Genomic DNA, 1153433 nt, shown 5'->3' on the forward strand with positions numbered 1-1153433 from the left:
GCACTGCAAGTGAGGACTAGGATTGTGGAGACTCTCCTTGTGTCTATTATTCCATCTCTGACCAAGGAGTTTACTGCCACACCCGTTGGTAACCCTTTAGGGTTTTGCTGTTGCCCTTAGCAACAGCATTTCGGGTTCTCTACGTATTAAATCACTACATCTTGCTTCTTTCCATCTGAGCATTCCTAATATTAGGGAGACACCCAGTTTCTTAGCCTTTGGGCTTCTCTGTTCACTTTGTGTTTATTTTGTTACCCTATCACCTTCTGTGTATGTAATGTCATATTCCCCAGTCTGTCTGTGAGTTCATTTGTTTTGCATCCCTCACCGTTCAGACACCAGTACATTCCTGCTGGCACTGGTGTGCATAACATATTCAGCAGCCTAATACTCCTGTTGAAATTTTGTGGGAATATGGAGCATACCCCTCAAAATACTTTGCAACAGGTGGTCGGTCAGGTGCAGGTCCTGACTCGACAATTTAATGATTTGTCCATTAAAATGCACACCTCGCAGGCCGCTGGCGGAGCTCCCGTAATGTCATATTCCCCAGTCTGTCTGTGAGTTCATTTGTTTTGCATCCCTCACCGTTCAGACACCAGTACATTCCTGCTAGCACTGTTGTGCATAACAGTTTTGGCTCTTGATGTGTCACTGCGTCGTGTGGCGGTCTCGTGTAGTTGGAAGACAAAAAAAAGGGAAAACAACCAATGTGTAGAACCGTGGATGCTACAACCTTATGTAAATGAAGTACTTAGGATGGTGAATAAGTGTCTCACTTACACCTTGGGATAGTGCTGGTATGTGTGTGGCAATTTGTTAATTAGCAATAACACAAACACACCCTTCACCGTACTAAATCAATGCGTACCCCTGACTCACACAGTGATCAATAGGGTGACTCCTATCAAGGTATCTTTTGGTGACTGTTCACGTTTAGATATCGTACCACAACTCACAGCTCGATATGTAGAGGAAACTCCCATCAAGGTATCTTTACTGAATTCGTACTTTGTCGACACAGTGGGGCAGAAAACTCTTGAACTCCAAAAATTATCTGACTAATTTTTATTCCTCAAAAAGTATAACAATCCATAAAAGACACGTATGAAAAAAGCAATAAAAGCAAGTTCCACAGAAAATCATTCGAGTAAAAGAAAAAATGTAACAAAAAAATACAATTAAAAGTCCATAGATTAAAAAAGGCTACTCACACAGCGGTCTGTCGACGTGTTTCGGTCCTAGGACCTTTGTCAAGACATGACCTGCTGTGTGGGGAGCCAGGTATTTATGATGCCAGTAGCCAATGTTGTGCTGACAGGAAATTCATCCACAGGAAGTGATGTCATCCTGTGATCAAGCACTTAGAAATTCTCAAAAAACAACATAATCCTTAACAATCTTCAATCATAATTAAAATGATAAAACTTCATATATAATAACCCATATGTTACAGCCATTCTCTATCTTTAAAAGTGACTTGGTTGTCTCAGTATTCCCATTCACTTCCGGTCCCGCAAGGTATTGTGGGAAATGTAGTGTTTTCAATCTTGTGGGACTTGAGTGCAACGAATACAAACACCTCAACACTCTATAATATTACGTCCAGGATGGGCACATCATTATCCTAGGATGATTGTCTCTCCTTAGTGTGAAATCATCCAGATATAAACATACAAACATCACCGCCGCGATCCGTCGCAAAGTATTCTGGGAGATGTAGTCCAAATCATCTCCCGTCGGGCGATCTGCGCATGCGTCTTCCGGCTTTATCTGGCTTCCTGTTCGGCGGCATCAGGTCCGGAATTTAACCCCGCTGGTGTATGGAAGATGTAGTGCCCGAGACCAGAACGGCTGTCATGATGATGAGTATTGTGAGACCCGTTCTGTACAAATTGCGGAGGTGTAAAATCGAGTTGATAGAGAACACTCTCAATGGAGACCATATCCAGGTTTTTTCATCATATGAATATTCATATATGATGCAAAAGAAATAAACAAAACCATATTAGAAACAATATTAAAAGTCCGGAATCTCAATTCCATACACATAGTGCAAAGTATCATAAAAGTGTGTTCTAGAAACAATGTACTCCACACTCAAAATTTTACAGAAACTACTTAAGTTCAAAGTCAGCGTTAAGGCCTTTTGGTGACAGGGTTTTGCATTGATAAATTAATCCCATATCTGCCTTTGCTAGCCTTGCTGCTATATCTCTATTTCTTAAATTGGGTTTAATATGCTTAATACCATAAAAACCTGTGGTTTCTGACGGGGAGCAATTATGATATTCCTTAAAATGTGAAGATAAGGAATGTGTCCATAATCCTTTTTTGACATTTCTTATATGTTCTCCGATACGAATTTTTAAAGGACGTAAAGTGCGTCCGATGTAAAATAGACCGCAACTACAGCTGATGGCATATATCACATTTTTGGTCTCACATGTGATAAAGTCTGTGATCTTGATAATCTGGTTGTTAATACAGATTTCATTAATTTTATTTTTCCCTTCACTGTTTCTACACCCCATACAGTTTAGACACCTATAAAAACCCTTGGACAAAACTTTAGGATATGCTGGAGTCACTACTGATGCACTGGACACTAATTTGGATTTTATACTAGGTGCTTTCTTGTAAATATGTCTCGGTCTATCTGGGATCAGTGAACCGATTACTGGATCTCTTTTAAGTATGTTCCAGTGTTTCCTAAAGATATTTTCCACCTGCCTATGGTGTATACCGTATTCCATAATAAATGCCCATTCATAACCACTTTCTTGTTTGGAAGGTACATTTATTTGTAATAATTCCTGACGGGATATTGCATCAGTGTTAGTTTTAGCTCTTTCTACAGATTGCTTAGTGTATCCACTAGCTATAAATCTATCCGTCAGTCCGCTGGCTTGGGTCCTGAACGTAGTATTGTCTGTACAGTTCCTCTTTAACCGTTTAAATTGCCCACCTGTGATAGACTGTAACCAATTGCGGTGGTGACAGCTATCCGCTGGGATATAACACTGTGAATCAGTAGGTTTGGTGAAGGTCCTAGTGTTGATCTTCCCTGCTTCTATGTATACCGTGATATCTAAAAAGTTCACCGAATTCTTATTAGAATCAAAGATCAATCTAATGTTTCTGTCGTTATTGTTAAGGTTAATGCAGAAATCATTTAGAGTCTCACTGTCTCCTCTCCAAATAAAAAATATATCGTCTATATACCGTGCATAGGACACCAGGTTCGCGCCATAGGGATTGTTGGACCAGGTATTTTCCAACTCCCATGCCCCCATGAAAAGGTTGGCGTAGCTTGGCGCGAACCTGGTGCCCATAGCAGTACCGGTTTTTGTATATAGAAATGATCCTTGAAGAGAAAGAAATTGTTGTCCAAGATAAAATGAATTCCCTCCAGAATCAATGTTTGGAGATTCTGATTTAAATCTGAAAGTCCTAGGAAATGTTTAACCGCTCCTATACCTTTCGTATGGTTAATTATGGTATAAAGAGAACTGACATCTGCAGTAACCAAAATGCAGTTATCTTCCCAATGAACTTGTTCCAAAAGTCTAAGAAAATCCTTTGTATCTTTCAAGTGGGATTTATTAAGCAAGACCAACGGTTGTAAATAAAAGTCAATAAATTTGGACAGATTGGCAGTAATTGAGTTAACCCCCGAAATGATAGGTCTCCCTGGGGGATTGTTAGCATCTTTATGTATTTTAGGTAATGTATATATAACTGGCGTGGTGGGGGTCTCGTTCACAATAAATTTGGCTTCTTTGATGTTTAAAGTGCCATTTTTTTCATAAGGGTCGATCCATGTTTCAAGTTTGGAAATAGTTATTTCCGTAGGATCGTTCCTGAGTTTCTTGTAGGTCGTCTCATCATTCAGTTGTTTCATAATTTCCAATTCATAGTTGGTCACATCCATGAGAACGACACCTCCGCCTTTATCTGCTGGCTTAATTATAAGTGATTTGTCCTGTCTAAGATCCTGTAGTGCCTTTCGTTCCTTAAAGGTAAGGTTTAACTTCTTTTTATGGGTTTTGTCTATCTGTTCTAGATCTCCCATAACAAGAGATCCAAAGGTCTCAATAAAGGGACCCTGTATGTGCTTAGGGAAGAATATTGATTTTGGTCTGAAAGATGTTGAAAACCACTTCAGACGCCTGGGTGCGGGAAGTTGTCTCTCATGGGTACGCGATCTCCTTCAAGAGACGTCCCCCTCACCAGTTCTGCTCGACGGTTATCCCTTCGGATCCGCTGAAAGCACAGACTTTACACTTGGTTATACAATCTCTCTTAGATACTGGAGTGATTGTGGGAATACCTCTGTCTCAAAGAAGCAGGGGCTACTATTCGACCCTGTTTCTAGTCCCAAAACCAAATGGGTCCTCCTGGCCTGTACTCAACCTCAAATCTTTGAACAAATTTGTGAGGGTATCCAAATTCCGTATGGAAACTCTGCGTTCTACTGTACTGGCCATGGAACCTAGGACTATTTGGTATCCCTGGACATATCTCAAGGTCATGGCAGTCATGACGGCTCTTCTCCGCCATCAGGGTGTCAGGATCCTGCCGTATCTGTACGACTTTATGATCCTGGCGAACTCCCCAGAGGTTCTCCTCAGTCATCTGGAACTGACGGTCCAATTCCTACAAGCCCACGGGTGGCTCCTCAACTGGAAGAAGTCATCGCTGGTCCCTGCTCAGAGCAGGGTTTACCTGGGGGCATTGTTGGACACACACAGCCAACAATTGTTCTTGTCTCCAGAGAAGGTCCTGAAACTTCAGGACAGGATCAGATATTTCTTCTCTCACCAGAGAGTGTCAGTACACTCGGCAATGCAAGTACTAGGCCTCATGGTGTCAGCATTCGACATGGTAGAGAACGCTCTATTTCATTCTCGCCCTTTGCAGAGGTTAATCCTTTCCAAGTGGGACAGCCTGCCTCACTGGATCAGGTCTCAAATGATCTCCTTGTCTCCGGAGGTTCGTCTGTCACTGAGCTGGTGGCTACAGGACAAACAGTTGAGCAGGGTTCGTCCCTTCTGGATCTCCAACTAGGTCCTAATGACAACGTACACCAGTCTGCGAGGTTGGGGTGCGGTGTTGGAGCAACACTCTCTCCAGTGTCGGTGGACCAGGGAGGATCTCTTCTCCCGATAAACATTCTGGAATTACGGTAGGTGTTCAATGCATTGACACTGGCCATGCCTCTGGTACAGAACAGGCCTGTTCAAGTACAATCAGACAACGCCACCACGGTGGCGTACATAAATCATCAAGGCGGCACTCGAAGTTGCATGGCAATGATGGAAGTGTCAAAAATCCTCCAATGGGCGGAACACTGTCTGCCAGCTATATCGGCAGTGTTCATTCCGGGAGTCCTCAACTGGGAAGCGGGCTTCCTCAGTCGTCAGGATGTGCACGGCGGACAGTGGAGCCTTCATTCAGAAGTCTTTCAACTCCCAGTGGACAAGTGAGGCCTACCAGATGAAGACCTGATGGCATCTCAACACAATCACAAAGTTACGGTCTTCGGATCAAGGACAAGGGATCCTCAAGCAGCGTTTGTCGATGCACTGGCAATTCCATGGAACTTTGGGCTGCCATACGTGTTCCCTCCAGTGTCACTTCTGCCCAGGGTAATACGGAAGTTCAGGCAAGAAGGAGGAATACTACTTCAAATCGCTCCAGCGTGGCCCAGACGGCATTGGTTCTCAGACCTGCAGGGTCTCTCGATAGAGCGTCCTCTTCTATTTCCTCAACGCCCAGACCTGGCTAGACTGGCTTTGACGGCGTGGCTCTTGAAGCTTCACTCTTGAGAGCAAAAGGATTCTCTGAGGCGGTCATTCAAACTATGTTGAAAGCCTGTAAACCAGCTTCAGCTCGGATTTATTACAAGGTTTGGAATTCTTTCTTCACATGGTGTGCTGCTAATAATTATGATGCATATACTGTACTTTCAAAACTTCCAGACTTTTGGCTTTTCTACAACAAGGCCTAGACTTGGGCCTTCGTCTGGCCTCCCTCAAGGTTCATATATCTGCCTTGTCAGTGTGGTTTCAGAGAAAGATTGCATTTCTTCCTGATGTTCACACTTTCACTCAGGGTGTTCTAAGGATTCAGCCTCCCTATCTTCCTTCTGTGGCTCCATGGGATCTGCCCTGCAAGAGTCTCCATTGGAACCTCTTAAGTCTGTGGACCTTAAATGCCTTACGCTTAAGGTCGTGTTTCTGTTGGCTATTGCCTCTGCTGGAACAGTGTCGGACTTAGGTGCTTTGTCCTGTCATCCACCCTTTCTGATTTTTCACCGTGACCGGGCAGTTCTTCGAACTCGCCCTGGTTTTTTACGTAAGGTGGTATAATCTTTTCACCTTAACCAGGAGATTGTGGTTCCAGCCTTCATCTCTTCTGGTTTGTCCTCCAAAGAAAGATCTTTGGACGTGGTATTTATGTGAAAAGGACTGCCTCTATCAGGAGGTCAGATTCCTTTTTGTACTTTTTGGTTTTTGAATAAGCAAACCTTGACCAGATGGATTAGAATGGTGATTGCACAAGCTTATGCACAGGCTGGGCTCCCAGCTCCTGCTGCTATCAAGGCCCATTCTACTCGGTCGGTTGGACCTTCTTGGGCATCCGCAGTACAATTGTGCAAGGCGGCTACGTGGTCCTCAGTGAACACGTTCATCAGGTTCTATGCCTTTGATACTTCTGCCTCCTGGGATGTTTCCTTTGGACGCCGAGTTCTTGTGCCCGCTACAGTGCGTCCCCTCCCATGAGGAACTGCTTTAGGACATCCCCAATGTTATTCCCTGTGGAATACCAGTGTACCCCACTGCAGAAAAGAAGATTTATGGTAGACTTACAATTGTTAAATCTCTTTCTGCGAGGTACACTGGATTCCATAGGGGGCTCACCCTGACGCACTTAGCTTCTTTGGGTTTGTATGGCATTAGCCGCTAGTCCCTTCTGCTGTTGTGAAAATGTGGTTCTATGTGACTAACTTCTACCGTCTTTCTTACCTGCTACTGCATCGGACTGGTTAACAAAACTGAGCTTCAGTGCCTGGAGGCGGGGCTATAGAGGAGGCGGTGCAGTGCATCCTGGGAACAGTCAAAGCTTTAGCCTGTTGGTGCCTCAGATCAAGACCCAACTCTACACCCGGATGTTATTCCCTGTGGAATCCAGTGTACCTCGCAGAAAGAGATTTAACGATGGTAAGTCTACTATAAATCTCCTTATTTTGCCACAGAACCATAAATTATGGGAAAGAGAAGCAGTTAGACAACCGCACTTAACACAAACTCCTGTGGCTGTGGCTACAAAGTGTTTCTGTTGAAGAGGAGACATATACGTGCGATTCAAAATCCGAAGATGTACTTCATGCAATCTGGCCGATTTAAGGTATGGAAGTATTTTATCCAGACCATCTACTATAGAGGAGAAGTCAGAGAATTCTGACTGTAGTTCCACACTCCAAGCATGGGCCGATTTAAGCCATGTATGTTGAGATGCGTCAATCAAGTGAAAATACAGATTACGAATCCTGAACTTATATTATTTACAGATATTTAGTACAGATGTCAAGGGATCAGGGGGAGTAGTTATTCCAGAAGTAATATTTAGGGAATTGCTATAATGTTGCATTTGTAGATACATAAAAAAACTGAGTACGAGGGAGGTCATACTTCTTCCGTAAATCATAAAATGAAAGAATATGGAGGCCGCCTTGGTCAAATACATCTCTAATAGCCACGATACACCTTATCTTCCAGGTATTAAAGGACTGAGTCATGATAGATGGCTGACAGGATGGGTTACCCCAAAGGGGGATATATAAGGATGAAAAAATAAGATTTTACTCACCGGTAAATCTATTTCTCGTAGTCCGTAGTGGATGCTGGGACTCCGTAAGGACCATGGGGATTAGCGGCTCCGCAGGAGACTGGGCACAACTAAAGAAAGCTTTAGGACTACCTGGTGTGCACTGGCTCCTCCCACTAAGACCCTCCTCCAGACCTCAGTTAGGATACTGTGCCCGGAAGAGCTGACACAATAAGGAAGGATTTTGAATCCCGGGTAAGACTCATACCAGCCACACCAATCACACCGTATAACTCGTGATACTATACCCAGTTAACAGTATGAAATATAACTGAGCCTCTCAACAGATGGCTCAACAATAACCCTTTAGTTAGGCAATAACTATAAACAAGTATTGCAGACAATCCGCACTTGGGATGGGCGCCCAGCATCCACTACGGACTACGAGAAATAGATTTACCGGTGAGTAAAATCTTATTTTCTCTGACGTCCTAAGTGGATGCTGGGACTCCGTAAGGACCATGGGGATTATACCAAAGCTCCCAAACGGGCGGGAGAGTGCGGATGACTCTGCAGCACCGAATGAGCAAACTCTAGGTCCTCCTCAGCCAGGGTATCAAACTTGTAGACTCTTACAAAAATGTTTTAACCTGACCAAGTAACAGCTCGGCAAAGTTGTAAAGCCGAGACCCCTCGGGCAGCCGCCCAAGAAGAGCCCACTTTCCTCGTGGAATGGGCTTTTACAGATTTAGGGTGCGGCAGTCCAGCCGCAGAATGTGCAAGTTGAATCGTGCTACAGATCCAGCGAGCAATCGTCTGCTTAGAAGCAGGAGCACCCAGCTTGTTGGGTGCATACAGGAGAAATAGCGAGTCAGTTTTCCTGACTCCAGCTGTCCTGGAAACATATATTTTTCAGGGCCCTGACTACATCCAGTAACTTGGAATCCTCCAAGTCCCAAGTAGCCGCAGGCACCACAATAGGTTGGTTCACATGAAAAACTGCTACCACCTTAGGAAGGAATTGGGAACGAGTCCTCAATTCCGCCTTATCCATATAAAATACAGATAAGGGCTTTTGTATGACAAAGCCGCCAATTCTGATACACACCTGGCCGACGCCAAGGCCCACAGAATGACCACTTTCCACGTGAGGTATTATAGCTCCACGGATTTAAATGGCTCAACCCAATGCGACTTCAGGAAATCCCACACCACGCTGAGATCCCACGGTGCCACTGGAGGCACAAACGGGGGCTGACTATGCAGCACTCCCTTAACAAAAGTCTGAACTTCAGGCAGTGAAGCCAGTTCAATTTTGGAAGAAAATCGATAGAGCCGAAATCTGGACCTTAATGGAACCCAATTTTAGGCCCATAGTCACCTCTGACTGTAGGAAGTGCAGAAATCGACCTAGCTGAAATTTCTCCTTTGGGGCCTTCCTGGCCTCACAGTACGCAACATATTTCCGCCATATGCGGTGATAATGGTTTGCGTTCACTTCTTTCCTAGCTTTAAATAGCGTAGGGATAACTTCCTCCGGAATTCCCTTTTCCTTCAGGATCCGGCGTTCAACCGCCATGCCGTCAACGCAGCCGCGGTACGTCTTGGAACAGACAGGCCCCCTGCTGCAGCAGGTCCTGTCTGAGCGGCAGTGGCCATGGGTCCTCTGAGATCCTTTCTTGGAGTTCTGGTTACCAAGCTCTTCTTGGCCAACCCGGAACAATGAGTATAGTTCTTACTCCTCTCCTTCTTATTATTCTCATTACCCTGGGTAAGAGAGGCAGAGAAGGGAACACATACACCGACTGGTACACCCACGGTGTTACCAGAGCGTCCACAGCTATCGCCTGAGGGTCCTTGACCTGGCGCAATATCTTTGTAACTTTTAGTTGAGGCGGGACGCCATCATGTCCACCTGTGGCCTTTCCCAACGGTGTACAATCATTTGGAAGACTTCTGGATGAAGTCCCCACTCTCCCGGGTGGAGGTCGTGTCTTCTGAGAAAGTCTGCTTCTCAGTTGTCCACTCCGGGAATGAACACTGCTGACAGTGCTAACACATGATTTTCCGCCCATCGGAGAATCCTTGTGGCTTCTGCCATCGCCATCCTGCTTCTTGTGCCGCCCTGTCGGTTTACATGAGCGACCGCCGTGATGTTGTCTGACTGGATCAGCACCGGCCGGTGTTGAAGCAGGGGTCTAGCCTGACTTAGGGCATTGTAAATGGCCCTCAGTTCCAGAATATTTATGTGTAGGGAAGTCTCCTGACTTTTCCATAGCCTTGGAAGTTCCTTCCCTGTGTGACTGCCCCCCAGCCTCGAAGGCTGGCATCCGTGGTCACCAGGACCCAGTCCTGTATGCCGAATCTGCGGCCCCCTAGAAGATGAGCACTCTGTAGCCACCACAACAGCGACACCCTGACCCTTGGAGACAGGGTTATCCGCCGATGCATCTGAAGATGCAACCCGGACCACTTGTCCAACAGATCCCACTGGAAAATCCTTGCATGGGACCTGGCGAATGGAATTTCTTCGTAAGAAGCTACCATCTTTCCCAGGGCTCGCGTGCATTGATGCACCGACACCTGTATACGTATTAGGAGGTCTCTGTCTAGAGACAACAACTCCTTGGACTTCTCCTCCGGGAGAAACCCTTTTTATCCTGTTCTGTGTCCAGAACCATACCCAGGAACAGTAGACGCGTCGTAGGAACCAGCTGCGACTTTGGAATATTCAGAATCCAGCCGTGCTGTTGTAGCACTTCCTGAGATAGTGCTACTCCGACGAACAACTGCTCCCTGGACCTCGCCTTTATAAGGAGATCGTCCAAGTACGGGATTATTATTTCGGCCATTACCTTGGTAAATACCTCGGTGCCAGGGACAGACCAACGGCAACGTCTGGAATTGGTAATGACAATCCTGTACCACAATATTGAGGTACTCCTGGTGAAGAGGGTAAATAGGGACATGCAGGTAATCATCCTTGATGTCCAGTGATACCATGAAATTCTCCAGGCTTGCAATAATCGCCCTGAGCGATTCCATTTTGAACTTGAACCTTCGTATATAAGTGTTCAAGGCTTTCAATTTTAGAATGGGTCTCACCGAACCATCTGGTTTCGGTACCACAACATTTTGGAATAGTAACCCCGGCCTTTTTGAAGGAGGGGTACCTTGATTTCACCTGCTGGAAGTACAGCTTGTGAATTGCCGCCAGTACTACCTTTCTCCGAGGGCAGCAGGCAAGGCTGATGTGAGGTAACGGCGAGGGGGAGTCGCCTCGAACTCCAGCCTGTATCCCTGTGATACTATTTGCAGAACCTAGGGATCCACCTGTGGGCAAGCCCAATGGTCCCTGAAGTTCCCGAGATGCGCCCCTACCGCACCTGTCTCCACCTGTGGAGCCCCAGCGCCATGCGGTGGACATAGAGGAAGCGGGGGAAGATTTTTGATCCTGGGAACTGGCTGCTGGTGCAGCTTTTTCCTTCTTCCCTTGTCTCTGTGCAGAAAGGAAGCGCCTTTGACCCGCTTGCTTTTCTGAAGCCGAAAGGACTGTACCTGAAAATACGGTGCTTTCTTAGGCTGTGAGGAAACCTGAGGTAAAAAATTTTCTTCCCAGCTGTTGCTGTGGATACGAGGTCCCAGAGACCATCCCCAAACAATTCCTCACCCTTATAAGGCAGAATCTCCATGTGCCTTTTACAGGCAGCATCACCTGTCCACTGCCGGGTTTCTAATACCCTCCTGGCAGAATGGACATTGCATTAATTCTGGATGCCAGCCGGCAAATATCCCTCTGTGCATCCTTTATATATAAGACGACGTCTTTAATATGCTCTATGTTAGCAAAATATTATCCCTGTCTTAGAGTATTAATATTATCTGACAGGGTATCAGACCACGCTGCAGCAGCACTATTTATGCTGAGGCAATTGCAGGTCTCAGTATATAACCTGAGTGTGTATATACAGACTTCAGGATCGCCTCCTGCTTTTTATCAGCAGGTTCCTTCAAGGTGGCCGTATCCTAAGACGGCAGTGCCACCTTTTTTGACAAACGTGTGAGCGCCTTATCCACCCTAAGGGATATCTCCCAACGCGACCTATCCTCTGGCGGGAAAGGGTACGCCATCAGTAACTTTTTAGAAATTACCAGTTTCTTATCGGGGGAACCCACGCTTCTTTACACACTTCATTCATTCATCTGATGTGGGAACAAAACACTGGCTGCTTTTTCTCCCCAAAAATAAAACCCCTTTTATGTGGTACTTGGGTTCATGTCAGAAAATGCGTAACACATTTTTCATTGCCGAGATCATGTAACGGATGTTCCTAGTGGATTGTGTATATGTCTCAACCTCATCGACACTGGAGTCAGACTCCGTGTCGACATCTGTGTCTGCCATCTGAGGTAACGGGCGTTTTTTGAGCCCCTGATGGCCTTTGAGACGCCTGGGCAGGCGCGGGCTGAGAAGCCGGCTGTCCCACAGCTGCTACGTCATCCAGCCTTTTATGTAAGGAGTTGACACTGTCGGTTAATACCTTCCACCTATCCATCCACTCTGGTGTCGGCCCCACAGGGGGCTACATCCCATTTATCGGCCTCTGCTCCGCCTCCACGTAACCTTCCTCATCCAACATGTCGACACAGCCGTACCGACACACCGCACACACACAGGGAATGCCCTGACTGAGGACAGGACCCCACAAAGTCCTTTGGGGAGACAGAGAGAGAGTATGCCAGCACACACCAGAGCGCTATATAATGCAGGGATTAACACTATAACTGAGTGATTTTTCCCCCAATAGCTGCTTGTGTACATATGTTGCGCCTAAATTTAGTGCCCCCCCTCTCTTTTTAACCCTTTGAGCCTGAAAACTACAGGGGAGAGCCTGGGGAGCTGTCTTCTAGCTGCACTGTGAAGAAAAAATGGCGCCAGTGTGCTGAGGGAGAAGCCCCGCCCCTTTTTCGGCTGACTTTCTCCCGCTTTTTCTGGAATACTGGCAGGGGTAATTTTACATCTATATAGCCTCTAGGACTATATATGATGTAGATTTGCCAGCCAAGGTGTCATATATTGCCCTCAGGGCGCCCCCCCCAGCGCCCTGCACCCATCAGTGACCGGAGTGTGAGGTGTACATGAGGAGCAATGGCGCACAGCTGCAGTGCTGTGCGCTACCTTGGTGAAGACCGAAGTCTTCTGCCGCCGATTTTCCGGACTCTTCATGCTTCTGGCTCTGTAAGGGGGACGGCGGCGCGGCTCCGGGAACGAACACCAAGGTCGGGTCCTGCGGTCGATCCCTCTGGAGCTAATGGTGTCCAGTAGCCTAAGAAGCCCAAACTACCACCTGTTAGGTAGGTTCGCTTCTTCTCCCCTTAGTCCCTCGCTGCAGTGAGTCTGTTGCCAGCAAATCTCACTGTAAAATAAAAAACCTAAATATACTTTCTTTCTAGGAGCTCAGGAGAGCCCCTAGTGTGCATCCAGCTCAGCCGGGCACAAGAATCTAACTGAGGTCTGGAGGAGGGTCTTAGTGGGAGGAGCCAGTGCACACCAGGTAGTCCTAAAGCTTTCTTTAGTTGTGCCCAGTCTCCTGCGGAGCCGCTAATCCCCATGGTCCTTACGGAGTCCCAGCATCCACTTAGGACGTCAGAGAAATGATTTTTCTGTAAGCTTTTATTTATAGCAGAGGCTCCCAGACGCGGTCCTCAAGGCACCCCAACAGTCCAGGATTTAGGTATATCCATGGCTCAGCACAGATAGCTAAATCAAATTGACTGAGGTGCTAATTAAGTGACCTGTGTCCAAGCATGGATACATTTAAAACCTGGACCGTTGGGGTGCCTTGAGGACCGCGTTTGGGAACCTCTGATTTATAGTGATCCACGCCTTATAAGTATCCCAAAAAAGGACATTCATCCTGACAATTAAAGGTAATGAAGATTACGGGGAATGGAGCAGGGCAGCTGGTGCATAAGGGTAAAAAAGGGCTTCTTCTAATGTCCGGTTTGTGTAATGTTCTGAACAGGGCCGGTGCTAGAGTGTTCGGGTCCCCCCTGCAAACTATAAATTTGAACCCTCCCATACTTTACAAAGGGACAGCGCACACCTTTGGACCGCTCCAAAAAGGGGTGTGGTCTAACAAGGAAGAGGCATGGCAACACAATATTATCCCCATTTCAAATTACGCCACACAGTAGCACAATCTTATTCGCATTACACCGCACGTAGTAGTGCTGCTTAAAAATATAATGCCCTCAGTAGTAGTGACACTTATACATAATGCTCCCTAGTAGTGGCGCCACTTATACACATAAGGCGGTATTCAATTGTTTGAAAAGTCAGTTTGGTGTCTGTTTTTTCCTATCTAATAGACAGGAAAAAACAAACACCCAACAGACTTTTCAAACATTTAAATATCCCCCATAATGCACACAATAGTGGCTCCGCTTATAAACATAATACACCCAATAGTGTCGCCGCTTATAAGTAATGCCCCCAGTAGTGGCGCTGCTTATACACATAACGCCTCCTGTAGCAGTGCCGCTTATACATGCAACGCCCTCTGTAGCAGTGACGCTTATACTCACAACGCCCACTGTAGCAGTGACGCTTATATACACAACGCCACCTGTAGCAGTGTCGCTTACACACACAACGCCACCTGTAGCAGTGACACTTACACACACAACGCACCATGTAGCCGTGGCGTTACAACATAATGCACCAAGTAGTGGCGCCGCTTATAAGTGTTGCCCCCAGTAGTGGCGCCGCTTATACACATAATGCCTCCTGTAGCAGTGACGCTTATACACACAACGCCCTCTGTAGCAGTGACACTTACACACACGCCACCAGTAGCAGTGGCACTTACACACACAACGCCACCTGTAGCAGTGACACTTACATACATGCCACCTGTAACAGTGACGCTTACACACACAATGCCACCTGTAGCAGTGGCGCTTACACACACATCGCCACCTGTAGCAGTGACACTTACACACACGCCACCTGTAGCAGTGCTGCTTACACACACAACGCCACCTGTAGCAGTGACGTTTACACACACAACGCCACCTGTAGCAGTGACGCTTACACACACAACGCCCCCTGTAGTAGTGACACTTACACACATAATGCCCCCTGTAGCAGTGACGCATAAACATATTACGCCCCCTGTAGCAGTGACGCTTACACATATAACACCCCCATAGCAGTTACGCTTACACATATAATGTCACCTGAAGCAGTGACGGTAAATATATATCACCCTCGTAGCAGTGACGCTTACACATATAACGTCACCGTGGCAGTGACACATAAACATAAAATGCCACCTGTAGCAGTGACGCTAAACATATAACGCCACCTGTAGCAGGGACGCTTTATGCCCACAGTCAAACATACACATATATACACAGACACACATGGGGGGAATTCAAATGTTTGAAAAGTCGGTTGGGTGTCAGTTTTTTCCTGTCTATTAGATAGGAAAAAACAGACTTCCAACTGACTTTTCAAACATTTGAATCTCTCCCATACAGTACATACATACACAGATACACACTTTCACTCACCAACTCTCTTTCCTTCCACACTTACCTAAGGAAGTCTGGCTGCTGGAGCAGCTCATCCTCCTGTGTAGCAGGCTGCAGCATGGCCCCATGTAGCTCCGCCCCTCAGTCCGTGTAGCTCTGCCCCTTTTTTAGGTCCATTTGTTCTACACCATCATAGACTTAACAGGGGAGGGGGTGAAGAGACTTCATGCTGCCGGCGCTGCTGCCTGTCCTACAGTGTGACAGGCGCAGCAGCCAGCAGCAGCAGGGACATCCGCTCAGGGATGCAGAGCAGGGAGAGCGCCTCTCCAGCCCTGCACTGCATTCCTTTGCTGAGCGGGTAGCGCTGGGCCTGGTTCTGAACCTAATAACCAATCTGCTATGAATCTTAACAGGGCCAATTTTGCTAAATCTTTTGTGCTGGGCACCCTAAGTCCCCCTTTATTTTTTGCCAACTAGGTACAAGCTCTACACACAGAGCCGGATTAATAAGCTGCAACTCCAGGCTCTCCACCAAAATAGGCCCACAGTATTTACTATGCTGCTGATGTTAACAGCAAACCATTTTGCGGTCGGACGCCTAAGGTCCCCCCCGCTCACACAGCAGACGCTTCCCCCTGTTACCGCCCATGGGTTGAAAAACCGGGCATAATAAATGTGGTAATAGCGGCGCAGCAGGAGCCTGCACAAGATCTCCCTGCACTTCACTTTCACTTCCTGATCCATGACCTCCCCCGTGATTTCACAGCGCACCGCACATACCGCAGTGTGACTGGAACAAGCACAGCCCTGTACTACAGCTGCCTGCAGTATCCAAGCTCAGCTCCTTGTGAAGGAAGGCTTGGTAATCGTGACTGAGCTGCGGTTTGTGGCTGCAGCTGCTGATTGGGCAAGGGATGACCATGTCCAGCAGTGCTGTTTAGAAAGGCATTCACTGCCACAATGAAAATTTTAAGATTTTAGCAATTATATTTGGTGACTTGTATATATCGCTATGTATGTATATACTAGACCGGTCGCCTCAGTCTCTACCTGACCCTGCTTGGCTCCACCCCCCCTCTACTATTTACCCCAGGGTTATGGCTAAAAGTTGGGGAAAGGAGGTATGGTGTCACTAGGGGGAGGAGCAAGGGCCGAACATGGTTCCTGAAATGTACCGTTGCGGGCGCACTCCATTCACCACCAGGTTATTAAAGGGAGCAGTTGATGGCGTGGATAATGAGAGTACTATCCCGCCGGCCTAGCTACTCCCCCTGACATCAGAGATCCTTTAGCCCAGGGGTTCTCAACCTCGGCCCTCAAGTACCCTCAACAGTTCATGGCCCTCATTCCGAGTTGATCGGTCGCAAGGCGAATTTAGCAGAGTTACACACGCTAAGCCGCCGCCTACTGGGAGTGAATCTTAGCTTCTTAAAATTGCGACCGATGTATTCGCAATATTGCGATTACTAACTACTTAGCAGTTTCAGAGTAGCTCCAGACTTACTCTGCCTGTGCGATCATTTCAGTGCTTGTCGTTCCTGGTTGACGTCACAAACACACCCAGCGTTCGCCCAGGCACTCCCCCCGTTTCTCCGGCCACTCCTGCGTTTTTTCCGGAAACGGTAGCGTTTTCAGCCACACGCCCCTGAAACGCCGTGTTTCCGCCCAGTAACACCCATTTCCTGTCAATCACATTACGTTCGCCGGAGCGAAGAAAAAGCCGTGAGTAAAAATACTTTCTTCATAGTAAAGTTACTTGGCGCAGTCGCAGTGCGAACATTGCGCATGCGTACTAAGCGGATTTTCACTGCGATGCGATGAAAAATACCGAGCGAACAACTCGGAATGAGGGCCCATGTTTTCTAGGTCTCCTCACAGGATTGCAAGTGAAATACTTTGCTCCACCTGTGGGTGTCAGTGAGTAATGTGTACACCTGTTCAACTGCTAGGTTGCATGGAAAATATGAATTGTTGGGGGTACTTGAGGACTGAGGTTGAGAACCACTGCTTTAGCCCACTTTGGTTTTAGCATTTATCTTTACCCCAGCCCTTGCGTGGCTCAAATCCCCCTCCTTCCTCCAATTCTGTCTCCATCCCAACCCATCCCAGGTCAATCCTGCACATTCATTCCAACTTCTTCCCTCCCCTTCCCCTATCATGGTTCAGTCACAAACCCATCCCCCTTCGACACTCCCATGCTAACCCTGGCGGCCAGTCAACCCCTCCTCAGCTGTCCTCACATGTAGATAAATACATAAATGTGTGTGTGTGTGTGTGTGTGTGTGTGTGTGTGTGTGTGTGTGTGTGTGTGTGTGTGTGTGTGTGTGGTAAATATACTAACCCTCCTCTTCTACCCTCCTAACCCCCCCTATCTGTAGCCTAACCGTAGGCTCCCCCCCGCCTAACCCTTCCTGTAGTGCCTAAACCTTACTTACTCAGACATGCGGGGGTGATGCCCAGCACAGGGCTAGTCCGCCCTGCATGTCAGACCCTACCCTCCCTGGGTGCGAAAGCATTGCATGTTGGTGATGCTTTTGCACCCGCCGAGTAGCTTCCTACCTGCGCAGCCTAGCTGCACTGGCAGGTGGCTACCCGCCACGTCCCGGGTCGCAGCAGCTGCATGTGACATCACACAGCCACCGTTGCCCGCCCCTGCAACGGTCCGGACACGCTTGCATTGTCCAGACCGCGCCCCACCAACGGCATTCTAACACTGTTGGCACGCCCCCTCCCGCCCTGAGACCGCCTCTGCCTGTCAATCAGGCAGAGGCGATCACAACCCTGAGATGCTTTTGCATCTCATTGGGCTTCACAGGGTGCACATGCGTACTCCCCAAAGGGCTTCAGATTGCGATCGCTACTGCAGCAATCCAGTCTGAATGTGGCCCTGTGTTTATTTTGTATGTGTATATTATTTTAATTGTATTTATTTATTTATATTTTGTTTTTTTAATTGTTACTCTACCATTTTCTATTTTCATCATTTTCTGGTCCTTCTGTAGTTCACATTCGGCAATTTTGTGTATTGTTATGTGTTTTATCAGCAGCCGTGCTGTTTTTTCTATTACTGCTGTGCCATGTGCTGTGGGATATGGGCCCTCATTCCGAGTTGTTCACTCGCTAGCTGCTTTTAGCAGCCGTGCTAATCCGCTGCCCTCTGGGAGTGTATCTTAGCTTAGCAGAAGTGCGAACGAAAGGATCGCAGAGCGGCAACAAAATAATTTTGTGCAGCTTCAGAGTAGCTCCAGACATACTCCTAACTTGCGATCACTGCAGACTATTTAGTTCCTGTTTTAACGTCACGAACACACCCTGCGTTTGGCCAGCCACGCCTCCGTTTCCCCAGCCACGCCTGCGTTTTTCCGCACACTCCCTGAAAACGGTCAGTTGACACCCAGAAACGCCCACTTCCTGTCAATCACTCTGCGGTCAGCAGTGCGACTGAAAGGGTTCGCTAGACTTTGTGTGAAACGACATAGTTCGTTGTAAAATTACGACGCGCGCGCGCATTGCGCCGCATATGCATGCGCAGAAGTGCCGATTTTTTTGCCTGATCGCTGTGCTGCGAACGAAAGCAGCTAGCGATCAACTCGGAATGACCACCATTGTACTATTAATTGCCGTATTACTTGTCCTATTGGTGATACTCGCTGTGCTGTTATTGCATATGTCCTTTTGTTTTATAACCTTTATGCTGTCCTGTATGTTGTCAGTCTTCTCCAATAGATTCCCTATTGATACCACATACTGACATCCTCTGTGCTGACGGATGTTTACATTATCTTCCTTTGTAGGACTGCACACCACTATGTTGCTATTTTCTTTCTATATGTTGTTATTTTGTTTCTGTAGGTAGTTACTTTGTTTCAAGATCTTTGTTTCTAGTATTGCCATACATACCCCCGCTGATGTTTCACCACTATTGCAGACAGAGGACGCCGGGATTTATAGAGATTACTCTGTTGTCTGTGCGCCTCCAAAAAAGGGCCAAGTGGTTCTTATCTGCCGTCAAATTCTATGTTTCTATGTTACCCCGCTCACTGTATATGCCACAGAGAGCCACACTGCTGTAGTCAGCACGGATGTTGTAATGGTTAGCATTACTGCCTCACAGCTCTGAGGTCATGGGTTTGATTCCCACCATGGTCTTAACTGTGTGGAGTTTGTATATTCTCCCCGTGGTTGTGTGGGTTTCCCCTGGGAACTCCAGTTTCCTCCCACAATCTAAAAATATACTGGTAGGTTAATTGGCTCCCAACAAAATGTAACCCTAGCATGAATGTGTGTTTGCACATGTGGTAGGGAATTTAGATTGTAAGCTCCACTGGGGCAGGGACTGATGTGAATGGTCAAATATCCTCTTTGTAAAGCGCTGCGGTATATGTGTGCACTATATAAATAACTGATAAATAAATAAATAATAGTTGCTGCCACACAAATAGCTTCAGCGAAGGGGGTGGGCGTAATATCGGTGTGAGCTAGCAGATTATGCCCACCTGGTAAGGACTTTGTACTTTCAAGTTCAGGGTTAGCCGCGCCGAGAGTGCTTGTTTGGTGCAGATGTAGCCACATTAACAAGGGGTTTGTCCATTCATAGACTCTCACATTGCTCATAGACTCTCACATTGCACTGTTCATGTAAGTGAAGAGTGGGGATAATGCAGATTTTTGGAGGCAGGCACTAGTCACACCATATCTATAGGCCACACCCCCTGTGCACACCACACTTCCACAACACTGGTTACACCCCTCACATCACTAGTCACACCCTTGCTGTGCTGGTCACTCCCCCTGTGGCAGCACACAAAAGGCCCTTCATAAATTTCAGCTCCAGTCCCATGAGGACCTTAATCTGGCACTGGTTACACATCCTAGGCTTAGAGCCCCTCCAAATAAATTTAGAAAAGATTTGTGTGCAGAGCAGCATGCTAGTATTTTTGATAGTAGTAGGCCGCGTTTGTAGCAGATAAGCCAATTTAGGGAATATTATATTCTTTATGACTGCTTCTCATCCTAATAATGAGAAATTGAGATCTTTCCAGCCTATCATTTGAGATTTAATTTTGTTAATAGGTAAAAAGTTAATATTATATAACTCGGACAGGATAGCCAGAATATTAATACCTAAGTATTTAATTTGATGCGTCTTGATCACAAACCAAGAAGCTAAGCGTGCCTGAGAGGAGGATGAAGCATCAATCGGAAGCAATTCTGATTTATCGGTATTGATACGATATCCCGCAAAAGAACTAAACCCTTTAATAATCTGTAAAATCGCTGTAATTGTCGTCAGTGGTTTTGAAATAAACAGCAGCATATCATCTGTGAACAATGATAATTTGTTCTCACATGTACCAACTGTAATACCGTGAAAATCCTGGCACTGGCATAGGGCTATGGCGAGCGGTTCAAGGGCGTCAGCAAACAAAAGCGGGGACAAGGGGCATTGTGATACCCACGTTGGGGTACCCCGGCTGCATGCCATTGCAGCCCCAATAATTATCTGTGCTGCCTGGGAGACTTACTTGGCTGGGCACTACAGGGTTAATTCCCTCCCCTGGTTGCCTGGCGATGGCAACGGAACTGGCTGAACTGTGGGGCACTAGGATCCAGGGCTGGGCAGTCGGCCTGAGGAGAGCGGGAAAGGCTGGAGCCACAGGATTGGGGGAGAGCCGCGCGCGTGAGAAGAGGAGGGGGGACTCACGGTGAGCGGAGGAAGTTGGGTCGTGTGGCTGAGTGCGGGAGAGTGAGATGCCAGGCAGCGTGTGAGGAGAGCCGCCGGGACAGTGCCACGCTGCAGAGAGGAGATCCACCAGTCACAGCCGCCACAGACAGTCAGAACCCGACCGCGGCCACCAGTCTGCCTGCAGCTGAAGGGGATGGGGTGCCAGAGAGGGAGGAGAGCGCTGAGGCTGTACCCAGGGCTGCTGATTTTGACAGGATGGGAGAAAGAGAACATCCCCAGGATAGAGCTGCAGTGTCCGGGAGCACGGCTGAAGAAGCCCAGTCAAAGACCTCAATTTAATGGTTCCTTGCAACTGTTCCATGTGGCGACCTTGTATATAGTACGAACTGCATCCAGCTACAAGGGATAAAGTTGTAGAAATCATTGTCCTCACTCTGCTTGCCGGAGCTGGTTTATGACTTGCCTTTCCGTGGATATAAATACCCCGAACGCCATTGTTCTTTGTTGCAGTGTTATATGTAGGAATTACCCTTCTTGCACACCTCCCTGCAAATACTTACCTGGTGTCCGTTGACACTATCTCAGGAAATCACCATTGCCAGGCAGGCTTATTTAAATTAGAGACACTGATATTACATGGAAACCACTGTGTAGAAGGGTGGTCTTCTGTATGCCGAATGTCGGGATCCCGGCGCACAGTATACCGGCGCCGGAATCCCGACACCCGGCATACCGACAACTATTCTCCCTCGTGGGGGTCCACGACCCCCCTGGAGGGAGAATAAAATACTGTGCCCGCAGCGTGGCGAGCGCAGCGAGCCCAGCGAGCCCGCAAGGGGCTCCTTTGCGCTCGCCACGCTGTTGGTATGCCGGTGGTCGGGCTCACGGCGCCGGCATACCGTACGACACCCGTGTAAAAACTGCATGTTATTTGCCACACAGCACCACCCTGTGGACAGTCTAGACGATTGTGTAAATTTACTACAGGAACATTTCTTGCCTTACATTCCTCAAAGTCGGTAATTGTACCGTAGTGTTTGATGTTGTATGTGATTAATTTGCTGAACCATCTCTGTGCCTTTTAAGTTCGCAAATTGTGATTGATGTTTGCCGCTATCATATACCTTAGGGGTGAGATTGGTTATGTTGATATATAGTGTATGTGTTACCTTCTAACCACAATTGACCGTACAGCGGTGACTAATCGCCTCCTTCCCAAATAAAAGGGTTGTCACCAGCAATTTGTACTATTCTTTATCTGCGGGTCCTCTTTGGGGTGTCCATTCTTCTGCCACAGGCTACTACGGAAGAAGTCGTGAGAGGTCTGAAAGCAGGACGCGTCGTCTGGAGAAAGCAGGTACGCCTCCACTCCCACACAGGGGTACTATTACAACTTGGCGTCTGCGAACAGGATTACAGACACCCTTGTGAACGGCGAGATGTCACAGCCGCAAGACGCACCAGACACGGGAGACCAACCGCAGTCCGCGGATTCTACCCCGAGCCGCAGAAGAGCACCAGAACCACCCAACCCAGCACCTCCAGCAGTAATGCCGACGGCACCGATCACCATGCCCTACTACTTCGGGGCCCCCTGGCTTCCCACATATTCAGGCGACAACCGCTTTCGGGGGACCAGCTCTATCAGGGAATTCAAGGAAAAGTTACACTCCATGTTCCGGTTATACACGCTGTGCGAAGAACGGGCACAGATTGTCATCGGCCAGTTAAAGGGGTCCACGCTACGGGAGGCACAATCATGGTCGGACGCAGACCGAAAGACCGCTGAAGGGATCCTGAAGAAACTGGACAGCATTTATAACTCCCAGTCCATCGCAGAATTGAAGGGGCGACTATACACCCGAAAACAACAACCACGAGAATCCTTGTGAGATTTTGCCCTGGGATTACAAGAGGCGATGCGGGAGATCCAAGATAGAGCTCCGAGAGAAGTAGAACACGTGGACAAAACATTGACAGACCTGTTAATTGAAGGCGCCAAGAGCGAAGCAACAAGGGCTCAACTGAGAATGTTGAGAAAACCGAAACCCAATTACACCTTCCCTGAATTTAAAGAAACCTCCATGGACATACTGGGGTTGAATCAGAACACAGGCGCAGAATAAGGGGTGACCTTGGAACTGACCGAAGATGAAGAGTGCTACGAGGAGCAACTGTGTTTGATGCCCGAACTCGGCCAGCCTAAATGAGTCGTCACTCAACAGGTCCAAGCCAGCCAAGATCCAATAGGGGCTCTCACCAGTACGGTGGCAGAGATGATGAAAGAAATCCGAGATATACGCCTGGAACAGGCCGAGAACAAACGCGGAGGATGGCGCCGCGACTCAGGTGGGAGAAACAGACGACAATGGGATATCCCATGAGGCTCAGGATGACGCCCCACCGATCAGTTTGATGCTCAGGAGAAGCCCATCTGTTGATGTTGCAAGCTGAGTGAACATGTGCGCGAGTGTGAAGACGAGCCTTTAAACGACGTCACCCCGAGGTGAGGCACTGACCCTCGGGAAGAACCTCGCAAATAGGTCCATCCGCACCGGAATGGTGGCCACAATACGTCGACAAGTGTCCCCATTTGAAGATAAGGGTCAATGGAGTGGAAATGGCAGCTCTGTTGGATACCGGGTCCCAAGTAATGACTATTCAGTTCGCTGAGTTCCAAAAACACTGGGAAGAAAGAGAGATTGTGACGCCACCCACCACCTGGCTAAACCCACTGGCAAGCAACGGCCAACCGATTCCGTTCCGTGGCTACTGGGAGTTCGACTTATCTATTGGCGAGGCACGGCTAGAACACCAAGTTTGTTTGATCCCCACTTCCTGCAATGAACACCTACCCCGTAATTTTGGGGATGAAGGTGCTGAAACATTGTCCTGACGAGCTGGTAGAGACCCTCAGAATAGAGATGAGATACACCCCCCCCCCCCCCGAGAGAACGGAAGACAATGCAGCAGACGGTGCATTTGCTTGAAGGACACAAGCGGTTCACTAACCGTAAAGGAGAGGTGGGAAAAGCCAGGATCACAGACCGCCAACCCATTATACTTCGACCCAATGCTGAACATGTGATATGGTGTAAGGCCAGGATCGGCCCAGGCAGGCGTGATTACGAAGCAGTCATTGAAGCCTGTGATCCCGATGGGCAGCAGCCATTCGCAGTGGCCAGGACATTGGCGAGAGTGGAACGTGGAAGAGTTCCAGTCCGGGGTACTCAATCTACATAGTAACCCAATCCGGCTGTTCCGAAATTGCCCAGTGGCCAGCGTGGCGTTGGTCAACTTCAAAGATGTGTTGGGGGAAACCGTGTCCGGGACTCGACAAGGGACTGTGGCTGGCCAATCCTGCCTAATCACCATGGACACCCCTTAGTGGAACAAGATCCAAATCGGAGACATGGATACACCAGAAAATCAATGAGAAGGGGTTTTCCAAGTCGTTTGCCGGAATGCCGCGGCCTTCAGCCGACACCCAGCCAACTTTGGCAGAGCAGAGGGGGTGCAACACGACATTCCCACTGGAATAAACCCGCCCATTATGGTAAGGCACAGGCCGCTCCCACCAGCCATGTACCAACCAGTACGAACCATGATCAGCGAGATGCAAGAGGCTGGCGTGATCAAGGAGAGTCACAGCCCGTGGGCTGCCCCACTGGTCAGTCAAGAAGAAGGACAGCAGCCTTCGTTTCTGCATTGATTACAGGAGGTTGAATGCAGTCACCCACAAGGACGCATACCCATTGCCACGAATTGAGGAGTCCCTGACTGACCTGAAGTCCGCTGTTTATTTCTCAACCTGGGATTTGACCAGCGGGTACTGGCAGATCCTGATGGCCCCAGAAGAAAGTGGCTTTTACCACCCCTATGGGCCTCTTTGAATTTGATAGAATGCCCCTGCCACCTTTCAGAGGGTCATGGAACACTGCTTGAGCCATCGCAACTTCGAGATGGTCCTCCTGTATCTCGACGACGACATCATCTTCTCTAAAGACGTACGAAGACCATCTGAAACACTTGGAAGTGTTCGGACAACTGACTCGATGCGGCCTGAAGTTAAAGCCATCCAAATGCCACCTCCTGAAGCCGAAAGTGCAATACCTTGGGTACATCGTGAGCGCTGAAGGGGTGAAGCCAGACCCAGAGAAGATTTGCGTGGTGCGCGACTGGCAAGGACCAAAGACCATCAGACGTACGCAGCTTCCTGGGGTTTGTCGGATACTACCGACGCTTCATCGAGAACTTCGCTAAAGTGGCCTCATTACTGCATGAACTCCTGCGTGGCAAGTCGGGCCAAGAGCGACGAAGTACAGCAGTGGTCACATGGACTAAAAACCATCAAGCATCTTTTGAACAGCTCAAGCGGTCACTTGTAGAGGCACCACTCCTGGCCTACCCTGACTATGAGAAGCCCTTCCAGGTCTATACTCGGGAGCTGTGCTATCGCAAGTACAGGATGGCTGGGAGAGGGTGATCACCTACGCCAGTTGGGGCCTCAGGAAAACAGAACCCAATAACAGAAACTACAGAAGGTTCAAGCTGGAACTGCTCGCCCTGATCTGGGCAGTGACAGAGAAGTTCAAAAATTACTTGGCCCCCACCCCATTCGGAATCATCACGGACAACAACCCCTTGGCCCACCTATCCACGGCAAAGCTGGGAGCAATGGAGCAGAGATGGTTGTTCCGCCTGCCCAACTTCCGCTACACAGTAACCTATCGCAGATGGAAGTCTAATGGTAACGCGGATGCCCTGTCCCGCCTACCCACTGCGGATGTCGAGGAAGAGGAACGAGATTGGACTGAAGATGTTGAGACCCCGGTCTTCAAGGCTCCTAAGGTACGAAGACGCATTGTCACCACCGACCCTGTTGCTGTCACCACAGATCCCTCGCCTGGCCCCAGTCTACCAGATATGGGGGAAGTTGATTGGAAACGGATACAAGGAGAGAGTTCGGTGATCAGGAACCTCAAGGAGCTTCTCCGCAGGGATGATCGGCTCACCAAAATACAAAGAGCCAACGCAGATTAAGAATTGGTCAGACTATTGAGGCACCATGATCGGCTGAGCCTTCAACAAGGACTTGTCATCCGCACGAGTCTGGACCCCCGGGACCCACCATGCCATCCATCAGATCGTAGTACTAAAAGAACAAGCTTAATTCTTACTTACCGCTTACCACAACCAGTCCGGCCATTTCGGGACACAGAAGACTGAAGTGACTCTGAGGAGGCGATACTTCGGGATCGGAATGCGGGCCGATGGTGCCGCGACTGCGTCAGTTGCAACCTGAAGCGCCCAGCCAAAACCACCAGAAAGATCCCCTTCACCCGATTCCAAGCAAACGCCCGGTCAAATTGGTGGTATTAGACCACGTAAAGCTTGAACCAACTTCCACTGGTGTCCAATACGCCTTAACGATCATGGACCACTACAGCAGATTCCTGGTGGTGTTCCCAGCAAGAGACCTAACAGCAAAAATGACAGCCGAGCTATCTATGAGGCATTTTGTCCGGCCTTACGGATATTCTGATCCTGACGGATCAGGGCCCGGCTTTTGAATCTCAATTGTTCCATGAACTATGCCACATGTACGGGTGCCACACGTTGAGGACCACTGTCTATCACCCGCAGGGGAACGGACTCTGTGAGAGAGCAAATCAGATGGTGATAAGGATGCTACAAAGCCTCTCTGCGGAAGTGAGGAGTCAATGGCCTAAATTCCTATCTGAAGTGACGTACCTGTACAATAACACAGAACATTGTTCAACAGGATTCACGCCCTTCTACCTGATGTTCGGAAGACAAGGCAAACTCCCCAAAGACCTGGAGCTCACCCCAGAGGCTGAACAACCCAGCACTCTGCAAACTGGCTGGGTACAAGAACACCAGCACCGCATCAAGACCGCCAGACAAGTTGTAAAGAAACGGCTGGGAGTCGTACACGCTTGCCAAGAGAGAAACTATAATACTAACGCACGGCCGGCGCCTCTACAAGTAGGCGACAGAGTGTGGAGGAAGAAAAACCGCCGAACCAGTAAACTTGACACCATGTGGGAGGCTGTGCCATACACCATCGCAAGCGTCCCAACTGACGACCTATATACATACCAGATCGAGGGAGAAGATGGTCGACTCAGCACTGTACTCCGTGACCAACTAAAGTTGTGCACTTCCGAAGAACCTGTACAGCAGAAGGAGGAGAGTGCTGTAGCGGAGGGATGGGGGCCCCAGGGCTTGATGACCCCATTAAGTTATTGATGTTTATGGGAAGCGCCATTCCCTACCCCATTACCCGGAGCACGGCTCCAGAGTCGTCGGATGACGAACTCACTGGCGACAGACAGTATTTTTCTTCAGAGGTCTCTGCTTATGAAAACAAATCTAATGTAATCGGTGTCAGTAGGTCAGAACGCAGCACTAAAGGCATTGCACTAAAGGCTGCCCTTGCGCTACCGAGAGTAGAACATATAATGTTGAATGTAGATATGTTCCTGCCTAAGTTGCTTACCGATTAAGTGTTAAAAGTTGTCATCAAAAGACTGTTACTCAGGACTGTTGAGTCACTTTAAAAGAAAATGCATGAGGACACGCATCCTTCCACCAGGGGAACATGTGATACCCACGTTGGGGTACCCCGGCTGCATGCCATTGCAGCCCCAATAATTATCTGCGCTGCCTGGGAGACTTACTTGGCTGGGCACTGCAGGGTTAATTCCCTCCCCTGGTTGCCTGGCGACGGCCACGGAACTGGCTGAACTGTGGGGCACTAGGACCCATGGCTGGGCAGTCGGCCTGAGGAGAGCAGGAAAGGCTGGAGCCACAGGATTGGGGGAGAGCCACGCGTGTGAGAAGAGGAGGTGAGTCTCACGGTGAGCGGAGGAAGTCGGGTCGTGTGGCTGAGCGCGGGAGAGTGAGATGCCGGGCAGCGTGTGAGGAGAGCCGCGCGCTGCAGCGGCTGGAAGAGAGAAGCACCGCCGGGTCAGTGCCACGCTGCAGAGAGGAGAGCCACCAGTCACAGCCGCCACAGACAGTTAGAACCCGACCGCGACCACCAGTCTGCCTGCCGCTGAAGGGGTGAGGGTGCCAGAGAGGGAGGAGAGCGCTGAGGCTGTACCCAGGGCTGCTGATTTTAACAGGAGGGGAGAAATAGAGAGCATCCCCAGGACAGAGCTGCAGTGTCCGGGAGCACGGCTGAAGAAGACAGGAGCCTCATTTGCACTGCAGGTATACTCACATGTCCCCACTATCCCAGCTGGCCGATATATAGGAGAGGCTGCTGCTGCAGCCACAAGTGTAGACATAGCAGGGCCATTATATATATACGTATATCAGAGGACTATCGCTAACTGCCCCACTACAGGAGGAAGGGGGACGCCCCTGATTCTAAATAGCCCGGTCAAAGACCCCAATTTAATGGTGCCTTGCAACTGTTCCACGTGGCGACCTTGTATACAGTACGAACTGCATCCAGCTCCAAGGGATAAAGTTGCAGAAATCACTGTCCTCACTCTGCTAGCCGGAGCTGGTTTATGACTTGCCTTTCCGTGGATACAAATACCCCGAACGCTATTGTTCTTTGTTGCAGTGTTATATGTAGGAATTACCCTTCTTGCACACCTCCCTGCAAATACTTACCTGGTGTCCGTTGACACTATCTCAGGAAATCACCATTGCCAGGCAGGCTTATTTAAATTAGAGACACTGATATTACATGGAAACCACTGTGTAGAAACTGCATGTTATTATTTGCCGCACAGCGCCACCCTGTGGACAGTCTAGACGATTGTGTAAATTTACTACAGGAACATTTCTTGCCTTACATTCCTCAAAATCGGTAATTGTACCGTAGTGCTTGATGTTGTATGTGATTAATTTGCTGAACCATCTCTGTGCCTTTTAAGTTCGCAAATTGTGATTGATGTTTGCCGCTATCAGATACCTTAGGAGTAAGATTGGTTATGTTGGTATATAGTGTATGTGTTACCTTCTAACCACAATTGACCGTACAGCGGTGACTAATCGCCTCCTTCCCAAATAAAAGGGTTGTCACCAGCAATTTGTACTAATCTTTATCTGCGGGTAAAACTTTAATTAAAGCAGAGTTGAAGTGTGGTGGTATGTGATTCCCTTCCAGTATAGAAGTAAATAAATTTGTCAAAGGTTCCAACGAGTGTGGTTTGAGAAGTTTATAAAATTCCCCACTAAAACCGTTGGGAATCGGCGCTTTCATGGATTTAAGATTTTTAATAACCAGATCAACTTCTGTGGGGGTAAACCTACGTATTAAGGTGGTCATTCCGAGTTGTTCTCTCGCTATCAGTTTTTAGCAGCCGTGCAAACGCTATGCCGCCTCCCACTGGTAGTGTATATTAGCTTAGCAGAAGTGCAAACGAAAGGAACACAGAGCGGCTCCCAAAAAAATTTGTGCAGTTTCAGAGATATACGTCTGAGGAAGCCGCCGAGTATCCGGAAACGGAGAGGCGGAGAAACGCGTCACGTGATTGGGCGTAGCAGTCCGGCAGTCTGGGAGTGCGAGTGCTCGTCTGCCGCTGTGATAGAGCTGGGACCAGCGGATGCACGGACACTGCAGAGTAGAGAAGCGAAAAGGCGGGTTGAGTGCTCTCTGGATGAGAGATACCCTGGGTCCAAAATACCCTTAAGAAAAATCTCCACTCAGCAAGACACCCCCGGTAAGAGAGATACGGGAGGGAGGAGAACTTTCTAACACTCAGCAAAGAGTGAACAGTGCTGGGATACAGTTATAAGGAATAACAGTCCCCGCTTTGAAAAGCCCCCGTTAATTGCTAAATACGGGTGTAGGAGGACATTGAATATTGTTCCTAAAGGACACGTGCACTGTCTGGACCCAGTAATTAAGACTGCCATTTGGCTATTTGAATATAAATCAGGAGTGGATGACTAACCACATAAGTAAATAGGACTGCATGCCTGTGATTTTTGAGCAACACTAATTGATTAACAATTGATTTGCAATTTTAACGATCCATTTGTTATTACTGTGTTAAATTCTTATGAATTTCATATTTTATGTCAATATATGGCCATATATGTTGTTTGTGGAATTAAAGTGATTTGTTTAATTGATTTATGACTGGACAGCGCTTCCTATTGAAACCTTGGTTTTAATATTTTAGTTTAGTTTCAGAGTAGCTCCAGACCTACTCAGCGCTTGCGATCACTTCAGACTATTCAGTTCCTGTTTTGACGTCACAAACACGCCCTGCGTTCTCCCAGCAACGCCTGCGTTTTTCCTGGCACGCCTGTGTTTTTTCGAACACTCCCTGAAAACGGTCAGTTGACACCCAGAAACTACCACTTCATGTCAATCACTCTACGACCAGCAGTGCGACAGAAAAGCTTCGCTAGTCCTTGTGTAAAACTACATCCTTCATTGTAATAGTACGATGCGCGTGCGCATTGCGCCACATACGCATGCGCAGAAGTGCCGATTTTTTTTGCCTGATAGCTACGCAGCGACCGAAATCTGCTAGCGAACAACTCGGAATGACCCCCTAAGTTCTAAGCTCGGACGTGAGAAAGTTGAGGCAAAGACAAATTTTCACAGAAAGACTGTTTTTGAGTCTCTGATATAGGGTCTTGCAAATAAAGCTTCTGGTAATACTGAAAGAAAATCTCTGCTATTTTATCCCCTTTAAAATGAGTATTTAGATCCTCAACCCTAAGTTCTGCTATGTCAGAGTGAGTTCTTAACAGATTGGATAGCAGTCTACTGGATTTATTACCATGGCGAAAGAATAAAAATCTACCGGAATTGAGATATCTATCATCCATCTGAGTAAAGACTTGGTCAAGGCAAGTCTTTGAATGTTTGGAAGGCTATTGTTAGGGCTTCTTGGGCAGATCTGTATATGGAGTCTTGATCAGATCTATATTTTTTCATGAAAGATATTATGTTACCTCTTAGGGCCTAATTCAGACCTGATCGCTCATTAGGGTTTTTTGGCACTGCTGCGAACAGATAGTCGCCGCCCATAGGGGAGTGTATTTTCACTTTGCAAGTGTGTGAATGCATGTGTAGCAGAGCTGTACAAATAGATCTTGTGCAGTCTCTGAGTAGCCCAGGACTTACTCAGCCACTGCGAACACTTCAGCCATGCCTGCATTTTTAAAACCACTCCCAGAAAACAGTCAGTTGACACCCACAAATGGCTTCTTCCTGTCAATCTCCTTGCGATCGCCCGTGCAAATGGATTCTTCGCACAAACCCATCGCTGAGCGGCGATCCGCTTTGTACCTGCGCGACGTGCCTGCGCATTGCGGTACATACGCATGCACAGTTCTGACCTGATCGCAGTGCTGCAAAAAAATACTAGCGAGCGATCAGGTTTGAGTTACCCCCTTAATACTTTCGCAGTCTGCCAGTAAAGACTAGGGTTATCTGCAAGTTGTTTATTATTCAAATCAAACTCAACCCAGGTGGCCTCCAACATACTGTAGACTTGAATTTCTGAGTGGAAGACAACTTAGCCAGAAAACGCCACTGTGAGCAGTTTCCCACAAGAAACTTCCCTTAGATATCCACCCACACAGAGGCTTGAAGTTCTATTTGAAGTTTTAAATGTGTTCTATTCACCCGCAACAGAACAAAATATTGACTCATGATCGGCAAAATTATACAAAAGCATTCCTATTAGCCAAAACATGACACATGCACTTAATTATCCACAAACACCTTCATTCCAGGGCTAATTTGCATATCCTAAATTTTGTCAAATCAATGCGTGCTTTTAAAAACCATGATTTATGCAGCCGGAGTACCCATATGCTTCTCTCCCATATTATTTCCATCAACATTGAGGTTTCAGACAATTCCACATGAATTAAAATCAAATAGTACTATTGCTGGTGGTTCTATTGAAAATAGTGATTTTTAGTTCCATTAAAGTTCTATTTTCAAATCGACTGTTAATAAATGAGCTTTTCCTATTGATGTCTATGGAGAAGTACACGTGTCCACTTACATCTAGCCTCCCTGCATGTTAAACAACCCTTCTAGTAACGCCATGTTGTGGTGTTACTCAGTAGTGCCAAGCGTCTTTACAAGCAACTTTTTCCATAAAAATCGTCTTATTCACAAAATGATCCACAATAGAGATGAGCGGGTTCGGTTTCTTTGAATCCGAACCCGCACGAACTTCACTTTTTTTTTCACGGGTCCGAGCGACTCGGATCTTCCCGCCTTGCTCGGTTAACCCGAGCGCGCCCGAACGTCATCATGACGCTGTCGGATTCTCGCGAGACTCGGATTCTATATAAGGAGCCGCGCGTCGCCGCCATTTTCACACGTGCATTGAGATTGATAGGGAGAGGACGTGGCTGGCGTCCTCTCCATTTAGATTAGATTTAGAAGAGAGAGAGAGAGAGAGATTGCTGTGATACTGTAGATTAGAAGAGAGTGCAGACAGAGTTTAGTGACTGACGACCACAGTGACCAGTGACCACCAGAGACAGTGCAGTTGTTTGTTTTATTTAATATATCCGTTCTCTGCCTGAAAAAAACGATACACAGTCACACAGTGACTCAGTCTGTGTGCACTGCTCAGCCCAGTGTGCTGCACATCAATGTATTGTATATAAAGCTTATAATTGTGGGGGAGACTGGGGAGCACTGCAGGTTGTTATAGCAGGAGCCAGGAGTACATGATAAATAATATTATATTAAAATTAAACAGTGCACACTTTTGCTGCAGGAGTGCCACTGCCAGTGTGACTAGTGGTGACCAGTGCCTGACCACCAGTATATTAGTAGTATTGTATACTATCTCTTTATCAACCAGTCTATATTAGCAGCAGACACAGTACAGTGCGGTAGTTCACGGCTGTGGCTACCTCTGTGTCGGCACTCGGCAGGCAGTCCGTCCATCCATAATTGTATTATAATATATACCACCTAACCGTGGTTTTTTTTTTCATTCTTTATACCGTCGTCATACTAGTTGTTACGAGTATACTACTATCTCTTTATCAACCAGTGTACAGTGCGGTAGTTCACGGCTGTGGCTACCTCTGTGTCGGCACTCGGCAGGCAGTCCGTCCAACCATAATTGTATTATAATATATACCACCTAACCGTGGTTTTTTTTTCATTCTTTATACCGTCGTCATACTAGTTGTTACGAGTATACTACTATCTCTTTATCAACCAGTGTACAGTGCGGTAGTTCACGGCTGTGGCTACCTCTGTGTCGGCACTCGGCAGGCAGTCCGTCCATCCATAATTGTATTATAATATATACCACCTAACCGTGGTTTTTTTTTCATTCTTTATACCGTCGTCATACTAGTTGTTACGAGTATACTACTATCTCTTTATCAACCAGTGTACAGTGCGGTAGTTCACGGCTGTGGCTACCTCTGTGTCGGCACTCGGCAGGCAGTCCATCCAACCATAATTGTATTATAATATATACCACCTAACCGTGGTTTTTTTTTCATTCTTTATACCGTCGTCATACTAGTTGTTACGAGTATACTACTATCTCTTTATCAACCAGTGTACAGTGCGGTAGTTCACGGCTGTGGCTACCTCTGTGTCGGCACTCGGCAGGCAGTCCGTCCAACCATAATTGTATTATATACCACCTAACCGTGGTTTTTTTTTCATTCTTTATACCGTCGTCATACTAGTTGTTACGAGTATACTACTATCTCTTTATCAACCAGTGTACAGTGCGGTAGTTCACGGCTGTGGCTACCTCTGTGTCGGCACTCGGCAGGCAGTCCGTCCATCCATAATTGTATTATAATATATACCACCTAACCGTGGTTTTTTTTTCATTCTTTATACCGTCGTCATACTAGTTGTTACGAGTATACTACTATCTCTTTATCAACCAGTGTACAGTGCGGTAGTTCACGGCTGTGGCTACCTCTGTGTCGGCACTCGGCAGGCAGTCCGTCCAACCATAATTGTATTATAATATATACCACCTAACCGTGGTTTTTTTTTCATTCTTTATACCGTCGTCATACTAGTTGTTACGAGTATACTACTATCTCTTTATCAACCAGTGTACAGTGCGGTAGTTCACGGCTGTGGCTACCTCTGTGTCGGCACTCGGCAGGCAGTCCGTCCAACCATAATTGTATTATATACCACCTAACCGTGGTTTTTTTTTCATTCTTTATACCGTCGTCATACTAGTTGTTACGAGTATACTACTATCTCTTTATCAACCAGTGTACAGTGCGGTAGTTCACGGCTGTGGCTACCTCTGTGTCGGCACTCGGCAGGCAGTCCGTCCAACCATAATTGTATTATATACCACCTAACCGTGGTTTTTTTTTCATTCTTTATACCGTCGTCATACTAGTTGTTACGAGTATACTACTATCTCTTTATCAACCAGTGTACAGTGCGGTAGTTCACGGCTGTGGCTACCTCTGTGTCGGCACTCGGCAGGCAGTCCGTCCATCCATAATTGTATTATAATATATACCACCTAACCGTGGTTTTTTTTTCATTCTTTATACCGTCGTCATACTAGTTGTTACGAGTATACTACTATCTCTTTATCAACCAGTGTACAGTGCGGTAGTTCACGGCTGTGGCTACCTCTGTGTCGGCACTCGGCAGGCAGTCCGTCCATCCATAATTGTATTATAATATATACCACCTAACCGTGGTTTTTTTTTCATTCTTTATACCGTCGTCATACTAGTTGTTACGAGTATACTACTATCTCTTTATCAACCAGTGTACAGTGCGGTAGTTCACGGCTGTGGCTACCTCTGTGTCGGCACTCGGCAGGCAGTCCGTCCAACCATAATTGTATTATAATATATACCACCTAACCGTGGTTTTTTTTTCATTCTTTATACCGTCGTCATACTAGTTGTTACGAGTATACTACTATCTCTTTATCAACCAGTGTACAGTGCGGTAGTTCACGGCTGTGGCTACCTCTGTGTCGGCACTCGGCAGGCAGTCCGTCCAACCATAATTGTATTATATACCACCTAACCGTGGTTTTTTTTCCATTCTTTATACCGTCGTCATACTAGTTGTTACGAGTATACTACTATCTCTTTATCAACCAGTGTACAGTGCGGTAGTTCACGGCTGTGGCTACCTCTGTGTCGGCACTCGGCAGGCAGTCCGTCCAACCATAATTGTATTATATACCACCTAACCGTGGTTTTTTTTTCATTCTTTATACCGTCGTCATACTAGTTGTTACGAGTATACTACTATCTCTTTATCAACCAGTGTACAGTGCGGTAGTTCACGGCTGTGGCTACCTCTGTGTCGGCACTCGGCAGGCAGTCCGTCCATCCATAATTGTATTATAATATATACCACCTAACCGTGGTTTTTTTTTCATTCTTTATACCGTCGTCATACTAGTTGTTACGAGTATACTACTATCTCTTTATCAACCAGTGTACAGTGCGGTAGTTCACGGCTGTGGCTACCTCTGTGTCGGCACTCGGCAGGCAGTCCGTCCAACCATAATTGTATTATAATATATACCACCTAACCGTGGTTTTTTTTTCATTCTTTATACCGTCGTCATACTAGTTGTTACGAGTATACTACTATCTCTTTATCAACCAGTGTACAGTGCGGTAGTTCACGGCTGTGGCTACCTCTGTGTCGGCACTCGGCAGGCAGTCCGTCCAACCATAATTGTATTATAATATATACCACCTAACCGTGGTTTTTTTTTCATTCTTTATACCGTCGTCATACTAGTTGTTACGAGTATACTACTATCTCTTTATCAACCAGTGTACAGTGCGGTAGTTCACGGCTGTGGCTACCTCTGTGTCGGCACTCGGCAGGCAGTCCGTCCATCCATAATTGTATTATATACCACCTAACCGTGGTTTTTTTATACCACCTAACCGTGGCAGTCCGTCCATAATTGTATACTAGTATCCAATCCATCCATCTCCATTGTTTACCTGAGGTGCCTTTTAGTTCTGCCTATAAAATATGGAGAACAAAAAAGTTGAGGTTCCAAAATTAGGGAAAGATCAAGATCCACTTCCACCTCGTGCTGAAGCTGCTGCCACTAGTCATGGCCGAGACGATGAAATGCCAGCAACGTCGTCTGCCAAGGCCGATGCCCAATGTCATAGTACAGAGCATGTCAAATCCAAAACACCAAATATCAGAAAAAAAAGGACTCCAAAACCTAAAATAAAATTGTCGGAGGAGAAGCGTAAACTTGCCAATATGCCATTTACCACACGGAGTGGCAAGGAACGGCTGAGGCCCTGGCCTATGTTCATGGCTAGTGGTTCAGCTTCACATGAGGATGGAAGCACTCAGCCTCTCGCTAGAAAACTGAAAAGACTCAAGCTGGCAAAAGCACCGCAAAGAACTGTGCGTTCTTTGAAATCCCAAATCCACAAGGAGAGTCCAATTGTGTCGGTTGCGATGCCTGACCTTCCCAACACTGGACGTGAAGAGCATGCGCCTTCCACCATTTGCACGCCCCCTGCAAGTGCTGGAAGGAGCACCCGCAGTCCAGTTCCTGATAGTCAGATTGAAGATGTCAGTGTTGAAGTACACCAGGATGAGGAGGATATGGGTGTTGCTGGCGCTGGGGAGGAAATTGACCAGGAGGATTCTGATGGTGAGGTGGTTTGTTTAAGTCAGGCACCCGGGGAGACACTTGTTGTCCGTGGGAGGAATATGGCCGTTGACATGCCAGGTGAAAATACCAAAAAAATCAGCTCTTCGGTGTGGAGGTATTTCACCAGAAATGCGGACAACAGGTGTCAAGCCGTGTGTTCCCTTTGTCAAGCTGTAATAAGTAGGGGTAAGGACGTTAACCACCTCGGAACATCCTCCCTTATACGTCACCTGCAGCGCATTCATAATAAGTCAGTGACAAGTTCAAAAACTTTGGGTGACAGCGGAAGCAGTCCACTGACCAGTAAATCCCTTCCTCTTGTAACCAAGCTCACGCAAACCACCCCACCAACTCCCTCAGTGTCAATTTCCTCCTTCCCCAGGAATGCCAATAGTCCTGCAGGCCATGTCACTGGCAAGTCTGACGAGTCCTCTCCTGCCTGGGATTCCTCCGATGCATCCTTGCGTGTAACGCCTACTGCTGCTGGCGCTGCTGTTGTTGCCGCTGGGAGTCGATGGTCATCCCAGAGGGGAAGTCGTAAGCCCACTTGTACTACTTCCAGTAAGCAATTGACTGTTCAACAGTCCTTTGCGAGGAAGATGAAATATCACAGCAGTCATCCTACTGCAAAGCGGATAACTGAGTCCTTGACAACTATGTTGGTGTTAGACGTGCGTCCGGTATCCGCCGTTAGTTCACAGGGAACTAGACAATTTATTGAGGCAGTGTGCCCCCGTTACCAAATACCATCTAGGTTCCACTTCTCTAGGCAGGCGATACCGAGAATGTACACGGACGTCAGAAAAAGACTCACCAGTCTCCTAAAAAATGCAGTTGTACCCAATGTCCACTTAACCACGGACATGTGGACAAGTGGAGCAGGGCAGGGTCAGGACTATATGACTGTGACAGCCCACTGGGTAGATGTATGGACTCCCGCCGCAAGAACAGCAGCGGCGGCACCAGTAGCAGCATCTCGCAAACGCCAACTCTTTCCTAGGCAGGCTACGCTTTGTATCACCGCTTTCCAGAATACGCACACAGCTGAAAACCTCTTACGGCAACTGAGGAAGATCATCGCGGAATGGCTTACCCCAATTGGACTCTCCTGTGGATTTGTGGCATCGGACAACGCCAGCAATATTGTGTGTGCATTAAATATGGGCAAATTCCAGCACGTCCCATGTTTTGCACATACCTTGAATTTGGTGGTGCAGAATTTTTTTAAAAACGACAGGGGCGTGCAAGAGATGCTGTCGGTGGCCAGAAAAATTGCGGGACACTTTCGGCGTACAGGCACCACGTACAGAAGACTGGAGCACCACCAAAAACTACTGAACCTGCCCTGCCATCATCTGAAGCAAGAAGTGGTAACGAGGTGGAATTCAACCCTCTATATGCTTCAGAGGTTGGAGGAGCAGCAAAAGGCCATTCAAGCCTATACAATTGAGCACGATATAGGAGATGGAATGCACCTGTCTCAAGTGCAGTGGAGAATGATTTCAACGTTGTGCAAGGTTCTGATGCCCTTTGTACTTGCCACACGTGAAGTCAGTTCAGACACTGCCAGCCTGAGTCAGGTCATTCCCCTCATCAGGCTTTTGCAGAAGAAGCTGGAGGCATTGAAGAAGGAGCTAAAAGGGAGCGATTCCGCTAGGCATGTGGGACTTGTGGATGCAGCCCTTAATTCGCTTAACAAGGATTCACGGGTGGTCAATCTGTTGAAATCAGAGCACTACATTTTGGCCACCGTGCTCGATCCTAGATTTAAAGCCTACCTTGGATCTCTCTTTCCGGCAGACACAGGTCTGCTGGGGTTGAAAGACCTGCTGGTGACAAAATTGTCAAGTCAAGCGGAACGCGACCTGTCAACATCTCCTCCTTCACATTCTCCCGCAACTGGGGGTGCGAGGAAAAGGCTCAGAATTCCGAGCCCACCCGCTGGCGGTGATGCAGGGCAGTCTGGAGCGACTGCTGATGCTGACATCTGGTCCGGACTGAAGGACCTGCCAACGATTACGGACATGTCGTCTACTGTCACTGCATATGATTCTCTCAACATTGATAGAATGGTGGAGGATTATATGAGTGACCGCATCCAAGTAGGCACGTCACACAGTCCGTACTTATACTGGCAGGAAAAAGAGGCAATTTGGAGGCCCTTGCACAAACTGGCTTTATTCTACCTAAGTTGCCCTCCCACAAGTGTGTACTCCGAAAGAGTGTTTAGTGCCGCCGCTCACCTTGTCAGCAATCGGCGTACGAGGTTACATCCAGAAAATGTGGAGAAGATGATGTTCATTAAAATGAATTATAATCAATTCCTCCGCGGAGACATTGACCAGCAGCAATTGCCTCCACAAAGTACACAGGGAGCTGAGATGGTGGATTCCAGTGGGGACGAATTGATAATCTGTGAGGAGGGGGATGTACACGGTGATATATCGGAGGGTGAAGATGAGGTGGACATCTTGCCTCTGTAGAGCCAGTTTGTGCAAGGAGAGATTAATTGCTTCTTTTTTGGGGGGGGTCCAAACCAACCCGTCATATCAGTCACAGTCGTGTGGCAGACCCTGTCACTGAAATGATGGGTTGGTTAAAGTGTGCATGTCCTGTTTTGTTTATACAACATAAGGGTGGGTGGGAGGGCCCAAGGATAATTCCATCTTGCACCTCTTTTTTCTTTTCTTTTTCTTTGCATCATGTGCTGATTGGGGAGGGTTTTTTGGAAGGGACATCCTGCGTGACACTGCAGTGCCACTCCTAGATGGGCCCGGTGTTTGTGTCGGCCACTAGGGTCGCTAATCTTACTCACACAGCTACCTCATTGCGCCTCTTTTTTTCTTTGCGTCATGTGCTGTTTGGGGAGGGTTTTTTGGAAGGGACATCCTGCGTGACACTGCAGTGCCACTCCTAGATGTGCCCGGTGTTTGTGTCGGCCACTAGGGTCGCTAATCTTACTCACACAGCTACCTCATTGCGCCTCTTTTTTTCTTTGCGTCATGTGCTGTTTGGGGAGGGTTTTTTGGAAGGGACATCCTGCGTGACACTGCAGTGCCACTCCTAGATGGGCCCGGTGTTTGTGTCGGCCACTAGGGTCGCTAATCTTACTCACACAGTCAGCTACCTCATTGCGCCTCTTTTTTTCTTTGCGTCATGTGCTGTTTGGGGAGGGTTTTTTGGAAGGGCCATCCTGCGTGACACTGCAGTGCCACTCCTAGATGGGCCCGGTGTTTGTGTCGGCCACTAGGGTCGCTAATCTTACTCACACAGCTACCTCATTGCGCCTCTTTTTTTCTTTGCGTCATGTGCTGTTTGGGGAGGGTTTTTTGGAAGGGCCATCCTGCGTGACACTGCAGTGCCACTCCTAGATGGGCCCGGTGTTTGTGTCGGCCACTAGGGTCGCTAATCTTACTCACACAGCTACCTCATTGCGCCTCTTTTTTTCTTTGCGTCATGTGCTGTTTGGGGAGGGTTTTTTGGAAGGGACATCCTGCGTGACACTGCAGTGCCACTCCTAGATGGGCCCGGTGTTTGTGTCGGCCACTAGGGTCGCTTATCTTACTCACACAGCGACCTCGGTGCAAATTTTAGGACTAAAAATAATATTGTGAGGTGTGAGGTATTCAGAATAGACTGAAAATGAGTGTAAATTATGGTTTTTGAGGTTAATAATACTTTGGGATCAAAATGACCCCCAAATTCTATGATTTAAGCTGTTTTTTAGTGTTTTTGGAAAAAAACACCCGAATCCAAAACACACCCGAATCCGACAAAAATAATTCGGTGAGGTTTTGCCAAAACGCGTTCGAACCCAAAACACGGCCGCGGAACCGAACCCAAAACCAAAACACAAAACCCGAAAAATTTCAGGCGCTCATCTCTAATCCACAAGCACCTTATGCTGATTAAAATGATATGTGGCATGCCTATATTCCGTCTGCGACTGTACCTGTATCTGCATATGAAATGCTACGCAACAGTGTATTCCTAGAAAACATTGGGGGTAATTTCAAGTTGATCGCAGCAGGAAATCTTTTAGCAGTTGGGCAAAACCATGTGCACTGCAGGGGAGGCAGATATAATATTTGCAGAGAGAGTTAGATTTGGGTGGGTTATATTGTTTCTGTGCAGGGTGAGTACTGGCTGCTTTATTTTTACACTGCAAATTAGATTGCAGATTGAACACACCACACCCAAATCTAACTCTCTCTGCACATGTTATATCTGCCTCCCCTGCAGTGCACATGGTTTTGCCCAATTGCTAACAGAATTCCTGCTGCGATCAACTTGGAATTACCCCCCTTGTAACATAGCATTTCGGATGTAGTTACAGCTGCAGACGCACACAGAATATACAGTAGGCATGCCACATATCATTTTAATCAGCAGAGTCTGTTTGTGCATTCTATTGGCACAACAATGCGAATAAGACTTTTTCCCACGCTAACAGAGTTGCACAGGACCTGTCAGCTCACTCATGCCAGGCATCTCTTGCTATATGGCATATTGAGGCAAGATGTATGAGGACACATCTGTACCGATTTGAAGTTCTATTTGTGTGTGAAGTCGAATTTCTGGTGATTTTGAGGGGAGTTGGTTTTGTCTTTACCAAATACCTGATTGTCAAATGCACCACCAAAGCACCTCAAAATTAAATAAAACACAACCTTTAGTAGATATACCCCTCACTCTCCTAGTATTCCCTCTGCCTTGCTCTGACTGGACCAGCAGGGAGAGGCACAATCAGCTAGCCTTCCGATTAGTGCCTGATAGTAATCACAGATGCATATTACATTGACATGCAAGCAATTTAATGGTTTAAATGGGTTATTACACATGGGGATAGGGGGTGAGGAAGTAGAGGACTGAAGCTTCACTTATGCTGACTACTACAGGTCCTACTTCTATTCAGTGATGATCAGATGTCACAAACTTAAAAAGAATTGCCCCAGCAACCCATCCATTTGGTATGAACAACACACAAACATGCTATTCAGCATTCAATGTTGTATGGCCGTAATAGCAAAGACTGGACCAACACTTTTGAATCTTTCACACGGCGTATGATGGAAGCATTACACCAAAGATTTGATCATATAATTTATTAATGGGTGTGTGGGATTGTTTTTGAGCCATTAAACATTTTGTGCTTTTAGTACATTGTCAGTCTTCCAAAGCATCACAAGCTACACAGCTTGAGGACAGAGAGACATAAAACGTGTTCTTACAGCATGTGTCTATATTCAGGTAAATGGAATGAAAGCAGATTGATTTCACAGCTTTACTGTTTTATTCACATTTCATATATAGCCACCGTGCTTTCGACAGTACAGTCTTTTCATTACAATTCACCATACTCTACAAGCCAGCAGTCCAGTCCCTATATAAAGTCCATGTACAGTCATCCTTCTGGTTATCCTTGCTCAGTCCTCCGTCTCATGTTGTCACGGAGACTTCATAGTGATGAGACCAGAAATTTTACATTAGTGATTTCTAACTGGTACAACCTGAGATCTTTATATTTTACCATATTAGTGTAACAAACAGTTCCGTTGCTGATAATTTATACAATTGAAAAGATTATTCCTATGACCATAAAGCTAATTCCACTCATATATTTTTCCAAACCAGGTTTGGCTTTTTAAAAAATAGAATACAGTATGATAATGGGAGCTCCTCAGTGACATGGTGAAATATTATACAGTATGGTCTCACTTACCTGCAGTACTATGACAAGCTCCCAAAGTGAATAAATGTAACACAGCTATAAATAAAAAGCTTTGCATGAAGGCAGCAGATTCAGGCACTAAGAAATGATCACAGCAAGATCTTCTCTAGATACCACTGTGTCTAACCAGCAGACCCCTCAGCTACAGTATGGGAGAGGCCCTGAACCCAGCCGTTTCCACTACAATGTCACATTTCCTAAGCTAACAAGTGAAACTTTGCAAAGAAATACTAGAAAACTGGGTTATTTTGTCCTGCATGAGACATCTACTGTAATCCCTCACACAAGTCCTCATTGTACAGAAAGTAAATGGTTTCATCAGACATGAAGCTATATATTGGTCTGAACACATTAGAATAGGTATTTTGGAGAGATGAGGTGAAATGACATGATTTATAAACCAGGTTAAGGAAGCTCAATGTGTACACAGAAGTAAAAGTTTACAGACCTCCCTTGTAAGAGAGACAACATCTACTAGAGACACTTCTGTCTGACTGGGAGAGCTACATGGCGTATCCTCACCCTTCATAGAACTCTGGTACATACAGGACCTCTATTAATGTCCTAAGAAGGTAAAATCTGATCAAAATGGATAAAAATATAAAAACAAGGTGAGCACAATAATTGTGCTCACCTCGTGTAAGGTATAGTGGGCGGAATGTACTAACCATCTCCTGTACATTCCGCCAAACATTGCATGGATACTAATCGCATATGTACTAACATATGTGATTAGCAGGAACATGTGGTGAGGTAAATGGCTGAGGAGGCACTAACTATTGTAGTTCCAGAGCCAGATTTGCACACAATATATGAGCCACAGAGTTCATGTGGGTGTTATGCAAAGATGCAGCAATACATACAGCTGGAAATTTGGTTGCTTTTGATCAGAGAGGTGCAGACAAGACAGACAGGGAAGGCACTGCCTCACCTGTCAAAGTCCTTTTGCTACAGAGTTTAAACTATAAAAATGATTAGAATAATACAAAGAAGATAAAGTATATTTTTCATATACTTTATATAGTTAAAACTCTGGCATATACGTTAGTATCGCAGGAAAGGCTCTGCCTCACCTGACCACACGTCACTGTTGATTAGTATCGCAAAGGAATTCTTGTCAGATAAAAGCTGCCCTTGCAACGCAGGGCATATTGGCCTTCTCTCCCAGAATGGCCGGGAGGCTCCTGAAAATCGGGTGACCCTCCCAGCCCCCCGGAAGAGCAGTCAAGTCTCCCGATTTTTATGGTCTACCTTGCCTGGTCGCCCACTTAGTGAGTAAAGTGGGCGGTCCGGGCAGTCGATGACGCAATTGTTGTTAGATTGCGTCATCATAGCCACGTCCCCTGCAGTATAATGCTGGTAATATTAGCATTACAGAGCGGGGGCGTGGCTTAAATGACGCTACGTGGCAACCAAGCCCCCATTCCATCTCTGCCCCACCCCGCCCCAACTGCTCCACATTGCCCTGCCCAGCCCCCCTGCTGAGCCAACCTAGTGGCTCTCTCCCGGAGAAAGCAGCCAGAAAGTCAGTATGATGCAGGGACTTTTGGGTTTCTCCCCCGGAGTCCATCTGCACGTGCACAGACGGACGCGGCGGCAGGCGCAGAAGGGCTCAGTGGCTGCTGGGAGGGATTCGATTGGATCCCTCTCAGGAAGGGTGCGGAAAGTAGCCCATAGGCTTCTATAGGGTAACAACAGCAAAAGCTGGCATTACTTTCTGCACCAAAGCCCTGGTGTCCAGGACTTAGTACATATGGAAGTCGGAAAATGGGGTTTTGGTTGCTTTTTCCCTTTAGTACATCCCGCGTGCACAGAGGGACTCCCGCAACTGAATCCTGGAATCCATGCATCGCAAAGGGCGGTACTTACCAGAAGATAATAATTGCATATGTTAGTACATACAGTATGCGATTAGTATCAATGCAATGTTTGACGGAATGTACCAAGATGGTTAGTACATCTTGCCCACTATATGGTAGAACTGGCACTCCAATTCCAACTGCATACTGTACAATGGCCCCGATGCCCTCCAAACTAGTAACACGTATAGTCAGGAGTAGAGGTGGCACTCAGCGAACTTCCAAGTAATGAATAACAGACTGCAACATGATCTAACGTTTCAGATGTTTAATCTCCTACAAAGCATTAAACATCCAAAACATTAGGACATAACTACAGCGGTTGTAGTTTATGAGTGCCGCCTCTACCTGTTATTACACCTTGTATAAGGTATATATACACTTTGGACAATCCTTTACCATTGTCTGCCAAAGTGGTGGTTACTATTGTTTCAGTCTGTACATAAACTTATCATACTTCACTTTAGGAAACTTTCTTTCTTGAATGTTGTTAGGTCTTTGTGATAACTTCCTCACAAACCCATGATAAGGTTCATCCACAAGACCTCCAAATAACCTGTAAATCAGTGTCAGTCAGTCCTCAGGACCCCTAGCAGTTCATCTAGGGGTCACGTTTGTGAAACACTGATCTACAGCAGTGACCACCTCATTGTATTGGCAGCCACTGATGGACATTGGTGAATGTAATTAGTTGCACGATAGCTTCAGCACTGCCCTATTTTTATACGGTGTATCACTATACTTTGTTTTTGGTATTTACATCAGGTTGTAACCCCATAGAACTGTAATATAAATCACATCAGAGACTGTAACTTTGTGGATCTCTATGCGCCAGATTTCTGCATCAATTCCAATTAACTCTCCACAGTAGCTCAGCTGAAGACTCCCTGTCCTGGCTGCAACCTCTGATACTATACACCACTGTACCTTTGGTGTGACACACGCACCACACATAAACCTGTAATGTAACACTTCTCTGCTGCTTGCTAAGTCTGCTCTGATTGTTAGGTGCCTGGGTGACCTGTAATGTGGCATGCAGGTCTGTGCTAAGACACCAGAGCACTTCTATCAGTGCTGTGTGGCAGGTACTGGAGGTACGAAGGTGCGGTCATACCTGTGGAGAGGTCCCTTCATGTTATAGAGATATATATGAAAATACAGGAGCAATAATATTAGGAAGGCTATCGCTAGTAACAGTTCTAAAACTACTTCCGTTTGTACACAATATGGGGTACATTATAGTCCCATGATTCTCAAACAGATAAAATAATTTAAAAAATTATAATATAATCAATCATTAATGCAGTTAAAGTCACTACCTAACCTTTATTATTGTTTGTATAAAAAACACATTATATTACTCTAGGTTACATAAAAAGGTTTTTTGTTTTTTTTAATTCTAATAATGCAATAGTTTAATAGGTGTTACTGAAAAGTCATTAAATCTTGTTGGGGCATTACAGAATGAGTTTTCTACAACAATTGTTAGAAGAACTTTCCCCCTCGTTAGACAGGAAACGTTCTCTTTGCCTTTTTATAATTAGACATAACTGATGCAGGGAGAGATCCTGGCAGTGACCGAGTGTAGAACTGCTACTATAGTAACGTCTGTGTAACTCTCAAGAAAATATACATTTTAGATGCAGTTCAAATCCATTTTACTATATTTCATCAAGTCTACATAAGAAGATTATGTTGCTCATTCACACACGGATATGTGGTAGACATTAATCCATGTGTATATGTGAAATAGCAACGATTTTTAATGCAGTAGCTACATAGAACGATCCCAAGGGCAAGTGTAGGGTGTTTACAGTATGGATTGCAAATGTAATAAATAGAATAGAATGGAAAGAACCACAGGGACAATATGCAAAAATTTCAAGGGTACCAGTTCTTTCATTTTTGTCAAACACGTCACATCATATCCTGCTCTTATACTGTATATTCTACACTAAGGCCCTCATTCCAAGTTGTTCGCTCGCAAGCTGCTTTTAGCAGCATTGCACACGCTAAGCCGCCGCCTACTGGGAGTGAATCTTAGCATAGTAAAATTGCTAACGAAAGATTAGCAGAATTGCGAATAGACACTTCTTAGCAGTTTCTGAGTAGCTCCACACTTACTCGGCAACTGCGATCAGTTCAGATCGTTCCTGGTTTGACGTCACAAACACACCCAGCGTTCGCCCAGACACTCCTCCGTTTCTCCAGCCACTCCCGCGTTTTTCCCAGAAACGGTAGCGTTTTTTCACACACACCCATAAAACGGCCAGTTTCCGCCCAGAAACACCCACTTCCTGTCAATCACATTACGATCAGCAGAACGAAGAAAAAACCTTGTAATGCCGTGAGTAAAATACCTAACTGCATAGCAAATTTACTTGGCGCAGTCGCACTGCGGACATTGCGCATGCGCGACTAATCGCTCCGTTGCGAGAAAAAAATAACGAGCGAACAACTCGGAATGACCCCCTAAATACGGTTTGAATTGAAGGGCTCTGCATCACCATCTACTGGTCATGAGTGGCACTGCAGTTTGTAAAGTGAGACAAAAACAAAAAAACTTAATATGGGTACACACAGGAGCAACGGGCATTCATTCCGACATCAGAATGGGAAACTGCGGGGTAGCAGGGTTGCACTGTGGCCATATATGGGAAGGGGGGAGGTGGACAGGACAAGGGGACAAGTTATTGGAGCGGGCCCTGGTAGGCAGGCATGTCTTTAGACAATGTTTGATTGTTCTGTTTTAATTCAGCTAGAAGTCACATTATGTCCAGTCACAGCGTAGTGCCCGATTAACAGTGGAGCAGATGAGACTACAGTCCCAGCTCTCCATTTAAAAATAGGCCCATCATCATGACAGCATAATGATGACAAGCCACCCAGCGGCCACATTGTTGGCCAATAATCATACGTTTTTATTTTACTCACAAATTGGTGCACTTATACATCCGTAGGGGTATATTGGGGCTGATAGTGTAGGGGCTGCACACACCCTCATGACACTGGCCACACCCACACAGCACTGTTCATAGCTCCTCACAATACCTTCCAACTGTCCTGATTTTCACGGGACAGTCCCATTTTTTGGGGACTGTCCCGCTGTTCCACCCGCATGCCATGTCTCAAAGCCCTACCCCTTTTCCATAAGCCACACCTCCTTTTCAGGTGCGTGCGTGCAGAAGTCTCTCTTAACATATTTAAAATGTTGGGAGGTATGCAATATTCTCTTGATCATTTTAACCCCAGGCCCATCTGGCACTTAATCCGGCCCAGCTTCCATACTGTATAATGGGGGTCATTCTGACCTGATCGCTCACTGCCGTTCTTTGCAGCGCAGCGATCAGGTCAGAACTGTGCATGCGCCGGCGCATGGCTGACAGCCGACGGCTGTCGTTGCCTAGCGATCGCCTCTGCCTGATTGACAGGCAGGGGCGGTCGCTGGGCGGGAGGGGGTGGCGCGTTCCGGCCAATGCAGACGTGCCCGGACCGTGTGGGGGGCAGGCCGCAGTGACTGCGTATCGTCACACGCAGCCGCAGCGACCGGGGCAATGTGTCTGATGTTCAGCAGGCAAAACAGCAGAAGGGACGGTGTCAGACTTGAAAAACAACAAAATCAAATACAGAAACAAATAGCAGCAATGCCTTAAAACCATGCAATGTGGCAAATAATTCCTTTCACTTGCAATCATTAATGGCCCATGTTTACAAAACAGTGCTGGACTGAGTTTTGCTCTCTTCCTGCCCCACACTATGGAGAGGACTGCCTTGAAAATGTGGGCCCAGATCTTTGGAAATGTGTCAATAAAAGTGCTCTGGTCAAGTACAAAAAAATTAAAGTGGCATTATTACACAGTGATCTCTTGTTATTTAATATTTAAAACCTAGCAACTACTGTATCTTGTACACGTATTTTGAAGAACTGTAGAAATGGGCATTGCCATATTAATTTGTGATTACGTTGCTGTCCAAAATTAAAAGCATACCACATTGAGAATATGCATATACTGTACATAAATAAATAATGTACCTATGGACTCTCTTTCCTCAGTTTACCTCAAAATCCAAGATTTTTAATCCTAACCTTCTTGGGGAAAACGCTAATGAAACACACACACACACACACACACACACACACACACACATACATATATAGTCTTTACGCTAGGCTGTTTTAGAAGGCCTGGCCTTTTACCGGTGCCCTGCTAAAACAGCCTGCCGTTGCCATGCCATGCCGCCCTGTGAATAGTTACCATGCGTATGTCCACAGCATCTATTCACATTAAAGGGAAAGCATGGAGGAAACTCGGTACCTCCGTAATTGCTGGGCACGCCACTATTACTGACATCAACGGCCTGGTAAGCTCCCATTTGTGATGCTGACGGGGGCCACACCGCCCATAATATTGACACTGGCGGGGCTGGACCCCCCCTCCCCGGCCATCCATGCCCCCTTTTCGTGCGTATGCTGCCCCAGCACCCCTGCCCACATACTAGTGGGAACACTATATATATATATATATATATATATATATACACACACACTATACACACACACACACACAATATATATATATATATATATATACATACACAAATAAATATATATATATATACACACACACACACACACATACATACACACAGAGATATTTATGTTATACTTACATGCATGTAGCAAATGTTTAATGAAACATCACTAAAATAAATAATCTTATTTCCCACCCTTATTAGATTCTAGAAAACTTTCTATGTATTAGAGCAAAACCTTTAACTTTAGAAAATATGTTTCTGACCCATGTTTCCCCCTGAATTTCCACAGACGTGTATATTTTGGCATGTGTTTTGGCTTTTTTGTCGTTGTTTCCTGTAGGAAATAGGCCTTTGCCGTCTGTTCCTGAGCGCTGCAGTACCGTAGCCTGGTCTCTACTGCACCCTGCGTGCCCAGCTCGAGGGTGGTGAGATCTGGAAGCTTTTTTTTTTATTGCCCCAGAATGTCAGAAAATATCAGGGCATTTGGACCAGTCTTGTTTCTCTTTGCATTCCCAGTATCCACCTTTGTAAATACAGATGAGCTCGCCAGTATGTGGATCAACCTTTCTCTCAAACCACAACGGCTGATACCCTTCATAGTCATTACCTGCAATAAAAGTGTGAAAGTGAGTAGAGGCTACGACAGGTAGTGATACAGGTAACAACAAATTCTCTGCAACCATTGCATACCTCCAACATTCTCAGGGAGAATACTGGAAATAGTTGAAATAGTTAAACCACACATTTGATCAGCAGGTCCTGCATGCCCCAATTGTATGTATTTTGCACTAGTTAATATTGTTGGACAGCACAGTGACCTAGTGGTTTGCATTAATTTACTACCTTACAGCATGAGTTCAATTCCGGACCAAGGCCCTATGTGTGTGGAGTTTGTATGTCCTCCCGTATTTGCATGGATTTCCTCTGGGTTCTCTGGCTTCCTCCCACACTTCAAAAACACTCGTAGGTTACATCACTTTGGACGAAAAACACCAGGGAGTCCAAGTTGTAAGGAATATAGGCTGTGAGCTCCGCTGGGGCAAGGACTGATGTGAATGTAAAGCACTGCATAACAAGTGTGCCCTTATAACGTACATCTTGTAATTAATTTGTAGTTTTAGCATCTTCAGTTGGTGGGGTGTTTATTTGTCCTACAGTGCAGTGACCTAATGTGTCTTCATGGAAGCAATAGCGAGTGCACTGTCCTCCTAGACTGAGAAGAACCAGTCACACATTTCACAGGAGACTTATTGAAAGAGTACTCAGGTGAAGATGCTGAAACCTAAATTGACTGCCTAGATATTTTCATTTTAAGCTAGAAAAATGACAGTTAAACTTGGATTGGTAGCTATGGGTTACAGCATAGGTTTTGCACAGCTACCACATGGGTTGTCAGGGTAAACGTTTGGTCAGCAGTGTGAAGGTGACTGCCTCCAATGTCTCTGCTTGGAAAGAATATTTTTGTTTGAATGAATAGATAGGAATGTCAGCATAGTTTACATATTATATTCAATTTACCTTCTTCCAAAGCCTCCACAGCTTGTGCCTCCCTCTTCCTCCGGACAGCCCTCTGTTTCTCCTCCAGCCGCTGCTTCTCCACATTGGCCTCATCCCACTTGCCATTCTCCATTAATCGCTGATCAGGCCGAAGCCGGCTGTCCGTGGGGGCAGTGCTGTCATCAGGTTCATTAAGTGTAAGGGCAAGTTCCGAGAAAAAATACATATTCTCTGCATTCTCACTGTAAGACATCAAATTGTTGGTATTGGGGGTTACTACACTGCTGGCTATCTAGCAGTAATATGGTATGGAGTGAAACATACTGAACATACAACTGGATAATAGGGAGTATTAGCAAGCTGTAGTACTGCCAGTGGCGTGCGGTGAGGTCAGTGGCTAGTGAGGCACTACCATAATGTCCGCCGAATCCTGGCGATGACCCCTACCGCTGCCGAGCCAATGCCCGCTACTGCCTCTGAGCCGCTGCCACCGCCAATGGCTTACAAACTCGGCCACCATCAACTGACCCAGCCCTCCACCACTAATTTGCATCACAGTCCGATGCCGCCAATGCCCGCTGCCTGCTGATCATAAAAAAATAAAAATTAGTGTTTGGGACTGGGAAGGGAGTGGGAGGAGGACATGAATGCAATTTTGTTGTCCAGGGCTTCCAGTAACTTGATGTAAAAAAAAAAAAAATGTGTGAGGTCCCCCCTCCTAAGTATAACCAGCCTCGGGCTCTTTGAGCCAGTCCTGGTTGTTTAAATACTGGGGGAAAAATTGGACAGGGGTTCCCCGTATTTAGACAACCAGCACCGGGCTCTTAGTCCGGTCCTGGTTCCAAAAATATGGGGGACAAAAGATGTAGGGGTCCCCTGTATTTTTAAAACCAGCGCCGGGCTCCACTAGCCAGGGACATAATGCCACAGCCGGGGGACACATTTATGTAGGTCCCTGCGGCCGTGCCATTACCCCCCAACTAGTCACTCCTAGCCGGGGTTCCCTGGAGGAGTGGGGACCCCTTAAATCAAGGGGTCCCCCCCCTCCAGACACCCAAGGGCCAGGGGTGAAGCCCGAGGCTGTCCCCAGCACCCCTGGGCGAAGGGTGCCGGGCTGATAGCCATGTGTGTAAAAAAAAGAATATTGTTTTTTGTTGTGGAACTACAAGGGCCAGCAAGCCTCCCCCGCTTGCTGGTACTTGGAGAACCTCAAGTACCAGCATGCGGGGAAATAATAGGTCCGCTGGTACCTGTAGTTCTACAACAACAAAAAATACCCAAATAAAAACACAACACACACACCGTGAAAGTAAAATTTTATTATAACACACGTACACACTCACACATACTTACCTAAATCCCACGCCGGTCACGTCCACTTGTCCAGTAGAATCCGATAGGGGGACCTGTAAAAATGAGAGAGATTACTTACCTACATCCCACGCCGGTCACGTCCACTTGTCCAGTAGAATCCAATACCTGGAAAATAAGTAAGTTACACATAAATGCTTCAATCCACAGGAGGGGGGGGGGGAGGGGGGGGGGAGAGAGAGAGGGGGGGAGGGAGAGAGAGAGAGAGAGAGGGAGAGGAGAGAGAGAGAGAGAGAGAGAGAGAGAGAGAGAGACCAACAAAAAACAAAAACCTGCCTGCTGTTGTATGCGGACGGAGCAGCGGCAGCCAGAGAGAGCCGCACAGAGTACAAGTGGCTGTCAGCGGGAGGGGAGGACGGAGCCGCCGGACTCTGGCAGGTGAGACGTCTGGTGCTTGTGTGCGGGAGGAGGGGACGGAGCCGGCGGAGCATGACAGGGGAGAGCAGCAGTCACTGCAGACCCACCGCTGCTGCTGCTCCCGTCCCAACTTCTGCCTCCCGCCGCGTCTTGGTGATTGGACAGCGGATCCAGTGCTGGATCCGCAGTCCAATCACAGCTGCCTCGCTGACATGGGGGTGGTGTCCCTGTCAGCGAGGCACTTTTTTCAGTGCCGCTTTGCCACTGTTTTTCAATGGGCTTTTACAGCCCAGTGCTAGGCTCCGCCCCCCGCTCTCTCCCCGTTCCTATTCTGTATGGGAGGCACTGCTAACAGTGCCTCCCAAAGTAATTTTACAAAAAAAAAATATATGGCATTACATAAGGAAGATAGTTATGACATAGAATATGTGTCATAAGTATCTTCTATGTATTCTTTTACTAATTAATCACAGGGGAGGCACTGCCTCCCCTGCCTCCCCTGACTGCACGTCCCTGAGTACTGGGGCATAGGCCAGGTGCTTTGGTGGCAGACTGACCCTTGTTTCACTGCTTTCCTATATTTGTTCTTGCATACTACAAACGACCGGCAGTAATGATTAGGAGTGCAAATGTGTTTCAGGCAGGGTTGGGGAAAAAAACCCCAGAAAAATAAATTTACGCTTTTTTCCATCATAAAATCTGTGGACAAATAGAAGTGATAGTGAATCCTGTACCTCACAACATAACTGAGCCTAAGGAAGACCTACTGTATAAACACAATTTACTTGATTTTATATATTTTTCCTGGATTTCTCAATAAGAAACTTTTGTCCTAGAGGTGTCGTGAAAAAAATTATGATATTCTAGCCGGTAGCCATGACTGACAAAAGTTTGGGAAGCACTGTTCTACACAATAGTGCTTACAAAGGCACCTAGCCCTCAGTTTCAGCATCCAGTCGCTTATTTCATTGTCATGTCCATTGATGCAGAGGGTGGTCTTCGGTTTGCTGGCTGTCGGGATCCCGGCGCACAGTATACCGGCGCCGGAATCCAGACAGCCGGCATACCAACACTTTTTCTCCCTCTTGGGGGTCCACGACCCCCCTGGAGGGAGAATAAATAGCCGCCACGGTGCCCGCATCGTGGCGAGCACAGCGAGCTCGCAAGGGGCTCATTTGCGCTCTCCACGCTGTCGGTATGCCGGCGGTCGGGCTCCCGGCGCCGGTATGCTGGTTGCCGGGAGCCCGGCCGCCGGCATACGATACTACACCCAATGCAGATATGCTTATATGTACTTGCCCTATATTGTCTTGTAGTGGAAGTAACTGTTCTTGTTTTGTTAATTTGTTTATGTACTTTGTTAGGCGCTGCGGAACCCTTGTGGTGCCAAATAAATAAAGGCTGATAATAATAATAATAATAATAATAATAATAATAATAACAATAATAATAATAATAACAATAATAATAACAACAACAACATATACAAAGTACACTCAGAGACAGATGAAATTAAAAAAGAACAGCAAGTTAATGTCAAGCATCAGGCCTAGTTATTACTTATTATAATTAAATAAATCAGAATAATACAAAATCGAAAAGCACTTTACAGAGAAACAAACACACATACACGAGGCGTTAAGCATCCGATGCGGTTACATGCCGATGCCGGAATCCCGACCACTAACAATGCCGACAGCCGTAATCCCGGCTAACAGGGGCTATTCCCACTCGTGGATGTCCATGACACCCAAAGAGTGAGAATAGAACCTGTGGCGAGCGCAGCGAGCCCGCAAGGGGCTTCATTGCGCTCACCCCCTGCAGGCATTCTGGCGGCCAGGATCCCGGACGCCGGCATACCATACTCAACGCTTTTCCAGATCCAAAATAACCTCTGCTGTGTTTTACATGTGGCTTCATTACCACCTGTTTTTATAACACTTGCCACCACTGTTTATTGTTGATGCAAAAACATACCCTCCAGCTGTACCTTTTTAACAGGTACAGTACCTTTTTTTATGGTCTGTACCGATTTTTGGCTCTTCAAACTTCCATTGAAAGTATAGGAAAAGGGGTGTGACCACGTCCCCTTTACCCGTGGCCACGCCCCATTTTCTAATTTGTACCGATTTTTATGTGTAAAATGTTGGAGGGTATGCAAAAATCATTCTCTGTCAGCAAAGGTTTTTGATATCTCTCTGCATGCAGGTCGCTCAAGTCATCTGCAGAATTAGAATACTGATTTAGTCCGATGTAGGGAAAGTTAATAATGTAAATGCTTCTATAGCACACTAAATTCTAAGAATATCAATTCTATACATGGAGAAAGACAAAGGCAACTACATTTCATAAACAAGTTAGATGTTTAACTTTTGTTTCACATAGGTACATTTGACACCAAACTTTCTGTACTGGCAGATTCAGGGGACATATAGGAACAGGAAAGAAACTCTGGTTGTTGGGGCAGTACTGTGGATCAGGACACTTGTGACCCTGCTGAAAGGTGCACCAGCAGCATTGAAAGGGTGTTTTTAGGGAATGGGGTTCCTGCACATCCAAAACAATGGCTACACCCTGGGAGAGGTGCAACACCTCAAGGTGACCATACCCCTACATGTGCACCAGGACATAGGCTCCTGATTATACAACCAAAAGTTGGGAGGTACAGTATGTTGCTCTGTGTTGTGGGGACTCTGGGGCAGATGTATTAACCTGGAGAAGTCATAAGGAAGTGATAAACCAGTGATATGTGCAAGGTGATAAAGGCACCAGCCAATCAGCTCCAATATGTAAATTAACAGTTAGGATCTGATTGGCTGTTGCCTTTATCACCTTGCACATATCACTGGTTTATCACTTTCTTATGCCTTCTCCAGGTTAATACATCTGCCCCTCTGTTCCTTTGGTCATCTCTAAGTTGTAGTGTTCACTTCAATAAATAACACCTTTAAAATGCTCTAATTACACAGTGGCAACAAAACAGTTTTGTTGGAATAAACGTTTTTTATTTTGGACAGGACACTGTATATTGTATTGTGGGTATAGAAGGTGGGCAAAGAAGGTGGCCAACACTGGGCTAAGGGCCGATGGTTTGCATACACTCTGATGGTGGGTGGACTATGCGTGCACAGGACCCGTTGTGCGTATGTGAGAAACAGGTCCTGTGTGATCGCACTCAGTGCCTGCTAAGCCACAGCCTAATTGACAGGTGTTTCGGGGTGAGCAGAGCTGGCCAGTATTCCTGAAAACAGGAGCTTCTGCTTACTCGGATGACCAATGGTTACAATGGTAATTTTATATCTTTGGACGCAGCAGTCAGATCGCAGATCATGGCAGGAGGCGTATTTTCCCTTACAGATGCGTCCAGCTACATTAATATTTTTACATATCACTACTGCATCCATGTCTGAATCAGGCCGTAAGTCTGTAGCAGATGCCTCAGGACAGACTAAAGAGATCATTATTGTACTGTATTGTGCTCACAGTGTGTGTGGTTTTTATTTTATTTTCTTACAACTGTTAATGTGTGATTTATTTAATATTTCATAAAATTCCTATAGATCTGTTGGTGATTTGTGGTTAATAAGCTTAAGCATTCTTTATTTAGATATTTGAGTGAAAATATTTTCCCATACTGTATCTCTGTTACTTGAGGCAGATAATGGACTGAAAGGTAGCCTGCCCAACTCTTGGTTAACACCGTATACACTCTCTGCTAATTGGTGTGGGCAAATAGACTGTTGGCGTTCTGATCTTCACATAATTGGTGCTTCCAAGACTTTTGTAATAAATTACGCTGTTTTTTATTTGTGATTAAGAACAAGCTGTAGTTATCTTTTATTTGACATTACAGAGCATTTTGTGTTGAGTGATAAGAATTTCCAAATAAATCCACTCTGATTCCATGATGTAAGAAAATGAAATATAACAATCATAATAAATTTCCAAGGAGAATGGCCATTGAGACAGCGGCGGGGTCTGGGCACTGAAGGGGGCGTGGCCACCCCTGGGAGGCATGACCAAGCCCCTCCGGAAAAAGAAAACTATGGAAATACTGTATGTGTCACGAGAAGCAATGCCATGCACTGCATAATGGGGCATTTATCCCCCTCGGTGACCCTGCTAAGAAGTGAATACAGTGCATCCAGAGAGTATTCACAGAGCTTAACTTTTTCCACATTTTGTTATGTTACAGCCTTAGTACAAAATGAAATAAATTCATATTTTTCCTCCTACACACAATACCCCATAATGACAACATGAAACTTTTTTGGGAGATTTTTGCAAATTTATTAAAAATAAAAAACTAAGAAATCACATGCATATAATGTATTCACAGCCTTTGCTCAATACTTTGTTGATGCACCTTTGGCAGCAATTACAGCCTCAAGTCTTTTTGAATATGATGCCACAAGCTTGGCATACCTATCTTTGGGCAGTTTCGCCCATTCCTCTTTGCAGCACCTCTCAAGCTCCATCAGGTTGGATGGAAAGCGTCGGCGCACAGCCATTTTCAGATCTCTCCAGAGATGTTCAATCGGATTCTAGCCTGGGCTCTGGCTGGGCCACTTAAGGACATTCACAGAGTTGTCCTGAAGCCAATCCTTTGATATCGTGGCTTCATGCTTGGGGACGTTGTCCTGCTGAAAGATGAACCATCACCCCAGTCTGAGGTCAAGAGCGCTCTGGAGCAGGTTTTCATCCAGGATGTCTCTGTGCATTGCTGCATTCATCTTTCCCTCTATCCTGACTAGTCTCCCAGTTCCTGCCACTGAAAAACATCCCCACAGCATGATGCTGCCACCACCATGCTTCACTGTAGGGATGGTATTGGCCTGGTGATGAGCGGTTCCTGGTTTCCGCCAAACATGACGGCTGGCATTCACGCCAAAGTTCAATCTTCTTCTCATCAGACCAGAGAATTTGGTTTCTCATGGTCTGAAAGTCCTTCAGGTGCATTTTGGCAAACTCCAGGCAGGCTGCCATGTGCTTTTTACAAAGGAGTGGCTTCCGTCTGGTCACTCTACCATACAGGCCTGATTGGTGGATTTCTGCAGAGATGGTTGTCCTTCTGGAATGCTGTAGCTCTGACAGAGTGACCATCGGGTTCTTGGTCAGCTCCCTCACTAGGACCCTTCTCCCTCGATCGCTCAGTTTAGACGGCCGGCAAGCTCTAGGAAGAGTTCTGGTGGTTCCAAACTTCTTCCATTTACGGATGATGGAGGCCATTGTGCTCATTGGGACCTTTAAAGCAGCAGATATTTTTCTGTAGCCTCCCCAGATTTGTGCCTCAAGACAATCCTGTCTCGGAGGTCTACAGACAGTTCCCTTGACTTCATGCTTGGTTTGTGCTCAGACATGCACTGTCAAGTGTGGGACTTTATATAGACAGGTGTGTGCCTTTCTAAATCATGTCCAGTCAACCGAATTTACCACAGGTGGAATACAATTAAGCTGTAGGAACATCTGAAGGATGATCAGTGGAAACAGGATGCACCTGAGCTCAATTTTGAGCTTCATGGCAAAGGCTGTGAATGTACATGTGATTTCTTAGTTTTTTATTTTTAATAAATTTCCAAAAATCTTAAAGAAACTTTTTCACGTTATCATTATGGGGTATTATGTGTAGAATTTTGAGGGACAAAATGAATTTATTAAATTTTGGAATAAGGCTGTAACATAACAAAATGTGGAAAAAGTGAAGCAATGTAATTACTTTCCGGATGCACTGTACATGTTATATCATACTTTCTACCAAACTTTTCTTACAGAACCCTGAAACTCAAACAAATTTAATTCTAAAATTATTCAGAGTTGGATCTAATTTGGCAGGGTTCCCCTCCTCCATATTAAATTTCAGTATGCGTGCTAACCTATTTAATTGTAACTCCCGAGGGGTCCCAGCCAGTAGTTGGGGGCGGCATGTAGACATGACTTACATACAGTAAGGGCGTGTTCATACAAATTGTGTCCCACGTAGAGAGCCAAACAGACACACTTTTGGGTACTTTACCGCTGTTAGGTTACTAACTAATGATGGTGACTGGTGGACACATCTGATTGGCTGAATGGGTATATAAATACCTCCCAATTGTGTTAAATTCTCATACTACTACTGCTGCAGTTTATTCGCAGGATTACAGTGCAATTAGTGATTAGTCTGGAGTACTAAAATACATTGCCCAGTCAACCTGTAAAGGGGAAAGCTACAGATATGTTTCTTATTGGGTGTTTAAAAGAAAAAAAATTGTAAGTGCGTTTTGTTCAGTCTTCATTTAACATGCTCCCTGCAACTTTATTACTTATGTACTGTAATGTGTATGCATTGTGTACTGTTACCATCACTGATCAGTATATGATCCTGCTGATTTAGATGAGTTGTGTTTATGTAGAAATACAGATGTGTCCTCATACACCTAGGGGGTCATTCAGACCTGATCGTTCGCTAGCGTTTTTTGCAACGCTGCGATTAGGTCAGAACTGCGCATGCATATGCACCGCAATGCGCAGGCATGACGCACGGGTACAAAGCGGATCGTTGCTGTGCGATGGGTTTTACGAAGAATCCATTCGCACAGCCGAACGCAAGGAGACTGACAGGAAGAAGGCATTTGTGGGTGGCAACTGACCGTTTTCAGGTAGTGGTTGGAAAAACGCAGGTGTGTTCAAGCGTTTGCAGGGCGGGTGTCTGACGTCAATTACGGGCCTGGACAAGCTGAAGTAATCGCAGTGGCTGAGTAAGTTCTGTGCAACTCAGAAACTGCACAAAGTTTTTCCGTACCGCACGGGATGCGATCGCACACTTGCACAGCTAAAATATACTCCCCGGTGGGCGGCGACTATGCGAACGCTGGACTGCAAAAACCAGCTAGCGAGCGATCAGGCATGAATGACCCCCTCATGCCTCATGAGACGCCTGGCTTGAGCGAGCAGCACTGAGTTATGTAACAGATCGACTTTTTCTTTAAATTTGCGTAAATCCATCTGTACCAGAGACGCAAGGCTACGACATTAAACGCACATTAATTCGTTTTAAATATGTCAAAGTCATATTCAGACTCAGTCACACACAGATGTACAAGTGTTGCACATCAAATAAATCAATTACATTTTGTGAAGCGGTTTTGTGTCACTGCATCTAAAGTTGGCCATACATTAGAACAACTCGCAAAAGAGCGATGGTGCTAATGATTTCCCTCGAACTCCCTGGCAGCTCTGGACTCACAATATAGTGCATACACACAATAGATCTTTAAGATCTTGCAAAAGATCTGAGGAGTGGCTACATCCAGGAGCATCCTGTCGTTGACGATAGCTTCAGATGTTGGCAGCAGCAGGGAAGACATGAAGATACTGTACGGCAAATGACCAGCGGGACTGCACATCGGATCATTATCGTTTGTGAAAGGTAACCGATCTGCCCTCAGAGTCACATGGGACCTGGCTTGCCAAGAAGGGCTGTTTGGTGCAGCATCGGCAACGGTGTATGAGGACACATATGTAGGTCTGATTTTGGACTCAATTCTTACACCAAGGACAAGAGCTCATGACTGCTATTTTCATAGTGGATGGACGAGAACGGTCCGGTCACATAGAAGGCCATCCGCATTGAGTCTCATGCATGCCGTAACTGTGGCCAACATGTTCATCTGTGAATCGTCCCTTCTGTCTGTATCATGTACTGGGTCTCTGTTACCTGTTACTTCAGAAATTGCTATGGGCACGCGGGGAAACGTTGTTTAACAACAGATGGAGTTCTAATCACCAACACACGGCTACTTGCTGCTGATACTTACGGCAGAGGATATTTCTTCCACAGCAGCTTAGGAGGAAGGGTCTGGTATACGGTCTTCTGCTTCCCTTCTGCGCTGCCATTGCCTTGACTGCTCTGCACAATTTTTGCACACTCCATCTTTTCATCCCATGTTCCTGACAGGACATAATGTGCTTTTCTGTTTGGATCTGTCACAACACCAGTGACCTGTAACAGATTTCCAGGACAGCTGTGATAAAAGTAATTCTGTACCTTCCCAGTCACTGCACCCCACAAACAGTTATTTGTTTCTACGTATAGAAAATCCAAAGTGGCCACTGTATTTTTTTTTTTAGATATGATGTATTATCACTTACCTGTCTCTGACACAGACAAGAAAACCTGCACTCATGCTTGAGTAGGATACTGTATATTCAGGGGCACGGTTGGAACATACTACGTTACTGAATGGGGGAATGTAGGACTGGGGAGAGTTTTAAGTAGATTGGAAAAATGAAAACTAATTTGGGAGAAGCATCATGGGCCTAATTCAGAGTTGTACGCTATGGCAATGTTTACTCTGTATTAGGCCCCATGATACTAATGTATAGTACTTTTAAAAAGGACCACTAAACCTATAGTACAAGTTCACCTATATACAGTAAACATTTATATATTGTGGCAGAGTGAGTGATTTACCACGTGTTAGAGAGTAGTCAGTATGCATCCGCAATGAGGTTTTGCAAGTAGGCCAAACAGAGCGCCTCTTTAATCCCTGTTATCTAGTGGAGGTGATTGGAGTCATACTCATACCCCTTTCCTACCAAAAACCAGGGTCCGACCTGGGTGACTGAACTCGATTTCAAGCCATGACACAGCGGATTCTTGACATTTTACTGTACTTACATCTAGATCAATTTCCACTTATAAATCAATTACAGCTCTATCTAATAGTGTGAACAGAATATTATCCTGTAAGACCGTGCCAAAGATGAATAAATTATGTTTTCCCTCTAACATGTAGAAAAGAAAGATTAATAAGGTTTCAGATTCGTCACTGTCTCCTATACAATTCAATAGGTGAATATCTCAGTAATCTCTTTTTAAAACCGAGGCACTTTACAGTAAAGGAATATATTATTGATCACTGCTTTCCACAGAGCATGACCCATTTTCTTGTGTGAACAGAAATAAATGACATTTATTTTTGTGAATATCAGTAAGAAATGTACACTTACTGCTTAAGATTACAAAGAACACAATGATAAGAGACACGTGAATAATAAGTTACTATTTCTCTAAACATACATTCAGTGGAATATAAATCAAATGACACTATCATAAGATGAAAGAATAAAACTTTTTTAGTGCCAACCCATCCTCTGGCCACTAAAGGTAGCTGGCGTGTCAAACATGCAGGTCTCATGCTAAGGAGACTGCTGGGAAATATATGTACCGGCTTTTATCCAGGAGGCAGCAGTCAGCGTGGAGCAATTTTGTCGCTGCCTGCTGGTTGGTCACTGCACAGCAAGTAATCACTCTGCATGGTGTATTTATTTTCCACCACATCTAAATTCAAAGAAAGCACTATTGTCTTCTAAAATCTGGAAATAGAAAAATGAGGCTTCATAATAACTGGTGTAGGTGAACTGGAGCGGCTTATCTTGAGAAATGACAGGCAATAAATCATTATCACCATAACCTGAGGGACAAACGCAACAAGCCCCTTGCGGGCTCGGTGGTGACCACAGGTTCTACTCCCACTCTATGGGTGTCGTGGACAGCCATGAGTGGGAATAGTCCCTGCCGACTGTCAGGATTGTCAGGGGGCGGGATGTAGGGGGAGGTGTTGTGACCACTGGTCACATAACTAAACCCCCCTATTAGTCCCCTTGACTGCAAAATAATTATTTGTAAAACATTGTGTAAATGGATCTGTGTGCGTAATATCTCCAAGCTCCGCCAAAATGCTATGAAAAATCTTTTTTTTCCTATAATTTATGAACGTGTGTCTTCTTTCAGCAGACATAAACATATTAGACGACTGCCTACTCAATAGTCAGAGCTGGAGAAGAACTTTTTTTGGGGGGGGAAAATTAAATCTAAAAAAAAAAAACAATTCCCCACTCCAAACTGTAATAAGAAAGCATTTCAGACTTTAAATGACCCAAATTTCCATTCCTCTACTGTCATGTGGTCATTTTTATGGGATTTAATACAAAGCTAACAATACAACAAAGCTAACACTCATCAAATCAGTGCAAATAAATCACTATAGGTTCTTTCATTTATAGTAACTTTCATTCACTTCACAGCATACACACAGTCTCACTACCTTTCTTGCAATGTCCCTGGAGAAGTAGCTGTATGGGGTGAATTTCATTTGGCATTTGTCCTTGGTTTTATAATTCGTAATCTCTATATCTCCAGACTACAGAGAGAGAGAGAAAAAAAAAAACAGAAGGAGGCAATAATATAAAAGGTATGCTTAAAATGAGAACATTCTTAAAACGATTGGGGTTAACCAACCAACCAACCAGCGACTGCTATGAAAAAAATCAAAACACCGGATCTTAATAATGAAGTACTAGCCTATATAAAGCGGGGAGAGTCATCATGTCTCTCTCATTCCTCTGGTTTTTCATATAAGAGAATTCATTGTGGCATCTACATAGACATTATTTAAAAAAACAGCTGTACATTTCATGCGCAAGAAATAAAAATTATTTTCAGATTGGGCAAGGTTCCAAAAACATGTGATTTTTGGTACGGCTCCAGTTTTTGTTGTTACTCTATATGGAAAGGTAGGAAAATATTATATATGGGTCCGACTTGACAATTATATTGTTACATATTCCACCAACATTATAGCTTGATTTTTTTTTATTATATAGCCAATGCAAATTGTTTAAAATGTTTAATTATTTTTAGAATTTGACGGAAAAATCTCAGTAACGAAAATAAGAATTTACTTACCGATAATTCTATTTCTCGTAGTCCGTAGTGGATGCTGGGGACTCCGTCAGGACCATGGGGAATAGCGGCTCCGCAGGAGACAGGGCACAAAAGTAAAAGCTTTAGGATCAGGTGGTGTGCACTGGCTCCTCCCCCTATGACCCTCCTCCAAGCCTCAGTTAGGATACTATGCCCGGACGAGCGTACACAATAAGGAAGGATTTTGAATCCCGGGTAAGACTCATACCAGCCACACCAATCACACTGTACAACCTGTGATCTGAACCCAGTTAACAGCATGATAACAGCGGAGCCTCTGAAAAGATGGCTCACAACAATAATAACCTGATTTTTGTAACAATAACTATGTACAAGTATTGCAGACAATCCGCACTTGGGATGGGCGCCCAGCATCCACTACGGACTACGAGAAATAGAATTATCGGTAAGTAAATTCTTATTTTCTCTGACGTCCTAAGTGGATGCTGGGGACTCCGTCAGGACCATGGGGATTATACCAAAGCTCCCAAACGGGCGGGAGAGTGCGGATGACTCTGCAGCACCGAGTGAGAGAACTCCAGGTCCTCCTCAGCCAGGGTGTGCCCCTGACCAAGTAGCAGCTCGGCAAAGTTGTAAAGCCGAGACCCCTCGGGCAGCCGCCCAAGATGAGCCCACCTTCCTTGTGGAATGGGCATTTACATATTTTGGCTGTGGCAGGCCTGCCACAGAATGTGCAAGCTGAATTGTACTACACATCCAACTAGCAATCGTCTGCTTAGAAGCAAGAGCACCCAGTTTGTTGGGTGCATACAGGATAACAGCAAGTCAGTTTTCCTGACTCCAGCCGTCCTGGAAACCTATATTTTCAGGGCCCTGACAACATCTAGCAACTTGGAGTCCTCCAAGTCCCTAGTAGCCACAGGTACCACAAAAAGCTGGTTCAGGTGAAACGCTGACACCACCTTAGGGAGAAACTGGGGACGAGTCCGCAGCTCTGCCCTGTCCGAATGGACAATCAGATATGGGCTTTTGTGAGACAAAGCCGCCAATTCTGACACTCGCCTGGCCGAGGCCAGGGCCAACATCATGGTCACTTTCCATGTGAGATATTTCAAATCCACAGATTTGAGCGGTTTAAACCAATGTGATTTGAGGAATCCCAGAACTACGTTGAGATCCCACAGTGCCACTGGAGGCACAAAAGGGGGTTGTATATGCAGTACTCCCTTGACAAACTTCTGGACTTCAGGAACTGAAGCCAATTCTTTCTGGAAGAAAATCGACAGGGCCGAAATTTGAACCTTAATGGACCCCAATTTGAGGCCCATAGACACTCCTGTTTGCAGGAAATGCAGGAATCGACCGAGTTGAAATTTCTTCGTGGGGCCTTCCTGGCCTCACACCACGCAACATATTTTCGCCACATGTGGTGATAATGTTGTGCGGTCACCTCCTTCCTGGCTTTGACCAGGGTAGGAATGACCTCTTCCGGAATGCCTTTTTCCCTTAGGATCCGGCGTTCAACCGCCATGCCGTCAAACGCAGCCGCGGTAAGTCTTGGAACAGACATGGTACTTGCTGAAGCAAGTCCCTTCTTAGCGGCAGAGGCCATGAGTCCTCTGTGAGCATCTCTTGAAGTTCCGGGTACCAAGTCCTTCTTGGCCAATCCGGAGCCACGAGTATAGTTCTTACTCCTCTATGTCTTATAATTCTCAGTACCTTAGGTATGAGAAGCAGAGGAGGGAACACATACACCGACTGGAACACCCACGGTGTTACCAGAACGTCCACAGCTATTGCCTGAGGGTCTCTTGACCTGGCGCAATACCTGTCCAGTTTTTTGTTCAGGCGGGACGCCATCATGTCCACCTTTGGTCTTTCCCAACGGTTCACAATCATGTGGAAGACTTCCCGATGAAGTCCCCACTCTCCCGGGTGGAGGTCGTGCTGAGGAAGTCTGTTTCCCAGTTGTCCACTCCCGGAATGAACACTGCTGACAGTGCTATCACATGATTTTCCGCCCAGCGAAGAATCCTTACAGTTTCTGCCATTGCCCTCCTGCTTCTTGTGCCGCCCTGTCTGTTTACGTGGGCGACTGCCGTGATGTTGTCCCACTGGATCAATACCGGCTGACCTTGAAGCAGAGGTCTTGCTAAGCTTAGAGCATTGTAAATTGCTCTTAGCTCCAGTATATTTATGTGGAGAGAAGTCTCCAGACTTGATCACACTCCCTGGAAATTTTTTCCTTGTGTGACTGCTCCCCAGCCTTTCAGGCTGGCATCCGTGGTCACCAGGACCCAGTCCTGAATGCCGAATCTGTGGCCCTTTAGTAGATGAGCACTCTGCAGCCACCACAGAAGAGACACCCTTGTCCTTGGAGACAGGGTTATCCGCTGATGCATCTGAAGATGCGATCCGGACCATTTTTCCAGCAGATCCCACTGAAAAGTTCTTGCGTGAAATCTGCCGAATGGAATCGCTTCGTAAGAAGCCACCATTTTTCCCAGGACCCTTGTGCAATGATGCACTGACACTTTTCCTGGTTTTAGGAGGTTCCTGACTAGCTCGGATAACTCCCTGGCTTTCTCCTCCGGGAGAAACACCTTTTTCTGGACTGTGTCCAGAATCATCCCTAGGAACAGCAGACGTGTCGTCGGAGACAGCTGCGATTTTGGAATATTTAGAATCCACCCGTGCTGTCGTAGAACTACTTGAGATAGTGCTACTCCGACCTCCAACTGTTCTCTGGACCTTGCCCTTATCAGGAGATCGTCCAAGTAAGGGATAATTAAGACGCCTTTTCTTTGAAGAAGAATCATCATTTCGGCCATTACCTTGGTAAAGACCCGGGGTGCCGTGGACAATCCAAACGGCAGCGTCTGAAACTGATAGTGACAGTTTTGTACCACGAACCTGAGGTACCCTTGGTGAGAAGGGCAAATTGGGACATGGAGGTAAGCATCCTTGATGTCCAGGGACACCATATAGTCCCCTTCTTCCTGGTTCGCTATCACTGCTCTGAGTGACTCCATCTTGATTTGAACCTTTGTATGTAAGTGTTCAAATATTTCAGATTTAGAATAGGTCTCACCGAGCCGTCTGGCTTCAGTACCACAATATAGTGTGGAATAATACCCCTTTCCTTGTTGTAGGAGGGGTACTTTGATTATCACCTGCTGGGAATACAGCTTGTGAATTGTTTCCAATACTGCCTCCCTGTCGGAGGGAGACGTTGGTAAAGCAGACTTCAGGAACCTGCGAGGGGGAGACGTCTCGAATTTCCAATCTGTACCCCTGGGATACTAGTTGTAGGATCCAGGGGTCCACTTGCGAGTGAGCCCACTGCGCGCTGAAACTCTTGAGACGACCCCCCACCGCACCTGAGTCCGCTTGTACGGCCCCAGCGTCATGCTGAGGACTTGGCAAAAGCGGTGGAGGGCTTCTGTTCCTGGGAATGGGCTGCCTGCTGCAGTCTTCTTCCCTTTCCTCTATCCCTGGGCAGATATGACTGGCCTTTTGCCTGCTTGCCCTTATGGGGACGAAAGGACTGAGGCTGAAAAGACGGTGTCTTTTTCTGCTGAGATGTGACTTGGGGTAAAAAAGGTGGATTTTCCAGCTGTTGCCGTGGCCACCAGGTCCGATGGACCGACCCCAAATAACTCCTCCCCTTTATACGGCAATACTTCCATGTGCCGTTTGGAATCTGCATCACCTGACCACTGTCGTGTCCATAAACATCTTCTGGCAGATATGGACATCGCACTTACTCTTGATGCCAGAGTGCTCTATAGTCAATAAAATACTGTCCCTGTCAAGGGTATCAATATTTTCAGTCAGGGAATCCGACCAAGCCACCCCAGCGCTGCACATCCAGGCTGAGGCGATCGCTGGTCGCAGTATAACACCAGTATGTGTGTATATACTTTTTAGGATATTTTCCAGCCTCCTATCAGCTGGCTCCTTGAGGGCGGCCGTATCTGGAGACGGTAACGCCACTTGTTTTGATAAGCGTGTGAGCGCCTTATCCACCCTAAGGGGTGTTTCCCAACGCGCCCTAACTTCTGGCGGGAAAGGGTATAACGCCAATAATTTTCTATCGGGGGAAACCCACGCATCATCACACACTTCATTTAATTTATCTGATTCAGGAAAAACTACAGGTAGTTTTTTCACACCCCACATAATACCCTCTTTTGTGGTACTTGTAGTATCAGAAATATGTAACACCTCCTTCATTGCCCTTAACATGTAACGTGTGGCCCAAATGGAAAATACGTTTGTTTCTTCACCGTCGACACTGGAGTCAGTGTCCGTGTCTGTGTCTGTGTCGACCGACTGAGGTAAATGGGCGTTTTAAAGCCCCTGACGGTGTTTGAGACGCCTGGACAGGTACTAATTGGTTTGCCGGCCGTCTCATGTCGTCAACCGACCTTGCAGCGTGTTGACATTATCACGTAATTCCCTAAATAAGCCATCCATTCCGGTGTCGACTCCCTAGAGAGTGACATCACCATTACAGGCAATTGCTCCGCCTCCTCACCAACATCGTCCTCATACATGTCGACACACACGTACCGACACACAGCACACACACAGGGAATGCTCTGATAGAGGACAGGACCCCACTAGCCCTTTGGGGAGACAGAGGGAGAGTTTGCCAGCACACACCAAAACGCTATATTATACAGGGACAACCTTATATAAGTGTTTTCCCTTATAGCATCTTAATATATAATAATATCGCCAAATAAGTGTCCCCCCTCTCTGTTTTAACCCTGTTTCTGTAGTGCAGTGCAGGGGAGAGCCTGGGAGCCTTCTTAGCAGCGGAGCTGTGTAGGAAAATGGCGCTGTGTGCTGAGGAGAATAGGCCCCGCCCCCTTTTCGGCGGGCTTCTTCTCCCATTTTTCTGACAACCTGGCAGGGGTTAAATACATCCATATAGCCCCAGGGGCTATATGTGATGTATTTTTAGCCAGCATAGGTACTTTCATTGCTGCCCAGGGCGCCCCCCCAAGCGCCCTGCACCCTCAGTGACCGTTGGTGTGAAGTGTGCTGAGAGCAATGGCGCACAGCTGCAGTGCTGTGCGCTACCTCATGAAGACTGAGAAGTCTTCAGCCGCCGATTTCTGGACCTCTTCTCTCTTCAGCATCTGCAAGGGGGTCGGCGGCGCGGCTCCGGTGACCCATCCAGGCTGTACCTGTGATCGTCCCTCTGGAGCTAGTGTCCAGTAGCCTAAGAAGCCAATCCATCCTGCACGCAGGTGAGTTCACTTCTTCTCCCCTAAGTCCCTCGTTGCAGTGAGCCTGTTGCCAGCAGGACTCACTGAAAATAAAAAACCTAACAAAACTTTTACTCTAAGCAGCTCTTTAGGAGAGCCACCTAGATTGCACCCTTCTCGGCCGGGCACAAAAACCTAACTGAGGCTTGGAGGAGGGTCATAGGGGGAGGAGCCAGTGCACACCACCTGATCCTAAAGCTTTTACTTTTGTGCCCTGTCTCCTGCGGAGCCGCTATTCCCCATGGTCCTGACGGAGTCCCCAGCATCCACTTAGGACGTCAGAGAAAAATAAAATCCAAGCTTTCGTGGTAGTAAAGCATGAAAGGAAAGGCAATATTGTAATAACCTCACATTATACATCACAACGCAGGAGGTGCCATGCAGGACCATCAAGGCCAAACTTGGGGCTAGGGGCTGAAACTACCAGCAGAAGGCATCCGTAAAATATTATTAGAATGTGTTACAAGTCTTCATATTATGATGAGTACTAGTCTGGAGCTCACCTGCTCAGGGTTATGGGACTGACCTGGTCTATCCAGAGCTTGCCAACAATGATGTTATGCACGGTGGAGGTGACTTTCTTCCACACATAATGGTTGCCGGTGGCAGGAAACTCCAGGTGGATGTCCCCTAGGAGATACATGGTTTGAGCTGAGTAGGGTGCAGCATTCAGCAATACTCCTTTCTACTTATTTAGACATTAATCTGGCATCGATTTGCCATGACAATCTTGTTTATCTTGTTATTAAAACACAGTAATGAGATACTGAAAAATAGGTCAGACGAAGATGTATCTGTCTGCAGAGGGACATGAATACATTAGGGTAGTGCACTCATAAACAGCAGCATACATTCAATGTAGAATGATAAACATTAGGTAATGCACATTGGGGAACAGGAACAATAGGGTTTATTCAGGATGGATCGCATAAGGGAATCCTGCACAGGTCCCATTCTGTGCATGTGCAGAACGGGTCCTGCGATCACCTCTCTTTGTTCTCCGGGAGTGGCGAGGTGGTTGATGGTTGCGATGTTTGATCCCAGACTGTGATGCGGTTGCAGCGCTGCGATCGCAAATGCAGCAAGGAGATGTGTATGCTCTATGCACCTCCTACTGCATTTGCATTGCTATGGATTGCATATGCAAAGCTGCTGGGAGCAGCTTTGCAATTGCAATCCATGCTGAATGAGGGCCAATACACTGTACGACTTAAGGCCCATACACACAGTGAGATTCGGGATATGCCTGATTCTCACTATGCGACAGGGGCTAGGTCGGCATCGCAAGCACATAATGACTGTGCTTGCGATACTATGTGCGATTTTGGTGTCAATTTTGACTATCTCTTCTATAGAGATAGTCAAAATTGACTTGCCTGCACAGTCTATCTAGCCTAGCAATGCCGACCGCGTGGGACCGAGCGTTGGTATCGAATCGGGATCGCAAGGTGACTTTAACCTTGCGATCTGCACTAACTTTTCTTACGATTTTGACTATATAGTCAAAATCCTAAGAAAATATCTCACCGTGTGTATACACCATTAGGATGCCTTTACCCATTTTGACCTGACTGAGCAGAGTAACCAGTAAGATCAGTGAGAACATGTACATACACATACCTCCCAACATGACCCTCTCCAGGAGGGACAAAATACTCTGCTTCTGGACTTTTCTTAATGTATGATTGCTGGCATCTGTGTTGAACAGGTTAATGATGAGATAGGTGTTTCAGCACAAGTGACTGAAATCATAACTTAAGAGAAAATTCCAGGAGCAGAGCATTGTGTCCCTCCTGGAGAGGGTCATGTTGGGAGGTATGCATACATGTGAAAGTCCACTTAGATGCAGTATCAGACAACCAAATCTCAGTGCTTTACATGATAACTGTACTTTTGGAGCGAAGGATGACCAACATATCTACAGATGGCTCCCCATCATAACCAATCAAGTCTACCTAATACCATCAGATTGTGACTGCATACAGTGATCATTTTAAATCCCATATAGGAAGAAATGCAAACAAAATTGAACGTTAAGATCTTACAGAGATGTATTCATGTATGGATATCTTCTCTGTAGAAGATATTTAGACTATCATGCATAAAAGAACATCACAACATCATAGTGTACAGCAGGTCAATGTCTATTAAAAATGTTCTCTCAACACAATACAAATTGAGGCTTAAATTACATTAGAGAGGCAGACTGAAAACTGAGAAGTGCACCATACTCTTTAGATCACAAGATCACAATATCCACCTTACCTAATGGCATAATAGAGAGATATTTGCCCCTGAATTTACTAGCAATTGTGATTTCCTGCCACAGATTCCACCCGTTCCTGGAGTAGACATGATGGGCAGCAGCTGGCGGGTGATGACTGACCTGACAGAGAAATAAAGGGAATTACACCATATCGAACACAAATGATCCTAAGACTAAAATAAAAGACAAATCTCTGTTCAAAGTTTCATAGAGCACACGTCACTAATCAGTTTGTGTTTGTTTTGAATTATTATTTAAGATGGATTGAAAAGGACACACTTCACATCTAATGACACACTTGTAACAGGGTTAATTGGCATTGAAATATTTGCCAGACATAACACAAACTATTGTGAGCATGATAATTTCATAAAACTCAAAATGTTAGATGCAGCAGTAGCGCCAGCCAGCTTTAGCTGTACGGTTTTTGGATTATTTTTTTCTGGCTGTGGGTAATACAGTATTAATAATTAGATGGTCTATCGCAGTATTTCTTAATCTCAGTCCTCAGGGACTCCTAACTAAACTGTGTACATTTTCCAGATCTCCTAGTCGGAGCAAAGGTGCATTCATAACTGGCTGGCAATGTCCCACCAATTTCAGCCTGACGTATTTTAAAAGATTTATTAGGTGGTTCGAATGGTTTCCATTGTAAAGCAGAGGAGTTCAGGGTAACTGGAAACCCCCAATGTGTTTGTCTATGCAACAGTATGAATACACTTTCTATGATAAGCTGTTGATGGGTATATGTACTGTGTATGGAAGAAGTGTCTCTGGATCACTAATTTTCACAATTACTGTATCTTTTAAGGAAATTTACAGCATTGTGCAAAAATAGGAAAGCACTGAGAAATACAATACCCAGCTCTCTTTGTTCATTAGAACAATATTTATAGCTCCCACAGTGCTTACATTCTATTTTGATTTTCCCCAAACGCTGGGGAATAAGTGATTTGTCTGCAAGATATTATAGTTGTTTATAACTAATTCTTCTGAAAAAGCAGTTCATGGAACCTACTGAGAAATATTGATGTCCACACTGATTTATATAAACCACTTAGAGGTGTTGATAACATGAGAATGCACAATATTGGAACAGACATCAATACGCTCTAGGAGTTCTGAATGCAAGACCTCAATTTTTTTAATTGATATTTGAGGCAAACTGATCCAATAATCCTGGCAAAGGATAGGAAATATGTAGCAGATTCTAACATGCCTTCCTGGCTTTTGTGGGTTTACAACCACTGCAGAACAACAGTGCATGCTGGGCCTTACAGTTTAACAACAGCTAGAGGGTGACAGATTTCATGTATCTGGTCTACAGCACTAAATAACATCCTTGCTAAGAGGTGAAACATTTCTCACTTTTGTGTAACTCCCTAGAAGCTTAAACACTTCTTTATAACACTGCACAGCTTGGATACACAAGGTTAAGCTGTCATTGCAGAGACATAAGGGATGCAGGTCCTATGTGTTAGTAGATTGTGGACATAAGGGATACAGGTCCTGTGTATTAGTAGATTGTAGAAATAAGGGATGCAGGTCCTGTGTGTTAGTAGATTGTGGACATATGGGATGCAGGTCCTGTGTATTAGTAGATTGTGGACATAAGGGATGCAGGTGCCGTGTGTTAGTAGATTGTGGACATAAGGGATGCAGGTCCTGTGTGTTAGTAGATTATGGACATAAGGGATGCAGGTGCTGTGTGTTAGTAGATTGTGGACATAAGGGATGCAGGTCCTGTGTGTTGTAGATTGTGGACATAAGGGATGCAGGTCCTGTGTGTTGTAGATTGTGGACATAAGGGATGCAGGTGCTGTGTGTTAGTATCTTGTGGACATAAGGGATACAGGTCCTGTGTGTTAGTAGATTGTAGAAATAAGAGATGCGGGTCCTGTGTGTTAGTAGATTGTGGACATAAGGGATGCAGGTCCTGTGTGTTAGTAGATTGTGGACATAAGGGATGCAGGTCCTGTGTGTTAGTAGATTGTGGACATATGGGATGCAGGTCCTGTGTATTAGTAGATTGTGGACATAAGGGATGCAGGTGCTGTGTGTTAGTAGATTGTGGACATAAGGGATGCAGGTCCTGTGTGTTGTAGATTGTGGACATAAGGGATGCAGGTGCTGTGTGTTAGTAGATTGTGGACATAAGGGATGCAGGTCCTGTGTGTTAGTAGAATGTGGACATAAGGGATGCAGGTCCTGTGTGTTAGTAGATTGTGGACATAAGGGATGCAGGTCCTGTGTGTTAGTAGATTGTGGACATAAGGGATGCAGGTGCTGTGTGTTAGTATCTTGTGGACATAAGGGATGCAGGTGCTGTGTGTTAGTAGATTGTGGACATAAGGGATGCAGGTCCTGTGTGTTAGTAGATTGTGGACATATGGGATGCAGGTCCTGTGTATTAGTAGATTGTGGACATAAGGGATGCAGGTGCTGTGTGTTAGTAGATTGTGGACATAAGGGATGCAGGTCCTGTGTGTTGTAGATTGTGGACATAAGGGATGCAGGTGCTGTGTGTTAGTAGATTGTGGACATAAGGGATACAGGTCCTGTGTGTTAGTAGATTGTGGACATAAGGGATGCAGGTGCTGTGTGTTAGTATCTTTTGGTCATAAGGGATGCAGGTCATGTGTGTTAGTATCTTGTGGACATAAGGGATGCAGGTCCTGTGTGTTAGTATCTTGTGGACATAAGGGATGCAGGTCCTGTGTGTTAGTAGATTGTGGACATAAGGGATGCAGGTGCTGTGTGTTAGTATCTTTTGGTCATAAGGGATGCAGGTCATGTGTGTTAGTATCTTGTGGACATAAGGGATGCAGGTCCTGTGTGTTAGTATCTTGTGGACATAAGGGATGCAGGTCCTGTGTGTTAGTAGATTGTGGACATAAGGGATGCAGGTCCTGTGTGTTAGTAGATTGTGGACATATGGGATGCAGGTCCTGTGTATTAGTAGATTGTGGACATAAGGGATGCAGGTGCTGTGTGTTAGTAGATTGTGGACATAAGGGATGCAGGTCCTGTGTGTTAGTAGATTGTGGACATAAGGGATGCAGGTCCTGTGTGTTAGTAGATTGTGGACATAAGGGATGCAGGTCCTGTGTGTTAGTAGATTGTGGACATAAGGGATGCAGGTGCTGTGTGTTAGTAGATTGTGGACATAAGGGATGCAGGTGCTGTGTGTTAGTAGATTGTGGACATAAGGGATGCAGGTCCTGTGTGTTGTAGATTGTGGACATAAGGGATGCAGGTGCTGTGTGTTAGTAGATTGTGGACATAAGGGATGCAGGTCCTGTGTGTTAGTAGATTGTGGACATAAGGGATGCAGGTCCTGTGTGTTAGTAGATTGTGGACATAAGGGATGCAGGTCCTGTGTGTTAGTAGATTGTGGACATAAGGGATGCAGGTGCTGTGTGTTAGTATCTTGTGGACATAAGGGATGCAGGTGCTGTGTGTTAGTAGATTGTGGACATAAGGGATGCAGGTCCTGTGTGTTAGTAGATTGTGGACATATGGGATGCAGGTCCTGTGTATTAGTAGATTGTGGACATAAGGGATGCAGGTGCTGTGTGTTAGTAGATTGTGGACATAAGGGATGCAGGTCCTGTGTGTTGTAGATTGTGGACATAAGGGATACAGGTCCTGTGTGTTAGTAGATTGTGGACATAAGGGATGCAGGTGCTGTGTGTTAGTATCTTTTGGTCATAAGGGATGCAGGTCATGTGTGTTAGTATCTTGTGGACATAAGGGATGCAGGTCCTGTGTGTTAGTATCTTGTGGACATAAGGGATGCAGGTCCTGTGTGTTAGTATCTTGTGGACATAAGGGATGCAGGTGCTGTGTGTTAGTATCTTGTGGACATAAGGGATGCAGGTCATGTGTGTTAGTATCTTGTGAACATAAGGGATGCAGGTGCCGTGTGTTAGTAGATTGTGGACATAAGGGATGCAGGTGCTGTGTGTTAGTAGATTGTGGACATAAGGGATGCAGGTCCTGTGTGTTGTAGATTGTGGACATAAGGGATGCAGGTCCTGTGTGTTAGTAGATTGTGGACATGTGGGATGCAGGTACTGTGTGTTAGTATCTTGTGGACATAAGGGATGCAGGTCCTGTGTGTTAGTATCTTGTGGACATAAGGGATGCAGGTCCTGTGTGTTAGTATCTTGTGAACATAAGGGATGCAGGTGCTGTGTGTTAGTAGATTGTGGACATAAGGGATGCAGGTGCTGTGTGTTAGTAGATTGTGGACATAAGGGATGCAGGTCCTGTGTGTTAGTAGATTGTAGAAATAAGGGATGCAGGTCCTGTGTGTTAGTAGATTGTGGACATAAGGGATGCAGGTCATGTGTGTTAGTAGATTGTGGACATAAGGGATGCAGGTCCTTGTGTTAGTAGATTGTGGACATATGGGATGTGCAGGTCCTGTGTATTAGTATCTTGTGGACATAAGGGATGCAGGTCCTGTGTGTTAGTATCTTGTGAACATAAGGGATGCAGGTGCTGTGTGTTAGTAGATTGTGGACATAAGGGATGCAGGTCCTGTGTGTTAGTAGATTGTGGACATATGGGATGCAGGTCCTGTGTATTAGTAGATTGTGGACATAAGGGATGCAGGTGCTGTGTGTTAGTAGATTGTGGACATAAGGGATGCAGGTGCTGTGTGTTAGTATCTTTTGGTCATAAGGGATGCAGGTCATGTGTGTTAGTATCTTGTGGACATAAGGGATGCAGGTCCTGTGTGTTAGTATCTTGTGGACATAAGGGATGCAGGTCCTGTGTGTTAGTATCTTGTGGACATAAGGGATGCAGGTGCTGTGTGTTAGTATCTTGTGGACATAAGGGATGCAGGTCATGTGTGTTAGTATCTTGTGGACATAAGGGATGCAGGTGCCGTGTGTTAGTAGATTGTGGACATAAGGGATGCAGGTGCTGTGTGTTAGTAGATTGTGGACATAAGGGATGCAGGTCCTGTGTGTTGTAGATTGTGGACATAAGGGATGCAGGTCCTGTGTGTTAGTAGATTGTGGACATATGGGACGCAGGTGCTGTGTGTTAGTAGATTGTGGACATATGGGACGCAGGTGCTGTGTGTTAGTATCTTGTGGACAAAAGGGATGCAGGTCCTGTGTGTTAGTATCTTGTGGTCATAAGGGATGCAGGTCCTGTGTGTTAGTATCTTGTGGACATAAGGGATGCAGGTGCTGTGTGTTAGTAGATTGTGGACATAAGGGATGCAGGTCCTGTGTGTTAGTAGATTGTGGACATAAGGGATGCAGGTCCTGTGTGTTAGTAGATTGTGGACATAAGGGATGCAGGTGCTGTGTGTTAGTATCTTGTGGACATAAGGGATGCAGGTCCTGTGTGTTACTAGATTGTGGACATAAGGGATGCAGGTCCTGTGTGTTAGTAGATTGTGGACATAAGGGATGCAGGTCACGTGTGTTAGTATCTTGTGGACATAAGGGATGCAGGTCCTGTGTGTTAGTATCTTGTGGACATAAGGGATGCAGGTCCTGTGTATTAGTAGATTGTGGACATAAGGGATGCAGGTGCTGTGTGTTAGTAGATTGTGTACATAAGGGATGCAGGTCCTGTGTGTTAGTAGATTGTGGACATAAGGGATGCAGGTGCTGTGTGTTAGTATCTTGTGGACATAAGGGATGCAGGTGCTGTGTGTTAGTAGATTGTGGACATAAGGGATGCAGGTGCTGTGTGTTAGTAGATTGTGTACATAAGGGATGCAGGTCCTGTGTGTTAGTAGATTGTGGACATAAGGGATGCAGGTGCTGTGTGTTAGTATCTTGTGGACATAAGGGATGCAGGTGCTGTGTGTTAGTAGATTGTGGACATAAGGGATGCAGGTCCTGTGTGTTAGTAGATTGTAGAAATAAGGGATGCAGGTCCTGTGCGTTAGTAGATTGTGGACATAAGGGATGCAGGTCATGTGTGTTAGTAGATTGTGGACATAAGGGATGCAGGTCCTGTGTGTTAGTAGATTGTGGACATATGGGATGCAGGTCCTGTGTATTAGTAGATTGTGGACATAAGGGATGCAGGTGCTGTGTGTTAGTAGATTGTGGACATAAGGGATGCAGGTCCTGTGTGTTAGTAGATTGTGGACATAAGGGATGCAGGTGCTGTGTGTTATTATCTTTTGGTCATAAGGGATGCAGGTCATGTGTGTTAGTATCTTGTGGACATAAGGGATGCAGGTCCTGTGTGTTAGTATCTTGTGGACATAAGGGATGCAGGTCCTGTGTGTTAGTATCTTGTGGACATAAGGGATGCAGGTGCTGTGTGTTAGTATCTTGTGGACATAAGGGATGCAGGTCCTGTGTGTTGTAGATTGTGGACATAAGGGATGCAGGTCCTGTGTGTTAGTAGATTGTGGACATATGGGATGCAGGTGCTGTGTGTTAGTATCTTGTGGACAAAAGGGATGCAGGTCCTGTGTGTTAGTATCTTGTGGACATAAGGGATGCAGGTCCTGTGTGTTAGTATCTTGTGGACATAAGGGATGCAGGTGCTGTGTGTTAGTAGATTGTGGACATAAGGGATGCAGGTCCTGTGTGTTAGTAGATTGTGGACATAAGGGATGCAGGTCCTGTGTGTTAGTAGATTGTGGACATAAGGGATGCAGGTGCTGTGTGTTAGTATCTTGTGGACATAAGGGATGCAGGTCCTGTGTGTTAGTAGATTGTGGACATAAGGGATGCAGGTCCTGTGTGTTAGTAGATTGTGGACATAAGGGATGCAGGTCATGTGTGTTAGTATCTTGTGGACATAAGGGATGCAGGTCCTGTGTGTTAGTATCTTGTGGACATAAGGGATGCAGGTCCTGTGTATTAGTAGATTGTGGACATAAGGGATGCAGGTGCTGTGTGTTAGTAGATTGTGTACATTAAGGGATGCAGGTCCTGTGTGTTAGTAGATTGTGGACATAAGGGATGCAGGTGCTGTGTGTTAGTAGATTGTGGACATAAGGGATGCAGGTCCTGTGTGTTAGTAGATTATGGACATAAGGGATGCAGGTGCTGTGTGTTAGTATCTTGTGGACATAAGGGATGTAGGTGCTGTGTGTTAGTATCTTGTGGACATAAGGGATGCAGGTGCTGTGTGTTAGTAGATTGTGGACATAAGGGATGCAGGTCCTGTGTGTTAGTAGATTGTGGACATAAGGGATGACGGTGCTGTGTGTTAGTAGATTGTGGACATAAGGGATGCAGGTGCTGTGTGTTATTAGCCTGTGGAATTAAAGTGGTTTAAAACGTACAGATTTTCAGTAGTCTTACTTGGAAAAATGACAGTGTCTTGGCTTTAAAGATTCCCAAATCGTTCAATATTGATTTAGATATGTGTAAGAAGTCCTGTCTGCAAGCTTAATGAAAGCTTAAGGTAATTAGACCTATCTGCAGCTCATCTTAGCTGAGGATGGATAAGTAACATACCGTGCGTAAGCGCTTATCAGCTTGTATTGATTGGGATGTTGTAGATAAACCAGCATAAAGTAAAATGTGACACAGACACTGTATACAATGTAAGCACTGTAAGCTGCAGAAAACATTTTCCAGACATAAATGAACAGTGAGATATTTTGCTATACAATATAAAGTGTAAAATATATAAAGAACTCAAATCAGCAGTAAAAATGGCAAATTAAATGCAAATTACAAATCTGTTACATTCCTTTACATTACATAAATTGTCACTTGTTGTAAGTACTATGCACGATAAGCTTTTGGAAGATGGCAGACTCCCGTGTGGGTCTTCTACACCTGCAAATGCATAAGCTTCCCGTAATGTATACGACCTCCTATACTGTGGTCGTGTAAATGTTTTAATGAGCTTTGATGTAAATGGTCAATGTAAACGCTTTGGTATTCAAATGATATATCACACCCGATCTCCTTTCTAAAGTGATCCCCATTATCGCGCCTATAATAATCAGGTTTAGCTGTGTAAAGGGTTAGGACGCCTTGCTACCCCGGCGGTAGGGAGCTGAAATGATGATACCACACCCGTCAGCAGAAACAGAACGGGTGTTGAAGGGGGCTGAAATAATTGAATACTGATCTTTATTTTATATACATGTGATTGCTACCTATCTGTTTATGATTGTGTTATGTTTTTATTCAAATTTCCAAGTCTTAATGATATAAAAGGCTCTAGGTGAAAATGGAACCAAAGATATAGGTGAAATATATATATTTTGTAGAAAAGTTGCCCATAGTAACCAACCAGCTTCAAGCTATCGTTTATCTAGCATAGTATACCGATTGGTTGCACCTATCGAGCTGATTTGAGTTAGATAGACAGAAGAGTGAAAGCAAAGCAACCTCCAAGTACAACATATTTGTGAGAACTTCTGCAACAGTGTTGGTAAGTACTTCCCGAACAATATTTGATTTCCATTGTACACTATGTAGACAAAAGTGATTGGACACTTTTGCCTACATAGTGTAGAAAAAAAGACCAATTTGGCGGTTATATCTGCAAAAGGTGGCACAGCCACAATCAGAAGTTCCGGGGTTTTTTGTAATTAAACCCCATTGGGTGCATTTGTCATCTCCAGTCTGATTTTACAGCATGTATGTGAATACAGTTGGTCAGCTTGTGTGCATTGTTAGTTTGTATCATTAAGCAGACAGCTCCACCATGTATCTTATCAAGACCTTACAAAGAAATAAGGATCAAATAGGGTTTAAGGTAACAGTATGATTTAAAAAGGGGCAAGTAGTTCTAATCTGCCTTCAAATTCTATGTTTTTATGACCTCCTTACTCTTCTGTCTGTGTTACAACATATCACAACCCCACATTGGCATGTGTGATATGGAAGGGCCTAAGCATGGGTTTGCATGTTCCATATAACCTAATAGCAGCTCTGGTTCTCCTCACCTGCTCACAAATTGATCGGAATCCTAAATCCTCTAGTCGGTCCAGTTCATACGTTTCTCCTAATAAAGGATTGAATGGTTTTGCAGTCCGATAAACTGTGGTGGAATAGGAAGACACAGAGAAAGCGGCGACAAAGCACATCTGTTCTATTGGATTCTCGCATTTTGCTGCCTTGTCCAGCAACTCATGGTACTCCAAGTCTTCAGTGAGTCTCTGTAGCATGGAGAGTGGCTCATTGAAATTAACCTATAATGCAAATAAACAAACATAAGGTTGTGCAAAATAAGAGAAGACAGATGTTTATAAAATAAAACCAGATAGTTTGAGTTTTTTCTACTCTAAGAAAGAAAACAAAAAGGCAGACCATTACCTGTAACAAAAAAGTGGTTCCCTGTATTGTATTTCATTATGCGCCTATTCATCCAGTACATTAATGCATTCTCACGCTCTGTAGCTATGTTTGTGAACATTACGGGTCCAGCTGGAAATTTGCATTGTGGAAGGAGGAAAAATATTCAAAGTGCAGACTTAATAGGACCATGTTAGGACCACCAGAGGCGGAACTACCGCCAGTGCAACCAGTGCGTTGCACTGGGGCCCGCCTCTGTCCAGGGGCCCATAGCATGTAATGAGTCAAACTGACTCATTACATGCCGCTGTGCGCTGCGGGCAACCGCTGCCCGCAGCGCACAGCCGCCCAGAGAGGAGAGTAGAGGAGCAGCGGTACGGGGGAAGGAGGAGGAGGAAGGTGGAGGAGGGAGCCGCAGCAGCGCTTTGTTACTGGTTGCTGCTGCTGCCCCTCTGCTTCACTATAGGCTGTCTTCTGAAAACAGACTATAGTGAAGCAGAGGGGCAGCAGCAGCAGCGCCTCCACCAATAACACAGCGCTGCTGCGGCTCCCTCCTCCACCTCCCTCCTCCTCCTTCTCTCCTGCCCGGGAATCGTGAGTGACCAGAAGCTGCACCGAGGAGCCTAAGCCAGCGGAGAGGGTAAGTATAATTCATTCTTTCTTTCTTTCTTTCTTTCTTTCTTTCTTTCTTTCTTTCTTTCTTTCTTCTGTCTGCCGCAATGTGTAAAAAGGGGGAATCTGCCTGCCGCAATGTGTAAAAATGGGGAATCTGCCTGCCGCAATGTGTAAAAAGGGGGAATCTGCCTGCCGTAATGTGTAAAAAGGGGGAATCTGCCTGCCGTAATGTGTAAAAAGGGCACGCTGTCTGCCGTTATGTGTAAAAAGTGTACGCTGTCTGCCGCTATGTTTACCAAGGGCACGCTATCTGCCGTTATGTGTAAAAAGTGTACGCTGTCTGCCGCTATGTGTAACAAGGGCACGCTGTCTGCCGCTATGTGTAACATGGGCACGCTGTCTGCCGTTATGTGTAAAAAGGGAACGCTGTCTGCCGTTATGTGTAAAAAGGGAACGCTGTCTGCCGTTATGTGTAAAAAGTGCACGCTGTCTGCCGTACTGTGTAAAAAGGGGGACGTAGTCTGCCGTAATGTGTAAAAAGGGGACGCTGTCTGCCGTAATGTGTAAAAAGAGGAATCTGTTCGCCGTAAGGTGTAAAAGGGTCTCTACCTGGTGTAGTGGTTCTACTGTGCGGCGTAATTTGAATAATGGAGACTACTGTGCACCGTTTTATGAATTGGTATTATTTTGTGGCCACACCCCTTCCCCACGAAGCCACGCCACTATGTATTATTGCGCGCGCCTACGGCGCACACTGCCCCTGTTTTGCATGCAGGGGTGGGGCTCCGATGCCGTTTCTTGCACACAGTGCTAAAATGTCTAGTTACGGCACTGTTGCTAGGTATCCATTTCTCTGGCCCTGAGCAGGTCCCCCTCACCAGATCCTCTCCAGGGGTGAGGGGGTGGACTTGGGGGGGGGGGGGGGGGGCCAAAGCATTTTGTCGCACCTGGGCCCACCGCTCGCTAGTTCCGCCACTGAGGACCACCAATATCATTATAGAACACGGATCAGAAATAATTTTGATCTATTTTCTACATTTAATGTAGACTCATGCATTTTGACAACATTTCTGTTTTCCAGAAAGTGATAGAAAATATGCAAGTAAACAAATGCATTTTATTAGTTTTTTAAAATGCAAAAAAAAAAACAACAACCACAAGTGGGTATGAGACGTTAGTGACAGAACATCGGTACTAGGGATGGCTGATGTTCTTTTTTTTCCGCAAATTGATTTTTATTGAAAAATTAGAACAAAATACAGAGATCATAAGAAGCATGCTGTAGTTATTAAATAAATCTACAAGGCATGTACAATATAAAACAATTATAGAGTCGGTTCACTATAAATGACATGCACTATCTTGTAAAACACATCAAACATTACAAACCAAGGAATTTGAGTAATGTTGTTAATCAGATTCTGTATAGAATATCCAAAGAAAAAGGAAAACATAGGGAGTGAGATAAAGATAAAAGAGAAGAGAGATAACTGGGAGAAAGAAAAAAGAAAAAGAGGAGACAGAGAGAGAGAGAGAGATTCACTCCTCCCAAACCCCAGGGCCAGAGTGGGTCCCCAGGGAACACCCCAAAAATTGAGAAAATTCAGTAGTTCCTAGTGAGAAGACTTATAATGGTCGGATTCTTTATATGTCAACCAAGGGTTCCATGTAGCTATACAAAAAATTGTTTCTCATTTCTAATGTTGAAATAAGGTCCTCCATTGTCATATAATGTTCTAAGCGGGAGGTCCACTCCTTCATACTGGGGATCACATCTGACTTCCAATGTACAGGGATAACCGGGATGGCTGATGTTCTAGCTCTGTAACCAGGAGAACTGGGCAATATTAGAGCTAATTGTTTTTTGTAACTTTCCTCCAGAGCCAAAGTGTAGCTGGCATATGAAAGCTGGTATCCGGGCTACAGATTTACACTAAAAAGGTCTACAGTCAATAGGTTGACCACTAATGGTTGACATGCATTAGGTCAACAAGGTCAACAGGTCTAATAATCCACACCCATGGGAGCTGGACTGGAGCTGAATTGTGAATGGAGAAAGTTTTGTAGAGCTCAAAGCTGCGTTCTCCTTATACTATTTTACGTTTTCTTTAAATTACATATACAATTAATTTATGAATTGCTTTAAAGTTTGTGAATAATAGCTGGAGCAGTATTGCTGGGATATTCTAGAGCAGTGATCTCCAACCCGTAGCTCGCCGTAGTATTTTCAGTAGCTCACAGAGCGCACGGGCTTGGGCAGTCACTGGCACTCCTCCTCCCTTCATTTTTAATATTGTGCTGGCCGTCAGCCAATCAGAGCTCGTGGACCGGCAGTGGCGGCACCTGATTGGCTGCCAGACCGCGAGTTTTGATTGGCTCACTTACCGGCACCATATTTTAAATGCCCGCCGCCGCCGGAGACTGTCACCCTCACCAAAGCCGCTCTCCGGACATCACAGGAGAGGCGCACCCTGCACTCTCCTCCCCTTCCGTCCCTCATACAGGAAGAGCAGCACCGGTGGCAGTAGAAGCCAGCAAGGATTAGCACTGTGTGGGGCACTGTATCGGACACAGCGGGGGTGGGGGGGGTGGTATCTGGCGCTGCGGGGGGCATTTTAAATGGTTTTAAATGGCACTGCGGGGGAATTGTATCTGGCACTGGTGGGAGCATTATTTGTGTATCTGGTACTGCTGGGAGGCATTATTTGTATATCTGGCACTTGTAGTTGTGAGGACACACCCACTTTTGTGAGTCCACACTGACTTTCGCAGGAACGCACAGGCATTGGGGAGAGGGGGTAGCTCCTTCAGAGGTTTTATTTTCCAAAAGTAGCTCACACCCCAATAAAGGTTGGAGACCACTGTTCTAGAGCTATAGATGGGAAAACTTTGGTAGAGGAGGATTTACCACAAGGCAAGCAAAGCGGCTGCTTAGGGCCCTGTTGGACTCAGGGGGCCCTGCTGGTCCCAGGGGGGCTGCCGACAAGGCTGTATAAAGGGCATTTCTGACGAACCATCAGCTTCACTGAAATTGTCAGAGAGCTGGTCTGGCTGTATACTCCCAGCAGGCTGTCAGTGATTAGACAGCTGTTGGGTGCCGGCTCCAGCGCATGCCTGCGTCTCCAGTCCTGCAGTACTCTGCGTGTGACCAGTCATGCTCAGGGCGGGATGTACTATGGTGTGGCGGAGTATTCAGCCACACTTCGCCTACATACTAATTGCATCTGTACTAACATATGCGATTAGTATAGCAAAGGACAGCTCTCACCGATAAGAGCTGTCTTTTGCGATGCCAGCTGCTGCTGGAGGAAGGAAGCCGCTTACCCGCACTGTAACTCCAGGGGAAGGAGGGACAGACGCCGGCTCCACCCCCACTGCTGTCAGCACACGATCCACCAATCAGTGCAGCCTGGGGTCAGGAGAGGAGGTCCCTGTACAGCGCTGTTGCGGCATGAAGACTGGCTGGCTGCCCTTCTGGCGGGGCCGGAGGAGGAGGGCGGCTAGGCAGGATATCTCACTGGGGGTGCCAGGAGTTGGACGGAAGCCTACCTGTGGTCCAGGGACGTGCGGTGAGCTAAATAGCTCAGGAGGCACTGGCTGGTACCGGAGTCAGATTTACATGCAATATATGACCCAAAGCGTACATCTGGGCATTATACACAGGTGCAGCAGTATAAACTCCTGGAAATTTGGTGAGTTTTGATCAGAGATGTGCGGAAAAGTTAGACAGGTGAGGCACTGCCTCACCTGTCATTTACTTTTTACTCCAGAGTTTTGGATATAAAAATTATTAGAATAATGCAAACAAGATATTTCAAACATATTCTTTGTATTTTTCATATATTTTATACAATCAAAACTCTGGCACAAACGTTAGTATGACAGGAAAGGCTCTGCCTCACCTGCCTCACCCCACTGCACGTCACTGCTGTGGACAGAGTTACGGACGGAGGCCTACTCCACCCAGAAGTACACAGGGGGGCGAGGAGGGGATCCGGTTGGATCCCTCAGGATTAGGCTTCTATAGGGTAATGCTGGCGTTACCCTCCGCACCGAAAACCTGGCGGCCGGGTAGTAGTACATATGAAAATGCAATAAAAACCCCGAAAACGGGGTTTTACTGCATTTTCCCTTTAGTACATCCCGCCCTCAGAGAGAAGAGCCGGGATGTGCACAGAAAAAAACATGAGGTGTTCCAGTGTACTTTATTTTATATAACATTCACCTACTTCTTCAAATTCCAATCAGGTGGGAGTGGGGAATGGTGGGTGGACAGCGTTATTTTAAGTACAGTGTCTAACATCCGCCTGCTACAATCATGGCTGGGGAGGAGGCACACACCAAGGCAGACGCAATGGACTGGTAGGTCCCACGGGGCTCGCTGACAGATCATGGAGTCCGGAGGGCATTTCTGATTTCTGCTGAAAATGTCAGAGTGCTGGGCTGGCTGAATACTTCTGGCAGGCTGTCAGTGACTAGATACTGTAGCTGCCAGTTGTAATTTTAAGGGCAGCACGAACAGTGTAATGGTTAGCATTACTGCCTCACAGCACTCAGGTCATGGGTTCAATTCCCACCATGGGGGTCATTCTGAGTTGTTCGCTCGCTAGCAGATTTTAGCAGCCGTGCAAATGCTATGCCGCCACCCACTGGGAGTGTATTTTGGCTTAGCAGAAGTGCGAACGAATGGATCGCAGAGCGGCTACTAAAAAAAAATTTGTGCAGTTTCTGAGTAGCACCAGACCTACTCGGCGCTTGCGATCACTTCAGACTATTCAGTTCCTGTTTTGACGTCACAAACACGCCCTGCGTTCGCCCACCCACGCCCGCGTTTTTCCTGACACGCCTGCATTTTTTCGAACACTCCCTGAAAACGGTCAGTTGACACCTAGAAACGCCCACTTCATGTCAATCACTCTGCGGCCAGCAGGGCGACTGAAAAGCTTCACTAGTCCTTGTGTAAAACTACATTGTTCGTTGTAATAGTACGACGCGTGTGCGCATTGCGCCGCATACGCATGTGCAGAAGTGCCTGATCGCTGAGCAGCGACCGAAATCTGCTAGCGAACAACTCGGTATGACCCCCCATGGCCCTAACTGTGTAAAGTTTGTATATTCTCCCGTACTTGCGTGGGTTCCTTCCGGGTACTCCGGTTTCCTCCCACAATCCAAAAATATACAGATACTGTAGGTTAATTGGCTCCCAACAAACCTAACCCTAGCGTGAATGTGTACATGTGGTAGGGAATATAGATTGTAAGCTCCACTGGGGAAGGGACTGATGTGAATAGCCAAATATTCTCTGTAAAGTTCTGCAGAATATGTGTGCGCCATATAAATAACTGGTAATAAATAATAATCAATACAACAACCATCCGGGGACCTGTCTGCTACAATTGGTGGGTGGAGAGGGGCACACTGTGGATTGTTTGAGGAAGAGGTGCCCCAAATCGGTGTCTTGCTTAGGGCCGCATGAGGTCTAAATCCGCCTCTGTATACTAACACAATGCATTAGTGAAGCAGGTAGTCAAATAGCAAAGTCAGAATTGGTACAGAACACTAACAACCACAATGCAAATTACTGTAAGTCATGCCGCTTTTTAAAATGATCGGAGACGAAAGGTGTCCAAACACCGTAGACATCCTGTGCACACGTAGGCTCATTCCTCAGATACCAAGGCACCATGGGGGTCATTCCGAGTTGATCGCTAGCTGCCATTGTTCGCAGCGCAGCGATCAGGCTAAAAAACGGCTTTTCTGCGCATGCACCGCAATGTGCACGCGCGTTGTACGGGTACAAAGCCCATTCTTGTTTTGCACAGGTTCTAGCGAAGTTTTCAGTCGCACTGACGGCCACAAGAAGATTGACAGGAAGGGGGCATTTCTGGGTGTCAACTGACCGGTTTCAGGGAGTGTGTGCAAAAATGCAGGCGTGTCTGAAAAAACGCAGGCGTGGCTGGGCGGGTGTATGACGTCAAATCCGGACATGAATAGGCTGAAGTGATCGCAAGCGCTGAGTAGGTTCAGAGCTACTCTGAAACTGCACAAACTGTTTTTGCAGAGCTCGGCTGCACATGCGTTCGCACTTCTGCTAAGCTAAAATACACTCCCCAGTGGGCGGCGGCATAGCGTTTGCACGGCTGCTAAAACTAGCCAACGAGCGATCAACTCGGAATGACCCCCCATGTCCAGTGTTCTCCCCAGTTTCAATTTCACAGACGCTCCTCCAGGCATTCATTGTTTACATGCACCTGGCACTATCTTGCTCCAGGGGACTGATGACCAAAACCAGAGACACACTGCACTTACATTACTGTAGACAGGAACAGTAACAAAAAAAGTTCCTCTGCCTTTAGGAAGCAGAGCGTGATTTGGATGATGGCAGTATTGTAGATAGGGTAGATGGAGAGTGCAGACATGCACAGAGTCTTGGCATGTATTGCTGGACACAATTTTATCTGAGTCCAGCCAGTGGGTGTGGATTAAAAGATTGACAATAAATATGTTGTCAGTTAATAGGTCAACACCATATGGTCGCTATGCATTGGGTTGACAAGGTCAAAAGGTCAACATGGAAAAGGTAGACAGTACAAAAGGTCAACAGGTTCAAAAAGTCAACACAAAAATACTGTCACAATTTTTTTGGGGTGGTTGTTATTTTGTAGGTTTACCCATATGTGACCCCAATTAGTGAAAAGGTGTTCCCTTGCGGGCTCGCTTCGTCTGCCACACTTGGCTTACCACGCTTTGGGCAAGGTGGCTCGTTCTGGTACTGCTGCGCTCGCCACAGGCTACTATTCACAATCATAGGCACTAGAGGGAGGGGTAGCCTTGGCCTCCATCCCGACGAGTCTTATCCCTAGCCACCACCCCAGGCGGGTTAGGGTAGTGGACAAGGGAGAAGTAAAATAATTACCCCATTCCCTGTCGGCATTTTAATTATCGGGATACCGGTGTTAGTCATGTGACTGCCAGCATCCTGACCGCTGGTATAATGTATTACACCCCAGACATCAGAATATTTTTACAGGGGTTAAGATATTTACAGAGGCACGACAGCATCCAGTTACCACTGATATACATACTATTCTAAAGGGATGCAGACAATATATCGGCTGTCAGGATCCCGCATTCAGCAGACCGACGTCGGAATCCCGACAGCTGGTGAAATACCGACACCCGGAATCCAGACATACGTCAAAACAACTCTGACCTGTCGAGGTATGGACTCCAGAAGACAGGTGGTATCTAGCAGCAAGATGTTAGCAACAGATCCTTTAAGTCCTGTAGGTTGGGAGGTTGGGCCACCATGGCTCAGGCTTTTATTTCTAGCATATACCACAGATGCTCAATTGAATTGAGCATTTGGAGGCCAAATCAACACGTTGAACTCTTTGTCATGTTCTTTAAACAATTCCTGAACAACTGCAGTGTACCAGGGTGTATTTTCCTGCAGATAGAGACCACTGCTATGAAAAAAATACCGTTGCCATTAAGGGGTGTACTTGGTCTGTTTAGGTAAGTGGTACCTGTTGAAGTAACATCCACATGCCAGGACCAAAGGATTCCCAGCAGAATATTGCCCAGAGCATCACACTGCTTCCACTGGCTTTCCTTCTTGACATAGTGCATGCTGGTGCCATCTATTCTCCATGTAAATTACATACACCTGGCTGTCCACATAATGCAAAACAAAACATGATTCATCAGACTAGACCACCTTCTTCCATTGCTCCATGGTCTCGCGCTGATGCTCATGGGCCATTTTAGACCCCTTCGGTGGTGGACAGTGGTCAGTATGGACACTCTCTGAATGGTCTGTGGCTATGCATCAAGCTGCGATGCACTGTGTGTACTGACACCTCTCTGTCATAGCCAGAATTAACTTTTTCAGCAATCAGTGCTACAGTAGCTCTTCTGTGGGCTACGGCCAGGCGAGCTAGCCTTCACTCCCTATGTGCAGCAATGAGCCATGGGCTTGCATGACCCTGTCCCATGTTTACTGGTTGTCCTTCCTTTGATCACTTTTGCTAGGTACTGACTACAGCATACTGGAAACACCCCATAAGAGCTGCCATTTTGGAGTTCCTCTGACCCATTTGTCTAGCCATCACAATTTGGCCCATGTCAAAGTCACTCAGACCGTTATGCTTGCCCATTTTTCCTTCTTCCAACATATAAACTTTAAGAGCTGAGTGTTTACTTGCTGCCTAATATATCCCACCATTTGACATGTGCCATTTTAACAAGATAATCAATGTTATTCACCTCACCTATCAGTGGTTTTAATGTTATGGCTGGTAGGTGTAGTGACCATCTGGACCATTTATAGCCAAAATAGCGTTTTTCCATCATCCGGTTAAGTGATTTTATTATGGGAGAATACATTTGTGTTCTTCCTGCATAATTCCAGATATTGCCATCTTAACCTGTGTCAAGACCCCCACCCACACCAACCAAGCATCCTTTACACTGTGGAATTTCAAATGTTTAACACCGTAAAGCTCCACTGTTCCACAGCGTCAATCAAGTCTCACTTGCTCAGCGTAACCTGGATCTTACTCTCACTGCTTCTAATACCACAACTCTCTCATTAATACTATATTGATCTCAATTGCATTTCTATTGATTTATTTCTGAGCCTACATTTCACTTTCAAACTTTTTCTTGTAAATATTTAACAAGAGCAGAATCCTAGATTGTTCTCATCTCAGCATACTGTCATATACTATCATTACAGAGATAGATTACTGCCATGACCAGTTCCATAGCTTTCTGCCAATAATCTCCAAATCCTGGACACAACCATCCAGATGTGCATCTCAATCAATGAACAGTCTTTGATTTTTCTGTCTTCCAAGTCATCTTGCCATTCTGCGCTCTGACACATAGGTATCCTCAAGGGATGAGAGATGCAGTGAGGACTTTTCATTCCCTGTGATTTGGCAGGCACCGACTGTCCTATCTGCAATCTGGTCACATACACTGATGACGCTCAGAAATCCCATCACGCTCATACCTGGTATCAGCTGTGCAATAAACGTATCCATTCAAGCATGTTAGAACTTATGTAGCTATAGGTAAATAATGAGAAAAGCTTATGATGCAGAGATTGAGCAACAGAAACACATTTCCACTGGACCCAAAAATAGCAGCTGAAGCACGCCTGTCGCTTGGCAGTAACAAATGTGTGGTTAGGGTAATAAAAAAAAAAAAAGAAGTGATACAGTACATACAAGTCTTCTCATAATAAAACATTGATGACAGAGTTTTTGTCTCCAGATAAATCTCCTAAAATAGACTAGCAAACGTTTCTTGCACATTTTGTCTGTTTCCATCTTATGTGACAGTAACTTGACAGTCATTCACAAGAAGGCTTTTCTCTAAAAAGGTCACATTGGCCAGACTGGCTAGACTTCTCCTACACACAGGACACTGCTGAAAGGATCAGGGATGCACAGACTTCCTGTATTGCTAATACCGTGACATCACAAGGACAGTGTCACGCTGCAATGAATATTAATAGTTCTGCCTGAATGATATTAAACTCCTGTACACCAGCTGCGTAAAGATACACCATCGAACATGTGAGCAGCCCTATGACTGCTCAGACTATCCGTCAGAACTAAACCATAATTGCCACTGCAACTGTCCTTTAGATGCTGGCCACGACATGCCTTTCACATGCCTGCATCTGGGTAGCCACCCCCTGTATCATATACCTCAGGCCCACACAGAGGCTCCCCCCATCCTCACATGGTCAATCTGACCCTCCAATTGGCGAGAACTGGTGCCCAGCACCACCTGTTCCCGGACAGGGGCTGCCAAGACTCTATGGGGGTAATTCCAAGTTGATCGCAGCAGGAAATTTTTTAGCAGTTGGGCAAAACCATGTGCACTGCAGGGGAGGCAGATATAACATGTGCAGAGAGAGTTAGATTTGGGTGTGGTGAGTTCAATCTGCAATCTAAATTGCAGTGTAAAAATAAAGCAGCCAGTATTTACCCTGCACAGAAACAAAATAACTCACCCAAATCTAACTCTCTCTGCAAATGTTATATCTGCCCCCCCTCAAGTGCACATGGTTTTGCCCAACTGCTAAAAAATTTCCTGCTGCGATCAACTTGGAATTACCCCCTATGTTTTCTGTTCTGTTAGCAGTGTGCACAGAGCATGGGATCGGTCTCTAGGTCGACAGTAACTATTGGTCAACAGCAACAAGGTCCACAGGGTCTCTAGGTCGATATGTTATAGGTCGACGTGTTTTTCTCAATTTTTTATTTTTTTTAACTTTTTCATACTTAACGATCTACGCAGACTACGATTGGGAATAGTAACCTGTGCCAAGCGCAGCGATAGCGGAGCGAGGCACCTTGCCCGAAGCATGGCAAGCTAAGCGAGCCATGCGGTGCACTACTTGGGGTTCCCGGTCACTGTACGGAGAAAACAACACCAAAAAACCATCAAAACTCATATCGACCTTTTGACATGTCGACATAGACCATGTCGACCTAGATACCCTGTCGACCTAGTTACTGTCGACCAATAGTGGACGACCTAGACACTGTCGACCTTCCATACTATACCCACAGAGCATACAGCCTAGAGCGGCTCACGAGTCTCCTCATCCAAGTCATGTTACACATCACGTCTGTGACGCTGATGAGGGGACTCGGGAGCCATTCTGGGCTGTATATACTGTACACATAGAGAGCACAGAGGAAAGCCAGAAGGATTGATAAAGAGCTGACCACAGAGGTGAGTAATGTGTGGCATATTGGGGGGGCACTGTATAGCATACAGGGGGCACATTGGAGGGGAATTGTGTGACATGCATTGGGGGCACCACAGTTCCGCTAACAATGCCCTAATGTGGACCAGTCTGCACCCTCCCTGGCTGGTAACAGAGCATAAAGTTTATTAGAGAGGGCCCCCACAAGCCTTAACTACATATGATCTCAGGCCTATTGTGTGCTCGCATCTATTAACCTTGAGAGTGCATCCTACAACACCTGAAAGTAGGGCAGTTGGGAGGTGATGTAGTCGGGATCCAAGCAGTAAGAAAGCTTACCCTCCCCGCTTGGTGCCTAACCCTAACCTCCCCTACTAAGTGCCTAAACCTAACCTTCCCTCCCCGGTACCTAACCCTAACCTTCTTGTCCCAGCACCCTAACCCCCCTTGTAATGCCTAAACCTAAGCTCAACCCGCGGCAGGACGCGAGCGCATCCCGCTGGAACTACATTGGAATTCTGGCTGGCTGTATTTTGACGCCGGGATCCCGATCCCCGCCGGTATTTTAACACCCGGTTTATGCCATTGGTCGGGATTCCGGTGTCAGTATTTCGACTGGCAGGATCCTGTTCGGCTGCATTTTAACTGCATCCCGCGGGGAAGGAGGGTTGGGGTTAAGTTGCATGTAGGGAGTGTTAGGGGGAGGGTTAGAATGAGTACCTCCCTCCTGCACCCCTGCCGGGATTCCAAGCAGTCGGGATGCCGGTGTTGGTATTCTGACCGCTGCCATCCTAGTTGCTGGAATCCTATACCCAACTCGTTGGGAGGTGTGCTTTAAATCTGTATGTCAATTATTATTATTAATTTTATATATTAAGCACTGTATTGGGTGCGGATTATTAGATCTACACTAAAAGGGTATACATCCTAATGCATGTCTACCATTAGTGGTAGACCTATTGACTGTAGACCTTTTTAGTGTAGATCCATAGTCCGGGTAGCCATTGTATTACCTCATTTATCTTGTAATAAATAGTGGAAAACTGCTCTAATCAAGCTGGTAACAATCCCCAGGTGCTGCGGGAGGGGGTTACTCTAGACAAGAAATACAAAAGGGATTTTTCCCACGCACTCTGCTGGCTGTTAGTAAGAAGAACTATATACTATGTAATAATAGGAAATTTAGAGCTCTTCGTTACATATGTTTTGCAAAAGATATGATAAGCCTCCAGGCCACTTCACGGCTGCTCTATTGCTGGAGGTCCCTAACTAAGCATAGGTCCAAGGCTTGGACCCCACAAAGTTTGCCCAGGCCCGACCACCCCAGGGCAGCACACCATTGAAATACTAAAGTGTTAATGTGTTAAGAAAGAAGCAGAAGCTATGGGTTAGAAAGTGCTACAAAAATAAGGGTGTTAATAAAATACTCAAAAGAGTAATATTAGTGAAAAAATAGGAGTGTTACATAAGTGCTAAATAAATAATATGGCATGCTACCCCAAGGTGGCCCAGCCCCACCAGACCTGGGGGGTACCACTCCCCAAACCCATACACAGCATAATAATAATAATAATAACATCCACTATGGGTCATTTATCTTGTGCTAGACAGTTTTAGCCTAGTATAAATATAAATTATTATAGAATTGTAATGTTGTTACTATTTGGCCAGTGATAATTCTGGCTGACTTTAATGATGACTTAAAGATTTTTTGTTTTGAGAAAAGGCAGGGCGTGACCAAGGATTTGTGTATTGTAGAATTGATAGGAGGTGTGTGATAAGCAGCAATAGAAAAACAGCCCTATAGCCAGATGGTAATAGAGAACAGATATTCTCCTTGATGTTTAAATACAAGCACACACATTCACACAGGCAGAGTACGTTTCTAATACAGTCAGTAACAGACAGAAGACACTGATAATGTTTCCTCCTTGCAAGACGCTGGGCTTAAAATAGGACTTAAAAATGAGTGCACTGAGCTCATCAACTTTCCCACCTACACTGCAGAAATCTCACTTTTATTTCTATATGAAAGGTTTCATTTGCGCAGCTTGTGCATTGGTCCCAATGCAATAAATCCTCCAAATTAAAAAGGAACCATGCTGTGCAGTTGTCATACTCACCTCCAAAAGAACCTCTGCGAGTGACCTTGTCTGCCTTATTAGAGATATTCCCCAAGGCGTGTTATGAAGTTTTACTTAACATCTAGCATGTGTGTGAGTTATTCATCAGCTGCAAACAGGAAAAGAAGGAATAATTTAAACCTTTACAGGGCTACAAGATCTCAGCGCTGTGCATGGTTTTTAATTTTCCTGGCAACTGTATGAAATGTGCATTTGTTCTGATTAGTGCTTAGTTCTAGAGAAGCAAGCAGGAAGGACAAGGATATCCTCACTTTGGGGTATATTCAATTAGCAGCGATAACGGACTTTTTGCGTGAAAAGTCCGGTTTTCGCGCGAAAAACCGGACTTTTTCCGAGAAACGCAATTACAGTCTATTCAATTTCCCTGGAAAATTTATCGGTGATCATTTTTTCACTAATTTCACTTCACCTACTCTGAAGCAGGTGAAAAGTTGGGAAAAGTCACTATTTTAAGGTAAAAATGTTTGGATATGGGTGGTCATTCCGAGTTGTTCGCTCGGTAATTTTCTTCGCATCGCAGCGATTTTCCGTTAATTGCGCATGCGCAATGTTCGCACTGCGACTGCGCCAAGTAAATTTGCTATGAAGTTTGGTATTTTACTCACGGAATTACAAAGTTTTTTCTTCGTTCTGGAGATCGGAGTGTGATTGACAGGAAGTGGGTGTTTCTGGGCGGAAACTGGCCGTTTTATGGGAGTGTGTGAAAAAACGCTACCGTTTCTGGGAAAAACGCGGGAGTGGATGGAGAAACGGAGGAGTGTCTGGGCGAACGCTGGGTGTGTTTGTGACGTCAAACCAGGAACGACAAGCACTGAACTGATCGCACTGGAAGAGTAAGTCTCGAGCTACTCAGAAACTGCACAGAGAAGTCTTTTCGCAATATTGCAAATCTTTCGTTCGCAATTTTGCTAAGCTAAGATTCACTCCCAGTAGGCGGCGGCTTAGCGTGTGCAATGCTGCTAAAAGCAGCTTGCGAGTGAACAACTCGGAATGAGAGCCATGGTGCAGAACTCCCCCTTAATGACTAATTAGGCACGTTGAGGTTTTAAATTATTTTTAATTGGCCAATAATGACGTGTCATTTTTGGGGTGAAAAAGTACAAAGTGATGGAAATTGGGGTTCAAGGTATGGGACAGGTATATTTGGGGTGCTTTATGAGTGGGACAGGTGTTTTTAGGCTTGCAGATGGGAGTAATCGGTCTGTTTCCACTTTTTTTTTAAAGTACCCTAAAATGACCCAAATATATACTTATACCCATTTTCATGTACCCCAAATGTAATGAGAGCATTTATTTTGCTAAAAAAAACTTGCTTTCTATCATTTTTAAAAAAAAATGCATATAACAGCCATTTCACACAATTGAAGTTCCCAAAAACGCTCTAATGTGATCTCTAACACACTTCTCTTCTGTTTTCCTATGTTAGTTTAGCATTTTTTGGGGTACAGGCTGATTTCCCCATTTTCACCTGCACTTTTCACTGCAAGAATTTTCACGTGAAACCCGTTTGGAATTAAATAGGTCGAAAAACGGAGCATTTTCGCGGCAATTTTCGCCCGATTGGCGCAAAAAATTGCCGCGAATTTGCGGATAGATGAATACCCTAGTTTGTGTCGCTGTGGTACATTTCTGTAAAAGGCTATTTCTTTTTTGTACAATTATTGATTTGATTTTATTATATTGTTTTGTATTGATAAGCCATCTGTTCCCTAACAGTACTGTAGTCATACTCGCCTACACCCCTGACTGTCTGGGAGACTACAGACTACAGTACAGTCCTCTGAGACTCCTGGCAGAGTGCGACACCCTGCTCTAATCATGAAGACACAGTGCATGCCTTTCCTATTTGTCATTTGGCAATTATGATTGTAGTACTACACTCATACTGTACTCATTCACTGTTATTAGCAAAGACTTAGCGTGCTTGCATTATAGTAAGTGACGTGCAGTCAGTATTATCTTCTTGCTTGGTAGATGTACCCAATGTACATCTTGTGCAATGTATATTCTTGTAGAACACGCATTCTACTTTATTATTGCTGTGCTAGATGTCGTACAAATATGTGTACGACAGTATATTATAAACAAGTAACAATTATTTACTTTATCAGTTTTGCATTTATTCAATTCATATTATACAAATGGAACATGTTGGTCAGAAACACTGTACAGATGTGTCCAGCGTCACCTTGCACCTGATCGCCTGCCGTGCACATACGCATCATGGCAGTGATTATGGGCCTAAGTCAGATCTGATCGCTGCTGTGCGTTTTCGCACAGCAGCCGATCAGGTCTGAAATGCGCATGCGCCGGTGATCAGGTCTGAATTAGGACCTATGTGCAGACTGCCGCGATTAATCACAGTGGGCGTATGTTCCATGCTTCCCTATGGAAGCGGATATTTATGCACGTGCCCGCAGACAATCGTGGGCACACTATTCGCAGCAAACAAGTCGCATTGACTGCTCCTTGTTTGTAAGATGATGCTGTGAACATCTGTATTTGGCATTGCAGGGGGCGGGGGGCGGGCAATGCTCCGTTTCCAGGGAAGAGACAGAGCATTGCAGGGGCAGAGGCGGCCGAACAGGGGCGTGTCAGGGGCGTGATCACGGCGACTGCGTGACATCACATGAGGCTGCCGCGATCAGGAAGATGGCGGTGAGTCTCCTACAGCCGCAGCCAAGCTGCGTCGGCTGGAGGCTTCCACAGTTTCTGCTAACAAGCAGAAATTGTGAACGCTTCGCAATTTCTCCTTGTTGAAGTGGGGGAGGCTCCGGTCAGCATACTGGGTGGCCTTGCCCAGCGATGGGCCGCCCCCAGCATGCATCCCAAAGGATAGCAAATTCTGCTAATTAGCAGAATTTTCTGTCCTTACTGAATTAGTCCCATAATGTTATAAAATGTACTTGATAAGTGGTTGCTTAAAAGCTGATTGGTTGCCATGGCACACTTCTCCACTTTTATCACTGCATCATACTTCTGCCACTTGATATTGTATCACAGAAAGGCTAAGGGGATTCTACCAGAAAACTACCACCTCATTACAGCATTTCAAGGTTGGCACCCACTGACACATATTTAAATGAAAGTTCTTCTGTGCATGTTTCAGAAGAAGAAAAACAAGAGCAGAGATGGGCTCAGATAACAGAAGTCATGGCAATGTGGCAAAGACAGCCAAAATAGAGGCTCAGCAACATACCATATTGGGATGTAGTAAAGTTATCGACATTCAAGAAGGATGTCAACAATGAGAAAGAGGACTGTGTTACAGTATGTTGAACCTGGCACCTCCATGGTACAAATGTAATGTAAAGCCTTGTAACTGTGATGGCTTTAGAACTTTAAACATGATACTTTACCATCATGTTTAAAGTTCTAGAGCGAACATGGTTTGGCATAACACTGGCCCTGATTAAGATCCCAGTGCTGCCGCTCTAAATGTTGCAAAGCACCGTTGTTCAGTACTTAACACATGTGCAGGACGCGTCATTGGGGGCAGAACGGCTGCAGACATCAAGTGATCAACAGTCTGCAGCCATTTGAGGGCGGGGAGGGGGTCGGGAGTGGCGAGGCCAAGAACTCTGTCTTTCGATGGTGATCAGATGCTGTGTCCTAGTATGCAGTACTGGACCACAAATGCATGCAGTAGGCGTCTAATTGTACCAGACACCTCCTGCTGCATTACCATATCAGTGCATTACTCCAACCTTATCTGAATCAGGCCCACTGTCCCCTTTCTCCATGTTAACATTGTGAATGTCAATGCCATATTAGATTAAAATTTCTTGAGGGGAGAAATTCCTGAATAGGGCAGATGAAAATAAATAGCTAAAGGGCCAAAAGCCATATAAACAGCCAGAGCACAAAACACAAGTGAATATAAGGGTGTCAACAGTTGCCAGAAAGCAAAAACACACACAATGAACACTACCAAAGGATAGTTCCCTCTAATGACAACACAAGACAGACTGGTATAGGACTTAAGTGTTCTCTTAAATAGCTGGATTACATTTTTTACTACAGGTGAATAAGAAGGCCTTCAAAATGTCAAGGCCACTTTGTAAAACACTTGTAACGGGTTGGGTACAGCTGTCATAATCCAGACACAATTTGGAAAGTACTATAACACTTATACCCCTTTTACACCACCAGCTAGTAACATGGTTATTGCACATGAACGTGCATAACCCATGTTGCTGGCTGGTGTAAAAAGGTCGAGTTGGAATAGTCCGGGTCGAGTGACCCGATATTCCAACTCGGGAAGGTTGCGGGGTTGAACACGTGTTTAACCCGGCAAACTGTGCAGTGTAAACGGTAGCCGGGTCGATGTGACCCGGCTTCCCGTTTACACTCTATGTGCGGGCGGCGCTTGGAGATCATGTGATCTCGAAGTGCCGCCCCCGTCGCGTCACCGGCAACGTCACCAACCCGGCAATATGCCTGGTTGGTGACTCCGGTCTAAATGGAGGCTGATGCGGGTCGCAGCCGGGTAGTTCCCGTGTCAGGGTTCCCTGCTGCGACCCACTTTCTTGGTGTAAAGGCGGTATTACTCTTACCCTCTCCCTAACCCTAACCCTACCCTCCCCAAAGCCTAACCCTAACCTCCCCCTCCCCACAGCCTAACCCAAAAGTGCATACACACTTGCCGAGAATATGAGCGACGTCGCTCATTTTCTTGGCAATTGCGTATGCCGCCAGCGAATGATCGATGCACTCCCCACGGGTCGGCAATGGTCGTCGCTGTCGGCAGTGCATGCATGCTCGATCTGGATTGTCGTCCAGGAGCTGCATGCACGGCCGGCCGCTGCGTCATGTCACTGAGCGATATGAACGGTCATATCGCTCAGTGTGTACGGGCGGCCGCCAACCGCGCAGCCTAACCCTAACCTCACCCTCCCCACAGCCTAACCCTAATATTTACTGGCGGAAACTGTTGGGATTCCTACAGTCGGGATGCCGATATCAGTATTGTGACCATCTGCATCCTGACTACATCCCCATACAACATGTTTACAAACGTGGTCAATTGTCTTGTGTTTCTGCATATAAGACTGAAACCAGATTTTCTTTCTTAGTTTACCTCTCCATACACTTGAATGGGATTCTAAAACCGAAGAAGTTCATGAATGGCAATGAGGTTTTTGGTTTTGTTTTTATTACACAACATCAGAAGCAAGCGTAGAAACTGAAGATTGCTTTATTTTCAACATTTCACAAGGGGGAAAAAAATGTCAGGACTGGGTCACCCATCTGTGACAAGTCATGGCAACATTTGCTCCTCTTGGCACTGTCTCACCTAGACACCAGGGACCAAATTTACTTTGCAGCTATTTTCAAAGCGGCCGTCTCTTCAACAATTTTGGATGTTAAATTGAAAGCAGCAACCAGGCATGTTTTGTACTGAATATAATTGCTACGTGCAATACAGCATCCAAGATCGAAAGTACCTCAATAGCTACGTAGATTAAAGAGACAGCATACATAGTGTATTACTGATAGTCTTGTTTTGGGATAAGATCCAGAGACTTCTCAGTTTCATGATGGTAGCCTTTTTTCCCCCCAAACCGGGGCTGCTACGCCATTCTTATTCTACCCAATATCCACAGAATTATTCTCCCAAATATTGGCCACAGCTAAATCAGCTATCACGTCCCTTTGGAGACAGCCAGATCTACCCACGCCTATCTGTGGGTCAAAACCAGAATTGAATTTGGCATATCGCATGCAAGCGAAACAGTTACATACTGTATAAACTCCATGTTAGAATAATATTATATCAAACAGTATGGGCACCTTGTTTTTTTAGTGAGGGTAGAACTTGTCCCTCTCAATTTTAGATCTTTCCTTTGAAAGGCCACATTCTGTTATTTACTGCCAACACTGCTGCTCTGGTACTCAGGTTTTAACTTGCCCTGGTTTCCCCCTCCATCCGTCTCACCAATATTCTATGTTCCATTTGACCACCCCCTAATCTACCCTCAACATATTCTCTTCCCAGCTTCTTTTCCTCCCTCTATACTTTGCATTTATATTTTATCTGTCACTACATATAAATAACATGCTCAACTGTAATGGGCCCTACACACTGGCAGATCCGCCACCGAGCTGCCCAACGGCGGATATGGCTGACGGGCGACCCGGCAGCGGGGGAGGGCTCCATAGCAGTGCAGGCAAATATGGACAAGATCGTCCACATTGGCCTGCATGCACAAGCGACAGGGCACCAGCGATGAACGAGCGCGGGGCCGCACATCGTTCATCGCTGGTGCCTCCACACTGAAAGTTATGAACGGTATCTCGTTCATTAATGAGCGAGATCGTTCATATCTTTCAGAATTAGTGCCCAGTGTGTTGGGCCCATAATTTGTGTCAGTTTTAACAAAAAAAGTAAAAAAATATTTATGTCTGGCATCTTTACAAACAACAAAAAACATTTCTTTGCAGAGGGCGGCTTTGACAACTCACGTACAGGCATAGGAATCTTGGATAGCTCTTTGCCAATGCAATTTTTCATTATACTCCAGAGATTAAGGCTGTAGTTTGGTTTGTCTGGAATTCGAGTCCTTCTCCTTTTTTTAGGCAAGAGATCTTTGCGTTTAGACCCACAGTACCCGCCTTCTTGTGAGCTATGGAATACCTGGGGGGAGATGCATTGGACAGAAGTTATCACACATTCCAGAAAACAGGCCAATGTAAATATATAGAAACTACAAATTTTGAGACCCTATTTCGCACTAACAAAATGAAACAGCTACACCTTCGGGAGTTACCCCCTGTTAGATGAGGTACAATCGTATAAACAAAGATCAAAAAGAAATTCCCAAGGGAGCTATAAATGATTTTGGTACATTTCGTACTTAAGTACACATTAGTCAGTCACCATTATACAAACAATTTCCATTAAAAAAACTATTTTTTTTTTTTTTTTGGGGGCGTGGCCACGGCAGCAACGGAGTAGGGAGCGGATCTCGGGAGCTCCCCGAACAAACAGATCCTAACACCCATCCTGACCCTCCTGGTGAGCCTGCCCGGGCTGCATACCTCCCCTGTGCTGCTGTGCGCTGCGGGACACCGTTTACTGCGGCCTCCGGGACTCGAGGGACGGCGCCGGCTGACTTCCGGCCCTGCGGCCTGGGCCTCCTCTGGATCCCCGGCCTCGATTTCGGCGCCCTCGGCCGCGGAACGACCGGAGCTCGAGCGACGGGGTGACGTCGCCCACGGACACCCTAGGAGGACTGGGGGGTTGAGGCTGCCTCTCCTCTCCCTCATGGTCTGCGGCCCGGAGCCCTAACACCCGGAGAAGAGGGGAGAAATAACAGGTACTTCTGTGGAAGGGGAAGAGACATGCGGCCATCTTGAGAGAAGGGAAATTGATCTCCATGCTTGGAAGGGCTGCTTTCATCTGTGCTGCCCAGTGATTTATTTAGCTCACAGGATCCTATACTGTATACTGATCTCTCCTAATACTACCCTCCTAATAACTATGCTAATACCTATCTGAGATTGGAGACAAAATCAGCTATCTACATTGCACGGCCCTTCCAGTATAATATACAGGAACTGCATATAGTTCAGATCTGCCTACACTGCTGTGCTGCATCAATTACCCACAGTGTATTACGCACCATCATCCTACTTTAATACTCTGACATATTGACTGGACGCGGTCGATTCCCGCCACTGATCATACGCGGCCTGGCTACGTCCGTCATCTAGCCAAAATCCTACATTATAACCTTACTCTGGGAAGAGTGTGACTGCTCCCGCTCAGCATGGTGGGGGGCGGCCGGAGTGCGGCCGCGGCCAAACTTGAAAAATTTACCAGACAACCCAACCCTAGGGCTGCACCGGCTCCTTCTCATGAAGCCTCTCCAACGCACTCGACCTCCCCGCCTGAGACAGCGGTTGATTCCCCGGAAGCAGTGGGGGCGCCGTCTATTCAACAGGTGCTGGAGGCTATAGCCGGCAGTGAACAACGTCTCTCCGATAAGATGGAAAAGGTGCAGTGCGATCTCTCCCTGCTCCGCCAAGATGTACAGCGTATCCGAGAGCGAGTGGGTGAGGCGGAGACAAGGGTCTCCAACCTGGAAGATCTATGTGGCCCCCTTAAGCAGTCTGTATCTGGGGTGACCCAGCAGGTCTCCTCACTTCAAACCAAGCTCCTAGACATGGAGGGACGGCTGCGTAGGAACAACGTTAGATTCGTAGGCCTGCCTGAAAAAGAAGAGGGTTCACAGCCGGAGGAATTCCTCGAATCCTGGCTCAAAGAACTGTATGGCGCTGAGTCCTTTACGGCCCATTTTACGGTGGAGCGTGCACATAGGATACCATCTCGGCCTTTACCCCCAGGTGCCCCTCCTCGCACCTTCATCGCTAAATTCCTGCACTATAAAGACCGTGACTCGGTTCTCCGCTTAGGTCGCACGAAGGGCCCGCTGGTCCGCAATGGAGTCAGGGTTTCGGCCTTCCCGGACTTTGCCGCAGACGTCCAGAAGGACCGTGCCCAGTTTATGCCCATTAAAAGACGGCTGCGAGACCTCAACATTTCATACTCTATGCTGTTTCCCTCAAGGCTCCGAGTCGTGGCGGATGGGGAGACCAAGTTTTTCAACTCCCCTAGAGAGGCGGCCCAATGGCTGGACAGATATGCACCGGGAGCTCGGCAACTGGCTCCGGAGTGATCTCCTATGAAGACAGTCCGGTGCCTGGTCTACCGGAGGCTTGATCACGGTTCGGGGAGCCCCCTCTCTTTGCTCTTTGCATTGGTGGCTCAAGACTTGTACGGCCAAGCGGAGTTGGTTAGAGAGGTTGGAGGTTCAGTTTAGAATCTAGCCTTCCTAGCGCTTGGTAGTTAGCTGATTGTTCGGGATATAAGTATGCCGAAGTTTGGGGTGGTATACGGGGAGGGAATGGTTAATTGGGAAGCTGATAGTTGCGCTTCCTTTTGCTGTTTTTGGGGTTTTATTTTTTTCTTTAGTTTGTTATTTTTCTTATTCAAGTATTTACTGAGGCAAGGATGTTTCATATTCAGATGCTATGGCTTACAACGCAGGGCTCATATATGTCATGTTTTATGGGTATTGATAATGCTTATACTCAAAATGTATTTTGGGAGAGGTCCATCCGGGAGGTGTATAGAGCTTGTAGGGGGTCATGATTGATCTGAAAATTCTAGCATGGAATGTTCGAGGTCTGAATAATAATATCAAACGTTCTTTGATACTAAATATGATTAAGAAATATGACCCGGATATTGCATGCCTCAGTGAGACCCACTTGGAGGGACATAGGTTACTGTCCTTACGGCGGGCCTGGGTGGGCTGGGCATATCATGCCTCCCACTCCTCCTTTTCTAGGGGTGTCTCTGTTCTGATTAAGAAGACAGTGCAATTCGAGTTGATATCGATTAAAACTGACCCGTATGGAAGATATGTATTTATAGAGTGTAAGCTGAACTCCCAGCCCTATTACATCTTAGCAGTGTATGTCCCCCCTCCTTTCTCATATAATGTACTGCAACAAGCTGCGTCCTTCATAGCCCCCTCCCCTAATACCCCAGTGATTTGCGTGGGAGATTTTAATAACGTCCTGGATCTGTCTATGGACCGATGGCATTCCCCACAGGCTGCGATGGTGGGAGGTGGTCCTACCAAGTTTGCGGATTTTCTCAATAGTTTGCAATGGGTAGATGTGTGGCGACTTCGTCACCCTGCGGTTCGTCAGTTCTCCTGCTTCTCCAGCACTCATGGCTCCTTCTCCAGAATTGACCTGATGCTGGTGTCCCCCACCCTCGTCCCTAGGATAATTGACGTCCACTACGAGGCTCGAGGGGTCTCTGACCACTCCCCTCTGATGATGACTATCGCTGTGGACAGTCAGAGGGGGCACTCCTATTGGAAACTGCACCCCTCTTGGCTGACCCAGCTCGGGAACTGCGATGACTTGGAGACTCAATGGGAGGGGTACTTTGGCGACAATGTAGGGTCTGCCCCGGGTACAGTAGTTTGGGACTCGTTTAAGGCGTTCTTGAGAGGCTCATATATTGGACGAATAGCGGCTCATAAAATGGCCTCTAGGGAAAGAGAACAGGCCCTTGAAAAAGATGCTAGAGACCTAGAGTCCCAATATTTGTCTGACAGCGCCCCCGAGACAAAGACACGATGGCTGGTGGCTCAGTCAGTTTGGTTGGCCCACCTGTCTGATAGAAACTCTCGCTCCCTTCTTTTCAAAGCTACAAATGTATATATGCAGGCTGATAGGACGGGGGGCCTCCTGGCCCGCCTTGTACATTACGATCGGCCTGGGACCACGATCACTCAAATGTCCGGAGCGGATGGCTCCTTTGTTGACACCACTCCGGACATTGCGCTGTTATTCCGATCATACTTTTCTGAGGTTTATAATTCACAGTTGCAGCGCTCTACTTCTGATCTTTCGTGCTACATGGGGGGCGTTCCGCTGCCTGCGCTCTCCTCCGAGGCCTGCGAGATGCTGGAGGCACCTTTGGCGCTTGAGGAGGTGACTGCGGCCATCGGTATGTCCCCTAATGGCAAGGCTCCGGGATGTGACGGAATTCCCTCCGAGGTGTACAAGAATCATATTGATTTTTTTGGCCCCAGGCTACATGCCCTGTACTTAGATATATTTGCCAGTAACGATCTCCCCCCCTCCATGTCAGAGGCAGTTATAATAGTGATCCCAAAACCCGGTAAAGACCCTAAATCTCTAGACTCCTATAGACCGATTTCCCTGATTCCCACCGATGCCAAGATCCTGGCAAAGATATTGGCAATACGGCTCAACACAGTGATATCCTCCCTCATTCACCCGGACCAGACTGGCTTCATGCCAGGAAAGTCCACGTCTATCAATTTACGTAGATTACATACCATTTTACAGCTCCCACACGAATCCCCTTCTGACTCGGCTGTGGTCTCGCTGGACGCGGCCAAGGCCTTTGACAGTATTGAGTGGGCTTATTTGTGGGAGGTCTTGGCTCGTATGGGATTTGGACCCAACTATATAAAATGGATTAAACTATTGTATCAACATCCGAGTGCCAGGATCTTGGTGAATGGCTATGTATCCCCATCTTTTCAATTGACCCGAGGTACTAGACAGGGTTGCCCTCTGTCCCCTACGCTGTTTGCCTTGGCCATTGAGCCCCTGGCATGCTTGATTAGATCGCACCCAGATATTGTGGGAATATGTACAGGATCGCGTGAGGATAGGATAGCTCTCTATGCCGATGACATGTTGTTGTTTTTGCAGGATTACGCCAAGTCAATGCCCATCCTGCTGCGTGTGATAGAAAGCTTTGGAGATTATTCGGGCCTTAGAATTAACTGGCCTAAATCTTACATTATGCCAGTCATAGGCCCCCCTCCTGCTGTTTCCAGAATCCCCCTACCATTGAGATGGACGGTACAGTTTAAGTACCTTGGAATCCAAATAACTAACGACCCTTCTGATTTTGTCCCCCTGAATCTGGAACCGACCATGCAGTGGGTCATGGGCAAATCCAAGACTTGGTGTAAGCTTCCACTAACGGTCTCTGGCAGGGTTAATCTCATTAAAATGATTATACTGCCCAAACTCCTATATATCATTCTCCAATCCCCGGTATATATCTATCCAATATTTTTTAGAAAATTGAACAGCGTTCTGTCCTCACTGATCTGGGCTAATAAAAGACCTAGGATACAGCTAAATACCCTTACCAGACAGAGATCTGACGGCGGCCTGGCTCTACCTAACTTTCAGGTATATTACTTCGCTGCTCAGCTGACTCATATCACTATATGGGCACAGAACTCTGAGACTGACTCTTTGCATTGTGAGTTTATCCGCTGTTATTTTCCCCACCTCTCTCCTATGCAGGTGTTACTGAGTGGGAGCATAGCTAGGTTTCTTCCCCCTATCATTTTTCAGGCCCTAAAGATTTGGCGGGCCCTGAGAGACCTCTTGAGATATGACGACCTAGACCCGGATACCCCCTTGTGGTACTCTGACTGGCTCCCTGAACTGCATGCACTTGAGGGGCAGGAGGTGTGGGCCCCTAGATCGGTGATCTCTGTCTCTCAACTATATCTAGATAATACACTAAAATCCTTTCAACAACTGAGGGATGAGTTTGACCTGCCCAACTCCTACTTCTTCAGATACCTCCAGCTTCGTCATGCCCTCCAGACCCAATTTACTGAATCACCCCCGCGAATCCTCCCATTCCCCATCAAGACATTTGTGACCACTTTGGGTCAGGCTAAGATGGTCTCACTTGCGTATGGATATCTTCTTACCAAGCTCCATAAGGACCCTTTGACACGTCTCCGTGGAAAATGGGAGGAGGATTTGGGTCCAATAGATGAGGAGGACTGGGTCCTCGCTTTAGAATACCCTGCTAAGGTTACCAAATCCCTTAGATATCAGCAGATTCAATTCTTCATTTTACACAGAACATATATGACTCCAGCTAGGCTGGCTACATTCGGGACGGGTAGATCTAATCTCTGTCCTAAGTGTGGGGGGGCGGTGGGAACATACTGGCATCTAGTATGGGACTGCCCGAGGTTGAGGGTGTTCTGGTCGGGGGTCGGGTCAATTCTGGAGAGTACGGGAGTGCCTGGCGAACTGCTTACCCCACAATTCTGTATATTGGGAATGGGGTGCCTTGCTCCTGAGTCTGTTTCAATGGGTCTCTATGCTCTAAATGTATGTGCCTTGGCTAAGGTTTGCATTGCAAGACTGTGGATGGCCCCCAAAGGACCATTAATATCTGCACTTAGGGCCTTAATTAATGACACCATAACTAAGGAAAGATATGTCTACATGAAGCAAAACGCAACAGCTAAGTTTGAAAAAGTCTGGTCTCCATGGCTAGATTCTCCCCACTCTCATCCTGTTCCCCAGATACAGTAGACACTGAAGTGCAAGCATGTCAATAAATTACTATGCCTGAAAGCGTACTGAGATGTGACGGTTGGGCCCTGCGAGCCCAAATACTTACACACGTGTATGACTAGTGGAGCTCTGAATCAGATTACTCCTTTTTAAATTGCCTTCCTTGCCCTTCTCTTTGGTTGTTTGTTAGTTTTTTATAAGTTTAGAATACGGGTTTAAATATAAAAAATAATGAGGACTAATATAGTTGGGTGCGGATTTTGTAGACCATGAGACTCTGAACATTAGGAAATCCTTGTATACATCTTTATTGAAAATATTCTGATATCTCATTGATGTAAAATATGAGTAAAACATGGCTCTGACTCATGTGAATGTATGTAATGTTTGAGATATGATTATGTCCTGCAATGTCTGTACCTTTAATCTCCAGACTACTTAATAAAAATTACTTTATTAAAAAAAAAAAAAAACTATTTTTTATTCAGAAAAATACAGTGAAATCCAACTGTTAGAAGTCGTCTATGACGAAGAAATATTCTTAATTCGTACAGTGGGTTATATTGACATTATTACATTTGAGTCATAAATACTTTTGACATATTTATGACGCGTTTTGTCCTCAGGACTTCATCAGGGGTTTTACAATCAAAATCTTGCATTAAATATATTCATCATAGCAATTCTTCAATAGGCAGATAGAATATTAAGATGGCATCAGATAATGATTCACCGTATGGAAAATCAATAGGATTTCATTGGACAATACCCATATATTTAAAAAAAACAATGTAGACAGCTGTCGTTGTGCTCCTCTGTGATCTAAACTCTTCTTATGGCTGCCATAAGAAGTGTTTAGATCACAGAGGAGCACAACGACACAACTAATGTGTAGTTAAGTCCGAAATGTCACACATACAATAACGCCCAAACGACCAATCGGAAACAAAATTTGGATTGCACATCCAGTGTGTAGAATTTAATAAACTACAATAATTGTCCGGTCACTTTTCACCGTATCTGCTACAGGTGCTCCTCGTGTAACGCCAAGAACCATGGATTAATATTTACTTACATTAAGACGTCTCGATTTTACAGCTCTATATAATGACCACATTTTTAACACTCATATTTACATTTACAACCGTGAAAATCGGAAACTCCTGTGCGAAAAACAGGTAGAACAGCTAGTCAGGCTTATAAACTGACAACCAATCACACATTTGCTTTCACTAGTCTAACTGATACTTGATGGATCAGAGTTAATTCTTAAATAAATGCGAGAGGAGATAGGTGCACATTGCACACAGGAAGTTGTGTTCCTTCCATGTCGTGGTCACTTTTTGTCCACTGGCTGGAGGGGGAAACAGAGCGGACACATTCACACCTAGTTATTATTGATTCCTATGTAGAAGAGCACAATCTGTACACCAACATGAGGTGTATGGTAATTATTTCGGGGCCCAATCCAAATTTCCTCACTGTGCATCATAAATTAATACATAAATAGTTTTTTGGCGTACCATTAACTAACATCTTTTTACTCGTGGAGAGGTGGAACGGAGGTGGACAAGAAACTGTAGCCTGATTACAGGAAAGGCATGTTCACATAATTACCACCCAATTACAGCATGGAGGCATCAGCACATACACCTCCTGTAGGCGGTGGCAGGCTGGTACAGTGATAAGCAGTGATGATGCCTATAAGTAACACTTACTAACCATGTGATTGGTTGTTGGCAGATTGACCGCTAGCACTTCATTATCAGTGCTGCAACACAACTATTATATCAAGCTGTGGCAGTCTATCTGCATTACTTTACTGACACTTCCAGAAGATTCCCATTTGTTTTTAGGAAGAAATCAACAGATGTATTTACTGTATTTGAATTTAGTGTGCAATTTGCATTTATTTATTGAAAATGTAACCTTAAAGTTTTCTTTACGTATTCTCTGCTGTGTTATGACACATAATCATGTTATTATAATGTATATAAATATACAAATAAGGGAATGTAACTCTTGCATTAGCACTAGCAAGACTATACTGAGGAGAAATTATAGAACCCCTAATAAACCTAATACAAAGGCTACATTTTTGGGCTGGACCATGTTCAGATGTGTCTGGCTGAGCAGGTGCATGGAAATAGGCTTTGTGTTACCTGTGTCTTTTCCTACGTATAATCGGTGCCTAAATGTGTCACCTAGAAATGGATTGCTTCTTTGTTAATCCCTATGTATACATGGACTATATACATTCACACCACTTTGTAAATGTATTACATCAAATATGCATGCACCTTGGGAATATTGTTATTGAACTTGCTACAAGGTTTCCATTGAACAGCAAAAACAAAAATAAACAATAAACGGGTTGTTTTTGTGAAATTGCTGATTAACCCACTCACATTGTCTTCTAGATGCCAGTCTTCTGGATGACTTCCGCTAGCACTGCTGAGATTACTGCCAGAACGCCTGCCAAAACAAAGGAGAAAATGCGTCACTGAAACAAAAATATTAAAAAACGTAGAATTCCGGCTTAGTCAACCTGGGACTGAACATGGAGGCATGCTGGGAATAACAGCTTAATATCTGCCAAGCCACATGCTGCATAATACTTGGCTACACAGGCCATCAAGCTTACTAATCCTTGCTGAATTTAGTTTCTGCATTGCAACTTAATTCAATTGTTAGATGCTGCTGAAAACACAGAGACCCCTAACAAGTTCTGCATAAAGTACACCAGTCGCCCCCCCGCACGCTCAGTACAGATCGCGCTGTGCTGAGCGGCGGGGGAGATGTGTGCTGAGCGGTTCGCTCAGCACACGTCTCCTGCATCGGCCCGTATATATGGGCCTTAAGCACCATGGGGTGCTGTGAGTTGGAGGTCCAGTACCAAATCAAATTATGGTCAAAGTGCGAGGCAAAAACCAGTGCTTGTGGCTGCCAATCATAACACGTGGACAATCAAAAGCACAGCTGTACACCACCACATAACGGACCCTAGGAATGACAAGTAGGCACAATTTACATTTTCCACCCAAAAAATAACAATAGAAAAACTTTTATGAAAGGGGTGCTGTGAAAAAAATACTGGTACTCTAAGGTGCTGTGATTCAAAAAGGTTTGGGAACAACTGGGTTATGGAACTGTGTAAATCTGGAATTCTGTACATATGAATGCATGAAGTAAATGCTAAAGTATGTATGTATGTATGTATGTATGTATGTATGTATGTATGTAGAGTATGTATGTAGCAACATTATTAGGGCAGAAGAGGGACTAAGTAGTTCTCCTAAGAGAATACAAATACAGGTTATGGACACATGTACATTAGGAATTCTGTATACAAATGCATGAAATAAATGTATTGTATTGGCTTCTCCATCCACACCAGGGATGAGCACTCTAACAAATATGTAGCACTGAAGAGTGCCCAGTTAGGGGAGTGTGCTAAGTCAGTGGATGAAAGCCAGCACGCCCAGCGAACAGTTGTCTAAAAATTCTCTGGCAAGGTATTTGTACTATAAAGAAATATATGCCAGTGCACTAATGTAGCACTAAGGAACACCAGGTCTGAGTGACAGAATGATGGCAGACCCTGTGCTGTGTGTACACAATGTGATCAGACATCTGCGCATGATCTCCTGCTGAAATAACAGGGATAACCATGTTTAAGTCAGAGCAGCAAGGTAAAATAAGCCACAAAGTAGGAACACATCTGCCTACAGATTACAATTGTTCATATGTGTGTCATACTAGGTTTGTGTTCTGTCAAATGCAATTTCCGGGATGGGATCCGGTCTGAAGATCGACACTGTCTAGGTCGACAATGTTTAGGTCGACCACTATAGGTCGACAGTCACTAGGTCGACAGGGATGGAAGGTCAACAGGGTTTCTAGGTCGACATGTGCTAGGTCGACAGGTCAAAAGGTCGACATGAGTTTGTTTTTTTAAAAATTCCTTTTTTTTGAACTTTTTCATACTTAACAATCCACGTGGACTACGATTGGAACGGTAATCTGTGCCGAGCGACACGGTGCACTATTTGGGGTTCCCGGTCACTCTACGAAGAAAACGACACCAAAAACACACACCTCATGTCGACCTAACACATGTCGACATAGAAACCTGTCGACTTCCATCCCTGTCGACCTAGTGACTGTCAACCTATAGTGGTTGACCTAAACATTGTCGACCTAGATACTGTCGATTTGATGATCCACACCCTCCAGAACACATTAATGTTACCTGTGCTGTTTTGGGTCAGTTGTTACTGTGATAAAGGCTGGTGCGTCCTCCATGGCATCAAAGTACTCTGTGTCCTCATCTTCATCACTGGCTTCCCCCTTTACAGCTTGTACATTCCCTGAAACAGCAGACACATATCATCAACGACACTATAGGTGCCAATACTGTATCTATCAATATGTCCTAACTCATACTCCTGGCTATCTAGGTACTTAGTATACTTTAGCCCCTGATCAGATAAAAATCTATAGTACTTGCTAATTGCCCTATGTTGTTGCTTAATACAGTTGTTTCCGATTGATAGAACTGAATGTTTATGTAAAACATACTGCGGAACCAACATTCATGAGAATAAAACAATTGGTTCACTTGTGAGACCCCATACAGAATATCATACAGTGCTTTAGAAATGGGTGGTAGTCATGTGACCGCCGGTCGGCTGACCGACAGTCACATGACCTCCTCCGTGAGCCCGACGGCTCACTATCCCGATGGTCGGCATGCCGACCAACAGGGACTATTTCCACTCGTGGGTGTCCACGACACCCATAGAGTGGGAATAGAACCCGTGGCGACCGCAGGTCACCACCGAGCCCGCAGCGTGGCGAGCGCAGCGAGCCCGCAAGGGGCTTGCTGCACTCGCCCCTCCCCGCCGGGATCCCGGCGTCGGTATGCTGCCGGGATCCCGGCGTCGGTAAGGTGACCGGCGGTCAGGAGACCGCCGGTCACCCGTACTACACCCTTAGAAATGGGTTACCTATTTTGGGGTCTATTCAATTATTGTCTGAATTTCCGACAAGTCGGAAAAACTGCACTTTCAAACTTTTTAGGTTGAAGCTGGATTCGACCTATTCAAATCCAGTGCCGTTTTTCCAACTTGTCGGAAAACACGTGGATTAGCCGCAGATCCACGTTTTCTGTCGAATTTGCAGGCGTTTCTGACAGGTTTTTGGCCCGTTTTCGACAATGCGAATTCGACTTTAAAAAAGTTGGATCGGCATTGTCGAAAACGGGCAGAAACCTGTCGGAAATGCCCGAAAATTGAACATTGAAGTGTCGGAGAGGATCCAACACTAACTGAATATACCCCATTGTACACAATTATATATTTACATATAATAATTTATCCTCCTTTTCCTTTACAATTAAAGTTGCTTTGAATATAATTTTCAAAATTTTTTCGTCAATCCCATTCACAAAAGAGTGCAGAAAGTTATCAATATACAATTACAAGACAATTTGTTATTTATTTGGTTCAGCTGGTACAAGTTACACTATGTGAGAGTTTGTTGCATTTTTAGAATTTGTGAATATAAATGAATACAGGACAATTCTGGACAGTCATTCTAGTTCCACAGCTAAAACTGCTGACCACACAATGGCTAATAATGCTGTAATGGAATATCCATATGTGTATGTGTGCACTCACTCAAAATAAGTGTCAGAACTGAGAATAATCTAATTGACATTATCAATGTCAATTATCAGGCATGCCTACAGCTGATCACAATTAACAGGTCCTAATGTGATTGGCCCACTCAGCCTAAGCTCCAGTGTTTTTAGCCACCAATGTGTGTGTTAAACTGGAAACACAGCCTTTCCATTGGGTTGAGTGGCAGACCCAATCACAATCATTAAGCAATGTACTTGAAAGAAGAGACACCTTCTGAAAAGAAAAGAACATAATGTTGTTGTTGTTTTATGTTTTATTATGAAAAAGCTCTTTCAAGGCTTTTTCTTGAAGTCTAAAATGTGTCCCAGGGAAAATACCCTTTTTTGACCATGACTAAAACGTGAAACAATAGTCTGTATGTATTGTAGTGTGTTGGGCTGAAAAATATAAATGCTCAACAATATGCTTTCATAGAATTTTTGACTGAGCATAGTAAGGTGGTCGGAAATTCAGACAATAACTGAATAGACCCCAAAATAGATAACCTAAAACAAAATAGACACTAAAATATACCACGAAGCATACTTTCAGTGCACTTGCTGATACGAAGCAAAAATGGCATTAACTCAGTAAATACAAATATCCTCCACAAATCTTACTATTATCTTTAAGAATCAAAAACGACAATTTTCAGATTCTTATGCAAAATATTTGCTCCGCACTTATCAATCAAATGTGCTCCAGACGCCATTGCACTGAAAACACAATGTTACCCAATATAGGGCCTAATTCAGACCTGATCACAGCAGCAAAATCTGTCTTTATGGGCAAAACCATGGGGGTCATTCTGACCCGATCGCAAGCTGCGCTTCTTTTCAGCCGCGCGATCGGGTTGGAACTGCGCATGCAGTTCGGCGGCCGCATTGCGCAGGCGCGTCGTTGCCTTACGAAGAAAGCGACCGCAAGAAGATTGACAGGAGGAAGGCGTTCTGGGGCGTCAACTCACCATGTTCTGGGCGTGGAGATCCGAACGCAGGCGTGTCCAGGCATTTGGAGGGCGGATGTCTGACGTCAATTCCAGGACCTTCAACGCTGGATTCATCGCACAGGGTAAGTAACTCCTACCCTGGTCTTGTTTTACACAAGACTTTTTTTGCATAGCTGGGCTGCACAAGCGATCGCAGCCCTGCTATGCTAAAATACACTCCCCCATAAGCAGCGTCTAGTTGATCGCACGCAGAGCCGGCCATAGGCATAGGCAAACTAGGCAATTGCCTAGGGCATTTGATATGCCTAGGGGCATCAGCAGCTTCTGCTGATTAAAATGATATGCGGCATGCCTATATTCTGTTTGTAGCATTTCATATGCAGATACAGCCACAGTCTCACACAGTATATAGGCATGCTGCATATCATTTTAATCAGCAGAAGCTGCATGTGCATCCTAGCCACATAGCAATGGATGCATTTTCATTAAAAAAAGGTGCCCGACGTAAGCATTGAGGCAAAATCTATGAGGACACATCTGTATCCAAGCAGAAGCAGAGGTCACAGTGTTAGTGGCAGTGTGAGTGCTGTGTGCATGTGAGAGGGTTGGTTGTGCAGTATTGTTCAGAATATGTGTAAGGTGCATTATGTGTGTCATGTAAAAATACATTAATAATGTGCAACATATGTGTAAGGGGCACTATGTGTGTCATTATGGGTATAAGGGCATTAATAATGTGCGGCATATGTGTAACAGGGTACTACTGTATGTGTGTCATTACGTGTAAAGGGGCACTAATAATGTGCAGCAAATGTGTAGGTGGCATTATGTGTGTCATTATGTGTATAAGGGCATTAATAATGTGCGGCATATGTGTAAGGGACATTATGTGTAAAAGGGCATTAATAAAGGTTGCCATAATGTGTAAGGCGCATTATGTTTATAAGGACATTAATAAGGTGTCTCATATGTGTAAGGGGCATTACTGTGTGGAATTATGTGTATAAAGGCATTACTAATGGGTGGCATTATGTGTATAAGGTGCTCTACTATGTGGCGTTGCGTATAGAAAGGGCACTACTGTGTCGTCTAATGTGAATAAAGAGCAATAAGGTGTGGTATAATGTGAATAAGGAGCAATTCAGTGTGATGTAATGTGAATAAGGGGCTCTACTGTGAGGAGTAACGTTTATAAGGTAAAGTGATACTACTGTGGGATGTAACATGAATTAGGGACACTATCGCATGATCAAATGTGAATAAAGTTGCAGTACTGTGTGGCGTAATTGGAATTGGGGTTACTATTGTGTGGCCATGCCCCTTGCCAGCAAAAACACACCCCTTTTTGGGCTGTGCGCCAAATGTGCAAGCTGTTCCTATTTAAAGTATAGGGGGTACAAACACCAAAATAAGGACTGCTATGGGTGAGGGGTGATGGTGCTGGGAAAGAGGTGCAAGGTCAGAGGCGGAACCAGCGGTGGTGCTAAGGGGCACCAGCCAAAATCTTGCCTAGGGCATCATATTGGTTAGGGCCGGCTCTGATCGCACGGGCTGCAAAAAGTTGCAGCGTGCGATCAACTCGGAATGACCCCCAATGTGCACTGCTGGGGGGGGCAGATATAACATTTGCAGAGAGAGTTAGATTTGGGTGGGTTATTTTGTTTCTGTGCAGGGTAAATACTGGCTGCTTTATTTTTACACTGCAGTTTAGATTTCAGTTTGAACACGCCCCACCCACATCTAACTCTCTCTGCACATGTTATATCTGCCCCACCTGCAGTGCACATGGTTTTGCCCATTAGAGAAAATGTTGCTGCTGTGATCAGGTCTGAATTAGTCCCATAGTCAGGTTGTTACACCTAGAAAATGTACAGGAATCTATCTCTAGGTTACTACGTACGTACGGGATCCAGTCAGCATACCAGAGTTTGCGATGCCAGCAGTCAGAATCCCGACACTGGTCAGAAGACCGATGATGGGATCCTGACACTGGTCAGAAGACAGATGCCAGGATCCTGACATGGATCACGATGGCGATGCCGGAATCCGGACTTCTGGCATCCCTATCGTAAGTTTGCCAGTGAGGGTTGGGCTGTTGGGGGTGGGGGTGGGGGGTTAGGTTTAGGCTACAGGGGTAGGAGTTAGGTTTAGTCTTAGGGGGGGTTAAGGTTAGAGTTAGGCTGAGGTGAAGGAGGGTTAGGGTTAAGCACTAAGTGAGGGGGGAGGGCGATTCGGGTTAGGCTGTGGGGAAGGAGGAGTAGGGTCAGGCTGCAGGGAGAGAGAGTTGGGGGGCTGGGGGGTGGACAGGGAGGGTTAGACTACTTACCTACCAGGTGTCTGGATTAAGCGGTTTGGGATCCTAATACCATCCCTGTATGTACTATAAAAGACTCCCCTCCATGTAATACCAAGCACACAATTACTGCTCAGAATCTTTTATACTCCAGTCACTGATACAGGACTTGACTACACATGGACCCATGTTTTTTTTTTTAATATAGCTAATCCTATGCATTACAAAAAATAATATATTGTTGCATACAGTATGTCAAAGTCGAAAAATATTGCAGTACACACATCACGTACAAAATACACACAGATGGCCTCCCTGCGTGCACTTGTTCTGTCGTGCGTGCGCATATCCGCAACTTGCGTATGGTCGCTCCTGCGGTCCCGCATATTAGGGCGTGGTATGAGTATTTACGGTAGAGTTTGTGAACGCACGGAAGGCTATCAAAACACATTACATATTTAATCCAAATAGTGCACATTTTACACATAGCCTCCCTGCACCACAGCAGCAAGTTACAACAGTTTAAATGGTTTCAGAACAAAGGGATTCACCTTTACAGAATAGGAGGGGACAGAACAAGGTTATAAGGTGTTGTTTGGTATCCAGCTGAAGGGTATTTTAAGGGTAACATTCCGGTGTTGGTTTGAGAAAATCCCATGTTCCTGAGGATAGTTATGTGCAGGAGCAGAATATAGATATAAACTGTATTTACTGTACATTATGTATGCGGCGGGAATCCAGAGGAGACCACCAACAAGAGCAGTTGGGAAAGACATCGCCTACCTATTCAAACCGACCTATGACCTCTCCTGTACTGTAATTGTGCATTCCTGTGTCCAATGGACAAAGAGATTACAGTATCTATTGTATTGCTTTTTGCGTATGTACCATTGAATGTAGCCATTTACTCTGTTATATTGTATTGTATTATTTGTATTGTAACCCCCTTTCAGCAATAATCCACTGTGGTGTCGGAACCCAGCGGTAAAATCACAATTAGTGTCGTGTCTTCATTGCCCTGATAAGGTTTAAAGTGTATTATCATTGCATTGCATTGCTGTAAAAGGTTTAAAGTGTATCTCTGGGTGTGTACGCGCTGTGAGTACTTTGTACCGTCAGCGCGGCGTTTGTACGCTAAGTCCGTACACAGAACGGGACTTTGTACGCTAATAGCGTACGAAGTACGTAGAGTGTGTATTAAGTACAGCGGCTGCAGTGGCTCCATGGTAAAGTGTATTTAAGGTGTGTTTTAAGGTATAGCTTTCATTCCTAAGGATAAATCAGCATTATCAATTGGGGGCTCCTCCGGTTTTCCACATTCTTACTACCTAACAGGTCACAGCAGACTTTATCTATCAGCAAAGGGTGGACAGGACAGTATCCTACGTAACCCTTTTGTGGTCGTTGGAGACACTGAAAACCCTACTTATATGCTGATTAGATGGCGTCTGCTCTGTATGGTTTGTAGAGGTGCTGGTAGAACCCGTAGTACAACAGGAAAAAAGCTATTTAAAATCTGTGAAAAAAATTTTGGCGCCAAAAGCGTACACAAAAGGGCACCCATACTTTGCATACTCTCTCACATTGTTGCCATAACATTCAGATTGCTAGATTAATTTAGACTTGTGTGAAACTGGAGATATTTGTTGCTATATAGTTAAAACTAAAATTAATGTTTAAGGAAGTAAGTGTAAAGCACAAACACAGTCTGGCCTAGTTGTAAAGGTTTATACAGAAAGAAACTGTGTTGTGTTAAGTGAGCGAATATAGTTAGCATTGCTCACATTTATAGAAGTTGTGTGATCTGTTTTATTGCGTACGCACATTGGTATACGTGGTACGGAACGTGAGGACAGCGTACAAAAACGTGCACGTAGCGCAAGGCCGCACACGTGGCATAAAGGTACGCACGGTTGCGTAATTACGCAAGCTTGTGTAGGGTTGTGCGCGCATAATAAAACCACACGATAGCTTCGCTTAGTTAAAAGGCGGGACAGTAGCCACGCTACAATAGCACCAAACTACCCGGTTTCTAAAGAAATTTAATATAAAAACAAAATTTAGTATAAATAATTTTTTTTTAAATTGCCTCTGGGGGTAAATCTGCCAACTTGAATGAATCCAAATTTTCTGTACAGAAAAATAAAGTGTATTTGAGTGAGCGAATGCAGGAGTGAGTGGATACTGAACCCAAGAACTGAAGTGGTCTAGGTGGTCTAAGCTAGGTGGTCTAGGTGGACACACTGGGTTAGTAGAGGCCCGGTGGCGTAGGGTTCGCAACCCTGCGTTATTAACTAGGTGGTCTTAGTGGACTGAGTGGTATCCCATACAACTCTTAGTGGTCTAAAGTGGTCTAGGCCAGGTGGTCTACAGCAATCGTAGGGCATATAGATAACTAGTATCTATAGGCTGTGCTATTGCATCACATGTCCGTTTGTTCTGCACAGCGCAACGTGATATTATTGTGTCATATGCGCTGTGGAAGAGCATACGCAGACGTGATTGTATAGACAAAGGGGTTTTTCTTTGATAACTTCGGGAAATCTCCCTGGTGGGCTTCACTGGAAAGGGTGAAGGATAGTTATCTAATTTCTCTGTTTTTCACCCTACAAACAATTCCAGTTGAAAGAAACCGAAAAAGGAATTTTTCGCTGCCTCTCTCAGGAAAATATTTCAAACAGAACTTTCACCGAAAGAAATTACGGTGTCAGGTCTGATAGGAGCCCTAAGTTGGGTACATTGCGATCCGCTACCAACAGTGTATCGTTGTACTGGCCAGCGTGGGCGAGAGTGAGTTGAAGGCGCTCGGGTATACTTCCACCGTCTACTTATATTGAGTATTTTGGTGTTTGTGGGAATTTTTTTAAAGTTATTAGAAAAGACCCACAAATATGGGAGCCAGTTGCTCAAGTAAGAGACGTTTAGACAGGGTTCAGGCAGAATTGTGGCCAAAAGGCTCAGCAAGGTTTATCATGTGTGAAAAATATGGTTCACACACAGAAGTTTTATGCAATGAGTGGGTATGTATGACTAACAATGATAGGGTACCATTCCCTAGGGTGGGCAGCTTTGAACCAGAGGTATTACAGAACTTAAGGTTAAGGATATGTCTGATAAAATCCAAGAAACAAAGGATTAAACATACAAACTGTTTAAATTTATGGCAACAGGAGGGGGATATGCAAAGGGTATTAGCTCGCGTAGCAGGTTCCAAACCTAGCAGGAAAGCATTGGCGACCGCACCACCACCACCATATATTGTGGGGGAGAAAGTGGCTACAGACAATGGTACATTGGTACAGGATAGGAGAGTAATTGATAAATGTACTAATGCTAACCCTTGCCAGTTGTATCCCATTTTAAATTTTCCCCAGGACTGCGAGCAGGAAGATGAGCCCAGCACGATATCGGCACTCTCTCTAGCAGCCACCATACAAGACACTCAAGTGGGCACGGCCCAACCAACAAGAGCAGTAGTCAGGCCCCCTAGTGGAGGGATAAGTGAGGTCGTGTCCACAGGTAAGTACGGTACCATACATTATGCAGAGACAATAGCACCTCACATTGTAGAGTCAAATCAAAATGATGTAATTGAATTAAATCCTGTCAGGGTGATCGCAGTCCCCAATGGGAAGACTGACGCTCAGGGAGTAACTCCCGTCAGGAACATTGCCATGCATTGTCCCTGGTCCCGGACAGAATTAAGGTCAATTATGTCAGAATTTCCCGATCTCAGAAAAGATCTAGTCGCATGCCAGAGGTTCATTAAAGAGTTAGGTAACGCCACCGAACCCACAAACAAAGATTGGCGAACAGTGCTACGGATATGTTTACCCTCCAATATTGACCCCGCAAAATTTATAACTGATTGCAACTTAGACGCAGAAGTACCTCTCACTGATGAGTACACTCAGGAGAATGTACGACAAATCAATCTGCAATTAGCAATATATTTCCCTACTGTTGTCAAATGGAATAAAATCTTTTCCATAAGACAAAAGGAAGGTGAAACGGCATCCGAATATTTCCATCGAGCACTGCAGGAAATGGCTAGATACACTGGGATCGAGGACATTAGAGACAATGTACATCATAGGGAGGTAGCTGTTTCAGTATTAATGGACGGGTTGAAGGAGGCACTCAGAACAAGGGTACAGACCTCTCTACCAAACTGGAGAGGTATCTCGGTGGCTGCATTGAGAGAGTCCGCTATCGAGCATGATAGGAACATCATTAAACACAGGGAGTCACCGGGGGAAAAACTGATGACGGTAAGTATACAGGCCCTTACGGCAAAACCCCATCAGCCGAAAACCCGGACCCCTGTTGTTTGGGATAGACCTAGAACATGTTCCATTTGTAGGAAGGAAGGGCATTTTGCCAAAGACTGTAAGAGTAGTAGAGCATATAGCCAAGATAGACCCCTAGACAGAGAATACGAACCACACTACTACTCACATAACTGGGATCAGGGACCACATAGGAGAAGTTACGAGCCACATGCAGGGGAAACAAGGAGGTACCCACCAAGGAGAGATGGGCAGACCTCTGGAAATTCTCAGCTACCTCCCCCACATATCGTAGCTGCCAATGCGCTGTGGGAGGGTCTCACCACACAATAGGGGTTGGGCCACACCTGTAGTCTGCAGCCAGTGAAGTTGATTGCTAGCCTTGGTAGTGAACCTGAGGTCACTGTTGATGTAGCTGGTGTACCATTACCTTTTCTTGTAGATACAGGGGCGGATAGGTCAGTGCTAAATTCGACTGTAGGTATAAAAACCACGGGTAAAACAATTTCGGCAATGGGAGTAAGAGGAACGGTGCAACACTACCCTTTGAGTAGACCGGCAGAGATTACGATAGGGCCCCTGCAGACCAAACACTCTTTTCTGCTGGCTGCATCGGCTCCGACTAATCTGCTCAGCAGAGATTTATTGTGTAAAATGCGGTGTGTCATATATTGTACTCCTGAGGGTGTCTTCTTGGATATACCCGAGAATCACGTTTAAGAAGTGCAAGATATATTAGACACCCCTCAAAGGCTAATGTCGCACTCTGCTGTTATAGACAAGTGTCCATCAAAGGTAGAGGAAATTATCTCACGAATACCGGGTTCCCTTTGGACCAAAGATGGACAAGACACTGGATTGATGGCGAATGTAGCTCCAGTAGTAGTCAAGTAAAAGATGGTAGGATAGCTCCAAAAATCCCTCAGTATCCTCTGAAGCCAGAGGTAGAATTAGGAGTGTACCCCGTCATAGAGCGTCTGCTACAACAGGGCATCCTAGTCAGGACGTCCAGCACTGCCAATAGTCCCATCTTCCCTGTGAAAAAGAGTGGGGGGAGGGGTTACAGGCTAGTGCAGGATCTAAGGGGGATAAACAAGATAGTTGAGAGCCAATTCCCCGTAGTGCCCAATCCAGCTGTCATCCTCATGCAAATTCCCCCTACTGCGAAATTTTTCACTGTTATTGACCTCTGTTCTGCTTTCTTTTCTGTCCCTCTGCACCCTGACAGACAATATCTTTTTGTTTTTACATACAGGGGAGTACAGTACACCTGGACTCACTTCCCCAAGGCTTCATTGACAGCCCGAGTATTTTCTCCCAGACCTTGCATGACTGTTTACAATCCTTTCAACCTGAGAGTGGATCAGTGCTAATACAGTATGTCGATGACTTATTGTTTTGTTCTGACTCACTCGAATCGTCCTTTAAAGACACAAAACAGCTTCTGTTTCATCTTTCCCAAACGGGACACAAGGTTTCAAAGGATAAGTTGCAGTTCTGCCAGACCAGGGTAAAATATTTGGGACATTGCTTGACTCAAGGACTTAGACACCTCACCGCTGATAGAATACAGGCGATTCGCGACATGACTCTGCCTCAAACGCAGCAACAGATCCGCACTTTCCTTGGAATGTGTGGGAACTGCCGAAACTGGATTCCAGGGTTCTCTATACTGGCTTTACCTTTGCAAGAAATGGTCTCTTCAAACAAACCAGAACGGGTCTCGCACACAAATGAGTCCGAACTGGCATTTGAGAGACTCAAACAGTGCCTATCACAGGCACCTGCATTAGGTATGCCAGATTATGAGAAGCCCTTCGAATTATACGGTACAGAAAGTGCAGGGTGCGCAGCAGGAGTTTTAACACAGAGACATGGTGATGCCAGCAGACCGGTAGCATACTACAGTGCACAGTTGGACACTGTAGCAAGGTCTCTCCCCACTTGCTTGCGAAGTGTTGCAGCGATAGCTTTGCTGGTAAATAAAAGCGAGGACGTAGTGTTAGGACATGACCTGACCATCCATACACCTCATGCAGTATCAGCCTTACTGAACTCCGCCCAAACCAGACATGTCTCATCTGCTCGGTTTACAAAGTGGGAATTATCACTGATGGCCCCTGTAAACATCACCATTAAGAGATGCAGCTCACTAAATCCAGCAACTTACTTGCCAAGTGTGCCTGGACAGGCACAAAGGGTGGAGGATGAGAATGATGGTGAAGGAGGATTTAGTGCAGACACTGATACGCATGATTGTATGGAATACCTGAATCAGACTTTCACAGCGAGACCTGACATCAGTGACAACCCACTGGAAGGGGTAGACTTTACCTTCTACACTGACGGTAGTTGCCACAGACAAATGGACTCGGGAGACCTGTGCACTGGATATGCAGTTGTAGATGACAGAGGTATCATAGAAGCTGAACCCCTGGGCCCACCGCACTCAGCACAAGTTGCTGAGTTGGTCGCCCTAACCAGAGCGTGTGAATTGGCCAAGGGTAAGTCAGCTAATATATACACAGACTCTAGGTATGCCTTTGGAGTGGTGCATGATTTCGGGGCCCTATGGCGCCTCAGAAATTTCATGACGGCAGCTGGCACACCCGTAGCGCATGCGTCCCACATAAAAAGACTTCTAACAGCGATACAAGAACCAGACAGAGTGGCTGTTATCAAGTGCAAAGCACATACTTACAACCAAGACCCAATTTCACTTGGTAACAGCCGGGCAGACGAAGCTGCTAAATCAGCAGCCAGCACCCCCATACAAACGAACATCACATCACTGATGACATTTAACACGATCAACACACAACAATGAATTGAAATGCAAGATTTGTGTTCTCTACAGGAAAAGGCAGTCTGGAGGTCAAAGGGATATGGCCAGGAATCCTCGGGACTGTGGACAGGTGGACAAGGTAAGCCAGTAGCCCCCAGAGCATATCTTCCAAGCTTAGCTGAGGCGGCACACGGTCTGACTCATCTGGGTAAAGAGGGTATGTGTAAGCTGGTGAGAGCCTACTGGTGTGCGCCAGGATTCTCTTCTCATGCAGGTAAGAGAGCAATGACATGTTTTACTTGCTTGAGGAAGAATATTGGAAAGTCAATACCAACAGAGCCATCCAATATCCCTCCGACAGACGGCCCTTTTCAGGTAATACAAATAGATTTCATACAGTTACCACCCTGTAGGAATTTAAAATATGTGTTAGTTTGTATTGACGTATTTTCAAATTGGGTAGAAGCGTTCCCTGCAGCCACAAATACTGCTACGTTCACTGCAAAGAAAATTGTGCAGGAATTTGTGTGTAGATATGGTATCCCTAGAATAATTGAAAGTGATAGGGGTACCCATTTTACAGGTGAAGTCTTTCAGGTCATGTGCAAACTGATGGGAATTAATAGCAAGCTGCATACTCCGTACCGTCCACAGGCGAGTGCAAAGGTGGAGAGAGTGAATAGCACTATTAAGAACAAGCTGAGCAAATTAATGGCTGAAACTGGATTGTCGTGGCCAGAAGCTTTGCCACTAGTGTTGTACAGCATCAGAACCACTCCCAGGTCTCCCCTTAACCTATCACCCTTTGAAATTCTTTTCGGTCGACAACCTCATGTAATGATAGACCCCCAGGATGATTTGAAATGTAATAATGAAGTGACTGTGAAATATTTGGTTGGGATGAGCAATCAAACTGTGAAATCAACAAAGAAATTTAAAGCTGGTGATTCCTGACCTGCCGAACAGTAATTGTCATGACATTGAACCTGGGGATTATGTGATGATTCGAAATTTCTTACGCTCAGGTTGCCTCATAGACAGGTGGGAAGGACCGTATCAAGCCTTATTAACCAGCACAACAGCATTGAAGGTCGCCAAAAGAGAGACTTGGGTCCACTCGTCCCACTGCAAGAAGGTCGCTGACCCGGAGAGAACTCATGACAAAGAGCAGAGTGTAGAGAATCTCGTATCACTGGAGTGTCTGTTCCGGGAAAGTTGAAAGGCAGGACTGTTGAAGGGCATCTGAGCAGAGAGAGTAACAAGAGATAGAACGGTTGTCGTACCACTTTCTTTTTTCACCTCCCCCTGCATTTCTCCTTCTTATTTTCCTCCTTTCCCCTAACGAAATGGATCGATCACAAGAGACTGCGTTTCGGGTTCTATTAGTAACTCTGGTTTTGATAAGGACAGTTTGTTTTCGTGAGGGTCCCAGAGAGGTCGAGCGGGGATCTGGAATGGGTTCTGATGGCAAGTATGAATTTGTAGGATCTCAGGATCAGCACATCACTTTAGTAAAGGCTGGCATCAGTAAGCGCTCTGGTAGTCAAGGAGCTCGGAGGCACTGTGAGGGGTTATTGTCTGATGAATATTGCATTTGTAGGAATTGTGAGAATATAGTTGAGGATGGGTGCATCCAGAGATGTCAGTCCAACCTTAATATCGACATGGACCGTCATCCGTTGAGTGATTACCACTCACTAGTGGGTAAGGTCTTAAACCAGACAGAATGCTGGGTGTGCTCACAGGTACCTCAAGGTCAGAGCAAAGTCAGGATTAGTACAGTACCCTTTAGCAATAGATGAGGTACTCGAATTACAGGGTGGGAGACCGGTGGACAAGAAATTCAATATTTCTAGGCCCCCTAGTTTGAAGCTCCACCAGTATCATGTAGACAGATCCTTATTATGTTTTAATATTTCCAATTACCGAAAACCGGGAAATTCGGAAGTGACGTGGAATAACCAGACAATGACCTTTTCACACAGAGCTGATAGAATACCCATAGACTTTGAACTTGTACGCCAAATAGCCAACAGTGGGAGGTATTTTCGGTATAGGTATACTCGTGGAAGCAAGACCATGTGGGTTGGAAAAGTATCGCCAGGGTATTGTACTCATATCATTCAGCCTGATACTTGTACTGAGCAGATGGGAGAACTAGGGATAGGTTTCTTTACTTGGAAAGTTTGTAATATGGTGATGTCATATTTTGTCCCCTATGTTCTCCCAGATGATGCCTATTTCATATGTGGGAGGAAGGCGTACAAGTGGCTTGCCCCGAGCTCAGAGGGATTGTGTTATATTGGGATAGTACTACCAGAGGTCATGACCATAACCCATGATAAGATAAAAGACGTTCACCGCAGTGCTCAGGCTCCTTATACGCATACTCACTATGAACACATTATCAAGAGACACCTTATAGATAGAACAGAGCACGCAGCCTCTGATTTGATCCACGAATCCACCGGGATTCAATTCCTTCTCGCATTAGACATCACCCGTACTGCCAGAGGAATTATAAATTATAGGTATATCCATGCGCTAGCGAACTTGATAGATAATATAACTGAGATGTATGACGACACCTTCAGGTAAACGGGAAGGGAGTTACAAGCTTACAAGAAGGAACTGATTCAGCACAGGATGGTCCTAAATTATATCACAGCCGTGACAGGTGGGTACTGTGTTACTCTGGCAACTCAATATGGGGTGAAGTGCTGTACGTATATTACGAACAGTACTGACGACCCAACGGAGATTATCGATCAAAAGATGGACGATATCTTGCAGTTGAAGTGGGAGTTCAGGAGGAAACACAACCTTACCTTGGCGACTGTGAGTAATGAACTGACCGGCTGGGTCTCATGGTTGAACCCACAAAATTGGTTCTCAGGTTTAGGAGAGTGGGCTCAAAATGTTATTATGAGTGTAGGGAAGTTTCTCCTTTGTATTCTGGGAGTCGTCATAATTGTTGGTTTAATATTTAGGTGTGTTCGAATTCTGACGCGGCGCCAGGGCCGGCGCTACCACTAGGCAGCTTTAGGCAGCTGCCTATGGGCGGCGACCACTGGAGGGCGGCACCGCACAGTGAATCAAAGAGAGAACGCTTCAGCTCAGCCAAACTCCTCCGTAAGCAGTTACCCACTCGGCCGCTCCGCTCTTTTTACCAGCTCCGACGCTCCCCCCCCCAACGATCGGCTCCTGCAACTTGTCATCGCTCCCCCCTCTCCATGAGATCCCGCATCTGATCACCATTCCTGCTGCCTCCCGTCACGTGCTCCCCCCCACGGCTATTCATCTCCCCCCCCCCCCGCTGCCTTCCACCCCCCCCCCCGCCTCCTGCATTTTGTCATCTGCTCCCCCCCACGGCTATTCGGCTCCCCTCGCGCCCCCCTCCCTCCTGCATCTGGTTACTTGCTGTTCCTCTTCCCCCCGCAATTTGTTGCCTACCCCCACTCCTGCATCTTATTATTAAATCCCCCCCCCCCCGCAATTTGGATCCCACATGTTGCCTCCCCTCCTGCATCTTATTACTAGATCAGACCCCCCCCCCCCCCCCCCGCAGTTCGGATCCCGCATGTTGCCTCCCCCGCTGCATCTTACTACTAGATCCCCCCCCCGCAATTCGGCTCCAGCATTTAGCCTCCCCTGCATCTTGCTACTAGATCCCCCCCCCCCGCGCGCAATTCGGCTTCCGCATGTTACCTCCCCCCCCCCTGCATCGTGTTACTAGATTCCCCCCCCCCTCCTCCTGCCTATAAGCCAGCTCCAGGGCACATTGACGGGGCCGGCTGAGCTTACCGTGCACTTGCAGGTGGCTTGCTGACCCCTCCCCAGGGACAAGCGGCCGGCCGCCACTCTGCCAAAGCTCCTCAGGCTCCATTCCCAATAATCTGAGGTTGGCAGCAGAAGTCAGTAATTCCGCACTTCACAGGTGCTGCCACAGACAGTGAAGTGAACATTCCAGGAGCCAGAGCATTGGACACAGGAGGCCGGGGACATTGGAACTGTCGCTGCTGCTGCTACTACTACTTCAGGTCGGTCACTCTCACTGTCTCTATTTGCCTGATGTACAGTACACTCACAGCAAGTCTCTTGTACAGCCCCATTCCGTACATTATGCTGCACATTTGACTGATCCCTATGCCCCTGACTGCTCCCTATTCCCCTGCTCCTTATGCTCCTAATATACCCTCTGACTGCTCCCTATGCCCCTGACTGCTCCCTATGCTCCTAATATACCCCCTGACTGCTCCCTATTCTCCTGCTCCCTATGCTCCTAATATACCCCCTGACTGCTCCCTATTCTCCTGCTCCCTATGCTCCTAATATACCCCCTGACTGCTCCCTATGCCCCTGACTGCTTCCTATGCTCCTAATATACCCCGATTGCTCCCTATGCCCCTGCCCCCTATGCTCCTAATATACCTCTGACTGCTCCCTATGCCCCTAACTGCCCCCTATTCCCCTGCTCCCTATGCTCCTAATATACCCCTGACAGCTCCCTATGCCCCTAACTGCTCCCTACATCCCTGACTGCCCCCTAATCCCCTGCTCCCTATGCTCCTAATATACCCCTGACAGCTCCTTATGCCCCTAACTGCTCCCTACGTCCCTGACTGCCCCCTAATCCCCTGCTCCCTATGCTCCTAATATACCCCTGACAGCTCCCTATGCTCCTAATATACCCCTGACAGCTTCCTATGCTCCTAATATACCCCTGACAGCTTCCTATGCTCCTAATATACCCCTGACTGCCTCCTAGGCCGCTGATACACCCCTGACTGCTCCATATGCCCCCGATACACCCGACTGCTTCCTAGGCTCCCAATACACCCCTGACTGCTCCCTATGCTCCTAATATACCCCCTGACTGCTCCCTATTCTCCTGCTCCCTATGCTCCTAATATACCCCCTGACTGCTCCCTATGCTCCTAATATACCCCCTGACTGCTCCCTATTCTCCTGCTCCCTATGCTCCTAATATACCCCCTGACTGCTCCCTATTCTCCTGCTCCCTATGCTCCTAATATACCCCCTGACTGCTCCCTATGCTCCTAATATACCCCCTGACTGCTCCCTATTCTCCTGCTCCCTATGCTCCTAATATACCCCCTGACTGCTCCCTATGCCCCTGACTGCTTCCTATGCTCCTAATATACCCCGATTGCTCCTTATACCCTGCCCCCTATGCTCCTAATATACCTCTGACTGCTCCCTATGCCCCTAACTGCCCCCTATTCCCCTGCTCCCTATGCTCCTAATATACCCCTGACAGCTCCCTATGCCCCTAACTGCTCCCTACGTCCCTGACTGCCCCCTAATCCCCTGCTCCCTATGCTCCTAATATACCCCTGACAGCTTCCTATGCTCCTAATATACCCCTGACAGCTTCCTATGCTCCTAATATACCCCTGACTGCCTCCTAGGCCGCTGATACACCCCTGACTGCTCCCTATGCCCCCGATACACCCGACTGCTTCCTAGGCTCCCAATACACCCCTGACTGCTCCCTATGCTCCTAATATACCCCCTGACTGCTCCCTATTCTCCTGCTCCCTATGCTCCTAATATACCCCCTGACTGCTCCCTATGCTCCTAATATACCCCCTGACTGCTCCCTATTCTCCTGCTCCCTATGCTCCTAATATACCCCGATTGCTCCTTATACCCTGCCCCCTATGCTCCTAATATACCTCTGACTGCTCCCTATGCCCCTAACTGCCCCCTATTCCCCTGCTCCCTATGCTCCTAATATACCCCTGACAGCTCCATATGCCCCTAACTGCTCCCTACGTCCCTGACTGCCCCCTAATCCCCTGCTCCCTATGCTCCTAATATACCCCTGACAGCTTCCTATGCTCCTAATATACCCCTGACAGCTTCCTATGCTCCTAATATACCCCTGACTGCCTCCTAGGCCGCTGATACACCCCTGACTGCTCCCTATGCCCCCGATACACCCGACTGCTTCCTAGGCTCCCAATACACCCCTGATTGCTCCCTATGCCCCTGACTGCTCCCCATTAGCGGATTTACTGTTAGGTAACCCAAGCGGCTGCTTAAGACCCAGCTGGTCCAAGTGGGGTCCTCTGACAGTATTGAATCATGATGCATTGGAGGGAGTTCTAATTTCTGGTGGACCGCAAGCTCCACCAAAATTTTCCGTGCACTGGGCTGGCTGAGTCCCGGCAAGCAGTCAGTACTCCGTGTGCTGTGCGAATAACGTCACACTCACAGTGAGAGGAGCCAGGACATGCCCAGAGGAGAGTGAAGAGGGTGAGTGAGTCTGAGGAACATGATTCTGGCACAATGAGGCAGCGATCCAGTGCAGCAGAGATCTCTCTATGCTGGCATCAGTCATCTTACCCTGACTCTACCCCTGTTAGGAGCTGATGGAGCTCGAGGAGGAGCACGGGGGCGGCACCTTCACCCAGGCAGGAAAGGGCTTTCCTAACCGTCGGCTGATCTGTCCCCCTCACAGCCAGCTCTGACCAGCGGCGGCAACAGGGAGTCCAAGGCCGGAAAAACCACTGCCCCATGCACAAGTGGGTCTTCAAGGGCGACATCCCTTATCTGTAGCCACAGCATCAGTCTGAACAGAAAGGCAACCACGGTCAGTGCTACATTAAAGTGTGGTTGTGTATATACAGTATCTCTCTCTCCTCTCTCTATCTCTTATCTCTATCTATATATAATATTTGTATTGATTTATTTGTGAGGGCACCCAGTGTACAACTCTTTTTAGTGGCTGTGCCGGAGCCCTGCCTGTATGTATGTATGTATATATATATATATATACACATACACACACCTCCCTAATCATTACACCTTGTAAAAGATGCCGTGTCCGCACATTATCACCTGAGGGGCTTGGTATTTTGCTGAGTAGGGGTGGGGGGAGGTTGCTGTCGATTTGCCTAGGGTGCTGAGAAACCTTGCACCGGCCCTGCGCGGCGCAAGCACGGTACAAAGTTGATGAGTCTAAGGAGCGAGGGCGCTGTTATAGCAGCAGATTTAATTTATGACCCATCCATAGAGACGATGTTATGATAAGGATTGCAAATGAATTTCATGGCCTGTTTCTTTCACCCGTTTTTCTTTTGTCTCCCCCTCTGCCCAGATACATCCATCCGGAAAAGACATCTGCCCTACCCAAAATGTTTATATGAATGTATTTTAGATATGTGTCTTATCTTCACCTCTGCAACCTCCAGTTAATAGCACACATAGTCAACAGGTGATATCCACATATACTAGCACTCACATATGTTTCCCCCTCCATGTATCATCAACTAAATGTGCACCCCATTTGTTTTAACAAGAAGCCGAAAAGAGCTCGTAGTGTTTGTTGGCCCATTTACAGACCCTTGATACGGGATGAGAAGGATTTAATGTATACTTCGCAATACGTCGAAGCTTATTTAGAACATATATGGCACGATGATACATGTCCCTCAGACATGGATTCATACATACATGCTTTTTACTATCCCTCTAGGTCATACATTTCCTACCTACCACTCTCCCCCGACCATCCAAACTTCTGTAGATATTGTGTAGATATTTTTCTGTTTAGTGATTAGATAGTGGCAGTTATTTGTGACTGCCAAAGGGTGGACTGTCAAAGTCGAAAAATATTGCAGTACACACATCACGTACAAAATACACACAGATGGCCTCCCTGCGTGCACTTGTTCTGTCGTGCGTGCGCATATCCGCAACTTGCGTATGGTCGCTCCCGCGGTCCCGCTTATTAGCGCGTGGTATGAGTATTTACGGTAGAGTTTGTGAATGCACGGAAGGCTATCAAAACACATTACATATTTAATCCAAATAGTGCACATTTTACACATAGCCTCCCTGCACCACAGCAGCAAGTTACAACAGTTTAAATGGTTTCAGAACAAAGGGATTCACCTTTACAGAATAGGAGGGGACAGAACAAGGTTATAAGGTGGTGTTTGTTATCCAGCTGTAGGGTATTTTAAGGGTAACATTCCGGTGTTGGTTTGAGAAAGATCGCATGTTCCTGCGGATAGTTATGTGCAGGAGCAGAATATAGATATAAACTGTATTTACTGTACATTATGTATGCGGCGGGAATCCAGAGGAGACCACCCACAAGAGCAGTTGGGAAAGACATCGCCTACCTATTCAAACCGACCTATGACCTCTCCTGTACTGTAAATGTGCATTCCTGTGTCCAATGGACAAAGAGATTACAGTATCTATTGTATTGCTTTTTGGAAGAATTGTATAAAGAGAGCTGCTGCAGGCCTGGTCAGACACAAGACTCACAAAGTTATCTATCAGATGACCGAGGACCGGCCGGGTTGCGCAAGCTTGTCCACTCACGTATGTACCATTGAATGTAGCCATTTACTCTGTTATATTGTATTGTATTATTTGTGTTGTAACCCCCTTTCAGCAATAATCCACTGTGGTGTCGGAACCCAGCGGTAAAATCACAATTGGTGTTGTGTCTTCATTGCCCTGCTAAGGTTTAAAGTGTATTATCATTGCATTGCTGTAAAAGGTTTAAAGTGTATCTCTGGGTGTGTACGCGCTGTGAGTACTTTGTACCGTCAGCGCGGCGTTTGTACGCTAAGTCCGTACACAGAACGGGACTTTGTACGCTAATAGCGTACAAAGTACGTAGAGTGTGTATTAAGTACAGCGGCCGCAGCGGCTCCATGGTAAAGTGTATTTAAGGTGTGTTTTAAGGTATAGCTTTCATTCCTAAGGATAAATCAGCATTATCACAGTACATGTATGGTGCTTGAATTGTAATAAAGCATATCATAAATAAATAAATAAGTAAATATAATAATAATAATAATAATAAATTAATTAAAATAGTAATAATATTGTGCAAACTACATGTGAAACATAAGGGTCCTCTGACGGGTATGGCACTCACTATAGATCACATGAACTGTATGGTCTCTTAAGGTTGCATTTCAATGGGGGGTATGCAATTAGCTCTGTTATTATCATCTAGGCGAAAAAACAGGGCCATTTTTACGCCTAGGTGAAAAATGCGTCAGGAGTGGAAAACACGTGGATCGGCGAATCCTTGTGTTTTCCGTCGAAACACGTGGCATTTTCGACAATTTTAAGGCATTTTTCGCCAATGCCTTTAACTTAAAAAAAAAAAAAAAAGGTGAAAAGACATTGGCGAAAATGCCTTCAAAACTGACGAAAACTGTCAATTACTGGCATATCAATGCCACAAATGTTACAGATTTATTCCTAACAAACGTATAAACAAATGCACAAAATAAAACAAACTATCAGGCGCAACTCTTAAATACACAATGTCAATTATTATATTATAAAAATACAGTGTAGTAGCAGCTCCTAAATATGAGGTCAATCCAAAAGAACCCACAGAGATATTAGCACACAAAAATGAGAAATAGTTATCTGGCAAATAACCTGCATTTATTGTGACATCAGTTACATTATTAGCGCTTCTTGCTGGGAAACTTATCATGGGTAGATGCAAATGTAGAAGGTATACAAGTTATTTGCAAGATAACTTAGTCTAATTTTTTGTATTCAAATGTATAACAGCTGCAGGATGTGCCAACAGCTGAAAGTGACTGTGGTAGTGAACAATCCATGTAGAACAGTGGTGGGCCAAAGGGAGCATGGTAGCTGCCCGCATATCAGCGACTTTGTACCTGCACCCCCTACTCAGATGAAAGCACCTGCTCCGTGTCACAAAGCAGAGAAAGAGACTGATGCAGGGACGTCCCTGAGCAGTGGAGGAAAGAGAGTAGTACTGTACAGGGCTGCCATCAGAAATTGCGGGGACCGGGACTGACAAAATAGGCAGGGCCCACCCACCACCCACCACTGTGGAGGAGTCAGCTGTAGAATTGCACAAGTTAACACGTGTGTGTGTGTGTGTGTGTGTGTGTATGTGTATTATATACACACACATACATGCATACATACATACATACATGTGTGTGCCGCTGACGGGAGGGCCCGGGATGCTGATGCCGCTGCCTGCCCGCCTCCATCCCCGCTGTCCTGCTGCTTTCCTCCGTCCTCCTGCAGCTGTATTGAAAATGTCCCTCCCAAAATGGCCACCGCCACAGAGGAGACAGTTATTCAAGATGCTAGAGGGCTCCTCATCTTCTAGTATCATACCTCCCAACAGTCCAGTTTTTCACAGTCTGCCCCGCTGTCCCACCTGCAGGTCGCAGTGTCCCGATGTGGGGGGGGGGGGGGGGGGAGGGGCAATTGGGAGACACCAATCAGCTGCTACCTATAATTTTACAGAATGCACTTGACAAATGTTACTTCAAAGCTAATTGGTGCCATGGGCAACTTCTCCATTGGCTCACTTCTTCACTCTTTTCACTGATTCGTAGTTTCCTTCTTTTATGAGAGTGAGAGGAAGAAGTATAATGGTATCTACCCTATCACCCTTAATCATACTTACCTACTTTGCTGCCCCCCTCCACCTGGTCGGCGTATAGGAACGAACACATCATTGTGGATCCACCCCCTGCTATACGATGCAGAGAAAACAGGCATTGTATAGCAGGGGGTAGGGCTATGATGATGAATTTCAGCGCGAAACGCATCATTGGGTCTCATCGACCGCCCACTTGTGCTCTGTTGTGGGCGGCTGAGGGGGAGGCAGCGATCAGCTGGTGGGGGATGCGGGAGGCTTGCCCACCTTTCCGGGAGGCCAGGATCACCACCCAATTTTTGGGACACACCTGGCCATTCTGGGTATTTAGGAAAGTATGTCCCTAACATAGATAGAATCTAGAGCAGTGGTCTCCAACCTTAATTGGGGTGTGAGCTTCTTGAGAAAAATTAAACCTTCTGAGGAGCTACTACAGTTTTTTGGGGAAAAAAAGCCATACTTGAATGGTTGCTGGTGTGCTCTCAGTGTTAAGACTGGACTCATGGGCAAAAAAGTTTCTGGCGCCCCTCCCTTTGCTATATTAAAAAAGAGGGTGTGGCCTCACTGCAAGGGGTGTGGCATTGCAGGAAGAGACTACCTTTTATCCCAGTTTTGCAACCTGCACGCCTAGACATTGGCCACCACAGGAAAAAAAAAAAATCTGATTCATGCCCTTTACATTATTTGTCATTTTTCCTCCTTATAGTAATGCCCCTTACACATTATTCCACACACCGCAATGCCGTGACACATTATACCAAACACTGCAATGCCCCTGACACATTATGCCACACACTGCAATGCCCGTGACACATTATGCCACACATTGCAAGGCCCGTGATACATTATGCCACATACCGCAATGCCCGTGATACATTATGCCACACACCGCATTGCCCGTAATAGATTATGCCACACACCGTAATGCCCTTGACACATTATATCACACACCGAATTGCCCATGATACAGTATGCCACGCACCATAATGCCCATTACACATATTATCACACACTGCAATGCCCATGATACATTATGCCACACACCGTAATGCCCATTACACATTATATCACACACCGCAATGCCCATGATACAGTATGCCACACACCGTAACGCCCATTACATATTTTATCTCACACCGCAATGCTGGTTATACACACACCGTAATGCCACACACCATAATGCCCATTACACATTATATCACACACCGCAATGCAAGTTATACATTATGCCACACAATGTAATGCCCATTACACATTATGCTCCACAGTAAGGCTTCCAATTAATTTTAAATTACCTGCTCATTGCCAGGGGTCTCATGCTCATTGCCAGGTGTTTTATGCTCATTGCCAGGGGTGTCATGCTCTGAGTTCCATGCTTGTTGCCAGGGGTGTCATGCTCTGGGTTCCATGCTTGTTGCCAGAGGTGTCATGCTCATAGCCAGGGATCTTGTTGGCAGTGGTGTAATGTTCGTTGCCAGGGGTGTAACTCTCTGCTTGTCATGCTTGTTGTTAAGGGTCTTGTTGCCAGGGGTGTAAAGCTCGTTTCAGGGGTGTGATCAGGGCTGGTCCACCGCATACGTGGGGTACGCAGCTGCATAGAGCGAGCGCCAGATGATGAGGGCGCTGCCGCAGTGTTACCCCGCTGCCACGCTGGAGGAGGTAGCCTAGCTGCGGCTCTCCCTCCTGTCAGTGCAGCTGATTGACAAGAGAGTGTGTGTGTGTCCCCTGCCTGCCAGCATTCTATGTTCCCTCTGTGCCCCAGCCCCCTCGCCCCGTTGCCGCGTGTAATGGAAGTGCCAGCGCAGAGCGCTCCCAGCACTTCCGGGTAACTATAGCGCTGGCCTGACACTGACACGTGCTAGAGGTCAAGTATGATCTCTAGCGTCTGTCTCCTCCGTGATGGAGGAGCGCTACGGACCGGCCGGGAGGGGGAGTTAATTGCAGACTCCCCCCGAAGTTTGCCAGCGGCAGCAGCCAGCACGGGTCGAGCGACCCGGATGCGGCTGCGAGCTCTAGATCTAGAGCAAAGGTAGGTAGTGGCTATGGGTGCAGGGTAAGCAGTGTGGGCCCCCCTTGACTCAGGGACCTGTGGGCACTGCCCACTCTGCACCCATTATAAATTTGCCTCTAAGTGTGTATCTGAGGGTATCTCAGAAATTTTTAGACAAATGAGGTACAGATGACATGTAGGGAAATTTTGGAGCAAGTGAGAGGCATGTGTGGCATATGTGGCAATGTGGGAATAAATGAGGGGCATGTGGGTGTATTTTAGGATGAATGATGTGGTGCCATTGTCATTTTGGGGGTGTTTTTTTAATTACTGAAGTTAAGGGTACATTTATAATATGCTAGCACAATATAATTTTGTGGCACATATCTGTGGCAATATATAGTTCCCATTAAATTACAAAGTTGAGCCTGCTTTAATTGTATATCTAAAGCTGGGCATACACCACACAATTATCTGGTTATACAAATTATCTGGAAATAGACAAATCTTCTTGTGCAGACAAACTGGTTAAATAACGGATTTAACCAATTGTATTAACAACAATTTTTGTCCATTTTCAGTGTTTGGGAGCAAATTGTCGATTGTCATTTGCTCTCATCCATTACCAGATCTTCATTCCAACCGGCCAGAGCTGGCAGATAATCTGCCAGATAATTGTATACTGTATGCCCAGCTTTACAAGAAAACTCTTTGATAACACAAGAAATAGACTAACATGTTATTCCATAAAGTACTTTGAGAAACTAACTTATCTTGACCTGTGTTTTCTAAATCACCACATATTTATGTTCCATATGTTTTATTTATTGATTGGAAACCAAATTAGTAGCAAATGACATACAACCAGACTCAAGTTCTACAAATGACCGGATAACTGTTATACTAAACATTCACCCAGCTCATCTACAGAGACTCTAAGCCCTCCACATGGTACATCTGTCTGACAGATTGAATATCTGCAAAAAGCAGATGCCACAGACATGACATCATGATTATTCCAGTCCTGTCACAATATATGTCTCTGTAGGATTGCTCCTAAAGCACTGCACAATTTCATATGCGCCAAAACATTTCATGATTAAACTCTACATTAGTTTCCAATTGCCTGTGGAAAAAAAGAACTTGGCTACGGGCAATTTATGTCAGTTATGTTGCTACAGCTTCAATTTCAGCCAATTTTGAACAAAACATTTTATTGTTGCTGAAAATATCCTCATTTCCTTCCTCATTACAAAATCATGAATTGTTAGTACCATCTTGATATATCGGCACATTCAGTAAATTGTTTTTTTTTTCTTAATAAATGTCTTTGTAAACAGCCATAACGCATGCAAATGGAAGGATTATTTCAATTCCGTGTAGATTTAAAGCTTTTATTGAGGTTTTAGAATAAAACGGTCTCCAAGTCGTAATCACAATTCAATTGAAAGCATTAGATTATAATAGATAAACTGGTTTACAAATCATAAGATTCTGTATTTCAATCGACAAACACAGAAACTCACCCATTATCAGTTGACAAACTCATAAAATCAGTGTCACTGTTAAAACTATCATCTGTGCCAGCAGATAATCCAGTAAGAATGAAAAATCACGTCAGATGAAAAATGCAGACCCACAAAAGTCAGTGTCATCTACCCAGCAAACAGCAACTTTGCAAAGTGGTTTAGGATGCAGGAGACGTGAGGTACAATTTTAGTCCTGGTTTCGGAGTTTAAAAATACTATCAGCAGCTATTCCTGCCCATCGTGTACATGCAGAAATAGTTAGGCATTTTGGACCTGCGTGACTGCTACCATATGAACCTCAATGAATACAGCATAAGGGGTGGCACGGGAATTAATGGTTTTCCATAATAAAGATAGTGTGTACAACTACGTTAACATTCATGAACACATTTCACATTAAATTTTAAAGAATATATTGTTCTCCTGTCAGCTGAGCAGTAATATATATTCAATATTTGCCTTTCACAAAGTGGTTTATATCATAGTTATTACAAATATTTATTGAGCTATATAATATGAGGAACCAGCTACATGACAGTCCAAGGGCAGACTGTCTATTGGCCAACCACTTCCCACCAGTGTTTCTGCATCTTTGCAGCATTTTCTCAAGGTCCCATCAAATTAGACTCCCCAGCAATGTTCCTGCTGGTCATACGGTGACTAGGAGAGAGGATCAATGACTAAAGATAAATAAATTCAAGCAGTGATAGAAAAGATGACCCAGATCTCTTAAATGACCATCACTTTAATCAGAAACACTGCTTAATGTTGGCATTCCTAACCTCGCTCCTCAAGGCACACTAACAGTACAGGTTTTAGTGATATCCATGCATGAGCACAGGTTACTTAACCACTTTGCTGATGATCCCCCCCCCCCAAATAAATAAATAAAAAGCTCCAAAATTATCAGGGTTTTTAGTGTGAATTAGCTGATGAACATGAATTTAACCCTATCCAAAATGATTTTACTAATATATATATATATATATATATATACAGTTGTGCTCATAAGTTTACATACCCTAGCAGAATTTGTGATTTTCTGGCCATTTGTCATAGAATATGAATGATAACTCACAAACTTTTCTTTCACTCATGGTTAGTGGTTGGGTGAAGCCATTTATTGTCAAACAACTGTGTTTACTCTTTTTTTTTTTTTTTAACAATGGTTTTTATTTTATTTGTTTTATAATCACAAACATATAAGACCAGATACAAGAGTACATGTGTAATCCAACCCACGCAGGAGTTGACTGAAAGGCTTATCAAGCAAATACATGTCGTTATATTGACAGTACAACAAATTGTTAAATATTCTAATCATGCACTTCAAAATCCGGTTGTATACAGATATAGACCAACAGTTAGAGAAAGAGATAGATATGTTAGAGACGAAAGAAAGACAACACAGTGAGACACACAGGGGTTAACAAGAGGACGGGACAAGTTCCCCTAATGGGAACATATCAAGTACAGCAAATTAAATAGCTCACTACAATATAAGTAGCATGACTAATTTAAGACAAATATCAGGTATTTTCTGATAGTGGAGAGTGTAAATGTATCATGTCTATGGGGCAAGTATCGACCAAGGGCAACCCCTTCCGCTCTCGGAATTCTTTCCACTTCAACCAAGAGCTCTGCACCGAGGCTGGTGAGGTTGAGTAATCAACTCCCGCCGTTTCAAATAGGAAGTGTTTGTGCGTGCTGGTGACTATGGATTGAATAGTGGGTAGATTCGCCGTTTTCCAGTGCTGTCCGATTGCAGCCTTGGTGGATATGAGAATATGTCCAGCGATGTACCTATCGCAATGTAAGAGATCAGGTGATGTATAATGAAATAGAGCAAACATAGGGTTCATAGGGATCTCCACTCCCAACACCTCCCTGATGAGAGCGAACACCCCGGTCCACAGCGGTCCTAAAGCGGGGCATTCCCAAAAAACGTGTAAGATATTGCCTACGTGGCCGCAGTTCCTCCAACACATTCTGGAGACCGAGGGCCAAATGGTATGGAGCCGCTGTGGAGTAAGGTACGCCCTTTGGCACAGTTTAAAGTACATCTCGGAATGCTGAAGGCATCTCGATATTCTAAAGCACTTTGACGAAATATAATCCCACTCCTCCCTCCGCAGTTCTACAGAGAGATCCCTTTCCCACTTCAGCTGCTGGGAGCTCTTACCCTGTTTAGAGAGAAGAACTATATATTTATACCATTTTGAAATTCCCCCACAATGACCCGGTGAGGACAGTCTGAGGCGAAGGGCAGCCGGAAGGGGGACGGGAGCTTCCCTGTCCCTCCTGCAGGACCGCAGCCAATGTCGGATCTGGAGGTATTTAAAGAAATCTTGCTTCCGTATACCAGACTGGCCCACTAACCGTGAGAAGGGCACCAGAACTCCCTCTGAGTATAAGTCCCCTAAATGCACAACCCCAGCATCAATCCACGCCTCCAACCCAAGATTGGGTATGAGACTTGAAATAGTCCTAGTCTGTAGATCAATTGAGGGCAATCGAACTTCCGGGTCTAATGCAACCATCGCATGCCAGAGTTTCAAAGTGCATCTAACCGACTCCCCCGGGCCTAGTTGTTTTGGGACACAGTGAGGGGGCACCAGAAATAAATCTCTTAAATCTGTCGAGCCTAAAAAGGACCGTTCTATAAGAACCCAGGGCTTGGGGCTATGCATGTCAAACCAGTCTCTAGCCTGACTAAGAAGGCAAGCGGAGTGATAGGCCTCCAAATTCGGGTAGGCCACTCCCCCAAGCGTCTTAGGTAACATCAGGGTCTGTCTAGCTATTCGGGGCCTGGACCCTTTCCAAATATACTGGGAGAATATCGCATTGGCCCTTGTCAGGAGAGGCTTGGGGAAGCTACGAGGAATAGCTCGGAACAGATATAGGAGTTTGGGGAGTAGTATCATTTTGGTCGCGGAAATTCGGCCTAACCAAGATATTTCGTGTAGGGACCATTCTTTTGTTAATTTTTGGAAGGCGGTGTAGAGGGGTAGGTAATTGCATTCATATAAGTCTCTGTCTAGGGAGAGGTGAATTCCTAGGTATTTGATGGATCTGACCTGCCAGGAATATCGGTATTGGTCTTTAAGACGGGTCACCGTTCGTGGCGGTATGTGTAGCGGAAGCGCTTCTGTTTTGGTTGTATTCAGCTTATAATATGAAATTCTGGAATACCTCTCTATAGTAGTGTGGAGTGCAATTAGTGCGGATTCAGGACTAGTTAAGCAGAGCAGGATGTCGTCAGCAAATAGGCTGATCTTATGTGTCAGCCCTCCTATTTCCGGGCCTGTAATGTTTGGGTCCGACCTAATAGTCTCAGCCAGCGGCTCAATAGCTAAAGCAAATATGAGGGGTGACATTGGGCAGCCCTGTCTAGTTCCATTAGTGATTTTAAAATTTCCTGACAAGCAGCCATTTACAAACACCCTTGCAGAGGGGGCAGAGTACAGAGCAAAAATGGAATCCAAGAACCTCCCATCCAACCCAAATTTATTCAAGACAGCTCTCAAGTATCCCCAGTGGAGTCTATCAAATGCCTTTTCGGCGTCCAGTGAAATTATAAGAAGGGGCTTTTTATGTACATCGCAGTGTTCTAGTATATTGAACACTCTTCGGGTGTTATCCGGGGCCTGCCTTCCCGGTACAAATCCCACCTGGTCCGCAGCAATGAGGGAAGGGAGCAGAGGGGAAAGGCGATTAGCGATCAACTTTGCAAAGAGCTTAATGTCCGTGTTCAACAGGGCTATTGGACGATAGTTTTGTACTGCTGTGGGGGGCTTGCCAGGTTTTGGAATAGCCACTATCTGTGCCTCAAGCATCTCTCTGGGAAGCTCCCCCACATCCGATGCCTCACTGAAAACGGACAGCAATATGGGAGTCAGTTCTTTCTTATAAGATTTATAAAAGTTGGAGGGGAAGCCGTCAGGGCCTGGGGCCTTGTCTCTCGGGAGAGCAGAGATGGCCGCATCTAACTCCTCTGACGTCCACGGGGAGCCAAGGGACAAGCAGGCCTCGGGTTCTAATGCCGGCAAAGAGATCTCTCTCAGAAATAACTGGATATCAATTTCTCTGGGTTGGGGGGTATTCGGGTCGGACCTTAAATTGTAAAGTTGGGAGTAGTACTCTGCAAAGGTGTTTGCAATATCGTAGGGATCAGATACCCTAGATCCCGTAGCGGAACAAACATAATGTATCCTGGTCTTAGCTCGCTTGCTCTGCAGCTTCCGAGCTAATAAGCGCCCCGCTTTATTACCGAGTACATAGAACCTCTGGTTCAATCGAGCAATATTTCGCTGCACCTCTCTAAGTGAGGAAATGTTTACTTTTTCCCGGGCGACTAATAATAGCTTATAGGTGGATTTATTTAAAGGGTTTGCTTTATGCAATACCTCCAATATAGCAGCCTCCTTGTCAGCAAGCAGGCGTTCCGCCTGTTGAGAACGTTTAAGTCTGGCAGCTGTCTGTATGACTGAGCCTCGTATCGCCGCTTTAAGAGAGCACCAGTTATTAAAAATCGAGGTATCCTCCGACTTGTTGGTATCGAGATATAGTTGTAGGGACCTGCGAATAGTGTGGAGTGCGTCAGGATTATTAAGAAAGAGTCTACCCAACCTCCAGGGCCCCGGGGGGGTTCCCCCCTTCCCCAACTCCCAGTCAATCCCTATCGGGGAATGATCGGACCAAGTCATAGGTAGTATTTTAATTTCCCGGATAGACAATAGGGTCTCTTTATTCGTCAGGGCGAGGTCTATTCTGGAATATGTGCCGTGAACATGCGAGTAGAAAGAGTAGTCTCGCTCAGTAGGGTGCTTAGTTCTCCATGCATCATACAAATCGAATTCCCCCAACACCTGGCGTAAGCTAGGTCTCCCGTCCTTGGGAGTTCTACCCCCCCTCATGGAGCTCCTAATAGGGTTAGATCTATCTAATGTAGGGTCTACCACTAGATTGAAGTCCCCCAGGATCATAATTGCCCCCTTCGAGTGTTTTTGAATCAAGGTGCAGAGCTTCCTACAGAAACTAAGCTGTCCTGAATTCGGAGCATAGCATGAGACTAAAGTGACCGTAGCGTTCTCTAATTGTCCTATTAGTATAAGATATCTGCCCTCCGGGTCCGTTATTTGGGATTCTAATGTAAAGGAACAATGTAGGGAGAATAGAATCGCTACTCCAGCCTTTTTTGTGGGGCCGTTGGCCATATAGCAAGTGGGGAACCGATTATCGCGAAAAATAGGGGGTCCGCTTTCCTAAAGTGAGTTTCCTGAATCGCAACCACGTTCGCTTTCATTTTATAGAAGGAGGCAAGTGCAATTTTGCGTTTCTGTGGGGAATTTAATCCCTTAACATTTAGAGAAGTTAACCTGACCATAGCTGATTAAGAGAGAAGCATGTCGCCTGCTGAATCCAATAGCTAGGAACATATCCCTGAAGGAGACAAGACACATAAGGGAGACACACAGGGGAAGACGAGGGGGAAAAGAAAAATAGAGAAAAGGAAACAGGTCCCATAAAGAGATGGGGCCACAGTAAGGCGCCAAAATATCCAGCGCCTCACCCTATATAATAAGGAGGTTGGTGGCCAACCCCCCCGCAACCTAACATCTGCAAATAATAAATCTCGGTATCTGACTACCCACATGGCCTGCTACACCTATAATCACGTAGTGCAAGGCCGCAGCAGCATACAATACTATAGTAATATAATAGTAAGATCTAATGCAATTGAGTTAACGATCTCGCCTATTGTGTAAAGAGGCATGAAAACTAGAGCAGAAAAATATAAAAATAGACAAATGAACTATTAACCTTATACTACTCGTACGTAGTCCAATACTAACTTGAGATAGTTAACCACTAAGGATAATCACTCATACTTGTAGTGCCCTACTTAGATCTCAAATGAGATAGAGCGAACTCTGCTGTTGAGTCAATAGTCTGAAGCTCTATTCCAGTGAAAGGTCCTTATAACAGATAAGTGCGAGCAAAATACCTCTACTTCTCAACCATCGACCAGTCCTGCTGAAGTCGATGTTCTGGTGAACTGGGCTTGCGCTCTTCCCCCAGATTCCACTTACGTAGAAGTTTCATACCTTCGTCTACTGACGCAACCGCTATGGTTGATCCATCTCTGGTGATCAATAGCCGCGTGGGGAAGCCCCATCTATAGAGAATGCCTGCCTTCCGAAGGGCAGTAGTCACCGGATGTAGAGAACGTCTTTTACTTAGAGTATACTGCGATAGGTCTCCAAATAGTTGAAGGTTACCCAAGGCATCCGCTGTGTCTGAAGAGGGTCTAGCCGCTTTAAGCAAAGCTTCCTTTATATGGTAAAAATGAACCCGCATCAGGACGTCTCTGGTCGAGCCCTCTGGGGCACCTCGGGCCTTCGGAATCCGGTGAATTCGATCTAATAAGAGATCTGAGGAGCTAGTAGAGGGCAGCAGTTTCTTGAAAATTTCCAAGGTATAATCGTGGAGGCTGCTGTTGGAGATCGAGTCGGGGACCCCTCTGAGTTTTAGGTTGTTTCTGCGCGAGCGATCTTCCAAATCCGCTATTTTATCACGCAGGAAGTTCACTTCGCCCTCCAATGTGTCATGGGAATCTATTAGTGAGTTATGGGAGCCGACTACTTCACTCATCTTCGTCTCCAGCTGGCCTGTCCTCTCACCCAGGTCATCTATGGAGCTCTGGCAGGTTTTCATCATCGCCCTGAACTCTGATGTAACTTCATCCTTAAACTGATGCAGCAAGAATTTCATACTTCCTACTGTCAGCGCTTCACTGTCCTCGAGGCGAATCGGTGAGGGTGCAGCCCCTGCCGGGGGATCAGAGGTCGAAGGATGGGACCGCATGGGCTGGGGAGAGAGGCCCACTGCCGGGGACTCAGCCTCTGAGGGTTTGTTACGGAAAGGAGAAGGTTTAAAAAAAGCGACTTGATTAACCTGTTTGGAGGCTTTATTCTTCTTTGGAGGCATGGCTTTGAATTCACAGAGAAATGCTTAAAATCAGTATGCTACGGGTATCTCTCACTTCAATCCAGCAGGATGACTTCGCTGTGTAGGTATGTATCAGGTAAAACGGTTGCAGGGGGGTATTAGGAGGACATCTTAAACGAAATTATCACATCTCAGCACAGCCCGGGCAGATCTCTCGCCCAGCAGCAAACCGCAATCAGCAATTTTTGCCTCCGTGTGGAGGTTAATAGCAGTGGGGGATCCACCTCTCCGTCTCAGGCTGATCTTTAGGCAGTGCACTGTGGAGCTTCTTCTGGATGCCCAGCTTCAACTGGCCCACTGCTGTGTGCTTACTTCTATGCTTTTCTGCCCAAGACAGGACAAGAAACAGAGATCCCAGGGCCCCCCACCCCTCCTCAGGGTAAGAGCGGGTTTCAGCGATCCAAGGAGGCAACCCAGCTCAGGCAGTCCAAATATCCTCCAGAGCAGGAGTATTCCCCAGGGCACGTCCACCAGTGTAGTGCTGCAGTGGATGCGTCCCCCCTCTGCGTACCATTCAGGGCCACCAGCCACCAGTGTTTAGTGTGGACTCAGGGAGGGGGATCTGGCCGAGGGCACCTCTCACCTCTCTCACCGTGCGTGCCGTCAGGTCACCCGCTCCGTGCTTCTGGCCGAGGGTCCCGGGTTTCAAGATGGCCGCCGCGTCCGGAGCTCCGAGCCGCCTGCGCACCGGTCCTCCGTCTCGTCAGTTCCTCCTTCTCCGCAGCGCCTCTGTCGTCAGCTGTTCGGGGATGGGGTCCGGTCGCAAGGGATCCCGCCTGAGGTAGTCAGCAGCCGCCGTAGAGGTCAGTGTTCTGAACTGCAGCCGGCGTGGTTCTTCAAATCGAGGCCCCGGCTTCCAAGCAGTGACTAGGCCGCAATCCGCGGGAGCCAGTATACCGGCTCCCCGACTCCGCAGCTCTAGATCACTTCAGCGGGGGGGTCTCACTGTCTCAGGGGTTTGCACTAGGGAGGGTTATCTGAGCAATGTGGGACAAAATACAGGTTTAATTCCTGTTATTATGCAGGAGCTCCCTGGCTATGCTTCCACTCTGCTCCAGCTCCAGGCCACGCCCCGTGTTTACTCTTTTTAAATCATAATGACAACAGAAATTTACATACCCCAGTTCTTAATACCGTGTATTGCCCCCTTTAACATCAATGACAGCTTGAAGTCTTTTGTGGTAGTTGTGGATGAGGCTCTTTATTTTCTCAGATGGTAAAGCTGCCCATTCTTCTTGGCAAAAAGCCTCCAGTTTCTGTAAATTCTTGGGCTGTCTTGCATGGACTGCACGTTTGAGATCTCCCCAGAGTGGCTCAATGATATTGAGGTCAGGAGACTGTGATGGCCACTCCAGAACCTTCACTTTATTCTGCTGTAGCCAATGACAGGTCGACTTGGCCTTGTGTTTTGGATCATTGTCATGTTGGAATGTCCAAGTACGTCCCATGCGCAGCTTCCGGGCTGATGAGTACAAATTTTCCTCCAGTATTTTCTGATAACATGCTGCATTCATCTTGCCATCAATTTTGACCAAGTTTCCAGTGCCTCTGTAGCTCACACATCCCCAAAACATCAGCGATCCACCTCCGTGTTCCACAGTAGGAATGGTGTACCTTTCATCATAGGCCTTGTTGACTCCTCTCCAAATGTAACGTTTATGGTTGTGGCCAAAAAGTTAAATTTTGGTCTCATCACTCCAAATGACTTTGTTCCAGTTTTGAGGTTTGTCTCTGTGCTGTGCTGTGAGTATTGTAAGCGGGATGCTTCGTGGCATTTGCGTAGTATTGGCTTTCTTCTGGCGACTCGACCATGCAGCCCATTTTTCTTCAAATGCCTCCTTATTGTGCATCTTGAAACAACCACACCACTTTTTTTCAGAGAGTCCTGTATTTCAGCTGAAGTTATTTGTGGATTTTTCTTTGCATCCCGAACAATTTTCCTGGCAGTTGTGGCTGAAATTTTTGTTTGTCTACCTGACCGTGATTTGGTTTCCACAGAATCCCTCATTTCCCACTTCTTAATTAGAGTTTGAACACTGCTGATTGGCATTCTCAATTGCTTGGATATCTTTTTATATCCCTTTCCTGTTTTATACAGTTCAATTACCTTTTCCCGTAGATCCTTTGACAATTCTTTTGCTTTCCCCATGACTCAGAATCCAGACACGTCAGTGCAGCACTGGATGAAAGATGCAAGGGTCTTTCAGGAGTCCAGAAACTCACTGACCTTTTATACACACACACTGATTACAAGCAAACAGATCACAGGTGAGGATGGTTACCTTTAGTAGCCATTCAAACCCGTTTGTGTCAACTTGTGTGCATGTTTTCAGGCCAAAATCTCCAGGGTATGTAAACTTTTGATCAGGGTAATTTGGGTAGTTTCTGTTGTCATTATGACTTAAAAAGAGTAAACACAGTTGTTTGACAATAAATGACTTCACCCAACCACTAACCATGAGTGAAAGAAAAGTTTGTGAGTTATCATTCATATTCTCTGACAAATGGCCAGAAAATCACAAAATTTGGTAGGGTTTGTAAACTTATGAGCAAAACTGTATATGTATGTATATATATATATATATATATACATACACACACACACACACACACACACACACACACACACACACACACACAGTATATATATATATATATATATATATATAAAATATCTTTCCCAAACATCGATCGGGAACATCGCGCCCATTGGAACATTGCAGCTTTCATTTTGAAAGCTGGGACAGACTCCAGGTACACGGGGAGGCTTGGGAGGGGGGGGGGGGGGAGTGGTTAATTAGTGCTCAGTCATTTTGATTTAACCATCCGTGCTGAAGCCTGGATATCACTAAAACCTGTGCTTTGAGGACAGAGGGTGGTAATGCCTGGCTTATGTAATGTCAGCTACTGTACTTATATTTCCACTAATATGTCTGTATACAGAAAATATATGGGGGGTTTTTAATAACAATTTTTATTGTTATTTTTCAACTAAAGTATATAATAATATACAGTGGATCACATAGTACAAGAGAAGGGATCGCAATTCTTAACAGACAAAACATAGTAAAGTACACTGTCAGGATGTGTTCCAACTATATTGCAAGCATTCGTAAAATCATTGTAGGTATAAGATAATAATAATAATAATAATAATAATAATAATTTTATTTATATAGCGCTCTTTCTCCAATAGGACTCAAGGCGCTTAACAGATACATAGCATAATATAGTACAGAAAATAATGAAGTACATTTTCATAAAATACAGAAGCATGAAGATACTAAAAGGGACATTATGGAAATGCTTGAGTAAACAGGAAAGTCTTGAGTCTACTTTTGAAGGATTCTATAGTTGGGGCCTCTCGCACTGTGCCGGGTCGTGATTTCCATAGAGTCGGAGCCGCATGACTAAAAGCTCGACCCCCAGATGAATTACGGTAGATTCTAGGTACTGCTAAAAGTCCTTCCTCTACAGATCGCAGTAATCGAGTGGGGCAGTATGGGGTCAGAAGCTGCTTCAGGTACCTTGGGCCCTGGTCATGTAATGCTTTGAAACTCAGTAAGCCAATCTTGAAGATGATTCGCCATCTTACAGGCAGCCAGTGAAGGGAGTAGAGGATGGGTGTTATGTGGCTAGAACGGGGCTGGTTGGTTAACAGCCTGGCAGCTGTGTTTTGCACCAGCTATAAGCGGTGCAATTCTTTTGCTGGGAGACCAAGGTAGAGGGCATTACAGTAGTCTAATCGAGATGATACTGTCACAACTGAGGGCCTGAGCTGACGGGAGGCAGCCTCAGTTGTAGGGGCTGAGATGTACCGGAACCTGGGAGGTTGTATCAGACCCCTGGACATGTAAGTAACATGAATAATAACTGCCCGAAGGCGTGACCACGACAACTTGGATAAAAGTCAATGATGTTTATTATGACAACTCCGCAACACAGCAGCAGTAAAAGAAAACGTAAAAGTCAGCAAAGAATAAATACAGTTCCTGGGTACTACAGGATGGCAGGAGCCACAGGGCACTGGTAGTGTGAGATAGTTCTTATAATCTTCTAGATGGAAAGTCCTTACCAGGCCCGACTGTAGCAATGGAGATAACCCAGGATTGTGCCAGCTGGTGTTCCAGGAAAAGCTGGGTTGCTGAAGATAAAACGGCTGCTGTGGATACTGGCTGGAACCAGACTGTTGTTAGCACGGAGTGGATACTGGCTGGAACCAGTTAAATAATAAATGAACTTGGGAGCGATGAAATATGAACTGAAATGTAGAACTTGAGAGCGGAGAAATAATAATACCGGTGGAGAGTGGTAAAGTGTAGAAAGGACACCGGCCCTTTAAGAGAAGCTGTACTCTGCTGGAAGCTGATCTGGAAGCAGGTAATGTTGTAGCTGGAAACAGATGAATCCACAATGGATTGGAGAGTCAGGCTACACCGCAGGTGGAATGCTGGTGCGGGTCTCTATGGTGGAAGTCTTGAGACAGGAGCTGGAACCTGGAAGACAATCACAGGAGAGAGACAAACAGGAACTAGGTTTGACAACCAAAGCACTGACGCCTTCCTTGCTCAGGCACAGTGTATTTATACCTGCAGCAAGGAAGGGATTGGCTAGGCAATTATGCAGATTATCAATACTGAGAACAGATTGGTGGAAATGATCAGCTGACAGAATCCAAGATGGCTGCGCCCATGCAGACACTTGGAGGGAAGTTTGGTTTGTAATCCATGTGGTAATGAAAACAGTAATGGCGGCGCCGGCCACCGGAGACAGGAGGCGCCAGGCTGACAGATGCACATCCAACCACGCGGACACAGCGGAGGCCGCGGCTGACGTAATCGCCACTCAGACACTCTGCATGCAGAAGTTCAGGGACGGCGGCGGAGGCCGCGGGAGACACCATGCCAGGTGTAATATGGCGTTTACTGTGACAGCGTCCCAGAGTGACAGGAGAGGATACAGGAATGTACACATCAGGATAACAGATGGGATCCGGTCCTGGAGTGCTGAGCCAGCCTTAGGAGGCATCTGATGGGTAAGAAATGGCGTCCAGATACCCGGATCGTGACAGCACCCCCCCCTTTAGGAGTGGCCCCAGGACACTTCTTTGGCTTTTGAGGAAACTTGGAATGGAATCTCCGGACCAAGGCAGGAGCATGGACATCAGAAGCATTGGTCCATGAACGTTCCTCAGGACCATAACCCTTCCAGTCAATAAGATATTGTAGTTGACCGTAACGGTGACGTGAGTCCAGGATCTTGGCCACTTCATACTCAACGCCTCGTTGAGTTTGGACTTTCGGAGTTGGAGGAAGTGAGGAATGAAACCGATTCAAGATCAGCGGTTTCAACAGGGAAACATGGAATGTCCTGGGTATTTTTAAGAAGGGAGGCAACTGGAGTCTGTAAGCAACAGGATTGATGACTTGTTCAATCTTGAAAGGACCGATATAGCGAGGTGCAAACTTCATACTGGGAACTCTTAACCTCAAATTCTTCGTGGATAACCATACCCGATCACCCACCTTGAGAGCAGGAACTGCTCGACGCTTCTTATCCGCAAACTTCTTGTACCTGAACGATGCCTTGAGCAGAGCTGATCGTACGCTCTTCCAGATATTGGCAAACTGATGCAAGGTGATATCCACTGCGGGAACAGAAGTTGCTGGAAGCGGTTGGAACTCAGGGACTTTAGGGTGGAATCCAAAGTTAGTGAAGAATGGTGTTGAAGCAGATGAAGAATGATACTGGTTGTTGTGACAGAACTCGGCCCAGGGAAGTAATTGAACCCAGTCATCTTGAGAGGAGGACACATAGATGCGGAGGAAGGCCTCCAAGTCCTGATTCACCCTCTCGGATTGACCACTGGTCTGAGGATGGTAAGCCGTGGAAAACTTTAGCTTGACTTTGAGGACTTGACATAAACTTCGCCAGAATTTGGCTGTGAATTGAACTCCTCGATCTGAGATAATTTCTTCAGGAAGACCGTGGAGTCGGAAGATCTCTTGTATGAATACTTGAGCCAACTTGTAAGCTGACGGAAGACCGGTGAGAGGAATGAAGTGTGCCATCTTGGTGAACCGGTCAACTACCACCCAGATGGTATTGAACTTGTTGCACATGGGTAAATCTGTAATAAAATCCATCGACAAATGGGTCCAAGGTCGACGGGGAACAGATAGTGGAACCAGTTGCCCCGCAGGCGACTGGCGGGATACCTTATGTTGAGCACACTTTGGGCAAGATGCAATAAACTCCAAGACGTCCTTTTTCAGAGTTGGACACCAATAGGACCTAGAGATAAACTCCAGGGTTTTTTGGATACCTGTATGTCCGGCAAAACGGGAAGCATGGGCCCAATGCATGAGCTTCTTCCTTAGCATCGGTTTCACAAAACTTTTCCCTGATGGGGGCGTAGAGTCCATCCCTACCGTGGAGAATGCCAACGGATTTATAATAGGATGCTTGTCTGAAGACTCTGACTCATTTTCTTGCTCCCATGAGCGGGAAAGGGCATCGGCCTTGCGATTCTGAGAGCCCGGACAGAACTGGAGTTTAAAGTCGAACCTGGAAAAGAAAAGTGCCCATCTGGCCTGACGAGGGTTGAGACATTGTGCGCCTTTCAGATATAAAAGGTTCTTGTGGTCTGTAAGTATGGTGATTGAATGAGAAGCTCCCTCCAACAGATACCTCCACTCTTCTAGAGCGAGCTTGATGGCTAGCAACTCCTGGTCGCCAATGGCATAGTTGCGCTCAGCTGGGGAGAACTTCCGGGAGAAGAAACTGCAAGGGTGTAAATGGCCATCTTTAGCCCTCTGAGATAACACCGCTCCTACTCCAACGGAGGAGGCATCCACCTCTAAGATGAAAGGAGAGTCGATGTCAGGCTGTTTCAGAACAGGCGCAGAGATGAACCTTTGTTTTAAAAGATGAAATGCTTGCATGGCTTCTTCAGACCACTTGGACGGGTTAACACCCTTCTTAGTGAAAGCAGTAATAGGCGCCACAATGGTGGAAAAGTCTCGTATAAACTTTCGGTAATAGTTGGCGAACCCTAAGAACCTCTGGACCCCTTTGAGGGTTAAGGGTACCGGCCAATTTTGGATTGCTTGTAGTTTCTCAGGATCCATCTCTAGTCCGGAACCGGACACAATGTACCCTAGAAACGGAATGGACTTGACTTCAAAGACGCATTTTTCTAATTTGCAATAGAGATGATTGACACGGAGACGGGACAGAACCTCTTTAACCCAAAAACGATGTTCCTCTAAATCGTTGGCAAAAATGAGGATATCGTCTAGATAGACCACGACATGACGGTATAGAATGTCCCTGAAGATCTCATTGACAAAATGCTGGAAGACAGCTGGAGCATTGCTCAATCCGAAGGGCATGACGAGGTACTCATAATGTCCGTCACGGGTGTTAAAGGCGGTCTTCCACTCGTCACCCTCACGGATCCGGATGAGATTGTATGCACCTCTCAAGTCCAGCTTTGTAAAGATGGTAGCTCCGCTAACTCTGTCAAAGAGCTCAGTAATCAGGGGTAAAGGATAACGGTTCTTGATGGTAATGTCGTTCAAACCTCTGTAGTCGATGCACGGCCGCAGACCACCATCTTTCTTTTTTACAAAAAAGAAGCCTGCGCCGGCTGGAGAAGAAGAAGGTCGAATGAACCCCTTTGCTAGGTTCTCTTTAATATATTCCTCCATAGAATGCGTCTCAGGCAGAGACAACGGATAAGTTCGGCCTCGAGGTGGAACCTTCCCTGGAACGAGATCAATCGGGCAGTCCCATTCTCTATGAGGAGGAAGGATATCAGCAGAAGCTTTACTGAACACATCCGTGAAATCTTGATATGGAGGAGGTGGAACATCAGACGACCTGGGGGAGGAAGAACAGACAGGCAATACTTTAAACAAACATGTCTCAGCACAGGAGGAACCCCATGCCAGGATTTGCGTAGTCGTCCAATCAATTGTAGGATTGTGAAGACGGAGCCATGGAAGGCCCAGGACCACAGGATGTGTGGCTCTTGGAATCACTAAAAAAGAAATAAGTTCGGAATGAAGAACTCCCACTCTCAGACGAACTGGTAGAGTCCTTAAAGAAATAACTGCATCAAAAATTTTGCTGCCATCCACGGCAGTTAAAGAAATGGACGAAGGAAGTCTCTCGGTGGGTAGGGACCACCGTTTAACATAGGCTTCGGTAATAAAGTTCCCAGCTGCTCCGGAATCAAGGAGGGCAATGACGTTCCGATAACGTTGAGCAACTTGAAGCGAGACTGGGAGATTACAATCTTGACGAGATGGAGAGGAGATCATTACTCCTAGCCGGCCCTCTCCTTGGCGAGCTAGGATTTGGAGTTTCCCGGACGTTTGGGACAGGCATTAATGGTGTGAGACGGAGCTGCACAATAGAGACAGAGAGATTTGGAGAGACGTCTTCGGCGCTCAGCAGGAGTTAAACGGGAACGGCCAAGTTGCATGGGCTCATCTTTAGATGGTGACAGTTGACGAGGAGGAGGAGCAGAAGATTTTGGAGCAGATGATCTTCCACGCTCAGTTGCTCTCTCTCTGAAACGTAAATCAACTTTCGTGCAGAGTGAGATTAGCTCATCTAACTTAGAAGGTAAGTCTCTGGTAGCTAACTCATCTTTAATACGCTCAGATAAGCCATGCCAGAATGCAGCATACAGGGCCTCGTCGTTCCATGCCAGTTCGGATGCCAGGATCTGTAACTGTATCAGATATTGTCCTACAGTACGTGACCCCTGGCGTAAACGGAGAATCTCGGATGAAGCTGAGGTTACCCGGCCTGGCTCGTCGAAGATGCGCCTGAATGTTGACACGAAGGCAGTGTAGGAAGATAGCAGGGTGTCGGACCTCTCCCATAACGGTGATGCCCAATCAAGGGCTGAGCCACTGAGAAGAGAAATAATGTAGGCAATTTTTGTACGGTCACTGGGAAAATTGCCAGGTTGTAGCTCAAACTGAATCTCACACTGGTTGAGAAATCCCCTGCAGAATCTTGGAGATCCGTCAAATTTTGCTGGCGTTGGAAGATGAAGACGTGGAGCAGAAATGGGTAAGGTGGGTGGGGTTATAGCTGGAGTCACTGTGGTTGACGCACCAGACGCGCCTGATCCACGGAGAGTTGTCTGAATCCCATCCAGCCGAGTAGAGAGATCCTGGAGACAGCGGATGATGGGGCCCTGTGCAGCCTCCTGATGTTCTAGTCGGGCTGCCAGTTCTTGCATCGGCCTGGCCGCTTGATCCTGGTCTCCGGCTGGATTCATTAGGTCAGTGCTTACTGTCACAACTGAGGGCCTGAGCTGACGGGAGGCAGCCTCAGTTGTAGGGGCTGAGATGTACCGGAACCTGGGAGGTTGTATCAGACCCCTGGACATGTAAGTAACATGAATAATAACTGCCCGAAGGCGTGACCACGACAACTTGGATAAAAGTCAATGATGTTTATTATGACAACTCCGCAACACAGCAGCAGTAAAAGAAAACGTAAAAGTCAGCAAAGAATAAATACAGTTCCTGGGTACTACAGGATGGCAGGAGCCACAGGGCACTGGTAGTGTGAGATAGTTCTTATAATCTTCTAGATGGAAAGTCCTTACCAGGCCCGACTGTAGCAATGGAGATAACCCAGGATTGTGCCAGCTGGTGTTCCAGGAAAAGCTGGGTTGCTGAAGATAAAACGGCTGCTGTGGATACTGGCTGGAACCAGACTGTTGTTAGCACGGAGTGGATACTGGCTGGAACCAGTTAAATAATAAATGAACTTGGGAGCGATGAAATATGAACTGAAATGTAGAACTTGAGAGCGGAGAAATAATAATACCGGTGGAGAGTGGTAAAGTGTAGAAAGGACACCGGCCCTTTAAGAGAAGCTGTACTCTGCTGGAAGCTGATCTGGAAGCAGGTAATGTTGTAGCTGGAAACAGATGAATCCACAATGGATTGGAGAGTCAGGCTACACCGCAGGTGGAATGCTGGTGCGGGTCTCTATGGTGGAAGTCTTGAGACAGGAGCTGGAACCTGGAAGACAATCACAGGAGAGAGACAAACAGGAACTAGGTTTGACAACCAAAGCACTGACGCCTTCCTTGCTCAGGCACAGTGTATTTATACCTGCAGCAAGGAAGGGATTGGCTAGGCAATTATGCAGATTATCAATACTGAGAACAGATTGGTGGAAATGATCAGCTGACAGAATCCAAGATGGCTGCGCCCATGCAGACACTTGGAGGGAAGTTTGGTTTGTAATCCATGTGGTAATGAAAACAGTAATGGCGGCGCCGGCCACCGGAGACAGGAGGCGCCAGGCTGACAGATGCACATCCAACCACGCGGACACAGCGGAGGCCGCGGCTGACGTAATCGCCACTCAGACACTCTGCATGCAGAAGTTCAGGGACGGCGGCGGAGGCCGCGGGAGACACCATGCCAGGTGTAATATGGCGTTTACTGTGACAGCGTCCCAGAGTGACAGGAGAGGATACAGGAATGTACACATCAGGATAACAGATGGGATCCGGTCCTGGAGTGCTGAGCCAGCCTTAGGAGGCATCTGATGGGTAAGAAATGGCGTCCAGATACCCGGATCGTGACAGATACAAATGCATGTATGACTTTTGGCAGATCATCTGAGGGAATTAAGTGCTTGATTCTGGCTATGTTCCTCAGGTGAAAGAATGAGGATTTGATTGTGGCTGATATCTGATGTTTAAGTGTCAAGCCACCATCCAGGACAACACCAAGATTCCGCACACGATCACTGGTCTGTAATTCTGAATCCCCGAGTGTAAGTCCAGTTGGATGGCTATGCTGCAGTCTTGTCCTTTGATGTTGCGGTCGTATCATAAGGACCTCTGTTTTATCCGGGTTCAGTCGCAGCCAACTGGCACTCATCCACTCCTGTAGCTCAGCTAGACAGCCATTTAAGGTTGCTATTGGGTTATCAGTGCCCGGAGCAAAGGACAAGTACAGTTGTGTATCATCTGCATAGCAGTGGTAGACCAGGCCATGGCGCCTGATTATTTCGCCCAGTGGGAGCATGTAAACTGCAAAAAGCATGGGGGATAGTATAGAACCTTGTGGGACACCACATGGCAATGGCACTGGGGGTGATGAGTATAATCCAGACGATACTCTCTGTGACCTGCACCTCTGGCAGCAATTACAGCCTCAAGTCTTTTTGAATATGATGCCACAAGCTTGGCGCACCTATGTTTGGGCAGTTTCACCCATTTCTCTTTGCAGCACCTCTCAAGCTCCATCAGGTTGGATGGAAAGCATCGGTGCACAGCCATTTTCAGATCTCTCCAGAGATGTTCAATCAGAATACACATTTGATCTAATAAAAGATGCCGCGTTCAGTTGTGGAAAATCCATCTCTAGAATATATTATATCCTGTTTCAAAACAAGACAATAGTCCAGTACAGTTACAATCTGAAATGTAATCCCAATTTATATACTCAATAAACATAACACAACAGTAATATAACAAAAAACGAATCCAAGGGAAAAAGGGAGACCGCAAAGACAAAGACAGACAACAAAATCAAAAAGAATGAACTATGTCCATGTGCGACTGCTAGCTATAGCGGGTACATCACACAGATACCTGTGAGGCCAAGATAATAAACTGCCATTTATTCTCTCAAGAATGGGGCAGAACCACTACACCAAACCATCCTCCCATATCACAGGTCATTTCCCAGTTGCCTATACAAATACCAGTTTATAAGTTCGAACATTTTGTATATACGTGATTGAACATCCTGGGGTAAAGTAGATATATACACTTCCCATTTCTTAGCAAATTTCCCAATCCCTCTTTCTATATCAGGTAAAGTGGCTCTACGCTCATAATACAACACCCGTGACACCATATTTTTAACTGCTGCTAATGAGGAGGCGGATTTCTTTATCCAATATGTAAGTATTTTTTTTTGTGCCACTGATACTATTGGAGTAATATTAATCTCTAGACCAGGCATTCCCAACCACGGTCCTCAAGGCACACCAGCAGTGCAGGTTTTAGTGATATCCAGGCTGCAGCACAGATGGTTAAATCAAAATAAATGAGCTACTAATTAAGTCACCTGTTGTTATGCACACCAGTGCCTGCAGGAATGTACTGGTGTCTGAACTGTTATGCACACCAGTGCCTGCAGGAATGTACTGGTGTTTGAACTGTTATGCACACCAGTACCTGCAGGAATGTACTGGTGTCTGAACGGATAGGGATACAAAACAAATGAACTCACAGACAGACTGGGGAATATGACATTACGTACACAGAAGGTGATAGGGTAACAAAACAAACACAAAGTGAACAGAGAAGCCCGGAGGCCAAGAAACTGGGTGTCTCCCCAGTATTAGTAATGCTCAGATGGAAAAAGCAAGATGTTGTGTTTTAATATGTAGAGAACCCGAAATGCTGTTGCTAAGGGCAACAGCAAAACCCTAAAGGGTTACCAATGGGTGTGGCAGTAAACTCCTTGGTCAGAGATGGAATAATAGACACAAGGAGAGTCTCCACAGTCCTTGTCCTCACTTGCAGTGCACAGGTTCAGCTTACTGCCACTAAACTGACCCCTGAACACCTTGCACAGTGACACAGGATTTAGGCAGGCAATTCTGAGAATACAGCCGCAAACTTGCTAAGTTCACAGAGCAGCAAAAGAACCCCAGCAAGTTAAACGACTGACTCCAGTCTTACTGCTAGGTCTGGATTGGCAGAGTGTAATACCAAATCCCCAGGCCTATTTGCAGTAAGCAACAACAAATACAAAGCTACACAGTAATGGCTAACTTTTAGGAACTGACTAACCAACAAAGATTCAGCAGCATCTGCTTAACCTGAGAAGAGGCCTTATATAGCAGGTGCTGTCCACGCCCTACTCAGACCTCACAGACTGTGAGCACAAAAACCAGCACCGGATCCCCTGGCGTGCACAGAGCCTGTAACCACTGCACAGCAAAAGACCCGAACCGGAGTATCAGCTGCACTCAGGTTACTCTGCTAGCACTTGTCTCCCGGTTGCCTTGACGACGTGGCAGCACAGGGCAGGAGACCCTAACAGTACCCCCCCTCTTACGAGGGGTCAAAGAACCCCTACCACCGGGTTTATCGGGGAACTGCGAGAAGAAAGAGCGTATCAGTCTGGGGGCATGAAGATCACAACTGCGCACCCACGACCGCTCCTCCGGGCCATACCCCTTCCAGTGCACCAAAAATGACAGCCGACCCCGAACCATCTTGGAGTCAAGAATCCTTTCAACAACAAACTCCCTCTGGCCACGTATCAGAAGAGGGGAAGGTCTTCCACTGGAAGAAGGATTACTAATCGCCCGTTTTAAAAGGGAACAATGAAATGTTTTATTGATACCCAAAGAACGGGGCAGATCTAACTGAAATGCCACCGGATTGATAACCCTGGTGATCTTATAAGGACCGATGAACCGGGGGCCTAACTTATGAGATGGCTGTCTCAACTTCAAATTCTTTGTAGACAACCAGACGAAGTCTCCTAATTTGAAGCTGCAGGGTCTTTTCCGCTTATCAAAAACCCTTTTGGTCACTAATGACACAGACACAAGGGCTTTCTTCACTTTCCTCCAAATACCTCTAAGGACCGAAACCACAGAGGAACCACCAGGCGTGGAGTCCAGGGGGTCAAAAGAATTGGCCTTAGGATGATGCCCATACACACAAAGGAAGGGAGAGATCCCTGTAGCAGAGTGAGCCGCGTTGTTATAGGCAAACTCCGCCATGGACAGATGAGCAACCCAGTCAGTCTGACACTTGGAGACATAACACCTGAGGAACTGCTCCAAGGACTGGTTCACCCTTTCAGTCTGCCCATTAGACTGCGGATGGTAGCCTGACGACAAGCTGACAGAAATCTGGAGATCGGAACAAAATGCCCTCCAGAATTTGGCCACAAACTGGGATCCGCGGTCAGAGACCACATCAAGTGGCAACCCGTGGAGACGCACAACATGCAGCATAAATAATTCAGACAGGCGTCTGGCCGATGGCAGCCCAACCAGTGGAACGAAGTGCGCCATCTTCGAAAACCTGTCAACGACAACCCAGATGGCTGTCATCCCCGAGGATTTGGGCAAGTCCACCACAAAATCCATTGAAATGTGGGTCCATGGCTTAGATGGGATAGAGAGTGGATGTAATGGGCCAACAGGAACCCCTCTAGGAGTCTTATTTCGGGCACAGATGTCACATGCCCGAACCCACTGATCCACATCCTTAGCCACCGAGGGCCACCACACCGCCCTAGATAGCAACTCCCGAGTTCTGGCAATACCCGGGTGACCTGCCGACTTCTTGGCATGGAATTCCAGGAACACTCGCTGTCTTAACCTAGGAGGCACAAACAAAAGACCTACCGGAAGGTCTGGAGGAGCCTGCTCCTGTGCTCTAAGGACTAATGATAAGAGGTCCTGGGTAATGCCCACTTTAATACATGATGGGGACACAATGGGCAACGGCTCCTCGGTGGTCTCCTGGATTGGAGCAAAACTCCGCGAGAGCGCATCAGCCTTGATGTTTTTTGACCCAGGGCGATATGTTATCAAAAAATTAAAGCGAGCAAAAAACAAAGCCCATCGTGCCTGCCTGGCATTGAGACGCTTCGCTGACTCTAAATATGCCAGATTCTTATGGTCGGTGAGAATTGAGACCACAAACTTAGCCCCCTCAAGCCAGTGTCTCCACTCCTCGAGTGCATCCTTAATAGCCAACAATTCCCGGTTACCCACGTCATAATTCATCTCGGCAGGCGAAAATTTACGGGAAAAGTAAGCACAGGGATGAAGGCGATTATCAGACACTCCCATCTGAGAGAGCACTGCCCCAATACCCATCTCAGAGGCATCCACCTCCACCACAAAAGGACGCTCTGGATCTGGGTGTCGCAGCACCTTGGCCGATACAAATGCCCTTTTGAGACGGGCAAAAGCCGCTTTAGCCTCACAAGACCAGTGAGCAACATCCGCCCCTTTCTTAGTGAGTGCCACCAAGGGCGCCACTATAGACGAAAATCCAGCGATAAATCGTCTATAAAAATTTGCAAAGCCCAGGAAACGCTGAAGCGCCTTCAAACTAGCGGGCTACACCCAATCCAGGACTGCCTGTACCTTGGAACCCTCCATTTGGAAACCTTCTGGGGAGATAATATATCCTAGAAATGCGATTTGCTGAACTTCAAATTCGCACTTCTCCAGCTTCGCCCCAAGCTGGTGGTCTCTGAGTTTCTGGAGGACTAAGCGTACATGCTTCCGATGTTCCTCCAGGGAATGGGAGAAGATTAGGATGTCATCTAAGTATACAACTAAGAATCTATCCAAATATTCCCTGAGTACATCATTCATGAAATCCTGGAAGACTGCCGGGGCATTACAGAGCCCAAAAGGCATCACCAAATATTCATAATGCCCTGAGTGGGTATTAAAGGCAGTCTTCCATTCATCCCCCTCTCTTATTCGGATTAGATTGTACGCACCGCGTAGGTCAATCTTAGAAAAAATGGTGGCAGTACGAAGCTGGTCAAACAAGACCGAAATGAGAGGCAGTGGGTATGAGTTTTTAATCGTGATACGGTTCAATTCCCTGAAGTCGATGCAGGGTCGCAACGAACCGTCCTTTTTACCCACGAAGAAGAACCCCGACCCAACTGGAGACTGTGAAGGTCTGATAAATCCCTTAGCCAAGTTCTCCTGAATGTACTCTGCCATAGCCTGAGTCTCAGGACGTGACAGGGAGTACAACCTGCTCTTGGGAAGCTTAGCATTTGGCAACAAAACAATGGCACAGTCATATGGGCGATGGGGAGGTAGTACCTCTGCAACTTTTTTGGAGAACACGTCCGCAAAATCTGCATAACACCCTGGCAATCCTGGCAAACTGAGCTGCGAGAGCCTGACTGGAAGGCTCAAGCAATTCCTGAAACAATCAGTACCCCAACTAAGAATCTCCCCAGAGACCCAGTCAAATTGAGGATTGTGGGCCCTTAACCAGGGTAACCCCAACACCAATGGGGCAAAAGTACAGACAGTCACATAAAAGGACAATTTTTCAGAGTGTGTGGCTCCAATAAACAAAGAAATCTGGCTAGTGCAAGAGGTAATTTTACCTTGGGATAATGGTTCCCCGTTTAACCCACAAATCTCAATTTCCGATGCCAAGGGTACTAAGGGAACAGAGTGTTTCAGGGCGAATTGGCGGTCCATAAAAACCCAGTCGGCCCCACTGTCCACAAAGGCCTCAGTCTTGACAGTTTGACCGAGGATCTTCAAGGTCACCGGAATGATAAAAGTCTTCTTGGGAAATTCTGACTTCTGGCCTGACAGGATATTTCCCATCACCCTCAGGCCCTGAAGTTTTCCGGCTTTTCTGGGCATGATACTACCACATGACCTTTATTCCCACAGTACAAACACAACCCCTGCTGTCTCCTCCGCGTCTTCTCACGCGAGGAGAGGCGGGTAGCCCCAATCTGCATAGGCTCCTCGGAAAATTCCTCAGAGTCTGAGGTTCCCTTGGGAAAGAAGGAAACCTCGGTCTCCCTTTCAAGCCTACGCTCTCTCAGCCGTCTATCCACCCGGATGGATAACTGCATGAGCTGATCCAAGCTATCAGGCAAGGGATATTGAACCAGTTGGTCTTTTATCTGGTTAGAAAGACCTCTTCGGTACTGGTGTCTCAGGGCTGGGTCATTCCACTGGGTATCATGGGCCAACCTCCGAAACTCCGTACAGTAAACCTCAACTGGCCTTCGCCCTTGCTTAAGGATCGAAATCTGAGCCTCGGCTGAGGCCGTCTTGTCAGGATCATCATACAGCATGCCCAGTGCCATAAAAAAAGCATCAACACTTTTAAGCGACGGACAGTCAGGCTGCAACCCATATGCCCAGACCTGTGGGTCTCCTTGTAGCAAGGAAATCACTATGCCCACCCGCTGAATCTCCGACCCAGAAGACTGAGGCCTAAGCCGGAAGTATAGCTTGCAGCTCTCCTTGAAACAAAAGAACTGCGAGCGATCTCCAGAAAAACGATCCGGGAGATTTACTTTCGGTTCCTTAACCCCTGAAGGTGCTGCTGCTGCGGGAGCTCCGCCAGCGGCCTGGGAGGTGTGCATTTTAATGGACAAATCATTAAATTGTCGAGTCAGGACCTGCACCTGATCAACCACCTGTTGCAACGTATTTTGAGGGGTATGCTCCATATTCCCACAAAATTTCAACAGGAGTATTAGGCTGCTGAATATGTTATGCACACCAGTGCCTGCAGGAATGTACTGGTGTCTGAACTGTTATGCACACCAATGCCTGCAGGAATGTACTGGTGTTTGAACTGTTATGCACACCAGTACCTGCAGGAATGTACTGGTGTCTGAACGGATAGGGATACAAAACAAATGAACTCACAGACAGACTGGGGAATATGACATTACGTACACAGAAGGTGATAGGGTAACAAAACAAACACAAAGTGAACAGAGAAGCCCGGAGGCCAAGAAACTGGATGTCTCCCCAGTATTAGTAATGCTCAGATGGAAAAAGCAAGATGTTGTGTTTTAATATGTAGAGAACCCGAAATGCTGTTGCTAAGGGCAACAGCAAAACCCTAAAGGGTTACCAACGGGTGTGGCAGTAAACTCCTTGGTCAGAGATGGAATAATAGACACAAGGAGAGTCTCCACAGTCCTTGTCCTCACTTGCAGTGCACAGGTTCAGCTTACTGCCACTAAACTGACCCCTGAACACCTTGCACAGTGACACAGGATTTAGGCAGGCAATTCTGAGAATACAGCCGCAAACTTGCTAAGTTCACAGAGCAGCAAAAGAACCCCAGCAAGTTAAACGACTGACTCCAGTCTTACTGCTAGGTCTGGATTGGCAGAGTGTAATACCAAATCCCCAGGCCTATTTGCAGTAAGCAACAACAAATACAAAGCTACACAGTAATGGCTAACTTTTAGGAACTGACTAACCAACAAAGATTCAGCAGCATCTGCTTAACCTGAGAAGAGGCCTTATATAGCAGGTGCTGTCCACGCCCTACTCAGACCTCACAGACTGTGAGCACAAAAACCAGCACCGGATCCCCTGCCGTGCACAGAGCCTGTAACCACTGCACAGCAAAAGACCCGAACCGGAGTATCAGCTGCACTCAGGTTACTCTGCTAGCACTTGTCTCCCGGTTGCCTTGACGACGTGGCAGCACAGGGCAGGAGACCCTAACACCTGTGCTGAAGCTTGGATATCACAAAAACCTGTACTGTTAGTGCGCCTTGAGGACTGTGGTTGGGAATGCCTGCTCTAGACCTTCAAGGGTCCATTCCTTAAAAACTAGCAACAGACACCCCAATGGATTTTTAGTGAGCTGTAAATTAAATACTTTATTTATATACGCTATTACCTTGTGCCAAAACCTCTATATTTTATTGCAAGTCCACAAATTAAGGAACAGCATTGCCTCACTCGCCCCACACTTCACACAACATCCCGTCTTCTCTTCTATCATATATTTTCTTTGGTTTGGCGCAGTATAGGCCCTCTGCAAAATCTTTATATAAACTTCTTGCAAGGCTGCTAAGTGTAAGGCGCGGAGCGAGCGAGAAACAGAGCCCAACAATAACTCACTGGTGTCCAGCGTAGTGATATCAATTTTCCATTTCACAATTGAGGCTGTCCATAATTTATCACTGTCTGACACCCTAAAGGTGTTTTTAAAATATTTAATCTTATATGTACTGTCCTTGGTCAAAACCATTAAGGTATTAAGAGGGTCATCGGGTAGATCCGTAGGTAAGGGAAGGGGTTTGGACTGTATGAAATGGCGGGCTTGCAGATACATAAAGAAATTCCTATTCAGTATATGGTATTTAAGTTGTAAGTCGGAAAAGATAACATGGATTTACCCCCCCCGGGTCAAACACATCTCTAATTGCTAAGATCCCCTTTTCCTGCCAGACGAGGAAAACTGGATTGTCAATGCTCGGCGTGAATCAAATGAAAATGGACATACACTCTCAAAATTGCGCAGTTAAAAGGAAAAAGCTACCTTGGTACACCTTCAAAATTGGGGAAAAAACACCAATTCCCTTTAATAAAAATTTTAAATAATACAAAGGGTACCACTGGCGCTGAAACCTTAAGGATATCTCCAATTTTTCAAGGTGTAATGATCAGCAAATTGTCCACAATGGAACAAGAAATGTATTACAATATTTAAAACAACACAACAAATTAACACATTAAAATATCACAATAAAACATCATGGGGGTGTGCAAACTGCCCAAATAAGGTGACTGGTGCCATAAACAAGATCTCTCACCATAGTCCCAAAGTGCGGTGGGCTAGCTTAGCAATAAGCAAGTGTGGTCCAAGGCTGAATTAACCCGGCACCACCGCACTGAGCTTTTTTCAGCAGACAACAGACAGTGTACCCCGGTCCTCTTTGTATAGCTCCTTCGTCCAAGCAACGCGTTTCGGTCATTCAAGTGACCTTTTTCGGCGTGAAACAGGGGTTGCCCCAAAGAGTATCATGGCGAGAAACACAATGATTCCTGCCTAATTTCTTACGAGAGTACTTCCACGCTAAGTAAGGTGGCCTAAATAAAATGTTCGACATTGTCCCAGACGGAAGGGTCCTTTATGGGGAGTGAAGAAGGGCTGCCGGTGAATATGGGTAAAAAAGAAAGTTAACTCCAGTGAATAGTTTATAAAAACTGACCTACCCCATAGCCAATCTGTAATGTAGCGAAACGTCGCTGCTCTACTGAATTGAGTGATGTCCGTAATACGCAGATCGCCCTCCTCCTTGGGCAATTGTAGTTTAGCGTAAGTTATGCAAGATTTTTTACCAGCACAGAGAAATCTAGTGAATAGTTTGTTGACAGATTGAGTATCTTTTCTAGTGAGAGTTAACGGAAGCATCAGCAAAAAAAATAGGACAATTTAGGGAACACAACGCTTTTCAACACCGCTGCTCGTCCCAGCAATGACAAACGGAGAGTTTTCCAGTCTAGCAATAGTTTCTTCATAGATGCCAGGACAGGGTCAAAATTAGCAGAATACAAAGCACCCAAGGAAGAGGTCAGTTTAACACCTAAATATTTAAGGTGATTTTTGGCAATGGGAAAAAGGGACAAGATTGGGTCAGAATGAAAGTAAGAGATATCACCTGCCACGGGAAGAAACTCTGATTTATTGATATTAATCTTATACCCTGTAAAACGGCCAAAGTCAGTTATTATGGCCAGAACAGCCGGAACAGAGACAGCAGGCTTAGAAATAAAGAGAAGCACATTATCGGCATATAATGCCAATTTGACAGTCTCATTCCGGATAGATATACCAGAAAAAAGAGGTGAATTTCTCAGTGCAATAGCTAATGGCTCTAAAGCCAGGGCAAAAAGGAGGGGGGAGAGGGGGTAACCTTCCTGGGTGCCTCTCTGTATCAGAAACAGGGGAGAGAGCATGCCATTACCCAAGACTTGCGTTAAGGGGTCGGTATAGAGTCTGGAGAGGAGGGCCACGAAGGCCTCCGGAGCCCCATAACGTTGCAACGTCTCAAATAGATGGTCCCACGTGACCATATCGAAGGCCTTTTCTGCGTCCAACGATAGTAGGAAGCCAACGTCCGAGGCCCCAGAAAACCCCAGACCCTGCAACACTGCCAGTACCTTTCTGATGTTGCATACTGACTGTCTACCCACACAAAACCTGTTTGGTCATTGTGGAAAATATATATGTTAATACAAAGTAATTTTCCCAGAAGCACTTGAGATGAATGTATTCATCATGAATATAATGTATTTTCTAAATTAAATTGTATTTTACATAGTACAAGAATCATTTAGACTACAGCAAATTATATGAATGTCCCGTGAATGTACCTGGCCCACACAGCATAGGGAGAACCAGTAAACTCAGAAGATTAAAAACATGACTAAATCCAGACAGTAAAATAGTTCATATACAAAAATATGAAAGGAAAGTTTATTAAAGTGATTGATAGACACCGAAAGGAATAATTTTCTACACGACATAGAGAAAATAATATGCATTTTTGTTTTAAGGGATATACTTTTTGCACTGCAAATAGAAATACTCACTGTACGCAGAAACAATTTTCCAAAATATTAAATATTAAATAGCCCTATATATATTATTTATAGCCAAAAGTATACCACAACCATAACCACTTATTACCATATACAGTTTAGTTCAATGCCACCATATCATAGTTGCCACATCACAGCCCCCCGCCCAGACCACTAATCATCTGCAAGAAGGCAGTCATCTGCTACAGTTCAGGTGCCAATTCCACAGATAACTAAAGTTAGCATCCAAACCAAGAATGCAGTTTCCATAGTGAATTCCAACTTTAACCAATAACCAATAATTCTTAATACTTTAACCAATAGCATCACTAAGGGTTCCCTTCCTAGTTAGTTGGTTGTAACAACACTAGAAGCACCACTTAGAATAAAAAAAAAACACCAATCTGCAGTCTGGACAAAACATTTATGTTACTTACAGTGCATCCGGAAAGTATTCACATTGCTTCACTTTTTCCACATTTTGTTATGATACAGCCTTATTCCAAAATGGAATAAATTAATTTTTCCCTCAAAATTCTACACACAATACTCCATATTAACAACGTGAAAAAAACATTTTTTTTTGAGATTTTTGCAAATTTATTAAAAATAAAAAACTAAGAAATCACATGTACATAAGCATTCACAGCCTTTGCTCAATACTTTCTTGATGCACCTCTGGCAGCAATTACAGCCTCAAGTCTTTTTGAATATGATGCCACAAGCTTGGCGCACCTATGTTTGGGCAGTTTCACTCATTTCTCTTTGCAGCACCTCTCCCGTCAGGTTGGATGGAAAGCGTCGGTGCACAGCCATTTTCAGATCTCTCCAGAGATGTTCAATCAGATTCAAGTCTGGGCTCTGGCTGGGCTACTCAAAGACATACACAGAGTTGTCCATGTGTGCTTAGGGTCGATGTCCTGCTGAAAGATGAACCGTTGCCCCAGTATGAGGTCAACAGCGCTCTGGAGCAGGTTTCCATCCAGGATGTCTCTGTACATTGCTGCATTCGTCTTTCCCTCTATCCTGACTAGTCTCTCAGTTCCTGCTGCTGAAAAACATCCCGACAGCATGATGCTGCCACCACCATGTTTCACTGTAGGGATAGTACTGGCCTGGTGATGAGCGGTGCCTGGTTTCCTCCAAACATGACACCTGGCATTTACACCAAAGAGTTCAATCTTTGTCTCATCAAACTAGAGCACAGGTTCTCAAACTCGGTCCTCAGGACCCCACACAGTGCATGTTTTGCAGGTCTCCTCACAGAATCACAAGTTAAATAATTAGTTCCACCTATGGACCTTTTAAAATGTGTCAGTGAGTAATTAATACACCTGTGCACTTGCTGGGTTACTTGCAAAACATGCACTGTGTGGGGTCCTGAGGACCGAGTTTGAGAACCACTGGACTAGAGAATTTAGTTTCTCATGGTCTGAGAGTCCCTCAGGTGCATTTTGGCAAACTCCAGGTGGGCTGCCATGTGCTTTTTACTAAATAGTGGCTTCTGTCTGGCCACTCTACCATACAGGCCTGATTGGTGGATTGCTGCAGAGATGGTTGTCCTTCTGGAAGGTTCTCCTCTCTCCACAGTGGAATGCTGTAGCTCTGACAGAGTGACCATCAGGTTCTTGGTCATCTCCCTGACTAGAGTCCTTCTCCCCCGATCGCTCAGTTTAAACGTCCGGACAGCTCTATGAAGAGTTCTGGTGGTTCCAAACTTCTTCCATTTACGGATGATGGAGGCCATTGTGCTCATTGGGACCTTGAAAGCAGCAGATATTTTTCTGTACCCTTCCCCAGATTTGTGCCTCGAGACAATCCTGTCTCGGAGTTCTACAGACAATTCCTTTGACTTAATGCTTAGTTTGTGCTCAGACATGCACTGTCAAGTGTGGGACCTTATATAGACAGGTGTGTGCCTTTCCAAATCATGTCCAATCAACTGAATTTGCCACAGGTGGACTCCAATTAATCTGTAGGAAAATCTCAAGGATGTTCAGTGGAAACAGGATGCACCTGAGCTCAATTTTTAACTTCATGGCAAAGGCTGTGAATACTTATGTACGTGTGATTTCTTAGTTTTTTATTTTTAATACATTTGCAAAAATCTAAAAAAACTTTTTTTTCACATTGTCATTATGGGGTATTGTGTGTAGAATTTTGAGGGGAAAATTAATTTATTCCATTTAAGAATAAGGCTGTAACATAACAAAATGTGGAAAAAGTGAAGCGCTTTGAATACTTTCTGGATGAATTTTAAACCAATCCAGTCAATTTCTGATTTTACAATGTTACCAGTGCAAGAAAGAGGAGCACCACCCTTTGGAGTATATATCAGCTTTTGCTATACACTAGATATGGAGGAATGATGGACCACAACCATATTTATCAGGTGAAGGTTCCTTCAAGTCACTGCCAAAGGACTGTAATGAGATCCAGATTGGAAATGTCACGTAGTGTCCTATAAAATCTGCTGCTTATATTAAGTCATGAACATGTAACTTTTCAGTCATTAGTAGTAGCATAATGATAGGAACAGAAGCCCAGAATCATTTTAGAATGTGCCAATATATTCTGCGATTGCATTGTTGGTTGAAACTGACAAATTTAGGGGTAGTAGAGAGGGGAAAGCTGTGATAACTAGAGCGATGGGCCAAAGATGTAACTCATTGTCAGGATGCAATAGTGAGAGAGAAGCTCCAACTCGACAGAGCATTGTGTATTTCTGACATCAGTATATTTAGGACTCCTATTCAAGCATTGTTTTCCTGCAATATCTGTGGGTGTACCAGGGACTGTAACTTGCTGCTTCAGAGCCTATGCACCTATAGGCAGACTAAGAGGGGGCCCCTCTGTCAGGGGGCCCCCCGGATAGAGCACACTGAAATCACTAGTTCTGCCTCTTGTGCAGCACAGAACCAGGCTGCCAGAATGTGAGCCGGACAGTGGCCCTCATTCCGAGTTGTTCGCTCGTTAGTGGTTTTCGCAACGGAGCGATTTGTTGCAAACTGCGCATGCGCAATGTTCGCAGTGCGTCTGCGCCAAGTAAATTTGCCAAAAAGTTAGGTATTTTACTCACGGCTTAACGAAGAAATTTCTTTGTTCTGGTGATCGGAGTGTGATTGACAGGAAGTGGGTTTTTCTGGGCGGAAACTGGCCGTTTTATGGGTGTGTGCGAAAAAACGCTGACGTTTCTGGGAAAAACGCGGGAGTCGCTGGAGAAACGGGGGAGTGTCTGGGCGAACGCTGGGTGTGTTTGTGACGTCAAACCAGGAACGAAACTGACTGAACTGATCGCAGTGGCAGAGTAAGTCCCGAGCTACTCAGAAACTGCAAAGACATTTCTATTCACAATTATGCGAATCTTTCGTTCGCAATTCTGCAAAGCTAAGATTCACTCCCAGTAGGCGGCGGCTTAGCGTGTGCAAAGCTGCTAAAAGCAGCTAGCGTGCGAACAACTCGGAATGAGGGCCAGTATGCATTAAAGGCAGGGACACAGCATATCAGGTTTCATGAGATACCAATGGAGCTTCCTGACCAGAGAAAGGGGGGAGAGAGCTGAAAGTGACCCAGGGATTCCTGCTTCTCCTCCTCCCCGCCTGGCAGTCACTTGTTATCTAATGAAAGCAACACACACATAGAGAGTCCTCCTGAGTCCTGTCCCAGTGTGTAAATAGTTCAGAGGATGCTGCTATTGCATTTTTGCAAGATAAATTATAGATTTTATTTTTCTATGTGTATTTTATAGTTGTTTAAGTTGTATTTGTTCCACTACAGGAACACTTTATGAAATTGTTGTCTCTCATTTAGGTGGAGTAAAGTACACAGGTATTACTATACTATTAGTTTAATTCTAATATACACCATTGGTTTACATTTATTATACACCATCATATATTAAGAGGGAAGTCCAGGTAGGGAGCATTTTGTCCCTACTGGATTGTGTCATGTTGGGAGGTATGCACAATCTAATATACCCCCCTTCCCTTGGGTCCCCTGTCCTAAGTGCCCCAGGCCCCCCAAAGGCTTAATCCGACCCTGCATGCACCTGCTACATAGACACCAACTATAGCTGAAGACAGGTAAGAGTTATATACGTTGTACCTAATAGACTGAAACACTGTCAAGTTCCCATGGTACACACATTTCACACACTGCCTACATTCATTATATCTAAATACCAGAAACAAAAAGGACAAAATAGTGTGCTAGGAGCCAGAAATACAACAAATGCTGGGCTTACTGTGCAGCACCACCTAGCAGCAGCACAGTTAAACAAGGTGCACAATAGAATACAACAGGCACATGAGAACCACAAATAACATACATACTGCAGAGAAGTAGTGCTTGGGCAAGATGGTTCACTATTCTGATAAATTGTTGCATGGTAAACCTTACTACCTACCTCAAGTCAACCAATTGTTGTGTAGTCTCTGACTTCGGCTCATGTTTGCTGAATGCAATGTCCTTTGTCTTAAGGGTCCACTACTGATCCTCACCATAGCCAGATTAAGGGGGGGTCTCAGGGCATACTGTACCCCGGACCCCCCTTTGTTATGGGGCCCCCCAGCCAGAGCACACCGACATCGCTAGCTTTCCCTCTCATGCAGTAGAAGAACCAGACAGCCAGAATGCAAGCAGGGCAGTATGCATTTCAGGCAGAGTATCAGGTTTTATGATCTACCAATTGAGTTTTCCGACCAGAGGAGAGCTAGGAAGTGACACAGGGATCACAGCTTCTACTCCTCCCTGGCTGGGTGTCTGAGTCCTGTGTAATCTGTTTTATTTTTCTTTAAATTGTGTTTATTGAAAAGAAGAAATGTAGCACACATATAATAATACAATATAGAACATTAAAGGCGGACAGTCGAGTCAACTGTCCGTACATTACAGTGATATGTTTAATTGTAGAGTACTATGAAACAGAATTAGAAATTCCCTAATGGTCATGAAGTATAGTATAACAATAAATAACAACTACATAAAAGTATGGCAATAAGTAAAGATGGAATGGTAGATATCTAACGGCAAGAGTCCTATTTAAAGAAATTCAGAATGGTGGTGACCCATCCGTAAGAGTTGCTACATTATACCAAGTCATTAATCTAACAACTTTACGGATACTTTCTTTGGTATCAACAGGCAACGTGAGTAAAAAAGGAAGCCAGATCGCAAAAAAACATAGCAGCATGGGATTCAACATCTAAAGAACATTCGGTCCAATCCATTTGGAATAGAAATAATAACCGGGGCAGCATAAGAGAAATAGAGATATGGTCTTTTTGTATCCACTGAGATAATATTGTTTTCTTCGCTGCAGCTGTAATGCGAGCCAGAAGCAGTCGTGTACCCTTGGTTAGTGCAGGAGTTTGGGGTTCTATATAGTTCCAAAAGGCCCATGCCATTGTTAATGTAAATGGAATACCCAAGTTAATCTTAATGTATATCTGTATTAGATCTCAGAATGATTGTATGACTGGGCAGGACCATAAACAATGTATAATATCAGCATCAGGGGACCCACATTTGAAACATAGAGAGTCGTCTGCAGCCCGCGTAAGGAACCGCAGCCGAGGAGTATAATAAGCTTTTTGTAGAATTTTCAAATGCATCTCCGCATATGAGGAAGATACCAACTGTTTATTAAGCAAATTAGACCACTTAATAATGGTGTGTTTATCCACTCCCGTGAAGACCTCTTTCCATTTAGCTATGCCCATGGTGAGTTTAGTATAGTCAATCTTTCGTCTGATATAAGTATATATTAAAGATGTGGAGTGAGGGGAGTCTAGACGTCGTCGTACTATTCCATACAATGGAAAAGTGAGCTCAATGGGCTGTAGGTGAGCCATAACGGATGTTGCAAAACTATGCATTTGAAAATATACAAAAAAAGGAAAGTTTAATGTCGGGTATCTATCTTGTAATTGGGACAATGACAATACCGTTGGACAGTCATCATTTAAGAATTGAAATAATGAACGGAGTCCCTGGAGGTACCAACTGTGTATGACCTCACCTGCCTCCCCTCCCTACAAAGCCGGATTCCCTAATAAAGGCTGGAACAAGGAATGTGCCAGAGTGAGTTTAGAACGTTTTCTAATTTGATGCCATGCCTTTTACGGAGCATACAGTAATGGAATTGACTTTATATCCTGTAGTATGGAGTTATTCGGAAAATGTAATATCCTTAGTAAATCATGACTAGGAGACAAAGCCTGTTCCAGTGCCTTGTTAACAAAATTGTCCCCATTACCTATCCAATCTAAGGCACATCTATAATTAGCCGCCAAGGAGTAGTCTTCCAAGCAGGGGAGATTGACTCTCCCAAGTGAGGTTGGTTGTTTTAATTGAAATAATGCGATACGATGACGTTTATTCGCCCATATAAATTTGGTGATGGCTTTATTTATGGTATGTATATCTTTTTTTGATATCAAGAATGGGAGCATCTGTATTGGGTAAAGCAAACGCGGGAAAGATACCATTTTATACAAATGGCACCTACCCAAATATGAGATCGGCAGGTGTTGCCACCTCGTAAAGTCCTCGATCATCCTATTAATGTAGTAAGAAAAGTTTAAAGAATATAATTCCGAGGGATTAGATGACACATGTATACCGAGATATTTTATACAATCATGCGCCCATTTAAATGGGAACGTATCATCCCATCCCCCCTCGCATCGCCGCCCAATGCCAGTGCCTCCGTCTTGTCAAAATTAATCAAAAATCCTGATATCAAGTTGAAATTTTGTAATGTGGTCAATAGTGAGGGAAAGGACGTTATAGGGTCGCTGAAATATAGTAAAAGATCATCCGCAAAGGCGGATACCTTTATGACATGAGTGCCCACTTCGATACCCTTCCAGGACACATCACTTATGAACGTGCGTATGAGCGGGTCTAAAGCCAAATTAAATAACAAGGGGGAGAGGGGGCAGCCCTGTCTCGTCCCCCTATGTAACTGAAATGATTTTGTGTTTAATCCATTAATCGTGATAAACGCCTGCGGTGTGGCATATAACGTTTTAAAGACATTAATAAACTCCGTACCAAAGTGTTGGGCATGTAGGACTCGCAGTATATGAGTCCAGTAGACGCGGTCAAATGCCTTATCGGCATCACAACTGACTATAAGGGCTTTTCAACACTCTGATTGATTCGAGCTATGTATCGCAGCCAACAAAGTACGGATATTATGTACAGAAGTTCTGTTCCGAACAAACCCATTTTGAGCAGGATGTAGAATTCGCTGCAGAATGGGCTGAAGTCGAAACGCTAATAATTTGGTAAATAACTTTAAGTCCTGGTTCAGCAGGGATATCGGCCTATAGGATTGAACATATTTAGGATCTTTTCCCGGTTTCGGAAAGACCACTATTCTAGCGTCATCAAAACCAGTCGGAGCTGGATTTCCTCGCAACAATGAATTAAAAAGAGCCAGTATGTATGGAATCAAGTGGGGAGCAAGCATTCGGTAGTACTCTGCCCCAAACCCGTCCGGTCCAGGGGATTTCCCTTTTTTCAACAATTTGATTAGAGATAATAATTCCGATTCTTGGGCCGGTGCCGTTAGAGATTCCCTCTCTTCCTCCGTTAGTACTGGTAGTCCTGCTGTTTCCAGAAATCTCAGACCATCCATTGGATGATCAGGAGGAGACTGATACAAAGTTTGATAATAGCGTAAGAATTCCTCAGAGATAGCAGGAGTATCCATAACAGTAGAGGTAGGATCAATATACAATTGAGTGATATGTGAAGGAGCAGAGTATGACCGAACTAAATTTGCCAATAACCGGCCCGATTTATTGCCAGTTCTAAAAAACTTGTTCCTACAAATATCATGAGAGAAACTCGCTCGCTCGGTACATAGGGCATCATATTGCTGTTTAGCTGCAAGGTAGGCCTGGCGATTTTCAAGTGAGTAGTGTGAAATAAGTAAATTATAAGTTTTAGTTAAGGTTTGACTAAGATCATTTAAGTGATTGTTAAGTGCCTTGCGTCTCCTGGAGAAATACTCCATAATCTGACCCCGTATTACCGGTTTCCAGGAGGACCAAAATAGATTTATGTCTTCAACATGTTCAATATTATCAGTCTTATAATTTAAAAATGCCTGTTCAAGATGCAGGCGAAAGTCTGAAGAGTTCTCCATATAGGCTGGAAACCTCCAGTTATAAGAGTGTGGTATAGGAGTGTCCAACTTTATAGTGAACCACACCGGAGCATGGTCAGAAAAGAGAATTGGATCTATCTGGGAGTGGACCACCTGCTGCAGAAGAGTATCCGTGATTAACCAATAGTCTAATCTGGACGAGGAGTGATGGGGGTGCGAATAAAACGTATACTCATGAGAATCAGGATGTTGGCACCTCCAGGGATCGCATAATCTCATTGAGTTGGTCAATAAAGAAAGCGATGGGGGGGCGACCGAACCATTGGCGTTTTGCGGAGGTGGTTCTGTCTAATCCTGTCAACTGAACACAGTTAAAGTCCCCACCCAAAATGACTGCGCCCTCTGCCCAGTCTTGTAACTTTGCATAAATATCTGTGAAAAAGTGGGCATTAGTACCCGTGGGAGCATAAATGTTAGCTATGGTGTAAGGCAAACCATGTACAGTCAATTTCAAAAACAAATACCTTCCCTCTGAGTCTATTAAGCAGTCACTAATATTGTAAACCAGAAATTTGCTAAAAATAATCATGACCCCTCTTTGTTTAGATGTGTAAGATGCCGTTTTAAAGTCTCCTATCCATGAATCCCTTACCACATTAGGGTCAGAAATTTTCCAGTGTGTTTCTTGTAAGAAAACTATATCTGGCCGTAAACGTTTTAGGTGGTTCAGAATTTTCTTTCTCTTTATAGGAGAATTTAGGCCCTCCACATTCCAAGTTACTAATTTAAGAGCTGTTTTTATCTTTTTAGGGGGATTAACAATTGCTGTCATTTAACCAATGCCAAACCTAGGCCAAATCATAAAATTACCAACTCTCTTTAGGGAACCCTTACCTGTCCCAGCGAGCGGGCAAGGGGATAGTGAAAATCTGACCAGCAGGGGGGAATATAAACATATCACATTTAGTAGGGATATATCATGTGTGTTAACCTCAATTAGAATTTCAACAATTATCATAAACCATTTTAACATTATATGAACCCAGGAGGATTTCCGACTGGGTCGCATCCCAACATAACATTGCAGGACACAATCATACCAAGGTAACAATAGGGATTTAGATCCAGAAGGCCATCTAATACTAGAGCATTTTAAAAGCTGAGTAAAGATGAGAAGAAAAAGAAGAAATGAGATCAGTGAGATATAGGCAAAGAATAAGAATAAGAGGTCAAGTGAGCCAAAGAAGAAAAAAGTAAGACTAAACGGAAGATTTTCTACATGAAGGTTGGTCCTGATAAGAGTCCAACAAATGCTACGAAACATTACATCATATCTAGGCACTAAACAACCTGAAATATATCGAGTACGTTTCGAATCAAATATGGTCATCTGTAACCTGAATGTTCAAGAAATAGAAGATGACATCACAATGCAATTCTGTAGTGTCAATCCGCATCGTCCATCCTGGACGAGCGGGAAGGAGCTAAAGAGTCCACAAAGTTTTTTGCAGCTTGCGGAGTGTCAAAGAAGTAGGTTTTTCCTGAGTATGTGACCCTCAGCTTAGCAGGATATAGTAATGCAAATCGAAGCTCCATCTCAAACAAGCGTTTGCATATTGGGGAAAATTCTCGTCGCTTTGCAGCCACCATGTATGAAAAGTCTTGAAAAAGTAGGATCTTGGATTCCTGGTATTTGAGAGTGTAACGTTTTCTATAGGCTTCAAGCGGACGGACCTTATCAGCGTAATTTAAAAACTTCATGATAACCAGTCTGGGCCTATCGTTAGTAGATTGTCGATCAGGACCAACACGGTGAACACGTTCAATCAGCATTGATTCAGAGTCTGATACACATTCCAATTCTCTCGGCAGCCATTGAGATAGCAGATTCATCAGTTTGTAAGATTTCACCATTTCTGGGAGTCCTATAAGGCGCACATTACTTCTTCTGTTTCTGTTCTCTAAATCTTCAAGTTTCTCTTGCATGGACGTCACTATTTTATCTTGTTCAGAGAGCGCCGCTTTGGCTGTTGTTAAATCATCTTCAAGGTCTGATATTCTTTGCTCCGCCTCCGACAAACGTTGGTCATGATAATTCAACTGGGTAAGAGCGGAATCCAATGAATCTTTCAATGGGGCCAATTTTTGATCCAAGAGTGAAGCCAAGATGTCGGTGATCTCATGCATTGTAAAGGATTTGGCAGGATCCTTCGTCGTAGTAAGTGATGAGCATCGCAATGGGCTATTATTAGGACCAGATGCTGGTGACTGAGGGCTATCTGCAGGAATGTTGTCCCGACCCCGGCCTTTATTCACTTGTGAACCGCGGGGATTTCTGTGAGTTTTAGCCATGTACTTATCCATTATGAGGAGCTTATGGTGTAAAAGGAGCAGTAGGATATGACGAGGTATAAAAGATGTATATAAACTTGTATGAAAATAAATGAGCTGCAATATAATTGCACACCAGCTGGGGGAGCTCCAACTCTATAAATTAAGGATGGTCAGCTGCTTTTATAGCCTCACAGAGAGACCAACCTGTGATATCGTTAAAAGGAGCCTCAGGACAACCGCTGTTGATAGGTCAAGTGGGCAATAAAGACAATTACCCAGTGGCAATGGCCGCTTATATGTAGAGATCAATATTCCAGAGAGACGAATAATGAGAAAAATAAAAATAAAATAAAAAGAATATACACAAAAATATATATAGCTGAAGGGCATATAGTATGGGAAGACAGAACACCTTTCTGCCCTCTCCTGCTTATCCCAACCACAAATCTTTAAAGGTAGCAGAAATCCAGAACATATAACAGAGCTTCCCTGGTCAGTCCAGCAAGTGAGCCGCTGGTGACAGGTGGAATTGCAGGCTTTTTCAGGCTTTTTCCCTCACTCAAGATGGCCGCCGGGAGATTCACAGCGCGAGGAAGCGACCAGAGGGATCCAGTGTGTGAGCTCCGTGTGTGGGGGGTGAATACCGGTGAATACCGGTTGTATGCAGGGGGAGGCCAGAACCCGAATTGCCAGGTAACACACTCCGAGAAGCAGGAGAGGCAGCGCTTCAGTCGCGGGCATGAGCGGAGCGGGAGGCTCCGCTCCGTTGCCTTGGAGACCCGCGGCCGGCGCACTAGAGGTCCTGGCTGTGGGGAGAGAAGAGGGCCGCAACCCGCAAGGACGCACTGAGCGTCCCCCGGCTCCGCAACCCGCTTCCTCCAGTCCCCCGTGGGCAGCAGAGGGGCAATAGAGGGCGTGGGAGAACCTGGTGGGCTATATGGTATGGTGAATGTCACTTTTAAGGACGCCGTGCAGGAGCAGCTCCAAGGCACGTCCTTCTCCCTAGCCCGCCAAGCTGTAATCTGTTTTCTAATGAGGGTCTAGAGAGAAAGAGACACAATCACATACAGAGTCCTCCTGAGTCCTGCACCAGTGTGTAAGTAGTATAGAGGCTGCTGCTGCTATTCTTGCATGTGACAAGATAAATTATAAAAAAAAATTCTGTGTGTATTCAATGGTTGTTATAAGGTAGTTGTCATTCAATTAGGTGGAGCTATAAACAGTAATCAGGCATTATTAAACTATTGGTTTAAATCTAATATACCCCATTGGGTTAAATTTAATATATACAATACATACATCCTAACATGGCTCAGTCCTGGAGGGATTACATGCTGTTTTGAGATGTGACTGCAGTCACCTGTGTTGAAACACCTTTCTTATCTATTAAATAGTTCAACACAGGTGACACCTAATATATATTAAGAGGGAAGGCCAGATAGAGAGCATTTTGTCCCTCCTGGAATGGGTCATGTTGGGGTGTATGCACAATCTAAAATACATTTCCCTGCCTTCCACCGGGGGCTCCCTTGTCTTAAGTGCCCCGGGCACCCCCAAGGCTTAATCCGGCCCTACTCCTCACAACTACTGATAACTCACGGAAACACACACATTCATCAGAACTGAAGAAATTTAAGACCAGTTGTGATCTGGATAGAATATAATTTTCATTCATAGCAAACTTCCTGTCAGCATACATAGAGGGACATTGCAGCCAGCCTCTTATGGCTTAAAGAAAGTGAATAATAATTAGCATTTTGCTGCACAACTACTAATTTGCGAATATTTTAATGGGAGATTTAAGATGGACACACAGAATGATCCTGTCACGAGGCCCTAGAGCCAAGAAAAAGGGTAGGTTTCCATTTTTGCCACCATGAAGGAGCATACAGAAGGGAGGGGTCAGTAGGGAACTGCTGAAGAAAGATTTCTTGTAACAGATGTAGTATGTGTATTATGGTCAGCATAAGGCAGCTGAAAAATAACAATGATCTTACCACTATCGTAACATCCAAAATTTAAACTAATCAGTGACCCACAGCAGGTGGAAGACGATTGTTCCAAGACAGCCAGCAGATTTACTGACACAGATTACTGCCCTAGAAATGTAGCCTGCTTACTGACAAAAGGTTTTGAATACAGAAAGTAAAATAAAACATCTCGCACAGTATCCACATTGTCACTACGTACTGTGGAGGTCATTCCGAGTCGTTCGCTCTGAAAATTTCTTCGCATCGCATCGCAGCGTTTTTCCGCTTAGTGCGCATGCGCAATGTCCGCACTGCGACTGCGCCAAGTAAATTTGCTATGAAGTTAGGAATTTTACTCACAGCTTTTTCTTCGCTCAGGCGATCGTAGTGTGATTGACAGGAAATGGGTGTTACTGGGCGGAAACAGGCCGTTTTATGGACGTGTGGGAAAAAACGCTACCGTTTCCGGAAAAAACGCGGGAGTGGCTGGAGAAACGGGGGAGTGTCTGGGCGAACGCTGGGTGTGTTTGTGACGTCAAACAAGGAACGACAAGCACTGAACTGATCGCAGATGCCGAGTAAGTCTGAAGCTACTCTGAAACTGCTAAGAAGTTTGTAATCGCAAAATTGCGAATACGTCGTTCGCAATTTTAAGATGCTAAGATTCACTCCCAGTAGGCGGCGGCTTAGCGTGAGCAACTCTGCTAAAATCGCCTTGCGAGCGAACAACTCAGAATGACCTCCTGTATACAGATAAATCCATTGGAAGTGCTGAAGGATAAAATGTAGCAAAATTACTACAGATCACTCTTGACCAATCCTACTCGTCCCTGATGTGCTCGCCTCTCCTAGGTGCCACAGTCTGAAAAGCCTTGTTACACTGCCTCTTGGACTCACCTAACAATGCTTTTCTTTTTTCTTCCAGGATCAAGCAGAGTGCCAAATGGCTCCTTTAGGCGTTCTAGTTATGTTAACTGCAGCTTTAAGCAGTCAGGGTTATTCTTTCCCCATTCTCATAATGGTACATGAAACACGTACTGTATGCAAATTACATATGATGTCTCTGAGGTGTAATGTATGTCAGAAAGACCTAAATGTCCAAACATTAGCTGTGTGACACATACATTACCAAGCTTACACAATATGATCATTGCCTGTATACCAGCACCTACAACCTTTCATTGTAAAACACACTAGGGAGTATACAGTATTTACTAAAATGACTCCTTTAGACGTTCTAGTAATGTTAGTAGCTTATACTGACTTACTGTAAATATGATTCAAGAGGACTCATTATTATTTTGATTGCAACTTCATTTGGGACCTTTGAGACTAAACATATTTATGTAAGCTTTGAATGATGCTGTAACAACTGGCTACATTATAATGTTTGCTGGTTACCATGTAGGAGATAACTGATGGCTGGCATCTATATTTTTGAGGACGATTACACCTATATAGGGATGATTGTGTAAATACCATTATACTTCCTCTTGCTTTCATGAAAAGAGGAAACACAGACTGTCCGAACAACTTCATTAATGCATAGTGAGAGCAAAGCCTGCTGCAACCCCTGAATGCTGAACAATGATCTGTTGTCATCTTTACCAAGGCAAGCTTACAAACATGCACCAGAGAATCTGGGCACTAGGGTCACTAGGTGACCCTCGTGCCGTCATAGAGTCTAGAGTCGTGGCCATATATTATGCAATATCTAACAGTGTATGGTGGCTACTATATATATCTGATGTGTGTCAGGCTGTCATATAAAAGGTCTGTTGGTCTGACAGACATTTTACCTGACACTGTATGCCCAGCATTAGTCAGCATAAAGCTGATTAGACAAAATATCTAAGTGTAATTATATTAGAGCTCAAGTGATTGCCATCACAGCTCCACAACACTAGGAGAAACCTGCGAGGCTGAAATCCTCATTCAAACCAACTGGTGCCATGGAGTTCAAGTAATAGCTCCTGGCTGCTTCCAAATCGGGGTCACAGCTGCTCCCTCTATGTGAGGGTGGTATGTGTTATATAGCTACACAGCAAATGTCACATACTGTAAATGAAGTCCCAATTGGACAAATGTCTGCACAGCAGGTGCGTAGTGAGGAGAATGATACACATTCAGTATAGTGCAAACATATATTCATACCTCCCAATATGACCCTCTCCGGGAGGGCCACAATGCTCTGCAATCATACATTAAGAGGGAAGTCCAGGAGCAGAGCATTCTGTCCCTCCTGGAGTGGGTCATGTTGGGAGGTATGATATATTTAATGTGCATGGTATGGTAGAAACAAATACTGTGTATAATAGAGCAAACAATTCATTATACATAGCCTGATGTCCAACATATACAATATATGCCTATGCCAAACTCTATAACCCCTCAACTGCCACCAGATAGCCTCATGCCACCATATATACACATATACCATTACAGAGCACTATTAAGCAACATTATAAAGTGTGCTACTTACAGATGTGTCCACTTACTGCTTTGCTATGTTGCTCAACTTGGCACAACATGCAAAACACGGCTAAGCTGTTTTTTACGAGTAGCGAGTGGATGGATTTTAAAATGTTTGTTTGCCATAATAGAATATGTATAAAGTAACATTAAAGAAGCAAATGAAGAAAAATCACAAGGCATGGCTAAATCTCTGAGTCTATGGCATGCAAACCGTGCCATACCTGTACATGTGCGGGATATAGCAAAGATGTATGTGGACATAGACTCATATGGACCTTATGACTGGAGTTTAGAATAGCCACACCATCGCCTTATTTCACTGTTAAACAATTGGCATTGTGCTCCTGTAATTCCCCCTAGGAAAAGAGCTGTGTCACACGGAGGTTATAGCTAGTAAGCCATAAGCCATGCACCCACTGACATTGCAGAACCGTGCTTAAAGCTAATAAATACACAACTGAATACATGCCAAAAACACGTGCCTATGAAGTGCATCTGTAACCTGCAAACGGAGCTCACTGTAGACTGCGCCAATTTGTTTATTTGCTGTAATTGCACTGAATAGAAGATCTTTGCTCTGTAAACCTGTGTGTAAATGGAGCACTGCCACATTGGCAATAACAGAATTATTGGTTGCATGTAAAGTACTAACTTTAAAAACACTAGTAAAACGTATGCAATGAATGCTAAATAGAGGATACAGGTATTTTCCTGCTTTATGGAGACGTGGCTTGACGACCATATTGCGGACAGCCCGATGTCTCTGCCGGGCTTCAGTCTCTTCAGGGCCGATCGCTCCAAGGTTCTCTCAGGAAAAACGAAGAGTGGTGGCATCTGCTTCTACATCAACGACGGATGGTGCACCAATGTCACGATCATAGGCAAATCATGTAGCCCTCACCTGGAGATGCTGAGTATCAACTGCAACCCCTTCTATTCCCCCCGGGAATTTGCTTCAATTGTCCTTGTGGGAGTGTACACCCCCCCCCCTCGCCTGCGCGAACGAAGCCCTGCACCACCTGGCCGTATGCATATCCGACATAGAACAAAAACACCCAGACTATCTGCTTATAGTACTGGGTGACTTCAACAGAACTAACCTGAGAAAGGAGCTACCTAAGTACAAACAACAAGTCACGTGTCCCACTAGAGAAGGGCGCACCCTTGATCACTGCTACACTACCCTCAAGTCTGCCTTCTGGTCTATCCCGCGTGCTGCACTTGGCCTATCTGACCACTGCCTCGTCCACCTACTCCCTACCTATACACAGAAGCTGAGAGCGGTTAAGCCTGTCATCAAGACTGTTAAGAAATGGACCAATGAGGCCAAGATGAAGCTCCAGGCCTGCTTTGACTGCACGGAATGGGGGGTCTTCGAAGCATCGGCAACCGACATGAACGACCTAACAGACACTGTCACATCCTACATCAGCTACTGCGAGGACATGTGTGTACCTACCAAGACTTACCGCATTTACAACAATAACAAGCCCTGGTTCAACGCCCAGCTCAGGCAACTTCGTCGGGCCAAAAAGGAGGCCTATAGCAGCGGTGACAGAGCACTATACAACCGTACTAGGAACTCTCTGACTAAAGGAATCAGGCTAGCAAAAAAGCGGTTCTCGGACAAGCTAACAAACGATCTCTCTACAAATGACCCTGTATCTGTATGGAAAGGAATGCAATCCATAACCAACTATAGGAAAACATCGAAGTCCACCACCATGCACCAAGACCTAGCAGACGAACTGAACCACTTTTATTGCAGGTTCGCAAAAGAAGTCCCCTGCAACCCAAACAATCACCTCTACGATGCCCCGAACACCGAAGGCCAACTCCAGGCACTGCAAGTCACCCAAGAAGAGGTGGAGGCATTGTTCAAAAGGGCCAAACCCAGGAAAGCTCCTGGTCCTGACGGAGTGTCACCATCTGCCCTAAGAGCATGTGCGGGTCAGCTCGCCCCCATATTCACCAAGATCTTCAACAAATCGCTGGAGCTACAGAAAGTCCCTTCCTGCATCAAAAGGTCTACTATCGTCCCGGTCCCCAAGAAACCCTCTATCACGAACCTGAACGACTACAGGCCGATAGCACTGATGTCTGTGGTCATGAAAACGTTTGAGCGTCTGGTTTTGAATCACCTGAAAACTGTGACAGGCCCCCAACTTGACCCCCTGCAGTTCGCCTATCGATCAAATCGGTGTGTCAAGGATGCAGTCAACCTGGGCCTGCACTACATTCTACAGCACCTAGACATTCCCGGTACCTATGCGAGGGTCCTGTTTGTAGATTTCAGCTCGGCCTTCAATACAATCGTCCCCAGCATCCTCCACCCCAAATTACTTCGCATAGGGGTCCCAGAAGCTACCTGTTCCTGGATAGTAGACTTCCTGACAGATAGGACACAGGTGGTGAATGCGGGGGAATTCACCTCTCAAGCACGGTCCATTAGTACAGGGTCCCCTCAGGGCTGTGTCCTTTCACCCCTGCTCTTCTCCCTGTACACAAATGACTGTACCTCAGAGGCAAAATCAGTAAAGATCATCAAATTCGCCGATGACACCACCGTCATCGGCCTCATCAAGGACGGGGACGAATCGGCCTATAGACGGGAAGTAGGCCAGTTGGCCCAGTGGTGCATCCACAACAACCTTGAGCTCAACCCCCTCAAAACTGTCGAGATGATAGTGGACTTCAGGAAGAAGTCATCTAGTGCACCTCCGCTAATGATTGCTGACAGTGTGGTATCGCTAGTGGACTCCTTCAAGTTTCTAGGGACCACAATCTCCCGGGACCTTAAATGGGGGTCCAACGCTGATGCCACTGTTGGGAAAGCGCAGCAGAGGTTGTTCTTCCTCAGGCAACTAAGGAAGTTCAACATCCCACAGAAGCTTCTGCTCCTCTTCTACTCCGCAATTGTGGAGTCGGTACTGTGCTCCTCGATACTCGTATGGTACAGCTCCGCCAGCGCGAGGGACAGATGCAGGCTCCAAAAGGTGGTCAGAACCGCAGAGAAGATCATCGGGGCCAACCTTCCCTCAGTCCAGGACCTGTACCTTTCCAGACCTAAAAAGCGGGCAATGAAGATAGTAAAAGACCAGCTACACCCCGACCACAGCATGTTCAACTTGCTTCCTTCAGGCAGGCGTTACTGGGCCGTCCCCGCCAGGTCCACCAGAAGCCTCAAAAGTTTCTTTCCCCAAGCAGTCCGCCTGCTGAACTCCTGAACATTGACTGACTAGACGTACATGTAACTAACTTGTGTCCCTACCGTATACCTATATGTGTGACTTTACTCCCCCCACCTGCTTATCTGTTACCTATTTGGCTGTTGTATAGCAAACCGAAGACAAATTCCTAAAATACGCAAGTATACCTGGCCAATAAAGCTGATTCTGATCTGATTCTGAAAACACCACACAGATAAACAATATATTGGAAATGAAAAAGCGACTTCCCATGACAACTTAGAGGACCACCTACCTTTTGCAGTGTTGGTAACTCCTGTAGTGTTAGAGGACAGGCCAGGTGTTCCTCGGCAGGCTCGTTCCAAACTGTTGTGTTGTTTTGCTAGTTGCTCAATGGTCTCTTCCAAGCGGACTCTTTGCTCACGCTCATACTGCAAAGCACGGTGCCATTTCCGACTGTGAGTTTCTGCTAAGTCCAAGAAGTCGCGACATGCCTAAATAAATAGAGAAATGAAGAGGTAATCTATTTGTTAGGAAAAGGACGCCAATTGGTAGATCCTTTTCTAAATGTATATGTTCTAAACGTTAATCTATTTTAATATAATACATTAAATAATGCATTTGTTACTGTTACATATTAGGTTATTGGAAGTCACCAACAAGTTCAGTGACCATTTATGGTGCAGGCAAAAATTACTTGTGTCTGATATTTGCATTATGTAATATAAGGAAGAATAACACTTAAGTGCTGGCATCAAGAATCATGGTTCATACAGATTATTACAGGAGATTACACATGTAGGAACATCATGTCTATTACAATATAAGTGAACTTGAAAAGAAAAAAACACTTAAACCAATACTACAATAAGTAATTATTATAATTTATTTATAAGTCGCCACAAGTGGTCAGCAGCGCTGTACATTTGGTAACAGTAGGGCAGTACAGGGTGCACATAACATTACAGTAAGCAAAACACAAACACAGCACAGGCAACAATTAGCACCACAACTCTCAGTACACAAAACAGCTGTGAGGCAAGCTGAGCGAGGAAGTAATCGGAGAAGGGTGCAGGGGTGGAACAGGTGCAATGACCCATTAGGACTAAGGATCCCACTGATGCCAGATGAATGGCCCAGTGCAGAGAGCAGGGTGGGCTCCACTGCCTGAGGGACCTGCCGCTTACCTTAGGGAGGCAGGGCTGACCAGACTTATTGAGGAGTCCTGCTACCTAATTAACAGACAGCTGTACAGTTTTTCTGGTTCACTGCTGTCTGTGAATCACAGGCAGCCACAATTGGTGCAACTGGCACTGTCTGAGTCTGCCTGACTGAGTGCCAAACTAAGAGGCAGGGGTCTCTGTCACAGAGCAGAGGCTGCTGTATTCCTGCCCCCACCAAGGTACATGCCCCCTGTTCTCTGCACCAAACAGGACATTGTGCTTGTACCCCTGTGACCCTTTACCCTGTCACCTACTTCTTCCCCCTGCCTTCTGCTGTCTCCCTCTGCCTTACACTGTCACCCTCTGTCTCTCCCTGTCACCTACTGCTGTGTGGCATATTGTAAACTTGGATGGGGTGGAGGCGGGTGGCCCAAATTATATTTTTGCACTTGGGCAAGGGAGGAACATGTCTCCAATAGTGACAGCACAACTAGCAGAAGTAGAGCCGCTGGAAGAGACCAACAGCTATGAGCGAGGAGAAATCCAGGCTAAATGGCCACTGTATAGTTGAAGGCTGTCAATGAAGTACTAGAGGAGAGGGTTGTGAGAACAGGAGGGAGGAGGACTCTGCTCCTAGAAGCTTACTATCTAGGGTGACAAATACATGAGAATAAAAGGGCCTTTTGTACAGTGCGAGGTGGGTGACATTGTAACACATTGAGTGGTTTTCAACCGAAATCCTCAAGTACCACCAACAGGTCATGTTTTCTGAATTTATGTCATCATGTACAGCTTAGCTGATTACATTTTCTGGGTCAGTTATTATTCTACCTGTTTCCACAGAAATCCTTAAAACATGACCTGATTGGGATACTTGAGGATTGGCGTTAAAAGTCATTGTTGCAAGGTAGTTTCTACTTTATATTTAATTACAAATCATTTTGAAACAGTTTCCATAAGATGATTGAGAGGTTTCTAAAACCTGCAATATCACATACAGAATTTTTTTTACGGACATGTTTTCTTTTTTTAGTAGTCTCTCCTGTAACTCAGTCTACCCTTTGCAGAGTCTCTCAGTGGGGGCATACTTCTATAGCTGCCATTCTAAGGCGCAGACTCTCAGCTGGACCACATCTGCATTTTAGCACCAAATCTCGCTCACAAGGAGAGGGTTACCTGATGTCTTAGTCAGAGCCCTCCATCCATATACATGATGGCAGGCAAATAAGAGCTGGGGGATTGTGTGGTGAACAAGCATGATTACATGACGAAAGTCAAGAAAGCCTCTCTGGTCACTAGATCATGTGTCATGAAACTGGTTACACGGTACTCACAGGGCACTAAGCAAACTGTAATGGTGCATACTCATGATGTGGGCGTTCCCGATAGATCAGAACAACACATCGTTTATATAGTTCAGTGTATATGAACGAATAACAATGACAATGCATGCACCCGTGGGTCGCTAGTGAAAGCCTAAGATCTTTTGTACATGCAAGAAGATCTGGGGCTGTCGTTAACTATGCCATGCTGCCAAATGCCACATGGGCCTGGGCCTGGTTCCGCCCCCCCTCCCCCCGCCGTCGTTCATCGCTGCCGGGATCGGCAAAAGTGTAACCACCGGTCATGATGTGTTGTTCAGTGACATATCGTGCCGTGTGTAGGCCATACTTGCCTACTTTTTGGCAGCTCTCTCCAGGAGAGAGTTGCCAGGGCGGCTCAGTGGAGGGGCAGGGCTGGACAATGACGAATGGAGGGGGCGGGGAGGAGGCGGAGGGGGCGTGGCAGAGGAGGGGCAGAGGCGGAACAAGGGCAGGGTTACAGCATCACAACATTTAAATCACGCCCCCGCTCTGTAATGCCGCTATAACCGGCATTTTACAGCAGGGGGCGTGACTATGATGACGTGATTCAACAAGAATGGCATCATCTACTGTCCGGACCGCCCACTTTACTCTCAAAGTGGGCAGCCGGGCAGGGGGGAACTGAAAAACCGGGAGACTTGTCTGCTCTTCCGTGGGGCCGGGAGGGTCACCCGATTTTCGGGAGCCTCCCGGCCATTCCGGGAGAGTAGGCAAGTATGGTGTAGGCACCTTACGTCATTAAAAAAGTAAAAAGAAAAGCACCCACATTTCATCCTACCTGTAATTGCTTTCAGGGCTATTGTTGCCCTAAGCACAGTCTCTTAAGGGGGGTACTCACGGGAGAGATGTGTGCTGAACGATCTTAACACAGACCGCTCAGCACACATCTCTCACCCCGCTCAGCACAGCGCGATGTGCTGAGCGAGGGGGAAAGCCGACGGGGGGCCGCTCACTTCACACAACGGTGAAGTGAGCGACCCGCTAGATTGAGCCTGCATGCAGCTCAATCTAGCATCGGCGATAGCGATGCGCGGGGCCGCGCATCGCTATCGCTGGAGGGCATACACACGGCAGATCCGTGCTTAAAATCTAAGCAATCTAGCAAGATTGCTTAGATTTTAAGCACGGATCTCTCCGTGTGTACCCCCCTTTACAGTTGGCAACACACGGAATGATTTTTGTGCTAAAGGATTATTGACAAAGTATTGCTACTCTTTCACACACAGCCCCAACATTGTCATACAACATCGCTATTTACAGTCAGTGAAAATTGCAAATGCAGAACATGTTCCGAGGATGAATCTGAAATTGGATGATGTCAGCTTACATTGGACAAAGTGATTACAGACACAATGGCCTTTCTAACCCACAGCACAGATGAATCTGGATACAAAAAGATTAGAAGGTCTCCACGGAAAACATCTCTACTAACCATACCCTGATTTCCAGCTGAAATAGACCTGAAAGAGGAATATATATCTACATAACAAAAGGATATCACTAGGAGCTGGTAAAAAGTGCATTAGGAGCAGTAAATAGAAAATCTCTAAGGATCCCCAGATTCTTCTTCAGAACTAATGGATGTGACACAGTAGCAGCAATGCAACACAAGGTTACAAGGCTTCCACAGCAAATAACATTATTGATTTTGAGTTTGTTAAAATTTAAATTACCATGTTACTATGTTGGATAAAATATGGCAGCTGGAAAAACAAAAATTCCATTGTAAATTATATAAAGTGCTCATGCTGTATCCCAGAGGGCTTGTTAGGTCACCTTCATTCAGCCGATACACATTTCTAACAAAATTGTTTGCTAATATGTGCAAAGAGCTATATCATTGTGTTTTCCTACTACAGGTATGTGCAAAGAGCTATATCATTGTGTTTTCCTACTACAGGTATGTGCAAAGAGCTATATCATTGTGTTTTCCTACTACAGGTATGTGCAAAGAGCTATATCATTGTATTTTCCTACTACAGGTATGTGCAAAGAGCTATATAATTGAGCTATATCATTGTGTTTTCCTACTACAGGTATGTGCAAAGAGCTATATCATTGAGCTATATCATTGCGTTTTCCTACTACAGGTATGTGCAAAGAGCTATATCATTGAGCTATATCATTGTGTTTTCCTACTACAGGTATGTGCAAAGAGCTATATCATTGAGCTATATCATTGTGTTTTCCTACTACAGGTATGTGCAAAGAGCTATATCATAGTGTTTTCCTACTATGTGCAAAGAGCTATATCATAAGGGGGGTAATGATGGGAGAGATGTGTGCCGAGCGATCTTAACACAGGCCGCTCAGCACACATCTCTCCCCCTGCTCAGCACAGCGTGATGTGCTGAGCGAGGGGACGGATGGACGGGGGGCCGCTCACTTCACACAACGGTGAAGTGAGCGACCTGCTAGATTGAGCCTGCATGCAGGCTCAATCTAGCACCGGCGATAGCGATGCGCGGCTATCGCTGCGGAGCATACACACGGCCGATCCATGCTTAAAATCTATGCAATCTTATCAGATTGCTTAGATTTTAAACACGGATCTCTCAGTGTGTACCCCCCTATAGTGTTTTCCTACTGTGTGCAAAGAGCTATATCATAGTGTTTTCCTACTATGTGCAAAGAATTATATCATAGTGTCAAATGTTTGTTCAGTAAAAGGACTTGGATGCAATGAAGTCTAATACCAATTATAATTCTATATCAACAGTAACGGGGATGTAGTTACAATGCCGCCGCCAAAGGGATCCCAGCGGCAGAAGTACAAACGCCAAAATCCCAACAGGCGGCATAATGCCGGCATCAAAATCCAGACGGCGATCAGGATCCCAGCAACAATATACAGACACCTGGAATCCCGATCGCTCTTTTAGCGGGGCGCGCTCGCATCCTGCCGCGGGGGGTGGGAGGTTAGGTATAGGCATTAGAAGGGGGGGTTAGGGTTAGGATGCAGGGACGAGAAGGGGATGGTTAGGTACCGGGGATGGGGGGGTTAGGGTTAGGCACTCACAAGGGGAGGTTAGGGTTAGGTATACTGTGCGCCGGGATCCCGACATTCGGCATACAGAAGACCACCCGTAAATAAGATATTCTGCGTCATCCAAAGAAGAAAACAAACTCATTTACTGTCAACAGATAACTTGGCTTTTATAGAAAGACAACATTGTTGGTTTCTCTTGAACTGTCAGGTATATTAGCAAATATTGATTAACACATTATTTAAACCACAACTCCTCCCCTTTTTTTATTTCTTGTAAATTTGGCTTAGATTTAATAGTATGTCCCATGAGCTGCTAAATCACCAAATTCTCACAAACAATCCCCCCCCCCCAATTTATTTTTTGTATCAAAATAATTTTTATTGATGTGAAGTAGAAGTTTTTCAATATGAACAAAGCAAATATACTATAAGCAAAACATGTTCAATTACGCAGACATTATTTTTAAGGAGTTTAAACAGAACATAAAGGGGAAGAAGAAAAAAAAGGAAAAACTATCAACTCTAAGAAAGTGATAATAAATACACAATCAACAGTAAGAAGAGTGGCATTGGCATTAGGAGCGATCCCCTCCAAACCACAGGTAGGCAAAGATACAAGCGCTCCATACACGACCTTGGGCAGCAGTGAGAGGCTAGGCTACAGCAAGTGAGCTCTGACAGCCAAGAGGGAGTTAAGGAGGGGTGGTCTTCACTTTGCCAGCGGTTGGGCTCCAGGCGACCAGCATACCGGCGCCGGAATCCCGACCGCCGGCATACTAACACTTCTTCTCCCTCTTGGGGGTCCACGACCCCCCTGGAGGGAGAATAGATAGCGTGGCTCATTTGCGCTCGCCCCGCTGTCGGTATGCCGGCGGTCGAGATTCCGGCACCGGTATGCTGGTCGCCGGGAGCCCGACTGCCGGCATACCATACTACACCCGTTTAGGAGTATAGCAGGCTTGTGTTGCGTTTGAGTGCATGTGGGCGCATTTTGTCGCAAGTGTGGCCTGAAGACCTTTGGGAATATTTTAGAACAAGTGATGGGCATTTCGGAGCATTTTGGGAAGGGTGAGTTGGTTGTGCTGAGGTTGTTTTGCAGCTATTTTTGTCTGTGGCCCTTTTGATGGTTTGGAGCCATACATGGGTTGGGTACGAAATCCCAGCAGTCTGTATCCAGATGGTCAGGATGCCGCAGCCTGACCCTAAACTCCCCCACCCCCTCCCCATAGTGCAACCCCCCCCCCCCCCCCCCCCCACCCATACTTCCTAGCAGGATCTGGTAGGATTCTGAACACCAGGACCCTGACCGCATCCCCATATATACATCCCTTGAAGGACATGAGGTTTCCAACCACACTGGCATAGAGGTTAATAAAAGTCAAGCCTTCTTCTGATGACACAATACTACACACAATGGTCCTGATTCTGAATCACACCAATTTTGGTACTGCACATGAGTGAAAATCCATAAAATCTCTTATGGTTTATGTGTTACACGGGATCCGGTCTCTAGGTCGACAGTAACTAGGTAGACCACTATTGGTCGACAGTAACTAGGTCGACAAGGTCTCTAGGTCGACATGTTCTAGGTCGACAGGTCAAAAGGTCGACATGAGTCTTCACGGTTTTTTTCTTTTTTTTAACCTTTTCATACTTAACGATCCACGTGGACTACGATCGGAACGGTAATCTGCATGGCGAGCGAAGCGAGCCATGCGAGAGGACACGGTGCACTAATTGGGGTTCCCGGTCACTCTACGAAGGAAAGGACACCCAAAAAAACATAAAAACCGCATGTTGACCTTTTGACCTGTCGACATAGACCATGTCGACCTAAAGACCCTGTCGACCTAGTTACTGTCTATTAGATAGGAAAAACCAGACACGACTTTTCAAACTATTGAATATCCCTCTTAATGTCTATCTAAGCAATGAAAGTGCAGTCATAGATCATGAAGATGGAGCAGAATACAGGGGGTAATTCAGAACTGATTGCTGCTGTGCGTTTTCGCACAGCAGGCGTTCAGATCTGAACTGTGTATGCACCACACTGCACCGGCGTGTTGCATGGCTGCAACAGGCATCTGCGCCCTGCGACGGGATGGTGCAAAGAATCCATTTGCACGGGTGTTCGCAAGGTGATTGACAGGAAGAGGCAGTTTGTGGGTGGCAACTGACCATTTTCAGGGAGTATCCGGTAACACGCAGGCGGGCTCAAGCGTTTTCAGGGAGGGTGTCTGACGTCAGCACTGGTTAAGTAAGTCCTGGTTTTTGTGCAGCTCTGCAAAACAAGCGATCGCACACTTGCACAGCGATTATACACTCCCCCTGTAGGTGGCGACTATCTGATCATATCTGAATTAGGCCCACAGACAGCAGAATCCCAACGGTAAGTACTGGGATTGAGGTTAAGGGATGTGTGTGTGCGTGGGGGGGGGGGGGGGGGGGTTAGGGTCAGGCTGTGTACACATTAGGAGATCGGACTGACATATCATGCATATCAGGTAGTGTGTACCCACTACAGCGTGCTCCCGCCTGCGGACATGTCGTCGTCCCATCTGCTGTGCTGCACGGCAGATTTCATCACCCAGTGGCTGACATCACGCTGCTGAATGGGACTGTACGTTGTATAATTTAAAGGAACTCTTGAAACCAGGGACGTGTGTGAGGTAAATGGCTGGGGAGGCACTGGCTAGTACCATAGCCAGATTTACACACACATATGAACCTCTGGGCATTATACACAGGTGCAGCAGTATATACTGCTGGAAATTTAGTGAGTTTTGATCAGTGTGGAAAAGATAGGCAGGAGAGGCACTGCCTCACCTACCATAGACTTGTTACTCCAGAGTTTTGACTATAAAAATGATTAGAATAATACAACAAAGATATTTATAATATATTCATTGTCTTTTTCATATACTTTATATAGTCAAAACTCTAACGTATATGTTAGTATGGCAGGAAATACTCTGCCTCCCCTGACCACACATCACTGCTTGAAATTATACGTACATTTTTTATGACTACTAAGTGCAGTACCTGCTCTTTGCCTGTAGAAGCGACGTATTCCATCAGTGCTAACAAGAACTGACTTTACAATTAAAAGCAAGAGAAGGTAAGCCCATAATTACATCCCAATTGTGATATCTAAGAAATCTGAGCACTAGAGAAGAAAGCAGTATTGCAGTATCATGTATTCTTGTGTAGTATTATAAATAGCTTTGCCCATGGATAGTAACATGTTAAAGCTATCATTTGGTTTGCGTGGCAGAAAGAAATCAGATTCTATATTTAAAATACAGAAATAGAACAGTTTCCTCCCAGCAAAACAGACACTAATAAGTGATGCAATTTGTAAACATGAGCTCCATGTGGGATTCTGATTTTCTTGCCTGAAAACATTCATATCTCAATGAACAAATGAAAAATGACAAAACCTTAGTACTGTGTAAAGATGTTCTGTCTCTGGTGCATTATAATGAGAGGAAACATTGAGGTTGGTTCTACAAAGAATAGTGTATCAATTTAAGAATCTAAATTAGTTTTCACCTGAGCAGAGCCGGCCCTAGCTATAGGCAGACTAGGTAATTGCCTAGGGCATCTGCCTTCACGTAGAGGCCGGCTCAGATACCATTGGTAGTCAGTGGGGCACCTGATGTTCGGCGGCGCCGGCAGGCTCTGCTCTGGCATATATGAGCAGAGCCGCCTACGGTAGTGCTGGAGCGGGTGAAGACTATAGCTACAGCTACAGACGGATGTGGCGCCGTTGCAAGGGCAGTCTGGGCATTCCAGCGGTGGCTTCCCCTCACAAATATGGCCGCCGCTCCGGGAGGAGAGGTGCTGTGCATGCCCTGCAGCTCCTCCTCCAATGGTCCTTTGGAGTCAGTCACTCAGACTCCAGACACTGCACCACCACTGCTACCCCCAACCGCAAAGCAGCAGCAGCAACTTTAAAAGTGTAGGGCCGGACCAGGCCAGCACTAAATGTATTTAAAACAGTAAGGAATTTTAATTCATATATTCAACATTTTGCCAGCCTGTATATGTGTGTGTGTGTGTGTGTGTGTGTGTGTGTGTGTGTGTGTGTGTGTGTGTGTATGTATATAAATAAATAAATAAGTATATATATATATATATATATATATATTGCAAGGTTGCGCCGGCACTCCTATAATCCCCAAGGTGTATTGCTGAGGTGCCTTCCCGGTGACATAGGAGTCACTAGACAGAGTAGCAAAGAAGCGTGGCGGCACTCATCAGGCTTAGTTCAATCCTTTAATGTAGTCGTAGAGCCGACATGTACCCCGTCCTCAGGGCCAGACAGAAGTGAAACAAATACAAAAAACCACATTTAAATACCCTAACCAAACTAAACACTAAGTATCTAAGTGTACTCACCTGCTCCACGCCGTGCGCGCCCGCTCGTGTCCGGCGTCAGTATCAGTGTCGTGGCTTGATGACGTCCGTGGCGTGGTTAGCTGTCCCTCCGTCCCCATGGTAACAGCCCAGCCCAGGCTGTCTCCCATAGGGTCTGCTGGCCGCCTCTCACTGCCCGGCGTCCAATGCCGTTTCTCCTTCTCTGACCCCGCCGATGACGTGACTGCACTCGGTGTAGCTGGGGTATCACTATGGCAACCGTACTCCCAGTGTTAGAACGGGTGCCAGAAATCTACAGTGCATAATAAACGAAAAACATACATAAACATAATGTCATAAAACTATGATACAACTTGTGCATAACAGACATATAAAAGCTGAAATGATAATCATCCCTACCTCGGACACTACACTATAAGAGGGCTACTCAAAATATAATCTATGCTAATGCGGTTGAGAATACATTATATAATATTCCATGGCTACTACTACCATGGATATCCAATCAATAATGACATAAAAGCTAAAGGAAGCATTGCAGCCCCAAGTTCTCATTTAATCCCCCTGGTGACAATGTACCCAAGGTGTAGATCCATCTAGTTTCCCTCTGGAGCAATGTCCTTGCCCTATTACCTCCTCTCAGGGACAACGGTACATGATCTATCAGTATTGCTCTAATGCTTGCTATCCCATGCTTGGCCATTATACAATGGCGCGCGAAGGGTTGATCACTTGTGCCCTTCTCGTGGGCCTTTTTAATAGCACTTCTATGTAGCGCCATCCTCTCCCGAAACTGCCTAATGGTCTTGCCTACATAGGCAAGGCCACAAGGGCAGGTGAGGAGATAAATTACATGGGTAGTAGTGCAGGTTAACCTATGTGCAATCTTCATCTTCTTGCCTGAATGAGGGTGATTAAAGGTAGCACCAGTAATTAGAGTATTACCGGTTGCACAACCCAAACATTTGTAACAGCCTAATTTAGGCCTCAAGAAGTGTGCCTGAGTGTTCCTTGTGAATCTAGTGACATCCAATTTAACTACATGATCTCCTATATTGCGGCCTCTCGTATGGCTAGGCATTATCTTGGTATCTGCCAATGTCGACAACGCCGCATCAGTTTGAATAATCGACCACAGTTGCTTAACCTTTTTTGTAATGCATGTAGATGCTGTGGTGTATTTATTCACCCAAGGTAACCTCTTATCTAAACTTTTCTCGGTCGTGGCCCCAAGTACTTGTTCACAAGTTAATTTAAGCACCTTCTGTTTGGAGGCCTCCAATTCTTTAATCGGATAACCACGTTCAGCAAACTTGTAAAGCATCTTATCTAGGGCTATTAAGGTTTCTTCCTGCTCTGATGTAATACGTCTAACCCTCAAGAATTGGGAAAAAGGTAGCCCCTTTCGAAGAGATAACGGGTGGAAACTTTGGTAATTCAATAGGGTATTTCTATCCATAGGTTTTACATATATGGAAGTTTTCAAAGCCCCACCTGAGCTGGTAATGGTAACATCTAGGAAGTTAATGGACGCCTCATTTATCACATAGGTAAATTTCACAGGTGAGGCTTTGAAAACTTCCATATATGTAAAACCTACGGATAGAAATACCCTATTAAATTACCAAAGTTTCCACCCGTTATCTCTTCGAAAGGGGCTACTTTTTTCCCAATTCTTGAGGGTTAGACGTATTACATCAGAGCAGGAAGAAACCTTAATAGCCCTAGATAAGATGCTTTACAAGTTTGCTGAACGTGGTTATCCGATTAAAGAATTGGAGGCCTCCAAACAGAAGGTGCTTAAATTAACTCGTGAACAAGTACTTGGGGCCACGACCAAGAAAAGTTTAGATAAGAGGTTACCTTGGGTGAATAAATACACCACAGCATCTACACGCATTACAAAAAAGGTTAAGCAACTGTGGTCGATTATTCAAACTGATGCGGCGTTGTCGACATTGGCAGATACCAAGATAATGCCTAGCTATACGAGAGGCTGCAATATAGGAGATCATGTAGTTAAATTGGATGTCACTAGATTCACAAGGAACACTCAGGCACACTTCTTGAGGCCTAAATTAGGCTGTTACAAATGTTTGGGTTGTGCAACCTGTAATACTCTAATTACTGGTGCTACCTTTAATCACCCTCATTCAGGCAAGAAGATGAAGATTGCACATAGGTTAACCTGCACTACTACCCATGTAATTTATATCCTCACCTGCCCTTGTGGCCTTGCCTATGTAGGCAAGACCATTAGGCAGTTTCGGGAGAGGATGGCGCTACATAGAAGTGCTATTAAAAAGGCCCACGAGAAGGGCACAAGTGATCAACCCTTCGCGCGCCATTGTATAATGGCCAAGCATGGGATAGCAAGCATTAGAGCAATACTGATAGATCATGTACCGTTGTCCCTGAGAGGAGGTAATAGGGCAAGGACATTGCTCCAGAGGGAAACTAGATGGATCTACACCTTGGGTACATTGTCACCAGGGGGATTAAATGAGAACTTGGGGCTGCAATGCTTCCTTTAGCTTTTATGTCATTATTGATTGGATATCCATGGTAGTAGTAGCCATGGAATAGTATATAATGTATTCTCAACCGCATTAGCATAGATTATATTTTGAGTAGCCCTCTTATAGTGTAGTGTCCGAGGTAGGGATGATTATCATTTCAGCTTTTATATGTCTGTTATGCACAAGTTGTATCATAGTTTTATGACATTATGTTTATGTATGTTTTTCGTTTATTATGCACTGTAGATTTCTGGCACCCGTTCTAACACTGGGAGTACGGTTGCCATAGTGATACCCCAGCTACACCGAGTGCAGTCCCGTCATCGGCGGGGTCAGAGAAGGAGAAACGGCATTGGACGCCGGGCAGTGAGAGGCGGGCAGCAGACCCTATGGGAGACAGCCTGGGCTGGGCTGTTACCATGGGGACGGAGGCACAGCTAACCACGCCACGGACGTCATCAAGCCGCAACACTGATACTGACGCCGGACACGACGGGGCGCGCACGGCGTGGAGCAGGTGAGTACACTTAGATACTTAGTGTTTAGTTTGGTTAGGGTATTTAAATGTGCTTTTTTGTATTTGTTTCACTTCTGTCTGGCCCTGAGGACGGGGTACAAGCCCCGAAACATGTCGGCTCTACGACTACATTAAAGGATTGAACTAAGCCTGATGAGTGCCGCCACGCTTCTTTGCTACTCTATATATATATATATATATATATATATATATATAATTTTTTCTGTCAGGGATTGTGCCGCTGTCAGTGAGACAGGGATTGTGCTGCTGCGAGTGATAGAGTGATGTGCTGCTGTCAGTGAGGCAGGAGGTGGAGATGTGCCGCTGTCAGTGAGGTGGAGATATGCTACTATCAGTGAGGCGGGGATGTGCTGCTGTCAGTGAGGCGGGGATGTGTCACTGTCAGTGAGGCGGGGATGTGCTGCTGTCAGTGAGGCGGGAATGTGCCGCTGTCAGTGAGGTAGTGCTGCATACTGACACTATACATGGGCCCATTATATACACACTGACACTATGCATGCTTGCATTTACACACTGACACTATACAGGGGTCCACTATATAAATACTGACACACACACTGACACTATGCAGTGGGTCCGTACACACACTGATACTACACAGGGGTCCTTTATATGTGATTGCGTGGGAGGGGGGGACATCTAATGTAATAATGCAGGACTGTTAGGCTGGAGAGAAAAGACTCTATTACTGGAATTAGCAGCATGGCTGATGCAGCACCGGTCCTCCTTATCCTCCACCTGCTTTTTGTCTCCATTGCTGTTATCCCGGGCTGACAGGGGATGTGTGTGTGTGTGGGGGGAGGGGTTTCATGGTTGTCGCTGGTGCCGGCAGGGTGGTTCCCTGTCACCCTTTCGCAGTCACTCACTATCTCCCTGTCTCCCCTGCCTCCCCAGTAACCCACTAACTCCCTGTCACTCACTATCTCAGTCATCCACTATCTCCCTGTCATCCTTTCACCATGTCACCCACTATCTCACCGTCACTCCTGCCTCGCCAGTCACCCACTATCTCCCTGTCACCCTCTCCAAGTCATTTACTATCTCCACAAGGGGGGGCACCAGCCAGAATATTGCCTAGGGCAGTGATCTCCAACTAGTAGCTCGCGAGCTACTGGTAGCTCGCCGTAGTATTTTCGGTAGCTCACAGAGCGCACGGGCTTGGGCAGTCTGGCACTCCTCCTCCCTTCATTTTTAATATGGTGCCGGCCGTCAGCCAATCAGAGCTCATGGACCGGCAGTGGCGGCACCTGATTGGCTGCCGGACCGTGAGTTTAGATTGGCTCACTTACCAGCACCATATTTTAAATGCCCGCCGCCACCAGAGACTCTGTCACCCTCACCGCAGCCAGCTTCACAGGAGAGGCGCTCGCTGCGCTCTCCTCCCCTTCCGTCCCTCATACAGGAGGAGCAGCACAGGCGGCAGTAGAAGAAGCCAGCAAGGGTTAGTTCTGTGCGGGGCACTGTATCGGACACTGCGGGGGGCATTTTATCTGGCGCTGCAGGGGGCATTTCAAATGGCACTGCGGGGGGAATTGTATCTGGCACTGGTGGGGGGCATTATTTGTGTATCTGGCCCTGCTGGGGGCATTATTTGTGTATCTGGCACTGCTGGGAGGCATTATTTGAATATCTGGCACTGCTGGGAGGCATTATTTGAATATCTGGCACTGCTGAGGGGCATTATTTGTGTATCTGGCACTGCTGAGGGGCATTATTTGTGTATCTGGCACTACGCGGGGGGGCATTACTTGTAGTTGTGAGGCCACACCTACTTTTGTGAGGCCACACCCACTTTTGCAGGAACGCACGCGCATTGGGGGGAGGTGGTAGCTCCTTCAGAGGTTTTATTTTCCGAAAGTAGCTCACACCCCAATTAAGGTTGGAGACCACTAGGGCATCAAAATAGTTAGGGCCGACTCTGCACCTGAGGGATAAGGGAGGTTAGATTTATTTCGAAGAAAAAATATATCAGATGTAAGAGAGATTGTTTTGGCTAAAACTATAATAGTTTTTAGTATATCACAAAAACATTGTGACACTGCGAAGGAACTTGCATTTCTCTGTAGGCTAATACTTATCAATTAGTGTAGGAGCTGTCAAATGTATTAGCCCATTAAGGTTAAAAATAGGATTTTGATAACCTACCGGTAAATCCTTTTCTCCTAGTCCGTAGAGGATGCTGGGGACGACATCAAGACCATGGGGTATAGACGGGATCCGCAGGAGACATGGGAACTCTAAAGATTTTTCATTGGGTGTGAACTAGCTCCTCCCTCTATGCCCCTCCTCCAGACCTCAGTTGTAGGAACTGTGCCCAGGGAGACTGACATTTCGAGTAAAGGAATTACTTAACTAGTGGTGAGATATCTACCAACTCACACCCTCAACCATGCCGCACACATGGCATTCAACATAACACACACCAACAGGCATGAACTAATTGCAGCAACATGCTGAAACCAAGATAACACAACTTGTGTAACTGTAATAACAAAACTGCAGGTAAAGTACGCACTGGGATGGGCGCCCAGCATCCTCTACGGCAGGGGTGGGGAACTTTTTTTCTACCGAGGACTATTTGGATATTTATAAAATCCTTTGGGGGCCATACAAAAATTTGCAACTTAAAAAATTACCCTGCCCCCCAGTAGGTCTGCCCCTTAGAGGTACTGTGTGTGAGCGCTGGAGGCGCGCGGGCCAAAAAAATGGGTGTAACCAGTTAAATTGGGACGTGATACACATATGCCCCCAATAGTGCAGTGCCAGATTCACAATTGCCCCCACAGTGCCAGGTATACAAATGCCCCCCCACAGTGCCAGGTATACAAATGCCCCCCCTCCCCACAGTGCCAGGTATACAAATGACCCCCCACAGTGCCAGGTATACAGATGCCCCCACAGTGCCAGGTATACAGATGTCCCCACAGTGCCAGGTATACAGATGCCCCCCACAGTGCCAGGTATACAAATGCCCCCACAGTGCCAGGTATACAGATGTCCCCACAGTGCCAGGTATACAGATGCCCCCACAGTGCCAGGTACACAAATGCCCCCCCCCCCCCCCGTGCTGCTTACCGCTGCTGCTGCTTGCTGCTCCATTCGGCGGCCTTTCTCGTGTGTCAGGACAGGGAGGAGCGCGGCTATGTCGGGCGGCGGCGTGTAGGACTTCAAACCAGCCGCCGGTTCGAGAGCCAATCAGAGCTCGCGGACCGGCAGCCGCGGCTCCTGATTGGCTGCCGGTCTGCGAGCTCTGATTGGCTCACGAGCCGGTGGCTGGTTTAAAGTCCTACACACCGCCGCCGCCACCCACATAGCCGCGCTCTCCACCCTGTCCTGACAGCTGAGACACGCTGCCGCCGGACTGAGCAGCGTCGTGTCTCACTGACAGAAGCGGGTGGACCGGAGCAAACGGCTTTGCGGGCCTTATACGGCCCGCGGGCCGGAGGTTCCCCACCCCTGCTCTACGGACTAGGAGAAAAGGATTTACCGGTAGGTTATCAAAATCCTATTTTCTCGTACGTCCTAGAGGATGCTGGGAACGACATCAAGACCATGGGGTCTATACCAAAGCTCCAGTACGGGGGCGGGAGAGTGCGGATGACCCTGCAGCACTGATTGACCAAACTTTAGGTCCTCATCGGCCAAGGTGTCAAACTTGTAGAACTTAGCAAATGTGTTTGACCCTGACCAAGTAGCTGCTCGGCAACGTTGTAATGCCGAGACCACCTGGGCAGCCGCCCAGGATGAGCCCACCTTCCTAGTGGAGTGGGCCTTTACCGATGTCGGTAACAGCAATCCAGCCGTAGTATGAGCTTGCTGGATCGTATTTCTAATCCAACGTGCAATAGTCTGCTTGGAAGCAGGACAGACAATCTTGTTGTGAGCATACAGGACAAACAGAGCTTCTGTTTTCCGTATACGAGCTGTTCTAGCAACATAGATTTTCAAAGCTCTAACCACATCTAGAGACTTTGAATCAGTGAATGTGTCAGTAACTACTGGCACCACAATAGGTTGGTTTATGTGAAAAGCAGAAACCACCTTTGGAAGAAAATGTTGGCGAGTCCGCAACTCTGCCCTATCTTCATGGAAAATCAGGTAAGGGCTCTTGTGAGACAAGGCCCCCAATTCATACACCCGACTTTCGATGCCAATGCCAAAAGCATCACCACTTTCCAAGTGAGAAACTTCAACTCTATCTTTTGTAGAGGCTCAAACCAATCCGATTGAAGGAACTGCAATACCACGTTAAGGTCCCATGGTGCCACTGGAGGCACGAATGGAGGCTGGATGTGCAGAACCCCTTTCATGAAGGTCTGAACCTCTGGAAGAGAGGCCAATTGTTTTTGGAAGAACACTGACAAGGCCGAAATTTGGATCTTGATTGATCCCAATCGTAGGCCCGTCTCCACACTATCCTGCAAAAAATGGAGAAAACGTCCTAAGTGAAACTATTCCGTAGGAGCTTTCTTGGATTCAAACCAAGACACATATTTTCTCCAAATACGGTGGTAATGTTTTGACGTTACTCCCTTTCTGGCCTGAATAAGGGTGGGAATGACCTCCTTAGGAATACCCTTCCTGGCTAGGATACGGCGCTCAACAGCCATGCCGTCAAACGTAGCCGCGGTAAGTCTTGGTACACACACGGCCCCTGCTGCAGCAGGTCCTCCCGAGGAGGAAGAGGCCGAGGATCTCCTATGAGTAACTGCTGAAGATCTGGGTACCAAGCCCTTCTTGGCCAGTCTGGGGCAATGAAGATTGCTCGAACCCTTGTCTTTCTTATAATCCTGAGTACTTTTGGGATCAGCGGAAGTGGAGGGAAAACATACACTGACGGAAACACCCACTGGGTCAACAGTGCATCCACTGCTACTGCTTGAGGGTCTCTCGACCTGGAACAGTATCTCTGAAGCTTCTTGTTGAGACGAGACGCCATCATGTCTATTTGAGGAACTCCCCAAAGACTTGTCACCTCTGCGAAGACTTCTTGGTGGAGGTCCCACTCTCCTGGATGGAGATCGTGTCTGCTGAGGAAGTCTGCTTCCCAGTTGTCTACTCCCGGAATGAATATTGCCTACAGAGCTTGTAGATGTTTTTCTGCCCAGTGGAGGATTTTTGTCGCCTCTGCCATTGCCGCTCTGCTTTTCGTTCTGCCCTGCCTGTTTACGTATGCAACTGCTGTTACATTGTCCGCCTGGATCTGCACGGGACGGTCTTGAAGAAGATGTACCGCTTGTTGAAGGCAGTTGTTAATGGCTCTTAGCTCCAGCTCGTTTATGTGAAGGCAGGCTTCCTGATGTGACCAACGTCCCTGGAAGTTCTCTCCCTGAGAGACTGCTCCCCAGCCTCGGAGACTTGCATCCGTGGTTACTAGGACCCAGTCCTGAATGCCGAACCTGCGTCCCTCTAGCAGGTGAGAGCTGTGCAACCACCACAGGAGCGAAATCCTGTTTTTTTACGACAGGATTATCTTTCTGTGCATGTGTAGGTGTGACCCCGAGCACTTGTCCAACAGGTCCCACTGGAATACTCTGGCATGGAACCTGCCAAACTGTATGGCCTCGTAGGCCGCCACCATCTTCCCCAACAACCGAATGCACTGATGGATCGACACACTTGATGGTTTCAATATCTGTTTTACCATTTTCTGGATTTCCAGAGCCTTTTCCAGCAGAAGAAATACTCTCTGAACTTCTGTGTCCAGAATCATTCCGAGGAAAGACAACCTTGTCGTCGGGTCCAACTGTGACTTTGGGTAATTTATGATCCACCCGTGTTGTTGGAGTATGGACAGGGAGAGGGATATGTTTTGTAATAACTGCTCCCTGGATCTTGCCTTTATCAGGAGGTCGTCCAGATAAGGGATTATATTGACTCCTTTCTGACGAAGGAGGACCATCATCTCCGCCATCACCTTGGTGAATACCCTCGGTGCCGTGAAGAGACCGAAAGGTAACGTCTGGAATTGGTAATGGCAATCCTGAATCGCGAATCTCAGATAAGCCTGGTGAGGAGGATAATGGGAACATGCAGGTAAGCATCCTTTATATCCACCGACACCAAGTAGTCCCCTCCTCCAGACTGGCAATCACCGCCCGAAGTGATTCCATCTTGAACTTGAACCTTTTCAGTAAGAAATTCTGATTTTTTAGATTTAGGATCGGTCTGACTGAGCCGTCCGGCTTCGGAACAACAAAAAGCCTTGAATAAAAACCCCGCCCTTGTTGTGACAACGGTACCAGGACTATGACCTGGTCTTGACATCATTTTTTTGGATTGCCGCTGTTACTGCCTCTCTCTCTGGCGGAGAAGCTGGCAAGGACGATTTGAAAAATCGGCATGGGGGAACGTCTTGAAACTCTAGTTTGTATCCCTGGGATACTATTTGCAACACCCAGGGGTCCAGGCCAGACAGAATCCAATCCTGGCTGAAGAGTTTGAGACATGCCCCCACCCGAGCATGCCTCCCACAAGGGAGTTCCAGCGTCATGCTGGGGATTTGGCAGAATTAGGGGTAGACTTTTGCTCTTGGGAACCTGGAGCCAGTGTGGGCTTCTTTCCCCTTACCCTTCCTGCAAAGAAGGGGGAACCTCTCGTCTTTTTGTATTTATTGGGCCGAAAGGACTGCATTTGCGGGTGATAGGTCTTTTTTGCCGGTGCAGACGCAGAGGGCAAAAATGTTGACTTACCTGCGGTAGCCGCCGAGACTAACGCATCCAGGCCATCGCCAAATAAGGCCTCACCCTTATATGGGAGAGCCTCCATGTTTCTTTTGGAATCTGCATCCGCGTTCCACTGGCGAATCCATAACGCCCAACTAGCCGATACTGCCATGGTAGTGGCTTGTGAACTCAAGAGTCCAATATCCTTCATTGCTTCCAGCATGTAGGCGGCAGCGTCCTTGATATTCCCTAACTTAAGGAGTATCTCATCTTTATCAATCGTGTCAATTTCTGATGACACGCTTTCTGACCATTTTTCAATAGCGCGACTCACCCATGCGCAGGCAATAGTGGGCCTGAGCAGTGTACCATTGGTAACATAAATGGATTTCAATGTCGTTTCCATTTTGCGGTCTGCCGGCTCTTAAAGAGAAACCGTGCCAGGAGCAGGGAGAATTACCTTCTTTGTCAATGGGAGTCACGGGGTGACTCCCATTTTTTCCTGTCTTCAACCGGGAAAGGATAAGCTATGTGAATCCTTTTGGGAATACAACATTTTTTATCAGGATTCACCCACATCCCTTCAAACAGAGCATTTAGTTTGTGTGAAGGAGGGAACGTGACTTTGGATTTCTTTTCTTTACATAAATAAGCTTTCTCCTGAGGTACAGCAGTGCTTTCTGTAACCTCCAACACGTCCCTTATAGCCACAATCATATATTGTATACTTTTTGCCAATTTATGATCTATCTCTCTGGATTCACTATTGTCGACACACGAATCAGAATCCGTGTTGGTATCAGTGTTTACAACATTTGCAAATGGTCTCTTATGTGACCCAGAGGGCACGCCCGCATAAGGAATAACAGCATCCTGAAAAATCACATCTTCCACAGATTTTCTCCAGCATGCAGCCTTAGATTCAGACTTATCCAATCTACGGTTAATCAGATGCATACTGTCACGTAGCTCTTTCACCCATGCAGGCTCTTGGTGTGCCGGTAGCGCCACCACATTACAACTCTGTGTCCCTAAAATGGCTTCCTCCGGGGAGGAACTCCCTGCCTCAGACATGCCTCACACGTGTACACCACACTCACAGACACACTGGGACTTATTTTGGGGACAGACCCACAGTAAAATAGAGAGACACAGGATAGGAGCAGCCAGCTCACAAACCCAGCGCCAGTATTGCCTGTGAACACAGTATGTCCACAGCCCAAAAGCGCTTTTAAATAGTAATATACACTATCAAATGCACCAAAATCGCTTTGTGCCCCCCCTTTATAGGACCCTGTACTTGTCAGAAGTGGAGGAGAGGACCAGCTTGCTCTCTGCAGCCTGAGGAGAGAGAGAAAATGGTGCTGACCGCGGGTAACCTCACCGCTGACCGCAAAGTTCCCACCATTGAAGATAATGGAGCGGCTGTGCAATGCGCTGTCTGACAGCTCAGACGCGCATAGCCAATCAGGAGAGTGCCACGACGTGGCGCTCCCTGATTGGCTGAAGGGACCCTCTGTGACAGGAGTCATGGGGGGTCTCAGCATTCGGGGAAAGGGGTCCCATGTGTTAACATGGGACCCCTTTCAGTGCGTGGATTGGGTATGCGGTTTGTTTATTTGCCAAGTACGTGGATTACAAAAAAGAAGAGGACAGATCTACACTGGATTTTGGTGAGTATAATTTTATTTTCAGGTACCCCATGGATTCTACTTGGAGAAATGGACCGAACTTCGTGTCAACATAGGTAAGTTTGTGTGTGTCGGCATGTATGTAATAAAGTTTTACTTTCACGGTGTGCGTGTCCTGTTTTTATTTGGGTATTTTTTTTGCAGTAGAACTACAGGTACCAGCGGGCCCATTTCCCCCCCCCCCCCCGCATGCTGGTACTTGTGGTTCACCAAGTACCAGCTTGCGGGGGAGGCTTGCTGGGACTTGTAGTTCTGCTGCAAAAAACAATATTCTTTTCTTTGACGCAAGGCTATCAGCCCCCCATCCGCAGCCCATGGATGGGGGGGACAGCCTCGGGCTTCACCCCTGGCCCTTGGGTGGCTGGAGGGGGGGGGGAGCCCTTGATTGAAGCGGTCCCCACTCCTGCAGGGTACCCCGGCCAGGGGTGACTAGTTGGGGATTTAATGCCATGGCCGCAGGGACCGATATAAAAGTGTCCCTCGGCTGTGGCATTATCTCTCCAGCTAGTGAAGCCCGGTGCTGGTGTTAAAAATATGGGGACCCCTACGTCTTTTGTCACCCGTATTTTTTGCACAAGGACCGGACGCAGAGCCCGGTGCTGGTTCTAAAAATACGGGGGATCCCCTGTCAATTCCCCCCCCCCCTATTTTTACAACCAGGACCGGCTCAAAGAGCCCGAGGCTGGTTATGCTTAGGAGGGGGGACCCCACGCATTTTTTTTTCAGGATTTTAACCCATTCCCACCCCTTCCCACTGAAAACCATGCTCTCTCTATTTTAGTCAGTTAAAAAAAAAATATTTTAAAAAATATATAAATAATACTTGTGCCTCCTAATAGACAAACCAAGTAGATAAGCCCTTCTAATATAAATAGATATGCTATTAGCAATAAAAAAAACACCAAAAAAAAAATGTTTTTAAATTTTTTTATTAGATTCCGCCAGCAAAGTGAGGCGGAATGAAATTGACGAAATTACTTTCGAAAAGCACTGTTGTCGAATCGACATTCTTCAATTGAATATACTTTTGTCGAAAAGATGCATTTTTACCACTGCAGACATGTCGAATTTTAAAAATGTCGAATTGCAAAAAGTCGAATCTGAAACGTCCGTTTTTTTGTCGAAAAGTACTGTATTGCATTGTCAAATCCAATTCGACATGTTTTTTTTGTTGAAAATGCCCCGTTTTTCGACTTTTGCGGCAATTCGACCGCAATTGTATATACCCCTATATGTCTGCAAAAATATACCACTGTCTCTACCAGCATCTGTGCCCTTCTCAAATCTGTGCCAGCCTATCTGGCCTTCTTTTATCTGCACCATTTTCTCTGCCCTTCCCTCTGCTCCAGTCTCTGCCCTTTTCCTGTATGTGCCAGCCTCTCTGTTCTTCTTCCATCCACACCAGATTCCCTGCCCTTCTCTCTGCTCCAGTCTCTGCCCTTTTCCTGTATGCGCCAGCCTCTCCGTTCTTCTTCCATCCACACCAGATTCTCTGCCCTTCTCTCTGCCCTTTTCCTGTATGCACCAGCCTCTCCATTCTTCTTCCATTCACACCAGATTCTCTGCCCTTCTCTCTGCCCTTTTCCTGTATGCACTAGCCTCTCAGTTCTTCTTCCATCCATACCAGATTCTCTGCCCCTCTCTCTGCTCCAGTATCTGCCCTTTTCCTGTATGTGCCAGCCTCTCTGTTCTTCTACCATCCACACCAGATTCTCTGCCCTTCTCTCTGCTCCAGTCTCTGCCCTTTTCCTGTATGCACCAGCCTCTCCGTTCTTCTTCCATCCATAGCAGATTCTCTGCCCCTCTCTCTGCTCCAGTCTCTGCCCTTTTCCTGTATGTGCCAGGCCGAGTAAAACCGAATCCGCTCATCACTAGACTGCCAGCCTCTCTGTGCTTCTACCATCCACCCCAGATTCTCTGCCCTTCTCTCTGCTCCAGTCTCTGCCCTTTTCCTGTATGCGCTAGTCTCTCTGTTCTCCTTCCATCCACACCAGATTCTCTGCCCCTCTCTCTGCTCCAGTCTCTGCCCTTTTCCTGTATGCGCCAGCCTCTCTGTTCTCCTTCCATCCACACCAGATGCTCTGCCGGTCTCTCTGCCCTTTTGCGGTCTACTCCAGACTCTTTTATTCTCCTCTCTGTGTCAGGCTCTGTGTCATTCTCCTTTCTGCACCAGCTTCCATCTTCCTCTTGTCTGTGCCAGTATCTTCTTCCTAGCGCATCACTGCTTTGTTGCGGTTTACACACTTCTGTCCGCACAGGAATTTTTCCACACTGCTACAAGGTCTGTCATAACTGTAAATGTATGTTGTTGTTTTTTTGTAACAATCATTTTTATTTTAATTAAATTATTTCAGACACCAAAGTGTACAATACATTTAACATATAAAATACAAAAGTACAGTGTACAGAACACAGATAGCATAAACAGTACAATGTACAGAATCATTTTCAATAACCCAAACGTAGAAGCCTTGATAACATACATAGCAAAAAAGCACATGGGGAATACATATGTATTACCAGCGAGCAGGATGCCGGCTGTCACTATCTCGACAGCGGCATCCCGCCTGTCAGAATGCCGACAGCGGGGTGAGCGCTACCAGTGGACACCCATGAGTGCAAATAACCCCTGTGAGCCGGTATTCTGACTGTCGGCATTGTCTGCTGTCGGGATTCCGGCGTCGGTATCCTGACTGCCGGGATCCCGACAGTCGGCAAACGGATTGCCTTCCTACATGGGTTATCACAATCAGCAGCAATAGAATAAACTCAAAATAAAGGGTAAAGGGAGTAGGGAGTCATTAGCAGAGTCCAGGGAGAGAGGAGGAATTAAAAAGGTACCAGGGAGACCAAATTTTCTGGAAAGTAGGTACCAAGTTATTTTGCAAACTCATGATGTATTCCATGGAGGCTACAAAGTGAATCCGGGCATAAGAGTTTAGGTGCCCCTACACCTAAAAAGGTTTATCTTCCAATCTGGCTGGTTGGAACGAAAATCTGCTAATAGATGGGAGCAAGTGCCAGTTAACCATCTGAAATGGTCAACTGTCGTTTGCTCCCATCCATTACCAGATTTTCCTTCCAACCAGACAGATTGGAAGATAAATCTTTTGGTGTATGGGCAGCTTTAGTGATTGAAATGCCAAGATATTTGATTGCCACATAAAGGGAAAGGAAGTCGTAAGCGTGGATAGCAACTGCGAGGGGACACAGGAAGCCATAGCTTCAGACTTAGAGCTGTTTATTTTGTATCTACAAAGGGAGCCGTAATTTTGCAGTTCAGATTGAAGGGTAGGGAGAGATACTGAAGGGTTAGACAAGGTGAGGAGAATATCGTCTGCAAAGAGATACACTTTATAGTGGTTCCTCCCTACCTCGATACCCGTAATATCAGGATTAGCTCTAATTCTTGCCACCAATGACTCAATGCAGATAGCAACAAGGAGGAGGGGGCAGCCCTGCCTCGTCCCATTTCCCAATGCAAAGCGCGTGGAGTGTAAACCATTTGTCATAACAGAAGACGATGGATGGGAGTAGAGAACTTTTATGGCTTGTAAAAAAATTCCCTGTATTTGGAAATAAATGAGAGCGCAATTGCAATTAAAAATATAATAAATACTTTAATACATGCACAACATATATTAGACAAAATTAAAAACAAAGTTATTCTAAAAGGTTATTCTAAAAAGTCAAATAAATTATTGGTGCTTGACACATCCCCAGAGGGTTCCACAACCTGTAACTGATCCGGTAATTGTCTGTAAATCAATCACTGTCTCAAATGTTGGTAGCTTTTTCTACTATGTTTGAATAAAGTTCCACAGAATGATGGTTTTTTAGAAGTAAATCTGATGCTCACCGCTGCTGGAGTTCAATAGCAATAAACTTCCCATTATCTGATGCAGCGGAGGGAGAAGGAGCATACACCTCTCTGGAAATTCCCTGTATGCCTACTGAGGACAATGTGCTACACATAAAAGGCCACAGAAGTCAGTCAAATGCCTTTTCTGCGTCTAAAGCCAAAACTACTGAGGGACTCTTGTGAATTAAGTCTGTAGTACGCCTAGTATTGTCCGAGGCCTGGCGCTGGTGGGTAAAGCCCACCTGATCTGGGTGTATTAAGGATGGAAGCACTACATTCAGTCTAATGGCTAAACTTTTAGCAAATAGTTTAAGATCGGTATTGAGGGAAATGGGCCGATAGCTGGCACGCAGAGAGGGGTCTTTCCCCGGTAGAGTCCAGGTAAAACAGGGCTCCATGTAGAAATGCATTAAACAACCAAATCAAGTGAGGAGAAATTTGCTACAAAAAAAAAACGCTTTCTAGTAGGCCATCGTATATCCATCTGGCCAGGAGCCTTTGATGGTTTTTGTGCCTTGAGGGCTGAAGCAAACTTCTCCTCAGTGATGTCTACTCCCAATGCCTGAGCTGTGGACTCAGAGATATTAGGGAGCGCACATGATTCCAGGTATTGTTGGATACTCTCAATATGGGATGAAGCATCAGATGGGTCAGTCAAATTATACAAGTCATTGTAATATTGAACAAATATACTGTTAATATCTTTGGGATTGTAAACCATATTTCCCGAAATATTTCTAATTAAGGGAATAACCTGCGAAGCTCGTTTAGACCTAAGTCTGTGAGCTAACAAAGTATGAGCTTTATTACTCTTAACGTAAAACTTTTGCTTAACCCATCTGAGGCTTCTTTCAACTCGCTCAGACAGGAGAACTTGTAGCTCAGCCCGTTCCTGAGAGAGTTGAGACAGAGTGTTTTTGGATAGCATTGTTTTGTGTTTTCGGTCTAGCGAAGCAATAGTAGAATTTAGAGATGCTATCGACGCCTCTTGAGATTTTTTACGTTGGGAAGCAAACTGAATGATATGCCCTCTAATTACGGATTTATGGGCCCCCAAACCATGGGGAAAGGTACGTCAGCAGAAAAATTGGACTTGAAAATATTCCTGCATGCGATCCTTTACCAAATCTTGAAACTGCGGAAGTTTTAGTAGCATTTCGTTCAGCCTCCATGAGGGTCTGCTCGTAGTAGTCTCTAAGAGTCTGACAGATGCCTCTAAAAAGGAATGGTCAGACCAAGTATTAGGGATGATGAAGGAGTGGACTGCATATGTGTATGTACTTTTAAAGAAAGTAATTTTAGTTTTTGGCATCTTCAAATTAATATGATCCCACTGCAGTTTTGAAGGAGGCACCATATTTTTTATGCCCTTGGAGCCACGAACCCTAGTTACGCCTCTGATCCACTATCATCGCTGTAGGAAGGGAGTGGGGGGAGGGGTTGGGTTGCAGTGGGGAGTCACCGACATTTACCAAATTCGAGCAGAGACCCTTAATTAATCCACACAAGCTGCTCTCATTCCCCATACTAAGAAAGTTAGAAAAGAAAAACTAAAAATACCAGTTCCTGGGGTTAGCAGCTGGTTCCCATATTAATGGTCAGCTAGCATTGCTAATGCAAACACCAGAGCTATTAACTCAGGGCCTAATTCATATCTGATTGCAGCAGCAAATTTGTTAGGTAATGGGCAAAGCCATGTGCTCTGCATGGGGGGGCAGATATAACATGTGCAGCGTTAGATTTGGGTGTGGTGCGTTCAAACTGAAAACTAATTTGCAGTGAAAAAAATAAAGCAGCCAGTATTTACCCTACACAGAAACAAAAGGGTGTAGTATGGTATGCCGGCGGCCGGGCTCCCGGCGACCAGCATACCGGCGCCGGGAGCCCGACCGCCGGCATACCGACACCGTGGCGAGCGCAAAGGAGCCCCTTGCGGGCACGGTGGCGTGCTACGTGCGCCACGCTATTTTATTCTCCCTCCAGGGGGGTCGTGGACCCCCACGACAGAGAATATATGTCGGTATGCCGGGTGTCGGGATTCCGGCGCCGGTATACTGTGCGCCGGGATCCCGACATTCGGCATACTGAAGACCACCCGAAACAAAATAACCCACCCAAATCTAACTCTCTGCACATGTAACATCTGCCACCCCCTGTAGTGCACATGGGCTTGTCCATTAGTTAACAAATTTGCTGCTGCAATCAGATCTGAATTAAGCCCTCAATGCATAGTTGCCTACCATCCCTCATTCTGCAGGAGACTCCCTGAAATAGCAGCAATCTCCCTCACTCCCTGAAAAGTCCAGCAATCTCCCTGATTGCACCTTACACCTATTATGCAGCTATTACATTCTTGGGGGGGAAATAAATCAGAGATACATACATTCAAACGGGATCATCAGTGCCATTTCCCTGCATTGGTTATAAGGCACAATGATCCCTATGGCCACTTACAGTATATGGAACCTCTTGTAAAACACAATACACGAACAAATCCTGCAAAATATCAGTGTCTTTTCTTCAACAAATAGATCTTACTAACTTTGGGCCTCATTTACATTTGGATGTCAGTCAGTTTCATGACACGCCTCTCTGATGTAGCGGTACACGCCCGCACTGATAGGTGTCACTTTCACAATCTCCCTGAAATGCTTTTTCTAAAGTTGGCAAGTATGCCTCAATGTTGATATCAGACATGATTATGTGACAATGCAAATATCGATCTGTGGAGAAAAGGATTACTGATGGACATTGGGCCTAATTCAGACCTGATCGCAGCAGCAAATTTGTTCTCTAATGGGCAACACCATGGGCCTAATTCAGATCCGATCGTAGCAGCAAATTTGTTACCAGCTGGGCAAAACCATGTGTTCTGCAGCGGGGGCACATATAACATGTGCAGAGAGAGTTAGATTTGGGTGGGGGGTGTTTAATCTGAAATCTAAATTGCAGTGTAAAAATAAAGCAGCCAGTATTTACCCTGCACAGAAACAAAATAACCCACCCAGATCTAACTCTCTGCAAATGTTATATCTGCCGCCTCCTGCAGTGCACATGGTTTTGCCCAGCTGCTAGTAAATTTGTTGCTGCAATCAGATCTGAATTACTCCACGTGCACTGCAGGCGGGGTAGACATAACATGTGCAGTGAGAGTTAGATTTGGGTGGGGTGTGCTTAAACTGAAATCTAAATTGCAGTGTAAAAATAAAGTAGCCAGTATTTACCCTGCACAGATACAATATAACCCACCCAAATTTAACTTTTAGCACATGTTATATCTGCACTCCCCCACCCCTACCCCCACCACCTGTGCAGTGCACATGGATTTGCCCATTAGCTAACAAATTTACTGCTGTGATCAGGTCTGAATTAGGCCCATTGTTATTTATTCATGAATCCAATTACTAGCTTACTTTCTTTAAAAGTACAAGTGATTTTCTCAAATTTTTTGTCCAGGGAGCATTCTCCATATATATCTTGTTTTCTTCAGCAAGTGCTCACCGCAGTTATTTTATGTTTACCCATGTAAGAAAGATTTTCTTTTATTCCTCAATATTATTTTACTCCCATAGAACACACTACATTATAATATTAATTATGATTCTACGTAAATCTTAGCTGTCCATTTCACACTAGCATTGCAATTTTGTTTCTTAAGACACAGTATAATACTTTATAAAATACTTATAACATACATCAGAAATCAATCTAGTAGAAGGGCTACATAAATGCTGTTAGCTTGCATCAATATTTTAGAAAAAGAAATACTAATGAGAATTGCGATCAATTAATCTTCAAAGTCCATTTAATATTTGTTGTATGTGTATAAATAAATAAATTTAGCATATGTCTGCTTTAGCAAATCATGGACCTTCTTCTGTTTGCACATGCTGTTTTCTGTTACCAGTCATTTATAATTCAATTTTAAGTAATGTAATAAAACAATCTCCAATAAAACTTTTTTTTCAATTTGCCAGAATCAATGTCTCCTAACTTTTATTTGAATTAAAGTTGTTAAGGATTTAGTGGCACATTTATTAACATTATTTTTACAAAAAAAAATATGTGAAAAAGGGTGTTTTCACACCTTTTTCAGATTATTTCAGTATCTCTCAATGGGCGGGATGTACTAATGTACATCGCCGCCCTGCGCCACGATGCTGATCGCATATGTACTAACATATGCGATCAGCATTGCGAAGGACAGCTCTTCCGATAAGAGCTGTCCTCCGCGATGCGCAGCGGCAGCCTGACTTCCGGGATTCGGCCCCAGGAATCAGTCTGCGCATGCGCGGGGTGACGGGGGCGGCCGCAGGGCATGCTGGGAGGGATCCGATCGGATCCCTCACACAGCGCCGTGGAGAGAAGCCCATAGGCTTCTATGGACTATCGCCAGCTAAAGCTGGCGTACCCCGCCGCGGCGCTGTCCTACCGGCCGGGGGTTAGTACATCAGGAAAATGCGGTAAACAGGGAGTTTACCGCATTTTCCGCTTAGTACATCCCGCCCAATGTATTAGAGTGCTTTTGGAGCATTTTTCATGAAATAATTGTCATTTTTTTTTGTAATCAAGCTGATGACCCTTTAAAAGAAAAAAAAAAGGGGGAAAACAAAACAAAACCATACTTACTTACCAGTATCAGGAGCTGGGGTTCGGTGCTCCGGTGAGCGCTGCCGGGCACGCGGTTCTCCAATAACCCCTGTGCAGTAAAGTGACGCTGCAAAGCGGCAGCTCACTTTACAGCACCAGGGGTTTCACACAGCAGCAGAATCCAGCACCCGGCAGCCTCCTGGAAGCAGCGGACAACGGCTACTGGGACTGGTAAGTATAAATCCCGTGGGGGGGGGGCTCTTTTGCAGCGCGGGGTTAGTTGCAACAGGGGGGATCCCTGCGGCAGCGGTAGCAACGGTGGTGGACATCAGGTTTTTTTTATGAAAAATACCCCGATGATGCTACGGAGAGGCATCACAGGGACATCTCTGTCCCTGCATGCAATAATTGATACATCCTTGCGATGCACTCAATTATCGCATTGCGAGTTTGGCCAATATTATCACCTGTCATCCGCATCATCAGATGCAGATGGTGATAAATTGGCCCCTTAAATTTGCTGGAGCTCATTCACAAATGGACGCATCCAGAACTGCGTCCATCTCTTTACATGCTGGGGCCGCCCCCTGATGCATCCGCGCATCGGAACTAAGGGTGAACATTGGCAGCATCAGGCGGTCTGCCACCATTTTTCTTTATGATAGCGGATGTGTGTGACGTCACGTAACTGCCCAGAAAACGGTCCCACCCAATGCCACGTCACTGCTCCACGAACGCACACCGCTGTCAACCCGCAGAAATACTAACAATATACATTTTCAACAACTTTCCACTTCTCTGCAACAACTGCTCTCACCAATCTCGACATTTACTACACCTGACACTGCTGTATCACACCTGCACCAGACCCTAGAGAGTGCCCTTGATGAAGTGGCTCCAGCTACCCATCACACTCCACGTAGGCTTAGATGCCAACCATGGCACTCTAAATCAACAAGACACCTACAAAAACTGTCACGTAAAGTAGAACGTCAGTGGCGGAAATCTCAGAATCCAAGTGACTTTCTCACATATAAGACTACCTACCACTTCTATCGTCAGGCCCTGGACACTGCCAAACAAACATATTTCCAATCTCTCATCTCTTATCATGCCAACAACCCCAAGCGACTTTTTAATACATTTAAATCACTTCTTTACCCTCCCTCACCTCCCCCACTAGCTACTATCCGTGCACAAGAACTTGCTTCCTACTTCAAGGATAAGATTGATAAAATCCGAGATGAAATGGTATGCTCTAACTCAGCCAGTGACCTGCTCAATTCCCTACCTGAACCGTCTGGCACTTTCTCTTCATTTGATCCCACAAGTGAAGATGAAGTATCAACACTCTTTTCATCCTCCTACTCCACTACCTCTCCTCTTGATCCTATACCCTCACAGGTCAGTAAAACTTTGTCTCCTGTGCTTATCCCAACCTTAACTAAAATCTGTAATCTCTCTCTCTCTACTGGTATCTTTCCCTCTCTGTTTAAACATGCAGTCATTACTCCCATTCTAAAAAAACACAACTCTGACCCAAACACACTCTCTAACTACCGTCCCATTCCTCAGCTACCCAGTCCCTCCAAGCTACTTGAGAGGCTTGCCTACACTCGCCTTACACACTTTCTTAACTCGCACAACTTATTGGATCCACTTCAGTCAGGCTTTCGTGCCCAACACTCCACGGAGACGGCACTGACCAAAGTAGTGAATGATCTAGTCACTGCTAGATCAAAAGGCCATTACACACTACTTATTCTTCTAGATCTCTCTGCTGCTTTTGACACTGTTGACCACTCTCTTCTCATACAAACACTACAATCCCTAGGTCTTCAGGACACAGCCCTTTCTTGGTTCTCATCCTACCTATCTAATCGCTCTTTCAGTGTTCACTTCTCTGATTCTACCTCCTCTTCTCTACCTCTATCAGTTGGAGTACCGCAAGGCTCAGTCTTAGGTCATCTGCTTTTCTCAATCTATACCTCCTCTCTTGGTAAACTAATCAGCTCCTTTGGATTTCAGTATCATTTGTATGCTGATGATACTCAAATCTACCTATCCTCCCCAGATTTGTCACCACCAGTATTGGCTCGTGTCACTGGATGCCTGTCTGCCATTTCATCTTGGATGTCATCTCGCCACCTCAAACTCAACATTTCCAAAACCGAATTAATTATTTTCCCACCAGCTAAGAGTAGTTACCAACCTGATATCTCTATAACTGTTGACAATGCAACTATCCACCCCACCCCACAAGTTCGTTGCCTAGGTGTCACCCTTGACTCTGAACTGTCCTTTGTTCCACACATTCAATCTGTCTCTAAATCATGTTACATGCACCTTAAAAACATATCCAAAATACGCCCTTATCTTACACAAGACACTGCAAAAACTCTAATCCATGCACTCATCATCTCCCGCATTGATTATTGTAATAGTCTCCTTACTGGTCTTCCCAAACATAGGCTATCACCACTTCAATCCATTTTAAATGCAGCTGCGAGGCTAATCTTCCTCGCCAGACGTTCTTCATCTGCTGATCCGCTCTGTCAGTCCCTCCATTGGTTACCGGTATTCTACCGTGTCAAATATAAAATACTTTTACTTACATACAAGGCTATTAACCAAACTGCACCATCATACATCTCCTCACTCATCTCAAAATATCTCCCTACCAGACCTCTCCGCTCTGCACAAGATCTGCGTCTCTCATCCACATGTATTACCTGTTCCCACTCAAAATTACAGGACTTTACCCGGGCTTCACCCACTCTGTGGAATGCACTCCCACGCACAATAAGACTCTCCTCTAGTCTCCAAACCTTTAAACTTTCTCTGAAAACTCATCTCTTCAGACAAGCCTACCAAATTTCAGACCCACACACATAACCTTCACAGCTTCCCTATCAAGTTACATCCCCTCTGTACAGTCCACATAAACTCACATTTTGTCTTCCAACATTGCTGGGTGATCATATCATATAAGAACCTAGCAACCTGGGGAACCATTATGTGACAGGTAGCATCTATCCTTGTGTATCAATGCCTATTTCCCTATAGATTGTAAGCTTGCGAGCAGGGCCTTCCTACCTCTGTCTGTCTGTCTGTCTGTCTGTCTTTGCCCAGTTTTGTTCTATAATTGTTGTTCTAATTGTAAAGCGCAACGGAATATGCTGCGCTATATAAGAAACTGCTAATAAATAAATAAATAAATTGCAGTTGCATCCATCGGCAAACACCGCTGCAGGCCACATCAGCGGCCGAGTCTGATGACCCCTGTTATGTATTGTTGAAAGGAATATATCAGCCATTAGTAGTCGGGGGTTTAAGTGTACACATAAATAATGAAAAGATATCATACTCGCAGGCTGAGAAGGCAATATGCTGGCTGCACATTAAAGTATGAACAATAGGAGGGGACTTCATAAAACATTATACAGGAAATATACATTAAACTAAATGGATCACCCTCCTCTACATGGCCCATCAGTCAATACGTGGGGCTGCTGGGTCACTTCAACTCAGCCATACAGAGGAGGTGAGAAATCTGTAGACACTTTAAGAGTAGTGCGCCTATTTATCTATGACCTCCAAATTTGCAGCACATATACCTTTAATATTTGAGGGATGTATGAGTTTGTCTGTTCTAAAATTAATCTTTAGAAGTGGATATCACTATTTATAGCTTTGCTTTGTCCTACCTCCGCTGCTGAAACCTACAAATTAATGCACAGGGTGATAACACAAACTCCTTAGGAGTTCCTAACGGCTTTACATACTATATGCAGTATAATGTTACAGTATTTAACAGCTGCATTTAAAATAGGAGTATTTTGCCATTATACGGGTAGATATTATTCCAACTAAAGGTTATTATGGAGGTGAAATTGCCATTGACAGAATTATTTTGTTTAACAAGAATAAATAAAATTACCTGCAGGGTTCTTCATTTCCTCCCCATCTCTCTCACTCTATAATCCTGCTGAGCTACAATTTGTTTATTTAATCTAAAATCCCTGATTTTTTACTAACGAGAACACTTTACTCCTGGCTCAAAATCTTTAACCTTGGTGTGCACAATAAAAAAAATGTATAAGATTAATGTTCTATGTGTAGTTATGTAACTAATACTAAGTAATAAATAGAAGAAATTCTCTGCCACAAAGACATTTTAAATCTTATTACAGCAATAAAGAGGATCAAAGAGGCACTAATTGCTTTAAATAGGATCATTTATATATCATGAAACATTTCTGGGAGCCCAATTATTAATTTTCTTTTTTTTTTTAACACGGTTAGTAATACCCCTTTCACACTGCCAATGCCGGATCCCACCCGGGAATTGGAAACGGGTCCTTCCCGGGTGGGATCCGGCATTGGCCACTGCTGCAGGCTTCCCCGACCCGGCAAAAAGCTGGGCGGGTTGCCATAGCAGCAGGGGGTGGAGCCGGCGGTGGAGCGGCGCTAGGAGATGAGATCATCTCCACGCCACCTCTCCCTGCTGTAGTAAACGGGTCCTGGGACGCATCGACCCGGGAGCCCGTTTACGCAGCCACTGACCTGGTATTCAACCCGGGTATAACACTGCTTTATTCCCGGGTTGAATTGCCGGGCCAGGCGACCCGCGATTTCGGCTATGCCCCTTTCACACCGCACGCCAACCTGTGTCGACCCGGCAATATGCGGTGTGAAAGGGGTATTAGATAATGATTGAAAAGAAGGGCAGAAGTATAGGGAGTGTAACCAATACAGGGCCCACAGATAAGGAGGGAACAGCAATGTCAGGCCATCCTCAAAGGCACTTTTGGCACATTATGGTGACATTTACCATGTCGACACTGATGAAATGTGGACATGGTCATCAAGTCGACAATGAGCCTGATTCAAAGGTAAAGGGGTATATTCAATTGGTGTCGAAAGCTGCCGTCTGTCGAAAAGATGGCAGTTTTCTACTTTTTAAGGTCGAATTGTGATTCGACCTATTCAATCCCAGCTGTTTTTATTCGACAAGCCAGGGAATTCGACTTGTCGAATAGTATGTAAATCGGCGGTATAGCTGCCGATTCACGAACTTTTGAGGGAAACAGGGCCAAATTTGACAGGATTTGGCCCCGTTTCCGACGATCTCAGTACGACATAAAAAAATGTCGGACTGAGATTAGGGACCTTAGTGGAGGGGGGAGAGTCGCGAGGAGACGGGGGAGCTGCGGGCTGCCAGATCCCCCCGGCGGGCAGTGCTGGAGACGGGGGGAGAGCAGCGTCGGAGACGGGAGAGCCACGGGCAGCCAGACTCCAGGCGGGCAGTGCTGGAGACGGGCAGCGCCAGAGACGGGGAGCCGCGGGAGCCAGACCCCCGGCAGGCAGTGCTGGAGACGGGCTGCGCCAGAGACGGGGAGCCGTGGGCAGACAAGGTGAGTAGCGCTGGAGGATGTCACAGTCGCCGCTCACAGCAGCGTCCACCCGGCTCCAGCAAGCGAGACCTCGCTTGCTGGAGCCGGGTGGACGCTGCCGTGAGCGGCGGCTGTGATGCGGGGGCGACTGTGAGGCAGAGAGACGGGAAGGGGGGGGGGAGGAGACGGCGGAGAGCCGCGGGCAGACTGGGGAGAGCAGCGCTACAGCAGCGGCTATATAGCCGCTGCTGTATCGCAGCTTTAACCAGTCTGCGCAACACATTCTGGTGTCGACATTACGAAAGTGGACATAGTGACCGCCAAGAATGTGACTGCATGCCCTTACTCCTTTTATGAAAGAGCAGAGAGGAGGGCCTCTTCCAAGCCAGACCACGCATGCGCAAAAGGGCAGAGAAAGACTACAGCGGATCAATAGGCTGTCATAATTTACTATGGAGACAGCTATGCACTGTTCCACCCCATGACTAGAAGCATTATCAGCGGCCACATCTCTGAGAATTGCCTACATGCCCTTATGAAATGCAAGAGAAAATTGCCAGAGTTGGGGTCCTGAAGTGACATCATTCGATTGTCCCAGTCGAACTTCATATACACAGGCAGAAACGGAGTTCTTCCATTACGTCTTTTACTAGAGTGTTTTCCATTAAATCTTGAACTTGACATCTTCCATGTAGAAGCTAAAGCATGGTGACTGCAGTATGGAATAGGATGCAGTACATTTTTACTGGGCTAATTATAAATAAGATTAACTACAACAGCAAAAATAAAAACACAGATAGCAACAAAAGAATTGGAAAAGGTTCATATCAGCCACACGCAGCCAGTACCCCAAGGTAAGGACAGAGCTGCTTGTGAGTCATGCATCATTTTTTGGGGGAAGAATCTTCAATTATGTTGAGTGATAGTCATGGAGCACAGATGAAAAGGTGCAATCAATCACATGTAGCTCATAACGTCTGATTACACTACAGCAAATTCACCAGTTGTACATGTATAAAAGGATCCCTGAAAATAACGGAATGTTATCACGATGTCGACATTGAACATGTTCCATTGTACAGAATGTTGACATGTTTACAATAGCAACGTGTTAAATGCTGACATTCTGCAAGGATCAAAGGGGAGGGTTAGAGTTAGGCTACGCAGGTGGAGCTTAGGGTTAGGCACTTGGGGTTAGCGATATGCTCACTGCTGGACTTGGAAGACACCTTTGGAGTCACCAGACAAGGTAAGTAGCCACCAGAGCACTAGAGATGTTTGTCAGTATGATGAATGTCGATGTGGCCAATGTGGACATGCTGCAGGATAACTGCACACGATTGCACTACGGGAAAAATTAACAACTTGTGTGTAGTGTAACTCTTAAAAAAGAACTGTGAATAGGGAGGTAGAGAGGTGATGTCATGTACCCAGGGGAGCAACAATAGTTTTAGGTTTTGGGGGCAAGATAGAATTTCATTTTGGTGCCTCTAAATTGCTGAAAGTCTTCCACTTGGGGGCTGTTGGACTTAACCATCACACCACCTACCTGACAGATATAAATATATATATCCAATGGCGACGAGAGGAGGGGAGTGGGTATTAATTACCTGGGCTGCTGAAGGGGCCTGGGTCCACTACCTCCCTCTCCCGTGTATGCCTATACTTAATGCCGGTGCCATATTTCCAGTGATATCTTTGGGAAGATGGAGACAAGTACAACACATTGAGAGCAAAGACTCTGTCACTGTGCCAGAAACTTTGCTCACTAGGGCACATTGCACAATTTTCCCAAATATCAGTGAGAAGATGGCATCGGCCGAGGAAGAGGAACCTGCAAGGTTGGAATCGGGTGCCCACCCTTAATAATTGTGCAATCCACAATTATAAATTGTAGGCCACGCTCATTACTGGTGTGGCTATCTACGCCCCTGCATACAGTGCATTCGGAAAGTATTCACAGCGCTTCACTTTTTCCACATTTTGTTATGTTACAGCCTTATTCCAAAACGGAATAAATTCATTTTTGTCCTCAAAATTCTACACACAACACCCCATAATGACGTGAAAACGTTTTTGAGATTTTTGCTAATTTATTAAAAATAAAAAAAACTAAGAAATCACATGTCCATAAGTATTCGCAGCCTTTGCTATGAAGCTCAAAATTGAGCTCAGGTGCCTCCTGTTTCCACTGATCATCCTTGAGATGTTCCTACAGCTTAATTGGAGTCCGCCTGTGGTAAATTCAGTTGAACGGACATGATTTGGAAAGGCACACACCTGTCTATATAAGGACCCACACTTGACAGTGCATGCCTGAGCACAAACCAAGCATGAAGTCAAAGGAATTGTCTGTAGACCTCCGAGACAGGATTTTCTCGAGGAACAAATCTTGGGAAAGGTACAGAAAGATATCTGCTGCTTGTAGGTCCCAATGAGCACAGTGGCCTCCATCATCTGTAAGTGGAAGAAGTTTGGAGCCACCAGGACTCTTCCTAGATCTGGCCGGACTTCTAAACTGAGTGATCGGGGGAGAAGGGCCCTAGTCAGGAAGGTGACCAAGAACCCAATGGTCACTCTGTCAGAGCTACAGCATTTCTCTGTGGAGAGAGGAGAACCTTCCAGACGGACAACCATCTCTGCTGCAATCCACCAATCAGGTCTGTATGGTAGAGTGGCCAGACGGAAGCCACTCCTTAGTAAAAAGCACACAGCAGCCTGCCTGGAGTTTGCCAAAATGCACCTGAAGGACTCTCAGACCATGAGAAACTAAATTCCCTGGTCTGATGAGACGAAGATTAAACTCTTTGGCGTGAATGCCAGACGTCATGTTTGGAGGAAACCAGGCACTGCTCTACACCAGGCCAATACCATCCCTACAGTGAAGCATGGTGGTGGCAGCATCATGCTGTGGGGATGTTTTTCAGCGGCAGGAACTGGGAGACTAGTCAGGATAGAGGGAAAGATGAATGCAGCAATGTACAGAGACATCATGGATGAAAACCTGCTCCAGAGTGCTCTTGACCTGAGACTGGGGCGACGGTTCATCTTCAGCAGGACAACGACCCTAAGCACACAGCCAAGATATCAAAGAAGTGGCTTCAGGACAACTCTGTGAATGTCCTTGAGTGGCCCAGCCAAAGCCCAGACTTGAATCCGATTGAACATCTCTGGAGAGATCTGAAAATGGCTGTGCACCGATGCTTTCCATCCAACCTGATGGAGCTTGAGAGATGCTGCAAAGAGGAATGGGCGAAACTGCCCAAAGATATTGAAAATATCGATGCAAAAATTCCTATAAGGAGAAGTAATTTTACAAAGAAAGAAAGATTGGCCCTCCAAACACTAAAAAATAAGAATGAAATTATTATTAAACCAGCAGACAAGGGGGGGGGGGGGGTATTGTTGTGCAAGATCGAGAGAAATATGATAAAGAAGCGTTAAAACAACTTGGGGACAATTCCACATATTTACCTCTAAAAAAAGATCCAACATCAAAATATTTGGAAGATTTGGGGGTTCTATTGAGAAAGGGAAGAGATGAAGGCATCCTCAATAAACAAGAATTCGAATTTCTAAATATAAAGAACCCTAACATCCCGGTTTTTTACCATCTCCCCAAAATCCATAAGGATAAGAAGGATCCCCCGGGTCGCCCAATTGTGGCAGGGGTAGGGTCACTTACAGCAAATCTGTCTGGGTATGTAGACAAATTCTTGCAGCCGATAGTAATAAAACAAAAGGGGTATATAAAAGATACGACCCAGGTCCTAAATATGCTACAAGAGATACAATGGAAGAAAGGGTTTTTTCTGGTGACGTGTGACATAAAAGCACTCTACACTTGCATTCAACACGAAATTGGCTGTCAATATGTGAGAAACAGGATTATGGAAGATGGTAGTTTCAGACAGGAACAAGTAGACTTCATTATGGACTCCATTAAGTTCATCCTTGATCACAATTTCTTTTTTTATAAAGACACTTTTTATGCACAACGTACGGGCACAGCCATGGGTACGAGATTTGCACCCTCGTACGCCAATCTGTTTTTAGCGGAGTGGGAAATGATGAATATATGGCAGAATGAGAAGTTTAAAGATAAGATATATCTTTGGGGTAGATATATCGATGATATTATTATTGTATGGAGAGGAGAACGAAATGAACTTGAGAATTTTATACAAGAGATTAACAATAATGAAGTTAATTTGGAGTTCACCAGTACAATAAGTGAAGAAACAATCAACTTTCTCGATCTTACGATTTATGTAGAAAATGACAAGTTAGAAACTAAGACATATGTAAAGCCTACGGATACAAACAGCTTTTTGAATGCAAGGAGTAATCACCACAAAAAGTGGATTAAGAATATTCCGGGGGGTCAAATGAAACGTTTGAAACGTAATTGCTCAAAACAAGTAGTTTTTGATGTACAGGTGGAAGAACTTATGAAAAATATTGAAGATAAGAATTTTGATAAAGACCAACTAATAGAAGCGAGAAACCGGATAAAGGATATAGATCGGTCAGAACTCCTTAGATATAAACAAAAAAAGGTTTTGGATCAGAAGGAGGATGTTCTATTTATCACTACATTTTCAGCACAAAATAATAAGATAGAAGAGAGTATTCGCAAACATTGGCATATTTTATTATCCAATGAGGTTTTAAAAGGATTACTTCCTGAGAAACCACATATAATTTATAGGAGGGCGCCCACTCTTAAGTCTACTTTAGTTAGAAGTGATTCAAAAGTTGGAGCAAGACCCAAGGAGGGAGGTAAAGTGGGTTTCTCTAGATGTGGTGTCTGTACGGCCTGTCAAAAAACTAGATTAAATTCGGTTAAGATTGTGGAAACTGCAGTATCAACCTCAAATGGTACAGAATTTAAAATCAGAGAACGTCTGAACTGTAATAGCACTGGTGTTATTTATTTGTTATCCTGCCCATGTGGGCTACAATATATAGGCCAGACGAAACGTAAGTTGCATGCAAGGGTGCAGGAACATCTATGCAACATAAAAAATAGGAAGAAGGATCATAGTGTATCTGCCCATTTCTCGGAAAAACATCAAGGCAATCCATATGTGCTAAAGTTTATAGGTTTAAAGAAAGTTTCAGTACCGTGGAGAGGGGGTTGTATAGAGGAATATCTGATTAGAGAAGAAACAAAGTTAATTTATCAATTAGGTACCCTCATGCCCAGGGGACTGATTATCGACTTTGACCTAATGCCTTTTTTATGAGTCAGAGTGTTTTAGAGGTATAAAATATTGGAATAATTTATTTATGTACATTAGAAGTCCCTATTAGTTCTAAATACGTTCTTTCATACCTAGGTATATTGAGAACATATAGTTCTTTTAGGTTTTAGGTGCCATCTTTTATAATGATCCATATAAAACTGTTTATTTATAGTCAGTACCCCCATTGTGTAGATGAATAATATCGCTTTTTTATTTAATATTGAAAATAACATTATTTTTTAGAAAGAATAAGATATGTATCTTTTAAAAGAAACACTGTCCCCTCTTTTTAAATTATAAATTATACCATAAATATTTTAAATTATAAATTATACCATAAATATTGTAATGTAGTTCAGGTTGATAGCCTCTTATTATGAGCACTGTTGTATGTTGTTGTTTTTTTTTTGTGGTGGTGGCTTTATTGTTTTGTCTGAGATGAACCATTTTAAAGATATTAAGGGTACACCCGTGTGGAGCAGGAAGTGTATTATGCAGTGGAACGCATTTAGAGGAAGATCCGACTTGGAACGCATTTGGAACGCATACAGCAAAAGGAAATTGCAGCCTGGCGTCCTATATAACTGATGAGGGGAGACGGAGCGATTACTCTGCATTCCTGACGAAGCCTCCCGTAGGCGAAACGCGTCGATTCCAGAGATCATCGATCCCGAGCACGCTGAGTAGCGCTACAAGCAGCGTGTACAGGACTTCCGCCGGCGGACTCCTTATCCAGCTCATCAGCGCTGAGGACCGGACGACCAGGGAGAACTTTCCCTTTGGAGAACTGTCCTGGGACAATTTATATAAGGTAACTCCTTATAAGAAAGGATCCCTTTTATCCAGCGTGTACACAGTGGTTATAGGGACGTGCCTTATCAATTGGGCGAAGTACAGCTGTCTGTAACACGGTCTGCACCATTTAGAGTGTGTTCCCTATTAAGGATTATTTATGGAATAACAATTGCAGTCATTGACTTTAGGATTATAGAGGGAGTAAGCCGCAGATTAGCGCTTCCAGTCTATTTAGGACTATCCATTTTCAAACGCATGTACTGGAGACACCTAAAGTGCTGTGGGGCACAGTGAATCACCATTCTATTTTCTGTTTTCTTTTTGTGTGTGTTTTGTGTTTGTATTTGTGGTTGTTTACCGGTAATAGGCAGTCACTTTATTTTAATCCTTTTTAGTATAAAATTCAATTCCTTTATTTAAATGAAATAAAAGATTGAAGGAAGTGGATTCTTCACTGTGAATTTTAACCCTTGGTTTTTTTTATATATCCAATAAAAGATTGAGGTGAAGTCAAAATATTGTTGTCAGTTTTTCCTACCTATACTGTATTGTGCGCTGGGGAAAGTTTTTGTGTTTCCGTGTCAGCATTTAGTGGAGCTTGGTAGTAGCCCCACTCCCTACAGCAGCACTTACAGTTTTAACTTATTCCTGAGTTATAGCGCGGTGCCACTCTTATTTATTTTGGTCCAAAGATAGGTGTGCCAAGCTTGTGGCATCATATTCAAAAAGACTTGAGGCTGTAATTGCTGCCAAAGGTGCATCAACAAAGTATTGAGCAAAGGCTGCAAATATTTATGTACATGCAATTTCTTAGTTTTTTGTTTTTAAAAATTTCCAAAAATCCCCCCAAAACTTTTTCACATTGCCATTATAGGGTAGCGTGTGTAGAGTTTTGAGGGGGAAAATGAATTTTTTCCATTTTGGAATAAGGCTGTAACATAACAAAATGTGGAAAAAGTGAAGCGCTGTGAATACTTTCCAGATGCACTGTATATCTATATTTATATACATAAGGGGGTGCTGCAAGGGGAAGGGGGGGGGAGAGGAACAAATGAAGTGGGAAGTGAGAAGGAGGGGCATGTACATAACACACTAAACTTAGGACCCCAGCAGTTCAGGAAACACTCACTCACACCACTTCCTCAGTTATCAACATATACCAGTCTTAGGGGTATATTCAATTGAAGTCGAAAGCTGCCGTCTGTCGAAAAGACGTCAGGTTTCGACTTTTTTAGGTGGGAAGGGGTTCCAATCTATTCAATATAACCCCAAATTATTCAACAAGTCGAGGAATTCGACTTGTCGAAAAGCACGTGGATTGGCGGAATAGTTGCCGGTCTGTGTGCTTCTGTCGAAAACGGGGCCAAAACCAACAGGTTTTGGCCCCCTTTTGACCATCTCAATCCGACTTTAAAAACAGTGGGAGTCAAGAGGAGGAGAGGGGGGAGAAGGGGGAGAGCAGCGCTACAGCAGCGACTATAGCAGCGTAGCCAGTGGATGTGTCACAGCTGCCGCTCACAGCAGCGTTCACCCGGCTCCAGCAAGCGAGACCTGCTGGAGCCGGGTGGACGCTGCCGTGAGCGGCGGCTGTGACACATCCTTTGGCTACGCTGCTGTAGCGCTGCTCTCCCCTGTCTGCCTGCGGTTCTCCCCCGTCTCAGCTCCCGCATCCCGCAAAAAGTCGAATTGAGATGTCATTGAATAGCCCAGGTCGGATCCATTCCAACAAATGAATGTCGGAATGGATCCGACTTCAGTTGAATATACCCCTTAAGCTCAGTTGCAAATGGCTATTTACAACTTTTGACTGTTGGCAAGTTGCAGTGCGAGGCCGAAGGCTGCGCAATTCTTCTGAGTATTTAAGTTATGTTTATTCACAGTGTGTGAGTTTACATGAACATTTTGTTTAATGCCTCCTTAATAAGAGATAAGTAGGCTAAAAATCCTATTTGTATTCACTCTCCATGTGACAAACAGAGTGATTACAGTGACAAAGGCTATTTGCTTTGTAGGCTAGAATACATAGGATGTATTTTTCCCTCTACTTTGCATACAGCAGTCACTGACATTATTAACAAAATTACAGCAAAAGAGTGTTTAGAATTGTTATTACAAATAAATAAAAAATGTCAGTTCTGGAATATATAGATGGGCAGTTTTGTGCATGTTAATGGTCCAGAAAACGACATAAAAAAAATTATATATAAATGTTTCAAATTATAGGTAATGATGATTGGGGATGTAGTTAATTTACCGGCGGTCAGTTGACAGACGCTGGAATACTGGCAGCCAGCGAAATGCCGCAGGTCGGAATCCCGACCAAAGCCCCGAGTTCCCCCTCGGGTGGTGGTGTGGGCCACCACCAGAGGGGGAATATAATTGTGTGGCGAACTAAGCTTGCCACCGGGCCCGTAGCGTGGCGCGCACAGCGTGCCTGCGAGGGGACTCACTGCGCTCGCCGTTGGGATTCCGGCATCAGAATCCTGACTGAAGGGAACCCGAACGCCGGTATTACATATCCGACCCGATGATTGATGCATGGTTTGTAGACACATTTATTTTTCACTACTGTTCTAATAATTACCTCATTCTGCACACACCCCAAAAATTTTGTAACACGAAATGAAATCTATAACAATGCAAATTCAGGAGGATGCATCATACCACTACCTTCCTGCATTTGCGATGTGATCGTATATGGGATAAACATTGTGACTATAGGTCACAATGTTCATCTGCGATGGCAGGCTGAGTAAGCCTGAGATTACTCAGGCTTGCTGTTACAGGGTGACTTGTGAGGCCAAGGAAAGTGGGTCTCACGACGCAATCCTTGGCCTCACCACCCTAAGAAAACGACAATGCCGGCTGCCCCTTCCCAATTTACCTCTGCCCGTCTATCAGGCTGAGGTGATTAAACTTTTGCAGTGCGATCGCAGGAACCATTCTGCACATGCACATATCTCCCAACTTATGGAGGAGGCAAAGTGGGACTGTCTAGCGCGGCCGAAAAGGGGTATGACCTATGGAAAGGGGCGTGGCTTTGCAGGAGTGCTGTGATCGCTAGCCACTCACCCATTTTTGTCACTGGGGGGCATGGACAGCGCTCTGTGAGCTGCTGGCATGCCCCCCAGTCCTGCTGTGTCCTGTGAATAGATCTATTCACTGGTGCTCTGCTAAGTAGAACAGCGAGTGACAGGAACCTCCCAACTGCCCCCTTCCCCCCCGACGAAATTTGGGAAACAGCTGGGAGGTATGCATGCGCAGCTTCCCGACCAACGAGAAACCACATTAGTGATCCTTAGAGAATTAGGCCCTGAAATATTTGTTGCTGAAACTGTACATCTGTGCTAATACAGTAGACCTGTTCCACCATAAACTGTCTTTTGCAAGGTATTTTGCTGCAGTTTTGCTCATCTGTTACCAAGCCAGACAAAGGTCAATACCACCAAACTCCTGGGTCCAAGCCTTGATGAAGAATACTGTTTCAGCAGTGTTGTTACTTGTTACCCCTTTCCCACCAAGGCAGGGACCCAGGAAAAATTGTCGAGTTGTACAGATGGAGCCACGCTAATCGTGGCTCCGTCTGTGCCAGGGCGCACCTATCGCAGCGTCTGGGCCGCGCACACGTCCGTGACGTGCACGCACCCCATACACTGTAATGGGAGGATCTCAGTGCACTCCTGTAGCGCAGCTAGGCGCCGGATCGCCTAGTCACGCCGGGAGTGCACATTTGTGATGGAACCGCTATAGATGAGAGAGTTTCCATCTGTATGTCGGTGTGAAAGGGTCAACCTGAGTCATGTGTGCTGGTCCACAACTCTTGTCAAAACCAGGGATTTTCCAGTGTCCATGCCTCAGTGTGAAAGAGATTAAAAAAAAAGGGGGGGCTCACTGAGCTCTTTTCACCATAACCTGGGTAGCGTCACCCAGGTCTTCCCTTTCACACTGCAGCGTATCCGGATCGGTCCCAGGAATAACCCTGGTAATTACACTGGTCGTGGATCTGGCACACAGAATCTGGGTGGACTCTTTCACACTAATACATGACTCCGGTGAAAGCAGTATCAGGAAACTGAAAAAGAATATACTATGTTCTGGAATTTTAAAAGTTTTTACAAAATGTTGATGTACAGTATGAGGTATTTTTTTCTCAATAAAAAAAAAATCTACAACTATTAATATACAATTATTAGGATAAACAAGAACAACAAAGAAGAGTGTACAGATGGTGAAACAAATACTGCTGAATTAGGCAACAGTGTGGTCAAAAAAACAGTACAAAGAATATACTCTCAGTGACATTTAAACAGCCTAAAGAGTAATCAGAAGTCATAGCCAGATAAGTATACAGCTAGGCTTCCAAAGCATGGTGGGTGGTATGCAGAGAGAACACCAACCAATCACCTAACATTGAATGCTAGGCCTGACCCAATTCTGCGTCCCCCCTGGCAGAGGTCAGAGTTCAACTTGCAACACAGTTGGACTCTTTAAACGCCAGATACTCACGCCGGTAAGCTTTAATCTTCCTTAGCCAGTCGGCGATCTTATTAAATATATGTAAGCTGTATCATTTGCCACAGTGATATTTTGTGATTAATGTCTACAATATAAAGTATACATCGCAATATTAGATGCCACTGCTGTCTTTGTAAAATTAGTTCCACTAAGCAATAACAGACATCCACATGAGTGAAGCCGTGGGCAAACACTAGTATCATAATATAATCAACGTTGCTCTGGCTATGGTTACTATAGCAAAAGTAATAATAATGTATTGTCCACTATGCAATAATGAATTTACTTAACGGTGAATCTAACAGAAACCACACTGTAATTGAGGGAAATCAATGTTAATGTATGGGTTAAAGACATAAAAATACCAAAACAGTTCCAAGCATCAGGGAAGGCAGCATGCCATCGTAGTCAAAGAATCAAAGTCAATGTCAAATTAATAAAGCTATAAAGGAACCGATCCGACAACACAGGTAGTAACCACTGTAGAAGAAACTACTGTATCACTGGCAAATTACTACAATCCCTACTTGCCTTTTAAACTCATAGAAACGTTCAGCTGAGCAATCAGGGAAGAATTTACGTGACCGTAGCAGTGTATAAGCCGTCATCCCAGTCGCTAGGCAACAGGCAGCAAAGATGTGTAAGTGGATGGCGATGACTCTTTGCTTACGAGCCACCGTGACTTAACAATTTATCAGGACACCTTCACTGTACAGCACATGGTTAAAGGTCAGGGCTTTATAAATAAGTAATAATTATTGTTGTCCATAAAACATTTTTTGGAGCCATACAAGAAAAGATGTGGTATGGTATACAGTGTTAGAGTCTTATTTAAAAGTCATGGAAACAGACATACTGTGTATATATAATTAATATTTTTATTTTTAAATACAACCAGATACACTGGTTTACCACAGTCCACCATTAACGCTTTTCTAATCCTAGGAAAATTCAGGTGATTACATGGATTGGGAGATCCTGAATGTTTCAGTATGGTTTCTTCTACAGCATCTGCAGTCTATTTATCTACTTATCCCAATGTAACACAGCAGTTGCAAAAGAGCCTTTTAGGCAGTCAAGACAGAGGACCGATAACCTGTTAAATGAGAGGCTGACCATATTTAGATTGGAGCAGTGGCGGAACTACCGCCAGTGCAACCAGTGCGTTGCACTGGGGCCTGCCACTATCTAGGGGCCCAAAGCAGCGCGGCATGTAATGAGTCAAACTGACTCATTACATGCCGCTGTGTGCTGCGGGAAACCGCTGCCCGCAGCACACAGCCGCCGCCGAGGACAGGAGAGGAGCAGCGGCTACGGGGGTGAAGGAGGAGGAGGGAGGTGGAGGAGGGAGCCGCAGCAGTGCACTGTAATTGGTAGAGGCGCTGCTGCTGCTGTCCCTTTCCTTCCCCATAGGCTGTCCTCCGCCGCTGTGAATACTGGAATCAGGGATGCGCTTCCCAGTATTCACAGCGGCGGAGGACAGCCAATGGGGAAGGAAAGGGACAGCAGCAGCGCCTCCACCAATAACACAGCGCTGCTGCTGCTCCCTCCTCCACCTTCTCTCCTGCCCGGGATCATCATCTGCCAGAAGCTGCATGAGGAGCCTGAGCCAGCGGAGACTGTAAGTATAATTCTCTTTCTTTCTATCTTTCTTTATATTCTGTTTGCCTCAATGTGTAAAAAGGGGGTCACTGTCTGCCGTAATGTGTAAAAAAGGGGTCACTGTCTACCGTAATGTGTAAAAAGGGGGTCACTGTCTGCCGTTATGTGTAAAAAGGGGGTCACTGTCTGCCGTTATGTGTAAAAAGGGGGTCACTGTCTGCCGTTATGTGTAAAAAGGGGGTCACTGTCTGCCGTTATGTGTAAAAAGGGGTCGCTGTCTGCCGTTATGTGTAAAAAGGGGGTCACTGTCTGCCGTTATGTGTAAAAAGGGGGTCACTGTCTGCCGTTATGTGTAAAAGGGGGAGCGCTGTCTGCCGTACTGTGTAAAAAGGGGACGCTGTCTGCCGTACTGTGTAAAAAGAGGACGCTGTCTGCCGTAATGTGTAAAAAGGGGACGCTGTCTGCCGTAATGTGTAAAAAGGGGACGCTGTCTGCCGTAATGTGTAAAAAGGGGGGCGCTGTCTGCCGTACTGTGTAAAAAGGGGACGCTGTCTGCCGTACTGTGTAAAAAGAGGACGATGTCTGCCTTTATGTGTAAAAAGGGGATGCTGTCTGCCGTAATGTGTAAAAAATGGGATGCTGTCTGCCGTAATGTGTAAAAAGGGGACGCTGTGGTACTATTTTGTGGCCACACCCCTTCGCCACAAAGCCATGCCCCTATATTTTTTTGCGTGCCTACGGCGCGCACTGCCCCTGTTTTACATGGAGGTGGGGGGGCTCCGATGCCGTTTCTTGCACACAGTGACGGCACGGTATCCATTTCTCTGGCCCTGAGCAGGTCCCCCTCACCAGATCCTCTCCAGGGGTGAGGGGGTGGACTTGAATGGGATGGGGGGGCCCAAAGCATTTTGTCGCACCTGGGCCCTCCGCTCGCTAGTTCCGCCACTGGATGGGAGACAATGCCATACAATCAGGTGCTACTTTTCATTAGACAGAAAGTGACGTATCTGCACGCTCTTATACTTTGTTCATTGGTTCTTCTGTTATTTAACAGGCATTGGTCCCCTTACTCGTATTCAGTAAAATTGTTCTTATATAGAAACTTATTGTTCCATTAGGGGGTGTCACCGATACAGTAAGGTTACAGATATCAAATAAAGGAGAAAAAAAAGTACTGTATGATAGGCGCACAGAGAACACTAATTATTTAAAACTTAACTTTTATTATCGTCAGTGTATAATATCTTGTTATAACTCACAGTTGTGTTGGGTAGAGCAGTGAAAATTAGAGGTTAAAATTAGACTAAAGGCCCGTACACACTGGTCGATATATCGGCCGTTCTCTTGAACGGCTGATATATCGTGGGTCCATCGGCCAGTGTGTACGGCCGATACGTCTGTGAACTCCGTCGTTCACAGACGTATCACGTCGGCCGCGCAGCACAGCCGACGGCCAATATATCTACCGATATATTGGCGCGTCGCTGTATGTGTACGGCGGTTGGCCGACCGCCCGTACACATGCTGCGGCGGCTGGCGGTGATTGACAGCTGAACTGGGCGGGCGTGTGTACACGCCCGCCCAGTTCATGACGGTCCCCGACGGATCGAGCAGTGTGTATGCTGAACACACTGCTCGATCCGTCCACAGATATATCTGCAGATCAATTGATCTGCAGATATATCTATTAGTGTGTACCCACCTTAACACAGACATACCAATATGTGCTTGAGTAATTAAAGAGTGTAATAAAGATTTAAAAAGTGATGTCCACTTGTTTATTACTATCGTGCTTGTGGTATTAACTGCGCCAAGATAACCTGATTTAAAGTTCAGGGTTAGATTGAACACATTAAGGGGGGAATTCAAATGTTTGAAAAGTCGGTTGGGTATCTGTTTTTTCCTGTCTATTAGATAGGGGGAAAAAGACACCCAACTGACTTTTCAAACAATTAAATCTCCCCCTAAGTATCTTATTAATCTCTGTTTAGATACATATGTAAAGATACTCAGATCCTGGACTGTCAAATGACAGTTTAATTCAGTTTTTAGTCCTAGTTCCCATAGTTATAAGGCTACATTGCCTCAAAAAAATATTGGAGTTGGAGACTTATCAGAGTTTAGTCACCCAGTTATGAGATTTGTATATAAAATAGTGATTGTATGCAGTGCCAGATTAAGGTCCACATGGGCCCAGAGCTGAGATTTAGGAAGGGCCTATTATGTGTTGTCACAGGTAGTGTGATCAGCGCTGTAGAGAAGTTCACGGGTGGGTAAGGAGGGTGTGGTGACATTATATCACAGCACTACCTCCCCACACTACATCACTAAGCTACCTCCTCACATTACTGTGCTACTTCCCCACACTACATCACTATGATACTTATTCACACTACATCACTGCACTACAACCCTGCAGTATTTAACTACTCTACCTCCTCACAGTACATCTCCACACTATTTCACTGCACTACCTCTCTAGACTACATTCCCGCACTACATCTACTTTCCCACACCACATTACTACCCACACCACACTACTGCGCTACCTTCCCACACCATAGTACTGCGCTACCTTCCCACACCACATTACTGCTCTACCTTCTCGCACCACATTACTGCGTTGCATTCCCACACCACTTTACTGCGCTACCTTCTGCACCACCGTATTGCTCTACCTTCCCATACCACCGTACTGCGATACCTTCCCACACCCCATCACTGCACTACCTCTCCACACACTATCACTACACTACATCTCCGTACTACTTTACTGCAGTGCCTCACCACAGTACATAACAGTACTACACTACCTACCCATACTACATCACTCCGTGCAACCCCCTCACACACATTACATAACAGCACTAAGACACACACTACATCACTGCATTACAAGTCAGTATCCTTCCTCCCATTACATTAGAACAGACCCAGCCTCCACAGGCAGTTACCTGTAAGGAGGATGTCTCTGTCTCTTTCCTTGAGACCAGAGGTACATGCACAGAAGCTCCGTCTCCAGGGAATAAGAATAGAGGGATGCAGTCTCACACAGGACTGTAAGGAGGAAAGGGCCTATGAATGGGAATTGGCGGTACAGAAGAAAAGAGGGAGGCAGCTGGAGTATAGGAGCAGGAGGGGGTCAGGCCTGGTCCTTGAGCTGGGAGGGTCTATCTGGACAACTCTGCCTATTCACAATGCAGCAGCAGGGCAGCCCATGGCTGGGGGAGGGACCAGCCACAGCATCCGAGCAGAGGTGAGCACAGGGACAGTCCAAACTTATTTTTTTTTATAAATTACTCTAAATTTTGGCACCCCTTGATAGGAAAGCTTTATAAAGTGACAGCGTGCTGCAAAAAAGGATGTGGTATCACAAGGAAGGGGTGTGGCCACACAATAGTACCCCCAAGGGTACAAGGAGATAATGGGTGACAGTGAGATAGTGAGTAACTGGGGAGGCAGGGTGACAGTGAGATAGTAAGTGACTAGGGAGGCAGGAGTGACAGGGAGATAGTGGGTGACTGAGGAGGAAGGGGTGACAGTGGTTGACTGGGAATGCAGGGCTGACAGGGATATAGTGGGTGACTGGGGAGGCAGGGGTGACTGGGAGATAGTAAGTGACTGGAGAGGCAGGGGTGACAGGGAGAGAGTTGGTGACTGGGAGATAGTAAGTGACAGGGAGATAGTGGGTGACTGAGAGAAATAAGTGACTGGGGAGGCAAGGGTGACAGGGAGATAGTGGGTGACTGGGGAGGCAGGGGTGACAGGGAGATAGTGGGTGACTGGGGAGGCAGGGTGACTGGGAGATAGTAAGTGACTGGGGAGGCAGGGGTGACAGGGAGAGAGTTGGTGACTGGGAGATAGTAAGTGACAGGGAGATAGTGGGTGACTGAGAGAAATAAGTAACTGGGGAGGCAAGGGTGACAGGGAGATAATGGGTGACTGGGGAGGTGTGGGTGACTGGGAGATAGTAAGTGACAGGGAGATAGTGGGTAACTGAGAGAAAGTAAGTGACTGGGGAGGCAGGGGTTACAGGGAGATAGTGGGTGACTGGGGAGGCAGGGTGACAGGGAGTGACTGGGGAGGCAGGGTGACAGAGAGATAGTGGGTGACTGGGGAGGCAGGGGTGACAGGGAGATAGTGGGTGAATGGGAGATAGTAAGTGACTGGGGAGGCAGGGATGACAGGGGAACAATGGGTGACAGGGAGATAGTGGGTGACTGGGGAAGCAGAGGTGACAGGGAGATAGTGGGTGACTGGGAGATAGTAAATGACAGGGAGATAGTGGATGACTGGGGAGGCAAGGGTGACAGGGATATAGTGGATGACTGGGAGATAGTAAGTGACTGAGGAGGCTAGGGTAACAGGGAGATAGTGGGTGTCTGGGGAGGGAGGGGTGAATGGGAGATAGTGAGTGACTGGAAGATAGTGATAGGGAAATATATTACAAATATTAGAGAGATATTAGAGAAAATATTAGCGAATATACAGTGTGTCTGTCAGTTATTAATCCAATTTTGTGAAGACACACCCTTTGTTTGAGCTCATACCTTGAAAAGGTGAGGGTGTGTCTGAAGTTATCATCTGGTACTGGATATAATTTACTGACATATATATTATATATTTTATATAAATCATTTTTATGTAAATTTTGTGCAAATATTATGTGTACAAACTCTTTTTAACATTTATATGTTTGAATTTATGATATTAAACCAATATATTTTACTAATTGGCCTTTGGCCTCTTGTTTGGGTGATTTTCTGGTGAGGGGTCATCTGTTTTTCAGGTCCCCAGGAATTATTGTTCTTCAGTACTTAGTGGACATCCACTTGGGTCTACTTGGAAGATCTAATATAGCGCACTTGGGAATTGTGTTGTAATTTGTATGTTATTGAGATTTTTCAACAGAAATCTCTCCTATTGTGTTGCTTTTATTTGGGCGCAAGATAAGGATACTGCTGTTTTTTTGTATATATATATATATATATATATATATATACAAAACCATATACTGCCGGCACTCCACTTATGAAAGCAGCTTGCTCCGGTGCCACATCAAGTAAAATGCAAATCCAAGGAAAGAAGGCACTCTGGAGTCATCAATAATGGCAAAAGTAGCAAATGTGTATTAAAGGTTCAGGTCAAGTACTTTCGGGGACAGCACCCCGTCCTCAGGACCACACCACAACGTACTGTTGTGGTGTGGTCCTGAGGACGGGGTGCTGTCCCCGAAAGTACTTGACCTGAACCTTTAATACACATTTGCTACTTTTGCCATTATTGATGACTCCAGAGTGCCTTCTTTCCTTGGATTTATATATATATATATATATATATATATATATATATATAAAACACAGTAGTATCTTTATCTCGCGCCAACCTAGAAGCGGCACCACGGGAAAGATCTTTGTTGGGAGACCTCAAAAGCATACAAGAATAAACACAAATTCCCAAGTGCGCTAAAGTGGAATGTAATTACACAGTTCTTCCAGCGTTATTTTCGTCGGAATGTAGACTGGAGGGTATTTAAATCTGGGGACCTGTAACAGACACCCCTCACCAAATAGTCACCCAAACAAGAGGCCAACAGGCCAATTAGTAAAAAGTTATTTTAATAACGTATACACAGTTCAAAGTATAAAATTGTGTCAATAAAATGCAACTAAAAGAGTACACAGCCAACACGTTTGTAAGGTGGAATCTAGATATCCCCTCACCTTTTGCAAGGTGCGAGCTCGACAGGGAGTATCTTTACAGACTAGGTTGTGATTCTCTGACTGACAAATCCAACGCGTTTCGTCTTATCCACTTCATCAGGGGTAACTTGTTTGGGGGGGAAATAAAAATAGTGCACTATTTGAGAAAAACTGCTACTTTAAATTGGGAAAATTATATGTATGTGGTATGTAAACAATACCTACCGAATATAGGAAAAGGCTAATTTGTTCATGATGAATTAATATAAAGGATCATAACCTGAAATAAATATGTAAATAACACATTCCTAGATGTGTTTATTTTAAGGAACTAATAAAACATTGTTATTATTGTCGTCATTACTACAAATATTGACTGGACATACCTCTAATGTACGATATTCAGAATCTCCTATATCTGGATTTAGTGGATGAAGCTCTTATATCAGGGCTCCTGATTACAGCTTAAGAGGTATTCCTTCTTAAATGTGTAATCGGTTGGATAATGGTGTTTTGTATAAACTACCTAATGAAAAGATGAAAGAAATCCACTATGGACAAATTTATCATCTATTAGATTCTATTAATTAATTATAGGAAATACCATACCTTAAAACTAATTGGGCGTAAATCCTTACAGGGTCGCCTAGGAATACTATTGGTTATAATCTCTTAGGAGTGCTGACAACCATATGTCGGCATTTTTGCAAACTACCTAATGAGATATATAAATACAAAAAAATAGTGTTATTTATATAAAAATACCTATTGATGTGATTTAATAGTCCAGTCTATTGAATTTGAAAGCATACCTAAAGTGTGGTGTCCAATTTTAAATTCAAGACTATTTCTGATTCGGATGTTGACCAACGTACAACGAAATTCTGGAAAAATCAATATTAATTTTCAATATTAATTTCTAGTGTAAGGCGTGTCAGTCATCAAATAATCGATATTAATTTTCAACACTAATTTTTAGTGGAAGGTGTATCAGTCATTAAAGATCACTTACAAATATATAGGTGTACATACCAAGAATTATATAGCCGAGACATTATCACTGTTTATAAAGAGCACAGTTCTAACAATAAGGTTAATACCAGCCATAACATTTACAGTGATTGATTCCAATTTGTATGTTATTGAGATTTTTCAACAGAAATCTTTCCTATTGTGTTGCTTTTATTTGGGCGCAAGATAAGGATACTGCTGTTTTTTGTATATATATATATATATATATATATATATATACACACACACACACATATAAAAATATGACTCGATGGCCACTGTATAAAAAACATATAATAATGATAGAGAGACAACAGGATAATGACAAATAGAGAGACAATATAGGGTGCTTCTCCTGCCTGCGCCCCCACCCCTCCTCCCCTTGCCTCAGCCTAGAGCGGGTGGGGGATGAGATGAACTTGACGCCAGACCAATCAGAGTGCTCCGCTTGGTCTTCATCGTCTGGGTGCTGTCAGGTAAGCAGCACAGGCTCTGCCCCCTGCCTGGCTGCCAGCCGCCCCCGTCTCTGCTCCTGTCTGCGACCTGTGCGTGCCCCGGCATGCACGGCCCCAGCGAAAGGCACCTCCGTGGGCTCTTTCTTCTCTCCCCTCCCCTCCATATCTGTCACAGCTGATGCTGGCTGCAGTGCTATTTCCCTATGTGGCAGGCGGGCGGCCGTAAGGCGTTGGCGGACAGCGGCACATGAGTGACTGGTTGGCATGTTGCAGGCTGCAGTGGGAGTTGTCATGTGTGTGGCAGACTGTGACAGCTCCCCTAATTGTTCGGCCGGCCCTGGGTGAGCAGCAGGGCGGGTGGGTAACAGTGCAGGGGTATAGGGGGGTATTTGTTGATGCTGGAGGGGGTGGGGGCTAGGGTGCTGCAGGCTGCAGTAGAAGGAAACATTTGTTTACTATCTACACCTGCACTGAGATCTGCAGAAGCTGTGGGCCTATTTATGAGCGTGGGTCTGGAGCTGCAGCTCTATCAGCCCCATTGTTAATCCGGTCCTGATTTTATGTAAACATAACACTGCATTTATTGTACATACAGTGTATTTATTTATTTCATAAGGAATACGTAATTCTGTGTGCGCCTATCATACAGAACTTTTCTTTCTCCTTTATTTGATATCATTTAGATAACCAACATGAATTTCTTAATGGTTATAGTGGAGGTCTATTGCTAGATACACACTAGTCAATGTGTGTAACCAGCAATATTGACAACGTCAGGGCAGGCATTGGCAAGTGCATACACACTTGCCGATGCCAGCAGACGGCGAGGGGCAGTGAGGGCCATGCTGCATTTAGCAGCATGCACATCGGACGGGCGATATTGCTAACAATGTGCGGGAGAGCGCATAGTCAGCAACATAGTGCATACACACTAAAGGATATTGTGAACGATGTGGGGCACATCACCCACTATATTATTTAGTGTGTACCCAGCTTAAGTCACAGGTTGAGTGGGGGAGAGTAACCACTCCCTTCAATTACTCTTGTTGAAGAAAGGTCTTTTTACAAATAAGGTTCTGGGATCACCAGGTTCATTGAGAAGAGAAGAACTAACACATATTCTTGAGGGTTGAGGAATGGCAGTTGCCACCTGTTATCATACCCTCCAACATGACCCTCTCCAGGAGGGACACAATGCTCTGCTCCTGGACTTCCCTCTTAATGTATGATTGCCCTCACCTGTGGTGAAACACCTCTCTTATCCATTCACCTGTTCAACACAGGTGCCGGCAATCATACATCAAGAGAAAAGTCCATAAGCAGAGTATTATGTATCTCCTGGAGAGGGTCATGTTGGGCGGTATGTGTTATTCCATGGATTTGGATATCATATCTCGTTGCTCAAGCTAACCAAAAACCCTGGAATAATATAGTGGCCTATAATTAAAAATCAACATAATTCTAATTTAAGACTTGCAGTGCTTGACATGATTACTATGAATGTATTCATTCTTCATTGTCTATTTTTATTCAGTAGCCCACATAAAATATTGTCTAACCAGACTGTAGGAGGAATGACTAGCTGTTAAACAAAACATCCCAGTCACAACAGCTGCTGTAGGTGTCTCATTAACAGGCACGTTCATCTGTGAATTATTTTGCAGGAGTCTCTGCACTGAACACAGGCAGGATTACCAGAACAGTTTCTGTACAGCCTGGGGGATGTTCATTACTATGTGTGGTTGATACAGTAGATTTTACAGAGAAAAAGGCAATGTGACTTTACACAGTGAGCAAGGGGCACAAGATCTACAAAACTCAAAAATGCTGCCAGTGCTGGAGGTTGGATGAACAATACACACTGCTAGTTAGTTAAAGGGTAATGTATAAAATGGGATGTAGTTATGTGACCGGCGCACATTACCTCCCCCTACATCCCGCACCCTCACTATCCTGACCAACAAGGACTATTCCCATAAAGTGGGAATAGAACCCGTGGTGACCGCAGCGAGACCGCAAGGGGCTTGATGCACTCGCCCCCCCGCCGGCTTTCCACTGCAGGGATGCCAGCGTCCGTATGCTGACTGCTGGTCTCCTGACTGCTGGTCACGCAATACACACCCGTATAAAATAAACACTTGTCATGTACATTACAGTAAAAGTAAATAAGTTCATTTCAGAATTATCCTTACAGTGATCTACTGATCGTGAATAGGATTCATACACGGTTGAGTCACATTATTATGACCACCAGCTAATAGCCAGAGTAACCGTCGTGTGCAGTACGGACAGCAGTAGACGGGCTGAACTGTCGTTTTCGACACATGCGTCTGGAAGCCTCCAGGTTAATTTTGATGGTGAGATGCTCCACTGTAGCATGTTGGTTGGCCCTCAAGCACCTTTGTAGCTGACGTTCACCTCTCACATCAATGGATCACGATACACCTTCACCACAGCAGCACGCGAACAGTTCACAAACTGCACTGTTTCAGAAATACTGTAACCCTTGGACCCAGGGGTGTAGCGAGGGTGGCTCCGGTGGAGCACGTGTTCCAGGCTCCAAAAAAGTTAGAGGGCGCCCTGTTGTCCGCCACCCCCCTTTCCCACAGTACTGGCAGCTGCAAAACAGGAGGAGGAATGAGCACTGACTCGGACTCAGAGACTAGGTAGGAGTACAGGGCAGGCCAGAGGCGACAGCACGAGATATTGACAGTCGGCACATGCCGGAGCTCTGCCCACCCTCTTTACTTCTGTCCTGCAGCACCATTCCCTGCTCCGCTGCTGCAGCACCTCTCTTTTTCCTGGAAGCTGCAGCACATGTCTCTACTTAAGATGCTGCAGCAGCTTTCCTGCCATAGCTGCTGCAGTACCTCTTTCTGCCCCGACTTCTGCAGAACCTCTCTCTCCCCCGGCTGCTGTAGCACCTCTCTCTACCCCGGCTGCTGCAGTACTCTCTCTGTCTCTCAGGCTGCTGCAGCACTTCTCTCTGCCCCGGCTGCTGCAGCACCTCTCTCTGCCCTGGCTGCTGCAGTACTCTCTCTGTCTCTCAGGCTGCTGCAGCACCTCTCTCTGCCCCTTAGGCTGCTGCAGCACCTCTCTCTGCCCCTCGGGCTGCTGCAGCAGCTCTCTCTGCCCCTCGGGCTGCTGCAGCAGCTCTCTCTGCTCCTGTAGGCGGCGGCTAAGCGTGTGTAAAGCTGCTAAAGGCAGCTTGCGAGCGAACAACTCGGAATGAGGGCCTATATTCAGCTTCAGTTGATTCCGCTAAAAAGAAGAATCTGCAACTGCTTCTGTAGCATGCTGGAGGCGGTGCAGTGTAGGGCAAGGCCGCTCAGCATGCTAATTGGCGGCCAGCTATACGATCGCAAAAACAATTGCGTTCCCATCGCTGTGTCTAGAATTAATGAGACCCCCGGCATACACAGGTAGGCTGCATATGCAGGCAGTACGCTGCAATATCGTTAATTGGAGCGGCAGCACATGATGTCATGCAGCCGCCATCTTATTGACTGGACCACTCCCATGCAACGCTACCTTATTGACAGCCGCCGCTGTCACAGAGTGACACTGTGGCTGCATACGCATGTGTTGTGCACCCACAAATAATACGCAGTGTACTGAAAATCGCTTGACTGCAATTTTCGGTACACTGCAACCTGAAAAGGGCCATATATTCCTTACCCAACCGCCCCCCCCCCCCCACCCCCACCCCATGACACACAAACACACACACCAGGGTTAATTTTTGTTGGCAGCCAATTAACCTACCAGTATATTGTGGAAGGAAACCCATGCAAGCGCAGGGAGAATATACAGCCTCAACACAGTTAGGGCCATGGTGGGACTCAAACCTCAGACAGTAATGCTATAACCATTACACTGTGATCGTACTGCCATGCCCCTGTTTCAGTGGTTCCCAAACTTTTTTTGAATCACGGCGCCCTAGAGTATCAGAACTCTTTTAATGGCACCCCTAGGCCAGAATCAGAATCAGCTTTTTTGGCCAGGTATACTTGCATATACTAAGAATTTGTCTTCGGTTTGCTATACAACAGCCTAGTAGGTAACAGATAAGCAGGTGTGTGTGAGTGTGAGTGTGAGTGTGTGTGTGTGTGTGTGTGTGTGTGTGTGTGTGTGTGTGTGTGTGTGTTTTTCGGGGGGGGGGGGGGGGGGTATGGGTGGTGGGGTAAGTAAAGTCATACAGATACAGGAATACCGTAGGGACACAAGTGAGTTACCAAAAGTTTCTTATTGAAACATTTAGAAAGAAAGATTAAATTAGGTTGTCTTTATATGTTATCCTTAACGTCAGTTGTGTGGTGAGGGACAAGATTTGCTTCTGTTTGTCCACATATTTTATGATTGGCAGCCATCAGCACTGGTTTATAACACTGACTATACAGAATTTGAATTGGTTCTGAACCACCAATCCGAGGCAAACCCTGCAAGTGTCCCAAGGCACCCCAGTGTGCCAGTTTGAAAACCACTGCCCTATTCTATTGTTGCAAGCCTTCGGCACGCACTGACCCTATTTTAAACATGAGGGCACCCAAAGGAAACTTTCGCCCTGAGCAACACAAGGTCTAGAACCGACCCTGTCACCAATTTAGGATTTTTAAATATTGTTTCTCTCAAACGTAACATACCACCACAAGTTGGCTTGGCCCAGAATTCAGTACAGGTGAGGGGGGTGCCAAAACATACCCTTGCTCCGGACACTATGGTGCCTAGCTACACCTCTGCTTAGCCTGAAAGCCGATAATCATCCCTTTTTGCAACTCTGATAAATCGCCCCTTTTACCCATTACAGCAACGAGTGATTTGTGTGCGGATGGCCTATCGCGCACCTTATATAACCACCAAGCTAGCGCACAACACGTGATGTACTTCATGGGCTACGCGCTGCAGACGTCAAATGTAGGAGGTGGTCATAATAATGTGACTCGACCATGTATATTTAGGCCATACCCAAGACTGTGTAGTATTCCTGTGTAATGTAAAATAAAAAACGACACCCATCATGGCTGTCATTAACGAGGACCTACCTCGTTTGTACATGTTCAGAATAGGGAGGGGGTCGTTAACAATGCGCGGGAGCGCGCATTTTTAACGACATTGAGTGTACACACTGGACGAGATTGTAAAATATCTCACTCAGATTTTCCCTTCTGAGCGATATCTTTTACTTTCTCATGTATGGGCCATAAGAGGCTGATATAAGCTGTGTCAGGGCTTGGCTCATGGTCTCACTACCTGGGGAAACAGGCAGCAGGTCTGAGACACTGTGATTGACTTCCTGTAAGTACCGTGCATATGTCTGTTTGTGGTAGGGCATTAGGCCTGAGAGGGAATTTATTATGTTTAGCTAGTGCCAGATGGGCTAGGATTTATTTTTATGTTTTGTTTTAATACTGCACAATAAAACTAGCCACGGCTAAACTGCACGAAAATCCTGGACTGGTGTGCTGCTTTTCTGGTTGCTGTGTGTTTGGAGGTGCCAATCTACCCCTATCCTGACCTCTTCACACCACCTATAATTAATGCGACTTGTACAGCTTGAATTTTCTTCATTTTAGTTGTAAAAAGTTGCTTTTTTTTATCTGTCTTCCTGTAGGTTTTTTCCACTTGTGGAAGTTTACACCAGTTTAAATTTCTGATTCTGTGGCACAGAACCAGTTTGAATGTTACACAGCTTTGAAACACTAGATTTACTGACTCCAACAGAGTCATCACCATTACTGGCAATTATTAATGTGTATTTTTGTCTCTAGGCTCCACATTTAAAATCACAAAACATGCAAATTTAAGGTGTTCTGGTCGGGATCTCGGCAGTCGGAATACAATCACCGTAATCCAGACACTGTTTGGAATGCCAGCGCAGGCATCCCGACAAGGATCACAATCCCAGCTGCCGGGATCCTGAGCAAGAGTTTGCCGGGGCTGCAGACAGGTAAGCCACGCGGGGGGAAGGGGGGGGGGTGGAGGTTAGGTTTAGGCTGCAGTGGGAGGGTTAGGCTGCGGGAAAGGGTGTGCTAGGGTTAGGCTGCGGGGTGTGGTATTGGTGAAGGCACCCACGGAGAGGGTTAGGGTTAGAATGCGGGGGAGGAAGGGTTAGGTTTAGGCACCACCAGGGAGGGTTAGGGTTAGGCTGCAGGGGTAAAAAGGTTAGGTTTAGACTGCAGAATGGGATGGTTATGGTTAGGGGGGCATTGGGGAAGGTAACTATACTTACCTAGCCCCTGTCGGGATTCTCAACATCGGGTTGCCGTGGTCAGCCTTCTGACCACCCGCATCCCGTCCGCTGGCACATCATACCCAACCTGATTGATATGATACTTTTTTCTTAGAAATATTGATAACTCTCCACAAAACAAGCAGATATGGTTACACGCAGACTTTCTTCCAAATTTGGGTTTGTATTTTTTAAAAGCAACATGTAAAGGGTTGATACGGATATAATCAGACAGAGTTAAACACCTGAGGTCTTGCTCTTACAAGCTCAGGCATCCTGCACTTCATGCAGTTAACAATAGCATCAGGTGCAGTAAACCAGCCGTGACAAATATGTCCAATTAGTTATGGCTTGTCACAGTCACGTCATCCTGGTAGGAGCAGCTGTAAATTCTTCCTACATCTCAATCTCTGAAAACATAATATATCAGCCGCAATTGCTTTATAACCCGGTTTTTAATAAATCAGTCAGTTATTATCATATTCCTATTTTATATCAGAATTTTTTTTAGTTATTACATGAAAATATTGCACTTTACACTTATTGTAGCACATCCATAAGCTTTATCGGCTATTTTTGTTCTAGCCTTCAACCTGTCAGTTAATGCGCAACACAATGATATGATCTGAGGACATAGGGGGTCATTCCGAGTTGATCGCTCGCTAGCAGGTTTTTAGCAGCCATGCAAACGCATTGTCGCCGCCCACTGGGGAGTGTATTTTCGCTTTGCAGAAGTGCGAACGCTTGTGCAGCAGATCGCCTGCAAAATCTTTATGTGCAAAACAAGACCAGCCCTGCAGTTACTCTTCGTGTGCATTGATTCTAACGACGGAGGGACGGCTTTTGACGTCACATACACGCCCAGCAAACGCACAGCCACGCCTGCATTTTTTTCTGCCACGCCTGCCTTTTTCTAAGCACTCCCTGCAAACGGTCAGTTGACACCCAAAAATGCCCACTTCATGTCAGTCTTCCTGCGTTCGGCCGTGCGACAGGAATGTTCGTTAGACTCTGTGCAAACCCACTATGCTCACTGTACCTGTACGACGCGCCTGCGCATTGCGGTGCATACGCATGCGCAGAAATGCAGATTTTTAGCCTGATCGCTGCGCTGCGAACAACGGCAGCTAAGGATAAACTCAGAATGACCCCCACAATCAGAGAAAAATGAAATGATGAAGTATTGGCAGTTATGGCCAGGAGAAGGGAGATATTTCTCTATGATGTGTCAAGCTGCAATTTAAGGCAGTTTAATTTCATTATTCTAACAAATTATTATTTTTAAAAATATGATTATATGCTTGTAAACTACTACAAAAGACAAAACACGCTTATCATCAACCTCCTTTTTCCCCCTTACTGCCAGATCTGTCTCTTGATTATATACAGTGTATATATATATATATATATATATACACTGTATATAATCAAGAGACAGAGATATATATATATATATATATATATATATATATAAAACTCCCAGAAATTAGCCCCTTTGTGAGTGTACTATTTTGGAGGGTACGGAACTGTTTTGAATGCAATTATTTATCATGCCCAATCTCCCATCTAAAAGTGACAGGAGGAGATTAGGGGGCTGTGTGTGATATTCAATTGTGCTTTTTTTTTATTGCGCCCATAGAGGTTGGGTTTAACACAAAAAGTTCAGTTTGTGCACCCGAATGGGTAACTTTTCGTGCATTTAAACTTGCCACCCCCAGGGGGTGCGAGCTGAAACATTGCTAAATCAGGTCTATAGTCTGTGCCGGAACGGGTTGGGATTGAAATGCCAGCATTCGGGATGCCAGCAGTCAGAATACCGACCACGGCATTCCGATGGTGAGAATCCACATAGGGGAAGGTAAGTAAACTTACCTTCCCCCAATGGTCCCCTAACCCTAACACTCCCTCCCACGACACCTATAGAGTGGGAATAGAGCCTGTGTCAAGAGCAGCTTGCCACCGAGCCTGCAAGAGGCTTCGTTGCGCTCGCCCCCACCCGGCATTGTAATCACCGGGATCCCCGCATCAGTATAGTGGCGGACGCCAGTCACTCATACCCAACCCGTTTATAGATAATGGTATACAATTGAAAAATATTCTAGTAAGTGGCAATTCTGTGGAAAGAAACACAGAGAGGTAAAAGAAAGTTCTAGTTGACAGGAAGGCAAAATTAACTAGTACCCGTTCATATTGCTAACTTTTCTTCCCAGTTCCCTAATCAAAATTGTTAATGGCAGTGAATCAACAAAGTATAGCAAGAAGTTCAGTTGCTAGAGTAAACAAGAGTTTGGCAAGCAGGAGTCACATTAACAACCATATAACGTGGCCACGGCCCTTCGACATCAGCTCAGAATTTGTACTCATTTCAAAAAGCTTGACCAAAGTGCTAGAGCTCTACAGGTACATCAACTCGACTGAATTACAAGTTTTAGCTGCACCTAGAAAGAGAATAGCTCTATTACTGGCATCAGTGGAGGTCCACCACAAATTGAGAAACAAAAGCAGCTAATGTTTATAGCAGTTGACTGCCAGGATAAGACCGTGCACAACAGACTAGGGAGGTTAAGAGAGTTGTTAGGGGATTTGATAAAATTTGTCTGCTGGGTTGAGTTTTAGCAGAGTTTATTCTAGCATTAGCCGGTGTTAACTGAATTCGGGCCTATGTAGGAGATGAGTGCATAAATTAAAGTTGATGCAATGTCTTGTATGAGGTATGTGCATATTCTAGAAATGTTTCTTTGATGCATGTAACAGATGGACACAGATTTGATGTAGGGAACAACGTACAATTCTGAGTTATGGAGAACATCTCGGCAGCAAGCTTAAGGGTTAAGGTTTATTGTTGTTGTCTAAAATAGAAATGTCTGTCAGTATAGGGTAGGACCAGGTGGGATAGGCATCATTTCCTGGCTTTGTATCTCAGGAGGAGGAACCACAATAGCGCCATTCACCACACCATCCTGCCACCGGGGAAGCAACAAAATGCAGTGAGGCTGCTCACTCACTGGTAGAACCAGTGGCTTATCTATAATGGATGCAGTGTGTGCACACCCTGCATCCACTTTTGAAATACTCATCTCTCCAGAGTCCCACGCCGGCGGTTGCATCTCTCCTCAAATCTACGGTAAATGGCAATTCGGCCATTTTTCCAGAGATTTGCGCATGCGCAGTAATAAAATCTCTTGGAAAATTGGTGCCGCACCATTTCCCCAGATATTTACGCATGAGCAATTGAGTCTAAGCACTCTCTAGTGCTCAGACTCTATTACGCAGATGGGCACCACATACAGAGGAGGGGGTGCCAACGGAGGAGGTTGGACACGGGCTTCCTCCTCTGTTAAGACGATAACTCCTCCTGGAATTTCTGGGAGAGTAAGTATGCTGGCAGGAATCTTTTATTGGCTTCCGGGGACAGTATTCTCTGTGTTTTCAAGAGATTGAGTTTGAAGCGTGAGATGACATCTAATATAACATGGCAGAAAGACATTCCATAACGTGAGCCAACACAGATGGTTAGAGATCTGGAGTTGATACGTAATTTTGAGTCTCATCCGCATACAGATGATACTGAAATCAAAAGAGTGAATTTGTTTACCAAGAGATGTGGTTTAGAGAGAAGAGCAGGGAACGGAATTTTGCAGTATTAAAAGGGGAAAACTGATGCATTTCCAGGGATAAGTCACAACAATACGGGGTTGTTCATGGAAATCATTTAGCATTAATATTACATAACAAACAAAAAATAAAGAATGTCTCTTTGTTGGCGCACATTAAGAAATTGATTTTAAAATGTAACTTTTATTATATTGATTAAAATCACGAAATAAGGACATTACAGCTGAACATACAAATATATATATACAAAATTATGCTCAAATAGACTGTGTCCTGGTAAATGCTCAAATTGTGATACCTCATAAGGAACCGTATTATGGTAAGTATATGAAAACTCATAGGTACTCAAAATTGTGGTATTTATTAATCAGTTCACGGTAAATTTATAAATAGATAAATCCACATTTTATTGTTGCAAAGCAAGTCTACCTATCCATCAGACAATATATATATATATTTCATTTCAAATATCTCCCTCCTAATAATGGGCCTGGTCAGAGATTTAAAGATTTAATGATCTGCATATGCGCAGTAGCTGCTCTGCACATGTGTAGATCTGGCCTCGTTTTTTTGGGTGTGCTGAAGCCAGTGACCTGTCAGTGTGATTTTGCTCAGTAACCTGAGTGTTACTGAGATGTCTGATGCCCACACAGAGGATACAATGCTGCATTAGATCACAGAAGTCGGCTGTGTGCGTCTTTTTACGGCATGTGGTTAGCATCCCCGCAGTTGGGATGCAGGCGGTCATGTGACAGACGCCGGAATCCCGACACCACTCGAAATCATGGCACCAGAACACCGACCACCAACATCCCACAGGTAAATGTTGGGGTGCCTGTCAGGGCCCGGAGTGGAGGAGGAGTTAGGGTTAGGCACTTGGGGGGAGGGGGTGTTTAGCCGTATCCACCATCCCCTGTGTATTAGCCCTAGACAACACATCCAGTGTCTTAGCCCTAGCCGCCAATCCCAATACCTTAGCCCTAGCTGCCACCACAGGTGGGTTAGGGTACGGGTAAAATAATTACCCCGTCCCCTGTCAGCATTCTGAGAGTCGGGATGCTAGTGTCGGTCATGTGTCCGCCGACATCCCGACCGCCGGGCACATGTATCACACCCCTTTTTACTTGAGACGCCTCTTGCTGCTTCTTTTGCACATTTTAGTTAATTAAGTTAATTAGTTAATTTAGTTAATTAAGCTTACTTAAGTAGAACACATATTTAATGTATAGCATTCAAATTGGCAGTACACAATCTTTGTTAAATATTAATTTCAAATAGAGGGTTTAACATTCTCTTTTACCATGTCTTAAGGCCCCGAAATTCATTTTACATTATGTACTTACCAAATCAACTGATTATTAGAACTACATAAGCTATGTATATTTATTAGGAGACAATTAAACGCCTTGCATCTCTATCTACATTCATAACACTGGACCAGATGTGCAGCACTACACATATATCTGCTAGAACAGTCTATACTCTAAACCAGAGGTTCTCAAACTCGGTCCTCGGGGGCACACACAGTGCATGTTTTGCAGGTCTCCTCACAGAATCACAAGTGAAATAATTAGCTCCACCTGTGGACCTTTTAAAATGTGTCAGTGAGTAATTAATACACCTGTGCACCTGCTGGGTTACCTGCAAAACATGCACTGTGTGGGCTCCCAAGGACCGAGTTTGAGAACCACTGCTCTAAACTGATATCATCAAGGCTCCTGTTTACCCAACATCCAAGACAACACACTCCCAGCTCCTTATTACTGAACACTTTACTTCCTAAAGGACCCTACACACTGGGCGATATTTAAGAACGATGTGAAGGATTTTGTTAAAAAATGAACAGTATGTCGTTCATATCGTTTAGTGTGGAGGCACCGATGATGGACGATGCGCGTCCCGGCACTCGTTCATTGTTGGCCTTTCATCGTTTATCATTGCAAGCCAATTTGGACGATATTGTTGTATGCAATGTGCCTTATCGTTCACCGTAGATGTAATCAACGATGAACGATATGGTCGATCCAGCACCTCCAAACCACTCCCCGGATACTCCCTCTCTGCCATTTCCAAACAACAGGATGAGCACAGCACAGGGCTGAGGTCCGTGGTGCAGTACTTCATTAGAAAAAAGGTAATTAAAAGCACACTGTTTTCCCCCACTGCCTTTATAATAGATATGCAATGATTTAAAATGGCTGCTGCTATTTATTGGACCCAGAAGTCCTGTACAAGTCCTGTCAACCCTCCTATTAAACTATCCCCAGTATTTAAATGAACCAGAATCGTTCAAATCATTCAAATCGTTCAGTGTGTATGCTCAAAATTGTTACTAAAAACTACCTGAAAAATCGTTCATGCTCAAATTGCTCAGTGTGTGGGGCCCTTAACCCATGCAATGTAGGCTTAAGCAACCCGACGCTCTCCAGCTTTAACAGAAATCAAATCATAAACCATACAATGTTTCTCAAAATCAAATGACCACTAGTCATTCTTTATAGGACAAACTTCTTTTCCGTGTCCCTTGCTAAAATCCAGTGTATTTCTGCAGTCTACAGGCTCATACTGTACATGCAGCACTTAGAATTGGCTTTAGCTAAAAGCTTATGCAAAACCTTGTACCCCTTAATCTCACTTGAATAGAGCATTTAATGCAGCTCTAATCTTGGCATGGCACACCTTTGCACAACCAGCAGTTACTGTACACACTATACACAGGATCCGGTCTGATGATCGACACTGTCTAGGTCGACAATGTTTAGGTCGACCACTATAGGTCGACAGAAAAGTCGACATGAGTTTTACAAAATTTGTTTCTTTTTTTTAACTTTTTCATACTTAATGATCCACGTGGACTACGATTGGAACGGTAATCTGTGCCGAGCGAAGTGGTAGAGGAGTGAGGCACCTTGCCCAAAGCTCGCGAGCCATGCGAGGGGACACGGTGCACTAATTGGGCTTCCTGGTCACTGTACGGAGAAAACGCCACCAAAAAATCATGGAAAACTCATGTCAACCATTTGACCTGTCGACCTAGCACATGTCGACCTAGAAACCCTTTCGACCTTCAGACTCTGTCGACCTAGTGACTGTTGACCTATAGTGGTCAACCTAAACATTGTCGACCTAGACACTGTCGATTTGATGATCCACACCCCTATACACGCCTCTATTCATTTACAATAACTAGATAGGGATGCAACTACCAATGAGACATCTGTGCTGTGCAGCCTACCAGTTTGCTGGGCATCTGTGACAAGGTATGGGAAGACCAATGAGGTACTTGCGCCTAGTAAATGGATTGCTTACATTAGTGATTTTCAACCTTTTTCACTTATGGCACACTGAATAAGATGGTAAAATTGATAAGGCACACCATCATTTCCATTAAAGTGAGGTTCTATCATTAAAAAGATTAGTATTAAAATTGTTTAAAAGTGCAGTAAATAAAATTATATTCATTGTGGGCGATTCAATCGTTTTTTGCACTTGATCTCACTTTAGGGAGTGTCATCAGAACGGCATTCTTTTACAGTTACTCCTTTTTAGTGGAAGATGACACTTGGTCCAGCATCCGTGACCACCAGTCCATGGAGCTGACACAGAGGGAAGTGAAAGCATAGCCATCTTGAGGAGTATAGGAGTGGGCAGAGAAAAAACCTCCACCAGTGTTAGATCCGCAAACCCCACTTAAGCGCGGCACACTTGTGCATTAGCCACAGCACACTGGTTGAAATGAGAGATGTGCCGGTTCTGATTTACTCGGATCTTAATGGCAAAATTAACACAAGTTCAGATTTATTTGGATTTTTCTTACTGGCTATCCAAAACACGTGACATCCAAGAGCCAATAAAATGCCGTTTTGAGATGCAGGTAAATACGGACCCACATATCTCTAGTTGAAATCCGCTGGCTTACATGAATATAAGTACTGTGTACATGCCTACCTACCAACAAGCCCCAGTTATGTGAGATAGTCCAATGAATCGGAGTTTCTGTCCTAATACCAGGACAGTCGGAGATGTGTCCCACTAATGGCAATTCCTTCAGTAACATGTGTACCAGTTGTGTGTGCACACCAAATTAAAGGGGTTTTCTCTAACGTCCTTGAGGATGCTGGGACACCGTAAGGACCATGGGGAATAGACGGGCTCCGCAGGAGATAGGGCACTTTAAGAAAGCTTTGGATTCTGGGTGTGCACTGGCTCCTCCCTCTATGACCCTCCTCCAGACCTCAGTTTTACACTGTGCCCAGAGCAAGATGGGTGCACTGCAGGGGGCTCTCCAGAGTTCTCTGCCTGAAAGCATTTTTGTTTGGATTTTTCTTTCTACTTTTTACTACTTTTTCACAGGGAGCACTGCTGGCAACAGGCTCCCTGCATCGAGGGACTGAGGAGAGAGGAGCAGACCTTCTTGTCAAAGATAGGCTCTGCTTCCTCGGCTACTGGACACCATTAGCTCCAGAGGGGGTGAACGCAGGTTCTTACTGGGCGTCCACCCCCGGAGCCGCGCCGCCGTTCTCCTCACAGAGCCAGAAGTACAGAAGTCAGAAGACGTCTCAGGCGGCAGAAGCCTTCAGCTTCACTGAGGTAACGCACAGCACTGCAGCTGTGCGTCATTGCTCCCATACACCTCACACACTCCGGTCACTGTAAGGGTGCAGGGCGCAGGGGGGGCGCCCTGGGCAGCAATATAAACCTCTGCATGGCAAAAAGACTATATACATGTACAGGTGGGCTCTGTACATGTATATAAAAGAGCCCCCGCCATATTTTCCTAAGTTTGAGCGGGACAGAAGCCCTCAGTACTCACCAGCGCGATTTTCTCTCCACAGCACTGCTGAGAGGAAGCTCCCCGGACTCTCCCCTACTTACACACGGTGAAAGGGTGCTTAAAAGAGAGGGGGGGGGGGGGCACATAATTGGCGGTTTACATATTACACAGCGCTGCTGGGGAAAAACATTTTGTGTTGGTCTCCAGGTTTGTTGCGCTGGGGTGTGTGCTGGCATACTCTCTCTCTGTCTCTCCAAAGGGCCTTGACAGGGATACTGTCTTCAGAAAAGGGGTTCCCTGTGTGTGTGAAGTGTGTCGGTACGCATGTGTCGACATGTTTGACGAGGAAGGCTCGCTTACTGTGGAGGGGGAGTGTTTGAATGTCAGGTCGCCGTCGGCAACGCCGACACCGGAATGGGTGGATATGCTGAATGTCTTGAATGCAAATGTCAATCTATTGCATAAAAGGTTAGACAAGGCAGAAGCTAGGGATCAGTCAGGTACCCAGTCCATGCCTGTCCCTGTGGCGCCAGGCCCGTCGGGGTCTCAGAAGCGCACCATATCCCAGATCGATGACACAGATACCGACACAGATTCTGACTCTAGTGTCGACTATGAAGATGCAAAATTACAGCCGAAGGTGGCAAAAGGTATTCGGTACATGATTATGGCCATTAAAGAGGTTTTGCATATTACTGAGGAACCCCCTGTCCCTAACACGAGGGTACACATGTATAAAGAGAAAAAGCCTGAAGTCACTTTTCCATCATCATTTGAGTTAAGTGAATTGTGCGAAAAGGCTTGGGACGCTCCAGATAGGAGACCACAAGTTCCCAAAAGGATTCTTATGGCGTATCCTTTTCCACAAACTGATAGGATACGCTGGGAATCTTCACCAAAAGTGGACAAGGTGCTGACACGCTTGTCCAAAAAGGTGGCACTGCCTTCTCAGGATACGGCTTCACTCAAGGAACCGTCCGATCGCAGGCAGGAAATTACCTTGAAGCACATTTACACTCACTCCGGCAATATTGCTAGACCGGCTATGGCGTCGGACTGGGTTTGTAGTGCAGTTGTGGCATGGGCAGATTCCTTATCTACGGAGATTGACACCTTAGATAGGGATGCCATTCAAATGACCATAGAGCATATAAGGGATGCTGCCTTGTATATGAGAGATGCTCAGAGAGACATTTGTTTATTAAGCTCCAGAATAAATGCTATGTCTATTTCTGCTAGGCGACTCCTGTGGACCCGGCAGTGGACGGAGGATGCCGATTCTAAGCGGCACATGGAGTCCTTGTCGTACAAGGGAGAGGAGTTGTTTGGAGACGGCCTCTCGGACCTTGTCTCTACGGCTACGGCTGGTAAGTCGAATTTCTTACCTTATGTCCCCCCGCAGCATACTAAGAAGGCACCTCATTATCAAATGCAGTCCTTTCGTTCCAATAAAAACAAGAAGGTGCGGGGATCGTCCTTTGTTACCAGAGGAAAAGGCAGGGGAAAGAAGCTGCACACAGCTAGTTCCCAAGAGCAGAAGTCCTCCCCTGCGTCTGCAAAGTCCACCGCATGACGCTGGGGCTTCCCGGGGGGAGGCAGATCTGGTGGGGGCTCGTCTTCGGTTTTTCAGCCACGTCTGGGTTCAATCGCAGGTGGATCCCTGGGCAATAGAGATTGTTGCTCAGGGATACAGGCTAGAATTCGAAGACTTGCCTCCTCGCCGGTTTTTCAAATCGGCTCTGCCGACTTTCCCATCAGAGAGGGAGTCAGTGTTGACAGCAATCCAAAAATTGTATGTTCAACAGGTGATTGTCACAGTTCCTCATCTCTAGCAGGGAGAGGGATATTATTCAACCCTGTTTGTGGTCCCGAAACCGGACGGTTCGGTCAGACCCATTTTAAACCTGAAATCTCTGAACTTGTACTTGAAAAGGTTCAAGTTCAAAATGGAATCACTCCGGGCGGTCATCGCCAGCCTGGAGGGGGGGGGACTGGATGGTGTCCCTGGACATAAAGGATGCATACCTTCATGTTCCCATATTCCCCCCTCATCAGGCATTCCTGAGATTTGCAGTGCAGGACTGTCACTACCAATTTCAGACGTTGCCGTTTGGGCTTTCCACGGCCCCGAGGATTTTCACCAAGGTAATGGCGGAAATGATGGTGCTCCTGCGCAGGCAGGGGGTCACAATTATCCCATACTTGGACGATCTCCTTATAAAGGCGAGATCTCGGGAGAAGTTGCTGGACAGCGTGTCTCTGTCCATGAAGACGTTGCAGCTACACGGCTGGATTCTCAATATACCGAAGTCCCAGCTAGTTCCTACAACGCGTCTGACCTTTCTGGGCCTGATCCTAGACACAGACCAGAAAAAGGTTTTTCTTCCGATCGAAAAGGTTCAGGAACTCATGACCATGGTCAGGAACCTATTGAAACCAAAGAAGGTTTCAGTGCATCAGTGCACGCGGGTCCTGGGGAAGATGGTGGCTTCATACGAGGCCATCCCTTTCGGCAGATTCCATGCGAGGACTTTTCAATGGGACCTCTTGGACAAGTGGTCCGGGTCCCATTAACAAATGCATCAAAGGATCACCCTGTCTCCCAGGACCAGGGTATCTTTCCTGTGGTGGCTGAACAGTACTCATCTTCTAGAGTGATAAAGCTGAATATTTATCTTATATAATACCCTTTATGAGGTCTAAGAACACTGTACGCTATCTACGTATGAAGTACCGTAAGGGTACGCTCGTTGCGTAACAATCGCTTAGCCGTAGTCGAGACGCTCAAGCGTCACGTTCGCTCACGGCCAAGAGATCATAGGCAGGCACGTTATTGGCTGCCGACTAACGTAATGATTCGCTATAGCATAGCGGACGCTCGGGACCACGAGGAGATCACCAGCGGCGCTGACGCTCACAATGTTAAACCTTTGTATCTAAACCATAAACAGTGTATTGTGCAGTAAAACCTTAGTGTAATGATAGAGTGTAAATGCAACACAGTATAACCTTATTACCTTTAAAGCTGTTCTAGCGTCACCGACGCTCTGAGAATACTTAACACTATAAGAAATACACAGATACCTGGGCTTAGGGTCCAACGCCTTATATATATATTATGAATGATATACTTGCAAAAGAATTAATACAAATACAAATCATACACTACAATATAACATAGACTACCTAACCAGATAACTACACAGGAAATATAATACAATTACTATTTAAGAGAAAATAAGAGAGAAAGAGGAGAAGAGAGAGAGAGAGAGATTGGCTCACAATAACAAGAAGATCAATATAGTTGCGGAGAAACACTTACGCACAAGGGGAAACGATCGCATGCGCCTCGATATCCAGCTCCCGATTATCAGCAATGAGAACCGTTGAAGAGAGTGAACTGGATATGGTCGGCCTGCCTATTTATGCCCCACACACAATACAATTCAATGGTCCCTACAATCTCATTGTTCATTGGACACAGGAATTCGGCTTCGCATTATAACAAAAGGTCATAGGTTGATTCATACAGGTGGGCTGTGACTGCTTCCAACTGTTCAGGTGGGTGGGATACTGGGTTTCCCGCTGCATGACTAAATAAGAACAAATAATAGTAAATGGACATAAACTTCTTATGTCCATAACTATTCGCACGAGCGATTAATCCGCTCCAAACCAACACCGGAATATTGCTATTTAAATACTCTTCCGATGGGTACCAAACACCACTGTATGACCCCTGTTAGACCCTTCGTACAATACAAAGAGGGATCTCTCTGTTCAGGAACATGCTATGTTAACTAAACTTTCAGAATCTATCAAAGGGACCATGATCTACAAAATACATTATATAGTGAAAATATGTAACGATTGAGTCGCACGCTACGATCACATAAACTCTACCGTAAATACGCATACCGTGCGCCTGCGGGTGCCCGCGACTGTGAGTATGCGCACGTACGGGAGAGCGTACGCATGCGCAGCACGGACCTGTGTGAGGTGCAAATATGGTAGTGTGCATAGAGATATTTTTCTGACTTTGACAGTCCACCCTTTGGCAGTCAACAATAACTGCCACCTTCTAAAACATTTCAAAAAGAGAAAAATATATGTCAGGGGTTAATACATTTACATGGTTGGGTAGGGGAGGAGAGGAGAAGGTAGGAAAAGGGTATGACTTAGTGAGATAGCAGAAGCATGTGTGTATGAGTCCATGTTTGGGGGGTCATGTATCATCGTGCCGTACGTGTGGTACATCAAGCTTCGAGGTATTGCGAAGTATACATTTGAATTCCTTCTTATCCCGTGGTACGGGTCTGTGGATGGGCTGTCAAACTTTACCGAGCTCTTTTCGGCTTTGGTTGTAACAAAATGGGGGAGCACATTTTAGTTGATGATACATGAATGGGGGAGATATGTGATTGCTGATATCTGTGCCTGTATTCCCTATCGACTATGTGTGTCATTACCTGAGGGTTGTAGAAATGAAGAAAAGACATAATTACGGTAAATGCGGTGGTATTCTATGTCAGGTAAATGTACATTCGTCGATTGAGGTCTTGTTTGGTGTCTGTTGAATGCAGTCTTCTTTGTGCTTTTGCCCATAAGGTGCGAGCAAAAGCTGTCAATGTCCATAGATTTACAAAAGTGTTGGGCTAGCGTAATTTTAAAATTTCTAGGGAAACTGGGGATCCATGGCATAGTTCATCAAAAATCTGTGTATCAGGTTGTCAAAACTTCTTCTTTAATCCATTTGTTGTCTGTATATCGGCTCATCAAACTCCTCGTCCAAGTGGGTCTTTTTACCTTGGAGGAAACGGAAAAACAGGTGAAAGAAACGGACCGTAGAAATCGCATTTTCATCACATCATTGTTTCTACATTTGGGTCGTAAATCAAATCCATTGGAATTACAGTTTCCTCACTCCTTAAACTCATTACCCTAGTACGACGATTGCACCTCATTAAAGCCTGACCGCATCTAAATATCAAACCAATCGTTATGATAACACCTAAGATACATAGGAGAAACTTCCCAACATCCATTATGACTCCTTGAGCCCAGTCTCCTAAACCAGAGAACCAATTTCGCGGGTTCAACCATGACACCCAACCAGTCAGCTCATTACCTACAGCAGCAAGAGTGAGATTGTGTCTCCTGCGAAATTCCCACTTCAGTTGGAGAATATCGTCCATCTTTTGGTCTATGACCTCGACCGGGTCCTCGGTGCTATTCGTAATATATGTGCAACATTTCACGCCGTATTGTGTTGCCAGTGTGACACAATATCCGCCTGTCACTGCTGTGAGGTAATTAAGAACCATTCTATGCTGTACCAGTTCTGTTTTATAAGCTTGAAGTTCCCTTCCAGTATACCTAAACGTGTCATCATACATTTCAGTGATATTATCTAACAAATTGGCGAGCGCAGATATGTATTTATAATTCAACACTCCTCTAGCGGTGCGAGTGATATCTAACGCGATTAGAAACTGAATCCCGGTGGATTCATGGATCATGTCAGAGGCCGGATGCTCTGTTCTTTCTATCAGGTGCTGTTTAACTACGTGCTCGTAATGGGTGTGAGTATAAGGAGTTTGGGCAACACGGTGTATGTCTTTCATTTTGTCATGTGATACAGTCATTACTTCAGGCAGTACTTTTCCAATATAACACAATCCTTCAGAGTTTGGGGCAAGCCACTTATACGCCTTTCTCCCGCATATGAAATATGCATCATCGGGGAGAACATATGGGACGGAGTAGGACATAACCATATTACACACCTTCCATGTGAAATCTCCTAACCCTAATTCTTCCATCTGCTTAGTACACGTATCAGGTTGTACGATATGTGCACAGTATCCTGGTGATACCTCTCCAACTCTCGTAATCCTATTTCCTAAGGTATACCTATACCGGAAAGATTTTCCTCTACTGGCTATGTGGCGTATAAGCTCTGTATCTGTAGGCATTCTATCTGCTCTATGCGAAAAGGTCATGGTTTGATTACTCCATGACACTTCCCAATTTCCCGGCTTTCGGGGATTGGAGATGTTAAAACATAATAGGGACCTATCCACATGGTATTGGTGGAGCTTCAAACTAGGAGGGCTGGAGATATTAAACCTCCTGTCCACCGGTCTCCCACCACTTAACTCAAGTACCTCCCCTAACGTTAGAGGAAATGGTACTAGCCCTGATTTGCTATGACCTTGAGGTACTTGAGAGCATACCCAACAATCTGTTTTATTTAACACACTACCCACTAAGGAGTGATAGTCACTCAATGGATGCCGGTCCATATGGATATTAAAACTGGATTGGCATTTCTTTATGCACCCATCCTCAATGACATTGTTACAGAGCCGACAGATACAGTTTTCTTCAGCTAACAATCCTTCACAATTCCTTCTATGGTCAATGCTATCGGATCGTTTTCTGATACTCGCCTTTACTTGTTGGTTAAGTTGTTCTTGGAAAACTACGCCTCCATCTTTATCATCAGAACCCATTCCAGAACCTCTCTCGACCTCCATGGTACTCTCGCCGGAACAGACTGCTCTGGTCAACATCATGGTCAACAGGAAAATCCGGATCACAGTCTCTTGGGGCAAGTCCATCTGGTAGGAGGAAACGGAGAAGAATGAGAAGGGGGAAAAAATAATTTGAGGGAGAGGGGATGGGAAGTTGGAGAAAAACAATAAAAGGGAACAGGGGATCGACAACTGCTTTTGGTCTTGTGATTTTCAATGCTCAGGTGCCGCCTCAATCCTCCTGGAACAGACACTCCAGTGATACAACCTCTACCGTCTGTTCCTTATCACGGGGCCTCTCTGGATCAGCAACCTTCTTGCAGTGGGACGAATGAACCCAAGTCTCTCTCTCAGCAACCTTCAATGCTGTAGTGCTAGTCAATAAGACCTGGTATGGTCCTTCCCACCTGTCAATAAGGCAACCTGAGCGTAGAAAATTCCGTATCATTACATAATCCCCAGGTTCAATGTCGTGACAATTACTATCTGGTAAATCAGGAATCACTAACTTCAGATTATCATTTTGATTCCTTAACTGTTTACTCATGTTAATCAAGTATTTTACAGTCACTTCATTGTTACACTTCAAATCATCCTGAGGGTTAATCATAACATGCGGTTGTCGACCAAACAAGATTTCAAAGGGAGACAGATTAAGAGGGGACCTGGGAGTGGTTCTGATGCTGTACAGTACAATGGGTAAAGCTTCTGGCCATGTCAATCCTGTCTCTGCCATCACTTTACTCAGTTTATTTTTAATAGTGCTGTTCACTCTTTCCACTTTCGCACTCGCCTGTGGACGGTATGGAGTGTGCAGCTTGCTATCAATTCCCATCAATTTACACATTCCTTGAAAGACATCACCTGTAAAATGGGTACCCCTATCACTTTCGATAATTCTAGGGATACCATATCTACATACAAATTCCTGCACAATTTTCTTAGCAGTAAACATAGCGGTATTTGTGGCCGCCGGAAATGCTTCGACCCAATTTGAGAAAACATCTATACAAACAAGTACATATTTCAAATTTCGACAAGGGGGTAATTGAATAAAGTCAATCTGTATTACCTGGAAAGGGCCGCCTGCAGGTGGGATATGAGATGGTTCTGTAGGAATTGCCTTTCCGATGTTCTTTCTCAGACAGGTAAGGCATGACATTGCCCTTTTACTCGCATGAGATGAAAAGCCTGGGGCACACCAATATGCTCTTACCAACTTGCACATCCCTTCCTTGCCCAGATGAGTCAGCCCGTGAGCTGCCTCAGCTAAACATGGAAGGTATGCTCTGGGGGCCACTGGTTTACCGTGTCCATCCGTCCAGAGTCCTGAGGACTCCTGGCCATATCCTTTTGCCTTCCAGACTGCCTTTTCCTGTGTGGAACACAAATTTTGCATCTCACACAACTTCTGTGTGTTGATGGTATTAAATACCATCAGTTGTGTGGTGTCTGTCTGTCTGGGGGTAGCAGCTGCTAACTTAGCAGCTTCGTCTGCTCGGCTGTTACCAAGTGATACTGGGTCTTGGCTATATGTGTGTGCTTTACATTTGATAACAGCCACTCTGTCGGGTTCCTGTATTGCTGTTAGAAGCCTTTTTATGTGAGCTGCATGCGCTACCGGTGTACCAGCTGCCGTCATGAAATTTCTGAGGCGCCATAGGGCTCCGAAATCATGGACTACCCCGAATGCGTATCTAGAATCGGTGTAGATATTGGCTGATTTGCCCTTAGCCAATTCACATGCTCTGGTTAGGGAGACCAGTTCAGCAACCTGGGCTGAGTGAGGTGGGCCTAGCGGTTCCGCTTCTATGGTGCCTTGGTCATCTACGACTGCGTATCCAGTACACAAGTCTCCCGAGTCTGACTGTCTATGACAACTACCGTCCGTGTAGAACGTAAGTTCTACATCTTCCAGTGGGTTGTCACTGATGTCAGGCCTTGCGGTAAAATTTTGGGTCAAATATTCCATACAATCATGTGTGTCTTCCTTTGTATTAAATTCTCCTTCCCCACCACTCTCATCCTCCACCCTTTGTGCCTGTCCAGGCACACCTGGGAGATATGTTGCAGGATTTAATGCACTGCATCTCCTTATGGTGATGTTTACGGGGGCCATTAGTGCCAATTCCCATCTTGCAAACCGCGCTGATGAGACGTGTCTGGTTTGGGCAGAATTTAACAAGGCTGACACTGCATGTGGTGTATGAATTGTGAGGTTGTGACCTAGCACGACGTCTTCGCTTTTCGTTACTAGCAATGCTATCGCAGCAACGCTTCGCAAGCATGTGGGGAGGGATCGCGCTACCGTATCTAGCTGAGCGCTGTAATATGCTACTGGCCTGCTGGCATCACCGTGCTTTTGGGTTAGTACGCCTGCCGCGCAACCAGCACTTTCTGTTCCGTATAGTTCAAAGGGTTTCCCATAGTCTGGCATACCCAATGCTGGTGCCTGCGTTAGGCACTGTTTAAGTCTCTCAAATGCTGTCTCAGACTCGTCTGTATGCGAAATCCGATCAGGTTTGTTTGAGGAGACCATCTCCTGCAAGGGTAACGCTAGAATGGAAAACCCTGGGATCCAGTTACGGCAATACCCACACATTCCTAAAAATGTTCTGATCTGTTGCTGGGTTTGTGGCAGAGTCATGTCTCTAATTGCTTGAATTCTATCAGCGGTCAGGTGTCTCAGTCCTTGTGTTAGACAGTGTCCCAAATATTTTACCTTAGTTTGGCATAATTGCAACTTGTCTTTGGAAACCTTGTGTCCTGTGTCTGAAAGATGAAACAGGAGCTGTTTCGTATCCTTCAGGGATGCTTCCAATGAATCAGAACACAGTAGTAGATCATCCACGTACTGTATTAATACTGATCCACTCACTGGTTGGAAAGACTGTAAACAATCATGCAAAGCCTGAGAAAATATACTTGGGCTATCTATGAATCCTTGTGGTAATCGAGTCCATGTGTATTGGACTCCTCTGTATGTAAATGCAAACAAATATTGACTGTCAGGGTGCAGAGGTACCGAAAAGAAAGCGGAGCAGAGGTCAATAACAGTGAAAAATTTCGCAGTGGGAGGGATTTGCATTAGGATGACAGCTGGATTTGGCACTACGGGGAACTGACTCTCAACTATTTTGTTAATCCCCCTTAGATCCTGCACTAGCCGGTAACCCCTCCCCCCACTCTTTTTAACAGGGAAGATGGGACTATTGGCAGTGCTGGACGTTCTTACCAGAATGCCCTGTTGTAGCAAGCGCTCTATTACGGGATACACTCCTAACTCCACCTCTGGCTTCAGAGGGTACTGTGGGATTTTTGGAGCTATCCTACCATCTTTTACTTGTACAATTACCGGAGCTACGTTTGCCATTAATCCAGTGTCCTGTCCATCTTTAGTCCAAAGTGACTCTGGTATCTGAGATGTCATTTCTTCTACTTGGGAGGGAGTCCTATTTGTCATAATGGTATGTGACATTAATTTTGATGGGGAGTCTAACATGTCTCGTACTTCCTGAGCGTGATTCTCAGGTATGTCCAAGAATACACCTTCAGGAGTACAATAAATGACGCACCCCATTTTACACAGTAAGTCTCTTCCCAGGAGATTAGTCGGTGCCGATGCAGCCAGCAAAAAGGAATGCTTGGTATGTAAAGGCCCTACTGTAATCTCGGCTGGTTTGCTAACAGGGTAGTGCTGGACTACTCCCGTTACCCCTATGGCTGGAATTGTCTTACCAGTGGTTCTCATGCCCACTGTCGAATTTATCACTGATTTGGCCGCCCCTGTGTCTACAAGAAAGTTTAATGATTTACCAGCTACATTGATTGCAATTTCTGGTTCACTTCCAAGGCTTGCAATCAATTTTACTGGCTGCAGATTAAAGGTATGGCCACACCCCTATTGGGTATGGTGACCTCCCTGAATCCCGCTGGCAGCAACTACTTGTGATGGAGTTAATTGGGAGCTACCAGAGGCTTGCCAGTCTCTGTTCGGGGGATATCTTTTTGTTTCCCCTGTATGTGGCTCATAACTCCGTTTCTGCGGACCCTGATCCCAATGTCGTGTGTCGTGTCGTTGTCTAGGGGGTTGGTATGAGTTTCGTGAATTCTTCACTCTACAATCTCGTGCCATGTGTCCCTGTTTATGACAAGAATAACAAGTAACCACATTTGACTTACCCACAGGGTTTGGTGATATAAACAAAGGCTGCCTTGTGGTCAGGGCCTGTATACTTACTGCCATTAACTTATCACCTTGTTGTTCCCTGTGTCTGGTGATGTTCCTATCGTGATCAATAGCAGCCTCTCTCAAAGTAGCCACAGACAGACCTCGCCAACATGGTTGTGTGGTCTGTACCCTAGTCTTCAATGACTCTTTTAAACCATCCATCAGTACCGATACTGCTACTTCTCGATGGTTTATGTTTGTTTTAATGTCCTCTATGCCTGTGTATTTTGCCATTTCTGATAATGCTCTGTGAAAATACTCTGCAGCTGTTTCTGACTCCTTCTGTTTAATGGAGAATATTTTGTTCCATTTAACTACGGCTGGGAAATACTCCTTTAACTGTAAACTTATTCTTTTTACATTGTCTTTGTTGTACACTTCTGTAAGAGGTACATCCTGATCTAATCCACAGTCAGCTAAAAATTGAGCTGCGTCGACATTGGAGGGTAAACATGCTCTCAGCAATATCTGCCAGTCTTTATTGTTGGGCTCTACAGTGTTACCTAGGTCTCTGATGTATTTTTGGCTGGCAACTAAGTCTTTTCTAGGGTCAGGGAATTCCGACACTATGGTCCTTAATTCCATTCGGGAAAATGGGCTATACATGGCAATGTTCCTAACAGGAGTGACTCCTGAAGTGTCTGTTTTCCCATTTGGAACTACTATTACCTTAACAGGATTAACTCTAACAACCTCATTCTGTGTAGATTCTACAGGCTGTGGTGAAATAGTTTCAGCATAGTGTATGGTGCCGTACTTACCCGTTGATACGACCTCACCTATCCCTCCGCTAGGGGCCTTTGTTACTAATCTCGGGGGTGGAGCTGTGCCTACTGTGGTCTCTGCTATGGTGGCTGCTAGAGAGAGCGCTGAAATTGTTGCCGATTCGTCCTCCTGATCACACTCCTGAGGAAAGTTCAAAACAGGGTACAACTTGCACGGGTTAATACTTGCATTGGTTAATTGGTTAACATTATCTTTAACATTTACACAGTTGCTAAGTGTTTGTGTGTTACACCTTAGTGCGTCATTCTCCGCAACCAATTTCTCTCCTGATATGTATGGTGGCGGTGGGGCCGTGGCTATCAGTTTCCTGATCGAGCCAGATCCCGCCGCCTGAGCCAATCCTCTCTGTATGTCACCCTCCTGTTGCCACAACTGTAAATAATCATAATGCTTGATTCGTCTCTTTGCTGATTTAATGAGACATATCCTTCTCCTTAAATTCGTTAACACTTCTGTGCTGAAGCTACCTACTCTTGGGAATTTCACCCCGTCATGTACCGTCATTCTCTCCCATTCATCACATAAAGCTTCTGTGTGACTTCCGTATTTCTCACACATTACGTACCTTGCCGACCCGACTGGTCGGTTCACTGAATCAACCCGAACCGAGGTTGATCGCCCCCTACCTGAACAAGTGGCCCCCATAGTTCGAAGGTGTTGCTTTATTCAGCCAACCCTTACGCAAACCAAAATGTTCAAAATAGGCTGACGGTGGCGGTTTACCGAGTACCCCACTCACTCGCCCACGCCGACCAATACGACCTGATCACACTGATATAGTGCTGGCGTACTCGACCCAGGGCCCCTGCGACCTGAACCTCTATTTACTGGAACCTGCGAGGGTTATCCGAAGAACACTTACTCTTTCCAGTAACTATTGGTTGTTGGATAGTTCCTGAGTGAGCAGCGAACCTCCCTTAAAATAAAAAAAATTACACAAATCACGTTAGAATGTACAAATAGCGTTTATGACCTTCGTACACAAATAGTACCGGTCAGGTTTACTAATGCACACAATTACGTGCGGTACAATCGTTCAGCACATAAGCAACTAATCTTATGTACTGAGCGACCAACGGAATCGAAAATTACGGCTGCGAATTCCTTCAGCCAGAGCTTGTATGGCCTATATGGGTGTTACACCAACCCTTTTAGGTGTTGTGCCTGTGGACTGTATAGCGGACTTCCTTGTCTGCTGTACCTGAACCTGCTGGTCTGCTATGACCTCCTGGTCTGTTACAGTATGACCTCCTGGTCTGCTACACTCTAATGCTCAAATTGTATGTTTTAACCAGGGATGCCTCCCTAGCCACCATGTACGTCACTTACACGCATGTACCTCACGAGAACTCGACTTTTCTTGTGGTTCAACCTCAAAAATTGTAAAAACAAACACTCACTCACCACATATACACTTTTGTTTCTATTTCTATTTCTGCGCAGAAATTTTCTTTAGACCAGATGTGTTACCAATTAGGAGAAGGATCTGTTAATTTAAATTTTCGAATGTTAAAATAGATTTGCGCGATTTATCGCCTTGCGTTATTTACCGCGTTGCGCTACTTATCGCGTTGAAAAAAATTAACACTTGTGATTTGAGTTACGTGGGCGTACCCGTACGCTCCGTTGCGTAATATACGCTGCGTGCGTCGGCCCTTGGGTTGCGTACGCAAGTCTCAGTCCTTTGTTAGAGACACGTGTACGCAAAGCAAAGATCCACCGTAACACAATTTATACGTTTATCAATGTAGATGATCCTTTATCATCTACCGCGCACCACACTGACTTCGCCTTGTCTCTCAGGCACAGCTGTGTTTGTCTATACTTTAACTATATTACCTTTTTACTCTTAAACTATGAAATAGCAGCAAATCTCTCTTAGCACGTTTATCAATTATACAATGGCAAACAGGAGAGTGATATATGAAAATACACGAATGAAAAGAAATGCAGATATGCGTGCGTGTGTACGCAAGACAGAAAAATAAACAGTTTTAAAAGAGACTTGCGTGTTGTTCTTACCTCCGGTTCCCGGATTCCTTCAGCACCCTTTACTAAGAGAAGCAGACGCTTATCCAAACAGCACTACGAGGAATATGATCTCCCGCCCTTTGCTGCTGGATAATGTCTGCTGAAATTACCTAGTGCAGATATGTGAAGGACAGGGCGAGCCCGCAATTGATAAAGCTGAATATTTATCTTATATAATACCCTTTATGAGGTCTAAGAACACTGTACGCTATCTACGTATGAAGTACCGTAAGGGTACGCTCGTTGCGTAACAATCGCTTAGCCGTAGTCGAGACGCTCAAGCGTCACGTTCGCTCACGGCCAAGAGATCATAGGCAGGCACGTTATTGGCTGCCGACTAACGTAATGATTCGCTATAGTGTAGCGGACGCTCGGGACCACGAGGAGATCACCAGCGGCGCTGACGCTCACAATGTTAAACCTTTGTATCTAAACCATAAACAGTGTATTGTGCAGTAAAACCTTAGTGTAATGATAGAGTGTAAATGCAACACAGTATAACCTTATTACCTTTAAAGCTGTTCTAGCGTCACCGACGCTCTGAGAATACTTAACACTATAAGAAATACACAGATACCTGGGCTTAGGGTCCAACGCCTTATATATATATTATGAATGATATACTTGCAAAAGAATTAATACAAATACAAATCATACACTACAATATAACATAGACTACCTAACCAGATAACTACACAGGAAATATAATACAATTACTATTTAAGAGAAAATAAGAGAGAAAGAGGAGAAGAGAGAGAGAGAGAGATTGGCTCACAATAACAAGAAGATCAATATAGTTGCAGAGAAACACTTACGCACAAGGGGAAACGATCGCATGCGCCTCGATATCCAGCTCCCGATTATCAGCAATGAGAACCGTTGAAGAGAGTGAACTGGATATGGTCGGCCTGCCTATTTATGCCCCACACACAATACAATTCAATGGTCCCTACAATCTCATTGTTCATTGGACACAGGAATTCGGCTTCGCATTATAACAAAAGGTCATAGGTTGATTCATACAGGTGGGCTGTGACTGCTTCCAACTGTTCAGGTGGGTGGGATACTAAGTTTCCCGCCGCATGACTAAATAAGAACAAATAATAGTAAATGGACATAAACTTCTTATGTCCATAACTATTCGCACGAGCGATTAATCCGCTCCAAACCAACACCGGAATATTGCTATTTAAATACTCTTCCGATGGGTACCAAACACCACTGTATGACCCCTGTTAGACCCTTCGTACAATACAAAGAGGGATCTCTCTGTTCAGGAACATGCTATGTTAACTAAACTTTCAGAATCTATCAAAGGGACCATGATCTACAAAATACATTATATAGTGAAAATATGTAACGATTGAGTCGCACGCTACGATCACATAAACTCTACCGTAAATACGCATACCGTGCGCCTGCGGGTGCCCGCGACTGTGAGTATGCGCACGTACGGGAGAGCGTACGCATGCGCAGCACGGACCTGTGTGAGGTGCAAATATGGTAGTGTGCATAGAGATATTTTTCTGACTTTGACAAGAGGGTCGCAGGTTCGGCATTCAGGACTGGGTCCTGGTAACCAAGGACGCAAGCCTCCGAGGCTGGGGAGCAGTGGCACTGGGAAGAAATTTCCAAGGTCTCTGGTCAAGCCTGGAGACTTGTCTCCACATCAACGTCCTGGAGTTGAGGGCCATATACAACGCCCTGCGTCAAGCGGAGGACTTACTTCGGAGAAGACCGGTTCTGATTCAGTCAGACAATGTCACGGCAGTGGCTCATATAAACCGCCAAGGCGGAACAAGGAGCAGAGTGGCCATGGCAGAAGCGACCAGGATTCTACGCTGGGCGGAAGGCCATGTAAGCGCGCTGTCAGCGGTGTTCATCCCAGGGGGTGGACAACTGGGAGGCGGACTTCCTCAGCAGGCACGACCTGCATCCGGGGGAGTGGGGACTTCATCAAGAAGTCTTTGCACAGATCGCGGATCGGTGGGGCCTGCCTCAAATAGACATGATGGCGTCCCGTCTCAACAAAAAGCTAAAGCGGTATTGCGCCAGGTCAAGGGACCCTCAGGCGGTAGCGGTAGACGCTCTGGTGACACCTTGGGTGTTCAGATCGGTCTATGTGTTTCCTCCTCTTCCTCTCATACCCAAGGTGTTGAGAATTGTAAGAATAAGCAGGGTCAGAACAATCCTCATTGTTCCAGATTGGCCACGGAGGACTTGGTATCCGGAACTACAAGAGTTGCTCACAGAAGATCCGTGGCCTCTTCCTCTAAGGCAGGACCTGCTGCAGCAGGGGCCCTGTCTGTTCCAAGACTTACCGCGGCTGCGTTTGACGGCATGGCGGTTGAACGCCGGATCCTAGCGGAAAAAGGAATTCCAGAGGAAGTCATTCCTATCCTGATCAAGGCTAGGAAAGACGTGACGTTGAAACATTATCACCGTATATGGCGGAAATATGTTTCTTGGTGTGAGGCCAGAGCTGCTCCTATGGAGGAGTTCCATTTGGGCCGTCTACTTCACTTCCTTCAAACAGGAGTGACATTGGGCCTCAAATTAGGGTCCATAAAGGTCCAGATTTCGGCCTTATCCATTTTCTTTCAAAGAGAATTAGCCTCTCTTCCTGAGGTACAGACTTTTGTGAAGGGGGTGCTGCATATTCAGCCTCCCTTTGTGCCTCCGGTGGCGCCTTGGGATCTTAACGTGGTGTTACGTTTCCTCAAGTCACCTTGGTTTGAACCACTTAATACTGTGGAGTTGAAATACCTCACGTGGAAAGTGGTCATGTTATTGGCGTTAGCTTCGGCGAGACGTGTTTCAGAATTGGCGGCTTAATCGCATAAAAGCCCATACTTGGTTTTTCACGTGGATAGGGCAGAGTTGAGGACTCGTCCTCACTTTCTGCCAAAAGTGGTCTCATCTTTTCATGTGAACCAACCTATTGTCGTGCCTGTGGCTACAAGGGACTTGGAGGATTCTGAGTCCCTGGATGTAGTCTGGGCTTTGAAGATTTATGTGACCAGAACGGCTCGGATCAGGAAGACTGAAGCTTTGTTTGTTCTGTATGCGGCCAACAAGGTTGGCGGCCCTCCTTCAAAGCAGACAATTGCTCGCTGGATCTGTAACACGATTCAGCAGGCGCATTCTACGGCAGGATTGCCGTTACCGAAATCGGTTAAGGCCCACTCCACTAGGAAAGTGGGCTCTTCTTGGGCGGCTGTCCGAGGGGTCTCGGCATTACAGTTGTGCCGAGAAGCTACTTGGTCGGGGACAAACACCTTTGCGAAGTTCTATAAGTTTGATACCCTGGCTGAGGAGGACCTCCTGTTTGCTCAATCGGTGCTGCAGAGTCATCTGCACTCTCCCGCCCGTTTGGGAGCTTTGGTATAATCCCCATGGTCCTTACGGAGTCCCAGCATCCTCAAGGACGTTAGAGAAAATAAGATTTTACTTACCGGTAAATCTATTTCTCGTAGTCCGTAGAGGATGCTGGGCGCCCGTCCCAAGTGCGGACTTCTTCTGCAAGACTTGTATATAGTTATTGCTTACATAAGGGTTATGTTATGGTTTTCGGTGATACCGTGGCTATGTTGTTGTTCATACTGTTAACTGGGTAAGTTTATCACAAGTTATACGGTGTGATTGGTGTGGCTGGTATGAATCTCGCCCTTAGATTTACAAAAATCCTTCCTCGTACTGTCCATCTCCTCTGGGCACAGTTTCCCTAACTGAGGTCTGGAGGAGGGTCATAGAGGGAGGAGCCAGTGCACACCCAGAATCCAAAGCTTTCTTAAAGTGCCCTATCTCCTGCGGAGCCCGTCTATTCCCCATGGTCCTTACGGAGTCCCAGCATCCTCTACGGACTACGAGAAATAAATTTACCGGTAAGTAAAATCTTATTATTTTTTTTAGGAGAGGAGGTGCTGTGCCAATTACAAAAAGCAAAGCCTTGGAGGTATGTTAAGGCGGCAGATCCACAGTAAAATGTGCTAGAAAAAGACAGTTTTCATTTTCACAGACATTTGCATGTTTAATTCCTATATTTAACCTGTCATCAACCTTTTATAGTATTACGTGATCTATTGCTTTGTGATTTGTAGTTATGTACTGGAAGTCTGAAGTGCATGCAGTGTCTTTATAAATCTGCTATAGTTTCCAAAAATACCTTATTGACTCCTACATCCAGTTTGGCGGCATGCAAGCTGTGTATGCTAATAGAAGTGATTTGCTGTATGCGTAGCTGTACATAGCACACTGTGCTCTCTTATTCTGTATCTGAAATACTGTTAAGAGTGCCTGTGTATCTCTACAAAGCAAGCGTGTCTGGTAACATTAACCCTGTGTGTCCCTCTTTGGTCATTTAACATTTTAGGAGGCAAGGAAAAAAATTACAATTGCGTTTTCATTTTGTTTGCTAGATATTGCTTTACTGTTAGTTCCTCTCCTGCATGCTGTATGTGAGTAATTGAGGATTCAATTACAGATAAGGATTTTGAGTGGTTAGATTGTGTGTTAGTTGTGTATGTGACTTGTCCTATATTTGTACATGGCTTGACAGAATTGTGTTATAATAATGTTCAGTGGTCGACATCGCATCACACCCCTGTCTGTCTGCCCCTCCCCTTTAGAATGTAATAGGCCCCACACATTTGTCGATGTGTGCGGCCGATATGAATAATCTCGTTCAGTAATGAACGAGAAATTGTTCATATCGCTCAGTGGGGGTAATTCTGAGTTGATCGCAGCAGCAACTTTGTTAGCAGTTGGGCAAAACCATGGCCCTCATTCCGAGTTGTTCGCTCGCAAGCTGCTTTTAGCAGCATTGCACACGCTAAGCCGCCGCCTACTGGGAGTGAATCTTAGCTTAGCAAAATTGCGAACGAAAGATTCTCAAAATTGCGAATAGAAATTTCTAAGCAGTTTCTGAGTAGCTCGACACTTACTCTGCCACTGCGATCAGTTCAGTCAGTTTCGTTCCTGGTTTGACGTCACAAACACTCCCAGCGTTCGCCCAGACACTCCCCCGTTTCTCCAGCCACTCCCGCATTTTTCCCAGAAACGGCAGCGTTTTTTCACACACTCCCAGAAAACGGCCAGTTTCCGCCCAGAAACACCCACTTCCTGTCAATCACACAACGATCACCAGAACGAAGAAACAACCTCGTAATGCCGTGAGTAAAATACCAAACTTCTTAGCAAATTTACTTGGCGCAGCCGCAGTGCTAACATTGCGCATTCGCAGTTTGCGGAAAATCGCTGCGATGCAATGAAAAAGAACGAGCGAACAACTCAGAATGAAGGCCCATGTGCACTGCAGGGGAGGCAGAAATAACATGTGCAGAGAGAGTTAGATTTGGGTGTGGTGTGTTCAATCTGCAATCTAAATTGCAGTGTAAAGATAAAGCAGCCAGTATTTACCCTGCACAGAAACAAAATAACCCACCCAAATCTAACTCTCTCTGCACATGTTATATCTGCCACACCTGCAGTGCACATGGTTTTGCCCAATTGCTAACAAACTTGCTGCTGCGATCAACTCAGAATTACCCCCAGTGTGTAGGCACCAACAATAAACGATGTGCGGCTGTTCACCGTTAGTGCCGGGTTGTTTATGCCTGCAAGCAGTAGCGGATTTACCGATAGGCAACAAAGACAGCCGCCTAGAGCCCGGGGGGTCCCAGGGGACCCGTACAATGCCAGAGTCCCTAGCGGTAAACCTCTTACTGTTCACCACTAGTAATACCGCCCGCCAGCAGTATCAGTTAGCCCGCTCACCCTGGGCATGCATTTGACCGTCCCTAGCCGCAGACGGTATCACGTGACCTAAAACCTGCTTTAAAACAAAAGCAGCTGTCGGCACTACCCCTGTGATGGAGCTGCGGCTGCAGCCGCAAACAGTATTACCTCCCCCCTGCTCCCTACAAGCCACCTCCAATAGCTCCTCCCGTTGCCTGAGATGCTGCTGCAGCCGTGGAAGATAGCAATCCCCCCAGCCAGTGACAGCCATCTTACCCTCCGCGCGGCCGGCCGCCCGCCCTGAGCATGCACATGACCCTCCCCAGCCAGGGATTGACGGTATAAATGCCCCCCACCTGCTCTGAACAACTGCTGCGGACGACAGCAATCCCCGGTGTGCAGACAGAGGCTGCATGACATCTCACCCAGATGCTGACAGTGTGTCCTGCTTCAGCCTGAGCCTCAGGCAGGCACAAGGTGATGATATAAGATTTTAATAAGTATATTTCTTTTATATATATATATATATATATATATATATATATAAAAGAAATATACTTATTAAAATTAAAATCTTATATCATCACCTTGTGCCTGCCTGTGTGTATATAATTTGTATCTATGTATAGATGTGTGTGTTTACTGGGTAATGTTAATTGCAGCAATGTGTGGAGGTTTTTGTGTAGTGGATATTGGCCCTCATTCAGCTTGGATCGGTAAACTCCGAAAATCGCAAATGCCGATTTTCATAGTTTACTGATCTAGTATGCAGGGGGTCATCCCGAATTTCTCATTCGAATCACAACGCTGGGCGGGACTTTGTATGCTGGGTGGCCCCCAGCATGTGATCGTACTCAGTAGCAGATTGTGCTTTGTAGAAGAATCTGCTACTGATACTGAATAAGGTACATATACTGTAATATGATGTAACAGGGCTACACTGTACACTACACTGTACTGAGCAGCTGGTATTGCTGGTGGCGTGTAAAGTGCACAATTTTAGTTGCTAGGGAAGTGGGACTACAAGTAAAATAAACTTTGTGTTTGTCACTGTTTTTAATTGAAATCTGCTATCCGACCTCACAGGAACACCCAAGATACCCCCTCTGCACTCACAGCTCTGTCTTAATAACCCCCCCATCTGCACTCACGGTCCAGTCCTCCCCTCCCTCTGCTTTCACAGCCTTGTCCAAGTACACCCTCATCTGCACTCACAGCCTGTCCTAACCTACTCCCTCTCTGCAATGACAGCCCTGTCCTAATACCACACTCTCTGCACTCACAGCCCTGTCCTAACACTCTCCCTCTTTGCAATGACAGCCCTATCCTAATACCCCCTCCCTGCACTCACAGCCCTGTCCTAACCTACTTCCTCTCTGCACTGACAGCCCTGATCTAATATCCCCTCCCTGCACTAACTGTCCTGTCCTAATACCCCCTCTCTGCACTCACAGCCCTGTCCTAACCTACTCCCTCTCTGCAATCACCGCCCTGTCCTAATACAGCCCTCTCTGCACTCACAGCCCTGTCCTAACCTACTCCCTCTCTGCACTGACAGTCCTGATCTAATAACCCCTCCCTGCACTGACAGTCCTGTCCTAATACCCCCCTCTCTGCACTCACAGCCCTGTCCTAACACCCGCCCCCTCCCTCTCTGCAGTAACTGCCCTGTCCTAATACCCACCGTCTGCACTCACAACCCTGGGGGTCATTCCGAGTTGTTCGCTCTGTATTTTTTTCTCGCAACGGAGCGATTAGTCGCTAATGCGCATGCGCAATGTCCGCAGTGCGACTGCGCCAAGTAAATTTGCTATGCAGTTAGGTATTTTACTCACGGCATTACGAGGTTTTTTCTTCGTTCTGGTGATCGTAATGTGATTGACAGGAAGTGAGTGTTTCTGTGCGGAAACAGGCCGTTTTATGGGTGTGTGCGAAAAAACGCTACCGTTTCTGGGAAAAACGCGGGAGTGGCTGGAGAAACGGAGGAGTGTCTGGGCGAACGCTGGGTGTGTTTGTGACGTCAAACCAGGAACGACAAGCACTGAACTGATCGCAGATGCCGAGTAAGTGTGGAGCTACTCAGAAACTGCTAAGAGGTGTCTATTCGCTATTTTGCTAATCTTTCGTTCGCAATTTTGATAAGCTAAGATTCACTCCCAGTAGGCGGCGGCTTAGCGTGTGCAAAGCTGCTAAAAGCAGCTTGCGAGCGAACAACTCGGAATGACCCCCCCTATACGGTAGTGCTATGGATTGTTGAGGAAAGGGGGGCCGCAAATTGGTGTCTTGCTTAGGGCCCCATGAGGTCTAAATCCGCCTCTGCCTGCAAGCCAATATTGCCTATATCATGCAGGGCTATGGGGTCCGGAAACGTCTCCCCCCCCCCCCCCCCCGTCACCCCTCTCTTCCCCCGGGTCGGCTGCATCGTCCGTCGAGCACCTCGGTTAATGTGTAGGAGCTGTAAGCTTCTGCCTGTCTGCCCCTCCCTCATGTGCATTTCCTTCCCTTGGTTGCTGCCGTCCTGCTGCTTATTTGAGTGTTATGACCCCTGATGCAGCAAGGTTTATAAGGCATGTACTTGTCCTGCATTGCCCTGTACTGTAAGTCACTGTTTTCTTGTTCTGCTCATTTATGTACTTTGCAGTGGAACCCTTGTGGTGCCATATAAATAAAGGATAGTCATCATAACCACCACCACCACAACCACCACCACCACCACATAACAACTGGAATAATCATAGTACCATTCTAGTACACATACCTCCCTCAATAGTCCACATTTTAGCAAGACAGTCCAGATTTTCTTCAGCTATAAGGGGGTGAAGGACGTACAGGCAGTTTTATAAAAACTTATGAAGAACAGAAGTGGGGGTGTTGCCCATAGAAACCAGATTTTAGCTCTTATTTATCTAGTATGGTCTACAAAAATGGTAGCTAAAATCTTATTGGTTTCCACAGGCATCACCTCAGCTTGTCTAGTCTTTTGAAGGTTTGATAAATCTCCTATTAAATAAATTGTAGGAAAACAGTCTGTAAAATAGGGGTATTGCTGTGCGACTTAATGGGACTACCAATGTTAGTCCCTTTTTGTCTGGGCCATAAAGAGCTATGCTGTAAGGGGTTCAGTATGATATGCCGGCTGACGGGATGTTGGCTGTCAGGATCCTGACAGCGGCATCCCGACAGCCATAATACCGTCAGCGAGTGCATCGAGTCCCCTCGCAGGCTTGCTGTGCGCACATGCTTCAGGCCCGGTGGCAATGGGTTCTATTCTCCCTCGGGTGGTGGTTTGGTGGGTGGCATTTTACCGGTAGTGTAGATTCCGGCGTCAGGATCCTGAACACCGGGATCGCGACGGCCGGTATATTAACTACATCCCGCTGTAAGTATACACTTGCATCACAAGATATGACCTTTCCCGTGTTTCCTACAAATTAAGACCTGATCTATCTGTTTCAGAATGCTCCAATGTTGGAGCAAGAAACACACTTTAGTAAGCATGCAACGAGAGACAAATAGTCATGGACTCACATTGATCATTGCATTGGAAGTGATCCTGAAGAGAGTGGCCCTTTCATTAACAGATTTGATCTTCTCACTGCTCTCGGCCGGCAGTTTCAGGTTCTCCAGCTCACTCAGAGAGCGCTGAAGTGCAGCGCCATGCTTAGCGATGAGGTCATTACATGTGCTGAGGTCATCCAGTTTATTGGTCAGAGACTTCAGGGAGCTGTGCAACTCGCTCTTCTCAGACTGAGAACTTGGTTCTTCATCCCCAGAGTCATCTACACAAACACAGACATTTCACACTTCAGGATAGGTGTATGAAGAGTTTTTATCCTAGTTTTTTTTTATAGATTTATATATACAATTAGCATTTAAAATTACCAACAGCAAACATTTATTTAAACAACCAGAAAGAGAGCACAAACAGTGATCAGCTCAGATAAGCAGTTTATGAAAATACCATTCTCTTAGGAAAAATAAAGTACTGTTACCCTATAAAGATATTTTTATCATCTTCAGTACCTGAAAATCACTAGAATGTAACAGGTTGATCTGTCCAGAAGAAAATTATTTCTGTCCGTTTTCCATTTAAATCAGTTTCTCTATATATATTTTTTTTTTAATATATCAAATGTATACTAGGTCAGATCTGCCTCTTACCTGGCTTCTCTCTGATCGTTACCTCTCTGGAGCATATTTGCCTACTCTGCCACAAGTTGCAGGAGACTCACAATTTTTGGGTAGGAGTTTATACCTGGGATTCACAGCTCTGTATAGAGGTGGCGGGACTAAATAACGCAAATTAACATAATTTAGCCCCACCCCCTCCCAGAGGACTCGCAAATCGCAAAATCTTGCCACAACAGTAGCGGAGCTCAGTGACAAGACAGACCAGCCCTACCCAGCGAAGTGTCCTGCAGCGCCTCCTCATGGAGAGGAGAATATAAAAGTAGGGAAGTATGATCTGGAGCCCTAGGCAAGATTTTAGCTGTTGAAATTCTCCCCTTCAACCTCCCCCCCCGGAAATAGATGCCAACTCAAAGCAGTGTCCACCCAGCATTTGACTATGGGTGAGAGGGAAAGATTTTTGCTAGATCCCCTTAAACTGCAGCCAGTCCCACATATCAATTTAATATATTACTGATGATTATAAATTCACTGTACAGCCCCAACCTCCCTCTCCCGAACCGCCTGCCAACTCCTCCGCCTGGCCCCCCTGTGTCCTCCCAGCTCCTAGCCCACCTGCCTCCTCTTCCCGGTCTGGTTATACCCCCTTTCCAGGCACTGCCTCTCACTCCTTCAGCCAGCCTTCCTCTTCCTTCTGGCCCACCTGTGTCCTCCCCCTCCTATAGCCTGCCTCCCTCCTCCCTAAGCCTTGCAGCACCACATATTTAGAGGGTGATCCTTGATCACCACCCTACTTTTCATTGCCACAGCTCCGCTGCCTCCGTCACCAGGGGCATGTGGTCCATCTCCCCATCTCTAGATACCTCATCCCATGGGTGCCCCCTCTGAAACTAGGCAAATGCCTAGGTCACCTATGCCCAGGGACACCAAGTGCCTAGGTCACCTATGCCCAGGGACAGCCTAGAATTTCCTACAATGAACTCTCCCTCAGATTGTAAATCTCTAAAGCTCTGTAAAAATCCATCTACCCTATATATAGCCTATACTATTTACCCTCATAACCATCCCAATCTATCTTCATAGTCATATTCACAACTCTTGTTCAGCTGTGCCCTTTTCTCACAAGACTATTGTCTCTCTCGCGAGCAGAATAGTTTGTTTTCACACCATTTTGTGTACCTTATATTTAGATATCTTCTATTTTCCCTGATGTACAATGAAGCAGAAAATAGTAATACAATTCACATCAATGTGTTGTTCTGGAAACTCCACACTGATTAACCTCTTAATAACAAATAGTAATTTTATACTTAAAATGAGATCAAATTTTACTGGACTATTTTGTCACCAGTAAAGAAGGTGGCCATCTTGGTTAAAGATTGAAGCCCCAGTGGCTTGGCCAGCTAACTAACAGGCAGCAGTTACTCTGAGCTCCTGGAGGACCCTTTATAAAGCTGCTATTTGCCCCGTTTATCTGACCCCTTTTGACCATCTGGGGTCCCCCTGACTGTGTTCCCTGCCCAGCGAGGTGGTGGTGTGCTGTGGAGCCGGGGATTTTGTGTTCTCGGACTGAGGCCTTCCCGCCGCCCTGAAGCCGGGGACTCGATTTCCGCGATCCCGGCCGTGACCCTGCGGCGCGCCGGCTGGCGGACCCGCACCCCGCTCACCTGTGGGGCTTCCTGCACTCCCGCAGCGCTTGCCCGCCGTGAGCCGCCCCCTGAAGTGACTGTCTCTCCCTGTGCTGCAGCCCGCGAGACGCTGCTGGCCGGAGCTGGATCCGTGGGCGGCGGCCAATTTAAGGTACGGATCTGCGGTGCATGCGTCCCCTGCTGTGAAGGTGAGCCGGGGGGATCATGCACTATACACAGCTGAGCTACTGCGGAGATTGAGAGGCTGGGGATTAGCTGTGTGCGGTGTCCCAGCTGTCCCCCCCCCCCCCCCCCCTCCTCCTCCTTCCTCTATTTACTGCTGCCTCTCACTCCCTGGAACCTGTACAGTGAAGGTGGTTCCGGAATACTGACTCCTCTGCCCATTTGAATGAAAGTTTCTGGGTTGTACAGGACTGGTATACATGTGAATGCCCAGGCACTTCCTTGCTGATCAGTGTTTTGGCCTCCACATCTCTATAAAGTACCATTGCTCCGCATTCCCTTTTACTGTGGGAGACACAGCAAACATCACTTACACATACCTTGTTTAATTGAAGGGACTGGAGCTCCCTCCTGAGGCGACTCCCTGAATTACACCCATCCTTCAGACTTTCTTATACTATAACGGGGAGTTTGCGGAGGCCTCCCCCACTGCTGTCTCTGCTCTTCTGAAGAGGGGGTTCACTTAGCACCACGACACGGTGGCGGCTACCCTCCCATGCCGGAATTGTTTACCCCAGACAGATGGATCCGGTTTTCTGCAACAACTACACTCTACCCTTCACAACATGGTGCCTGAACTTTAAATTACAATGACCTGACCGAGCCACGCTGAGGGGAACACGTGATATGTCACCTGTATGTTGATACTCAGTTCGACAATAATTCCTTCTGACTACGCTTAGCACCGTGCCTCATGCCGAGAAGACGTTCCTCCAAGAAATTGTCAAATACTCCAGCCAATTCGTCCCAAGCCAAGGCCTTTCGTACACTATTTCGGCCACCAGTGTCCGATTCTACCTCGTCCACCCCTCCATCGCCCTCCTTACTCTCCAGAGCCATGGAAGACAATGCGGCTGCGGGGCCCCCTGCTCTCCTTCCACCATCTTCTCCTATAGTGGAATCCTCAGATTTATCTGCCATTCTCTCCAAATTGCTGTCCCTTCCCACCCGCCAGGACCTGCAGCAGGACCTTCAGTCCATGGAACAACGGATACAGGATTCCATTCATACCCGTCTTTCTTCCATTCAGTCTGATGTCACTCATGTCGCAGACAGAGTGGTAACGTTGGAAAATTGCTCTGAGAGGACGGATTCTAAAATATCTGATCTCCATGATCTCATCTCTCGCCAATCACGCTCTCTGATAGCCATGGGCCGCAGACTCGATGACGTGGACAACAGGGGGCGCAGGAATAACCTGCGAATATGGGGATTGCCTGAAGACGTCACACCCCAAAACGTTGAACCTGCTCTGACCAAAATATTCAATGAACTTTTGGGAGCAGACTCCGACTACCAGATGGTGTTTGACAGGGCACATCGGGCCTTGCGTCCTAGAGGGGCACCAACGGAAAGACCACGCAACGTTATCTGCAGACTCCACTACTTTCAAGAGAAAGAGGAGTTTCTTAAAGCAGCCAGACGGGCACCGGACATTACTTTTGATGGTCACAGGATACAAATTTTTCCGGACCTCTCGTGGTCTACCCTACAACAGAGGCGTATACTCCGCCCCCTCTGGATGAACTAAAAAACCGTAACATCAAATTTCGCTGGGGATTCCCATTATCTATCCAAGCGACCTACAAAGGAACCCTTTTTGTCCTACAGGAATATGATGGTGTTAAGGACTTCTGCTCAGCCCTAGATATTCCTACCCCGAGTCTCCCTAATTGGCTGGACCCGTTTGAACTGTTACTGTCACCTCCGCCTCAAGCAGAACGGTGGCAGAAAGTCCGTAATTTTAGGAGGCGACGACGAGCTTACACATTTGAGGAATCTGAAGAGGTTACGGCTGCTACAGTTACCGCAGATAACACGGGATGACAACGGCAGGCTAGACCTCAAGTTACAATTTCCATGGACACGTAACTATTTGACATACTTAATGTGGTTTCGATATGTTGTTTTTTCTTTTTGCTATGTCCTTCCACTGATGGTTAAATAGTTCACTGTCTGCGATTGTTTAGTTGATTGTTTGCCTCTCATGCTGCTTAAATACTGCCACTTCCTGCCAAGTCATGTACTTTGTTTATGTTTTTGTTTATTGGTTTTTAGGTTGTGTCACTTTTGTACTAGATCAATGTTACTTGTTATGCCATTTTGCCTTTGGCTCCCAGCGCATTGCTTGATCTCGTAGTCTTCTGATTCAGTTTTCTTCTTTATTCGAGCTGCTCTATCTGCTGAATAATTTCGTTTGTATTTCAATGCTATTTAACGGCGATATGTCCCGGTTCCCCTCTGACCCCCCTTGCTCTGCTATACATTTGTAGATTATGGGCCGTTTATGGTTTCCCATGACTAATGATGCAGAGTATTGCTGTTGGATTGACAGCTGTTTTTTTTTGTCTTTTATTGTCTACGTTACCTCTCCCTGTCTTTCCTCTTGTGCTTTCCTTCCTCCCTTCCCCCAATTGGATGAGGTATTATGGGCGGTTACTCTTTCAACAGGGTAATGTGGGTGACGCAATGGTGTGGCAGCGTTGGGATTCCCTGGTAACTTACCAATATGGCTAATTTGAAGTTAGTATCATTTAATGTGAAAGGCCTTAACATCCCCGTGAAGAGGTCCCGGCTTATACACTCTCTACATACCTATAAAGCGGACATGGTGTTCCTTCAGGAGACGCACTTTAAAAGAGGTGCCTCTCCAAAGCTACACTCCCGTCATTTCCCGCAGGGATATTATAATGATTTCTCAGGGGCTAAGGCCAACGGAGTTGCAATTTTATTTGCCAAACATGTTAGATTGCATGATGTATCAGAAGTTCCTATGGAGATGGGAGGGGCCTGCTAGTGAAGGCTACTATTGCTGACCAAACTTTTACATTTGTTAACCTTTATCTCCCTAATCAGGGTCAGATCCGTTTTATGAGGGAAGCTTTAGAGCTGATAGAGCAATCTTTGGAAGGGGTATTAGTGGTAGGAGGTGACCTTAACTGGGCATTGGAGCCTCTTCTAGATACCTCAACTGGTGCACCCAGATCTTCTTTAAATGATGTTAGACGCTTTAAGTCAATTCTACTTGACTTCCAGCTAATGGACACCTGGCGCCTGCTCCACCCTAAAGATAGAGACTACACGTTTTACTCTTACCCGCACAATTGTTATACCCGTATTGATTATCTCTTTGTGGATCACAAATCTCTTGATTCTCTTGTAGATGCCACAATAGGACAAATAGTTGGCTCTGACCACGCCCCCATTACTCTTACCCTATCTTTACACCACCCTCCCCCGCACCAATGGCGATGGGGCTTTAATGAGCGATTTCTCAGAGACCCAGACTGTTGGGCCCAAATAGAAAGTACTATTGAGGATTACATTGCTCTTAATATGACTGACGAGGTCTCCCCAGTGACTGTGTGGGAAGCCCATAGATGCGTGATTAGAGGTAAATGCATCCAACTGGGCTCCCACCTCAAGAAACAAAAAAAGTAATGTCAGGAAGCCCTACTTGCTAACATTAAAAGACTGGAACTCACACATAAATCTACACTAACTTCCGATGTGTTAGCAGAGCTGCAAGAGGCTCGGTCATCCCTAAATAGTTTACTGAATGAAGGCACCCGCAGGGCATTTCGCTGCTGCCGACATAAATTCCATAGGTGGGGTAACAAGCCTGGGAAGCTTCTTGCCCGTGCTTTTCGTGCCCAAAGATCCCTAACTTATCTTAAGGAGATTAGGGACTCCTCTGGTGTGCCTCATGCTTCTGATGGTAAGATGGCTGAGATCTTTCATGCTTACTATACTGATCTCTATAATTTGACATCACTGCGCTCCCAGTGTGAACAGTCATTGCATGAGAAGGCAATAGAGGACTTCCTCGAAGAGATTAAATTCCCGTCACTCTCCCCAGCTATAATTTCAGCCCTTGAAGACCCTTTTACAGATGACAAACTCATGTCCGCCCTGAAGTCCTCCCCGTCTGGTAAAAGTCCGGGCCCCGATGGCTTCCCCATATCTTATTACAAAATGTTTCAAGATAAACTTTTCCCTCTTTTGCTCCGTGCTTGCAACTCTGTCTCTCCACACGCCCCCTTTTCGAATCAGTCCTTGGGAGTGCACATCACGGTCATTCCTAAAGATGCCGTCCAGTTATAGGCCAATCTCCCTCCTTAACGTAGATATTAAATTGTATGCCAAACTCATAGCGAACCGCCTGTGTTTGTTACTGCCGGAGTGATACACTCGGACCAGGTTTGCTTTGTTCTAGGTAGGGAAGCAAGAGACAACACCATAAGAGTGATTGACCTGATAACCCATGCAGGCTCAGCTAAGACTCCTATGATGCTTCTCTCCATAGACGCTGAGAAAGCCTTCGACCGTATAGACTGGGTCTTTATGGAAACGACACTGCGACGATTGGGCCTGGGAGAGGTGTTCTTGCAAAAAATCTTGGCGCTATACCGGGCTCCATCGGCACAGGTGCGGGTGAACGGAATACTTTCCGACCCGATAACCATCTCTAATGGGACTAGACAGGGATGCCGTTGTCACCATTGATATTTGTTGTCTGGATGGAGGCTCTGGCTAGGGCCATTCGGCAGAACCCTGGTATCACTGGATTGAAAGTGGGTGGAAATGAACATAGACTTGCACTGTTTGCAGACGACCTCCTGGCGGTCTTTACAAACCCTGCTGTGTCATTACCTAATCTTATGAAAGAATTTACACATTTTGGAGCGTTATCTAATTTTAAGATTAATTATGCTAAATCAACGGCTCTTAATGTCTCCCTCCCTACTGAATTAGTCTCGTCCCTGAGGACTGTGTTTCCCTTCACCTGGCACCCTACACACATTAAATATTTAGGCATTCTGATCCCCTCCTCCCTTTCTACTACAGTCACTTTAAATCACCTCCCTTTATTGCGGAAGCTGCGTAAGGAAATGACGCAGTGGCTCCAACAGAAATTTTCCTGGTTAGGCCGTATGAGCATTGTGAAAATGAATATCCTACCAAGGTTGCTGTATCTTTTCCAGACTATCCCCTTGAAGCTCCCCCGTCAGTTTCTGGTAGACACACACAAGGCAATTAGACGATTTGTTTGGGGTGGCAGGAAGCCCAGGTTCAAACATTGCTACTTATTTTATAGGAAGGCCCAGGGGGGCCAACAGTTGCCCACGGTCTCGACATATTATCAGGCCACGATTTTGAATAGGATCCTAGATTGGTCGCGACCTGGTGCCAGCTCTAAGCAGTGGGTTGATTTGGAGAGATGGTCCTCGGGTCTACAATTACAGGCAGTACCCTGGCTTAGGACCATTGGCCGCTCCTCACATTTGATGGTTGGACCCACTTTGGCTCTATGGAGAGCACTACGTTATAAATTGGGTCTTTCTTCGTCAAATTCCCTGCTTCTCCCGCTTCTTGACAACCCACTGTTTGGGCCGGGTATTGGAGGAGGTGCGGCCGCCAGATGGAAAAGTGCAGGCTTGACTAGGGTATCACATTTGCTCTCCGGGGGAAAGGTTAAATCTTTTGATGAACTCAGGGAGGGCACTGATATTCCTGTGACTGACTTCTGGTTCTATCTCCAGACTCGTCACTTTACTTTGTCACACAGGACAGCTGCTGCATTAACGGGAGGCATCACACCTTTTGAAGCAATGTGTTCCCAACACTCTGAACCCACCCATGTTATATCAGGAATATATAAGATATTGCTACATGGTCTTTTCACAGGAGACCCCGCTTTCTGTACGAAATGGGATGCTGATCTTATACCTCGAGGGATACATATTAATTGGAAAAAACACTGTGAAGTTATGTCCCGTTGCTCTACAAGTTTGGAGGTTATAAAAACACAGTATAAATTGCTTACTAGGTGGTATCGATGTCCCTCCCTTCTGCATAAGTTCTTTCCTTCAGTATCCCCCCTGTGTTGGAGGTGTGGAAAGGAACGAGGTACCCTTACTCATATATGGTGGGACTGCCCCCTGATTGCTACCTTTTGGGGCCAGGTTATTCAAATTTCCTCCGAAATCCTGGGGTTTCAGGCTCCTACTGAGATTGGTAAAATATATATAGACCCACTGGATAGTCACAGCTGCTGGAAGGGGTTTGTCAGACCCCAGGGGATTAAGTATAAATAAAGCAAAAATACCAGCGCTATGAGTCGTTTAACCAAAGTATTGATAAGAAACAATTGGATCAGTTAATTAGTATCTTTATTCTTATTTTTTAATATACAATAAAAGTATATATATTAAAACAATTCTAGAACCATAGTAAAGACTGAATAGTCGGTATTAGCATAAAAATAAAATTATAAAATACGGAAAACATTAGTTAATCCTGAATGGCTCTGAAATAGTCAGAATGATAGATTTTGCTGATAGGAATTATACCATTAATTTAAAAGATCCCGGACTTAAATGGAAATCCGCTCCTCCTTGAATAGCAGTATAAAGCACAGTCAGCTGGTAATACCCTAAATATACCTCATTCACAGTTCCACGAAAAGATGACTCTTAGTATTCGTCTGTGTAGGTGATTGAAGGGGTTTCCATGAATTGCTGGAAGTACTCGACACAGGAGGTATCTGCGGTTTTATTTGTATTCCAATAGGGAAGCAAAAGTCCTTATCCAGATCAGTCTTAAATGGTAAAGAGTGCAAAAGTTCCTCACTCTTTACCATTTCAGACTGATCTGGATAAGGACTTTTGCTTCCCTATTGGAATACAAATAAAACCGCAGATACCTCCTGTGTCGAGTACTTCCAGCAATTCATGGAAACCCCTTCAATCACCTACACAGACGAATACTAAGAGTCATCTTTTCGTGGAACTGTGAATGAGGTATATTTAGGGTATTACCAGCTGACTGTGCTTTATACTGCTATTCAAGGAGGAGCGGATTTCCATTTAAGTCCGGGATCTTTTAAATTAATGGTATAGTTCCTATCTGAAAAATCTATCATTCTGACTATTTCAGAGCCATTCAGGATTAACTAATGTTTTCCGTATTTTATAATTTTATTTTTATGCTAATACCGACTATTCAGTCTTTACTATGGTTCTAGAATTGTTTTAATATATATACTTTTATTGTATATTAAAAAATAAGAATAAAGATACTAATTAACTGATCCAATTGTTTCTTATCAATACTTTGGTTAAACGACTCATAGCGCTGGTATTTTTGCTTTATTCCTACTGAGATTGACTTCTGGTTACTCTCCCACACTGCAATACCACTAGCAAAATATAAACATTCCCTTCTCAAGCATCTTAATAACGCAGCGAGGGCAGTGGTACCGGTCCACTGGAAGTCTCAGCCCCCCTCCCAGGATATGGGAATGGTTCCAGCGGATAGAATTTTATAGAACAATGGAGGATATTTTTAATTCAGTCCTAGACACACATTCTGATTATGTTGCTACGTGGTCTTCTTGGCTGGAATTTAAATCTATCTCCACCTACAAAGATCAGATCCCACTAGACTCACCATGATATTGCTTTCCTGTGTAGACCACTTCACTGTATGGAAACCATACTTGTACTTAGATATGATCGATTAGCTCACTCATTCCCCTTCCCTGACTCTGCCCTTTTCCCCTCTCTACCCTTTGTCTTGTCTTCTTCGTATCAATACAGTATAAGTGATTGTGATTACACTATACTTTGCTGTAATTTCTTTTTGTTTTTTTGTTTTCTACACACAATGCGTATATTATTGCTGACCCTCTGATGTATGATGTGCAACTGATTATTTCCTTGTTGGATCAATTATATCTATTGTATTTTTTTTTATTTTCTTTTCTTTTCTCTCCTTTCTCTTTATTTTCTTTTTGTGTTTTTGATGTTCTATGATATATTGGTATGTCGACCCATGTGTTTATACAATATCGTACTATTTGTAACATCTCTACTTCTTTTGAAAAACCAAAATAAAGAATATATAAAAAAAAAAGATTGAAGCCCCCATAAAGGAGCCATCAGCGCTGTACTTCTTGGTGCTGGCGGACCCACTGCTGTCCTGTTATGTAGCTGCACATCATACACTTATCCAGTGTGCAGCAGACTTTTTAATGGGAGCTCTGCCTGGCATTTGTCTTACATCAACCAACATCCAGGGCCAGCTTGACCTACACTACAGGGTATGCTGGTGCCAGCCAGTAGAGGGCATCATGAGCAACAGAAATGCTCACTGCATTGAGCCTCCCCTCCTGGAAAGAGGAGATCTTCCGAGTGCCACCTCCACCCCATCTCACTCTGCACTGGAGGCAAGCTCCAAGCATTACAGCCTACCCCTCTCCTACCCTGAGCCCACCAAACAGTAAGTGAGATGCCGGGTGAGAGGGTGTACAATGGGCTGCTGATTACTCCTGTGATAGGGTTCATATTTATTTATGCTCATTAGCTCTACAGAACAAAATTACTTGCAGTTTACAAACTAAAATTGTGTTTCCATATGATCTTATGGGCCCTATACACTGGCCGATTACACTGAAAGATATGAACGCTCTCGTTCATTAATGCACGGCCCTGCGCTCGTTCATCGTTGGTGCCAGCTCGTTTATGCCTGCAAGCCAATATGGACAATATTGTCCATATTAGCATGCATGGCTATGGGGCCGGGTGACGGGAGGTGTGAAGAAACTTCACTCCCCCTGTCGACCCCCCCTCCCCGCCGCCGGGTCGTCCGTATCGGCTGTCGGGCACCTCAGCGGCCAATCGCGCAGTGTGTAGGGCCCATTAGATTCACAGCAGACATGATTTCTAGAAACTACAATACCTTGCGCTCAGTTGGCTGAGTGCTGACACTAGGGCTGTGTTTATGTAACAGCCACTATTATGCACAGACCCAGTGCTTCATGGATTGTAAAATAAACAGAAGGGAGACTCTCGGACAGCAGTATTAGTGTATTCCCTAAACAGCAAACAAAGCACTTTTTCCACCTGAAACATTTTTGTATGCAGAACAGCACTAATGAAGCTTTAAAATGTTTACGTTTAGAAAGCCATAAAATGCTGAATCAACTAAGGCTTAGAAAGCAATATATTGTTCTGTTCCTCCATTAATCTCCAGTACAGATACAGCTGAGTGTGAAATGTAGGACTTGTCTATGAAAATACAGGCAATTGTTTTGTTGTTTTTTTCCAGGAGTACACTTGACAATTTTGTAAAATTAAATGTCACCATATAACTACCACCATGGATTGACGATCTGTGAAGATACCAAACTAAATATAGCAATTTAGCTCTTCCACACCTGTAGGCACCCTTATATACAGGCTATGGACGCCCTGTAAAGCTGGCCATACACTTGTCCAATATGGCATCTTTTCACCCGATTCCGATGGATCTGGCTGGGAAATCGGGTGAAAACTGGGCAAATCGTAGGTGTTTTGACATCTGATCCAATGCGTGGTCCGTGCGAATCAGGGCTGAGTTGGTGGTGGGACGTGCTGCACATAGGATAAATCGGAATCGCAGGCATCAGGTGCACATCGCGGCTAGTTTTTTAGCACCTGCAATATATCGCATATGATTTCTCGGATGTCTTCACTTGAGTGGCTTTTCTCTGGATGCTCCCACCCACATAGCGGCAGCAGCAGCATGCGATATATCGTATGCGATAAATCGCATGTAAAAAATAAGATTTTACTTACCGATAAATCTATTTTTCGTAGTCCGTAGTGGATGCTGGGGACTCCGTCAGGACCATGGGGATTAGCGGCTCCGCAGGAGACAGGGCACAAAACTAAAGCTTTAGGATCAGGTGGTGTGTACTGGCTCCTCCCCCTATGACCCTCCTCCAAGCCTCAGTTAGGATACAGTGCCCGGACGAGCGTACACAATAAGGAAGGATATTGAATCCCGGGTAAGACTCATACCAGCTACACCAATCACACCGTATAACTTGTGATCTAAACCCAGTTAACAGTATGACAAACGTAGGAGCCTCTGAACAGACGGCTCACAACAATAACAACCCGATTTTTTTTTTTTTTTTTTTGTAACAATAACTATGTACAAGTATTGCAGACAATCCGCACTTGGGATGGGCGCCCAGCATCCACTACGGACTACGAGAAATAGATTTATCGGTAAGTAAAATCTTATTTTCTCTGACGTCCTAAGTGGATGCTGGGGACTCCGTCAGGACCATGGGGATTATACCAAAGCTCCCAAACGGGCGGGAAAGTGCGGATGACTCTGCAGCACCGAGTGAGAGAACTCCAGGTCCTCCTCAGCCAGGGTGTGCCCCTGACCAAGTAGCAGCTCGGCAAAGTTGTAAAGCCGAGACCCCTCGGGCAGTCGCCCAAGATGAGCCCCCTTCCTTGTGGAATGGGCATTTATATATTTTGGCTGTGGCAGTCCTGCCACAGAATGTGCAAGCTGAATTGTACTACACATTCAACTAGCAATCGTCTGCTTAGAAGCAAGAGCACCCAGTTTTTTGGGTGCATACAGGATAACAGCAAGTCAGTTTTCCTGACTCCAGCCGTCCTGGAAATCTATATTTTCAGGGCCCTGACAACATCTAGCAACTTGGAGTCCTCCAAGTCTCTAGTAGCCGCAGGTACCACAATAAGCTGGTTCAGATGAAACGCTGACACCACCTTAGGGAGAAACTGGGGACGAGTCCGCAGCTCTGCCCTGTCCGAATGGACAATCAGATATGGGCTTTTGTGAGACAAAGCCGCCAATTCTGACACTCGCCTGGCCGAGGCAAGGGCCAACATCATGGTCACTTTCCATGTGAGATATTTCAAATCCACAGATTTGAGCGGTTTAAACCAACGTGATTTGAGGAATCCCAGGACTACGTTGAGATCCCACAGTGCCACTGGAGGAACAAAAAGGGGGTTGTATATGCAGTACTCCCTTGTCAAATTTCTGGACTTCAGGAACTGAAGCCAATTCTTTCTGGAAGAAAATCGACAGGGCCGAAATTTGAACCTTAATGGACCCCAATTTGAGGCCCATAGACACTCCTGTTTGCAGGAAATGCAGGAATCGACCGAGTTGAAATTTCTTCGTGGGGCCTTCCTGGCCTCACACCACGCAACATATTTTCGCCACATGTGGTGATAATGTTGTGCGGTCACCTCCTTCCTGGCTTTGACCAGGGTAGGAATGACCTCTTCCGGAATGCCTTTTTTTTCCCTTAGGATCCGGCGTTCAACCGCCATGCCGTCAAACGCACCCGCGGTAAGTCTTGGAACAGACATGGTACTTGCTGAAGCAAGTCCCTTCTTATCGGCAGAGGCCCTGAGTCCTCTGTGAGCATCTCATGAAGTTCCGGGTACCAAGTCCTTCTTGGCCCATCCGGAGCCACGAGTATAGTTCTTACTCCTCTACGTCTTATAATTCTCAGTACCTTTGGTATGAGAAGCAGAGGAGGGAACACATACACCGACTGGTACACCCATGGTGTTACCAGAACGTCCACAGCTATTTCCTGAGGGTCTCTTGACCTGGCGCAATACCTGTCCAGTTTTTTGTTCAGGCGGGACGCCATCATGTCCACCTTTGGTCTTTCCCAACGGTGCACAATCATGTGGAAACAACTTCTCGATTAAGTCCCCACTCTCCCGGGTGGAGGTCGTGCTGAGGAAGTCTGCTTCCCAGTTGTCCACTCCCGGAATGAAAACTGCTGACAGTGCTATCACATGATTTTCCGCCCAGCGAAGAATCCTTGCAGTTTCTGCCATTGTCCTCCTGCTTCTTGTGCCGCCCTGTCTGTTTACGTGGGCGACTGCCGTGATGTTGTCCCACTGGATCAATACCGGCTGACCTTGAAGCAGAGGTCTTGCTAAGCTTAGAGCATTGTAAATTGCTCTTAGCTCCAGTATATTTATGCGGAGAGAAGTCCCCAGACTTGATCACACTCCCTGGAAATTTTTTCCCTGTGTGACTGCTCCCCAGCCTTTCAAGCTGGAATCCGTGGTCACCAGGACCCAGTCCTGAATGCATAACTGTGGCACTTTAGTAGATGAGCACTCTGCAGCCACCACAGAAGAGACACCCTTGTCCTTGGAGACAGGGTTATCCGCTGATGCATCTGAAGATGCGATCCGGACCATTTGTCCAGCAGATCCCACTGAAAAGTTCTTGCGTGAAATCTGCCGAATGGAATCGCTTCGTAAGAAGCCACCATTTTTCCCAGGACCCTTGTGCAATGATGCACTGACACTTTTCCTGGTTTTTGGAGGTTCCTGACTAGCTCGGATAACTCCCTGGCTTTCTCCTCCGGGAGAAACACCTTTTTCTGGACTGTGTCCAGAATCATCCCTAGGGACAGCAGACGTGTCGTCGGAGACAGCTGCGATTTTGGAATATTTAGAATCCACCCGTGCTGTCGTAGAACTACTTGAGATAGTGCTACTCAGACCTCCAACTGTTCTCTGGACCTTGCCCTTATCAGGAGATCGTCCAAGTAAGGGATAATTAAGACGCCTTTTCTTTGAAGAAGAATCATCATTTCGGCCATTACCTTGGTAAAGACCCGGGGTGCCGTGGACAATCCAAACGGCAGCGTCTGAAACTGATAGTGACAGTTTTGTACCACGAACCTGAGGTACCCTTTGTGAGAAGGGCAAATTTGGACATGGAGGTAAGCATCCTTGATGTCCAGGGACACCATATAGTCCCCTTCTTCCTGGTTCGCTATCACTGCTCTGAGTGACTCCATTTAGAATAGGTCTCACCGAGCCGTCTGGCTTCAGTACCACAATATAGTGTGGAATAATACCCCTTTACTTGTTGTAGGAGGAGTACTTTGATTATCACCTGCTGGGAATACAGCTTGTGAATTGTTTCCAATACTGCCTCCCTGTCGGAGGTAGACGTTGGTATAGCAAACTTCAGGAACCTGCGAGGAGGAGACGTCTCGAATTTCCAATCTGTACCCCTGGGATACTACTTGTAGGATCCAGGGGTCCACTTGCGAGTGAGCCCACTGCGTGTTGAAACTCTTGAGACGACCCCCCCACCGCACCTGTTTGTACGGCCCCAGCGTCATGCTGAGGACTTGGCAGAAGCGGTGGAAGGCTTCTGTTCCTGGGAATGGGCTGCCTGCTGCAGTCTTCTTCCCTTACCTCTATCCCTGGGCAGATATTATGGGGACGAAAGGACTGAGGCTGAAAAGACTATGTCTTTTTCTGCTGAGATGTGACTTGGGGTAAAAAAGGTGGATTTTCTAGCTGTTGCCGTGGCCACCAGGTCCGATGGACCGACCCCAAATAACTCCTCCCCTTTATACGGCAATACTTCCATGTGCCGTTTGGAATCTGCATCACCTGACCACTGTCGTGTCCATAAACATCGTCTGGCAGATATGGACATCGCACTTACTCTTGATGCCAGAGTTTCGCATATATAGAAATGCATCTTTTAAATGCTCTATAGTCAATAAAATACTGTCCCTGTCAAGGGTATCAATATTTCCAGTCAGGGAATCCGACCAAGCCACCCCAGCGCTGACCATCCAGGCTGAGGCGATCGCTGGTCGCAGTATAACACCAGTATGTGTGTATATACTTTTTAGGATATTTTCCAACCTCCTATCAGTTGGCTCCTTGAGGGCGTCCGTATCTGGAGACGGTAACGCCACTTGTTTTTATAAGCGTGTGAGCGCCTTATCCACCCTAAGGTGTGTTTCCCAACGCGCCATAACTTCTGGCGGGAAAGGGTATACCGCCAATAATTTTCTATCGGGGGAAACCCACGCATCATCACACACTTCATTTAATTTATCTGATTCAGGAAAAACCACATGTAGTTTTTTCACACTCCACATAATACCCTTTTTTGTGGTACTTGTAGTATCAGAAATATGTAACATCTCCTTCATTGCCCTTAACAAGTAACGTGTGGCCCTAAAGGAAAATACGTTTGTTTCTTCACCGTCGACACTGGAGTCAGTGTCCGTGTCTGTGTCTGTGTCGACCAACTGAGGTAAAAGGACGTTTTAACGCCCCTGACGGTGTTTTAGACTCCTGGACAGGTACTAATTGGTTTGCCGGCCGTCTCATGTCGTCAACCGACCTTGCAGCGTGTTGACATTATCACGTAATTCCTTAAATAAGCCATCCATTCCGGTGTCGACTCCCTAGAGAGTGACATCACCATTACCGGCAATTGCTCCACCTCCTCACCAACATCGTCCTCATACATGTCGACACACAAGTACCGACACACAGCACACACAAAGGGAATGCTCTGATAGAGGACAGGACCCCACTAGCCCTTTGGGGAGACAGAGGGAGAGTTTGCCAGCACACACCAAAAACGCTATATTATACAGGGACAACCTTTATATAAGTGTTTTTCCCTTATAGCATTTTAATATATATATACATATCGCCAAATAAGTGCCCCCCCCCTCTCTGTTTTAACCCTGTTTCTGTAGTGCAGTGCAGGGGAGAGCCTGGGAGCCTTCCCACCAGCCTTTCTGTGAGGGAAAATGGCGCTGTGTGCTGAGGAGATAGGCCCCGCCCCCTTTTCGGCGGGCTTCTTCTCCCGTTTTTCTGAGACCTGGCAGGGGTTAAATACATCCATATAGCCTCCAGGGGCTATATGTGATGTATTTTTAGCCAGAATAAGGTATTATACATTGCTGCCCAGGGCGCCCCCAGCAACGCCCTGCACCCTCCGTGACCGTTGGTGTGAAGTGTGTGACAACAATGGCGCACAGCTGCAGTGCTGTGCGCTACCTTCATGAAGACTGAAAAGCCTTCTGCCGCCGGTTTCTGGACCTTCAATCTTCAGCATCTGCAAGGGGGGTCGGCGGCGCGGCTCCGGGACGAACCCCAGGGTGAGACCTGTGTTCCGACTCCCTCTGGAGCTAATGGTGTCCAGTAGCCTAAGAAGTCAATCCATCCTGCACGCAGGTGAGTTGAACTTCTCTCCCCTAAGTCCCTCGATGCAGTGAGCCTGTTGCCAGCAGGACTCACTGAAAATAAGAAACCTAAAAACTTTTTCTAAGCAGCTCCTTAAGAGAGCCACCTAGATTGCACCCTGCTCGGACGGGCACAAAAACCTAACTGAGGCTTGGAGGAGGGTCATAGGGGGAGGAGCCAGTACACACCACCTGATCCTAAAGCTTTAGTTTTGTGCCCTGTCTCCTGCGGAGCCGCTAATCCCCATGGTCCTGACGGAGTCCCCAGCATCCACTTAGGACGTCAGAGAAAATAAGATTTTACTCACCGGTAAATCTATTTCTCGTAGTCCGTAGTGGATGCTGGGAACTCCGAAAGGACCATGGGGAATAGCGGCTCCGCAGGAGTCTTGGCACAACTAAAAGAAAGCTTTTAGACTACCTGGTGTGCACTGGCTCCTCCCACTATGACCCTCCTCCAAGCCTCAGTTAGGATACTGTGCCCGGAAGAGCTGACACAATAAGGAAGGATTTTGAATCCCGGGTAAGACTCATACCAGCCACACCAATCACACCGTACAACACGTGATACCATATCCAGTTAACAGTATGAAACAAAACTGAGCCTCTCAACAGATGGCTCATAACAATAACCCGTTATTAAACAATAACTATGTACAATTATTGCAGACAATCCGCACTAGGGACGGGCGCCCAGCATCCACTACGGACTACGAGAAATAGATTTACCGGTGAGTAAAATCTTATTTTCTCTAACGTCCTAGTGGATGCTGGGAACTCCGAAAGGACCATGGGGATTATACCAAAGCTCCCAAACGGGCGGGAGAGTGCGGATGACTCTGCAGCACCGAATGAGAGAACTCAAGGTCCTCCTCAGCCAGGGTATCAAATTTGTAGAATTTTGCAAACGTGTTTGCCCCTGACCAAGTAGCAGCTCGGCAAAGTTGTAAAGCCGAGACCCCTCGGGCAGCCGCCCAAGATGAGCCCACCTTCCTTGTAGAATGGGCTTTAACTGATTTAGGACGCGGCAGTCCAACCGCAGAATGCGCCAGCTGAATTGTGCTACAAATCCAGCGAGCAATAGTCTGCTTAGAAGCAGGAGCACCCAGTTTGTTGGATGCATACAGGATAAATAGCGAGTCAGTTTTCCTGACTCCAGCCGTCCTGGAAACATAAATTTTCAAGGCCCTGACTACGTCCAGCAACTTGGAATCCTCCACGTTACTAGTAGCCGCAGGCACTACAATAGGTTGGTTCAAGTGAAAAGCTGATACCACCTTAGGGAGAAACTGGGGACGAGTCCTCAATTCTGCCCTATCCATATGGAAAATCAGATAAGGGCTTTTGCATGACAAAGCCGCCATTTCTGAAACACGCCTGGCCGAAGCCAAGGCCAATAACATGACCACTTTCCACGTGAGATATTTAAGATCCACGGTCTTCAGTGGTTCAAACCAATGTGATTTTAGGAAATTCAACACCACGTTGAGATCCCAGGGTGCCACTGGAGGCACAAAAGGGGGCTGAATATGCAGCACTCCTTTTACAAATGTCTGAACTTCAGGTAGTGAAGCTAGTTCTTTTTGGAAGAAAATCGACAGAGCCGATATCTGCACCTTAATGGAGCCTAATTTTAGGCCCATAGACACTCCTGTCTGTAGGAAGTGCAGAAATCAACCCAGCTGAAATTCTTCTGTTGGGGCCTTACTGGCCTCACACCAAGCAACATATTTCCGCCATATGCGGTGATAATGTTTTACAGTTACATCTTTCCTGGCTTTAATCAGCGTAGGAATGACATCCTCCGGAATGCCTTTCTCCTTTAGGATCCGGTGTTCAACCGCCATGCCGTCAAACGCAGCCGCGGTAAGTCTTGGAACAGACAGGGCCCCTGCTGCAGCAGGTCCTGTCTGAGCGGCAGAGGCCATGGGTCCTCTGAGATCATCTCTTGAAGTTCCGGGTACCACGCTCTTCTTGGCCAATCCGGAACCACGAGAATTGTCCTTACTCCTCGTTTTCTTATTATTCTCAGTACCTTTGGTATGAGAGGCAGAGGAGGGAACACATAAACCGACTGGTACACCCACGGTGTCACTAGAGCGTCCACCGCTATCGCCTGAGGGTCCCTTGACCTGGCGCAATATCTCTCTAGTTTTTTGTTTAGGCGGGACGCCATCATGTCCACCTGTGGCGGTTCCCAACGATTTACAATCAGTGTGAAGACTTCTGGATGAAGTCCCCACTCTCCCGGGTGGAGATCGTGTCTGCTGAGGAAGTCTGCTTCCCAGTTGTCCACTCCCGGAATGAACACTGCTGACAGTGCTAACACGTGATTTTCCGCCCATCGGAGTATCCTTGTGGCTTCTGCCATCGCCGTCCTGCTTCTTGTACATGGGCGACTGCCGTGATGTTGTCTGATTGGATCAGTACCTGCTGGTTTTGAAGCAGGGATTTTGCCTGACTTAGGGCATTGTAAATGGCCCTCAGTTCTAGAATATTTATGTGTAGGGAAGTCTCCTGACTCGACCATAGTCCTTGGAAGTTTCTTCCCTGTGTGACTGCCCCCCAGCCTCGAAGGCTGGCATCCGTGGTCACCAGGACCCAGTCCTGTATGCCGAATCTGCGGCCCTCTAGAAGATGAGCACTCTGCAGCCACCACAGTAGACACACCCTGGTTCTTGGAGACAGGGTTATTAGCCGATGCATCTGAAGATGCGATCCGGACCATTGGTCCAACAGGTCCCACTGAAAGATTCTGGCATGGAACCTGCCGAAAGGAATTGCTTCGTAAGAAGCCACCATCTTTCCCAGGACTCGCGTGCAGTGATGCACCGACACCTGTTTTGGTTTCAGGAGGTTTCTGACTAGAGACGACAGCTCCATGGCTTTTTCCTCTGGGAGAAACACTTTTTTCTGGACTGTGTCCAGAATCATTCCCAGGAACAGTAGACGTGTCGTCGGAACCAGCTGTGACTTTGGAATATTTAGAATCCAACCGTGCTGGTGTAGCACCTCCTGAGATAGTGCTACTCCTACCAACAACTGCTCCTTGGATCTCGCCTTTATTAGGAGATCGTCCAAGTATGGGATAATTAAAACTCCCTTTTTTCGAAGGAGTATCATCATTTCCGCCATTACCTTGGTAAACACCCTCGGTGCCGTGGACAGACCAAACGGCAGCGTCTGGAATTGGTAATGGCAATTCTGTACCGCAAATCTGAGGTACTCCTGGTGAGGATGGTAAATGGGGACATGCAGGTAAGCATCCTTGATGTCCAGGGATACCATGTAATCCCCCTCGTCTAGACTTGCAATAACCGCCCTGAGCGATTCCATCTTGAACTTGAATTTTTTTATGTATGTGTTCAAGGATTTCAAATTTAAAATGGGTCTCACCGAACCGTCCGGTTTCGGTACCACAAACAGTGTGGAACAGTAACCCCGTCCTTGTTGAAGTAGGGGCACCTTGACTATCACGCGCTGGGAATACAGCTTGTGAATTGCCTCTAGCACAGCCTCCCTGTCCGAGGGAGTTGCTGGCAAGGCTGATTTGAGGAAACGGCGGGGGGGAGACGCCTCGAATTCCAGCTTGTACCCCTGAGATACTACTTGAAAGATCCAGGGATCCACCTGTAAGCGAGCCCACTGATCGCTGAAATTTTTGAGGCGGCCCCCCACCGTACCTGGCTCCGCCTGTGGAGCCCCACCGTCATGCGGCGGACTTGGAAGAAGCGGGGGAGGACTTTTGCTCCTGGGAACTAGCTGTTTGTTGCAGCCTTTTTCCCCTACCTCTGCCTCTGGACAGAAAAGACCCGCCTTTTCCTCGCCTGTTTTTCTGGGTCCGAAAGGACTGTACCTGATAAAACGGCACTTTTTTAGGCTGTGAGGGAACATGGGGTAAAAATGCTGACTTCCCAGCTGTCGCTGTGGAAACGAGGTCCGAGAGACCATCCCCGAATAACTCCTCACCCTTATAAGGCAAAACTTCCATGTGCCTTTTGGAATCTGCATCCCCTGTCCACTGCCGGGTCCATAAGCCTCTCCTAGCAGAAATGGACAATGCACTTATTTTAGATGCCAGCCGGCAGATCTCCCTCTGTGCATCTCTCATGTATAAGACTGAGTCTTTTATATGCTCTATGGTTAGCAGAATAGTGTCCCTGTCTAGGGTGTCAATATTTTCTGACAGGGAATCTGACCACGCAGCGGCAGCACTGCACATCCATGCTGACGCAATAGCTGGTCTAAGTATAATGCCTGTGTGTGTATATATAGACTTAAGGATTGCCTCCTGTTTTCTATCCGCAGGCTCCTTCAGGGCGGCCGTATCCGGAGACGGAAGTGCCACCTTTTTAGACAAACGTGTGAGCGCTTTATCCACCCTAGGAGGTGTTTCCCAACGTGCCCTATCCTCTGGCGGGAAAGGGAACGCCATTAGTAATTTTTTTGAGATTATCAATCTTTTATCAGGGAAAGCCCACGCTTCTTCACACACTTCATTTAATTCTTCAGATGGGGGAAAAACTACGGGTAGTTTTTTCTCCCCAAACATAATACCCTTTTTTGTGGTACCTGGGTTTAAATCTGAAATGTGTAACACCTCTTTCATTGCCTCAATCATGCAGCGAATGGCCTTAGTGGACATTAGATTAGACTCATCGTCGTCGACACTGGTATCAGTATCCGTGTCGACATCTGGGTCTGCCATCTGAGGTAGCGGGCGTTTTAGAGCCCCTGATGGCCTTTGAGACACCTGGGCAGGCACAAGCTGAGAAGCCGGCTGTCCCGCATTTGGCATGTCGTCAAATTTTTTGTGTAAGGAGTCGACACTTGCACGTAATTCCTTCCATAAAACCATCCACTCAGGTGTCTGCCCCGCAGGGGGTGACATCACTTCTACAGGCATCTGCTCCGCCTCCACATAATTTTCCTCCTCAAACATGTCGACACAGCCGTACCGACACACCACACACACACCGGGAATGCTCTAAACAGAGGACAGGACCCCACAGAAGCCCTTTGGGGAGACAGAGAGAGAGTATGCCAGCACACACCAGAGCGCTATATACTGCAGGGACTAACTGAATTATGTCCCCTATAGCTGCTATAATATTTACTGCGCCTAAATTTAGTGCCCCCCCCTCTCTTTTTTACCCTTTTTCTGTAGTGTAGACTGCAGGGGAGAGCCAGGGAGCTTCCTTCCAGCGGAACTGTGAGGGAAAAATGGCGCCAGTGTGCTGAGGGGGATAGCTCCGCCCCTTTTTCGCGGACTATTCTCCCGCTTTTTTAAGGATTCTGGCAGGGGTAATTATCACATATATAGCCTCTGGGGCTATATATTGTGATTGTTTTGCCAGCCAAGGTGTTTTTATTGCTGCTCAGGGCGCCCCCCCCCAGCGCCCTGCACCCTCAGTGACCGGAGTGTGAAGTGTGTATGAGAAGCAATGGCGCACAGCTGCAGTGCTGTGCGCTACCTTGGAGAAGACAGAAGTCTTCATGCCGCCGATTTTCCGGACTTCTTCTTGCTTCTGGCTCTGTAAGGGGGACGGCGGCGCGGCTCCGGGACCGAACACCAAGGCCAGTTCCATGCGGTCGGTCCCTCTGGAGCTAATGGTGTCCAGTAGCCTAAGAAGCCCAAGCTAGCTGCAAGCTGGTAGGTTCGCTTCTTCTCCCCTTAGTCCCTCGTTGCAGTGAGCCTGTTGCCAGCAGGTCTCACTGTAAAATAAAAAACCTAAAATATACTTTCTTCTAAGAGCTCAGGAGAGCCCCTAGTGTGCATCCAGCTCGGCCGGGCACAAAAATCTAACTGAGGCTTGGAGGAGGGTCATAGTGGGAGGAGCCAGTGCACACCAGGTAGTCTAAAAGCTTTCTTTTAGTTGTGCCCAGACTCCTGCGGAGCCGCTATTCCCCATGGTCCTTTCGGAGTTCCCAGCATCCACTAGGACGTTAGAGAAATGGCACATCAAGTACCAAAATCGGATGGAAGCACTCCCGGGGAGCTGCCAGGGGAGTTCAAGGGAAATCGGATCCGACTTGTGCCTCAGACAAGTTGCAGTAATGTATGGGGACCTTAAGGGTTAAAAATCACTTGATAGGGGGCGTGGCTTGGCTGCTGGAGGAGAAAGACACACAGCTTGAGAGCTCCTGTGAATCCCCCTGATAAAAGTCTGTATTTGAATACCTGGGCCCATTCACCCACATCCATCCGTCTCCCTTATTGCCGGTGGAGTGTTCTGAGCTGCTCTGGGGGAACGCCGCGGAATCGGGGAGTGCTTTTTAGCGCTCCTGCGGGTTGCGGCCCTCCCCCCGGACAGAAGCCGGGGCCTGGAGTGATCGCGGACCCCGGCCTGTGTACCAGACGTCCGGATACCCCTCCTGGCGATTCGGGAGCTCTGCGTGGGGCTTACAGGACACCCACCTTGCATTGACTGCCCTCGTGGACACCCGCCGCTTCGGACGGCGAGGTCGATGGTGACGGCGGCCGCCATCTTCTTGAAACCCTGCTTGAGGCCTGGACGGGAGACGCGGAGTGGCGGACGGCTGCTCACGGCATCTGACCCGGCGCACTCCCTGTCATCACTGCAACCTCCGGCGGTCGCTTGGCGGATCGAGACGAGAGCCGGCGGCCGGGAGGTAAGAAGCGCCCTCCTTGGCTTCTCAGAGAGCCGGCCTGCGCCCCAGTGATTGCCTCCTCCTCATCCTCCCCGGGGCTCTCCGCCTCCCTGCACACACACCCCAGCCTTCTTGTCCCCGTGCCCGGGCATTGTTGGGAGGGAGCCGCGGAATCGGGTGAAAGCTAGGACTGACACTGCGGATTGCGGCCCTCTCACCTTGGAGGATCCGGGGGCTCAATTTAAATTCAGGGGTTATTTCCGGACAGGAGAGGGAGCTGTAAGTGGGTGCCTGGGCATCCCATCCCTTTGCCGACACACGTGTTTATACTCCCCTCTCTGTACCCCATCACCATCTGGGCCCCTCCTGTGCAGCGGTAGCCTGCGAGAACGAGGCATCTGAGGCCTCTCGTGGACACATATATAAATAGATAAAAAATATAATTGGAGAGAAAGGGGGAAGAGAGAGAAGGCAGAATTTTTTTTTTTTTCTCTCTTTTTCTATTGCCTCCTGTGGACCCCCCCTGGAGCAGCGATCTGTCTGGGGAACCTGAATAAGGTGCATTAAGTGAGCTGCCTCCCTTGCTGCCTCGCTGCGGCCATTTTCCCAGCGACCACCAATGCCAACGTGGCTCTCCCATCGGGGCTATGTGAACACCAAAAGCGGAACGTCCACAACCGTGTCCTATATGCTACCACACTGCCTACCCCAGTGCTTACAGGTGCTGGCCTGACGTATATTATGCTATAATATGTCCAAGCCACGCAGAGGGGATAACGGGTTATACTTCTAATTGGGATATGTCTTAAAGTTTTTTTTTTCTTCCTTTGGGAACTGTCCGGGACTCTGTTCTCTTCACTCAGACAGATGACAAGACGGCGCCGCTCTGGTAACGCAACGAAAGCTAAATCCGCGACCACTCAAGTTGCAGCCTTCCATACTCTATTTGGCACCCCCGTGCCTGACCCCGTTACCTCCATTCCTCTCTCTAATTCCCTGCCGTCAACCATCATGGAGGACACCGGGGCCCTGCCCTCTCCAAAACACCGCCAAGCTGGTCCTGCCAGTAAAGAATCTGCCGATATGGCGGCAGTCCTCCTACAACTACGCTCTCTTCCGACTCGCCAAGACATTCAACAAGACCTATCCAATATGGAGAAAAGAATCCAGGATTCCCTACAAGCAAGTCTCTCCACCATCCAGTCTGATCTCACGCAAGTAGCAAACAGAGTGGTTGATTTGGAAGATCACAGAGATGAAACGGACTCTAAGCTCGCCGACCTCCACAATCTTGTATCTCGATACTTCCGTACCACCACCGAAATGAGACGTAGACTGGATGATATAGATAACAGAGGTAGGCGGAATAACTTGAGGGTCAAAGGTCTACCCGAAGATGTGCAACCCCAGGACTTGGTCGCGGCACTGACTACAATATTCAACGGCCTTATTGGTGCCGACCCCAACTCTCAAATAGTGTTTGACAGAGCACATCGGGCACTACGGCCGAGGGGAGCGCCCACGGAGCGGCCTAGAGATGTCATCTGTCGGCTACATTACTTCCAGGTGAAAGAGACTATTCTACAGAAGTCCAGACAGGTCCCGACCATAGATTTCAATGGCCGCCACATTCAGATTTTCCAGGACCTTTCCTGGGTGACCCTACAGCAGAGACGTCTTCTCCATCCCCTTACGGAAGCTCTTCGGAAGAAGGATATCAGGTTCCGCTGGGGCTTTCCTTTAAGTGTCCAGGTCACCCGTGATGGTACCCGACATGTCCTTGAGGACTATGATGGTGTCCCAGCATTTTGTACCGCGTTGGGCCTACCGTTAATCTCGCTGCCAAACTGGACAGACCCCCTGCAGCTTCCCACCACGACACTACCCCGCGGAGAACCTTGGAAAAAAGTGGGCTCCTCCAGAAGACGTAATCGGGCTGGCAGAACGGCTGAAACATCTGAAATTCCGTGACAGCGGTTGCCATCCTAAAACGTGATATCCTTATTCTATGTCACCTCACTGAATGCTCACGTTGATCTTTTCACAGGTTGTTCCATGTATAAGCTTCAATTGCCCTGAGATTGCCTACTACTCCCTCATTGTTAGCAGTTATTCATGTACTTAGTTTGGGAGGTTTCTTGTGGGCAGTGTGGGATTAGGTGGCGAGATGGAGGAGGCGGTTGATTGGTTTCCCTCCGCACATCTCCCTCCTGACCATGACGTATTCCCTTTATAAAACCTTTTTATTTAACTATTTAAATGTGTTGATCCCGTTATCACCCTTTGGACCCCCCCTTTCTGCTGTATATTCTTAGATCATGGGCTGCTCAACTTATACCCATGGCTATTAATGCAGAGACTGCTACTATTTGTCGATGTCTATGTTTTTTTTTTCTCTTTCTTTGGTTTACTTCCTTTTTTCTGTGTTAAAAATACCTATGTCTTCCTTTCTTTCCTCGTGTGTTCTCCTACCTACCCCCCCCCCCTCCCCCCTTTACAGGGCCACTACCAACCCCGGGCTTTATATGGCGAGGCACTGTGTCGGAGTTGTAGTCATGGTATATTGTTCAGTCTGTTGGTTCCTACATTCTTTTCTATATGGCTAGTTTAAAAATTACCTCTTATAATGTCAAGGGTTTAAATATCCCTGAAAAGAGATCGGGCTTACTACACACCCTACATACTGATGGGGCGGAAGTTGTTTTCTTACAGGAAACGCATTTCAAGAAGGGGGCCTCCCCTGGTCTTCGCTCACGTCACTTTCCTACTGGTTATTTTAACAATTACTCTGGAGCGAAGGCTAGGGGTGTTGCCATACTTTTCGCCAAACATCTGAGATTGATGGATGTTTCCGAAATGTCGATAGGTGATGGGAGGGGAATTCTGGTCAGAGCTTCCATAGCCCACCAGACATTCACCTTTGTAAATCTCTACCTTCCTAACCGGGGCCAAACTCGATTTCTTAGAGAATCATTGGAACTAATCGAGCAAAACCTGAAGGGCACTTTGGTAGTGGGCGGAGATCTTAACTGGGTCCTTGAACCCTGCTTAGATTCCTCCTCTGGGTCTCCGCGGAATACTCTTAGAGAGACCAGACAATTTAAAGCTGTTTTACATGATTTCCAACTAGTTGACGCTTGGCGTCTTTTACATCCCTCAGATAAAGACTTCACCTTCTACTCACCCCCACATAACTCATATTCTCGAATAGATTGCCTCTGCGTGAGCCATGCCCATCTTGATCTATTGATTGATGCGACAATTGGCCAAATAACAATATCAGACCATGCCCCAATTACGCTCATACTCTCTCTCCGTCATCCTCCCCCCAAACACCGGCGCTGGCGATTTAATGAACAACTCCTTCGGGACCCTGTTTGCCGAGCCCAAATTGAGACAGCAATAGACGATTATATCTCTTTGAATACATCTGATGATGTATCCCCGGTTATACTATGGGAAGCACACAAATGTGTGATTAGAGGTCAGTGCATACAATTAGGCTCGCGTCTGAAAAAACAGAAGGTTGAATGTAGAAACGTCTTGCTAGAGAAAATAAAAAAACTAGAACTGACCCATAAGGCCACGTTGGCGTCGGACACCTTTGCCGAGCTCCATACAGCGAGGCAAGCTCTTAATACTTTACTTAGCGACGGTACCCGCAGGGCGTTTCGTAACTGCCGACATAAATATCATAGATGGGGAAATAAACCCGGTAAACTTCTAGCACGTGCTCTTAGGGCTCAGAGATCTTCAACGTACATCACTAAACTCACGGGTGCTGATGGGTTGTCCCGGGCCTCTGATACAGAGATAGCGGAAATTTTCCATAATTATTACTCAGCCTTGTACAATCTGACCTCTACGCGGACCTCAACTGCACGCAAGGATCACATACACACCATACAGAGATTTCTAGATGAAATAACTTTCCCGGCTCTCCCAACGGACGTTGCTCGGGCCCTAGATGACCCTTTTACTGAGGTAGAACTGCGGGCTGCTCTAAAGTCGTCCCCTAACGGTAAAAGCCCAGGGCCAGATGGTTTCCCAATCACGTATTATAAGACCTTTCAGGATAAACTCAGCCCCCTTCTCCTGCGGGCATGCAATGCCATTTCTTCAGCGGTTCCTCTATCGGACCAGTCCTTAAATGCCCATATTACTGTCATCCCAAAGGAATCTAAGGACCCGACGCTCCCTTCCAGCTATAGGCCGATATCGCTACCAAATGTAGATGTTAAATTATTTGCAAAACTCATGGCTAACCGTCTTAGGCAACTCCTGCCAGATCTACTACACCCTGATCAGGTCGGCTTTGTTATGGGCAGAGAAGCAAGAGACAATACTATTAGAGTCATTGACTTGATAGCACACGCACAGATAACTGATGCTCCTCTCATGCTCCTTTCCACAGATGCAGAAAATAAGAATTTACTTACCGATAATTCTATTTCTCGGAGTCCGTAGTGGATGCTGGGGTTCCTGAAAGGACCATGGGGAATAGCGGCTCCGCAGGAGACAGGGCACAAAAAGTAAAGCTTTAGGATCAGGTGGTGTGCACTGGCTCCTCCCCCTATGACCCTCCTCCAAGCCTCAGTTAGGATACTGTGCCCGGACGAGCGTACACAATAAGGAAGGATTTTGAATCCCGGGTAAGACTCATACCAGCCACACCAATCACACTGTACAACCTGTGATCTGAACCCAGTTAACAGTATGATAACAGCGGAGCCTCTGTAAAGATGGCTCACAACAATAATAACCCGATTTTTGTAACTATGTACAAGTAATGCAGATAATCCGCACTTGGGATGGGCGCCCAGCATCCACTACGGACTCCGAGAAATAGAATTATCGGTAAGTAAATTCTTATTTTCTCTATCGTCCTAGTGGATGCTGGGGTTCCTGAAAGGACCATGGGGATTATACCAAAGCTCCCAAACGGGCGGGAGAGTGCGGATGACTCTGCAGCACCGAATGAGAGAACTCCAGGTCCTCCTTAGCCAGGGTATCAAATTTGTAGGATTTTACAAACGTGTTTGCCCCTGACTAAATAGCCGCTCGGCAAAGTTGTAAAGCCGAGACCCCTCGGGCAGCCGCCCAAGATGAGCCCACCTTCCTTGTGGAATGGGCATTTACATATTTTGGCTGTGGCAGGCCTGCCACAGAATGTGCAAGCTGAATTGTATTACACATCCAACTAGCAATAGTCTGCTTAGAAGCAAGAGCACCCAGTTTGTTGGGTGCATACAGGATAACAGCAAGTCAGTTTTCCTGACTCCAGCCGTCCTGGAACCTATACTTTCAGGGCCCTGACAACATCCAGCAACTTGGAGTCCTCCAAGTCCCTAGTAGGCGCAAGGCACCACAATAAGCTGGTTCAGGTGAAACACTGACACCACCTTAGGGAGAGAACTGGGGACGAGTCCGCAGCTCTGCCCTGTCCGAATGGACAAATAGATATGGGCTTTTTTGAGAAAAAACCCACCAATTTGACACTCGCCTGGCCCAGGCCAGAGCCAAGAGCATGGTCACTTTTCATGTGAGATGCTTCAAATCCACAGATTTGACTGGTTTTAAACCAATGTGATTTGAGGAATCCCAGAACTACGTTGAGATCCCACAGTGCCACTGGAGGCACAAAAGGGGGTTGTATATGCAATACTCCCTTGACAAACTTCTGGACTTCAGGAACTGAAGCCAATTCTTTCTGGAAGAAAACCGACAGGGCCGAAATTTTAACCTTAATGGGCCCCAATTTGAGGCCCATAGACACTCCTGTTTGCAGGAAATGCAGGAATCGACCGAGTTGAAATTTCTTCGTGGGGCCTTCCTGGCCTCACACCACGCAACATATTTTCGCCACATGTGGTGATAATGTTGTGCGGTCACCTCCTTCCTGGCTTTGACCAGGGTAGGAATGACCTCTTCCGGAATGCCTTTTTCCCTTAGGATCCGGCGTTCCACCGCCATGCCGTCAAAAACGCAGCTGCGGTAAGTCTTGGAACAGACATGGTACTTGCTGAAGCAAGTCCCTTCTTAGCGGCAGAGGCCATAAGTCCTCTGTGAGCATCTCTTGAAGTTCCGGGTACCAAGTCCTTCTTGGCCAATCCGGAGCCATGAGTATAGTTCTTACTCCTCTACGTCTTATAATTTTCAGTACCTTAGGTATGAGAAGCAGAGGAGGGAACACATACACCGACTGGTACACCCACGGTGTTACCAGAACGTCCACAGCTATTGCCTGAGGGTCTCTTGACCTGGCGCAATACCTGTCCCGTTTTTTGTTCAGACGGGACGCCATCATGTCCACCTTTGGTATTTCCCAACGGTTCACAATCATGTGGAAAAACTTCCCGATGAAGTTTCCACTCTCCCGGGTGGAGGTCGTGCCTGCTGAGGAAGTCTGCTTCCCAGTTTCCACTCCCGGAATGAAACACTGCTGACAGTGCTATCACATGATTTTCCGCCCAGCGAAAAGTCCTTGCAGTTTTTGCCATTGCCCTCCTGCTTCTTGTGCCGCCCTGTCTGTTTACGTGGGCGACTGCCGTGATGTTTTTCCCACTGGATCAATACCGGCTGACCTTGAAGCAGAGGTCTTGCTAAGCTTAGAGCATTATAAATTTACCCTTAGCTCCAGTATATTTATGTGGAGAAAAGTCTCCAGACTTGATCACACTCCCTGGAAATTTTTTCCTTGTGTGACTGCTCCCCAGCCTCTCGGGCTGGCCTCCGTGGTCACCAGCATCCAATCCTGAATGCCGAATCTGCGGCCCTCTAGAAGATGAGCACTCTGTAACCACCACAGGAGAGACACCCTTGTCCTTGGATATAGGGTTATCCGCTGATGCATCTGAAGATGCGATCCGGACCATTTGTCCAGCAGATCCCACTGAAAAGTTCTTGCGTGAAATCTGCCGAATGGAATTGCTTCGTAGGAAGCCACCATTTTTACCAGGACCCTTGTGCAATGATGCACTGACACTTTTCCTGGTTTTAGGAGGTTCTTGACTAGCTCGGATAACTCCCTGGCTTTCTCTTCCGGGAGAAACACCTTTTTCTGGACTGTGTCCAGAATCATCCCTAGGCACAGCAGACGTGTCGTCAGGATCAGCTGCGATTTTGGAATATTTAGAATCCATCCGTGCTGTTGTAGCAGTATCCGAGATAGTGCTACTCCGACCTCCAACTGTTCCCTGGACTTTGCCCTTATCAGGAGATCGTCCAAGTAAGGGGTAATTAAGACGCCTTTTTTTCGAAGAAGAATCATCATTTCGGCCATTACCTTGGTAAAGACCCGGGGTGCCGTGGACAATCCAAACGGCAGCGTCTGAAACTGACAGTGACAGTTCTATACCACGAACCTGAGGTACCCTTAGTGAGAAGGGCAAATTTGGGACATGGAGGTAAGCATCCCTGATGTCCCGGGACACTATATAGTCCCCTTCTTCCTGGTTCGTTATCACTGCTCTGAGTGACTCCATCTTGATTTGAACCTTTGTAAGTGTTCAAATTTTTTTAGATTTAGAATAGGTCTCACCTAGCCTTCTGGCTTCAGTACCACAATATAGTGTGGAATAATACCCCTTTCCTTGTTGTAGGAGGGGTAATTTGATTATCACCTGCTGGGAATACAGCTTGTGAATTTTTTTCCCATACTGCCTCCTTGTCGGAGGGATACCTTGGTAAAGCAGACTTCAGGAGCCTGCGAGGGGGAAACGTTTCGACATTCCAATCTGTACCCCTGGGATACTACTTGTAGGATCCAGGGGTCCTGTACGGTCCCAGCGTCATGCTGAGAGCTTGGCAGAAGCGGTGGAAGGCTTCTGTTCCTGGGAATGGGCTGCCTGCTGCAGTCTTCTTCCCTTTCCTCTATCCCTGGGCAAATATGACTCTTATAGGGACGAAAGGACTGAGGCTGAAAAGACGGTGTCTTTTTCTGCAGAGATGTGACTTAGGGTAAAAACGGTGGATTTTCCAGCAGTTGCCGTGGCCACCAGGTCCGATGGACCGACCCCAAATAACTCCTCTTCCTTTATACGGCAATACACCTTTGTGCCGTTTGGAATCTGCATCACCTGACCACTGTCGTGTCCATAAACATCTTCTGGCAGATATGGACATCGCACTTACTCTTGATGCCAGAGTGCAAATATCCCTCTGTGCATCTCGCATATATAGAAATGCATCCTTTAAATGCTCTATAGTCAATAAAATACTGTCCCTGTCAAGGGTATCAATATTTTTAGTCAGGGAATCCGACCAAGCCACCCCAGCTCTGCACATCCAGGCTGAGGCGATCGCTGGTCGCAGTATAACACCAGTATGTGTGTATATACTTTTATATGATATTTTCCAGCCTCCTGTCAGCTGGCTCCTTGAGGACGGCCCTATCTATAGACGGTACCGCCACTTGTTTTGATAAGCGTGTGAGCGCCTTATCCACCCTAAGGGGTGTTTCCCAACGCGCCCTAACTTCTGGCGGGAAAGGGTATACCGCCAATAATTTTCTATCGGGGGGAACCCACGCATCATCACACACTTCATTTAATTTATCTGATTCAGGAAAAACTACAGGTAGTTTTTTCACATCCCACATAATACCCTCTTTTGTGGTACTTGTAGTATCAGAAATATGTAACACCTCCTTCATTGCCCTTAACGTGTGGCCCTAATAAGGAATACGTTTGTTTATTCACCGTCGACACTGGATTCAGTGTCCGTGTCTGTGTCTGTGTCGACCGACTAAGGTAAACGGGCGTTTTAAAACCCCTGACGGTGTTTTTGAGACGTCTGGACCGGTACTAATTGTTTTTCGGCCGTCTCATGTCGTCAACCGACCTTGCAGCGTGTTGACATTATCACGTAATTCCCTAAATAAGCCATCCATTCCGGTGTCGACTCCCTAGAGAGTGACATCACCATTACAGGCAATTGCTCCGCCTCCTCACCAACATCGTCCTCATACATGTCGACACACACGTACCGACACACAGCACACACACAGGGAATGCTCTGATAGAGGACAGGACCCACTAGCCCTTTGGAGAGACAGAGGGAGAGTTTGCCAGCACACACCAAAAAACGCTATAATTATATAGGGACAACCTTATATAAGTGTTTTCCCTTATAGCATCTTTTTATATATTTCTAACGCCAAATTAGTGCCACCCCTCTCTGTTTTAACCCTGTTTCTGTAGTGCAGTGCAGGGGAGAGCCTGGGAGCCTTCCCTCCAGCCTTTCTGTGAGGGAAAATGGCGCTGTGTGCTGAGGAGATAGGCCCCGCCCCTTTTTCGGCGGGCTCGTCTCCCGCTCTTCAACGGATTCTGGCAGGGGTTAAATATCTCCATATAGCCCCCGGAGGCTATATGTGAGGTATTTTTTGCCAAAAAATAGGTTTACATTGCCTCCCAGGGCGCCCCCCTCCCAGCGCCCTGCACCCTCAGTGACTGCCGTGTGAAGTGTGCTGAGAGCAATGGCGCACAGCTGCAGTGCTGTGCGCTACCTTAAGAAGACTGAGGAGTCTTCTGCCGCCGATTCTGGACCTTCTTCTCTTTTCAGCATCTGCAAGGGGGCCGGCGGCGAGGCTCCGGTGACCATCCAGGCTGTACCTGTGATCGTCCCTCTGGAGCTAATGTCCAGTAGCCAAAGAAGCCAATCCATCCTGCACGCAGGTGAGTTCACTTCTTCTCCCCTAAGTCCCTCGTTGCAGTGATCCTGTTGCCAGCAGGACTCACTGTAAAATAAAAAACCTAAGCTAAACTTTTCTAAGCAGCTCTTTAGGAGAGCCACCTAGATTGCACCCTTCTCGGCCGGGCACAAAAATCTAACTGAGGCTTGGAGGAGGGTCATAGGGGGAGGAGCCAGTGCACACCACCTGATCCTAAAGCTTTACTTTTTGTGCCCTGTCTCCTGCGGAGCCGCTATTCCCCATGGTCCTTTCAGGAACCCCAGCATCCACTAGGACGATAGAGAAAAGGCCTTTGATCGGGTGGATTGGGATTTTATGGAGGCAGTGCTTCGGCGGTTGGGTCTGGGAGAGGTTTTCCTGCAGAGGATTCTTTCATTGTATAGAGCTCCGTCTGCCCGGGTTAGGGTGAATGGCGTTCTTTCCGAATCCATATCAATCTCCAACGGCACACGCCAGGGTTGTCCGCTGTCGCCCTTAATTTTTGTGCTATGCATGGAGGCCCTGGCTCGTGCGATCAGATGCAACCCTAACATTACGGGCCTGCGGGTGGGCAAAATTGACCATCGCTTGGCCCTCTTTGCAGACGACTTACTGGCGGTCATAACGAATCCTTTGATTTCTCTACCCAACCTTATGAAAGAATTTGCGCGGTTCGGTGACATGTCGAACTTTAAAATTAATTATTCGAAATCCATGGCAATGAATGTCACGCTCCCACCCGCCACGGCATCCCTCTTGTCGCAATCATTCCAATTCACATGGCAAAAATCCCATATTACATATTTAGGAATTCGAATCCCGTCAGCACTCACTACTATAGCTAATATTAATCATACCCCTCTACTTCGCAAACTGCGACAGGAAATGAAATACTGGCTCACGCAGAGGTTCTCATGGCTAGGCCGTATAAATATAGTAAAGATGAATATTCTCCCCAGGTTGCTATACCTTTTTCAAACCATCCCTTTGAAACTTCCCCCGCAATTCTTAGCTGAAGCGCACAAGGCGATAAGCCACTTCATTTGGGGCGGCCGGAAGCCTAGGTTCAAGCATAGCCATTTATCTAGGCTGAAATCCCAAGGCGGACAACAATTACCTATGATTTCTTCATATTATCATGCCACACTACTACATAGAGTTATAGACTGGTCCCGTCCCATTTCACACAGGAAACTGTGGGTTGACCTGGAGTCTTCTTCCACCAACCTTAACCTGCAGGCAGTGCCCTGGTCCCCTAGATTTAGTCGCTCATCACATCCCACTGTGGGGCCCACCTTGGCTTTGTGGCGGACGCTCCGCTATAAGATGGGAATCTCGTCTAAACGGAGTTCCCTTATACCTCTTTTTGATAATCCGTTATTCCCCCCAGGAAGGTCTAACGTGATTGCTTCTAGATGGGAGGGGGCGGGTGTGACTAGGGTGGCCCACTTGCTTGCACATGGCAAACTCAAAACGTTCTCTGAAATACAGAAAACGGGCGCCATACCCGCCAAAGATTATTGGTTCTACCTTCAGGTACACCACTTTATTACCTCGCAGCGAGAGACGATAGACCTTTATAAGGCTCTCACTCCCTTTGAATCCATGTGCAACCAGGAGACAGCCCCCTTGCATGTAGTGTCCGGTATCTACAAGATTCTTCAACAGGGTTCCTTTCCTACTGTCCCCTCTTTTTGTGACACCTGGGATAGAGATTTAATACATCGGGGAATCAAGATCCGCTGGGACACACACTGTAAGGTTATGGCACAATGCTCCACCAGCCTGGACGTTGTGGAAACACAATACAAATTACTGACGAGATGGTATAGATGCCCATCTCTCCTACATAAATTTTACCCCTCCGTTTCCCCTCTGTGCTGGCGATGTAGTAGAGATACTGGTACATTGATCCACATATGGTGGGACTGCCCGTCAATTACCCCATTTTGGAATAAAATTATTGATTTATCAACAAAGATTTTGGGAAGCCCAGTTCCACCAGGTCCAGATTTTTGGCTATTGTCACATTCAGACATACCCCTTTCCCGTTACAAGAAGTCCCTCCTTAAGCACTTAAATAATGCGGCGAGAGCTGTACTCCCGGTACACTGGAGATCCACCAACCCACCGACAATATGGGAATGGTTCCAACGCATTGATTTCTATATGCACATGGAAGATGTGTATTCTGCCGCATTAGAAAAAATACTCAGATTATATGGCTACCTGGTTTCTTTGGATTGATTTTAAGACCACTAAGACCTATGCTAGCTATACACCCTGACATACACTGCTGACGGAGGCTGATAAGGCCCCCGCGCTGCCTTCTAAATGTTCTACATCTATGGCCTACCTGCTCCCCCACCCCCCCCCATCCTGCTTCTCCCCTTCTCCCTCCTTCCCCTTGTCCGCCTCTCTCTCTTTATGTGTTTCCAAATGTTTGCTACCTCACACTTTGTAGGACTACTGTGTTACTAAGCGATATTGTTGCGAGATTGCTCTTTATTTCAGATTCTACAATTTCTGCTGACCGTTACACAACTTAAGATAATATATATGAATCTGTTACTCTCTCCTTTTCGCAACCATTTACTGATGTTGTATTACTGCAGTTGGTAAGATGTGAGACTGCCCTTCATGTTCTATTTTTGATATGTATGTTGACATATTTGGAAAATGTTCTATATTGTAAAATGAAAAATAAAGAATTTAAAAAAAAAAAAAATCACTTGATAAACAACTGGAAAGTACAACTGTACAACATTTTATATGAAGCACACAGGATAACCGTTACAAACAGCAAAAGCCAAGGGTTCAAAGCACAGAGTCTATTGATCAACCAGTCATCGATTCACAGTGAGCAATGTTATACCCCTTTTACACCAAAATCTCGGGTCTGACCCAGGATTTGGAACACGGTTCCAAGCCGGGTCAGACCCGGGACTCCCCCTATTTACACTGCAGTGCCGATCGTGCAGTGTCTTGTGGGCTGGCGCTTAGAGGTGATGTCATCTCCAAGCGCCGGTCCACACTGCAGATCGGGACTCCGGAGCATCTCGCCGGGGGCAAGTACAGCAATCTGGAAGCTGCTGTGCTGCCCCCAGCCTCCGGCACTTCCAGGCACCAGACATGGCGCTGCTGTCTGCATAGATAGCATGTGCCATGTCTCCAGCCGCAGCATGGCAACCAGCATGGCGCACGCTGTCTGCATAGACAGCATGCGCCGTGACCCCCAGCCTCCCGACCGCCCACCGGACACTGCGGTACGGGAGGTTTGCCATGCTGTAAATGGGTGCCGGGTCGGCTGACCCGGCTTACCCATTTACACCGCCTCCTTCCCGGGTCTTTCCCGTGTCCAACCCTGCGTATTTGCTGTGTTGGATTCCCGGGAAAGTGGACCCGGGGTTTAGGAGAAGGACCCTTTTACACCGCCTGCAGTCCCGGGATTTTGCGCGCTCCGGTGCAAAATCCCGGGATATTTCAGGTGGTGTAAAAGGGTATTAGCTACACTGTTCCCTCTTCTGCCGGCCGGACAGCTCAGGGTCCAGTGCCCTCTTACACCAAGCAAACACGGTCCATGGGAAAGTTAGGATCCAATCACTGTTTCAAAGATCAGCAAAACTCCTAATAAGTACTGACTCATAAAAGAGAGAACTCTAGTGCGGAGAGGTTCGCTGTTAACCATGGTGGTAGTGTAGCTAACAGTCTGCTTTCAGATTGAGTGTGTGCTTTTCAAGGGGCTGTTGGCCTGCCTCCCCCGTATGGTAAACTGCATCAGAATGGATATTTGTTGAGTGTTTCGTGCAGAGAGAAGATCTATGTTGGGACTTGATGATATACTGTACACAACAACAAAACCCCAAATCTGGGGGATCATTGAGATTTATCACAAGAGGTGTCTCTCATTAGAGAGTCTGAAAGTAAACAATGAAGAGACATTGGCATATTCTAATCCCCACACAGGAAAACGCCAATCTGGGTATCCCAGGAATCCTGGGATTGACCATTTTTCAATCCCGATACCCGGGATTGAAAAAATGGCCCAGGATTGGCCTCCCTATTTAGAAGTCATGCTGGTCCCTGTGGTGCTAACGGGAGATCCCAGGGGTGTCTCCTAAAGTGAGCTAGCACTTAATATGGATGCATTTTAATATGGGCCTTTATCATGAGGCTTTACTAGAGACAATTACATGGCCCTAAATGGGCACAATTATCATGTAGTATAGGGACTGACGATAATCAGAGAAGCCGTGAAGGGGCTTGGCATCTTATCATGTATTTGCAAATATATGTAACATCTATCTCTGAAATTCTATCACCATATAGTTTTCAAATATTGTTACAAGTATTCGTTAGTGTACAGGGGGATACCAGGGTGGGAAATGCACCTCCTTTTCTGTTTGCTTTTGACTATAACACGTACAGAAGACAGTTGCACAAGTTGTGGGGAGGAGACTTGATATAAAAAAAGTCTCAAGTTTTCCATTAAATTTATCTTCTGTATGTAACATACTATGGAATAAAAGCCAAGCTTGGTTCGTAATTGTAAATCGCTGTATCCATTTGTGCATGTTTTTTACCCTGTTTCTGTAGTGCAGGACTGCAGGGGAGAGTCAGGGAGCTTTCCTCCAACGGAGCTGTGAGGAAAAAATGGCGCCAATGTGCTGAGGAGATAGGCTCCGCCCCCTTCTCGGCGGCCTTTCTCCCGCTTTTTTATGGAAAAATTGGCAGGGGTTAAATGCATCCATATAGCCCAGGAGCTATATGTGATGTATTTTTTGCCATATAAGGTGTTTTTATTGCGTCTCAGGGCGCCCCCCCCCCCAGCGCCCTGCACCCTCAGTGACCGGAGTGTGAAGTGTGCTGAGAGCAATGGCGCACAGCTGCGGTGCTGTGCGCTACCTTATTGAAGACAGGACGTCTTCTGCCGCCGATTTTCCGGACCTCTTCAGTCTTCTGGCTCTGTAAGGGGGCCGGCGGCGCGGCTCTGGGACCCATCCATGGCTGGGCCTGTGATCGTCCCTCTGGAGCTAATGTCCAGTAGCCTAAGAAGCCCAATCCACTCTGCACGCAGGTGAGTTCGCTTCTTCTCCCCTTAGTCCCTCGGTGCAGTGAGCCTGTTGCCAGCAGGTCTCACTGAAAATAAAAAACCTACTTTAAACTTTTACTCTAAGCAGCTCAGGAGAGCCCCTTAGTATGCACCCTTCTCGTTCGGGCACAAAAATCTAACTGAGGCTTGGAGGAGGGTCATAGGGGGAGGAGCCAGTGCACACCAGGTAGTCCTAAAGCTTTTACTTTTGTGCCCAGTCTCCTGCGGAGCCGCTATTCCCCATGGTCCTTTCGGAGTCCCCAGCATCCACTAGGACGTCAGAGAAATTGACGTTATTGATTTTGGAGCTTGAACAGATCAGGTTGTAATGGCAAACTGTAACTGTATGAACAAGTTAATAGGTGTTAGGTCTAATCTGTTTTTCTCATTAAAAGGATAAACAACTATTTGAAAATGGTTACAAGATGTACCCATGTAATTGCATGTCAGTGGGCATTCTTTGACTCCCCATGAATAGTGAATAATGAATATAGATATTTCCAATTACAAACATACAGATCCTAAAAAAAAAAAAAAAACCAGCAGGGAAAAGCACCAAACAAATGAAAAAGAGAAAAAAAAAAAAGTGAATGAAATGTATTAAACAATAATCATAAGCAGTAACTAATGAGAATCAGCTATTATCATTTAATAAGTAATGGATTGGATATGGGTTTACGGAGAATCTGGGTTGTATGTACCTGGCATAGACTTTCCACATCCTGCTAGCAGTTACCAGGCCTGGCTTTAGTTACACGAATAACTGGATTTATATGAGTCCTCCAAGAGTTGAGCCAACGATATTTTTAAAACATTGAGAAAAGTTATTTTCCCTTTCATAAACAAATAATAGTTTATATCACACGCCATAGCCAATCCGAGATACAGAAAAGTGTCCAGGATGTAAGCATATCCTAGGTCTGATGTGGACTTGAAGGTAGGCTACGCCTGTGTGTGGAATGTATGTTGCAGGCCGAGCATACCCAAATACAGGTGATGCAGAGTCATAAGCAATTGAAGCTTACTAGGCATCTGCACTGATGACGAGGATGGTGAGTCGCAAAACTGAGCATACAGATAGGGGCTGATGGCGATGCATATAACTCGGCATATGGGTAAAGATATGCATTTACTGTAATTAAGTGCATGCAATGCAGGAGTACTGTATTTATGCCCAATTTACGTTCAACACTTCATCAGGCCCACTGTCTATTAAAATTAAGGGAGGATCGGTTTAGTCTCTACTAAGTGGGTATGAATGTAAACTCTTCATGTGTCATTTCTTCCAGTGGCCTATAGTCGGTAATCTCTGCCTCCAGAGTTGCAGTGTAATCTGAGCTGAGTAACAGATTTCTGTATTTTTGTTTCTATGGTGCAAATCTTTTGAATGCCCCCATCATGAAAAAGCATAGAAAGCTGGCACCTATTTTATGCAAATGCACAAGTAACAATAATCTATTCTCCATGTCAGACAGCGCCTAACTACGTCCCAGCTCCCGTATCACGTGAAACACAAGAATTTAATGATAGCTTGCGCTTAGTGCAGTGGTTCCCAAACTTTTCTGAATCACGGCACCCTAGAGTATCAGAATTTTTTGCACGGCACTCCTAGGCCAAAAGTTTCTTACTGAGAAATTTAGAAAGAAATATTAAATTAAGTTACCCTTAGGTTCAATTGTGTGGTGAGGGACAAGATTTGTTTCTGTTTGTCTCCATGTGTTATTATTGGCAGCCACCAGCACTGTCAACTTACATTGGGGTCGATTCTATTCGGCAACTAATGAATAGCGCCGGGAATTAGCTCCCGACGCTATTCAATTCAGCAACTAGTTACGTCGGCGATGGCCCGTTGTCACGCACCTCGGGCAGCGGCGACCGTGCTTGTCCCTGCGGGTGGCCTGGTCTGCCCGGCGCCTCTCTTCTCCTGGCGGTCTTCGGCTTCGGCGGCGGGTCGGCGCGTCCCTCCGGCGGCTTCCCGGAAGCAAGGACGCCACCATCATAAGCGAGGGCAAGGAGGCGGAGCAGGTCTGACGTCACCTGCCTGCTCCGCCAATCAGGCTAGGGCGGGGAATTTAAAACCAGACACCAGGCAGAGATCCGGTGCCTGAGTATCTTCGTTTCTCCTGCGGAAGCTGTGATCCCAGAGCTCCCTCGTCCCTGTAATATCCTGTGCCTCCAAGCATCCTGTGCCTCCAAGCATCTCCGTGCCTCCAAGCATCTCCGTGCCTCCAAGCACCTCCGTGCCTCCAAGTACCTCCGTGCCTCCAAGTACCTCCGTGCCTCCAAGTACCTCCGTGCCTCCAAGCACCTCGTGCCTCCAAACACCTTGTTGTCTCCAAATACCTCCGTGCCTCCAATTACCTCGTGCCTCCAAGCACCTCCCTGCCTCCAAGCACCTCCGTGCCTCCAAGCACCTCGTGCCTCCAAACACCTTGGTGTCTCCAAATACCTCCGTGCCTCCAATTACCTCGTGCCTCCAAGCACCTCCCTGCCTCCAAGCACCTCCGTGCCTCCAAGCACCTCCGTGCCTCCAAGCACCTCGTGCCTCCAAGCACCTCCGTGCCTCCAAGCACCTCGTGCCTCCAAGCACCTCGTGCCTTCAAGCACCTCCGTGCCTCCAAGCACCTCCGTGCCTCCAAGCACCTCCCTGCCTCCAAGCACCTCCGTGCCTCCAAGCACCTCGTGCCTCCAAGCACCTCGTGCCTCCAAGCACCCCCGTGCCTCCAAGCACCTCCGTTTCTCCAATTACCTCGTGCCTCCAAGCACCTCCGTGCCTCCAAGCACCCTTGTGCCTCTCAGCACTCCCTGTACTCCCAGCACCTCAGTGCCTCCAACACCACAGTGTCTCCAACACCACAGTGCCTTCAATATCTCAGTACCTCAACCTTCAGTATTTCTACAAGTCTTGTCTTTCAGGAGACCTTCAAGAATTCCTCTGTGCTTCCTGCTTGCCGTCTTAATCCTGCATGAGGAAGACCTACATCCGGCCATCTCTACTGCGACCCAGTAGCGGTTCCTCTTCCCGGTCATCGGAAGAAGCCCTGAGTCCACAACACTCCCAAACCAGGTCAGTGATAGTATACTCAGGCCACATGGACCCGGGGAATCGGAACACGGACTCAAGTGCCATCCAGAACCTGGCTTCTCGAGTACAAAGTCAGGAAGCGGCACAAGGCCAGGTGATGCAGTACCTCCAGCAGTTGTCCGGGCGTCTGGATCAGATTCAGGCGTCTCTAGCCTCAGTAATTCCGGCACCTGTTCCAGTAGTCGCACCAGTTGCCGTTGCCAGCAATGTTCAACCATCGGCCGGTATCACTCCACGCCTTCAGCTGCCTACTCCGTCCCGCTATAATGGGAATCCTAAAAATTGTCGTGGTTTCTTGAACCAATGCGAGGTACATTTCGAGCTACTTGCACACAACTTTCCTACAGACCGGTCCAAGGTAGCATATATTATTTCTCTGTTGGAAGGTTCTGCTTTGGATTGGGTGTCTCCATTATGGGAACGATCTGATCCCATGGTTTCCAACTATACCAACTTCATCTCGTCCTTTCGAAGGATTTTCGACGAACCCGGCAGAATGACCACTGCTTCTTCCGACTTGCTCCGTGTTCGACAGGGCGCCCGTTCCGTGGGTCAGTACGTGGTTCATTTCCAGACCATTGCTTCCGAACTACGCTGGAATAATGACGCCCTGAGAGCTGCCTTCTGGAACGGTCTTTCCGACCGGCTGAAAGATGAGCTGGTTACCAGAGATCTGCCGGATCCATTAGAAGATCTGATTTCTCTTTGTGTCAAGGTGGATCTTCGGATGCAGGAGCGTGGAAGAGAACGTAGCCGTCCGGATCGTTCCAGGTTCCGGAATCCTACTCCTAGACCGGTGGCCTCACCTAGCTCAGATGAGCCCATGCAAATTAACCGATCCCGACTATCTCCGGAAGAACGACAGCGTCGTCGTGAGGGTAAACTCTGCCTTTACTGTGGAGCCGCGGATCATTTTCTTTAATCTTGTAAATCTCGTCCGGGAAACGGGCAGGCCTAGCTTGTTCCGGAGGAGTCAAGCTGGGGGTTACGACAAAAGCTTCTCCAACTTCGGACTGTTTGCTTCCAGTAACTCTAGTCTCCGATTCAGTCTCCAAGTCTTGTGAAGCCCTATTGGATTCCGGAGCTGCAGGGAACTTCATTTCTTCCTTCTGTGCCCAAAGCTTGGGTTTAAAGTTATGGCCTATCGAGCGGCCAATTTATCTGACGGCTATCAACGGGACTAGAATTTCCAAAGGTCTTATAATGTGGCGCACGGGGCCAGTTAAGCTGCAGGTCGGGGCTCTACATCAGGAAGATTTGGAACTCTTGGTAATCCCAGAAATGCCCCATGATCTGGTTCTTGGAATGCCTTGGCTAAAAAGTCATAATCCCCACATCGACTGGAAGTCGTCACAAATTCTGTCCTGGAGTTCCTTTTGTCACACTAATTGTCTTACTCCTGTTTGTCCACTCCGTGTCACCACCAAAACGGATGAAGAGCACATTCCGGAGGCATATCAAGGGTACAAGGACGTATTTTCGGAACAAGCTGCTGACCTGTTACCACCGCACAGGCCTTGGGACTGCCCTATTGACCTTGTCCCAGGGAAGACGCCACCCCGTGGTCGCACATATCCTCTGTCTCTTCCCGAGACTCAAGCCATGTCGGAGTATATTAAGTCCAATATGCTCAAGGGATTTATTCGCCCCTCTTCCTCCCCTGCTGGTGCGGGCTTCTTTTTCGTGAAGAAAAAGGACGGGGGGTTGAGACCATGCATCGACTACCGCGGCTTAAACGACATTACTATTAAGAATAAATACCCCTTGCCACTAATCACAGAATTATTTGATAAGGTTCGTGGTGCCCGCATTTTTTCCAAACTCGACTTGAGGGGAGCTTATAATCTTATACGCATCCGAGAGGGGGATGAATGGAAGACTGCCTTTAATACCCGAGATGGGCATTACAAATACTTGGTGATGCCGTTTGGTCTTAGTAATGCTCCCGCGGTTTTCCAGGGATTCGTCAATGAAATCTTTCGTGACATGCTGTATCAGAGTGTTGTGGTATATTTGGACGACATACTGATCTTTTCCAAGAATCTTGTCGAACACAGGACTCAAGTCAAAGAGGTGCTCCACCGTTTACGAGAGAATCATCTCTATGCCAAGCTTTCCAAATGTACCTTTGAAGTAACATCTATTCCGTTCCTCGGTTATATCATCTCGGGGACGGAGCTTCGCATGGATCCGGAAAAGCTGTCTGCCATTCGTGACTGGACTCAGCCTCTTTCTTTGAAAGCAATACAAAGGTTCCTGGGCTTTGCGAACTACTACAGGAAATTCATTAAGGGTTTCTCCACCATTGTTGCGCCCATTACCGCCCTGACGAGGAAGGGTTCTAATCCAAGTTTGTGGCCTCCGGAAGCCATTGTAGCTTTTTCTCACTTAAAGTTAGCTTTCATGACGGCTCCAGTTCTCCAACAACCAAATTTCGATGAACCCTTCTTCTTAGAAGTTGATGCATCTTCAGTCGGGGTTGGGGCTGTTCTCTCCCAGTACTCCTCTGATAAGAAATTACATCCGTGTGGCTTCCATTCTCGTAAATTCTCTCCGGCCGAACGAAATTACACTATTGGAGACCAGGAACTCTTGGCTATCAAATCTGCCTTGGAAGAGTGGAGATATCTTCTGGAAGGGGCTAAACATGTGTTTACCATCTACACGGATCACAAGAATTTGCTGTACATCAAATCCGCACAATGCTTGAATCCTCGCCAGGCGAGATGGGCACTTTTCTTTTCCCGATTCTCGTTAATTATCAAGTACCGGGCCGGGACTCTCAATATTAAAGCAGATGCGCTTTCCCGTTCACAAGTTTCCACAGACGAGGATGAACCTCCTGAGCGGGGTTTAATTCTGAATCCAGTTTCTGTCTCTGCTGCTTTAACTACTCCAGCTCCTCCTCCTGGAAGAATGTCCGTACCAGCTAGATTCCGGCCAGGAATACTACTGTGGGTTCATAACTCCAAGTTTTCCGGTCATCCCGGTGCCCAGAAGATGTACAAGTTTCTGCAAAGGTCTTACTGGTGGAACACCATGAGGAAGGATGTACAAGATTGCGTTAATTCTTGTCCCCAATGTACACAACATAAATCTCCTCGTCTGCCTCCTGCAGGGTTACTTCGTCCTCTGCCTATCCCTGTGAGACCCTGGACTCACATTTCCATGGACTTCATCACTGACTTGCCCTGTTCCAAGGGTTGCACACTGTTTGGGTTATCGTTGACCGTTTTTCGAAGATGGCACACTTTGTGCCTTTGACTGGTCTCCCGACAGCACCGAAACTGGCTCTACTGTTTATCCGAGAACATTTTCGTTTGCATGGGTTGCCACAAGAGATTGTTTCTGACCGTGGAGTACAGTTCACCGCCAGGTTTTGGAAAGCCCTCTGTTCAACCCTACAAATTAAACTTAAGTTTTCGTCCGCTTATCATCCCCAAACAAATGGTCAAACGGAACGAGTCAATCAAGATCTAGAGACTTTTCTTCGTTTGTATCTCTCTCCTTCACAGGACAACTGGGTGGAGTTGTTGCCTTGGGCGGAGTTTGCCCATAACCATTTGTTTCATTCTTCCACTGGGGAATCACCATTCTTCGTCAACTACGGGTTCCATCCCCGTGTTCCGGAATTTCCAAGCCTTCCGATAGTAGAGGTTCCTGCTGTAGCGTCCACTCTACAACACTTTGGACAAATTTGGAGAAAGGTTCATGCTAATCTTAAGAAGGTTTCTGTCCGGTACAAGTTCTTCGCAGATAAGAAACGGCGAGCCGCACCTCAATATAAAGTTGGGGACAGGGTATGGCTGTCCACACGTAATCTCCGGTTGAAGGTGCCCACCATGAAATTCGCTCCAAGGTTCATTGGTCCTTACCCGGTGCTACAAGTCTTAAATCCGGTGGTCTGTAAACTGGGTTTGCCTGCCCATCTTCGAATACCTAACGCCTTTCATGTTTCTCTACTCCGTCCCCTCATTCTGAATCGGTTCCACTCAGCATTCCCTAGGCCAACATCTGTAGTGGCAGAAGCTGGAGCGGAGTTTGAAATCAAAGCTATTCTTGACTCTCGTTATCTTCATAAAAAATTACAGTACTTGGTGGACTGGAAGGGTTATGGTCCTGAGGAGAGAAGTTGGATTGAGGCTACTGAAGTAACGGCTCCTCGTCTGGTTCGGATCTTCCACTCCAGACATCCGACTAAGCCCGGGAAGTGTCCAGGGGCCACTCCTGGAGGAGGGGGTACTGTCACGCACCTCGGGCAGCGGTGACCGCGCTTGTCCCTGCGGGTGGCGTGGTCTGCCCGGCGCCTCTCTTCTCCTGGCGGTCTTCGGCTTCGGCGGCGGGTCGGCGCGTCCCTCCGGCGGCTTCCCGGAAGCAAGGACGCCGCCATCATAAGCGAGGGCAAGGAGGCGGAGCAGGTCTGACGTCACCTGCCTGCTCCGCCAATCAGGCTAGGGCGGGGAATTTAAAACCAGACACCAGGCAGAGATCCGGTGCCTGAGTATCTTCGTTTCTCCTGCGGAAGCTGTGATCCCAGAGCTCCCTCGTCCCTGTGATATCCTGTGCCTCCAAGCATCCTGTGCCTCCAAGCATCCTGTGCCTCCAAGCATCTCCGTGCCTCCAAGTACCTCCGTGCCTCCAAGTACCTCCGTGCCTCCAAGTACCTCCGTGCCTCCAAGCACCTCGTGCCTCCAAACACCTTGGTGTCTCCAAATACCTCCGTGCCTCCAATTACCTCGTGCCTCCAAGCACCTCCCTGCCTCCAAGCACCTAAGTGCCTCCAAGCACCTCGTGCCTCCAAACACCTTGGTGTCTCCAAATACCTCCGTGCCTCCAATTACCTCGTGCCTCCAAGCACCTCCGTGCCTCCAAGCACCTCGTGCCTCCAAGCACCTCCGTGCCTCCAAGCACCTCGTGCCTCCAAGCACCTCGTGCCTTCAAGCACCTCCGTGCCTCCAATTACCTCGTGCCTCCAAGCACCTCCCTGCCTCCAAGCACCTCCGTGCCTCCAAGCACCTCGTGCCTCCAAGCACCTCGTGCCTCCAAGCACCCCCGTGCCTCCAAGCACCTCCGTTTCTCCAATTACCTCGTGCCTCCAAGCACCTCCGTGCCTCCAAGCACCCTCGTGCCTCCGAGTGCCTCTCAGCACTCCCAGCACCTCAGTGCCTCCAACACCACAGTGTCTCCAACACCACAGTGCCTTCAATATCTCAGTACCTCAACCTTCAGTATTTCTACAAGTCTTGTCTTTCAGGAGACCTTCAAGAATTCCTCTGTGCTTCCTGCTTGCCGTCTTAATCCTGCATGAGGAAGACCTACATCCGGCCATCTCTACTGCGACCCAGTAGCGGTTCCTCTTCCCGGTCATCGGAAGAAGCCCCGAGTCCACAACACTCCCAAACCAGGTCAGTGATACCCGTTCTCGCCGACAAAACAGGTTGAATTGTCGGGAGAACGGACATTCTCCGACTTAACTCCCCGGCGCGAGGCTGATTCCCGACAGAATCAGCCTCGCGCCGGCCGCGAGGCAGCACTTTTGTCGGGTTTCTCTTCTCATCCCCCGGGGATGAGAGAAGAATTCCCGACAATTGCAGGTAATTAGTTGCTGAATTGAATAGCGTCGGGAGCTAATTCCCGGCGCTATTCATTAGTTGCCGAATAGAATCGACCCCATTGACCATAAATAAATTGAATTGGTCCTGGACCACGAACCCAGGGCACCCCTGCAAATGTCCCGAGGCACCGCAGGGTGCCACAGCACACAGTTTCAGAACTACTGACTAATAGAGCGGTTTCACACAGCACATACAGTCTACTGTAATAAAAATATAAACATTAATATGGGGGTGTCAGCGGGCAGGACAGAGAAGCAGAGTAGTGTGTGTGTGTGTGTGTGTGTGTGTGTGTGTGTGTGTGTGTGTGTGTGTGTGGTGTAGTTTAGAAAATAAGATTTTACTTACCGGTAAATCTATTTCTCGTAGTCCATAGAGGATGCTGGGGACTCCGTAAGGACCATGGGGATAGACGGCTCCGCAGGAGACATGGGCACTTTAAGAAAGAATTTAGTTCCTGGTGTGCACTGGCTCCTCCCTCTATGCCCCTCCTCCAGACCTCAGTTAGAGAAACTGTGCCCAGAGGAGATGGACAGTACGAGGAAAGGATTTTGTTAATCCAAGGGCAAGATTCATACCAGCCACACCAATCACACCGTATAACTTGTGATAACTACCCAGTTAACAGTATGAAAACAACATATCATCAGTTCAAAACCGATGCAACCATAACATAACCCTTATTGCGGCAATAACTATATACAAGTATTGCAGAAGAAGTCCGCACTTGGGACGGGCGCCCAGCATCCTCTACGGACTACGAGAAATAGATTTACCGGTAAGTAAAATCTTATTTTCTCTAACGTCCTAGAGGATGCTGGGGACTCCGTAAGGACCATGGGGATTATACCAAAGCTCCCAAACGGGCGGAAGAGTGCGGATGACTCTGCAGCATCGATTGAGCAAACATGAGGTCCTCCTCAGCCAGGGTATCAAACTTGTAGAATTTTGCAAAAGTGTTTGAACCCGACCAAGTAGCAGCTCGACACAGCTGTAGTGCCGAGACCCCCCGGGCAGCCGCCCAAGAAGAGCCCACCTTCCTAGTGGAATGGGCCTCGACTGATTTTGGTAACGGCAAACCAGCCGTAGAATGCGCTTGCTGAATCGTGTTACAAATCCAGCGAGCAATAGTTTGCTTTGAAGCAGGGGCACCAATCTTGTTGGATGCATACAGGACAAACAGCGCTTCAGTTTTCCTGACTCTAGCCGTTCTGGCTATGTAAATTTTCAAAGCCCTGACCACATCAAGTAACTCGGAATCCTCCAAGTCACGTGTAGCCACAGGCACCACAATAGGTTGGTTCATATGAAAAGATGAAACCACTTTTGGCAGAAATTGCGAACGGGTCCGCAATTCTGCTCTATCCATATGAAAAACCAAATAGGGACTTTTATGTGACAAAGCCGCTAATTCAGACACTCGCCTAGCCGAAGCCAAGGCTAATAATAACATGACCACCTTCCACGTGAGATATTTCAACTCCACCGTTTTAAGCGGTTCAAATCAGTGTGACTTTAGGAAACTTAACACCACGTTAAGATCCCAAGGTGCCACCGGAGTCACAAAAGGAGGCTGAATATGCAGCACTCCCTTTACAAAAGTCTGAACTTCTGGGAGAGAAGCCAATTCTTTTTGAAAGAAAATGGATAGGGCCAAAATCTGGACCTTAATGGAACCTAATTTAAGGCCCAAATTCACTCCAGTTTGTAGGAAGTGAAGGAAACGACCCTTATGGAATTCTTCCGTAGGAGCATTCTTGGTCTCACACCAAGAAACATATTTTCGCCATATACGGTGATAATGTTTTGCTGTTACTTCCTTCCTAGCCTTTATCAGCGTAGGGATAACCTCAACCCGGAATGCCTTTTTCTGCTAGGATCCGGCGTTCAACCGCCATGCCGTCAAATGCAGCCGCGGTAAGTCTTGGAACAGAAGGGGCCCTGTTGCAACAGGTCCTGTCTTAGAGGAAGAGGCCACGGATCTCCTGTGAGCAGTTCCTGCAGATCTGGATACCAGGTCCGTCTTGGCCAATCTGGAACAATGAGGATTGTTCTCACTCCTTTTCTTCTTACTATCATCAACACCTTTGGTATGAGAGGAAGAGGAGGAAATACATAGACTGGCCGGAACACCCACGGTGTCACTAGGGCGTCTACCGCTACTGCCTGAGGGTCTCTTGACCTGGCGCAATACCTCTGTAGCTTTTTGTTGAGGCAGGACGCCATCATGTCTATCTGTGGCAGTTCCCACCGACTCACAATCTGTGTGAAGACTTCTGTATGAAGTCCCCACTCTCCCGGATGCAGGTCGTGTCTGCTGAGGAAGTCTGCTTCCCAGTTGTCCACTCCCGGAATGAACACTGCTGACAGTGAGCTTACATGATTCTCCGCCCAGCGAAGAATTCTGGTGGCTTCTGCCATTGCCACTCTGCTCCTTGTGCCGCCTTGGCGGTTCACATGAGCCATTGCGGTGATGTTGTCTGACTGGATCAGAACTGGTCGGTCGCGAAGTAAGGTCTCCGCTTGACGTAGGGCGTTGTATATGGCCTCTAGCTCCAGGATGTTGATGTGAAGACAAGTCTCTTGATTTGACCAAAGACCCTGGAAATTTCTTCCCTGTGTGACTGCTCCCGAACCTCGGAGGCTTGCATCCGTGGTCACCAGGATCAAGTCCTGAATGCCGAATCTGCGGCCCTCGAGAAGATGAGCACTCTGCAGCCACCACAGTAGTGACACCCTGGCCCTGGGGGACAGGGTGATCAACCGATGCATCTGAAGATGTGACCCGGATCACTTGTCCAGTAGGTCCCATTGGAAAGTCCTCGCATGGAACCTGCCGAAAGGAATGGCCTCGTATGACGCCACCATCTTTCCCAGGACTTGAGTGCAATGATGCACTGACACCTGTTTTGGTTTCAATAGGTTCTAGACCAGAGTCATGAGTTCCTGGGCCTTCTCTATCGGGAGATAACCCCTCTTCTGGTCCGTGTCCAGAATCATGCTCAAGAAGGGCAGACGAGTCGTAGGAACCAACTGCGACTTTGGAATATTGAGAACCCAGCCGTGTTGCTGTAACACTTTCAGTGAAAGAGATACGCTGTTCGGCAACTGCTCTCTTGATCTCGCTTTTATGAGGAGATCGTCCAAGCATGGGATAATTGTGACACCTTGCTTCCGCAGGAGCACCATCATTTCCTCCATTACCTTGGTGAAAATCCTTGGGGCCGTTGAGAGACCAAGCGGCAACGTCTGAAATTGGTAATGACAATCCTGTACCGCAAGTCTTAGGTACGCCTGATGAGGTGGATAAATAGGGACATGAAGGTACGCATCCTTTATGTCCAGTGACACCATAAAATCCCCCCCTTCCAGGCTTGCGATGACCGCTCTTAGCGATTCCATCTTGAACTTGAACCCTTTCAAGTATAGGTTCAGAGATTTTAAATTCAATATGGGTCTGACCGAACCGTCCGGTTTCGGGACTACAAACATGGTCGAATAATAACCCCTTCCCTGTTGAAGGAGGGGAACCTTGACCACCACCTGCTGAAGATACAATTTTTGTATTGCGTTTAACACTATTTCCGTCTCTTGGGGGGAAGATGGTAGGGCAGATTTGAAATACCGGCGAGGAGGCACCTCTTCGAATTCCAGCTTGTAACCCTGAGACACAATTTCTATTGCCCAAGGATCCACCTGGGAGTGAACCCACATGTGGCTGAAATTCCAAAGACGTGCCCCCACAGGGCCCGGCTCTGCCAGTGGAGCCCCAGCGTCATGCGGTGGATTTTGTAGAGGCCGGTGAGGACTTCTGTTCCTGGGAACTAGCTGCGTTGTGCAGCTTCTTTCCTCTGCCCCTACCTCTGGCAAGAAAGGACGCACCTCGGACTTTCTTGTTTCTTTGTGAACGAAAGGACTGCATTTGATAATGCGGTGTACTCTTAGGCTGTGAGGGAACATAAGGCAAAAAATTTGACTTTCCAGCTGTAGCTGTGGAGACCAGGTCCGAGAGACCTTCCCCGAACAATTCCTCACCATTGTAAGGTAAAACCTCCATATGCCTTTTTGAGTCGGCATCACCTGTCCATTGCCGAGTCCACAGGACCCTTCTGGCAGAAATCGACATATCGTTTATTCTAGAGCCCAGTAGACTAATGTCTCTTTGAGCATCTCTCATATATAGGACAGTGTCTTTTATATGCCCCAGGGTCAATAATACAGTATCCTTATCTAGGGTATCTAATTCCTCAGATAAGGTATCCGTCCATGCCGCTACAGCACTACACACCCAGGCCGACGCAATTGCCGGTCTTAGTAAGGTACCCGAGTGTGTATAAATGGACTTCAGGGTAACCTCCTGTTTGCGATCAGCAGCATCTTTGAGGGTAGCCGTATCCTGGGATGGCAGGGCTACCTTTTTGGATAAGCGTGTTAATGCTTTGTCCACCCTAGGGGAGGATTCCTATTGTAACCTATCCGTTGGCGGGAAAGGATACGCCATAAGAATCCGTTTGGAAATCTGCATTTTCTTATCTGGAGATTCCCAAGCTTTTTCACATAACTCATTCAGTTCGTGTGAGGGGGGAAAAGTTACCTCAGGGTTCTTTCCCTTATACATATACACCCTCGTGTCAGGGACAGGGGTTTCCTCTGTGATGTGCAAAACATCCTTTATTGCTATAATCATATATCGAAGGGATTTAGACAATTTTGGCTGTAACTTTGCATCATCGTAATCGACACTGGAGTCAGAATCCATGTCGGTATCTGTGTCAACAATTTGGGATAGTGGGCGCTTATGAGACACTGACGGTCCCTGCGACATAGGGTCAGGCATGGGTTGAGACCCTGACTGCCCCAATGCATCAGCCTTGTCAAATCTTTTATGCAAGGAATTAACATTATCATTTAAAACCTACCACATATCCATCCAATCAGGTGTCGGCGCCGTCGGCGGAGACACCACATTCATTTGCTCCCGCTCCTCTCCCACATAGCCTTCCTCATCAGACATGTCGACACAAGCATACCGACACACCACACACACAGGGAATGTCCTTTCTGAAGACAGTTCCCCCGCCAGGCCCTTTGGAGAGACAGAGAGAGAGTATGCCAGCACACACCCCAGCGCTAAAATATCCCAGGAATAACACAGGGGCAGATGTATTAACCTGGAGAAGGCATAAGGAAGTGATAAACCAGTGATATGTGCAAGGTGATAATGGCACCAGCCAATCAGCTCCAATATGTAAATTAACAGTTAGGATCTGATTGGCTGGTGCCTTTATCACCTTGCATTTATCACTGGCTTATCACTTCCTTATGCCTTCTCCAGGTTAATACATCTGCCCCAATGTAACTTAATGTTAACCAGGTAGCTGCTGTATGTTATAGTTTTTGCGCCTAATTATGTACCCCCCCCCCCCCTCTTTTCAACCCTCTTCTACCATGTATCAGCAGGGGAGAGCCCGGGGAACTTCCTCTCAGCGGTGCTGTGGAGAACAAATGGCGCTGGTGAGTGCTGAGGGAGAAGCCCCGCCCCCTCGGCCGCGGGCTTCTGTCCCGCTTAAACAGTAATTTTGGCGGGGGCTCATACATATATACAGTGCCCAGCCGTATATATGTGTTCTTTTTGCCAATATGAGGTCCCAAATGCTGCCCAGGGAGCCCCCCCCCCCCCCCCCCCCCCTGCACCCTTACAGTGACCGGAGTATGTGTGGTGTGTGGAGCAATGGCGCACAGCTGCAGTGCTGTGCGTTACCTCTAGTGAAGATCATGAAGTCTTCTGCCGCCTGTGATGTCTTCTTTTCGTCTCATACTCACCCGGCTTCTGTCTTCCGGCTCTGCGAGGGGGACGGCGGCGCGGCTCTGGGACGGACGGCGAGGGTGAGATCCTGCGTACCAATCCCTCTGGAGCTAATGGTGTCCAGTAGCCTAAGAAGCTGGACCTAGCTTCAGAGAGTAGGGCTGCTTCTCTCCCCTCAGTCCCTCGATGCAGGGAGTCTGTTGCCAGCAGAGTTCCCTGAAAATAAAAAACCTAACAAAATACTTTCTATCAGTAAACTCAGGAGAGCTCACTGAAAAGCACCCAGCTCCTCTGGGCACAGTATCAAACTGAGGTCTGGAGGAGGGGCATAGAGGGAGTTGCCAGTGCACAACAGGAACTAAATTCTTTCTTAAAGTGCCCATGTCTCCTGCGGAGCCCGTCCATCCCCATGGTCCTTACGGAGTCCCCAGCATCCTCTAGGACGTTAGAGAAAAATAAATATTTTATACATTAAAATATGTTTTTAACCAGACAATCCTTCATATCAATGAAGTCATTTATAATTATATAAGCGCTGCTATTTCTCCCCTTGTTTGCAAATCAGGAAATTCTTATTATTCTTTATGGTTCCCACTAACATCCAAACAGGGAGCTTGTTTCCAAACTTTGTTCGCTCATCTCATAGCATGTGCGTGTTCATTAGTATGTAGTTTACATACAGAAATAAAATACAGTAGCTCCCATGCATGGTGTAGTCATCTTTCAAAAATATTTACTCAACACACCGCACATAAAATAGTATAAAAAGTGCTCGTACTTATAAACAATGGTAGCTTATCATAAAATTCCAGAGTATTATCAGGATGACACCAGGAGCAGGAGAGAGTATACAGCAACATAATCCCTCAACACATTTCATCTTTTATTGAATTGACCCTAAAGAATGAATGGAGCATAGCTAGCATTCATCCACTGAGTACTTACCAAACTATATAAGGAATTAAATTGTTTTGGGTACCACAATAAATAATGGGTACCCAATGGACCAATTCAATTGTTTTTAGGCGTAAAGTGGCTAAACCCGTTTAAAGTCCTGGTTAAGGCGCCCAAACCACAGACTTTTCACAAATTTCTGCAGTCTACCTCAGGAGGCTGAAAGTAGAAATGTGTCCACTGGCGCAATTTGCACCGGATCAAAGCAACAATTAGGAGCCCACTAATGCTAGGTACCCACTATACGATATGTTGTCTGTTCAGCAGACAAACAACACATTGCATAGTGCATTTGTGGGCTGTACAGAATATATATCTGGAAGTTATATATGGGTGCAGGGCCGGATTAACAATGGGGCGGGTGGAGCTGCAGCTCCAGGCCCCCCATGAAAATAGGCCCAGACGATGCTATTAAACATTGCTGACAAGAAAAAAAAATATTTTTCTGTCATCAGTGGCCGTCTAAAGCCCTGGCCACCCCTCTCCTAGCAGCCTTCACCCCACTCCGTGCCCACATACACTATAGCGGCACCGGCATATATGTTTTACATGCACTGCAGCCAGCATAGTAGTGCACTCCCTGTGCCTTTTTGCCGGAACCAGTGCTAAGAGCAGAGGCTGGCTGTGGGCGGATCAAAACAGGAGGAGGCAGTCTAGCCCCTCCCTGCCACTTACGTTTCCTCAGTGTCCTTTTACCGCCTCCTCACTGAAGCTGCTGTTGCCGGGGCTCACCGTCACGATCTAGGGACCGGCCCCGGCGTGAAAACTGCAGGGATATCCGCTGTTGCCGCCACCAATGACAGCAGGTACCTGCTACCGCAGAAGGTCACCTGTACGGGGTGAGGTAGGAAGGAGACACTGCTAGCTGTACGGGGTGAGCGAGGAAGGAGGCACTGATGGCTGTACGGGGTGAGATAGGAAGGAGGCACTGATGGCTGTACGGCGTGAGGGAGGAAGGAGGCACTGCTGCCTGTATGGGGGATGGAGAACAGAGGTACACAGTGCCACCTGTACGTGGGGTGGGGTTGGGGACAGGAGGTACACCTGATGCCTGTACTGAAGGGATGGGGGGGTAAGGCATTCCTTTCTCAGACCTCTCTCACACACTTCTCGTGTCTCTCATCTCCCCCTTTTCTCTAACGTCCTAAGTGGATGCTGGGGACTCCGTCAGGACCATGGGGAATAGCGGCTCCGCAGGAGACAGGGCACAAAAAGTAAGCTTTTAGGATCACATGGTGTGTACTGGCTCCTCCCCCTATGACCCTCCTCCAAGCCTCAGTTAGGTTTTTGTGCAATCTAGGTGGCTCTCCTAAAGAGCTGCTTAGAAAAAGTTTTTTAGGTTTTTTATTTTCAGTGAGTCCTGCTGGCAACAGGCTCACTGCATCGAGGGACTTAGGGGAGAGAATTTCAACTCACCTGCGTGCAGGATGGATTGGATTCTTAGGCTACTGGACACCATTAGCTCCAGAGGGAGTCGGAACACAGGTCTCACCCTGGGGTTCGTCCCGGAGCCGCGCCGCCGACCCCCCTTACAGATGCTGAAGATTGAAGGTCCGGAAACAGGCGGCAGAAGGCTCTTCAGTCTTCATGAAGGTAGCGCACAGCACTGCAGCTGTGCGCCATTGTTGTCACTCACTTCACACCAGACGGTCACGGAGGGTGCAGGGCGCTGCTGGGGGCGCCCTGGGCAGCAATATATAATACCTTTTATGGCAAAAGAATACATCACATATAGCCATTAAGGCTATATGTATGTATTTAACCCATGCCAAATGTCTAAAACTCCGGGAGAAAAGCCCGCCGGAATAGGGGGCGGGGCTTATTCTCCTCAGCACACAGCGCCATTTTCCTGCTCAGCTCCGCTGTGAGGAAGGCTCCCAGGACTCTCCCCTGCACTGCACTACAGAAACAGGGTAAAACAGAGAGGGGGGGCATATTTTGGCGATATTTTTATATATTTAAGCGGCTATAAGGAACAACACTTATATAGGGTTGTTCCCATATATATTATAGCGCTTGGGTGTGTGCTGGCAAACTCTCCCTCTGTCTCCCCAAAGGGCTAGTGGGGTCCTGTCTTCGATAAGAGCATTCCCTGTGTGTCTGCTGTGTGTCGGTACGTGTGTGTCGACATGTATGAGGACGATGTTGGCGTGGAGGCAGAGCAATTGCCGATAATGGTGATGTCACCCCCCAGGGAGTCGACACCGGAATGGATGGCTTTGTTTATGGAATTACGTGATAATGTCAGCACATTACAAAAATCAGTTGACGACATGAGACGGCCGGCAAACCAGTTAGTACCTGCCCAGGCGTCTCAGACACCGTCAGGGGCTGTAAAGCGCCCTTTACCTCAGTCGGTCGACACAGACCCAGACACAGACACTGAATCTAGTGTCGACGGTGATGAAACAAACGTATTTTCAAGTAGGGCCACACGTTATATGATCACGGCAATGAAGGAGGCTTTGCATATCTCTGATACTACAAGTACCACAAAAAGGGGTATTATGTGGGGGGTGAAAAAACTACCTGTAGTTTTTCCTGAATCAGAGGAATTAAATGATGTATGTGATGAAGCGTGGGTTAACCCAGATAGAAAAATGCTAATTTCAAAAAAGTTATTAGCATTATACCCTTTCCCGCCAGAGGTTAGGGCGCGCTGGGAAACACCCCCTAGGGTGGATAAGGCGCTCACACGCTTATCGAAACAAGTGGCGTTACCGTCTCCTGATACGGCCGCCCTCAAGGATCCAGCTGATAGGAGGCTGGAAACTACCCTGAAAAGTATATACACTCATACTGGTGTTATACTGCGACCAGCCATCGCCTCAGCCTGGATGTGCAGTGCTGGGGTCGTCTGGTTGGATTCCCTGACTGAAAATATTGATACCCTGGATAGGGACAGTATTTTATTGACTATAGAGCAATTAAAGGATGCTTTCCTTTATATGCGAGATGCGCAGAGAGATATTTGCACTCTGGCATCGAGAGTAAATGCGATGTCCATATCTGCCAGAAGGAGTTTATGGACGCGACAGTGGTCAGGTGATGCGGATTCCAAACGACATATGGAAGTATTGCCGTATAAAGGGGAGGAATTATTTGGCGTCGGTCTGTCGGATCTGGTGGCTACGGCAACTGCCGGAAAATCCACTTTTTTACCTCAGACCCCCTCCCAACAGAAAAAGACACCGTCTTTTCAGCCGCAGTCCTTTCGTTCCTATAAGAACAAGCGGACAAAAGGACAGTCATATCTGCCTCGGGGCAGAGGAAGGGGTAAGAGAGGGCAGCAAGCAGCCCCTGCCCAGGAACAGAAGCCCTCCCAGGGTTCTGCAAAGCCCTCAGCATGATGCTGGGGCCTTACAAGCGGACTCTGTACATACAAAAATTCAAGTTCAAGATGGAGTCACTCAGAGCAGTGATAGCGAATCTGGAAGAAGGGGACTTTATGGTGTCCCTGGACATAAAGGACGCTTACCTGCATGTCCCAATTTGCCCTTCACATCAAGGGTACCTCAGGTTCGTGGTGCAAAACTGTCATTATCAGTTTCAGACGCTGCCGTTTGGATTGTCCACGGCACCTCGGGTCTTTACCAAGGTAATGGCCGAAATGATGATCCTTCTACGAAGAAGAGGCGTATTAATTATCCCTTACTTGGACGATCTCCTGATAAGGGCAAGATCCAGAGAACAGCTGGAAGACGGAGTAGCACTAACCCAACTAGTGCTGCAACAACACGGGTGGATTCTGAATTTTCCAAAATCTCAGTTGACCCCGACGACACGTCTGCTGTTCCTGGGAATGATTCTGGACACGGTTCAGAAAAAGGTGTTTCTTCCGGAGGAGAAAGCCAAGGAGTTATCCGAACTTGTCAGGAACCTCCTAAAACCAGGGAAAGTGTCTGTGCATCAATGCACAAGAGTCCTGGGAAAGATGGTGGCTTCTTACGAAGCGATTCCATTCGGCAGATTCCACGCACGAACTTTTCAGTGGGATCTGCTGGACAAATGGTCCGGATCGCATCTGCAGATGCATCAGCGGATAACCTTATCGCCACGGACAAGGGTGTCTCTTCTGTGGTGGTTGCAGAGTGCTCATCTGTTAGAGGGCCGCAGATTCGGCATACAGGACTGGGTCCTGGTGACCACGGATGCCAGTCTGAGAGGCTGGGGAGCGGTCACACAAGGAAGAAACTTCCAGGGAGTATGGTCAAGCCTGGAGATGTCTCTTCACATAAATATACTGGAGCTAAGAGCGATTTACAATGCTCTAAGTCTGGCAAAACCCCTGCTTCAGGGTCAACCGGTGTTGATCCAGTCGGACAACATCACGGCAGTCGCCCACGTAAACAGACAGGGCGGCACAAGAAGCAGGACAGCAATGGCAGAAGCTGCAAGGATTCTTCGCTGGGCGGAAGATCATGTGATAGCACTGTCAGCAGTATTCATTCCGGGAGTGGACAACTGGGAAGCAGACTTCCTCAGCAGACACGATCTACACCCGGGAGAGTGGGGACTTCATCCAGAAGTCTTCCACATGATTGTGAACCGTTGGGAAAAACCAATGGTGGATATGATGGCGTCCCGCCTCAACAAAAAACTGGACAGGTATTGCGCCAGGTCAAGAGATCCTCAGGCAATAGCTGTGGACGCTCTGGTAACACCGTGGGTGTTCCAGTCAGTGTATGTGTTCCCTCCTCTGCCTCTCATACCAAAAGTACTGAGAATTATACGGCAAAAGGGAGTAAGAACGATACTAGTGGCTCCGGATTGGCCAAGAAGAACTTGGTACCCGGAACTTCAAGAGATGCTCACGGAGGATCCGTGGCCTCTACCTCTAAGACGGGACCTGCTTCAGCAGGGACCGTGTCTATTCCAAGACTTACCGCGGCTGCGTTTGACGGCATGGCGGTTGAACGCCGAATTCTAAAGGAAAAAGGCATTCCAGAAGAGGTCATTCCTACACTGGTAAAGGCCAGGAAGGAGGTGACTGCACAACATTATCACCGCATTTGGAGGAAATATGTTGCGTGGTGTGAGGCCAGGAAGGCCCCCACGGAGGAATTTCAACTGGGTCGATTCCTACATTTCCTGCAAACAGGATTGTCTATGGGCCTCAAATTGGGGTCCATTAAGGTTCAAATTTCGGCCCTGTCGATTTTCTTCCAGAAAGAATTGGCTTCAGTTCCTGAAGTCCAGACTTTTGTAAAAGGAGTACTACATATACAGCCCGCGGTTGTGCCCCCAGTGGCACCGTGGGATCTTAATGTAGTCTTGGATTTTCTAAAATCCCATTGGTTTGAGCCGCTCAAATCGGTGGAGATGAAGTATCTTACATGGAAAGTAACCATGCTACTGGCCCTGGCTTCAGCCAGGAGAGTATCAGAATTGGCGGCTTTATCATATAAGAGCCCATATCTGATTTTCCATACGGACAGGGCAGAACTGCGGACGCGTCCTCATTTTCTGCCTAAGGTGGTGTCAGCGTTTCACCTGAACCAGCCTATTGTGGTGCCTGCGGCTACTAACGAGTTGGAGGATTCCAAGTTGTTGGACGTGGTCCGGGCATTGAAAATATATATTTCAAGAACGGCTGGAGTCAGAAAGTCTGACTCACTGCTTATATTGTATGCACCCAACAAGATGGGTGCTCCTGCTTCTAAGCAGACGATTGCTCGTTGGATTTGTAGCACAATTCAACTTGCACATTCTGTGGCAGGCTTGCCACAACCTAAATCTGTCAAGGCCCATTCCACAAGGAAAGTGGGCTCATCCTGGGCGGCTGCCCGGGGAGTCTCGGCATTACAACTCTGCCGAGCTGCTACTTGGTCAGGGGCAAACACGTTTGCAAAATTCTACAAATTTGATACCCTGGCTGAGGAGGACCTTGAGTTCTCTCATTCGGTGCTGCAGAGTCATCCGCACTCTCCCGCCCGTTTGGGAGCTTTGGTATAATCCCCATGGTCCTGACGGAGTCCCCAGCATCCACTTAGGACGTTAGAGAAAATAAGAATTTACTTACCGATAATTCTATTTCTCGTAGTCCGTAGTGGATGCTGGGCGCCCATCCCAAGTGCGGATTGTCTGCAATACTTGTACATAGTTATTGTTACAAAAAAATCGGGTTGTTATTTGTTGTGAGCCGTCTGTTCAGAGGCTCCTACGTTTGTCATACTGTTAACTGGGTTCAGATCACAAGTTATACGGTGTGATTGGTGTGGCTGGTATGAGTCTTACCCGGGGTTCAATATTCTTCCTTATTGTGTGCGCTCGTCCGGGCACAGTACCTAACTGAGGCTTGGAGGAGGGTCATAGGGGGAGGAGCCAGTACACACCATGTGATCCTAAAAGCTTACTTTTTGTGCCCTGTCTCCTGCGGAGCCGCTATTCCCCATGGTCCTGACGGAGTCCCCAGCATCCACTACGGACTACGAGAAATAGAATTATCGGTAAGTAAATTCTTATTTTCTGTGTGTGCCTCTCTCTGCCCCCCTCTCCCTGTCTGTCTCCCTCCTTCTCTTTGTCACCCCTTCTCTCTCTCTCTGTCTCCCCCTTTTTTCTCTCTCTCTCTCTCTCTCTCTCTCTGTGTCTCCCCCCTTCTCTCTCTGTATCCCTCCTCTCGCTCTGTCTCCCCCTTCACTCACTCTCTCTCTATGCCTCACCCCTTCTGCCCCTCCCTCTCTCTCCCTCCCTCTCTCTCCCTCTCTATGCCTCTCCCCTTCTGCCCCTCCCTCTCTCTCCCACCCACCCTTCTCTCTCTCCCTCTCTCTCTCTCTCCCTCTCTCTCCTCTCTCTCTCTCTCTCTCTCTCTCTCTCTCCCTTCTATCTTACTGTGTCCCCCTTCTCACTTTCTGTTTCCAATCTTCTCTCTCCCTCTCTCTCTCTCTCTCTCTCTCTCTCTCTCTCTCTCTCTCTCTCTCTCTCTCTCTCTCTCTCTCTCTCCCCATTTCCCCCCTTTCCATCATCTCTCTCTATCTCCCCCCATCTTTCTCTCTCTGTCTCCTTCCTTATCTCTCTTTCTCCCCCTTCCCTCCTTCTCTCTGTCTCCCCCTTGTCCTTCTCTTTCTCTCCTCATTCTCTCTCTCTCTCCCTTCTCTCTCCCCTTCTCTCTCTCTCTCCTCTTCTCTCTCTTCCTCCTCTCACTCTCTCTTCCTCCTCTCACTCTCTCTTCCTCCTCTCACTCTCTCCGCTTTCTCTCTCACCTTTCGATCTTTCTTTCTCTCTCTCTCTCTCCCCCTCTCCCTTCTCGCTTGCTCTCGCTCTCTGTCTCCCACTCCTCTCTTTCACTCCATCTCCCCTTCTCTCTCTCTCTCCATTTCCCCCTTTCTCTCATCTCTCTCTGTCTCCTTCCTTATCTCTCTGTTTCCCCCTTGTCCTTCTCTCTGTCTCCTCATACGCTCTCCCTGTCTCCCCCCTTCTCTCTCTCTCTTCTCTCTCTCCCCTTCTCTCTCTCTCTCCCCCCTTTTCTGTCTCTCTCTCTCCCCCTTCTCTCTCTCTCTCCCCCTTCTCTCTCTCTATCCCTCTCTCTCTCTCCCCCCTTCTCTCCCCCCCTTTTCTCTCTCTCCCCCCTTCTCTCTCTCTCTTCCTCCTCTCACTCTCTCTGTCTCCCCCCTTCTTGCTCTCACTCACCTTTCGATCTTTCTCTCTCATCCCCCTCTCCCTTCTCGCTTGCTCTCGCTCTGTCTCCCACTCTTCTCTCTCTCACTCTGTCTCCCCTTCTCTCTCTCTCCCCTTCTATTATATTTCTTCTATTTCTTTGTCTCCCACCCTCTCTCTCTCTTTTGTCTCCCCCTTTCTCTGTGTGTGGGTGTGTCACCCACCCTTCTTTCTCTCTCTCACTCTTACACTTCTCGTGCTCTCTGTGCCCCTTCCCCCCTTCTCTCTCTCCCCTTTCCCTAATGTAAGTATGCCAGATAGGGTTAGGGTTAGGCTGCATGTGGGGAGAGTTAGGGTTAGGCTGAGGGAGGGTTAGGGAGAAAGTAAGGGGTTGAATTAGTTTACATACCAAGAAGTGTTGGGATTCTGACTGTTGGGATGCCACTGTTGGTATTCTGACCACCGGCATCCTCACGGTTGAATCCCGTACCCAACCCATAAAGGGGCACATATATGCATATGCACATACAGACATACAGAAGCACATACAGTCAGGGGCACATACGGACATGTTGCTCGGGGGTAGGTGCGACAAGGGGGTGGATCCCAGTGGCGGTAGTGATGGGCGGAGGTGCATGTGCATGCGATGTACTCAATTATTGAATTGCGAATTTGGCCGACATTATCACACTACATACGCGTCGTCAGATGTGGATGGTGATAAATCGGCCCCATAGCCAAATACACAGGCATAGGAACATATGGACATAGGGGAGCACATATGACATAATGACACTGCCGCAAAACTGGTAACACCCTCTGGTGGCACACAATAGGCCCTTCAGCAATTTCAGCTCCAGGCCTATGTGGACCTTAATCTGGCACTGTATGGGTGTAACAGATATGCGCAGTTAAAACCAGAATCATGCAGCAGAAGTACACATGAATAGAGTGTTCATCCAAACACTCAAGGAAACTGAATGTAAACGATATTTGCCATGTGTTCAAAATTGCGCTATTCTGCTTAAACATGTATACAATATATACCACAAAGGTGCAAGTAAAGGACAAATAATCATGCAACATAAATAGTGTACATGCAGAGCACCACGTCCAAACAAAATGAAAAAGTTACTGAGCTTTTATGATTGGAAATAAATCACACGCTTCTATGAGCAGCTTCTTAATATATGTAGGAAACAGGAACATCCAAGAGTCTCTGAAATCAAAAGAAAGTGCTTCCCTCTAATGGGTGTAACCCTTATCAGGGGGGATCAGCACACGGAATAAATCATAGTGCAGTATTTTGTATAAAATCAAAGGGGTTTTAATACAAATTGCACTTACAACATTCAAAGATAAAAATCACATGTAAAATCTCCTTGTCTGGTAGCAGCATTTGGACATAATGGACAACATATCACCCGAACTCCTATGGATGTTCTCAGGATGGGGTTCAGCACACACAGCTCCGGAATCTGTGGCAGCCTCTCCAAGGTGACAGTGCAAGATGGATAAATGTCCAAGCAGGCAGGAGTTACAGGAACCATCATTTATCCATTTTGCACTGTCACCTTGGAGAGGCTGCCACAGATTCCGGAGCTGTGTGTGCTGAACCCCATCCTGAGAACATCCATAGGAGTTCGGGTGATATGTTGTCCATTATGTCCAAATGCTGCTACCAGACAAGGAGATTTTACATGTGATTTTTATCTTTGAATGTTGTAAGTGCAATTTGTATTAAAACCCCTTTGATTTTATACAAAATACTGCACTATGATTTATTCCGTGTGCTGATCCCCCCTGATAAGGGTTACACCCATTAGAGGGAAGCACTTTCTTTTGATTTCAGAGACTCTTGGATGTTCCTGTCTCCTACATATATTAAGAAGCTGCTCATAGAAGCGTGTGATTTATTTCCAATCATAAAAGCTCAGTAACTTTTTCATTTTGTTTGGACGTGGTGCTCTGCATGTACACTATTTATGTTGCATGATTATTTGTCCTTTACTTGCACCTTTGTGGTATATATTGTATACATGTTTAAGCAGAATAGCGCAATTTTGAACACATGGTAAATATCGTTTACATTCAGAATATATATCTGAACAAAGTTATTCACAGACATATCGTGTCGACCCTGCAATAGCTGATGCTGATACCAGTACGTCTGCTGTCTGTGCAGCCGACGCACCAACCAACCCATATGCCTGACCAGGAAAGACCGACAATGACGTCACTACCGGTTCCTGTGGCCAGACATGTTGCGTGGAGTATTGGTGTGTATGCACATAATCGTTTGTGGACAGCACTTTCCTAATCATTGGATCAATCAGGACAGCAGACGTCTGGCTGATCCCTTTGTTCATGTGTGTACCAAGCATAGCTAGTCCCACAAAAAAAAAACAATTGTATCCCCCCCATGTGTTTTGTTCTTTTTTTCTTTTAATTACGAACTTGAACCTCTCTGATCTCATAAATGACTCCCCTAGAAATCCTCCCCCCACCAGCTCCATTATTGCGATTAATATCCTCAACAGCCGGCAGCAGTCATGTCCTTTGGGAAAGCTGTTATTTATGGGTTATCGAGGAACTGTGGAAAACCTACATGTATTTCTCATTAAGAGGCCAAAGTTACATTAAATAATATGTCATTGTATCCAATTACATTAGAGCTGAGCACTTCAAAAAGCAACATAATTCTGTTATTTCTTGCATTAAAGAATTAATTCCAAAACTTACTATTATACTTAGAGACCAGAACTGGAATAAGAAGCAGGTTGCCATAGTAACTGGAGGCTATTTTTAGCCTGATTACGTCATTTAATCTCCTTACTGAACAAAAAGATAGCTGTTGTTCCCAGGTATCAGTCTGTTCAGTTCCGTCACAAGAGGGATAAGATGATAGCTGGAGACACAAAAGCATCGCTTAACTAGATACAGTTACTTACTACACTTACAGCAATTCGCATAGACTGAAAACTCGTTCTCAATTGGAAATACAATACAGGTAGTTCTGATAAACATAGAACAGTTACACTTACTGTAACTAGCAAGGGTCCACATACATTTTTGGATACACATCTAAGAATAGAAATACACATTTGCGATTGGCCTTGTCATATATATGCTGATGCTCAACCTTGGTGCTGATGCTTCAATGTTTTATTTCATGTATTTACTCATGTCTCCTGTGCAACTTCCAATAAAGTATTAAAAAAAACAAATAAAAACCACAAACAGCTTAAACTATATTTTGCCTGTGTGCAAAGCTAGAATAGATGTAATGGAATAGCTAGTTATTAACCTTTGGTCAGGCGCAATGTTCGAAGTCACATAAACGGGCGCAATGAGCCCAATAGGCACAATCTAAAAACATACCTCGCAACTGTCCCGATTTTCGCGGGACAGCCCCGTTTTTTTGGGACTGTCCCGCTCTTCCACCCGCGGGCCGCAGTTGGGAGATTCCCGTCATTGCTGCTCTGCTTAGCATGCGCACAGCATCTATTCACAGGTGACAGAGGGAGAGGGGGCATGCCAGCAGCTCGGAGGGGGCGTGACTCGCAATTGCGGCTCTGCCGCGATGTCATGCCCCAGTTTGTATAGGCCATGCCCCCTTTTGGGGGACGCGCGCGTGCCAGGATCCCTCCTTTAACTTTGAAAAAATTGGCAGGTATGTAAAATAATGTGTTTATAACATAAAAATGTTAAATCATCCAGAAACAACATTTCTAAGGGGTTTTAAACAAATCAAATGAATAGTTTATGGAAAACAGTGGCATTTTATTCAAAGAAAGTTATTCTGACAGTTATTAAACTTTTCTACATTTTTCACCAACACCAAGTAATTATAGAAAAAACAATGTGCCTTTGTTCACTGTGGAAGGTTGAGACAAAACTGACCTATACGCTATCAAACATAATTAGATAAGTGACAGCTACACAACACTGCGAGGGGGGCTGTCGACTAGGAAGGGGCAGGAAAATTGTGAGAGCTGTGACTATTACATCAGTTGCGCCCGACCAAAGATTAAATCTGGGGACCAGACACGTGCGGTGAGGTCAGTGGCTGGGGAGGCACTGGCTGCAAACCAACCGACACCCCCCTCCCATACATCACTAAAACCAGCACCAGGATGAACCAGCCAGGGGGCTAGTGCCATAGCAGGGGAGACACTCAGTGTGGGGTCCCCCTGCCATAACATTAAACAGCCCCCAAACCAGTCAGCCCAGGGCTGGAAACTGGGGCCCCCGAAAAATAAAATTGGGGTCCCCCCTCCTGAGTAACAACCAGCACTGGGCTGATAGCCGCCCCCCAGGCCGCTGCCCCGTGCTATGCCCCGCACCCCTGGCGGCAGTGGGTGCGGGGTTCATTGTATGTTAATATTGTTCTTTACAGGTGGCCTACAAGTCCCAGCAAGCCTGCCCCAGCATGCTGGCACTTAAGGAACCAAAAGTGCCAGCATGCCCGGACATAAAGGGCCTGCTGGCACCTGTAGTCCGCATGTAAAGAAAATATTAAAATTAAAAATGTTTTATTATACAGGGTCTTCACCTGGGGGGGCGGCGGCCTTTAAGCTCTTTTTCATGGCCACCGCCTTTTGAGGGCTTCAGGCGTCTTCCTCCAGCATCTTCACCTGGGAGGAGGCGGCGGCCTTTAAGCTCTTTTTCATGGCCTCCGCCTTCCCAGGGCTCCAGGCATCTTCCTCCGGCATCTTCACCTGGGAGGTGACGTCCTTTAAGCTATTTTTCATGGCCGCTGCCTTCCCAGGGCTTCAAGCGTCTTCCTCCTGCCTCTTCACCTGGGAGGCAGCGGCCTTTAAGCTCTTTTTTATGGCCGCCACCTCACCCGAGCTTCCGGCATCTTGACCTGTTGGGCTGCGGCCATTAAGCTCTATTTCATGACCGCCGCCCATCCAGGACTTCCATTGGGTCACAGTCTTCAGGAGCTCTTCAATGCTCCTCCTCCGCTGTCAGACTGACAGCCGCTGCCTCGCGCTGACTTATATGTCAGCCAGAGGGGGGTGGGGCGATGATGCGGCGAGCCGTGAGTGGCTCGCGGTGGCCATCTTGAATTTCAGAACTGACAGTGAGGCGCCATTTTCGAAATTGGTACCGCTCCGCTGCCAAACTCTGCAGAATGGCAGGCAGGGATCTCGGATCCCTGCCTGCCGCTAATGCTGTCACCTCCGCCGCCACTGACACCCGCACCTCTGCCGCGTCCCACTGCCACTGACGGCCACACCTCTGCCGCATTCGCCCGCACCCACACAGTGATGACAGCTGATCCAGTGACGGATCCGCTGGCCAATCACATCTGGCCTCACTGACAGGGGTGTGCTTTCATGGGTTGAAAGCACGTCCCTGTATCAAGGCGGCACTTTAGGAGGTGCCACTTTCCAATAGATTTTCAATGGGTTTTACAGCCCGCAGCATGGTCCCGCACCCTGCTGCGGCCCCTTTCCCATTGACAACGGGAGGCACCACTGTCGGTGCCTTCCAAACCCAGTTCAACAGTAAAAATTATTCAATTAATATAAAGGAGATACTTATCACACAGAATATGTATCTTCTTTGTATTATTTTAATCATTAATGACAGGGGAGGCACTGCCTCCCCGACTGCACTTCCCTTCAGGGGACCCACGCACATTATCCCACTACCGCAGCTAACCAAAACCACCATATCCGACTCCTTTTGCTGCTTGTTGTTTGGAATACCCCTAACATAGGGCCTAATTCAAGGTTGATTGCAAAATAACAATTTCCTCTAATGGGCAAAACCATGGTGGTCATTCCGAGTTGATCGCTCGTTGCCTTGTTTTGCAGAATTGCGATCAGGCTAAAAACCAGCAGTTCTGCGCATGCGTATGGGCCGCAGGGTGCTCGCGCTAAGTAATTTCACACAAAACTATGAATTTTACACACGGCCGAGCGACGCTTTCTAGTCGCTCTGCTGATCGGTGAGTAATTGACAGGAAGTGGGTGTTTCTGGGTGGTAACTGAGCGATTTCCGGGTGTGTGCTAAAAAACGCAGGCGTGCCAGGCAAAAACGCAGGAGTGGCTGGAGAAACGGAGGAGTGGCTGGTCGAACGCAGGGCGTGTTTGTGACGTCAAACCAGGAACTAAACTGACTGCAGTGATTGCAAGATAGGAGTAGGTCTGGAGCTACTCAGAAACGGCATGAGATTTTTTAGTAGCAATTCTGCTACTCTTTCGTTCGCACTTCTGCTAAGATAAGATACACTCCCAGAGGGCGGCAGCTTAGCGTGTACACTGCTGCTAAAATCAGCTAGCGGGTGATCAACTCGGAATGAGGGCCCATGTGCACTGCAGGTGTGGCAGATGTAACTTGCAGAGAGAGTTAGATTTGGGTGGGTTAGTTTGTTTCTGTGCAGGGTAAATACTGACTGCTTTATTTTTACACTACAAATTTAGATTTCAATTTGAACACACCCGTGACCCTACCCAAATCTAACTCTCTCTCTGCACGTTACATCTGCCCCACCTGCACTGCACATGGTTTTGCCCAGTTGTATGCTTTTCTGGTTTGCTTCCACATCTGCATAACCACCAAAGCCCACAAAATGGTGCAAAACCTATTGTTTCTCCATTAACATTTCCCCTGATGTGTAAACTATAAGGATACTGAAAATAACAAACTAAAAAAACATGTATTTAGCAGTTAATAAAAAGGCACAAACTGAGTGTTTGAAATCTTACACAGAACTCTAAGATGATTTTGAATATATGACAAAGTACAACCTTCTGTATATTCTAAGCATATTCTAAACCCACAAGGGGAATAACATCTATTGTCACAATGCTGCAGGTGCCATGATTTTATACAGGTCAAATATATTGCTACAATACATGCAAAACGTCTGATATATTAACCTCTGCCATCACCAGTCAACAAACAAAATACCATGGCAATCTCAGGACATACCTCATCTATTCCATAGAGGGACTACATAAAATGCTTCTCACATAATCCAGGCGGCTGGCCACATTCCAGTTCCCTGATACAAGCTTCCTGTCACATAATCCTTTCCCAGGGACACAGTCCAGAGACAGGCAGCAGATTTTCTTTCCCTCATTAAATAAGACAATGTATAATTAAACAATTCGGTATATCAAAACCAAATGTCATGTTATACAGTGGTATTAAAATACTTTTTTTTCCATTTGATACCTTATGCCTTAAGGTTATCGACAGTGTTATTTTTATGAAAAAATACTGTATGTTCAGGAACGACAGGTGGGGGTTGAGCTATTATATGTAATTTTGTATTATGGAACGCTTTGGTAACTTCTAATATTCTTAAAATTCACAAATAGGGTTAGATTATTTTTATTTTATTATTATAATATACGGGTTGGGTTCGTGTGACCGGCGGTTGGAAGATCGCCGGTCACCATACAGACAGCGGGATCCCAGCTTTTAAATGGCCGGCGGGAGGGTGCGAGCTCAATGAAGACACAGGTTCTATTCCCACTCAATGGATGTCGTGGACACCCACGGGTGAGATTAGTCCCTGTCGTCCGCATGCCCACTGTCGGGCTGTTCACCATTCGAGATCCCGGCATCGGTATAGTGACCGCCTCCCTGAAATATAAGTAGTCCTAATTTATATAAAAACGCCTCTAAGTAAGTATATGTTGTAGTGGATGGCACAAAATGTTTTCAGTCCTGTCAATTATTACACTGTCCCAATATCCCAATAGGCTACATTTTCTGCTCCCTTTGGCCATAGCTGCAGACTTCCTGGCTGACCCCCTCCGTAGGTGGTACGTGGGCATGCTGGGGGCATGACTGCATGATACACAATGCAGAGATTACCGGCACTGTACAACAGGTGGCATGGCTACAATGATGCGATTCAGTGCAAATCGCGTCATAGGCCGCCGGGTCAGCCCACTTCACTTGTAAGTGGGCCGCTGGGTGGAGGGCAGCGGGCCAGCTCCGGGAGTTGCTCACTGTTTTGGGGTGGCCAGGAGCACTACCCAATTTTTGAGGGCCTCCCGGCCATTCCAGGAGAGTAGATAAGTATGCCTTTGGCTCATTTGGCGCAGCTCTGTAATAATTGAAATAATATTTTCCTTATATAATTATATTTTACATAGTGCTGTATGTAAATTGGACTAGGCAAAAAAAAAAAAAAAAAATCAGGGCTGACTGTCCATATAGAATTATCCACAATGACTAAGATAACGTGGTATAATATTCTTTGTAATGCAAACAAAGCTGAAATCAAGACATCAGAACTCCAACTATACAAAAATTATATAGAAAAAAGATTGGAAAAAATGTTAATAATTAAAAAAGTAATAATAAGATTTTAATCACCGGTAAATCTATTTCTCGTAGTCCGTAGTGGATGCTGGGAACTCCGAAAGGACCATGGGGGATAGCGGCTCCGCAGGAGACTGGGCACAACTAAAAGAAAGCTTTTAGACTACCTGGTGTGCACTGGCTCCTCCCACTATGACCCTCCTCCAAGCCTCAGTTAGGATACTGTGCCCGGAAGAGCTGACACAATAAGGAAGGATTTTGAATCCCGGGTAAGACTCATACCAGCCACACCAATCACACCGTATAACTCGTGATACCATATCCAGTTAACAGTATGAAACATAACTGAGCCTCTCAACAGATGGCTCATAACAATAACCCTTTAGTTAACAATAACTATATACAAGTATTGCAGACAATCCGCACTTGGGATGGGCGCCCAGCATCCACTACGGACTACGAGAAATAGATTTACCGGTGAGTAAAATCTTATTTTCTCTAACGTCCTAGTGGATGCTGGGAACTCCGAAAGGACCATGGGGATTATACCAAAGCTCCCAAACAGGCGGGAGAGTGCGGATGACTCTGCAGCACCGAATGAGAGAACTCAAGGTCCTCCTCAGCCAGGGTATCAAATTTGTAGAATTTAGCAAACGTGTTTGCCCCTGACCAAGTTGCAGCTCGGCAAAGTTGTAAAGCCGAGACCCCTCGGGCAGCCACCCAAGATGAGCCCACTTTCCTCGTGGAATGGGCTTTTACTGATTTAGGATGCGGCAATCCAGCCGCAGAATGCTCCAGCTGAATTGTGCTACAAATTCAGCGAGCAATAGTCTGCTTAGAAGCAGGAGCACCTATTTTGTTGGGTGCCTACAGGATAAAAAGCGAGTCAGTTTTCCTGACTCCAGCCGTCCTGGAAATATAATTTTTTAAGGCCCTGACTACGTCCAGTAACTTGGAATCTTCCAAGTCCCTAGTAGCCGCAGGCACTACAATAGGTTGGTTCAAGTGAAAAGCTGATACCACCTTAGGGAGAAACTGGGGACGAGTCCTCAATTCTGCCCTATCCATATGGAAAATCAGATAAGGGCTTTTACATGACAAAGCCGCCCATTCTGACACACGGCTGGCCGAAGCCAAGGCCAATAACATGACCACTTTCCATGTGAGATATTTCAAATCCACAGTTTTAAGTGGCTCAAACCAATGTGATTTTAGGAAACTCAACACCACGTTGAGATCCCAAGGTGCCACAGGAGGCACAAAAAGGGGGCTGAATATGCAGCACTCCCTTCACAAATGTCTGAACTCCAGGCAGTGAAGCCAGTTCTTTCTGGAATAAAATCGACAGAGCCGAAATCTGGACCATAATGGAACCCAAGTTTAGGCCCATAGTCACTCATGACTGTAGGAAGTGCAGAAAACGACCCAGCTGAAATTCCTCTGTTGGGGCCTTCCTGGCCTCACACCACGCAACATATCTTCGCCAAATACGGTGATAATGGTTTGCGGTTACTTCTTTCCTGGCTTTTATCAGCGTAGGAATGACTTCCTCCGGAATGCCCTTTTCCTTTAGGATCCGGAATTCAACCGCCATGCCGTCAAACGCAGCCGCGGTAAGTCTTGGAACAGACAGGGCCCCTGCTGTAGCAGATCCTGTCTGAGCGGTAGAGGCCATGGGTCCTCTGATATCATTTCTTGAAGTTCTGGGCACCAAGCTCTTCCTCGCCCATCCGGAACCACGACTATCGTTCTTACTCCTCGTTTTCTTATTATTCTCAGTACCTTTGGTATGAGAGGCAGAGGAGGGAATACATAAACCGACTGGTACACCCACGGTGTCACTAGAGCGTCCACAGCTATTGCCTGAGGGTCCCTTGACCTGGCGCAATATATAGTTTTTTGTTTAGGCGGGACGCCATCATGTCCACCTGTGGCCTTTCCCAACGGTTTACCAACAGTTGGCAGACTTCTGGATGAAGTCCCCACTCTCCCGGGTGTAGGTCGTGCTGAGGAAGTCTGCTTCCCAGTTGTCCACTCCCGGAATGAACACTGCTGACAGTGCTAAGACGTGATTTTCCGCCCATCGGAGAATCCTTGTGGCTTCTGCCATCGCCATCCTGCTTCTTGTGCCGCCCTGTCGGTTTACATGGGCGACTGCTGTGATGTTGTCTGATTGGATCAGTACCGGCTGGTTTTGAAGCAGAGGCCTTGCCAGACTTAGGGCATTGTAAATGGCCCTCAGTTCCAGAATATTTATGTGTAGGGACGACTTCTGACTTGACCAAAGTCCTTGGAAATTTCTTCCCTGTGTGACTGCTCCCCAGCCTCGAAGGCTGGCATCCGTGGTTACCAGGACCCAGTCCTGTATGCCGAATCTGCGGCCCTCTTGAAGATGAGCACTCTGCAGCCACCACAGTAGAGATACCCTGGTCCTTGGAGACAGGGTTATCAGCCGATGCATCTGAAGATGCGATCCCGACCACTTGTCCAAGAGGTCCCACTGAAAGGTTCTTGCATGGAACCTGCCGAATGGAATTTTGCTTCGTAAGAAGCTACCATTTTTCCCAGGACTCGTGTGCAGTGATGCACCGATACCTGTTTTGGTTTCAGGAGGTCTCTGACTAGAGATGACAGCTCCTTGGCTTTCTCCTGCGGGAGAAACACTTCTTTCTGTTCTGTGTCCAGAACCATCCCCAGGAACAGTAGGCGTGTGGTAGGAACCAGCTGTGACTTGGAATGTATAGAATCCATCCGTGCTGTTGTAGCACTTCCCAGGATAGTGCTACTCCGACCAACAACTGCTCCTTGGACCTCGCCTTTATAAGGAGATCGTCCAAGTACGGGATAATTAAAACTCCCTTTTTCGAAGGAGTATCATCATTTCTGCCATTACCTTGGTAAAGACCCTCGGTGCCGTGGACAGTCCAAACGGCAGTGTTTGGAATTGGTAATGGCAATCCTGTACCACAAATCTGAGGTACTCCTGGTGAGGATGGTAAATGGGGACATGTAGGTAAGCCTCCTTGATGTCCAGGGATACCATGTAATCCCCCTCCTCCAGGCTTGCAATAACCGCCCTGAGCGATTCCATCTTGAACTTGAATTTTTTTATGTATGTGTTCAAGGATTTCAAATTTAAAATGGGTCTCACCGAACCGTCCGGTTTCGGTACCACAAACAGTGTGGAATAGTAACCCCGTCCTTGTTGAAGTAGGGGCACCTTGACTATCACCTGCTGGGAATACAGCTTGTGAATTGCCTCTAGCACAGCCTCCCTGCCTGAGGGAGTTGTCGGCAAGGCAGATTTGAGGAAACGGCGGGGGGGGGGGAGACGTCTCGAATTCCAGCTTGTACCCCTGAGATACTACTTGAAGGATCCAGGGATCCACCTGTGAGCGAGCCCACTGATCGCTGAAATTTTTGAGGCGGCCCCCCACCGTACCTGGCTACGCCTGTGGAGCCCCCGCGTCATGCGGTGGACTCAGAGGAAGCGGGGGAAGAATTTTGATTCTGGGAACTGGCTGACTGGTGCAGCTTTTTCCCTCTTCCCTCGTCTCTGTGCAGAAAGGAAGCGCCTTTGACCCGCTTGCTTTTCTGAAGCCGAAAGGACTGTACCTGATAATACAGTGCTTTCTTAGGCTGTGAGGAAACCTGAGGTAAAAAAATTTTCTTCCCAGCTGTTGCTGTGGATACGAGGTCCCAGAGACCATCCCCAAACAATTCCTCACCCTTATAAGGCTCTATGTGCCTTTTAAAGTCAGCATCACCTGTCCAGTGTCGGGTCTCTAATACCCTCCTGACAGAATGGACATTGCATTAATTCTGGATGCCAGCCGGCAAAATATCCCTCTGTGCATCCCTCATATATAAGACGACGTCTTATGTTCGCAAAATAGTATCCCTGTTTGACAGGGTTACAGACCACGCTGCAGCAGCACTATCTGCAGGTCTCAGTCTAGTACCTGAGTGTGTAAATACAGACTTCAGGATAGCCTCCTGCTTTTTATCAGCAGGTACCTTCAAAGTGGCCGTATCCTAAGACGGCAGTGCCACCTTTTTTGACAAACGTGTGAGCGCCTTATCCACCCTAGGGGATATCTCCCAGCGTAACTTATCCTCTGGCGGGAAAGGGTACGCCATCAGTAACTTTTTAGAAATTACCAGTTTCTTATCGGGGGAACCCACGCTTTTTCACACTTCATTCACTCATTTGATGGGGGAACAAAACACTGCCTGCTTTTTCTCCCCAAACATAAAACCCTTTTTTAGTGGTACTTGGGTTAATGTCAGAAATGTGTAACACATTTTTTATTGCCGGGATCATGTAACGGATGTTCCTAGTGGATTGTGTATATGTCTCAACCTCGTCGACACTGAAGTCAGACTCCGTGTCGACATCTGTGTCTGCCATCTGAGGGAGCGGGCGTTTTTGAGCCCCTGATGGCCTTTGAGACGCCTGGGCAGGCGTGGGCTGAGAAGCCGGCTGTCCCATAGCTGTTACGTCATCCAGCCTTTTATGTAAGGAGTTGACACTGTCGGTTTATACCTTCCACCTATCCATCCACTCTGGTGTCGTCCCCACAGGGGGCGACATCACATTTATCGGCATCTGCTCTGCCATCACATAAGCCTCCTCATCAAACGTGTCGACACAGCCGTACCGACACACCGCACACACACAGGGAATGCTCTGACTGAGGACAGGACCCCGCACAGCCCTTTGGGGAGACAGAGAGAGAGTATGCCAGCACACACCAGAGCGCTATATAATTTAGGGATTAACACTATATTGAGTGAATTTTTCCCAATAGCTGCTTGTATATACAATATTGCGCCTAAATTTAGTGCCCCCCCTCTCTTTTTAACCCTTTGAGCCTTGCAAACTACAGGGGAGAGCCTGGGGAGCTGTCTTCCAGCTGCACTGTGAAGAGAAAATGGCGCCAGTGTGCTGAGGGAGATAGCTCCGCCCCTTTTTCGCGGACTTTTCTCCCGCTTTTTTATGGATTCTAGCAGGGGTATTTATCACATATATAGCCTCTGGGGCTCTATATTGTGATATATTTGCCAGCCAAGGTGTTTTATTGCTGCTCAGGGCGCCCCCCCCCCAGCGCCCTGCACCCTCAGTGACCGGAGTGTGAAGTGTGCATGAGGAGCAATGGCGCACAGCTGCAGTGCTGTGCGCTACCTTGGTGAAGACTGATGTCTTCTGCCGCCGATTTTCCGGACCTCTTCTTGCTTCTGGCTCTGTAAGGGGGACGGCGGCGCGGCTCCGGCAACGAACACCAAGGCCAGTTCCATGCGGTCGATCCCTCTGGAGCTAATGGTGTCCAGTAGCCTAAGAAGCCCAAGCTAGCTGCAAGCAGGTAGGTTCGCTTCTTCTCCCCTTAGTCCCTCGATGCAGTGAGCCTGTTGCCAGCAGGTCTCACTGTAAAATAAAAAACCTAAAATAAACTTTCTTTCTAGGAGCTCAGGAGAGCCCCTAGTGTGCATCCAGCTCGGCCGGGCACAGAAATCTAACTAAGGCTTGGAGGAGGGTCATAGTGGGAGGAGCCAGTGCACACCAGGTAGTCTAAAAGCTTTCTTTTAGTTGTGCCCAGTCTCCTGCGGAGCCGCTATCCCCCATGGTCCTTTCGGAGTTCCCAGCATCCACTAGGACGTTAGAGAAAATAATGTATAGCTAGTATTTCTAATATCTATACAGGGTTTCTTTATCCTGACTCCATTTCCATGGTTTCCTAATTCCAGGTTAGATCTCCAGGGTCTAATTATCAACCTTTGTCAACGTTCATAAATATACTATCTGGAATTTATATTACACACATAAAGTACCTTTCTCAGAATACAGTATGTGAAAGAACAACAGAATAAGGTTTCAGTTTCTCTACCTGTATGTTCACAATAGTTAGAGGCACAAATGTGCTGATCTGATCAGGAAAACGCAGCACAATGCAGGAGACGAACGGCTAACAAATGGGATCGATAGTTTTTTTTTGCTAGAGCACAACAAAATGATTTTGAAGCAAGGTACACCTGGTCTTTCTTCTAGAACAAGGTTACGGATGGCTCCAGGAAAAGGAGGAGTAGTTTGACAAAGTATAGAGATTGATGGAATTCCGCTAAGACTAGCCATCATCCTCAGGCTGATAATGAGCTGAGGATGATCCCAGGACATGGCTACTAATGACTTCAAACTCCCTGCTAACCCTATTAATGCAAGATGAGTCTTCGTTGCCATAGTGATCCACAAAAAGCCACATCATAATACACAGAATGTCACAGCTCTCTTAGGGACCTTGGAAACCCTCTGCTTCATTATAAAGAGGAAGGTTGAATTTATTGGTTCCCCTTAGCAAATCAGCAAATCAGATTGAGAATATTCACTGATTAGACACACAAGACTCATTAACACTATAGCAATACAATTCTCATTGCCACTCTTTCATGCTCTTTCTTCTATGGCTCTGTGTTTAATGAATTTAGAGTTGTATGACAGAAGACTATTTCTTCTGGAGATGCAGCGATGAGTAAGTGATCGCCATTCCAGGCATACATATATAATGCATAAGCAAACATTCCTTAGAGAAACATAGGTTTGCATCTTGTAACACCTTGGATTTCCAGCCACTTACCTGCACGGTCGGTATTAAGTATGCCGGCTCTTGGGATCCCGGCGCCGGAATCCCGACACCCGGCATACCGACAACTATTCTCCCTCTCGTGAGTCCACGACCCCCCTGAAGAGAGAATAAATAGCGTGGACAGTGCAGCGAGCCCGCAAGGGGCTCATTTGCGCTCGCCCCGCTGCCGGTATGCCAACGGTCGGGATCCCGACCGCCGGCATAACACACTACACCCACCTGCACCAGGGAAGGTAGAAGATTGTGGTTAATTGAATTCCCTCGCAAATCTGAGGATTGCTGAGGAAAAGAAAGGTTTGAAATACAAAAGTGCAGTTTATGCATAAACTGGGTGATAATAGCAATAATTCAAGATCAGATTTTAATAAATCATCTGTAGAAGTCTGCAAACTGTACAAAACTATGGGCCTAAATTCAGACTTGATTGTAGATGTGCGAGATAAACGCACATCTACGATCAATGTCTTTGACATGCGGTGGGGCACCCAGCACAAGCTCCCCCCTCAGACATGCGAGAAACACGCATGTTTCGAGTCTTGTTTCGAGTAGCCATGTTAAGGGATGCAGCGGCTGCATGTGACATCACACAACCGCTGCGCCCCGCCCCTCCATCGGTCCGGGCACGCTTCCATTGTCTGGATCGCCTCCTTAAAATGGAGCACCGATGTCCCATTCCTGCCACCCTCCAGGTCTTAAACTGTGTTCAGAAGAGAACGCAGTTTAGGACCTTGCACATGCGCGTACCGGCGCATGCGCAGATGTGCAGAAATCGCTTCATAGCGATTTTTGCACATCTGCATCAGGGTCTGAATTGGCCCCTATGTCCTTCTCCAATGTTTGGAGATGGCCAATTCCCCAAAAAGATGTGATTTCACTGCAAGTTTTCATGGGGGTGAAAAGGGGAGGTAGCCTCAAGCTTTATTGCCTGGGTCTATTCAATTGCACTCCCTTGACCTGACACCCTTGCTAACACCTGTAAAATTAGCGTGTTCATGGGCGTTAACACTGGTTAATGGGTGCTAACATACAGACAGGGCTGGATTATAGGCGGGGCGACAGTGGCTATCGTCCAGGGGCCCCCATACTTTGGGGGCCCTCACACAGTCAACACAATTAGTAAATTTTTTGGAGAGCAGAGCAGCTTTTTGCTGCCTGCGCTCCGGTTCTCCCCGGTGGCTAAGTCAGCAGCCGCTGCGGAGCTCAATGCACTGCTGCTCTCGCGTGTGTGTGTGCGTTTCAGAGGCTCGGGGAGGCCTGACCGCCGCTTGTGGGCGCGGCTCTTCTGTTGTTGTACAGTAACAGTATACCTTACCCCTGCCGGGGTCAGTAGGTGGCGGACAGCACTATCACCGTCTGGCAGCATGTAAGTAGGAAGTTGGGAGGAAACACAATGTTCGCTGACTGCCTTCCATCTTTCTTCCCTTTCCCTGCACAACACAGGTTGCATTGTTTTCCGTTCACACTCACTACCCGCCACTCACACTCTCTATGATTGCTATGCTGCCCCTCGGCAGGCTGAGTATTAGGTGGGGACATGTCTCCAGAGTCCACAATGATATATATATATATATATATATATATATATATATATATATATTTTAGAGATGTGCACTTGAAATTTTTCGGGTTTTGTGTTTTGGTTTTGGGTTCGGTTCCGCGGCCGTGTTTTGGGTTCGAACGCGTTTTGGCAAAACCTCACCGAATTTTTTTTGTCGGATTCGGGTGTGTTTTGGATTCGGGTGTTTTTTTCAAAAAACCCTAAAAAACAGCTTAAACCATAGAATTTGGGGGTCATTTTGATCCCAAAGTATTATTAACCTCAAAAACCATAATTTCCACTCATTTTCAGTCTATTCTGAACACCTCACACCTCACAATATTATTTTTAGTCCTAAAATTTGCACCGAGGTCGCTGGATGACTAAGCTAAGCGACCCAAGTGGCCGACACAAACACCTGGCCCATCTAGGAGTGGCACTGCAGTGTCACGCAGGATGGCCCTTCCAAAAAACACTCCCCAAACAGCACATGACGCAAAGAAAAAAAGAGGCGCAATGAGGTAGCTGTGTGACTAAGCTCAACGACCCAAGTGGCCGACACAAACACCTGGCCCATCTAGGAGTGGCACTGCAGTGTCACGCAGGATGGCCCTTCCAAAAAACACTCCCCAAACAGCACATGTCGCAAAGAAAAAAAGAGGCGCAATGAGGTAGCTGTGTGACTAAGCTCAACGACCCAAGTGGCCGACACAAACACCTGGCCCATCTAGGAGTGGCACTGCAGTGTCACGCAGGATGGCCCTTCCAAAAAACACCCCCCAAACAGCACATGACGCAAAGAAAAAAAGAGGCGCAATGAGGTAGCTGTGTGAGTAAGGTAAGCGACCCTAGTGGCCGACACAAACACCTGGCCCATCTAGGAGTGGCACTGCAGTGTCACGCAGGCTGGCCCTTCAAAAAACTACTCCCCAAACAGCACATGACGCAAAGAAAAAAAGAGGCGCAATGAGGTAGCTGTGTGAGTAAGCTAAGCGACCCTAGTGGCCGACACAAACACCTAGCCCATCTAGGAGTGGCACTGCAGTGTCACGCAGGATGGCCCTTCAAAAAACACTCCCCAAACAGCACATGACGCAAAGAAGAAAAAAAAGAGGCGCAATGAGGTAGCTGTGTGAGTAAGCTAAGCGACCCTAGTGGCCGACACAAACACCTGGCCCATCTAGGAGTGGCACTGCAGTGTCACGCAGGATGGCCCTTCAAAAAAATACTCCCCAAACAGCACATGACGCAAAGAAAAATGAAAGAAAAAAGAGGTGCAAGATGGAATTGTCCTTGGGCCCTCCCACCCACCCTTATGTTGTATAAAGAGGACATGCACACTTTAACCAACCCATCATTTCAGTGACAGGGTCTGCCACACGACTGTGACTGAAATGACGGGTTGGTTTGGACCCCCACCAAAAAAGAAGCAATTAATCTCTCCTTGCACAAACTGGCTCTACAGAGGCAAGATGTCCACCTCATCATCATCCTCCGATATATCACCGTGTACATCCTCCTCCTCACAGATTATCAATTCGTCCCCACTGGAATCCACCATCTCAGCTCCCTGTGTACTACTTTGTGGAGGCAATTGCTGCTGGTCAATGTCTCCACGGAGGAATTGATTATAATTCATTTTAATGAACATCATCTTCTCCACATTTTCTGGATGTAACCTCGTACGCCGATTGCTGACAAGGTGAGCGGCGGCACTAAACACTCTTTCGGAGTACACACTTGTGGGAGGGCAACTTAGGTAGAATAAAGCCAGTTTGTGCAAGGGCCTCCAAATTGCCTCTTTTTCCTGCCAGTATAAGTACGGACTGTCTGACGTGCCTACTTGGATGCGGTCACTCATATAATCCTCCACCATTCTTTCAATGGGGAGAGAATCATATGCAGTGACAGTAGACGACATGTCCGTAATCGTTGTCAGGTCCTTCAGTCCGGACCAGATGTCAGCATCAGCAGTCGCTCCAGACTGCCCTGCATCACCGCCAGCGGGTGGGCTCGGAATTCTGAGCCTTTTCCTCGCACCCCCAGTTGCGGGAGAATGTGAAGGAGGAGATGTTGACAGGTCGCGTTCCGCTTGACTTGACAATTTTGTCACCAGCAGTTCTTTGAACCCCAGCAGACTTGTGTCTGCCGGAAAGAGAGATCCAAGGTAGGTTTTAAATCTAGGATCGAGCACGGTGGCCAAAATGTAGTGCTCTGATTTCAACAGATTGACCACCCGTGAATCCTTGTTAAGCGAATTAAGGGCTCCATCCACAAGTCCCACATGCCTAGCGGAATCGCTCTGTGTTAGCTCCTCCTTCAATGTCTCCAGCTTCTTCTGCAAAAGCCTGATGAGGGGAATGACCTGACTCAGGCTGGCAGTGTCTGAACTGACTTCACGTGTGGCAAGTTCAAAAGGTTGCAGAACCTTGCACAACGTTGAAATCATTCTCCACTGCGCTTGAGACAGGTGCATTCCACCTCCTATATCGTGCTCAGTTGTATAGGCTTGAATGGCCTTTTGCTGCTCCTCCAACCTCTGAAGCATATAGAGGGTTGAATTCCACCTCGTTACCACTTCTTGCTTCAGATGATGGCAGGGCAGGTTCAGGCGTTTTTGGTGGTGCTCCAGTCTTCTGTACGTGGTGCCTGTACGCCGAAAGTGTCCCGCAATTCTTCTGGCCACCGACAGCATCTCTTGCACGCCCCTCTCGTTTTTTAAATAATTCTGCACCACCAAATTCAAGGCATGTGCAAAACATGGGACGTGCTGGAATTTGCCCATATTTAATGCACACACAATATTGCTGGCGTTGTCCGATGCCACAAATCCACAGGAGAGTCCAATTGGGGTAAGCCATTCTGCGATGATCTTCCTCAGTTGCCGTAAGAGGTTTTTAGCTGTGTGCGTATTCTGGAAAGCGGTGATACAAAGCGTAGCCTGCCTAGGAAAGAGTTGGCGTTTGCGAGATGCTGCTACTGGTGCCGCCGCTGCTGTTCTTGCGGCGGGAGTCCATACATCTACCCAGTGGGCTGTCACAGTCATATAGTCCTGAGCCTTCCCTGCTCCACTTGTCCACATGTCCGTGGTTAAGTGGACATTGGGTACAACTGCATTTTTTAGGACACTGGTGAGTCTTTTTCTGAGGTCTGTGTACATTTTCGGTATCGCCTGCCTAGAGAAATGGAACCTAGATGGTATTTGGTACTGAGGACACAGTACCTCCAACAAGTCTCTAGTTGCCTCTGCAGTAATGATGGATACCGGAACCACGTTTTTCACCGCCCAGGATGCCATGGCCTCAGTTATCCGCTTTGCAGCAGGATGACTGCTGTGATATTTCATCTTCCTCGCAAAGGACTGTTGGACAGTCAATTGCTTGGTGGAAGTAGTAAAAGTGGTCTTACGACTTCCCCTCTGGGATGACCATCGACTCCCAGCAGCAACAACAGCAGCGTCAGCAGCAGTAGGCGTTACACGCAAGGATGCATCGGAGGAATCCCAGGCAGGAGAGGACTCGTCATAATTGCCAGTGACAAGGCCTGCAGGACTATTGGCATTCCTGGGGAAGGAGGAAATTGACACTGAGGGAGTTGGTGGGGTGGTTTGCGTGAGCTTGGTTACAAGAGGAAGGGATTTACTGGTCAGTGGACTGCTTCCGCTGTCGCCCAAAGTTTTTGAACTTGTCACTGACTTATGATGAATGCGCTGCAGGTGACGTATAAGGGAGGATGTTCTGAGGTGGTTAACGTCCTTACCCCTACTTATTACAGCTTGACAAAGGCAACACACGGCTTGACAAATGTTGTCCGCATTTCTGTTGAAATACTTCCACACCGAAGAGCTGATTTTTTTGGTATTTTCACCAGGCATGTCAATGGCCCTATTCCTCCCACGGACAACAGGTGTCTCCCCGGGTGCCTGACTTAAACAAACCACCTCACCATCAGAATCCTCCTGGTCAATTTCCTCCCCAGCGCCAGCAACACCCATATCCTCCTCATCCTGGTGTACTTCAACACTGACATCTTCAATCTGACTATCAGGAACTGGACTGCGGGTGCTCCTTCCAGCACTTGCAGGGGGCGTGCAAATGGTGGAAGGCGCATGCTCTTCACGTCCAGTGTTGGGAAGGTCAGGCATCGCAAACGACACAATTGGACTCTCCTTGTGGATTTGTGATTTCGAAGAACGCACAGTTCTTTGCTGTGCTTTTGCCAGCTTGAGTCTTTTCATTTTTCTAGCGAGAGGCTGAGTGCTTCCATCCTCATGTGAAGCTGAACCACTAGCCATGAACATAGGCCAGGGCCTCAGCCGTTCCTTGCCACTCCGTGTGGTAAATGGCATATTGGCAAGTTTACGCTTCTCCGACGACAATTTTATTTTAGATTTTTGAGTCCTTTTTTTACTGATATTTGGTGTTTTGGATTTTACATGCTCTGTACTATGACATTGGGCATCGGCCTTGGCAGACGACGTTGATGGAATTTCATCGTCTCGGCCATGACTAGTGGCAGCAGCTTCAGCACGAGGTGGAAGTGGATCTTGATCTTTCCCTATTTTTGCAACCTCAACATTTTTGTTCTCCATATTTTAATAGGCACAACTAAAAGGCACCTCAGGTAAACAATGGAGATGGATGGATACTAGTATACTTATGGATGACGAGCGACTGCCGACACAGAGGTAGCTACAGCCGTGGACTACCGTACTGTGTCTGCTGCTAATATAGACTGGATGATAATGAGATAAAATTAAAATATATATATATATATCACACTAGTACTGCAGCCGGACAGGTATATATTATGTAATGACGGACCTGCTGGACACTGTCTGTCAGCACTGCAGACTCCTAAAGTAAGCTACTAGTATCAAGAAGATAGAAAAAAAAAACCACGGGTAGGTGGTATACAATTATGGATGGACGAGCGACTGCCGACACAGAGGTAGCTACAGCCGTGGACTACCGTACTGTGTCTGCTGCTAATATAGACTGGATGATAATGAGATAAAATTAAAATATATATATATATATCACACTAGTACTGCAGCCGGACAGGTATATATTATGTAATGACGGACCTGCTGGACACTGTCTGTCAGCACTGCAGACTCCTAAAGTAAGCTACTAGTATCAAGAAGATAGAAAAAAAAACCACGGGTAGGTGGTATACAATTATGGATGGACGAGCGACTGCCGACACAGAGGTAGCTACAGCCGTGGACTACCGTACTGTGTCTGCTGCTAATATAGACTGGATGATAATGAGATAAAATTAAAATATATATATATCACACTAGTACTGCAGCCGGACAGGTATATATTATGTAATGACGGACCTGCTGGACACTGTCTGCAGAATGCGTTTATAAAAACACCACACGACGAGTGTTTAACTTTTTCAGGCAGACAATCACAATATACTGGTGGTCAGCAGACAATCACAATATACTGGTGGTCAGTGGTCACTGGTCAGTCACACTGGCAGTGGCACTCTGGCAGCAAAAGTGTGCACTGTACTTAAAATATGTACTCCTGCTATAACTGCTCCCCAGTCTCCCCCACAATTAAGCTGTGTGAGCAGTGAGCACTCAGCACAGTCAGATAATGATATACAGTATTACATATGATGCAGCACACTGGGCTGAGCACAGATATGGTATGTGACTGTGTCACACTGTGTATCGTTTTTTTTCAGGCAGAGAACGGATTAATTAAACTGGTGGTGGTCACTGGTCACACTATCAGCAAGTAGTACTCCGTCCTAAGCAGACAATCACAATATACTGGTGGTCAGTGTGGTCACCGGTCAGTCACACTGGCAGTGTGGCACTCTGGCAGCAAAAGTGTGCACTGTACTTAAAATATATTATTTATGTACTCCTGCTCTAACTGCTCCCCAGTCTCCCCCACAATTAAGCTGTGTGAGCAGTGAGCACTCAGCACAGTCAGATATACAGTATTACATATGATGATGCAGCACACTGAGGCTGAGCACAGATATGGTATGTGACTGTGTCACACTGTGTATCGTTTTTTTTCAGGCAGAGAACGGATTAATTAAACTGGTGGTCAATGGTCACTGGTCACACTATCAGCAAGTAGTAGTACTCCAGTCCTAATATGCTCCCCAAAATTAGTAAATAGTGTCTCTAACTCTCTACTCTCTTCTCTATAAACGGAGAGGACGCCAGCCACGTCCTCTCCCTATCAATCTCAATGCTTGTGTGAAAATGGCGGCGACGCGCGGCTCCTTATATAGAATCCGAGTCTCGCGATAGAATCCGAGCCTCGCGAGAATCCGACAGCGGGATGATGACGTTCGGGCGCGCTCGGGTTAACCGAGCAAGGCGGGAGGATCCGAGCCTGCTCGGCCCCGTGTAAAAAAAGCTGAAGTTCGGCGGGTTCGGATTCCGAGAAACCGAACCCGCTCATCACTAATATATATATATATATATATATATATACCAGTACCGCCCCTCGGTATGATGTCTAATTGACAGTATTGATGGGGGCCCCCACAAGTTTGTTGCCCAGGGTCTCCCACAAACCTTAATCCGGCCCTGCATACAGAATCAATGAAAAGTTCACAGATTTGCTTGTTAACAGGGTCATGGCACCCGTTAACCTGCTAGTTGTTGGGTATATGTTTATGAGCCGCTAAGGCAGGTGTAAAAAAAAAAATTAATGTTAACTCCTGGCTACGGGCTAATTGAATAGCCACAGATGATAAGTAGTCACCTAATTGAATTCCCCAAGTCAAATGCATTTATGTCTTTTCAAATCCACAATATACACCTATCTTGATATATCAGCTCTACAACAACTTTTACTTGTTTCCAGAGGTCCAGAGAAAAATCAGAGAAAATAAGAAATTGGCATTGATACATATCTAAAATGGTGAGAAAGCATTAGATAGTTGTAATTCCCTTGAGTACAAAAATAAACAAAGGGGGTCATTCCGAGTTGTTCGCTCGTTGCCGATTTTCGCTATACTGCGATTAGTCGATTACTGCGCATGCGTAGTTATTTTACACAAAAGTTAGGTATTTTACTCACGGCATAACAAAGCTTTTTCATCGCTGTGCTGATCGGAGTGTGATTGACAGGAAGTGGGTGTTTCTGGGCGGAAACTGGCCGTTTTATGGGAGTGTGCGGAAAAACGCAGGCGTTCGAGTTGCAAAACGCAGGAGTGGCTGGAGAAACGGGGGAGTGGTTGGGCAAACGCTGGGTGTGTTTGTGACGTCAAACCAGGAACGAAAAGGACTGAGCTGGTCGCAATGGCTGAGTAAGTCTGGAGCTACTCAGAAACTGCTAAGAAATTTCTATTCGCAATTTTGCTAAGATACACTCCCAGAGGGCGGCGGCTTAGCGTGTGCAATGCTGCTAAAAGCAGCTAGCGAGCGAACAACTCGGAATCACCCCCAAAGTCTACAATTCATCACTTGCTGCAGCTCAAGTTGTACATTATCTGAACCAGATTCCCAAAGATTTTTGCATATCTATATCTTTCCAATGACTGAGGATATCTGTTTTTAAAAGTCAGACTATGAACCAGAAGGTACAGCAGCTCCTGAGAACAGTGGTGAGGCAGTTGTTCCATCTTCTTCTCACTGCAGACTTATTGAAATTCATAATACTTTGGTGTCTATTTGTTCCATATTCTTCTCACTGCAGACTTATTGAAATTCATAATACTTTGGTGTCTATTCATTTACACAATTGTTAGATCTGTATAAGCCCAGGGTAACAGAGTATTTTAGTATGACAGCTACAGTGGCAATATTTAAAAGAAAAAGCAATGCCTCTGCCTTTAATCAACTGATAGAGCGTACGTTATAATCTAAAGGAACTGTAGAGTGACTGGGCTCTTTTCAAGTTAAAGGGGACATGTCTCAGGAGCAACAAGTCCACAGCAGCAGTGTGTAAGATAGGGCAGTGAACTAGTGCCATTGAAAAGCAGATGCAAATGCGCATACCATAAGGCTGATGCAGTGTTAAGTGAGAATCCACTTGCACCTTTCATGTTTTTGGCACCTGATCCTGATTCCGGAACCAAGTGATGGAGAGACGTAGGCCATTCAGTTGCATCTCCACCTGCACTTGTGACTGAAGGGGTGTAAGTGGGCTGTTCTCACATAGATAATAGACAGAACTGCAAACTATGCCGAGTTGCGCAGAAGAGTAAATATGCCTGTTTTCCAACATATCTTTCGCCTCAAGGATAGGGCTGGTACAAGTATGCACTGATGATGACAGGTATTACTCCAGGTGTACGGACAGGGGCAATCCAGCATTTAGATCTGCATGCAATGTGAGAGCAATTACCACTGCTGTTCACTCAACTCTGCATCAGCCTCCATACTGCTATAGTCTGATAGTAGTATTAGAAATAAATTAGCAACATTTGGTTCATATGTTAACATTTTTCATCTGTTGTTTCCAACATAAGTTGAATGCACCGAAAAAGTATAAATGAAAGCACAAATAGTTAAAAAATATGAGCTTTCTGCTCCCGAAAGATTATCCTCTGCTAACACGGTGAGATTTACTATAATACAGAGCAGTGCTATGCTCTTAAAACCAAGCCTTTTAAGAAGATAAAACTAAAAAGAGGATTACTCTGCAGGAGAGCCTCTCATGTATGTGAGCCTTTCTAACCGGCAAGAATGAGCACGAGAGTATCTGTGAAGGGAATTCACATACAGTATAAACCTCCTCCTAAATGTGACAGGGCAGGGGCAAACGCAGGATTTTCTGAGGGGGGTTTCCGTACTGTACACATATACATACAGTAGCACATCACACACACATTCATTTCTTATTCACATTGCATACACATACATAGCATAACACACACGTACACACATACTGTGTACATAGCACACCACACATTCATACATACTGTAGCTCACAACACACACTGCATACACACATAGCACACACATATACATTACATAACACACCACACAAATACACACATTGCGCGCACATACACACACACATACAGTATACATAGCACACCACACACACACACACACACACACATATACATAGTACAAAACATAGCAAGACAAAATAACCAAATTGCGCTGGCAGTTACAAAACCACCTAAAATACAATAGTCCTTGGGGGAGTTGGCGGCTAATCCCAGACAGGTCCTCTTGCCAGCGGAGAACCAAAAAGGTAATGGAGTACAATGGTTGTCAAAGGAGCGCTCAAAAACACTTGAAAGTTCTTAAAAGTTCTTAAAGGTCTATTACAGAGTTACCAGTTCCATCTCCATCTGATCTTCGGTCTGAAAGAAATCGCAAAAAGTATCTTTAAGAACTTTTAAGAATTTTCAAGTGTTTTTGAGCGCTCCTTTGACAACCATTGTACTTCATAGTACAAAACATGTACATATATACATAGTATCCCACACAAACACACACATAGATCACCTCACACATTGCACACACATACATAGTACAAAATGACCATATACAGCATACCACACACACATATATAGCTCACCACAAACATTGCACAAACAATTTTATTCAGTTAATTACCACCCAAATAAGTACATTTTCAGCCTCATCTGTTCTGTTGTTCCTTCCTAAATATAACTCCCTAATTATATAAGAAAAAAAAACCTGTAATTATTGGAAGTAAAAGAGAAAAAAAAAACGCACAATCTTCACGTTTATACCCAAGTGACTGAACTAATAAGTTTGAAGTCACAATGAGACAAACTGGCTACTGTGTCGGCAACGGATCTGTTCTAACAGACAGAATTTTTCCCTCAAGGGACTGTTGAGCTAGCTCTTAAAATAGTATTAGCAAAGAACACGAGAATGAGAATGACTTGTCTGTAGATTTACCAAGGTCAAAGAACCCAATACTACTGGAGTCGGAGATGCTAACATTTCTTATCGCGCTAAAGAACAGTACCAGGGGCTATTCTTGTTCAACTAATATATTTATGCATTAAGGGGATAATTCCAAGTTGATCGCAGCAGGAATTTTTTTAGCAGTTGGTCAAAACCATGTGCACTGCAGGAAACAACCTCGTAATGCTGTGAGTAAAATATAAAACTTCTTAGCAAATTTACTTGGCGCAGCCGCAGTGCGAACATTGCGCATGCGCAGTTTGCGGAAAATCGCTGCGATGCGATGAAAAAGAACGAGCGAACAACTCAGAATGAAGGCCCATGTGCACTGCAGGGGAGGCAGAAATAACATGTGCAGAGAGAGTTAGATTTGGGTGTGGTGTGTTCAATCTGCAATCTAAATTGCAGTGTAAAAATAAAGCAGCCAGTATTTACCCTGCACAGAAATAAAATAACCCACCCAAATCTAACTCTTTCTGCACATGTTATATCTGCCTCCCCTGCAGTGCACATGGTTTTGCCCAACTGCTAAAAAATTTCCTGCTGCGATCAACTTGGAATTGCCCCCTAAGGGACACATAAATGAGCACTATAAGCCAGATAAATTCTATGCCGACCCAACTGCGGCATTTAATCACCCTCTTCGTTTCTTTTACTCAGAATTAAAAACATAAAAAAAGTTATAAATACCTTCAGTACTTCCTTACCACATGCTGAAGCCATCATTACTAGTAATGGTATGGAATGATATGACTGCAGCCAAACACAAAAAAATAAATTTGGAGGCTGTAAGGATGACTATACTACATACAAAGTAATTCAAGGGATTGCAACACTTAACATACATGACTGACTTCACCCTGAATGCATACTGCATACTTTTTATCTTTTTCACTATTTTTTCATGGGTAGCAGGACATGGGAATCAGTATAAACACTACCCAGCTATCACTACTAGGTGTCAACAAGTTGTACCTACAGCAGTGGTTCCCAATCACGGCTCCCAGGAGTATCCAAACTGTTTTACGCGGCATCCCTAGGCCAAAAGTTTCTTTTGGTGAAATTCAGAAAAAATAGAACACTAAATAAAATAGGATTTTTTTTTTCCTCATGGTCCGTAAGGGATACTGGGAATCCATTTAGTACCATGGGTATAGACGGGTCCACTAGGAGCCATGGGCACTATAGAAGTTTGATTGTGTGTGCTGGCTCCTCCCTCTATGCCCCTCCTACCAGATTCAGTCTAGGAAACTGTGCCCGAGGAGACGGACATACTTTGAGAAAAGGATACAGAAAAGGAAAGTGGTGAAATTTCAAACCAGCACAACCATAACAAGAGGAAAGCCATGCTAACCAAAACCTGTAAACAGGAACAGCAGCAGCTGAACCAAACAACATTACTTAACCAAGTAACAGTGCAGGAAGAACGAAGCACCGGGCGGGCGCCCAGTATCCCCTACAGGACTACGAGAAAAGGATTTACCGGTAGGTAATTAAAATTCTATTTTCTCTTGTGTCCTAGGGGATACTGGGAATCCATTTAGTACCATGCGGAAGTACCAAAGCTCCCAAACCGGGTGGGAGAGTGCTGAGGTTCCTGCAGAACTGATGACCAAACTGAAGGTACTCTAGAGGCCAAAGTATCGAACTTGTACAACTTAGCAAATGTGTTTGAACCTGATCAAGTAGCTGCTCGCAGAGCTGTAAAGCCAAGACACCCCGGTCAGCCACCCAAGAAGAACCCACTGACCCAGTAGAGTGGGCCTGTACAGATTTTGGAACCGGCAAGCCTGCCGTGGAATAAGCATGCTTGATAGTGAGCCTGATCCAGCGTGCAATTGACTACTTTGAAGCAGGACACACAATTTTGAGGGTCATTCCGACCTGATCGCACGCTAGCTTTTCTTGCAGCGCTGCGATCAGGTCAAAACTCGTCAAAACTGCGCATGCGTATGCACCGCAATGCGCAGGCGCGTTGTACGGGTAAAAAGTGGATCGGTGCTGGGCGATGGATTTAACGAAGAATCCATTCGCACAGCTGATCGCAAGAAGATTGACAAGAAGAAGGCGTTTATGGGTTTCAACTGACCGTTTTCAGGGAGTGGTTGGAAAAACACAGGCGTGTCCAAGCGTTTGCGGGGCGGGTGTCTGACGTCAATTCCAGGACCAGACAGGCTGAAGTGATCGCAGCAGCTGAGTAAGTTCAGACCTACTCAGAAACTGCACAAAACTTTTTTGTACCGCTCGGCTGCACAAGCGTTTGCACACTTGCAAAGCGAAAATACTCTCCCCCATAGGCGGCGACTATCTGATCGCAGCGCTGCAAAAAATAGCTAGCGAATGAACTCGGAATGACCCGCTTTATTGGGATCATAGAGAACGAACAGCGAGTCTGATTTCCCGTGATGAGCTGTTCTCTTTATATATACCTTCAAAGCCCTCAGAACATCCAAAGACTTTGAAGTCGCTGAGGTGTCCGTAACAACCGGAATCACAATAGGTTGGTTTATATGAAACGCGGACTCCACCTTAGGAAGAAATTGCTGACGAGTCCTGCGTTCAGCTCTGTCCTCATGGAAAATTAGGTAGGGGCTCTTGTATGACAACACCCCCAACTTCGACACACGTCTTGCTGAAGCCAAGGCCAACAGTGTGACGGTCTTCCACGTAAGGTACTATTATGAACCACAAGCAGTGGTTCATTCCTGTTCATGTATTTTATGTTATAGTTCTCTTGCAGGCCAGGATTTCCCTTTGCTCTGGTTTAGAAGACTCTTGTTTGCTGCCGGTGGTGAGTCTGTGTAATTGCAGCCTGTTTCCAGGAGTTTAGCCTCACCTGTCTGTTAATTGCACCTGTCAGTTGTGCAGCAGGGCAGCTGCACAACATAATTAATTAGGTTCTCTGCAGCTATTGGAGAGCTGCCTGTTATATTCTGTCTCAGTGCATTACACAGACGCCGGTGATAGCTTCTGTCTAGCTGCTTTCTGCCTTGGAGCATTCCTGTCCAGGAGGCCTGTGTCTGATCCAGTGTCTGATCCAGTGTCTTTTCTTGAAGCGTTCCTGTCCTGAAGTCCAGTGGCTTTATCTGTTTCTGATCCTGATCCCGTATCCTGTTCCTTGGTGTCCACTGCTCAGTCGTTGGAACTCTGCCTGTCCTCCGGTCCTGAGAGTCTGTGTCAGCTACATTGGGGGTTCCTGTCCGTTTGCCAGTATTGGTACCGGTTTCGTGAGTAGCGGCTTTGCCGCGTCCGTCAGCCAAGGCCGCTGTATTCTTTAGTTGTACTAGTTACTGGTGTTTTGCAGAGGGTTCTGCATATGCTGTCACCGCCGGTACAAAACAGTATTGTGTCGGCGTCTGGACAGCATTTTCTTTGTTGTTGTTTATCTTGGCAGCTGTGCCCGCATATACGTTTAGTTTTAGGTCTCTTTGTAGCCCCTAGCTCTCAGTTTGGTTTAGTTAGAGGTCCCCTTGTTATCATCCCGTTTCGGTTTATGCCTTGTCTCACATTAAGACCTGGGGGCATCGGAGTTGGGCAGACCTAATCCGCCCTTCAAACGCGGCTGCCGTAGGCCCAAGAAACCACAGTCTCGCAGGCGTAAACTGACCACGTGGGTGAACAACGGAGGTAGACTGCTAGGGGCTATTACTACACCTTGCCTTTATTTCAGCGTCACGTTCTGGTGCTTTGGACTCATTACGCAACACCTCTTTCGTTCTGAGCACCAAGAACGTAACAGGTACTTTACGTCTACCTCAAATAATGGTTCAAACCAGTCCGATTGGAGGAACTGCAGCACCAAACTGAGATCCCAAGGTGCCGTGGGAGGCACAAAGGGAGGTTGGATGTGCAGAACACCTTTCAAGAACGTCTGGACCTCAGGGAGAGAAGCCAATTGTTTCTGAAAGGAAATGGACAAGGACGAAATCTGGACTTTTATGGAGCCTAGACGTAGGCCCACATCCACTACCGACTGCAGAAAAAGCAGTAAACGTCCCAGATGAAATTCCACCACAGAATATTGTCTGCTCTCACACCAAGAGACCTATTTCTTCCAGATACGGTGGTAATGTTTAGACGTTACCCCTTTCCTGGCTTGGATCATAGTCAGGATGACCTTGTCAGGAATCCCCCTCCTGGCTAGAATCAGCCATTCAACTTCCATACCGTTAAAGGTAGCCAGGGAAAGTCTTGATAGATGAACGGGCCCTGTTGCAGAAGATCCTCGCGAAGAGGTAGAGGGCATTCATCTTCGGGCAGCATCTCGAGAAGATCCACATACCAGGCCCTTTGTGCCCAGCCTGGAGCAATGGGGATTGCTTGAACCCTTTCCCTTTTGATCCTTTTTAGAATTCTTGGTATCAGAGGAAGTGGAGGAAAGATGTACACCAGCTGGTAGACCCACAGAGTTGCCAGGGCGTCTACCGCCACTGCCTGTGGGTCTCTCAACCTGGAAATATAAAACTTGAGCTTCTTGTTGAGTCGAGAGGCCATCATGTCGATTTGTGGATTTCCCCACCGACGTGTCAACCACCGGAACACCTCTGGGTGAAGGCCCAAATCCCCCGGGTGCAGGTCATGTCTGCTGAGGAAGTCTGCTTCCAAGTTGTGTACTCTCGGAATGAAGATCGCCGACAACACCACGGCGTGTTTTTCCGCCCAGAGGAGAATTCTTGACACCTCTGACATTGCGGCTCTGCTTTTCATTCCACCCTGTCGGTTTATGTACGTCACTGCTCTCACATTGTCCGACTGGACCTGAATAGCCTGATTCTGAAGTAGAAATGCTGCCTGCCGAATGGCGTTGTAGATAGCCCTAAGATCCAGGATGTTGATTGGAAGGACAACTTCCTGACTTGACCATCTTCCCTGAAACTGCACCCCCTGGGTGACTGCGCCCCAACCTCTGAGGCTTGCGTCTATGTTTAGCAGAATCACAATTTTGAATCCCGAACCTGCGACCCTTGACTAGGTGAGAAGTTTGTAACCACCACAAGAGGGAGATCCTGGCTTTTGGAGACAGACGAATCCTCTGGTGCATGTGAAGATGCGATCTGGACCATTTGTCCAACAGATCCAGCTGGAAGGTCCTCGCATGAAACCTTCCGTACTGAATCGCCTCATAAGAGGCCACCATTTTCCCCAGAAGGTGTATGCAGAGATGCACCGAGATCCGGGTCGGCTTAAGGACAGCCCGAACCATCGACTGGATTACCATTACCTTTTCCAAGGGAAGGAATACTTTCTAGGAATCTGTGTCCAGTATCATTCCCAGGAAAGGAAGCCTCTGTTTTGGGTCTAGGTGGGATTTTGGTAGGTTCAGAATCCAGACGTGATCCAGGAGTAGTCTGGTTGAGAGACCAATGTTGTCCAACAACCGCTCTCTGGATGGTGCCTTTATCAGGAGATCGTCCAGATACGGAATTATGTTCACTTCTTGTTTGCGGAGTAGTAACATCATCTCTGTCATCACTTTAGTGAACACCCTCGGTGCCATGGAGAGACCAAATGTCAGTGCCTGAAACTGGTAGTGACAGTCCCGCAGTGCAAACTGTAGATAAGCCTGATTAGGCAGCCAGATTGGAATATGAAGGTACGCATCCTTGATATCCAGACACACTAGGAATTCCCCCTCCTCCAGACCTGAGATCAACGCTCTCAGAGACTCCATCTTGAAATTGAACACTCGTAAGTACGACTTCAACGACTTGAGGTTCCGAATCGGTCTTACCGAACCATCCGGCTTCGGTACTACAAACAAGCTGGAATAGTAACCCTTGTTTAGTAGATGAGGTGGAACTGGAACAATGACCTGGGTCTGTAACAGTTTTTGAATGGCGTCCTGTAAGGTTATTCCTGCCTCTTGTGAAACTGGTAAACCTGATTTGAAGAATCTGTGAGGTGGGAGCTCCTGGAACTCCAGTCTGTAGCCCTGAGATATAAGGTCTATGACCAAGGGATCCTGGCACGCTCTTTTCCGGATGTGACTGAAGAATTTTAGCCGGGCTCCCAATCAACAGTCTTCCAGGCATCACGGTCCACCGTCATGCGGAAGGTTTTGAGGAAGCAGAACCTGAACTCTGTTCCTGTGCATCAGCAGTAGCTGGTTTCCGTGGTTTACCTCTAGCAGCAGCAGAGGAACCTCTGGCCTTGCCCCTAAACTTAGCCGTTCGAAAGGACTATAAGGTGGATCCTGAGCAGGCCTTCCTAGCTGGGGGAGCTGCAGAAGGTAGGTATGTGGACTTACCCACAGTACCTTTGGAGATCCATTTGTCTAGTTCATCTCCAAATAATGCCTCACCTTCCACACCTTTCCTGGGGTCCGCATCCACAGTCCACTGGTGCAGACATAAACCCCTGCGTGGAGACACTTCCATCGCTGTAGTGCGTGCATTAAGCAAGCCAATCTCTTTTATGGCTACCACCATAAAGTTCGTAGAGTCCTGTATATGTTGCAGGAGCAAAATAATCTCCCCTTGAGGCTCAAGGTATCTAACCCCTCCATTAGGTTACCCGACCATTTAGCAATGGCTCACGTAATCCACCTACATGCTATAGTGGGTCTCTGGGCCACCCCGCAGCAGTATACAAAGATTTGAGTGTAGTCTCACTCTTATGATCGGCTGCACCATGAATAGGTAACACAATTTAATTGAGTGCCTGGAGACCGATGCATCCACTACCGGTGGATTCTCACATTTTTTCCTGTCCTCAGGAGGAAAAGATGATAACAACTGATTAGGTATTTGAAATTTCTTATCTGGATTAACCCACGGTTCTTCAAACAGGGTATTTAGTTCCTTTGACACAGGAAAAGTGGCTGAGGATTTCTTACTTATATTAAATTAAGATTCCTCACTCTCCTCTGTCACCTTATTAGGGATATTCAGAACTTCTGATAGCTTCTATGAGAGCCTCTATTCCCTGTAACAGAGTACCCTCCCCCACCTCTGAGTCCACCTCACCCTCCTTCATTTCTGACTCCTCAACATCAGAGTCAGACTGCAGGATATGGGCCAAAGTACGTTTTTGCGGACAAATGGCAGGGAACTGAGACACTGGTTTGGGTAGTGAGTCTTTTTTAATAAACTCAGTCATAGATTATCTTAAGTATTGCATCTCTTTCTCATTCCGAGATAACTTAGTAGAAATTGTGGAAATCATTCCTAATGGAGTCCAACCATGCTGATTCTGCCCCACTAGCCTGGGAAGGGATACTACACTGAGTACACACTAGTGAACCCCCTGGAGAAGAAGAACACTGAAGCAGATGTATTAAGCCTGGAGCCGGCATAAGGAAGTGATAAACCAGTGATAAGTGCAAGGTGAAAAACACACCAGCCAATCAGCTCCTAACTGTCATTTACATATTGGATCTGATTGGCTGGTGCGTTTATCACCTTGCATTTATCACTGGTTTATCACTTCCTTATGCCGTCTCCAGGTTACATGAAACACACTCTTTGCCTGACATACTGTAACAGTGACAGCACACACACACACACACACACACACACACACACAAAAAAGGTTAAATGCATAATTAACCCCCATAGAACCCGTCCAGGGAGACAGAGAGAGTATGGAACCAGCACATGGCGCCCTTATCGCTAATGCCAAGCTTAGCCGGGTCGCAGACTAAGTACCTACTGTAGATTAGGGACTTAGTACATAAATAATCGGGAATATGGCGCTTGAGAGATGCTGGATCCGCTCATAGTGAAGCCCCGCACCTTCAATGGCGCGTGGTCTTCCCGCTCTTCTTTATACTGGCTGTATATGTCTATGTGCATAAAATGGAGACAGACTCCTTTTATGGCTTTGTTGCCAGTCTGGGTACTGTGTCCGCTGTTCAGCGTCTGTATCTGTACAAAGTTGGGAGACGCAGTCCGCCCCGTTTAGAAGCCGTGCGTCTACGGACCCTCATGCCGCCATAATGGGCGGCGACCCGCTAACTGAGACGCCGGCTTAGTACTCACCACTCTTCATTCTTCTGGCTCTGTTAGCGGTGGCGTCGTGCTGCGGGAATGTATACTCACCGTGGTGGGGCTTGCGAATAGTTCCCTCAGGAGCTAGCGTCCTGTCAGCGGGGAATGGGACCATTAACCCTGAGAGAGGTTGGGCCATCCCCCCCCTAAGTCCCACAAAGCAGGCAGGCTGGTGCCATCCAGTCCAGCCTGAAAATAATTCAGAAAATAAACGCAGAAAACTCTTCAGTTACTTCCAGAGATGTGACCGGCTCTTTCGGGCACATTTTCTAAACTGAGTCTGGTAGGAAAGGCATAGAGGGATGAGCCAGCACACACAATCAAACTTCTATAGTGCCCATGGCTCCTAGTGGATCCGTCTGTACCCATGGTACTAAATGGATACCCAGTTTCCCCTAGGACGTAAGAGAAATTGTGCTTATGTGTCATCCTTAGGTTCAGTTATGTGGTGAGGGGCAGGATTTGCTTCTGTCTGTCCACATTATTTTATGATTGGCAGCCACAAACAGTGGTTTTGCCTATTATATTGACCATAAATAATTTTAATTGGACATGGACCACCATCCAGAGGCACCAAGGGTGCCATGGCACACAGTTTGGGAACCACTGACCTATAGTATTTGGATCCTCTTCAAGTCATAAGAGCTGCTAAGTTGTTTTTTTTTGGTTAGGAATCCCCCAATTGTAAAGCACAATGGAATTTGTTGCGCTATTACATAGTTACATAGTTGGTGAGGTCGAAGAAGACAAAATGTCCATCGAGTTCAACCTGTATTATAAAATTCTATATCATTTAGATGCTGTAACCATGGATATTTCTTTCAGTTAGGAATTGATCTAATCCATTTTAAAACTTATTTAGTGAGTCCACCATTACTACCTCCTCTGGTAGAGAATTCCAAATCCTTACTGCTCTTACTGTGAAGAACCCTTTTCTCCATTGGGCATTACATGTTTTCTTCTTCTAACCTCAGGGAGTGTCCCCGTGTCCTGTGTAGTAGGTTTTTTTTTATAAACAAATCATCTGATAAGTCCTTGTATTGTCCTTTTATGTATTTATAAATATTAATAATGTCCCCTGTCAATCTCCTCTTTTAAAGTGTAAACATATCTAACCCTGTAAGTCTTTCCTCATAATTCAGTGCCTCTAACCCCTTAACAAGTTAGGTGGCTCGCTTCTGAACCCTTTCGAGTTCCAAGATATATCTTTTTTTATAGTGAGGTGCCCAGAACTGTACACAATATTCCAGGTGTGGTCGCACCAATGATTTATACAGTGGCATGATTACACTCTCATCCCTTGTCTCCATTCCCCGTTTTATGCATGCTAACACCTTATTAGCTTTTGTTGCTGCATTTTGACATTGCGTACTGCCACTAGGTCTATTATCGATGAGCACACCCAAATCCTTTTAAACTACCGTTATCCCTACATTTTCCCCATTTAATTTATAGGCTGCCCGATTGTTCTTAGTACCAAAGTCCATAACTCTACATTTTTTAATATTGAACCTCATATATAAGAAACAGTTAATACATAAATACATAAGTTATATGTTGATACTTCTATTAGGTCAGCATTAGCAATTTGAAACCATATTGTTGACATACTCATGCCGTGAATTTGAAAAGTGCAATTCAGCATGCTGCTTTACTAAAAGACAAGGCCTGCTGAGACTACAGCAGGTAAAGACAAAAGAAAGAAAAGCCCCCTAGCCGGATTCAGCTTTGCCTCCTCCAGGATATCATTAGACTAATACTGCTGGGACGAATAATATTTCACATAACACTTTTGCTCATGGCAACAGACATCGCTTAATACGGCTCCTTTTGCTTACACAGACACTTCTGAAAACGGTTGTTTGTTTTAAATATAATTTAGCACAGATTGATACTACTACAGATTACACAAAGTGCTTCCAAGCATTGGCTCTGATTATTAAACACCCTATTCACTCTAATATTTGAATGGTTACAATAAAAAAAGAACAAGTCATGAACTAAAACAAAACAAAAAATCAGAGAATACAATACTTTTGTCCAGGGCCGTTTCTAGTAGTGATGAGCGGGTTCGGTTCCTCGGAATCCGAACCCGCCCGAACTTCAGCTTTTTTCTCACGGGTCCGAGCGACTCGGATCCTCCCGCCTTGCTCGGTTAACCCGAGCGCGCCCGAACGTCATCATCCCGCTGTCGGATTCTCGCGAGACTCGGATTCTATATAAGGAGCCGCGCGTCGCCGGCATTTTCACACGTGCATTGAGATTGATAGGGAGAGGACGTGGCTGGCGTCCTCTCCGTTTATAGAGAAGAGACTAGAGTAGAGAGAGACACAGTATTTAGTAATTTTGGGGAGCATTAGGAGTACTACTACTTGCTGAAGTGATAGTGTGACTGTATATCTGACTTGTGGGGGAGACAGTGGGGAGCAGTTAGAGTCTGAGAGCAGGAGTACATATTTTAACGTACAGTGCACACTTTTGCTGCCAGAGTGCCACACTGCCATTGTGACCACACTGACCACCAGTATATTGTGATTGTCTGCTTAGGAGTACTACTTGCAAGTTGCTGATAGTGTGACCAGTGACCTGACCACCAGTTTAATTAATCACCACCAGTTTAATATATATATATAATTGTATATATATATAATTGCATACCACCTACCCGTGTTTTTTTCTTTTCTTTCTTCTTGATACATACTATAGTAGCTTACTGTAGCAGTCTGCGGTGCTGAGCTGACAGTGTCCAGCAGGTCCGTCATCAGTCATTACATAATAAATATATATACCTGTCCGGCTGCAGTACTAGTGATATTATATATATATATATATTAATTTCATCTCATTATCATCCAGTCTATATTAGCAGCAGACACAGTACGGTAGTCCACGGCTGTAGCTACCTCTGTGTCGGCAGTCGCTCGTCCATCCATAATTGTATACCACCTACCCGTGGTTTTTTTTTTTTCTTCTTTATACATACTACTATAGTAGCTTACTGTAGCAGTCTGTGGTGCTGAGCTGACAGTGTCCAGCAGGTCCGTCATCAGTCATTACATAATAAATATATATACCTGTCCGGCTGCAGTATTAGTGATATTATATATATATATATATTAATTTCATCTCATTATCATCCAGTCTATATTAGCAGCAGACACAGTACGGTAGTCCACGGCTGTAGCTACCTCTGTGTCGGCAATCGCTCGTCCATCCATAATTGTATACCACCTACCCGTGGTTTTTTTTTTTTCTTTCTTCTTGATACATACTACTATAGTAGCTTCATGTAGCAGTCTGCGGTGCTGAGCTGACAGTGTCCAGCAGGTCCGTCATTACATAATAAATATATATACCTGTCCGGCTGCAGTACTAGTGATATTATATATATATATATATTAATTTCATCTCATTATCATCCAGTCTATATTAGCAGCAGACACAGTACGGTAGTCCACGGCTGTAGCTACCTCTGTGTCGGCAGTCGCTCGTCCATCCATAATTGTATACCACCTACCCGTGGTTTTTTCTTTTCTTTCTTCTTGATACATACTACTATAGTAGCTTACTGTAGCAGTCTGCGGTGCTGAGCTGACAGTGTCCAGCAGGTCCGTCATCAGTCATTACATAATAAATATATATACCTGTCCGGCTGCAGTACTAGTGATATTATATATATATATTAATTTCATCTCATTATCATCCAGTCTATATTAGCAGCAGACACAGTAGGGTAGTCCACGGCTGTAGCTACCTCTGTGTCGGCAGTCGCTCGTCCATCCATAATTGTATACCACCTACCCGTGGTTTTTTTTTTTCTTTCTTCTTGATACATACTACTATAGTAGCTTCATGTAGCAGTCTGCGGTGCTGAGCTGACAGTGTCCAGCAGGTCCGTCATTACATAATAAATATATATACCTGTCCGGCTGCAGTACTAGTGATATTATATATATATATATATTAATTTCATCTCATTATCATCCAGTCTATATTAGCAGCAGACACAGTACGGTAGTCCACGGCTGTAGCTACCTCTGTGTCGGCAGTCGCTCGTCCATCCATAATTGTATACCACCTACCCGTGGTTTTTTTTTTCTTTCTTCTTGATACATACTACTATAGTAGCTTACTGTAGCAGTCTGCGGTGCTGAGCTGACAGTGTCCAGCAGGTCCGTCATCAGTCATTACATAATAAATATATATACCTGTCCGGCTGCAGTACTAGTGATATTATATATATATATATTAATTTCATCTCATTATCATCCAGTCTATATTAGCAGCAGACACAGTACGGTAGTCCACGGCTGTAGCTACCTCTGTGTCGGCAGTCGCTCGTCCATCCATAATTGTATACCACCTACCCGTGGTTTTTTTTTTTTTCTTCTTTATACATACTACTATAGTAGCTTACTGTAGCAGTCTGTGGTGCTGAGCTGACAGTGTCCAGCAGGTCCGTCATCAGTCATTACATAATAAATATATATACCTGTCCGGCTGCAGTACTAGTGATATTATATATATATATATATTAATTTCATCTCATTATCATCCAGTCTATATTAGCAGGAGACACAGTACGGTAGTCCACGGCTGTAGCTACCTCTGTGTCGGCAGTCGCTCGTACATCCATAAGTATACTAGTATCCATCCATCTCCATTGTTTACCTGAGGTGCCTTTTAGTTGTGCCTATTAAAATATGGAGAACAAAAATGTTGAGGTTCCAAAAATAGGGAAAGATCAAGATCCACTTCCACCTCGTGCTGAAGCTGCTGCCACTAGTCATGGCCGAGACGATGAAATGCCATCAACGTCGTCTGCCAAGGCCGATGCCCAATGTCTTAGTACAGAGCATGTAAAATCCAAAACACCAAATATCAGTAAAAAAAGGACTCCAAAATCTAAAATAAAATTGTCGGAGGAGAAGCGTAAACTTGCCAATATGCCATTTACCACACGGAGTGGCAAGGAACGGCTGAGGCCCTGGCCTATGTTCATGGCTAGTGGTTCAGCTTCACATGAGGATGGAAGCACTCAGCCTCTCGCTAGAAAAATGAAAAGACTCAAGCTGGCAAAAGCACCGCAAAGAACTGTGCGTTCTTCGAAATCCCAAATCCACAAGGAGAGTCCAATTGTGTCGGTTGCGATGCCTGACCTTCCCAACACTGGACGTGAAGAGCATGCGCCTTCCACCATTTGCACGCCCCCTGCAAGTGCTGGAAGGAGCACCCGCAGTCCAGTTCCTGATAGTCAGATTGAAGATGTCAGTGTTGAAGTACACCAGGATGAGGAGGATATGGGTGTTGCTGGCGCTGGGGAGGAAATTGACAAGGAGGATTCTGATGGTGAGGTGGTTTGTTTAAGTCAGGCACCCGGGGAGACACCTGTTGTCCGTGGGAGGAATATGGCCGTTGACATGCCTGGTGAAAATATCAAAAAAATCAGCTCTTCGGTGTGGAAGTATTTCAACAGAAATGCGGACAACATTTGTCAAGCCGTGTGTTGCCTTTGTCAAGCTGTAATAAGTAGGGGTAAGGACGTTAACCACCTCGGAACATCCTCCCTTATACGTCACCTGCAGCGCATTCATAATAAGTCAGTGACAAGTTCAAAAACTTTGGGCGACAGCGGAAGCAGTCCACTGACCAGTAAATCCCTTCCTCTTGTAACCAAGCTCACGCAAACCACCCCACCAACTCCCTCAGTGTCAATTTCCTCCTTCCCCAGGAATGCCAATAGTCCTGCAGGCCATGTCACTGGCAATTCTGACGAGTCCTCTCCTGCCTGGGATTCCTCCGATGCATCCTTGCGTGTAACGCCTACTGCTGCTGGCGCTGCTGTTGTTGCTGCTGGGAGTCGATGGTCATCCCAGAGGGGAAGTCGTAAGCCCACTTTTACTACTTCCACCAAGCAATTGACTGTCCAACAGTCCTTTGCGAGGAAGATGAAATATCACAGCAGTCATCCTGTTGCAAAGCGGATAACTGAGGCCTTGACAACTATGTTGGTGTTAGACGTGCGTCCGGTATCCGCCGTTAGTTCACAGGGAACTAGACAATTTCTTGAGGTAGTGTGCCCCCGTTACCAAATACCATCTAGGTTCCACTTCTCTAGGCAGGCGATACCGAGAATGTACACGGACGTCAGAAAAAGACTCACCAGTGTCCTAAAAAATGCAGTTGTACCCAATGTCCACTTAACCACGGACATGTGGACAAGTGGAGCAGGGCAGGGTCAGGACTATATGACTGTGACAGCCCACTGGGTAGATGTATGGACTCCCGCCGCAAGAACAGCAGCGGCGGCACCAGTAGCAGCATCTCGCAAACGCCAACTCTTTCCTAGGCAGGCTACGCTTTGTATCACCGGTTTCCAGAATACGCACACAGCTGAAAACCTCTTACGGCAACTGAGGAAGATCATCGCGGAATGGCTTACCCCAATTGGACTCTCCTGTGGATTTGTGGCATCGGACAACGCCAGCAATATTGTGTGTGCATTAAATATGGGCAAATTCCAGCACGTCCCATGTTTTGCACATACCTTGAATTTGGTGATGCAGAATTTTTTAAAAAACGACAGGGGCGTGCAAGAGATGCTGTCGGTGGCCAGAAGAATTGCGGGACACTTTCGGCGTACAGGCACCACGTACAGAAGACTGGAGCAACACCAAAAACGCCTGAACCTGCCCTGCCATCATCTGAAGCAAGAAGTGGTAACGAGGTGGAATTCAACCCTATATATGCTTCAGAGGTTGGAGGAGCAGCAAAAGGCCATTCAAGCCTATACAATTCAGCACGATATAGGAGGTGGAATGCACCTGTCTCAAGCGCAGTGGAGAATGATTTCAACGTTGTGCAAGGTTCTGCTGCCCTTTGAACTTGCCACACGTGAAGTCAGTTCAGACACTGCCAGCCTGAGTCAGGTCATTCCCCTCATCAGGCTTTTGCAGAAGAAGCTGGAGACATTGAAGGAGGAGCTAACACGGAGCGATTCCGCTAGGCATGTGGGACTTGTGGATGGAGCCCTTAATTCGCTTAACAAGGATTCACGGGTGGTCAATCTGTTGAAATCAGAGCACTACATTTTGGCCACCGTGCTCGATCCTAGATTTAAAACCTAACTTGGATCTCTCTTTCCGGCACACACAAGTCTGCTGGGGTTCAAAGACCTGCTGGTGAGAAAATTGTCAAGTCAAGCGGAACGCGACCTGTCAACATCTCCTCCTTCACATTCTCCCGCAACTGGGGGTGCAAGGAAAAGGCTCAGAATTCCGAGCCCACCCGCTGGCGGTGATGCAGGGCAGTCTGGAGCGACTGCTGATGCTGACATCTGGTCCGGACTGAAGGACCTGACAACGATTACGGACATGTCGTCTACTGTCACTGCATATGATTCTCTCCCCATTGAAAGAATGGTGGAGGATTATATGAGTGACCGCATCAAAGTAGGCACGTCAGACAGTCCGTACTTATACTGGCAGGAAAAAGAGGCAATTTGGAGGCCCTTGCACAAACTGGCTTTATTCTACCTAAGTTGCCCTCCCACAAGTGTGTACTCCGAAAGAGTGTTTAGTGCCGCCGCTCACCTTGTCAGCAATCGGCGTACAAGGTTACATCCAGAAAATGTGGAGAAGATGATGTTCATTAAAATGAATTATAATCAATTCCTCCGTGGAGACATTGACCAGCAGCAATTGCCTCCACAAAGTACACAGGGAGCTGAGATGGTGGATTCCAGTGGGGACGAATTGATAATCTGTGAGGAGGGGGATGTACACGGTGATATATCGGAGGATGATGATGAGGTGGACATCTTGCCTCTCTAGAGCCAGTTTGTGCAAGGAGAGATTAATTGCTTATTTTTTGGTGGGGGTCCAAACCAACCCGTCATTTCAGTCACAGTCGTGTGGCAGACCCTGTCACTGAAATGATGGGTTGGTTAAAGTGTGCATGTCCTGTTTATACAACATAAGGGTGGGTGGGAGGGCCCAAGGACAATTCCATCTTGCACCTCTTTTTTCTTTAATTTTTCTTTGCGTCATGTGCTGTTTGGGGAGTATTTTTTGGAAGGGCCATCCTGCGTGACACTGCAGTGCCACTCCTAGATGGGCCAGGTGTTTGTGTCGGCCACTAGGGTCGCTTATCTTACTCACACAGCTACCTCATTGCGCCTCTTTTTTTCTTTGCGTCATGTGCTGTTTGGGGAGTGTTTTTTGGAAGGGCCATCCTGCGTGACACTGCAGTGCCACTCCTAGATGGGCCAGGTGTTTGTGTCGGCCACTAGGGCCGCTTATCTTACTCACACAGCTACCTCATTGCACCTCTTTTTTTCTTTGCGTCATGTGCTGTTTGGGGAGTGTTTTTTGGAAGGGCCATCCTGCGTGACACTGCAGTGCCACTCCTAGATGGGCCCGGTGTTTGTGTCGGCCACTAGGGTCGCTTATCTTACTCACACAGCTACCTCATTGCGCCTCTTTTTTTCTTTGCGTCATGTGCTGTTTGGGGAGTGTTTTTTGGAAGGGCCATCCTGCGTGACACTGCAGTGCCACTCCTGGATGGGCCAGGTGTTTGTGTCGGCCACTAGGGTCGCTTATCTTACTCACACAGCTACCTCATTGCGCCTCTTTTTTTCTTTGCGTCATGTGCTGTTTGGGGAGTGTTTTTTGGAAGGGCCATCCTGCGTGACACTGCAGTGCCACTCCTAGATGGGCCAGGTGTTTGTGTCGGCCACTAGGGTCGCTTAGCTTACTCACACAGCTACCTCATTGCGCCTCTTTTTTTCTTTGCGTCATGTGCTGTTTGGGGAGTGTTTTTTGGAAGGGCCATCCTGCGTGACACTGCAGTGCCACTCCTAGATGGGCCAGGTGTTTGTGTCGGCCACTAGGGTCGCTTATCTTACTCACACAGCTACCTCATTGCGCCTCTTTTTTTCTTTGCGTCATGTGCTGTTTGGGGAGTGTTTTTTGGAAGGGCCATCCTGCGTGACACTGCAGTGCCACTCCTAGATGGGCTAGGTGTTTGTGTCGGCCACTAGGGTCGCTTAGCTTAGTCATCCAGCGACCTCGGTGCAAATTTTAGGACTAAAAATAATATTGTGAGGTGTGAGGTATTCAGAATAGACTGAAAATGAGTGGAAATTATGTTTTTTGAGGTTAATAATACTTTGGGATCAAAATGACCCCCAAATTCTATGATTTAAGCTGTTTTTTAGTGTTTTTTGAAAAAAACACCCGAATCCAAAACACACCCGAATCCGACAAAAAAAATTCGGTGAGGTTTTGCCAAAACGCGGTCGAACCCAAAACACGGCCGCGGAACCGAACCCAAAACCAAAACACAAAACCCGAAAAATTTCAAGTGCACATCTCTAGTTTCTAGCCAATTTGGCTCCCAGTGCGAGATTTAAAAATGCGCCCCCCCCCCCCCCATTCACATAAAAAAAAATGCGCCCCCCACCACAGATAGAAAGAGTGAAAGCATGGGCGCACCGAAAGCGTGCACGCTCCCGGCAGGGGTGTGTCCTCGTTAAAATGGGCGTGGCTTTGTTAAGATGGGCGTGACCTCACCTGATCTCATCATCACAGCCACCACAGGATAAAAAAAAAAAAAGTCCTCATTTTACACATTACAGCAGGCACGCGACCCCATTTTACACAGCACGGCAGGCAAGTGTCCCCATTTTACACATTGCGGCAGGCACGTGCCCCGATTTTACACATTGTGGCAGGAAAGTGTCCCCATTTTACACATTGCGGCAGGCACGTGCCCCCATTTTACACATTGTGGCAGGAAAGTGTCCCCATTTTACACATTGCGGCAGGCACGTGCCCCCATTTTACACATTGCGGCAGGAAAGTGTCCCCATTTTACACATTGTGGCTGGCACGTGCCCCCATTTTACACAGTACAACAGGCAAGTGTCCCCATTTTACACATTGCGGCAGGCACGTGCCCCCATTTTATACAGTACGGCAGGAAAGTGTCCCCATTTTACACATTGCGGCAGGCACGTGCCCCCATTTTACACATTGCGGCAGGCATGTGTCCCCATTTTACACATTGCGGCAGGCATGTGCCCCCATTTTACACATTACGGCAGACTGCGTCCCCATTTTACACATTCCGGCAGGCAAGTGTCCCCATTTTACACATTCCGGCAGGCAAGTGTCCCCATTTTACACATTCCGGCAGACAGGTGTCCCTATTTTACACATTAAGGCAGGCAAGAGTCCCCATTTAACACATTCCGGCAGACTGCGTCCCCATTTAACACATTCCGGCAGACTGCGTCCCCATTTTACACATTCCGGCAGACAGGTGTCCCCATTTTACACAGTACGGCAGGTGGTGGTGGTGGGGGGGAGGGAGGGAGAGAGAGGGAGAGAGAGAGGGAGAAGGGCTGACTTACATTTCAAGCGGTTCTTCCCGCTCTTCAGCCGCCTCTCCCTCGTCTGTGCGGCGCCGCCGCCGGCCGGCATGATTCCCCCTTCTCCCTCTTCCCGAGTGCCCAGCTCGGGGGGCGGGGTTTAGCGGAATGATGCGATTGCGTTGTGACGTCACGACGCAAACGCGTCATTCCGCGAGACCTCGCCCCCCGAGCTGGGCACTCGGGAAGAGAGGGGAGGAGGGTTTCAAAGTCCTCAAAAAGTGCCGCGGTGGGCGCCCCGTGCGGTTGCACGGCTCGCCCGCCACAAGAAACGGCACTGCTTTTGTCAAAGCAAAAAAAATATACATGTACTTTGAAGCATATCCAATATTGATGGTCTTTTGCATCTTCCCAAAAGCATATGGGTAAAATTAGATGCAGGTAAAAAAATAAATAAAATAGGATTTTAATTAGCTGCCAGTAAATCCTTTTCTCGTAGTCCGTAGAGAATACTGGGGTCCATTTAGTACCATGGGGTATAGACGGGTCCACTAGGAGCCACGGGCACTTTAAGAATTTTATAGTGTGGACTGGCTCCTCCCTCTATGCCCCTCCTACCAGACTCAGTCAAGGAAACTGTGCCTGAGGAGACGGACATACTTTGAGAGAAGGATAGATAAGGATAGTGGTGAGATTCCGAACCAGCACACAAAACAAGAGGAAAGCCAAGCTAACCAAACTTGAAACAGGAACAGCAACGGCTGAACCAACATTACTTAACCAAGTAACAGTGCAGGAAGAAAAAAGCACTGGGCGGGCATCCTCTACGGACTACGAGAAAAGGATTTACCGGTAGGTAATTAAAATCTTATTTTCTCTTACATCCTAGAAGATACTGGGGTCCATTTAGTACCATGGGTATGTACCAAAGCTCCCAAACCGGGTGGGAGAGTGCTGAGGTTCCTGCAGAACTGATTGACCAAACTGAAGGTCCTCAGAGGCCAAAGTATCAAACTTGTAGAACTTAGCAAACGTGTTCGAACCTGACCAGGTAGCTGCTCGGCAGAGCTGTAAAGCCGAGGCACCCCGGGCAGCCGCCCAGGAAGAACCCACCAACCTAGTAGAGTGGGCCTGTACAGATTTTGGACATGGCAAACTTGCCGTGGAATAAGCATGCTGGATAGTAAGTCTGATCCAGCGTGCAATAGTCTGCTTTGAAGCAGGACACCCAATCTTATTGGGATCATAAAGAACAAACAGCGAGTCCGTCTTTCTGTGATGAGCTGTTCTTTTCACATACACCTTCAAAACCCACACAACATCCAAAGACTTTGAAGTAGCAGAAGTGTCGGTGACAACCGGAACCACAATAGGTTGGTTGATGTGAAAAGTAGAGATGAGCGCCTGAAATTTTTCGGGTTTTGTGTTTTGGTTTTGGGTTCGGTTCCGCGGCCGTGTTTTGGGTTCGAACGCGTTTTGGCAAAACCTCACCAAATTTTTTTTGTCGGATTCGGGTGTGTTTTGGATTCGGGTGTTTTTTTCAAAAAACACTAAAAAACAGCTTAAATCATAGAATTTGGGGGTCATTTTGATCCCAAAGTATTATTAACCTCAAAAACCATAATTTACACTCATTTTCAGTCTATTCTGAATACCTCACAATATTATTTTTAGTCCTAAAATTTGCACCGAGGTCGCTGTGTGAGTAAGATAAGCGACCCTAGTGGCCGACACAAACACCGGGCCCATCTAGGAGTGGCACTGCAGTGTCACGCAGGATGTCCCTTCCAAAAAACCCTCCCCAAACAGCACATGACGCAAAGAAAAAAAGAGGCGCAATGAGGTAGCTGTGTGAGTAAGATTAGCGACCCTAGTGGCCGACACAAACACCGGGCCCATCTAGGAGTGGCACTGCAGTGTCACGCAGGATGTCCCTTCCAAAAAACCCTCCCCAAACAGCACATGACGCAAAGAAAAAAAGAGGCGCAATGAGGTAGCTGTGTGAGTAAGATTAGCGACCCTAGTGGCCGACACAAACACCGGGCCCATCTAGGAGTGGCACTGCAGTGTCACGCAGGATGTCCCTTCCAAAAAACCCTCCCCAATCAGCACATGATGCAAAGAAAAAGAAAAGAAAAAAGAGGTGCAAGATGGAATTGTCCTTGGGCCCTCCCACCCACCCTTATGTTGTATAAACAAAACAGGACATGCACACTTTAACCAACCCATCATTTCAGTGACAGGGTCTGCCACACGACTGTGACTGATATGACGGGTTGGTTTGGACCCCCCCCAAAAAAGAAGCAATTAATCTCTCCTTGCACAAACTGGCTCTACAGAGGCAAGATGTCCACCTCATCTTCACCCTCCGATATATCACCGTGTACATCCCCCTCCTCACAGATTATCAATTCGTCCCCACTGGAATCCACCATCTCAGCTCCCTGTGTACTTTGTGGAGGCAATTGCTGCTGGTCAATGTCTCCGCGGAGGAATTGATTATAATTCATTTTAATGAACATCATCTTCTCCACATTTTCTGGATGTAACCTCGTACGCCGATTGCTGACAAGGTGAGCGGCGGCACTAAACACTCTTTCGGAGTACACACTTGTGGGAGGGCAACTTAGGTAGAATAAAGCCAGTTTGTGCAAGGGCCTCCAAATTGCCTCTTTTTCCTGCCAGTATAAGTACGGACTGTGTGACGTGCCTACTTGGATGCGGTCACTCATATAATCCTCCACCATTCTATCAATGTTGAGAGAATCATATGCAGTGACAGTAGACGACATGTCCGTAATCGTTGTCAGGTCCTTCAGTCCGGACCAGATGTCAGCATCAGCAGTCGCTCCAGACTGCCCTGCATCACCGCCAGCGGGTGGGCTCGGAATTCTGAGCCTTTTCCTCGCACCCCCAGTTGCGGGAGAATGTGAAGGAGGAGATGTTGACAGGTCGCGTTCCGCTTGACTTGACAATTTTGTCACCAGCAGGTCTTTCAACCCCAGCAGACCTGTGTCTGCCGGAAAGAGAGATCCAAGGTAGGCTTTAAATCTAGGATCGAGCACGGTGGCCAAAATGTAGTGCTCTGATTTCAACAGATTGACCACCCGTGAATCCTTGTTAAGCGAATTAAGGGCTGCATCCACAAGTCCCACATGCCTAGCGGAATCGCTCCCTTTTAGCTCCTTCTTCAATGCCTCCAGCTTCTTCTGCAAAAGCCTGATGAGGGGAATGACCTGACTCAGGCTGGCAGTGTCTGAACTGACTTCACGTGTGGCAAGTTCAAAGGGCATCAGAACCTTGCACAACGTTGAAATCATTCTCCACTGCACTTGAGACAGGTGCATTCCACCTACTATATCGTGCTCAATTGTATAGGCTTGAATGGCCTTTTGCTGCTCCTCCAACCTCTGAAGCATATAGAGGGTTGAATTCCACCTCGTTACCACTTCTTGCTTCAGATGATGGCAGGGCAGGTTCAGTAGTTTTTGGTGGTGCTCCAGTCTTCTGTACGTGGTGCCTGTACGCCGAAAGTGTCCCGCAATTCTTCTGGCCACCGACAGCATCTCTTGCACGCCCCTGTCGTTTTTTAAAAAATTCTGCACCACCAAATTCAAGGTATGTGCAAAACATGGGACGTGCTGGAATTTGCCCATATTTAATGCACACACAATATTGCTGGCGTTGTCCGATGCCACAAATCCACAGGAGAGTCCAATTGGGGTAAGCCATTCCGCGATGATCTTCCTCAGTTGCCGTAAGAGGTTTTCAGCTGTGTGCGTATTCTGGAAAGCGGTGATACAAAGCGTAGCCTGCCTAGGAAAGAGTTGGCGTTTGCGAGATGCTGCTACTGGTGCCGCCGCTGCTGTTCTTGCGGCGGGAGTCCATACATCTACCCAGTGGGCTGTCACAGTCATATAGTCCTGACCCTGCCCTGCTCCACTTGTCCACATGTCCGTGGTTAAGTGGACATTGGGTACAACTGCATTTTTTAGGACACTGGTGAGTCTTTTTCTGACGTCCGTGTACATTCTCGGTATCGCCTGCCTAGAGAAGTGGAACCTAGATGGTATTTGGTAACGGGGGCACACTGCCTCAATAAATTGTCTAGTTCCCTGTGAACTAACGGCGGATACCGGACGCACGTCTAACACCAACATAGATGTCAAGGACTCAGTTATCCGCTTTGCAGTAGGATGACTGCTGTGATATTTCATCTTCCTCGCAAAGGAATGTTGAACAGTCAATTGCTTACTGGAAGTAGTACAAGTGGGCTTACGACTTCCCCTCTGGGATGACCATCGACTCCCAGCGGCAACAACAGCAGCGCCAGCAGCAGTAGGCGTTACACGCAAGGATGCATCGGAGGAATCCCAGGCAGGAGAGGACTCGTCAGAATTGCCAGTGACATGGCCTGCAGGACTATTGGCATTCCTGGGGAAGGAGGAAATTGACACTGAGGGAGTTGGTGGGGTGGTTTGCGTGAGCTTGGTTACAAGAGGAAGGGATTTACTGGTCAGTGGACTGCTTCCGCTGTCACCCAAAGTTTTTGAACTTGTCACTGACTTATTATGAATGCGCTGCAGGTGACGTATAAGGGAGGATGTTCCGAGGTGGTTAACGTCCTTACCCCTACTTATTACAGCTTGACAAAGGGAACACACGGCTTGACACCTGTTGTCCGCATTTCTGGTGAAATACCTCCACACCGAAGAGCTGATTTTTTTGGTATTTTCACCTGGCATGTCAACGGCCATATTCCTCCCACGGACAACAGGTGTCTCCCCGGGTGCCTGACTTAAACAAACCACCTCACCATCAGAATCCTCCTGGTCAATTTCCTCCCCAGCGCCAGCAACACCCATATCCTCCTCATCCTGGTGTACTTCAACACTGACATCTTCAATCTGACTATCAGGAACTGGACTGCGGGTGCTCCTTCCAGCACTTGCAGGGGGCGTGCAAATGGTGGAAGGCGCATGCTCTTCACGTCCAGTGTTGGGAAGGTCAGGCATCGCAACCGACACAATTGGACTCTCCTTGTGGATTTGAGATTTCAAAGAACGCACAGTTCTTTGCGGTGCTTTTGCCAGCTTGAGTCTTTTCAGTTTTCTAGCGAGAGGCTGAGTGCTTCCATCCTCATGTGAAGCTGAACCACTAGCCATGAACATAGGCCAGGGCCTCAGCCGTTCCTTGCCACTCCGTGTGGTAAATGGCATATTGGCAAGTTTACGCTTCTCCTCCGACAATTTTATTTTAGGTTTTGGAGTCCTTTTTTTACTGATATTTGGTGTTTTGGTTTTGACATGCTCTGTACTATGCCATTGGGCATCGGCCTTGGCAGACGACGTTGCTGGCATTTCATCGTCTCGGCCATGACTAGTGGCAGCAGCTTCAGCACGAGGTGGAAGTGGATCTTGATCTTTCCCTAATTTTGGAACCTCAACATTTTTGTTCTCCATATTTTAATAGGCACAACTAAAAGGCACCTCAGGTAAACAATGGAGATGGATGGATTGGATACTAGTATACAATTATGGACGGGCTGCCGAGTGCCGACACAGAGGTAGCCACAGCCGTGAACTACCGCACTGTACTGTGTCTGCTGCTAATATATAGATTGGTTGATAAAGAGATAGTATACTCGTAACTAGTATGTATGTATAAAGAAAGAAAAAAAAACCACGGTTAGGTGGTATATACAATTATGGACGGGCTGCCGAGTGCCGACACAGAGGTAGCCACAGCCGTGAACTACCGCACTGTACTGTGTCTGCTGCTAATATATAGACTGGTTGATAAAGAGATAGTATACTCGTAACTAGTATGTATGTATGTATAAAGAAATAAAAAAAAACCACGGTTAGGTGGTATATACAATTATGGACGGGCTGCCGAGTGCCGACACAGAGGTAGCCACAGCCGTGAACTACCGCACTGTACTGTGTCTGCTGCTAATATATAGACTGGTTGATAAAGAGATAGTATACTCGTAACTAGTATGTATGTATAAAGAAAGAAAAAAAAACCACGGTTAGGTGGTATATACAATTATGGACGGGCTGCCGAGTGCCGACACAGAGGTAGCCACAGCCGTGAACTACCGCACTGTACTGTGTCTGCTGCTAATATATAGACTGGTTGATAAAGAGATAGTATACTCGTAACTAGTATGTATGTATAAAGAAAGAAAAAAAAACCACGGTTAGGTGGTATATACAATTATGGACGGGCTGCCGAGTGCCGACACAGAGGTAGCCACAGCCGTGGACTACCGCACTGTACTGTGTCTGCTGCTAATATATAGACTGGTTGATAAAGAGATAGTATACTCGTAACTAGTATGTATGTATAAAGAAAGAAAAAAAAACCACGGTTAGGTGGTATATACAATTATGGACGGGCTGCCGAGTGCCGACACAGAGGTAGCCACAGCCGTGAACTACCGCACTGTACTGTGTCTGCTGCTAATATATAGACTGGTTGATAAAGAGATAGTATACTCGTAACTAGTATGTATGTATAAAGAAAGAAAAAAAAACCACGGTTAGGTGGTATATACAATTATGGACGGGCTGCCGAGTGCCGACACAGAGGTAGCCACAGCCGTGAACTACCGCACTGTACTGTGTCTGCTGCTAATATATAGACTGGTTGATAAAGAGATAGTATACTCGTAACTAGTATGTATGTATAAAGAAAGAAAAAAAAACCACGGTTAGGTGGTATATACAATTATGGACGGGCTGCCGAGTGCCGACACAGAGGTAGCCACAGCCGTGAACTACCGCACTGTACTGTGTCTGCTGCTAATATAGACTGGTTGATAAAGAGATAGTATACTACTAATATTATATATACTGGTGGTCAGGTCACTGGTCACTAGTCACACTGGCAGTGGCACTCCTGCAGCAAAAGTGTGCACTGTTTTAATATAATATTATGTACTCCTGGCTCCTGCTATAACCTATAACTGGCACTGCAGTAGTGCTCCCCAGTCTCCCCCACAATTATAAGCTGTGTGAGCTGAGCAGTCAGACAGATATATAATATATATTATATAGATGATGCAGCACACTGGCCTGAGCCTGAGCAGTGCACACAGATATGGTATGTGACTGACTGAGTCACTGTGTGTATCGCTTTTTTCAGGCAGAGAACGGATATATTAAATAAACTGCACTGTGTGTCTGGTGGTCACTCACTATATAATATATTATGTACTCCTGGCTCCTGCTATAACCTATAACTGGCACTGCAGTAGTGCTCCCCAGTCTCCCCCACAATTATAAGCTGTGTGAGCTGAGCAGTCAGACAGATATATATAATATTATATATAGATAATAGATGATGCAGCACACTGGCCTGAGCCTGAGCAGTGCACACAGATATGGTATGTGACTGAGTCACTGTGTGCTGTGTATCGCTTTTTTCAGGCAGAGAACGGATTATAAATAAAACTGGTGGTCACTATCAGCAAAACTCTGCACTGTACTGAGTACTCCTAATGCTCCCCAAAATTAGTAAATCAAGTGTCTCTCTAATCTATTCTAAACGGAGAGGACGCCAGCCACGTCCTCTCCCTATCAATCTCAATGCACGTGTGAAAATGGCGGCGACGCGCGGCTCCTTATATAGAATCCGAGTCTCGCGATAGAATCCGAGCCTCGCGAGAATCCGACAGCGTCATGATGACGTTCGGGCGCGCTCGGGTTAACCGAGCAAGGCGGGAAGATCCGAGTCGCTCGGACCCGTGAAAAAAAACATGAAGTTCTGGCGGGTTCGGATTCAGAGAAACCGAACCCGCTCATCTCTAGTGAAAAGTGGACACCACTTTAGGAAGAAATTGATGACAAGTTCTGAGTTCAGCCCTGTCCTCATGGAAAATTAAATAGGGACTTTTGTGAGACAAAGCCCCCAGCTCTGACACACGTCTTGCTGAAGCCAAGGCCAACAGTGTGACGGTCTTCCACGTAAGATATTTTACGTCCACCTCCTGTAACGGTTCAAACAAGTCCGACTGCAGCACCACATGGAGATCCCAAGGTGCCGTGGGAGGCACAAAGGGAGGTTGGATGTGCAGAACACCTTTCAAGAACGTCTGGACCTCAGGGAGAGAAGCCAATTGTTTCTGAAAGGAAATGGACAAGGACGAAATCTGGACTTTTATGGAGCCTAGACGTAGGCCCACATCCACTACCGACTGCAGAAAAAGCAGTAAACGTCCCGAGGGATCTGCCAGCATGAGGAGCCTGACTGCCAGAGGGGAGAGATGGTAAGTATCTCTCTCTCTCTCTCTTTCTCTATCTATTCTGTCAGCCGCAATGTGTAAAAAGGGGGACTGGCTGCCGTAATGTGTAAAAAGGGGGACGCTGTCTGCCATTATGTGTAAAAAGGGGACGCTGTCTGCCATAATGTGTAAAAAGGGGGCGCTGCTGCCATAATGTGTAAAAAAGGGGATGCTGTCTGCCGTAATGTGTAAAAAAGGAGATGCTGTCTGCCGTAATGTGTATAAAGGGGATGCTGTCTGCCATAATGTGTAAAAAGGTGGACTGTCTGCTGTAATGTGTAAAAGGGGCTCTACCTGGTGTAGTGGCACTACTGTGCAGCGTAATTTGAATAATGGAGACTACTGTGCACCGTAGTATGAATTGGTATTATTTTGTGGCCACGCCCCTTCCCCATGAAGCCACGACCCTACATATTTTTCACGCACCCACGGCGCGGACTGCCCCTGTCTTGCATGGGGGGGGGCGCCAATGCCGTTTCTTGCACATAGCGCTAAAATGCCTAGTTACGGCACTGGAAACACGTACACCATCTGATAGTCCCATGGAGTTGTCAGGGCCACCACCTGTGGGTCTCTCAACCTGGAACAATACCACCTGAGCTTCTTGTTGAGACGAGAGGCCATCATGTTGATCTGTGGATATCCCAATCGACTTGTCAGGCACCTGAACACTTCCGGGCGAAGGCCCCACTCCCCCAGGTGCAGGTTATGTCTGCTGAGGAAGTCTGCTTCCCACAGCGTTTCTTTCTGCCCAGAGGAGAATTCTTGACACCTCTGACATTGCTGTTCTGCTTTTCCTTCCGCCCTGTCGGTTTCTGTACGTTACTGCCGTCACATTGTCTGACTGGACCTGAATTGCTTGATCTTGAAGAAGATGTGAGGCCTGCAGAAGGGTGTTGTATATGGCCCTGAGTTCCAGAATGTTGACTGGAAGGATGACTTCCTGACTTGACCATCTTCCCTGAAACTGCACCCCCTGAGTGACTGCTCACCAACCTCTGAGGCTTGCGTCTGTGGTTAACAGAATCCAGTTCTGAATTCCGAACCTCCGTCCTGCGACGAGGTGAGAAGACTGTAGCCACCACAGAAAGGAGATCCTGGCCTTTTGCGACAGATGGATCCTTTGGTGCATGTGAAGATGCGATCCGGACCATTTGTCCAACAGATTGAGCTGGAAGGGTCTTGCATGAAACCTTCCATATTGAAGTGCCTTGTAAGAGGCCACCATTTTCCACAGAAGGCGAATGCACAGATGCACCGAGACCCGTGTTGGCTTCAGGACATCCCAAACCATCGACTGGAAAACCAATGCCTTTTCCAACAGAAGGAACACCTTTTCCCAGGAATGGGAGCCTCCGTGTTGGCTCTAGGTGAGATTTCGGAAGGTTCAGAATCCACCCGTGAACCTGGAGGTGTTTGGTTGAGAAAGCAGTGCTGTCCAACAACCTCTCCCTGGACGGCGCCTTTATCAGGAGATCATCCAGGTACGGAATTATGTTCACTCCCTGTTTGCGGAGTAGAAACATCATCTCTGCCATCACTTTAGTGAACACCCTCGGTGCCGTGGAGAGACCAAATGGTAGGGCCTGGAACTTGTAGCGACAGTCCTGAAGTGCAAACCGTAGATAAGCCTGATGAGGCAGCCAGATCGGCATATGTAGGTATGCATCCTTGATATCCAGAGACACTAGGAATTCCCCCTCCTCCAGACCTGAGATCACCGCTCTCAGAGACTCCATCTTGAATTTGAACACTCGTAAGTACGGGTTCAAAGACTTGAGATTCAGAATCAGTCTTACCGAACCGTCCGGCTTCGGTACTACGAACAAGTTGGAATAGTACCCCTTGTTTAGTAGATGAGGTGGAACTGGAACAATGACCTAAGTCTGTACCAGTTTTTGGATGGCATGCTGTAAATTTATACTTGCCTCTTGTGAAACTGGCAAGCCTGATTTGAAGAATCTGTGAGGTGGGAGCTCTTGGAACTCCAGTCTGTAGCCCTGGTAAATTAGATTTAAGACCCAGGGATCCTGGAACGAATTTGACCAAATCTGAGTGAAGAATTGTATTCGGGCTCCCTACTGACAGCCCTCCCGGCATTGCGTCCACCGTCATGCTGAAGTCTTTGAGGAAGCAGAGCCTGAGCTCTGTTTCTGAGCACCTGCAGTTGCTGGTTTGCGTGGTTTACCTCTTGCGCCGCTGGAGTACATAGAAGCATCTCTGGATTTGCCCTTGAACCTGGCCATCCGAAAGGACTGTAACTTAGAAGCTGAATAAGTCTTCTTGGTTGGGGGGGGGGGCTGCGGAAGGAAGATACGTAGACTTGCCAGCAGTAGCTGTAGAGATCCATTTGTCTAGTTCATCTCCAAACAAGGCCTCTCCTGTGAATGGTAGGCCTTCCACGCCTTTCCTGGAGTCCGAGTCAGCAGTCTACTAACATAGCCACAAGCTGACACTGCCATAGCAGTGGTGAGTGCGTTAAGTACGCCTATTTCCTTTATGGCTTCCACCATAAAGTTTGTAGAGTCCTGTATATGCTGCAGGAGTAAGACAACATCCCCCCTAGATAAGGAATCTAACCCCTCAATTAGGTTAACTGACCATTTCGCAATGGCTTCAGTGATCCACGCACATGCAATAGTGGGTCTTTGGGCCACACCAGCAGCTGTGTACAATAATTTGAGCGTAGTCTCAATTTTACAATCAGCTGTGTCTTTTAGGGAGGCTGCACAAGGAACAGGCAATACAATTTTACGTGACAGCCTAGAGACTGATGCGTCCACTATTGGTGGATTTTCCCATTTTTTCCTATCCTCCAGAGGAAAAGGAAAATATGAGAGCAACCTTTTAGAGATCTGAAACTTCTTATCAGGATTAATCCATGGTTCTTCAGGGTATTCAATTACTTTGACACAGGAAAAGTAACTGAGGACTTCTTCTTTACATTAAAATAAGATTCCTCACGCTCCTCTGACACCTTATCAAGAATATGCAGAACATCTCTGATAGCCTCTATAAGAGCCTCTATTCCCTGTGACAGAGCCACATCCCCCCATCCAAGTCTACCTGACCCTCCTAAAAGTCTTACCCATCAGCGTCAGAGTCAGATTGCAGGATATGGGCCAGAGATCGCTTTTGGGAGGGGACTGAGACGCTTTTTTGGGGACTGAGTATCTGTTCATAAACTCATCCACAGTTTGTTTTAAGTATTGCGTCTCTTTCTCATTGCGGGATAATTTTGTAGAAAGAGTGGAAATCATGCCTTTGAGAGAATTAACCCACTCCGGTACAGCCCCGCTAGCTTGTGAACCCAGAGTACCCAGTAGTGAGCCCCCTGGTGAAAAGGAACACTCTGCTGTACAAGAAACACACTCTTTGCTTGACATAATGTAAATGTGACAGCGCGCGTGCACACACACACACACACACACACACACACACATGAAAAGGTTAAGCCCAATTAACCAACAAAGAGCCCTTCAGGTAGACACAGAGTTGTTTGGGGCCAGCCCCCACCGCGCCCTTATTGCTAATGCCAAGCTTAGCCGGGTCGCAGACTAAGTACCCTGATAGGGGACTTAGTAAACTAATAGTGCCCCCCCCCCCCGCTATGACCCCCTGTTACTGCTGAGGTAATCTGGAGTCACACTGGAGGAGCTGCGCATCCCTGTCCTGTCAGTGTCTGTGTCCACTGCTGAGGGAAAATAGCGCTGGTGAGCTGCTGGATCCTCTCATAGTGAAGACCCGCCCCTTCAATGGCGTGTGGTCTTCCCGCTTTTTTTATACTGGCTGAGGAAAGTTTTAAGGCTGCGTTGCCAGTCTGGGTACTATGTACAGTGTACTGAGACGCAGTTGTGTACTGTGTCTGGAGACGCATTCCGTCCCGTTTAGAAGCCGTGCATCTCCGTACGCCATAATGGCCGGCACCCCGCTAACCGGGACGCCTGCTCAGTACTCGCCACTCTTCATTCTTCTGGCTCTGTTAGGGGTGGCGGCGTGCTGCGGGAATGTACGCTCGTCGTGGTGGGGCTTGCGAATAGTTCCCTCAGGAGCTCAGTGTCCTGTCAGTGGGGAACGGGACCATTAACCCTTCAAGAGATTGGGCCATTCCACCCCTAAATCCCACGAGTGCCAACCAGCCCTCCCTGAAAACAACAAACATAGAAAATAAATGCAGAAAACTCTTCAGGAGCTTCCTTCAGCATGACCGGCTCCTTCGGGCACATTTTCTAAACTGAGTCTGGTAGGAGGGGCATAGAGGGAGGAGCCAGCCCACACTATCAAATTCTTAAAGTGCCCATAGCTCCTAGTGGACCCATCTATACCCCATGGTACTAAATGGACCCCAGTATCCTCTAGGACGTAAGAGAAAGCTGAGATTACAGCCATTTCAGCTACTGTGACATCACTCCCTGCCTCTCTGAATAAAAAAACGAATTCACAAAGAGCATTTCTTCAAGGAAAGCATGCAACTCTGTCAGTAATTATGCCTATAAGCTGTTAAAGAAGCATCTATCTCCTAACATGCAGACCTGACAAAAAAACATATACAGTATAATAAAAGGCTAACGCTGCTCCTCACCTCTATGTGTGCTGGCGGCCACTGGAGGGCACCCAACAGACCAAATGAATCCTTTCTGTGCTGCAAGCTGTCATAGATGAAAGTGATTCTGCAGAGAAATGTTACAGCCTCCTAACCTTATGCTGTTAATATTAATAATACTGATCTGACTGTTTCACACTTGCTGCATACTGTAAGGAGCAAGGGGGCTGGGGACAGAGATTGGGGGTAGGGAAGATAAGTACTGGGGGTGAAAGATGGGGCGGGAGGGTTGGGGCAGATCGGGACTGGGGAGAGAGTGGATTGGTAGGGGCATATAGAGACAGTGGAGAGATGCAGATTGTTTCAATATAGAGTAGTATTATATACTGTATCTATATCTATATATTGTATATACAGTGTGATTCAAAGGTCGCAGTACACCCTTTTGTTTCAAAAACTTTATACAGGAAATGGGAAAACTGAATACTCCAGTAAGGTATGGGTGAGGTGGGCTATCTTTTAGGGTAAGTACCGAACATGGGCGCCATCTTGAAATTGGCCATTTTGAAACTAAGTCAGTTTTTTCAAATATAAAGGGGGTCGTGTAACATGTCAAACAACATTAGAATTTGCTGAAAAGTTTATTGCTGCAAACAGATTTGAAATAGCAGTTATGGTTCAAGAGTTACAACACTTTTTTTGTTGGAATTACAGACTTAACTGTTCTCCATAAAGGACAGTCATTTATTGTGGCCAACATGTTGTCCCTCTTGGTTAACACAAATTCGAAGGCGCTGGATCCAATCGTCATGCACTCACAGAAGGATTTCCGAAGAAATGCTGGCACACGCTTCTTCAATGCGATGCTGGAGATGATGTCTGTTTCTTATTTTCTCTGCATACATGAGTTGCTTTAAATGACCCCACATATAAAAGTCAAGTGGAGTGAGGTCAGGTGATCTGCGTGGCCATTCCACTGAACCATGTCGGCCAATCCAATGATCAGGAAATTGACCATATAACCACTGACGACCAACTGCTCCGTAGTATGGTGGAGCCCCATCCTGTTGAAAGTAACAGGGGAAGCTGCCATCTTCATTCAGAACCGAGGGGAACCCCACTTCTTGCAGCATTTCGAGGTAGTGTTGTGCATTTAGGTTCTGGTCAATGAAAATGGGTCCAATTACATGAGTACCCCATATCCCACACCACATCATAACCTTTATATTACCAACAACCTTGGAAGGTTCCATCTAGTGTGGATGTGGTTGTGACGGTTAACTTCACCACTGACATTAAAAGTATGCCTCATCACTGAACAAGATGCCTTGTGCAAAAGAGGGATCCTGTTGATGTTGCTCTAACGCCCACGTGCAAAACTGCATACATCTGTCTGGGTCATCCTCTGCTAGCTACTGGAGAAGCTGGATCTTGAATGGATGCATTGATGGGCATGAAGGATTTGCACGATCGATGACTGGCTGATTCCACATACTGCTGACAAACGTCGTGTGCTGCGTTGTGGGCTCTTCACGAAGGATGCCAAAACCATTGTTGAGGTTGTCTCACCAGTAGCACTTTTTGGACGACCACTCCGTTACTTGTCAGCCCTAGTCCCAGTTTCTTGGAATTTGGAAATTAGGCATCTGACAGAGGTATGTGAAATTGGAGGTCTTTCTGGGTGCCGTTTGTTAAAATCTGCAGCTATGACACGGAAATTTCGTTCTCCAGACATCAAAATTACCTCAATTATCTCCTCTTTTGTCAAAGCCATCTTCAGTTACCTGCAACAAAAAAAGTGTTGTAACTTTTGAATCATAACTGCTATTTCAAATCCTTTTGCAGCAATAAACTTTTCAGCAAATTCTGATGTTGTCTGACATGTTAAATGACCCCCTTTCCATTTGAAAAAAACTTAAAGATGGCCGATTTCAAAATGGCGCCCATGTTCGGTAAATACCCTAAAAGATAGCCCATTTCACCCATATCTTACTGGAGTATTCAGTTTTCCCATTTCCTGCACAGTTTCTGAAACAAAAGAGTGTACTGCGACTTTGAATGGGTCTGGGACTCCAGGTCGACAACAAAAAGGTCGACACACCTTAGGTCGACTCCAATTGGTCGACACACCTTAGGTCGACATGGACAAAAGGTCGACAGGAACAAGGTCGACATGGAAAAAGGTCGACATGAGCTTTTTAATTTTTTTGGGTGTCGTTTTCTTCGTAGACTGACCGGGAACCCCAATCAGTGCACCGCTTCGCTCGCCATGCTTCGGGCATGGTGCCTTCGCTCCGCTCCGCTTTGCACAGATTACCGTTCCAATCGTAGTCCACGTGGATCGTTAAGTATGAAAAGGTTAAAAAAAAGATTATTTTTAAATCTCATGTCGACCTTTTGTCCACGTCGACCTAAGGTGTGTCGACCAATTGGCGTTGACCTAAGGTGTGTCGACCTGGAGTCCGGATACCCTTTGAATCACCCTGTACACAGTATTATGCAAAGGTTTTAGGCAGGTGTGGAAAAAATGCTGAAAGTAAGAATGCTTTCAAAAATAGAAGTGTTAATAGTTTATTTTTTTATCAATTAACAAAATGCAAAGTGAATGAACAGAAATCTAAATCAAATCAATATTTGGTGTTACCACCCTTCAAAACAGCATGAATTCTTCTAGGTACACTTGCACACAGTTTTTGAAGGAATTTGGCAGGGAGGTCATTCCAAACATCTTGGAGAACTAACCACAGATCTTCTGTGGATGTAGGTTTGCTCAAATCCTTCTGTCTCTTCATGTAATCCCAGACAGACTCGGTGATGTTGACATCAGGGCTCTGTAGGGGCCATATCATCACTTTCAAGACTCATTGTTCTTTTTTACGCTGAAGATAGTTTTTAATGACATTGGCTGTATGTTTGGGGTCACTGTCCTGCTTCAGAATACATTTGCAGCCAATCAGACGCTTCGCTGATGTTATTCCATGATGGATAAGTACCTGCCTGTATTTCTTCTGATGAAACCGTTATTCAAAAACAGCAGAGTAACTAGTTAAGGCACTAAAATTATCCTCCAGTCCGGACCTACACCAGCAGTCTACCAACTCTCACTATGGCCGCGCTCTCCCTTCCCACTGTGGGACCCTGACTACCCGGCACTGCCCTGCTCAGCTCAGATGGCTGCTGCTATACCTCCGAGTTCAGACTCCACAAGCATAGCCGACGGTAACTCCCCAACAGTAGTAGCATGGACACTCACAAGCATCATTTGGGGTGACCGGTACAGACGAAGCTTGTCATTTTTCTCCACGGGACAGTTGCCTATGCACTTTGGGAATTTAACAGCGGGTCTCCAGACGGGAGGTCGAGCATAGCGCAGGCCGTGTTGGTGACATACTTTAAAGTGAAATTCGTTATCTACCAGCCTTGCTACCTTAATTTAGAATATTGTGGAAAATCCATTTGGGAAATTGGACTTTACATACTAAAGAACTTTCTCACTGCACTACTGGATAAGAAGTCCGTTGACTGTTGTGGTTACAGAGTATGGTTTTAAATGTTTTTTAATATTGTAATTAAAATTGTGGTATTTTAATTTAATTGCGCTCTCAGTAATAGTTTTATTCTAGATAGAAAAGACTAGCGCTTCTCTTCACCTCTGTGGTGCTGCAGTCAGCCACTGGTGGGTGCTCGACGGAGCTCTATTCAGAACACACACACCTATGTACACTGGAACTCCCACCATATACTGCCTCCATATACACTGTACCCCCAGTCCCTTCCATATTCTGCACCCCCACCATATACTGCCCCTACATATACACACTGCACCCCTATACCCCTGCATATATTGCTCCCTATATACAGGGCACCCCTCTCCTATATATACTAATCCCACCATATAATGCATACTCTGCACACCCCTCCTCCATATACTATGCTGCAACTCCAGGTTACTTGACATCCCAGGACTTGGCAACAAGTAGCAGCATTAACCAGGAAACGGATGCAGGAACCACCAGGCGGTCCAGCAGCACTCAGAGCGGAGGCACCAGGACACGTGTGGTGGGAAAAGGTGAATCAGTCTGGCAGGACAGGATGAGACCCTGTGCAATGACTGGGAGGAGGAGGGGTCGGTGTTGGGGGTGTAGATGATGCAGGTAATTTGAGGCGATAACCAGTTTAGCTGTTTTATATATACGGTGTGCCGATGGAGGGACGGAGTCCTGTGCTCACCCCTCCCACACCGGCCATGCCAGACCCCTCGGCCAGCTGTTGATGGGTAATGGCCTCCTCTACCCCCAGACTGGCCTGGAGCTGTGCGAGGACTGGTGAGCTTACATGTGCCAGTACATATATATATATATATATATATATTAGAAATAAGCGAGTTCGGATCTCAGAGATCCAAACCTACCAACCTTCACGATACGAGCCGGGAACCGAGTCCGGCTCGGGACTTCCCGCCAGACTCGGATCCCAGAATGAGGCAAAACTTTATCATCCTGCTGTTGGATTCTCACGGGTTTTGGATTCCATATAAGGAGCCGCATGTTGCCGCCATTTTCAATCTGGACTTGGAGAGTGAGGGCAACAGACCTCTGTCTCTCTGTGGGTGGTGGCATCGGGTGGGGTCAGTGTGTGCTCTTTAGGGGTGCTGTTAGGGGTGCTGTCCTGTGGTGTCCTCACTGTCCTGTGCTTTTAGGGGTGATGTACAAGGTTGCTGTCCTGGGTTGTCTTGTGCTGTTAGGGGTGCTGTACATGGGTGTTGCTGTCCTGTGCTGTACATTGGCCCTGTCCCGTATGCTGTAAAAATACAGGGCTGTTGTTAAAATACAGGGGTGCTGGGTCCCTGTCTTGTATGCTGTAAAAATACAGAAGTGTTGTTAAAATACAGGGATGCTGGCCCTGTCTGCTGTAAAAATACAGTGGTGTAGTTAAAATAAAGGTACACTGGCCCTGTCTTGTATGCTGTAAAAATACAGGGGTGTTAAAATACAGGGGTGCTGGCCCTTTCCTGTATGCTATAAAAATACAGGGGTGTTGTTAAAATACAGGGGTGCTGTGTCCCTGTCTTGTATGCTTTAAAAATACAGGGGTGTTGTTAAAATAAAGGCACACTGGTCCTATCTTGTATGCTGTAAAAATACAAGGGTGTTGTTAAAATACAGGGGTACTGGCCCTGTCCTGTATGCTGTAAAAATACAGGGGTGCTGGCCCTGTCCTGTATGCTGTAAAAATACAGGGGTGCTGTGTCCCTGTCGTGTATGCTGTAAAAATACAGGGGTGTTGTTAAAATAAAAGGTACACTGGCCCTATCTTGTATGCTGTAAAAATACAGGGGTGTTGTTTAAAATAAAAGGTACACTGGCCCTGTCTTGTATGCTGTAAAAATACAGGGGTGTTGTTAAAATAAAGGGGTGCTGTGAAAATACAGGGGCGCTGTGTCCCTGTCTTGTATGCTGTAAAAATACAGGGGTGTTGTGAAAATACAGGGGTGATGTGTCCCTGTCTTGTATGCTGTAAAAATACAGGGGTGTTGTCAAAATAAAAGGTACACTGGCCCTGTCTTGTATGCTGTAAAAATACAGGGGTGTTGTTAAAATAAAGGGGTGCTGTGAAAATACAGGGCTGCTGTGTCCCTGTCCTGTATGCTGTAAAAATACAGGGGTGTTGTAAATATAAAGGGGCACTGTTCTGTGTGCTGTAAAAATAAAGGGGCACTGTTCTGTGTGCTGTAATAATAAAGGGGCGCTGTCCTGTGAAATGGAGAACAAAAATTTGCCTGAAAAAATAGTGAAAGACCAGGAACCACTTCCAGTTCCTAGTACTAGTGCTGAAGCTGCTGCTGCTGCCACCAGTCATGACATTGATGATGCAATTCCATCAACGTCGTCTCCTGGGGCCGATGCCCAATGTCATAGAGGGCATGTAAAATCCAAGAAGCAAAATTATCTCATGAGAAACGTAAAATTGGCAATATGCCATTCATGACACGCAGTGGCAAGGAAAGGCTAAGGCCTTGGCCTATGTTCATGACTGGTGGTTCAGCTTCTCATGAAGAAGTAAGCCCTCCTCCCTCTCGAAAAATAAAACAAATAAAGCTTGTTAAAGACCAGGAAAAAACAACTGTGTGTGCTCAGACTCAGAGAGATTACAAATCCCCAAGGAAAGTCCAAGTTTGTCCTCAGTTGCGATGTCTAGGCAAGACCTTCCCAAGACTGTATGGGATGAGGAGGCTCCTACCACCATTTGCACGCCCTCTGCAAGTGCTGGGAGGAGCACCGCCAGTCCAGTTGCTGATATTGAGATTAAGGATGTCACTGTAGAAGTACACCAGGATGAGGAGGATATTGGTGTAGCTGGCACTGAGGAGGAAGTTGACAATGGCCATTCTGATGGTGATGTGGTTTGTTTGAATAAGGCACCAGTGGAGACAGTTGTTGTCCATGGGACGAAAAAGCCCATTTTCATGCTTGGCCAAAAATACCAAAAAAAGCCACCTCTTCGGTGTGGAATTATTTCTCCACAAATCCGGACAACAGGTGTCAAGCCATGTGTTGCCTTTTTCAATCCATAATAAGTAGGGGTAAGGACGTTAACCACCTACGAACATCCTCCCTTATACGTCACCCGCAGCACTTTCATAATAAGTCATTGCAAGTTCAGAAACTTTGGGTAAGAGTGTAAGCAGTCCACTGACACCTAAATTCCTTTTTCCGGTTGTATCCAAGCTCCTGCAATCCACACCAACTCCCTCAACGTCAATTTGCTCCTCAGTCAGGAACATAAGTAGTCCTGCAGGCCATGTCACTGGCGACGAGTCGTCTCCTATCCGAGATTCCTCCGGAGGATCCTTGAGTGGTACGCCTACTACTGCCACTGTTGTTGTTGCTGCTGGGAGTCGATCGTCACCCTAGAGAGGAAGTCGGAAGGCCACTTGTACTACTTTAACTAAGCAACTGACTGTCCAACAGTCCTTTGCGAGGAAGATGAAATATGACAGCAGTCACCATGTTGCAAAACGGATTACTGATACCATAACTACTATGCTGGTGTTAGACGTGCATCCGGTATCCACCATTAGTGCAGTAGGATTTAGACAGTTGATGGATGTACTGTGTCCCCGGTACCAAATCCGTCTAGATTCCACTTCACTAGGCAAGCGATTCTCGGCCTGTACAGGGACATTAAGAAAAGTGTCCTCAGTGTCCTCAAAAATGCAGTTGTATCCACTGTCCACTTAACCAAGGACATGTGGACAAGTGGAGCAGGGCATACTAAGGACGACATGACTGAGACAGCCCACTGGGTAGATGTATTGCCCTCCGCAGCAACAACAGCAGCGGCACGGCATCTAACAAACGTTGACTCGTTCCTAGGCAGGCTACGCTATGTATCACCGATTTCCGTAGGAGGCACACCGCTGACAACCTCTTACAGAAACTGAGGGACATCATTGCACAATGGCATATCCCACTTACATTGCCTGGGGATTTGTGATATCTGACAACGCCACAAATATTGTGCGAGCATTACATCTGGGCAAATTTCACCATGTCCCATGTTTTGCACACACAATTAATTTGGTGATGCAGAATTTTTGGAAAAACGACAGGGGTGTGCAGGAGATGCTGTAAGTGGCCCAAAAAATTACGGGCCACTTTCGACATTCAGCAACTGCATGACGAAGACTGGAGCGCCAGCAAATACTCTGAACCTGCCCTGCCATCACCTGAAGCAAGAGGTAGTAACGAGGTGAAATTCAACCCTCTTTATGCTTCAGATGATGGAGGAGCAGCAAAAGGACATTCAAGCCTATACATACACCTATGACATAGGCAAAGGAGGGGGGATGCACCTGACTCAAGCACTGTGGAGAATGATTTCCGTGTTGTGCAAGGTTCTCCAACCCTTCGAACTTGCCACACGTGAAGTCAGTTCAGACAGTGCCAGCTTGAGTCAGGTCATTCCCCTCATCGGGCTTTTGCAGAAGCAGCTGGAGAAATTGAAGGAGGAGCTAAGACGGAGCGAATCCGCTAAGTATGTGGGACTTGTGGATGGTGCCCTTCATTTGCTTTTCCAGGATTTAAGGGTGGTCAATCTGTTGAAATCAGATCACTAAATTTTGGCTATCGTGCTCAGTCCTAGCTTTAAAGTCTATGTAATATCTCTCTTTCCAGGGGAAACAGGTCTGCAGAGGTGCAAAGATCTGCTGGTGAGAAAATTGTCAGCTCAAGCGGAACGTGACCCGTCAACAGCTCCTCCTTCATTTTCTCCCTCAACTGGGGCTGCGAGGAAAAGAATAACATTTCTTATACTACCCACTGGCGGTGATGCAGGGCAAATCAGGAGCAAGTGTTGACATCTTGGCGGACAGAAGTAGCTGCCAACTATTACTGACATGTCTACTGTCACTGCATATGATGCTGTCACCATTGAAAGAATGGTGGAGGATTATATCAGTGACAGCATCCACGTAGGTATGTCAGATAGTCCGTATGTATACTGGCAGAAAAAAAAGGGCAATTTGGAGGCCCTTGCACAAACTGGCTTTATTTTACCTAAGTTGCCCCCCCTCCAATGTGTACTCCGAAAGAGTGTTTAGTGCAGCCGGTAATCTTGTCAGCGATCGCCATAGGAGGTTACTTTCACAAAAATGTGGAGAAGATGATGTTCATCAAAATGAAATATAAATTCCTCCAGGAAGGCCTTTACCAGCTATTGCCTCCAGAAAGTACACAGGGACCTGTGATGGTGGATTCCAGTGGGGACGAATTAATACTCTGTGAGGATGAGGATATAAACACTGAAAGGGGTGAGGAATCGGAGGATGAGGATGACATCTTGCCTCTATAGAGCCAGTTAGTGCAAGGAGAGATTAATTGCTACTTTTTATGGGGGGCACAAACAAAGCAATCATTTCAGCCACAGTCGTGTGGCAGACCCTGTCGCTGAAATGATTGGTTTGTTAAAGTGTGCATGTCCTGTTTATACAACATAAGGGTGGGTGGGAGGGCCCAATGACAATTCCATCTTGCACCTCTTTTTTTTTCTTTGCATTATGTGCTCTATGGGGCCTGGTTTTTAAAACTGGATTCCTGTAAGCCACTGCAGTGGCACTCCTAGATGGGCCCACGTGTATGTGCCGCCCACTTGTGTCGATTAGCTTAGTCATCCAGCTACCTAGGTGCAACCTTTTGGCCTAAAAATAATATTGTGAGGTGTTCAGTGTTCAGAATAGACTGGAAATGAATGGAAATGCATTTTTATGGAATTACATTTTATTGAGGTTAATACTGTAGGAAGCAAAAAAAAAAAAAAAAAATTCTGTGATTTTAGCTGTTCTTATGTTTGTTTTTTAAATCCAGATCCAAAACCCGAAAGGGTGGTTTTGGCAAAACCAATCCAGATCCAAAACATGGATGGAGATCCAAATCTAAAACCATAACACAAAACCCGAAAAGTGGCCGGTGCACATCTATTATATATATATATATATATATATATATATATATATATATATATATATACAAAGATGCAAGGATAGGCACTCCACAATGCTCAAATATAGAAGTGCTGGTGCCTCCGTGAATATAACATACACAGGACCAAAGACGTGGCACTCACAGCATAGTTACAACAGATCAAAAGGACATCAGTCGCTGTTTTGCAACGTTTCAGTGGTAGTCCACTGTCGTCAGGCTTTATTTGAAAATGCATTAAAATCATCTTACCTTTATAGAACCCCCGCGTGCATGTTCGAAAAACAGTCCGGACCCGAACTTCCGGTCGGGCGGACGGAAATGACGTGATAGTGCCGTCAGCGCACTGAAAGAAGAAACCATCACCATAGTAACCAGAAGCGTACATAAAAACATGTGTACTATTGGTGAGAACTTTATCGTGACTTTCCATTTCTGCAAGTAGATTGCAATGATTGTTTTTACCACTGAAACGTTGCAAAACAGCGACTGATGTCCTTTTGATCTGTTGTAACTATGCTGTGAGTGCCACGTCTTTGGTCCTGTATATATATATACATATATATATACAGTATATATACACACTGCTCAGAAAAATAAAGGGAACACTTAAACAACACAATGTAACTCCAAGTCAATCACACTTCTGTGGAATCAAACTGTCCACTTAGGAAGCAACACTGTTTGACTATCAATTTCACATGCTGTTGTGCAAATGGAATAGACAACAGGTGGAAATTATAGGCAATTAGCAAGACACCCCCAATAAATGAGTTGTTCTGCAGGTGGTGGCCACAGACCACTTCTCAGCTCCTATGCTTTCTGGCTGATGTTTTGGTCACTTTTGAAAGCTGGCGGTGCTTTCACTCTAGTGGTAGCATGAGACGGAGTCTACAACCCACACAAGTGGCTCAGGTAGTGCAGCTCATCCAGGATGGCACATCAATGCGAGCTGTGGCAAGAAGGTTTGCTGTGTCTGTCAGCGTAGTGTCCAGAGCATGGAGGCGCTACCAGGAGACAGGCCAGTACATCAGGAGACGTGGAGGAGGCCGTAGGAGGGCAACAACCCAGCAGCAGGACTGCTACCTCCGCCTTTGTGCAAGAAGGAACAGGAGGAGCACTGCCAGAGCCCTGCAAAATGACCTCCAGCAAGCCACAAATGTGCATGTGTCTACTCAAACGATCAGAGGGTGGTATGAGGGCCCGACATCCACAGGTGGGGGTTGTGCTTACAGCCCAACACCATGCAGGACGTTTGGCATTTGCCAGAGAACACCAAGATTGGCAAATTCGCCACTGGCGCCCTGTGCTCTTCACAGATGAAAGCAGGTTCTCACTGAGCACATGTGACAGACATGACAGTCTGGAGACGCCAAGGAGAACGTTCTGCTGCCTGCAACATCCTCCAGCATGACCGGTTTGGCAGTGGGTCAGTAATGGTGTGGGGTGGCATTTCTTTGGGGGGCCGCACAGCCCTCCATGTGCTCGCCAGAGGTAGTCTGACTGCCATTAGGTACCGAGAATCCGAGATGAGATCCTGAGACCCCTTGTGAGACCATATGCTGGTGTGGTTGGCCCTGGGTTCCTCCTAATGCAAGACAATGCTAGACCTCATTTGGCTGGAGTGTGTCAGCAGTTCCTGCAAGACGAAGGCATTGATGCTATGGACTGGCCCGCCCGTTCCCCAGACCTGAATCCAATTGAGCACATCTGGGACATCATGTCTCGCTCCATCCACCAACGCTACAATGCACCACAGACTGTCCAGGAGCATGCCCAGGCATTGTAGGGAGGTCATACAGGCACGTGGAGGCCACACACACTACTGAGCCTCATTTTGACTTGTTTTAAGGACATTACATCAAAGTTGGATCAGCCTGTAGTGTGTTTTTCCACTTTAATTTTGAGTGTGACTCCAAATCTAGACCTCCACGGGTTAATAAATTTGATTTCCATTGATAATTTTTGTGTGATTTTGTTGTCAGCACATTCAACTATGTAAAGAACAAAGTATTTAATAAGAATATTTCATTCATTCAGATCTAGGATGTGTTGTTTATTTTTTTGAGCAGTGTGTATATATATATATATATATATATATATGCACATATATACAAAATAATATGGTTCCCTGGTATGGACTGGCTAGTCTCCTCCGAAATTTAGGAACCAGGCGGCACTCCACGGATTTTTTTTAAAAGGCAATCAACTATTTATAAATCCAAAGCCATTCAGTGCATTACAATCAATAAAGCATTGTGCAAAAGAGCCAACGTTTCAACGCCTTACAGGCATTTTCTTCAAGGCGCCAAAAGTGCAAAAAACAAAACAAACAAAACACTATGGGGTATATGCAATTGCGGTCGAATTCCCGAAATTGTCGAATTTCGGGTCATTTTCGACCCAAAAAAAAATTCGCCTATGCAATTCAGTGCTTTCCGACCAAAAAACGGACTTTCAAAATTCGACTTTTTGAAATTCGAACTTTTGCAAATTCGACTTTTCTGCAATGATACAAGTGCTGCAATTCGACCAAAGCATATTCAATTCAAGTTTGGAAATTCGACAGCAGTGCTTTTAGCCTGCAAATTCGTCATTTTCAATCCGCCACACTTTGGAGGGTGAAAACAAATAAAAAAATTTTAAACATGTTTTTTTTGGTGTTTTTTTTTTTGGGAATAGCAGATCTATTTATATTAGAAGGGATTAGGTACTTTTTTTTTTTTTGGAGGCACAAATATTATTTATATATTTTTTAAAATATTATTTTTTTTTATTTATTTTTTTATTGCTGGAACGGTAAAATCCTAAAAAAAAATGGCGTGGGGTCCCCCCTCCAAAGCATAACCAGCCTCGGGCTCTTCGAGCTGGTCCTGGTTCTAAAAATGCGGGGAAAAGATTGACAGGGGATCCCCCGTATTTTTAAAACCAGCACCGGGCTCTGCGCCTGGTGCTGGTGCCAAAAATACGGGGGACAAAAAGAGTAGGGGTCCCCCGTATTTTTAACACCAGCATCGGGCTCCACTAGCTGGACAGATAATGCCACAGCCGGGGGTCACTTTTATGCCGTGCCCTGCGGCCGTGGCATTAACTACCCAACTAGTCACCCCTGGCCGGGGTACCCTGGGGGAGTGGGGACCCCTTCAATCAAGGGGTCCCCCCCCCCCCCCAGCCACCCAAGGGCCAGGGGTGAAGCCCGAGGCTGTCCCCCCCCATCCAATGGGCTGCGGATGGGGGGCTGATAGCCTTTTGTGATCATGAAAAGAATATTGTTTTTTCCAGCAGTACTACAAGTCCCAGCAAGCCTCCCCCGCAAGCTGGTACTTGGAGAACCACAAGTACCAGCATGCGGGAGAAAAACGGGCCCGCTGGTACCTGTAGTACTACTGGAAAAAAAATACCCAAATAAAAACAGGACACACACACCGTGAAAGTAAAACTTTATTTCATACGTCGACACACACATACTTACCTATGTTCACACGCTGACATCGGTCCTCTTCTCCATGTAGAATCCAGGGGTACCTGAAAATAAAAGATCAATATACTCACCTCAACCAGGCTCCAGAGATAAATCCACGTACTTGGAGAAAAAAACAAACCGGACAACCGACCACACGGACTGAAAGGGGTCCCATGCTGACACATGAGACCCCTATCCCCGAATGCAGAGAGACCTGTCAGTGACAGCTGTCACAGAAAGGTCTCTAAAGCCAATCAGGAAGCGCAACTTCGTTGCGCTCATCTGATTGGCTCTGCGCGTCTGAGCAGACAGCGCATCGCACAGCCCAGTCCATTATATTCAATGGTGGGAACTTAGCGGCTAGCGGTGAGGTCACCCGCCGGTCAGCGGCTGACCGGCGGGTGACCCCCCCGCTAGCCGCTAAGTTCCCACCATTGAAACTAATGGAGCGGCTTTGCGATGCGCTGTCACAGCACAGACAGCGCACAGCCAATCAGATGAGCGCCACGGAAGTAGCGCTTCCTGATTGGCTGAAGGGACTTCAGTGACAGGAGTCACGTGATGTCCCGGGATTCGGGAGAAAGGGGTCTGATGTGAAAGCATGGGACCCCTTTCTTAGTCCGGTATGGATCGGTGTTCGTTTTTTTGTTTTGCCAAGTACGTGGATTATCTCTGGACCTGGATGTACCTCTGGACGCTGGAAGGTGAGTATAATTTTTTCACAGGTACCTCGGATCGTCGGAGACCGTGGCAGTCGGCGTGTCAACATAGGTAAGTATGTGTGTGTCGGTAGTGTGTAATAAAGTTTTACTATCAAGGTGTGTGTGTACTGTTTTTATTTGGGTATTTTTTCCCCAGTAGTACTACAGGTACCAGCGGGCCCGTTTTTCTCCCGCATGCTGGTACTTGTGGTTCTCCAAGTACCAGCTTGCGGGGGAGGCTTGCTGGGACTTGTAGTACTACTGGAAAAAACAATATCTTTTTATTATCACAAAAGGCTATCAGCCCCCCCATCCGCAGCCCATTGGAAGGGGGGGGGGACAGCCTCGGGCTTCACCCCTGGCCCTTGGGTGGCTGGGGGGGGGACCCCTTGATTGTAGGGGTCCCCACTCCCCCAGGGTACCCTGGCCAGGGGTGACTAGTTGGATATTTAATGCCACGGCCGCAGGGCACGGCATAAAAGTGACCCCCGGCTGTGGCATTATCTGTCCAGCTAGTGGAGCCCGATGCTGGTGTTAAAAATACGGGGGACCCCTACTCTTTTTGTCCCCCGTATTTTTGGCACCAGCACCAGGCGCAGAGCCCGGTGCTGGTTTTAAAAATACGGGGGATCCCTGCCCAATTTTTCCCCTGCATTTTTAGAACCAGGACCAGCTCGAAGAGCCCGAGGCTGGTTATGCTTTGGAGGGGGGACCCCACGCCATTTTTTTTTTTTGGGTTTTTCCCGTTTTTTCCCGTTTTTTAAAATCGCGGCAAAATCCGCCAAATCGGCCGATTTTCGCCCGCGATTCTGGCGAATCCGTTTTTCATTGAATATGGTGAATTCCGGAAGCCACCTTCCGGAATTCACCTGTCGAATTAAGTCGAATTAAAAAACGGCGAAAAATTGCCGCGATTCGCCGTGAATTGCATATACCCCTATGACTGCTGTTCAGGAGTACCATCCACACTGAGAAGCTTGATTTATACAACTTAATTGTTGTCAACAGTAAATTCAGCACCATTGTTTTACCATTGCAATATCATATTGATCTTTTAATTGTGGGAGCATTGCGATCATATGGTTGGTTATATACCCCACAGAGTTTTCCTGACTCCTTTGCTATGAACCCCTGATGAAGTCCACGCGGACGAAACATGTTGGGTTCATTACGGATGTGAGATCATCAGACATCCATTGATTTGATTTGGAGACACCATTGGATTAAGAAACTCTATATGTACAAAATATCATACCACTTATGGTTTTAAAGTCAGTTGTTTTTAATGTGGATGTATCATTCATACGATAATGACGCAGCAATTGTATTAACTGCGGGTCATTGTTCAGTGTTAATACATGAATTGGGTTTTAACAATTTGTGGTCATAATGTGGAGAGAAATATTGGAAATATATAAGAAGTTCATTTTTCACACAGCTCCCTTGGAAATCCCATTTCCCGCATTTTATTTATGTACTCTACCTAACAAAGGGTACTATAGCGCATAATTAGGTCTATATTGTATTTATCCCATATATATATATATATATATATAATAAGAATTTACTTACCGATAATTCTATTTCTCGTAGTCCGTAGTGGATGCTGGGGACTCCGTAAGGACCATGGGGAATAGCGGCTCCGCAGGAGACTGGGCACAAAAGTAAAGCTTTAGAACTACCTGGTGTGCACTGGCTCCTCCCCCTATGACCCTCCTCCAAGCCTCAGTTAGGATACTGTGCCCGGACGAGCGTACACAATAAGGAAGGATTTTGAATCCCGGGTAAGACTCATACCAGCCACACCAATCACACCATATAACTTGTGATCTAAACCCAGTTAACAGCATGATAACAGAGGAGCCTCTAGAAAAGATGGCTCACTACAGCAATAACCCGATTTTTTGGTAACAATAACTATGTACCAGTATTGCAGACAATCCGCACTTGGGATGGGCGCCCAGCATCCACTACGGACTACGAGAAATAGAATTATCGGTAAGTAAATTCTTATTTTCTCTAACGTCCTAAGTGGATGCTGGGGACTCCGTAAGGACCATGGGGATTATACCAAAGCTCCCAAACGGGCGGGAGAGTGCGGATGACTCTGCAGCACCAAATGAGAGAACTCCAGGTCCTCCTCAGCCAGGGTATCAAATTTGTAGAATTTTACAAACGTATTTGCTCCTGACCAAGTAGCTGCTCGGCAAAGTTGTAAAGCCGAGACCCCTCGGGCAGCCGCCCAAGATGAGCCCACCTTCCTTGTGGAATGGGCTTTTACAGATTTTGGCTGTGGCAGGCCTGCCACAGAATGTGCAAGCTGAATTGTACTACAAATCCAACGAGCAATAGTCTGCTTAGAAGCAGGAGCACCCAGCTTGTTGGGTGCATACAGAATAAACAACGAGTCAGATTTTCTGACTCCAGCCGTCCTGGAAACCTATATTTCCAGGGCTCTGACAACGTCTAGCAACTTGGAGTCCTCCAAGTCCCTAGTAGCCGCAGGCACCACAATAGGTTGATTCAGGTGAAACGCTGAAAACCACCTTAGGGAGAAACTGAGGACAAGTCCTCAATTCCACCCTGTCCGAATGGAAAATCAGATGAGGGCTTTTACAGGATAAAGCCGCCAATTCTGACACGCACCTGGCCAAGGCCAGGGCCAACAGCATGACTACTTTCCATGTGAGATATTTTAACTCCACATATTTAAGTGGTTCAAACCAATGTGACTTTTGGAACCCAAAAACTACATTTAGATCCCAAGGTGCCACTGGAGGCACAAAAGGAGGCTGTATATACAGTACCCCTTTCACAAACGTCTGAACTTCAGGGACTGAAGCTAGTTCTTTTTGGAAGAAAATTGACAGGGCCGAAATTTGAACCTTAATGGACCCCCATTTCAGGCCCATAGACACTCCTGTTTGCAGGAAATGTAGGAATCGACCTAGTTGAAAATTCCTCCGTCGGGGCCTTACTGGCCTCGCACCACGCAACATATTTTCGCCAAATGCGGTGATAATGTTTTGCGGTTATATCTTTCCTGGCTTTGATCAGGATAGGGATGACTTCATCCGGAATGCCTTTTTCCTTCAGGATCCGGCGTTCAACCGCCCTGCCGTTAAACGCAGCCGCGGTAAGTCTTGGAACAGACAGGGTCCTTGCTGGAGCAGGTCCCTTCTTAGAGGTAGAGGCCACGGATCCTCCGTGAGCATCTCTTGAAGTTCCGGTTACCAAGTCCTTCTTGGCCAATCCGGAGCCACGAATATAGTGCTTACTCCTCTCCATCTTATAATTCTCAGTACCTTGGTTATGAGAGGCAGAGGAGGGAACACATACACTGACTGGTACACCCACTGTGTTACCAGAGCGTCTACAGCTATTGCCTGAGGGTCCCTTGACCTGGCGCAATACTGGTCGAGTTTTATAAACATGTGGAAGACTTCTGGGTGAAGTCCCCACTCTCCCGGGTGGAGGTCGTGTCTGCTGAGGAAGTCTGCTTCCCAGTTGTCCACTCCCGGAATGAATACTGCTGACAGTGCTATCACATGATTTTCCGCCCAGCGAAGAATCCTTGCAGCTTCTGCCATTGCCCTTCTGCTTCTTGTGTCACCCTGTCTGTTTACGTGGGTGACTGCCGTGATGTTGTCCGAATGGATCAACTCCGGGTGACCTTGAAGCAGAGGTCTTGCTGAGCTTAGAGCATTGTAAATGGCCCTTAGCTTCAGGATATTTATGTGAAGTGATGTCTCCAGGCTTGACCATAAGCTCTGGAAATTCCTTCCCTGTGTGACTGCTCCCCAGCCTCACAGGCTGGCATCCGTGGTCACCAGGACCCAGTCCTGAATGTGCGGCCCTCTAGAAGATGAGCACTCTGCAACCACCACAGGAGAGACACCCTTGTGCTTGGTGACAGGGTTATCCGCTGATGCATCTGAAGATGCGACCCAGACCATTTGTCCAGCAGGTCCCACTGGAAAGTTCTTGCGTGGAATCTTCCGCATGGGATTGCTTCATAGGAAGCCACCATTTTTCCCAGAACCATCTCATTGATGTACTGAGACTTGGCTCGGTTATAGGAGGTTCCCGACTAGCTCAGATAACTCCCTGACTTTCTCCTCCGGGAGAAACACCTTTTTCTGAACTGTGTCCAGGATCATCCCTAAGAACAGAAGACGAGTCGTCGGAATCAGCTGCGATTTTGGAATATTGAGAATCCAATCGTGCTGCCGCAACACTACCTGAGATAGTGCTACACCGACCTCCAACTGTTCCCTGGATCTTACCCTTATCAGGGAATCGTCCAAGTAAGGGATAACTAAAATTCCTTTCCTTCGAAGGAGTATCATCATTTCGGCCATTACCTTGGTAAAGACCCGGGGTGCCGTGGACCATCCATACGGCAGCGTCTGAAACTGATAGTGACAGTTCTGTACCATAAACCTGAGGTACCCTTGGTGAGAAGGGTAAATTGGGACATGAAGGTAAGCATCCTTGATGTCCCGAGACATCATGTAGTCCTCTTCTTCCAGGTTCGCAATCACTGCTCTGAGTGACTCAATCTTGAATTTGAACCTCTGTATGTAAGTGTTCAAAGATTTTAGATTTAGAATCGGTCTCACCGAGCCGTCCGGCTTCGGTACCACAACAGTGTGGAATAATACCCCGTTCCCTGTTGCAGGAGGGGTACCTTGATTATCACCTGCTGGGAATACAGCTTGTGAATGGCTTCCAAAACTGTCTCCCTGTCAGAAGGAGACATCGGTAAAGCCGACTTTAGGAAACGGCGAGGGGGAGACGTCTCGAATTCCAATTTGTACCCCTGAGATATCACCTGAAGGATCCAGGGGTCTACTTGCGAGTGAGCCCACTGCGCGCTGAAATTCATTGAGACGGGCCCCCACCGTGCCTGATTCTGCTTGTAAAGCCCCAGCGTCATACTGAGGGCTTGGCAGAGGCGGGAGAGGGTTTCTGTTCCTGGGAACTGGCTGATTTCTGCAGCCTTTTTCCTCTCCCTCTGTCACGGGGCAGAAATGAGGAACCTTTTGCCCGCTTGCCCACGAAAAGACTGCGCCTGATAATACGGCGTCTTCTCATGTTGAGAGGCGACCTGGGGTACAAACGTGGATTTCCCAGCTGTTGCCGTGGCCACCAGGTCTGAAAGACCGACCCCAAATAACTCCTCCCCTTAATAAGGCAATACTTCCAAATGCCGTTTGGAATCCGCATCACCTGACCACTGTCGTGTCCATAACCCTCTACTGGTAGAAATGGACAACGCACTTAGACTTGATGCCAGTCGGCAAATATTCCGCTGTGCATCACGCATATATAGAAATGCATCTTTTAAATGCTCTATAGGCAATAATATACTGTCCCTATCTAGGGTATCATTATTTTCAGTCAGGGAATCCGACCACACCAACCCAGCACTGCACATCCAGGATGAGGCGATTGCTGGTCGCAGTATAACACCAGTATGTGTGTAAATACCTTTTAGGATGCCCTCCTGCTTTCTATCAGCAGGATCCTTAAGGGCGGCCATCTCAGGAGAGGGTAGAGCCCTTGTTCTTACAAGCGTGTGAGCGCTTTATCCACCCTAGGGGGTGTTTCCCAACGCACCCTAACCTCTGGCGGGAAAGGATATAATGCCAATAACATTTTTGAAATTATCAGTTGTTATCGGGGGGAAAACCACGCATCATCACACACCTCATTTAATTTCTCAGATTTAGGAAAACTACAGGTAGTTTTTCCTCACCGAACATAATACCCCTTTTTGGTGGTACTCGTATTATCAGAAATGTGTAAAACATTTTTCATTGCCTCAATCATGTAACGTGTGGCCCTACTGGAAGTCACATTTGTCTCTTCACCGTCGACACTGGAGTCAGTATCCGTGTCGGCGTCTATATCTGCCATCTGAGGTAACGGGCGCTTTAGAGCCCCTGACGGCCTATGAGACGTCTGGACAGGCACAAGCTGAGTAGCCGGCTGTCTCATGTCAACCACTGTCTTTTATACAGAGCTGACACTGTTACGTAATTCCTTCCAACAGTTCATCCACTCAGGTGTCGACCCCCTAGGGGGTGACATCACTATTACAGGCAATCTGCTCCGTCTCCACATCATTTTTCTCCTCATACATGTCGACATAAACGTACCGACATACAGCACACACACACAGGGAATGCTCTGATAGAGGACAGGACCCCACTAGCCCTTTGGGGAGACAGAGGGAGAGTTTGCCAGCACACACCAGAGCGCTATATATATACAGGGATAACCTTATATAAGTGTTTTTCCCCTTATAGCTGCTGTATCTTTAATACTGCGCGTAATTAGTCCCCCCCCTCTCTTTTTTAACCCTTTCTGTAGTGTAGTGACTGCAGGGGAGAGCCAGGGAGCTTCCCTCCAACGGAGCTGTGAGGGAAAATGGCGCCAGTGTGCTGAGGAGATAGGCTCCGCCCCCTTATCGGCGGCCTTATCTCCCGTTTTTCTATGTATTCTGGCAGGGGTTAAATTTATCCATATAGCCCAGGAGCTATATGTGATGCATTTTTTTGCCATCCAAGGTGTTTTTATTGCGTCTCAGGGCGCCCCCCCCCAGCGCCCTGCACCCTCAGTGACCGGAGTGTGAAGTGTGCTGAGAGCAATGGCGCACAGCTGCAGTGCTGTGCGCTACCTTGTTGAAGACAGGACGTCTTCTGCCGCCGATTTTCCGGACCTCTTCTGTCTTCTGGCTCTGTAAGGGGGCCGGCGGCGCGGCTCTGGGACCCACCCATGGCTGGGCCTGTGATCGTCCCTCTGGAGATAATGTCCAGTAGCCTAAGAAGCCCAATCCACTCTGCACGCAGGTGAGTTCGCTTCTTCTCCCCTTAGTCCCTCGATGCAGTGAGCCTGTTGCCAGCAGGTCTCACTGAAAATAAAAAACCTAAAACTAAACTTTTCACTAAGCAGCTCAGGAGAGCCACCTAGTGTGCACCCTTCTCGTTCGGGCACAAAAATCTAACTGAGGCTTGGAGGAGGGTCATAGGGGGAGGAGCCAGTGCACACCAGGTAGTTCTAAAGCTTTACTTTTGTGCCCAGTCTCCTGCGGAGCCGCTATTCCCCATGGTCCTTACGGAGTCCCCAGCATCCACTTAGGACGTTAGAGAAATATATATATATATATATATATATCCTGCCGAAAGATTGAAAGAGCAGGGAGCGCCAATAGTGCATTAAAAGTGTAACCATTTATTATAAAAACATCCAGGTCAATAACAAAATAAAGACCCGTACCATAAAAGGCGGTTAAACCACCGCTTGTATAACCAGCATGGAAATTACCCCACAGTGCAACCAGCGTTCTTACTCCGTACGTCAGACCAAGCCCATACGCGTTTCGTCATCCGACTTCGTCAGTGGGCTTGGTCTGAAGTCACAATTACAATATTTAAATACACGCCTCAGTATTCTGATTGGCCCATGCAAATTGCATCCAAACAAGCCTTGGCTTATCTATACAGCAACGTACCACACTAATGATGTAACATATCAAGTGCTTAGTTAATGCACATCAAACAGTACACGAGAAGTTCAACAAGGCATATAGTAGACATGCATATAGACATTAAAATATATACAAATGAAACAGTATAGTAAAACATGACTGTTAACCGCGTGACCGCATCATCAAATCTGATCATGTCACACGGGATATTCACTTATTACCTATCTATATCTTACAAGGCAGTCTTATAATCCTCTTATGTCATATATATAACATATAACACTGCATCTAGAGGCGGATATCTCATTTGCTTATAAATGCATTGATACACATTTACCCGTAGCTGTCTTGTCAGCGCTAGAAAAAACCCACTCACGCTTGTATTAACATCACGTGTTCATCATCCCAGCGTGGCTTGTAACCTGGTTACCATTACATAACCAAAGCGGGGTATTCGGACAGACAAAAAATCCTTAATAGCCTCAACGGAGTCAGAGGTTTACACATTTATAAAAACCTGACACCTATTAAATACTTGAAAGAGACCCATATTCTAGGGACCAGCACTTATACATGTAAATTAGTTTAAAAAAAAAAAAAAAAAGGGGAATACAATTAAGGCATAACCCACAAGGGATTCTCACAAGTGATAATTCAAAGTTTAGAAGCCTTTGCTTATAATGAAAGCTAGAAAGGGAAAAGAGCCGAAAAACAAACAAAAGACGGTTCAGAATAGAGGATCTGGAGTATCTAATGCGGACGGGGAGAGGTAAGGGCTTCAAAGGTAGGAAGCTCCAATATATAATATAACATAAAGCAGATAATTTAAATTATTTACGGAACATATATATATATATATATATATATATATAATTGCTGTGAACGGATCGGCACTCACCTACCAGGTGGTAACTTGCTCCGGTGCCCTCTGAAACATCATTTAAATCACCACATCTATTCCATACAGCGGCACTCAGAGACTTGGTAAAGTGAAAAAATACTTTTACTGGATCGTCATGATAAGTTGCATCATGACGATCCAGTAAAAGTATTTTTTCACTTTACCAAGTCTCTGAGTGCCGCTGTATGGAATAGATGTGGTGATTATATATATATATATATATATATATATATATATAAGGGCCACAAACCTATTTAAGAAACGGAGTGAGTTCATACCCCTCATTCAGGCGATTTGGATACAAAGTATTTAATGTAAATATCCAAAATGTTTCTCTTTTATTCAGGATATTTTCTCTATCTCCTCCACGCTTATCAGATGGTATATGTTCCAGGCCTAAAAATCTTAAAGAAGCTGGATTGTTAGAGTGATGTTGTTTAAAGTGACGGGGAACACTATGATTTTCAACATTGATCTTAATATTTCTTAAATGCTCTAAGATACGTAACTTTAGCACTCTCTTAGTCTTTCCAACGTACCTCATCCCACATCCACATTCCAACAGGTAAACAACATATGTGGTATTGCAGTTAATAAAACTATTTATTCTAAATTTTTTGTCTGAATTTTTACTGCTAAAGGTTTTCGTGCCTTTCAACCCATGTTGACACACCTTACACTTACCACATGTATAAAAACCTTCTATTTTGCCTAATGGTAAACAATTATGTGAAGAATCATCTTTCTTATCCAGAACGGGTAATAGACAGGGGGCTAAATGGGTTTTTAAAGCTTTTGCTCGTCTAAACACCATATCTGGTCTTGCTGATAGATGTTGAGATAATACTGAGTCCATTTGCAAAATATGCCAATTTCGTTTAAGAAAGTTCTGAATTTCATAGTGAGATGAGTTATATTGGGTTACAAAGGGACAGAAAATGTTCTCATTTTCAACTTGGACCTTCACATCACGTTTCTTATACTTAATTAATTCTTTTCTATCCAATGAACTTGCTTTTTTAATTGCTCCTTCAATCAAAGACAGGGGATAACCTTTTTCTAGGAAACGCCTTTTATATTCCAACGCTTGTTCTTCAAACTTAATCGTAGAAGTACAATTCCTTCTCAAACGTATTAGTTGAGAAAATGGTAGATTACTCTTCCATTTTTTCAGATGACAACTGTGGTAATCCAAGTAGTTGTTACTATCTACCTCTTTAAAGAACGTATAAATTTCTATATTGGAAACATAATCCCTAGTGTCAAGGACCAGATCCAAGAACTCTATTTGTTCTTTCTGAAAATTAGATGTAAACTGCAAATTGAAGTTATTTACATTTAGATGTTGTACAAAGCCATTAAACTCATCATCTGACCCCCGCCAAATGACTAGGACGTCATTGATATAGCGTTTAAACAAAATGATTTTATCGGAAAAAGGATTATTTGCTAATATATGATCTTTTTCCCACTCACCCATGTACAGATTGGCTACACTAGGGGCACAAATCGTCCCCCTACACTAGGGGCACAAATCGTCCCCATTGCCAACCCACACACCTGTACAAAAAATTCCTCCAGAAAGGTAAAATAATTATGTTTAAAGATAAAACTGACACAGTCCAAAAGGAACTGTACCCTAGACATGTTCATCTCAATATCACTCCTCAATACTTTCTCCAAGCACACTAGGCCTTTTTCATGTGGAATTGAAGTATAAAGTGATGTGACGTCAATGGTTCCCCACCTATACTCGTCAGACCATACAACATTTTCTAATAACTGTAAAATGTGGGTGGAATCTTTTACATAAGTTTCTAATGAGGGAACATATTTCTTTAAAAAAATATCTACATATTCAGACACACGGGAAGTAAGGGAATCAATCCCTGAGACTGTTGGGCGACCAGGGGGTTTAGATTGGTTTTTATGGATCTTTGGTAAGCAATAAATTGTGGCGATCCTAGGATGTTCATTCCACAAATAACCAAACTCTGCATCACTTAAAGCCCCCGTTCTACAGCCCTCATTAAGTAATACATGGAGTTCCGACAAGTACTCTTTGGTAGGGTCATTCTTTAACTTCAAATAAGAGGAAGGGTCAGACAACAACCTATACATTTCGGCTTCATAATCAGTCCGATTCAACAAAACCAACCCTCCCCCCATATCGGCTTTCAATTTATCTAAGGAAAGCTGTTCTGATTTTGTTAAGTTTGGGACTAATTCCCCTTTTCCATTAATTTTATCAAAGTCTTTTTTGACCAACTGAGCAAATAAATCGAGGTGTGTACCTCGTGATTCAACCGGATAAAAGGTAGACCTTTTTCTTAAGCCTGAAACATTGGAAGCTTCCTGGCATTCATAGTTTTTTAAGGGAGCCATAGACTTGTTACCCTGTCTGATATAATGTCTTTTTAACGTCATTTTACGTATATACAGATTAAGATCCATATATATGTTAAATTTATTAACTCATGCCGTAGGCGCAAATGATAACCCTCTCTGTAGTACATTAGTATCTGTATCAGTTAATTTCACTTCTGAGAGATTAAAAATGCCCACCTTCTTTGTCACTAATGAGGCTGCATTAAGGCTTTTTTGTGAGGCACCCTGTCCTCCTCTCTTCCCTCTTCGTCTCTGATTCTTTTTCCCCACATGCGTGAAGGTACCTGATTCAAAACTTGTTCTTTTTGTTGTCTCATGAAATCTCTTTGCTTCCCTAAAAAAGACCCCTGTTTAGGGGAAAATTCTTGACCTTCTAATTGATGTAGGGTATCAAATCTATTGTTAATTTGAAACTTCGGGGATTCTACCCATTCAGTTTGTGGTCTCCATGATCTCTCTCTACCCACCATCTGCCATTGCTGAGCAAATCTCTCACGCTGTGGTTTGGGTCTGAGATAATCAGTATTTCTTTTACCCCTTTTGTCATTAATGTAACCATGATTATTAACATATTCACGGACATATGTATGCTCTCTCTGTCTAGACTGATCTCTCTGTCTAGAAACAGGTCTCGGTGTAAATTTTCATTTCTTCACCTGCTCATTATCCCATTTAGCCTGTGACCAATTTCTCACCTGGCCCAATTCATAATCAGTTTTATCTCTGATGAATTTTTTCCTTTTGGTTTGTATTATCTCTCCCTCAATTTTAGCTATTTTCTGTTCCATATAAACCGAGAATTCCTTAAATTCAACCTCATCCCTTTTAGTATCCCAAAATTGTTCAACAGATGATAATTCTTTTTCTATCTCCTGTAACATTTTTTTCTTCTCATAAACAATGAGTCTCATAAGTTCTAATGAACATTCATCTAAAATGCGATGCCATTCTTTCATGAACTTCTCATTGGAGGAACCGAATGTGGGTGTTTTTGTGATTCTTAATCCGCGAGGTACTCTTTCGCATTTAATATAGTTCTCTAAACCCACAATATCCCACCACATTCGGGTCTCCTTAATTAGCAGGCGTTCTGCCTTGGAGTAATTATCCTCAGTTATACAAGCCTCATCAGAGACTTTTTCTGATATTCGTTCATTAAACAATTCAACACATTGTAATGATCTCTTATTTCTCAAGTCTGCAAATTTAAACATTTTAACCCTTGAATAGCAGCTACAAATACACGGAATAGTATAAACAACGTAATTGAAAAGGACAGTATGAGCGCATAAACAAGGTGAGTTCAAAGTCCCGTGGAACTACAAGTCCAAGGCTGGACCAAAGAAAAGTTCCTCACAGTCACTGACACCCAATCTTAACGGTTGATGTAATCCTGTCAGTGTGCACTTCTGGAACCTCCAGCCGTCGCTTCCCTGATATACACCCGATCCCGAACGGGTAAAGATCCTGCCGAAAGATTGAAAGAGCAGGGAGCGCCAATAGTGCATTAAAAGTGTAACCATTTATATATACAAGCGGTGGTTTAACCGCCTTTTATGGTACGGGTCTTTATTTTGTTATTGACCTGGATGTTTTTATAATAAATGGTTACACTTTTAATGCACTATTGGCGCTCCCTGCTCTTTCAATCTTTCGGCAGGATCTTTACCCGTTCGGGATCGGGTGTATATCAGGGAAGCGACGGCTGGAGGTTCCAGAAGTGCACACTGACAGGATTACATCAACCGTTAAGATTGGGTGTCAGTGACTGTGAGGAACTTTTCTTTGGTCCAGCCTTGGACTTGTAGTTCCACGGGACTTTGAACTCACCTTGTTTATGCGCTCATACTGTCCTTTTCATATATATATATATATATATATATATGTCTTGATAAAGGAGAGTTGCTCCAAAAGGTGACTGGTGTCTATTTTCATCGCTGTGACAGACACCGTAGGCAGGATTCAAATGTACCCCTCCCTCCCCCTATCAGAATACCCGGTGGCGGTATTCTAATTTTACTACCGACGGGTGCGTCAACTTCATTTCAGCTCGCTACCGTGTAAAGAGATCGCGCCCATTACTTTAGTCGGGTTTAGGTGCTTGGCGTGCCTAAACCAGACTGTAATGAGTGCAATCAGTGAGATAGCGGGCACATTTTAATATTGACCCACTTTCTCCCGTCTCTTTAGATGGGAGATAGCGGGTGCAAAAGGATTTGAATCCGGCCCCGTGAGTGCTATCCTATATGTAGATTGAGTTATATGTTTATCTGGAGGGGCACCGGGCGGGCTGGCTGACTGTACACACCCCTGACAACGAGCATTACCCCTGGTAAATAGCATTACACCCCCCCTAGCAACTAGCATTACCCATGGCAACTAACATTACACATCCCTGGCAACTAGCATTACACACCCCTGGCAACGAGCATTACACACCCCTGGCAACGAGCATTAAACACCCCTAGCAAATAGCATTAAACACCCCTAGCAAAGAGCATTACACACCCCTGGCAACTAGCTTTACACACCCCTGGCAACTAGCTTTACACACCCCTGGCAACTAGCATTACACACCCCTGGCAACTAGCATTACACACCCCCGGCAACGAGCATAACACCCGTCCCAGAACATGAAACCCCTGCCAACTAACACGGATCCCAGAGCATGAAACCCCTGCCAACTAACACAGATCCCAGAGCATGAAACCCCTGGCAATGAGCAAGACATCCAGCGCATGAAACCCTTGGCAATGAGCATGACACCCAGTGCGTAAAACCCTTGGCAACGAGCAGGTAATTTAAATTTAAATGTAAAGAGGCTTTACTGTAGGGCATAATGTATCACGGGAATTGCGGTGAGTTGCATAAGATGGTGCAAGGGGCATTACTGAGTGGGGATTAATATGGTGGAATTTATTTTCCGAGGCCTGTTGGTGCAGAGTCAGAAACTGGGGTGTATGGTAGTCTTTTCCTGTGAGGCTACGCCCACTTTAGTGAGACCACACCCATTTTCATTAGGCCACGCCCCCCTCGCCGACAGGACTCACAGGCTTGAGCACCCACCAGCAAAAACAGAAATCGGCACCTCTGGTTGTGACACTACACAATTTCCTAATACCAAAAGTGTAGAAGGGCATGCTGGGACTTGTAGTTTCACAACAGCTGGAGAGCCACGGGTTGGTCAGGCCTGTCCTAGAAGGTAGATTCTACTTATCATTTATCTACCTTCTGTCAAAGTCAGAAAAATATCACGCTGCACATTGCCATATATGCACCTCATGCGTGTGCCCGCTGCACGTGCATGAGCCCTCCCGTGCGTGCGTATACTCGCAGTCGCGTGCACTCGCAGGCGCACGGTATGCGCATTTACGGTAGAGTTTGTGTGCGTCTAGCGGGCGACTCAATCGTTACATATTTTAGTCATATAATGTATTTTGTAGATTATGGTCCCTTTGATAGAATCTGAAAGTTTAGTTAATGTAGTATGTTCAGAGACAAAGAGATCCCTCTTTGTTTGATACGAAGGGTCAGACAGGGGTTACACAGTGGTATTTAGTATCCATCGGAAGAGTATATAATTAGCAATATTCCGGTGTTGGTTAGAAACGGATTAATCGCTCGTGCGTATAGTTATGACTATAAGAAGTTTATGGACATTTACTATATTTGCAGTTTATTACCCATGCGGCGGGAAACCTGAGTTCCCCTCCCACCTGAGCAGTTTGAAATAGTCACAGCCCACCTGTATGAACCAACCTATGACCTTTTGTTATAATGCGGAGACGGATTCCTGTGTCCAATGAACAATAAGAATGTAGGGACCATTGTACTGTACTGTGTGTAAGTGTATATAAAGACAAGCCGACCTGGGCCAGCTCCTCTCTACTCTTCTCAACGGTTCTCATCACTGATAATCGGGAGCTGGATATCCAAGAAGGCGCATGCGATTGTTTCCCCTTGTGCGTAAGTTCTCTGCAACCATTTTACCTCCTATTAATGTTGTAAGCCATTCTCTCTCTCTTTCCCCTTAAATGTAATTGTGTCACTATTGTATTTTAACGTGCAGTAATTCTGTTAGGTGTTTATGTTAGTTTGGTAGTGTATAAATTGTACTGTGTATTCTTTTGCAATTGAACGTTCATTCTCTCCCTTAAAAGGTGTTAGAACCTTAGACCGGTATTTGAGTATTTATTATATTGCTAAGTGTTCTCAGAGCGTCACGGACGCTCATACAGCTTTTAAACTAACAAGGTTACACTGCGTTACATTTACACCTTATCACTGCACAAAGGTTTACAGTATAAGTACATTACTTATGGTATAGTTATTAAGGTTTAATTCTGTGAGCGTCAGCGCCGCTTGTGATCTCCTCGTGGTCTCGAGCGTCCGCTACGCTGGTAGCGTATCATTACGGCAGTCGGCAGCCTATAGCGTGCTTGCCTCTACGCATTAAGCCGTGAGCGAACGTGCCGCTCGTGCGTCTCGTCCACGGCTAAGCGTCCGCTACGCTAAGTGCGTACCCTTACGGTACCACATACTCCAATAGCGTACTGAGTCTCTTAACCTTTTAGAGGGTTTAATATAGGATAAATTAGTAGGCTTTATCAATTGGGGGCTCGGCCGCTCTTCACATATCTGCACTAGGTAACTTTAGCAGACATTATCGGTCAGCAAAGGGCGGGAAGGTGGTATCCCTCGCAGTGCTGACCAGATAAGCGTCTGCTTCGCTTAGTAAGGAGTGCTGAGGGAATCCGGAACCGGAAGGTAAGAACAGTACATTATTGTCTTTTAAAACTGTTTAGTTTCTGTTTTGCGTACGTACGCATAAGCACACACACCTGTATTTCTTGCTTAGTAGTATTTGTCCGTATCTCATTCTCCTGATTGCCACATACTAGTGATAACGTGCTGAGAGATTTGTTGTTATTAATAGTTAAAAGATAAAAAGTAATATTTAAGGGAATAATTGTAAAGGCACGCACACAGTCTCGCCTAGAAATACAAGGGAGATTTGGGTGGTGTTCAGTGAATGATTACAGTTAAAGATCATTTACATTGATAAACGTGTAGTTGTGTTACTGTGGACGTACTTGGTTTGTGTACACGTGTCCTTACAAGGGCGGGGCGTACACGACGCAAGGGTCGACGCACGGAGCGTATATTACGCAACGGAGCGTACGGATACGCCCACATAATACAAACCGCACGATAGTAGTGTTTTTAGTAGGCGATAAGGAAATAACGCGATAATAACGCAAATCTATCTCAAATCCAAAAGTTAAAGTTAAAAGAAAAAAAAAAACCTTCTCTGTTGCAATTCTTCTGGGTTAGGCTAATACCGAATGAAAGGAATTCTGTACAGAAATAAGAGTGTTCGAATGTAAGAGTGTGTATATATAAGATTTCTCTTTTTTTACGGACGTGGGAACCATAGGCCATTAGAAAGAGGTACACCAGCGAGAGTGATAGCGTGGGGTGGCTTGGGAGGCGTCCCTTGTTAGTCTCGACATATTATGAGCAGTAGAGTCTGCTGTACATAACAGACCAGGAGGTCAAGGACCAGGAGGTTCAGGTACAGCAGACTAGAAGTAGAGAGCACAACCGAAGAGGGTTGGTGCGAGACCCATATAGGCCAACAAAGCTCATTGCTGAAGGAATTCGCAGCCGAAATTTTCGATTCCACTAATCGTTCCGCACATAAGATTAGTTGCTTGTGTGCAGATACGATTGTACCGCATGTGATTGTGTGCATTAGCGTGTCTTGAATATTCATAAGAACGCTACTTGCACATTGTTAACGTGATTTGTGTAATTTTTTTATTTTAAGGGAAGTAGCCTGATCACTCAGGGACATTCCAACGACTGATACTTGCTGGGGAGGGTAACATACTCCCACACGCCCGAGCAAGTAGACGTTCATAGGTGCCCTAGGTTGGGTACGGAACCTCTGGGAACTTTGGTCGCCGTATTGGCCAGCGTGGGCGGTAGTTAAGTGGGCGGACCTCGAGGCAAAACCCCCACCGCAGCCTTACCCCGGGCATCTTGGTTTTTGTAAGGGTTGCCGAAGACCCTGATTTGAAGTCAGAGGTAGTGAAAGCAGCACCTGCAAAGATGGGGGCCAGTTGTTCAGGTAAGGGGCGATCAACCGAGGTTCAGGTTGATTTGGTAAACCGACCAATCGGGTCGGCAAGGTATATCATGTGTGAGAAATATGGTCATCACACAGAAATGTTGTGCAATGAATGGGAAAGGATGACTGTGCATGACGGGGAGAAGTTTCCCCGGGTAGGTACTTTTAACCCAGAAGTATTACAGAATTTAAAGAGAAGAGTTTGCCTGATTAAATCTTCAAAAAGGCGTATTAGACATTATGACTATTTAACATTGTGGCAACAGGAAGGTGAAATACAAAGGGGGTTGGCGCAAGCCGCTGGATCTAACCCTATCAGGAAACTGATAGCCACTGCACCCCCACCACCATACATACCTGGAGAGAAATTGGTTGCAGAGAATGGCACACAAGGTTATGATAAATGTATAGAAGTTAAAGATAATGTAACCAAAGTAATTAATGCTAAGACTAATCCGTGCAAGTTGTACCCTGTTTTGAACTTTCCCCAGGATTGTGACCAATAGGATGAGCCCACAACAATATCAGCACTCTCCCTAGCAGCCACCATAGCAGAAACAACCGTGGGCACGACCCAACCCGTAAGATTAGTATCAAAGGCCCCTAGCGGAGGGACAGGTGAGGTCGTATCGACTGGTAAGTACGGCACCATACACTATGCTGAAACCATTTCACCACATGTTGTAGAATCTACTCAGAATGATGTTATTGGACTTAATCCCGTTAGGGTAATAGCAGTGCCAAATGGGAAAACTGAAGCCTCAGGAGCAACTACTGTCAGGAACATCGCCATGCACTGTCCCTTTTCCCGAGCAGAATTAAGATCAATGATGTCTGAATTCCCTGATCCTAGGAAAGACTTAGTTGCATGTCAAAAGTATATTAGAGAGCTAGGAAATTCTGCAGAGCCAAATAACAAAGATTGGAGGACAGTTTTGAGGGCATGTTTACCCCCCAATGTTGATTCGTTAAAGTTTATCGCTGATTGCAAGTTAGATGAGGAAGTACCACTAACAGACGAGTATAATCAGGATAATGTAAAGAGAATCAACTTACAGTTAGGAGTATATTTTCCTGCAGTAGTAAAGTGGAATAAAATCTTTACAATAAAACAAAAAGAAGGTGAATCCACACCAGAGTATTTTCACCGGGCTCTGCAGGATATGGCTAGGTACACTGGTATAGATGACATTAAAACTAATGTACACCACAGGGAAGTAGCTGTCTCTGTATTAATGGATGGGTTAAAAGAGGTTTTAAGGAATAGAATACAAACCACTAGGCCTGATTGGAGAGGTATGTCGGTGGATGCATTGGGAGAGGCTGCTGCTGGGCATCATCGGAATATCATCAGACACAGGGAGTCACAGATTGATAAGCTAATGGCTGTGAGCATACAGGCCCTTACTACCAGGCCACCTCAGCCTAGAACTGTGACCCCTGTGGGTAAGACAAGAGGTATAAAATGTTGTTGCCACAGAGAGGGACACATGGCACGTGATTGTAAAGCAAAACAAATACAAAATTCATATCAACCCCTTAGACAACGACCTGATACGAGACATTGGGATCAAGGACCGCAGAGGCGGAGCTATGAGCCACATGCAGGGGAAACAAAAAGGTATCCCCCAAGAAGAGACTGGCAAATCTCTGATAGTTCCCATCTACCCCCACCACAAGTAATTGCTGCCAGCGCGATTCAGGGAGGTCACCATACCCAATAGGGGTGTGGCCATACCTGTAATCTGCAGCCAGTGAAATTAACTGCGAGTCTTGGAAGTGAACCCGAGGTCACAATTGATGTAGCTGGTAAACCATTAAATTTCCTTGTAGATACGGGGGCGGCCAAATCAGTGATAAATTCGACAGTGGACATGAGAACCACTGGTAAGACAATTCCAGCCATGGGAGTAACGGGAGTAGTACAGCACTACCCTGTTAGCAAACCAGCAGAGATTACAATAGGGCCGTTGCATACCAAGCATTCCTTTTTGCTGGCTGCATCGGCACCGACTAATCTCCTGGGAAGAGATTTATTGTGTAAAATGGGGTGCGTCATATATTGTACTCCTGAAGGTGTATTCCTAGACATACCTGAGAACCACGCTCAGGAAGTACAAGATATGCTAGACTCCCCATCAAAATTAATGTCACATACTGTTATGATAAATAGGAGTCCATCCCAGGTAGAAGAAATGACATCCCAAATACCAGAGTCACTTTGGACTAAAGATGGACAAGACACTGGATTAATGGCAAACGTAGCTCCAGTAGTTGTGCAAGTAAAAGATGGTAGGATAGCTCCAAAAATCCCACAATACCCTCTGAAGCCAGAGGTGGAGTTAGGAGTGTACCCCGTAATAGAACGCTTGCTACAACAGGGCATTCTGGTAAGAACATCCAGCACTGCCAATAGTCCCATCTTCCCTGTTAAAAAGAGTGGGGGGAGGGGTTACAGGCTAGTGCAGGATCTAAGGGGGATTAACAAAATAGTTGAGAGTCAGTTCCCCGTAGTGCCAAATCCAGCTGTCATCCTTATGTAAATCCCTCCCACTGCGAAATTTTTCACTGTAATTGACCTCTGCTCCGCCTTCTTCTCGGTACCTCTGCACCCTGACAGCCAATATTTGTTTGCGTTCACATACAGAGGAGTTCAATACACCTGGACTCGCTTACCACAAGGTTTCATTGACAGTCCAAGCATTTTCTCACAAGCCTTGCATGATTGTTTACAGTCTTTTCAACCTGAGAGTGGATCAATATTAATACAGTATGTAGACGATCTACTTCTGTGTTCTGATTCACTCGAATCATCCCTGAGAGATACGAAACAACTCCTGTTTCATCTCTCAGAAACCGGACACAAGGTTTCAAAGGATAAGTTGCAATTATGCCAGACTAAGGTAAAATATTTGGGACACTGTCTGACACAAGGACTGAGACACCTGACCGCTGATAGAATTCAAGCAATTCGAGACATGACTCTGCCACAAACCCAGCAACAGATCAGAACGTTTTTAGGAATGTGTGGGTATTGCCGTAACTGGATCCCAGGTTTTTCCATACTAGCATTACCTTTGCAGGAGATGGTCTCATCAAACAAACCTGATCGGATTTCGCATACAGACGAATCTGAGATGGTATTTGAGAGACTTAAACAGTGCCTAACGCAGGCACCAGCATTAGGTATGCCAGACTATGGGAAACCCTTTGAGCTGTACGGAACAGAAAGTGCTGGTTGCGCGGCAGGCGTCCTAACCCAAAAGCACAGTGATGCCAGCAGGCCGGTAGCATACTACAGCGCTCAGCTAGATACGGTAGCGCGATCCCTCCCCACATGCTTGCGAAGTGTTGCTGCGATAGCATTGCTAGTAACAAAAAGCGAAGATGTAGTGCTAGGACACAACCTCACAATCCATACACCGCATGCAGTGTCAGCCTTGCTAAATTCGGCTCAAACCAGACACGTCTCATCAGCGCGGTTTACAAGATGGGAATTGGCATTGATGGCCCCCGTAAACATCACCATAAGGAGATGCAGCGCATTAAATCCTGCAACGTATCTCCCAGGTGTGCCTGGACAGGCACAAAGGGTGGAGGATGAGAGTGGTGGTGAAGGAGGATTTGGTAAGGACAATGACACACATGATTGTATGGAATATTTGACCCAAAATTTCACGGCAAGGCCTGACATCAGTGACAACCCACTGGAAGATGTAGATTTTACTTTCTACACTGACGGTAGTTGTCACAGACAGACGGACTCGGGAGACTTGTGTACTGGATACGCAGTCGTAGATGACCAAGGCACCATAGAAGCAGAACCGCTAGGCCCACCTCACTCAGCCCAGGTTGCTGAACTGGTTGCCCTAACCAGAGCATGTGAATTGGCTAAGGGAAAGTCAGCCAATATCTATACCGATTCTAGATACGCCTTCGGGGTAGTCCATGATTTCGGAGCCCTATGGCGCCTCAGAAATTTCATGACGGCAGCTGGTACACCGGTAGCGCATGCAGCCCACATCAAAATGCTTCTAACAGCGATACAGGAACCCGACAGAGTGGCTGTTATCAAGTGTAAAGCACATACATATAGCCAAGACCCAATATCACTTGGTAACAGCCGAGCAGACGAAGCTGCTAAGTTAGCAGCTGGTACCCCCAGATAGACAGACATCACACAACTGATGGTATTTAATACTGTCAACACACAGAAATTGTGTGAAATGCAAAATTTGTGTTCCCCACAAGAAAAGGCAGTTTGGAGATCAAAAGGATATGGCCAGGAGTCCTCAGGACTCTGGACAGATGGACATGGTAAACCAGTGGCACCAAGAGCATACCTTCCAAGTCTAGCGGAAGCAGCACACGGGCTAACTCATCTGGGCAAAGAAGGGATGTGTAAGCTAGTAAGAGCTTATTGGTGCGCCCCAGGATTTTCCTCCCATGCGGGTAAGAGAGCAATGACATGTCTTACCTGCTTGAGGAAGAATATCGGAAAGGCAATACCAACAGAACCATCTCATATCCCTCCAACAGATGGCCCTTTCCAGGTAATACAAATTGATTTCATACAATTACCCCCTTGTCGAAATTTGAAGTATGTACTAGTTTGTATAGATGTGTTTTCAAATTGGGTCGAAGCATTTCCTGCGGCCACAAACACCGCTATGTTTACTGCTAAGAAAATTGTGCAGGAATTTGTGTGTAGATACGGTATCCCTAGAATAATTGAAAGTGATAGGGGTACCCATTTTACAGGTGATGTCTTTCAAGGAATGTGTAAGTTGATGGGAATTAATAGTAAGCTGCACACTCCGTACCGCCCCCAGGCGAGTGCGAAGGTAGAAAGAGTGAACAGCACTATTAAAAATAAATTGAGCAAAGTTATGGCAGAAACAGGATTGACATGGCCAGAAGCTTTACCCATTGTACTATACAGCATCAGAACCACTCCCAGGTCCCCTCTTAATCTGTCCCCTTTTGAAATTCTGTTCGGTCGACAACCGCATGTTATGATTAACCCTCAGGATGATTTGAAGTGTAACAATGAAGTGACTGTAAAATACCTGGTTAACATGAGTAAACAGCTAAGGAATCAGAATGACAATTTGAAGTTGGTGATTCCTGATCTGCCAGATAGTAATTGTCATGACATTGAACCTGGGGATTATGTAATGATACGGAATTTTCTACGCTCAGGTTGCCTTATTGACAGATGGGAAGGACCATACCAAGTCCTATTGATTAGCACGACAGCATTGAAGGTTGCCGAGAGAGAGACTTGGGTTCATTCGTCCCATTGTAAGAAGGTTGCTGATCCAGAGAGGTCTCGTAATTAAGAACAGACGGTAGAGGAAGTTGTATCACTGGAGTGTCTGTTTCAGGAAGATTGAGACGGCACCTGAGCATTGAGAATAATAAGATCGGAGGCAGTTGTCGATCCCCTGTTCCCTTTTATTGTTTTTCTCCACCTCCCATCCCATCTCCCTCAATTATTTCTTTCCCCCTTCTCATTTTTCTCCATTTCCTCCTATAAGATGGACTTGCCCCAAGAGACTGTGATCCGGATTTTCCTGTTGACCATGATGTTGACCAGAGCAGTCTGTTCCGGCGAGAGTACCATGGAGGTCGAGAGAGGTTCTGGAATGGGTTCTGATGACAGAGATGGAGGCGTAGATTTCCAAGAACAACATAATCACCAAGCAAAGGCGAGTATCAGAAAACGATCTGGTAGCATTGACCATAGAAGGAATTGTGAAGGATTGTTAGCTGAAGAAAATTGCATCTGTAGGCATTGTGATAACTTAGTTGAGGATGGGTGCATCAAGAAATGTCAGTCCAATTTTAACATTAACATGGACCGGCATCCATTGGGTGACTATCACTCATTAGTGGGTAAGGTGTTAAACCAAACAGACTGTTGGGTATGCTCTCAAGTACCTCAAGGTCACAGCAAGTCAGGACTAGTACCATTTCCTTTAACGATAGGGCAGGTACTTGAGTTAAGTGGTGGGAGGCCGGTGGACAAGAGGTTTAATATCTCTAGTCCTCCTAGTTTGAAGCTCCACCAATACCATGTGGATAGGTCCTTAGTGTGCTTTAACATTTCCAATCCCCGAAAGCCGGGAAATTGGGAAGTGTCATGGAGTAATCAAACCATGACATTCTCACATAGAGCCGACAGATTGCCCATAGACACAGAATTTATACGCCAGATAATCGACCATAGGAAATTCTTTCGGTATAGGTACACCTTAGGAAGTAGGATCATGCGAGTTGGAGAAGTATCACCAGGATACTGTGCACAGATCGTACAAACTGATACGTGTACTAAACAGATGGAAGAATTAGGGTTAGGAGAGTTCACATGGAAAATCTGTAATATGGTTATGTCACACTCCGTCCCATATGTTCTCCCCGATGATGCATACTTCATATGCGGGAGGAAGGCGTATAAGTGGCTTGCCCCAAACTCAGAAGGGTTATGTTATATTGGAAAAGTACTGCCTGAGGTAATGACTGTATCCCACACTAAAATGAAAGATATTCACCGCAGTGCCCAAGCTCCTTATACTCACACTCATTACGAGCACATCGTTAAACGGCACCTGATAGAAAGAACAGAACATCCGGCTTCTGACCTGATCCATGAATCCACCGGGATTCAATTCCTAATCGCGTTAGACATCACTCGTACCGCCAGAGGAGTGATAAATTATAAATATATATTTGCGCTTGCAAATTTATTAGACAATATCACTGAAATGTATGATGACACATTCAGGTACACTGGGAGAGAGTTACAAGCCTACAAAACAGAACTGGTTCAGCATAGGATGATTCTCAATTATCTCACGGCTGTGACAGGCGGGTATTGTGTTACCCTAGCGACTCAGTATGGAATAAAGTGCTGCACGTATATTACAAACAGCACTGAGGACCCAGCCGAGGTCATAGACCAAAAGATGGATGACATTTTGCAATTAAAATGGGAGTTCCGAAGGAAACACAATCTCACCCTTACTGCTGTGGGTAATGAGCTGACCGGTTGGGTGTCATGGTTGAACCCACGAAATTGGTTCTCTGGTTTAGGAGAATGGGCTCAAGGAATTATAATGGATGTAGGTAAATTTCTTTTGTGTATTCTGGGTGTCATCATATTGGTCGGTCTGATATTTAGATGCGTTCGGGTTTTAACAAAGTGTAAACGTAGCGCCCGAGTGATGAGTTTAAGAAGTGAAGATACTGTAATAACAACGACTGATTTGATTTACGACCCAACCATTGAGACAATGTTGTGATGAAAATGTGATTCCACGGTCCGTTTCTTTCACCCGTTTCTCCTTTGTTTTCCTCCAAGGTAAAAAGACATCCGCTTGGAAGAAGAATTTGACAACCTTTTACACAGACCACTGATGGACAATGCCATAGACCCCCCATATCCCTAGAGACTTTAACTTTACGCTAGCCCAACACTTTTAAAAATTGTAAGTCTATGGACATTGAGAAAGCTTTTTGCTCGCATTTTTGCAAAAGCCCAAAGAGACTACAGTCAACATGTACATCAAGACAAGACACCAGACAAGACTTCAATCAACAAATGTATATTAAACTCACATAGTTTATGACTGCATTTACCATAATTGCTCCTTATCTTCATTTCTACAACCTTCAGGTAATGACACACATAGTCGATAGGGAATACAGGCACAGATATCAGCACTCACATATCCCCCCATTCATGTATCATCAACTAAAATGTGCTCCCCCATTTTGTTGCAACCAAAAAAAAAAACGAAACGAGCTCGGTAAAGTTTGACAGCCCATCCACAGGCCCATGATACGGGATAAGAAGGAATTCAAATGTATACTTCGCAATACCTCGAAGCTTGATTTAAAACACGTACGGCACGATGATACATGACCCCCCAAACATGGATTCATACACACATGCTTCTGCTATCTCACTAGGTCATACCCTTTTCCCACCTTCTTCTCTCCTCCCCTACCCAATCATAGAAATGTATTTACATATGACATATATTTTTCTCTTTTTGAACTGTTTTAGGAAGTGGCAGTTATTGGTGACTGCCAAAGGGTGGACTGTCAAAGTCAGAAAAATATCACGCTGCACATTGCCATATATGCACCTCATGCGTGTGCCCGCTGCACGTGCATGAGCCCTCCCGTGCGTGCGTATACTCGCAGTCGCGTGCACTCGCAGGTGCACGGTATGCGCATTTACGGTAGAGTTTGTGTGCGTCTAGCGGGCGACTCAATCGTTACATATTTTAGTCATATAATGTATTTTGTAGATTATGGTCCCTTTGATAGAATCTGAAAGTTTAGTTAATGTAGTATGTTCAGAGACAAAGAGATCCCGCTTTGTTTGATACGAAGGGTCAGACAGGGGTTACACAGTGGTATTTAGTATCCATCGGAAGAGTATATAATTAGCAATATTCCGGTGTTGGTTAGAAACGGATTAATCGCTCGTGCGTATAGTTATGACTATAAGAAGTTTATGGACATTTACTATATTTGCAGTTTATTACCCATGCGGCGGGAAACCTGAGTTCCCCTCCCACCTGAGCAGTTTGAAATAGTCACAGCCCACCTGTATGAACCAACCTATGACCTTTTGTTATAATGCGGAGACGGATTCCTGTGTCCAATGAACAATAAGAATGTAGGGACCATTGTACTGTACTGTGTGTAAGTGTATATAAAGACAAGCCGACCTGGGCCAGCTCCTCTCTACTCTTCTCAACGGTTCTCATCACTGATAATCGGGAGCTGGATATCCAGGAAGGCGCATGCGATTGTTTCCCCTTGTGCGTAAGTTCTCTGCAACCATTTTACCTCCTATTAATGTTGTAAGCCATTCTCTCTCTCTTTCCCCTTAAATGTAATTGTGTCACTATTGTATTTTAACGTGCAGTAATTCTGTTAGGTGTTTATGTTAGTTTGGTAGTGTATAAATTGTACTGTGTATTCTTTTGCAATTGAACGTTCATTCTCTCCCTTAAAAGGTGTTAGAACCTTAGACCGGTATTTGAGTATTTATTATATTGCTAAGTGTTCTCAGAGCGTCACGGACGCTCATACAGCTTTTAAACTAACAAGGTTACACTGCGTTACATTTACACCTTATCACTGCACAAAGGTTTACAGTATAAGTACATTACTTATGGTATAGTTATTAAGGTTTAATTCTGTGAGCGTCAGCGCCGCTTGTGATCTCCTCGTGGTCTCGAGCGTCCGCTACGCTGGTAGCGTATCATTATGGCAGTCGGCAGCCTATAGCGTGCTTGCCTCTACGCATTAAGCCGTGAGCGAACGTGCCGCTCGTGCGTCTCGTCCACGGCTAAGCGTCCGCTACGCTAAGTGCGTACCCTTACGGTACCACATACTCCAATAGCGTACTGAGTCTCTTAACCTTTTAGAGGGTTTAATATAGGATAAATCAGTAGGCTTTATCACTTCTAGAAGAAAATAGCCAGAATCTGATTGGTTGCTATGAGCACCAGCTCTTTAGTAAATATACCCCTTAGGGGCTTGTATTCCTTAATGACTACCTTGTCTTTTGTTTTAATCAAAGTAGCATTTATTGCATTTTAGAGGCCAGAGGTGATCTGCACCTACTGAGCATAACAAAAACAGAACCAACCAATGGAACCCAGAGAGACCCAGCTACTATACACATGGAATAAAGCAAGGAGAATCATTTGATTTTGCCCTGATACCTATGTTCATGCCTAGCCACCTACTTTCTTTAGTGGACTGACAGTAAGGGTCATTAAAAGAAAGGAAATAATGATCTTGCATTCTATACACTTAGAATACAGGAACGAGCTTGAAGATTCCTTAACTATTTTAAAAGACAATTTTTTACACTGGAATATTATTAATAGAACACAAATAAAGGCAGAACTAGCTAACAAGAAACTGTGTTAAAAATTTTTTTTCTTAAGACCTATAATAATAATCTATCCTTAGAAACTCAGCACAAATAGAAAAACAGAAATTTCACCGTTTCGTTAAGGGGCATCGGAGCAGAACAAAAGTGCAACTGTCTAATCATACGAAATGAGCACTGAGCAATTCTATTACCTTGTGAATGCAATGCATATTGGATGGGGAAGGGTAGTACTCCTTGAAATGTAATTATGTATACAATGAAGCTACATATCTATCCCACTTTCTCAACTGCCTAATTTTTTTTACAACTAACCAGCCCATCAAAATGACGGCACAACATAACAGTAATGTCAGATCCGGCGTCTGTGTGCGCCTGAACGGAGCAATACTTGAATTGCTCTATCGGGCGCAATATAGTGGCCGCAAACGTGCAAAACACCTGAACAGAGGTGAGGAGCAGTGTTAGTCTTTTATTACATAGGATATCTATGAATCTAGGTATTATGAATATTTCTTCTGTACCCAATAATAAAAATCCTAAGCATCCGCTGACCACCGCCTTTAAAAAAGCTCTCATACTCAATCACTATTGTCTCACAGCACCGAGGCCATGGGTTCAATTCCCACCATGTCCCTAACTGTATTTTCCCCGCACTTGCGTGTGTTTCCACCGGGTACTCCAATTTCCTCCCACAATCCAAAAATATACTGGTAGGTTAATTGGCTCGAAACAAAATGAACCCTAGTGTGAATGTGTCTGTGTGTACATGTGGTAGGGAATATAGACTGTAAGCTCTACTGGGGCAGGGACTGGTGTGAATGGCCAAATATTCTCTGTAAAGTGCTGCGGAATATGTGTGCGCTATATAAATAGCTGGTAATAAATAAGAATAGCAAAATATTTTGCTATATATAATTCTTGCTATATATTACTATATAATTATTATTTTTTTGGTTGTTTTTTTTCTTCAGTTTCCTTTTTTTTCCCTCTATGATCTGTTCTCCAGTATGATTCTAACAAACAATTGCAGCTTTTGTTCTGGACATGCTGTTACAACATATTAGAGATATAGGGGCAGATTTATGAAAGCTTGGAGAGAAATAAAGTACCAGCCCTGCTGTAATTTTACAGGCTGTGTTTGCAAAACGACATGAGCTGACTGGTTGGTACTTTATTTCTCTCCTAGCTTTAATAAAAACGCACCCTGATCTCTACATTTAAACACTGGAAGCAGACTCTTAGGGGGAAATTTACTAAGAATTGATTTTGGGTGATATTCCAAATTGCCCTTAATCGCCCCTTATCGCCGAAATAAAAATTGCGCACTTATTAACAATAATTTTCACTTGCATCTTTGTATGTTGTCACATTTTAGTGTGTGCGATTTATTTGATTCTGCAGCTGTCGCATGGAAAATCCCTTCAGAAGTCACATTTGAATGCACTATAATTCACAGTAGAATGCCTCACAAGTCGCATCCCGACACAAATCAACTCACGCCTCAAGTTACTCCACAAGTCTCTAATGCACTCAAATTCCCAATCAATCTGCTGGTGCAGGACACATGAAATCAGGGCCTAAATGCAGGCTACAGCAACCCTGCCTCAGCCATGGTTGAGAGAAGAAAGTGTGTGCTGCAGGTAACTTAGTGGGCTTTTATTACATTCTGATTGGGGATGCAGTCAATTTACCGACAATCAAAATCCCGACGGTCAAAATCCCGACAGCAAATGGCCGACGGTCAAAATCCCGACATGGTCATAATATCGACATTTAAAATACCAACAAGGTCAAAATACAGACATTTATAATGTCGACAGGTCAAAAAGTCGACACAAGTTTTTCATTATTTTTCATTGAAACCGACTTGTTCATACTTTACCATCCCAGTGGTCCTGGAGGGGGAATATAATAGTGTGCCGAGCGCAGTGAGGCACCGGGCCCGAAGCATGGCGATCACAGCGAGCCATGCGAGGGGGCGCGGTACACTTATATGGTATCTACGTCAACCTATGTCGACATGCACACCAAAAAAAAAGAAAAACTTGTGTTGGCTTTTTGACCTGTCGACATTTTAAATCTCGGTATTAGACCTTGTCTGTATTTTAAATGTCGGGATTTTGTCCTTGTCGGGATTTTGACCGTTGGTCAATATCTGTCGGGATTTTGATTGTAGGTATTTCATACCGATCCCTCTGAATGGTTTCGTCTTAATTATAATGGTTTGCACCTGTTGCTTTTTAGAAGCATTGAGGTGCGTTTTTTGTGCAATTTTAGTGGGGTTTTGGTTGGGAAACCAATCCAAAACGGTTCACACATGTCAACGCTCCAAAAAAAAACCAACAGTGCATTGATTTCATGCATAGATTTTGTAGTAATTTTGGTCTGAACTTGAGCGATTTTGCAACAACAATTCTTAGTAAATGATATTTGGATGATGTCTGTACCAATGGTGATTTGCAGTGATTTGGAGTTCAAAGTCACATGTCCCATTCCTTAGCAAATTCACGGTTAGCAAAATTGCTGCTTTTTTGCAAAAAAAATAAGAATTTACTTACCGATAATTCTATTTCTCGCAGTCCGTAGTGGATGCTGGGGACTCCGTCAGGACCATGGGGACCAGCGGCTCCGCAGGAGACAGGGCACAAAAGTAAAAGCTTTAGGATCAGGTGGTGTGCACTGGCTCCTCCCCCTATGACCCTCCTCCAAGCCTCAGTTAGGATACTGTGCCCGGACGAGCGTACACAATAAGGAAGGATTTTGAATCCCGGGTAAGACTCATACCAGCCACACCAATCACACTGTACAACCTGTGATCTGAACCCAGTTAACAGCATGATAACAGCGGAGCCTCTGAAAAGATGGCTCACAACAATAATAACCCGATTTTTGTAACAATAACTATGTACAAGTATTGCAGACAATCCGCACTTGGGATGGGCGCCCAGCATCCACTACGGACTACGAGAAATAGAATTATCGGTAAGTAAATTCTTATTTTCTCTGACGTCCTAAGTGGATGCTGGGGACTCCGTCAGGACCATGGGGATTATACCAAAGCTCCCAAACGGGCGGGAGAGTGCGGATGACTCTGCAGCACCGAATGAGAGAACTCCAGGTCCTCCTCAGCCAGGGTGTGCCCCTGACCAAGTAGCAGCTCGGCAAAGTTGTAAAGCCGAGACCCCTCGGGCAGCCGCCCAAGATGAGCCCACCTTCCTTGTGGAATGGGCATTTACATATTTTGGCTGTGGCAGGCCTGCCACATAATGTGCAAGCTGAATTGTACTACACATCCAACTAGCAATCGTCTGCTTAGAAGCAAGAGCACCCAGTTTTTTGGGTGCCTACAGGATAACAGCAAGTCAGTTTTCCTGACTCCAGCCGTCCTGGAACCTATATTTTCAGGGCCCTGACAACATCCAGCAACTTGGAGTCCTCCAAGTCCCTAGTAGCCGCAGGTACCACAATAAGCTGGTGCAGGTGAAACGCTGACACCACCTTAGGGAGAAACTGGGGACGAGTCCGCAGCTCTGCCCTGTCCGAATGGACAATCAGATATGGGCTTTGTGAGACAAAGCCGCCAATTCTGACACTCGCCTGGCCGAGGCCAGGGCCAACAGCATGGTCACTTTCCATGTGAGATATTTCAAATCCACAGATTTGAGCGGTTTAAACCAATGTGATTTGAGGAATCCCAGAACTACGTTGAGATCCCACAGTGCCACTGGAGGCACAAAAGGGGGTTGTATATGCAGTACTCCCTTGACAAACTTCTGGACTTCAGGAACTGAAGCCAATCTTTTCTGGAAGAAAATTGACAGGGCCGAAATTTGAACCCTAATGGACCCCAATTTGAGGCCCATAGACACTCCTGTTTGCAGGAAATGCAGGAATCGACCGAGTTGAAATTTCTTCGTGGGGCCTTCCTGGCCTCACACCACGCAACATATTTTTGCCACATGTGGTGATAATGTTGTGCGGTCACCTCCTTCCTGGCTTTGACCAGGGTAGGAATGACCTCTTCCGGAATGCCTTTTTCCCTTAGGATCCGGCGTTCCACCGCCATGCCGTCAAACGCAGCCGCGGTAAGTCTTGGAACAGACATGGTACTTGCTGAAGCAAGTCCCTTCTTAGCGGCAGAGGCCATGAGTCCTCTGTGAGCATTTTTTGAAGTTCCGGGTACCAAGTCCTTCTTGGCCAATCCGGAGCCACGAGTATAGTTCTTACTCCTCTACGTCTTATAATTCTCAGTACCTTGGGTATGAGAAGCAGAGGAGGGAACACATACACCGACTGGTACACCCACGGTGTTACCAGAACGTCTACAGCTATTGCCTGAGGGTCTCTTGACCTGGCGCAATACCTGTCCAGTTTTTTGTTCAGGCGGGACGCCATCATGTCCACCTTTGGTCTTTCCCAACGGTTCACAATCATGTGGAAGACTTCCCGATGAAGTCCCCACTCTCCCGGGTGGAGGTCGTGCCTGCTGAGGAAGTCTGCTTCCCAGTTGTCCACTCCCGGAATGAACACTGCTGACAGTGTTATCACATGATTTTCCGCCCAGCGAAGAATCCTTGCAGTTTCTGCCATTGCCCTCCTGCTTCTTGTGCCGCCCTGTCTGTTTACGTGGGCGACTGCCGTGATGTTGTCCCACTGGATCAATACCGGCTGACCTTGAAGCAGAGGTCTTGCTAAGCTTAGAGCATTGTAAATTGCCCTTAGCTCCAGTATATTTATGTGGAGAGAAGTCTCCAGACTATATCACACTCCCTGGAAATTTTTTCCCTGTGTGACTGCTCCCCAGCCTCTCAGGCTGGCATCCGTGGTCACCAGGACCCAGTCCTGAATGCCGAATCTGCGGCCATTTAATAGATGAGCACTCTGCAGCCACCGCAGAAGAAACACCCTTGTCCTTGGAGACAGGGTTATCCGCTGATGCATCTGAAGATGCGATCCGGACCATTTTTCCAGCAGATCCCACTGAAAAGTTCTTGCGTGAAATCTGCTGAATGGAATCGCTTCGTAAGAAGCCACCATTTTTCCCAGGACCCTTGTGCAATGATGCACTGACACTTTTCCTGGTTTTAGGAGGTTCCTGACTAGCTCGGATAACTCCCTGGCTTTCTTCTCCGGGAGAAACACCCTTTTCTGGACTGTGTCCAGAATCATCCCTAGGAACAGCAGACGTGTCGTCGGAAACAGCTGCGATTTTGGAATATTTAGAATCCACCCGTGCTGTCGTAGAACTACTTGAGATAGTGCTACTCCGACCTCCAACTGTTCTCTGGACCTTGCCCTTATCAGGAGATCGTCCATTTTCTTTGAAGAAGAATCATCATTTCGGTCATTACCTTGGTAAAGACCCGGGGTGCCGTGGACATTCCAAACGGCAGCGTCTGAAACTGATAGTGACAGTTCTGTACCACGAACCTGAGGTACCCTTGGTGAGAAGGGCAAATTGGGACATGGAGGTAAGCATCCCTGATGTCCAGGGACACCATATAGTCCCCTTCTTCCTGGTTCGCTATCACTGCTCTGAGTGACTCCATCTTGATTTGAACCTTTGTATGTAAGTGTTCAAATATTTCAGATTTAGAATAGGTCTCACCGAGCCGTCTGGCTTCAGTACCACAATATAGTGTGGAATAATACCCCTTTCCTTGTTGTAGGAGGGGTACTTTGATTATCACCTGCTGGGAATACAGCTTGTGAATTGTTTCCAATACTGCCTCCCTGTCGGAGGGAGACGTTGGTAAAGCAGACTTCAGGAACCTGCGAGGGGGAGACGTCTCGAATTTCCAATCTGTACCCCTGGGATACTACTTGTAAGCTCCAGGGGTCCACTTGCGAGTGAGCCCACTGCGTGCTGAAACTCTTGAGACGACCCCCCACCGCACCTGAGTCCGCTTGTACGGCCCCAGCGTCATGCTGAGGACTTGGTAGAAGCGGTGGAGGGCTTCTGTTCCTGGGAATGGGCTGCCTGCTGCAGTCTTCTTCCCTTTCCTCTATCCCTGGGCAGATATGACTGGCCTTTTGCCCGCTTGCCCTTATGGGGACGAAAGGACTGAGGCTGAAAAGACGGTGTCTTTTTCTGCTGATATGTGACTTGGGGTAAAAAAGGTGGATTTTCCAGCTGTTGCCGTGGCCACCAGGTCCGATGGACCGACCCCAAATAACTCCTCCCCTTTATACGGCAATACTTCCATGTGCCGTTTGGAATCTGCATCACCTGACCACTGTCGTGTCCATAAACATCTTCTGGCAGATATGGACATCGCACTTACTCTTGATGCCAGAGTGCAAATATCCCTCTGTGCATCTCGCATATATAGAAATGCATCCTTTAAATGCTCTATAGTCAATAAAATACTGTCCCTGTCAAGGGTATCAATATTTTCAGTCAGGGAATCCGACCAAGCCACCCCAGCGCTGCACATCCAGGCTGAGGCGATCGCTGGTCGCAGTATAACACCAGTATGTGTGTATATACTTTTTAGGATATTTTCCAGCCTCCTATCAGCTGGCTCCTTGAGGGCGGCCGTATCTGGTGACGGTAACGCCACTTGTGATAAGCGTGTGAGCGCCTTCATTTAATTTATCTGATTCAGGAAAAACTACAGGTAGTTTTTTCACACCCCACATAATACCCTTTTTTGTGGTACTTGTAGTATCAGAAATATGTAACACCTCCTTCATTGCCCTTAACATGTAACGTGTGGCCCTAAAGGAAAATACGTTTGTTTCTTCACCGTCGACACTGGAGTCAGTGTCCGTGTCTGTGTCTGTGTCGACCGACTGAGGTAAATGGGCGTTTTAAAGCCCCTGACGGTGTTTGAGACGCCTGGACAGGTACTAATTTGTTTGCCGGCCGTCTCATGTCGTCAACCGACCTTGCAGCGTGTTGACATTATCACGTAATTCCCTAAATAAGCCATTCATTCCGGTGTCGACTCCCTAGAGAGTGACATCACCATCACAGGCAATTGCTCCGCCTCCTCACCAACATCATCCTCATACATGTCGACACACACGTACCGACACACAGCACACACACAGGGAATGCTCTGATAGAGGACAGGACCCCACTAGCCCTTTGGGGAGACAGAGGGAGAGTTTGCCAGCACACACCAAAACGCTATAATTATACAGGGACAACCTTTATATAAGTGTTTTCCCTTATAGCATCTTAATATATAATCATATCGCCAAATAAGTGCCCCCCCTCTCTGTTTTAACCCTGTTTCTGTAGTGCAGTGCAGGGGAGAGCCTGGGAGCCTTCCCTCCAGCAGTTCTGTGAGGGAAAATGGCGCTGTGTGCTGAGGAGAATAGGCCCCGCCCCCTTTTCGGCGGGCTTCTTCTCCCGTTTTTCTGACAACCTGGCAGGGGTTAAATACATCCATATAGCCCCAGAGGCTATATGTGATGTATTTTTAGCCAGTATAGGTACTTTCATTGCTGCCCAGGGCGCCACCCCCAGCGCCCTGCACCCTCAGTGACCGTTGGTGTGAAGTGTGCTGAGAGCAATGGCGCACAGCTGCAGTGCTGTGCGCTACCTCATGAAGACTGAGAAGTCTTCAGCCGCCGATTTCTGGACCTCTTCTCTCTTCAGCATCTGCAAGGGGGTCGGCGGCGCGGCTCCGGTGACCCATCCAGGCTGTACCTGTGATCGTCCCTCTGGAGCTAGTGTCCAGTAGCCTAAGAAGCCAATCCATCCTGCACGCAGGTGAGTTCACTTCTTCTCCCCTAAGTCCCTCGTTGCAGTGAGCCTGTTGCCAGCAGGACTCACTGAAAATAAAAAACCTAATAAAACTTTTACTCTAAGCAGCTCTTTAGGAGAGCCACCTAGATTGCACCCTTCTCGGCCGGGCACAAAAATCTAACTGAGGCTTGGAGGAGGGTCATAGGGGGAGGAGCCAGTGCACACCACCTGATCCTAAAGCTTTTACTTTTGTGCCCTGTCTCCTGCGGAGCCGCTGGTCCCCATGGTCCTGACGGAGTCCCCAGCATCCACTTAGGACGTCAGAGAAATAAAAAATGGCAAATCGCTCAAAGTTGACCTTTAGTAAATTTCCCCGTTTGAGTCACATTTACTTAGCCCATTATGGTAGCTGATTTCTACTCCGATGTCCTTACCCTGCTTAAAGTTTCCAAACATGTTTCTTCCGAGTATGGAGACTTAGCACATAGGTATTAAACATATTATATCGCCATAAGGCCTGACACCATGCGGTGGTAACACACATACTGTCACTTCACATTTTAATGCTGGTACAGTGTTTGTAAACAGAAGTGACATTGGGATCTATTGTTTCCTATGTCATCGTTTGCATTTTTACTTGCAATTTTTTTGTGTGACTGAAACATTTTTTGGGGCATCACTCAGTGTAAATGAAACAAGTATCCTTCATTGACATCCTGAGTGTAAGTTAGCACCATGCATTTGGCCTTTTAATGTTAATCAAAACGACTGTGAGTGTAAGCCAACCTAAGTTATACATCTACAAGATATATACTTTTTCTTGTGGAAAAGGTCAGAGGAAGGAAGATATGAGATGCATAAAAGCAAAAACAATAAATCAATATAGTTGTATGGCAGAATAAGCATTCATAGGTTTCTTTATCTATAGATCCTTAAGCAGGAGCACTGGATATCCCCCTGTATGCAGACCAACCTACTCTGCGCTCTAGTTATAAGATTATTACAGTTCTTCCCATTATCTTAAATTAACATGCAAATAGCCCCAAATCGCACATCAACATTTATTTCATAATTAAATGTAAGCACCATGTGCTGCAGATATCCTCCTACAGTGACATTATAATAAACATAATCTCTTGTAGATAATGACACCATATCACCTACAATGATAATATGGGATGTGCCTACTGACAGAAGGTACAAATACTTTGTACGTAATTTTCCCTGAGGTTAAACACATACCAGGTTGTAACGCCATGTTCTGTTCATGTCGAATCCTTCCTAAATTATTTGGGGACCGACTGAAGAGATGATGTGTGTCAAACTGGCTAATGCATATCAAAACATCTTTCATGTGAAGCAAAGTTTTCCCCTTAGTGTTCTGTTGATATATAAACTTGTTGTTATTTTTTTTTTCCTTATATCTGTGAGAGACCCTCATCTCGTGTCGTACCACATCAGGGGTAGCCAGAGGCCAGGTTGAATTCCTCATCGCGGCACCCGGGGGCTCTGGCTCCAAGTGGTTTTTGGTGGCCAGGAATAAGTGGGGGGATAGCAGGTAGTAGGAGTGGTTATTCCCTCTACTACTGGAGCACAAGCTCTCAATCTCTTCTGATCTGCACAGGTAGGCACATCCACCCTGCTATACGCACAACATGAGAGCCTTGGAAAGAGCCTAAAAAATGTTTTGGAAAATAAATAAATAAATAGAATATATATATATATATATATATTACTAAGTGACCCATACTACAGGCTAAAATATGAATAAATAGCACCTCTGACGAGCAATCAGATTGTAAATTACTGCAGCTAACTGGATTTCGCCCTAAGCTCAATATACAAGTAGATTTATAGACTAATTACACATGTATATGGAAACATTTCTAGAACTTATCAGCACCAGAAACTATTGTTAGCCGCTTAGAGCATGACATGACTGTTAGAGTCACAAAGAGAACAAAACTGCGCACTAGGGTCCACAGCATGTCAAACATTCTTAGGGGCCGAATCAATTACACACAACCTGCTACTGGAACGGCTTTACATGATGAGTCTCTCACTCTTTTTTGCCCCCAGTGCATGAAGATGATAACAGACATGAGCTACAGTAATTGTTATGTAGCTGTGCACACCACACAAAGCTGCTTGCGTGTACTTGAATCAGCCCCTTAGGAGCAGATACAATTTAAGTGTTCAGTTGTGCACATAGCCTATGGAAAAAAAAACGTGCTCATGATTTGCTTGCACCTCTGCGGACAGTAATCAAAAACAAATGAGGTTTTCCTTCTCCCAACAACCTGTGCAGTAGTAGCGTGCAGGGTTCCGATAGAAGCTTGCAGCTAAGGGAAAATACATGAACAATGCATCACACTCCACGTAGGCCTAGATGTCAACCGTGGCACTCTAAATGAACAAGACACCTACTAAAACTCTTGTGTAAAGTTGAATGTCAGCGGCTTAAATCTCATACACAAAGCAACGTCTTCACATATAAGACTATATACCACTCCTATCATAATGCCCTGGATACTGTCAAACATACATATTTCCAAACTCTCATCTCTGCTCAAGCCTCTAACCCCTTTTTAATACATTTAAATCACTTCAGAACCCTCCCTCACCCAACCCACCAGCCACTATCAAGGCGCAAGTTCTTGCTTCCTACTTCAAGTACAAGATTGATAAGATCAGGAGATGAAATGGTATGCTTTTTCTCAGCCAGTGACCTGCTCAATTCCCTACCTGAACCCTCTGGTACCTTCTCTTTATTTGATCCCACAAATAAAGATGAAGTATCAACACTCTTATCATCCTGCTACTCTACTACCTCTCCTCTTGATCACATACCTGCACACATTTAATCTAAGTCTCCTGTGCTCATCCCAACCTTAACTAACATCTGTAATCTCTCTCTCTCTCTAGTGGTATCTTTCCTTCGCTATTCAAGCATGTAGTGATTATTCCCATTCTGGAAAAATAAAATTCTGACCCAAACTCTCTCAAACTACCATCCCATCTCTCAGCTCCCATGCCTGCCAAGCTACTTGAGCAACTTGATTACACTTGCCTCACTCACTTTCTTAACTCACACAACTTATTGGACCTACTTCAGTTAGGCTTTCATTCCCAACACTTCACAGAGACAGCACTATCTAAAGTAGTGAATGATCTGGTCACTGCGTAGTCTAAAGACAATTACTCACTTCTTATTCTTCTAGATCTCTTTGTTGCTTTTGAAACTGCTGACCACTCCCTTCTCATCTAAACACTACAATCCCTAGGTCAAACCTTTCTTGGTTCATATCCTACCTATGTAATCGCTCCTTCAGTGTCCGCGTCTCTGAATCCACCTCCTCTTCGCTACCTCTCTCAGAGTACTGCAAGGCTCATTCATAGGTACTCTTCTTTTCAAAATCTATACATCTCTTGGTAAAGTAATCAGCTCTTTTGGATTTCAGTATCATCTGTACGCAGCTATACTCAAATCTACCTATCCTCTCCAGATCTGTCACCATCTGTATTGGTCCGTGTTACTGAATGCCTTTCTGCCGTTTCATCTTGGAAGTTATCTCGCCACTCAAACTTAATATTTACAGAGTTAATTATATTTCCACCAGCCAAAAGTAGTTACCAACCTGACATCTCTATCACTTGAGAACTCTACAATCAATCCTACCTCACAAGCTTGCTGCATAGGTGTCCTCCTCGACTCTGAACTGCCCTTTGTTCCCCACATTCAATCTGTCTCGAAATCATGCTACATGCATCTAAAAAAAACATATCCAAAATACGACCATGCCTAACACAAGACACTTCATAAACTCTAATCCATGCTTTCATTATCTCCAGCATTGATTATTGCAATTGTCTTCTTACTGGTCTTACCAAAAAGGGACTCTCACCACTACAATCCATTCAGAATGCAGCTGCGAGGCTAATCTTCCTTGCTAGACGTTCATCGTCTGCAGATCTACTCTGTCAGTCCCTACACTGGTTATCTGTATTCTACCCTATTCAGTGTATAAAATACTTTTACTCACACACAAGGCCATTAACCAAACTACACTAATGTACATCTCTTCGCTTATCTCAAAATATCTCCCAACCCGACCTCTTCGCTCTTCACAAGATCTACGTCGCTCATCCACGCTCATTATTTGCTCCCATTTAAGACTGCAGGACTTTCTTCGGGCTGCACCCACTCTGTGGAATGCCCTACCACGCACCATAAGACTGTCCTCTAGTATCCAAACCTTCAAGCATTCCCTGAAAACTCACCTCATCAGCAAGCTTATTAAATTCCAGAACAGCTCACATTACCTTCATCAGTTTCATATCCCATTACATTCCCACTGTACAGTCCACACATATCCTGACATATTTTCTCTTTTTTTCACTTTCCCTTCCTCCTGACCATATCATGCAACCCACCAACAACCTTTGCAATCTGCTGGACAATTATGCAATAGGTAGCACATATCCTTGTGTATCAGTACCTAATTCCCTATGGACTGTAAGCTTGCCAGCAGGTCCTTCCTACCTCTATGACTGTTTGTTATTACCCGACAGGAAGAAGCAGCATTAATTGGACATCAGTGAACTGTGATCACTTGTTAGATAGGCGACAGTTGTTTTTTTCCTTTATTGCTTTATCATTGTTGTTTCCAACTGTAAAGCGCAACGGAATTTGCAGTGCTATATAAGAAACTTAATTAATGAATAAGTAAATAAATAAATAAATAAATTAAATAATACATAAAATTATTGTGCCGGCTCAATTGTTAATCAAAATCAGACCACAGTATACCCGCAAATAATAAACACGTGCAATATGCACCTTACTTTTCAGAAATACAATCACCAATAATATCAACAGAAAATCCCATTTCAAGGTGACCCCCCCGATGTGTACTTTTGTAATGCTTATCTAAATCCAGTGCAGCACAGTAAAAGTTACAGACAGTATCAGTCATGTAGAATTATATATTTAGAAGCATCCTGTAAACCATGGGAAGATCTCAAATCTCAGAATACTGCTTGCATTGTGGAGAAAACAAATGGATACGTGCCCGGACGTGAAGTGACTAGATGAATAATACGGCTATCGTATGTATGGTACAAATCCCCCTGTGTGCAGTGGCCCTATCTCTACCTGTCCCTACCTCGTCTCCGAATTGCACCGTACCACATGATAGGTCAGAGCAGCAGAGCAGCCACCCCTGCTGCATGGTCAGAGCTGCTCCTGTCAGTATGTCAGGGTGAGAGAACACAACACATCATGATGCTGCTGCTGCTGCTGTGCACACACAGCGGTCTCCTGCCGGTGCACGGTATGGCTGAGCTGGAGTTAATCATGCAGTAACAATACCCGCAGAAGCGCACACATATCCCCCTGATGTGCAGAGAACGAAACCACAGGCTGTGACTGGAAGACAGGGAGGCCACTAACCCTTCTTATACTTATTCAGGCAGCCGGTGTTGCAGAAGGAACGAGCGGATGGCGACTCCCAGCAGCCCCTGCCCTTCATTCCCACAGGAAACTTGCTGGATGCAGCAAATGCTTCACGTTTTAACATCAAGATGATGAAGAAAATGAAAAATGAAATGAAATATCAATGGCATGGAGTTAGTCAGTGACTCTGGCAGTGCTGCCATTCACCTCTCGCTGCACAGTCTGAGAGCTCCTGTACTACATGGAAGATCCCTGCCACATGCTCCTAGCAATGCAGCACTGAGCACAGCCATAGAAGTTAACAGCAGTCACCAAAGTCTCTTACCAGAATGCATCAGGGCTCACTCCAGCACACTAGGCATTATTTAACTCCATCCGTGCTGGGGGAGAGGATGGGGACAAGCTGTACATCTATAAGGAGCATGGCAAACACGGACTTGTCACAGCAAGAGGATTATAGGACATCTTTCAGGGGGAAACATTAGGCAAAATACAATATTATGTGCTACTATGTGATATTCTGTTCATTAGGACATGCAAAAATAAGAACCAGAGCTTTTAATTAATTTATAAATAAGATAAATGCCTTTTTTTTTTTAAAAATCACATTAAGGAGTCTATTTATTATAGGGAGATCAGCTCTAGATCCGGCAACAATGATTGTTTTCTTCAGAGATAGGGCTTATCCATATTTAAGAAGCCTCCTGGTCGGTCATAACCTTCACCAGCCACCTTGGGTGATAGCTTTCCTAAGGAAAGCATGGTGACGCCTAGTTAAGAAGAATCACCATTTTGATACAATAATCGTTACTTAAGGATGCAAGACAAACACTTTATTATTTAAATGAAGCATTTTTTACAAAAGCAAAAATATCTTTAAAAAAAAATCTATATTTTTAATTTTTATTTATTTTAAACGAAAGTGGAACTGAAAGCCAAGTCCAGGCCTCAAGTTCTGCTGTGCATGTGCGGTCCCAGGGAGCTGAGCATCACACAACTGCCCCTGCAAAGTTTTGTTGCTAAATTGCCATGATAAAAGATTCTCTGCAATAGAAAATCATTATTATTGTTACTAACTGTCAAATAAAACCATAAGGGCTCACATTAATACCCCTTTCGCATCGCAAAAAAATAACCAGGGTTATTGCCGGGTTGTTGCCGAGTTGACCCGGGTCGAGGAGCAGTGTGAAAGCGCCAAAGTGAATAATCCAGGTCGAGTAACCCGGCATTTCAACACAGGTTAAAAGAAGGGTTAAACACGGATCGGACCCGGGTCGTTGTGCAGTGTGAAAGCCTCTGACCCGGGATATTCAACCCAGGTCTCAGAAAAAGGTGCTGATTGGCTGTTTATGTGTCTGCTCAGAGCAGTCCACAGCCCCTCCTTTTATTTCCTTTGAAACCTCATCAATGTGAGCTACAAAAGTCAATTTTAAATCACATCACGGTGTTTAACATGAGTGACTCGGGTCATAGCCAGATTAAAGGGGGGATGCAGGGCATACTGTACCCCGGGCCCAGGCCCGGCGCTACCCGCTCAGCAAAGAAATGCAGTGCAGGTAGGCGCCAGGGAGGAGAGGCGCTTTCCCTGCACTGCATCCCCGCTGCTGCGCCGTCCTGTCCCCCCTGCTGCCGGCTGCTGTGCCTGTCACTGTATGACAGGCAGCGGCGCCGGCAGATTAAAGCCTCCTCTCCTCTCCCTTTGACAATCTCTACGGTAACAGTTCTCCTCCCCCAGGCGGCGCTGCCATATGCTACCCATTGTTTTCTCCCCGGGCCTCCCCTCGCTGGAATTATACTTGCTCCGCCTCTTTTCCGCCGCGGCCACTCAGACATCCCGAGCTGTGGAATGTGCGCATGCACAAGAAAATAGCAAAGGGGGAGCGTGGCATCAGCGATGCTGAGACCTGAGTTGCCGCGGCGGAGCAAGTGTAATACCAGCGAGGGGAAGCCCGGGGAGAAAACAACAGGGAGCGCATGGCAGCGCCGGCTGGGGGAGGAGAACTGTTACCATGGAGAATGTCACAGGGAGAGCAGTGAAGGCAGCTGAGTACATCCTGCCCTAACAGATCGGACTAAGTGGGGCGGAGCTTCATGGACGAAAAGGGGCGGGGCTACACGGAACCAGAAGACTGCAGTACCACAGAGGTGCGGGAAGATCCTCTTTAAATGTAAGTAGTCTCTCTCTCCCCCCCCCCCTCCCTCTCCCTTCTCCCCCCCCCCCCAACTTGACACTAGCCTGCCGTACTGTATAAAATGTGGACACCTGCCTGCCGTACTGTATAAAATGGGGACACTTGCCTGCCGTACTATGTAAAATGGGGACACTTGCCTGCCGTACTGTGCAAAATGGGGACTCTTGCCTGCTGTAATGTGTAAAATAGGGACTCTTGCCTGCGTAATGTGTAAAATGGGGACTCTCGCCTGTGTAATGTGTAAAATGGTGACTCTTGCCTGCCGTACTGTGTAAAATGGGGACTCTCGCCTGCGTAATGTGTAAAATGGGGACTCTCGCCTGCGTAATGTGTAAAATGGGGACACTCGCCTGCCGTACTGTGTAAAATGGGGACTCTTGCCTGCATAATGTGTATAATGGGGACTCTCGCCTGCGTAATGTGTAAATGGGGACATTTGCCTGCCGTACTGTGTAAAATGGAGACTCTTGCCTGCGTTATGTGTAAAATGGGGACTCTCGCCTGCCGTACTGTGTAAAATGGGGACTCTCGCCTGCGTAATGTGTAAAATGGGGACTCTTGCCTGCCGTACTGTGTAAAATGGGGACTCTCGTCTGCGTAATGTGTAAAATGGGGACTCTTGCCTGCCGTACTGTGTAAAATGGGGACTCTCGCCTGCGTAATGTGTAAAATGGGGACTCTTGCCTGCCGTACTGTGTAAAATGGGGACACTTGCCTGCCGCACTGTGTAAAATGGGGACACTTGCTTGCCGCACTGTGTAAAATGGGGACACTTGCCTGCCGCACTGTGTAAAATGGGGACTCTTGCCTGCCGTAATGTGTAAAATGGGGACTTTTGATGTTTGTTTTTTCCACCTGTGGTGGCCGTGATGATATCAGATGAGACCACGCCCATTTTAACGAGACCACGCCCATACCAATGAGGCCACGCCCCTTGCCGGGAGCGCGCCCATGCTTTTTCTTTTTATAGCTATGGGGGGGGGGGGGGTGTGCTTTTTTATGTAAAAGGGGGGGGGGGCGCATTTTGAAATCTCGCACTGGGAGCCAAATTGGCTACAAACAGCCCTGGACCACATCCTTTTATTCAGCGGCGCTGTCCCTTTGTAAAGTATGGGAGGGCGCAAATTTATAGTTTGCAGGGGGGCGCCGAACACCCTAGCACCGGCCCTGCCCGGGCCCCCGTTTGTCAGGGGCCCCTTCCCCCCCGGCCAGAGCACACTGACATCACTAGCTTTTCCTCTTATGCAGCAGCAGAACCAGGCAGCCAGAATGTGAGCAGTACAGTATGCAGTGCAAGCAGAGACACAGGAGTATCAGGTTTCATGAGATACCGACCAGAGGAGAGATAGGAGGGTGGAGAGAGCTGTAAGTGACACAGGGATCCCAGCTTCTCCTCCTCCCTGCCTGGGGGTCTGGGTCCCGTGAATCCTATCTATTGAGGGTCTAGACCAGGGGTGGGCAATTATTTCAGCTGGGGGGCCGCTTAACACTTCCAGTGAATATTCGAGGGTCACACACAAGGGCGGGGACTAATATGAATGACAAATATTTGTAGGAGTAAGTCCTGGGCTGCGCAGAGACTGCACAAAGTACACATACGATCGTACACTTGCACGGGTGAATTTACACTCCTCCTGGGGGCGGCGACTACCCGATCGCAGGACAGCAAAATTTGCAGCACAGTGATCAGGTCTGAATCAGACCCGTAGTCAGCAGTTGCTGCAAAATGAGACCCGTTATAGGGCCCAATTCAGACCCGGTCGCTGCTGTGTATTTTCGCACAGCAGGTGATCGGGTCTGAACTGCGCATGCATTGCAGTGCGCAGGCACATCGGTCCGCCGCGCTGGGGAGCGTCAGGCAGTGATGGGATGGTGCGAACAAAGCGATCGCACAGGTGATCGCAAGGTGATTGACAGGAAGAGGCCGTTTGTGGGTGGCAACTGACCGGTTTAGAGGAGTGCACGGAAAAATGCAGGAGGGACCAGGCGTTTGGAGGGAGGGTTTCTGGCGTCAGCTCCGGCCCCGATCATCGCACTGGAAGAGTAAGTCCTGGGCTGCGCAGAGACTGCACAAACTACTGTTTCTGCAGCTCTCCTGCACATGCGATCGCACCCCTGCACAGCGATTTCCCTCCCCCTGTAGGTGGCGACTACCTGATCGTAGCAGTGCAAAAATCACACCCTAGCGATCAGGTCTGAATTAGGCCCATAGTTATATATATATATATATATATATATATAAAACTATAAAAACATAGTATTAATATATATATATATATAAGTATAAAAACACACACACCACAATATACATTACACCGCATACGTAGTTTTTTACAGGCAAAATACAAATGTCTAAAAAACACATCCAGTAATAAAAAAATAAAAATAAAAAACTGCTGAAAACAAACAGCATCCTGTGTAATGCTGTTATCAATCATATTCACAGCTGGTTACTAGCTCCCCCCACCCGCTTCCCTGAACCCACATAGCAGTCTCAAACCTCCCCTCTCCCTTAAACCCATATAGCAGTCTCTACCCCCCTTCCCCCACCCCTGAACCCATATAGCAGTCACTACCCCCCTTCACCCCCTCCCCTGAACCTATACAGCAGTCTCTACCCCCCTTCCCCTGGACCTATACAGCAGTCTCTACCCCCCTCTACCCCCCTCCTCTCCTCCTTCCTCCTCCTCTCCCCCCCCCCGGACCCATATAGCAGCTTTACCTTTGATGCATGTTTTTCACAGTGGCAGATCTGCTGCCCAGATTATCCACCGCCTTCTGCCAGATCCGCTGCCCGCTGCGCTGCGCAGAGCCGCTGCTGCTACCCGCTGCCCTCTGCACGCTCCTGCCGTGGCTCCGCCCCCTATGCCGCCCAGCGCCTGATGTCACAGAGGAAATCCCGGTCAGCAGACCGGGTATTTCCTCAGCGGCGCCACATCTCGGAGCTTCGTAGCGCAATGACAAGCGGCTCAGCCGGGCCGCTTGTCATTGCACAGTAGTATGGGACAGTGGGCCAGGCAGAATCGGTTCGCGGGCCGCATCCGGCCCGCGGGCCGCATGTTGCCCACCCCTAGTCTAGACAGAGAGACACACACACACGGAGTCCTCCTGTGTCCTGTCCCAGTGTGCAATTGGCACAGAGGATACTGCTATTCTTGCATGTGACAAGATAAATTATAGAATTATAGATTTATATGTGCATTTTAAGGAAGTTTATGTTGCCTTCATTGTACTACAGGTACATTTTATAAAAAGTTGTCTTTCAATTAGGTGGAGTTATAAACAGTATCCAGGCATTATTTAACTATTAGTTCTAATCTAATATACACCATTGGTTTAAATTAAATATACACAATCCATACATCCCGACATGACCCATTACAAGAGGGACAAAATGCTCTCTACCTGGACTTCCTTCTAAAATTATGATTGCAATCACCTGTGTTGAAACACTTTCTTATCAATTAAATCTAATATACACTCCCGCTCTACCAGAGCCCTCCTGTCTTAAGTGCTCCGGGCACCCCCAAGGCTTAATCTAGCCCTGACCCAGGTTCAGTGTGAAAGGCACCAACCCGGGAATAGCCTGTGTTAAAACTGCAATGTGAAAGGGTCTGAGCCTGTTCGGACCCGGTTCAGACCTCAGTTCAAAAGCCGGGTCCGATGACCCATTCAGCACTCACTGAAGGGGTTATGCCCTACGTTCAGTATTTAGCAAACAGCAGTAAGCTTAGATTGTCACTTGCAATAGATGGCATTAGCACTACAGTCCCCAATGCCTATCAGGCTTTGCTGAGCTCCCGCCAGTTGAGACAATGGGGAATGCTGCAGAGAAGGACGTCGCTGGATCTCTCCAGAGAGATGAGTCTAATGGAGTATGCAACTGGCAATAAGTATTAGTAAATGGAGCCTATGTAGCTCTCTTCTGTATTAAGTACGTACCGTTAAGATGGACAGACATTATGGGATCAGGTCAGGATCACTGTGCATGCTGGGATGTGCTTCCCTCATCCCAGCATACACAGCAGCGGCGGCCAGCCTATGTGGAAGGAGAGGGACAGCTGCAGCTGCGCTGCCACCAATTACAGTAATGTGTAAAAAGGGGGACGCTGTCTGCCGTAATGTGTAAAAAGGGGATTCTGTCTGCCGTAATGTGTAAAAAGGGGGATGCTGTCTGCCGTAATATGTAAAAAGGGGTACTGTCTTACGTGATGTGTAAAAAGGGGGACGCTGTCTGTCGTAATATGTAAAAAGGGGTACTGTCTTACGTAATGTGTAAAAAGGGGGACGCTGTCTGTCGTAATGTGTAAAATGGTGGACGCTGTCTGCCGTAATGTGTAAAAAGGGGGACGCTGTCTGCCATAATGTGTAAAAAGGGGAACACTGTCTGCCGTAATGTGTAAAAAGGGGAACTGTCTTCCGTAATGTGTAAAAAGGGGGGGCGCTGTCTGTCGTAATGTGTGAAAAGGGGATGATGTCTGCTGTAATGTGTAATAAGGGAAATCTGTCCGCCGTAATGTGCGGCGTAATTTGAATAATGGAGACTACTGTGCACCGTAATATGAAATGGTATTATTTTGTGGCCACACCCCTTTCCCAGGAAGACACGCCCTATATTTTTTGCGCGCCCCGACGGCGTGCACTGCCCCTGTTTTACATAAGGGGGGGGGGGGGTGCCGATACCGTTTCTTGCACACAGCGCTAAAATGTCTAGTTACGGCACTGCTGTGTGGTGCTCTTTGGAAGTGAGGCAACAATCCACCCTCAGTGTGATGCGTTCCTGTGTATGACTGTAGGGTTGCCAGATCATTCCTTTAATACACATGAATTACACAGGTTCTGTGGCTGATTAGAACCAGGTGAAATGGTGATCTAAAGTCAGTCAGCCAAAAAATCAGTATAATTCATATGCGTCCATTAAAAAGGGATGATCTGGCTATCTATGCGCAATGTGGGAAATTACCATGCACCTATTTTCCTCTTCAGTAACAAACTATCAACTGCCTGAATATCAATAGGACATAGGAATGCAGGGAATGATGGGATATGTGTCATTCTCACTGTGGTGAGCAGGTGCAAACTGCAACATCACATTGCGTATAGCGAAAGGGGCCTGAGGTGGCATGGCACCTATTTATAGACATAGCCACATTCCCATTACAAAGTGTCTTAATTGCCCCACTATTCCTAACATAGAGTTTAATACTAACACCATTATCACTGTGCCCCATGCATGGGGGGAAGGGGGGGGGGGGGGGGGGGGGGGGGAGTCCATAGATAAAAGAAGAAGATTTGAGCATTTAAAAGTATCCCACTGTGTACCATGTAGTCTACAGCCTAGTGCAACTGACATATACGCTGATTTGTTTTGTTCTTAACAGTCTGTACACAAACATACAGTATGTAGGCTTACAATACTATCCCTTTACACCGAGGCACTCACAAATTCATACCTCCCAACATCTGGAGGTTTGAAATCTGGACACAGCCTCCGAAAAGGGGGCATGGCTTCGCGTGAATGCCGCAATCGCGAGACATGCCTCCCACAATTTATTCATAGTGGGGGCACAGCCAGCGCTCTGTGAGCTGCTGGCTGTGCCCCCAGTCCCTCTGGCTCACTGGAATAGAGGCCGCCTTTTCTCCGCTGAACTAAGCAGAGCAACGAGTAATAGGGAAAAAAACTTTTGTCTCGCGAAAATCTAGACAGTTGGTAGGTATGTGAATTACACAGGTGTGGCTGGCTTAATTCAAGCCTGCATTGCACTTGGTTTTAATCAGCCATAGAACCTGTGCAATTCATGAGTGTCCCAGTTTAAAGGTCTAGTATGGTAAGCCTAGACATTTACAATACCGTACCTATACGGACAACGATTTGGGAACTAAGCAACATAGGGCATAAATCAAGTCTGGCACCACAGTACATATTGAGTAAAAGTAAAATCATGCCATTGGTTTTACAACAATTTCAAATTATTAAAGCAAAAAATAAAAAATCTTCTGCAAAGGTTCCAAAACTCTGCCAATACAGTCCAGGTTTTAAGGAAATCCATGTTTGAGTCCAGATGGTTAAATCAAATTAACTGGGATAGCCTTAAAACCTGGACTGTAATGGCAGAGTGTGGGAACCTCTGATCTCCTGAATTTAAAAAGAAATCAAACAGCAAATATTTTTCATGGTGACCTGTAAAAACTTGCAACCTTCAGCAAATGCCATTCCTGCCCTGCCCTAAATATGTATACGTGGTTCATGTTATAGAATCTTATCACAGCCTGCATACAAGAGTTATTTAAGTTGTTACTCCATAAATATATTTCATATTGTTAACTTGACAATTTATAATGTGTATACAATATTACGGGGCAGCAATGATTTAATTATTCCCCTCAGGCGGACCGAGACACCTGCGAGCCATGCAAGGGGACACCGTGCACTAATTGGGGATCCCGATGTACGGAGAAAACAACACAAAAAAAAAAGTGCAAAAACTCATGTCGACCTTCTGTCATGTCGACCTAGTACATGTTGACATATAGTCCCTGTCGACATAGAAACCATGTCGACCAATAGTGGTTGACCTAGACACTGTCGACCTTGCATACCACACCCGGTCTCTTGTATGGTGAGCAGTTGTGAGAGCTCTCTGTGTATTAAAAGTCTGACAATAGGTTGTATGCCATCTGCACATAATAATGATAGGAAAAGCCTTCATATCCCTAACAGAGAAAGATAATCATTGTCCGATGAATAAATGCCTGTTATCATACCAGGGAATAGGTGTCTTATTTAATGTGATGCACAATATTATACTGCCCAGTACGTTTGCCCCTATTAAAAGGATATTTTAAGAAGATACGAGCATACCCCAAATGGAGCCTCACCCACTATTTTGCAGCTATTACAATAAATAGTTCCAAAGACATGATTCTGCGATTGGCTGTATGACACTACATAGACCTACTATGTGTCCCTGCCAAATCTGATATTCAGTGGATGTTATCACTATGGGGGATATATATAAGCAGATTGCTCACTGACACCACTGCTTTATCTACTGTGTGGTCTCTTCTACAATATACTAATCTCAGGTACGAGAGTCTAGATTTTTTTTCACCTTCTTTGTTCTTTGTTCAGATTACCAGAAAGACTGTCAATTAATTGTAATTGTGGTCCGCAGCGCAGTACATAGGCAAACAATAAGCCAGCACAAAGTAAAAAAACAAAACAGTACAGTAAGCAGTACATTCATAGGTGTGCGCAGGGGGGGTGCCTGGTGCGCACAGGCACCCCCTAATGTCTGGCACCCAGATCTCACATGCCTGATGCAGCGATAACCGAGCAGGCTGATTACTGGCACCTCTGCGCTGCACCCTGTCAGGACTGCATTACTGACCGGACGCCTGGTTTAATCAAGGGTGCCATTGGCACCGGCTTTCAAATTCCCAGCTCCATCTCCATGTACAAAAACAGCGTGATGTGATTATGTCATGCTGCTCACATGCCCACCCGCCACATGCCCATCTCTCTTCTTCTATGCTATGCCAACGCCAGCCACTGATGAGGATCAGCATGCAGCCAGCGTTCCTCTTAGGAAGACAAATTCAATACTGGCAGGCGGCTGGCAGCAGCATTGACACATCACTCGTTTTTCCAGCAGCAGCAGTACTAGTCTGCGACTGTCAGTGTCAGTGAGTGACTGACTTGTAAGTAAGCTGCTGCAGCTTGCAGGGGAAAGAGAGGGGGAGCCAGACCAGGCTGAGGGGGAGCAGTGTAATTGCAGTGAGTGCCATCAGGGGTGTTTGTTTGGTGCACCCCATAACATCTGATAATGTATCTGCTTTATTAGGATTGGTACAAGGGTGGATATTTTATATTGCGTTGACCGTCAATAGATGGTGCTAGACACGCCCAAAAGGCGGTGGTAGACACACCCCTCCGATGGTGCACCCCCTAATAAAATGTGCTGCGCACGCCTATGAGTACATTACAGTAAACATAACAATTAACAAGACAATTCTGAATACACAATACAGCTACGGAGGAAAGGGGACTATTCAGCAAAGGCTGGAACCGGAACCCATTAGCATGGGCACAACTGACAACTAACAGTTTAGAGCTGCTGGACGAGATGCAAAAGCAATGAAGAAGTAGAATACGAGGCAGAGGGCACAAGGAGGAGGTGCAACGTGTAGGTAGGTACCAGGGCCGTGCTGGGACTAAAAATAGGCCCTGGCATTTAAAGCCCACAGGCCTACCTTGCCTCCCCTTATTCTTCCCGACCCCTCCCACTTCTTAGTCCATGCTCTTGCAAATATAATTAATATTAGAACATACAAGCGTACATTGGCCCTCATTCCGAGTTGTTCGCTCGCAAGCTGCTTTTAGCAGCTTTTGCACACGCTAAGCCGCCGCCTACTGGGAGTGAATCTTAGCATAGTAAAATTGCGAACAAAAGATTAGCAGAATTGCGAATAGACACTTCTTAGCAGTTTCTGAGTAGCTCCAGACTTACTCGGCAACTGCGATCAGTTCAGTCAGTTTCGTTCCTGGCTTGACATCACAAACACTCCCAGCGTTCGCCCAGACACTCCCCCGTTTCTCCAGCCACTCCCGTGTTTTTCCCAGAAACTGCAGCGTTTTTTCACACACACCCATAAAACTGCCAGTTTCCGCCCAGAAACACCCACTTCCTGTCAATCACATTACGATCACCAGAACGAAGAAAAAACCTTGTAATGCCGTGAGTAAAATACCTAACTGCATAGCAAATTTACTTGGCGCAGTCGCACTGCGGACATTGCGCATGTGCATTAGCGACTAATCGCTCCGTTGCGAAAAAAAATAAGAATTTACTTACCGATAATTCTATTTCTCATAGTCCGTAGTGGATGCTGGGGACTCCGTAAGGACCATGGGGAATAGCGGCTCCGCAGGAGACTGGGCACATCTAAAGAAAGCTTTAGGACTATCTGGTGTGCACTGGCTCCTCCCCCCATGACCCTCCTCCAAGCCTCAGTTAGGATACTGTGCCCGGACGAGCGTACACAATAAGGAAGGATTTTGAATCCCGGGTAAGACTCATACCAGCCACACCAATCACACCGTATAACCTGTGATCTGAACCCAGTTAACAGCATGATAACAGAGGAGCCTCTGAAAGATGGCTCACAACAATAATAACCCGATTTTTGTAACAATAACTATGTACAAGTATTGCAGACAATCCGCACTTGGGATGGGCGCCCAGCATCCACTACGGACTATGAGAAATAGAATTATCGGTAAGTAAATTCTTATTTTCTCTAACGTCCTAAGTGGATGCTGGGGACTCCGTAAGGACCATGGGGATTATACCAAAGCTCCCAAACGGGCGGGAGAGTGCGGATGACTCTGCAGCACCAAATGAGAGAACTCCAGGTCCTCCTCAGCCAGGATATCAATTTTGTAGAATTTTACAAACGTATTTGCTCCTGACCAAGTAGCTGCTCGACAAAGTTGTAAAGCCGAGACCCCTCGGGCAGCCGCCCAAGATGAGCCCACCTTCCTTGTGGAGTGGGCATTTACAGATTTTTGGCTGTGGCAGGCCTGCCACAGAATGTGCAAGCTGAATTGTACTACAAATCCAACGAGCAATAGTCTGCTTAGAAGCAGGAGCACCCAGCTTGTTGGGTGCACACAGGATAAACAGCGAGTCAGATTTCCTGACTCCAGCCGTCCTGGAAACATATATTTTCAGGGCACTGACAACGTCTAGCAACTTGGAGGCCTCCAAGTCCCTAGTAGCCGCAGGCACCACCAATAGGTTGGTTCAGGTTAGACGCTGAAACCACCTTGGGGAGAAACTGAGGACGAGTCCTCAATTCCGCCCTGTCCGAATGGAAAATCAGATAAGGGCTTTTTCAGGATAAAGCCGCCAATTCTGACACGCGCCTGGCCCAGGCCAGGGCCAACAGCATGACCACTTTCCATGTGAGATATTTTAACTCCACAGATTTAAGTGGTTCAAACCAATGTGACTTTTGGAACCCAAAACTACATTGAGATCCCAAAGTGCCACTGGAGGCACAAAAGGAGGCTGTATATGCAGTACCCCTTTTACAAACGTCTGAACTTCAGGGACTGAAGCTAGTTCTTTTTGGAAGAAAATTGACAGGGCCGAAATTTGAACCTTAATGGACCCCAATTTCAGGCCCATAGACACTCCTGTTTGCAGGAAATGTAGGAATCGACCCAGTTGAATTTCCTCCGTCGGGCCTTACTGGCCTCGCACCACGCAACATATTTTCGCCAATTGCGGTGATAATGTTTTTGCGGTTACATCCTTCCTGGCTTTGATCAGGATAGGGATGACTTCATCCGGAATGCCTTTTTTCCTTCAGGATCCGGCGTTCAACCGCCATGCCGTCAAACGCAGCCGCGGTAAGTCTTGGAACAGACAGGGTCCTTGCTGGAGCAGGTCCCTTCTTAGAGGTAGAGGCCACGGATCCTCCGTGAGCATCTCTTGAAGTTTCGGTTACCAAGTCCTTCTTGGCCAATCCGGAACCACGAATATAGTGCTTACTCCTCTCCATCTTATCAATCTCAGTACCTTGGGTATGAGAGGCAGAGGAGGGAACACATACACTGACTGGTACACCCACGGTGTTACCAGAGCGTCTACAGCTTATTGCCTGAGGGTCCCTGGACCTGGCGCAATACCTGTCGAGTTTTTAATCATGTGGAAGACTTCTGGGTGAAGTCCCCACTCTCCCGGGTGGAGGTCGTGCTGAGGAAGTCTGCTTATCAGTTGTCCACTCCCGGAATGAATACTGCTGACAGTGCTATCACATGATTTTCCGCCCAGCGAAGAATCCTTGCAGCTTCTGCCATTGCCCTCCTGCTTCTTGTGCCACCCTGTCTGTTTACGTGGGTGACTGCCGTGATGTTGTCCGACTGGATCAACACCGGCTGACCTTGAAGCAGAGGTCTTGCTAAGCTTAGAGCATTGTAAATGTCCCTTAGCTTCAGGATATTTATGTGAAGTGATGTCTCCAGGCTTGACCATAAGCCCTGGATATTCCTTCCCTGTGTGACTGCTCCCCAGCCTCGCAGGCTGGCATCCGTGGTCACCAGGACCCAGTCCTGAATGCCTAATCTGCGGCCCTCTAGAAGATGAGCACTCTGCAACCACCACAGGAGGGACACCCTTGTCCTTGGTGACAGGGTTATCCGCTGATGCATCTGAAGATGCGATCCGGACCATTTGTCCAGCAGGTCCCACTGGAAAGTTCTTGCGTGGAATCTGCCGAATGGGATTGCTTCGTAGGAAGCCACCATTTTACCCAGAACCCTTGTGCATTGATGCACTGAGACTTGGCTCGGTTTTAGGAGGTTCCTGACTAGCTCGGATAACTCCCTGGCTTTCTCCTCCGGGAGAAACACCTTTTTCTGGACTGTGTCCAGGATCATCCCTAGGAACAGAAGACACGTCGTCGGAACCAGGTGCGATTTTGGAATATTGAGAATCCAATCGTGCTGCCGCAACACTACCTGAGATAGTGCTACACCGACCTCCAACTGTTCCCTGGATCTTACCCTTATCAGGGAATTGTCCAAGGAAGGGATAACTAAAATTCACTTCCTTCGAAGGAATATCATAATTTCGGCCATTACCTTGGTAAAGACCCGGGGTGCCGTGTACCATCCATACAGCAGCGTCTGAACTGATAGTGACAGTTCTGTACCATAAACCTGAGGTACCCTTGGTGAGAAGGGTAAATTTTGACATGAAGGTAAGCATCCTTGATGTCCCGAGACATCATGTAGTCCCCTTCTTCCAGGTTCGCAATCACTGCTCTGAGTGACTCAATCTTGAATTTGAACCTCTGTACGTAAGTGTTCAAAGATTTTAGATTTAGAATCGGTCTCACCGAGCCGTCCGGCTTCGGTACCACAACAGTGTGGAATGATACCCCGTTCCCTGTTGCAGGAGGGGTATCTTGATTATCACCTGCTGGGAATACAGCTTGTGAATGGCTTCCAAAACTGTCTCCCTGTCAGAAGGAGACATCGGTAAAGCCGACTTTAGGAAATGGCGAGGGGGAGACGTCTCGAATTCTAATTTGTACCCCTGAGATATCACCTGAAGGATCCAGGGGTCTACTTGCGAGTGAGCCCACTGCGCGCTGAAATTCATTGAGACGGGCCCCCCACCGTGCCTGATTCTGCTTGTAAAGCCCCAGCGTATAGTGAGGGCTTGGCAGAGGCGGGAGAGGGTTTCTGTTCCTGGGAACTGGCTGATTTCTGCAGCCTTTTTCCTCTCCCTCTGTCACGGGGCAGAAATGAGGAACCTTTTGCCCGCTTGTCCACGAAAAGACTGCGCCTGATAATACAGCGTCTTCTCATGTTGAGAGGCGACCTGGGGTACAAACGTGGAATTCCCAGCTGTTGCCGTGGCCACCAGGTCTGAAAGACCGACCCCAAATAACTCCTCCCTTAATAAAGCAATACTTCCAAATGCCGTTTGGAATACGCATCACCTGACCACTGACGTGTCCATAACCCTCTACTGGTAGAAATGGACAACGCGCTTAGACTTGATGCCAGTCGGCAAATATTCCGCTGTGCATCACGCATATATAAAAATGCATCTTTTAAATGCTCTATAGGCAAAAATATACTGTCCCTATCTAGGGTATCAATATTTTCAGTCAGGGAATCCGACCACGCCAACCCAGCACTGCACATCCAGGCTGAGGCGATTGCTGGTCGCAGTATAACACCAGTATGTGTGTAAATACCTTTTAGGATACCCTTCTGCTTTCTATCAGCAGGATCCTTAAGGGCGGCCATCTCAGGCGAAGGTAGAGCCCTTACAAGCGTGTGAGCGCTTTATCCCCCCTAGGGGGTGTTTCCCAACGCACCCTAACCTCTGGCGGGAAAGGATATAATGCCAATAACATTTTAGAAATTATCCATTGTTATCGGGGGAAACCCACGCATCATCACACACCTCATTTAATTTCTCAGATTCAGGAAAACTACAGGTAGTTTTTCCTCACCGAACATAATACCCCTTTTTTTGGTGGTACTCGTATTATCAGAAATGTGTAAAACATTTTTCATTGCCTCAATCATGTAACGTGTGGCCCTACTGGAAGTCACATTCGTCTCTTCACCGTCGACACTGGAGTCAGTATCCGTGTCGGCGTCTATATCTGCCATCTGAGGTAACGGGCGCTTTAGAGCCCCTGACGGCCTATGAGACGTCTGGACAGGCACAAGCTGAGTAGCCGGCTGTCTCATGTCAACCACTGTCTTTTATACAGAGCTGACACTGTCACGTAATTCCTTCCAACAGTTCATCCACTCAGGTGTCGACCCCCTAGGGGGTGACATCACTATTACAGGCAATCTGCTCCGTCTCCACATCATTTTTCTCCTCATACATGTCGACACAAACGTACCGACATACAGCACACACACAGGGAATGCTCTGATAGAGGACAGGACCCCACTAGCCCTTTGGGGAGACAGAGGGAGAGTTTGCCAGCACACACCAGAGCGCTATATATATACAGGGATAACCTTATATAAGTGTTTTTCCCCTTATAGCTGCTGTATAGTTAATACTGCGCCCAATTAGTGCCCCCCTCTCTTTTGACTGCAGGGGAGAGACAGGGAGCTTCCCTCCAACGGAGCTGTGAGGGAAAATGGCGCCAGTGTGCTGAGGAGATAGGCTCCGCCCCTTTTTCGCGGACTTTTCTCCTGCTTTTTTATGGATTCTGGCAGGGGTTAAATGCATCCATATAGCCCAGGAGCTATATGTGATGCATTTTTTTGCCATCCAAGGTGTTTTTATTGCGTCTCAGGGCACCCCCCCCCAGCGCCCTGCACCCTCAGTGACCGAAGTGTGAAGTGTGCTGAGAGCAATGGCGCACAGCTGCAGTGCTGTGCGCTACCTTGTTGAAGACAGGCGTCTTCTGCCGACGATTTTCCGGACCTCTTCTGCCTTCTGACTCTGTAAGGGGGCCGGCGGCGCGGCTCTGGGACCCATCCAAGCTGGGCCTGTGATCGTCCCTCTGGAGCTAATGTCCAGTAGCCTAAGAAGCCCAATCCACTCTGCACGCAGGTGAGTTCGCTTCTTCTCCCCTTAGTCCCTCGATGCAGTGAGCCTGTTGCCAGCAGGTCTCACTGAAAATAAAAAACCTAATCTAAAACTTTCACTAAGAAGCTCAGGAGAGCCCCTAGTGTGCACCCTTCTCGTTCGGGCACAGAGATCTAACTGAGGCTTGGAGGAGGGTCATGGGGGGAGGAGCCAGTGCACACCAGATAGTCCTAAAGCTTTCTTTAGATGTGCCCAGTCTCCTGCGGAGCCGCTATTTCCCATGGTCCTTACGGAGTCCCCAGCATCCACTTAGGACGTTAGAGAAAAATAACGAGCGATCAACTTGGAATGACCACCATTGTCCTCTGTATTAAAATACACAGAACAGAGCTGATCCTGCAGGGACATAACGAAATATAAACATTTGCGCGCGTCAAAATATAAAAGGGTGTGACCTTGTCATAAGGGACGTGGCCTCACCACATGGGGCGTGGTCTTGCAGAAATAGACTACCTTATACCCCAGTTTTGCACCCTGAACCCCCAGACATTGGCCACCACAAGAAAAAAATAAATTCCTGATTCATGCCCCTTACATTATTTCTAATTTTTCCTCCTTATAGTAATGCCACTTACTCATTATACACCACAACGTAATGCCCCTTACATAATATGCCCCACACCATAAGCAACACAGTTATAGCCCTTGCACCATATTAAGCACCACACCATAATGTCACCCTGCACCATAATAATCCATACACAGTTAGTGTATGCCCCTGACACACTGTTATACACCATGTAGTACAGTACACACCAGTTATACTTTAGGCCACACACAGTAATAGTGCCCCTTACACATTAGGACACACACAGTAATAGTGCCCCTTGCACACAGAGTAATAGGTGGGAGAAAACCGGATAACACAAGGATTGAGCTAGTGTATGGGGCGTGAGCCAGTGTAAGGTATCTGAGGGCAGGAAGCAAGAGTGGCAGAGTACGTGGTTAGCATCCAGCTCATCGTGATCCTGGCTGTCACAATACCAACGCTGGGATCCCGACAAGGGCACCATATCGTTGCCGGTATACCGGTGAGGTAGGCGATTCCCCCTCTATGGGTGTCCACAACACCCATAGAGGGGGATATCATACCGAACCCAGTGGTAGAGATGGAGTATGCAGGAGAGTGTAGTAAACTACGTCATTATAACTTAATGAACATTTCTGACTAGCTCAAAGAAGACCTCACAATCTCTGAAATCTGTGCCTAGGACTTCTGCAATCAAATGGCAAACAGAAAAACGTCAGTACAGAAAGACACATCTGTTCTTTCATTCAGCTTAATATTTATGTATGCAGAGACATGCACAGCAGTTTTCCAGGCACATATTTCCACTAAGCACTAAAACTCACAACAATAATTGGTTTGGTTATGATAATGTTCAGGGAATAAGTATAAAATGCTGGCGGAGGGGATCCCGGCTTTCATAATCCTGACAGCGGGACCCCGTCCCCCGTACTGCCAGCAGCGTGGCGAGAGCTAGAAAGTCCCTTGCAGGCTTGCTGACCTCACTGAGCTCGCCACAGGTTATATTCTTCCTCTATGGCTATCGTGGACACCCACAAAGGGAGAATAGCCTGTGTCGCCGGTATTCCGGCAGCGGCATTTCTCCGCTAGTCGGGAATCCGGCGGTGGCATTGTGACCACGGGGGTCCTTACTAGCAGTATCTTAACTGCTTCCCATGTCCAGGAGACAGTGAGGCTGCATCCAGAAAGATCTGTAGGCAAAGAAAGGACAAAGGCGACAAATCTCACAAAACAAGGAGAGGTGAGTGCTAAGTACTGTGCACCTTCCCAACATATAATGATATCCTAGCTCTCCAATGCTGCTATTCATTCACTATTGTATAGTTATGATGACCATGATTTGTGATTCAAACAGAACGGTGTGGTGTGTTAAATTACACTTAGCAGTTACCAGTCTGAATACTTATTGATCATCTAGACCAGGGGTGGGGAACCTTTTTTCTACCAAGGGCCATTTGGATATTTATAAAATCCTTCAGGGGCCATACAAAAATTATCAACTTAAAAATTACCCTGCCCCCCAGTAGTTATACACTCAATAGTTATGCCCCTTAGAGGGTGTGGGCAATTAAAATGGGACGTGATACACATATGCCCCCAATAGTGCAGTTCCAGATACACAAATGCCCCCCACAGTGCCAGATATAGAAATGCCCCCAGAGCCAGATATACAAATGCCCCCACAGTGCCAGATATACAAATGCCCCCACAGTGCCAGATATACATTGCCCCAAAGTGCCAGATATACAAATGCCCCTACAGTGCTAGATACACAAATGCCCCCAGAGTGCCAGATATACAAATGCCCCCACAGTACCAGATATACAAATGCCCCCACAGTGCCAGATATACATTGCCCCAGAGTGCCAGATATACAAATGCCCCCACAGTGCCAGATATACATTGCCCCACAGTGCCAGATATACAAATGCACCTACAGTGCCAGATATACAAATGCCCCCACAGTGCCACACCGCTCACCGCTGCTGCAGCTCCGACCAGCTGCAGCATGTCTCAGCTGTCGGATCAGGGCAGGAAGGAGAGCGCGGCTATGTCAGGCTGCAGCGGCGTGTAGGACCTCAAACCAGCCGCCGGTTCGTGAGCCAATTGGCGGCTCCTGATTGGCTGCCGGTCCGCAAGCTCTGATTGGCTCACGAACCAGTGGCTGGTTTGAGATCCAACCCGCCGCTGCCAGACATAGTAGCTGTGCTCTCCTCCCTGCCCTAACAGCTGAGATATGCCGCTGCCGGACTGAGCGGCGTCGTGTCTCACTGCCAAACAAGCGGGTGGGCCGGAACAAATGGCTTTGCGGCCCATATACTGCCCACGGGCCGGAGGTTCCCCGCCCCTGATCTAGACCTTACTGATAGCTAGCAGAGATGAGACATCATATATGGTAATGGGATGGCAGAGGTTGAGTGCTCCATTGAGAGCATGTTGAGTAATATTGGTAGAGAGGTCACTAAGCTAATTCACCTTATTACTTCAAAAAGACCAGTGATAAAGGCTTGACACTAATTATCATCAGCACTATAAACTAGGAATTAATGACAAGACAAGCTTAGTGTGGGCCTGGTAAGGTCAGCGATGGAAATTAAATTAACTAATTAATCTAGTGTGCCATCATTTTGTGCCAAAGACTTTGAGGAATCTACAATGTATCCAGTAAATTACAGATAATGAAAAAAGTGCTATTTTTAATGACAAATAGTGAAGTCTCTAATTACCAAACTTTTTTTTTTTTTTAATGACGCAAAATGACTTTAACCCATGGCTTGACAAATTTAGCTAAAATCTACTTCCAGGGCAAACAACCAGCAAACCCGCCCAACCCCGCCCCCAGGGGCAACCAACTGCCAAGGCCACACAACTAATAGCAAACCACCCCTCGGTAGCCACCCACCGGGCAAACAGGTAGGGACTGACAGGAGGACAGGAGGCTGGGACAGGAGGCTGGGACTGACGCATGTACTCCTGAGCATGAAATGCCCACACCAATACAGCCACGCCCACAAATATCCGCTGGGGCTGACAAGGACCTGCTTCTTCCCTCCCTGCATAATCTGGTCGCCATGGCGACCTGGCCGCTGGGATTTGTTGAACCCTGCTTTACATATTTTTATACATAATTCGTGAACTGATATATCAACCTTAATTAGTGCATTTAATAAGATACCAGCTAGTCCCAAATATTGAATGTAGTGACAAAATTCAATCAAACTTACAGACAATTCATAAGAAACAAAGAAAGTAGAACTACGCTTAAATAAAATATAGTTTATAACACTGGTGGGGCAGCAAAAGTCAAGACGTTTATTATAATAATAATAATAATAATAATGATAATAATAATAATAACAACAATAACAAAACATCAAAATCGATATATAATATCACCATAAAAAGAATGATAAAAAATTCCATATACAGTATTATTAAGCCTTTATAAATCACAGAAATACAGAAATAGAACGCAGATAAGAACCATATGGCCCATCTAGTCTGCCCTTTAGCTGTAATAATTTACCATGCTGATAATAAAAGTCAATAAAGGATGGCTGCTTAAGGATTGTTCAACTAATAAACTCCAATAGGGAATATATGAAAGGTCCAGAAATATATAATTGGATGTGGAACTACAAGTCCCAGAAGGTAGTATAGGACCTGCAAATGTAGGTTGACTATATTAATTATAAGATGCTCCAGGGCCCTGTAGAAAAGTCCCAGGTCCAGCAAAAACACAGATGACCACCAGTTCAGTGAATTTGTTTACCGCTTAGCACGGTGGTGTCTTTTTCCCAGTCGTAAAGCCTGGGAGAGAAATGCGGTGACGCATTTATCCAATGGACAAGATACAGCCTTAATCATGCAGCACTATACAGGAGGACAGAATGGTTACACAATTCATAAAAGACAAAACAATTGCTGTTCAGACCTTCTGGCGACCAACTCAATTATCCCACACTTTAATTGTAATTCATTCTACTGGTTCATCTTCCAACAAACCACTGATCAATTAAAGGTGTTTGTAGAGCGTACGTAGAGAGAAATCACATGTAAAAAAATTAAGTTACATGCATATGTTCAGTAGGATGCATCTCAAGATCTATCCAACTAAGAAAAAAGATAATTTCCACTAAGGGTTACAAGTGTTTATACTTACATTCACAATAATTTAGGCAAAGATTAAAAGATATTATAGAGCTGTGGCTTGGCAGGGTTAAGAGCAAAATGCTAAAGTAACATTACCGCATTGTATACAAAATTATAATGTAATGAAGTGTCAATAAATTCAGGATATGGTCTTACCGGATATTAATAAATAAGAACGGAGCTTATGCTAGATAAAATGTAATTAAATGCAAAATACAAATTAAATTGTAAACAAACATCTGTTTCTTCCCCTTTTAAAATCAAATGGGAATCTTCTTTGCTGGTTTTGGAAATGTCAGTTAGCATAGGCAAATGCATGGGTTGTTCCCAGTTGCCCAGAACTCCCCCTCACCCTTTTATGGGTGTAGTATGTTATGTCGACACTCGGGACCCATACCGGCGCTGGGATCCCGTTCACCGGCATGCAGGCAGCGGGGTGAGCGCAAAAGAGCCCCTTGCGGGCTCGCTGCGTTCGCCACGCTGGTTTCGCCATGCTGCAAGCGCGGTGGCGCACTATGCGCACCACGCTATTTATTCTCCCTCCAGGGATGTCGTGGACCCCCAAGAGGGAGAATAGTTGTCGGTATGCCGGCTGTCAGGATTCCGGCCACGGTATGGTGAGCGCCGGGATCCCGACAGCCGGCATATCAATTGCCTCCCCCCTTTCACCAGTGGATTAAAATGATTTCTGCATGCCTTCCAGTTTGTGTTAGGCCCAGTGTGCTAGTTATCACAGCTCTGTACACAGACCTTGTTTTTGTAACAGAATGACAAACAGATATGCCTAGCTGTTTACTGTGTGGGCCAGAATAAGGCCCTGAGAAGAAGCTTCTACCAGGGACGTGCGATGAGTTAAATGGTTCAGAAGGCACTGGCTAGTACAAGATCCAGATTTACACACAATATATGAGCCAAAGTGCTCACGTGGGCATTATACACAGTTGCAGCAATATATACTGCTGGAAATTTGGTGACTTTTAATCAGAGATGCGTGGAAAAGATAGGCTCTCCTGCCATAGATGAGCCTGAGTTTTGACTATAAAAATTATTAGAATAATACAAAAGACTTCCGGTGGGCTCTCTGTCCTGGCTGCCCAATCATCCCCTTATGAGCGGCTGCACCGGGACCCCCGCAAACACACCTACGGGGTCCGGAGATACTGCGTGGCAAAGCGGTGCTACCTCCCGGCTCGCCCCTGCACTATACTCACCACCGGAATTGGCACACGCTGTGTGCACAGGAGTATGGCGGCCATCGTGGATCCTGGCCGCGTCTGAAGCTCCAGCTGTGGGAGGGCTCACTCGGCACTGGTGGGTACCGCGCTGGTCGCTGCCCGCCACATGTCACGGTCTACAGTCTCCCCGTTCCCCTTACCGACTACCTCTGGACTCTGCTCCAGGGCCCCAGACTCAGATCCCGCTGTATGTGACAGGTTGCGGCCATCTTTACTACTGGTCTGCAGCTTTTACAAATAGAGGATTGGCTGCCTTTACAGGTATTTTACAGTATGCTGCCTGCTTCCATCAGATGCTACTTTAGCGATGAGAGGACTCCGCCCCCCCTTCCTTTACTGATGTATGAGGCTCACCACACTGTGCCTTGCTTGTCCTCCCCTTGCCTCCAAACGGAGTCTATACTGAGGGGTTGAGAGCTATCACCCCCTCCCTTAATACTCCTCGCAGGCTGTCTGTATCATAACAACAGAATATACAACCCTGTACCCAGCCTGATCACTACCTGCCCTGCAGCAGTGGTGACATCACCTTTCTCCCTGTGAAACACACAGTGTCACTCTCCAGCTGCACCTATAGTGACAACAGTGCTACACTCTTTCATTATATTATTTTTGGAACCGCTTCTCCCCTCCTCTATATTGAGTTCTCTTTAAATTACAACATCAGACCATGGAGCGGTATGTAGCCAAAACAGTACAAACCACTAAAGGTTCCCAGAATAAGAATAAATCGGCACCCAAAGATAAAGACGCCTGTTTGGATCATTCCCTTTCCCCCGCCTCACCCAGACGGGGAGACTCTGAAGATACACTGACCGCATCTGACAAATTTAGTCCCTCCTCAGAGGCCCAAAGAAATCTCGGACATTATTTCACCTCTTTTGGACACAAAGTTGGCTCCTCTGATTGAGGGCATTAACTCGGCTGGTTAACTGACGCAACACACCAAACGGCTTGTGGAAGCAGAGGACCGCATCTCAACTTTGGAAGATGACGAACATGAGGCCAAATCGCAACTGAAAACACTCAACGCCAATCTTGTGGCTCTGAACAACAAAACTGAAGATTTCGAAAATCGCAATCGGCGGTACAATTTGCGTCTTATTGGCCTTCCGGAATCGGTCCGACCCAAAGACCTCCTGGAACTGGTGTCCTGCTGGCTCCCTGACACTCTGGGTCTTCCACCTTCGCCCACATCCTACATGGTGGAAAGGGCTCATCGCATGGGCCCTGATAAACAGCCTTCACAACACCGTACTAGACCAGTGATCTTTAAGCTTTTGAACTACCTGGATAAAGTGGAAATCATGGAGGCTAACCGCAAATCCACCAATTTCTGCTATGAGAACTCCAGACTGCTTCTTTTTCAGGACTTTTCATTCCAAGTTTCCTCACGGAGGCGGGAGTTCTCCCCGATCTGCAAAGAACTTTTCTCAAACGATATCAGATTTGCGCTTCTTTATCCTGCAAAGTTGTGGATCTTTCATGCTGGCAAGCCACGTTATTTTGATACCCCGGACACTGCTCGAAACTTCCTTAAATCTTTATCTTCATCTTCATGTGATTCTCGCATGGAAGATGCCGATTGACTGTTCATAGACCGATAAGTATTGCCTAGACATATCTCCTTTTTTCTTTTTCTAATGTGTGACATATTTTTTTTTTCTGATTCTACTGTTGTTACTGTTGCGAGGGGCTTCCCCTCTTACACTGTGGTTACCGAGGTGGAGAGGGAATGTTTATTATTTTTCCCTGTTTTCCCACACTCCTTACTCCTTTTCTAATCTTTACAGCAATTTTCCTATATTACGACGGTTCTCCAAACTGTCATACTGGGTTCAACATTTTTTTTTTAACTGTTTGACAGGTGGCTATTGTTATATGTTACTGCATCATTCACACACATTACAGTACAATTGGTTGTTTCTGTTTTTAGCATGTACTTTCTCCTGAGGCTTATTTTTAGTCCCTCTCCTGCTCGCTGGGACAGGTGGTTGGACATCTTCTTATGGTTTCCCCTTCCATGTTCCCTCAGACTGGAGACTGGATAATGCCGGGGCCTATTGCTCCTAGTGTCTCCAAGGATGATTCTAAGTCCTCTCTTAAACTGGTCTCTTGGAACGTGGAGGGCTTGAACACGCCCATTAAGCGGAAAAAAATTCTAAATCATCTTAAAAAGTTTTGTCCAGATGTTGCCTTCTTACAAGAGACACACTGGCGACTTACAGACCCTAACAAAGTCAGAGATACTTGGATTGGCGCCCCCAAACACACCCAAACACATTCCGTCTATTCGAAATACCCAGGGTTTATTGACATTAACCCAGGATGCATTTAGTAATGTTTTTCTTGAATTTTTTGAGAATTTATATACCGCACCTCCGGATCAACCCACCAAGGGCTTGGAATTTTTGACTAATGCTGGTCTTCCTACACTTTCAACGGATGACAGAGAAGCTTAGTTCCCCCATCACAGATGCAGAGCTGGAGGCAACTATAAAATCCCTACCCAATGGGAAAACCCCGGGACCTGATGGCCTATCTGCCGCGTATTACAAGCTTCTGTCCCCGCATATAAGAGAACATCTTTCCAAAATCTATAATTCTATCCTTACAGGTCACTCGGCCCCACCTGATTTTAACACAGCCAGGGTAATTGTCCTCCCCAAACCGAATAAAGACCCCACCTTTGTCTCCAGTTGGTTCTGCCTAAATTATTACATCCTGCTCAGACAGGTTTTCTATGTAATAGACATTCAGTCCATAATGTCCGCTCACTACTGGCAACCATGATAAAAACACACAGATACCTGGAGACTGGAAACATAGGGGGTCATTCCGAGTTGTTCGCTTGTTATTTTTTTCTTGCAACTGAGCGATTAGTCGCTAATGCACATGCGCAATGTCCGCAGTGCGACTGCGCCAAGTAAATTTGCTATGCAGTTAGGTATTTTACTCACGGCATTACGAGGTTTTTTCTTCGTTCTGGTGATCGTAATGTGATTGACAGGAAGTGGGTGTTTCTGGGCGGAAACTGGACGTTTTATGGGAGAGTGTGAAAAAACGCTACCGTTTCTGGGAAAAATGCGGGAGTGGCTGGAGAAACGGAGGAGTGTCTGGGCGAACGCTGGGTGTGTTTGTGACGTCAAACCAGTAACGACAAGCACTGAACTGATCGCACTGGCAGAGTAAGTCTCGAGCTACTCAGAAACTGCACAGAGGTCTTTTCGCAATATTGCGAATCTTTCGTTCGCAATTTTGATAAGCTAAGATTCACTCCCAGTAGGCGGCGGCTTAGCGTGTGCAAAGCTGCTAAAAGCGGCTTAGCGTGTGCAAAGCTGCTAAAAGCAGCTTGCGAGCGAGCAACTCGGAATGACCCCTATAGTCCTTAGCTGTGAACCCTCTTTTTCTGCATTTTATGAAAGAAAATACATGACATGGCATTAAACTGGCCCACTTGGAACTTAAATTTTCTGCATTCGCTGATGATATTCTGCTTTATTTTAGTAACCCCCACGCTGCACTGCCACATTTAATCTCCATTCTAGATTCCTTTGAAATAGTATCTGGATTTAAAAATAATTATTCCAAGACTGAAGCCTTGGCCTTCTTTCCCTCTGCCAAATTGGGTTGGGGGACCTCATTTCCATTTCAATGGGCACCTGATGATTGTATCACATACTTAGGTATTAAAATCCCTTATCATACCTCCAAGTTATATACATTAAACTTTTCTTCATTCCTTACTAGGACCTACTCGGATTTCTCTAAGTGGACCTACCTCCCTTTGACATACACTGGCCGCTGTCATTTATATAAAATTATTCGTTTTCCACGCTTTCTATAAGTATTACAAATGCTTCCTTTGATTCCGCCCTAAAAGTACATTTACCCAACTAAATAAACCATTAACCAAATTTATTTGGGCAGGTAAACGGCCAAGATTTCCTTATTTAAATTACAACAGCCCATAACTTTGGGTGTCCTAAATTTACTGTGTCTGCGTACCTACACATTGGCAGCAAATTATAGAATTGCTTTGGACTGGATTAATGGACGCAATGTTTATGCTAACTTACAATTACAACAAACGTTTGCTCCAAACTGGAACTTAGTGTCCTTATTACATACTACACCACACTCCCTGCCTGCATCTATAACAGATAACGTACTCTTGTCATCTACCTGTATGACATGGAGGATGGTACGTTCTAAATTGAATCTGTCCCGACAGACCTCTCTATGTTTGCCTCTCTGGGGTAACCCTGACTTTGAACCACATCATACTTCTCTGGTATTTTATACTTGGTATGTAGGAAGCCTTAGGTATGTCCATCAATTCTTGCGCAAGGAGAATTTGGTCCTGCTCACGCTTTCCCCAAATAATAGAGCGATTTCCGTCCTTGATGATCCCTCTCTTCCCCTTCCTGCAAGCAAGTAGTTATGTGCAAAAGGTTCTGTCCACTTTGACTGAAACTGACAGAACTGACACCTTTGACGGAACACTGCGACATGGCTCAGACGGTCACGTTTCCACTGCTTTTATACACACCCACTCATGATCTTTACTTAACCTGAACTCTGGTACCATGGGCCTGTTCCGATGGCAACTGGAGTTTCCAGATCTCACACTAAAGTCCATTCTAGATGCCAATGTGATTTTGGATAAAATGCTGGTATCGACCTCATATACGGAGATGCACCAGAAAATACTGCACAGGGCCTATTTCCCTCCTAAATGGTAATGCCTCATTGGAGATGCTCTTAATTCTAATTGTTATAAGTGTGGTTCGCCAGAAGCGGACATAGTTCATTGTTTGTGGTCCTGCCCGAAAGTGCAGTTCCTATGGTGAGCACTCCAACTATATATTACAAACGAGTTGAAAATCCAATTTACTATTGATAAAGCCTGGCCATTTTGGGGCATATACCTTAAACCCCCTCCTAGTAGACTGACTATAGGGAATCGTGTCTTAGTTATCAAGTTGGCTGCGGCCACGAAAAAAACAATACTCTCCTAATGGATTTCCCCGGAATCCGTTTGCATTTCCTTATTACACCCTAGAATCTCATATTTGTTTCACTTAGACTGGACCAATACGACACTTCACAAAGAAAAGTTGACAAGGAAATATTTTGACACATGGCTCCCGTACGTTCACACTCTATCCACGCCAATTAAGGAAATGCTTCCAGTCTACTAAATAGTATAATTTAGAAGTCCTAGACTCTGGTGCTCCATTCTGAATTTCCTGTGGTCATGGGATGCGACATCACATACCCAAAACAGTGATATATTCACACTATGTCTGTTTTCTTCTGATTTTGCATATCAATTTGTATCTGTTTTTGTCTCTTGTTTGTTTGAGGTTGCTTCTCTTATTTGATGTACTGTACTACATGCACATATTGTATTTGATCAGTGTATTTGTGCTGTATTTGTGTATTGACTATTTTTTATTTTACCTGTCAATAAAAACATAAAAAAAGAATAATACAAAGATGTTTCTAATATATTCTTTTTCATATACTTTATATAGTCAAAACTCTGGCTTACACGTTAGTATGACCATACCTCCCAACTTTAGCTGCTTGCAAAGAGGGACACACGCGCGGCGAAGTCGCGCGCGCTCCAGAAAAAGGGGTGTGGCCTATGGGAAATGGGCGTGGCCTCACGGGAGGACCCACGATCGCGAGCCACGCCCCCGATTTCGTCATTGAGGGGGCATGCCCAGCGCTCCGTGAGCTGCTGGCATGCCCTCTCTCCCTCTGTCTGCATGCGCACAGCGTCTATTCATCGCTGCTCTGCTAAGCAGAGCAGCGCGTGCAGGAGCCTCCCAACTGCCCCCCCCCCCCCCACCGCGGGACACTGCGGCCCGCGGGTGGGACAGCGGGACAGTCCCCAAAAAACGGGACTGTCCCGCGAAAATCGGGACAGTTGGGAGGTATGGTATGACAGCTCACCCCACCGCACGTCACTGTCTTCTACACATACTTGAGAAAACAAATAGTATATCAGGCCACGAAGAAAAGAAAGTGATACATGGTGTTGTAAAACCATACCTCCCAACTGTAAGGATTTCAGCGGGACAGTCCCGCTATTCAGACACTGCCCGCTGTCCCTCCCGCGGGTTGCAGTTTCTGAATAGATGCAGTGCTGGGAGGGGAGCAGGGGGCTGCCCAACTGCTCGGGGAGCTCTGGGCATGCCCCCAAAAGGCTGGAAAACGGGTCAGTTTTGGCGAGGCCGCACCCACTCAGACGAGCCGCTGTCCCTCCCAACTGAGGCCACGCCCCCTTTCCGGATACACTGAACATTAGGTCCAAATAATAGGTTAGAACAGAATCAGAGGGAATAGATCATAAACAGAAAATATAGCTTTGGAAGCAGAAACTCTAGTATATGAAGTAAGGCTTCCCTATATGAAATTGGGGTTTGGCTAAGACAGAGAGATAAGCATATTTGTGCTTAGGGCCTCATTCAGTATGGATCGCAAAAGCAAAATCTTTCTCTAATGGGCAAAACCATGTGCATTGCAGGTGGGGCAGATATAATATGTGCAGAGAGAGTTAGATTTGGGTGGGGTGTGTTCAATCTGAAATCTAAATTGCAGTGTAAAAATAAAGCAGACAGTATTTACCCTGCAAAGAAACAATATAACCCGCCCAAATCTAACTCTCTCTGCAAATGTTATATCTGTCCCCCCTGCAGTGCACATGGTTTTACCCATTAGAGAAAGATTTTCCTTTTGCAATCCATGCTGAATCAGGCCCTTAGTATGGTATTTCTGGATGACTGAGCGTCATGTGTGACAATGGTTCCTCCCACAGATGACTGAACATATGAAAGACATACTGTATGTCAGGACTTTCACATATGAGTATTAATTCTTATATTGCTTAACATTCTTGAATTGCGTGCTTTTTTGTTAACATAATTTATATGCACTAATAAAGTGTATTTCTGTATTTTAACATAATACTGAGTTTCAGAGTATATTTGCTGATTGACATAGAACTAGAGGGACAAAGTATTACACCCCCTGGCCTGCAGCTCATATCACGACCATAACTGCATTACTATAGTATACTGTACAATATGATTTCACTTTTCCTGACCACTTATGCTATTTATATGTGATAAATATGCTTTATGCATATGAAAGTTCATCTCCTCTCTCTCCCCTACAGCCCTTGATATAGACAATGTATTGTGTTAATTATAAATACTATATTACATACACTATCCAGTGTATAAGACGACCAATGTGTACACAAACGCCCAGGTCTGGTGCTAGGTTCTTCTGTTACTTCCGGTCTTGCTCCAATGCTCCGCAGAGCATAGGAATTGGATTGTGGAATGATGCACCCATCCAGATGGTGTAATGGTTATCATTACTGGCTCATAGCACTGAGGCCAAGGGTTCAATTCCAAAAATGGCCTTAAATGTGTAGAGTTTGTACATTCTCCCCATGCTTGCGTGGGTATCCTTTGGGTACTCTGGTTTCCTCTAATAATCTGAAAATATACTAGTAAGTCAATTGTCTTCCACCAAAAATTAACCCTAGTGTGTAATTGTGTATGTACATGTGTTTAGAGCAGACTAGATTGGCCAAGTGGTTCTTATCTGCCGTCAAATTCTATGATTCTATATTGCTGCCACATCTAACAGCTTATTGTCACTGCTGTCCCTGTATATACCTGAAGTATTTGCTAGTTATGTCCCTTACATTGTGCTGGTCAGACTCACTCTAAACGCAAGCATTTGGAAACCCCCTTCAGAAATGCTTTATTTGCCCCTGATTAAATAATGCTAATATATGGCTGTGTCTTATAATAATATAGCAGCATGCTTAATTATTTAAGTACCAGTAGCTGGCAGATTCCAATTTGCAATCAGCCAATCAAAAGTGGTTAAATAGTGCTTCTGATAGTCATCATTGCATATAATTGCAGGAGCCCTCCAGTACCCACAAGAGATACGTCTTATAAAATGCATACAGTGGGGATTGAAAGTTTGGGCACCCCAGGCAAAAATTCATTTTAATGTGCAAAAAGAAGCCAAGGAAAGATGGAAAAATCTCCAAAAGGCATAAAATTACAGATTAGACATTCTTATAACATGTCAAAAAAGTTTGATTTAATTTCCATCATTTACACTTTCAAAAGAACAGAAAACAAAAAATGGTGTCTGCAAAAGTTTGGGCACCCTGCAGAGTTAATACCTTGTAATGCCCCCTTTGGCAAGTATCACAGCTTGTAAACGCTTTTTGTAGCCAGCCAAGAGTCTTTTAATTCTTGTTTGAGGTATCTTCGCCCATTCTTCCTTACAAAAGTCTTCCAGTTCTTTGAGATTCCTGGGCTGTCTGTGACGCACTGCTCTTTTAAGGTCTATCCATAGATTTTCAATTTCAAATATGTTGAGGTCAGGAGATTGTGAAGGCCATGGCAAAACCTTCAGTTTACGCCTCTTGATGTAATCCACCGTGGATTTTGAGGTGTGTTTAGGCTCATTATCCATTTGTAGAAGCCAGCCTCTCTTTAACTTCAGCTTTTTCACAGATGGCATCAAGTTAGCGTCCAAAATTTGCTGGAATCTTATTGAATCCATTTTTCCTTCTACTCGTGAAATGTTCCCTGTGCCACTGGCTGCAATACAACCCCAAAGCATGATTGATCCACCCCCATGCTTAACAGTTGGACAGAGGTTCTTTTCATTAAATTCTGTGCCCTTCCTTCTCCAAACGTACCTTTGCTCATTCCGGCCAAAAAGTTCTATTTTATCCTCATTGGTCCACAGAACTTTATATCAAAATGCATCAGGCTTGTCTATATGTTCATTTGCAAACTTCAAACGCTGATTTTTGTGGTGAGGACGTAGAAGAGGTTTTCTTCTGATGACTCTTCCATGAAGACCATATTTGTACAAGTATCTCTTTATAGTGGAATAGTGTACCACAACTCCAGTGTCTGCCAGATCTTCCTGGAGGGATCGTGCAGTCAAACGTGGATTTTGACTTGCTTTTCTCACAATCCTGTGAGCTGTTCTGTCTGATATTTTTCTTGGTCTTCCAGATCTTGCTTTAACTTCCACTGTTCCTGATGACTGCCATTTCTTAATTACATTCCGAACAGAGGATATGGGCATCTGATAATGCTTTGCTATCTTCTTATAGCCTTCTCCTGCTTTGTGAGCGTCAACTATTCTCAGTTTCAGTGTTCTACACAACTGCTTAGAGGAACCCAAGGTGCTGATTGTTGGAGCAAGGTCAGATGAGTCTGGGCTTTTAAAACCTTTGAGATTGACATCACCTGGTCTTTCCAGATGATGATTGAGAACAATCCATGACTCTGCCAGGTCTCAGCTGTCCAAAGGGGGCAGTGCAAGGTATTAACTCTGCAGGGTGCCAAAACTTTTGCAGATGCCATTTTTTGTTTTCTGTTCTTTTGATAGTGTAAATGATGGAAATAAAATCAAACTTTTTTGGACATGTTATAAGAATGTCTAATCTGTAATTTGATGCCTTTTGGAGATTTTTCCATGTTTCCTTTGCTTCTTTTTGCACATTAAAATAAATTTTTGCCTGGGGTGCCCAAACTTTCGATCCCCACTGTATCTATAGATGCGTCACTATCTAATTATGTAGCAGCTCCTGTGGATATAAATCTAAAAAAACCCTCATAACTCATCCTCCCCCAAAAAAGGTATACTACATGGTATGCTTCTAACTGCAAACACCAATGTAATAATGACCAAGCTTTTCAGGATGACACAGGAGAGGGTTATTTTTGTTCTCGTAAAATAGAGCATCACCCCCAACACGCTGAAAACCCTGCCCCCCCCCCCCCCCCCCTCCATACCATGCAACCACGCAGAAGGAAGAAAAAGCAACCTCATAGTTAATGCCTGTTAATACACTTTCTCTGCAACCTAGGATCCAAATGTAATAGGCTCTCGTTTGCTGGCGATTCCTCTAGATTTAAAGTGCCAATTGTTTTTAATTCAAAACTTTATTGTTTTTGCCTTAATTTCTTAACTGGCACAGGTGCACGAGAAACGACCGCAGTCAGCTGGGATTTGGTAAAACGCCTGTATCCCAAGTGACTTGGCCAGCTAGCGGTAACTGAGGATACCCTGTCTGCGCATCTGGAGAACGGATTTCCTCCTCCTGCTGCAGCCCACTGGCACTGATGTAGTGGTCTCTGACTGCCAACATCACTGAAAAAGTCGCGGTCCAGACTGCTGTGCGAACGCACTCTGGGACACATTCACCTGTATTAAACGTACAAGGAGTGGACTTGATTCCAACACAAGTGGTGCTAAGCTGTTCTCTGCAATATTAGAGTGATTTCTGGTAGGCTGACATGTGTGTGGGGCCTGTTTTGTGTGTTGTCATGTGGCCCTACTCCCCACATGACAGGCAGACTACCGCACTCATTACACTGCATTGTCCCCATTTATCTCTGCACTGCAGTGCGGCAACTCTGCCATCCTGTGATGCTGCCATGGCTACACAGTGTGTTATACCCATGTCGGGACACTTCTACAAAATTTTACAGGGCATTTTTTAGTTACCAATCTGCCTCTGGCTCTGCCCCAGGGTATTTATTAAATCTCTGGATTTTAAATATGAGAACTTACCAAGTAGTCTTGGTAAAACTAGTTGCTGCTTTACATCCAGTAGCTTCTGTATGGGGCTCATTCTGAGTTGGAAACAAACCAGTGCTTACAGTGGTCCTAGAGAGGTGGTGGAACTCACCACCCTCCCCCCGATGCCCATGCAATATAGGAATTACGCGCGCCTACGGCGCGCTCCCCCCAAAAAGGGGCGTTGTATCAAAAAGAAAGAGGCGTGGTCACACAATAGTATCCCCGATTAAAATTATGCCACACAGTAGCACAATCTTATTCACATTACACCACATAGTAGTGTCTCTTATTCATGTTATGACACACATTAGTGTCCCTTATACACAAAGCCCACAGTAGTAGCACCCCTAATACACATAATGCCCACAGTAGTAGCACCCCATAATACACATAATGCCCACAGCAGTAGCGCCCCTTATACAATGCCCACAGTTGTAGTGCCCCTTATGCAATGTCCACTGTACTGGTAGTGCCCACAGTAGTAGTGCCCCTTATATAGAGCCCATAGTAGTGGTGCCCCTTATGAAATGCCCCCAGTAGTAGTGCCCATTATGTCCCCAGGAGTGGTGCCCCTTATGAAGTGCCCCCTTTACAATGCCCTCATTAATAGTGCCCCCAGTAGTAATGCCCTTAATGATAATGCCCCCAGACATTTAGCTCCCTGTAGTTATGCCCCCTTTAGTTTAGCCCCCCAGTAGTAATGCCCCCAGTAGTTTAGCCCCTGTAGTTATGCCCCCAGTAGTTTAGCCCCCAGTGGTAATGCCCCCTGTAGTTTATCCCCTGCAGTTATGCCCCCAGTAGTTTAGCCCCCTGTAGTTTAGACCCTCTGTAGTAATGCCGCCCTGTAGTTTGCCGCCAGTAGTAATTAGCCCCCAGTAGTTTATCCCCCCTGTAGTTTAGCCCCCCTGTAGTAATGCCCCCTGTAGTTTGCCCCCAGTAGTAATGCCCCCAGTAGTTTAGCCCCCTGTAGTTTAGCCCCCCTGTAGTAATGCCCCCTGTAGTTTGCCCCCAGTAGTAATGCCTCCAGTAGTTTAGCCCCCTGTAGTTTAGCCCCCCTGTAGTAATGCCCCCCTGTAGTAATGCCCCCAGTAGTTAGCCGCCCTGTAGTTTGCTCCCAGTAGTAATGCCCCCCAGTAATTAGCCTCCTTGTAGTTTGCCCCCAGTAGTAATGCCCCCCAGTAGTACGACCACTGCAGTCCTTCCGACGTCTGCTCCTTGGCACTATGGGAGAGACGTCATGACGTCTCTCCGATAGTGCACACTGACAGAGTCGGGAACTGGAAGCCGGAGCTCAGTAGTGAGCTCCTGCCGCCGGCTTCCAACTGTGGAGAGAAAGCCGGGTGCCCGCTGGTAACACAATCTCAGCGGGCGTCCGGCATCTCCCTGCGGTGCCCGGCACACATCGGATTAGGTGAGCCGGGGGAGGCAGAACTATGTTCCGTCTCCAAGTGGAACTGGTGGAATACAGTTCCGCCCCATTCCGTCTCACTTTAAGCCCTGGAGCAAACCAAACAAAAAGGAAACTTTGCACCCTGGCTACATCATGTGCATTACAGGCAGGGGCGGATTTCCCACAAGGCAACAAAAACACCCGCCTAGGGCCCGGCGGGTCTCAGGGGCCCATGGATGAGCCCAACAAAATCCGGCCCTGGCCCCTATGATTCTCCATTCCCAGAGCAGCACTGTGCTGCATGCGCGGCACATTACTGACGGCTGTCTGCAGTGAGTATCTGAGCGAGTAAGTTCCACCTGCGCATCACAGCCCAACCCCGGCCCAACTGCACGCCAGAGCTGAGCGGTGAGGGCCAGCCGGCACAACCCAGCAGCCGCAGCCCGCCCTAGCCCCACTGCATGCCGGAGCTTCTGAGTGGAGAGGGCCAGCCGACACATCCCAGCAGCCCGCCCGAGGACCACTGCACGCCGGAGCTTCTGAGTGGGGAGGGCCAGCCAGCACAATCCAGCAGCTGCAGCCCGCCCCAGACCCACTGCGCGTCGGAGCTTATGAGTGGGAAAGGCCAGCCGGCACATCCCAGCAGCCCACCCGAGCACCCCTGCACATCCCAAAAGCCACAGCCCGCCCCACTGGATGGAGCCGCGGACTGGTGAGGGCCCGCTGGTGCATCCCAGTCTGCCCTATAATATCAGTCTTTATGACCCATTCACACTAGAGATGAGTGGGTTCGGTTTCTCTGAATCCGAACCCGCACGAACTTCATGTTTTTTTTCACGGGTCCGAGCGACTCGGATCTTCCCGCCTTGCTCGGTTAACCCGAGCGCGCCCGAACGTCATCATGACGCTGTCGGATTCTCGCGAGACTCGGATTCTATATAAGGAGCCGCGCGTCGCCGCCATTTTCACACGTGCATTGAGATTGATAGGGAGAGGACGTGGCTGGCGTCCTCTCCATTTAGATTAGAAGAGAGAGAGAGAGAGAGAGAGAGATTGACCTGATTTACTGGAGCTTAGGAGTACTGTAGAAGTGTAGAGAGTGCAGAGTTTACTAGTGACTGACCACAGTGACCACCAGACAGTGCAGTTTTATTTAATATATCCGTTCTCTGCCTGAAAAAAACGATACACACAGTGACTCAGTCACATACCATATCTGTGTGCACTGCTCAGCCCAGTGTGCTGCATCATCTATGTATATATATCTGACTGTGCTCAGCTCACACAGCTTATAATTGTGGGGGAGACTGGGGAGCACTGCAGTGCCAGTTAATAGTTATAGGTTATAGCAGGAGCCAGGAGTACATATTATATTAAAATTAAACAGTGCACACTTTTGCTGCAGGAGTGCCACTGCCAGTGTGACTGACCAGTGACCTGACCACACTGACCACCAGTATAGTTAGTAGTATACTATATTGTGTGATTGCCTGAAAAAGTTAAACACTCGTCGTGTGACTTCACTTGTGTGGTGTTTTTTTTTTTATTCTATAAAAAACTCATTCTGCTGACAGACAGTGTCCAGCAGGTCCGTCATTATATAATATATACCTGTCCGGCTGCAGTAGTGATATATATATATTTTTTATATCATTATTTATCATCCAGTCGCAGCAGACACAGTACGGTAGTTCACGGCTGTAGCTACCTCTGTGTCGGCACTCGGCAGTCCGTCCATAATTGTATACCACCTACCCGAGGTTTTTTTTTCTTTCTTCTTTATACATACATACATACTACTACATCTCTTTATCAACCAGTCTATATTAGCAGCAGACACAGTACGGTAGTTCACGGCTGTAGCTACCTCTGTGTCGGCACTCGGCAGTCCGTCCATAATTGTATACCACCTACCCGTGGTTTTTTTTTCTTTCTTCTTTATACATACATACTACTACATCTCTTTATCAACCAGTCTATATTAGCAGCAGACACAGTACAGTACGGTAGTTCACGGCTGTAGCTACCTCTGTGTCGGCACTCGGCAGTCCGTCCATAATTGTATACCACCTACCCGTGGTTTTTTTTTCTTTCTTCTTTATACATACATACTACTACATCTCTTTATCAACCAGTCTATATTAGCAGCAGACACAGTACGGTAGTTCACGGCTGTAGCTACCTCTGTGTCGGCACTCGGCAGTCCGTCCATAATTGTATACCACCTACCCGTGTGTTTTTTTTCTTTCTTCTTTATACATACATACTACTACATCTCTTTATCAACCAGTCTATATTAGCAGCAGACACAGTACAGTACGGTAGTTCACGGCTGTAGCTACCTCTGTGTCGGCACTCGGCAGTCCGTCCATAATTGTATACCACCTACCCGTGGTTTTTTTTCTTTCTTCTTTATACATACATACTACTACATCTCTTTATCAACCAGTCTATATTAGCAGCAGACACAGTACAGTACGGTAGTTCACGGCTGTAGCTACCTCTGTGTCGGCACTCGGCAGTCCGTCCATAATTGTATACCACCTACCCGTGGTTTTTTTTTCTTTCTTCTTTATACATACATACTACTACATCTCTTTATCAACCAGTCTATATTAGCAGCAGACACAGTACGGTAGTTCACGGCTGTAGCTACCTCTGTGTCGGCACTCGGCAGTCCGTCCATAATTGTATACCACCTACCCGTGGTTTTTTTTTCTTTCTTCTTTATACATACATACTACTACATCTCTTTATCAACCAGTCTATATTAGCAGCAGACACAGTACAGTACGGTAGTTCACGGCTGTAGCTACCTCTGTGTCGGCACTCGGCAGTCCGTCCATAATTGTATACCACCTACCCGTGGTTTTTTTTTTCTTTCTTCTTTATACATACATACTACTACATCTCTTTATCAACCAGTCTATATTAGCAGCAGACACAGTACGGTAGTTCACGGCTGTAGCTACCTCTGTGTCGGCACTCGGCAGTCCGTCCATAATTGTATACCACCTACCCGTGTTTTTTTTTTCTTTCTTCTTTATACATACATACTACTACATCTCTTTATCAACCAGTCTATATTAGCAGCAGACACAGTACGGTAGTTCACGGCTGTAGCTACCTCTGTGTCGGCACTCGGCAGTCCGTCCATAATTGTATACCACCTACCCGTGGTTTTTTTTTCTTTCTTCTTTATACATACATACTACTACATCTCTTTATCAACCAGTCTATATTAGCAGCAGACACAGTACAGTACGGTAGTCCACGGCTGTAGCTACCTCTGTGTCGGCACTCGCCAGTTCGTCCATAATTGTATACCACCTACCCGAGGTTTTTTTTTCTTTCTTCTTTATACATACATACTACTACATCTCTTTATCAACCAGTCTATATTAGCAGCAGACACAGTACAGTACGGTAGTTCACGGCTGTAGCTACCTCTGTGTCGGCACTCGGCAGTCCGTCCATAATTGTATACTAGTATCCATCCATCTCCATTGTTTACCTGAGGTGCCTTTTAGTTGTGCCTATTAAAATATGGAGAACAAAAATGTTGAGGTTCCAAAATTAGGGAAAGATCAAGATCCACTTCCACCTCGTGCTGAAGCTGCTGCCACTAGTCATGGCCGAGACGATGAAATGCCAGCAACGTCGTCTGCCAAGGCCGATGCCCAATGTCATAGTACAGAGCATGTCAAATCCAAAACACCGAATATCAGTAAAAAAAGGACTCCAAAACCTAAAATAAAATTGTCGGAGGAGAAGCGTAAACTTGCCAATATGCCATTTACCACACGGAGTGGCAAGGAACGGCTGAGGCCCTGGCCTATGTTCATGGCTAGTGGTTCAGCTTCACATGAGGATGGAGGCACTCAGCCTCTCGCTAGAAAAATGAAAAGACTCAAGCTGGCAAAAGCAGTAGCACCGCAAAGAACTGTGCGTTCTTCGAAATCCCAAATCCACAAGGAGAGTCCAATTGTGTCGGTTGCGATGCCTGACCTTCCCAACACTGGACGTGAAGAGCATGCGCCTTCCACCATTTGCACGCCCCCTGCAAGTGCTGGAAGGAGCACCCGCAGTCCAGTTCCTGATAGTCAGATTGAAGATGTCAGTGTTGAAGTACACCAGGATGAGGAGGATATGGGTGTTGCTGGCGCTGGGGAGGAAATTGACCAGGAGGATTCTGATGGTGAGGTGGTTTGTTTAAGTCAGGCACCCGGGGAGACACCTGTTGTCCGTGGGAGGAATATGGCCGTTGACATGCCTGGTGAAAATACCAAAAAAATCAGCTCTTCGGTGTGGAGGTATTTCAACAGAAATGCGGACAACAGGTGTCAAGCCGTGTGTTCCCTTTGTCAAGCTGTAATAAGTAGGGGTAAGGACGTTAACCACCTCGGAACATCCTCCCTTATACGTCACCTGCAGCGCATTCATAATAAGTCAGTGACAAGTTCAAAAACTTTGGGTGACAGCGGAAGCAGTCCACTGACCAGTAAATCCCTTCCTCTTGTAACCAAGCTCACGCAAACCACCCCACCAACTCCCTCAGTGTCAATTTCCTCCTTCCCCAGGAATGCCAATAGTCCTGCAGGCCATGTCACTGGCAATTCTGACGATTCCTCTCCTGCCTGGGATTCCTCCGATGCATCCTTGCGTGTAACGCCTACTGCTGCTGGCGCTGCTGTTGTTGCTGCTGGGAGTCGATGGTCATCCCAGAGGGGAAGTCGTAAGACCACTTTTACTACTTCCACCAAGCAATTGACTGTCCAACAGTCCTTTGCGAGGAAGATGAAATATCACAGCAGTCATCCTACTGCAAAGCGGATAACTGAGGCCTTGGCATCCTGGGTGGTGAGAACCGTGGTTCCGGTATCCATCATTACTGCAGAGCCAACTAGAGACTTGTTGGAGGTACTGTGTCCCCGGTACCAAATACCATCTAGGTTCCATTTCTCTAGGCAGGCGATACCGAAAATTTACACAGACCTCAGAAAAAGAGTCACCAGTGTCCTAAAAAATGCAGCTGTACCCAATGTCCACTTAACCACGGACATGTGGACAAGTGGAGCAGGGCAGGGTCAGGACTATATGACTGTGACAGCCCACTGGGTAGATGTATGGACTCCCGCCGCAAGAACATCAGCGGCGGCACCAGTAGCAGCATCTCGCAAACGCCAACTCTTTCCTAGGCAGGCTACGCTTTGTATCACCGGTTTCCAGAATACGCACACAGCTGAAAACCTCTTACGGCAACTGAGGAAGATTATCGCGGAATGGCTTACCCCAATTGGACTCTCCTGTGGATTTGTGGCATCGGACAACGCCAGCAATATTGTGTGTGCATTAAATATGGGCAAATTCCAGCACGTCCCATGTTTTGCACATACCTTGAATTTGGTGGTGCAGAATTATTTAAAAAACGACAGGGGCGTGCAAGAGATGCTGTCGGTGGCCAGAAGAATTGCGGGACACTTTCGGCGTACAGGCACCACGTACAGAAGACTGGAGCACCACCAAAAACTACCGAACCTGCCCTGCCATCATCTGAAGCAAGAAGTGGTAACAAGGTGGAATTCAACCCTCTATATGCTTCAGAGGTTGGAGGAGCAGCAAAAGGCCATTCAAGCCTATACAATTGAGCACGATATAGGAGGTGGAATGCACCTGTCTCAAGCGCAGTGGAGAATGATTTCAACGTTGTGCAAGGTTCTGCTGCCCTTTGAACTTGCCACACGTGAAGTCAGTTCAGACACTGCCAGCCTGAGTCAGGTCATTCCCCTCATCAGGCTTTTGCAGAAGAAGCTGGAGACATTGAAGGAGGAGCTAACACGGAGCGATTCCGCTAGGCATGTGGGACTTGTGGATGGAGCCCTTAATTTGCTTAACAAGGATTCACGGGTGGTCAATCTGTTGAAATCAGAGCACTACATTTTGGCCACCGTGCTCGATCCTAGATTTAAAGCCTACCTTGGATCTCTCTTTCCGGCAGACACAAGTCTGCTGGGGTTGAAAGACCTGCTGGTGAGAAAATTGTCAAGTCAAGCGGAACGCGACCTGTCAACATCTCCTCCTTCACATTCTCCCGCAACTGGGGGTGCGAGGAAAAGGCTCAGAATTCCGAGCCCACCCGCTGGCGGTGATGCAGGGCAGTCTGGAGCGACTGCTGATGCTGACATCTGGTCCGGACTGAAGGACCTGACAACGATTACGGACATGTCGTCTACTGTCACTGCATATGATTCTCTCACCATTGAAAGAATGGTGGAGGATTATATGAGTGACCGCATCCAAGTAGGCACGTCACACAGTCCATACTTATACTGGCAGGAAAAAGAGGCAATTTGGAGGCCATTGCACAAACTGGCTTTATTCTACCTAAGTTGCCCTCCCACAAGTGTGTACTCCGAAAGAGTGTTTAGTGCCGCCGCTCACCTTGTCAGCAATCGGCGTACGAGGTTACATCCAGAAAATGTGGAGAAGATGATGTTCATTAAAATGAATTATAATCAATTCCTCCGCGGAGACATTGACCAGCAGCAATTGCCTCCACAAAGTACACAGGGAGCTGAGATGGTGGATTCCAGTGGGGACGAATTGATAATCTGTGAGGAGGGGGATGTACACGGTGATATATCGGAGGATGATGATGAGGTGGACATCTTGCCTCTGTAGAGCCAGTTTGTGCAAGGAGAGATTAATTGCTTCTTTTTTGGGGGGGGTCCAAACCAACCCGTCATATCAGTCACAGTCGTGGGGCAGACCCTGTCACTGAAATGATGGGTTGGTTAAAGTGTGCATGTCCTGTTTTGTTTATACAACATAAGGGTGGGTGGGAGGGCCCAAGGACAATTCCATCTTGCACCTCTTTTTTCTTTTATTTTTCTTTGCGTCATGTGCTGTTTGGGGAGGGTTTTTTGGAAGGGACATCCTGCGTGACACTGCAGTGCCACTCCTAAATGGGCCCGGTGTTTGTGTCGGCCACTAGGGTCGCTTATCTTACTCACACAGTCAGCTACCTCATTGCGCCTCTTTTTTTCTTTGCGTCATGTGCTGTTTGGGGAGTGTTTTTTGGAAGGGCCATCCTGCGTGACACTGCAGTGCCACTCCTAGATGGGCCCGGTGTTTGTGTCGGCCACTAGGGTCGCTAATCTTACTCACACAGCTACCTCATTGCGCCTCTTTTTTTCTTTGCGTCATGTGCTGTTTGGGGAGTGTTTTTTGGAAGGGCCATCCTGCGTGACACTGCAGTGCCACTCCTAGATGGGCCCGGTGTTTGTGTCGGCCACTAGGGTCGCTAATCTTACTCACACAGCTACCTCATTGCGCCTCTTTTTTTCTTTGCGTCATGTGCTGTTTGGGGAGTGTTTTTTGGAAGGGCCATCCTGCGTGACACTGCAGTGCCACTCCTAGATGGGCCCGGTGTTTGTGTTGGCCACTAGGGTCGCTAATCTTACTCACACAGCTACCTCATTGCGCCTCTTTTTTTCTTTGCGTCATGTGCTGTTTGGGGAGGGTTTTTTGGAAGGGACATCCTGCGTGACACTGCAGTGCCACTCCTAAATGGGCCCGGTGTTTGTGTCGGCCACTAGGGTCGCTAATCTTACTCACACAGCTACCTCATTGCGCCTCTTATTTTCTTTGCGTCATGTGCTGTTTGGGGAGGGTTTTTTGGAAGGGACATCCTGCGTGACACTGCAGTGCCACTCCTAAATGGGCCCGGTGTTTGTGTCGGCCACTAGGGTCGCTAATCTTACTCACACAGCTACCTCATTGCGCCTCTTATTTTCTTTGCGTCATGTGCTGTTTGGGGAGGGTTTTTTGGAAGGGACATCCTGCGTGACACTGCAGTGCCACTCCTAAATGGGCCCGGTGTTTGTGTCGGCCACTAGGGTCGCTAATCTTACTCACACAGCTACCTCATTGCGCCTCTTATTTTCTTTGCGTCATGTGCTGTTTGGGGAGGTTTTTTTGGAAGGGACATCCTGCGTGACACTGCAGTGCCACTCCTAAATGGGCCCGGTGTTTGTGTCGGCCACTAGGGTCGCTAATCTTACTCACACAGCTACCTCATTGCGCCTCTTATTTTCTTTGCGTCATGTGCTGTTTGGGGAGGGTTTTTTGGAAGGGACATCCTGCGTGACACTGCAGTGACACTCCTAAATGGGCCCGGTGTTTGTGTCGGCCACTAGGGTCGCTTATCTTACTCACACAGTCAGCTACCTCATTGCGCCTCTTTTTTTCTTTGCGTCATGTGCTGTTTGGGGAGGGTTTTTTGGAAGGGACATCCTGCGTGACACTGCAGTGCCACTCCTAAATGGGCCCGGTGTTTGTGTCGGCCACTAGGGTCGCTAATCTTACTCACACAGCTACCTCATTGCGCCTCTTATTTTCTTTGCGTCATGTGCTGTTTGGGGAGGGTTTTTTGGAAGGGACATCCTGCGTGACACTGCAGTGCCACTCCTAAATGGGCCCGGTGTTTGTGTCGGCCACTAGGGTCGCTAATCTTACTCACACAGCTACCTCATTGCGCCTCTTATTTTCTTTGCGTCATGTGCTGTTTGGGGAGGGTTTTTTGGAAGGGACATCCTGCGTGACACTGCAGTGCCACTCCTAGATGGGCCCGGTGTTTGTGTCGGCCACTAGGGTCGCTAATCTTACTCACACAGCTACCTCATTGCGCCTCTTATTTTCTTTGCGTCATGTGCTGTTTGGGGAGGGTTTTTTGGAAGGGACATCCTGTGTGACACTGCAGTGACACTCCTAAATGGGCCCGGTGTTTGTGTCGGCCACTAGGGTCGCTTATCTTACTCACACAGTCAGCTACCTCATTGCGCCTCTTTTTTTCTTTGCGTCATGTGCTGTTTGGGGAGGGTTTTTTGGAAGGGCCATCCTGCGTGACACTGCAGTGCCACTCCTAGATGGGCCCGGTGTTTGTGTCGGCCACTAGGGTCGCTTATCTTACTCACACAGTCAGCTACCTCATTGCGCCTCTTTTTTTCTTTGCGTCATGTGCTGTTTGGGGAGGGTTTTTTGGAAGGGCCATCCTGCGTGACACTGCAGTGCCACTCCTAGATGGGCCCGGTGTTTGTGTCGGCCACTAGGGTCGCTTAGCTTAGTCATCCAGCGACCTCGGTGCAAATTTTAGGACTAAAAATAATATTGTGAGGTGTGAGGTATTCAGAATAGACTGAAAATGAGTGGAAATTATGGTTTTTGAGGTTAATAATAATATGGGATCAAAATGACCCCCAAATTCTATGATTTAAGCTGTTTTTTAGGGTTTTTTGAAAAAAACACCCGAATCCAAAACACACCCGAATCCGACAAAAAAAATTCGGTGAGGTTTTGCCAAAATGCGGTCGAACCCAAAACACGGCCGCGGAACCGAACCCAAAACCAAAACACAAAACCCGAAAAATTTCAGGCGCTCATCTCTAATTCACACACGCCAGCCTGGCCACAGTAGATATACAGAAGAGAATGAATAGGAGAAGGATGTAGGTGGTGATACCAGCTGATGGTAGGACTTGGGAGCAGCAGAATGACCTGTGAGCCCCAGACCCACTGGCCCTAAGGCAGAATAAAGATTGAGGCCTGTTCACCAACTTTTGGGAGAGTCCAGACAGAGGTCATCTGGACTGTGTGTAGATCAAGATGAATTACAAAGTGCAGTCTGGAACTGTTTATTTGCATTAATCTTGTCATGGATACTTGTAGATTTAACAGGTACAATGCAAACAAGATGCGGTCAGACGCCGGCGCCAGAATCACAACACGCGCCCACAATGTTGACAATGGAATTCTGACACCTGGCTTCCCGATTGTAAGTATGTCACCCACCCAGGGAGGGTTAGGGTTAGGCTGCAGGGAAGGGTGGGTTAGGTTTAGGCTGCTGGTAGGGGGGGGGGGTAAAGTTTAGTCTGCAGGGGGGGAGGTTTAGGGTTAGGATGCTAGAAGGAAGGGTTAGGGGGATATTAGGGGAGGGGAGGTATACTTGCCTAGCCAATGTATGGATTCTCTCTATCGGGATGCCGCGGTTGGTCTTCTGACCACCATCATCCTAACCGCTGGTAAACCATATCACACCCCAATACAGATAGAAGCACTCACCTTAATACTAGCAGCCAGCACCACCTGTGCATGTCAGAGCAACTGACATCTGAAATTCAGAGGTCATGTGGCAAAAGCGTGAGGACACCAGCACCATTTAGATATCACAAAGACAGGATGGTCATTATAGTAATCCATACTCATTGGAACAAAAAGGCAATACTCTGTAGAATTATTTCAAACTGACCACTTTAAGCACTATAACAAACTGAATATAGAGAGTTGCACTGAACACAACAAGTGATTCTTACATAAAGAAATTAGGGGCCCATTTATCAACAAGTTAAAACTCGTTGCGTATGATGGAGGTCATTCCGAGTTGTTCGCTCGCAAGGCGATTTTAGCAGAGTTGCTCACGCTAAGCCGCCGCCTACTGGGAGTGAATCTTAGCATCTTAAAATTGCGAACGAAGTAATCGCAATATTGCGATTACACACCTCGTAGCAGTTTCTGAGTAACTTCAACCTTACTCGGCATCTGCGATCAGTTCAGTGCTTGTCGTTCCTGGTTTGACGTCACAAACACACCCAGCGTTCGCCCAGACACTCCTCCGTTTCTCCGGCCACTCCTGCGTTTTTTCCGGAAACGGTAGCGTTTTTTCCCACACGCCCATAAAACGGCCTGTTTACGCCCAGTAACACCCATTTCCTGTCAATCACATTACGATCGCCAGACCGATGAAAAAGCCGTGAGTAAAATTACTAAGTGCATAGCAAATTTACTTGGCGCAGTCGCAGTGCGGACATTGCGCATGCGCATCAAGCGGAAAATCGCTGCGATGCGAAGATTTTTACCGAGCGAACAACTCGGAATGAGGGCCGATAAACGGTGCTCCAGCCAATCAGCTCCCAACTGTTATATTTCAAACACATGACAGTTGGTAGCCGATTGGCTTGAGCACCATGTACATGTATCATACAAAACAAGTTTCAGCGCTCATTGATAAATGGGCCCCTTAGTGTGTAAAACAAAAGCTGAGCAACGTGCACTGTGTTCTCTTGTGAATATTGAATGTTATGCAAGAGACTGTTATAGGTTCTAAATTCCTCAATTCAAATAGAATCATTAATAGTGTGAATTACAATCCTTTTTAACTTTCTGTACACATACCAAGGCACTCGTGATGCCGCTCGCAATCGGGAAATTTGGTGCTATGGATTGTTTGAGGGAGGGTGGGCCCCAAACCAGTATCTTGCCTAGGGCCCAATGAGTGTTAGGCGCCGGGGTCCGCTCGTCTGCGCGGCCCGGCGCCTAGCAACTAGGGACGCCGAGCGCGTACAGCCGCCGGCTCCCTAGCAACGCTAGACGCCGGGCGCGCTGAGCCGCACGGACCCTAGCAACGGGGATGCCACTGGCGGACTGCGTTCCCCGTTGCTGGGTCCTGTTTAATTAATAGGTGCACCTGATCTCTGGCCGTGCAGCAAGGCAGCTGCATGGCATTCATTCTAATCAGCTCTGTCAGCAGCTGATTGGAGGACTCCTGTTTAAATACACTCTCAGGGCTTCTCACAGACGCCGGTAATAGCTTCCTGCATGCTGTCTTTGTTTGTTGAGAGTCTGTTTCCAGTCTTGCTGTATCCGGTCGTTCCAGTCCTCTGAAGTCCTGTACTCGGGAGTTATCATCTCGTCCCTGGAGTCCTGACCGATCACCGTTTAACATCCAGTGGTGTTCGTGAGTCGCGGCTCTGCCGTGTGTAGCGGCTCGGCCGCTTTACCCTTTATTATTTGTGTTTGGAGCATTTTGCGGAGGGTTCCGCTTCCACAGGTCCACTCTGGTATCCGGCGGTGCCGGGTAGGAGTATTGGACAAGTGGATTTTGGTTGTCCTTTTCCCTGGCGGTTTTTCCGCACATACTTTAGGTTTTTTAGTTAGCTCGTAGCCCCTGGCCTGTTGTTAGCTAGAGGTCCTCTTGTTATCATCCTGCCTCGGATTTCCCTTTGTCTCTCATTAAGACCGGGGGGCATCGGAGTTGGGCAGACATAATCCGCCTTTCAAACGCGGCTGCCAAGGGCTCAAGAAACCATAGTCTCGCAAGGGATTTCCGATAGCACGGGTGAGACAACAGAGTTAGGGCGCCAGGGGCTATTATTCTTTCCTGCTCCCGTTCCCAGCATTCCATTCCAGTGCTCCGGTCATTTGCATAAGATCTCCTCTGGCCAGGAGTGCTGGAATCATAACATTATTACCGGCCATACCAAAACTTAAAATTAAACAGGGTTTAATTTTTTCTTATTCAGTTTTGTGAGAGTTTATCGGCCTCATGAATCCTACAGGTTTAGGGCCAAATCCTGGTCAGCTCTTAGTCAGCCAGATTCAAGAACTTACTCAGATGGTTCAGGATCTTTCTCTTCGGGTGAAGTCGCAGGAAGATCTTTTGCGAGCTTCCCCGAAGGTAGTTCCTGAACCAAAGATGCATTTGCCTGACCGTTTTTCTGGTGATAGGAAAGAGTTTTTTAATTTTAAAGAATCCTGTAAACTTTATTTTCGTTTAAGACCGATTTCCTCGGGTACTGAATCTCAGCGGGTCGGGATTATTATTTCTTTGCTCCAGGGGGATCCTCAGACCTGGGCATTTGGTTTAAAAGCAGAGGATCCGGCATTGTTGTCAGTGGACGCTTTTTTTGGGTCTTTAGGGCTCTTGTATGATGACCCTGATAGAGAGGCGTCCGCTGAAAGTCAGTTGCGCGCTCTCAGACAGGGTAGAAATCCTGCGGAGGTTTATTGTACGGAGTTTCGTCGTTGGTCGAACGACTGTGGCTGGAATGACCCAGCCCTGCGCAGTCAGTTTCGCCTCGGCTTATCAGAGTCTATAAAAGACAGTCTCCTTCAGTACCCCGCTCCTGAGACTGTCGATAAGCTCATGGAGCTTTCTATTAAGATAGATCGTCGTCTCAGAGAGCGGAGGGCTGAAAAAGGAGCACCTGTAAGGTCAAGTCCGTGTGTATATTCCATTCCTGAGGACGTAGAGGAGCCCATGCAGATGGTCTCTCCCGGCTGTCTCCTGAAGAAAGAGCCAGAAGGCAAAATTCTGGTCTTTGCCTGTACTGTGGGGGTAAGGGACATTTTTCTCGTAATTGTCCGAATAAGTCGGGAAACGCTTTGACCAGGTGAATTGTGAGGGGGTTCACCTAGGTCTGCAGCTTATCTCCTCGAATAACTCCCTTTTAGTCCCAGTTAAAGCTTCCTTTGGCAGCATCAGTTCTTCGGTGTCGGCTTTTGTTGACAGTGGAGCTGCAGTAAACTTTATGGATTTAACTTGGGCTAAGGCCTTAGGCATTCCTCAGTTACCTTTGGGTAGGTGTGTCACCATGCATGGCTTAGATGGGAGTCCACTGTCCAATGGGGTTATTTCTCTACGTACACCCCCTGTATTACTTACAGTAGGAGCTCTACATTCTGAAAAAATCGAGTTCTTCCTTACTCATTGCCCAGCAGTTCCAGTAGTTCTGGGTCACCCTTGGCTGGCCTTTCATAATCCCACCATTGATTGGCAGTCGGGGGAGATTTCACAATGGGGTACCTTTTGTGATAGGTAATGTATTACGTTTCCAGTCAGAGTAGCAGCTGCCATTCCTGAACTCATTCCTGTGGAATACCAGGAGTTTGCTGATGTGTTCTCCAAAGGCAATGCGGACATTCTGCCTCCTCATCGGCCGTATGATTGTGCTATTGAGCTTATTCCTGGTGCCGCATTACCAAAGGGAAGATTATATACTTTATCCGGGCCAGAAACTGCGGCCACGAATGATTATGTTAAGGAGAGCCTAGGGAAAGGATTTATTAGACCATCAAAATCTCCTTTAAGTGCAGGTTTCTTCTTTGTGGAGAAAAAGGATGGCTCGCTTAGACCTTGCATTGACTTTAGAGCCCTGAATAAGATCTCAGTTAAAAATACTTATCCTTTGCCGCTGATATCTGTACTCTTTGATCAGCTACGTTCGGCTGTGATTTTTTCTAAAATTGACCTTAGAGGAGCGTACAACCTCATCCGAATCAAATCTGGAGATGAGTGGAAGACGGCCTTCAGTACTCAGTCAGGTCACTACGAGTACCTGGTGATGCCGTTCGGCTTGTCCAATGCTCCAGCAGTTTTTCAAGACCTCATTAATGATGTGCTCCGTGACTTCCTAGGGAAATTCGTGGTCGTTTACTTAGACGACATCCTGATTTATTCTGAATCAATGGAACAACATGTTACCCAGGTGCGTCTGGTTCTTCAGAAGTTACGTGAGAATCATTTATATGCCAAGCTGGAGAAGTGTGAGTTTCATGTCACGGAGGTATCTTTTTTAGGGTACATTATTTCCCCTCAGGGATTTTCCATGGAACCAAAGAAGCTCCAGGCCATCCTTAGTTGGGCGCAACCCACCAATTTAAAAGCAATTCAGCGCTTTTTAGGGTTTGCGAATTATTATAGGAGGTTCATTCATTCTTTTTCTGACCTGGTTGCTCCCATTGTAGCTCTGACAAAGAAAGGAGCGGATCCTACCAACTGGTCGCGTGAAGCAGAGTTGTCCTTTCGGGCCTTGAAACAAGCCTTTGTCTCGGCTCCAGTCCTCAGACATCCCAATCCGGAATTGCCCTTTGTTGTGGAGGTTGATGCCTCGGAGGTTGGAGTGGGGGCTATCCTTTCTCAAAAGGATCCGGAGTCTCTGGAGTTACATCCTTGTGCCTTTATGTCCAGGAAATTCTCCTCCGCTGAATCCAACTATGACGTTGGTAATCGGGAGTTACTGGCGATAAAGTGGGCTTTCGAGGAGTGGAGGCATTGGCTGGAGGGAGCAAAACATACCATTTCAGTATTGACTGACCATAAAAACCTGCAATACATCGAATCAGCTAAGCGGCTTAATGCCCGGCAGGCACGTTGGGCTTTATTTTTTACTCGTTTCAAATTCATAATCACTTTCAGGCCTGGTTCCAGGAATACCAAGGCTGATGCCCTGTCACGCAGTTTTCTTCCGGTTCACAATAACAGTCCTGTTACTCCCATACTTCCATCTTCGGTCATTTGGGCAGGCCTCACACAAGATTTATTTACCCAGTTAAAACAGCTTCAACACCAAGCTCCTGGAAATACTCCTGCTGGTCGTCTTTACGTCCCTGAGTTTTTGAGAGCTACTGTTTTGACTGAATTCCATGATAACAAAGTTTCTGGGCATCCGGGAATCTCTAAGACTTTGGAGTTAGTCTCCCGCTCAGTATGGTGGCCTGGTCTTTCTAAAGACGTTAAGGAGTTTGTTTTTTCATGTCAGGTTTGTGCACAGCATAAGGTTCCCCGTTCCTTGCCTATCGGGCAACTTATGCCCTTAAATGTCCCTCTCAGGCCATGGTCTCATATTTCCATGGATTTTGTGGTAGACCTTCCCCTTTCAGCCGGATTCCGAGTCATATGGGTGGTAGTGGACCGTTTTAGCAAGATGGCTCATTTCATTGCTCTTCCCCGACTGCCATCTGCCCAAGGGTTGGCAGTTTTGTTTCTCCGCCATGTTTTCAGACTTCATGGGTTGCCTACTGATATTGTTTCTGATCGGGGTCCACAATTCATCGCACAATTCTGGAAGTGTTTTTGTGCTTCATTAAAGATGAAATTGTCGTTAACATCCGGTTACCACCCACAATCCAACGGGCAAACCGAGCGAGTTAACCAATCATTGAAACAGTATTTGCGTTTGTATTCAGCCAAACTCCAGAATGATTGGTCCGAGTTTCTTCCGTTGGCGGAGTTTGCTTACAATAATTCCTGTCATTCCTCCACTAAAGTGTCTCCATTCTTTTCAGTTTTTGGTTTTCACCCCAGAGCTAATTCTTTTTTTCATCATTCCTCAGTCTCCCCGCTAACCTTAACCTCCCATCTCAGAGCCATTTGGAAAAAAGTGCACCTTGCTCTCAGAAAAGCGGCCTTTCGAGAGAAGAAATTTTCTGACAGGCTCCGACGTCCTTGCACTTTTAAGGTGGGAGATAGGGTATGGTTGTCGACTCGTAACATCAGGCTTCGACAATCCTCGGCTAGATTGGGACCCAAATTTATTGGGCCATTTCTTATTATTAAAAGAGTCAACCCAGTTGCCTTCCGGTTACGTTTACCAAGATCTCTTAGGATTGGAAATACGTTTCATTGCTCCCTGTTGAAACTATACGTTTCTTCCAGTAGATTTCCAAGGAGGATCTCTCAGGGTAGATCTCCGGTGGATGTACAGGGACAACAGGAGTTCTTGGTGGAGAAGGTTCTCGATTCCAAATTGTCCCGGGGCCGGCTTAATTTTCTGGTGCACTGGAGAGGCTATGGTCCGGAGGAAAGGTCTTGGGTCTTGGATAAGGATCTTCATGCCCCGAGGCTCAAGAGGGCATTTTTTCGGGAATTTTCCTCGGAAACCTGGCTTTAGGGGTTCCTTGACCCTTCCTCAAGGGGGGGGGGGTACTGTTAGGCGCCGGGGTCCGCTCGTCTGCGCGGCCCGGCGCCTAGCAACTAGGGACGCCGTGCGCGTACAGCCGCCGGCTCCCTAGCAACGCTAGATGCCGGGCGCGCTGAGCCGCACGGACCCTAGAAACGGGGACGTCACTGGCGGACCGCGTTCCCCGTAGCTGGGTCCTGTTTAATTAATAGGTGCACCTGATCTCTGGCCGTGCAGCAAGGCAGCTGCATGGCATTCATTCTAATCAGCTCTGTCAGCAGCTGATTGGAGGACTCCTGTTTAAATACACTCTCAGGGCTTCTCACAGACGCCGGTAATAGCTTCCTGCATGCTGTCTTTGTTTGCTGAGAGTCTGTTTCCAGTCTTGCTGTATCCGGTCGTTCCAGTCCTCTGAAGTCCTGTACTCTGGAGTTATCATCTCGTCCCTGGAGTCCTGACCGATCACCGTTTAACATCCAGTGGTGTTCGTGAGTTGCGGCTCTGCCGTGTGTAGCGGCTCGGCCGCTTTACCCTTTATTATTTGTGTTTGGAGCATTTTGCGGAGGGTTCCGCTTCCACAGGTCCACTCTGGTATCCGGCGGTGCCGGGTAGGAGTATTGGACAAGTGGATTTTGGTTGTCCTTTTCCCTGGCGGTTTTTCCGCACATACTTTAGGTTTTTTAGTTAGCTCGTAGCCCCTGGCCTGTTGTTAGCTAGAGGTCCTCTTGTTATCATCCTGCCTCGGATTTCCCTTTGTCTCTCATTAAGACCGGGGGGCATCGGAGTTGGGCAGACATAATCCCCCCTTCAAACGCGGCTGCCAAGGGCTCAAGAAACCATAGTCTCGCAAGGGATTTCCGATAGCACGGGTGAGACAACAGAGTTAGGGCGCCAGGGGCTATTATTCTTTCCTGCTCCCGTTCCCAGCATTCTATTCCAGTGCTCCGGTCATTGTCATAAGATCTCCTCTGGCCAGGAGTGCTGGAATCATAACAATGAGGTGTAAATCCGCCTCTGATTACAGGTGAAGGTGTAATATTTGCAAAGACTAACTACAATCTAAATTGCAGTGTAATAATCAGACTGTCTAGAATGTGGGCGTTATATACAAAAGCAGCCTGTATTTACCGTGAAACAAGGAAATATAAATTTGCGCCCTCTGCAGTGCAACATGGTTTGTCCAGGTGCAAAGTTACTTATTTTTTTTTTGCTTTGCTCCCAACTCAGAGAAGGAGCTTATGGGCAGATGTGTAATATCCTGCAAGGCGCAGGCTGTTCAGGAATTTCGGTGAATCAGCCCATATTTTTAAAGCGGTAATCATGTACAAGGCAAAACCAGGACGGTTTGGCCTTGTAAATAATTGCCCCTTTAAAAATGCAGGCATACGCACAGAAATTCCCGAACAGCCTGCACATTTATTACATATTGCCCTAAATCGCCTAAATCACGCCAGGACGAGCAAATCAGAGCCCATTACATTTGTGTGGGAATCTGCCTATGGTGTTTTCCTGTGACTTTAGGAAAGAAGAATATCCACACAGTTTGCTGCCTTTGCTCCTCTGCAGTGTTTGGGCTGCTGAAAGTGATGAGCCGCACAGGGCGAGTCTTTTCATCTTTTAATTGGCTATGAGAGGAGATTAGTTGTAAAGTAATCCATCTCTACATCCATCTCTACAAAATGAATACTTATTATATTAATTTGAGAAAATGTCGATGGATTTATAAAAATTAGCTTAATGTAAACGTACATTTATACCTCAATCTTTTTTTTGTTTGTTTAATAAACATAATATCCGCTATCATTGTACTCTTATAAATGTATTATTATTTTATTTTCTTTCTTTTCTGTAATGAAGCCTTGCACTTGCCCCTGAGGCTGGGACTAATGACTAAAGGCCTGATTCAGACATAGACGCAGTAGAACAGCTGCTGTGTCTTTGTACTTGCAATTGTGCTATCATATACTAAGGCTGCAGGTGGCGTTTTGTGTAACTATATGCCTCCTGCCGATGTCCCTGAGGATGAAACATCGGATCATCTGCGTGCTCATCGGTCATCGGATTGCCTTTTGGTTACTCAGGATGGCTGATGTTTTCATACTGCTGAAGCCAGAGAAGCTGCATCCTTGGACACAGCCACTGGCCTCAGCATGCCCAGATAACGGGGCTGACATGGCAGCTTTCTGAAACCCTGGCCATTGCCACAATGTCTCCACCACAAACGCAGCATGCCAGTCATGCTGCAGCTTAGGGAGTACCGCAGCAGTTGTCACGGCCACAGATCTGCACATGCACAATACAGATCCTGCACATGCACAGATCTACAACCATTGGAGATGTACGTAAACCTTCGGGTTTGTATAAATGTCTGAATTAAGCTCTACATTGCAATAAACAAACAATGTCACCTCTTTTATGCTAATAGATGCCTGTGGTTTGTCAAGAAAAAAATATGAAATCTCAGAGAGAACATCAAGTCCAATAAATTTATAAAGGGGAACCATAATTGCCGCAAACAGCTTGCGGTGGGTGCCGTCGCACTAGCACCCCTCGCGGCCCCGGACTTGCACACGTTTGCTCACTGCCCCAGGGTCCGGTACCATAAGTGGCACACTTAGTCGTGCTGGGAGCTGTTCACGGCTAATTGGATTCTCCTAAATGAATGAAAAATATTGCACAATATATGGAATCAGGAGCAACATTCTCACAAGCATTAATAAAATGTAACAGCCAAAGCTGTTGTCATGTGAAAACCTAGATGCAATATAAATAATGGGCTTTTCTACAGTATACTTATATGTCCAAGAATATCCCACACTCTATTGTCAGTGGAGTGCATCCCATTGTACAGGTCATCAGCTAGGGTCTGATTCAGAGTTGTACGCTAATGCAACTGCAATTTTCTACCCAACTGCTAATGTTTGCAAGAAAAGCTGACACCCAGGAATGAAAATAGACGCCCATCGGAGCGAACGCAACTCATTTACAATTTGCGTACACATACATAGCCTATGGACAAGAACCTTAAACACTGACTGCTCAAGAAGGTCTTTGGCTACGCAGACTTGACGCGGCAGTAATCACGCAGGCACCATATTTTTGTACGCAGGAGCTCGCAGCTGACATCACATACACGCCCCATAAATGGCCATGACACGACTGCGCTTTTACAAGCACTCCTTGTCACAAACAGTCACTTCCTGTCAATCACTTTGCCACTTAATCCTCTTTGCGAATGCAATCATAAAGACTGCACTGCACACGCGCAAAGCTATCGCAGTGCGCGCACAGTCTGCCGATAATCGCTCAATTGCGAAATCATCAGCATTGCATACAACTCTGAATTTGGCCCTTAGTCCTTTACACGTTTTACAGTTATTTACATTCATTGATCAATCACTTCTTCATTATATCAAACCTTATTCAGAAAATAGATGAACAGGGTTGTAGAGAAGTGACAGTATTATTATACAGTATTATTAAGTTTACATAGACCAAGTTATATGCTGGGCATTAATACATCAACAAGCATAACGTAGATTCAGTCTCCTGTTGTACTCCATGTAACTATATAACAGGTAACACCATGTGCTTCCTAAACATTCATTGTATTAAGAAAAATCTCAAATGTTTATACCTATACAAGCTTAAGTTAATTTAATCATAATTATGGACATCAGCTAGGAACATGCAACGGTCATTTATCCGCTTCCAACAAACCAGCCACTAATGCCATATTGCTACAGCAGTAAATCACATCTACTTTATTAGGGCTAAGCAGTAGTCTCACAGCTCTGGATGAATACGATACAATTAAGCTGTACACTCTACCATTAAATGTGTAAATCCTTTTTTAAAAACTCAAAGTTTTATTTTTCCAGGTAGAATTGAGTATATTTACTTATTTCCCCATTAGAATACTTTTTTTTTTTAAATACAATTTACGGCTAAACATTATGGCAGCTGCTGGTTTAACCTCCTCCCGATCCATTTATAATAGTAGTGTAAAGGGGTATAAGGATCACATTGTAATACGTATGATTAACTTCTCCATCCTAAAGACCCCCGCCCCTTCCTTTCTGTGGCACGGTGTAAACAATTATAGACTATTACATACATTCAGCGTTTTACTTCTTCCCATTTATGGGGTCTGACCTTGGCAGGTGGTGGAGAGAGGAAGAGCCCTCTGGTAGCGTATAAGGCAGAGGTGACCGATGAAGTTCAGACACATCGTTCTCCAGAAAGATGTCACAACACGACATGTTCCTTACCATCCTTCTCCTGCTGCCCGGGAAACGCTTACTCAACAGAGCTGACCAGTCCTCATCTCCTCTGCCTGTCATCCACCCATCACAACATAAATCCTTCATGTACACAAAAACCAATGCCAAACCTCGCACCAGTATACTAGCTTTATGCAACACACAAGTCTTCTCTTATGTCTTCAAACTATGACAGGATGACAGTAATCATTTTATAAGACACAGTAAAACCCTAACTCTTACGAGTTGTGTGCAGTGCAGTTCACTGCAAGTTTAGCAAAATCATTATTACAGATTAGATAAAGGGTATATGGTAACGCTATGGTAAGTGAAATGTTACCATATTTTGTAAATAAATATTACTGAAGGGGGTTACTGTACTGAAATGAAAAGAGAATGAGTGCATTCGAGAAATACAAGACAAAACCTTGCTATCTCTGGAATTGCTGTCCTTTGTCTCGCTCTGTGCTGATCCCCTAAGCTGATATACAGATCCATGTTGCCCGTTACATTAAACAGTGTGTTGTGTATTAAAGTCATGTTCCTGCTCTTATGTCACATGCCTTGTTCAGTGGTAAAGAATCGGATGAACCTGAAAGGGGAGACCATTAACAACACACACACAAACGGACTGAAAGTACCTTGCTTCCTCACAGATGCTGTGTCTTTCCACAAGGAAGGAGGGAAGCGAGGAGGAGGTGTGATCGCATTATCCTGTGTACCGAAAGGATGTCTGTCATCAGGAAAAAAGACAAGTCCCCAGTCTGTCCCCTGGTATACTCACAGGATTCCTGAGGAGAGACTGCGAGTCGTGTGTCCAGTCCCAGCTGGCCCTGGGTAAGTGCCAACTTCAATACAAAAAGCCTAGAACAGCCTATGTCATGTACAACAGCTCAACAGAGCCACCCTCAGTCTATAGCTAGATTATTTCCTTCCTGTCTGATTACAGGGCTCATCGCAAGCAATGAGGCAACACCTTTTCTACATGACAACATGTATGTGTGTTTACACTAAACAAAATATGTTTCCCTGTATATCTACATGTCAATTAGCTTTGTTCAGATTATTATAGTCCGTTGGGTTACAATGTACAAAAGACCATATTAATTATTAAAGGAACATGAAAGCAATCTGTGCTATGCAAAGTGTCAGTGGCCTGAGAGCCTCCAGCTCTGATTCCACTGATCAGACAAGGAATCCTATGTGTAGACAGTCAGCATCTCAACCATTCTTCTTTAGGGACTATTCCCACTTGTGGGTGTCCACGATACCCTTAGTATGAGAATAGATCCTGGGGCAAGCGCAGCAAGCCTGCAGCGTGGCGAGCGCAGCGAGTCAGGAAGTGGACTCTTTGCGCTCGCTCCGCTACCGGCAATCTGATGGATGGGATGCCACTGTTGGGATATTGACAGCCGGCATCCCATCCGCCAGTAAATCATACTGAATCCCTACTCTTACGTTACCGTTTTTTCTACAGTGCAGCAACTGTTATAAAACAATTGTATGGGAGAGTAAGCTATGACTTTTATCATTAGAATAGCCAACAAGTTACAGTAGATAAAACAAATTTAGGTTTGATATAAGAACAAAAGGCTTTAACAAACAAAAACCACCTTTACCTATATTAGGGACGCGGTCATGTGACCGGCGCTTGGGATCCCGGCGGTAAACCAGCAGTCAGAATGCCTACCCACAGGGTCTATTCCCACACGTGGGTGTCCATGACGCATGGCAAAAGCAGCGAGCCAGCAAGGGGCTTTGTTACGCTCGCCCCCCCCGCTGGCATTCTGTTGCCGGGATCCCAGGGTCGCTATGCTGACCGCCGGCATCACGTGCCCAACCCTGTATTGCATTTTATCACCCACCCATAACCTGGTCCACGAGGCAGCTACCTCCCTTCTCCTCATTGTAGACACAGCTCTGCCTTGAAAGTTCAATGACGGTAACATTGATTCCCACAGGCATTGGTACATTATAACTGCATCCCAAATGTTAGACACTTGTTATTCTGCCTTCCAGTGTCTGTATTACACTGTACTCCATTACGTCAGTCACTCCAGCTGAAAATCTTAATTAAGCCACAGTAGGGATTCGTACCTTGTACAAATAAAATAAAAAAAAATTGTTTATTAATTTAACCATGGATACTAAGATGTTAATAATATTGTATTACAGAAACGTCTGCTGTTATCTCCTATATATTAGCCCAGATCTGTGACTTTGTGCCTCATTTGCTAATGCTGGGCGGAGTCACAATGCTGGGTGGAGTTAGTCAAATGAGTCACAGATCTGGGCAAATCTATAGGAGACTAGGAGCAGAAGCAGATGGTATGGGCATGGCACAGGTAGGGGTGCATACCTCCCACTTTTCTTCAGGCAGACAGGTGTGCATACATCCCAGCTTTCTTCAGGCAGAAGGAGGGACACATGTGCGGCAAAAAGGGGTGTGGCCAACGAAAATGGGGCATGGCTTCACGGAGGACCCGTAATCGCGAGCCACGCCCCGTTTTCATCACTGAGAGGGCATGCCCAGCGCTCTGTGAGCTGCTGCCATGCCCCCAGGGGCGGATTATGAGTCCGGGGGGCCCAAGGCACTTGAGAAAAGGGGGCCCTATCTCATTGCTCTGCTGCCGGACCCCCCCTTAATCCGTACCCCCTGATGCCCCCTCTCCCTCTGTCTCCACTAAATAGACGTTGTATGCATGCGCACAGCGTCTATTCACCGCTGCTTTGCTAAGCAGAACAGCGAGTACAGGAGCTTCCCAACTGCCCCCCACCGCGGGACACTGCGGGTGGGACAGCGGGACAGACCCAAAAAATTGGGACTGTCCCGCGAAAATCGGGACAGTTGGGAGGTATGGGGGTGTGCGAGGGGGTATGCCGTACAGACAGACGGGCACCGGCTCACTGTGTGCTTGACCCCCCCCACATCAGCATACTCAGCAGGGGCTCTCTGGCGCGAAGGAGCATCACTTTCTGGCACACTCCACGCTTCTTAGCTGCAGTTTTGTGGGGCACCTGCCGCTGTGCAGGTTCCGTACTGCCTCTGTTATCTCCAGCCCCGGCAACCCCACCGCTAGCTGCAGCACAGCCGCCCGCAGTGAGGTGCGCCCAGCTCCTTCACACCCTTTAGCCGGCGCGCAGCGCTGCAGAAGTCCGTGCTGCTTGCAGGCTCCGACCCCCTCCTCCCTCCAGCCGCAGCGTCTCCTGGGGGCTAACCATTCACTCCCAGTCTCCCCTTACCACAGTGCCCAGCAGCCGCGAGGTCCGCGCCGCGTGCATGCTATGACCCCCTCCTCCCTCCATCCACAGCGTCTCCTGGGGGCTAACCAGTCACTCCCAGTCTCCCCTTACCACAGTGCCCGGCAGCCGCGCGAGGTCCGCGGTGTGTGACTGAGGAGTGTGGGGGGGGGGGGGGGGGGATGCAGACGGGCAAAGGAAGCAGGACTCCAGCCTGAGAGGGTCAGCCATGCCAAGTCTCCACCAGCAGGAGATCCCAACAGGTTGGAGTGGAACAGCAGCAGCCAGCAGCAGTGACTCCGGTAAGACACATCTGTCTGTCACCAGTTTTGTCCCTAATACCAATCTCTCCCGTGCCCTGTGTTCTGTCATGTCCCTGTCACCCCTGGCCTTGCCCTGTCACCCTTATCCTGGCCCTGTCACCCCTATCCTGGCCCTGTCACCCCTGTCATGGCCCTGTCACCCTTATCCTGGCCCTTTCACCCTTATCCTGGCCCTTTCACCCTTATCCTGGCCCTGTCACCCCTATCCTGGCCCTGTGTTCTGTCATGTCCCTGTCACCCCTGGCCTTGCCCTTTCACCCTTATCCTGGCCCTTTCACCCTTATCCGGGCCCTTTCTCTCTTATCCTGGCCCTGTCACCCCTATCCTGGCCCTGTCACCCCTATCCTGGCCCTGTCACCCCTATCCTGTCCCTGTCATTTCTGTCCTGGCCCCGTCGCCCCTGTCCTGGCCCCGTCACCCCTGTCCTGGCTCCGTAGTGGATGCTGGGACTCCGTAAGGACCATGGGGAATAGCGGCTCCGCAGGAGACTGGGCACAACTACAAGAAAGCTTTAGACTAACTGGTGTGCACTGGCTCCTCCCACTATGACCCTCCTCCAGACTTCAGTTAGGATACTGTGCCCGGAAGAGCTGACACAATAAGGAAGGATTTTGAATCCCGGGTAAGACTCATACCAGCCACACCAATCACATCGTATAACTCGTGATACAATACCCAGTTAACAGTATGATAACAACTGAGCCTCTCAACAGATGGCTCAACAATAACCCTTTAGTTAAACAATAACTATATACAAGTATTGCAGACAATCCGCACTTGGGATGGGCGCCCAGCATCCACTACGGACTACGAGAAATAGAATTACCGGTGAGTAAATTCTTATTTTCTCTGACGTCCTAAGTGGATGCTGGGACTCCGTAAGGACCATGGGGATTATACCAAAGCTCCCAAACAGGCGGGAGAGTGCGGATGACTCTGCAGCACCGAATGGGCAAACTCTAGGTCCTCCTCAGCCAGGGTGTCAAACTTGTAGAATTTAGCAAATGTGTTTGACCCCGACCAAGTAGCTGCTCGGCAAAGTTGTAAAGCCGAGACCCCTCGGGCAGCCGCCCAAGAAGAGCCCACCTTCCTCGTGGAATGGGCTTTCACTGATTTAGGATGCGGCAGTCCAGCCGCAGAATGTGCAAGCTGAATCGTACTACAGATCCAGCGAGCAATAGTCTGCTTTGAAGCAGGTGCACCCAACTTGTTGGGCGCATGCAGGATAAATAGCGAGTCAGTCTTTCTGACGCCAGCTGTCCTGGAAACATAAATTTTCAGGGCCCTGACTACGTCCAACAACTTGGAAGCCTCCAAGTCTTTAGTAGCCGCAGGCACCACAATAGGTTGGTTCAAATGAAAAGCTGATACCACCTTAGGGAGAAACTGGGGACGAGTCCTCAATTCTGCCCTATCCATATGAAAAATCAGATAAGGGCTTTTACATGACAAAGCCGCCAATTCTGATACACGCCTGGCCGAAGCCAAGGCCAACAACATGACCACTTTCCACGTTAGATATTTCAATTCCACGGTTTTAAGTGGCTCAAACCAATGTGACTTTAGGAAATCCAACACCACGTTGAGATCCCAAGGTGCCACTGGAGGCACAAAAGGGGGCTGAATATGCAGCACTTCCTTAACAAAAGTTTGAACTTCAGGCAGTGAAGCCAGTTCTCTCTGGAAGAAAATCGATAGAGCCGAAATCTGGACCTTAATGGAACCCAATTTTAGGCCCATAGTCACCCCTGACTGTAGGAAGTGCAGGAAACGGCCCAGCTGAAATTCTTCCGTTGGGGCCTTCCTGGCCTCACACCACGCAACATATTTTCGCCAAATGCGGTGATAATGGTTCGCGGTCACTTCTTTCCTAGCTTTAATCAGCGTAGGAATGACTTCCTCCAGAATGCCCTTTTCCTTCAGGATCCGGCGTTCAACCGCCATGCCGTCAAACGCAGCCGCGGCAGCAGGTCCTGTCTGAGCGGCAGAGGCCATGGGTCCTCTGAGATCACTTCTTGAAGTTCCGGGTACCAAGCTCTTCTTGGCCAATCCGGAACAATGAGTATAGGCCCTCATTCCGAGTTGTTCGCTCGGTATTTTTCATCGCATCGCAGTGAAAATCCGCTTAGTACGCATGCGCAATGTTCGCACTGCGACTGCGCCAAGTAACTTTACTATGAAGAAAGTATTTTTACTCACGGCTTTTTCTTCGCTCCGGCGATCGTAATGTGATTGACAGGAAATGGGTGTTACTGGGCGGATACACGGCGTTTCAGGGGCGTGTGGCTGAAAACGCTACCGTTTCCGGAAAAAACGCAGGAGTGGCCGGGGAAACGGTGGGAGTGCCTGGGCGAACGCTGGGTGTGTTTGTGACGTCAACCAGGAACGACAAGCACTGAAATGATCGCACAGGCAGAGTAAGTCTGGAGCTACTCTGAAACTGCTAACTCGTTTGTAATCGCAATATTGCGCGTACGTCGGTCGCAATTTTAAGAAGCTAAGATTCACTCCCAGTAGGCGGCGGCTTAGCGTGTGTAACTCTGCTACATTCGCCTTGCGAGCGAACAACTCGGAATGAGGGCCATAGTTCTTACTCCTCTTCTCCTTATTATCCTCAGTACCTTTGGTATGAGAGGAAGAGGAGGGAACACATAAACCGACCGGTACACCCACGGTGTCACTAGAGCGTCTACAGCTATCGCCTGAGGGTCTCTTGACCTGGCGCAATATCTTTCTAGCTTTTTGTTTAGGCGGGACGCCATTATGTCCACCTGTGGCCTTTCCCAACGGTTTACAATCAGTTGGAAGACTTCCGGATGAAGTCCCCACTCTCCCGGGTGGAGGTCGTGCCTGCTGAGGAAGTCTGCTTCCCAGTTGTCCACTCCCGGAATGAACACTGCTGACAGTGCTAACACGTGATTTTCCGCCCATCGGAGAATCCTTGTGGCTTCTACCATCGCCGTCCTGCTTCTTGTGCCGCCCTGTCGGTTTACATGGGCGACTGCCGTGATGTTGTCTGACTGGATCAGTACCGGCTGGTTTTGAAGCAGGGGTTTTGCCTGACTGAGGGCATTGAAAATGGCCCTCAGTTCCAGAATATTTATGTGTAGGGAAGTCTCCTGACTCGACCATAGCCCTTGGAAGTTTCTTCCCTGTGTGACTGCCCCCCACCTCGAAGGCTGGCATCCGTGGTCACCAGGACCCAGTCCTGTATGCCGAATCTGCGGCCCTCTTGAAGATGAGCGCTTTGCAGCCACCACAGCAGAGACACCCTGGTCCTTGGAGACAGGGTTATCAGGCGATGCATCTGAAGATGCGATCCGGACCACTTGTCCAACAGGTCCCACTGAAAGGTTCTTGCATGGAACCTGCCGAATGGAATTGCTTCGTAGGAAGCTACCATCTTTCCCAGGATCCGCGTGCAGTGATGCACCGACACCTGTTTTGGTTTTAGGAGGCCTCTGACTAGAGATGACAGCTCCTTGGCCTTCTCCTCCGGGAGAAATACTTTTTTCTGTTCTGTGTCCAGAACCATCCCCAGGAACAGTAGACGTGTCGTAGGGACCAGCTGTGACTTTGGAATATTTAGAATCCAGCCGTGCTGTTGTAGCACCTCCCGAGATAGTGCTACCCCGACCAACAACTGCTCCCTGGACCTCGCCTTTATCAGGAGATCGTCCAAGTACGGGATAATTAAAACTCCCTTCTTTCGAAGGAGTATCATCATTTCGGCCATTACCTTGGTAAATACCCTCGGAGCGGTGGATAGACCAAACGTCAACGTCTGGAATTGGTAATGACAATCCTGTACCACAAATCTGAGGTACTCCTGGTGAGGATGGTAAATGGGGACATGCAGGTAAGCATCCTTGATGTCCAGTGATACCATGTAATCCCCCTCGTCCAGGCTTGCAATAACCGCCCTGAGCGATTCCATCTTGAACTTGAATTTTTTTATATATGTGTTCAAGGATTTCAAATTTAAAATGGGTCTCACCGAACCGTCCGGTTTCGGTACCGCAAACATTGTGGAATAGTAACCCCGTCCTTGTTGAAGTAGGGGCACTTTGACTATCACCTGCTGGGAATACAGCTTGCGAATTGCCTCTAGCACTGCCTCCCTGCCTGAGGGAGTTGTTGGCAAGGCAGATTTGAGGAAACGGCGGGGGGGGGGGGGGGGGGAAAGATGTCTCGAATTCCAGCTTGTACCCCTGAGATACTACTTGAAGGATCCAGGGATCCACCCGTGAGCGAGCCCACTGATTGCTGAAGTTTTTGAGACGGGCCCCCACCATACCTGGCTCCGCCTGTGGAGCCCCAGCGTCATGCGGTGGACTTGGAGGAAGCGGGGGAGGACTTTTGCTCCTGGGAACTGGCTGTATGCTGCAGCTTTTTCCCTCTACCTCTGCCTCTGGGCAGAAAGGACGCGCCTTTAACCCGCTTGCCCTTATGGGGCCGAAAGGACTGTACCTGATAATACGGTGCTTTCTTTGGCTGTGAGGGAACATGGGGTAAAAATGTAGACTTCCCAGCTGTTACTGTGGAAACGAGGTCCGAGAGACCATCCCCGAACAACTCCTCACCCTTATAAGGCAAAACTTCCATGTGCCTTTTAGAATCTGCATCACCTGTCCACTGCCGAGTCCATAACCCTCTCCTGGCAGAAATGGACATTGCACTTATTTTAGATGCCAGCTGGCAAATATCCCTCTGTGCATCTCTCATGTATAAGACTGCGTCTTTAATATGCTCTACGGTTAGCAATATAGTGTCCCTGTCTAGGGTATCAATATTTTCCAACAGGGAATCTGACCACGCAGCTGCAGCACTGCACATCCATGCTGAAGCAATAGCTGGTCTCAGTATAATACCTGTGTGTGTATATACAGACTTCAGGATAGCCTCCTGCTTTCTATCAGCAGGTTCCTTTAGGGCGGCCGTATCCGGAGACGGTAGTGCCACCTTCTTTGACAAGCGTGTGAGCGCTTTATCCACCCTAGGGGATGCTTCCCAACGTGACCTATCCTCTGGCGGGAAAGGGTACGTCATTAGTAACCTTTTAGAAATTACCAGTTTCTTATCGGGGGAAGCCCACGCTTCTTCACACACTTCATTTAATTCCTCAGATGGAGGAAAAACTACTGGTAGTTTTCTCTCTCCAAACATAATACCCTTTTTTGTGGTACCTGGGGTAACATCAGAAATATGCAACACATTTTTCATTGCCTCAATCATGTAACGTGTGGCCCTATTGGAAGTTACATTAGTCTCATCGTCGTCAACACTGGAGTCAGTATCCGTGTCGACATCTGTGTCTGCCATCTGAGGTAGCGGGCGTTTTAGAGCCCTTGATGGCTTTTGAGACGCCTGGGCAGGCACAGGCTGAGAAGCCGGCTGTCCCATATTTGGTATGTCGTCAAACCTTTTATGTAAGGAGTCGACACTGTCGCGTAATTCCTTCCACATAACCATCCACTCAGGTGTCGACCCCGCAGGGGGTGACATCACATTTATCGGCATCTGCTCCGCCTCCACGTAAGCCTCCTCATCAAACATGTCGACACAGCCGTACCGACACACCGCACACACACAGGGAATGCTCTGACAGAGGACAGGACCCCACAAAGCCCTTTGGGGAGACAGAGAGAGAGTATGCCAGCACACACCAGAGCGCTATAATAATACAGGGATTAACTGAATTATTTCCCCTTATAGCTGCTATATAAGTTATACTGCGCCTAAATTTAGTGCCCCCCCTCTCTTTTTTACCCTTTGTAGCTTGATACTGCAGGGGAGAGCCAGGGAGCGATCCTTCCAGCGGAGCTGTGAGGGAAAAATGGCGCCAGTGTGCTGAGGGAGTTAGCCCCGCCCCTTTTTCGGCTGACTTTTCTCCCGCTTTTTTCAGGAATTCTGGCAGGGGTAATTTATCACATATATAGCCCTGGGACTATATATTGTGATGATTTGCCAGCTAAGGTGTCTTATATTGCCCTCAGGGCGCCCCCCCCCCCAGCGCCCTGCACCCATCAGTGACCGGAGTGTGAGGTGTGCATGAGGAGCAATGGCGCACAGCTGCAGTGCTGTGCGCTACCTTGTTGAAGACCGAGGTCTTCTGCCGCCGATTTTCCGGACCACTTCTTGCTTCTGGCTCTGTAAGGGGGACGGCGGCGCGGCTCCGAACGATCGAGGTCGGGTCCTGTGTTCGATCCCTCTGGAGCTAATGGTGTCCAGTAGCCTAAGAAGCCCAAACTATCTCCAGTCAGGTAGGTTCGCTTCTTCTCCCCTTAGTCCCTCGCTGCAGTGAGTCTGTTGCCAGCAGATCTCACTGTAAAATAAAAAACCTAAAATATACTTTCTTTCTAGGAGCTCAGGAGAGCCTCTAGTGTGCATCCAGCTCAGCCGGGCACAAGATTCTAACTGAAGTCTGGAGGAGGGTCATAGTGGGAGGAGCCAGTGCACACCAGTTAGTCTAAAGCTTTCTTTTAGTTGTGCCCAGTCTCCTGCGGAGCCGCTATTCCCCATGGTCCTTACGGAGTCCCAGCATCCACTTAGGACGTCAGAGAAAAGAATAATGAAAGAGAGCATTACTGTAAACCTACTTTTAGGCCACCCTATACATACCTGTATATAATATTTTTAAGTGTGATATACCCACAGACAATGATGTCAGCTTCAATCCATGTATTAGTATGAGAGGTGGCATTGTTCAGTGCTATACCCACAGTGTGCTATACCCACAGTGCTGTACAGTCTAATTTACAGTACAACCTCTCTGCCACTGTCATCTCCCCATCTAATGGACACACCATACATATCACATACCTCCCAACCACTGCTTAAAGTGGTCCTAGAGAGGTGGTGGAACTCCCCCCTCCCCCGGGCACCCATGCAATAAAAGACCCCAAAAGGGGCGTGGTCTCAAAAAGAAAGTGGCATGGTCACACAATAGTAATAATGCCCACAGTAGCAGCACCCCTAATACACATAATGCCCACAGTAGTAGCACCCCTAATACACATAATGCCCATAGCAGTAGCACCCCTTTTACAATGACCACAGTAGTAGTGCTCCTTATGCAATGTCCGCTGTACTGGTAGCGCCCACAGTGGTAGTGCCCCTTATATAGAGCCCATAATAGTGGTGCCCCTTATGCAATGTCCCCAGGAGTGATGCCCCTTATGAAGTGCCCCTTTTACAATGCCCTCATTAGTAGTGCCCCCATTAGTAATGCCCCGGTGTAGTATTGCCCCAAGTAGTAATGTCACCTGTAGTAATGCCCCGAGTCGTTTAGCCCCAGTAGTTATGCCCCCAGTAGTAATGCCCCTGCAGTTATGACCCCAGTAGTTTACCCCCACTTTAGTTTAGCCTGCCAGTGGTAATGCCCCCAGTTGTTTAGCCCCTGTAGTTTAGTCCTCATGTAGTTTAGCCCCCAGTGGTAATGCCACCTGTAATTTAGCCCCTGCAGTTATGCCCCCAGTAGTTTAGCCCCCCCAGTAGTAATGCCCCCAGTAGTTTAGTCCCTGTAGTTTAGTCCCATGTAGTTTGCCCCAAGTAGTAATGCCCCTGTAGTTATGCCTCCCCTGTAGTTTGACTCCTTGTAGTTTAGCCCCCCTGTAGTTATGCGCCCCTGTAGTTATGCCCCCAGTAGTAATGCGCCCCTGTAGTTTTCTCCCCAGTAGCTTGCACCAAGTAGTAATACCCCCAGTAGTTTAGCCCCCAGTAGTAAGGCCTCCTGTAGTTTGCCCCCTTGTAGTTTAACCCCCAGTAGTTTAGCCCCTGTAGTTATGCCCCCAGTAGTTTTCCCATAGTAGTAATGCCCCCCTGTAGTTATGTCACCAGTAGTTTAGTCCCCTTGTAGTAATGCCCCCTGTAGTTTGCCCCCCTGTAGTTTAGCCCCCAAATAGTAATGCCCCCAGTAGTTTAGCCCCTGTAGTTATGTCCCCAGTAGTAATGTGCCCCTGTGGTTAGCCCCCTGTAACTTGCCCCCCAGTGGTTAGCCCCCTGTAGCTTGCCCCCAGTTGTTAGCCCCCTGTAGCTTGCCCCCCAGTGGCTAGCCCCCTGTAGCTTGCCCCCAGTAGTTTGCCCCCGTGTAGCTTTCCCCCAGTAGACGCACCACTAACACACTTAAAAAAACAAAACAAAACAAAAAAAAACACCAAACTTCCCAAGCCCCGCTCCCGCGTCCGACCGCTGTGATCCTCCTGGCGTCCAGCTCACCAGCAGTAGGAGAGAGACGTCATGACGTCTCTCCCATAGCGCGCACTGACAAAGCTGGGAGCCAGAGCTCAGTAGTGAGCTCCTGCTGCTGGCTTCCACTGTGGAGAGAGAGCCGGGTGCCCGCTGGTAACACAATCTCAGCAGGTGCCCGGCATCTCCCTGCGGCGCCGGCACACATTGGGTTAGGTGAGCCGGAGGAGGCGGAACTGCGTTCCGTCTCCAAGTGGAACTGACGGAGTGCAGTTCCGCCCCGTTCCGGCTCACTATAACCCCTGCTCCTAACTGTCCCGCTGACCCACCCGTGGGCAGCAGTGTCCCGCCGCAGCTGGGGGGCAGTTGGGTGGCTCCTGTCACTGCTGCTGTGCTTAGCAGAGCAGCAGTGAAGATGCTGTGCGCATGCGCACACAGCGTCTATTCACAGGAGAGAGAGGGAGAAAAGGAATGCCAGCAGCTCACAGAGCTCTGGGCATGCCCCCATAGTGACGAAAATGGGAGGCGTGGCAAGCGGTTATGGTATTGGCACAAAGCCACGCCCCATTTCCCGAAGCCACTCCCCTTTCTGGGTGGGCGCGGCGCAGTCGCGCATGAAGGTCCCTCTTTCTATTAGAAAAATGTTGGGAGGTATGCTATCATGTAATAACCTACCTCCAATAATCTGACACACAGCCCTTGCCAGTATATGTCACCATTACACTATTGTGAGAGAAATCTACATGAATAAAAGCGGATACCAGGGCTCTGACAACAGATACAATTGGGAGTCCTGTAAGCAGACTTGCATATGAATACACCTTTACAGAATGTAGGAATTGTCCTATAATAACATACCTCCCCAACTGTCTCGATTTTCGTGGGACAGTCCCATTTTCTTGCGACTGTCTCTCTGTCCGTACCGCGGTAGGGGAGGGGGGCAGTTGGGAGGCTCATGTCACTCAACGATGAATAGATGCTGTGCGCATGTGCACAGCGTCTATTCCCAGGAGGCAGGAACTGGGGGGCAGGGCCAACAGCTCACAGAGCGCTGGCCACACCCCCACTGACTAAAATAGGAGGCGTGGCCCGCAATTGCGGCATCCCAGTGCATTTAAGAGGAATTGAAGGCCTGATAATTTAGTAACTGGCCATTTTCCAGATAGCAGGGAGCAAATTAAGTTTTTATAATGTCGGTGATTACACATGATGGCCATGATTCGGATTTGGAAGCAAATGAAAAAAAAAAGCAAGGAACTGTGCACCATGAGGGTAATTCCAAGTTGATCGCAGCAGGAAAGTTTTTAGCAGTTGGGCAAAACCATGTGCACTGCAGGGGGGGGGGCAGATATAACATTTGCAGAGAGAGTTAGATTTGAGTGGGTTATTTTGTTTCTGTGCAGGGTAAATACTGGCTGCTTTATTTTTACACTGCAATATAGATTGCAGATTGAACTCACCACACCCAAATCTCTCTCTCTCTCTGCACATGTTAAATCTGCCTCCCCTGCAGTGCACATGGGGGGTAATTCTGAGTTGATCGCAGCAGGATTTTTGATAGCAACTGGGCAAAACCATGTGCACTGCAGGGGAGGCAGATATAACATGTGTAGAGAGAGTTAGATTTGGGTGGGTTATTTTATTTCTGTGCAGGGTAAATACTGGCTGCTTTATTTTTACACTGCAATGTAGTTTTCAGTTTGAATACACCCCACCCAAATTTAACTCTCTCTGCACATGTTATATCTGCCCCCCCCCCCCTGCAGTGCAAATGGTTCTGCCCAATTGCTAACAAAATTGCTGCTTCGATCAACTCAAAATTAGGCCTATGGTTTTACCCAACTGCTAACAAAGGGGGTAATTCCAAGTTGATCGCAGCAGCAAGAAAGTTAGCAATTGGGCAAAACCATGGCCCTCATTCCGAGTTGTTCGCTCGCTAGCCGCTTTTCGCAGCAGTACACACGCTAAGCCGCCGCCCTCTGGGAGTGTATCTTAGCTTAGCAGAATTGCGAACGAAGTATTCGCAATATTGCGAAAAGATTTTTCTGTGCAGTTTCTGAGTAGCTCGAGACTTACTCTTCCAGTGCGATCAGTTCAGTGCTTGTCGTTCCTGGTTTGACGTCACAAACACAACCAGCGTTCGCCCAGACACTCCCCCGTTTCTTCAGCCACTCCCGCGTTTTTCCCAGAAACGGCAGCGTTTTTTCACACACTCCCATAAAACGGCCAGTTTCCGCCCAGAAACACCCACTTCCTGACAATCACACTCCGATCACCAGAACGAAGAAAAAACCTTGTAATGCCGTGAGTAAAATACCAAACTTCTTGGCAAATTTACTTGGCGCAGTCGCGGTGCGAACATTGCACATGCGCAATTAGCGGAAAATCGCTGCGATGCGAAGAAAATTACCAAGCGAAAAACTCGGAATGAGGGCCCATGTGCACTGCAGGGGAGGCAGATATAACATTTGCAGAGAGTTAGATTTGGGTGGGTTATTTTATTTCTGTGCAGGGTAAATACTGGCTGCTTTATTTTTACACTGCAAATTAGATTGCAGATTGAACACACCACACCCAAATCTAACTCTCTCTGCAAATGTTATATCTGCCCCCCCCCCTGCAGTGCACATGGTTTTGCCCAATTGCTAAAAAATGTCCTGCTGCGATCAACTTGGAATTACCCCCAAAATTCCTGCTGCGATCAACTTGGAATTACCCCCCATGTGCACTGCAGGTGGGACAGATGTGTAACATGTGCAGAGGGATTTACATTTGGGTGAGGTGTGTCCGAACTGCAACTATCCATGTCAGGATACAATCTGGTTCTATGCCATTGATTGTAAAACCACTTAACATCATCACATACAACAGATGATTTCTAAACATCGATGGTAGATGGCCACCCCTAAATCTGCCTAACATTTGTGAGCTACATGATAAAACAGTCAGTATTTACCCTACACATGAAAATATATATACATTTGCTCTCCTTGCTGCGCCACATGGTTTGTTCCAGACAGTGCCGTTTCTTGCGGCGGGCGAGCCGTGCAACCGCACGAGGCGCCCGCCGCGGCACTTCCTGAGCACTTTCAAACCCCCCTCCCCTCTCCTCCCGAGTGCCCAGCTCGGGGGGCGGGATTTCGCAGAAAGACGCGTTTGCGTCGTGACGTCACGCCGCAATCGCGTCATTCCACGAAACCCCCCCCGAGCTGGGCACTCGGGAGGAGGGAGAAGGGGGAGCCAAGACGGCCAGCGCTGCGCAGACGAGGGAGAGGCGGCTGAAGAGCGGGAAGAACCGCTTCAAATGTAAGTCAGCCCCTCTCCCTCTCTCTCTCTCCCCCCCCCCCACCACCACCTGCCGTACTGTGTAAAATAGGGACACTTGTCTGCCGGAATGTGTAAAATGGGGACACCTGTCTGCCGGAATGTGTAAAATGGGGACACTTGCCTGCCGGAATGTGTAAAATGGGGACACTTGCTTGCCGGAATGTGTAAAATGGGGACACCTGTCTGCCGGAATGTGTAAAATGGGGACACTTGCCTGCTGTAATGTGTAAAATGGGGACACTTTCCTGCCGCAATATGTAAAATGTGAACACTTGCCTGCCGTACTGTGTAAAATGGGGACACTTTCCTGCCGCAATGTGTAAAATGGGGACACTTGCCTGCCATGCTGTGTAAAATGGGGACACGTGCCTGCCGCAATGTGTAAAATGGGGGCACTTTCCTGCCGCAATGTGTAAAATGTGAACACTTGCCTGCCGTACTGTGTAAAATGGGGACACTTTCCTGCCGCAATGTGTAAAATGGGGACACTTTCCTGCCGCAATGTGTAAAATGTGAACACTTGCCTGCCGTACTGTGTAAAATGGGGACACCTGTCTGCCGGAATGTGTAAAATGGGGACACTTGCCTGCCGGAATGTGTAAAATGGGGACACCTGTCTGCCGGAATGTGTAAAATGGGGACACTTTCCTGCCGCAATGTGTAAAATGGGGACACTTGCCTACCGTGCTGTGTAAAATGGGGAGACTTGCCTGCCGTGCTGTGTAAAATGGGGTCGCGTGCCTGCTGTAATGTGTAAAATGAGGACTTTTTTTTTTTTATCGTGTGGTGGCCGTGATGATGAGATCAGATGAGGCCACACCCATCTTAACAAAGCCACACCCATTTTAACGAGGTTACGCCCCCTTGCCGGGGGGCGTAACCTATGGGGGGGGTCGCATTTTTTCTTATGTGAATGGGGGGGATGGGGGGCACATGTTTAAATCTCGCACTGGGAGCCAAATTGGCTAGAAACGGCCCTGGTTCCAGATCCAAAGTTACCTGCTTTTTCTACCTTAAGGTGCATACACACTGGACGTTTTTGTCCAGTGTGTATGCACCGCGATGATCATGAACATCGCTGTCAGGGAAAGAGCTCAGTGCAAACACACTAAGATATTTTCCCTGTGCCCAGTGATGTTCACAGGAAGGGGGGAGGGGGGGTGATGCACTTTCCACAGTAGGAGACTGTGGAAAGTGCTTCACTCGGCTGTTCAAACAACCCGACGGACGGCCGCGGCCAGCAATGATGCGGGAGAGTGCATCAGTGCTCACCGCAGATCGCCCGCCCATACACACTAGCCGAGTTTGAGCGCAAAGTACCTCAAAATGACTAAAGTGAGCCTTTATTTCTAATCAGGTCCATTATGTTGATTTATTTGCCTAGTTTAGACCAAATTTTCCAAAAACCATTACTCCTACGGTGCTGAAATAGCCACTGACGTGGCTGAGAATACTTAAATCCATCCAGATTTTGTGAACCACAATGACGTATTTTGATGTGGGGGCTTTCATTGGATATTTATTCCTGCCAGGTGTGTGTGTGTATTGTATTGTTATACCAAGCCATTTGTATTGTAATGGAGTCAATGTTTGCGACAGACACCGTACAAAGGTAGGGCCATGCTAAAATGTGCCTTTTGTGTTATCTTTGCGAGTCTGTCTGAATGTGAGAATAAAGATTGTTACACACTGGGCGATATATTGGCTGTTTAAACGACCGACATATCGCAAGGTGGTTGGCAGGTGCGTACACACGTTATGTTTGTGTACAATGTTGTCACAGACATATTGCGTTGGCCGCATAGCATGACGGATGGGCGATATATCAGTGCATCTGGCTGTAAGTGAGGTCACTAATTACAAAGCATTGTACCAAGAATATTTTGTCATTCAGTCCATTCTTTATTGGAGCTTACAGTCTGATTTCCCTAACTAACACACACACACACACACACACACACACACACACACACACACACACACACACACACACACACACGCTGTATTTAAGTCAGCAGCTAATTAATCTGTCAGTATTTTAAATAGGAAGCAGGAGAACAGAAATGAAAGAAAAGCAAACACTGGCACATACAAACTACACACATATAGGGCACAGATCTGGAATGCAATTAATGACCTCAGTGCTCTGAGCCAGGATTGCTAAACAGGGTGCCACATGTTGCCTGAATATGACAAGCACATAATGTGGGATCACATATGCCCACATTCCCTCTGTATAATGCCAATAGTGTACCGAACCCCCCCCCCCCCCCCCTCCCCACACACACAAAAAAAACTCCACAAATATATCCACATTTGGAGGTCAGGTTATATGGATGGGATCACCAGATGTTCTAGGAAACCTGCTGTGGTGCAGTAAGGCATGACACAAGCTATGAACAGTTATAGCAAATGCTTATCTAGTGATATTACAGTATATTACCATACCTCCCAACTGTCCCGGTTTCACGGTCTGTCCCACCCCATCCCGGGTTGCAGTGTCCCGGGATGGGGGGGCAGATGGGAGATCATGCGCACAGCGTCTGTTCCCCGACAGAGAGGGACAGGGGGCGTGGCCAGCAGCTCACTGAGCGCTGTTCATGCCCCCATACTGACAAAATGGGGGCATGGCCTGTGTCCGCGGCTCTTGCCATGAGGCCCCGCCCTCTAACAGCAAGGCTGTGCCCACACCTGCGAAGTCATGCTCCCTATTTTTGGACGCGCGCAAGTATACCTCCCAACTGTCCCGATTTTCAGGGGACAGTCCCTTTTTTTGGGACTATCCCACTGTCCCACCCGCGGGCCGCAGTGTCCCGCGGTGGGTGCGGGGTAGTTGGGAGGCTCCTGCACTCACTGCTCTCAGCGGTGAATAGACACTGTGCGCAGACGCACAGCGTCTATTCACTAGAGAAGAAGGAAGAGGGGGCATGCCAGCAGCTCACAGAGCGCTGGGCATGCCCCCTCAGTGACGAAACCAGGGGCGTGGCTTGCGATCGCGGCACTCCTGCAAAGCCACGCCCCCTTACCCGAGGCCACAGCCCTTTTTCCGGTGGGCTGCGCCAATGTCCCTCCTTCACAAGATGTAAAGTTGGGAGGTGTGCGCAAGGATTTCCCTATTTACCAAAATGACAAGTTGGGAGGTACAGTATGTATTACTAACAATATTATTAATAACACTGCAGTACTGAAAAGCACAAGGAGGTATAATCAGTCTCTGCAGCACTTTTCCCGTATATATAATTCATGGCATATTCCCAGAATTCCTGGGTTACATAAATTATTGTAGTACACTACATACAGGGTTATTGCTGTGTGTGTACTGTACATGACCCTTCTAATTAGTGTGTGTGCTGCATCATCTAATTGCCGCTTATTTCATAATTCCGCTGCTGCAGCTCTGTTTTATGCATGTCCAAACCATGATTCAACTACATGTAGTGAGAAATAAAAATGGCACCTCTTTCATCCCTTACTCAAATTACCATAAATATCTCTATGAGTGCATAACTATTTACATTTTGGCAGTAATACAATTAGAATTTAACTTGAAACTGTAAACCAACCCCTACATTGTGTTGCCTGAGAGAGTACCTGAGCTTACTACGCATATCTCTGATGGACTATACTTAATATAGTCATACGAGGGGTGTGCAATAAGTTTTTGGATGCACAAAAAGTATTATATTTACATAAACCTCACACGTCAGATGCATCCACTCGCCACTCAAGCACACTTATTCTATAAAATAAAGACACCACAACTGTAATTGGCGTGAAAGGGGTCAGCTTTTATTTTCTGACTGAGAGGAAGGCCTATTAAATACTAAAACTAAAATGTAGACTTCCCTCTCTAACTAAGGTGGCGGGGAGAAGAACGGTTAAACATAATAAACGTAACATGGGTGAAAAAACATTGTAATACAGAAAAAAGCAAGCAATAAAAAACATATGTGTGAGGGAGCCTTCTGCCCCCGATGTTCCGGGATCGGCCTCCTGCCTCCATCCCGGACATTGAAAAATCAAAAATCCAAGGACAGGGGTCGACCTTCTGCCACTACCCCTGCCCACCAACAGTTGTAGGAACGGAGGTACGCTCCGCCACTACGGGGTAAAAAATCGGGCCGCCATCCACATATGTTTATACCAATTAATGGACTCCACTTGGTAACGTGATGCCCGTAAACTAATTCAAACGACTAAGAAAAATGTTTCTAAAAGCACACCCAAACTTCTAACCTTGAACTCATAGTTAAAATTAAGTAACCGTTCAGAAACCGGCCACCCAAAGCCGACACAATGAACACAGCTGCCGAACAGAAACCAAGTCCCCAGGGAGGGAGGGCGGGTCACGAAAAGAGCTGGAAGAGAGGCAGGAAGTATCCTGCCAGCTGCATATATGCATGACAGGCCAGCCCCCTCTCCATGATCCAGCCAATAGGCCCCCGGCCCTCTCTCTACGTTCCTCCCAGCAAAAAACATTAACCCCTCACAGGCCAAGGTGATGCCTCGAGCGGCGCTGCGGAGGCCCAGACGATGCGTTTATGCCGCTATGGTCACATTATGTTCCCTACGCGGTCTTAAACCTCACACGTCAGATGCATCCACTCGCCACTTAAGCACACTTATTCTATAAAATAAAGACACCACAACTGTAATTGGCGTGAAAGGGGTCAGCTTTTATTTTCTGACTGAGAGGAAGGCCTATTAAATACTAAAACTAAAATGTAGACTTCCCTCTCTAACTAAGGTGGCGGGGAGAAGAACGGTTAAACATAATAAACGTAACATGGGTGAAAAAACATTGTAATACAGAAAAAAGCAAGCAATAAAAAACATATGTGTGAGGGAGCCTTCTGCCCCCGATGTTTCGGGATCGGCCTCCTGCCTCCATCCCGGACATTGAAAAATCAAAAATCCAAGGACAGGGGTCGACCTTCTGCCACTACCCCTGCCCACCAACAGTTGTAGGGACGGAGGTACGCTCCGCCCCTACGGGGTAAAAAATCGGGCCACCGGCCCCGCCATCCACATATGTTTATACCAATTAATGGACTCCACTTGGTAACGTGATGCCCGTAAACTAATTCAAACGACTAAGAAAAATGTTTCTAAAAGCACACCCAAACTTCTAACCTTGAACTCATAGTTAAAATTAAGTAACCGTTCAGAAACCGGCCACCCAAAGCCGACACAATGAACACAGCTGCCGAACAGAAACCAAGTCCCCAGGGAGGGAGGGCGGGTCACGAAAAGAGCTGGAAGAGAGGCAGGAAGTATCCTGCCAGCTGCATATATGCATGACAGGCCAGCCCCCTCTCCATGATCCAGCCAATAGGCCCCCGGCCCTCTCTCTACGTTCCTCCCAGCAAAAAACATTAACCCCTCACAGGCCAAGGTGATGCCTCGAGCGGCGCTGCGGAGGCCCAGACGGTGCGTTTATGCCGCTATGGTCACATTATGTTCCCTACGTGGTCTATCAAAGTGAACATTACATTTGTTCAAAGTATTTGCCAGAGAAGTCTATACAAAGTTGCATGAGCTTAAACCACTTGGTGTAGCAGCTGGACCAGTCAGAAGCAAGTATGTCTTCTACATGCTGGATTAAGGTCTCCACTGCAGCTTTCGTGACTCAAAACTAGTGATGTGCACCTGAAATTTTTCGGGTTTTGTGTTTTGGTTTTGGGTTCGGTTCCGTGGCCGTGTTTTGGGTTCGGACGCGTTTTGGCAAAACCTCACCGAATTTTTTTTGTCGGATTCGGGTGTGTTTTGGATTCGGGTGTTTTTTTCAAAAAAACCTAAAAAACAGCTTAAATCATAGAATTTGGGGGTCATTTTGATCCCATAGTATTATTAACCTCAATAACCATAATTTCCACTCATTTTCAGTCTATTCTGAACACCTCACACCTCACAATATTGTTTTTAGTCCTAAAATTTGCACCGAGGTCGCTGGATGGCTAAGCTAAGCGACCCTAGTGGCCGACACAAACACCTGGCCCATCTAGGAGTGGTACTGCAGTGTCACGCAGGATGGCCCTTTAAAAAAATACTCCCCAAACAGCACATGACGCAAAGAAAAAAAGAGGCGCAATGAGGTAGCTGTGTGACTAAGCTAAGCGACCCTAGTGGCCGACACAAACACCTGGTCCATCTAGGAGTGGCACTGCAGTGTCACGCAGGATGGCCCTTCAAAAAAATACTCCCTAAACAGCACATGACGCAAAGAAAAAAAGAGGCGCAATGAGGTAGCTGTGTGACTAAGCTAAGCGACCCTAGTGGCCGACACAAACACCTGGCCCATCTAGGAGTGGCACTGCAGTGTCACGCAGGATGGCCCTTCAAAAAAATACTCCCCAAACAGCACATGACGCAAAGAAAAAAAGAGGCGCAATGAGGTAGCTGTGTGACTAAGCTAAGCGACCCTAGTGGCCGACACAAACACCTGGCCCATCTAGGAGTGGCACTGCAGTGTCACGCAGGATGGCCCTTCAAAAAAATACTCCCCAAACAGCACATGACGCAAAGAAAAATCAAAGAAAAAAGAGGTGCAAGATGGAATTGTCCTTGGGCCCTCCCACCCACCCTTATGTTGTAAAAACAGGACATGCACACTTTAACGAACCCATCATTTCAGCGACAGGGTCTGCCACACGACTGTGACTAAAATGACTGGTTGGTTTGGGCCCCCACCAAAAAAGAAGCAATCAATCTCTCCTTGCACAAACTGGCTCTACGGAGGCAAGATGTCCACCTCATCATCATCGTCCGATTCATCACCCCTTTCACTGTGTACATCCCCCTCCTCACAGATTATTAATTCGTCCCCACTGGAATCCACCATCTCAGGTCCCCGTGTACTTTCTGGAGGCAATTGCTGCTGGTGAATGTCTCCATGGAGGAATTGATTATAATTCATTTTAATGAACATCATCTTCTCCACATTTTCTGGAAGTAACCTCGTACGCCGATTGCTGACAAGGTGAGCTGCGGCACTAAACACTTTTTCGGAGTACACACTGGAGGGAGGGCAACTTAGGTAGAATAAAGCCAGTTTGTGCAAGGGCCTCCAAATTGCCTCTTTGTCCTGCCAGTATACGTACGGACTGTCTGACGTGCCTACTTGGATGCGGTCACTCATATAATCCTCCACCATTCTTTCAATGGTGAGAGAATAATTTGCAGTGACAGTAGACGACATGTCAGTAATCGTTGGCAGGTCCTTCAGACCGGACCAGATGTCAGCATCAGCAGTCGCTCCAGACTGCCCTGCATCACCGCCAGCGGGTGGGCTCGGAATTCGTAGCCTTTTCCTCGCACCCCCAGTTGCGGGAGAATGTGAAGGAGGAGATGTTGACGGGTCGCGTTCCGCCTGACTTGACAATTTTCTCACCAGCAGGTCTTTGAACCTCTGCAGACTTGTGTCTGCCGTAAAGAGAGATCCAAGGTAGGTTTTAAATCTAGGATCGAGCACGGTGGCCAAAATGTAGTGCTCTGATTTCAACAGATTGACCACACGTGAATCCTGGTTAAGCGAATGAAGGGCTCCATCCACAAGTCCCACATGCCTAGCGGAATCGCTCTGTTTTAGCTCCTTCTTCAATGCCTCCAGCTTCTTCTGCAAAAGCCTGATGAGGGGAATGACCTGACTCAGGCTGGCAGTGTCTGAACTGACTTCACGTGTGGCAAGTTCAAAAGGTTGCAGAACCTTGCACAACGTTGAAATCATTCTCCACTGCGCTTGAGACAGGTGCATTCCACCTCCTTTGCCTATATCGTGGGCAGATGTATAGGCTTGAATGGCCTTTTGCTGCTCCTCCATCCTCTGAAGCATATAGAGGGTTGAATTCCACCTCGTTACCACCTCTTGCTTCAGATGATGGCAGGGCAGGTTCAGGTGTTTTTGGTGGTGCTCCAGTCTTCTGTACGCGGTGCCTGTACGCCGAAAGTGGCCCGCAATTCTTCTGGCCACCGACAGCATCTCTTGCACGCCCCTGTCGTTTTTTAAATAATTCTGCACCACCAAATTCAAGGTATGTGCAAAACATGGGACGTGCTGGAATTTGCCCAGATGTAATGCACGCACAATATTGCTGGCGTTGTCCGATGCCACAAATCCCCAGGAAAGTCCAATTGGGGTAAGCCATTCTGCGATGATCTTCCTCAGTTGCCGTAAGAGGTTTTCAGCTGTGTGCGTATTCTGGAAAGCGGTGATACAAAGCGTAGCCTGCCTAGGAACGAGTTGGCGTTTGCGAGATGCTGCTACTGGTGCCGCCGCTGCTGTTCTTGCAGCGGGAGGCAATACATCTACCCAGTGGGCTGTCACAGTCATGTAGTCCTGAGTCTGCCCTGCTCCACTTGTCCACATGTCCGTGGTTAAGTGGACATTGGGTACAACTGCATTTTTTAGGACACTGGTGAGTCTTTTTCTGACGTCCGTGTACATTCTCGGTATCGCCTGCCTAGAGAAGTGGAACCTAGATGGTATTTGGTAACGGGGGCACACTACCTCAAGCAATTGTCTAGTTCCCCGTGAACTAACGGCGGATACTGGACGCACGTCTAACACCAACATAGTTGTCAAGGCCTGAGTTATCCGCTTTGCAACAGGATGACTGCTGTGATATTTCATCTTCCTCGCAAAGGACTGTTGGACAGTCAATTGCTTACTGGAAGTAGTACAAGTGGTCTTCCGACTTCCCCTCTGGGATGACGATCGACTCCCAGCAGCAACAACAGCAGCGCCAGCAGCAGTAGGAGTTACACTCAAGGATGCATCGGAGGAATCCCAGGCAGGAGAGGACTCGTCAGACTTGCCAGTGACATGGCCTGCAGGACTATTGGCTTTCCTGGGTAAGGAGGAAATTGACACTGAGGGAGTTGGTGGTGTGGTTTGCGCGAGCTTGGTTACAAGAGGAAGGGATTTACTGGTCAGTGGACTGCTTCCGCTGTCGCCCAAAGTTTTTGAACTTGTCACTGACTTATTATGAATGCGCTGCAGGTGACGTATAAGGGAGGATGTTCCGAGGTGGTTAACGTCCTTACCCCTACTTATTACAGATTGACAAAGGCAACACATGGCTTGACACCAGTTGTCCGCATTTCTGTTGAAATAATTCCACACCGAAGAGCTGATTTTTTTTGTATTTTGACCAGGCATGTCAATGGCCATATTCCTCCCACGGACAACAGGTGTCTCCCCGGGTGCCTGACTTAAACAAACCACCTCACCATCAGAATCCTCCTTGTCAATTTCCTCCCCAGCGCCAGCAACACCCATATCCTCATCCTGGTGTACTTCAACACTGACATCTTCAATTTGACTATCAGGAACTGGACTGCGGGTGCTCCTTCCAGCACTTGCAGGGGGCGTGCAAATGGTGGAAGGCGCAAGCTCTTCCCGTCCAGTGTTGGGAAGGTCAGGCATCGCAACCGACACAATTGGACTCTCCTTTGGGATTTGGGATTTCGAAGAACGCACAGTTCTTTGCTGTGCTTTTGCCAGCTTAAGTCTTTTCTTTTTTCTAGCGAGAGGATGAGTGCATCCATCCTCATGTGAAGCTGAACCACTAGCCATGAACATAGGCCAGGGCCTCAGCCGTTCCTTGCCACTCCGTGTCGTAAATGGCATATTGGCAAGTTTACGCTTCTCCTCAGACGCTTTTAATTTAGATTTTTGGGTAATTTTACTGATCTTTTGTGTTTTGGATTTTACATGCTCTGTACTATGACATTGGGCATCGGTCTTGGCAGACGACGTTGATGGCATTTCATCGTCTCGGCCATGACTAGTGGCAGTAGCTTCAGCACGAGGTGGAAGTGGATCTTGATCTTTCCCTATTTTTTTAACCTCCACATTTTTGTTCTCCATATTTTAATGTGCACAACTAAAAGCCACTACAGGTATACAATGTAGATGGATGGATAGTATAGTATTATATTACTTATGGAGGACGACTGACGACACAGAGGTAGGTACAGCCGTGGCCTACCGTACTGCTATATATATATATAATATACTGTATAATATAATAACGGACCTGGTGGAGACTGTCAGTTGACTGCTAAACTAGTATGAAGGAAAAAAAAGCCACCACAGGTATACAATGTAGATGGATGGATAGTATAGTATTATAATACTTATGGACGACGAGTGCACTGACGACACAGAGGTAGGTACAGCCGTGGCCTACCGTACTGCTATATATATATATATATATATATATATATATATATAATAAACTGTATAATAATAACGGACCTGGTGGACACTGTCAGCAGACTGCTAAACTAGTATGAAGAAAAAAAAAAGCCACCACAGGTATACAATGTAGATGGATGGATAGTATAGTATTATATTACTTATGAACGACGAGTGCACTGACGACACAGAGGTAGGTACAGCCGTGGCCTACCGTACTGCTATATATATATATATATATAATATACTGTATAATAATAACAGACCTGGTGGACACTGTCAGCAGACTGCTAAACTAGTATGAAGAAAAAAAAACCCACCACAGGTATACAATGTAGATGGATGGATAGTATAGTATTATATTACTTATGGACGACGAGTGCACTGACGACACAGAGGTAGGTACAGCCGTGGCCTACCGTACTGCTATATATATATATATATATATACATATATATATATATAATATACTGTATAATAATAACGGACCTGGTGGACACTGTCAGCAGACTGCTAAACTAGTATGAAGAAAAAAAAAGCCACAACAGGTATACAATGTAGATGGATGGATAGTATAGTATTATATTACTTATGGACGACGAGTGCACTGACGACACAGAGGTAGGTACAGCCGTGGCCTACCGTACTGCTATATATATATATATAATATACTGTATAATAATAACGGACCTGGTGGACACTGTCAGCAGACTGCTAAACTAGTATGAAGAAAAAAAAAGCCACCACAGGTATACAATGTAGATGGATGGATAGTATAGTATTATATTACTTATGGACGACGAGTGCACTGACGACACAGAGGTAGGTACAGCCGTGGCCTACCGTACTGCTATATATATATATATATATATATATATATATATATATAATATACTGTATAATAATAACTGACCTGGTGGACACTGTCAGCAGACTGCTAAACTAGTATGAAGAAAAAAAAAAAGCCACCACAGGTATACAATGTAGATGGATGGATAGTATAGTATTATATTACTTATGGACGACGAGTGCACTGACGACGCAGAGGTAGGTACAGCCGTGGCCTACCGTACTGCTATATATATATATATATATATATAATATACTGTATAATAATAACGGACCTGGTGGACACTGTCAGCAGACTGCTAAACTAGTATGAAGAAAAAAAAAGCCACCACAGGTATACAATGTAGATGGATGGATAGTATAGTATTATATTACTTATGGACGACGAGTGCACTGACGACACAGAGGTAGGTACAGCCGTGGCCTACCGTACTGCTATATATATATATATATATATATATATATATATAATATACTGTATAATAATAACTGACCTGGTGGACACTGTCAGCAGACTGCTAAAATAGTATGAAGAAAAAAAAAGCCACCACAGGTATACAATGTAGATGGATGGATAGTATAGTATTATATTACTTATGGACGACGAGTGCACTGACGACACAGAGGTAGGTACAGCCGTGGCCTACCGTACTGCTATATATATATATATATATATATATATATATATATAATATACTGTATAATAATAACTGACCTGGTGGACACTGTCAGCAGACTGCTAAACTAGTATGAAGAAAAAAAAAGCCACCACAGGTATACAATGTAGATGGATGGATAGTATAGTATTATAATACTTATGGACGACGAGTGCACTGACGACACAGAGGTAGGTACAGCCGTGGCCTACCGTACTGCTATATATATATATATATATATATATATATATAATAAACTGTATAATAATAACGGACCTGGTGGACACTGTCAGCAGACTGCTAAACTAGTATGAAGAAAAAAAAAGCCACCACAGGTATACAATGTAGATGGATGGATAGTATAGTATTATATTACTTATGGACGACGAGTGCACTGACGACACAGAGGTAGGTACAGCCGTGGCCTACCGTACTGCTATATATATATATATATATATATATATATATAATATACTGTATAATAATAACAGACCTGGTGGACACTGTCAGCAGACTGCTAAACTAGTATGAAGAAAAAAAAACCCACCACAGGTATACAATGTAGATGGATGGATAGTATAGTATTATATTACTTATGGACGACGAGTGCACTGACGACACAGAGGTAGGTACAGCCGTGGCCTACCGTACTGCTATATATATATATATATATATAATATACTGTATAATAATAACGGACCTGGTGGACACTGTCAGCAGACTGCTAAACTAGTATGAAGAAAAAAAAAGCCACAACAGGTATACAATGTAGATGGATGGATAGTATAGTATTATATTACTTATGGACGACGAGTGCACTGACGACACAGAGGTAGGTACAGCCGTGGCCTACCGTACTGCTATATATATATATATAATATACTGTATAATAATAACGGACCTGGTGGACACTGTCAGCAGACTGCTAAACTAGTATGAAGAAAAAAAAAGCCACCACAGGTATACAATGTAGATGGATGGATAGTATAGTACTATATTACTTATGGACGACGAGTGCACTGACGACACAGAGGTAGGTACAGCCGTGGCCTACCGTACTGCTATATATATATATATATATATATATATAATATACTGTATAATAATAACTGACCTGGTGGACACTGTCAGCAGACTGCTAAACTAGTATGAAGAAAAAAAAAGCCACCACAGGTATACAATGTAGATGGATGGATAGTATAGTATTATATTACTTATGGACGACGAGTGCACTGACGACGCAGAGGTAGGTACAGCCGTGGCCTACCGTACTGCTATATATATATATATATATATATATATAATATACTGTATAATAATAACGGACCTGGTGGACACTGTCAGCAGACTGCTAAACTAGTATGAAGAAAAAAAAAGCCACCACAGGTATACAATGTAGATGGATGGATAGTATAGTATTATATTACTTATGGACGACGAGTGCACTGACGACACAGAGGTAGGTACAGCCGTGGCCTACCGTACTGCTATATATATATATATATATATAATATACTGTATAATAACTGACCTGGTGGACACTGTCAGCAGACTGCTAAAATAGTATGAAGAAAAAAAAAGCCACCACAGGTATACAATGTAGATGGATGGATAGTATAGTATTATATTACTTATGGACGACGAGTGCACTGACGACACAGAGGTAGGTACAGCCGTGGCCTACCGTACTGCTATATATATATATATATATATAATATACTGTATAATAATAACTGACCTGGTGGACACTGTCAGCAGACTGCTAAACTAGTATGAAGAAAAAAAAAGCCACCACAGGTATACAATGTAGATGGATGGATAGTATAGTATTATAATACTTATGGACGACGAGTGCACTGACGACACAGAGGTAGGTACAGCCGTGGCCTACCGTACTGCTATATATATATATATATATATATATATATATAATAAACTGTATAATAATAACGGACCTGGTGGACACTGTCAGCAGACTGCTAAACTAGTATGAAGAAAAAAAAAGCCACCACAGGTATACAATGTAGATGGATGGATAGTATAGTATTATATTACTTATGGACGACGAGTGCACTGACGACACAGAGGTAGGTACAGCCGTGGCCTACCGTACTGCTATATATATATATATATATATATAATATACTGTATAATAATAACAGACCTGGTGGACACTGTCAGCAGACTGCTAAACTAGTATGAAGAAAAAAAAACCCACCACAGGTATACAATGTAGATGGATGGATAGTATAGTATTATATTACTTATGGACGACGAGTGCACTGACGACACAGAGGTAGGTACAGCCGTGGCCTACCGTACTGCTATATATATATATATATATAATATACTGTATAATAATAACGGACCTGGTGGACACTGTCAGCAGACTGCTAAACTAGTATGAAGAAAAAAAAAGCCACAACAGGTATACAATGTAGATGGATGGATAGTATAGTATTATATTACTTATGGACGACGAGTGCACTGACGACACAGAGGTAGGTACAGCCGTGGCCTACCGTACTGCTATATATATATATATAATATACTGTATAATAATAACGGACCTGGTGGACACTGTCAGCAGACTGCTAAACTAGTATGAAGAAAAAAAAAGCCACCACAGGTATACAATGTAGATGGATGGATAGTATAGTATTATATTACTTATGGACGACGAGTGCACTGACGACACAGAGGTAGGTACAGCCGTGGCCTACCGTACTGCTATATATATATATATATATATATATATATAATATACTGTATAATAATAACTGACCTGGTGGACACTGTCAGCAGACTGCTAAACTAGTATGAAGAAAAAAAAAAGCCACCACAGGTATACAATGTAGATGGATGGATAGTATAGTATTATATTACTTATGGACGACGAGTGCACTGACGACGCAGAGGTAGGTACAGCCGTGGCCTACCGTACTGCTATATATATATATATATATATATATAATATACTGTATAATAATAACGGACCTGGTGGACACTGTCAGCAGACTGCTAAACTAGTATGAAGAAAAAAAAAGCCACCACAGGTATACAATGTAGATGCATGGATAGTATAGTATTATATTACTTATGGACGACGAGTGCACTGACGACACAGAGGTAGGTACAGCCGTGGCCTACCGTACTGCTATATATATATATATATATATATATATATATAATATACTGTATAATAATAACTGACCTGGTGGACACTGTCAGCAGACTGCTAAACTAGTATGAAGAAAAAAAAAGCCACCACAGGTATACAATGTAGATGGATGGATAGTATAGTATTATATTACTTATGGACGACGAGTGCACTGACGACACAGAGGTAGGTACAGCCGTGGCCTACCGTACTGCTATATATATATATATAATAAACTGTATAATAATAACGGACCTGGTGGACACTGTCAGCAGACTGCTAAACTAGTATGAAGAAAAAAAAAGCCACCACAGGTATACAATGTAGATGGATGGATAGTATGGTATTATATTACTTATGGACGACGAGTGCACTGACGACACAGAGGTAGGTACAGCCGTGGCCTACCGTACTGCTATATATATATATAATATACTGTATAATAATAACGGACCTGGTGGACACTGTCAGCAGACTGCTAAACTAGTATGAAGAAAAAAAAAGCCACCACAGGTATACAATGTAGATGGATGGACAGTATAGTATTATATTACTTATGGACGACGAGTGCACTGACGACACAGAGGTAGGTACAGCCGTGGCCTACCGTACTGCTATATATATATATATATATATATATATATATAATATACTGTATAATAATAACGGACCTGGTGGACACTGTCAGCAGACTGCTAAACTAGTATGAAGGAAAAAAAAGCCACCACAGGTATACAATGTAGATGGATGGATAGTATAGTATTATATTACTTATGGACGACGAGTGCACTGACGACACAGAGGTAGGTACAGCCGTGGCCTACCGTACTGCTATATATATATATATATATATATAATATACTGTATAATAATAACGGACCTGGTGGACACTGTCAGCAGACTGCTAAACTAGTATGAAGAAAAAAAAAGCCACCACAGGTATACAATGTAGATGGATGGATAGTATAGTATTATATTACTTATGGACGACGAGTGCACTGACGACACAGAGGTAGGTACAGCCGTGGCCTACCGTACTGCTATATATATATGTAATATACTGTATAATAATAACGGACCTGGCGGACACTGTCAGCAGACTGCTAAACTAGTATGAAGAAAAAAAAAGCCACCACAGGTATACAATGTAGATGGATGGATAGTATAGTATTATATTACTTATGGACGACGAGTGCACTGACGACACAGAGGTAGGTACAGCCGTGGCCTACCGTACTGCTATATATATATATAATATACTGTATAATAATAACGGACCTGGTGGACACTGTCAGCAGACTGCTAAACTAGTATGAAGAAAAAAAAAGCCACCACAGGTATACAATGTAGATGGATGGATAGTATAGTATTATATTACTTATGGACGACGAGTGCACTGACGACACAGAGGTAGGTACAGCCGTGGCCTACCGTACTGCTATATATATATATATATATATATATATATATATATACTGTATAATAATAACGGACCTGGTGGACACTGTCAGCAGACTGCTAAACTAGTATGAAGAAAAAAAAAGCCACCACAGGTATACAATGTAGATGGATGGATAGTATAGTATTATATTACTTATGGACGACGAGTGCACTGACGACACAGAGGTAGGTACAGCCGTGGCCTACCGTACTGCTAATAGATATAATAAATATACTGTATAATAATAACGGACCTGGTGGACACTGTCAGCAGACTGCTAAACTAGTATGAAGAAAAAAAAGCCACCACAGGAGTGTTTTTCAGGCAGACAAACATATACTGGACTGGTGGTCACTGTCAGCAAAACTGTGCACTGTACTCCTGCTATAACTGCTCCCCAGTCCCCACAATTAGGCAGTGTGAGCACTGAGCAGTGCACTCAGCACAGATATATCATGCAGCAGTGCAGCACACTGAGTGAGCACAGATATGGTGGGGCGTTTTTTTCAGGCAGAGAAACAAACGATTTAACTCACTGGTGGTATAATCAAAACCCTGCACTGTACTCCAACAGCTGCTCCCCGTCCCCAATCCTCCCCACAATTATAAGTCACTCAGTCTCTTTACTCTTTTCTTCTACTATAACGGAGAGGACGCCAGCCACGTCCTCTCTTTATCAATCTCAATGCACGTGTGAAAATGGCGGCGACGCGCGGCTCCTTATATAGAATCCGAATCTCGCGAGAATCCGACAGCGGGATGATGACGTTCGGGCGCGCTCGGGTTAACCGAGCAAGGCGGGAGGATCCGAGTCGCTCGGACCCGTGAAAAAAAAGGTGAAGTTCGGGCGGGTTCGGATCCCGAGGATCCGAACCCGCTCATCACTACTCAAAACAAACCCACACATCTTGCACTTTGTGGGAACATGAAGAAATCGCAAGGGGTCAGGTCTGGACTGCATGGCAGATGACCAAGCTCCTGGATGCAGTCATGGGCCAAAATCCAACAGTTTCCTGTTCTTGGATGGTACCTGGAAATGGCTTCCAGCACTTGCGGCAGGCATTGGTTGGCACACCAGTTTCCAGTGACTATGTGCTGCTGAACGAGTGGTTCCACAAAAACAGCCACCATCTGCTTGCCCACGCTGCACTCATGTAGGAACTTCTGTAGCAATGTACCTCAAACTGGGGTTCACTGGGCCGACTGGGGGTTGAAACTGTAGCTCCAGGATTCATCGCGAGCCATAGGGGGAGAATTCAATTGGGCACGAGGTTTAGCAAAGTAAAAACCCTTGCGTATCTCGTGCCTAATTTTGGATTACTGCAGATATGCGCGCTCCAGATATTCGCTGTATCCAACATAAGAAAAAATGGCTGCCGGGTTTTCATTTTTTTATGTTGGATACCGCGAGTATCTGTGAGTAAAACAACAAAAAATAAAATTAATACTTACCTGTTCGGTGGTCTCCCACTGGGAAGGGTGCTTCTGTGAAATGTAGCTCTCCCAGCAACCTGGGTGATGACACTGCAAAGGGGGGGAAGGGTCACACACACGTGGGGTCACACACACCTCACATACTAACTGCTGCTGCAGAGGATCAGATCCCGACACTGAAGGCGAGTAATTATGTATCAAGTATATTTTGTTTGGGAAAGGTCAGTGGCAGCAGCCCACCTGACAGCCGTTTCAACAAAATCCTAGTTGGTTTTCTTCTTCCCTGAAGAAAACCAACTAGGATTTGGTTGAAACGGCTGTCGGGTGGGCTGCTGCCACTGACCTTTTCTATGGACTATATGTGATTCTGTATTGCAATAAAATTGCAAAACATGAGTGCTGGTTCTATGTCGTTTTTTTTTTAAAAGTGAGTGTACTTGCATTTTTAAATGAACCTGGCACCATCATCATTATCCCTTTGTGTCTATGGTGGTCATTCCGAGTTGTTCGCTCGGTAATTTTCTTCGCATCGCAGCGATTTTCCGCTAATTGCGCATGCGCAATGTTCGCACTGCGACTGCACCAAGTAAATTTGCTATGCAGTTAGGTATTTTACTCACGGCATTACAAGGTTTTTTCTTCGTTCTGGTGATCGTAATGTGATTGACAGGAAGTGGGTGATTCTGGGCGGAAATAGGCCGTTTTATGGGTGTGTGTGAAAAAACGCTGCCGTTTCTGGGAAAAACGCGGGAGTGTCTGAAGAAACGGGGGAGTGTCTGGGCGAACGCTGGGTGTGTTTGTGACGTCAAACCAGGAACGAAACTGAATGAACTGATCGCAGTTGCCGAGTAAGTGTGGAGCTACTCAGAAACTGCTAAGAAGTGTCTATTCGCAATTCTGCTAATCTTTCGTTCGCAATTTTACTATCCTAAGATTCACTCCCAGGTGGCTTAGCGTGTGCAATGCTGCTAAAAGCAGCTTGCGAGCGAACAACTCGGAATGAGGGCCTATGAGTGCTGTTATATATATATATATATATATATATAAAAAATTAGGGTCCTGCAAGATCGATTAGAACTCAACTATAATAATAGCCACCAAGGCCTGACGCTAAACAATCTATGACTCACTGTAATTCCACAATCTCTTCCTGGTACTGTCAGTTTATGGATCAGTGATTATAAACCTTTTTGCATTCAAAGATACCTTTGAGAATTCAATGAAAGTTATAGATGTCTCTTTAAAAAAAAATCTGCAGTGGTGTTATTTGTTGTAACGGAAATAAATTTATTTCACATACAGAGACAGAATATAAAACAATACTTACAGAGAGGTTCTTGAGGGCAGGCAGGGGAGATAGACACGCCTTGGATGTGCTCCTCGCAGCGTCAGCTATAATATAGCTAAATAGCTGTTCCTTGCCTGCCTGGTCCTGCTGTCTACACCCTCCTTACAGCCCCCCTTGACCTGCCTTCGGTGGAGGGATTCCCGGGACCTCTGCTGGCTTGCGGCCCACCACAGACTTCCAGGGCGGCGGAACGGAGATGTTTTCCTCTTATAACAGCCTTGGTGGGGCGCTTAAAGTGCGGCCTTCCTCCTGGCCCTCTGTTATCCAGCGGTCATCTTAGGAGTGGGACTCCGGAGGAAGGTGGCTCCCTGCTGATAGAGATCAGCTGCGGCTGCTGGCTGGTCCGTGGCGCAGCTATAACACCTCTCTATTGTATTTTGCCTCTGCACCCTTTTTTTTGTCTCTTTGCTCCATCTGCCTTCCAATGGAAACAAATTGTCCTACCACGTCTACTCTGCCTGATCCTCCTTATATGCTGTGACTTTTGTTAAAAAAAACATTGCCCATGTTTCATTATTATTTGACTCAGCTACATATGGCTCACGTGCCTTTATTTTACCATATCTTTGATCTCGGAGCTCCCTCTGCTGGTTGATTGATTTATTGCTGCCTGTCTTTACTAGTCTACCATATTATCTGATTCTAAAGCCACTGTTGTGTAAATTTTTCTATTCTGATTATGGACAAGTTTTTGGCTAAACCATCACGGGGCACACGTAGCAATCAGATGGGCAAAAGTCGCGGCCATGACACCCCTCCTGTTGACAACCCTCCCTCACCTCTGGATCTCGATCTAGTCCCTGAGCTCAGCCCTCGTCTATATTTTCAATGGATTCTGCTAAATCCTTTACGACAAATGAGATAACGGACATCTTGTCTTCATTACTGGATCAAAAACTGGCCCCCTTTAAAAAGACTCTCTTGACTCAGCTCTCACTCAATTAAATCAACATGCCCAGCGTCTCTCTGAAGCTGAACATAGAATTTCAGATTTGGAGAATGATCTCGCTACGGCTAAGATGGCCTTGTCTGACCAAGAAAAATGTGTTGCAGCTATTCAGGATAAGCTTGAGGATCTTGAAAACCAAAATAGGAGAAACAATGCACGACTCTGCGGCCTCCCGGAGTTGGTTAAACCTCAGGACCTCATGCACAGGGCCAGCGCTTCCATTAGGCAGCTTTAGGCAGCTGCCTATGGGTGGGAAACCTGAATGGGCGGCCCGCAGCCGGCCCCTGGCAGCAGCAGTACTAGTGTCACACTGACTCTACAGTATAGGTCCCGAACTCCCGAGTCCTAAAGAATGAAAAGGAGGAGGTCTGGCTGGAGAAGAGTAGGGGGAGCACGACCACTCCACTTCCCTCCCCTGCTCCTCTCTATACTGGATCTGTCCCCCCAGGGTGAAAATAGAAATACAGTGTTCCGGCGACAGGGGGATGTAATCTGCCCCCTGGATCTCCTACCCTTGCTTTGATTGGCCAGGTGCTGCACTGGCCCATCCTCCCCTGCAGACGATGAGTAATGAGTCCTCTCTCCCCGCCCGGCGCTTCCTCGGTCCCTCCCCCTCCTGCTCTGCAGTCTCTGCACAGCCATAGGTGTGCGCACAGGCACTCCCCTCACACTAGCCAGCTGCTGCCAAACATGCTCATGGCCGCCCGCCCGCCCCCTTCTCCCCCGGGCTGAGCCCAGTGACTGTGGTCGGCACCCTCCCTCCTCCAGCAGCCACCCGGTTACAGTTCATCAACTCCTCTGTTCCGTGGCCGCTTTGCAATGGGGCTGAATAGTCGTTGGAGCTCGGATCCTCCTGCTGCCGGCTTCCTTTTCGGCCTGTGTCTGGGTCCGCGGCACAGCCCACTCTGAGGTTGACCGGACATGGCGGTGGTGAGTGACTGGAGAGCCCTGTGCCCTCCTGCCCCCCGTGTGTAGTCCCTGTAGCTCCTGCTTCTGTGTGTGTGTATGTGGCCCCCTCTACTCCCCCTGACTATGGTGTGTGGCCCCCTGTACCTCCCTGCACCTGTGATAGTGTGACACTTTGTGCCTCCCTGCCTCTCCCCACTCGTGTTCTATGTACATGGCTCCCAGTCGGCATCCACCGTCCCCTGGTCACAGCCAGTCACAGTCTATCACCCCCACTTTGCCTCCCCAGTCAGGGCCCGTCAGCCCAAAGCCTCACAGTGGAAGCCCACCACCCGTGATCATGAATGTGCTCACCTCTGTCCCCCGGTCACAGCCCATCACCCAGGGACCTCTGCCTCATGGTCGCAGCCTGTACCCACACACCTTCTGCTCCTGCTCATGGGCTGTCGCCTCGCACAGTGTGCCACCCACTCACACCATCTGTCCACTGGTTGCAGCCTGTTGCCCCATGTATCTGCCTACTGGTCACGGTCCATCGCCCCATGACCTCAGTCCCCCGGACTCTGATACATTTAGATGTATTTCTATGTGGATCTGGCTTTTTGGTGTGGTTTTGTGTGAATCTGGCTATTTGTGTATTTCCAGTGGATCTGGATTTTTTCTGTGTATTTTTATTTTATGAGGATATGGATTTTTTTTCATGTGTTTTTGGTGGATCTGACTTTGTTTTGGTCTATTGGGCGGATCTGGCATCGTGGATCTGGCTTTTTTCAACATGTCAGACATTTTTGGTGTATTTTTATGTGGAACTGCATTTTATTTTTGATGTATTTTTATATGGATCTAGCTTTTTTCAAAGTGGTTTTGTGTCGTTGAATCTGCCGTTTTCAATATATTTTTATGTGGATCTGGCTTTTTATGTATTTTTAGTGACTCTAGCTTTTTTAAATGTGTTATGTGGATTTGGCTTTTTCAATTTGCTTATGGGTCTCACATTTTCAATGTATTTTTGTTTGGATCTGCCTTTTTTAATGTGAGACAGAATTTTGCATACGCCATGCAGTCCGGGTTTGGGGATGGCCATGCTTGAGCACAGGTAACTTAGTACCTCACATTGATTTTGCTATCTGGACTCAAGCATGGATATCCTGGGGGCCTGGACTGTAATGGCAGAGTTTGGGGTTCTCTGATAGGATCCGTGGTGGTGGTGTCGTCAGTTCATCATTCATCTCTTCCAGTTGCTGCCTGCCCGTACTGGTGTGCCAATTGGTTCCTTGTATCTCAGCTGTAAATTGTAGGCTTACAAGCAGAGCTTCCTTACCCCTCTGTTATTACCCAGTTTTGTTTTATTAGTGTTGTTTCCAATTGCAAAGTGCAACGGATTTTGCTGCGCTATGTAAGAAACTGTTAATAGATAAAATAATATTGTGTACTGAGAGTTGTGGTGCTATTTGTTACCTGTTTTTAGTTTTTTAGTTACTGTAATGTTAAGTTATGTGTACTCTGTATTGCTCTGGTGTGTACCGTATGTACAGCACTGCAAAACACTTGTAATGCCTTATAACGAATATGTAATAATGATATGGGGGGGCAGCAGTCTGAAGTTTTGCCTAGGGTGTCGAGAAACCTTGCACCTGCCCTGCTCATGCAGCTTGTCTCTCAATGGCTACCTAGAGAGTTGGGCTGTGTCTCGGCCTCTGGATCTATCCTCGTGGAGCGTGTACATCGAATTGGCCCTGATCGACAATCTACTAGAGATAGGCCTCGGCCTGTCATCATAAAGATCCTTAACTACGCCGACAAGGTCAAACTATTGGATGCTTATAGAAAATGTTCTGATCTACGGTACCAAGATGCAAAAATTCTGTTATTCCAAGACTTTTCTTTCATGGTTGTGTTCAAACGGAGAGAATTCTCGCCTATCTGCAAGACTCTTTTTGAAATGGGTCATCGTTTTGCCCTGATTTATCCTGCCAAGTTGAGTGTCATGCACGCGGGAAAGGCATACTTCTTTGAAACTCCACATGCTGCCAAGATTTTTGTGGACTCTCTCTCTTTGCAATATTCTACCAGGATGGATGATGCACACTGATATTCGCTGGTCTTCACTGCCTCCATTTCCTTGACTACTTTACATTCAGGTTTTTACTACATGTTGTTGGTGGGCAGTAGCGGCTCTTGCCATGGGCAAGCAGGCTTTTTGCCCGGGGTGCCGCTACCCCGAGGGCGCCGCTGCTGCTGTGGCAAGAGCCGCTTCTAATCCACCCTCCCTCCCCGGACCTCGGCTGCAGCAGCGCTGACTGACGCTAAAGGTCAAAATTGACCCCTAATGTCAGTGCGGCGCTGCTATGGGAGAGACGTCATGATGTCTATCCTATAGAGAGAGGAGCCGGTGCCTGGAGACAGCAGCAGCAGCGGCAGCAGCGGTCCGGAAGCAGGAGCGAGTCTGGTAAGTATTAGTTTTTGTTTGTTGTTTTTTTTAGGGGTTCAAAGCGGCGCTACTACAGGGGGCACTACTACAGGGGGCACTACTACAGGGGGCACAGCTACAAGGGCACAGCTACTGGGGGGAAATCTACAGGGGGCACAGTTACAGGGGGAACAGCTACTGGGGGCACAGCTACAAGGGGCAAAGCTACTGAGGACACTACTACAAGGGGCACAACTACTATAGGCACAACTACAGGAGGCACTACTAAAGGGTGCACTGCTACAGGGTGAACAGCTATTGGGGGAATATTAACTGGGGGCACAGCTACAGGGGGCACAGCTGCTGGGGCACATCTACTGGGGGCACATCTACTAGGGGCACAGCTACAGGGGGCAAATCAACTGGGGGCACAGCTACAAGGGGCACAGCTACTGGGGGCACATACAGGGCACTGCTACAAGGGGCACAACTACAGGGGGCACTACTAAAGTGGAGGGGGCACTGCTACAGGGAGAACAGCTACTGGGGGAAAATTAACTGAGGCTACAGCTGCTGGGGTTACAGCTACTGGGGGCACAACTACTGGCGGCACAAGTACAGGGGGATAACTGTGGGCATGCCCCTTCCCTATGAAGAAGACACGCCCGTTTTTGGCCGCGTGCCCTCGGCCCGCAGCAACTATATTTTACCTGGAAGGGGGGGGGGGGGGGGGGGGCACAGGAAACTTTCGCCCTGGGCGCCACATGGTCTAGAACCGGCCCTGTTAGTGGGTTGCACCAGTATTTACTATTTTCTTGGAACATTGCACTGTTATTTGTCTGACATTTATAGGCGTCTCTTTCTAAACGTTTCCCATTTCTCTTTGCTCTTCGTTCTTTATTCTTTTCTGGGTTTTCTTCTCCTTCCTCTAATATTTAACGCTCTTCTTACTCAGCTTTCTTTTTTCCCTTCCTTTGTTTTATCTGTTATTAATAATGGACGGTTTCATGACTCTCTTCGATGATCTTTAATTGTTTCTGATTGGACTTTGCTAAATACTGTGGTGGGGAGGTCCCTGACACCGTCTTATTGGATTTGTGTAATATCTAAAATATTCTTGACTTTAATTCTTGGTTTATTTTATGTTCACACACTATTTATGTTACTACTGCCATTGTTATGTTTATTTTTATGCTACTCTGGCCCTTGTATTATACCCTTTGGCCCGCTTGCTGGGACGGGCTGGTTAGGTTCCTTTTTGAATACTATTCAGATGTGGTGGCCTAGAGTAGGCATAGGATAAATGATCACACCTATGTCTACTTCCACCAGAGTACAAAAGCTCCGATTAAGAGAAGGAAAATTCTCTCTTATCTTAAACGTCTAAAACCCAATATAGTCCTCTTACAGGAAACCCACTGGAGATCTTCTGATCCCAATGTTGTGAAGGATTCCTGGATAGGGGAATTTAAAGCGGACTCGTATTCGGCTAAACGAAGGGGGGGTTCTAATTCTTTTTAATAAGTGTTTCCAATATCACATTACTGATTGTTTATTTGACACTGAAGGTCGGTACTTGTTTATTAAGCTCACCATATATGGGGTTTTCTATGCCATAGCTACTATCTATACACCAACTGGCCCTAATTCCCATTTTTTTTACAGATCTATATGCTAAGTTACAAGACTGGGTGGAGGGTGAGATCATTCTGGGTGGAGACTTTAATTGTGTTCAGTCTCCTGGTTTGGATAGGTCCACCTCTACTAGTTCAAACGCCTCTACTCCACCCCCGTCTTTATTTCTGTTAACTGACAATCTGCGGCTCAGTGATCCCTGGAGGTGCCAACATCCCGAATCCTGTGATTACACATTTTATTCCCACCCACATTGTTCCTCTTCTCGCCTTGATTATTGGCTGGTTACTGATACCCTTTTGCAACGTGTGGTTAAAACCCAGATAGAACTCATATCACTATCTGCCCACGCCCCGGTCTGGTTCACCCTTAATTTGCACACCCCCATCTGTCAATCATATAATTGGAAGTTTCCAGCATATATGGTGCAATCCTCTGACTTTCGTAGGCATTTAGAGCAAACATTTCTTAATTATGTGGATGACAATATTGCACATGTAGATGACATCAATTTGTTTTGGACAGCTTCGAAACCGGTGATTCGAGGACGGTATCCGGACTCCAGGTCGACAACAAAAAGGTAAGACCTAAGACAAAAAAAGACCTAAGGTGTGTCGACCTTTTTGTTGTCGACCCTGAGTCCCAGACCCTCGAGGACATATCATGGAGTATGTGGCCAGGAGACGCAGGTTCCTAGCTGCCCAATTGCGAGACCTTGGTCATGATCTGACTAAGACATATAATGCACTTTTATTGCAGGATACACCTGACAATAGACAGGCCTATCTTGCTGCTAAACAACTTTATGACTCATTCTGCACCGAAAGGGCTAGATTCTCATATGATGTACAACAAAATAAGTATTTTCGTGGGGGTAATAAATCCGGTAAATTATTGGCTAACCTGTTTCGCTCATACTCTACCCCATCCCGTATATCTCAATTAGTTACTGACTCCTCCACGTCTATTATTGATAAACCTACTATCTCGGATACATTCTTGCAATATTATAAATCTTTGTATGAGGCCCCCCTTGACCATCCGACTCTGGGGATACAATTCCTTCAGAAAGTGGGATCACCTGTTTTAATGGAGGAGGGAAGGATGTCCTTAACGGACCCGGACACGGAACTGGAGTTACTTTCCTTGATTAAATTACTACCAAATGGTAAATCTCCTGGCCCGGACGGGTTTGAGGCGGAGTATTATCATATCCTCGCCCCCCATTTGATCCCTCATTTGTTAACTCTTTTTAATGAATTGTTAGAGGGGAAACCGCCCCCTGCAGGCTTTAACAAGGCCAGAATAGTATTATTCCCAAAGCCTGGAAAAGATCCTCGCTATGCTCAGTCTTAACCACCTATTTCATTACTGAATCAGGATCTCAAGCTTTTCACAAAATTAATAGCAACACGTCTTCAACCTATCCTGCAACGCATTTTACACCCTGCCCAGAATAGTTTTTGTCAAAGGTAGAACCTCAGTGCATAATATTAGTACGTTGATTGCAGCAATGTATAGCTCAGGCATTCCCAACCATGGTCCTCAAGGCACACTAACAGTGCATGTTTTAGTGATAGCCAGGCTTCAGCACAGGTGACTTAATTAGTAGCTCAGTTATTTTGATTTAACCATCTGTGCTGCAGCCTGGATATCACTAAAACCTGCACTGTTGGTGTGCCTTGAGGACCGTGGTTGGGAATGCCTGGTATAGCTCAAATCAATCGGCATGCACAGCTGCTCTTATAGTAAGTTGTGATGCTGGTAAGGCATTTGATCGCGTCTCATGGTCTCATTCACTCCGGACTTTCCCTGTCCAGCAATTTGGTGTAGAGTTCATTCGCATATTTAGAATGTTATATACGCAGCCTCAGGCATACCTGACAATAAATGGCCTGAAATCATTACCCTTTATATTGTGTAGAGGGACACGACAAGGTTGCCCTCTATCCCCCCTATTGTTTAACTTAGCCTTAGACCCATTGATTCATAACTTTACACAAGACCCCTCCTGGCAAGGTATCAAGGTCGGTGACCATGACATCAAGGTTTCTGCTTTTGCTTACGACCTTTTATTGTATTTTAGTGACACACAACGGGCCTTCCCATCATTGTTAACTACTTTATGGGACTATAACTCAATATTGTTTTTTTTTAATTAATTTTAAGAAAACGGAGGTTCTGGCATTGGGGAGAGCAGTGAATTTGGGATAGAATGATTTGTTTCCCTTCAAATGGGCTGGCAACTATTTAAAATATTTGGGTTTACGCATCTAATCTCACTGAATTGTATTCTCTAAATTTCACTCATTGCATTACTCAAATGATTGATGACTTTGCGAGGTGGCAACACCTCCCCATTTCTTATTTGGGCAGGTGCCACCTACATAAAATTATCTCCTTTCTTCGCCAGCTTTATCCGATCCAGATGTTGCCGTTTTTTTTTGTCAAAACGGGATATTCATATCATTAATAAAGCCCTTTCTAAATTTATTTGGGCAAACAAACGACCGCGCATAGCACTTTTTAAGTTGAAACAACCTCAGTCACTGGGGGGGGCATTGGTCTTCCTTGTCCAGAAGATTACTCCTTGGCCTCTAATTACAGATATGCCATAGATTGGATAGGGGGTGGTGATAACTTCGTGAACCATACCTTAGAACAGCAGTGGCCAACCCGCGGCTCTCGAGCCACATGCGTCTCTTTTATCTGCCGCATGCGGCTCGAGCAGCTCCTGGCCACCGCTGCTCCGAGCCCGAGACACACGCACGCCTCTCCGGCGGCGGTGCCTCTCTTCATACGGCGCCGCCCGTGACACAATTAGCGCTTGCGGACCGGCAGCTAAGGCTCCTGATTGGCTGCCGGACCGCGAGCTCTGATTGGCTCACGGACCGGCGCCTAATTCAGGAGAGACGCCGCCGGAGAGTGAGCAGAGCACTGAGCAGCAGCAGCGCGGTGAGCGGGGGCTGGTGAGCACTGTGGGGACGTGTATCTGCACTGGGGGCATAGCTGGCACTGGGGGCAAAGCAGGCAATGTGGGGACACGTGTGTCTGGCAGGGGGCATATCTGGCACTGTGGGGACATATCTGGCACTGTGGGGGCATGTGTAGCTGGCACTGGGGGCATAGCTGGCACTGTGGGGACATGTGTAGCTGGCACTCGGGGCATAGCTGGCACTGTGGGGACATGTGTATCTGCACTGGGGGCTGTTATGCACACCAGTGCCAGCAGGAATGTACTGGTGTCTGAACGGAGAGGGATGCAAAACAAATGAACTCACAGACAGACTGGGGAATATGACATTACATACATAGAAGGTGATAGGGTAACAAAATAAACACAAAGTGAACAGAGAAGCCCAAAGGCTAAGAAACTGGGTGTCTCCCTACTGTTAGGAATGCTCAGATGGAAAGAAGCGAGATGTTGTGATTTAATACGTAGAGAACCCGAAATGCTGTTGCTAAGGGCAACAGCAAAACCCTAAAGGGTTACCAACGGGTGTGGCAGTAAACTCCTTGGTCAGAGATGGAATAATAGACACAAGGAGAGTCTCCACAATCCTATTCCTCACTTGCAGTGCACTGGTTCAGCTTACTGCCACTAAACTGACACCTGAACACCTTGCACAGTGAGAAAGGATTTTGGCAGGCAAGTCTGAGAATACAGCCGCAAACTTGCTAGGTTCACAGAGTAGCAAAAGAACCCCAGCAGGTTAAACGACTGACTCCAGTCTTACTGCTAGGTCTGGATTGGCAGAGTGTAATACCAAATCCCAAGGCCTATTTGCAGTAAGCAACAAACAAATACAAAGTTTACACAGTACTAGCTAGCTTTCAGGAACTGACTAACCAACAAAGATTCAGCAGCATCTGCCTAACCTGAGAAGAGGGTTTATATAGCAGGTGCTGTCCACGCCCCACTCAGACCTCACAGACTGTGAGCACAAAAACCAGCACCGGATCCCCTGCCGTGCACAGAGCCTGTAACCACTGCACAGCAAAAGACCCGAACCGGAGTATCAGCTACGCTCAGGTTACTCCGCTAGCACTTGTCTCCCGGTTGCCATGACGACGTGGCAGCACAGAGCAGGAGACCCTAACAGTACCCCCCCTCTGACGAGGGGTCAAAGAACCCCTACCACCGGGTTTATCGGGGAACTGCGAGAAGAAAGAGCGTAACAGTCTGGGGGTATGAAGATCACAACTGCGCACCCACGACCGCTCCTCCAGGCCATACCCCTTCCAGTGCACCAAAAATGACAGCCGACCCCGAATCATCTTGGAGTCAAGAATCCTTTCAACAACAAACTCCCTCTGGCCACGTATCAGAAGAGGGGAAGGTCTTCCACTGGAAGAAGGATTACTAATCGCCCGTTTTAAAAGGGAACAATGAAATGTTTTATTGATACCCAAAGAACGGGGTAGATCTAACTGAAATGCCACCGGATTGATAACCCTAGTGATCTTATAAGGACCGATGAACCGGGGGCCAAACTTATGAGATGGCTGTCTCAACTTCAAATTCTTGGTAGACAACCAGACGAAGTCTCCTAATTTGAAGCTGCAGGGTCTTTTCCGCTTATCAAAAACCCTTTTGGTCACTAATGACACAGACACAAGGGCTTTCTTCACTTTCCTCCAAATACCTCTAAGGACCGAAACCACAGAGGAACCACCAGGCGTGGAGTCCTGGGGGTCAAAAGAATTGGCCTTAGGATGATGCCCATACACACAAAGGAAGGGAGAGATCCCTGTAGCAGAGTGAGCCGCGTTGTTATAGGCAAACTCCGCCATGGACAGATGAGCAACCCAGTCAGTCTGACACTTGGAGACATAACACCTGAGGAACTGCTCCAAGGACTGGTTCACCCTTTCAGTCTGTTCATTAGACTGCGGATGGTAGCCTGACGACAAGCTGACAGAAATCTGGAGATCGGAACAAAATGCCCTCCAGAATTTGGCCACAAACTGGGATCCGCGGTCAGAGACCACATCAAGTGGCAACCCGTGGAGGCGCACAACATGCAGCATAAATAATTCAGACAGGCGTCTGGCCAATGGCAGCCCAACCAATGGAACGAAGTGCGCCATCTTCGAAAACCTGTCAACGACAACCCAGATGGCTGTCATCCCCGAGGATTTGTGCAAGTCCACCACAATATCCATTGAAATGTGGGTCCATGGATTAGATGGAATAGAGAGTGGATGTAATGGGCCAACAGGAACCCCTCTAGGAGTCTTATTTCGGGCACAGATGTCACATGCCCGAACCCACTGATCCACATCCCTAGCCACCGAGGGCCACCACACCGCCCTAGATAGCAACTCCCGAGTTCTGGCAATACCCGGGTGACCTGCCGACTTCTTGGCATGGAATTCCAGGAACACTCGCTGTCTTAACCTAGGAGGCACAAACAAAAGACCTACCGGAAGGTCTGGAGGAGCCTGCTCCTGTGCTCTAAGGACTAATGACAAGAGGTCCTGGGTAATGCCCACTTTAATACATGATGGGGACACAATGGGCAATGGCTCCTCGGTGGTCTCCTGGATTGGAGCAAAACTCTGCGAGAGCGCATCAGCCTTGATGTTTTTTGACCCAGGGCGATATGTTATCAAAAAATTAAAGCGAGCAAAAAACAAAGCCCATCGTGCCTGCCTGGCATTGAGGCGCTTCGCTGACTCTAAATATGCCAAATTCTTATGGTCGGTGAGAATTGAGACCACAAACTTAGCCCCCTCAAGCCAGTGTCTCCACTCCTCGAGTGCATCCTTAATAGCCAACAATTCCCGGTTACCCACGTCATAATTCATCTCGGCAGGCGAAAATTTACGGGAAAAGTAAGCACAGGGATGAAGGCGATTATCAGACACCCCCATCTGAGAGAGCACTGCCCCAATACCCATCTCAGAGGCATCCACCTCCACCACAAAAGGACGCTCTGGATCTGGGTGTCGCAGCACCTTGGCCGAGACAAATGCCCTTTTGAGACGGGCAAAAGCCGCTCTGGCCTCACAAGACCAGTGAGCAACATCCGCCCCTTTCTTAGTGAGTGCCACCAAGGGCGCCACTATAGACGAAAATCCAGCGATAAATCGTCTATAAAAATTCGCAAAGCCCAGAAAACGCTGAAGCGCCTTCAAACTAGTGGGCTGCACCCAATCCAGGACTGCCTGTACCTTGGAACCCTCCATTTGGAAACCTTCTGGGGAGATAATATATCCTAGAAATGCGATTTGCTGAACTTCAAATTCGCACTTCTCCAGCTTCGCCCCAAGCCGGTGGTCTCTGAGTTTCTGGAGGACTAAGCGTACATGCTTCCGATGTTCCTCCAGGGAATGGGAGAAGATTAGGATGTCATCTAAGTATACAACTAAGAATCTATCCAAATATTCCCTGAGCACATCGTTCATGAAGTCCTGGAAGACTGCCGGGGCATTACAGAGCCCAAAAGGCATCACCAAATATTCATAATGCCCTGAGTGGGTATTAAAGGCAGTCTTCCATTCATCCCCCTCTCTTATTCGGATTAGATTGTACGCACCGCGTAGGTCAATCTTAGAAAAAATGGTGGCAGTACGAAGCTGGTCAAACAAGACCGAAATGAGAGGCAGTGGGTATGAGTTTTTAATCGTGATACGGTTCAATTCCCTGAAGTCGATGCAGGGTCGCAACGAACCGTCCTTTTTACCCACGAAGAAGAACCCCGACCCAACTGGAGACTGTGAAGGTCTGATAAATCCCTTAGCCAAGTTCTCCTGAATGTACTCTGCCATAGCCTGAGTCTCAGGACGTGACAGGGAGTACAACCTGCTCTTGGGAAGCTTAGCATTCGGCAACAAATCAATGGCACAGTCATAGGGGCGATGGGGAGGTAGTACCTCTGCAACTCTTTTGGAGAACACGTCCGCAAAATCTGCATAACATCCTGGCAATCCTGGCAAACTTAGCTGCGAAAGCCTGACTGGAAGGCTCAAGCAACTCCTGAAACAATCAGTACCCCAACTAAGAATCTCCCCAGAGACCCAGTCAAATTGAGGATTGTGGGCCCTTAACCAGGGTAACCCCAACACCAATGGGGCAAAAGTACAGACAGTCACATAAAAGGACAATTTTTCAAAGTGTGTGGCTCCAATAAACAAAGAAATCTGGCTAGTGCAAGAGGTAATTTTACCCTGGGATAATGGAACCCCGTTTAACCCACAAATCTCAATTTCCGATGCCAAGGTTACTAAGGGAACAGAGTGTTTCAGGGCGAATTGGCGGTCCATAAAAACCCTGTCGGCCCCACTGTCCACAAAGGCCTCAGTCTTGACAGTTTGACCGAGGATTTTCAAGGTCACCGGAATGATAAAAGTCTTCTTGGGAAATTCTGACTTCTGGCCTGACAGGATATTTCCCATCACCCTCAGGCCCTGAAGTTTTCCGGCTTTTCTGGGCATGATACTACCACATGACCTTTATTCCCACAGTACAAACATAACCCCTGCTGTCTCCTCCGCGTCTTCTCACGCGAGGAGAGGCGGGTAGCCCCAATCTGCATAGACTCCTCGGAAAATTCCTCAGAGTCTGAGGTTCCCTTGGGAAAGAAGGAAACCTCGGTCTCCCTTTCAAGCCTGCGCTCTCTCAGCCGTCTATCCACCCGAATGGATAACTGCATGAGCTGATCCAAGCTATCAGGCAAGGGATATTGTACCAGTTGGTCTTTTAACTGGTTAGAAAGACCTCTTCGGTACTGGTGTCTCAGGGCTGGGTCATTCCACTGGGTATCATGGGCCAACCTCCGAAACACCGTACAATAAACCTCAACTGGCCTTCGCCCTTGCTTAAGGATCGAAATCTGAGCCTCGGCTGAGGCCGTCTTGTCAGGGTCATCATACAACATGCCCAGTGCCGTAAAAAAAACATCAACACTTTTAAGCGACGGACAGTCAGGCTGCAACCCATATGCCCAGACCTGTGGGTCTCCTTGTAGCAAGGAAATCACTATGCCCACCCGCTGAATCTCCGACCCAGAAGACTGAGGCCTAAGCTGGAAATATAGCTTGCAGCTCTCCTTGAAACAAAAGAACTGCGAGCGATCTCCAGAAAAACGATCCGGGAGATTTACTTTCGGCTCCTTAACCCCTGAAGGCACTGCTGCTGCGGGAGCTCCGCCAGCGGCCTGCGAGGTGTTCATTTTAATGGACAAATCATTAAATTGTCGAGTCAGGACCTGCACCTGATCGACCACCTGTTGCAAAGTATTTTGAGGGGTATGCTCCATATTCCCACAAAATTTCAACAGGAGTATTAGGCTGCTGAATATGTTATGCACACCAGTGCCAGCAGGAATGTACTGGTGTCTGAACGGAGAGGGATGCAAAACAAATGAACTCACAGACAGACTGGGGAATATGACATTACATACATAGAAGGTGATAGGGTAACAAAATAAACACAAAGTGAACAGAGAAGCCCAAAGGCTAAGAAACTGGGTGTCTCCCTAGTATTAGGAATGGTCAGATGGAAAGAAGCAAGATGTTGTGATTTAATACGTAGAGAACCCGAAATGCTGTTGCTAAGGGCAACAGCAAAACCCTAAAGGGTTACCAACGGGTGTGGCAGTAAACTCCTTGGTCAGAGATGGAATAATAGACACAAGGAGAGTCTCCACAATCCTAGTCCTCACTTGCAGTGCACTGGTTCAGCTTACTGCCACTAAACTGACACCTGAACACCTTGCACAGTGAGAAAGGATTTTGGCAGGCAAGTCTGAGAATACAGCCGCAAACTTGCTAGGTTCACAGAGTAGCAAAAGAACCCCAGCAGGTTAAACGACTGACTCCAGTCTTACTGCTAGGTCTGGATTGGCAGAGTGTAATACCAAATCCCAAGGCCTATTTGCAGTAAGCAACAAACAAATACAAAGTTTACACAGTACTAGCTAGCTTTCAGGAACTGACTAACCAACAAAGATTCAGCAGCATCTGCCTAACCTGAGAAGAGGGTTTATATAGCAGGTGCTGTCCACGCCCCACTCAGACCTCACAGACTGTGAGCACAAAAACCAGCACCGGATCCCCTGCCGTGCACAGAGCCTGTAACCACTGCACAGCAAAAGACCCGAACCGGAGTATCAGCTACGCTCAGGTTACTCCGCTAGCACTTGTCTCCCGGTTGCCATGACGACGTGGCAGCACAGAGCAGGAGACCCTAACAGGGGCTTATCTGGCACTGGGGCATATCTGGCACTGGGGGGACATGTGTAGCTGGCACTGAGGCCATCGCTGGCACTGTGGGGACATATGTATCTGCACTGAGGGCACAAAAGGCAGTGGGGGGACATAAGTAGCTGGCACTGGGGGCATCGCTGGCACTGTGGGGACATATGTATCTGCACTGGGGGCATATCTGGCACTGGGGGGACATGTGTAGCTGGCACTGGGGGCATTGCTGGCACTGTGGGGACATATGTATCTAAACTGGGGCAAATCTGGCACTGGGGGCATATCTGGCACTGGGGCATAGCTGGCACTGTGGGGACGTGTATCTGGCACTGGGGACATAGCTGGCACTGTGGGGACATGTGTATCTGCACTGGGGGCATATCTGGCACTGAGGGCATAGCAGCCACTGTGGGAACATGTGTATCTAGCACTGGGGGCATATCTGGCACTGTGGGGACATATGTATCTGCACTGGGGACATATATGTATCTGGCACTGTGGGGACATATATGCCCCCACAGTGCCAGATACACATATGTCCCCACAGTGCCAGATACACATATGTATCTATCTGGCACTGTGGAGGCACCCATTTTTTGGCGTTTTTATATGTACTGTCCTGGGGCATTATATGTATGTGGCACTGTACAACATGACTAAAAAACAGGGTTATGATATGAGGTCATACTCCTACAAACGTCTTACCGAAAGGTGTGTGCACAAAAATGGGGTGTGGCTTTGTGACAACTATGCCACGCCCCCATTTTTGCATGCGCGTCTACGGCGCGCACATCATAGTAGCTCTTGCTTTTGACTACAGAACTTTAATGGCTCTTCGCTTCTGACTGGTTGGCCACCCCTGCCTTAGAACAAGCACTGACACCTCAACATACTATGGTACATACATTACATTTTATAGACAACCCCACACTATTGGACCTGCGTCATAACCCATTACTATATGCTCCCTGTAGGGCCTGGCGCATTATTAGGAAACGCTTAGGCCTTTCCCGGGCGAATTCATTATTCGAGCCTTTATTGTTTAATCCACATTTTCAGGGTGGTGAGGTCAATGGGGTTGTTCGTGGTTGGCACCTCCAGGGACTTCAATTTTTATATCAGCTTTTGACCGTGGACTGTTCTGCGATTTTAACCTTATCTCAACTGAAAGAGAAATACCCCAATCTTCATTTCCCTCTTTTTGCATACTTTCAAATACGTAGTTTTGTCAACAGACAACTGTCCTGTCTACGTCCCCCTGATCGTACCTTTCCCCTAGATCGCCTGATACGACAAAGCCTGGACTCTCCTTATTCTACTTCTCTCATATAGTCCCACACTAGGCAGAGGCTGGATCTATCTAAGATCACGACTGGATTAGTCAAATGGACTGAAACCTTTCCAGACACTGATCTGCCCAAAGTGATTTGGTGGTGCAATACACTCAACAACTCAACAACTGGTATCATCGTCTTATGCAGAGATACATTTCAAAATACTATATAGAGCTTATTACACCCCCCGACTCCGGTTTCTCATGGGAGTGTCAGATAACTCCCTATGCTTCAAATGTACTGCACCAGACACTGTCTTTGGGCATACCCGGTGGTGCAAGCTTTTTGGAAAGATGTGCAGAATTATATTAGGTCGGAATTACATATATCTTTTGAAATCACCATGGTTTGGGCTTTCTGAAATCATACTATTACTCAGACTTCCCCCACACACACTTTCCAAGGGGACAAAATTATTATTGGCCCATGTGGCCGCTGTTGCAAAAAAGACAATTTTGTCCCAATGGATACATACAAATCCAATATCCTTACCTCTTATGTTACCACGTTTAACCTATCTATATAAAATGGACTAGATAGATTGCTCCCTAGATGCGGAATCTCGTTCTAATTTTTTTTCCTAATTTGGTTGCCCTATTTCCATACATTACCTACTACCACCAAGGAATATTTACGCAAGGTAGTTAGTCTAATGACATGGTACAATACAGAAACCCTCAATACTCACTTCCAGTTCCGGCAGCGCATGGAATAGCCGCGCTCCTCTCAAGCTCCGGTGCCCGCCGCTTATATACCCGGCGTATTACCTCCTTAGGCAACCCCACCGCAACCACTAACCCCCTCAAGCCTCCTTGGGGTCCCCCCTCCTCTATATGGAGAGGTACCTGGCCGGCAGCATGCCTCAGAAACAGCAGAAATCGTAAAGGGACGGGGACAGACCTGCCACATCCAAGATGGCCACCGCAGCTGCTACTAACCCTGGACATCCAGACACTGCTCATTCCGTGGAACTACAGGTACAAAAACAACCCCGCAAGGTTCCTGCCATAGACACAGCAGCAAGTGCCACACTAAATCCTGCCTTATCCTATGCTGATATTACGCGGACTGTTAAGGAGACAGTGCAACCTTTATTACAGGAGCAAGCTCAAACACAGGCAGCTGCATTACAGCAAGCAGTGCTAGATATAAAAAGCCAATATAAGCAACTCACTAAGAGGCTGGCACATGTGGAACAAACTGCAGGCTCTAATTTTCAAGATGTAGCTGATTTAAAAGACACTGTGGCCAGTCTGCAGAAATCTGATACGCAGGTTTGGGCGAAATTAGATGATTTGGAGAATCGCTTGCGCAGATGTAATCTGCGCCTCATAGGCTTGCCTGAGTCCATTTGCGGCCCTGAGTTGTACAAATTCCTGCGCCACACGCTACCCGAACTCCTGGATGTACAGGAAGTGTGTGCAGACTTAGTCGTAGAACGTGCTCATAGAACCGGCCCTTCCAGGCCCTCAGGCTCCGGCTCTAGACCGCGTGCGGCCCTATTTAAGTGCCTTAATTTCCTCCATAAGGAAGCACTGTGGTCGGCATCTCGTCGCCTCAGGGATATCTCGTGGGACGGGAATAAACAATTACTGTTCCAGGACTACTCCCCGGAATTAACACGGCTGCGGAAAGCTTTTACACCCATATGTTCATCACTGGTGTCGGCCGGTCGTAAATTTGCGCTGTTGTACCCTGCACGCTTACGAATCTTTGATGGAAACTCCTTTAAAGACTTCTCCACGCCTGCAGATGCTGAGAGTTTCCTATCGGAGGGAAATAACAGGATGGAAGAAGAAGAGAGCTAATCTATATATTCAGCTGTCATGCCCGGAATGCCTGTCGACTTAGGCTTTTGAATTGTGTGTCCGGATTCCTACTCTGATGCTGGACTTATGGCCCGGAATCTACCTTTCACAACCCAACCCCCCCTCCCCTCCCATCACTCGGTGGATGCCAAACCTGCACTTTATACTAAGTAGATGGAGCAACTGATGGTTCTTATGAAGGGGCCTCCATCTCTTCCTCCCCCCCCCCTCCCTCCCCTTCTGCTGCGGGCTCGAGATCATATCTATGCCCCATATGTTTTCAGTTACCTAGTTCTTAAATTGGTTGCGGTATTGATTTTATACCTCTTATCTGATAAGTGGTTGAGGCTAGGAGCCTAAATACTCCCTGCTTTATCAACCTGCATTGTTCACACTGTGAAGTCCATATTGGATATCTATGACAGAGACTCATGTTTGGTGTTTCTGTTATATTGTTTGTTGTTTTTCTTGTTGTCTTGTGTCTCCCCCTCCCTCCCCTCCTAATGTGTCCTTGAGTTTTGATATTAGGTTACTGTTCCTGTTGGGTGTACATTGTTACTACTACTTGGTTTCCTTCTGGAAGCCTGATGGCAGGCCCTCTCTCCATCGGAGGGAAGCTTATACCATTAGATTTGTGATTTAATGTCTAGTTTCAAGGTGGCTACGTGGAATGTTGGGGGTATCCACTCCCTTATAAAGAGGAAGAAAATACTCTTGTATCTTAACAAGCTGCGTTTAGATCTGGTTTTCTTGCAGGAGACCCACCTCCTCTCCCCAGAGGCTCAGAAATTAGGCACGCTCGGCTGGCGTGTTGTAGCTGATGCTCCCTACTCTTCGAAGGCCAGAGGAGTTCTCGTCCTGGCCAGGCGCTCCTTGGGATTGGAGGTGGTCTCTTCTGTGGTGGACCCGGCAGGCAGGTATCTTATTTTAGAAGTGACCATTTGGGATGCTAGATATGTGCTGTGTACGGTTTATGCTCCTAATCAGTATTCAAAAGCCTTTTTTCGTTCTCTGCTTAATGCCTTATATCCTTATTCCACCTCATCCCTGATTATAGGGGGTGATTTTAATGTCATTGCTTCAAAGTATATGGATGTTCAGTCCTCTACCTCTACCCGTAATCCCCCTAAATTTGGCATCCCTTATATGGAACAACAGCTCCAGGTATCAGATATTTGGAGATTTTTACACCCCACGGATAGGGAATACAACTGCCTCTCAGCTGCCCATCATTCCCTGTCCAGGATCGATTACTTGATGGTCTCTGATTCCCTGGTACTACATGCCCTTGATTCCTCTATTGAACCAATGGCGTTGTCGGACCACTCTGTTGTTTGGGCTTCCATGTCCACTAAGGTAGATGTAGGTTCCTTTAGGCGCTGGCGTTTTCCCCCAGATTTCTGCTCCTCTATAGAATTTCGTAAGGACCTGGAGTCATTTTGGGATGACTACTCCGCTACTAATGCCCAAATGGCGCGAGATGATCCTTTGGTTTTCTGGCAGGCCTCTAAAGCGGTCATTAGGGGACGTCTCATTGAATATGTCTACTGAAGGAAAAAGACATTCGCTTCTACTTTTAAGAACTCACAACAGCGACTGACTGAGGTCTATCAGAGATTCAAACAGAACCCCTCCCCCGCTATAAAATCCCAATATTTGGATGCTAAAGTGGCTTTTAATGCAGTTCTGCAGGCGTTGGGAGATAAACACACATTTCATTAGAATCATAGATTTTACCGTTTTGGTAATAAGACAGGCAAATTGTTATCACACTTATTGAAAGGATCTACTTCTAATTCTCTCATTCATCCACTTAAACAATCAGATGGCACTCTGGCTTCTAAATCTAAAGACAGCGAAAGTCCTATCAGATTTTTACGCTACTGTTTATGAAACCTCCTCTGTTAATGAGAATGCTAAACAGTCATTCTGGGATTCTATTTCTCCACCCCCGGGTGGATCCTTCTTTGACAGAACGTCTCTGCTCACTCATAACAGAGTCCTAGGTTGAGAAGGCCATTAAACACCTGAAACCCTTAAAATCCCCGGGGCCGGATGGCTACTCTGGGGAATATTACCGATTGCTCTCTGCAAAATTGATCCCCCCCCTTACTTCCCTTTTTAATGTCATCCTAATATCTCATAAAATACCCTCATATTTTAATGATGCTTTTATACATCTCTTACCTAAACCAGGCAAAGATTTACAACTCCCTGGGTCCTATAGACCGATCTCGCTCTTAAATGTAGACTATAAATTGTTAACAAGATTCTCGCAGACAGACTGAAACCCCTCCTCCCTTCTGTGGTCCACCCCGACCAAATGGGATTTATCTCTGGGAGACATTCCACTAGTAATATTCGCAAGATACTGGCGGCGGCGCACTGGCTGGGTCACACGGGGAATGTGGACCCACATTTTCTCTTCTCGCTAGATGCCGAAAAGGCCTTTGATCTGGTGAGCTGGGATCATTTATATACCACTCTGGCGAGGTTTGGGTTCCCGTCGGGCCTAGCCGGTGTGCTGCGGGCTTTGTACTCCAATTCGAGTTCTCGTATCCTATGTAATGGATTTCTCTCGGATCCTGTGCGGTTGGGAAGGGGCACCAGACAAGGTTGCCCATTATCGCTCCTATTATTTGCGCTGGCTGTAGAACCTCTAGCTCTGGCGCTGCGAGGGCTCCCTTCATTCTCAGGTATTTCAATTTATGACCTGGAACTTAAAATAAGCTTATTTGCAGATGATATGTTACTCTTTATATCCCGCCCTGAAGTCTCCATCCCAGCCATAATGGAAAAAAATCGAGAATTCGGCCTCTTTGTTGGTTATAAGGTGAATACTTTAAAATCCGAACTACTCCCTTTGACTCAGACAGCACTTAATATGTCCTCCCTCCCTCTCCTCTCCCAATTTACTGTTAATAAAACTAAATTGAAGTATCTTGGGATTTATTTACCACCCGATTTAACGGATCTTTACAAGATGAACTTTACACCCATACTACAGGCTATTTCTACCCAGCTCCAATCATGGTCAGCGCTCCCTCTATCTTTGCTAGGCCGCGCGGCGGTCCTCAAGAGCACTATTTTCCCAAAGATCTCTTATTCGCTCCAGTTACTGCCCCTTAAACTCTCCAGAGCGGACGCACTTGTTTATGATAAAATATGCACAAAATTCCTGTGGGCAAGTAAAAAACCAAGAATAGCATTAGCTAAACTTAAGTTGCGGAGGGAGGAGGGGGGCCTTGCGATCCCGGATCTGCTTACTTTCTCTAGGGCGGTGGCTTTCAGATATATAAATGACTGGCTTACGGCAAAAACCACATACACAAATTATCACATTGAGCAGGCTTTAGTGTCACCTTATGACTTGAAGGCCTTGTTACACACTCCGCTCACCTTGCTCCCTTAACAAGCGAAATCGAATCTATTATTTTGGGACGCTTATATTGCTTGGAAAATAATTAATAAAGCACTGCACAGGAATTTTGGCGGTACTGATTTTATTCCTATCTGTGGGAATCCTTGTTTTACCCCTCCCTTGGAGAATGCAAAATTCGAGGTGTGGCGGACTAAGGGAATCAGTAGCATCAGAGATGTTTTTGATCCTGGAGGTTTGGTGTATTCTTTTTCTGGGCTGGTGGAGAGGTATGGTGTGCATCGATCGGAATTCTTCATGTATCTCCAAGTTAGACATTATGTACAATCCCTCCCTGACCCATTACTCCGCCCCGGTGGTTCTGACTCCCTCACCTCCTTACTCACTCGAACTGCGAAGCTACCCTATAAAACAAAATGGTTATATTGGGACCTTCTCCCTAGTGTTGTGGATAAGTTATGGAGTCAAATGTTCGAAAAATGGAAGGTAGACCTCTCTATGCAAGGGTCCCTAACTAATTTTAACCGCCCTTTACAAGGTATTTTTAAAGCTCTACACTCCTCGAACCTACAGGAGATCCATGTAAAATTTTTAAACCGAGCATATATATTCCCTAGTCAGAGGAGTCATATGGTGCCTTTGGATTCAGGACAATGTCTTAAATGCAGAGCACCCCATGCAACCCTGATGCATGTATTTTGGAGTTGCCCCAAGATACAAAGATTTTGGAATAAAATTTTATGGTATTTAAACAGTAAATTTGGGTTGCGTCTCCCCTTATCACCTAAGGCAATGCTGGGTTTGCATCTCTCTTATGGGGAGTTACCGGCTGAGATCCTCCCATTGCGTCCCTTCCTTTACGTGTTTCTCACACTGGCAAAGAAGGCCATTCTGACGCAATGGATCCATAGATCCCCCCCCCAGACTAGAGAAACTTCTGGGTATGGTGAAGTCGACTATGTATTATGATAGACAATCTGCCCTTTACGATGTGGACAAGCATGCTCATTTTGTCACGATCCGGGTATCTGGACGCCATTACTTACCCTTCAGATGCCTCCTAAGGCGGGCTCAGCGTTCCAGGACCAGATTCCGCTGTTCCTGAGTTTCCACATGCAGAGTGTCAGAGTGGTGTTTTCATCAGCCGCGGCCTCCGCTGTGCCCGCGTGGTTAAATGTGCATCTATCAGCCTGGCGTCTCCTGTCTCCGGTGGCCGGCGCCGCCATTACTGTTTCCCAGACCACATGGATTACAAACCAAACTTCCCTCCAAGTGTCTGCATGGGCGCAGCCATCTTGGATTCTGTCATCTGATCATTTCCACCAATCTGCTGTTTGTATTGTTGATTTGCATAATTGCCTAGCCAACCCCTTCCTTGCTGCAGGTATAAGTAAGCTGTGCCTGAGCAAGGAAGACGTCAGTGCTTTGGTTGTCAAACCTAGTTCCTGTTTGTCTCTCTTCTATGATTGTCTTCCAGGTTCCAGCTCCTGTCTCAAGACTTCCACCATAGAGACCCGCACCAGCATTCCACCTGCGGTGTAGCCTGACTCTCCAATCCATTGTGGATTCATCTGTTTCCAGCTACAACACTACCTGCTTCCAGCCTCAGCTTCCAGCAGAATACAGCTTCCCTTAAAGGGCCGGTGTCCTTTCTACACTTTACCACTCTCCACCGGAATTATTATTTCTCCGCTCTCAAGTTCTACATTTCAGTTCACATTTCATCGCTCCCAAAGTTCATTTATTATTTAACTGGTTCCAGCCAGTATCCACTCCGTGCTAACAACAGTCTGGTTCCAGCCAGTATCCACAGCAGCTGTTTTACCTTCAGCAACCCAGCTCTTCCTGGAACACCAGCTGGTACAATCCTGGGTTATCTCCATTGCTACAGCCGGGCCTGGTAAGGACTTTCCATCTAGAAGATCATAAGAACTATCTCACACTACCAGTGCCCTGTGGCTCCTGCCATGCTGTAGTACTCAGGAACTGTATTTATTCTTTGCTGACTTTTACGTTTTCTTTTATTGCTGCTGTGATACGGAGTTGTCATAATAAACATCATTGACTTTTATCTAAGTTGTCGTGGTCACGCCTTCGGGCAGTTATTATTCATGTTACTTACATGTCCAGGGGTCTGATACAACCTCCCAGGTTCCGGTACATCTCAGCCCCTACAACTGAGGCTGCCTCCCGTCAGCTCAGGCCCTCAGTTGTGACAGTAAGCACTGACCTAATGAATCCAGCCGGAGACCAGGATCAAGCGGCCAGGCCGATGCAAGAACTGGCAGCCCGACTAGAACATCAGGAGGCTGCACAGGGCCACATCATCCGCTGTCTCCAGGATCTCTCTACTCGGCTGGATGGGATTCAGACCACTCTCCGTGGATCAGGCGCGTCTGGTGCGTCAACCACAGTGACTCCAGCTATAACCCCACCCACCTTACCCATTCCTGCTCCACGTCTTCATCTTCCAACGCCAGCAAAATTTGACGGATCTCCAAGATTCTGCAGGGGATTTCTCAACCAGTGTGAGATTCAGTTTGAGCTACAACCTGGCAATTTCCCCAGTGACCGTACAAAAATTGCCTACATTATTTCTCTTCTCAGTGGCTCAGCCCTCGATTGGGCATCACCGTTATGGGAGAGGTCCGACACCCTGCTATCTTCTTACACTGCATTCGTGTCAACATTCAGGCGCATCTTCGACGAGCCAGGCCGGGTAACTTCAGCTTCGTCTGAGATTCTCCGTTTACGCCAGGGATCACGTACTGTAGGACAATATCTTATACAGTTCCAGATCCTGGCATCCGAACTGGCATGGAACGACGAGGCCCTGTATGCTGCATTCTGGCATGGTTTATCCGAGCGTATTAAAGATGAGTTAGCTACCAGAGACTTACCCTCCAAGTTAGATGAGTTAATCTCACTTTGTACGAAAGTTGACTTACGTTTCAGAGAGAGAGCAACTGAGCGTGGAAGATCATCTGCTCCAAAATCTTCTGCTCCTCCTCCTCGCCAACTGTCACCAACTAAAGATGAACCCATGCAAATTGGCCGTTCCCGTTTAACTCCTGCTGAGCGCCGAAGACGTCTCTCCGAGTTTCTCTGTTTGTACTGTGCAGCTCCGTCTCACACCATTAATGCCTGTCCCAAACGTCCGGGAAACTCCAAATCCTAGCTCGCCAAGGAGAGGGCCGGCTAGGAGTAATGATCTCCTCTCCATCTCCTCCAGATTGTAACCTCCCAGTCTCGCTTCAAGTTGCTCAACGTTATCAGAACGTCATTGCCCTCCTGGATTCCGGAGCAGCTGGGAACTTTATTACCGAAGCCTATGTTAAACGGTGGTCCCTACCCACCGAGAGACTTCCTTCGTCCTTTTCCTTAACTGCTGTGGATGGCAGTAAAATTTTTGATACAGTTATTTCTCTAAGGACTCTACCAGTTCGTCTGAGAGTGGGAGTTCTTCATTCCGAACTTATTTCACTTTTAGTGATTCCAAGAGCCACACATCCTGTGGTCCTGGGCCTTCCATGGCTCCGTCTTCACAATCCTACAATTGATTGGACGACTACGCAAATCCTGGCATGGGGTTCCTCCTGTACTAAGACATGTTTGTTTAAAGTGTTGCCTGTCTGTTCCTCCTCCCCCAGGTCGTCTGATGTTCCACCTCCTCCATATCAAGATTTCACGGATGTGTTCAGTAAAGCTTCTGCTGATATCCTTCCCCCTCATAGAGAATGGGACTGCCCGATTGATCTCGTTCCAGGGAAGGTTCCACCTCGAGGCCGAACTTATCCGTTGTCTCTCCCCGAGACGCATTCTATGGAGGAATACATAAAAGAGAACCTAGCAAAGGGGTTCATTCGACCTTCTTCTTCTCCAGCCGGCGCAGGCTTCTTTTTTGTAAAGAAGAAAGATGGTGGTCTGCGGCCGTGCATCGACTACAGAGGTTTGAACGACATTACCATCAAGAACCGCTATCCTTTACCCCTGATTACTGAGCTCTTTGACAGAGTTAGCGGAGCTACCATCTTTACAAAGCTGGACCTGAGAGGTGCATACAATCTCATCCGGATCCGTGAGGGTGACGAGTGGAAGACCGCATTTAACACCCGTGACGGACATTATGAGTACCTCGTCATGCCCTTCGGATTGAGCAATGCTCCAGCTGTCTTCCAGCATTTCGTCAATGAGATCTTCAGAGACATTCTATACCGTCATGTCGTGGTCTATCTAGATGATATCCTCATTTTTGCCAACAATTTAGAGGAACATCGTTTCTGGGTAAAGGAGGTTCTGTCCCGTCTCCGTGTCAATCATCTCTACTGCAAATTAGAGAAATGCGTCTTTGAAGTCAAGTCCATTCCGTTTCTAGGGTACATTGTGTCCGGTTCCGGACTAGAGATGGATCCTGAGAAACTACAAGCAATCCAGAATTGGCCAGTACCCTTAACCCTCAAAGGGGTCCAGAGGTTCTTAGGGTTCGCCAATTATTACCGAAAGTTTATACGAGACTTTTCCACCATTGTGGCGCCTATTACTGCTTTCACCAAGAAGGGTGCTAACCCGTCCAAGTGGTCTGAAGAAGCCATGCAAGCTTTTCATCTTTTAAAACAGAGGTTCATCTCTGCACCTGTCCTGAAACAGCCTGACGTCGACTCTCCTTTCATCTTAGAGGTGGATGCCTCCTCCGTTGGAGTAGGAGCGGTGTTATCTCAGAGGGCTAAAGATGGTCATTTACATCCTTGCAGTTTCTTCTCACGGAAGTTCTCCCCAGCGGAGCGCAACTATGCCATTGGCGACCAGGAGTTGCTAGCCATCAAGCTCGCTCTAGAGGAGTGGAGATATCTGTTGGAGGGAGCTTCTCATTCAATCACCATCCTTACAGACCACAAGAACCTTCTATATCTAAAAGGCGCACAATGTCTCAACCCTCGTCAGGCCAGATGGGCACTTTTCTTTTCCAGGTTCGACTTTAAACTCCAGTTCTGTCCGGGCTCTCAGAATCGCAAGGCCGATGCCCTTTCCCGCTCATGGGAGCAAGAAAATGAGTCAGAGTCTTCAGACAAGCATCCTATTATAAATCCGTTGGCATTCTCCACGGTAGGGATGGACTCTACGCCCCCATCAGGGAAAAGTTTTGTGAAGCCGACACTAAGGAAGAAGCTCATGCATTGGGCCCATGCTTCCCGTTTTGCCGGACATACAGGTATCCAAAAAACCCTGGAGTTTATCTCTAGGTCCTATTGGTGGCCAACTCTGAAAAAGGACGTTTTGGAGTTTATTGCATCTTGCCCAAAGTGTGCTCAACATAAAGTATCCCGCCAGTCGCCTGCGGGGCAACTGGTTCCACTATCTGTTCCCCGTCGACCATGGACCCATTTGTCGATGGATTTTATTACAGATTTGCCCATGTGCAACAAGTTCAATACCATCTGGGTGGTAGTTGACCGGTTCACCAAGATGGCACACTTCATTCCTCTCACCGGTCTTCCGTCAGCTTCCAAGTTGGCTCAAGTATTCATACAAGAGATCTTCCGACTCCACGGTCTTCCAGAAGAAATTATCTCAGATCGAGGAGTTCAATTCACAGCCAAATTCTGGCGAAGTTTATGTCAAGTCCTCCAAGTCAAGTTAAAGTTTTCCACGGCTTACCATCCTCAGACCAATGGTCAAACTGAGAGGGTGAATCAGGACTTGGAGGCCTTCCTCCGCATCTATGTGTCCTCCTCTCAAGATGACTGGGTTCAATTACTTCCCTGGGCCGAGTTCTGTCATAACAACCAGTATCATTCTTCATCTTCTTCAACACCATTCTTCACCAACTTTGGATTCCACCCTAAAGTCCCTGAGTTCCAACCGCTTCCAGCAACTTCTGTTCCCGCAGTGGATATCACCTTGCATCAGTTTGCCAATATCTGGAAGAGCGTACGATCAGCTCTGCTCAAGGCATCGTTCAGGTACAAGAAGTTTGCGGATAAGAAGCGTCGAGCAGTTCCTGCTCTCAAGGTGGGTGATCGGGTATGGTTATCCACGAAGAATTTGAGGTTAAGAGTTCCCAGTATGAAGTTTGCACCTCGCTACATCGGTCCTTTTAAAATTGATCAAGTCATCAATCCTGTTGCTTACAGACTCCAGTTACCTCCCTTCTTAAAAATACCCAGGACATTCCATGTTTCCCTGTTGAAACCGCTAATCTTGAATCGGTTTCATTCCTCACTTCCACCAACTCCGAAAGTCCAAACTCAACGAGGCGTTGAGTATGAAGTGGCCAAGATCCTGGACTCACGTCACCGTTACGGTCAACTTCAGTATCTCATTGACTGGAAGGGCTATGGTCCTGAAGAACGCTCTTGGACCAATGCCTCTGACGTCCATGCTCCTGCCTTGGTCCGAAATTTCCACGCAAAGTTTCCTTTAAAGCCTAAGAAGTGTCCTGGGGCCACTCCTAAAGGGGGGGGTGCTGTCACGATCCGGGTATCTGGATGCCATTACTTACCCTTCAGATGCCTCCTAAGGCGGGCTCAGCGTTCCAGGACCAGATTCCGCTGTTCCTGAGTTTCCACATGCAGAGTGTCAGAGTGGTGTTTTCATCAGCCGCGGCCTCCGCTGTGCCCGCGTGGTTAAATGTGCATCTATCAGCCTGGCGTCTCCTGTCTCCGGTGGCCGGCGCCGCCATTACTGTTTCCCAGACCACATGGATTACAAACCAAACTTCCCTCCAAGTGTCTGCATGGGCGCAGCCATCTTGGATTCTGTCATCTGATCATTTCCACCAATCTGCTGTTTGTATTGTTGATTTGCATAATTGCCTAGCCAACCCCTTCCTTGCTGCAGGTATAAGTAAGCTGTGCCTGAGCAAGGAAGACGTCAGTGCTTTGGTTGTCAAACCTAGTTCCTGTTTGTCTCTCTTCTATGATGGTCTTCCAGGTTCCAGCTCCTGTCTCAAGACTTCCACCATAGAGACCCGCACCAGCATTCCACCTGCGGTGTAGCCTGACTCTCCAATCCATTGTGGATTCATCTGTTTCCAGCTACAACACTACCTGCTTCCAGCCTCAGCTTCCAGCAGAATACAGCTTCCCTTAAAGGGCCGGTGTCCTTTCTACACTTTACCACTCTCCACCGGAATTATTATTTCTCCGCTCTCAAGTTCTACATTTCAGTTCACATTTCATCGCTCCCAAAGTTCATTTATTATTTAACTGGTTCCAGCCAGTATCCACTCCGTGCGAACAACAGTCTGGTTCCAGCCAGTATCCACAGCAGCTGTTTTACCTTCAGCAACCCAGCTCTTCCTGGAACACCAGCTGGTACAATCCTGGGTTATCTCCATTGCTACAGCCGGGCCTGGTAAGGACTTTCCATCTAGAAGATCATAAGAACTATCTCACACTACCAGTGCCCTGTGGCTCCTGCCATGCTGTAGTACTCAGGAACTGTATTTATTCTTTGCTGACTTTTACGTTTTCTTTTATTGCTGCTGTGATACGGAGTTGTCATAATAAACATCATTGACTTTTATCTAAGTTGTCGTGGTCACGCCTTCGGGCAGTTATTATTCATGTTACTTACATGTCCAGGGGTCTGATACAACCTCCCAGGTTCCGGTACATCTCAGCCCCTACAACTGAGGCTGCCTCCCGTCAGCTCAGGCCCTCAGTTGTGACACATTTGTTCTATAAGAAGTGGGGACCGTTTATTGAAGTTCTGCATCCCATGCTTAGGTCTCATATCCTTAAATTTTTCGACTCGCTGAAAAGAACGACCCTGAGAGAGATATGCACCCCCCCTCAACCCACTATATGAGTCCCTAGCTGGATTGATTTATATTGTGATTCTTGTCAACCTTAACACCACTACAGCTCCAACTCGATGGTGCTATTGGCTATGGCGCGCTATGTCATGTGGCAGTCCTGGCGGGAAATGTGTAGCCTGATTCAATGTTTGTGTCCCCGCCCCCCCCCCTTATCTTTGTCTTGTTGTTTGAATGTCTTGTTTATTAAGTATTGGATATGTATACTGTATTATTCCTTCAATTCTGGGAATATTATGTGGCTGCAAATGGTAGTGCTATGGATGGAGACTGTACCTTTTCAAACTATCTGTTTATTATTGAAAAATTTGAATAAATACAGTACATTTAAAAAAAAAAGAAACCCTCACTACTGGTTCTCCGCCATTTTAACTCACCCAGTGGACGTTCAATGACTGTGGCTTAATTGTACTGCTGGTTATTTCTTTATCATATTGTTCAGCTATAATAATTATACCCTCAACAATGGTCTTTTCTTACTTGTTGCCTCTGTAACTCACATGGGCCCTCATTCAGACCTGGTCGCACGCAGGCCATTTTTTTCACTGCTGCGACCAGGTAATCGCCACCTACAGGGGAGGGGGTTAGAGTTGTGCAGGGGAGCGATCGCTTGTGCAGAGAGCTGCACAAACAAAAAGTTTGTGCAGTCTCTGCACAGCTCAAGACTTACTCAGCCGCTGCGAAGAATCTTCTTGAAGCTGACGTCAGGATCCCTCCCTGCAAACGGCCGGACACGCCTGCATTTTCTTCGTCATTCCCAGAAAACAGTGAGTTGACACCCCCGGCCGGCCTCTTCCTGACAATCTTCTTGCGTTCGCTGCTGTGAACGCTTTCTACGTTCTTCTTGTCGCTGCTCGCCGGGCAACAATGCGCCTGTGCAATGCGGTGCCGCACGCATGCGCTGTTGTGACCCAATTGCACGGCTGCAAACAACTACAGCGTGCGATCGGGTCGGAATGACCCCCATGGTTGCTCTTCTTGTGTGTATTTTGACAAACGACTGTGTTGGAATTGTGTGATTCTTTTTCAATAAAACATATTTAAAAACAAAACAAAAAACCAACAAAAACAATCCTTACAGACTTGCCTACATTTATTCATGCAAAAAAATAAACCACTTTAGTATTGTTATTATTATCAAAAGTGAGTTGGTTTTGTTTGAGTTGGATAACATGTGATGTGCATGTTGTCTTTGGCATGGTCATGGCGAATATTAACGGTCCTTCTGGTTAGTGATGATCTTTTTGCAGAGGGCAGCTCAGGCACTGTATGTACTGTACATCAGAATCTCACAGACTTTGGCTACCACTCTGGTACCATGGATAAACGTCAACACCTGGCATTATGTGATATGTAGTTCAGCAGGAGCTCAAGAATATTTACTATCCTTCGGTTATATAAATGAATAAAGCACAAAGCAAAACTCATTTCTTCGGCGCAGCCTTAAGGTCATGTGCTAAAATCAATATTTTGTCTGAAGAGAGATTAAAATCTGGAGCAACAAAATAATCTTCCATCTGCTGGTCTGTTATTTCATCTGAAGAGACCCTAAAGCCTTGTTTGGAAGTTAACTATTTGCACTATTCTGGGTTTGTTTCTTTTTATTAAAAGTGAACATTGCAAACTGATACTATCCTTGTTAAAAGGTACTGTTTCATTTTTATTTTATTTTTTTATGAACCACAAGATTTGCAGACCTCAGTACTTCTATTTGGGCACAAGCGTATCAACGTATCATCTGAACACATTTCAAAGAGCACACCCACTACACACTATTTCATACCTCCCAACTGCAATTTTCTGCAATCAGGATAATCTTACAATGCAAAGGAACATTATTGCATAACATGTCACTTTGGCTATGTTCCACGGGGTCATGTCTGACTTTATGGGAAGTGCTCGGCCACCTCGCCCCCTTCCCCTCCTTTAAAACACCCCTCAATGCGGCATGCCTAAAAGGGTGTCCTGGAATGGGATAGAAAATGTACGGTGGTCGGGACAGTCCCCTCAAATTGTGACTACTCTGCCTAAATGGGGAAAGTTGTGAGGTACAGCGCTTACTACTGCTTTAAGGCAGGGACGTGCGGTGAGCTAAATAGCACAGGAGGCACTGGCTAGCCCCAGAGCCAGATTTATATGCAATATATGAGCCAAAACATATATCTGGGCATTATACACCGGTGCAGCAGTATAAACTCCTGGAAATTTGCTGAGTTTTGATCAGAGATGTGCGGAAAAGTTAGCCAGGTGAGGCACTGCCTCACCTGCCATAGACTTTTTACTCCAGAGTTTTGGCTATAAAAATTATTAGAAAAATGCAAAGAAGATGTTTCAAACATATTCTTTGTATTTTTCATATACTTTATACAGTCAAACCTCTGGCACAAACGTTAGTATGACAGGAAAGGCACTACCTCACCCCACCACACGTCACTGCTTTAAGGGCTTTATTCAAACCCTGTCACAGTTGACCAAAAATAAAAAATGGGTGATTTTTGGTCAACTGCACATGCGCTGCGGCAGCCACCCTTCACTATGTGATCACATTGTCGCATTGACATGCAACAGGGGTGGTGACGCTGCAGGAAACGGTGTGTCATGGCAGTTTCCAGGGCGGCCCGATGATGTCGCCTGCATTTCCTGCGAGTGGAAACATGTCGGCAGTGCCCCTATTTGAGGTTTCTGTGACTAGATCGCAAATGAATTGCGGGGCGCTGCACCACATGCTGGACAGCCTTGCCCTGTGCTGGGCAGCACCCAGCATGTGATTTTCAGTGGTTGCAGATTTTGCTAAGATAGCAAAATCTGCAACCATCTCTGAATAAGCCCCCTTCACCAACTTAATTCACCACCTTAATTCATTTAAAATGTTTCAATGTTTGATGTAATCTCATATAGTATATGGCTTACATTCCGCAACATGTGTTCCTTTTATTACATGGGTCTATGGGCCTAATTCAGAGTGGGACGCAGGCAATCTGTGGCTGCGCAAAGTCCATTCTGCACTATGCCAACAGTTCCTCTATATCGTGCATTCCCAGAAACGTGGCTGTATCGCACCTGTTTTCTGGGAAGGGAGAAACCAAGGTCTGCGTGTCACTGAGCAGACTTTCTGGCCTCGCAACCCCCGCTTCCGTCAGTCAGCTGAGCAAGCTGGAGCTTACTCAGCTGAACCTCTGTGTGGAACATCGCGACCAATGGTTACGATGTTGGATCCCAGCTTGCAACATCAGACGCAGTGCTGGGATCGCAGCTACATGCAGTAGGAGTTTCTTCTGAGACGTCTCCTACATCTTGCTCCTCATTATCAGACGGTAATGCAAAGCTGCTTACATGCAGCTTTGCATTTCCGTCCATCTCTGAATCAGGCCCTATCTAAACCTAGAAACGTGCTTTCACACAGAAGTGCAAATGAAAGGTACAAAATCTTTCCCAATACACGTATAGACAGAGCCGGCGCTAGCCGCTCAGCAAAGGGATGCAGTGCAGAGAGGCGTGCAGATGAAGAGGCGCTCTCCCTGCTCTACATCCCTGCTGCTGCGCCTGTCACACTGGATGACAGGTAGCGGTGCTGGCAGCTGGCAGCTTGCAGCACGGCTCCCTCCCCCTTCTCCTCTCCAGAGAGAGTGCATGCAGTGTGTGGCCTCAGCCCGCACACAGCGCCACTGCCGCCGACATACCGAGCTGCCTTGAGATTTGGGGGCATGGCCTAAATGCGGGAGCTGTGGCCACGCCCCCTTATGTGGGGAAAATAATTTTTCAAATAAAGTCTTTGCAGTGCCTGGTCCCTGAGCCCTCAGCCGGGGTCAATTCGAAGGAGGAGTGTGATCACTGTGATCACAATCCCCCCACCCACCCATACAGGAACAAACAGTGGCTCAGCAATAGCATCAGCCTCTCTACCCCCATGCAGCACAGCACACTGCAGCATGTGCTGTGCTGCCAAGATGAGAGCTGATGCTGCTGCTGCCCAGTAAAGTGGGAGTGCAGCAGACCAGGTCCCCCTCCGGGCCCCTCCATCAGTCCCAGGCCCAAGTAATTAGTACCTGCTCCCTCACCCTCTCTGGGTCACTGACAACTTCCTACAGAGCCGCTGGAGTAACGGAGCCTGCAAGAAACCGGCGAGAAAGGGAGAGTAGGAGCAGCGCCTGAGCCGGGACCTCCTGCAGGTACTGAGGCCGCACTGTGGAGGGAATGAAGGCTGTACCTGGCATAGGGGGTCATTCAGAGATGAACACAGATCGCTGTATACGCTGCCGGATCTCTGTTCATCTCTGCCCATGCTCAGGGCCGCACAGCACAAAGCAAGGCTGCCCAGAATGTGTAGCACCGCCTCCCGATGCATCCACAATTACATTGCCGACGCATCTGATGTAAGGTTGACCCCTGGAAGCGCTGTCAGCAGCCGTTTTTTTTCTCGGACACTACTGTGCGGTGTAATGTGACTAACGGACACTACTATGCGGTGTAATGTGACTAGCGAACAATTCTGTGCAGTGTAATGTGACTAATGGACAGTACTATGCGGTGTAATGTGACTAATGGACACTACCATGCGGTGTAATGTGACTAGCGAACACTACTGTGCGGTGTAATATGACTAACGGACACTACTATGTGGTGTAATGTGACTAGTGAACACTACTGTGCGGTGTAATGTGACTAGTGAACAATTTCTGTGCAGTGTAATGTGACTAATGGACAGTACTATGCGGTGTAATGTGATTAATGGACACTACTATGTGGTGTAATGTGACTAGCGAACACTACTGTGCAGTATTATGTGACTAACGGACATTACTATGCGGTGTAATGTGACTAACGGACACTACTATGCGGTGTAATGTGACTAACGAACAATTCTGTGCAGTGTAATGTGACTAATGGACACTACTATGCGGTGTAATGTGACTAACGGACACTACTATGCGGTGTAATGTGACTAATGGACAATACTATGCGGTGTAATGTGACTAATGGACACTACTATGCGGTGTAATGTGACTAACGGACACTACTATGCGGTGTAATGTGACTAGCGAACACTACTGTGCAGTGTTATGTGACTAACGGACACTACTATGCGGTGTAATGTGACTAACGGACACTGCTATGCGGTGTAATGTGACTAGCGAACAATTCTGTGCAGTGTAATGTGACTAATGGACATTACTATGCGGTGTAATGTGACTAGCGAACACTACTGTGCAGTGTAATGTGAATTGTTACTATTCTGTGGCCCCTATATTTTTGGTGCTGTCCCTGTTTTGAGCATGGCGTGCACCAAAGAAAAGTTTCGCCCTGAGCTCCTCAAGGTCTAGAACTGGCCCTGTTATCTTTTTCTTTTCAAATGCAACATGCCCCCAATTCAATACAGAGGAGGGGGCGCTGAAACATAACTTTGCTCCGGTCACCATGGTACCTAGCTACACCTCTGATATGGGGCACCGTGTATAAGAGATTGTACTGTGTGGCGAAACATGTATAAGAGGCACTACTGTGTGACGTAATGTGAATAAGGGGCACTATTATGTGGCGTAATATGATTCAGGGGCACTATGTTTTGGGTAATGTGAATAAGATTGTAATACTGTGTGGCGTAATTTGAATTGTGGGTACCATTGTGATCACGCCTCTTCCTGTGTGACCACACCCCTTTTTGCGGTGCACACTGTCCCTTTTTTACGGGTGAGAGTGCGCAAATTTATCATTTGCAGTGGGACGCCAAACACTCTAGCACTGGCCCTGGGAGTAATTAATGTGTGCTGGGGAGGGGGTTGTCATTAATGTGTGCTGGGGAGGCGGTCATAGTAATGTGTGCTGGGGAAAGTGGCATGTGTAAAAGGGTGCTTTACCTGGCGCAAAGTGTAAAAGAGAACTCTACCTGGCTCAGTGTGTAAAAGGGTGCTTTATCTGGAATAATGTGTGACTGGCTATACCTTGCGTTGTAAAAGGGGCTCAACCTGACACAATGTATAAAAGGGACTCTACCTGGTATTGTAAAAGGAGACTATATCTTGCGCAATGTGTAAAAGGGTGCTCTACCTGGAATAATGTGTGACTGGCTCTACCTGGTGCAATATGTAAAAGGGGGCTCTATCTGGCATAATGTATATAAGGGGCTCTACCTGGCGTGATGTATATAAGTGGTACTACTGTGTGTCGTAATTTTGAATAATGGAGACTACTATACAGCATAATTATTTTACGCCCCTATATTTTATGTAATTTTTTTATGACCCTATATTTGTGGTGTCTGGTGTTAGTAAATTCCTTGAACCACATTGGACACTCATTTGGACACCAATTTGCTTGTGGACGTCATTTACTAACACCGGACACCGCAAAGCCTAGAGAGAACAGCTTATCCAAAGAGCAATGGGACGAGGCACCGATAATCCTCCAGCGGTCCTACACTGGTAACGTTACCATTAAAAACTGTGCTAACTATCCACTAGAGGCAGTCCATTTTGATTAGGAGCAAACATCATCAGCGAGGTCTGCAAAATTGTACGGGATTTAAATGAGGTTCCTTGATTTACTGTATTAGACACCATCTGACTGTGTTATTAATTTTAATTGATTTTTTATTCCAATTAAATGTGTGATTATTGGTTTAAGTGCTGCTACTTGTATATATTGCTTTGTTTTTGTGCTGAGAATTGACTATTCTTATATAGCAGCATCCTGTGGAGATCAGTCCCCTAGAAGCGCCAGAATATTTTATCTAGTTAGATAAATAACCCTATGCTTCTGTTCCAAGTCTAATCCCCAGCGGGATCCTGTCTCATAATCAACAGTAACGATGTAAACATTCATAATGTAGACACTAGAATGCCACTAGAAAGGCACCATGTCAACATGTTCACAATGTCAACATCTGAAATATGGCCATGTGAGATTTTAAAATAATGTCGGCATAATGCATGTCAACCTAACATACCTATTCCTAGCAGTCAGACCATGTATATTTATTTAATTTATATTATTTTAGGGACATTCTTTAAAAAAAACAACTAAGGCTGAATCACAGATGCCAACCATCTCAGAGACTGTGGGAGAGTCTCGTTTGAAGCTTTACTGTATCTCCAGCTGCCCTGCATTGTAAATCGAATCTCCTGATTCATTGGATTCTGACCTGCAACCAGGGAACCACCAAGGAATTTCTGGGCAAGGACAGTGATTTCCCGCAGTCACTAGAGATGAGCGCCTGAAATATTTCGGGTTTTGTGTTTTGGTTTTGGGTTCGGTTCCGCGGCCGTGTTTTGGGTTCGACCGCGTTTTGGCAAAACCTCACCGAATTTTTTTTGTCGGATTCGGGTGTGTTTTGGATTCGGGTGTTTTTTTAAAAAAACACTAAAAAACAGCTTAAATCATAGAATTTGGGGGTCATTTTGATCCCATATTATTATTAACCTCAAAAACCATAATTTCCACTCATTTTCAGTCTATTCTGAATACCTCACAATATTATTTTTAGTCCTAAAATTTGCACCAAGGTCGCTGGATGACTAAGCTAAGCGACACTAGTGGCCGACACAAACACCTGGCCCATCTAGGAGTGGCACTGCAGTGTCACGCAGGATGTCCCTTCCAAAAAACCCTCCCCAATCAGCACATGACGCAAAGAAAAAAAGAGGCGCAATGAGGTAGCTGACTGTGTGAGTAAGATAAGCGACCCTAGTGGCCGACACAAACACCGGGCCCATTTAGGAGTGGCACTGCAGTGTCACGCAGGATGTCCCTTCCAAAAAACCCTCCCCAATCAGCACATGACGCAAAGAAAAAAAGAGGCGCAATGAGGTAGCTGACTGTGTGAGTAAGATTAGCGACCCTAGTGGCCGACACAAACACCGGGCCCATTTAGGAGTGGCACTGCAGTGTCACGCAGGATGTCCCTTCCAAAAAACCCTCCCCAATCAGCACATGACGCAAAGAAAAAAAGAGGCGCAATGAGGTAGCTGACTGTGTGAGTAAGATTAGCGACCCTAGTGGCCGACACAAACACCGGGCCCATTTAGGAGTGGCACTGCAGTGTCACGCAGGATGTCCCTTCCAAAAAACCCTCCCCAAACAGCACATGACGCAAAGAAAAAAAGAGGCGCAATGAGGTAGCTGACTGTGTGAGTAAGATTAGCGACCCTAGTGGCCGACACAAACACCGGGCCCATTTAGGAGTGGCACTGCAGTGTCACGCAGGATGTCCCTTCCAAAAAACCCTCCCCAATCAGCACATGACGCAAAGAAAAAAAGAGGCGCAATGAGGTAGCTGACTGTGTGAGTAAGATTAGCGACCCTAGTGGCCGACACAAACACCGGGCCCATTTAGGAGTGGCGCTGCAGTGTCACGCAGGATGTCCCTTCCAAAAAACCCTCCCCAATCAGCACATGACGCAAAGAAAAAAAGAGGCGCAATGAGGTAGCTGACTGTGTGAGTAAGATTAGCGACCCTAGTGGCCGACACAAACACCGGGCCCATTTAGGAGTGGCACTGCAGTGTCACGCAGGATGTCCCTTCCAAAAAACCCTCCCCAATCAGCACATGACGCAAAGAAAAAAAGAGGCGCAATGAGGTAGCTGACTGTGTGAGTAAGATTAGCGACCCTAGTGGCCGACACAAACACCGGGCCCATTTAGGAGTGGCACTGCAGTGTCACGCAGGATGTCCCTTCCAAAAAACCCTCCCCAAACAGCACATGACGCAAAGAAAAATAAAAGAAAAAAGAGGTGCAAGATGGAATTGTCCTTGGGCCCTCCCACCCACCCTTATGTTGTATAAACAAAACAGGACATGCACACTTTAACCAACCCATCATTTCAGTGACAGGGTCTGCCACACGACTGTGACTGATATGACGGGTTGGTTTGGACCCCCCCCAAAAAAGAAGCAATTAATCTCTCCTTGCACAAACTGGCTCTACAGAGGCAAGATGTCCACCTCATCATCACCCTCCGATATATCACCGTGTACATCCCCCTCCTTACAGATTATCAATTCGTCCCCACTGGAATCCACCATCTCAGCTCCCTGTGTACTTTGTGGAGGCAATTGCTGCTGGTCAATGTCTCCGCGGAGGAATTGATTATAATTCATTTTAATGAACATCATCTTCTCCACATTTTCTGGATGTAACCTCGTACGCCGAATGCTGACAAGGTGAGCGGCGGCACTAAACACTCTTTCGGAGTACACACTTGTGGGAGGGCAACTTAGGTAGAATAAAGCCAGTTTGTGCAATGGCCTCCAAATTGCCTCTTTTTCCTGCCAGTATAAGTATGGACTGTGTGACGTGCCTACTTGGATGCGGTCACTCATATAATCCTCCACCATTCTTTCAATGGTGAGAGAATCATATGCAGTGACAGTAGACGACATGTCCGTAATCGTTGTCAGGTCCTTCAGTCCGGACCAGATGTCAGCATCAGCAGTCGCTCCAGACTGCCCTGCATCACCGCCAGCGGGTGGGCTCGGAATTCTGAGCCTTTTCCTCGCACCCCCAGTTGCGGGAGAATGTGAAGGAGGAGATGTTGACAGGTCGCGTTCCGCTTGACTTGACAATTTTCTCACCAGCAGGTCTTTCAACCCCAGCAGACTTGTGTCTGCCGGAAAGAGAGATCCAAGGTAGGCTTTAAATCTAGGATCGAGCACGGTGGCCAAAATGTAGTGCTCTGATTTCAACAGATTGACCACCCGTGAATCCTTGTTAAGCGAATTAAGGGCTCCATCCACAAGTCCCACATGCCTAGCGGAATCGCTCCGTGTTAGCTCCTCCTTCAATGTCTCCAGCTTCTTCTGCAAAAGCCTGATGAGGGGAATGACCTGACTCAGGCTGGCAGTGTCTGAACTGACTTCACGTGTGGCAAGTTCAAAGGGCATCAGAACCTTGCACAACGTTGAAATCATTCTCCACTGCGCTTGAGACAGGTGCATTCCACCTCCTATATCGTGCTCAATTGTATAGGCTTGAATGGCCTTTTGCTGCTCCTCCAACCTCTGAAGCATATAGAGGGTTGAATTCCACCTCGTTACCACTTCTTGCTTCAGATGATGGCAGGGCAGGTTCAGTAGTTTTTGGTGGTGCTCCAGTCTTCTGTACGTGGTGCCTGTACGCCGAAAGTGTCCCGCAATTTTTCTGGCCACCGACAGCATCTCTTGCACGCCCCTGTCGTTTTTTAAATAATTCTGCACCACCAAATTCAAGGTATGTGCAAAACATGGGACGTGCTGGAATTTGCCCATATTTAATGCACACACAATATTGCTGGCGTTGTCCGATGCCACAAATCCACAGGAGAGTCCAATTGGGGTAAGCCATTCCGCGATGATCTTCCTCAGTTGCCGTAAGAGGTTTTCAGCTGTGTGCGTATTCTGGAAACCGGTGATACAAAGCGTAGCCTGCCTAGGAAAGAGTTGGCGTTTGCGAGATGCTGCTACTGGTGCCGCCGCTGCTGTTCTTGCGGCGGGAGTCCATACATCTACCCAGTGGGCTGTCACAGTCATATAGTCCTGACCCTGCCCTGCTCCACTTGTCCACATGTCCGTGGTTAAGTGGACATTGGGTACAACTGCATTTTTTAGGACACTGGTGAGTCTTTTTCTGACGTCCGTGTACATTCTCGGTATCGCCTGCCTAGAGAAGTGGAACCTAGATGGTATTTGGTAACGGGGGCACACTGCCTCAATAAATTGTCTAGTTCCCTGTGAACTAACGGCGGATACCGGACGCACGTCTAACACCAACATAGTTGTCAAGGCCTCAGTTATCCGCTTTGCAGCAGGATGACTGCTGTGATATTTCATCTTCCTCGCAAAGGACTGTTGAACAGTCAATTGCTTACTGGAAGTAGTACAAGTGGGCTTACGACTTCCCCTCTGGGATGACCATCGACTCCCAGCAGCAACAACAGCAGCGCCAGCAGCAGTAGGCGTTACACGCAAGGATGCATCGGAGGAATCCCAGGCAGGAGAGGACTCGTCAGAATTGCCAGTGACATTGCCTGCAGGACTATTGGCATTCCTGGGGAAGGAGGAAATTGACACTGAGGGAGTTGGTGGGGTGGTTTGCGTGAGCTTGGTTACAAGAGGAAGGGATTTACTGGTCAGTGGACTGCTTCCGCTGTCACCCAAAGTTTTTGAACTTGTCACTGACTTATTATGAATGCGCTGCAGGTGACGTATAAGGGAGGATGTTCCGAGGTGGTTAACGTCCTTACCCCTACTTATTACAGCTTGACAAAGGGAACACACGGCTTGACACCTGTTGTCCGCATTTCTGTTGAAATAGTTCCACACCGAAGAGCTGATTTTTTTGGTATTTTCACCAGGCATGTCAACGGCCATATTCCTCCCACGGACAACAGGTGTCTCCCCGGGTGCCTGACTTAAACAAACCACCTCACCATCAGAATCCTCCTGGTCAATTTCCTCCCCAGCGCCAGCAACACCCATATCCTCCTCATCCTGGTGTACTTCAACACTGACATCTTCAATCTGACTATCAGGAACTGGACTGCGGGTGCTCCTTCCAGCACTTGCAGGGGGCGTGCAAATGGTGGAAGGCGCATGCTCTTCACGTCCAGTGTTGGGAAGGTCAGGCATCGCAACCGACACAATTGGACTCTCCTTGTGGATTTGGGATTTCGAAGAACGCACAGTTCTTTGCGGTGCTACTGCTTTTGCCAGCTTGAGTCTTTTCATTTTTCTAGCGAGAGGCTGAGTGCCTCCATCCTCATGTGAAGCTGAACCACTAGCCATGAACATAGGCCAGGGCCTCAGCCGTTCCTTGCCACTCCGTGTGGTAAATGGCATATTGGCAAGTTTACGCTTCTCCTCCGACAATTTTATTTTAGGTTTTGGAGTCCTTTTTTTACTGATATTTGGTGTTTTGGATTTGACATGCTCTGTACTATGACATTGGGCATCGGCCTTGGCAGACGACGTTGCTGGCATTTCATCGTCTCGGCCATGACTAGTGGCAGCAGCTTCAGCACGAGGTGGAAGTGGATCTTGATCTTTCCCTAATTTTGGAACCTCAACATTTTTGTTCTCCATATTTTAATAGGCACAACTAAAAGGCACCTCAGGTAAACAATGGAGATGGATGGATACTAGTATACAATTATGGACGGACTGCCGAGTGCCGACACAGAGGTAGCTACAGCCGTGAACTACCGTACTGTGTCTGCTGCTAATATAGACTGGTTGATAAAGAGATGTCGTAGTATGTATGTATGAAGAAGAAAGAAAAAAAAACCACGGTTAGGTGGTATACAATTATGGACGGACTGCCGAGTGCCGACACAGAGGTAGCCACAGCCGTGAACTACCGTACTGTACTGTGTCTGCTGCCAATATAGACTGGTTGATAAAGAGATGTCGTAGTATGTATGTATGAAGAAGAAAGAAAAAAAAACCACGGGTAGGTGGTATACAATTATGGACGGACTGCCGAGTGCCGACACAGAGGTAGCCACAGCCGTGAACTACCGTACTGTACTGTGTCTGCTGCTAATATAGACTGGTTGATAAAGAGATGTAGTAGTATGTATGTATAAAGAAGAAAGAAAAAAAAACCACGGGTAGGTGGTATACAATTATGGACGGACTGCCGAGTGCCGACACAGAGGTAGCCACAGCCGTGAACTACCGTACTGTACTGTGTCTGCTGCTAATATAGACTGGTTGATAAAGAGATGTCGTAGTATGTATGTATGAAGAAGAAAGAAAAAAAAACCACGGTTAGGTGGTATACAATTATGGACGGACTGCCGAGTGCCGACACAGAGGTAGCCACAGCCGTGAACTACCGTACTGTACTGTGTCTGCTGCTAATATAGACTGGTTGATAAAGAGATGTCGTAGTATGTATGTATAAAGAAGAAAGAAAAAAAAACCACGGTTAGGTGGTATACAATTATGGACGGACTGCCGAGTGCCGACACAGAGGTAGCCACAGCCGTGAACTACCGTACTGTACTGTGTCTGCTGCTAATATAGACTGGTTGATAAAGAGATGTCGTAGTATGTATGTATGAAGAAGAAAGAAAAAAAACCACGGTTAGGTGGTATACAATTATGGACGGACTGCCGAGTGCCGACACAGAGGTAGCCACAGCCGTGAACTACCGTACTGTACTGTGTCTGCTGCTAATATAGACTGGTTGATAAAGAGATGTAGTAGTATGTATGTATAAAGAAGAAAGAAAAAAAAACCACGGGTAGGTGGTATACAATTATGGATGGACTGCCGAGTGCCGACACAGAGGTAGCTACAGCCGTGAACTACCGTACTGTGTCTGCTGCGACTGGATGATAAATAATGATATAAAAAATATATATATATCACTACTGCAGCCGGACAGGTATATATATTATATAATGACGGACCTGCTGGACACTGTCTGTCAGCAGAATGAGTTTTTTATAGAATAAAAAAAAAAACACCACACAAGTGAAGTCACACGACGAGTGTTTAACTTTTTCAGGCAATCACAATATAGTATACTACTAACTATACTGGTGGTCAGTGTGGTCAGGTCACTGGTCAGTCACACTGGCAGTGGCACTCCTGCAGCAAAAGTGTGCACTGTTTAATTTTAATATAATATGTACTCCTGGCTCCTGCTATAACCTATAACTGGCACTGCAGTGCTCCCCAGTCTCCCCCACAATTATAAGCTGTGTGAGCTGAGCACAGTCAGATCAATAATATATACATAGATGATGCAGCACACTGGGCTGAGCAGTGCACACAGATATGGTATGTGACTGTCTTGTACTCCTGGCTCCTGCTATAACCTATAACTGGCACTGCAGTGCTCCCCAGTCTCCCCCACAATTATAAGCTGTGTGAGCTGAGCACAGTCAGATGTATAATATATACATAGATGATGCAGGCATGCAGCACACTGGGCTGAGCAGTGCACACAGATATGGTATGTGACTGAGTCACTGTGTGTACCGTTTTTTTCAGGCAGAGAACGGATATATTAAATAAAACAACTGCACTGCTGGTGGTCACTGTGGTCAGTCACTAAACTCTGCACTCTCTTCTACAGTATCAGCCTCAGGTCAATCTCTCTCTCTCTCTCCTAATCTAAATGGAGAGGACGCCAGCCACGTCCTCTCCCTATCAATCTCAATGCACGTGTGAAAATGGCGGCGACGCGCGGCTCCTTATATAGAATCCGAGTCTCGCGAGAATCCGACAGCGTCATGATGACGTTCGGGCGCGCTCGGGTTAACCGAGCAAGGCGGGAAGATCCGAGTCGCTCGGACCCGTGAAAAAAAACATGAAGTTCGTGCGGGTTCGGATTCAGAGAAACCGAACCCGCTCATCTCTAGCAGTCACTAGTATGACTCATCAGCCTCTGCTGTCCGGCCTTCATCAAGACCTTATGGGACCCCTGGCAGTAGAGAGTACAGCTTGCACAACCCCTTTGATTTGTATCTTCTTATCTCAAGTTCAAGAGTCTGAGTTGTGGAATGCTTTACTAGCACTCTCTAGTTAAAACACACAAAAAGGACAACACAACGAAAAAAAAATATATTAAATTATCATCTCTTGGTAAAAAAATATATATTTTAAAGTAAGAATTCACACAAGGCCAAATTGCATATGTAATTTATTGCATACGCATCACCTTTATCATATATGGGGGGGGGGAGAGGTATTCAATAAGTGACAAATTTTCCGACAGTCGGAAAAACTACACTTTTCGCCTGTTTTTAGGTCAAATTTACATTCGACCTATTCAATCAAAGTGCCGATTTTTCAACTGACGAGAAATCCAGCACTGTCGGATCGGCTAATTATTTGCCAATCCATGTGTTTTTTTGCGAAAACGCGGCTGTTTTCTACTATTTTCCACGGATATAGATTGGACTTGTTAACAGGTCGAATCCGTGTTGTTGGAAAAAAAAATGGACGAAAACGGCCGGGATTGAATAGCTATGTCCGGATTTTTGGGCTATTGTACCGAGTGAGAAGAAAATAAATATTACAGCTTATAGCTGCAAATAAGAAATCCAGTATTGCAGGCAGCAATGTTATTACTAATAATTGCAAAATGTATTGCTACTTATGTTATATAGAAACATCTCGCATCAACCAGTTAAGTGTAGATACACCCAAATGTGGAGCTAGACACGCTCTTTGGGTGGAGTATGACACGACCCCCTTAAGGGCATGCCATGCTTCGCACGGCACAAACTACTACCAACTATAATCTCCCTGAAACTAGTTTTCAAACGTAGGCAAGTATCGGCTGTACTGGCGATCACAGCAAAGACCAGATAAACTATATACTTACCTGTAAAATAAATTGAATTTTAGCATGTTCTATATCACATCCAATGAACTATGCATATCTAAATATTACAGAAAATGAGCAGAAAAGACCTTGACAATGCAGAAAACCAGCTATGCTTATATCTAAATAGGCATTCGCAAAAGCCACTAGGTGTTTCTGAATATACATACTGTAAGCTGTGAAAATCTCCCTGTAAATAATGTTTTAACCACTTAACAGCCATATAGTTACAACATATGTTTCCAGGAGTCCATACCTCCCAACTGTCCCGATTTTCGCGGGACAGTCCCGTTTTTTGGGGACTGTCCCGCTGTCCCACCCGCGGGCCTCAGTGTCCCGCGGTGGGGGGGGGGGCAGTTGGGAGGCTCCTGCACGCGCTGCTCTGCTTAGCAGAGCAGCGATGAATAGACGCTGTGCGTATGCGCACAGCGTCTATTCAGTCTAGACAGAGGGAGAGAGGGCATGCCAGCAGCTCACGGAGCGCTGGGCATGCCCCCTCAATGACGAAATCGGGGGCGTGGCTCGCGATCGCGGGTCCTCCCGCGAGGCCACGCCCCTTTCCCATAGGTCACGCCCCTTTTTCGGGAGCGCGCGCGACTTCGCCGCGCGTGTGTCCCTCTTTGCAAGCGGCTAAAGTTGGGAGGTCTGAGAGTCAGTTTACAAGATTATTCAGCAGTGACATATACTCTAGTTCAATACTGAGTAGAATGCAGAAAATTGAAGGCTGTACATCTTTTCTGTTTTTTAGTAAGAAAGGAAAAAAAGTAGAAACATTTCACATAGAGTAATACAGATCCAGCTGTCTAGCAGCAGTAGTAGGGGGAATGATTCACCTAGGTGCCCCACTATCCCCAACTGCCAACAACATACATAATATATATAAACTAAATATCACAGCTGCTAGAAAGGAGGAAAGACAGGAAAGAAAAAGGATAGAGATAGAAAGTAAAGAAAAGGAAATAGTACATAGATACTATAGTTAGGTGATGTATATTGCCGGGGGGGGGGGGGGGGGGGGGGGAATTGATCAGATATACATTCTGGATGAGGAGAGTAAATCTTGATTTTGGGGTGAACACAGTTAATATATAGTTTAAAAAGTATTTTTGAAAATATTAAAAAATTATATTATTACGCACATCTGCCGAACGGATCTCCTCGTCAAAAACTGGGGACACAGTGGGGCGGCATGGTCGCATGTGATATGACCATGCCAGTCAAGTGGTTAAAGATTATTTATTGGGAGAATGGCAATCTCTTTCTTCTCCACAGAAGCAGTTTTCCCCTTATTATACTTTCTATAAAGCTGCTGGATAAACATGTGTCAGTAATTTACTTGCACCTTCAGATTCAGCAGTCCCTTGTGTCCTGTACATTTTGTTCCAGGCCGAAATGGAGATAATTGCAGCAAAAATGCCTCTCAAGAATAGTGAGGGACTGAGGGTGCAGGAACTGCGGCAGGGACAAAATCACACAAGTGCTATTTCAAATTTACCAAACAGAATAAGGAAAGGTAACAGCTGTGATCTGGATCTCATGGCTTTCAGCTAGAAATATAACATGGCTCCCAAAAATCTCTGCTCTACTACTACTGCTAGAAAATAGATGCAAGAAAGATGCACCAGAGATTTCTCATTGTAATCAAAATCTGTTTAAGTCAAGATAAACAAAATGGGACCCCTGACTAACATATACAGTGGTAGTTTGCACATGTAGGAACTCATGTAGAAAGTGGATGTATGAGTGCTTTGGGGTTTTTTTTATGCATAAAATACACATCAAATCAGTATGATTAAGTATTCATGGACTGGAGTCTGTGGCTGAAAGTGGAGGAGAGTCTAAAGGCCCCCATCCACTAGTCCGATATGGTCAGTTTTCTTCAGATTTCAATGCATCTGACCGTCAAATCTGAAGAAAAGTGTCACATCGGACGGCTCCTCCGATCCTATGCGCACTCCCGTGTCAGATATGTCTGAACTAAAGATCTTTGAGGCTCTCCCAACTATTTATCTGAATCTGAAGAAATCAGGTGCACATCGGTTTTACTCATACTTGCCTACCTGACCCTCTCCATGAGGGAGAAAATGCTCTGTTCCTGGACTTTCCTGGTAATGTATGATTGCCATCACCTGTGGTGAAACACCTTTCTTATCAATTAACTAGCTCACCACAGGTGATGGCAATCATACATTACCAGGAAAGTCCAGGAACAGAGCATTTTCTCCCTCATGGAGAGGGTCAGGTAGGCAAGTATGGTTTTACTTCAGATGTATCTGATAAGATTCATCTGAAGCGTCACTTGACTGGCATTTCCCTGGCCACTCCCACCCACCACAGAACGCGGCAGCAGCAGTAGCAGATCAATCGCATGTAGCATGTGTGCATCAGATATATCTGATGCGATCTGGCACATGACAGATCGCATCAGATATAGCTGAAGTGAATGTAGTGAAAATTAAAGCCAGGGTCCAATTTGATTCCCGGGATGCTCCCGGGAGAGTTCAAGAGAAATCTGATGTGATCTGCAGTTCAGACAAGTCTGAGTAGTGGATGGCCACCTTTAATCATAGGTCTGCAAACTCGGTCCTCATTACCCCACACAGTGCATGTTTTGCAGGTCTCCTCACAGAATCACAAGTGAAATCATTAACTCCACCTGCGGACCTTTTAAAATGTGTCTGAGTAATTAATACACCTGTGCACCTGTTGGGTTACCTGCAAAACATGCACTGTGTGGGGTCCTGAGGACCGAGTTTGAGAACCACTGGTCTAAACGAAGGAAGCCTGACAGATTTATCAAGTTCCTGCACATGAACTAGGACTTGAGAGAGGACAGCAGGAGTACTGGAGGAACTGCTGTAAATAGACTATGGGGTATATACAATTGCGGTCGAATTCCCGAAATTGTCGAAAAACGGGACTTTTTCGCCCAAAAAAAAAAAAAAAAATCGACAATGCAATTCAGTACTTTCCGTCAAAAAAACGGACTTTCAAAATTCGACTTTTTGAAATTCGACATTTGTCAAATTCGACATTTCTACAATGGTACAAATGCGGCAATTCGCCAAAAGTATATTCAATTGAAGTTTGGAAATTCGACAACAGTGCTTTTAGACAGTAAATTCGTCATTTTCAATCCGCCACACTTTGGTGGGGGAATCTAATAAAAAAAATGTAAAACATGTTTTTTTTGGTGTTTTTTTTATTGGTAATAGCATATCTATTTATATTAGAAGGGATTAGGTAATTGGTTTGTCTATTTTGGAGGCACAAGTATTATTTATATATTTTTTAAAAATATTATTATTTTTTAAATGGAATGGTAAAATCCCGAAAAAAAATGGCATTGGGTCCTGCCTCCAAAGCATAACCAGCCTCGGGCTCTTCAAGCCGGTCCTGGTTCTAAAAATCCGGGGGGGGGGAGATGACAGGGGATCCCCCGTATTTTTAAAACCAGCACCGGGCTCTGCGCCTGGTGCAAAAAATACGGGGGACAAAAAGCGTAGGGGTCCCCCGTATTTTTTACACCAGCATCGGGCTCCACTAGCTGGACAGATAATGCCACAGCCGGGGGTCACTTTTATACAGCGCCCTGCGGCCGTGGCATTAAATACCCAACTAGTCACCCCTGGCCGGGGTACCCTGGGGGAGTGGGGACCCCTTCAATCAAGGGTTCCTCCCCCCAGCCACCCAAGGGCCAGGGGTGAAGCCCGAGGCTGTCCCCCCCATCCAAGGGCTGCGGATGGGGGGCTGATAGCCTTGAGAAAAGTGTAAGAATATTGTTTTTTCCAGTAGTACTACAAGTCCCAGCAAGCCTCCCCCGCAAGCTGGTACTTGGAGAACCACAAGTACCAGCATGCGGGAGAAAAACGGGACAGCTGGTACCTGTAGTTCTACTGAAAAAAAAATACCCAAATAAAAACAGGACACGCACACCGTGATAGTAAAACTTTATTACACACATGTCGACACACACATACTTACCTATGTTCACACGCCGACCTCTGTCCACTTGTCCAAGTAGAATCCACGTGTACCTGTGAATAAAATTATACTCACCTGATCCAGTGTCCAGATTATAATCCACGTACTTGGCAAAAAAAAAAAAAATTAACACCCGGACCAAACGGACTGAAAGGGGTCCCATGTTTACACATGGGACCCCTTTCCACGAATGCCGGGACCCCACGTGACTGCTGTCACAGAAAGGTCCCTTCAGCCAATCAGCGAGCGCAACGTCCTGGCACTCTGCTGATTGGCTGTATGCGCGTCTGCTGTCAGACAGTGCATCGCACAGCTCCCTCCATTAGTTTCAATGGTGGGAACTTTGCGGGTAGCGGTGGGGTTACCCGCGGTCAGCCGCTGACCGCGGGTGACCTCACCGCTGACGCAAAGTTCCCACCATTGAATATAATGGAGAGGCTTTGCGATGGCTGTCTGACAGCTCAGACGCGCATACAGCCAATCAGCAGAGTGCCAGGACGTTGCGCTCGCTGATTGGCTGAAGAGACCTTTCTGTGACAGCAGTCACGGGGGGGTCTCTGCATTCGGGGAAAGGGGTCCCATGTGTAAACATGGGACCCCTTTCAGTGCGTTTGGTTCGGGTGTTCGTTTTTTTTTTTTTTTTGCCAAGTACGAGGATTATTTTAAAAGATCCGGACACTGGATTGAGGTGAGTATAATTTTTTTCACAGGTACCCCGGATTCTTCAGTGACGAGGGGGGCGTGGCAGTCGGCGGGTCAACATAGGTAAGTATGTATGTCGGCATGTATGAAATAAAGTTTTACTTTCACGGTGTGTGTCTCCTGTTTTTATTTGGGTATTTTTTTTCCAGTAGAACTACAGGTACCAGCGGGCCCGTTTTTCTCCCGCATGCTGGTACTTGTGGTTCTCCAAGTACCAGCTTGCGGGGGAGGCTTGCTGGGACTTGTAGTACTACTGGAAAAAAACAATATTCTTTCAAATTTCTCAAGGCTATCAGCCCCCCATCCGCAGCCCTTGGATGGGGGGGGGGACAGCCTCGGGCTTCACCCCTGGCCCTTGGGTGGCTGGGGGGGGACCCCTTGATTGAAGGGGTCCCCACTCCCCCAGGGTACCCCGGCCAGGGGTGACTAGTTGGATATTTAATGCCACGGCCGCAGGGCGCTGTATAAAAGTGACCCCCGGCTGTGGCATTATCTGTCCAGCTAGTGGAGCCCGATGCTGGTGTAAAAAATACGGGGGGCCCCTACTCTTTTTGTCCCCCGTATTTTTTGCACCAGCACCAGGTGCAGAGCCCGGTGCTGGTTTTAAAAATACGGGGGATCCCCTGTCATTTTCCTCCCCGGATTTTTAGAACCAGGACCGGCTCGAAGAGCCCGAGGCTAGTTATGCTTTGGAGGGGGGACCCCACGCAATTTTTTTTCGGGTTTTTTACCATTTTTCCCCGTTTTTAAAAAATCGGCTCAAAATCCGTCAAATCGGCCGTTTTTCGACAGTGGGACTGTCTAATCCGTTTTTTTATTGAATATGGTAAATTTCGGCACCCACTTGCCGGAATTCGACGGTCGAATTGTGTCGAATTAAAAAACGGGCGAAAAATTGCCGCGATTCGCCGCTAATTGCATATACCCCTATACAATTATTATTTATTTTATTTACTAAGTTTCTTATATAGCGCAGGAAATTCCATTGCACTTTATAAGTGGAAACAACAATGATAAAACAATACTGGGTCATAAACAGCCATAGGGGTAGGAAGGCCCTGCTTGCAAGATTACAATCTATAAAATTAGGTTGTCAGGTTCTGTAAATAGTATAAACCTGTTAGATCCAGCAGAGTTTGATGTGAGATGAGGGCTATGACCAATAAAACACTTAATTAGAGTACGTAAAGCTGGGTACAATCTTAAAAATATTTATCTGTCTAGTGGGAACAAAAATCTGGTAATGCATGGGTGCCAATGACAATCAACCACTGGTTCCCAAATGCTGGAAAACGGACCAAAATGAATATTTTAGATACGTCTTAAATCAAACGGCTTTTACCAATTTATCTGAACAACTTTTGTCTGTTTTCCAGCGTTTTTATTACATACTTAAGCAGATCTGGTTGCATCTAAAGGGGCCTACACACTGTGCGATTCTGTCTGGCCGATTTTGACTATGCGATTTCCCTTAAACTCCCCGGAGCCCAGAACTACCGATATTGACTATACATGTGGGATCAGTATGATATCCGGCTGTTGGGATCCCTTCGGTCGCCACAGGGTTCTATTCCCCCTCGGGTGGTATGGATCACATACCCAAGTGGGGATTTCAGACGGCGGTCGGGATTCTGACTGCCAGAATCCCGACAGCCTGTGAAATACCGGCAGTCAGGAATTTCAGCCAGCGGTCAGGTAAATTAACTGCCTCCCATACACACACACTGCGATTATGTCGATGTCCAATTTTGGCTATGCTAGAAATAGCTCATTGTAGATTGTACTCTTTCTAGTCAAAATTGAGCTGCCTACACAGTCTATTTTTCCCTGCAATACCAACCCCGCGGGAGCGCGCATCGGCATCGATATGTACTATGTTTTCTACCGATATGGATTATATCATCCATATTAGTAGCTCATATCGCACAGTGGGCCTAATTCAGAGTTGATCGCAGCAGCAAATTTGTTAGCAGTTGGGCAAAACCATGTGCACTGCAGGGGGGTCAGATATAACGTGCAGAGAGAGTTAGATTTGGGTGTGTTGTGTTCAAACTGAAATCTAAATTGCAGTGTAAAAATAGGATTTTAATACCTACCGGTAAATCCTTTTCTCCTAGTCCGTAGAGGATGCTGGGGTCCACTTCAGTACCATGGGGTATAGACGGTTCCGCAGGAGCCATGGGCACTTCAAGACCTTTCAAGGGTGTGAACTGGCTCCTCCCTCTATGCCCCTCCTCCAGACCTCAGTTATAGGAACTGTGCCCAGGGAGACGGACATTTCAAGGAAAGGATTTACTTTTATACTAGTGGTGAGATTCATACCAGCTCACACCTCAACCATGCCGCACAACATGGCATTCAACATGACACACGCCAACAGGCATGAACCATTTACAGCAACATGCTGAAAACAAATGAAACACAACTTGTGTAACTATAAAGAACAAACTGCAGGTAAAGTACGCACTGGGTCGGGTGCCCAGCATCCTCTACGGACTAGGAGAAAAGGATTTACCGGTAGGTATTAAAATCCTATTTTCTCATACGTCCTAGAGGATGCTGGGGTCCACTTCAGTACCATGGGGTTATACCAAAGCTCCAGTACGGGCGGGAGAGTGCGGATGACCCTGCAGTACCGATTAACCAAACTAGAGGTCCTCATCGGCCAAGGTGTCAAACTTATAAAATTTAGCAAATGTGTTTGACCCTGACCAAGTAGCTGCTCGGCAAACTTGTAAAGCCGAGACGCCCCGGGCAGCCGCTCCCAGGATGAGCCCACTTTCCTAGTAGAATGGGCCTTCACCGACTTCGGTACCAGCAAGCCTGCCGTAGAATGAGCGTGCTGAATTGTCCCGCTGATCCAGCGCGCAATAGTCTGCTTAGAAGCAGGACACCCAATCTTGCTGGGAGCATACAGGACAAACAGGGGGATCAGTACTAAATGCCGCCGGTCGGAATCCCGGCGGTCGAAATACCGACGCCGGAATCCCGACCACACAATCCCGACAGGGGTGGTGAGCGGAACGCAGCCCCTTGCGGGCTCGCTTCGCTCGCCACGCTGCGGGCACGGTGCCTCGCTACGCTCGGCACACTATTATATTCTCCCTCTATGGGTGTCGTGGACACCCACGGAGGGAGAATATGTCGGGATTGTGGCGGTCGGGATTCCGGCCGGCGGCATCTTGACCGCATCCCCAAACAGAGCCTCTGTTTTCCGTAATCGAGCTGTTCTTGCGACATAAATCTTCAAAGCTCTAACCACATCTAGAGACTGTGACTCAGTGAAAGTGTCAGTAGCTACTGGCACCACAATAGGTTGGTTTATGTGGAAGGAGGAAACCACCTTTGGAAGAAATTGTTGACGAGTTCTTAACTCTGCCCTATCCTTCATGGAAGATCAGGTAAGGGCTCTTGTGAGACAAGGCCCCCAACTCAGACACCCGCCTTGCGGATGCCAAGGCCAAAAGCATCACCACTTTCTAAGTGAGAAACTTTATTATTATTATTATTATCCTTTATTTGTATGACGCCACAAGGGTTCCGCAGCGCCCAATTACAGAGTACATAAACAAATAATCAAGCAGGAAAACAGCAACTTACAGTTGACGACAATATAGGACAAGTACAGGGTAAATAAACATAGCTACATCAGCAGATGACACTGGAATAAGTATCAGGTGGCAGAAGACTGCTGGATTTGTGGCAGTTGAATATTATTAGAGTAAGAAAAGGATAAGCACATAAAGGAAGAGGGCCCTGCTCGTGAGAACTTACATTCTAAAGGGGAGGGGTAGACAGACAGGGGTGAGATAGATTGGGTACATAGAGAGCATGGAACAGAGGTTTAGGATGAGATTTGGCTGGGTTTGGTGAAGAAGTGGGTCTTGAGAGCCCGTTTGAAGTTTTGTAGAGAGGTGGAGAGACTGAGGGGGAGAGGTAGGGAATTCCAGAGAAGTGGTGCAGCACGTAAAAAATCTTGGAGGTAGGATTGGGAGGAAGTAATCCGTTGGCAGGAGAGTCGGCGTGCATTAGCAGAGCGAAGAGGACGTGTGGGAGTGTAAAGGGAGATAAGGTCAGAGATGTAGATGGGAGAGGAGTGGGTGAGGGCTTTGTAAGCAAGTGTGAGAAGCTTGAAATGGATTCTGAAAGGGAAGGGGAGCCAATGAAGGTCTAGTAAGAGAGGTGGACGTAGTGCGTTTGGTGAGGAAAATGAGCCGGGAAGCAGCATTGAGGATAGATTGGAGTGGAGAGAGGTATTTGTCAGGAATGCCAGTCAGAAGGAGATTACAGTAGTCCAGACTGGAGATGACCAGTGAGTGGATAAGAGTCTTAGTAGCATTCTGGGTCAGAAAGGGTCTGATCCTGGAAATATTTTTTAGATGAAAGTCATTATTCTACAGTGATGTTTTATTTACTGACCCATCCTAGTAAAACACATGTAAATACATTAAAGGGTTTGATAGGCAGAATCTTTTACATTTGTGTTATAACAGTTACATCTAGATCTTACAGCAATCAACCCAGATACTGTAATTGTAAAAAGCACACCCTGTACATATTTGGGTTGCTATAGGACGTCTTAATTGTCTATCAGTAGGATTACTGACAGAGTATTCTGAGTACAGAGATATGTCCACATGATTACTGCATCACCTTGAGTATAACCATGTAAAAGTTTAGTGGTCATTTGAAGTGTAAGGGTGTAGCAGTTCTATCTCCTGCAGACGTTCAAACCAATCTGACTGAAGGAACTGCAACACCACATTAAGGTCCCATGGTGCCACTGGAGGCACAAATGGAGGCTGGATGTGCAGAACCCCTTTCACGAACGTCTGAACTTCTGGAAAGGAGGCCAATTGTTTTTAAAAGAAAACTGATAAGGCCGAAATCTGGACCTTGACTGACCCCAATCTAAGGCCCGCATCCACACCAGCCTGCAGAAAATGGAGAAAACGTCCTAACTCAAACTCTTCCGTAGGAGCCTTCTTGGATTCACACCAAGACACATATTTTCTCCAAATACGGTGGTAATGTTTAGACATTACTCCTTTCCTGGTCTGAATAAGAGTGGGGATGACTTCCTTGGGAATACCCTTTCGGGCTAGGATCCGACGCTCAACAGCCATGCCGTCAAACGTAGCCGCGGTAAGTCTTGATACACACACGGCCCCTGCTGTAGTGAGTCCTCTGGAAGAGGCAGAGGATCTTCTATGAGCAACTCCTGAATATCTGGATACCAAGCCCTCCTTGGCCAGTCTGGGGCAATGAAGATTGCTCAAACTCTTGTTCTCATTATTATTTTGAGAACTTTTGGAATCAGTGGAAGTGGAGGGAAAACATATACCGACCGAAACACCCACTGGGTCACCAGTGCATCCACTGTTATTGCTTGAGGGTCTCTCGACCTGGAACAATATCTCTGAAGCTTCTTGTTTAGACGAGATGCCATCATGTCTACTTGAGGAACTCCCCAAAGACTTGTCACCTCTGCGAAGACTTATTGGTGGAGGCCCCACTCTCCTGGATGGAGATCGTGTCTGCTGAGGAAGTTTGCTTCCCAGTTGTCCACTCCCGGAATGAAAATTGCTGACAGAGCTCTAAAATGTCTTTCTGCCCAGAGGAGAATCCTTGTCACTTCTGCCATTGCCACTCTGCTTTTCGTTCCGTCTTGCCTGTTTATGTATGCGACTGCTGATCCGACTGGATCTGCACGGGATCTTGAAGAAGATGTATCGCTTGTAAAAGGCCGTTGTAAATGGCTCTCAATTCCAGAACGTTTATGTGAAGGCAGGCTTCCTGACTTGACCATTTTCCTTGGAAGCTTTCCCCCTGTGTGACAGCTTTCCAGCCTCGGAGACTTGCATCCGTGGTTATTAGGACCCAGTCGTGAATCCCAAACCTGCGTCCCTCTGGTAGGTGAGAACTGTGTAGCCACCACAGGAGCGAAATCCTGGCTTTGGGGGACAGGATAATTTTCCGTTGCATGTGTAGGTGGGATCCGGACCACTTGTCCAACAGGTCCCACTGGAATACTCTGGCATGAAATCGGCCAAACTGTATGGCCTCGTAGGCCGCTACCATTTTCCTCAACAACCGAATGCATTGATGGATCGACACGCTTGTTGGTTTCAATATTTGTTTGACCATTTTCTGGATTTTCAGAGCCTTTTCCACTGGAAGAAATACTCTCCATACTTCTGTGTCCAGAATCATCGCTAAAAAGGACAATCTTGTCGTCGGTTCCAACTGCGACTTTGGAAAATTAATGATCCAACCGTGTTGTTGGAGTATTGACCGGGAGAGTGCGATGTTCTGCACCAACTGTTCCCTGGATCTCGCTTTTATCAGGAGATCGTCCAGATAAGGAATTATATTGACTCCTTTTTAACGAAGGAGGACCATCATCTCCGCCATCACCTTGGTGAATACCCTCGGTGCCGTGGAGAGTCCGAACGGCAACGTCTGAAACTGGTAATGGCAATCCCGTACTGCGAATCTCAGATAAGCTTGGTGAGGAGGATAAATGGGAACATGCAAGTAAGCATCTTTTATGTCTACTGACACCATGAAGTCCCCCTCTTCCAGACTGGAAATCACTAACCTCAGGAATTCCATCTTGAACTTGAACCTTTTCAGGTAGAGATTCAGATTTTTCAGGTTTAAAATCGGTCTGACCGAGCCGTCCGGCTTCGGAACTACGAAGAGGCTTGAATAAAAAACCTTCTCCTTACTGTGCCAAGGGTACCAGGACAATGACCTGATCCTGACATAATTTTTGAGTTGCCGTTGTTACTGCCTCTCTTCCCGGAAGAGAAGCTGGCAAGGTCGATTTGAAAAATCCGGATGGGGGGACGTCTTGAAACTCTAGTTTGTACCCATGGGACACTATTTGTAAGACCCATTGGTCCAGGCCAGATTGAATCTAGATTTGGCTGAAAAGTTTCAGACGCGCTCCCACCCGTGCGGACTCCCGCAAGGGAGCCCCAGCGTTATGCTGCAGATTTGGCAGAAGCAGGGGTGGACTTCTGCTCCTGCGATCCGGGAGACGCTGCGGATTTCTTTCCTTTTCCCCTTCCCCTACCAGCAAAAAAGGGGGAACCTTTGGCCTTTTTGTATTTGTTGGGCCAAAAGGACTGTATGTGAGAGTGATGTGTCTTTTTTGCCGGTGTAGGAGCATAAGGCAAGAATGTCGACTTACCTGCGGTAGCCGGCGAGACTAACGCATCCAGCCCATCACCAAACAAGGCCTCCCCTTTATACGGGAGAGCCTCCATATTTCTTTTGGAATCTGCATCAGCATTCCACTGGCGAATCCACAACGCCCTCCGAGCCGATACTGCCATGGTAGCGGTTCTTGATCCCAAGAAACCAATATATTTCATGGTTTCTAGTACGTACGAAGCAGCGTCTTTGATATGACCTAACGTTAGGAGTATCTCGTCTCCATCTATTGTGTCAATGTCTAATGACAAGTTTTCTGACCACTTTTCAATAGCACTACTCACCCACTAACAGACAATGGTAGGCCTGATTAGTGTCTCATTGGCCACATCAATAGATCACCTCACTCACTTGCGGTCTGTCGGCTCCTTAAGTGAAGCCATTCCAGGCGCAGGGAGAAACACCTTTTCTCTTTTATGAAAGGGCCCTGTCTAAAATGCGGGGTGACTCCCACCTTTTCTTGGAAAAAGGTAAGCTGCCTGAATTCTTTTTGGGAATCTGAAATTTCTTTTCAGGTTAAATCAGACTCCCTCCAAGAGACTGTTCAACTCCTGAGGTGGAGGGAAAATTACATTACTTCTTTACTAAAGTAAACCCTCTCCTTGTGGTAAAAGAGGGGGCTTCGTAACTTCTAACACCTCCTTTATAGCTAAAACATGTTTTGAATGCTTTTTTGCTAACTTAGGACCTATTCCCCTGGAATCACTAGTGTCGACACAGGAATCAGAGTCCGTGTCGGTATCAGTTTGTACTACTTGTGCAAATTTGTATGTGACCCAGAAAGGTCCCTGTGGATGAAAGGCAGAACTATTAAAAATCACATCTTCAACAGATTATTTTCATTTTCTGTATGAGATTCAGTCCAACCTCTTACCGATATGATTCACACTATCATGCAACATTTCACCCAGTCAGGCTCTTGGTGTCATGTTACACCTCTGTGTCCCTAACATGTCTCCACAGAGTTCCCTGCCACAGACATGTCACACACGTGCACAACCACACCACAGACACTACGGGACTTATAGGGGACAGACCCACAGTAAAATCTGTCAGAGGGACACAGATAGGATTTGCCAGTTCACAACCCAGCGCCAGTAACACAATGTCTGTGAACACAAAATGCCCACTGACATGCAGCGCTTTAATAATGTTAATCACACAATTATATAGCACCAAATTCACTGTGGCCCACCCCTGTTTTACACCCTGATACTTGTTCAGTAGTGGCGGAGGACCAGCGTTGTCTCTGCAGCCTGAGGAGAGAGAGAAAATGGCGCTGAGCAGTGTGCTGGCTGACTGAGGAGGAAGCTTCACTCTTCAATGGCGTGTTTCTCCTCAGCTTTTATGAGGTAATTTTTTATACTGGCGGTGGTAGGACTGTGCCTCAGCAACTTATGCCCCTTATTTATGCCAGTTTCCATAGGTTTCATGCTGCCCAGGGCGCCCCCCCCCCGTGCCCTGCACCCTGCAGTGCCTGTGTATGTGTGGGCAACATGGCGCGCTGCGCTCCCGCCAGCCGCGCAGTAACTTTAGCCGTCACTTTCTTAATTGAAGATCTGTCTTCTAACACTCACCTGTCTTCTGACTTCTGGCTCTGTGAGGGGGGTGACGGCGTGTTGTGGGAGTGAGCATCTAGGCACGGCTAGCGTTCAGTTCCCTTCAGGAGCTAATGGTGTCCTGTCAGCCAGAAGCAGAGCCATGAAACTCTTTAGGTAGTTGGTTCCTACTTCTGCCCCCTCAGTCCCACGAAGCAGGGAGACTGTTGCCAGCAGTTCTCTCTGAAAATAAAAAACCTAACATAAGTCTTTTCAGAGAAACTCAGTAGAGCTCCTCTGGAGTGCATCCAGTCTGCCTGGGCACATTTCTAAAACTGAGGTCTGGAGGAGGGGCATAGAGGGAGGAGCCTGTTCACACCCTTGAAAGGTCTTGAAGTGCCCATGGCTCCTGCGGAACCGTCTATACCCCATGGTACTGAAGTGGACCCCAGCATCCTCTAGGATGTATGAGAAATAAAGCAGACAGTATTTACCCTGCATAGAAACAAAATAACCCACCAAATCTAGCTCTCTCTGCACATGTTATATCTGCCACATCTGCAGTGCACATTGGCCCTCATTCCGAGTTGATCGGTCGCAAGGCGAATTTAGCAGAGTTACACACGCTAAGCCGCCGCCTACTGGGAGTGAATCTTAGCTTCTTAAAATTGCGACCGATGTATTCGCAATATTGCGATTACTAACTACTTAGCAGTTTCAGAGTAGCTCCAGACTTACTCTGCCTGTGCGATCATTTCAGTGCTTGTCGTTCCTGGTTGACGTCACAAACACACCCAGCGTTCGCCCAGGCACTCCCACCGTTTCTCCGGCCACTCCTGCGTTTTTTCCGGAAACGGTAGCGTTTTCAGCCACACGCCCCTGAAACGCCGTGTTTCCGCCCAGTAACACCCATTTCCTGTCAATCACATTACGATCGCCGGAGCGAAGAAAAAGCCGTGAGTAAAAATACTTTCTTCATAGTAAAGTTACTTGGCGCAGTCGCAGTGCGAACTTTGCGCATGCGTACTAAGCGGATTTTCACTGCGATGCGATGAAAAAGAACGAGCGAACAACTCGGAATGAGGGCCATGGTTTTGCCCAACTGCTAACAAATTTGTTGCTGCGATCAACTCTAGTGTGTATGCCCCTTTACACTGATCACGAAGACTAGTGATAAGAGAATGGACATGCATAGACCAACTACAGTAATGGTGGGTACACATTAGGATGAATGGCAATCAGTCCAATGGTCGGGGCAAATCCCTTCACCACACACCACATGCCAGATTGCTGGTACACTAGCCCGATGTAATGAATAACTGAACAAATCTCATTCAGTCCTTCTTTACACTGCACCGGGACGCATGTGATATCTTCCGGTTAGCAGTGCAGCAGAACCGACCAGAAGATGTCACATGCCAGTGGCGCATCCAGGGGGGGTTTCCGAGCACCCAGAAACCCCCCTCTACCCCAAAAAAAAGAAAAAATATTTTTTTTATTTTTTTTGCTGCATGAGTATTATTAATGGCTGTCTAGCGTCCTCTGCAGCCTGCTGTCTTCCTGATGGCACTTGTAAGTGCTTAATAAAAGTTTACTTTATTTTAATTATAGTACATATAGTACATATATATCCATGTGCATACATATATACACAGGTATATACATACACACACACACACACACACATATAAACACACACATATATGATATATATACATGTGTGTATATATACGTGTACTGTATGTATGTATATATATATATATATATATATATATATATATATGCATGTTTAATATGCTATGTATATATGTAAATGTATGTGTGTGTGTGTATATATATATATATATATATATATATATATATATGTGTGTGTGTGTATATATATATATATAGGTGTATATACGGTATATATATGTGTAGATATGTATATATGTATATATATATATATATATATAAAATAAGATTTTAAACCTACCGGTAAATCTATTTCTCCTAGTCCGTAGAGGATGCTGGGGACTCCGTAAGGACCATGGGGTATAGACGGGCTCCGCAGGAGATAGGGCACCTAAAAAGAACTTTGACTATGGGTGTGCACTGGCTCCTCCCTCTATGCCCCTCCTCCAGACCTCAGGTAGAGAACTGTGCCCAGAGGAGATGGACACTACAAGGCAGGATTTAGAAATCCAAGGGCAAGATTCATACCAGCCCACACCAAGCATACCACGTAACCTGGATCATACAAAACCAGTTTACCGTATGAACAATAACAGCAACGGTCCAAGACGATGTCAACTGTAACATAACCCTTATTTAAGCAACAACTATATACAAGTCTTGCAGAGTTTCCGCACTGGGACGGGCGCCCAGCATCCTCTACGGACTAGGAGAAAATAAGAATTTACTCACCGGTAATTCTATTTCTCGCAGTCCGTAGTGGATGCTGGGAACTCCATAAGGACCATGGGGAATAGACGGGCTCCGCAGGAGACTGGGCACTCTTAAAAGAAAGATTAGGTACTATATCTGGTGTGCACTGGCTCCTCCCTCTATGCCCCTCCTCCAGACCTCAGTTAGGGAAACTGTGCCCGGAAGAGCTGACATTACTAGGAAAGGATTTGGAATCCAGGGTAAGACTCATACCAGCCACACCAATCACACTGTACAACTCGTGATAACCATACCCAGTTAACAGTATGAACAACAACTGAGCCTCAGTAACAGATGGCTCATAACAATAACCCTTTAGTTAAGCAATAACTATATACATGTATTGAAGAGAGTCCGCACTTGGGACGGGCGCCCAGCATCCACTACGGACTACGAGAAATAGAATTACCGGTGAGTAAATTCTTATTTTCTCTGACGTCCTAGTGGATGCTGGGAACTCCGTAAGGACCATGGGGATTATACCAAAGCTCCCAAACGGGCGGGAGAGTGCGGATGACTCTGCAGCACCGAATGAGCAAAGGCAAGGTCCTCCTCAGCCAGGGTATCAAACTTGTAAAACTTAGCAAATGTGTTTGAACCCAACCAAGTAGCAGCTCGGCAAAGCTGTAAAGCCGAGACCCCTCGGGTAGCCGCCCAAGAAGAGCCCACCTTCCTTGTGGAATGGGCTTTTACTGATTTAGGATGCGGCAATCCTGCCGCAGAATGAGCTTGCTGAATCGTGTTACAGATCCAGCGCGCAATAGTTTGCTTTGAAGCAGGAGCACCCAGCTTGTTGGGCGCATGCAGGATAAACAGCGAGTCAGTTTTCCTGACTCCAGCCGTCCTGGCTACATAGATTTTTAAAGCCCTGACTACATCTAGTAACTTGGAGTACTTCAAGTCCCTAGTAGCCGCAGGCACCACAATAGGTTGGTTCAAATGAAACGCTGATACCACCTTAGGGAGAAATTGGGGACGAGTCCTCAATTCTGCCCTGTCCATATGGAAGATCAGATAAGGGCTTTTACACGACAAAGCCGCCAATTCTGACACACGCCTAGCTGAAGCTAAGGCCAATAGCATGACCACTTTCCACGTGAGATATTTTAGCTCCACGGTCTTAAGTGGCTCAAACCAGTGGGATTTCAGGAAATCCAACACAACGTTAAGATCCCAAGGTGCCACTGGAGGCACAAAAGGAGGCTGAATATGCAGCACTCCCTTAACAAACGTCTGAACTTCAGGCAGTGAAGCCAGTTCTTTTTGAAAGAAAATAGATAGGGCCGAAATCTGGACCTTTATGGATCCTAATTTTAGGCCCATAGTCACTCCTGACTGTAGGAAGTGCAGGAATCGACCCAGCTGGAATTCCTCTGTAGGGGCCTTCCTGGCCTCACACCAAGCAACATATTTTCGCCATATACGGTGATAATGTTGTGCTGTCACGTCTTTCCTAGCCTTTATCAGCGTAGGAATCACTTCATCTGGAATGCCCTTTTCCGTTAGGATCCGGCGTTCAACCGCCATGCCGTCAAACGCAGCCGCGGTAAGTCTTGGAACAGACAGGGCCCCTGCTGTAACAGGTCCTGTCTGAGAGGCAGAGGCCATGGGTCCTCTGAGATCATCTCTTGTAGTTCTGGGTACCAAGTTCTTCTTGGCCAATCCGGAACGATGAGTATAGTTCTTACTCCTCTCTTTCTTACAATCCTCAGTACCTTGGGTATGAGGGGAAGAGGAGGGAACACATAAACCGACTGGTACACCCACGGTGTCACTAGTGCGTCCACAGCTATCGCCTGAGGGTCTCTTGACCTGGCGCAATTTTTTTTAGCTTTTTGTTGAGGCGGGACGCCATCATGTCTACCTGTGGCCGTTCCCAACGATTTACAATCAGCGTGAAGACTTCTGGATGAAGTCCCCACTCTCCCGGGTGGAGGTCGTGCCTGCTGAGGAAGTCTGCTTCCCAGTTGTCCACTCCCGGAATGAACACTGCTGACAGTGCTAGCACGTGATTGTCCGCCCATCGAAGAATCCTTGTGGCTTCTGCCATCGCCGTCCTGCTTCTTGTGCCGCCCTGTCGGTTTACATGGGCGACCGCCGTGATGTTGTCTGACTGAATCAGCACCGGTTGGTTTTGAAGCAGGGGTTCTGCTTGACTCAGGGCGTTGTAAATGGCCCTTAGTTCCAGAATATTTATGTGAAGGGAAGTTTCCTGACTTGACCACTGTCCTTGGAAGTTCCTTCCCTGAGTGACTGCCCCCCAACCTCGGAGGCTTGCATCCGTGGTCACCAGGACCCAGTCCTGTATGCCGAATCTGCGGCCCTCGAGAAGATGAGCACTCTGCAGCCACCACAGCAGAGACACCCTGGCCCTCGGGGACAGGGTGATCAGCCGATGCATCTGAAGATGCGATCCGGACCACTTGTCTAACAGATCCCACTGAAAGATCCTTGCATGGAACCTGCCGAAGGGATTTGCTTCGTAAGAAGCTACCATCTTTCCCAGGACTTGCGTGCAGTGACACCTGTTTTGGTTTCAGGAGGTCCCTGACCAGAGATGACAATTCCTGGGCCTTCTCCACCGGGAGAAACACCTTCTTCTGTTCTGTGTCCAGAATCATGCCCAAGAACAGCAGACGCGTCGCAGGAATCAGCTGCGACTTTGGGATATTCGGAATCCAGCCGTGCTGTTGCAGCACTTCCCGAGATAGTGCTACGTTGACTAACAACTGCTCCTTGGACCTCGCCTTTATAAGGAGATCGTCCAAGTACGGGATAATTATAACTCCCTTCTTCCGAAGGAGTATCATCATTACGGCCATTACCTTGGTAAATACCCTCGGTGCCGTGGACAGACCAAATGACAACGTCTGGAATTGGTAATGACAGTCCTGTACCACAAACCTGAGGTACTCCTGGTGAGGTGGGTAAATGGGGACATGCAGATAAGCGTCCTTGATGTCCAGCGACACCATAAAATCCCCCTCTTCCAGGCTTGCAATAACCGCCCTGAGCGATTCCATTTTGAACTTGAACTTCCTTACATAAGTGTTCAAGGATTTTAAATTTAGAATGGGGCTCACCGAACCGTCTGGTTTCGGTACCACAAACATTGTGGAATAGTAACCCCGTCCCTGTTGAAGGAGGGGGACCTTGATTATCACCTGCTGAAGGTACAGCTTGTGAATAGCCGCCAGCACTACCTCCCTTTCCCTGGGAGCCGCTGGCAAGGCTGATTTGAGGTAACGGCGAGGGGGAGTCGCCTCGAACTCCAGCATGTATCCCTGAGACACCACTTGTAGAACCCAGAGATCCACCTGTGAGCGAACCCACTGGTCGCTGAAGTTCCGGAGACGCGCCCCCACCGCACCTGGCTCCACCTGTGGAGCCCCAGCGTCATGCGGTGGACTTAGTGGAAGCAGGGGAGGATTTTTGTTCCTGGGAACTGGCTGTCTGGTGCAGCTTTTTTCCTCTACCCCTGCCTCTGGGCAGAAAGGATGCGCCTCTGACCCGCTTGCCTTTCTGAGGCCGAAAGGACTGTACTTGATAATACGGTGCTTTCTTAGGCTGTGAGGGAACCTGAGGTAAAAAAGTCGACTTCCCAGCTGTTGCTGTGGATACGAGGTCCGAGAGACCGTCCCCAAACAATTCCTCACCCTTATAAGGCAAAACCTCCATGTGCCTTTTAGAATCAGCATCACCTGTCCACTGCCGAGTCCATAATACTCTCCTGGCAGAAATGGACATTGCATTAATTCTAGATGCCAGCCGGCAAATGTCCCTCTGTGCATCCCTCATATACAAGACGACGTCCTTTATATGCTCTATGGTTAGCAAAATAGCATCCCTGTCGAGGGTATCAATGTTGTCTGACAGGGTATCAGACCATGCTGCTGCAGCACTACACATCCATGCTGAAGCAATAGCAGGTCTCAGTATAGTACCTGAGTGTGTATACACAGACTTCAGGATAGCCTCCTGCTTTCTATCTGCAGGCTCCTTTAGGGCGGCCGTATCCTGAGACGGCAGTGCCACCCTTTTAGATAATCGTGTGAGCGCCTTGTACACCCTAGGGGATGTCTCCCAGCGTAACCTATCCGTTGGCGGGAAAGGGTACGCCATCAGTAACCTCTTAGAAATCACTAGTTTCTTATCAGGGGAACACCACGCTTCTTCACACAATTCATTTAATTCATCAGATGGGGGAAAAGTCACTGGCTGCTTTTTCTCCCCAAACATAATACCCTTTTTAGTGGTAACCGGGTTAATGTCAGAAATGTGCAACACATTTTTCATTGCCGTAATCATGCATCGGATGGCCCTTGTGGACTGTACATTTGTCTCATCCTCGTCTACACTGGAGTCAGACTCCGTGTCTGCCATCTGAGCTAGCGGGCGTTTTTGAGCCCATGATGGCCTCTGAGACGCCTGGGCAGGCGCGGGCTGAGATGCCGCCTGCCCCAAGGCTGTTACGTCATCGAACCTTTTATGTAAAGAGTTGACACTGTCGGTTAATACCTTCCACATATCCATCCACTCCGGTGTCGGCCCCGTAGGGGGCGACATCACACTTATCGGCTCCTGCTCCGCCTCCACGTAGCCCTCATCAAACATGTCGACACAGCCGTACCGACACACCGCACACACACAGGGAATGCTCTGACTGAGGACAGGACCCCACAAAGTCCTTTGGGGAGACAGAGAGAGGGTATGCCAGCACACACCACAGCGCTATATAACACAGGGATTTTCACTATACGGAATGATTTTTCCCAATAGCTGCTTATTAACACAAATTGCGCCTAAATTTATGTGGCCCCCCCCCCCTCTCTTTTTTACCCTTGTTGTACTGGATACTGCAGGGGAGAGCCTGGGGAGCGTCCTTCCAGCGGAGCTGTGAAGAGAAAATGGCGCTGGCTGTGCTGAGGAAGATAGCCCCGCCCCCTCAGCGGCGGGCTTCTCCCGCTTTTTATAATGTTAATGGCGGGGGTGTTTGCACATATACAGTGTTATACACTGTATTATGTGCTATTTGTGCCAAAAAGGTAAACTAATTGCTGCCCAGGGCGCCCCCCCCCCCCCCCCCAGCGCCCTGCACCCAACAGTGACCGGAGTGTGTGGTGTGCCATGGGAGCAATGGCGCACAGCTGCAGTGCTGTGCGCTACCTTAATGAAGACAGGAGTCTTCAGCCGCCGTTTTTCATCTTTATCTTCCGTCTTCTGGCTCTGCAAGGGGGACGGCGGCGCGGCTCCGGGAACGGACGATCGAGGTCGGGCCCTGTGTTCGATCCCTCTGGAGCTAATGGTGTCCAGTAGCCTTAGAAGCACAAGCTAGCTGCAAGCAGGTAGGTTTGCTTCTCTCCCCTCAGTCCCTCGTAGCAGTGAGTCTGTTGCCAGCAGATCTCACTGAAAATAAAAAACCTAACAAATACTTTCTTTTCTAGTGAGCTCAGGAGAGCCCACTAGGTGCATCCAGCTCTGGCCGAGCACAGATTCTAACTGAGGTCTGGAGGAGGGGCATAGAGGGAGGAGCCAGTGCACACCAGATATAGTACCTAATCTTTCTTTTAAGAGTGCCCAGTCTCCTGCGGAGCCCGTCTATTCCCCATGGTCCTTACGGAGTTCCCAGCATCCACTAGGACGTCAGAGAAATAGATTTACCGGTAGGTTTAAAATCTTATTTTCTCTTACGTCCTAGAGGATGCTGGGGACTCCGTAAGGACCATGGGGTTTATACCAAAGCATCCAATCGGGCGGGAGAGTGCGTATGACTCTGCAGCACCGACTGAGCAAACGCTAGGTCCCCATCAGCCAGGGTATCAAACTTGTAGAATCTAGCAAAAGTGTTTGACCCCAACCAAGTCGCCGCTCGGCAAAGTTGTAATGCCGAGACGCCTCGGGCAGCCGCCCAAGAAGAGCCCACCTTCCTAGTGGAATGGGCCTTAACCGAATTTGGTACTGGCAATCCAGCCGTAGAATGAGCCTGCTGAATCGTATTACAGATCCAGCGAGCAATAGTCTGCTTCGAAGCAGGTGCGCCAATCTTATTGGCAGCATACAGGACAAACAGAGCCTCTGTTTTCCTAATTCTAGCCGTCCTGGCTACATAAATCTTTAAAGCCCTGACTACGTCCAGGGATCTGGAATCCTCCAGGTCACTTGTAGCCACAGGCACCACAATAGGTTGATTCACATGGAATGAAGAAACCACCTTAGGCAAAAAATGCGGACGTGTCCTCAATTCAGCTCGATCCACATGAAAAATCAAGTAGGGGCTTTTGTGTGACAAAGCCGCCAATTCTGACACTCGCATTGCTGATGCCAAGGCCAACAACATGACCACCTTCCAAGTAAGAAATTTCAACTCAACCTTGTTAAGCGGTTCAAACCAGTGTGATTTTAGGAACTGCAACACCACGTTGAGGTCCCACGGTGCCACTGGAGGCACAAAAGGAGGCTGGATGTGCAGCACTCCCTTTACAAACGTCTGGACTTCTGGAAGAGAAGCCAACTCCTTCTGAAAGAAAATCGAGAGGGCTGAAATCTGTACCTTAACAGAGCCTAATTTCAGGCCCATATCCACTCCTGTCTGTAGGAAGTAGAGAAAACGACCCAGATGAAAATCTTCCGTAGGTGCATTCTTGGTTTCACACCAAGACACATACTTTCGCCAGATACGGTGATAATGCTTAACCGTCACCTCCTTCCTAGCCTTTATTAAAGTAGGGATGACCTCTTCCGGAATCCCCTTTTTCGCTAGGATTCGGCGTTCAACCGCCATGCCGTCAAACGTAACCGCGGTAAGTCTTGAAATACCCAGGGCCCCTGTTGCAACAGGTCTCCCCTCAGAGGAAGAGGCCAGGGATCTCCTGTGAGCATCTCTTGTCGATCTGAGTACCAGGCCCTTCGAGGCCAGTCTGGGACAACGAGTATCGTCTGTACTCTTCTTTGCCTTATGATCCTCAACATTTTTGTGATGAGAGGAAGAGGAGGAAACACGTAGACCGATTTGAACACCCACAGTGTTATTAGAGCGTCTACAGGCACTGCCTGAGGGTCCCAAGACCTGGCACAATACCTCCGAAGTTTTTTGTTGAGGCGTGACGCCATGTCTATTTGAGGAGTTCCCCAAAGACGTGTTATATCTGCAAAGACTTCTTGATGAAGTCCCCACTCTCCAGGATGGAGATCGTGTCTGCTGAGGAAGTCTGCTTCCCAGTTGTCCACTCCCGGAATGAAGACAGCCGACAGAGCGCTTACATGATTTTCCGCCCAGCGAAGAATCCTGGTGGCTTCCGCCATCGCGACTCTGCTTCTTGTCCTGCCTTGGCGGTTCACATGAGCCACTGCTGTGACATTGTCTGATTGAATCAGAACCGGTAGGTTTCGAAGAAGACTCTCCGCTTGTCGAAGGCCGTTGTAAATGGCCCTGAGTTCCAACACATTGATGTGTAGACAGGACTCCTGGTCTGACCAAAGTCCCTAAAAATGTTTTCCTTGTGTGACCGCTCCCCATCCTCGGAGGCTCGCGTCCGTGGTAACCAGGATCCAATCCTGAATTCCGAACCTGCGACCCTCCAGCAGGTGAGCACTTTGCAACCACCACAGGAGAGACACTCTGGGTCCTGGGGACAGAGTTATTTTCCGATGTAAGTGCAGATGGGACCTGGACCACTTGTCCAGAAGGTCCCATTGAAAAGTCCTTGCATGGAACCTTCCGAAGGGAATAGCCTCGTATGCCGCCACCATTTTTCCCAGAACTCGAGTGCATTGGTGAACTGACACCCTTTTCGGTTTTAGCAGGTCTCTGACCATGTTCTGGATGTCCTGGGCTTTCTCTATTGGGAGGAAGACCTTCATTTGTTCCGTATCCAGTATCATACCTAGGAACGGTAGTCGAGTTGTCGGAATCAACTGTGACTTCGGTAGATTTAGAATCCAACCGTGTTGCTGGAGCACTCTCAGAGAGATCGCCACACTGCTCAGCAATTTCTCTCTTGATCTCGCTTTTATCAGGAGATCGTCCAAGTATGGTATAATTGGGACTCCATGCTTGCGCAGGACCACCATCATTTCCGCCATTATCTTGGTGAAAATCCTCGGGGCCGTGGAAAGTCCAAACGGCAACGTCTGAAATTGGTAATAACAATCCTGTACAGCGAATCTCAGGTATTCCTGATGGGGGGCATATATGGGGACATGAAGGTACGCATCCTTTATGTCCAGAGACACAATAAACTCCCCCTCCTCTATGTTGGCTATTATCGCTCTGAGTGATTCCATTTTGAATTTGAATCTTTTTATGTACAAGTTTAGGGATTTCAGATTCAAAATAGGTCTGACCGAACCGTCCGGTTTCGGGACCACAAATAGGGTTGAGTAGTAACCTCTTCCCTGCTGGTGCAGGGGAACCTTGATTATCACTTGTTGTATACACAGCGTTTGAATTGCAGCTAACACTACATCCCTTTCCGATGTGGAAGCTGGTAGGGCCGATTTGAAAAATCGGCGCGGGGGCACCTCCTCGAATTCCAGTTTGTAACCCTGGGAAACTATTTCCAACACCCAGGGATTCAGGTCTGATCTGACCCAGGCCTGACTGAAAAGTCGAAGACGTGCCCCCACCGGTGCGGACTCCCTCAGGGGAGCCCCAGCGTCATGCAGTGGGTTTTGGAGCAGCCGGGAAGGACTTTTGTTCCTGGGCACCTGCCGAAGCAGGTGCTCTTTTGCCTCTGCCCTTACCTCTGGCAAGGAAAGAGGATCCCCGACCTCTTCTGGACTTGTGCGACCGAAAGGACTGCATCTGATAGGGTGGTACTTTCTTTTGCTGTTGGGGAATATATGATAAAAAATTTGATTTACCTGCTGTAGCTGTGGAAACCAGGTCCGTCAGCCCATCCCCAAACAATACATCTCCCTTATAGGGTAGTACTTCCATGTTTTTTGGAATCCGCATCACCCGTCCATCGGCGAGTACATAAGGATCTTCTCGCCGAGATAGACATGGCATTGGCCCTAGAAGTCAGCAATCCAATGTCCCTTTGAGCATCCCTCATAAATAAGACTGCGTCTTTTATATGGGCTAGAGTTAAGAATATAGTATCCTTATCCATATTATCAAAGTGATCTGTCAGCTCATCTGTCCAAGCTGCAATTGTGCTACACACCCATGCCGACGCAATTGTCGGTCTTAGCACAGCACCCGTATGAGAATAAATACACTTTAAGGTAGTTTCTTGCCTGCGATCTGCAGGGTCCTTAAGGGCCGCTGTGTCAGGAGACGGTAGCGCCACTTTCTTGGACAAGCGCGTCAGGGCCTTATCCACAGTGGGGGGTGATTCCCAAATCTCCCTGTCCTGTTTAGGGAAGGGGTATGCCATATAAATTCTTTTGGGGATCTGCGGTCTCTTTTCCGGAGTCTCCCAAGCTTTTCCAAAGAAATCATTTAATTCATGAGATGTGGGAAAATTAATAATCTGTTTCTTTCCCTTAAACATGTGTACCCTTGTGTCGGGGACCGAGGGTTCATCCTCAATATGCAACACATCCCTTATTGCCACAATCATACACTGAATGGCTTTAGTCACCCTAGGGTGCAATTTTACTTCGTCATAGTCGACACTGGAATCAGAATCCGTGTCGGTAGTAGTTTCTTGTGTTAAGGGACGCTTTTGAGACCCCGACGGGCCCTGTGAGTCGGTCCAATCCGAGGATTGACCCCCTGATGTCCCCCCTAATTCAGCCTTATCAAGCCTTTTATGTAAAGATGCCACACTTGCATTCAACATATGCCACATGTCCATCCAATCCTGAGTCGGCACAACCGACGGGGACACACCACTCATTTGCTCCACCTCCTCCTTGGAGAAGCCTTCCGCCTCAGACATGTCGACACACACGTACCGACACCCCCCACACACAGGGATTAACCTATAAGGGGACAAAACCCCAACCAGGCCCTTAGGAGAGACAGAGAGAGAGTATGCCAGCACACACCCAGCGCTTAAAAACACTGGAATATATATGACCAGATAGCGCTTTTTATATATATATATATAATCTTAATTCCCACTCACTGCGTCGCCAAAGTGCCCCCCTCCTCTTTTTTCCAGCCTGTGAAGTTCAGCAGGGGAGAGATCAGGGAGCCAGCGTATCTCACGCAGTTTCTGTGGAGAAAATGGCGCTGGTTAGTGCTGAGGATCAAGCCCCGCCCACCCGACGGCGGGCTTCGGTCCCAGTAATTCTATATAAAAAATGGCGGGGGATTTTAGGATTTACTGTCCCACAGCCTAATCCTGCTTTATATGCCAAAAAATGAGGAAACTTGCTGCCCAGGGCGCCCCCCCCCCCTGCGCCCTGCACCCTTCAGTGCCTGCTTGTGTGTGTGTACTGGGAGCAATGGCGCGCAGCATACCGCTGCGCGCTTACCTCATGAAGACCTGATGTCTTCTTTGCCTTCTCATACTCACCTGGCTTCTATCTTCGGCATCTGTGAGGAGGACGGCGGCGCGGCTCCGGGACGAACCCCAGGTGAGACCTGTGTTTCGACTCCCTCTGGAGCTAATGGTGTCCAGTAGCCTTAGAAACAGTGCCCAACTTGACAAGCCAGCTCTGCTTCTCTCTCCTCAGTCCCACGATGCAGGGAGCCTGTTGCCAACAAGACTACCTGAAAATAAAAAACCTAACAAATTCTTCAAAACAGAAAACTCTGGAGAGCTCTCTGCATTGTACCCTTTCTCCTCTGGGCACAGAATCTAACTGAGGTCTGGAGGAGGGGCATAGAGGGAGGAGCCAGTGCACACCCATAGTCAAAGTTCTTTTTAGGTGCCCTATCTCCTGCGGAGCCCGTCTATACCCCATGGTCCTTACGGAGTCCCCAGCATCCTCTAGGACGTAAGAGAAATATATATATATATACACACACAGACACACTAGTTTTATGGACCCAGCATATACTGGGTCACCTCAGTCCCCACTCCCGTGATTGGCTCCACCCAGTTTTGGAAACCCCCCCATGGAAATCCTGTGTTTGCCACTGCATGCGCCCCGTGGGAGTGTGCAATAGTGTGTACACACTGCACGGTATAGACTATTTGTCGTGCCGATAAGGAAAATTGCCCCGGCATCATTCAAATGTGTACCCACCCTAAGATTATGTTCCAGCTAGCTGACTGAGTTAGAATTAGACAGACTGGTAAGCAACAGGACGCATTACTCTTGCAGATGTCCCACCCCTGGTACACTAATAATGATGATGATCGGCAGCTGCTTGGCCAATTGTGTATAAAACCCTCTCAATGATGGTATGTAAACCATAAGTATTTTATAAGCATTGGCAATATTAAATAACCAAGGTCACCTATAACAATTAAGGCCCCCCTGCCAATTTTTATCCTCAGCCCATTTCATAAGTCTTTATCATAATTTAAGGTCCACACTCTGGGGCAGATGTATTAAGGCTGGATAAGTGATAAAGCAGTGATAAAGGCACCAGCAAGTCATTACGGGTTTGAAAAATGACAGTTAGGAGCTGATTGGCTGGTGCGTTATCACATTCCACTTATCACTGCTTTATCACTTCTCCAGGCTTAATACATCTGCCCCACAGTTAGGTACTGCTTCTATTATAGGTATTGCTGGAATTATTGCCCTGTTTGTATGTGCTTGGAGATATTCTTGTCTCAGCACTAATAGAACCTAAAATTTTAGGGCAGAGGTTCCCTAACGGTCCAGGTTTTAAGTATATCCATGGCTCAGCACAGATGGTTGAGTCAAAGTGACTGAGGCACTAATTAAGTTACCTTTGGCCAAGCATGGATATACCTAAAACCAGGACTGTTAGGATGCCCTGAGGAACTCATTTGGGTACCTCTGCTTTAGCGGCTTGCTTCTCCATGGGTTGGAGATGAAAATTTAAAGCGGCACTCACAATTAGTGTAAAGCCCTGAGTACTTTACACAATGATGCAGCACTTCCTAGATACAGCCCTAGGTGCCAGTTTCTTTATTTCCTTACAAAACTTTAATTGCAGGTTCATGTCCTCATACATCTTTGCTGCAGTCACGCCAATCAGACCAGGGGCGGCTCTAGACTTTTATTTTAGGGGGGGCGGTTTACTGTTTAATATTGACCCCTCCCCTCTCCTGTCTGACTCCTCCCCGTTCCAGTCTTGACTCCTCCCCTCTCCAGTCCCAAATCCTCCATCACACAAATACATTACATACCAGAGCCAGATTTACACAATATGTGAGGCGAAGGGTTCATTTGGGCATTATACACATATATTGGGATATCCTATTACAGCCCAATTTTATTGTGCGGTAACTCACCCACTATCGGCCGATACCACATGGGATCCGTGATAACATCGCGGACCCATGTGTTCGGGTCCGATAACGGATCTCCGGGAGGCTGGTTACCGGCGATTCTGCTTCGCGTGCCTCACAGAATTCCCGATAAGTGCTGGCTTACAGGGCTAATAGGGTAGCCCTGTTGGAATTCTTTAGCTGCGGTAACGCACGGCAGCTAATAGGATATCGGCATATATCTTTTACTGATATTATTAATTTAAAGTGATGAGGACAGAGTATTTAAACATTAAAATTGTTTTTGTAATTGAACAGCCCCTTGAAATTCAGAGTAAGTAAATAAAAGTGTGGGTGTAGTCCTGCGTATAATGAAGGTAAACACATATCCAGTGGGTTGACAAGAAGTATGTTAAGTGACAAGAATTGACAATACCAAATACAATGACCTATAAACATTGAATTGTAATGTCTCCTGCTCAATAAACAAAGTCCCTTGCACAGTATGTTATATTTAATATAATATTCTCCTTGATAACCCTAACCTTGCAAAGGTTACTATATAAATCACAGCCTCTTTATATAATTTTTTTATCAGTCGGCAACGCATTCTCAAGACACCCAAGTATTGCTGCAGAGAAAGTTAATGCCTGCATACCCCCTTTATTCCCCTTACATTCTATACTGGATAGTCATTATTTTAGGCATGGTAATATTTTGCGATATACAATTTCACAAAAAAAAGGAATCTTCAAACCTCTTTTGTTTATATAAAAAAAGAAGAAGAAAAAAGTATTTTTATGACCACAGTAAACGTACTTTGCTTTTACCTGTAAAAGCTGAAAAATGTTCACTGTATCAGATTTTCAGTGCGGGATTTTCTTTTAACTTCTCTCTGCAACCCCCACAGCTATTTCACCTCCATGGAGTAAGTCCGTGGAGGTGATGAAAGGTGAAAGCAGTCTCTTAATCAACAAACTATGTTGATTAAGTGCAGTGTAGGTCAAAGGGTGAATAAAGAGGAAGGGGCACCTGCTGTGAGATGCTGCGTCTGGGAGCTCGGCTCGGCACCACTGAGAAAAGCTGACAGCCAGCTGAGCTAGGAAGGGAGGAGGGAGCAGGACTTCAGAGACAGTTTGTCCCGTCGGAAGGAGTGTGCTAGGGGGGGCGAATGCCCCCCTCTGTATCCGTCCCTGAATCAGACCCTCTTGGCATGCAAAGTCACGTGAGAATCTTCTAGTGGCAGTTTTTTTTTGCCAAACATGCATATTAGTCGCAATGCAATGCAACTAGGATGCACAAGGAGACTGTGCTGATTAACTTGATATATGACACTTGTATATCTATGTGTGACTGAGTCTCTGAATCTGTGCACAAAGTGCTACAATTTAGCAGCCACTGTTTTTTTCCAATACAAGTCCTGTTCTGCTCTGCATACAGACTCACACACAATATACAAGTGTCATATCAAATTAATCAGCGCAGTCTCCTTGTGCATCACAGCCGCACCGCGTTGTGACTAATACACATTTTCGGCAACAAAAATGTCTGATGTTAGTAGAGTTGCATGAGACCAGGCAGCTCACTCATGTTGCATGGCGTATTGAGGCTGGATGTATGATGACCCATCTTTCTGTAATATATAAGTCTTACGCAGATTTGTCATCTTAGCGCCAGTCACGTGCCATGTATTCTCAGAGATGGCAATATGGTTTTAAGACATACTTGCCTACTCTCCCGGAATGGCCGGGAGGCTTCCGAAAATCGTGTGACCCTCCCGGCCCCCCGGAAGAGCAGGCAAGTCTCCCGGAATCAGGGGTCCCCCTGCCCGTCCGCTCCCACTTAGTGTGTAAAGTGGGCGGTCCGGGCAGTTGATGATGCGATTCTTGCCGGGGATCGCGGCATTACAGAGCGGGGGCGTGGCTTAAATGATGTGTCACGGTAACTCCGCCCCCATCCCGCCCCTGCTCCACCCCGCCCCACCTCCGGTCCACCTCCTCCCCACGTCACAGCCCTCCCCTGCCCCCCTGCTGAGCCGACCTGACTGCTCTCTCCCGCAGAGAGCAGCCAGAATGTCGGCAAGTATGTTTTGAGATGTGTTTCTGAGTCAATGGTGTCACGGTAACTAGCTTGGTTAGTTTCTTCATAATGTTATGTTCCTTCAATAAAAACCACAGACCAGGGCCGTCTTTTTGTATGGGCTCAATGGGCTCTTGCCCAAGGGCCCCAGGAGTCAAAGGGCCCTAGGCTGATAGCTGAGGGTCCCCTCTTTCCAGGGGTACCAAATTTTTGAAAATCGGCCCTGCGGAACCGGAGATATCTGACTTCAAAGCAGTGGTCCCCATCCAAGCCTGTTAATTGTTATTCCCAGCCAGATATCTCAAGTTCTGTCTTTCTTAAAGTTTTTCTGAGGGTATACTCCAAAAGCTGGGACTCTCCCCTTTCAGTGGACACTGGCAGATTGTCTCTATGCCCAGAACCAGATATATCAGCCTTCAAGCAGCTGGTCCCTGCTCCAGCTCCACACGCTTAATATGCAGTTTTTATATATTTGTTGGTGGATGGCTCTGGCTCCTGAAGTCTGATCCCCAAGTCCCCAGTACTTCCTGAAAGGTGGGACTCTCTAGTTTTTTTATCCTATCAAAGCTAAGAAATCTATTTCCAGGAACTGGAGATATCTGCAGTAAAGCAAGCTGCCCTGACCCCCGGAAAATGATGAATATTAAGCCAACTCCACTACCCACCCCTCCCCTGTGTATTAAACACCCCCTTCCACCCTGGAATTCATGTTCCACGGCCCCTTCATTCAGCACAATGTACCCTTCTACAGTTTAGTGTTCTTCTTCCCGCCCCATTTGTGAAGTAAAGGAGTAATTAGCAGAAATTATTTCTCCAGGTCCTACATGCTGAGCGAAAGATAGATCCCCCTACCCCCCGCGGGACATCAAAGCGGCCGCTGATAGCACCCCCCACCCCTACCGCTGATGGGTGGGTAGGGGCCTCAGTGCATTGCTGTGCCCAGGGGCCTACACTGCTGTTAAGACGGCTCTGCCACAGACCCCGAACATGTGTTCCACTGATGTCACTGTAGACAACCCTGACTACATTTTTTCAAAAATTAAGACATTTCAAAGTACGCTTTGTTTTGTGCTTGCTTATTCTGGAGAAAATGTTGTTGTGGGATGGAGTTTTAGAGAAAATAAAACTTCCACATTCAATGGCAATGGATGTGCCAGAGTCCCAAAAGAATATAACAGGCACACGCTACAATCCATTCTCTGCTTTTCTATTGGTTCATTTGAAACAAGCAAAGTGTATAACAGTGACCCTCTGACATTCCCCTGAGATCTTTCCATTCAGGGTACTGGGACATATCCAACTGAAGGGTTTCACCAGCGCAGCCGATTCCAAACCAGCCCAAAGGAATAGACTGCGGCATAGGACTTCCGTTCATCAGGGGCCCCAGCATTAACGTATTGACGGTGTTATTTTATCAGACTAAACTCCACCCAGAACACTTCGTTTGGGAACTTGTGTATGCAAGTTGCCATTAATAATAAAAGATGTTAATCCTGCTCACGTCTCTTTGCTCCTTTCATAGAGTATGGAAATGTAGGTTTCCAACCAAGACATTATACAAGCTAAAACAAAGTGACCTTCTGTAGGAGACTGGCAACACTAATGAAGCAATATTCCCACAGAAGACATCGCAGTAGGAAAATATATTCTAACCTTTATTAAGTGGTGCATATACCTGACTGATCAATATTTCAAGACAAAGGCATGGCCACACATGTAAAATAACTTAGGAGTAGATATATGAAGCAGTAAAGACAGTAGAGAAGCATGCCAGTGGACACGTTGCCTGCACTGCCAGAGTCATACATGGGGGAGAAGCGGTATCAGCAGTGCTGAAAGTAGGGTGGTACAGAGTACCATTAAGAAATATGGCTGGGACCACCAGCCCACCGATGGGGCATAATTTATAAGAGGTATTTTTGTGTGTTGGACATAAAATGGTGTCAGTGGCATAACTGTGTGTGGCATAATATGTAATAGGCACTATGGTGTGTGGCATAATGTGTAATGGGCATTACGGTGTGTGGCATAATGTGCAATGGTCATTACGGTGTGTGGCATAATGTTTAAGGGGCATTACGGTGCGGCATAATGTGTAAGGGGCATTACGGTGTAGCCATGCCACGCCCCCTCATGACACATTACCATGCCCATTTTTACTATCAGTACCACTAAGAAAAAATTTCTACTTGCACCACTGGGTATCAGTGCACATAACGTGTGCTGATACCACTTCTCCACCAAAACGAAGGATAATAGGATTTTGGTACTTACCAGGTAAATCCTTTTCTTTGAATCCATAGGGGGCACTGGAGTACTCTTGGGATATGGACGGCTTCCACCGGAAGAAGGCACTGAATAAATTAATTTTGAGACTACTCCTCCCCTCCATATCCTCGAGCACCTCAGTGTTTTTTACTGAGCCGAACAGGATCGATAGAGAGATTAACAAAAGGAGAATTACATATAACCTCACGGACAACAATAAAGTTGACACAAAACGTAACTGACAACTAAAACAGTTGACACCATAACTGATTAACATTTGTTAAATTTAAACCAGTCGTGAAAGTGTGTTACCATAAGAACCACTGAACTTACTCTAAAACAGGTAAACTGCTCTGGGTGGGCGTCCAGTGCCCCCTATGGATTCAAAGAAAAGGATTTACCTGGTAAGTACCAAAATCCTATTTTCTTTTTCATCCACTAGGGGTCACTGGAGTACTCTTGGGATGTACCAAAGTTTCCCCCGTGGGCGGGAGAGCTGTTTGGCACCTGTAACACCAGGCGGCCAAAGCTAGATGCTGGTGCCGCAAACGTATCAAACTTGTAAAAGCGCACAAACGTGTGCACTGAAGACCAAGTAGCCGCACGGCAAAGCTGTGTCGTAGAAGCCCCACGACTCGCTGCCCATGACGTTCCCACAGAACGTTTGGAATGAGCTGTTACTGATGTAGGTGGCTGTAACCTAGCATGAAGGTAAGCCTGACGTATGGTCAGTCTAATCCATCTGGATAAGGTCTGCTTAGAGGCTGGCCAACCCCTCTTGGCCGCATCATAGAGAACAAACAACGTATCCGTCTTACGAACTGTAGACGTTCGGGATACATAAACGCGTAATGCGCGAACCACCTCCAACGTTCCGGAATTTTCTGTTAATACCGGAACTACTATTGGTTGATTGATGTGAAAAGACGACACTACCTTTGGTAGGAAAGCGGGATTCGTCCGAAGTTCCGCTCTGTCATCATGAAAAACTAAATACGGTGACTTGCACGACAAGGCACCCAAATCTGAAACACGCCTTGCCGAAGCTAAGGCTAAAAGAAAAATCGTTTTCCAAGTGAGAAATTTAATATCCACTTGTTGTAAGGGTTCAAAGTAAAAGGACTGTAAGAAATCTAAAACCAGATTCAAGTCCCATGGCGCTGTAGGTGGAATGAATGGAGGCTGTACCCTCAGTACACCCTGCAGAAACGTATGTACCGACGGCAACAAAGCCAATTTCCTTTGAAAGTAAATTGACAATGCCGATACCTGCACCTTTAGTGTGGATAGACGTAGTCCTCCATCTAACCCCATCTGTAAAAATAACAAAAAACGGGATAATTTAAAAGATGATGTCGGAAACCTCCGAGCTTCACACCAACCTATATAAGTACGCCAGATTCTGTAATAATGAGCTGCCGTAACCGGCTTCCTAGCTCGTATCATGGTTGGAATAACAGACTCAGGAATGCCCTCTCTTCTCAAGATGGCTTTTTCAACAGCCACCCCGTCAAACGCAGCCGCGCTAAATCGGGGTAAAGGAACGGACCCTGTTGTAACAGGTCCGGACGTAGTGGGAGTGGCCAAGGATCGTCTGCGAGTAGTCCGAGGAGATCCGAGAACCAAGTTCTCCGAGGCCAATGAGGCGCTATTAGTATGACTGTGACGGACCCTCTCTTGATCCGTTTTAGCAACAGCGGGAGCAGCGGAAACGGTGGAAACAGATACACGAGGCTGTACGGCCACGCGGCTGTGAGAGCATCCACCGCCACTGCCTTTGGATCTCTCGTTCTGGACACATATCGTGACACCTGATGATTGTGGCGGGATGCCATCAGATCCACCTGAGGGTAACCCCACCTCTGGATCAACATCTGAAACACTTCTGGATTTAATGCCCACTCTCCTGGATGAAAATCCCGACGACTGAGAAAATCTGCCTCCCAGTTGTCCACTCCCGGAATGAACACTGCCGACAATATCACCTGGTGATATTCGGCCCATCTGAGGATCCGAGCTACTTCCCGCATTGCCATGCGGCTTCTCGTTCCTCCCTGTTTGTTTATGTATGCGACCGCCGTCGCATTGTCTGACTGCACCTGAACAGTCTGAAAACGAAACATGTGCACTGCTTGTCTTAGCGCATTGTAAATCGCCCGGAGTTCCAGGACATTTATAGATAGCAATCTCTCGTGATCTGCCCAGAGGCCCTGGAGCCGATAACTCTGAACTACAGCTCCCCAACCTCTGAGACTCGCGTCTGTTGAAAGAATTATCCAATTCCCGACGCCGAACCGTCTCCCTGCAGATAGATTGTGTATCTTTAGCCACCAGAGAAGAGACACCCTGACCTGTGCGACAATCTCACCCTGTGGTGAATCTGCAGATGTGAGCCCGACCACTGTGCTAGCACCTCCAGTTGAAACGGACGTGAGTGAAATCTTCCGAACTGAAGTGCTTCGAAAGCCGCCACCATTGTGCCTAAAAGGCGAATGCACAAATGTACTGAGACTGTGCGTGGCTTGAGCACTAATTGTACCAGATGACGAATGACCTGTACTTTTTGTTGTGGTACAGTAGGTAAATTTTTTGATTTACTGTATCGAAAATCATCCCTAGGAATTGAAGTCGTTGAGACGGAATTAGCTGTGATTTCTTGAAACTGACTATCCAACCGTGCTGAACTAGTACATTGTACGTTAGCAACGCATGCTGGAGAAGCATCTGTTGAGACGGAGCCTTGATGAGTAGATCGTCCAAATACGGAACAATTATTACTCCTAGGGACCTGAGATGAGCTATCATCACGGACATCACCTTGGTGAATACCCGAGGCGCTGATGAGAGGCCAAACGGCAGAGCCTGAAACTGGTAGTGGTCTCGCCTTATTGCAAACCTTAAGAAACTCTGATGAGGTGGCCAAATCGGAATGTGTAAGTACGCATCTTTGAGATCCAGCGCAATCATGAATTCCTGTGGCTCTAAACCTGCAATTACTGACCTGAGAGATTCCATCTTGAATCTGTAGTAAGTGACGTATTGATTGAGACCCTTTAGGTTCAATATTGGCCTGACTGAGCCATCTGGTTTTGGTACCACAAACAGACTGGAATAATAACCCTGCCCCTGTTCCTGCACAGGGACCGGAATCACGACTGCAGCATTCAGCAGAGACTGAATGGCCACCTGCAGAACTGCTTTCTTGTCGTCCGACACAGGCAGTCCTGTCGTGAAAAATCTCCCTGACGGAAGACAATCGAACTCTATTTTGTAACCCTCTAACACTAAATTGCGGATCCACCCATCTGTGGACGTCTGAAGCCACGCCCCCTGAAAGCTCTGAAGGCGTGCTCCCACAATTGGAGATCCGAGATGGGCTGGGAGCCCGTCATGCCACTGGCTTGTTAGTGGTCTTAGCGTCTTGACGACGTGCATTGGATTGTCGGGCACCACGTCCCCGACCTCTTCTACCAAGCGTGACCGCTCCTGTGCCCCGCCCACGAAAGGGCTGAGTTCTAAAGGATTTGAACGCCGGACCAGAATATTTCCGTTTAGGTACAGTTGTAGGCGATGGAAGAAACAGACTTTCCTCCTGTAGCCTCAGAAATCCATCTGTCCAATTCGGGACCGAAAAGCTTCTCGCCATCGTAAGGCAATGCCTCTATACCTTTTTTAACCTCCGCTTGCCAAGAACGTAGCCAAAGTGCTCGTCGTGCTGTGACTAGCGATGAAGAAAGGCGAGAAGTAAGCTGACAGACGTCAGTAGAAGCTGTACATAGATATTCAGCAGCTTCCCAGATTTGATCCGCGAGAAGTATAAGATGGTCATCCTGTAGAGCCGACTTGAGCTCTTTTATCCATACCATTAATGCTTTAGTAACCCAAATGCCAACCAACCCAGGTCTCAGCAACACTCCTGCTGCTGTATACATGGACTTTAGCATAGATTCTATTTTACGATCTGCAGGGTCTTTAAGCGTAGTAGCAGTTGGTACTGGTATGCATAGGCGTGCGCACGGGGGGTGCCTGGTGCGCACAGGCACCCCCTAATGTCCGGCACCCCTCGCACACACGCTACGCCTGCAGCAGCACTGCTGCAGTGACTGCCGAGACGAGTGTTGGTCATTACAGTCCCCACCGCCTGCTGCCCGATCAGGAGGGACTGTCAGTTTACTTTAGTAGTGGCCGCACACTGCACTGAAGAGACGGAACGGAAGTCACGGAACCTAGTTCTTCTGGCTCTGCTTCTTGACGACACGCCGCGCGTCCGCCAGCGCGCCTGTGCTCACTTCTCTCTCTACTCATGTTTGCCACGCCACATAACAGCGTTCCTAGGAGGAGGAGGAATCGGAGGAATAATAGCATAAGGGCCACAACCAAAGGTATTGTGTAAGAGGCACTATTACTATGGCATTGCGTGAGGGGCACTATTACTATGGCATTGCGTGAGGGGCACTATTACTATGGCATTGCATGAGGGGCACTATTACTATGGGCATTATGTGAGGGGCACTATTATATGGGCATTGCGTGAGGGGCACTATTACTATGGGCATTGCGTGAGGGGCACTATTACTATGGCATTGCGTGAGGGGCACTATTACTATGGGCATTACATGAGGGGCACTATTACTATGGGCATTATGTGAGGGACACTATTACTATGGCATTGCATGAGGGGCACTATTACTATGGGCATTATGTGAGGGGCACTATTACTATGGGCATTACGTGAGGGGCACTATTACTATGGCATTGCATGAGGGGCACTATTACTATGGCATTGCGTGAGGGGCACTATTACTATGGCATTGCGTGAGGGGCACTATTACTATGGCATTGCATGAGGGGCACTATTACTATGGGCATTATGTGAGGGGCACTATTACTATGGGCATTACGTGAGGGGCACTATTACTATGGCATTGCATGAGGGGCACTATTACTATGGGCATTATGTGAGGGGCACTATTACTATGGCATTGCGTGAGGGGCACTATTACTATGGCATTGCATGAGGGGCACTATTACTATGGGCATTATGTGAGGGGCACTATAACTATGGGCATTACGTGAGGGGCACTATTACTATGGGCACTGCGTGAGGGGCACTATTACTATGGGCATTACGTGAGGGGCACTATTACTATGGGCATTACGTGAGGGGCACTATTACTATGGGCATTGCGTTAGGGGCACTATTACTATGGGCATTGCGTGAGGGGCACTATTACTATGGGCATTGCGTGAGGGGCACTATTACTATGGCATTGCGTGAGGGGCACTATTACTATGGGCATTGCGTGAGGGGCACTATTACTATGGGCATTGCGTGAGGGGCACTATTACTATGGGCATTGTGCAAGGGTCACTAATATATAGGCATTGTTTAAGGGGTACAGCTACTGTGTGGGCATTGTATAAGGGGCACTACTATTGTGGGCATTGTGTAAGGGGCACTACTACTATGGGCATTATGTAAAGGGCACTACTATGGGCATTGTGTAAGAGGCACTGCTTTTGTGGGAATTGTGTATGGGGCACAACTACTGTCTGGGCATTGTGTATGGGGCACAACTACTGTCTGGGCAATGTGTATGGGGCACAACTACTGCTGGGCATTGTGTAATGGGCACAATTACAGTGGGCATTGTGTAAGGAGCACAACTAGGGTCATTGTGTAAGGGGCATTACTACTATGGGCATTGTGTGTAAGCGGCACTGGACAGAGAGTGAAGGGAGGTGGAGACTGAAAGACACAAAGTGAAGAGGGCAGGCTGAGAGACACGGAGTGAAGGGTGGGAGGCTGGAAGACACAGAGTGAAGAGGGCAGGCTGAGAGACACGGAGTGAAGGGTGGGAGGCTGGAAGACACAGAGTGAAGAGGGCAGGCTGAGAGACACGGAGTGAAGGGTGGGAGGCTGGAAGACACAGAGTGAAGAGGGCAGGCTGAGAGACACGGAGTGAAGGGTGGGAGGCTGGAAGACACAGAGTGAAGAGGGCAGGCTGAGAGACACGGAGTGAATGGTGGGAGGCTGGAAGACACAGAATGAAGGGGGCAGGCTGAGAGACACGGAGTGAATGGTGGGAGGCTGGAAGACACAGAATGAAGGGGGCAGGCTGAGAGACACGGAGTGAAGGGTGGTAGGCTGGAAGACACAGAATGAAGGTTGAGAGGCACAGAGTGAATGGGGGACTGAGAGGCACAGAGTGAATGGGGGACTGAGAGGCACAGAGGGAAGGGGGAGACTGAGAGATACAAAGTGAGGTGGATTGTGAGAGATGCATGGCAGGGAGATGATGGTGTGGGTGGATGAGAGATCAAGCAGGGAGGGCATGATTGTGAGGGTGAGAGGCGATGCAGGGAGAGGAGGTGATGGAGGGGCTGAGAGACACAGGGAAGAGATGATGGTGCGGCTGAGAGATGCCGGGGGCAGAAGATGACACGAGTCTTGTTGAACGTCTGTTGCATGATGATGATCTTGGTTATATTCCTACACAAACAGGCATCTTCCGGACCATACGATTTCCTACATGAATAGTAATTATAGACTGAAGAAATGCCCTCACTGGGCAGAGAGCATCTTCAGAGGTTCCCTGTTGTAAGAAACCACCATATAGGTAAGGTCATATGGAATAGAAAGGAATGCTCCAAGAGTGATGAGAAACAGATGGCGTGTCATATTGACACGTGTTTGCAGTGGCCACGCCTCTTGCGGTATGTGATTTATATTGTATGGAGTGTCAATAGGCGGTACTAGACACGCCCAGTAGGTGGTGCTAACCACGCCCCTCCGATGGTGCACCCCCTAATAAAATGTTCTGCGCACGCCTATGCTGGTATGGTTAACTTCCTTGTAAGTTTAGATACGGACGAATCCACCAATGGTGGGTTCTCCCATGTAGCTGTCATGGACTCTGGAAACGGGTAACTCGATTTAAATCTACGAGGTATAGAAAACCGTTTATCCGGATTCTTCCGTGTTTCCAGTAACATTTTATTAAGAGATTCCGAAACAGGAAAACACATCGGAGATCTCTGTCGTTTAGTAAAGACTACCTCATCGTTCGTCAGGGGCTCCTCAGTTTCCGTAAACTCCAGCGACTGACGCACTGCTCTGATGAGATTATCAATGCCTGGGCTGTCAAAATCGTCACTATCTGACTGTTGGTCTATTTCGCCCTCCTCATACTCATGTTCAGTGAGGTCTAGCATCGCAGAAACTGGCAAATTATTAGGAAAAGGAACCTTATCCTTTCCACCAAAGGTGGACCTTTGACCAGATTGAGACTCCTCTGGTAACTCAAACGGTCTCATTTTAAACTCAGATCTTGCCGCCTCCCTCTCTTCACGAGAGGCGGCCAACTCTGATTGCAAACCAACTAATACATTTGCAAGCATAGCCCATGGAGGGTCCGGAGACGAACCTGGCTTTAATTCTGGAGTGGAAATCGTATTTGTAGCTGTATTAATAACACATACTGTACATGTGGTGGATCCATCAGGCAACACACTTTTACAGACATGACAGGAAAATTGTTTCTTAGATTTTGCTGGTGTCTTACTCATTATGAAGACAGACAATACAAACTACACACAGACAGTTTGCACGACTCAGTAATAACACTAAGGTTCTTTGTATATTATCAGGCAAGTGCAGTGCACGCCAGCAAAAAGAAAACTGATCCCCAAATTCCCCTAATACCCCTCTTAAGTAGAGATGTAATATAGGAATCCTGGAACAGACAGGAGAAACATTAAGTATGTTAATACCAAATTTTCCTTTAAAGCTTAATACTGCTAATGTGTCTCCCCCCCACCCCCACGACCCCGTGTACAGCAGCGGGTCGGAGGCACCGTGGGACACACCGCATAGAGCCGTGTGAGCGGCCTATACCTGCGTAGCCAAGGCAGCGGGGAACTCATCGGCTGCAGCGGGGAACTCATCGGCTGCAGCGGCGCTGGGAGCGGCGGTCAGCGGGAGCAGAGAGCGTACTGTATAGAGCCGTGGAGCGGCCTATGCACACGCGCTCCAGGTCCAGAACACACACAGCATAGAGCCGTGGAGCGGCCTATTCCTGTGTAGACAGGCAGCGGGGAACCATCGGCTGCTGCGGCGCTGGGAGCGGCGGTGAGCGGGAGCAGAGAGCGTACTGCATAGAGCCGTGGGGCGGCCTATGCATACGCGCTCCGGGCCGTAGGATAACACACAGCATGGAGCCGTAGAGCGGCCTATACCTGTGTAGCCAGGCAGCGGGGAACTCATCGGCTGCTGCGGCGCTGGGAGCGGCGGTCAGCGGGAGCAGAGCGTACTGCATAGAGCTGTGGGGCGGCCTATGCACACGCGCTCCGGACCGCAGGATAACACACAGCATGGAGCCGTAGAGCGGCCTATACCTGTGTAGCCAGGCAGCGGGGAACCATCAGCTGCTGATGTGCTGGGAGCGGCGGTCCGCGGGAGCAGAGAGCGCACTGCATAGAGCCGTGAAGCGGCCTATGCACACGTGCTCCGGGCAGCGGCAATGTATCTAGGATGCGGCGCTGGTCCTCCATCTAACCCTAGCGTGATAATGCGCTCAGTCCCCAATACAATCACTCAACAGTGGGGCGGCAGCGTAAGCTGACCGCCCCTCTCAACATACCTGGACAGTAACAAGGTCTATGACGGGGCTTTTCATTCAAGCTCCGTCCAGCTTCTTGCAGGCAGCCAGCACGTGGTGTGAGGGAGCTCTTTACAGAGAGGTCCGACACTCACAGCTGCTCTCAGCAGCTTCCACTATCCCTGACCCACGCCTCTCAGAAGGGGGGAAAGGATGTGGCAATCATTTAAGAAAAAATAAAAAAATAAACTTAGAAAAAAATTCCAAGACTTGTGGACGAACTCCACTATGCCTTCTAACTGTGTCGAGCACAGAAAAAACACTGAGGTGCTCGAGGATATGGAGGGGAGGAGTAGTCTCAAAATTAATTTATTCAGTGCCTTCTTCCGGAGGAAGCCGTCCATATCCCAAGAGTACTCCAGTGACCCCTAGTGGATGAAAAAGAAAATACATTTACCCAATAATACTGTAATAGATGAACACCACGTTTCATCTTACAAAAATACCTTGCTACAGGGGAATCTATGGGGGTAATTCTGAGTTGATCGCAGCTTCAAGTTTGTTAGCAATTGGGCAAAACCATGGTGCATTGCAGGGGAGGCAGATATAACATGTGCAGAGAGAGATAGATTTGGGTGTGGTGTGTTCAATCTGCAATCTAAATTGCAGTGTAAAAATAAATCAGCCAGTATTTACCCTGCATAGAAACAAAATAACCCACCGAAATCTAACTCTCTCTGCAAATGTTATATCTGCCCCCCCTGCAGTGCACATGGTTTTGCCCAACTGCTAAAAAATTTCCTGCTGCGATCAACTTGGAATTATCCCCAGTATGTTAACAACCAAGATCACTTAGACTAGTCTTTTGGATTGTCTGGGTCACTAGCTTGTTCCTGTTGTACACTCTGCCGCAGCAAGAATGACATGCTGCAGCATTTGGGGGGCTGCATCCGAAACCATTCTACAAACAGGGGGCGTGCCGAGCCCAAGGTAATCGGAAACAGACTTATTGAACCCGTCTGACCAGTACTGAAGGCCAGCTTAAGCAGACTGGCTGAGGGCTGCAACCAAGGCCGGCGACAAGGTGTCATCTGTACCAGGCCCCAAGGATCAGAGGGGCCCCAAGGATACACCACTTAGTGCCTGGCAAGGATGTGAGCCGTCTTGTCCAAATAGGGCAGCGAACTGTAGGCAGTGTGGGCGCAGCCTCAGAGTGACAGCAGTCTCTCACACACAGTGATTGTGCGGCTTGAGTGTGCGCCCGCTCTTCTGGTTTCAGCTCTGTTGCAGGCAGTTACGGGACATGGCAGCAGCTACACTGCTGCTAGGCCCTGTGACGGCCTTTTCTGGTGGGTAGGGAGGCCAATCCCGGGATGTTTTTTCAATCCCACGATTCAGGATTACAGTAGGGATCAGTGGAGGGCAGTGGAGAAGGGTGTAGGGAACAGGGAGGCTGTAGGGAGCAGTGCTGGAGGGAAGGTGTAGGTAGCGGCACAGGAGGGTTGGTGTAGGTAGCGCCGTGGGAGGGAGGCTGTAGGGAGCACTGCAGTGAGGGAGGGTGGGTGCAAGTAATACTACTTACTATTAGGTGGGCAGCAGCCGTGGGCCCGCTGAACGCAGCGGCATTTCAAAGGTAGCGCCGGCAGCCAGCCAATCAGGGCTGGTGGAACGGCAGCCAATCAGGGAAGTGGCCGCAGCAGCGGCTCCTGATTGGCTGCCGGTCGGCGCTACATTTGAAAGGCCGCCACGTTCAGCGTGTGTCCATGGCTGCCGCTCGACTAATAGTAATTAGTATTACTTACACCCACCCTCCCTCACTGCACAATTGGACATGCGTAATCTAATCCCGTGAATCCCGGGATTGGAGGCTCCAATCCATTGATTTAAATCCTGGCATTTTTGGGCCAGAATCCTGGGATCCACCCGATCTCGATCCCGGGATTGGCCTCCCTATTGGTGGGGTGTGATCTGATGTTGCATCTTCGGAAGCTATACTAGATGCTGGCAACCGGCATCTTTTGCCTACAGATGCCTGTTGCAGCATTAGAATATTTATTGTACAGTATTACACAGACGCTTTTCTGCAGCTGTGCTGTTCTTATATAGGCGATGGACCTTCTTCTCAGACAGCAAAAGAAGAAAGAATGCCTGCCTCGAGCCCCTCTCCTCAATCAGGCTCAGGTATATAGTTAGCAGACAGGTCAGGATAGGAATACATGCACGCTGCGTAACAGGTGGACAGAGGGCAGTACAGGAGCTTATGCAAGAGCATGCCTGTAGAGGTGTATAACGTTCTGAGCAGTGTAAAGGCCCATACTAGGCGACTTTGGCCTCAAAATCGTTAATTTTGTCTGTTTTGAACGATTTCAAGGTCAAAGTCGCCCAGTGTGTATGGCCCAGAGACTGACTGGCGATGATGCGCGCTCCCGCATCATCGCCAGCGAGGTGGGCCCTCGGCTGGTTTTACCAGCATGTTTGCAGATGATGGTTCATTTTCCAGCCATCATCGTTTAAGGCCCATACACACTGGGTGATTTTGAGCTGAAAGCAGGTCACTTTTGGTGTTTTGAGCTGCTTTCAGCTCAAAGCCGCCCAGTGTGTATGCCCAAATGATGAGCGGTGAGCGCTGATGCACGCTCCCGTTTCATCGCTGGCAGCGCCGTTCATCTACTGGTATTACCAGTAGATGAACGGCGGGGTGAGCGGCTTTCCATAGCGTCCTGCTATGGAAAGCCGCTCTCCCCCACTGACATTGCTGGGGAGCGGGGAAAAGCGCTCAGTGTGTATGCACTGAGCGCTTTTCAGCCCAGCGATGTCAGCGATCATCGCTGTTCATACACGCTGGGCAAAAACGCCCAGTGTGTACGGACCTTTAGTGTGTACAGCCACGAGTGATGATGGCTGGAAGGTGAACCATCATCTTCCCAGCTAACCCACCCTGCTCTCGCCCGAAGTCCCACCTGCTCTGTCGCTGCGGTCCCACCTGCTCAGCCTGCTTCCTCCAGCCCGTGACTGCATAGAGACGCAGCGGCATGGATCAATAAAGTGAGTCATTGGCGCTGCTTGAAGTTGTGACCCCGGGTTATATACATTGCTGGCATAGGCCAGCAATGTATATCCCACTGCCCACCAATGTTTATTTAATGCTTTTTTATTTAAGCCAGTAATATATACATTGCTGGCACAGGCCAGCAATGTATATATTACTGGCTTCACTGGCCAATGACGTTTCTTTAAACCAGTAATATATACATTGCTGGCACCACTGCCCACCAATGCTAATGTATAATATATACACAATATAGAAATTGCAGGCCCCATTTATACACATTATGGCAGCAGTGTCCCCCTTCTTACACATTACGGCAGCAGTGTCCCCCTTCTTACACATTACAGCAGCAGAGTCCCCCTTTTTACACATTACAGCAGCAGAGTCCCCTTTTTACGCATTACGGCAGACAGCGTCTCCTTTTTACACATTACGGCAGCAGAGTCCCCCTTTTTACACATTACGCTAGCAGTCCCCCTTTTTACAATGGTCCATGTTCCCACCCTTGGAATTCAGACCCAGCCCATTATGTAAATAGCCTTTCTAATGAAAGATTTTCAGCAAAGTCTTTCGCCTCCTGAAAATCTCTTGCTCTTTGGGAAAATAGCTCAGTGTATATGCACTACTTTGGGTGAAAGATATATCTTTCAGAGATGTTGTCGAAGTCTTTTGAAATGAAAATCTCCTAGTGTGTCAGTTTTTCTCTGCCTCTTTCACTCAATGTGTAAGCCCAGGCCAGCCGTGCATGAGGGGAGAGAGCAGGGCTGGTAATAGCTGACAGGAGATGCCGGGGAACATGTGTTATGTTATGTATTCTCCCCATATTTGCGTGGGTTTCCTTCGGGTACTCTGGTTTCTTCCCACAATCCAAAAATATACTGGTAATTTAACTAGCTCCAAATAAAATTAACCCTAGAGTGAATGTGTGTGTACATGTGGTAGGGAATATAGACTGTAAGCTACACTGGGGAAGGGACTGATGTGAATGGCCAAAATACTCTGTGAAAAGCGCTGCGGAATGTCTGTGCGCTATATAAATAACTGGTAAAAAATAATAATCTCTTAGCTCGGCACAGGTTATCGTTCCAATCATAGTCCACGTGGATCGTTAAGTATGAAAAAAAATCCAAAAAAATTAAGATTTAAAAACAACAACAACTCATGTCGACCTTTTGACCTGTCGACCTAACGGCCGCATCCCACACTGCTCTACAATATCTGGTTCTTGTATTGTGTCACCCATGTTGCTCTATCAGTAGCGTCACAGATGGTACATTCACCAAAGATACACACTCTCACGTCCATATGCTACCATTATCTATACTAATATTATAAGAACGTTGTGTCTGCCTGCTTGTTCCAAGTTTCCGCAACAACTACTGAACTGATTTTCAGGATAATGGTATCATTTTGTAGTGTAAACTGCTAGATATAACTTGCACTTGTTTCATCTTGATCCGTCAAATTAAAGTTGAACAATAACAAAAACAATTGATTGGCATTATCAACACAAGAGATAGCGACTCATGGTAACGTAAACGAGTTATCCTTTCACCCAAGAATGAACAAGTTCCCTCTAGTAACAATTAGATGTTTCCAGTGGAGATGAGAGGGTTTACAATTCTATAAACACGGTCATGAATGCAGAAGATGCAGTGCAATATCCTCCTGAATTCCTAATCTTTCAGAGTCAGGATTAACCACACATTTTATAACCTTGAAAGTTGGTGTGCCAATAATACTGATGAGAAACCTGAATCCAAATAAACTGTGCAATGGGACACACCTGAAATCTCTTTAAAGAAACATTATAAAGGCCACCAGAGGATAAAGTGAGCCGGAACGTGGCGGAACTGCGTTCCGTCAGTTCCATTTGGAGACGGAACCAGTTTGTCCTCCTCCAGCTGACCACACCCACGATGTCAGCCAGTGGTGCAGGGAGATACTGGGCGCCCGCTGAGAGTTTATTACCAGCGGGTGCCCGGCTTCCTCTTCACATCGGCAGCCAGAGCTCACTCCTGAGCTCCGGCTTCCGGCTTATGCAGTGTGCGGTATGGGAGAAACGTCATGACGTCTCTTCCATAGTTCCGAGGAGCCGGCATCAAGGAGGAAGGACGTCAGCGGTCAGATGCAGGAGTGGGGCTTCAGGGGAGTATGTTGTGTTTGTTTGTTTTTGTGTGTAAGCGGCACTACTAAAGGGGGCAAAACTAAACGGGGAATATCTACAGGGGGCAAAACTAAAGGGGGCATATCTACAGGGTCCATAACTACTGGGAGCATAGCTACAGGGGGCAAAACTAAAGGGGCATATCTACAGGGGCCACATCTACATGTGGCAAATCTAAAGGTGGCATATCTACAGGGGGCAAAACTAAAGGGGGCATATCTACAGGGGCCACATCTACATGTGACAAAACTAAAGGGGGCATATCTATAGGGGGCAAAACTAAAGGTGGCATATCTACAGGGGGCAAAACTAAAGGGGGCATATCTACAGGGGCCACATCTACATGTGACAAAACTAAAGGGGGCATATCTATAGGGGGCAAAACTAAAGGTGGCATATCTACAGGGGGCAAAACTAAAGGGGGCATATCTACAGGGGCCACATCTACATGTGACAAAACTAAAGGGGGCATATCTACAGGGGGCAAAACTAAAGGGGGCATATCTACAGGGGCCACATCTACATGTGACAAAACTAAAGGGGGCATATCTATAGGGGGCAAAACTAAAGGTGGCATATCTACAGGGGGCAAAACTAAAGGGGGCATATCTACAGGGGCCACATCTACATGTGACAAAACTAAAGGGGGCATATCTACAGGGGACAAAACTAAAGGGGGCATATCTACAAGGGCCATAACTACTGGGGGCATAGCTACAGGGGGCAAAACATAAGGGGACATATCTACTGGGGCATATCTACAGGTGGCAAAAGTAAAGGTGGCATAACTAAAGGGGGCAAAACTACTGGGGGCAAAACTAAAGGGGCCACATCTACAGGTAGCAAAACTAAAGGGGGCAAAACTACTTGGGGGTATATCTACAGGGGGCAAAACTAAAGGGGGCATATCTACAGGGGCCACATCTACAGAGGGCAAAACTAAAGGGTGCATATCTACAGGGGGCAAAACTACTGGGGGCATATCTACAGGGGGCAAAACTAAAGGGGGCATATCTACAGGGGACAAACTAAAGAGGGCATATCTACAAGGGGCATAACAACTAAAAGGGGCATATCTACTGGGGGCATAACTAAAGGGGGCATATCTACAAGGGGCATATCTACAGGTAGCATATCTACAGGGGGAAAAAACTAAAGGAGGCATATCTACAGGGAGCATAACTAAATGGGACATATCTACTGGGGGCAATACTACATGGGGGAATTACTACATGGGGGCATTGCATAGGAGGCACTTCATAAGGGGCATCACTTCTGGGGACATAAGCAGCACTACTACTGGTGGCACTGCATAAGTGGCACCAATAGTATGGGCTCTACATAAGGGGCACTACCACTACAGTGGGCATTGCATAAGGGGCACTACTACTGTGGGCATTACTTGTATTTGGGGTGCTACTACTGTGGGCTTTCTGTATAAGGGGCCCTAATGTGTGGTCATAACTTGAATAAGAGACACTACTATGTGGTGTAATGTGCATAAGATTGTGCTACTGTGCGGCGTAATTTGAATGGGGATACTACTGGGTGAACACGCCCCTTTTTTCAGACCATGACCCTTTTTCGTGGCGTGCACCCGGGGCGCACAGGCAGTGGGGGGGGGGAGGTGAGATCCACCACCTCCCAAGGACCACTTTAAGCACTGTAGTCCACTATTTTGACAAGATGTGTTAAAGGTGAAAATTTATTTATTGCTAAAATTTCCAAATCGAGTTGAAAGGTCAGACTCTACGTAAAGTAGTGGTGCACCTGACAACTGGATGCTTTTTTGCATGGTCAGCTTTATGTAGCCTGTTCTCGCATCAGTAAAAGCAGTGATCTTTATACTGGCAATTGAAGCAATACAGCTGAAACAAAAATTGTATATACCGAGGCTCTACAATAACACGCGAACTGCATTAAATCTGAAATACGGATTTATATAAAAGACGAAGCTGGAGGTAGAAGCTAGTTATTGTTTTAAGTGAATAATAATAATAATAATAATAATAATAATAAATGTATGTATCAGGTGTACCCCAAATCTCTTTGACCAGTGCTTCCCAAATTGGGTGCTGCTGGGCACTTACTGGGGTGCTATGAGCTGGTGGTCTAATATTGGATCAAATTATTTAATCAATAAGATTGAGATAGGCAATGCCAGCAGTGGTGTAGCTGCTAGTCATAAAATGTGTGTACAAACTAAAGCATAACCCTGTCTACCACTGCAGAACTGACCTAGGGATGACATATATAGAAGTGTCCTCATACATCTTTGCCAAAAAATCCCGGTATAGTGTGGCATTTGCAGGTGTGCGTGCGTATGTGCACCCATGATTAAATGATAACAGGCGCAGTGCAGTTGCAGGTAGTGGGACTAAGACACTACCGCTGCCATGCAAACGGAGTGGGGACTCAGCGGCAGTATATGGGCATGAGTAGCGGGACGGTATGCTCCCGCTACCCGTAGTTAGAGGTGGGTTTGCATGGTGGCAATCGCGGGTAGTAGCAGATGAAAGGAATTGTAGCAGTGTGCTTTCCCGCAATGCGTAAGCCACACTGTGCTGCATTTTTCAACATGGCTGTGTGAGGACACATCTGTAAGCACAATGGTCCTCATTCCGAGTTGATCGCTAGCTGCTTTTGTTCGCAGCGCAGCGATCAGGGCAAAAAACTGCAATTCTGCGCATGCGTATGGGGCGCACGCGCGTCGAACTTTCACAAAAGCAGATGCAGTTTTACACAAGCTCTAGCGACGCGTTTCAATCGCACTGCTGGCCACAGAGTGATTGACAGGAAGTGGGTGTTTCTGGGTGGTAACGGACCGTTTTCGGGGAGTGTGTGAAAAAACACAGGCGTGCCAGATACAAACGCAGGAGTGGCTGGGATAACGTAGGCGTGGCTGGCCGAACGCAGGGTGTTTTCGTGATATCAAAACAGGAACTAAATAGTCTGAAGTGATCGCAAGCTAGTAGTAGGTCTCGAGCTACTCAGAAACTGCACAATCTTTTTTTGTAGCAGCACTGCAATCCTTTTGTTCGCACTTCTGCTAAGCTAAGATACACCCCCAGAGGGTGGCGGCTTAGCGTTTGCACGGCTGCTAAAAGCAGCTAACGAGCGAACAACTCGGAATGAGGGCCCTTGTACTTAATTGAATAAGTTTTGGTGAATCTCTGAATAGGAAGCTTTTTGCCTATGGGTGCTGTGATTAAAGAAAGTTTGGGAACCTCTGCCTTAGACTGTAACCTCATTGGAGCAGGGTTAGCTTTACCTTTTGTTTCATGTCATAGGTACTGTATGTTATTAAATATGTATGTGGAAAAAGACACAACTTATGCACTGCAATACGCACGCGCGTTGCCAAACAGCGACAGGATGGTGTGAAAATTTCGATCGCACGGCTGTTCGCAAGGTGACTGACAGGAAGAGGACGTTTGGGGGTGGTAACTGGACGTTTTCTGGGAGTGTCTGGAAAAACGCAGGCGTTCCCAAGCGTTTTCAGGGCGGGTGTGTGACATCAGCTCCGCATCCAATCAGCCTGATTTCTTCACACTGGAGGAGTAAACATTGAGCTACGCACAGAATGGGAAAAACATTCAATAGTAAGTGTGATGCAAACGATTTTGCAGCTGTCCACTGACTGAGAGGAATTTTCGCACAGCGTACACATGCAATCGCACACTTGCACGGGGTGAATTTTCACTCCCCCTGGGCGGCAACTATCTGATCACAGGACAGTGTACTTTGCAGCACAGCGATCAGGTCTGAATTAGGCCCTTAGTCACTAAGGTCACAAGGAAGCATAGGTCACCAGTAATCTCTCATAAGCAGGGCCGGTGCAAGGTTTCAAGACACCCTAGGCAAAGCTACACAACACCGCCCCTACTCCCCCCAATACCCTCTGCCCCGCCACTTACATACATAATTGACTTCTTTAAATTTTATATTCATTTTTAGATTTACGAACAAAATAAATCTAAAAATAAAAACACTATAAAAAGTAATAACAATAACACTGTCTTCAGGACCACCATATAATACTAAGAGCATTTTAATGACCGCCAGACAATACAGAGAGCATTTTGGTGACCATCAAACAATACGCAGAGCATTTTAGTTACTGACAGACAATACAAAGACCATTTTTAATGGCTGCCAGACCATACGAAGAGCATTGTAGTGACAGCCAGACAATCCGAAGAGCAGTTAAGTAAACACCAGACAATACAGAGAGCATTACTGTGACCGACATACAAAAAAGACCGCATTTTAGTGACTGCCCCACAATACTGAATATATAAAAATTGACATAATTCTCAGAGTGAGGGGCAATCTATAAAACATCCCTGGATTGTGACAGGAGAGGTAATGCCCTATATGTCATTAGTGATCCTAAATATATAACATGATGATGACCTAGATTAGTTGGCCACTGGTTACTACTACTTGGGCCTCATAAACACTTATCTCTCTTGCAATAATTCATCTCACAAAAGATAGTGGCCCTCATTCCGAGTTGTTCGCTCGGTATTTTTCATCGCATCGCAGTGAAAATCCGCTTAGTACGCATGCGCAAAGTTCGCACTGCGACTGCGCCAAGTAACTTTACTATGAAGAAAGTATTTTTACTCACGGCTTTTTCTTCGCTCCGGCGAACGTAATGTGATTGACAGGAAATGGGTGTTACTGGGCGGAAACACGGCGTTTCAGGGGCGTGTGGCTGAAAACGCTACCGTTTCCGGAAAAAACGCAGGAGTGGCCGGAGAAACGGTGGGAGTGCCTGGGCGAACGCTGGGTGTGTTTGTGACGTCAACCAGGAACGACAAGCACTGAAATGATCGCACAGGCAGAGTAAGTCTGGAGCTACTCTGAAACTGCTAAGTAGTTAGTAATCGCAATATTGCGAATACATCGGTCGCAATTTTAAGAAGCTAAGATTCACTCCCAGTAGGCGGCGGCTTAGCGTGTGTAACTCTGCTAAATTCGCCTTGCGACCGATCAACTCGGAATGAGGGCCACTGGCCCTCATTCCGAGTTGTTAACTCGCTAGCTGCTTTTAGCAGCATTGCACACGCTAAGCCGCCGCCTACTGGGAGTGAATCTTAGCTTTGCAGAATTGTGAACGAAAGATTAGCAGAATTGCGAATAGAATAGGGATTAGAAATTTCTTTGCAGTTTCCGAGTAGCTCGAGACTTATTCTGCCACTGCGATCAGTTCAGTCAGTTTCGTTCCTGGTTTGACGTCACAAACACACCCAGCGTTCGCCCAGACACTCCCCCCGTTTCTCCAGCCACTTCCGCGTTTTTTCAAGAAACGCCAGCGTTTTTCACAAACACCCATAAAACGGTCAGTTTCCGCCCAGAAACACCCACTTCATGTCAATCACACTACTATCACCAGAACGATGAAAATTCTTCGTTACGCCGTGAGTAAAATACCAAACTTTTTTGCTAATTTACTTGGCGCAGACGCACTGCGAACATTGCGCATGCGCAGTTTGCGACTTATCGCACCGATGCGAAGAAAAAGAACGAGCGAACAACTCGGAATGAGGGCCTGTGTGCAGACTCTTAGGGGCCGAGTCAATTGTTTTGGGCATCTAAAAATGCCATTTAAATGGGACTCTTTAGACGTCCAAACAGTTGTCACTATTCAGTTGTGTTTGGACACCCATGCACTTCGCACATGTTGCGCCAAATAGACTGGGTTTAGACACCTAAACGCATCTAAACTCCCTGCTTTGGGCGTCCAAAGTGCTGTCTTGACAAATTTTTTCTCGCACCTCAGGAGGCAGCGAGAAAAAAATGTCAGAACCGCGGCTACTGGGCGCCTAAATGGAGCAACAATTAAATTGCTCCGTTATGCCACCCCAGCCCCCCCCCCCCCTCTCCCCCCCGGTGTAAGCCATAAGGAAAAACAATTGAATCGGCCCTGATGTGATGTGCAGACTTAATGATCCCCCCCATCCTTTAAATATTTTTCTCTCTTACCCCCACCCTTTATACAGTATATTAAATGATTTTCTCCCCATATTCTGATCTCTGAGCTGGCTTGCGGGTCCCAACACGGTCAGGCAGATTCAGAATCCAACTCCAGTCTCTCAAGTCTCGCACCCCGTCTCCTTCTTGTGGGATGAGATGTTATGACGTCTCATACCCCAGTGCAGTAGCGCAGCGCCATCACTGGTCCTGCCAAAGGAGGGGAACAAGCAGGGCAGTGGGTATATACACACAGGTGCAGGAGTTGGAGATGATTATACTGCTTTTATATATATATATATTATATATATATATATATATATATATATACATACGCAGTATGGGTCCGGCACTCCTATGCAAATTGCATCACAAAAATGTGCTCTGGTGCCTTCCTGACAGGCCTAGGCAGCCTGTACATACACTGAAATCCACAGAAGGCGGCACTCAGGATACTGTCGAGTAGGTGAAGAAAGCCGTGCTATTTATTATCAACGTTTCGGGGCCCGTCTTCAGGGTTTGTGTCCTATAGAAACCAGCAATGACCGGCACTCCTTACTTTGTGGAAATAATTGCCCCGGTGCCCTCCAGCGGGTTGTGGACACAAATTTGCAAAGGTAATGATGGCACTCGCGGGTCTTGCAGCGTAAAACTTTGATTACAGCAATCAGGCGACTTCAAGCTAGTCTTGAAGTCGCCTGACTGCTGTAATCAAAGTTTTACGCTGCAAGACCTGCGAATGCCACCATTACCTTTGCAAATTTGTATATATATTTTAGAAATACACATATGCATATATACATGAATTATATGACTATATAAAAACCCAGAGCATAAACTCCAAATTTAATTGGTTACAGAAAAAAATTATAATATTACAGCCTGTCTTACTTACTTTTGCTGATGGCAAACACAGGCTGTGATGAGACATGCACACAACAGGAGAGATCCTAAACTTTACTTTCTAGATCACTCTCCTCTGAATACACAACCTCAAGGCAATAACAGGGATCCCACCTCCTCCCTGCATCTTGCGCCCCAGCCAATCACAAAGCCGCGGCTGGAGGCAGCTTAAGTTACTATTGGACAGGATGGTCTGTTGCTCGGCAGTAGCAGCCCATCTTATGGCCAGCGGGAGCCGTAAGCACTGAGTGTACGGCGGATCAGATCTGCCGGGGGGGGGGCGGCGAACATGAAATATAGTGGGGGGATGCAACCGCTGGGTGAGGGGTGTATTCGCGCACGCGAGATTGTAATATGCGAGATAAAATCGTGGTCGGGGATAAAATGCGGGTTGAGATCGCGGAAGGCTGACTACACAAGGGTGCTGTTGTGGTGCGGCCAGGAATATGTCAGGTGTTATCGCAGGCGGCAGGGGGGCAACCCGGGGTGGATTGTTGTGCTATACATAGCAAGTACTATACATAGCGAGAGCCGGCTTATCACCAACAAGCACACTGCCACTCATGCTGTCAGTGCCGGCTGACTGTTGGGCGGCCGCGGCATCCCTGCTACTTGTTGATTAAGGAAGAGGAGGAACAGACAGCACAGCTAAAAGAATCATAAATAAATCATTCATCCGCAGTGTGCTGCCGAGCAGCGCCGCCCTCTAGTGGCCAGCGCCCATAGGCAGCTGCCTAAAGCTGCCTAATGGTGGCGCCGGCCCTGCTCATAAGTAGCTTTTGTGTCGTCTTGACTCCAGCAGGTCTAGCAAATTGTTAGGCATGCAACCACTGTAGAAGCCTTGGTTCCCTGGAGGAAAGTTTTCAGGAATGTCAGGAGTTACCAGTATAGTACAGCTAGGATTGATGATGTAATGATTTTGAGAACCAAATATCCGAATATAAGGGTCAAAACAATGAGATAATTCATGTGGGTGTGGTTCATCAAATCGACAGTATCTAGGTCGACAATGTTTAGGTCGACAGTCACTAGGTCGACATGGATGGAAGGTCGACAGGGTTTCTAGGTCGACATGTGCTAGGTCGACAGGTCTAAAGGTCGACATGAGGTTTTTTGTTTTTTTTGGTGTCGTTTTCTTCGTAGAGTGACCGGGATCCCAAATTAGTGCACCGCGTCCCCTCGCATGGCTCGCTTCGCTCGCCATGCTTCGGGCATGGTGCCTTCGCTCCGCTACCGCTTCGCTCGGCACACTTTACCGTTCCAATCGTAGTCCACGTGGATCGTTAAGTATAAAAAATTCAAAAAAAGAAAAAAAATGTGAAAAACTCATGTCGACCTTTAGACCTGTCGACCTAGCACATGTCGACCTAGAAACCCTGTCGACCTTCCATCCATGTCGACTTACTGACTGTCGACCTATAGTGGTCGACCTAAACATTGTCGACCTAGATACTGTCGATCTTCAGACCGGATCCCAATTCATCTATCTACCTTGTTTTTTTAGAGCCCACCTGGAATGTGAGCATAAGATTAAAGAGGCAGAAGATTTGCCAGAAAGGTTTATGTGATTCATTTACACAGTGTCAGAATTTACCAATCAAACCCTGATCCAAGTTCTCTTGTATGTATTCAGACACAGATTTGGTCTCCAATAAAGACAGAGGAGTTACTAGACCATGAGGAGAAAATTGGCCCATGATGAAGTGGTAAGATCTCTGCATTCTGCTTGCCAAAGAAATTGAATGATGGCTGAATACTACGAGGTTATATGATATACTAGCTAAATACCCGTGCTTCGCTACGGAAATAAAAGAATAATGCCAATCTCTGTCAGGCTGCACCTCTGGGCTTCCCCAGATTGATGCCGTCATAAGGCTGGCGCTGAGGAGAATAATCCACCTCCTTCTCTGCCCCGTCCCACCTCTGATGCTGCCCTGCTCAGTGCTGTAAATGCTGGGACGACAGGCCAAGCTCCGCCCGCTGTATGTTAAACAGGTTAGGTTTGCATACTGACTCTATGCCAAAGGGCCCTAGGACTCTTTGCTTAGCTCCGAAACTAAAGTATACCTCTGACTCCACCAGTGTGTGCCTCTGCCCCTACCCGTGTGTGCCTCTGGCCCTACCAGTGTGTGCCTCTGCCCTTACCCGTGTGTGCCTCTATCCTCACCTGTGGGTGCCTCTGCCCCTACCCGTGGGTGCCCCTGCCCGTGGGTGCCTCTGCCTCTACTCATGTGTGCCTCTGTGTAAAACGCTCCAGGCATTCCAGAGTTATGCCGAAAAGTATGTATTTTTACATGTCACCCCCTTCACATCTTCACCGCTAGGGGTGTCTTACCCCCACAGTATTTGTTTTACAGATTGTAAGTGATATGTGCACCAAATTTGGTGTAAATTGCTCCAGGCATTCCAGAGTTATGCTGGAACATACACACATCTATAATATATATATATATATATATATATATATATATATATCAGACATGGAGGATGAGAGCAGGCAAGTGGGTGGTTGAACCCTTTGAATACACTGGGAGTGATCATGTAGGCCCCAAACAAGAATTTGAGCAGAGGTCCAATCAGAATGTAGCGACCAAAGCCACTTTAGTCTACGGCTGTTCAGAAGCCATCTTCCAGGACTGCACTGTGTATAGGCACACTGACCAATATGAAAAAAAAAATAAGAATTTATTTACCGATAATTCTATTTCTCGTAGTCCGTAGTGGATGCTGGGGACTCCGTCAGGACCATGGGGTTTAGCGGCTCCGCAGGAGACAGGGCACAATAATAAAAGCTTTAGGATCAGGTGGTGTGCACTGGCTCCTCTCCCTATGACCCCCCTCCAAGCCTCAGTTAGGATACTGTGCCCGGGCGAGCGTGCATAATAAGGAAGGATATTGAATCCCGGGTAAGACTCATACCAGCCACACCAATCACACCGTACAACCTGTGATCTGAACCCAGTTAACAGTATGATAACAACGAAGGAGCCTCTGAAAAGATGGCTCACAACAAGAATAACCCGATTTTTGTAACAATAACTATGTACAAGTATTGCAGACAATCCGCACTTGGGATGGGCGCCCAGCATCCACTACGGACTACGAGAAATAGAATTATCGGTAAGTAAATTCTTATTTTCTCTAACGTCCTAAGTGGATGCTGGGGACTCCGTCAGGACCATGGGGATTATACCAAAGCTCCCAAACGGGCGGGAGAGTGCGGATGACTCTGCAGCACCGAATGAGAGAACTCCAGGTCCTCCTCAGTCAGGGTGTGCCCCTGACCAAGTAGCAGCTCGGCAAAGTTGTAAAGCCGAGACCCCTCGGGCAGCCGCCCAAGATGAGCCCACTTCCTTGTGGAATGGGCTTTTACTGATTTTGGCTGTGGCAAGCCTGCCACAGAATGTGCAAGCTGAATTGTACCACAAATCCAGCGAGCAATCGTCTGCTTAGAAGCAGGAACACCCATCTTGTTGGGTGCATACAGGCTAAACAGCGAGTCAGATTTTCTGACTCCAGTCGTCCTGGAAACATATATTTTCAGGGCCCTGACAACGTCAAGTAACTTGGAGTCCTCCAAGTCCCTAGTAGCCGCAGGTACCACAATAGGTTGGTTCATGTGAAAAACAGAAAACACCTTAAGGAGAAACTGAGGACGAGTCCTCAATTCTGCCCTGTCAGAATGAAAAATTAAGTAAGGGCTTTTATATGATAAAGCCGCCCATTCTGACACACGCCTGGCTGAAGCCAGGGCTAATAGAATCTTCACCTTCCATGTGAAATATTTTAATTCCACAGTGGTGAGTGGATCACCAATGTGACTTTAGGAAACTCAAAACAACATTGAGATCCCAAGGTGCCACTGGGGGCACAAAAGGAGGCTGTATATGCAGTACCCCTTTTACAAACGTCTGAACTTCAGGCACTGAAGCCAGTTCTTTCTGGAAGAAATTTGACAGGGTCGAAATTTGAACCTTAATGGACCCTAATTTTAGGCCCATAGACAGTCCTGTTTTCAGGAAATGTAGGAAACGACCCAGTTGGAATTCCTCTGTAGGGACCTTCTTGGCCTCACACCACGCAACATATTTTCGCCAAATGCGGTGAAAATGTTTTGCGGTTACATCCTTCCTGGCTTCGACCAGGGTAGGGATGACTTCATCTGGAATGCCCTTTCAGGATCCGGCGTTCAACTGCCATGCCGTCAAACGCAGCCGCGGTAAGTCTTGGAACAGACAAGGCCCCTGCTGGAGCAGGTCCTTTCTTAAAGGTAGAGGCCACGGTTCTTCCGTGAGCATCTCTTGAAGTTCCGGGTACCAAGTCCTTCTTGACCCATCCGGAACCACGAGTATCGTTCTTACTCATCTCCTTCTTATGATTCTCAGTACTTTTGGTATGAGATGCATAGGAGGGAACACATACCCTGACTGGTACATGTTACCAGAGCGTCCACCGCTATTGCCTGAGGGTCCCTTGACCTGGCGCAATATTTGTCTAGTTTTTTGTTCAGGCGGGACGCCATCATGTCCACCTTTGGTTTTTCCCAACGGTTTACAATCATGTGGAAGACTTCCCGCTGAAGTCCCCACTCTCCCGGGTGGAGGTTATGCCTGCTGAGGAAGTTTGCTTCCCAGTTTTCCACTCCCGGAATTAACACTGCTGAGAGTGTTATCACATGATTTTTCGCCCAGCGAAGAATCCTTGCAGTTTCTGCCATTTCCCTCCTGCTTCATGTGCCGCCCTGTCTGTTTACGTGGGCGACTGCCGTGATGTTGTCCCACTGGATCAATACCGGCTAACCTTGAAGCAGAGGTCTTGCTAAGCTTAGAGCCTTGTAAATTGCCCTTAGCTCCAGTATATTTATGTGGAGAGAAGTCTCCAGACTTGATCACACTCCCTGGAAATTTTTTCCTTGTGTGACTGCTCCCCAGCCACTCAGGCTGGCATCCGTGGTCACCAGGACCCAGTCCTGAATGTCGAATCTGCGGCCCTTTCATAGATGAGCACTCTGCAGCCACCGCAGAAGAAAACACCCTTGTCCTTGGAGACAGGGTTGTCCGCTGATGCATCTGAAGATGCGATCCGGACCATTTTCCCAGCAGATTCCACTGAAAGGTTCTTGCGTGAAATCTACCGAATGGGATCGCTTTGTAAGAAACCACCATTTTTCACAGGACCCTTGTGCAATGATGCACTGATACTTTTCCTGGTTTTAGGAGGTTCCTGACTAGCTCGGATAACTCCCTGGTCTTCTTCTCCGGGAGAAAACATCCTTTTCTGGACTGTGTCCAGAATCATTCCTAGGAACATTAGACGTGTCGTCGGAAAAAGCTGCGATTTTGGAATATTTAGAATCCACTCGTGCTGTCGTAGAACTACTTGAGATAGTGCTACTCCGACCGCCAACTGTTCTCTGGACCTTGCCCTTATCAGGAAAGCGTCCATATTCCTTTTAGGAAGAATCATCATTTCGGCCATTACCATGGTAAAGACCCGGGGTGCCGTGGACAATCCAAACGGCAGCGTCTGAACTGCTAGTGACAGTTCTGTACCACGAACCTGAGATACCCTTGGTGAGAAGGGCAAAATTTGGACATGTAGGTAAGCGTCCCTGATATCCAGTGACACCATATCGTCCTGGTTCGCTATCACTGCTCTGAGTGACTCCATCTTGATTTGAACCCTTGTATGTAATTGTTCAAATCTTTTAGATCTCACCGAGCCGTTTGGCTTCAGTACCACAATATAGTGTGGAATAATACCCCTTCCCTTGTTGTAGGAGGGGTACTTTGATTATCACCTGCTGGGAATACAGCCTGTGAATTTTTTTCCAATACTGCCTCCCTGTCGGAGGGAGACGTTGGTAAAGCAGACTTCAGGAACTTGTGAGGGGAAGACGTCTCGAATTTCCAATGTACACCTGGGATACTACGTGTAGGATCCAGGAGTCCACTTGCGAGTGAGCCCACTGCGTGCTGAAACTCTTGAGATGACCCCCCACCGCACCTGAGTCCGCTTGTATGGCCCCAGCGTCATGCTGCGGACTTGGCAGAAGCTGTGGAGGACTTCTGTTCCTGGGAATGGGCTGCCTGCTGCAGTCTTCTTCCCTTTCCTCTAACCCTGGGCAGATATGACTGGCCTTTTGCCCGCCTGCCTTTATGGGTACGAAAGGACTGAGACTGAAAAGACTGTGTCCTTTTCTGCTGAGATGTGACTTGGGGTAACAAAAGTGGATTTTCCAGCTGTTGCCATGGCCACCAGGTCCGATGGACCGCCCCTTTATACGGCAATACTTCCATGTGCCGTCTGGAATCTGCATCACCTGACCACTGTCGTGTCTATAAACATCGTCTGGCAGATATGGACATCACATCTACTCTTGATGCCAGAATGCAAATATCCCTCTGCGCATCTCGCATATATAGAAATGCATCCTTAAAATGCTCTATAGTCAATAAAATATTGTTCCTGTCAAGGGTATCAATATTTTCAGTCAGGTAATCCGACCAAGCCCCCCCAGCGCTGCACATCCAGGCTGAGGCGATTGCTGGTCGTAGTATAACACCAGTATGTGTGTATATACTTTTTAGGATATTTTTCAGCTTCCTATCAGCTGGCTCTTTGAGGGCGGCCGTATCTGGAGACGGTAACGCCACTTGTTTTTATAAGCGTGTGAGCGCCTTATCCACCCTAAGGTGTGTTTCCCAACTCGCCCTCACTTCTGGCGGGAAAAGGTATACCTCCAATAATTTTCTATCGGAGGAAACCCACGTATCATCACACACTTTAATTTATCTGATTCAGGAAAAACTACAAGTAGATTATTCCCACCCTACATAATACCCTTATTTGTGGTACTTGTAGTATCAGAAATATGTAACACCTCCTTCATTGCCCTTAACATGTAACGTGTGGCCCTAAAGGAAAATACGTTTGTTTCTTCACCGTCGACACTGAAGTCAGTGTCCGTGTCTGTGTCTGTGTCGACCAACTGAGGTAAATGGGCGTTTTTACAAGCCCCTGACGGTGTCTGAGACGCCTGGACAGGTACTAATTTGTTTGCCGGCCGTCTCATGTCGTCAACCGACCTTGCATCGTGTTGACATTATCACGTAATTCCTAAATAAGCCATCCATTCCGGTGTCGACTCCCTAGAGAGTGACATCACCAATACAGGCAATTTGCTCCGCCTCCTCACCAACATCGTCCTCCTACATGTCGACACACACGTACCGACACACAGCACACACACAGGGAATGCTCTGATAGAGGACAGGACCCCACTAGCCCTTTGGGGAGACAGAGGGAGAGTTTGCCAGCACACACCAAAAACGCTATAATTATACAGGGACAACCCCTTATACAAGTGTTTTCCCTTATAGCATTTTCACATATGTAATCATATCGCCAAATAAGTGCCCCCCCTCTCTGTTTTAACCCTGTTTCTGTAGTGCAGTGCAGGGGAGAGCCTGGGAGCCTTCCTCACAGCAGAGCTGAGCAGGAAAATGGCGCCGTGTGCTGAGGAGAATAGGCCCCGCCCCCTAAAACGGCGGGCTCTTCTCCCGGAGTTTGTGAGATCTGGCAGGGGTTAAATACATCCATATAGCCTCAAGGGCTATATGTGATGTATTTTAGCCATAAAAAAGGTATAATACATTGCTGCCCAGGGCGCCCCCCCCAGCGCCCTGCACCCTCAGTGACCGCTGGTATGAAGTGTGCTGACAACAATGGCGCACAGCTGCAGTGCTGTGCGCTACCTTATGAAGACTGAAAGTCTTCTGCCGCCTGTTTCTGGACCTCTGGACCTCTTCAACTTCGGCATCTGCAAGGGGGGTCGGCGGCACGGCTCCGGGACGAACCCCAGGGTGAGACCTGTGTTCCGACTCCCTCTGGAGCTAATGGTGTCCAGTAGCCTAAGAAGCAAATCCATCCTGCACGCAGGTGAGTTTACTTCTCTCCCCTAAGTCCCTCGTAGCAGTGAGCCTGTTGCCAGCAGGACTCACTGAAAATAAAAAACCTAACTTAAACTTTTATTCTAAGCAGCTCAGGAGAGCCACCTAGATTGCACCCTTCTCGGCCGGGCACAAAGATCTAACTGAGGCTTGGAGGGGGGTCATAGGGGGAGGAGCCAGTGCACACCACCTGATCCTAAAGCTTTTATTATTGTGCCCTGTCTCCTGCGGAGCCGCTAAACCCCATGGTCCTGACGGAGTCCCCAGCATCCACTTAGGACGTTAGAGAAAAAATCTTACAGCAGTTGTGGAGACGCAACCTGGTTCATAAAATATATTTTAAAAGGTTGCAAGAAATTAGGTGCAATTATCTATCTCCCACAGCAGAAGGCTAAGGGGTGACAGGAAAGCAAGGACACGAAATTCACCACCACCTTTTGTTTTCAGGTAAAAGCTCAAATTAAATTGAGCACTAATTGTGAAAACCCCTGAATGCTTTGGGATCCCAGTGGCATTTTGTGCAGCAGGTATCTGGGAGATGGTAAAGGAGAAGCCAGAAGGGTCTGATTGCCAAAAGTGACTTTTATGGCATCCAGATGTGAATGGTACTGCAGAATTTGTATAATCTGGGCCTGGTTGGCTTCTTGTTTCTCTACTTTACCAACAAGGATTAACGCCGGATTACTATCTGAATCCATGGCCAGTTTACAGTATACTGTCACAATTTCAAACTGGTTTTAGTGGATTTAGTAGATTCACTAACACCAATCTGGATGTTTTCTGGCAGTGGCAGAGGAGCAGAGTCTAACAAGTCTCTGATATACACCAGTGAACCCCGCAGGGGTATTTAGGCTTTGCTGCTGGAAGGCTGTATCCCTTTGCCGTGCCTCCAAAGGGGGGCGTGGTGGTGCAGGTACAAAGAATTATCATCAAGGTACACAAATGGAATGCAGAAGGGAAAATCAAGACAAGCCACATGTAGATAATTCTGAATTCCAAAAGAGCTTGTTAATTTTCCAAGAGAGGTCGTATAGATAGAGAAAATCAGAGTACATAGGACTGAGTGAAGAGTAATTTGAGACCTAATTATCCTAACATCCCAGGGAAGCAATACTGATAATTTATTATTATGGTCAGGGGAATAATAGGAACTTTGTGAGCCCCATAGCAACATACTATTTTTTTGCCGCATAATATAGGGGGTAATTCCAAGCTGATCGCAGCAGGAATTTTTTTTAGCAGTTGGGCAAAACCATGTGCACTGCAGGGGGGGGTGGGGGGGGGGGAGAATATAACATTTGCAGAGAGAGTTAGATATGGGTGGGTTATTTTGTTTCTGTGCAGGGTAAATGCTGGCTGCTTTATTTTTACACTGCTATTTAGATTGCAGATTGAACTTACCACACCCAAATCTAACTTTCTCTGCACATGTTATATCTGCCTCCCCTGCAGTGCACATGGTTTTGCCCAACTGCTAACAAAGTTCCTGCTGCGATCAACTCAGAATTACCCCCTTAGTGTCCTAGTTCATTTTCTGAACCATAGTAGTGCCATAGTTAATATTATGCCCCATAGAAATGCCCTAGTTTGTTTTATGAGCCATTAGCTTCTTAGTTTGCATGATGTCACATTGTAGGGCTGCAAGTACACATTATGCAACACAGTATCCCCAGTTCATATTATGCCACACTAAAGTGCCTCAATTTCATACTATGCCACATTAAAGTGCCCCAGTTCTTATTATGTCACATTATAGGGCCCTCCACATTACAATGAGCAGATCAGATTATGACACATTACAGTGCCCTCCAGTTCACATTGTGCTACATTCATTGACGTTTCTATCATGGCTACAATGTGTGCGGTGCCCCTGGGTCCAGTGAGACCCACACCGTACATACTGCACCCATGTTATTTTAATACTTACCTTACCGCGACGCATAGCCAGATTAAGGGGGGGGACGCAGGGCATACTCTACCCCGGGCCTCCCTTTGTCAGGTGGCCCCCCGGCCAGAGCACACTGACATCACTAGCTTTTCCTCTTATGCAACAGCAGAACCAGGTATCCAGAATGCAAGCAGTGCAGGCAGAGACACGGGAGTATCATGTTTTATGAGATACCGACCAGAGTAGAGATAGGAGGGTGGAGAGAGCTGTAAGTGACACAGGGATCCCAGCTTCTCCTCCTCCCTGCCTGGGGGTCTGGGTCCTGTGTAACCTGCTATCTGTTGAGGGTCTAGACAGAGAGACACACACACACGGAGTCCTCCTGTGTTCTGTCCCAGTGTGCAATTGGCACAGATGATACTGATATTCTTGCATGTGACAAGATAAATGATAGAATTATAGATTTATATGTGCATTTTAAGGTTGTTTATGTTGCCTGCGTTGTACTACAGGTACATTTTATAAAAAGTTGTCTTTCAATTAGGTGGAGCTATAAACAGTATCCAGGCATTATTTAACTATCAGTTCAAATCTAATATACACCATTGGTTTAAATTTAATATACACAATCCATACATACCAACATGACCCATTCCAGGAGGGACAATATATCCTTCTTAAATTATGATTGCAATCACCTGTGTTGAAACACTTTATCAATTAAATCTAATATACACCACCGCTCTACCGAACCCCCCTGTCTTAAGTGCCCCAGGCACCCCCAAGGCTTAATCTGGCCCTGCAGTGACGGACACTGCAGCCACAGCAAAAATCATACACAAAATGGCTGACGCGCATGCGCAGTACGAAATTTGTGTCCGGACCATGGCGAGCGCCATGTTTCTGCAGACCTGCGCATGTGCAGTAGACTCTGGCATAATGCCGGAGCCTACGGTGCTGTGGAGTGGAGGGGGCACACCCCTAGACTGCACACGGGCCACCTCCTCTCTTAAAATGCCCCTGGCTACATTACAGTGTCTCCAATTCAAATTATGCCACAGTACAGTGCCCCCTTACCATTCTAACATCCACTACACACTCACACACACTACATACCCCTCTCTGTAAAAAATGTAATGTCACACAATTCAGGCTGGGCAATGGATCACACCCAATTGCTCAGCAGACAAATCTGGGAAATTGGTATGCAACGTTATAACCTGGGTCTAAGCCCCCCTTCGCCTATTGACACAGCAATGGCATCCCATGCATCCACCATAGTTACGTCCATGCTTCTAGATAGGTTTGATCATCCTTTTGATTTTCTGCCTGCAGTTTATTGTAAGAAACTAAAGTACAAGTTGGGAAGATTATACTAATACACTTGGGGTGAAGGACTGAATAGTATTAAATAAATAAATTAATAAAAAGGAGCTTAAGTGCTATTTAGGCAAAGAAAATTATGTGTAGAAATGCCCAGTGCTAATGGTAATATAGACCCATCGACCATGCAATCAGTAAGTTCAGTCAATATAGTTTTCACAAAAATATATTCGTTCAAAATGCTAAAAATGTTCAGGTATTTCCAACAAATGTGTAAAAAATCTTCACTAAGACACTTTAGCACATAATAATAGTAAATTGAACGAGTTTATTCTTCACATACTACGCAACAGCACCATCATGTGGGAGAAAACTGTATTACTATTTGGAATACCAACATTATTTAATTGGTTTAAAAATCTTGTAAAATAGAGAAAAGTCATACAGAATATAAAAAAGGTCAATTGGCTTTTCTAGACTGTGAGAAATGGGTCTTAATTTTGTTTAGACATATTTAACTGCTTATATTACATTTTACTCATCCCAGTGATAGTGATAGTGGGAGGGAAAGTATGGGAACAAATGTAATGCAACAATGTTATGACAGGAATAGAGTTATAATAAGACAGCAGATGTTCTGGAAATAGGGGGTAAAAAAAATAAATCTATTTTGAGGTTTAATGAACCTATTGAACTACAATGCCAAAAACTAGTATGACAGATTATTCCAAAGAGGGAGGTTAATAGTTTACTTAATATGTTTTGTCCAAAAGAAAAGTATCTCTGCAACCAGGACTACAATGTCAAATTAAGTTGTATATATGTACATCTACTCATTTTCAACTTGATAAATACAGGGAATTTATACTTTCAAATGTCACTGTTCACATTTTCTCTTTTAAATCAGGGATTTTAAAGATTTTCAAATTAAAACTTGTTACAAGCTGTGAATTCAGTGTTAGGCGCAGCGGGTCGCGCCGGCGCTCGGTTGTTGCTAGGCAACGGGGCCGGCGCGTCACGTCCGCCGCGCCTCCTGCTGGTCCCACACAGTGCCTGGCAACGGGAGGACGCTGCGCTCGGAGAGCCGCCGGGTCCTTGGCAACGGGGACGCCAGAGGCAGACAGCGTTCCCCATTGCTGTGCAATCAGTAATCCACCTGGCAGTTCTGGGTCGTGCAGCAGGGCAGCTGCACGACATTACCAATCAAGTTCTCTGCAGGGATTGGGGGAGATCTGTTATATTCTCCTTCAGTGCTTGACTCAGACGCCGGTGATAGCTTCCTGTGAGCTGTGTCCTGCCTCGGGAGTGTTCCTGTGCTGTCAGTCCGTTCCTGCATCCCGTGTCCTGGTGTCCGGAGCCTGATCCAGACTTCTTCTCCAGTGATCCTGTATTGGCTGCCGTGGGGTCCCGTTCCATCTGCGTGCACCGCTACCGGTGTCATGAGTAGCGGCACTGCCGCACCATACGGCTTGGCCGTATTGTTCTTTCCTTTTGCTTTGGTGTTTTCTGCGGAGGGTTCCGCCACTGCAGTCCTCGACGAAATACAACAGATTTGTGTTTGGCGAAGGACTGCGCTACTTTTGTTACGGTTTTGCTTGGCGGCCGCACCACACATAATTTAGGTTGTTTTCAGTAGTTTCCCTTCTTTTCGTTTCTTAGTTAGTTTTCCCCTTGTTCTCTCTCAGTCTCGGTTAATGCCTTGTCACCAACTAAGACCGGGGGGCATCGGAGTTGGGCAGACCTAATCCGCCCGTCAAACGCAGCTGCCGTGGGCCCAAGAAACCATAGACTTGCAGGCGTTGACCGACCACTGGGGTGAGACAATGGAGTCAGGGTTTCCGGTTTTGCTGCGTATTCCACTTCTATCGCAGTTTCACGCATCTGTACTTGGAACTCCTCTGCTACCACCCTGTTTCTTGAGTTCCAGGTACAGAGAACATAACATGCAGCTTGTACTCTGTTTATGTTTTTATGTTGTAAGTCTGTTGTATTTGTTAGCATTCCAGGTTTTCTTATGTACATGTTTGGGGTACTGTTGCGGTCCGCCTTTGGCGAGTCTGTGCAACTGCAGCCTGTGTCCTGTATGTGTGGCCTGTGCAGTCTCACCTATCAGATAATTAGGCCATTACATTGTGTCTATCTTTCCAGCCATCCTGAATGGGGCTTGCTTCCTTTATTATCTAGCCTGTCCCTCACCTGAGGCGGTTATAGCTTCAAGCTCCTGTTTGTACCTAGTCCCAGTTCCTTGATGGAATCTAGAATCTCTGCAGTTAGTGCTGTCTGTTCCAGTTGCCAAGCCTGCCATCACTGCACATAGTGTAATCCTGCTCTGAATCCAGTCTCAGTGTCTCTGGTTCCCTTCAGGGGTTTCTGTTCCAGCTCCAAATTCCGGGCTTCTTTAGAATCCACATCAGACTCTAAGTCCTGGGATTTGCATTGGTTATTTTCAGAGTTTGAGTTACCTCTTGTATTTGATCATTTATATCATTCTGCGCTTTGTTGCATTTAATATTACTTGATATTTAGTTGCTTATATCATCCTGTGCATTGTTGCATTCACATAGTTTGTGTTTAGTTGCTAATACAATCTTGTGCATTGTTGCATTTCATATACAATCAGTGTTTATTATATCACCCTGTGCATTGTTGCACCTGCATACAATTTATTTATAATCTCTGTCTGAGTATTAGGCAGGGTTATTAAGGTTGTGTTCTGTGACATCTCACTGAACTGCATTTACTCCTGTCCAGCCTCCAACAGTCACCTTGTCCTTACATAAGACCTGGGGGCATCAGAGTACGGGCTGGACCTAATTCACCCTGGAAAAGTGTCTGCCTAGCATCGCAGGAGGCTAAAAGACTGCTGGGCAGGGGGTAATTGCGCGAACATCACCAGGTACCACCTTATAACACAGGAGACTGAGTAGTCTTCATAACAGAACTGCACATTTTTTTAATGATTTTTTTTTTTTATAAAACTCTTTTTTCCTCAAGCAAGCTAGAGACTTCCATGACATAATGTTCTCCTTCCAACATTATAAAACAATTTGCATTGGTGGATATGCTGGATGTTGATCAATGAAACTTCCTTACACTTTTGCGGTCCAATGAGAAGGTTCTGCCAGTTGTGGGAAAGATCAGAGCAGACAAGTAAACAATGACATAGACTAGTGTTTCCCCAACACCAGTCCTTGGGGACTCCTAACAATGCATGCTTTACAGATCTCAGTATCACAATTGAAATGAACTCCACCTATAGATCTTTTAATTTGTGTCTGCAACTAATATATACACCTGTGCCCAAACTAGGAGATCTGTAAAACATGAGTTGGGAAAATTGTGCCTGTGAACACAAGGTACCCTGCAAGCGCACTACACTGCCCAACAACTCTCACAATATGCATTCACCCTGACATCTGTGTTTCTAATAGTCATGTTTTCTTTCCTCCTCTGACCTGCCACTGCCAAGACTGCTACATACTCTCCAGAATGGCCTAATGTAGTTTCTGTATGCACGAGCCTTTGATTCATACCTTACTCTGTTACAGACTGGCTGTCATCTACTGACAAACTAAGCCATACACTCCTTGCTTTATATTTGGCTAATGAGCCAAATCCCTCCCTTTTGACTAATTTCAGGGCAATTAACCACTCTTACACCAGACTAGGATAACCATGTTATCTAATAACTCCATATCTCTGAACCTCCATACTTCACCTATCAATTTAAGTGTAAAGTCCTGTCACTCTTTCCTAGGAGCTACTAACTATAAACAGATGCACTGCACATCTGTCCACATGACAAAGTTCTTCTGCTTCTGGACTGCCTCTATCTTCAATAGATTGTAAATTATGGCATTAAACCGCAGTTCTGAGACCACAAGCCTTTTAATAAACTAGCAATAGTAAAAATGTAATAACACTTTCATCCATCAGTAGCAGAAACAGAAGATCACTACAAGTCTGACATCTTTCAGTGGCTCTGATACAGTTCCCAACAAGTATTGGTAAGATGTCGGCAGCTGGAGAACTTCTGGTGAAAGTTTTAGTCTAATCTATTAGTGTCCATATAAAACTACCGCATTTTGTTATTCCTTGATTTTTATGCTTCATGTTGTGAACTCCAAGAATATGCTGTGCAGGAGGATTTGAGGATTGAAAAGTGATCTTGTGTGGGCAGAGCCCTCTCCCAGCTATAATCGCAATTACCATTTATGTAGACCATGAAGTTGGGTAGCAGTCTCAATAGCTTTCTATACATTGTATAAACTGAATATTATCAGTAACACACTATTGTGCACTATTTAACCTTTTTGAAATATACCACTGAGGACTGCTTGTATTGTCAAATAATAGGGCAGATGTATTAAGCCTGGAGAATAGAGGGATAAAGAAGTGATAAAACAGTGATAAGTGAAAGGTGATAACGCAGCAGCCAGTCAGCTCCTTAAGGGGGGTACACACAGAGCGATGATCACTTAATTTCTAAGCAATCTGACTAGAGTGTTTAAAAATTAAGAACACATCACTCCGTGTGTAGGGGTGCCGACAACAGCAATGCGTGGCCCCGCGTGTCACTATCGGCGGCTCTAGATTGGGCATGCATGCATAATCTAGTGAGATCGCTCATTTCACCCATGGGTGAAATGAGTGGTCCCCTGTCCATTCCCCCTCACTCAGCACACATCGCACTGTGCTGAGCGGAGGGGAGAGAAGTGTGCTGAGCGGTCTGTGATAGATCGCTCAGCACACATCTCCGGGAGAAATCTCCCATGTGTACTCCCCTTAACTGTTATTTTTTAAATCTGTAATGACTGGCTAGTGCCTTATCACCTTGCACTTATCCAGGCTTAATACATCTGCCCCAATAAGAGAATTGTTATGGCCACAACAGGAAATATGTCTCATCTTCCAAAGGACGCAATATTTATGTTCTTACGCCATAACTCCTGACGGTGACTATATAGTTTATGTTTTTGTTTTGAGTGTTTGCTGACTCTTCTGACAGCGAGCCTTGGCAGCAAATGTTATTTATTTTGAACAGACCGAACTAATAAAAATTTAAATTTGTAACTAGAGGTTATGACCGTCAGTCACTAGAGACAATAAAAAATAAAGTTTTGACATTTGACCAAAAAAAGTATTCTTTGTAAGAAACAGAGATCATAATGTAAACATACGTTTCCCTGGGTGACACAACTGAATACTGTTCCTTGAGAATGTGTGTCTAAAAATCTTTGGAATTTAGGGCCTAAGTCAGACCTGATCGCAGCAGCAAACTTTTTCTCTATTGGGAAAAACCATGTTTAGTGCAGGTGGGGTAGATGTAACATGTGCAGAGAGTTAGATTTGGGTGGGGTGTGTTCAAACTGAAATCTAAATTGCAGTATAAAAATAAAGCAGTTAGTATTTACCCTGCACAGAAACAAAGTAACCCACCCAAATCTAACTCCCTGCAAATGTTATATCTGCCCCACCTGCAGCGCACATGGTTTTGCCCATTAGAGAAAGATTTTGCTGCTGCATTCAGGTCTGAATTAGGCCCTTAGTACAGATGGAAAGAGTTGGGTTTGGGAAGCTCAACACATATGCCTTGTTGTTACAGAGCTAGTAATTTGCAGGACATATTAGTCCGTGATGATATCTTAGGCAGAGGCAAAGTAAGAATTTTCCTGCTAATAAAAAAATGGGGCTGTTTTGAATGTTCAACCCGGGAATAAAGCAGGGTTATTCCCGGGTCAGGTGCAGTGTGAACGGGTTGCTGGGTCAATGCGACCCAGGACCCGTTCACAGGGGTGGTCTTCTGTTTGCCGGCGGTCGGGCTCCCGGCGCTCAGTATACCGGCGCCGGGAGCCCGACAGCCGGAATACCGACAATTATTTTCCCTCGTGGGGGTCCACGACCCCCATAGAGGGAGAATAAAATAGTGTGGCGCGCGTAGCGCGCCACCGTGCCCGTAGCGTGGCGAGCGCAGCGAGCCCGCAAGGGGCTCATTTGCGCTCGCCAAGCTGTCGGTAAGCCGGCGGTCGAGCTCCCGGCGCCGGGATGCTGGTCGCCGGGAGCCCGACCGCCGGCCAGCCGTAGTGAACCCGTTCACAGTATAGGCAGAGGCGGCGTTAAAAGGAACAGGCAGTGCTTGGAGATGATCTGATTCCAGGTGCTGCCTCTGCAGCCTGCAATTTGCCAGGTTGGTGCCGCCAATCTGAAAGCAGTCTCAACCAGGTCACACCTTTGAAGGACCCATGTACAAGGCTCGGGTGCGACCTGGTATTGCGATCTGAAAGCGGTATCATTAAGCCAGTGTGGTCTGTCCTATATAGGGAAAACCACTAGAAAGTTTTTAAGAAAGGATTGCCACACATAGCTCATCCATTAAAACAGCACTTATGACAGGTAAAACAGACCAACCTGTCGCATGACACTTCCTAGAGGCTGGACATAATTTAATCTCCTTAAAATATAGGCTAATAGACCTGATCCCCCAACTTTCTCGTGAGGGTGATCGGGGGTGCAGTGCTTTTGAGGAGAGAAGCTACTTGGATACATCGTTAAGATGTTAATAGCCCCCAAAGGTCTCAATGAGGTGATGCCATTATCTTTTCTGGTTTAGATTGAGTGCTCATTTATCCCTAATAGGTAGAAACCATGAATTTGTATGGCCCTCGCAGAGGATGAAAGATTTATTTATAATATCTAGGTTTTCTTTCATTGATACATTGTTACAAGTGTATTATTATATAGCTGGACCAAATTATACTGTATACTGTGTTGGGTTATGTACAGTGATTGATTGCCAACGTTCCTTAATTTATGTATATTAATGGATTTGGGTACATTGTGCTATTTCATACTGTTTTATCATATATATATATATATATATATATATATATATATATACATACATACATATATATATATATATATATATATATACATATACATATATATATATATATATATACATACATACATACACACACACACACATATATGCATACAGTACATACATACAATATATACACAGGGTGATTCAAAAGTCGCAGTACACCCTTGTTTCAAAACTGTGCAGGGAATGGGAAAACTGAATACTCCAGTAAGGTATGGGAGAGGTGGGCTATCCTTTAGGATATGTACCGAACATGGGTGCCATCTTGAAATCGGCCATCTTGAATCTAAGTCAGTTTTTTTAAATGGAAATGGGGTCATGTAAAATATCAAACAACATCAGAATTTGCTGAAAAGTTTATTGCTGCAAGTGTTACAACACTTTTTTTGTTGCAGGTAACTGAAGATGGCTTTGACAAAAGAGGATATAACTGAGGTCATTTTGATGTTTGGTGAACAAAGTTTCCATGTCATAGCTGCAGATATTAACAACCTGGCACCCACAAAGACCTCCAATTTCACATAACACTGTCAAGTGCCTAATTTCCAAATTTCGAGAAACTGGGCCTGTAGCTGACAAGTCACGGAATGGTCGTTCAAAAAGTGCTACTAACGGGACCACCTCAACAATGGTTTTGGCATCCTTCGTGAAGAGCCCACAACGCAGCACAACACCCACACATTAAGCGACTGTCCTTTATGGAGAACAGTTCAGCCTGTAATTCCCCCCCCCCCCCCCCCCCACACCACAAAAAAAAAAAAAAAAGGGTTGTAAATTTTGAACCATAACTGCTATTTCTGCTGCGGGGTACACTGGGCTCCACAAGGATAGACATTGGGGTGTAGAGTAGGATCTTGATCCGAGGCACCAACAGGCTGAAAAGCTTTGACTGTTCCCAGAATGCATGGCGTCGCCTCCTCTATAACCCCGCCTCCCTGCACAGGAGCTCAGTTTTGTGGTTGGTGCTGCAGATAGCAGGCACATAAAACAGAGGGGCTGCTCTGGGCAGCCCTAAGAGCTTTTTGAGAAGAAAAGTGAAGACTTCAAGGGCTGCAGCAGTGTGTACATGTCTAGTGACATTCACTGCTGCAGCTCCATCTCTCCCCAGCGGCGCTGTACACCAGTGACGTGCGGTGAAGTCTTTGGCTGGGGAGGCACTGAGATATTATATATATATATATATATATATATATGTTCCAAAAAGAAGGCGGCACTCAGAGACTTGTTAAATCACACAAAATTCATTAGTGAACAAACTGCATGGTTAACCTCATAGGATGGCACCTGAGCCAGATAGCCCATGGAGGTGTTCTGAGTGCCGGCCACTACATGGACATATATATATATATATATATATATATATATATATACACATACACACACACAGTGGACGAAGTGGAAATTTTGAAGTAGGAGTATGAAAAAGTGAAGGCTGCAAATATGCGCGCGCCTCCGGAAAAGGGTGTGTGTCCTTCAGTGTAGTAGGACCCCTTATACCATCTAGTGCTGGTGCCCCTTTCACCGTATACCACACAGTATGAGCCGAAATTTACAATACAGCACACGGTATGAGCAAAATTTCACATTACAGCACACGGCATGAGTCGAAATTCACATTACAGCACACGGTATGAGCCGAAATTCACATTACAGCACACGGTATGAGCCGACATTCACATTATAGTACATGGTATGAGCCGAAATTCCCATTAAAGCACACGGTATGAGCCGAAATTCACATTACAACACACGGTATGAGCCGAAATTCACATTACAACACACGGTATGAGCCGAAATTAACAATACAGCACACGGTATGAGCCGAAATTCACATTACAGCACACGGTATGAGCCGAAATTCATATTTTACCACACGGTATGAGCCAACATTCACATTATAGCACACGGTATGAGCCGAAATTCACATTAAAGCACACGGTATGAGCAAAAATTCACATTACAACACGGTATGAGCCGAAGTTCACATTACAACACACGGTATGAGCCGAAGTTCATTTACAACACATGGTATGAGCCAAAATTCACATTACAGCACACGGTATGAGCAAAAATTCACATTACAGCACACGGTATGAGCAAAAATTCACATTACAGCACGTGGTATGAGCCGAAATTCACATTATAGCACACGGTATGACCCACAATTCAGGGACAGGGAGAGAGAGTGACAGCAGGGACAGAGAGAGTGACAGCAGGGACATAGGAATGCAGGGGAACATTACCTGATACGTGCAGCGGAGGTGTGGAAGGGACTGTCGGCGGCGGTGGCGGAGGAGCCCATGGTCTGCGGGGGATGCGGCGGTACTAAGCTGTCCTTCGTTGCTGCGGCGTTGATGTCCCTCTGACCACTGCCAGTTGTGATCTGCGGTGGTCAGCTTTCAGTTGCGGTGCAGCGTGCGGCAGTGAGCGTTGATCAGCAGTGGGCGGCGGGCGGCTGTGATGTAAATAATAAGATTTTACTTACCGATAAATCTATTTCTCATAGTCCGTAGTGGATGCTGGGGACTCCGTCAGGACCATGGGGAATAGCGGCTCCGCAGGAGACAGGGCACAAAAGCAAGCTTTTAGGATCACATGGTGTGTACTGGCTCCTCCCCCTATGACCCTCCTCCAAGCCTCAGTTAGGTACTGTGCCCGGACGAGCGTACACAATAAGGAAGGATCTTGAATCCCGGGTAAGACTCATACCAGCCACACCAATCACACCGTACAACTTGTGATTTGAACCCAGTTAACAGTATGATAACAATGAAGTAGCCTCTAAAAAAGATGGCTCACAACAATAATAACCCGATTTTTTGTAACAATAACTATGTACAAGTAATGCAGACAATCCGCACTTGGGATGGGCGCCCAGCATCCACTACGGACTATGAGAAATAGATTTATCGGTAAGTAAAATCTTATTTTCTCTAACGTCCTAGTGGATGCTGGGGACTCCGTCAGGACCATGGGGATTATACCAAAGCTCCCAAACGGGCGGGAGAGTGCGGATGACTCTGCAGCACCGAATGAGAGAACTCCAGGTCCTCCTCAGCCAGGGTATCAAATTTGTAGAATTTTGCAAACGTGTTTGCCCCTGACCAAGTAGCTGCTCGGCAAAGTTGTAAAGCCGAGACCCCTCGGGCAGCCGCCCAAGATGAGCCCACCTTCCTTGTGGAATGGGCATTTACAGATTTTGGCTGTGGCAGGCCTGCCACAGAATGTGCAAGCTGAATTGTACTACAAATCCAACGAGCAATAGTCTGCTTAGAAGCAGGAGCACCCAGCTTTTTGGGTGCCTACAATATAAACAGCAAGTCAGACTTTCTGACTCCAGCCGTCCTGGAATTATATATATATATATATATATATATATTTTCAGGGCCCTGACAACGTCTAGCAACTTGGAGTCCTCCAAGTCCCTAGTAGCCGCAGGCACCACAATAGGTTGTTTCAGGTGAAACGCTGACACCACCTTAGGAAGAAACTGGGGACGAGTCCGCAGTTCTGCCCTGTCCGAATGGAAAATCAAATATGGGCTTTTGTAAGACAAAGCCGCCAATTTTGACAATCGCCTGGCCGAGGCCAGGGCCAACAGCATGGTCACTTTCCATGTGAGATATTTCAAATCCACAGATTTGAGTGGTTCAAACCAATATGATTTGAGGAATCCCAACACTACGTTGAGATCCCACGGTGCCACTGGAGGCACACAAGGGCTGTATATGCAATACTCCCTTGACAAACGTCTGGACTTCAGGAACTGAAGCCAATTCTTTCTGGAAGAAAATCTATAGGGCCGAAACTTGAACCTTAATGGACCCCAATTTGAGGCTCATAGACACTCCTGTTTTCAGGAAGTGCAGAAATCGACCTAGTTGAAATTTTTTTCGTGGGGCCTTCCTGGCCTCACCCACGCAACATATTTTTACCACATGTGGTGATAACGTTGTGCGGTCACCTCCTTCCTGGCTTTGACCAGGGTAGGTATGACCTCTTCCGGAATGCCTTTTCCCTTAGGATCCGGCGTTCAAACCGCCATGCCGTCAAACGCAGTCGCGGTAAGTCTTGGAACAGACAAGGTCCCTGCTGGAGCAGGTCCTTTCTTAAAGGCCGATGCCACGGTTCCTCTTGGAACAGACATGGTACTTGCTGAAAGCAAATCCCTTCTTAGCTCCCGAGGCCATTAGTCCTCTGTGAGCATCTCTTGAAGTTCCGGTTACCAAGTCCCTCTTGGCCAATCCGGAGCCACGAGTATAGTTCTTACTCCTCTATGTCTTATAATTCTCAATACCTTGGTTATGAGAAGCAGAGGAGGGAACACATACACCGACTGTTACACCCACGGTGTTACCAGGACGTCCACAGCTATCGCCTGAAGGTCTCGTGACCTGGCGCAATACCTGTCCCATTTTTTGTTCGGGCGGGACGCCATCATGTCCACCTTTGGTCTTTCCCAACGGTTCACAATCATGCGGAAAACTTCCCGATGAAGTTCCCACTCTCCCGGGTGGAGGTCGTGCCTGCTGAGGAAGTCTGCTTCCCAGTCGTCCACTCCCGGAATGAACACTGCTGACAGTGCTATCACATGATTTTCCGCCTAGCGAAAAATCCTTGCAGTTTTGCCACTGCCCTCCTGCTTCTTGTGCCGCCCTTTCTGTTTACGTGGGCGACTGCCGTGATGTTATCCCACTGGATCAATACCGGCTGACCTTGAAGCAGAGGTTTTGCTAAGCTTAGAGCATTATAAATTTGCTCTTAGCTCCAGTATATTTATGTGGAGAGAATTCTCCAGACTTGATCACACTCCTTGTGTGACTGCTCCCCAGCCTCTCAGGCTGGCCTCCGTGGTCACCAGCATCCAATCCTGAATGCCGAATCTGCGGCCCTCTAGAAGATGAGCACTCTGTAATCACCACAGGAGAGACACCCTTGTCCTTGGATATAGGGTTATCCACTGATGCATCTGAAGATGCGATCCGGACCATTTGTCCAGCAGATCCCACTGAAGAGTTCTTGCGTGAAATCTGCCGAATGGAAGCGCTTCGTAATAAGCCACCATTTTTACCAGGACTCTTGTGCAATGATGCACTGACACTTTTCCTGGTTTTAGGAGGATCCCGATTAGCTCGGATAACTCCCTGGCTTTCTCCTCTGGGAGAAACACCTTTTCCTGGACTGTGTCCAGAATCATCCCTAGGACCAGCAGACGTGTCGTCGGAACAACTGCGGTTTTGGAATATTTAGAATCCACCCGTGCTGTCGTAGAACTACTTGAGATAGTGCTACTCCGACCTCCAACTGTTCTCTGGACCTTGTTCTTATCAGGAGGTCGTCCATTTTCTTTGAAGACGAATCCTCCTTTCGGTCATTACCTTGGTAAGGACCCGGGGTGCCTTGGACAATCCAACGGCATCGTCTTGAAACTGATAGTGACAGTTCTGTACCACGAACCTCAGGTACCCTTGGTGAGAAAAGGCAAATTTTGGGACATGGAGGTAAGCATCCCTGATGTCCCGGGGCACCATATAGTCCCCTTGTTCTTTGCTATCACTGCTCTGAGTGACTCCATCTGGATTTGAACCCTTGCAAGTGTTCAAATTTTTCAGATTTAGAATAGGTCTCACCTAGCCTTCAGTACCACCATATAGTGTGGAGTAATACCCCTTTCCTTGTTGTCGGAGGGGTAATTTTATTATCACCTGCTGGGAATACAGCTTGTGAATTGTTTTCAATACTGCCTCCCTGTCGGAGGGAGACATTGGTACAGCAGACTACAGGAACCTGCGAGGGGGGAAACCTCTCGACATTCCAATCTGTACCCCTTGGATACTACTTGTAGGATCCAGGGGTCCTGTACGGTCCCAGCGTCATGCTGAGAACTTGGTAGAAGCGGTGGAGGGCTTCTGTTCCTGGGAATGGGCTGCCTGCTGCAGTCTTCTTCCCTTTCCTCTATCCCTGGGCAGATATGACTCTTGTAGGGACGAAAGGACTGAGGCTGAAAAGACGGTGTCTTTTTCTGCAGAGATGTGACTTAGGGTAAAAAACGGTGGATTTTCCAGCAGTTGCCCTGGCCACCAGGTCCCATGGACCGACCCCAAATAACTCCTCCCCTTTATACGGCAATACATCTTTGTGCCGTTTGGAATCTGCATCACCTGACCACTGTCGTGTCCATAAACATCTTCTTGCAGATATGGACATCGCATTTACTCTTGATGCCAGAGTGCAAATATCCCTCTGCGCATCTCGCATATATAGAAATGCATCCTTTAAATGCTCTATAGTCAATAAAATACTGTCCCTGTCAAAGGTATCAATATTTTTAGTCAGGGAATCCGACCAAGCCACCTCAGCTCTGCACATCCAGGCTGAGGCGATCGCTGGTCGCAGTATAACACCAGCATGTGTGTGTATACTTTTTAGGATATTTTTCAGCCTCCTATCAGCTGGCTCCTTAAGTACGGCCCTATCCGTAGATGGTACCGCCACTTGTTCTGATAAGCGTGTGAGCGCCTTATCCACCCTGAGGGGTGTTTCCCACCGCGCCTTAACTTCTGGCGGGAAAGGGTATACCGGCAATAATTTTCTATCGGGGGAAACCCACGCATCATCACACACTTCATTTAATTTATCTGATTCAGGAAAAACTACAGGTAGTTTTTTCACCTCACACATAATACCCTTTTTTGTGGTACTTGGAGTATCAGAAATATGTAACACCTCCTTCATTGCCCTTAACGTGTGGCCCTAAAAGAAAATACGTTTGTTTCTTCACCGTCGACACTGAAATCAGTGTCCGTGTCTGGGTCTGTGTCGACCGACTGAGGTAAATGGGCATTTTACAGCCCCTGACGGTGTTTGAGACGCCTGGACAGATACTAATTTGTTCGCCGGCCCTCTCATGTCGTCAACCGGCTTGCAGCGTGTTGACATTGTCACGTAATTTCCATAAATAAGCCATCCATTCCGGTGTCGACTCCCTAGAGAGTGACATCACCATTACAGGCAATTTGCTCCGCCTCCTCACCAATATTTTCCTCATACATGTCGACACACACGTACCGACATACAGCACACACATAGGGAATGCTCTGATAGAGGACAGGACCCACTAGCCCTTTGGGGAGACAGAGGGAGAGTTTGCCAGCACACACCAAAACGCTATAATTATCCAGGGACAACCTTTATATAAGTGTTCCTTTTATAGCATATATACATATCGCCAAATCAGTGCCCCCCCTCTCTGTTTTAACCCTGTTTCTGTAGTGCAGTGCAGGGGAGATCATGGGAGCCTTCCCACCAGCCTTTCTGTGAGGGAAAATGGCGCTGTGTGCTGAGGAGAATAGGCCCCGCCCCCTTTTCGGCGGGCTTCTTCTCCGGAGTTTTAGATATCTGGCAGGGGTTAAATACATCCATATAGCCTCAAGGGCTATATGTGATGTATTTTTCGCCATACAGGTATTATACATTGCTGCCCAGGGCGCCCCCCCCCCCAGCGCCCTGCACCCTCCGTGACCGCTGTGTGAAGTGTGCTGACAACAATGGCGCACAGCTGCAGTGCTGTGCGCTACCTGATGAAGACTGAGAGTCTTCTGCCGCCTGGTTCCGGACCTCTTCATCTTCAGCATCTGCAAGGGGGGTCGGCGGCGCGGCTCCGGGACGAACCCCAGGGCGAGCCCTGTGTTCCGACTCCCTCTGGAGCTATGTCCAGTAGCCTAAGAATCCAATCCATCCTGCCCGCAGGTGAGTTGAAAATCTCTCCCCTAAGTCCCTCGATGCAGTGAGCCTGTTGCCAGCAGGACTCACTGAAAATAAAGAACCTAAAAACTTTTTCTAAGCAACTCTTTAAGAGAGCCACCTAGATTGCACCCTTCTCGGCCGGGCACAAAAACCTAACTGAGGCTTGGAGGAGGGTCATAGGGGGAGGAGCCAGTACACACCATGTGATCCTAAAAGCTTGCTTTTGTGCCCTGTCTCCTGCGGAGCCGCTATTCCCCATGGTCCTGACGGAGTCCCCAGCATCCACTAGGACGTTAGAGAAATATATTTTTTTTACATTTATTTTATATATTCCTTCTGGTCCCTGCAGTCAAAGTGATCTGGGGGGTGTGCTGCAGTCCAAGTGATCTGGGAGTGAACTGCAGTCCAAGATCACTTGGACTGCAGCTCACCCCCAGATCACTTGGACTGCAGCTCACCCCCAAATCACTTGGACTGCAGCTCACCCACAGATCATCTGGGGGTGAGCTGCAGGCAAAGTGATCTGGGGGTGAGCTAGCCAGTCTCTTTCCACCTAGCCCAATTCCTCCCCCCCCCCCCCCTCTCGCCTGGGTGGTCCTGCTGTTAGGAGAGCAGACCGAGAGTAGAAGCAGCAGCAGCGGCGGTTCGCAGCGGGGGAGGGGCCATCTATCCCCCCTCTCCCCCGCTGTCTCCTGCTGTGTCCTCTCCCTTACCCCCTGCGCTGGCCGTCCGCAGGAAGGGGGCTTCTCCCGGGGGAAGTCTTGCGGTGCTGCCGGGCTCTCTCCTCCGCCTCCCCCAAGGGCAGCAGCAGCGGTAGTGGCAGAGCGGGGGAGCAACACGGGTGACGGAGCGGCGCAGTGGGCATCAGGCTGGCGGAGAGCAGAAGCAGCGGCGGTGGGCAGCGGAGGAGGGGCCATCTGCAGAACAGGCAGTCCGGCCCTGCCCACTGCCCAATGACTTCTGCTGTAGTGACAGGGGCGTGCTTTCATATGGGCTGAAAGCACGCCTCTGTCCCAAAGAGGCACTTCTACTAGTGCCGCTCAGAGGGATTTGTGAATGGGCTATTACTGGCCGTTGCTTGGCCCCGCCCCCCTCCCGCCCCCCCCATTCCAGCCCTTTCTCTATGGCAGCAGGAGGCACCGAGAGCGGTGCCTCCGAAACACAGAAAAGTATATCTTTTAAGCAAATAACAATAATTAAAATAATATAAAGGGGTGAATCATATACTTATGACACAGTAGCTGTGTCATAAGTATCTTCTTTGTATTATCTTAATTAAGAATGACAGGGGAGGCACTGCCTCCCCTGACTGCACGTCCCTGCTGTACACTCCCGAGCCCTGGTTGCCGGGTAACTACAGCAGGAGGCTCCGGTTTTCTTCTATGGTCAGGCACACACGATGGAGGCTCTCCGGGATCGCGTGGCCGCGCTTCGGCAGGTGGTGAGTGGGTCCCGCTTGCGGGACCCGTACTTTATCGCGATCCGGCGCGGTCAGTGGGAGGCGGGCCGCGCGCGCTGGTGGTGGACACTGTGGCAGTACAGGCGATCCCACTAGATCACCAGGGCATGGATGCAGGTCAGGTTTTCCCTTAAAACTATTTTACTAGTAGCCCGCAGTACCCGGTGGTTTTGCCAGCAGCGGGATAAGGCTTAGACCTGGAGACCCTCCCCCAGCCCCAGGGCGCCATTTCCAGTAAATGTTCCCGCCCTGGAGCTGCATATCTGTCTCTCCCTCACTCCCTGTCAGTGTCTGCGGCGCCATTTCTCTCAACTACACTGTTCCTGGGACTGCTTGGGCAAATCCTCCTGTGTAAAGCCGCCTGGTTGTCAGCGCTGTGACTTTACATGACACTTAAGTATTCTACCTGTCTCTTAGACAGTGTTAGTTAAGAAAGAGTGCATTTAGTCAGGGTTTTCTAGTACAATTACCCTGTGATATAACACTGCACAGTAAGAACTGGATGTATATCTATTGACTACATAGCTATATAAGCTGGTCCAGTGCAGTATTATTGTTAGTAATAACCTCTGCATTGTACAACTGTGACTATATGTGTGTGCATTAGCTTGCTGAGTAGTTTCCATTTGCGTCTCTCACTCAACTTGCTATCCCTATATTCTATAACCTGAGGGAACTTGGTGCGTCAGGTTTTATAATAATATAGGATATTCACAAGATATATTCTGATACGTATTTTTTTCTGTGATTCTATTCACCATATCTCTCCTATATCTCTGCTTGTGCTGACTACACCCTGCAGGGCCTATCGTCAGAGCGTCCAATTCTACTTCCGCAACGCCCAGACCTCCTCGTTCAGGGCCCCTGTGTCTACCGGGACCTAGCCCGGCTGTCTTTGACAGCGTGGCTCTTGAAGCTTCCGTCTTAAGGGCTGAAGGGTTTTCTGAGGCGGTCATTCAAACTATGTTGCGGGCCCGGAAACCGGCTTCTGCTCGGATTTACTATAGGGTCTGGCATTCTTACTTTGTTTGGTGCGCATCTAACAATTATGACGCTTCCAAGTATAGTACAGCCAAGTTGTTGGCCTTTCTTCAGCAGGGTCTGGACTTGGAGAGAAAGATTGCGACCTTACCTGATGTGCATACCTTCACTCAGGGTGTGTTGCGTATCCAACCTCCCTATGTCCCGCCTGTGGCTCCTTGGGACTGGTCGGTGGTTTTGGAGGCATTACAAGAGTCTCCGTTTGAACCTCTTGGTTCAGCTGATCTTAAGTGGCTTTCCCTTAAGGTGGTGTTTCTGCTGGCTATTGCAACAGCTAGAAGAGTGTCGGATTTGGGTGCCTTGTCTTGTAGTTCCCCATATCAGATATTTCACCGTGACCGGGCGGTTCTTAGGACTCGTCCCGGTTATTTGCCTAAGGTGGTTTCTTCGTTCCACCTTAACCAGTAGATTGTGGTTCTGGCACTTGTTTCTCCTGATCTGTCTACCAAAGAGCGGTCTTTGGATGTGGTACGGGCTCTCCGAATCTATGTGAAGAGAACTGCTTCTATTAGGAAATCTGATTCTCTCTTTGTGCTGTTTGGATTTCACAAACGGGGCTGGCCTGCTCACAAGCAAACTTTGGCCAGATGGATTAGAATGGTGATTGCACATGCTTATGTGAGGGCTGGTCTATCAGCTCCTGCTCACATTACGGCCCATTCTACTCGGTCTGTTGGACCTTCTTGGGCGGCCAGCCGTGGTGCGACCCCTGAACAATTGTGCAAGGCGGCTACGTGGTCCTCAGTGAACACGTACATAAGGTTCTATGCCTTCGATACTGCCGCTTCCCAGGATGCTTCCTTTGGACGCCGGGTTCTTGTGCCCGCTACAGTGTGTCCCCTGCCATAAGGAACTGCTTTAGGACATCCCCAATGACTATCCTTGTGGAGCCCAGTGTACCCCGCAGCAGAAAACGAGTTTTATGGTAAGAACTTACCTTTGTTAAAACTCTTTCTGCGAGGTACACTGGGCTCCACAAGGCGCCCACCCTGACGTACTTCGCTTCTTTGGGTTGGTATAGCATTAGCCGCTGACACTTCTCCTGTCGTGAGAGTGTGGTGTTTGTGGCAACTAACCGTTGTCGTCTCTTTTCCTGCTACTGCATTGGGCTGATTAACTAAAAACTGAGCTCCTGTGCAGGGAGGCGGGGTTATAGAGGCAGCGGCGCTATGCATTCTAGGAACAGTCAAAGCTTTTCAGCCTGTTGGTGCCTCGGATCAAGATCCTACTCTACAACCCAATGTCTATCCTTGTGGAGCCCAGTGTACCTCGCAGAAAGAGTTTTAACAAAGGTAAGTTGTTACCATAAAACTCGTTTTCAAATCTGTTTGCAGCAATAAAACTTTTCAGCAAATGCTGATGTTGTTTGATATTTTAGACGACCTCCTTTCCATTTGAAAAAACTCATTTAGATTCAAGATGGCAGATTTCAAGATGGCGCCCATGTTCGGTACATACCCTAAAAGATAGCCCACCTCACCCATACCTTACTGGAGTATTCAATTTTCACATTCCTGCACAGTTTTTGAAACAAAAGGGTGTACTGCAGGCAAGTCCAAACTGCGGCCCTCCAGCTGTTGTGAAACTACATATCCCAGCATGCCCTGACACAGTTATGCTGTCAGAGAATGCTAAAGCTGTGTCAGGGCATGCTGGGATATGTAGTTTCTCAACAGCTGGAGGGCCACAGTTTAGACATGCCTGGTGTACTGCGACTTTTGAATCACTGTACATATATTTAGATTTATTTATTTATTAAGTGCTCCTTAAGTTATGCGAACATATCGTGGTATGTTGTTTCTATACATCATATACATTTATGTATTTTTCAGTGTCCATGTAATGTTTTTGGTTATAATGTTGATTACTGCGGACGAGCGACACATGGATACACGTCATTGGCATGCGCCTGACCGGGTATCAGTGTCGGCAGAAAGGTGTGGCTCACGCTGTGTTATGGGGTTTATAAGGAAAGACGTGGTTGTTGTTATCCTGATGAAAATCTTTTGATTGAAACGTTGAGCTAAGTCACTACTGGGTCAGTGATTCCTGATAGCCGGGAGTGCCGCACTTTTGGATTTGCTCAAATAAGATTTTATATGTTTATTAAAAAATAGATGTATAAACCATCAAAACAGATCTTGAACAGGTAGCATGTGGATTCTAAAAAAAAATTAAATAAAAAAAATAATTCAGGTTTATTAACATTTTGTGTACATATTATGTAGATAAATACATATCTTTAACACATGCACAAACATGAAACAATTTGTGTTAAAAAATAGTGATCAGTATAAACAAATGTACCACACCAGTCGTTTGAATCTAAGCAGTGTTATGAGACACTATTTTCATTTGCTCCTTCTCCTCTCTATATGATCCCAATAAGACTGAACTGATCCAAAATGATCAGCATTAAAAGTATATGTAATATAAGTGGTCATTACATTATTTTCACAACATGATAGCTCAGCCGTCCACATCTTTTTGCAGGGATTCTTTATGGCAAACTACTATCACTACGATATGCCGGCGGTCGGGCTCCCGGCGACCAGCATACCGGCGCCGGGAGCCCGACCGCCGGCTTACCGACAGTGTGGAGAGCGCAAATGAACCCCTTGCGGGCTCGCTACGCTACGGGCACGGTGGCGCGATACGCGCCACACTATTTTTTCTCCCTCCAGGGGGGGTCGTGGACCCCCACACGGGAGAATAAGTGTCGGTATGCCGGCTGTCGGGCTCCCGGCGCCGATAAGCTGGTTGCCGGGAGCCCGACCGCCGGCATACTGAAGACCACCCCACAAAATGTATTATCTCATGCTCCACTGGAGATTTGAATCCAATTTCTCTGCCTCAAAGGCGCTCAAGGGCATTGGGAGCACACCAAAGCATCCAGCATTCCAGGAAAGTAAACACTACGAAAGGTAAGTATTAAAATGGGTGTGATGTGGGCCCCCCTGGACCCATGGGCCTGTGTGCACCGCACCCAATGCACCCATTATAGAAACGCCAATGAATTAGCTCCTATCTGTTCTCGGCTGATAAAAACAGTCAGATATAGCGATTAATGACCGATTGTCATTATCGCCTTATCCAATCAGAGGCCTTTTTCATTGTCCAAAAATGGACCCGCAATCATGCGATAACACAGGTGTCTACAGCACCCAAAACATAATCCCAGATTAGTACCAGCATTGGGTGGAGGAGACTTTTCTACAAAAGTAAATCTGCAGGTGCACAAATTTAATTTGATCAGAAATGCACCCAATTGTCTGCCACACATATAGCAAGTAACAGATAAATTCCTGTACGGTCCGGTAAAATAAGCATGCATTTATTTGGGATTACAGGTCAGTCTGGAACTGCGCTGTGGAAAGAGTACAAATACACGCAGTAAAAGTTTTTAAGAAGTGAAGCTGTATAAGTACACGTCTCTTAGGACTCTCAGGGGGTGATTCAGTAAGGATTGCATTTCCCCGACGTTAAGCTCCTGAGCTCGTGCAGGACCTATTCTGCGCATATGTAGAACGGGTCCTGAGATTGCGGAGCAGGTGTGCGAATGCCTCTGCCTTACTGACAGGCAGAAGCGTTCGCAGGGAAGGACGAGAGTGAGGGCGGCCGGCGTTTGGGAAAAGGGGGACCCGTTGCCCCCGTTTTCTGGGAGCGGCGGAGCCAAGGACTGTGTAGCGCAATGCAGTTCCCTTGGCCTCGCAAGCCACCCTACAATGGCAAGCATGAGTAAGCTGAAGCTTACGCAGCCTGCCATCGCAGATGATTATCGCAACTGATGGCCAGTATGCCATAAATTTCTTTTTGGTTGTCAAAACAGGCTTCATGTATTTGTTTTCTATCCACCTGCTCACTGATTTCTCTGCACACAACCCAGATTAACGGTTAAAGGGGTATATTCAATTAAAGTCGGATCCATTCCGACATGTATTTGTCGGAATGGATCAGACAACCATTATTCCATCCCATCTTAATTCGACTTTTTCAAGTCGAATTGAGATGAGACGCAGAGGAGAAGGGGGACGAGCCGCGGGGAGACCAGCGGGGGGACAGCCGGCGGACATACAGGGAAGATCAGCGCTACAGCAGAATGTCACTCAGCCACCCGACCTCACGGCAGCTTCCACTCGGCTCCAGCAGCGTGCTGGAGCCGGGTGGAAGCTACCGTGAGGTCGGGCGGCTGAGTGACATCCAGCTGCAGCGCTAATCTCCCTGTATGCCCGCCGGCTGTCCCCCCGTCTCCCTGCGGCTCCCCCCCCCCTCCTCCGAGTCCAAATCTCAGTCCGACATCTTTTTGATGTTGGACTGAGATGGTCGAAAAGGGGGCCAAAACAGTTTGACACAAGCACGTGGATCAGCAGCTATTCTGCCAATCCACGTGCTTTTCGACAAGTCGAAAAATTTAGGGATATATTGAATAGGTCGAATCAGGATTCGACCTTAAAAAGTCGAAAACTGTCGTCTTTTCGACAGACGGCAGTTTTCGACTTCAGTTGAATATACCCCTAAATGTACCAGGAAATGTATGCTAGAGCTATGCAGAGTATACAGCAGGATTCATAGCACAGTACTGCCTACTGTACTTCTGGAAATCCTGTCAGCACAGGTAGAGATGTAGGAATATACACACTCCAGAAAGCACTTAAAACTAGATTTCAGATACTGTACACTTAAAATGGGAGTCACCAAAATCTTTGTTATGGATGGAATTAGCTGAAATATGTAAATATAATCAAGAAGCCACGTACCTGGGCTCCCATAGAGCCGCGTGCCACAATAAGCTCCAACAGACCGGTTGTATTTTTTTTTTTTTCTATATCTACCAGACGATGATGCCCCTACCCAGTGAACTTCTAATTCATCCATAGTGCCAGGTGAATTTATCCTGTAAAAGCCTGGAAAGACTTGATTGGGCAAAGACCCACAATTTCCTGCTTTGTCTTGTTCTCCCAATCTCCCTACTTATCTTAGGCAGTGTACCTGGGGCTTTTATTAAGCATAAAATAGCAGCTTTAATACATGTGAGCTGCTGACATTGTAGGGGGCTGAAGAGTTCCATAATGTGTAAAAACCACTGAAAATAAACCTAAGCAATTGTGCATTCATCTCTTAACGGATTTACAGATAAATTCATTACATTTGTAAACCTTAAGATCAGAGGCAGAAGGGTGGGATGTGTGTAAATGTGCCCTGGGATCCTGCATTATACATTATTTGCATACACACAGCGGGCAATATAAGCATCTTTACCTCCAATTGCTGGGATGTGGGTGCACTGGGCACTTGTGTGCCACTTAGTGACCATTACAAATGTTTGTATTTTACATGGAAATTGCAGCTTTCTTACTACACTTCTGCAGGATTCCGCAGTTCTGTCATAATCTTCCACTTAAGTTCCAACACAAGAGCACGTTTCTAAATTATAATCATTTGAAAAAAGGAAATCTGCAGACTGCAAGTCCAACTTCCTAATTCAGCAGTCTCTCCGCACCTTCATGGCGTGCCTGCTTAACCTCTGTGCCAGCTTCCAACAGCAAAGTCTCATATTCATGAGTCAATTTTATCATTACAAAAAGAAATAATATCCTCTGACAAATGGACATTACAATGACAAAAGACAGCGGGACAGCATTTTCTGTTACAGTGTAATTCAGCCCTTTGTGCTATCCCAAGGACACACTGTAACTGCAAAACACTTATTCCCAACAGAGCATTTCTGCCAACTGGGGGACGTAGAGATACCCCAGGTAGGAGCCAAGAAGCAGGGGGCAAGTGGGGGGCGCTTTAGGAATAATCCTATTGCTTAGCGCACAGCCTCCTCTCTGGTGACCCCTGTCTCTGACAGACCATGGGAAGTCCCCTCTTTCCTCCCCACTACAGGCCAAGCAAGGTAGCGAGAACCCAGAAGCACACAGAGAGGGGAAACATCTGCTCCCCTCTAATACATGGATCAGTATGTCAGTACAGCTAAGTGTGGGCAAAGTGGAGCCCTTATACCATACTTGCCTGCACTGAAATAGTACCCAGAGGGGAGATACTGTGATCACTGTGGGGGACAAGGATGGGCAATTTGCTCCTTTAGCCCCCACCACTAACTTTCATCGAAATTTTGAATGATTTTTCTCATACGTCCTAGAGGATGCTGGGGACTCCAAAAGGACCATGGGGTATAGACGGATCCGCAGGAGCTTGGGCACACTATAAAGACATAAACTGGGTGTGAACTGGCTCCTCCCCCTATGCCCCTCCTCCAGACCTCAGTTAGACTTTGTGCCCAGGAGTGATGGGTCACACACTAGGGGAGCTCTCCTGAGTTTCTCTGAAAGACTTTTGTTAGGTTTTTTTATTTTCAGGCAGACCTGCTGGCTACAGGCTCCCGGCAGCGTGGGAGTGAGGGGAGAGAAGCAGTACCTACTTCTTCTTAGTTTAAAGGCTCTGCTTCTCGGCTACTGAACACCATTAGCTCCAGAGGGTTCGATCACTTGGTGCGCCTAGCTGCTTGTTCCCGGAGCCACGCCGTCACCCCCCCTCACAGAAGCCAGAAGAAAGAAGCCGGGTGAGTATTGGAAGAAAAGAAGACTTCAGTGACGGCAGAAGACTTCAGTAACGGAGGTAACGGCAGCGGTAGGGCTGCGCTCCAGGCTCCCACACACCAACGTCTCTGGCAGGGTGCAGGGCACTGGGGAGAAGCGCCCTGGGGGCATGTTGCTGACGGTCTACAATGCTGGCGGGGGACATATTACGGTGCCTGGGCACAGCGTATGTTCACCCGCCAGGGTGCTACAGGGGGGAGAGACAGCGGTAGTGCTGCGCTCCCTGCTCCAGCATCTTTAATATATATATATATATATATATATATATATATACACACACACACATATATATATATATATATATACACATACATACACAAACATACATATATACACATACACACATACTAGGGTCTCAATCTCTGCTGATAAGGTACCTGTCCACGCTGCCACAGCGCTATAAACCCATGCCGACACAATCGCCGGTTTGAGTAGTGTACCAGAATGTGCACGCTATCTGCAGGATCCCTGAGAATAGCTGTTACATCAAGGCTACCTTTTGGGCAAACGTGATACCCTAGGGGAAGATTCCCATTGTATCCTAGCCCTAGTGGGGAAAGGATACTCCCTGAGAATTCTTTGTGGGAAACTGCAGTCTCTTGTCTGGAGATTCCCGCCCTTTTTCATCATGAGAGGAGGGATAAAAATTTCCTCAGCTTTCTTCCCCTTAAACATGTGTACCCTTGTGTCAGGGGACAGATGAGTCATCAGTGATATGCAAATCATCTTTTATTACAATAATCATATATTGAATACTTTTCTGCCATTTTGTCTGTAACTTTGCATTATCGTAGTCGACACTGGAATCAGACTCTGTGTCGATATCAGTGTCTATTATTTTGGATAGTGAGCATTGAGAGACTCTGAAGGTCTCTGCGACATAGGGACAGACATGGGTAGATTTCCTGTCTGTTCTCTAATCTTTTGTGCAATAAATTCACCTTAGCACTTAATTACACATATCCAAACAGGTGTCGGCATTGTCGACGGAGACACCCTCTCACACATATTTGCGCCATCTCCTCCTAAGGGGAGCCTTTTAGCTCAGACATGTCGACACACACGTACCGACACACCACACACTCAGGGAATGCTCACCTGAAGACAATTCCCCCATAAGGCCCTTTGGAGAGACAGAGAGAGAGTATGCCAGCACACACTCCAGCGCTATAAACCCAGGAATAACACAGTAACTTAATGTTAACCCAGTAGCTGCTGTTTATATAGATTTTTGCGCCTAATTATGTGCCCCCCCTCTCTTTTTACCCTCTTCTACCGTGTAACTGCAGGGGAGAGGCTGGGGAGCTTCCTCTCAGCGGTGCTGTGGAGAAAAAACATGGCGCTGGTGAGTGCTGAGGAAGAAGCCCCACCCCCTCAACGGCGGGCTTCTGTCCCGCTTTCATGTACAATATTTGGCGGGGGCTCATACATATATACAGTGCCCAACTGTATATTATGCAAACTTTTGCCAAAGAGGTCTCTAATTGCTGACCGGAGTATGTGGGTGTAGTGTGGGAGCAATGGCGCACAGCTGCAGTGCGCTACCTCAGTGAAGACTGGAGTCTTTTGCCGCCGATTTCGAAGTCTTCTTGCTTCTTTCACCCGGCTTCTGTCTTCCGGCTCTGCGAGGGGGACGGCGGCGCGGCTCCGGGATCGGACGACAAAGGGTGAGATCCTGTGTACGATCCCTCTGGAGCTAATGGTGTCCAGTAGCCTAAGAAGCAGGACCTATCTGCAGAGAGTAGGGCTGCTTCTCTCCCCTCAGTCCCACGATGCAGGGAGTCTGTTGCCAGCAGAACTTAAACAAAAAATGTCTCGGCGCTAGTTGCTAGGTAGAATGGATGCACATAAATTAAAATCACCATAAAGGAACATACTAATCAAATAGCAGCTGTTAAAAAGGGAGAGTACTCTACCCTTAGAAAACACAAACTAAATACACAAATAGCAGCGCTTATTAAAAAGATATGTACCTTTATTAATACAGTTTAGAGAATTCAATAATTGTTAATAACAAATCTCATCATACGTGCCGGTCAGTCCTGCAAAGCATTAGACGAAGTGCAATTTAGTTCCAAGCCTTATTGGTAATGGTTAGTACACAAGCTTTTCAAGTACAGCTGATTATTTAGTCTCTTGACTCTTTATAGTTAGAAATAATTAGCAGAGCAATGATTAGTGCCACTGATAGTGGCTGATTAGTTGCAACAGCCATCAGAGATAATGTTAATGGTTAGTACAGCATGCTGTTTATTTTAGCTTTAAGACAATGACAGTGGTCCTCACTGACAGGTGAATAATAAACCTGCTTAATCCTTTGGTCCCATGTAGTGGTATCTCCCCGGCTCCTGGTGCTTTGATTATCCCATTGTAGGTGCCATATCTGGAGTATCCAAACAGTGGTAAAGGTGCCTGCAGGTAGATGTAGAATCGGACCGGTACCGGACAAGTAATGAAGACCTCTTACCGCGTTTCTCCGCCTTTAGTGAATTCAGCGGCTTCCTCAGAAGTATCACCCAGCTCGTCCGGGCACAGATTCAAACTGAGGTCTGGAGGAGGGACATAGAGGGAGGAGCCAGAGCACACCAGAATCTAAATTCTCTTAAAGTGCCCATGTCTCCTGCGGAGCCCGTCTATTCCCCACGGTCCTTACAGAGTCCCCAGCATCCACTAGGACGTTAGAGAAAATGGTATTCTTCTCATGTGCTGATCGCTCTGTTGATTAAGCTCTAGATTGGCAGTGACGAGTTGGTTTTCGATCCTCTCAAGGAGTCCGAATATTATTCTCTTCCCGACGCGGAGAGATCATTACGGCAGTCAACTCCTGGTCGACGCAGAGCTCGGTCGCAAAGGATCATACACAGGAAGCTAAGTGATATTTTATTTCTATACTTTGGCCTTATTTGCATTGCATGCACATGAGGGAGTGTTGTATTCGGGTAGGCATCCGATAGAATTACCCTACCCAGAGTGGGTAAGCTTGCTTATGTTGAATCTACTTTATAACACTGCAGCAGGCTGCCGCGTGACAGCAGGAGGTGTAGCCGGGAAAATGCTGAGGTTGTCTCCGAGAGATACTCGAGGGAGGTATACAGCTGTTTGGTGAGCCCTCTGTTCAGTCACTCTCGGCAGATACAACTGGTATGTCTAACTTCGTGAGTTAGCCTCCTTCACAACGGTTGGTGACGCATTCTTTTGTGGGATGCAGTCGTTTTAACCGGTTCGATACAGTTCTTTTTTCCTTTTCTGTGCGGACAGTGGAAGGTTGAAAGGTAAGAGTTCTGCAGCCTTGGTAGGTTCGCAGAAGGGGATGTCGTTTTCTGTTCCCAACACATCCACCACTTGTCGCTGAGTCTATCTGGCTAGTTCACACTCCGGGGAGCACTCATCTACTAATTTCAGTTAGTCCATGAATAGACTAAGACTTGTGAGTTATTTATAGAATCCAAAAGGGGAGCATTCTGAGTTACGGTTGTTCACCTTACTGTTTTTCTAATAGATCTTGCCGTTTCCCTCTGGATGGGGAGGTAGTACGCTACGTCATACAGAGGTGCGTCAGGTTCAGGACATTGTCCGGTTGTCCCTGTATAAAGGTGCAAATCGTTGTTTCTCTCGGACTGTTCTTCGACACAGAGATTGGCTGTTGTTCCCACCGACACAGCTGTCGGAGGTGGGTTTCAGAGTAGATACTGACCGGTTAATGTTCAGTGTTTTTCCTGTGGAAAGAGGTCTGAGGATCCAGAGTTGGATCAGCTTTGCTGGGACACTTCATCTGTATGTTCTGTTACTAAAACAGATGGGTGCGGCCTACGAGGCCTGTTTTGGTGAGCAGGTCTACTGCCAGAGTGGCTTTCAAGGGGCCAGTTGGGTTATGTGGTCCGGGTCTCACCTGCACATGCACCGGAATATAATCCTAAAGGCCAGGACATCACTCCTGTGGTGTCTATTCGGTTTTCTCCTTCTCGAGGGATGAAAGTTCGGGATCCAGGTTTAGATCCTGGTGTCTGTGCATACAGATCTCCGAGGCTGGGGAGTAATCCTTGCACGTATTTCCAGGTTAAGGTTAAGTTGGAAAGCTTGTCTGCAATAAGCTTTCTTGATTTAAGAGATATTTTCGACAAACGTATTCTTCGTGTTCGCCCCCATGTTAGTTCTGCCAGACCACTTGTCAGCAGTGGCGTAAGTAAGCCGCTATGACGGAACAAGGAGCAAAGCGGCAATGGCAGAAGATGCACAGTTTTACCGTGGGGCGAAAAGTCTGGTAAGCGAAGGAGAAATAGATTTCCTCTGCTGACGCGATCTCCATCCGGGAAAAATTCAGTCATTATCGAGAAGTTTTCACAGACGGGACAACTATTTGTGGAGGGTCGCAATTGGTCATGTTGGCGTCTCGCTTCAATGAGAGGCCTCAGGGATATTGTTTCAGGACTCAAGCTATAGCAGTGGACACCCTCGTGACACCGTGGGGGTTTTTAGTCGGTCTATGTGGCCTCTCCTCTTTCATTTTTTCTGAAGGTGATAAACGTAAGAAGAACATTGCTCATGGAAGATTCCTGCCCTCTTCCTTTTTGTGAGGAACTGTTACAACTAGATCAGGGCGTGTATCAAGACTTACCGCGACTGCGTCTGACGGCGTGGCGGTTGAATGCCATATCCTCAGCCGGAAGGATGTTCCCAGTGAAGCCATTTCCTCAATGTTTCAGGCTAGGAAAGAAGTAACGGGAAAGCCTTACCTCCGTGGTAGGCGTAATTCTGTGTCTTGGTGTGAATCCAGGATGGTTCCTACGGAAGACTTTCAGCTAGGTCGTTCTTATCCATACTTACAAGCCGGTGTGGATGCAGGCCTACAGTTAGGCTCCATTTCGGTGCAGTATGGCCTTATTATTTTCTTTAAAAAAAAAAAAAAAATGTCTCTCTTGGAAAGTGGTCATGCTATTGGGTTTGGCGTCCACAAGGCGGGTGTCGGAAGTGGTGGTTTTGTCTCACAAGAGCCTTGTTTGATCTTCCATGTGGATAGAGAGAAATTGTGAACTCTGATTGTAGTTCTGCCAAAGAGTGGTTTCTGGGTTTCACAGAAATCAGTCTATTTTTGATGCCGGTGGTTACTTAGGCATTAGCTGATTCAAAGTCTCTCGGTGTTACCGGGGATTTGAATATTTAGGTCGCCAATTTGGCTCAGTTTGGAGAAACAGAGGCTCTGTTTGTCCGGTATGCTCCCAACATGCTTGGGGCGACTGCAGTATGCAGTCTGTTACACGCTGAATCTGTGATACGATTTGGCATGTTTGTTCTACGGTTGGATTGCCGTTACCGAAGTCGGTGGAAGCCCATTCTAATGGAAAGATGGGCTCTTCTTGGGCGGATGCCCGAGGAGTCTAGGCGGTTCAACTTTGCCGAGCGGATTATTGGTCTGGATCAAACGCTTTTGCTATGCTCTACGAGTTTGATACCCTGATTGTTGGGGACCTTTTGTTTGCTCATTCGGTGCTGCAGAGTCGTCCGCACTCTCCCGCCCGTTTTGGAGCTTTGGTATAAACCCCATGGTCCTTTTGGAGTCCCCAGCATCCTCTAGGACGTATGAGAAAATAGGATTTTGGTACCTACCGGTAAATCCTTTTCTCTTAGTCCGTAGAGGATGCTGGGCGCCCGTCCCAGTGCGTACGGTGTCTGCAGTTAGTGTTTTTGGTTACACCCTGGTGGTGTGTCTTCCCTGTCAGGCGGTTGCTACCGTTTTTCATGCCATGGCATGCGGGGTCTTATTTTTGCTTAGGTGGACACACGGGTTGTGTTACATATTCTCTCAGCATGTGGCTGTGTTTTATTCATGCCGTGGGCTGGTATTCTACTGAATGCCACGTTCTACGGTGTGTTTGAGGTGTGAGCTGGTAGGACACTCACCGTGTTTATAACAATAAAATTCTTTCCTCGAAATGTCCATCTCTCCTGGGCACAGTTTCTAACCGAGGTCTGGAGGAGGGGCAAAGAGGGAGGAGCCAGTTCACACCCAGTTTAAGTCTTTATAGTGTGCCAAAGCTCCTGCGGATCCGTCTATACCCCATAGTCCTTTTGGAGTCCCCAGCATCCTCTACGGACTAAGAGAAAAGGATTTACCGGTAGGTACCAAAATCCTATTATTTTGAGTAGTATCTTCAATGGGTGGGGGGTGCTGGAATACATTTATGTAATCAAAGGGGGCACAAGATCATGTAACCGTTATCCCTACACCTTACTTTTGCTAGGTGAAAGTCAGGACCCTATCAGCAGTTTGCATCTTTATGGATATTTTCACAGTCTTCAAGCATTGAGTGTTTTGCACACCAACTTCGTTATTTCTTTGAAAAATCTAAATAAAGAGTGATTTAAAACAAATGCAATAGAAAAAAAAAAAAAAGGTAGTAAACAATACATATGTCAACTGGGGATCAACACAACCCTTAGTGAAAAATTAATAAATAACATATATGTCTTTAATAGATGATTGAAAACAACAAAAAACACAAAAACAAACATGATATATAATTATATATGTTTCTCCACCAAGTGAATATCACCAACATTCCTAACCTTAATGGTCATATGAATAACAGCTATGAGCTATATAAGTTATTTGCATTATTAGTTTCTAAAAAAAAAGCAGAAGTCTGATATACTTCCAAAACATGCACGAGACGCTACCTGACTGGTTGTTCATCATACGGATAGCCTTGGCTTTGGCCAGCTCCAAAGCTGTGACCCATCTCTGCCTCTCCACCTCGCAGCTTGCCTTAAGGTGATACGTCCGCCCACCGTTTGACAGGACAATATTACATGAATCTTCTGTGTCAATGTGAGCTGTAGATAGGTTAATAGTTCCGCGGCATGTGTGTGCCATCTCAGCCTGCGTCCTGAGGGACGAAAGAGTATGGAATAAACACAATCAACAACATCATTTGAAGACCACTTTAAATTCTAATGCAAATACATAAAGTAGTTTATTTGAAAACACTTTGCAGGGCCTTATACCAACAGGGAAATAAATAAATAAATAAATATATATATATATATATATATATATATATATATATATATATACATATATATATATATACATATATATATATATATATACACACACACACACACACATATATATATATATATATATATATATATTAATATATATATAGATTAATATATATATATATATATATATATATAAAAAATAAAATAAAAAAAACACACACTTGTCAGTGTATGCCTCTCTCACCAAACACTAAAAAATACACACACTTTAAATAGGCTGACAAACAAGTTTTCAATTTAGCTCTTTGCAAATTTTTTACATCTCTAAACTATGATCCAACTGTTGTGTTAGAATCACTTCATATCTCAACCCATTTGGTTTGCCTAGACCACAGGTTCTCAAACTCGGTCCTCAGGACCCCACACGGTGCATGTTTTGCAGGTCTCCTCACAGAATCAAAGTGACATAATTAACTCCACCTGTGGACCTTTTAAAATGTGTCAGTGATTAATTAATACACCTGTGCACCTGCTGGGTTACCTGCAAAACATGCACTGTGTGGGGTCCTGAGGACCGAGTTTGAGAACCACTGGCCTAGACACTATAAGGTCCAGAGTTATCAAGCCTTGGAGAGTGATATATTCCACGGTGATAAAGTACCAGCCAATCTGCTCCTTAATGCCATGTTACAGACTGTGTTTCAAAAATGACAGTTAGGAGCGGATTGGTTGATACTTTATCACCGTGCAAAAGAAAAGGAAGGTCATTACCCAACTGGACACCTATATAAAAAACTCTACCTATGCCTGGAGAACCCAATGTATGCGTAGGGATAGAACTAAAGTATACAATATTCATGACAGTTTTATAGGAATGCTGGGGTGTGTCTGAAAGTTTGAAGTCCATAAGTCTCATGTTTTAATAAAACTTTTGGAAGAGTTGCTTAAAATGTTCATCATGTATTCCATAGAATTTATGTGCCACACTTTGGCTATTATCTTACGTACCGTAGGGACCTTATTTGTTTTCCCAAGAGTCTGATCGTTTAAATCCGATTCAGCCATGTTACACCCCTTTCATACCGCACAAATAACCAGGTATACTGCCAGGTTGATGTGGGTCCAGGTTGTTACAAGCTGCTAGTGGCGCATCTGTATTATTACACTCCAGCAGCTAGATTCCTGCATGTATCCCTGTGTTCAGCCTCAGCTGCTGCATAATTAGTAGTTTGCCTCTGTGTGTCTAGCTGTTCAGCAGCATGTACTTTAATCATTACCTCTCTGGATTCCTGGGGCTGATTGGAGCAGCCACATATAAATTCTCTTCCTGGTCACTTCCAATCTGCTGATTATTGTTCCTGCTACGTGTGAGAACCTGTCAGCTCCATGTGTTCCTGAAATTGGTTACCTAGTCTTGATAGTGTTCCTGATCAGATCCAGTCCACCTAGAAATCAGGTCTTTCCACACAGATGATGATTACCTTTTGCTCTTTTTGTTTACCATCTTCTGCATTGTTGCATTTATATAAATATATACTCAGTCGCTTATTCCACCCTGTGCATTGTTGCATTCTCATACAATTAATGCTAAGTCCAGTGGTTCCCAAACTGTGTGCCTAGGCACCCTGGGGTGCCTTAGGACACTAGCAGGGGTGCCTTGGATTGGTGGTCCAGGACCAATTCAAACTATTTTTGGTCAAAGTAACAGACAAAACCAGTGCTTGCGGCTGACAATTATAAAATCTGAGGACAAACAGAAGCAAACATTGTCCTGCAACACACTAAAGAAACTAAGGATGACACAAACATAAATTTATTGTCTTCTAAAATTCTCAAATAAACTTTTGGCCTAGGGGTGGCGTGATAAAATTCTGATACTCTAGGGCGCCATGATTAAAAAAAGTTTGGGAACCACTGGCTTAGTCACCGATTCCATCCTGTTATAAATATTGGTTTAAGAACTGGGCAGTCAGTCTTGGTTGCATCCGATGAGAGTCTCTCTGCACTATACCTTACTCTTGCCCAGCCTCCAATAGCTGCCTTTACCATCCATAAGACATGGGGGCATCAGAGGATAGGGTGGACCTAATTCACCCTGGAAAGGTGGCTGCTAAAGGTGAAGCTTAGCAGGAGGCTAACGGACTGCTGGGCAAGCGTAATTGTATGAGCGCCACTGGGTTCTACCTGGTAGCCCTTCGAAACAGTTCCTGTAACACAGGTGCGGTGTGAAAGGGGTGTATTCCAATTTCCCGGGTCGCTTGACCTGGTATTTCAACCCGGGAATAAAGCAAGGTTATTCCCAGATTATTACTGGGTCAGGTGTAGTGTTAACGGGTTTCCAGATTGATGCAACCTGGGACCCATTCACACTATAGGGAGAGGCGGTGCTTGGAGATGATCTGATCTCCAGAAGTAGCCTCCGCCTGGTACCAACCTGGAAATTTGCCGGGTTGGTGCCGCCAATGTGAAAGGGGTCTCAAGTGGGTTGCACCAGGGAAGGACCTGTGAACAAGTCCCAGGTGCGACCCACTTTAGCGGTATAATCTGGACGTACAAACTAGGTGCTTTAGGGCTGCACTGCCATCAGTTCTAATGCACAACTGTTCAACATTTTAAATTCATATATGTCTGAAGTTTGCAAATACAGCTAATCCGTTAACTTTAATACGGTGTCATGCAGGAAAAAAAAAACCCAAAACAAAAAAATTAAATTAAAAAACAACGAGTTTTATGGTAAGAACTTACCTTTGTTAAAACTCTTTCTGCGAGGTACACTGGGCTCCACAAGGATAGACATTGGGATGTAGAGTAGGATCTTGATCCGAAGCACCAACAGGCTCAAAAGCTTTGATCTTCTTCCCAAGATGCAAAGCGCCTCCTCCTATATCACCCCGCCTCCATGAACAGGAGCTCAGTTTTGTTAACCAGCCCAATGCAGTAGCAAGTAAAAGAGACGACAACTGCAAGTTGCCACAAACACCACACTCTCCCGACAGGAGAAGTGTCAGCGGCTAATGCCATACCAACCCAAAGAAGCTAAGTGCGTCAGGGGTTGGTACCTTGTGGAGCCCTGTGTACCTCGCAGAAAGAGTTTTAACAAAGGTAAGTGCTTACCATAAAATTAGTTTTCTGCTGCGGGGTACACTGGGCTCCACAAGGAATGGACAATGGGGATGTCCTAAAGCAGTTCCTTATGGGAGGGGACGCACTGTAGTGGGCACAAGAACTCGGCGTCCAAAGGAAGCATCCTGGGAAGCGGCAGTATCGAAGGCATAGAACCTTATGAACATGTCCACTAAGGACCACGTAGCCGCCTTGCACAATTGTTCAAGGGTCGCACCACGGCGGGCCGCCCAAGAAGGTCCCACGGACCGAGTAGAATGGGCCGTAATGTGAGCAGGAGCTATGAGACCAGCCTTCACATAAGCATGTGCAATGACCATTCTAATCCATCTGGCCAAAGTCTGCTTGTGAGCAGGCCAGCCCCGTTTGGGAAACCCAAACAGAATAAAGAGAGAATCAAATTTCCGAACAGAAGCAGTTCTCTTCACAGAGACGGAGAGCCCATACCACATCCAAAGACCGCTCTTTGGGAGACAGATCAGGAGAGGCAAAGGCCAATACTACAATCTCCTGATTAAGGTGGAACAAAGAAACCACCTTAGGAAAATAACCGGGACGAGTCCTAAGAACCGCCCGGTCACGTGAAATATCAGACATGGGGAATTACAAGACAAGGCACCCAAATCCGACACTCTTCTAGCTGAAGGAATAGCCAGCAGAAACACCACCTTAAGGGAAAGCCACTTAGGATCGGCTGAACCAAGAGGTTCAAACGGAGACTCTTGTAACGCCTCCAAAACCACCGACAAGTCCCAAGTAGCCACAGGCGGGACCATAGGGAGGTTGGATACGCAACACTCCCTGAGTGAATGTATGCACATCAGGTAAGGTCGCAATCTTTCTCTGAAACCACACCTACAAGGCAGATATTTGAACCTTGAGGGAGGCCAGACGCAGGCCCAAGTCCAGGCCCTGCTGAAGAAAGGCCAACAACTTGGCTGTACTAAACTTGGAAGCGTCATAATTGTTAGATGCGCACCAAACAAAGTAAGAATGCCAGACCCTATGGCAAATCCGAGCAGAAGCCGGTTTCCGGGCCCGCAACATAGTTTGAATGACCTTCTCAGAAAACCCTTTAGCCCTCAAGATGGAAACTTCAAGAGCCACGCCGTCAAAGACAGCCGGGCCAGGTCCTGGTAGACACAGGGGCCCTGAACGAGGAGGTCTGGGCGTTGTGGAAGTAGAATTGGACGCTCTGACGATAGGCCCTGCAGGTCTGAGAACCAGTGCCGTCTGGGCCACGCTGGAGCTATGGGAAGCAGAATTCCTCTTTCTTGCTTGAACTTCCGAATTACCCTGGGCAGGAGTGACACCGGAGGGAACACGTATGGCAGTCGAAACCTCCATGGCACCGCCAGCGCATCCACGAATGGTGCTTGAGGATCCCTCGTCCTTGCTCCGAAGACCGGAACCATGTGATTGTGTCGAGACGCCATCAGATCTACGTCTGGAAGGCCCCACTTTTCCACTAGGAGTTGAAACACTTCTGGATGGAGGCCCCACTCTCCAGCGTGTACGTCCTGATGACTGAGAAAGTCCGCTTCCCAATTCAGGACTCCCGGAATGAATATTGCAGCTATGGCCGTAGATGGCGTTCTGCCCAATGTAGAATCCGTGAGACTTCCTTCATTGCCAAACGGCTTTGAGTGCAGCCTTGATGATTTATGTAAGACACTGTAGTGGCGTTGTCCGACTGTACTTGAACAGGACGGTTCTGAATTAAATGCTGGGCCAGGTTCAACGCATTGAAGACCGCCCGCAATTCCAGAATGTTGATCGAGAGGAGAGATTACTCCTTGCTCCACCGACCCTGAAGGGAGTGTTGCTCAGGCACCGCGCCCCAACCTCTGAGACTGGCATCTGTCGTCAACAGGACCCAGTCGGATATCCAGAAGGGACGGCCCTTGCACAATCGTTGGTCCTGGAGCCACCAGTGCAGCGACAGACGTACCTCCGGAGTCAATGAGATCATGTGAGACCTGATCCGGTGAGGCAGGCCATCCCACTTGGCTAGAATCAGCCTTTGGAGGGGGCGAGAATGGAATTGAGCATACTCCACCATGTCGAACTCTGAGACCATGAGGCCCAGCACCTGCATTGCCGAATGTATCGACACTTGCGGACGAGAAAGGAAGCAACGAATCCTGTCCTGAAGCTTCAGGACTTTCTCCTGAGACAAGAACAACCGCTGGTTGTGAGTGTCCAATAGCGCTACCAGGTGCACCATGCTCTGGGCAGGGACCAGGGAGGATTTCTTCCAGTTGATGAGCCACCCGTGGGCTTGTAGAAACCAGACAGTCATATCCAGATGATGTAGGAGAAGTTCTGGGGAATTTGTCAGGATTAACAAGTCGTTCAGATACGGCAGGATCCTGACCCCTTGATGGCGGAGTACCACCGTCATCACCGCCATAACTTTGGTGAAGACTCGCGGAGCTGTAGTTAAACCAAAAGCTAACGCCCGAAACTGGTAATGGAGGTTGCCAATCACAAACCTCAGGTATTGCTGATGTGACACTGTTATAGGAATATGCAGGTAAGCATCCTGTATGTCCAGGGAGACCATGTACCCAAGGCCAGAAGTATAGAGCGAAGAGTTTCCATACGGAACTTGGAAACTTTCACAAACCTGTTCAATGCTTTGAGATTGAGCAGAGAGGAGCCGTTCGGTTTCGGGACTAGAAACAGCGGAGAATAGTACCCCCGGCCCCTCTGAGCAAGAGGCACCTGTACTACGACTCCTGTATGCAGGAGGGTCTGTACCACCGAATGTAGAGGGTTTGCCATTGTCTGGTCCAACGGGACGTCTGTCAGGCAAAATCGATGAGGGGGACGGTTTTTGAAGGCTATGGCGTAACCTCGAGTGACGACTTCCCGTACCCAGGCATCTGAAGTGGTCTTCAACCATTCCTGGGTATACCCTAGAAGCCGATCCCCCAGGAGGAGGCCCGCCCCGTCATGTGGCAGGCTTATCCGTCTTGGTCGCTGGCTGACGGACATCCCAGGCTCTTTTGGGCTTCGGCTTACTAGGTTTGGAAGTGCGGGCCTGCTTGTTGTACGCCTGACCTTTTGCTTTACCTTAAGGACGAAAGGGGCGAAAGGAAGTACCTTTAGCCTTCGACACAGTAGGAGTGGTACTTGGCAGACAGGAAGTAGCCAAGTCAGCCACTATCTTATTTAAGTCTCCAAACAGAATAACTCCCTTGAAAGGGAGCACCTCCAGGGTTTTTCTAGAGTCCAGATCCACAGACCAGGATCTCAGCCACAATATCCGGCGAGCCAGGACTGATGTAGTAGAAGCCTTGGCTGCTAGAATGCCGACATCAGAGGCCGCCTCTGTAATATAGTGAGAAGCTGTGACAGTATATGACAAGCATTGTCTAGCATGGTCAGAAGAGATTTCAGCTTCCAACTCTAGGGCCCATACTCAATAGCCCCTGCAGCCCATGTTGCTGCAATAGTGGGCCTTTGTGCAGCACCCGTGAGGGTGTAAATCGCTTTCAGACAACCCTCCACACGTTTATCCGTAGGCTCTTTTAGAGACGTGATGGTAGTGACAGGTAGAGCTGAGAAAACCATCCTAGCCACATGCGAGTCTATTGGAAGAGGCGTTTCCCAATTTTTAGACAGCTCTGTCGCGAGGGGATAGCGAGCCAGTATCTTCTTTTGAGGCACAAACTTCTTTCCCGGGTTTCCCCAGAGTTCCTAACGTATATCCACTAGGTGGTCAGAGTGAGGTAAAACTTGTTTAACCACCTTCTGATGCTTGAACCTATCTGGTTTCTTAGGAGGGACGGATGGCTCGGGATCATCCGTAATCTGTATAATCAATTTAATAGCCTCCAAAAGATCAGGAACATCCACATGTGAACTACCCTCCCCATCAGCAGTATTCGTGTCAGAATCTGTGGGGTCAGTGTAAACGCCATCTTCATCAGACGAGGTGACAGCAGTAAATTGTGAGGAGATAAGAGCTCGCTTAGAGGACCCCTTGGTCTTAGGCGAGCGAGGGTCAGACTTTTTAGTAGTCAAGGACTGGTTCAACTTATTCAATTGAGCAGACAAATTATCCGCCCACGGCGGGTTAGCTGCGGGGACCACATACGGTTGCACCGGCATAGGAGGTCCCATAGGGGGTGTTAGTTTAGTAACTAGCGTATGTAGAAGCGTGGAGAAAGTAGCCCACGGTGGGTCATTGTGTACCCCAGTCCCACTGGGGGGCAAGGAGCCCCCAGAACCAGAGCTCACAGCTGCTATAGTCTCCTCATAGGGATCTGTGGCTTCAGCAACACCGGCAGTGTGTTCAGCCACAGAACCGTTACCTTCAGAAGCAGACATGATATAACTTGCAGTATCAGGTAACACAGTACAATTGTCAGCAGCACAATACCTCTTGCCCAAACCCCTGCGCAGTGTAGTCAGCACAAGCAGAGATACAGGAGAGATATGGTGACTAAAATCACAAAGAAAAAATAGGATTTTAATACCTACCAGTAAATACTTTTCTCCTAGTCCGTAGAGGATGCTGGGGACTCCAAAAGGACCATGGGGTATAGACGGGATCCGCAGGAGCTTAGGCACACTAAAAAGACTGACTGGGTGTGAACTGGCTCCTCCCTCTATGCCCCTCCTCCAGACCTCAGTTATAGGAACTGTGCCCAGGAGAGACGGACATTTCGAGGAAAGTATTTTTGTTAAACTAAGGGCGAGAAACATACCAGCCCACACCACAAACATACCGTACAACTGGAGTAGCGTGAAACCAGATAACAGTATGAACTAACAACAGCAACAAGCTGAACATAACTGATACTGTTTTTTTTCGGTTTCACGAGGTTGTGCAACAACCTAACTGCAAGGAACAGTCCGCACTGGGATGGGTGCCCAGCATCCTCTACGGACTAGGAGAAAAGGATTTACCGGTAGGTATTAAAATCCTATTTTCTCTTACGTCCTAGAGGATGCTGGGGACTCCAAAAGGACCATGGGGTCTATACCAAAGCGCCAGAACGGGCGGGAGAGTGCGGACGACTCTGCAGCACCGATTGAGCAAACAGAGGTCCTCATCAGCCAGGGTATCAAACTTGTAAAACTTAGCAAAGCTGCTCGGCAAAGCTGAAGTGCCGAGACCCCTCGTGCAGCCACCCAAGATGAGCCCACTTTCCTGGTAGAATGGGCCTTTACTGACTTCGGCAACGGTAGCCCAGCCGAAGAATAAGCTTGCTGAATCGTATTACAAATCCAACATGTAATAGTTTGCTTAGAAGCAGGATTTCCAATCTTGTTGGAAGCATACAGGACAAACAAAGCCTCTGTTTTCCTGGTAAGAGCCGTTCTGGCGACCTAAATTTTCAAAGCTCTTACAACATCAAGAGACTTTGAAACCGCCACAGCATCTGTAACCACAGGCACCACAATAGGTTGGTTAATGTGAAACGAAGTAACCACCTTCGGCACAAATTGTTGACGATTCCTCAATTCCGCTCTATCCGAATGGAAGATCAAATATGGACTCTTGTGAGACAAGGCCGCCAACTCTGACACTCGCCTGGCAGATGCCAGAGCCAAAAGCATGACCACTTTCCAAGTGAGAAATTTCAACTCAACCTTAAGCAAAGGTTCAAACCAGTGAGACATAAGAAACTGCAACACCACTTCAAGATCCCACGGCGCCACATGCGGTACAAATGGAGGATGGATATGCAGCACTCCCTTCACAAAAGTCTGAACCTCTGGAAGGACAGCCAATTCTTTCTGAAAGAAAATAAAGCCGAAATCTGCACTTTGATGGAACCCAATTTCAAGCCTAAATCGACGCCTGCTTGCAAAAAAATTGAAAAACTGTCCCAAGTGAAACTCCTCTGCAGGAGCTGCTTTGATTTCACACCACAAAACTTACTTTCTCCAAATATGGTGATTGTTTCGCCGTAACCTCCTTCCTAGCCTTAAGGAAAGTGGGGATGACCTCTCCAGGAATACCTTTTCGAGCTAAGATTTGGCGCTCAACTTCCACGCCATCAAACGCAGCCGCGGTAAGTCCGGAAACACGCAGGGCCCCTGCAGTAACAGGTCCTCTCTTAGAGGAAGCAGCCAAGGATCTTCCACAAGCAATTCCCGAAGATCCGGATACCAGGCCCTGCATGGCCAATCTGGAACGACGAGAATTGCCTGAACTCTTGTTCGTCGTATGATCCTCAGCACCTTTGGAATGAGAGGAAGCGGAGGGAACACATACACAGACTGAAACACCGATGGAGTCACTGCACTGGCTTGGGGTCCCGCGACCTGGAAAATACCTCGGAAGCTTCTTGTTGAGGCGAGACGTCCTCATGTCTATCAGAGGAATTCCCCAATGCCTTGTCACTTCTGCAAATACCTCTTGATGAAGAGCCCACTCTCCAGGATGGAGATCGTGTCTGCTGAGGAAGTCTGCTTCCCAGCTTCTCAGCTGCTGTTCCGCCCAGTGAAGGATTCTTGTGGCCTCCACCATAGCCGCCATGCTCCTTGTTCCGCCTTGGCGGTTTACGTACGCCACCGCTGTTATGTTGTCCGACTGGATCAGGACAGGACGACCTCGAAGAAGGCTCTTCGCTTGTAGCAGGCCGTTGTAAATAGCTCTTAACTCGAGAACATTTATGTGGAGACAAGATTCCTGGTTTGACCACTTTCCCTGGAAATTTCTTCCTTGCGTGACTGCGCCCCAGCCTCGGAGACTTGCATCTGTTGTCAGCAGGACCCAGTCCTGGATTACGAATCGGCGTCCCTCTAGAAGGTGAGAGCTTTGCAGCCACCACAGGAGAGAAATCCTGGCCCTGGAAGATAGACTTATTTTCCGGTGCATGTGCAGGTGAGACCCGGACCATTTGTTCAGCAGATCCCACTAAAACACCCGGGCGTGAAACATGCCAAACGGAATGGCTTCGTAAGCCGCAACCATCTTCCCTAGAACCCGAGTACATTGATGAATCGACACACTTGTCAGCCTCAGAAGCTCCCTGACCATTGTCTGTATTTCCAGAGCTTTGTCTTCCGGAAGAAACACTCTCTGTAACTCCGTGTCTAGAATCATGCCCAGAAAGGACAGCAGAGTGGCCGGGATCAACTGAGACTTTGGCAAATTGAGAACCCAACCGTGTTGTTGCAGAACAGACAGAGAAAGATCCACATTTCTTAACAACTGTTCCTTGGACCTCGCCTTTATCAGGAGATCGTCCAAGTATGGGATAACTGTAACCCCTTGCTTGCGAAGGAGAACCATCATTTCTGCCATGACGTTGGTGAAAACCCTCGGGGCCGTGGAAAGCCCAAACCGCAACGTCTGAAATTGGTAATGACAATCCTGCACCGCAAATCTCAGGAAGGCCTGATACGGAGGATATATCGGGACGTGTAAGTAGGCATCCTTTATGTCGACTGACGCCATAAAATCCACCCCTTCTAGGCTGGAGATCACAGCTCAAAGAGATTCCATCTTGAACTTGAAAGTTTTCAAGTATGGATTGAGGGATTTTAGGTTCAGAATCGGTCTGACCGAACCATCCGGCTTCGGTACGACAAAGAGGCTCGAATAGAACCCCTCCCCCCGTTGGGACGGGGGAACGGGAACAATTACCCTCTGTTGACACAACTTTAGTATCGCAGCATTTACCACATCTCTTTCCGGAAGAGACACTGGCAAGGCCGAAATGAAAAAGCGGTGAGGGGGCATCTCCTGAAACTCCAGCTTGTACCCCTGAGACACTAGGTCTAGGACCCAAATATCCAGGGCTGATTGAACCCAGACCTGACTGAAGATCCGGAGACGGCCCCCCACCGGCCCGGACTCCCGCAGAGGAGCCCCAGCATCATGCGGTGGACTTGGTAGAGGCGGGGGAGGACTTCTGGTCCTGGGTGCCTGATCCTGCAGGCGACTTCTTTCCTCTTCCTCTACCCTTTGAAGCGAGGAAGGACGAGCCTTTTCCTCGTTTGTATTTATTAGGTCGAAAGGACTGCATCTGCTGATGGGGTGCCTTTTTCTGTTGTGTGGGCACATAAGGAAGAAAAAAAGATGACTTACCCACAGTCACGGTAGACACCAGGTCAGCCAGGCCGTCAACAAACAAGACACTACCTTTGAAGGGAAGAGCTTCCATATTTTTCTTGGAGTCGGCATCAGCATTCCATTGATGGAACCACAGCGCCCTCCTGGCCGAGACCGCCATGGCATTGGCTCTTGATCCCAAGAGGCCAACATCCCTCGCCGCATCCTTCAGGTAATCTGCAGCGTCCTTGATATAACCAAGAGTCAAAAGAATATTATCTTTATCAAGGGTATCCATATCAGAAGCTAAATTATCAGCCCATTTATCAATATCACTACTCACCCATACCGACGCCACAGCAGGTCTGAGCAATGCACCCGTATTTACGAAAATGGCCTTCAAAAGACGTTTCCAGCTTGCGATCCGCCGGATCCTTGAGAGCCGCCGTGTCAGGAGATGGAAGCGCCACCTTCTTGGACAAACGGGATAGAGCCTTGTCGACATTCGGAGACGACTCCCATTTTTCCCTGTCATCAGAGGGGAAAGGAGACGCCATGAAAATTCTCTTGGGAATCTGCCATCTCTTGTCCGGTGACTCCCAAGCCTTTTCACAAAGAGCATTAATTTCATGAGAGGGGGGAAACTTTACCTTAGGTTTTTTCCCTTTAAATAAGCAAATCCTTGTTTCCTGCACAGTAGGTTCGTCAGAGATACGTAAAACATCTTTAATAGCCACAATCATGTACTGAATACTCTTAACTAGCCTTAGTTGTAAAGTAGCCTCATTGAAATCGACATCGGAATCAGAGTCCGTGTCGGTATCCGTATCTACCATCTGGGTAAACAAACGTTTTTGTGACCCTGAAGGGGTCTGCACCTGAGCCAAAGCATCCTCCATGGATTTCCTCCATACTTGTGTCTGAGACTCAGATTTATCCAGCCTCTTAGACAATGAGGCCACATTTGCATTAAGTGTACTTAACATAGTAACCAAATCAGGTGTCGGCTGTGCCGACAGTAATATCCAACTCCTTTTCTGCGCCCCCAGTACCTTCCTCGGCGGAGGAACACTCAGCCTCAGACATGCCGACACGTAGTACCGACACACACACACAGCCCAAAATTAGGGGACAGACCCACAGGGAAGTCCGGAGAGAGAAACACAGAGGGAGTATGCCAGCTCACACCCCAGCGCCCATATATCACACCACAATAATATATGATGATAGCGCTGCCCTTAATAATAAAAAAGCACCAATTTATCTGTGCCCCCTCCCCCTGTTTTGCTCCCTTTTACTTGTAAGGAGCCTGGAGGTCCCGGGCCAGCGTCTCTGCAGCGGCTGTGAATGAGAGAAAATGGTGCTGGTGAGCTGTGTGGCTAAGCCCCGCCCCTTCCCGGCACGCTTCAGTCCTGCTAAAATTAAAAAAAATTATGCTGGCGGGGGTACGAAATACGGTGCCCGTGCACCGAATATGCCTGTCTGCCAGCTCAAATGACCCCAGTAACGTGCTGCCCAGGGTGCTCCCCCCCAGCGCCCTGCACCCGTGAGTGCCGTTGGTTTAGTGTGTGGGAGCATGGAGCGCAGCGCTACCGCTGCACTGTACCTCGTTACTGAAGTCTTCTGCCGTCTGATGTCTTCGGATCTTCTCATACTCACCTGGCTTCTTTCTTCTGTGAGGTGGATGACGGCGCGGCTCCGGGAACAAGCAGCTAGGTGAACCAAGTGATCGAACCCTCTGGAGCTAATGGTGTCCAGTATCCTAAGAAGCAGAGCCCTTAACTAAGAAGAAGTAGGTCTGACTTCTCTTCCCTCAGTCCCACGATGCAGGGAGCCTGTAGCCAGCAGGTCTCCCTGAAAATAAAAAAACCTAACAAAAGTCTTTTCTAGAGAAACTCAGTAGAGCTCCCCTAGTGTGTGTCCAGTAACTCCTGGGCACAAAGTCTAACTGAGGTCTGGAGGAGGGGCATAGAGGGAGGAGCCAGTTCACACCCAAAGTCTTTTTAGTGTGCCCAAGCTGCTGCGTATCCCGTCTATACCCCATGGTCCTTTTGGAGTCCCCAGCATCCTCTAGGACGTAAGAGAAATACGTATTAAAGTGAAAATCCTATATAATTATAAAACCTGACGCACCAAGCCCCCTCAGGTTATAGAATATGGGGATAGCAAGTTGAGTGAGAGACACGAAATGGAAACTACTCAGCAAGCTAATGCACACACCTAGTCACAGTTACACAATGCAGAGGTTATTACTAACAATAATACTGCACTGGACCAGCTTATATATATATATAGCTATGAAGTCAACAGATAACACTGCACAGTAAGAACTGGATGTATATCACATGGTACTTGTACCAGAGAACCCTGACTAAATGCACTCTCTTAACTAACACTGTCTAATTGACATGTAGAATACTAAAAAGTGTCATGTAAAGTCACAGCGCTAACAACCAGGCGGCTTTACACAGGTGGATTTGCCCAAGCAGTCCCAGGAACAGTGCAGCTGAGAGAAATGGCGCCGCAGACACTGACAGGGAGTGAGGGAGAGACAGATATGCAGCTCCAGGGCGGGAACATTTACTGGAAATGGCGCCCTGGGGCTGGGGGAGGGGCTCCAGGTCTAAGCCTTATTCCCTCTGCTGGCAAAACCACTGGGTACTGCGGGCTACTTGTAAAAAGGTTTAGAGATAAAACCTGACCTGCACCCATGCCCTTGTGATCTAGTGGGATCGCCTGTACTGCCACAGTGTCCACCGCCAGTGCGCGCGGCCTGCCTCCCACCGGGCAGCCGGATCACGATAAAGTGCGGGTCCCGCGAGCGGGACCCACTTACCTCCTCCCGAAGTGCGGCCACGCGATCCTGGAGAGCCCCAGCCATGTGTGACTAACTTGGAAGAAAACCGGAGCCACCTGCTGTAGGTACCCGGCAACCAGGGCGCGGGAGTGTACAGCGCCGCTGGGGGAGAGATGGAGCTGCAGCAGGCAATGTCTACTGACCTCCAACACAATCTGTGCCTCTGCTGCAGCCCTTGTAGTCTTTTTTTTTCAGAAAAAGCTTTTTCCAGAGCTGCTGTGAGCAGCTCTTCCGGTTACATGCTTGCACTGCAAGCACCAACTACAAAACTGAGCTCCTGTGCACGGAGGCGGGGTGATATAGGAGGCGGCGCTATGCATCTTGGGAAGAAGGTCAAAGCTTTTGAGCCTGTTGGTGCTTCGGATCAAGATCCTACTCTACACCCCAATGTCTATCCTTGTGGAGCCCAGTGTACCCCGCAGCAGAAAATAGTTTGCTGCAACAGCCAATAAAATTGTCCTGGTCTGAGACTAATTAATGAACTCCAAAGTCAAAGCCCCTCTAAGGCAGTTGAAATCTTACACAACTGAGAGTTAAAAAATAGTTTTCATAGCCAGAAACAAAAAAGCCTTACTAAAGACAATATACATAACTACAGTAAATATGTTTGACATTGTTTTATTCATGCTCACATATCAGCATTAAGGTATTAGCTTTGTGCAGACAAACAAGGTATAAGAATATAAAGACAGAGTCCGCAAATAGAAAGAGCCAGTGTTTGTGGATTTAGTTTACGCCTGTAGGTGCTTATGTTCAGCTAAATAAATACAAATCAGACTCAGAGTGCATTTCTAACAGCACATGATAAAGGATCTAACACCTCTAATAAATGAGGAATCTTCTATCATGGCATTGGTTTCTAGAAAGGATTCCCCATCTTAATTACCTAATTAGAATTATTAAATTTAGAATGTCATATCTTTTCCAACACACCTTTCACTTGTCCTGTTGCTTATCAGTTTACAAATTGGGCGTACTAACACGGTTGTGGTATTAATTCCACCTCAGCTCGCAATGCAGTCATGAAAGTGACCACATGCATTATTAATGTAAGGGCTACTGCTACCACTTTGCTTTAAAGTTTGGACTTGGCGTGTGAACAGAGCATGCTAGGCCATTAGCCTGCTCATGCATCAGTGGGAATTAACAGGGATGGATCCAGGGGATCCCTTTCCATTAACATATGCATTACAGTAGTTACCCAGCGCTTATGAGGCTGCTTTTGTGGTGGGAAATTGAGGCGCCACTGTCGATACCTGGCAATATCTGATGTGGTCCCTCCTTGTTGCATCCTGGGGATGCTTAGATTTTGTGGGAAATCAGCCGTTTTGGGGGTATTATTTCCACAAAATAACTTTAGCAAATATGCCCCTAGGGGGTTTAAGTTTAAAATGTTTGTGCATATTTGCTGGCATTTATTTTCTCCCTCCTGAGTATCCAGAAGGGAGCTGCAGCTGGTCGTGGATTGGGAAAGGGATTGGGGGGGAGGGGGGGAGGGGGGGGGGGCAGGCACATCATTAAGCCCCCACAATGCTGCAAATCATGGGTGTATGAAAAAAGCAGGACAAAGATGGAGCACTTCTCACAGCATTACCTCATATTGGCCCACCCCCTCCTCACTGACCCAGCATATGCGCCATTATGCTCCCTGTCCAGCCCATTTATTTAGGAAGTCAGCGGGATGCTGAAGGGTTACCTACTCTTCCGGGAGTCCACAGGACTACCTGAGAAATAATTTTAAACTATATTAATTTTGAACCAGCTAAAAATATATTAACATGCAACATCATAGTCGGAGATCAGTCACAAGGTCTAGGGGCGCTGTGTCAGGTATGACCTGGATTTCACTAAATCAGATAATCTCTTTTATGCAGGAAATGTCACCAACCGTGTCACTATTTTCCTGCCTGTTATGAGGGATGCATGGGGGCCGATATCCCTAGAACACTGCTTTCCTCATGTGTAAGTACAGTATCCCCCGCAACTACAGAAGGTTTTTCTAGTACCCTGAACATCACATTCAAGTGTCCCAGGGAGGTGCTTGTACCCCAAATTGAGAAATGTTGCCCTCAGGGCTGGATAATAAGGGGCACCCATGGCGGTTGCCCAGGGGCCATCACACATAATGCCACGGCTTCCGTGCTGCCAGGCAACATTGCCGACATGTAATATGCTGCACCTCTGCCAATCAGTGCAGCTGCAATCAAATTAAACCAGTAAAGGCCCTGGACTGGGACATACTAATAAAGGCCGGCAGCAGGGGAGCTTGCATCAATATAAACTACAGCTGCCTAGCATCACAGCCAGCAGTGGGGGAATATATGCCAGCTGCATCACTATAAAGAAACAGCTACATTACATTGCGGACAGCAGAAATCGTGCTCGCAGAGCCAGGTGGGCAGATACAGCCTTATCACTTATCTAATATGGTCAACATACATCGATTGAAGAGGGTATGTACCAATTCAATTGAAATTAATAATCATTGGATGTCAGATCTCCAATTCCTCATTCTTGCCATCCTAAACCACCCCCACACACCACATTTTTGTCTGTCAGTTTTCATAAGTTTTAGTATGTTTTGACATTGCACCTGCTTTCATTAATCAGTTACATTGTATCAATAATTAAGATAGAAGCTTTAATTCTTTGGTACATTTGCAAAGTATATTTGTGTATGTAGGTCTATGTACATGTTCCATGTCGTATGTGTAAGCCCTGCTACGCTCTGATTTTATAGCCAGTACTGGCAGGCTCATAAAGTTTCTATTTACCAAACCATGTCAATGTTCATCTCTTCACTTATCTCAAAATATCTCCCAACCCAATTTCTTCATAAGATCTATGTCAATCATCCACACTCATTTGCTCCCATTCAAGATTGCAGGACTTTCTTCGGGCTACACCCACTCTGTGGAATACCCTCCCACGGACAATAAAACACTCCTCTAGTCTCTGAATCTTCAGCGTTCTCTGAAAAAAAAAAAAAACAACAACACACAACAACTCACCTCTTCAGGCAAGCTTATCAAATTCCAGAACTGCTCACATAACCTTCATAAGCTTTCCTATCCAATTGCATCCACTCTGTACAGTCCACATATATCCTCACGTTTTCTCTTTCCCTTCCTCCTGATCCAGATTCATCATTTCTGTGTGGTTGGAAAATTATGCAATAGATAACATAGCTTGTGAGCAGGTCCTTCCTACCTCTATGACTGTTTGTTATTACCCAGTTTTGTTTTATCATTGTTGTTTCCAATTGTAAAGCGCAAAAGGAATTTGCTGTGATACATAAGAATTTTAATAAATGAACTGTTAATAATTTACTGTATTTAGTTAATGTATTATTTACACTGTTTATTCATCTATACAAAAAAACAAACATTTTATATAACATATTTGCAAGACAAATCTTTTAGCGGTTTCACACACCTTTAGTTTAACGACATCACAATTGGCGTTTGCTGAGCAAACTCCCTAATTGTCCTTAATAATTGCTGTGAGCGGATTGTCAATTTTATCGGTGTGGGCCCTCACAAGCCTTAATTTAATCTAGTCCTGGTTGTCCTAGAACGTAGGAGGAATAGACTTTTCTACCAATATACCGAATGGCAAAAGAGCAGGCTCTTATAGATCGTTTCAGCATAGGCCATGAGAACAAAACCTCCAGTCTCCAGAGCTAACAGCTTGGATGCGGGTGCACCTTGAGGGAAAAAAATTAACGTTTTTTTAAGAAAACAAAACAGATTTATATATTCTCCTAGGTTGTAGTGCAACTTTTAGCAACTAATTTAGAAGAGGGTCAAGATTTTTGCCACAGAGTAACAGCAAAAAAAAACAAATATAGATATAAAACTATCTTCTCATCTCACCTTTGACCCCAAAAATTTAAGAATGATCTTTTTAAACAGCAGAGTAGACAAAAATGTAGGTTTATCATCATCCACACTGTTTAACACAAACGAGTGCCACACCATTCCAGTTTACACCCTCTCCCTAGTTAAGTTACCTTGGGGTGGTTTACAGTAATCAGGATGCTTGAGAGGAATTGGCCAACAAATCCAAATATTTCACCAGCCCACAGACTATACCGGAGACAGAGGCAGAACTCTGGGAGGCAACGGAGTCACCTGCCGCCGGGCTCCTGCTTTGAAGGGGGGCACCTCTCCTCCTGCTCCGTGTGTTCAGCGACATTAATCAATTAAGTTAATTGACAGCAGCCGGTATCTCTTCCGTAGCCGACTTCCCCACTAGTCACTGCACCTTACAAATCACACCCTCTTTATTATAGATACACTGGAAGCAGACAACTTACTGATGAAGCTATTTGCTCCTATAAAGGAAGCATGAGAATTCTAACTATATGAAGTTATTTCTCTGACAATTACACGTAACTTCATATAGTTAGAATTCTCATACTTCCTATGCAGGAGCAGATATCTCCATCAGTAAGCTGCATGCTTCCAGTGTAATAGGTTGGTGGATTCTAATCCTGGATATGACACTTGCAAATTAATTGTCAGAGAAATGATCAGCATTGTGAGTGATTGAGCAGATCTATGCAGTGTGTGGTTGGACCCCTACATAGATCTGCCTAGTTACAATGGTTTTGTAGTAGCTTCATATAGTTAGAATTAGAGATGAGCGGGTTCAGTTTAACTCGGATCTCAAAACGGCATCTTATTGGCTCACGGATGATATATAGGGGAGGGGGGGGGGGCACCAATGTTTTTCTTGCCTCCGGGCAACTGGGACAAACTTACGCCACTGACCGGAGACTTTGCTGCAACCCGAATCTGCTTCCTGCTAACATGGAGATCACAAGCCACCAGAAAGTAGGACTGTTGTGAGGAAAAAGTCTGGCACTGGACAATATGGATCGGTGTTAATCAAGAGGCTTAAGACCAGGCAGTACATGATGGGAATGTAATATGCCAGGAACAGGGCTTTATAGGATAGCGATACACCATATTTAACATAAGTATAAAATCAACCCACACAACAGTTTGAAAGATAGTACTACGCATTAAAGAAAATCCAGAAACTATGTAAAATCTGAATTTATCTTGCGCTGCAAATGGGTGCGATATAAAATGAATAAACTGATTTAAAGTTGTAAATGTGGCTTAGCCTAATGCAGTGTAAACACAGAGCGTGCATCAGGCAACAGTATTCACTTTCCTCCCCATATCCCACCTAGGTGGCAAAACACCCGTAGCTTTCAAAGATTACATCTGAGACAAGGTGAATATCGGGCATCATAAGCACTGCCAGCTTTCATTTATGTTCACTGTGTAAAGTGACTCAAGCTCTTTCCAAGGTTACTATCAATTACTATGGTACAGAATTAAGACTTCTAAAAAGGTGGAATGGATACTCAGGACACGATTCAATGATTTAAAAGGCTAAATGTTTGAGGGCAAAATAACGTCTTACATTTTTCTTTTTAATTCAGTGCTCCCCAAATGTATGGGCCCAATCTACAAACATTCATCTTTGTGTTGGGAAACTACAAGCTGTTCCACTACTCTACAGACCTCACCCACCTTTAAAGCAGGTCCTTTACCATGCCAAAAGTGACAAAATCTTTTGCCAGGTCCTATTTCAAATTTGCCAAGGTCACATGTTGCAGGATAGTAAGTTCCTGAATTGTGCATGTCAAAGTTTTCTTCAGCACAGAAAATCAGAAAGACCTAGATCAGGGATGCTTTATTAACATCAGCCACGAGTATTGTTAGTGGGACATTATCAGGTTCCCCTGTATAGATTTACATTATAAGTTGAGCCAAGTGGTACTGTTGTAATAGAAGAGGATAATTGTCCATTAACAGTAAAGGTCACATTCCAGTGGAACACTACGTAGCCATATGCCTCCATCTTCATGAATGACCCGAGTGCAAGCCTGTTCCCTCAAAAGTAAGTCTATCCTGCTGAAATTGGGGCAGTTGGGAAGTACCGAATTAATATCTGTAATACCCCTTTTCACACCAGCCTAAAATCCCGGGATTATTCCCAGGTCGACCCGGGTCTAGCGCTGGTGTGAAAGGGTCCCGGGCCAAAATCCTGGGATTTCTGTTTAGGCATTTCCGCCCTGCAAAGTAGCAGGGTTGGTCCCGGTATCATTCCAAGTTACTGGCCGGTGTAAACGGCGCAGGAACATGTCTCTCCTTTCCGGGTTACCTCTGCTCATACTGATTGGACATACTGGGGAGCTTCCTGGTGATGTCACGCAGAGCCATCACACAGCACAGAGACAGATACACACTGCAGCTCTGTGGCACAACAAACCTCAGCAGCATTATTAACCACTGGTCCAATGAGCAGGTGATGGAGCTGTTAAGTATTAGAGGAGAAGAGGAGATCCACCGCCAAATCACGGGCACCATCAAGGATGCCCAGGTCTACCACAACATAGCAAAGATCCTGGCCTCGCGGGGCATCATCCGGAACCAGCAGCAAGTTTTCAATAAGCTGAAATGGCTCAAAAAGCAATTTAACAGGGTCCACGACTACAACCTTAACAAGAATGGGGCTGCAAGGCACGACTGGATCTTTTACAACCAGTGCGCATCAGTCTTTGGCAACACTGCGCTCAGTGACCCCATCAGCCTCTCATCCTCCAGCTCTGCCACTCCATCACCCATTTTGGTTGCTTCTGAGAGTCAGTCCAGCATGGACAGTAGCCTATGTGTGCCTACATCTCCAATCCCAGATGACCCAAATCGACCCCGATCTGGACTCTTCCAACAACCCGATTGATAACAGCATAGCCAACACCAGTACGGACGCTGTGTCTGACCAGAACACAGATGTGGGCCCGGCCCTCCAGTCATGCGCACCAATAGTAAGTAAGTATTTGCCCTTGCTTTGCATAATTTCTGCCCAAAGCACCCGCATTCCAATACACATGAATTGTTTCCTGTCGCAGAATGTATCAAGTGCAGGTGGTAGGAGGCCACAAACACGTACGATCACACCACTGCTAGTACACTCAGGTGTACCACAACAATGACAAGATCCCTAGCCCCAGTCTATTGCTCTGCATCCATTCTGCCCTATACAACACCAGTACAACCCCGCCATAACGTTTACTGTCGCAGAGTGTATCAAGTGCAGGTAGGAGGAGGCCACAAACACGTGCGATCACACCAATACTTTCTTATGCCCTTTTTTCCTTCTTACTCCTTTTGCAGTATATTCAGTTCCCAAGAAGAAAAGCAAAGTAACCAAAATAGAGCAAGGTGCACGGGCAATGACCAGGGTGCTGGTTGAAGAACTGCGCACAATGGACACCAACATGCAGCACCAGAAGGATGCCCAACTACGGTTCAGAGAGGCGGAAAGAGAGATGCAGCAATCCTTTATAATACAGATAATGGGCCACCAAGAGAGCATCTTGCGCAAGTACCAAGCCAGGCAACTTCAGTTTCTGGAACACATCTTGCCCCGCATTCAGGGTAGCCACATGCATCCAGGTCGCTCCTGTCCCCGAGCATGGTTACCCACAGTATTCCAGAGGTCCATACTATAACCCCCTAATCCACAGTCTTCTGAATACCCAGTATATAGCCAATTGCCATAGGCAGTGTTTTATTTTGACTGTTTTCAATTTTGCTCGTTTTTGGCCTTTTATTAGGTCCTAATTTTAAGGTTTAGGAAGGGGGTGGGGTGGGATTTGAGGTTGGGTTTGGGTTTTTTGTGTTGTTTATTTAAAATGTTTACTATGTGTTATACACGTTATAATTTAAGGCCTACAGATAAGGCCAAGTTTGGCTCGTTTAAATGCCTGTGCATTATTCTGGTTCGATTTATACCAAAGAATAAAAAAAAAATGAAAATAAAAAATAAAAAGATTAAGATGCCAAATCAAGAGTAGGAGTGTGCCACTTCTCGGTCCTGCACAGTCCACACCTGTAGAAATGGTTCCTTCTGTATCTCACATGTTGTGAAGGATACAGCAGGCTGCTACTACATGAGGCATAAATTGGTGGTCCACATAATTTCTCTTCATGAGACAGCGCCAACGTCCTTTCAGGCGTCCAAAGGCATTCACCACCATCCTTACCAAACAGAGTGTGGGTGTACGCCACTTGGATGGTAGACAGCTGCACATGCTGGGTGAATCCCTTCATTAGCCAGCACGGGTAGGCTGCATCCCCGATAATGTGGACTGGGATGTCCACCCCATCCACAGTCTTGGATTTCTGAAAGCAAATACAAGAGTATCACTATAATTCATTGCTGAAACAGGTATGGGGGTGAAGCAGGTGACAACAATCTACACTGACAGAGTATTTAAATAAACCTTTAAAAAAAGAAACACTATAGTCCACACATATTACGCCACAATTTGCTTACCAGTATTTATGGTCGACCACAGCCTGTAAGATGATGGAATGCCATCCTTTCCGATAATAATAATCCGCCGGGTTGACACGGGGAGCAATGATGGGGATATGGGTCCCATCGATGACACCGGCACACTGGGGATACCCACACCGCAGGAAGCATTGGATGGTGTCATCTAGGCGCTGCCCTTGCGGTCAGCAGATTAACCATTAGTATAGGGTATCCAGAATAGCCTTCGTCACCTGGTGTATAACTCTGCAGACAGTGGAGATCCCAACACTGAACAAGCAGGAGATTGTGCGGTACTCTCCTGGCGTATCATACCATCAGAGCGCAATGGCCAGTCTCCTCCTTGGCTGGATGGGTGTCCGGTAGTGGGTGGTCTGCATAGTAAGTGCAGGGGTATGTCCAGCAGGTATTGGAATGTAGCACGCAACATGCGAAAGTGCGTCATCCACTGGTAATCTTGAAAAGCCTCCACAGTCTCCATGAAAACATCTCCATGAGGGCGGGCTCTGACACACATTCTTTGCTCGGGCACGGTACTCATTTGCATAACAGAAGCCTGGGTTTGAAAAATCAGAGTTCTCCTCCTGCACAAATACTGGCGTTGAGTCCTGTCCCTCTCTTTCACAAAAAGCACTCTCCTCCTCCAGATATAGCTCTGTACTATAGAGCACAGAGTCAGAAGCTACATCAGGCTCTCACTTGCTGGGTCAGACAGCAGTAAAACCCAGAAAAACATGAACACAGGCATACACAGTGGTACTCAGTTGGCCATGATTGCTGCAATGAGGCGAGTATCCCCACCCTCCTTCTAATGACCTCATCTTTGTGGGCCTAAAAAGGCCATTTCTAATGACCGTCTCACAAATGCAGGGCCATCCCAGGATCAGTATGAAAGGTGCTAACCCTAATCGAAAGGCTGGTGTAAACGGGGGCCAACCCGGGAATGCCCTGGCATTATCTCGGGACAGAATTCCCGGGTAAGTCCCTGCATTTCTGGTATGAAAGGGGTATAAGCAGTGGCGTAACTACTGCCCCCGCAGCCCTCGCGGGCGAGGGGCTGCGGGGGCGCCACTGATTTACAGCAGACTGACATGCAGACGAGCGTCCGCATGTCAGTCTGCAGTCTCCTTCCCTCCGCCGCTTTTTGGAGGGACACAGAGGGCACAGCGCGCCTCCCTGTGTCCCTCCTGCTGCATCATCTCCGGCGGGCGCGGGTCTAATAGGGGAAAGTGCCGTCCGTGAGCTCTAATTGGCTCACGAACCGGCACTTCCCCCTATTAGACCCGCGGCCGCCGGAGATGATGCAGCAGGAGGGACACAGGAGAGGTGAGCTGTGCCCTCCGTGTCCCTCCAAAAAGCGGGGGGGGGGGGGGATATCTGGCACTGGGGGGAATATCTGGCACTGGGGGGAATATCTGGCACTGGGGCATATATGGCACTGGGGCATATATGGCACTGGGGGGGAATATCTGGCACTGGGGGGGGAATATCTGGCACTGGGGGGGGAATATCTGGCACTGGGGGCATATATGGCACTGGGGGGGGAATATCTGGCACTGGGGGGGGGGGATATCTGGCACTGGGGCATATATGGCACTGGGGGGAATATCTGGCACTGGGGCATATATGGCACTGGGGGGGAATATCTGGCACTGGGGGCATATATGGCACTGGGGGGGAATATCTGGCTGGGGGGGAATATCTGGCACTGGGGCATATATGGCACTGGGGGGAATATCTGGCACTGGGGCATATATGGCACTGGGGGGGAATATCTGGCACTGGGGGGGAATATATGGCACTGTGGGCATATGTGGCACTGGGGGGCATATGTGGCACTGGGGGGCATATGTGGCACTAGGGGGGAATATCTGGCACTGGGGGGGGAATATCTGGCACTCTATCTGGCACTGGGGGGGAATATCTGGCACTGGGGGCATATATGGCACTGGGGGCATATATGGCATGGGGGGAATATCTGGCACAGGGGGCATATATGGCACTGGGGGGGAATATCTGGCACTGGGGGCATATATGGCACTGGGGGGAATATATGGCACTGGGGGCATATCTGGCACTGGGGGCATATGTGGCACTGGGGGGGAATATCTGGCACGGGGGGCATATGTGGCACTGGGGGGGTATATGTGTACCTGGCACATGGGGGGGGCTATATTTGGCACTGGGGCATGTGAGTACCTGGCACCGTAGGGGAATATCTGGCACTGGGGACATATGTGGCACTGGGAGCACAGCCCTAGCAACAAGGACTACCTCCTAGCAACGAGCATGACACCCAGGGCATGAAACACCTGGCAACGAGCATGACACCCAGTGCATGAAACCCCTGGCAACGAGCATGACGCCCAGTGCATGAAACCCCTGGCAACGAGCATGACACCCTGAGCATGAAAACCCCTGGCACCGAGCATGGAACCAAGAGCATGAAACCCCTGGCACCGAGCATGGAACCAAGAGCATGAAACCCCTGGCAACGAGCATGACACCCAGTGCATGAAACCCCTGACAACGAGCAGGTAATTGAAAAGTAATTAGAAGCCTTACTGTAGGACTTAATGTGTAATGGGCATTACGGTGTGTGGCATAATGTATCACGGACATTGCGGTGTGTGTCATAATGTGTCACAGGCATTACGGTGTATGGTATACTATATCGCGGGCATTGTGATATGTGGTATAATGTCTCAGGGTCATTGCAGTGTGTGGCATAATGTATCACGGACATTGCGGTGTGTGTCATAATGTGTCACAGACATTGTATGTGCTATAATGTATCAGGGGCATTGCAGTGTGTAGCATAATGTATAACGGGCATTGCGATTCCTGTCATAATGTGTCACAGGCATTACGGTGTGTGGCATAATGTGTCACAGGCATTACGTTGTGTGGCATAATGTGTCGGGGGCATTACAGTGTGTGCATATTGTGTCATGTGCATTATTGTGTGCGGCATAATGTCTAAGGGCCATTGCAGTATGTGGCATAATGTATACTGGGCATTACTATAAGGAGGAAAAATGACAAATAATGTAAGGGGCATGAATCAGGATTATTTTTCTTTCCTGTGGTGGCCAACGTATGGGCGTGCAGGTTGCAAAACTGGGGTATAAGGTAGTCTTTTCCTGCAATGCCACGCCCCTTTATGCAAAACCACGCCCATTCCAACGAAACAACGCCCCTTTTTTGACGCGCGCGCCTTTCTTGCTCCCAATTATGGAGCATGAAGGGGGGGGGGGGGGCGCCGAAGAATTTTTTGGCTTGGGGGAGAAAAATTTCTAGTTACGCCACTGGGTATAAGGAATTTAAAATACATACATAACTAGAGACTTTAAGATAATTTATGATAGATTTAGAAGCTTCCTATTATGTAAAGTAACTATTCGAAAGTAAAAAAATAAGTTTAAACCTGTAAAAATACATAAACTCTGAAAACATTCACCTCCACAGAACGCAATCAGAATTACATGATGCATTTTTTGTCAAAATTGCAATAATGTATCAGGGTGGTTCAAGTTAACAAAATGTCTCACGTGTGTAATGTTCTCTATTTCATTTAAAATTCCTGCCAGGCCAGAGCATGTAGACCACTGCTTCCCCTCACTGACATTAGACTGCGCCTCATATCAGTCATACTGTCCCAACATCAGCTGAAAGACGCGGGGCTGGCGGAAACATGGTCAAAGATAGAGGTGCTTGGTGTGTTTAGATTTCTGCGTGTAAAAAATGGCACATCGTCAGCAATAACACTAACGCAAATTAGATTCAATGCATCACAAATTGTCATCAAAGATGGCCGTGCTTTGCCAGATCACTGTTCATCTTGAATGTCTGTCTTGCCGTTTCTAAATCCAAACCTGTTTCCATGACATGATGTCATCACCATAAACCTCGACAAGTCGGTGAGGAGTTTCAGCTGCAGATGTGCCCTTTAGATGTACATTGCTCCTGGCTGTCACTTGAGAGGGAGGGGCAGGGTTTAGCAAACTATAAAATAATAGCTGCTTGAATCAAAGTAATAAGGATAGAGATTATTAATCAAACGGAAACATTTGTATTAGTATATTTAATATTAGTTTAGTGTACATCTTCATAGGAATTATTACACAAAACCTCTCTCCAACAACAGTCTCAGTAGTCTATTAGCAAAAACGGCCCACACTGACACAGCTTTCCACTTTTAGCTTTTATCAGGGGACTATAAATTAGGACACAAGCCTGCTCTCAGCTATACTGCATTGTGGGAAAATAATAATGTACTAAACATACAAGAGGTTGTTGATTGCGGTAAGCAATTTATACATATGATGATAAATGATGTAATGTAGATGAGGTCACCATATAAGGCTCAATGACAGCCACGTCCCTGCTGCATGAAATACGGACGATTTAGCATGAAAACGGTTTCTTTTATGCTTTAGGACTAGAAAATAAAATACTGTTGAAGTAGTTATTCCAGGATTAGTCTTCTGTACAATATAAAAACAAATAATTATCTATAACTTGATTTAACACCATTCTCCACAGATTCAGAGCACTGTAGTGATAAGCGCCTAAAGTAAACATTGGATCCTATCCTAGGTGTAAATTGTACAGGAAAATTGATTTCAGGATATGACGAATGCTGGTAAGCAGCAGCAGTGTCACATAAGCATTGTACCGAGCCCACAGGTGGTTTATTCAGATGCGCTCTTCAGCCCATTTCCTTTCATGTATTGATTGTTACTTTTCAAATCTGCAGATTTCACTCACACGGTTGAGCTTTATAGCATAGAAGATCATTAACACCTTTTCAAGATGTTAGACTGCACGCTTGTCGCAAACACCTGAGTGTATCAAATAGTCACTGGATACAGAGAAAGAAAAATCATTACAGTGCAACGGGACAGCAGGGCAAAAATCAGATTACAGCTAGGGAATTTTCAACAGCAGACTGTTTCCAGAGCAGAAGTCAGCGGTGGACGCGCCTAGGTGTTTGTGGTCCAGAGTGGATATGAAGTTGTGGCCAGAGACACATCCCACACGATAAACTTGTGACACTTTCGCCATTCTTTAAGTGGACGAATCAGCGCTAGGCACCATATACTGTGAATGTATAGGTAATCATGTGTTTTAACATGTTATATTTAGTGCTCCAGACAGAGTGGTAGAATTACACATTTAAAATATATATATTATTCAGTTAAAAGAAATGCATAAAGTTTCCAAAAGGCTTTGGCATTTGGAAACAAATTACCTTGGGGCATTCTCACATAGGAATTGATGTGTTAATGACCTGACACCAAAGAGGTCTCTGGAAAAGCAATTTATTTGAGATGCAGTACAGGGGAGTATTTAAGTGTGTCGCTATGTAGAACATAGACACACAGGTGCAAAGACAGTATTGTTGCGTTGCAGAATTGTGGGGTTGTTCCTAAGTATATAGACATTTAGGGGGATATTCAATTTGGTCCGAAGAGACATCGGGAGTAAAAACCCCCGATGTTTCTTCGGGTGCTGCGGTCGGGCTATTTAATTTGCTCGGCCGGTAACAAGTCCTCTTACACCCAAAAACACACAGGTTCAGTGAAACCTGTGTGTTTTCGGGTGAAACAGTCCCGTTTTCGGTTGAAAACGGGGCTGTCATCGGGCATTTTGCTAAAACCCCCGATAAGCCGCGGCACGCGCCGGCTTATCGGGGCCAATTAAATAGCCCCCACCGGCCGATACTCATCACCCGGCACCCCGAGCCAAATTGAATATCCCCCATAGTCATTAGGTCAACACCATATAGTTGACAGTCAAAAGGTTGACACTTTTTTTAGGGTTTTTTTCATGCTTTTACAACTTTTGCCTCATTTACTATCCATGTCACAAACTATTACCTTTAGTGACCTTGTGGCGAGCGGTGTGGAGAGAGTAACAAAGCCAAAAGTGTGGCGAGACTGTAAGGGGACATATATTTCAACAAATTTGCATAATAAAGGTTTAAAAAAAAAACAAAAAAAAAATGTCGACCTTCTGACCGTGTCAACCACATGGAGTCGACCTAATGACTGTCTAACTTCTGTACCACACCCATTCCTAAGGTGGTGTTTAAAGATTCTGATTAAATCGACCTGGTTTTAGTCTAGATATGTAAATAGAGGTAGGCAATAGCAGCACGAGTTATATTTACATTTGTGAAAGAGAGCAGTATATGTTAAAACAGGCTGCACTTGGGAAAGCAAACTGGTTTGTGTTAAATACATAAAAGGAGCAGGAAATAGCTTTATGTACCGTATTTGCCGGCGTATAAGACTGGGCGTATAAGACGACCCCCCAACATTTCCACTCAAAATATAGAGTTTGTTATGTACTCGCCATATAAGACTACCCCCTCTTCCGCACACCTTCCACACACCAAATAAAACGTAAAAGAACATCAGATTTGATTTGATTTCTCAGGAACACAGGCAGGTAGCCCACAACCCAGAGGAACTCTGGCAACACACTGTAGAAGACTAGAAGAAAAACAGCGGGCGCCACCTCCTCGTGTATAACCTTTTAATAGATCCGTAAAACAGAGAAATCTCTTATACTGTAAGAGACATGTCAGTGCTGCCGCTGTCCGCTGTCCTCCCTGCCTAACCGCCTGTCACTGCTGAATGTCGGCTCCTGCTCAGTGACATGAGCCGGGTGCTGCACTGTAACAATACGTGCAGCACCTGGCTCCTGTCCCTGTGTAGGAGCCGGACTTCACACAGCTTCACCCGCCGGCAGCGCCGTACACTCACCGTACAGATAGAGGCACTTCACGGGGGAAGTGGGGTGGGCAGCCAACATCATCTTCTTAACCCCCTGGATTGCTGAAAACGGCGGTCCGACCACGAGGCCACGCCCCCTTATGCTAGGCCACGCCCCTGTTTCGCGACTTCCCACAGCGCGACTTCCCGCCCGGCGTATAAGACGACCCCCGGCGTATAAGACGACCCCCCGCTTGGAGGCATGTTTTTCAGGGGGAAAAAGTCGTCGTATACGCCGGCAAATACGGTAGTTATTTAACTCTTTTGAAATGTATCTGTGTGTTAAATGATCTTCTGGATTGCAAGAGACAGGTGACTGTTCAATCTTAATCTTTCTGCAGTTTGATACCGTGGACCATGGGCTTCTGATTGAGCGTCTGATAAATTTCTGTGGACTGCATGGCACAGTCCTAAGCTGGTTCAAATCATTTCTCACAGGCAGGTCACAGAGTTTCATCTGGAGAATACTCATCACCATCAGTGCCATTGCCATGTAGTGTCCCACAAGGTTCTATTCTATCCCCCATGTCTTTTGCACTATACATGCTCCCGTTGGGTGAAATAATCAGGTGCCATGGCCTGGTCTATCACTGCTATGCAGATGATACACAACTGTACTTGTCCTTTGCTCCGGGCACTGATAACCCAGTAACAACCCTAAATGGCTTTCTAACCGAGCTCCAGGAGTGGATGAGTGCCAGATGACTGCGAATAAATCCAAATAAAACAGAGGTCCTTATAATAGGACTGCAACATCAAAGGACAAGACTGCAGCATTGCCAACCAACTGGTCTTACACTTGGCGATTCAGAATTACAGACCAGTGATCGTGTGCGGAATCTTTGCGTTGTCCTGGATGGTGGCTTGACGCTTAAAAATCAGATATCAGCCACAATCAAATCCTCCTTTTTTCATCTGAGGAGCATAGCCAGAGTCAAGCACTTCATTCCCTCAGAAGATCTGGCAAAAGTCATACCATGCATATGTATAATCTCGATTAGACTACTGTAATGCCTTCTACCTTGGTCTACCAGCAAAAGAAAGACACCACTTACAGCTGGTACAAAACAGCTGCCAGGCTGTTAACCAACCAGCCCCATTCTAGCCATATAACACCCATTCTCTACTCCCTCCACTGGGTGCCTGTAAGATGTTGAATCATCTTCAAAATTGCCTTACAGAGTTTCAAAACACTACATGACCAGGACCAAAAGGTACCTTAAGCAGCTTCCGATTCCTTACTGCCTCACTCGATTACTGCGATCTATAGTTGGACTTTTAGCAGTACCTAGAATCTCCTGTAATTCATCTGTGGGTCAAGCTTTTAGTCATACAGTTCCAACTCTATGGAACTCACTTTCCCGCACAGTTCGAGAAGCTCTCATTCTAGAATCCTTCAAAAATAGACTCAAGACTTTCGTGTTTACTCAAGCATTTCCATAATGTCCCTTTAGTATCTACATGCTTCTGTATTTTCTGAAAAGCTTTTCTGTACTTCATTGTTTCTGTACTGTATTATGTTTATTCTATCTGCTGAGTCCTATTGGAGAAAGAGCGCTATATAAATAAAAGTATCATTAGTATTAATCTGTACTTTCTTTATATTATGAGAGATAGCCCGATTGGTTAAAAAGACCCAGGATGGAACTACCCCCTCTGGTATTGTGCGTTGGATGGAGATAAAAAGTGTGTACATCTTCAACTGTGGAACTACCGATAACATCTGTATGCTGTATCCCCTTGAAAAAGGGAAGAGTTTTTTTTTTTTTTTTTTTAAAGACCATTATAGCAATAAACATATCTCCTACAAGATGATGCCTTTCATCTTGTGACTAACAGGAATGTGACGCACGCAGTCCCATTCTCCGCCTGTTCTGGTTTGAGGCCAGTGTCTCCAAGCTCCGCCCTCTGGCAACTACCAGTGCAGGGATGGTCAATGGTCAGTGACCAGTAGGTGGTCAGTGACCAGTAGGTGGTCAACCAACACCAGCCAGGAGTTGTGCCAGCAGCGTATCCTGGCATATACAACAGCAGTGGTAAAAGCCTGAGTAGAAACGTGGTTCCACTTGGCACATGGTAGGAGCCTGGTGGTGGCAGCAAAATTTACTGCCCACTGCGCTGTGGGTGGAGTTAGCAGAAGGCAGTTACTAACCGTAAGATGGAGTTAGCAGAAGGCAGTTACTAACCGTAAGATGGATTTCCCTATTGGCCAGGTTACGTGAGACACAAAATCAATCTGATTGGGGAAAGCAGCAAGGGCACGTCTGGTCATAGAAGAGTTCAAAATGAGAGGGCTAGCCAAAACACTGTAGTGGATTCCAGTCTACCATTATTTAGCACTTACTCTGGTGCTATAATATTTTAAGTAAGCAAGTTCAAGAAAGAGAATTTATTTCTAAGGTATATATATTCTAAAAATGGACCCATTTCTAGACTGTTCCCCACCCCACCCCCGATTACACCTAAATTCTTGGTATAAACAGAAATCCAGGAGTTTGGTGCCATCACAGGGAGTATGGAGTATAAAATAGAGCTTACAGTATGATAAAACCTTTGATGATGAAAATGCCCTTGTGCAAGACAAGGATAAAATAAGTGTGTCTACGTCCTGAAGCAGCATGAACATGCTCTAGTACTATAAATGGGATGTTATTCTTGGTCCTGCTGATGTCTGGGATATCCGACAACTGTTTACATTCCGCTTGGCTGGAGAAGACTGAAACTGCACATTTCTAAATGTAGTTGCTACTGACAAAAGGTCATGAAATGAGCAAAAATGCTACAGCTGACAAAGAACGGAATTTGTATAAAGAGATTAACCCTAGATGAACTTCAGATCTAGGTAGGTTTTGCTCCATCAGATTAAGTTTTTCAGTTCATTGTCCAAGTAATTAATATGTACAGTGCTTCATAAAGTGAATCAAACAGGTACAAGGCAAGAATCATCTATCCCTCATATAACCCTAGCACCACACTTCTCAATGCCACTTGCAACAGTGAGCAGATCAGAAGAACCATGACACTTATCCTACCTCCAGCCAGCATCACAGATCAATAGTGGGAATGGCCAAGTGTGGAAACCTTGCTATTTGCAGATGCAGGACTTCAGGCAGACTAGTAGCAGAGAAATTAAGTATATATGTATTTATTAGACTAAACATAACATATACACGTAAAGCTTTGGTATTGTGCACCTACATACAGGGTTGCGTTATCTTAGTGTTCGACTACATTTACTTAACAAAGACAAAATAAAAATTATACTGTTATAGGAGGTCTCCAAGATTATTATACATATTAAAAATAAATACATGATTAAAGTAATGCAGTCCGGTTTCATCCCACCATCCAAAATTATACTGGTAGTTAATGGTCTCTAGTAAAGAATTTTTTTTAACCCTAGTGTGTACGTGTGTGCATGCGAGGATGTAGTAATTTGACAGGCTGTCAGGAGACCGCGGGCCACATTACCTCCCCCTACACCCCGCCCGCTCACTATCTTGACAGACAGCATGCTGACCAACAGACTATTCCCACTCGTGGGTGTCCACGACACCCATAGAGTGGGAATAGAACCTGTGGTGAGCGCAGTGAGCCACAGAGGCCGCAAGGGTCTCGATGCGCTCGCCCCCCGCCATTCTGCAGCCGGGATCCCACCATTGGGATGCTGACCGCCAGGATTCCTGGCCCCCGAAAACCTGATACACACCCGTGCATGTGATAGAGAATACAAAATTGTAAAGTCCAATTTGCAAGGGACTGATGTGAATGACTGAATATTCTCTGTAAGGCACTGCAAAATGTGTGTGAACAATATAAATAACTGGTAATAAAAATGATTTTTTATATATATATATATATATATATATATATATATATATATATATATATATATATATATATATATATATATATATATATATATATAAATAAAAAAAACCCACAAAAACAAGACAAAACCCTATAGCATCATTCTTCCTTGCACAGCTAGGAATTGCGAGCAAAAACAGGCAAAGGTTTTCCTGCTGGATTTTCGCATTACTTTAGTGCAAGGGATTCTTAAAAAGGAGATTTATGGTAGACTTACCATGGTTTAATCTCTTTCTGCAAGGTACATTGGTTCCACAGGGAAACATCGGGGTGTAGAGATGGATCTTGATCCAGGCACCAACAGGTTAAAGCTTTAGACTGTCCCAGGATGCATTGGGACCTCCTCTATAACCCCACCTCCAGGAACTGTGAGCTCCGTTTCGTTAACCAGTCCAATGCAGGAGCAGGTAAAAGAGAAGGCAGATGTTAGTCACATAGAACTAGGTTATCACGACAGAAGTGACTAGCGGCTAATGCCATACAAACAAATAGAGGCTAGGTGCGTCAGGGTGGACGCCCTGTGGAACCAATGTACCTCGCAGAAAGATTTAACCATGGTAAGTCGACCATAAATCTCATTTTCTTCAGCGGGGTACATTGGTTTCAACAGGGAAATATCGTGGATATCCTAAAGCAGTTCCTCATGGGAGGGGACGCGGCGTCCAAAGGAAGCATCCTGAGAGGCGGAAGTATCGAAGGCATAGAACCTAATGAACGTGTTCACTGAGTACCACGTAGCCGCCTTGCATAACTGTTCAGCGGACGCGTTTCGGCGGGCCACCCAAGAAGGTCCAACAGACAGTAGAATGGGCTTTGATAGCAGCTGGAGCTGGAAGTCCAGCCTGCGCATAGACTTGTGCAGTCACCATTCTAATCCATCTGGCAAAGGTTTGCTTATTCGCAGGCCAGCCACGTTTGTGAAAGCTAAAAAAGTACAAAAAGGGTATCTGACTTCCTGTTCGAGGCAGTCCTCACCACATAAATACGGAGAGCCCTTACCACATCCAAAGACTGCTCTTTGGATGACAAATCAGAAGAGATAAAAGGCTGGAACCACAATCTCTTGGTTAAGGTGAAAAGATGACACCACCTTAGGCAAATAACCAGGGCGAGTTCTAAGTACTGCCCGGTCATGGTGAAAAATCAGAAAGGGTGGACGACAGGACAGAGCGCCTAGGTCTGACACCCTCCTAGCAGAGGCAATAGCCAGTAGGAACAGGACCTTGGCTGTGAGCCATTTAATGTCCACTGACTCAAGAGGTTCAAATGGAGACTCTTGCAGGGCATTCAGGACAACAGACAGATCCCATGGAGCCACAGGAGGGACATAGGGAGGCTGAATCCGTAACACACCCTGAGTGAAAGTATGAATGTCAGAAATAGATGCAATTTTTCTCTGAAACCACACCGACAAGGCAGAGATATGAACCTTCAGGGAGTCCAGACGAAGGGCTAAATCCAGGCTTTGTTGTAGAAAAGCCAGAAGTCTGGAAGTACTGAATTTGTAAGCATCGTAATTCTTAGCAGCACACCAGGTAAAGTAAGAATTCCAAATTCCAAATGCCGGTTTGCGGGCCTTCAGCATAGTTTGGATAACCACCTTGGAAAATCCTTAGCTCTCAAGAGTGAAACTTCAAGAGCCACGCTGTCAAAGCCAGGCTGGCCAGGTCCGGGTAGACACAAGGGCCCTGAACGAGGAGGTCTGGGCGTTAAAGAAGTAGAAGAGGACACTATCGATAGACCCTGCAGGTCCGAGAACCAATGTCATCTTGGCCACGCTGGAGCGACTAGAAGGAACACGTATGGCAGCCGAAAGTTCCATGGAATTGCCAGTGCATCCACGAACGTTGCTTGAGGATCCCTGGTTCTTGAGCCAAACACCGGAACTTTGTGATTGTGTCGAGACGCCATCAGGTCTACACCTGGTAGGCCCCACTTGTCCACTAGGAGTTGAGACTTCCCGACGAAGACTCCACTCTCCAGCGTGCACGTCCTGACGACTGAGGAAATCCACTTCCCAGTTGAGGACTCCCAGGATGGAACACTGCCAATCTCGCTGGCAGATGGAGTTCCGCCCAACGAAGGATTTTCGACACTTCCATCATTGCCATGCGGCTTCAATTGCCTCCTTGATGGTATATGTATGCCACCGTGGTGGCATTGTCTGACCGTACTTGAACAGGCCTGTTCTGTATCAGAGGCAGGGCGAGAGACAACGCATTGAACACTGCCCGCAATTCCAGAATGTTTATCGGAAGGAGTGATTCCTCCATGGTCCACCGACCCTGGAAAGAGTGTTTCTCCAACACCGCGCCACAACCACTCAGACTGGCATCTGTAGTCAGTAGGACTCAGATGGGGAACCAGAAGGGACGGCCCCTGCTCAACTGCTAGTCCTGTAGCTACCAGGTCAGCGACAGACGAACCTCTGGAATCAAGGAGATCATGTGAGACCTGATCCAATGAGGCAGGCCGTTCCACTTGGAAAGATTAATCTCTGCAGAGGGCGTACTCTACCATGTCGAACGCTGACACCATGAGAACACAAATACAAAGTAGGATAAACTTATCTGGCGCTACTGGGAGATTAAAGATCCATGCGGATGTTCTTCAATGTATATCAACCATAAGGATTTGTATCCACCCAGAAATGAAGCAGAATTGCATATAGTGAAGTACAATTTTTAATTTTCTAGGTTAATAACAATTAAAACAGATGAACGTATAAAAGCTCCACACACAACTACACAAATTAAATGAAAGCCTCAATGACTGCGATTGAATGAATTACCAGAAGCCAAGAACTGACAAATCAGTTCAGTATCAGCATGTGTGTAGTGGGTCCCGGGTTCCCACGGATGTTATAGCACCGCTTAATCAGCTGACCTGGACTTCACCTCGTCACTGTCACGTCGGCTGCCAGATATCAATGTCCCCGCTCCAACGCGTTTCCACCTCTCAAGCTGAGGTCTTTTTCAAGGAGAATCCGGGCTGTGTGTGTGGAGAAGAATCCCTAAATATTTAAACACAGTTCTGTCCAATCCCCGTCCTAAAACTCCAGCTGATAATCATATAGTAATCTACTACAAATCCCATAGTGCATTGCTCTGAGTTAATGCATGTTCCCCTAGAGACGTAACGTCACTTCCGGTCCGTTAAAAAATACGTTTGTCTACTGAAGATATTTCTTATAATCTGTTCTCAAATCTAGCAGACACTAGTGTGTAATCAACACTTCAAAAGATACTTCATTAATCAAAATGTGTACGTTTGTCCCTTCAAGTTATGTATCCATAGTGACGATCAAGGAGGCATTGCGTCACTTCCGGCAATGTCTATCTCCATAGAAACCTGAAATGCTTATCCGTTCATTGTTCTTATGTATTCATCTGCGTGTAGCGCTCAAGTCCTTATTCCATGTATCCGGAATATATAACTGTGGCACAAAAGATAAGTCGTCCAGTGTCCCGCTCTGTTATGATTTCTACATTTATGTGCTGATAGTGACAAGGAGCGTCAATCCGCTTTTAGTGGTATATTGTCATTCTCAGTCATTTCCATAGTCAACCAAAGAGCATATTCATCTGCATTCACATATGACTAATACATTCCGTGACTACAACCCCCTAACCTGATCGTACCCCGGACCTTTCCATGATCTCTATACATAATATCACTAATAGTCCTTTGATCATTATGGGATGGTCCCGGGGACAATACTAGTCAGTTTAAAAAAATATATGATCCAAATATGTTGAGACGATATCCTATGGTTAGTAGATAAGAGATAAAAGATAAATATCAATATCAATAAAAACACACAACAGTGTCATAAAAACCCCATGAATATAACAGCCACACTCTCCCCCCCCCACAATCAGAGAGCAGTGACCTTCCAGCATGCAAATATCAGGAGACATAGAATAATTCCAATGGAGTATAAAACCAAATGTGCTCATAAAAACCATTTAATCTCAAAATCATTATTGAGTCCCCCAGGTTTGAGGGTCCCTAACTCAAAAATGGTGCGCATTTCGGATTTCGCTAGCTGACTGGCCAGATCTCTTTGTCTCCAATGTCCCGATACCTGTTTGAGACCAAAGAATCTTTTAATCTCCAATATGTTACTTCCATGTTTTTGTCTGAAATGTTCCGACAATGCATGTGTCTGCAACCCATTTTTTATATTGCGAATATGTTCCCCTATGCGGATTTTCAGGGCTCTAGATGTCCGGCCTATATATACCAATCCGCAGGAACATTCAATCCCGTAAATAACGTTTTTTACGTTGCACGTAATGAATTCATTAATCTTGATGGTCTTCCCGTTAATCTCTACCTCTGAAAGTTTTTTACTATCGCCCTTTATTCCTCTACACCCTATGCAAATTCCGCACCTAAAGAATCCTTTTGTTTTCACTCTAGCATTTGCTGTTATGGGGGGGCACATACTTCTTACAATTTTTGAACCTATGTTCGGTGCCCTTCTATAGATGCATTTGGGTTTTCTAGGTAGTGATTTTCCTATAATTGGATCATTTCTTAAGATGTTCCAATGTTTATTGAGAATCCTCTCAAGAGACTTATACTGGCTATTAAACGTCGTAATAAATGCCAAATCATAACTGTTATCCTTAACGGAATTGATATTCTTATTAGCTAATAGTTCCTCCCTCTTTATTGTACCAACTGTATTCATAGCTTTATCCAAAGAAGTTTCGCAATACCCTGAGGCTAGGAACTTGTCTTTCATCTGTGATGCTTGTTCCTTGTAATGATCATTCATGGAACAGTTTCGTTTGATCCTTCGTAATTGTCCCCCAGGGATTGCTCCAAGCCAGTTGGGATGGTGACAACTTTCGGCTCTCAAAAAAGTGCCAGAATCAGTTGGTTTCGTATAACATTTTGTGTGGAGACTGTTATTCTCTACGAATATAGTCACATCTAAAAAGTTTATAGAGGAGGTACTATCCTCAAAAGAGAACTCTATATTCAGCTCATTGTGATTAAGGTAGGCATAAAAATCACCCAAGGTATCATAGCCCCCTTTCCAAATAAAAAAGACTTCATCAATATACCTTCGCCAGGACACCAGGCTCGCTCCAAAAGGGTTGTGGCTCCAAATTACCTCATTCTCCCAATAACCCATGAAGATGTTCGCGTAACTTGGAGCGAACCTGGTGCCCATGGCAGTCCCCACTTTTTGAAGATAAAAGGTGTCATTGAACAGAAAAAAGTTATTAGATAATATAAAATGAACTCCTTCCAAAATAAAATCCTGAAGTTTACTATCCAGTGAGCTATTTTCCAAAAATATTTTTACCGCTGTCTCCCCTTTATGATGGTCAATTATTGTATACAAGGATCGAACGTCAGCGGTAACTAGAATCCAACCTTCTTCCCATGTAAGAGTGTCAATGAAGTTGAGCACATCTCTTGTATCTTTTAAATGGGACGGGTTTGTTAGGACCAAAGGCTGTAAATAATAATCAAGAAATTCGGATAAATTTGCCGTCGCGGACCCAATGCCTGACACAATGGGTCTGCCCGGGGGATGGGTGGGGTTCTTGTGGATCTTTGGAAGGATATATAACACAGGGGTTGTGGGTTCATTATTGAAAAGGAATTTGTATTCCCTTTCATTTAAAACTTCCAAGTCCCTATATTTGTCCAACAAAACCTTCAAGTTGGTAAGGATACCATTCGTAGGACTTGTACGTCATTTTTGGTATGTTGTTCTCTCGTCCAGCTGTCTAAGAACCTCCTGTTCGTACCATAATTTAGACATGATGACAATGCTGCCCCCCTTATCGGCTGGTTTAATAACTAGCTCAGTATTTTCCCTCAAATTTTTAAGGGCCTCTCTCTCTTTTCTGGTCAAATTTTGTCTGATGTCCTTATGATTCAGATTTTGTATATCATTGATGCAGAGATTAAGGAAAGTGTCCAAGAAGTTACCTCTCATATGAGTGGGATTAAATATGGATTTAGGTCTAAAATGAGTCCCTTCGTCCAATGCCTCTTCCACTTCTCCATTTTGTTCTTTATTCAAAAATAATTTCTTAATGGATAATTTCCTGATGTATTTATTCAAATCCACAAATGTGGAGAATTTGTTTAAAGGTAAAGAGGGGGCATACTTGAGACCCTTCTCTAACATGCTTATTTCTTCTTTGGCCAGAATATGTGAAGTGAGATTGAATATCTTGGTTTTTCCTTCATATATCAGTGTGGATTCTCTATCCTTTCGTGTGGTTCTATTCAATTTCTTATTAATTTTATTTCTAAGTTGTTTCCTAACCTTTTTGGATGTCTTTCCTCCTCTATTCCCCCTTCTAGTTCCCCTCCTGTGATTCACCTCATACGGTTGTGGTTCCGTCTCTGGTACAAAAAAGATGGTGATTCCCCAACCTCTGACAGTATCTGATATCTATTTCCCCTATGTCTAGGGACAACCATTTCCTTATCATTCCTACCTTTGTGTCTAGAATCATATTCTTCCTTCTGGTCCCTAATCTCTTGCCTTGATCTACTAGGGTTCTGACTGTCTACAACATCTCTTGTTCGGTATTTCCTCTGATCTTTTTTCCATTCATTGTAGTCTCTATATTGGGGTCTCTCTCTATAATCTCCTTTGTCTTGTTTCTTATTTTGATGAAAATGCACCACTCTTTTCCTATATAAGGGATCTCTAACTCTGGGTGTGCATACATCAGAGGATCAGAGGAAATACCGAACAAGAGATGTTGTAGACAGTCAGAACCCTAGTAGATCAAGGCAAGAGATTAGGGACCAGAAGGAAGAATATGATTCTAGACACAAAGGTAGGAATGATAAGGAAATGGTTGTCCCTAGACATAGGGGAAATAGATATCAGATACTGTCAGAGGTTGGGGAATCGCCATCTTTTTTGTACCAGAGACGGAACCACAACCGTATGAGGTGAATCACAGGAGGGGAACTAGAAGGGGGAATAGAGGAGGAAAGACATCCAAAAAGGTTAGGAAACAACTTAGAAATAAAATTAATAAGAAATTGAATAGAACCACACGAAAGGATAGAGAATCCACACTGATATATGAAGGAAAAACCAAGATATTCAATCTCACTTCACATATTCTGGCCAAAGAAGAAATAAGCATGTTAGAGAAGGGTCTCAAGTATGCCCCCTCTTTACCTTTAAACAAATTCTCCACATTTGTGGATTTGAATAAATACATCAGGAAATTATCCATTAAGAAATTCTTTTTGAATAAAGAACAAAATGGAGAAGTGGAAGAGGCATTGGACGAAGGGACTCATTTTAGACCTAAATCCATATTTAATCCCACTCATATGAGAGGTAACTTCTTGGACACTTTCCTTAATCTCTGCATCAATGATATACAAAATCTGAATCATAAGGACATCAGACAAAATTTGACCAGAAAAGAGAGAGAGGCCCTTAAAAATTTGAGGGAAAATACTGAGCTAGTTATTAAACCAGCCGATAAGGGGGGCAGCATTGTCATCATGTCTAAATTATGGTACGAACAGGAGGTTCTTAGACAGCTGGACGAGAGAACAACATACCAAAAATGACGTACAAGTCCTACGAATGGTATCCTTACCAACTTGAAGGTTTTGTTGGACAAATATAGGGACTTGGAAGTTTTAAATGAAAGGGAATACAAATTCCTTTTCAATAATGAACCCACAACCCCTGTGTTATATATCCTTCCAAAGATCCACAAGAACCCCACCCATCCCCCGGGCAGACCCATTGTGTCAGGCATTGGGTCCGCGACGGCAAATTTATCCGAATTTCTTGATTATTATTTACAGCCTTTGGTCCTAACAAACCCGTCCCATTTAAAAGATACAAGAGATGTGCTCAACTTCATTGACACTCTTACATGGGAAGAAGGTTGGATTCTAGTTACCGCTGACGTTCGATCCTTGTATACAATAATTGACCATCATAAAGGGGAGACAGCGGTAAAAATATTTTTGGAAAATAGCTCACTGGATAGTAAACTTCAGGATTTTATTTTGGAAGGAGTTCATTTTATATTATCTAATAACTTTTTTCTGTTCAATGACACCTTTTATCTTCAAAAAGTGGGGACTGCCATGGGCACCAGGTTCGCTCCAAGTTACGCGAACATCTTCATGGGTTATTGGGAGAATGAGGTAATTTGGAGCCATAACCCTTTTGGAGCGAGCCTGGTGTCCTGGCGAAGGTATATTGATGATGTCTTTTTTATTTGGAAAGGGGGCTATGATACCTTGGGTGATTTTTATGCCTACCTTAATCACAATGAGCTGAATATAGAGTTCTCTTTTGAGGATAGTACCTCCTCTATAAACTTTTTAGATGTGACTATATTCGTAGAGAATAACAGTCTCCACACAAAATGTTATACGAAACCAACTGATTCTGGCACTTTTTTGAGAGCCGAAAGTTGTCACCATCCCAACTGGCTTGGAGCAATCCCTGGGGGACAATTACGAAGGATCAAACGAAACTGTTCCATGAATGATCATTACAAGGAACAAGCATCACAGATGAAAGACAAGTTCCTAGCCTCAGGGTATTGCGAAACTTCTTTGGATAAAGCTATGAATACAGTTGGTACAATAAAGAGGGAGGAACTATTAGCTAATAAGAATATCAATTCCGTTAAGGATAACAGTTATGATTTGGCATTTATTACGACGTTTAATAGCCAGTATAAGTCTCTTGAGAGGATTCTCAATAAACATTGGAACATCTTAAGAAATGATCCAATTATAGGAAAATCACTACCTAGAAAACCCAAATGCATCTATAGAAGGGCACCGAACATAGGTTCAAAAATTGTAAGAAGTATGTGCCCCCCCATAACAGCAAATGCTAGAGTGAAAACAAAAGGATTCTTTAGGTGCGGAATTTGCATAGGGTGTAGAGGAATAAAGGGCGATAGTAAAAAACTTTCAGAGGTAGAGATTAACGGGAAGACCATCAAGATTAATGAATTCATTACGTGCAACGTAAAAAACGTTATTTACGGGATTGAATGTTCCTGCGGATTGGTATATATAGGCCGGACATCTAGAGCCCTGAAAATCCGCATAGGGGAACATATTCGCAATATAAAAAATGGGTTGCAGACACATGCATTGTCGGAACATTTCAGACAAAAACATGGAAGTAACATATTGGAGATTAAAAGATTCTTTGGTCTCAAACAGGTATCGGGACATTGGAGACAAAGAGATCTGGCCAGTCAGCTAGCGAAATCCGAAATGCGCACCATTTTTGAGTTAGGGACCCTCAAACCTGGGGGACTCAATAATGATTTTGAGATTAAATGGTTTTTATGAGCACATTTGGTTTTATACTCCATTGGAATTATTCTATGTCTCCTGATATTTGCATGCTGGAAGGTCACTGCTCTCTGATTGTGGGGGGGGAGAGTGTGGCTGTTATATTCATGGGGTTTTTATGACACTGTTGTGTGTTTTTATTGATATTGATATTTATCTTTTATCTCTTATCTACTAACCATAGGATATCGTCTCAACATATTTGGATCATATATTTTTTTAAACTGACTAGTATTGTCCCCGGGACCATCCCATAATGATCAAAGGACTATTAGTGATATTATGTATAGAGATCATGGAAAGGTCCGGGGTACGATCAGGTTAGGGGGTTGTAGTCACGGAATGTATTAGTCATATGTGAATGCAGATGAATATGCTCTTTGGTTGACTATGGAAATGACTGAGAATGACAATATACCACTAAAAGCGGATTGACGCTCCTTGTCACTATCAGCACATAAATGTAGAAATCATAACAGAGCGGGACACTGGACGACTTATCTTTTGTGCCACAGTTATATATTCCGGATACATGGAATAAGGACTTGAGCGCTACACGCAGATGAATACATAAGAACAATGAACGGATAAGCATTTCAGGTTTCTATGGAGATAGACATTGCCGGAAGTGACGCAATGCCTCCTTGATCGTCACTATGGATACATAACTTGAAGGGACAAACGTACACATTTTGATTAATGAAGTATCTTTTGAAGTGTTGATTACACACTAGTGTCTGCTAGATTTGAGAACCGATTATAAGAAATATCTTCAGTAGACAAACGTATTTTTTAACGGACCGGAAGTGACGTTACGTCTCTAGGGGAACATGCATTAACTCAGAGCAATGCACTATGGGATTTGTAGTAGATTACTATATGATTATCAGCTGGAGTTTTAGGACGGGGATTGGACAGAACTGTGTTTAAATATTTAGGGATTCTTCTCCACACACACAGCCCGGATTCTCCTTGAAAAAGACCTCAGCTTGAGAGGTGGAAACGCGTTGGAGCGGGGACATTGATATCTGGCAGCCGACGTGACAGTGACGAGGTGAAGTCCAGGTCAGCTGATTCAGCGGTGCTATAACATCCGTGGGAACCCGGGACCCACTACACACATGCTGATACTGAACTGATTTGTCAGTTCTTGGCTTCTGGCAATTCATTCAATCGCAGTCATTGAGGCTTTCATTTAATTTGTGTAGTTGTGTGTGGAGCTTTTATACGTTCATCTGTTTTAATTGTTATTAACCTAGAAAATTAAAAATTGTACTTCACTATATGCAATTCTGCTTCATTTCTGGGTGGATACAAATCCTTATGGTTGATATACATTGAAGAACATCCGCATGGATCTTTAATCTCCCAGTAGCGCCAGATAAGTTTATCCTACTTTGTATTTGTGTTCTGATGTTTGGTGAAGGTGTTGGGGAATCCTTCAAAAGGATACTCTAGTCTGGCTGCACACTGTGTTTTAAGCGCACCCTATTGTGATCACACTTCTGACTATATATACGCTGACACCATGAGGCCTAGTACTTGAATCACCGAGTGTATAGGCACTCTTGGGTGACAGAGGAAGTATCTTATCCTGTCCTGAAGTTTCAGGACCTTCTCTGGAGACAGAAACAGCAGTTTACTGTGTGTGTCCAGCAATTTCCCCAGGTGCACCATGCTCCGAGCAGGGACCAGCGAGGACTTCTTCCAGTTGATGAGCCACCCGTGTGCTTGTAGGAAGCTTACTGTCAGTTGTAGATGACTGAGGAGGACATCGTGGGAGTTTGCCAGAATCAGCAAGTTGTCCAGATACAGCAGGATCCCGACTCCCTGGCGACGGAGATGAGCAGTCATCATGGCCATAACCTTGGTAAAGATCCGAGGGGCCGTGGCCAGTCCAAACGACAGAGCCTGGAATTGATAGGTAAGTTTGCCAATAGCAAACCGCAGATATTGCTAATGCGATATGGCAATAGGTATACGCAGGTAAGCATCCTGTATATCCAAGGGATACCATATACTCTCTGGGTTCCATGGCCAGTACAATTGAGCGCAGTGTATCCATACGGAACTTTGACACTTGTTCAGTGATTTCAGGTGGAGTATACGCCGGAAAGACCCATTGGATTTCGGGACTAGAAACAGGGTCGAGTAGTATCCTCTGCCTCTCTGGGACAGAGGTACCGGCACCACCACTCCTGTATCCAGGAGAGAATGCACAACCAGTTGTAGAGCTGAAGGGATAACTGTTGTGCAGAACTGGCGAGGGGGATGTCTCTTGAAAGACTGCGTACTCGTGAGAGACAACTTCTCACACCCATGTGTCTGAAGTGGTCTGCAACCAGACATAGGTGAATCGCAGAAGTCGGCCTCCCACCCTGGGGTCCCCCAGGGTGAGGGCCATACAGTCATGTTTAGAAGCAGGCCGAAGGGCTGCCCAGGATTGTTTTGCCTTGGGCTTAGTGGATTTGAGAGCACAAGATTGTCTCGGGTATGCCTGACCTTTTGCTTTCCCTTGAGGTCGAAAGGAGCGAAAAGTGGTACCTTTTGCCTTCTGTGCAGAAGGATTAGTATTTGGGAGAAAAGCAGTCGCTAAGTCAGTCACAATTTTATTGAGATCTTCCCTAAATAGGATGTCTCCCTTAAAAGGGAGTACCTCCAAAGTCTTTTTGGAGTCCAGGTCCATCTTCCACGACCTCAACCACAGAATATGGCGAGCCAGGATGGACGTAGTCGATGCCTTGACAGTCAACTCACCCGCCGCAGAGGACGCCTCCTGAATGTTATAGGCGGCGGTGGTAATATGAGACAACTATTGTCTGGTAGTGTGACAGATATCCTGACACAGCTCTTCCGCTAATGCCTGAACCCATGCTTCAATTCCTTTTGCGGCCCAAGAGGCTGCTATAGTGGGTCTATGTACAGCACCTGTAAGGGAGTAAATAGACTTCAGGCATCCCTCCACACGCTTATCTGTCGGTTCCTTCAGTGAGGCGACAGTGGTGACAGGCAGAGTAGACAACACCACAAGACGGGTAACAAGGGAATCCACCGGGCGGCAAGTTTTCCCACTTGTTACAGAATTCTGAAGGGAGAGGATAGCGAGCTACTATCCTTTTAGATAGTGAGAATTTCTTTCCTGGGGACGACCAGGGTTCTTTACGTATATCTACTAAGTCATAGGTCTGCAAACGCTGTCCTCATTACCCACACAGTGCATGTTTTTCATGTCTCCTCACAGAATCACAAGTGAAATAATTAACTCCACCTGCGGACCTTTTAAAATGTGTCTGAGTAATTAATACACCTGTGCACCTGCTGGGTTACCTGCAAAACATGCACTGTGAGGACCGAGTTTGCAGACCTATGTACTAAATGGTCAGAATGCGGTAATACATTTTTAGTTACTTTCTGATGATTAAACTTATCCATTTTCTTAGACACCATAGTGGAATCCTCATCAGTGATCTGTAGGATCTGCTTAATAGCAACCACTAAGTCAGGGACATTAACCCGAGTAGTAGATTCCTTGTCAGAAGCAACGGAGTCAGTGTCTGATGGGGCAGTATACTCCCCTTCCTCATCAGAAGAATCTTCTTAGAGATTAGTGGATTGTGAGGAGGAAGTAGCCCGCTTAGATGACCCCGTGACAAGAGAGTGACTTGGGGCAGGTTTATATCTAACCAAAAATTGATTCAGTTGCAGCAACTGGGTAAACATATTATCCGCCCAAGGTGGATTTATCATAGGGACAATATGTGACTGCAGTGGCACAGGAGGTCCCACAGGGGGCGTAATGCGTGTCACAAGCGTATTTAACATAGATGAGAAGTGCGCCAGCGCATGCGAGACAGCCGACAGCTGTCGTTGCCTAGTGATCGCCTCTGCCTGATTGACAGGAAGAGGCGGTCGCTGGGTGGGAGGGGACAGCCGCCGTTTTGTGGGCACGGTCCTGCCAACGCAGGCGTGGACAGACCGTGATGTCACATGCAGCCACTGCGAATCGGGCAGCAACGAGTAACTCCCGGCCAGTCAAGTACAAAAGCTTTGCCGCTGTGCAATGGTTTTGTACTTGTGCAGGGGGGCCTGACATGCGGATGTATATATCAGTGTACTCGTACAATATGTTCTGGCACAGGTACACTTGTTCTTAACTAACGCTGTCTTATCGACTTTTACAATACTTAAGTGCTTGTAAAACCATGGCGCTGATGTACAGACGGGTTTACAAAGGAGACCTTGCCCTGCAGTCCCGGAAACCGGTCGCAGCTATTCTTAGAAGATGGCACCCAGCGTCTCAGTCAGGGAGTGGGGGAGAGTATGAGACAGCTCCAGGGCGGGAACACCAGCAGTAGATGGCGCCCGGAGCTGGGGGACGGGCTACAGGTCAAGCACCTTCTCCTCTATGCTGGTCCAACGGAGTCTTAGTAAAGTGGGCATTAGTACACCCGACCTGTACTCATATGCCCTGGTGGATATAGTGGGGTCCCTGCCTTCCACCTAGGTGCTTCTTCAATGGTCCAAAGAGATGGAAAGCACTCTGTGCCAGGTCAGAGCTGTAGCAAAGATGGTCCAGTATCTCCCAATGGTACGACAGTTGCTCATGAACGATATTGGGCACAGTAGATTTTCAGTTAGTCAGCAATATCTATAACTTGAATGCATCTGTCCTCCTCAATCAGACTTTCAATGTGGCACAAATTGTCATTTGGTGGACATGCTTGGCCGGTCAGCTGCTAATTTTGAACATCTGTCCTGCTGGTTTCAAAGGCAGCACACCAAACCCAAACCTGTTTTCATGACATTATCACCGTGCACCTCGACAATTTGGTGATGAATGTCAGCTGCTGATGTGCCCTTTAGATGCAGAAATCTGATCACACTACACACCTCAATGTTTGACCAGGTTTTCGCCAGCCCCGCCATCTTACAAGTGATGTTGGGAGAGTATGACGGATATAAGGCGCAGTCTAATGACTGAAGGGCAGTGGTCTACCTGCTCTGGCCTGGTGGGAAATTAGAATGAAATCAAGAACATTACACAAGCGAGAGGTTTTGTTACCTTACTTATTAAACCACCCTCATATGCATGTTCAAATCCAATTGAAATGTTAGGCAAAGAATTTATAACAAATTGCAATTTGTTAAATAAACTTGCTGTCACATATAATGTACCGCTAGATCAGATGACAGCTCCTAATAGAGCTAGCATCACTGGAGGCAAACAGGACCACCAGCTAACCGGAGGCATTCACAGATGTTTCATCAACCACAACTTACTTCTGGTGGGTCATATTACTCTGGATGTACCAGTCTGTCTAGATATGGCTCAAGATGTCAAACTAATGTAATTATGCTCTTTAGTCTGGTTAAGAGGGTATCTATTGGCTGCTAAACTAGGTTGGAGAGGTTAATTTTACTTTTAAATGGCCTTACTTTATCCAAAAAAATACATAAGTATTACGATCCCCCTGCCCCTTTTCTAACTATACCCAGTTACTTATCCCAGACTTCGGATTCAAACTTTTGCGGACTTTAAGAAAAGGAGCACACTTCTGCCTCTCTTATACAGGCACATGTTAAGTAATCACATCTTGTATGTAATACAGATGCTACTTCTCTTCTCAAAGAAAGATCTGCAGCTTTTAAATAAGGAGACACCGCGCTTTATCTGGGCTAATAAACACCCTAGAATTTCACTTTATAAATTAGAACAAACTACAGATTTAGGGTGTATAAATCTACCTTGCTTTCGAAGATACTCTCAAGCGGCGAGCTATCGTTTCACTATTTACTGATTAGGCCAAGCCAACAGTTTTCTTTTGAAATTATTCCCTTATAATTCTTTTTTCCATTAGAAGATAATCTTGCTTTTGGAAATGGTCAACCATCTCATCACATCAGTAGCGGCTCTTGCCATGGGCAAGCAGGCTTTTTGCCCGGGGCGCCGCGGCAAGAGCCACTACTCCTGATCACCGCTCTGTAGCAGGCGCCGTGGGCTGTGTGGGCGCCCGCTGCAGCCGGCTCCAGTGACAGACACTAGAGGTCATAATGGAGATTACAAAAATGGAAGGATATCTTCCCAAACCTCACTCTCTCAGATGGTAACAGCTACTAAAACTTTGAACAAACAACTAATTTCCACCGCTTATTCTGAAACGAACTACAAGAGTCTAGACCGGGCATATTATACTACCAGACTGAAATTTTTGATTGGGCAATCTGACAACGCAAATAGTTTTAAGTGTCATTCCCCTGAGGTAGACTTATACCACTGCTGACGGCTTTATCCTATGGTAACAGATTTCTGGGACCAGGTTCATCTCTACTTTACCATTATTCTTCATAAACATACTTTTATTGCCCGAGTGGACGTTTTGTGGTACCTGTCCATTTAGGTCATTATGAATAAGGACACTAACTTCCCAAAGCCAGCAACACACATTTTGGTGCAAGGTCTACTCCTGTTTGAGCACCCCTCCCTATCAGTAGATATATAATGTGTTCGTACATGGACCTCTCAGACGCAAGACACTAATACTGTAAATGCACAGATACAGGGGTCATTTATGTGATAATGCATAGGAGTGGTCTCTGAACATTTACTGTGAAAGTTATGTGATGCATGAGCATCTTTCTAACTGAAAGACACACTAATCTTGATATTGAGTACACACAGGATAATAACCCATACAACGCCTGTTTTCACAGCTGTCAGATTTACCAAGCTCATAGCGTTATCCCGTTGCAGCTATGAGCTACACTTTGCAAAAATCACCAGAATAAGGTTCTCCTGGAACACTCCACTGCAATGGCCGCCGCGCATGTGTTGTCAGTGGGACCGCGCATGCACAGGAGTCCCAGCACTGAAGCTACCTGTCCCTGCCGCTTCATACATCTGGTCAATGCGATCGCCAACCTTGCGCCCAAATCGCATTACAAATGAGATGATTAATAACTGGCCCCTTATGCGAGAACTATCTTCAGTCGTAAGTGTTGATGCGCACAGCTCCAGAGAACGCACAGTCCCAAAACATAAAAGGTACATTCCACCAATGTACATTCAACTCTGCAACATGTTCAAAATGGGATACATCCGATATCATAGCAGATAGGATGCCAGCGGTCATACGACCGACACCCCAAAGCAGAGAATCCCGAAAGGGGTCAGGTAAGCATGTATATCCTTCCCTCCCTACCTGCAGCCTAACCCTAGCCCTCCCCGGTGGGGACTAAACCTAACCCCTCTTGCCGCACCCTAAACCTAACCCTACCAGCTCTGCAGCCTAACCGTCCCAGGCGGTGCCTAAACCCCCCTTCCTCACCCGCAGCCTACCCCTAACCCTCTCTCAGCAGCCTAAACCTAGCCCCCCACTTCCCCCACAGCTTAGCAACAAAGAGTCCTGGCACACCTTGATTAGGATTCCAGCGCCGGCATTTCGAGCAGTGTCGGGATTCCGGCGTCTGCATTATGACTGCCGGGATGCCGAACACTGGTATCCTGAACGGATCTAGTCCAAAATGTAGCTACCTATACATACTGCTAGCATTTCATAAGTTCGCTTACATTCGACCTTTTGACCTGTTGACCTAACATCCATGTCAACCTAATGGCATTGTAGACCTTCAGTGGTCGACATAAGTTGTGTCGAACTAACGACCGTAACCCTTACATTCACAGATAAAAATACAAACTGAAATTCATAGAAAATGCAGATTGAACTCGTTTCACTAGTTCCACTGAACTAAAATGCCTGAAGCGGTTAATTTTGAACAACTTTGGATATTTGTTCCAGATGCACAGAACAGAGGCTTTACTGGAATAAGGTATTTCAGCAACTGTACATGTGACACATTGCTCTGCCAAATAAAATGATGGAAACAATAAACTTGCAAAAACAAAATGCTTTACACCACAATACACAGATTCTTTCAAAGTACAGTCTTCTAGTACAAACATTCATATTTTTTTTAGATGAACAGAGTCTAAATTGTGCTGAATGCAGTATTTGGACAAAATGATCCAGTCACATTTCCATTCCACCCAGGAATTTGGGAGTGTTCTGTTTATGGCTTCCTAAAAGTCAGGGCCAGTTTTTCAAGCACTAGAAGCAATAAAGCCAAACTGCACCACAAGACAAGCCCCTGCTGCTATGTCAATCACTTTTTGGACCTTGTTGTTGCCTCTCAACATGTTACACAGCCTGTAACATGGCACAGGGAGAAACGCAGGATTTCTGGAGAGGGGTTTCCAGATGTTTCATTTTAGAGAGATTGAAGTATGGTGCTGGGATTGATTTGCCGGCGTTTGGGATGTCGGTGGTCAGAATACCAACTGCGGCATCCCCTAACCCTAACACCCCCCTTCCCCACATCGTAACCCTTGGCTGTGGTGCCTAACCCTAACCACCCCATAGCCTAAACCCCCACCCCTTTCTCGTTCAGCATCCTGGCCGTCGGGATTCCGGAGGCGAGACGGTAAACCTATTCGGGATGACTGTGTTGGCATAACCGAATAGTGTCGGGATTCTGACTGCCATGATCCCAGCAGCCAGGATCCTGACCGTATTCCAAAGTATGACGTATACATAATTAGCATGCAACAAGCTATACTCTACCCCAGGCATGTCAAACTCATGGTCATCCAGCTGTTGTGAAACTACAAGTCCCAGCATGCTTTACCAGCTGACCGGTGGAAGTTATGCTGGCAAAGCATGCTGGGACTTTTAGTTTCAAAACAGCTGGAGGGCCACGAGTTTGACATGCCTGCTCTACCCAAACAAAGTGCAGTTTATGTAATACAGTACTTCAGCCATTTACCAGATTCTTAGAAAGAAGTAGTTATCCCACACAGGAAAATTAGAGAGTGAAAGAGTATTTGAAAACCAGCTCAGTTTGTATATAATTCAATCAATTATATTCAGACAACGCTGGAGGTGCTCCACGGGATCAAATGCAGTTACTTTGAACAAATGAGACCAAGACTAAGAAGAACTGGTCACAGAAAGAAAATCTTTTGGGTGACCGCTTTCATTTAGATATGTATATTGAAATATTAGAATAGTTAAAACTTCACTTTTATTACAGTTATCTCGGTATAAAATAGACGGCACATAACTGATTTAGTGTGCTCTATAAAACATTTTTAAAAACAAAGTAGAAATTAGTCACATAATTTGTGTTGATTTTCTTAAAACTTGCATAAAGATCTCCTCAATGAGAAAAAGACGGCTTGAGGGTCCCAATATTAAATATCTGAATAATATTTGTAAATCTGTAATAGTATTCCTCCTCATTTTCACACAGTTTATACACAGGTATTATTAATGATAGTCAAGGTCTCATTTGTTCAAAGTAACTGCATTTGATCTTGTGGAAGTCTCGTGGCAGCATCCTCTAAATGGCAGATCAGATTACTGGCTCATAATAGGTCTTTATATAAAACGTGAATTTAAGTAGAAAACTATTTTGAGTAATAAGTGTCCAAGCAATGTTTGGGAGCGGTCCCACATAAAAGCCTTGCAGTTTGCTATCAAGGCACAGTATCTTTATTTCTGTTAAATTAATTAACCAGGCTGAGGCCACCAATTATTTACAGTACACAAACAAAAAGGGATACTGTAAAGGGGGGTACACACGGAGAGATCCGTGTTAAAATTCTAAGCAATCTGACTAGATTGCTTAGACTTTAAGCACGGATCTGCAGTGTGTATGCCCCCCGGTGATAACGATGCGCGCCAGTGCTAGATTGGCCTGCATGCAGGATCAATCTAGTGGGTCGCTCACTTCAGCACTGTGTGACGTGAGCGGCCCCCGTCGTCACCCCCCCTCACTTAGCACGTTGTGCTGAGCGGGGGGAGAGATGTGTGCTGAGCGGTCTGTGTTAAGATCGCTCAGCACACATTTCCCCCGTCATTACTGGCCTTTAGAATGAAGTAGTAGTTGGCAATACCCTGCACGATCATACTACTCCGCAAATTTAACAAAAACATCTGGCATGCAATTATTGGTTTCGCTTCATTTAGGGCTGCTGAATACAGTGGAAAAAAGAGATTCTCTATCACGTTCCATTTAGCAGATACTGCTTTTGTTATTTGTGTGCAATAGCTATATGTGAAAAAAGGAAGATAAGTGAAAATTTAAATTAATCTCTATAGAATTTAAATATTCTCATCATATTAATTTATAATAAAACTAATAAAAAAAATCTACAGAAACTTCAGAAACTCATATTAATCCATATTAGTCATCATAGCCAGCCCTAACCAATATGATGCCCTAGGCAAGATTTTGGTTGGTGCCCCCTAGCACCACCGCTGGTTCTGCCTCTGACCTTGCACCTCTTCCCAGCACCATCACCCCTCACCCATAGCAGTCCTTATTTTGGTGTTTGTACCCCTTATATTTTAAATAGGAACAGTTCGCACATTTGGCGCACAGCCCAAAAAGGGGTGTGTTTTTGCTGGCAAGGGGCATGGCCACACAATAGTAACCCCAATTCCAATTACGCCACACAGCACTGCAACTTTATTCACATTTGATCATGCGATAGTGTCCAGAATTCATATTACATCCCACAGTAGTACCACTTTACCTTATAAACGTTACTCCTCACAGTAGAGCCCCTTTTTCACATTACATCACCGAATTGCTCCTTATTCACATTACACCACACCCTATTGCTCTTTATTCACATTAGACGACACAGTAGTGTCCTTTCTATACGCAACGCCACATAGTAGAGCACCCTATACACATAATGCCGCACCCTATACACGTTCTGCCTCTGACCTTGCACCTCTTCCCAGCACCATCACCCCTCACCCATAGCAGTCCTTATTTTGGTGTTTGTACCCCTTATATTTTAAATAGGAACAGTTCGCACATTTGGCGCACAGCCCAAAAAGGGGTGTGTTTTTGCTGGCAAGGGGCATGGCCACACAATAGTAACCCCAATTCCAATTACGCCACACAGCACTGCAACTTTATTCACATTTGATCATGCGATAGTGTCCAGAATTCATATTACATCCCACAGTAGTACCACTTTACCTTATAAACGTTACTCCTCACAGTAGAGCCCCTTTTTCACATTACATCACCGAATTGCTCCTTATTCACATTACACCACACCCTATTGCTCTTTATTCACATTAGACGACACAGTAGTATCCTTTCTATACGCAACGCCACATAGTAGAGCACCCTATACACATAATGCCACACATTAGTAATGCATTTATACACAATTCCATACAGTAATGCCCCTTACACATGACATTATTAATGTCCTTATAAAAATAATGCGCCTTACACATTGACAACCTTTATTAATGTCCTTATACACATATTGTAACTTACACGTATGCCACAGATTATTAATGCCTTTATACACATAATGACACAGTGCCCCCTACACATGTTGCACATTATTAGTGCCTCTATACACAATGACACAACATACAGTAGACCCTGTTACACATATGCCGCACATTATTAATGCTCTTATACACATAATGACACACATAGTGCCCCTTACACATATGTTGCACATTAGTCATGCATTTTTACATGACACACATAATGCTCCTTACACATGTTCCGAACACTACAGCACAACCAACCCACTCACATGCACACAGCACTCACACTGCCACTAAGACTGTGACCTCTGCCTCTGCTTGGATACAGATGTGTCCTCATAAATCTTGCCTCAATGCGAACGTCGGGCACTTTTTTTTTTTTTATGAACATGCATCTTATTTGCATTGCTATGTGGCTAGAATGCACAAGCAGCTTCTGCTGATTAAAATAATATGCAGCATGCCTATATACTGTGTGAGACTGCGGCTGTATCTGCATATGAAATGCTACACAGAATATAGGTATGCCACATATAGTTTTAATCAGCAGAAGCTACTGATGCCCCTAGGCATATCAAATGCCCTAGGCAATTGCCTAGTTTGCCTATGCCTATGGCCGGCTCTGTTAGTCATAATGTAATTGCTTATAAAAATAGAAAATGTAAAGAGACTTTGCTTTAGGGAAATAGAATGTTGACGCTTTTGTTTGGTCAGTGTCTCATTGGTCTCTAAAAAGGAACCAGCCGTAGTCCCCCATCATTGCAGGGTCCCAGCATCCTTGGTAGCGATGCTCCGTTGTCAGAATGTCTTCGTGAAAGTGTTCCCTCTGTTCAACACTTACACTACTGAAGTAGTCAGGGCAAAAAAAAAAAAAAGGTCTAAAGCCTTGCACACACTGGGCGATAACAGTGGACGATATGAACAATAATCTTTTTGAAAGCTCCATCATTCATATGGACTATTGTATGGATGAACAATGAGAGCACCCGCGGGTTGTTCTCGTTCATCCATGAACTACCAAACATGCTCAATTGCAACTATATCATTGAGCTACATGTTTGGGGGCAGGTGTGTGTGTGGATATCGTTCACTGTGTATGCGCTATACCACTGAATGGTATAGCGTTCAGTGATATAGCGCTAGTTGTGTACAGGGCTGAAGTCGCCCAGTGTATACGGGGCTTTAATGGGAATTTAAAAAGTGAATTGTAAGAGACATTCTGCAACCCATATTCTTGTAGTTCTCCAACAGTTCTTTCATGATGGACATGTAGTTGGCCTCTTTTCCCTAAGAATCCACACAAAGCAACCTTGAAGGAGGTCCAAGCTGCAGACCCCATTTCTGTCAATTTGGAGGTAAATATTTAATCCGTAAGCAGTTTCCTTATTTGGTGGCAACAAGTATGCCTTCTTTTAGCTTTGCCTTCTTTGGAAGTTTCCTCCTTCTTCAGACTTTGGAACCTTTTCTTTAGATAACGATTGGCCATCTTTACCCAGAGCTTCCAAAAAATTCTTCATTAGGCTCAACTTAATGTGAAGCAGGAGTAAAATAATTTTATGAGGCACAACCAATGGAGCGAACTTAATATTTTTCTCTCAAACACCACAGGTTTCTCCCTCTCTTCCCACTTCTTTGTAACCTAGTGATTTTGTATGGCGGGATGTAATGAAGTCAGATCACCGGAGGTGCGGGATGCCAGACGATCTCGGAAAACCTTACAGGATAAGGAGAGTTATGGTAGACTTAGCATGGTTAACTCTTTCTGCAAGGTACACTGGGTTCCACAGGGAATACATCAGGGTGTAGAATGGATCTTGATCCAGAGGCACCAACAGGTCCCAGGATGAATTGGGCCCTCCTCTGTAACGCCGCCTCCAGGCACTGTGAGCTTAGTTTTGTTAACCAGTCCAATGTAGGAGCAGGTAAGAGAAGGCAGATGTTGGTCACATAGAACCACATTCTCACGACAGTAGAAGGGACCAGTGGCTAATGCCACACAAACCCATAGAAGCTAGGTGCATCAGGGTGGGCGCCCTGTGGAACTCAGTGTACCTCGCAGAAAGAAGAGTTAACCATAGTAAGTCTACCAGAACGCTTCTTTTCTGCAGCAGGTTACACTGTGTTCCACAGGGAATACATTGGGGGATGTCCTAATGCAGTTCCTCAAGGAAGGGGATGCGCCTTAACGGGTATGAGAACCCGGCTTCCAAAGGAAGCATCCTGGGAGGCGGAAGTATCAAAGGCATAGAACCTAATGAACATGTTCACCGAGTACCACGTAGCCGCCTTGCACAATTGTTCTGTGGACGCGCCACGGCGGGACACACAAGAAGGTCCAACAGACCGAGTAGCATGCGCTGTAATAGCAGCAGGAGCTGGGAGTCCAGCCTGTGCAATCTAATACATCTGGCCAAGGTTTGCTTATTTACAGGCCAGCCACAATTGTGGAAACCAAACAGTACAAAAAAAAAAAAAAAAAAAAAAAAGTATCTGGACTCCTGATAGAGGCAATTCTCTCCACATATACACGGAGGGCCCTTACCACATCCAAAGACCGCTCTTTGGGGGACAAGTCAAAAGAGATAAATGCCGAAACCACAATCTCTTGGTTAAGGTGAAAAGATGACACCACTTTAGGTAAGTAACCTGGGTGAGTTCTCAGTGCTGCCTGGTCCCGGTGGAATATTAGAAAGGGTGGACGACAGGAGAAAGAGCCTAAATCCGACACCCGTCTAGCAGAGGCAATAGCCAGCAGAAACAGGACATTGGCTGTGAGCCATTTAAGGTCCACTGACTCAAGAGGTTCAAATTGAGACTCTTGCAGGGAATTCAGGACAACAGGCAGATCCCATGGAGCTACAGGAGGGACATAGCAAGGCCGAATCCGTAACACACCCTGAGTGAACGTATGAATGTCATGTATAGACACAATTTTTCTCTGAAACCACACAGACAAGGCAGATGTGTACTTTCAGGGAGGCCAGACAAAGGCCTAAGTCCAGGCCTTGTTGCAGGAAAGCCAGGATCCTGGATGTTTTGAATCTGTACGCATCATAGTTCGCATCAGGTGAAGTAAGAATTCCAGACCTTGTAATAGATCAGAGCAGACGCCGGCTTATGGGCTTTCAACATAGTTTGGATGACCGCCTCAGAAAATCATTTGGCCCTCAGGAGTGATGCTTCAAGAGCCACACCGTCAAAGCCAGTCTGGCCAGGTCTGGATAGAGAAAAGGGCCCTGTACGAGGAGATCTGGTCGTTGAGGATGTAGAAGAGGACGCGGTGTCGATAGACCCTGCAGGTCTGAGAACCAATGCCGTCTGGGCCATGCTGGAGCGACTAGAAGTAGTATTCCTCCTTCTTGCTTGATCTTCCGCAGGACCCTGGCAGGAGTGACACTGGAGGGAACACGCAAGGAAGCCAAAAGTTCCATGGAATGGCTAGTGCGTCCATGAACGTTGCTCGAGGATCCCTGGTCCTTGATCCAAAGAGTGGAACTTTGTGATTGTGTCGAGACACCATCAGGTCTACATCTGGTAGGCCCCACTAGGAGTTGAAAGACTTCAGGATGAAGACCCCACTCTCGGGCGTGTACATCCTGATGACTGAGGAAATCCGCTTCCCAGTTGAGGACACTATGAATGAACACTGACGATATTGCTATCCAATGGCGTTCTGACCATTGAAGGATTTTTGACACTTCCAACATTGCCATGCGACTTCGAGTGCCACCTTGATGGTTGATGTATGCAATCGTGGTGGTGTTATCCGACTGTACTTGAACAGGCCTGTCCTGTACCAGAGGCAGGGCGAAAGTTAACGCATTGAACACCGCCCGTAGCCCCAGAATGTTTATCGGGAGGAGACTCCTCCTTGGTCCAGCGACCCTGGAAAGAGTGTTACTCCAACACCACACCCCATCACTGCAGACTGGCAGCAGTTGTTAGCAGGACCCAGTCGGGGATCCAGAAGGGACGGCCCCTGCTCAATTGCTGGTCCTGTAGCCACCAAGTAAGCGACTGACAAGCCTCTGGAGTCAAAGTAATCATGTGATATCTGATCACATGAGACAGGCCGTCCCACTTGGAAAGAATTAACCTCTGCAGAGGGCGAGAATGAAATGGAGCGTACTCCACCATGTTGAAAGCAGACACCATTAGGCCAAGTACTTGCATCGCTGTGTGCATCGACACTATGGGGCGACAGAGTAAGCATCGTATCCTGTCCTAAAGCTTCAGGACTTTCTCCGGAGACAAGAACAGACGTTGATTGTGTGTGTCCAGTAGTGCTCCCAGGTGCACCATGCTCTGAGCTGGGACCAGCGAGGATTTCTTTCAATTGATGAGCCACCCGTGGGCTTGTAGGAAGCTTACAGTCACTTGTAGATGACCGAGGATGACATCGTGGGAATTTGCCAGGATCAGCAAGTCATCCAGATACGGCAGGATCCTGACTCCCTGTTGACGGAGATGTGCAGTCATTATGGCCATAACCTTGGTAAAGACCCGAGGAGCCGTAGCCAGTCTAAATGGCAGAGCCTGGAACGGATAATGAAGATTGCCAATAGCAAACCGCAGATACTGCTGATGTGACTTGGCAATAGGTATATGCAGGTACGCACCCTGAATATCCAGGGATACCACATAGTCTCCGGGTTCCATTGCCAGCACAATTGAGCGCAGCGTCTCCATACGGAACTTGGTCACTCTCACAAACTTGTTTAGTGATTTGAGGTTGAGTATAGGCCGGAATGACCCATTGGGTTTCGGGACTACAAACAGGGTCGAGTAGTAACCACTGACCCTTTGGGACAGAGGTACCGGCACTACCACTCCTGTATCCAAGAGGGACTCACAATCTGTTGCAGAGTTTGCGCCTATAGTGGATCTGAAGGGATGACCGTGGTACTAAGCTGGCAAGGGGGACGTCTCTTGAAATAGACTGCGTACCTGTGAGACAACTTCTCGCACCCATGCATCTGAAGTGGTCTTTACCTAGACTTGGGTTAACTGAAGAAGTCGGCCTCCCACCTTGGGGTCCCCAAGGGGGAGGGCCGCCCCGTCATGCGGCAGGCTCGTCTTGTTTAGAAGCAGGCCGACGGGCCGCCCAGGACTGCTTTGTCTAGGGTATGCCTGACCTTTTGCTTTCCCTTGAGGTCGAAAGGAACGAAAAGTGGTACCTTTTGCCTTCTGTGCAGTCGGATTAGTATTTGGGAGAAAGGCAGTCTTAGCAGCTGCCAGTTCAGACACATTTTTATTTAGGTCTTCCCCAAACATGAGGTCTCCCTTAAAAGGGAGTACCTCCAAGGTCTTTTTGGAGTCCAGGTCCACCTACCATGACCTCAACCACAGAATACGTTGAGCCAGGACAGATGAAGACGCCTTGGCCGCCAACACACCTGCCTCAGAGGATGCCTCTTGAATATAATAAGAGGCGGGTGGTGATGTGAGACAGGTATTGTCTGGCATTGTCAGATGTAGCCAAACAATTTGGAAGCTGCTCAATCATACCTGGGGATAATTATATATCAGGTGCTGGAAGGGGGAGGGGTCACAGACAAACAAATAAAGAGGAAGGGGGGTGCAAATCCCCACCCCCAAATTCCCTTCCGCACACTGAAAATTACCTGTAACCATCCCTGAATCTATCTGGTAATAAAATTCAAAGAATTCGTCACAAATGTTTGCAAACACATGTTTAGCTGCTGGCCACTTCACGGCTTCTCTGATACAGCAGTCCTAACTACTTGATAGCAGTGCCCACATTGGGCCATGTAATTTGTCACAGTACGCCTCATAATAAAGGTCATTACTAAAACAGTTCCAGACTGAGAGCCGACTTACCAGGGAGCCACCCCCAGGATCTCCCATTGGCACTACAAGGAACAGCATGCCTTCCAAATGCTGCTCCCATTCAATGCCTCATGCACACAAGCAGACAAACAATTTGGAAGCTGCTCAATCATACCTGGAGATAATTATATATCAGGTGCTGGAAGGGGGAGGGGTCACAGACAAACAAACAAAGAGGAAGGGGGGTGCAAATCCCCACCCCCCAAATTCCCTTCCAGATAGATTCAGGGATGGTTACAGGTAATTTTCAGTGTGCGGAAGGGAATTTGGGGGGTGGGGATTTGCACCCCCCTTCCTTTTTGTTTGATTGTCAGATGTAGCCTCAGGCAGCTCTTCCTCAAATGCCTGAACCCACGCTTCAATACCTTTAGCAGCCCAGGAGGCAGCAATAGTGGGTCTATGTACAGCACCTGTAAGGGAGTAAATAGAGTTTCGGCATCCTACCACACGCTTATCTGTCAATTCTTTCAATGAAGTGACAGTGCTGACACGCAGAGTGGATGACACCACTAGGTGTGCGACATGAGAATCCACAGGCAGTGAATTTTCCCACTTGTTACATAACACTGCCGGGAGAGGATAGCGAGCTAAGGGGGTCATTCCGAGTTGATCGCTAGCTGCATGAGGCAAAAAAAAAGGCACTTCTGCGCATGCGGCGCAATGCGCACGCGCAACGTACTTTTACAACGGCTTTCAGTCGCACTGCTGACCGCAGAGTGATTGACATGAAGTGTGCATTTCTGGGTGTCAACTGACAGTTTTCAGGGAGTGTTCGAAAAAACGCAGGCGTGCCAGGAAAAACGTAGGCGTGGCTGGGCGAACGCAGGGCGTGTTTGTGACTTCAAAACAGGAGTCGGAAGTGATCGCAAGCGCTGAGTAGGTATTGAGCTACTCTAAAACTGCACACAAAAAAAACAAAAAAAAACTTTGCCGCCGCTCTGCGATCCTTTCGGTCGCACTTCTGCTAAGCTAAAATACACTCCCAGTGGGAGGCGGTATAGCGTTTGCACGGCTGCTAAAAACAGCTACCGAGCGAAGAACTCGGAATGACCACCTAAGGCCCATTTGGAGAGAAGGAATTTCTTTCCTGGATTAGACCAGGGTTCCTGCCTCAAGTCTACCAAATGGTCAGAACGGGGTAACAAATGTTTAGCCACCTTCTACTGTTTAAACAGTGACAGTAGTAGGTTCTTCATCATCAGGGATTTGTAGGATTTGCTTAATAGCAACCACTAGAGCAGCGATGACAATTTGCATTGTAGAATCCTTGTCAGAAACACCCGATTCAGAATCTGACTGGACAGTATGTTCCCCCTCCTCCTCAGATAAAACACCTGAGAGATTCGCGGATTGTGAGGAGGAAGCAGCCCACTTAGATGACCCAGAGACACTAGAGAGACCTGGAGTAGATTTTTGTCTGACCAAGGAATGAGTTAACTGCTGCAACTGGTTAGACAAGTTGTCCGCCCAAGGCGGATTGGCCATAGGGATTATTTGAGGCTGTAATGGTACGGGAGGTCTCATAGGGGGTGTCACGCGTTCCAGTAGAGTACCCAGTAGGTTTGAGAATGCAGCCCAGGGTGGCTCCTGATTGGGTACAGGAGCTGCGGACTGACTAGAGGGTGTATGACACATAGTACAGAGACTATCATACACAGCTTCCCCCTCTGGTAAATCTTTGGTGCATGCTCTGCATGATGCAGGAGCGTCCAGACTTACTGCCCTTTCTGTTAGACATTGTACACAAATGCAACACAGTGTGGTTTAGTACGATGAAGCCAGAGTATAATACCTGTGAATAAATCCGATAGTATGTGACCGAGTACCCAGTACACAACACCTGCGAATAAATCTGGTATTATATGACTGAGTACACGGAAGCATACACTTAATAGGTAAATACTGTGACGCACTATATAAACGACCCTGATGCACCTACAGATGGTGCCTTCTTTATCTAACCCTGCCTAGTCAGAGGCATGCACTCCCGGCATGGCTAGGCAATCTGTCCGCCTAGTCATGCCGGGAGTGCACGAGCCGCTTGCCATTCAGAGCGTCTGTCCTGGCGCGCGGACGGAGATGCTCTCCATTAAAGTGAATAATGGAGGCTCCATATGTAGTCCCTTAGGGTACAGAATATAGTGATAGATCTCTGGGAAACACTGAAAGTGAAACCTCACAGCAGATACAGGCACACAGTCACATTAGCAATGCAGATAATTATTAATATGACAAAACTGTGCTGAACTAAAAATATGTATCTCACAGCGCGGTCCTAGACTGGAGGTATATATCAGAATACTCGTACAATATATTCTGTAATTGGTACACTTTCTTAACTAATGCTGTCTGTATAGAGACATGTAAAATACGCAAGTGTTTGTAAAGTCACAATATACAGGCAGCTTTACAAGGGAGACATTGCCCTGTAGTCTCGGAGACCAGCTGCAGCTATACTCTTAAGATAGACGCTGGGCGCTAAGTCAGGGAGTGAGGGAGAGTGTGAGGAAGCTCCAGGGCAGGAAAATCTACAGTAGATGTCGTCCTGGGCTGAGGAAGGGCTACAGGTCAAGCGCTGACTCCAATATGCTGGTCTTCCAGCCCATTACAGTGTTGTGTCCCTCAAAGTATTCTATAATTTTTTTCAGGGCGGCCCAGTACAGCCCCCATTAGGTGACCTGCTGCCTGCTAGCAGTTTAAAGCGGCCGGCAACAATGCGTTTGCACGGCTGCTTTAAACTGCTAGCGAGCAACTCGGAATGACCCCAGTCACGGTGTACGTGACTGTGTTACAGTCACGTACACCGGGATTTAGTTCACACGTTTGTGTACTTTGTTCGCAAGTTGTGTACTCTGTCTGGCTTCATCGTAATAGACATTGTAATAAAGCAACAATTAGGCTAACAATAATGGCAGTAAAACTTGGGAAGCTCCTGTAAGTTGCAAGGTATACCTCCAGAGGTTTACCTGAGGGGGAAATATTGCATGACGGTCTGTGTGCTAAATGTCATACACCTCCTAGTCCGCCTGCAGCTCCTGTAACTACAATGGAGCCACCCTGGGCTATGTTCACCACCCTCCTGGGGACTCTGGTGGACTATTTAGCCCCCCAAGTGGGACCTCAGGCGTCACTGCCACCACAAGTTGTCCCTATGGTAAATCCGTTTTGGGCGGAAAATTTGTCTACCCAGCTGCAACAGTTAAATCAGTCTTAGGTTAGACAGAAATCTACTCCAGGTCACTCCAGTGACTCCAGTGTCTCTGGGTCCTCTAAGCAGGCTGCTTCCTCCTCACAATCCACCAACCTCTCTGATGTTTCATCTGATGAGGAGGGAAAGCATACGGTCCTGTCAGACTCTGAATCATGTGTTACGGATGAGGATTCTACCTTACAGGTTAATGTCCCTGCCCTGGTGGATGCTATTACGCAGATCCTTCAAATCACTGAGGATGAAGATTCCACTACAGTGGCCAAGAAAACGGATATGTTTAAACAGAAGGTGGTTAAAACTGTATTACCTTATTCTGATCATCTTGTGAACATCAGGAAGGAACCCTGGTCTACCCCAGGTAAGCAATTCCCGGTCCCCAAACGGGCTTTGGCTCGCCATCCTCTCCCTGCAGAGTTATGTGGTAAATGGGAAAAAACACCGCCGGTGGATTCTCGCGTCACCTGTCTCGTGGTGTCGTCTACTCTGCCTGTCACCACTGTCACCTCCCTAAAGGAACAGACAGATAAGCATGTGGAGGGATGCCTGAATTCCCTCGCAGGAGCCATTCATAGGCCCACCATAGCTGTCTCTTGGGCCGCAAAGGGTATTGAGGCGTGGGTTCAGGCGTTAGAGGATGATCTGCCCGAGGATATTTCTGACAAGGCCAGACAATACCTGTCTCACATATTCACAGTCGCCTATTACATTCAGGAGGCGTCCTCTGAGGCGGGGGTTCTGGCAGCCAAAGCAACATCCAAGTCTGTTCTGGCTAGCGGCATACTGTGGTTAAGGTCGTGGAAAGTGGATTTGGACTCCAAGAAGACCTTGGAGGTACTCCCCTTTACTGGGGACATTATTTGGAGAGGACCTGAATAAAATAGTGTCTGAATTAGCAGCTGCTAAGACTGCTTTTCTTCCTCCTACTAATCCTTCTGCTCAGAAGGAGTAGACTACCACTTTTCGTTCCTTTCGACCTCAAGGGAAAGCAAAGGGTCAGTCTTACCCCAGACAGTCTCGTGCTCCCAAGACCACTAAGCCCAAGACGAAACAGTCCTGGGCAACCCGTCAGCCTGCTTCCAAACAAGACAAGCCTGCTGCATGATGGGGCGGGTCTCCCCCTGGGGGACCCCAGGGAGGGAGGCAGACTTCTACAGTTCGCCCAGGTCTGGTTAAAGACCACTTCAGATTATTGGGTACTGGAAGTGGTCTCTCACGGGTACGCTGTCTCCTTGAAGAGATGTCGCCCTCACCAGTTCTGCACTACAGTACTCCATTCGGATCCGTTGAAGGCGCAGGCTCTACAAACGGTGGTAGTTTCTCTCCTGAGTACAGGAGTTGTTGTGCAGGTACCTCAGACCCAGTGTGGCAGAGGCTATTATTCGACCCATTTTCTTGTGCCGAAACTCAATGGGTCTTTTCGGCCTATGCTCAACCTCAAGTCACTAAACAAATTTGTGAGAGTCACCAAGTTTTGTATGGAAACATTGCGCTCTACTGTGCTGCGATGGAACCTGGAGATTACATGGTATCCCTGGATAAAAGGATTTTGGTTACCTACCGGTAAATCCTTTTCTCGTAGTCCACAGAGGATGCTGGGGTCCACATTAGTACCATGGGGTATAGACGGGTCCACTAGGAGCCATTGACACTTTAAGAGTTTGAGAGTGTGGGCTGGCTCCTCCCCCTATGCCCCTCCTACCAGACCCATTCTAGAACCGGTGCCCGAGGAGACGGACATCTTCGAGAGAAGGATAACACAGATAGTGGCGAGATTCACACCAGCTCACACACAAGGCAACCCAAGCTAACTAGCTTGAAACATCAGCAATGGCTGAACAAGATTATTTACCAAGTAACAAAACAGTTCTTACCCAAAACTAAGCAGTACTGAACTAAATAACCACTGCAGGAAAATGAAGCGCTGGGCGGGCGCCCAGCAAACTTTTCTCGTAGTCCATAGAGGATTTACCGGTAGGTAACCAAAATCCGATTATTTCTTACGTCCTAGAGAATGCTGGGGTCCACATTAGTATCATGGGGACTTATCAAAGCTCCCAGAACGGCAGGGAGAGCGCGGAGGCTCCTGCAGCACCAATTGACCAAACTTAAAGTCCTCTGAGGCCAAAGTATCGAACTTGTAGAACTTAGCGAACGTGTTCGACCCTGACCAAGTAGCCGCCCGGCAGAGTTGCAAAGTCGGGACACCCCGGGCAGTCGCCCAGGAAGAACACACTTTACGAGTAGAGTGGGCCTTAACAGACGTAGGACACGGCAAGCCCACCGTAGAATACGCATGCTGGATAGTGAACCTGATCCAGGACACCCAATTTTCTTGGGATCAAACAGGACAGAGTCCGATTTTCTGTGACTAGCAGTCCTCCTCACATAGATTTTTAGAGCCCTCAACATCTAAAAAGGACTTTGCTGAAATTGAGGAGTCATTCGCAACGGGCACCACAACAGGATGGTTGATATGAAATGCCGACACAACCTTCGGAAGGAACTGCGGACATGTCCGGAGTTCAGCTCTATCTTCATGGAAGATCAAGTATGGGTTTTTACATGACAAAGCCCCCAACTCCAACACATGTCTAGCAGAAGCCAAGGCCAACAGCCTTCCACAAGAGAAACTTGACCTCAACCTCCTGTAGAGGCTCAAACCCGTCTGACTGGAGTAACTGCAACACCACGTTAAGATCCCAGGGCGCCGTAGGCGTCACAAAAGGAGGTTGGATGTGCAGAACTCCCTCAATAAGGTCTGAACCTCAGGGAGGGCAGCCAACTGTTTTTGGAAGAAAATGGATAGGGACGAAATCTGGACCTTTACGGAACCTAATCTCAGGCGCATATCCACACCAGCTTGGAGGAAGAGGAGAAATCGTCAAAGTTTAAACTCCACCGTAGGAAACTTCTTGGATTCACACCAAGACACATACTTTTTCCAAATGAGATGGTAATGCTTTGACGTTACTCCTTTTCTAGCCTGTATCAGAGTAGGAATCACCTTGTTTGGAATGCCCTTCCGAGCTAATATCTGGCGTTCAACCTCCATGCCGTCAAACGTAGCCGCGGTAAGTCTTGATAAGCGAACGGCCTCGGCTCTTCTAGCAGTAGATCCAGAAGATCCGCATACCAAGCCCTTCTTGGCCAGTCCGGAGCAATGAGGATTGCCTGAACTCTTGTTCTCCTTACGAGTTTTAGCACTCTCGGAATGAGTGGAAGAGGAGGAAAGATTTATACCGACTGGAACACCCACGGAGTCACTAGGGCGTCCACCGCCACTGCTCGTGGGTCCCTCGACCTGGTATAATGTCGCTGAAGCTTCTTGTTGAGACAAGAGGCCATCATGTCTATTTTGGGTACGCCCCAAAGATCTGTTGCCTCCTTAAACACCATCGGGTGGAGACTCCACTCTCCTGGATGGAGATCGTGTCTGCTGAGGAAGTCTGCTTCCCAGTGGTCTACTCCCGGAATGAAGATTGCTGACAGCGCCAACGCGTGTTTTTCCGCCCAGATGATGATTCTTGTTACCTCTGACATTTCAGCTCTGCTCTTTGTTCCGCCCTGTCGGTTTATGCTGTCGTTACATTGTCCGACTGCACTTGAATGGACAGATTTCTCAGAAGATGGGCCACTTGGAGAAGACCGTTGTAGACGGCTCTTAGTTCCAGAATGTTTATTGGTAGGCCGGCTTCCAGACTGGTATCCGGACTCCAGGTCGACAGCACAAAGGTCGACACACCTTAGGTCGACGCCAATTGGTCGACACACCTTAGGGCGACATGGACAAAAGGTCGACATGAGTTTTGAACGATTTTTTTCTTTTTTTGAACCTTTTCATACTTAACGATCCACGTGGACTACGATTGGAACGGTAAAGTGTGCTGAGCGAAGCGGTAGCGGAGCGAAGGCACCATGCCCGAAGCATGGTGAGCGAAGCGAGCCATGCGAGGGGACGCGGTGCACTAATTGGGGTTCCTGGTCACTCTACGAAGAAAACGACACCAAAAAAACTCATGTCGACCTTGTTCCTGTCCACCTTTTGTCCATGTCGACCTAAGGTGTGTCGACCAATTGACGTCGACCTAAGGTGTGTCGACCTTTGTGCTGTCGACCCTCAGTCCCAGACCCTCCAGACTTGACAACCTTCCTTGGAAGGTTTCCCCTTGAGTAACTGCGCCCCAGCCCCGGAGACTTGCATCCGTGGTTAGAAGGATCCAGTCCTGAATCCCGAACCTGCGGCCCTCCAGAAGGTGAGGTAATTGCAGCTACCAGAGGAGCGAGATCCTGGCCTTTGGCAACAGACGTATTTTCTGGTGGATGTGTAGATGAGATCCCGACCATTTGTCCAGGAGATCCAGTTGAAGGACAGAGCATGAAATCTCCCATACTGCAGAGCCCCGTAAGAGGCCACCATCTTCCCCAGAAGGCGAATGCACTGATGAATCTACACCCGGGCTGGCTTCAGGACATCCCGGACCATTGTATCACCAACGCTTTTTCCTCCGGAAGAAACACCCTCTGTGTTGAGGATCATTCCCAGAAATGACAACCTCCTGGTTGGTTCCAAACGTGATTTTGGAAGATTCAGGATCTAACCATGTTCCCTGAGAATCTGGGTCGTGAGAGCTATGGACTGTAACAGCTTCTCCTTGGACGATGCCTTTATCAGCAGATCGTCCAGATATGAAATTATGTTCACCCCCTGTCTGCGGAGGAGAACCATAATTTCCGCCATCACCTTGGTGAATACCCTCGGTGCTGTGGAGAGGCCGAATGGCAGGGCCTGGAATTGAAAATCAAATCGGAATGTGGAGGTACGCATCCTTGATATCCAGGAATACTAGGAATTTCCCCTCCTCCAGACCTGATATCACCGCCCTTAGAGACTCAATTTTGAACTTGAACTCCCTCAGAAAGGGGTTTAGCATATTTAAGTTCAGAATGGGCCTGAACGAACCATCCAGTATCGGTACCACGAAAAGGTTTGAATAGTAACCCTTGTTTTGCATCTGGGGAGAAACTGGTACAATAACCTCTGCCTCCACCAACTTCTGGATGGCTCTGTCACAACTGAGGGCCTGAGCTGACGGGAGGCAGCCTCAGTTGTAGGGGCTGAGATGTACCGGAACCTGGGAGGTTGTATCAGACCCCTGGACATGTAAGTAACATGAATAATAACTGCCCGAAGGCGTGACCACGACAACTTGGATAAAAGTCAATGATGTTTATTATGACAACTCCGCAACACAGCAGCAGTAAAAGAAAACGTAAAAGTCAGCAAATAATAAATACAGTTCCTGGGTACTACAGGATGGCAGGAGCCACAGGGCACTGGTAGTGTGAGATAGTTCTTATGATCTTCTAGATGGAAAGTCCTTACCAGGCCCGACTGTAGCAATGGAGATAACCCAGGATTGTGCCAGCTGGTGTTCCAGGAAAAGCTGGGTTGCTGAAGGTAAAACAGCTGCTGTGGATACTGGCTGGAACCAGACTGTTGTTAGCACGGAGTGGATACTGGCTGGAACCAGTTAAATAATAGATGAACTTGGGAGCGATGAAATATGAACTGAAATGTAGAACTTGAGAGCGGAGAAATAATAATACCGGTGGAGAGTGGTAAAGTGTAGAAAGGACACCGGCCCTTTAAGGGAAGCTGTACTCTGCTGAAAGCTGAGCTGGAAGCAGGTAATGTTGTAGCTGGAAACAGATGAATCCACAATGGATTGGAGAGTCAGGCTACACCGCAGGTGGAATGCTGGTGCGGGTCTCTATGGTGGAAGTCTTGAGACAGGAGCTGGAACCTGGAAGACAATCACAGGAGAGAGACAAACAGGAACTAGGTTTGACAACCAAAGCACTGACGCCTTCCTTGCTCAGGCACAGTGTATTTATACCTGCAGCAAGGAAGGGATTGGCTAGGCAATTATGCAGATTATCAATACTGAGAACAGATTGGTGGAAATGATCAGCTGACAGAATCCAAGATGGCTGCGCCCATGCAGACACTTGGAGGGAAGTTTGGTTTGTAATCCATGTGGTAATGAAAACAGTAATGGCGGCGCCGGCCACCGGAGACAGGAGGCGCCAGGCTGACAGATGCACATCCAACCACGCGGACACAGCGGAGGCCGCGGCTGACGTAATCGCCACTCAGACACTCTGCATGCAGAAGTTCAGGGACGGCGGCGGAGGCCGCGGGAGACGCCATGCCAGGTGTAATATGGCGTTTACTGTGACAGCGTCCCAGAGTGACAGGAGAGGATACAGGAATGTACACATCAGGATAACAGATGGGATCCGGTCCTGGAGCGCTGAGCCAGCCTTAGGAGGCATCTGATGGGTAAGAAATGGCGTCCAGATACCCGGATCGTGACAGGCTCCCTGTAGGATAGCCCTGTCTGCCGGCAAAGCTAGCAAGCCTGATTTGAAGAACCGGTGAGGAGGGAGATCTTGAAATTCCAGCCGGTACCCCTGGGACACAATATCTTGTACCCAGGGATCCAGGCCTGACGACACACAGACGTGACTGAAATGTCTTAGTCTCGCCCCCACTGGCCCTACCTCCAGGCCGCGTAGTCCACTGTCATGCGGAGGACTTTGGCGTACCTGAAGCAGGCTTCTGTTCCTGGGAACCCGCCGCAGCAGGTTTCTTGGATTTTGGTCGACCTCCTCTAAAGAAGGAGTTGGACGGTTTGGCCTTTCTTATTTTAGCAACCCAAAAGGACTGTAATGCAGCTGAAGAAAAAGGTTTCTTCGAAGCAGGTACAGCTGAGGGAAGAAAAGGTGACTTACCTGCTGTAGCCGTGGAGATCCACGCATCCAACGCTTCCCCAAAGAGAGCCTGACCTGTGTAGGGTAGGGTCTCCACACCTCTCCTGGATTCCACGTCGGCAGACCACTGGTGCAGCCTAAGTCCATTACGAGCGGAGACGGACATGGAAGAAATCCCTGCAGCCATGGAACCCAGGTCCTTCATGGATTCCACCATAAATCCTGCAGAATCCTGAATGTTACGTAAAAACAATTCAACATCACTTATCCATTGTATCCAAATCCTCAAGTAACGTGCTAACCACTTTACTATAGTCTTGGAATCCATGCACAGGCAATAGTGGGACGTAGAATCGGCTGTGTATATGGATTTGAGCGTAGTATCAATTTTGCAATCAGCCGTCTCCTTTAAGGCAGTAGATCCTGGAACAAGTAAAACCATCTTTATCAAGAGTCTGGATAAAGACGCGTCCACTATGGGTGGGTTTTCCCATTTTTTCCTATCCTCCTCAGGGAAGGTGAAAGCAACCAGAACCATTCTAGGGATCTGGAATTTTTTCTCCAGGTTTTCCCATGCTTTCTCAAAAAATAAGAATTTACTCACCGGTAATTCTATTTCTCGTAGTCCGTAGTGGATGCTGGGAACTCCGTAAGGACCATGGGGATTAGCGGGCTCCGAAGGAGGCTGGGCACTCTAGAAAGATCTTAGACTACCTGGTGTGCACTGGCTCCTCCCACTATGACCCTCCTCCAAGCTTCAGTTAGGTACTGTGCCCGGACGAGCGTACACAATAAGGAAGGATTTTGAATCCCGGGTAAGACTCATACCAGCCACACCGTACAACTCGTGATATGAAACACAGTTAACAGTATGAAACAATAGAGCCTCTCAACAGATGGCTCAACAATAACCCGATTTAGTTAACAATAACTATGTACAAGTATTGCAGATAAACCGCACTTGGGATGGGCGCCCAGCATCCACTACGGACTACGAGAAATAGAATTACCGGTGAGTAAATTCTTATTTTCTCTGACGTCCTAGTGGATGCTGGGAACTCCGTAAGGACCATGGGGATTATACCAAAGCTCCCAAACGGGCGGGAGAGTGCGGATGACTCTGCAGCACCGAATGAGAGAACTCCAGGTCCTCCTCAGCCAGGGTATCAAATTTATAGAATTTTGCAAACGTGTTTGCCCCTGACCAAGTAGCAGCTCGGCAAAGTTGTAAAGCCGAGACCCCTCGGGCAGCCGCCCAAGATGAGCCCACCTTCCTTGTGGAATGGGCATTGACAGATTTTGGCTGTGGCAGGCCTGCCACAGTATGTGCAAGCTGAATTGTACTACAAATCCAACGAGCAATAGTCTGCTTAGAAGCAGGAGCACCCAGCTTGTTGGGAGCATACAGGATAAACAGCGAGTCAGATTTTCTGACTCCAGCCGTCCTGGAAACATATATTTTCAGGGCCCTGACAACGTCTAGCAACTTGGAGTCCTCCAAATCCCTAGTAGCCGCAGGCACCACAATAGGCTGGTTCAGGTGAAACGCTGACACCACCTTAGGGAGAAACTGGGGACGAGTCCTCAATTCTGCCCTATCCATATGGAAAATCAGATAAGGGCTTTTACATGATAAAGCCGCCAACTCTGACACTCGCCTGGCTGAAGCTAAGGCCAATAACATGACCACTTTCCACGTGAGATATTTCAGATCCACGGTTTTTAGTGGCTCAAACCAATGTGATTTTAAGAAACTCAACATCACGTTGAGATCCCAAGGTGCCACAGGAGGCACAAATGGGGGCTGAATATGCAGCACTCCTTTCACAAATGTCTGAACTTCAGGTACTGAAGCTAGTTCCTTTTGAAAGAAAATTGACAGAGCCGAGATCTGTACCTTAATGGAGCCTAGTTTTAGGCCCATATTCACTCCTGCTTGCAGGAAATGCAGAAATCGACCTAGTTGAAATTCCTCCGTTGGGGCCTTTTCGGCCTCACACCATGCAACATACCTCCGCCATATGCGGTGATAATGAGTTGCTGTGACCTCTTTCCTGGCTTTAATAAGCGTAGGAATGACTTCCTCCGGAATGCCCTTTTCCTTCAGGATCCGGCGTTCAACCGCCATGCCATCAAACGGAGCCGCGGTAAGTCTTGGAACAGACAGGGGCCCTGCTGCAGCAGGTCCTGTCTGAGCGGCAGAGACCACGGGTCCTCTGAGATCATCTCTTGAAGTTCCGGGTACCACGCTCTTCTCGGCCAATCCGGAACCACGAGAATTGTGTTTACTCCTCGCTTTCTTATTATTCTCAATACCTTTGGTATGAGAGGTAGAGGAGGGAACACATAAACTGACCGGTACACCCACGGTGTCACTAGAGCGTCCACAGCTATCGCCTGAGGGTCTCTTGACCTGGCGCAATACTTCTCTAGGTTTTTGTTTAGGCGGGACGCCATCATGTCCACCTGTGGACGACCCCATTGATTTACAATCATTTGGAAGACTTCTGGATGAAGTCCCCACTCTCCCGGGTGGAGGTCGTGCCTGCTGAGAAAGTCTGCTTCCCAGTTGTCCACTCCCGGGATGAACACTGCTGACAGTGCTAGTACATGATTCTCCGCCCATCTGAGAATTTTTGTGGCTTCTGCCATCGCCGTCCTGCTTCTTGTGCCGCCCTGTCGATTCACATGGGCGACTGCCGTGATGTTGTCTGACTGGATCAGCACCGGCTGGTGTAGGAGCAGGGATTTTGCTTGACTTAGGGCATTGTAAATGGCCCTTAGTTCAAGAATATTTATGTGAAGGGCAGTCTCCTGACTTGACCATAGTCCTTGGAAATTTCTTCCCTTTGTGACTGCCCCCCAGCCTCGTAGGCTGGCATCCGTGGTCACCAGGACCCAGTCCTGTATGCCGAATCTGCGGCCCTCCAGAAGATGAGCACTGTGCAGCCACCACAGAAGAGACACCCTGGTTCGTGGAAACAGGGTTATTAAACGATGCATCTGAAGATGTGATCCGGACCACTTGTCCAACAGGTCCCACTGAAAAATTCTGGCATGGAACCTGCCGAATGGAATTGCTTCGTAAGAAGCTACCATCTTTCCCAGGACCCGCGTGCAGTGATGCACAGATACCTGTTTTGGTTTTAGGAGGTCTCTGACTAGAGAAGACAACTCCCTGGCTTTCTCCTCCGGGAGAAACACTTTTTTCTGGGCCGTGTCCAGAATCATTCCCAGGAACATTAGACGTGTCGTGGGGACCAGCTGTGACTTTGGGATATTCAGAATCCAACCGTGCTGGCTCAGCACTTCCTGAGATAGTGCTACTCCCACTAACAACTGTTCCTTGGATCGTGCCTTTATTAGGAGATCGTCCAAGTATGGGATAATTGAAATTCCCTTTTTTCGAAGGAGTATCATCATTTCCGCCATAACCTTGGTAAATACCCTCGGTGCCGTGGAGAGTCCAAACGGCAGCGTCTGGAATTGATAATGGCAATCCTGTACCACAAATCTGAGGTACTCCTGGTGAGAATTGTAAATGGGGACATGCAGGTAAGCATCCTTGATGTCCAGGGATACCATGTAATCCCCCTCGTCCAGGCTTGCAATAACCGCCCTGAGCGATTCCATCTTGAACTTGAATTTTTTTATGTATGTGTTCAAGGATTTAAAATTTAAAATGGGTCTCACCGAACCGTCCGGTTTCGGCACCACAAATAGTGTGGAATAGTAACCCTGGCCTTGTTGAAGTAGGGGTACCTTGATTATCACCTGCTGGGAATACAGCTTGTGAATCGCTGCTAGCACCGCCTCCCTGTCTGAGGGAGCAATCGGCAAGGCGGATTTTAGGAAACGGCGGGGTGGAGTCGCCTCGAATTCCAGCCTGTATCCCTGAGATACTATTTGAAGGATCCAGGGATCCACCTGTGAGCGAGCCCACTGATCGCTGAAATTCCTGAGGCGGGCCCCCACCGTACCTGGCTCCGCCTGTGAAGCCCCACCGTCATGCGGCCGACTTGGAAGAGGAAGCGGGTGAGGACTTTTGTTCCTGGGAACCTGCTGTTTGCTGCAGCCTTTTTCCCCTGCCTCTGCCTCTTGACAGAAAAGACCCTCCTTTTCCCCGCTTGTTTTTCTGGGACCGAAAGGACTGAACCTGATAAAATGGCGCCTTCTTAGGCTGTGAGGGGACATGGGGTAAAAATGCTGACTTCCCAGACGTTGCTGTGGAAACTAGGTCGGAGAGACCATCCCCAAATAATTCCTCCCCCTTATAAGGCAAAACTTCCATGTGCCTTTTGGAATCTGCATCTCCAGTCCACTGGCGAGTCCATAAGCATCTCCTAGCAGAGATGGATAATGCACTTACTTTAGATGCCAGCCGGCAGATTTCTCTCTGTGCATCTCTCATGTATAAGACTGAGTCTTTGATATGGTCAATTCTTAGCAGGATCGAGTCTCTGTCTAACGTGTCAATATTTTCTGACAGTTTATCTGACCACGCAGCGGCAGCACTGCACATCCATGCTGACGCAATAGCTGGTCGGAGTATAATGCCTGAGTGTGTATATACAGACTTCAGGATCGCCTCCTGCTTTCTATCAACAGGTTCCTTAAGGGCGGCCGTATCCTGGGACGGTAGTGCCACCTTTTTAGACAAACGTGTGAGCGCTTTATCCACCCTCGGGGGTGTTTCCCAACGTAACCTATCCTCTGGCGGGAAAGGGAACGCCATTAGTAGCTTCTTAGGAATTACCAATTTCTTATCAGGGGAAGCCCACGCTTCTTCACACACTTCATTTAATTCATCTGACGGGGGAAAAACTACAGGTAGTTTTTTCTCCCCAAACATAATACCCTTTTTTGTGGTACCTGGATGTAAATCAGAAATATTTAACACCTCTTTCATTGCCTCAATCATGCAGTGAATGGCCTTAACGGGCATTAAATTTGACTCATCGTCGTCGACACTGGTGTCAGTATCCGTGTCGACATCTACTTGTGCCACCTGAGATAGCGGGCGTTTCAGAGCCCCTGATGACTTTTGAGACACCTGGACAGGCACGAGCTGAAGACTCGGCTATCCCACAGTCGGCATGTCGTCAAATTTTTTATGTAAGGAGTCTATACGTGCACTCATTTCCTGCCATAATACCATCCACTCAGGTGTCTGACCCCCAGGGGGTGACATCCCTGCTAAAGGCATCTGCTCCCCCTCCACATCATTATCCTCCTCAAACATGTCGACACAGCCGTACCGACACACTCCACACACACAGGGAATGCTCAAACAGAGGACAGGACCCACAAAAGCCCTTTGGGGGGACAGAGTAAGAGTATGCCAGCACACACCAGAGCGCTATATATATATACACAGGGACTAACTGAGTTATGTCCCTAATAGCTGCTTTTCAATATAATATACTGTATACAGTGCCAATTTTAATGCCCCCCCTCTCTTTTCCCTCTTACTGTACTGTAGAATTGCAGGGAAGAGCCAGGGAGCTTCCTTCCAGCCGAGCTGTGAGGGAAAAATGGCGCCAGTGTGCTGAGGAGATAGGCTCCGCCCCTTTTTCGCGGCGTATTCTCCCGCTTTTTATGGGATTCTGGCAGGGGTATTTACCTCATATATAGCCCCAGGGGCTATATATTGAGGTATTTTAGCCAGCAAAGGTGTTTTTATTGCTGCCTCAGGGCGCCCCCCCCAGCGCCCTGCACCCTCAGTGACCGGAGTGTGAAGTGTGTATGAGGAGCAATGGCGCACAGCTGCAGTGCTGTGCGCTACCTTGGTGAAGACAGGATGTCTTCATGCCGCCGATTTTCCGGACCATCTTCTTGCTTCTGGCTCTGTAAGGGGGACGGCGGCGCGGCTCCGGGACCGAACATCAAGGCTGGGCCTGCGGTCGATTCCTCTGGAGCTAATGGTGTCCAGTAGCCTAAGAAGCCCAATCCGGCTGCAAGCAGGCGAGTTCGCTTCTTCTCCCCTTAGTCCCTCGCTGCAGTGAGCCTGTTGCCAGCAGGTCTCACTGAAAATAACAAATTCTAAGACTATAACTTTCTAAGAGCTCAGGAGAGCCCCTAGTGTGCATCCAACCTCGGCCGGGCACGAAATCTAACCGAGGCTTGGAGGAAAGTCATAGTGGGAGGAGCCAGTGCACACCAGGTAGTCTAAGATCTTTCTAGAGTGCCCAGCCTCCTTCGGAGCCCGCTAATCCCCATGGTCCTTACGGAGTTCCCAGCATCCACTAGGACGTCAGAGAAATAGCATTTAATTCCTTGGCGCAGGGAAGGTTAGCGAGGCTTTCTTATGGTCAGTGAAGTAAGCCTCCTCAACCTGCTCAAGTGCTGTATCAGCAATATTCAACACATACCTAATAGCCTCTATCATCAACTGCACCCCTTCAGCAAGAGATGCGGCTCCCCTGAGCACATTCCAATCACAGTCTGCCGTGTCAGAATCTGTATCCGTGTCATCCTGCATAATCTGGGCAAGAGCACGTTTGTGGGAACCTACAGAGGGGGGACCCTGAGGTAACAGAACCGGACCAAACTGCCATAGAGTTCTGTAAAACCAGAGTTGGAGACCACAGACACTCCACACACACACACACACACACACACACACACACACACACACACACACACACACACACACGGTAGGATAGACAGGAGTTTCACCCCCAAGATTGGCAAGAGAGACACAAAGATTGGAGCCAACCCACACACAGCGCTTTCAAGGTATAGGGAGACCCCAACCAGTGCTGACTGTGCACCTTAATAGGTTACACAGTCTGTACACATACTCCCTCCCTCCCCCCCCCCCCCTTCCCCTTCTACAACCCCCTGGTACCGAGAGAGATAGCTGGAGTTGATACGGAGGGACTGCTCTTCACTGACAGCGTTTCTGCAGGCAGGAAAATGGCGTTGAACGCTGCTGGTTCCGCTCTGAGAAGCTCCGCTCCCTTAATGGCGCTGTCTACCCGCTCTTCTTGAGATTATACTGGCCTGAGGAATCATGCTGGCAGCGATCCTGGGACCCTGACAGGCTTAGAGGTCAGTGTAGGGTATAGGCGCTGGCTCAGGGCGCCCCTCACAGCGCCGCACTATGTACCGCTGAGCCCCGGAGCGCAGTTAGTACTGCGCTCCATACCCTGTTGCCGCCATCTGCACACCGGCTCCCCGCTTGCTAGGGGGGGGGGGGGGGGGGCGGTGACTGACTCGCCACTGTTCTGGCTCTGTAAGGGGGTGGCGGCATGCTGCCGGGGTGAGTGATCCCCTGTAGCGGTGAACGTTCGATCCCCTCAGGAGCTCAGCGTCCTGTCAGCAGAGATAGTGGCTCTGACCCCGCAGGGCGGACACTACTCCCTCCCCCTTAGTCCCACGAAGCAGGGAGGCTGTTGCCAGCAGCCTCCCTCTAAAATATTAAACTCTAAAAATAAACTTACCAGAGAAGCTCTCTAGAGCTGCCCTAGCTGTGACCGGCTTCTCCAGGCACATTTTCTAAACAGAGTCTGGTAGGAGGGGCATAGAGGGAGGGGCCAGCCCACACTCTCAAACTCTTAAAGTGCCAGTGGCTCCTAGTGGACCCATCTATACCCCATGGTACTAATGTGGACCCCAGCATCCTCTAGGATGCAAGAGAAAATAGGATATTAATACCTACCGGTAAATCCTTTTCTCTTAGTCCGTAGAGGATGCTGGGGACTCCAAAAGGACCATGGGGTATAGACGCGATCCGTAGGAGACATGGGCACTTTAAGACTTTAAATGGGTGTGAACTGGCTCCTCCCTCTATGCCCCTCCTCCAGACCTCAATTATAGGAATGGTGCCCAGGGAGACGAACATTTCGAGGAAAAGGATTTTTGTTAACCAAGGGTGAGATACATACCAGCTCACACCACACCGTACAACATGGCATTTAACTAAAACCAGTTAACAGCATGAACCAAAAAATCAGCAACAGGCTGATCGAAACCAAAACACAACCTTTGTGTAACAAAAGCAATAACTATGAACAAGTACTGCAGATAGAGTGCGCACTGGGACGGGCGCCCAGCATCCTCTACGGACTAAGAGAAAAGGATTTACCGGTAGGTATTAAAATCCTATTTTCTCCTTCGTCCTAGAGGATGCTGGGGACTCCAAAAGGACCATGGGGTTTATACCAAAGCTCCAGACCGGGCGGGAGAGTGCGGATGACTCTGCAGCACCGATTGAGCAAACATGAGGTCCTCATCAGCCAGGGTATCAAACTTGTAGAATTTTGCTAAAGTGTTTAAACCCGACCAAGTAGCTGCTCGGCAAAGTTGTAGCGCCGAGACTCCCCGGGCAGCCGCCCAAGATGAGCCCACCTTCCTGGTAGAATGGGCCTTCACTGATTTCGGTAACGGCAATCCAGCCGTAGAATGAGCATGCTGAATCGCATTACAGATCCAGTGTGCAATAGTCTGCCTAGAAGCAGGAGCCCCAATCTTGTTGGAAGCGTACAGGACAAACAGAGCCTCCGTTTTCCTAATATGAACCGTTCTGGTTTTCAAAGCTCTGACCACATCGAGAGACTTTGAATCAGCCAAGGCTTCAGTAGCCACAGGTACCACAATAGGTTGGTTCATGTGAAACGAAGAAACCACCTTTGGTAAAAAGAGTTCTCAACTCCGCTCTATCCTCATGGAAAATCAAATAGGGGCTTTTGTGAGACAAAGCCGCCAATTCCGACACCCGCCTTGCGGACACCAAGGCCAATAGCATGACCACTTTCCAAGTGAGAAATTTCAACTCAACCGTTTGTAAAGGTTCAAACCAATGTGACATAAGGAACTGTAACACCACGTTAAGGTCCCATGGTGCCACTGGGGGCACAAATGGAGGTTGGATGTGCAGCACGCCTTTCACAAAAGTCTGTACTTCTGGAAGAGACGCCAATTCCCTTTGAAAGAAAATTGATAAGGTAGAGATCTGCACTTTAATGGAGCCTAACTTCAGGCCCGCATCCACAACTGCTTGTAAAAAAAAAAAAAAATTGAGAAACCGACCCAGCTGAAATTCTTCCGTAGGAGCCTTCTTGGATTCACACCAAGACACATTTTCTCCAAATACGGTGGTAATGCTTCGCCGTTACCTCCTTCCTAGCTTTCAGTAGAGTGGGGATGACCTCACCGGGAATACCCTTTCGCACTAGGATTTTGCGTTCAACCGCCATGCCGTCAAATGCAACCGCGATAAGTCTTGGAACACGCACGGTCCTTGCTGTAACAGATCCTCTCTTAGAGGAAGAGGCCAGGGATCTTCTATGAGTAATTCCTGAAGATACGGATACCAGGCCCTCCGTGGCCAATCTGGAACAACGAGTATCACCTGAACCCTTGTTCTTATGATCCGTATCACCTTTGGGATGAGTGGAAGTGGAGGGAACACATAGACCGACTGATACACCCACAGTGTCACTAGGGCGTCCACTGCTACTGCTTGAGGGTCCCTCGACCTGGAACAATATGTCTGAAGTTTCTTGTTGAGGCGAGACGCCATCATGTCTATTTGAGGAATTCCCCAACGACTTGTCACCTCTGCAAAGACCTCTTGATAAAGACCCCACTCTCCTGGATGGAGATCGTGTCTGCTGAGGAAGTCAGCTTCCCAGATGTCCACGCCTGGAATGAAGACCGCCGACAGAGCGCTTGCCTGTTTTTCCGCCCAGCGAAGAACTCGTGGCCTCCGCTATCGCCGCTCTGCTCCTTGTTCTGCCCTGGCGGTTTATGTGCGCCACTGCTGTTATGTTGTCCGACTGAATCAGGACGGGCAGGCCGCGAAAAAGATGTTATGCTTGTAGAAGGCCGTTGTAGATGGCCCTTAATTCCAGAACGTTTATGTGCAGACAAGCCTACTGGCTTGACCATTTTCCCTGGAAATTTTGTCCCCGTGTGACTGCTCCCCAACCTCGGAGACTTGCATCCGTGGTTACTAGGATCCAACCTTGGATCCCGAACCTGCGTCCCTCTAGAAGGTGAGAACTTTGGAGCCACCACAGGAGAGAAATCCTGGCCCTGGGAGATAGGCTTATCTTCCGGTGCATGTGTAGGTGAGACCCGGACCACTTGTCCAACAGGTCCCACTGAAAAACCCTGGCATGGAACCTGCCAAACGGAATGGCCTCGTAGGCCGCCACCACCTTCCCCAGCACCCGAGTGCATTGATGAATCGACACCCTTGCCGGCTTCAGAATCCCCTTGACCATGTTCTGTATTTCCAGAGCTTTTTCCATCGGGAGAAAAATTATCTGCAGTTCTGTGTCCAGAATCATGCCCAAGAACGACAGCCGTGTTGTCGGAATCAACTGTGACTTTGGCAAATTTAGGAGCCAACCATGTTGCTGCAGAACTGTCAGGGAGAGCGCAACGTTTTTTTAGCAACTGCTCCTTTGATCTCGCCTTTATCAGGAGATCGTCCAAGTACGGGATAATTGTGACACCCAGCTTGCGCAGGAGCACCATCATTTCCGCCATTACTTTGGTGAAAATCCTCGGGGGCCATGGAAAGACCAAACGGCAACGTCTGAAATTGGTAATGACAATCCTGAACAGCAAACCTTAGGTAAGCCTGATGTGGAGGATATATGGGGACATGTAGGTAAGCATCCTTTATGTCGACTGACACCCTAAAATCCCCCCCTTCCAGACTGGATATAACTGCTCACAGAGATTCCATCTTGAATTTGAATCTTTTCAAATAAAGATTGAGGGATTTTAAGTTCAGAATCGGTCTGACCGAGCCATCCGGCTTCGGGACCACGAACAGGCTTGAATAAAACCCTTCTCCCCGTTGTGACGGGGGAACCGTGACAGTGACTTGCTGTTGACACAGCTTTTGTATTGCAGCGCACACCACTTCTCTTTCCGGAAGAGAAGCTGGCAAGGCCGGTTTGAAAAATCGGTGGGTGGGCACGTCTTGAAACTCCAGTTTGTATCCTTGGGCCACAATTTCCAGCACCCAAGGATCCAGGCCTGAGTGAGCCCAGACCCGACTGAAGAGCTGAAGATGTGCCCCCACCGGTGCGGACTCCCGCAGCGGAGCCCCAGCGTCATGCTGTGGACTTGGCAGAAGCCGGGGAGGACTCCTGCTTCTGGAAGCTTGCCACAGCCGGTGATCTTTTTCCCCTTCCCTTACCTCTAGCAGCAAGGAAGGAGGACCCTCGTCCTTTTTTGAATTTACTAGACCGAAAGGACTGTATCTGATACTGAGGCGTTTTCTTTTGCTGTGGAGGGACAAAAGGTAGAAAAGATGACTTACCCGCGGTAGCGGTAGATACCAGGTCCGCGAGTCCCTCACCAAACAAAACACCACCTTTACACGGCAGCGCCTCCATAGCCCACTTAGAGTCAGCATCACCATTCCATTGATGAGTCCATAATGCTCTCCTAGCCGAGATTGCCATGGCATTGACCCTTGATCCCAAGAGGCCAATATCTCTCGCAGCCTCCCTTAGATAGACTGCAGCGTCCCTGATATGACCCAGCGTCAAAAGAACGCTATCCCTATCTAGGGTGTCCAAGTCAGATGATAAGTTATGTTATCTGCCCACTTTTCAATTGCACTACTCACCCATGCTGATGCCACTGCAGGTCTGAGCAGTGTACCCATAGTGACAAATAGATTTCAAGGTAGTTTCCTGCTTACGATCCGCAGGATCCTTTAGGGCCGCCATGTCAGGGGCAGGGAGCGCCACCTTCTTGGACAGCCGTGCTAGAGCCTTGTCCACATTGGGGGTCGACTCCCACTTTTTCCTATCCTCAGAGGGAAACTGGTATGCCATAATAATTCTCTTGGGAATCAGCAACTTTTTGTCAGGAATTTCCCAAGCCTTTTCAAAAAGAGTATTCAGTTCATGAGAGGGAGGAAACGTTACCGGAGTTTTCTTTCCTTTAAACATACAGACCCTTGTCTAAGGAACAGCAGGGTCTTCCATGATATGTAACACTTCTTTTATTGCCACAATCATGTACTGAACGCTCTTAGCCAGTTTAGGATTCAACCTGGCATCACCATAGTAGACACTGGAGTCCGAATCCGTGTCGGTATCTGTGTCTGCTATCTGGGTAAACAAACGTTTCTGTGACCCTGAGGGGGTCTGAGTTTGTGACAAAACATCTTCCATGGATTGTCTCCATGCTTGGTTCCGAGACTCAGATTTGTCTAATCTCTTATGCAACGAAGCCACACATGCATTTAAGACACTTCACATATCTACCCAATCAGCAGTCGGCGGCGCCGACAGAGTCACTCCCACACCAGCCTCCTCCTGGGAAGAGCATTCAGCCTCAGACATGTCGACACACGTGTACCGACACCCACTATCACACTGGGCTATAGGGAACAGACCCACAGTAAGGCCCTTCAGAGAGACAGAGAGGGAGTTTGCCAGCTCACACCCAGCGCCTCACCCGGTCTGAAGGAATATACAATGCCCCAGACCTTGCAGCGCTATAATATATATATATATATATATATATATATATATATATATATATATATATATATATATATATATATATATATACATACACATAATTTTTTCTGTACCCCGTTACTTTTGACAGAAGTGAAGGGCCAGGACCAGCGTCTCTGCAGCTTGCTGTGAAGAGAAAAGATGGTGCTGGTAAGAGCTGGAAGGACGAAGCCGCGCCCCCTAAATGGCACGCTTGTGTCCCGCTTATTTTTATACTGGCGGGGGGGTCTGTATACAGTGCCTGCGCACTGTATACCTCTTTGCCAGATCTAAAAAGAGGTAATATTGCTGCCCAGGGCGCGGCACCTGTGTAGTGCAGTTTGTGAGCGGGAGCAATGGCGCGCTGCGCGGTACCTCCGAGACTGATGTCTTCTGCCACCTTCCCTGAAGTCTTCTTTGCTACGGTTACTCACCCGGCTTCTCTCTTCTGGCTCTGTGAGGGGGACGGCGGCGCGGCTCCGGGTACGAGCAGCTAGGCTATACCAAGTGATCAGACCCTCTGGAGCTAATGGTGTCCAGTAGCCTAAGAAGCAGAGCCTTGAAACTCACAGAAGTAAATCTGCTTCTCTCCCCTCAGTCCCACGAAGCAGGGAGCCTGTTGCCAGTAGTGCTCCCTGATAACAATAAACCTAACAGAAAGTCTTTTCTAGAGAAACTCTGTAGAGCTCCCCTAGTGTGTGTCCAGTCTCTCTGGGCACAGAATCTAACTGAGATCTGGAGGAGGGGCATAGAGGGAGGAGCCAGTTCACACCCATTTAAAGTCTTAAAGCGCCCATGTCTCCTGCGGATCCCGTCTATACCCCATGGTCCTTTTGGAGTCCCCAGCATCCTCTAGGACGAAGGAGAAATTTTAATTTTCACAGGAAAAGCCTCTTGCTGGGATAGAGGCTCTGATAAGAGCCTGACCTGGTGAAGCGAGTACTGGACATGCGCTGCAGTCTGCCTCAGCAAGCCTCTGTGGTGTCTCAATAAAAGGAATCCAGTGAGGAGGTTTGCAGCCTTGTTTGGCAAGTGTATCCATGTCCATCTGAACCACAATCTGCTCTCCGGGCAGTAAGAACAAATGGCACATGTTCATACAACTGGTCTTTAAATCTATCACTTAAACAGCATTGCAACCACAGAAGTACAATGTACTTAATAGTGTAGTAGTAAAAGTATAAAAATGATACCTAAAGAGTACCAAGGCAAGATTAGGTTTATCTGTACAATCATTTTCCTGGAGCTACAGTATGCGATTCTTTCTCACTGTTGGGGATACTGTAGGTCCTCCAAATATGAATTTTAACATCAATCAAGAGAGTAGGAGTAGAAAACTTGCTTGTACTTGCTTGGCTTGATAAAGGGGCCTTTGCCCCGAAACATTGATACTAGCAATTGTTTCCTGTAATTTTAGCAGCCTGCGAGTGCCAGGCACATGTGGATAGAGATATAGATAGATAGATTATATATATACACATATACACACACATATATACACACACACACACACACACACACAGGTTGAGTATCCCTTATCCAAAATGCTTGGGACCAGAGGTATTTTGGATATCGGATTTTTCCGCATTTTGGAATAATTGCATACCATAATGAGATATCATAGTGATGGGACCTAAATCTAAGCACAGAATGCATTTATGTTTCATATACACCTTATACACACAGCCTGAAGGTCATTTTAGGCAATATTTTTTATAACTTTGTGCATTAAACAAAGTGCGTCTACATTCACACAATTCATTTATGTTTCATATACACCTTATACACACAGCCTAAAGGTCATTTAATACAATATTTTTAACAACTGTGTATTAAACAAAGTTTGTGTACACTGAGCCATCAAAAAACAAAGGTTTCACTATCTCACTCAAAAATGTCCGTATTTCGGAATATTCCGTATATTTGGATATGGGATAGATAGATATATATAGATATAGATATATATATATATAGATATATATATATATATCTATATCTATCTATCTATCTATCTATCTATCTATCTATATATATATATATATATATATATCTATCTATCTATATATATATATCTATATCTATATCTCACAATTTTTTCTACTTGTAAGTCCTGGAGTGCCGCTGATTGATTGATTATATATATATATATATTCAACCCGTTCACGTCAATACCGGGCGCCGCCTGATCGTTTAATGACGGGGCTAATGCGACGGGTTTTGGTGGTATAAGTAACGGGAGTAACGGGACGGGATAAATGTTACAGGCGATGCAAGTGCAGACACCCAACTGTGAGGATTGATACAACTGCTGTGAACAAAAAAGGTAACAGCCAGTTTAGTATAAGGAGTCCGTTGAACGGACGACGGGTGGATGTACATCGCTATGTATAATGCCATTCATGCATGTGAGCCGTATGTAACCGTTTATAAGCATATGTATGGGCGGCTAATGGTTAGCCGAGTGGCTCCGTTGGTTAACATCATTGATACCAATGTGCTCATGTATATGATTGAATGTCATTTATATAATTGAATCATTTTGTATTTATTACTTTTTATATATTTTTAAATGTTTTTGTCACTGTTATTAATTTAGATATCTGATGCCTTGATGAACTTCTCCTACCACAACTATTTTTGTGTGGAATTATAGTACTCATTATTTTTGAACTACATGTACTAGAGAAATGTCGATATTGTATTCCGTGTTATGCTGAAATTTATTTGAATGTAACCTGTATGGGTTAATTAGAATAATGACGTGTATTTAAACAATGCTTTTGTGACTTCAGACCAGGCCTACTGACGAAGTCGAATGACGAAACGCGTATGGGCGTGGTCTGACGTTTGGATTTGGAATTAAGAATATTCCGTTCGCACGGTGGGGTAAATTACATGCCGGTTATACGAGCGGTGGTTTGACCGCCTTTTATGGTACGGGTTTTACTTGTCACCAATTTGGACTTTTTAAATAAAATTCCTGTACTCTTTTAATGCACTATTGGCGCTCCCTGCTTCTTCAATTTTTTGGCAGGACTACCACCCGTCCGGGATCGGGTAACATTGGGGAAGCGACAGCTGGAAATCCCAGAAGTGCGCACTGACCAATTTCTTCCACCAAATAATATTGGCAGTCAGTGAATTTGAGGAACATTGCTCCTAGTCTATCTTTGGACTTGTAGTTCCACGGGACTTTTCATATATATTCATATCTAAAAAAAGCTTTTACGGGGGCGTGGCTTGGATCGGAATGGAGTAGCAGTGTGCAACTCTAGCTCTCCATAATAATCCTGCTAAAACATCCTTTTTCCCCTAACCCGTGACTCCTGGGACCTACCTGCGGGCATAGGAAGGTGTGCTGCCCCTGCTGCCATCCGCGCTGGCCGGGAGCGTGAAGCGGCTCCTTGTGTCAGACCCCTCCAGTGTGCTGGCCCGGCTCCCTGCCTCTCTGCGTGCCGGAGCTGGAGAGAAGACGCGTGGGACACGCGACAGCGCTCCTGACGGCGGCCCTGCAGTGATCCCCCAGCTGGGGATCGGAGACTGAGGAGTCCCTGACTGACGGCCGGGAGTAGCGGTGACTACCAGAGGACTCGGCGGGCGGGTGAGTGCAGGGAGGAAAGCCCGCGAAGCCGCCATCCTCTTTTCTTTTCTCTAGTCTGCACATGTAAAACTGGTCTCTCAGCGCCATCTGGTGGTGGAATACAGTAAAGTGAGCTGTGGCTGGAGCTTCCTCTATATCTCCCTCCTGGGCTTAATAAATAACCAAAAGTGTGGTGCCTCAATAAAACGGAAGGGGGAGGAAGGGAAAAAGAATATATATATAAAATACAAAATTATTGCTCCCCCTACATCCACTGAGGAGTTCCTGATTATACAGAAGAAGAAGGGGAATAGAGAGCAATAATAAGGAAGGAAACAGCACAGTCCTTATATGCTCCCTGCAAACCTGCAATAACCACATAGTTTTGCTCTTGGGCTGAATCAGCTAGTCTCCTATTCTCTGCATACAACCTATTTTGCGGTGTGCTCATAGGCCTGCTCTACTTTGCTACATTATTATTTATCATATCTGCCCGATCCGAGCGGCTCCAGCACCTGTGCTGACCTGATACTGCTCAGAGACTTTTTTGCTGTAATATCCTTGGAGTCCTGACTTCGCGTCCAGTGCTGCAATGGTGAAAGGAGGTCAGAGCGCGGCGAGCGCCGCCGCCGCCGCTGCAAAACTGGAGAAATTCGCTAGGTCGCAACAGGCAACTCATTCGGCAAAGCAGGGTGACACTGACCCATCCCCGCCTGCGGCTGAGGTCGCTGCCCCTGACCCCACTGAGCGGGTTCAGTCTACCCAGCAAATACTACAGGCCATTTTTGCGTCTGAGCAAAGGGTCACAGACAGGATTGGGCAAGTCCAGGCGGACGTCTCTCTCTTAAGACAGGATCTACAAAAAATCCGGGAAAGAGTGAGTGAAACTGAGCATCGGATATCTGATCTGGAAGACACTACATCACCCTTACAATTGAAAGTGGCCGACCTATCTACCCAGGTGATATCTATGCAGAGTAAAATGTCCGATATCGAGGGGAGACTACGGCGCAACAACGTTCGGTTTGTTGGGCTCCCTGAGAGGGCAGAGGGCACCTCCCCAGAATCCTTTCTGGAAAATTGGCTTATTAAATTATTTGGCAAAGAAGCATTTACCTCTCAATTCGCGGTGGAACGAGCGCACAGGCTCCCGCCTAGACCGCCACCACCCGGGGCTCCGGCTAGAACATTTATTGCTCGTTTCCTACATTTTAAGGACCGTGACGCTATACTCCGCATGGCCCGGACACAGGGCCCTATCCAACTAGATGGACATAATATATCCGTTTTCCCTGACTTTGCCCTGGAGGTGCAAAAGAGTAGATCACAGTTTCTGCAGGTTAAGCGTCAACTCCGTGACCGCAATATACAATACTCTATGCTGTTCCCGGCCAAACTGAGGGTGGTGTCTGATAACACCACTCATTTCTTCTCCACTCCTCAAGATGCTGCTGCATGGTTGGAACGACAGCCTCGTCCTCCTCGTTGATGTAATATCATACATTTGTTGATCTGTTACTTTCTTATTGCTGGCTAAGACTAACTGTTCCAAATCACGATACGCTAGTCATGCTGTGGATATATATGCAAAGTACTAGGGGGGCAATGTTGAGCAGCCTAATGTTGATATTAATCTCAATCTCGTTTTTATATGTTGGGGTACGCTGCTAGATATGTTTTTCTTTTCTTTTTCTTCCTTCTTTTTTTATTTTTCCAGGGTTAGGGTAATACTTCTACTGGTATTCTGAGGAGAGTTTATGCCGAAGATAGTGTAGGGGCATTTCTTTGGGATCTTAGTTAGGCCCCTATCCCTTAGATTAGTTACTTTGGTGGGAGTTATGGGATCCAGGTATACCTTATGTTCGCAAGGTGATACAGGGTGGGTGTGGGGGGGGTTAGTTTGTTTTTTTTCATGCCATCAATTTTTGACTATGTGTGTGTTCTGCTACACTGTGTTATTAGGTGATACAGGGTGGGTGCGGGGGGGGTTAGTTTATTTTTTTCCAAGCCATCACTTTTTAGCTCTGTGCGTATTTTGCAAAGACGTGTATTCTCTGCATTATGTTGCTTTGTGCTCATGTGCCTCCAGGAAAGTAGGGGGACTGGTTATTCCTGTCCCTATGTACTGTTGGCTCAGCGTTGATATGCTGCGATGCCAGGCTCTGCTATATGTCTCTTTAACCTATCCTGTTATCCCTCTCCGGTATGATTTCTATGTCTACTGTTTCTGAAGGGCTCCGTCTGCTCAGCTGGAACGTTCGGGGATTGAATGAAAAAATCAAAAGATCGTTAGTCCTGACTCAGGTTAAAAAATATCAGGCAGACATAATTTGTCTTTCTGAAACACATTTGCATGGAGGTAGAGTGTTGGCGCTTAGAAAACCATGGGTCAGTCACGTGTATCATTCCACCTTCTCTAGCAATGCAAGAGGCGTTTCTGTAATGATTAAAAAGTCCGTACAATTTCATATGGATGAATGTGAAACTGACCAATATGGCAGGTACGTCTTCCTACGAGCCCATATTAACAGCCGACTGTTTAATATATTAGCAGTATATGTCCCCCCGCCATATAACAATGAGGTCCTCCGGCACGCTGCCCGTTTTCTGGCCCGGTCCCCTGCCACCCCTGTGATATGTCTGGGAGATTTTAACAATGTCATGGATGGTGGTATGGACAGGTGGAGGGAGTCGGTTGCATCTTCCCCTCCCATGGCGTCCCCTACCTCATTCGCAAGACTGGTGGGGGAGATGGGGCTGGTGGATATATGGAGATGTCGAAATCCCGCGGCCACTCAGTTCTCCTGTCAATCCGCTACCCATCACGCTTTTTCTCGTATTGATTTGGTGTTGGTCTCCCATGGTTTGTCCCCGGACGTACTGGCGGTGGATTATCTCCCTAGGGGCATATCGGATCATTCTCCTGTTTTGGTCACAGTTAATATAGGTTGGGAGCAGGGAGCAAAAATGTGGAAGCTTAATCCCTTTTGGTTGACTCTGCTGGGGAAGGGTGAGGATCTGGTGGCCGCCTGGGAAGGGTTCCAGGAAGATAATTCATTATACAATGTTCTGACAATGAAGCATGATGCTTTTAAGGCGTTTCTGCGGGGCTCCTTTATAAAGCGGATCTCTGAAGTTAAAGCGTTCAGTAAGAGGGAGGAGATGCGGTTGGAATATTTGTGTCAGCAGTTGGAATCTCAATATCTTAATACCCATTTGCGGTCTGATGAATTGTTGTGGAAGAACGCGCAGAATGAGTGGTCGGATTGTTTATTTGAGAAATCCAGACGTAGACTCCTTTTTGCGGGACATGAGCAGTATTTTCGGGCTGAGATGAATGGTAGCTATTTGGCCTTTTTGGCCCGATCTGACTCCCCTAGAACAGTAATTCAGTGTGTGAAAGACTCTGCTGGCCAAATGTGTTACTCTGGATCAAAGGTGGCGGAGACTTTCCGTAGTTACTATACCTCGCTCTATGCATCCCGAGCCGATTACTCTGATGATCAGCTGGGGGATTTTTTGGCTCAGCTGACCTTGCCATGCTTGTCCCGGGAGGACTCTGGGGCTCTGGATGCGCCTATCACGGTGGAGGAGGTGGAGGCCGCGATCCTGTCTCTCCCGGCGTCTAAGGCACCGGGATCGGATGGACTCCCGGGCGAGGTCTATAAAAAATACATTACTTTCTTTGCCCCCTATCTCCTACAACTGTTTGAACTACTCTTAAAGGGTGGGGCCCTCCCGCGTTCTATGGCCGAGGCCAATATAATTGTCCTGCTGAAACCAGGGAAAGACCCCCTGCTCCCCGAGTCCTATCGACCCATTTCCCTCCTCAACACTGATGTAAAAATATTAGCAAAAATCTTGGCATCTCGATTGAATTCGGTAATTACAACGATAATTCATCCAGACCAGACGGGCTTTATGCCGGGTAAGTCCACGGCCCAAAATTTACGTAGATTGTTCTGCCATCTCCAGAGAAATGATGCGGGGGGATCGGACGCGGTGGTGGTGTCCCTTGATGCGGCCAAAGCGTTCGACTCCGTAGAGTGGAGGTACCTATGGGGGGTGCTGGAGAAATTTGCCTTTGGTCCTCGTTTTATTGGCTTTATCCAATTATTGTATTCCTTGCCCGTGGCTCGTGTGACGGCCAATGGTTTCACGTCTGAGCTTTTTGCACTGGAGAGGGGCACTCGACAGGGCTGCCCCCTGTCTCCTGCACTGTTTGCGATGGCCGTGGAGCCGTTGGCCGCCCTGCTACGAGGTAATGGCGGGGTCAGGGGAGTTGAGATTGGGGGTCATGTGGATGTGGTGGCGCTATACGCGGATGACATGCTACTTTTCCTGCAGGACTCTGATGACTCCCTACGTACAGCATTACATGTAGTGGAGAATTTTGGTATCTTTTCCGGTCTGCTAATTAACTGGGACAAATCCCACATTTTTCCTATCTCTGGCCTTCTTCCCGAAAACACACAGGGGGCGTATCCTTTGCAATGGACACTGCGATTTAAATATCTAGGTATCTGGATTACTCCTATGGCGAGTAGCTATATGGCCCAAAATATTGACCCCATACTAGCGACATTTAAAGAAAAGGCACATAGCTGGAAAAAATTACCGCTGTCTGTCCTGGGTAGGGTCAATTTATTTAAAATGGTGATGCAGCCAAAGTTTCTCTATGCTCTACAGAATTCCCCGGTCTACCTTCCCAAGAAGATCTTTACTGTTATTGAGGGAGTATTATCCTCATTTATATGGAGTGGCAGGCAGGCGCGGGTATCTATAAGAACGATGTGCAGATCTCAGATGTCTGGCGGAGCAAGCCTCCCAGATCTCAGACTATACTATGTGGCCACTCAGTTGGCCCATCTGAGTGAATGGACTGGGGGCTATCTGGGGGATACGATGAGGGGGTTTCTGGCTGAGTGGACGGAGTGCTCTCCTGCTTTCTCTCTCTCTCCTCTTCAACTTCTCCTTTCTGGTCTCTCAACGTCTGGCATGCCTCCCTTGTTGCGTCAAGCCTTGCTTATTTGGCGTTATGCGCACACTCTGTATGACTGGGAGGGACATGATACCTGTACTCCATTGTGGTTCAACAGTGCATACCCTGAGCTATATGAGATGTCGCTAGATAACATATGGATTGCTAGGGGAGTCGTGGCACTGGGTCAGCTATACCACGGTGGAGTGCTGAAGTCATTTCAGCAACTTAAGATCGAATTTGATGTGCCTAACACAGTTATGTTCCGATACTTTCGGCTTAGACATGCTATACAGACCCAATTCCCTCACGGCCCACCATCGATTGCTGACTCACCTGTTAAAACGCTGCTTGCTTCAATGAGCCGGAGGGGGAAGGTGTCTACCATATATGCTGCTCTAAATAACAATAGCTACCCCGATCTATTAAACAATCTCCGTACTAAATGGGAGACTGACTTAGGGCAATTGTCCCAAGAGCAGTGGCTTCAGATTATGAGTTCACTTAAATACACTACTCCATGTATAAGGTATAAGCAGGTTTTTTTCTACATTCTACACAGGTCCTATCGCACTCCGATTGGTATGCAGAGGGCTGGTCTTAGGGAAGATTCTAATTGCCCCAGGTGTCAGGCAGCTGATGCCGGATTTTGGCACTTATTGTGGGACTGCCCTGAGATTTCCCTTTTCTGGCATAGAGTTTGGGGTGATGTAGTCATGACAGCACCGTCCCTTCCTACATTAGATCCTGGCATATGTTTATTTGGGCTAGATTTGGAGGAGACGCACTCTGTTTTGCTGTACAAATATGTCCTGTGTCTCACAACGCTAGCTAAGGTGGTTATTGCTAGGGTCTGGTTCTCTGCTGATACACCTAGGGTGGAGCACTGGAGGGCGTTGGTGAACGAGGTAATTCGCCATGAGAGACATATGTATAAAATACGGGGTTCCACCTCTCGGTCTACGGAGATGTGGGGCCGCTGGGGTGGCGCAGGGCTGGGCGAACAAGTATTAAGCACATGAGCGACATTGTAAAACTATGGATATTCCTCGTCATGGATATATATATGTAACTATATATGATAAGAAATAACACGCACACCAAAATGTGATTGGAAAAAACGGTTTATTGATGGCAACTGTTAAAGTTATAGTTAAATTTCAATGTTGATGTTTTGTTTTGTTTGTTTGTGACATAAAACTCAATAAAAACTACTTGATTTAAAAAAAAAAAAAAAAAAAGCTTTTACCTTGTTATTTGCGCTCATACTATCTGTTTATATATATATATATATATATATATATATATATATATATATATAAACAGATAGTATGAGCGCAAATAACAAGGTAAAAGCTTTTTTTAGATATGAATATATATGAAAAGTCCCGTGGAACTACAAGTCCAAAGATAGACTAGGAGCAATGTTCCTCAAATTCACTGACTGCCAATATTATTTGGTGGAAGAAATTGGTCAGTGCGCACTTCTGGGATTTCCAGCTGTCGCTTCCCCAATGTTACCCGATCCCGGACGGGTGGTAGTCCTGCCAAAAAATTGAAGAAGCAGGGAGCGCCAATAGTGCATTAAAAGAGTACAGGAATTTTATTTAAAAAGTCCAAATTGGTGACAAGTAAAACCCGTACCATAAAAGGCGGTCAAACCACCGCTCGTATAACCGGCATGTAATTTACCCCACCGTGCGAACGGAATATTCTTAATTCCAAATCCAAACGTCAGACCACGCCCATACGCGTTTCGTCATTCGACTTCGTCAGTAGGCCTGGTCTGAAGTCACAAAAGCATTGTTTAAATACACGTCATTATTCTAATTAACCCATACAGGTTACATTCAAATAAATTTCAGCATAACACGGAATACAATATCGACATTTCTCTAGTACATGTAGTTCAAAAATAATGAGTACTATAATTCCACACAAAAATAGTTGTGGTAGGAGAAGTTCATCAAGGCATCAGATATCTAAATTAATAACAGTGACAAAAACATTTAAAAATATATAAAAAGTAATAAATACAAAATGATTCAATTATATAAATGACATTCAATCATATACATGAGCACATTGGTATCAATGATGTTAACCAACGGAGCCACTCGGCTAACCATTAGCCGCCCATACATATGCTTATAAACGGTTACATACGGCTCACATGCATGAATGGCATTATACATAGCGATGTACATCCACCCGTCGTCCGTTCAACGGACTCCTTATACTAAACTGGCTGTTACCTTTTTTGTTCACAGCAGTTGTATCAATCCTCACAGTTGGGTGTCTGCACTTGCATCGCCTGTAACATTTATCCCGTCACGTTACTCCCGTTACTTATACCACCAAAACCCGTCGCATTAGCCCCGTCATTAAACGATCAGGCGGCGCCCGGTATTGACGTGAACGGGTTGAATATATATATATATAATCAATCAATCAGCGGCACTCCAGGACTTACAAGTAGAAAAATGGTGTATTTAAGACCTCAAAATGTTGCATTTTGTGATGTCTTAAATACACAATTTTTTCTACTTGTAAGTCCTGGAGTGCCGCTGATTGATGGATTAATATATATATATATATATATATATATATAATCAATCAGCGGCACTCCAGGACTTACAAGTAGAAAAAATTGTGTATTTAAGACATCACAAAATGCAACATTTTGAGGTCTTAAATACACCATTTTTCTACTTGTAAGTCCTGGAGTGCCGCCGATTTCTTTCTACATATTACTACCGAATCCCGGAGGGCACCTGGGCAGACTATTGGACGTACTCAGGGAGTACCGGGTTTACTCCCTTGTGTGTGATAGATAGATATCTATCTATCTATCTATCTATCTATCTATATCAAAAATAAGGAGAACGCACCAGTGAATAATAATAAAAGGTAACACTTTACTTGTGCAAATATCCACGTACATGCAAGTTAAAATTGATGCACTTAGCCAGTTTCTCCGGTAACTGCCGCCACAGAATGATCCTTCTGCTAGCGGGGTATTTCTCACGGAGAAGCCGTCTGCTCTGTATCAGACGGGAGACACACTTCGTCTGCAGATGCAAGCCACGTCCAACGCGTTTCGTCACTTAGGGACTTCGTATATACATATATACACACATACATACACACAGTACGGATGGTGTAAGGTTTGGCATTACTGCCACACAACACTGAGGTCATGGCTCCAACTGTGTTGAGTTTGCATATTCTCCACATACTTACATGGGTTACCTCCGGGTACTCCCACATTCTAAAAAAATATACATTATGGTAAGAACTTACCATTGATAATGGTATTTCTCCTATGTCCACAGGATAACATTGGGATATGATGGAGCGACAGCGGATTGGCACCAAACGATCACAAGCTTTCTGGCCTCCCAGAATGCACCGGGCTCGTCCATATAATCCCGCCCACTGACTCAGTCAAATCAGTTGTTTCCAAAGCATTTAGGCAGGAGCATTATGTAGAACCCTATTCAGGCAAAAAACACACATCTCCATGCAAGAGGAAAGAGTTTAGCGAGTATACAGATTCTCACATCAGGTGCGTCAGGGTGGGATCCCTGTGGACATAGGAGAAATACCGTTATCAACGGTAAATTCTTACCATAACGTATATTTCTCCGGCAGGGTCCACAGGATAACATTGGGACTTCCCAAAGCAATTTTTAGTGGTGGGGACGCTCCTGATTAATAGGAGAACCTTACGCCCGAATTGAGCATCATAGGAGGCGAAGATATCCCAGGTATAATGTCTGATTGAATGTGTTTATTGGAAGCCATGTGGCAACCTTACATATCTGTTCTGCTCTAGCACAATATTGTGCTACCCATGAAAGACCTTCCTTACGAGTAAAGTGAGCAGAGACATAAGCCGGGACAGGGAGATCAGCTTAAGAATATGCTTCTGAAATAGTCATTCGAAGCCATCTTGCTAGAGTCTGTTTAGTAGCAGGCCATCTCCTCTTGTTAAACCACCGTACAGGATGAAAAGAGAATATGTCTTTCTAATGGCACTGGTACAATCCATGTAGACACTTAATGCCCGGATTACGTCCAGTGACGCATCTCCAGCAGAAAATCCCGATTCCTGAAAAACCGGGACCATAATATCTTCATTAAGGTGGAATATAGATCACCCCTTAGGAAGATACCCAGACCTAGTTCTGAGAACTACTTTATCTGGATAACATCAGAAAAGGAGATTAGCATGAAAGTGCTCCTAAATCTGACTCTCTTCTTGCTGATGCCATAGTCAGCCGAACGAGAACTTTAGCGGTCAACCATTTAAAATCCACTTCACTTAGTGGTTTAAACAGAGCAACTTGACAGACTTTTGAGGACTAGATTTAGATTCCCTGACCCTGTAGTAGGAAAAAAGGGGAAGGTTGAATGCGCAGCATTCCCTGGAAAAAGTGTACACATCCTGTAATTTGGCCTTTTTCTTTCGGAACCATACAGTCAAATGCTGACACTTGTATTTCCAAGGAAGCCACCACTAAACCTATATATATTCCTGTTTGAAGGAATGGTAAAACCCTGGAAACTCTGCAAGATTTCGGGTCCATACCTCTTTTATTGCACCAATGCATATAAGCTGGTCATATCTGGTGATAAATACGAGTCAAGGAAGTTTTTCCTTGCTCTGAGCATTTGTGAGAATCCTCTGGACCTCAGTATATAGATTTCAAAAGTCACGCCATCAAAACAGTTGATCCAGATATCTGTGATATTCAAGGTCCCTGTCTTAGTCTGGGCGTAGAGGAAACAGAAAAGGTATTCCACATTTTCTGCGGATCTGTGTACCAACACCTTCTGGGCCAAGCCAGGGATTATTAGAATCCCAGCATCTTTGTTGTATTTTCCTCGCTATCCTGAGTAGCAGGATGATTTGAGAAACACATGAGAGAAATAAAATTCCCATTAAAAAGATATCCACAAAAATCACTTCCTTTGTTCCTGACCCAATTATGGCTTTTGTTGTTCAGATGGGACACCACGAGAATTATCTCTGGCCAAGCCCATTTGTCTACCAGAGTCTGAAATGACTTTAGGGTGCAAAGCCCATTCATTTACCTGAATGGCGTGTCGACTGAGAAATCAGCTCTTCAGTTTAGGACTCCCGGAACAAACCCTGAGGACAAGGCTGGAAGATGGAGTTCTGCACATTTTAGTATGTGATTTACCTCCTTTCTTGCTATTTATCTGCGTGTTGAGGTACACTACTGCCCTTTCCTTGTCCTTGAGGATCTGGACCGATCTTCCTTTAGGAATGTCTCGTGCCTGAATCAGAACCCAGTATATGGCCTGAAGTGCTAACAGATTTATTAGCAGGCACCTTTCTTCTATGGTCCATAATCCCCGGAATCATAATTTTCCGGAAAACGGCCCCCATAGCCGTGAAGACTTTATTTGTTGTCAGGATTTCCCCACCTGATATCCAAAAAAAAAAAATGTATCCTCTGATCTTAGATGGAATGTCTATAGCCCCCAGGCTACTTACCTTTTCTTGCCAGTACCACGTACTTGTTTGTGTACTGTCCATCTTGCCCGTCTACACCGCCTGGTATTCACAGATGTTCTTGCGCTCCGAGAATTTAACCAGGTACAACACTGCTAAACTTCCAACATCATTGATATTGGACATATCCAGTGTGATGCTGCCTAAGATGGAGGAGATGCTGAAAAAGTCTTGAGTGGAATTATGCCCACTCCACCACGTGTATTGTTAACAACATCAAACCCATCATTCGCATAGCTGCGTGAATCGACATCGTTTGACATTGTAACCACTCTCCTACCTTTGCCTTGGATATCTTGTTCCGAGGTAACTACTTTCTGCAAACTCGAATTCAGTATAGCCCCACCGTGAGTTATGTTACAGAACCAGAGATGATCCCATTTAAGAACTACCTGTGCATCTGCAGACAAGTTATTTGTATGTTGCAGATGACACAGAACCTTTCCTGTGCTTGTGTCAGGATAGGAAGGTGGTCAAGCAAGGTATGGCAATTTTTCTTAACCTCTACTAATGGAGACAAATTGTCATAATCATTTTGGTACTCTGGGGCTGCTGCTAACCCAAAGGGCAAGGCCTAACTGAATTTTTGCTGAAGGATGGTAAACCTCAAGATAAACACTGATGGACAGTGTTATAGGAGCCTGGAGATAAAATTCCCGATTTATCCAGGAATAACATGTATTATATTGGCTCCTCACCCAACTATGGAGTTGCCTCCACGTTAACAGTGTTACCCAAATTTCTCTGTTTTTGAAATTGATATTGGGGCAAGGGATTGTTTTTGACCCAGGTGGGAATAAACCCTCCATTGTGCATGGGTTACTGGAATGACTATTCCTGACAAAACATTTTCTGAATTGCTTCATCCAACTCCCTCGCCTACACCTCTACCCGAGATGGGCTGAAACCGAATACCTTTTAGGAGAATGGTCCCAGAAGGGAAAGTATAACCTTAGAGATACCGCTTCTTGCACCCAGGCATCTATTTGAAGACTGCCATCAAACCTGTGCAAACTGAAGAAGTCGGCCCCTTATCCTTCTGAAATCCGCCAGAAGGAGACCCGCACCATCATACTGATGGCTTCTGGTTTGGAAGCTGGCCTCTGGTTGCCTTTGCTTCTTTGCCTTACCAACCTTATTGTATTAAGGCTGTTACGTTCCTTTATGACCGACAAGGCCAAACCAGACCCCTATATTTGGGGTTATATGTGGAAGTGAACATGACCTTCTTGGAGTCTGTTTCGGACTCCGGAATAACTGTTAATTCAAACAGAAACTTCCAGCCAAGGCATAAATTTCCAGAACCTTCTTAGATTCTGAATCAGCTTCTCATGTACAGATGAAGGGTTTATGCTATAAGTCATGTTGTGCCTAGGCTCAGAAACTAGTCCAGATAACCGTGGACCCATCTGTACGTGAACCAAGCTGTTCTTGAACATCGATTGTTATGCTGATGCCCTAGAACATTAGTGTCCATATGAGCTATATGGGATTCTTACTCCCTTGCAGGCGCTGAAACCTGTTTTCAAGTACCTCAACCCAATATACCTACAGCACCTGGTATTTCAAGGTGGTCTCCCCTCCAAGAACTAACCAGGCCGAACACTGCTTAGCTTCCAAAATCTATTGAGATTGGGCCTATCCAGTGTGGTGTAGCCGTAGACTACAAGGTGAAGTCCTGCTGGCCTTATGACTGCCCCAGACAAAGACAATATGGTCTTATTCTTTTGATGGCAGAGGCCCTATAGATTTTTGCATTATCAAATGATATGCATATCTATTTTGGGAGGCACTTCCCTATTTAAAACAGTCCCTATCTTGAAAAAGATATTGGAATCCCATTTACTGGGCATTCTACTTTATTGGGTGTAACCCAAACCTTTTTCCTGAATTCTACCCTCATGCAGAGACCCTTCTGGGACGTTTAAACTGAAGTGCCTTATTTTTACCCCAGGCTCTGCTGCCTCTATTGACAGACTAGCCTATTTTTGCTCTCATTTATTCAGCTTATTTATTTAGCGGATATCTTTTACCTGTTCTTCGTATGCTGAAGTAGAGTAAATGGAGTTTTCATCGTCTGATGATTATCATGTGTAGCCTGTGAAGTCGATGATTTATTTACATTCGGTTCATCAGCTTGTCTTATTGAAGACGCTGTTGGGGATACCGCAATCAGTAAGCAGCATGTGTTAATAATGTAAGAATTAACATTTTAGCTAAACTGTACAAGATCTGTGCAAACATCGCCTCAATGGGTCTATCTATACCTGATGTAAAATCAGGAATGTATTATGCTAAACAGCAAATCCTTTTTACACATAACCATCCTGTACCAAATCATAAAGGATAATACAGTTTTTGCTGAACAACAACATATGTTTGCTGCCCTTAGACATGATAAATACTCAGCACTTTCACAGTGTACTACACAATTTTGTGACTGTAATCACGTTTCTCTAAAGCAGAGATTTTCAACCTTTCACAACTCGCGGCACACTGAACAAGATTTAAATATTGCCCAGGCACATTGAAATATAATGGTGATGCATGGTGCAGTTGCGTGTCCTAGGATGTCATGTCGCAGCTTCTCCATAGAAGTAACGCCTGAGCCACATCTGAGAAAGCCAGAAGAGCCCAACACTGCCCGGGCCCAAAATTATAACTGGCTCTGCAACCATTAAACCCACCAGTATTGATCGTTCCAGGGCCTCGGTAGCAGCAAAACACTGAGGGGCCTGGCTGTGCTTCTATGGTGGCACACCTGGAGACTGCTCAGGGCACACTAGTGTGCCACGGCACAGTGGTTGAAAAACACTGCTCTAAAGTGATGTGTGACCCTTCACAATGCACCTGCATAAAGGATCAGAAGTATCAACCGACAAACATGTATTATTAAGTCAGCATCACATTAGCAGTCAGTCCCATATTATATATATATATATATATACATACATACATATACATATATATATATATATATATATATATATATATATATATATATATATATATATATATATATATATATATATGAATTTACTTACCGATAATTCTATTTCTCGTAGTCCGTAGTGGATGCTGGGAACTCCGTAAGGACCATGGGGAATAGCGGCTCCGCAGGAGACTGGGCACAACTAAAGAAAGCTTTAGGACTGCCTGGTGTGCACTGGCTCCTCCCCCTATGACCCTCCTCCAAGCCTCAGTTAGGATACTGTGCCCGAACGAGCGTACACAATAAGGAAGGATTTTGAATCCCGGGTAAGACTCATACCAGCCACACCAATCACACCGTACAACTTGTGATATGAAACCCAGTTAACAGCATGATAATAGAGGAGCCTCTGAATAGATGGCTCACAACAATAACCCGTTTTAGTTAACAATAACTATGTACAAGTATTGCAGACAATCCGCACTTGGGATGGGCGCCCAGCATCCACTACAGACTACGAGAAATAGAATTATCGGTAAGTAAATTCTTATTTTCTCTGACGTCCTAGTGGATGCTGGGAATTCCGTAAGGACCATGGGGATTATACCAAAGCTCCCAAACGGGCGGGAGAGTGCGGATGACTCTGCAGCACCGAATGAGAGAACTCCAGGTCCTCCTCAGCCAGGGTATCAATTTTGTAGAATTTTGCAAACGTGTTTGCCCCTGACCAAGTAACAGCTCGGCAAAGTTGTAAAGCCGAGACCCCTCGGGCAGCCGCCCAAGATGAGCCCACCTTCCTTGTGGGATGGGCTTTAACAGATTTAAGCTGCGGTAATCCCACCGCAGAATGCGCCAGCTGAATAGTGCTACACATCCAGCGCGCAATAGACTGCTTAGAAGCAGGAGCACTCAGCTTGTTGGGTGCATACAGGATAAACAGCGAGTCAGACTTTCTGACTCCAGCCGTCCTGGAAATGTAAATTTTCAGGGCCCTGACTACGTCCAGCAACTTGGAATCCTCCAAGTCCCTAGTAGCCGCAGGCACCACAATAGGTTGGTTCAAGTGAAAAACTGAGACCACCTTCGGGAGAAACTGAGGACGAGTCCTCAATTCTGCCCTATCCATATGGAAAATCAGATAAGGGCTTTTACAAGACAAAGCCGCCAATTCTGAAACTCACCTCGCCGAAGCCAGGACCAACAGCATGACCACTTTCCACGTGAGATATTTTTAAATCCACAGTCTTAAGTGGTTCGAACCAATGTGATTTCAGGAATTCCAAAACCACATTGAGATCCCAAGGTGCCACTGGGCACAAAAGGAGGCTGAATATGCAGAACTCCTTTGACAAAAAGTCTGAACTACAGGCAGTGAAGCCCGTTCTTTCTGGAAGAAAATCGACAGCCGAAATCTGGACCTTGATGGACCCCAATTTGAGGCCCAACGTCACTCCTGCTTGCAGGAATTGTAGGAATCGACCCAGCTGACATTCCTTCGTCGGGGCCTTCTTGGCCTCACACCACGCAACATATTTTCGCCCAATGCGGTGATAACGTTTTGCGGTGACATCCTTCCTGGCTTTGAGCAGGGTAGGGATGACTTCCTCCGGAATGCCCATTAGGATCCGGTGTTCAACCGCCATGCCGTCCAACGCAGCCGCGGTAAGTCTTGGAACAGACAGGATCCCTGCTGCAGCAGGTCTTGTCCGAGCGGCAGAGGCCAAGGGTCCTCTGCAAGCATCTCTTAAAGTTCCGGGTACCCAGCTCTTCGTGGCCAATCCGGAACCACGAGTATAGTTTCCACTCCTCGCTTTCATATGATTCTCAGTACCTTGGGAATGAGAGGCAGAGGAGGAAACACATAAACCGACTGGTACACCCACGGTGTCACTAGAGCGTCCCCAGCGATCGCCTGAGGGTCCCTTGACCTGGGGCAATATCTTTTCAACTTTTGTTGAGGCGGGACGCCATCATGTCCACCCGTGGTCATACCCAACGGTTTTTCCGCATTTGGAAAACTTCTGGATGAAGTCCCCATTCTCCCGGGTGTAGGTCGACCATCGGAGAATCCTTGTGGCTTCTGCCATCACCATCCTGCTTCTTGTGCCGCCCTGTTTGTTTACATGGGCGACCGCCGTGATATTGTCTGATTGGATCAGTACCGGCTGGTTCTGAAGCAGGGGCCTTGCTTGACTTAGGGCATTGTAAAAAGCCCTTAGCTCCCGGATATTAATGTGAGGCGAAATTTCCTTGGAAATTTCTTCCCTGTGTGACTGCACCCCAGCCCCGAAGGCTGGCATCCGTGGTCACCAGGACCCCGTCCTGTATTCCGAATCTGCGGCCCTCTAGTAGATGAGCCCTCTGCAGCCACCACAGCGACACCCTGTTTCTTGCGGACAGGGTTATCCGCTGTTGTATCTGTAGATGGGACCCGGACCATTTGTCCCACAGGCCCCACTGGAACGTCCTTGCGTGGAACCTTCCGAATGGAATTATGCTTCGTACGAAGTAAGCATTTTTCCCAGGACTCGTGTGCATTTATGTGCCGACACTTGTCCTGGTTTCAGGATGTCTCTGACTAGAGATGACAACTCCTCGGCTTTTTCCACTGGAAGAAACACTCTTTTCTGGTCTGTGTCCAGAATCATTCCCAGGAACAGAAGACGTGTCGTCGGGACCAGCTGTGACTTTGGAAAATTGAGAATCCAGCCGTGCTGTTGTAGCACTTCCCGAGAGAGTGCTACCCCTATTACCAACTGTTCTTTGGACCTCGCCTTTATCAGGAGATCGTCCAAATACGGGATAATAAAAACTTCCTTCTTGCGAAGGAGTATCATTTCGATCATTACCTTGGCAAAGACCTTCGGAGCCGTGGGCAACTCCAACGGCAGCATCTGGAACTGATAGTGACAGTCCTGTACCACACATCTGAGGTACTCCTGGTGAGGAGGGTAAATGGGGACATGCAGGTACGCATCCTTGATGTCCAGGGAGACCCTGTAATCCCCCTCGTCCAGGCTCGTAATAACCGCCCTGAGCGATTCCATCTTGAACATGAATCTTCTGATATAAAGAATTCAAGCATTTTAATTTTAAGATGGGTCTCACCGAACCGTTCTGTTTCGGTACCACGACCATTGTGGTATAGTAACCCCTTCCTTGCTGAAGGAGGGGCACCTTGACAATCACTTGTTGTGATTATAGTGTTGAATAGTCACCAACACCGCCTCCCTGGCAGAGGGAGGTGCCGGTAAGGCAGATTTTATGAAACGGCGGGGGGGGGGCGAACATCTCGAACTCCAGCCTGTACCCCTGAGAAACTACCTGAAGGACCCAGGGATCCATGTGAGAGAGCCCACTGGGCGCTGAAATTTCTGAGACGGGCCCCCACCGTACCCGGGTCCGCCTAAGCAGCCCCAGCGTCATGCTGTGGGCTTACCGGACGCAGGGGAGGACTTCTGCTCTTGGGAACTAGCTGTTGCTTTTTCCTCTACCTTTGCCTCTCGGCAGAAAGGATGAGCCTCTAGCCCTCTTGCTTTTCTGGGGCCGAAAGGACTGTACTTGATGATACGGTGCTTTCTATTGTTGTGGGGTAACCTGTGGCAAAAAAGTCAATTTCCCAGCAGTAGCTGTGGAAACGAGGTCTGACAGACCATCCCCAAACAGTTTTACCCCCTTCTAGGGCAAACTTCCATGTGCCGATTCGAGTAGGCATCGCCTGACCATTGCCGAGTCCATAACCCCCGTCTGGCGGCAATGGACCTAGCGCTTATTTTTGATGCCAGTCGGCAATTATCCCTCTGTGCATCACGCATGTATAAGACCACGTCTTTTATATGCTCTATTGTCAGGAAAATATTGTCCCTATCCTTAGTTATTTTCCGACAGGGAATCTGACCATGCAGCGGGAGCACTGCACATCCATGCCGAAGCAACGGCTGGTCGCAATATAATGCCCTAGTGTGTGACTATATCTTATAGGGTAACCTCCTGCTTTCTATCAGCAGGTTCCTTCAGGACGGCCGTATCCGGAGACGGTAGTGCCACCTTTTCTGATAAGTGTGTAAACGCTGTATCTACCCTATGGGGTGTTTCACTGCGTGACCTATCCTCTGGCGGGAAAGGGTACGCTGCCAATAACCGTTTTGAAATTATCAATTTCTTATCGGGAGAAGACCACGCTTCCTCACACACCTCATTTAATTTCTCAGATGCAGGAAAAACTACTAATAGTTTTCTCTCACCAAACACAATACCTTTTTTTATGTGGTATCTGGGGTATAATCATAAATGTGTAATACATTTTTCATTGCCTCAATCATGTAACGGGTGGACCTATTTGGAGGGTACACTAGTCTCATCGTCGTCGACACTGGAGTCGGCATCAGTGTCGACATCTGTGTCTGCTATCTGAGGTAGCGGGCGTTTTTAGAGCCACCCATGACATTCGAGATGCTGGAACAGGCACAAGCTGAGTAGCCGGCTGTTCTGTGTCGTCGACCTTTTATGTAAGGAGTTGACACTTTCACGTAATCCTTCCATAAATTCAACCACACCGGTGTCGACCCCGCAGGGGGTGACAACATATTTACAGGCATTCGCTCCGCCTCCACCTCATTATCCTCCACATACATGTCGACACAGCCGTACCGACACACAGCCCACACACAGGGAATGCTCTGAGAGGACAGGACCCCACAAAGCCCTTTGGGGAGACAGAGGGAGAGTATGCCAGCACACACCAGGGCGCTATATATCACAGGGATAGCACCTATAAAAAAGTGTTTTCCCTTATAGCTGCATATATATATATTGTATACTGCGCCTAAAATGTGCCCCCCCTCTCTTTTTAACCCTTTCTGTAGTGTATTAACTGCAGGGGAGAGCCAGGGAGCTTCCCTCCAACGGAGCTGTGAGGGAAAAATGGCGCCAGTGTGCTGAAGGAGATAGCTCCGCCCCTTTTTCGCAGACTTTTCTCCCGCATTTTTATGGATTCTGGCAGGGGTTAATGTACATCCATATAGCCCTGGGGGTTATATGTGATGTATTTTTGCCAGCCAAGGTGTTTATATTGCTGCTCAGGGCGCCCCCCCCCCCCCCAGCGCCCTGCACCCTCAGTGACCGGAGTGTGTGGTGTGCATGAGGAGCAATGGCGCACAGCTGCAGTGCTGTGCGCTACCTTGGTGAAGACTGATGTCTTCTGCCGCCGATTTTCCAGACCGCTTCTTGCTTCTGGCTCTGTAAGGGGGCCGGCGGCGCGGCTCTGGGACCGGACTCCGAGGCTGGGCCTGTGTTCGATCCCTCTGGAGCTAATGGTGTCCAGTAGCCTAAGAAGCCCAAGCTGGCTGCAAGCAGGCAGGTTCGCTTCTTCTCCCCTTAGTCCCTCGATGCAGTGAGCCTGTTGCCAGCAGGTCTCACTGAAAATAAAAAAACTAAAACTAACTTTTTTCTAAGAAGCTCAGGAGAGCCTCCTAGATTGCACCCTGCTCGGTCGGGCACAAAGATCTAACTGAGGCTTGGAGGAGGGTCATAGGGGGAGGAGCCAGTGCACACCAGGTAGTCCTAAAGCTTTCTTTAGTTGTGCCCAGTCTCCTGCGGAGCCGCTATTCCCCATGGTCCTTACGGAGTTCCCAGCATCCACTAGGACGTCAGAGAAAAAATAATAATAATATATATATATATATATATATATATATATATATATATATATATATATATATATATATATATATATATATATATATATATATAATCCCTGCACTCTCACATAACCTAAACAACTGCTGGGGTGCCAATCAGAGTCACATCTCTTGGGAGATGGGGCCCATAGTACAACATACAGTATCTCCACTATGTGGAAAAGATAGCACTCTCCAGATTGAATTTTCAAAAAAATCAAAGGTGAATATTTATTATAAAGTCTATCTCACAGTTTTCCAGAAATTGTCCAACGTTTCGGTCCGCACCGGGACCTTTTTCAAGGTTTACAGCAGCAAAAACATCCAATTCAGCAATGCAGCATAAGTCAAATTGGGTAGGGAAACTGGAGCACCGATTGAGCCTCACAGGCCCATATTATATACCCTAAATTGGCGCCATTCCCGCCTCCAAATAGGCTGGGGGCGTGTTGGAACGCATAGTGGAACGCAAATGCTCACTTCCGGATTTTGGGTATATAATAGGGGCCTGTGAGGCATGATCCCTAATGTTCTTGCCCCTCCTATAGGCTGGCATGATCCTAGCATTATTCAGACTCTTCAATTGCTTGTCTGATCTAACTACTGGCCATAGGGATTTGCAGAGTTTGTTGACTTGATTACTCTGACAGTGAAACTTATTCACCCAAATCAAGCGATTCTCAATGTTTTTAACAGTAGGGGTAAGTGCAACAGATCTTGGAGTGGCAAGTACCTTTAATTTAGTCGCTAGAAGATCATCCAAAGGGTAACCTCTCTGATGGAACTTAGTCACCATAGAATCCAATGCAGGCTCAACCTCACTAGCATCATTAATGATTCTACGTACACGCAGCATCTGTGAAAAAGGCAGACCCCTTTTAAGGGGTAACGGATGATGGCTAGTAGCCAACAACATATTATTTCTGTCAGTTGGCTTCACATCAGGAGGGGCTATCAGCTGTGAGATCTGTAATAGAGGGGAATCCTTTGTACAAGGGTCCTGATGTTAACCTTTTCATGCGGTTGTTGGAATTGACACTCCAACGCAATTACTTTATGTTTAATAATGCATACTACCTCCAACTCCAAGGGTGTGCCATGGGAAGTAACGTGGCCCCTTCATTTGCGAACTGTTTCATGTTCGCAGTGGAGGAAACCTTGTTTTTTAAATGTCCGGATATTCGCAGCAAGATCATACTTTATGTACGATTTATTGATGATCTTTTAGTCCTTTGGGGGGGATCACGGGATGAGTTGGAGTCTTTGATTGTCATGCATAACGCGTCAGACTCCCCTGTGAAACTCATATATACCATTGACCAGAGGAGCGTTAATTTCCTGGATGTATGCATTACCATCAACGATGGAAAGGTTAACACTGGACTGTTTGTGAAGCCAACTGACAGAAATAATATGTTGTTGGCTACTAGCCATCATCCGTTACCCCTTAAAAGGGGTCTGCCTTTTTCACAGATGCTGCGTGTACGTAGAATCATTAATGATGCTAGTGAGGTTGAGCCTGCATTGGATTCTATGGTGACTAAGTTCCATCAGAGAGGTTACCCTTTGGATGATCTTCTAGCGACTAAATTAAAGGTACTTGCCACTCCAAGATCTGTTGCACTTACCCCTACTGTTAAAAACATTGAGAATCGCTTGATTTGGGTGAATAAGTTTCACTGTCAGAGTAATCAAGTCAACAAACTCTGCAAATCCCTATGGCCAGTAGTTAGATCAGACAAGCAATTGAAGAGTCTGAATAATGCTAGGATCATGCCAGCCTATAGGAGGGGCAAGAACATTAGGGATCATGTCATGAAAACTGACATACAATTTCCCCCATTGAATAGTGGTAGGGAGACCGGTTTTCTTAATCCGGCACGGTTGGGTTGTTTTAAGTGTTTGGGCTGCACTACGTGCAGCCACATGATTGCAGGAGACAGCTTCCATCATCCATACACTGGGAAAAAGTTTAGAATCTTACATCGGGTGACTTGCACCACTAGATTTGTAGTGTACTTATTGAGCTGTCCGTGTGGCCTACACTATGTAGGCAAGACGGAGTGTGCCTTCAAAGAAAGGATGGCGGCACATAGGTCTTCAATCAGGGCAGCGCTTAACTCAGGAAAAAGTGATCAGCCAGTAGCGCGTCACTTTATTGAGGCACGTCATTCTCTAGCCCAGCTAAGACACCGTATTATAGACCACATTCCCCCACTCAAACGGGGGGGGAGACCGTGGCCTTTTATTATTAAAAAGGGAAGCAAAGTGGATCTTTCTTTTAGATACCTTGTCTCCTCGTGGCCTTAATGAACATCAAGGGCTGGCATGCTTTATTTAATCTGCTTTTGGGACCTTAATTTTCGCATTTATGTTGTAATATGTGAATGATATGGTTTGGTGGGGAGTTTACATGTTCTCCATTTTTTTTTCTTTTATGTAGTTTTCTTGTTTAGTTTGGTCATTAAATAGTTCCATTAATACTGTCTATAACTCAGGTCGACAGGATCGTTGTAAATTACCCACATGGCGCACTAGTGTACTCTATGTGGGATTGATGCCACTAATATATAGTTGTTGTTCTTAAATTAAATTGTTCAGAAAGTGTTTGTAGCCAGGCATCATGATCTTAAATGTGTTACACTAGGTATTAGGTTTTAGATTTTTTTATGTTCACTTAAGTGTCTGTTTATTCTGTTTCACTGCAATCCGTTTTTTTCATGTGTGTTTCAGTGAGCTTCGTCTGGTTGTCATGACGCCGGAGCTTGCGGATTACGTCATTGGACGGAGTGGGTTGCGGCGGGCGGGCGGCGCCATGCTCAGATGGAGAGGGCTATATAGGTATGTATGTTTTATTGTCTTGTTGTCCTGATGAAAATGTATGATTTTATACATTGAAACGTTGATTGTCTCTGCAAGGCATCTGCTTCTTCATTTATCGCCGTGAGTGCCGCCTGACTGGTGTTTGTGCATTTTAGAGGGGCTTGGCCCTAATTCCTCCTGGAGGGCACCGGCTTTACTAGCAGTTACCATTATAAACGGAGTGCCGCCTGACATGCTGGAATATATATATATATATAATATATATTTATTTATATTACACACACACAAACACATATACATACACACATCATATGAGCAGATCATCAACTACGAACACATCTGAAAGCATGTAGGAGTACTTAATGAATTCTGTCTTATACAGATCTTTAAAGTATTCAGACGCATTGCGAAGAAAACCACAGTATTGTACATAAAACTCATATGCAACAGGCACTAAAGTTAACTATTCATACTACCAAGGTAGATAGAAATTTAGTGCTGTATAACCCGTACTCAGAGTGGGATACAGGGACACTTACCCCACTTCCAGGATCGATCAATACGTTAGCGAACGCTGAGTGGATCCAGACGCTACTAGTGTGCACTGCCGCTCCGGTCATTTTTTGTGAACACAGATGCTCAGTGAACGTTAGTGCATGCAGACACACCTGTCTGCGACCCAGTCTCTTAGTGGTAAACCTTAGTGTATACAGATGCAGCGGTCTATGCTGCGACCGAGTCCCCTCGCGGTAGCGTCTGAGACGGAAGTGAGGCAATCAGTTCATGGCGGGAGACGCACGTTAACTGGTCATGAACTGGGGGAAGGGGCGACCAGGAGAGGTCTGACTCCCCACTGCTGACATCAACTCTAGGGATCGCAGCCTCAACTAATCCTGGCGCCTTATGATCCCTAAAGCTTAGCGTTAGAGCACCCGTGGTGGTGGCGCGCCAGCTACTGTTTGGTAGTCTCCTCCCAAAACAGTGCGACTGTGTCCGTATTCCCCTTCTAAGCGGAACCGATGCCTTACCTTCTCCCCATGCTCCGGCCACAGCCTGGTAACGTCTGCTGGACCTGCTAGTAATATCCGACACAGACACCCGTCGAGATAGCCCTTGTACCATGGGTAAGCGTTGTTGCGACCTGGTGGAGAATTGTTGGAGCGACTCTTTCCAATATGCGTGTAAGACGCTGTTAGGAAAGATCACTCAAAATACATAGTAAGACTATAAAAATAAATCAAATAAAGCTTAGGGCTGCTAAACACAGGAGCCCTGTGACCATGGTCCGGCTCCTGCCGCACCAAACAAAAAACTGATTTGACTGAGTCAGTGGGCAGGATTATATGGACGAGCCCGATGCATTCTGGGAGGCCAGAAAGCTTGTGATCGTTTGGTGCCAATCCGCCGTCGCTCAATCATATCCCAATGTTATCCTATGGATAACCTGTGGACCCTGCCGGAGAATATACTGGTAGGTTAATTGGCTCCTAACAAAATTAACCCTAGCGTGAATGTGTGTGTACACAGGTGGTAGGGAATATAGACTGTAAGCTCCACTGGGGCAGGGACTGATGTGAATGGCCAAATATTCTCTGTAAAGCGCTGCGGAATATGTGTGCGCTATATAAATAACTAATACATTTATTTGCCATGGGCTGGCCCCGAAAGGGGTGTTTTTGTAACTGGAACCCTGCCAGTATATTAAGTTGTATAATGAAGGGTATGTGCAATTGACAATTTCTATTTTCCTCTGACCCTCGTTAATCACAGTCCAAGTCTGCCGCCGCATTGCACTAAGCTGCCCTTGTCTTTGTCCAGTCACTAACCTTATGTGAATAGCTTTTCCGGTGATATTGCCTACTGCTGGTGAGCTGTGTGTTGCTAGAGCTCTGAAGGAGTATGAAACGGGGCAGCAGCATAGTCCTGGTATAGGCATTTGCTACCATTATGACATCACAGCATGACCTCACAGACAGACACACAAACAAACCAATGCATTGTCATGATTGGGGCCCTGGCCCCACAAAGGGTGGATTTTTTTCACTTGAACCCTGCCAGTATTTTAAGTTGGATAAAGAAGGATGTGTGTACAAAGTTTGATCCAGATCCATCAAGGCATGTAGAAGACGATGAAAAGCAAAAATATTTTTTTATATATGTGTGTGTGTGTGTGTGTGTGTGTGTGTGTGTGTGTGTGTGTGTGTGTGTGTGTGTGTGTGTGTGTGATATATATATATATATATATATATATACACACACAAAAAAAAAATAAGAATTTACTCACCGGTAATTCAATTTCTCGTAGTCCGTAGTGGATGCTGGGTACTCCGTAAGGACCATGGGGAATAGACGGGCTCCGCAGGAGACTGGGCACTCTTAAAAGAAAGATTAGGTACTATATCTGGTGTGCACTGGCTCCTCCCTCTATGCCCCTCCTCCAGACCTCAGTTAGGGAAACTGTGCCCGGAAGAGCTGACACTACAAGGAAAGGATTTGGAATCCAGGGTAAGACTCATACCAGCCACACCAATTACACCGTACAACTCGTGATACCTATACCCAGTTAACAGTATGAATAACAACTGAGCCTCACTGAACAGATGGCTCATAACAATATCCCTTTAGTTAAGCAATAACTATATACAGGTATTGCAGACAATCCGCACTTGGGACGGGCTCCCAGCATCCACTACGGACTACGAGAAATAGAATTACCGGTGAGTAAATTCTTATTTTCTCTGACGTCCTAGTGGATGCTGGGTACTCCGTAAGGACCATAGGGATTATACCAAAGCTCCCAAACGGGCGGGAGAGTGCGGATGACTCTGCAGCACCGAATGAGCAAACTCAAGGTCCTCCTCAGCCAGGGTATCAAACTTGTAGAATTTTGCAAACGTGTTTGATCCCGACCAGGTAGCAGCTCGGCAAAGTTGTAAAGCCGAGACCCCTCGGGCAGCCGCACAAGAAGAGCCCACCTTCCTCGTGGAATGGGCTTTTACTGATTTAGGATGCGGCAGTCCAGCCGCAGAATGTGCAAGTTGAATCGTGCAACAGATCCAGCGAGCAATAGTCTGCTTAGAAGCAGGAGCACCCAGTTTGTTGGGTGCATGCAGGATAAACAGCGAGTCAGTCTTTCTGACTCTAGCCGTCCTGGAAACATAGATTTTCAGGGCCCCGACTACGTCCAGCAACTTGGAAGCCTCTAGGTCCCGAGTAGCCGCAGGCACCACAATAGGTTGGTTCAAATGAAACGCTGATACCACCTTAGGGAGAAATTGGGGACGAGTCCTCAATTCTGCCCTATCCATATGGAAGATCAGATAGGGGCTTTTACAGGACAAAGCCGCCAATTCTGACACCCGCCTAGCCGAAGCCAAGGCCAAAAGCATGACCACTTTCCACGTGAGATATTTCAACTCCACGGTCTGAAGTGGCTCAAACCAATGTGATTTTAGGAAATCCAACACCACGTTGAGATCCCAAGGTGCCACTGGGGGCACAAAAGGGGGCTGAATATGTAGCACTCCCTTAACAAACGTCTGAACTTCAGGCAGTGAAGCCAGTTCTTTTTGAAAGAAAATAGACAGGGATGAAATCTGGACTTAAATGGATACCAATTTTAGGCCCATAGTCACTCCTGACTGTAGGAAGTCCAGAAATCGACCCAGCTGAAATTCTTCTGTTGGGGCCTTCATAGCCTCACACCAAGCAACATATTTTCGCCATATGCGGTGATAATGTTTTGCGGTCACATCCTTCCTAGCTTTTATCAGCGTAGGAATGACTTCAACCGGAATGCCCTTTTCCCGCGGTAAGTCCTGCTGTAGCAGGTCATGTCTGAGAGGCAGAGGGTCCTCTGAGATCATTTCTTGTTGTTCCGGGTACCAAGTCCTTCTTGGCCAATCCGGAACGATGAGTATAGTTCTTACTCCTCTCTTTCTTATTATCCTCAGTACCTTTGGTATGAGAGGAAGAGGAGGGAACACATAAACCGAGTGGTACACCCACGGTGTCACTAGAGCGTCCACAGCTATCGCCTGAGAGTCCCTTGACCTGGCGCAATATCTTTTTAGCTTTTTGTTGAGGCGGGACGCCATCATGTCCACCTGTGGCCTTTCCCAACGATTTACAATCAGCTGGAAGACTTCTGGATGAAGTCCCCACTCTCCCGGGTGGAGGTCGTGCCTGCTGAGGAAGTCTGCTTCCCAGTTGTCCACTCCCGGAATGAACACTGCTGACAGTGCTATCACGTGATTTTCCGCCCATCGGAGAATCCTTGTGGCTTTTGCCATCGCCATCCTGCTTCTTGTGCCGCCCTGTCGGTTTACATGGGCGACCGCCGTGATGTTGTCTGACTGAATCAGCACCGGCTGGTTTTGAAGCAGGGGTTTTGCCTGACTTAGGGCATTGTAAATGGCCCTTAGTTCCAGAATATTTATGTGTAGGGAAGCCACCTGACTCGACCATTGTCCTTGGAAGTTTCTTCCCTGAGTGACTGCCCCCCAACCTCGGAGGCTTGCATCCGTGGTCACCAGGACCCAGTCCTGTATGCCGAATCTGAGGCGCTCGAGAAGATGAGCACTCTGCAGCCACCACAGCAGAGACACCCTGGCCCTCGAGGACAGGGTGATCAGCCGATGCATCTGAAGATGCGATCCGGACCACTTGTCTAACAGATCCCACTGAAAGATCCTTGCATGGAACCTGCCGAATGGAATTGCCTCGTAAGAAGCTACCATCTTTCCCAGGACTCGCGTGCAGTGATGCACCGACACCTGTTTTGGTTTCAGGAGGTCTCTGACCAGAGATGACAACTCCTTGGCCTTCTCCTCCGGGAGAAAAACCTTCTTCTGTTCTGTGTCCAGAATCATACCCAGGAACAGCAGACGCTTCGTAGGAACCAGCTGCGACTTTGGAATATTCAGAATCCAGCCGTGCTGTTGTAGCACTTCCTGAGATAGTGCTACTCCGACCAACAACTGCTCCCTGGACCTCGCCTTTATAAGGAGATCGTCCAAGTACGGGATAATTATAACTCCCTTCTTTCGAAGGAGTATCATCATTTCGGCCATTACTTTGGTAAATACCCTTGGTGCCGTGGACAGACCAAACGGCAACGTCTGGAATTGGTAATGGCAGTCCTGTACCACAAAACGGAGGTACACCTGGTGAGGTGGGTAAATGGGGACATGTAGGTAAGCATCCTTGATGTCCAGTGATACCATGTAATCCCCCTCTTCCAGGCTTGCAATAACCGCCCTGAGCGATTCCATTGTGAACTTGAACTTCCTTATATAAGTGTTCAAGGATTTCAAATTTAGAATGGGTCTCACCGAACCGTCTGGTTTCGGTACCACAAACATTGTGGAATAGTAACCCCGTCCCTGTTGAAGGAGGGGAATTTTTATTTTCACATGCTGGAGGTACAGCTTGTGAATTGCCGCCAGCACTACCTCCCTGTCCTGGGGAGTAGCTGGCAAGGCTGATTTGAGGTAACGGCGAGGGGGAGACGTCTCGAATTCCAGCTTGTATCCCTGAGATACCACTTGTAGAACCCAGGGATCCACCTGTGAGCGAACCCACCGGTCGCTGAAGTTCCGGAGACGGGGGCCCCACCGCACCTGGCTCCACCAGTGGAGCCCCAGCGTCATGCGGTGGATTTAGTGGAAGCAGGGGAGGATTTTTGTTCTTGGGAACTGGCTGTATGGTGCAGCTTTTTCCCTCTACCCCTGCCGCTGGGCAGAAAGGACACGCCTTTAACCCGCTTGCTTTTCTGGGGCCGAAAGGACTGTACCTGATAATACGGTGCTTTCTTTGGCTGTGAGGGAACCTGAGGTAAAAATGTCGACTTCCCAGCTGTTGCTGTGGAAACTAGGTCCGAGAGACCATCCCCAAACAATTCCTCACCCTTGTAAGGCAAAACCTACATGTGCCTTTTAGAATCCGCATCACCTGTCCACTGCCAAGTCCATAATACTCTCCTGGCAGAAATGGACATTGCATGAATTCTAGATGCCAGCCGGCAAATATCCCTCTGTGCATCTTTATATATATATATATATATATGACTACGTCTTTAATATGCTCTATGGTTAGCAAAATCGTATCCCTGTCGAGGGTATCAATATTTTCAGACAGGGTATCGGACCAAGCTGCTGCAGCACTACACATCCAAGCTGAAGCAATTGCAGGTCTCAGTATAGTACCTGAGTATGTATATACAGACTTCAGGATAGCCTCCTGCTTTCTATCCGCAGGCTCCTTTAAGGCGGCCGTATCCTGAGACGGCAGTGCCACCTTTTTTGACAAGCGTGTGAGCGCCTTATCCACCCTCGGGGATGTCTCCCAACGTAACCTGTCCTCTGGTGGGAAAGGGTACGCCATCAGTAACTTTTTAGAAATCACTAGTTTCTTATCGGGGGAAGCCCAAGCTTCTTCACACACTTCATTCAACTCATCTGATGGGGGAAAAACCACTGGTTGCTTTTTCTCCCCAAACATAATACCCTTTTTAGTGGTACCTGGGTTAATGTCAGAAATGTGCAACACATTTTTCATTGCCGTAATCATGCAACGGATGGCCCTAGTGGAATGTACATTAGTCTCGTCCTCGTCGACACTGGAGTCAGACTCTGTGTCGACATCTGTGTCTGCCATCTGAGGTAGCAGGCGTTTTTGAGCCCCTGATGGCCTTTGAGACGCCTGGGCAGGCACTGGCTGAGAAGCCGGCTGTCCCACAGCTGTCATGTCATCGAACCTTTTATGCAAGGAGTTGACACTGTCGTGTAAGACCTTCCACATATCCATCCACTCTGGTGTCGACCCCGCAAGGGGTGACATCACATTTATCGGCACCTGCTCCGCCTCCACATAAGCCTCCTCATCAAACATGTCAACACAGCCGTACCGACACACCGCACACACACAGGGAATGCTCTGACTGAGGACAGGACCCCACAAAGTCCTTTGGGGAGAGAGAGAGAGTATGCCAGCACACACCACAGCGCTATATAATCAGGGATTTACACTAACACAAAGTGATTTTCCCTATAGCTGCTTTACAAATACAGTTTGCGCCTAAATTTAGTGCCCCCCCTCTCTTTTTTACCCTTTGAGCCTGGAAACTGCAGGGGAGAGCCTGGGGAGCTGTCTTCCAGGGGAGCTGTGAAGAGGAAATGGCGACAGTGTGCTGAGGGAGATAGCCCCGCCCCCTTCTCGGCGGACTTCTCCCGCTCTTATATTTATATTATGGCGGGGGATTTTTGCACATATATAGGTTTATTAGACTATATTATGTGCTGTTCGCCATGTAAGGTACTCTAATTGCAGCCCAGGGCGCCCCCCCCCCAGCGCCCTGCACCCATCAGTGACCGGAGTATGTGGTGTGCATAGGGAGCAATGACGCACAGCTGCAGTGCTGTGCGCTACCTTAATGAAGACCGGAGTCTTCAGCCGCCGATTTCCAGGATGTTCTTCTTGCTTCTGGCTCTGCAAGGGGGACGGCGGCGCGGCTCCGGGACCGGACGACCGAGGCTGGGCCTGTGTTCGATCCCTCTGGAGCTAATGGTGTCCAGTAGCCTAGAAGCCCAAGCTAGCTGCAAGCAGGAAGGTTCGCTTCTCTCCCCTAAGTCCCTCGTAGCAGTGAGTCTGTTGCCAGCAGATCTCACTGAAAATGAAAAACCTAACAAATACTTTCTTTACTAGAAGCTCAGGAGAGCCCCTAGTGTGCAACCAGCTCGAGCCGGGCACAGATTCTAACTGAGGTCTGGAGGAGGGGCATAGAGGGAGGAGCCAGTGCACACCAGATATAGTACCTAATCTTTCTTTAAAGAGTGCCCAGTCTCTTGCGGAGCCCGTCTATTCCCCATGGTCCTTACAGAGTACCCAGCATCCACTAGGACGTCAGAGAAAAATGTCTAAGGGAGCTGTGTAATTGTAACTTTAGATGTAGGTTCTTTTCCAAAATTATTTGACCACAGAATCATTAAAATAAATTTATTCACATACTGTCCTTGAACAGTACATTTGCAGTGAGTAATGTGTACCTGACAAAGTTTAAAATACAGACTTTGATACACAACCCGACATAAAAATTCTAAATGAATTCATCCAATGATGTCTTTCAATGAATGTCTGATGTTCCCAAAGGACTTCATCAGGGGTTCATATCAATAGATGTTTTAAGGGCTCTATGGGATCAATAACCGATTTATCAGTAATGCTGTTCCCACAGGGATATCAGTATGGAAATAACACAACAAGAACGTTGAATTCGTCCGTATTGGACAATGAATCAGGCCAATATAAAAATGTCATAAAAGGATCTCAATGCTGTATTCTCTACCAGTTAAGGTTGAAGCTCACTCATTAGCGCGGAATTAGGTCTACACCACATCTCTCTCATTATATATATTTCCCCCCCCCCCCCCACATTCATTTACAATCTTTGCTTGTTTTGTCTCCCCCAAAGTGTGTGGTTTTGCTTTATCTTTAATAAAGTATTGTACAAATAGACCCTTTCGATTTAACATGTATTATGATTATTTCTCTTGTTTGTTAAGATTAGTATTAGGGGGTAAAAATAATAATAATAATAATTATATATAATAAGAATTTACTTACCGATAATTCTATTTCTCGGAGTCCGTAGTGGATGCTGGGGTTCCTGAAAGGACCATGGGGAATAGCGGCTCCGCAGGAGACAGGGCACAAAAGTAAAGCTTTCCGATCAGGTGGTGTGCACTGGCTCCTCCCCCTATGACCCTCCTCCAAGCCAGTTAGGTACTGTGCCCGGACGAGCGTACACAATAAGGGAGGAATTTTGAATCCCGGGTAAGACTCATACCAGCCACACCAATCACACCGTACAACTTGTGATCTAAACCCAGTTAACAGTATGATAACAGCGGAGCCTCTGAAAAGATGGCTCACAACAATAATAACCCGATTTTTGTAACTATGTACAAGTATTGCAGATAATCCGCACTTGGGATGGGCGCCCAGCATCCACTACGGACTCCGAGAAATAGAATTATCGGTAAGTAAATTCTTATTTTCTCTATCGTCCTAGTGGATGCTGGGGTTCCTGAAAGGACCATGGGGATTATACCAAAGCTCCCAAACGGGCGGGAGAGTGCGGATGACTCTGCAGCACCGAATGAGAGAACTCCAGGTCCTCCTTAGCCAGGGTATCAAATTTGTAGGATTTTACAAACGTGTTTGCCCCTGACTAAATAACCGCTCGGCAAAGTTGTAAAGCCGAGACCCCTCGGGCAGCCGCCCAAGATGAGCCCACCTTCCTTGTGGAATGGGCATTTACATATTTTGGCTGTGGCAGGCCTGCCACAGAATGTGCAAGCTGAATTGTATTACACATCCAACTAGCAATAGTCTGCTTAAAAGCAAGAGCACCCAGTTTGTTGGGTGCATACAGGATAACAGCAAGTCAGTTTTCCTGACTCCAGCCGTCCTGGAACCTATATTTTCAGGGCCCTGACAACATCTAGCAACTTGGAGTCCTCCAAGTCCCTAGTAGGTGCAAGGCACCACAATAAGCTGGTTCAGGTGAAACACTGACACCACCTTAGGGAGAGAACTGGGGACGAGTCCGCAGCTCTGCCCTGTCCGAATGGACAAACAAATATGGGCTTTTTTGAGAAAAAAAACCACCAATTTGACACTCGCCTGGTCCAGGCCAGGGCCAAGAACATGGTCACTTTTCATGTGAGATGCTTCAAATCCACAGATTTGACTGGTTTTAAACCAATGTGATTTGAAGAATCCCAGAACTACGTTGAGATCCCACAGTGCCACTGGAGGCACAAAAGAGGGTTGTATATGCAATACTCCCTTGACAAAGTTCTGGACTTCAGGAACTGAAGCCAATTCTTTCTGGAAGAAAATTGACAGGGCCGAAATTTGAACCTTAATGGACCCCAATTTGAGGCCCATAGACACTCCTGTTTGCAGGAAATGCAGGAATCGACCGAGTTGAAATTTCTTTGTGGGGCCTTCCTGGCCTCACACCACGCAACATATTTTCGCCACATGTGGTGATAATGTTGTGCGGTCACCTCCTTTCTGGCTTTGACCAGGGTAGGAATGACCTCTTCCGGAATGCCTTTTTCCCTTAGGATCCGGCGTTCCACCGCCATGCCAACAAACGCAGCTGCGGTAAGTCTTGGAACAGACATGGTACTTGCTGAAGCAAGTCCCTTCTTAGCGGCAGAGGCCATAAGACCTCTGTAAACATCTCTTGAAGTTTCGGGTACCAAGTCCTTCTTGGCCAATCCGGAGCCATGAGTATAGTTCTTACTCCTCTACGTCTTATAATTCTCAGCACCTTAGGTATGAGAAGCAGAGGAGGGAACACATACACCGACTGGTACACCCACGGTGTTACCAGAACGTCCACAGCTATTGCCTGAGGGTCTCTTGACCTGGCGCAATACCTGTCCCGTTTTTTGTTCAGACGGGACGCCATCATGTCCACCTTTGGTATTTCCCAACGGTTTACAATCATGTGGAAAAAACTTCCCGATGAAGTTTCCACTCTCCCGGGTGGAGGTCGTGCCTGCTGAGGAAGTCTGCTTCCCAGTTTCCATTCCCGGGATGAAACACTGCTGACAGTGCTATCACATGATTTTCCGCCCAGTGAAAAGTCCTTGCAGTTTTTGCCATTGCCCTCCTGCTTCTTGTGTCGCCCTGTCTGTTTACGTGGGCGACTGCCGTGATGTTTTTCCCACAGGATCAATACCGGCTGACCTTGAAGCAGAGGTCTTGCTAAGCTTAGAGCATTATAAATTTACCCTTAGCTCCAGTATATTTATGTGGAGAAAAGTCTCCAGACTTGATCACACTCCCTGGAAATTTTTTCCTTGTGTGACTGCTCCCCAGCCTCTCGGGCTGGGCTCCGTGGTCACCAGCATCCAATCCTGAATGCCGAATCTGCGGCCCTCTAGAAGATGAGCACTCTATAACCACCACAGGAGAGACACCCTTGTCCTTGGATATAGGGTTATCCGCTGATGCATCTGAAGATGCGATCCGGACCATTTGTCCAGCAGATCCCACTGAAAAGTTCTTGCGTGAAATCTGCCGAATGGAATTGCTTCGTAGGAAGCCACCATTTTCTACCAGGACCCTTGTGCAATGATGCACTGTTTTTAGGAGGTTCCTGACTAGCTCGGATAACTCCCTGGCTTTCTCTTTCGGGAGAAACACCTTTTTCTGGACTGTGTCCAGAATCATCCCTAGGCACAGCAGACGTGTCGTCGGGATCAGCTGCGATTTTGGAATATTTAGAATCCACCCGTGCTGTTGTAGCAGTATCCGAGATAGTGCTACTCCTACCTCCAACTGTTCCCTGGACTATGCCCTTATCAGGAGATCGTCCAAGTAAGGGATAATTAAGACGCCTTTTCTTCGAAGAAGAATCATCATTTCGGCCATTACCTTAGTAAAGACCCGGGGTGCCGTGGACAATCCAAACGGCAGCGTCTGAAACGGATAGTGACAGTTCTGCACCACGAACCTGAGGTACCCTTAGTGAGAAGGGCAAATTTGGGACATAGAGGTAAGCATCCCTGATGTCCCGGGACACTATATAGTCCCCTTCTTCCTGTTCGTTATCACTGCTCTGAGTGACTCCATCTTGATTTGAACCTTTGTAAGTGTTCAAAAATTTTTTAGATTTAGAATAAGTCTCACCTAGCCTTCTGGCTTCAGTACCACAATATAGTGTGGAATAATACCCCTTTTCTTGTAGTAGGAGGGGTAATTTAATTATCACCTGCTGGGAATACAGCTTGTGAATTTTTTCCCATACTGCCTCCTTGTCGGAGGGAGACCTTGGTAAAGCAGACTTCAGGAGCCTGCGAAGGGGAAACGTCTCGACATTCCAATCTGTACCCCTGGGATACTACTTGTAGGATCCAGGGGTCCTGTACGGTCTCAGCGCCATGCTGAGAACTTGTCAGAAGCGGTGGAACGCTTCTGTTCCTGGGAATGGGCTGCCTGCTGCAGTCTTCTTCCCTTTTCTCTATCCCTGGGCAGATATGATCTTATAGGGACGAAAGGACTGAGGCTGAAAAGACGGTGTCTTTTTCTGCAGAGATGTGACTTAGGGTAAAAACGGTGGATTTTCCAGCAGTTGCCGTGGCCACCAGGTCCGATGGACCGACCCCAAATAACTCCTCTTCCTTTATACGGCAATACACCTTTGTGCCGTTTGGAATCTGCATCACCTGACCACTGTCGTGTCCATAACATCTTCTGGCAGTTATGGACATCGCATTTACTCTTGATGCCAGAGTGCAAATATCCCTCTGTGCATCTCGCATATATAGAAATGCATCCTTTAAATGCTCTATAGTCAATAAAATACTGTCCCTGTCAAGGGTATCAATATTTTTAGTCAGGGAATCCGACCAAGCCACCCCAGCTCTGCACATCCAGGCTGAGGCGATCGCTGGTCGCAGTATAACACCAGTATGTGTGTATATACTTTTTATGATATTTTCCAGCCTCCTGTCAGCTGGTCCTTGAGGACGGCCCTATCTATAGACGGTACCGCCACTTGTTTTGATAAGCGTGTGAGCGCCTTATCCACCCTAAGGGGTGTTTCCCAACGCGCCCTAACTTCTGGCGGGAAAGGGTATACCGCCCATAATTTTCTATCGGGGGGAACCCACGCATCATCACACACTTTATTTAATTTATCTGATTCAGGAAAAACTATGGTAGTTTTTTCACATCCCACATAATACCCTCTTTTGTGGTACTTGTAGTATCAGAAATATGTAACACCTCCTTCATTGCCTTTAACGTGTGGCCCTAATAAGGAATACATTTGTTTATTCACCGTCGACACTGGATTCAGTGTCCCTGTCTGTGTCTGTGTCGACCGACTAAAGTAAACGGGCGTTTTAAAACCCCCGACGGTGTTTTTGAGACGTCTGGACCGGTACTAATTGTTTGTCGGCCGTCTCATGTCGTCAACCGACCTTGCAGCGTGTTGACATTATCACGTAATTCCCTAAATAAGCCATCCATTCCGGTGTCGACTCCCTAGAGAGTGACATCACCATTACAGGCAATTGCTCCGCCTCCTCACCAACATCGTCCTCCTACATGTCGACACACACGTACCGACACACAGCACACACACAGGGAATGCTCTGATAGAGGACAGGACCCACTAGCCCTTTGGAGAGACAGAGGGAGAGTTTGCCAGCACACACCAAAAACGCTATAATTATATAGGGACAACCTTATATAAGTGTTTTCCCTTATAGCATCTTTTTTATATATTTCTAACGCCAAATTAGTGCCCCCCCTCTCTGTTTTAACCCTGTTTCTGTAGTGCAGTGCAGGGGAGAGCCTGTGAGCCTTCCCTCCAGCCTTTCTGTGAGGGAAAATGGCGCTGTGTGCGGAGGAGATAGGCCCCGCCCCTTTTTCGGCGGCCTCGTCTCCCGCTCTTAACGGATTCTGGCAGGGGTTAAATATCTCCATATAGCCTCCGGAGGCTATATGTGAGGTATTTTTAGCCAAAATAGGTTTTCATTTGCCTCCCAGGGCGCCCCCCTCCCAGCGCCCTGCACCCTCAGTGACTGCCGTGTGAAGTGTGCTGAGAGGAAAATGGCGCACAGCTGCAGTGCTGTGCGCTACCTTTAGAAGACTGAGGAGTCTTCTGCCGCCGATTCTGGACCTCTTCTTATTTCAGCATCTGCAAGGGGGCTGGCGGCAAGGCTCCGGTGACCATCCAGGCTGTACCTGTGATCGTCCCTCTGGAGCGGATGTCCAGTAGCCAAGAAGCCAATCCATCCTGCACGCAGGTGAGTTCACTTCTTCTCCCCTAAGTCCCTCGTTGCAGTGATCCTGTTGCCAGCAGGACTCACTGTAAAATAAAAAACCTAAGCTAAACTTTTCTAAGCAGCTCTTTAGGAGAGCCACCTAGATTGCACCCTTCTCGGCCGGGCACAAAAATCTAACTGGCTTGGAGGAGGGTCATAGGGGGAGGAGCCAGTGCACACCACCTGATCGGAAAGCTTTACTTTTGTGCCCTGTCTCCTGCGGAGCCGCTATTCCCCATGGTCCTTTCAGGAACCCCAGCATCCACTAGGACGATAGAGAAATATATATATATATATATATATATATATATATATATATATATATATATATATATATATATATATATATATATATATATATATATATATATATATATATATATATATACATATACACAGTTGTGCTCATAAGTTTACATACCATAGCAGAATTTGTGATTTTCTGACCATTTGTCAGAGAATATGAATGATAGCTCACAAACTTTTCTTTCACCCATGGTTGGGTGATGTCATTTATTGTCAAACAACTGTGTTTACTCTTTTTAAATCATAATGACAACAGAAACTACCCAAATGACCCTGATCAAAAGTTTACACACCCCAGTTCTTAATACCGCGTATTGCCCCCTTTAGTATCAATGACAGCTTGAAGTCTTTTGTGGTAGTTGTGGATGAGGCTCTTTATTTTCTCAGATGGTAAAGCTGCCCATTCTTCTTGGCAAAAAGCCTCCAGTTGCTGTAAATTCTTGGGCTGTCTTGCATGAACTGCACGTTTGAGATCTCCCCAGAGTGGCTCAATGATATGGAGGTCAGGAGACTGAGATGGCCACTTCAGAACCTTCACTTTATTCTGCTGTAGCCAATGACAGGTCGACTTGGCCTTGTGTTTTGGATCACTGTCATATTGGAACGTCCAAGTACGTCCCATGTGCAGCTTCCGGGCTGATGAGTGCAAATTTTCCTCCAGTATTTTCTGATAACTTGCTGCATTCATCTTGCCATCAATTTTGGGCAAGTTTCCAGTGCCTCTTGTAGCTCACACATCCCCAAAACATCAACGATCCACCTCCGTGTTTCACAGTAGGAATGGTGTACCTTTCATCATAGGCCATAGTCCTGTTTTTCAGCTGAAGTTATTTGTGGATTTTTCTTTGCATCCCGAACAATTTACCTGGCAGTTGTGGCTGAAATTGTTGTTGGTCTACCTGACCGTGATTTTGTTTCCACAGAATCCCTAATTTTCCACTTCTTAATTAGAGTTTGAACACTTATGATTGGCATTCTCAATTGCTTGGATATCTTTTTATATCCATTTCCTGTTTTATACAGTTCAATTACCTTTTCCCGCAGATACTTTAACAATTCTTTTGCTTTCCCCATGACTCAGAATCCAGACACGTCAGTGCAGCACTGGATGAAAGATGCAAGGGTCTTTCAGGAGTCCATAAACTCACTGACCTTTTATACACACACACACACAGATTACAAGCAAACAGATCACAGGTGAGGATGGTTACCTTTAGTAGCCATTCAAACCCGTTTGTGTCAACTTGTGTGCATGTTATCAGGCCAAAATCTCCAGGGTATGTAAACTTTTGATCAGGGTCATTTGGGTAGTTTCTGTTGTCATTATGATTTAAAAAGAGTAAACACAGTTGTTTGACAATAAATGGCTTCACCCAACCACTAACCATGAGTGAAAGAAAAGTTTGTGAGTTATCATTCATATTCTCTGACAAATGGCCAGAATATCACAAATTCTGCTAGGGTATGTAAACTTATGAGCACAAATATGATATATATATATATATATATTTTTTTTTTTTTTTTTTCCCCCCCCCTTCATATTTTATGCAGTCCTGACTTTCAAGGCAGCAATGAAAGTGTCACTCAACATCTTCCGATAGAACATTTGTCCAGAACTTTTGGAGGTATATTTACCAAAGTGTGAGATTTTAAAAGTGGAGATGTTGCCCATAGCAACCAATCAGAATCTACCCATTATCTTCTAGAACAGAGGTCCTCAAACTCGGTCCTCGGGGGCCCATACAGTGCATGTTTTGCAGGTCTCCTCACAGAATCGCAAGTGAAATAATTAGCTCCACCTGTGGACCTTTTAAAATGTGTCAGTGAGTAATTAATACACCTGTGCACCTGCTGGGTTACCTGCAAAACATGCACTGTGTGGGCCCCTGAGGACCGAGTTTGAGGACCTCTGTTCTAGAATGTGCTAGACAAATAAGTGGATTCTGATTGGTTGCTATAGGCAATATCTCCACTTCTAGAAACCCACCCTTCAGTAAACATACCCCTTAGAGACAATTTCAGGATAACCAAACTTAGTTACCTTTTTTCACAAAGCACACTTTTGTTGCTTATTTTTGTGACATTTACATATAGTGTCAAGTCCTGTAACAAAAGCGCATATAATAGAGTAATTATAAGCAGAACTTGTGTATTTCATTACTTAACCCTTTCTCTGCTTCTCATTTGCATTTCACCTCTGCAGCCTGTCCATGTATTGACACTAATTTTGTACCTGCCCATCTCCCAATACACCACCTGCCAGACTCACCGCACCCCCAGCCCATCAACATCCTTGAACCCCCAGCATGCCACCTGCCAAGGTCCCTGTACCATCATCCCACAACCTGTTGGGATCCCTGCACCCTCAACCCATGCTTCCCTGCCCTTCTCCTGTCAGGCTCCCTAAACCCTCATCCCTTTTGTGGTGCCCACACCCCAGCCCTCCAGGGTATGGGTCGTTGGGTAGACACAACTTAGGTCGGCAGTCATTAGGTCGACCTAAGTTGTGTCTACCCAACGACCCATACCCTGGAGCTACCTTCACCTACCAGAGCTCCCTGCACCCCCAGCCCTCCCCTGTCATGCTCCCTATATCTCCCTATATCTCCTCATCCCTCCACCTATCAGGCTCCATGCACCCTCAGTCTGCCGGGCTTCCTGCACCCTCACTCCTTCCCCCTGCTGGGGTCCCCACCCCCCTAGCACACCACCTTTCATGGTCCTTACATGACCCTCATCCCTCCACCTGCCAGGGAGCCCGCAACCCCCAGCCCTCCACCTGCCAGGGAGCCCGCACAACCCCCAGCCCTCCACTTGCGGAGCTCCCTACACCCCTAGCACCCCCCCTGTCAGGATCCCCACAGCACCAGCAGAGGCGTAACTAAGGCAGGGCGAGTGGGGCACGTGCCCTGGGCGCCTTGCCAGGCCCAGCAGAGGGGGGCGCCGCTGCCGGCCAGGGCATCATGCCCACCCATCCTCGTCCCGCTGCAATGTGAGGGGAGGAGAGCGCAGCGTCTCTCCTGCCCCTCAATGTGCTCACTGCCGCTGCTGCGCTGCGTCTGTCTGGTCTCCGGCGGCGTTAGCCAATTAGAGCTTGCGGACAGGCTCCTGATTGGCTGCCGGTCCGCGAGCTCTGATTGGCTAACGAACCGGCGCCACATTTAAGATAGCCGCCGCCAGAGACCGGACTTCATGAAGCGTTGAGGGTCAGGAGAGGCGCCTTGCTCTCCTCCCCTCACATAGCAGAGGGCAGCGGTGACTGATGGGATCCTGACTGAAGTGGCGGCAGGGGGGGGGTCTCGTATCTGGCACTGTGGGGCAATATGTATCTGGCACTGTGGGGCAATATGTATCTGGCACTGTGGGGCAATATGTATCTGGCACTCTGAATCTGGCACTGTGGGGCAATTGTGTATCTGGCACTGTGGGGCAATTGTGTATCTGGCACTGTGTAAAAAGGGGACTGCATGCGTACTGTGCAAAAATTGAATGAAGGTGTGCTGAGAGACGACACAAGGGGTAGGTGATAGTGTGCTTTAAGACGACACAGGAGGTAGGTGATAGTCATGTTGGCACGCCCCATTTTCAGTGGCCACACCCCTTCTGGTGCATGGCCATGCCCATTGCACATACTTTGTGTGTGTTTTTGTTTTTTTGTTGTTGTTTTTTTTTTTTGGGGGGGGGGGGGGGCACTCTTCATCTTGCCCTGGGCTCCGAAAACCCTAGTTACGCCTCTGAGCGCCAGTCCTACCCCTGTCCAGTTCCCTACACCTGCCAGGCTCCCTATACCCTCACCCCTTTCGCAGTGACCACACCCCCAGCCCTCCCCTATCATGCTCCCTATATCCTTATCGCTTCACCTGTCAGGCTCTTTGCACCCTCGGCCCTCACCCTGCTGGGGTTCCCACACCCCTAGCACACCACCTTTCATGGTCCTTGCACCCTCATCCCTCCACCAGCCAGGATGCCCACAACGTCCAGCACACCCCCCTGTCAGAATTCCGTCACCCCTCCACCTATTAGGGACTCGTATCCCCAGCACACCATCTCTCGTGGTCCTTGCACCCTCATCCCTCCACCTGCCAGCAGGTGTGTAACACCCACCCTTTCCTCAGTGGCCTGTGTCGCCCAGCATCGGGCGCATCACACTCACCTGTAGTAAGACAGCAGCCCGTTGCTCAGCACAAACCAGCGCCTCTGATACCCCTTCAGGTAGTTGGTCCATTTGAACAGCCAGCCCTTGTACGTGTCGGGACCAGGGGCGGCCGGCGTGCCCTGCAGAGCGCATCCTGAATTGCTCATGTCTCTGAGCCCGGGGCCCGCCGTGCTGGGCTGCGGGCAGGACAGACAGGGAACCACGGACAGCAGAGACACCACCAGCCCACCGGTGCCCGGAGCAGCCACTCTCCCCATATACCAGCTACGATGTGGGCGGGGACAGACGCACAAGACACCCCCCCCCCTCCACCACGTGACTCAATGTGGCATCACAACAAACACAAATCACGTGATGCGACACCGCTCGTAGCAGCCGCAGCTGCGTCCTGTCGGTGAGAGGAGGACGGTACGCGGTCAGTAACGTGACTCGTTAGGTGGCGGCAGGCGGTCAGTCTGTTTCTCCGAGTGTCCCGACTCCTGCTCACTCGGGTCTCGAGAACCACAAGTCCCAGCATATCCCAGTAAGCGGGAAGTTTAGTTGTCGTCTTTGCAGGCTGGGGTGTGTAGTTGCGTAGCGGCCGGAGTCAGCCTGCCAGCCTAGGCTCTGAGGGGGGGGAGTCAGTGTTGTCATTGATGCGATGTGTCGGGAAGGAATGCTGCATAGCGCCCGCTGGAACTGTCACACAGCCCATAGTGGTGGTCATTCCGAGTTGTTCGCTCTGTAATTTTCTTCGCATCGCAGCGATTTTCCGCTAATTGCGCATGCGCAATGTTTGCACTGCGACTGCGCCAAGTAAATTTGCTAAGAAGGTTGGTATTTTACTCACGGCATTACGAGGTTTTTTCTCGTTCTGGTGATCGTAATGTGATTGACAGGAAGTGGGTGTTTCTGGGCAGAAACAGGCCGTTTTATGGGAGTGTATGAAAAAACGCTGCCGTTTCTGGGAAAAACGCGGAAGTGTCTGGAGAAACGGGGGAGTGTCTGGGCGAACGCTGGGTGTGTTTGTGATGTCAAACCAGGAACGAAACTGACTGAACTGATCGCAGTGGCAGAGTAAGTCCCGAGCTACTCAGAAACTGCTAAGAAATTTCTATTCGCAATTTAGAGAATCTTTCGTTCGCAATTTTGCTAAGCTAAGATTCACTCCCAGTAGGCGGCGGCTTCTTAGCGTGTGCAATGCTGCTAAAAGCAGCTTGCGAGCGAACAACTCGGAATGAGGGCCAGTATGCGGGCGTGCTGCTGCTATACTGCATGCGCCTGTGCTGTGTGATCAGTGCTGTGTATAGTGCCAGGTTCATTGGATTATGACCATTTACCACGCGTGTGCTCTTATATGTTGGGGACCTTATAGGCCCTACACAGTCGCGGATCTTGCCATGGGCAAGCAGGACTTTTGACCGGGGCGCCGCCTTCCGGAGGGCGCCGGCGCCATCCGGAGGGCGCCGCACCATGGCAAGATCTGCTGCTGCTGTGGTGCCCCCTGCTGCCCCGGCCCGCTGTCCGCTGTGAAGGGAAACTAGACGCTACGCGTCTAGTTTCCCTTCGTGGGCTGCCCGCTGTGAAGGGAAACTAGACGCTACGCGTCTATTTTCCCTTCCTGGAGAGGACCTTCACTGTAATGATGTGCGGTGCGCGTTGACGTCATCGCGCACCGCACAGCAAAGGTCCTCTCCAAGAAGGGAACTAGACGCTTAGCGTCTAGTTTACCTTCGTGGAGAGGACCTTTGCTGTGTGGTGCGCGATGACATCATCGCGCACCGCACATCCTACAACAGTACAGGGGGCGTAACTGACCACGCCCCCTATATGAAGCCACGCCCCCTAATGCCGCCCGGGGCGCCAGAAGCCCCGGAACCAGCCCTGGCCCTACACACATGCCGATATCACTGCACGATATGAACGATCTCGTTCATTAATGAACGAGATAACGTTCATATCGTGCAGTGTGGAGTCACCAGCGATGAACGATGCGCGGCCCCGCACTCGTTCATCGCTGGTGACATATCGGCTGTGCATGCAGGCCAATATGGACGAGATCGTCCATATTTGCCTGCACGTCTATGGAGCCGGGTGACGGGGGGAGTGAAGAAACTTCACTCCCCCCGTCACTGCCCCTCCGCCGCCGGGTCGCCCGTCGGCCGTATCGGCCGCCGGGCACCTCGGCGGCACATCGCCTAATGTGTAGGGCGCAGCCTGTGCACTCACAGTGACACACCACATTGCTGAACACGTCCCCCCACTGGTTTTGATGACCGTCAGTAGGTCCCTTCTCCCACTCCAATTTAGAACCAACCAGCAGGCAACGTGGATATAGCAAGTCCGGATAACAGGTCCCTGGTTAGATGCAGGGCAGTAGCAGCAAGCAAGGTGAGACACGGGGGTGATCCAAAGACAATTCCAGTTCTCAGTACACAGTGGTTGCTAGCAAGCAGGCAGGGGAGTCACAGAGCAGTCACTAAGGGAGAGAGGGTGGTCCGCTGCGCCCCTGCTAATCCAACCCCAATTTCTCTATCGTCCTAGTGGATGCTGGGGTTCCTGAAAGGACCATGGGGAACAGCGGCTCCGCAGGAGACAGGGCACAAAAAGTAAAGCTTTTGGATCAGGTGGTGTGCACTGGCTCCTCCCCCTATGACCCTCCTCCAAGCCAGTTAGATTTTTGTGCCCGGCCGAGAAGGGTGCAATCTAGGTGGCTCTCCTAAAGAGCTGCTTAGGAAAGTTTAGCTTAGGTTTTTTATTTTACAGTGAGTCCTGCTGGCAACAGGATCACTGCAACGAGGGACTTAGGGGAGAAGAAGTGAACTCACCTGCGTGCAGGATGGATTGGCTTCTTGGCTACTGGACATCAGCTCCAGAGGGACGATCACAGGTACAGCCTGGATGGTCACCGGAGCCTTGCCGCCGGCCCCCTTGCAGATGCTGAAATAAGAAGAGGTCCAGAATCGGCGGCAGAAGACTCCTCAGTCTTCTAAAGGTAGCGCACAGCACTGCAGCTGTGCGCCATTTTCCTCTCAGCACACTTCACACGGCAGTCACTGAGGGTGCAGGGCGCTGGGAGGGGGGCGCCCTGGGAGGCAAATGAATACCTATTTTGGCTAAAAATACCTCACATATAGCCTCCGGAGGCTATATGGAGATATTTAACCCCTGCCAGAATCCGTTAAGAGCGGGAGACGAGGCCGCCGAAAAAGGGGCGGGGCCTATCTCCTCAGCACACAGCGCCATTTTCCCTCACAGAAAGGCTGGAGGGAAGGCTCCCAGGCTCTCCCCTGCACTGCACTACAGAAACAGGGTTAAAACAGAGAGGGGGGGCACTAATTTGGCGATATGCTTATATATATATTAAGATGCTATAAGGGAAAACACTTATATAAGGTTGTCCCTATATAATTATAGCGTTTTTGGTGTGTGCTGGCAAACTCTCCCTCTGTCTCTCCAAAGGGCTAGTGGGTCCTGTCCTCTATCAGAGCATTCCCTGTGTGTGTGCTGTGTGTCGGTACGTGTGTGTCGACAGGTAGGAGGACGATGTTGGTGAGGAGGCGGAGCAATTGCCTGTAATGGTGATGTCACTCTCTAGGGAGTCGACACCGGAATGGATGGCTTATTTAGGAAATTACGTGATAATGTCAACACGCTGCAAGGTCGGTTGACGACATGAGACGGCCGACAAACAATTAGTACGGTCCAGACGTCTCAAAAACACCGTCAAGGGTTTTAAAACGCCCGTTTACTTTAGTCGGTCGACACAGACAGGGACACTGAATCCAGTGTCGACGGTGAATAAACAAACGTATTCCTTATTAGGGCCACACGTTAAAGGCAATGAAGGAGGTGTTACGTATTTCTGATACTACAAGTACCACAAAAGAGGGTATTATGTGGGATGTGAAAAAACTACCATAGTTTTTCCTGAATCAGATAAATTAAATAAAGTGTGTGATGATGCGTGGGTTCCCCCCGATAGAAAATTATGGGCGGTATACCCTTTCCCGCCAGAAGTTAGGGCGCGTTGGGAAACACCCCTTAAGGTGGATAAGGCGCTCACACGCTTATCAAAACAAGTGGCGGTACCGTCTATAGATAGGGCCGTCCTCAAGGACCAGCTGACAAGGCTGGAAAATATAATAAAAAGTATATACACACATACTGGTGTTATACTGCGGCCAGCGATCGCCTCAGCCTGGATGTGCAGAGCTAGGGTGGCTTGGTCGGATTCCCTGACTAAAAATATTGATACCCTTGACAGGGACAGTATTTTATTGACTATAGAGCATTTCTATATATGCGAGATGCACAGAGGGATATTTGCACTCTGGCATCATGAATAAACGCGATGTCCATAACTGCCAGAAGATGTTATGGACACGACAGTGGTCAGGTGATGCAGATTCCAAACGGCACAGTATGGCCGTATAAAGGAAGAGGACTTGTTTGGGGTCGGTCCATCGGACCTGGTGGTCACGGCAACTGCTGGAAAATCCACCGTTTTTTACCCTAAGTCACATCTCTGCAGAAAAAGACACCGTCTTTTCAGCCTCAGTCCTCTCGTCCCTATAAGATCATATCTGCCCAGGGATAGAGGAAAGGGAAGAAGACTGCAGCAGGCAGCCCATTCCCAGGAACAGAAGCGTTCCACCGCGTCTGACAAGTTCTCAGCATGGCGCTGAGACCGTACAGGACCCCTGGATCCTACAAGTAGTATCCCGGGGGTACAGATGGGAATGTCGAGACGTTTCCCCTTCGCAGGCTCCTGAAGTCTGCTTTACCAAGTCTCCCTCCGACAAGGAGGTAGTATGGGAAAAAATTCACAAGCTGTATTCCCAGCAGGTGATAATTAAATTACCCCTCCTACTACAGAAAAGGGGTATTATTCCACACTATATTGTGGTACTGAAGCCAGAAGGCTAGGTGAGACTTATTCTAAAAAATTTTTTTTTTGAACACTTACAAAGGTTCAAATTAAGATGAAGTCACTCAGAGCAGTGATAACGAACCAGGAAGAAGGGGACTATATAGTGTCCCGGGACATCAGGGATGCTTACCTCTATGTCCCAAATTTGCCCTTCTCACTAAGGGTACCTCAGGTTCGTGGTGCAGAACTGTCACTATCAGTTTCAGACGCTGCCGTTTGGATTGTCCATGGCACCCCGGGGTCTTTACCAAGGTAATGGCCGAATTGATGATTCTTCTTCGAAGAAAAGGCGTCTTAATTATCCCTTACTTGGACGATCTCCTGATAGGGGCATAGTCCAGGGAACAGTTGGAGGTCGGAGTAGCACTATCTCGGATACTGCTACAATCAGCACGGGTGGATTCTAAATATTCCAAAATCGCAGCTGATCCCGACGACACGTCTGCTGTGCCTAGGGATGATTCTGGACACAGTCCAGAAAAAGGTGTTTCTCCCGGAAGAGAAAGCCAGGGAGTTATCCGAGCAAGTCAGGAACCTCCTAAAAACAGTGCATCATTGCACAAGGGTCCTGGTAAAAATGGTGGCTTCCTACGAAGCAATTCCATTCGGCAGATTTCACGTAAGAACTTTTCAGTGGGATCTGCTGGACAAATGGTCCGGATCGCATCTTCAGATGCATCAGCGGATAACCCAATATCCAAGGACAAGGGTGTCTCTCCTGTGGTGGTTATAGAGTGCTCATCTTCTAGAGGGCCGCAGATTCGGCATTCAGGATTGGATGCTGGTAACCACGGAGCCCAGCCTGAGAGGCTGGGGAGCAGTCACACAAGGGAAAAATTTCCAGGGAGTGTGATCAAGTATGGAGACTTTTCTCCACATAAATATACTGGAGCTAAGGGTAAATTTATAATGCTCTAAGCTTAGCAAGACCTCTGCTTCAAGGTCAGCCGGTATTGATCCAGTGGGAAAAACATCACGGCAGTCGCCCACGTAAACAGACAGGGCGACACAAGAAGCAGGAGGGCAATGGCAGAAACTGCAAGGACTTTTCGCTGGGCGGAAAATCATGTGATAACACTGTCAGCAGTTTTTCATCCCGGGAATGGAAACTGGGAAGCAGACTTCCTCAGCACGACCTCCACCCGGGAGAGTGGAAACTTCATTGAGAAGTTTTTTCCACATGATTGTAAACCGTTGGGAAATACCAAAGGTGGACATGATGGCGTCCCGTCTGAACAAAAAACGGGACAGGTATTGCGCCAGGTCAAGAGACCCTCAGGCAATAGATGTGGACGTTCTGGTAACACCGTGGGTGTACCAGTCGGTGTATGTGTTCCCTCCTCTGCTTCTCATACCTAAGGTGCTGAGAATTATAAGACGTAGAGGAGTAAGAACTATACTCATGGCTCCGGATTGGCCAAGAAGGACTTGATACCCGGAACTTCAAGAGATGCTTACAGAGGTCTTATGGCCTCTGCCGCTAAGAAGGGACTTGCTTCAGCAAGTATCATGTCTGTTCCAAGACTTACCGCAGCTGCGTTTGTCGGCATGGCGATGGAAAGCCGGATCCTAAGGGAAAAAAGGCATTCCGAAAGAGGTCATTCCTACCCTGGTCAAAGCCAGAAAGGAGGTGACCGCACAACATTATCACCACGTGTGGCGAAAATATGTTGCGTGGTGTGAGGCCAGGAAGGCCCCACAAAGAAATTTCAACTCGGTCGTTTCCTGCATTTCCTGCAAACAGGAGTGTCTATGGGCCTCAAATTGGGGTCCATTAAGGTTCAAATTCGGCCCTGTAAATTTTCTTCCAGAAAGAATTGGCTTCAGTTCCTGAAGTCCAGAAGTTTGTCAAGGGAGTATTGCATATACAAACCCCTTTTTTGTGCCTCCAGTGGCACTGTGGGATCTCAACGTAGTTCTGGGATTCCTCAAATCACATTGGTTTAAAACCAGTCAAATATGTGGATTTGAAGCATCTCACATAAAAAGTGACCATGCTCTTGGCCCTGGCCTGGACCAGGCGAGTGTCAAATTGGTGGTTTTTTTCTCAAAAAAGCCCATATCTGTTTGTCCATTCTGACAGGGCAGAGCTGCGGATTCGTCCCCAGTTCTCTCCCTAAGGGGGTGTCAGTGTTTCACCTGAACCAGCTTATTGTGGTGCCTTGCACCTACTAGGGACTTGGAGGACTCCAAGTTGCTAGAAGTTGTCAGGGCCCTGAAAATATGTTCCAGGACAGCTGGAGTCAGAAAATCTGACTCGCTGTTTATACTGTATGCACCCAACAAGTTGGGTGCGCCTGCTTCTAAGCAGTCGATTGCTCGTTGGATTTGTAACACAATTCAACTTGCACATTCTGAGGCAGGCCTGCCACAGTCTAAATCGGTTAAGGCCCATTCCACAAGGAAGGTGGGCTCATCTTGGGCGGCTGCCCGAGAGGTCTCGGCATTACAACTCTGCCGAGCAGCTACGTGGTCAGGGGAGAACACGTTTGTAAAATTCTACAAATTTGATATCCTGGCAAAAGAGGACCTGGAGTTCTATCATTCGGTGCTGCAGAGTCATCCGCACTCTCCCGCCCGTTTGGGAGCTTTGGTATAATCCCCATGGTCCTTTCAGGAACCCCAGCATCCACTAGGACGATAGAGAAAATAAGAATTTACTTACCGATAATTCTATTTCTCGGAGTCCGTAGTGGATGCTGGGCGCCCATCCCAAGTGCGGATTATCTGCAATACTTGTACATAGTTACAAAAATCGGGTTATTATTGTTGTGAGCCATCTTTTCAGAGGCTCCGCTGTTATCATACTGTTAACTGGGTTTAGATCACAAGTTGTACGGTGTGATTGGTGTGGCTGGTATGAGTCTTACCCGGGATTCAAAATTCCTCCCTTATTGTGTACGCTCGTCCGGGCACAGTACCTAACTGGCTTGGAGGAGGGTCATAGGGGGAGGAGCCAGTGCACACCACCTGATCCAAAAGCTTTACTTTTTGTGCCCTGTCTCCTGCGGAGCCGCTGTTCCCCATGGTCCTTTCAGGAACCCCAGCATCCACTACGGACTCCGAGAAATAGAATTATCGGTAAGTAAATTCTTATTATCGTCCCTACCGAAATAATACTCGGAGACAAGACCTGGGATTTAATCACTGGCCACAGTTCTTTATTAACCATTACCTTATTTACAACTTACATTTTTTCCAGGGTAGGGGCAGAGAAACGGTGGGCAAGGCACAAAAACCCTATCAATGCCGATCATTGATTTACGACGGGGCGTGCCACATACCTACGCTGTAGGCCCTCAGCAACGCCCCCGCTATTGAGCCAACCCCCGCAGATTCCTCTGGCCTGGTGCGCAGCCGTCGGTCCGCCGTCGACAGCTGGAGCCTGGCATGCGGCACCTCGCCGTCGGTGAATCTGCAACCTCAGCTGGCTCCCGTCCTCCACCTGCCTTACGCACCGCTTCCTCCCGCCACTGAGGTTTCGGGGCCTGCCCGATTACCGAAAACCCCCCCACCCTGCCATCCTCCCTAACCTAGACTTCCAAAGCCTCCTGCAAAGCGTTGTTGAACAAGTCAATGCCAACGTCCGACAAATGCACCCCGTCTGCCCTGTACATGCCCTTGACCTTCTGACTGATGTCCGGGTGACGGATGACCTTTCCTCCCAGCGCCCTCACGCACTTACTCACTGCTACATTCACCTTTCTCTAACGTCCTAGTGGATGCTGGGGACTCCGTCAGGACCATGGGGAATAGCGGCTCCGCAGGAGACAGGGCACAAAAGCAAGCTTTTAGGATCACATGGTGTGTACTGGCTCCTCCCCCTATGACCCTCCTCCAAGCCTCAGTTAGGTTTTTGTGCCCGGCCGAGAAGGGTGCAATCTAGGTGGCTCTCTTAAAGAGTTGCTTAGAAAAAGTTTTTAGGTTCTTTATTTTCAGTGAGTCCTGCTGGCAACAGGCTCACTGCATCGAGGGACTTAGGGGAGAGATTTTCAACTCACCTGCGTGCAGGATGGATTGGATTCTTAGGCTACTGGACATAGCTCCAGAGGGAGTCGGAACACAGGGCTCGCCCTGGGGTTCGTCCCGGAGCCGCGCCGCCGACCCCCCTTGCAGATGCTGAAGATGAAGAGGTCCGGAACCAGGCGGCAGAAGACTCTGTCTTCATCAGGTAGCGCACAGCACTGCAGCTGTGCGCCATTGTTGTCAGCACACTTCACACAGCGGTCACGGAGGGTGCAGGGCGCTGGGGGGGGGCGCCCTGGGCAGCAATGTATAATACCTGTATGGCGAAAAATACATCACATATAGCCCTTGAGGCTATATGGATGTATTTAACCCCTGCCAGATATCTAAAACTCCGGAGAAGAAGCCCGCCGAAAAGGGGGCGGGGCCTATTCTCCTCAGCACACAGCGCCATTTTCCCTCACAGAAAGGCTGGTGGGAAGGCTCCCATGCTCTCCCCTGCACTGCACTACAGAAACAGGGTTAAAACAGAGAGGGGGGGCACTGATTTGGCGATATGTATATATATATTAAAATGCTATAAGGGAGGAACACTTATATAAAGGTTGTCCCTGGATAATTATAGCATTTTGGTGTGTGCTGGCAAACTCTCCCTCTGTCTCCCCAAAGGGCTAGTGGGTCCTGTCCTCTATCAGAGCATTCCCTATGTGTGTGCTGTATGTCGGTACGTGTGTGTCGACATGTATGAGGAAAATATTGGTGAGGAGGCGGAGCAAATTGCCTGTAATGGTGATGTCACTCTCTAGGGAGTCGACACCGGAATGGATGGCTAATTTATGGAATTACGTGACAATGTCAACACGCTGCAAGCCGGTTGACGACATGAGAGGGCCGGTGAACAAATTAGTATCTGTCCAGGCGTCTCAAACACCGTCAGGGGCTGTAAAATGCCCTTTTACCTCAGTCGGTCGACACAGACCCAGACACGGACACTGATTTCAGTGTCGACGGTGAAGAAACAAACGTATTTTCTTTTAGGGCCACACGTTAAGGGCAATGAAGGAGGTGTTACATATTTCTGATACTCCAAGTACCACAAAAAAGGGTATTATGTGTGAGGTGAAAAAACTACCTGTAGTTTTTCCTGAATCAGATAAATTAAATGAAGTGTGTGATGATGCGTGGGTTTCCCCCGATAGAAAATTATTGGCGGTATACCCTTTCCCGCCAGAAGTTAAGGCGCGGTGGGAAACACCCCTCAGGGTGGATAAGGCGCTCACACGCTTATCAGAACAAGTGGCGGTACCATCTACGGATAGGGCCGTACTTAAGGAGCCAGCTGATAGGAGGCTGAAAAATATCCTAAAAAGTATACACACACATGCTGGTGTTATACTGCGACCAGCGATCGCCTCAGCCTGGATGTGCAGAGCTGAGGTGGCTTGGTCGGATTCCCTGACTAAAAATATTGATACCTTTGACAGGGACAGTATTTTATTGACTATAGAGCATTTAAAGGATGCATTTCTATATATGCGAGATGCGCAGAGGGATATTTGCACTCTGGCATCAAGAGTAAATGCGATGTCCATATCTGCAAGAAGATGTTTATGGACACGACAGTGGTCAGGTGATGCAGATTCCAAACGGCACAAAGATGTATTGCCGTATAAAGGGGAGGAGTTATTTGGGGTCGGTCCATGGGACCTGGTGGCCAGGGCAACTGCTGGAAAATCCACCGTTTTTTTACCCTAAGTCACATCTCTGCAGAAAAAGACACCGTCTTTTCAGCCTCAGTCCTTTCGTCCCTATAAGAGTCATATCTGCCCAGGGATAGAGGAAAGGGAAGAAGACTGCAGCAGGCAGCCCATTCCCAGGAACAGAAGCCCTCCACCGCTTCTACCAAGTTCTCAGCATGACGCTGGGACCGTACAGGACCCCTGGATCCTACAAGTAGTATCCAAGGGGTACAGATTGGAATGTCGAGAGGTTTCCCCCCTCGCAGGTTCCTGTAGTCTGCTGTACCAATGTCTCCCTCCGACAGGGAGGCAGTATTGAAAACAATTCACAAGCTGTATTCCCAGCAGGTGATAATAAAATTACCCCTCCGACAACAAGGAAAGGGGTATTACTCCACACTATATGGTGGTACTGAAGGCTAGGTGAGACCTATTCTAAATCTGGAACATTTGAACACTTACAAGGGTTCAAATCCAGATGGAGTCACTCAGAGCAGTGATAGCAAAGAACAAGGGGACTATATGGTGTCCCGGGACATCAGGGATGCTTACCTCCATGTCCCAAAATTTGCTTTTTCTCACCAAGGGTACCTCAGGTTCGTGGTACAGAACTGTCACTATCAGTTTCAAGACGATGCCGTTGGATTGTCCAAGGCACCCCGGGTCCTTACCAAGGTAATGACCGAAAGGAGGATTCGTCTTCAAAGAAAATGGACGACCTCCTGATAAGAACAAGGTCCAGAGAACAGTTGGAGGTCGGAGTAGCACTATCTCAAGTAGTTCTACGACAGCACGGGTGGATTCTAAATATTCCAAAACCGCAGTTGTTCCGACGACACGTCTGCTGGTCCTAGGGATGATTCTGGACACAGTCCAGGAAAAGGTGTTTCTCCCAGAGGAGAAAGCCAGGGAGTTATCCGAGCTAATCAGGATCCTCCTAAAACCAGGAAAAGTGTCAGTGCATCATTGCACAAGAGTCCTGGTAAAAATGGTGGCTTATTACGAAGCGCTTCCATTCGGCAGATTTCTCGCAAGAACTCTTCAGTGGGATCTGCTGGACAAATGGTCCGGATCGCATCTTCAGATGCATCAGCGGATAACCCTATATCCAAGGACAAGGGTGTCTCTCCTGTGGTGATTACAGAGTGCTCATCTTCTAGAGGGCCGCAGATTCGGCATTCAGGATTGGATGCTGGTGACCACGGAGGCCAGCCTGAGAGGCTGGGGAGCAGTCACACAAGGAGTGTGATCAAGTCTGGAGAATTCTCTCCACATAAATATACTGGAGCTAAGAGCAAATTTATAATGCTCTAAGCTTAGCAAGACCTCTGCTTCAAGGTCAGCCGGTATTGATCCAGTGGGATAACATCACGGCAGTCGCCCACGTAAACAGAAAGGGCGGCACAAGAAGCAGGAGGGCAGTGGCAAAACTGCAAGGATTTTTCGCTAGGCGGAAAATCATGTGATAGCACTGTCAGCAGTGTTCATTCCGGGAGTGGACGACTGGGAAGCAGACTTCCTCAGCAGGCACGACCTCCACCCGGGAGAGTGGGAACTTCATCGGGAAGTTTTCCGCATGATTGTGAACCGTTGGGAAAGACCAAAGGTGGACATGATGGCGTCCCGCCCGAACAAAAAATGGGACAGGTATTGCGCCAGGTCACGAGACCTTCAGGCGATAGCTGTGGACGTCCTGGTAACACCGTGGGTGTAACAGTCGGTGTATGTGTTCCCTCCTCTGCTTCTCATAACCAAGGTATTGAGCATTATAAGACATAGAGGAGTAAGAACTATACTCGTGGCTCCGGATTGGCCAAGAGGGACTTGGTAACCGGAACTTCAAGAGATGCTCACAGAGGACTAATGGCCTCGGGAGCTAAGAAGGGATTTGCTTTCAGCAAGTACCATGTCTGTTCCAAGAGGAACCGTGGCATCGGCCTTTAAGAAAGGACCTGCTCCAGCAGGGACCTTATCTGTTCCAAGACTTACCGCGACTGCGTTTGACGGCATGGCGGTTTGAACGCCGGATCCTAAGGGAAAAGGCATTCCGGAAGAGGTCATACCTACCCTGGTCAAAGCCAGGAAGGAGGTGACCGCACAACGTTATCACCACATGTGGTGAAAATATGTTGCGTGGGTGAGGCCAGGAAGGCCCCACGAAAAAATTTCAACTAGGTCGTTTTCTGCACTTCCTGCAAACAGGAGTGTCTATGAGCCTCAAATTGGGGTCCATTAAGGTTCAAGTTTCGGCCCTATAGATTTTCTTCCAGAAAGAATTGGCTTCAGTTCCTGAAGTCCAGACGTTTGTCAAGGGAGTATTGCATATACAGCCCTTGTGTGCCTCCAGTGGCACCGTGGGATCTCAACGTAGTGTTGGGATTCCTCAAATCATATTGGTTTGAACCATTCAAATCTGTGGATTTGAAATATCTCACATGGAAAGTGACCATGCTGTTGGCCCTGGCCTGGGCCAGGCGATTGTTAAAATTGGCGGCTTTGTCTTACAAAAGCCCATATTTGATTTTCCATTCGGACAGGGCAGAACTGCGGACTCGTCCCCAGTTTCTTCCTAAGGTGGTGTCAGCGTTTCACCTGAAACAACCTGTTGTGGTGCCTGCGGCTACTAGGGACTTGGAGGACTCCAAGTTGCTAGACGTTGTCAGGGCCCTGAAAATATATATATATATAATTCCAGGACGGCTGGAGTCAGAAAGTCTGACTTGCTGTTTATATTGTAGGCACCCAAAAAGCTGGGTGCTCCTGCTTCTAAGCAGACTATTGCTCGTTGGATTTGTAGTACAATTCAGCTTGCACATTCTGTGGCAGGCCTGCCACAGCCAAAATCTGTAAATGCCCATTCCACAAGGAAGGTGGGCTCATCTTGGGCGGCTGCCCGAGGGGTCTCGGCTTTACAACTTTGCCGAGCAGCTACTTGGTCAGGGGCAAACACGTTTGCTAAATTCTACAAATTTGATACCCTGGCTGAGGAGGACCTGGAGTTCTCTCATTCGGTGCTGCAGAGTCATCCGCACTCTCCCGCCCGTTTGGGAGCTTTGGTATAATCCCCATGGTCCTGACGGAGTCCCCAGCATCCACTAGGACGTTAGAGAAAATAAGATTTTACTTACCGATAAATCTATTTCTCATAGTCCGTAGTGGATGCTGGGCGCCCATCCCAAGTGCGGATTGTCTGCATTACTTGTACATAGTTATTGTTACAAAAAATCGGGTTATTATTGTTGTGAGCCATCTTTTTTAGAGGCTACTTCATTGTTATCATACTGTTAACTGGGTTCAAATCACAAGTTGTACGGTGTGATTGGTGTGGCTGGTATGAGTCTTACCCGGGATTCAAGATCCTTCCTTATTGTGTACGCTCGTCCGGGCACAGTACCTAACTGAGGCTTGGAGGAGGGTCATATGGGGAGGAGCCAGTACACACCATGTGATCCTAAAAGCTTGCTTTTGTGCCCTGTCTCCTGCGGAGCCGCTATTCCCCATGGTCCTGACGGAGTCCCCAGCATCCACTACGGACTATGAGAAATAGATTTATCGGTAAGTAAAATCTTATTTTTTCCTGGTCCTTTCTATGGCAGCCCCTTTACGCGCCCCGCGCCAGGTGAGCCTAGGTATGAAACAAAAGAAATAGATATGTTACCCACTAGAGATACCACAGCAGCTGGAAGGGGTTTGTCAGACCACGCTAGAAAATAAACAATATGCAATGGGGTACCAGCGCTAGGAGTTGTATCGCCAATTATTCAATAAATCAATTACCACTGGATCAGTTGTAAATTTTAATAAACATAATTATCACATGAATTAAAAACGTGAAGATGAAGGTATTAAGAATTAACCATACAATTAAAATATAAAATAAAATATAAGATAAAATCAAAAATAAGAATTGGCTCTGAGGTAATATTGATTCAAATTGCTGGAAAGGACCCAATCATTATTTTAGTGATCCCGGACTTATTAAAGTGCAGATTTCCTCCTCCTTAGAATTATTTGTGCAGTCAGCTGGTAATACCCTTAATAGTACCTCTCACACAGTTCCATGTAAAGATGGTGATGATTGCTCGTCTGTGCAGATATTCAAGGGGTTTCCATAATCTTGCTGGTTGTGCTGAAAAGGAGTGGTTTGCAAGTATAGTCCTTGGAAATCCAAGTGTGCAAAATAGTCCTTATCTGGATCAAACTGGACAAAGGTTGGGATTCCACAGCAATACCTTAACGCGTTACCCTGAGCCAGGTCGCTCAGCTTCTTGTGTCGGGGCTTCCCGCCATTTGCTCGCCCCCCAGCAACGCCTCCCTGAGGCCGTGCCACCTCATCCCCCTCCGCCCGAACCAAAACACTCGTCCAGCGCTCTTTGCCAGCCCCAACTGCCTGCCGGCGGCCCTCTTTTCCGCCCAGTGAACGTAGGAATGGCCGACGATCCAAATGCGCCTCTTTGTTCCCTGCGGAGGGGGGGGGGGGGAGATTTAATTAGATGTTAGATTGCTGGTAACCGGCCTGACATAAACTTTATAGCGATCTGACTTCCACCGGCCCAGAGCTCTGATCTCCTCGCCAGCGCAGCTCTCGCTAGCTGCCGACGTGGCGGCACCGATTCTGAATGAATGAGTGCTAAACCTATCGACCGGCTGGCCGTTACGCATTTTTTCAGGACCGCCGTAAACTGATATTTAGTTAGTGGTGACCTGTCCGCGTGTACGAGGAAATTATCCCCGCCTTGAGGCCTGCGGTCTAGGAAAGCCTTGACCGCCGCCACTGGACATGCCGCAACGTCCGCATGCCTGCGCAACTGAACCCATTTTCCCTTACCCTCCTGATCCGTCTTTGACTTCTGTATTTTGCATAGCACAGCTTGCTCGGTTATGGCGACGTTCTTGTACTGCAGCCCGTCGCCGTTTGCGAGCTTAGATCTCGCTACCAGCTCGCTGATCCTGAACGCTCCGCTAAAAGCCATCACGAATGCGGCCCCGAACAGTGCCGCTTCGCCCTGATCCCTGCACACTGATGGGATGCGTGCCAGCAGCGTCCTCAATCTCTCCATTGTAATGGGTTCCCTTGCGTCTGGCCTCCTAACCTCTGCCTTGGCCCAGCCCTTCATGATTGTACGTACCGTAAACAACTTTGTCTCGTCATTTTTCCCTGCCAACTTATCGAAAAACGCGATACCTGCTAGCATGGCGCTCGTCCGGGCCTTGGATGCCCGTTCGCGCCTGAGCTTGGCTAAGAAAGCAAGCAGCTGCTGCTGCGCATTTTTTCCCTCGGTGCTTACCGCAGCCTGAAACTCTCGCCACGATCTCCAGGCGGCCTTGTATGCCTTCCAAGTCCTCGGCGCCAGCGACCGCTCCACCAGCCTGCCTAATTCGGCTTGACTATCTGCCAGAGACATGAGGGGCATGTTAGGCCAGTCGCGTTTGCCATTGGCGCAGCTGCCCTAAAAGCTTCCCAATTCTGCTGGGACAATGCGTCTGCTATCACATTCTTCTCCCCCGGCACGTGCTTAGCCCTGAATGTAATATTATGATGCAAGCATGCTAGCACCAATCTCCTGATCAACCTGACAACTGGCGGCGATGAGGCCCTCTGGTTGTTCACCACCTGAACTACCCCCATATTGTCGCACCAGAATTGAATCTGCCTGTTGGCGAGTTTCTCTCCCCATATTGTCACTGCTACGACTATTGGGAACAACTCCAAGGCCGCCAAGTTCTTGGTGAGCCCTGCCTCCTCCCACGATGTGGGCCAAACCTGTGCGCACCACTTTCTCTGCCAGTATGCCCCGAAGCCTGTGGGCCCTGCGGCATCCGTAAATAAATGCATTGCGTGATTGGACCGTACTAATTTGGGCCACATACGCACTCCATTGAAATGAAGGAGGAATTCCTCCCATACTCGCAGGTCCTCCCTCAATTCCCTGTTGATCCGCACAAAGTGATGTCTCTTTGCGACGCCCGCGGTGGCTTGCTCGAGCTGCCGTTTAAAAATCCTACCTATTGGGATCTCCCTGCATGCAAAATTGAGGCTTCCCAATAATGATTGCAGCTGGCCCAATGTAACCTTTTTTGCCCTTACGCACTGCCCGATTTCCCTTTCCAGCCTCCGAATTTTTTCCTCGGGGAGCCTGCACTCCTGTCTATCTGTGTCGATCTCTATCCCCAGGTAGGATAGGACCGTTTTGGGCCCTTCCGTCTTCTCTGGAGCGATAGGCACGCTGAACTCCTCCAGCATGGCCTGCAGCGCGCTCAGAAGGTGGGCGCACCGTGTCGAATCTGGTGGCCCTGCCACCAGGAAAGTGTGCTATAGATCTTGACCCCGTGCGTTCCTCCCAGCACCACTGCAGGAAGGAGCTAAAAGCCTCAAAATATGCGCACGAAATAGCGCAACCCATTGGCAAACATTTGTCAATGAAGAAGAAACCGTCAAAACTTATCCCCATGAGCCTGAGACTCTCAGGATGCAGGGGGAGCAGCCTGAAGGCAGACTCAATGTCTAATTTTGCTATCAGGGCCCCCTTTCCCTGTGCCCGGATCGACCTGACGGCCGAGTCAAATGACTGGTACTGCACTGAGCATTCGTCCCTGTCCAAAGCGTCGTTTACCGACGCCCCTTCTGGATAGGACAAGTGCTGAATGAGCCTGAATTTCCCCGGTGCTTTCTTGGGTACCAGCCCCAACGGTGATATAACTAGTCCCGCCACTGGGGGGGCTACAAATGGCCCCGCCATTCTACCTAAAGCTAGCTCCTTGATGATTTTTTCCTGCACCACTCGTGGATGCTCCCTGATAGACTTTAAATTTCTAGAGCTGCCGGAGGGCGCAACTTCCTTAGTTATAGGTATCCTAAAACCGTCCCTGAAACCCGCCCGCAGCAAATTGGCTTCCTGCCTCTTGGGATACCTGGCCAGCCACGCCAGTATCCTGTTCGTGTTCACTGGACTAATTGCTTTTGTTAGGCCCTGCCGCTGCGGGTACCTTTTTCTGGTTATTTCCCCTCTGTCTGCTGCACTCTTTGGCTGCGTGATTCACGCCGCAGATTGAGCACGCGTGCTTGAATTTGCACTGCGCGCGGGTGCACCGCATCTCATTAAACGCCCAGCATTTATGATCCGGTTTCTGCGCGCTAGGCCTCCCTGCAAACGGCCTTTGCTTTGCTAAGACCTTTTCTGGGGCCCCTGCCGACTGGGCTTTCAACCATTCGTCAATGTCCCTGACGTCGAAATCAATGGGCTTCCCGCCCACCGCCCTTGCCCTAAAACGCTCGTCATATTTTCTCCATACTGTCCCCCCGTGCTCCTTATACACAGAGTAAATGAAGTTCGTATACCTCAGCATGCCCGCGGCTGCTTCAGGGTACGCCTCCGTATAACAAGCCGTATAGGCAAACATACCACTCAGCCAATGCTCCATTGTCTTATAGCTTTCTGACTGCCTTTCTCCCTTTGGCTTCGCTGCCTCCTTAGCCTTCAGCCCTGCCTCGGTCAGTGAACATATATCTATAAAAGCCCCTTTTTCAATCTCCTTTCTAGTCAGCGCCGGCAAGTGGGCCGCTACTGATCCGAAAGCGCATACCAGGCCTGCGGTTCCCTGCACAAAAGCTGTTGCCTTATCATGCTGTATCAAACCCATTTTTTCCCTGGTTGCGTCAGCCCCGGGGATGCTGCCCTTCTTACTCTTCCACTTCGCAACTGCTGCCAGCCATTGCTCCCTCAACACCCTGCATGCGTCGTCCGACTCCGCCGGGGTTAGCCCCAAATCTGCATCTGACTTCGCCTCTTCCCCTCCCCTCTGCGCTCCTGTCGTTTTATCGACAGCAATACTGCTGCGTTGCACAACTCGCTGCATATATTCTGCACATACTGACAACTATTGTGGGTCATACAAACATTATGCAACTCATTATTATCGACATTGTTCTTACCGATCCCGAGCGCCGCATCCTCGATCGCTGTCTCTCCGGGTGCTGCGTGTCCTGCGCCGACCCTGGCGCAAGGAGATGACCCCGTCGCTGTCCCTCTGGGTGCTGCGTATCCTGTGCTGATCCTGGCGCAAGGAGATGACCCCGCCGCTGTCCCTCTAGGTGCTGCGTATCCTGCGCCGACCTTGGCGCAAAGAGATGACCCCGTCACCTGGGCATGCTCTGCGTGAACCGTTGGAAATGGTGGCGCAACGCCGAACGAAGCGTAGGCCGTGCTCTCGCCTCCTTGCCTCTGATCCCTGTTGCTCGGGCGCCTCTCGCGATGCTCTCTCCGCGGCGTGCTAAACTGCTGCTCGCGGTTAGGGTAGCTCTTTTGCGGTGTTGAGTCTGCGCTAATGAAAGCCCTTGCTCCCTGGTCCCGCTGCCTCGTGCTCCCCAAACAAGATCTCTGCGGGCTGCGATGACGCCTGCTTGTGCCGCTGTATTCATCCTGAAGAAATTGTTCCCTGGCGCGGTAAGGTTGCTCCCTCCAATCTGATCGCCGTGCGCAGCTGCAGCTCCGGCAATCCCGGTGCTGCGTGCGGTAGCTCCTCGCTGGCGACACCTGGCCGCCGCTGTCCGCCGCCGGCGATGCCCTCCCATTCGACCTTGAGTAATGGCGGCTGCTACTCGCGGGTGAAAGGTAACGGGGTGGGTGATGACGGTGACCGTGATTCCTCGCCGCGCGTCGTCTGCGTTGACTCTCTACCTTGCCGCGATGTGCTGACTCCCGCTCCCTTGGTCTCCTTGGTGCGGCAGCTGGGAATTGCGCCAGCTCCTTAAATAGCTGCGTAGCTGCCTGCTGTACCCATTCTGCTGGTGCGCCCGCGGATGAGCCTTGCGCTGCTGCCGCAACGCCGGTGTCCCACTGTTGAGTTGGGGTCTGTGGCGCGCCAGGTCGGCTTGAGCGGGCCTTGTCGCTCTGCACCTCTGCGCCTGACTCCGCCCCGTCTGATTCTGCCACTGCTGGAATGCTGTCGTAAGCAGCCGGTGCTTGGTTCCCCTCCCCATGCTGCTCTCCCTTCTGTCTGTGTGCTGTCTCTTTTTCCCTCCTGCTTTGGGCTGCCAGGGACCGCTCTTTCGCCCTCCGACCACTGGGTGGTGCACCCTCTGCCTGAGCTACTCCACGCTGTAAGTGCTGCTGCTTCCTCACTCTTCTGTTCCCCTTCTTCCGGATGCCCTCCTCTCCCTCTTCTCTGAAGCGACTGGGGGCTTTTTTAATTCTGCTTGATCGCGCTGCCTGTGGCTCCATAATGCCCTGCTGGTGCTACCCTGGGGCTTGCAGTACCTCGTCTGGCTGGATGTGTCCCGCTCCTGGGCGCTTTGTTGGAGCTCTTTCCCCGTTGTTCCTACCTCTTGGAGATGAGGGAGCCGGCTGCTACTCTGAGCTGGAAGTGCTGCTTGTTCTTCCGCCCTGCGACCCGGACCCGCTGGTTTAAAAGAGGTGAGGTCTTTGTTAATGCTGCTCCCGCTGCAGCTGCTGCTCTCCCGGCTGCATCCGGCTCCCTCTGTAGTAATGCCGCTTCCCCTCCTGCCTCTGCTTTTAACCCCCTCCTGCCCACTCTTCCCACCTGCTGCCCTACTGGCTGCCCTGTCCCCCCAGGTGTGAAAAGGAGGACGGGCATACCTGCCCCCGTCCCTCCTTTCCCGCCGTTGGCCCGCGGCCGCGTGTGCCACCCCTCCCCCCTATATCGCCGCAGCGCCATTTTGGCGCCTATGCTCCCTTTAGCCATGGTTGCTAGGCAGGTTTGGACTGGCGTACAGGGGTAAACCCCCAATAGGCCCTATTGCCTGGGAGGCCTAACACCTCCTCTAGGGATCAGGTTCCAGACTGTGCTGTTACTAATCTAGTACATTATCATGCATGCACTACAGTATATATTTATCAAGGTGCCCAACCCATGGAAAATGGTTAAGCAAACCAATGTGGGGGCTGGGCATACCCCCACTGGAGACTGGCCACGTCCCTAAACATGGGCCCCTATACTGCATTTCCACGCTGGGCTCTACATACCCCAGTCCGACACTGCTGCTAGGTTACATCTCTGTGTAATATTATATGGCGTAGCCCCAATCACTGGCAGGTGAGGTGGCATCCTATGTGTAGATGCATTTATACCACGCCTGGAGTTGGAGACCCATGATGGAAGATGTATAGTACAAAGCCATGGAGAGTGATAAGATACCAACCAATCAGCTCCCAACTGCCATGTTACAGGCTGTGTTTGAGAAATGACAGGAGCTGATTGGTTGATAGTTTATCACTCTCCAAGGCTTAGTACATCTGCCCCAGTCTAGCCTACAGGCAGTGCTCCAGAATCTCTGAGAGTCATATTGACCAGCTTGTGGCATAAGTATTGAATGCCACTAGCTGTATTTGTAATGGGTGCAGTGCACATGGGTCCCTGAGACCGGTGGGTGGGGGGTGGTACCACATGTTCTGCACCCATTTTTCTCTAACGTCGTAGAGGATGCTGGGGTCCACATTAGTACCATGGGGTATAGACGGGTCCACCAGGAGCCATTGGCACGTTAAGAGTTTAAGAGTGTGGGCTGGCTCCTCCCTCTATGCCCCTCCTACCAGACTCAGTTTAGAAAATGTGCCCGGAGGAGCCGGTCACAGCTAGGGGAGCTCTCCTGAGCTTTCCTAAAAGGCTTTAGTTTAGAGTTTGTTATTTTACAGGGAGGCTGCTGGCAACAGCCTCCCTGCAGCGTGGGACTAAGGGGGGGAGCAGTGTCCGCCCTGCGGGGTCTGAGCCACTGACTCCGCTGACTGTACACTGAGCTCCAAAGGGGTCTGATCGGTCTCCGCCACAGGGGAACCGCTCGCCCCAGCAGCACGCCACCGACCCCTTACAGAGCTGAAGAAAGTGGTGAGTTAGTCAACGACCCCCCTGGCAAGCGGGGGGCCGGTGTGAAGATGGCGACAATGGAGTTGGGAGCGCGGTATTAACCGCGCTCCTGGGATGGTACCAGAGGCACGTAGTGCGGCGCTGTGAGGGGCTGCCCTTGGCCAGCGCCGACCCCGCACACTTGTCAGCAAGCCTGTCGGGGTCCAGGGATCTCAGCCAGCAACTTTTCCTCAGGCCAGTATAATATCCTGAAGAGCAGGAAGACAGCGCCATTATGGGGGCGGAGCTTCTCAGAGCGGACCCAGCAGCGTTCCAGCGCCATTTTCCTGCATGCAAGCAATATGAGGAAGATTCAGGTCCCTCCACAGCAACTCCAGCTTACTGTACACGGTACCAGGGGGTTGTAGAAGAGAGTGGAGGCTGTAAAACGACTGTGTCTCCTATTAAGGGACACAGTCTGCGCTGATAGGGGGTTTTCAACTAGTTACAAAGTGCTGTGTGTGGGTTGGCTCCAATATCTGTCTCTCTCGTCATTCTTGGGTGGGGGGGGGAACTCTGTCTACCCCCACGTGTGTGTGTGTGTGTGTGTGTGTGTGTGTGTGTGTGTGTGTGTGTGTGTGTGTGTGTGGAGTGTTTGGTGGTCACCTTTAGCTATGTCCAGGGTCACTGTGTCATATGCTGCTGAGGATTTATCCTCCCAGGATGATCCCATTCCATGTAATCAGGATAGCACTGGTTTAGCACAGATTCCAGCAAGGGAACTAGAGTGGCTTTCCTCTATCAAAACTTGGATTTCTCAGATTTCTGACAGGGTTACTAGTAATGAATCTGCAACCCAGGTATTACAGAGCTCTGTGGCAGTATGGCCTGTGTCTGGTACCTCAGGACACCCCGCTATATACCCCCACAAACGTGCGCTTGTGCATGTCACACAAGACGACACGGATACCGATTCTGACACTACAGATGGTGAGGGGGATGTGTTGCGGGGGTCCGCATCTCTTGCAGGGGTGCAATTGTTGATAGAGGTTTTAAGGGATGTGTTAAATGTAAATTATACCACACCTGAGCAGGTTGAGGAGGCTTTTTTTCACTGAAAATAAAAAAGCCTTGCTAACCTTCCCTGGAGCTGAATGCTATATTTGAAAAAACATGGGTAAACCCTGAAAATAAGTTTCAGATTCCTAAGAGGATTCTGGTGGCTTTTCCTTTCCCTGCGGAGGATAGGAAAAAATGGGAAAACCACCGATTGTTGACGCATCTGTATCCAGACTCTCAAAAAGGGTGGTTTTACCTGTACCGGGACCTTACCGCCTTAAAGGTGCCGGCAGATAGGAAAATTGATAACACGCTTAAATCAATGTACACTGCTTCAGGGGCCATATTACGTCCCACTATTGCTAGTGCATGGATTGCAAGGGCAATAGTAAAGTGGTCGGCTACCTTACTTGAGGATTTGGATACTATGGATAGGGATGACGTTGCATTGTATTTACGCAACATTCATGATTCTGCAGGTTTGATGGTAGAATCCATGAAAGACCTGGGTTCCATGTCTGCGGGAATTTCTTCCATGTCTGTTTCAGCTCGTCGGGGACTGTGGCTCCGCCAGTGGTCGGCCGACACGGAATCCAGAAGAAGTGTAGAATCGCTACCTTATACAGGTCAGGCTCTCTTTGGGGAAGCTCTAGACGCGTGGATATCCACCGCTACAGTGGGTAAGTCTCCGTTTCTTCCCTCAGCAGCACCTGCTCCGAAGAAATCCTTCTCCTCAGCTGCGCAGCAGTCCTTTCGGCCCAACAAGCCTAGAAAGGCCAGATCATCCAATACCTTCTTTAGAGGAGGTAAGGTTAAGTCCAGGAAACCTGCCGCTGCAGTTTCCCAGGAACAAAAGCCTGCTTCAGGTACCCCTAAGTCCTCCGCATGGCGGTGGACGGGACTGCCCGGAGGTGGGGCCTGTAGGAGCGAGACTCGGACAGCTCTGTCATGTCTGGGTATCGTCCGGCCTGGATCCCTGGGTATTAGATATTGTGTCTCAGGGATACGGGCTGGAATTTCAAGGTCTCAAGTCGGGCTTACCAACTCTGTTGGAGGACGGCACAGTGTTTCAAGACGCTGTCCAAAAACTGGTGGAGGCACAGGTCATTGTGCCAGTACCACCTCACATGCTTGACCTCTACCTCCTGTACTATTACTATTCGAACCTTTTCGTGGTACCGAAACCGGATAGTTCGGTCAAGCCCATTCTGGACCTAAAATCGTTGAACCCCTTTCTAAAGGAGTTCAAGTTCAAGATGGAGTCTCTCAGGGCGGTGATATCAGGTCTGGAAGAGGGGAATTCCTGGTATCACTGGATATCAAGGATGCGTACCTTCACATTCCGATTTGGCTGCCGCATCAGGCTTATCTCCGCTTCGCATTGCTGGACTGTCATTTTCAGTTCCAGGCCCTGCCATTGGGCCTCTCCACAGCACCGAGGGTGTTTACCAAGGTGAGGGCGGAAATGATGATGCTACTCCGCAAGCAGTGTGTGAACATCATTCCTTATCTGGAGGCATCATCCATGGAGAAGCTGCTGCAGTTTGTTGTTCTCACAACACGGCTGCTCCAGAGTCACGGTTGGATTCTGAATTTTCTGAAAATGACACTCTGAATTTTCCAAAGTCACATTTGGAACCAACCCAGAGGTTGTCATTTCTGGGAATGATCCTGGATACGGAAGTGCAGCAGGTGTTTCTTCCGCGGGACAAGGCGTTGGTGATCCAATCCATGGTCCGGGATGTCTTGAAGCCACCCCAGGTGTAGGTTCATCAATGCATTCGCCTGTTGGGAAAGATGGTGGCCTCCTACGAGGCTCTCCAGTACGGGAGGTTCCATGCTCGGCCCTTCCAACTGGATCTCCTGGACAAGTGGTCGGGATCTCACCTCCACATGCATCAGAGAATTTGTCTGTTGCCAAGGGCAAGGATTTCTCTCCTCTGGTGGCTCCAATTGCCTCACCTCCTAGAAGGCCGCAGGTTCGGGATTCGGGACTGGGTCCTGCTAACAACGGATGCGAGCCTCCGGGAATGAGGAGCAGTCACTCAAGGAGTAAACTTCCAAGGAAGGTGGTCAAGCCTGGAAGCCGGCCTGCCCATCAACATCCTAGAACTAAGAGCCGTCTACAACGGTCTTCTTCAGACGGCCCCTCTTTTGAGGAATCGGGCCTTCCAAGTGCAGTCAGACAGCGTAACAACAGTGGCTTACATAAACCGACAGGGCGGAACGAAGAGCAGAGTGGCAATGTCAGAGGTGACAAGAATACTCCTCTGGACAGAAACACATGCGTTGGCGCTGTCAGCCATCTTCATTCCGGGAGTAGACAACTGGGAGGCAGAGTAGGGACTCCATCCGGAGTTTTCAAGGAAATGTTTGGGGACATGATGGCCCCTCGTCTCAACAAGAAGCTTCGGCGTTATTGTTCCAGGTCGAGGGACCCACAGGCAGAGACAGTGGACGCCCTGGTGTCTTCGTGGGTGTTCCAGTCAGTGTACGTGTTTCCACCACTCCCACTCATCCCAAGAATCCTAAAGCTCATAAGGAGAACAAGGGTTCAAGCGATCCTCATTGCCCCAGATTGGCCAAGAAGGGCTTGGTACGTGGACCTTCTGAATCTACTGCAAGAAGAGCCGAGGCCTCTTCCTCTTCGGGAAGACCTGCTGCAGCAGGGGACGTTCACCTATCAAGTCTTACCGCGGCTACGTTTGACGGCATGGAAGTTGAGCGCCTGATTCTTGCTCGGAAAGGCATTCCGAAGAAAGTTATTCCTACCCTCATTCAGGCTAGGAAAGGGGTAACCTCAAAAGGGATGTTTCCTCCTCTTCCTGCAAACAGGAGTGGATATGGGTCTGAGGTTGGGATCTGTGAAGGTCCAGATTTCAGCCCTATCCATTTTCTTTCAGAAGCAATTGGCTGCCCTCCCTGAGGTTCAGACCTTTTTGAAGGGAGTTCTGCATATCCAACCTCCCTTTGTGCCACCTACGGTGCCATGGGACTTTAACTTGGTGTTGCAGTTCCTCCAGTCGGATTGGTTTGAGCCTCTACAGGAGGTAGAGGTCAAATTTCTTACATGGAAGGAGGTCACTTCCACGAAGATAGAGATGAGCTGCGGACTCGTCTGCAGTTTCTTCCAAAGATTGGGTCGGCATTTCATGTCGACCAACCTATTGTGGTGCCAGTGGCTACTGACTCCTCGATTACTTCAAAGTCCTTGGATGTCGTGAGGGCTCTGAAGATTTATGTGAAGAGAACTTCTCGTCACAGAAAGTCGGACTCTCTGTTTGTCCTATATGATCCCAAGAAAATTGGGTGTCCTGCTTCTAAGCAGACTATTTCTCGCTGGATAATGTTCACTATCCAGCACGCTTATTCTACGGCAGGACTGCAGTGTCCAAAATCTGTTCGGGCCCACTCTACTCGTGAGGTGGGGTCTTCCTGGGCGACTGCCCGGGGGGTCTCGGCAGGGCAACTTTGCCGAGCTGCAACTTGGTCTGGGTCGAACACGTTTACAAAGTTTTACAAGTTCGATACTTTGGCCTCTGATGATCTGAAGCTCAGTCAGTCAGTTCTGCAGGATCCTCCGCGCTCTCCCTCCCGTTCTGGGAGCTTTGGTACATCCCCATGGTACTAATGTGGACCCCAGCATCCTCTAGGACGTTAGAGAAAATAGGATTTTGGTACCTACCGGTAAATCCTTTTCTCGTAGTCCGTAGAGGATGCTGGGAGCCCGCCCAGCGCTTCGTTTTCCTGCTTATGTTATTTGGTTCAGTACCACTTTGTTTAGTTGCGTACTGCATAGTTACTGGATAAGTAATGTTTCAGCCGTTTGGCGGATTAGTTCAAGCTAGTTGACTTGACGTGCCTTGTATGTGCGAGTTGGTATGAGTTAAGTCCTTCTCTCGAAGTATGTTGTCTCCTCGGGCACAGTTTCTAGACTGAGTCTGGTAGGAGGGGCATAGAGGGAGAAGCCAGCCCACACTCTTAAACTCTTAAAGTGCCAATGGCTCCTGGTGGAACCATCTATACCCCATGGTACTAATGTGGACCCCAACATCCTCTACGGAATATGAGAAAAGGATTTACCGTTAGGTACCAAAAATCCTATTTTTGAATTCTTGGCCCTCCGGAGTCCCACGTTGATATCAGCAGCTCTACGGAAATCACCGTGTAAATGGCACATGCGCAGTAGAGGAATCACAGAGAAAATGGTAGCCGCACCATTTCCCAGAGATCTGTGCATGCGCATAGTTAAAAAAATGTACATTATTGTTATAGTTACATAGTTACACAATTGTATCTAAACATAGTTACATTGTTTCTTCATTAGAGACACAATTTCATAGTTAAATCACTACACAGATACAGTACATAGATATAGTTAGTTACCTTTAAATACTTCATTACATCCTTACCAGGGGAGACAATCACGTTGCCGGCTGTAGGGATCCCAGCGGTCAGGATACCAATGTCGGAATCCCGATCGCTACCCGGATCCCCCACTTGGGTGGTGGTCCATGCCACCACCTGAGGGGGCATCACAAAGCGTGGCGAGCCCGCGAGTGGACACGCGCTTGCCACCGGTATTCAGGCGTCAGTCTGCTAAACGCTGGGATATCATACTGATTCCCTTACCAGAGCTGCCACCACCTAGTCCAGTGGCTTTGCCTCTCTTGCACAGCTCTAGTTACGGCCCTCTTGGCTCCTTAACATGTACATTAAGCCCTTGAAATACTAATAATGAAACTATACACAGGATGTGGTCAAGATGCCAGCTGTCGAGATCCCGGCAGTCGAAATACTGATACCGAGATCCTGACACCCTTCAGAATCCTGACATCAGAACTCTGAATGGATCGGGATCCCGATGCCGGAATCCTGACAACAGCCATCCCGACCGGAAGTATCTCTGCAATCTTAGGTTAGGATGCAGGGAGGGGGGGGTTTAGGGTTAGGCTGCAGGGAGGAAGGGTTAGGTTTAGGCAGCGGGTATGGGGGTTAGGGTTAGGCTGCGGGAAGGGTGGGTTAGAGGGGTAAGGAGAGCACCCTTTACTCTCCCTGTCGGTCTACTCAGCAGCAGCAGTTCCAGAACAATTTTTGACCATTTTTCCTAAAAATATGGTCTTTAGGAAAAATTGGTCATGCTCTGGGGCTGCAAGAATAAACATCCACCGTCACACAAAAAAAAAAATAATCGAAAACCCACACCCAATCGAATAGCAAGGATCTCACACCTGCGGGAAAAAAAAAATCTGTATTGTGGGTGCGAGTTTTTTGCTATTCTCACACTTTATTGAATATGCCCCAAAGTATAGTTTGGCATGTATTTTTAAAGAATTGATTCATATTAAACAATGTACATTGACAGCATATTAGAACTAAGTATTATTACCAGTTATTTATATAGCGCACACATATTCCACAGCACTTTACAGGGACTATTTGGCCATCCACATTAGTCCCTGCCCCAGTGGAGTTTACAATCTGTTCCCTACCACATGTACCAGGGTTGGCTGGTTTAAACCACCTTGGTTTAAAGCAAATGGTTTTAAAGACAAAACAAAACAGTTTTTCTTTTAATATGCTGTGACTACAGGCACAACACCGTGACTAATTAAAAAAAGCCTATTGTAAGGGAATCCCCGGTATTATTCCACATTCTTGTTGCTTGTGGTCTTCATCTAAGAACACAAAGATATAGGGGGTGATTCAGAACCGATCGTAGCTTTGCACAGCTACGATCAGGCACACTGACATGCGGGGGGACGCCCAGCACAGGGCTAGCCCGCCCCTCATGTCAGTCCCTGCCCCGTCGTAGCAGTACCAAACCCTTCAGGGGTAGCTCCCGGCCAGCGCAGCTTTTGCATGCTGGCTGGGAGCCACTCGTCGCTGCCCAGGTCGCAGCGGCTGCGCGTGACGTCACGCAGCCACTGCGGCCCGCCCCCGCGCGGTCCGGCCATGCCTGCGTCCCCGTGCCGCCCGCCCAGCAAACGCCTCAGCACTGCGGCGCCGGTGCACTTCTGACCTGATCACTGTGCTGCGATGAACGGCAGCGTGCGATCAGGTCAGAATGACCCCCATAGGGAGGTGAATCAGGTAAGAGAAGTGCTAAATCAAGCTTCTCCCCCAACATTCCCATAGGACAGGAGAAAACCACAGTTAACACTCACCGTCTTAACCACTTATCTGACGATTTTTCCCTTCAAAAGCGTTAACAACATTGTTTCTCTAACGTCCTAGTGCATGCTGGGGACTCCGTAAGGACCATGGGGAATAGACGGGCTCCGCAGGAGACATGGGCACTTTAAGAAAGAATTTAGATTCTGGTGTGCTCTGGCTCCTCCCTCTATGTCCCTCCACCAGACCTCAGTTTGAATCTGTGCCCGGACGAGCTGGGTGCTTTTCAGTGAGCTCTCCTGAGCTTGCTGTGAGAAAGTATTTTGCTAGGTTTTTTATTTTCAGGGAGCTCTGCTGGCAACAGACTCCCTGCATCGTGGGACAGAGGGGAGAGAAGCAGCCCTACTCTCTGAAGCTAGGTCCTGCTTCTTAGGCTACTGGACACCATTAGCTCCAGAGGGATCGTACACAGGATCTCACCCTCGTCGTCCGATCCCAGAGCCGCGCCGCCGTCGCCCTCGCAGAGCCGGAAGACAGAAGCCGGTGAGCATGAGAAGCAAGAAGACTTCGAAATCGGCGGAAGAAGACTCCGGTCTTCACTGAGGTAACGCACAGCACTGCAGCTGTGCGCCATTGCTCCCACACTACACCCACATACTCCAGTCACTGTAAGGGTGCAGGGCGCAGGGGGGGGCCCCCTGGGCAGCATATGGACCTCTTTTGGCAAAAGTACACATATATACAGTTGGGCACTGTATATATGTATGAGCCCCCGCCAAGAAAATGTACATTTAAGCGGGACAGAAGCCCGCCGTCGAGGGGGCGGGGCTTCTTCCTCAGCACTCACCAGCGCCATGTTTTTTCTCCACAGCACCGCTGAGAGGAAGCTCCCCAGCCTCTCCCCTGCAGATACACGGTAGAAGAGGGTAAAAAGAGAGGGGGGGCACATAATTAGGCGCAAAAATCAATATAAACAGCAGCTACTGGGTTAACATTAAGTTACTGTGTTATTCCTGGGTTAATAGCACTGGGGTGTGTGCTGGCATACTCTCTCTCTGTCTCTCCAAAGGGCCTTGTGGGGGAATTGTCTTCAGATGAGCATTCCCTGAGTGTGTGGTGTGTCGGTACGTGTGTGTCGACATGTCTGAAGTAAAAGGCTCCCCTAAGGAGGAGATGGAGCAAATGTGTGTGTGAGGGGTGTCTCCGTCGACAACGCCGACACCTGTTTGGATATGTGTAATTAAGTGCTAAGGTGAATTTATTGCACAAAAGATTAGAGAACAGACAGGGAATCTACCCATGTCTGTCCCTATGTCGCAGAGACCTTCAGAGTCTCTCAATGCTCACTATCTAATATAATAGACACTGATATCGACACGGAATCTGACTCCAGAGTCGACTACGATAATGCAAAGTTACAGCCAAAATGGCAGGAAAGTATTCAATATATGATTATTGTAATAAAAGATGTTTTGCATATCACTGATGACTCATCTGTCCCTGACACAAGGGTACACATGTTTAAGGGGAAGAAAGCTGAGGTAAATTTCCCTCCTCTCATGATGAAAAAGAGCGTGAATTTCCAGACAAGAGACTGCAGTTTCCCACAAAGAGTTCTCAGGGAGTATCCTTTCCCTACTAGGGCCAGGATACGATGGGAATCTTCCCCTAGGGTGTCACGTTTGCCCAAAAGGTAGCGCTGACTTAACAGCTATCCTCAGGGATCCTGCAGATAGCGTGCACATTCTGGTACACTACTCAGACCGGCGATTGTGTCGGCATGGGTTTATAGCGCTGTAGCAGCGTGGACAGGTACCTTATCAGCAGAGATTGAGACCCTAGTATGTATATATATATATGTATGTATATATATATATATATATATATATATAGATATATGTAGCGAAAAAAGGGGGGAGGTACAGCGCCACTTGCGAGATATGATCTCAGTAAAAAGAATCAACCTTAAAAAAAGGGGGTTATAATTACCTAAAATTTACCATAAAAAACACACATAACCTCATTAGAAGGTGTCTGCCGGGCCCTAAGGATGCAGTGCCGGTACCGCACTGCTGGAGTTATGGAGAGTTGGAGAGATAGGGTTCGGCGCTCAGTGTTGCTAAAAAATGGTAAAAGGCACAAAGATATATATATATATATGTTTCTAAAATTTATTTTCTAAATTTTTTTTTTATATATATGAGAGTAAAAAAAGGGGATACATAAAAACATAAAAGTATGGTTCAAATAAAATTTTTCAAGTAAAATTTTTGGATCAAGTAAAATTTTTACAAGGATAAGAGGATCAACTTAACTTTAAGAAACAGCAGGGGATTGGTGCAGGAAACCCAACGCGTTTCGTCTCAAACAGACTTCTTTGAAGAAGTCTGAGACGAAACGCGTTGGGTTTCCTGCACCAATCCCCTGCTGTTTCTTAAAGTTAAGTTGATCCTCTTATCCTTGTAAAAATGTTACTTGATCCAAAAATTTTACTTAAAAAAAATTTTACTTGAAAAATTTTATTTGAACCATACTTTTATGTTTTTATGTATCCCCTTTTTTTACTCTCATATATATTAAAAATTTTTTTAGAAAATAAATTTTAGAAACATATATATATCTTTCTGCCTTTTACCATTTTTTAGCAACACTGAGCGCCGAACCCTATCTCTCCAACTCTCCATATATAGATATATATATTAAAGATGCTGTCTTAGATAGATATATATATATATATATATATATATATATAAAACATGCCCAAAGAGACATTATTCTACTGGTTTCTAGAGTCAACGCTATGTCGATTTCTGCTTGACGTGTCCTGTAGAATATGCAATGGAAGGCAGAGGCATATGGAAGGCTGAGGATTGTGTGGAGAAGGGATCTCGGACCTGGTCTCCACAGCTATAGCTGGTAATTCTGATCTTTTGCCTTATATTCCTGCACAGCCTAGGAAAGCACGACATTATCAAATGCAGCCTTTCGATCACAAATAAACAAGAAAGTCCGAGGTGCGTCCTTTCTTGCCAGAGGCAGGGGCAGAGGAAAGAAGCTGCACAACACAGCTAGTTCCCAGGAACAGAAGTCCTCCCCGGCCTCTACAAAATCCACTGCATGTCGCTGGGGCTCCACAGGCGGAGCTAGGCCCGGTGGGGGCACGTCTTCGTAATTTCAGCCACAAGTGGGTTCACTCCCTGTTGGATCCCTGGGCAATAGATATTGTGTCTCAGGGATACAAGCTGGACTTCGAGGAGATGCCCCCTCACCGACGGCCCTGCCGCTTCCCCCCACGAGAGGGAAATATTGTTAACTGCAATTCACAAATTGTATCTTCAACAGGTGGTGGTCAAGGTTCCCCTCCTTTAACAAGGAGGGGGTTATTATTCGACCATGTTGTAGTCCCGAAACCGGACGGTTCGGTCAGACCCATATTGAATTTAAAATCCCTGAACATATGCCTGAAAAGGTTCAAGTTCAAGTTGGAATCGCTGAGAGCGGTCATCGCAAGCCTGGAAGGGGGGGATTTTATGGTGTCTCTGGAGATAAAGGAGGCATACCTTCATGTCCCCATTTATCCACCTCATTAGGCGTACCTCAGATTTGTGGTACAGGATTGTCAATACCAATTTCAGACGTTGCCGTTTGGTCTCTCCACGACACCGAGAATATTTACCAAGGTAATGGCGGAAATGATGGTACTCCTGCGGAAGCAAGGGGTCGCAATTATCCCATACTTGGACGATCTCCTCATAAAAGCGGGATCAAGAGAGCAGTTGCTGATCAGCGTAGCACTTTCTCTGGAAGTGTAACGGCAACACGGCTGGATTCTAAATATTCCAAAGTCGCAGTTGGTTCCTACGGCTCGTCTGCCTTTCCTAGGCATGATTCTAGACACAGACCAGAAAAGGGTTTATCTCCCGATAGAGAGAGCTCAGGAGCTCATGACACTGGTCAGGTACCAATTAAAACCAAAACAGGTGTCAGTGCATCACTGCACTCGAGTCCTGGGAAGGATGGTGACATCATACGAGGCCATTCCCTTCGGCAGGTTCCATGCGAGGACCTTTCAATGGGACTTACTGGACAAGTGGTCCGGATCACATCTTCAGATGCATCGGTTAATCACCCTATCCCCCAGGGCCAGGGTGTCTCTCCTGTGGGGGCTGCAGAGTGCTCACCTTCTCGAGGGACGCAGATTCGGCATTCAGGACTGGGTCCTGGTGACCACGGATGCAAGCCTCCGAGGGTGGGGAGCAGTCACACAGGGAAGAAATTTCCAAGGTCTGTGGTCAAGTCAGGAGACTTGCCTTCACATCAACATCCTGGAACTAAGGGCCGTATACAACGCCCTACGTCAAGCGGAGACCCTGCTTCGCGACCAACCAGTTCTGATTCAGTCAGAAGCCACCAGAATTCTTCGCTGGGCGGAGAATCATGTAAGCGCACTGTCAGCAGTGTTCATCCCGGGAGTGGACAACTGGGAAGCAGACTTCCTCAGCAGGCACGACCTCCACCCGGGAGAGTGGGGACTTCATCAAGAAGTCTTCTCGCAGATTGCAAGTCGGTGGGAACTGCCACAGGTGGACATGATGGCATCCCGCCTCAACAAAAAGCTACAGAGGTATTGCGCCAGGTCAAGAGACCCTCAGGCGATAGCTGTGGACGCACTGGTGACACCGTGGGTGTTCCAGTCGGTTTATGTATTTTCTCCTCTTCCTCTCATACCCATAAGAAAAAGAGGAGTGAGAACAATACTCATTGTTCCGGATTGGCCAAGAAGGACTTGGTATCCAGATCTGCAAAATATGCTCACAGAGGACCGTGGCCTATTCCTCTAAGACAGGACTTGTTGCAACAGGGGCCCTGTCTGTTCCAAGACTTACCGCGGCTGCGTTTGACGGCATGGCGGTTGAACGCCGGATCCTAGCAGAGAAAGGCATTCCGGATGAGGTTATTCCTACGCTGATAATGGCTAGGAAGGACGTGACAGCTCAACATTATCACCGTATATGGTGAAAATATGTTGCTTGGTGTGAGGCCAGGAATGCCCCTACGGAGGAATTCCAGCTGGGCCGTTTCCTTCACTTCCTACAGTCAGGAGTGACTTTGGGCCTAAAATTGGGTTCCATTAAGGCCCAGATTTCGGCCCTATCCATTTTCTTTCAAAAAGCTGGCTTTTCTACCTGAAGTTCAGACGTTTGTAAAGGGAGTGCTGCATATTCAGCCCCCTTTTGTGCCTCCAGTGGCACCTTGGGATCTTAACGTGGTGTTGAGTTTCCTGAAATCACACTGGTTTGAACCACTCAAAACGGTGGAATTGAAATATCTCACGTGGAAGGTGGTCATGCTACTAGCCTTGGCTTCGGCTAGGCGAGTGTCAGAATTGGCGGCTTTGTCACATAAAAGCCCCTATCTGGTTTTCCATGCGGATAGAGCAGAATTGAGGACCCGTCCACAATTCCTGCCGAAATTGGTTTAATCTTTTCATATAAACCAACCTATTGTGGTGCCTGTGGCTACTACTGACTTGGAGGATTCCGAGTTGCTTGATGTGGTCAGGGCTTTGAAGGTTTATGTAGCCAGAACGGCTAGGGTCAGGAAAACAGAGTCTTTGTTATCCTGTATGCTTCCAACAAGCTTGGTGCTCCTGCTTCAAAGCAAACTATTGCTCGCTGGACCTGTAACACGATTCAGCAGGCTCATTATGCGGCTGGATTGCCGCTGCCAAAATCAGTTAAGGCCCATTCCACTAGGAAGGTGGGCTCTTCTTGGGCGGCTGCCCGAGGGGTCTCGGCATTACAGCTGTGCCGAGCGGCTACTTGGTCAGGATCAAACACTTTTGCAAAGTTCTATAAGTTTGATACCCTGGCTGAGGAGGACCGTGTGTTTGCTCAATCGGTGCTGCAGAGTCATCCGCACTCTCCCGCCCGTTTGGGAGCTTTGGTATAATCCCCATGGTCCTTACGGAGTCCCCAGCATCCACTAGGACGTTAGAGAAAATAAGATTTTACTTACCGGTAAATCTATTTCTCGTAATCCGTAGTGGATGCTGGGCGCCCGTCCCAAGTGCGGACTTCTTCTGCAATACTTGTATATAGTTATTGCTGCAATAAGGGTTATGTTATAGTTGCATCAGGGTTGAACTGATGCTCTGTTGTTGTTCATACTGTTGACTGGGTAAGTTTATCACAAGTTATACGGTGTGATTGGTGTGGCCTTTCCTTGTACTGTCAGCTCTTCCGGGCACAGTTTCTCTAACTGAGGTCTGGAGGAGGGACATAGAGGGAGGAGCCAGAGCACACCAGAATCTAAATTCTTTCTTAAAGTGCCCATGTCTCCTGCGGAGCCCGTCTATTCCCCATGGTCCTTACGGAGTCCCCAGCATCCACTACGGACTACGAGAAATAGATTTAGCGGTAAGTAAAATCTTTTTTCTCTATCGTCCTAAGTGGATGCTGGGGTTCCTGAAAGGACCATGGGGAATAGCGGCTCCGCAGGAGACAGGGCACAAAAAAGTAAAGCTTTACTAGGTCAGGTGGTGTGCACTGGCTCCTCCCCCTATGACCCTCCTCCAGACTCCAGTTAGATTTTGTGCCCGAACGAGAAGGGTGCAATCTAGGTGGCTCTCCTAAAGAGCTGCTTAGAGAAAGTTTAGTTTAGGTTTTTTTCTTTACAGTGAGTCCTGCTGGCAACAGGATCACTGCAACGTGGGACTTAGGGGGAAAGTAGTAAACTCACCTGCATGCAGAGTGGATTTGCTGCTTGGCTACTGGACACCATTAGCTCCAGAGGGATCGAACACAGGCCCAGCCGTGGAGTCCGGTCCCGGAGCCGCGCCGCCGACCCCCTTGCAGATGCTGAAGCGTGAAGAGGTCCGGAAACCGGCGGCTGAAGACTCCTCAGTCTTCATAAGGTAGCGCACAGCACTGCAGCTGTGCGCCATTTTCCTCTCAGCACACTTCACTGGGCAGTCACTGAGGGTGCAGAGCGCTGGGGGGGGGCGCTCTGAGAGGCAAATATAAACCTTATACAAGGCTAAAAATACCTCACATATAGCCCATAGGGGCTATATGGAGATATTTAACCCCTGCCTGACTGGAAAAATAGCGGGAGAAGAACCCGCCGAAAAAGGGGCGGGGCCTATCTCCTCAGCACACGGCGCCATTTTCTGTCACAGCTCCGCTGGTCAGAACGGCTCCCAGGTCTCTCCCCTGCACTGCACTACAGAAACAGGGTAAAACAGAGAGGGGGGGCACATTAATGGCTATATATATATATATTAAAGCAGCTATAAGGGAGCACTTAATATAAGGATATCCCTTGTATATATAGCGCTTTGTGGTGTGTGCTGGCAGACTCTCCCTCTGTCTCCCCAAAAGGGCTAGTGGGTCCTGTCTTCATTAGAGCATTCCCTGTGAGTTTGCGGTGTGTGTCGGTACGTGGTGTCGACATGTATGAGGACGATATTGGTGTGGAGGCGGAGCAATTGCCAAATATGCAGATGTCACCCCCCAGGGGGTCGACACCAGAATGGATGCCTTTATTTGTGGAATTACGTGATGGTTTATCTTCCCTTAAACAGTCAGTTGAGGACATGAGGCGGCCGGACAATCAATTAATGCTTGTCCAGGCGCCTCAAACACCGTCAGGGGCTGTAAAACGCCCTTTGCCTCAGTCGGTCGACACAGACCCAGACACGGGCACTGATTCCAGTGACGACGGTAGAAATTCAAACGTATTTTCCAGTAGGGCCACACGTTATATGATTTTGGCAATGAAGGAGACGTTACATTTAGCTGATACTACAGATACCGTAAAACAGGGTATTATGTATGGTGTGAAAAAACTACAAACAGTTTTTCCTGAATCAGAAGAATTAAATGACGTGTGTGATGAAGCGTGGGTTGCTCCTGATAAAAAGTTGATAATTTCAAAAAAGTTATTGGCATTATACCCTTTCCCGCCAGAGGTTAGGGCGCGCTGGGAAACACCCCCTAAGGTGGACAAGGCGCTCACACGCTTATCCAAACAAGTGGCGTTACCCTCTCCTGAGACGGCCGCACTTAAGGATCCATCAGATAGAAAGATGGAAGTTATTCAAAAGAATATATACACACATGCAGGTGTTATACTACGACCAGCTATAGCAACTGCCTGGATGTGCAGTGCTGGAGTAGTTTGGTCAGAATCCCTGATTGAAAATATTGATACCCTAGATAGGGACAATGTTTTACTGTCGTTAGAATAAATAAAGGATGCATTTATCTATATGCGTGATGCACAGAGGGATATTTGCACACTGGCATCTCGGGTGAGTGCTATGTCCATTTCAGCCAGAAGAGCCTTATGGACACGACAGTGGACAGGCGATGCGGATTCAAAACGTCACATGGAGGTTTTGCCGTATAAAGGGGAGGAGTTATTTGGAGTTGGTCTATCAGACTTGGTGGCCACGGCTACTGCCGGGAAATCCACTTTTTTACCTCAAGTCACTCCCCAACAGAGAAAGGCACCGACCTTTCAACCGCAGCCTTTTCGCTCCTACAAAAATAAGAGAGCAAAGGGCTTGTCGTACCTGCCACGAGGCAGAGGAAGAGGGAAGAGACACCAACAGGCAGCTCCTTCCCAGGAACAGAAGCCCTCCCCGGCTCCTGCAAAAACCTCAGCATGACGCTGGGGCCTCTCAAGCGGACTCGGGGACAGTGGGGGGCCGTCTCAAAAATTACAGCGCGCAGTGGGCTCACTCGCAGGTAGACCCCTGGATCCTGCAGATAATATCTCAGGGGTACAGGTTGGAATTAGAGACGGATCCTCCTCATCGTTTCCTGAAGTCTGCCTTACCAACCGTCTCTTCCGAAAGGGAGAGGGTGTTGGAAGCCATTCACAAGCTGTACGCTCAGCAGGTGATAGTCAAAGTACCCCTATTACAACAAGGAAAGGGGTATTATTCCACTCTATTTGTGGTACCGAAGCCGGATGGCTCGGTAAGGCCTATTCTAAATCTGAAGTCCTTGAACCTCTACATAAAAAAGTTCAAGTTCAAGATGGAGTCACTCAGAGCAGTGATAGCGAACCTGGAAGAAGGGGACTTTATGGTATCCTTGGACATCAAGGATGCGTATCTACACGTTCCGATTTACCCCGCACACCAGGGGTACCTCAGGTTCATTGTTCAAAAACTGTCACTATCAGTTTCAGACGCTGCCGTTCGGATTGTCCACGGCGCCTCGGGTCTTTACCAAGGTAATGGCCGAGATGATGATTCTTCTTCGAAGAAAAGGCGTATTAGTTATCCCATACTTGGACGATCTCCTAATAAGGGCAAGGTCCAGAGAACAGCTGGAGACAGCTTTAGCACTATCTCAAGAGGTGCTAAGACAACACGGGTGGATTCTGAATATTCCAAAATCCCATTTAATCCCGACAACTCGTCTGCTGTTCCTAGGAATGATTCTGGACACGGTTCAGAAAAAGGTTTTCCTTCCAGAGGAAAAAGCCAAGGAGTTATCCGATCTGGTCAGGAACCTCCTAAAACCAGGAAAAGTGTCAGTACATCAATGCACAAGAGTCCTGGGAAAAATGGTGGCTTCTTACGAAGCAATTCCATTCGGCAGATTCCAGGCAAGAATATTCCAAAGGGATCTGTTGGACAAATGGTCAGGGTCGCATCTGCAGATGCACCTGCGAATAACCCTGTCACCAAAGACAAGGGTGTCACTTCTGTGGTGGTTGCAGAAGGCTCACCTATTAGAAGGCCGCAGATTCGGCATTCAGGATTGGATCCTGGTGACCACGGACGCCAGCCTGTGAGGCTGGGGAGCAGTCACACAAGGAAGAAACTTCCAGGGAGTATGGACGAGTCTGGAAAAGTCTCTTCACATAAACATTCTGGAACTAAGAGCAATCTACAATGCTCTAAGCCAGGCGGAACTTCTCCTGCAAGGAAAGCCGGTGTTGATTCAGTCGGACAACATCACGGCGGTCGCCCATGTAAACAGGCAGGGCGGCACAAGAAGCAGGAGTGCAATGGCAGAAGCTGCCAAGATTCTTCGCTGGGCGGAGAATCACGTGATAGCACTGTCAGCAGTGTTCATCCCGGGCGTGGACAACTGGGAAGCAGACTTCCTCAGCAGACACGATCTTCATCCGGGAGAGTGGGGTCTACATCCAGAAGTCTTCAACATGTTAATAGACCGTTGGGAAAGACCAATTGTAGACATGATGGCGTCTCGCCTCAACAAGAAACTGGACAAATATTGCGCCAGGTCAAGAGATACACAGGCAATAGCTGTGGACGCACTGGTAACTCCTTGGGTGTACCAGTCAGTGTATGTGTTTCCTCCTCTGCCGCTCATACCAAAGGTATTGAAGATCATACGGCAAAGAAGAGTAAGAACAATACTAGTGGTTCCGGATTGGCCGAGAAGGACTTGGTATCCGGAACTTCAAGAGATGCTCACGGACGAACCGTGGCCTCTACCTCTGAGAAGGGACCTGCTACAGCAGGGTCCCTGTCTTTTTCAAGACTTACCGCGGCTGCGTTTGACGGCATGGCGGTTGAACGCCAGATCCTAAAAGGGAAAGGCATTCCAGAAGAAGTCATTCCTACCTTGATTAAGGCACGGAAGGAAGTCACCGTGAAACATTATCACCGCATTTGGCGAAAATATGTAGCGTGGTGCGAGGATCGGAGGGTTCCGACGGAGGAATTCCAACTGGGTCGTTTCCTACATTTCCTGCAATCAGGATTATCTATGGGTCTCAAATTGGGATCCATTAAGGTTCAAATTTCGGCCCTGTCAATATTCTTCCAAAAAGAATTGGCCTCTGTCCCTGAGGTCCAGACTTTTGTCAAGGGAGTACTGCATATACAGCCTCCTGTGGTGCCTCCGGTGGCACCGTGGGATCTAAATGTAGTTTTAGATTTCCTCAAATCCCATTGGTTTGAACCATTGAAAAAGGTGGATTTGAAATATCTCACATTGAAAGTGACTATGTTACTAGCCCTGGCCTCTGCCAGGAGAGTATCTGAATTGGCGGCTTTATCTTATAAAAGTCCTTATCTAATCTTCCATTCGGATAGGGCAGAACTGCGGACTCGTCCGCATTTTCTCCCTAAAGTGGTATCAGCATTTCATCTGAACCAACCTATTGTGGTGCCTGCGGCCACTAGCGACTTGGAGGACTCCAAGTTGTTGGACGTTGTCAGAGCCTTAAAAATATACATTGCAAGGACGGCTGGAGTCAGAAAATCTGACTCGCTGTTTATATTGTATGCACCCAACAAGTTGGGCGCACCTGCTTCTAAGCAGTCGATTGCTCGTTGGATTTGTAACACAATTCAACTTGCACATTCTGTGGCAGGCCTGCCACAGCCTAAAACTGTAAAAGCCCACTCCACAAGGAAGGTGGGCTCATCTTGGGCGGCTGCCCGAGGGGTCTCGGCATTACAACTCTGCCGAGCAGCTACGTGGTCGGGGGAGAACACGTTTGTAAAATTTTACAAATTTGATACCCTGGCAAAGGAGGACCTGGAGTTCTCTCATTCGGTGCTGCAGAGTCATCCGCACTCTCCCGCCCGTTTGGGAGCTTTGGTATAATCCCCATGGTCCTTTCAGGAACCCCAGCATCCACTTAGGACGATAGAGAAAATAAGAATTTACTTACCGATAATTCTATTTCTCGGAGTCCGTAGTGGATGCTGGGCGCCCATCCCAAGTGCGGATTATCTGCAATACTTGTACATAGTTATTGTTAACTAATTCGGGTTATTGTTAAGGAGCCATCTTTAAGAGGCCCTTTCTGTTGTCATACTGTTAACTGGGTTTAGATCACAAGTTGTACGGTGTGATTGGTGTGGCTGGTATGAGTCTTACCCGGGATTCAAAATGCCTCCCTTATTGTGTATGCTCGTCCGGGCACAGTACCTAACTGGAGTCTGGAGGAGGGTCATAGGGGGAGGAGCCAGTGCACACCACCTGACCTAGTAAAGCTTTACTTTTTTGTGCCCTGTCTCCTGCGGAGCCGCTATTCCCCATGGTCCTTTCAGGAACCCCAGCATCCACTACGGACTCCGAGAAATAGAATTATCGGTAAGTAAATTCTTATTTTTTTTTAAATGTATTTTATTTAATAAAGTTGAAAAAGTATTTTTAAAATATTTAAACATTATATTATGCACATCTGCAGAACGGATCTCCTCGTCAAAAACGGGGACAGGGTGGGACGACGCAGTTGCATGAAATCTGACCATGCCAGTAAACACCACCAACATATGAAACAGGCAATACACAGAAAAACACCTCATGGTTTAATCTTCATGTTTACTTCAATTCAAAAACTACTGTGTTTACCATTAATGAACAACTTCTGACTGCTCAATCATCTTCAGCTAGTGTAGAAAGTATTTTTTATTCTTTTGGTTTAGTTCGTTCGAAGCTTCGAAACAGACTGGGAACTGAAACGGCATCTAAACTCGTGTTTTTTTTATTCAAAATGTTTAATGCCAGTGACCTATCCAGTACTAATGCTTAACGCCTTTTTTTGTGTTTGTGCGTTTCTCTGAAAAGTACTTTTGCATGTTTTAATTATATTTAGTCTAAAATTGGTTTTATTGATAGATTTCAAACAAATCATATCAAAGCCTAATAACTTTGGATTGTTAATGTTAGAGAGCATAAAAACATGATTGATCAAGGTTTCTAATACATAGCAATGTTTCACAGTACAGGTTGAGTCTCCCTTATCCAAAATGCTTGGGACCAGAGGTACTTTGGATATGGGATTTTTCCGTATTTTGGAATAATTGCATACCATAATGAGATATCATGGTGATGGGACCTAAATCTAAGCACAGAATGCATTTATGTTACATATACACCTTATACACACAGCCTGAAGGTCATTTTAGCCAATATTTTTTATAACTTTGTGCATTAAACAAAGTGTGTCTACATTCACATAATTCATTTATGTTTCATATACACCTTATACACACAACCTGAAGGTAATTTAATACAATATTTTTAATAACTTTGTGTATTAAACAAAGTTTGTGTACATTGAGACATCAAAAAACAAAGGTTTCACTATTTCACTCTCACTCAAAAAAGTCCGTATTTCGGAATATTCCGTATTTCGGAATATATGGATATGGGATACTCAACCTGTATTATAACAAACAGAATTAAAAAAATGTTTTCATTAAAACGTTAATGCAAAAAAAAAAAAATTGGTTTAAACCACAGAAAACGATTTAAACCAAAAATGCGGGTGGTTGTTGTTTTTTTAAACTTTTTTTTTTTTTTTTTCAACTCTGGGTCATGTACACATAATCATGCTAGCACGGGGAGACTATACAAACTCCACACATTTAGGGCCAGGGTGGAATTTAGCCCATGATCTCAGTGCTGTGAGGCAGTAATGGTAACCATAACACCATCCGTGCTGACCAACTATAAAAGGAAAACGTATAAAAGGTATATAATCAAAGAAATATACTGTGCAACAAGAACTCATCAGTAACAATATTTGTATCCTCTTTGCAGTGGTGATGGAATCTTTTGCTGAAAAGACGGTGTTCATAAAACTTCTAAAGAAATATTTGCATTCCTGGTCCTGTGAGTGGTGCAGTTAACATTTAAGGTAAAATCTGCACAGGTTTGGTGAAACAAAGTTTAATAAACAGCATCACATAAGGGAATGCACAGAAATGCTCAAGGCAAAAAAATTAACTTTAAAATGAAGTTGTAAGAAGCTGCAAGTCACGTTTCTAGAGAACAACCTTTTTTTATTTTTTTATTTTTTTTGGTCTGCATCCTTAACCACCTGCTCCTGCTTGATCGTGTACTTGTTTATATATGCATTGGCCACCTGGTGGCACTGTTGTTTGTTTTGGCTCGTAGCTTAAGGAGCCTGTGACTGAAGTTATTTCCTTGGCAGTGTAGGTGGCTGGGATGTAGAAGACAGACTGGTATTCATGTCTTTTCTCTTTCTGTCCAGCTGAAGATTCTTCACAAAAGTGTAATGTTCTTTTTCCCAGCGGGTGCTCTTCTTGCACATCTCATTTATAAACAGCTTCTTCTGGTGTACATGGAAGTCAGAGGTCCTATTTTTCATAATATTTATTTGTTTAAGCTGCAAAACACATACAGTATAAACCATATGTAAGCATTAAGTGTGCCTGTCTTAAAAATACAATACCCCAGAAAAGAGTCTACAAATAATTTTTACATATAAAACCATGGAAGCACTAAATGTGTATAATTTATTTAACAGGGAAGATGCTTTTTAAATTAAATATGATTTCTTTTGTTAAGAATTCAAGGAATTTGTCTTTTTACTTTCACAATTCCTCTAATAAGCATCCTCCGATTATTCATTGTTCCAGTGGAGGAACTTGCAAGGATGGCCCAGGTGCAAAAATATGCTCTGAAACTCTCCTCCTTAATCCTATGGTGAAAGACTGTATGTAGGTCATAGGGGGAGAGGCTGCTGGTGACATGCAGAGGTTGACGGGACGAGGTAAATAGGCAGAAGCTGTGGGTGATTTGGGAGGCAGAGAGTGGCAGGGGGAGGCAAAAGATAACTGATGGTGACTGGGGGGTAAGGGAGTGATGGAGAGGTAGAGGGTGTTGGAGATTCAGTGGGTAAATTGAGAGTCAGCGGATGATAGGGAGAGGATGGTTGGGGAGTGACAGAGGGTGACAGAGAGAGGTACATAGAGGGTGAAGGAAGTGGCAGAGGGTGACTGGGGAGTCAGTGGTTGATAGGCAGTGGGTGACTGGGGGAGTGGCAGTGAGTGACAGGGAGAGGTAGGGGAGGCAGATGGTGACACAGGAGGCAGTGGGTGACGGTGAGAGCTACATAGGGGGAGAGGCAGAGTGTGAGGCAAAAGGTGAGGGGGAAAAGGTAGTGGGTGATGGGGAGAGGTACATAGGAGTAGGTGGAATTACAGTGGGTAACTGGGAATCAATGGGTGACTGTGGAATCAGTGAGTGACAGCAAGAGGTAGACAAGTAGAGGTAGTGGGTGATGGGGACGTACATTGGAGGAGGCAGACCGAGACAGGGGAAGGCATAGAGTGATAGGGAGATAGTGGGTGATGGGGAGAGGCAGAGGGGGAGATGCAGAGGTTGACAGGGAGATGCAGAGGTTGACAGGGAGATGGTGGGTGATGGAGAGAGGAAGAACTTGACTAGGTGGTAAAGGGTGACTTGAAGAGAGCTGGTGACGGGGAGAGGTAGAGGGTGACGGAGATTGTGGGTGAGTGGGGAGTAAATGGGTGAAAGGGAGACGTAGATACGGGGAGCTAGTGGTAGACGGGAGAGGCAGCTTGTGTCGGGTAGTGACATGGAAGGCAGAGGGTGTTGGAGAGGCATGTTGAATTTCTTTAATTCCCCCGACCCAGACATCCATGGACCAGGGAATTACTCCAATAGCTGCCTGATTTATGGGCCCCGATAGACCTGATATGCTAAATTATAAAACCAATAATAAACAAAAGTATCAACTTGAGATAAAGGCAACATATTGAGGTCATATAGATGCACCTAAGAGCTACCTAAGTACAAACAACAAGTCACGTGTCCCACTAGAGAAGGGCGCATCCTTGATCACTGCTACACTATCCTCAAGTCTGCCTTCCGGTCTATCCCGCGTGCTGCACTCTGCTGCACTCGGCCTATCTGACCACTGCCTCGTCCACCTACTCCCTACATATACACAGAAGCAGAGAGCGGTTAAGACTGTTAAGAAATGGACCAATGAGGCCAAGATGAAGCTCCAGGCCTGCTTTGACTGCACGGAATGGGGGGTCTTCGAAGCCTCGGCTACCGACCTGAATGACCTGACAGACACTGTCACATCCTACATCAGCTACTGTGAGGACATGTGTGTACCTACCAAGACTTACCGCATTTACAACAACAACAAGCCCTGATTCAATGCCCAGCTCAGGCAACTTCGTCGAGCCAAAGAGGAGGCCTATAGCAGCGGTGACAGAGCACTATACAACCGTACTAGGAACTCTCTTACTAAAGGAATCAGGCTAGCAAAAAAGTTGTTCTCGGAACAAGCTGACAAACGATCTCTCCACCAATGACCCCGTATCTGTATGGAAAGGAATGCAATCCATAAACAACTATAGGAAAACATCGAAAGTCCACCACCATGCACCAAGACCTAGCAGACGAACTGAACCACTTTTATTGCAGGTTCACAAAAGAAGTCACCTGCAACCCAAACAATCACCTCTACGATGCCCCGAACACCGATGGCCAGCCCCAGGCACTGCAAGTCGCCCAAGAAGAGGTGGAGGCATTGTTCAAAAGGGCCAAACCCAGGAAAGCTCCGGGTCCTGACGGAGTGTCACCATCTGCCCTAAGAGCATGTGCGGGTCAGCTCGCCCCCATATTCACCAAGATCTTCAACAAATCGCTGGAGCTACAGAAAGTCCCTTCCTGCATCAAAAGGTCTACTATCGTCCTGGTCCCCAAGAAACTCTCTATCACGAACCTGAACGACTACAGGCCGATAGCACTGACGTCTGTGGTCATGAAAACGTTCGAGCGTCTGGTTTTGAATCACCTGAAAACTGTGACTGGACCCCCTGCAGTTCGCCTATCGATCGAATCGGTGTGTCGAGGATGCAGTCAACCTGGGCCTGCACTACATTCTACAGCACCTAGACATTCCCGGTACCTACGCGAGGGTCCTGTTTGTTGATTTTAGCTCGACCTTAAATGCAATCGTCCCCAGCATCCTCCACCCTAAATTACTTCGCCTAGGGGTCCCAGAATTTGGTTGCTATGGGCAACATCCCATCTTAAATAGAACTCCCATCTTAGTAAATTTACCCCCTGTTCCTGGATAGTAGACTTCCTGACAGATAGGACACAGGTGGTGAAAGCGGGGGAATTCACCTCTCAAGCGCGGTCCATTAGTACAGGGGCCCCTCAAGGCTGTGTCCTCTCACCCATGCTCTTCTCCCTGTACACAAATGACTGTACCTCAGAGGCGCAATCAGTAAAGATCATAAACTTTGCCGATGACACCACCGTCATCGGCCTCATCAAGGACGGGGACGAATCGGCCTATAGACGGGAAGTAGACCGGTTGGCCCAGTGGTGCATCCACAACAACCTTGAGCTCAACCCCCTCAAAACTGTCGAGATGATAGTGGACTTCAGGAAGAAGTCATCTAGTGCACCTCCGCTAACGATTGCTGACAGTGTGGTATCGCTAGTGGACTCCTTCAAGTTTCTAGGGACCACAATCTCCCAGGACCTTAAATGGGGGTCCAACGCTGATGCCACTGTTGGGAAAGCGCAGCAGAGGTTTTTCTTCCTCAGGCAACTAGAAGTTCAACATCCCACAGAAGTTTCTGCTACTCTTCTACTCCGCGATTGTGGAGTCGGTACTGTGCTCCTCGATACTTGTATGGTACAGCTCCGCCAGCGCGAGGGACAGATGCAGGCTCCAAAAGGTGGTCAGAACCGCAGAGAAGATCATCGGGGCCGACCTTCCCTCAGTCCAGGACCTGTACCTGTCCAGAGCTAAAAAGCGGGCAATGAAGATAGTAAAAGACCAGCTACACCCCGGCCACAGCATGTTTAACTTGCTTCCTTTAGGCAGGCGTTACAGTGCCGTCCCCGACAGGTCCACCAGAAGCCTCAAAAGTTTCTTTCCCCAAGCTGTCCGCCTGCTGAACTCCTGTACATTGACTGACTAGACGTACATGTAACTAACTTGTGTCCCTACGGTATACCTATCTGTGTGACTTTGCTTGCCCCCCCCACCTGCTTATTTGTCACCTACTTGGCTGTTGTATAGAAAACCGAAGACAAATTCCTAGTATACGCAAGTATACCTGGCCAATAAAGCTGATTCTGATTCTGATGCACGTTTGCGAAAGTCACCTCAAATCATAAGACTGAAGCAGGGTACACACTGGCAGATACACTATATCTGCAGTTCAATCGATCTGCAGATATAAATGCAGATGGGGGTTGTTCATACACACAGAAAGATGAACCAGTATATCTGCATATATCTATTGGCCATCTGCTGTGCTGCACAGCAGATGCAATATATCTGTGAAAGACGTCTTTCACAGACATTTCTCTAGCATACATAAAGGATATTGGGGAGACTTAGTACGATGGGGTATAGACGGGGTCCAAAGGAGGCGGTGCACTTTAAATTTCTTCACTGGGTGTGCTGGCTCCTCCCCTCTATGCCCCTTCCCACAGGCAGTTTAGAAAAAATTGCCTTCAGGAGAGGATGCACATCTCTGCAGCTCCAGAGAGTTTTCTTCAATTTCTTTTAAACTTTTATAATTTTCGGTATGCTGTTTGGGCAACAGCATACCTGCACCATGGGAGTTAGGGGGGACGGTCACTGGCCTTGCTAGGTGTCAGAGTCGCTTCCCCGCTAGGACCATTGTCCTGAGAGGTTGTTTGTTCAGCGGGGCACTGCGCCTTAGCTGACGTAATCGCAGCACGTCACACACCCTTTACAAATGCCTGAAGGTGACGACTGTGGGGAGTACAAGCCGGGGGTCCCTCCGGTTCATGGTGCAGCTAAAAGCGGGCACGGCATACGGGACCCTCCTGGGGGGGGACCTCGCTAGAGCCCCCCGTGAAAACTGGCTAGCTGTGGCTTAAACTAACACTTGCGTGATGTTTTTAAGAAAACGACAAGACATTGCCAGTATAAAAATCTATGTAGCTCCGACGCCATTGGGGGGGCGGAGCTACCTCACAGCGCGACCAGCGGCATTTTGGCGCCTTCCTCTGCTCAATGCAGCAGCAGCAAGCACACACAGCTTCTCCTGACTCACAAGACACACTGGAAAACTGGTACATGGTGTAGCAAAGGGGGAGAGCTGCTATTGTACACATTCTGTGTTCTCTACAGAACAGAAATCATTAGTATTTCATTGTGATATAGTAAGCTGACGGCCTCACTGGGGCTGTATAGCTGGGGTGTGCTGGTCTTCTCTCTTTGTGTGTCTCCTCTCGCATACAGTAAGGGCAGGCTTGCTAAGTTACTGTCTGTGTGTATGTGTATGTCATTGTGATTACTGTAAAGATGGGTAAACACAAACTATGCAGTGTATGCCACACCAGATTCTCTGCCTTATCTTCTGTTTCATGTGAACAATGCAGCCAATCTTCACAGCTCAGTGAAGGGGCTGGGGGAGAGGGACCAGAGCCAACCTGGTTAGTAGCTCTTAAGACTATGGTGGTCATTCCGAGTTGTTCGCTAGTTGCATTCGTTCGCTGTGCAGCGATGAGGCTAAAAAAAACGGCACTTCTGCGCATGCGCGACGTACTATTACAACGAACAATGTAGTTTCACACTGGGTCTAGCAAAGCTTTTCAGTCGCACTGCTGGCCCAGAGTGATTGACAGGAAGAGGGCGTTTCTGGGTGTCAACTGACCGTTTTCAGGGAGTGTTCGTAAAAACGCAGGCATGCCAGGAAAAACGCAGGCGTGGCTGGCCGAACACATGGCGTGTTAGTGACATCAAAATAGGAACTGAACAGTTTGAAGTGATCACAAGCGCTGAGTAGGTTTAGAGCTACTCTAAAACTGCACAAAAAAACTTTGCTGCCGCTCTGCGATCCTTTCGTTCGCACTTCTGCTAAGCTAAAATGCACTCCCAGTGGGAGGCGGCATAGCGTTTGCACGGCTGCTAAAAACTGCTAGCGAGCGAACAACTCTGAATGACCACCAATGTCTGATATGTCACCACAACTCACTGCTAATGTTCAGAAAACTCAGCTACTACAACAGGCTGTTGCAGACTTAGCTGCTAGGACATATGTTACACAGCCCCCCTCTCTAAATCAGGACCACAAAAGCGTGGTTTACCTGCTCTACTCTCTGATTCAGATGAGGAAATACAGGAGGATGGGGATGACTTGGATCCTGTTAGTGGGGACTCCGCTTCTTCTCAGGGTATTGAACCCCTCATTCTGGCTATACAGTATGTGTTAAAGCTCCCTCTAGAGGACGCTGCGTCACAGCAGTCGTTTTTCTTTACACAAAACAAGTCTAATATCACTTCCCCTGATTCTGCAGAGTTAGATGACCTATTTAAATTCGCCTCGAAAAATTCAGGCAAAAAATACCAAGTGTCAAAAAGATTTTTGCACACTTTCCCATTTGCTCCTGAAGGTAGGGAAGAGCCCTCGGGAGTTGGCGTCTCAGTCTCTTGACTGTCGAAAAAAGGTGGTGTTGCCTGCCCTGGGCTCCTTTTCCATAAAGGACCCTGGGGACAGAAAGAGACTACACTAAAGTCTATCTACACAGCAGCAGGTGTATCGCAAAGGCCGGTCATAGCGGGTTGCTGGATGACCCATGCCATTCATATGTGGGCTACTTAGATTCAGGAGGGGCTCTCCGGGGCTATGCCTCTGGTCACTACGGTGACTCTCGTGAAGCACATTCAGGACACTGCACGTTTCCTGTGTGACTCGCTCAAGAAAAAGGGCAGTATTAAAGCTAGGACGTCTGCCATGGCAGTGCCGGTGCGGAGGGACTTGTGGTTGCGTTAGTGGATGGCGGACGCAGAATCCAAGCGCAGTGTGGAATCCCTCCCCTTTTCTGGGGAATGGCTCTTTGGGGTTGAGTTGGATAGGTGGATTTCCAAAGTCACTTCAAGGAAATCTACGCTCTTCCCTCTGGGGCCCCTCCGGCTAGGCGTTCCTACCCGGGGCCGTCTGTTCAGTCCTTTCGGTCTAACAGATTTCGATCTAGGGCCAGGGGTGCCTCCAATGTGACTAGAGGCCCCAGAGGTTAAACAAAGAGACCTGCAATCACCGGTTCTCAGGAACAGAGCACCAGTTCTGCTTCCATTAAGTCCTCAGCACGTCGGTGTCCATCCAACCCGAGGGGATCTCAAGGTGGGAGCTCGACTGTGTCACTTCAGCTGCGTATGGTAGGTTTCCTGCCAGGATACCTGGCTCAGGGAACTCATTTCTCAGGGCTACAAGCTGGAGTTCGACGGTGCTCCTCCCCAATGCTTTTTCAAATCAATTTTACCAGCTTTGGAGGATACGCAAGTTACATTGCAACAGGCTATTCAAAAGTTGGTCCAGTCCCACGTCATTGTTCCTGTACCAATGCCACAACGAGGCAGGGGTTATTACTCCAGACTGTTTGTGGTACCGAAGCCGGGCGGTTCGGTAAGGCCCATTTTGAATCTAAAGTCCTTGAACCATTACCTAAAGGTTTTCAAGTTCAAAATGGAATCCTTGAGAGTAGTGATTGCAGGCCTGGAAGAACAGGAATTCATGGTTTCCTTGGATATCAAGGACGCCTACCTTCATATTCCTATTTGGCCACCTCATCAGGCTTTTATGAGGTATGCCCTGCTGGACGACCACTACCAGTTCCAGGCGCTGCCCTTCGGCCTGTCCATAGCTCCGAGGGTATTCACAAAAGTAATGGCAGAGATTATGTCCAAGCTCCGGGTCCAGGGGGTCAATGTTGTCCCTTACCTGGACGATCTTCTGATAAAAGCAAGATCCAGGGAGCTTTTATTGCTCCATATTGACTGCACTATCCAACTTCTGTCACGCCATGGGTGGATTCTCATTTACAGAAGTCCCACCTGGAGCCAACTCAGCGGCTCCTGTTCCTGGAGATGTTACTGGATACTGTGGTCCAGAAGGTGTTCCTCCTGGAGGACAAAGCAAGAACACTTCAGGAGATGGTCCGCCTGGTGCTCCGACCTGCTCGAGTATCCATCTCTGCATAAGATTGTTGGGGAAGATGGTTGCCTCATACGAGGTGATCCAATATGGGAGGTAACATGCCAGAACATTTCAATTGGATCTCCTGAGCAAGTGGTCCGGATCACATCTACAGATGCACCGGATGATATGGCTGTCACCTCAGGCCAGGATTTCCCTCCTGTGGTGGCTGCAGTCCTCCAATCTCCTGGAATTCAGGATTGGATCCTCCTCACAATGGATGCGAGTCTGAGAGGATGGGGAGCTGTCACCCAAGGGGCGCAGTTCCAGGGCAGGTGGTCAGCCCACGAAGCCCTCCTTCCTAACAACATTCTGGAACTTCGGGCGATCTACAATGCTCTGCTTCAAGCCTCTCCTCTGCTCAAGGATCACGCAATTCAAGTACAGTCGGACAACGCCACAGCAGTGGCGTACATCAATCGGCAAGGAGGGACAAAAAGCAGAGCCTGCATGCGAGAGGTGTCAAAGCTACTCCTTTGGGCAGAAAGAAATGCAAGAGCAATGTCAGCAATCTTCATTCTGGGAGTGGACAACTGGGAAGCGGACTTCCTGAGTCGTCACGATCTCCACCCGGGGAAGTGGGGGCTCCACCGTCAGGTGTTTCAGCTGCCCACAAATAGACATGATGGCTTCTCGTCTCAACAAGAAGCTTCACTGGTATTGCTCATGAACAAGGGACCCTCAGGCAAGGGCAGTGGATGCACTGACGTCGCCTTGGCCTTACCGGCTGGTCTACCTGTTTCCCTCCGATTCTGTTGCTCCCAAGGGTGCTCAAGCGAATCAGAAATCAAGGAGTCCAGGCAATTCTGATTGCCCCAGATTGGCCTCGGAGGACGTGGTATGCGGATCTTCTGAACATGTCCGTCGAAGACCCTTGGCCCCTGCCACTAAGAAGAGATCTTCTGCTACAAGGACCGTTCGTCTACCCGGACTTACGGCAATTTCATTTGATGGCATGGAGGTTGAGCGGAACATCCTAGCTCACAAGGGCGTTTCCAAAAAGGTTATTGCTACCATGGTTCAGGCCAAGAAACCTGTGATGTCAAAACACTATCATCATATCTGGAGAAGATATGTCTCCTGGTGCGAAGAATGCACGTATCCACCTGCAGAGTTCCACTTGGGACGTTTCTTACGTTTCCTGCAAGCTGGTGTGGTTAAGGGCTTACGCCTGGGTTCAGTTAAGGTCCAGATTTCAGCTCTCTCCATTTTTTTCCAGAAGAAATTGTCACTTGCCAGAAGTTCAGACCTTGCAAGGGTACTCCACATACAACCTCCTTTTGTGCCGCCTGCAGCGCCCTGGGATTTGAATTTGGTGTGGGAATTTCTACAATCATCCTGGTTTGAACCTCTGATGACAGTAGAAGACAAGTACCTCAGGTGGAAGATGGTGCTGTTACTGGCCCTGGCTTCTGCTAGACGTGTCTAAGAATTGGGGGCTTTATCGTGTAAAAGTCCGTACTTTGGGGATCATTCCGAGTTGATCGCTCGCTAGAAGTTTTTAGCAGCCGTGCAAACGCTATGCCGCCGCCCGCTGGGAGTGTATTTTAGCTTAGTAGAAGTGTGAACGTTTTTATCGCAGAGCGCCTGCAAAAAAAAATTTGTGTCGTTTCAGAATAGCTGAAAACCTACTCGGCGCTTGCGATCACTTCAGACTATTCAATTCCGGATTTGACGTCACACAACCGCCCAGCCACATCTGCATTTTCTCTGGCACGCCTGCGTTTTTCCGAACACTCCCTGAAAACGGTCAGTTGCCACCCAGAAACGCCCACTTCATGTCAATCACTCTGTGGCAACCAGTGGGACTGAAATGCATTGCTAGACCCTGTGCAAAACTGCATTGTTTGTTGTGCCTGTACGTCGTGCGTACACATTGTGCCTCATACGCATGCGCAGAACTGCCGTTTCTTAGCCTGATCGCAGCGCTGCGAACAAATGCAGCTAGCGATCAACTCGGAATGACCAACTTTGACCCTCATTCCGAGTTGATCGCTTGCTAGCTATTTTTTACAGAGCAGCGATCGGATAGTCGCTGCCTCTAGGGGAGTTTATTTTCGCTTTGCAAGTGTGCGAATGCTTGCGCAGCCGAATGGGACGAAAAAGATTTTTGCAGTTTCTGAGTAGCTCTGGACTTACTCAGCCCTTGCGATTACTTCAGCCTGTCCGATCCCGGAATTGACGTCAGACACCTGTCCTGCAAACGCCTGGACACACCTGCGTTTTTCCCTACCACTCCCAGAAAACGGTCAGTTGACACCCATAAACGCCCTCTTCCTGTCAATCTCCTTGCGATCGGTTGTGTGAATGGATTCGTCGCTAGAAGCATTGCACTGCAACAATGCTGTTTGTATCCGTACGAAGTGCGTGCGCATTGGGGTGCATATGCATCGCAGTAGTAACCTGATCGCTGCGCTGCGAAAAACTGCAGCGAACGATCAACTCGGAATGAGGGCCTTGGTCTTTTACGAGGACAGAGCGGAGCTCAGGACCAGACAGCAGTTCCTGCCAAAGGTTGTCTCTGCGTTTCACCTGAATCAACCTATTGTGGTTCCGTCAAGTTCTGATGCTTCTGCTCCTCCAAAGGCATTGGATGCTGTGCGAGCCTTGAAGATCTATGTCAAGCGGACGGCTCAGATCAGAAAGACGGATTCCTTGTTCGTGCTCTGTGATGCACAGAAAAAGGGTTGTCCTACTTCTAAGCAGTCCATTGCTCGTTGGCTTAGGCTTACTATCCAACAGGCCTATGTGTCGGCAGACTTACCTGTTCCTCGGTCTCTGAAGGCCCATTCTACAAGATCGATGGGCTTTACATGGGCGGCTGCCGTGGAGTCTCAGCCTTGCAACTATGCCGAGCTGCTACCTGGTCGGGGAAGAACACTTTTGTGAAGTTCTACAGGTTTGATACCCTGGCCAAAGAGCATACCCAGTTTAGGCAGGCGGTGCTGCAGAAGTGTCCGCACGTTCCCGCCCATTCTGGAAGCTCTGGGACGTCCACATCGTACTAAGGGGGTAATTCAGAGTTGATCGCAGCAGCAAATCTGTTAGCAGTTGGGCAAAACCATGCGCACTGCAGGTGAGGCAGATGTAACATTTGCAGAAAGAGTTAGATTTGGGTGGGTTATTTTGTTTCTGTGCAGGGTAAATACTGGCTGCTTTATTTTTACACTGCAATTTAGATTTCAGTTTGAACCCACCCCATCCAAACCCAACTCTCCCTGCACATGTTATATCTGCTCTCCCTGCAGTGCACATGGGCCCTCATTCCGAGTTGTTCGCTCGTTCTTTTTCATCGCATCGCAGTGAAAATCCGCTTAGTACGCATGCGCAAAGTTCGCACTGCGACTGCGCCAAGTAACTTTACTATGAAGAAAGTATTTTTACTCACGGCTTTTTCTTCGCTCCGGCGATCGTAATGTGATTGACAGGAAATGGGTGTTACTGGGCGGAAACACGGCGTTTCAGGGGCGTGTGGCTGAAAACGCTACCGTTTCCGGAAAAAACGCAGGAGTGGCCGGAGAAACGGTGGGAGTGCCTGGGCGAACGCTGGGTGTGTTTGTGACGTCAACCAGGAACGACAAGCACTGAAATGATCGCACAGGCAGAGTAAGTCTGGAGCTACTCAGAAACTGCTAAGTAGTTAGTAATCGCAATATTGCGAATACATCGGTCGCAATTTTAAGAAGCTAAGATTCACTCCCAGTAGGCGGCGGCTTAGCGTGTGTAACTCTGCTAAATTCGCCTTGCGACCGATCAACTCGGAATGAGGGCCATGGTTTTGCCCAACTGCTAACAAATTTGCTGCTGCGATCAACTCTGAATTAGGCCCTAAGTCTCTCCAATATCCCTTATGAATGGAAGAGAAAATAGGATTTTAATTACCTACAGGTAAATCCTTTTCTCGTAGTCCATAAGGGATATTGGGCGCCCGCCTCAGTGCGTTGACTTTTCTGCAGGTTCTCTTTTATGTGGTTACCTGTTCAGCTGTTGCTGTTATTGTTACCAGCCGTTGCTGGTTGTTGTATGTTCGTGGTGTACTGGTATATAAGTCTCACCACTCATTGTTATTATGTTCCTTCTCTCATATATGTCCTTTCTCCTTCGGGCACTGTTTTACCTATAACTGCCTGTGGGAGGGGACATAGAGGGGAGGAGACAGCACACCCAGGGAAGAAATTTAAAGTGCACTGACTCCTTTGGACCCCGTATATACCCCATCGTCTCCCCAATATCCCTTATGGACTTCGAGAAAAGGATTTACAGGTAGGTAATTAAAATCCTATTATTGCTTGTACACACATGTAGATCAGCAAAAGAGATATTGGCCGATCAAATTGATTGCCCAATATATCTGCCAGTGTGTAACCAGCATTACATACATTGCGGCATTGCTTGCACCCATAAAATGCGCAGTTCAATTAAAAGTGGTTCTTTGCGGCAATTTATTACACACACGCATAAATACATACAATCAGTAATACGTACATACACACAAACATACACGTACACATACTCAGGGCTGAGAGGAGACTGGCAGCCACTGCGAGGACTGAGAGCTGCGGCTGGGCATGCACAGCAGCTCCACTGGACATGCTGTATGCAGTCTGCTGATCAGAGCTTTGTATAGTGGCAGTTCCAATTGTGGCTGCGGTTTGTGCTGGACACAGCTGTCTCCATCTCTGAAGAAAAAATTCTGCCCATAAGGGCTGGGGAAGAGGGATTCTGGCAGGGATGGTATCGGGATCCCAGCGCATGGGATGGCATCTATGACCCCTAATCTTTAACCTCCCTAACCATAACTCTCCTTTACCCGTGGTAGGACGCTAACGCCCCCCCCCACGCAGCCTAAACCCAACCCTTCTTCCACCGCAGCCTACCCTAACCTAACCTTTCTCTGGGTTGCCTAACCCTCACCCTGCTGCTTACCATTCTGGAGTCCTGGCAGTCCTCCGTATGGGATCCCAGCATCGGCAGTTCGATCAGTGTCAGGATCCCGACGTCTGTATTTGCCAGCGTCTGTACAGTATCATTTTGTATGCAGATACAGAGGCACACAGAATATATACATGTCGCTTACCATTTTATTCAGAGTCTGCTTGTGTGCCCTATTCGCATAACGATGTAAATAAGATGCAGTTCAGAAGCTGTCAGTTCACTCGCACCAGACATCTCCCGCTGCGTGGCTTATTGAGGCAAGATGTATAAGGACACATCTTATGTATTCCTTATGCTATTTTGAAGTAGGGGAGACCCTTGTACGCAACGCTGTATGCGCCTGTACCTGTTTAATCAATATACTGTAAAAACGGCATATTGTGTAAACATTTCTACTGTATATGAAAATGATCTCTAAACTTGTACAGAGGCTTAACATGTTAATGATGAACACAGTGGTTCTCAAACTGTGTGCCGTGGCACCCTGGGGTGCCGCAGAACCCTTGCAGGGGTGCCTCAGGTTGGTGGTCCAGGATCAATTCAAACGATTTATGATAAATGTAATAGGCAAAACCAGTGCTGTTGGCTGCCAGTCGTAAAATATGTGGACAAATTCAAGCAAATCTTGTCCCTCACCACACAATTGAACCTAAGGATGATACATAAATACAATTTACTTAATTTAATATTTCTTCTAAATTTCTCAATAACAAAGTTTTGGCCTAGGGCTGTCGTTAAAAAATAAATAAAAATAAATAAAATAAAAATAAAAATAAATAAATCTGAGTCTCTAGGGCACCGTGATTCAAAAAAGTTTGAGATCCACTGGATTAACACATTTACAGCCTCCCTAGTTTTGCAAGAATCCTGGTTTACTCATTGGTTAAATGTACAAAACAATAATAAGACTGTCATTTGTTTGTCATTAATAAATAAAATCAAATAAACGGCATAATAAGATTAAGTTCCTTACCTTCAAATCAAGTATCCTGTTCTCAATGATATTGTCATTACTGATTACATTGGTAAGGTGGGTTCTGGACACTACACTTTGTGCAGATAGTTTGGTTCTACTTAGGTAGCTGCAAGAAATAAAAACATTTTTTTGTGGTATAATAATAGTTAATGATCGCTTCACATGTCCAGATACACATGTCCAGTGCAATAAAATAAATTGAAGACAAAGATTAACATTACAATGTTGACAAATGTTCCCACAGTTTTCAATTAAATGATGAATCCTGTATAATAAAAGCCAACTCTGCTCCTCACCTCTGTTAGCTGACACAGCTCAAACTGAAAGTGAAACTGCAGGGAGAAGTTACAGCTTCAGCTTCCTAACCTGCTGCTGGTAATATCAATAATACTGATCTGACTGTTTCACACTTGCATAAGGAGAGAGGGGGCTGGGGAATGGAGTGGGGTAGGGACAGATAGGGACTGGGGGAGAAAGAAAGAGGGCAGGAGGCTTGGGGCAGAAAAGGACTGTAGAGAGGGGGTAGGGGCAGATAGGACATGGGGGAGAGAGGGGGGTTGGGTTAGATAGGGACTGGGGAGAGAGTGGAGTGGTAGGGGTAGATAGGGACAGAGAGCTGCAGATTTTTTTTAATATAGTCACCTCTGTGTGACACGGACATACACACACGCACACTATGTACACTGCACCCCCTACCATATACTGCACTCCCATCCTCTTCCATATTGTGCACCCACCCACTATATACTGCCCCTATATACACACTGCATCCCCATACCCCTCTATTTCTCTGACGTCCTAAGTGGATGCTGGGACTCCGTAAGGACCATGGGGAATAGCGGCTCCGCAGGAGACTGGGCACAACTAAAGAAAGCTTTAGGACTACCTGGTGTGCACTGGCTCCTCCCACTATGACCCTCCTCCAGACCTCAGTTAGAATCTTGTGCCCGGCTGAGCTGGATGCACACTAGGGGCTCTCCTGAGCTCCTAGAAAGAAAGTATATTTAGGTTTTTTATTTTACAGTGAGATCTGCTGGCAACAGACTCACTGCAGCGAGGGACTAAGGGGAGAAGAAGCGAACCTACCTAAAAGGTGGTAGTTTGGGCTTCTTAGGCTACTGGACACCATTAGCTCCAGAGGGATCGACCGCAGGACCCGACCTTGGTGTTCGTTCCCGGAGCCGCGTCGCCGTCCCCCTTACAGAGCCAGAAGCATGAAGAGGTCCGGAAAATCGGCAGCAGAAGACTTCGGTCTTCACCAAGGTAGCGCACAGCACTGCAGCTGTGCGCCATTGCTCCTCATGTACACCTCACACTCCGGTCACTGATGGGTGCAGGGCGCTGGGGGGGGGGCGCCCTGAGGGCAATATAAGACAACTTGGCTGGCAAATCATCACAATATATAGTCCCAGGGCTATATATGTGATAAATTACCCCTGCCAGAATCCATAAAAAAGCGGGAGAAAAGTCAGCCGAAAAAGGGGCGGGGCTTCTCCCTCAGCACACTGGCGCCATTTTTTCTTCACAGTGCAGCTGGAAGACAGCTCCCCAGGCTCTCCCCTGTAGTTTTCAGGCTCAAAGGGTTAAAAAGAGAGGGGGGGGGGGCACTAAGTTTAGGCGCAATATATGTATACAAGCAGCTATTGGGGGAAAAATCACTCAGTTATAGTGTTAATCCCTGCATTATATAGCGCTCTGGTGTGTGCTGGCATACTCTCTCTCTGTCTCCCCAAAGGATTTTGTGGGGTCCTGTCCTCAGTCAGAGCATTCCCTGTGTGTGTGCGGTGTGTCGGTACGGCTGTGTCGACATGTTGGATGAGGAAGGTTACGTGGAGGCGGAGCAGAGGCCGATAAATGGGATGTCGCCCCCTGTGGGGCCGACACCAGAGTGGATGGATAGGTGGAAGGTATTAACCGACAATGTCAACTCCTTACATAAAAGGCTGGATGACGTAACAAATGAAAAATACCAATTTGGTAGATATCAGTGCGCTGTCACAGCTGCTGGTCCGGGTATCACTATTGAGGTCTCTCCACCCTCACAATACACAAACAATACAACATATAGGATACCACTGGGTAAGCGCTGTCAGGAGGTCAAGGCCAAACGTATTCTTAAAGTCTTTTTCTCTTAGTTCGTCGAACCGGAAAAAGAAACAGAATTGTGGACTATAGTGCAGTACCTTAGGTTAAGGATTTTAATACACATCACACACAATAAAAAACAACATTAAGAACATCCCAAGTTAAAATGACACTTAAAATAAACAGCATCTGCTGTTAGGCATTCTTGAGTGGACTTAATCCGACATAGATATGGCAGTGGGTAATTACCAGATGTAAGTGGATAACAGGCAAAAAGCAGTTCCACAGGCGTAAAACACCAGACTTTTCCGGCTGCAGCAGGAGAGTTCTCTGATGTGAATAAGCCTTTCTACTCTGGCATAGATGTTTCCACGTTCTTCTCCAGTCAGTTGAGTCCACTGGGGCACCCACGCGTTCCGACCCTGCCTGGGTCTTTCTCAAGGTCAGCTCCCTTTGTGAAACACAAAGGGAGCTGACCTTGAGAAAGACCCAGGCAGGGTCGGAACGCGTGGGTGCCCCAGTGGACTCATCTGACTGGAGAAGAACGTGGAAACATCTATGCCAGAGTAGAAAGGCTTATTCACATCAGAGAACTCTCCTGCTGCAGCCGGAAAAGTCTGGTGTTTTACGCCTGTGGAACTGCTTTTTGCCTGTTATCCACTTACATCTGGTAATTACCCACTGCCATATCTATGTCGGATTAAGTCCACTCAAGAATGCCTAACAGCAGATGCTGTTTATTTTAAGTGTCATTTTAACTTGGGATGTTCTTAATGTTGTTTTTTATTGTGTGTGATGTGTATTAAAATCCTTAACCTAAGGTACTGCACTATAGTCCACAATTCTGTTTCTTTTTCCGGTTCGACGAACTAAGAGAAAAAGACTTTAAGAATACGTTTGGCCTTGACCTCCTGACAGCGCTTACCCAGTGGTATCCTATATGTTGTATTGGATGACGTAACAGCTTTGGGACAGCCGGCTTCTCAGCCCGCGCCTGCCCAGGCGTCTCAAAGGCCATCAGGGGCTCAAAAAAGCCCGTTACCTCAGATGGCAGACACAGATGTCGACACGGAGTCTGACTCCAGTGTCGACGAGGTTGAGATATATACACAATCCACTAGGAACATCCGTTACATGATCTCGGCAATGAAAAATGTGTTACACATTTCTGACATGAACCCAAGTACCACATAAAAGGGGTTTTATTTTTGGGGAGAAAAAGCAGCCAGTGTTTTGTTCCCCCATCAGGTGAGTGAATGAAGTGTGTAAAGAAGCGTGGGTTCCCCCGATAAGAAACTGGTAATTTCTAAAAAGTTACTGATGGCGTACCCTTTCCCGCCAGAGGATAGGTCACGTTGGGAGATATCCCCTAGGGTGGATAAGGCGCTCACACGTTTGTCAAAAAGGTGGCACTGCCGTCTTAGGATACGGCCACCTTGAAGGAGCCTGCTGATAAAAAGCAGGAGGCTATCCTGAAGTCTGTATATACACACTCAGGTTCTATACTGAGACCTGCAATTGCCTCAGCATAAATAGTGCTGCTGCAGCGTGGTCTGATACCCTGTCAGATAATATTAATACCCTAGACAGGGATAATATTTTGCTAACATAGAGCAGATTAAAGACGTCGTCTTATATATGAAGGATGCACAGAGGGATATTTGCCGGCTGGCATCCAGAATTAATGCAATGTCCATTCTGCCAGGAGGGTATTAGAAACCCGGCAGTGGACAGGTGATGCTGCCTTTAAAAGGCACATGGAGATTCTGCCTTATAAGGGTGAGGAATTGTTTGGGGATGGTCTCTGGGACCTCGTATCCACAGCAACAGCTGGGAAGAAATTTTTTTTACCTCAGGTTTCCTCACAGCCTAAGAAAGCATCGTATTTTCAGGTACAGTTCTTTCGGCTCCAGAAAAGCAAGCGGGTCAAAGGCGCTTCCTTTCTGCACAGAGACAAGGGAAGAAGGAAAACGCTGCACCAGACAGCCAGTTCCCAGGATCAAAAATATTCCCCCGCTTCCTCTGAGTCCACCGCATGACGCTGGGGCTCCACAGGTGGAGAAAGGTGCGGTGGGGGCGGGTCTCGGGAACTTCAGGGACCAGTGGGCTTGCCCACAGGTGGATCCCTAGGTTCTGCAAGTAGTATCACAGGGATACAGGCTGGAGTTCGAGGCGACTCCCTCTCGTCGTTACCTCACGTCAGCCTTGCCTGCTGCCCTTGGAGAAAGGTAGTACTGGCGGCAATTCACAAGCTGTACTTCCAGCAGGTGAAATCAAGGTACCCCTCCTTCAACAGGGCCGGGGTTACTATTCCAAAATGTTGTGGTACCGAAACCAGACGGTTCGGTGAGACCCATTCTAAAATTGAAAGCCTTGAACACTTATATACGAAGGTTCAAGTTCAAAATGGAATCACTCAGGGCGATTATTGCAAGCCTGGTGAATTTCATGGTATCACTGGACATCAAGGATGCTTACCTGCATGTCCCTATTTACCCTCTTCACCAGGAGTACCTCAAAATTGTGGTACAGGATTGTCATTACCAATTCCAGACGTTGCCGTTGGTCTGTCCCCGGAACCGAGGTATTTACCAAGGTAATGGCCGAAATAATTATCCCGTACTTGGACGATCTCCTTATAAAGGCGAGGTCCAGGGATCAGTTGTTCGTCGGAGTAGCACTATCTCGGGAAGTGCTACAACAGCACGGCTGGATTCTGAATATTCCAAAGTCGCAGCTGGTTCCTACGACGCGTCTACTGTTCCTGGGTATGGTTGTGGACACAGAACAGGATAAAAAGGGTTTCTCCCGGAGGAGAAGTCCAAGGAGTTGTCGTCTCTAGACAGAGACCTCCTAATACAAATACAGGTGTCGGTGCATCAATGCACGCGAGCCCTGGGAAAGATGGTAGCTTCTTACGAAGAAATTCCATTCGCCAGGTCCCATGCAAGGATTTTCCAGTGGGATCTGTTGGACAAGTGGTCCGGGTCGCATCTTCAGATGCATCGGCGGATAACCCTGTCTCCAAGGGCCAGGGTGTCGCTGTTGTGGTGGCTGCAGAGTGCTCATCTTCTAGGGGGCCGCAGATTCGGCATACAGGACTGGGTCCTGGTGACCACGGATGCCAGCCTTCGAGGCTGGGGGGCAGTCACACAGGGAAGAAACTTCCAAGGCTATGGAAAAGTCAGGAGACTTCCCTACACATAAATATTCTGGAACTAAGGGCCATTTACAATGCCCTAAGTCAGGCTAGACCCCTGCTTCAACACCGGCCGGTGCTGATCCAGTCAGACAACATCACGGCGGTCGCTCATGTAAACCGACAGGGCGGCACAAGAAGCAGGATGGCGATGGCAGAAGCCACAAGGATTCTCCGATGGGCGGAAAATCATGTGTTAGCACTGTCAGCAGTGTTCATTCCCGGAGTGGACAACTGAGAAGCAGACTTTCTCAGAAGACACGACCTCCACCCAGGAGAGTGGGGACTTCATCCAGAAGTCTTCCAAATGATTGTACACCGTTGGGAAAGGCCACAGGTGGACATGATGGCGTCCCGCCTCAACAAAAAGCTGCAAAGATATTGCGCCAGGTCAAGGGACCCTCAGGCGATAGCTGTGGACGCTCTGGTAACACCGTGGGTGTACCAGTCGGTGTATGTGTTCCCTTCTCTGCCTCTCTTACCCAGGGTAATGAGAATAATAAGAAGGAGAGGAGTTAGAACTATACTCATTGTTCCGGGTTGGCCAAGAAGAGCTTGGTAACCAGAACTCCAAGAAATGATCTCAGAGGACCCATGGCCTCTGCCGCTCAGACAGGACCTGCTGCAGCAGGGGGCCTGTCTGTTCCAAGACGTACCGCGGCTGCGTTTGACGGCATGGCGGTTGAACGCCGGATCCTGAAGGAAAAGGGCATTCCGGAGGAAGTTATCCCTACGCTATTTAAAGCTAGGAAAGAAGTGAACGCAAACTATTATCACCGCATATGGCGGAAATATGTTGCGTGCTGTGAGGCCAGGAAGGCCCCAAAGGAGAAATTTCAGCTAGGTCGATTTCTGCACTTCCTACAGTCAGAGGTGACTATGGGCCTAAAATTGGGTTCCATTAAGGTCCAGATTTCGGCTCTATCGATTTTCTTCCAAAATAGAACTGGCTTCACTGCCTGAAGTTCGGACTTTTGTTAAGGGAGTGCTGCATAGTCAGCCCCCGTTTGTGCCTCCAGTGGCACCGTGGGATCTCAACGTGGTGTCTGATTTCCTGAAGTCGCATTGGGTTGAGCCACTTAAATCCGTGGAGCTATAATACCTCACGTGGAAAGTGGTCATGCTGTGGGCCTTGGCGTCGGCCAGGCGTGTATCAGAATTGGCGGCTTTGTCATACAATAGCCCTTATCTGTATTTTATATGGATAAGGCGGAATTGAGGACTCGTTCCCAATTCCTTCCTAAGGTGGTATCAGTTTTTCATGTGAACCAACCTATTGTGGTGCCTGCGGCTACTTGGGACTTGGAGGATTCCAAGTTACTGGACGTAGTCAGGTCCCTAAAAAGTATATGTTTCCAGGACAGCTGGAGTCAGGAAAACTGACTCGCTATTTCTCCTGTATGCACCCAACAAGCTGGGTGCTCCTGCTTCTAAGCAGACTATTGCTCGCTGGATCTGTAGCACGATTCAACTTGCACATTCTGCGGCTGGACTGCCGCACCCTAAATCTGTAAAAGCCCATTCCACGAGGAAAGGGGCTCTTCTTGGGCGGCTGCCCGAGGGGTCTCGGCTTTACAACTTTGCCGAGCTGTTACTTGGTCGGGTTCAAACATTTTTGCAAGAGTCTACAAGTTTGATACCCTGGCTGAGGAGGACCTAGAGTTTGCTCATTCGGAGCTGCAGAGTCATCCGCACTCTCCCGCCCGTTTGGGAGCTTTGGTATAATCCCCATGGTCCTTACGGAGTCTCAGCATCCACTTAGGACGTCAAAGAAAATAAGATTTTACTCACCGGTAAATCTATTTCTCGTAGTCCGTAGTGGATGCTGGGCGCCCATCCCCAGTGCGGATTGTCTGCAATACTTGTTTATAGTTATTGCCTAACTAAAGGGTTATTGTTGAGCCATCTGTTGAGAGGCTCAGTTATATTTCATACTGTTAACTGGGTATAGTATCACGAGTTATACGGTGTGATTGGTGTGGCTGGTATGAGTCTTACCCGGGATTCAAAATCTTTCCTTATTGTGTCAGCTCTTCCGGGCACAGTATCCTAACTGAGGTCTGGAGGAGGGTCATAGTGGGAGGAGCCAGTGCACACCAGGTAGTCCTAAAGCTTTCTTTAGTTGTGCCCAGTCTCCTGCGGAGCCGCTATTCCCCATGGTCCTTATGGAGTCCCAGCATCCACTACGGACTACGAGAAATAGATTTACCGGTGAGTAAAATCTTATTTTAGTGCCCCCTATGTACATGGCACTTCCTCCTCCATATACTGCTCCCGCCACATACAGCATACTCTGCACCCCTTTTTCCATATACTATGCTGCAACCCCAGGTTACTTAGCATTCTGGTACTCCGCAACAAGTAGCAGCAGTAACCAGGAAACGGATGCAGGAACCAGATGGTCACGCAGTGCACAGAGCAGAGGCATCGGGGAAGGTGAATCAATCTAGCAGGAAGAAGTGAGACTCTGTGTCGGGTGAGCAGTGTGGTGACAGATGCTGGGGCTGCAGATGATGCGGGTGAGGAGGAGGCAGATAACCGGCTCAGCTGCTTTATTTTTCTCTGGCAGGGTCCACAGGTTATCCACAGGACAACATTGGGATATGATGAAGCGACAGCGGATTTGCACCAATCGGTCAAAGCTTTTCGGCCTCCCAGCATGCAACGGGCCCATCCATATATCCCCGCCTCCTGGCTCAGGCAAATCAGTGTTTTGTTTGGTGCAGCAGGAGCCAGACCATGGTCAGAGCGCTGCTAGTTTTTAGCAGCTTTAAGCTTTCTTATTTTATTTTTATAGTCTTACTATTTTTTTATTGAGTGATCTTTCTAAAAAGCGTCTTATACTTACCTTAGAAAGAGTCGCTCCAACAACTCTCCACCGGGTCGTGACAACGCTTACCCACGAGTACAGTGCTGTTTCGGCGGGCGTCTGTGTCGGATATACTAGCTGGTCCAGCAGACATTACCAGGCTGTGGCCGGAGCACAGGGAGAAGGTAAGGCATCGGTTACGCTTAGGGGAATACGGACACAGCCGCACTGTTTTGGGAGGAGACTACCAAACAGTCGCTGACGCGGCTGCCACCTCGGAAGCACCAGCACTAGGCCTTAGGGATCATAGGCTCCAGGAATAGTGTGAGGCCGCGATCCCTAGGGTTGATGTCAGCAGTGGGGAGTAAAACGCTCTCCTGGTTGCCCCTCCCCCTGGTTCATGACCAGTTTCCTCCGAGTCTCCCGCCATGAACTGTTTTCCCGCTTCCATCTGAGATGCTGTATACGAAGGGGACCCAGTCGCAGCATAGGTGGCTGTATGACTGGTGCGTCTGAGTTCACTATAGGTACATGGAGCAGCAGTGTACACTAGTAGCATCGGGATCCACTCAGCGTTCGCAAACGTATTGATCGGTCCTGGAAGCGGGGTGAGTCTCCCTGTATTCCACTCTACTGAGTACGGGTAATACAGCACTAAATCTCTATCTACCTTTTGAGTACGAATAGGTAGATAAGTGCCTTTTGCATATTAGTCTCTATACTATTACTGTTGTTTCTTTCGCCATGCGTCTGAATACAGTAGATCTGTTTAAACATGATTCAGTTATATGTTCTCCTACATACTTGAAATGTATTTGAGTTGATGATGTGCTCATATTGCTTATTATACTAATGTATAACATGTGACTGCTAGTGTGATTGCTGACTTTACTATATATTCTGTCATTTTTTTTTTCTATTCCGATCCTCAATGCTGGTGCATAGCAGGGTAGGGTCGGATTGTATGTCACTTTAAAAAGCTTAACGTGATTACAGTCACAAAATGTGTAGTACACTGTGTAAGTGTTGATTATTTATCATGTCTAAGAACGGCAAAGGTGAGGAAGATACACTCACAGCAACACCAACACTCATACCATGTGTGTCCTGCAAAGCTGGGTTAACCTCTCAGGATCTGGTTCAGGATGGTTTGTGTGCAAATTGTTTAGCTTTCACCAGGGTCTCTTGAAAAATACAAGGCAGATTCAGGTGCAGGTTGATCCACCTTGGGCTATATTTGCACAAACATTATCCAGTATTGCTGAGCGGATAATTCCAACTCCTGTACCAGGGTTAGGTTACACGATTAACCCTTACATGCAGCTAACCACCTGCGGTTTATCACTTCCAGCAGCAGCCTCACAAAAGAAACTGACTGATAAGCCAGTGGTAAGTAAATCTTCATCCTCACAGGCTACACGTGTTTCAGATGAGGATGAAAGCTCAATAAACTCTGGTTCGGCATATGAAGAGGAGGTGGAAGGTCTCAGCTCAGTGGATATAGCTAAGTTAATTTAGGCAATGAAAGCCATTCTATCCTTAGAGGAATCAGCAGAGCCTGTGTTAAAAACCAAGGCACCTGTGTTTAAGACTGAGTTTCCTGGGTCAGATCAGCTGACAGAAATCATGGAAGAGGCTTGGGTTAAGTTTAGAATTCCTAGGAAATTGAATTCCAATTATCCTCTTCCAGCTGGGGATTGTTTCAAAAGGGAGGTAGCTCCCAAAGTAGATACGCATGTGATTCGATTGGTGCAAAAATCTACATTACCTCTGCCTTCAACATCATTAAATGATGTTATGGATAGGAGAGTGGATGGTTTTTTAAAAACCATTTTTCCCTGTCTGGGGCAGTCATAAGACCAGCCATAGCTTCAGCTTGGATGGCAAAGGCAGTGGCTGCCTGGGCTGATGCATTGGAACGGGATTTTTCAATGGCATCTAGAGAGCAAAAATCCCATATAGCACATATAAAACAGGCTGCGATGTTCTTGGAAGAAGCAGCATTGGATATGGGTACTATTGCCTCCAGGGCATCAATAGCTGCTCGCAGAGCAGTTTGGCTACATACGTGGAAAGCTGATTAAGAATCTGAGAAGGTTTTGGAATCTGCCTTTTTCTGGAGATATTCTTTTTGGTAAAGAATTGACAGATATTTTGGAGTCAGAAGCAGATTCCAAGAAGGTAAAGTTTCCTTCCACATACATATTCCAACCTAAAGTTCCAGCTTTTTGGCCTTTTCGGTCTCAAGGAAAAGCTAGAGTAAAAAGTGATGGCAAGCAGCCCCAATACAACAAGTCTGGTAAGACTAAAAAGCATTGGGCTACCCGGTTGGTAAAACAGAAAATAAGCCATCAGCCTAATTGTGCGGGCCTCAGTCAGGAGTATTCATTCCAGTTCCTCCTGCTCAATGAAGACAGGGTTTTTACTCCAATCTGTTTCTAGTTCAGAAGCCAAATGGGTCATTCCAGCCCATTCTCAATCTCAAAGTGCTGAACAAATACATTTGGGTACCTCGGTTTCATATGGACACTTTACGTTCCATCATTTTGGCCATGGAGCAAGGGGATTATATGGTATCCCTGGATATCCAGGATACTTACCTACATGTTCGGTCCCATCAGTGCTATCTCAGGTTCACTATCCTCCAACAGCATTTTCAGTTCAAGGCCCTACCTTTTGGGTTAGCCACAGCCTCCAGAGTATTTACCAAAATTATGGTGATAATGGCAGCTTATCTCCGCCAGTAGGGGATAAGAATTTTTCCATACCTCGACGATCTTTTAATCCTGACACAGTCGCAGGAAATGCTCCTATGTCATCTGCAACAGACAATAACGTGTCTGCAGATAAACGGGTGGCTCATAAATTGGGCAAAATCGTTTCTGGTTCCGTCACAGCGGATGACTCACTCGGGGGCTGTACTGTATTCAAGCCTTCAGAGAGTAATTTTACCTCTGAACAAGATATCCAAAGTTCAGTCAAGGATTCAGGAGTTGCTGCACAGTCAAAGGGTATCCATTCACGCAGCAATGCGTGTGATGGGTTGCTTTGTGTCAACATTCGACATGGTGGAGTATGCACAGTTCCACTCGAGGCCTCTGCAGCATCTGATCCTTGCCAAATGGAATGGGTTGCATCAGATGATAAAAACGCAGACTATGGTCCTTACGATGGAATTAAGAATGTCATTAGCCTGGTTGCTACAGACAGCCCATCTGGACAAGGGGAGACTCTTTTGGATATCAAATTGGGAAATTCTGACAACGGATGCCAGTCTCCAGGGCTGGGGAGCAGTGTCAGGAAGGAATTGTTTCCAGGGACAATGGACCAAGGAAGAAGGTTGCCTGCCAATAAATATATTGGAACTTCGGGCCATATACATGGCACTGATTCAGGCAAAGGACATCCTTCGGGGAAAACCAGTTCGGATCCACTCGGACAATGCAACGGCAGTAGCGTACCTCAACCATCAAGGAGAAACTCGCAGCCAAAAAGCTATGAAGGAGATAAGTCACACGCTAAGGTGGGCAGAACTTCATCATCCAGCCTTATCCGCAGTGTTCATTCCAGGAGTCCTAAACTGGGAAGCGGATTTTCTCAGTCGAAATGCTATTCAGGCAAGCGAATGGGCTCTACATCCGGAGGTCTTCCAGACCCTAGTCGACAGGTGGGGGTTGCCAGAGAGAGATCTCATAGCGTCCTGTCAGAACAACAAAGTTCCCGCATACGGGTCAAGAACAAAGGATCCCAGAGCGATCTTTGTGGATGCCCTATCGGTGAGATAGGACTTTCATCTGGCCTGTGTGTTTCCTCCAATCACCTTATTACCCAGGGTAGTGAGAAAGATAAAGCGAGGAAAGGGTGCCGTGATACTAATAGCTCTGGCTTGGCCCAGAAGACATTGGTACACAGATCTGCAGAGAATGTCGATGTATGCTCTATTCCTGCTCCCTCAACATCCCGATCTACTGACGCAGGGTCCTTGTTATCACCAACATCTGGATCGACTGTCTTTGACGGTGTGGCTCTTGAGACCTCTATCCTGAAGTCAAGAGGATTCTCACAACAGGTAATTCAAACAATGCTCAGAGCAAGGAAACCCTCCTCAACTCGAATTTATCACCGTATATGGCAAACCTATAACCATTTTCTGGTGCAGTGAACAGAAATTGGACCCTAGGTCTTTCAGAATTTCCAGGGTCTTGGCATTCCTTCAGGCAGGAATGGATAAAGGTTTGAAGGTTGCTTCCTTGAGAGTGCAATTGTCAGCATTCACAGTATGGTTCCAAACGAAAATTGACAACTTACAGGATGTGCGTACTTTCTTCCAGGGAATGCTGCGCATTCAACCTTCTTTTGTTCCTCCTACAGTGCCTTGGGACTTAAGTTTAGTCCTAAAGGCCCTTCAAGTTGCCCCAATTGAATCACTTAATAAAGTGTATCTTAAAATGGTTGACAGCTAAAGTTCTCTTTCTACTGGCCATGGCGTCAGCTAGAAGAGTGTCAGATTTAGGGGCATTGTCATGACGGTCCCCATTTCTGATTTTTCTTACGTCCTAGAGGATGCTGGGGACTCCGTAAGGACCATGGGGTATAGACGGGCTCCGCAGGAGACATGGGCACCTAAAAGAACTTTCTAGTATGGTGTGCACTGGCTCCTCCCTCTATGCCCCTCCTCCAGACCTCAGTTAGATCTTGTGCCCAGAGGAGATAGGGTGCATTACAGGGAGCTCTCCTGAGTTTTCTGTAAAAAGAATTTTGTTAGGTTTTTTATTTTCAGGGAGCTCTGCTGGCAACAGACTCCCTGCATCGTGGGACTGAGGGGAGAGAAGCAGACCCACTTCTTAAGAGTTTAAGGGCTCTGCTTCTTAGGCTACTGGACACCATTAGCTCCAGAGGGAGTTGGAACACAGGTCTCACCCTGGGGTTCGTCCCGGAGCCGCGCCGCCATCCTCCTCCTCACAGATGCCGGAAAAAAGAAGCCGGGTGAGTATGAAAGACATATGAAGACGTCAGGCGGCAGAAGACTACAGATCTTCATGAGGTAAGCGCGCAGCTTCTTGAGGAAGTCCCAAGGCGCTATACTGGATAATCAGCAGTGCACTGGTCCACCACGACAGGACTTACTTGGCTTTGGAAAATAATTTACAGAGATCCCGCTGCCGTATTACCACTAAAGGGCACCTTCCTGCATTGCCGCTGGCTATTCACCCGCTTGTCAGCCTGTCAGCTGAACACCATCACGCTGCATTGTGCAGACGGCGGGATTCCTGCGGGCAACATTCACGAACCCTCGGATCACATCGCCCGGGGCGGTGACGGCCTCACCACCGGGAGAGGGGAGACGGCAGAAATACCTCAGCAGGAGAGATCGGTGAGTCCCTTGACCTTATCCGTATACGGACATACGCTACATCACGCCCGGGACGGTGATAGCCTCACCACCAGGAAAGGAGGGACGACTTCAATCACATTTGTGAAAGTTACAGGCGGTTATCTCCAGCCCACTTTGAACTAATTATTGTGGCCGTTACGCCGCCATTTAAAGCCAATAGCTATACTTGTGTGGATCGTGCAAAGGATTGTAACTATTGATACACATTGTTTCTTAAAAGGACACTCTAGTATCTATTTAATTATATTACAGCTTTTACATTAGAGTTGTTATAACAGTCAATTATGTACTCTGAAATATATTAACCAATTGATGCTTTCTTAAAATTATATATATGTTTTATTTTTACTTTCCACATGGTGGATTATTTGGTATAAAATAAAAGGTATTTTATTATTGTTTATAAACAGTCTCCCGACCTCATTTCTGACAACTTCACAGCCATTTTTTCAAACCTTATTTTTATTGTTGTATTGATATATTTACATTTATATATTCTATAGCGCAATGTTTTTTAGATTCTCTTCCTCTAAAGGAAGACCTGTTACAGCAGGGGCCCTTCATGTTCCAAGACTTACCGCGGTTACGTTTGATGGCATGGCGGTTGAACGCCGGATCCTAGCGGAGAAGGGTATTCCGGAGGAGGTCATACCTACTTTAATAAAGGCTGGGAAGGAGGTGACGGCAAAACATTATAAAAATATGTCTCTTGGTGTGAAACCAAGAATGCTCCTACGGAAGATTTCCATCTGGGTCGTTTTCTCCACTTCCTACAGACAGGAGTGGATATGGGTCTAAAGTTAGGCTCTGTTAAAGTACAGATTTCGGCCTTGTCAATATTCTTTCAGAAGGAATTTGCTTCTCTCCCAGAAGTCCAGACGTTTGTAAAAGGAGTACTGCACATCCAGCCTCCTTTTGTGCCCCCAGTGGCACCATGGGACCTGAACGTGGTGTTGCAGTTCCTTAAATCACACTGGTTTGAACCCCTTAAAACGGTGGAGTTGAAATTTCTCACCTGGAAGGTGGTCATGTTAGCCTTGGCATCTGCGAGGCGTGTGTCAGAATTGGCGGCCTTGTCTTACAAGAGCCCTTACTTGATTTTTCATGTGGATAGAGCGGAATTAAGGACTCGTCCTCAATTTTTACCTAAGGTGGTGTCTTTGTTTCATATGAACCAACCTATAGTGGTGCCTGTGGCTACGAGTGACTTGGAGGATTCCATGTCCCTGGATGTAGTCAGGGCCTTAAAAATTTATGTAGCCAGGACGGCTAGAATTAGGAAAACAGATGCATTGTTTGTCCTGTATGCTGCCAACAAGATTGGCGCGCCTGCTTCGAAGCAGACTATTGCTCGCTGGATCTGTAACACGATTCAGCAGGCTTATGTTACGGCTGGATTGCCGTTACCGCATTCAGTAAAGGCCCATTCCACTAGGAAGGTGGGCTCTTCTTGGGCTGCTGCCCGGGGCGTCTCGGCATTACAGCTTTGCCGAGCAGCAACTTGGTCGTGGTCAAACACTTTTGCTAAATTCTACAAGTTTGATACCCTGGCTGTTGAGGACCTAGCGTTTGCTCAGTCAGTGCTGCAGAGTCATCCGCACTCTCCCGCCTGATTGGGAGCTTTGGTATAATCCCCAGCATCCTCTAGGACGTAAGAGAAAATAAGATTTTAAACCTACCGGTAAATCTTTTTCTCCTAGTCCGTAGAGGATGCTGGGCGCCCGTCCCAGTGCGGAAAATCTGCAAGACTTGTATATAGTTATTGCTTACATAAGGGTTATGTTACAGTTAGAATCGGTCTTGGACCGATACTGTTGTTTTGTTCATACTGTTAACTGGTTATGTGTATTCCAGGTTATATGGTATGATTGGTGTGGGCTGGTATGAATCTTGCCCTTAGATTAACAAAATCCTTTCCTCGTATTGTCCATCTCCTCTGGACACAGTTCTCTAACTGAGGTCTGGAGGAGGGGCATAGAGGGAGGAGCCAGTGCACACCATACTAGAAAGTTCTTTTAGGTGCCCATGTCTCCTGCGGAGCCCTTCTATACCCCATGGTCCTTACGGAGTCCCCAGCATCCTCTACGGACTAGGAGAAAAAGATTTACCGGGTTTTTTTATCCAGATAAAGCAGTTCTCAGAACTAGATCTGTGTATCTACCTAAGGTGGTGTCTAAATTCCACCTTAATGAAGAAAATTGTACTCCCCAATTTTCCAGGTACCGGGCCTTTCTGCGGGAGATGCATTGCTGGACGTGGTCCGTGCCTTAAGGATCTACGTGGATCATACCAGTGCCATCAAAAAGACAGATTCTCTCTTCGTTCTCTATAGAATTCACAAGTGAGGATGGCCTGCTGATAAGCAGACACTGGCAAGGTGGCTTTGGAGGATGATTTCAGAAGCATATACTTAAGCTGACCTCCCTGTTCCGGCTAATGTCTCTGCTCACTCTACTCGTAAGGTAGGTCCATCATGGGCAGCACAACGTGGTGCTTCATCAAAACAGATATGTAAGGCAGCCACATGGTCTTCCATTAACACATTCATTAGACATTATGCCATGGATACCTTTGCCTCTCAGGACGCTGAATACGGGCAAAGTATTCTTCTGTCCAATCAGGAGCATCCCCACCACTAAATTGCTTTGGGAAATCCCAATGTTATCCTGTGGATAACCTGTGGACCCTGACGGAGAAATATACGTTATGGTAAGAACTTACCGTTGATAACTATATTTCTCCTAAGTCCACAGGGATCCCACCCTGACACACCTGATTTGAGGATCCTTTTACTTACTAAACTTTTCTTTCTTGTACGGAAAGGTATGCATGTGTGTTCTTCTCGCCTGATTAGGGCTATCTAGGATGCTCCTGCCTTGAGCTTTGGGAATACAACTGATTTGACTGAGCCAGGAGGTGGGGATATATGGACGGGCCCGTTGCATGATGGGAGGCCGAAAAGGTTTGACCGATTGGTGCAAATCCGCTGTCGCTTCATCATATCCCAATGTTATCCTGTGGATCCTGTGGACTTAGCAGAAATACCGTTATCAACGGTAAGTTCTTACCATAACTTGTATATACTGCGCACCAACGGAGGGGCAGGGTTCTATGCATTTTGACAAGGTTTTAACTAGTGGAAAATGAAACACAACAAGGACAGACAAAAAAAAAAAAGGAGGAGGGGTAAAAAGGGGAGGGTTAATGCGGAGTGGAAAAGGAAGGGGTATTCCAGTGTCTTATGCCATTAATTCCTTATATTTGGCAGACTCTTTAAGCTCCAGCCAGTAAAACCAAGTGGATGTAAATGTGGCAAGGTGGTTAGATGCGGACATTGAGATCTTTTCCATGAGCATATTCATATCCAATCTAAGAAACCAGTCTTTAATGGACATAGGGGAAGTTGATTGCATTTAATTGGAATAACCGTCTTTGTGGCATTATGCATATGCACGGCCGTAACTAGGTGTGTGCCAATGTTGCCTTGCCCACAGCACATATGCACCATCTGGCAGCACCACCCGCACCCCTGCTCTCTGTCAGTCACTGCCGCCCGCTGTGCCGTTGACCTGTATGTGGTCTGCGCTCAGCCCCTCTGCAGCTGAGCGGCTAGCGCACCCACTATACAAGGTCGCTCTCTCAAGTGTCAATCACTGCTGACTCCTGCCCGCCTCTGCCCTGTATATAGCGTGCACTGGACGTTACCCCGCCTCCCCCCTCACTGTCCGGTTGCTCAGCTCCTGGCGCTGCTGATAAGGGAGAGTGGGGCTACGTGCATGTGCAGGAGTCAGTGCGGCCTTGTTGTTGGAAGCCGTGATTGATGTTGGTATGAGAGTGCTGGGTGTACGGGCGTGAACGTGGAGGATGAGGACGAGGCGAGATCCCAGGTGAATGACTGCAGTATGTGTCGTGATGTTCTCCAGCAAGCTGTTCTATGTTCTCTAGTTGCAGTACTGAAAGCATACACCTATAACACCCAGTGGCGTCATAAGGAAGGTGCGGCCCGCAACGATGTGTCACCCGCCGAGGGGTGACACCAAAGTGCCGGCTCCTGCTCAATGACAGGAGCCGGGTGCTGCACTGTAACATTACGTACAGCAATCCGGCTTCTCTCACCGTGTAGGAGCATGCAACACAGACACGCTAGTCTCGGGGGGGTAGCCTGCAACTCCCGGATCCCCGGAGTGACAAAAACACGGGTCGGGGCGCTTAGCCACGCCCCCTCTCGCAAAGCCACGCCCACAGCTGCACCGGGTATATAAGAGGTGAGTGACGCCTATGGTTACACCTCACATACATGTCACCTTACACCTCACATGTCACCTAATACCTCACATACATGTCACCTAGAGAGGACGTCTCTCCCAGCCAACACACAATGCCCTGCGCTGCAAAGAGCGCCGCGTAGGGAGAGGAGAGGCATGTTGGCTGGTCACAGCAGGTAAGTATAATGATCTCTTTTTCTTGCTCTCTCTCGTAAAAAAGAGGGGCTCTGCCTGCTTAATGTGTAAAAAGGGGGACTCTGCTGCTCTAATGTGTAAAAAGGGGGACTCTGTCTAAAGTGTAAAAAAAATGCGACCCTGCCTATTGTGTAAAAAAAAAAAAAGGGGGGGACTGTTCCTGCAGTAATGTATAAAAAGGTGGACTCTGCCTGCCGTAATGTGTAAAAGGGAGCTATGCCTGCTGTAATGTGTGAAAGGGAGCCCTGTGACCACTCCCCTTCGGTGTGAAGCCATGCCCCTATATTTTTGGTGCGCGCCTACGGCATGCACTGGCCCTCTTTTGTACAGGGGGGGGGGGGGCGCTGATGCTGTTTCTTGCACACGGCGCTAAAATGCCTAGTTACGGCACTGTGCATATGTCTCAAAAGAGTTTGTTTATATTTAGAGTGAGGTCACTTGACTACATTAAGACTCCAATATTCTGGACCGTCCGGTATGTCATGTCCCATATTACCTCTGGTTAACAGGATAACTTATTCCAAAAGGAAGTAAGAGAGGGGCAGAGACACCAAATATGCAGAGGGGATCCCACACTACCATTACATTTCTGACATCAATTGGAAAGACCTGGGAACATTCTGCTCAGTATGCTAGGACACCTATACCATCTAGTAATGACTTGGGCAGGGAGACAAAGGCACCATCCAAAGAAGTCCCTTCTGCGTACAGAGCCTATCAATTTGCTTCCTTTTATTATGGTCTGTAAACTGGTCATCAGTGATAATAAGATTGCCCCATATGGTGATACTGTGTGGCTGATTACTAGAACTCACACTTTGTTCCCCTCAGCTTAATTTATATGGGACTCTGACATTTGAAGATCCACTGTGGTAAAATTGGTATCTTCTGTGCCTAATAAATATACGTGACATCACAAGTCTCAAGTACCGGGTAACCTATCTGATCAATATCCACATCTAACTCTTCCCCACCAGCTTTCTGAGGCTATTAGAGAATGTTAAAAAGAACATGTGTGCAACTGGCTGCCACTCATGTTCTCAGAGAGTTGCAGCCAGGGCTTAAAGTGGTCCTGGTGAGGTGGTGGAACTCTTGGAGGAGGACCATGGAGGCACCAGGGCCTAAGGAAGGAGTAGGTGGCTGCAGCTCATCAGCAACACTAGTGCCGCCTGTATCATCGATTGACGCAGATGATGGGGTGGGCTTTTCTGTTGGAATTACTGTGCAGTGCAATGCAGGAGGTGGAACTAGTTCCCCCTACCATTACAGGTGGTGGAACTCAGTTCCACCTCGTTCCCCCCCACTTTAACCCCTGGTTGCAGCCCAGCATTTCCAGACATTTTTGGCCATTCCACGGATATGCTTTCAGTGTTTTGTACATATCAGACGGAAAGGGGTCTAGGCCTCCCCAGTTTGCAAAAAGTATTTCTGCAGCGGGGTACATTGGTTTCCACAGGGAAACATCGGGGTGTAGAGATGGATCTTGATCCAGGCACCAACATGCTAAAGCTTTAGACTGTCCCAGGTCACTTATCAGGAGGGCTGCACTGGGCAGCCCTAAATAAGCTTTTTTATAGAAGACTTCAAGGGCCGAAGCACTTTCATGTCAGGCTGACATTCTGTGCTGCGGCTCCGTCACCTTCCCAGCGGTGTCGCATACTCCCGCTGGCTCAGTTCCCGGGGACGCTCCGGCATTCGGCACACAGTCGCAGCGCTCTCCTGGTTCTCGTAGCTGCTACGAAGGGAGGAGGTAAGAGGGGTCCCCCAGGTGGGCCCCGCCATTAAATCTGCTGCTAAGACTGCCTTTCTCCCTAATACTACTCCTTCTGCACAGAAGGCAAAAGGTACCACTTTTTGCTCCTTTCGACCTCAAGGGAAAGCAAAAGGTCAGACATACCCAATACAATCTCGTGCTTCTAAAACCACAAAGCCCAAGGCAAAACAATCCTGGGCAGCCCGTCAGCCTGCTTCTAAACACGACATGCCTGCTGCATGACGTGGCGGGCCTCACCCTGGGGGACCCTAGGGTGGGAGGCCGACTTTTGCGATTCACCCAGGTCTGGTTAAATACCACTTCAGACGCATGGGTACGAGAAGTTGTCTCTCACGGGTACGCAGTCTCTTTCAAGAGACATCCCCCTCGCCAGTATTGCACCACGGTTATCCCTTCGTATCCGTTAAAGGCGCAAGCTCTTCAATTGGTTGTGCGTTCCCTCCTGGATACAGGAGTGGTGATGCCGGAACCTCTGTCCCAGAGAGGCAGAGGATACTACGCGACCCTGTTTACCGAAACCCAATGGGTCTTTCCGGCCTATACTCAATCTCAAACCACTGAACAAATTTGTGAAAGTGTCCAAGTTCCGTTTGGAAACTCTGCGCTCAAGTGTACTGGCCATGGAACCCGGAGACTATATGGTATCCCTGGATATACAGGATGCTTACCTGCATATACCTATTGCCATATCGCATCAGCAATATCTGCGGTTTGCTATTGGCAACCTCCACTATCAGTTCCAGACTCTGCCATTTAGACTGGCCACGGCTCCTCGGATCTTCACCAAGATTATGGCCATGATGACGGCTCATCTCCGTCGCCAGAGAGTCGGGATCCTGCCGTATCTGGACAACTTGCTGATTCTGGCAAACTCTCTCATAATGTTCTCCTCAGTCATCTGCAATTGACGGTAAACTTCCTACAAGCCCACGGGTGGCTCATCAGCTGGAAGAAGTCCTCGCTGGTCCCAGCTCAAAGCATGGTGCACCTGGGGGCACTGCTGGACACACACAGTCAACAACTGTTTCTATCTCCAAAGAAGGTCCTGAAGCTTCATACGTCCTAGAGGATGCTGGGGATGCTTCAAGAGCCATGGGGTATAGACGTGATCCTCAGGAGACATGGGCACTTTAAGACTTTAAAAGGGGTGTGAACTGGCTCCTCCCTCTATGCCCCTCCTCTAGACTCCAGTTAGATTCTGTGCGCAGGAAGACTGGTCTCACACACAGGGGAGCTCTACTGAGTTTCTCTGAAAAAAGACTTAGGTTTTTATGTTCAGGGAGCTCTGCTGGCAACAGGCTCCCTGCTTTGTGGGACTGAGGGGAGAGAAGCAGACCTACTTCTGTGAGTTCAAAGGATCTGTTTCTTAGGCTACTGGACACCATTAGTTCCAGAGGGTCCGATCACTTGGTACGCCTAGCTGCTCGTTCCCGGAGCCGCGCCGTTACTCCCCTTGCAGAGCCAGAAAAAAGAAGCCGGGTGAGTAAAAGAAGAACCGAAGACTTCAGTGACGGCAGAAGACTTCAGGTCTTGAGGTACCGCGCAGCGGTCGCGCTGCGCGCCATGCTCCCACACACACAGCGGCACTAACAAGGTGCAGGGCGCAGGGGGGGCGCCCTGGGCAGCATGTAGACCTGAAATAAACTGGCAAAAGTTATATGAAAAGTGCCTGGGCACTTAATATAGACCCCCGCCAGTATAAATATGCTAAAATGAGCGGGACTGAAGCGCGCCGGTGAGGGGGCGTGGCTTAGCCCTCACAGCTCTGACCAGCGCCATTTTCTCTTCACAGAAGCTGCAGAGACGCTGGCCCTGACCTCCACACTGCTGTACAAGTAACAGGGTGCAAAACGGGGGGGGGGGGACGGGGGGGGACACAGTAAACTTGGTGCCATTATCTTTATTATATAAGCGCTAACAGGTCTGAGGCATTGTATATAAAGTTTCAGTACCGGGATAGGCGCTGGGTTGTGAGCTGGCAAACTCCCTCTGTGTCTCTCTAACAGGCTTTGCTGTGGGTCTGTCCCCTATAGCCCAGTGTGCTTGTAGGTGTCGGTACGTGTGTGTCGACATGTCTGAGGCTGAGTACTCTTCCCAGGAGGAAGCTGGAGTGGGGACAGAAAAGGCGGTGGGAGTGACCCTATCGGCACCGCCGACTGCTGAGTGGGTAAATATGTTGAGTGTTTTGAATGCAAATGTGGCTCGGTTGACTAAGAGATTAGATAAATCTGAATCTAAGGACCAGACATGGAGGAAATCCATGGAGGATGCATTGTCACAAGCTCAGACCCCCTTCGGGGTCACAGAAACGTGCATTTACCCAGATAGCAGATACAGATACCGACACGGACTCTGATTCCAGTGTCGACTATAGTGATGCCAGATTGAATCCTAAACTGGCTAAGAGCATTCAGTACATGATTGTGGCGATAAAAGACGTATTGCATATCACGGAGGACCCTGCTGTTCCTGATACAAGGGTCTGTATGTTTAAAGGAAAGAAACCTGAGGTAACGTTTCCTCCCTCTCATGAACTGAACGCTCTTTTTGAAAAGTCTTGGGAAAATCCTGACAAGAAGGTACAGGTTCCCAAAAGAATTCCAGGGGCATATCCGTTCCCCTCTGGGGACAGGGAAAAGTGGGAGTCAATCCCCACAGTGGACAAAGCTCTATCGCGTCTGTCCAAAAAGGTAGCGCTTCCGTCTCCTGACACGGCAGCCCTAAAGGATCCTGCGCATCGTAAGCAGGAAAATACACTAAAATCCATTTATGTCACTACAGGTTCACTACTCAGGCCTGCCGTTGCTTCGGCATGGGTGAGTAGCGCTATTGAAAAGTGGGCAGATAAACCCTGGACAGGGATAACGTGCTTTTGACTCTGGGTCATATCAGGGACGCTGCAGCATATTTAAAAGAAGCTGCAAGGGATATTGGCCTTTTGGGATCAAGGGCCAATGCCATGGCAGTCTCGGCTAGGAGGGCATTGTGGATTCATCAATGGAATGCTGATGCTGACTCGAAGAAGACTATGGAGTCTACCGTTTAACGGTAGTGTCTTGTTTGGTGACGGCCTCACTGACCTGGTATCTACGGTTACCGCGGGTAAGTCGTCATTTTTACCTTATGTTCCTGCGGGACAAAAGAAAACGCCCCAGTATTAGATGCAGTCCTTTCGGCCCAATAAATACAAAAAAGGACGAGGATCCTCCTTCCTTGCTGCGAGAGGGAGAGGAAAGGGAAAAAGGTCACAGGCTGTGGCAAGTTCCTGTCACAACTGAGGGCCTGAGCTGACAGGAGGCAGCCTCAGTTGTAGGGGCTGAGATGTACCGGAACCTGGGAGGTTGTATCAGACCCCTGGACATGTAAGTAACATGAATAATAACTGCCCGAAGGCGTGACCACGACAACTTGGATAAAAGTCAATGATGTTTATTATGACAACTCCGCAACACAGCAGCAGTAAAAGAAAACGTAAAAGTCAGCAAATAATAAATACAGTTCCTGGGTACTACAGGATGGCAGGAGCCACAGGGCACTGGTAGTGTGAGATAGTTCTTATGATCTTCTAGATGGAAAGTCCTTACCAGGCCCGACTGTAGCAATGGAGATAACCCAGGATTGTGCCAGCTGGTGTTCCAGGAAAAGCTGGGTTGCTGAAGGTAAAACAGCTGCTGTGGATACTGGCTGGAACCAGACTGTTGTTAGCACGGAGTGGATACTGGCTGGAACCAGTTAAATAATAGATGAACTTGGGAGCGATGAAATATGAACTGAAATGTAGAACTTGAGAGCGGAGAAATAATAATACCGGTGGAGAGTGGTAAAGTGTAGAAAGGACACCGGCCCTTTAAGGGAAGCTGTACTCTGCTGAAAGCTGAGCTGGAAGCAGGTAAAGTTGTAGCTGGAAACAGATGAATCCACAATGGATTGGAGAGTCAGGCTACACCGCAGGTGGAATGCTGGTGCGGGTCTCTATGGTGGAAGTCTTGAGACAGGAGCTGGAACCTGGAAGACAATCATAGGAGAGAGACAAACAGGAACTAGGTTTGACAACCAAAGCACTGACGCCTTCCTTGCTCAGGCACAGTGTATTTATACCTGCAGCAAGGAAGGGATTGGCTAGGCAATTATGCAGATTAACAATACTGACAACAGATTGGAGGAAATGATCAGCTGACAGAATCCAAGATGGCTGCGCCCATGCAGACACTTGGAGGGAAGTTTGGTTTGTAATCCATGTGGTAATGAAAACAGTAATGGCGGCGCCGGCCACTGGAGACAGGAGACGCCAGGCTGACAAGTGCACATCCAACCACGCGGACACAGCGGAGGCCGCGGCTGACGTAATCGCCACTCTGACACTCTGCATGCAGAAGCTCAGGGACGGCGGCGGAGGCCGCGGGAGACGCCATGCCAGATGTAATAAGGCGTTACTGTGACAGCGTCTCAGAGAGACAGGAGAGGATGCAGGAATGTGAACATTAGGATAACAGATGGGATCCGGTCCTGGAGCGCTGAGCCAGCCTTAGGAGGCATCTGATGGGTAAGAAATGGCGTCCAGATACCCGGATCGTGACAGCACCCCCCCCTTTAGGAGTGGCCCCAGGACACTTCTTTGGCTTTTGAGGAAACTTGGAATGGAATCTCCGGACCAAGGCAGGAGCATGGACATCAGAAGCATTGGTCCATGAACGTTCCTCAGGGCCGTAACCCTTCCAGTCAATAAGATACTGTAGCTGACCGTAACGGTGACGTGAGTCCAGGATCTTGGCCACTTCATACTCAACGCCTCGTTGAGTTTGGACTTTCGGAGTTGGAGGAAGTGAGGAATGAAACCGATTCAAGATCAGCGGTTTCAACAGGGAAACATGGAATGTCCTGGGTATTTTTAAGAAGGGAGGCAACTGGAGTCTGTAAGCAACAGGATTGATGACTTGTTCAATTTTGAAAGGACCGATATAGCGAGGTGCAAACTTCATACTGGGAACTCTTAACCTCAAATTCTTCGTGGATAACCATACCCGATCACCCACCTTGAGAGCAGGAACTGCTCGACGCTTCTTATCCGCAAACTTCTTGTACCTGAACGATGCCTTGAGCAGAACTGATCGTACGCTCTTCCAGATATTGGCAAACTGATGCAAGGTGATATCCACTGCGGGAACAGAAGTTGCTGGAAGCGGTTGGAACTCAGGGACTTTAGGGTGGAATCCAAAGTTAGTGAAGAATGGTGTTGAAGCAGATGAAGAATGATACTGGTTGTTATGACAGAACTCGGCCCAGGGAAGTAATTGAACCCAGTCATCTTGAGAGGAGGACACATAGATGCGGAGGAAGGCCTCCAAGTCCTGATTCACCCTCTCGGTTTGACCATTGGTCTGAGGATGGTAAGCCGTGGAAAACTTTAGCTTGACTTGGAGGACTTGACATAAACTTCGCCAGAACTTGGCTGTGAATTGAACTCCTCGATCTGAGATAATTTCTTCAGGAAGACCGTGGAGTCGGAAGATCTCTTGTATGAATACTTGAGCCAACTTGGAAGCTGACGGAAGACCGGTGAGAGGAATGAAGTGTGCCATCTTGGTGAACCGGTCAACTACCACCCAGATGGTATTGAACTTGTTGCACATGGGTAAGTCTGTAATGAAATCCATCGACAAGTGGGTCCATGGTCGACGGGGAACGGATAGTGGAACCAGTTGCCCCGCAGGCGACTGGCGGGATACTTTATGTTGGGCACACTTTGGGCAAGATGCAATAAACTCCAAGACGTCCTTTTTCAGAGTTGGCCACCAATAGGACCTAGAGATAAACTCCAGGGTTTTTTGGATACCTGTATGTCCGGCAAAACGGGAAGCATGGGCCCAATGCATGAGCTTCTTCCTTAGCATCGGCTTCACAAAACTTTTCCCTGATGGGGGCGTAGAGTCCATCCCTACCGTGGAGAATGCCAACGGATTTATAATAGGATGCTTGTCTGAAGACTCTGACTCATTTTCTTGCTCCCATGAGCGGGAAAGGGCATCGGCCTTGCGATTCTGAGAGCCCGGACAGAACTGGAGTTTAAAGTCGAACCTGGAAAAGAAAAGTGCCCATCTGGCCTGACGAGGGTTGAGACATTGTGCGCCCTTCAGGTATAAAAGGTTCTTGTGGTCTGTAAGTATGGTGATTGAATGAGAAGCTCCCTCCAACAGATACCTCCACTCTTCTAGAGCGAGCTTGATGGCTAGCAACTCCTGGTCGCCAATGGCATAGTTGCGCTCAGCTGGGGAGAACTTCCGGGAGAAGAAACTGCAAGGGTGTAAATGGCCATCTTTAGCCCTCTGAGATAACACCGCTCCTACTCCAACGGAGGAGGCATCCACCTCTAAGATGAAAGGAGAGTCGATGTCAGGCTGTTTCAGAACAGGCGCAGAGATGAACCTTTGTTTTAAAAGATGAAATGCTTGCATGGCTTCTTCAGACCACTTGGACGGGTTAGCACCCTTCTTAGTGAAAGCAGTAATAGGCGCCACAATGGTGGAAAAGTCTCGTATAAACTTTCGGTAATAGTTGGCGAACCCTAAGAACCTCTGGACCCCTTTGAGGGTTAAGGGTACCGGCCAATTTTGGATTGCTTGTAGTTTCTCAGGATCCATCTCTAGTCCGGAACCGGACACAATGTACCCTAGAAACGGAATGGACTTGACTTCAAAGACGCATTTTTCTAATTTGCAATAGAGATGATTGACACGGAGACGGGACAGAACCTCTTTAACCCAAAAACGATGTTCCTCTAAATCGTTGGCAAAAATGAGGATATCGTCTAGATAGACCACGACATGACGGTATAGAATGTCTCTGAAGATCTCATTGACAAAATGCTGGAAGACAGCTGGAGCATTGCTCAATCCGAAGGGCATGACGAGGTACTCATAATGTCCGTCACGGGTGTTAAAGGCGGTCTTCCACTCGTCACCCTCACGGATCCGGATGAGATTGTATGCACCTCGCAAGTCCAGCTTTGTAAAGATGGTAGCTCCGCTAACTCTGTCAAAGAGCTCAGTAATCAGGGGTAAAGGATAACGGTTCTTGATGGTAATGTCGTTCAAACCTCTGTAGTCGATGCACGGCCGCAGACCACCATCTTTCTTTTTTACAAAAAAGAAGCCTGCGCCGGCTGGAGAAGAAGAAGGTCGAATGAACCCCTTTGCTAGGTTCTCTTTAATATATTCCTCCATAGAATGCGTCTCAGGCAGAGACAACGGATAAGTTCGGCCTCGAGGTGGAACCTTCCCTGGAACGAGATCAATCGGACAGTCCCATTCTCTATGAGGAGGAAGGATATCAGCAGAAGCTTTACTGAACACATCCGTGAAATCTTGATATGGAGGAGGTGGAACATCAGACGACCTGGGGGAGGAAGAACAGACAGGCAATACTTTAAACAAACATGTCTCAGCACAGGAGGAACCCCATGCCAGGATTTGCGTAGTCGTCCAATCAATTGTAGGATTGTGAAGACGGAGCCATGGAAGGCCCAGGACCACAGGATGTGTGGCTCTTGGAATCACTAAAAAAGAAATAAGTTCGGAATGAAGAACTCCCACTCTCAGACGAACTGGCAGAGTCCTTAAAGAAATAACTGCATCAAAAATTTTGCTGCCATCCACGGCAGTTAAAGAAATGGACGAAGGAAGTCTCTCGGTGGGTAGGGACCACCGTTTAACATAGGCTTCGGTAATAAAGTTCCCAGCTGCTCCGGAATCAAGGAGGGCAATGACGTTCCGATAACGTTGAGCAATTTGGAGCGACACTGGGAGATTACAATCATGAGGAGATGGAGAGGAGATCATTACTCCTAGCCGGCCCTCTCCTGGGCGAGCTAGGGTTTGGAGTTTTCCCGGACATTCGGGACAGGCATTGATGGTGTGAGACGGAGCTGCACAGTAAAGACAAAGAGACTTGGAGAGACGTCTTCGGCGCTCAGCAGGAGTTAAACGGGAAGGACCAAGTTGCATGGGCTCATCTTTAGATGGTGACAGTTGACGAGGAGGAGGAGCAGAAGATTTTGGAGCAGATGATCTTCCACGCTCAGTTGCTCTCTCTCTGAAACGTAAATCAACTTTCGTGCAGAGTGAGATTAGCTCATCTAACTTAGAAGGTAAGTCTCTGGTAGCTAACTCATCTTTAACACGCTCAGATAAGCCATGCCAGAATGCAGCATACAGGGCCTCGTCGTTCCATGCCAGTTCGGATGCCAGGATCTGGAACTGTATCAGATATTGTCCTACAGTACGTGACCCCTGGCGTAAACGGAGAATCTCGGATGAAGCTGAGGTTACCCGGCCTGGCTCGTCGAAGATGCGCCTGAATGTTGACACGAAGGCAGTGTAGGAAGATAGCAGGGTGTCGGACCTCTCCCATAACGGTGATGCCCAATCAAGGGCTGAGCCACTGAGAAGAGAAATAATGTAGGCAATTTTTGTACGGTCACTGGGAAAATTGCCAGGTTGTAGCTCAAACTGAATCTCACACTGGTTGAGAAATCCCCTGCAGAATCTTGGAGATCCGTCAAATTTTGCTGGCGTTGGAAGATGAAGACGTGGAGCAGAAATGGGTAAGGTGGGTGGGGTTATAGCTGGAGTCACTGTGGTTGACGCACCAGACGCGCCTGATCCACGGAGAGTTGTCTGAATCCCATCCAGCCGAGTAGAGAGATCCTGGAGACAGCGGATGATGTGGCCCTGTGCAGCCTCCTGATGTTCTAGTCGGGCTGCCAGTTCTTGCATCGGCCTGGCCGCTTGATCCTGGTCTCCGGCTGGATTCATTAGGTCAGTGCTTACTGTCACAACTGAGGGCCTGAGCTGACGGGAGGCAGCCTCAGTTGTAGGGGCTGAGATGTACCGGAACCTGGGAGGTTGTATCAGACCCCTGGACATGTAAGTAACATGAATAATAACTGCCCGAAGGCGTGACCACGACAACTTGGATAAAAGTCAATGATGTTTATTATGACAACTCCGCAACACAGCAGCAGTAAAAGAAAACGTAAAAGTCAGCAAATAATAAATACAGTTCCTGGGTACTACAGGATGGCAGGAGCCACAGGGCACTGGTAGTGTGAGATAGTTCTTATGATCTTCTAGATGGAAAGTCCTTACCAGGCCCGACTGTAGCAATGGAGATAACCCAGGATTGTGCCAGCTGGTGTTCCAGGAAAAGCTGGGTTGCTGAAGGTAAAACAGCTGCTGTGGATACTGGCTGGAACCAGACTGTTGTTAGCACGGAGTGGATACTGGCTGGAACCAGTTAAATAATAGATGAACTTGGGAGCGATGAAATATGAACTGAAATGTAGAACTTGAGAGCGGAGAAATAATAATACCGGTGGAGAGTGGTAAAGTGTAGAAAGGACACCGGCCCTTTAAGGGAAGCTGTACTCTGCTGAAAGCTGAGCTGGAAGCAGGTAAAGTTGTAGCTGGAAACAGATGAATCCACAATGGATTGGAGAGTCAGGCTACACCGCAGGTGGAATGCTGGTGCGGGTCTCTATGGTGGAAGTCTTGAGACAGGAGCTGGAACCTGGAAGACAATCATAGGAGAGAGACAAACAGGAACTAGGTTTGACAACCAAAGCACTGACGCCTTCCTTGCTCAGGCACAGTGTATTTATACCTGCAGCAAGGAAGGGATTGGCTAGGCAATTATGCAGATTAACAATACTGACAACAGATTGGAGGAAATGATCAGCTGACAGAATCCAAGATGGCTGCGCCCATGCAGACACTTGGAGGGAAGTTTGGTTTGTAATCCATGTGGTAATGAAAACAGTAATGGCGGCGCCGGCCACTGGAGACAGGAGACGCCAGGCTGACAAGTGCACATCCAACCACGCGGACACAGCGGAGGCCGCGGCTGACGTAATCGCCACTCTGACACTCTGCATGCAGAAGCTCAGGGACGGCGGCGGAGGCCGCGGGAGACGCCATGCCAGATGTAATAAGGCGTTACTGTGACAGCGTCTCAGAGAGACAGGAGAGGATGCAGGAATGTGAACATTAGGATAACAGATGGGATCCGGTCCTGGAGCGCTGAGCCAGCCTTAGGAGGCATCTGATGGGTAAGAAATGGCGTCCAGATACCCGGATCGTGACAGTTCCCAAGAACAGAAGTCCTCTCCGGCTTCTACCAAATCCACCGCATGCCGCTGGGGCTGCTCTGCGGGAGTCCGCACCAGTGGGGGCACGTCTCAAATTCTTCAGTCAGGTCTGGGTCCGCTCGGCCCTGAATCCTTGGATATTAGAAATAGTAACCCAAGGGTACAAATTAGAGTTTCAAGACGTGCCCCCTCACCGATTTTTCAAATCGGCCTTGCCAGCTTCACTTCCAGAAAGGGAGGTTGTATGCGCTGCGATATTAAAGCTGTGTCAAAATCAAGTCATTGTCACGGTACCCCCGTCACAACAGGGGGAGGAGGGCTTTTATTGGAGTCTGTTCGTGGTACCGAAGCCGGATGGCTCAGTCAGACCGATTCTGAACCTAAAATCCCTCAATTTCTTTCTGAAAAATTCAAATTCAAGATGGAATCTCTCCGAGCAGTGATCTCCTGTCTGGAGGAGGGGGATTTTATGATATCGGTCGACATAAAGGATGCCTACTTACACGTCCCCATATATCCTCCTCATCAGGCTTACCTGAGGTTTGCTGTTCAGGATTGTCATTACCAATTTCAGACGTTGCCGTTTGGTCTATCCACGGCTCCGAGGGTTTTCACCAAGGTTATGGCGGAATTGATGGTTCTCCTGCGCAAGCAGGGAATCACAATTATCCCGTACTTGGACGATCTCCTCATAAAGGCGAAATCCAAGGAGCAATTGCTGAAAAACGTTGCGCTCTCACTGACGATTCTGCAACAACATGGTTGGCTCCTAAACTTGCCAAAATCACAGTTGGTTCCGACGACACGGCTGTCGTTCCTGGGTATGATTCTGGATACAGAATTACAGAGAGTTTTTCTTCCAGAGAAAAAGGCTCTGGAAATACAGAACATGGTAAAACAGATTCTGAAACCGGCAAGAGTGTCGATTCTTCAATGCACTCGGTTGCTGGGGAAGATGGTGGCGGCCTACGAGGCCATTCAGTATGGCAGGTTCCATGCCAGGGTGTTTCAGTGGGACCTGTTGGACAAGTGGTCCGGGTCTCACCTAGACATGCACAGGAAAATACTCCTATCTTCCAGGACCAGGATTTCCCTCCTGTGGTGGCTGCACAGTTCTCACCTTCTAGAGGGACGCAGGTTCGGGATTCAGGATTGGATCCTGGTGACCACAGATGCAAATCTCCGAGGCTGGGGAGCAGTCACACAGGGGAGGGGGAGAAATTTTCAGGGAAAGTGGTCAAGCCAGGAAGCTTGTCTGCACATAAACATTCTGGAATTAAGGGCCATTTACAACGGCATTCTGCAAGCGGAACATCATCTTCGCGGTCTGCCCGTCTTGATTCAGTCAGACAACATAACAGCAGTGGCGTACATAAACCGCCAGGGCGGAACAAAGAGCAGAGCGGCAATGGCCGAGGCCACGAAAGTTCTTCGCTGGGCGGAGAGACATGCAAGCGCTCTGTCAGCGGTCTTCATTCCAGGAGTGGACAACTGGGAAGCAGACTTCCTCAGCAGACACGATCTCCATCCAGGAGAGTGGGGTCTTCATCAAGAGGTCTTTGCAGAAGTGACAAGTCGTTGGGGAATTCCTCAAATAGACATGATGGCGTCCCGCCTCAACAAGAAACTTCAGAGATATTGTTCCAGGTCGAGGGACCCTCAAGCGATAGCGGTGGACGCCCTAGTGACACCGTGGGTGTTTCCGTCGGTCTATGTATTCGTTCCACTTCCACTCATTCCAAAGGTGATAAAGATAAGAAGAACAAGGGTTCAGGCGATACTCATTGTTCCAGATTAGCCAAAGAGGACCTGGTATCCAGATCTTCAGGAATTGCTCATAGAAGATCCGTGGCCTCTTCCTCTACGGGAGGACCTGTTACAACAAGGACCGTGCGTGTATCAAGACTTACCGCGGCTGCGTTTGACGGCATGGCGGTTGAATGCCAAATCCTAGCCCGGAAGGGTATTCCCAGTGAAGTCATTCCCACACTTCTTCAGGCTAGAAAAGAAGTAACGGCAAAGCATTACCACCGTATTTGGAGGAAATATGTGTCTTGGTGTGAATCCAAGAAGGCTCCTACGGAAGAATTTCAGCTGGGGCGTTTGCTCCATTTTTTGCAAGCAGGTGTGGATGCGGGCCTTAAGTTGGGCTCTATTAAAGTACAAATTTCGGCCTTATCAATCTTCTTTCAGAAAGAATTGGCCTCCCTTCCAGAAGTTCAGACCTTCGTGAAAGTCGTGCTGCACATCCAACCTCCATTTGTGCCCCCTGTGGCACCGTGGGATCTTAATGTGGTGTTGCAGTTCCTGCAATCTCATTGGTTTGAACCTTTACGTAAGGTTGAGTTAAAATTCCTTACTTGGAAAGTAGTCATGTTGTTGGCCTTGGCATCCTCAAGGCGGGTATCTGAGTTGGCGGCTTTGTCTCACAAAAGCCCCTATTTAATCTTCCATGCTGATAGAGCGGAGTTGAGAACTCGTCAGCAATTTCTGCCAAAAGTGGTTTCATCATTTCACGTAAACCAGCCTATTGTGGTGCCAGTGGCTACTGATGCATTGGCGGATCCGAAGTCTCTCGATGTGGTCAGAGTTTTGAAGATCTATGTCGCCAAAACGGCGCAGATTAGGAAAACAGAGGCTCTGTTTGTCCTGTGGGCTCCCAACAAAATTGGGGCTCCTGCTTCCAAGCAGACTATTGCACGCTGGATCTGTAATACGATTCAGCAGGCTCATTCTACTGCAGGATTGCCGTTACCGAAATCGGTAAAAGCCCATTCTACCAGAAAGGTGGGCTCATCCTGGGTGGCTGTCCGAGGGGTCTCGGAATTACAGCTTTGCCGAGCTGCTACTTGGTCGGGTTCAAACACCTTTGCGAAGTTTTACAAGTTTGATACTCTGGCTGAGGAGGACCTCTTGTTTGGTCAATCATGCTGCAGAGTCATCCGCACTCTCCCGCGCGTTCTAGAGCTTTGGTATAAACCCATGGTTCTTGAAGCATCCCCAGCATCCTCTAGGACGTATGAGAAAATAGGATTTTAATACCTACTGGTAAATCCTTTTCTCTTAGTTCGTAGAGGATGCTGGGCGCCCGTCCCAGTGCGGGCTGTATCTGCAGTTTGGTTATGGTTACACTCATGTTGAGTTAAGTTCCGTCAGTCTGTGGCTGATGTTGGTCATGCCGTTGCATGCGTTGTTGTTGAATGCCATGTTGTACAGCGTGTTTGAGGTGTGAGCTGGTATGTATCTCACCTTAGTTTTAAAAAAATATTAAATAAATCCTTTTCCTCGAAATGTCCGTCTCCCTGGGCACAGTTCCTATAACGAGTCTAGAGGAGGGGCATAGAGGGAGGAGCCAGTTCACACCCCTTTTAAAGTCTTAAAGTGCCCATGTCTCCTGCGGATCCCTTCTATACCCCTTGGTTCTTGAAGCATCCCCAGCATCCTCTACGGACTAAGAGAAAAGGATTTACCGGTAGGTATTAAAATCCTATTTTTTATGTGTAGTGCCTTTAAACTTCTGAAAATGAACATAAAATGTAACGTAAGTCACATAGAATGATCCCTATTCATTTTTAAGGATAGTTTTAAAGAGAGACTTCCTACTGCGCACCTGCCCTCCTGCCTTTAGGTTCTCATTCAGGATCTGGGAATAACCTAGTATTCTCACCAGGTTTGGCGAAAATATCTGCTGTTTGTCTGATATAACATCTCTGAGATGTTTTCCCATATTTGAATTGAAAATTAGACAGTACAGGTTAAGTCTCCCATATCCAAAATACTTAGGACCAGAAGTACAGATGTGTACATCTGGGACCCATTTAAGGCATGGGGAGAGCCGTATTTCCTGGCGCTTTAAGGTGTCCTCTCCAAGCACTGCGCCATGTGAAGTATGAACCGTGCCGACCTGGGAATAACCCGAATCTGTGCCTTGGTGTAAAGGGGTATGTCCTGGGTCTGACCCGGATTGGAACCGTGTTCTAAATCCCCGATCAGGCCCAGGATTTTGGTGGAAAAGGGTGTCAATTGGTGTCGGATCCATTCCGATATGCTTTAGTCGGAATGGATCCGACAAGGCCTATTCAATGCGGACAAATCCGACTGTCTGATTTGGTCATTCACAGTGTCCTGTCCGTGCTGCAGCCGTCCCTGTGTGTGAGATCACATGGATGGGTTGGAGGGAGCCTCAGATCCCCGCAAGCCACACTCCGCTGCCGGGAGAGAGAGGAGCCTGGACGGGGGGACGCCGGTCAGGTTCCTGCCTGCACCTTCAGCCCGCCGCCCCGCTACCCCGTCTCTTCACCTCACTCCGACTTTTTTTTTAAAGTCGGCTTGAGATCGTTGGAAACAGGGCCAAAAGCTGTCGGATTTGGCCCCATTTCTGACAGAAGCACGCGGAACGGCGCCGATCCACATGCTTTCCAACAAGTCGGAATTCCCGACTTGTAGGAAAATTCTGGGGTCTATTGAATAGGTCGGAACCCCTTCTGACCTAAAAAAGTCGAAAACTGCCATCTTCCTGACAGACGGCAGTGTTCGACTGCAACTGAATATAGCCCTAAGTCTCTGAATCTATATTCGAAGTGCTGCAATGCAGCAGACGCAGGTTTTTCCAACATAAATTCTTCTGTGCTCCATATACAGACTCAGTCATACACAATATACAAGTGTTGCATATCAAATTAATCAGCCCAGTCTCCTTATGCGTTCTAGACACATTGCGTTGCAACGAAGATGCATTTTTGGCACATTGGGGCAGATGTATTAACCTGGAGAAGGCATAAGGAAGTGATAAACCAGTGATATGTGCAAGGTGATAAAGGCAGCAGCCAATCAGCTCCAATATGTAAATTAACAGTTAGGATCTGATTGGCTGCTGCCTTTATCACCTTGCATATATCACTGGTTTATCACTGCCTTATGTCTTCTCCAGGTTAATACATCTGCCCCATTATCTCCAGTATCGATTATTGCAATTGTCTCCTTACTTGTCTTACAAAAATTAGACTTTCACCACTACAATCTATTTTGAATGCAGCTGCGAGGCTGATCTTCCTCACAAACTGTTCATCAGCTGCTGATCTACTCTTTCAGTCCCTCCATTGGTTACTGGTATTCTACCGTATTTAATATAAAATATTTTTACTTATGCATATGGCTATTAACATAACTGCACCAACATACATCTTTTCACTAATTTCAATATATTTCCCAAGCCAACCTCTCCTCTCCTCACAGGATCTGTGTCCCTCATCCATACGCATTACTCACTCCCACTCACGCATTTTCAGCATAAAAGATGCCCAATGCTTGCAGAGTTGCACTGGAACTGGTGGCTCACTTGCGCCAAACACTTTTATGCTGTTTGGCGAATTGAGGCCAGATGTAGTTTGGATATCTGATTTTTCCGTAATTTGGAATATTTGTGTACCATAATGAGAGATCTTGGGGATGGGACCTTTATGTTTCATATACACCTTATACACACAGTCTGAAGATAATTCTATACAATATTTCTCATACGTTCTAGAGGATGCTGGGGTCCACTTCATGACCATGGGGTATAGACGGTTCCGCAGGAGACATGGGCACTCTTAAGACTTTTCAATGGGTGTGAACTGGCTCCTCCCTCTATGCCCCTCCTCCAGACCTCAGTTTTAGAACTGTGCCCAGGCAGACTGGATCCACTCTGAGGAGCTCTACTGAGTTTCTCTGAAAAGACTTATGTTAGGTCTTTTATTTTCAGGGAGAACAGCTGGCAACAGTCTCCCTGCTTCGTGGGACAGAGGGGGCAGAAGTAGGAACCAACCTCCTGAAGAGTTTCATGGCTCTGCTTCTGGCTGACAGGACACCATTAGCTCCTGAAGGGTACTGAACGCTAGCCGTGTCTAGATGCTCACTCCCACAGCACGCCGTCACCCCCCTCACAGAGCCAGAAGACAGGTGAGTATGAGAAGACAGATCTTCTATCAAGTAAAGTGACGGCTGAGCTACCACGCGGCTGGCGGAAGCGCAGCGCACCATTGCTGCCCACACACACAGGCACTGGGGGGGTATAAATATTAAACAAAGTCTCTGAGGTAAAAACGCACCATTGCGGGGGCGGAGCTTCTTCCCCAGGCAGCCAGCACACTGCTCAGCGCCATTTTCTCTCTCTCCTCAGGCTGCAGAGACAACGCTGGTCCTCCACTTCTGACTACAAGTATCAGGGTGCAAAACGGGGGGCACAAGCGATTTTGGTGCATTACAAGTGTGTTTTTACTGTGTAAAAAGCGCTGCATGTCAGTGGGCATTCTGTGTTCACAGGCATTAGATACTGGCGCTGGGGTTGTGAACTGGCTGCTCCTAAACTGTGTCCCTCTGACAGATTTTACTGTGGGTCTGTCCCCTATAAGTCCCAGTGTGTCTGTGTGAGTGTTGTACACGTGTGTGACATGTCTGAGGGAGGGAGTTCTTCCCCGGAGGAAGCCATTTTAGGGACACTTAATGTGGTGGCGCTGCCGGCACACCAAGAGCCTGCATGGGTGAAAGAAATACGTGATAGTATGCATCATATCAATAGGAGATTAGATAAGTCTGAATCTCATGCTGAATGCTGGAGAAAATCTGTGGAAGATGTAATTTTTCAGGGTTCTGTTCTTCCATCCGCAGGCGACCCCTCTGGGTCACATAAGAGACCATTTGCAAATATTGTGACTACTGATACTGACACGGACACTGATTCCTGTGTCGACGATAGTGACTCCAGGGAAATAGATCATAAATTGGCAAAAAATATACAATATATGATTGTAGCTATAAGGGAAGTTCTGGAAGTCACGGAAGCCACTCCGGTACCTCAGGAGAAGGCTTATTTCTATAAAGAAAAGAAATCCAAGGTCACTTTCCCTCCTTCACACGAGCTTAATACTCTCTTTGAAGGGATGTGGGTGAATCCTGAAAAGAAATTTCGTATTCCCAAGAGAATTCAGATAGCTTATCCTTTCCCGGTAGAGGACAGGAAAAAATGGGAGTCACCCCCTGTGTTAGACAGTGCACTGTCCAGGTTGACAAAGAAGGTAATTCTCCCTGCACCTGGCACAGCTTCACTAAAGGAGCTGGTAGACTGAAAGATGGAAACTACATTGAAATCCATTTATGTTGCCAATGGTACGCTGCTCAGGCCCACAATAGCTTGCGCGTGGGTGAGTCGCGCTATTGAAAACTGGTCAGAAAGCGTGTCATCAGAAATTGACACCATTGATAAAGATGAGATACTCCTTAAGTTGGGGAATATCAAAGACGCTGCCGCATACATGCTAGAAGCGATGAAAGATATTGGACTCTTGAGTTCACAAGCCGCTACCATGGCAGTATCGGCTCGGCGGGCGTTGTGGATTCGCCAGTGGAACGCGGATGCAGATTCCAAAAGAAATGTGGAGGCTCTCCCGTATAAAGGTGAGGCCTTATTTGGCGATGGACTGGATGCGTTAGTCGCGGCGCCTACCGCAGGTAAGTCGACATTTTTGCCCCCTGCACCGGCAAAAAAGACATAATTCTCACATGCAGTCCTTTCGGCCCAATAAATACAAAAAATCGAGAGGTTCCCCCTTTTTTGTAGGTAGGGGAAGGGGAAAGGGAAAGAAGTCCACAGCGGCTTCAGGTTCCCAGGAGCAGAAGTCTACCCCTACTTCTGCCAAATCTTCAGCATGACGCTGGGGCTCCTATGCGGGAGGCCGCTCGTGTGGGGGCACGTCTAAAACTGTTCAGCCAAGGTTGGATTCTGTCTGGCCTGGATCCCTGGGTATTGCAAATAGTGTCCCAGGGATACATGCTGGAGTTTCAAGACGTTCCCACATGCCGATTTTTCAAATCGACCTTGCCAGCTTCTCTTCCAGAAAGAGAGGCAGTAACAGCGGCAATACAAAAATTATGTCAGGATCAGGTCATAGTCCTGGTACCTTTGTCACAGCAAGGAGAGGGGTTTTAGTCAAGCCTTTTTGTAGTTCCGAAGCCGGACGGATCGGTCAGACCGATCCTAAACCTAAAAAATCTGAATCTCTACTTGAAACGATTCAAATTCAAAATGGAATCACTTCGGGCGGTGATTTCCAGTCTGGAGGAGGGGGACTACATGGTGTCGGTAGACATAAAGGATGCTTACCTGCATGTTCCCATTTATCCTCCTCACCAGGCTTATCTGAGATTCGCGGTTCAGGATTGCCATTACCAATTCCAGACGTTACCTTTTGGTCTCTCCACGGCGCCGAGGGTATTCACCAAGGTGATGGCGGAGATGATGGTTCTCCTGCATCAAAAAGGAGTCAATATAATTCCTTATCTAGATGATCTCCTGATAAAGGCGAGATCCAGGGAGCAGTTGTTACAAAACATCACACTCTCCCTGTCCATACTCCAACAACAAGGTTGGATCATAAATTATCCGAAGTCACAGTTGGAACCGACAACAAGATTGTCTTTTCTCGGGATGATCCTGGACACAGAAGTTCAGAGAGTTTTTTTTTCCGGTGGAAAAGGCTCTGGAAATCAATAAAATGGTAAAACAGATATTGAAACCAACAAGTGTGTCGATTCTTCAGTGCATTCGGTTGTTGGGGAAAATGGTGGCGGCCTACGAGGCCATATAGTTTGGCAGGTTCCATGCCAGAGTTTTCCAGTGGGACCTGTTGGACAAGTGGTCGGGTTCCCACCTACACATGCACTGAAAGATAATCCTGTCGTCGAAAGCCAGGATTTCACTCCTGTGGTGGCTACACAGCTCTCACCTACTAGAGGGACGCAGGTTCGGGATCCAGGACTGGCTCCTGGTAACCATGGATGCAAGTTTCCGAGGCTGGGGAGCTGTCACTCAAGGAGAAAGCTTCCAAGGAAAATGGTCAAGTCAGGAAGCCTGCCTTCACATAAACGTGCTGGAATTAAGAGCCATTTACAGCGGCCTTCAACAAGCGGTACATCTTCTTCAGGATCATTCCGTGCAGATCCAGTCGGACAATGTAACAACAGTCACGTACATAAACAGGCAAGGTGGAACGAAAAGCAGAGCGGCAATGGCAGAGGTGACGAAGATCCTCCTCTGGGCAGAAAGACATCTAAAGGCTCTGTCGGCAATTTTCTTTCCGGGAGTAGACAACTGGGAAGCAGACTTCCTCAGCAGACATGATCTCCATCCAGGAGAATGGGGCCTCCACCAAGAAGTCTTCACAGAGGTGACAAGTCTTTGGGGTGTTCCTCAAGTAGACATGATGGCATCTCGTCTAAACAAGATGCTTCAGAGATATTGTTCCAGGTCGAGAGACCCTCAAGCAGTAGCGGTGGATGCGCTAGTGGCCCAGTGGGTTTTCCGGTCGGTGTATGTCTTCCCTCCACTTCCCCTGATCCCAAAAGTGCTCAGGATCATAAGAAGAACAAGAGTTCGAGCAATCTTCATTGCCCCAGACTGGCCAAGGAGGGCTTGGTACCCAGATCTTCAGGAGTTGCTCATAGACAATCCTCGGCCTCTTCCTCTTCGCGAGGACCTGCTGCAGCAGGGGTCGTGCGTGTATCAAGATTTACCGCGGCTACGTTTGATGGTATGGCTGTTGAGCGCCAGATCCTAGCCCAAAAGGGTATTCCCAAGGAAGTCATCCCCACTCTTATTCAGGCCAGGAATGGAGTAACGTTGAAACATTACTACCGTATTTGGAGAAAATATCTTCTTGGAGTCCAAGAAGGCTCCTATGGAAGAGTTTGAGTTGGGACGTTTTCTCCATTTTCTGCAGGCTGGTGTGGATGCGGGCCTTAGATTGGGGTCAATCAAGGTCCAGATTTTGGCCTTATCAGTTTTCTTTCAAAAACAATTGGCTTGTCTTCCAGAAGTTCAGACCTTCATTAAAGGGGTTTTGCACATCCAGCCTCCATTTGTACCTCCAGTGGCACCATGGGACCTTAATGTGATGTTGCAGTTCCTTCAATCGGGTTGGTTTGAGCCTCTACAAGAGATAGAGTTGAAGTTTCTCACTTGGAAAGTGGTGATGCTTTTGACATTGGCATCCGCAAGGCGGGGGTCTTAATTTGTTGGACTTGTCTCACAAGAAAAATGAGAGCGCAAGCAGACTGGACTAGTATTACAACAAATTTATTCATAAAATATGCTAAGTCACAATCAAGTTAAAATGTTGAATTAATTGTAACTAATGATATATTCAATGAATACATATCAACAGAGAATCCACACTAAAAATAGAATTATAATAGTCCCACAATACTAGTGCACTAGTAAATGACACAGTGACCGGTATATGATCTTTAATAGAACCAGTGATCCTTCAGTTCTTTTACAAAGTGTTAACAGCTGATGATTTGATAAGGAGTTTTCATGTGACACTTTAGTAGCAGTTTCCAAAGTGAATGATTTCCCTTATACTGTGTAACAATTGTACTCCTGCTGATAAACCGTCTCTACGAAGGTATCGTGCTGGAATTGTATTAGAATAAAGTGCATACGCTCCGTCTGTCACTCTCTCACTGTGACAGTGTGCCGGAGCTGTATATGCTTACCGCTTCCACGGATGTCCCAGCGGCACTGACCATGGACCGGGCGCCGCTCGTTCTAGCGGCTTGATCTCCCGTTCTCATGCCGGACCAATGTGGCAGGATAACTCATTCCCTGCCGCCTCCAAATGGATCCCGGTGGTGTTATTGATAGCTGGGCGCCGTGGATTCCAGATAGATCGACTGATGGCCACGGTCCCCGTATGGCAAGCGGCACCAATGCAGGTGGCTTTAGATCGAGTGGATCGATTCCGGCAGAGGGTTGATTTTCAACCCTCTGAGGAAACGACCAGTGTTTGACGGTCGAGAAACGCGTCAGGGCTCAAAGGATCCAAGCACTCGTCAGTCCCAAGATTTCATCTATTTGCACCTCCAATCTCTGCCGGAATCTATCCACTCGATCTAAAGCCACCTGCATTGGTCCCGCTTGCCATACGGGGACCGTGGCCATCAGTCGATCTATCTGGAATCCACGGCGCCCAGCTATCAATAACACCACCGGGATCCATTTGGAGGCGGCAGGGAATGAGTTATCCTGCCACGTTGGTCCGGCAGGAGAACGGGAGATCAAGCCGCTAGAACGAGCGGCGCCCGGTCCATGGTCAATGCCGCTGGGACATCCGTGGAAGCGGTAAGCATATACAGCTCCGGCACACTGTCACAGTGAGAGAGTGACAGACGGAGCGTATGCACTTTATTTCAATACAATTCCAGCACGATACCTTCGTAGAGACGGTTTATCAGCAGGAGTACAATTGTTACACAGTATAAGGGAAATCATTCACTTTGGAAACTGCTACTAAAGTGTCACATGAAAACTCCTTATCAAATCATCAGCTGTTAACACTTTGTAAAAGAACTGAAGGATCACTGGTTCTATTAAAGATCATATACCGGTCACTGTGTCATCTACTAGTGCACTAGTATTGTGGGACTATTATAATTCTATTTTTAGTGTGGATTCTCTGTTGATATGTATTCATTGAATATATCATTAGTTACAATTAATTCAACATTTTAACTTGATTGTGACTTAGCATATTTTATGAATAAATTTGTTGTAATACTAGTCCAGTCTGCTTGCGCTCTCTTTTTTCTTTTTTCTTTCAATTGTTCAGGGTTTGCTAATACCCTTTTCCCTTGAGAGCAGCAGGCAGCATTTCAACACAGGCTCAGCAGGGCGCTTTCTCTTTGGTTTGTTTTTGTCTCACAAGAGCCCTTACCTGATATTCCATGAAGATAGGGCAGAGTTGAGAACTCGTCAACATTTTCTTCCAAAGGTGGTTTCATCTTTCCACATAAACCAACCTATTGTAGTGCCAGTAGTTACTGACACGTTCACTGAGTCAAAGTCTCTAGATGTGGTTAGGGCTTTGAAGATTTATGTCGCTAGAACAGCTAGGATACGGAAAACAGAGGCTCTGTTTGTCCTCTATGCTCCCAACAAGATTGGGTGTCCTGCTTCCAAGCAGACTATTGCGCACTGGATCAGAGGTACGATTCAGCAAGCTCATTCTACGGCTGGATTGCCGTTACCGACGTCGGTGAAGGCCCATTCTACTAGAAAGGTGGGCTCATCCTGGGCGACTGCCCGGGGGTTCTCGGCATTACAACTTTGTCGAGCAGCTACTTGGTCAGGGTCAAACACATTTGCAAAATTCTACAAGTTTGACACCTTGGCCGAGGAAGACCTCAAGTTCGGTCAATCGGTGCTGCAGGGTCATCCGCACTCTCCCGCCCGTACTGGATCTTTGGTATAAACCCCATGGTCATGAAGTGGACCCCAGCATCCTCTAGGACGTATGAGAAAACAGGATTTTGATACCTACCGGTAAATCCTTTTCTCCTAGTTTGTAGAGGATGCTGGGCGCCCGTGCCAGTGCGTACTTTACCTGCAGTTTAGTTGTTAAAGTTACACAAGTTGTGTTATCTTAGTTCAGCATGTTGCTGCAATTGGTTAATGCCTCTTGGCGTGTGTTATGTTGAATGCCATGTGTGCGGCATGGCTGGGGTGTCAGTTGGTATGTATCTCACCACTAGTATTAAAGTAAATCCTTTCCTCGAAATGTCCGTCTCCCTGGGCACAGTTCCTATAACTGAGGTCTGGAGGAGGGCCATAGAGGGCGGAGCCAGTTCACACCCATTGAAAAGTCTTAAGAGTGCCCCATGGCTCCTGTGGAACCGTCTATACCCCATGGTCAGGAAGTGGACCCCAGCATCCTCTACGGACTAGGAGAAAAGGATTTACCGGTAGGTATCAAAATCCTGTTTTTTTTAATAGTTTGTTGCATGAAGCAAATTTTTAGTAAATACATAAAATTCATTTGTTTCATGTACACGTTATACACACAGGGCCTAATTCAAGCTTGATTGCAAAAGCAAAATCTTCCTCTAATGGGCAAAACCATGTGCACTGCAGGTGTGGCAGATATAACATGTACAGACAGAGTTAGATTTGGGTGGGTTATTTTGTTTCTGTGCAGGGTAAATACTGGCTACATTATTTTTACATTGCAATTTAGATTTCAGTTTGAACGCACCCCACCCAAATCTTATTTTGCTCTTGCAATCAACCTTGAATTAGGCCCATAATCTGAAGATCATTTTATACAATATTTTTAATAATTTTGTGTATTATTAAACAAAGTTTCTGTTTTCTGAATCATCAGAAAACAAAGCTGTCTATCTCAGTCGTGCTCAAAAAATTACTTATTTTGGCTATGAGAGACTAAACCTGTACTACAATTTCCTGATGAGCCCTTTGGCATATCCGCAGTCCACATTTGTCAGTCCCAGCTACACGACCATTCTTTGTAACTACATCGACATGCTACATCTGGGGCTACTATAGAGGGCAGCACCTTGGGGGCCTTCCATCTGCAAAGCCAAAATCCAATAATGAAGATTAGAGGCTCATTAGACACCTCGCCTCTGCTACTGCCAGCAGAATTTCAGTTTGTTGCAAGTGAATCCACTAAAGTGCTAAGAAGCCAGGGCAGTACAAGCTGGAGAAAAGGTCTGTAAATTAATTGGAAACTTTCTGATTCCCATGGAAATGTTGGAATGGCCTGTTGATATGTTCTACTGGTATAGAACCTAGGAGGTTTACAATAGGTACCAACGAAATTGTAAAATGAACTTTAGGCCACACAGTGATCCTTAACCAGGTTTGCAGGTTTATTAAGGAACAGTGGTACATTAATATAGGTGAAAGAGACATACAGCGGTGGTGATTTTAGCGGTAGTACAGCGGCTCTATGTAGTCTCAGCTCTGAGGAGCACTGCAACACTCAGCATAGTGGGTTGCTCATGTCATTATTATAAGGAGGAGTCAGCGCATGTGCGCCCTCAGGTTCGGCATGAAATGCTGTGGGTCAGAATGCCGACAGGTCCCAGTGAGTATTCTATTCCTAAACCACCTCTCCTGCAGCCTGACCTTCCCCCCTAGTGCCTAACCCTAATACTCTTTCAGGATACGTTGGTATTGTGCCTGTCAGGATCCTGACTATAACCTGCGCACTCCTCTCCAGCATGATGGCATTGGTTCATGATGCTTATATTCTCCCTGCCCTTTTTGTAAATTTAATAAGATTTATATAAAAAAAAAAGAAAATTTAATTTGTATTTGCTGGTACAGGCTGAGTATCCCTTATTCAAAATCCCACATTTTTGGGTCCCCTACTGAGATATTGACATATGTATTATATACATTATCTATAAATATATATATATATATATATATATATATATATAATATTTCTGTTATCTCAGTAGGGGACCCACTCCATTTGGGATTTTGGATAAGGAATATTCAACCTGTATGGAGCAATTAACAGCAATTAAAATCCAACATACTGTAGAAACATAGAATTTGGCAGACAAGAACCTCTTGGCCCATCTAGTCTGTCCGTTTTCATTTATCGTTTTTTCACATTGCCACCATCCAGCTGATGCTGCAATACTGCATATCCCTTACATTCTTGATAAAGTTACAGTTTTCATATTTGGAAATATTCTAATGTTAAATAAAACTGAACCGACGCATGTTAAACATATATGCAATTATTGGCAACACTGATCTTCAGATGAACCTAATTTGATGAGGCAATGTCACCAAAGGCTTCTACAGCATGGCTGTCTGGGCGGGTGTGGATCATAGGGTCGATCAACCACACTTAGGTTGACAGTGTCTAGGTTGACCACTATTGGTCGACAGTAGGTCGACATGATCAAGGTCGACATGAGTTTTTGAGAAAAAAACACATTTGTGTCGTTTTCTCCATAGAGTGACTGGGAACCCCAATTAGTGCAGCATGTCCCCTCGCTTCACTCGCCATGCTTCAGGCAAGGTGCCTCGCTCTGCTACCGCTGCGCTCGGCACAGGTTACCGTTCCCAATTGTAGTCCACGTGGATCGTAAAGCATGAAAAAGTTAAAAAAATGGAGAACATTTTTTAAAAAACTTGTGTCGACCTAGAACCAGGGACGTGTTGTGAGCTAAATGGCTGAGGAGGCACTGGATAGCACCAGAGCTAGATTTACACACAATATATGAGCCAAAGGGTACATGTGGGCATCATACACAGATGCAGCAATATAAACTCCTGGAAATTTGGTGAGTTTTGATCAGAGATGTGCGGAAAAGATAAGTAGTTGAGGCACTGCCTCACCTGCCATAGACTTTTTACTCCAGAGTTTGGGCTATAAAAATGATTACAATAATACAAAGAAGATATTTCAAGCACATTCTTTGTATTTCTGCTACAGGGTACACTGGGCTACACAGGGAATAACATTGGGGTGTAGAGTAGGATCTTGATCCGAGGCACCAACAGGCTCAAAGCTTTGACTGTTCCCAAGATGCATAGCGCCGCCTCCTCTCTAACCCCGCCTCCGTGCACAGGAGCTCAGTTTTGTAGTTGGTGCCATGCAGTAAGCAGGCATACAACAGGTGGGCTGCTCCAGTAGCCCTGAGAAGAGCTTTTTTAAGCGAAGATAGAAGACTTCAAGGGCTGCAGCAGTGATAGATGTCAGTCTGACATCTCCTGCTGCAGCTCCATCACCTTCCCCAGTGGCGCTGTATACTCCCACGCCCTGGTTGCCGGGTACTTACAGCGGAGGCTCCGGTTTGCTCCCCGTTAGTCACACACTTGGCGAAGTTCTCCTGGATCGCGTGGCCACACTCGGGGAGGAGTAAGTGGGTCCCCTAGGCGGGTCCCGATGAAATCACGGCCCAACGTGGCCGGTGGGAGGCGGGCCACACGCGCTGGCGTCGACACTGTGGTCGGGCAGGGACTCCACTAAACCACCAGGGTAAGGGCACAGGTTGTTTTTTACCTCCATAAAAAACGTTTTTAATACAGCCCATAGTACCAGTGGTGAGGTCCAGCAGGGGGAGACGGCTTGGACCTGTAGCCCCTCCCCCAGAGCACCATTTACAGTAATGTTCCTGCCCTGGAGCTGCATGTATCGCTCTCCCTCACTCCCAGTCATTGTTTGGGCGCCATTACACAGAGCAACACTGTTCCTGGGACTGTTTGGGCAAATCCTCCTTTGTAAAGCCGCTTGCTCTGTGCATTTTACAAGACACTTAAGTTTCTGCTGCGGGGTACACTGGGCTCCACAAGTCTGGACAATGGGTTGTAGAGTAGGATCTTGATCCGAGGCACCAACAGGCTCAAAGCTTTGACCTTCTTCCCAAGATGCATAGCGCCGCCTCCTATATCACCCCGCCTCCCAGCACAGGAGCTCAGTTTGTCAGTTGGTGCTGCAGTAAGCAGGCACTTAACAGAGGGGCTGTTCCAAGCAGCCCTGAGAAAAGCTTTTTATGAGGTAAAAAGTGAAGACTTCAAGGGCAACAGCGGTGGTAAATGTCTTGTGACATTCACTGCTGCAGCTCCAGCTCTCCCCAGCGGCGCTGTACACTCCCGAGCCCTGGTTGCCGGGTACCTACAGCGGAGGCTCCGGTTTTCTTCATGTTAGACACACACGGCTGGGGCTCTCCAGGATCGCGTGGCCGCGCTTCGGGAGGTGGTAAGTGGGTCCCGCTCGCGGGACCCGGTCTTTATCGCGCTCCGGCGCGGTCATTGGGAGGCGGGCCGCGTGCACTGGCGGTGGACACTGTGGATACAGGCGATCCCACTAGATCACCAGGGCATGGACGCAGGTCAGGTTTTCTCTTAAAACCGATTTTAATATCGCCCACAGTACCTGGTGGTTTTGCCAGCAAGGGGGATAAGGCTTAGACCTGAAGCCCCAGGGCGCCATTTCCAGCAAGTGTTCCCGCCTTGGAGCTGCATCTCTGTCTTTTCCTCACTCCCTGTCAGTGTCTGCGGCGCCATTACTCCTCAGCTCACTGTTCCTGAGACTGCTTGGGCAAATCCTCCTATGTAAAGCCGCCTGGTTGCCAGCGCTGTGCCTTTACATGACACTTAAGTATTCTACCTGCCTTTTTAGTCAGTGTTAGTAAGAAAGAGTGCATTTAGTCAGGGGTTTATAGTACAATTACCCTGTGATATACATCCAGTTTCTTACTGTGTAGTATTATATCTATTGACTATATAGCTGTGTAAGCTAGTCCAGTGCAGTATTATTGTCTGTAATAACCTCTGCATTGTACAAACTGTGACTATTTGTGTGTGCATTGATAGCTGAGTGGTGTCCATCTCGTGTCTTTAACTCAACTTGCTGTCCCTATATTCTATAACCTGAGGGGGCTTGGTGCGTCAGGTGTTATTTAATATAGGATTTTCACAAAGATATACTGTATTACGTATTTTTCTCTGCGATTTAGTCACCATATCTCTCCTTTATCTCTGCTGGTGCTGACTACACTGCGCAGGGGTTTGGGTTTAGGGATACAGTGCTGCTAATAATTGTACTGTGTTACCTCATACTGCAAGTTATATCATGTCTGCTTCTGAGGGTAACGGTTCTGGGGCGGAACACACTGCTGGTGTTGCTGAAGCCACAGGCATATATGGGGAGAATATAGCAGCTGTGGGCTCTGGTTCTGGGGGCTCCTTGCGCCCCAGTGGGACTGTGGCAACGGAGGCACATACTGACCCTCCGTGGGCCGCTTTTTCCACGCTTCTGCATACACTAGTTCATAAACTAACACCCCCTATGGGACCCCCAATGCCGGTACAACCGTATGTGGTCCCTGCAGCTAACCCGCCGTGGGCGGACGATTTATCTGCTCAATTAAAGAAGTTGAACCAGTCCCTGACTACTCAAAAGTCTGACCAACGCTCGCCTAAGTCCAAGAGGTCCTCTTAGCGAGCGCTCGTCTCCTCACAATCCACTGCTGTCACTGACATCTTGTCTGATGAAGACAGCACATACACTGACCCCACAGGTTCTGACTCCGATACGGCTGATGGGGAGGGTAGTTCACATGTGGATGTTCCTGATCTTTTGGAGGCTATTAAGTTAATTCTGCAGATTACGGATGATCCCGAGCCATCCGTTCCTCCTAAGAAACCAGATAGGTTCAAGCGTCAGAAGGTGATTAAACAAGTTTTATCTCACTCTGACCACCTAGTGGATATACGTCAGGAACCCTGGCAAAGCCCTGGTACGAAGTTTGTGCCTCAAAAGAAGATGCTGGCTCGCTATCCCCTCGCGCCAGAGCTGTCTAAGAATTGGGAAACGCCTCCTCCAGTAGACTCACATGTGGCTAGGATGGTGGTTTCCTCAGCTCTACCTGTCACTACTGTCATTTCTCTAAAAGAGCCTACGGAAAAACGTGTCGAGGGTTGTCTAAAAGCGATTTACACCCTCACGGGTGCTGCACAAAGGCCCACTATTGCAGCTACATGGGCGGCAGAGGCTATTGAAGCATGGGTCTTGGAGTTAGAAGCTGAAATCTCCTCTGAGCATGCTAGACAATGCTTGTCATATATTGTCACAGCTTCTCGCTATATTAAAGAGGCGGCTTCTGATGCCGGTATCCTAGCAGCCAAGGCCTCTACTACGTCAGTCCTGGCTCACAGGATATTGTGGCTGAGATCCTGGTCTGTGGATCTGGACTCTAGAAAAACCCTGGAGGTACTCCCTTTCAAGGGGGATATTCTGTTTGGGGAGGACTTAAATAAGATAGTGGCTGACTTGGCTACTGCCAAAACTGCCTGTCTGCCTAATACAGCTCCTTCTGTGTCGAAGGCCAAAGGCACGTCCTTTCGCCCCTTTCGTCCTTCAGGTAAAGCAAAAGGTCAGGCGTACCATAAGCAGGCCCGCACTTCCAAACCTGGTAAGCCAAAGCCCAAAAGAGCCTGGGCTGCCCGTCCGCTAGCAGCCAAGACCGATAAGCCTGCCGCATGACGGGGCAGGCCTCCCCCTGGGGGATCCCAGGGTGGGGGGCCGGCTTCTAGGGTATACCCAGGAATGGTTGAAGACCACTTCAGATGCCTGGGTACGGGAAGTCGTCACTCGAGGTTACGCCATAGCCTTCAAAAACCGACCCGCTCATCGATTTTGCCAGACAGACGTCCCGTCGGACCAGACAAAGGCAAACACTCTGCATTCGGTGGTACAGACCCTCCTGGATACAGGAGTCGTAGTACAGGTGCGTCTTGCTCAGAGGGGACGGGGGTACTATTCTCCGCTGTTTCTAGTCCTGAAACCGAATGGGTCCTCCTGGCCCATTCTCAACCTCAAGGCACTGAACAAGTTTGTGAAGGTTTCCAAGTTCCGTATGGAAACCCTTCGCTCTATAGTTCTGGCCTTGGAACCTGGGGACTACATGGTCTCCCTGGACATACAGGATGCTTACCTGCATATTCCTATAGCAGTGTCACATCAACAATACCTGAGGTTCGCTATTGGCAACCTCCATTACCAGTTTCGGGCGTTACCTTTTGGTTTAGCAAAGGCTCCGCGAGTCTTCACCAAAGTTATGGCGGTGATGACGGTGGTACTCTGCCGTCAAGGGGTCAGGATACTGCCGTATCTGGACGACTTGTTAATCCTGGCAAATTCCCCAGATCTTCTCCTGCGTCATCTGGATATGATGGTCCGGTTTCTACAAGCCCACGGGTGGCTCATCAACTGGAAGAAATCCTCCCTGGTCCCTGCTCAGAGCATGGTGCATCTGGGAGCGCTGTTGGACACTCACAACCAGAGGTTGTTCTTGTCTCAGGAGAAAGTTCAGTCGGACAACGCCACCACAGTGGCTTACATAAATCATCAAGGCGGCACTTGAAGCCGTTTGGCAATGAAGGAAGCCTCACGGATTCTACGTTGGGCAGAACGCCATCTATCGGCAATATCGGCAATATTCATTCCGGGAGTCCTGAATTGGGAAGCGGACTTTCTCAGTCATCAGGACGTGCATGCCGGCGAGTGGGGCCTCCATCCAGAAGTGTTTCAACTCCTCGTGGAAAGGTGGGGTCTTCCAGATGTGGATCTGATGGCGTCTCGACACAATCACAAGGTTACGGTCTTCGGAGCAAGGACAAGGGATCCTCAAGCAGCATTCGTGGATGCGCTGGCAGTGCCGTGAAGGTTTCGGCTGCCCTCCGATGTCACTCCTGCCCAGGGTAATTCGGAAGTTCAAGCAAGAAAAAGGAAATCTGCTTCTCATAGCTCCGGCGTGGCCCAGACGGCACTGGTTCTCAGACCTGCAAGGCTTATCGTCAGAGCGTCCACTTCTACTTCCACAACGCCCAGACCTCCTCGTTCAGGGCCCCTGTGTCTACCAGGACCTAGCCCGCCTGTCTTTGACGGCGTGGCTCTTGAAGCTTCCGTCTTAAGAGCTAAGGGTTTTTCTGAAGAGGTCGTTAAAACTATGTTGCGGGCCCGGAAACCGGCCTCTGCTCGGATTTACCATCGGGTCTGGCATTCCTACTTTGTTTGGTGCGCATCTAACCATTATGACGCTTCCAAGTTTAGTACAGCCAAACTTTTGGCTTTTCTACAGCAGGGCCTAGATTTAGGCCTGCGTCTGGCCTCCCTCAAGGTTCATATTTCTGCCTTGTCGGTGTGGTTTCAGAGAAAAATTGCGACTTTACCTGATGTTCATACTTTCACTCAGGGTGTGTTGCGTATCCAACCTCCCTATGTCCCGCCTGTGGCTCCTTGGGACTTGTCGGTGGTTTTGGAGGCGTTACAAGAGTCTCCATTTGAACCTCTTGGTTCAGCTGACCTTAAGTGGCTTTCCCTTAAGGTGGTGTTTCTGTTGGTTATTGCCTCTGCTAGAAGAGTGTCGGATTTGGGTGCCTTGTCTTGTAGTTCCCCATATCTGATTTTTCACCGTGACCGGGCGGTTCTTAGGACTCGTCCCGGATATTTGCCTAAGGTGGTTTCTCCGTTCCACCTTAATCAGGAGATTGTGGTTCCAGCTTTTGTCTCTCCTGATTTGTCTCCCAAAGAGCGGTCTTTGGATGTGGTACGGGCTCTCCGTATCTATGTGAAGAGAATTGCTTCTGTTCGAAAGTCTGATTCTCTCTTTGTTTTGTTTGGATTTCACAAACGTGGCTGGCCTGCTCACAAGCAGACCCTGGCCAGGTGGATCAGAATGGTGATTGCGCATGCTTATGTGAAGGCTGGTCTGTGAGCTCCTGTTCACATTACGGCCCATTCTACTCGGTCTGTTGGACCTTCTTGGGCAGCCCAATGTGGTGCGACCCTTGATCAATTGTGCAAGGCGGCTACGTGGTCCTCCGGGAACACGTTCATAAGGTTCTATGCCTTCGATACTGCCGCTTCTCAGGATGCTTCCTTTGGACGCCGGGTTCTTGTGCCCGCTACAGTGCGTCCCCTCCCATAAGGAACTGCTTTAGGACATCCCCATTGTCCAGACTTGTGGAGCCCAGTGTACCCCGCAGCAGAAAACGAGTTTTATGGTAAGAACTTACCCTTGTTAAAACTCTTTCTGCGGGGTACACTGGGCTCCACAAGACGCCCACCCTGACGCACTTAGCTTCTTTGGGTTGATATGGTATTAGCCGCTGACACTTCTCTTGTCGTGAGAGTGTGGTGTATGTGGCTACCAACCGTTGTCGTCTCTTTTCCTGCTACTGCATTGGGCTGGTTAACTAAACTGAGCTCCTGTGCTGGGAGGCGGGGTGATATAGGAGGCGGCGCTATGCATCTTGGGAAGAAGGTCAAAGCTTTGAGCCTGTTGGTGCCTCGGATCAAGATCCTACTCTACAACCCATTGTCCAGACTTGTGGAGCCCAGTGTACCCCGCAGCAGAAACTTAAGTGTCTTGTAAAATGCACAGAGCAAGCGGCTTTACAAAGGAGGATTTGCCCAAACAGTCCCAGGAACAGTGTTGCTCTGTGTAATGGCGCCCAAACAATGACTGGGAGTGAGGGAGAGCGATACATGCAGCTCCAGGGCAGGAACATTACTGTAAATGGTGCTCTGGGGGAGGGGCTACAGGTCCAAGCCGTCTCCCCCTGCTGGACCTCACCACTGGTACTATGGGCTGTATTAAAAACGTTTTTTATGGAGGTAAAAAACAACCTGTGCCCTTACCCTGGTGGTTTAGTGGAGTCCCTGCCCGACCACAGTGTCGACGCCAGCGCGTGTGGCCCGCCTCCCACCGGCCACGTTGGGCCGTGATTTCATCGGGACCCGCCTAGGGGACCCACTTACTCCTCCCTGAGTGTGGCCACGCGATCCAGGAGAACTTCGCCAAGTGTGTGACTAACGGGGAGCAAACCGGAGCCTCCGCTGTAAGTACCCGGCAACCAGGGCGTGGGGGAAGATCCTACTCTACACCCCATTGTCCAGACTTGTGGAGCCCAGTGTACCTCGCAGAAAGAGTTTTAACAAGGGTAAGTTCTTACCATAAAACTCGTTATTCTACATGTCTGTTGACAGTGTTAGTTAAGAAACAGTGCATTTGGTCAGGGTTATATAGTACAAGTATCCTGTGATATACATCCAGTCTTTACTGTGCATTGATATATCTACTAATTATATAGCTATACTGAGTATTACTTTGTATTGCTAGTCCAGTGCAGTTTTATTGCATGTCATAATTTCTGCATTGTACATTGTGACTATATGTGTGTGCATGTAGCTGCTGTGTGACCTCCATTTCGTGTCTCTCACTCAGATTGCTATCCCTATATTCTATGACCTGAGGGGGCTCAGTGCGTCAGGTTTATTATCGTATATAGGTGTCTCACAAGATATACTCATTGTGTAATTTTCTTTGTGATTTTTAGTCACCATATACCTCTTGAATTCCCTGTTTGCGGAGTAAGCTGCACAGGGGGTGCTTGTCAGGTATATTGCTGCTGATATTGTACTGTGTTGCCTGAGATTGTGCTTTTATTGTGCTTTTGCAACAAAGCTGGAGCTGATCCCACAGTGTGTGGAGGTGACGCTGCAGGCATGTTTGATGAAAACTTGGCAGCAGAGAGTTCAGGTTCTGGGGGTTCCCTACCCCCCAGTGGAATAGTGGCAACGGGGGTTCAAAATGACCACCTTGGGCTACATTTTCCTCGTTATTAACTACACTTGTAACTAAACTTACGCTCCCTATGGGACCCCCTATGCTGGTACAACCGATTATGGTCCCTGCAGTTAATCCGCCCTGGGCAGATCAAATCTCCAATCAGTTACAGCAATTAAACCAGTCACTGACTAAAAAGAAATCTGACTCTCGCCCGCCTAAGATCAAGGGGTCATCTAAACGGGCCATTACTTCCTCACAGTCTACCACTGTCCCAGACACCTCATCTGATGAGGATGGTGTCTATACTCACCCCTCAGATACTGATCCTGATAGTTCTGATGGGGAGGCTGGGTCGCAGTTAGATATTCCTGACTTGTTGGAGGCAATCAGGATGATTCTTCAGATCACTGATAAAACGGAGCCTGATGCCGTTCCTAAGAAACTGGATAGGTGTAAACGTAAGAAAGTGGTTAAGCAAGTTTTACCTCACTCTGCCCACTTAGTGGACATACGTCAGGAATTCTGGGAAACTCCAGGTAAGAAATTCACACCTCACAAGAAGATGCTGGCTCGCTATCCTCTTGCTGCGGAGCTAAGTGAAAATTGGGAGACTCCCCCGCCAGTGGATTCGCAGGTGGCGCGGCTGGTAGTATCCTCAGCTCTGCCTGTGACTACCGTCACATCTCTGAAGGAACCAACGGATAAATGTGTGGAGGGTTGTTAAAAGGCGATTTACACCCCCACTGGTGCTGTGCATAGGCCCACTATTGCAGCAACTTGGGCTGCAGAGGCCATTGAGGCGTGGGTCCAGGAGATGGAAGCTGAGTTGCCTTCCAATGCTTCTGATCACGCTAGACAATGCCTGTCATATATTGTCACAGCTTCTCATTATGTGAAGGAGGCGGCTTCTGATGCCGGTATTCTGGTGGCCAAGGCTTCTACTACATCTATCCTGGCTCGCCAGATTCTTTAATTGCGGTCCTGGTCAGTAGATCTGGATCCAAGAAAACTCTGGAGGTGCTCCCTTTTAAGGGAGACATTCTTTTTGGAGAAGACCTCAACTAGATAGTGGCTGACTTAGCTTCTGCTAAAACAGCATGTCTACCTAGTACTGCTCCTTCGGCGCCGAAGGCTAAGAGTACTTCCTCTCATTCCTTTTGTCCTCCCAGAAAAGCCAAAGGTCAGGCGTACCCGAAATAAGGTTGCACTTCCAAACCTACTAAGCCCAAACCCAAACGGGCCTGGGCTGCCCTTCAGCCTGCTTCCAAAACTGACAAGCCTGCCGCATAACGGGGCGGGTCTTCCCCTGGGGGATCCCAGGGTGGGGGGCCGACTTCTAGGGTTGAAGGCCACTTCTGATGTCTGGGTACGGGAAGTCGTCACTCGAGGTTACGCCGTATCCTTCAAGAAACGTCCCCCTCATCGATTTTGCCTGACAGACGTCCCTTCAGATCAGGTGAGGGCAAAAACTCTTCATTCGGTGGTATAGTCCCTCCTGGACAAAGGAGTGGTAGTACAAGTGCCTCTAGCTCTGAGAGGCCAGGGGTACTATTCACCGCTTTTTCTAGTCCCGAAACTGAATGGGTCCTCCAGGCCCATTCTCAACCTCAATTCTTTGAATAAATTTGTCAGGGTTTCCAAGTTTCGTATGGAAACCCTTCGCTCTATTGTTCTGGCCTTGGAACCTGGGGATTATATGGTCTCCCTGGACATACAGGATGCTTACCTGCATATTCCCATTGCACTGTCGCATCAGCAGTACCTGAGGTTTGCAGTGGGCAACCTCCATTACCAATTTCGGGCGTTACCTTTTGGCTTGACCATTGCTCCGCGCGTTTTCACCAAGGTCATGGCGGTAATGACGGGTGTACTCCGCCGTCATGGGGTCAGGATCCTACCGTATCTGGACGACTTGTTGATCCTGGTGAATTCCCCAGAAGTTCTACGCCATCTGGATCAGACCATCCAGTTTCTGCAAGGCCACAGGTGGCTCATCAACTGGTCCCTGCGCAGAGCATGGTGCACCTGGGAGCGTTGTTGGACACCCACAACCAGCGGTTGTTCCTGTCTCAGGAAAATGGTCCTGAAGCTTCAGGACAAGATTCGATACTTCCTATCTCGTCCGCAAGTGTTGATACATTCGGCGATGCAAGTGCTAGGTCTCATGGTGTCGGCTTTCGACATGGTGGCGTACGCTCAATTCCATTCCCGCCCTGTGCAGAAACTGATTCTTGCCAAATGGGACGGCCAGCCTCACCGGATCCGGTCTCACATGATCTCCTTGGGGTAAATTTACTAAGATGGGAGTTCTATTTAAGATGAGATGTTGCCCATAGCAACCAATCAGATTCTACTTCTCATTTATCTAGCACCTTCTAGAAAATAATACCCGAAATCTGATTGGTTGCTATGGGCAACATCCCATTTAAATAGAACTCCCAGCTTAGTAAATTTACCCCCTTGTCTCCGGAGGTCCGTCTGTCACTGAACTGGTGGCTGCAGGACCGACGTTTGAGCGGGGGTCGTCCCTTCTGGATTTTCAACTGGGTCTTTCTGACGACGGATGCCAGTCTGAGAGGCTGGGGCGTGGTGTTGGAGCAACACTCCCTTCAGGGTCAGTGAACCAAGGAGGAATCTCGCCTTCCAATAAACATTCTGGAACTGCGGGCGGTGTTCAATGCGCTGAACCTGGCTCAGCATCTAATTCAGAACCACAGTGGCGTACATAAATCATCAAGGCGGTACTCGAAGCCGCATGGCAATGAGGGAAGTATCAAGGATTCTTCACTGGGCGGAACGCCATCTGCCTGCCATATCGGCGGTGTTTATTCCGGGGGTCCTCAACTGGGAAGCTGACTTTCTCAGTCGTCAGGACGTGCACGCCGGGAAGTGGAGCCTTCATCCGGAAGTATTTCAACTACTCGTGGACAAGTGGGGCACTCCAGATGTAGACCTGATGGCGTCTCGACACAACCACAAGGTTCCGGTCTTCGGAGCAAGAACAAGGGATCCTCAAGCAGCGTTCGTGGACGCACTGGCAATCCCGTGGAACTTTCGGTTGCCATGTGTGTTCCCTCCAGTGTCTCTACTGACCAGAGTGATAAGGAAGTTCAAACAAGAAGGAGGCATGCTACTTCTTATTGCTCCAGCGTGGCCCAGGCGGCATTGGTTCTCAGACCTCCAGGGCCTCTCGCTAGAGTGTCCCCTTCTACTTCCACAACGACCAGACCTCCTCGTCCAGGGCCCTTGTGTCTACCAGGATTTGGCCCGACTGGCTTTGACGGCGTGGCTCTTGAAGCTTCCGTACTGAGGGCCAAAGGTTTTTCGGAGGCAGTCATTCAAACTAAGAAATACTCAGAGAAGCGCTACCATTAAACAGTATTAATAAAATTTATTATTAAAAAATGTTTTTATATATATATATATATATAACTGTCACAATTCAGTGAATAAACCAATTGTCCTGGAATATTAATCATGTAATATACACCAAAACATTAATGAATAAAGATGGTATCAATTTATAAAATACATTGAAATTTTTTTTTCCCTTAGAAGAACATAACCACTTATATTTCTAATAACCGCTGCAGCAATTAAGTTTTACTAATACTGAAAGGGTTAAGCGCCATGCATGGGCTGATTAAATCACATGAATTCCTTAGATGTTGCTTAGGAAGTTCATCCACAGTGAAATGATATGTATTATATTCAGCTTGTATAATCACAGTCTCAGATATAGGGAGGCTTTTTGCGGGCAGTTTAGATGAACATATTTCCATATGTGTGCAGTGACTTTTAAGCTGGAACCGCTATTTAGACAGTCTCATGCAAACAAAGCTTACCCAAGCCTTTCAATGTGGAGAGATTTCCCGTTGTCACCTTCCTGTTAGTGGGCGCCGGCTGCCCACACCGCTGTGCGGCGGCACAGTAGAAGATGTCAGTGACACTGGATGAGTGCTGCACTTCACGGGACCGTATCCGAGCGCGGCTGGTCAAGGCCAAATGCCGTTCACGGCTGTTCGGGGCCAGACGCCGTTCGCTCGTGCTTCCGTAGCAGGAACCGCTGAGCACACTGCTGGTGTGTTTGGTGTTGAATACCCACACCCCCCCTTTTCCTTAGTCATTCAAACTATGTTGAGGGCCCGTAAGCCGGCTCCTGCTCGGATTTACCATAGGGTCTGGAATTCTTACTTTGCTTGGTGCGCAAATAACATTCATGATGCTTACAAGTTTAGTACAGCCAAAATTTTGGCTTTTCTACAGCAAGGCCTGGACTTAGGCCTTCGTCTGGCCTCCCTCAAGGTTCGTATTTCTGCCTTGTCGGTCTGGTTTCAGAGAAAAATTGCATCTCTACCTTCACTCAGGGTGTGTTGCACATTCAACCTCCTTATGTCCCACCTGTGGCGCCTTGGGTCGTTGGCCTTGGAGGCTTTGCAAGAATCTCCATTTGAACCTCTTGCATCTGCAGATCTTAAGTGGCTTTTCCTTAAGGTCTTGTTTCTGCTAGCCATTGCTTTTGCTAGACGTGTTTCAGACTTGGGTGCCTTATCATGTAAGTCTCCCTATCTGATTTTTCACTGTGATCGGGCAGTTCTTAGAACACGACCTGGTTACCTACCTAAGATGGTGTCTTCCTTCCACCTTTAACCAGGAGATTGTGGTTCTTGCCTTTAATTCTCCGGAGTTGTCTTCTGGAGAGTGGTCTTTGGATGTAGTACGGGCTCTCCGTATCTATGTGAAGAGAACAGCTTCCATTCGGAAGTCTGAAGCGCTCTTCGTGCTGTTTGGTTTTCACAAACGTGGCCGGCCTGCTAATAAGCAGACCTTGGCCAGATGGATTAGAATGGTGATTGCACATGCTTATGTACAGGCTGGTCTTCCAGCTCTTGCTACCATCAAAGCCCATTCTACTTGGTCTGTTGGACCTTCTTGGGCGGCCCGCCGTGGTGCGACCCTTGAACAATTGTGCAAGGCGGTTATGTGGTCCTCTGTGAACACGTTCTTAAGGGTCTATGCCTTCGATACTTCCGCCTCCCAGGAAGCTTCCTTTGGACGCCGGGTTCTTGTGCCCGCTACAGTGCGTCCCCTCCCATAAGGAACTGCTTTAGAACATCCCCGATGTTATTACCTGTGGAGCCCAGTGTACCCCGCAGCAGAAAACGAGATTTATGGTAAGAACTTACCCTTGTTAAATCTCTTTCTGTGAGGTACACTGGGCTCCACAGGGTACCCACCCTGACGCACTTGGCTTCTTTGGGTTGGTTTGGCATTAGCCGCTGACACCCTCTCCTGTCGTGAGTGTATGGTGTATGTGGCTACTAACGATTGTCGTCTGTTTTACCTGCTACTGCATTGGACTGGTTAACAAAAACTGAGCTCCTGTGCACAAAGGCAGGGTTATAGGGGAGGCGGCGCTATGCATCTTGGGAACAGTCAAAGCTTTGAGCCTGTTGGTGCCTCAAATCAAGATCCTATTCTACACCCCAATGTTATTGCCTGTGGAGACCAGTGTACCTCGCAGAAATATTTAACAACGGTAAGTTCTTACCATAAATCTCGTTTTTCATATACTTTATACAGTCAAAACTCTGGCACAAACGTTAGTATGACAGGAAAGGCTCTGCCTCACCCCACTGCATGTCACTGCCTAGAACATGTTGACCTAGAGACTATGTCGACCTACTTATTGTCTACCAATAGTGGTCGACCTAGACATTGTCGACCTAGAGACCGGATACCGTCTGGGCAGCTGACAGCATTCATATGGTGCAAGTCAATTAAGTGTGAGTTCCCATTGGAGCTTGCGTGAATTTTTGGTTATTATAATGACATCATTAAAAAATACTTTATTCTATGAACAAAACTTTATTTTAATGAGTTAAGGTTTTAAAATATTTTTTGTATCTTTAATAATTTTTTTGTCCGTGTTACTGGAATCAAAACTCCAAATACAGGATTTCAGTTCCATTGCACATGTGCAAGTCAACAGTCCAATTTACTTGTGCTCATTCCGCAGACTGTCCAGACATACAGTAATAGTGTAATGGTTAGCATTACTGCCATACAGCACTGAGGTCATGGGTTCGATTCCCACCATGGCCCTAACTGTGCGGAGTTTGTATATTCTCCCCGTACTTGCGTGGGTTTTCCTCCGGGTTCTCCGGTTTCCTCCCACAGTCCAAAAATATACTGGTAGGTTAATTGGCTCCCAGCAAAATTAACCCTAGTGAATGTGTCTGTGTGTACATGTGGTAGAGAATCTAGATTGTAAGCTCCACTGGGGCAGGGACTAATGTGAATGGGCAAATATTCTCTGTAAAGCGCTGCGGAATATGTGTGCGCTATATAAATAACTGTTAATAAATAATAATAGTGCGTTAACTATCACTGACCAACGTCGCAAGCTCTGACCCAACATTGCATCTCTCTTTCCCTCTCTATGGAGTTTATTCAAGTGAAGTTGGATCCATTCCGACATTCATTTGTCGGAATGGATCCGACCTGTGCTATTCAATTCATTATCAATTCGACTAAAAAAAAAGGTGGAATTGAGATGCAGGAGGGGGGGAGACGGGGGAGAGCCATGGGCAGACATATATAGCCGCTGCTGTAGTGCTGCTCTCCCCCGTCTGCCCGCGGCTCTCCCCGTCTCCCCCCCTCGTATATCTGTCTCTCCGCGTCCCTCATCTCCGCGGCCCCACATCACAGCCGACACTCACGGCAGCGTCCACCCAGCTCCAGCAAGCGAGGTCTCGCTTGCTGGAGCCGGGTGGACACTGCTGTGAGTGGCGGCTGTGACATCCTCCTGCTCTCCCCGTCTGGCTGCCCACGGCTCTCCCCGTCGCTGCTCCCGCATCCCACTCACTTCGACTTTTTTTAAAGTCGAAGTGAGATGGTCGAAAAGGGGGCCAAAACCTTTCCGCCGATCCACGTGACATGTCGAATATATTGAATAGGTCGGAACCCCTTCCGACCTAAAAAAGTAAAAATCTACCGTCTTTTCGACAGACGGCAACTTTCGACATCAATTGAATATACCCCAATATGTATGAAAAAGAGCAGGTACTCTATCCCAAATGATGACCAACTTTCCTGGGTGCCCTCTACAAACTGCTGGTGATGCAGGTGATATAAAGGTCAAACGTGAAGCCGCACTCTCAGGACTTAAAGCTTCCAAGTAAACTGGTGGTGCGATATACAGCAATGTGGATGTATTGCACCACCAGTTTACTTGGAAGTTTTAAGTCCTGACAGTGCCGCTTCATGTTTGACCAATATACAGTATATATATATAATTTTTATTTAACAGTCTGTCATAAGACTTACAAGGTCGCCATCTGGTGGTGATCATGAAGTATGTTACATTTACTTTGAGAGTTATCGGGTATATTCATTCCAGCATCATTGATAGTAAGCCACTGAGTAGAGGGAAAGCCTTTTCACATCGCTGAAAGGAAAACAAGAATACAAGTACTAGTAAGTTGTTATAATGCTACAGTCATGAAGAACTGTAAAATATTAAATTACATTACCTCTATGATCTGATCTTTCCATAGTGGTGGTTGGTGTGAACTTTGGTTGGATAGGTTGAGATGTCTAGATTGCCCATATATCATCATGGCAGATGTTGGTTATATTACTTGAATAATTACTCCCTACTTTCTTTTTTTTTCCCCACCCCTCTCTCTTACTAGGATGTCGGCAATATACATATTTAAAAATCTTGGTAATGCTGACGTACACTAACACTTATTATGACTACTTGTAAAATTAATTTGCTACTTTTTCAGCTCAGCTTACAAATATGCATGGAGTATATACAGTGGGGCAAAAAAGTATTTGGACAGCCACCGATTGTGCAAGTTGACCCACTTAAAAAGATGAGAGGTCTGTAATTTCCATCATAGGTACATTTCAACTGTGAGAGACAGAATCTGCAAAAAAAAACCCTAGGAAATCACATTGTATGATTTTTAAACAATTTTTATATGTATATTCTTGCGGGAAATAAATATTTGGACAATCAAAAAGTTTAACTCAATACTTTGTAATATAACCTCGGTTGGCAATTACAGAGGTCAAACGTTTCCTGTAGTTCTTGAGCATGTTTGCACACACTGTAGCAGGTATTTTGGCCTACTCTTCCATGCAGTTCTTCTCTAGATCTGTCATGTTTTGGGGCTGTCGCCGGACAACACGGACTTTCAACTCCCTCCACAGATTTTCTATTGGGTTGAAGTCTGGAGACTGGCTAGGCCACTCCAGGAACTTGAAATGCTTCTTACGGAGCCACTCCTTAGTTGCCCGAGTGGTGTGTTTGGAGTCATTGTCATGCTGGAAGACCCAGCCACGTTCCGTCTTCAATGCTCTTACTGAGGGAAGGAGGTTTTTGCCCAAAATCTCACGATACATGGCCCCATTCATCCTCTCCTTAATACGGATCAGTCATTCCTGTCCCTTTTGCAGAAAAGCAGCCCCAAAGCAGGATGTTTCCACCTCCATGCTTGACAGTGGGTATGGTGTTCTTGGGATGTCATCATTCTTCTCCCTCAAAACACGGCGAGTGGAGTTTATACCAAAAAGTTCAATTTTGCTCTCATCTGACCACATTACATTCTCCCAATCCTCCTCTGGATCATCCAGATGGTCACTGGCAAACTTTAGACAGGCCTGGACATGTGCTGGCTTAAGCAGGGGGACCTATCGGGCGCTGCAGGATTTCAATCCATGACGACGTAGTGTGTTACTAATGGTAACCTTTGTGACTGTGGTCCCAGCTCTCTTGAGGTCATTGACCAGGTCTCCCTGTGTAGTTCTGGGCTGATTCCACACCGTTCTCAAGATCATTGATACCCCACGAGGTGAGATCTTGCATGGAGCCCCAGGTCGAGGGAGATTGTCAGTGATCTTGTATTTCTTCCATTTTTTAATAATTGCACCAACAGTTGATCTGTTCTCACCTAGCTGCTTGCCTATTGTCGAGTAGCTCATCCCAGCCTTGTGCAGCTCTACAATTTTGTCCCTGGTGTCCTTAGACAGCTCTTTGGTCTTGGCCATGGTGGTGAGGTAGCAGTCTGACTGTTTGAGGGTGTGGACAGGTGTCTTTTATACAGATAACTAGGTCAAACAGGTGTCATTAATACAGGTAACGAGTGGAGGATAGAAGAGCTTCTTAAAGTAGTAGTAACAGGTCTGTGAGAGCCAGAAATCTTGCTGCTTGGTAGGTGTCCAAATATTTATTTTCCACAAGAATATACAAGTACATTTTATAAAAATCATACAATGTGATTTCCTGTTTTTTTTTTTTTTTTTCCAGATTCTGTCTCTCACAGTTGAAGTGTACATATGATGGAAATTATAGACCTCTCTCATCTTTTTAAGTGGGTCAACTTGCACAATCGGTGGCTGTCCAAATACTTTTTTACCCCACTGTATAATGTAAAAGGCTGCAATAACTTCTACTTGGGGATACTGAGGAAACCCATGTAATATAATTATGTGAATACAGTATGTTGTGTAATGTTTTTAAATATGTATTTATTTAATTAAAAAGTGACATTTGTGTGTATTCACAGTGCTTCACTTTTTCCACATTTTGTTATGTTACAGCCTTATTCCAAACAGGAATAAATATTTTTTTCCCCCTCAAAATTCTACACACAATATCCCATAATGACAACGCGGAAAACGTTTTTTTTTTAGATTTTTGCTAATTTATTAAAAATAAGTATTCACAGCCTTTGCTCAAATACTTTGTTGATGCACCTTTGGCAGCAATTACAGCCTCAATTATGTTTGAATATGATGCCACAAGCTTGTCACACCTATGTTTGGGCAGTTTCGCCCATTCCTCTTTGCAGCACCTCTCAAGCTCCATCAGGTTGGATGGGAAGCGTCGGTGCGAGATGTTTAATCGGATTCAAGTCTGGGCTCTGGCTGGGCCACTCAAGGACATTCACAGAGTTGCCACTCCTTTGATATCTTGGCTGTGTGCTTAGGGTCGTTGTCCTGCTGAAAGATAAACCGTCGTCCAAGTCTGAGGTCAAGAGCGCTCTGGAGCAGGTTTTTATCCATGATTTCTCTGTACGTTGCTGCATTCATCTTTCCCTTTATCCTGACTAGTCTCCCAGTTCCTGCCACTGAAAAACATCCCCACAGCATGATGCTTCCACCACCATGCTTCACTGTAGGGATGGTATCGGCCTTGTTATGAGTAGTGCCTGGTTTCTTCCAAACAGGACGCCTGGCATTCACGCCAAATTGTTAAATCTTTGTCTCATCAGACCAGAGAATTTTTTTCTCATGGTCTGAGAGTCCTTCAGGTGCACTTTGGCAAAATCCAGGCGGCCTGCCATGTACTTTTTACTAAGGAGTAGCTTCCGTCTGGCCACTCTACTATATAGGCCTGATTGGTGGATTGCTGCAGAGATGGTTGTCCTCCTGGAAGGTTCTCCTCTCTCCACAGAGGAATGCTGTAGCTCTGACAGAGTGACCATCGGTTTCTTGGTCACCTCCCTGACTAGGGCCCTTCTCCCCCAGTCGCTCAGTTTAGACGGCTGGCCAGCTCTAGGAAGAGTCCTGGTGGTTCCGAACTTCTTCTATTTATGGATGATGGAGGCCACTGTGCTCATTGGGACCTTCAAAGCAGCAGATATTTTTCTGTACCCTTCCCCAGATTTGTGCCTTGAGACAATCCTGTCTCAGAGGTCTACAGACAATTCCTTTAACTTCATGCTTGGTTTGTGCTCAGACATGCCCTGTCAAGTGTTGGACCTTATATAGACAGGTGTGTGCTTTTCCAAATCATGTCCAATCCACTGAATTTACCACAGGTGGACTCCAATTAAGCTGTAGGAACATCTTAAGGATAATCAGTGGAAGCAGGCTGTGAATACTTATGTACATGTGATTTTCTTAGTTTTTTATTTTTAATACATTTGCTAAACTTTAAATTTAGAAAAAAAACTTTCACATTGTCATTAAAGGGTATTGTGTGTAAATATTGTGTGCAAAAAAAAAAAATATATATATATATATATATATAGAATTAAATCATAACTACATGAATGAATGAGATATACAGAGCTGTTCAGAGCTCTACTTAAAGCACTATGAAGTGAGTTCTAGAGCTCATAATGTAGAGAAATTTGGACAACAGGTGAGAGTATATGCTAGCCATTTATAAGAAAACAAAAATATTAGTTACAGATTTGTTTCTAGGTCATACTCATGCAAGGTGGTGCACATACCACCCTTAATGCTGAAAGATTTTTAAAGCAGCGCTTTACTGAATAATAGGTTATAAATTCCTACTTCCCAATCACCATACCTCATCCCATGGTTGTTGTTTTTTTTAAAAGCACATTAGACATCATGTGCTGGTTATTTTACCTGACATGTTATGTTCTGCTACAGAGAATTCTGGCCCAGATTTATCAAGCCTTGGAGAGTGATAAATAGCATGGTGATAAAGTACCAACCTACCAGCTCCTAACTGTCATTTCTCTGACGTCCTAGTGGATGCTGGGGACTCCGTAAGGACCATGGGGAATAGCGGCTCCGCAGGAGACTGGGCACAAAAGTAAAGCTTTAGAACTACCTGGTGTGCACTGGCTCCTCCCCCTATGACCCTCCTCCAAGCCTCAGTTAGATTTTTGTGCCCGAACGAGAAGGGTGCAGACTAGGTGGCTCTCCTGAGCTGCTTAGAAAAAAGTTTAGTTTTAGGTTTTTTATGTTCAGTGAGACCTGCTGGCAACAGGCTCACTGCATCGAGGGACTAAGGGGAGAAGAAGCGAACTCACCTGCGTGCAGAGTGGATTGGGCTTCTTAGGCTACTGGACATTAGCTCCAGAGGGACCGATCACAGGCCCAGCCATGGAGAGGTCCCAGAGCCGCGCCGCCGGCCCCCTTACAGAGCCAGAAGACAGAAGAGGTCCGGAAAATCGGCGGCAGAAGACGTCCTGTCTTCAACAAGGTAGCGCACAGCACTGCAGCTGTGCGCCATTGCTCTCAGCACACTTCACACTCCGGTCACTGAGGGTGCAGGGCGCTGGGGGGGGGGCGCCCTGAGACGCAATAAAAACACCTTGGATGGCAAAAAATGCATCACATATAGCTCCTGGGCTATATGGATGAATTTAACCCCTGCCAGAATTCACAGAAAAACGGGAGATAAGGCCGCCGAGAAGGGGGCGGAGCCTATCTCCTCAGCACACTGGCGCCATTTTCCCTCACAGCTCCGTTGGAGGGAAGCTCCCTGGCTCTCCCCTGCAGTCACTACACTACAGAAAGGGTTAAAAAAGAGAGGGGGGCACTAATTAGGCGCAGTATTAAAGATACAGCAGCTATAAGGGGAAAAACACTTATATAAGGTTATCCCTGTATATATATAGCGCTCTGGTGTGTGCTGGCAAACTCTCCCTCTGTCTCCCCAAAGGGCTAGTGGGGTCCTGTCCTCTATCAGAGCATTCCCTGTGTGTGTGCTGTGTGTCGGTACGTTTGTGTCGACATGTATGAGGAGAAAAATGATGTGGAGACGGAGCAGATTGCCTGTAATAGTGATGTCACCCCCTAGGGGGTCGACACCTGAGTGGATGAACTGTTGGAAGGAATTACGTGACAGTGTCAGCTCTGTATAAAAGACAGTGGTTGACATGAGACAGCCGGCTACTCAGCTTGTGCCTGTCCAGACGTCTCATAGGCCGTCAGGGGCTCTAAAGCGCCCGTTACCTCAGATGGCAGATATAGACGCCGACACGGATACTGACTCCAGTGTCGACGGTGAAGAGACAAATGTGACTTCCAGTAGGGCCACACGTTACATGATTGAGGCAATGAAAAATGTTTTACACATTTCTGATAATACGAGTACCACCAAAAAGGGGTATTATGTTCGGTGAGGAAAAACTACCTGTAGTTTTCCTGAATCTGAGAAATTAAATGAGGTGTGTGATGATGCGTGGGTTTCCCCCGATAACAACTGATAATTTCTAAAATGTTATTGGCATTATATCCTTTCCCGCCAGAGGTTAGGGTGCGTTGGGAAACATCCCCTAGGGTGGATAAAGTGCTCACACGCTTGTAAGAACAAGGGCTCTACCCTCTCCTGAGATGACCGCCCTTAAGGATCCTGCTGATAGAAAGCAGGAGGGTATCCTAAAATGTATTTACACACATACTGGTGTTATACTGCGACCAGCAATCGCCTCAGCCTGGATGTGCAGTGCTGGGTTGGTGTGGTCGGATTCCCTGACTGAAAATATTGATACCCTAGATAGGGACAGTATATTATTGCCTATAGAACATTTAAAAGATGCATTTCTATATATGCGTGATGCACAGCGGAATATTTGCCGACTGGCATCAAGTCTAAGTGCGTTGTCCATTTCTGCCAGTAGAGGGTTATGGACACGACAGTGGTCAGGTGATGCGGATTCCAAACGGCATTTCGAAGTATTGCCTTATTAAAGGGAGGAGTTATTTGGGGTCGGTCTTTCAGACCTGGCGGCCACGGCAACAGCTGGGAAATCCACGTTTGTACCCCAGGTCGCCTCTCAACATAAGAAGACGCCGTATTATCAGGCGCAGTCTTTTCGTGGGCAAGCGGGCAAAAGGTTCCTCATTTCTGCCCCGTGACAGAGGGAGAGGAAAAGGCTGCAGAAATCAGCCAGTTCCCAGGAACAGAAGCCCTCTCCCGCCTCTGCCAAGCCCTCAGTATGACGCTGGGGCTTTACAAGCAGAATCAGGCACGGTGGGGGCCCGTCTCAATGAATTTCAGTGGGCTCACTCGCAAGTAGACCCCTGGATCCTTCAAGGGATATCTCAGGGGTACAAATTGGAATTCGAGACGTCTCCCCCTCGCCGTTTCCTAAAGTCGGCTTTACCGATGTCTCCCTCTGACAGGGAGGCAGTTTTGGAAGCCATTCACAAGCTGTATTCCCAGCAGGTGATAATCAAGGTACCCCTCCTGCAACAGGGAACGGGGTATTATTCCACACTGTTGTGGTACTGAAGCCGGACGGCTCGGTGAGACCGATTCTAAATCTAAAATCTTGAACACTTACATACGGAGGTTCAAATTCAAGATTGAGTCACTCAGAGCCGTGATTGCGAACCTGGAAGAAGGGGACTACATGATGTCTCGGGACATCAAGGATGCTTACCTTCAGGTCCCAATTTACCTTTCTCACCAAGGGTACCTCAGGTTTGTGGTACAGAACTGTCACTATCAGTTCAGACGCTGCCGTATGGATGGTCCACGGCACCCCGGGTCTTTACCAAGGTAATGGCCGAAATGATGATATTCCTTCGAAGGAAGGGAATTTTAGTTATCCCTTACTTGGACGATTCCCTGATAAGGGTAAGATCCAGGGAACAGTTGGAGGTCGGTGTAGCACTATCTCAGGTAGTGTTGCGGCAGCACGATTGGATTCTCAATATTCCAAAATCGCAGCTGATTCCGACGACTCGTCTTCTGTTCCTAGGGGATGATCCTGGACACAGTCCAGAAAAAGGTGTTTCTCCCGGAGGAGAAAGTCAGGGAGTTATCCGAGCTAGTCGGGAACCTCCTATAACCGAGCCAAGTCTCAGTACATCAATGAAAGGGTTCTGGGGAAAATGGTGGCTTCCTACGAAGCAATCCCATACGGCAGATTCCACGCAAGAACTTTCCAGTGGGACCTGCTGGACAAATGGTCCGGGTCACATCTTCAGATGCATCAGCGGATAACCCTGTCACCAAGGACAAGGGTGTCTCTCCTGTGGTGGTTGCAGAGTGCTCATCTTCTAGAGGGCCGCAGATTCGGCATTCAGGACTGGGTCCTGGTGACCACGGATGCCAGCCTGCGAGGCTGGGGGGCAGTCACACAGGGAAGGAATTTCCAGGGCTTATGGTCAAGCCTGGAGACATCACTTCACATAAATATCCTGAAGCTAAGGGCCATTTACAATGCTCTAAGCTTAGCAAGACCTCTGCTTCAAGGTCAGCCGGGGTTGATCCAGTCGGACAACATCACGGCAGTCACCCACGTAAACAGACAGGGTGGCACAAGAAGCAGGAGGGCAATGGCAGAAGCTGCAAGGATTCTTCGCTGGGCGGAAAATCATGTGATAGCACTGTCAGCAGTATTCATTCCGGGAGTGGACAACTGGGAAGCAGACTTCCTCAGCAGATACGACCTCCACCCGGGAGAGTGAAGACTTCACCCAGAAGTCTTCCACATGATTATAAACCGTTGGGAAAAACTCGACAGGTATAGCGCCAGGTCAAGGGACCCTCAGGCAATAGCTGTAGACGCTCTGGTAACACCATGGGTGTACCAGTCAGTGTATGTGTTCCCTCCTCTGCCTCTCATACCCAAGGTACTGAGAATTATAAGATGGAGAGGAGTAAGCACTATATTAGTGGCTCCGGATTGGCCAAGAAGGACTTGGTAACCGGAACTTCAAGAGATGCTCACGGAGGATCCGTGGCCTCTACCTCTAAGAAGGGACCTGCTCCAGCAAGGACCCTGTCTGTTCCAAGACTTACCGCGACTGCGTTTGACGGCATGGCGGTTGAACGCCGGATCCTGAAGGAAAAAGGCATTCCGGATGAAGTCATCCCTATCCTGATCAAAGCCAGGAAGGATGTAACCGCAAAACATTATCACCGCATTTGGCGAAAATATGTTGCGTGGTGCGAGGCCAGTAAGGCCCGACGGAGGAAATTCAACTGGGTCGATTACTACATTTCCTGCAAACAGGAGTGTCTATGGGCCTGAAATTGGGGTCCATTAAGGTTCAAATTTCGGCCCTGTCAATTTTCTTCCAAAAAGAACTAGCTTCAGTCCCTGAAGTTCAGACGTTTGTAAAAGGGGTACTGCATATACAGCCTCCTTTTGTGCCTCCAGTGGCACCTTGGGATCTCAATGTAGTTTTTTGGGTTCCAAAAGTCACATTGGTTTGAACCACTTAAATCTGTGGAGTTAAAATATCTCACATGGAAAGTGGTCATGCTGTTGGCCCTGGCCTGTGCCAGGCGCGCGTCAGAATTGGCGGCTTTATCCTGTAAAAGCCCTTATCTGATTTTCCATTCGGACAGGGCGGAATTGAGGACTCGTCCTCAGTTTCTCCCTAAAGTGGTTTCAGCGTTTCACCTGAACCAACCTATGGTGGTGCCTGCGGCTACTAGGGACTTGGAGGACTCCAAGTTGCTAGACGTTGTCAGGGCCCTGAAAATATATGTTTCCAGGACGGCTGGAGTCAGAAAATCTGACTCGCTGTTTATCCTGTATGCACCCAACAAGCTGGGTGCTCCTGCTTCTAAGCAGACTATTGCTCGTTGGATTTGTAGTACAATTCAGCTTGCACATTCTGTGGCAGGCCTGCCACAGCCAAAAATCTGTAAATGCCCACTCCACAAGGAAGGTGGGCTCATCTTGGGCGGCTGCCCGAGGGGTCTCGGCTTTACAACTTTGCCGAGCAGCTACTTGGTCAGGAGCAAATACGTTTGTAAAAATTCTACAAATTTGATACCCTGGCTGAGGAGGACCTGGAGTTCTCTCATTTGGTGCTGCAGAGTCATCCGCACTCTTCCGCCCGTTTGGGAGCTTTGGTATAATCCCCATGGTCCTTACGGAGTCCCCAGCATCCACTAGGACGTCAGAGAAAATAAGAATTTACTTACCGATAATTCTATTTCTCGTAGTCCGTAGTGGATGCTGGGCGCCCATCCCAAGTGCGGATTGTCTGCAATACTGGTACATAGTTATTGTTACCAAAAATCGGGTTATTGCTGTAGTGAGCCATCTTTTCTAGAGGCTCCTCTGTTATCATGCTGTTAACTGGGTTTAGATCACAAGTTATACGGTGTGATTGGTGTGGCTGGTATGAGTCTTACCCGGGATTCAAAATCCTTCCTTATTGTGTACGCTCGTCCGGGCACAGTATCCTAACTGAGGCTTGGAGGAGGGTCATAGGGGGAGGAGCCAGTGCACACCAGGTAGTTCTAAAGCTTTACTTTTGTGCCCAGTGTCCTGCGGAGCCGCTATTCCCCATGGTCCTTACGGAGTCCCCAGCATCCACTACGGACTACGAGAAATAGAATTATCGGTAAGTAAATTCTTATTTTTTCAAACACAGCCTGTGACGTGGAAGTTAGGAGCTGATTGGCTGGTACTTTATAACCGTGCATTTTATTACTCTACAAGGCTCGATAAATAGGGGCCTCTGTTCTTCGATTGAAAACTGTTGTTGACCACAATGGAGGATACATTGAACAATTGAAGCGGTCTTCAAGTGATTTGTATTGTCACATCGCTACCTGTTGACAAAATGTATAACTAAAATGTTTTATAATGTAGAGCGCATCAGCTGAAGTACCTGTTGTCCAAAGTACTCTTCATTACAAACCTTAAAACTCATTTCAGGGAGCTCTAAGTAGTGATATATTAATTTTAACAGCCCTGTATACATAGATCAGCAGGGGATGCATTATCATACAAACTGTTTTCTTCATTAATTACGCTATTATGTTGGATATATAATTTTGGAGATATATACATTATCATGTACAGTATAATTTATTAATTAGGTGCTTTGATTAATAGTGATTATCTATAATACTATGGCTGTCTTATTAAGTTAATTCATAGAAAAGGTATAACAGCCTGCTGCGTCACCTAGTTAACATTTAAATCATAACAGCGCAAACAGCTATTTGTGCTACGCAATACAAACTCAATGTCAGGTTTATGGAGTAGTGGGTTGGACAGTCTATAGCAGTGTTTCCCAACCACGGTCCTCAAGGCACACTAACAGTCCTGGTTTTAGTGATATCCAGGCTTGAACACAGGTGACTTAATTAGTACCTCAGTTATTTTGATTTAACCATCTGTGCTGAAGCCTGGACATCACTATAAGCTGCACTGTTGGTGTGCTTGAGGACAGCGGTTGGGAATGCCTGGTCTATAGATAGAGATGGAAAAGTTGGAGGAAAAGTAAGGGTTACTTAGCAATCAAACACTTAATAAGATAACGTCATATACAACTGGGGTCTATTTTCAGCTCGTATAAATTTTTCTTTTAAGTGTTTGATGTGTCTGTATTTCATTCAGTTGCATTAATATAAATATCAATAGATATAAATTATTTATTTTTGAATGTAGTGCAGATAATGTGCCTTGTTATTCCTCTGTGATGCTGCTGTTGCCTCTTTGATTGGTATGTGGATCTCTCTGATTTTTTTTATGTTTCATTTTCATTAGTAATATTTATTTTCACAAACCTGCACAAATTAAGCGCTTCTGTGGTTCTATTTAGCAAAAAAAAGCTGTAGGCTCCAAGCTGGTTCTTCTGACATTTGACTCGGGTGAGGAAAAGACTAGAAGTACTAGGGGAAAAAATAACAGACAGACAGACAAACATGAATAAAGCTAAATTGTGAGGTAAGCAGAATTAAGATACGTGACACATTATGCATTGTGATGTCATCAGCAAGATACAGTATTGTTGCATGGCAACTTCACATTGGTTACATGTTTCCCAGATAGACTTCACCCGATTCCTCTCCCTCAGCTTCCAGCCGACTCCCAGATTTAACACTGTACGCATGCACAGTGTCAGATTGCTTTAGAGGAAAGACTCCTCTAATGCTGCTGGGATCTCACAGGAATAGCGGTTATCATTACCACTGCCTCCGCGAGTTATCTTTAGTACAGAAAAAGGGAAGTGTTGTTTAAAATTAAAAAGTCCAATCACAATTTTTAATACATAGCCCAGAGGTTCTCAAACACGGTCCTCAAGGCACCCCAACGGTCCAGATTTTGGTATATCCATGGCTCACCACAGATGGTTAAATCAAATTGACTGAGGAGCTAATTAAGTCACCTGTGGACAAGCATGGGTAAACTTAAAACCTGAACCGTTGGGGTGCCTTGAGGACCGCATTTGAGAACCACTGACATAGCCCCCATATTACTCTGAGTTAACTCCACTATGATCTGGAAGAGTACAATGACTGATCTGTACAGACCTTATACAGTTCTCTAACCTCTATCAAAGGCTTTAAAGAACACAAACATATATATATATATATATATATATATATATATATATATAGTAGTAGAAGGTGTATGGCGGCACTCACGCAGACTGACTCCAATCGTAGATAATAGGTTTCCCTTTAATACCAACATGTTTCGTGGAATCTCCCCGTCCTCAGGGCTTGACGAGATTCCCTGAAACATGTTGGCATTAAAGGGAAACCTATTCTCTACGATTTGAGTCAGTCTGCGTGAGTGCCGCCATACACCATCTACTGCATTATTAGCTTATGCCAAGCTAATTAGGAGGGCACCGTAGCACAGTCTAATTTGACTATCGGAGTGCCGGATTAAAACCTTTGCAATATATATATCTATATATAATATATATATATATATATATATCTCACATATGCAAGCTACCTTACTATCTGCATTGACAACAAGTAGGTACAGTGGTTCAACAATGGTTGTGGTTCTTTAAATTAGTCTGGAAAATAAGTAGCATTTTGGAGATTGTAATAGATTTTATATATATATATATATATATATATATATATATATATATATATATATATAGAGAGAGAGAGAGAGAGATAGATAGTGTATAATGTCATATTTTCTGCTTTGGTACAGATTACATTAATCTAATGGGTTTCTTTCATTACAGCTGAATAGCAGAATTTATACCAGATTATCAAGCAAGGAGCAGTCGGCACATGCAATGTCTCTTTCTGGGCTCTGTCGAGTAACGGAGAGCCTGTTCCTGAGCAATGCAGCATCAGCAAGCACCCAGTCCTTACTTAGAAACCACCACATCACTTGTGTCATTAATGTGTCCTTACAATGTTCCACTTGTTCCTTACCTGATTTGGAGTATCTGCATTTCTCTGTAGCAGACACACCGGACACGTCCTTGTCTGATTACTTTGAAACCATGACCGATAAGGTCCATAAAGTAGAGGCCAGTGGAGGATGTACATTAATCCATTGTTCAGCAGGAATCAGCAGGTCTCCGACTCTGTGCCTTGCTTACCTGATGAGATACCGTGGACTGTCCCTGCTGGCAGCACATGTCCACTTAAAAACATGCAGACCTATTATCCGCCCCAACCTTGGCTTCTGGAGACAACTGATCACCTATGAACTGGATTTATTTGGGAAAAATACAGTCCATATTATTAACTCACCTGTAGGACTTATTCCATCTATCTATGAGGCTGAAATAAGAAACATGATTCCATTTTGAAGAACATTTTTGTTTAATTGAAGATAGTACATGAAATGCCTGTGTACTATAAACATTAAAATGTGTGTGTGTGGGGTTCTTTTTAACCTAGTAATCGCTAATTGACTTACCCAATCGGTAAGCTTTAAATACTCCTGTCACCTACAAAGTGGAGGCAGACATTTTGTACAGCAGAACCCGATATGTATGCTACATGAATATTGTACACAAATTGGGCTCTTTGTTCATATGCAGCTATAGGTTTCACACAGTTCTGCCTATGCTAAAGCAGAGGCATTACCTCCCAAATCTCCTTGCTAGGGTTGGAGGGTTTCCGCTGGAGCAGGAGAGAGATCTGTGACGTGACTGCCTCCAATGCTGTGTCGCCACCAGTGAAAGAGTAAAACCTGTTGAATAGGTGTAACCAGGTAATGAGCTGCATTTGTGATAGTGCTTAGAGCTCCTGCTGATGATCATTTTACCTAGCAGTGGAGGAAATTACTTTTTATTATCGTATTTATGGCAGCAAGCTAAAGGTGTTATATCTGTAGTGTGAGGCACCGATATGGGTCAGTTAGCAATTCCCAGTGTTGTACAGTGATACCATTTTTATTTTGGAGATATATGGAAACATATTTAAGACAACATAAGGGGTCAGTGCCACCTTAGAAAACGCAAATTGTTTTACTTGTCATGCACATACATTGGTATTCAACATGCAGCCCAACAGCTGCTGTGGAACTAATATCCCATCATGCCCTGCCAGTTTTAGCATGCCCCAGTAGCGAAGCGATGGCAGGTTATGCTTGAGTTGACAGCAGCTGAAGGGCCACATGAAGAATACTCCCGCTTTGATGACCATCAGCACGAAATGTGGACTGTTACTCTGACAAAAACACAATTAAGCAAAGACAAAGATCCTACCTCAAAGTGCCATCAGCTATCACTTTGGGATTATGTCCTTTATTGATGCCCTTGGTTTTCATATTATAATATATTATTTGTTTATTGGTCATATATGAACTAATTAGCTCACAGCGCTAGAGGGATATTCTTGTTGCCTTTATTTTGAGGGTCATACATTTTACACAGTAGTTTGCTTCTGCTTGGAAATGCACCCCGATTTCTTAAGGAGAACAATGACCAAGGGGGGTATCCTATAATGTGCGATATCTGGTAAATTCTTCCAGTAATGCTACTGTTTGAAGAATCGGTGACCACAATCTGTGCCATGGAAACTGGAGGAAATTTTTTTTTTAGAGAGTCAGCATTTTTGTGTGTCCATAAATAACCACCCACAACCAAGGAATAATGCACAGTTTGCATTTCCAAACTAAACTCCACTTAGGACCCGATTCAGTAAGGAAAATTTGCAATCCTTTTGATCGCATGCTGGGAGCCGCCTATCGCAGGGCAAGGTCGCCCAGCATGCTATATGACAGCAGGAGGCCGGCTGCCATTTTTGTGATCGCAACGGCTGTGTGATGTGACACAGCCGCCCCAATCACGCCCCGTTCAACTGGCGCTGCCTCCGTTTCCCCATCACCGCTCTCGCAACGCTCCATCTTGGAAATGGAGTGTTGCCACCCAGCGAACGCCTCTGCTTGATTGACAGGCAGCGGCGTTCACATTTACTGCAGGGTGCCCGTAGAAAATGTGGGTACATCATGCCAGTAATTTTTGCGGTTGGATCGCATTTTGAGGTCCAACCTGAATAGGGCCCTTAGATCCGAGAAAAAGCTCACGTCATGGTACTAGTACTGCTGAACTCAGCCTTCTTATCAATTAACTTAGGTTTTATTCCTTAAACATAGGATCAGGGAAAGGAGTTTGGGCCCAATTCATGTTTTGTATGCAATGTGTGATGTTCACAAAACAGCAATTCTCAGCAGACCGCACATCTGCCACGATCGCAGTGCGCATACGGCAAGGTGCCGCTGCAATCCCACTCACAATGAAGATTTCTCTGACGTCCTAGTGGATGCTGGGGACTCCGAAAGGACCATGGGGAATAGCGGCTCCGCAGGAGACTGGGCACAAAAGTAAAAGCTTTAAGACTACCTGGTGTGCACTGGCTCCTCCCCCTATGACCCTCCTCCAAGCCTCAGTTAGATTTTTGTGCCCGAGCGAGAAGGGTGCAGTCTAGGTGGCTCTCCTGAGCTGCTTAGAAAAAAGTTTAGTTTTAGGTTTTTTATTTTCAGTAAGACCTGCTGGCAACAGGCTCACTGCATCGAGGGACTAAGGGGAGAAGAAGCGAACTCACCTGCGTGCAGAGTGGATTGGGCTTCTTAGGCTACTGGACATTAGCTCCAGAGGGACGATCACAGGCCCAGCCATGGATGGGTCCCAGAGCCGCGCCGCCGTCCCCCTTACAGAGCCAGAAGAGCAGAAGAGGTGCGGAAAAATCGGCGGCAGAAGACGTCCTGTCTTCAATAAGATAGCGCACAGCACCGCAGCTGTGCGCCATTGCTCTCAGCACACTTCACACTCCGGTCACTGAGGGTGCGGGGCGCTGGGTGGGGGCGCCCTGAGATGCAATATAAACACCTTAGGGGGCAAAAAATGCATCACATATAGCTCCTGGGCTATATGGATGCATTTAACTCATGCCTGTTTTTCCATAAAAAAGCGGGAGAATGGCCGCCGAGAAGGGGGCGGAGCCTATCTCCTCAGCACACTGGCGCCATTTTTCCTCACAGCTCCGTTGGAGGGAAGCTCCCTGACTCTCCCCTGCAGTCCTGCACTACAGAAACAGGGTAAAACAAGAGAGGGGGGGGCACTAATTTGGCAGATAAATCTATACAGCAGCTATATAAGGGAAAAACGCTTATATAAGGTTATCCCTGTATATATATAGCGCTCTGGTGTGTGCTGGCAAACTCTCCCTCTGTCTCCCCAAAGGGCACAGAGGACAATGAAAAATCGACGCAGTTTGTCCTAATATGGCTTAGGTATATTGATGATGTCCTGATGATCTGGAACAATACTGAGGAGTTACTCAGTGAATTCATTGGACATCTCAATAATAACCAACTTAATTTGAGACTGACATCAGAGATCAGTAAAGACTCGATTACATTTTTGGACTTGAAAATCAACAAAAATGAGGAAGGAGAGCTAGTTACGGACCTATTTAGGAAGGCTACAGCAACAAATAGTGTTCTACATAGAAGCAGTAGTCACTTCCCACCAACGATTAAGAATCTACCCAAAGGTGAATTCCTGGGGTTACGCAGGAATTGCTCCAATATGGAAACTTTCAGAATTAGGAGCAAGGAGTTTGGTATACGCCTCAGAGAAAGAGGGTACAGTAATAGGAGCATAAAAAAGGCAATTTATTTAACATCTAGAGTTCCAAGAGAGGATTTGATCTTTTCTAAGAATAAGGTCAAGTCCAACACAATTAATCGGATCAGATTTGTAGGTGACTTTTGCCATGAGTGGCAAGAGATAGTGAACATCACGCAACACCACTGGCCAGTCCTACATACCGACAGAGACCTGAGTAAAAAACGATATCAAACCAGCCATGAGCTGGAGGAGGTCTCAAAATTTGAGGGATATTCTGGTGGACAGCCATTTTGAAAGATCAACTAGAAGAACACCTACAATTACTGGGTCCTTCCCATGTGGAAATTGTAAGGCGTGTCAATACATGGTCAAGACAAAACATACTTTTGACCGGCGAGGAAACAAGATAGTGTTATGATTCCCGTACTCCAGACCAGAGGAGATCGTATGGCTGAGGTCAGAGTACTGGGAAGATATGCTGGTTGTGGGAGCAGGAAAGCCTAGTAACCCCTGGCGCCCTAACTCCGTTGTCTCGCCCGTGTTATCAGAAATCCCCTGCGAGACTATGGTTGCTTGAGCCCATGGCAGCCGCGTTCGAAGGGCGGATTATGTCTGCCCAACCCCGATGCCCCCTCAGGTCTTAATGGGAGACAAAGGGAAATCCGAGACAGGGTGATAACAAGGGGCCCTCTGACTAAGCAACCAGGCCAGGGGTTACAAGCTAACTAACTAAATCAAAAAGGTATGTGCGGACTAGCCGCCAGGGAAAAGGACAACCAAAGATCCACTGATCCGTTACTCCTATCCAGCACCGCTGGATATCAGAGTGGATCAGGGAGAGCGGAATCCTCCGCAAAAGCTCCAGGACACAAATATACTAAATAATAAACAGTAAGCGGACAAGCCGCAACACACGGCTGCGCCGTGACTCACGAACACCACAGGATGTTAAAGGTGCTCAGTCAGACTCCAGGAAAAGATGACAAATCTCTGAGTACAGGACCACTGAGGACAGGAACAACCGGCTTGAGCAGGACTGGATACTTTCTGCAACTGACATAGGCAAACAGGAAGCTGCCGACACCGACTTTCAGAACTGGAGGACAGGCAGAATCCACTGGAACTCAGGGTAGGACACGGGATCAGACACAGGGACTGACACAGGAATCCACACAGGGACTGACACAGGAATCCACACAGGGACTGACAAGAACCAGCTCAAACTTAAAGCAGACTGCAAACCAAGGAATATCATCAGCATCTGCTAACTGCAGTGAGCCAGCATATATCAGAGAGGCCTAATTAATTATCTCTAGCAGCTGGCCTGCTGCACGACTAAGCTGACAAGATGCAATCAGCAGCCAGATGAGGCTGAACACATGGGAACAAGCTGCAATTGCACAGACTCACCAGCGGCAGCAGACAAGAGTAATCCAAAACAGAGCAATGGGAAATCCTGGCATGCAAGACAACTAAATAAACATAAAATAGGAATGAACCACTACCAGTGGTTCATAACAGTATCCCCTCCTTAAGGGTGAGCTCCGAGCACCCCATGACACCCACGGGGAACATAAACAAAAGTATAACATGAAATACAGAACAAAACTGCAAAACAGGAATGAGCCACAGCCGTGGCTCATAACAGTACCCCCCCCTTGAGGAGGGGTCAAAAGACCCCAAAATTCAGACTATCCAGAACAAGGGATACAAAAAAAATAACCTGACACATTGGTCTAACAGACACGAAAACAGAAACAAGCTGCAACCACAGCTTGTAACAGTGCCCTCCCCTTGATGGTGGCCACTGGACACAAGACAAGGGAAAAAAAATCTTTTTTTTTTTTTTTTTTTTATCAAGGCAAGAGTCAAAAAATTATTTCTTTTTCTTCTTCTTCTTTTTACAAAGCTCTTTAGGTCTGACCAAGGTAATTCCCCAAACATTGTCTGAACTGATGGTACCACCCAGCAAGGCTGCGTTCAAATCAGAGACAGGTCTCTTACCCTTGGGAGCTGAACTTTCTGGTAAAGTACTATTATTAGAAGAAGTAGTCAGAAAAGCACATCCTGCAGTCACAACAACGGGCTGAGACTCCTGTGCCGAGTTTACAGTATTTTGTGGACTCTCAGCAGACAAGACGGGTGATTTAGAGGAACTTGAACCAATTTCTTTGGAACCATATCTTTTAATAATTGCATCACTGAATGCTGGGGGATCCTGAAGAATGGGATCTTCAGCTTTCATTAGGCTGGTCGCCCACTCAAAAGGCTCTCCTTTAAAAGAATAAATAAGATAGAGCACAATGTTCTCTGGAGTGATGCCCAGAAATGGTCTAGACAACATAATAATGTAATAGTGTTTGTAAAGCGCCAGAAATTGGGCTAAGTCCCCATCAAAGATTATGGATGTTGAGATATCAGAGTCAGGATCTGTTTCCTTCCCATCTGACTGACTGAAGTGCTTTGCTAGGACCTGGTCACTATTGCCCTTACTTGAGGCTGAGACTCTCTGAACCCCACCCGGGGCAGTGACTTTCTGAACCCCACCCGGGGCAGTGACTTTCTGAACCCCACACGGGGCAGTGACTTTCTGAACCCCACACGGGGCAGTGACTTTCTGAACCCCACACGGGGCAGTGACTTTCTGAACCCCACACGGGGCAGTGACTTTCTGAACCCCACCTGGGGTAGTGACTTTCTGAACCCCACCCGGGGCAGTGACTTTCTGAACCCCACCCGGGGCAGTGACTTTCTGAACCCCACCCGGGGCAGTGACTTTCTGAACCCCACCCGGGGCAGTGACTTTCTGAACCCCACCTGGGGCAGTGGCCTCCGGGAACCCCGCTGGGGCAGTGGCCTCCGGGAACCCCGCTGGGGCAGTGGCCTCCGGGAACCCCGCTGGGGTCAGCACCTCGGATTCTTTTACTGGGACCGGGCCGTTGGCCTTCCTGACTGGGATCGGGCCATCGGCCTCCCTCTCTGAGTCGATAATTATCGAAAGTTCTCCCGGGACTATGACTTCCGGGACTTTTGCTGAAGCAATAACGTTCAGATCCTCCACTAATGCTATGCTTCTTAAGTTCTTTCCTGGGGAAGCGACTTCTAGACCCTTCTTTGGGGCTGCGTCTCTCGAGACCCCACTTGGGGATATTACTTCAAAGATCCCTTCTGGGGTTTTGCTTCTCGAGTTCCCTTCAAGAACTATGGTTTTAGATACCCTTTCTGGGGTTGCGCTCCTCAAGTCCCTACCTGGGGTAACAGCTTCTGAGACCCCTTCTGGTATGGAAACCTGAGCTACAATATTTGATTTCCCTCTATAAGCTTGGGTATCGGGTACCGCTCCAGCACTCTGGGCATCGGGTACCGCTCCAGCACTCTGGGCATCGGGTACCGCTCCAGCACTCTGGGCATCGGGTACCGCTCCAGCACTCTGGGCATCGGGTACCGCTCCAGCACTCTGGGCATCGGGTACCGCTCCAGCACTCTGGGCATCGGGTACCGCTCCAGCACTCTGGGCATCGGGTACCGCTCCAGCACTCTGGGCATCGGGTACCGCTCCAGCACTCTGGGCATCGGGTACCGCTCCAGCACTCTGGGCATCGGGTACCGCTCCAGCACCCTGGGCATCGGGTACCGCTCCAGCACCCTGGGCTACGGGTACCGCTCCAGCACCCTGGGCATCGGGTACCGCTCCAGCACCCTGGGCATCGGGTACCGCTCCAGGACCCTGGGCTACGGGCACCGCTCCAGGACCCTGGGCTACGGGCACCGCTCCAGGACCCTGGGCTACGGGCACCACTCCAGGACCCTGGGCTACGGGCACCACTCCAGGACCCTGGGCTACGGGCACCACTCCAGGACCCTGGGCTACGGGCACCACTCCAGGACCCTGGGCTACGGGCACCACTCCAGGACCCTGGGCTACGGGCACCACTCCAGGACCCTGGGCTACGGGCACCACTCCAGGACCCTGGGCTACGGGCACCACTCCAGGACCCTGGGCTACGGGCACCACTCCAGGACCCTGGGCTACGGGCACCACTCCAGGAACTTGCAACTCCGCTTCCACAGGAACCTCAAGAGAGGAGAGAAACATTCTCTTTTGATTCCTGAATCTATAATGGGGCTCCCTTGCCCAAGGACCCCAATTATAGGACAGAGAGCTTTTTTGTGTGGGTTGTGTGACAAGTACCTCTGCCACAGTAGAGACAGGAGTAGGTCTTGTATCATGACTCAACTTGGACAGAGGGCAAGACTCGTCACCACACTTTGGCTTGCGCAACTCACAGGTCTGCAGATAATGGCCTAAACCCCCACAATATAGGCATAAGTTTAAGTTTCTGCGACGCAGACGCTCCTCTTCTGAGAGCCTGGGCCGCAGAAAACTTTTAAACTTTTTCTCTTCAATTAAACCAGAGGATTCTCTTGTCACCATACTGTGAACAAGAGTCTCTTTAGAGATAGATGTACTCTCAACGACTTCTGGCAAAATAAGCAAGATTTTAGTCAGAAGGTTTTGCAGTTGCTTTAGGGATTGCTGAAAAGCTTCTAGTCGCTCTGGTCTCAAAGCACTGAATACAGAGTTCAGGGCTGCGAGAGATGCCTGCAGGGCTTGCATAGTTGACATAGGAGGATTTAAAACTAGACAAGACAAGACAAGGCAAGGCAAGGCAAGACAAGGCAAGGCAAGACAAGGCAAGGCAAGGCAAGGCAAGGCAAGGCAAGGCAAGACTAGGCAAGACTAAATTTTGCTAAACAAAACAAGACTTTTTTTTTTTTTTTTTTTTTTTTTTTTAAACACCGGACTGGATTCTAAACTCCGGACTGGATTCTAAACTCCGGACTGGATTCTAAACTCCGGACTGGATTCCAAACTCCGGACTGGATTCTAAACTCCGGACTGGATTCTAAACTCCGGACTGGATTCTAAACTCCGGACTGGATTCTAAACTCCGGACTGGATTCTAAACACCGGACTGGATTCTAAACACCGGACTGGAGTCTGCACACTGAATTCTATACAGGACTGGATTCTAAACACCGGATTGGATTCTGCACACTGAATTCTATACAGGACTGGATTCTAAACACCGGATTGGATTCTGCACACTGAATTCTAGACAGGACTGGATTCTAGACTAGACACTGGACTGGGCCAAAAAAGAAAAAAAAGTTTTATTTCTTTTTTGTGGTATGGCCGGTGATAATGTTATGATTCCCGTACTCCAGACCAGAGGAGATCGTATGGCTGAGGTCAGAGTACTGGGAAGATATGCTGGTTGTGGGAGCAGGAAAGCCTAGTAACCCCTGGCGCCCTAACTCCGTTGTCTCGCCCGTGTTATCAGAAATCCCCTGCGAGACTATGGTTGCTTGAGCCCATGGCAGCCGCGTTCGAAGGGCGGATTATGTCTGCCCAACCCCGATGCCCCCTCAGGTCTTAATGGGAGACAAAGGGAAATCCGAGACAGGGTGATAACAAGGGGCCCTCTGACTAAGCAACCAGGCCAGGGGTTACAAGCTAACTAACTAAATCAAAAGGTATGTGCGGACTAGCCGCCAGGGAAAAGGACAACCAAAGATCCACTGATCCGTTACTCCTATCCAGCACCGCTGGATATCAGAGTGGATCAGGGAGAGCGGAATCCTCCGCAAAAGCTCCAGGACACAAATATACTAAATAATAAACAGTAAGCGGACAAGCCGCAACACACGGCTGCGCCGTGACTCACGAACACCACAGGATGTTAAAGGTGCTCAGTCAGACTCCAGGAAAAGATGACAAATCTCTGAGTACAGGACCACTGAGGACAGGAACAACCGGCTTGAGCAGGACTGGATACTTTCTGCAACTGACATAGGCAAACAGGAAGCTGCCGACACCGACTTTCAGAACTGGAGGACAGGCAGAATCCACTGGAACTCAGGGTAGGACACGGGATCAGACACAGGGACTGACACAGGAATCCACACAGGGACTGACACAGGAATCCACACAGGGACTGACAAGAACCAGCTCAAACTTAAAGCAGACTGCAAACCAAGGAATATCATCAGCATCTGCTAACTGCAGTGAGCCAGCATATATCAGAGAGGCCTAATTAATTATCTCTAGCAGCTGGCCTGCTGCACGACTAAGCTGACAAGATGCAATCAGCAGCCAGATGAGGCTGAACACATGGGAACAAGCTGCAATTGCACAGACTCACCAGCGGCAGCAGACAAGAGTAATCCAAAACAGAGCAATGGGAAATCCTGGCATGCAAGACAACTAAATAAACATAAAATAGGAATGAACCACTACCAGTGGTTCATAACAGATAGAGATTAGATCTTTCATTAATTGTAACGCCATAGGAGTAATATACTGTCTACAATGCGAATGTGGAATGAAGTATGTAGGAATGACATCAAGAGCACTTAAACAGAGAGTCTTGGAACATGTCGGCAACATAAGAAACATCATTTCAGACTTGAATAAGATGAAAAAACTCTCCTGTATCGAGACATATGCACAGCAAACATGGAGATAGTTGTAAGAATTTGACGGTGTTTGGACTTGAGAAAATCCGGTTGGGAATTAGGGGAGGTAATCTTAACAGGACTCTCCTACAACAAGAGAGCAAATGGATATTTAGATTGGGAACTTTGAGTCCGGATGGGCTCAATGAAAATCAAAACTTTGGAGCATTTCTTTAAATAATCATCCCTTCACCTTTTTTCTTTTTTCTTTTTTCACACTATAACCTTATATGCCAAAGGATCTTAATCCATCACATTTTATATTATTATTATTACCATAGTCCACTCCTGCATTTGTTTAGTTTCTCTTGTACACTATTTTCTAGTTATAATACCACTCAGGTTATTCCTCTTGTTTAGCACTAATTATCCCAATTCAATAACATTATCACTTTCCTCAGTAATCCACACCTTGTTAGTTTCTTTTTTCCACTTCCCACTCCCATTTCATCCCCCCATTTTTATAATTTTTATAACAAAATAATTTTTATAAGCAGAAGATATACACATATATAAATAAATAATATTGCTATTTAAAATTAAAGGTGCACTATATTGGTTGATTTATTTAGTTTATATCTGGTTTTTATTTACAGATTCTGCTAGTTATTTGCTAATTATTCAATTAATAAAAAATATACATCCTTATTATATATTTTTTCTTTTCTTTTATTTATTTACTCACATTATGACTTATCAATATATTTGTTTGTTGTGAGTATATGTCCCAATTAAGCTGTTTCATTGTGATATCATTTTGTTCTTTGTTATTATTTGTTAATTTATTTATAATCACGATCGCTTTGGCTGTTTTGAATTACAGTTTATACTAATTCACTGAATCGGTTAATCAATGGAAACTACATATCCCATGATTCAATCTGATCAGCTCCCATTGGTGCAAACCAGAGATACTTTGTGATTGGCCAAATGAGATATACCTGTTCAGGTAAATATCGTGGCCAGCAGGTAGAGTACCACAATCCCTGACGAAGCCGCCCAGGTGAAACATGCATGTCGGATGCACGGCGCACATGCACGTCACCTTTACTGCCCCTGCTGCTTCTCTACACGGACCCGACGACTAACGGTGAGCCGCACGCTGCTGATAGCGGCTTCATACACTGCTCCGACTGATAGTGAGAGGAGACCCACTACTACTAGACCCGTCCCGAAACATTCTGAAGTGACGGCTGCTGCCTCTCTATACAGACCCGGCGATCAGCGGTGAGCCGCACGCTGCTGGCAGCGGCTTCACACACTGCTTTGACTGACAGTGAGAGGAGAGTTATTACTAGTACCAGACCCGTCCTGAAATACTTTGAAGTGACGGCTACTACCTCTCTACACAGATCTGGTGAGCAGCGGTGAATCGCACGCTGTTGGCAGCGGTTTTACACACTGCTTTGACAGACAATCTGGACACTCCAACGGCCTCTATAAATGTAATTGGATCAGTGGGGTGAAATATTGGACTATCATACCTGACATCTTGTGTGACAAATAGTCTCCAATACTCCGCATAAGAAGGTTGGACTACGAAAATATACCTACAATACAATCGGGGAGTACCGTGTCAATTATATCTGAGGATATACATACTAATAATTGACTCAAGAGAATTTGCAGCAGCTAAGTAGAAATTATTATTATTATTTTTACAGTATTTATTCCGTTTAGTAGTAAATAGCACAGAAATTAATGGAGACTTATGCCCTTAATGTACAATGTGAAAAAGTATATAAGAAATAAGGACAATTTAATCTCCAATCTATAGGTGTGCTATTCTGGTGATGTGCACGCAAGACGCCGCCTACAAATAGGATGCAAATTTGATATTACCACAAAATATATTATATACTATTTAGATATTTCCACAAATACGACGTAATTACGATATTTCTATTACGTATGTACCAAGTCTAATATAAAAACTTATCTAACCTATTGACCCCTATTTTTGTGAAGATTAATTGTTACTCACTACAATTTAAAATAAATTATATGGGGGTATAATGGTTGGATACTTGGTTATTTAAAAATACTCGCTGTGGATACACTCATATAGATATATTCATATTCATTATATGTTCATCTGATCTTTTCTTTTATTATTATTATTATTATTTTCTTATTATTTTCTTATTTCAGTGCTCTCTCATCGGCTTAACTCATCTATTGAGATACCGACAGCAGAAGCACTCTATTTTCATTTTGCACAAACACCCAAAGGACTCTCTCATCTTTAATTCGATGTCGTTAGACATGATTGAGGACAGTAGAAATCCTGGTTGTTACCGCAGATGAAATCTGTATTTCATAGAGATAATCTATCTAATATCTGTATCCTATGTATAACCAATATAAGGATGTCGATTTGTCTCTTTTGGTTGAGTGTTTCTCATGGATGCTTCAGATCTATATGAGAACAAGTGGAAATATTAAGTAGTAATTAACACTTAAATGAATAATTATTGTTAATTTCTCTATTGTTATTATTATTATTTTTCAAATGGGCCTATATCAAATCAACAATATAAGTGTTTAATACTGTGTAATACAAGTGTCTAATACTGGTTAGGGACCTCTCCCCTGCACTCTCATTAACTTTGCCCTTAATGGAAACAAAGTTAACAGCAGATACAGGTCTTGGGATTGGTGCATATGCTCCAGATGGTTCTCTCATTGGAAATTCGATGCTTTTTAGCAGATTTTCAAAAGCAGAAACCAGGCATTTAGTCACCTATTCATCCCCGTCTTCCTTCTGACATTTTCCTTCTTTTAAGTATACAACTGTCTAAATATTATTACATGGTTATACATCTGCATACGGATGACTGGTCAAAAAGTTTAGCTACATAATTTATATAAATTGATTTCCATGTATACTGCGATGGTTGCTTGAATAACTTTCTAGCTAATTCGGAGTTTCATTATTAGCCTTAATATACAGATCAACCTTGTTTTGGCAGCAGGCCACAGATTGATGTCTTTTCAATGATTCGTCTGCAGTAATAACTATAGACAATTTCTAATAATTAGTTTACAATAGTCCATATTGTGAAAAGGACTTTATAGGAAGACAATCCTGGGGACTTAGCCAGTTACACCAGATATTATCATAATTGAATATATGTTATATGTTAGTATGTCAATGTGAGTCCAATTTCTATTAAAAGTTAAGTTTTAGATTATCAGTAAGAATGCCCCATGAAAAAGAGTTGTCTTTTTTCTTTTTGCATAGTATGTGATCTGTTCCTTACAACTCAAGGGAGCACCGCCGGCTTTTCTATTTGTTTGTTAAGAATTGAGTTTTTTTCCCCATAGGAAGTGAGTATCAATATATTATAAGATATTTCGTTCTCTTTGTATTCCGGCTTATATATACATTTTTACCTATATAAGGGTAGCTCAGTGCGCTTTCACCCCGATAACCAATCCAGTGTCCTGTCCTCTATCAGAGCATTCCCTGTGTGTGTGCTATGTGTCGGTACGTTGTGTCGACATGTATGAGGAAAATGGTATGGAGGCGGAGCAATTGCCTGTATTAGTGATGTCACCCCCTAGGGAGTCGACACCTGACTGGATGGTCTTATGGAAGGAATTACGTGATAGTGTCAGCACTTTACAAAAGACTGTTGACGACATGAGACAGCCGGCAAATCAGTTAATACCTGTACAGGCGTCTCAAACACCGTCAGGGGCTCTAAAGCGCCCGTTACCTCAGGTGGTCGACACAGACCCAGACAACACTGACTCCAGTGTCGACGGTGAGGAAACAAACGTATTTTCCAGTAGGGCCAAACGTTACATGATCACGGCAATGAAGGAGGTTTTGAACATTTCTGATACTACAAGTACCACAAAAAAGGGTATTATGTGGGGTGTGAAAAAACTACCCGTAGTTTTTCCTGAATCAGATGAATTAAATGAGGTGTGTGATGAAGCGTGGGTTTCCCCCGATAAAAAACTGCTAATTTCTAAAAAATTATTGGCATTATACCCTTTCCCGCCAGAGGTTAGGGCGCGTTGGGAAACACCCCCTAGGGTAGATAAGGCGCTCACACGCTTATCAAAACAAGTGGCGTTACCGTCTCCTGATACGGCCGCCCTCAAGGAACCAGCTGATAGGAAGCTGGAAAATATCCTAAAAAGTATATACACACATACTGGTATTATACTGCGACCAGCAATCGCCTCAGCCTGGATGTGCAGTGCTGGGGTGGCTTGGTCGGATTCCCTGACTGAAAATATTGATACCCTGGACAGGGACAATATATTATTGACTATAGAGCATTTAAAGGATGCATTTCTATATATGAGAGATGCACAGAGGGATATTTGCACTCTGGCATCAAGAGTAAGTGCGCTGTCCATTTCTGCCAGAAGAGGGTTATGGACGCGACAGTGGTCAGGTGATGCGGATTCCAAACGGCATATGGAAGTATTGCCGTATAAAGGGGAGGAGTTATTTGGGGTCGGTCTATCGGACCTGGTGGCCACGGCAACGGCTGGGAAATCCACCTTTTTACCCCAGGTCACCTCTCAGCAGAAAAAGACACCGTCTTTTCAGGCTCAGTCCTTTCGTCCCCATAAGGGCAAGCGGGCAAAAGGCCACTCGTATCTGCCCCGGGGCAGAGGAAGGGGAAAAAGACTGCAGCAGACAGCCTCTTCCCAGGAACAGAAGCCCTCCCCCGCTTCTGCCAAGTCCTCAGCATGACGCTGGGGCCTTACAAGCGGACTCAGGCACGGTGGGGGCCCGTCTCAAGAATTTCAGCGCGCAGTGGGCTCACTCGCAAGTGGACCCCTGGATCCTGCAGGTAGTATCTCAGGGGTACAAATTGGAATTCGAGACGTCTCCCCCTCGCCGGTTCCTGAAGTCTGCTTTACCAACGTCTCCCCCCGACAGGGAGGCGGTATTGGAAGCCATTCACAAGCTGTATTCCCAGCAGGTGATAATCAAGGTACCCCTCCTACAACAGGGAAAGGGGTATTATTCCACGCTGTTTGTGGTACCGAAGCCGGACGGCTCGGTGAGACCTATTTTAAATCTGAAATCCTTGAACACTTACATACAAAGGTTCAAATTCAAGATGGAATCACTCAGAGCAGTGATAGCGAACCTGGAAGAAGGGGACTATATGGTGTCTCTGGACATCAAGGATGCTTACCTCCATGTCCCAATTTGCCCTTCTCACCAAGGGTACCTCAGGTTTGTGGTACAGAACTGTCACTATCAGTTTCAGACGCTGCCGTTTGGATTGTCCACGGCACCCCGGGTCTTTACCAAGGTAATGGCCGAAATGATGATTCTTCTTCGAAGAAAAGGTGTCTTAATTATCCCTTACTTGGACGATCTCCTGATAAGGGCAAGGTCCAGAGAACAGTTAGAGGTCGGAGTAGCACTATCTCAAGTAGTACTACGACAGCACGGATGGATTCTAAATATTCCAAAATCGCAGCTGATTCCGACGACACGTCTGCTGTTCCTAGGGATGATTCTGGATACAGTACAGAAAAAGGTGTTTCTCCCGGAGGAGAAAGCCAGGGAGTTATCCGACCTAGTCAGGAACCTCCTAAAACCAGGCCAAGTGTCGGTGCATCAATGCACAAGGGTCCTGGGAAAAATGGTGGCTTCTTACGAAGCGATTCCATTCGGCAGATTCCACGCAAGAACTTTTCAGTGGGATCTGCTGGACAAATGGTCCGGATCGCATCTTCAAATGCATCAGCGGATAACCCTGTCTCCAAGGACAAGGGTGTCTCTCCTGTGGTGGTTGCAGAGTGCTCATCTTCTAGAGGGCCGCAGATTCGGCATTCAGGACTGGGTCCTGGTGACCACGGATGCCAGCCTGAGAGGCTGGGGAGCAGTCACACAGGGAAGAAATTTCCAGGGCTTGTGGTCAAGCATGGAAACGTCACTTCACATAAATATCCTGGAACTAAGGGCCATTTACAATGCCCTAAGTCAGGCAAGGCCTCTGCTTCAGGGTCAGCCGGTGCTGATCCAGTCGGACAACATCACGGCAGTCGCCCACGTAAACAGACAGGGCGGCACAAGAAGCAGGAGGGCAATGACGGAAGTTGCAAGGATTCTTCGCTGGGCGGAAAATCATGTGATAGCACTGTCAGCAGTGTTCATTCCGGGAGTGGACAACTGGGAAGCAGACTTCCTCAGCAGACACGATCTCCACCCGGGGGAGTGGGGACTTCACCCAGAAGTCTTCCACATGATTGTGAACCGTTGGGAAAAACCAAAGGTGGACATGATGGCGTCCCGCCTCAACAAAAAACTGGACAGATATTGCGCCAGGTCAAGGGACCCTCAGGCAATAGCTGTGGACGCTCTGGTAACACCGTGGGTGTACCAGTCAGTGTATGTGTTCCCTCCTCTGCCTCTCATACCCAAGGTACTGAGAATCATAAGAAGGAAAGGAGTACGGACTATACTCGTGGCTCCGGATTGGCCAAGAAGGACTTGGTACCCGGAACTTCAAGAGATGCTCACGGAAGACCCGTGGCCTCTACCTCTAAGAAAGGACCTGCTCCAGCAGGGACCATGTCTGTTCCAAGACTTACCGCGGCTGCGTTTGACGGCATGGCGGTTGAACGCCGGATCCTGAAGGAAAAAGGCATTCCGGATGAAGTCATCCCTACCCTGATCAAAGCCAGGAAGGATGTAACTGTGCAACATTATCACCGTATTTGGCGTAAATATGTTGCGTGGTGTGAGGCCAGGAAGGCCCCTACAGAGGAATTTCAACTGGGTCGTTTCCTGCATTTCCTGCAAACAGGACTGTCTATGGGCCTAAAATTAGGGTCCATTAAGGTTCAAATTTCGGCCCTGTCAATATTCTTCCAAAAAGAACTAGCTTCAGTTCCTGAAGTTCAGACGTTTGTCAAGGGGGTACTGCATATACAGCCTCCTTTTGTGCCTCCAGTGGCACCTTGGGATCTCAATGTAGTTTTGGGGTTCCTAAAATCACATTGGTTTGAACCACTCACCACTGTGGACTTAAAATATCTCACATGGAAAGTGGTAATGCTGTTAGCCCTGGCCTCAGCCAGGCGTGTCTCAGAATTGGCGGCTTTATCCTATAAAAGCCCTTACCTAATTTTTCATACGGACGGGGCAGAATTGAGGACTCGTCCTCAATTTCTCCCTAAGGTGGTTTCAGCATTTCACTTAAACCAGCCTATTGTGGTGCCTGTGGCTACTAGGGACTTGGAGGATTCCAAGTTGCTGGACGTAGTCAGGGCCCTGAAAATAATATGTTTCCAGGACGGCTGGAGTCAGAAAATCTGACTCACTGTTTATCCTGTATGCACCCAACAAGCTGGGTGCTCCTGCTTCTAAGCAGACTATTGCTCGTTGGATTTGTAGTACAATTCAGCTTGCACATTCTGTGGCAGGCCTGCCACAGCCAAAATCTGTAAAAGCCCATTCCACACGGAAAGTGGGCTCATCTTGGGCGGCTGCCCGAGGGGTCTCGGCTTTACAACTTTGCCGAGCAGCTACTTGGTCAGGGGCAAACACGTTTGCTAAATTCTACAAATTTGATACCCTGGCTGAGGAGGACCTGGAGTTCTCTCATTCGGTGCTGCAGAGTCATCCGCACTCTCCCGCCCGTTTGGGAGCTTTGGTATAATCCCCATGGTCCTTTCGGAGTCCCCAGCATCCACTAGGACGTCAGAGAAAATAAGAATTTACTTACCGATAATTCTATTTCTCATAGTCCGTAGTGGATGCTGGGCGCCCATCCCAAGTGCGGATTGTCTGCAATACTTGTACATAGTTATTGTTACAAAAAATCGGGTTATTATTGTTGTGAGCCATCTTTTCAGAGGCTCCTCTGTTATCATGCTGTTAACTGGGTTCAGATCACAAGTTGTACGGTGTGATTGGTGTGGCTGGTATGAGTCTTACCCGGGATTCAAAATCCTTCCTTATTGTGTACGCTCGTCCGGGCACAGTATCCTAACTGAGGCTTGGAGGAGGGTCATAGGGGGAGGAGCCAGTGCACACCAGGTAGTCTTAAAGCTTTTACTTTTGTGCCCAGTCTCCTGCGGAGCCGCTATTCCCCATGGTCCTTTCGGAGTCCCCAGCATCCACTACGGACTATGAGAAATAGAATTATCGGTAAGTAAATTCTTATTTTTATGGGGAAGTGACTATTTGGAGGTGGCAATGGGGAGTTTACATGGAGTGGTTGGAAAAATGCAGGCATGTCTTAGCCATTTTTGGGGCGTATATCTGCCATCAGCTGCGAGCTCGTACGTGCTAAAACATGATGGTGCTTAGAGAGTCCTCAGATGCTTCTGTGGAAGGACCATAACTGCGGAGGTCCAAAACGCGTAAAGCAGGTGTCCGAGGGAACTTGGAAGGGGCAGGACTGGGACTCTCTATCGGACGTGGTAATCCAGGATATTTGGGACATACCTACCGCTGTGTAGTGAGGACCAGATTTCCCCTATGTTCTTTATACGTTTAATTATTTGTTTAATATGAGTGTAACTTTTAATAACATTTTTATTGGAGCCTTACAATGTTGCAGAAAGTATGTTTCCTTCCGAGGTTGATTGGAAGAGATCTGAAAAAGGACTTTTTGCCTGAATAAGTCTGGAGACTTATGATATGTGATATTCATTATTCCTACATGTGAGTGGAATCAATAAATTGAAGACATTTAATTTGTCCGACTGTGTTGCACTAAATTTTTTTTTCTTCTGAGGTGACGTATCTTGGAGTGAAGTTTTATGTACCAAAGGAAGGATCAATCAAGATAGTCGACAACCGTTTATTATTTCAGGTTGTGTTGTACATTTGCATGTTCCTTTTCTTGCGCCACGGGTTTCACTCCGTTTCAGTATTGTGTCACTATATGTGGGTTTGGTGTACCTGCTGAGTAAAACCAGGCTGCACTGAAAGGGTTGATTGCACAAAATAGGTTACTCTTTTTATATAAGAATGGCCATTTACTCGTTTCAATTATTGCAGACTACCGGTCTACAGACTAGTGATAAAAACAAAAATGATGAAGTCTCCTTTTTCACATAATATTTATTCTATAGGTACACCAGCCATTTAGGGTGGATATCAATATGCTACAATAGTCGTAATATATATTTTTTTAAATTATACATTTGTACTAGTAACATTTTTAGTATACCTAGTTCTTAACTAAAAGGAAATAACTTATATCATTCATAACACTGGGACAAAAAGCTGAGTATCAGACTTATCAGTTTCTACCAGAAAAAAAAATGTTCTAAATTTTAAAATAGAACTCACTCTACAAAAATGTCTGATTGTACACTCTATAGTATACCCATTTACTATCTATATTGTAACTAAATACATTTAGAGTTGGAAACATGCTCAAAACTAATGTAGGGGGGAAAAAAACTTTTTAAAAAATTAGGATTTTAATTACCTACCGGTAAATCCTTTTCTCGTATCTGCAGAGGATGCTGGGGTCCACATTAGTACCATGGGGTATAGACGGGTCCCTTAGGACCCATGGGCACTTTGAGTTTAATAGTGTGGGCTGGCTCCTCCCTCTATGCCCCTCCTACCAGACTCAGTCTAGAAACTGCCCGAGGTGACGGACATACTTCGAGAGAAGGAAATACACAGATAGTGGTGAGATTCACACCAGCTCACACATAACAGAAAATCAAGCAACCAGCTTGAAACAAGTCAGCAATGGCTAAACAATAGTACTTAACCTAGTAACAATGCAGTACTCAACCAAGTAACAACAGCAGGAAAACAAAGCGCTGGGCGGGCGCCCAGCATCCTCTACGGACTACGAGAAAAGGATTTAACGGAAGATAATTAAAATCCTATTTTCTCTTACGTCCTTGAGGATGCTGGGGTCCACATTAGTACCATGGGGATGTACTAAAGCTCCCAGTACGGGAGGGAGAGCGCGGAGGCTCCTGCAGAACCGATTGACCGAACTTCAGAGGCCAAAGTATCGAACTTGTAGAACTTAGCAAATGTGTTTGACCCTGACCAAGTAGCTGCTCGGCAAAGCTGTAAAGCCGAGACACCCCGAGTAGCCGCCCAGAAAGAACCCACTTTACGAGTAGAGAGGGCCTTAACGGATTTCGGACACTGCAATCCTGCCGTAGAATAAGCATGCTGGATAGTAAACCTGATCCAGCAAGAAATTGTCTGCTTAGAAGCAGGGCACCCAACCTTGTTGAGATCATAAAGGACAAACAGAGCGTCCGACTTTCTATGACGAGAACTTCTCTTCACATAAATCTTCAAAGCCCTCACAACATCCAAGGACTTTGAGGTAATTGAGGAGTCAGTAGTTACTGGCACCACAATAGGTTGGTTGATATGAAAAGCCAACACAACCTTCGGAAGAAATTGCTGACACGTCCTGAGCTCAGCTCTATCTTCCTGAAAAATCAAGTAGGGGCTCTTGTAGGACAATGCCCCCAATTCCGACACACGTCTAGCAGATGCCAATGCCAACAGTGTGACAGTCTTCCAAGTAAGAAACTTGACCTCAACCTCCTGTAAAGGCTCGAACCAATCCGATTGCTGGAACTGCAGTACCACGCTAAGATCCCAAGGTGCCGTAGGAGGCACAAAGGGAAGTTGGATGTGCAGACTACCTTTCAAGAAAGTCTGAACCTCAGGGAGGGCAGCCAATTGTTTCTGGAAGAAAATGAACAAGGCTGAAATCTGGACGTTTATGGAGCTCAGGCGCAGGCCCACATCCACCCCTGCTTGCAGGGAGAGGAGAAACCGTCCAAGTTGAAACTCCACCGTAGGAAACTTCTTGGATTCACACCAAGACACGTACTTTTTACAAATCCGATGGTAATGTTTTGACGTTACTCCTTTCCTAGCCTTTATCAGGGTAGGAGTAACTTTGTTCGGGATGCCCTTTACGAGCTAATATCTGGTGTTCAACCTCCATGCCGTCAAACGTAGCCGTGGTAAGTCTTGATAAGCGAACGGCCCCTGTTGCAGAAGGTCCTCTCGAAGAGGAAGAGGCCTCGGATCTTCCAGCAGTAACTCCAGAAGATCCGCGTACCAAGCCCTTCTTGGACAGTCCGGAGCAATGAGGATCGCCTGAACTCTTGTTCTTTTGATTATTTTGAGATTCCTTGGGATGAGTGAAAGTGGAGGGAACACATACACTGACTTGAACACCCACGGAGTTACCAGGGCGTCCACTGCCACTTCCTGTGGATCCCTCGACCTGGAACAATACCTCCGAAGCTTCTTGTTGAGGCATGAGGCCATCATGTCTATTATTAAAGGCACGCCCCAAAGACTTGTCACCTCTGCGAACACCTCTGGGTGGAGGCCCCACTCTCCTGGAAGGAGATCGTGTCTGCTGAGGAAGTCCGCTTCCCAGTTGTCCACTCCTGAAATGAAGATTGCCGACAGCACCACCGCGTGCTTTTCCGCCCAGAGAATGATTCCTGTTACCTCTGACATAGCAGCTCTGCTCTTCGTGCCGCCTTCTCAGTTTATGTAGGCCACTGTCATTACATTGTCCGACTGAACATGAATGGCCTGACTTTCAGAAGATGTGCCGCTTGTAGAAGACCATTGTACACGGCTTTTAGATCCAGAATGTTTATCGTAAGGATGGACTCCAGATTTGACCACCATCCTTGAAAGATTTCCCCTTGGGTGACTGCCCCCCAACTTCTGAGACTTGCTTCTGTGGTTAGGAGGATACAATTCTAAATCCCGAACCTGCGGCCCTCTAGTAGGTGAGAGGTTTGCAGCCACCATAGGAGCGATATTCTGGCTTTCGGTGACAGACGTATCCTCTGTTGCATGTGAAGATGAGATCCCGACCATTTGTCCAAGAGATCCAGTTGGAAAGACTGTGCATGAAATCTTCCGTACTGTAGAGCCTCGTAGGAGGCAACCCGGGCTGGCTTCAGGACATCCCGGACCATTGTTTGTATCACCAACGCTTTCTCCTCCGGCAGAAACACCATCTGTACTTCCGTGTCAAGGATCATCTCCAGGAAGGACAGTCTCCTTGTCGGCTCCAGATGCGACTTTGGACAATTCAGGATCCATCCATCCATGATCCTGGAGTATTTGAGTTGAGAGAGCAATGCTCTGCAACAGCTTCTCCCTGGAAGACGCTTTTATCAGCAGATCGTTCAGGTAACTAATTATGTTCACACCCTGCTTGCGGAGGAGTAGCATCATCTCCGCCATCACCTTGGTAAACACTCTTGGTGCCGTGGAGTGACCAAACGGCAGCGCCTGGAACTGATAGTGATACTCCAGCAGCGCAAATCTGAGATAAGCCTGGTGAGACGGCCAGATTGGGATGTGAAGGTACGCATTCTTGATATCCAGGGATACCAGGAATTCCCCCTCCTTCAGACCTGAGATCACCGCTCTCAGAGACTCCATCTTGAATTCGAATTCCCTCAAATAGGGGTTCAATGACTTTAGGTTTAATATCGGTCTTACCGAACCGTCCGGTTTCGGTACCACAAACAGGTTTGAATAATAACCTTTGTGTTGTAGGTGAGGTGGAACTGGAACAATGACATTTGACCTTAGCAATTTTTGAATGGCTTCCTGTAGGATAGCACTTTCTGTCAGCAAAGCTGGCAAGCCTGATTTGAAGAATCTTTGTGGTGGGAGTTCTTAAAACTCCAGTCTGTACCCATGGGTAACAATATCCTGTACCCAGGGATCCAGGCATGAGGACGCCCAGATATGACTGAAATTTCTTAGTCTTGCTCCCACCTGCCCGATCTCCAAGCTGGGAGGTCCACCATGATGCCGAGGATTTAGAGCAGAGGTTCTCAAACTCGGTCCTCTGGGGCACACACAGTGCATGTTTTGCAGGTAACCCAGCAGGTGCACAGGTGTATTAATTACTCAATGACACATTTTAAAAGGTCCACAGGTGGAGCTAATTATTTCACTTGCGATTCTGTGAGGAGACCTGCAAAACATGCACTGTGTGTGCCCCCGAGGACCGAGTTTGAGAACCTCTGATTTATAGGAAGCAGAACCAGGTTTCTGTTCCTGGGAACCTGTGGGTGCAGGTTTTCGGGATTTCCTCCGACCACCTCTAAAGAAAGTGGATTTGGATTTTTTCTCATATGTCCTAGAGGATGTTGGGGACTCCAAAAGGACCAGGGGGTATAGACGGGATCCGCAGGAGACATGGGCACCTTAAGACTTTGAATGGGTGTGAACTGGCTCCTCCCTCTATGCCCCTCCTCCAGACTCCAGTTACATTCTGTGCCCAGAGACACTGGTCACACACTGAGGAGCTCTACTGAGTTTCTCGGAAAAGACTTTGTTAGGTTTTTTATTTTCAGGGAGTACTGCTGGCAACAGGCTCCCTGCATCGTGGAACTGAGGGGAGAGAAGCAGACCTACTTCTGTGAGTTTCAAGGCTCTGCTTCTTAGGCTACTGGACACTATTAGCTCCAGAGGGTCTGATCACTTGGTTCGCCTAGCTGCTCGTTCCCGAAGCCGCGCCGTCACCCCCCTCAGAGTCAGAAGAAAGAAGCCGGGTGAGTAATAGAAGACCAAAAGACTTCAGTGACGGCAGAAGACTTCAGTGTCTCTGAGGTACTGCGCAGCGGTCGTGCTGCGCGCCATTGCTCCCACACACAAGCGGCACTACACGGGTGCAGGTGGGGCGCCCTGGGCAGCAATATACCTCATATATATAGCCTGGCAAAGAGGTAATCAGTGCATAGGCACTGTATACAGACCCCTACCAGTATAAACATTTTTTTAAAAAGGAGCGGGACTGAAGCGCGCCGATAAGGGGGCGTGGCTTAGCCCTCACATCTCTATCCAGCGCCATTTTCTCCTCACAGAGACGCTGGCCCTACCATAGCACTGATGAACAGTCCACAGTGTAAAACGTGGGGGGCACAGTGGTTTAGTGCAATATATGCACACAAAGCACTATATATATATATAAAGGAGCGTGTGGATAAATGAGCTGGTAAACGGTTTCGGTGTTTTCCCTGTCAGTGTTTAGTACACCCGTGTCGGCATGTCTGGGTGCCCTGCCACAAACGGCTATGGGAATCCCTCTGTCGGCACCGCCGACTCCTAATGGTATTTGATTCATGAGATTAAGTGTCTGTATGTCAGTAGTTGTATACTTTTCCAAAAGAAAAAACTATATGGGAGACACAGACGTATGTGGGTGACCTGGTCGGCACCAACTAATCTGACTGGGTATAAATTGACATGATAATGTGATGCATTTCAAAAAGCTATACCTGTATATGTATGTATATGTATGGTACGGTTGCTTTGATCTGTGGCTCGAGCATAGACGTAGTAATATTTGTGGGGGCGTAATATTAATAATATATATATATATATATTTCCCTCAGACCCCTCGGGGTAGCAAAAATGTTATTTTGCCCAGTTACTACTCCCTGTTGTCGACACGAATACTATGTCTTATGTCGACCATAATGTTTCCTGATTAGATCTACAACATCGGCATTCAGTACATGTTTCATACACATGAAGAACATATTAATATCGCTAGGGACCCTGCTGTTCCTGACAAAAATATATATATTTTCCGCCTGGGTGATGCGCTGTTTGCGCTCCACGTGGTGCGCGGCGTGCGTTCCAATGACGGGTGTTTTCGGGATTGGGGAGCGTGGTGTGACCGGCCCCGGGGCGGCACGGGACTCCAGGTGCCGGTGATGAGCTTGATTAGGGTAGCATAAATAATGCTCTCCTATGATGCAGCATTTTGCACAGCACTTTAGCACCAGGCACTATGGCACCTTAACTGGTTTTCCCGTGAAGAAGGAGCACCGAAAACGGCTGTTTGGGATTTTGCCAGTCTGTACTTGCCCTGCATACGATGAGTATTTGCCGAATCCAGATGTTTGTGCTTTTCTGCTATATGAAGTAAAAAGCTGATTGAATATTAAGCAGTGTGCTGGTTCTGTCTACACCCTGGCTGGAAAGTTATGGATGGACATGTGTTGATATAACATTTATTTTGACCGGTCACCTGCATCATTACATATGAGTGTCAGTGCGGCTTCCCGGGACTTTGTTCTGTGATTTGTCTATATATATATATATATATATATATATATATGAGATATGTATATATAGACTTATGTGTGTATATGTGTATTTAAATTTGTATATTTAGACACAAAAATTTTATAATGAATGCTGAAGTACACTTTTCCTTCTCATGTGCTGGTCACTCTGTTGAATAACTCTAGGTCAGCCGTGACAAGATGGTTTCAAATCATCACGAGGAGTCTGAGTGTTTATTCTTTTCCCGCCGTGAATAAAGTGAGTGTCAACCCCTGTTCTGCACAGGGCCCTGTCACAAAGGATCGTTTACAGGAAACTAAGTGATATTTTAATCATATGCTTTGATTATACTTGCAGTGCATGCGCAGGGGGGGAGTGCTTGTATTCAGAAATGGTCGGTTACTTTGTCATCCGATATAATTACCCTGGGGAGAGATGAGTTACTCCTTATGTTGGGTCACATCTAGAACATTGCAACATACTGCCGTGCGACTACAAGGGATGGAACTCTTGGGTGCGCGGGCTACTTCCATGGCGGTCTCGGCTAGGAGGGTGTTGTGGATTCACCAAAGGGATCCAAATGCTGACTCCGAAAAGAGTGGAGTCTCTTCCCCATGAAGGGGAAGCCTGGGTTGGTGATGGCCTTGTTAATATGCTCTTGGCAGGTGCCACGAGTAAGTCTACCTTCTTGCCCTATGTTCCCTCATAATGGTTGGTGACGCGTTGTTGAAAGATGCAGTTATTTCGACCAAATAGATAAGGATTCCCTTTCTTTGCAGGTAAATGATGGTAAAAAAGGTAAGGGGTCGGCTACCTTTTCAGGTTCACAGGAGCAGAAATTATCCATTGTTTTCTCTTACGTCCTAGAGGATGCTGGGAACTCCGTTAGGACCATGGGTATAGACGGGCTCCGCAGGAGACATGGGCACTCTAAAGACTTTAGATGGGTGTGCACTGGCTCCTCCCTCTATGCCCCTCCTCCAGACCTCAGTTAGATCCTGTGCCCAGAGGAGACTGGGTGCACTGCAGGGGAGCTCTACTGAGTTTTTCTGAAAAAATACTTTTTGTTAGGTTTTTTATTTTCAGGGAGCATTGCTGGCAACAGGCTCCCTGCATCGTAGGACTGAGGGGAGAGAAGCAGACCTACTTAAATGATAGGCTCTGCTTCTTAGGCTACTGGCCACCATTAGCTCCAGAGGGTCGGAACGCAGGTCTCACCCTCGCCGTTCGTCCCGGAGCTGCGCCGCCGTCCTCACAGATAGAAGCCGGGTGAGTATGAGAAGATAGAAGACTTCAAAGGTGGCAGAAGACTTCTGATCTTCTATGAAGTAACGCTGCGTGCCATTTCTCCCAACACACACAAACTCTGGCGGCACTGTATGGGTGCAGGGTGCAGAGGGGGCGCCCTGGGCAGCAATTATTAACCCTCTGGGGACACTGGCATAGATATATACTGCGGAGGCAGTATATTGCAAAAACCCCCGCCAGTATAAATAATTTGAGCGGGATCGAAGCCTGCCGGTAGGGGGGCGGAGCTTGATTCCTCAGCACTAACCGGCGCCATTTTCTCCACAGCACGCTGCAGAGAAGCTGGCTCCCCGGACCCTTCCCTGCTGAACACAAGTACAGAGGGCAAAAAAGAGGGGGGTGACACATTTAATTGGCGCTGTGAGTATATTTATAAAAGCGCTGTACTGACTGGGATTTTATTCCAGTGTCCGGTGGCGCTGGGTGTGTGCTGGCATACTCTCTCTCTGTCTCTCCAAAGGGCCTTATTGGGGGACTGTCTCCATATATATATATATATATATATATCCCTGAGTGTGTGGGGGTGTCGGTACGTGTGTGTCGGCATGTCTGAAGTGGAAGGCTCATCTAAGGAGGAGGTGGAGCAGATGATTGTGGTGTCTCCGTCGGCGACGCCGACACCTGATTGGCTGGATATGTGGAATGTTTTAAATGCAAATGTGTCTTTATTACATGACATTACAAGAGAATGGACAAAGCAGAGTCCAGAGAAAAGACAGGGAGTCAATCCATGGCTTTGGCTGTATCACAGGGCCCTCCAGGGTCTCAGAAACGTCCCCTGTCCCAAGTAGCAGACACTGATACCGACACGGATTCTGACTCCAGTGTCGACTACGATGATGCAAGGTTACACCCAAGGGTGGCCAAAAGTATTCATTATATGATTATTGCAATAAAAGATGTTTTGCATATCACAGATGACCCCTCGGTCCCTGACACGAGGGTATGCCTATTTAAGGAAAAGAAACCGGAGGTAACCTTTCCCCCATCTCATGAGCTGAATGCGTTATTTGAAAAGGCTTGGGAAACTCCAGACAAGAAACTAGATTCCCAAGAGAATTCTTTTGGCGTATCCTTTCCCTGCACAGGACAGGTTACGGTGGGAATCCTCGCCCAGGGTGGACAAGGCTTTAACGCGCTTGCCCACAAAGGTGGCGTTACCGTCTCCAGACACGGCAGCCCTCAAGGATCCTGCTGATCGCAGGCAGGAAACTACCTTAAAATCAATTTATGCACATACGGGTGCCTTGCTCAGACCGGCAATAGCGTCGGCTTGGGTTTGTAGCGCTGTAGCAGCTTGGGCAGATACCTTGTCATCTGACATTGATACCCTAGATAGGGATAGCATTTTATTGACCTTAGGTCACATTAAAGACGCAGTCTTATATATGAGAGACGCTTCGAGAGACGTTGGGCTGTTAGGTTCGAGAGCCAACGCCATGGCGATTTTCTGCTAGGCGAGCCCTGTGGACCCGCCAATGGACGGGTGATGCCGACTCAAAGAGACATATGGAAGTTTTGCCTTACAAGGGTGAGGTTTTATTTGGGGGAAGGTCTCGCGGACCTGGTTTCTACAGCTACGGCGGGTAAATCTACTTTTTTACATTATGTTCCCCCACAGCAAAAGAAAACACCACAATATCAGATGCAGTCCTTTCGGTCGCATAAGTCCAGAAGAGGTCGGGGCTCTTCCTTCCTCGCCAGAGGTAAGGGTAGAGGGAAAAGAATGCCTGCTACGGCTAGTTCCCAGGAGCAGAAGTCCTTCCTCGGCTTCTACTAAATCCACCGCATGACGCTGGGGCTCCTCTGAGGGAGTCCGCGCCGGTGGGGGCACGTCTTTGACTCTTCAGCCATGTCTGGGTTCAGTCGTGGATCCTTGGGCGATAGAAATTATATCCCAAGGCTACAAGCTGGAATTCGAAGACGTGCCCCCTCGCCGATTTTTCAAATCGGCTTTACCAGCTTCTCCCCCAGAAAGGGAGATAGTTTTAGCTGCAATTCAAAAACCGTGTCAACAACAAGTGATTGTCAAGGTTCCCCTGGTGCAACAGGGAAAGGGGTACTATTCAATCCTGTTTGTGGTCCCGAAACCGGATGGCTCGGTCAGACCCATTCTAAATCTAAAATCCTTAAACCTGTACTTGAAAAAGTTCAAATTCAAGATGGAATCGCTCCGGGCAGTTATCTCCAGCCTGGAAGGGGGGATTTTATGGTGTCACTAGACATAAAGGATGCATACCTTCATGTCCCCATATATCCCCCTCATCAGGCATACCTGAGATTCGCTGTACAGAACTGTCATTACCAGTTTCAGACGTTGCCGTTTGGGCTTTCCATGGCCCCGAAGATTTTCACCAAGGTAATGGCGGAAATGATGGTGCTCCTGCGCAGGCAGGGAGTCACAATTATCCCGTACTTGGACGATCTCCTGATAAAAGCGAGATCGAGAGATCAATTGCAGAAAAGCGTGTTGCTCTCCCTGAGAGTGCTGCAGCAGCATGGCTGGATTCTAAATCTACCAAAGTCACAGTTGATTCCAACGACTCGGCTATCTTTCTTAGGCATGATTCTGGACACGGAACAAAAGAGGGTTTTTCTCCCGATGGAAAAAGCCCAGGAACTCCAGGACATGGTCAGAGACCTGTTAAAACCGAAAAAGGTGTCAGTCCATCAATGCACTCGAGTACTGGGAAAAATGGTGGCGACCTACGAGGCCATCCCCTTCGGCAGGATCCATGCGAGGACGTTTCGGTGGGACCTTCTGGACAAGTGGTCGGGGTCCCATCTACAAATACATCAGAAAATAAGCCTGTCCCCCAGGGCCAGGGTGTCTCTCCTGTGGTGGCTGCAGAGTGCTCACCTTCTCGAAGGTCGCAGGTTCGGCATTCAAGACTGGGTTCTGGTGACCATGGATGTGAGCCTCCGAGGATGGGGAGCAGTCACACAAGGAAGAAATTTTCAGGGACTATGGTCAAGCCAGGAGGCTTGTCTACACATCAACGTAATGGAATTGAGGGCCATATACAACGGCCTACGACAAGCGGAGAATCTTCTTTGCGACCTACCGGTTCTGATTCAATCAGACGTCACAGCTGTGGCTCATGTAAACCGCCAAGGCGGGACAAGGAGCAGAGTGGCAATGGCGGAAGCCACCAGGATTCTTCGCTGGGCGGAAAATCACGCAAGCGCTGTCAGCAGTCTTCATTCCGGGAGTGGACAACTGGGAAGCAGACTTCCTCAGCAGACACGATCTCCATCCAGGAGAGTGGGGACTTCATCAAGAAGTTTTTGCAGAGATAACAAGTCAGTGGGGACTACCACAAATAGAAATGATGGTGTCACGCCTCAACAAGAAGCTTCGGAGGTATTGTGCCAGGTCAAGGGACCCTCAGGCAGTAGCGGTGGACACCCTGGTGACACCATGGGTGTTTCAGTCGGTCTATGTGTTCTCTCCTCTTCCGCTCATCTCAAAAATACTGAGAATCATAAGACGAAAAAGAGTGCAGACAATACTCATTGTTCCGGATTGGCCTTGAAGGGCCTGGTATTCAGATCTTCAGGAAATGCTCACAGAAGATCCGTGGCCTCTCTCAGGGAAGACCTATTGCAGCAGGGGCCCTGCGTGTTCCAAGACTTACTGCGGTTACGTTTGACGGCATGGCGGTTGAACACCAAATCCTAGCAGGGTAAGGTATTCCGGAGGAAGTCATCCCTACTCTGACTAAGGCTAGGAAGGAGGTGACGGCGAAACATTATCACCGCATCTGGAGGAAGTATGTATCTTGGTGTGAAGCCAAGAATGCTCCTACTAAAGATTTCCATCTGGGCCGTTTTCTCCGCTTTCTACAGACAGGAGTGGATATGGGCCTAAATTTATGCTCCATTAAGGTACAGATTTCGGCCCTATCAATTTTCTTTCAGAAGGAATTGGCTTCTCTCCCAGAAGTCCAGACTTTTGTAAAGGGAGTGCTGCACATCCAGCCTCCTTTTGTGCCCCCAGTGGCACCATGGGACCTTAACGTGGTGTTACAGTTCCTAAAATCTCACTGGTTTGAGCCTCTTCAAACGGTGGATTTAAAATTTCTCACTTGGAAGGTGGTCATGTTGTTGGCCTTGGCATCTGCACGGCGGGTGTCCGAATTGGCGGCTTTGTCTCACAAGAGCCCCTATCTGATTTTGCATGTGGATAGAGCAGAATTAAGTACTCGTCCTCAATTTTTGCCTAAGGTGGTTTCATCTTTTCATATGAACCAACCTATCGTGGTGCCTGTGGCTACGGGTGACTTGGAGCATTCCAAGTCCCTTGATGTAGTCAGGGCCTTAAAAATGTATGTAGCCAGGACGGCTCGGGTTAGGAAAACAGAGGCACTGTTTGTCCTGTATGCAGCCAACAAGCTTGGCGCTCCTGCTTCTGAACAGACTATTGCTCGCTGGATCTGTAACACGATTCAGCAGGCTCATTCTACGGCTGGATTGCCGTTACCAAATTCGAAGGTGGGCTCTTCTTGGGCGGCTGCCCGAGGCGTCTCGGCATTACAGCTTTGCCGAGCGGCGACTTGGTCGGGTTCAAACACTTTTGCTAAATTCTACAAGTTTGATACCTTGGCTGAGGAGGACCTCATGTTTGCTCAATCAGTGCTGCAGAGTCATCCACACTCTCCCGCCCGGTCTGGAGCTTTGGTATAATCCCCATGGTCCTTACGGAGTCCCCAGCATCCTCTAGGACGTAAGAGAAAATAAGATTTTAAACCTACCGGTAAATCTTTTTCTCCTAGTCCGTAGAGGATGCTGGGCGCCCGTCCCAGTGCGGACTAAATTCTGCAAGACTTGTATATAGTTATTGCTTACATAAGGGTTATGTTACAGTTTTGATCAGTCTCGGGCTGATGCTGTTTTGTTTCATACTGTTAACTGGTTCGTATGTTCCAAGTTGTACGGTGTGGATGGTGTGGGCTGGTATGTATCTTGCCCTTAGATTAACAAAAATCCTTTCCTCGTACTGTCCGTCTCCCCTGGGCACAGTTCTCTAACTGAGGTCTGGAGGAGGGGCATAGAGGGAGGAGCCAGTGCACACCCATCTAAAGTCTTTAGACTGCCCATGTCTCCTGCGGAGCCCGTCTATACCCATGGTCCTTACGGAGTCCCCAGCATCCTCTACGGACTAGGAGAAAAAGATTTACCGGTAGGTTTAAAATCTTATTTTCTGCCACGTCCACCGCGAGACGTTGGGACTATCTTGCGGGGGCCCATACCGGTGGGTCCACGTCTAAAACTCTTCAGTCAATCCTGGAGAGGACATGGACCAGTGAGTTAAGGATAGAGTCCCTAGGGGGACATACGAGAGTTCCAGACGTTCCCTTTACCAATTTTTTTAAATCAACCTTACCAATCCTCCTCATGGCAGGGAGGTAGTATATGACGCAATACAAGAGTTGTGTCAGGATCAGGTCATTGTCCTGCTGTTCCGGTCATAAAAAAAAAAAAAAAAAAAAGAGAAGCTGTTATTCGAGCTTTTTTGTGCTCCAGTGGCCGGGTGCGTTCTTCGGTTGGGCTCGGTTAAGGTTCAGTTTCAGCCTTATCGGTTTTCTTCTAAAAAACAATTGGCCTCCTTTACAGAGTTTCAAGCTTTCGTAAAATAAGTCTTACACATTCATCCTCCCATTGTGCCTCTGTGGCGCCATGGGATCTTTACGCGGTGTTGCAGTTCCTGCAATTTCTTTGGTTGAACTTTTCAGTATGGCTGAGTTGAAATTCCTCACTTGGAAAGTGGTCAGGTGGTTGACCTTGGCATCCGCAAGGCGGGTGTCTGAGTTGGCGGCTTGGTCTCACAAGAGCCCTGTTTAATCTTCCATGAAGATAGGGTGGATTTGAAAACTCAGCAGCAGTTTCTGCCAAGAGTGGTTTCATCGGTTTCACTTGAACCAACCTATTGTGGTGCCGGTGGCTACTGACGCCTGGGCGACATCGAAGTATCTCGATGTGGTCTGAATTTTGAAATTTTGTGTTGCCAGATTGGCTCAGATCGGGAAAACGGAGGATCTGTTTATCCTATATGCTCCCAACAAGATTGGGGTTCCTGCTTCCAAGCAGACTACTGCACGCTGGATCTGTAATACGATTAAGCTTGCTCGTTTTACGGCTGGATTGCCGTTACCGGAATCGGTGCAGGCCCATTCTACCAGGAAGGTGGGCTCATCCTGGGCGGCTGCCCGAGAGGTCTCGGTTTTATAGCCTTGCAGAGCAGCTGCTTAGTCGGGTTCAAACAATTTTTGCAAATATTCTACAAGTTTGATACCCTGGCTGATAAGGACCTCTTGTTTGGGCAATCAGTGCTGCAGAGTCCTCCGCACTCTCCCGCCCGTTCTAGAGCTTTGGTATTGACCCCATGGTCCTTTTGGAGTCCCCAGCATCCTCTAGGATATGAGAAAATAGGATTTTAATACCTACCGGTAAATCCTTTTCTCTTAGTCCGTAGAGGATGCTGGGCGCCCGTCCCAGTGCGTACTGTATCTGCAGTCATTGGTTATAGTTACTCATGTTGTGTTTCGTTTCAGTCAGTCTGTTGCTGACGTTATTCATGCCATGGCATGCGGTATGCTATTATTGGTTGTGTTTACAGATTTATTGCTGTTTGGTTTTCATGCCGTCAGCTGGTGTTCTATTGAATGCCACGTTCTGCGGCATGTTGAGGTGTGAGCTGGTATGACGCTCACCGTGTTTAAACAATAAATTCTTTTCTCGAAATGTCCGTCTCCCTGGGCACAGTTCTATAACTGGAGTCTGGAGGAGGGGCATAGAGGGAGGAGCCAGTTCACACCCATTCAAAGTCTTAAGGTGCCCATGTCACCTGCGGATCCCGTCTATACCCCCTGGTCCTTTTGGAGTCCCCAGCATCCTCTACAGACTAAGAAAAGGATTTACCGGTAGGTATTAAAATCCAATTTTTTTTAACTTTAGCGGTCTGAAAGGACTGCATTGCAGACGTAGGATATGATTTCCTAGTCGGTGGTGTAGCAGAGGGAAGAAAAGTTGACTTACCCGCAGATTCCGTGGAGATCCACGCATCTAACGCTTCCCCAAACAGAGCCTGACCTGTGACTGGTAGGTTCTCCACACTCTCCTTGGATTCTGCAGACTATTGGCGCAGCCAGAGTCCTCTGCATGCCGAGACAGCCATGGAAGAAGCTCTCGCATTCAGATGTCCAAGGTCTTTCATGGCTTCCACCATAAAACCTGCAGAATCCTGTTTGTGATTTAAAATCAATTCAATGTCACTTCTATCCATAGAATCTAACTCCTCTAGTAAAGTGCCTGACCACTAAACTATGGCTTTAGAAATCCATGCACAAGCAATAGTGGGTCTTAAAGCTACGCCATTTGCTGTGTATAAAGATTTGGGTGTAGTCTCAATCTTGCGGTCGGCCGGCTCTTTTAAAGCGGTGGACCCAGGGACAGACAAAAACACTTTCTTAGACAATCTAGAAACAGAAGCGTATACTACCGGCTGGTTTTCCCACTTTTTCCTATCCTGCCCAGGGAAAGGAAACCCTTTTAGGGATCTGGAATATTTTCTCCTGGTTTTCCCAGGATTTTTCAAACAATGCGTTTAATTCCTTAGACGCAGGGAATGTAAGGGAGGATTTCTTAGTGTCAGTAAAGTAAGCCTCCTCTACCTGCTCAGGTACCTTATCAGTAATGTGTAAACTATCCCTAATAGCCCCAATCATGAGTTGCACCCCCTTAGCAAGGCATGCTTCACCCCCCAAGATATCCCCTTCACAGTCTCCTGTGTCAGAGTCAGTATCCGTGTCGACTTGCATTATTTGTGCAAGAGCATGCTTTTTAGGATATATATCGGGTTTTGGATGAGGTAGCGGGAGCAGGAAACGACAAAACCTCTACAGATCTTTTCAAAACCTGTGTTTCAGTCTCATTATGAGCTATCCTAGATGAAATCTGGGATATCATTCCTTTAATAGAAGCCACCCAAGGGAGTTCGGGTTCAGAAGGCTGAGACAGTACATTGCATTCCTGAGTACATGGAATAGACTCCTCTGGAGAGGGGACACACTCTGCAGCACAAGATACAGAGTCCCTGGACATGGTAATGTGAGATATATAACATATACACACACACACACACACACACACAGGAAAATGTCAGACACAGTTTCCCCCAAGTACTTCAGAGAGACACAGAGTATAAGGAGCCAGCACACACAGCGCCCCAGTAGGCAGTTATTATGATAAATGCCTGGCGCTGACTGAGTAACCTTAATAGATTAAACCACTGCAGTGGCGCACCCAGGGGGGGTTTCCGAGTAATAAAAGTTTACTTTATTTGAATTATAGTACATATATATCCATGTGCCTACATATATACACATGTATATACATGTGTATATATGTGTATATATATGTGTACTGTATGTGTGTGTGTATATATATATATATATATATATATGTATGCATGTTTAATATGCTGTGTATATGGGTTCACTACGATCTCCCGGCGACCAGCATACCGGCGCCGGGAGGCCGGCCGCCGGCTTACCAACAGTGTGGCGAGCGCAAATGAGCCCCTTGCGGGCTCGCTGCGCTCGCCACGCTACGCGCGCCACACTATTCTATTCTCCCTCCAGGGGGGTCGTGGACCCCCACGAGGGAGAATAAGTGTCGGTATGCCGGCGGTCAGGCTCCCGGCGCCGGTATGCTGGTCGCCGGGAGCCCGACCGCCGGCATACTGAAGACCACCCGTGTATATGTATGTATGTGTATGTATATATATATATATATATATATATATATATATGTGTGTGTGTGTGTGTGTGTGTGTAGATATATGTATATATATATATATATATATGTGTAGATATATATATATATATATATATACACACACACTAGTTTTACGGACCCAGCATATACTGGGTCACCTCAGTCCCCACCCCCGTGATTGGCTCCGCCCAGTTCTGGAAACCCCCCCCATGCAAATCCTGCGTTTGCCACTGCAGTGGATCGCAAACTTTTTTGAATCACGGCGCCCTAGAGTATCAGAATTTTTTCACGGCACCCCTAGGCCAAAAGTTTTTTATTGAGAGATTTAGAATAAATATTAAATGAAGTAAATTGTAGTTATTTGTCATCCTAACGGTCACTTGTGTGGTGAGGGACAGGAATTGCTTCGTTTGTCCACATATTTTATGATTGGCAGCCACCAGCACTGGTTTTGCCTATTACATTGATCATAAATTATTTAAATTGGTCCTTGATCACCAATCTGAGGCACCCCAGCAAGTGTCCTGAGGCACCACAGGGTGCCTAGGCGCACAGTTTGGGGACCACTGGATTAAACAGTGAATAACAGTGATAACACTCTCCCCTCCCCCTCTTCTATAACACCCTGGTACCACAGAGAATAACTGGAGTGAAGTGGAGGGCAGCACTCCCTGTCAGCGACTCTGTAGTGTGATCTGCAGGGAGAAAATGGCGCTGGATCCGCTCTGAGAAGCCCCGCCCCCTGTAATGGCGTGGTCTTCCCGCTCTTGTTATTTTATACTAGCCGGAGGTTGCTTGTTACTAACAGTGGGATTAGCCCGTTAGCTCAGATGACCAGTGTTAAGGTATTGGCCCAGGGCGCCCCTCACACAGCAGAGCCCTCCAGAGAGCAGCATCAGCACTGCGCTCCCATCCTTATGCCACCATTCCCGCCGGCGCCCGGCATCATACTCACCACTGCATCTTCTGGCTCTGTTAGGGGGTGGCAGCAGTGCTGCGGGAGCGAGCAGTCGCCTCAGGGGCTTGCGATCGACACCCTCAGGAGCTCAGTGTCCTGGCAGTGGAGATAGGAGCCATTAACCTCAAGGGTTGAATCCCCCCCCCCCCCCCCCCCTCCCAAGTCCCACGAAGCAGGGAGGCTGTTGCCAGCAGCCTCCCTGTACCTGACAGCTCTTAAAATATAATCAAACTAGAAAAGACCCAAAGGAGCTCCCCTAGCTGTGACTGGCTCCACCGGGCACATTTTCTAAACTGAGTCTGGTAGGAGGGGCATAGAGGGAGGAGCCATCCCACACTATTAAACTCTTAAAGTGCCCATGGCTCCCAAGGGACCCATCTATACCCCATGGTACTAATGTGGACCCCAGCATCCTCTAGGACGTAAGAGAAACATATTTACATATAAATGTTCAGTTGGATGCGTTCAAGTCATAGCAGCATTTACAAGATGCATACATCAGGCATAAGTGTGTAATAACCGAGATATCATACAACGGTGGCTTCATAGTATTAGGATAAAGCGACTAACATTTACTGCTATGTGCACACAATATAATACTGTGTCATATACCAAGATACTATTGTCTTGAAAGCTATTTATAAATGTAAATGTTGAATGTTCCATATGAAATGCAGGGACACCTCCAAAAGATGTGAAAGATAACCACCACCACCATGCAAATGCGCCAACAGAATTTCTACTGGGTAGACCAAATACCGTATATACTCGAGTATAAGCCGACTTTTTCAGCACTTTTTTTTTGTGCTGAAAAAGCCCTCTCGGCTTTTACTCGAGTCAGTGCAGGGGACACGGAGGGCAGTGCAGTGCAGTGTGAAGGAGGGCACAGCGCGCGCCGCTCCTGTGTCCCTCCTGCGTCTCCGGTGGCAGCGGCGGGTCTATTAAAGGAAGTACCCGTTCGTGAGCTCTGATTGGCTCACGAACCGGCACTTCATTTACCAGACCCGCCGCGGCCGCCGGAGACGCAGGAGGGACACAGGAGAGGCACGGCGCTGTGCCCTCCGTGCCCCTCCTTCACAAGACAGCGCGGGAGTGGCGGAAGGAAAGTAACTGGCACTTGGGGGGGGGGTGCATATCTGGCACTATGAGGGGGCATATCTGGCACTATGAGGGCTTATCTGGCACTGAGGGGGCATATCTGGCACTATGAGGGCATATCTGGCACTGAGGGGGCATATCTGGCACTATGAGGGGGCATATCTGGCACTATGAGGGGGCATATCTGGCACTATGAGGGCATATCTGGCACTGAGGGGGCATATCTGGCACTGAGTGGGCATATCTGGCAGTGTGAGGGCATATCTGGCAGTGTGAGGGCTGTGTACGGCTAGAGCTGCATTTCCCACCCTAGGCTTATACTCGAGTCAATAAGTTTTCCCAGGTTTTTGTGGTAAAATTAGGTGCCTCGGCTTATATTCGGGTCGACTTATACTCGAGTATATATGGTAGTTTATTTGGCCAGGGTATAGTACAATCGATTAAGAATTTACAATCAATTTTATATTAGGGTACAAATGGTTATCACATTTAGAAAGTTGATGAGTAATTAGAGGGATTCCCATTGGTGGCATGTAAAGGTTTGGTCTTGTTTGTATAATCAATATAGACCACAGTTCACATTGCAGCCTTTGGACAAGCAAGAGCTTGCACGGTTGATGTTTATACACTAGGAGAGCATCAGAGTCTTTATTGGTCTCTAAGAGAGAATTATTTCCTAGTGAATGTTCAGTGAATTGTACATTTCTTGTATTCAGTTACAGACTGTGGTCTATATTGATCTTTCAGAGAGAATTATTCCCAAGTGAAATCTTCCAGTGAATTGTGTATTTCTTGTATTCCGTATACACTGATTCTACCCCTGAAGAAGTCCCATGCAAGGGACAAAACACGTAGGGTATTGGTGATCTGCTCCACACCAATACTGGGACCCTCAACCATTGAGATCACACCTGTTAGGATGTTTGATGGGAATCCTATCATCTGTTTCTGTTTGATGTTGGTTCTCTGTAACATCGTTTATATGATGTAAGAAGCATTTTTAGACTTTTTATTCTGAATATTGTAAATAAAACTAATTCAGATATGTAACTAATAAGAGTCCTTTCTGCCATTTTTTTTTTTTAAGGTGGCTTCTCTGTTGAGAGGGTATATTCCAGGTTGCCCAGCTCAACTCATTTGGACATTATTAGTGGCGAAAGTTGTATGAAGAAAACCGTAATTTTGTAAAACAAAGTCCTGGTTGAATTGTATGTTTAAGTTTTTTTTCTGTTGCAAACATTCCCGGACTTCAGCTGGATAATTACACAAAACATTTAAGCGCCCTCAGGTTATTCTCTATCTGCGTATATTTGGCTGGTTCCCACTGACTGGTTCAACTGTGACGTGCTGCTTTTGAATCCACAAGCGTGTGACAAAGGTTTCTGAGTGTTTGTATGCTATTATACATAATGTGTATGTGTGTCTATATATATATATATATATATATATATATATATATATATAAAAAACAGAATCATTCTATTGCCAAGTATATTAGTGCACAATGGGGGTAATTCTGAGTTGATCGCAGCAACAAGTTTGTTAGCAATTGGGCAAAACCATGTGCACTACAGGGGAGGCAGATATAACATGTGCAGAGAGAGTTAGATTTGGGTGGGTTATTTTGTTTCTGTGCAGGGTAAATACTGGCTGCTTTATTTTTACACTGCAATTTAGATTGCAGATTGAACACACCACACCCAAATCTAACTCTCTCTGCACATGTTATATCTGCCTCCCCTGCAGTGCACATGGTTTTGCCCAACTGCTAAAAAAAATTCCTGCTGCGATCAACTTGGAATTACCCCCAATACACAAGGAATTTGTTTCCGATAGCCACCGCTCTAAGACAGTATGTATACATAACAAGACCATACACACATGGGGAATAGCAGCATGATAGGTTCATAGATACATGTGCCAGGTTGAATTGCAATGGAATGCGCTAGGTGCCCATCAAATTTATTAGGGTAGTTGCTTGGGGGAAAAAAACTGTTCCTGTGTCTGGCGGTTCTCACCAGTTGCGAGCTGTACCGCCCCCCTGACGGCAGCCTTCTGAACATGTCGTGAGCGGGGTGGGAGTGATCACCGATGATCCTTTCCGCCTGCTTAGTAACCCTTGCCCGATATATATCCTCAATCGCCGGGAGATTTGTCCCTATGATTTTTTTCTGCTTCCCCCACTATTCGCTGTAGTCTGTTCCTGTCACGATTTGAGGCAGAGCCAAACCACACTATTATCGAGGTGCAGATAACGGATTGGATAATAGCCGAGTAGAAGAGCACCATGAATTCCTGTGGCAGTTTGAACTTCCTAAGTTGGCGTAAGAAGTACATCCTCTGCTGGGCTTTCCCCACAATGCCGTAGATGTTGGCCTTCCACTTCAGATCCCTAGCAATCGTGGAGCCTAAAAATCTAAAGGATTCAACTACCGCTACTGCACTGCCCATAACTGTTAGTGGGGGGAATGTAGGGGGATGCATCCTGAAGTCTATGATCATCTCAACCGTCTTTGATGCATTTAACTGTAGACTGTTAGCGCTGCACCAGGTGACCAGCCGATCTATCTCATTCCTGTAAGCCAGCGGTGGCCAACCAGGGGCTCTTGAGCCGCATGAGGCTCTTTATTTGAATGTACCAAGAAAGAAGGGTGAAAAGATTTTGTCGTGCGCAGGAAGCAGCCCGTCACAGGTTAACTCCTAGAGGTGTCCTTAAACCCCTCACCAACAGTGCAAACATAAACAAGAAATTGAGATAACCACTTAACTAGCGCTTCAGTATGTTCACAGGTTCACTTATTCTTCCCAATTCATGTCCGTCATTTTGCATATAAAACAAGGGAGTAGGGAAAAGAATATAGTGTAATACAATTTTTAATGATACAGAAAAAATACAAACAACATTTAAAATTCAGCGATCTGTATAAAAGGCATATCTGACAGGTAGGCTTCTCAATCAGAAGTAGATACAATGGAGGTTTTACCAGATTTGATGGAACTGTGGTTTAGACAGTTCAAAACAGCATATGGGTATGGTGGGGATCCCAAAAAGCGTCACTCATAATTATCCCAGCTGCAGTTCAAGTACCGGTTCTCCTTCAGTATACTGGAATTGAGATGCCTCCTTCACCAACGCGTTTCTTCCCCTACTGGGGTCTTTGTCAAGGTGTCAATATGCCTTACTTCTATTCCTGCTGTTATTTAAACTCACTACATCCAATGGGGTAGCACCGTGCACGGCTGTTCTGCATCTAGACATGATTCTCCTACAAGTCCCAGCATCCTCCAGCCGCACCAGGCGCTCCCGCTACGTCATTTCCGGTCATAATGTATTACGGTTTCCTACACGTCCCAGCGTCTTTTGTCTTTGCATCAGACTCCCAACTCGTCACTTCCGGCCGGCGGGCAATCAGATCTATTTCCTACAAGTCCCATCCTCCTTTGCCCGCATCTCGGGCTCCTGATATGTCACTTCCGGTGGGCGAATAATCATAATAATAAACAGTGCCTCTGTAGAATTTCCAGCCCATAAACTAACGTTGTTTACATAGATAGTTGGAAATGAATTAAAACAGATGTATAATTCTCAGTGGAAGACATAACGCTGGAATTTTTATGCGTATACGTCATTTCCGGGGACATTCCTGGACAGGCAGACTCGTTACCATGGAAACAGAAAAAAGTATTTATAACAAGTATTAAGATATATTTAAATACATTAAAAAGATATACTTAATACTTTAAAAATAATCACATTTCTCATTAAAAAACAGTATAAGAGACTCTAGTTTAAAAACCATTTGATTTCAAAGTCGGCGTTTAAGCCGCCCGGTTTTAAAGTGCCTAGTTCATATATAGATTGCATTTCTACTCTCGCCAGCTGGCTTGCTAAATCTTTTTTTCTCCAATGGTTTTTCACATGTTTTATTCCGCAGAAACGTTTAATCCCTGTTACACTGCAATTATGGTGAACCCTAAAATGTTCAGAAAGCGCATGGGTCGTGAGGGCCTTCTTAATATTTCGTAGGTGCTCACTAATCCTAATTTTGAGGGGTCTCGAAGTTCGCCCTATATACCATAAATTGCACGTACACTCAATTGCATAAATGACGTTAGCAGTGTTACAGGTTATAAAATCTGTTATTTTGCAATTAATACCATTAATTGCTACCTCTGTTAATTTGCTGCTGTTACTTGGGGTGTTTTTACACCCCATGCATAATCCACATCGGAAGAAACCCTTCGATTTTATAGTACTCATTGGTTTCTTAGTAGGTAGTGCACTTTTTACAAGATTGGTTTTCAAATTCGGGGCCCTTCTAAAAATACACTTGGGTCTTTCTGGTAATAGTGCACCAATAACGGTCTTTTTTTAGGATCCCCCAATGTTTATTGAGGGATTTCTCTAAAGTTCTATATTGACTGTTAAATGAAGTAATAAAGGCCCAGTCACAATATGTCCCTTTTTCTCTTCCCTCTTTCTCTTTGGGTTGCAAAAGATCTTTACGATCAATTTTTGCGATTTTCGTTTGTGCAGTTTCTATCTTCCCCATAGGATACCCCAAAACTTCAAATTTTTTCTTCATCTCCTTCGATTGAGATTCATAAAGTGCAGAATTCGTGCAGTTGCGTTTCAAGCGCGTAAATTGGCTATCTGGAATGGAATTTAACCAATTAGAGTGGTGACAGCTGGTGGCATCAATGTAGGCCCCCGAGTCAGTTGGCTTAATAAAATTTTTTGTTTCAATCTTATTGTTTTCGATAAAAATAGTTATATCTAAAAAATTAATAGTCTTCTTACTACTTTCAAATGTTAAAAAAATATTATCTGTATTGCAGTTAAGATAATTAAAAAATTGTTCCAAAGATTCCTCACTTCCCTTCCAAATAAAAAAGATGTCGTCTATGTATCTCTTCCATGACACCAGGTTCGCCCCATGGGGACAATGGTTCCAGATGGTTGCATCTTCCCATTGTCCCATAAAAATATTCGCATAACTTGGGGCGAACCTGGTGCCCATAGCGGTCCCAACATCTTGGAGGTAAAAAGAACCATCAAAGGAAAAATAGTTATTCTCCAGAATGAAGGACACCCCTTTCTTGATAAACTCTTGCAGATGTCCATTTAAATCGCTATCCTGTAAGGCTTTGGCCACTGCTTCCAGGCCCTTTTGGTGCTCGATAATCGTATAGAGCGAGCGTACATCTGCCCCTACCATAATATATTCGTCATTCCATTGAATACTCTCTAATGTGTTCAGGAGGTCTCGAGTGTCCTTCAGATGCGAGGGGTATTTGATGACTAAGGGTTGCAGATAATAATCCAGGAATTCCGATAGATTCGAGGTAATCGAGCCGATACCCGAAACTATCGGTCTTCCTGGAGGGTTCTCCGAATCCTTGTGGATTTTAGGTAGGACATAGAGAACTGGGATGACTGGTTCTTCAATCAGCAGAAACTTCTGTTCTTTCTCTGTTAAGGTCCCAGATGAAAAAAATTCTCCCACAATATTTTCAAGTTTACGTGCAATCTTCTCTGTGGGGTCCGATTTCAACTTGTGGTAAGTATGCCCATCATTTAATTGTCGGAGGACTTCCTTATTGTAATTGTCCCTTGTCATCAGGACAATTCCCCCCCCTTTATCTGCTGGTTTTATGATGATATTTTCACACTCTCTTAGTCTTTTTAAGGCTTGGCGTTCTTTAAACGTGAGGTTGTGTTTCGTTAATTTATTCTCCATCTCCTTAATATCGTCTGCAACCAGTTTTGAAAACGTCTCCAGGAAATTCCCTTTTAAAAAGGTGGGATTAAAAGTGGACTTAGGTTTAAATGGGGTTTCCTCCACTTTTTCTGAACTACTCATTTCCTTATTCAAGAAAAATTTTCTTAAGGTGAGCTTCCTTATAAATTTTTGCAGATCTATAAAAGTGCTAAATTTATTTAAAGGTATAGATGGTGCAAATTTTAGTCCTTTTTCTAAAAGTGATATCTCCTCTTTCGCTAATAGATGATCTGTCAAATTGAAGATTTTAATTTTCCCTTTGTTGTCCTCCTTATTTGTTTGTGTTGTTAATAAATCTAACTGCTCCTTTCTTTTGGTCTGTTTCCTAATTTTTTTATTTTTTTATTTCTTTTTTGCCAATTTATTTTTCTTTCCCCCTCTGCAACCTCTATACCTTATCTTCTGGGATATTGCTTCCTCCGCCTGGATAAAAAAGAGGGGGAGGAGGGATCACTCTCGTTCTCCAGTTCTTTATATCTATTGTGTAGCCTCACATTCGGGCTTAAGGGCTCAGGGGTTCTTCTTTGATATCTATTTCTGGGGGGTACTAATTCCCACCTTCTACCCTGATTGTCCCTATCCTCATTCTGGTAGTTCACTGTCCTCCTTTCTTTTTCTTCATGTTGTGTATATTCTTTGTATCTCCTTGTGAGTGGTAATAATGCAGGATATGTATAGTCTTCCTTAAATCTATCTTTCTTATCCCTTTCCTGTTTTCTTTCTCGATTTTTCCTTTGGGATAAAATTCCTTTATTCCTATTTTTAGTGGGTAGAGGGGTGGGGGGTATTGGTTGTTCTGATGTTCCCTCTTCCTCTAACGATTCCTGATCTGAATCTTCTTGCTCTGCATTGTCCCTTTTCCTGTCTCTATTAAACTTACGTACTTTGCGTTCGATAAGTATCTTCTCGTTCTTTTTAAGAGAGAGTTCTACACGTTTCTCTAGATCTTTATATTCTTGTAAATCCACGAAGGGATGAATCAATGATTTGTAGTTCAAGATTTCCCCCTCTAAACGTTCTAGTTCTTGTTTTCTGTCATGTATAATTAGTTTTATTAGGGAAGTTGAACATGAAGTTAAAATTCTTTCCCATTCCAACTTGAACTCCTCATTTGCCGATGAGAATGAGGCTGCTTTATTAATACAAAGTCCTTTTGGTATAATCTGGTGGGAGAGGTACTTCTCCAGAGTCACCATCTCCCACCAGATGTTGTTTTCTTTTAGTAGGATCACTTCTAGTTTTTTCATAAGGCTTTCCAAGTTTTCATCAACTAGGACTATAGAGTCCCCTTCTTCTCTAAAAACATATTCAAATGTATTAATAAAGCAGCCTCATTCTCATCGGCAAATGAGGAGTTCAAGTAGATACAAAGAATATACACAACATGAAGAAAAAGAAAGGAGGACAGTGAACTACCAGAATGAGGATAGGGACAATCAGGGTAGAAGGTGGGAATTAGTACCCCCCAGAAATAGATATCAAAGAAGAACCCCTGAGCCCTTAAGCCCGAATGTGAGGCTACACAATAGATATAAAGAACTGGAGAACGAGAGTGATCCCTCCTCCCCCTCTTTTTTATCCAGGCGGAGGAAGCAATATCCCAGAAGATAAGGTATAGAGGTTGCAGAGGGGGAAAGAAAAATAAATTGGCAAAAAAGAAATAAAAAAATAAAAAAATTAGGAAACAGACCAAAAGAAAGGAGCAGTTAGATTTATTAACAACACAAACAAATAAGGAGGACAACAAAGGGAAAATTAAAATCTTCAATTTGACAGATCATCTATTAGCGAAAGAGGAGATATCACTTTTAGAAAAAGGACTAAACTTTGCACCATCTATACCTTTAAATAAATTTAGCACTTTTATAGATCTGCAAAAATTTATAAGGAAGCTCACCTTAAGAAAATTTTTCTTGAATAAGGAAATGAGTAGTTCAGAAAAAGTGGAGGAAACCCCATTTAAACCTAAGTCCACTTTTAATCCCACCTTTTTAAAAGGGAATTTCCTGGAGACATTTTCAAAACTGGTTGCAGACGATATTAAGGAGATGGAGAATAAATTAACGAAACACAACCTCACGTTTAAAGAACGCCAAGCCTTAAAAAGACTAAGAGAGTGTGAAAATATCATCATAAAACCAGCAGATAAAGGGGGGGGGAATTGTCCTGATGACAAGGGACAATTACAATAAGGAAGTCCTCCGACAATTAAATGATGGGCATACTTACCACAAGTTGAAATCGGACCCCACAGAGAAGATTGCACGTAAACTTGAAAATATTGTGGGAGAATTTTTTTCATCTGGGACCTTAACAGAGAAAGAACAGAAGTTTCTGCTGATTGAAGAACCAGTCATCCCAGTTCTCTATGTCCTACCTAAAATCCACAAGGATTCGGAGAACCCTCCAGGAAGACCGATAGTTTCGGGTATCGGCTCGATTACCTCGAATCTATCGGAATTCCTGGATTATTATCTGCAACCCTTAGTCATCAAATACCCCTCGCATCTGAAGGACACTCGAGACCTCCTGAACACATTAGAGAGTATTCAATGGAATGACGAATATATTATGGTAGGGGCAGATGTACGCTCGCTCTATACGATTATCGAGCACCAAAAGGGCCTGGAAGCAGTGGCCAAAGCCTTACAGGATAGCGATTTAAATGGACATCTGCAAGAGTTTATCAAGAAAGGGGTGTCCTTCATTCTGGAGAATAACTATTTTTCCTTTGATGGTTCTTTTTACCTCCAAGATGTTGGGACCGCTATGGGCACCAGGTTCGCCCCAAGTTATGCGAATATTTTTATGGGACAATGGGAAGATGCAACCATCTGGAACCATTGTCCCCATGGGGCGAACCTGGTGTCATGGAAGAGATACATAGACGACATCTTTTTTATTTGGAAGGGAAGTGAGGAATCTTTGGAACAATTTTTTAATTATCTTAACTGCAATACAGATAATATTTTTTTAACATTTGAAAGTAGTAAGAAGACGATTAATTTTTTAGATATAACTATTTTTATCGAAAACAATAAGATTGAAACAAAAAATTTTATTAAGCCAACTGACTCGGGGGCCTACATTGATGCCACCAGCTGTCACCACTCTAATTGGTTAAATTCCATTCCAGATAGCCAATTTATGCGCTTGAAACGCAACTGCACGAATTCTGCACTTTATGAATCTCAATCGAAGGAGATGAAGAAAAAATTTGAAGTTTCGGAGTATCCTATGGGGAAGATAGAAACTGCACAAACGAAAATCGCAAAAATTGATCGTAAAGATCTTTTGCAACCCAAAGAGAAAGAGGGAAGAGAAAAAGGGACATATTGTGACTGGGCCTTTATTACTTCATTTAACAGTCAATATAGAACTTTAGAGAAATCCCTCAATAAACATTGGGGGATCCTAAAAAAAGACCGTTATTGGTGCACTATTACCAGAAAGACCCAAGTGTATTTTTAGAAGGGCCCCGAATTTGAAAACCAATCTTGTAAAAAGTGCACTACCTACTAAGAAACCAATGAGTACTATAAAATCGAAGGGTTTCTTCCGATGTGGATTATGCATGGGGTGTAAAAACACCCCAAGTAACAGCAGCAAATTAACAGAGGTAGCAATTAATGGTATTAATTGCAAAATAACAGATTTTATAACCTGTAACACTGCTAACGTCATTTATGCAATTGAGTGTACGTGCAATTTATGGTATATAGGGCGAACTTCGAGACCCCTCAAAATTAGGATTAGTGAGCACCTACGAAATATTAAGAAGGCCCTCACGACCCATGCGCTTTCTGAACATTTTAGGGTTCACCATAATTGCAGTGTAACAGGGATTAAACGTTTCTGCGGAATAAAACATGTGAAAAACCATTGGAGAAAAAAAGATTTAGCAAGCCAGCTGGCGAGAGTAGAAATGCAATCTATATATGAACTAGGCACTTTAAAACCGGGCGGCTTAAACGCCGACTTTGAAATCAAATGGTTTTTAAACTAGAGTCTCTTATACTGTTTTTTAATGAGAAATGTGATTATTTTTAAAGTATTAAGTATATCTTTTTAATGTATTTAAATATATCTTAATACTTGTTATAAATACTTTTTTCTGTTTCCATGGTAACGAGTCTGCCTGTCCAGGAATGTCCCCGGAAATGACGTATACGCATAAAAATTCCAGCGTTATGTCTTCCACTGAGAATTATACATCTGTTTTAATTCATTTCCAACTATCTATGTAAACAACGTTAGTTTATGGGCTGGAAATTCTACAGAGGCACTGTTTATTATTATGATTATTCGCCCACCGGAAGTGACATATCGGGAGCCCGAGATGCGGGCAAAGGAGGATGGGACTTGTAGGAAATAGATCTGATTGCCCGCCGTCCGGAAGTGACGAGTTGGGAGTCTGATGCAAAGACAAAAGACGCTGGGACGTGTAGGAAACCGTAATACATTATGACCGGAAATGACGTAGCGGGAGCGCCTGGTGCGTCTGGAGGATGCTGGGACTTGTAGGAGAATCATGTCTAGATGCAGAACAGCCGTGAACGGTGCTACCCCATTGGATGTAGTGAGTTTAAATAACAGCAGGAATAGAAGTAAGGCATATTGACACCTTGACAAAGACCCCAGTAGGGGAAGAAACGCGTTGGTGAAGGAGGCATCTCAATTCCAGTATACTGAAGGAGAACCGGTACTTGAACTGCAGCTGGGATAATTATGAGTGACGCTTTTTGGGATCCCCACCATACCCATATGCTGTTTTGAACTGTCTAAACCACAGTTCCATCAAATCTGGTAAAACCTCCATTGTATCTACTTCTGATTGAGAAGCCTACCTGTCAGATATGCCTTTTATACAGATCGCTGAATTTTAAATGTTGTTTGTATTTTTTCTGTATCATTAAAAATTGTATTACACTATATTCTTTTCCCTACTCCCTTGTTTTATATGCAAAATGACGGACATGAATTGGGAAGAATAAGTGAACCTGTGAACATACTGAAGCGCTAGTTAAGTGGTTATCTCAATTTCTTCTTTATTTGAATGTGGCTACCAACACTCTAAATCATGTGACCACAACAGATACAGAAACTGCTACACTCCAGCCAGACATGCAACAGCACTACAGGGACTGAAAATTGAAGGAGCCAGATACTAGAGGCGAGACACCCACTGGCGAACAGAGAACACATTAGGGGCTGCAGCAATGGCACGACTTGGTGGGGGAACTTTAGTGACACATGAGGGTGGGCTAGAGTGACACAAGGCGGAGCTGTCTGGAGTGATACAGAAGGGTCCTAGCAGGAGTGACACATGGAGGAGCTGACTGGAGTGATGGAGGGTGCTGGAAGTAGTGACACATGGGAAAGCTGGCTGGAGTGACATAGGAGGGTGGTAGCCGGAGTGACACATGGGAGAGCTGGCAGGAGTGACACATGGAGGAGCTGACTGGAGTGATGAAGGAGGGTACTGGAAGTAGTGACACATGGGAAAGCTGGCTGGAGTGACATAGGAGGATGGTAGCCGGAGTGACACATGGGAGAGCTGGCTGGAGTGACATGGGGGGTGCTGGCAGGACTAACATAGGAGGGTACTAGCAGGAGTGTCACATGGGGAGCTGGTTGGAGTGACATAGGAGGGTGCTAGCAGGAGTGACACATGGGGGAACTTACGTTTATTATGTGAATCTGGCTTTTTCAATTATTTTATGTAAAAGTGGCTTTTTCAATGGATCGGACTTTACATTTTTTAATTTTATGCCGTTCTGTTTTTTTAAATGTATTTTATACCAGGGGTGTGGTCTAGCAGGCACAAGGCCACATTAAATTTTTGCATGCGCGATGTCGGCTCTTTGACGTACCTAACAAGGTTATTTGGCTCTTTGTCACTGACTGGTTGGCCACCCCTGCTGTAAGCAGTCTCCTCTCCATCCGTGATCAGGCCAATTAGCGTGGTGTCGTCCGCAAATTTAAGGAGTTTCACCGACTTGTTCCTGGAGATGCAGTCATTGGTGTAGAGAGAGAAGAGGAAGGGGGAAAGGACACACCCCTGGGGTGCGCCCATGCTGGTTGACCCTACTCCCGAGGAGAATTTCCCCATCCTTACTCTCTGCTCCCGCTCAGTTAGGAAGTCCAACACCCAGGAGCATAGCCTATCCGAGACACAGAGTCTGTGCATTTTCGATTGCAGCAGACCATGAATGATAGTGTTAACTGCAGATCTGAAGTTCACGAATAGTACCCTCGCGTAACTCCCCGGCGGGTCCACGTGCTGCAAGATGTGATGCAGACCCAAATTCACTGCATCCTCTGCCTCTCTATTTGCCCTGTAGGCAAGCTGGAGAGGGTCAAGGAGGGGACCTACTGTGGACTTTAGATGGGTCAGTACCAGTCTTTCCAACGTCTTCATCACCACCGATGTTAGTGCTACCGGCCTGTAGTGTGTGTGTATGTATATATACATATATACATATACACACATACATTATGGCGTGTATGTGCAGTACTACACAAAAAATTTTTTTACAGCCAACTCCAGTGCTGCCCCTTACTGTATATTTGAGGGCGTGCCCTACTTCTCTTAAAATAGTCATGGGCAAAATATTTTTTTTTTTAATCATATATATTTATAAGAAAAACACATACAGCAGTTCTTAGTTTAAGTATTAAAAAGCTTTGTTCATATAAAAAGTACTTGCAGTCCTTAAGAAACATTGATCTCTCACTTTAATACAGTGCCATCATGTCCATGTAGAAGTATTTTTTCAACATCGTAGTAGTACCACAAAATACAGAAGAAAATAAAATTCACATAGTAACAATCTGTTCTCCAAATAAATTATTGTCCCTTCTACAAGTCCATATTATTCTTAGGATATTCAATAAGTCATAATGCATCTTCCTTTAGTTTGAGGCAAGAAAAACAGTTACTGTGACAAGACAAAACGGGCAGATGGGCATCCACACAGTTTAACCAGAAGTTGGCACAGCTTGGGTGATAGGACAGCCCTCCAAAATTCAACATGCAGCTTTTGGGTTCAGATGCAAACTAGAAAAGAAGTGAAAAGATAGGCAAACTGTAATAACGTACCATGGCAGAAAAGACTAGTATATATATTTTTTTTTAACCTTGCTAAAAAATTTAATAATGCTTTAAAAAAGAAATTGGTCATACACTAAAATTTGTCACCCAATTTCCTTATTTTTGAAAGAAAAGCACTTTTTTTTCCAATGAAGATAACATTAAATTAATCAGAAATACACTAAACATGAAATTAATCAGAAATACACTATACATTGTTGTTAATGTGGTAGCTGCAAACGTCTGGTTTTTAAAGGAATATCTACATAGGTGTATAGTGGCCCATTTCCAGCAACCATCACTACAGTGTTCTAATGGTAGATTATGTTTGCTAATCGCGTTAGAAGACTAATGGATGAATAGAAAACCCTTGCGCAATTATGTTAGCACAGCTGAAAACGGGTTTGCTCGTTAGAGAAGCTATAAAACTGGCCTTTCTTTTGAGCTAGTTGAGTATCTGGAGCATCACATTTGTGGGTTCGATTATACTCTCAAAATGGCCAGAAAAAGAGAGCTTTCATGTGAAACTTGACAGTCTATTCTTGTTCTTCTAAATGAAGGCTTTTCCATGTGAGAAACTGCCAAGAAACTGAACATTTCCTACAACTGTGTGTACTACTCCCTTCAGAGAAAAGCACAAACAGCTCTAGCCAGAGTAGAAAGATAAGTGGGAGGCCCCGGTGCACAACTGAGCAAGAAGACAAGTACATTAGAGTCTCTAATTTGAGAAATAGACGCCTCACAGGTCCTCAACTGGCAGCTTCATTAAATGGTACCCGCAAAATGCCAGTGTCAATGTCTACAGTGAAGAGGCGACTCCGGGATGCTGGCCTGCTAGGCAGAGTGGCAAAGAAAAAGCCATATATGAGACTGGCCAATAAAAGGAAAAATAGGATTTTAATACCTACCGGTAAATCCTTTTCTCTTAGTCCGTAGAGGATGCTGGGGATGCTTCAAGAACCATGGGGTATAGACGGGATCCGCAGGAGACATGGGCACTTTAAGACTTTAAATGGGTGTGAACTGGCTCCTCCCTCTATGCCCCTCCTCCAGACTTCAGTTATAGGAACTGTGCACAGGGAGACGGACATTTCGAGGAAAAGTATTTATTGTTAAACTAAGGGTGAGATACACACCAGCTCACACCACAAACACGCCGTACAACATGGCATTAGCAAAAAGTCCAGTCAACGGCATGAACAAAATCAGCAACAGGCTGACCATAACCGAAACACAACCTTTGTGTAACACAAGCAATAACTATTAAACAAGTACTGCAGATAGTGTCCGCACAGGGACGGGCGCCCAGCATCCTCTACGGACTAAGAGAAAAGGATTTACCGATAGGTACTAAAATCCTATTTTCTCATACGTCCTAGAGGATGCTGGGCTCTAGAACGGGCGGGAGAGTGCGGATTACTCTGCAGCACCGATTGACCAAACAAGAGGTCCTCCTCAGCCAGGGTATCAAACTTGTAAAACTTCACAAAGGTGTTTGAACCCGACCAAGTAGCAGCTCGGCAAAGCTGTAATGCCGAGACCCCTCGGGCAGCCGCCCAGGATGAGCCCACCTTTCTGGTAGAATGGGCTTTTACCGATTTCGGTAACTGCATTCCTGCCGTAGAATGCGCCTGCTCAATCGTATTACAGATCCAGCGTGCAATAGTCTGCTTGGATGCAGGAGCCCCAATCTTGTTGGGAGCCCACAGGACAAACAGAGCCTCTGTTTTCCTAATCTGCGCCGTTCTGGCGACATAGATCTTCAAAGCTCTGACCACATCGAGAGACTTCGAATCCGCCAAGGCATCAGTAGCCACCGGCACCACAATAGGCTGGTTTACGTGAAATGATGAAACCACTTTTGGCAGAAATTGCTGACGAGCTCTCAACTCCGCTCTATCAGCATCGAAGATTAAATAGGGGCATTTGTGAGACAAAGCCGCCAACTCAGATACCAGCCTTGCGGATGCCAAGGCCAACAAGATGACTACTTTCCAAGTAAGGAATTTTAGCTCAACCTTACGTAAAGGTTCAAACCAATGAGATTGCAGGAACCGCAGTACCACATTAAGATCCCACTGTGCCACAGGGGGCACAAATGGAGGTTGGATGTGCTGGAGCAAACGCCCCAGCTGAAATTCTTCCGTAGGAGCCTTCTTGGATTCACACCAAGACACACATTTCCTCCAAATACGGTGGTAATGCTTTGCCGTTCTTTTCTAGCCGGAAGAAGTGTGGGAATGATTTCACTGAGAACACCCATTCGGGCTAGGATTTGGCGTTCAACCGCCATGCTGTCAAAACGCAGCCGCGGTACGTCTTGATACACGCACGGTCCTTGCTGTAACAGGTCCTCCCATAGAGGAAGAGGCCAGGGATCTTCTATGAGTAATTCTTGAAGATCTGGATACCAGGCCCTCCTTGGCCAATCTGGAACAATGAGTATCGCCTGAACCCTTGTTCTTCTTATCATTTTATCCCTTTGGAATGAGAGGAAGTGGAGGGAACACATATACCGACGGAAACACCCACGGTGTCACTAGGGCGTCCACCGCTACTGCTTGAGGGTCCCTTGACCTGGAACAATATCTCTGAAGTTTCTTGTTGAGGCGGGACGCCATCATGTCTATTTGAGGAATTCCCCAACGACTTGTCACTTCTGCAAAGACCTCTTGATGAAGACCCCACTCTCCTGGATGGAGATCTTGTCTGCTGAGGTAGTCTGCTTCCCAGTAGTCCACTCCTGGAATGAAGACCGCTGACAGAGCGCTTGCATGTCTTTCCGCCCAACGAAGAACCTTCGTGGCCTCGGCCATTGCCGCTCTGCTCTTTGTTCCGCCTTGGCGGTTTATATATGCCACTGCTGTTATGTTGTCTGACTGAATCAAGACGGGCAGACCGCGAAGATGATGTTCCGCTTGCAGAATGCCGTTGTAAATGGCCCTTAATTCCAGAATGTTTATGTGCAGACAAGCTTCCTGGCTTGACCATTTTCCCTGAAAATTTCTCCCCTGTGTGACTGCTCCCCAGCCTCGGAGACTTGCATCTGTGGTCACCAGGATCCAATCCTGAATCCCGAACCTGCGTCCCTCCAGAAGGTGAGAACTGTGCAGCCACCACAGAAGGGAGATCCTGGTCCTGGAAGATAGGATTATTTTCCGGTGCATGTCCAGGTGAGACCCGGACCACTTGTCCAACAGGTCCCACTGAAACACCCTGGCATGGAATCTGCCATACTGAATGGCCTCGTAGGCCGCCACCATCTTCCCCAGCAACCGAGTGCATTGAAGAATCGACACTCTTGCCGGTTTCAGAATCTGTTTTACCATGTTCTGTATTTCCAGAGCCTTTTCCACTGGAAGAAGGACTCTCTGTAATTCTGTATCCAGAATCATACCCAGGAACGACAGCAGTGTCGTCGGAACGAATTGTGATTTTGGTAAGTTTAGGAGCCAACCATGTTGTTGCAGAATCGTCAGAGAGCGCAACGTTTTTCACCATCATTTCCGCCATAACCTTGGTGAAAATCCTCGGAGCCGTGGAGAGACCAACCGGCAACGTCTGAAATTGGTAATGACAATCCTGAACAGCAAACCTCAGGTAAGCCTGATGTGGAGGATATATAGGAACGTGTAAGTAGGCATCCTTTATGTCGACCAACACCATAAAATCCCCTTCCTCCAGACTGGAGATCACTGCTCGGAGAGATTCCATCTTGAATTTGAATTTTTTTAGAAAGAAATTAAGGGATTTTAGGTTCAGAATCGGTCTGACTGAGCCATCCGGCTTTTGTACCACAAACAGACTCGAATAAAAACCCTCCCCCTGTTGTGACGGGGGTACCGTGACAATGACTTGATTTTGACACAGCTTTAGTATCACAGCGCATACCACCTCCCTTTCTGGAAGAGAAGCTGGCAAGGCCGATTTGAAAAATGGGTGAGGGGGCACATCTGGAAACTCTAATTTGTACCCTTGGGTCACTATTTCTAATATCCAAGGATCCAGGGCCGAGCGAGCCCATATCTGACTAAAGAGTTTGAGACGTGCCCCCACTGGTGCAGACTCCCGCAGAGGAGCCACAGCGTCATGCGGTGGATTTGGTAGAAGCCGGAGAGGACTTCTGTTCTTGGGAACTTGCCACAGCCTGTGACCTTTTTCCCTTTCCTCTTCCTGTCGCAGCAAGGAAGGAGGAGCCTTGTCCTTTTTTGTATTTATTGGGCCGAAAGGACTGCATCTGATAGTGGGGCGTTTTTTTTGTTGTTGCGCTGGAACATAAGGTAAAAATGATGACTTACCCGCGGTAGCCGTAGTCACCAAACAAGACACTACCGTTAAACGGTAGAGACTCCATAGCCTTCTTCGAGTCAGCATCAGCATTCCATTGATAAATCCACAATGCCCTTCTAGCCGAGACAGCCATGGCATTGGCCCTTGATCCCAAAAGGCCAATATCCCTTGCCGCTTCTTTTAAATATGCTGCAGCGTCCCTGATATGACCCAGAGTCAAAAGCACGTTATCCCTGTCCAGGGTATCTATCTCAGATGACAAGTTATCTGCCCATTTTTCAATAGCGCTACTCACCCATGCCGAAGCAACGGAAGGCCTGAGTAGTGAACCTGTAGTGACATAAATGGCTTTTACTGTATTTTCCTGCTTACGATCCACAGGATCCTTTAGGGCTGCCGTGTCCGGAGACGGAAGCGCCACCTTCTTGGACAGACGCGATAGAGCTTTGTCCACTGTGGGGGTTGACTCCCACTTTTCCCTGTCCCCCGAGGGGAACGGATAAGCCACAGGAATTCTTTTGGGAACCTGTACCTTCTTGTCAGGATTTTCCTTTTATCGCCACAATCATGTACTGAATGCTCTTGGCTAGTTTAGGATTTAATCTGGCATCACTATAGTCGACACTGAAATCAGAGTCCGTGTCGGTATCTGTATCTGCTATCTGGGTAAATGCACGTTTCTGTGACCCCGAAGGGGTCTGAGCTTGTGACAATGCATCTTCCATGGATTTCCTCCATGTCTGGTTCTTAGACTCTGATTTATCTAATCTCTTAGTCAACCAAGCCACATTTGCATTCAAAACACTCAACATATTTACCCACTCAGCAGTCGGCGGTGCCGACAGGGTCACTCCCACCTCCTTTTCTGTCCCCACTCCGGCTTCCTCCTGGGAAGAGCACTCAGCCTCAGACATGTCGACACACACGTACCGACACCTACAATCACACTGGGCTATAGGGGACAGACCCACAGCAAAGCCTGTTAGAAAGATACAGAGGGAGTTTGCCAGCTCACAACCCAGCGCCCAACCCGGTATTGAAACTTTACATACAATGCCTCAGACCTGCTAGCGCTTTTGCACCCTGTTACTTGTACAGCAGTGTGGAGGTCACGGCCAGCGTCTCTGCAGCTTCTGTGAAGAGAAAATGGCGCTGGTCAGAGCTGTGGGGACTAAGCCACGCCCCCTCACCGGCGCACTTCAGTCCCGCTCAATTTAACATTTTTATACTGGCGGGGGTCTATATTGAGTGCCTAGGCACTTTTCATATAACTTTTGCCAGTCCTTTCAGGTCCCCATGCTGCCCAGGGCGCCCCCCACTGCGCCCTGCACCCTGTCAGTGCCGCTGTGTGTTTAGGAGCATGGCGCGCATCGCGACCGCTGCGCGGTACCTCAGGACCTGAAGTCTTCTGCCGTCACTGAAGTCTTCGTTTCTTCTTTTACTCACCTGGCTTCTTTCTTCTGGCTTTGCAAGGGGAATGACAGCGCGGCTCCTGGAACGAGCAGCTAGGCGTAACAAGTGATCGAACCCTCTGGAGCTAATGGTGTCCAGTAGCCTAAGAAGCAGAGCCTTTGAACTCAGAGAAGTAGATCTGCTACTCTCCCCTCAGTCCCTCGAAGCAGGGAGCCTGTTGCCAGCAGGTCTCCCTGAAAATAAAAAACCTATAAGTCTTTTTTCAGAGAAACTCAGTAGAGCTCCCCTGTTTGTGACCAGTTTCCCTGGGCACAGAATCTAACTGAAGTCTGGAGGAGAGACATAGAGGGAGGAGCCAGTTCACACCCATTTAAAGTCTTAAAGTGCCCATGTCTCCTGCGGATCCAGTCTAAACCCCATGGTTCTTGAAGCATCCCCAGCATCCTCTAGGACGTATGAGAAAGATTAATATGGGCAAAAGAACAGTCATTGGACAGAGGAAGATTGGAAAAAAGTGTTATGGACAGACGAATCGAAGTCTGAGGTGTTTGGATCACAAAGAAGAACATTTGTGAGACTCAGAACAAGTGAAAAGATGCTGGAAGAGGGCCTGACGCCATCTGTCAAGCATGGTGGAGGTAATGTGATGGTCTGGGGCTGCTTTGGTGCTGGTAAAGTGGGAGATTTGTACAAGGTAAAACGGATTTTGAATAAGGAAGGCTATCACTCCATTTTGCAACGCCATGCCATACCCTGTGGACAGCGCTTGATTGGAGCCAGTTTCCTCCTCCAACAGGACAATGACCCAAAGCACACCTCCAAATTATGCAAGAACTAGTTAGGGAAGAAGCAGGCAGCTGGTATTCTGTCTGTAATGGAGTGGCCAGCGCAGTCACCAGATCTCAACCCCATTGACCTTGCAAATGTCTTGACTATATGTTCTATTCATTTTGCAACTCATTTGATAAATACATTTCCGTTTTCATGTAAAGCACGAAATTGTCTGGGTGACCCCAAACTTTTGAACGGTAGTGTATGTACTGCACATAACTCGTTCAAATGATCATGCTAACTAGTGTAAGGTATGAAAATGGGATGTATTAGGCAGCAGAATACACCTATGAAATGATATGCACACACACTATACAGATGATAGACCATAAATGTCAAAAAAGATAAAACATGAAGGATCCAATTCAGAGCTCACACAACTACGAGTGATTCATTGTGGTACGCACCTCCATCTGTGACTGAATGGGCATAACTGGGTGTTTGCACATAAGGTAAGTGTTCTGAGAGCGTGTCATGGGTGTGCAGGATGAATTTCGGCCTATGAAGAGATCGGACGTATCTCCTGCACCAAGAATAAGATGAATACACCGCAAAATGTTGTTGTGTAACAAAATTCTCCACAAAAGACTTTTAGAGCTGAACATGTACTCTAAAGCGAAGAGGTGATATGATAGAAACACTTGCCCACTCTCCAGGAACCTTTAGGAGACTCACCTTTCAAGTGTGTGTGCCTCTGAATTTATTGAAGCCATGGTGGAAGAGATCTTGCCCCATCCCTGGTCTCCATGATTACTCTGTAGTGTAAGAGTTGATATTTGGTGATGACACCACTGATCACCATACATTAGCCATGAGCGGGGAACCTAGTCTGAAAGAGGAGTGCTGACATTTTTGTATGTGCCAAGGTGGGTGAAATATAAAGGCGTATAGTCCTCCCTCCATCTTTTTCCATGGAAGTGACATAATTGTACATGAGCAAAACTATCACTTCCCGATGCTCACTGCCCGCTGCACTCCATGGGGAGAGGGTCATTTTTATTTTGTGTGTGTGGTCCCATTACGGTGATGACTGTAATCCGCAATCTTTACATATATGGGAGGGTGAGTCCCCCAAATCAGAAGATTTGTAGAACAAGGAGACACTTTTTAATTACAGGAAGGAAGACTATATAGAAAAATCCACGAATCTGGGGTGAGATAGGGCCGCGAGGGCAACTTGTCTACCTTGCAATCAGAGCAAGTTAATTGGACTGAGCATTTACAATTAAAGTTGTATTTGACAAACATATTGCTATTAATAATAAACAAAAGAAATGAAAAACAAACACAATCCCCAAAACAAAAACACATAAAAAGAACTGGACAGTTCTTTACTATTTGTCTTCCATTAAGCACATGTGAACGCATCATTTTCCATAGGAAAGTACAATTCTTATTTGAGCACAACGACTGATATCTGCCAGTAGCTGAGTTAACCAGTATATGGTATAGGAAGAAGGTGCTCGTCCAAGCAGCTGCTTTTTCAAATACTTATATGGTGTACTGCATGCCTATGCAACGTTTCGCTCCATCTGGCACTTTTTCAAGGTTAAAACAAAGTACACAATCCCAGAGATCCAACAGATCTAATTTGGACCACTGTTAGATCCCTGTGAGTACTTGGCTGTAAGCTTGACAAAGGCCCAGATGGACAGAAAAATTGTTACACTACACTGTTCTGTTACCAACTGCTACACTGTGCTTAATTATACACTAAGGGCCTGATTGAGAGTTGTATGATATTGCACAGCCGTCTGCTTCTGTTACCTGCTGGTGTGTCTGAAGAGGCATCATCGGATCACACTCTGTGACCATCAGTCATGTGAGTAACCTTCAGGTTACTCAGATTTCTGAGTGAGGTCCGCAGCAGAGGTCAGTAAATGTCAAAGACACCGACGTTGGCACTCCCACAAAACAGAGGACACACGCGTCCATTATGAGGAACGGACCCGGTTGCCGCCCCCTCCCCACACCCAAATGCCCTCAGCTTGTCAATCAGGCTAGGGTTTAAGGGACACTGCGTGTGCGAGGACGCATGGATCATTCTGCACAGGCAAAGCACAGGTCTTGCACATGCGCAGTGTCCCCACCATTGGACTTGTACACGATCCTGCGTACAAGTATGAATTAGGCCCTAAGTTTCATAGGGGTATATGCAATTCCGGACGAATTGCGCCTTTTTTTCGACCGTTTTAAGATTCGACACTACTCGACAGCCGAAACCCTCCACCCGGGACCATGAATTCGACATATTAAATACATAACTCATTCGACACTCCCCTTGTCGAATAACGGACCAATCGTCGAGTAGTGGGCGTCCTGGACTCGACTTCCCGCCGTTTGGTGCCCTTTATAGGGCTTGTTTGCTGCGTGCTCAGAAGCCATTTTGTGAACCTGCAGAGAGGTGTGTGGAGGTGCAGAGCTAGCAAATTGGTTGTTGTTTGCTGTGGTATCGTTTGTACACCCAGCAGGCTTTAATCCAGGACGGACAGGATACCTGTTACCCCGGAGGAAAGTCGTTTTTGGAGCGATTTCTACATTTGTAGGTAAGTACCACATGTGGTCTGGCGTTGCATGTATGTGTTTGTGTAGTGGGGGGGTGCCATGAGGTGTACATGTGGCGTTGCTTTGGGGTGTTTGGGGTATGTATATGTATGCAGGTATGTGTATATAGGTCCTGTTTGGATTGCTGCAGGTCCTGCTTGCATCGCTGCATGGTTTTTTTCGAGTTTTGTGTTTGGGGGTAGTTTTTCACGTTTTTTTTTTTCATAAAATGTTTTTTTTGGGTCATGCTTTTGCATTGTTGTACCTCCAGCATTTGCAGGGATGCTTTTTGGCTTGACTTTTGAGTGTGTCGGTATCTGCCATGTGGCCGACATGTGTTGTCGTTTGTTTCCAAAACATGTTTTTTTGCTCCTACTTTAGCACTGGTTGACCTCCAGCATGTGCAGGGATGCTTGTACGGGGGGTTTGGCTTGTTTGGCTGAGGTTTTTTTAAATTTTTAAATTTTTTTTTTTTTTGTTGTGTTTGGTCCTGCTTGAGCACTGGGGTCCCAGCAGCATGACGTGTGGTTGCATGTAATTATGTAATGTGTGTTAAATTTGTAAAAAATAAGAATTTACTTACCGATAATTCTATTTCTCGTAGTCCGTAGTGGATGCTGGGAACTCCGTAAGGACCATGGGGAATAGCGGCTCCGCAGGAGACTGGGCACAAAAGTAAAGCTTTAGGACTACCTGGTGTGCACTGGCTCCTCCCCCTATGACCCTCCTCCAAGCCTCAGTTAGGATACTGTGCCCGGACGAGCGTACACAATAAGGAAGGATTTTGAATCCCGGGTAAGACTCATACCAGCCACACCAATCACACCGTACAAACTGTGATCTGAACCCAGTTAACAGCATGATAACAGAGGAGCCTCTGGAAAGATGGCTCACAACAACAATAACCCGATTTAGTTAACAATAACTATGTACAAGTATTGCAGACAATCCGCACTTGGGATGGGCGCCCAGCATCCACTACGGACTACGAGAAATAGAATTATCGGTAAGTAAATTCTTATTTTCTCTGACGTCCTAGTGGATGCTGGGAACTCCGTAAGGACCATGGGGATTATACCAAAGCTCCCAAACGGGCGGGAGAGTGCGGATGACTCTGCAGCACCGAATGAGAGAACTCCAGGTCCTCCTCAGCCAGGGTATCAAATTTGTAGAATTTAGCAAACGTGTTTGCCCCTGACCAAGTAGCTGCTCGGCAAAGTTGTAAAGCCAAGACCCCTCGGGCAGCCGCCCAAGATGAGCCCACCTTCCTTGTGGAATGGGCTTTTACAGATTTTGGCTGTGGCAGGCCTGCCACAGAATGTGCAAGCTGAATTGTACTACAAATCCAACGAGCAATAGTCTGCTTAGAAGCAGGAGCACCCAGCTTGTTGGGTGCATACAGGATAAACAGCGAGTCAGATTTTCTGACTCCAGCCGTCCTGGAAACATATATTTTCAGGGCCTTGACTACGTCCAGCAACTTGGAGTCCTCCAAGTCCCTAGTAGCCGCAGGCACCACAATAGGCTGGTTCAGGTGAAACGCTGACACCACCTTAGGGAGAAACTGAGGACGAGTCCTCAATTCCGCCCTGTCCGAATGGACAATCAGATAAGGGCTTTTACAGGATAAAGCCGCCAATTCTGACACGCCAACACATGACCACTTTCCACGTGAGATATTTCAAATCCACAGATTTAAGTGGTTCAAACCAATGTGATTTTAGGAACCCCAAACCTACATTAAGATCCCAAGGTGCCACTGGAGGCACAAAAGGAGGCTGTATATGCAGCACCCCCTTGACAAACGTCTGAACTTCAGGAACTGAAGCCAGTTCTTTCTGGAAGAAAATCGACAGGGCCGGAATCTGAACCTTAATGGATTCTAATTTTAGGCCCATAGACACTCCTGTTTGCAGGAAATGCAGGAATCGACCCAGTTGAAATTCCTCCGTTGGGGCCTTGGAACAGACAGGGTCCTTGCTGGAGCAGGTCCCTTCGTAGAGGTAGAGGCCACGGGTCCTCTGTGAGCATCTCTTGAAGTTCCGGGTACCAAGTCCTTCTTGGCCAATCCGGAGCCACGAGTATAGTTCTTACTCCTCTCCGTCTTATAATTCTCAGTACCTTGGGTATGAGAGGCAGAGGAGGGAACACCTACACTGACTGGTACACCCATGGTGTTACCAGAGCGTCCACAGCTATTGTCTGAGGGTCCCTTGACCTGGCGCAATACCTGTCCAATTTTTTGTTGAGGCGGGACACCATCATGTCCACCTTTGGTTCTTTCCAACGGTTTACAATCATGTGGAAGACTTCTGGGTGAAGTCTCCACTCTCCCGGGTGGAGGTCGTGCCTGCTGAGGAAGTCTGCTTCCCAGTTGTCCACTCCCGGAATGAACACTGCTGACAGTGCTATCACATGATTTTCCGCCCAGCGAAGAATCCTTGCAGCTTCTGCCATTGCCCTCCTGCTTCTTGTGCCGCCCTGTCTGTTCACGTGGGCGACTGTCGTGATGTTGTCCGACTGGATCAGCACCGGCTGACCTTGAAGCAGAGGTCTTGCTTGGCTTAGGGCATTGTAAATGGCCCTCAGCTCCAGGATATTTATGTGAAGTGATGTCTCCAGGCTTGACCACAAGCCCTGGAAATTTCTTCCCTGTGTGACTGCTCCCCAGCCTCGCAGGCTGGCTCCGTGGTCACCAGGACCCAGTCCTGAATGCCGAATATGCGGCCCTCTAGAAGATGAGCACTCTGCAACCACCACAGGAGAGACACCCTTGTCTTTGGTGACAGGGTTATCCGCTGATGCATCTGAAGATGCGATCCGGACCATTTGTCCAGCAGGTCCCACTGGAAAGTTCTTGCGTGGAATCTGCCGAATGGGATTGCTTCGTAGGAAGCCACCATTTTTCCCAGGACCCTTGTGCATTGATGCACTGACACTTGGCCTGGCTTTAGGAGGTTTCTGACTAGTTCGGATAACTCCCTGGCTTTCTCCTCCGGGAGAAACACCTTTTTCTGGACTGTGTCCAGGATCATCCCTAGGAATAGAAGACGTGTCGTCGGGATCGGCTGCGATTTTGGAATATTGAGAATCCAACCGTGCTGCCGCAACACTACTTGAGATAGTGCTACCCCGACTACCAATTGTTCCCTGGATCTTGCCCTTATCAGGAGATCGTCCATGTACGGGATAACTAAAACTCCCTTCCTTCGAAGTAGTATCATCTCTGATAATACGGCGTCTTCTTGTGTTGAGAGGCTACCTGGGGTAAAAATGTGGATTTCCCAGCAGTTGCCGTGGCCACCAGGTCTGATAGACCTACTCCAAATAACTCCTCCCCTTTATAAGGCAATACTTCCATATGCCTTTTGGAATCAGCATCACCTGACCACTGCCTCGTCCATAACCCTCTTCTGGCAGAAATGGACAGCGCACTTACTCTTGATGCCAGTCGGCAAATATCCCTCTGTGCATCACGCATATATAGTAATGCATCCTTCAAATGCTCTATAGTCAGTAATATACTGTCCCTATATAGGGTATCAATATTGTCAATCAGGGAATCCGACCAAGCCACCCCAGCACTGCACATCCAGGCTGAAGCGATTGTTGGTCGCAGTCTAACACCCGTGTGAGTGTATATACATTTTAGGATATTCTCCTGCTTTCTGTCAGCAGGTTCCTTAAGGGCAGCCGTATCAGGAGACGGTAGTGCCACCTGTTTAGACAAATGTGTGAGCGCTTTATCCACCTTATGGGGTGTTTCCCAACGTGCCCTATCCTCTGGCGGGAAGGGGTATGATGTTAATAACCTTTTAGGAATTATCAGTTTTTTTATCGGGGGAAAGCCACGCTTCATCACACACTTCATTTAATTCCTCAGATGCAGGAAAAACTACAGGCAGTTTTTTCTCACCAACATAATACCCTTTTTAGTGGTACTTGTATTATCAGAAATATGTAAAACATTTTCCATAGCATCAATCCTGTAACGTGTGGCCCTACTGGAAGTCACATTCGTCTCTTCATCGTCGACACTGGAGTCAGTATCCGTGTCGGCGTCTGTATCTGCCATCTGAGGTAACGGGCGTTTTAGAGCCCCTGATGGCTTTTGAGACGCCTGGACAGGCACGAGCTGAGTAGCCGGCTGTCTCATGTCATCTACTGTCTTTTGTAAAGAGCTGACACTGTCACGTAATTCCTTCCATAAGCTCAGCCACTCAGGTGTCGACTCCCTAGGGGGTGACATCTCCATTACAGGCAATTGCTCCGCCTCCACACCATTTTCCTTCTCATACATGTCGACACAATCGTACCGACACACAGCACACACATAGGGAATGCTCTGATAGAGGACAGGACCCCACTAGCCCTTTGGGGAGACAGAGGGAGAGTATGCCAGCACACACCAGAGCGCTATATATATACAGGGATAACCTTATAGAAGTGTTTTTCCCCTTATAGCTGCTGTTTTATTTATACTGCGCCTAATTAGTGCCCCCCCTCTCTTTTTACCCTTTTCTGTAGTGCAGGACTGCAGGGGAGAGTCAGGGAGACGTCCTTCCAGCGGGGCTGTGAGGGAAAATGGCGCCAGTGTGCTGAGGAGATAGGCTCCGCCCCCTTCTCGGCGGACTTTTCTCCCGCTTTTATCTGTTATCTGGCAGGGGTTAATATACATCCATATAGCCCTGGAGCTATATGTGATGTAATTTTAGCCAGCCAAGGTGTTTTTATTGCTTCTCAGGGCGCCCCCCCCCAGCGCCCTGCACCCTCAGTGACCGGAGTGTGAAGTGTGTATGAGGAGCAATGGCGCACAGCTGCAGTGCTGTGCGCTACCTTGGTGAAGACTGATGTCTTCTGCCGCCGATTTTCCGGACCTCTTCTTGCTTCTGGCTCTGTAAGGGGGCCGGCGGCGCGGCTCTGGGACCGGACTCCGAGGCTGGGCCTGTGTTCGGTCCCTCTGGAGCTAATGGTGTCCAGTAGCCAAGAAGCCCAAGCTGGCTGCAAGCAGGCAGGTTCGCTTCTTCTCCCCTTAGTCCCTCGATGCAGTGAGCCTGTTGCCAGCAGGTCTCACTGAAAATAAAAAACCTAAAACTAAACTTTTACTAAGAAACTCAGGAGAGCCTCCTAGAATGCACCCTTCTCGGCCGGGCACAAAAATCTAACTGAGGCTTGGAGGAGGGTCATAGGGGGAAGAGCCAGTGCACACCAGGTAGTCCTAAAGCTTTACTTTTGTGCCCAGTCTCCTGCGGAGCCGCTATTCCCCATGGTCCTTACGGAGTTCCCAGCATCCACTAGGACGTCAGAGAAATAATATTTCTTTTTACAACAGAGATGTCCAGGGACAAGCGGCCCCCGATCCCCCCCTTCCCCCCCACCCCTCAGAAGAATTTTCCCTGCACAGCAATGAGGAGTGGGAGCCGACCCAGGAGGAGGATACGACCGACCAGGCATGCAGTGACCAGCCGCGGTCGTCAAGGGACCAAAGGGAGAAGCAAAAGAAAAAGAAAAGGCCTGGAAAGGTAAATACTGTCAACACCTGGAGACACAATAGCATCCAACTTGACACACCCTAGTTTGCGCACTGCCATGCACATTTACAGGTATCTTTGCGCACTGCCAGGGATACTGACACACTTCACAGGTACATACCGATCTTATTAAATGCATGTTTTTTTTTTATCCCTAAAGGCAAGAAGCCAGCCAGAGGATCAGTCGGAGGAGGAAGCCTCTGGTGAAGACGTAGGACAGAAGAAGCAGCGTGGACCCAGATACACTGAGGCGGAAAACTGTGCCCTGGTGGATGGCGTCGACAGGTCCTACGACGTTCTGTATGGACCAAGGGCACAGAGCACAGCAGCTAAGACCAAGCAAAACATCTGGGATGCCATCGCGAGACAAGTCACTGCAGTATCTGGAAACCGCCGGGGCACCAGAAACTGCATGAAGCGGTACAGTGATTGCCGCAGACAGACCAAGAAGAAGATGGGGATTCAGCGCCGACATGAGACAGCTACGGGAGGTGGTCCGGCTCTCAATCTAAAGTGGCTACCCTGGGAGAACGTTATTAAAAGGCGCATGAACCCTGTTATGGTCCAAGGAGTTCGCGGAGGTGTGGACTCCAGCCGTCCTGCTGGCTTTCCCGAGGAGGAAGAACCGCCCAGAAGACTGAAGACGGCGTGAGACAAGCAGTCCAAAAGGAGGCCTGATGGTAAGAATACATTCAGATGAGCTGTACTAAATCTTTTTTTATTTATTTTTTATTTGCTAATTTGTTTGTTCTTTTTCCCCAGATACGCCTGCCCAGAGGACATCGCCAGCGCGCGGACCATCACCTGCGCAGCAGGCATCAGCAGCAGCGGGCGGACCATCACCTGCGCAGCAAGCATCAGCAGCGCGCAGATCATCACCTGTGCGCCACACATCGTCAGCGCGCAGAAAGTCACTTTCTGCGCGCTGATGACGTCTGGCGCGTAGAAAGTCACCTGCGCGCCAGACATCGTCAGCGCGCAGACCATCACATCAGCGCAGAACGTCGGCGACCACACCACCAGCTGGGCGCCAAACTACATCTCCTGCGCGCAGGCCATCACCAGCTCATCATCTCTCCAGGAGCTCTGGGACTGTGACCGAAGAGCCTCAACAAGACACTACCCTTGTGGACCCATCACCCGAACTGTTTGAGTCAACAGGGTAACGGACGAGACTTTTCTTGGGTTTGAAGACAGCCGTGCAGACGTATCCAGCCATACCCTTGAAAAGTCTCCAGAATTGAGGACAAGTGAAGCTCCTGGAGCAGCGGCACCACAAAATGGAGAAGGTTTTTATTTTTTGGGTTTTTTTTGGGGGGGGGGGGGGGGGTGTCGCCATTTTTGTATAGTTTATTGACTTTATTTTATTCTTTTCTTCTTTTGCAAACAGAGGTGCCACGGACCAGCAGCGGACTTGCGTCGGGGATTGGTCCCTTCTTTAGGCCGGATCTCCTACAGGATTCGTCGGACGAGGAGGTGGAAGTGCAGCAGCCCGCTGTTTCTACATCCCTGTGTGAGTAATTATCGAATTGTGAGCCTTCAAACAAATGTTTGAATGTGTATACTAATTTCTAATTTTCTTTTCAGCTGCACAAATGCAATTGGTGGCAGACGTACAGGAAGGGCAGGATCCCTCAAATGTTCAGAGGGTACATACCCTGGCAGCAGAGATGACTGCTCGCCAGGATACCTACACGAATGTCGTTGAAACCAGACTGGACGCCATTGAGAAGACAATGGAGAAGATGGCAAACGGTCTGGTTGAAATGCAAAAGGCTCTTTCCGACAGCACGGCAGAAACGCAAAAGACCAGACGAGAAGATCACAGGGAGACTATGGACATCCTTCAAGTTCTGGCCACATCCATCAACCGGCTGGTGGATAACACATCATGCCTGGCACACAGCGTTGACAACATGTCGGAGAGCCAACGACATTCGGCAGCCAGCCACCAGATCATCGCAACCATACTGCAGATGATGTACGATAAGCTCCCAGAGCCAGCTCATCAACACGCTGGTGAACCACCACATCCGCCATCACAAGCCACACGGACGCCTCCTGCCATTCCTCCACCACCATCCTGGTATGGACGGTCACAGCTGTACCAAGGATATACAGGGATGTACCCCACCTACCAGATGCCTCCACCACCAACACCGGCCGCATCATCTACACCAGCACGGCCACCGAGGCAAAGTCAACGCACTCCACAGCCGCCCAGGGCATCGACGCCCCATCAGGAGGAAGAAGAGGATCCGGACGGACAACCACCATAAGCCAGGTCGTATTGTTTAATTATTTACTCTTTATGTTTTTCATGTTTCCCTTTCTCCACCTCCCATTAGTTTTTTTTTTTTCTTACTATTGTTTTATATTTGTGTTGGGCTCCCCCACCCCCGACTGGATACTACCAAGGAGCTTTCTGTCTAGGCATACATGCGTGGGCATGTATGCGGGCGCGTGTGGTAACTGATGAAAGCTCCTTGTGGTTACATATATGATGGGCCAAAGAGCTATTCTGAAACCACTTTTATTTTAAAAAACAAACTCCTTTTTGTATTGGTGTAAATTAGGCTTTCACTGTTGTGTGAATTTACTATTCACTAGTGTTTGTTTTTGGCTTCTTCATAGGATTGGGTGGAAAATTGAAGTGGACGGCGTAGTTCGTGTTGTGCGTACCAAGGTGAGTAAAGCCATGTTTCAATGTATATATTCAAGAAACTTTGGACCGCCTGCCCTTGGGGAACAACACAGTACAGCAGTGGGTCATGCTGGACTGTGTGGTTCCACAAGTGCAGCCGTGTCAAAGTGCTGAACACTGACACCACTCTGCCACTTTGGACCGCCGTACCTTGGGTAAAACAACACAGTCCAGCAATGGGTCATGCTGGACTGTGTGGTTCCACAAATGTTCTTGGGAAAGGAATGAACATGACATCATTAGTGTCTTTAATTACTATGGAATTTCTTGTTTTTTCACAGATACAGTGTATCTACACAAGAAAAGAATGTAAAGAAGAACAAACACTACTTTTTTTGTTTTATTACATTTTATTTTTTAATCCAAAATAAAATACAATTATATTTCTTCAATAAATTTTTAAAATGAGAAGTTTTGTGTGTATTTCTTTAAATTATTAGTAAATAAAATGTAAAATATGGCATTTCAGAGATGCAATGGTATTGTGTTAGGTTGCCCATGGTACATCAGGGGAACTGTCGTGTCCCTCCACATCCACGCAACTTGGGAAGGATACTCCGCAAGACCTGTGGAAGAGAATTGTATGAGGTTCCAGGTATTTGTGTCATCCAAAGACAAGGTACAAGCAGGTTACATCTGCCTTTGTCCCAAATGCAACCCTCCGGCACTTGAGAAACTACACATCCAAGCATGCCCTGACACAGCTTAAGCATTGCTGTGTCAGGGCCCGATTGGATGTGCAGTTTTGCAAATGCCGGAGGGCTGCACTTTGGACATGCCGGGGTTACTTGGTCAAGAGGGAGTTTTGGGCAATACATCTCACCTGAGGGAGGTTGTCTACTACATGGCGGTGGTTCAGGTCCACATCACAAGTAGGTCGCCCATGGTACAGCAGGGGAACTGTCCGGTCCCTTCAAATCCAGGCTGGCTCCTGCAAATCGGGAAGGATACTCCACAAGATCTGCGGAAGAGAATAAGGAGGTAATTTGAGAGTGTTTCCTCCACCCTGGAAAAGAACAAAAGGTGCCAGCAACACTGCGCATATACACAGGTTACTCAGACAAGATGGAGTTTTGGCCAATACATCTCACCTGAAAGAGTGACTCTAACATGGCGGAGGTTCAGGTCCACATCACAAGTAGGATGTCCATGGTAGAGTGGGGTAAACTGGTCCAATACTGGAGTGGCTTTGCAGAAGTGTATCCTGGGTAAAACTGTTGAATCATGGGTACATTCCCCTCAGCAGAGTGAAGAAAAAAATATTATTTTTAAAAATCTATTAAAAAATACTTGTGGATCAAAAATTGACAAACCAAGTAGATAATCCCTTCAAATATAAACAGATATGCTATTATCAATCCAAAAAGCTAAAAAAAATATATGTTTTAAAAATTTTTAATCAGCTCTCGCCAGCAAAGTGAGGCGGAATGAAATTGACGAAATTACAGTCGAAAAGCACTGTTGTCGAATCGACATTCTTCGATTGAATATACTTTTGTCGAAAAGCCGCATTTTGACCATTGCAGACATGTCGAATTTTGAAAATGTCGATTTGCAAAAAGTCGAATCTGAAACGGCAGGAATTTTGACGAAAAGTACTGTATTGCATTGTCGAATCCAATTCGACAGGTTTTTTTTTGTCGAAAATGCCCCGTTTTTCGCCATTTTCCTGAATTCGACCGCAATTGCATATACCCCATAGTCTTTATTTCATTGATGTTTTAATACTGTATAAATAAATGTAAATGTGCATTTTTGACCCTTCTGCCTCCATTTAATCCCTCCCTACTATCTTTCTGCCCTTCTCTGCTCTGGGAAATGTTCAATAAAAAAAAAAAAACCTTGACTGACTGGAAATTGTAATCTTTATCAGTGTGATGGGTAAGTGTGAACTGCTCACCTCCTCCTCCAGGCTTTCCAGGAGACATACCCCACAGCACCTCTGAAGGCAGAAGTTTGAATCAGAGGTGGTTTCTTCAACTTCACAACCTAATGCTGACAGGGAGGGCTGCAGACAAAAAATAAAAAACAATTTTGGAGATCAGGGGATGGACAGATGAAATCTGTTTAATAGGCTTAGTAAAAACATTGTTTACTGTATTTCTTATATTGTAACATTCATTATTTGATAATGTAGCCTTCATATGTTATATCACTCCTATTATTTTTTAGTTAAACCCCAAAGAACCTACAGTACTAGATTCTCCTCCAACTGTAGTGAGAGCTATTCATATAACAATTTATCCCTTTCACTGCCACAGGTCTTACACTATAGGTGCCTGTGCCATGAGCGAGTACCAGATGCATGCAAATATTTTACATTTATGGACATTATTTAAAAAAAAAAAAGAAATCTAAACACTATTCTGTAAGTCTTCCATTTGGTATGTTCATACAATGAAATTAAACTCGGGCAATATACCCCTAATTAATTTTAGGATACTTTGGAGGTTTATAAAAATAACAAGAAAGATATACTTTATTTTTAGCTTTAGTGCCCGATTCAGATTACATGAAAGCAGCAGTGACAGGTAATATAGCAGGCTTGCATTAGTGATCCAAGCTTATTCCTAAAATGCTGTATAGGATCATCTCCGACACCATCGCCGGCTGCGTGACCCATGGGGTCATGCAAGCTGGTCGCCACAGGTCCGAGCAAGAGGCCAGATAATCTAACGGAAATCCTGGCCTTGTCCCTCTACTACAATGGCGGCATCACACCTTCCGCTTGGAGAAATGGAGGCCATCGCAGCCCCCAAACGGCATCAGACTGCTAATCACTAACAGTCTGATGCCATCCTGTGTACGCTGGCCCGTAGTACACATGCACAGTATGGATCCAGCACATGCACAAAATTACAGAACATGCTCCACAAGAACTTCCACACCTGAAGCAGGCTGATAGTTTACAGGTGTGGGCCTCAAAAAGAGCAGCGTGTTTTTTTATTAATACTTTTTTTCCCTCCAAACCGGAGTTTTAACAGTAATGGCATAGCTTAGCAATCAGTAATAAATAAACTTAGATGATAGCCTCTCCACCTTGGATTTTGCAGATGGCCTATGATATTCATTAACATAAATCTTACAATGAAGATTACAATCAGAAGATTAAAGCACAATTCAAATAAAAATGTACAGTTCAGTCTCATCCTGCCTTTCCAATGGCCGGAAACTGCAAGTCTGTCAGTCACTACACTGTAACAGAATAATGGGAGACCGAGAAGCACCAAACTAAAGGTGGGTACACACTAGGCGATGTGCTCTATAAGCGACCTCGCCTAGTTTTTCTCCTCCCAGGCAAGGGCGGACGGCAGCCTGGAATACACACTGAGTGGTATAACGCTCAGTGACGTCACACAGCGGCCGGGCCGTGCAGGCAGCTCTTGGACGACACTCCAGATTGAGCTGCCTGCACGGCTGACAGCAAGGGTCATTAACGACCCGCGCATCGATCGTTGCTGGCAGAATACACACTTACCAAGAAAATGAGCAATGTCGCTCAGGAAGGGTGAGAATGAGCGACATCGTTCATTTTCTCAGCAAGTGTGTATGCACCTTAACAGTCAGATATTTTTTTAACATGGTCTGCTTCTACAAATACATGGAACAGTGTGCTGAATAAATCGCCATACACAATCACATTAAAGCATCACAAACTCTGGTAATACTTTAGCTCAGTTATACAGAAGTTTGCTTGATTCATTTGATGCACTTACCAGTTTCTGTAGTACACTGGGACACATGGAGAGAAAGGCCTGCAAGTTATTCCAAGATAACTCAATATCCCGCAGGAGAAGCCGCAATCTCTCACAATCAATGTTGTGTGTTCTCATTCCTCCTTCCATTCTCTTTGACACTCTGTAGACTTCAACCACACCTGCAGTGGGCATTGGAAGACTCATATAGAGGTCTCAAATTATGTCACACAGTCAAAGAATTATAGAAATAGTCCATTACTCTCCAAGAAGCCTATTTAACAAAATATGTACAATGACTAAAATTCCCAAATTGCGCCTGTATGTGTAAGCTGCTCCAACTATAAAAGTGGTTAAATGTATACAAAAACGATGGAGCGCTGTGAAAAAAATGAACAAGTTAGTTATACCAGTATGTTTACATTTACAGCTCTTTTTTGAATTGGTAAGAGTCCGGAATTTCTTTAGGAAGCAATGCAGTGTGTTGTTGGGTTCCAATGGTATGCCTCATAGGTTGACCGCAATAGGTACTGGTTGACTTACTATCCCTAACTGTACCTTATCGTGCGGTCCCGCGGCTGGTCTCCAAGCTCCTGCTTCTGTGCCAGTGTTTCCGTTCGTAACGGCCTGGCAGTTCCGGTCACGTGGACCAACGCGTTTCATGCAATAGCACTTAATCATGGATGATTAAGTGCTATTGCATGAAACGCGTTAGACCACCAGTAAGTCAACAAGTACCTATTGCGGTCACCCTATGAGGCATACCATTGGAACCCAACAACAACCAATTCAACAAAGAGCTGTAAACATACTAGTATTACTAACTTTTTTTTCCACAGCGCTCCATCGTTTTTGTATAAATTTAATATAATATGTGGCATGGCACAAAAAAAATAATAATAATTTATTGCTGCAAATCTCAAAAATTTGGAATGCTTTTTCTTCCAGGGCAAATTTACCAATGGCTAGTCGCTGGGATGGGATGTGGCGAGCTCCGATAACAGCCCTCCTGACAATGAGCAAAATGTAAGGTGATAATGCGACTACTTTACATCTGGGTTCTGATGTGCTTCTATTTGGCAGTGCATGCGCAATGTAACATAGTTTATATGTGCATCAGGAAGAGGTCCAGCCCACTGGCCAGTGATCACAAGATGCCTCTCTGGCCAAGCTTAAGCCCGTGGCTGTTAAATACTAAATACCCCTATAAACCCTATATAATACCCCTATAACACTGTTGTCAATATCTCCTGCGTTACAGCTTTAAGTTTTCATTCTGCCTTAAACATTCTCTTTTAAGGACAGAATTGCTTTGATAAATAGGTACAGGAAGATGGGCTTTAGTTAATTTTACCAAAGATTTATTCTCCAATTTTGTAGCTGATTTTTGCTAGATGACAAAACCCACGTAGGGAAGTCAGCCATATTGCAGTGTGCCAAGCTTTGTTAGAAGTAACTGCTGATCAGCGATTTCTGGGGCTAGATCATGAAGTACACCACTCACTGCATGGTGAACATGACGCAGTATGGATGGAAGGAATAAAAGCCTAAGGCAATCTTTTACAATCCAGCTGCAATTACAGTACATGCCTGTACCACTATTAATGGATGAGAGAGACTGGAGCCCCAGTTACCGTGATGGTTTATTATCTCAGTGTTACAAGTGGGTTAGGTTTGAGGAGACCCAGATGGGTGGATTCCCAGAAAAGTACTTCAACAAAATAACTTGAATATATAAATATGAATTTATTGTATACTTAGCTAAGGTTATTGATCCAGTCAGCAGATGTTCAATACAGCAATCACATCAGCATACTCAGGAGCCTCGCCCTCTTCGTCTAGAGGCTGAGTTATGTTCAGATCATCCTGGTTCATCCAAGCTATCTAGGCTACTTTAACATTGAACATTTCTATCTTATATAGGCTGAAGAACTCCTGAGTAAGCATATTTCATGTGTCCAAAGTCCATATTATGACATATACATAAATGCTAAAAAACAGTAGGGGGCACTGTTGCCTCAATTTTGAGTGTTAGAAATAACATAAAAATACCAGTGTGTAACATGGATTATATAGATTAACACACAAGGTGAAAACACCATTGTCTTAATATGAAGATGCAAACATTACAATGTTGACATATGTCCAACTCCAAACACTTGTCTTGTTTTTGTCTGTCTCATATAACCAGACAATGGACATTGCCCTTGCTTGTAAAATATACCTGTGTCAGGAATACTGACACACACAGAACATAGTTTGTAATAAATATATATATATTTCCCTTGTATTAAATATATATATATATATATATATATATTTCCCCCTTCTTATCCTATTAAAAACACCGTATTATTCATAACAAACACCAACCACCTTTCTAAAGATATAACATAAAGCACTCATATAATTCTTTGTATTTGATGCTAAAAACACATGAGAGCATGACATTAATAATGGTGTTTCTTACTCCTGATACACTCCACCCTTGCTCTCAGGTGGTTTTGCACCATATACTTTCCAAGTTTCTCCTGTATCAGTAATCATCTTCACTGGATATGATTTAACATTTTCTAAATTAGAACAAAGCTTACATATTAACCATATACCACATTTAATCACCAAATATATTGCTAAAAACATAAGCACAGCGTATCCTACTAAGTGTAGGATTCCTATGAGCCACCCTTTTAATCCAGAGAACCAATTTGCTGGATTTAACCAGGATATCCATCCTGTACCATCTAAATTATACTCTGGATCATTGTGGGATTTCCTAAACTCCTCCTTTAATTTCTGTACTTGCTTGATATGTGCCGTTATAGGGTCACTAAAATTATCTGCTATGTAATTACAGCATGCAGGACCCACTATTTGGCACATACCTCCTTGAGCTGCTGTTAAATAATCCAAAACCAGTTGATGTTGTCTCAATATTTTAACATGATACCGCAAGGTATTAGCTGTTATGTCTAGCACGTCTAGAATTTCATCAGTTATATTGTCAAATAACCGTGCCAATGCCTCTATATTATGTGTATTTTGAACCTGTAACCCATAGAGCGTTAAAGCCATACCCATCTTCTTATACCAAGGTATGAAAATCAAATCATTAGCCCTTTCTCTATTCTGTTTCAGGGCCCTTTTATACATCATATGAGCGGGCATTGTGTTTAGATTTATCCATTTCTGAATCCATGTGGCAGGTGATAAACGAGCTATAGTACAGCTACCAGATCCTCCCCACGGTAAAAATTTGTATGCCTGATGGCCACATACAAAATAGTACCCTTCAGGTAGCCTCACCTGCCCACCCTTTATAATTGTCCTTACATACCACAATACATTTGTGGTATTTTTTACAGGGCATCCTTTCATTATGTGTACTATACTTTGATCCTTTGAAGTACACTGTGTATGATTTCTTGTAGAATTCCACACACTTGAATAATTCAGATACTGTACCCATCTTTTATCACTCGTATTATACATGATCTGTTGAAAGTATATCAGTGCTCTATTCTTTTTAAAAACCAATTGTTTAGCATAGAAAGTTACATTGACTTTAAAATGGATAGTTCCTAGGTCTACATTCTTGTTGGTGACATGCACACAGTTATTACCCTGACATATTTGAACAGTTTTATTCCAATTCTCATCAGAACCATTACGTACTGCCTTCCAAAAGGGAGGCTGAGTCCATCCAGCAACATACAATCGTATCACTGAATTGTCAAATGGCTCACTTGTTAAACGAAAAAGTTTTAGCCAGTCATCTACGTTTTTGCTTAACTCTTCCCAGCTTACTGGGGTAGCTACATATGGCAGTGTTTTAGAAGAGATAGGAGAATGAGTACATATCCAGCACTCCTTCTCCCCCATTCCCTCTGCTAACGCATAATGCAGCCGGATGAAATGATTGTCCCAGTCATCAGTCATTTCAGATATAGTACTCCTCGTTTTCCTTGTTCTTGTATGATTTCCTTGTTGATATGCATCAATTTCTTGCATAATTGTCCACACAATAAAAATCACTCCCGTTGCCAGTATAGTTGATGCCCTGATCCGTCGGCCTTGATCTGGTCTTGAATCCAGCAGGTTGAAAAGATGCATCTCGCAGCTTTATGTAGTTCTTGGGTACAACCTATGGGTGGGAAAATAGATTGGATTAGTGTCTCCCTCTACCAACACATAGTAAGTTCTGCCTAACCCTGCTGCCACTATTTCTCCTTTTAATTTCTCCTTCTGCTGACCAGCTGGAAGGATCCACACTTTTCCTCCAGGCGTGGAGTGCTCCATGTCCTGTTGGATATACATGTCTGTTGGTACTAACACTAAAGCACCCAGGGGCTCCCCCTTGTCTACTGACATTGGTTTCTGTATCTTTATGGTGACCATATAAGTTCCATCCTCTCCCATATGAACATCATTTGACCAGTGACAGTTTTCCTTTATTTTGATCACAGGGAGAAAATAGACAACTTGTTCAGGATCTTTGTGCACTATTCCAGTGTCTACCTCCAACTCACATGGTACTTCTTGGAAAGTGTAGGAACAACTTGTCTTCACAACCAGACTGTGAGAGCTGGATTTTTCTAAACTCCTTTTGACCCGTATGATAACCTTATGTGGGGGTCTCGGTGGTACTGGTGTCAACATTCTCTCAAAGGGTGACATATCTCCCCCCACAGCCCTCTCATTCAAACTGCACACTGCCTCCCCAAGGACCTTATCCCATCCCCTCAGAGTATTTGTGGGTGTCTTTTTCCTAATCTGGTCCTTGAGTAGGCCATTCATGCGTTCTATTAGGCCTGCTGCCTGAGGGTAATAAGGTATATGGTACACCCAGTACACTCCCTTCTCCTGTGCCCAGGCACGAACTTGACGTCCAGTGAAGTGAGTACCATTGTCTGATTGTATTTCTTGCGGTACACCATAATGTCTTTGTAAATCTTCCAACATCTTCAGAGTGGCTTGCTGGTCTGCAGATTGGCTTGGTCTTGCTAGTAGGACACCAGAATAAGTATCAACTGCAGTACATGCATACTTTACTTGTCCCTTTCCAAGTGGTAGTGGTCCAATAAAGTCCATTTGCCACACCTGCCCCGCTCTTTCTCCTCTGTAGATGGAACCAACATCACCAGTCAGTTTCTTCCTGTAATTCAACAATTGACAGGTCTCACATTTTTCCACAATTTCTCTGGCCATTAGCTGTGTCATTGGTATTCCTTTCCTCTTAGCCCATGCATAGGTACCTTCGGCTCCCCGATGTCCACATTGGCCATGGGCCCACTCTCCAAGATTGTACAGTTCCACATTCTCAGCATCAGTCAAAGCTATAGCACGAACCTGAACCAGTGCATTGGCAATTTCATTCCCTTCTAAACCGGTGTGGGCATTCACATGTCCCATGTGGACAAGTCTCTCCATACAGCAGGACCAAGCATATTCCCACATCACTGTGCCACCCCAGATTACTTTATCATGTACCTTCCATCCATTTGCCCTCCAAGTGGGCATCCAAACTGTGAATCCCTGGAACACTGCCCAGCTGTCTGTGTATATAGTTACTGGACCTTTAGTCTCTTCCATGACCATGATTACTGCTCTTAGCTCTGCATACTGGCTGGACCCACCTTCGCCTGTTTCATGTAGCAAGTTTTGGGTGATAGGTTGATAGGCTGCTGCTGCCCAGGATCTACCAGAGGCTGTCAATACAGCTGACCCATCTGTAAACCAGGCTTGGATTTGTTGCGAGGGATCCAAGGTGTCATAAGGTTCTGCGACCTGGCATGGACCGCCTCCAATCTGTAATGGTGGTAGTTCTACTTCTGTACTTTGGAAATTTACTAACCCTGCAATGTGAGTAGCTACTTGTGATGGTTCTTGGCTGCTGATGCCACCTCGTTCCTGCAGGTACCATTTCCATTTCATCAGGGTTGACTTCTGGGCTACCATGTTGGCGATAGCTAGCCCCTCCTGTCGCAACCAACCAGCCACTGGTAATTCGGTTCTGATAGTGACTGGCTGATTCTTTGTTGTTGTCTCCACATGCTGTAAGGCAGTGTAAGCCGCTAACAATGTCTTTTCCAAAGGCGTGTATCTGCACTGCACAGGGGCATATTGTTTAGCCCAGAAGCCTATGGGTATTTTCTTCTCCCCACTGTTTGCACTCTTCTGCCAAAGACCCCAAGACATCCCATAAGTTGTAACAGTTACATCCAGATAAAATGGCTGATCTGGTCGTATGGGGCCCAGGGCATTATGAGCCTTTATAGCTTGTTTTGCAGCCTGAAATGCATCTTCTTGTTCATTGGTCCATACAAACTCAGACTTCTTTCTGGTCACATTGTAGATTGGTCTGAGAATCAGTCCCAAATGTGGCACAAAAGATCTCCAATACCCCAGTGTCCCCAGCACTTGTTGAGCTTCTTTCATTTTAGTTGGAGTCTTTAGTTGAGCAATAGCATCCAACACAGGCTCAGGAATCTTCCTCTGGGGACCAGTCCAGATCATGCCTAAAAACTTTACAGTTTGAGCCGGACCTTGTACTTTGTCCTGGTTAATGGCCCACCCCCGATCTTCCATGTAGGTGGTCAATTTGTGTAGGTCTTCAGTTACCTCCTCTGCAGTTGTCCCGGACAACATGATGTCATCAATGTAGTGATATTTCTGACACTTCAGCTGTCCGAGCAGTCCCTCCAGGTCCCTGGACACAAGACTGTGGCATATGGACGGACTGTGTTTCCACCCTTGAGGTAACACTGTGGGAGCATACTGTCTGCCCTCCCAGGAAAAAGCAAACTGGTCTTGACTACGTGGATCTATAGCAATAGAAAAAAATGCGTTAGCCAAGTCAATCACTGCATGCCATTCAGAAGAAGTATCTTGAATCTTCTGTACAATCGAGACCATGTCAGGAACTGCTGCAGTTAAAGGTTGTGTAGCTTCATTCAGAGCTCGATAATCCACAGTCATTCTCCATGATCCATCAGGTTTCTTCACTGGGAACACAGGGGCATTAAATGGGCTGATAGCTGGTCTGAATATTCCTGCCTCCACATAAGCCGCTAATGTCTCTGTAATCTCTTTGTGGCCACCGGGTATGCGGTATTGCTTCATGTGCACTGGGGTATCAGGGACAGGGATGTACACAGGGTCCCATTTTGCCCTTCCCCTCACTACACTTTTCACTGGCAAGAGGGTGCATGTCCTTATGGCACAACCAAACACATAGGTACCCGAGGGAGTATCTATGGACTGTCCTTTCAAAATATCCATACCTATAATATTGTCTGGCAGGTCGGACACCAGCACCTTTGCATGGAACCAAGGCCCTTTGCCCAACCGTATCTTGCAGTGACATCGTGCTGCCCATGTTTGTGTACCCCCCAGGCCTTCTACTGCTACCCATGTGGTGGTACTAGCTGGGATTTGTGTTCTGTGGAACAATGAGACTTCAGCTCCCGTATCTAACAGAGCTGTACAGTGTGTAACAGTAGCCCCGTTATCCCAGGAAATTGCACATAGCACATAAGGGCGTTTGTCTCTGGGTTGTATTGTACATATCTGGTATTTCACAGACTGTTTTTTCTGTGCCTGTGCTTCCAGAGACTCGCCTGCCTGTCATAAAGGCTGTGGTACAATCCAACCTCCTTTTCTCTGGGCATCTGTTGGAGGGTGTATCCCTAAAAATGAGTCTAGCTCTGTCCTCACCTCTGCATAGGGTGATGGCCTGGAGGAAGGGCTTTGGAGAGGTGCGGTTGGAATGGCTTGTTCTGCTATTTCCTCATCCACATCACTCTTTGCTATCTGCTTGGTGGGTGTTGTGCCACCACCCTTCTTCTTCAATGCTAACCACATTTTTAACAAGACATCAGTCCCTACCCCGTCTATTTCTTTCCTTGGGGTACCAGCATTTAATAACTCGAAAAACATTTGTTTGCGGGAAACTTTGTGTCGTATGTTACCCTTGGCCTTGGGTTCTTTTTGTGTCAGCTGTCTCTGGCGTGGTGCATCTGTCCCTAAATGTCCCAATTGTCCTAACATCTGACTCAACTGCCATACAGTCATACTAGCTGATGCGCCCACTGCTAAATACAGGGGTGCTTTCATGTTGGTGGGAGCTGTCTTGACAAACATATCACACATTTCCTCATCCAACATACAGAGATCAGGTCCTTCCCACTGTATTAGACTGACTCCCCCACCTCCTGGATTTGCAACTTTCACCAAACCTCGAACACACCCTAACAACCGTAATCTATGAATACCTTCTGTTGTAGTGTGCCATGGTGAAGTGGGCATCAGTGTCATGGGTGATTTTATTACTTCACATATAGCGGCTCGCACACCAGTCAATAAAGACCATATACCATTCCTAGTACGATACATTTGCAACTGTAAACGCACTCGAGGGTCTACCGACAAAGTTCCCATTTGTGCCATTTCTCTGGAATTTAACTCAATTGAATCTCCACCCTCCTCCCACAACCGGAGTATCCATTCTAGAAGAGATTCATTAGCTCCCTGTCTCAATCTACGGGACATGTGTATCAAATCACTTTGTTTCCAATCCTCCATTGCTATGGATGCTTTCTCTGTCTCTGAAGCAGTAGCTTCCTGCTCCCGAACCCCTTGTCTTGTTCCTTGTATAATTACAGGTATAGGTGCGGGGGGAGTTGTATATAGGGGATTCCTAACAAACATTTGTACCCCTCCTGGTCCTATTAATGCTGTTGTCCCATCACTTCCTACTGCTGGTAACATGGAGGGTTGATTATTTGAGTCCATAGCTATCCCATCTGCTAGAACCTGTTGCTGCTGTTGTCTACTCTCTTGTGTTGAAGTGCGAGTAGTGTGTCTGACAGGGCGCAGCTGCCCTGTTACATCTTCCTCATATTCTACCTCAGAATCACTGTCTAACTGTTCCCAGTTTTGTGATGTAATCAATGTACGTATCTTCACAGAATCATGTTTAGGCTTTTTACCTAGTTGTTTCTTACGGTTTACTCTTTTTACAACATACTTTTCGAACTGTGTCTGCAATTCACTAGTACACTGTTCCTGGGACCGTACACAAGTACGCAAGACAGCATTTTGCTCCCTTAGTGTGTCTCGCTCTATCTGTATTTCCTTAACCTGTGAGTCCAGCTCACAGAAAGCCTGTGCTGCAATATTTAGGATTGCAGCTGCAGCGCGACACTCATTTTTTGAATAAATACTTAAATTAACATTCTGTAAATCTTCTATAGGAGTTACAGTTCTGATTGGTTGCATGTATTTACAGGCAGTTTCCATCATGTCAGCCCAGGGCCCGGGTCTAGACAGCCATGACGGAAAACTAGCCCCCTTTTTCTTACTGAATAACCTTTTAAACATTTTATACAATATATATATATATATAGTACTTTCTGGGGGTCCAAACAGGGCCTCCTACCTGGCTCGCCAAATGTTACAAGTGGGTTAGGTTTGAGGAGACCCAGATGGGTGGATTCCCAGAAAAGTACTTCAACAAAATAACTTGAATATATAAATATGAATTTATTGTATACTTAGCTAAGGTTATTGATCCAGTCAGCAGATGTTCAATACAGCAATCACATCAGCATACTCAGGAGCCTCGCCCTCTTCGTCTAGAGGCTGAGTTATGTTCAGATCATCCTGGTTCATCCAAGCTATCTAGGCTACTTTAACATTGAACATTTCTATCTTATATAGGCTGAAGAACTCCTGAGTAAGCATATTTCATGTGTCCAAAGTCCATATTATGACATATACATAAATGCTAAAAAACAGTAGGGGGCACTGTTGCCTCAATTTTGAGTGTTAGAAATAACATAAAAATACCAGTGTGTAACATGGATTATATAGATTAACACACAAGGTGAAAACACCATTGTCTTAATATGAAGATGCAAACATTACAATGTTGACATATGTCCAACTCCAAACACTTGTCTTGTTTTTGTCTGTCTCATATAACCAGACAATGGACATTGCCCTTGCTTGTAAAATATACCTGTGTCAGGAATACTGACACACACAGAACATAGTTTGTAATAAATATATATATATTTCCCTTGTATTAAATATATATATATATATATATATATATTTCCCCCTTCTTATCCTATTAAAAACACCGTATTATTCATAACAAACACCAACCACCTTTCTAAAGATATAACATAAAGCACTCATATAATTCTTTGTATTTGATGCTAAAAACACATGAGAGCATGACATTAATAATGGTGTTTCTTACTCCTGATACACTCAGCAAGTGGAAAGCTGAAGTATGCCATTTGCTAACCCATGGTGAATGAGCACAGTACTATATTCCCCTCACTGGAACTGAATGATGTAACACTCACAATAAAAACAGAATACAAAGACAAACCTGAGATGTAATCTGTTCCCCGAGTCGACTGCAGCACTTCACTGCATACAGAGGGCTGACTAATGCTGCACAGTATTTCATTGGCTTTCTGGATCACCTTTACAATGAAGGGAGAAAGATTTATACTGTTGTGGTCTCATATTCTTTTAACAGCTTTCAAAGGAACATTGTACTTGTATATGAAACTCTGCAATATCCACAATGACTTTTTCAAAATTTCAATACTTCTGATTTAAGAGAGATGCATTCTGAGGTTATAGTGCATTCCATATGTTTCATGCAACACTTGAAGTATACATGAAATGGGCACATTATACAATGTCTGCTCAGAAATGGAAAATGTAGTGAAATTAAGGGCCTGCCACACTGGACGACGTGAACAATGTGGTTCATTATTATCCCTTGAACTTCCTGGATGAACGGTAATGAATGAGATAGAGCGGCCACACTGAGCGATTTCATGAACGTCTGAACAATATGCCGAAATCGTTTAACTGAAGCTTTTTGGAGCCTTTATTTAAATGTTTGTTCTGCATTTACATGTCATCGTTCATACCGGCCACACTGAACGATACGCATCATGTCGTCATATGGCCAGAATTGAGCTGTAAAGACAGACGACCTCGTTGACGACCCGCAGTAGCGTGCATCGTTCATATCGACCACACTGGGCGATATTTTAAACAATGTCGCTCAAAAGGATGAAAATGAGCAATACCGTTTAAAATATATCGTACAGTGTGGCAGGCCCTTTAGTACCACAGTCAATTTTATTTAATAATCTGGACTCAAGCATTGATATCTGTGAAAATTCCTCATCCTTTAGCAATTACAGCTGAGCAAACATTTCTAGTCTAATCAATCAGTTTTTTTACCATTTGGTTGACCAGATTTGATACTTTTGTCACACTTAAGCCATACACCTAAAGATTTATTGTCCAATCTGGCTGGTTGGAATGAAAATGTATGGGAGCAAATGAAAATTGACCATTTGCTCCTAAATGCCAGAAAACTGACAAAAATAGTCAGACAAATTGTGTAAATCCATTTGATTCCACCAAGTTGTCTGAACGACCGTTTTTGGCAGTTTTCCTGCATTTCGGGGCAAATGGTCAATTGTCATTTGCTCCCATACATTACATTACCAGATTTCCGTTCCAACCAGCCCGATAGGACAATAAATCTTTAGGTGTATGGCCAGTCTAATACAAACAGACAGGTAATATACCAGACATTGTTGCACAGAAAGACATCCTGCCTTTACAGAAGGGCTCACCTCTAATACATTTTCATCCACCAATACTAGCTGTAACTTTAATATGACACTGGTCTGTGAAATCCCAGGAAATAATTTTACAGTATTGGTATATAACTAAGCTTACCATACTATCCCTTTAAACCAGGACACTCATGAAATACACAGGTTTTGTGGCTGGCTGACTTCAAGCCTGCATGTGCTGGTTTAAATAGTATTTTAATACCTACCGGTAAATCCTTTTCTCTTAGTCCGTAGAGGATGCTGGGACTCCAAAAGGACCATGGGTATCGACGGGATCCGCAGGAGACATGGGCACTTTAAGACTTTAAATGGGCGTGAACTGGCTCCTCCCTCTATGCCCCTCCTCCAGACTTCAGTTATAGGAACTGTGCCCAGAGAAGACTGACATTTCGAGGAAAAGGATTTTGTTAAACTAAGGGTGAGATACATACCAGCTCACACCACAACACACCGTACAACATGGCATTTCACTAAAACCAGTCAACAGCGTGAACCAACGAGATCAGCAACAGGCTGACCCTTACCAAAACACCACCTTTGTGTAACATAAGCAATAACTATATACAATTACTGCAGATAGAGTCCGCACTGGGACGGGCGCCCAGCATCCTCTACGGACTAAGAGAAAAGGATTTACCGGTAGGTATTAAAATCCTATTTTCTCATACGTCCTAGAGGATGCTGGGGACTCCAAAAGGACCATGGGGATTATACCAAAGCTCCAAACCGGGCGGGAGAGTGCTGATGACTCTGCAGCACCGATTGAGCAAACAGGAGGTACTCATCAGCCAGGGTATCAAACTTGTAGAACTTTGCACAAGTGTTTGACCCCAACCAAGTAGCTGCTCGGCAAAGCTGTAAAGCCGAGACACCTTGGGTAGCCGCCCAAGACGAGCCCACCTTCCTAGTGGAATGGGCTTTCACCGATTTCGGTAATGGCAAACCAACCGTAGAATGAGCCTGCTGAATCGTATTACAGATCCAGCGTGCAATAGTCTGCTTAGAAGCAGGAGCGCCAACCTCTTCCTAACCCAAGCCGTTCTGGCTACATACATTTTCAAAGCTCTGACCACATCAAGAGACTTGGAATCAGCCAAGGCTTCAGTAGCCACAGGCACCACAATAGGTTGGTTCATGTGAAACGAAGAAACCACCTTTGGTAGAAATTGTTGACGAGTTCTCAACTCTGCTCTATCCTCATGGAAAATCAGATGGGGGCTTTTGTGAGACAAAACCGCCAATTCGGACACCCGCCTTGCGGACGCCAAGGCCAATAGCATGACCACCTTCCAAGTGAGAAATTTCAACTCTACCTTTTGTAAAGGTTCAACTGTAACACCACATTAAGGTCCCACGGTGCCACAGGCGCGCACAAATGGAGGTTGGATGTGTAGCACGCCTTTCACGAAAGTCTGCACTTCTGGTGAGGCTAATTCCCTTTGAAAGAAAATTGATAAGGCAGACACCTGCACTTTAATGGAGCCTAACTTCAGGCCCGCATCCACACCTGCTTGCAAAAAGTGGAGAAAACGCCCCAGCTGAAATTCTTCTGTAGGAGCCTTCTTGGATTCACACCAAGACACATATTTTCTCCAAATACGGTGATAATGCTTTTCTGTTACCTCCTTTCTAGCTTTGAGTAGAGTGGGGATGACTTCCCCGGGAATACCCTTCCTAGCTAGGATTTGGCGTTCAACCGCCATGCCGTCAAACGCAACCGCGGTAAGTCCTGGAACACACACGGCCCTTGCTGTAACAGATCCTCTTTGAGAGGAAGAGGCCAGGGATCTCCTGTGAGTAATTCCTGAAGATCCGGATACCAGGCCCTCCGTGGCCAATCTGGAACAACGAGTATCGTCCGAACCCTTGTTCTTCTTATGATCCTTAATACCTTTGGGATGAGTGGAAGCGGAGGGAACACATAGACCGACTGAAACACCCACAGTGTCACTGGTGCGTCCACTGCTATTGCTTGAGGGTCCCTCGACCTGGAACAATATGTCCAAAGCTTCTTGTTGAGGCGAGACGCCATCATGTCTATTTGAGGAAGCCCCCAACGACTTGTCACTTCTGTAAAGACCTCTTGATGAAGACCCCACTCTCCTGGATGGAGATCGTGTCTGCTGAGGAAGTCTGCTTCCCAGTTGTCCACTCCTGGAATGAAGACCGCTGACAGAGCGCTTGCATGTTTTTCCGCCCAGCGAAGAACCTTGGTGGCCTCCGCCATCGCCGCTCTGCTCTTCGTTCCGCCCTGGCGGTTTGCGTGCGCCACGGCTGTGATGTTGTCCGACTGAATCAGGACGGGCAGGTCGCGAAGATGATGTTCCGCCTGCCGCAGCCCGTTTTAGAAGGCCCTTAATTCCAGCACGTTTATGTGCAGACAAGCTTCCCGGCTTGACCAATTTCCCTGGAAATTATGTCCATGTGTGACTGCTCCCCAACCTCGGAGACTCGCGTCCGTGGTCACCAGAATCCAATCTTGGATTCCGAACCTGCGAACCTCTAGAAGGTGAGAACTTTGGAGCCACCACAGGAGAGAAACCCTGGCCCTGGGGGACAGGCTATCTTCCGGTGCATCTGCAGATGGGACCCGGACCACTTGTCCAGCAGGTCCCACTGAAACGTTCTTGCATGGAACCTGCCAAATGGAATGGCCTCGTAGGCCGCCACCATTTTTCCCAGCACTTGAGTGCAGGGATGAATCGACACTCTTGGCGGTTTCAGAAGTTCCTTGACCATGTTCTGGATTTCCTGAGCTTTTTCCAATAGGAGAAAGATCCTCTGCAGGTCGGTGTCCAGAATCATGCCCAAAAACGATAGCCGAGTTGTCGGAATCAACTGCGACTTTTGTAAATTTAGGAGCCAGCCATGCTGTTGCAGCACCTGCAGGGAGAGCGCAACGCTTTTTAGTAACTGCTCCTGTGATCTCGCCTTTATCAGGAGATCATCCAAGTACGGGATAATTGTGACCCCTTGCTTGCGCAGGAGCACCATCATTTCCACCATTACCTTGGTGAAAATCCTCGGGGCCATGGAAATCGGCAACGTCTGAAATTGGTAGTGACAATCCTGAACAGCGAACCTGATGAGGAGGATATATGGGGACATGTAGGTACGCATCCTTTATGTCGACCGACACCATAAAATCCCCCCCTTCCACACTGGAGATAACTGCTCGGAGAGATTCCAACTTGAATTTGAATTTTTTTAAATAAAGGTTGAGGGATTTTAAGTTCAGAATCGGCCTGACCGAGCCATCCGGCTTCGGGACTACAAACAGGGTTGAATAAAACCCGTCTCCCCGTTGTGATGGGGGTACCGTGACAATGACTTGCTGTTACACAGCTTTTGTATTGCAGCACATACTACCTCTCTCTCTGGAAGAGAAACTGATAAGGCCGATTTGAAAAATCGGTGCAGAGGCACGTCTTGGAATTCCAGCTTGTATCCTTGGGTCACAATAACCAGCACCCAAGGATCTAGGTCCGAGCGAACCCAGACCTGACTGAAGAGTTGAAGACGTGCCCCCACCAGTGCGGACTCCCGCAGCGGAGCCCCAGCGTCATGCGGTGGACTTGGTTGAAGCCGTTGAGGACTTTTGTTCCGGGGATCTTTTACCTCTTCCCTTACCTCTGGCCGCAAGGAAGGAAGAACCACGTCCTTTCCTGAACTTATGCGACCGAAAGGGCTGAATCTGGTATTGAGGTGTTTTCTTTTGCTGTGAAGGGACAAAAGGCAAAAAGGAAGACTTACCCGCGGTAGCTGTGGAAACCAGGTCCGCGAGGCCCTCACCAAACAAAACTTCACCTTTGTAGGGCAGAGCCTCCATAGCCTTCTTAGAGTCAGCATCACCATTCCATTGATGAGTCCACAACGCCCTCCTAGCCAAGATTGCCATGGCATTGGCCCTTGATCCCAAGAGGCCAATATCCCTCGCAGCCTCCCTTAGATAAACCGCTGCATCCCTGATGTGACCCAGGGTCAAAACTACGCTGTCCCTATCCAGGGTGTTTATGTCAGATAACAAGTTATCTGCCCACTTTTCAATAGCGCTGATCACCCATGCCGATGCCACGGCCGGCCTGAGTAGCGTATCGGTAGTAACATAAACAGATTTTAAGGTAGTTTCCTGTTTACGATCCGCAGGATCCTTAAGGGCTGTCGTGTCAGGGGACGGTAGCGCCACCTTCTTGGACAAACGCGCCAGGGCTTTGTCCACTGTGGGTGATAATTCCCACCGAAATCTATCCGGCGAGGGGAAAGGATACGCCATAGCAATTCTCCTGGGAATCTGCAGTCTCTTGTCAGGAGACTCCCAAGCCTTTTCAAAAAGAACGTTCAATTCATGAGAGGGAGGAAACATTACCTCAGGTTTCTTTCCCTTAAACATACAGACCCTTGTGTTAGGGACAGTGGGGTCTTCTGTGATATGCAACACATCTTTAATAGCCACAATCATGTACTGAACACTCTTAGCCACTTTAGGATTCTTATGCAATAAAGCCACACTTGCATTAAAACCTTCCACCTATCTACCCAATCAGCAGTCGGCGGTGCCGACGGAGTCACTACCACATTCTGTTCAGCTCCCTCACCAGCCTCCTCCTGGGAAAAGCATTCAATTTCAGACATGTCAACACACACGTACTGACACCCCCAAACACACTGGGCTATAGGGGACAGACCCACAGTAAGGTCCTTCAGAGAGACATAAAGGGAGTTTGCCAGCTCACACCCAGCGCCCCACCGGTCTTAAGGAATTAACCGAAGCCCCAGACCTGTAAGCGCTTTTTATAGAATAGTAATGAACACCAAATTACCGTGCCCCCCCACCCTCATTTTGTGCACCCTGTTACTTGTGGTAGCAGTAAAGGGTCAGGAACAGCGTCTCTGCAACTGTGCTGTGGAGAAAATGGAGCTGGTTTGAGCTGAGGAGGAAGCCCCGCCCCCTATATGGCGCGCTTCGGTCCCGCATTTTTTTATACTGGCGGGGGTCCCTATACATTGCCTAGGCAATGTATATACATATAGCCAGGTTAAATATGAGGTTTTATTGCTGGCCAGGGCCACCCCCTGCGCCCTGCACCCATGTAGTGCCGCTTGTGTAAGGGAGCTTTGGCGCGCAGCGCGACCGCTGCGCGGTACCTCCGGAAGATCTGAAGTCTTCTGCCGCCTTTGAAGTCTTCTTTGCTTCTTTACTCACCCGGCTTCTCTCTTCAGGCTCTGTGAGGGGGACGGTGGCGCGGCTCCGGGAACGAACAGCTAGGCGCACCAAGTGATCAGACCCTCTGGAGCTAATGGTGTCCAGTAGCCTAAGAAGCAGAGCCTTTGAACTCACAGAAGTAGGTCTGCTTCTCTCCCCTCAGTCCCACGAAGCAGGGAGCCTGTTGCCAGCAGTGCTCCCTGAAAATAATAAACCTAACAAAAATAAGATTTTAAACCTACCGGTAAATCTATTTCTCCTAGCTAGTCCGTAGAGGATGCTGGGCGCCCGTCCCAGTGCGGAAACTCTGCAAGACTTGTATATAGTTGTTGCTTACATAAGGGTTATGTTACAGTTGGAGTCGGTCTTGGACCGTCACTGTTGTTGTTCATACGGTTAACTGGTTATGTATGCTCCAGGTTACATGGTATGATTGGTGTGGGCTGGTATGAATCTTGCTCTTGGATTTTTAAATCCTGCCTTGTATTGTCCATCTCCTCTGGGCACAGTTCTCTAACTGAGGTCTGGAGGAGGGGCATAGAGGGAGGAGCCAGTGCACACCCATAGGAAAAGTTATTTTTAGGTGCCCATGTCTCCTGCAGAGCCCGTCTATACCCCCATGGTCCTTACGGAGTCCCCAGCATCGTCTACGGACTAGGAGAAATAGATTTACCGGTAGGTTTAAAATCTTATTTTTGTTAGGTTTATTATTTTCAGGGAGCACTGCTGGCAACAAGCTCCCTGCTTCGTGGGACTGAGGGGAGAGAAGCAGACCTACTTCTGTGAGTTCAAAGGCTCTGCTTCTTAGGCTACTGGACACCATTAGCTCCAGAGGGTCTGATCACTTGGTGCGCCTAGCTGTTCGTTCCCGGAGCCGCGCCGCCGTCCCCCTCCGTAAGGACCATGGGGTTTATACCAAAGCTCCCAATCGGGCGGGTGAGTGCGAATGACTCTGCAGCACCGACTGAGCAAAAGCTAGGTCCTCATCAGCCAGGGTATCAAACTTGTAGAATTTAGCAAAGGTGTTTGACCCCGACCACGTCGCCGCACGGCAAAGCTGTAATGCCGAGACGCCTCGGGCAGCCGCCCAAGAAGAGCCCACCTTCCTAGTGGAATGGGCCTTAACCGAATTTGGAACCGGCAATCCAGCCGTAGAATGAGCCTGCTGAATCGTATTACAGATCCAGCGAGCAATAGTCTGCTTCGAAGCAGGTGCGACAATCTTATTAGCAGCATACAGGACAAACAGTGCTTCTGTTTTCCTAAGTCTAGCCGTTCTGGCTACATAAATCTTCAAAGCCCTGACTACGTCCAGGGACCTGGAATCCTCCAAGTCACTCGGAGCCACAGGCACCACGATAGGTTGGTTCAGATGGAATGAAGAAACCACCTTAGGCAAAAATTGAGGGCGTGTCCTCAATTCCGCTCTATCCACATGAAAAATCAAGTAGGGGCTCTTGTGAGACAAGGCCGCCAATACTGACACTCGCCTTGCCGATGCCAAGGCCAACAACATGACCACCTTCCAGGTAAGAAATTTCAACTCAACCTTGTTAAGTGGTTCAAACCAGTGTGATTTTAGGAACTGCAACACCACGTTCAGGTCCCACGGTGCCACAGGAGGCACATAAGGAGGGTGGATGTGCAGCACTCCCTTTACAAACGTCTGGACTTCTGGAAGAGAAGCCAATTCCTTCTGAAAGAAAATCGAAAGGGCCGAAATTTGTACCTTAACAGAACCTAATTTCAGTCCCATATCCACTCCTGTCTGCAGGAAGTGGAGAAAACGCCCCAGATGAAAATCTTCCGTAGGCGCGTTCTTGGTTTCACACCAAGACACATACTTTCGCCAGATACGGTGATAATGTTTCACCGACACCTCCTTTCTAGCCTTTATTAAAGTAGGGATGACCTCCTCCGGAATCCCCTTCTCCCCTAGGATTTGGCGTTCAACCGCCATGCCGTCAAACGTAACCGCGGTAAGTCTTGGAATATACAGGGCCCCTGTTGCAACAGGTCCTCCCTCAGAGGGAGAGGCCAGGGATCTCCTGTGAGCATCTCTTGAAGATCTGAGTACCAGGCCCTTCGAGGCCAGTCTGGAACAACGAGTATCGTCTGTACTCTTCTTCGCCTTATGATCCTCAACACTTTTGTGATGAGAGGAAGAGGAGGAAACACGTAGACCGAGTGGAACACCCACGGCGTTACCATGGCGTCTACTGCTACTGCCTGAGGGTCCCGAGACCTGGCACAATACCTCCGAAGCTTTTTGTTGAGGCGTGACGCCATCATGTCTATTTGAGGAATTCCCCAAAGACATGTTATGTCTGCAAAGACTTCTTGATGAAGTCCCCACTCTCCTGGATGGAGATCGTGTCTGCCGAGGAAGTCTGCTTCCCAGTTGTCCACTCCCGGAATGAAGACAGCCGACAGAGCGCTTACGTGATTTTCCGCCCAGCGAAGAATCCTTGTGGCTTCCGCCATCGCGACTCTGCTTCTTGTCCCGCCTTGGCGGTTCACATGAGCCACTGCTGTGACATTGTCTGATTGAATCAGAACTGGTAGGTTTCGAAGAAGACTCTCCGCTTGTCGAAGGCCGTTGTATATGGCCCTGAGTTCCAACACATTGATGTGTAGACAGGACTCCTGGTTTGACCACAGTCCCTGAAAATTTCTTCCTTGGGTGACCGCTCCCCAACCTCGGAGGCTCGCGTCCGTGGTTACCAGGATCCAGTCCTGAATTCCGAACCTGCGACCCTCCAGCAGGTGAGCACTTTGCAGCCACCATAGGAGAGACACTTACATTTTCCGATGTAAGTGCAGATGCGACCGGGACCATTTGTCCAGAAGGTCCCATTGAAACGTCCTCGCATGGAACCTGCCGAAGGGGATGGCCTCGTAGGCCGCCACCATTTTTCCCAGAACTCGAGTGCATTGATGAACTGACACCCTTTTCGGTTTTAGCAGGTCTCTGACCATGTTCTGGATGTCCTGGGCTTTTTCCAACGTGAGAAAAACCTTCATTTGTTCCGTATCCAGTATCATACCTAGGAACGTTAGTCGAGTTGTCGGAATCAACTGTGACTTCGGTAGATTCAGAATCCAACCGTGTTGCTGGAGCACTCTCAGAGAGAGCGTTACACTGCTCAGCAATTTCTCTCTTGATCTCGCCTTTATCAGGAGATCGTCCAAGTATGGGATAATTGTGACTCCATGCTTGCGCAGGACCACCATCATTTCCGCTATTATCTTGGTGAAAATCCTTGGGGCCGTGGAAAGCCCAAACGGCAACGTCTGAAATTGGTAATGACAATCCTGTACAGCGAATCTCAGCATCCTTTATGTCCAGTGACACCATAAACTCCCCCTCCTCCATACTGGCTATAATCGCCTTGAGCGATTCCATCTTGAATTTGAATCTTTTCATGTACAGGTTTAGGGATTTTAGATTCAAAATAGGTCTTACCGAACCGTCCGGTTTCGGGACCACAAAGAGGGTTGAGTAGTAGCCTCTTCCCTGCTGGTTCAAGGGAACCCTGATAATTACTTGCTGTAGACACAGCGTTTGAATTGCAGCTAACACTACATTCCGATCTGGTGTAGAAGCTGGTAATGCCGACTTGAAAAATCGGCGCGGCGGCACCTCCTCGATTTCCAGTTTGTAACCCTGGGAAACTATTTCCAACACCCAAGGATTCAGGTCTGAACTGACCCAGGCCTGGCTGAAAAGTCGAAGACGAGCCCCAGCGTCATGCCGAGGATTTTGTAGTAGCCGGGGAGGACTTTTGTTCCTGGGCACCGGCCGAAGCGGGTGCTCTTTTCCCTCTAGCCTTACCTCTGGCACGGAAGGAGGACCCCCGACCTCTTCTGGACTTTTGCGACCGAAAGGACTGCATCTGATACGGTGGTATTTTCTTTTGCTGTCGGGGAATAAATGGTAAAAAATTTGATTTACCTGCGGTAGCTGTGGAAACCAGGTCCGTCAGCCCATCTCCAAACAGTACATCTCTCTTATAGGGTAGGACTTCCATATGCTTTTTTGAATCCGCATCACCCGTCCATTGGCGAGTCCATAAGGATCGTCTCGCTGAGATAGACATGGCATTGGCTCTGGAAGCCAGCAATCCAATATCCCTTTGAGCATCTCTCATAAATAAGACTGCATCTTTAATATGGGCTAGAATTAACAATACAGTATCTCTATCCATGGTACCAAATTCAGCTGTTAGATCATCTGCCCATGCTGAAATTGCGCTACATACCCATGCCGACGCAATTGTCGGTCTTAGCACAGCTCCAGTATGCGAATAAATAGACTTTAAAGTAGTCTCCTGCCTGCGATCCGCAGGATCCTTGAGGGTCGCTGTGTCTGGAGACGGTAGCGCCACTTTCTTGGACAGGCGCGTTAAGGCCTTGTCCACAGTGGGAGGTGATTCCCAATGCACCCTGTCCTGTTTAGGGAAGGGGTATGCCATATAAATTCTTTTGGGGATCTGCGGTCTCTTTTCCGGAGTCTCCCTAGCCTTTTTAAAGAACTCATTTAGTTCATGAGATGTGGGAAAATTTATAATCTGTTTCTTTCCCTTAAACAGGTGTACCCTTGTGTCTGGAATAGAGGGTTCATCAGCAATATGCAACACATCCCTTATTGCCACAATCATACACTGAATGCTTTTTGTCACCTTAGGGTGCAATTTTACTTCATCATAGTCGACACTGGAATCAGACTCCGTGTCGGTAGTAGTGTCCACAATTTGTGCCAAGGGACGTTTTTGAGACCCCGACGGGCCCTGAGAGTCGGTCCAATCCGAGGATTGACCCACTGATGCCTCCCCTGATTCAGCCTTATCAAGCCTCTTATGTAAAGAAGCCACACTTGCATTCAACATATGCCACATGTCCATCCATTCCTGAGTCGGCACAACCGATGGGGACACACCACTCATTTGCTCCACCTCCTCCTTGGAGAAGCCTTCCGCCTCAGGCATGTCGACACGCACGTACCGATACCCCACACACACAGGGATATACCTATAAGGGGACAAATCCCCAACCAGGCCCTTTGGAGAGACAGAGAGAGAGTATGCCAGCACACACCCAGCGCTCAAATAACACTGGAAAAACAAAATGACCAGATAGCGCTTTTTTATATACTATCCAAATTCCCACTCACTGCTCACTGCGTTACCAATGTGCCCCCCTCCTCTTTTTCTAGCCTGTGAAGTGTTCAGCAGGGGCGAGACCGGGGAACCAGCGTTTCTGAAGTCTTCTGCCGCCTGAGATGTCTTCTATCTTCTCATACTCACCCGGCTTCTATCTTCCGGCATCTGTGAGGAGGACGGCGGCGCGCCTCCGGGACGAACCCCAGGGTGAGACCTGTGTTCCGACTCCCTCTGGAGCTAATGGTGTCCAGTAGCCTAAGAAGCAGAGCCTATCAGTTAAGTAGGTCTGCTTCTCTCCCCTCAGTCCCACGATGCAGGGAGCCTGTTGCCAACAGGACTCCCTGAAAATAAAAAACCTAACAAAATTCTTTTTCTACAGAAAACTCAGGAGAGCTCTCTGCAGTGTACCCTTTCTCCTCTGGGCACAGAATCTAACTGAGGTCTGGAGGAGGGGCATAGAGGGAGGAGCCAGTGCACACCCATAGGAAAAGTTCTTTTTAGGTGCCCATGTCTCCTGCGGAGCCCGTCTATACCCCCATGGTCCTTACGGAGTCCCCAGCATCCTCTAGGACGTAAGAGAAAGTATTTTCTAGAGAAACTCTGTAGAGCTCCCCTAGTGTGCAACCAGTCTCCTCTGGGCACAGAATCTGAGGTCTGGAGGAGGGGCATAGAGGGAGGAGCCAGTTCACGCCCATTTAAAGTCTTAAAGTGCCCATGTCTCCTGCGGATCCCGTCTATACCCATGGTCCTTTTGGAGTCCCCAGCATCCTCTAGGACGTATGAGAAAAGGGATAGTATGATGGGGGGGGCGTGGCTTGGATCGACAGGGAGTAGCTGCTTGCGTTAGCTCTCAACTACCATCTGTAATCCCATCCTTTTACCCTAACCCGTGGCTCCTGTGACCTGCCTGCTGGTGGCTGAATGTGTGCTGCCCCTGTTGCTGCCAACACTGACCCTGTGTGCGGCGCCGTACTTGTGACCCCTCCAGTGTGCCGGCCTGACTCTCTGCCCGCCATTGCTGCAGCTCCCTGGACGGCGCGTGACAGCGCTTCCGGCAGCGGCCGTGGACTGATCCTCCGGCTGGAGAGGCGCGACGGTGGAGGCACTGTCTTGCAGGCGGAGCGGCGGAGGTGCTTGCCCGGGGACCAATGGAGATAACACAGGCGGCTGAGCGCGGTGGAAAAAGCCTGCGAAACCGCGATTTTCCTTCCTCTGCTCCTGACATCCTTCCTCCCCTGTGGTGCTGTGCAGCGGAGTGGGCTGCGGCTGGGGTTGCCCTCTCTCCCCCTCCTGGGCTTAATAGTTGCACAAAGGGATGTGCCATGGCTGTGGTTTCCCCTACTTCTAAAGTGATACATATATGAATGCAGGCTGACACTCTGACACTGCTGCACCTGTGCCCATAAGTTTGTTTCCGTGCTGTTTCAGTCAGACTCATAATCACTTACTCACAGAGTGCTCTAAAGTGTGCCCACGAGACTGATCTGTTACTTTATTGTTTATCATTTTGACTCGGCCCGAGCTGCTCTGGCCCCTGTGCTGACCCTTTTCTGTTTGGGGACTTTTTTGCTGTAATATCCTTGGGGTTTTGACTCCGTGTCCAGTGCTGCAATGGTGAGGAGGAGGTCAAAATGCGGTGAACGCCGCTGCAAAATTGGAGAAATTCGCCAGGCCGCAGCAGGCATCTCATTCGACAAGGCAGGGAGACACTAATCCATCCTCGCCTGCGGCTGAGGTTGATGCCTCCGACCCCACTGAGCAAGTACATTCTACCCAGCAAATACTACAGGCAATTTCTGCGTCTGAACAGAGGGTCACTGATAAGATTGGGCAAGTGCAGGTGGATGTCTCTCTACTTACATAAGATCTACAGAAAATCCAGGAGAGAGTGGGTGAAACTGAACACCGGATATCGGCTCTGGAAGATACTACGTCACCCCTACAAACGAAAGTGGATGACTTGTCTACCCAGATGGTTTCTATGCAAGCCAAAATGTCCGATATAGAGGGGAGATTGCGGCGCAACAACATTCGGTTTGTTGGGCTCCCTGAGAGAGCAGAGGGCACCTCCCTGGAGTCATTTCTTGAAGATTGGCTTGTTACATTATTTGGTAAGGAAGCATTTACCTGTCAATTCGCGGTGGAGCGAGCACACAGACTCCCGCCTAGACCACCACCACCGGGGGCCCCGGCTAAAACTTTTATTGCACACTTCCTACACTTTAAAGACTGTGACGCTATACTTCGCCTGGCCCAGACACAGAGCCCTATCCAATTTGATGGACAGAATATAGCCGTCTTCCATGATTTTGCCCTGGAGGTGCAAAAGAGTCGGTCACAGTTTCTTCATGTCAAACGTCAACTCCGGGACCGTAATATACAGTATTCTATGTTGTTTCCAGCCAGGTTGCGGGTGGTGTTTAATAACACTACTCGTTTTTTTCCCTCTCCTCAAGATGCTGGTGACTGACTGTAACGACAGCCTCGTCCTCCTTGTTGATATGTTATTGTACAGTTGTTGGTTTATTCCATTTTTCACTGCCGTTTATGCCTAAATATTGTATATTCCAATTATTTAGATAATCCTGTGGTTATATGTGCAACATTCTAGTGTGGCAATGCTCGGCAGCCTACTGTTACTTTTTGTTTCTGTATTGGGGTTCGTTACTTGATATGTTCATTCAGGGTTAGGGTGCTACCTTGCTGAAAATGGTGTAGGGGCTTTTCTTTGGGTTTTTGGTTAGGCCCCTATCCCTTAGTTTCGTTAGTTTGGTGGGAGTTATGGGATCCAGGTATACCTTAGGTTCGCAAGGTGATACAGGGTGGGTGGGTGTGGGTGGGATTAGTTTTTTTTTTTTTCAAGCCATCATCTCTCGTTTATGTGCGTGTTCTGCTATGTTATTGCTTTGATTTCCTGTGTCTCCGGGGACATGAGGGGACCGGATGTCCCTGTCCCTTTTCGATGTTTACACAGTCTTGCTATACTGTACTGCCATGTTTTGATGTCTGTCTCTCTGCTCTATCCTGTCGCCCTTTTCTCATGTGATTTCTTTGTCTGCCGTTTCTGAGGGGCTCCGTCTGCTCAGCTGGAACGTTCGGGGATTGAATGAAAAGATTAAAAGATCACTAGTCCTGACTCAGGTTAAAAAATACCAGGCTGTATATAATTTGTCTCTCTGAAACCCATTTGTTTGGAAGTAGGGTGTTGGAGCTCAAGAAACCCTGGGTCAGTCATGTGTACCATTCCACTTTCTCCGGTAACGCTAGGGTTGTATACAATTTCATTTAGACGTCTGTGAAACGGATCAATATGGCAGATACGTCTTTCTGCGCGCCCACATTAATCGTAGACTGTTTCATGTATTAGCTATTTATGTCCTCCCGCCATATAACAATGAGGTTCTCCGTCGTGCTGCCCGATTTCTTGCCCAATCCCCCGCTACCCCTGATGTATTGGCGTGGACTATCTCCTTAGGGCTATATCGGATCACTCTCCTGTATCACTTACAGTTAATATTTGTTGGGAGCGGGGTGCAAACATGTAAAAACGTAATCCCTTTTGGCTAACTTTATTGGGGGAGGGTGCGGATCTTAAGGTTGGGGGTCACGTGGATGTAGCGGCTCTATACGCGGATGATATGCTCCTTTTCCTGCAGGACTCTGAGGACTCCTTGCAGGCTGTAGTAGTGGATTTTGGTGTTTTTTCTGGTCTGTTAATTAATTGGGATAAGTCACACATTTTTCCTGTTTCTGGTCTTCCCCCTGAGGACACGCAGAGGGTGCACCCCTTACGATGGACACTGCGGTTCAAGTACTTAGGTATATGGATCACACCTACGGCACAAAGTTATGTGACCCAAAACATTGACCCCATTTTTGTAACCTTTAAAGAAAGGGCTCATAGTTCGAAAAAACTACCACTATCTGTCTTGGGTCGGGTTAACTTATTTAAAATGGTGATGCAGCCAGTATATCTCCCGAAAAAGATTTTTACCGTTATTGAGGGCGTTCTGTCTTCATTTATATGGGGGGGATAAACCAGCATGAGTCTCTATTAAGATGCTATGTAGGTCACAACTCTCGGGGGGTGCAAGTCTTCCTAATCTAAGACTGTGGCGGCACAATTGTCTCATTTGCGTGAGTGGACTGGGGAATCTCTGGACCCAACACTGGAGGGTTTTCTGGCTGAGCGGATGGAGTGTTCTCCTGCTTTCTCCTCTTCAGCTTCTCCTCTCTGGTCACTCGGCTTCTGGTCTACCTCCCCTGTTGCGTCAGGCCTTACTAATCTGGTGCTATGCGCACACTTTATATGAGTGGTCGGGGCAGGATACCTGTACTCCGTTATGATTCAATGATACATACTCTGAGCTGTATAAGATATCTTTAGACAATATATGGATTACTAAGGGTGTAATATCTCTAAATCAACTGTACCATGATGGAGTGCTCAAGTCTTTTCAGCAATTGAAAATCGAATTTGATATACCTAACACTGCTCTGTTTCAGTATTTTCAGCTGTGTCATGCTGTGCAGGCCCAATTTCCTCATGGCCCACCAATGATTATGGATTCACCCGTTAAAGCGTTGCTCACCTCTCTTAGTCGAAGGGGGAAAAATAGGATTTTAATGCCTACCGGTCAATCCTTTTCTCTTAGTCCGTAGAGGATGTTGGGGTCACCATAAGAACCATGGGGTATAGACGGGATCCGCAGGAGACATGGGCACTTTAAGACTTTGAAAGGGTGTGAACTTGCTCCTCCCTCTATGCCCCTCCTCCTGACTCCAGTTATATGAACTTTGCCCAGGGAGACGGACATTTCGAGGAAAGGATTTATTGTTAAACTAAGGTGAGATTCATACCAGCTCACACCTCACCATGCCGCACAACATGGCATTCAACAGAACGCAGGCCAACGGCCTGAACAATTGCAGCAACAGGCTGACAATAAACGTAACACAACAAATGTGTAACCATAACTATTAACTGCAGATACAGTACGCACTAGGACGGGCGCCCACCATCCTCTACGGACTAAGAGAAAAGGATTTACCGGTAGGTATTAAAATCCTAATTTTCTCATACGTCCTAGAGGATGCCGGGGTCACCATAAGAACCATGGGGTTATACCAAAGCTCTAGAACGGGCGGGAGAGTGCGGATGACTCTGCAGCACCGATTGACCGAACTTAAGGTCTTCATCGGCCAAGGTGTCAAACTTGTAGAACTTCGCAAAAGTGTTTGACCCCGACCAAGTAGCTGCTCGGCAAAGTTGCAATGCCGAGACCCCCCGGGCAGCCGCCCAGGATGAGCCCACCTTACTAGTGGAATGGGCCTTCACTGATTCCGGTAATGGTAATCCAGAAGTGGAATGGGCATGCTGAATCGTGTTACAGATCCAGCGCGCAATGGTCTGCTTGGAAGCAGGACACCCAACCTTGTTGGGAGCACACAGGACAAACAGAGCCTCTGTTTTCCTAATCTGATATAAATCTTCAAAGCTCTGACCACATCCAGAGATTTTGACTCAACGAAGGCGTCAGTAGCCACAGGCACCACAATAGGTTGTTTTATGTGGAAAGAGGAAACCACCTTCGGTAAAAATTGCTGACGTGTCCTCAATTCAGCTCTATCTTCATGGAATAACAAATAAGGGCTCTTGTGAAACAAGGCCGCTAACTCAGACACCCGCCTTGCAGATGCCAAGGCCAACAGGATGACCACTTTCCAAGTGAGGAATTTCAACTCCACCTTCCGCAAAGGTTCAAACCAATGTGATTGAAGGAACTGCAACACCACATTAAGGTCCCATGGTGCCACTGGAGGCACAAATGGAGGTTGGATGTGCAACACGCCTTTCACGAAAGTCTGAACTTCTGGAAGGGAGGCCAATTGTTTCTGAAAGAAAAACGATAAGGCTGAAATCTGAACCTTAATTGAGCCCAATTTTAGGCCCGCATCCACACCTGCTTGTAGAAAATGGAGAAAACGTCCTAGCTGAAACTCTTCCATAGGAGCCTTCTTGGATTCACACCAAGAAACATACTTTCTCCAAATACGGTGGTAATGTATAGACGTTACCCCTTTTCTGGCCTGAATAAGTGTGGGAATGACTTCACTGGGAATACCCTTATGGCTAGGATTTTGCGTTCAACTGCCACGCCATCAAACATAGCCGCGGTAAGTCCTGATACACGCACGGCCCCTGTTGTAACAGGTCCTCGCGCAGAGGAAGAGACCAGGGATCTCCGAGGAGTAAGTCCTGAAGATCTGGATACCAAGCCCTCCTTGGCCAGTCTGGAACAATGAGGATCGCCCGGATCTTTGTTCTTCTTATGATCTTTAGAACTTTTGGAATGAAAGGAAGTGGAGGGAACACATACACCGACTGAAACACCCACGGTGTCACCAGAGCATCCACTGCAATCGCTTGAAGGTCCCTTGACCTGGAACAATATCTCTGAAGCCATCATGTCTACTTGAGGAACTCCCCAACGACCTGTCACCTCTGCGAAGACTTCTTGGTGGAGGCCCCACTCTCCTGATGAAGATCGTGTCTGCTGAGGAAGTCTGCTTCCCAGTTGTCCACTCCTGGAATGAAGATTGCTGACAGAACGCTTGTATACTTTTCCGCACAGCGGAAAATCCTTGTGGCTTCTGCAATCGCCGCCCAGCTTTTCATTCCGCCCTGACGGTTTATGTACGCTACTGCTGTTACATTGTCCGACTGGATCAGTACAGGCAGATCTCGAAGAAGATGTTCCGCTTGTAGGAGTCCGTTGTAAATGGCCCTTAGCTCCAGAACATTTATGTGGAGACAAGTTTCCTGACTTGACCATCTTCCTTTGAAGTTTTCTCCTATTGTGACTGCCCCCAGCCTCGGAGGCTTGCATCCGTGGGCACTAGGATCCAGTCCTGTATCCCGAACCTGCGCCCCTCTAGGAGGTGAGAGCTGTGCAGCCACCACTGGAGTGATACCCTGGTCTTGGAAGACAGGATTATCTTCTGGTGCATGTGTAGATGGGACCTGGACCACTTGTCCAACAGATCCCACTGGAACACTCTGGCATGGAACCTGCCAAACTGAATGGCCTCGTAGGCCGCAACCATCTTCCCCAGCAACCGAATGCATTGATGGATTGACACTCTTGCTGGTTTCAGAATTTGTTTGACCAGACTCTGAAGTTCCAGAGCCTTGTCCACTGGAAGAAAGACTCTCTGTAGTTCTGTGTCCAATATCATTCCCAAAAATGACAACCGCGTCGTTGGAATCAACTGTGATTTTGGCAAGTTTAGGAGCCAACCATGGTGTTGAAGAACTGTCATGGAGAGTGCAACGTTTCGGACCAACTGGTCCCTGGATCTAGCCTTTATCAGGAGATCGTCCAAGTATGGGATAAATTGTGTCTCCTTGCTTGCGAAGGAGAACAATCATCTCCGCCATCACTTTGGTGAAAATCCTCGGAGCCATGGATAGACCAAACGGCAACGTTTGAAATTGGTAATAACAATCCTGAATTGCAAACCTCAGGTAAGCCTGATGCGGAGGATAAATGGGAACATGTAAGTAGACATCTTTTATGTCCACCGACACCATAAAATCCCCTTCCTCCAGACTGGAGATCACTGCTCGGAGAGACTCCATCTTGAATTTGAATCTCTTTAGGTAGAAATTCAGGGATTTCAGGTTTAGGATTGGTCTGACCCAGCCGTCCGGCTTTGGGACCACAAACAGGCTTGAATAAAAACCTTCTCCCTGTTGTGACTGGGGAACCTTGACAATAATAAGATTTTAAACCTACCGGTAAATCTTTTTCTCGTAGTCCGTAGAGGATGCTGGGACTCCGTAAGGACCATGGGGATAGACGGGCTCCGCAGGAGACATGGGCACTTTAAGAAAGACTTTGGATCTGGGTGTGCACTGGCTCCTCCCTCTATGCCTCTCCTCCAGACCTCAGTTAGAGAAACTGTGCCCAGAGGAGACGGACAGTACGAGGAAAGGATTTTTGTAAATCCAAGGGCAAGATTCATACCAGCCACACCAATCACACCGTATAACTTGTGATATACTAACCAGTTAACAGTATGAAAACAACATAGCATCAGTCCAAGACCGATGAAAACTATAGCATAACCCTTATGTAAGCAAAACTATATACAAGTCTTGCAGAAGAAGTCCGCACTTGGGACGGGCGCCCAGCATCCTCTACGGACTACGAGAAAAAGATTTACCGGTAGGTTTAAAATCTTATTTTCTTTAACGTCCTAGAGGATGCTGGGACTCCGTAAGGACCATGGGGATTATACCAAAGCTCCCAAACGGGCGGGAGAGTGCGGATGACTCTGCAGCACCGATTGAGCAAACAGGAGGTCCTCCTCAGCCAGGGTATCAAACTTATAGAACTTTGCAAAGGTGTTTGACCCCGACCAAGTAGCAGCTCGGCACAGCTGTAGTGCCGAGACCCCTCGGGCAGCCACCCAAGACGAGCCCACCTTCCTAGTGCAATGGGCCTTAACCGATTTTGGTAACGGCAATCCTGCCGTAGAATGCGCCTGCTGAATCGTGTTACAGATCCAGCGAGCAATAGTCTGCTTTGAAGCAGGGCCGCCGACCTTGTTGGCTGCATACAGGACAAACAGTGCTTCTGTTTTTCTGATCCTAGCCGTTCTGGCCACGTAAATTTTCAAAGCCCTGACCACGTCAAGGGACTCGGAATCCTCCAAGTCACGTGTAGCCACAGGCACGACAATAGGTTGGTTCATATGAAAGGATGAGACCACCTTAGGTAGGAATTGAGGACGGGTCCGCAATTCCGCTCTATCCACATGAAAAACCAGATAGGGGCTTTTATGTGATAAAGCCGCTAATTCCGAAACTCGCCTAGCCGAAGCCAAGGCTAACATGACCACCTTCCAAGTGAGATATTTCAACTCCACTGTTCTAAGTGGTTCAAACCAATGTGACTTAAGGAAACTTAACACCACGTTAAGGTCCCAAGGCGCCACCGGAGGTACAAAAGGAGGCTGAATATGCAGTACTCCCTTCACAAAAGTCTGTACTTCAGGTAGAGTGGCCAATTCTTTTTGAAAGAAAATGGATAAGGCCGAAATCTGAACTTTAATGGAGCCTAATTTTAGGCCTAAATTCACTCCAGTTTGTAGGAAGTGAAGAAAACGGCCTAGATGGAATTCTTCCGTAGGAGCATTCCTGGCCTCACACCAAGAAACATATTTTCGCCATATTCGGTGATAATGTTTAGATGTCACATCCTTCCTAGCCTTTATTAGCGTAGGAATGACCTCAACCGGAATACCTTTTTCCGCTAGGATCCGGCGTTCAACCGCCATGCCGTCAAACGCAGCCGCGGTAAGTCTTGGAACAGACCGGGACCCTGTTGCAACAGGTCCTGTCTTAGAGGAAGAGGCCACGGATCTTCTGTGAGCATTTCCTGTAGATCCGGATACCAGGTCCTTCGTGGCCAATCCGGAACAATGAGTATTGTTCTCACTCCTCTTTCTTATTATTCTCAACACCTTGGGTATGAGAGGAAGAGGAGGAAATACATAGACCGACTGGAACACCCACGGTGTCACTAGGGCGTCCACAGCTACCGCCTGAGGATCTCTTGACCTGGCGCAATACCTTTGTAGCTTTTTGTTGAGACGGGACGCCATCATGTCTATTTGGGGCAGTCCCCACCGATTTGCAATCTGTGCGAAGACTTCCTGATGAAGTCCCCACTCTCCTGGATGCAGGTCGTGTCTGCTGAGGAAGTCTGCTTCCCAGTTGTCCACTCCCGTAATGAACACTGCTGACAGTGCGCTTACATGATTCTCCGCCCAGCGAAGAATTCTGGTGGCTTCCGCCATCGCCACTCTGCTCCTTGTGCCGCCCTGGCGGTATACATGAGCTACTGCGGTGACGTTGTCTGACTGGATCAGAACTGGTCGGTCGCGAAGTAAGGTCTCCGCTTGACGTAAGGCGTTGTATATGGCCCTTAGTTCCAGGATGTTGATGTGAAGACAAAGTCTCTTGACTTGACCAAAGGCCTTGGAAATTTCTTCCCTGTGTGACTGCTCCCCAACCTCGGAGGCTCGCGTCCGTGGTCACCAGGATCCAATCCTGAATGCCGAACCTGCGGCCCTCTAGAAGGTGAGCACTCTGCAGCCACCACAGGAGAGATACCCTGGCCCTGGGGGACAGGGTGATCCGCTGATGCATTTGCAGATGTGACCCGGACCATTTGTCCAATAGGTCCCATTGGAAAGTCCTTGCATGGAACCTGCCGAAGGGAATGGCTTCGTACATCGCCACCATTTTCCCCAGGACTTGAGTGCAATGATGCACTGACACTTGTTTTGGCTTCAACAGGTTCTTGACTAGAGTCATGAGTTCCTGCGCTTTTTCTATCGGAAGAAAAACCCTTTTCTGGTCTGTGTCCAGAATCATGCCCAAGAAGGGCAGACGAGTCGTAGGATTCAGCTGCGACTTTGGAATATTGAGAATCCAGCCGTGTTGCTGTAACACCTTCAGTGAAAGTGATACGCTGTTCAGCAACTTCTCCCGTGATCTCGCTTTTAGGAGGAGATCGTCCAAGTACGGGATAATTGTGACACCCTGCTTGCGCAGGAGCACCATCATTTCCGCCATTACCTTGGTGAAAATTCTCGGGGCCGTGGAAAGCCCAAACGGCAACGTCTGAAATTGGTAATGACAATCCTGTACCGCAAATCTCAAGTACGCCTGATGAGGAGGATATATGGGAACATCCAGGTATGCATCCTTTATGTCCAAAGACACCATAAAATCCCCCCTTCCAGGCTGGAGATGACCGCTCTGAGCGATTCCATTTTGAATTTGAACCGTTTTAAGTAAAGGTTCAGGGATTTTAAATTCAAAATGGGTCTGACCGAACTGTCCGGTTTCGGGACCACAAACAGAGTTGAGTAGTACCCCTTCCCTCTTTGAAGCAGGGGAACCTCGACCACCACTTGTTGAAGACACAATTTGTGAATCGCATGTAACACTATCTCCCTTTCCAGGGGAGAAGTTGGTAGCGCAGATTTAAAAAAACGGCGAGGAGGCACCTCATCGAATTCCAGCTTGTATCCCTGGGAAACAATTTCCATTGCCCAGGGATCCACCTGTGAGTGAACCCAGATGTGGCTGAAAAGTCGAAGACGCGCCCCCACTGGAGCGGACTCCCTCAGGGGAGCCCCAGCGTCATGCGGTGGATTTTGCAGAGGCCGGGGAGGACTTCTGTTCCTGGGAACTAGCTGTGTTGTGCAGCTTTTTCCCTCTGCCCTTACCTCTGGCAAGAAAGGACGATCCACGTACTCTTTTGCTTTTATTTGAACGAAAGGACTGCATTTGATAATGAGGCGCTTTCTTAGATTGTGAGGGAATATAAGGCAAAAAATTTGATTTACCTGCCGTAGCTGTGGAGACGAGGTCCGAGAGGCCCTCTCCAAACAATTCCTCACCCTTGTAAGGCAAAAACTCCATATGCCTCTTTGAGTCGGCATCACCTGTCCACCGTCGGGTCTATAAGACTCGCCTAGCAGAAATAGACATAGCGTTTTTTCTGGAACCCAGTAAACTAATGTCTCTTTGAGCATCCCTCATATATAAGACAGCATCTTTTATATGCCCTAGGGTCATTAAAATGGTATCCTTATCAAGGGTCTCAATATCCGCTGATAAGGAATCTGTCCATGCTGCTACAGCACTACAAACCCAGGCCGACGCAATAGCCGGTCTGAGTAACGTACCAGAATGTGTGTAAATGGACTTCAAGGTAACCTCCTGCTTGAGGTTAGCAGGATCCTTGAGGGTAGCCGTATCTTGGGATGGCAGCGCTTTTTTGATAAGCGTGTCTATGCTTTGTCTACCCTAGGGGAGGATTCCCACCATATCCTGTCCGTTGGCGGGAAAGGATACGCCATAACAATCCTTTTGGGAATCTGCAGTTTTATGTCTGGAGATTCCCACGCTTTTTCGCATAATTCGTTCAGCTCATGTGAGGAGGGAAAGGTGACCTCAGGTTTCTTTCCCTTATACATGTGTACCCTCGTGTCAGGGACAGGGGGTTCCTCTGTGATATGCAAAACATCTTTTATTGCAATAATCATATATTGAATACATTTAGCCACTTTTGGCTGTAATTTTGCATCATCATAGTCGACACTGGAGTCTGAATCCGTGTCGGTATCTGTGTCTACTATTTGGGATAGTGGGCGCTTCTGAGACCCCGAAGGTCCCGGCGACATTGGGACAGACATGGGTTGACTCCCTGGCTGTACCCTAGCTTTAGCTTTGTCTAATCTTTTGTGCAATAAATTAACATTAGCACTTAAAACATTCCACATATCCATCCAGTCAGGTGTCGGCGCTGCCGACGGAGACCTTACATTCATACACTCCCCCTCCTCCTTAGGTGAGCCTTCAACCTCAGACATGTCGACACACGCGTACCGACACACCACACACACACAGGGAAGCTCTTTTCTGAAGACAGGTTCCCCAACAGGCCCTTTGGAGAGACAGAGAGAGAGTATGCCAGCCCACACCCCAGCGCTATATGACCCAGGAGTAACACACAGAATGTTTACCCAGTAGCGCTTTTCAAGTATGTATATGCACCAATTATGTGCCCCCCCCCCCTCTACTTTAAAACTCTCTTTCACCGTGGTATCAAGCAGGGGAGAGTCCGGGGAGCTTCCTCTCAGCGGTGCTGTGGAGAAAAATGGCGCTGGTGAGTGCTGAGGGAGTAGCCCCGCCGCCTCGGCGGCAGGCTTCTGTCCCGCTCAAAATTCTTAAAAACATGGCGGGGGCTCTTTATACACATGTACAGTGCCCAGCTGTACATGTATATATGTACATTTGCCACAGGAGAGGTTTATATTGCTGCCCAGGGCGCCCCCCTGCGCACTGCACCCTTACAGTGACCGATGTGTGTGAGGTGAATGGGAGCAATGGCGCACAGCTCCACTGCTGTGCGTTACCTCTATGAAGATCAAGCGGTCTTCTGCCGCCTCTGAAGTCTTTTCCTCTCATACTCACCCGGCTTCTATCTTCCGGCTCTGCGAGGAGGACGGCGGCGCGGCTCTGGGACGGACGGCGAGGGTGAGACCTGCGTACCGATCCCTCTGGAGCTAATGGTGTCCAGTAGCCTAAGAAACAGAGCCCTGAAACTCAGAGAAGTGGGTCTGTTTCTCTCTCCTCAGTCCCTCGATGCAGGGAGTCTGTTGCCAGCAGGCTCCCTGAACATAAAAAACCTAACTAAAATACTTTCTTTACAGGAAACTCAGGAGAGCTCCCTGAAATGCACCCAGTCTCCACTGGGCACAGTATCAAACTGAGGTCTGGAGGAGGGGCATAGAGGGAGGAGCCAGTGCACACCCAGATCCAAATTCTTTCTTAAAGTGCCCATGTCTCCTGCGGAGCCCGTCTATCCCCATGGTCCTTACGGAGTCCCAGCATCCTCTAGGACGTTAGAGAAAACTTGATTTTGACACAATTTTTGTATTGCGTCGCAAACTACCTCCCTGTCCGGAAGAAAAGCTGGTAAGGCCGATTTGAAAAAACGGTGAGGGGGAACGTCTTGAAACTCCAGCTTGTACCCTTGGGATACTATTTGTAAAATCCAAGGGTCTAGGTTCGAACGAACCCAAAACTGACTGAAGAGTTTGAGACGGGCCCCCACCGGTGCGGACTCCCGCATAGGAGTCCCAACGTCATGCAGTGGAATTGGCAGAAGCCTGGGAGGACTTCTGCTCCTGAAAGCCTGACAAGGCTGGAGATCGTTTACCTCTTCCGCTTCCTCTAGTAGCAAGGAAGGAAAAACCTCGGCCCTTTCTGAATTTATTGGGCCGAAAGGACTGCATCTGATAGTGGTGCATTTTCTTTTGTTGTGGAGGAACATAAAGTAAAAAGGATGACTTACCCGCGGTAGCCGTAGATACCAAATCATCAAGGCCGTCTCCAAATAAGGCCTTCCCTTTATATGGTAGAGATTCCATACTTTTCTTAGAGTCAGCATCAGCATTCCATTGGTGAATCCACAACACACGCCTAGCTGAGACAGCCATGGCATTGGCTTTTGATCCCAAAAGACCAATATCTCTCGCAGCTTCCTTAAGGTATGCTGCAGCGTCCTTGATATAACCCAGCGTCAATAGGATGCTATCCCTATCTAGGGTATCTATATCAGATGACAAGTTATCTGCCCACTTTTCAATAGCACTACTTACCCACACAGACGCAATGACAGGTTGGAGTAGTGTACCCGTGGTCACATAAATGGACTTCAACGTAGTCTCTTGTTTACGATCCGCAGGATCCTTAAGGGCCGCCGTGTCAGGTGACGGGAGAGCTACGTTTTTAGACAAACGAGACAAGGCCTTGTCCACAGTGGGGGGTGACTCCCACTTTTCCCTATCCGTCGAGGGAAACGGATAAGCTGCCATAATTCTTTTGGGAATCTGAAATTTTCTGTCAGGACCTTCCCAAACTTTTTCAAATAGCGTGTTCAGTTCATGAGAGGGAGGAAACGTTTTCTCAGGTTTCCTTTCTTTATACATACAGACCCTTTTATCAGGGATAGCTGGGTCCTCAGTGATATGTAATACATCTTTCACCGCCACAATCATGTACTGAATGCTTTTTGCCAATTTTGGGTCTAACCTGGAATCGCTATAGTCGACACTGGAATCAGTATCCGTGACGGTATCAGTGTCTGCCAATTGGGTCAACGTACGTTTTTGTGACCCTGAGGGAACCTGACTTTGGAATAACATATCCTCCACAGATTTCTTCCATGCCTGGGTCTGCGACTCAGACTTATCTAGCCTCTTACTAATAAGAGCCACATTAGCATTCAAGGCGTTCAACACATTTACCCAATCAGGCGTCGGCGGTACCGACAGGGTCACCCCGGCAGCCGTCTGTGTCCCCAATACAGCCTCCTCCTGGGAAGAGCCTTCAGCCTCAGACATGTCAACAGTCGTGCACCAAACACCAACAGACACACCGGGCATATAGGGGACAGACCCACAGTAAAGTCTGTTAGAGACACACAAAGGGGATTTGGCAGCTCACAACCCTGCACTGAAAAACGGGTCTGAAATAGACAATGTCAGACCTATAGCACTTCTAATATTGCAACAATTTTATGCCTCCCCCCTCCGTTTTGCCCCCCTGGTACTTGTCAGTGTAAGGAGGACCAGCGTCTCTGCAGCTTGAGGAGAGGAAATGGCGTCGCGAGCTGTGAGGAAGAAGCTCCGCCCCCATAATGGCGCGCTTCTGTCCCGCTTTTTTCCAATATTTATACTGGCGGGGATCGGGGCAGTGCCACGGCACTAATGTCCCCTCTTGCCAGTTGCTTAATGAGGATGTTTACAAGCTGCCCAGGGCTTCCCCCTCCCTTCTCCCGAGCTCTGCACCCTGCAGTGCTGTTTGTGTGGGAGCTCGGCGCGCAGCGTCTACCCGCTGCGCGGTACCTCAGAAAAATGCCGTCAGTGATGCTGAATTCTTCTTTACTTCGGTTACTCACCTGTCTTCTGACTTCTGGCTCTGTAAGGGGGTGAAGGCAGGCTGTGGGAGCGAGCATCTGATCGTACCCAGCGATCAAACCCTCAGGAGCTAATGGTGTCCTGTAGCCAGAAGCAGAGCCCGTGAACTAACTGGAAGTGGGTCATACTTCTCTCCCCTAAGTCCCACGAAGCAGGTGGACTGTTGCCAGCAGCCTCCCTGAAAATAAAAAACCTAACAAAAAAGTATTTTCAGAGAAACTCAGTAGAGCCCCCTGTAGTGCATCCAGTCTCACTTGGCACAACTCTAAAACTGGAGTCTGGAGGAGGGGCATAGAGTGAGGAGCCAGTTCACACCCTTTCAAAGTCTTAAAGTGCCCATGTCTCCTGCGGATCCCATCTATACCGCATGGTTCTTATGGTGACCCCGGCATCCTCTAGGACGTATGAGAAATATCTATCCTATACACTGCTTTAAACAATAGATTTAGTCCTGATCATTTGCATAGTCTTCGTGTTAAGTGGGAAGCTGATTTGGGACCTTTGTCCCAAGAACAGTGGCTCCAAATTATAAGCTCCCTTAAATATACTATGCCATGTATAAGATATAAGCAAGTATTTTTTTATATTTTGCACAGAGTATATCGTACTCCTGTTACTATGCAAAGGGCTGGTCTTAGGAATAATTCTTGCTGCCCCAGATGCCAGGCTGCTGATGCCGGATTCTGGCACTTGCTATGGGACTGTCCTGTAATTTCCCTCTTTTGGAGTAAGGTGTGGTATGATATAACTATGACTGCTCAGTCCCTCCCTACATTGGATCCTGGTATATGTCTGTTTGGATTGGATCATGACACTCTGTCATGATGCACAAAATTGTCCAATGTCTCACTACACTAGCAAAGGTTGTTATTGCTAGGGTTTGGTTCTCGGCTGACCTACATAAGGTGGAACAATGGAGGGCATTGGTGAATGATGTGGTCAGGCATGAGAACCATATGTGTAAGATACGAGGTTCCACCTCTCAATTTACAGAGAAGTGGGATCGCTGGTGTAGCTCACGGCTGGGCAGACCTCTATTAAGCACTTCAGTTTTTTGTTTATGTATTTTTTTTTTTTCTAATTTCATCATTTACCCTGGAGCTGTATGTGTAATGATCCGACACGCACACTAAAATTTTAAACTCAATATGTCTGTTTATTGACGGCATTTGTTACAGTTAGTATTAAGGCCCATACACACTTGACGATAAAATGAACGACGTCGTTCATTTCAGCCCTAATCAATCATTATATCGTCAAGTGTGTATGCATCCGACGACCACCGATGCGCGGCCCCGCGGGACGTTAACGACCCTCGCTTATCTGTGGAGCATGTATGCTCAATTTCCACTATGGTCGTTACCGACCAGAGACGTCGTTGAATGTGTATGGTGTGAAAGACCAACGACCAAGCCACTGTTCACCAGCCCTGTTCCCAGCTCATTAACTGTTCAGCTTGGATGCTTCAACGATGAATGGTCTATGGTCTTTGGTCTTTCGTCTTTGGTCGTTGGTAGTGTGTATGCTCATGTCGTTTGCTCAGCTGTTCAAGGGAAGTTCAAGGGAAGTCGTTAACGACGGTCGTTAACGATGTGTGCATCGTCAAGTGTGTATGGGCCTTTACTGTTTGTGTTTGTTTTCTGTAATGTTTATTTTATTTGATGCAAAACTCAATAAAAAGTATTGATTAATAAAAAAAAAAAGGGATAGTATGATAAGCCTTTTCTGACCGCCTTCCTTTTTAGTACTTAGCCATTTAGGTGCAATATTAGTATTATTACGTTATGAAACACCCAAGCTGTATTCTTTATTACTTTTAAAACTTAACGTCTACTTTTAATACAGGTTACCACATACCAGTAAGGAAGAAATTAGAATTGTAGCTTGTGGGAAATTAGAGACTGTAAGTAGCTGAAGCTTGTAAACAGTTCAATATAGGCCAGTGGTTCTCAAACTTAGTTGTCAGGACCCCAAACAGCTGATGTTATCCAGGTCACAAGTGGAACAAATTATTTCACTTGGATACTGTGAGTAGACCTGGAAAACATGACCTGTCTGAGGTACTGAGGACTGAGTTTGAGAACCTATGACAAGTTTTCTTTTCTGTATGATTTTATTTCCATTTCATAACAATTCCCATTTTCAGATATGTATTAAATATGCTGTATAACTGTCAACAGGATCAGTATGTAAACCAGGCGGTCGGCATCCCGACTGTCAGTATACCGAGAGCGGCATCCCAACCACGGGTATGCCGGCAGCAGGGCGAGCGCTAGCAAGCCCCTTGCGGGCTCGCAGCGCTAGCCATGCTGCGACCACGGTGGCTTGCTGCACTCGCCACAGGATTTAGTCTCCTGCTATGGGTGTCGTGGACAACCACAGAGGGAGAAAAGTCTGTGGCGTCGGTATTTCCCCGCTAGTCGGGATTCTGGCGTCGGCATTATGATGTTCCGGGATTCCGACTAGTGGTATGGTGACCGCTTCCCCTCTTAACATGACACGTCACAAGGACCAAGTGTGTTGCTTCTGTCTTTTATTATTATATTAATTGGAATTCCTTGTATCATTTTGTGCAGTTATTGCAAAAAGACAATACATTGTCTTATTTCTATGTACATAAGTTTCCTTGGAAATTAAACTAAAGTCATGCATATAACATTACCTTATGGATATTCTTTAAGCATGTCTTTAGGTGAAGAGCACACGTATGTAACTGAAACGAAATAAAATAGATACTATTTACAAAGATAGGAATAAACCTTGATTTATAGTGAGAGTCGGATCCTTTATAAAATGTAATAGAAAATAGGATTTTAATACCTACCGGTAAATCCTTTTCTCTTAGTCCGTAGAGGATGCTGGGGTCATCATAGAACCATGGGGTATAGACGGGATCCGCAGGAGACATGGGCACTTTAAGACTTTGAAAGGGTGTGAACTGGCTCCTCCCTCTATGCCCCTCCTCCAGACTCCAGTTATAGGAACTGTGCCCAGGGAGACGGGCATTTCGAGGAAAGGATTTATTGTTAAACTAAGGTGAGATTCATACCAGCTCACACCTCAAGCATGCCGCAGAACGTGGCATTCAACAGAACACAAGCCAACGGCATGAACAATTTCAGCAACAGGCTGATCAAAACCGTAACACAACATGTGTGTAACCACAACTAATAACTGCAGATACAGTACGCACTGGGACGGGCGCCCACCATCCTCTACGGACTAAGAGAAAAGGATTTACCGGTAGGTATTAAAATCCTTTTTTCTCATACGTCCTAGAGGATGCTGGGGTCATCATAGAACCATGGGGTTATACCAAAGCTCTAGAATGGGCGGGAGAGTGCGGATGACTCTGTAGCACCAATTGACCAAACTTAAGGTCTTCATCGGCCAAGGTGTCAAACTTGTAGAACTTTGCAAATGTGTTTGACCCCGACCAAGTAGCTGCTCAGCAAAAGTTGCAATGCCGAGACCCCCCAGGCAGCCGCCCAGGATGAGCCCACCTTTCTAGTAGAATGGGCATTCACCGATTTCGGTAACGGCAATCCAGCCGTGAAATGAGCATGCTGAATCGTGTTACAGATCCAGTGTGCAATGGTCTGCTTGGAAGTAGGACACCCAACCTTGTTGGGAGCATACAGGACAAACAGAGCCTCTGTTTTCCTAATCTGAGCCGTTCTGGCGACATAAATCTTCAAAGCTCTGACCACATCCACACATTTTGACTCAACGAAGGTGTCAGTAGCCACAGGCACCACAATAGGTTGGTTCATGTGGAAAGAGGAAACCAACTTCGGTAGAAATTGTTGACGTGTCCTCAATTCAGCACTATCTTCATGTAAGATCAAATAAGGGTTCTTGTGAGACAAGGCCGCTAACTCAGACACCCGCCTTGCAGATGCCAAGGCCAACAGGATGACCACTTTCCAAGTGAGAAATTTCAACTCCACCGTCCGTAAAGGTTCAAACCAATGTGACTGAAGGAACTGCAACACCACATTAAGATCCCATGGTGCCACTGGAGGCACAAACGGAGGTTGGATGTGCAACACGCCTTTCACGAAAGTCTGAACTTCTGAAAGGGAGGCCAATTGTTTCTGAAAGAAAACCGATAAGGCCGAAATCTGTACCTTAATTGAGCCCAATTTTAGGCCCCCATCCACACCTGCTTGTAGAAAATGGAGAAAACGTCCTAGCCGAAACTCTTCCGTAGGAGCTCCCTTGGATTCACACCAAGAAACATATTTTCTCCAAATACGGTGGTAATGTTTAGACGTTACCCTTTTTCTGGCCTGAATAAGTGTGGGAATTACTTCACTGGGAATACCCTTACGGGCTAAGATTTTGCGCTCACCCGCCATGCCGTCAAACGTAGCCGCGGTAGGTCCTGATACACGCACGGCCCCTGTTGTAACAGGTCCTCGCGCAGAGCAAGAGGCCAGGGATCTCCTATGAGTAATTCCTGAAGATCTGGATACCAAGCCCTCCTTGGCCAGTCTGGAACAATGAGGATCGCCCGGATCTTTGTTCTTCTTATGATCTTTAGAACCTTTGGAATGAGAGGAAGTGGAGGGAATACATACACGGTGTCACCAGTGCATCCACTCCAATTGCTTGAGGACCCTTGACCTGGAACAATATCTCTGAAGCTTCTTGTTGAGATGCCATCATGTCTACTTGAGGAACTCCCCAACGACTTCTTGGTGGAGGCCTCACTCTCCTGGATGGAGATCATGTCTGCTGAGGAAGTCTGCTTCCCAGTTGTCCACTCCTGGAATGAAGATCGCTGACAGAGCGCTTGTATGCTTTTCCGCCCGCGGAAAATCCTTGTGGCTTCTGCCATTGCCGCTCTGCCCCGACGGTTCCTGGATCAGCACAGGCAGATCTCGAAGAAGATGTTCCGCTTGCAGAAGGCCGTTGTAAATGGCCCTTAACTCCAGAACATTTATGTGGAGACAAGTTTCCTGACTTGACCATCTTCCTTTGAAGTGTTCTCCCATTGTGACTGCCCTTCAGCCTCGGAGGCTTGCATCCGTGGTCAGCAGGATCCAGTCCTGTATCCCGAACTTGCGCCCCTCTAGGAGGTGAGAGCTGTGCAGCCACCACAGGAGTGATACCCTGGTCTTGGAAGACAAGATTATCCTCCGGGGCATGTGTAGGTGGGACCTGGACCACTTGTCCAACAGGTCCCACTGGAACACTCTGGCATGGAACCTGCCAAACTGAATGGCCTCGTAGGCCGCAACCATCTTCCCCAGCAACCGAATGCATTGATGGATTGACACTCTTGCTGGTTTCAGAATTTGTTTGACCAGACTCTGAAGTTCCAGAGCCTTGTCCACTGGAAGAAAGACTCTCTGTAGTTCTGTGTCCAATATCATTCCCAAAAATGACAACCGCGTCGTCAGAATCAACTGTGATTTTGGCAAGTTTAGGAGCCAACCATGTTGCTAAAGAACCGCCAGGGAGAGTGCAACGTTCTGCACCAACTGGTCCCTGGATCTCGCCTTTATCAGGAGATCGTCCAAGTATGGGATAATCGTGACTCCTTGCTTGCGAAGGAGAAACATCATCTCCGCCATCACTTTGGTGAAAATCCTCGGAGCCGTGGACAGACCAAACGGCAACGTTTGCAATTGGTAATGACAATCCTGAATTGCAAACCTCTGAATAGCCTGATGCGGAGGATAAATGGGAACATGTAAGTAGGCATCCTTTATGTCCACTGACACCATAAAATCCCCTTTCTCCAGACTGGAGATCACTGCTCGGAGAGACTTGTCAAAGTCAGAAAAATATCACGCTACACACTGCCATATATGCACCTCATGCGAGTGCCTGCTGCGTGTGCATGAGCCCTCCCGTGCGTGCACATACTCTCAGTTGCGTGCACCCGCAGGCGCACGGTATGCGCATTTACGGTAGAGTTTATGTGCGTCTAGCGGGCGACTCAATCGTAACATATTTTAGTCATATAATGTATTTTGTAGATTATGGTCCCTTTGACAGAATCTGAAAGTTTAGTTAATATAGCATGTTCGGGGACAGAGAGATCCCTCTTTGTTTGATACGAAGGGTCAGACAGGGGTTACACAGTGGTGTTTAATATCCATCGGAAGAGAATATAATTAGCAATATTCCGGTGTTGGTTTGAAGCGGATTACTCGCTCGTGCGTATAGTTATGGACATAAGAAGTTTATGGACATTTACTATATTTGCACTTTATTACCCATGCGGCGGGAAACCCAGTTTCCCTCCCACCTGAGCAGTTTGAAATAGTCACAGCCCACCTGTATGAACCAACCTATGACCTTTTGTTATAATACAGAGACGAATTCCTGTGTCCAATGAACAATAAGAATGTAGGGACCATTGTACTGTACTGTGTGTAAGTGTATATAAAGACAAGCCGATCTGGGCCAGCTCTCTACTCTCTTCAACGGTTCTCATTGCTGATAATCGGGAGCTGGATATCCAGAAAGGCGCTCGCGATTGTTTCCCCTGGTGTGTAAGTTCTCTGCAACCATATTGTCTCTTATTTAATGTTATAAGCCATTCTCTCTCTCCTTCCCCCCTTAAATGTAATTGTATCTTTATTGTATTTTATGTGTAGTGATTCGGTTAGGTATTTTATGTTATCTTGGTAGTGTATAACTTGTATTGTATTATTCTTTTGCAATTGAACGTTCATTCATTTCCTTAAAAGGCGTTAGACCCTTAGACCGGTATTTGAGTGTTTATTATATGGCTAAGGGGTTCTCAGAGCGTCACATACGCTCATACAGCTTTTAAACTAACAAGGTTACACTGTGTTGCATTTACACCTTATCACTGCACAAGGGTTTACAGTATAAGTACATTGTTTATGGTATTGTTTTAAAGGTTAAACTCTGTGAGCGTCAGCGCCGCTTGTGATCTCCTCGTGGTCTCGAGCGTCCGCTAGGCTGATAGCGTATCATTACGTTGTTCGGCAGCCTATAGCGTGCTTGCCTTTACGCTCTAAGCCGTGAGCGAACGTGCCGCTCGTGCATCTCGTCCACGGCTAAGCATTCGTTACGCTACGTGCGTACTCATACGGTATTCCATACGCCAATTACGTACTGTGTTCTTTAACCTTTTAGAGTGTTTTATACAAGGTATAGAATAGGCATTGTCAATTGGGGACTCGCCCGCTCTTCACATATCTGCACTAGGTAATTCCAGCAGACATTATCGGTCAGCAAAAGGCGGGAGGTAATATTCCTCGTAGTGCTGACCAGATAAGCGTCTGCTTCGCTTAGTAAGGAGTGCTGAAGGAATCCGGAACAAAAAGGTAGGAACAGTACGTTACTGTCTTTTAAAACCTGTTTAGTTTCTGTTTTGCGAACGTAAGCAATAAGCATACACATCTGTATTTCTTGTTTAGTATTGTTTTCGTGCCTCATTCTTCCGATTGCCACATGTGTTGAGACATTTGTTGTTATTAATAGTTAAAAGTAATATTTAAGGGAATAATTGTAAAAGGCACGCACACAATCTCGCCTAGAATACAAGGGAGATTTGAGTGGTGGTCAGTGAAGGATTACTGTTAAAGATCATTCACATTGATAAACGTGTAGTGTGTAACTGTGGACGTACTTGGTCTGTGTACACGTGTCCTTACAAGGGCAGGGCGTACGCAGCAAGGGTCGACGCACGAAGCGTGTATTACGCAACGGAGCGTACGGATACGCCCACATGATACAAACCGCACGATAGTATTGTTTAGTAAGCGATAAGGAAATAACGCGAAAAATAACACAAATTTATCTCAAATCCAAAAGTTTAAAAGTTAAAAGAAAAAGACTTTCTCTGTTGCAATTCTTCTGGGTTAGACTATTACTGAATGAAAGGATTTCTGCGCAGAAATAAAAATTAAAGTGTACATGTGGTAAGAGTGTGTGTATATATAAGATTTCTCTTTTATTACGGAAGTGGGAACCATAGGCCAGTAGAAAGAGATACACCAGCGAGAGTGATATCGTGGGGTGGCTTGGGAGGCGTCCCTTGTTAGACTCGACACATTTATGAGCAGTAGAGTCTGCTGTACATAACAGACCAGGAGGTCACAGAACAGGAGGTTCAGGTACAGCAGACTAGAAGTAGAGAAGCACAACCGGAGAGGGTTGGTGCTAGACCCATATAGGCCAAAGTAACTCATTGCTGAAGGAATTCGCAGCCGAAATTTTCAATTCCACTGATCGTTCCGCACATAAGATTAGTTGCTTATGTGCAGATACGATTGTACCGCATGTGATTGTGTGCATTAGCGTGTCTTAAATTCAAAAGAACGCTACTTGCACATTGTTAACGTGATTTGTGTAATTTTTTCATTTTAAGGGAAGTAGCCTGATCACTCAGGGACATTCCAGCGACTGATACTTGCTGGGGAGGGTAAGACACTCCCACACGCCCGAGCAAGTAGACGTACTTAGGTGCCCTAGGCTGGGTACGGAACCTCTGGGAACTTTGGTCGCCGTATTGGCCAGCGTGGACGGGAGTTAAGTGGGCGGACTTCGGAGCAAAACCCCCACCGCAGCCTTACCCCGAACATTTTGGTTTTCTGTGAGGGTTGCCGGAGACCCTGATTGGAAGTAAGAGGTAGTGAAAGCAACGCCTGCAGAGATGGGGGCCACTTGTTCAGGTAAGGGGCGATCAACCCAGGTTCAGGTTGATTTGGTAAACCGACCAATCGGGTCGGCAAGGTATATCATGTGTGAGAAATATGGTCATCACACAGAAATGTTGTGCAATGAATGGGAGAGGATGACTGTGCATGACGGGGAAAAGTTTCCCCGGGTAGGTAGTTTTAACCCAGAAGTGTTACAGAATTTAAGGAGAAGAGTTTGTCTGATTAAGTCTTCAAAAAGGCGTATTAGACATTATGATTATTTAACATTGTGGCAACAGGAAGGTGAAATACAAAGGGGGTTGGTGCAAGCCACTGGATCTAACCCTATCAGGAAACTGATAGCCACTGCTCCCCCACAACCATACATACCTGGAGAGAAATTGGTTGCAGAGAATGGCACTCAGGGTCATGTTAAATGTGTAGAAGTTAAGGATAATGTAACCAAAGTAATTAATGCTAACACTAATCCGTGCAAGTTGTACCCTGTTTTGAACTTTCCCCAGGATTGTGACCAAGAGGATGAGCCCACAACAATATCAGCACTCTCCCTAGCAGCCACCATATCAGAAACAGCAGTAGGCACGACTCAACCCGTAAGATTAGTATCAAAGGCCCCTAGCGGAGGGACAGGTGAGGTCGTATCGACTGGTAAGTATGGCACCATACACTATGCTGAAACCATTTCACCACATGTTGTAGAATCTACTCAGAATGATGTTATTGGACTTAATCCTGTTAGGGTAATAGCAGTGCCAAATGGGAAAACTGAAGCTTCAGGAGCAACTCCTGTCAGGAACATCGCCATGCACTGTCCCTTTTCCCGAACGGAATTAAGGTCAATGATGTCTGAATTCCCTGATCCTAGGAAAGACTTAGTTGCATGCCAAAAGTATATTAGGGAACTAGGAAATTCTGCAGAGCCAAATAACAAAGATTGAGGACAGTTTTGAGGGCATGTTTACCCCCCAGTGTTGATCCGTTAAAGTTTATCGCTGATTGCAAGTTAGATGAGGAAGTACCACTAACAGACGAGTATAATCAGGATAATGTAAAGAGAATCAACTTACAGTTAGGGGTATATTTCCCTGCAGTTGTAAAGTGGAATAAAATCTTTACCATAAAACAAAAAGAAGGTGAATCCACACCAGAGTATTTTCACCGGGCTCTGCAGGATATGGCTAGGTACACTGGTATAGATGACATTAAAACAAATGTACACCACAGGGAAGTAGCTGTTTCAGTATTAATGGACGGTCTAAAAGAGGTTTTAAGGAATAGAATACAAACCACTAGGCCTGATTGGAGAGGTATGTCGGTGGATGCATTGGGAGAGGCTGCTGCTGGGCATGATCGGAATATCATCAGACACAGGGAGTCACAGAGTGATAAGTTAATGGCTGTGAGCATACAGGCCCTCACTACCCGGCCACCTCAGCCCAGAACTGTGACCCCTGTGGGTAAGTCAAGAGGTATAAAATGTTTTAGTTGTCATAGAGAGGGACACATGTCACGTGATTGTAAAGCAAGACAAATACAAAATTCATATCAACCCTATAGACAACGAACTGATACGAGACACTGGGATCAAGGACCAAAGGGGCGGAGCTATGAGCCACATGCAGGGGAAACAAAAAGGTATCCCCCAAGAAGAGACTGGCAAATCTCGGATAGTTCCCATCTACCCCCACCACAAGTAATTGCTGCCAGCGCGATTCAGGGAGGTCACCATACCCAATAGGGGTGTGGCCACACCTGTAATCTGCAGCCAGTGAAATTGATTGCAAGTCTTGGAAGTGAACCCGAGATCACAATTGATGTAGCTGGTAAATCATTAAATTTCCTTGTAGATACGGGGGCGGTCAAATCAGTGATAAATTCGACAGTGGGCATGAGAACCACTGGTAAAACAATTCCAGCCATGGGAGTAACGGGAGTAGTACAACACTACCCTGTTAGCAAACCAGCAGAGATTACAATAGGGCCTTTGCATACCAAGCATTCCTTTTTGCTGGCTGCATCGGCACCGACTAATCTCCTGGGAAGAGATTTACTGTGTAAAATGGGGTGTGTCATTTATTGTACTCCTGAAGGTGTATTCTTAGACATACCTGAGAATCACGCTCAGGAAGTACGAGACATGCTAGACTCCCCATCAAAATTAATGTCACAGACCGTTATGATAAATAGGAGTTCATCCCAGGTAGAAGAAATGACATCCCAAATACCAAAGTCACTTTGGACTAAAGATGTACAAGACACTGGATTAATGGCAAACGTAGCTCCAGTAGTTGTGCAAGTAAAAGATGGTAGGATAGCTCCAAAAATCCCACAATACCCTCTGAAGCCAGAGGTAGAGTTAGGAGTGTACCCCGTAATAGAGCGCTTGCTACAACAGGGCATTCTGGTAAGAACATCCAGCACTGCCAATAGTCCCATCTTCCCTGTGAAAAAGAGTGGGGGGAGGGGTTACAGGCTAGTGCAGGATCTAAGGGGGATTAATAAAATAGTTGAGAGTCAGTTCCCCCAAGTGCCAAATCCAGCTGTCATCCTTATGCAAATCCCTCCCACTGCGAAATTTTTCACTGTTATTGACCTCTGCTCCGCCTTCTTCTCGGTACCTCTACACCCTGACAGCCAATATTTGTTTGCATTCACATACAGAGGAGTCCAATACACATGGACTCGATTACCACAAGGTTTCATAGACAGCCCAAGTATATTTTCACAGGCTTTGCATGATTGTTTACAGTCTTTCCAACCAGAGAGTGGATCAGTATTGATCCAATATGTGGATGATTTACTACTATGTTCCGATTCACTGGAAGCGTCCCTGAAAGATACGAAACAGCTCCTGTTTCATCTTTCAGACACAGGACACAAGGTTTCCAAAGACAAGTTGCAATTATGCCAGACTAAAGTAAAATATCTGGGACATTGTCTGACACAAGGACTGAGACACCTGACCGCTGATAGAATTCAAGCAATTCGAGACATGACTCTGCCACAAACCCAGCAACAGATCAGAACATTTCTAGGAATGTGTGGGTATTGCCGTAACTGGATCCCAGGTTTTTCCATTCTAGCATTACCTTTGCAGGAGATGGTCTCATCAAACAAACCTGATCGGATTTCGCATACAGACGAATCCGAGATGGCATTTGAGAGACTTAAACAGTGCCTAATGCAGGCACCAGCATTAGGTATGCCAGACTATGGGAAACCCTTTGAGCTGTACGGAACAGAAAGTGCTGGTTGCGCGGCAGGCGTCCTAACCCAAAAGCACGATGATGCCAGCAGGCCGGTAGCATACTACAGCGCTCAGCTAGATACGGTAGCGCGATCCCTCCCCACATGCTTGCGAAGTGTTGCAGCGATAGCATTGCTAGTTACAAAAAGCGAAGATGTAGTGCTAGGACACAACCTCACAATCCATACACCGCATGCAGTGTCAGCCTTGCTGAATTCTGCCCAAACCAGGCACGTCTCATCAGCGCAGTTTACAAGATGGGAATGGGCATTAATGGCCCCCGTAAACATCACCATAAAGAGATGCAGTGCATTAAATCCTGCAACATATCTCCCAGGTGTGCCTGGACAGGCACAAAGGGTGGAGGATGAGAGTGATGGGGAAGGAGGATTTAATACAGGAGATGACATGCATGATTGTATGGAGTATTTGACCCAAAATTTCACGGCAAGGCCTGATATCAGTGACAACCCACTGGAAGATGTAGATCTTACTTTCTACACTGACGGTAGTTGTCACAGACAGACGGACTCGGGAGACTTGTGTACTGGATACGCAGTCGTAGATGACCAAGGCACCATAGAAGCAGAACCGCTAGGCCCACCTCACTCAGCCCAGGTTGCTGAACTGGTTGCCCTGACCAGGGAATGTGAATTGGCTAAGGGCAAGTCAGCCAATATCTACATCGATTCTAGATACGCCTTCGGGATAGTCCATGATTTTGGAGCCCTATGGCGCCTCAGAAATTTCATGACGGCAGCTGGTACACCGGTAGCGCATGCAGCTCACATCAAAAGGCTTCTAACAGCGATACAGGAACCCGACAGAGTGGCTGTTATCAAGTGTAAAGCACATACATATAGCCAAGACCCAATATCACTTGGTAACAGCCGAGCAGACGAGGCTGCTAAGTTAGCAGCTGGTACCCCCAGACAGACAGACACCACACAACTGATGGTATTTAATACCGTCAACACACAGAAATTGTGTGAAATGCAAAATTTGTGTTCCACACAGGAAAAGGCAGTTTGGAGGGCAAAGGGATATGGCCAGGAGTCCTCAGGACTCTGGACAGGGTAAACCAGTGGCACCCAGAGCATACCTTCCAAGTTTGGCTGAAGCAGCACATGGGCTGACTCATCTAGGCAAGGAAGGGATGTGCAAGTTGGTAAGAGCATATTGGTGCGCCCCAGGATTTTCTTCCCATGCGGGAAAGAGAGCAATGTCATGCCTCACCTGCTTGAGGAAGAATATCGGAAAGGCAATACCAACAGAACCATCTCATATCCCACCCACAGGCGGTCCTTTTCAGGTAATTCAGATTGATTTCATACAATTACCCCCTTGTCGAAATTTGAAGTATGTACTAGTTTGTATAGATGTGTTTTCAAATCGGGTCGAAGCATTTCCTGCGGCCACAAATACCGCAATGTTTACTGCTAAGAAAATTGTACAGGAATTTGTGTGTAGATACGGTATCCCTAGAATAATTGAAAGTGATAGGGGTACCCATTTTACAGGTGATGTCTTTCAAGGAATGTGTAAGTTGATGGGAATTGATAGTAAGCTGCACACTCCGTACCGCCCCCAGGCGAGTGCGAAAGTAGAAAGAGTGAACAGCACTATTAAAAATAAATTGAGCAAAGTTATGGCGGAAACAGGATTAACATGGCCAGAAGCTTTGCCCCTTGTATTATACAGCATCAGAACCACTCCCAGGTCCCCTCTTAATCTGTCCCCTTTTGAAATTCTGTTTGGTCGACAACCGCATGTCATGATTAACCCTCAGGATGATTTGAAGTGTAACAATGAAGTGACTGTAAAGTATTTGGTTAAGATGAGTAAACAGCTAAAGAATCAGAATGATAATTTGAAGTTAGTGATTCCTGATCTGCCAGATAGTAATTGTCATGACATTGAACCTGGGGATTATGTAATGATACGGAATTTTCTACGCTCGGGTTGCCTTATTGACAGATGGGAAGGACCATACCAAGTCTTATTGATTAGCACGACAGCATTGAAGGTTGCCGAGAGAGAGACTTGGGTTCATTCATCACATTGTAAGAAGGTTGCTGATCCAGAGAGGTCCCGTGGTAAGGAACAGACGGTAGAGGAAGTTGTATCACTGGAGTGTCTGTTTCAAGAGGACTGAGACGGCACCTGAGCATTGAGAATAATAAGATCGGAAGCAGTTGTCGATTCCCTGTTCCCTTTTATTGTTTTTCTCCACTTCCCATCCCATCTCCCTCAATTGTTTCTTTCCCCCTTCTCATTCTTCTCCATTTCCTTCTATAAGATGGACTTGCCCCAAGAGACTGTGATCCGGATTTTCCTGTTGACCATGATGTTGACCAGAGCAGTCTGTTCCGGCGAGAGTACCATGGAGGTCGAGAGAGGTTCTGGAATGGGTTCTGATGACAGAGATGGAGGCGTAGATTTCCAAGAACAACATAATCACTGAGTAAAGGCGAGTATCAGAAAACGATCTGGTAGCATTGACAATAGAAGAAATTGTGAAGGATTGTTAGCTGAAGAGAACTGTATTTGTAGACTGTGACAGTGTAGTTGAGGATGGGTGTATCAAGAAATGCCAATCCAGTTTTAATATCCACATGGACCGGCATCCATTGAGTGACTATCACTCCTTAGTGGGTAAAGTGTTAAATCAGACGGATTGTTGGGTATGCTCTCAAGTACCTCAAGGCCATAGCAAATCAGGATTAGTGCCCTTCCCTTTAACTATAGGGGAGGTACTTGAGCTAAGTGGTGGGAGGCCGGTGGACAGGAGGTTTAATATCTCCAGTCCTCCTAGTTTGAAGCTCCACCAATATCATGTGGATAGATCCCTAGTATGTTTTAACATTTCCAATCCCCGAAAGCCGGGAAATTGGGAAGTGTCATGGAATAACCAAACCATGACCTTTTCATACAGAGCCGATAGAATGCCTACAGATACAGAACTTATACGCCACATAGCCGATAGCGGAAAATATTTCCGATATAGGTATACCCTAGGAAGTAGGACCATGAGAGTTGGAGAGGTATCACCAGGATACTGTGCACATATCGTACAAACGGATACGTGTACTAAACAGATGGGAGAATTAGGGTTAGGAGATTTCATATGGAAAGTGTGTAATATGGTAATGTCCTACTCCGTCCCATATGTTCTCCCCGATGATACATATTTCATATGCGGGAGGAAGGCGTATAAGTGGCTTGCCCCAAACTCAGAAGGGTTATGTTATATTGGAAAAGTACTGCCTGAAGTAATGACCGTATCCCACACTAAAATGAAGGATATTCACCGCAGTGCCCAAGCTCCTTATACTCACTCATTACGAGCACATCGTTAAACGGCACCTGATAGAAAGAACAGAGCATCCGGCCTCTGACCTGATCCATGAATCCACCGGGATTCAATTCCTAATCGCGTTAGATATCACTCGTACCGCCAGAGGAGTGATAAATTATAAATATATATCTGCGCTTGCAAATTTATTAGACAATATCACTGAAATGTATGATGACACATTCAGGTATACCGGAAGGGAGCTCCAAGCTTATAAAACCGAACTGGTTCAGCATAGGATGATTCTCAATTATCTCACAGCTGTGACAGGCAGGTATTGTGTTACCCTAGCGACTCAGTATGGAATAAAGTGCTGCACATATATTACAAACAGCACCGAGGACCCGGCCGAGGTCATAGACAAAAAGATGGATGACATTTTGCAATTAAAATGGGAGTTCCGAAGGAAACACAATCTCACCCTTGCCGCTGTGGGTAATGAGCTGACCAGTTGGGTGTCATGGTTGAACCCACGAAATTGGTTCTCTGGTTTAGGAGAATGGACTCAAGGAATTATCATGGATGTAGGGAAATTTCTTTTGTGTATTCTGGGTGTCATCCTATTGATCGGTCTGATATTTAGATGCGTTCGGGTTTTAACAAAGTGTAAACGTAGCGCCCGAGTGATGAGTTTAAGAAGTGAAGATACTGTAATAACAACGAATGATTTGGTTTATGACCCAACGATAGAGACAATGTTGTGATGAAAATGTGATTCCACGGTCCGTTTCTTTCACCCGTTTCTCCTTTGTTTTCCTCCAAGGTACAAAGACATCCGCTTGGAAGAAGAATTTGACAACCTTTTACACAGACAACTGATGGACTATGCCATAGACCCCCATATCCCTAGTACCTTTAATTTTACGCTAGCCCAACATTTTTTGTAAGTCTATGGACATTGAGAAAGCTTTTGCTTGCATTGTTGGCAAAAGCCTAAGGAGACTACAGTCAACATGTACATCGAGACAAGACAAGACAAGACACAAGACAAGACCTCAATCGGCAAATGTATATTAAACTCACATAGTTTATCACTGCATTTACCATAATTGCTTCTTATCTTCATCTCTACAACCTTCAGGTAATGACACACATAGTCGATAGGGAATATAGGCACAGATATCAGCACTCACATATCCCCCTATTCATGTATCATCAACTAAAATGTGCTCCCCCATTTTGTTGCAACCAAAAGCCGAAAAAGAGCTCGGTAAAGTTTGACAGCCCATCCACAGACCCTTAATACGGGATAAGAAGGAATTCAAATGTATACTTCGCAATACCTCGAAGCTTGATTTAAAACACGAACGGCACGATGATACATGACCCCCCAAACATGGATTCATACACACATGCTTCTGCTATCTCACTAGGTCATACCGTTTTCCCACCTTCTCCTCTTCTCCCCTACCCAATCATAGAAATGTATTATACATGACATATATTTTTCTCTTTTGAACTGTTTTAGGGAGTGGCAGTTATTGGTGACTGCCAAAGGGTGGACTGTCAAAGTCAGAAAAATATCACGCTACACACTGCCATATATGCACCTCATGCGAGTGCCTGCTGCGTGTGCATGAGCCCTCCCGTGCGTGCGCATACTCTCAGTTGCGTGCAGGCGCACGGTATGCGCATTTACGGTAGAGTTTATGTGCGTCTAGCGGGCGACTCAATCGTAACATATTTTAGTCATATAATGTATTTTGTAGATTATGGTCCCTTTGATAGAATCTGAAAGTTTAGTTAATATAGCATGTTTGGGGACAGAGAGATCCCTCTTTGTTTGATACGAAGGGTCAGACAGGGGTTACACAGTGGTGTTTAGTATCCATCGGAAGAGAATATAATTAGCAATATTCCGGTGTTGGTTTGAAGCGGATTACTCGCTCGTGCGTATAGTTATGGACATAAGAAGTTTATGGACATTTACTATATTTGCACTTTATTACCCATGCGGCGGGAAACCCAGTTTCCCTCCCACCTGAGCAGTTTGAAATAGTCACAGCCCACCTGTATGAACCAACCTATGACCTTTTGTTATAATACAGAGACGAATTCCTGTGTCCAATGAACAATAAGAATGTAGGGACCATTGTACTGTACTGTGTGTAAGTGTATATAAAAGACAAGCCGATCTGGGCCAGCTCTCTACTCTCTTCAACGGTTCTCATTGCTGATAATCGGGAGCTGGATATCCAGAAAGGCGCTCGCGATTGTTTCCCCTGGTGTGTAAGTTCTCTGCAACCATATTGTCTCTTATTTAATGTTATAAGCCATTCTCTCTCTCCTTCCCCCCTTAAATGTAATTGTATCTTTATTGTATTTTATGTGTAGTGATTCGGTTAGGTATTTTATGTTATCTTGGTAGTGTATAACTTGTATTGTATTATTCTTTTGCAATTGAACGTTCATTCATTTCCTTAAAAGGCGTTAGACCCTTAGACCGGTATTTGAGTGTTTATTATATGGCTAAGGGGTTCTCAGAGCGTCACATACGCTCATACAGCTTTTAAACTAACAAGGTTACACTGTGTTGCATTTACACCTTATCACTGCACAAGGGTTTACAGTATAAGTACATTGTTTATGGTATTGTTTTAAAGGTTTAACTCTGTGAGCGTCAGCGCCGCTTGTGATCTCCTCGTGGTCTCGAGCGTCCGCTACGCTGATATCGTATCATTACGTTAGTCGGCAGCCTATAGCGTGCTTGCCTTTACGCTCTAAGCCGTGAGCGAACGTGACGCTCGTGCGTCTCGTCCACGGCTAAGCGTTCGTTACGCGACGTGCGTACTCATACGGTATTCCATACGCCAATTGCGTACTGTGTTCTTTAACCTTTTAGAGTGTTTTATACAAGGTATAGAATAGGCATTGTCAGACTCCATCTCGAATTTGAATTTCTTTAGGTAGAAATTTAGGGATTTCAGGTTTAGGATTGGTCTGACCGAGCCATCCAGCTTCAGGACCACAAACAGGCTCGAATAAACACCTTCTCCCTGTTGTGACTGGGGAACCCTGACGATAACTTGATTTTGACACAACTTTTGTATTGCGTCGCAAACTACCTACCTGTCCGGAAGAAAAGCTGGTAAGGCCGATTTGAAAAAACGGCGAGGGGGAACGTCTTGAAACTCCAGCTTGTACCCTTGGGATACTATTTGTAAAATCCAAGGGTCTAGGTTCGAACGAACCCAAAACTGACTGAAGAGTTTGAGGCGGGCCCCCACCGGTGCGGACTCCCGCATAGGAGTCCCAACGTCATGCAGTGGAATTGGCAGAAGCCTGGGAGAACTTCTGGTCCTGAAAGCCTGACAAGGCTGGAGATCGTTTACCTCTTCCGCTTCCTCTAGTAGCAAGGAAGGAAGAACCTCGGCCCTTTCTGTATTTATTGGGCCGAAAGGACTGCATCTGATAGTGATGCGTTTTCTTTTGTTGTAGAGGAACATAAGGCAAAAAGGATGACTTACCTGCGGTAGCTGTAGATACCAAATCATCAAGGCCATCGCCAAATAAGGCCTAACACCTTTATATGGTAGAGACTCCATACTTTTCTTGGAATCAGCATCAGCATTCCATTGGTGAATCCACAATGCTCGTCTAGCTGAGACTGCCATGGCATTGGCCTTTCATCCCAAAAGACCATTATCTCTTCCTTAAGGTATGCTGCAGCGTCCTTGATATAACCCAGCGTTAAGAGGATGCTATCCCTATCTAGGGTATCTATTTCAGAAGACAAGTTGTCTGCCCACTTTTCGATAGCACTACTTACCCACGCAGACGCAATGACAGGTCTGAGTAGCGCACCTGTGGTCGCATGAATGGACTTTAACATAGTTTCTTGTTTACGATCCGCAGGATCCTTAAGGGCCGCCGTGTCAGGTGACGGGAGAGCCACCTTTTTAGACAGACGTGACAGGGCCTTGTCCACAGTGGGGGGTGACTCCCACTTTTCCGTATCCGCCGAGGGAAACTGATAAGCTACCGTAATTCTTTTGGGGATCTAAAACTTTTTGTCAGGACCTTCCCAGACTTTTTCAAATAGCGTGTTCAGTTCAGAGGGAGGAAACGTCACCTCAGGTTTCCTTTCCTTATACATACAGACCCTTTTATCAGGGACAGCTGGGTCCTCAGTGATATGTAGTACCTCTTTAACCGCCACAATCATGTACTGAATGCTCTTTGCCAATTTTGGATCTAATCTGGAATCGCTATAGTCGACACTGGAATCAGAGTCCGTGTCGGTATCAGTGTCTGCCAACTGGGCCAGCGTACGTTTCTGCGACCCTGAGGGGACCTGACTTTGCAATAACATTTCTTCTACAGATTTCTTCCATGCCTGCGTCTGAGACTCAGACTTATCTAGCCTCTTACTAATAAGAGCCACATTAGCATTCAAGGCGTTCAACACATTTACCCAATCCGGCGTCGGCGGTGCCGACAGGGTCACCCCACAGCCGTTTGTGTCCCTAATACAGCCTCCTCCTGGGAAGAGCGTTCAGCCTCAGACATGTCGACACACGTGCACCAAACACTCAGACTCCCCAGGCATATAGGGGACACCTGGGCGACCTATTATTTCAGGTATAGATTCCCTCACATCTAATTTATCTTTTTATGTTGACAGTCACCTTCAACCACGTGTTCCTCTGCTGAGGTCCCACATCCGTGATACCACCCATTTTTTACAGTTAATACAAACAGTAATGTGGAAACCTTCTTATGCGTTTCTTACTATGGATGTTCAAAGCCTCTACACAAATATCCCACATAATTTGGGAATAGAGGCAATAGAGAGAACACTTATTAGGGATGGGGACCTCACGGAGGAACACAGGATATTTTTATTAAAGTCCATCGCCTTCATTCTTCAACACAATTATTTTTTATTTTTGGACACATTTTATTTACAGGTGATGGGGACGGCCATGGGGAGCAGGTTCGCGCCAAGTTATGCCAACCTCTATATGGGTCAGGTGGAAGACCTGCACATTTGGGGTGGCGATCTTGGCGCGCACCTGGTCCTCTATGGCCGTTACATAGATGATTTATTTTTCATCTGGGATGGGGATTCTGACACGGCTTCTAATTTTGTAAAATCACTTAACACCAACACTTTTAATTTAACTTTTACGCACACTTATGATAGACAAAAAATTAATTACTTGGATCTTACCCTGGAAATTATCGACTATAAAATTCAGACAAGAAATTATGTTAAAGAGATAGGCAGTAATGCGTATCTCCATTACACTAGTGCACATTATGCGCCCTGGAAAGAAAGCATCCCAAAAGGGCAATTGCTACGAATAAAACGCAATTGCTCCAAAGGAGATGTTTTCTCGGAACAAGCAGGGTCAATGATCGATTCCTTTAGTTGTCGGGGCTATCCCAGGAAATTAGTTAGAAAAGCGTTTGAGGAAGTCTCAGAGTTGGATAGAGAGACACTTATTTTTGGGGAAAAGAAAAAAACGGATTTTCAGTGTAGAGATTTAGCCTTTATCACCAAATATAATAGTAGATCTGGAGAAATTAAACAAAGTTTTAATCGAAACTATAATATTTTGAAACAAGACCCTCTTCTAAAGAATGACTTACCTTCCATTCCGCAAGTTATATTTAAGAAGAATAGATCGCTTAAAACTATGCTGGCTCCGAGTATGCTCAAAAATGATTCTGACTTAGGTAAAAAACCTGGGGAAGGAGGGTGGTTGACTACTAAGACTGTGGGATTTTTTAAGTGTGGGAAAATGAGATGCACCACGTGCACTCATACTATGAATCGAACAAAAACCATCACTATAGATACAGAAAAGGATATATATAGTATAAAGAGTTTCATTAATTGTGATACTGATTGGGTGATTTATATGTTACACTGTGGTTGCAATAGGAGGTATATTGGGAGGACTACGCGTCCTTTAAAAATTAGATTTATGGAACATCGACGTAATATCATTAACAAAAAATTGGACCATAGTATATCTCGGCATTTTTATGATCACCACCAAGGGGACCCGAGTACATTGAAAGTGACTGGTTTAGAGCAGATCATAAAAACAAAACGAGGGGGCGATAGATTTAAAGTCCTTTGTAAGCAAGAGATCTATTGGATATTTAAGCTTAATTCTTTACATCCCCATGGTCTTAATGAAGCAATGGAACTGAATTCGGTTTTATAATTTAGTATCTGTGGGTTTATTTTGTTAATTTGATTAAGTTATGTATATGGATGATACATGCAAATATTTTATATGAATGTAATCTGGAGTGGATTATATAAATGGTTTATTGTAAGAAGCATGTCACGATAATAATAGTTTCATTATGAGATACTGTCTGACCATATGATCATATTGGTTTATTATTTTATATCTATAGGATCGGAATATTTATTCAGTGTGAACGTTTATGTATTATCCAGGTTTTGCATGTGATTATATTCAGAGTAGGAAGATGTCACTATAATCATTATAAGCCCTATTAGGATAAAAGTGTTATACCTTTTGGTTATTTGCTGCAGCCTTATCACGTGATCACATTTACGTCACGGATCTCCGTTTATCACGTGATTACACCTATGGTACGGATCCCCGTCCGATCATGTGATTATGTCTTTACATCTACGTCACGGATCCCCGTCTACCACGTGATTATATCTATTCCCTGTAGAAGGCTACGGCGTCATGAAACACAGTCCGATCACGTGATAAGAAACACGTGACCGGAAGCATGACGCCGTCGAAACCCAAATAAGGACATAGACATCCGGGAGTCTAAATAGGATTAACATAGTTGCTATAGCAACGTTTTTTGTTGTGGATGAGAGCCAATGATAAGGGATAGAGCGGTCATGTGCCTAAGATCACATGATCGTTCTTTGGAATATGATGTTTTAAAAAAAGTAGTATTTAAGTGGTTTATGAATCTCGTTTTTTAATTTGAAGATATAAATATGATTCAGTTTGTTCTCCTGCTGTTTCCTAGAGAATTTAAGATTGTTTTAAATAAATATATGATATTAAAGTTTATCCAGGTGCTAATTATCTTGTAATTAATTCCCCTATATAAGGGGTATTAAGCCTCTAGTAGACCACCTTTGATAAAGCTGCCAAACAGACAGTGAAACGCGTTAGGTTGCCAACCTATGACCAGGACGTCGCTAAGGCCAGTGAATTCATGGAACTGATCATCCATTGCTTGTCCTAAATTTGGATACAGATGTGTTGGGATGACCTACAGTGGTCTTTAGAGCTGTGACCCATCTGAAATTCATCAATTCCGGAGACTGATCCAGAAATCCATATATGTGGACGTTTAACAAAAAGGGAGAACCACCATTTACATTTGCGCAGGACAGAATCACCATCACCGCGCTAGGTGGAATACCCTGCCTTCCTCCACTTAGGATCTGGTAACTATCATCCGGTTATCCATGCAGGATATAACACATTAAGCATTGGAACATTCTTTAATATCACTGGCCGTTTTATAGGAGTCCATGGAAAGCTCGATTGGTCATATTATTGGCATATGAGGCTTGTTTTTTATTCGATTGATTAAATTTTTTTAATTTACATGTGTTCATGTTATTGAATAATTTATTAAAATTTATATATCTTTATGAATATTAGCATCTGGTAGCGCTGTTTATATATTTTTTGTTTATTTTGTTCATGTGGTGATTGACTATCACTTTAATTTAACAGCTGCTTTAGGAAAACAGCCCTGTTTAAGCGCCCGGAAAAGAATATACTAATTTATTAGTGTATTTTTACGAATTTTCCTCCACAGTAAAGTCTGTCAGGGAGACACAGGGGATTTGCCAGGTCACAACCCAGCGCTAAATCAATGGGTCTGAAATCACCAAGAATTTGCCTCAGACCTAAAGCGCTTTTACAATCACATATATATTGCACCAATTGACCTGCCTCCCCCCCATTTTGTACCCCTGGTACTTGTCAGTGTGAGGAGGACCAGCGTCTCTGCAGCCTGCGGAGATGAAATGGCGCCGTGAGCTGTGAGGAAGAAGCTCCGACCCCTTAAGGGCGCGCTTCTGTTCCGCTTTTTCTGATATTTATACTGGCAGGGGTTTGGACAGTGCCGTGGCACTAATGTCCCCTCTTGCCAGTGGAATAATGAGGATGATTTTAGCTGCACAGGGCGCCCAACACCCCCCCCCCCCCCACCCTGTAGTGCTGTGTGTGGGAGCTCAGTGCACAGCATCTGCCCACTGCGCGGTACCTCAGAAAATGCTGTCAGTGATGCTGAAGTCTTCTTTTCTTCGGTTACTCACCTGTCTTCTGCCTTATGGCTCTGAGAGGGGGTGACGGCTGGCTACGGGAGTGAGCATCTAGGCGTACCCAGCGATCAGCACCCTCAGGAGCTAATGGTGTCCTGTAGCCAGAAGCAGTGCCCTTGAACTCACTGGAAGTGGGTCATACTTCTCTCCCCTAAGTCCCACGAAGCAGGGAGACTGTTGCCAGCAGCCTCCCTGAACATAAAAAAACCTAACAAACAAGTATTTTTCAGAGAAACTCAGTAGAGCTCCCTGTAGTGCATCCAGTCTCACTGGGCACAATTCTAAAACTGGAGTCTGGAGGAGGGGCATAGAGGAAGGAGCCAGTTCACACCCTTTCAAAGTCTTAAAGTGCCCATATCTCCTGCGGATCCCGTCTATACCCCATGGTTCTATGATGACCCCAGCATCCTCTAGGATGTATGAGAAAGGATAAGTGAGAATCACTGCAGATATGATGAGCGCAGCCCCAGCACCAGATTGTTACTAACAAGTGGCTATGACACAGAAATCACACCTGACCACATTTGTGTAGTGTACAAAGGACTCAACAGGAAACTAACATTACCCAGCAATGACGGAGTACAGCAGTGGGGGCAAGTACAAAGTACACTGTGGCTGTGGCTCAAGGCTAGGAGAATGATAAAGTGGAGAGAGAAAAAGAACCAGCCAATCAGCTCCTAACTGCCATGTTGCAGGCTGGGTTTGAAAAATGACAGTTATGAGCTGGTTAGCTGGTCATTTATCACTCTCCAAGCAATGATGCATCTATAGACGTGACAATCTTTTTTTTTTTTCAGCTGGGATATTAACGGAGGCCATGAAATGTCCTTTAACAAATGACTGAAGCCCAGACCACTAAAACTCTATAGTACACAAACCTTTCTGCCAATAGCACAGTTATCAGCTTGCCAGTATCAGCACGTGCAGCTATGTCCCTTAGGGTAAGTGCAGCCCATCATCACAATGACTCAAGATAAAACAAGTGCCTGGGGCTCAGTAGCCGTGTCTTTAAGTTGAACATTTGTATTACTGTTACTGGTTATGGTCTTTCTTGCTAACCACCATGACAGCACCACCAGGACAGATAGACCCCCTTACCTGAAGGGACAGGAAGTGGAAACATTAAACGCCCCCTTTCCTAAATGTTTCACAGTGAATAATAATCACCATGGGCCTGATTCACAGTTGTAAGCTAATGCATTCGCAGCTGCGATCCCGTACACAGTGGATGTGAGAAAACGTGCTAATACTGTAGCCGCCTGGAAATAGATAGAGACGCCCACTGGTAGCCACCCAAATATCAGCGGTGCTCACAGACCCTCCGATAATCGGCCATCCGAGTAACCCTATAGTCACGGGAACCGAGACGCTGCTGCTATGTTTTCTGCGCACTAGATCGCAGATGTAGGCTGACTCACCCCCCCCCAATAAGAGAGTCAGGACACCTGCGTTTGTGCCACCAGAATCAGAATCAGCTTTATTGGCCAGGTATACTTACGTATACTAGGAATTTGTCTTCGGTTTGCTATACAACAGCCAAGTAGGTAACAGATAAGCAGGTGGGGGGCAAGCAAAGTCACACAGATAGGTATACCGTAGGGACACAAGTTAGTCTAGTCAGTCAATGTTCAGGAGTTCAGCAGGCGGACAGCTTGGGGAAAGAAACTTTTGAGGCTTCTGGTGGACCTGGCGGGGACGGCCCTGTAACGCCTGCCTGAAGGAAGCAAGTTAAACATGCTGTGGCCGGGGTGTAGCTGGTCTTTTACTATCTTCATTGCCCGCTTTTTAGCTCTGGACAGGTAGAGGTCCTGGACTGAGGGAAGGTCGGCCCTGATGATCTTCTCTGCGGTTCTGACCACCTTTTGGAGCCTGCATCTGTCCCTCGCGCTGGCGGAGCTGTACCATACAAGTATCGAGGAGCACAGTACCGACTCCACAATCGCGGAGTAGAAGCTTCTGTGGGATGTTGAACTTCCTTAGTTGCCTGAGGAAGAACAACCTCTGCTGCGCTTTCCCAACAGTGGCGTCAGTGTTGGACCCCCATTTAAGGTCCCGGGAGATTATGGTCCCTAGAAACTTGAAGGAGTCCACTAGCGATACCACACTGTCAGCAATCGTTAGCGGAGGTGCACTAGATGACTTCTTCCTGAAGTCCACTATCATCTCGACAGTTTTGAGGGGGTTGAGCTCAAGGTTGTTGTGGATGCACCACTGGGCCAACCGGTCTACTTCCCGTCTATAGGCCGATTCTTCCCCGTCCTTGATGAGGCCGATGACGGTGGTGTCATCGGCAAATTTGATGATCTTTACTGATTGCGCCTCTGAGGTACAATCATTTGGGTACAGGGAGAAGAGCAGGGGTGAGAGGACACAGCCTTGAGGGGCCCCTGTACTAATGGACCACACTTGAGAGGTGAATTCTCCCGCTTTCACCACCTGTGTCCTATCCGTCAGGAAGTCTACTATCCAGGAACAGGTAGCTTCTGGGACCCCTATGCGAAGTAATTTGGGGTGAAGGATGCTGGGGACGATTGTATTGAAGGTGGAGCTGAAATCGACAAACAGGACCCTCGCGTAGGTACCAGGAATGTCTAGGTGATGTAGAATGTAGTGCAGGCCCAGGTTGACTGCATCCTCGACACACCGATTCAATCGATAGGCGAACTGCAGGGGGTCCAGTTGGGGGCCAGTCACAGTTTTCAGGTGATTCAAAACCAGACGCTCGAACGTTTTCATGACCACAGACGTCAGTGCTATCGGCCTGTAGTCATTCAGGTTCGTGATAGAGGGTTTCTTGGGGACCGCCACCCCCTATAACAGCTTCCAAACAGTCCCTGTCAATTAATTTGCAAATAAATACACACTGCAAGCAACATTGCAAATGAACCACGGTGCGTCAGCAGTGCGGCCGTAATTCATGCATAGTCAGATGATAATTGCTCAACTGAATAAACATCCGCATTGCATACATCTCTGACTCCGGCCTACTGTGCGACAATATGCAGATGTCTATGTCGCCAGGCTTTGTACTGTACAGAGACACCCTCCGGTGGCTTTGCTAATCTCAGTGCAATCACAGATCCTTCTCCTGTGTAACCACATGGTGATAAAGAATGGCCAAGTGTACTGACATGCCGTAGCCATCTTTAATGCGCACGTGATCGCAAACGCAGGCAGTGACACACCCCAAAAGCAGTCCCGACACGCCTGCATTTTTTGCCGCCACACCGTTACCACACCAAACAGTCCATTCCTGTCAATCACACTGCCAATGAATCCTCATTGTGAGAGACTATGGTAATGGATTTTTCATCTGTGAAAACATCGGCATAGCGTATGAATCAGGCCCTATATTCCCTTATACTTCTATGACCAGGAGATATCACAGAGATTGGTATATGGGAGGGGGATCAGTCACCTGCAGTATTTTACGAACCAACTGCTAAATCCAACTTATAATTCTCAGAACAAGCAAGGAGACTGCTTGCGACCAGTCAGATAGAGAGAGTGTTAGCAGCGGCAGGGAAGAGAACCTTGCCTCCCTGCACTTTCCCCCACTGGTTGCCGTGCTGCCGATCACTGCTGATCGGTCAGCACGGCAGGATCCCCCCCCTCCAGCGGCTGCAGACAATGGCAGCCACTGGGGAGTGTAAATGAACCCTCCCAAGCCACCCCCTGACCTCCCCTGTATACCTGCAGGCTGTCCCGGCTTTCAAAATGAAAGCCGCGATGTTCCCGGTGTTCCGATGGTCGCGATGTTCCCGATCGATGTTTTGATGTTTGACAAAAATATCTTCTTTTTTAAACTAAAATAATTTGGGATAGGGTTAAAATTCATGTTCATCACCTAATTCACTCATAAAAAAAACCTGACAATTTTGGAGCGGTTTTCGGCGAAATAAATCGTCAGTTAAGTGGTTAAAGGGGTATCTTCACTTGGAATCTTTTCCCGATATCCAATACTCGAGACACCTGGATGTACCAGGCCTCTATCACTTTCTAAGTATTAATAGTGGCACTGATAGCGTTAAAGCCATTTTTCTAACATACATCGGACAGTACTCTCTTTCATCTAATTCTAAACGCCAGAGCCAGCCCTAACTAATATGATGCCCTAGGCAAGATTTTGGCTGGTGCCCCCTAGCACCACCGCTAGTTCCGCTTCTGACTCTGCACCCCTTTCCCAGCACCCCTCACCTATAGCAGTCCTCCTTTTTGTGTTCTTACCCTCTACAGTATATTGCAAATAGGAACAGGGCGCACAGCCCAAAAAGGGGTGTGTTCTCGCTGGGAAGGGGCATGGAAACACAACAGTACCCCCAATTCAAATTACGCCACACAGTAGTGCAACTTTATTGACATTTTATCATGCGATAGTGTCCCAAATTCACGTAACATCACACAATAGTACCACTTTACCTTATATACGCTATTCCTCACAGTAGTTCCCCTTATTCACATTACATCACATTTAATTGCTCCTTATTCACATTACACCACACCATATTGCTCTTTATGCCAATTAGACCACACAGTAGTACCCTTTCTATATGTTATGCCACACAGTAGAGCACCTTACACACATAATGCCACACATTAGTAATGCATTTATACACATATTACACAGTAATGCCCCTTACACATAAGACACACATTATTAATGTCCTTATAAACATAATGCACCTCACACATTATGCCACCCTTTATTAATGCCCTTATACACATAATATCCCTTACGCATATGACACACATTATTAATGCCCGTATACACATAACGACACACAGAATGTCCCTTTCACATATGCCCCACAGCATTATTAATGCATTTATACATGACACATAATGCCCTCCCTTTCGCATATGCCCCACATTATTAATGCATTTATACATGACACACATAATGCCCCTTACTCATGCCAAGTACTACTGCACAAGTAACCTACCCGCCCACAGCACTCACACGGTTGCTAACACTGTGACCTGTGCCTCTGCTTGGATACAGATGTACCCACATACATTTTGCCTCAATACGTCATACAGCAGGAGATGTCTGGCGTGAGTCAGCTGGCAGCTCTGCTAACGTCAGGTGCCTTTTTTGATGAAAATGCGTCTTATTTGCATTACTATGTTGCTAGGATGCACAAGCAGCATCTGCTGATTAAAACATAATGCAGTATGCCTGTATTCTGTGTGCAACTGTGACTGTATCTGCATACAAAATGCTGTTACAATGATTTCCAGGAATACACTGTAACATAGCATTTCGTATGCAGATACAGCCGCAGTCACACACAGAATATAGGCATGCTGCATATCATTTTAATCAGCAGAACCTGCTTGTGCTCCTAGGCATACCAATGCATACTTTGCCTATGCCTAGGTCCGGCTCTGCTAGACTCTCCATGCTAACTGTGGACCAAGTCGGAAATGTAGTAGGGTGTGAGAATCAGAAAGTAAGAGATTTTGGTAAATTCTCCTGTTTTTTTTAAAGTGTCAATCATTTACATGGCAAAATCAACATGGTTTTGCCATGTTAAAGATTGCCACTTTAAAAAAAACAGGAGAATTTTACCAAAATCACTCACTTTCTGATTCTCATACCCTATTACATTTCCCCCCATGTCTCCAATCGGGATGCGGTCAGCATCATGGCGCACTGGATGCTTGCAGTCAGGTGACCAACACTGGTATTCCGACCGACTGCATCCCAAAAGTAAGTATTGGGGCAAGAGTTAGGGTAACGCACCAGAGGGGGATGGGGGAGGGGGGGGGGATAGCCGTAGCCACCACCCCGTGTTCTTAACCCTAGCCGCAACCCCTGGGATTTGCCATAGCCAACGCCCACTGTGTACTTAGTCCTAGCCCATACCCCAAGCAGGTTAGGGGAGGTGTAAATTAATAACCCCGTCCCCTGTCTGCATTCCAAAAGCCAAGATGCTGTGGCCGGTATCTCGACCGCCAGGATAGCGTATCACATATCCCTCCAATCTAGGTGGCCTTTTCACCCACAGAAGCTAACAGAACTTTGATAATGTTCTGCGCTTCTGACCTATTCAGTTCCATTATGTTTTTCCATCATATCTGTGGATTTTTAATTGGGGGGGGGGGGGGGGGGGAAACAGGGGACAATGAGCTCCTAATGGAGTAGGATCGTCATTGTCAAATTGTGGGTGGGAGTTGGATTAAACAACTAAAGCCTCCATTCCATGCTGCCCTCAGCGAAGGTGCCAAGATTTTTGCATGAGGTCCCAGCAGTGTCAGGACAAGCCATAGAGCCATTCACTACTTTTAGATTTACACAAGAAATGGCAGAGCTGCTGCCTTACTAAATGCAGCCAGACTCTTTTCCCAGTTGTCCTCCACTCCAATCCTTCAGGTACACGGGGGGTAATTCTGAGTTGATCGCAGCAGGAACTTTGTTAGCAGTTGGGCAAAACCATGTGCACTACAGGGGAGGCTGATATAACATGTGCAGAGAGAGTTAGATTTGGGTGTGGTGTGTTCAATCTGCAATCTAAACTGCAGTGTAAAAATAAAGCAGCCAGTATTTACCCTGCACAGAAACAATATAACCCACCCAAATCTAACTCTCTCTGCACATGTTATATCTGCCTCCCATGCAGTGCACATGGTTTTGGCCAACTGCTAAAAAAGTTCCTGCTGCGATCAACTCAGAATTACCCCCACTGTGGGAGAGGTAAGGAGAAAAGGGCAATTGTTATTCCTAATGAAGATCCCACCTGTTACTTACACAAAATATTTTTCTTATAGCTTTCCATATCAATAGAGCAATATACTGACGAATGGGAAGGGAAATAGACTAGTTACCCTCTTTTACACTTCCGGTCCCATTAGATGGGCAGGCCTACTTTGTGGTCACAAACATAGAGGTATAAGGGAAATGCATGTGTTTACAGCTGTTAGAGCAATCAACGTTGCTGACCACCACCATGAGCCATGGGTTAAATATACTATACAGTACTTTTCAAAGCTTCCGCATCTTCCATGGTTTCAGCTGTGGATTTAAAGGGGAAATAATGCGATATACAACACAAAGTGTATTTTGTATGTAATATTATTGCCCTGTCAAATAAATCGAACAAAGATGTGGCCGCTTTAAAAATCACTACATGGTACAATTACCCCCATGACTTAAAATTAAAGTTGCTATGAGAGGTGCTTCTTTTAATTTATTGTTTATTGTTATTTACAGTCAGGTCTATAAATATTGGGACGTCGACACAACTCTCATATTTTGGGCTGTATACACCACCACAATGGATTTGAAATGAAACAAACAAGATGTGCTTTAACTGCAGACTTTCCGCATTAATTTGAGGGTATTTACATCCAAATCAGGTGAACGGTGTAGGAATTACAACGGTTTCTATATGTGCCTCCCACTTTTTAAAGGGACCAAAAGTAATGGGACAATCGACTCAAAAGCTATTTCATGGACAGGAGTGGGCAATTCCATCGTTATTTCATCATCAATTAAGCAGGTAAAAGGTCTGGAGTAGATTCCAGGTGTGACATTTGCATTTGGAATCTGTTGCTGTCGACTCTCAATATGAGATCCAGAGAGCTGCCACTATCAGTGATGCAAGCCATCATTAGGCTGAAAAATCAAAACAAACCCATCAGGGAGATAGAAAAAACATTAGGTGTCGCGAAATCAACTGTTTGGAACATTCTTAAAAAGAAAGAACACACCGGAGAGCTCAGCAACACCAAAAAACCCGGAAGACCACGGAAAACAACTGTGGAAGATGACAGAAGAATTATTTCCCTGGTGAAGAAAAACCCCTTCACAACAGTTGCCCAGATCAAGAACACTCTCCAGGAGGTAGGTGTATATGTGTCAAAGTCAACAATCAAGAGAAGACTTCATAAGAGTGAATATAGAGGGTTCACCACAACATGTAAACCATTGGTGAGCCACAAAAACAGGAAGTCCAGATTAGAGTTTGCCAAACAACATCTAAAAAAGCCTTTAGAGTTCTGGAACAACATCCTATGGACAGATGAGACAAAGATCAACTTGTACCAGAGTGATGGCAAGAGAAGAGTATGGAGAAGGAAAGGAACTGCTCGTGATCCAAAACATACCACCTCATCAGTGAAGCATGGTGGTGGTAGTGTCATGGCGTGGGCATGTATGGCTGCCAAAAGAACTGGTCCCCTTGTATTTATTGATAATGTGACTGCTGACAAAAGCAGCAGGAAGAATTCTGAAGTGTTTCGGGCAATATTAGCTGCTCATATTCAGTCAAATGCTTCAGAACTCATTGGACGGTGCTTCACAGTGCAGATGGACAATGACCCGAAGCATACTGCAAAAGCAACCAAAGAGTTTTTTAAGGCAAATAAGTGAAATGTTATGCAATGGCCAAGTCAATCACCTGGCTTGAATCCGATTGAGCATGCATTTCACTTGATGAAGACAAAACTGAAGGGAAAATGCCCCAAGAACAAGCAGGAACGGAAGACCTTTGCAGTAGAGGCCTGACAGAGCATCACCAGGGATGAAACCCAGCGTCTGGTGATGTCTATGCGTTCCAGACTTCAGGCTGTAATTGACTGCAAAGGATTTGCAACAAAATATTAAAAAGTGAAAGTTTGATTTAGGATTGTTTAGTTTGTCCCATTACTTTTTGTCCCTTAAGAAGTGGGAGGCACATATAGAAACCGCTGTAATTCCTACACCGTTCACCTGATTTGGATGAAAATACCCTCAAATTAAAGCGGAAAGTCTGCAGTTAAAGCACATCTTGTTTGTTTCATTTCAAATCCATTGTGGTAGTGTATAGAGCCCAAAATATGAGAATTGTGTCGATGTCCCAATATTTATGGACCTGACTGTAAGTTGGTGCGGTTGAGTTTTCTGAGAAATGTTTAAAACAATGTTCTAAACCCTGCAGACAGCATGGAACATGCAACAGATGCAATGTCAAATTAGTGGCCATGACCTATTTGTGGACCAAACATATAGACATTCAACTAATTAGTATAACAGACTTTAGCTATACATTCTTTTTAAAAGTTTATGCTAAAATAAACCGATTGTCCGAACTTCTCTACATTGGGATTACAAATCACACATATAGGGCCTGATTCAAAGGTGGACGATAATTGTGCCGCTGATGCTTCTTTGTACGCAGCGGATCTGAGAAGATATGCTAATGCCACAGCCGCTAATGCCCACCACCGCCTTCTCAGATCCGACTTCTTGCCTACAAAGACGCAGCACTGGACTTCTGAACTACAATATGGTTGCTCAGACTGTCTGGCGCAAGTAAATCACCGGGGCCAGTGCTACTGCGTCCACTGTCTGTCAATCACCCTGCATCGTCATCCATACTATGACCACTGTCGCAAGACCATCGCGGCACATCTTCAGTGTGACTTTGATGCATGTGCAGCAGAAATCTCATAGTTCCTTATATGGGTGTGGTATGGTATGCCGGCGGCCGGGCTCCCGGCGACCAGCATAGCGGCGCCGGAAGGCCGACCGCCAGCATACTGACAGCGTGGCGAGCGCAAATGAGCCCCTTGCGGGCTCGCTGTCCTCGCCACACTGCGGGCACGGTGGCGCGCTACGCCATTTATTCTCCAGGGGGTCATGGACCCCCACGAGAGAAAAAATGGCGGTATGCCGGCTGTCGGGATTCCGGTGCCAGTATACTGTGCGCCGGGATCCCGACAGTCGGCAACCTGAAGACCACCTCCTTATATCACTTGATGACTTTTGATCATATACATTAAACTTTTACTAGAATATTTTGTTTTTAACATAGCATAAAATACCTAGAAAACCAAACACCTTAACGTTTTTTTAAAAGTTTATCCGACCTAAATATATTTGTAATGAAGCTGTTAAGCAATTTTTTTTCTCTGCATACCAGACTTTTCCAAAATCAGATCAATATGCTTTTTTGGTGAGTGGTTGAGAATAGGATACCATTAGCATCCCAGCGGTTGCGATGTCGGCGGTCATGTGACCGATGCCGGAATCCTGACACCATTTGGCAATCCGGCGCCGGAAAACACCGACCGCCGACATCCCAATTGTAAGTATTGGGGTGACAGGAATTAGAGATAGCCCTAGAAACCCCCATCCCCGAGTCGTAGCCCTAGCCGCCACCCCCTGAATTTTAGACCTAGCCGCCACCCCCAGGCGAGTTAGGGTAGGGGGCAGGGAGGGGTAAAATAATTTCTATAGTGTTTGACAGAGTTCAAATGGCGCTTCCAAGTTCAAAATACCATTATCTATTGAGCAAATGTGGAAAATCATTAAAATCATATACTGTACGTTCCCTTTTATCCAATGATCCTCAAGGTGTGGATAACGTGTAGTCCAAAGGTACAGATAGACATCCCCTTTTGTTCCAACTAGATCAAAAAGATCCTCATGGTATATGAACAAAAGAATGTAAAATAATTACTCCGCCTCCTGTCGGCACTCGAATTGTCGGGATGCCTGTGTCGGTCATGTAACCGTCGGCCTCCTGATTGCTGGGATAATGTATCAGACCCGTTGAGAGTAATGCTGAAATTTATAATATTCCTGTACAGTAAGGGGAGTTAATCCCAAATTCCATCACTACATTCCAGGATTTAAGAATATCGTGACTAGTATCTAAGTTAATTTGATTTAACCATCTAGACTCAAATATGGATAGTCTTAAAACCTGGAAGGTAATGGCACTGTTTGGGAAACTCTGCATTATAGTGTACATTCATCTTCCTAATCCTGCTGACGTTTACAGGACTTTATACAGCAAATACTCTAGTGTGCATTACATACTGTATACCCAGAACAGCAGAAATGCAGTTACAGTGTTTTACTACATGTTTTATATCTTCATGGATGCAGTAACAGAAGGAAAGAAAAGTACTCTCTTGGTGGATGTCTGCCAGCTTTACAAAACAAACATCTGATTTACTGGTAGAATACATTTTTTATAGATGGGTCAAGGTGAAGGTTAGTGTTTTGGAGCTATGCAAGGATTAGGGTTTCAAGGCGTGGAAGATTGCTGAAAGATTGCAGTAAATTATGCAAACACCTCTCAAACAGCTGAAAAACTTTAGGAAAACACCTGCTGTGCAAACATAAACCATGCACAGAATAATCAATAAACATAATACACAGAGTATTTCTTCTAAAAACTCCTGTAAATATCTCCAAGATTATTCTACTGCCCAGGTATAGGCCGGGGGCAGTTAAGAGTGGAGAGGGCCTGAGTGCGTGTCCCTACCTATCTGACAGCACAGTAGAATCTGGCTGTGTGAGAGTCTACTGTGCATGCACAGGTTGTGCCTGCATAGTGGCCCAAATGTATTAAGCCTTAAAAGTGATCAAGTGGGGACGGATATAGACAAATGACCAGCCAATCAGCTTCCAGTCATTATTCAAACACAGCAGTTAGGAAGCCAATTGGCTGGTCATTTATCTTTATCCGTCTCCACATTATCACTTTTAAGACAATATATTTGGCACTATGTTCCCCAGGGCCGTAACTAGGTGTGGACCAGTGGTGCCTTGCACACAGATCAACTGCACTGTGGGTAGAATCAGTACGAGATCCCGCCGGACGGGATCCCGGCGGTCGGAATACCGACACCAGGATCCCGACCAGCACAATCCCAACAGGGGGGCAAGCGCAACGATGCTGCTTGCGGGCACACCAATTTAATCTCCCTCTATGGATGTTGTGGACACCCACAGAGATAATATGTCGGGATTGTGCCGGTCTGGATCCCGTTGTGTCGGTATTCCGACCACCGAGATCCCGTCCGGCGGGATCTTGACCGCATCCCCTGTGGGCGCACCATCTGGCAGCATCACCCGCACGGCCGCTGCCCGCTCTCTCTCATTGCCACTGCCCTGCCAAGAATCCGGAGCCGCAGGTGGTTATTTAAGCCCCGCGCCTCCTGCATTTGGCCACGCCCATTCAAAGACCCGCAAATCGCGAGTTGTGCTGTGTAGAGGGCACTTGGCAGCTGCTGTAACCTCCGACTGCCTCAGTCCCTCCACTACCTGCTGTATCCTATTACTACAGTCCACTGCCTGGTCCTCTTCCTGGAGGCACTTATAAGTATTTTTGGAATAGTGGGGCAGATGTATTAATCTGGAGAAGGCATAAGGAAGTGATAAACCAGTGATATGTGCAAGGTGATAAAGGCACCAGCCAATCAGCTCCAATATGTAAATTAACAGTTAGGATCTGATTGGCTGGTGCATGTATCACCTTGCACAAATCACTGGTTTATCACTTCCTTATGCCTTCTCCAGGTTAATACATCTGCCCCAATATTACTTACATCTGCCGTAATGTGTAAAAAGTAGTGATGAGCGGGTTCGGTTCCTCGGAAACCGAACCCCCCCGAACTTCACCCATTTTACACGGGTCCAAGGCATACTCAGATTCTCCCGTATGGCTCGGTTAACCCGAGCGCGCCCGAACGTCATCATCCCGCTGTCGGATTCTCGCGAGATTCGGATTCTATATAAGGAGCCGCGCGTCGCCGCCATTTTCACTCGTGCATTGGAAATGTTAGGGAGAGGACGTGGCTGGTGTCCTCTCCGTTTATTAATGTTGCTGCAAATATTTGTGCTTATTGCTTAATTGTGGGAACTGGGGAGCAGCTGTATTATATAGGAGGAGTACAGTGCAGAGTTTTGCTGATCAGTGACCACCAGTTTTATCCGTTCTCTGCCTGAAAAACGCTCCATATCTGTGCTCAGTGTGCTGCATATATCTGTGCTCACACTGCTTTATTGTGGGGACTGGGGACCAGCAGTATTATATAGGTGGAGTACAGTGCAGAGTTTTGCTGACCAGTGACCACCAGTAGTATACGTTGTCTGCCTGAAAAACGCTCCATATCTGTGCTCAGTGTGCTGCATATATCTGTGCTCACACTGCTTTATTGTGGGGACTGGGGACCAGCAGTATTATATAGGAGGAGTACAGTGCAGAGTTTTGCTGACAGTGACCACCAGTATATATAGCAGTAGGAACAAGAAGAGAAAAAGAACTGTATTGTCGATGCACAGAAAGAAGGGTGACCTAATTATCGCAACCTTCTGAGAAAAATATATTACTAAAATTTAACTTTTATTGATGTCTAGTAAAATAGTGTGACAATAACTAACACACAAACTACGAGTATAGATGAAACATAGAGGTTAAAATCAAGACATACACAACATGTACCACAAGTGCAATGAAATAATAAAGGTGATTAAAGATTAAAATATGTGTCCGCGTGTCTGTTCTTATGTCTAATTATATAGTTATGCTCACAATCATATGAGTTCTGATAGTTATTGTCAGCAGTTGGTCTCTATATATTCACATGACCATCTATCATTATCTGCAGTATCTGGAATAACCTTATTCCTATATTTATACTTATGGCTGACAATGTGATTCCAATAGTATCTGCAATATTCACACTGTGTCTTTCTTATGTTATAGGCGTAAGATCTGTCTTTTTCCCACTCCTAATAAAGTATTTTAATCACACTTAAATAAGTGCCATTTAATATATACTATTCATGTCCAATTACGCAACCCCATTGAGGTGAAGTACCATTTAGTGTATATATATCAATTATTCAGTACCATATACGTCTCTCATGAGCCATCTAAGGGGCATTCATTGAAGACATGAATTTAATTTAAAGGTCTAGGAAGTGGTACATACAGTATATTATTTAGTGCTTATGTGCAAATTGTTGTTATAGACAGTGCTAGTGGGCTACAGTCTACCAGTATATAAATATAATGATGTTTGACGTATTCTTAGTTTCAAAGAGACTACCTGTGATCATGTATGGCAGTTATATCAAAAATCATGCCATTTACCTATAGTGAAGGTGAATATTATTCTCACATTCCAATATAATGTTATGGATGTGCAGCAGTATAAAATATTATAGTGTCCCTCTTACAGAAGGTATCTCATATCTTGCCAGACTCAATATGTCTGGATTAGAAAGGGATAATTTTCTCTTTATCAAATTACAAATAACCAGCTACTTGTTAATAGTGAAGTATACAGAGATGGCTTATATTCCCATCTATAGAAAAATATAAATATACTCAATTATTTGTGCTGGTTATTTCTCAAAAAGCACAGGTTCTAAGATTTTCATTGTCATGTCAATGTATCTGCTGCAGAGATTAATATTAAGAATACTTAATCTATTGACATTTACTGATTTATATCATAAGTGTCTCCACATGCTTTTTTGAGTTACAAATGACCATACAATTACAGATTATAAATAGGACATTGCTGGCTTTATTGCTGCTTCTAGAAATATGGATGTATTCATGTGTCTGCTGCACAGCTTGATACTATAACATTTGGCCTATTGGTATTTGTTAGATTGTATCATATATGTCTCCTCATGACTAGCAGGTGGCCTGAGATGTTAGCTATGAAACATTGTTGCATTGCTGTCTGAAAGCCACAGCACTTTCAATTACTGCTCTATCACTAACATAGATAGGCTGTCTGTGTCCACTTAAATTAGCACACTGATACCCCTTTTCCACTAACGAGCACGGGTCGCAGCCGGGAGCCTGACACGGGAGCTGCCCCCTGCTGCGACCCGTGCTCGGTCCCTTTCCCATTAGCAGTCACAACCCGGCAAATGCCGGGTTGGTGACGCTTCTAGTGACACGGCAGGGGCGGCGCAGGGAGATCACATGATCTCCCAGCGCCGCCTTCCCTATGCACTGTGAACGGGAGCCGTGTCACCTCGACACGGCTCCCGTTCACACTAGACAGCTAGCCGGGTTGAACACGTGTTCAACCCGGCTAGCTACCAGGGTAGGATTCCCGGATCACTTGATCCGGGTTTACCCTTTTCCACTAGCAAAAAACACGGGTAAATGCGCGCCCCCGTGCATTTACCCGTGTTTTTTGAGCTAGTGGAAAAGGGGTATGACTCTCACTTCATGGAAAAGCAGATCTCTATCAGTAGTTGATACGTCTGCCTGCTATTCAGTGCTGCAAGTACCATTGGAATCTAACTAATCACATAATCAGAACTAGTTATACATTAATTTCCTATATGAGCACGGACCTAGATTGACAAGCGGACACACGCTGCCCACACGCGTGTTCCGCCGTTACTCTGACAGCTTCGTCAGCAGTACGGTACGGAAGGCCACTGCTCTACCTACCTCTGTGTCGTCAAGTATACTATCCATCTAGATTCTATACCTGTGGTGCATTTTAGTTTTGCAGTTTGCTGACAGTGACCACCAGTATATATAGCAGTACAGTACGGAAGGCCACTGCTCTACCTACCTCTGTGTCGTCAAGTATACTATCCATCTAGATTCTATACCTGTGGTGCATTTGCCGACAGTGACCACCAGTATATATAGCAGTACGGTACGGTAGGCCATTGCTCTACCTACCTCTGTGTCGTCAAGTATACTATCCATCCATACCTGTGGTGCATTTCAGTTGTGCGCAGTATATATAGTAGTAGGCCATTGCTATTGATAATGGCATATAATTCCACACATTAAAAAATGGAGAACAAAAATGTGGAGGTTAAAATAGGGAAAGATCAAGATCCACTTCCACCTCGTGCTGAAGCTGCTGCCACTAGTCATGGCCGAGACGATGAAATGCCATCAACGTCGTCTGCCAAGGCCGATGCCCAATGTCATAGTAGAGAGCATGTAAAATCCAAAAAACAAAAGTTCAGTTAAATGACCCAAAAATCAAAATTAAAAGCGTCTGATGAGAAGCGTAAACTTGCCAATATGCCATTTACGACACGGAGTGGCAAGGAACGGCTGAGGCCTTGGCCTATGTTCATGGCTAGTGGTTCAGATTCACATGAGGATGGAAGCACTCATCCTCTCGCTAGAAAACTGCAGTGCCACTCCTAGATGGGCCAGGTGTTTGTGTAGGCCACTTGGATCGCTTAGCTTAGTCACACAGCTACCTCATTGCACCTCTTTTTTTCTTTGCATCATGTGCTGTTTGGGGACAATTTTTTTGAAGTGCCATCCTGTCTGACACTGCAGTGCCACTCCTAGATGGGCCAGGTGTTTGTGTCGGCCACTTGTGTCGCTTAGCTTAGTCACACAGCGACCTTGGTGCGCCTCTTTTTTTCATTGCATCATGTGCTGTTTGGGGACTATTTTTTTGAAGAGCCATCCTGCCTGACACTGCAGTGCCACTCCTAGAGGGGCCAGGTGTTTGTGTCGGCCACTTGTGTCGCTTAGCTTAGCCATCCAGCGACCTCGGTGCAAATTTTAGGACTAAAAATAATATTGTGAGGTGTGAGATGTTCAGAATAGACTGAAAATAAGTGTAAATTATGGTTATTGAGGGTAATAATACTATGGGATCAAAATGACCCCCAAATTCTATGATTTAAGCTGTTTTTGAGGGTTTTTTGTAAAAAAACACCCGAATCCAAAACACACCCGAATCCGACAAAAAAATTTTCAGGGAGGTTTTGGCAAAACGCGTCCGAATCCAAAACACGGCCGCGGAACCGAAACCAAAACCAAAACACAAAACCCGAAAAAAATTCCGGTGCACATCTCTAGTAAAAATAAGATTTTACTCACCGGTAAATCTATTTCTCGTAGTCCGTAGTGGATGCTGGGGACTCCATAAGGACCATGGGGAATAGACGGGCTCCGCAGGAGACTGGGCACTCTATAAGAAAGATTTGGTACTATCTGGTGTGCACTGGCTCCTCCCTCTATGCCCCTCCTCCAGACCTCAGTTAGGATACTGTGCCCGGAAGAGCTGACACAATAAGGAAGGATTTTTTGAATCCCGGGTAAGACTCATACCAGCCACACCAATCACACCGTATAACTCGTGATACTATACCCAGTTAACAGTATGAAATATAACTGAGCCTCTCAACAGATGGCTCAATAATAACCCTTTAGTAAGGCAATAACTATATACAAGTATTGCAGACACTCCGCACTTGGGACGGGCGCCCAGCATCCACTACGGACTACGAGAAATAGATTTACCGGTAAGTAAAATCTTATTTTCTCTAACGTCCTAGTGGATGCTGGGGACTCCGTAAGGACCATGGGGATTATACCAAAGCTCCCAAACGGGCGGGAGAGTGCGGATGACTCTGCAGCACCGAATGAGCAAACACAAGGTCCTCCTCAGCCAGGGTATCAAACTTGTAGAACTTTGCAAAAGTGTTTGAACCTGACCAAGTAGCCGCTCGGCACAGCTGTAATGCCGAGACCCCTCGGGCAGCCGCCCAAGAAGAGCCCACCTTCCTTGTGGAATGGGCCTTAACTGATTTAGGCAGCGGCAATCCAGCCGCAGAATGAGCCTGCTGAATCGTGTTACAGATCCAGCGAGCAATAGTCTGCTTTGAAGCAGGCGCCCCAAGCTTGTTGCAAGCATACAGGATAAACAAAGATTCTGTTTTCCTGACCCTAGCCGTTCTGGCTACATAAACCTTCAAAGCCCTGACCACATCCAGTAACTCGGAATCCTCCAAGTCAGTAGTAGCCACAGGCACCACAATGGGTTGGTTTATATGAAAGGATGAAACCACTTTTGGCAGAAATTGTGAAACACGCCTAGCCGAAGCCAAGGCTAGTAGCATAACCACCTTCCACATGAGATATTTCAATTCCACCGTCTTGAGTGGTTCAAACCAGTGTGATTTCAGGAAACTCAACACCCCGTTAAGATCTCAAGGTGCCACCGGAGGCACAAAAGGGGGCTGAATATGCAGCACTCCCTTTACAAACGTCTGAACTTCAGGCAGAGAAGCCAGGTCTTTTTGAAAGAAAATGGATAGGGCCGAAATCTGGACCTTAATGGAACCCAATTTTAGGCCCAAAGTCACTCCAGACTGTAGGAAGTGAAGGAAACGGCCCAGCTGGAATTCCTCCGTAGGGGCATTCCTGGCCTCACACCAAGCAACATATTTTCGCCATATACGGTGATAATGTTGAGCCGTTACGTCCTTCCTAGCCTTTATCAGCGTAGGAATGACCTCATCCGGAATGCCTTTTTCTGCTAGGATCCGGCGTTCAACCGCCATGCCGTCAAACGCAGCTGCGGTAAGTCTTGGAACAGACAGGGCCCCTGTTGCAACAAGTCCTGTCTTAGAGGCAGAGGCCACGGGTCCTCTGTGAGCATTTCTTGCAGATCTGGATACCAAGTCCTTCTTGGCCAATCCGGAACAATGAGTATTGTTCTCACTCCTTTTTTTCTTATGATTCTCAGCACCCTTGGTATGAGAGGAAGAGGAGGAAATACATAGACCGACTGGAACACCCACGGCGTCACCAGTGCGTCCACAGCTATCGCCTGAGGGTCTCTTGACCTGGCGCAATACTTCTGTAGCTTTTTGTTGAGGCGGGATGCCATCATGTCCACCTGTGGCAGTTCCCACCGACTCGCCACCTGCGCGAAGACTTCTTGATGAAGTCCCCATTCTCCAGGGTGGAGGTCGTGCCTGCTGAGGAAGTCTGCTTCCCAGTTGTTCACACCCGGAATGAACACTGCTGACAGTGCGCTTACGCGATTCTCCACCCAGTGAAGAATTCTGGTGGCTTCTACCATCGCCACCCTGCTCCTTGTGCCGCCTTGGCGGTTTACATGAGCCACTGCGGTGATGTTGTCTGACTGAATCAGAACCGGTTGGCCGCGAAGTAGGGACTCCGCTTGGCGTAGGGCGTTGTATATGGCCCTTAGTTCCAGGATGTTGATGTGGAGGCAAGACTCCTGACTTGACCACAGACCTTGGAAATTTCTTCCCTGTGTGACTGCCCCCCACCCTCGGAGGCTTGCATCCGTGGTCACCAGGACCCAGTCCTGAATGCCGAATCTGCGGCCCTCGAGGAGGTGAGCACTCTGCAGCCACCACAGGAGAGACACCCTGGCCCTGGGGGATAGGGTGGTTAACCGATGCATTTGAAGATGTGATCCGGACCATTTGTCCAGTAGATCCCATTGAAAGGTCCTCGCATGGAACCTGCCGAAGGGAATGGCCTCGTACGATGCCACCATCTTTCCCAGGACTCGCGTGCAGTGATGCACCGACACCTGTTTTGGTTTCAATAGGTTTCTGACCAGTGTCACGAGTTCCTGAGCTTTCTCTATCGGGAGATAAACCCTTTTCTGGTCTGTGTCCAGAATCATGCCCAGGAAGGGCAGACGAGTCGTAGGAACCAACTGCGACATTGGAATATTTAGAATCCAGCCGTGTTGTCGTAACACTTCCAGAGAGCGTGCTACGCTGATCAGCAACTGCTCTCTGGACCTCGCCTTTATGAGGAGATCGTCCAAGTATGGGATAATTGTGACCCCTTGCTTCCGCAGGAGTACCATAATTTCCGCCATTACCTTGGTAAATATTCTCGGTGCCATGGAGAGACCAAACGGCAACGTCTGAAACTGGTAATGACAATCCTGTACCACAAATCTGAGGTACGCCTGATGAGGTGGATAAATGGGGACATGAAGGTATGCATCCTTTATGTCCAGAGACACCATAAAATCCCCCCCTTCCAGGCTTGCGATGACCGCTCTGAGCGATTCCATCTTGAACTTGAACCTTTTTAGGTATATGTTCAGGGATTTTAAATTCAATATGGGTCTGACCGAACCGTCCGGTTTCGGTACCACAAACATGGTCGAATAATAACCCTTTCCTTGCTGAAGGAGGGGAACCTTGACCACCACCTGTTAAAGATACAATTTGTGAATTGCAGCTAACACTATTTCCCTCTCTAAGGGGGAAGCTGGCAGGGCCGATTTGAGGTATCGGTGAGGGAGCATCTCTTCGAATTCCAGCTTGTATCCCTGAGACACAATATCTATTGCCCAGGGATCCACCTGGGAGTGAACCCACTTGTGGCTGAAATTTCGGAGATACGCCCCCACCGGCCCTAGCTCCGCCTGTGGAGCCCCAGCGTCATGCGGTGGATTTAGTGGAAGCCGGGGAGGACTTCTGTTCCTGGGAACTAGCTGTGTTGTGCAGCTTCCTTCTTCTGCCCCTGGCAAGAAAGGACGCACCTCGGACTTTCTTGCCTTTTTGTGATCGAAAGGACTGCATTTGGTAATACGGTGCTTTCTTAGGTTGTGAGGAAACATATGGCAAAAAATTTGACTTTCCAGCAGTAGCTGTGGAGACCAGGTCCGAGAGACCCTCCCCAAACAATTCCTCACCCTTGTAAGGTAAAACCTCCATGTGCCTTTTTGAGTCGGCATCACCTGTCCATTGCCGAGTCCACAGGACCCTTCTGGCAGAAATCGACATTACATTTATTCTAGAGCCCAGTAGGCTAATGTCTCTTTGAGCATCTCTCATATATAGGACAGCGTCTTTTATATGCCCCAGGGTCGTTAATATAGTATCCTTGTCTAAGGTATCAAGTTCCTCAGATAAGGTATCCGTCCATGCTGCTACAGCACTACACACCCAGGCCGACGCAATTGCCGGCCTTAGCAAGGTACCTGAATGTGTATAAATGGACTTCAGGGTACCCTCTTGCTTTCTATCCGCAGCATCTTTTAGGGTGGCCGTATCCTGTGACGGCAGGGCTACCCTCTTGGATAAGCGTGTTAAAGCTTTGTCCACCCTAGGGGAGGATTTCCAGCGTAACCTGTCCGTTGGCGGGAAAGGATACGCCATAAGCATCCGTTTGGAAATCTGCAGTTTTTTATGTGGAGATTCCCAAGCCTTTTCACATAACTCATTTAGCTCGTGTGAAGGGGGGGGGGAAGGTCACCACCTGCCTTTTTTCCCCATACATATGAACCCTCTTGTCAGGGACTGGGGTTTCCTCTGTGATGTGCAACACATCCTTAATTGCTATAATCATATAACGGATGGATTTAGCCAATTTAGGCTGTAACTTTGCATCATCGTAATCGACACTGGAGTCAGAATCCATGTCGGTATCTGTGTCAACAATTTGGGATAGTGGGCGCTTCTGAGACCCTGACGGCCTCTGCGACATGGGATCAGGCATGGGCTGAGACCCTGACTGTCCTAAGGTTTCAGCTTTATCCAACCTTTTATGCAAGGAATTAACATCATCATTTAAAACATTCCACATATCCATCCAATCAGGTGTCGAGACACCACATTCATTTGCTCCCGCTCTGTTTCCACATAGCCTTCGTCAGACATGTCGACACAAGCGTACCGACACACCACACACACAGGGAATGCTCTTTTTGAAGACAGTTCCCCCACAAGGCCCTTTGTAGAGACAGAGAGAGAGTATGCCAGCACACACCCCAGCGCTATATAACCCAGGAATAACACAGTAACTTAATGTTAACTTAGTAGCTGCTGTTTATATATTGTTTTTTGCGCCAAATTATGTGCCCCCCCTCTCTTTTTACCCTCTTCTACCGTGTATCTGCAGGGGAGAGCCTGGGGAGCTTCCTCTCAGCGGAGCTGTGGAGAAAAAATGGCGCTGGTGAGTGCTGAGGAAGAAGCCCCACCCCCCTCAGCGGCGGGCTTCTGTCCCGCTTTAATGTACAATTCTTGGCGGGGGCTCATACATATATACAGTGCCCCACTGTATATATGCAAACTTTTGCCAAAGAGGTCTCTAATTGCTGCCCAGGGCGCCCCCCCCCCTGCGCCCTGCACCCTTACAGTGACCGGAGTATGTGGGTGTAGTGTGGGAGCAATGGTGCACAGCTGCAGTGCTGTGCGCTACCTCAGTGAAGACTGGAGTCTTCTGCCGCCGATTTCAAAGTCTTCTTGCTTCTTTCACCCACTTCTGTCTTCCGGCTCTGCGAGGGGGACGGCGGCGCGGCTCTGGGATCGGACGACGAGGGTGAGATCCTGTGTACGATCCCTCTGGAGCTAATGGTGTCCAGTAGCCCAAGAAGCCGTACCTATCTGCAGAGAGTAGGGCTGCTTCTCTCCCCTCAGTCCCACGATGCAGGGAGTCTGTTGCCAGCAGAGCTCCCTGAAAATAAAAAACCTAACAAAATACTTTCTTACAGCAAGCTCAGGAGAGCTCACTGAACAGCACCCAGCTCGTCCGGGCACAGATTCAAACTGAGGTCTGGAGGAGGGACATAGAGGGAGGAGCCAGAGCACACCAGAACTAAATTCTTTCTTAAAGTGCCCATGTCTCCTGCGGAGCCCGTCTATTCCCCATGGTCCTTACGGAGTCCCCAGCATCCACTAGGACGTTAGAGAAAAGGGGGACTCTGCTGCCGTAATGTGTGACGGGCTCTACCTGGTGTAATGTTGTAAGTGGCACTACTGTGCAGCGTAAGTTGAATAATGGAGACTACTGTGCTGCGTAGTATGAATTGGTATTATTTTGTGGCCACGCCCCTTCCACATGAAGCCATGCCCCTATATTTATGACACGCATCTACGGTCCTATTTGAATTATGAGGGGGGGGGGGGGGACTCGCTGATGCCATTTCTTGCACACACCGATAACATGTCTAGTTGCAGCACTTATGTTTCCAGTGACATCTCTACTGGGGCCCATGTTCACCACACACACTGCACCCATTATAGACACAGCAATGCTATAGGCTTACAGTATGTGGAAGTTCCACAATTGCAGGTATGATTCCTTACAAGTTCACTTCATTAACATGCCTTATTTAAATCAATTTCTCGTGTTAAAAAAAAATTGAACTGTTAGATTCACAAAGAAAAGATTGTTCATTTCCATACAGTATGGGGTAAATCTACAACAGACAAGTGGTGGTGTTGTCCATAGCATCCAACCAGATTTTGTCTAACGTTTTCTACAATGAAATAAAATAAGAATTTACTCACCGGTAATTCTATTTCTCGTAGTCCGTAGTGGATGCTGGGACTCCGTAAGGACCATGGGGAATAGCGGCTCCGCAGGAAACTGGGCACAACTAAAAGAAAGCTTTTGGTCTAACTGGTGTGCACTGGCTCCTCCCACTATGACCCTCCTCCAGACTTCAGTTAGGATACTGTGCCCGGAAGAGCTGACACAATAAGGAAGGATTTTGAATCCCGGGTAAGACTCATACCAGCCACACCAATCACACCGTATAACTCGTGATACAATACCCAGTTAACAGTATGACAACAACTGAGCCTCTCAACAGATGGCTCAACAATAACCCTTTAGTTAAACAATAACTATATACAAGTATTGCAGACAATCCGCACTTGGGATGGGCGCCCAGCATCCACTACGGACTACGAGAAATAGAATTACCGGTGAGTAAATTCTTATTTTCTCTGACGTCCTAAGTGGATGCTGGGACTCCGTAAGGACCATGGGGATTATACCAAAGCTCCCAAACGGGCGGGAGAGTGCGGATGACTCTGCAGCACCGAATGGGCAAACTCTAGGTCCTCCTCAGCCAGGGTGTCAAACTTGTAGAATTTAGCAAATGTGTTTTACCCCGACCAAGTAGCTGCTCGGCAAAGTTGTAGAGCCGAGACCCCTCGGGCAGCCGCCCAAGAAGAGCTCACCTTCCTCGTGGAATGGGCTTTCACTGATTTAGGATGCGGCAGTCCAGCCGCAGAATGTGCAAGCTGAATCGTACTACAGATCCAGCGAGCAATAGTCTGCTTTGAAGCAGGTGCACCCAACTTGTTGGGCGCATACAGGATAAATAGCGAGTCAGTCTTTCTGACTCCAGCTGTCTTGGAAACATAAATTTTAAGGGCCCTGACTACGTCCAACAACTTGGAAGCCTCCAAGTCTTTTGTAGCCGCAGGCACCACGATAGGTTGGTTCAGATGAAAAGCTGATACCACCTTAGGGAGAAACTGGGGACGAGTCCTCAATTCTGCCCTATCCATATGGAAAATCAGATAAGGGCTTTTACATGACAAAGCCGCCAATTCTGATACACGCCTGGCCGAAGCCAAGGCCAACAACATGACCACTTTCCACGTGAGATATTTCAATTCCACGGTTTTAAGTGGCTCAAACCAATGTGACTTTAGGAAATCCAACACCACGTTGAGATCCCAAGGTGCCACTGGAGGCACAAAAGGGGGCTGAATATGCAGCACTCCCTTAACAAAAGTCTGAACTTCAGGTAGTGAAGCCAGTTCTCTCTGGAAGAAAATCGATAGAGCCGAAATCTGGACCTTAATGGAACCCAATTTGAGGCCCATAGTCACCCCTGACTGTAGGAAGTGCAGAAAACGGCCCAGCTGAAATTCCTCCGTTGGGACCTTCCTGGCCTCACACCACGCAACATATTTTCGCCAAATGCAGTGATAATGGTTTGCGGTCACTTCTTTCCTAGCTTTAATCAGCGTAGGAATGACTTCCTCCGGAATGCCCTTTTCCTTCAGGATCCGGTGTTCAACCGCCATGCCGTCAAACGCAGCCGCGGTAAGTCTTGGAACAGACAGGGCCCCTGCTGCAGCAGGTCCTGTCTGAGCGGCAGAGGCCATGGGTCCTCTGAGATCATTTCTTGAAGTTCCGGGTACCAAGCTCTTCTTGGCCAATCCGGAACAATGAGTATAGTTCTTACTCCTCTTCTCATTATTCTCAGTACCTTTGGTATGAGAGGAAGAGGAGGGAACACATAAACCGACCGGTACACCCACGGTGTCACTAGAGCGTCCACAGCTATCGCCTGAGGGTCTCTCGACCTGGCGCAATATCTTTCTAGCTTTTTGTTTAGGCGGGACGCCATCATGTCCACCTGTGGCTTTTCCCAATGGTTTACAATCAGTTGGAAGACTTCCGGATGAAGTCCCCACTCTCCCGGGTGGAGGTCGTGTCTGCTGAGGAAGTCTGCTTCCCAGTTGTCCACTCCCGGAATGAACACTGCTGACAGTGCTAACACGTGATTTTCCGCCCATCGGAGAATCCTTGTGGCTTCTGCCATCGCCGTCCTGCTTCTTGTGCCGCCCTGTCGGTTTACATGGGCGACTGCCGTGATGTTATCTGACTGGATCAGTACCGGCTGGTTTTGAAGCAGGGGTTTTGCCTGACTTAGGGCATTGAAAATGGCCCTCAGTTCCAGAATATTTATGTGTAGGGAAGTCTCCTGACTTGACCATAGTCCTTGGATGTTTCTTCCCTGTGTGACTGCCCCCCAGCCCCGAAGGCTGACATCCGTGGTCACCAGGACCCAGTCCTGTATGCCGAATCTGCGGCCCTCTTTAAGATAAGCACTTTGCAGCCACCACAGCAGAGACACCCTGGTCCTTGGAGACAGGGTTATCAGCCGATGCATCTGAAGATGCGATCCGGACCACTTGTCCAACAGGTCCCACTGAAAGGTTCTTGCATGGAACCTGCCGAATGGCATTGCTTCGTAGGAAGCTACCATCTTTCCCAGGATCCGCGTGCAGTGATGCACCGACACCTGTTTTGGTTTTAGGAGGCCTCTGACTAGAGATGACAGCTCCTTGGCCTTCTCCTCCGGTAGAAACACTTTTTTCTGTTCTGTGTCCAGAACCATCCCCAGGAACAGTAGACGTGTCGTAGGGACCAGCTGTGACTTTGGAATATTTAGAATCCAGCCGTGCTGTTGTAGCACCTTCCGAGATAGTGATACCCCGACCAACAACTGCTCCCTGGACCTCGCCTTTATCAGGAGATCGTCCAAGTACGGGATAATTAAAACTCCCTTCTTTCGAAGGAGTATCATCAATTCGGCCATTACCTTGGTAAATACCCTCGGAGCCGTGGAGAGACCAAACGGCAACGTCTGGAATTGGTAATGACAATCCTGTACCACAAATCTGAGGTACTCCTGGTGAGGATAGTAAATGGGGACATGCAGGTAAGCATCCTTGATGCCCAGTGATACCATGTAATCCCCCTCGTCCAGGCTTGCAATAACCGCCCTGAGCGATTCCATCTTGAACTTGAATTTTTTTATATATGTGTTCAAGGATTTCAAATTTAAAATGGTTTCGGTACCACAAACATTGTGGAATAGTAACCCCGTCCTTGTTGAAGTAGGGGCACTTTGACTATCACCTGCTGGGAATACAGCTTGTGAATTGCCTCTAACACTGCCTCCCTGCCTGAGGAAGTTGTTGGTAAGGCAGATTTGAGGAAACGGCAGGGGGGGGGAGACGTCTCGAATTCCAGCTTGTACCCCTGAGATACTACTTGAAGGATCCAGGGATCCACCCGTGAGCGAGCCCACTGATTGCTGAAGTTTTTGAGACGGGCCCCCACCGTACCTGGCTCCGCCTGTGGAGCCCCAGCGTCATGCGGTGGACTTGGAGGAAGCGGGGGAGGACTTTTGCTCCTGGGAACTGGCTGTATGCTGCAGCTTTTTCCCTCTACCTCTGCCTCTGGGCAGAAAGGACGCGCCTTTAACCCGCTTGCCCTTATTAGGCCGAAAGGACTGTACCTGATAATACTGTGCTTTCTTTGGCTGTGAGAGAACATGGGGTAAAAATGTAGACTTCCCAGCTGTTGCTGTGGAAACGAGGTCCGAGAGACCATCCCCGAACAACTCCTCACCCTTATAAGGCAAAACTTCCATGTGCCTTTTAGAATCTGCATCACCTGTCCACTGCCGAGTCCATAACCCTCTCCTGGCAGAAATGGACATTGCACTTATTTTAGATGCCAGCCGGCAAATATCCCTCTGTGCATCTCTCATGTATAAGACTGCGTCTTTAATATGCTCTACGGTTAGCAATATAGTGTCCCTGTCTAGGGTATCAATATTTTCCAACAGGGAATCTGACCACGCAGTTGCAGCACTGCACATCCATGCTGAAGCAATAGCTGGTCTCAGTATAATACCTAGTGTTCATTCTAGCACCCTGCACCTTTCAAAATCCATGCAGTTCTTCTTTCCTGCCTGGGGTGTCGCTCTCTGCCCTGGTGCTTCTCAGCACACTCTGGTCTGTATTTCAGTGCTGAGATACAGACCAGAGTGTTCTGAGAAGCACCAGAGCAGAGAGCGACACCCCAGGCAAGAAAGAAAAACTGCATGGATTTTGAAAGGCGCAGGGTGCTAGAATGAACACTAATACCAGTGTGTGTATATACAGACTTCAGGATAGCCTCCTGCTTCCTATCAGCAGGTTCCTTTAGGGCAGCCGTATCCGGAGACGGTAGTGCCACCTTCTTTGACAAGCGTGTGAGCGCTTTATCCACCCTAGGGGATGTTTCCCAACGTGACCTATCCTCTGGCGGGAAAGGGTACGCCATTAGTAACCTTTTAGAAAATAAGAATTTACTTACCGATAATTCTATTTCTCGGAGTCCGTAGTGGATGCTGGGGTTCCTGAAAGGACCATGGGGAATAGCGGCTCCGCAGGAGACAGGGCACAAAAAAGTAAAGCTTTTACCAGATCAGGTGGTGTGCACTGGCTCCTCCCCCTATGACCCTCCTCCAGACTCCAGTTAGGTACTGTGCCCGGACGAGCGTACACAATAAGGGAGGCAATTTGAATCCCGGGTAAGACTCATACCAGCCACACCAATCACACCGTACAACTTGTGATCTAAACCCAGTTAACAGTATGATAACAGAAAGAGCCTCTTAAAGATGGCTCCTTAACAATATAACCCGAATTTGTTAACAATAACTATGTACAGTATTGCAGATAATCCGCACTTGGGATGGGCGCCCAGCATCCACTACGGACTCCGAGAAATAGAATTATCGGTAAGTAAATTCTTATTTTCTCTATCGTCCTAAGTGGATGCTGGGGTTCCTGAAAGGACCATGGGGATTATACCAAAGCTCCCAAACGGGCGGGAGAGTGCGGATGACTCTGCAGCACCGAATGAGAGAATTCCAAGTCCTCTTTTGCCAGGGTATCAAATTTGTAGAATTTTACAAACGTGTTTTCCCCCGACCACGTAGCTGCTCGGCAGAATTGTAATGCCGAGACCCCTCGGGCAGCCGCCCAAGATGAGCCCACCTTCCTTGTGGAATGGGCCTTAACAGATTTAGGCTGTGGCAGGCCTGCCACAGAATGAGCAAGTTGAATTGTGTTACAAATCCAACGAGCAATCGTCTGCTTAGAAGCAGGGGCACCCAACTTGTTGGGTGCATATAGTATCAACAGCGAGTCAGATTTTCTGACTTCAGCCGTCCTTGAAATGTATATTTTTAAGGCTCTGACAACGTCCAACAACTTGGAGTCCTCCAAGTCGCCAGTGGCCGCAGGCACCACAATAGGTTGGTTCAGGTGAAACGCTGATACCACCTTAGGGAGAAAATGCGGACGAGTCCTCAGTTCTGCCCTATCCGAATGGAAGATTAGATAAGGGCTTTTATAAGATAAAGCCGCCAATTCAGATACTCTCCTGGCGGAAGCCAGGGCCAGTAACATAGTCACTTTCCATGTGAGATATTTAAAATCCACCTTTTTCAATGGTTCAAACCAATGGGATTTGAGGAAATCTAAAACTACATTTAGATCCCACGGTGCCACCGGAGGCACCACAGGAGGCTGTATATGCAGTACTCCTTTAACAAAAGTCTGTACCTCAGGAACTGAGGCCAATTCTTTTTGGAAGAATATTAACAGGGCCGAAATTTGAACCTTAATAGATCTCAATTTGAGACCCATAGACAATCCTGATTGTAGGAAATGTAGGAAACGACCCAGTTGAAATTCCTCCGTCGGAACACTCCGATCCTCGCACCACGCGACATATTTTCGCCAAATGCGGTGATAATGTTTCGCGGTGACTTCCTTCCTTGCCTTAATCAAGGTAGGAATGACTTCTTCTGGAATGCCTTTCCCTTTTAGGATCTGGCGTTCAACCGCCATGCCGTCAAACGCAGCCGCGGTAAGTCTTGAAAGAGACAGGGACCCTGTTGTAGCAGGTCCCTTCTCAGAAGTAGAGGGCACGGGTCGTCCGTGACCAACTCTTGAAGTTCCGGGTACCAAGTCCTTCTTGGCCAATCCGGAGCCACTAGTATTGTTCTTACTCCTCCTCACCGTATAATCTTCAATACCTTTGGTATGAGAGGCAGAGGAGGAAACACATATACTGATTTGTACACCCAAGGTGTTACCAGTGCGTCCACAGCTATTGCCTGTGGATCTCTTGACCTGGCGCAATACTTGTCCAGTTTCTTGTTGAGGCGAGACGCCATCATGTCTACCATTGGTCTTTCCCAACAGTTTATTAGCATGTGGAAGACTTCTGGATGAAGACCCCCCTCTCCCGGGTGAATATCGTGTCTGCTGAGGAAGTCTGCTTCCCAGTTGTCCACGCCCGGGAAGAACACTGCTGACAGTGCTATTACGTGATTCTCCGCCCAGCGAAGAATCTTGGCAGCTTCTGCCATTGCACTCCTGCTTCTTGTGCCGCCCTGTCTGTTTACATGGGCGACCGCCGTGATGTTGTCCGACTGAATCAACACCGGTTTTCCTTGCAGGAGTGGTTCCGCCTGGCTTAGAGCATTTTAGATTGCTCTTAGTACCAGAATGTTTATGTGAAGAGACTTTTCCAGGTTCGTCCATACCCCCTGGAAGTTTCTTCCTTGTGTGACTGCTCCCCAACCTCTCAGGCTGGCGTCCGTGGTCACCAGGATCAAATCCTGTATGCCGAATCTGCGGCCCTCCAATAGATGAGCCTTTTGCAACCACCACAGAAGATATACCCTTGTCCTTGGCGACAGGGTTATTCGCAGGTGCATCTGAGGATGCGACCCTGACCATTTGTCCAACAGATCCCTTTGGAAAATTCTTGCATGGAATCTGCCGAATGGAATTGCTTCGTAAAAAGCCACCATTTTTCCCAGGACTCTTGTGCATTGATGTACAGACACCTTTCCTGGTTTTAGGAGGTTCCTGACAGGTCGGATAACTCCTTGGCTTTTTCCTCGGGAAGAAAAACCTTTTTCTGAACCGTGTCCAGAATCATCCCTAGGAACAGCAGACGTATCGTCGGAAAACAGCTGCGATTCTTGGAATATTTAGAATCCAGTCGTGCCGTCGAAGAACTACTTTAGATAGTGCTCTTCCGACCTCCAACTGTTCTCTGGAACTTGCCCTTTTTAGGTCGTGCAAGTAAGGGATAATTTAGATGCCTTTTTTCTTTGAAGAAACATCTTTTCGGCCATTACCTTGGTAAAAAGGCCCGGGGTGCCGTGGATAATTCAAACGGCATCGTCTGAAACTGATATTGACAGTTCTGTACCACGAACCAGAGGTACCCTTGATGAGAAGGACAAAATTTGGACATGGAGGTAATCCTTGATGTCCAGGGACACCATATAGTCCCCTTTTTTCCGGTTCGCTATCACTGCTCTGAGTGACTTTATCTCGATTTGAACCTTTTATGTAAGTGTTCAAAACATTTTAGATTTAGACTATGTGTCACCAAGCCGTCTGGCTTCAGTACCACAATATAGTGTGGAAAAATAATACCCTTTTCCTTGTCGTAGGAGGGGTACTTTGATTATCACCTGCTGGATATACAGCTTGTGAATTGTTTCCAATGCTGCCTCCCTGTCGGAGGGAGCCGTTGGTAAAGCAGACTTCAGGAACCTGCGAGGAGAAGATGTCTCGACTCTCCAATCTTTACCCCTGGGATAATACTCGTACGATCTAGGGGTCAACTTGCGAGTGATCCCACTGCGCCCTGAGACTCTTGAGACTACCCCCCCACCTTGAGTCCGCTTGCACGGCCCCAGCGTCATGCTGAGGACTTGGCAGACGCGGTGGAGGGCTTCTTTTCCTGGGAAAGGGCTGCCTGCTGCAGTCTACTTCCCTTACCTCTATGTCTGGGCAGATATGACTGGCCTTTTGCCTGCATGCCCTCATGGGAAAGGAAAGATTGAGGCTGAAAAGACGGTGTCTTTTTTAGCTGAGATGTAACTTGGGGTAAAAAAGGTTGGATTTCCCAGCTGTTGCTGTGGTCCCCAGGTCCGATGGACCGACCCCCAAATAACTCCTTCCCTTTATACAGCAATACTTCCATCTGCCGTATGGGATCTGTATCACCTGACCACTGTCGTGTCCCTGACATCTTCTGGGAGATATGGACAACGCACTTATCTTGATGCCAGAGAGCAAATATCCCTCTGTGCATCTCACATACATATATATAGAATGCATCCTATTAAATGCTCTACATGAATAAAATATTTTCAGTCAGGGAATCCGACCAAGCCAACCCAGCACTGCATCTCCAGGCTGATGGCGATCGCTGGTCGCAGTATAACCACCGTATGTGTGTATATACTTTTTAGGATATTTTTCCAGCTTCCTATCAGCTGGCTCCTTGAGGGCGGCCGTATCTGGAGACGGTAACGCCACTTGATAAGCGTGTGAGCGCCTTATCACCCTAAGGGGTGTTTCCCAACGTACCCTAATTTCTGGCGGGAAAGGGTATAACGCCAATATTTGCTATCGGGGTAACCCTACGCATCATCACACACTTCATTTTATTTTATCTGATTCAGGAAAAACTACAGGTAGTTTTTTCACTCCCACATAATACCCTTTCTTGTGGTACTTGTAGTATCAGAAACACGTAACACCTCCTTCATTGCCCTTAACGTGTGGCCCTAATGAGAAATACGTTTGTTTATTCACCGTCGACACTGTATTCAGTGTCCGTGTCTGTGTCTGTGTCGACCGACTGAGGTAAATGGGCGTTTTTAAAACCCCTGACGGTGTTTCTGAGACGCCTGGACCGGTCCTAATAGATTGTCGGCCGTCTCATGTCGTCAACCGACCTTGCAGCGTGTTGACATTCTCACGTAATTCTCTAAATAAGCCATCCATTCCGGTGTCGACTCCCTAGAGAGTGACATCACCATTACAGGCAATTTCTCCGCCTCCTCACCAACATCGTCCTCATACATGTCGACACACACGTACCGACACACAGCACACACACCGGGAATGCTCTGACAGAGGACAGGACCCACTAGCCCTTTGGGGAGACAGAGGGAGAGTCTGCCAGCACACACCAAAAACGCTATAATTATATAGGGACAACCTTATATAAGTGTTTCTCCCTTATAGCATCTTTTATATATATACAATATCGCCAAAATCAGTGCCCCCCCCTCTCTGTTTTAACCCTGTTTCTGTAGTGCAGTGCAGGGGAGAGCCTGGGAGCCTTCTCTCCAGCTTTTCTGTGAGAGAAAATGGCGCTGTGTGCTGAGGAGATAGGCCCCGCCCCTTTTTCGGCGGGCTCGTCTCCCGCTATTTTTGAAGTTAGGCAGGGGTTAAATATCTCCATATAGCCTCTGTGGGCTATATGTGAGGTATTTTTTGCCTCTAATAAGGTTTTTATTTGCCTCTCAGAGCGCCCCCCCCAGCGCTCTGCACCCTCAGTGACTGTTGTGTGAAGTGTGCTGAGAGGAAAATGGCGCACAGCTGCAGTGCTGTGCGCTACCTTTATGAAGACTCAGGAGTCTTCAGCCGCCGATTTTGGACCTCTTCTCTCTTCAGCGTCTGCAAGGGGGCCGGCGGCGCGGCTCCGGTGACCATCCAGGCTGTACCTGTGATCGTCCCTCTGGAGCTAGTGTCCAGTAGCCAAGCAGCAAATCCACTCTGCACGCAGGTGAGTTCACTACTTCTCCCCTAAGTCCCTCGTTGCAGTGATCCTGTTGCCAGCAGGACTCACTGTAAAGTAAAAAACCTAAGCTAAACTTTCTCTAAGCAGCTCTTTAGGAGAGCCACCTAGATTGCACCCTTCTCGTTCGGGCACAAAATCTAACTGGAGTCTGGAGGAGGGTCATAGGGGGAGGAGCCAGTGCACACCACCTGATCTGGTAAAAGCTTTACTTTTTTGTGCCCTGTCTCCTGCGGAGCCGCTATTCCCCATGGTCCTTTCAGGAACCCCAGCATCCACTTAGGACGATAGAGAAATTACCAGTTTCTTATCGGGGGAAGCCCACGCTTCTTCACACACTTCATTTAATTCCTCAGATGGAGGAAAAACTACTGGTAGTTTTTTCTCTCCAAACATAATACCCTTTTTTGTGGTACATGGGGTAACATCAGAAATATGCAACACATTTTTCATTGCCTCCATCATGTAACGTGTGGCCCTATTGGAAGTTACATTAATCTCATCGTCGTCGACACTGGAGTCAGTATCCGTGTCGACATCTGTGTCTGCCATCTGAGGTAGCGGGCGTTTTAGAGCCCCTGATGGCTTTTGAGACGCCTGGGCAGGCATAGGCTGAGAAGCCGGCTGTCCCATATTTGGTATGTCGTCAAACCTTTTATGCAAGGAGTCGACACTGTTGCGTAATTCCTTCCACAAAACCATCTACTCAGGTGTCGACCCCGCAGGGGGTGACATCACATTTATCGGCATCTGCTCCGCCTCCACGTAGGCCTCCTCATCAAACATGTCGACACAGCCGTACCGACACACCGCACACACACAGGGAATGCTCTGACAGAGGACAGGACCCCACAAAGCCCTTTGGGGAGACAGAGAGAGAGTATGCCAGCACACACCAGAGCGCTATATAACACCGGGATTAACACTATAACTGAGTGTTTTCCCTTATAGCTGCTTATATCATATATTGCTGCGCCTAAATTTAGTGCCCCCCCTCTCTTTTTTACCCTTTTGTGCTTGAAACTGCAGGGGAGAGCCAGGGAGCGATCCTTCCAGCGGAGCTGTGAGGGAAAAATGGCGCCAGTGTGCTGAGGGAGATAGCCCCGCCCCTTTTTCGGCTGACTTTTCTCCCGCTTTTTTTATGGATTCTGGCAGGGGTATTTATCACATATATAGCCTCTGGGACTATATATTGTGATTTTTTGCCAGCCAAGGTGTTAATATTGCTGCTCAGGGCGCCCTTCCCCAGCGCTCTGCACCCATCAGTGACCGGAGTGTGAGGTGTGCATGAGGAGCAATGGCGCACAGCTGCAGTGCTGTGCGCTACCTTGTTGAAGACCGAAGTCTTCTGCCGCCGATTTCCAGGATCATCTTCATGCTTCTGGCTCTGTAAGGGGGACGGCGGCGCGGCTCCGGGACCGAACGGGTCCTGTGTTCGATCCCTCTGGAGCTAATGGTGTCCAGTAGCCTAAGAAGCCCAAACTATCTCCAGTCAGGTAGGTTCGCTTCTTCTCCCCTTAGTCCCTCGTAGCAGTGAGTCTGTTGCCAGCAGATCTCACTGAAAATAAAAAACCTAACATATACTTTCTTTTCTAGGAGCTCAGGAGAGCCCCTAGTGTGCATCCAGCTCAGCCGGGCACAAGATTCTAACTGAAGTCTGGAGGAGGGTCATAGTGGGAGGAGCCAGTGCACACCAGTTAGACCAAAAGCTTTCTTTTAGTTGTGCCCAGTCTCCTGCGGAGCCGATATTCCCCATGGTCCTTACGGAGTCCCAGCATCCACTTAGGACGTCAGAGAAAGATATTATAGCTGGAATCTGACCTGGGGCTATTGGCAATACAACTTGTCTTTTTTTCTCTTAATAGCTTCAGTAAATATACCCTATGTACATTTTACGGCATCTTACAATTGTACAATTAAGGAGGGGACATATTCTGAAATTACATGTATGTTAAAAGCTAGGATGGACACATCATTAAACATTAAGGGTATGGACATGTAGCATCCCTAAAAAAAAGTATTTAAAAAGATTCAGTATGATATCCCAATGGACAGGATGCTGGCGGTCAGAATCCCGAAAGCAGCAGTCCAACTATCAGAATCCCGACAGCCCCTCAAAAAGTACCCTAACCCACCCTCCCCTAAAACTCCCTTGTGGGTGCCTAACCCCCCCCGGGTACCTAACTCTAACCTTCACATCGTCTCTGCACCCTAACATGCCCTAAATGGTGGCCATCCATCAACTTCATCAATCCATCTGCATTGAGTGGAGTATCCATTAGCACTTCTCCCGCGTGCTAACTCGAGTGGTAATGGTCATTGTTATTACACGGGATGAGTCGTTAGAGAGCTTCAGGGGTTCTGTATTCATGATCCTGTTAGTACTGGGCAAGGGGGTTGGTTCATATTACACCAATGTGTTATCAGCAGAAAGCCGTATCTGTGTTGATTTATAAATACAGATATTAATAATTTTATCCAAAAGTCCTGATGAAAGTGATTTTTTATATATATTCTGGTTCTATATAAATAATAGGAATGTCGAAAATCACTGCTGTAAAGTGGCCATCTGTATATTTTGTCTGTGTCTCAACTACAATGTTCTCTGTAGTAAACAGAGCTATGCAGTTACTAGTGATCACTGGTACAGGAGCTTCCTTGTCACAGGTCATTGCATTGGATGATTTAGGGCTTTGTAAGATCAGGAACCATTTTAGCCTGCAGGTCTACCCCCCAGACATATATTAATGTGCTCATTTGGAACACTGCTGTACTGTGTTGCTGATAGCAAGTGTGCTGCTGTGATATAGCCACGGGGTGTTAAGTGACACTTTAGAGAATAACAGAGAATGCTGCCAAATGTATAATGAGCTGGCAGGTACAGATTGTACTTGTATAACTGTACTGACAACCCCATTGTCATATGAAGTATGTACAGGTCATGTAGGTTGTATACACACATGTTGCAAAACTATGAAAATACATGTATGCGTTGGAACAATTTAACTCATTTAATGACCACACCTTACAAGGCAAGGTCGACCACACTTAGGTCAACAGTGTCTAGGTCGACCACTATTGGTCGACCGTAAGTAGGTCAACATGGTTTCTAGGTCGACAGGGACTCTAGGAAACATGAGTTTGTGCATTTTTTTTTGGTGTCGTTTTCTCCATACAGTGACCGGGATCCCCAATTGGTGCACCGTGTCCGCTCGCCATGCTTCGGGCAAGGTTACCGTTCCCAATTGTAGTCCACACGGATCGTAAAGTATGAAAAAGTTAAAAAAAAAAAATTGTGAAAAATTCATGTCGACCTAGAACATATCAACCTAGAGTCCCTGTCGACCTAGAAACCATGTCGACCTAGTTGCTGTTGACCTAGACAGTGTCGACCTAAGTGTGGTCGACCTAGAGACTGAATACCCCTTACAGCAGTGCTTCTCAGCCTCCAGGTTTCCCAACAGCTCATGCTTTGAGGATTTCTGTCTGTGGGAGCAGGTGGGATCATTACTGACCCAGCTAAACAGAGTAACTCACCTGTTCATGACTGAAGAAATCCAGAAAACATGCCCTGTTGGGGGTACTTGGGGACTGGAGTTGAGAGCCTCTGCCATATGTGCAGGTCCTTACCAGAGAAGGTTCAATAGCCATTGATTGCAGAGCCTTCCACGTGTGGTGCCAGAGCTGTCAGCGGAGAGGGAATAAAACATGAAAATCAATATGTGTGCGGAGAAATGCGACTCCCCAGCTCCGCCTGCCCGGGCCACATGATACTTGCAGCGGGGTTACACTCAGCTGAGATCACACAGCTGAGCGTTGCGGGAGGTGTCCCGGGAGCGGTGCAGCCAGGAGTGACACCCACGACCACGTTACCTGAGGGAGCCCTGCCAGCAGCTTACACCGGCCGACATTACACGCATGTCTGCACTGCTATGCACTACACGGAGGTCTCCCCAGTCCAGCAATACTGCCGCCGGTAACCACATGCATACCTCTATACTACAGTAACCCGGTCCGCATCGCTCTCAGCACGGCGGGAATCATTGGTGCAGATGAGAGAGCCGCGCAGCCCGTTCCTCATGTTTCTACGTGAGACGCAGCTCCCAGCCCAGCAACACTGCCCATTACCTGCATTAGTGTACGTACAGGATATCCTGGGCGCTACAGCTACAGTGTGTGCACACAGCAGCGGCGACACGCCCAGCCCCTGGCTTACCTACAGTACATGGAACATACCTAGGCACATACCTAGCTGACCAGATGCTGAGGGAGTGGCAGCAGGCAAGTACTTACACTGGGAGCTTCTAAGGGCGAAAGTAGCAAAGACCCACTTGGCAATAAATAATAAGTATGTGTGTTTGTGTTGGCACAAAACATTTCTACTTTCTCACGCCCCCTGGCCCCTTCCTTCTATGACATGTGCAGTACACAATCTCTCATGGGCACCCACCTCTTGGTCCTGAGGAAAAAAACATCATATTTCAATCTACTTAAATAGGTCAGAATTGATCTTTCACCGGAGAATTAATGTCCCTGATATTCCAGGTGCAGAACTTAAGTTGCGACATTAGATAAAGGGAGCATAGGCGCCAAAATGGCGCTGCGGCGATATAGGGGGGAGGGGTGGCACACGCGACCGCGGGCCAACGGCGGGAAAGGGGGGACGGGGGCAGGTATGCCGTCCTCCTTTTCACACCTGGGGGGACAGGGCAGCCAGTAGGGCAGCAGGAGGGAAGAGGGGGCAGGAACGGGTTAAAAAGCAGAGGCAGGAGGGGAAGCGGCATTGCTACAGAGGGAGACGGACGGAGATAGACGCGGCCGGGAGAGCAGCAGCGGGAGCAGTATTAACAGAGGCCTTACCTCGTTGCCGGACAGAGATCGATGCAGACGGGAGAGCAGCAGCGGGAGCAGCATTAAAGAACACGTCACCTCTTGTAAACCAGCGGGTCTGGGTCGCAGCACCTCCAGCTCAGAGCAACAGCAGCCGTCCATCAGCTCCAAGAGGTAAAGACAGCGGGGAAAGAGCAACAGCAAAGCGCCCAGGAGCGGGACACATCCAGCCAGACGAGGTACCGCAAGCCCCAGGGTAGCGCCAGCAGGGTATTATGGAGCCACTGGCAGCAAGGTCAAGCAGAATCAAAAAAGCCCCCAGTCGCTTCAGAGAAGAGGGAGAGGAGAGCATCCGGAAGAAGGGGAACAGAAGAGTGAGGAAGCAGCAGCACTTGCAGCGTGGAGGAGCACAGGCAGAGGGCGCACCCCCTAGTGGTCGGAGGGCGAAAGAGCGGTCCCTGGCAGCCCAAAGCAGAAGAAAAAAAGAGGCATCATACAGACAGAAGGGAGAGCAGCATGGGGAGGAGATCCAAGCACCGGCAGCGTACGACAGCATTCCAGCAGCGGCAGAATCAGATGGGGCGGAGTCAGGCGCAGAGGCGCAGAGCGTCACGGCCCACGCAAGTCAAACTGGCGCGCCACGGATGTCAACTCAACAGAGGGACAGCGGCATTGCGGCAGCAGCGCTGGGCTCATCCGCGGGCACACCAGCAGAATGGGTACAGCAGGCATCTACGCAGCTATTTAAGGAGCTGGCGCAATTCCCAGCGGCCGCACCAAGGAGATCAAGGGAGCGGGAGTCAGCACATCACGGCAAGGGTGAGAGTCAACGCAGACGACGCGCGGCGAGGGATCACGGTCACCGTCATCACCCAAACCGTTACCTTTCACCCGCGAGAAGCATCCGCCACTACTCAAGGTCGATTGGAAGGGCATCGCCGGCGACGGTCAGCGGCGGCCAAGGGTCGCCAGCAAGGAGCTACCGCACGCAGCACCGGGATTGCCGGGGCTGCAGCTGCGCACGGCGATCAGAGCGGAGGGAGCAGCCTTACCGCGGCAGGGAGCAATTTCTTCAGGAGGAATACAGCGGCTCAAGCAGGCGTCATCGCAGCCCACAGCGATCTTGTTTGGGGAGCACGAGGCAGTGGGACCAGGAAGCAAGGGTTTTCATTAGCACAGACTCAACACTGCAAAGGAGCTACCCTAACCGCGGGCAGCAGTTTGGCACGCCGCGGAGAGAGCATCGCGAGAGGCGCGCGAGCAGCCGGGAGCAGAGGCAAGGAGGCGAGAGCACGGCCTACGCTTCGTTCGGCGTGGCGCCATCATTTCCGGCGGTTCACGCAGAACATGCCCAGGTGACAGGGTCATCTCCTTGCGCCAAGGTCGGCGCAGGATACGCAGCACCCAGATGGACAGCGACGGGGTCATCTCCTTGCGCCAGGATCGGCACAGGACATGCAGCACCCAGAGGGACAGCGACGGGGTCATCTCCTTGCGCCAGGGTCGGCGCAGGACACGCAGCACCCGTAGAGACAGCGATCGAGGACGCGGCGCTCGGGATCGGTAAGAACAATGTCGACAATAATGACTTGCATAATGTTTGTATGACCCAAAATACTTGTCAGAATGCGCAGAGTATATGCAGCGATTTATGCAACGCAGCAGGGGGGTCGAGTCATAGCAGTTTCCATAGAATGTGTGTGATGCCAGGAAGCGCGCAAGGGGTACAGCGTAGCAGTATTGATGTCGATAAAATGACAGGAGCGCAGAGGGGCGGGGTAGAGGCGCAGTCAGACGCAGATTTGGGGCTAACCCCGGCGGAGTCGGACGAGGACGACGCATGCAGAGTGTTGAGGGAGCAATGGCTGGCAGCAGTTGCGAAGTGGAAGAGTAAGAAGGGCAGCATTCCCGGGGCTGACGCAACCAGGGAAAAAATGGGTGTGGTAGAACATGATAAGGCAACAGCTTTTGTGCAGGGAACCGCAGGCCTAGTATGCGCCTTCGGTTCAGTAGCGGCCCACTTGCCGGCGCTGACTAGGAAGGAAATCGAAAAAGGGGCTTTTATAGATATATGTTCACTGACGGAGGCAGGGCTGAAGGCCAAGGAGGCAGCGAAGCCAAAGGGAGAAAGGCAGTCAGAAAGCTATAAGACAATTGAGCATTGGCTGAGTGGTATGTTTGCCTATACAGCTTGTTATACGGAGGCGTACCCTGAAGCAGCCGCGGGCATGCTGAGGTACACAAACTTCATTTACTCGGTGTATAAGGAACACGGGGGGACGGTATGGAGAAAATATGACGAGCGTTTTAGGGAAAGGGCGGTGGGCGGGAAGCCCATTGATTTCGGCGTCAGGGACGTTGACGAATGGTTGAAAGCCCAGTCGGCAGGGGCCCCAGAAAAGGTCTTAACTACACATAGGCCGTTTGCAGGGAGGCCTAGCGCGCAGAAACCAGATCATAAATGCTGGGCATTTAACGAGATGCGGTGCACTCGCGCGCAGTGCAAATTTAAGCACGCATGTTCAATCTGCGGCGCGAATCACGCAGCCAAAGAGTGCAGCAGACAGAGGGGAAATAACCAGAAAAAGGTACCCGCAGCGGCAGGGCCTAACAAAAGCAATTAGTCCAGTAAACTCGAACAGGATCCTGGCATGGCTGGCCAGGTATCCCAAGAGCCAGGAAGCCAATTTGCTGCGGGCGGGGTTCGGGGACGGGTTTAGGATACCCATAACTAAGGAAGTCGCGCCCTCCGGCAGCTCCAGAAATTTAAAGTCTAGCAGGGAGCAGCCACGAGCGGTGCGGGAAAAAATTATCAAGGAGCTAGCTTTAGGGAGAATGGCAGGGCCTTTCGTAGCCCCCCCAGTGGCGGGGCTAGTTATATCACCGTTGGGGCTGGTCCCCAAGAAAGCACCGGGGAAATTCAGGCTCATTCAGCATTTGTCCTATCCAGAAGGGGCGTCGGTAAACGACGCTTTGGACAGGGACGAATGCTCAGTGCAGTACCAGTCCTTCGACTCGGCTGTCAGGTCGATCCGGACACAGGGGAAGGGGGCCCTGATAGCAAAATTAGACATCGAGTCTGCCTTCAGACTGCTCCCCCTACATCCTGAGAGTTTCAGGCTCATGGGGATAAGCTTTGACGGGTTTTTCTTCATTGACAAATGTTTGCCAATGGGTTGCGCTATTTCGTGCGCATATTTCGAGGCTTTTAGCTCTTTCCTGCAGTGGTGCTGGGAGGAGCGCACGGGGTCAAGAGCTATAGCACACTACCTGGACGATTTCCTGGTGGCAGGGCCTCCAGATTCGACACGGTGCGCCCACCTTCTGAGCGAGCTGCAGGCCATGCTGGAGGAGTTCGGCGTGCCTATCGCAACAGAGAAGACGGAGGGGCCCAAAACGGTCCTATCCTACCTGGGGATAGAGATTGACACAGATAGACAGGAGTGCAGGCTCCCCGAGGAAAAAATACGGAGGCTGGAAAGGGAAATCGGGCTGTGCGTAAAGGCAAAAAAGGTTACGTTGGGCCAGCTGCAATCATTATTGGGAAGCCTCAATTTTGCATGCAGGGTGATCCCAATAGGTAGGATTTTTAAACGGCGGCTCGAGCAAGCCACCGCTGGCGTTGCAAAGAGACATCACTTTGTGCGGATCAACAGGGATTTGAGGGAGGACCTGCGAGTATGGGAGGAATTCCTCCTACATTTCAATGGAGTGCGTATGTGGCCCAAAGTAGTACGGTCCAATCACGCAATGCATCTATTTACGGATGCCGCAGGGGGGACAGGCTTCGGGGCATACTGGCAGGGAGAATGGTGCGCGCAGGTTTGGCCCACATCGTGGGAGGAGGCGGGGCTCACCAAGAACTTGGCGGCCTTGGAGTTGTTCCCAATAGTCGTAGCAGTGACAATATGGGGGGAGAGACTCGCCAACAGGCAGATTCAATTCTGGTGCGATAATATGGGGGTGGTTCAGGCGGTGAACAACCAGAGGGCCTCATCGCCACCAGTCGTCAGGTTGATCAGAAAATTGGTGCTAGCATGCTTGCATCATAATATTACATTCAGGGCGAAACACGTGCCGGGGGAGAAGAATGTGATAGCAGATGCGCTGTCTCGGCAGAACTGGGAAGCTTTTAGGGCAGCTGCGCCAATGGCAAACGCGACTGGCCTAACATGCCCCTCATGTCTCTGGCAGATAGTCAAGCCGAATTAGGCAGGCTGGTGGAGCGGTCGCTGGCGCCAAAGACGTGGAAGGCATACAAGGCTGCCTGGAGATCGTGGCAAGAGTTTCAGGCGGCGGAAGGCACCGGGGGAAAAAATGCGCAGCAGCAGCTGCTGGCTTTCATAGCTAAGCTCAGGCGCGAACAGGCATCCAAGGCCAGGACGAGCGCCATGTTAGCAGGTATCGCGTTTTTCGATAAGTTAGCAGGGAAAAATGACGAAACAAAGTCGTTTACGGTACGTACAATCATGAGGGGCTGGGCCAGGGCAGAGGTTAGGAGGCCAGACGCAAGGGAACCCATTACAATGGAGAGATTGAAGACGCTGCTGGCATGCATCCCATCAGTGTGCAGGGATCAGGGCGAAGCGGCGCTGTTTGGGGCCGCATTCGCGATGGCTTTTAGCGGAGCATTCAGGATTAGCGAGCTTGTAGCGAGATCTAAGCTCACAAACGGCGACGGGCTGCAGTACAAGAACGTCGTCATAACCGAGCAAGCTGTGTTATGCAAAATACAGAAGTCGAAGACTGATCAGGAGGGTAAGGGAAAATGGGTTCAGTTGCGCAAGCACACGGATATTGCGGCATGTCCGGTGGCGGCGGTCAAGGCCTTCCTAGACCACAGGCCACGAGGTGGGGATAATTTTCTCATACACACGGACGGGTCACCACTAACTAAATATCAGTTTACGGCGGTCCTGAAAAAAGGCGTAACGGCCAGCGGATGGCAGGCCGATAGGTTTAGCACTCATTCATTCAGAATCGGTGCCGCCACGTCGGCAGCTAGCGAGGGCTGCGCTGGCGAGGAGATCAGAGCGCTGGGCCGGTGGAAATCAGATCGCTATAAAGTTTACGTCAGGCCGGTTACCAGCAATCTAACATCTAATTAAATCTCCCCCCCCCCCCCCCCCCTCCGCAGGGAGCAAAGAGGCGAAGCGCATTTGGATCGTCGGCCATTCCTACATTCACTGGGCGGAAAAGAGGGCCGCCGGCAGGCCCTACGGCAGGCAGCTGGGGCTGGCAAGGAGCGCGGGACGCGTGTTTTGGTTCGGGCGGAGGGGGATGAGGTGGCACAGCCTCAGGGAGGCGTTGCTGGGAGGTGAAAAAACGGCGGGCAGCCCAGACACAATAGTCATTCATTTAGGGGGTAACGATTTGGGGAACACGAAGTCCCTTGACATGGTAAGAAGCATGGGCACTGACCTGGCATGGGCCAAAGCACGTTGGCAGGCAGCGAACATCGTGTGGTCCAGCATCATACCTAGGCTCACATGGCGTGGGGCGCGAAAAGGGGCTGCCACAGAAAGGACCAGGAAAAAGGTGAATGTAGCAGTGAGTAAGTGCGTGAGGGCGATGGGTGGAAAGGTCATCCGTCACCCGGACATCAGTCAGAAGGTAAAGGGCTTGTACAGGGCAGACGGGGTGCATTTGTCGGACGTCGGCATTGACTTGTTCAACAACGCTTTGCAGGAGGCTTTGGAAGTCGAGGTTAGGGAGAATGGCAGGGTGGGGGGGTTTTCGGTAATCGGGCAGACCCCGAAACCTCAGTGGCGGGAGGAAGCGGTGCGCAAGGCAGGTGGAGGACGGGAGCCAGCTGAGGTTGCAGATTCACCGACGGCGACGTGACGCATGCCAGGCTCCAGCTGTCGACGGCGGGCCGACGGCTGCTCACCAGGCCAGAGGAATCTGCGGGGGCTGGCTCACTAGCGGGGGCGTTGCTGAGGGCCTACGGCGTAGGTATGTGGCACGCCCCGTCGTAAATCAATGATCGGCATTGATAGGGTTTTTTGTGCCTTGCCCACCGTTTCTCTGCCCCTACCCTGGAAAAAAGTGTAAGTTGTTAAATAAGGTAATGGTTAATAAAGAACTGTGGCCAATGATTCAATCCCAGATCTTGTCTCCGAGTATTATTTCGGTAGGGACGACAGGGGGGTTGGTTAGCAGGGGCGCAGCGGACCACCCTCTCCCCCTTATGTAGAATGCCTCCATAAGAACAGTCTATAAAGGCCGGTACACACTAGCCGATGCAAGAATGCCGGTGATGAACGACTATATCATTGAACGATATAGCGCATACACACTGAACAGTATCGTCAGGCCCGGCGCTACCCGCTCAGCGAAGGGATGCAAAGCAGGTAGGCGCCAGGCAAGAGAGAGGCGCTCTCCCTGCTTTGCTTCCCCGCTGCTGCGCCGCCCTCCCCCCCTGCTGCTGTGCTTGTCGCTGTATGACAGGCAGCAGCGCCGGCAACATTAAAAGCCCCCCCCCCCCCCCCCCAATCACCTGTGACAGCGACTGTGTGTGTGCAGTGCGGGTACTGAAGAGGGGGCGGAGCTACACGGGACCAGGCAGCTGAACAGTGGGAGAGTAAGCACTGCAGTGACAGCCAGCCACGCTTGGTAAGTGGAGGGTGAGAGAGAAATGTTTGGGTGTGTGTGTGTAGAGTGTGTATGTGTGTGAGTGGAGTGTGTTTGTGTGAGGTGTGTATGTGTTGTGTGTGTGTATATGTGCGGGCATTATGTATAAGGACGCTACTACTGGCGGGCATTACTGGCAGGCATTACGTATATGACGCAACTACTGGGGGGCATTACTTATAAGGATGCTACTACTGGCAGTCATTATGTATAGGGATGCTACTACTAGGGGGCATTACGTATAAGGATGCTACTACTGGTGGGCATTATGCGCTGACCCTTTGTGACGTATGGGAGGGCGCAAATTTATAGTTTGCAGGGGGGCGCAGAACACCCTAGCACTGGTCTTGAGTATCGTTCAACGATTACGATCAGTGACGTCACCGCGGGCATTCCCGGACATGCAGCTCAGCCAGACATTGGCCCTCATTCCGAGTTCGCTCGCTAGCTGCTTTTAGCAGCAGTGCACACGCTAAGCCGCTGCCCTCTGGGAGTGTATCTTAGCTTAGCAAAATTGCAAATGAAAGAGTAGCAGAATTGCTACTAAAAATTTTCATGCAGTTTCTGAGTAGCTCCAGACCTGCTCCTAGATTGCGATCACCTCAGTCCGTTTTTCTCTGACGTCCTAAGTGGATGCTGGGACTCCGTAAGGACCATGGGGAATAGCGGCTCCGCAGGAGACTGGGCACAACTAAAGAAAGCTTTAGGACTACCTGGTGTGCACTGGCTCCTCCCACTATGACCCTCCTCCAGACCTCAGTTAGAATCTTGTGCCCGGCTGAGCTGGATGCACACTAGGGGCTCTCCTGAGCTCCTAGAAAGAAAGCATATTTTAGGTTTTTTATTTTACAGTGAGATCTGCTGGCAACAGACTCACTGCAGCGAGGGACTAAGGGGAGAAGAAGCGAACCTACCTAACTGGTGGTAATTTGGGCTTCTTAGGCTACTGGACACCATTAGCTCCAGAGGGATCGACCGCAGGACCCGACCTTGGTGTTCGTTCCCGGAGCCGCGCCGCCCGCCCCCTTACAGAGCCAGAAGCAAGAAGTGTTCCTGAAAATCGTCGGCAGAAGACTTCTGTCTTCAACAAGGTAGCGCACAGCACTGCAGCTGTGCGCCATTGCTCCTCATGCACACCTCACACTCCGGTCACTGATGGGTGCAGGGCGCTGGGGGGGGGCGCCCTGAGGGCAATATAAGACACCTTGGCTGGCAAATCATCACAATATATAGTCCCAGGGCTATATATGTGATAAATTACCCCTGCCAGAATCCATGAAAAAGCGGGAGAAAAGTCCGCCGAAAAAGGGGCGGGGCTATCTCCCTCAGCACACTGGCGCCATTTTTTCTTCACAGTGCAGCTGGAAGACAGCTCCCCAGGCTCTCCCCTGTAGTTTTCAGGCTCAAAGGGTTAAAAAGAGAGGGGGGGCACTAAATTTAGGCACAATATATGTATACAAGCAGCTATTGGGGGGAAAATCACTCAGTTATAGTGTTAATCCCTGCATTATATAGCGCTCTGGTGTGTGCTGGCATACTCTCTCTCTGTCTCCCCAAAGGACTTTGTGGGGTCCTGTCCTCAGTCAGAGCATTCCCTGTGTGTGTGCGGTGTGTCGGTACGGCTGTGTCGACATGTTGGATGAGGAAGGTTACGTGGAGGCGGAGCAGAGGCCGATAAATGGGATGTCGCCCCCTGTGGGGCCGACACCAGAGTGGATGGATAGGTGGAAGGTATTAACCGACAATGTCAACTCCTTACATAAAAGGCTGGATGACGTAACAGCTGTGGGACAGCCGGCTTCTCAGCCCGCGCCTGCCCAGGCGTCTCAAAGGCCATCAGGGGCTCAAAAAACGCCCGTTACCTCAGATGGCAGACACAGATGTCGACACGGAGTCTGACTCCAGTGTCGACAAGGTTGAGATATATACACAATCCACTAGGAACATCCGTTACATGATCTCGGCAATGATAAATGTGTTACACATTTCTGACATGAACCCAAGTACCACATAAAAGGGGTTTTATTTTTGGGGAGAAAAAGCAGCCAGTGTTTTGTTCCCCCATCAGATGAGTGAATGAAGTGTGTGAAGAAGAGTGGGTTCCCCCGATAAGAAACTGGTAATTTCTAAAATGTTACTGATGGCGTACCCTTTCCCGCCAGAGGATAGGTCACGTTGGGAGATATCCCCTAGGGTGGATAAGGCGCTCACACGTTTGTCAAAAAAGGTGGCACTGCCGTCTTAGGATACGGCCACCTTGAAGGAGCCTGCTGATAAAAAGCAGGAGGCTATCCTGAAGTCTGTATATACACACTCAGGTTCTATACTGAGACCTGCAATTGCCTCAGCATAAATAGTGCGGCTGCAGCGTGGTCTGATACCCTGTCAGATAATATTAATACCCTAGACAGGGATAATATTTTGCTAACATAGAGCATATTAAAGACGTCGTCTTATATATGAAGGATGCACAGAGGGATATTGCCGGCTGGCATCCAGAATTAATGCAATGTCCATTCTGCCAGGAGGGTATTAGAGACCCGGCAGTGGACAGGTGATGCTGCCTCAGGTTTCCTCACAGCCTAAGAAAGCACCGTATTTTCAGGTACAGTCCTTTCGGCTTCAGAAAAGCAAGCGGGTCAAAGGCGCTTCCTTTCTGCACAGAGACAAGGGAAGAAGGAAAAAGCTGCACCAGACAGCCAGATCCCAGGATCAAAAATCTTCCCCCGCTTCCTCTGAGTCCACCGCATGACGCTGGGGCTCCACAGGTGGAGACAGGTGCGGTGGGGGCGCGTCTCGGGAACTTCAGGGACCAGTGAGCTTGCCCACAGGTGGATCCCTAGGTTCTGCAAGTAGTATCACAGGGATACAGTCTGGAGTTCGAGGCGACTCCCCCTCGCCGTTACCTCACATCAGCCTTGCCGGCTGCCCTCGGAGAAAGGTAGTACTGGCGGCAATTCACAAGCTGTACTTCCAGCAGGTGAAATCAAGGTACCCCTCCTTCAACAAGGCCGGGGTTACTATTCCAAAATGTTGTGGTACCGAAACCAGACGGTTCGGTGAGACCCATTCTAAAATTGAAATCCTTGAACACTTATATACGAAGGTTCAAGTTCAAAATGGAATCGCTCAGGGTGATTATTGCAAGCCTGGAGAATTTCATGGTATCACTGGACATCAAGGATGCTTACCTGCATGTCCCTATTTACCCTCTTCACCAGGAGTACCTCAAAATTGTGGTACAGGATTGTCATTACCAATTCCAGACGTTGCCGTTGGTCTGTCCCCGGCACCGAGGGTATTTACCAAGGTAATGGCCGAAATAATTATCCCGTACTTGGACGATCTCCTTATAAAGGCGAGGTCCAGGGAGCAGTTGTTAGTCGGAGTAGCACTATCTCGGGAAGTGCTACAACAGCACGGCTGGATTCTGAATATTCCAAAGTCGCAGCTGGTTCCTACGACGCGTCTACTGTTCCTGGGTATGGTTCTGGACACAGAACAGGATAAAAAGGGTTTCTCCCGGAGGAGAAGTCCAAGGAGTTGTCGTCTCTAGACAGAGACCTCCTAATACAAATACAGGTGTCGGTGCATCAATGCACGCGAGCCCTGGGAAAGATGGTAGCTTCTTACGAAGAAATTCCATTCGCCAGGTCCCATGCAAGGATCTTCCAGTGGGATCTGTTGGACAAGTGGTCCGGGTCGCATCTTCAGATGCATCGGCGGATAACCCTGTCTCCAAGGGCCAGGGTGTCGCTGTTGTGGTGGCTGCAGAGTGCTCATCTTCTAGGGGGCCGCAGATTCGGCATACAGGACTGTGTCCTGGTGACCACGGATGCCAGCCTTCGAGGCTGGGGGGCAGTCACACAGGGAAGAAACTTCCAAGGCCTATGGAAAAGTCAGGAGACTTCCCTACACATAAATGTTCTGGAACTAAGGGCCATTTACAATGCCCTAAGTCAGGCTAGACCCCTGCTTAAACACCGTCCGGTGCTGATCCAGTCAGACAACATCACAGCGGTCGCTCATGTAAACCGACAGGGCGGCACAAGAAGCAGGATGGCGATGGCAGAAGCCACAAGGATTCTCCGATGGGCGGAAAATCATGTGTTAGCACTGTCAGCAGTGTTCATTCCCGGAGTGGACAACTGAGAAGCAGACTTTCTCAGCAGACACGACCTCCACCCGGGAGAGTGGGGTCTTCATCCAGAAGTCTTCCAAATGATTGTACACTGTTGGGAAAGGCCACAGGTGGACATGATGGCGTCCTGCCTCAACAAAAAGCTACAAAGATATTGCGCCAGGTCAAGGGACCCTCAGGCGATAGCTGTGGACGCTATGGTAACACCGTGGGTGTACCAGTCGGTGTATGTGTTCCCTTCTCTGCCTCTCTTACCCAGGGTACTGAGAATAATAAGAAGGAGAGGAGTAAGAACTATACTCATTGTTCCGGATTGGCCAAGAAGAGCTTGGTACCCAGAACTCCAAGAAATGATCTCAGAGGACCCATGGCCTCTACCGCTCAGACAGGACCTGCTGCAGCAGGGGGCCTGTCTGTTCCAAGACGTACCGCGGCTGCGTTTGACGGCATGGCGGTTGAACGCCGGATCCTGAAGGAAAAGGGCATTCCGGAGGAAGTTATCCCTACGCTAATTAAAGCTAGAAAAGAAGTGAACGCAAACCATTATCACCGCATATGGCGGAAATATGTTGCGTGCTGTGAGGCCAGGAAGGCCCCAAAGGAGGAATTTCAGCTAGGTCGATTTCTGCACTTCCTACAGTCAGAGGTGACTATGGGCCTAAAATTGGGTTCCATTAAGGTCCAGATTTCGGCTCTATCGATTTTCTTCCAAAATAGAACTGGTTTCACTGCCTGAAGTTCAGACTTTTGTTAAGGGAGTGCTGCATATTCAGCCCCCGTTTGTGCCTCCAGTGGCACCGTGGGATCTCAACGTGGTGTTGGATTTCCTGAAGTCGCATTGGGTTGAGCCACTTAAATCCGTGGAGCTACAATACCTCACGTGGAAAGTGGTCATGCTGTGGGCCTTGGCGTCGGCCAGGCGTGTATCAGAATTGGCGGCTTTGTCATGCAAAAGCCCTTATCTGTATTTTATATGGATAAGGCGGAATTGAGGACTCGTTCCCAATTCCTTCCTAAGGTGGTATCAGTTTTTCATGTGAACCAACCTATTGTGGTGCCTGCGGCTACTTGGGACTTGGAGGATTCCAAGTTACTGGACGTAGTCAGGGCCCTGAAAAGTATATGTTTCCAGGACGGCTGGAGTCAGGAAAACTGACTCGCTATTTATCCTGTATGCACCCAACAAGCTGGGTGCTCCTGCTTCTAAGCAGACTATTGCTCGCTGGATCTGTAGCACGATTCAACTTGCACATTCTGTGGCTGGACTGCCGCACCCTAAATCTGTAAAAGCCCATTCCACGAGGAAAGTGGGCTCTTCTTGGGCGGCTGCCCGAGGGGTCTCGGCTTTACAAATTTGCCGAGCTGTTACTTGGTCGGGTTCAAACAGTTTTGCAAGAGTCTACAAGTTTGATACCCTGGCTGAGGAGGACCTAGAGTTTGCTCATTCGGTGCTGCAGAGTCATCCGCACTCTCCCGCCCGTTTGGGAGCTTTGGTATAATCCCCATGGTCCTTACGGAGTCCCAGCATCCACTTAGGACGTCAGAGAAAATAAGATTTTACTCACCGGTAAATCTATTTCTCGTAGTCCGTAGTGGATGCTGGGCGCCCATCCCAAGTGTGGATTGTCTGCAATACTTGTTTATAGTTTTTGCCTAACTAAAGGGTTATTGTTGAGCCATCTGTTGAGAGGCTCAGTTATATTTCATACTGTTAACTGGGTATAGTATCACGAGTTATACGGTGTGATTGGTGTGGCTGGTATGAGTCTTACCCGGGATTCAAAATCCTTCCTTATTGTGTCAGCTCTTCCGGGCACAGTATCCTAACTGAGGTCTGGAGGAGGGTCATAGTGGGAGGAGCCAGTGCACACCAGGTAGTCCTAAAGCTTTCTTTAGTTGTGCCCAGTCTCCTGCGGAGCCGCTATTCCCCATGGTCCTTACGGAGTCCCAGCATCCACTACGGACTACGAGAAATAGATTTACCGGTGAGTAAAATCTTATTATTTCCTGGTTTGACGTCACAAACACGCCCTGCGTTCGGCTAGCCACTCCCCCGTTTCTCCAGCCACTCCTGCGTTTTTCCCTGACACGCCTGCGTTTTTTAGCACACTCCCGGAAAATGCTCAGTTACCTCCCAGAAACGCCCCTTTCCTGTCACTCACCGATCAGCTGTGCGACTGTAAAGCGCCGCACGAACACCAGCAAATCTACTAAGTTTTGCGTTAAATATCTTAGCACATGCGCGCTCCGTACCATGCACATGCGCATTTTCCACCTAATCGCTGCGTTGCGAAAAATGGCAACGAGCGAACAACTCGGAATGACCACCATTGACGGGTTGAGCTGCATGTCAGCTCAATATTGGTGATTGCTGAACGACGTGCGGAAGCACGCATCGTTCATCGGTCACCAATATTGCCCTCATAAACACTGGACGATATAACCCTAAAAATAAACGATAATAACATTTATGCCGTTATCATTTATTTTTTAGGCTGAAATCACCTAGTGTGTATCCGCCTTTAAAGTATATTTCTCCCCCAGCAATTTATACACTGCTCAAAAAAAGAAAGGGAACACAAAAATAACACATCCTAGATCTGAATGAATGAAATATTCTTATTAAATACTTTGTTCTTTACATAGTTGAATGTGCTGACAACAAAATCCCACAAAAATTATCAATGAAAATCAAATTTATTAACCCATGGAGGTCTGGATTTGGAGTCACCCTCAAAATTAAAGTGGAAAAACACACTACAGGCTGATCCAACTTTGATGTAATGTCCTTAAAACAAGTCAAAATGAGGCTCAGGAGTGTCTGTGGCCTCCTCGTGCCTGTATGATCTCCCTACAATGCCTGGGCATGCTCCTGATGAGGTGGCGGATGGTCTCCTGAGGGATCTCCCAGACCTGGACTAAAGCATCCGCCAACTCCTGGACAGTCTGTGGTACAACGTGGCATTGGTGGATGGAGCGAGACATGATGTCCCAGATGTGCTCAATTGGATTCAGGTCTGGGGAACAGGCGGGCCAGTCCATAGCATCAATGCCTTCGTCTTGCAGGAACTGCTGACATACTCCAGCCACATGAGGTCTAGCATTGTCTTGCATTAGGAGGAACCCAGGGCCAACCGCACCAGCATATGGGCCAGTATTTACTAAAAATCAGAGTTTGGCCGATTTGTGTTTTTTTTTTCTAAGTCCCAATCCGGGAATTCACTAAGCACCAATCTCGGCAGTGTCTGGTCTATTCGTAATGGTTTGAATGACAACGTTCTGAAATACGAATGAATAGACCATCGGTCAAACGCGGCTGTTATTTCATAGAATACGGGAATTCACTATTCATTCGTATTTGGGTGTTCGTCTCTGAGTGCTCAAATGCGGTCGTATTTTTTTGCGATTCGTTAAAAAAAGCGGCAAAAAAATAGACCTGCTTTTTTCAGTCGTGTTTACATGTGTTGCAAATAAAAAAATCACTCACACCTGAATTAGGATGCCTATAAAAGGATGTTAGGCCCATTTCAATCCACCTACACTCAGAAATGGCAGCAGAACTGTGGGCCAGTGATCTTTTGTGTGCTGTGGGATTCCTCAGACTCAGACATCAGCCTGTAAGTACCCAGGGCCAAGAAACTGAACATGGTCAGCAGGTTGTACAGGTTCCGCGGAGGCTGCGCAGGCCTCGTTTTTTTAGGGGGCGTTTAAACTTGAACGCATTGTCTGATGATAAGGTCATACAGATGTTCCGTCTAAATCATAACAACATTTTCCGTCTGTATGACCTTGTCAAACTGGGCCTAGACCCTGAGACAGCACGCTCTCGCCCTGTCTCAGGCCTGCACAAACTCCTGGCTGTGTTGCACTTTCTGGCTACTGGCAGCTTTCAGGCTGTGTCTGGGGATGTCATAGGAATCTCACAGCCCTCATTTTCCAGAATCTTAACACAGGTGATGTATACCTAACGACCTCTTCTGTTTTGTGTTTGTTTTAATTTCTCGGTGGCCAGTTCTGTCCTAAAATCTCATGTTTATTGTTCTTTAAAATGTTCACACAGGTGTTGGCTGTTTTGCAGCCCCACATCGAGGCCTCAATCTGCTTCCCTACCCAGGAGTCTCAGTGGCATGCCGTCAGGGTAGATTTCTATGAGCTGGCTGGCATGCCCAATGTGCTTGGAGCCATAGATTGCACACACATTCAGCTGAGACCACTTAGGGGCAGGCAGCACATATATACAAACCGCCATTTCGAACACTCCACAAATGTGCAGGTGGTTTGTGATGCAAATCTCAAAATAATGAGTGTTGTTGCTGGTTACCCTGGGGGCTGCCATGACTCCTTCATCCTCAGTCAGTCATCCCTCTTTGATAAGTTTGAGGACGGACAAATGCCAGATGGATGGCTGCTGGGTATGTAATTTAATATGTGTAGGCCTGCATATACTTTGTCCAAATACAGGTGCAGATGTATTAACCTGTAGAAGGCATAAGGAACTGAGAAACCAGTGATCTGTGCAAGGTGATAAAGGCACCAGCCAATCTCCTACAATATGTAAATTAACATTTAGGAACAGATTGTCTGCTGCCTTTATTACCTTGCACATATCACTGGTTTTTCACTTCCTTATGCCTTCTACAGGTTAATACATCTGCCCCACAGTGTGTTACTTATGTGTTGCTGTATCTTAACATGAATCACGTTACTATATCAGTCTTTTAGGTGATGGAGGATATGGCTGTTTCTCTTGGCTTCTAACTCCATTGTCCCAACCTGATACCCCTGCTGAACACAATTACAATAATGCACATAAGTCCACGCGGAATGTGATAGAAAGATGTTTTGGTGTGCTGAAATCTAGGTTTCGGTGTCTGGATAAGTCTGGTGGCCTTTTGTTGTATAGTCCCTCCAAGGTGACTCAAATTGTGTTCTGCTGCTGCTTTCTTCATAACATGTGTTTACAACAACATCTGCCACATGTTGAGGAGGAGGAGGAGGAAGAAAGCAGCCAGCAAGCAGAGGAATTAGAGACATCTGGTGATACTTGGAGTACTGATGTAGGAAGGCAGGTTAGGCAACAGATCATCAATCGCTATTTCTAAGGTAAGCTTGGTTTGCTTATTTCATTTGTTGTGTATTCATAAATAGATGTTTTGCCTTTTTTACCAAAATCCATTACTCAGAATGTGTCTGTCTCCTTGACACATACAAACATACCCTCGCTATATGAAAAACAAATGTCGCATGTGTATTGTGTGTATTTTTAATCTCAAAACAACAGATTATGAGTGGCATGCATTAAGTCTGGATAAGTGATCAAAAACTTGCAGTGCTAATTTCTTACAAGCCCACATCATCCATTTAGTATTTCACTTTATCATTGTGTGTAACGTCCTAATGCACAGGGGACCACACACAGTGCATGTTTTTCACGTAACCCAGTAGAAGCACAGGTGTATGAATTACTCACAGACATATGTTAAAAGGTTCACAGGTGGAGCTAATTATGTCACTTGTGATTCTGTGAGTAGACCTGCAAAACATGCACTGTGTGGGTTCCTGAGGGCCGAGTTTGAGAACCTGTGTTCCCAAAAAACACTCCTCAACATATAATATGTTAGCCTTGAGGAATACATGTGTCCCTATGTGTGATGCACCATCATATTTAAGACTCACAAACTTACTGTAATCAGGAAAAATGTATTTCCTAATGTTTGATGCTGTAAACTTGATGATGTGTAAGTAAATACACAGTTTGCCACACATATACATTATTATACACAGTTTTTGTTTTTTGTTGTAAAAGTACATATTTGTTTGTTTCAGCATCATGTGTAAAAACATGCTTAATAATTTTTAACACACACAAACATGTCCCAACAATACTGACATTCATTTGGACAATGTTTTTCAAACAAAACAAAGGCAACATATTACAAGCTTTTTACGCAACTCTATTGTGTTCTTCCTGTAATGTTGTATAGATAAGATAGCTAAGATATGTATCACTAACATTGTATTTTGGATTATCTGCAGGCAAAGAGAATGATTGGAATCTAGAAAGAGTAATGATTAGAAAAAAATCAAGTGGTCAGTTTACTTCCTGCTAAAGACATTCTGCCTGGCTGGCAATTATTGTATCTGCAGGCAAAGAGAATGATTGGAATCTAGAAAGAGTAATGATTAGAAAAAAATCAAGTGGTCAGTTTACTTCCTGCTAACATGTATGTGTGGCTCCATCAACATCTCCCTCCTCCAATACCCAAAAAAAATGTTAATGAATAAATGTGTGTACTAAATTTTTATTTTTTTTGGCCCACTTATAATTAATGATGTTGAAAAAAGGGTCAAGGAGCTAAGTGTTATATTTATAAGATGTTTGTCTCCTCCATGTCACTGTGTTGGTGTTGTTGTGGAGGGATGCTGTTCCCAGGACTCGAAGCTGAAATGTTAAACAAATCTCCGTTAGCTATCCATATGTTTGTGAAATGTTTAAAAATCACTACACATGGAACACATGTCATTCACTGTTGCTTTCAACTATTCTGGCTAGCAACATCATCACTCATAGCTTAAATACATACATATGCCTGTTTGAGGCAAATGTGTCTGGTTACTTAATTGGGAAAGCAAACACTTTAGTTTTATTGTAGCTCACACATACTCCACCATAAAAACACATTGGAATACATAATGTGTTACCTTATAGCTTTGTTCTAACAAACATATTAATGTTTTTATATGTATTTTGCAATGTTACCTCAAGCACACATGTGATTTTTGGAAAAACAACCTTACTTTTTGCAAACATACCAACATGCTTTTTTGTTGCAGCATCTTATACCCAATGTCATACTGTATGGCTCAAGTGGACATACATATCTTTACTGGATGTGGACAAGGCCATTTAGTTTGGATTCCATTTCAGCTTTTACTTACTGCGGTAAGTATTTTAGTTTTGGATGTGTTTTTGACTTAATGCGGTTATGACTGATTTTGATTATGTTCTGACATTTTACACATTTTTTTCAGTTTGATACTCACAATCAAGATGAGGGGAGTGTGGATGACGTCTTGGAGGTGTGTCCAAAATTTGGAGTGGGGGTACAGAACATACGGACGATAATCTTCGTGGCGGGGTAGCCTGCTGTGTTTGTGCCGGGACATACGACCTTGCTTTCTTTTCGGCCACAGGTTTTTTGTGGTGATGTCTTACAGAAGTGCCACTTCTGCTGCTCCATACTTCTTTTGATGGACCTTTTAATGAAAGTGCAATTTTGTTATGCCCATTCCTTTACAAGCATACCCTATACTACTATAGACACTTTACCTGCTTCCACAGCGTCATCATCATCAGATGTGATAGGAGTTACTGGCCGACGAGTAGTACTGCTTTTTTCAGACACTGTATAAAATGAATTATATTAAAAAATCATGCTATTGTGTATACATCCACCCATTATGCTTATAAACATTTATTCTTTTAGAAATGCTTGGTTTTTATTTAAACCAAACATAAGGACCAGAAATTTAAAAAAAAAAAAAAAAAAAAAACAATGACCAAAACACATATGCACTATGGCAACATCAACACAGGTAAACATGTACAGGACACTGACATAGGCCACAAGTTCAAGGAAAGGTTTTAAAATAAAAAAAAACACACAACTTCATTTTGTATTGGAAGGAAAAATATTACAGATGCAATATCTAATTTGCTCTGTGATGTGGCACTCCAAAGACACATTACCACTATATGAGCAAAAACAAAATGCAGCAATTTATAAAAAAAATTACACTGCAGTGTGGTGTCACGGTACAAATACAAGCAAAAAAAATAAAAAAAATATTGTTTTTTAAATTAAATAATTAACATTATCTAAAGATTACATTACACATGTAAGTGGTTTCCAACCCACTTTCAAGTACTCCAGCCTCTAACATGACAACCACTTTTTTTTTTAAATTCCACATGGATCACTTAAATATAAAACATAGTCACAATTTAAAAAAAAAAACACCCAAAAGGAAAACATTATTGCAGGACAATTCAGAGACACACCAAGTCCAAACTACACATGCAAAATATCTGTCTGAAAAACACATGACATACAATAAAGTAAGATGTTACATTGGCTTTTATATAAAACATTAACCAAAACAATGTATTTGCTGACACACACTTGAAGATGGGAGTAATATGCAACGTCACATGACACACATTACAAAAAAAAACATAAAAAAAAAAGTAAATGCAAATACACATGCTCACCATTCTTCCTGGGCCTATCTGAATCCCGGACATGGGTTGCAGAGACAACTTCTGGAGGTATTACACTCCGCATGGGCTCCTCATACTCCAGATAACTTGCAATATAGGGCTGCCTACCACCGGTTTTCCGAGCCGACTTGGCCTCCTTGGCCATTTTGGACTTGACACGTCACTTTATGTCATAGTACCGTTTGCGGCACGTGTCCTCCGTCCGCTTGACCACCCCCTCATTATTGACAGCAGCAACTACTTTCGCCCACAACACCGTCTTCCTCCGTGTTGGCACCTTGGCGGACTCAGGGCCAAATAGCTGCCTCTGATACTTCATCAGCTCACGCACCAATGCCACATTTTCAGCAAAACTAAACTTTACATTCCACCCAGTCTTAGTAGTGGTGCGTGGCTGCGGAGCACTCTGACTGTCACTATCACTTGAGGCTGCTGCAGCAACCTCACCCACCTCCTCCACCTCACTAACCTTACTAACACTCACCTCCTCCACCTGACCAACCTCCTCCCCCTCATCACACCCTCCACCTCTGAGTCACACATAATTGTGTGTCTAAACAGTTAACACAGGGAAAAAAAAAGACAAACAACACACTCCTCCACTACCACTACACAACTCACACACACACACACACACACACACACACACCCACACACACACACACACACACACACACACTGACAAGGGACTATAAAGAAAAATAACTTGGATTAAAAATGAGACAAAACCACAAAATACAAGACAACAAGAATGACAAGACGACTTTCAAACACAATACCACACTCAGAAATCGCTACCACCACTCCTCTTCAAACCACAAATTCACCTACCTCCACAGCACAACCTCCCTCCTCCTCACCACTAACTAAACCCAGGAGGTGCGGACGGTTTGGGGCGTATTTATATGGTTGCGCACAGACACTCCTACCATCTGAAACACAACCAATCACGAACGGGGATGAAAATTGAAACTGAAAGTGAAAATGCGGCCGCGGGAAAAAAAAAACCCTGCCGCGTTTAACTTTGGAAAAAAAACAGCAAATACAACAAAAACACGTACGCAAACGACAATGACGGCCGTAAATGTGCCAAAAAAAAACGACTGGCATCGACATCGGAAAACACGAAAACCATAAAGTCGACTGCTTCGTAACTTTGCGTATATGGATTTAAAAAGTTGCATGAAAATGCACCCGATACAAAACGTGTTTAAACACTACACAAACCGACTCAAACACGAATATTAGTAAATATTGCCCATGGTCTCACAAGGGGTCTGAGGATCTCATCTCGGTACCTAATGGCAGTCAGGCTACCTCTGGCGAGCACATGGAGGGCTGTGCGTCCCCCCAAAGAAATGCCACCCCACACCATTACTGACCCACTGCCAAACCGGTCATGCTGGAGGATGTTGCAGGCAGCAGAACATTCTGCTTGGTGTCTCCAGACTCTGTCATGTCTGTCACATGTGCTCAGTGAGAACCTGTTTTCATCTGTGAAGAGCACAGGGCACCAGTGGCGAATTTGGCAATCTTGGTGTTCTCTGGCAAATGCCAAACGTCCTGCACGGTGTTGGGCTGTAAGCACAACCCCCACCTGTGGGCATCGGGCCCTCATACCACCCTCATGGAGTCTGTTTCTGATCGTTTGAGAAGACACATGCACATTTGTGGCTTGCTGGAGGTCATTTTGCAGGGCTCTGGCAGTGCTCCTCCTGTTCCTCCTAGCGCAAAGGCGGAGGTAGCGGTCCTGCTGCTGGGTTGTTGCCCTCCTACGGCCTCCTCCACGTCTCCTGATGTACTGGCCTGTCTCCTGGTAGCGCCTCCATGCTCTGGACACTACGCTGACAGACACAGCAATCCTTCTTGCCACAGCTCGCATTGATGTGCCATCCTGGATGAGCTGCACTACCTGAGCCACTTGTGTGGGTTGTAGGTAGAGATGTGCACTTGAAATTTTTCGGGTTTTGTGTTTTGGTTTTGGGTTCGGTTCCGCGGCCGTGTTTTGGGTTCGACCGCATTTTGACAAAACCTCACCGAATTTTTTTTGTCGGATTCGGGTGTGTTTTGGATTCGGGTGCTTTTTTCAAAAAACACTAAAAAACAGCTTAAATCATAGAATTTGGGGGTCATTTTGATCCCAAAGTATTATTAACCTCAAAAACCATAATTTCCACTCATTTTCAGTCTATTCTGAATACCTCACACCTCACAATATTATTTTTAGTCCTAAAATTTGCACCGAGGTCGCTGGATGACTAAGCTAAGCGACCCTAGTGGCCGACACAAACACCTGGCCCATCTAGGAGTGGCACTGCAGTGTCACGCAGGATGGCCCTTCCAAAAAACACTCCCCAAACAGCACATGACGCAAAGAAAAAAAGAGGCGCAATGAGGTAGCTGTGTGAGTAAGATAAGCGACCCTAGTGGCCGACACAAACACCTGGCCCATCTAGGAGTGGCACTGCAGTGTCACGCAGGATGCCCCTTCCAAAAAACACTCCCCAAACAGCACATGACGCAAAGAAAAAAAGAGGCGCAATGAGGTAGCTGTGTGAGTAAGATAAGCGACCCTAGTGGCCGACACAAACACCTGGCCCATCTAGGAGTGGCACTGCAGTGTCACGCAGGATGGCCCTTCCAAAAAACACTCCCCAAACAGCACATGACGCAAAGAAAAAAAGAGGCGCAATGAGGTAGCTGTGTGAGTAAGATAAGCGACCCTAGTGGCCGACACAAACACCTGGCCCATCTAGGAGTGGCACTGCAGTGTCACGCAGGATGGCCCTTCCAAAAAACACTCCCCAAACAGCACATGACGCAAAGAAAAAAAGAGGCGCAATGAGGTAGCTGTGTGAGTAAGATAAGCGACCCTAGTGGCCGACACAAACACCTGGCCCATCTAGGAGTGGCACTGCAGTGTCACGCAGGATGGCCCTTCCAAAAAACACTCCCCAAACAGCACATGACGCAAAGAAAAAAAGAGGCGCAATGAGGTAGCTGTGTGAGTAAGATAAGCGACCCTAGTGGCCGACACAAACACCTGGCCCATCTAGGAGTGGCACTGCAGTGTCACGCAGGATGGCCCTTCCAAAAAACACTCCCCAAACAGCACATGACGCAAAGAAAAAAAGAGGCGCAATGAGGTAGCTGTGTGAGTAAGATAAGCGACCCTAGTGGCCGACACAAACACCTGGCCCATCTAGGAGTGGCACTGCAGTGTCACGCAGGATGGCCCTTCCAAAAAACACTCCCCAAACAGCACATGACGCAAAGAAAAAAAGAGGCGCAATGAGGTAGCTGTGTGAGTAAGATAAGCGACCCTAGTGGCCGACACAAACACCTGGCCCATCTAGGAGTGGCACTGCAGTGTCACGCAGGATGGCCCTTCCAAAAAACACTCCCCAAACAGCACATGACGCAAAGAAAAAAAGAGGCGCAATGAGGTAGCTGTGTGAGTAAGCTAAGCGACCCTAGTGGCCGACACAAACACCTGGCCCATCTAGGAGTGGCACTGCAGTGTCACGCAGGATGGCCCTTCCAAAAAACACTCCCCAAACAGCACATGACGCAAAGAAAAAAAGAGGCGCAATGAGGTAGCTGTGTGAGTAAGCTAAGCGACCCTAGTGGCCGACACAAACACCTGGCCCATCTAGGAGTGGCACTGCAGTGTCACGCAGGATGGCCCTTCCAAAAAACACTCCCCAAACAGCACATGACGCAAAGAAGAAAAAAAGAGGCGCAATGAGGTAGCTGTGTGAGTAAGCTAAGCGACCCTAGTGGCCGACACAAACACCTGGCCCATCTAGGAGTGGCACTGCAGTGTCACGCAGGATGGCCCTTCCAAAAAACACTCCCCAAACAGCACATGACGCAAAGAAGAAAAAAAGAGGCGCAATGAGGTAGCTGTGTGAGTAAGCTAAGCGACCCTAGTGGCCGACACAAACACCTGGCCCATCTAGGAGTGGCACTGCAGTGTCACGCAGGATGGCCCTTCCAAAAAACACTCCCCAAACAGCACATGACGCAAATAAAAATGAAAGAAAAAAGAGGTGCAAGATGGAATTGTCCTTGAGCCCTCCCACCCACCCTTATGTTGTATAAACAGGACATGCACACTTTAACCAACCCATCATTTCAGTGACAGGGTCTGCCACACGACTGTGACTGAAATGACGGGTTGGTTTGGACCCCCACCGAAAAAGAAGCAATTAATCTCTCCTTGCACAAACTGGCTCTACAGAGGCAAGATGTCCACCTCATCATCATCCTCCGATATATCACCGTGTACATCCCGCTCCTCACAGATTATCAATTCGTCCCCACTGGAATCCACCATCTCAGCTCCCTGTGTACTTTGTGGAGGCAATTGCTGCTGGTCAATGTCTCCACGGAAGAATTGATTATAATTCATTTTAATGAACATCATCTTCTCCACATTTTCTGGAAGTAACCTCGTACGCCGATTGCTGACAAGGTGAGCGGCGGCACTAAACACTCTTTCGGAGTACACACTTGTGGGAGGGCAACTTAGGTAGAATAAAGCCAGTTTGTGCAAGGGCCTCCAAATTGCCTCTTTTTCCTGCCAGTATAAGTACGGACTGTCTGACGTGCCTACTTGGATGCGGTCACTCATATAATCCTCCACCATTCTTTCAATGGTGACAGAATCATATGCAGTGACAGTAGACGACATGTCCGTAATCGTTGTCAGGTCCTTCAGTCCGGACCAGATGTCAGCATCAGTAGTCGCTCCAGACTGCCCTGCATCACCGCCAGCGGGTGGGCTCGGAATTCTGAGCCTTTTCCTCGCACCCCCAGTTGCGGGAGAATGTGAAGGAGGAGATGTTGACAGGTCGCGTTCCGCTTGACTTGACAATTTTGTCACCAGCAGGTCTTTGAACCCCAGCAGACTTGTGTCTGCCGGAAAGAGAGATCCAAGGTAGGTTTTAAATCTAGGATCGAGCACGGTGGCCAAAATGTAGTGCTCTGATTTCAACAGATTGACCACCCGTGAATCCTTGTTAAGCGAATTAAGGGCTCCATCCACAAGTCCCACATGCCTAGCGGAATCGCTCCCTTTTAGCTCCTCCTTCAATGTCTCCAGCTTCTTCTGCAAAAGCCTGATGAGGGGAATGACCTGACTCAGGCTGGCAGTGTCTGAACTGACTTCACGTGTGGCAAGTTCAAAAGGTTGCAGAACCTTGCACAACGTTGAAATCATTCTCCACTGCGCTTGAGACAGGTACATTCCACCTCCTATATCGTGCTCAATTGTATAGGCTTGAATGGCCTTTTGCTGCTCCTCCAACCTCTGAAGCATATATAGGGTTGAATTCCACCTCGTTACCACTTCTTGCTTCAGATGATGGCAGGGCAGGTTCAGGCGTTTTTGGTGTTGCTCCAGTCTTCTGTACGTGGTGCCTGTACGCCGAAAGTGTCCCGCAATTCTTCTGGCCACCGACAGCATCTCTTGCACGCCCCTGTCGTTTTTAAAAAAATTCTGCACCACCAAATTCAAGGTATGTGCAAAACATGGGACGTGCTGGAATTTGCCCATATTTAATGCACACACAATATTGCTGGCGTTGTCCGATGCCACAAATCCACAGGAGAGTCCAATTGGGGTAAGCCATTCCGCGATGATCTTCCTCAGTTGCCGTAAGAGGTTTTCAGCTGTGTGCGTATTCTGGAAACCGGTGATACAAAGCGTAGCCTGCCTAGGAAAGAGTTGGCGTTTGCGAGATGCTGCTACTGGTGCCGCCGCTGCTGTTCTTGCGGCGGGAGTCCATACATCTACCCAGTGGGCTGTCACAGTCATATAGTCCTGACCCTGCCCTGCTCCACTTGTCCACATGTCCGTGGTTAAGTGGACATTGGGTACAACTGCATTTTTTAGGACACTGGTGAGTCTTTTTCTGACGTCCGTGTACATTCTCGGTATCGCCTGCCTAGAGAAGTGGAACCTAGATGGTATTTGGTAATGGGGGCACACTACCTCAAGAAATTGTCTAGTTCCCTGTGAACTAACGGCGGATACCGGACGCACGTCTAACACCAACATAGTTGTCAAGGCCTCAGTTATCCGCTTTGCAACAGGATGACTGCTGTGATATTTCATCTTCCTCGCAAAGGACTGTTGGACAGTCAATTGCTTGGTGGAAGTAGTAAAAGTGGGCTTACGACTTCCCCTCTGGGATGACCATCGACTCCCAGCAGCAACAACAGCAGCGCCAGCAGCAGTAGGCGTTACACGCAAGGATGCATCGGAGGAATCCCAGGCAGGAGAGGACTCGTCAGAATTGCCAGTGACATGGCCTGCAGGACTATTGGCATTCCTGGGGAAGGAGGAAATTGACACTGAGGGAGTTGGTGGGGTGGTTTGCGTGAGCTTGGTTACAAGAGGAAGGGATTTACTGGTCAGTGGACTGCTTCCGCTGTCGCCCAAAGTTTTTGAACTTGTCACTGACTTATTATGAATGCGCTGCAGGTGACGTATAAGGGAGGATGTTCCGAGGTGGTTAACGTCCTTACCCCTACTTATTACAGCTTGACAAAGGCAACACACGGCTTGACAAATGTTGTCCGCATTTCTGTTGAAATACTTCCACACCGAAGAGCTGATTTTTTGGGGTATTTTCACCAGGCATGTCAACGGCCCTATTCCTCCCACGGACAACAGGTGTCTCCCCGGGTGCCTGACTTAAACAAACCACCTCACCATCAGAATCCTCCTTGTCAATTTCCTCCCCAGCGCCAGCAACACCCATATCCTCCTCATCCTGGTGTACTTCAACACTGACATCTTCAATCTGACTATCAGGAACTGGACTGCGGGTGCTCCTTCCAGCACTTGCAGGGGGCGTGCAAATGGTGGAAGGCGCATGCTCTTCACGTCCAGTGTTGGGAAGGTCAGGCATCGCAACCGACACAATTGGACTCTCCTTGTGGATTTGGGATTTGGAAGAACGCACAGTTCTTTGCGGTGCTTTTGCCAGCTTGAGTCTTTTCATTTTTCTAGCGAGAGGCTGAGTGCTTCCATCCTCATGTGAAGCTGAACCACTAGCCATGAACATAGGCCAGGGCCTCAGCCGTTCCTTGCCACTCCGTGTGGTAAATGGCATATTGGCAAGTTTACGCTTCTCCGACGACAATTTTATTTTAGATTTCGGAGTCCTTTTTTTACTGATATTTGGTGTTTTGGATTTTACATGCTCTGTACTATGACATTGGGCATCGGCCTTGGCAAACGACGTTGCTGGCATTTCATCGTCTCGGCCATGACTAGTGGCAGCAGCTTCAGCACGAGGTGGAAGTGGATCTTGATCTTTCCCTAATTTTGGAACCTCAACATTTTTGTTCTCCATATTTTAATAGGCACAACTAAAAGGCACCTCAGGTAAACAATGGAGATGGATGGATACTAGTATACTTATGGATGGACGAGCGACTGCCGACACAGAGGTAGCTACAGCCGTGGACTACCGTACTGTGTCTGCTGCTAATATAGACTGGATGATAATGAGATGAAATTAATATATATATATAATATCACTAGTACTGCAGCCGGACAGGTATATATATTTATTATGTAATGACTGATGACGGACCTGCTGGACACTGTCAGCTCAGCAGCACCGCAGACTGCTACAGTAAGCTACTATAGTAGTATGTATCAAGAAGAAAAAAAAAAAAAACACGGGTAGGTGGTATACAATTATGGATGGACGAGCGACTGCCGACACAGAGGTAGCTACAGCCGTGGACTACCGTACTGTGTCTGCTGCTAATATAGACTGGATGATAATGAGATGAAATTAATATATATATATATAATATCACTAGTACTGCAGCCGGACAGGTATATATATTTATTATGTAATGACTGATGACGGACCTGCTGGACACTGTCAGCTCAGCAGCACCGCAGACTGCTACAGTAAGCTACTATAGTAGTATGTATCAAGAAGAAAGAAAAAAAAAACACGGGTAGGTGGTATACAATTATGGATGGACGAGCGACTGCCGACACAGAGGTAGCTACAGCCGTGGACTACCGTACTGTGTCTGCTGCTAATATAGACTGGATGATAATGAGATGAAATTAATATATATATATATATATATATATAATATCACTAGTACTGCAGCCGGACAGGTATATATATTATGTAATGACTGATGACGGACCTGCTGGACACTGTCAGCTCAGCAGCACCGCAGACTGCTACAGTAAGCTACTATAGTAGTATGTATCAAGAAGAAAGAAAAAAAAAAAACGGGTAGGTGGTATACAATTATGGATGGACGAGCGACTGCCGACACAGAGGTAGCTACAGCCGTGGACTACCGTACTGTGTCTGCTGCTAATATAGACTGGATGATAATGAGATGAAATTAATATATATATATATATAATATCACTAGTACTGCAGCCTGACAGGTATATATATTTATTATGTAATGACTGATGACGGACCTGCTGGACACTGTCAGCTTAGCAGCACCGGAGACTGCTACAGTAAGCTACTATAGTAGTATGTATCAAGAAGAAAAAAAAAAAAAAAAAAACACGGGTAGGTGGTATACAATTATGGATGGACGAGCGACTGCCGACACAGAGGTAGCTACAGCCGTGGACTACCGTACTGTGTCTGCTGCTAATATAGACTGGATGATAATGAGATGAAATTAATATATATATATATATAATATCACTAGTACTGCAGCCGGACAGGTATATATATTTATTATGTGATGACTGATGACGGACCTGCTGGACACTGTCAGCTCAGCAGCACCGCAGACTGCTACAGTAAGCTACTATAGTAGTATGTATCAAGAAGAAAGAAAAAAAAAAAACACGGGTAGGTGGTATACAATTATGGATGGACGAGCGACTGCCGACACAGAGGTAGCTACAGCCGTGGACTACCGTACTGTGTCTGCTGCTAATATAGACTGGATGATAATGAGATGAAATTAATATATATATATATAATATCACTAGTACTGCAGCCGGACAGGTATATATATTTATTATGTAATGACTGATGACGGACCTGCTGGACACTGTCAGCTCAGCAGCACCGCAGACTGCTACAGTAAGCTACTATAGTAGTATGTATCAAGAAGAAAGAAAAAAAAAACACGGGTAGGTGGTATACAATTATGGATGGACGAGCGACTGCCGACACAGAGGTAGCTACAGCCGTGGACTACCGTACTGTGTCTGCTGCTAATATAGACTGGATGATAATGAGATGAAATTAATATATATATATATAATATCACTAGTACTGCAGCCGGACAGGTATATATATTTATTATGTAATGACTGATGACGGACCTGCTGGACACTGTCAGCTCAGCAGCACCGCAGACTGCTACAGTAAGCTACTATAGTAGTATGTATCAAGAAGAAAGAAAAAGAAAAAAAACACGGGTAGGTGGTATACAATTATATATATATTATATACAATTATATATATATATATATATATATATATTAAACTGGTGGTGATTAATTAAACTGGTGGTCAGGTCACTGGTCACACTATCAGCAACTTGCAAGTAGTACTCCTAAGCAGACAATCACAATATATACTGGTGGTCAGTGTGGTCACAATGGCAGTGTGGCACTCTGGCAGCAAAAGTGTGCACTGTACGTTAAAATATGTACTCCTGCTCTCAGACTCTAACTGCTCCCCACTGTCTCCCCCACAAGTCAGATATACAGTCACACTATCACTTCAGCAAGTAGTAGTACTCCTCCTAATGCTCCCCAAAATTACTAAAGTAAATACTGTGTCTCTCTCTACTCTAGTCTCACTCTCTTCTCTATAAACGGAGAGGACGCCAGCCACGTCCTCTCCCTATCAATCTCAATGCACGTGTGAAAATGGCGGCGACGCGCGGCTCCTTATATAGAATCCGAGTCTCGCGATAGAATCCGAGCCTCGCGAGAATCCGACAGCGGGATGATGACGTTCGGGCGCGCTCGGGTTAACCGAGCAAGGCGGGAAGATCCGAGTCGCTCGGACCCGTGTAAAAAAACCTGAAGTTCGGGCGGGTTCGGATTCCGAGGAACCGAACCCGCTCATCTCTAGTTGTAGGGAGGTCATACAGGCACGTGGAGGCCACACACACTACTGAGCCTCATTTTGACTTGTTTTAAGGACATTACATCAAAGTTGGATCATCCTGTAGTGTGTTTTTCCACATTCATTTTGAGGGTAACTCCAAATCCAGACCTCCATGGGTTAATAAATCTGATTTCCATTGATAATTTTTGTGTGATTTTGTTGTCAGCACATTCAACTATGTAAAGAACAAAGTATTTAATAAGAATATTTCATTCATTCAGTTTTAGGATGTGTTATTTTAGTGTTCCCTTTATTTTTTTGAGCAGTGTATTTATATATACATAGTCATTTAGGACTTGAGGATCCTGCACGTGCCGAGTGTCAAGCATCTGTTTTTGCTTTATTACTCCTCTCCCTGATGTCACATCATTTTCTTTTTAGGGACCCATTTATCATGGATCGCTGCATATTGGGGGTAATGCAATTGTTATCGCGCCCTGATCTCCCGTCTAAGGTGACGGGAGATCGCAGAGGCGATATTCAATTTAACACCGTTATTGTGCTGATCATTCCCATTAGTGTTGTGTCTAGCTGCGTGAAGCTGACTAAACTAATGGGTGCGATCCTGAAAAGTTCCATTTGGGTGCCAAAATGGGTCACTTTTCACACATTTCAGCTCGCATCCCCGGGGGTTGCAGTATGAAATAGCGCTGGCAGACGATCTTGCATGAAACGAGCTACAATTGAATAGCTCCATTGGGCGTCATCTGCTGGCTGCCGGTGCACTATACATTTGAAGTCGACTCATTGAATGCTATCTGGGTGGGATCTTACCACCCAGGATTGCATTGCAATATGTGGTCCTATTGTCTTGATGTATCAGCCAGCACATGCAGGGACAGCGGCTCAGAAAGTAGCCTGTCCCCTCAAAGTTGGCTGCAGGACGGTGTGCACATGCGCGGTCAGCTAAAACTGCACATGCACAGAGGCCACTTCCGGGGAGGGTTCTGCCACCTAAAATTGTGATCTTATATTGCATGCCCCTTAGAAACCTATGGGGGATGCGACAATGGAGAAGTGCAGTGCAGCAGGGTCCCTTCTTAAATTCAGGTGTTGCTTAATATTTGCAGCTAACCCCCCAAAACGTGTGTTTTTGGGGATGCAGCTACAAATATACTAAGAAAAATGGTCACCAGTAGTGAAAATGCCATCCAAATTCATCCAGTAGTTTTTGTGTGATGCTGGAACGAACAAACAAAAATGACATAGAAATGTAAAGAAAATAATTATAAGTAGACACAGAAATCCATACCCAAGGCGGAAGAAGGAAGGTTAGCAGTAATCATGAATGGCACGAACACTTAGTACAAGCAGCTACAGTATGTTTTCTACTATAGGAAACAAATGTCAACATTAAGGCTGAACTATAATGACATAAAATTCAGTTTAAAGGGGCCCACTTATCAATAAGTTTTAGCTATTTAAAACTCGTTGGGCTAGATGTAATAGGGTGCAATTTTTTAGGTAACTTGCGGATTTTTACTAAAAATCGCAAATGTAGTAGGGTGCGAATTTTAAGGTTAAAATGGAATTTGCATGTGATTAATGGCAATTTTTAGTAAAGGAAACATGCGATTTTGAATAAGAAAAACATGCGGTTTTTAGGTCATGTTTTTATTACTTAGTCAGAAGTATGCAGAGGTCAGTGAGATCCATGCATGCTTCTGTCTGTAAATGTGAAGAAAGTGTTATAAGTGTAAAACAAAACTATGTGCAGGTCCCCACCAAAAGCATAACCAGCCCCATGCTCTTTGAGCCGGTCCTGGTTGCAAAAATACAGGTGAAAAATTAACTGGGGTTCCCCCATATTTAAGCAACCAGCACCGGGCTCTTGGACCGGTCCTGGTTGCAAAAATACAGGAGACAAAAGAAGTAGGGTTCCCCTGTATTTTTTGAAACCAGCACTGGGCTCCACTAGCCAGGGAGGTGATGCAGCAGCCGGGGGACACTTTTATACAGGTCCCTGCGGCCAAAGCATCACAAACACCCCAACTAGTCACCCCTAGCCGGGGTTCCCTGGGGGCACCCAAGGGCCAGGGATGAAGCCCAGAATTATGGACGCACCCCCATTCCCGGGTTGTGGTTGGTGACTTCATAGCTTTTTGTAAACGATAAAAATGAATATTGTCTTTTGTTGTGGAACTACAAATCCCAGCAAGCCTCCCCGCATGCTGGTACTTGGAGAACCACCTGTAGTCCCACAACAAAAGTAATACCCAAAAAATAGGATTTTAATTACCTACTGGTAAATCCTTTTATCGTAGTCCATAGAGGATGCTGGGGTCCACATTAGTACCATGGGGTATAGACGGGTCCACTAGGAGCCACTGGCACTTTAAGAGTTTGAGAGTGTGGGCCGGCTGCTCCCTCTATGCCTCTCCTACCAGCCTCAGTCTAGAAACTGTGCCCAAGGAGACGACATCTTCAAGAGAAGGATTATACACAGATAGTGGCGAGATTCACCAGCTCACACAACAAGGCAAACCAAGCTAATTAGCTTGAAACTCAGCAACAGCTGAAACATTACTAAACCAAGTAACAAGGCAGTACGTAACTAAGAACAAAGTTATACTGAACCAGATAACCACTGCAGGATAACGAAGCGCTGGGCGGGTGCACAGTATCCTCTACGGACTACGAGAAAAGGATTTACCGGTAGGTCATTAAAATCCTATTTTCTCTGACGTCCTAGTGGATGCTGGGAACTCCGTAAGGACCATGGGGAATAGACGGGCTCCGCAGGAGACTGGGCACTCTAAAAGAAAGATTAGGTACTATCTGGTGTGCACTGGCTCCTCCCTCTATGCCCCTCCTCCAGACCTCAGTTAGAATCTGTGCCCGGCCAGAGCTGGGTGCTCCTAGTGGGCTCTCCTGAGCTTGCTAAAAAAGAAAGTATTTGTTAGGTTTTTTATTTTCAGTGAGATCTGCTGGCAACAGACTCACTGCTACTTGGGACTGAGGGGAGAGAAGCAAACCTACCTGCGTGCAGCTAGCTTGTGCTTCTTAGGCTACTGGACACCATTAGCTCCAGAGGGTTCGAACACAGGGCCTGACCTCGATCGTCCGTTCCCGGTGCCGCGCCGCCGTCCCCCTTGCAAAGACAGAAGAAACGACGAAAACGGCGGCTGAAGACTCCTGTCTTCATTAAGGTAGCGCACAGCACTGCAGCTGTGCGCCATTGCTCCCACAGCACACCACACACTCCGGTCACTGTAGGGTGCAGGGCGCTGGGGGGGGGGCGCCCTGGGCAGCAATTATAATACCTTTCTCTGACGTCCTAGTGGATGCTGGGAACTCCGTAAGGACCATGGGGAATAGACGGGCTCCGCAGGAGACTGGGCACTCTAAAAGAAAGATTAGGTACTATCTGGTGTGCACTGGCTCCTCCCTCTATGCCCCTCCTCCAGACCTCAGTTAGATTTCTGTGCCCGGCCGAGCTGGATGCACACTAGGGGCTCTCCTGAGCTCCTAGAAAGAAAGTATATGTTAGGTTTTTTATTTTACAGTGAGACCTGCTGGCAACAGGCTCACTGCAACGAGGGACTAAGGGGAGAAAAAGCGAACCTACCTGCTTGCAGCTAGCTTGGTCTTCTTAGGCTACTGGACACCATTAGCTCCAGAGGGATTGACCGCAGGACCCGTCCTTGGTGTTCGTTCCCGGAGCCGCGCCGCCGTCCCCCTTACAGAGCCAGAAGCATGAAGATGGTCCGGAAAATCGGCGGCAGAAGACTTCAGTCTTCACCAAGGTAGCGCACAGCACTGCAGCTGTGCGCCATTGCTCCTCATACACACTTCACACTCCGGTCACTGAAGGTGCAGGGCGCTGGGGGGGGCGCCCTGAGCAGCAATAAAAACACCTTGGCTGGCAAAATAATCACAATATATAGCCCCAGAGGCTATATATGTGATAATTACCCCTGCCAGAATCCATAAAAAAGCGGGAGAAAAGTCAGCGAAAAAGGGGCGGAGCTATCTCCCTCGGCACACTGGCGCCATTTTCTCTTCACAGTGTAGCTGGAAGACAGCTCCCCAGGCTCTCCCCTGTAGTTTTCAGGCTCAAAGGGTTAAAAAGAGAGGGGGGGGCACTAAATTTAGGCGCAATATTGTTTATACAAGCAGCTATTGGGGAAAATTCACTCTGATAGTGTTTATCCCTACATTATATAGCGCTCTGGTGTGTGCTGGCATACTCTCTCTCTGTCTCCCCAAAGGGCTGTGTGGGGTCCTGTCCTCAGTCAGAGCATTCCCTGTGTGTGTGCGGTGTGTCGGTACGGCTGTGTCGACATGTTTGATGAGGAGGCTTATGTGGAGGCGGAGCAGATGCCGATAAATGGGATGTCGCCCCCTGAGGGCCGACAACAGAGTGGATGGATAGGTGGAAGGTATTAACCGACAGTGTCAACTCCTTACATAAAAGGCTGGATGACGTAACAGCTATGGGACAGCCGGCTTCTCAGCCCGCGCCTGCCCAGGCGTCTCAAAGGCCATCAGGGGCTCAAAAACGCCCGCTCCCTCAGATGGCAGACACAGATGTCGACGCGGAGTCTGACTCCAGTGTCGACGAGGTTGAGACATATACACAATCCACTAGGAACATCCGTTACATGATCCCGGCAATAAAAAATGTGTTACACATTTCTGACATTAACCCAAGTACCACTAAAAAAGGGTTTTATGTTTGGGGAGAAAAAGCAGGCAGTGTTTTGTTCCCCCATCAAATGAGTGAATGAAGTGTGAAAAAGCGTGGGTTCCCCCGATAAGAAACTGGTAATTTCTAAAAAGTTACTGATGGCGTACCTTTTCCCGCCAGAGGATAAGTTACGCTGGGAGATATCCCCTAGGGTGGATAAGGCGCTCACACGTTTGTCAAAAAAGGTGGCACTGCCGTCTTAGGATACGGCCACTTTGAAGGTACCTGCTGATAAAAAGCAGGAGGCTATCCTGAAGTCTGTATTTACACACTCAGGTACTAGACTGAGACCTGCAGATAGTGCTGCTGCAGCGTGGTCTGTAACCCTGTCAAACAGGGATACTATTTTGCGAACATAAGACGTCTTATATATGAGGGATGCACAGAGGGATATTTTGCCGGCTGGCATCCTGAATTAATGCAATGTCCATTCTGTCAGGAGGGTATTAGAGACCCGACACTGGACAGGTGATGCTGACTTTAAAAGGCACATAGAGCCTTATAAGGGTGAGGAATTGTTTGGGGATGGTCTCTGGGACCTCGTATCCACAGCAACAGCTGGGAAGAAATTTTTTTACCTCAGGTTTCCTTACAGCCTAAGAAAGCACTGTATTATCAGGTACAGTCCTTTCGGCTTCAGAAAAGCAAGCGGGCCAAAGGCGCTTCCTTTCTGCACAGAGACGAGGGAAGAGGGAAAAAGCTGCACCAGTCAGCCAGTTCCCAGAATCAAAATTCTTCCCCCGCTTCCTCTGAGTCCACCGCATGACGCGGGGGCTCCACAGGCGTAGCCAGGTACGGTGGGGGGCCGCCTCAAAAATTTCAGCGATCAGTGGGCTCGCTCACAGGTGGATCCCTGGATCCTTCAAGTAGTATCTCAGGGGTACAGGCTGGAATTCGAGGCGTCTCCCCCCCGCCGTTTCCTCAAATCTGCCTTGCCGACAACTCCCTCAGGCAGGGAGGCTGTGCTAGAGGCAATTCACAAGCTGTATTCCCAGCAGGTGATAGTCAAGGTGCCCCTACTTCAACAAGGACGGGGTTACTATTCCACATTGTTTGTGGTACCGAAACCGGACGGTTCGGTGAGACCCATTTTAAATTTGAAGTCCTTGAACACATACATAAAAAAATTCAAGTTCAAGATGGAATCGCTCAGGGCGGTTATTGCAAGCCTGGAGGAGGGGGATTACATGGTATCCCTGGACATCAAGGATGCTTACCTACATGTCCCCATTTACTATCCTCACCAGGAGTACCTCAGATTTGGGGTACAGGATTGCCATTACCAATTCCAAATACTGCCGTTTGGACTGTCCACGGCACCGAGGGTCTTTACCAAGGTAATGGCAGAAATGATGATACTCCTTCGAAAAAAGGGAGTTTTTAATTATCCCGTACTTGGACGATCTCCTTATAAAGGCGAGGTCCATGGAGCAGTTGTTGGTCGGAGTAGCACTATCTCGGGAAGTGCTACAACAGCACGGATGGATTCTATACATTCCAAAGTCACAGCTGGTTCCTACCACACACCTGCTGTTCCTGGGGATGGTTCTGGACACAGAACAGAAAACAGTGTTTCTCCCGCAGGAGAAAGCCAAGGAGCTGTCATCTCTAGTCAGAGACCTCCTGAAACCAAAACAGGTATCGGTGCATCACTGCACACGAGTCCTGGGAAAAATGGTAGCTTCTTACGAAGCAAAATTCCATTCGGCAGGTTCCATGCAAGAACCTTTCAGTGGGACCTCTTGGACAAGTGGTCGGAATCGCATCTTCAGATGCATCGGCTGATAACCCTGTCTCCAAGGACCAGGGTATCTCTACTGTGGTGGCTGCAGAGTGCTCATCTTCAAGAGGGCCGCAGATTCGGCATACAGGACTGGGTCCTGGTAACCACGGATGCCAGCCTTCGAGGCTGGGGGGCAGTCACACAGGGAAGAAATTTCCAAGGACTTTGGTCAAGTCAGGAGTCGTCCCTACACATAAATATTCTGGAACTGAGGGCCATTTACAATGCCCTAAGTCTGGCAAGGCCTCTGCTTCAAAACCAGCCGGTACTGATCCAATCAGACAACATTACGGCAGTCGCCCATGTAAACCGACAGGGCGGCACAAGAAGCAGGATGGCGATGGCAGAAGCCACAAGGATTCTCCGATGGGCGGAAAATCACGTCTTAGCACTGTCAGCAGTGTTCATTCCGGGAGTGGACAACTGGGAAGCAGACTTCCTCAGCAGACACGACCGACACCCGGGAGAGTGGGGACTTCATCCAGAAGTCTTCCAACTGTTGGTAAACCGTTGGGAAAGGCCACAGGTGGACATGATGGCGTCCCGCCTAAACAAAAAAACTAGATATTGCGCCAGGTCAAGGGACCCTCAGGCAATAGCTGTGGACGCTCTAGTGACACCGTGGGTGTACCTGTCGGTTTATGTATTCCCTCCTCTGCCTCTCATACCAAAGGTACTGAGAATAATAAGAAATCGAGGAGTAAGAACGATTCTCGTGGTTCCGGATGGGCCAAGAAGAGCTTAGTACCCAGAACTTCAAGAAATAATATCAGAGGACCCATGGCCTCTACCGCTCAGACAGGATCTGCTACAGCAGGGGCCCTGTCTGTTCCAAGACTTACCGCGGCTGCGTTGGACGGCATGGCGGTTGAATTCCGGATCCTAAAGCAAAAGGGCATTCCGGAGGAAGTCATTCCTGCGCTGATAAAAGCCAGGAAAGAAGTAACCGCAAACCATTATCACCATATTTGGCGAAAATATGTTGCGTGGTGTGAGGCCAGGAAGGCCCCAACAGAGGAATTTCAGCTGGGTCGTTTTCTGCACTTCCTACAGTCAGGAGTGACTATGGGCCTAAATTTGGGTTCCATTAAGGTCCAGATTTCGTCTCTGTCGATTTTCTTCCAGAAAGAACTGGCTTCACTGCCTGGAGTTCAGACATTTGTAAAGGGAGTGCTACATATTCAGCCCCTTTTTTGTGCCTTCTGTGGCACCTTGGGATCTCAACGTGGTGTTGAGTTTCTTAAAATCACATTGGTTTGAGCCACTTAAAACTGTGGATTTGAAATATCTCACGTGGAAAGTGGTCATGTTATTGGCCTTGGCTTCGGCCAGGCGTGTGTCAGAATTGGCGGCTTTGTTATGTAAAAGCCCTTATCTGATTTTCCATATGGATAGGGCAGAATTGAGGACTCGTCCCCAGTTTCTCCCTAAGGTGGTATCAGCTTTTCACTTGAACCAACCTATTGTAGTACCTGCGGCTACTAGGGACTTGGAAGATTCCAAGTTACTGGACGTAGTCAGGGCCTTAAAAATTTATATTTCCAGGACGGCTGGAGTCAGGAAAACTGACTCGTTTTTTATCCTGTAGGCACCCAACAAAATAGGTGCTCCTGCTTCTAAGCAGACTATTGCTCGCTGAATTTGTAGCACAATTCAGCTGGAGCATTCTGCGGCTGGATTGCCGCATCCTAAATCAGTAACAGCCCATTCCACGAGGAAAGGGGCTCATCTTGGGCGGCTGCCCGAGGGGTCTCGGCTTTACAACTTTGCCGAGCTGCAACTTGGTCAGGGGCAAACACGTTTGCTAAATTCTACAAATTTGATACCCTGGCTGAGGAGGACCTTGAGTTCTCTCATTCGGTGCTGCAGAGTCATCCGCACTCTCCCGCCCGTTTGCGAGCTTTGGTATAATCCCCATGGTCCTTACGGAGTTCCCAGCATCCACTAGGACGTCAGAGAAAATAAGATTTTACTCACCGGTAAATCTATTTCTCGTAGTCCGTAGTGGATGCTGGGCGCCCATCCCAAGTGCGGATTGTCTGCAATACTTGTATATAGTTATTGCCTAACTAAAGGGTTATTGTTGAGCCATCTGTTGAGAGGCTCAGTTATATTTCATACTGTTAACTGGGTATAGTATCACGAGTTATACGGTGTGATTGGTGTGGCTGGTATGAGTCTTACCCGGGATTCAAAATCCTTCCTTATTGTGTCAGCTCTTCCGGGCACAGTATCCTAACTGAGGTCTGGAGGAGGGTCATAGTGGGAGGAGCCAGTGCACACCAGGTAGTCTGTCACTGTATATGTGTGCAAACCCCCGCCATGAAGTCTCACAAAACGCGGGACAGAAGCCCGCCGCTGAGGGGGCGGGGCCTTCTTCCTCAGCACACCAGCGCCATTTTCCCTTCACCGTTCCGCTGGAAGCAGCTCCCCAGGCTCTCCCCTGCAGTATCTGGATACAAGAAGGGTAAAAAAGAGAGGGGGGGGCACTTAAATTTAGGCGCAAATAAGATAAGTAAGCAGCTATTGGGAAAAATCACTTATTATAGTGTACATCCCTGTGTTATATAGCGCTGTGGTGTGTGCTGGCATACTCTCTCCCTGTCTCCCCAAAGGACTTTGTGGGGTCCTGTCCTCAGTCTGAGCATTCCCTGTGTGTGTGCTGTGTGTCGGTACGGCTGTGTCGACATGTTTGATGAGGAGGGTTACGTGGGGGCGGAGCAGAGGCAGATAAGTGTGGTGTCGCCCCCGACGGGGCCGACACCTGATTGGATGGATATGTGGAAGGTCTTAACCGACAGTGTCAACTCCTTGCATAAAAGGTTTGATGACGCAGCAGCCTTGGGACAGCCGGGGTCTCAGCCCGCGCCTGCCCAGGCGACTCAGAAGCCGTCAGGGGCTCATAAACGCCCGCTAGCTCTGATGGTAGACACAGATGTCGACACGGAGTCTGACTCCAGTGTAGATGAGGATGAGACAAATGTACAGTCTACAAAAGCCATCCGATGCATGATTACTGCAATGAAAGATGTATTGCACATTTCTGATATTAACCCGGTTACCACCAAGAGGGATATTATGTTTGGGGAGAAAAAGCAGCCAGTGACTTTTCCCCCATCTGATGAATTAAATGAGTTGTGTGAAGAAGCGTGGAGTTCCCCTGATAAGAAACTAGTAATTTCTAAGAGGTTACTGATGGCGTACCCTTTCCCGCCAACGGATAGGTTACGTTGGGAAATATCCCCTAGGGTGGACAAGGCGCTAACACGCTTATCTAAAAGGGTGGCACTGCCGTCTCAGGATACGGCCGCCCTAAAGGATCCTGCGGATAGAAAGCAGGAAGCTATCCTGAAGTCTGTGTATACACACTCTGGTACTCTACTGAGACCTGCTATTGCTTCAGCCTGGATGTGTAGTGCTGCAGCAGCATGGACTGATACCCTGTCAGACAACATTGATTCCCTCGACAGGGATACTATTTTGCTAACCATCGAACATATAAAAGACGTCGTCTTATATATGCGGGATGCACAGAGGGACATTTGCCTGCTGGCATCTAGAATTAATGCAATGTCCATTTCTGCCAGGAGAGTATTATGGACTCGGCAGTGGACAGGTGATGCTGATTCTAAAAAACACATGGAGGTTTTGCCTTATAAGGGTGAGGAATTGTTTGGGGACGGTCTCTCGGACCTCGTATCCACAGCAACTGCTGGGAAGACGACTTTTTTACCTCAGGTTCCCTCACAGCCTAAGAAAGCACCGTATTATCAAATGCAGTCCTTTCGGCCTTAGAAAGGCAAGCGGGTCAGAGGAGCATCCTTTCTGGCCAGAGGCAAGGGTAGAGGAAAGTAACTGCACCAGGCAGCCAGTTCCCAGGAACAAAAATCCTCCCCTGCTTCCACTAAGTCCACCGCATGACGTTGGGGCTCCACAGGCGGAGCCAGGTGCGGTGGGGTGCGCGTCTCCGAAACTTCAGAAACCAGTGGGTTCGCTCACAAGTGGATCTCTGGGCTGTACAAATTGTATCTCAGGGATACAAGCTGGAGTTCGAGGCGACTCCCCCTCGCCGTTACCTCAAATCAGCCTTGCCAGCTGCTCCCAGGGAAAGGGAGGTAGTACTGGCGGCAATTCACAAGCTGTACCTCCAGCAGGTGATAATCAAGGTCCCCCTACTTCAACAGGGCAGGGGTTATTATTCCACAATGTTTGTGGTACCGAAACCGGACGGTTCGGTGAGACCCATCCTGAATTTAAAATCCTTGAACACTTATATAAAGAAGTTCAAGTTCAAAATGGAATCGCTCAGAGCGGTCATTGCAAGCCTGGAAGAGGGGGATTTTATGGTGTCGCTGGACATAAAAGATGCTTACTTGCATGTCCCAATTTACCCACCTCACCAGGAATACCTCAGGTTTGTGGTACAAGACTGTCATTACCAATTCCAGACGTTGCCGTTTGGTCTCTCCACGGCACCGAGAATATTTACCAAGGTAATGGCCGAAATGATGATACTCCTTCGGAAGAAGGGAGTTCTAATTATCCCGTACTTGGACGATCTCCTCATAAAGGCGAGGTCCAGAGAGCAGTTGTTGCTCAGCGTAGCACTCTCTCAGGAAGTGCTGCAACAGCACGGCTGGATTCTGAATATCCCAAAGTCGCAGCTGATTCCTGCGACGCGTCTGCTTTTCCTGGGCATGATTCTGGACACAGAACAGAAGAAGGTGTTTCTCCCGGTGGAGAAGGCCCAGGAATTGTCATCTCTGGTCAGGGACCTCCTGAAACCAAAACAGGTATCGGTGCATCACTGCACGCGAGTCCTGGGAAAGATGGTGGCTTCTTACGAAGCAATTCCCTTCGGCAGGTTCCATGCAAGGATCTTTCAGTGGGATCTGTTGGACAAATGGTCCGGATCGCATCTTCAGATGCATCGGTTGATCACCCTGTCCCCAAGGGCCAGGGTGTCTCTGCTGTGGTGGCTGCAGAGTGCTCATCTTCTTGAGGGCCGCAGGTTCGGCATACAGGACTGGGTCCTGGTGACCACGGATGCAAGCCTCCGAGGATGGGGGGCAGTCACTCAGGGAAGAAACTTCCAAGGACAGTGGTCAAGTCTGGAGACTTCACTACACTTAAATATACTGGAACTAAGGGCCATTTACAACACCCTGAGTCAAGCAGAGCCCCTGCTTCAAAACCAACCTGTACTGATTCAGTCAGACAACATCACGGTGGTCGCCCATGTAAACCGCCAGGGCGGCACAAGAAGCAGGATGGCGATGGCAGAAGCCACAAGGATTCTTCGATGGGCGGAGAATCACGTGCTAGCACTGTCAGCAGTGTTCATCCCGGGAGTGGACAACTGGGAAGCAGACTTCCTCAGCAGGCACGACCTCCACCCGGGAGAGTGGGGACTTCATCTAGAAGTCTTCCAACTGTTGGTAAACCGTTGTGAAAGGCCACAGGTGGACATGATGGCGTCCCACCTAAACAAAAAAACTAGATATTGCGCCAGGTCAAGGGACCCTCAGGCAATAGCTGTGGACGCTCTAGTGACACCGTGGGTGTACCAGTCGGTTTATGTATTCCCTCCTCTGCCTCTCATACCAAAGGTACTGAGAATAATAAGAAATCGAGGAGTAAGAACGATTCTCGTGGTTCCGGATGGGCCAAGAAGAGCTTAGTACCCAGAACTTCAAGAAATAATATCAGAGGACCCATGGCCTCTACCGCTCAGACAGGATCTGCTACAGCAGGGGCCCTGTCTGTTCCAAGACTTACCGCGGCTGCGTTGGACGGCATGGCGGTTGAATTCCGGATCCTAAAGCAAAAGGGCATTCCGGAGGAAGTCATTCCTGCGCTGATAAAAGCCAGGAAAGAAGTAACCGCAAACCATTATCACCGTATTTGACGAAAATATGTTGCGTGGTGTGAGGCCAGGAAGGCCCCAACAGAGGAATTTCAGCTGGGTCGTTTTCTGCACTTCCTACAGTCAGGAGTGACTATGGGCCTAAATTTGGGTTCCATTAAGGTCCAGATTTCGTCTCTGTCGATTTTCTTCCAGAAAGAACTGGCTTCACTGCCTGGAGTTCAGACATTTGTAAAGGGAGTGCTACATATTCAGCCCCTTTTTTGTGCCTTCTGTGGCACCTTGGGATCTCAACGTGGTGTTGAGTTTCTTAAAATCACATTGGTTTGAGCCACTTAAAACTGTGGATTTGAAATATCTCACGTGGAAAGTGGTCATGTTATTGGCCTTGGCTTCGGCCAGGCGTGTGTCAGAATTGGCGGCTTTGTCATGTAAAAGCCCTTATCTGATTTTCCATATGGATAGGGCAGAATTGAGGACTCGTCCCCAGTTTCTCCCTAAGGTGGTATCAGCTTTTCACTTGAACCAACCTATTGTAGTGCCTGCGGCTACTAGGGACTTGGAAGATTCCAAGTTACTGGACGTAGTCAGGGCCTTAAAAATTGATATTTCCAGGACGGCTGGAGTCAGGAAAACTGACTCGTTTTTTATCCTGTAGGCACCCAACAAAATAGGTGCTCCTGCTTCTAAGCAGACTATTGCTCGCTGAATTTGTAGCACAATTCAGCTGGAGCATTCAGCGGCTGGATTGCCGCATCCTAAATCAGTAACAGCCCATTCCACGGGGAAAGGGGCTCATCTTGGGCGGCTGCCCGAGGGGTCTCGGCTTTACAACTTTGCCGAGCTGCAACTTGGTCAGGGGCAAACACGTTTGCTAAATTCTACAAATTTGATACCCTGGCTGAGGAGGACCTTGAGTTCTCTCATTCGGTGCTGCAGAGTCATCCGCACTCTCCCGCCCGTTTGGGAGCTTTGGTATAATCCCCATGGTCCTTACGGAGTTCCCAGCATCCACTAGGACGTCAGAGAAAATAAGATTTTACTCACCGGTAAATCTATTTCTCGTAGTCCGTAGTGGATGCTGGGCGCCCATCCCAAGTGCGGATTGTCTGCAATACTTGTATATAGTTATTGCCTAACTAAAGGGTTATTGTTGAGCCATCTGTTGAGAGGCTCAGTTGTTATCATACTGTTAACTGGGTATAGTATCACGAGTTATACGGTGTGATTGGTGTGGCTGGTATGAGTCTTACCCGGGATTCAAAATCCTTCCTTATTGTGTCAGCTCTTCCGGGCACAGTATCCTAACTGAGGTCTGGAGGAGGGGCATAGAGGGAGGAGCCAGTGCACACCAGATAGTACCTAATCTTTCTTTTAGAGTGCCCAGTCTCCTGCGGAGCCCGTCTATTCCCCATGGTCCTTACGGAGTTCCCAGCATCCACTACGGACTACGAGAAATAGATTTACCGGTGAGTAAAATCTTATTTTTGGCACAAATTATACACATAATACAGTCTGTCACTGTATATGTGTGCAAACCCCCGCCATTAAGTCTCACAAAACGCGGGACAGAAGCCCGCCGCTGAGAGGGCGGGGCCTTCTTCCTCAGCACACCAGCGCCATTTTCCCTTCACAGTTCCGCTGGAAGCAGCTCCCCAGGCTCTCCCCTGCAGTATCTGGATACAAGAAGGGTAAAAAAGAGAGGGGGGGGCACTTAAATTTAGGCGCAAATAAGATAAGTAAGCAGCTATTGGGAAAAATCACTTATTATAGTGTACATCCCTGTGTTATATAGCGCTGTGGTGTGTGCTGGCATACTCTCTCCCTGTCTCCCCAAAGGACTTTGTGGGGTCCTGTCCTCAGTCTGAGCATTCCCTGTGTGTGTGCTGTGTGTCGGTACGGCTGTGTCGACATGTTTGATGAGGAGGGTTACGTGGGGGCGGAGCAGAGGCAGATAAGTGTGGTGTCGCCCCCGACGGGGCCGACACCTGATTGGATGGATATGTGGAAGGTCTTAACCGACAGTGTCAACTCCTTGCATAAAAGGTTTGATGACGCAGCAGCCTTGGGACAGCCGGGGTCTCAGCCCGCGCCTGCCCAGGCGACTCAGAAGCCGTCAGGGGCTCATAAACGCCCGCTAGCTCTGATGGTAGACACAGATGTCGACACGGAGTCTGACTCCAGTGTAGATGAGGATGAGACAAATGTACAGTCTACAAAAGCCATCCGATGCATGATTACTGCAATGAAAGATGTATTGCACATTTCTGATATTAACCCGGTTACCACCAAGAGGGATATTATGTTTGGGGAGAAAAAGCAGCCAGTGACTTTTCCCCCATCTGATGAATTAAATGAGTTGTGTGAAGAAGCGTGGAGTTCCCCTGATAAGAAACTAGTAATTTCTAAGAGGTTACTGATGGCGTACCCTTTCCCGCCAACGGATAGGTTACGTTGGGAAACATCCCCTAGGGTGGACAAGGTGCTAACACGCTTATCTAAAAGGGTGGCACTGCCGTCTCAGGATACGGCCGCCCTAAAGGATCCTGCGGATAGAAAGCAGGAAGCTATCCTGAAGTCTGTGTATACACACTCTGGTACTCTTCTGAGACCTGCTATTGCTTCAGCCTGGATGTGTAGTGCTGCAGCAGCATGGACTGATACCCTGTCAGACAACATTGATTCCCTCGACAGGGATACTATTTTGCTAACCATCGAACATATAAAAGACGTCGTCTTATATATGCGGGATGCACAGAGGGACATTTGCCTGCTGGCATATAGAATTAATGCAATGTCCATTTCTGCCAGGAGAGTATTATGGACTCGGCAGTGGACAGGTGATGCTGATTCTAAAAAACACATGGAGGTTTTGCCTTATAAGGGTGAGGAATTGTTTGGGGACGGTCTCTCGGACCTCGTATCCACAGCAACTGCTGGGAAGTCGACTTTTTTACCTCAGGTTCCCTCACAGCCTAAGAAAGCACCGTATTATCAAATGCAGTCCTTTCGGCCTTAGAAAGGCAAGCGGGTCAGAGGAGCATCCTTTCTGGCCAGAGGCAAGGGTAGAGGAAAGTAACTGCACCAGGCAGCCAGTTCCCAGGAACAAAAATCCTCCCCTGCTTCCACTAAGTCCACCGCATGACGTTGGGGCTCCACAGGCGGAGCCAGGTGCGGTGGGGGGCGCGTCTCCGAAACTTCAGAAACCAGTGGGTTCGCTCACAAGTGGATCTCTGGGCTGTACAAATTGTATCTCAGGGATACAAGCTGGAGTTCGAGGCGACTCCCCCTCGCCGTTACCTCAAATCAGCCTTGCCAGCTGCTCCCAGGGAAAGGGAGGTAGTACTGGCGGCAATTCACAAGCTGTACCTCCAGCAGGTGATAATCAAGGTCCCCCTACTTCAACAGGGCAGGGGTTATTATTCCACAATGTTTGTGGTACCGAAACCGGACGGTTCGGTGAGACCCATCCTGAATTTAAAATCCTTGAACACTTATATAAAGAAGTTCAAGTTCAAAATGGAATCGCTCAGAGCGGTCATTGCAAGCCTGGAAGAGGGGGATTTTATGGTGTCACTGGACATAAAAGATGCTTACTTGCATGTCCCAATTTACCCACCTCACCAGGAATACCTCAGGTTTGTGGTACAAGACTGTCATTACCAATTCCAGACGTTGCCGTTTGGTCTCTCCACGGCACCGAGAATATTTACCAAGGTAATGGCCGAAATGATGATACTCCTTCGGAAGAAGGGAGTTCTAATTATCCCGTACTTGGACGATCTCCTCATAAAGGCGAGGTCCAGAGAGCAGTTGTTGCTCAGCGTAGCACTCTCTCAGGAAGTGCTGCAACAGCACGGCTGGATTCTGAATATCCCAAAGTCGCAGCTGATTCCTGCGACGCGTCTGCTTTTCCTGGGCATGATTCTGGACACAGAACAGAAGAAGGTGTTTCTCCCGGTGGAGAAGGCCCAGGAATTGTCATCTCTGGTCAGGGACCTCCTGAAACCAAAACAGGTATCGGTGCATCACTGCACGCGAGTCCTGGGAAAGATGGTGGCTTCTTACGAAGCAATTCCCTTCGGCAGGTTCCATGCAAGGATCTTTCAGTGGGATCTGTTGGACAAATGGTCCGGATCGCATCTTCAGATGCATCGGTTGATCACCCTGTCCCCAAGGGCCAGGGTGTCTCTGCTGTGGTGGCTGCAGAGTGCTCATCTTCTTGAGGGCCGCAGGTTCGGCATACAGGACTGGGTCCTGGTGACCACGGATGCAAGCCTCCGAGGATGGGGGGCAGTCACTCAGGGAAGAAACTTCCAAGGACAGTGGTCAAGTCTGGAGACTTCACTACACATAAATATACTGGAACTAAGGGCCATTTACAACACCCTGAGTCAAGCAGAGCCCCTGCTTCAAAACCAACCTGTACTGATTCAGTCAGACAACATCACGGTGGTCGCCCATGTAAACCGCCAGGGCGGCACGAGAAGCAGGATGGCAATGGCAGAAGCCACAAGGATTCTTCGATGGGCGGAGAATCACGTGCTAGCACTGTCAGCAGTGTTCATCCCGGGAGTGGACAACTGGGAAGCAGACTTCCTCAGCAGGCACGACCTCCACCCGGGAGAGTGGGGACTTCATCAAGAAGTCTTCACACAGATTGTAAATCGCTGGAAACTGCCACAGGTGGACATGATGGCGTCCCGCCTCAACATAAAGCTAAAAAAATATTGCGCCAGGTCAAGGGACCCTCAGGCGATAGCTGTGGACGCACTAGTGACACCGTGGGTGTACCAGTCGGTTTATGTGTTCCCTCCTCTTCCTCTCATACCCAAGGTACTGAGGATAGTTTGAAAGAGAGGAGTAAGAACTATACTCATCGTTCCGGATTGGCCAAGGAGAACTTGGTACCCAGAACTACAAGAAATGATCTCAGAGGACCCATGGCCTCTGCCTCTCAGACAGGACCTGTTACAACAGGGGCCCTGTCTGTTCCAAGACTTACCGCGGCTGCGTTTGACGGCATGGCGGTTGAACGCCGGATCCTAGCGGAAAAGGGCATTCCAGATGAAGTTATTCCTACGCTGATAAAGGCTAGGAAAGACGTGACAGCAAAACATTATCACCGAATATGGCGAAAATATGTTGCTTGGTGTGAGGCCATGAAGGCCCCTACAGAGGAATTCCAGCTGGGTCGATTCCTGCACTTCCTACAGTCAGGAGTGTCTATGGGCCTAAAATTAGGATCCATAAAGGTCCAGATTTCGGCCCTATCTATTTTCTTTCAAAAGAACTGGCTTCACTGCCTGAAGTTCAGACGTTTGTTAAGGGAGTGCTGCATATTCAGCCCCCTTTTGTGCCTCCAGTGGCACCTTGGGATCTTAACGTTGTGTTGGATTTCCTAAAATCACATTGGTTTGAGCCACTTAAGACCGTGGAGCTAAAGTATCTCACGTGGAAGGTGGTCATGTTGTTGGCCTTAGCTTCGGCTAGGCGTGTGTCAGAATTGGCGGCTTTGTCATGTAAAAGCCCGTATCTGATCTTCCATATGGACAGGGCAGAATTGAGGACTCGTCCCCAATTTCTCCCTAAGGTGGTATCAGCGTTTCATTTGAACCAACCTATTGTGGTGCCTGCGGCTACTCGGGACTTGGAGGTTTCCAAGTTGCTGGACGTAGTCCGGGCCTTGAAAATTTATGTTTCCAGGACGGCTGGAGTCAGGAAAACTGACTCGCTATTTATCCTGCATGCACCCAACAAGCTGGGTGCTCCTGCTTCAAAGCAAACTATTGCTCGCTGGATCTGTAGCACGATTCAGCAGGCTCATTCTGCGGCTGGATTGCCGCATCCAAAATCGGTGAAGGCCCATTCCACAAGGAAGGTGGGCTCTTCTTGGGCGGCTGCCCGAGGGGTCTCGTCATTACAGCTTTGCCGAGCTGCTACTTGGTCGGGTTCAAACACATTTGCAAAATTCTGCAAGTTTGATACCCTGGCTGAGGAGGACCTTGAGTTTGCTCATTCGGTGCTGCAGAGTCATCCGCACTCTCCCGCCCGTTTGGGAGCTTTGGTATAATCCCCATGGTCCTTACGGAGTTCCCAGCATCCACTAGGACGTCAGAGAAAATAAGAATTTACTCACCGGTAATTCTATTTCTCGTAGTCCGTAGTGGATGCTGGGCGCCCGTCCCAAGTGCGGACTCTCTGCAATACATGTGTATAGTTATTGCTTCACTAAAGGGTTATTGTTATGAGCCATCCGTACATGGAGGCTCAGTTGTTGTTCATACTGTTAACTGGGTATGGTTATCACAAGTTGTACAGTGTGATTGGTGTGGCTGGTATGAGTCTTACCATGGATTCCAAATCCTTTCCTTGTTGTGTCAGCTCTTCCGGGCACAGTTTCCCTAACTGAGGTCTGGAGGAGGGGCATAGAGGGAGGAGCCAGTGCACACCAGATAGTACCTAATCTTTCTTTTAGAGTGCCCAGTCTCCTGCGGAGCCCGTCTATTCCCCATGGTCCTTACGGAGTTCCCAGCATCCACTACGGACTACGAGAAATAGAATTACCGGTGAGTAAATTCTTATTTTCTCTTACGTCCCAGAGGATGCTGGGGTCCACGTTAGTACCATGGGGATGTACCAAAGCTCCCAGAACGGGAGGGAGAGCGCGGAGGCTCCTGCAGAACTGATTGACCAAACTGTATGTCCTCAGAGGCCAAAGTATCGAACGTCTAGAACTTAGCAAACGTGTTTGACCCTGATCAAGTAGCCGCTCGGCAAAGCTGTAAAGCCGAGACACCCCGGGCATCCGCCCAAGAAGAACCCACCTTACGAGTAGAGTGGGCCTTAACAGATCTTGAACACGGCAATCCTGCCGTAGAATACGCATGCTGGATAGTGAATCTGATCCAGCGAGAGATCGTCCACTTGGAAGCAGGACACCCAATTTTCTTGGGATCATACAGGACAAACAGAGAGTCCGATTTTCTGTGATGAGCAGTCCTCTTCACATAGATTTTCAGAGCCCTTACAACATCCAAGGACTTTGATGAAATTGAGGAGTCAGTAGCAACTGGCACCACAATAGGTTGGTTGATATGAAAAGCCAACACAACCTTCGGAAGGAACTGCTGACGTGTCCGGAGCTCAGCTCTATCTTCATGGAAGATCAAGTAGGGGCTTTTACAGGACAAAGCCCCCAACTCCGACACACGTCTAGCAGAAGCTAAGGCCAACGAAGTGACAGCCTTCCACGTGAGAAACTTGACCTCAACCTCCTGTAGAGGCTCAAACCAATCTGAGGGACTGTAACACCACGTTAAGATCCCAGGGTGCCGTAGGTGGCACAAAGGGAGGCTGGATGTGCAGAACCCCTTTCAAGAAAGTCTGAACCTCAGGGAGGGAAACCAGTTGTTTCTGGAAGAAAATGGATAGGGCCGAAATCTGCACCTTTACGGATCCCAACCTCAGGCCCATATCCACACCTGCTTGCATGAAGAGGAGAAACCGCCCCAGTTGTGAAACTCCACCGTAGGAAACTTCTTGGATTCACACCAAGAGACATACTTTTTCCAAATGCGATGATAATGTTTAGACATTACTCCTTTCGTAGCCTGTATCAGGGTAGCAATAACCTTGGTCGGAATGCCCTTCTGAGCTAATATCTGGCGTTCAACTTCCATGCCGTCAAACGTAGCCGCCGTAAGTCTTGATAAGCGAGCGGCCCCTGTTGCAGTAGGTCCTCCCGAAGAGGCCTCAGATTTTCCAGTAGAAGACCCAGAAGATCCACGTACCAAGCCCTTCTTGGCCAGTCCGGAGCAGTGAGTATTGCCTGAACTCTTGTTCTCCTTATGAGTTTTAGAACTCTTGGAATGAGTGGAAGTGTTGGAAACACATACACCGACTGGAACACCCACGGAGACACCAGGGCATTCACTGCCATGGCTTGCGGGTCCCTTGACCTGGAACAATACCTCCGAAGCCTCTTGTTGAGACGGGAGGCCATCATGTCTATTAGAGGTACACCCCAAAGATCTGTCACAGAGGATGATTCTTGTTACCTCTGACATTGCAGCTCTGCTCTTCATTCCGCCCTGTCGGTTTATGTATGCCACCGTTGTTACATTGTCCGACTGCACTTGAATGGCTTGATCTCACAGAAGATGGGCCGCTTGAAGAAGACCGTTGTAGACAGCTCTCAGTTCCAGAATGTTTATTGGAAGACTGGATTCCAGGCTTGACCACCTTCCTTGGAAGGTTTCCCCATGAGTGACTGCGCCCCATCACCGTAGGCTTGCATCTGTGGTTAGCAAGATCCAGTCCTGAATCCCGAACCTGCGGCCCTCCAGAAGGTGAGGTATTTGCAGCCACCAGAGGAGTGAAATCCTGGCTTTCGGCGACAGACGTATTCTCTGGTGCATGTGTAGATGAGATCCCGACCACTTGTCCAGGAGATCCAGCTGGAAGGACCGAGCATGAAACCTTCCGTACTGTAGAGCCTCGTATTAGGCAACCATCTTCCCCAGAAGGCAAATGCACTGATGAAACGATACCCGAGCTGGCTTCAGGACATCCCGGACCATTGTTTGAATCACCAACGCTTTCTCCTGCGGTAGAAACACCCTCTGCACTTCCGTGTTGAAGATCATCCCCAGAAAAGACAATCTCCTTGTCGGCTCCAAATGTGACTTTGGAAGGTTCAGGATCCAACAGTGTTCCCTGAGCAGATGAGTCGTGAGAGCAATGTACTGCAACAACGTCTACCTGGACGATGCCTTTATCAGCAGATTGTCCAGATATGGAATTATGTTCACCCCCTGTCTACGGGGGAGAACCATCATCTATGCCATCACCTTGGTGAACACCCTCGGTGCCACGGAGAGACCGAACGGCAGTGCCTGAAACTGATAGTGATTGTCTTAACAGCGCAAATCTGAGATAAGCCTGGTGCGGCGGCCAAATCGGAATGTGGAGGTACGCATCCTTGATATCCAGGGATACCAGAAACTCCCCCTCCTCCAGACCTGAGATCACCGCTCTTAGAGACTCCATTTTGAACTTGAACTCCCTTAGATAAGGGTTTAACGATTTCAAGTTCAAAATTGGCCTGACCGAACCATCCGGCTTCGGTACCACGAAAAGGTTCGAATAAAAACCCTTGTTTTGCATATGAGGTGGAACTGGGACAATGACCTGTGATTTTTCCAATTTTTGGATGGCTTCCTGTAGGATAGCCCTGTCTGCCAATAAAGCTGGCAAGCCTGATTTGAAGAATCAATGAGGCGGGAGTTCTTGAAACTCCAGCCTGTACCCCTGGGACACAATGTCCTGAACCCAGGGGTCCAGGCCGGACGACACCCAAACGTGGCTGAAATGTCTGAGCCTCGCCCCCACCGGCCCGTCCTCCAGGCCCTGCGGTCCACCGTCATGCTGAGGATTTTGATGTACCAGAAGCAGGCTTCTGGTCCTGGAAAACTGCAGTAGCAGGTTTTTTGGATTTTGCCCGACTCCCTCTAAAGAAGGTGTTAGAAGACTTGTTCTTTTTTGTTTTAGCTGACCAAAAGGACAGTGACATAGCTGAAGAAAAGGGTTTCTTCGTAGCAGGCGCAGCTGAGGGAAGAAAAGGTGACTTACCCGCGGTTGCTGTGAAAATTCACGTATCCAACGCTTCCCCAAATAGAGCCTGACCTGTGTAGGGTAGGCTCTCCACATTTCTCCTGGCGTAGCCAGAGTCCTCTGCGAGCCGAGACAGACATGGAAGATATCCCTGCAGCCATCGTACCCAGGTCTTTCATGGATTCTACCATAAATCCTGCAGAATCCTGTATGTTACGTAAAAACAATTCACCGTCACTTTTATCCATTGTATCCAATTCCTCAAGTAACGTGCCTGACCACTCTACTACAGCTTTAGAGATCCATGCACAGGCAATAGTAGGTCATAGTATCGCCCCTGAAGCGGTGTATATGGATCTGAGCGTAGTGTCAATTTTGCGGTCAGCCGGTTCTTTTAACGCGGTAGATCCCGGGACAGGTAAAACCACCTTCTTTGACAGTCTGGAAACAGATGCGTCAACTATGGGTGGGTTTTCCCATTTCTTTCTATCCTCTTCAAAGAAGGGAAAAGCAACCAGAACCTTTCTTGGGATCTGGAATTTTTTCTCTGGGATCTCCCAGGATTTTTTAAATATAGCGTTTAATTCCTTAGACGCAGGGAAGGTTAGCAAGGCTTTCTTATTATCAGTGAAGTAAGCCTCCTCAACCTTCTCAGGTGTTGTGTCAGCAATATTCAACACATCTCTAATGGCCTCAATCATATACTGCACCCCTTTTGCAAGAGATGCGCCCCCTGCAGCACATCCCTATCACCGTCTGCCGTGTCAGAATCGGTATCCGTGTCATCTTGCATAATCTGGGCAATTGCACGTTTTTGAGGGTGTATGCTAGGGGACTTTGAAGGAATGGGAACAGAACCAGACCAAACCGCCATAGAGTCCTGTAAAAACCGAGTTGCAATCTCAGTATGAGCTACCCTAGTAGATATCTGAGAAATCATACCTTTCAGGGAGGCTAACCACTACAAGTACAATCCTGAGTACATGGAATGGGATCGTCTTGAGAGGAATTGTCCCTAGACATAGCGTTTGGAGACAGCAAACACTCCACACACACACACAGGGAAATGAAAGACACAGTTTCCCCCCCAAGAATGCCAAGAAAGCCACAAAGATTGGAGCCAACCAACACGCAGCGCTTTCTAGATAGAGGAAAACCACTACCCAGCACTTACTGTGTACCTTAATAGGCTACACAGTATTAACACAGCCTCCCTTTCCTTCTACAACCCCCGGTACCAGACAGGATAGCTGGAGTTGATTGGAGGGATAGCTCTCCCTGTCAGCGTCTCCACACAGTGATCTGCATGCAGGAAAAATGGTGCTGAACGCTGCTGGGTTCGCTCTGAGGAGAAGCTCTGCCCCCAGATCATGGCGCTGCTTCCCACTCCACTGTTCTTTATACTGGCCTGAGGATTTTGCTGGCAGTGTAACCGGGGCCCCTGACAGACTTCATCACCAGTGTAGGGTACGGCGCTGGCTCAGGGTGCCCTTCACAGCGCCGCACTAA

General features: G+C 46.8%; 3 protein-coding genes and 2 long non-coding RNA genes across 19 annotated transcripts; 2 read left to right on the forward strand and 3 right to left on the reverse strand.

The window, feature by feature from the left end:
* Nucleotides 1-41789: 41789 nt before the first annotated feature.
* On the reverse strand, nt 41790-802318 carry OSBP2 (oxysterol binding protein 2). 3 transcript variants are annotated; one of them, XM_063964274.1, is made up of 14 exons: nt 802039-802318; nt 675823-676031; nt 274105-274355; nt 182448-182646; nt 110198-110315; nt 108354-108420; nt 99515-99682; nt 79206-79451; nt 70303-70423; nt 68564-68667; nt 62139-62234; nt 59847-60031; nt 50344-50564; nt 41790-49432 (listed from the first exon to the last, which is right to left on the reverse strand). In XM_063964274.1, exons 1-14 carry the CDS (start codon nt 802296-802298, stop codon nt 49290-49292), a joined length of 2388 nt encoding a protein of 795 aa, XP_063820344.1. In that variant the 5' UTR covers nt 802299-802318; the 3' UTR covers nt 41790-49289. The 3 variants fall into 3 exon arrangements, with proteins under 3 accessions (XP_063820344.1, XP_063820346.1, XP_063820345.1); XM_063964276.1 differs by lacking the exons at nt 675823-676031; nt 802039-802318 and adding an exon at nt 502751-502885; XM_063964275.1 differs by lacking the exons at nt 675823-676031; nt 802039-802318 and adding an exon at nt 447039-447289.
* Nucleotides 502875-653010, forward strand: LOC135064407 (uncharacterized). Its single transcript, XR_010250720.1, has 3 exons — nt 502875-502946; nt 635884-635956; nt 652695-653010. It is a non-coding gene; the product is annotated as an uncharacterized LOC135064407 (long non-coding RNA).
* Nucleotides 802319-802378: 60 nt separating the features above from the next.
* DUSP18 (dual specificity phosphatase 18) lies at nt 802379-931448 on the forward strand. Of its 3 annotated transcripts, none has more exons than XM_063964277.1 (4): nt 802379-802564; nt 844182-844278; nt 929413-929537; nt 930805-931448. In XM_063964277.1, the coding sequence occupies exon 4, from the start codon at nt 930859-930861 to the stop codon at nt 931381-931383; it is 525 nt and encodes a 174-aa protein (XP_063820347.1). In that variant the 5' UTR covers nt 802379-802564; nt 844182-844278; nt 929413-929537; nt 930805-930858; the 3' UTR covers nt 931384-931448. The 3 variants fall into 3 exon arrangements, with proteins under 3 accessions (XP_063820347.1, XP_063820348.1, XP_063820349.1); XM_063964279.1 differs by lacking the exon at nt 802379-802564 and adding an exon at nt 804393-804411; XM_063964278.1 differs by lacking the exon at nt 929413-929537.
* A 49422-nt stretch (nt 931449-980870) lies between these two features.
* Nucleotides 980871-1100961, reverse strand: LOC135064419 (synergin gamma-like). 11 transcript variants are annotated; one of them, XR_010250741.1, is made up of 9 exons: nt 1100801-1100961; nt 1099478-1099624; nt 1042538-1042588; nt 1012662-1012758; nt 1002281-1002441; nt 1000465-1000572; nt 999656-999802; nt 999388-999525; nt 998988-999130 (listed from the first exon to the last, which is right to left on the reverse strand). XR_010250741.1 is itself a non-coding variant. In XM_063964282.1 (7 exons), the coding sequence occupies exons 1-7, from the start codon at nt 1100930-1100932 to the stop codon at nt 981057-981059; spliced, it is 765 nt and encodes a 254-aa protein (XP_063820352.1). In that variant the 5' UTR covers nt 1100933-1100961; the 3' UTR covers nt 980871-981056. The 11 variants fall into 11 exon arrangements, 8 of the variants coding, with proteins under 8 accessions (XP_063820352.1, XP_063820350.1, XP_063820353.1 ...); XR_010250778.1 differs by lacking the exons at nt 998988-999130; nt 999388-999525; nt 999656-999802 and adding exons at nt 981145-981218; nt 988461-988614; XR_010250784.1 differs by lacking the exons at nt 998988-999130; nt 999388-999525; nt 999656-999802 and adding exons at nt 988206-988308; nt 988461-988614.
* A 16967-nt stretch (nt 1100962-1117928) lies between these two features.
* On the reverse strand, nt 1117929-1118993 carry LOC135057269 (uncharacterized). Its single transcript, XR_010244130.1, has 3 exons — nt 1118875-1118993; nt 1118589-1118801; nt 1117929-1117986 (listed from the first exon to the last, which is right to left on the reverse strand). It is a non-coding gene; the product is annotated as an uncharacterized LOC135057269 (long non-coding RNA).
* Nucleotides 1118994-1153433: the final 34440 nt, after the last annotated feature.

The sequence above is a fragment of the Pseudophryne corroboree genome, chromosome 1, assembly GCF_028390025.1.
Source record: "Pseudophryne corroboree isolate aPseCor3 chromosome 1, aPseCor3.hap2, whole genome shotgun sequence".
Taxonomy (NCBI): Eukaryota; Metazoa; Chordata; class Amphibia; order Anura; family Myobatrachidae; genus Pseudophryne; species Pseudophryne corroboree.

Bases quoted from the DNA above. Each gene is read 5' to 3' on its own strand.
- OSBP2 (XM_063964274.1), bottom strand. From the start codon at position 802,298: ATGGGGAGAGTGGCTGCTCCGGGCACCGGTGGGCTGGTGGTGTCTCTG. The intron at 110,316-182,447 runs GTAGGTGGTCCT...CTGCTGTTTCAG, and splicing joins AGTTACCAACACTGCAAAAG to GGAATGTACAAGCTGTAAAG. The intron at 99,683-108,353 runs GTGAGTGGGTTA...ATCTCCCCCCAG, and splicing joins ACTGGCATCTAGAAGACAAT to GTATTCCATAGCTCACAAGA.
- DUSP18 (XM_063964277.1), top strand. From the start codon at position 930,859: ATGTCTCTTTCTGGGCTCTGTCGAGTAACGGAGAGCCTGTTCCTGAGC.
- LOC135064419 (XM_063964280.1), bottom strand. From the start codon at position 1,100,932: ATGGACGGCTGCTGTTGCTCTGAGCTGGAGGTGCTGCGACCCAGACCC. The intron at 1,002,442-1,012,661 runs GTTTGTCTTTGT...TGCCCACTGCAG, and splicing joins GGGAACAGATTACATCTCAG to GTGTGGTTGAAGTCTACAGA. The intron at 981,219-1,000,464 runs GTGAGCAGTTCA...CTTCTTTTCTAG, and splicing joins TGGAAAGCCTGGAGGAGGAG to TTTGCATCTGAACCCAAAAG.